General features: G+C 38.0%; 1 protein-coding gene across 3 annotated transcripts; it reads left to right on the plus strand.

Annotated features, from left to right (window-relative positions):
- Window positions 1-153921: 153921 nt before the first annotated feature.
- On the plus strand, window positions 153922-666960 carry PCDH11X (protocadherin 11 X-linked). Of its 3 annotated transcripts, XM_075435305.1 has the most exons (7): window positions 153922-154330; window positions 206387-206970; window positions 231166-231213; window positions 233769-236255; window positions 404743-404814; window positions 528569-528767; window positions 662311-666960. In XM_075435305.1, exons 2-7 carry the CDS (start codon window positions 206431-206433, stop codon window positions 662700-662702), a joined length of 3738 nt encoding a protein of 1245 aa, XP_075291420.1. In that variant the 5' UTR covers window positions 153922-154330; window positions 206387-206430; the 3' UTR covers window positions 662703-666960. The 3 variants fall into 3 exon arrangements, with proteins under 3 accessions (XP_075291420.1, XP_075291421.1, XP_075291422.1); XM_075435306.1 differs by lacking the exon at window positions 528569-528767 and having other exon boundaries at window positions 662311-662407; XM_075435307.1 differs by lacking the exons at window positions 404743-404814; window positions 528569-528767; window positions 662311-666960 and adding an exon at window positions 242573-246485.
- Window positions 666961-1153433: the final 486473 nt, after the last annotated feature.

Consider the following 1153433-nt stretch of genomic DNA (forward strand, 5'->3'; position numbering starts at 1 on the left):
TTGGGCTTTTTTCATTTCTTAATTTCCTATAATCACCACACAAACTTTGACAAATATTTAAGATGCACATGGTGTAACTATTTCATTTTAATACCAAATAAGAATGAAAATTAGCTTTCATTGCTGAGTAGAAAAAAGCTACTGTGGTGCAAAAATACTGTTTGGTATGTTTATGTGAGTTACTACACAATTCAAGGATTTAATTATCTTGAGCTAGACAGACCTGCATTATCTTTTTTCCCCGCTAAAATAATACTATCCCAGCTACAACAGCACAGATACAACACTGGGACATGGCTCCTGACGGTCTAATCACTGGTTCACCTAACGATATTCACAGGGAGTCAGAATGTTGCTGTTAAATCACTGCCCTTCCCTATTCTAAAAAGCCACCAGGTGAGCTGTTTCAGCTGTAATAACAACAGAAAACACCTCAAAAGAATTTATTGTCAACAGATCTGCAGAGAAAAGCATCGCTGCAGACAGAATATTGATTGCTGGAGGAAAAACCATTTCAGACGTAACTCTGCATTAGACTTCTACAAACCCTCTTATGTAACACAGAATAATGTTACATTTTATGAACATTCTATTTATATAAAAAATTGTTCTCTAAATCTATGGGGTATTAATGTTATTTGTATTAATGTACAAATTCTGCAAAACGTTGTTTTCTTCGTTCATCATACAAACAGGAGAGGAGAAAAAAAATAAAAACAGAACCAAAGATAAGTCAAGTAATTTGACCTTTTTGTTCTCTGTCCTGGAAAATAAAGATGACTACAGAAATTATACTCCTTTAGTTGTTCATAAATCATCTTCTATTTGATAATGAGATTTCCCATTGAAACCTCTCAATTGTGATTTATGTTCAGAGTTACAGTTTACCAACGATGCTCAGACATGGCAGTTTAAAAACACGAAATTTATAGTGACCATCAATGAGATCTGTGTCTCAAAAGTATTGCTTAAAAAATTCAAATGCCTCTACATTTAAAAACTTCAACATAATTACAGAGAAAAAGCCATAAATGAAACAAAAGACATCAAAAGCCTTGCATTTAATATATTTTTTTAATTGTATATTTAACTCACAATCCTTGCAAAACCCATTAGAATTCACAAATGACAGCTACTAGCTCTTCTCTCAGGCCTCAAAGGGAGAAGTGCGTTAGCGCAGGCATCCTCCACGTACCACTGCCCTCACCCAAGAGCAGACGGGTCCTCTACATTGGTTGTCCACGGTCTCCCAGATGTCACCAAAACATTTGATCTCAACTAAGAGCCCTAAATAAAACCCGTACTGTCAGGTTCAGACTGTTCCCAGAGATGGAAAGACCAGGCAACTGGCTCCAGTGCTTGACTATTCTCACCCTAAAGAAGTTCTGTCTTATGCTTATACAAAATTTTTTGTATTTTGGTTTAGTCCCACAGCCTCTTGCTACCCACATCTTTACTCAACTTGGTATTTATACATATTGACAAGATCCTCCCAGAGCCTCTCCTCCTCTTTTTGAGGCTAAACAATCGCAGTGCTCTGAGCCTCTCTTCACATGACAGCAGAGCCACGCACAGCACACCAGGCATGTCCCACCAACGCCGAGCAGAGGGAAGAATCACCTCCCTCCACCCACTGGCAATGCTCTTCCCAATACAGATGAAGATGCTGTGGGCGTCCTCAACTGCGAGGGCGGATTGCCGGCCCACAGACCACTTGTCCACCACGACAACCCCAGGTGTTTTTCTGCAAAGCTGCTTGCCAGCCGTTCAGCCCCCAGCCCACACTGGTGCGTGGAATTATCCCTCCCAGGTACAGGACTCCACACTGCCCTTCGGTGAACTCCGTAATGTCCTTGTTTGCCCATTTCTCCACTCAGTCGAGATCACTTTGACCAGCACCACAACCATCTGGTCTATCTTCATTTCCAATACCTTCAGACAACACACAAGTCTATTACAGTAATGGCACTCACCTTCATGAACAAGCTTTTCATCAAATAAATATTACTTTCTGCAGCAGAGATAATATATTCTGTGTGTATAATTGATTTGTGCCTACACTTAAAAATGTCTTTTGAAATCCATATTATAACTAATACTGTCACGTAATAAAAAGCAACACTTTTAATTTAAAGTTAATTATTTTCCACTATTCAACATTAGTAGACAAGGCAAGAACTCTAGCTTACTGCCAGAACATAAAAGAAGTTCTTCTGAACTTATAATACATGGGTTTAACAGCTTAATGTCAAGAAGTAATACTGTAAATTAAAAACTAAGTAAAAGGATTACAGTATCCCATATTTAGAAATTTAACATGACTGCAGATAATTAAGGAAAGTGAAATATTTTTGCAGCATTGTCCTGAAATCTGCAATTATAAATAAAGTATTTTTACAGCAATAGCACAGTATTCTGTAATAACACTTCAGACATAACATCATTATGGCATTTGAGACTCTTACTGCAATATACTGCTGCATTTTTCAAGGTTTTGTAGGAGGTATTTCTATTTCTTTCTTCCTTTTATCATTACTGCAAGACAACTCGCTTCACCTAGCTTATCTAAACCACAGTTGGAATTGTAAATCACAGGTATGACACAGCAAGGGAACCTCATGCACTGCACATACATAAAGGTGCTACTTTTGAGGGCCCTTTCAAGTGACTGTTTCAAAATAGAAACCACATGTGGGCAACACATGACTCTTTGCAGCTACTTCAAATTTGAAGAATAAAAACTCTTATAAGACACGTGAAACAATTTGAGTGTTGACTTTCCGCAGATACAAAAAGTTTTCAAAATGAACAAAACAACTGGAAAAGAGTACCATCTTATTTCAAAGGTATTTATCCTCCAAAGAAAATCGTCCTCACAGTGGGCTAGAAGACAACTAATACTAAACTTTAGAGAACTGTGATCCCTTAGGGAGATTGCAGAAGAAATTTAAGACAGTTTTTCAGTCTCTGTGTCTTCCTTATGCCTCAGGTTATGCTTATTCAGAAACCTCTGTCAAAAAAGTCACCCACAGGAAAGAGTTTCTCCTGGAAAGTTCCCGCCAGAGGACACAATTAGAGGTACTCCATGATCTGCATTCTCATGTAGACTTGGATTTGCACTCACCCCTTTTCCCTTACCAGCTTGGGAAGTATTGGGTCTTACGGCTATAGTCTTCTCTCTGAGGTCTCTGGCGTGGTCCAGGTGACTTTAACATCCCCATCTCCTCCAAGAAGTATTCTATTCTCTCTCCTAATGAAAAAATAATAAAAAAAGGGTCATTTCACTGACTTGATTAGGTAAGTATGACCTTGTTAGACTGAAACTCATCTACAACAGTTAGCCCCTTGTCTCAACAAGATGCATGATGTTGCTCCTCCCTCCCTTCCCCCGGCTCATTTGCTACCATGTGGCCTGTTTCACTGGACCTTAGTGTTCTCAGTTTGAACATTAAAGACATACATGACACGTGTGCATCATTATATATATACTCCTCATTACCGCCTCTTAACTGAGGAAATCCATGACAGCAGTTAACTGCTTTAGGCCGCCTGACTGTACAGTTCTCATAGCGTTAAGGGATATTTAAAGAAACCAACTCACATTTACTTCTGCCAAAGCATAAGCCCGCAAGTCCACAAACCCCGCGACATAAATTATCACATTTGTGGCATATGGTTGCTTTTTTTTGACAGAATGTGTTCAGATCTATTCAGTCACTCAGTCAGTTCTTCCTGGATAGTACACAGATTGTAATCATTTGATAGCCTCATATTCTACATCTAATATAGCATAACTATGGATTAAAACAGCGAACTCCAAAAGACTTCCATCTTATTTTAAGAATATACACACACACACGCTACATATACAGTGTAATAGACCACTGGCAATCTGCTTAAAGAACTTTGAGTCGCATTAATTAATGACAAATGGACCACTCAGTGCCATGCCTCCGCAAGCCGCAACCGCCCTGCCTGCAGACAAACCCCTGCAGCCGAGCCCCGGCAGCAGGCACCGGAAGTTTTCACAAGAATTGCCCTTTAGTCACTGTAAGATTGCTTTTATTTTAACGGATGCTGGTGTGTGACAGAGAACATAACCAAATTTTATTTCTGAAATGTCTGCATCAATAAAGGTGCCTAATTAAGGTATTCATTAAAGTATACAAAGTTAAGTTAACAGGAAAAATCTAGAGAGTACTATTACATTTCCCCATTAAACTAATTTAATTTGGTTATAACGCAAATGCTAATAAGATGATATTATTAACTAGTTCAATTTCAAAATGTCTTATCATGTTTATTTTTATCATGTTACTAAGCAGAGTAGCAATTGACTTAATTTATTTTATTAAATAACATTTCTCAATACGTTTAAAAAGGGACAATGGTCTATTTCTTTCCTCAGGCCATTAGTGTGCTGACATTTTAAACATTACGTTATAGTTAAGGTTTTCCCCAATTTCGCAGACTAGCATTCAAAACCATGGATGCTTTTTTACTCAGATCAGTCATTTGGTCTGCAGTTACACCCTTTGGGAGCGTGAGCATCTATTGTCACTGGTGGGGCAGGAGAAGATCCACATTTCAGCTGGTCACCGGTTCAGCTGGTGATTATTTGCTTTCTCTCAGCTTTTACAAATGGACAATACAGACATTTCCTTTATTATTTAAAATCATTATTGATGAAAAATTACAAAGCTATATTTAATATTCTTCCAAAATGGAAACAGAAGAAATTTCCTTCATAACAAATCAAGGTACTTTCTAACTTCTTCCATGATGTTCTACTCAGACCACAGAAAATGTAATCCATAAGCTTCTAGAGGCAAATTCACAACATCCTTATCTAACCTCTGGACATAACTGGCTAGCTGAAGGCAGTTATGTAAATTTATGCACCGTTTGCAGATCCTGGGGCTTCCAGGGTGCTGTATTTCACCCCAGAGGTCATCACCGTGTACCGTGTGCACCACCACCAGCGCACAAAGCAGCGGGCGGAACAGTGACCCGTGTAGACCCCTCACTGTCAGTGACGGGGAGGAAGACATCACCCCAACCACTGCCAACTGCATTATTGAGTAAGGGGCTTTTGAACCTTCTCTGAACACTGCGGAGCAGGAGCCTAATACTGAGATCATAAGAAAGAACACGCAGAAAGTTGTAATACCTGCAAGCTATACAAAATAAATCCCCAACACTCCTCTGTACCTTGGCAGTGTTAATTATCACCTCTAATTCCTCCCTCGCTTCCCCTATTGGTATTAGCATATTCTACCATCACTTTGCCTGCAGTTTTTTCCTTGCATATCTAATCTCTCAGATAGTCAGCTCTGCATGGAGAAGCTTCACCACGTTCTCTGTGCTTGACCTCGTTGATCTGCTTAATATTGATCTATTTAACATAGTATACGCATTAGAAAAATCAATACTGATGAAGTTTTGATGTCCAATCTATTGATACGCTTCAAAATCCAGAATGTTAGTTAGAAGGTTACTCAGTGTCAAACTAGGATGTAACCTAATAAAAACCAAGCTACTTCTGTCAGTAACTGACAAATAATTTTCCTTCCAAGACCTTAATCAAACAAACAAAATAAAGGCTTTTCTAATAGGTAATATAACTTAAATGAATATTTCTTGTTGACAAGCAATATTAAAAAACACAAATAAGTACATAAAAAGAAGTTTTTGCATAAACCAAGGTTATCCACTATTTCTACATTTCTTTTTAGTTCAGTACAGATCTCAGACCTAAACATTTTGGTCACAGAGGTCATATCTGTTTAAAAGCTTCCATCTGCTCTGCCACATTGATTTTCTAATGCACCTAACATGTTAAAATGAATATAGTCAATAGTTCAGCAGACCAGACAAATCAGAGGCCAGAAATGCTGCAAAGATGATCTTGATGCTTCACCAATCACAAGTATGGCCTAATATCAGCAGATTAAAGGGATGTAATTTAATGTCAAGGGATTAAATTTTACACTTTATTACAAGTAAAGTTAAACACTTCATAAGCAATTATAAGCAGTGGAATATGCCAGGAAACACATAAAACTAAAAACAGTAATTTTGAGGGAAATGGTATTTTAAGTGGTGAAGCGTGAATCAACAATTAACATCTCGGGCAATCTCACCTGCACCTCCCCAAACGTGGCAGACAAATGGGGAAAAGGCTAACAGCAGGAATGCTAACGAAGAGAACAGCACAGGATTTCCCCAGACTTGTAACAAAACTCCTCAGATTTCTGTTCAATAAGTGAGACATAGTGTTTCTTGATAATCTGTGCCTTGTGCAATACATCTATTATTTATTGTCAAGAGTTTAACTTCTAAAGAAAAAGGGGGGAAAAGCCAACCTTATGAACATGTTTGAGCACTAAGTCTTAAACAACACTTTATTTTATTACAAAATTAATTGACAATATTAAATTTAAGTAGAAATGTTACTCAAGACAGGCATTATTTTGTTTGCTTGCTTGTTCATTTTAAGGAAAAAGGCTGCCAGGGCCAGTGTTTATCAAAACTAAATCACAGGGTTTGCCCGGCCTTCCGATGCGAAGCTCTAGCATGCCTGCTTCTGAAAGTGAACGTTGACTTCAACAGGCATCATCAGCCTGACTGTGTAAAGAATCATCACAGATTATTTGTGCATAAAAGCCGGAATGGGAGATTTCATTGTAATATTTATTACCAATTTAGTTTGCAGCTGAGGGAAGCACTTGAGACTCTTTACCCAATTTTTAGGTGTCTGTCCCCTATTGCTACCCAGCTCAGAAAAATATTATAATAGAAAACACACTTCTATGAAACAGTGGTTATCTGATTACACAAACTTCTTCTCATGCTCTTCTTTAAGCAAATACTCCAAAATAGCAAAATAATAACATACCCTATAAAACAAACACTGAATTAAAGTATTCGGAGATCACGAAGTTCTGCAGTTTCGGAGACTGTGTCCACTAAAAAATGCAATTCTTTGAGCATATGGTCCAAAGTCCTAACTTCTGAAGGAGAAGTCGGGGCTCCTTTTGGCTGAAAGATGCTTTAATCTTCAGAAAATCTGAATCTGGTGCTGCCATTTGGACTCTTACAGTACCTTCTCGCACCTCTTCTCATATATCAACGTATGCAAGAGTAATGAGAGAAATTTGCTTGTTGATGCATTTATCTAATAGTTCATTATCATCATCAGGTGTCAAAATATTAATCACCCTCATGTATTAGGAAAAGAAAAAACATTAGTAACAGGAAGCGAATGCTAGTAATTAGTGACACAAAGACAAAGCACACGGATCTACAGTGAAACAGCCTCTTGTCCCATGCAGACACATGTGTAGGTATTATAAACCAGTGCTCAGTTACTGCGTTTAAAGAGCAGCATTAATTATATTAAGTTTAAAACTAGAAGTGTAATTAACTGAGAGTGGCTTATGTTATGTATCAGATGGCTGCATGTACCTGCAGTTCAAACACTTGTCTTACTACTTCAAGGCAGTATTTCTAAACTCCCTCCCACTGCTCTGGCTTGTCCTATATACTGGCACTGTGGTCACTGCCAAGCCAACTCATTTGTTTCAGCTTTTTCCCCAATAGTCCAGCGGATCCAGAATTTGAATTTACTTCAGAACTTGGCATTACATATCTGAATACACAAGGTGAAGAAATTGCTAATTTACTCTGCTGCTGTTGTTGTTGAACAAATACAGTTCACCTCTGTGTACTGCATGAGGAGGACCTGTTTTTAGTTATCTCTGGTAAGAAAATACAGACTTATTTTGGTATCGTGTACGATCAAGATCCCAGTTAGTTTCACTGACTCAATCTACGTGCTCATTTCCAGGAGTGGTGGTGCGAAAAAGCTTGCTCACAAATATTCACTTGTGTGAGTCAGTGACAGACAACACCCATCCATCACAGCACGAGGTATTTGAAGCCTTAGAAACAAATGGCAGACTCTACACAATACTACAACAAAGTACCGGTAAACTTAAATGCTAGAATGCTGCAAATGCCGATTTATTTGCACAGAGGGCAAATTCAACATAGAATAATACTCTTTAAGTAAATGCAAGGCCATATGAATGTCAACTTTCCAAAAAACATCAGGTACAAAGCAATGGAACCACTGGTATATCTTAACCAGGAGGTTTCAGCAGCATCAGCTCTGCCTCGATCCCCACGCTGACCTCTCAGCAGCACCGGCAGGACTGGCAGAGGTGCCCATCTGCATCGCACAGACTCGGGGCCTGTGCAGGCAATCAACAGGATCTGGAGAAGCGGAGGGGCAACAAATTGTCTGGGCAATAGGGAGGACGAGACTGGCTATTACATAATGAAGTAGTAGTGGTAGTAGTAATAACTACAGCTTTTCTCTAAGCTTCCTCAGAAATTCAGCTGAATTGATTGCTGTAGAGCCAATTCTGATTCTGGAGATACTGCTGTAACTCCAACGCTTTTATCTGGCACAACGGAAATGCAGTTTACCCAAGAGCCAGACTCCTTGTGTTTACAAAGGCTGTTTAATGTCTGCGCTGTTCTCTGACATACGAGAGCTCCATGCTGCCAGGCCAGTAAATGCTGTGGTGAGTCAGGCTGCTGTAAGCTGCTCAGCAATTCCAGTTGCTTCCTGAAGGAATTTAACCTCTTGGATAAAACACATTTTAATATTCATTTGGTTTTTTTGCCTACAAAGTATCTACCATCTACAGAGTTGCTGTGTTTTTTCTAAGTACTTCATCTCAAAGCAAAAACAAGCCCAAAGAAATGGCTCCGCTTGCAAGTGAAAAGAAATGATCAAAACATCTAATCTTTCCCTCAGCAGTCTCCCCAGAATTTCACCCTGCCTTTATGAGTACTGGGAAAAAGTACTTGAAACTAGTAACCGCACAGAAAAGATTTTCTGTTGTTGACGTTGCTGTCAAGATTTTTCAACCAAAAAAAAAAAAATGAAAGGAAATCATTTTATCAAAACAAAAAGTATCTTTAATGAAGCTATCCATGTTGGAAACTCACTTTTTACACTTTAGTGAACAATTTGTTATGGACACTTCATGCTCCTGTCTTCTAATTGACACATTTTTTATCTCTGGAGTGTTTTTCTCTTTCTTTGAATCTCTCCTGTCAGGCAGGACCTACATACAAAACAAACCTAATTTGGTTGAATCTCTAATTTAATTCTGTTGATAAAAAAAAAAAAACATTCTGTCAAATGATTCAAACCATTCTGTCAACAAAATATCCCTGGCTACTTTCAGATCTTTTCTGTAAATGTAATTGGCAAAAGAATATCTTTTGTTGAAAATTAACTCATAATTCTAAAACATATTGTTCAAGAGCCTTCTCTCCTGAAGTGCTGAATATCTTTGTTAACATCTTCAATTCCCTCTGCAGGCACAAATGGGAGGGAAGTTGGGCATTTTGCAGATTTATATTCTAAGCTGTCACGGGCATTTCAGCTTGCTCTGTCACACCCCGTCACTCCGTCTGTCTCCGGCATTTCTACCTTCTATTACTCTATATCCTACAAAATGGTTCATCAGACAAAACAACTCTGGTTACTTATTGGTGGCATCAAAATAAAAAGCCAGATTTACAACTAAGATAGGTAAAACTCCCTTCCTGATTTTTATAAAACTAAGCATTCTTCTAAAACTTCATAGGTGCCTTTTAGCTTCTCAAATTGCTGAGCAAGAGAATTAACTTTGGGCAAAGCAGCAATTCATTGGTATTTCACTATGAGAAAAGAATTTTACAGAAATACACATGCAAGATTGTTTTGTGGAAACATAGCATTTTTTTTTCCACTTTAGCTTTTATTTCTGCACCAGGAATTCATATGTAAGATAGAAAATGATAGCCAAGATCAATGTTATGATCATTTCACAAAGCCTTCCTGTATTACTGAAGTAACAAGTTTGCTTCCTATAGAGGAAGAGTCTGAAAAATGAAGTAAATTCACACCCACTTATACACAGCTCTGGTGTCTGCTCCAGATAATTCCCAATCTCCGTGACACTTCTCAAATTTTTTTTGTTTTTTTATGGTAAAGGGGATAAGTTTGAAGGAAACAGAAAAAGGTAAATTGATTGCACAGTGCATTGAAAATCTCTGCAAGCAACATTTATAAGGGCTCCAAGGTTCTTTTTAAACTTTGTTTATGTGTGTAGCATTTTTTTGGCACAAACATAAGTATACAGGACATGTATCTACCTTACACAGTTTCTAAAATTATTGTCCAGTTGTTAGACTTTTAGCTGAATGCCCTGCTATTTATTTACTGTTCCTTCTTTAGCTTAAAGCATAGCAGATACAGCTTAATTCTTAAAAGACAATACATTACCCTCTAATAGCAATTAAACTCTTAAAGCAAAGCTGTGCAGTCAATTCTCATTGGCAGGTGTTATTTTTCTTGTTTAAAGAACAAAAGGCCCCTCTACACAGCACAATGAAACCATGTACACCTGTGTGCACGTACACAACAATATAGCACCGCGTACCTACCAGCACACAGCCTAGATTGTCCAGTAATTCTCAAATTCCAAAGTATTGTACAGGGAATGAAAGAGTGACTTCAACCAAGGGCATCATGGTCTCCATACCTGTTTACGATATGGGCTTGATACATCGTAGTATTGAGAAAAAAAAAAAAAAAACACCTTTTTTTTTTTTTAAATACTTGTCTTTTTGTTCTTTGAATATTTGTTGTTGTTGTTCTAGTTCCCAAAACATTAGGAACCAGTTCAAGTGCCATGGATTTCAATGAGGCTTCCATTCATAAGTCTGTGGACTTACGGAATGCATCTGCCTGTGCAAGCTACACGTACTAGGAATTTCACATTTCTGTAAAGCTCGTTTCTGTCAGCACCATGAATCCTTCAATAAAAAAACCCTGCAAACAAGAGTCAAGAGAAAAAAAAAAAATAGAGCTACTAAGATAATAGCGCTATGTAAATCCAAGTAGTTCTAACGAATTCAGTGGACCAAAGCCAACTCAGAGAAGCTAAAGAGCTGTCCAAATATATTGAACAAATCACTCAATATTGAGTGTTGTTGTTTTCTTAAACATCATAATAATATGATTTTAGGAGCAGTAGATGTATGCATTTAACTAATTTAGCTATAACTCAGTATAGCACAAAACATGTTTTCACCAGGCAGAAAAGGACAACTCTACTGACCATAAGATGCTGAGATATTGCTAGTTCGAGACTTCAGGAGGAATTCTGAAGGACAGTCTATATTCTCCTAGTGTCATGAAATAAAGATATTCCAAGCATTTCAGAAGTTTGCTTCCAGGCTTTATCAAATCCCTAGATCCCCAGCATTAGACATCAAGGTTTAGCAGAGGCATTCACACACCCTTTCACAAAAAGCCCATTCATTTTTATGTTCCATCTGCAAGGCAAAATAGAGGAAAACAGACGCTCCATGGAAGACAGTTGTGCTGTCCTCTTTATCCTCATCGAGGCTTCGAAAGAAAAGACAATACATGGGAAATCTGTCAGGTATTCTCCAAGGTGAGACTGTGGCATAGATAAAGTCTTACACAGCTTAACTCATCCTCTGCTTCTGGCTTACTTCTGAGCAGCTCAACGATTGCTGTAACATCTGTAACGTCACAGGTTCAGGGTAACAGAAACAGAAACTGTGTGATATTTCTTTCACCTTCAGATCTTTTCATTTCAGGATTCTTTAGGAAATTTTCTCACTGCTTTAAAATGTAACAAATCTAGAATTATTTGGCCAACGCTAACTGTTGCCGTTTCCATCTCTAGTCAATTTATCAAAACATTCTTCAAGAACTTATTAAAAATATTTTTTATTTTAATCAAGCTTAGAGTTCTTTGCTTTGTCTTTTTTCCCCTGATTTTTAACTATCATCATCATTAGCTACATTAATAATGTATCATCAGACATTATGTAATTTGCAATATTCAGTACATTTCGTGCCACGGCTGTGCTGTAAGTCACTTCTTGCACAACAGCCACGTTCACAACCATGACACTTCATTCACGGACCAAGGACTACAATCCTGGGAATTTACACTCATACCTTCAGATGACTTCAATTTAAAGATAAGGGATCAAAAATGGCAAGCATTTCAGTACAAAATTCACAAAATACCAGCCAAGATTTCTCATATTTCTTGAATTTATTGCTTGAAGGTTATTCTGTTCTCAATTCCGGGACGCAGAGAAGGGCAAGAAAAAGTAACCTCTCTATTTCTGTGGAGAACTACTCGCACCAACGGTAACAGCTTCAAGGGTTATGGCAGAGTTCAAAAACCCTAAGTGTAGCTCAAAGAAATATCATTGGGTTTACAATTTCAGACTTCATGACCAGAACATGTTAACCTGACATACAGTAAATGATCTCACTAGCAAAGAGACTGAACCCATTCGGAATCAAAAAAAAACTGTCAGGGGAAAAAAAAGATGTGAAGAGTCCTCATTTACCATACAACTAAGATGATTTCTATTCACTGAGTTGTGGGAATAGAACTATTTAATTACAGTGTTGTAAAAAATAGGCACAGGAGTTTTGATTTTCCAAGACACTGAAAATTTGGGCATCATTTCTTTTTGTTCAAGCTGGGTTTGACATACCCGTCATTATCGTCACCAGATCAGAGAAAGTGCAGGAAAAACGAGGGTCTTCCATATGCTTAGAGTAACTTAAATACTGAGATATCAAGTCTGTGTATTAAAAAAAGCACCTATCCATGTAAGAAAAGGAAATGAAAAAGAAACATTAAATCCATTTTACAATATCTCAATAGTTCACGTAATATAATGATTAGCTGGATCTAACTCTAAGTAATTTTTAATCCAGAATGCCAGAACCATACAATTTGATATCTTTTCTAATCATACAGTGACTTTGCATCATATATAGCAAGATATTTCATGCTCTGTAGAGTAAAAAATGTAGGTCAGGACCCACAGGCTATAGTCTAGCTATGCTGCTGTGAGTTTAACATATTATTCTTTTGGGAAAATAATAAAACAATTTAATTTCACACACAAGCCAATGATCTTCAAACATTCCAATTTCTTTAGAGTAAAAGGAGACTGACACCTAACACCTGATTGGTGTGAAAGTCACCCTACTAGATGCAAAAAGGTTTCAGTGGGAAAGTATGTGGAAAATGTTCAAAGTTTTGCCTTGTTTGTAAATGAAAGTCATTACAATGGATCAGGAGAACCGTAATTGATGCTGAAAACTGCCAGTTGGTTCATCCACCTGTGCATTTTCCCTACACACCTCCCTTCTGCTCTAACAGGTTTGCACTCGACTGGGTTAACTGAATGGCTCCTAAAGAATAACAAGGCTTCTCATTATCTCTTACTTAAGCTAAATCATCTTTATTCTTTCAGGGATCTCCAACTCCAACAGTCTCACTGTGTTTTGTATTCATTTACCAAATCAAATAATTAAGGTTAAAAGAGTGATTGAAACAAAAAAGAGAAGGGGGGGGGTCACCAGTAAAATCAGGAAGTCCTCATACGGTCCAATTTAGTGGTTTAGTGTACATGAATGTTCCAGTTGTATGCTGGACAAATGACATTTTTAAAATGTTGGAAATGTTCTGAATATTGGTAACAAGCTCTGCCTACCTGTGGGCTTGCCTCCAGTGTTTCACTTTGGTGACAAACCTCTCAAACAATAAGCACAGCAGAATTTGAACATGGGTCAGGGTCTGTATTAACCTGATCATTTCAGGAAAATACTAATTACTTTAAATAACTTTCTCCTGGAAAACTGGTGATGTGGTAGTCAAATCAGCAAGCCCTGTACTATATAACCAGCTTTGACAGGAAGGATCCTGCTTTATTTTACAGCACACAATTTTAAACTGATTTCTCCAGGGATGACAGCTCAAGGAAGAAAACATCAAGAATAGGAAGATTTTCATGAGAATTAACACTGGGACCTGCCTCTGAAGTCCTGATTAAAGTTCCTCTCTTTCTACCATTTGTATATGGATATACTGAATATTTCTTGTGGAAATCTCAGGGGGCAAAGGTATACACATAGCAGAGCTGCAGGACACATCATGTTATGTCAGAGAAAATATTTTAGAGATTTATTTTGCACTGTTTCTGGCTGCAGCATATTCACATACAACACCTAATAACTAACGTATCCTTATTTAATCAGCACTATCCCTCTAGACAGGAAGAACAGCATCTATTCCATTACACCAATACAGAGAGGTGGCAAATAACATTTTGCGTGTGTATTAGTATGTAATATCCCCAACACTGCTTGTGCAAAATCACTTTAGTCATGAGTCATGGTCATATTTTAAATTTACAGCTTTCTGCAACCATTCTAGCCATCCCATAAATGAAATCCATGAAGGATCAAGGATGTCTACAGTTTCACCTGTGGATAACAGAGATGATTCTTACTTAAGCAAGATTCCCAGTAACTTCCCAAAGCACTGCCACAGGAAGACCAACGAATGGACCCACCATGGCAAAGCCCTTCTCAACACAACCTACCGCTTCACTGACTATAGCTCAACTCAGGAATAAGGTTCATGCATTCTGAAGCTGCAACACGGCCTCTGAGAAGGCAGCCTGCTGTGCCTGAACTGAGCAGTTGCTTGGGATTTGCTATGAAGTCACAGGCACATGCATTTCAATCTCTGACAACCCAAATCAGTAAGGCCAACGCAAAATGCACTGCACACAAACTTGTAGCCACACTATTGACTAGGTAAAGCTTCTTTTTGGCCTGCAAAAGGCTGTCTGTCAACCTTTCCTTCTTCCTGCCATCCCAAAATGCTTACAAACGAGTGATGGCTTATGGCAGCACCACGCCTGTCTTCACATGGGTCACACAAGTTGAGCCATACAATAGCAATCAGCTCAGAAAGACGGGGCGGTAAGAACATTTTCATTATAGAAGATCCATTCAGATCCTGATTCGTATTACTCATCTGAATGAAGGAGATGTACTGCAATCTAGGCAACCTGCCTCTCGGTGAATGCTCAATTTAATCAGCAGGCTATGTACTGGTGAGAAAATCCTCTTCAAAAGACCCTATACTAGCTTTAATTTCTAATGGAAAAATTAGCAAAGAAATTGAGAAAGACATAGTGAATCTGACGGAAAAGGCGAGTTTGAATAGACAGATTATAAATTAGGAAGCTGTTTTGTGATGATAACTATTACAAAACTTAATGGAAACCCAAAACCTGTGTAGATAATGGAAAACATTTGAGTTCAACATTCTCCCATCAACAACAAGAAATTAGGTATTAGCTTTTCTCAACAGGGATGTGTATAAAAACATCTGGCTACCAATGAGCAACTCTCCATTTGATAAATCACAATTTCACAGGTAGAATAGGATGTGGTTTGGTTTTTTCCAAATCTCCCAAGATTTCAAATATGCTTGCTCCACTTGTAAACTCTTGCGGTAGATTTCATTTAAATCTCAAAACGTTGGGATACATTTTTATCTTAAACCAACAATGATGCAGATGAGAACTGAAAAACATAAGCAAGAGCTCAGTGAGTACAAGTAGGAAAGGCACGGAATGCATCAACAAGAGCAAAAATCCACCCTCTACTTGAGTTCACTTTAGGGCCCATGATCCAACTGAGTTCCCATGTTTCTCAGAGTTCCCACAGGAAAGAGAGAAGAAGAGAAAGGCAGAACATCTGAAAAACAGATGGTTGCATCTCCTCTTTTGATTCAGTTAATAGTTAAATTCAGATATCTTGTCTGTGATTCAAAACTTCTGGGCACTTGCACGTTACAACTGCCAGACAGAACGGGCTGGCTACTTAGAAGACCATTTTACACTAAATATAAAAGGTTTGCCTTCGCGCCGTTCAGCAAAATATTGCAGTACGTTCTGGAAATCAGATGAAATTAAGCATACTGCTATTCGGCCATTAAAACGAACAAGCTTCCCAATCTATCCACTCAGTAATTTAAAGCCACTTCATTGCAGCAGTGCCTTTTAAAAAGTAATAATATTACGAGTGCTTCTAGTTAAACTATTAGGTTTGTCTTTCCTTCCAATTAAAGTTACTCACTTAAAAGGAAGAGATGAGCGTATCTGAAACTGAAATTGTCCCCATCCTAAAGAACATTTATGCAGTTTTTTTCTGAGAACAAATTTTAGCACTGCAACAAGAAAAATCTGCTCATGTGAGGATTAAATGCAACACCAGAGCAGCATGAACATGTGCAAGGTCACTGTTCCTCTACGATTCAGTCAGAGCACTGCAAATTATTTGTCTAATGTGCAAACTGCCGAGTTGCTAATGGCAAGATTCTTAACACTTCTAAGCACTGCCAAAGTAGATCTCCAGCTTCCCTAGTCTACGAGCCACAAACTGCAGTCAGATCATTTTCATGTATCCTTAAAAATTTCAGTTACGTGTACTTTATTCCTCCAGAAAGACCAATGTTTTGGTCATTTTCTGAAAGTACAAATTTCAAGAAAGGTTAAAGCCTCAATTCACAAAATAAAGATACAAAAAGGGAAGAAAAAAAAGAAAAAAAAAAAAGAAGCAGGAATGCCCGAGGTGCTGCTTTAATTCTGAAAGACTAAGGAAGAATGAGGCGCTTATAATTACAGGCAAGGTGACTGTGCTTTTACAAATGACAGGCTGTACAAATATCAAGTCCATTTTAACTCTCCAAGTCTTTTCCTGCTGTTTGCAGTAACAGAAGTACTTTAAAAATATACTAAATATGTCTAAGAAAAAACTTTACTTCCCCTACTTTTATCAGTCTTGCCTTCAGCGTTATTAAATTACACCTACCCCAATTTAAATGCTGTTTTACATTTAAGAATGCTACTTAATCATGTTTCTTTCCTAATACAGGTGTACTTTTCACTATATATATTGAGCTCTACACTTGGACATAAAATATTAGCTCAAAATAGCATAAATTATGTATATGCATTTATTTAATATGCCAAACACTGGTAAATTCACAGAATAATTTGCAAAAAGGATAATCACATGAAAGCTCCAAGAATTGGTGGTTACTATCTGAAGATCTGACAGCATAAACAGCAAGTACTGCTTTTAGGAACATTAGTAATTTTTTCATGGTGACTTAGCATGCCAGTAGAATGCCACTCATTCTGTAAAGGACAGAACTTTTCTTCCATTACTTTTCAAAGCAGGATTAGCTCCATTTTACAGCAAAGGATGCTGCCTGTGAAGGCGTTACACGGCCCCCAAAATATCACTAGTCAGTAACAAAGACAGTAACAGATTCCAGTTCTTCTGAACTTTAAGCTCCCATTCCAAATAACCATTTATCCTTCGTGAACATTAAGGCAAAGAAGGGGGGGAAAAAAAAAATCAAGCATTAAAAATGTAGGCAATAACAAATGGGAAAAATCAGTTTCTCCAAGATGCAAAAGAGTCTTCTATCTTGACTGAAGACAGGATTTCATTCCATGTATTTGATTTGTAACACGCAGAAGTTTGCCTACATCCATGCACAAAGTAAGTGCTATATATAAACTGTTGGAAAGGTTCAAGATATGGATTTGCATCAATATATGGAATCGCAATTAGTCAAATGTACAGAATCAAGTAGTCCCTACCCCTCGGTCCTGAGCTTTGTACAAAACATAAGCCCTATATTTTAGGTAGTCTACATATCGACGAGTAGGTAAGATATTTCAGGTCTTAAGGCAGTACTGGCAAATGAACTGATACACTGATAAATATCAAATTTGTTCTTTCTGAACGTGTTAGAATTAAAATATTGGGGAGGTGCAGACAAGTCACCTGCAGGAAATTTTACTTTGGTGTGGCCTGAAAGCTTACAGCCAAGTTAGCTGAAGATATAAACAGGAAAGATCTGCTGACTGTAGCACAGTTTTGTCGCAATTCCTTTCATGTCTATGAAATGATTGACTAATATTATACAAATACTTATTTTTATAACCAGAAACTGGGATTCTTAGTCTCACCACTCCTTTACTCTTGTATTTATAGGATCTACTTACTGTAGCTAGAAAAGAAAAAGCAGACAGACAATCAGTTTATTCCAAGCTGTTCCAATTATGTAGTCACTTGATTTCAAGCGTGAATAGTTTGAATATGATACAAGAAAAGTGCTGGAATGGAAATAGCTGCTGACAGGCTCCCACCTATGGGAAACAGGAAACATATCTCCTGTTTCAGGGTATTGTTATGAAACAGCCACTCCAGTCTCCAAAGTCTCTTCAGGATTCCAGGCAAATGTTAGAAGGTTCAAACTGTCTTTTCTCCAGGGTTTTTATTAGAAGAAACTCATTCCAAATCAAACACTCCAATAAACAAGCAGGCAAGCAGAAGTTGTTACAAGTCCTCAAGGTGCTACAAACTAGGTGTTTAGTGTATTTCAAAACTATTAGATTAAGCTCAGCGTAGATGTGTTCTTTATTGCAATGTAATGCTTAATTACTTTTTTCCACAATGCTATGAATACCTTTAAAGAATTCATGCCTTAGAAATTTCTGTTATACAATAATCATTACCAAGTATTTGTCACTGAAAACCTGTTGTGGCTACTCAATAATAGACAAACTTCAGCTGTATTACTTTACACCATTTATTGTTCCAGCTGCTTTTGACCAACATAAATTTTAGCAGCTATGTACTAAACAAGTATATTGAAACAGATTTCCTTCAACAGAAACCTGGTAAACGTTAGGCAAGTTTTGAGATCAAAGCAGCCATTTAGGTTTCTAGGCACATGTACTAAAAGATGTTCACCAAACAAGTATCTACTCATCAGAGGGTGTTCGGCTGTACTGAAACATGAACATTGGTACCCCAACACTGACATAAATTACTTTACTTCTAAGAGTAATTTTACCAAGTGGGAAATTTAAGTAACTTCATTCATTGGCTGGCACTTTAATTATTGTGTACACATTTAAAGCGTAAAACATTGAATTTAATATTTATCTTTAATCTTCATATTAGAAGTGAAGAGGAAGATGATGTTTCAGTTTCCTTAAAATTCACAGACATCTGCAACAGCTAAAAGCACTCAAAGCAGTAGTTAAACAAACTGTACTGTAGAAATGCTTTTTAAGCACCTTCATAATAGACTCCAGCTGTGGATTGCTCGAGAACTACACAAAACTTTTTAACCTTGCAATGGAAACATCTGAGGGTAATGATCCTCTCTGCCCATCAAATTACGGTACTTGTGTAGGAAGTACACTGAAAAGCATTTATTGTGGCCACTACCTTTTTTACCTTTTATTCTGTGATTCTGTGATTCTGTGATACTTCTTTAATCCCAATAACGCCAGCAATCAGATAAGATCCTGGGAACAAAGTATCTAAGCAAAATATCAAGGCGATTTTATTTATTACATGTTGTTCCTCTTAAAGCAGAGTCTTGGGCAGCCAGGTAGAGGACTGCCTCCTTGCTGGACCAGTGTCCTTAGGAACCCTTTGAAAGGAGCCCGGACTGCACCTCCCCTCTCCAGAGCACATGCAGGGCAGGCACAGCCAGCGGAAAGTCAGCTGGGTAAGGACAGATTTGCAACGCAGTGAAGACCCTAAGGAGACACTGTGGAAAGGAACCTGGAGCAGATGTACAAGCAGACCTTAAAAGTGGTGGAAAGAATTATTTTTAGGCCTAAGAGTATTCAGGCAATCTGCGAAGCCACTGAGCATTGCAAGCCTGGAAAATGGGGAAGTAGGTAGATATTTAAAAAGAGTAATAATACGAAAAAAAATTTCTTCCTCAAACTCTTCTTTCTACTTTGACACTATAAAACTTGTGGTTCAAGTTTGCATCTTATGAAAGCTCAGCCCTTGGAAGGCAAAACCTTTGGTATCTTTAGGGAGCTGGAAACAAGGAAACTCTGAATCTCGACACGCTTAATTTCTAACTTCCCCACTCATAACAGCTATGACACTGGATAATCAACTACTACTTTGAATACAAATATGCTTTTACCTTCTCATGTAAGCTTCTTCACTCTAAAGGACAGAAGGTTCACCTAGAGCCATCACTTATATCCCAACCAGAGTGAAACAAAATGAAAGAAAATCAAACCAAATCTCAAAAAAAAACATAGCAACAGAGCGCTCTCAAGAAAACATCCACAGGTACCAAAAAGAGAAGCTATAAACCTTAGGACAAAAATGTGACCATCAGTGCTGTAGTCAGTTCTTTGTAGAGTTTTGTTCCAGTCACTGACATGTCTCCAACATTTGACCTCCAGTTTTGTTCCACGTCCTCCCGAGGAAAACGGCGCAGCAGAGCCAATGCTCACAGCACCGGTGTTCTCACACCGCCAGGTCAGTTGAAATGATCAGCAAAGCTGTATTTGAAAACTGCCAGACCCTCTCAACTCTGCAGCGCATCTTGAAGATGAACGCACTAACCTTCCCTATGGCCATACACTAGATTGACATCTCCAGAGGCCTCAGAGTAGCAACTGCTGTTTTTCTAAAGCAGGAGCGAAATGCAAATACAGCAATATGCCAAACTCTGGAAATACATGGTTGCTTATTTACTCATGGCCTAACTGGAAGCTGGTCTGTAAGCATGAGCAACTAAATCACTCCTCAAAGTATAATATGATGGGGGTAGGGAGGGAAACTAGACAGGAACTGAGAATTTGTCCACACAGAAATATCATTTCTGACATATATTTTTAATGCCTGCTGACAGTTGTTCAAATGGTTTTACTTTTCTGAAAAGAAAAAAAAAAAGAAGAAAAAAAAAGGATCATCCTGCTCTTTCTCACGCTAGAGAGGCACCATGGACTGCTCGAGTGAGCTCAGTTCTAGGAGTGAGAGTTCCCCACCGCAGGGCCAGGACGGCCCCCGCAGCACGGCACAGCGGCTCTCGGGGCTGGCGGGCTGACTGCTGTACACCATTCGGTCCCGTTTGCAGGGGCTCTGCAAAGAGTCTTTCACCCGTCCTTCCAGCTAGAGGCAGCAGAGCTAGAACCTCACCCAACTGCAGGAAGAACACAGAAATGTTTTACAGAAATGGAGATACAAATTAATACGCATAGGAATAAACCACTGAAGCAGGCGTTATGAAACCTACTTTATAACCACTGGGATATTTGCTAACAAATAAATATGCTTGCTGTCCCACGATTACAAAGCATCTCTGCTGACGTTTCTTCTCAGCTGTTTATTTTTTACTCTGCGGCTGTACAATATCTGGCACGACAGGGTTCTGGTCTCAGCTGGGGCCTCTCAGCACTATCATCATAGCGATCTCAAAAACGGTGACAGAAATGCTTTCAGTATCAGCCAAGAATGTGTGTGTGTGTGTATATATATATACACACTATATTCCTGAACCTTGGTGACCTCCTCACCTTGATTTCCTGAAAAGATAGTGTTTTAAATGTGCTTCTTTATGAACAAAAACCCAATGATTATTTAGACTTCAGAGGCTTGTATCCAAACTTCTCAAACTATCAACAAAAATGACTCTTACAATCCAGTAACAAAGTGCTCTAAGAAGGAAACACTAAGTTGTTTGGCAAGTGGATGAACTCAAACAGAACACTTTTCCAAATATTATCAGTAGGACAGATGGAATCATGAAACTCTTTCTATTTCTGAAACAAACACGTGGCAGTTCTACTTTTAACTATCTCATATCCTATTTTTTATTAAAAATTATAAATATGCAATGAATGAAAAACCTCTGCACATATAAAATCAAGTTGAATTAATAAGCAAAAATATTATACTGATTAGGATTTCTGATGCAATGGGTTTTATTTACAGTTCTCATAAAAGATTTGAAAAAAATGTAGCTGACACACAGTTCTATTATGAGATTTTCACTAAAAAATTGCATTGATCTAAGGAATTCATAAGGGTAAAGGTGAATTAAACTTCTTTTCGTTTGGGCCTGAAGTTGTAAAACTGAGCAGCAACATATAGCCAAAGAAAGTGTTTTTAAATTATATAAAAAAGTAAAAAAGTTCTTTATATCAACCTTCTATCTTAATTACATGAATGTTTATATATTTGCATAAGGAAGTAAATGTATGTGTAAATAACTTTTTTTTTTAGAAAGGACAGAATTGCGTCATATTCAGGGATATGCTGCCCTTTTGGCTGCAAATAAAATAAATATTAAGGAAAAATTGGAGCTCATTCAGTATGAATCTGAGCTGTGGTGTCACGCATCCATGTCAGTTCAAGCATCTCCACAGTCCCTCTGTCTGGATGACAAATACGCAGAATACAAAAGCGCTGCCCAGTGAGGAAACTGTTGACACCAGCTGGGAACCAGATCTGTGCTGAGAGGAAAAAACTAGAAATCAAGGAGGTAAGCATCGGTCAAACACATCTGACACCCAGACAGCGGCAGTTTGCCACAGTTGTACCTACGCAGCTATTACCCTCTCACCAAACGAAGCACTGAACCAGCTTTAAGATCAACAAAGCTACAGACGTGACAGACCAGACTGGACAGGGCTTTCATATCGCTTCACGCTCACTTCAACGCCCAGTGCCCAGCCCAGGTCTCGGATTACCATGTCCGATGCGATTACCACAGTCGGCCCCCGATAAAGAAAACTTCCCAGCAGCAGTGATCTGACAGTATAGATTAGGGGATGGTGCTGCCTTTTAAACTATGTTACAGCTAAAACTAGCAATGGATCAGAGAGGCAAAATGGTGGGAGAACACAGCCCCAAACCAACACACTTCAACACAACGCCGTAATGAAGCAGAAACGGGCATTGACTCACTGGTCACAGCTGAACGAAGCACACAGTACCCGATTTCTCATTCCACAAATGTTTCTTTCACTTGTTGCTTTCTGAAACCTTAATTCTATGATTTGGCTGGTCATCAAAGATTTTATCTTTTTAAAATTTCAGGCAGAGCCCAAAGCCAACTGAAGTCATCTGTTATCCACAAAGACTTTCTCAAGTCTTGAATAATCCCCTTTGTGGACAGATATTCATTTTACATTATACTGTTCTGAAGCAACACCGAATGAATGATATTACATCCTAATATATGCTGGGCTGAAGAAAGCTGGCTGCTTGAGTCAAAGAGGAGATAATGACATAAAAGAGAAATCTATGCTGCAGGAATAAAAGTCAAAAACTTAGGAACTAACACTGTCTGAATTCCAACACTGGAGTTAAGAAACTGAAGTACGGAATATCCTGTAGGTGGGTTTGCTTTTGCCATTCCACAGATGTGTTTCTTATTTTGCATAGATTCATAGTTCTCTTGTTCTGTCTAAAGTAAAGGATGAACAATTTAGCAAAGTCTGTCTCTTTATGGATTTAGTTGTCACACAGCCCCACAAAGGACAGACTCTAAAGGAGAATATCTTTTTCAATGTGTTTTAGCAAGGGGAAATCTTGAGAGAATCATAATCTTGTGCAGCAGTCCTCTGAATCATAAATGTCTATGCCAATATGCAGAAAGTGAGCTGAGACGGGGAAAACATAGCACCCGTCAGGTGGCCACAACTTGGGGGCCCAAAGCAGATCTGATTTTTGGATTATGGTAGAGAAATCTGGTGATAAAATCCAGAAGAGGAATCTTTATTACGTTAATACAGTAACTGAAATCTCTGTATTTAATGTCTTAGGAAAATTGCCACACATACATCACTGCCTCCTAATGTGATAAGGGAAATGTTGGTCGGTTGATCACTTCACAAAAATAAAGGCAAATGTATCACCAACATAACTCTGAAAAGACAAATATATTCCAAATACAAATATTCAGATATTGATCTTCTCCCGCTACAAAGGTATAGATGCAAATTCAATAGTCCAAAATGACATACTCTAAAATATTTGTAAAGCACTTTTTTAAAACACGGATGCTGGATCAGAGCACCTAGCAGCCTCACTTCTCTGCTTTTCTGCTGGCCAAGTCTGCAGGTTCATTTTGCAGGATACACAACACTGACTGCTGAGTATACTCGAGTGTACTCGTAATAACCTGTCCTTTCATTTTGCATAACCCTATTCCATAACAATTTTGCAACCTAAAGAAAAGGCACATATAACTTGATTATGACCCCTAAATATAAAGCCTACAAATTCAAATTATTGTACATATGCATAGCATATATACACATAAAAACCATGACAACAAAAGATTTATACAGATAAATCTAGACTAATTTAATGACCATTCATTCACTCTATTAGAAATCAAAACGAGTACTCCTAAATTTTGAGTAGGAGCAGCATAGTCAGGCTCTTAACTGCTCAAAGTCCTTATGTCAAACATAATACTAAATAATAAAATAATAAATAATTTGTCTTCCATAAATGTTCTTTGACTACCAATCTTAAGCATATGTTAAAATTTCTCATGTTTGAAGCTTCTGTGTTGACAACATTAATCACACTTTCTCCACTACTTTTACACTATTTAATTTTGGTTCCACTTTCCAATGACTTTGCAGCAGATGTTTTCTTTGACGTGTTATTTAAATGTATCAAAGCAAGACAAAAATCCATAAATCAACAGGTAAAACATTTTGTATTCTATTTTTCACTTTGTTTTCTGCATTGATCTATATACTTACAGCAATTTATTTATTTTTGCAGCTAAGGACTTAATAAATTGGCCATGTACATTTGAAGATCAAGTCAAGAAATTAATTTCCATTGTATTAACTTAAACACTCCTTTTTTTCTTGATATAAACTCCTGAAAATCATTATTAGATAGATAGCAAGATAAATTCAATATAAATTTAGAAAATAGAAATCTAATAAACATGTAGATCTCATTGGTAATAATCTTTAGAATTCATTCCAAGTTGTTAGGGTTCAGTCAAGTATCTTGCTTCCTTCCACAAAATGAAACTTCACCTCAAAGCTTGAAACCAGCTGCAATTAGCCAACGGTCAGGAACCGAACACATCATCAGAAGAAAGTTTCACAGCTTCCTTGAGCCACCACATGCACACAAGCCTGCACATATTTTGTCCAGCATGAGACCCCACCCCCTTCCCACTCTGACGGACCTTTCCTGGAAAGCTGTTTCCTGGCACAGACAGCAGTCTGCTGGGGAAAGCCACACCCTCATGGTTTTGCTATTTATCCATCTCCTCTTTTTAAAATGTTATACTTGCTGGAAGTCACTATCTCTTGCAGAAAGAAGTTCTAACCAACATGTCCTTTTTAAGCTACGCTACTGCATTAATTTTGGTTCTGAATACACGCATTTGTATCAGCCACGCACCACAGCTTGTCTGCACGACCTACAGAGGAATGGCCAGAACTGGTTCTTCACACATCAGCGACGAAATGCAGAGTCCAGAGCTCTCCTGCTAAGGGGCAAGACTGCTACCAGTGCGTATCGACTGCCTGAGGCACGGAGATGGCATAGGTTACACACAGCTTCACAACACAGGTACTCAATTCTTGCCGTTGCAGACATAACCTCCAATCTAACACCATAAATCTTTTCTGAGTACCTTGCTTTCTCCAACACCATGGATTTTAGTTTGTTCAGAACTAAGACAATGGCAGCATGCTGGCAGTTAACCACAAAGCTCATAGTAGGAAAGTGTAAGCACCACTGTTCCCCTGATAGGTTAAACTTGTCGTTGAATTAAATAAACCCTGTAAACCAAAGCTACTTTGCTTTACACTTCTGTCTAGATATGCTGCTCAGTCTTGACGGCCGCGTGCTTTTTTACGGTGTGTTAGCAAAAGATTTCCTGCCGAGAAATTAGCTAAACTCTTACTGAAAGACTAATGTGCATATAAGTTAGTAGACAATACAGGCATATGGTAGTAAGAGCTAACAGCAGAAGGATGAGGAAAACACGTGAATACGAAATATACAACAAGATTAGAAAAGAACAGTATGGGTATGTATTTTGAGTAACTTGTACATAATTAGAAACACTTAGAGCACTACAGAAAAACCCAAGACTTGAAAGAGCGCTTCTCCCCTCCTGCCCTAAATGTATACTTCGTTTTGTTAGGTCACAGATGAAATGCATAATAATTGTTTTTTGTATCACTATCTAAAATAGCTTTCTGGTCATAAATCAGTAATTTATGTAATAAATAAATCAGTAATTAAAAGAAGAGGGAATTAATAATAAAACTGTATTTACTATTATTTTTGCAGGTTTATGTGAACAGGGCTATCAGTTTCAGATATTTAACAGGCCACGTACAGAAAAAGTCAATTTTTAGCCATTTTCAAATTCCTACATCACTCCCCCATGCGAAATTAACTAAGAGAGTCCTAAGAGAAACAGTGAATTGTTGGCAGTGTCAAACAGAGTGAAAAACTGTAAGGGAATACCGGGATTTCAGAGCAACTTTTTACTTACCTGCCTATCTATTGTTTTTTGCACCTGTTGGTACAGGCCTGTAAATAACTACTCGTAAAACTGAAATTTACAAAATAATAACGTTTAACACTGATTAATTTTAATAGTTCAATCAATAGTTACTACATCACAATTGAAAACCAAGACAGAAATGCAGCTTCTAAGACTTTCTTTGACCAAAACTTATTTTTCCTCGTCAGTTACTCACACTTCTAAACAGATTTAAGTGGACGTTTACAGAACAACTTGATCCAGACCCCTTTCTCACTTTTAGGTTCTGTATTTACTTCACTGAAGTCAATACAGACACATCCTCCACCCAAAGGAAAAGGGAAAAAAACTGAGAAAGCCAAGATCAAACACTTCTGCAGAACAGCTGACTTGCACAACACTGTATTTGGAGAGAAAATACAAGCCTTCTCAACTTATACTTTAAAAACAAATACTCATTAACTCTGGCAACTAAAACTTTCTATTAGATCCACCTAGATTCCTACAACAGGGACACCTTCCACCAGACCAGGTTGCTCAGAGCTCTATCCAGCCTGGCCTTGAACGCTGCCAGGGAGGGGGCAGCCACAGCTTCTCTGGGCAACCTGGGCCAGGGCCTCACCACCCCCAGAGTAAAGAGTTTCTTCCTTATATCTAATATAAATTTACCTTCTTCCACTTTAAAACTGTTGCCCCTTGTCCTGTCACTACAGGCCCTCGTAAAAAGCCCCTCTCCAACTCTCTTGCAGGCCCCTTCACGTACTGCAAGGCTGCTGTAAGATCTCTGCATTGCAAGAAATAGCATTAACCTCAGAATTTCAGAGGAACTTGAAAAAAAGATACGCTAGGATTTAAAAAGTCCTTCCAGTCACTGTAAGGCAGCAAGGCAAACACTTTTTTCTACTTAAAGTAGAAATAAAAACTGTAAGAATTTTTTTTTAAAGTCACTTGTGTAGAACTCCTGCACAGAGACATTTTTCCTGCAAATTTCTTCCCCCACAGCCACATACGTGTTCAGACTGCAACCAGCTGCCTGGCATCCCTCTGTCTGATTGCTCCTTGTTAGGCACCCCTGTAAGTCCAACTCTCCCACTGTTACAAGTAATCTTTATACTCCTTCCTTTGGTTATACGGCACTTGTGTATTGCAGGAGTTAGCTGAGGAACAGCAAGAGCCTCCTGGAATGAAGCAGAACTCCCTAGGGCTCGCTTATATACAAATATTGAAGTGGAATAACTCAAGATGTGAATCCAAACTATTACAGCAGAAGAAGCTCAAGGTATTTTCATATTTCTTTGGGAGCAGCCTACAAATAAGATTTACCCATGTGAAAATTAGTAAGTCTCATACAAAAAAAAATCTGTGTGCCCACCGGTATGTATCAGTTCAAACCATTCACTGCAATTCATCAGTCCACAACCACAGGTGGTACCTAGTTGGGGAAAGCGGTAAATGGAGGGCAGGGCTTATTCTGAGGGATGTGAACAGGCTGGAGAAACAGGCTGCTGGGCAGCTCTGACGTTCAGCACAGGTGAGCGCAAAGCCTTGCATCTGGGGTGGAACAGCCCCGTGCAGCAGCACAGCCTGGGCAGTGACGAGGCGCTGGTGAGCAACGAGTTACTCATCCTCTCTTCACTGGTCTGCAGGTCCATGTAACATCTGGTTTTTCACTGCTGGATACTTTTTCTGTTCACTTTGTTACCTCTAAAACTGGTTATACCCTGCTCTCCAGGTTGCTTTGATTTAACAACCAGCCATTGACTATAAATGCGAGTCATTTATAGCCCTGGGGCCTCTGGTATCATCCTGTGTTTGATAATGGTCAGCCCAGAGTGTACCATATTAAATGTCAAGGTACACACGGCACCCATGCCCTCAGATAACCATACAGCAGAAATAAATCTACCAACCTACAATTTCAGGTAATTTTACCACCTTGAAATGAAGCGCTTTTTTTGCAGCATCTCCAAATTCAGCCTTAAGCTACAAAGGTACATTCAGCCCCTAAAGAAAGTTTCTCAGCCCAGGAAATTAACCTTGGCATCATATTTGAGGAGATGTTATAATAATTCTCTTCCTTGCATAATTGCGTAATTGCAAAACCCTGATTACAAGGGTAAGGGAGAACTGAGGGCACTGCCTATCCTCATGTGTCACAGCCCAAAAAGATCTCTTCTAAATATGAGAAACTGTCAAGATTAATAATGTACAAAGAATGGATGAATCTTGCTACACTAGATCATGAGGAGGACAAAATTTACCTAAAACTATTTTATTAAAGATATTTACAAGAACAAAACACTGCTTGTAAAAGCAATGGAAAGGGAAGGTAGGAATGTCCAAAGGCAGAATTTCAAAATTTAATTACTAGTGTGGAAAAAGGTGAGGTGTTTTCAGTTTGTTTTCTCCAGTTTTACCCAGAACTTGGAATCCAACAGGTATAAACCACTTCTGTAGGAAAAATTAACCATAAACACCGTATTTTGGTGCAGGTGATGCCATCTATAAGATTTTCTCTCATCTACCTTGGAACTGAAATTTCTGTCAAGAAGAGATTTGTGTAGTGACTTGGGATCTTAATTTGATAAAGCGTATTCCAGAGGCATTAAAGATTGGGCTGGGTTCTCCTCATGGTAGGATAAAAATCACATTGGCTTTAAAATAGCTAAAAGATAAGGTCTTCTAGAAGGATCATGAAGTTATTTTTAGCCCTCTAACATAATGTATCTGACACAATCAGTGTTACAACTAGAAAAAAAAACATACATGGGAATATACGTATTCCTGTATATGTGAAGTACATGTAAAACTCAGATTGTCCCAATTCCAGAATCATCAAAATTTCATAACTTACAAATGTTAACCAACGATTTTCTTGCATGCGAGGGAAAACCAACTAGCGCTGACCCAGCACTTCTTGTGCCAGAGCTGTTTATCGTAACAAAAAAACCATATTTCAAACAGTAAATAATTTACCTTCTATGGCTTAAAACTACTATAAACATGAAACAAAATCCCACTTCTCATACCCAAAACTATAGAATAGAATATTATTTTAAAGAATCTGTTTTTCAGACAGTTTTTAAAAACCACATAAAATCATTCCTTTTTTCTCTGCCTTACACGGCGATGAAACAGCAGGACCTACCACACACTTAGTAAAGGGATAGGTAGACAAAACACTCCTGTTGAAGCACAGTTTCTTTTTAAAATAACAGAAGTTTGTGGCTTTTTTAATCGACAGAATCCAGAACGAAGTATACTGTAAAGCTTTTGTCAGTGCCTGTTTCAAGTGACCTGAATAGCTGATCACAGCTCTGTCAGCGCTAAGCAGCACACCTATTCTAAAAGTTTGTTAAAACCTTTTCTATCGTACAGCACTATCATGCATTTTGTACAGACCACCTCTTTTTTAAGTCCAGTTAGTAGATAATAACTACAGCTTGGTGAAGGTAACAGTGCCTTTTTTCCTGCCATATGTCTGTGAAGGTAGCAATCACACTGGGCCATATTCGACAGGAACTATGCCATAAATAGCCTACAAATCTCGCTATTTCGGCTCTTCAGTGTAGTGGGTTTCTTTAATAAATTCAGAAATTTCCCACTGTTTGTGTCAAACGCAGTAATTCAAAAAAGCCCTGCATTACAGAGCAAAGCTCCAAAAGCAAAGTGCACTTCCCTGTGCAGAGAGGAAACCAAGACTGCCTAGTCCAGACTGAGCTGTACTTTGATGGAGTTTTATGCACTCCACTCCCCCTCTCTCTCATTTACCCGAAGTTAACCAACTGATAAACAGAAAAAACGTATCCAGGAAACTAAAGATTATTCACTGGGGAGGACAAATTACAAAACTGTTTTTCATGCCCAGTAATCACTTAAATCACAAACCATTAGCAGCAATCAGATTGACCACGTAAAACAACTTGCAGTCCCAAGAAGCAGCTAACCGTAATCCTTCACAATATAGACTATTAGCAGCTGTATGATTTATTATTGCTAATAGATAATGATTTAAAATGGCTATTAAAGATAATATCAATAGCCACTTTACTATGAAGCTTTGACCTTTGACTACTGAACACGGTAGTATTTTAACTAAACCATTTCAGTGAAGCTTATTTCTTAGATAATGATGGTTTGTTAAGAATTTCGTGTACACATACTGTGGGAACTTCGAAGACAATCTATCAAGTGATGAAAACATTCAACTACAATTTGTAAATGAAATGTTCTACCTGAACATCACAAAACACTGGTAATCAAATCACTAGTTAACTGCCAGAAGGCATACATGCATACATATGAAATTGCATATTACTTTCAGAATCTCAAACAGCCAGCGGATACATCCATTGCCGTTCATTTCAATGCTATAAAGTAGTTTCTTACAATTTTGGTAAGTACCAATGAGATCCTCCCCAGACATCCTTGAGAAATTCAGAGTTCCATCACATTACTGACTTGTCTTTTTTGTGTTCTTTAAATTGCTGGAATAAGGAATATATAAAGTGTCCAAAAAGATTACTAGAATTTTTAACATAACAGGAAAGAGCGCTTCTATATTCTCCACCTCATCCCCCTGTTCTGGATGCTGATCGTGTCCATCTCTGCAGCAGGGACCTGTGCAAGCACTCCAACCTAACCACAACACACTTGATCAAAAAGGAAAGCAAGAAAATGGGCCTCAGGATAAGCCAACATAAATAAATGCAATTGCAAGTGAAAAACGGGGAAAAGAGAAAAGGTCAGAAGAGAAAAATCGCAATGATTGGTACGCAACACAGTATCTGGAGCCAGCTGGTGTAACTGTGCAAAACCTAGCAACTTCCTTTATATTTCTCCGAATACTTTGAAGTACTTAAGCCAGGTCTTAGTTAGTACTTGATTAAGGTCTGGCTTTCCTGCAACGCCAGATACAACAGATATAGATGATTGGACATGATTTATTAATATAGTATTTCAATGCTACATTCAGACATACATGGATACGAAAAAAAAGATGTAACACATGAAGTTTGAAAACCATAAAATAATCTTTGATAGTAAGAAACTGGAAACAAGAGGTTAGATGTAGGAAATCCTATAAGTCCATAAATAATAATTATAAGAATCAAAGTTTAATTTAGTATCTTAGACATTTCTGTTATCTGATCCTGGTCCTAGACTGCTCTACACAAGACCAGACTTTAATATTCAAGATAAAACTAACAGCCTCCTATAACTACATGAAGTCAAATTAAATTGATATTTCTGTACTTCCTGGTACACAGCCATTTGTTACAGTAAGCAATTATAAATATACATGGCTGAATACATTGCAGGCAGTGGCCTCGGTAATGCTGGCAGAAGCAGCTGATGACAGAGCCAGATACCCAGTCGCTCCACCCGGCACCTCCGCAGCACGGACGACCCGGACGGCAGGGTGGGGAGCGGGCCCTGCCACGCCAACGCTCTGCAGACAGAAACGCTCACAGATCACCGGCCCTGACAGCAGCAGAGGCAGGAGGAGAAGCCGTCTGGGGAGAGCACAGGCAAACCCAGCTACCCGCAGTTCCCTTCCTCACACGCTCCCCAAGCATCAGTAATCACTGGATTAGGGCTGTCCATGCCCATTCTCTCCCTTTACTCTCTGTTCTCGGCTACCTGTCCGGGGAATTCTCCAATTCCTTTGTGAACCAGCTGAAACTATCTGCCTCCAAAACCTTCTGTGCCAACAGATTTCCAAAGTTTTCTGTGTAAAAGTGCTTTACAGCATCTATCTTAAATTGATCTCTTGCCAGTTTTAACTAGTGCCTCCTAGTGCTAGTACTGAGATTTGGTGAGTAACAATTCCGTATTTCCTTTACTCACTACCTTTAAGATTCCGTAATCCTCAAATTTCCCCCATTTCAGCCTTCTACTCTCTAAAGTGAAGAATTTCAGCCTTTTTAGCCTCTACTTACAAGGTAGCATTCTCCTTCCTCTTGATTATTTCACCGTGATCTTCTATACCCTAATTCTGCTGTGTCCTTCGACGAGTACACCAGATACAGGCATAAGGTTTTAAATAGCATTTATCTCCTCCTCAATACTTTTTGTGATAACGCCAAAGACATCGAGGGCTTTTTTGAGCACAGGTATTCACTGAGCCAGCGATTTCAAATACTGTTAGCAATGACTCCAAGTTCTGCTTTCTGAAATCTGTCAGCATCTTATCAGGTTTTGATAAGATTTTTCTCCAGATTCATTACATTAAATTTATCTACACTGAAACTCTTATGCCACTTTTTTGCTCATTTGTTACATTTTGTGTAGTCTGCCTGGCACAGCATTAGAGTACCCAAAAGAGCTTCTTCATCTGCAGCCTTGGAAACTTCACTGCATACAAAATCACTAGAATTTAATTTTCATCTCTGCAATTCACAGTCGATTTTTCTGCTAATTTTTATGAAAGGTGCCCACTGAAGAGTCTTCAACATTTTCCACAATTACGCCTATGGATTAGAATATATTTGGATTGGAAATAACATTTGAGCTATTTACCTGTTATTTAGGCTACTACAACTAGCTATAACTTGCTATTAGCAAACATTAAGTGCTGCAGATAACCAGAATATTTTTATCTCAGGCTACAAAGAGCAATGAAGTGATGATGTGTGCTACTTTCCCACGGGCATATTGTGGCTGAATGCTACTGACAGCAAGGCCTCCAAAAGATCTGAAGTTGGGTCAAGGCAGAATCTAATTATTGCACTGAGTCTCTACAGCACACTGCAGCTATCCACACCTCTTCAACGAGGAAATCTGTAAGGTATCTCAGCACATGATTTTTAGGGTACAGTTTTTGTTGCTGTTTTCTGGATATTTAAAAACATCTATAATGGCTACATCTAAGGTTGGAGAAGGTAAACAAACCCATACATCCACATTTTTTGAGAGAAACTTCAGGCTTCTGAATTAGGCAAATAAATCCTGACAATTTCACTCCCTGTGTTTTTCTCCTTTCCGTGCTTTGGTTGCAAAAGAGCTTTTATTTGTTTGTTTTCTGGGAGTTTTTTGAGGTGGAGAGAGCATATTAATCACACATCTGACTCATGTCAATACTTAATACTTCAAAATTTTGCACTGCCTTCATTCACGGAAGGAAGAGGAGCATTACAGCGCAGATTTCAGCTCCAGAGACATGCTTAACTGTCATCGGTGGTTGACGTCACAACCCAGCCCAAAACCAGTAACTCAAAACCTCACTCAGCCCCCTTCCCAGAAGAGACTCAACTCCCTGGATCCGTAAGTGCCTTCGCTCTTACCATCACTGCAGGTTTGGGAATACAGTCATGCTGTTTCCCTTGGACTACAACGTGTAAACAAGCGCACAGTGAGTGACAGAACAGGCACCCAGATAAACATAACTAGATACTCTGCCAACCGCAGCAACAACTAATTAAATGAAGTTCCTGGTGATCCAGGTTCAATAACGGTGCTAGGTGACTATGAACTTCTTTACAGTAAAACTTGGTGAAGAAATGCAGTACAGTATGCGTGTCTTGAATGAACACACGCACATCCTTGATCTTCATTTTGGGACCCGGCAGCAAAGCTTTACCTAATCACAGGAAGGTAGCAAGACTTGTGCACTTGGAACAACACTTGATGAGATACAAAGCAGCAAACTTCTTCACCATTACAGCATATCATATCTTCTCAGCAGGTTATTTTTCATCTTTTGGATGTTGTAAAGCTCTCCTGTGTAGAGCAAAATGCCCTAAAGCCCTCAGACTTTCGCAGTGATTCATTCAAGTGGTGCAGCTTTGTTGTCGGTGACTGCAGAATCAACCAGTGATCATTACTGCAGACAGGATCTCTTATTGTTATTATTTTTTACAAGGAATGAGGCTTATCTGCTGCTAAAAAAGGTGCATCTCAAGCTACCTGTATATGAGAGATTACTCTACACTTGATGTTAGCACTCTGTGCCAAGTTTTTTAATAGACGGTAATCATCCTTCAATTTAATAATCCAGCTGGGTTACTACTAATGAAGAAAAATAAATACAAGCATGCATGCATACATTAAAATAAAGGTAACAGCATTACACCAACTCCATGCAGTCACAATGCTATAAACCTTTCCATCTTTTAAGACTTTTTTTTTTTTTAGCATTGATAATGGACAGCTTCTTCTAGAAAGCAAACAGCAGACAGTAAAAACTATGGTTCTTCACAGCTAATTAGTTTCATATAATTTTATATTTCTACTCTAGACTAGAAATCCTGTTTTATGCCATGAGGCAGTACTACTTTAAAAAACACCACCACTGGCGGAACGGCCCTCAGTGAGAGCAAGTGCAGGAGACGGTTCCTCCCAAGCCCCACTCCCGAACGGCGCGCCAAGCCGTAAGGAATCCTACCGAAGACATTAGGAGTACCTGTGCACCCGCAGATTGGGCTGAAACGCTGCCTAAATCACCAAATCAGTTTGGAAGCTGTTACAGGAAACTACCAGTCCTGCTCACTGTGGAACAGGCAGTGTATTTAATGGAAACTTCAATAATGAAATAAAGTTGACTACAAACCCCTTCCCTATGTGACTCTTCTGGAGTGCCTACAAAGCACCGCTAAGTACCAACAGCCAAATTAACCATTGCTCAAATTCTGCTAAAACCATTGAAAAATGCAAAAATCAAAGCAATAATTTAAGAAAATAGTAGAATGTAATTTATATTCATCATCATCTATTCTTCTCTGCAAATGATACCAGAATCATATGCAGAGGCACTAATGCTATGCAAACAAACCCCACCAAAATCAGAATCAAGACGATTCTGAGATTCAAAAACTGGTCTTTACACTGAACTGCAGGAGGAAAAAGAAAAAAAAAAAAAAAAAAAAAAATTAGAATAAGCACTTCTCAGAACAACTATATTTCTTTTAGCATTCCATAAACTTCCTTAAAAATTATACAGAAAAGGTTGTTTCTGAAGTAAAATTGCAAAAAAGCAGTACCTCCTTCCCCCTTCCCCAAAACAGATTTCCAGTAAAATAAATACATTTTTTACAGAACTGCATGTTCTGGCAAAGTGGGTTTATCTACCTCTCCCAGGTCCACAAACAGTCAAACACTAGATCAGTCAATAGTTTTGAAACCATAAAATCAACAAGGAAAAGCTAACACTTTCAAAAACTATGTTTATTAACCACATAAAGTGGGCAAGAATAATTATTCTCACAGGAAAAATTCATTTTAGAAAGCCGAAATCAAACTTCTTCCCCAGAAGCTACTGCACTAAGTCACTGAATTGCATTTTGGCTCAGGGCTAAATTGCCATGTAGGTGGACACTGCAATACTAATTCTATCTTAAAGTGCTTTTTTAAAAATTCTATATAAAGACTGTTAATTTTTAAGCAGAAGTTCCAGAAATGGAGAGGAGAAATTATTTAAATCTCACCTTACTGCAAACTAAGCGCTAAGACTCTCTGCTGATGGGAAAACCCATGGTCTGTTGCAAAGCCTTCAGCGTATGTTCACCAGAAGATCGCTAACTGGTAGAGAGTTATAGCCAGGGTAGCTGCAGACAACCCAGCAGTCAGCCCGGTATTTACAGCCATCCCTCAACATGGCTCATGGCGTGACACCTTACCCAGCCAGGTACAGATGTCACTGCTAGCAACAATCCCCTCAAGCCGTGTATCCAGCCTGCTCTGCTGACTCACTGCTGGGAAGAAGGGAGGGAGGAACCCACCTCTGCCACAGCCAGCTCGAATTGTTAACACTGACTTAACTGCAACGCTTCGGTATTTGCTACGTCAGATCTTTTTCTAACCTCTGCTTCCCATTTTATGTTCTACTTCACCGTGAAGCCCTTTCTCACATCCAGCTCATAAGTGCTCTGAGAAAGGGAGCGCTGCCCTTGGAGTTTCTTGTAAAGGACACAATACAACGATTCCTGTGGTCCTACACACCACTACAAGCACAAATTCAAATCAGAAATCAGAGAAAAAAAAGTAGTTATCACTCATTTTCTAATTTTGTTTGAATATTTATATGAGAAAAGTAAATTCTTAAGCTCTTTTTGACCACCACTGCAAACTGGCAGTTTACTAACCTCTCTCAAGTAACATCATACAGCTCATGGCCCAAAAGCATTACGGCTTAAGCCAGCTACAGTTCAAACCTAAACGGGTTCCTACTGACTTCAGTGTGCACCGGATAAGATAGATTTTTCAAATTGCTTTTACGCGTACTTTCATCTCATTGTCAAAGATGAAATGCCAGGCAAAGTATATGAAGAATACTCTGTTGCAGAATCAGATAAGAGAGATCCAAACCGCTGTAGAGAAAAGACACTCCAGGTGCTGAAAAAAAAGGAGGGCTTAGTGTTGAATTTTTGTTTTGGATGGACTGCAATGGATTTTTTCATTGGGCAGACCTTGAGGCTTGGCCAGCACCAAAAAGAAATAATAAGAGAAAGAGAACTTGCAGTACTAAGCCTCCAAATTGTGGTCAAATGCTTTTTCCCTTCCCTTGTAGATTCTTTCATCATTTTTAATTAGACTTTAAACTAGACCAGAATCTTCATCTTTTTCATTTTCCTCATGTGTAACTTTATATTCATGACAGGAGTACACATTACAAATTAAAGAAAATAACAATGATGAAAACAAAGCAAGAAAATATCATTTATAAAGCTATAAAGCTCCGTATAAACCCTTCGGATCTTACTACAGAAGGTGATATTTCATCTTTAAGAAATGTTAACTGAATCAAACATTGATTGCTTCATGGATAGGGTTTTATGGTCAGCTTTATTAGAAGTGTAAATGATTTGCAGTGATGGGCTGGCTGACTTTGGAGGAAGGAAAAAAAAAAAGAAATCATTCCTTGAAACCCGTGCAGGGAAAATAACTCATACATAAAGAGAGTAACTACTCATTTGGTGATCTCTAAAAATGAAAGTACATAAAAACATTCTATTTGTATTAAAATGAAAATTGCTGTGTTAAACAGCGGGAGCTTGTGACCCAGGCAGGGACAGCAGTCCTCAGGCAGCCAGGGCGCCCAGCGCCGAGCTCGGCAGGCTGCCAAGCGCAGCGCAGCACCCAGAGTATCGGCAGCTGCAGGGCGAAGGCAGCGCAGCCACGTGCCGTTATCTCTGTTGGCTCCACGCCGGCATTTTAACCCTCCGAAAGCAACGCGGCAGCACCTTGCTTGTACTGTGCCTACGTAGAGGGAAACTGGTTTACGCTCCAGGTGTTAAAATGCAGAAGCAAAGATTTACCTTTGCAAAACACCTTCAAAGTTTGACGCATATATTATGTGAGCTGGTGCATATGTATGTCTATCACGTTGACATTTCTTGTGGAGAAGGGTTTATATATACACCTTAGGAGTGCTTAATATTGTTTACAGGTCTTTTTCAGTAATTAGCGTGGCTTATGGGCCACGGATCAGGAATGTCACAAGCAGAGTCTGTACCCCAGGATCAAAGCTGGACTAATGACACCGTACCAACGTTGTGCAGAAGTCCAAGAGTACCAACAGCAACATGGACTAGAGAGCCATGAGGCAATTAATTAGGTCTAGATAGCTACCCAGACCTAATTTAGAGGCTATTTGAAGACAGAAGAGGCATGATTAACATCCATCTTTGTTACCACAAATTTTGCATCCCTATTAAATCTCATTATTAAAATCAGGCAAGGGACAGGAAAAGGACAAACTGCAGAAAACCCAATCAGAGGAACAAAAGAAAAAAAAAAAAAGCACATTTCCTTTGTAAAGCACGTATTCTTTCCAGCTGTCTTTCCTTCTGTGGTGCTACAGTGTGACAGCACAAGACTCCCCATGTTTGGAGAAAAAAGAAAAGTGAAGGGCTTGCTTCAAAAGATCATAATTTTAATTGGGAGAAAAATATGCAAGGAAGAGGGTATGGAGAAGACTTTATAATATTATTCAAAGGGTAATTTAATCTCTTCAGACTCAGTACGCTGAAGAACCTCCCGATCAGAAGACAGCGATAGGAGGGTAGTTTCTCTCAAGATAAAGTCAGTTTTTACGAATGTTCTCCCTCCTCAAGAGGAAATCGTAATCTTATGTGAAATTAGGAATTAGACTACTAATGACATAAAAAAAATGAACCAAAAAAACCCTAAACCAATTACGTATTGCTAGAAAAAGTATCACAAAAAGTAGGAAGAGCTATTTTACATGTTTCAAACAGAGGCTAAGCAAAGGCCCTTCTAACCTTGACTTGAAAGTTAATGATATCACAATATGGAAGTTATTCTTAAAATGCAAAAAAAGATACAGCCCCTGCATGGATCACTTGTGCCACTCTTGCTTCCCATGCTGGGACCAAATGCTATACAGAATTCATTTTACAATACCGTAATTCATAAGCCAGACAGTCCACCTGTGATCCCTCTCTTGTGCAGCGATTATTTCAAAAGTCAAAGCCGTTCTGCTGTGACGTAACATAAGAAACCGATCTCCATCAAATCCATTCCAAAATTCTAAGTGAAGAAGAAACAAACAGCAGTATAGCTGTTTTGGAATTCTTATTTTTTAATTCATGAGGCATGGAACAGTAAGAGTTTGTACTGGCTCCTATAAGCCACTCAATGACCAAACAATGAAAATAAAACTGAACAGCTTCAGTGGACTTTACAAATGCGCACTCCTTTTCCCCTCCCCGAGCACTGTTTAATATGCAACTGGACTATAATGTTTCTTGTTAGGCAGACAGCTTAAAATTAGAATTGTGGGAGAAGTGATTGATGATCTCAGCTCCCACAGCCCTTTCAATGAAACATATTCCATTTCCATTTCAAAATATGTTTATTATGAATTATTGGTTTGTCATTGGACTTGATGAAAGTGAATTTACATGAACAACTCGGTCCTCTGCAAGGGGAAACACTTTAATGAGGTAACCTTTCCCTCAGCCTTTTCCATACTTTACAGAAACAGACAACCTAGCTAGAATTTTATTCTTTGCATACAGAACCAGTTTATTGATTGAGTAATGTTTCTCGGTTTGGAAGCCACTTACTCAAAGTCAAAAAACGTTGTGACCTCAACCCCTTACTCTCAGAATAAATCATTAACATCAGTGTCTCAGGCAAAGCTTTATACTATTTCTGCAAAATGATGAAAAAGCATCTGAATACTGGATGAGAGAAGAAACATCTTTTCAATATGTCCTTGTAAGAAGAAAATTTTCAGGCAGAATGGTCTTTCGAGACCAATCTGATGAAACATTTTTGACAAAATATGCTTCAAGTTCCAGAATTTTGGTTTTCTAAGCAGCTCTAGTCTGAGGTTTACTAATCAAACCCAACATGAGAAAAGAGAACACGCCCCTGGGAACTACACAATCATCCCGCATCTTGGCAGAGCTTAACCAGCTTGTACTCCCTGGAGCACAAGGACTCCGGTCACTCTAAATACAGCTGTTACGCTGCCTATGCTGAGGAAGTAGTGACGCAGTTGAATACAGCTATTGCCATCATCTCTCAGTCACAAAAAGCAGCATTTTATCAACAATAAAAAAAAACGTTACGGAAATGTTTTACCGTCTTATATAGCATTGGTTACACAGGCAGGATCTTTTTTTTTTAAAAAAGGAGCAACAGTTATCACTGGCCCTCTGCATAAGAAGCTGGCTCTCCAAGGGACACTCAATGACAGGGTGGTAACATCCAATATGCAGGAGCCCTGCAGCCATCATCTTCAAGCCCCTCAAACGCTCTGGCAGCAGTTGTTAAGTCAGCAGTTCACCTGACCATAGATCTCATTTACAGTAGAAATCCTGCCTTGCCAGAGTGTGATGACATGACTGCAAGGCCTGTAGCAAAGGATAAATTAGATTGCAATTAAAAGCATACAGGAATCAGTAAAATGCTCCCTATGGAGAAATTAAAGGAGCTTCTAAAGTCTAAGGTCATTGCATAGTATTGGCTGAAGGTCCATGTCAGCACAAATACTGATACATCCTCATTTTCTTTATATTTTAATATAGGCTTCTGGAATCTCCCCATCCACTTTGTACCCTTATCAGAAGGAAAACTAAAATAAAAGAATGGAGTTCCCAGGGCATTTTTGTAAAGGGCAATGCTGCCATGTTCCTCATTTCACTAAAGCGTAACTGTAGTACCTCAACCGCAATGAAAACAATTGACATTTGGAACATTGTAGCTGGTGTTGCCACTCCCATTTTTCAGACCAGACTCTCCTCTCACCCTACCAAGGAATTCATTGTAACTTCAGTCAGACTTTCGTTTATTTTTCTCTTTTTAGGTACGTTGTACTGCTGTATTGTTCAGTGGTTATGCAAACTGTGAGTTACATATCTCAAAGAGGGTCCTGTAACATGCTAACCTTCAGATCAGTAAAAGCAAAAGTGATCCCAACCGATTTGACTGCCCTTCTGATTAACATCAAATTGATAATGTAACAGATGTACCAGTACCAGGAAAAAAAAAAAAAAAAGTAATATATATCAGGTATGAAACTAGCTTAGTTAGTTGGGCCCTGAAGACCCAAACGATTCTTCTTTCTTGTGCCGATTCCCATATGTGGGGCAATTTAAAAACGAAACCCATTGTTTCCTGAGCCTGAAGAAGTCTGAATTCAATGTCTGTATTTGGCTTTTCCTTATACAAAACTGGAACACCTTTCTGGTTCTGAGAGATATGCTGGCAATCACAGACAGAAACCAATTCTAATTTTTTTCTCAGTAGTTTTCAAAGTCATATCTACTTCTACTTACTTCCTAGATAGGTGGTATCTACAAAAATATATTATTAAATATAATAAATTAAATACAATTAAAGCAGAAATACACCAAGTGTTCATTATCTTTGATAGGCAATATTCTCGAGCACCACTGTTGGAAAGAATACACCTAGCATACAGGAACAGCAGTAATATCTGAGTTCCTAGCAATAGAGATTTTTTCCTGAAGAGTTAATTTGGACTTACATTTCATTAGAACTCCATATTACAGTTTCTGCTTAGAGTTGATTTGCTTAAGCATACACTAGAGGATAGCCAAGCCAAAGAACAGTTTTGAAAGAGCTGCTAAATGGTTCAGTAATAGTTTGAATACTAGCAAAGTGGACATGATGTATAGTAAATAGGCAAGCGCTTATTCCACAAACAGCATGACTTCAATTTTAAAAATCATCATGTCTGATATGAAAAGAATACGTGTCTTTATTCACCGGCAAACAGCTGCTCTCAATTAGCTTAACAAGTATGAAGTATGAGTCTTCCTCTCTTCCATTACAATATAAACATATAATCAGACTGATATTTCACGGAAAGTCTGCACCATTCCTAAAAGCGCTGAACATTGCTTCCATTTCCCCACTTTGTTTAAAGCGGGCTTCATGGTGACAAACTTTTTCCAGAGTAAGCCAAAGTCACGCTCGGGTACTTACAAGGGAAAAAGAGATGGGAAAAAGTGGAAATGATATCCAAGAAAGGTAGCCAAAATTTCCTTGTTCCTTTAATTATTCATCTGATTAAAAACATACATGTATGTTGGTATACTTTGAATAAGTCCTCTCTCCATACTACAGGAAAAGTAGGGAAACTAAGATTCTGTCTGGCCCTGCATTATTATGTACCACTGACGTGTTTGATTTCAGTTGCCTTCACTCCAGGGTTTTTGGCCAGACAGTGCGTGTAATCCGATTTACTCTGGAGGGTGATTTGTAGACATCTAATCTTGTTTATCTAAAAAGTTGCACAGTGTGTAATTTTATCTTCTACGTTGTATGCCAGTAAATGTACAACTAACATGATATTCCATACCTATATATATGAGCTGAAACCTGTTAATACATTAGATGTAAAACTACCTGTTCACTAGAGTTCAGATGCTCTTGGTTCCGAGGTCTACCTTCTCATCATTCATCCATTAGAGAAGCATGGAAATTCAACCTAAATCTAATTCATTAAGAAGTAATACAAAAACATTAAATATAATGCTCAAAAGAAACTCATCATCTGTTAGATAACTACATACATGTAGACATGCATATAGTTTAGCTCTATGGCAGTATTTTCCGTCAAATCGCATCAATTTACTTTGCAAAATGTAATACACAAACCTCAACACTGACTCTAAATTCGAGAAGCATTGCCTCCTATTTTATAATCACGAGACAGGAAGAAGGCTCAGCGGGTCAGTTTGAAAGCCAAGAACAGTGTGCATGTTACGGAATGCCCACTGGACTGCAGTGCTCAACTTGACAAGAGCAGCCTAAGTTTGACATTTAAAAATGAAATATGACTTGCAGACTTTTTCATTCGAGTGACATAGAGTAGTCCAAAGCTGTGAAAAGTGAGATTATATATCTCTTAGATTCGCCAAGCGCTAAGAGAAAACTAGTTTTGCTATGTTGTTGTTCTACCTCTAATCAACAGTAGGCAAGGGTAGAAGTCAACCAGAAAGAGGTTCATAAGTTGGGAAAAGAAAAAAATTTATTTCCCCCCCTTACTCTACGATTCTGAATTGCTCATATCCATAAGTATATACTTATGCAGCTTCCGACATTAGAAGACTCTAAAAGACTGGTCTGATTTCAGTTTTGGGTGTCAGTTTGAGCAAAGATGTTTTTCTCCAGATACAGTGTAGACCAGGTGAGCTACAGTGCAGAACACCAGCGGGATTTGATATTCCTGAGAATACTACCTATAGAAGAATGAAAACACACTTTGCCTCCCTGTTTTTTTCCTCTTCAGCATAGTAGTATCGCTATTAAACAGAATTATCGATGGTATGTACGATTATTTGAGCAAAAACATGAGGGAGCAATGGATCAGCGCTCACACCTCCTTTCCCATCAGATCCCACCAGAACTGATGACCTCTCCTGCAGTACGCTCAGCTGAGGGACAGTACCAGACAATGCGAGAGACTACATGTCCAAACAGAGGTATTATTTTTCTTGCTTTATCACAGGTAAGAGCACAAATTTGTTTCCCATATGTATAGATGAGTTGGTTTGCTTTAAACATTACAAGCAGCATTGCCACATAATTACCATCTGCCACTTCATCAAGGGAGAGAGATACAGCTGTTGGTTTTTTCCCTTTGTTTTGGTTTGCAGCTTTTTTTTATGGCTTTCATGCAACATAAAGTAAACTTACGTGATGTAAACTGTTACTAAGCAGTTTTCCATGTAACAGTGAGCAACACTTTTAAGGCATTCTCAACCTTTCACAGTAAAACCCAAGCCTTCAAGTAAACATTTCATCTCAAGTATTCACATGTAAAAGGCACCAACAGTAGGACAGGACTGCTGAAAAATTACGTCAAGAAGTGACACGGCCTGGCAGTGTGCCCATCCAAACGCCCACGTGCCACCCAGCCCTGACAAACTCGCGTGCACGCCGACTAGCGACACGCATCACCTTTGAGCAGGGGCCCAAAATTACTGCTCTGAACAGCACCAATAAACATTCTTTAGTGACAAAATTGAGAGCAGCTCATAGGGGAAGCCTTCGAGCTTTATGCATATAAAAGCTGCTTGACACTATTATTTATTTTCTGTAACCTGTAGATTTAATTAGAAGAGTTATAAAATGCACTTCCAGCACTGAGCGTGTATTCCCGCTGCAGAGAACGGCTTTTGTATTATAAACCCGCTATTGTTCAATGCTTGATAAGCAGGTTTTGTCATTTGATTTAATTAGTCATCCCCATTCGGTCATTAAGCATCACCAGTGGCTGTTATGATCTAACTAGTTAAAACACGGTCGCAGTATGTTTTCAGTATGTCATACCTATGCATCCATATCCCCCTCAATGCTCTTCAGCAACAGACATTTGGAACAGCAATGCTGCCTATCAGCACAGTCTGATCAAGACAGTATTTTAATTATGTCGATTCTCTTTTTTTTTAAAAAAAAACATCAGGAACTCCAAAAGTATTAAAGATAAACTAAAATCACTGAACCCAATGCTCCCCTCCACCTTCTGGACTTTCTCTCATTAGCGAAAGTTTGAACTCAAGGTCTTCAAACAAATTCAGTTTTCTAACCAGAACCACAACAGTGGAGATAAGTAGCATAAAGCATGCAGAGACAGATCAAAAGTAACTTTATCACTGGGGGATCAGCCTAGGCATGCAAAACATAAGAAATCAAAGAACTGGCAATTCATGTTTCATATGTGAGTGACATCAATGAATTGAATCATTTACTTTAGATAAGCTTTCAGGTAAAGCTATTCCCAATCCGAATAGCAGCTGTCTGGAGAAGGTCCCCAAAGAAACAAAAGGATGGGTTTAGGAAAGGAAGTCACATTTCTATGAAAGTTGTACCAGCTATAGCACGGAACATTGCTCTGTTGTCAATAAACATACACACCCACAAGTCAAAAGAGTAACTACGGTACTTCAGAAGATGTTTTGTATCATCCCAGCCTTCTGCAGAGACATGAAGAAATAAGAAGTGCACTGTGCCTGGACATACTAACCTCATCCACATGTATCCACTCTAAGCATGAAAAAGGTGAGAACAAGGAAGTAATTTAATTTTTGAGTGGTTTCTACTCAGATTTCTTCTGAGAAAAATTTTCCTTAGAAAGAATGCAGAATTTCTCCCAAGAGAAAAAATTTAGACATCCACCACAGTACCAGCTTCATTTTCATCCTCAATCTACACCCTTCAGGTATCTCAATCTTTTCATTTCTTTCCTACATAAACATTTATGTAGTGTGTATCTCTCATAAACGAAATCCCAAAGCAATGATGAGCTTGTTATAAGCACAACCTGATATAGATTATTATTCAGCAAGGATACAGCCAGCAAAATAAAACCATCCTAAAACCAGCGTTTGGCAGTGGCTATCAAATCCAGCTTGTTACACAGCGTTACCATCGTTTATAAAAGTGCATCTAATTAAGGTAAATGAGATAGCAAGAACACAGTGACATTGTTAACTTAATGACCCATAGCCAAATTATTTAAAACTTCTTTGAAGTTCAACTTAATTGTAATGGATGTAATATTGAAGAATTTACAGAAGCTCTGGATGCCTTGCAGAATAACCTTAATGATCCTCCTCTCCTCTCGCTTGCATTTTGCTGTCTCTGTGTGTTTAGAGCACTACTTACAACCTATGTATTTAGTATGGAAGTGAATTCCAGTTTATAGCCGGTGCCATCCTCGCAGTAAAATGACATCCATGTTCTCCAAACCCAGCACCACGCCATATTTTAAACTAATAAGCTACAAGAACTTGGTAGCTATTATGAGGAAATAGAGTTTTGATCAGATTCTCCATTCCGTCAAGTGAGATTTTTGTCAATGCAAAGAAGGATACTTTTGGAGATTGTAAAGGCACCTTTTTTTTTTTTTTAACATTTTAAATACAAAGCACACATAAAACACTTTAAATTAATTACCAACATAACTGTATTTTGCCTTGTTCCAGAAAGCAATCTCAGAAGCACCACAGTGCATTGTGGGCTTCCAACCAAAACAAAATCTATTAAAAAACACAGCTTTACTGCAAATGGCAAGTTTAAGTTACTCTGGAGATCGGTAGTGAAATCCAATGTACTTATTTTTCTTACCTGAATTATAAGTGCATTGTTTTCATCTGCAGAGTGAGACTTGATGTGTAATACGTATTTGTTATAAAACAGGAATAGGAAGAACATTTTTTTTTTTCATTTTTTTCAAATTATTTGATTATGAGCTCCAGAAGGAGAGTTAATTCCCACAGAATGCAGAACAATCAGATCTGTTTAAGACCATTGGTACAAATCATGAAAAAGATTTGAAGCATTCAGAAAAGACATGCAAATTACGTTGCATTTCCATACTGGTTACTAGGGAGTAAGGAAGCAATCAAAAGCACATTTACAGAAAGCATAATATACATGGAAAAACCCCTAAAACTTAACCAGCTTAGACTGCAATCTTTTGGCACTGGACTGCAACAGAAGTACTGCACACAGCAAGTCCATCCACTAATGAAGGGCACTGTTAATTAGCACATATTACCATTAGAGATAGGGTTTGGATGCCCTTAATACCTATAGAATGATCTTAGTTTCACTAAGACAATAAAGAGATCCATTGCTACTCACAAAATCCCTCTGTTAACACTACTCTCTATCTTCAACTCTAAATGCCACAGAAATCAGTCTAAACGCTTTGTAAGTTACCCACCCGCCGCATGATGTGGGTGGTGATTTCACAAGCCCTATCTGCTGCATCACCTAATCACCCTGCGCTTTGAACCTCAGCGTGGTGTGGCAAGCACAAGGGGCACAGGGGTTTCAGCTTCAATTCTGGGCGCAGCCTATTATGCAAAGCCGAGGTCTACAGCAGAGGATTCAGAAAGATCAATGATATTCTGTACTTACAACTTCATGAGTTACCACTTCCAGTCCTGTGCCATAGTGCAAATTTCTCATGCTAGGTCTTGTTAATGAAAACACCTCTTTTCCCCTTCCTGTTTGAAAGCTTCTTGGAGCATCTGTATTTTATTTTTAATCAGATCTTATTCCTGAATAACTTCTGCACAGCTCAAAACCACAGTACTGCATTGCATTTTTTCCCCTCAGTAACACTCCTGCAGAACAGATCAGTAGACTATAGCACAAAAATATTAGTAGTGAAAGGGACTACCTGGACCAACAGTCCAGGATTGTTAGCAAAAGCAGTCATACTATTTAAAATGTAGTTTGATCAGCTTATGGAAGTTCTAAAGCTAGTCAGATTTTTTTTCCCCTTACACTTCTATGAACCATTGTTCCAGAATTGTCTCTAATTAGCATTATTTTCTTGCATGGCAGAGTTTATTTTAATTTCCTTTGAATCCGTCATATTCTAAAACTGTAATTTAAGTACAAGCAACAAGTGCAGCAAGAAGACAGCGGTCCAAATTTCAGCATAACCTTTATAACACATCAAGAACTCTGGATTTATACATGGGTCACTGGAGTTCCAATTGCTCAATTATCACACACTCACTAATGCTAGCTAAAGTGGAATTAGTTTGGATTTGCTTACTTATGCTGTTAATCATATTTTCTTCAAAAACACACATAGATTATTAAACTGAGCCTTTTAAAATATACATTTTATTCTACATACATACCAAATGCTAAGGCAACTGGCATTTCCAGATGACCATTTGGAGAGTTCAGTCTCTTGCCTTTGTCACACGCTGCCTGGCCAAACAGTTAAATCACAAGTCTGTTCTGTTCGGCAAAACAGGGCTCTGATCTCTTCAGAGTTCCTAAGCCTTCGTTTCACCCACACACAAAAGGATCAACATTTCCATGGACGCGATGCAAATTTTCAGATATAACTACTAATGCTACATACACAAAATAAAAATATATTAAAAATCATATTAGCTGAAGTAACAAGTAACATGAACCCATGTATCTAATAAACTCATCTGTTATTCTTTGCAGAGTACCTGGTCATATACAGCCGTAACTCCCATATTATTTACATGATGACTTTCGTGTGTGCTCTGCTTTTCTCTCTTGCTAAAGAATCATAGAAATCATAGAATTATAGAAAGTTTTGGGTTGGAAGGGACCCCTAGAGGTCATCTAGTCCAACCCCCCTGCAGCGAGCAGGGACACCGCTAACTAGATCAGGTTGCTCAGAGCCCTGTCCAACCTGGTCTTGAATGTTTCCAGGGATGGAGCCTCCACTACCTCTCTGGGCAACCCGTTCCAGTGTTTCACCACCCTCATTGTAAAGAATTGCTTCCTTATATCCAGCCTAAACCTACCCGGTTTTAGTTTAAAACCACCACCCCTCGTCCTGTTGCTGCTGTCTCTACTAAAAAGATTGTCCCCATCTTTCCTGTAGGCTCCCTTTAAGTACTGAAAGGCTGCAATCAGGTCCCCCCGCAGCCTTCTCTTCTCCAGGCTGAACAAGCCCAACTCTCTCAGCCTGTCCTCATAGGAGAGGTGCTCCAGCCCTCGGATCATTTTTGTGGCCCTCCTTTGGACCCGCTCCAACAGTTCCATGTCCTTCTTGTGCTGAAGGCTCTTTTTTGAAGGCAGACTTTTGTTTTGGAACAGAGCTATGTTTTCCCTTGGAACCACTACAACCCACCACACAGAAACTGCCTTCAGATGTTTCCCGGCAATGGGAACAGAAGCAGGAACCACAGTCCAAGCGAGCAGTTGTCACTTGCTGCAGTTTTGCATACCCGCCGTCATTCCATAAAAGGTTAGCTAGAAATACTGCTGACTGCTGTTTACTGACTAAAAAGCCAAAAATAAAAACCTATGGCATCATACTATTTGTTAAACTACGAAAAATAATGGTTAGGACTAAAGTGGTCCAACTGGTGACCAAGAGGTTGCTCTCAGGCTATGGGAAGCCTGTGCTGGGTAGCTGTTGGATTTGGACTGTGTGCTTTCTGCCTACTCCAGCAACAGAGTTAGAGCTGTCAGTCACTGGTACTGATCTTACCGCCCACAGCAAAGCTTCTCCCTCTGTGGATTTGGTTACAGTTGATCACAACCTTCATTTAAACCCGATTCAATGTTCTCCCAGTCATAAATCCCTTCTCATGTGGACTGTCCGGTGACTAATTATTTGCAAGTTCCAGCTTTGGCCTTAGCCTCACTCTTCTGAGTATTTCCTCGACAGAAATCTATTTCAATGAGACCCCTACAGGAACCTCAGGCTCAAGTGGTCTCCACTCCTCTGCCTAGTTCTGTTGAAGTCAATTCATAGCTTCAATAGTTATTAGAAGCTTTTCTTTTACACGCGCACACGCACGTATTAAATACGTACCTTAGAATTATCTTAGAAAACTAAGCTGAAAATAAGGTGTTGGAAAGCAACATGTTTAGAAATAACAGTGATAATTCCTGTATAAATTACTGACAGTCAAATGACCTTTGAATGACCTGCCTTTAAAAAGTAAAAAACTTCAGATCTAGCTTGCCTCTGCAAATTTTTCCCAAAATTTGGAGGAGACAAAAGGAATCTTCCCTTTGCTATCCATTGTCTCACCCTCTCAGTCTGTGCTGGTTTTAACTCCAGATCTGACACAGATGTTTTTCATGCTGTCTGGAGATTAATACAGAGATTTGTGCTGCATTAAAAAAAAAGAAAACAACAACCCAAACAAAATCCAAAACCCCAACAAACCAAATGAAACAACAGCTCCATTGGTTTTGTGTTTAGGATTTTTAGTTTTTAACACCACAGAGTTTTCAATCTTTCTACAGTCAATGCAGGAACATAACAGATATTTACCAGTATTCGCACCAGTGTCTTTTTTCTTTATCAGACCAGGTGAATTTTCTAAAATGCCTCTGTTGGAGGAAAGATACTTTTTTGGAACTACTTCAGAAATTTTATAGAGACAAAGTGCTTTCTGAACAGAGCGCTTTATTGTTAAGAGGTGAAAAACATGACAGCCTAATAATATGCTGGGACTTCTGAGACAAGCAAGCTCAGAAAACTGCTGGAAACAACCTAGGGATTATTTTCCTTTTACATTCTCAACACGGATGGGAAGGTGCTGTCTTGCTAGATGGCCTCATTCTGGTTTTAGCTATTTCAATGTTATTTAAGGAGTAAATACAGAGAGAGGGATTTGCCTTTTTAGAGACTCTCCAATGCAGTCCTGTCAGATTCCTTCTTCGTGTCTTTTAATAGTATTTGTAATTACGCATGAAAAAACCCTACTTGATGTAACTCAAAGTTCTCTATTGTTGTAACAACTGTGAACTCTAAAGACTGGTTTTGTTCATGTAAGTAACTGCACACAAATGAATGGACTGGAACCCCAAATGCTCTTCTCCACAGGATAGCAACTTTATGTAAAGAACCAATGACCAATATTTGAAAGCACTTCTCCCCAGTAAAAGCCATTCAATTCCCCCATCCTAGAAATATGTATCTCAAAACTGCTACTCTGAAGTAGCAAAAAAAAAAACCAAACAAGCACGTGCAGCTATAACTTGCATTCTTAAAAGCCCCCCTTCTCCCCAAGGCACATCCCATCCATTTACACATTGGTGTGGATGTGTGTGTGGTACATATGCACATGGTACAGCAACAGCACAACACGACATCAGAAGATTGAGAAAAAGATGTCAAGAGGCTACAAGGAAAGAAGACGTCCCTCTAAACCTGCTCCTGGCCATTCTTTTCTACAAAGCAGAGGCACACAGAGACCCGAGGAAGCGCTTCTGTGCTACAGCCATCAGTCTGGAATGCAGGAGCGAGCCTGCAGTCCGACGCCCGAGCCAGCCACGGGTCTGATAGTGCCGCCCGTAAAATGAGATTAACATTGTGTCCACGCCAGCACGCACATTCACTACAGGAGATTTGATCTTCCATTATCTAGTTACACTGAAGTATAAACTTTTGACACTGTTTATGCATTCTGGGGTGTTCAGACACAAAGCACTGCCAGTTTTTGTAACTTCTCAAGCGTGTGGAATAATATCCCTCCAAACAGACCCACTTCGCCTTCCAGTTCCAATGTTTTTGTCGTTTACAAGGCTCCTATGCCAACCATATTTCTGTTACGTATTTACTGTTTATTTGCTGCTATGCATGGGAAGAAAGTTAAAATTGAAGGCCAGTTGGCTTGTAGGAGCTAGGTCTGCTAAGCCACTTCAGTCATCCTTTCGTAGATATTTTAATTCCAGCAATGTTGCTTTTACAAGTCTAAAAAAAGCCAGTGCACGCATTCTTTAACGGGCAGTGGGACAGAGTGTTATAATTCAGTTTGGAGAGTACCTACGCTGCACAGTGCAATTCACTGCGCAGATTCTCAGATCAGGCTGAAGCACTTACGATATACTGTAATTTTTAGTAACAACAAAAAAATTGAAGAAAACTAATCAAGTTTCTTTGCCTGTAATTTCAGGCCAAGTATATACTACCTCTGAATACTTTGGTATGGTGACATTTCAGTTCCTATATCCAATACTAAATATTTATCTCAAGCCTGAACTTTTTCCAAACCACTAGGCTGATGTTAATTTTTAACAATCATTCAAAACAATGAGTTGAGATAGTAATAAAAGCAGAAAAGACTGTGTTTAGGAATTAATAACAGAAAAATAAAAGTTAATTGCTGAAGAATGATTAGCATTTATGGCCTATGCACCTTTACAGAATAAATCCCATTCTTCAGCAGATCCTCCTCCCAAATAGTCTTTAAGTATGCCAAAATCCATCAATATTAATTTACAGCAAATGTTGGAAAATGAGAAATTCTAGAAAATAGGAATGTTATGACAAAAAAAAAAATGCATTGGCATTGATATATTCAGCACTCAAACGGAACTGGGGATTTGGGGCATTTAACTTCTGTACATACATGACTTGTCAGTTACCCCAACTCAGAACTTTCTACAGTTACCATACAGCAAAATTCATCACACTTCAGCTCTGGCTATTCCATACCTAGAGAATGTTACAGTGCATCAAACAGATGCTGCCGCAATGTCTTAGCAAATGTTGGAATCTCGTCAGTCATCGTTGTGGAATCACTTGCAGTGTACAGATGGTATAAACCTTATGAACTTCTTCAAAACATTTCTTTTTACTTCAGTTAATTGGCATTAGGTCAGGCACGTGAAAAGCGGTTACAAAAACCTTTCGAAAAAATGAATAATCCAAGTTTTTGAAAGAAGCATTTACACCATAGCTGCTTCCTCAGTCTATCAGTTCTGCCTTGAAATCCCACAGTGACCAAACAAAATAAAATCAAGGCAGAACTGTTGTGAACTCGAGTACTGACTTTACCATCTATTCCTTTTACATTGCATCCGGCACTTCAATATCCCCACAGCACAAGGGAGCAAAGGGCTCCTGATGGCTGAATAAAACTCAGGGAGCATTAGTGGTAGCACATATGCATTTGCGCTCGGATTTCTAACATCACACTTAATCTATTCCTGCTTGAAAACTCTCACTTTGAAATACTCCAGGGACTGGCTCTCCTATTTCCCTGAGCTGGTATGAATCACTGTTATTTGCTAGTTCTAAAATGCTCTCTGTTGCAAAACCTTTTAAAATTTCATACTGTATAACAAAATTTATTTCATATTCCTTGATCTAGCCACTTTTTCTGACTCATGATTCATTTAGTTAAGAAAACTAGTTCCCCCTCCCATTGCTGGATATTTTTATTATTTCCTTCTAAAATTCTAATATTCTTTTATATGATGTGTCTCCGCAGCCAGCACGTCCTGTTCATTTAGACAGAAGACACATTTGAGGCGATTTTCCTCTTTAACTGAATGTCTAAACAATCTTTAGTCTGTTTCCACAGTAGGATACCAGCAAAACCATAAAAAAAAAAAATCAAAGTTCAGAGACAGAAACGCATATGGATAACTAAACAGAAACGGAAAAATGTAATCAATGCTTACTAACTTTCATACAGGATCTAGAGACTTTTTACTTTAAACTTATTTTACACTGACATTATCATTGGCTTCATTAGTCTTGAAAATTGTCGCTGCAAGTCAGACAGGCTGACTGCCTGGCTCCTGCAGTTAGAAAATAACATTAGAAAATGCTAATTGTTAAATGAAATTTCAAGCTAAAATATCCTATATGGAAACACATTGCACTTTAAACACACAGAGAGTTTTAGAGCAGACAAGTAGAACAGAGATTTTCAAATACAAACTCAAATCATCACCAAAATGGGAAATGAGGTGCTTTATAACTTTTAAGATTAGAGCTTATTTGAAAAAGCACACACAATATAGCCAGGAAACACTAAAGCTTCTAACGAAGTAATTCAACGCAGACACAAACCCTCCATGCTCTGCTAAACAGTTTATTTTGCACTTCTCACTTTTTTTTTTAATACTTGTAAGAAACACTGCACAGCACAAATTTCAAGGAAAACTTTTTGCTTTCTCTTAAAGACTGATATTGTTACACAGCAGAAAGATAGAAAAAACGCTTTTTTAATAAGCTTTGCTTAACTTATATCTGCATTCTTAAAGTAGTGATTGGTAAGAAGTCCCAACAATGCTTTCAATACAAGACAAGTCATTTATTGGGAGGAATGAGAGAGGAACCAATTATGAGACCTAACTTTAATAAAATGGTTTTGATGAGGTTCTCTTTCAGCAGAGATTCAGCTCTTCATAGATTTCCGCTATTTTATTAAATACTTCGGTATTCAAGTTTGCTTCTAATTGTCATCATCTCTTCCCCAATACGTCTTCACTAAAAAATTAGCAGAAGTTGGAAATGTTTGGGAAAAAAACATGCTCTCTTTTATACACAACGGCCTATCTAAAATGGGCTCTTTCACCTATTCACTCCACTGAGGCTTCTTCAGACTGTCGATAGGAAATTCCTGTAAAGCAGGGTACTAACCGAGGCATTGCAAAGTTGAGAGATAACTATCTCCACATGAAATCCAAAATGGATAAATCTAAAGAAACAAGCTATTTAAAAATTACTTTGAAATCTGTCATTTACTCAGTTCTTCAGTCGCATATGACAAGAAAAAAAAGGCTTGAGGAGACAGCCTCCTGATCTCTCACATGGGAGAAAGCGCATGCTAGCCAAAAAAAACTTCACAGGTCTGCAAAGCCGGTTCATAAATCTTAACAGACTTTCGGAGCTCTGCTATGGGTTCCAGATGTAAACTCCACGACAATCTTGGCTAGAATCTGGTATTCAAATCTCTGCATAGAGCAGGGTTTTATTAGGGTTGATATCTAAAAACTGGCAGGAGAAATCAGTGAAAGAAACAGTGTTCTTGACTATTCCTCCCTTAGAAGCATCTGAACAAATGCCTATAAAGAGCATTCCAACAAACACTCATCAGCTCAAAACACTCGTATATATCCACAGTGCCCCACACCTCTTGGCAGTGAATCTACTAACACAGATACAGTGTCACCAAACAGGGACTATTCAGAAAAACAGAGATGCAGAAAACACAAATTTTCTTAAAGACCTTTTATCTGGAAATTCAGCCAGCAGATAATAAAAATGGTGCATATACTAGAAGAAGCAAGAGCAGACAACATGTACTAGTTACAGAATCCAGATGGAAGGAAAAAATGGATTTGGAGAATCGGATTCCGGCAGATCTTTTAGCAGTTTACGATAGCTACAGTTGGCTACCTGCCCCATGCTCTTCCTAGGAGTTAGCCCGTTACCTCCCGTGCAGGCTGGTATTACACCAAGAACCAAAGTGAGAACTGGGTCAGCTGAAGTGTGGAACCGCGTTCCCTGAGCACCACGTAACAGTGAAGGAAAGCTTCAGCAGCTGACAGCCCCCAAGCCCCCAGAGTTGCTGTCGGGATGTGTCATCACCACCCTCCCATAACTCCTCAAATTCTGTCACACCGCCACCAGTCAGCTCCCACCACTTCTAAGATGACAGGGAAAGAGTGGCTTTAGTTTGGAGATTTTGTCCCTAAATTTCCTCAGAACAGGGAAATTCATGCACCAGTACCTGCACCAGGTAAGGACAAACTGTGTACACACAGAGGTGCACTGAGCTGCTTAGGCTTAAAAATAATCAGGATGCATTTATCTGCTGGCAAAAGCTATCAAGTAGCAGCACCTTTGACACTTCTGTAATATTGTGTTCAAAAGTTCACAAAGAAATTCACATTTGTATATTATATAACACGATAATCCACCACGATGCATTTTCACTGTGCTTCCCCATGTGCTTTGTAAGAGATAACAATTACAAATGCTATTTTCTCCAGCAAAGCTAATGTAGTTTTCAAAATTATGTTTACATATTACTACAAGATATGTTTTCCTGCAAATGCTCAGATAGCTACTGGAGACAAAAAAAAAAAAAAGTTTTTGTTTATTCCAAGATCCCCATAAAAAAAAAAAAAAAATCAGCAGCAGCCCATTCTGCTGTGCAAAGAAACCCTTCTCTTTTTTCCTGCCTAGCCTTAGGGAAGTGGTAACAGCTGTACTCGGTCGAATCAAAGTTCACTGTAGCACCACAGAGTTTGTAGCACTGTAGTCTCTCTCCTCTTTGCCCACTGTGGCATAAAGCTGATGCCTACAGAAGAGTCTGAAGACAAAAGCAAAGAATGTAACAATCTTTCTCTTCAGGCTCCATGTGTGCGAAGCCAGTCTGAGCCAGAAACGGTCCCTGTATTAGCTCTCACTTCATTAACCTTTTCAGTCTCTTACTGAACCCATGCAGACCTTGCATATCCACAACGTCCTGCAGCAAGGAGTTTCACAGTCTGTGGCATCTCAAAGTTTGCATGGATTCAAATCATGGTCAACAAACTGAAAACCATTAAGCAGTACTCCATAACAGACTCTTAAAAAAACCCTGCTGCCGAGTTTTTGGAGTTTATTCTCTTAAACAGTGTTACTGGCACAAATTACAGGCCTTCAAAGAAGTGCCTCAGATTCAAGGAGGACTGTTCTAAGACACAAATACAGTGGTTTAACATTTCCATTTGCGTGGGATAAGGACTTCAGCAGTTGGCAGCTTTATTCAAGGAAAGTTGTTTATTTGCTGCTACTCTTCACTCTTGTTTGAATGCAAGGTAGCTGTCAATGGACTCACTGGACTGGAATAGGCATTATTTTATATGAATAATCAGAATACAGAAATACAAAGTCAAACACTTTCTTAATTCTTCATGGCAATTTTAAGTCTATAAGTCTAAAAGACTTACTGAATTTTAAGCAGTGCATCCTCTAACCACAAAACACTTCTCTGTAATGAAACACCTTTTCCTGCCACTGTCACTTTTCTTAGATGTTGGTGGTACATCTACCATCAACTGACTTCATGCATGTAAAACCTGACATTTCCTTAATTAATTCATTCATTACTGAATTACTTCCTAATTTCTATATGAATTATCATTAATGAAATTTCAAGCATTAGGGTCCTTATTTGTCAACGCTTGAAGAAAGCACGCTTTTGATCTCAAGCAAACATAACATTGATCAACTCTGAAAACAATACCCAGACAGTGACCCACATGCTATTCCACAAATTCAGAACTACTTCCAAATACAGAATACCTCAGGCACAACTGAATTAAGAAAAGGGTTACCCGAGCTTCTAACTGCACTGATTTCGAGAGATTTGCGCGGAGATATTGATAATGGCAAACACCACTGGTTTTGCAGTCTTTTTACTAACTGACAGCACGCTGTTGAATGAGTACAGGCAAGAATAAATGATCTACATATTCTTACAAGATTTTGTAAAATTTAGTAGAAGGATCTTGAGTAGTTGAGGTGTTTCATAAAAATTGCTGTAAGAAGTGTTGAGAAAAAGAAAAGAGGATAAATTCTGTCATGGAATTAAAGTCAGCAGGCAGGAAGATCTTGCCGGGGCTGTACAAATTTCAGAGCCTGGTGACTAAAGTGGTCTAAGTTCTGAAGTGTCTAACTATAACAGTGTGATAATTCTAAAACGAGTAATTTAGGCATACTAAAGATGAATAACAAACATCCCAATGTCTCCTGAAGTATGGACCCAAAATCTTCTTAGTTTTTTTTCTTGAATTCTAGCACTCAAACCCAAGGCAACTGCTATAACGATGATTTCATTCTGCCGACATAACTCAAGCAAAAGTACACATGAAGACCAAAAAAGCGTTGACAGTAAAAGGAAATTAGTTTGAGACTTCCAGCAGGTAACAGCTGACTACACCCTACTTGTGCAGAAAATCATAAACCCAATATTCTTACAGATAGTAATAAAGTTTGATGAAACTGCTACTCAACTTGAAGTGTAGCAACAAGTAGCCAGAGTGGAGCAAACCTGGCCGTATACTGTGTAACTGCTCACTGTTATCATGGGGGTTCTTTAGGGAAGGCAGAGCAATGAGCAACTGCCCTGACAGTCTGTAGTAACAACACCCCCCAGTACTCCTTTGGCACAGGGAAACAGCTGAGTCCCTGTTGTTGGTTTACATTCCTCTCTGATTCCATCTGCAGAAGACGACATTTAATCTGACGCTTCAGTCTTGTTTTGCAAATGGCCACTTCTCTTGGTAGTTCAAGGCACCCAGCTTAGAGGTGCAATTCTGAAGGAAGTTAGAAGCTGTTTTTGAAAGGAACCTATAGATACGACGTGATTTAGTAAAAATCTGCTCCTGAATTTAAAAAAAAATCAAAAGATCTGAAGTGTTCATTAAAGATATGAATATGGAACAGAAAATATTTAAAAGCTTTCCTAAATGTAGCTGTGTTGTTTCCTCAGGAGAACATTCAGTTCCCCTCCTGTAAACAAATGATGTAGCAACACTCACAGAACTACAGGGTTTATTTGCCTAATTGTGGTCTACCTGCAACTTCACTATCCATCACAAATGAGGTATCACAAAGGTAACCATGAAGATTTTAACATTTTAAATGGAACGGATAAACTTAGGTGGATAGTTCAAGTTCTAAAAGCATGGAGACACTCCGTCTAGTTATTTAGGCGATATATCACCTAACATGCTCTTAATAGATGCAAAATAAGAATGTTCAATGAATTCTGTGTAACTAAAGATTAGCTGTAGAGCCTAAAATACTTGCACAAAGTGTTGCCCAAGGTTCCCTACAGTTCTTCATGAACCATAGTAAGATGCATGTCCGTCACATCAAATCTGATAGAACATAACAGCTCTCAGCTATGAAATCCACTTTAACCTTAAATATCACAGAATCACAGAATGGTAGGGGTTGGAAGGGACCTCTGTGGGTCATCTAGTCCAACCCTCCTGCTGAAGTAGGGTCATCTACAGCAGGCTGTATGTGCATTGTCAATTAGTTTATTAGCCTTAAAAATACATATTTTTTCAGCTACCACCATAATAATGGCTACAGTCCTTGTCTCAAACTGATTCTGAGGGAAAGTGCTGTGAATTCATATAATCTCATTGGTAAATGGATTTTGTGCTGCCTGAAAGAGACATTGTTTCACTTAAGAAAAACGTTTGTGTGTTCAAAGAGGGTGACACAAACAATTGACAAAGAACACTCAAAAATATTTTCTAAGGAAAAGTTCTTCAAAGAAAAACATTTAAGTGATACTTCCACTTCCAAGCACGACTCTACCAAATTTACTTAGTTTAAAAAAACCAAAAGAACATTGCATTTACACAGACCAAGAAAAAAAAAAAAAGGCAAACCTTCATTTACCTGTCCAACTCTCGTAATCAGGAACTGCCTCAAGTGCTTGCACAGCCACATGTTCTCTAAATGGGCTTTCTTTCATCTTCCACCCATCAACAGAAGATTCATAACCCTGAGCCCAGAAAACAGTTCAACTTTGCAAAATATGAAAAATACTATTCATATTCATGTCAAATCATATGCTTCCTCACAGACATCAAAGTTGCATCATACACAGAGCTCTGAATCTGATTAAGAGTACTTGGTTCTGGAATTACAATAAACAAACAAGTTTATTTTGCACTTAGAATAAAAATATCAAATGATAGACAGATACACATGCATTCAACTTCAAAAAAAAATATTTTTGAGAGTAGGTAAGCAGCTGGAACCATACAGTTTGCACTGCATTTTTAAACCGTTCTCCACGACGTGGATGTTTCAATGGAACAAAACAAGGAAAGCAACAGGGAATACATTAAGAATAAAACTGGCTTGGTAGATACAGTCAGCACAGTCAGTCAATAGTTACAATCTCGGTATGCTTTCAGGGGCTATTATCCTCACTTCGGCATTCTGCTTATTGTTTTAGCCCATCTGCAAAGCATGAACACTTGGAAGTATACTATTCTTTTCCATCACAGATTTTGTTTGCACTTAAACATTGCCACAATTGAAGGGATATGCCCTCTCATATCTACTACAGATCAACAAGTTTGTCTGACAGATGGCTCTTCCCTGTGAAGGAAATGTAGTAATTATAATTCGTATTTTCTGTCCTGATTACATGGTTTCTTTCAGTTTACTAGCTGTGGGTTTTCAACACAGACACTGCCCATTTCCATGGTTAGCAGTAGGATGCTTTGTGCTCTGTTTTCAGTTTTAAACAGCAAACCAGAGGGTATTGTAACCTTTATCAGGATATAAGGAAATAAATTTTCCACTGTTGCAAGCACGGTACATCTCTCCTTCGCTTGAAAGCAACCACTGACACTCACCCCTTTTGGTTCCCAGTTCCCACATCCCGCACAGGACCGCTGGTGCTCACGGGGTGGCACTTACAAAGGAGGACTTTGCCCAGTATTGCTGGTCACATCACTTAATAGCACATCTGAGGTTTTTAGATATAGCAGCAATGAACCGTGTACATGCACACACATACTATTTGATGCAAAATTACTGGATCATGAAAACTCCAAAGATTCAGAAGAGTCTATATTCACGCCAGGCTTGTCATTCTGTCACAGATCTCAGTCAATCAGACTGCTTACGATGAAAGCAGAATGCCAAAGATAATTTTGTTTCATTTTAGTGTAGAAGACCAAACACCATTACATTTTCAGCCAGTAATGCTTTAATGAGCCACCCAGACCACACTACTCTTTTTCAGAAGCATCAACTGGAAGGTATCAGACTTGACTAATTTCTCATCTGGCATTCCAGTGTGGCATACTGATAAGCTATTGGACTACTGAGATAACGGGAGATACAGGTTTCAGTGTATGAAGTAAATGGCATCGAAAAATTTGGTAGGCAAAACTAATCTTTTCTTCTTTAAGTACAGTAATTAGGAAGAGCATCTTAATTTACAATGTCAGACCCCTATTCAGATCTTGAGTCAAATATTCTGAGAGGAAAATCAACCAACAAAGAGGTTACAGCTTGGTTCAGACCAACCTGTACCACCACCGACATAGACAAAAATCAAGTGGCATTTTAAATAAAGAAATTTAGTTTAAAATTTAGATCTTTTGCCTAATAAGTATTCTTATCAATATAGACCCGTAACTACTGCAACTTTCAGAACCATTTCTCTGAGGTCACTGTTCTGTATGACGATGTTATATTAAGATTCACTCGACATAATAAACAAACTAGCTCATGTATTACAGTTATCTGCCCATTTTATAATAGTATCTTGGCTGTATTAGAACTGGAGGCATAGTCTATCCATTTCCTGAAGTCATATTGTCCAGAAAAGAAAGAGTGAAGGAAGAAGAGGAAACAAAAGGCACAAAAGGAATCTACACGTTTCCCAGTTCAGCACAATGTATCAGAGCAAAATCTCCTACCACCACACCAGCCCCTTCTCAGGCCTTTGACATCTGCACGGAGATCCGTCCCACAAGTAGAGGTTAAATCCACATCGGATCCACTGGACTAAAAAGGCTGTCGAAAAGCCAACAGGCACAGAAACTCTGCCCCATCTTTTACCCAAAGCCAGCTGATTAACACTAATTGTCAGCTGCAACGGCTGAGATACCACAGGAGGGTTTGGGGATTATTGCTTGTTTGTTTTGTTTTCTTCAAAAATCAGCGTAGACTTTTTACCTCCTGCCTCTCACTTTGAATCTACTTCTCATTAAAACATGACAAAAAGGCCTGATAGCAGGTGGTTTTGTGTTTCAGAAAACACACAACTGGTGGCTGAGGTTTTGGGGTGTGGTTGAGGGGGGAGGGTGGGAGGTTTTTTTAAACAAACAAAAGAAAAAACAGAACTCCTCCAGAGGTCTTCCAGCAATTGCATCTTTTATTTTAAGTATAACTTGGAGGTAAATATCAAAATAAAAGTTAAAGCTACAGTCTGAACTACAGCTGCAAGTCTTCTCTGTAGTGTTAAACTACATAATGACCGCAGTATTTCTGTTCCTTAAGCTGAAGATAATCAATGCACAGTATAAGTCATATTCAGCAATTCCTCCTGCTCTGGCAACCAGAATAGTGGTATCATTATTAATGGCAGAAATCATAATCTGCTACCTGAGCAACAACTGTGATGACACAGATCAAAGACAAACATTAACTGACAAGGAACTGGAAATAAAAAAAAAAGGTCTACTTTCGATAGGACACAGTGAGCACTAAACAGAATGCAGTACAGAGGGGAAAATAATGTACAAAAAGGCAGATCAAACCTGTTTTCCAAAGATTCTATGCACATTAATCCTGAAGCTATAAGGGTAAATTACAACCTGCTGGCTTGAATCATCCGCTCAAAATACATATTTAATTTTATTCTTTTCTTTCTCTTCACTTAGAAGGCACTGTGCTCTGCACTTTTCTCATACAAACAAAGAATTATCTAATACGATCTGAATCCTCAGCTCCTTTGAGAAGGCCATATCTCTGTAGTACATACACATGGAGCAGATAGTACTCTGTGCTTCTCTAACTTACCAATGATGTGAGATAAGTAATAAAGCTATCCAGGGCACTAAGGAATATCTCAACAGAGATTCTAATCTATGCTACCATCCAGTGACCCCCCCAGCCCCTCCGTATTTGGTAGCTACTGTGCATGCAGCATGCTTCAGCGTAAAAGCATTCACACCAAGCACACAGTTAATATTCCTCTGTTCCCTGTGCAGCTTCTGCCAGGGACAAAATTTCACCCCCACATTCACCAGAAAGTTTACAGACTTGATACAACAAGCAGGATTTCAAATCTTGAGCATGTAACAGTTCAGTTTTGTTTCAACTTCTGTTCTCCCCCAAGTACATATCAAATTTAACAACACTGTGTTTATGGTGTTTTTGTTTTGTTTGTTGTATCTTTGTAAGGCAGACCAAAAAAGCAAATAAAATTTCACAGAAGATACCCAGTAACTATTACCGCAGGCCAAGAGTTAGAGAAATGGCCTGTTTTTCCTTGATAAAGTAGCTTGACAGTTCATATTCAAATTTATGATTAGTTCTGCAGACTGTGTGTAGTTTAAAGTGTTTACCAATGTATTAATTATATATTTTGCATTGATTCTACAGCTTTCGCCTTTGTAACAGAGCGCTTTGCAATGGTGATAGGGAGGAAGCACAACTTCCAAGCTCTGCAGCATTAAATGCCATAAGCACTACTGCATCGCTCTCCAGTTGTTAACCCATGAGTGCGAGTAGGGCAGAGAACCAAACTGCTCACCCGCTACCTGGGGACAGCTGCTGGCACGATGCTGGAGTAGGCAAAGGGGCCAGGTACAGCATGGTCTTCTGCTCTGCCTGACCTTGTGATCATTCAGCACTGGACTGCGAGCAGAGCGCAGCTGTCAACCTTTTTTTTCCAAAATACAAAGAAAAGCAGGCAAGCTGATCCTGTCCTCCACCTGAAGTAGCTTTTGAAAGCAAGTTAAAACCTCTTGAAGGGTGCATGGACTAAGGAAAACTATTTCTCAGCATGAAATGGATTAGTTAAGTAGAGAGATGAAAATTCCTACCATGATACTGACAGCTGTATTCAACAATGTTTTCTCGAATAAGCTATTTCGCCACAACTTTACAGGACTCTTCATTCTGTGGTTTGTACTGACACTGGAGAAAGGTATGAAAAAGGCAGCATTTCTGTAACACTCAGTCATACAGGGTCCATAAGGTGCCATAACTGGACAGATTCAAAAAGAGAAAGACTACTAAAACTAAGAAAAATATATGTATTTTTTTACTTCTACCGTAGTTCATTACATATATAAAGCACAACAGCAGTCAAAGCACTGTATGACAAGCTTGTAAAGGCTTGATATCATATACACAAGACAGAGGGAAAAGGGCACATTTTGCAGTGCTCCATTTTCACTCCTGCAGAACTCCACAGGAATAAGTATGGGTAACAGTATTAGGGCCCTCACACATCTGCACGCCTAGCACTTCTAACACAGCTCTGTGTTTTACCAATTTTCTTTTTGAAGTGAGCTATGCAAATTCATAGAGATGAAGGTTCTTACTTGTCCTTCTTTCCAGACGCTTGTGAAAATCTATTATTTAATACCGCTCCAGATTTTATTGCAACAAAAATGATCAGCATTTACAAGTGCCAGTATGTTCTCAACTCCCTTTTGCTGCAACAAAAATGACCAGTACCTACACATTAGCATATTTTCTTCTCCTTGTTTGAACAATTTTCAATATGTATAGAATTGGAGCTACTCACTGAAGTAACAGGAATGAGAGACTATTGTTCTCTGAGCCTTAAGACACAGGACTGCTGCCACGGAGCAAGATATTAGTACTACAGCACATCATGTTTAGTCCAGATAGGTTGTAACACCCAGTATAAGAAGTCTTCTGAGATAACAGATAATGGGACAACGTAAGTAACTAAAATCTCTTATTTGGCAGAGGAAGAGAGACACAGTCAGGAATTCTGTGCTACTCTCTGGCCCTGGTTTCAGCTCCTGCAGAACCTTTCAAACTTCACGTTCACTGGCAACCCTGACCCACAGTAATGCCAGAGTTACTTCTGGAAGACACCAGCTGATGAGCCGTAGATCATCTTCGTTCAGTCTTCCACCACAATCCTTTCCCTATGTGTGTATTAGCCTGAACAGATGATCACCCCACACCGTATTCACTGAGTCTACTACCTGACTGGTAGGGTCAGGTAGTGGGGAAATTGGTCTAAGTGGAATACAAGACCTTCTGATGGCACAAGTCACTTCATGCTGAAGGAGCACGGGGTAACCTGACCAGCAATTCCAGATGCCCTTAAAAGCTAAAGCAAGCCACACAACAGAAGACAAAGCTGGAACAGAAAGTTGTGCCTACTACAAATGATAGACTGAAATTTAATTTCTGGCACTGCTAACAAGTTTGGGAATTGCCTATTACTTACTGCAGCTTTCTCCATTTCGTGTGCAAAACTGTGGCATTCAGCTCAGAAAACATCTTAGAGAAAGAAAATTAAGCACTGTGCCTAGCATAATGTCTGTTACTGGATTACTGGTCAGCGATGGGAGAGTTTGCTACCCACAGCAGTCTGCAGTCAGAATTCAGCCTGCCAAAAAAGCTAGTGATTTCTTTGGGCAGAGAGTGCCCTGAAGTGACATAGGAGTCCTTCACATTCAAGTGAAATCGGAAGTCTGAGGCTAAAGAAATAGCACCTAGCAAGGAAGAAAAAGACTAGGAAGTTCTCCATATTACTAGGGGTAAGCTTTGGAATCATTTGTGAATTCAGAATGAAATAATTTAATAGAACAATGAATTTTCAGAATGTAAATTTTCTAGATCCTGCTTTAGGCTTTTAGAGCTTTTTTTAGAGTGTTTTGCTCTTTTTTGCTCTCACATCATTAGCACTGGTAACAAGAAATTTAACAAAAACATGCAGATACAGTATTATATTCTATCAAAGTCTTTGATGTTCATTACAGACTTAAATGAAGTAGTATATAATCTCATTTGGTAAGTGGAAATATCACTTCCACTTGAAAAACAGAAAACAGGATAAGCCCAAGAAAAAATTAAGGCTGTATTATTCAAAAGTGTATATAAACATAAAATAACAAACAGTGCAAACACTAATGTCTTTGGCTTGAACCATATTAAAATCTGGTACTGAAAAATCACAATGCCCTAAATTAGTAATTCACAAATTTTAGCCTGTGCAACCTTCTGAAGGTTAATAAAGGATGGCTGTAAAAAAGCCCTTGTCAGCTATCAGAATGAATTTGGGGTTGACAGAACTCTAATATATTTATTTCTTTTTTTGGGACATAGGTCCCAGCTACACTATTTTCTATTTTTAGCCTTATAATTTGCCATCTGAATTTAAAATACATATATTAAAAAACAATTACCTTCTATAATCTGTATATACCTTCTATATTTAGGATAGGACAATTGCATTAGATCTACCTAAAGTATCTGTTAGATAAATATATTTGCAGCTTAAGACACACTCATAAATAGCAGGCCTCTAATTTCCTTGCAGAAAGTATCAAAAGTAACAAGCGACTATTATAGAAGACTTTTAATAAAGCACAAATCCTCACGGATAAAACCCCAATCCTTCCAGTCCTGTACTCTGACGAGAAATTCCCGTGGAGCAGCAGTCAGATGCAACTGCAGCAAAGCAAAACATCAATCCAGTAACTGCAGTCTAACGATTCCTCTGGTTCAGCCTTTGAATTGCCATCATGTGGTTATCCTTGGGTTCCAAGCCTGTCTGTATGTGGGGCTTTTTAAAGGTATGACATTATGTCTCCAGGCCTAATTAAGCAGAATGCGAATCATGGAGGATGGGAAACTCACAGGGTATAAACATCAATGATACACTAATTTAAGCTGAGGACCTAACTCCAAAAGCATGAATCATTGCTACTAAGCTTAAATAGAATTTTCTTCTGAGAACACCAAAAATAAACTCCAAGTTCAAGTCCTTTCACCCTCGAAGTCAATTAAATGAATTTTGCAAACACATCCTGCATGGTAACAATTAGTAAAAATAATCAATCACATTAAATTAAACATTTCAGTTATCCCTTTGTGTTTCTAATTAAAGTTTGCACCTTACATTTGGTTTGGACCTTGGGATTTTTCTAAAGTAATAGTGAATGAGAGGAAGAGGGCTTTTTTCATATTTTTAGGTTATGTTTTAAGGAACTTTCTAAGAAAGGGATGAGACATGATACAGCATGTCATGACTGTCCCACTTGCTGTAATTATCTTCTTTGTTTCAGAAATAATGGATTAAGCACCAGATGCTTCTTCCACCCACAACACTCATGCAGACGAAATAAGCCTCCACGTAACACAACAAATCGCTTCATGTTTTTTGAGACTCTTTTGAAAGGATAAGAGATGTTTCTGAGAAATAAAAGATATTTCTGCTTCCTTTCTAATAAAATGTAAATTGATTCTAAACTATTTTATCTGAACAATTACATAGGCTTTTATTTGGCTCAAATCTCAGCTTGAGGCCTCTGGACAAACTAATGTCTTGCACAAAAATCAGACCTCAGAGGAACTGGAAGCTTTGTATTCATTACGCTTCAGAAAACCAACGATATAATTCAAAGTTTTTTTGGTTTGGGTTTTTTTTTCCCCAGAGATATTTTATGTTGATAGTTTTATGTAAAACAGTAAATGGTTTACTATTTTCATTTTATTACTAAGAGCTTCCTTAAAGCATTATGGGAGAACTGTAACAGAAATACTGCTCCTTGTAATGTGGAGTTGGCTCTTCCGTCATTTTGGAGCTTACTACATTGGCATACCAAACGCACAGAAAATTGTCAAATTACTACACTGATAAAGCTACAGGAAATAAAATGAGAAAAAACGAAGAAGTGTGCACTACAAAATAAGATACTGCGATGTATGTAAAAGGTAGATACTTGCAATAGATATGTAACACAGCTTGTAGAACAGACAAAATCGGGTAGAAACGGAGCAAGTTAATATGGACTGACACCTAGCTTTGGATACCTGTGTGCCCACGTACGGGAGAAACAAACAACTTCTCCAGTAAAGACTTCTTTGATTTGTCCGTTGTTTTCCAACGCCAACTTCCTAGCAACACTTGGGCTCCAGCCACACTGTGCTCCCTATCAGATCTGAGAATGGAGATCCCGCACTTGTCAATTCTCAAAATTATCAACAGTATGTTCACTTCTCGGTGCTGCTCTGATCCAGAACTCGTTATTCTGAGCCCTGACGACTGTTTGTTTACTCAGGCATTGCTGGAGCGTGGCAGCGCTTGTCTCCCTGTGTTTCTCTTGCTCATCACAGAGAGAAAGTTCACAGCACAGACTGCGTGGTCTGCTGGGGTCTCCTGACACAACAGTTATCATTCAACAGCTACACTGGAGCACTACCTTGTGCTACCAGCACCTTGTAATGGAGCTGCACTGGAAAACTAACCGGTCTCCATCTTAAAAATATAGAGTAAGGCATTCAGTGGTCTTGGAATCTAAATCACACTATACAGAGAACATAGCACTGTTTTAATTCTTAACTCAAAATCAAAGGGACTTGTTCCGTATTGTAATAGCATGGGTGCTTTTTAAAGAGGGAAGGTATGATTAAGAGATCTATTGTGCTTTTCCCTGATACCATAAATAAAATATACATTAGAACACTGACTTCAGTGAAAACAAAAAGCCAACAGCAACAAGCACCAAGAGGTGCGTGTGTTCAGCCTGGCCTGTGGGTTTCTTAGATCTCTGTCTGCACCAACAGAAGGTCCCTTCCCACAGGGCAGCAGGGCATGAACCCTCTAGAGCAGGAACCTCCACCAGCTGTGATGCATCAGGCTGGGGTTGGTCCTGGGCTCCATTTAACATGGCATTCTTGCTTCAGCTAACCAAATCTTACCATCGCACTTGAATAATAATTAATGACAATGGAAGTAAAACTGAAGGTGGAGAAGGGTGCAGAGAAGATGCAAACAAGTGTTTTATCAATGCTACAAGAAGCCAATATTAAAGACAGAACATGAAGCAGAGACACTACAAGTCCTAGCTTAGTTAAGTTTGTACAAAGACATTCACGTAGGGTAGAAAAACCAATCATTATTTTAAAATTACAAAGTAATTCTTGCAGGAGGAAATCTATTGGCAGAGGATGCCAGCTGAGACTGCTACATATTTGCTGCTATGAAAATGTACTTTTAGGATTCATGATAAATAGATGGTAGGTGGATGGCAATGATGCCCAGAATACTACAGGCCAGCAGCATGAAAGATGGACGAGGGTTTGTAGCAGTCTCCCACTGTCTTTCTTCCTGCTGTTCTTGTACTCAAGTCTCATAATGGAAGTGGAATTTTTTTTGTCTCTAATATGGAGAGTGCTTCAATGGTAAAGGCAATGGCTTTTTTTCCTTTCTGGAATTAAACTGGCAGACATCTGTATTTGGCAAACAAGACACACAAGGCTCTTAAACACCCTGCCAAAGGCCAACTTACTACACTGATCCCTCCTAGGTGGTAGTCAAAAGTTACTGCCAGATGCAATCAGGCTTAGTAATCAATGCTAGTGATGAGAAGCAAACGGGTTTGTATTTCTTTTACTAGTTCTGTTTCCTAGATTAAGACTTACATAAAAGATCTTCCTCTGAATCTTGCATTAGGCAGCTAATTGTACTAATACTGAGAGTACTTACACAGTCAATGAGTTAAAAGGAACCAGAATTCAAGAATATAATCACTTATTATCCCCCTCAAAAGGAAGTATCAAACACTGTCAAATGGTGCAAAATGTACTCCTGAGACGCAAAATTAACAGAGAAGTTACAAATATAAATACTCAAGGTCAGGGTAGATTTTCTATTGATTGTTATTAAAACAAGGAGTGTGTACACATGGTACTCCAGAAAAGCAAAACACACGTTACAGTTTGGAATTCACAGGTCAATACTTCACTACGACCCACAAAATGATCAGGCAGTTAGCACATCTGATGAATGGCGCACTGGGTAGCCCTTGCATAGAGATTGCTGCAATTAATCACAAAATATCTGATAGAGTCTTACACAACAGTACGGATTTTTATTTGAACACTAAAAACACCCCAAAAACTATTACTTTCCCTTTAAACTTTAAACCAAAACTCAAACATTATCGACGCCTTTACCACCAACCATGATAGCATGTGCAGTTGCTACCCTCTGGGCTGTTCTTTCCTTATCATCTTCTCATTGCAGTTGATAACACACACACAGTGTATAATTGGACTCTGATTTTGTGTAAACTCGTTAAGATGTAGCCAGCGGGTGAGTCAGTCACAGTGCTTTTAACTCTTTGCACTGTTTTAAACCAGTAAAAGCTGCTTCTCAACCATCAATGAAAAGAAATAGGTCATAGCAGGGGAAAATAAGCAAAACCCTCAAAGTACTGAAAAAGAACACCAGTAATCAACCAGAAATCAAGGATGACCAAGAAAATAATTCACACATCATGAGGAACAAACTTGAAGGCAGAGGAATAAACCAGAAGCCTTACTCATCACAGGGAGGAAATGAAGTAAAAATTTAAGAGATCATTTGTGCATTTTATTTCATCAGAAGAAACCACTGAAAGCTCCTGGGCTAAAAAGCAAGACCAGAAGACAAGGCTGCTAGAATCTCCAAGAACCCAGGTTGATAGCATTCCAGCTTCCATTTCTCTCACACATCAGTTCTCCATAGAGCGTCCCTAAAATATCCAAGTTCTTGCTATTTAGGCAGTTTCTATTACGGGAAAAAATATGAAAGAAAATGATGCTTAAGACACTGGAAGACTTTGATATCACCTGGCAAATTAATATCCATCAAATAAAGGTTACAGGTTCCCACTCTAGTCTGGCAAGGTCCTGTTACACTTTCAAAGTGCTCTAATAAGCTTTCACACTGAGAGTGCCAGTTGAAAATGTGAATTTGCACTGCTTTTCTAAGTAGATTTAGAATAGGTTATAAAGTACACTCTTGTAAGACTGCTATGCCTTGTTTCCCAGCAATGTAAAGATTCTGATGTCCCAAAAATATCAAGGCAATTTTCAACATAAACAGCTACTGGAATTTAGCCAGTAAAAGGTCTTGCTAATGGGTTTTACCTTCTGCCATTCAGGTCAAGCTGTAAACCATGCAGACACACAAATATGCAAAAATCAACTGGAAAATTTCCTGCTTTCACTATAATATTTACCGTAAAGTGAGTTTTCATACACTTTTCTGACTAGCAAGTATCTGTGCCACTTGTCCACCGCTAGCTGCTGCCATCTGGTAGCTATGTGAACTACATCATAGATTTTTATTCTTAAAATGGCAGCTAACCTGCAAGCTTTCTTTTAAATTGATGCTGCAAGAATTCGAGTTGATTCACAGTTGTTTTGCCTTTCTAAAATGTCTTGACAATTTTGTTGGATGGCGGGTCAGTGGGGGTGGGGGGTGTGTGTGTGTGTGTGGTTTTTTGTGTGTTTTGTTGGGCTTTTTGGTGTGTTCTTTTTTTTTTTAAAGAGAATTTGAAAGATTTGCTCCTATTTTGAGATGTGATTCAGCAGCATTGTGTGAAGCTTTTCAACAAGTCGGTTAGAATTCTTCCATCCGTTTTTAGCAAAAGAAAGAGGCTGTGTGGGAAGGCATGTGGAAATTGTGGGAGTTCAGAGAACGTTCATTATGTAACTCAGCAGGGAGCAGAAATTCAAGAAGCTAGGGAGAAGCCAGCAGAGTGAGCAGTCAAGTCAGCAGTATGTAAGAGTAAGCTACTGCATCTTCAGAGGCTGTAAGTTATGTGTGCTCCCTCTCCTTCTTAACAAAGCTGTCACTTCCTTAAATTCAAAGCCAAAAGGAATCCTTAAAAATCCTTAAGCCACCACTGAAAAGTTCATACTGGCCAAATACAAGAAGTGCAAAATTCTCCTGAATATCTCGCATTAATCTTTGAAAGTACTGTATGCTTCTCCACGCTGTCTGCTCACCTTCAGCTCATCTTAGCTGGGTATGCACTTGCTGTAATTCCAGGAAGTCTGAGAATCTGGAGACGGTCTCACAACAGATACCAGTTTTATAATCAGAACTGTCTTAATTATAGCGAAGTACAGTAAAGCTGGAATGTGTAAGGAATCCTCATCACCTCAGAAGCTGTGCCAAGTGAAAACCGAAGTGTTACCTAACTTCATATACAGTGGAAGAAAGTTCATTTCTACAGGAACATTCACAGTGATCCCAATATATTCCTGGATCAACAGACTGAAAAGCACCGGCGGTTGATCAGGATGAATCCAGTATCCTATGGCTGCTCAGTTATCATGTACTCTACAATGGTGCACAACAAAGACTATTGTGATAAAAAGAATGAACCAAATGAAACAATTTTCTTTTGCACCACAGTGTGCAGTGAAAACACAGTGCATTTTACAGCTGAGTAATATACTTTCTCAAAATTAAATATTCTTGGTTGCCTACAGAAGAAATCAACATCCAGAAAAACTGGCAGAATAGATCACAGAAAAAGAAAATAATTTTTTCAGTAATTATGGCTTGCAATACTGGAGGCCTTCCACCCCCTAAAATATTTCCGTTATCACAGGTACATTTGCATTTCACTTCTATGATGTGATCTGAAGAAAGAAAAGTAACATAAATCATTTCTCCATACTGAAAATGAAAAACACATTTACACAGAAGAAGGTTGAAACGCCAAAATAAAACAAAATATCAGTGCCTATTTTCTGGAGCATCTGGTGCTAGAAATGCCCTTGACAAAATTTGACAAAATTTTATTCCTTGCTAATGTTTAGCTCACACCTAAGAAATCCCCAGAGAAATACTACAAAGCTATCTCTAGCCATCTTCATAAGTAGCTGTTTTCTGCTAACTTCAGTACGTTCCTGCGGAAAAGCACCAGCATCTTTTGCACACACAGAAAAATCCTGAAGCCATGCTTTCTGTATTTGGGCTGCTGGAACTGGACAGGCAAAAGTCGATGTATTTCTTAAGGTACTGCTAATATGTTATAATCAAAATTGCACAAATGGGAAAGTTCAAGATTGGCAGCACAAGCGTGACATTTCATATTCAGTAGGAACACAAGAACTCTGGGTTTGGAAATTTCCCCCTTCGGATATTTTCTGTTTTGGATAACATGGTGGAACCATCCCATCTATGCATTTAGGCTTAAAACAGCAAAAATGGGACTTCCAGTGAATAACTACCATTTCTTGGGAGTGTTTATCCCGAAGTCTTTCTCTTATTGCCTTCTGTTTGTACTTCCTCACTTCTTGCATTAGTTGTGACTTGCTGTCTGTTCATTCACATTCCAGGCCTCAGGTGGGCTCCCACATACCCCTTCCCCTCAGTTATTCCTTACATCTTTCTGTGGGTTCTCTTCCCACTTAAACGTTCATACACTTTTTTTCACTTATCGCCTTTTTGTGTGCAATGGGGGGGGAGAAGAGAGCTGCATTTTCCTACATTTTTCAAAAGATGAACATGTTGCATCATTCGTGAGTTTTCTGACAGCTTCCAAAGAGTTACAAAACACTTTACAGGAATAATCATCATTTAGTATTTCAGCCACTGAGTTTCACAGCCACTACTGTTCTTATAGCTCCTAACAGCAGTACATTAGCACTAGGACTCTTTATTTGCCCTCTGGCAAACTGTAAAGACTCAGCTGTAGCAGACCCAGACCATGACTGATCTTGGTGTGATGCAGTGCACTATGGTTGGAGACACTGAAGTGTCAGCCAAGTTCTTCCAAACAGGGTTTCTGCCTTCCATAGATCTTTATACAGAAACTATTCCATTAGCAGTGCAAATGCGATCCCAATGGACAATCATTATACTGTACAACCAACAGCTCAGAAAGGGAAAATCCTCCAACAACCACAATATCTCGCATTTTCCTTTCTCCCCCTCCCAGCCCCACACAAAAGCCAGAACTTGAAGGCAGTTCTTTTTGGTTGATAGTGAATTGCATCCAATAACCGATTTTCTCTTTGAGTTGCAAACAGTGTACAAAAATAGTAACATTTAACAGAAAACTAGTTCTAGCTCCTTTTGCCAAAACAAACAATAGTTATGAGGAGAAAATTACTCTGTTCAAAATGGAACAATTCACTTTCAGCACTTCAATGGAGAAGTAAATACAGATGAATGCTGGAACGCAGAATGGGGAGAACAGCTCTGTTTCCTTACAGTAGATCAAGCTCCAGAGTTAGAACACTCTTAGTAACTATGAGCTAAATCTGGCTTTTCTTCCTTTGCCTGCTTAATTGCAAAGATTTCAATCAACGTTTCTCACACAGGCAATCAGGCTCTGAAATACACTGAACTGACCTCAAAGTCAGGCTTTGGGGTCTGCTGATGGGAGACTTCTGTCTGTAACAGAAAACGACTGCTCCATTTTGAGCTAAAATGGGTACATATTCATGTAATGAAAAAACAGGTATGATTTTCTGATGATTCGGACACTCATCTGATAAGCAGTGGACAGTGGTTGTCAATAAGCGCTCGTTTATGCCAAGCAGAAAAGAATTAACAGAAAAGAGTAAGACAGAGAACAGCATCTAGCATGGAGGTCACAAAAGTGTCATGAACAGAAGAGATTAACAGCTCAAAATTGTTCAGGCAGAGAAAGAAATGAAGCACAGTTCTCATGCTTTAAAAGACTGCCCTAACCCAGGAGTGATAAGAGAAATAATCCCCACAGCCCAACACCAGTGTTTCTAGTCATTCCCCTGGAGAACAGCTGAATTCACATATTATTTGTAGAGAAAAACAGTGGGAAGGCAGGGACAGAGTCCTACACGCTGTGATTCAGAATACTTCCATTAGAATATTCCTGCTTTTGCTTTATTCCCAGATACAGCTAAATAATCCAGAAGCACTTACTAAAAAGATAAGGAGCAGCTCAACTTTTCTGCCAGTTATTTGAAAATTAGTAAATGTTGCTGTTCTTGAAGTAGTAATCGCATCTTTTGTTTTCAGGAGCGGGTCACAACTTGCAAGTCTTCATTCAGCATTAAGGAAGCCAAGGTTTTCTGAGCAATTAATTTTCACAATAAATCAGTCAGAATATAATGCAGTAATGTATATGGCACACAGCACGAGAGTGCTCTCACTTGTATTCTTAATGTTTGAAAGACTTCCCTAGTAAAAAATTATCAAAATATAAATGTCCATATGAATCCAATGACTCAAGAATATTTTATAGAGATCAACTCTTCAGGCATCTAGTTGATGTAAACAAAGTAGTACTCTATTTGTGTTTATAGAGTTCATGTCTATCCATTCTTAAATGTTGAGCAAGTAAGTTTTTCCACTTTTTATATACAGATACATAGAGGACTTGCGCAGTTTTGACTACATGCATACATAAAGTATACATGACTACAAATACATGATGCACTGTGCTGCTAGATGACTTTCTCTATTCGCCTTTTCAGAGCGGGCTCCTCTTTAAAGTGCTGGAAATGCAAATGAGCATGAAATGTTATAGTTCAACTTGTGCTGAAGAGAATGATGTGCCATCTGTAACCCCCCACTCATAAAAGGAATTCCCCTCTTTTTCCTCCAGCCTAGGATCTGACCTGCAAATGCAGTAAATAGCACAGGAGTAATTTTTCCTAGAGCCAGAACACACTCAGCTCCTGGTAGAAGAACCACATTGCCTAGTTTGAAATGAAAGCCTGATTTTAACATCCAAGTCATTATGGGAAACAAAGTCTGTACACAGACAAAAAACAGAATGGTACATGTGTCTACGATGAAGGCAAAAAGCTTGTATTGAGAGAGACGTTACGTACATAATTTCTTTTGACATCAACAGAGTTAAATGTCTAAATGCTAGAGTACTGCTAACCGTAACCGTAGAACCGTTGAGGTGGATTGAGACCTGGCTGAATGGCAGAACTCAGAGGGTTGTCATCAGCGGCGCTGAGTCTAGTTGGAGGCTGGTAACAAGTGGTGTCCCTCAGGGGTCAGTACTGGGCCCAGTCTTGTTTAACTTCTTCATCAACGACCTGGATGAAGAGTTAGAATGTACCCTCAGCAAGTTTGCTGATGACACCAAACTGGGAGGAGTGTGGTAGATACACCAGAAGGCTGTGATGCCATTCAGTGTGACCTGGATAGGCTGTAAAGTTGGGCAGAGGGGAACCTGATGAGGTTCAACAAAGGCAAATGCAGGGTCCTGCACCTGGGGAGGAACAACCCCGTGCATCAGTACAGGCTTGGGGTAGACCTGCTGGAGTGCAGCTCTGTGGACAGGGACCTGGGTGTCCTAGTGGACAACAGGTTGACCATGAGCCAGCAGTGTGCCCTGGCTGCCAAGAAGGCCAATGGGATCCTGGGGTGCATCAAGAAGAGTGTGGCCAGCAGAACGAGGGAGGTTCTCCTTCCCCTCTACACTGCCCTAACGAGGCCTCATCTGGAGTACTCTGTCCAGTTCTGGGCTCCCCAGTTCAAGAAAGATGAAGAGCTCCTGGAGAGAGTCCAGCGGAGGGCTACAAGGATGGTGAGGGGACTGGAACATCTCCCCTACGAGGAGAGGCTGAGGGAGCTGGGCTTGTTCAGCCTGGAGAATGCTGAGAGGGGACCTAATACATACTTACAAATATCTGCAGGGTGGGTGTCAGGAGGATGGGGCCAAACTCTTTTCAGTGGTGCCCAGTGACAGGACAAGGGGCAATGGGCACAAACTGAGGCACAGGAAGTTCCGTCTGAACATGAGGAAGAACTTCTTCCCTCTGAGGGTGACGGAGCACTGGCCCAGGCTGCCCAGGGAGGTTGTGGAGTCTCCTTCTCTGGAGATATTCAAGACCCGCCTGGACAAGGTCCTCTGCGGCCTGCTGTAGGTTATCCTGCTTCAGCAGGAGGGTTGGACTAGATGACCCACAGAGGTCCCTTCCAACTCCTACCATTCTGTGATTCTGTGAACTCAGCTCTCAAAACGAGGAGGAATATACTGGTCTTAAGCAAACACATGCACAGACTACGTCATAGTGCACAATTTAGTGGTTTTAGAACATTGGATAAAATTCTGTTCTTCAGAAGAGAAAAAAAAAAAAAACTTCTGCTGCACCTCAGCGTCAAATCGCTCTTCAGTTAACTGAATTTCAAAAATACTGAAACTCAGAACCACAGCAGCACACAGGCACCAGAAACAATCGTTAAGAAGAGTTTCTAGGGATTCTTGAAACCATTAATAGAGTAATTCACAACACCTAATTTTTAGTCTTGTAGTTATGGTGCCTGAAGATGATCTGCATCAGTAACTATCTGAAGTAGTTATGTTTATCCTTTTTGCGCACACTCAGTAGAAACTGGTTCTTGTCACCGTTTGTAACACTCTTAACGTGTTCCCTGCTGGGATCAATGAACAGGGTAAGCCTCCTTCTTGATCTGTTAAACATAGAGCTATCATGACAGGCTCTGCAGATAACATAGTGGTGACTGCTCCTACAGAAAACAAGAGGTTATCCTTTTCCAGGTGACTTCGCCAAAATATCAGAGTCTATTAAACTTCAGAATAACACAATTCGTACTCCTACTTCTGATTCACCTAAAAAAAAGTCCTAATCACAACATGAATGTGATCAAAAGCTGATCAAGTGACTGAGCAGCACACAACTGATGACAACCACAAGACACACAGTTCTTGCTTTCCATATTTTGCATAAATAAATAAAAACTAAAACACATAATGCTTGCATCTGTATACTTCAGAAAACTATCCTCCAGTCTTAAAAAAAAAATGCCCGTTACACAAAATGGAAATACACTGCCATTCAACAAGAATTCATCTGTTGTAGATATGATCCAGCCTATCTGACATAGTGTGGGCAGCAGTAGTCTTAAATCATAGTTTTCCTTTAAGTACCAGTGAAAACAAAAAGAAAAAAAAAATACAAAATAAATGTTACAGGATTTGCTCATCTTTTTTTTAAAGCTAATACTGCACTAATTTCAGTGACACTTATTGAAAGTACCAATAATTTTTCATCTTAAGCATAAATTTAACAGAAGTTCTGCCGGCCATGAAAGTAACTTTGTATAGTCCTCCGTAAGATAATGAATCCTTGTATCGGACAAGCACAATGTCCATTCCTCAGCATTTAATAAATATATTAAATTTGAACTACTGAAAATAGCAGTTTGAATCTACTAGTTGTTTGTTATGTACTTATAAATTTAATTAACATCATTAGACACCAGACTTGCAGTGACAGAATGAAACCCATGAAGATTGTTAAAACTTTCAAACTTCTCCTAATCTTAAAACCTAGGACAAGTACAATCCTCGTTTCCTTACGAATTTGCCAGAAAAAGATCTCTCACAAGTGATGCAACTGCTTAACAGTAAGCAGCAGTTTATTAGTTTCACACAACAGCTGTGCTAAGCACAGCAGCGTCCCACGAAAGGCAGAATACCTTTCCTGTTACCTTCTTTTTCCTCTGGTGATAAAGCTGGAAAATAATGAATTTGCACCATTCACACATGACCCACAATTAACAGAAACATGACTGCTTGGTGGCAGTGGGAAAAAAAAAGAAACCCACATCCAAAAACCTAAGAGTGATGTACAGAATGCATGAAGGGTAAGAAAAGCAGGATTACACAGCAGGAAAATTCAGCCTGTCTCTCCTGAACAGAGGACATCTGAAAGGACATCCACATACGGAACACAGTACAGCAGCAGGCAGCAAACGAGAAGAAAGCAGAATTTGTGGATAAGCCACTCACAGAAAGATGTCTCAGTTTCTGTCCCTACAATAATTTTATAGAAGACAACAGTTATTATATATTTGTTATTAGAGCCCAAATGTTTATCTAACCAAAGATAAATCAGGATTCTTTGATTCAAGCACAAAAGACCTTTGTACTCCAGAAGTCAGTCTACAGGGGCACTCCTCAGGGAGCTTTTAACTACAGCTATTATTCATCTCCGAGCAGTTTCAGGAGGTCACTAGCAAATAGGGGGTTTTAACGGTTCTGCACAAATATTACAACGCAGGCACAACATTTGTTCTGAAGATCTCAAACTGAGATGCTTTTTCTCTGTTAAATTGTCCAGCTAGTATTCCCCAACAGTTGGCACCGAACAATTAAAGTGAAATGTCAACACTTCTAATTTCTTGCACTGTGTATCATGGCTTTAACTATGCTGCTGATTCTTCTTGCCTTCTTCAAGAAGCTGAAGGGAAAAAAAAATTCAAAGAAAGAAAACAAATGTAAAGTCATTTATTTGAGACCAGGATTTCAGTCAGCACAGATTCACAAAACTGCAGCCACAATACTCGCAAGTTCATCTATTAAGCTGTTGCAGAGTTCTTCTGTCTCTGTTTTACCTTCCACAAGTAACCAAGTACTCTTCTAGGTGCTAAAATATCCCATATTGATATATCTACTAATAAATGACAGTGTTAACAGCTCTTCTCAAAGATTTAGAATTAGTTAGAAATGCAGAATGCTCAATAATTAGAAATGCAGAATAATGAACAGAGAAAAGTGAATAGAAAAAATGCGTAATGTAATGACAATGATATGTCTCAAACAGCAATATTTCATCAATATCTATTTTTCATGCAGTAATTATAATGTTAATCTGTTCTTCTGTGACAAAAAGGCACCTCAAAGTTATTAATGACAACTAATATCTGTAATATTAATTTTAAATAAATAATTCATGCAATAATTTATATACTAATAATGTAATTAGACCAAGGTTATGATCTCTGAATAGTAGATGAGTAGTCAGTTCATGTTGGTATCTACTTTGTCCTGACACAATGTTTCTGGAGGCTTAATTAAAGCCTGAAGCATGTTTCAGCCTTTATTCATTATATAAATATTCTACTCCCTCTTTAGACTATCCCTCCGCTCAAAAGGACTATATCTAACTTTATCACTGCACAGGCCATAAGTACAGTTCAAAGAGTTAGGCAGGAGGAAAATACCTGTTGTGTCCTACGAACAGCAAACGTTTTTTGAAGAAGTCTTCATCTTGTGTATGTAGTATGCCTGTCTGAGAAGACTTCTTCCCCTGCCTACATCGAGCATACTGTGAAGTTCTGCACTGCACAACCTGTCTACAACCAGACAGGGACCAACAGACACTGCAGAAACAGGCGACCCGTACACCCACAGTAACGACCCTTCCTCGGTGACCTCTCACGGCACTGCGAGGTCACCCGCGCCAAGATGCCAGCCCACCCCTGCCGCGTTGGCAGGGCAGTAACTGCGGTTTACAACACAGCAAAGTGCTGCTTTTCTTCACTCTAAACTCACGATGGTTCCCACCAGTCACATGTGTATCTGTACAAAAATCTATGTAGCTCCCAATTGGCCAAATGACCTCTCCTTATAAAATAAGTTGGGGGAAGAAGAAAGTTCTTACTTTTTCTCCTTTTGAAATACCTCTTGGTTTCCAAAACGCAGGGATGGGGAGGAAAGGACATGACTAAAAACTAGAACTGAGCCTGTAAGTTACTTTTTCTTCGAAAAGCACTTCAGATCCTTCTCTACTCAATGCTATTAGCTAATACTTGTCCTATGGACAAGATATATAGCTGCTTAACTAATTCAGATTAAGTTTCACAGAATAACAGAATCACACATCCTTATCTGTGTATTATCCATACGCTGACTGGATAACTCCTGGCTGATTATTCTCCTCCTGGTTCCCAGCAACAGGGACCAAATACTATGTCTGCTTTTCACCCCATGGACTGATTGGGGACAAAAGTATTCTTCATTGGCTGAGAATATCCCATTCTAGTCTAATAATACAGTCATTTAGATTAATCCGAAAACAGGCTTTCTATTACAGAGCTCCAATTTCCTAGGAGAAATGTCTCAAGTGTATTAGCAGTCTGCTGTTCAAGACTGTTTGGCACAGATTTTGTCTTCTTTCTACATCTCTATTATAAGAATTTATGACGGACATTTGGAAGACATTTCATTTTACAAACAGTGAAACTAAATAGTTATGCCAGAAAGATATTCATGTTTGCTGCATCTCATCTAGTATGAAAGGACAATTTCACGGCAGTGGCTCAACCAAGTCTTACAGGAAACTGGTTCAGCTTGGAGCCCCGTAGTAAGGGAACTGCAGAATCACTTCAAGTTGTTCTTGCAAATTCCATTCATTTTTCAAGACATGCTATGTCTTATTGCAAATATAACACTTTTGGGCTAACAGCCTTTTGTGACCACTTCTGGCAAACATCTGAGTGTTTCTCTGACCATCTTCTCAACACCCACCACTGTCTCAGTCCTAAAGCCACTTGCTAAAACAACTGGCAATGATACAGGTGCAACTGCACCTAGAAAAGCTGAAAGCCCTAACAACCGCACATTTAACACTGTATTTTATTACATGTTGCTAGATTTGCAAACCCAAAAGATGGTATTCAGTAGATGAAGAAAAAAAAATATAAAGAATATCCTTTATTGAGTTAGTATGAAAAAATGTTTGGAGAGTGCAGTTCATTCAGAAATATTGTACATGGACTAAGAAACTCCTGCTGTTAGCCATGATTTAAAAAAAAAATATTACGATACATCAGTGCTTCTGAAAGGTGCATGATAGTTTGTCATTGGTAATTAAGTTGTCCATTTTTCCTCAGGAAAGGTATTACACAAACAGATAGAGGAAGCAAGCTTTGAGAACAGCTCTGGCACACCAAGAAAGAGAAAGTGATGGAGCTGGTCAATCCATCAATGACAATTACCAACATTCTGCCCTGCCAGATCACTACAAGATATTAACCCCCTGCCTGTGATCTGAGATCAGCTCCGTACCACCAAGTCATGGAAAACAGAAACGGAGAAAGAAAATCGCAGTAAGCTAGAAAGATAATCATTGTGTACTCGACTACAGAGATTTACTGAGTCACTGAGCAATACTGAGTGTACAGCAAAACCCTGAGACCTCTGAAACCCTGCCTCTCTGAACAGACTATGACGAAATGCATCTGCAAGGAGCAGTGACAGAACACCCTGATGAGCACATCACACTTGTATGTCAAATCAGAAACCACCTTAAATAGTGCTCCGATCAGTCGACAGTTATCTTCACTGATGTGGAAGTTACTCACAGCGATGCTGTAATCCTCACATCAGCAAGGGACAATTATGTGATAAGTAGCAATACAGCCAAGCGCACTTACTCTGACATTGCTATATATCTTAAAATTACTAAACTAATTCAACAAACTCAAATCTACCACTTCTGTTGACTAGGAGATTGCCTGTATCAAAAAAAAAATCAGAGCTACTTCATGTACTTTTGAGTAAAGCTATATTAATGTTTGAAAGCCAGAAGACATCCTAGTATGCTATGATTCCAGACTAGAGTTTTATTTTAGAGTTTAAGACCCTCCCTGTAAGATAAATCATCTTTATGGGAACCAGAGTGTGAAAGAAAAAATGGACCAAAACAACGCATGCAGAACTCATCCAAGACAACTGTCCTTAATGCCTTAGACATCCACATCTATTTTGTGAGCAGAGAAATTAAATGCCAACAGCCTTCCACCATCATTCAGTGAATTCAATTCTAACGAACCACTTTCAGCTCAGCAGAACCGAACTTCTGCTACCAGAGCTTCCATGAGCAGATCAGAACTTGTACTTATTTCTAAGACAAAACTGAGTGCTGAATATTAAACAGACGGTAACTGCTGCTGTAGTCTAGAGTACTTCACTCTGAGGCCCTTTGCTAACTCAGACCATTTTCAGATAATCCTACACACCTATACTCCACAACACTGCCTTTAAAATTATTTAGTTTGTCACGTTCTCAGCTTATCCCATCAGTAAATTGGACTCCAGGTGCTGACTATGCAAATCCATAACTAAAAGCTTAATTTTTCCATTATTTATCTTCTATTTTCTAAAAGGCAGCAAGCAAGCAAAGAAAAACAAACAAACAAAAAATTTAACACATTCTAATTTCCCAGTGCAAACTGCATGCCATGGTCTACACGGCAGTCTCTTTCCTGTGATGTACTGAGTCCACAGAAGATCATCCTTCTGGAAGCTGTAAAAGCCATTGTTCAAACAAGATACTCAAAAACACAGAGATGGGATCTCAGCAGCTTACTCAGAAAGAGAAATCTACTGCTGTATTCAACAAAATCTGATTAATCACTTGCCCTCCATTAGCTGAAATTTTGAAAAGGCAAGTGAATGAAGACAAATGCAAATGTTTGGTTTCCTCTGCATGAAAGGTCCATTCTACAGTCATGGCTTTAGGACGCATGCAAACCAACCCCTCTTTTCCGAGAGGGCAAAATAAGAAAGGGACCTGCCATGCATTGCAGGAGCTTCCCTGTGCCTTCATGACTCTGGCAACTCAACTGCAGAGCACATGGGAGACCGCATCTGCCCAGCAGAACAGACATGCATTCCAGAACTGCACCGAAAGCTCTGAACCCACAGGGATCAAATACTGCGCTGGCTGATGGTAGATCTTAGTCAAAACTGCTGATCGTGCTTACCATCCATCACACTCATGCCATTACAAAAATGCTTTTCCATCTGTCTTAGTTTGAGCCAACAAGCTAGGTCCATCACAAAGTAAAAAGATTCCATCCGGCAGCTACTTTTCTTCCCTCTTTCAGTGTCATTTAATTTTTAATGTCAGAGTATATTTGTCTTTTACTGTTCAAGAAAAATGTAACCCTTTATCTCCCTTCAGAATCATATCTCCAGTTTTCTCAAGGCAAATAAAAGTGACTTATATTTTGCAATACTGTTGTTCTGCTGGTTTTATTCTTGTTTTCCACTGTTACTAACAAATGCATCAGTGTTTTGTCAGTGAAGAATTCTGCTCCATCAAGGAATAACTCAAATTCTTTAAATTCTAAATGGCTGGTGGAAGCAAGCATGTGTGTGATTTCAGCACAGGGAGGGAGTTCTGAAATCTAAATACTATTTTTAGAACACTGAGATTTCATAGTAAGTTATCCTCTGAAAACAGCCAAGGAGAAAACTGAAATACCGTACACTGCTCACAGAACTGCAAAAAATGTGTGTGGCCTTAGTGGCAGGGCCTACTGCCACTCCACTGTGCAAGGGATGATACAGCGAGCAAGCAGTTCACGGACTGGGGGCACATACATCTACAGTTGTAGTAGCAATTAGAAGTTCCTGATAGACTCCCACACCACTGAAGTTTCCCATATGTTGATAAAAGGAGTGCAGCACGAAGTAATACACAGAAAGAGAGAGTAAAAATATTCTGATTTGCCATTATCCCATTCATTCTCTCTTCTACTGAATAGCCTCAGATTTAACCAGGAACAGATTCTGAAAGGCTTAAACCCAGACACTTATATTTTGCTTCAGGGCTAAGGTTTAATCTTTCATTTCTTAAATATCAGCTTCCTCACCTCTAGAATGGAAGCCATTAAAGTACTTCCCAGTATGTAAGGAGCTATGAAGATATGGGCATAAAGCAGTAACAGTACCTAGAAGAGCACACTGAGCCCTATGAAAGCTTTGAGTTTTAGGTTCTTTGTAACCTTGGTGTTATTATTACCTTAAATCATCCTGAATTAAAAATTAATCTGGAATCATAATATGTATTTACAGTATTTAAAATAGCTATTGCAGCTATAAATATAAAGAATCTAGGTGGAAAACAAGGAAAGGAAATCCATGTTCACCCTACTGATCTTTAAAGGCCATCTCTTCCCCTGCCCAGCTGCCTTGCAGTGGTTGTTTTCTCAGGCACCCTTCCTCAAGAATGCTGATCATCTGCTGACTATTGGTCTCATGCTGGTATTCAGCCTCACATGGAGATTATCACCTGTGTTGGGATGCATTCCCAAGCAACCTGAATCCAACAAGCCTTCGTCTTGGCATGCCAGAGAAGTACTACAGGCTTTACACCATTCCAGGGCCCTGCTTGAACTCTCCTCAAAAATTCAACTCTTGACAGACATCATCTTGCAGTACAGATTATAAACTCCTTAACTCAAAGCTCTTGGTGATTAGTTGTGTATATTTCAGCATGAACTTCGTACTTTTACTACAAAATAGTAATTTAAATAAATTAAAATGTAAATTTATGTTCACTGCATAAACACAATTATGTGTATGAATACATAGATCGCTACGTCCTCTTTACTGAAACAATTACATCATTTTTCTATGACTTCTGTTTAATGCTACGGTAAATCTGTGGCAGGGGTAACATGCTCTCTCACAGAAATGGCAAGAAGTTGGTCCTGCTAAAAGGTTCTGCAGATAGATACATCAAATTACTCCCTTTGAAATAATGTATCCACAAAAACTTTCCTTTGTTATGATACAGTAGTCTTGCGTCATATCCCTGCAGCATAAAACTCCAGTTAGGCACTTAATTCACCTGTTCAATTCACACTGCCAGATTAAAGAGAAATAGTATATTTACATCTTGACTTTGACTGAAAAATACAGTACTTCAACTGTTTGACAGCACATACAGTAAAGGAGCTGTTCTTCTGTTACCCCAGTTTTGCATTCAAGGGATTAACATTAATGGTGTCTTCATCCCTCTCTCCTGCTTTGACAGCAGAGGCTCTACAGCTGAATCACACAATACTGGTGTATACACAGCCCAAATATCTGAAAATGGCGACAAAAGGAAACCCTAGCAAGAAAGTCCAACCTTCACTTGCTTTACTACTTTGATCTATTTTAATAGCCATGCTATTGTTAAGCTCCAAAAGGAGCATAAAAAATTATTTTTAAGAGTCTATTAACAGGTATGCATTACTTCCACCAAAAGAAAACCCAAGTTTTACCAACCTAAAGCTTTCCCAATCACATATGGAGCGAATACAGTTGGTTGGTTTGCATAACTGATCCCTTCTTACCATGAAACTATTCAGTGGGTTCTTATCTGTGAAAGCTGAATTCCCATAATTAGAGAAAACCATCCTAATGAGGACAGTCACAATCTGAGTCACCTTTTAGGACTAACTCTTCCTAAATGTATTTCAGCTCTTTTTTTTACTACACAGTCCAAGGATGTATTTCCTTTTTCTTCTACAGGACAATTCAGATCCTTAAATGGTAATTATTATTTATTGGGTAACACTGTATTTTATTCTTCAGATATTCCACACTCCTGAAAAAGGATTAAAAGCAAGTAATTCTCAAACATGACAGAAATACACTAGTTATGAAATGCTTAAGACTATATTACACAACCAGTCTCTAGATATTTTTAATAGTGGGGTGGCAGTCCCCTGTTTGAAAACCAGTGGTAGAACAATCCCTGGCTGTCTCAGTTTCTGTAGCTTTGTTATTCAGGTACATTAACAGGAAACCTAATCCTGGATGCTCAGAAAAAAACAGTTTCTCTCTTGGATAAACTGAGTGGAGGGAGATCGAAATAACACTCAAGTTTTCCAACTGCATCTGGAAACTATCCAGTTATTTAATTCCTAAAACTTCTTAGTTGAAACAATTCTTTCTTTCCTCAGAACAGTTTTCTGTACTTTATTTAAAACACAAATTCCAAGGAGGCATCTAATAAATTGCTGAGTCATTGCCAGTTCACTTTTCATTTATATCCTTAGGAGAAAACCTTAGTTCAAAGTCTTTTATGAAGCTTTAATAGGGAAAATTGTGGAAAAAGACCAAAAAACTTTCATGTCAAACATGACAAAGATCATACAGGGTAAAACGAGAAAATCCTAGTTATAAAATTGCAGTTAAACTATTACTTGTTTAGGAACATTTACCGTTTTAGTGCAGTTGAAGATTACTTGCTTTTATATAGTTTAAAGTAGTTAAAAGATCTAGAATAGTGAATTATATTGCCTGGTGAATTATAGATGAAACATGCTTTCAGAAAGGTTGTAGAAGTCATCATTGAGTAGGTTTGCAAACACGGGTACATTCTGCTTCCCCGTATAAGAAAGCTTTCACTTCAGAAAGTAACAAGGAAAAAAAAATTAAACAAAGGCCAGTTAGGCAACATGATACTCAGCAATCCAGGTAAACTTACATCCTTACTTATTGACAGTGACAAGTGCAACATTAAGGGTAAAATATTACATATTTAAACAAAATGAGTAATTGCTGTACACATCTATTTAACACACGTTCAAGACCAAGGTGAACAAGAGGTCTCTTTCTTCTAGCTAAAAAATCTATTAGCCTAATTCACAATTACCCACACACTAGAAACAAAGCTGTCAGGGCATAAAAATGTCACTGGTGACAGTTTACATTACACCAGTACTCGGATCATAATGGAACTCTTAGCATCAAATTACAATCACCTCAAAGAAACACAGAAGTACTACAGTTGTAATAACATAATTCAATCTTCCAGCAATCCCTTTTTTTCCAGATGTTTTAAAGAGAGTATGAAAGGTCAAAAAAGTCACACAATGCTAACCCATTCTGTTTATAAAAAGGAGTCTGAGAAAATTTAACCATTGTCTTGGTTTTCAGTGCTAGAGTAAACATACGGGGCACATTCATAGGGCAGTCTTGTACAGGAAATTACTTACAAAAATAATTTTATAATTAAAATTTTCTAGGAGATATTTTGACAAATAATTTTTATTGGCTTATCCTGCAAAGTCTGTTGTAATTCTGCCTTTACAAAAACGCCTCAACCTATCAAAATTAAATATTTATTTAGAAAAATGTAGTGTAATCATGTTTTCCTGTTACGCCCCTTTCGCCATTTGCTTATTACAGTTAAAATTAATGATCATCTTTCCTTCTTGTAAGTAGTGATGCTTTCCAACTGCCTGTGGCAAGACAAGGCTTTTCCTTTTATATGATGCTACTGTAAAATAACATCATCAGGTATGCTTATACTTCACATTAGATTTTCAAGAGAAAAAAAAATGACGGCCTGATCCCAGTCCTGTCAAAACTACAACGGCACCACAAATAGGATCTTCCTCCAAAGCTCCAATTACATGATGGCAAATCAGGCTGTCAATAAACAATTTATTCCATTACCACTTGGGAAGACAGCCGTGTAGTTTATGCTACACCTAGCCTCCAAAGAGATATCAACAGAGTGAAGATTAGTTTAAAAACTATGACTACTTACTGAAAGTTTGCTAATGTATACTTTATTTTCCATTTTAAGAGATCCTGAATGGTAAGGTGAAAGTCAACTACCAGAGTCAATTGTCTAGTGAAAAATTGCCACTTAGACCTATTTGTCCAAGTTATTTAAACAACTTTTGCATGTTTTAGCTACTGAAATAGTACAGCTAGCAACCACTATAGCTAGTAAATAAGTCATCTAAGACGTTGTGAACCACATTCAGTGAAGTCATTGTTAAAGAGATGCTTCCTTGTCAGTGAACAAGAATAAAAGAAGAAAAGGTCTACACTATGTGAAGGAAGTGGGTTTGGGGTTAGGTAGTGTTATAGTTACTGTGGTTTATCCTCTTTAGATATGTATAATCACAGTTACAGAAGAGAAGTAAAACTAAGTATTTTCAGAATAATTAACCATAGTAGAAGAGTGATGGGTCATGATATGCAGGGTATGGAAAAAAAGATGGAAGTGACAGGTTTTATGAATTACTTGCAGTGGAGAGAAAGAGCCATAGCAATGGTACCCATTTTAAACCACAAAACAAAACATAAATGCACACCCCACACCATTTCTTCTCCCCAATTTACATTTTCTCTGCACCTTTTTTTTTTTTGGCTCCTTTTCTGTAACTCAGCTGAAGAAACTGTTCTTTCATCATTCTGAAAACAAGTAAATGGTTAAAATCTTTGTTCTAATCTTTGCAAGTAAGAAGCAAAGTCTCAGCTCTGTGGCGACCTGCCACTCTCATAACCCCTAACAGCTTCATTGATCCTGAAAAGCTTATCATTTTGGGAAGTCATTAGCATAAAGAGATATTTATAAAACACCTGCTATCAACTTTGCAATTAACATCTAATTGTTGACTCAGCACTGTAGGAAGCAATACTGTCTCAGCAACTACGTTTGCAGTGACCCAACCCAAACCACTACAAAATTCATGTGTCCTCTAATGTGGACTTTGCTTTGGAAGTCAAGAAGACTGCTGTAAATAAATCTGGGTACTGCTTAATGAGAGCAACAGTCTTCTAGACACTATACAAGGATGAACTCTGTGACAAATCTAGACAGGTGAGGTACCTACCATAGAGCCATCCTAACCGCATCCAGCATTAGAGTGCCTCTGACCATCTTAACGTGCACAAATAACATTCAGGGTTGTTGTGACACTACCTCACTTGGATGTAGACAGTAACACAGAAAAGAATGTCCTGAAGTAGCCTCTCTCTCCCATGCTCCTCAGCAACAGATGCTTTCTGAGATCTACCAAGGGAGGGGAAAAATACTCTTAAACCTGCCCCTATGGACATCCTTATTATATACTGTGCCAGCAGCTGTAGCCAGAGTGCCGACAGGAGATTTGTCTCTGCAGGGTGCAGTGATCAGATCAGGACAGCAGTTAAGGCTATCTCAGGGTGTCACAAACTCTGGAAAAACGGTGTTCACGGGGACATTCACCAGTTTCAGGTTTACCAGGAGTGTAGCTGCAATGCTTCTCTGCCAGTCTCTCCAGAAGTCTGGTTCTCTTTGACAGGACAGGAAAATGAAGTGTAAGTTTTTCTCCTCAGAAAGACACAGCTATCCTTAAACTCAATAAGCATATTATCTGGAATTATATTTAGAAACAGTGAAACCATACTGCTTTCCTGTAAGGAGATATTTTTGCTTAGAACACTTCATTTTTGTTTTGTGATTATTACCAAAATCAGGTCCCCTAAATCTCAGCTTGAGAAAGCACAGTACGAAAACATCTGCAGCCAAAGCATGTGACCTACAGAGCACTAGAACAAAACTTCAGGAGCAAGTGTGACAATAAAGAGAATTAGGAAACATGGTTTTAAAAATAGAAAACTGCAATAAAAGCAAATGGATTGAAAGTCTAATGGTGGGATGAGAATTAAGCATTACAGCCCTGGGCATAAAGATCAAGACAGTAACAGCCCACTAAGCTTCTTTATCTAGAAACAATCGCTGCAAAAGCGTATCTAAAATGGGATATTTATAAGCCAGGCTATTCACAAGTGCTCTATAGCACTACCTTTTTCTTTCAGGCTGTTCTGACCTAACTACTGTTGACGAAGTACGCATAGCTATTTTCCCTTCAGCTATTCCCATTTATTTTCTTTATATTCCTGATCCATAGATCCATTAAATAATTTGCAATTATCACCTGCTTGATGCTGTCTACAAAACACTGCACCTCCATGCCTGCCTGAAGTTAAGCAGCACGTGTTTGCCACGGCTTGCAGCCGCAGGCCCAGCTCCCGGTTACAGCAAAGGCTGTGGGCGTTAAGGAAAGCTGCTGACCTTTCGGAAACACAGCACATTGGAGGAATCGAAAGCAGAACTGGCTGCCAAAATGTTGGTCTGTTTCCTTTGGTCAAACCCAGAAGTATGGAAGTTGGAAGACTGACTCCTTGTACCATTTAATTATATGAGGGAGGTAACTGGATGCTGTGCTCACCAATTTCTCTCTATTATTAGTCCAGTGCTTTCTAAGTTAGATTCTCCACAGTGAGATGTACATTAAAAAAATAAATTAAAAAATAATCAGATGTTAATAAATTTAGGGGCAGGGAGTGCTTTTTGGGGATGGGATTTGGTGACATTTTTTTGATTTTGGTTTGTTTTTTATTAGTTTTGGTTTACTGCTTTTCTAGCCTCGGGAAAGCACTATCTGCTGAGTCAGCTGCCCAGAGGCTTGCATGCCACTGGCATAGGACCCCTTCTGTTTAAGACATTCTTCCTCTCTTCTCAAGACAACCACTTAAAGATGGGCAGGTGCTTGATAATTAAAATGTAAGGGCTTGCATTTACTGTGGTTGTGTGATTGTTTAGTCAAGAGGGAAAGACGTGCACTGTTCTTTTATTAAAGATGCAAATGCTTGCATTTCTGCTTGTTTGATTCACATTTCTTTAATAAAAGCTGTCCTTAATTTGGCCCACAGTTCCCCTCTGATTGAGGCAGAGGACAGTGGCATTTGGAATGCTTGTGTCAAAAAAAAAAAAAGTGGTACAGACTTTGGAACTGAACACTGAACTATCACTAAGCAAAGGCTAGGAATGAATTTTTATGTTTTATTTGCCATCTTTTAACCAACTTCAGATAAACAAGATGAATTAAAATGTATTTCAGTAGCCTGGAGATCTGATAACCTTCATAAAATCAAAGAACTAACTGGCGAAACAACTCTGCCAAAGGGGGGGGAGCAGGGGAGTACAGAGTTATTTATAACACTCATTTCAACAGGCAGTTCCTAGTACACTGAAGGCCGCTGAAATATTTCCAGTCTAATTTAATTGCTTTTAGTTTATCATCTCATTAAGTAGTCTCCACCTTTTGTACTGAAATCATCTTAGCTTTGTTTTGCAATTTAAGATATATTTCTGAAAGTTTTGGACAAATTAGTCTACTCACCTGGAATTCAGAAACACAGAAAGATGTTTCACTATCTGTGTAGTTTGAAAAGCATTCCATTTTAAGATTATATTGAATAACACTTTCAAAATAATACATTTATTATTTTAAAACAATGCAATTGTTATCACTTTAGACAGGCAGAATTCTACACTCACTGAGCAGGCTTGCTAAGCAGTGACTATTCACCAGTTTTTCTCCATGATGCTCTGCTGCAATCGCCCTACTTCATTTCCCCTATACTTTTGACAGTGGTCTCCATCAGGTAAATAAAATAATTTCATAGTTTTTATTTTCTTGAGGAGATTTTGCATGAGGTCTAAAAACCGTACATATGAAAATGATGTATTGCTTTTCCCTTGTAACTAAAAGTTGAATTGCTTCTGGAGATACCAACAATGACTTACTGAGGTCTTGGGGAAAGGATACAAATGAAAAAAAACAAAAGGGGTATTTCTTCTCAGCTCTTCAAGGGATACCAAGCTCCACTGAAAGAACTTATTTCACAATGTTATCACTGAATATGAAAGCATTCAGAAATGAGGACACAGCTAGATTTAAGTTGATATGCAGTCATAGCCAGACTTCTTGCAATTATGTCTCACAGAACAGCCCAAGAAGCTGAACTTGCTGCATTTTCCATTTGATTTCTTCAGAAAACATCAATAAAATTTAACAGACACTCTAATATAGCAAAAGTTCATGAAAATCACCACCATGGCAAATACAGTGAAACGTTTGTTCTCAAGACATTACCAATCTTGTGGTCCAGAACAAGAGCGGAATTTTGCACACATGTAATGCTCTAGGATACCTACCACACAATTACAGCTTTGTTGCTTTCACCGTTTGCCTCATCCTATGAATTGCACCTGCAGAAAGCTGTGCTGCTGGCTGACAATAAAATTTCTAGCATGCAACTGCTGAGAGAAGTATTAAAATATGTAACTTACAGAAACCTATAATATAAAAAGCCTACATGAAGTCAGTAGGGATATACTGAACTATCACAACCGTAAAAGCCGTGCAAGCACTCAAGTTTCAGAAAAATATGCCATATGTTACAGAATTAGTAACAGGAGCACAGAATGAGAAATAGTGGCTGATGTAAGATGCACTGCTATAGAAACAAAGACTTTTATAAAAATGATTAAAGTTCACACACACAGAAGGGCAGGAGCAAGGCCAGACCTTTACTTTGTTATTTCGGTCCCCTGTGCTCTACAATTAAGCTTTAATAGCCATGCAATATTTTCAGCAGTTTTGAATAGACTGCTGTTGCTATTTTTACAAGTGACACCATTAGCTTGCTAAAAGTGTTTCTACGTAAAATACATTTTTACCTCTACTACTTAGGGTTGTCTCTTTACCCAAGGAATACGAAGCAATTAACATTAGAGACCAACTTCTACTGGTGTTTTGGGATTTCTGTCATTACATTTGATCACTTATGGATATAAAGCTAAATACAAACAAAAGAAACATAATAGCTACCAATGTTGAACTCCTTCTGGGAGGAGAGGGGCAACACAGAAGTGATTACTAGATCTAGGAAAAATTTGTTCTTTGCGCAAAGAATGTAACACACCTTGAGATGCCTGCAATGAAGCCACAATATCAACAACAATTGATTAGTTAACCAATATTAACACAAAACATTACCAGCTCAGAAGCAAACATGACAGTGTCAAAGATGCGACATTTGGGACTGATTTTTGATTGACTGATTTTTTTTAATGCTGTTTTTAGAATATTTACCAGGACATTTTTCCCTTGTACTGAAGAGCTAACAGCCTTTTCTGCCCTACAATCCGTTTAATTGTTTTGGTCTACTGGCATATGCTCCCCACTCCCCCCACCCCACCTTGCTGTACCTCTTCATCCTCCTACTTTAGTTACAGTGTTTGATGCTACATATCATGTAGAAGTAGTCCCTTCCTACTAAGACTTGTAACTCTGTACATTCCATTCAATTATTATTTGTCTTTTCCTTATTGCTTTTCCTCCACATCTACACAGATTCCTGGACTTTCTGATGAGGCAGGGCTCTATGCTGCTATCACAATGACAAGCAGATCTTCCTTGATCTTCCTTGATCTCTAAGCACTGACAAATAAAAATGAAAATAACTCAGCCCATAAACCAACGCTCGAACACAGCACTTCCTCAAGGGATGATATTCTGCCACATACCTTAACTGATTATGGTGGCTCATATTAGACAGGTGCCATAACAGTGGCAGCATGGCCTCCAGACCATTCCCTCAAGCCACTATTTCTCATGGGAAGGTTGTCAGTTCAGCAAAAAACAGGACTGAATCTGAGAATGCAATTAAAAAATTAAAATCACTTTAGATTGTACTTAACAATGTAATCTCATCTCAGCAGCAGCTAACAAGGGTATCATGTTCAAATATTTAGAATGTTCTAAGACATTACTTTACCAAAACCACAAGGTGAAGTTAAACAGATACACATTTCAAGAGATAATTCAACAAATCTGAAACATATTGTGCCCCAAAGTATGCCTTTTACTAGGTCACAAATATCTGGGTTTGCTTGTTAACACTTCAAAAGTATGCAACATTCAAGGACCACCACAATCTTAAAATAATCACCAGTCACCAACGAAGATGTATGAAGCTATACATGTACATGTTTTACAACCTACTGCATTCAGCAATACAGGCAGTACACCAGCTGTACTGTAGTTTTCTGAAATTCAAAGGTTTACGAACAGGAGTATTGTTTTATAAATTTAGAATGAAACCTCTAACCATCTCTCATACATACACTTAAATATTCCCTAAGCATCTTCCTTCCTTTTCTACCCAGTAAGGAGTAATGCTATTTTCGCCAAGTCCAGTTTTGTCCTTTGTGATCTAATATTTACTAAACAACTTCCTTTATTTTTACGTACATTTCCATCTCAAGAGATCTGGATCTTACGCTGTCTTTAGGCGAATGATTTCAACACTTAGGAGTACAGGACAGATCTCCTCTGTCCAGGTACCAGCCTTGACAAGTTTTGTTCTGAGCTACCATGACAGTTATTTATGGTTTTATATCATGGCAGGGGCTTGAACAATTCGGTCCATCAGCCAGAGGCCTGGATCCCTGTTACAGTGTTCTTTCCACAAAGACTTCAGTTTGGAGTTTGGCCAGAACAAAAAAACTGATCCTGTTTACAGTCATGCTGCTAACAACTGCGGTATTAGTGACTTCTCTCAATAGAGTCTTTTGAAAGCCACAGCATACTATTAGACCAAAATATTTCTTATTCCCTGAGAACCTGCCTCTATGTTGTGTTTCCTTACGCTTACTATGGTGACTAGAAATAAAAATTTCCATCTACTGTATATAAAAACATTTATCACAGCACAGGGTTATGCCCTTAATTTGTTGCTTCATCTAGCCACTCTACTTAAGGATGTCATTCACAGCCTACAATAATTATTTTCTCCTTTTCATGCATACTGACAGTGTTTGTAACTTTCCATAACCTATTCTGAATTCAAAATTACAGCAGGAATCCCTGCTTGTGTTTCTACTGATAGCACTTGAAGACATGGCAGCTTTTTACTGTCAAAATGCATGCAGTAAGTTCCTGGCTTCTGCACGTGAAATAAAGCAAAGCTTTGTCTTTTACCTGATGCATAGTGAGTGTTTCCATGAACTGAGCACTGCTGGAGAAACATACCTTCCCTTCTGACTGGCTCAAAACAACACTTCAAGTGCTCATCTTTGTGTAGTTTAAATATTTACTTTTCAAAAGAACCATCAATAACATAACCCCAAAAGTAGAAATCTGTTCCTGCTGAGACACTACCCACAGTATCAAGTTCATCGTATCAGTAGCAACTCCACTGGAAACAATATTGTTAGTCAGGTAGTCACAGAAGTCAGTGATACTTTCATAACTAGTGTACAGAAATGCCTAAGAACACATAATACACTTTTAGGAAAAATGTTTAAACACTTTATGCTTGAGTGACACGAGAATAACATTTATGTTCCAAAATACAGCCTGTGCTCTGATACATCAAAAAGATCTTTTGGCTCAGTCTTCACTTCTGAAGAACATCTAATATCAGGACAAAATGATACAGAAGATACAGAATCAGTAGACTACTGCTGAGTTTCCCAAGATCATTTCCTTCAGGTAAAGCATGTCAGGAATCCTCCAGAGGAAAGATGAAATTTCAAGCTTGAACAGTACCTCTAACATATTTGCTTTAGTTATAAAAAAAAAAAAAAAAAAAATCCTATTAGTCAAGCTATTAGCAAAAGACCCCAAACCTTCAGGGTTTGTTTTGTTTAAAAGCTCTTCTGTTCTCAAGTTCTTCTGTTTCACAGACAGCAAATGCCTGCAGCGTTATGTAAGGGAAACTGCTCTGCAAAAAGGCACCAGGTTGTCATCAATGCAATTGGCAGTGAAGTCTGACAGACTGAATTCCTTCCCTGAAGTTATATTAATCATGCATACTATATCACGCAATTGGGTTTTTCAGGACTTCAAGTGTGTTCGCAGCATTACATATGCTTTGCTGACTTTCTAACACTTAGCTTATTGGCAAGAATGTTCAATGAAGTCTTGAACTATTAGCAAATGTTCCTGAAAAGAAGATTTGTAATTTGCACCTGCACCAGCATCCTGATAGTGGGAGTCACGCTCATCCTGGGAAGGAACGTCAGCGTTCCAGCTTGTCACCAAAACTCTAATCAAAAAAAACCTATTGTCAGGTAGTGACAAGAATAACAAACTATCACCTAGCAAGGCAGAAGCAAAGACTGTTTAACATGTAACAACTGTTAATATGTTTTCACAAACAGTTTACAAATTAAAAAGCAAGCTAGTCAAAAATTACCCAACACAGTTTAGAACCAGTTTCAATCATTCAGCTATGACCAAGTTTAAGACTTTGCTAATTAACAGTGATACATTCAATATATGCCACTGTTGTCATCTTCCAAGTGTTCTTACTGCTAAGAAAGCAACTGTTAAGTATGCAAAGTCTGAATACTAGACTTACATTACAGGTGGGCAATAATTACAGAAACAGAACTTCTAAAACAACTATTATTCTTCCCATACTGACATACACCACAGTATTTTATTAAAAACTCCCTCCAACACACAAGATCCTGGAACCATCAGTGCACATGACAGAACAGAAAGACTGTTCTCCATACCATCCTCATGGACATCTCTCTTTGAAAAAGAAAGGTATAAACTCGTCTACTTCTGCATAGCTATAAAAGGATCGACTCAGCTGTACCTGTCAAAAGAAACAATAGGTTTTTCCAGAGTTTACTAGCTCTAGGAAACTTTTTTTGCACAGTGCAGATGGATGATATTGCAATTAGTTATGACAGGCGGAGCAGAAAGGTCAGAAAGACCGCTCAGGGGAAGGCAGACTTCTGGAGAAAGAGATAGAGATTAGAAAACAGGGGGAAGTAACAGCCCACCCAGTGAGATCTTCTAAAGCACCCAACTGATCTTGGAATGCGAATCCATTTTATTTCCCACTAAAATTGATGGAAATAACCTCTCTATTCCTTAACTTCTACAACAATAAAACTGGCTTTTACAAAGATAAACTCAAAGAACTTTCACTGCTTTAAAAAAAAAAAAATCAGATTATTTTCCCTCTTTAGAAGTTTAGTCCAGAAAACTGAAAAAAGTAGCCAAAACTGACAGAGCAAGACAAGATTTCATTCACTGAAACACACACGTTCACTGAAGATAAGATGGCAGCATGACAGAACACTCTGTTACTGCTCTTTTTTGTGCTACTCCTTGTTCCTCTGCTTTTTTCTGTGTTTGAGAGTAGATGTGTTTTTAGGTGAAAAAACCCACACCATTATTTTTATATTCCTGTGCAATAAAAACTGCAAAATCAATGCAACAAAGTAGAAAGTTAGACGGTGACTGTAATTAAAATGTAACACAAAAAATTAATAATTTAAAATTAAAATAATTAACACTTCAATTAGCAGTTTTATAAGAAACTTTCTACTACAGTGTTTTACATAGGAACGATTTAATCCAATCAATACATTTTTATGCCACTAAAATGAATTTTAGAATTCAGTAGATAGTCACAATATACAGTTTTAAAGTATGCTTACTTTATAACTATATATGTATAATGCTTACTTCATTCCACTGAACACAAAAGGCTAAGCAAGATACAAAGGCAACTCACTCATTTTCGTTTTTATCCATCTCTCCAGCAGTCACCGGCACTTCCTAGCCACTGCAGGGACTGGACTGAGGAGTTCTAACCTAGTTCTACGGCAGTTCCTATCAATAAAGGATTTCTGGAGAAGGAATAGGAACCCAGATGTTCCACCTCATGTACAAAGTATTTTAGTTGTTAGCATAAGATGTACTGTTTCTACTTCAGTGACCAAGCGTTTTCACACTGGAACAATACAAACAGGTTGGGGAAGATTTGTTTGAGCATCTAAAACCAAGGGACTTCGTTATACTATCCCGGCAGATCAGGAAGGAGGGAACACAATAGTTTCTCATATTTTTAGAGGAACACCATAAATACTCAACCATTGAACCAGAGCCACCACATCAGAATTAATTAGTTTGTGAAGCTAACTCTTCCCTTGTGATTTGTGCTGAGGATCTAAGTATTTTAACACACTTCCAAGTGGCTCTATTTTCAAAGTGTCATTCATGACACTGCTCTTACCATTCTAGATTGTTTTACATGGTAACTCAAAGTAACTATCTTACATGCAGAATCTGTACTTGCAACATATACACAGAGCAGATGTGTGACAGACCTCCCGATTCCCAGGCCTGGTAGGAACCAGTGTGTTTAAGACAGAACTTGCACTTTTACTTTTGTACAGCAACTCCCACAAGATAACAAAAACCATACTGAGATATTGCATCACTGTTACTGTACAAATTAGACCTACTAGTAGGTCTAATTTCTGGACTAGAAACCATAGATTAAAATTATCACCTTCGCATCTATAAACACACCCAAAGAAAATACAACACATTATTTCAAATCACAAGGTATGTCCAAAGTTTTCCATATTCTTGTGCTCAAAGACAAGGATAAACCTGTCTTCTCACTTCACGGGCAATGGATCATTCTCTTCAATTCCTCTCATCATACTTCTTGAACTCGTGAAATTCTGTTTCTTCAGTCTATGCATTTCTAATGATTCACTGCATAGTCCAAAAGTCACCCTTCTCAGTGCTACCATTAAATAACTACAGGGGGCTTCCATAACATTTAGGAGCATAACAAAATGGAGGTGGGAAAAAGTACAGTCAACAACAAATACACACACAAGATACAATAATACTGTTAGCTACACATAACCGTAATTTTGGTCGCCTGTACAGAGAGTTATCAACATATTAAGCAATCATCCCCTTTAATTGAATTTTGTATTGCATGACTCCTTTAATCTCTATTGGGTAATTAACTGATCAGTTGCACTGCATCACCCCAAAAAACACCTACATTTTAAAGTGCTGCAAAGCTCATTTGAGTCTCCAATGGGCAAATATATGTGTGAAAAAGAAGGAAAACAATGTGGGAGTGGAGAGTCAGTACTGAAGAGACTAAAATTTGTTTTGCTATATGGCTATGTCATGTTCAAAATAATATATATTTTATTAAATCTCAGTGAGCAGATACATCTTTTATCACTATGTCTGCATACAGTCTCAGCTGTAATGTACAGAATTTTTGTAGGTCTACTGAAAACAAAGTAATACTAAATTCAAAATTAATTGAAGTCCTAAGGTCCTAAGTTCCCTCTTAGGTGCAAGGTATGAAGCACCTCCCAAGCGTTTGAAGGAGAATAACAAACGATACCCCAAAAAACAGCACACACAAAACAGACAAAGGGAAAAGAAACAGGTAGGGAAAAGAAAGAAACAGGTAGGAAAAAAAAAAAAAGAGAAGCAGTTTAACATTTTTTAAAAAGGGGACAAAATTCTTCTGTATTATTCTATGCATCAGATCACAGAACACTTCTGGAAGTTTAAGCTTCCATTCAATTTTCTGGAAATCCCTTGTTTTTGCCCAGAAAAGCCTCCTTAGTCTCTCCTACTGGAACTGTTGTTCTTTGTATAAACAAAACAAAACCCACTGAAAGGAGGAGTAAATACCAGACAACCTTCTGCGCATGGGTCTTCAAAGGCAGTCTGAGGTGGTGTTCCTATTTGTATACTTTATTTTTACACAGTCTAAAGATTACCAGTCCAGTGTACTCAATTAGTGTCAAAATTTAACTAACTGAAGTCTGCCACCTTCCAAAGCAGTCACCCAGCTTAAAGCTTTCTGAGGTAGGTTATCTTCAGCTCTTCTCAGAGCTGCGCTACCTGATATGACATACATAAATATTCATTGAGCCAGAGAGAGTAGAAAGTATGTTTAGGGTTGCTTGTTAAAATGCTTGTCCAGTCCCTTTCAAGTTTGACCAACAAATTTCCAGTTTATTTCTGCCAATGAATATCTAACCAATTAATGCTCGAGTATATCAAAATGTGAAATAACAAGCAGAGTGAGGGCAAAATACCCCAGGCAGACACCAGTGCAAGAAGGCAGCAGGAGACTGAGGTTTTTGGCCATTAGGGCAAAGCGACAGATATCTGATTAAGGTATCTGAAACACATTTGATGTAAATCTGTTTACCCGAACCTGTCATTTGGGTGGTCTAATTAGTATTACTTTATATGCCTAGTTGTTATAGACAACTCTGTGAACTGATTCTGAGGACCTTACACAGCCATTCCTTGAGTGGCATGTCATTCTGGAAAAAGTAGAGGTGAAGTACATCAGAGAATGTAAGCTTTAAAACATATATAAGTAATATTAAATCTTTAATTATTAATTCGCCTTCTGCTTTCGATTTCTCATTCTAAGACAGCTTCGCTTGAATAACTTTAGATAAGCCAATTTGCAATTTTTTTTTTATTTTTAATTTTTTTTTAAAGACCAGGACAAATGCAGTTTTCTTTGAAAGTAATGGCTGGGTCTCCAGAAACAGAGGTTTTCATTTTCTTCACAACCCTAATTCCACTAGGAATAGCTTAGTATTTCTTTATGGATCCTTGTAAGGGAGGAAAAAAAGAGTAATAAACCCCTCTAAATACTGCTTCATTTGTAGAAATAGCCTCATATGGCTCTCATGGGATCACAAGGAGACAGTACAGCTTAAGCAAACAATCTCTACCAATACAGCTGAACCATTTGCTGCCCGTTCGCTTTATACCACAAATGTCTGCAGATTTAGTCAGTCAGTTTCAAGCCGTCACCAGATCTGGCTATCTATACTACAGTTTCCAGCATTTTCTTCTCCCATCCTTGCCTCACAGTCTTTTATCTGCCATGTATTTATCTTCTTATATTGTTCTGTCACTATGACAGCATGAAAATACAACCATTGCCATAAATTCACACCTGAAGATACCAAAACCAGTGTTTGTCACTTCTTAATAACTGTGGCCTCTCAGTCAAAATGCAAAACACCCTATTGTGATGTTTTATTTTTGTTTCTTTTGGTTGTTCTTTTTAGTTGCAAATAATCTGAACCTATAGATCAGTGCATTTGTACGAGAATAGCTATCTCAGGTTTTAACAAGAACAGTAAGCTCTTCATCAGTACTCAGTAGAGCATATGATTCAGTATCAGATTGTGCCCCACAAAAAGAAGCATTCCACTTCACGGACAAGTCAAGTGAGAGGGAGTTAACATTGACACACACTAGCTTTCCACTCTACCATCTAAAAAATAGTCTCTGTTTTTAACAACAACATGACAATTTTTTTTTAAAAGCAAACATCAGCTTTACCTATGAATAAGTGACAAGGGTGAGCAGAGCAAAATGAGAATTTTAAGAACAAAACTCACCACCATCGTGCTTGTGAGCAGGAAATTCACAAGCAGTGAGTTTTGTCCCTGACAACTGAGAAGTCTGGAAGCGTACGTTACAATTCAGACTCTCTTGCTCAACAGGCTTGCTTTCTCTCATTTCTTTGCTTACAGATTTGCCAACTCAGGTGGGCTTATTTATTAATTAGCTGTACCCAGCATCAACACCCAGCATGTCTCTTCTGCTTTGTTTTTAATCACCTTTCCCAATAAATTAACCAATAAAGATACAAAACATCACCAAGTAAATAAGGACCTGGAAATAAACCGCACTATTCTAGCAATCTGAAAATTTAACAAGAGACTGCAGAGTAGTGGGTAAAATGAAATTAATGAGCCTATCAGCAGGGTAGATCCTGTACTGCCTTTGCATGTCTTCCTAAGGCTCAGGTCTCAGTGAATGCAAATAGGCACAAATTTGCAATGCCAGGAACACAGCGAATGGTGTTTGGTTCTTTAGAGAAGGCAGAGGTGTTCTTGCTATTATCTCTCAAACGCTCTAGCACCCACAGTTAATTATTTCACACAGGTACAAATTTGTTGGCCATTGGAAAAAAAAACAAAAACAACCAAACCAGAAAATAGTGTTTGTCTGACTTCAGTTATGTAAGTGGTTTTCCAGTTGGGTAGGTACACAAAAAATAGATCAGAATCACACCCAGTGCTCAGACAGCTTTACTGCATTGATCATATACAGCAACTCACACTACCCAAAGAGAACCTGAAATCAAGCCTTCATGAAGAGAATTACTAAGAATTTTTGTAATAGAGTTCAGAAGATTAAATAGCTCTTGAAAGTAATTAGTTTCATTTTTTCAGGTTTGCAATGTTTAACTGTAGCAAGTTTTTCTGTCATTTTAAGTTTTTACAAAAACCAAACACAATGTAATAAAATTGTAACAACTTTTTGGAAGTAACATCATCTCTTTTTTTCCCTGCTGTTTCTGTTTTCAGCTAGGTAAGAAACTTCAGCACTTTATAAAAAACCTATGGATATGACAAAGATGAGTATGAAATAATAATGAGGTATACTAAATGACTTATTCTAAATCCTGTTTTCAATGGTGTTTTATACTTAAGGCAGACTGAGCACTACTGAAAGCCATGAAGATTACGGTTCCTCATATTATGTCTATTCTAAGAACAGCCCATCAATATAACAACCACCTCTACTGCCCTGTCATGCACTGGTGTAGGATGGCCAGTGCACTTCCTACTCAGACATGAAGTACCTCACTGAAACCATAACTGCATTTAACCAACCATCAAAAGTCACATGTTCTGATGACAGGAGTTCTGTAATAAGCCTACTGAGAAAAAACAAAAAATCGTAACTATACATAGCATAGACCTGATCTTAAACATATTCTTCAGGCTGCAGAAACAACCAGATTATCAATGCCGTTAAGATCATGACAGAACCCAAAACGCCATGGCTGTAACAGGAGAGGAGGGGCTCCCTCAGACATCACACTGCCTGAAGCTTGATTAACTGGGGCTAAACTGCTTCCAGAACTTACCCTATTTGGATTGGAAGCTGTTGCACATTGCCATGTAAATTTATCAACTACTAAAAGGTAGTTTTCACAGTCTGGATTTGAGAAGCTTGTAAATCCAGTTTAGAGCTTACTAACACATCCTCGCCTTTACCTAGTCCTGTTCACTGAGCTTTGGGTAATCACACAATTTTCAACAAAAACCCAAAGAACTTGGATGTGTCTTGTCTTGACCCTGTGACCTCAGCTCCTGCCAACAATCAGTCAACAGTTTTGCTTTAACTTCTCATTTGGTGATGTTCATAGAAGTTTTTCACATCATAATAAGTAGGGCTGCGCCCAGTCCCAAAAAGTGTGGACTACATATGAATAAACCTCAAATGCAAATATTTTTCCATGAGACTTATGGGAAACTAATCAAAGTCTGACTCAGCCTGAGCACCAGATCTACACATGTAACATTTGGGAACTAGATATAACCATATATTTTTACATTAAAAATACACGAGTGCCTGTTAACTAGACTCATACAGTTTAACTTTATTTCTTTTGTTTAATTTTGTCAGAGTCCCTGTTCTCCTGTCAGATAATGGTTCTATCGCATACTTTTATTACTCGGGGAAAACCAAGGTTCAGGTGGGGTGTAGCGGAACAGTAAGTAGATACAGACTCCCTAATGGCTCAGATCGTCATTTTTTGCTTGCCTCAGACACATAGTTACAACTGTGCCACATTATCAAAAAATTAAATCAAAAATTAAAACGGCAGGGAGCCTGAATGTCTGGTTCTAGTGACACAACACCTAGTCAATATCGATGTTTTCAATTTGCTAGCAAAGCTTGCATTTTGCCTCAGCATTTAATAGTTTGTGTTGAATTACATCTGAAGCACAAAAGGCCAAAGCAATGAGGCTGCTCTGCAAAGCAGGCTTTGCATCTCTACACCCCTTGATCCACACAGAACAATTAGACCATCAATAAATCAGATGAATAATGTATCAATATTTCTTTCTTCATTAAAATACTTCTCGGTTTGGGAGGGGAGTGGGAATTTCAGAAGGCATTAAAAAAGCTTATGGTACTACAGAAAGGTCAACACAGATGCAGATATAGAAAGGATATTTGATTGCTCGAAGTAAATTTAATCACAGTAACAGAAACATTAGAAGTTACATGCACGTTTCAGCAATGCATTACTCTTTTCAGAAAGTACTAAAAGCCACGGCAATGCACGCAGTTCAGGGCTCCTGCCCATCCCGGAGGGCTGCGGTTCCACCGGCCGGCGGGAGCGACTGCCTTGCCAGCTTCACGCTCCCAGCACAAGGCGAGAGGGCAGGGAAGCACACGGTTTTCTCTGAACGTCTCTCACACGTCGGGCACACGCAGTGTGAAAACTCTCAATACAGATGTAAAGTAAATGTAAATTGAAAAGACTATGTAAGTAATACACACCTAAAATTACTAAGTAAAGCTAGTGTAAATGGTAGTAACAGATTGTAATCAAACTTTTCCAGAAAATGACAGACTGATTTTCTAAGCCTCCTGTTTCTGTTCAGTTATGTACAGGGCAAAGATAAACTCCAGAGTCTATTATACCAAAGCCAAGGGAAGTAAAAAAAAAAATATATATATATATATATATAAATAATGGCTCTAATAGGCCACCTTCCTCTGTAATCACTTTAATTTCTATTTTCAATTAATTCATACTTTCTGCGATATGTGTCATTATCTAATATGCTATTTCGACATAAAAATCTAATTGTTTAGTTACACTCCACAGTTCTGTTCACTAGCAACAAGCCTTGTGTGACCTACTAGCCACTGCCAGGAACTCAGCTATCCCAGAACAATGATTTAATGGAACACACACACAGATTTTACTGTTTCTGAACATCATCAAATTGGTCGAAAGTTAATACTCAAAAATTATGGTCATACAGATTATGGTAAACTACCTTTCCATTTAGGCTTGGACCAGCCAGTTTTTGTTGTCCTTCCATCTGGCGTATGTGACACACAGCAAAATGATACATATCTGAAGGACACACTAGTATCGAGGGATGAAAACATGACAGAAGAGCAAGGTCTTCCTATCCTTATACCTTAGCTCTTCCCTGGCTGTGATGACAAACTGTTGTGGAAGCAGGAAGACGAGAGACAAAGGGGTGGAAAGGAGGAGTGCTTCACTCAGCCTGATTTATAGACGACAAATGATTCAAAAATCACACCAAATCACCCCAAACAAACAAAAAAACCACTCTAACAAGAAAAAACCCAAATCAAACAAAAATCCCACCACAAACAAAAAACCAAGCCAAATCAAAACCCAAAAAAACCAACCCCACCAAACATCAGTCCCATGCCACAGCGCAGTTATACAGGTGGGTGGGGAGGAAGCAATCAAATTCTACTTTTCTCACTTCTGGTGATTACTTCAGGGCAGGAGTTTCTCCTTTCATAGATTTAGAAGTTTTGTAAAGTACAAAGCAGTATTTCAACTACAATTTCTACTTCAATATTTCAAAGAGCACACACTTCTACCTTCAAAAGCTCTAAACACTGAAGTACACAAATATATTGTTTTCTATAGCCATGCTGTCACGTGACTTAATGACGTCTGAAGTGCAATAAAGTGACCTCATATGCATTTAAATGTACATTTTCAAATACAGGGTGTAGAAGTGCTAAGGCTGTGCCTAAGTATCAGATAAAAAACCCACATACTCTAATTCAGCTCATGCAATAAGAGGGGCATTTCCCACAGCTGTGTGAAATTAAGAATACCACTTGGCATCTATAGAGCAATAGACCTCAATGGACTTCGCATTTCTTTTGTTCTTTTATTTTAAGCAGGGAATGGCTCTGACCTTCTGCAGCAGACAGGCACTTTCTGACAGGTTTTGTTCATTAGCTTTCTCATTTGGGAGTGTCATGATTTTAAGTCTACAGTAAGTGTGCTACTTCTCATACAAATCACTGAAAAACGTTGTTTCAAAAGTATACATATAAAGTACACACAGCCGTTTAATATAAAAGTTACTCATAAACGTGGAAGTGATGGCTAAGAATTCTTTCTTCTGAAAACTTAGAGTCACAAAGAGATTCAATGAAAGCTATGTTCTCAGAGACAAATGATGATTAGATCTTTGAGCTTTCAGCACAGTATCAGTAAAAAGAAAAATCAAGAACTAGAAGAGGAGAATAGGTATTAAAGGAAGATTATTTTTCCTTTATATTACTATAAGCAAAAAAATTTCTTAACAGTTATTATCAAAACATAGTATTTTTTATTCATGGCAGATGTTCTGCCTAAACTTGTCTTAAGCTAAATTCATTCAAAACTTTCTTACCTCATTTACAATTTAGAGCAATTAGCAATTCAACCTTTTAACAAAGTAACTTCAATGGTTTTAAATGACAACAGCAACAAAAAATTATTTTGGACTTCACGTATTTTAGGGACTACCTAGCCTTTATGGCTCATTTCTTTCCACTATTCATTTGCTGTTTATAGTAATATAAATAACAATGTTTCTTCTCTATTTCATCATTACTTTTTACATAAAGTCTATGGGTATTCAAAGCAAGATTTTTCAGTTTCCTCTAAATTCTAATGTACACAAATTTCTCTACAACAGGATGTAATAAAAATCACACCACTAAACACTCACACAGTTTACACATTCAAATGAGCATTTATTCAACACTGAAAACATGGTAAATACATGAAATTTCGATGGAATCTTTATCACAGGACCTTACTCAGTGTCCATTTGATTCTGCTGCAAGACTCCACATAGTTCAAAAGCACAAGGTGAAACCCAGAGAGTCTTTCCATAATGCTGTATCACTTCTGTTCCCTGAATTAACCATTTAGTTGGGAAACAATAGAATTACCATAATGGAACACAACGCTTTCCACAACTGTATATTGTGCAAGCACTTTGCACGTTTTAAGCACAGACTCTAGCTCTTCCATTCTGCAACCGTATCTTTGTGGAAAAAGACCATTAAGCAACTGCACTCTTTGCTGCTTACTCCTCATCACTTCAAAGAATGCAGCACAATTTCTGATGCCATCCAAGAACGGAAGGCAATCCTTTCACTTAGTTTTCTCAAATTAGATATACCTACTCTTGGTAAAAACCTTACAACAACTTAGGCTACCTGGGTCACTTAACAGGTGCTGAAAAACCCAGGCTGGCTGAGTTACCAGTAAGAATACAGGACTAACTCAGGTGTTGTTGGTATTTACTGGTTAAAGAAAACCCAGAGAAACCAATCATATACTTCAGGTTTATTTTGCAGACTAACTCACCTGGCATCCACTGAACTGCCACATTGGCATATTTCATGTGCATTACAAATCTTCGAGTGCCAGGGACTTCAAGGGTCTTTTATTCTTGCTTCAAAAGTACCGAAGATAAGCCTACCTGGGTAGTAAGGAACTTCACTTGGTTTGCAACAAAGCACCATCTCGAAAGATACGCTAAAGAAAATTCGATGTTTACTGCTTTGAAGCCATAGCTAGAAATATTTATTCAGTGTATTTGTTATTGGTAAAACAGTATCATAGCTTATAAGTGTAAGCATTAGACCTACAGAACAGAGTGGTGCAGATTCGGCCCTGTATTTGAAAATAAATCCTTCCCTATTCAAATTCCCCAAACCATATTTTCCCTCCTCTAGTATTAATGGTGCTATAAAATGGTCGCCTATGCCTTACTGTAGTGAGGTGCTCTTTATTTTTTTTTTTTTTTAATTTAGAACTGCTTGCTTCCTCTACAAGAGAGATTGTTCTTTGCTTGTAATACTCAGCAACCCCTTATGCTCAACACAATTTTTATGTTAATATTTTACATAAACTCAGCGATGAGTTTATCACAATAAGAGGAATATTGTTGCTCATCATTATTTTGGGTGGACTTCATTAGGACTTTCTCTTTTTTTCCGTAACTACTTCTTGGAAGTGTAGTTTCAACAGAATGATCCTTAATATTCAAATGCATCTAAGAGCATCATCTTAGCTGGCATTAGGTTAAAGGAATGGGAGACAGTATATGGTATTACAGGAAGCCAGATGTCAGCAAGCCTACAGAAGAGCTTTAAAATACTATTTATGCTCAAAATTCAGATAAACCTTTTGTTAACATTTAATTGTATATCACACATTTGTCTTTTGGAATGGAACTGTTTTGTTACCATGTGAAAAGAGGTTCCTCAGAGATGTTCAGTGCAAAAGCCCTACCACTTCGGGGTTTCTAGAAATTACTGAATAAAAATAGTATTTGTATACACTGAAAGACAAACTAATTGCTACTCATTTGTTGTAACTTAGAGAACGTGTTTCTGGGAAGGTCAGACTGCCATTAATAATGAGAAAAAAATCACAGGCAAATGCTATTAGAAACCTGACCCAAAGCAGTAGTCTCAGAATCCATGTTAAAATAAAAAAAAAGAATAAAAGCTACACGTAAAATACATTGATTTTTAAACATTAAAATACAATATGAAAATAAATTAAAAGAGATACTTTGAGGGTTTTTTCTGTCACAGGAAAGATTTTACATCAGTCTGCCCATACAAACTGTTCAACTGTCATCAGCATCTCAAGGCCAGAAAACTAGCTGAAAAATTCAAATCTGGCTGGTCAGGGCCCTTAAGACCTACGGCACCAGCGTTCTGACAGTGGACAAAGGACTTCAAGAAAGTAAGTAGTCTCCTACGGGACCATAATTCTGGAGGGTCCACACACACACACAAAAAAAGGAATGTCTTGGCTCAGCATCAGAAGAAATCACATAAATTGGACTGGAAGACCTCAGTTCCTCAGAATCCTGATAACTACACAAAGGTCTGGAGCATCTGTCCTATGAGGAAAGGCTGAGGGAGCTGGGCTTGTTCAGACTGAAGAAGAGAAGGCTGCGAGGGGACCTTAGAAATGCTTATAAATATCTGAAGGGTGGGTGTCAGGAGGATGGGGCCAGACTCTTTTCAGTGGTGCCCAGTAACAGGACAAGGGGCAATGGGCACAAACTGAAGGGAAGTTCTGTCTGAACATGAGGAAGAACTTCTTCCCTCTGAGGGTGATGGAGCCCTGGCACAGGCTGCCCAGGGAAGTTGAATATCTCCAGAGAAGGAGACTCCACAAGACCCACCTGGACAAGGTCCTGTACAGCCTGCTCTGGGTGACCCTGCTTCAGCAGGAGCGTTGGACTAGATGACCCACAGAGGTCCCTTCCAACCCCTACCATTCTGTGATTCTGTTTAAGCATACAGAATCACAGAATTCTTTCTGGGGCTTGAATTACTACTCGAAGGAAGGCTGCTTTGCACTTTTGAAGAGAACAAAGATTTCTCTAACATTCTGAGACATAATGTGTTTCTATTAGTCAATTATCATCCAGCAGCTACAATAACAAATATATCTATCAGGCCTCATGCTGTGAAAAAATAATCTTAAAAAAAAGAAATTAAACTAAAAAAAAAAAAAAATTGCTCAATCCCGGAAATGGCTGGATGCCCCCACTTCTGCACACACAAGAATGCTGCAGACATTATGTGACTCGGAACTGTGCAATAACAAAATGCAGTTTTCCAAGGTATATGCAATGCAGAGGGGGATGAAGACAGACAGATATCACGTGTCCAGCCGGAATTTGACCTAGGAGTGGTGTGGCAATATCCAGCCCAAAGTCTGGGAAGAGGCTTGTGGGGATATCAAGACTGGGATCAATAAAATTCCTTAATGTAGTGTTAAGACCAGGCAGTTAGATACCTTCTCAGACCTTGCTCAGAATAGTACCAACTTATCAAATAAGTCAAACTGCTATTTGCATGCTACTGTACTTGAAATAAGACTGGGACCTGGCGTTTTTGGCTTTTTTCATTCCTACAATTCACAGGTTCTAAATGTAGTTTCATAGGTGAATTTTTTCATGTACAACCAAACAGCTAATTCGCCAGTTCTATATCCAAGTTTCAACTGATTCAAATATTCTACCCTGGTTAAAGTCTTTTTTATGCGCAATATAAATAAATAAATGCTGACTATACCAGGCAAGGTGGTGTTTTCAGTTTTCCTTTGCAAATCAAGACAAACCAGTTCAATTGTATGAAACAGGTTTGGTTGTATTTAGTTTAATAAATATAATAATTTGTACAGCATATGAGTTAATCATGCCTATTTAAAAAAGAAAGGTATCATTACACAGAACAGCAAAAAAATTAACCCATTAAAGATTTTATTGTCTCTTCTTCAGCTGTGATTAACAGGTGAGCTATTTCTGACTGCTTTTGCACCATACTGCAGGCCTTGGAAGGCATAAGGCAAACGCTGCAACTCAATATTACTTCAATCCTGTAATACAGACTGTAGGCTGGGGGAAACAAAAAAAAACCTCAAAAAAAACTAACAATAACTCAGTAGACAACCCCTGGAACTGCAGTTGTAGCAGCTCTTAAGCAGCCCTGGGATCAGACGACTCATGAATGTGGCAACCTGCGACTTTCCCTTTTCCCTCGCTGGTCCTACACTGAGTGAACCTCAGTCTTCACAATGTTTCCCTGTGGCTGCCTCAATCAGAACAAGAATATGATGAGAATCCATTGGAACTGTTGGAAGCACATTCTATTTATCTAAGTGTATATATAGTGGAGAAGTTTCATCTGTATTGATGTGAGATGCCTTAGATAAGATTCACAACACCACCACTAGGTACTAACAAAACAGGCCATAAACACCACTTAAGAGTCCCATTTTCAAAGACTTGGCAGAACCTGCTTGGAATCAGCCTAGTAGCATTCGTTTGTAGCTGGAGTTTCTAAACTTGCTCCTTGCTACATGGTATCATGCCAAACTGGAGACAGTTATTTATTTTGTTTTTCTCTAATGGTACGACTATTCGATCATTATATTTGGCAATACCTTACTCAGCAAGAACTGTCACTGTAATCAACCAGATGACATTCACGGTGAGGTACTGCACAGAGGCTAATGCAATGAGACTAACAGCACCAGGTTCTGGTTGCAAGTGAGGGCTGAAAAGGAATCTCAGGAAATTCAATACTGAGGTATAGTCTTTGTCTGCTGCACCTCCCCACACCTCCTTGAGAGTGTGCCAGCCTCTCATTAGAGTCTCTAGGAGTTATGAGCACCCGCACTGAGATTAGGACATGCCCCTAAGTCGACAAATTCTCCAAGTAATGAACTGTAATGTGAAGGGGGACAACAAAAGGAAAAGGTAAAAGCTAGCAACGATTGGACAAAAGTTTGCCATAACAACCCCTGCTTAGCAAATTCTCTGCCAAGCAATTTATATCCACAAGAGGTACATTCCATTCCCTGAGCCTCCAGTGTCTCTTAAAGTTAAAACTTCTTTCTTGCTGCAGTTTATGGCACATTTTTACTATGTATACTTAGGAAGCAAGCAAAGCTGACTAAACAGATTTCCTCCATGACCTTTACTACTGTCGGCTGAAAACAATTTAGTCCATTTTAAGTCATTTGAGAGCATTGTAAACATTATCCAAGGAGCTTAGGAATGACCGCCTAAACCATGACCTTTCAAGCTGACAGATGACAAAAAACACTCCACTTTAAACCATTTTAAAAGATATGATAAAGGTCTCCTATCCTGCTGGAACAGAAAGAAACTTCTTTTTACCACTACAGAATAAAGGTGCTTTTCGTTCCATTTAAGAAACTAAATCTTTTTTTGAGAGGGGCATGCAAAAATGCGACAAATAACCTGAAGTACTCAGGTCCTTTCTCTCTTGATTAAAAGCTCAATCCATCTAATTAATATAAACTAAGAACTGCAACAGAAGTGGTAGGGTGGGCATGCAACAAAGAAAGTTAGGCCGTGCATAAATGAAAATCCTTACACTAGAAATACTTTGGCTAGAAATTAAAAAAGAAAAAAAGAAACTTTATCCAAGCCAAATTTATTAAAACTTTGCATACATGTCTGTTTTTGAACTCATTCATATTCAAGGGAAGCTAGATGTATTTATACCTTGTCATTCTTGGTTACACTGGAAGTCAAGGCAGCAATTAGTAAATCCAGAGCTGCAATCCACAGGCTACTATGTCATGCTATATTGTAAACGTCAGACAATTTTGTGACGCTGGCTCTGTCTCTTGGTCCTCTAATCGTACCCCTGGCTCTAATAGCATCCTTGTTTCAAGAGGACTACTGCTCTCTCTCACACACACTGATAAAAAAAAAAGCACATTCTCAGCACACTTTTGGGACTATGATTACATTTTAAACTACTGTGAAAATGTAGTGAGTACACAAGATCTCAGGTGTAGCACTTCTTGGGCTTCAAGAGTGCTTAAACATTTCCTGTTCTAGAATGTCCACCACACAGAGGCTCTGAATCTAGTTTCTCTTGTCATAAAAAGATAAAAGGCGAGGTATACAATAAACCTCAAATCTTGCCTTGAGTGCCCTACAGACACCTGGATCTTGCCCTAAGCTGTCAGTAGGATCACTGGGCTTGGACAGAGTCACTAAAGCACCCAGGATTCTTCTTCCTCACTCAGACCTTTCCTACACTCCCTGACTTCCCCATAACTGACCTTCCTAGCTCCTGATCTCCCTAGATCTGATCTTCGTAGCTACCACACTGATGAAGCAGAGCACAACCACGTGCTCCCTGTTGTCTCAGATTTGGCCAACTGGTACTGCAAATTGTTTTCAGGCAGAGATGCGCAAACGACTCATCAAGGAATCCCATTCACAGTATCAGCCAGAGTTTACTTTAAATAATAATCAATTCAAAAAGGATGCAATATTGTCAAATGATGGCATCTTGTTACTTCTGTGAACTAGCACTGTGCAGCACATACTTGGTAGAATTTTCCAAAATTCTATTAAATACTTGAATTTACTATGAAACACAACTGATACACTAGAATTCTTCAGGCTCAAAAAGGGAACGGAAGAGCCTCTGACAGATTTAACTAGTACCTAAGTAGAAAAGAGAACATAAACCTGCAATGACTATGCACAAACTCCTCTCACATAGGCTCTTGAGGGCAAAGCAAACCAACAGGTGGCAGAATCAAAATAAAGATGAGATTATTTCTTCACAGGTAATTTTAAGTCATAGTGTAACAAGGGGGCCAGTAAGACCATCTTTAGAAGTAGACATGGCATTATGTGCAATATCACAAACATAACATCATTCATATGGAGAATATTCCGCACATCTCTGTGCACAGAAGCAAGGGAGAATAAAGCCAAGAAATACCTCCGGAAAAGTCAAACCCACAATCTTGACACTTTTCAAATGGACATTCATTGCACAGAATACACGTGTGCAACAAATACAGCTTCACTGTCTGCTGGTTTGCTATAGGAACCCAGTCACGCTACTGATGACTGGAGTTAAGTGTTTGTCTTGAGCACAGTCTTGATTAAAAGTTCACCTTGTCAGTACAAAAATGAGAGTCAATAAGCAGTCATGTCAAAACAAAAGTCCATCAAAGCTGTTGCATCAAACACTTCCGTCCTCCTTCAAGTATGCTGGAAATCAGTCTGCAAAGCTAAGTGTTTGCTGCTTTGATTTAAATAATCAGATATTTTGTAGTGCTTTTTTTTCTTTCATTTCTTACATGTTACTGATTCACAAAGTCTAACTGGTGGCCTTTCACATCCAGCTAAGGGATACTGCTCTCCAGGTAAGTTCTTTACATTAACCAAATCTATTTATGGGAAAAGACTACATTTTGATATTTCGGCTACTTCAGAGCACTGGAACACGCTGCTCATGAGCCCAACTCTACGCAGAAGAGGGCCAAACTTAACTGAAGAATCCGAAAGTATCCAGAAAAACATACGATATATGATACCATTTTATTACTACGTACTCAGACTTGAAAGGCAGGTGTATGATGTTCTTAACACCTCATTAAAAAAACCTCCAAAGGTCAGATTCATTGCCTAGTCAAGCTAGTCAAAGTTCCAACAGGAATATCAGTAGAAATGGAAGCAGAGCACTTCCAAAGCATAAACCATAGCCAACATACAAAAGAGGAGATAATAAGCGACATGCATTTCTGCTCAAGGACATCAAGAATAAGACAGTTAAAAAACAGAAGTTGGAAATCACAGAAGTTTGCCTTAGAAATGAACAATGTCTCAACTCGAGAGAAAAAGAGGCAGCTGACGCTGTGCTTGGAATCCTCTTCTGCTTGAACCAAGCACAGTAATGACAAACAGACCCAAGGGATAAGTGCCCAAACACACCATTCAAGCACTTCCAGGACAAACTGTCCCCTGAGGCATATCTGGAGGTTTTTTGCTCTTCTTTGTTTTGGCAATGCCAACATACTTGTATCTGGACAGAATTCTCTTCAGCCATGTCCAGATAACACAGCAATTTCCTCACAGCATCACTGTGTAGGCATCACACTAATCTTCTGCCAGATAGAGAGAGCAGAACCAACAGAGTTGGACCAGTGTCAACACACAGATCCCTGCTCAGTATTACTTTCCCCCACACCAAACAGCTAACTGTTTCTCCTCCAAAATTCAAAAAATGGAAAACTGTTGTCTTGGGCACCAGCAGTGACAGAAATCATAAAAGAACTCTTTAATTGGAGGGGGAAAATGCATGAAAATAAAAGTAACTATTGCCTTTTGCATTTGACACATGTCAATGCTAGGGTAAGACATTACAAAGCAGGTAAGCAGATCAGCCAAATTGTTCCTGGGAATTACTCCAAAACGCCCACCCTTTGTGGTGTCATGTTAGCACAGCACCTCAGCAGTGGTTTCTGCGCATTTCTTGAGTACTGACAGACGTGTCATTGCAGTAGCCTACTTAAAACATTGCTAAAAAATGCCATTCGTTGTTGTAATCTTGATTGTGCAGAACTAAAGAGACTGTGCAGTCCTTCAAAAAGAATATGCGTGCTTTTCTGGCAGTGACCAAAGACTTGCTCAGTGATAAAGCACAATACCTAGGAAAACACAATATCTAAAATATAGTCCACTTTTTCTTCCCAATAGTTATAAATTCTTACAGATAATCATAACTAAAATCGCAACAGCAGGATAAGTAATGTATGTATTTCCTGGATACATATATATGCCTATATAAGTTCACAAGTTTTGACAAAATTACTTCTCTTTTTAATAGCCAGTAACTTCCAGATTTAGATCTCCATGCACTTTACAAACCTCTACTACTGCTATCCAGAAGGGTCTTATTTTTGACAGGTAAGATACAGAAAATGAATCATACAGCCTGACTGCATTACTTGGATTTTATTTTCAAGTAAAATTGCTAGATATCTTCCGCAATAGATCCCTCTGAGGCGCATGACTGCCTGTTGCCTCTCAAGTCACCTAACACAGAAAATTTATAACTACAGTTAAGACTACAGTTTTGGTAGAATACATTGAAGGGTAAGCTTACTGTGGACGTACACTGATGAGCAAACTTTACAGATCCCAGATTTGTCTTAAGGGTTTGTGCAATTTTTGTTAACTGTGTTTACTGTGTGTCTGACTGATAATTAGCAGACAATTAGTACAGACAACTTACTTAAAAAGTGAAGACAGGGTTCTCTAATGAAACATCCAATAAACCAGAAAACAAGAAGAACAAAGTACCTCTTGACAGCCAATGACACGGAGCAGCCTAGCACACCACAGTAATCGGGGGCTGGCGTGCCTAGGAACAGCCAAGGCTACTCAGGACTCCAGCCACCCTGCTTTTTACCTTGCAGATGTCACACCTTGAGAACACTGGAGCACAGAACCATTTACTTTGATTTTCTGATGTTCTGATTAGACTTACAGAGGTCAGATTCCCTGTTGTTTTACTTAACTTTAGGCTTGAGACAAAGATCATGAAAGTCAACAGCTTTCAGACTAAGGTTTTCCTTTTCCTACTCCTCCCTACCCCCAAATGCAGATGTCCTTCCTATGATCTCATCAAAACACCAGAACATTCTCCTAAAAAGGCTGAAAAGAAAAACAAAATCCCATATTGTTCATTCCAGAAGACAGTGATGACTTTTTCAGTTCCATCATTCTAATGTTGTACGGGATTTTCTTGTGTTTAAAGATTCTTAATTTCATAAGGAAAGAAAATTTATCTTTAATTTCTTCATTGCTTTTCCACCACTCCCTACACATACAAATACCATGCAACTGAACATTCAGGTTTAAGTATTTCAATTATCAGTACTGGAGAGGCACATAAATTCAACAAGAAATCAGCAAGCCTTTGGAACTTCTGATACAACAAATTGCAAAAAAAGAAATTGCAAACTCAAGACATTAGCCAAACTTAGGCACTGATAAATTCCTTCCTAGTGAAGTAGTTTCCCAGATTCCTGTTTTCCTCTGTAGGCTACATTTCAACTTCACATAAGCAGTAGCTTATACTTCCATTCTGGATGCTAGGTTGAATAACTCAGTACAGAAGCAATCCCAGACATCCATTCAACTAAAATAAGTTTCCAGTTATGCACTACATTGTTTTATTTATGTATTCTGAAACTGTTTAGCAAATATTCTAACCATAAAAATCAGACTCCTCCTATGTTTTAGACTTTAAAAAACAATACTACTGCAGCTTCTTATGTTACCAAGGCTTTCCAAAACTACTATGCAAGCCCAGGTCAAGCTTAGTCAAAGATAAGGTGATGTGAAAACAGCTGAACAGCTAAACTTATACACAGAACTAACATTAGACTCATGGCCCAAGACATGCTAATCACCTGGAAAAAAATGGATATTCTGTACCACTATATAATCTACAGCAGCAAAACCACAGAAAAATAACTGTTCCTCTTACTCCTTCCAAAATATGCCCTGGTTTACATAGCCCAGTTTTTCAGCTCTGAAAAGCTCACACTGCACAAATGCACTGAGCTTTAAGGACAGTAACCTCCATTACAGGCTAAGGAGTGGAAGAAGCTGCCCGATGTCCAGACCCATTGTGTCCTGTGTCTGGCTTCATCACAGTTAACAGCAATAGAGAACTACAGCTTTTGAAATCCCTTAAATAGGCATGCTAGTAGCGTACCACACCTCACCCACAGGCTCCCTAAAACCTCAGGTTAAGATATACTTGCAAAGGTAACTAACTTCTTGAGCAGAAGGATGGTAGGATCTCCTCAAAGAGATCCAGTTCTGCTTCTCTCAGCAGTGAACTGGGAGTTCAAGTAAATTATCCTATTTACAACAAGACAATATCAATCAATTTGAAATGAAGCAAATCAGTGTTTAAATTTACTTAAAGCACTTAATAATCTCTGACTAGAAATACATGTGTAATATAAAAGAATAAGTATTAATAATCAGAACACCTTGCATACAGCATCAAATGCGCTCTCCATGCAAGGAAGCATTCCTTTCCATTTCGCAGATTAAGGAACATGGCAACCTGGTTAGCTGATTTACTACAGCAGTAAAGGCAGCACGATAACCGAGGTAGAGCAAGTTTTCATATTCCCAGACTGATGTGGGAACAGCTAACCAGGCTCCACTCTCCAGTTCCATGTGTTCCATTTCAGGCCATTAATGCATCTAACCCGACAGAAAGCTACGTAAATTTTCAGCAGCAAGTTAAACACCATCATAGAAACAAACCTCTTTTAGCTCTCATAGTATGACATTAAGACAAATTCTGAAGAACGTTTCAACTGCTGTTGCCCCTCTACTTAATGCACTTTTTCTAGACAAGACTAATTCAATTATCTTTACCAGCTACCAAGTAGAAACAGTTCACATCAGTAAAAAGGCACTAACCAAAACACCATACTAACCATTACATCAGGTATTTTAGTAAGATGTTGTTGAGTTAGAAAATTCAGGTACTCACAAAAAGCCAAAACTTACACTTTTCTTTAAAGTTTCACTGTTATGAGGGAAATACTACACAGCCACCATTGAAAAGAACAGACAGCACCTTCTGCTAATTAGTTCAATGTGCTGTTGCCATGGTATGCTGTACTGACACCTCAGGACATAAAATCTGGAGGATGCAGATTCTATGCTTCAGGGCAAGGTGGGAGAAAGAAGCTCAAGAAAAAGATATCTAAGCTTACCAAAATATCAGACTGAGTTCTACCAGGCGTTGAAGGTGCGAAGCTCTTATCTTTGACCTCACTAAACCACTCAGGCAATGCTTAGCAAGCACAACTGCACAGCCAAGTGTAAGGACAGCCAAGCTATACATGTGCAATGTTCACAAGGCATCTCTCCAGCATTTCAGTGAGGCACTGGTTCCAAGCAACTTTGTCAGGCACTGATTTTAAGCAGGGTGCCACTATCGTTAATAAAATAATACCACTAACTTTAGCTTGCTAGTTTGAGAAAATTTGTGATATTCTTAATAGTTCATTAGTTACTATTTTTCAGTTCCTGACTAGTTCAATTTGTAATACGTAACATAGTTTATTTAGCACTTAAGCCACAGTTTTCTTTGTCCAACTCACAAAGAACCAGAACTGTACTGCAGACCTAATCACTGAAGAGATGCTTTTGAAGTCAAAGGGTAAAAAATTCACAAGGTCTTCAGTCCAGAAGTGACAAAGTCATCTAGCCAGATCTTCAATAAGCCCTCTTAAGTATATAAGCCCATTTAAAGAAATCACTGTAAGAAACATCAAATCTGCATTCCCAGAAACATTTTCATAATGTATCTTAAATAATCAGTCAGTATTGAAGAAAACATATTATTTTCAGCTCAACTTACTGACCTAGCTGAAAACTCTGGGTAGAAAACTCCACTCAAGTCAGACAAAAAACGTACAACAAAATGACATACACGATACAGACCTTGACATCAGAGAGTCAGGTAACAAGGCACAAGATTTGTTAATGAGAAATTTGACTCTGTAAGAAAACACAGAAGGTCAGCAGGATCACTGATAAAAATACCACCGGTGTTACTACAAAGATAGTGGTTCCAAGTATGGTAAGTTTTATAATGTTTCCTAAAATTTTCAGCATGACTCCGAAGGTGGTGCAGAGAGCATCCTTTAATCATTTTCATGATATCACACACGAAACTGGCAGAGTCACAAGCCTCTGGAGATGAGGAGTATCACTAAGCCCTGACATGCAGAAGACTAAAAAATTCAGTACAACAGGTAAAGAAAGTGTAAACTCTTTTCCATTTTTGACATTAGAGTGGCCTGCGTGCAAGGGAAATAACATGATGGGCAACAAGCGCCGCAGCCATATGAACACGCAAATTCTCAGAAGCATCAAAACCAAATGACACTCCCTTTTGCAAAAGCCTGCCACTTTGTCAGGCACTGCAGCTCTACCCAGTACCAAGTAGAAAACGACATTTACTACACGTCCTTACTCGAAATTTCAACAGATGAACAGGAAGTAGCTGTTCACTGGTTCGAATTTGGTCCAGGTGTTCAATTTGTCTGATGCTCTCTTCACAAAGCAAATGGCTTGATTTTGAACCACACTGGTAGTTCTGAACCAGAACACTCATGAAAACAAAATACATCTGATTCAAAGCCTTATCAACATAACAAGTCCCAAACTATTTTGGTAGAGCCTTAATAATCCAATAGAAAGGATCACCCCAAAGATGGCCCCAAAACCGTAACAGCTCCACGTTTATGTAATGTTTTCTTGCTATCTTTTTTTTTTTTTTCTCCTGTTTCCCAGAGTAAACTTGCTAGTATAAATGAAATGAAACAGATTTCAGGCTACATAACACAATGAAAACTATTTAGCATTTATTTGGTCTTCTCATCTCACAGGAATAACATACAAAAAAAAATATCTTAAGAGGACTATACTCTATCATGGATTTTTTAAAAAAGTGTATAAACTTCATGACCACCAGTCTATAATCACCCTGCCTTCCTTTTCATTTTTTTTTTCCTTTTCCTAAAAAAAAGACAGTTTAGAGTTACCACCACAAACAGGCTGGAAACACAGAAACACAGAATCACAGAATAGTAGGGGTTGGAAGGGACCTCTGTGGGTCATCTAGTCCAACCCTCCTGCCGAAGCAGGGTCACCCAGAGCAGGCTGCACAGGACCTTGTCCAGGCGGGTCTTGAATATCTCCAGAGAAGGAGACCACACAACCTCCCTGGGCAGCCTGTTCCAGTGCTCCGTCACCCTCAGAGGGAAGAAGTTCTTCCTCATGTTCAGACGGAACTTCCTCTGCTTCAGTTTGTGCCCATTGCCCCTTGTCCTGTCACTGGGCACCACTGAAAAGAGCTTGGCCCCATCCTCGTGACACCCACCCTTGAGATATTTATAAGCATTTATTAGGTCCCCTCGCAGCCTTCTCTTCTTCAGGCTGAACAAGCCCAGCTCCCTCAGCCTCTCCTCGTAGGAGAGATGCTCCAGTCCCCTCACCATCCTTGTAGCCCTCCGCTGGACTCTCTCCAGTAGCTCTTCATCTTTCTTGAACTGGGGAGCCCAGAACTGGACACAGTACTCCAGATGAGGCCTCACCAGGGCAGTGTAGAGGGGAGGGAGAACCTCCCTCGTCCTGCTGGCCACACTCTTTCTTCTTGATGCACCCCAGGATCCCATTGGCTTTCTTGGCAGCCAGGGCACACTGCTGGCTCATGGTTAACCTGTCGTCCACCAGCACACCCAGGTCCCTCTCCACAGAGCTGCACTCCAGCAGGTCCGTCTCAAGCCTGTACTGGTGCATGAGGTTGTTCCTCCCAAGGTGCAGGACCCTGCATTTGCCTTTGTTGAACCTCATCAGGTTCCTCTCTGCCCAACTTTCCAGCCTATCCAGGTCACGCTGAATGGCAGCACAGCCTTCTGGTGTATCTACCACACCTCCCAGTTTGGTGTCATCAGCAAACTTGCTGAGGGTACATTCTAACTCTTCATCCAGGTCGTTGATGAAGAAGTTAAACAAGGCTGGGCCCAGTACTGACCCCTGAGGGACACCACTTGTCACCAGCCTCCAACTAGACTCAGAGCCGCTGATGACAACCCTCTGAGTTCTGCCATTCAGCCAGTTCTCTATCCACTTCACCGACCACTCATCCAGCCCACACTTCCTCAGCTTCCCTAGGAGGATATCATGGGAGACAGTGTCGAAAGCCTTGCTGAAGTCGAAGTAGACAACATCCATGGCTCTCCCTTCATCTACCCAGCCAGTCATGTCATCGTAGAAAGCTACTAGATTGGTCAGGCATGATTTCCCCTTGGTGAATCCATCCTGACTACTCCTGATAACCTTCTTTTCTTCCACTTGCACAACACACAATAAGATACTACTTTACTTTCTGTGTAATTGCAAAATAAATTTGAAAAGAAAACAGCCAACAATATCGCAAGATTCACTAGAAATTCTGCTATGCAGATCTACTCAGTACTCTGAGGCACTGCAGTTACACATCATAAAGATCTCTAACAGAGAGCTAAAAAAAAAAGTCCCTGTTTAAATAATCTCATTCCTTTTAATGTTACTTAGTTTGATACTGTAACAGTCTTTGTAGTAGCACCCTGTTGTGTGTGCTGTCTAAAATATTCTACTGTAGCCTAATCAGCTAAACACTCTTTGTTTAAGTCCTAATCTTTCCCAACTTTTTCCTAACTGCTGAACACCTGCAGAGAGCTCCCATAGTTCTCTTAGTGATACAGAAACATAAAAGATGAAACATGGTGCGTGTTACAGAAGCTACGCATACATGACAAAAACCCTCAAAGGACTGCCAAACTGCCCATTTACCACTGGATTCTTCCTCTAACTCATCTTCTGTGCAAGTACACTCACAATGTAGCATTGAATTGTTGTTTTATAAAAAGCTGGAGTGAATAAAATCATGTTTCTATTACTAAAATCATACTGAACATCACTTATTTAGCAGTTTAAATGAAGGCAAGAAAATACTAGAAATCTACATCTACCTGTCTTTCACTCATTACATAATTTCCATTGTACCACGCGTTTTTTCAGGTTTTAATTCCACTACCTTTCTTATACTGGACACTGTTCCTTCCTGTGCAGACATCCAACTACTTGAATAGAAGTATTCCACCATAAAAGCAGAATGAAAACATACACTCCCGTGGAAAAGCTTTATGTCACACATCCTCCACATAACAGTGGATTTTAACAAACCAACTTACTGTTACAAAACATTCAGTCCCTTCAGGCCTTTCAAAAACATGTTCTTTTCTCATGTCATACCATTTTGAGCTATTTTGTATCTCCTCAGAAACAGCACATGAAACATCCGTTTTTCCCCGTCTTTGGACACGTCAGCACTGCCAGGCTGATACCTGTGCTTCCCCCGCCCCAGGGATGCCCTGAACTGCTCCCCACACCAGTGCAGGGAGCAACCGGAGGGCACTGGACACAAATACAAGAGCACACATGCACTTAAGACACCAAAGAGTTCTGTGAGTTTTATTCTACAAAATGACTCGTCTCTGCAGACAGCTTAAGACTGATTTAATTGTATGTTAAGGAATCAAAACCACTCTAAAAGAATTATAGTTCCTTCACTAAAAATAGATTCAGATTTTACAGTTTAATGCTTATTTGTTTTTATTGAATTCAGGAAGCAATATTCTCACTCATCTCCCCAATTTCTTCAAAAGCAAATTCTGGATCGTAAATACAGTCCAAAAGGGGTAGTCAAGAGATTCTGTTCTTAGAGTTTTCCACCAGGTCTTAGTAGTCTTGCATGCAGAAAAATCCTTATGACTGATTTATTTTGTTCCCCTTCTCCTTTCTTGCTTTTTTACCCAGGCATTTCACATCTCTAAGCATATTGAGTTATGTGAACCACAAAGGTTTTCTTTTTACACTAAATTCACAGGTTTTGAGAAATCAAATGAAATCTAGAGGAGTTGCACACTACAGATGGCAACTGTCAATTTTGCTTATGCTTGTAAGACTACCTTTAAGGGAAACATTCTTTAATCAGGTTCCATTTGCTTTGGCCAGCCTCTGCAATATTGCTGATCTAGATGTCACCTGGGAACCCCACTGGCAGGAAAAGTTTCCCCTTCAGATAGAAAGTGGATTTCTTTTTACACAAGATCTTTTGTGTAAGCTGTGCAATGTGAGCTTTTGCTTAGTGACAGGACCTTTACAATGTTTTTAAGGAAATTTGCAAGAGTGAAAACACGATGTTAAAAATAAATCATCAGGGAAGAGCAAGAAGATGTGCTGCTCCATGACCAGAGCTAAGCCAGGAACTGAGGGTGATCACAGCACGGGCAAGGGCAGCCTCAGCAAACAGGGGACACAGTCCCACAGCATCTGACGGGGCAGACTGTGAGAGGGACAGCTTCCACAACGTCCAGACAAGGTGAGGTCCAGGGTCTACCCAGGAGGCAGAAGGCAGGGCCAGAGACAGGACCGTAGAGCCGCCTATGATGCAGTTCAACCTTCCTCCTAGAGACAGAACCAGAGACGAGACTGGAGAGGAGCTACCCACAGCACAGCTCCAAGGTCCATCCAGGAAAACCAGTCAGCAAGCCAAGACAGCAGGAGACACAGCGGGGTGCGGGCGTACCTGTGCCACAGCACGGGCAAGGGCCCTGCACCAAGGGGCACGCTGTGGAGGCGGCTGCGGTGGGAGATGCCCAGGTAAGTCTGGTCAGGGCAAGTAGGGCCCATTAGCGCAACCAGGGCCCTAATGTAAAACCAGTCTATGCTCTAGCCTCTGGGGCACTATTTAATAAAAAGTGTACGGGTAGTGGTGACTGTTGCTCACTTCACTGGCTCTCACGTGAACATCTGTTTCTGTTTAAGTCTATGTTAGTTTCCATTATGAGGATTTTAACTTGGAGCCCTTTGTTAGGGCTCAAAAGGAGCATAAGAAAACTTTTAGCATACTTTTAACAACAGCCACTCGATCAATAAGAAAATTAAAACAAATTACAGAACTGGACAGGAAAACAAATTCCGAGCATTATAATTTAACCTGAAAAGGATCTTTTACACACTCATCACCATGTGCCAAGGGAAAGAGGAAAGCATGATTCACTCTCCACTGGTAATACATGAAGCCAGTATTTAGCCCAAAGAACCACTGAGGATGCAGAGTCAGTCCAAAATCTTAAAGACATGCTATTTTAAAATGATAAAGCATCAATTGCAGTTGACTAGCCACTGTATTGGTTGCGCACATATCCAATATTGGCTTTTCTACAGTATTTCCTGTTAAACAATTATCTGCAACAAGGACTGAGAATGAGATGAAGTAGCACAGGTGTATATCCTGTTAAAATATTCATTAGATATGCAAATCAATTAATTTCTCTCTCTCCTCAGACAGAAAAGGTGCATGAATCCATGATGACCATTTTAAAACATAGTTATTGTACGAAGACAAGAACAGGGCGGTTGTAAAAGCAAGGCTGTCAAGAGGATATCTGGGTAGAGATAACCAACGCAGCATAGACAAGGAAAGAGCACAATATTCATTAATGACTGCAGCTGACTTTTGTGCAGTAGAGAAGGTGGTCACTAACACAGCCCTTAGTCACAGCGCAAGTGTCAAAATAAGAAACAGAAGTGCAGTCAAATTCCGTGGTTCCCAGCCAGGTTCCTTTGCTGCAGACACTCGCTGTTCAGTTAACATGGTAATCCCTGCCTTCACACAAACCAACCTCTGAGCTTGCTGAAGCTGGAGAAGCTTCCTAGTTGAAGTCCAACTCACCAACCAAAGCTCTTCTGCCTCCCTTTTGTTTCCCTACCTTTACAGAATACTGTAAGGATGCTAGAAGACAACAGCCTTTCCTCACAAATCGTTCAGTTGCTTCAGTCATTAATAAAGGATATTAACATTTTAGAGACTTAAGGGAAAAAGACACTTTATAAGAAAGATGCAAGAGAAATAATATAGTTTACCCACATTTTTGCAAAGCTTTAGAGGAAGCACACTATAAAGAGAAAATCTACAAAGTTACCTTAAAATATTTGAGTTACTGGAGTCAATTAATGAAAGCAGATCTCAAATCAAAGGAGACTTGCAAGTGGGAATAGTTTTGAAGGAGTGCAGCAACTACAGGAGTGCCACAATAATCGATTTCAAGATGAATACTGTTCTTCTCACTATTTATACAACGCCACATGAACTGTAGTGACAATGTTCACTGGAAGCACAAAGCAGGGGCAGTCAGCATTAAGCAAGAAGGTTATACAATTCACATGCATAGAGGGTTCACGCTACTATGAAGGGGACAGGGATGAAAAACAAAAAGGAACATAACATTTTAATGAGTTATATCCTACAGAGATGTGCAGGGGAAAGATCTATTCTCAGAAACAATTGTACTCCTCTCCTTTCAATTTGGATATTTGGTACAATTATTACCAAAGGGAAAGAGCATTTTGTGATACATTTGTGAAGCTGAATTTATATAACTAGTCTCTTTGTCTAAAATAAATAGATAAGAAGTCAGAAGAGCATAATACAAGAATAACAGGAAGTAGATCAAAATTCATAGGAGAGTACTAAAGATCCCTAATGAAAAGTAGTAAGAATGAGTATTATTAATGAGAATGCAATTTATTTAGGAATCATGCTGAGAAAACAGACCATATGGGCAATACCACGCATCCTGCCTGAACATTATACCTTGGGTATAACAGGAGTTTGATGATCATCGTCACCCTGGACAGGATTTTGGTTCATATTCACAGCTTCTGGAAGCCACAAATTCATGGACATGTTACCCTTTACACCAAGGGGTCCATAAAAAGAATTCTACATAACTGTCTTAACTACATATTTAACATACAATTCATGATACACTCACACAGAGTGAATAAATTAAATCCTCATGTTTCAGAATGGGAATTGTTACTTACAGTTACCTGAGCTTACCTACCAGTACATACATCTCACTTTCCACCATCACAGATTTTCTTTCACCGTCAATAACTATTGCTCCTCATGTTAAATAATCTCACCTGTTCACAACAAAACAGTGCTAATTATCAGCTCCATCAAAAACAAGTAGCTGAGATAACAGATCCACAATATTCACCAGTAACATGAAAAACCTCAACTTCTGAGCCCCATTTACTAGTCAGTAAGCCATTTTTAGCTTCTCTTCCTTCTAACTGGTACTTCAGCTTTATCGTTAAATTTCACCAAGCCACTCGCCCTCATTCAGACAAGCCCAGCATGTACACTTACCTTCAGGCACCCATTTAAAGTTTATCAAATTCAACAGTATTGAAACATGCAGTACATAAAGACACAAATACACAGGCATCCAAACAAACAAAAAAAATTCTGGCTTGCCTATAGTTAAAAGTACAATGGCATTTTCAGTGACATAACTTCACAACTTAAAAACTAATGAAATCCTTTATGTTTGACACACAGCATGAATGGAAAACGACATTAATTTAGATATGTTGATTGTGGGGAACGTGTTAAAAAAAAGAAAACCTACACCCAATCATTACCTAAGTAATGTTTTGGAAAAGAAGAATAAAAATTCTAATTAAAAATTACTAACTCCCATTTCAACCTATCTAATCCCTTTATTTGTCAACCTTTCAAACACCACTATCAGCCACAAATGACACCTAAGCTTGAGAAAGCTGCAATTACTGCTGTGATTTTGTCAGGGAGTTACAAATTGCAAGTTATTTCAGTTTTCAACTAAAATTCCAGGAAAATAGCAGTAATTCCACAACACGCTGGGGATGGCAAAACCGCATCTTCCGTTTGTTTTTCTTTTGCCCTCTTACAACGTGTCTACCGTGGATGACGAATTAGACAAAGGCCCTTCCCCCCTCTGCGTTAGCTCCTCTCTGACCACACGTGCCATTGAACCGTAGCCGGGAAGGGTCCCCCCTAAATAAGCGCCAAGTACATCGTCATTTTGGACACTGGCTGACTCCAGGCGGCGAGGACCACCCTACTGCCTTCCGCAATTAACGGCTGATTACCAGGACCTCATCCTCCAGACTCCCCACTGCTTCACGGGCTGAGGGGAGAAGCGGAGCCACCACCAAACCCAAGCGGGATGCCAGCACCCAGCGGCAGGTGCGGGCAGGGGCCCGCCCCCGGCACCCAGCCCTGCGCGGACCCCTCTCCCAGGGAGAGCGCAGGCTGGGCGGGGGGACGGGGACGCCCCCAGACACACAGCGCGGCCCGTGGAGCGGGGGCAGCTGCTCAGCACAAAATGTTCACCAGAAAACGGCAGACGGAGCGGGCCGTACCCGGCGCGGCCCGAGGAACGAAGCCGCGGAGGACGCGCAGACGGGAGGCCCGCGGGACCCCTCCCGCGGCGCGACATGGCGACCCGCACCTCACACCGCGGGGCCGAGCGCTGCCCTTACCTCTCTCCCTGGGGCGAGCGGCTGAGGGCCCGCCTCAGCAGAACGGGCGGCCGACGACCCGCTCCCGCCTCCAGCCCGCTGACCCCGCGGGCGGCGCGGCGGGGGCGGGAGGCGCCGCCGGACGAAGGAAGGTTCTGGAAGGTGGGCGGGGGCGGGGCATCGCCTCACCGCTCCGCGCGCACCCCCTCAGGTGCCGCCCGTGCCTCCCGAGGCGGCGAGGGCTCGGCTGCCCCGCGGGACCGGCCCTCCCGTGAGCGGCTTCCCGCGCCGAGCGGCCCCGCTCCGCCCGTCTTGCCCGGCTCCTCAGGGCGGCAGCGAGCGGTGAGGGTCCTCGGGCTGCCCGGCGCCGCTCCCCGCCGTGACCGTGCCTCGGTGCCGGTAGAGCTGCAGGCCGGGCTTGACCTCTACCCACCATCAGCCATCTGCCCACCACGATCCCCAGGGGCTCCCGTTTTATTTAGCCCGTGAGTAGCACCTCTGTTCTGGGGCCTAGATGTGTGGGGTTCTTTTTACCTGGCTGTATTGTAACGCATCATACTTGCCTGGATTCACCTCAGCGATCTGGACGCGTGACCTGGCCTCTTGGTTATGTGTCTCTCTGTAATCCACAGTAATTATCTTAGATGATTTGATGTTTTCTCATTGATAAAACGTCAAGCAGCGAAGGACAAAGAACCGATTACAGTAGGACCTTACCAGAAAGGCTTCAGCTGGATGACAGTTTCCCTCTGAATTCTCAGTTATTAATCGCTTTAAATGCATTGTTTTAATTTCTTAATACGTCACCACTTAGAATATCAGAATTCCTTGTTAGGGTATTTTTCTCTTAATTAAAAAATCACAAATATTACTCATGAATGACTAGAAAAATAGTATGCTTTTAAGAATTTATTAAAAGCATTCTGGTTTTTAAGCCAATCCCATAGTACTGGCAGGTGAAAAACTCAGTTATTATGTTTCTTATATTTTCTTTTTTATAGCTAGTTGCAAATTGATCAACAGTTTCTTATTATGAGAAGCTTGTGATTTCTAACACAGCTGAATATTACTGTCTTCTGCTTAGTAATAATAAAAATGAGTATTGCACTAGACAGAAGTTTGCATCAGTTACTGTTTTGACAGAAGCCTGGCTATGCAAGCAAATGAAATTTCCAAGACTTTATGTAAACAAAAAAGTAAAATAAAACTATATTATTTCCAATGAGTAAATAATCCTTTTTAATTTGGACTGAAATTTGATTTTTTTTGAGATTAACATGATAGAATACAGTTTTCCAAAGAATGAGGGGATACTCAGTTAATAACCAGTTCTGCATAACAGACACAAAGGCATTATTTTAAATGAAGTCAGGCAAGAAGGTGGGCCGTAGCTCTGACCTAAGCAATGCACTTGCACTAATGTTGTACTTGAAGAAAAATACTCTCAAATTCATTGTGTAAGAGTTATTTCCAAGTTAGCAGTTTTACCTCTCCTGAAAGAGTCTACCAGTGTCTTCTATAGAAAAGGCCATGATCAACCCAAGATCTGCTAAAAAGAGACAGAAATGTAGAAAAGAGCAGAGGAGATCCCAAACAGACAGGAAAAAGGAATGATCATGATCCTACAAATAGCTTCACATTAGAATAAAGGGGAATTAAATAAAGTTTACAGCAGCTCTTACAGTTTCTCATGGATTTGGCAAAATATAAAGGATGTTTACTTGCTGCTGTAGAAAGTGATACTGAAACCCAACTTGTGGAGCTCCATGTTTGTTCTCTCATTTTAAGAAGGTCAACTCTGACACCAATGTAGATTTTCAAAGGAATCCTGCAGGGTTTTCTTCCAGATTAGGTATAAGGTTCTTGGAGACTGGGGTGCTTGTGCCACATGTCCCAGTTCATGCAGTTGTCCCGACCGGTAGCTCTCTGATGCCTTCAAGCAAAAGGTACAGGACCAACATTGTACACACACACGTGAAACTTACATATGCTTTTGTGTTGTGAATCACCTATCAGTGAGTCAGATGTTACGGACTGGTTCATGAACAAACAGTACCGGTTAGTCTTTGACTTAAGAAATTTCCTTAAAACCCAAGAATGTGAAGTCACAGTGCTTCTCCTACTGCTCCTTTACTTACTATCCAGTTATTTCCTAATCTTTAGCATAACAGTCCTTTAGGAGGAGAAAATTTTTTGTTACTGCACTTAAGAAATGAAGGAATGGGTTCTTGATTATTTGGCTACACCTGTTGTTAGTACAAACTATTTTATTACCTACCTTTTGATTTTAACTTTAGTTGATTTAATAGTGTTTTCCCGACAATGCTGCCCTACACCAACACTAAAATACCTCTATTTATATCTTTCTTCTGTGGGGAGCTGTAAAAACGACTGATTTTTTTTTTCTTTTTCGGACCCAGCCACACCATATACAAATTTAAAACACATTTTTCTGTTTAGTATGTTAAAAACACATAATTTTAACAGATCAGAATAACAAGGTATTGAAAAAAAAAATTACTTTCTAGACAAAATGCATGAAAGTCTAATCCCGATTTCTGTCAAGTGTGTAATTCAGTATAACAAAAATAAGAAAGAATACCCCATGCTTGTTTACAATAGCAGAAGGCAGGGCACCCTGATGGACTGATGCAGTCTCTCCCTGCTTTCCATAATGATGGTGTGTAGAATCCTGTGCAGTTGTTTGACTAACGGGAGCATCAACTAAAATACTACTGTTTTACCTCAGAATTTTGTAACTTACATCCACACATTTCTAATCCTTTATTGCATTCCGGTTCGTGCAATAAGGGAGGCAACTTACTAGTGGGTAAACAAAGTCATGAAGTAAGCACAATAATACATACTTTCTTTTTTTTCTTTTGGAATGATTCACTTATTAAATGTTTCATGTTATTTTTGTTGTTGCTCAACAATGAAAAGGAAAGCAAAAGAAAATCATTGAAATTAATAACAAAAGAGACCATGCCAAATACTGCAACCCTCACCTCTTTACTAACTGCAAATGTCGTTCTGCCTTGTATACAAATGTTGAGCACAGCATCTGCGAGTGCCCCACAGGCTGTTTTCTCAACCACTTCCCCACAGAAACCACTTTGCAGATTTTCATTGGCATGAGTTGTTTTCTCTTCAGGCCCAGAAAGCCTGAAGGTTCAGACCTGTTTTATACTCAGAAACGCCATTTGGTTTTTCATGTGCAGGGACAAACTGTGACATGAAACACTAGGAGACAAAAACATACCTCTGTGCAGTCCCTTCAGCTGTGCACTGCGGGCACAAAGGACGGAGCAAAGGTTGGGCAACAGGTGTCTTTTCCACATTTCTCAGACACAGAGCAAAGAAATGTGAAGATTTTGTTCCCTACCCAAATGTGTCAGCCAACAGAGAAGGAAATGAATAAAAATTTAATATGCTTCTGGTCAAAGTTCAGCAGAGAATCTTGTTCTCTTCTGCTGACTAATGCGCACTGATCTTAGGGTACTCAGCTGTGTAAAATAAAGAAAGAAGAAATTAAAAGTACAAAGTATTACAGCTTTGTCTTCTTTGTCATGGTACGTGCAATAATTTTTAGATTAATGTAGGTGTCTTTCTCACAGCATTGTATTTCAGTTTGTTGCTGCACTTACCTTGCTATTAAGTGTCAGCCAAATTACTTGTAAAGAAAAAGTGAATTTTGATAGAGTATTCCCTTTGAAATCCATTGTCATTCAGTCTGTTCTTCACTGAAGATTGTATATTAGTATTTACTTCATTTTTTTGTAAACGAGAAGCAACATTTTTTAATAATCAACATGCTTTTCTTTACATTTCAAAGGGAAAAAATATACACAGTAGTAGCCACAAAGTAACAATAACCTCATTCGAAAACATTTGTTTCTTACTGTTAGAAGAAATACAAATTGCAGGTGTTTGTACTGCCATTTGCTTCATGTGAAAATACACTTCCAAGAAAATATGCACTATCAGGCTTCCTTTAGCAGCCATTCTCACTATTTTCTTTCAGACTCTAAACATGTGGGTACAAGGAAAGAAAACATAATTGAGGTCATATTAGTAATCGTTTAAAAATAGTTTTAAATGATGATGATGTTATTTCATGTTTTCTAGAACAGATTGTTGAGTAAAAAACTTGAACAGTGCTGTTCACAGCTGGCTTCTCTCTCTGTTTCTGTTTTCTTTACTCTTCCAGTCCCTGCACACCTTTTACCCAGCCCCACGGCAGTGCTTCTTCACACCAATATGATGCGCCAACATTCTCTCTTTGTTTTACGGCACACAACCTGTCGTTCTGCTGCACAGCCTACTGCAGCCTTCTCATTTCCCACGTGGACTGAGATTCAGGTCTTAAATTATACCAAAAAGTGAAGCATTCCTGTTCCAATTTCATACAAAGCACTGTATTTTATATGTACTTTTATGCAGAAAGCCAGAGGAAGCTAGCATTTTACCACAAGATTTTACTGTCATTCTAAAGTAGTTATGAGTTGTGAGTTCTTTACCCCTTTTTACATTACATATCGTGATTAAAACGCAGTCATATGTAGTGTAGTGATATATTTTTTTAACTATTAGCCCATGCAGCCTTACAGTACAAACAAGGCTATCTGTGTGATCAAAATTGTAAGTACAATTCTTTGTAAAATTTGTACCTTGACAGCGTAATGCTAGATTTTTCTTCACTGAAAGATACAACAACCAGAGATTTTTTTGGTGTTTTTTTGTGTTTTTTTTTAATCTTGACTGTACTTCTTTTGTCTTGCCGTCTGTATCAGCGCCTTTCCTGAAATCCCTGTCTTGTATCCTAGCTCCTGCTGTACTCTGTTTACTATCTGACTGTCTTACTGGTCCCATTTGACCTTACTCTATATTTTCATTCTCTTTGTGCTGTTTACACGCATTTGCTTAAGGTCTAGCACTACCTCCTCCTCTTAGCAAGACAGCTAGACCCCAAGTGTGTTTAAATCACTCTTGAGCATCACTCTTTTTCCTCTGAAATGAGTCGTGTTTAATTAGAAAAGTCTTTCTTTGCTGTCCTGTCATTTACATTTGTTTCATTTAAGAGGTACCACATTATAAGGAATCAAATAGAAATACAGCTTTTGATGCAATGACAAATCACCCTCTGTTGCTTTTACTTTGTAGCTACAGAGATGCACGTCGGTAAACCTATCTTTCACAAACAAGCAGCTCTCCTTAGTGCTATTTCTCTTTTAAGATCCTTCTCAGAATCACAGAATCACAGAATCACAGAATGGTAGGGGTTGGAAGGGACCTCTGTGGGTCATCTAGTCCAACCCTCCTGCCGAAGCAGGGTCACCTACAACAGGCTGCACAGGACCTTGTCCAGGCAGGTCTTGAAATCTCCAGAGAAGGAGACTCCACAACCTCCCTGGGCAGCCTGTTCCAGTGCTCCGTCACCCTCAGAGGGAAGAAGTTCTTCCTCATGTTCAGACGGAACTTCCTGTGCCTCAGTTTGTGCCCATTGCCCCTTGTCCTGTCACTGGGCACCACTGAAAAGAGCTTGGCCCCATCCTCCCGACACCCACCCTTCAGATATTTGTAAGCATTCTCCATAATGGACTTGTAGCAGAATTTTTTCGGAGACAGAGAGAGACAATAGCATTTTTGCTATAAATAGACCTTTGTTAGATTGGGGGGAGGAAAAAATTTGGCTCAGTCAACTAAGTATCAAAACATTTTTCAGACATAAGCTTTGATATGTTAGGCATTTTGCTGCCTCCCATGCAGACCAAGGAGTACTTTTACATGCATTACATGCCACATTCATTGCAAGCTAATGCATTATACAAAAATAATTTTCAAAAATTAAATATTTACGTTCTTTTGAAGGTTTAATACCTGATATCCCTAATGGCTGCATTTTCTCATTTCTACACTTTGCAGTAATTGCTTTCCTCACCATGTAGTCTTTGGTGATTTTCCAATTAATTGCCAACCCATCTGACTACCTTTACTCTGTGTTTTATTTCTGGCATAAAAAAAATTTAGCAGATGTAAAAAACACCATGGTAATGTTTTTGACTGCTTATGAATCTGAAAATGCTATGCAGATTTTAATTAAGTCACATAATATTATTTATCACACAGTACTATGATTGATGCAAGTACTTTGTTGTGTATGTGTAGGCAATCCAAAGCGCAGTCGCAGGGATTCCCAAGCCTGAGTTTCATTGGTAAAGTTCACTTAGCAATTGTGGGAAATTTAACCCGTAACGTCAGCAATATGACACGGTACCCAGAAAACTGTCAGAAAATAAGCAGCGGTCTGACAAATGTTAAATGGTACCAAAAGTCACTCATCCCATTGAGTCTTCATATCTGTGTATGTGCAGACTTCACTGCATAGAGTGTTTAAAACTACTTTTCTCTCCAGAAAACAGGAATTAGGATAAGGAAGGGTGTCTTGTGCTGCAATGCCTTGCTGAAGAAAATAATAACAAGAACCACTGAAAAGAAGACAAAATGTTACAAAATTTAAGTGTACTGGCTCTGTTTGGCAGGGTTTCTTTTTAGGCCCTAATCTCAAAAACGAGATTTGTTCTAAATTGTTTGCATTTGCTTCCGAATATCTGGAAATTTGCTTGTTAAGTGTTCAGGTGGAGGAAGAAGCCTTCTCAGGTGCAGAAAGAAGTAATGCTGTGCAGTCACTGGAAAGAAACATTCAAACAATTATACACCCTGCTGCTTCAAGTCATATTAAAACAATCTATAAGCTAATTCAGTGCTAACACAATGTCTCATAAATGGTAAACGGGCCGGATGAACATCCTGGCTGAGCAGGCTGGATGAACAGCCTTCCAAGTTAAGAAATAGAATATCATTGCGTTGTTCAGCAAGGTTTTAACTGCCAGTTATGCTCTTGTACCTGGTATATACAGTCAGCATTTCCAGCACAGTTTTGTTGCCAGAATGTGTGTTAGTTCAGAAAATACTACACTCACCAGCATTTCACAGTGATCCTTTAACTTTTCCAGTAAAATATGTGTTTGGACTACTTGTCCCTAGTTCTAAACATAGTGCTTAGAAGAAACAGATCATGAAAGAAGGAAAACTAACAACTATCACCTAAGATTCTGGAGTCTGGCAATCTTTTACCTATCGTATTTGATTCTCGTATTTTCTGGTACAAGCCAGCTAGTGGAAGATAATCAAATGGATTAAAATGGAGGTTGAAGAGAATTCTAGTACAAGGCTAACCCCCCACTCCCACCTCCACCAGCTCCAGGCACAATTTGTAGCCAGTCCTGTGGATTTGGGGTCAGACATACAAAACTTGTGCATGAACACTGAATTCATACTAGAAATAGCTGGGTTGTTTTAAAACTCCCCCGGTCTTGTTTAAAATCATTTTCCTAGCTAGTTCTGGGTAACTGATCAATTTCTTCTAAAAACGCAAAACAACACCAATATCATTACATGGGGGACAACTGTAAGAGACATTGGAGAAGTATGATTGCTGAGGTGATTTACACAGAGTCCTTGCTACAAAGAGGTCGCAGCTCATAATAACATGGAATCCACACTCCAACCTCTTTCACTATCCCAAGCCAGCCCGTTTAGGCCTAAAGTTCGATCTAAAAAGGAGGTAAACAAAGAACCCCCTAAAACGAAGATAGGGAAATGTGGACTTTAGGAGTCTAAGGTATCTATCTATGCAGTAAAGAGCCATAGCAGAATCCTGATAAGATCTAAGAAAGTAAGTTAACCAAATTTTACTTGAAAAACAGAGAGCAATATGATTAAAAATGAGAACCATACCCTGTTCTACTCCACTTCTAAATGTTGAAGTTCTTTATAATTTCATGCAGGGTCGTGATAGTATAAAGAAGGCAACAGGGTAACCTGCTCCTGGTAAGTGTGACACTGGTAAATAACTCTGGTTGAGGTTTGGAAAACTTGGAATTGCTGGATTTTTATGTTGATAAAGGGAGGAAAAGCACTTTAACTGGAAGACAGCAGGGCACGAACAATCTGGATACAAATTAAAAAATAGATGAGGAAGGAGAGGTGAGGAGTGCAGAAGCTGAAGATCCGGTTTGTCTCAAATTATCAAGCGAGACTTGCATCCCAGGGACCAGCAGCGCAAAGTGTAGGAACTCAAGTGAGATTGAGATTTAATGTGTTTAGTTTTCCTGAGGAAGGTATTCTTCTTGATTTTCTTTCTTTACCCCCTTAATTTGCAAGCAGTTAGTTATGTGAGTGTTTGAAGGCTTGTTTTTGAGTAAATGCATCTATGTTTGGAGACAGAAGATTGAAAAAGTGAACCCTGAGATGTCAAATCAAAATAATCCAAGTAGTGTTCTCTTAATTTTGTAACACTTTGGGCCCTGAAGTGTGGTTTTTGATTGATTGGCAATGGTTGTGGGATGTTGTAGAATTGCCTGTTGTAGGAAAGGCTGCCTCAGAGTTTAGCAAGGGGCTAATACAAAGATCTATTAAAAATAGTAACTTGTAAACTAAATTACTGTAGGCTTTACTAATATTGTCTCCTATTTTTCATTTTATGGACTTCTGATTGACTAACTTTCCCATCTCCAAGTGTCTGCTTACAGTTTGAATCTCCCTTTTGTAATGTAACCATGTGTGCTACTATGTGGACAAATTTTTAGGTATCGTTTGGGCAGAAAGATTGTTTTTATAACGGGCAGCTCTTCAAAATTATCTTGGAATGTGAATATCCTGATGAGCTTTTTTTCTGGTATGCCTTGTGCTTTGTTGTCTCTAATACTAGCACAGCCTTGATGTCTCATGAAGCTTAGTTAAAAATGTGACTATAGTTACTATTTCCGCATACTTCAGACTAAATATTCTGCTGCTGCAACTCATCTAATTCTTCTGTTAACATATGGATTAAATACAATGTCTTCTCATGACTCTCTTGATTCTGCAGGGTGAATAAGGGTGAATAAGTATCAACTTCCTAACTTCTATGGTGTTTATTTCCATTTCCCTGTGAGGCAAAATTGTTGAATCTAATCTTCTTCAGAACATTTTCCACTTTAAGAATAAACACAAGAATCTCACTGCAATTCTCTTAAAGAACTGATGAGAAACTCTAAAATTTGAAGACGATGCTTGATGCCACCTTGCAGGCTTAGTAGTGAGCGCTTACAGCTCGTTCGATTGAAAATTCAGCTGGCTGCATAGTCCCCGAGATATCTTTAAATTAGTAAAACTTCCAAATACTTTTTTTCATCATTTTTCATGATGTTTCTGTTTGACGAAGAACAAAACTGTGGAGATAAACATGAAAATCATGAATGCTCTAAGCCCTGGGAACATCAGTAAGGGGTTTCCAGTTTGCAGATGAAGTGACAGCATCATCTTTCATATCCTGGAGTATCAGTAGGATCAGCTGTAAGATTCATTAGCTGGGATATTCGAAGAGAAGTACGTAGAATAATTCTCCTGGTGCTACTTGCATTAAATTTATAGCCTTATCTTTGTAAAAATGGGGTGGTATTCTAGATCTGAAAACCTACAGAACTATTATGTATTTTAAATATATTTAAATATAAATAAATATGTAAAAATAAAGTTGGAAGAATGTTTAAGTATTAGAAGAAACTTTCAGCTTTTTCACATTGCTGTCTGCGAGCCAAACTAAGTTCTTTTATCTCTTTTTTTCTCCCCCCCCCCCCCCCCCCCCAATTATTTTAGGTCTGGAATATATCTGGAACAGCCAAGACAAGAAAAGACTGCCCCAAAAGACAAGGTGGTACATACCATCTGTCATGCATCCCCAAATGTTAATTACTTGTGAGTAGGATTTAAGATCAAAATGGAAATGAAAATGATCTTCAAAGTGTAACTGAAGAGCCATGGCTGTAATTCAGCTCTTTATGTCTTGATCCTCATTTTCTAACACGTTAATTGAAGTATGATACTTCAACTTTTTACAGGTTCTATATTTCAGCATACACTACTCATATGGTAAAAATTTCTGCAGCACTAAAGGGCAATAGCTATTTGGAATGAACGTTACTGTAAGTTTTGTATTTATACAAATTTCAGATTGTAATTACAGATCTTTAAATAGGCATTTTTTCCCTTTTGGTACTATGTAAATAGAAGCAACAGTTAATTTCTTTGTATTTCATTGATGTTATAACTACAAAATGATTGGGATAGAAGAAAGGAAGACCAAACTATTAATCTGATTTTGAACCTGTAGATGTGAATTGTCAGATCCAAAGCAGCTCAGTAACTCTGGTTCCAGGTTACATCCAAAACTGAACAAAGTATATTCTTTTACCCTGAAGATATAAAATAATTTTTTGTAATAACTTCTGTTCACTCAAGATTTTGCCCTGAAAGGAACAAAGACTGCACAAAAATATCTAGTCTTCAGAGGTTTCTATACTTGACAAGGAAAAATTCCCGCACAGAGAATAATCACTTGCGAAGAACTTATTTACGTAGCCCTCAGGTAGAAGAGTTTATGCACACACAAAAATCCAGATAGTGTCTTAATGTCTTGCGTATCTCACGCAGCCTCTGTTCACTGATCCAAACATGAGTAACAGAGCTTCAGAATAGCTGTATGCAAGCATCTCTGTGGAAGGAGTGGAGCTAAGGAGTGGAGCTAAGCGTATCTATAAAATGTTTCCCAAAAAGCCGAATAACGTTTTATAATGTAAGAATGGAAATCCGAATGTTCGGGTTTTATTCGAAGAACTGTTTCTTTGTATCCTTTGCTCAGGCAAGGCAGAGCGGCTGCTCAAAGGCCCTTGTTTTGCTTGGGAATGTTTTTGTTGTTACTGCCCCGCAGTGGCTCCTTGGAATGTGTATGCAGGGCGGTTGGGTTTTTCTGCTTGAGCGGGCATTTGTAGAGGGGGAGGGTTGCCAGGGAGTCTTTTATTTTCACTCAGTCTGCCTTGCTAATGATCTACAGTTATGGGCAAACACAGCTATAGTCCAAGATCACATTTGCTTTCACGTCCGTATTAAAGAGCTAATATATTCCTCTTCTCAATGTATAGATTATATTTTCCATTTACAAATACTTCTTTAGATTGGATGGAATAGGAAGGTTTAGTGGATAAATGGGAGGCTGATTCGGAGAACAGGCATTTCATTGAGTCCTACTAGTGACAGTGAATCCTGTGCTATGCCATGAATGGTAAAAACCTCAATGAGTGTAAATACACATCCTTGTGTGTAAATACTCTTTTTCACACACTGTTCCTCTGTACATAGTTTTCTTTAACATGACTTATTCTGAGAACAAAACCAAAACTACCTTACAATCTCAATAAATGTTGTTCTGCATTGTATATTTAAGACATACATTTAATAATCCTTTTTAGGTTAGTGGTCGATCGTTTTGCTAATATGATTTGGCACAGCTAACACACTGCACAATGAACCAGATTCTCCTGTGCGCTGTGGCTTTGGGCTGCCAGCGTCATCCATCTCCCAAAGCAAAGAGGAGGCTCCAGTCACACACACTCTCATGCCAATGCAACTCTTTGCTGTGACTGTAGTCAGCAAAACGAAGAGAGGGTTAGCCTAGAATATTACAGTGCCAGTTTAAGCTCCTGGCCCCCTTAGCAGTGAGCATGGTACCTTACTTCCATACAGAGATGCTGGCCTTTGTGCACAGCAGCATCAGCATCATGGTAGCATAACAACAAGCGTAAAATTACTTCTTTCAGTTATTTTCCCTGCCACTTCTTGCAGACTTGAGTTTAGATACACTTAGTTCTGTAGTCAAATACATTTTCAGATTGCTATCAGATTAAAATAGGAAAACGTACTCTGGAATTCACGACTGCTTTCAGTCAGCGAAGCAGGGAGAACGTTACAAAATACTAAGTCACCCTTCATTCTGACCTTGATTCGCAATATACAATTTAGTGCATCTCACATCACATCAGATGTTCATTGGGTTAAAAAGATCAGTGAGCTTACCTGCCAGTACATATGTAGCGTACCTCTTTGTTTTGAGTTCAGCTTGTCAGCATACTAGTGATCTGTGCTCCATCGGTACATGGAAGCAGAAGTGTTCTGTCCTCATAATACATAGGCTAGCACTGCACTGTAGTTCCCATTTCGGCTGAAGAATGTTTATGGGGCTGAGTATACTTGTGCTGTCATCCTAATTTTTCTACATTGTTATTGTACCAGCACAAAGTTCTTGCAATGTGTTGTTTAAAATGCTGGCTGCTCAGCAAATGATCTAGTGCATACAGCATTGTAATAATACAGAAATCTGCATGTTGAATTTCAATTATGCTTTAAAGCTTTCTAAACAGAGTGCTTACACTTTCTTTTCAACATGCAATGAAATGTTAGTTTGTTTCTTTTTTTTCTTTTTCTAGAATCATCAGCATGGCAGGGCACTAGAGAGCTTCCTTCTGTTTAAGTGATTGTTTACTTTAGCTCCTGTGCCCTGTGGAAAGCCTGCCTAGTGAGTGGCCACGTTATAAAGGAAACTCGCTCTGTTTTCAAATCAGCTAATGCATTATATCTCTCTCATGAAAGAGAGGAAATTAATTCTGTGAAATGCTTTTTACTTTCCAGTGTTTAAATAGCCAGTGCAGTAATGCATTTTGGGGTTGGTACAGAGGAGAAGGGTGGCCTATTACGAGATTTATTTGCAGAAATTTGTCACTGGCACATGCAGTCAGCATATGATAGGGATTGACTGCTTAGGACATGGAAGAAGAATCATTATTTATTACTTCAAACTGGCATTTGCAACTCACTAGCAATTAACCTTTTTATTCTGGGAAACATTTGGATGCACCACTCTTTGGCAAGCTAGATTTCATTGTCATTCTCGTAGTGCAAAACGAACATCTTTAATAACTTTAATAAAACATAAAGGGGAAATAGTGCAAGGCCGTATTCAGCCGTGATGGCAGGGAGGAGGGAACAGGAAAGGATTTGTACTCTAACAGAGCTTTCTCACTGTCACAAAACAGCGTCGCTATAAATTTAACACTGGAATATAGTAAAGGAGTTCTCACAGCCTAGAAAACTGAGACAAAGCAGCGCTCACCGAGTAGGTAGGTCTGTATGCCATAATGGCAGCAGTGTGCACAAGTACAGGAATAAAGCCTGGCAGAAATATAATCATGTTAGTGTGGCTGAATATAATCATATTAGCCCAGTTTGAAAAGCAGAGCTGATCTGCCCAGCTGCAAATTGTTCTGATGAAGCCACACTGCTTCAGGGATCTCTGCACTCTACTGCACTGGTCTATGTAGATAAGCCTGTGATCTGCCAGATGAAGGTGAAGTACCTTGGGTTAGGATAATGGCATCTTCCTCATTAGTAGCAAAACTACAGGCTGAGACAAGAAAGCATTTGTAAAGTTGGAGATTATTAAAGGATAAGCCAGAACAATTTGAGGTTTGAACAAAGTCTAAAATAAGAAATACAAGAAGCTCATTTCCCTTCTGTAAGAGCCTAACTAATACTGTATGGTTCTCCAAGATAATGGGCAAAGGAACAATGAGAACCAAAGTTCTCCTTAACAGCATTCAAAGAGAGGAAGTCATAAACTCTGAATAACCACTTCAATAACCTCACTTACAGTGGGGTGCAGTTTAAACCCCACTACTGCTTTACAAAACAGCATAGGCTCAAAATGAAGACAAAGTATATTAAAATGCTCTTGCAAATAGTTTTAAGAAAATAGAAAGAAATACCATGGGTAGTTGGTCTCGAAGACAACAAAGAAGCAAGAGGTGGAGGAAAAATAGAAGGAAGTAAGATTTTAACTTTCTTCTTGTGCAACATAAATTAAAAATGTGAGTGCTATACCACGAAAAAGGTTGCAAGTACATTTCAGGGGCCCTGGTGACAGAACAAACCACTTGAGCTCTGTTTTTTTTAGTTTAGTACAATGTCACCAAAGTCCCTTGAGGTGAATAACTTTAGAATCCACAGAAAACTCCAACACTAATTCTTGGTTTACGCATGCATGCATTCTGCTCTTAGAAAGCAAGAAAACCAAGAGTAAAATTTTGTATTTTTCATAACTAATGAATCCACCAGTAGCCTTGAAACACTACAATAGATTAAGATCTGTATTTGTTATGCTTTACTAACTAATCCATTGACATAGCTATAATGATAATAAGGGCAAAGGAACTGCTCTCCATTGTCACAGGGCAGGACCTCCCAAATTTCACACTGAATTGTGATAAAGCATCTTCTTACAGCCCAGAAGGCAACCACAATGCAGAGATCATAACCACAATTTTTAGAATTATGATTATCCCATATTTTCAAGTAGAACTTGGCTTCCCCTACAAACATGGGTGTTAAAACACATGAGATGGGAGGAACTCCTTTTTGGTAGCAGCCAGATTGTAAGCTGAAGTGACAACGGAAGCAGACTCCATACAAAAAGGGACCAGTCTACCCAGTAGCTGGCAGGGAAGCACAGGACCGGGTCTCCTGTGAATGCACTCTAACAACAGAGCTGCTTACAGCGAAAGGGCAAGAGGACATCATCCCTCCTTTCTTGTATATGCCTCCTCACTTCTCAAACTGTGTATTTCCAGGGAGGTTTCTGTGCTATAAATGCCAAAACAAGGTCCAAAGGCATGGTGACAATAAGCCTCAAAGAGGGGCAGAAATTGAAGATACAACATGACGTTCTGTGTTTCTTCACTTTGCATGCTAATTTTTGTTGATCCCATTCTGCAAGTATATTCTGCAAGTGTAACTTCCAGCAAAAGACTGTGTAAGAAGCCTAGGCTTAACTTTACCTTTTTTTTCTTTTATCAGAGATAAAATGAAGTTCAGTAGTACTTTTTGGTGTCCTGGGCTAGTCTAACAATGTAAAGCTGCTTGAATTTGCTCACTGTTAAGCCAGATGTAGATCTGTGTGTGTCAGTTGAACAACATAAAGCAGCTAGAGCTGGCGAATCTTATGTGAAGACTGTTCTCTTCTGAGGCGCAACTCTGGTTTTGCACATCTCTGCAATACGTGCAAACATCTTCAAATTTATTTTGAGATTCCAGTTTTATTTTAAATATAATTAAGGCAAAGAAAAATATCTGTAAGCACACAGTATTTGTATGACCAGGTCTTACATGTTTCACCACTAAGAGATAGGTTAAAATGGATGGGAGCACCTGAAGGAGACTAATTCTGGGTAATTTGGTTTTATCGCCACTACATGTAGATGTGTCAGTGGTTAGTGGTTCATTTTTGAGAAAATGACTGATAAATATCAGTCCAAATTACTGCAGGAAGCAGTGGATAGACAGGAGGACAGCAATTTCTTGTGTATTACAGGGTTATAAAAGCAAGTTAACGTTAGGGGGGTTTCAGTGCTGGAACATATGGTGTCACAAATGAGGTAATACTTGTTTTTGTCTTATTAGTAGGCAAATACTGAAAACATGTCATAAATCTACTACATAGCGTTAGAGAAAACTTAACACTAGTCTGAAAAACACTGAGCTTTGCTTTCATTTCGTATTAGTCATTGTGTCTTCTGGGATACTGAAGGTATTATCATGGTTGACTACATTACACTTAAAACCCTCAGGGTAGCACTGCACTTACCTGTGCATAACCTGCAATCAAATATGAAAAATAAATATTAAGGCACATTTTGGAATCCCTGAGGCCTTGTTTGAGTGGCTTATGCTGTCGACTTTAGTTTATATCATGTTTTAAATTTGGCAGACACATCAGCAGCAATGGATACTTTATTTTCATTTCAGATAAACCATTTTGTCTCACTATGGCTAGAATATGCCCTGAACTGCATGGCAGTACAGATTACAGGTTGAGCTTTTTTCCCTTCACAGAGCAATGTGAGACATTTTTAGTTCAGGTGTAACACAGATCACAGCCTCTGCTCTTCATTTACAACATGTTGCACACAAATGAATAGAAGCAGCAGTGGAGAAAGACTACAATACTTCTTCGCCTTTGCCTTTTTATGTGCTGACCCGTTGCTGTGGTCAGGAGAAAGCAGTATTCTCTGAACAGACCTACAGTCTGTTTCTCGGTTTCACCTGCTGAAACAGCGCAGAGCTCACTGGGAATTGTAAAACCTGGTGATATGTAGTTAAAGTACAGTTACACAATGCCATAATGTCTATGTTCAAGTGGTAATCATCAATCTGGCATTTATTGCTGCCATGCCTGTGTGTTTGCGGATTAGGCCACAACTGCCCACAGCATGGCTAGAAACCTGGATAGCTCTGACTGGTGTTAAAGGATAACCCACGAGAACTTGAGGGAGGTTTTACCGAGATCAGCTCTGTTCTTACTCTGTTCTCACGTCCAGTAAGTCTGACACATAACAGACATTCCTATTATCAGCGTAGGATAAGATTTAGGCTTGATCTCATTTAAATTTTATCAGCATAGCTGTTGATCAGCTGTTGTTATTCACACATCCGTCCCAATTCTAGAGTTATCTGTTTAACTGCTGTTGTACTGGTGCCAGGGTATGCCAGTAGAAACATTTTATACCTGTGTAATTGGATCTACACTAAAGCGATTGAACTAATGATAAAAGCAAAAGCTGGTCTTGCCTGTGCTGGGAATTTTATGAGCAGAAATATATTGCTGTAAGCAGGGGTTCAGGCACACAAGTGACTGCAAGAGTAATGCAGTAAAGCATAGTATCAGCTTATCCATGGCAACTACTACCTGTGTGGTCTGCACCATTGTAAACGTGGGATGGGAGCGCGGCACAGCGTTTCAGCTGCTGTAGTTTGCCAGGCCCTTGCCGTGGGCTGAGGGGCACTGACGTGGTCAGCTGCTTAGGCCAGGTGATGGATTACCTTGTTAGCTTCAATAACATGTGAGCGAGTCTGAGTTCCCTCTTTGTGCAGTTAGAGCAATTGAAGTCACTTTGTGGTAACGTTGTGAAGAAAGAGCAGCTTTTGTCTAGTTTGCCTTGCCCTGCCTTTACCTTTATCCAAGGCATGCAAACAAAGCTATCAAAACTATGACAGTGATTTTTTTTAGTAGCTGTCTTCTCTACAACATTAATGTAAAGAATACAAATATCAAAATATATTCCTGCCAAAAAATCCAAAACACGTGATCGTGATCGCAGAAGTTAAGTAACTTAAATACGGGTGCTCTGAGTAATGACAGCAATACAAATCTCCACTACCTGGGGTAGTCAGAGGTTGTCCTGTTGAGTTCTGTCTTTGAAGTTATTGATAATGCTGATAATGATAACAATGAAGATGATGATAAATGTTTATGAATTATTTTAAGATTTTATTCCTAAAGATAAATTTTGGAACTGAAGCAAAGGCAATGTTTCAAGTTGTGCCCAAGATCCATTGCTGGGCTGGATACAGAGCCCTGCTTATGCCTTTCCAGCCAACTAAATTATTCTTCCTCTCAAATTATGATTCGTTATAGTCTATATATTACTGGATATATATTATTAGATATTATAGGATTAAAATTGATCTATTTATATTTCATCATTAATATGTAGCAAATATCATACATAAACATAAATAAATTTATAAATATCCTGCGGCACGTAGATTCATCAGACTGCACAGTGTAACACAGGATTATTTTGGTTCACGAGTTTACTTTGTAAAAGAAAAATCAAAATGTCCTCAGAAATGCTAATGACATCATTTGTGGTAATAACCTGAAAGATGTGGTCTTGAAAACTTATTCATTCCTAAATCCATTTCATCAAGAATATTTAAAGACTTCAGAAGGTTTCCAAAGAACACAGCTCAGAACATTAGCAAAAACTTAGCAGCATGTCATGCAAATTACCAGCAAAATGTTTGCGGAATTATGTTCTCTAGGGATGTATACTTTAGATGCATAAAGATTTATTGGACTTGTATGATATATGGGATTAATTTTTTATTTTTTTTTGCCAGTCACTTCATTTCTAATTTCTTTGTTAAACAAGTTTGAACATCAGTGATGATTTATCCTGGCACTCTGTAGTCCTGTTTTCATTTTTCAGTTAATTTTCAAAGAGTGTTCATGAAATTTAGGGTGCTTCCACACTCAAGTGCTGCAATTTATACTGATAAAGTTAAAGTGACAAAATCTAAAATTAATTGATTAATACCAGCTTAAAAATAGTTCTAAGAGTTCAGGAGGGTGAAATCTTACTCACGTAAATCCTCTTTGCACCAGAGCAACTGCTAGAGCTTTTATTACAATGATTATGTCCCTAGAAAAGGAATCATAGCCATAAATGCATAGTGGTACAGCTAATGACACCTATTTTTAAACTGTATATCTAAGCCACTTAAGAAAATTTCACATGTATATTTTTTGTCCCATGTTCTTTTCAAATAATAGGCAGAAGTAGCCATCTTACGAAAGCAAGCTGTGCTTCACTATGAAGTGCTGTAAGTACAAACTTTTGTTTCTTTAAATTATATTTATTATGACACTCTGGAATGCAGTGCACACGAATTTCACTGGATAAATGGATATTTAAGACCTTCCTTTAGGCTACATTGCTAGCTACTAGTTATGAAAAAGAATAACCATGTGTTAGAAAAACAAACAATAGTTTGTTGTCAGTTGTCTTGCTGTAAATCAAATGCATTATCTGCAAACTGTCACTGGATTGTTCTGCATATTATTGCATTGTATTTCAAGATTAGTAGGAGTACGGATAAGAACAATTTTTAATCTGTTTTGGTTTTGCTCTCAGATTCTTCACTTCTGAGAAATTATGTGAGCTAACAGCTTGATTTCAACAGGGAAATGGTCTGGGACAGCAAATACTTCATTTTTTTCCACAACAAGGATTTTCTTCCTTCAGCTCCAACAATAATGGTATGTAAAACTTGAATACAACTCGTGTTCTTCTGCTGCACTGAAATCTATGTTTTAAACCCAAACGCAAAGGAGGCCTAGGCTAAGCTGAATTAGACAAAGGTGCAGAAGTCTTACTGAAACTGACTCATCAATATATTAACTGGTTTTTACATAGATTTTATTTTTGTTTTGCTGTTTGCTCTGAAATTCCTGTGAGTGTATTATCTGCATTGCATCAGTGCTTTTTAATACTAATTAAGAAATACAGTCATTTAAAACCTTATGTGAGATATTTATCTTGCTGGTTTGTTGTGGTTGTTAAGCAAGATCATGATTTGCGATAGGTGACTTGTGAGGTTAAAACAATTTCATAAATAATCAGTAACTAGGCAGTGAAATTACATTATAGTGATGAAAATTATCATGTATTTTTCTTGCTAAATATTATCGAAAAACCTTGTCTAATTTTTCAATTGCAAAGCTATTGGAGAGCGTGAAGGAGTAACGTTGCCTATGACTCCCTCTAGTGATTCTGCTATGGGAAATGCAGGCAACTACAGATGCCAGCCACACGACATCTCCCCGAATTCTGCACTAGAGAAATGCTTCACGGCTATAAAGAAGTTTTTCATTCATGGCAATTGAATTCTCAATAAATTAAACAGGTTTTAGAAGCAGTGGGATAAAGTATTGTAGAACATACACTGTTTGGGGAAATTGATGGTCTGCAGCAAATATTTTCTGATGTGAGGAGCCTTTCTTCCTTCTGTGTAATTGAGAACCCTGGTAAGCCCTTAGAAATAAAAGTTTATGTGGCAAAAATGAATAGTACTAGTGCATTCCTAGCTTGATATTGTTGAAGGCGCTTCATTTTCGAAAGACACTGAGCACTCTTCTTGGGATAATTGGGAAACTCCAGCACAAAAGTGGCTGTAATGCCCTTGCTGCATCCCTTTGTATATCACTTTTTGCATCAGTTCATGATGCAGTAAGATAGAATGTCACGAGGTGATCAATGTACATCCACTTCTTTGTGTGTAACTGTAATTTGCGTTCTCACTAACATGAGCATTTTAGATCTTCTCTCCAGTTCAAATACTCGCTAACCAGTACCAGCACTTGCTGATACCCTGACACTAGCTCAAGAAACTTTCACAAGTATGCGTTCAATTTTCACAAGCATTTTAAGAGTATGAGTTTTATTAACTGCCAATATTCTGTTTGTTCCGCATGTGGATAACCTTTGCCACAAAGAAATGATAGCCTTTTTCCTTGCCATAATTGTATATCATAATCGTGGCCAGGTTTGGAAATGTCATCAGCTAGCTCTTTATAAACAAGGGCCTACATCCAGTTTGCCACAAACTCTCAAAAAGAGCTCAGAACACCTATCCATAGCAAATGATTTCCTAGTTTTCTCTGTATTAAAAAAGAGGAAGAATGCATTTGTTCATTAATTATAAAAATATCCTAGAAATGAGAGGAAGTTACTATTGAAAAGTGATTTGCTATAATTCAGTAATGATTTGGGGTTTGGATTGGTGTTTTCTGCACGCAAGTATCACATGGTTTAATGTTTATGCGTAGGTCAGTGAAACGTTAATTAGAAATGTAGTTTGGATGAACAAAACACCCAAATGCAATTCCAGATTTTGACTAGCAAAAATACTTTCTCAGCGAGCAGATTTAGAGTCCACAACTAACAGCCAGAGTTGAAGTGAGAGAACATGATGTCCTGTGATGTCAGCCCACGCCCTAGGTAAGACTGACACGTTGGTCTATACCAAATCCTTTGTTTTCTTGTCAATAAACCACTTCAGGTTCTTGTTGTGGAAGGGAAGTCTAGTACGTTACTTAATCCTGTGAAAAAGTTAATAATAAATATTGTGTTATATAAATTGAAGGAAAGGAATCCATATCCCAGTGGCATGCATTTCTGCATAACTCTTTCTTCCAAAACAATCCCAAGCATTTTTAAAATGAACAACTTCCCTCACCCCTGAAATGCAGCAATCTTTGGAATGGGAATTACTAAGGACTTGGTAGCAGTACACAGCTATAAGCATTCGTACCCATTCTCCATTATTATTTTGACCCTGCAGCAGATGTTTATTCGGAAAGTCCTATCTCATAACTACTTACATTTCATGAATAAAGCTTTTGATTGGGTCCGGGTTAGTGTTCTGTCTTGGAAATTCTGGCTTGCAAAGCAATTCCTCCTTTCCCTTGCACATGAGGGAGTAAATGCTTCAAACTTCGGTTCAAAGGATTTTGAGGCTATGGACAAAAGTTCCTCTGTTTCTTTCCCAGGTCCTATTATAAAAACTGGTATTGATGAAGATTTTTGATACTCAGATTACAGAGCATGCAGAGCCAGGGAACACCATTCCCTGCAAGTCACGCGTCAGAAAGCAAAGCAGCCTGGTTTGCACACCTCTCTTCTACTTGGAGAAATCAGAACTTCAGGAATCTTTTTTCAGTGAAGCTTCATCAAATCCCCATCTCATTAACTGACTTTTCCTAACTACTCAAAGGTTCTGAGCACATCTGCTTATTGGAGGAGTCTCCTTTTTTTAATTCCTCTGGATATTAATTTGAAAGTAGGCTGATTCTGTTATGCTGATCTTACGTTGCTGGTATTACTGGGCTGCTTTTGTGATAATGATTGCCAAATAATAACTTTGCTTAGGTATGGTCTGGACATGCCTTACTGAATCTCCTGGGCACTTAGTCACCTAATATAGAATATATCTTTTGAAAAATAATACAGCTGCTATAGTTTCTGATTCCAAAAAGCACTGTGTGCTGCGTGCGTACCCTTACTGTAAAATAGAACTAGTGAGTCCAACCTGTGGAAACATTACAGCAGTTCCTTACAGCTGCACCGCTTGAAGAAGACGTTGGCCGGTATCGGTCCTTTGGAAGCTTCCAGCGCCATCATGGTCTATTGGGTAGAAGGAAATACTCCTTCAAAGACTCAGCTATAAACATACAATAGTGTGAAGCTTGCAGGCATGCTGCAGTGCTGCTGACATGTTTGGGGACTCCTTTCCCTGAGGAGTTTACTCTCATGATACTCATATTCCATACGTGCTGATTTCAGTCAGCCAAATAAAAGCCCCGAACCAACAGCAACACAGGCCGATGCACTCTGAGCTTAATGCAGATCCAGTTTGATGTAGACGGGGTCCTGAGTCTCCTGAGTGTACACACATCAAGGAAACTTTGGAAATCTAATTTTTTGAAAGGAACTCTCTTCACTATTATATGGTCACCAATACCATTAGTATTACAGTGATGCCAGAAAAGTGTGCCTAAAAAAATTGTATTACTGAAGAGCAATGTTTTTCACTTTTGCCAAATACAATATACTTAATAGCTTAAGAAATCTGGGTCTGATGAAGATTTAAAAGCACTTTAATAGGCCTTTGCTCTGTCAGCAAGACAATACAAATAAATCTAGGCATGTAAAATACTCATGAAACCAATTACATTTTTGAATGTGAAAAATTTGAGCTGTATCAAACAATATATTAATATCTTTCTATTCAAACATAATTTGAGTGATATTTCAGGTATTTCTGTTACTGAAATATTACTTTTCATATTTAATAAGGACCTGACAGGCACAGAATTTAAATGACTTGCCAAAAGCCGGATAGAAGAGAGTGCCCTGGTGGAGAGGAAAGATGGGTCTTCCCAAGATCCAGATTATCCTGATTGACTGCACTCCCCTTGTTCTCCAGCTGCTGGTGTTGCGAAAAGGCACGCTGAGCTCCAGGAGGAGCACGGGAAGGAACCGCTCCGATCCCATCACTTGTCAGACAAGAGCGGCCGCTTTTCTCCTTGAAATGCTGGTGAGAACTATTCCGTTACAATCTTACAAAGCTCCTGTGGTGACGGTGGGGCTTTTCTTCAATTTCTTTCTTACCACCTGTGGATAACTAACTAAGGTTTTATAATTGATGTGATGTATCGCTGAATCAAGGATACTTTCTGCAAAGTTCAACTGAAATTTTCAGTTTACGTGCAAAGTTTGGCTCAAGAGCATCCTTAAACCTGTGTCTCTTGCTGTGTAGTTGTGTCGTAGCACTGCTTCTCTGCCCACGAACCAGAGGAGCGGTGGTCAGGGTAGGTACCCACAGGGTAGGTGTCCTACAGAGCTGCAGGGAGAAAAATCGCTTACCTTGGCGTGACCACTTCCATCACTGCTCTCCAGAGTAAACAGCTCATTTCTATACTCGTGGTCATAAATTCAAAAGCTCAGTCATGACACTAGCTGATTATTCTTTAATTGCACACACAATTCAGATGCAAGGACAATAAATAAAAAATATTTATTTAAGACCAACCAATATTTGAAGGCCTATAATGAATATTAAATAGTATTTAAGAATATTTATATGTTAAAATGGGTTAAACAAGCCACTAAAATAAGGAGAGGGGAAAAAAATAAAAGGATGTGACTTTTCATAATGCAAAGTAAAATATCCTGTAAAATATCCTGAAGGTTTATGGAGATTTTTTTTTTTTTCATTTATAGGAAATCACTTGTAATTGCATTAACTCGGAAGGAAATTTATGTTTATAATAGCAGGTAACAGAATAGCCTTTTAGTATCTTTTATTTTGAATATTTGAATAGATACGCAATCCTGTTAGTGTGCATCATTCTGAAATTTATAGCTTTCCAGTACAAGCTAATTTAAAATAATGAAAAAAATATTGTTTATTCTAGCATTTTTGCATGTCTAGACTGCTTCTTAAACACAAGCTGTGCTGTAAAGTACAGCAAAAGACACAATATATTTCAGCTTCCTTAGTTTGTTTCTATTTCGCAAGACATAAATCCCCAAACACCCTTAAAGATGCAGAGAACAGCACAGTATAACACTTGTTAAGTTTACAAAATTAGTTTAAATGAACAGTTTCTGCAGATTTTTATTACTGGAGTAATTTCTTGTTATCGAGGACAAATGACAAAGATTTACTGTACAAAAGGTATTTCGTTAATTCCTGGGTTAAAGACTGGGTCTGATCTCTATCAGTGGGTGTGCATCAACTCTCAACATGGGCAGTGTACTAATTAAAGTATTTTTTATGTAATCTGTGACATTTAAAAAACATTGTCACTTGACAGCTGAGATGATAATAAAATCAGTACGTCCCACCTCCTGCTGCTAGGTACCGGCCTTCCAGAGCTCCACAGCGTACTTGTTCTGGCAATGGCCCTGCGAGACGGTGAACACCACTGGTGCCTGGCTCTCCCTCAGAAAGGTGCGTGGTTAGAAATCATAACCCTTCCAAAAATAATGCAGCCTAAACTTCCCGCGTGCTGTCAGGAGATGTAGCGTGTCTTGGAATGAAAGCAATAGGTGCCATGTAGTCGTGTGAGAAGTGTTCAGCTGGGTGTGTGACTGTAGGGGTTTTTGTTTATATGTCTGCCTTTTCTAATTAATACTGTATTTGACCTAGAGTGGTCTGATCTGAAGTTACACTGGTTACTTGGCCAAAAAAAATATATATTTTGACAAATAATTTAGAGAAACTGGTGAGCCATTGTAAATCGTAGCTCGCTGCAGAAGGTGTGACTCGGAGAGACCCGCTGTTTGTGTCCGTTGTGAAGCGCAGGTACAGCATCCGCTGGCGTTTCTGGAGCACAGGGCAATGTAGATGAGCGCTGCTCCGAGAAAAGGTGAAACTTGGGAACTGGCGCTATTGAGAAGCAGGAGTAAAAGCAGCACTGGTGCTCAGAGATCCCAAGTGGGATTCATTTTACGTTTCCAGTAAATGGGGATGAGGGAGAAAGAAGAGAAAGACTATTGTTCGCAGAAGTATATGGAGAATAAAAGTCTTGGGATTGAAGCAAAATCCTAGTAAAAGATGTGCTACAGTCTAGCTGCAATTTGTTTTCTGAGTTCTGTTGCTCTGACAGGAAAAAAGAAACAAAGCAGAACTGTGGGAGGCCTTCAGCAGGGAGAGCCCTCCAACCGCATCTGTCAGCCGGGTGAAAGGGGCTCCTGTTTGTTCCCTGCACCAGGCTCCACACGTACCCCGTCCCAGCAGGGAAGGGAAGGCTCGTGTCTCCTATTTTCTTGCATGGAGACATGAAAGTGAATTACAATCTTTCTTGGAGACTGTCATCTCCAGTGGCCTCTCCATGACTTATCTGGGTGACCAAAGTAAGGCCTCTCAAGCAATATATTTTGTGTGGCCTTTGCAAAAATGCTGAGAATTCGTCCTACAAGCAGTGCATTTTTATTAACAGGTTATTCCACAACAACTATAGAGCCAGCAGTAGTATAACAGCTAGGAGACTTTTCTCCTTACATTTTGAGAAGTTGATGAAAAAATCAGCATCTGTGGGAAGAGAAACCATGATAATTGCAATTAAGGGAAGTCAGGGACAGCTCGCGTTCTGTGAGGCAGCAGCCTGCCAGCAGGCCGACCAGCACCAGTCACGGGGGCCCGCCAGTACACAAGTGCTCTGCATCAGCCACAATGCAGACAGCCACAGTGCCCTGAAGAATCAGCTGAAAGCGCTGTATGGAATCCATATTTCCCAGAGTTTTTTCCGTTAAGTGCAAGTTTTAGAAAGGAAGCAAGCCTGACCTTCACAGCGCGCAAAACTTTGGCTCTGGTCCTAGCTCCTTTCACATGTGAATAGTTCCTGCGGGGCCTCTTCATGTGCTTAGAGTAACAAACAATTTCAGGATTTAGACCTTGATCTGAACCAAGGGGAGCAGCAATACCTTCTGATACAAGAAACGCTTTTGTTCATAGGGAAATAATGCATTTCCTGCATGGGCAGAGGCAATCTTACTCTGGCTTTGACGCTCCATTTTCATGATGTAGCTGCTTTGGTCTGGAAAGGGGTTTTGCCCTTCTCAAGGGTACCAGTTCGCCTCCAGTACTGGTTAAATCAGCCAGCTACTCCTTCCACCCCTTTTTTTTTATAATGAAATAAGAATTGTCACTAGATTTGACTTTTGGCTGTGTCGTTCAAACATAGTTGAGGCTGAACTGCTGGATCCCTTGTAGCCCATCCTTAGACAGCACTTGGAAAAGCAGCCGGGTCACCCCCCGACGTGCGGCTGGCTTTGCTCCCTGGCTGGCTGGCGCTGGCGCAGCTGGCCGCTCCTGCGCAGGACGAACCATCACGTAGGTCATGGCATCTCCCGGTAGCAGTCAAAAGTCTTTCAGTATTTTTTTCTTCCAAGTAATAATCTTTATTTTAATTCAGTCTGAAGCCAGGAGGAGAAGAACATGACAATGTCCAAACCATACAGAGAAATTCCTTCATCAATTTCCTCTTCTTAGGTGTAAAATACCGCTGTCTGTTGGAATATGCCTGTTATGGACTGGGCAGTTTAGGAATCCATCGTAATGACAGCTCAGTGAAATAGGTATTAAAAGGATTGACAGCCGGTCCTGGTCTGTATGTCATCAACGGGATCTAAACCAAACACCCAGAGCTGCACGCTGCTTTGATTTTTTGCCCTTCTGTTGTTTATATATGCTTTATTTCACATTTTATTTAAATATTTTCAGAAATGCTGATGTATAACTGACTGGTGGCCATTACTCCGCACCGTGCCACACTGCAGCTGGGCCATGAACTCTAATTTCTGGGTAATATTCTGTTTCTGCATAACGAGGCACCTCTGCTGTCTGTTGTGTACATGGGACAAAAATAATGAAGTCACAACTTCACTAAATTCAGAGAATTTAGCACCCAGTGTAGTACAATACCACCGGCATTTGGTCCAAGTCAGGCGACTGAAATACGACAGGGAAATATAACGGAGACGAAGAGGAACGGCATCTGTGCCGTGGTGCTTGAGCGTGGCTAACGGCCACGCGACTGCTGATGCCCAGCGCGTGTTCAGAGACTCTCGCTGAGCGCGGGTGAACAGGTAAGACGGGCACAGCTCCCTGCGTGACGGGGGATTTTCAGAAGCTGGTTGTGGAACTCATCCTATCCCTTATATACCTTCATTTCAGAGAAATTCTGGCGCTTGAACTATATTTAGCGATAAAAGTGAGACATCACCTACATCTTGCTGCAGTGAAGAAGGCAGCACAACGTTTTCGCGTGCATTTTCATACTATTTTGAAAGAAGGACACATGCAAAAATGTGCCATCGGGGTAAGTGCCATTTCTGTTCTCGCGCATCAGAAAAGGGTTTAAAACTGTCTCCTCGCCCAAGAGCAAAGTACAGAAAAAAATGCTAAATTATTTACTAATAATTATTGTGTTCACTGAGAAGTGCCAACTGCAGGCATCTGGCAAAATACTGCAAATACTCCAAGATACTCAAATTATTAAAATCAACACCACAAATTAACTGTTAATTAAACTCTGTTTTCGCTCCCGCACTCGCAACCAGCCGCACTCCCCGACACCGCCCCACTGTGCCACCCCTCACCCTGCCCGCGGAGCGACCGCCTGGCGCAGCCGGGCCCCCCGCCGCGCCGCGCCGGGCCCCCCCGCGGCCCCGCCCCGCCCCGGGACCCCCCGGCGGCCGCGACCCGGGGCCGGCGCCGCCCTCCCGCCCGCGTCTCCCTCGGCGGCTCGGCGCGACCCCGCGCCTCCGTCCCTGCCCCCGGCTCGGTTCCGCCGCCGCCCCCAGACCACGGCCCCGCGCTGCCCCCCCGGCCCGGGCGCTCAGCGGCCGCCGCCGGCCCCGCGCCCCCCTCCGCCCGGCCCCGCGCAGCCCAGGCGCGGCGGCCGTGCCGCAGCGGGAGCGGGGCTCCGCCGGTTCTCCTCCGCCCGCCCCCTCTCGGGCTCCGCCGGGGGAGGCGGGGGGGGCACCCGCCGCGCTGTCGAGACCGGCGGCCCCGCGGCGGGTGGCGGAGCCGGCGGCTCCCGCGTCTCCCCCCGCGCCTGCGGGCCGCTCCGCGCCGGCCGCTCTGGGCCCGTGCGGCGGGGCGGGGGGCGCCGGCGGGACCCGGGGCCGCCCTCGGGCGAGGCGGCCGCGCCGCCGCTGGCGGGGGATTCTCGGCGAGCAGCGGGCAGGGCGGCTCCGGGAGGGGGAACCCCCCTCGGCCCGGCCATTCGCGTCCCCGCCGTCGCTCCTCCTCCCGCGGTGATGTCAGCCGCGGGGAGGGCCGCCCGGCAGCGGCAGAGCGGGGCGCGGGCGGCCGCGGCAGAGCCCAACCGGAGCCGGAGCCGCCGCCGCCGCCGGGACAGCGCGGGCTCGGGGCGCCGCCGGCAGCGCAGCCCGCGCCCCCAGGGCCGCCGCCGCGCCAGCAGCCGGCCCCGCCGGGAGGGGGCGAGCGCCCAGCGGCGGCGGCTTCCCCGCGGGGCACCCGCTGCCGCGCTCCGCCGAGCCGCCCGGCCGGGGGAGCTCCGCGGGGCCGGCCCCGCTCGCGGTCTCTGCGCGCAACTTCGGGCAGGCGGCGGGAGCGCGGCGGAGCGCTGAGGGCTGCCCGGCCGCCGCCGCCTTCCCAGCCGCTCGCAGCCGCCGGAGCAGAGAATGAACTGAGCCCAACAGAAATAAAACAAACTCAGGCTCACCTAAAAGTTAGGATACCTCCCCCCCCCCTCCCCCCCCCGTCTGTCACGGTCTGGTTCCCTGCGCGGCAGTCGCTGGTGAATCGCGCTCGGCGCGCTGCACGGGAAGAGGCGGCTTGCGCTTTGGATGGAGGATTTGCTGTGGCAAAGCGGGCTAACTCCCATGCAGCGGGGCAGGCTCGCTGCTCCCGACGCCGTGGCGATGTGCTGAGGAGCCCGTGTAGATTGACATCTTGTGCAGAGAAGGCGCTGAAGGTAAGAAGGGGGCTTGGGGGGAAAGGGGGATTTTTATATCCTTTGATGTGACATCTTTTGTCCAGCATCCGTCTCTCGGCAGAGCAGCAGCAGTTCATCCGGAGCAGTATCGATAGGCTGGCACTGATCAAGTGAAATGAAAGTCTGCTTCTGTGCGAAGTGCGCGGAGCTCACAAGTGACTGCAAGAGATGCGTTTATTTTTGGTCTGATACAGCGTAGGCGCCTCCGCTCTGTGCTCGCGGCGCGGACGGGGAGCGAACTCGCCGGGCTCGGGGCTCGGGAATGAGGAGCCCCGCGCTCTCCGTCTCCGCTGGGCAGTTTGCGTTGGCTGCCGCCTTCTGCTGAACGTGTCCCCCCCGCTACCTCCCTAGAGCATCCCATCATCCCGCTGGATTTGGTGGGTTCTGCAGATACAGTGCCCAGTATTAATGAGGGAGGGAGAGGGATGGAAAAAAAAACCATATGGAACATTTTATTGATGTGATCATAATCCTGTAATGGAGATTGCATTAAATGAGGATTGCATCAAAATGCCCAGCTGCTGCGGAGAGACGAGGAGGCAAAAACTATGCTGGATTGTAAATGAAGTTCTCTGATTGAAGGATTTTCTTGAACCGTGAAGGGATGTCTGTAAGCTTAAAGTTGCTATGTATGTGGAGTGCTGGAATGGGATACAAACCAGCTCGAGCTGAAATGTATTTTAATTTACTCCAGCTCTGGATACAGTTAGAATTGGTTAGAGGCACTGCAGTGATGTCCAATGAATTCTCGGTTTCAGCTATGGAGACCAGAGGAAGGCGAGGGGAAGGAGCACGCAGAAAGGCAAGCAGAGAATGTTGTCGCTGGGGGACGAGGAGGCTGGCTCACTTGTGACCTTTGCCATAGCGGCACGAAGCTTACAGCCGGCTGGTTACCAGCACAAACCCTGTAGGCGAGCTGGAAAGCAGAGGATTTCTCTCACTTTCCTGTTGCAGCCTTGGTGTAGTTGCCTGTAGGGAGTAGCTGCAAGGCGTACGTCGAGAGGCAACCAGGGGCTGATTTGCCCTCTCGGACGCTGGAAGGAACAGTACGCCTGGGAGAGATGGGGTGGGCTCAGCTGATCCTGGCTTGCTGAGCTGGAGTTGAGAATACGTTTTGGGTAATTGTTGCTGCTTATCTCAATTGGCAAAGGAGGGGAGAAGATGTTCAAGTTTACTGAACCCGAGCAGAGCTGAGGACAGCAGATATTATCAACTCACCCTTGCGTTCCTTTTGTGCTAAATTTTATTCTGGCATAGAGAACTGAGCCATAAGAGCACCACCTTCAAGCCTCACTGAAAGGAAAGCTAAAGAGAACACAAAGATTAAGCCAAAGATGAATTTTAACTTTTTGCTTGTCAGCAGTGGAAGTACCATTGATCTGTCAGGTTACGCAGGTCAATGAGAGGTAAGACAGGAAAAAAGTTATTTCCTTATTTACTAACATTTCAACAGTCACAAACAAAGTTGGCATACAAATAAACATCCGAGTGGGAAAACACCATTTCTTAGAACCACCTAAGTTACAACTGATGTAAGCAGCAGAGACATTCCGGTAAGAACACTCAACAGCGTTTTTCTGTGACTGCAGAAGAGCTGGTTAAATGCAAAATTATAGAGACTAGAACAAACCCAGGTGTCTGGTGTTCTCAGAAGTAATTTGTTTTCCCGTTTGAGTTGAGTACAAAATCTGAGGTAACAGCTCCAAGGCTCAGTCTCTCTCTTTTGCTGTGTATTTGGCATAAAGTTGAGACGGAAACACTTATTTTGAAGAAAAGCACCATAAGCATATTGAATTCCTCTTAAGCATTTTATTTTGGCAAAAGATGACTTTTAGTGAATTGTAAGAGATGGGTTTAGAATATTCATGGCTAAACTCCAGGGAGCTTAGTGTTAGCTCAGTAGGCAGAAGGTTCTTCCTCTAAAGAGATATCTGGAAAAGATGTGTTTAAATTTCAAGCTATATTCAGTTGAGACTGTTGGTTTCCACATTTTAAAAGCATTTGTTATGCTTCTTAGGGGAATGATGCTTAATCCAGAAAGTAAAATAAAGCAAGTATTCCTGGCTCCCTTTTTTTACAGAAAGAGCAAGCAGTGTGCTTTAATTGTACTTCTGTGTGTGCAAATGTTCCAGATTTGACTCTATTTTTTCTCAAATAACAGCTGAGGAAAAATTTGTCTTTCGAAACCATGGTTATCCGTGCAGATCTTGGTCTGTATTTTTGCTACAGAAGAACTCTGCTTCATGGCTGCATTGTTCATCCTTGCAGCATTTCTTTAAATGTGAGCCTTGCTATATAGTTAAAGGATAATTTATATTCAGTGTAGTACTGTCTGCTCGGTGGAATTGGCTTTATACATCACAGCCTCTGCAAAAAAGGAGATCAAAGATCTGAACCTGTGGTCCTGGATTGCATTTGTATTCTGCGTGGACTTGAGTAATCTTATGCTGGAGCCATTCACGCTACCATAGTTAAGAATATGTCAGTCTTTCCATTAAAACACCCATTTGCTCAGTAATTTAACAGCCAGTTTTAAGGACGGGCTCTAAGCTTAAGTTAAACACATTCGTATAGTAAAAAAAAAGATATCCTAAGCAATGAAGTATAGTAACATTTGGCATTTGCTTCTAGAGTACTGTTAAGTTGATTTTATGGAAAGCTTAGTAGAAACTAGCGCCTGCCTGGAAAATTTAGAGATGAAAAGGGAAAAAAAAAATCCTTCCAGAGCTGGAAAGCCGGTTGTGGATCCAGGTGAGTGTCTGTACCTGGATTTTAAAGGGGCCTGTGATAGTCAGGCAGGCGGTAGGGCTTTTCTTAAAGGAGAACAGCACTGGCTCAAGACAGGAATTACTCGGCTCTCACTTCAATGGTTCAGTTTTAGACTGCATGAGAACTACTGCCTTTGGCATTATTCCCGTTAGTTGTTTTCAGTGTTAAGTTACAAGAACAAGAAAACCCCAAAGCTCGTATCTGAACCAGCGAGGTTATCCTCTCAGTGAGCTACAAAGAGCTAGACATTTGTGAAGAATGTTGATTGTCTGGCAGAGGTGTTCAAGGCATTTGGGGGATGCGGGGGCTGAAGCGCGGTCACCGGGCGGCCCACCTCGGAACAGCCACTGGGGAATCCGCCTTCCGTCCCGGGGACAGCCAGTGGGACTGGTGCTCAGCCTACGCTTGAACAGCACCTCGTCCTCTAAAGCATCCCGAAAGCTTGCACAATTGCCCATCTCAGTTCGGTAGCTGTTTTCTAACAGTGACGTAGCTGCTCCGTCTGTGCAGATGAAGTGTGTGAATGCTTACAATAACTTTGTGCGTATCTCAGGTGAGAAGTTTAAAGACCACAAGAGGAAGAACTTCTTCCCTCTGAGGGTGACGGAGCACTGGAACAGGCTGCCCAGGGAGGTTGTGGTCTCCTTCTCTGGAGATATTCAAGACCCGCCTGGACAAGGTCCTGTGCAGCCTGCTGTAGGTGACCCTGCTTCGGCAGGGGGGTTGGACTAGATGACCCACAGAGGTCCCTTCCAACCCCTACTATTCTGTGATTCTGATTCTGTAATTAAAAATACGTGTGGATGCAATGTTACACTTGCACGTGCTATATAGTCCCTATGTTCAAGCAGTAGGTTCAAGATACAGCTTGCTGGCTTCCAAGTATTTTGGATTGGATGGAATAAATGAGTATTGTTTAAATGAAAGTTTTATCATAGAAATAAAAATCCGTAAGGGGGGTTAATAGTCTTCTGTCCCAACCACCTCTTTCTGCAACAAGATCACTGAGAGGAAATCTGTAACAGTTGTCTGTCTTCCGTGCGGTGAAGCAGTGGTGACCGTATCTTTCTTGGGTCTTCTGAAAATCCATGCTCCCTGCAAATATTCAATCAAGTCATATGAAGCAGGAAATCTAGGGTGGAAATGGGAATTTGATTGTCCCTTAGGGTCTATGGGGAGACTCCCATCCTCATTATCCAATGGTAAAGTAAGGAAAATAGGTTTAAAACAGTCTTTTCAATTACGATCTCTGAATTAGTAGAGTGATTTGCCAGGAAGCATAAAAGCTTCTATAGCTTTTGCACATTTAAAAGCTCCACTGAAAGAGGAGTTTAAACTGTCCTTAAATTTGTCTTTAAGGTGTTATATTGTGAAAAAGAGTGGGATTAGTGGAAAATACATTCATAATAAGAGTATTTTTTACCTCTGGCACAAGTGAAGGAAAGATACATATATTTTTCATTTTCAGAAAACTTTTTAGAAAAAAAAATCATGTTTCCACATAAGGAAAATGAATAAAGTTTTCACAGTCATGCAGTAAGATTTTATATTTGAATGAAAAAACCCCCACCAAACCCACCCCACTTGCACGACCAGTTTCAGGAAGGTCCAGGGAAAGTTCATGTAAAAATTCGAGTACAGATAAAAAAGACTGTGGAATTTAGTCTGTAGATACAATCAAATCATGGTAGTTTTGACAGCAAATAAGAAACTGTGAAGGGTTTTCTGTAGCTGTGTCATAATTAAACATTCTCTTCACTTGAAGTCTTTTGTCATTGCCTTTAATAAACAGCCTGTTGAAAATCCCTTTATTTCAGATACGCTTAGAAAATAAAGGTTTTCCCATAGATGACATAAGATTTAGCCTTCTTGATCCAACATGGCCTGAGCCAAAGCCTCCTGCAGTCTGTGGAAGAATTCCTGTCGGACTAGGGCCTTCAAGAATTGCTTCGTGCATTACACAAACGCACAGACTTGAACTCCTGCCACTGGTTTGGGAGTTAAACACTTGCTGCCGAGGAGCTTTGCTTGCAGGGATGGCAGGACGCAGCCTGTTGGTTAACAGCAAGTGCTCTCCTGACTTTTTAGTGAAGTTCTTCTGAAATGACTGTAATTCTCCTTCCATTGTGATAGACTCCGCAAGGATTATGTCATGTTGAGGGAACCCAGGTACCCAGGTCAGCAGAGAGCCGAATACGTTCTCAGAGAGACAGATGAACGTTGGTATTGTTGGAGACTTCCAAATTCAACAGTGAAATTATAAACAGGGGTGGCCCACTGTATTTCACACCCGTCACTGCGGGCTTTAGTATGGCAGTTCACTGTGCCTGCTTCATTTTCCTGCCAGCGGAACATCTTGTGTTGTGTGCTGTTTTGGTTTGATGTGGTTGTTTTGGGGATGATTTTGTTCCTCCAAGCTGGTCTAGAAATAAGATGTCACTGGTGATGTAGTCTGTTTGTATATCACTGTTTATCTTTTACATCCTTAAGAACATAGTTTTATTATTATTTAAAGAATTTATTTAGTAATTATGTGCACTTTATGCTGTCTACTGAAGTAGCAGAAAATACATGCTAAAGGGAAAAAAATGTCAAGTAAAATTTTGGAATGGTTTAGGCGCAGCGTATTTGATTTAACCAACTACTGACACCGTCATTGTTACTGCTCTGTGCTCTCTTGTTAAGTAAGTGTGTAGGTATGGAAATCTGTGATCTACTGCATCTACGATCACACACACGGGCACACTAACACCACATACAGTCTTGTTTCCAGCTTGAGTCCCTGGCACGTCAGATGCGTGCATGCCCACCAACAGAAAAGTGAGAAGTATTTGAGGGATGACAGAACTGCCGGTTCCATTAAAATGTACCGGAGGGAACAGTTACAAAAAGTCAGCTGCCTGCCTTTAGCCTGTAACTCAGATTTCATTAGAAGGTCACATTTTTGGTAATTCTCCCGAGAAAGGAACTTTCATGACTTTGAGAAGGAACTGAGTTTTATCTCTGCTAATGGAAGTCAGAGTTTAAACCCATGTTTAGCCATTTATGCAGGTTTTGTGATTGTTTTGGTAATTATAAAAATACGTATCTTCCCGTCTTTTGACAAACAAGTGTGAAGCCGCGTGTCCCGACAGGCACACGGTTACCTGCATCATTGCTTTCACTTAGCAGTTTCTTCCTGCAATGGAGGGTAGCTTCAACAGGAAGCATTATGTCAAGGTGCAGGCTGGGTTCATAGAATCATTAAGGTTGGAAAAGACCTCTAAGATCATCAAGTCCAACCATCAGCCCAACCCCACCGTGCCTGCTAAACCACGGCCCGAAGTGCCACATCTACATGTTTTTTGAACACCTCCAGGGATGGAGACTCCACCACTGCCCTGGGCAGCCTCTTTCAACGCCTGACCACTCTGTCAGTAAAGAACTTTTTCCTAATATCCAATCGAAACCTCCCCTGACACAGCTTAAGGCCATTCACAAACTGGAAAGAGATTTTCTTAGAACTTGTATGTTGTTTATGGTGACAGACCTAGACTTGACTTGTCAATGTTAAATAGCCAAAAAGCATGTCATAGCATTCCTTAAAGAAAAGTGGAGAGAACTCTAGTGTTCTGAAACTTCATTAAACGGTGACTTAATAGGAACTGCAATGTGCCTGTATAACTCTGGACTCAAATAATTTGGGACCTCGCTGTAGCAGTTTGTTCAGATTATAGTTGCTGCCAGTAATTTATAAATATATGCAAGATACACGGCATGAAACTAAAGCTATCATTAAATGGAGTAATGGCTTTCCTTTGTCAGTCATTTAATTGACCCTTGGAAAATGTACATGGCAATGTGTTGTAAATTAAGATCTAGAATACAAGGCAACATAGTAATAATTTGGGGGATGAAAATTGGGAATGAAATACATAAAATTTGTCTTCTGTTCATCTCCCTGCCTTATCTGCATGTGAGACTTTACCAGAATGAACGGATTCCAGCTAAGGGTTTCGTAATAGTTTCCTGTAATTGGAACTCTGCTAGAGGTGATCAGTTAAGTGCTTGTCAGACAAGTGTACGTTCTAATTATCAGAGAATTCTTTTTTAAAATTCATGTTCAGGAGATCTGTAATTTTATGACTAATTAAAGAAAACTGGCTATAAAGTAAATCAAGACTTTTGTTGTCCTAGTTAGTTTGCTACAGTTTTCCAAAATAATTGAAGCCGGCCTTTTCCTCTGGCCAAATGGCAGCTGAAGTAGCAGGTATTACTGCTTTATCTTCTGTGATTCCACCAGAACCTTGTGGTGTACCTGCGTAATTGCTTATGCCATTAGCTAAACCTGAGGAATGGAAGTTATAGAAGGGTCCTGAGATAGTGGAAAATAAGCATATTTTGATCGTATATAACCAATCTGGAATAATGATGACTACAAAATGGAACTATTGTAACAGTTTTGGTATTCACAGATTCTTCCCCTACCCTCGGTTTTCATATATAAGCTCCTTGAAAAGACAATACATCTAGGAGAACACCATAAACCACGCTTTCTTAACAAAAAAATTATTTTAAATACCTCTTCAAAAGGCTACAGAATTGTGGGCCATGAGTTATTTATTTATTGACAAGATGTTCAGTCAAATATCAGTTAGTTTGTGTCTTTCAGAGTTTAACTTTATCTACATATTCAAAGAAAGCTGTTTTCAAGAACTGCTCTAAAGTACCCTAAAGCTTAATACAGAGCATGTTTGAGATGAGTTCACAGTACATTAACTCAAGGTGTTTCAAGCTGCAAAGGAGGGGGTGGGGAGGGGAAGACATTTGGCATGTCGGGGAAAAAAAGTTGGCCACTTTCTAAAAAGTGAATGTGAGTCAGAAAGCAAAGACGTTAACAGTCTGTGTCAAAGAAATGTGCCACGTGTGCGTGGCCAGAAGTTCCTGGTTCCCTAGCTGAGGAATAAGGTTGGGATGTGTCGAACGTTGATAGCTTTCCGCTGAGGAATGAGCCAGTCGTATCTTCTGGCGGTAGGACTGCGTCAGTGTGGAGCCGCGAGCGTCACTGAACCATCTGAAGCTTGTGTGCTGAGGAAGAGATCTTCTCGGCGACTAAATACCGCTGGCTCGCTAAAGAGTTTGGGCGCTGCCTGTGTCACTGCTGAATGCTTTAATGAAAGTGCTTAAGAAGTCCTGCTTTCTTCTCCTGTCCCTGAAAACAGTGGAAATGCAATTTACATGATGCCCACTCTTTCTCAGTTTTTAAACTTGACTGAACTGTTTATTAGAGCATAATATTATGGAATGGAAGGATACTTTCTAAGAGAAACAGAAGTGTCATTTTAACGTGTAGGTGAAAGCTTGTTAATAACTCCTGCCTTCTTTTTACAACAAAGAGGAAACAAGTATAAAATAATAAAGAATTCATGTTCCTCTTCAATGACACAGAAACTCAGTTTCTTTAGGTTCTTTGAAAACAACGTGTCTTTGAATTAACTTTGTTAATTGAAGTTGAAAAGCAGTAAACTAATAATTTTTATCATGCAACTGAGGCAGGACTAATGTTTTCAAAAGGCCTTCCACAGTCTGGGTGTACAAGTCCCTTTTCCAAGGTGAGTCAGACTCTGCAAGATCCTAAAGCTTGTCTGCTTTCAGAAATTTCTGAAGTGGTGTTTTTGTTAAAGCTCAGTTAGGTAACAGTTTGTACCTCGTCTATGTTTTCTTACATTTCTTCGAATGGTAGGGACATTAAAACCGGTCACATCCAATATTCAAAATATGGTGGAACTCAAGGATGATTGTTCTATCAAAAAGCTAAAAGCAAACCAGGAACTTCATCTAAAAACTTGCAGTCTTTACCAGAGTTGCACAAAATAAACTTTTTAAAGGAATGAGTATGTCCTTTTTATCAATTTTATTTTATTCAAGCAGATTTTAAACACTTAAATAGCGAGGAGGAGCAGAAGAATTAGAAAAGCTGCCATAGAAATGAATCTGTTATAGTAAGGCTGTACAATATCACAATGTGGGTTGAGTTTGGGGCCTGTTGACTTCTTATTTAACATTTGGTGTTTTGTGGCTCTCAAACAGATATTGTTCAGCATCAACCAGCCGGTACAGTTAACTAACTGTTACTGAGTTGAACCTTCAGCACTGGAAAAAGACCTGGTTATATTTTAAGACAATCACAGTAAGCAGGAGTTCCAGTCAGGAAAAGAGATCCTTTTTACTTGCTGTTCATCGAAACTTTAAACTTCAGTCAGACAAAATCAAACAATAAACAGAAGTTAAAACACTGAAGGAAGAGTTTAGTAAAAAGGAAAAGAACTGACTGAAATTTTCCTGGATTTGTGATAAAAGTTGTTTATTTTTATTCATTGCAGAATGATGGACTAAACCTGAAATCCATTGTACTATCCATTAGGTTGGAGAAAAGGGCAAATATGCTGGTAAATTTGCTGTGATAGGACAGTCTTTTCTGTGATTGTATTGCATTACACAGCTTAAATTCAGTAAGAAGTTTCTAACTCCAATTCTGTGTTGAGTAGTGTTCTCTGGAATCACGGCGTAGGTTATTTTTAAATTGCCAGAAAATCTTAATTAACAAAATATTATTGCTATTTGAGACTGCTTAGCTTCATGTATTGTGTTATACAATTTGTTCAGCATCTGCTTTCTTTGGATATTTTTTAGTCTTGCTAACTTAAAGCAGGTTTCAGGTTTTGGTTGTTGTTTAACCTCAACAGGAAAACATAAAAACCCAGAATATTTTCCTGTTCAGTTCAATGAAAGCTTAATCTGGCTTCATGCAAGTGCCATTTGTTATGAATCCCCTCAATGTCAGTGTTTGTATTTTTGTTGTACTGCATTTAACAAAAATCAGTATTTAAAAAAATAATGTCCGAATCAGAAATAGTGCGACATCAGGCTGCAAAAAAATATGTACAGTCTCGGTTCCTTATGTGTAATTCATTTTGGCAGGTACAGTACTTTTAGATTTTATTGTATTATAAACGCTAAAAAACTTGAAAGAAATCATTGGAAAAAGGTTTAGAGTGAGTGATTTAGATGAGGCTGGCAGGTGGTGTAGTATGGCTATTGCAAGATTAACTAAATTCTGAAAATTCAGTCACTTCAGAGTACTGAATCCATGTCTTGATTTAGTCATTGCTGAAGCAAAAGTCATCACTGCTGAACTGCGAGACAGTGGCTGACGGAGATATTAATCAACTAACAGAAACTGTTTTTCTGAAAAATTTGGGATGCTTCAGTGATTAAAGTGGTAACTTGGTTAGGACATCTCTGCCACTGCTGTATATGTGGTTAGCTGTGTCTATAATAAGTGTGTAACACTGTGACGTTACAGATACGTCTGATGGGGAAGACAGAAAAAGTGTAGGGACCTCTAAGAGACAGTGAAGTTGAAATGATAAAATTTCAAAATACTAATGGAAACAGCTTCAGTAAGCTACTATGGTAGTAAAATACCTGTTGATGAGCTTCACAAAAAGTTAGACGTGCTCAGATATTTCTTAGTCTGATCGCTGAGGGAATTATCATTTTTAGTAGACTATTTTGTGATCCATAAGAACAGATTAAGGATGCCATCCATCATTTTGTGAACCACAGTTATGGGAGATTTTCCTCCTTTCCTTTTCTTTTAATACATACAGCTTTGACTGATGTAGTTCTTACAGCCTCAGCCCCAACTGTTTTGGAGGGAGAAACATGCCAAATCCTTTGTGGGTTGGCAACAGCTAATTTCTTTCTCAGATTCTGTAGATCCTCCTCAGTTTTCTGAAGGATCCTGTAAATGGGAGCCCTAGCTGCAGGTACATAGTTCTGTCAATATGCAGAGTTGCCTGATGTCCTTGACATCAGCGTGATTTTAGGCTGAGTTATGCATCCCTATTTGCACTAGATCCTTTGCCATTTTCTGTCTTCCTGAATCTAAACTGTTTATTCATCTGAGTTTCCTAGTGACAGAAAGTATGAATTATTTGAAGCTGCAAGCACATAAGATAATCTTGATAATAAACCAAAAAGAAATACTTGAAGCGGCTTCTGCTTTTTGTATACTACAACAATGTCCACTTCATACTCAGAAGAATCCTTGGAAATTTTCAAAGCTTGACCTAAGGCCTTAAGCAACCTGTTGTAACTTAGCAGCTTTAAGCAGGTTTGGCTAGACAGCATCTCCAGAGGTGTCTTCCAGTCTGAACTTCTCTGTGGTTCTATGAAAAAGACATTGACTCCTCTGTATTCGAGGCCAGGACGGGGCTTTGAGCACGCTGGTCTAGTGGAAGGCGTCCCCCCCCATGGCAGGGGGCTGCAACGAGATGGTTTATAAGGTGCCTTCCAACCCAAACCATTCTATTCTACCTTTTCACTTTGTCTTGATTGTGATTTTTGTTCAAATTCAGGAGCTTGCTGTGTCCTTGCTGTTCTGGTTGTTCAAGGAGTAGTGAAGAAGTGAGGACCAGGACAGGAAGAGGAACCTGCCAGTGAACAGAAGAGGGCTGTTATTTTTGTTCTTGGATTTGGATCTCAGCATTGTTTGCTATTCCTGTCTCGGCGTGTGCTGTTTGGTGTAATCTTGGAGGCCTCCTTGAACTGAGGTTATACAGACAGGCTGCCACTTCAGCAAGTCATCTATTCACTGTCTTTCTACAGTGCTATTCTGAATACAGTTTAAAGTACTGCTTTTGATCTGTGAAACGCTTTTTGGTTTGCTTTCTCTTTCTGCGGAAGACCTGCTGTACGTTTTCGTTCTTCTGTAAAGACCAGCTGGAAAGCAGAAGCCTCAGCCTTATAAACTGAGGCTGATTCCTTTCCCCTAGTCCTGCAAGACCTAATTTAGTTGACATTCAGAGCTGTAAGACATTGTTAATTCAGTTTTTCCTGAGGGTTTTCTGGAGTGGACATGTTAGGTGGAGTGTAATTTTGCTTGTATTTGTGAAGAGTGTTCTGCTGATGCTTCGTGTTGATGGTTTAGTGCTCTTTACTACAAGGGTGTCTGGAGGTTGATTGACAGGCTCCCTACAAGAACACAAGAAATGCAGTTTCTAGAGAGGGACTTAACAATGTATGGACTGTGTGGATAAGAGAATAAGATATGAAACCAAGGGTCTTAAAAATTCTCTAAGAAGGATCTTTACTGTTACAGAAGCGCTAATTTATTCTTTGTTTCCTCCTGGAATTATTTGTCAAACCAGGTGGTCAAACAAAAATTGTGCATTGGAAAGTAGTGGTGAAGGTGCCTGAGTCTAAACTGAAGCATTTCATGGTTTGGTGGTGGTGGTGTTGTTAAAGCTAGACTAGACTATGGCCTTGTTTCGGGTGCTTTCACTCATTTTCCATGCTGTCTGTATAACATGATGTCTGGTATGTTTTTTAAATGTCTAAAAGGATCATAATACTGCATATGCAAAATTTGACTAAAATTTAGGTTAAAAATTTATTCCATCGGCTTGCGTTGGATTATTTGGGCCAATTTTAACTGAAAGCTCAGCAGAAAACTGAATGTACTCATTCAGTATTTTCCATCCTTCACTCTTGCTGTACTTATTTCACTATCCATTTGGTTTCTGCTTTCTGAACAAGAACACTTTCTTTCTCTTAAAAAATACTTAGGTGTTATTAAAATATTTCAATAAATCTCTGCTGTTTGCATTTTACTTGTAGTTGCTTGGTCATTAAACATAGTTGTTCCACAATGATGGACTTCTTCCTTTAGATTACACTGAGGAAAGCTTCTTATCCTAATTATTTGTTTATCGTAATGAATGCGTGTAAAAGGCTGTATTGCATTTGTACCATTAGACGCTCTCAGTCTGATATTTTCATCCCCTGCAGATGTGGATTTTAAATAAATGAAAAGAGCAGATGGTATACAGGGAGATCTTTGGTAGGCCAAGAAGCTAGATCAGAGTTCCAGGAGGTTCCCTATATAGGGACTGTTTTTCCATCACTGGGAAATTCAGTAATAAAGTGCTGATCCACAGTATGTTGTAGAATTTCCTAAATGTGGAGAATATTCTATAGAAAAAGTGTGTGCCATCAAAAGAGATCTGCAGCATGCACTCTATACTTGTTAGCACATATTTTAGACATGGGGCTTAGTCTTGCTTTGAGATGATCAACCCTGATGGTGCCGAATATAAAAATGTCAATATAATTAGTCATCTCCAGCAGAAAATAATTTTTTGCCATTTTTTGTCACTGTGTGGAGGAGGGGATGAACTGGTTTTCAGTTACTCTCTATCATTTAGGCTTTCTATTTTTGCCATCTACTGGGAACATTCACCGATAACTTTTTTTCCATCTTGTATTCAGGAATGGGCTATTTTATGAGATGATAAATCTTAATAAAAGACATGCCCTGATGAACCAGAGTGAACTTGTGATAATTCAGCAAAAGCTATTCTTTGACTGGTGGTCAGGAATAGGACACAGAACTAGACATGGCCAGCTTTGGCTATGAAGTAAGTTACTTACACTATTCTAGTGCTAATCCAGGCTGTCTCTATTCAGATATTACAAGTGTTCACTGTAGAAACTTCATATTAAATGTTCTGAGTAAGGCACACATATGTGAGCAGATTCTGTTTATTTTTGCATTGGTGTACCACAAGAAAATAGTGTTACGCAAATATAAGACGATATCCACAAACTCAGAATACAGACAGTTGTTCGGATCCTTTCCTTATTTGAATCACCATAAAAAATTCTCAAAAGATATTTCATTGCAATCATAGCTAGGCAAGATAATGTAATTTAAATGTATAGTTACCATCATAGATAATATGTATGGGCTGTACAACCATAGGGAAATCGCAGATTTTCAGTTTTCCTTGGAATGTGTTTGTTATTAGAAGGCATCAGAGTATTGTTTGTTGTAAGAGAAGAAAATCCTGTTCAAGTTTTTAATGAATCTCTTGAGAGATTCATCAGATTTACAGGTTAAAAAAGCTGTAAACATTCTACTGGGAGTAGTCATTAAAGAGAAGATGAATGTGAGTTATCTCTTGTGAAACAGAAATCCTGAAGATGATTTACAAACCAAAAAGCTGTTTCTCTTTAAATGGTCTGTACTGCTGCATTATGTAATGAAATACAAAGTACGATTAAAAGTAAGTCTGTTCCCAAGATGAGAAGCAGTATTTTATTTGGAGAATTTTATAGGTAAGGCAGCACTGATCTGAATTTGAAGGAAAGAAGCCTGTGACTAAGATTTCCTTCATTTCTAGTTTAGAAAAAGCATTAGAGTGGAATAAAAAATCCCTACTGCATAGTTAATCAACTTGGAGGGCCTTATGCTGAAAATCTGATTTTCTAAATTAAATAAAAATGAATTAATAAAAGGTCTGTAGATTAAATAAATAAGTTCCAAAAAAACCCAGCTCAGTCCTCTGGTGAGTTGCTTTTTTGGTAAACCAAAAAGTGACAGCACAGGACTGCTAAAAGGCTTGCCTTTCCACGGGGCACTTCATACCCTTGATTAGTCACTCAAGCTTGACTGAACCAGCAGCATACTAGTAAAAACTCATAATTTGCGATGAGAGAGTTTGTTTAATCCTTATTTTTTTTGTCTGAGGTATTACAGATGCAGTGAAGGGAACAGTCTTGAATAGACTGCTAAAAGATAAAATATAGATGAATATTTCTAAACTAATTCATCAAAAATTGTTGCTTCAAACTTTTGAACTGGTCATCTAAGATTCTTCTGGATGTTTTCTCGTAGCTAATATCTCTGGCCTCATCAGAAAGCTCAGATCTGCCATGAAGAAGACTGTTTGTAGTTTGGGTGAATTTTGGCATTAGTTTTGTTTTGCTGGTGTAACTGTTCAGTGAGGCACAAATGTACTGAAAATGTGGGTAACAACAAAACATGAGCTGTGTCCTAACCGCATCTGTCGAACATAACAACGGTAGTTTCGCATTCATTCAGCTTGCTAAGAGGTCACACCCTTTGCAAATCATATGCATAACAAACTGCTGTGCTCACAGTGCCTCATCGGTATGAGTAGTGTGTATTTCACCGACACTGCCATTCACAACGTGATTTTACCAGTTCAGTACATGACCATGAATCTGGTCTTATTGTCATACTGGAAATATTCACGACTCCAAAATAAAATCACTGTGCTACCAAAAGGATTAATACTTCTGCTGAATTTTCTTAGTATTTTGTAAAGACTACCTGCCACTGAGTATTTTTTTTCGAGATATGTGTGTGTGCATTTTTAATTTTTTTATTAAAAGCATATGCATGTGTTTCTTATGTATACGTATGGACATGCTGTGGTTATAAATGGCGTAACTTATGTCCTTGGTCTGAGCTACACATTGAGCTTACAGGTTTTAGGCAAGCTTCTTCATGAAGCATTCCCGGTAAAATTAATCTCTGACCTGAAATACCCATGTGCAGAATCCTCTTGAGCAGACTTCAGTCATGGCGTTTGTAACAGTGTGACTGACAATAAAGGTAAATCAGGACAAGAATAAGGACGTGAAGTCTGCTCTAGCTTAAGACTGAAATATCACAAAACATAAAGAAATGTTCACGTAGAACCATTTTTGTGATGTAGCTGTTGGTGGAAGATTAATGGAAGGGTCTTGTGAGACGTTTTCTAGTGGCATTGTATTTGGTTTGGGTATGTCTTAACTATCAGTGTTGCAACTTGTTAGATCTTATGGTCTTTACATTTCCTTTTTATATGAATTGACATTTGGACTGTCATTTCTCTAGATGACTGGAAAGCATTTTGCCAATTTTCATGTATCCACTGTTCACTACTACTTTTCTGTGCCTGTTTGCCTCCCACTGACTCCTGCTTTTCCACAGACATGGGCTCTAGAAGGAACATTTCTTGTTAGGAAAGCAGTAGGTTCCAAAAGATGATTTGAAATCCTGTGACTATTTCCTTCAAAAAGGCTTGCAAGACTTTAGGAAAAATGCCAGCTGGTGCACAGACAGTTTGGCTCTCACAGCCCAGTGTTAAGGTTAACAAGTTGTAAATAGCTGCATGTTGCCATTATCTCAAAACCCTGCTGCTCTCAGAACATGATGAGGACTCTAATAAGAATGTTGTTCATTGCTTGTTTGGGTTTTTTCCTTCTCTTGCACAGCACTTACTGAAGAGTAAGATTCAAAAGTTGGATGGCTTGTGATGGGGTGTTGCTGTAATTCTCTCATCTTACTGACCACCATGTTCCTGATAGAATGCCAACAGATAGATCACTGAGATGAGGGGAAGAACCAAACCCAATCCTGCCACTGTTTTTTCAGAGAACTATTTATAGGAAGGAATCTATAATTTCGTGGGTTTTTATTTTCTACACAAATAAATTCAGTGTTAAGAGAGCTGAATCTGTTTACAGTATGTAGTGTAAGCATTCATATATGTATGAGACTTTTTTACAGCTATGCAAATGTGCATATCATGATTGATGTCTGTCGAGCTGTGCTGACATAAAAAACATGAATTGCATCTATCATATGTCACTCAAAGTTACAGTATCTCTGTTTTTCAGACATATATAAAAATTCATCTTAGCTTATTTAATGAAACAAAATATTTTCAGTGCTTAAGAGCTGCTTGCTTTGCTTTTGAGAATGTCTAATACATTAACTTTTGCTCAGTGAAGTGGCCAACTCTGGAAAAAGATCGCTAAATGAATCCTTATTAGTATATTTTTCTCATGAAACAATCAGAATGAACTTGACACTGATCCAGGAGGAGTTAGTATATTGAAATTTGGAATTCTACATGATCATTTCTTTCCAAAAAAAAAGCACCAACACTAAGAAACATTAGACTTGGATATGCTGGGAAAGAACTGAATCTTGATGTCATTCTATTACTATTTTCTGACTGAAAATGTAGAAAAATATCGTATGATTTGATTTGAAGAAAAGTGAAAATGAAAAGTAGACATAAAATAATAATAATAGTAGTAACAGCAGTGCTATACTAGTAGTATTGGTGACAGTACCACTCAAAGAGACTACCCGGCCAGGAGCAACGAAATTCTCATGAGAATTTCTACCCGGGAGTTTCTGATGTATTGGAGTAAGAAAAAGCAAACAGACTGGGCAAACCTCACTGCATTAACTTTCTGTGTCAGGAGCTTATGATCGCTGATTGATTAATTTTTGCTAATTTTGCTTTGGGCGGGGAGGAGGGGTGGAGGAGAGTGCGTTGTGTTACCTAGGAGCACGGTGTTAGGCCGCTGTCTAAGCTATGTCAGATCCTGCCTTAAGCCTGGTAAAGGTACAATGGAGCTGAAAAGAACCAACTATGTAGGGAAGAATTAGAGCAGAGTCCTAGAGGAAAATTTCACAGACGTGAAGACATGGCTGTAGAAGTACATGGTTGGAACACCAAAGTACTGAGACGAATATGCTTCAACACCAAGGCAGAGTGCCAGGATGAAGGGAAAGTGTTCAAAGAAACGATGGCATCGGAGCCTCGCAATAAAGAGAAGCTTCGAGGCAAGACATTGAAGTACTGAGAAAAATATCAAAAAGCCCGAGACGTTTTGCCAAGGTAGCAGAGAACAAGAACCAAGGCGAAACATTAAATTCTCATGGAGAAGCACCCAAGTGCTGAAGAAAAGTGCTGAAATGTTCAGAGAAAATAGATGGTTCTATGCAGAGTGCTTAACCGGCAAAAGCAAAAGCGTGGAGTTGAATAGCTTCAAGCTGAATGGCTGAACAGAGCAACCATCGAAGCAGGCAAATTAGTTCTTTTCTTTGAAACTAGTTTTTTGGGGAAGCTGATGTAACGACTCAGTCTGGTTTTGACTGATGGTCTGCTTATGGCAGCATCAAAGGATTTATTGCTGTTTTGAGAAAAATGGGATACTTTTACCAAAGCATAAGACAGCAGTAGTTATTCTAACACAGACAACTACTGAGTTTTTACTAGAGAGAGAAGTTATGTGAGGGGTGCAGAACTGCAGAACTGCACCCCTCACAGTGTTTGCTGTGCATAAAATGCAAATGGAGAAATGATTTTGGTAAAAATTCTCCTTGGGAGGCTTAAAGTCTACAAAATCCTACCCAATGACACCGTCATGCCTTAAGATGAAAGGAGTAATAGCTACATGTCATGTTCGCAGTTTTATAGGATATGAATCCTACTGTTAAAGATCTTCAGGAAAGGTTACCCTAACTTACACCCACTCAATTGCATTTATGTAAAGGGAATACATGATAATTTAATAAAAGGGACTTGTTTTTAATATAGTAGAAGTGTACAGTGTCTTCAATATTCAGCTCACGGAATATTCATATATGTTCTGTTGATATGCCTTTATATTAACAGCAGCAAGGGGACTGTAAGATAAAGGGTGTCCTGTGACTGGTGCAGACGTTTGCTGAAGGGAGATGACAGATGTGTTTCAGCGGAACAGAAGACGCTGCTCTTCTAGCTTATTTTCAGGCAAAATGTGATGAACCCGTAGAAAGGGGGAGATGGGTATAAAATTCTCAGAGACTCAACTCAACCCTAAGTAAACTTATCTCACTCTAATAATGGTCAAAGAACCAGAGTGATGACAACTTGCGTGTGAAATTGTATCTATGTAAAATAATGCACGTTTGTCATGGTGCAGTGCACCTCAACAGAGCATACTGTATGTACTACACGCATGTGGTTGTCCACGGAGTTGGTAAAACACCATTTAACTCTATGCATTTAGTTTCATTAGAAATTGCTCTGTTCACAGTTGAATAAACTATCACTTTGTGTAGGGACTGACTTGGACTGCCAGCGATACTTTTTCAAGAGTTGCAGAGCTTTTGTATAAAGATAAGATTTTTAGTGTGATGTTGAGAGACAGTTTATTCTTGTCTTTTTATTCAGTTTAAGGCTTTTCACAGGTCTGATGTGTGTGTCAATTATCACTATGACATAAATACTACCTCACCTGATAAGACCAGTGTTGTTTCACTTTTCTTCATCTCTGTTCAGATAGCAAATGACATACACTTCCGGAGTAAACAGTGCCTTGTGTTCTGTGCAGATTCTGGCAGACTGATTGCAACAGAACATTAGATGCATGCATTTTGTTCATGGATTCAATATGAAATATGGAAAATATCTTTTGATTACCATCTTCTATGATGTCTTCTTCATGGAATAAGAGGAGAGATGCCCAGTGCAAGAATGTTCAGAAGCTAAATCACTCAGATGCATATGGAATGATCCCTCAGCATAGAAAAGAATGATCTTGGAGCAGCCAAAATTTTCCGTTTACCCTTCAAGTGTTTGCAGTAATTGGTCTGTAGCACTGAACACATTGTAACTCCATAGGCACTGGAAATTTGTGGGGGAATTACTGGCGTTTCAGAACAAAACTTGTACATGATCCAAGTCTCTCTTGGGCAGCTACAGCATGCTGGAAACTTGGGAAGAGTGTACGTTATGTAACCAGGCTCAGCTTCACAACCGATTTAGAAAAAATGACATTTTGCTTCCCAGAATGAGATCTGGGTAAAGAAATTTTGTCTTGATCAAATGCAGCAGCTGTTGCAGTTTATATTCAAGTGTGATGCAAATCAAGCCCCCATTCTGCTCTGTTCCATTCTGCCCAAAGAGGGAACCACTTTTTTTGGGGGGTTTTGTTTGTTTGTTTGTTTGTTTTCCAGACAACTGGCCTGTGGTTTGACCCCAGTAATTGCAAATGATTTAAAAAAAAATATACAAGTTCTGGCATATTGTAATGACACATATAAGCAATTTAAAAATACTTAAGTGATGAATCTGTGTTGTAACAGCCAGCTGCAGAGTACTTATAACTCGAGTATGTTAAACCATTTAAATATTCCAAACATTATGTACAACAGATCTTGTACTAATTCATTATGAAAACAGCAATTTCATTTAATCATTTATTAGCTATTTATAAGGTGTCTGCATATTAACTATGCATACAGATTGTTGTTCAACCTGGCGACCAATATAATGATTGCATAAGTGTCACCCATGTGTAATGACTACCGACTTTTTTTTGGTGATCATTGTTCTCAACTGCTAGTTATCAGCATCACTGTATGGCTCTGAAACGTGTATGTGTGATAGAGTAAATGAGTCTTTGACCCCCTAAGAGGGGGGGAAAAAAACCCAACAAATTGCTCAAAACAAAATTAAAATTTTAATTAAACATTTAATGTAAGTCATTCATTACTCATTTTTCATTCAATTCTGGAATGTATATTTACTACTGTCATAATAAAGACAGTGAAGCAGGTTGCCCAGAAACACTGTAAAAACTGTCCTTAGAGGTTTTCAAGACCCAACTGGCCAAAGCCCGAAGCAATCTGCTCTGAGTTCAGCACTGACACACATCTGCGCGGGAGACTGGACTACAGCCCTTTCAAGGACCCTTCCAACGGGAACGATTCAATGACTTCCCACGAAGTCACAGTGGGGAACTAAGCAGAATGCTGTTAGTTATGTGTTAAGTTTGCAAGGTTGTTAAACTTCATTTTACTGTAGAACATAATGTTGGACTGTGATTAAAAAGGAAACAAATCCAGATGAAGCAAATTGTGCAATACTCTGTCATTGTACGTTGGTGTATCTTAATCATTGGTATTTTTACCACCCTGCTGCAGTGCTTTGTTTTTCTATATGAATGACACATGAGTTTCAGCTTCCCTGTTGTGATAATGAGCTTCTTTGCTGGGTCTTACTGTACCGTAGGTGTAGGGTACCACAGGGTGCAACTCTTATTAGCAGTATACTGTTTGCTACATCCTTGCATACGTATCTGAATCATCTTACTGATGATTGAAGTTTTAAAAACCTTAATCCAGAATTTGCCACCAAAGTTAAAATATCCAAGGATTTAGGCTGCCAAATCCTAGAGCATGACTCTTATCTATATCCCATAAATATTTACTATTTTGGAAATAGTAGTGTATATCTTTCACAGGTTGCAAATATCTTAGCTTGAACTCTAAATAGCTTTACAGCATAATGCAAAATGCTAATACTAACAATAAATGTAAAAATGTGCAAAATCAAACATGCAGCCACCTTGCTAAAATTCAGCTGATCAGGTTCCAATAATTCTCTTCCATGCCTGGTCACACGCCTGCTGCATAAACCAGGATGTGCACTAAATTATGTGTAGATCAAATGTGACTGTTCAAATTCTTAGAGACTGTTAAAATTCCTACGAATGGGATTATTTATCACATCTGGTCTTACTCCTAAAATGAGTATGTGAAGACCAGGAGAGACCTTGTAGGTCTTAACAGTCTTGAACTTTGCTACTGCAAACACCTCACTATATAGTCCTTTTCATATATGTACTTACAGACTATTTAAATCTTATAAAGAGTGCGGGAAAGGGATAAGATTTTGTTGCATATAATAATTTTCTCACACTTCAGAACTTGCATTGTTTATTTTCCCCTTCCAAAGTAGATAATACATAAATTCCTCTTGCCAGCAAACGATGGATAAACTACTGCAGATTTTAAATCTCCAGCAGACTCCCATGGTGATACATTGCATTGTTCTTTCAACTTTGAACTCTTAGATGCAAATATTTAGTGCTGAGGTATTTGAGGTTAGCTACACTACGCATTTCTTGTGAGGTGAGCGGACTCTCATAGACAGTGAAAATGTGAATTATGCACAGAGAGATTTGGTACTGTTTGTGATGCCATATGCAAGGGCACCTGCATTAGCTTCCCTCTTTTTAATTCCGTATCATTGCCATTTTACTTAAAACTGAGTCTACATTTTGTTGTAAATGTCTATATTCGTGGATTCCAATTGTCTTTGTCTGATCTATAGATACATACCTACACATATGTGAGAGAGGTTTCTTTTTAAAACTAATTTTATTTTCAGTTGTGAGAGTGAAATTTCCCTCTCTACGCACTTCAAACTGAAAGAAGTAGTTTGTTTAAGAGACCACAACAAAAGTCAGCAATTGATAAAATTAAATGGGAGATAAGGGGAACTTTGAAAAGCCAGAATCTGAAGTCACACATCAGTACCTGTGGGCCTTCAACAGCGTGGCACAATATGGCATTCAATCAAAATGAATATTCTTTAAGCAATAGTGATTGAGCATAAAGTATTTCAGGGATAAATGACAGACTGAAAGAAACTGCTAGCTTGCAGTAATCACGAGAACTCATCTGGCTATTAATTGCCAGGAATGCCTGCAATGAAATCTTCATTGCTATTCTAACTTGAAACTGATGGAGAAAATAATATAGCTCCTTTTTGCATACCAACCATTCATTTGCTGTTGATCCATTTTTTTCAGTGTTTGTTCCTATCACCTAAATATGTTTCCAAAAATAGAAAGGAGGAAGGAAATTATCCAAAATTATCTACAAGGGCTTGTATAAAGTACTGCTTTTGCTGCTGCCTAGAAGAAGCGTGCCAGTTACAGGCACCAGTAACTGAACTAGAAAAACCAGCAATAAACCAACATGAGTTCAGCAATGGTAATACAAAACATACAAAGGACATCAAATAAAAAAAAGGTTCATAAAAATAATTGTATATTAACTTGCCTGGCCCTCCAGAGAGAGCTTTTCTGGAGGAGTAACATCATTTTACATACATTTTGGTACTCTGAAAATGAAGTTTGATATGAACACACATCTGCTTGTCCTCCGCTTAGGCTTTTTTATACCAGTGCACTTACACTGACTTAAATGAGATTACACCCTGATGAAATATGAAATTAAACTGTCTTTAATGTTAATTTGTGTAACATTAGCTTCCAGAAGCCTTTTACCTGAAGTTTAGAATGAAATGTTCCTTGAATAGATGACTGCAGTGAATTGTAATATTTTGCCTTGAAAATTATGTTAGGAAAACCACAGAATACTGAGTACTCGGCACTGAGTGCTGAGATCCTGGAAGAGGAGTCTGTGACAGACCATTTCTAAGTTGTAGAATTGGCGACCAGTGTGCAATCCAGTTTCAGTAAGGACAGAAGCCAATAAGCTAAGTTCTGATCTTGTATTCTTTACAAAGCAAATCAAAGAGAAAAGAAATCACATTTGTTAGTTTAACAGACCTTGGAAAGCTCCATAGTGGTGCCTGCTTCTGTGTTATCATGTGAATATCCTTTTATATGCCACTAACACAGTAATCTCGCTAAATTCCTTTGCAATTTATGCTTAACCATGCTGATTTGCATGCACATAGAAAAGGAAATGAGAAACTTTTAAACCAAAAATCTGTATTTTTAGAACTTGATATTCATGCACATTTTTATGCATGGAATTCCCAGTAAGATTACTGGAAGATTTACCTACAAATCTTCCATCCTGGAAGACTGATTAAATACCCAAAGTTTTATGAGAAATAAGAAGACTGTATCTTGCTTTTCAATCGTCAGTTGATGCTAAGAGAGGCATGTGCAACTCCACTCTTCTATGTTTAAATTGACCCAAAGGTTTGTAGGAATCTGGCTTGAAAGCTAGAGTTGGGTAAGAATCCATGAGTTATTCATGTCTCAGAGGAAATACTTTTTGGTTTGACTTCTGCTTCAGCCGCTGAATAATTTTTACATTTTAATTTCTGCAGAAAAAACACCTTTAATAAGAATGTGAATACATGTGAATGTGTGCAAAGTAGATTAATTGTCTCGGTATCAACTAAAATTAGTATCATGTTTCCTAAATAAAATGTAACCGTTTAGATAACAAGCTTTGTTTTTCAAGGCTACTCTTGAACGTAAGGAGTTACACCTTGTTAGAACTATCAGTTAATCTGAATATAGTCTCAGTTGCATAAGCGTGATGTAGCAAAAATTCCCATTCCTACTTAAATTAAAATACATTCTGACTTCAACCCACCCAACTGCAAAACATCCTAAAACCTTGCTTCATTTTCTGTTCCTAGGGTAGCAGCACAGAATAATTTATTTCAAGTTTCATCACTGCTCTCTAACCTGTGGCAAACATTTGGTGCATCATTTTGCCAGACACATTGTACCAGAGGACTTGAATTAATAGAGGCATCTTAGTCTGGTGGTGATGAAAGATCTGCTTATTTAGTCTGAGCTGCTATACAGTAATATACTGTGCACTGTACACTCTGCAGCTGTTTAAATCTATATGGTGAATTCAAGCAAGTGTAGAAGGAATAAAACTGGAAGAATACCGAGAAGCAGTTATTGAGATTGCAGTACTGGTGAATGAATGGCTGTATTTTTTGTCTGGAAGAATTAGAATAATAATCTTTGTTGTTTGCTGCATGTTCTTCTCTTTGTATTATTTCTAAGTTTTCAATTCTGCAGAGACCCTGTAAACACTTCTTTAGGAATGACAAAAAAACAATAAATGAGGAGCAAAGAAATATTTCTGAATTTTTTTTGTTTGGTTTAGACAAATTCTATAACCTGTATTTTATTTTAAAATTGTTTTAATTATTTTTATGTATTTATGATAATAATGACTCAGAATAGCAAATATTCTCTCTGACATAAATAATATTGGAGTAAAATAAGACATTTGGAAATGAAAGTTATTTGATGTTTAGAATTTATATGATGGAGAATTGAAAAGATCTCATCAGGATTAATTGCTGAAGGCGATGTACAAACATAAGTGTACGATTCTGGCCTGAAGAGTGTAGGAATATAAAGTGAGTGCAATGAACAACTTTATTCCTGAATGACACGTATGAACTGAAAATACATATGTTTTTTCTGTGGTCCTGACATGAGAAGAGTTACTGTGGGTTTCATAATTCTGTATTACTAAATCCTTAGCAATTTGGAAAGGAAAAAAAGTAATACAAAAAAAAATCTAGTAGATGGTATTACATTTTAGAGCAAAATTTGCCCATTCTACTTATACGTACCTCCAACTCCAAAGAAAATATTGGCAAAACACTATTTTTATTTTATTGGCTACTTTCACATTGGAAATACACAAGTCAGAAATTGCCTGAAACCTACCCAATAAAATCAATAAAATAGAAAATGTATGAATTTAAGTTCCACCTTGTAGTACCAGTATTTCAGCATAGTAATGATTTTTGTTGATAAAGGATGAGGCACTTGCAGTGCATTCATTTTTATGCAGAGTGATCCTATTTTTTGACATACACTGATAATTTGAACTAATGCCTTATGAAAGGGCATTTTCTTTTATGAACTTTTGCTACCCACTTCTACTAATAAATGCTTTTTAGTGATAATGCAGACCTTTTTATCATTACCTACACAGTATATTCTGAATCGGTGCACAGGCTGCTGCAGCAAACCATTGTTAAAAGTTTTTTATTTCAATAGCCTTCAAAATAATTTATTTAATCATTTCCAAGTTATGGTAGAAGGTAGAAGAATAAGAGAAAAATGAGGATCTTAAGAGTTTTGGATTTTTTCTTAAATTAAACATGCTGTTCCATATTGAAAATAGTAACTCTGAAATCTGTAGAGTTAGATTTTTCTTCATATAAATGCATTTGTTACTTTGATATCAGTGGGGTTGCTCTGATTTAGAAGTGCTAAACCCACAAGCCAGACCTACGGCAGGGTGAGTGTACCTGTATGGATACTCAAATGTTTATGGTAAAGAGACCATGAAGGAATATGCCATCAATTTCAGTTGCCAACTTACTGATAAACTACCTTTTTGCTATTATTTTTAGAAACTGAAGCTACTTTTCATTAAATATCATGCATCTAATATCACATACTGTTCATAAATTTTAAAGGCACAGAGATTCAAATATTTCGCTGCTTTTGCATTCTTTGTGCTATATTCACCCTTGATGTATTTTTGAAATTGTTCAGCAAAATATTTTACATCCAGTTGTTAATGACTGTTTTCCATTCAGACAAACTACAGACTGCACAGAAGAGAACTTTCTGATCTATAAAAAGCTGTATAGTTCCTTCCAGAATTTAGATTTGTAGTGTAGCTTCTTTTATATTGTTGTTCAGATCCCACTGGATATTGTAGATGACAGTAACATCCAGGGGCACTTCTGTCTGTTTCTCTTACGTGACACGTTAGCATACCTGATTACTGTAATTCTGAATTGCCCTGGTGACTGGACATCTAAGAGTGTCGTCAAGAATTCTAGGTATTTGTTGGCAGAATAAGAGAGTTTGCTCAAACATCTTTACTTTTACCTTTTCAATTAATGCCTAGTGCCTGCTGCTTGCATTTTCTTGACTTCCTAATTACCTTTAGTTTTTTTGCACCTATAAATGAGGGATTGAGCCATTAAATTTACAGCAAAAAAGCACTCCAGATTAAAAAGAAAAGAGGAAAAGAGAAAACGTAATTGGTATAAAAGTTGTATAATCGAAGTTTCTTATTGTTTCTCTTTAAATAATGAATTATTCAGTATTTTGGTGTTAATAATTTAACAGAACCCAAAGTAAGATATCAGCAGGACCTATGTGGCATGGGTGGTTCAAGTTTGATCTAAAAGGCTTGCCTTTGTATTGAAGTTGGGTTGAAGCTTTGATCTATTTATAATGAGTATTCTAAGGGTTTACTAATTATTTTAAACCTGAAGAGAATCTTATGGTCCATTTTTCAGTTGGAAAGGAACCAAAAATAAACCTTGCTGGAAGGTAAAGGCAGAAAGTCATCAAGTTCAGGCATGTTTTTTAAAGTTAAAGCACGACCGCCTACTGGCTATAATTTCTGGTAAGTTTAGGGGGAAAAAACATATTTTCTGTCTCCTTTTTTCATTCTGTTGCATAAGGAAATTTTCTGAGGTACTTTTCTGACTAGAAATATGGCATCCTGTATATATTCCATCCATTTTAAAAGTTTGTAGTTTTGTTTTATTTGGAATTACATTTAGACAAAATGTGTATTAATTTCAGTTACCTACCATATTTAATCTATTAAGAAACTAAATTAACTAACATACTTGTTTATAGAATCATAGAATCATAGAAAGTTTTGGGTCGGAAGGGACCCCTCGAGGTCATCTAGTCCAACCCCCCCGCAGCGAGCAGGGACACCGCTAACTAGATGAGGTTGCTCAGAGCCCTGTCCAACCTGGTCTTGAATGTTTCCAGGGATGGGGCCTCCACTACCTCTCTGGGCAACCCATTCCAGTGTTTCACCACCCTCATTGTAAAGAATTTCTTCCTTATATCCAGCCTAAACCTACCCTGTTTTAGTTTAAAACCATTACCCCTCATCCTGTCACTGCTGTCTCTACTAAACAGATTGTCCCCATCTTTCCTATGGGCTCCCTTTAAGTACTGAAAGGCTGCAGTCAGGTCTCCCTGCAGCCTTCTCTTCTCCAGGCTGAACAAGCCCAATTTATGAGAAACTGCAGGATGGTAATCCGTTTATCAAGGGAAACTATATGAAATGTTCATGACTGCACAAATAAAACTTTAAAAATAAATTAAATATATCACTGCTTAGAACATTACTCTTGATTTGAGAGGTTTTTTTGGAAACCAGATACTTGTGCCTGTTCCATATTTAATTCCATCGTTAAAGGCAATGTACTTATTCCAGTTTGTTACAGTTTCTTTGTGCAATAATTTTGTCATTGCTCCATAGAAAAAACTTTCTGTAAGTTTTTCAGATACACAGAATACAAATATAAGGGTGCAGGGAGACCTTATAGCAGCCTTTCGGTACCTGAAGGGGTCCTATAGGAAAGATGGGGACAATCTCTTTGGCAAGGCCTGTTGTGACAGGACAAGGAGTAATGGCTTTAAACTAAGGGAGGGTAGATTTGGACTGAAACACTGGAACGGGTTGCCCAGAGAGGTGGTAGATGCCCCCTCCCTGGAAACATTCGAAGTCAAGTTGGACGGGGCTCTGAGCAACCTGGTCTGGTTGAAGATGTCCCTGCTCACTGCAGGGGAGCTGGGCTAGATGGCCTCTAAAGGTCCCTTCCAACCCAAAGCATTCTATGATTCTATTCCATAATTTCCTAAGATGATTGTGATGGACCAGCAGTGACAGTAATCAGGTGGACATAACAGAGTCCTCTAGCTGTGTGTCTGCAGGCACTGCAGCAGGTAAGCTGCACAGCCATAACAGGTGGAAATTTTCATTGGGTTTGAGGGTTCATAGAAATAGTCCTCAAAGCACTAGTAACAAGGCTGGGGAATTGATATATATTTGCATCACAGCAAGCAGAAATTCATATAAAACACTTCTGTAGATTCTGGCTTTGAATCAGTCATTTTTAAATCTGGAACATGTGGAAAGTATTTGTTTTATGCAGACATCAACTTACTTGACAGTGGGGATGAATACTTTCATTCACTGAAAACATGTACCGTCATAGCAAATACAGAAGCATCGTTCCTGAATATAACATGGTGTGCTTCACTGTGGTATTAAGTGCTCCCAACTAACTAGCGATAGGATGAGAGGCAACGGCCTGAAGGTGCATCAGGGGAGGTTTAGATTGGATATTAGGAAAAATTTCTTTACTGAGAGAGTGGTCAGGTGTTGGAACAGGCTGCCCAGGAAGGTGGTGGAGTCCTCATCCCTGGAGGTGTTCAAAAAATGCGTAGATATTGCACTTTGGGACATGGTTTAGCAGGCATGGTGGAGATGGTTTGACATTTGGACTTGATGCTCTTAGAGGTTTTTTCCAACGTTAATGATTCTATGATTCTATGATTTTTTTTTTCCCATTTGCTAGGAAATTTTCCAGTTTTCAAGGGGTGCTGACTAGTTTAATGAATCTATAATACATACAGAATACTCCTTTTTCCCTTTGAATCAGTACTTTGGATTAAAGGTAACCTCTTTTCATGGTTCAAATCACTTTCATTAGCAGAAATAAAAAACATGCCCAATAAGCCTGGTACTGCGAAGAATTATTTAAAATAGTTCTGAGGAGCAATTTTTGCTTTTTCAATTATGCAAAGTGCTCATCAAGTTTTTGTCTTTGGTAATCTTTGGCTGATATTAAAAAACTGACATAGACTTCTTGACCTGACACAAATGTAATAGCTGTGAAGGTTTTTTTATACCTTTACCCTGGCACAAGATTAAAGAAATGAAAGTACTGCACTGCACAAATCAAGCTCATACTTATACGTGTATCTTATCCTTGCGATTAAATTTTTATAGAGTCACAGAATAATTCACATAAGAAGGAACCTTGGGAGTTTCTAGTCCAATCACCTCCTGCTCAGAGCAATGTCAGCACTGAATTCAGATCTAGTTTCTTTAAGCTTTGTCCAGTTGGGTCTTAACCTTCACAGACAGAGATTCCACCTCTCTGGGCAACCTGCTCCAATACTTAATTATCCCAAGTGATTTATTTTTTTGCCATAATATCCAGTCAGTACCCTCCCCATTTCAGTTTATGAGCCTGTCCCTTCTTCTCTCACTGTGCACCTCAGTAAAGGGCCTGGCTTTGTCCTCCTGGGATCTTCTCCATGCTGGTAGTTCCTTTCCTCCTTGAACCTTCTGTCTTTAGGCACAAAGACCTTTTCCCTAAAGACAGAGGGGCAAAGTTTCTGCTGTCTGTCTTCACTTCCATGTCCTGCACATGTGCTTTTTGTACTGGAGCTCAGTCATGAGTTCCCTGGGAAACCAAGCAGGTCTCCTGGTATGTCTGCTTATTTTCCTGGGTTATCAGAATGGAGTGTCTGCCAGCTCTCCTGAGTTCCTTTTCCTTACAGAGCTGCCTCACACAGGATCTCAGCCCCCAGAAGAAATGCCTGCTTAAGCTGAAGTCTGTCCGCTTAAAGTCCAGGGTCTGTACTCGCTACTTGCCTCCTTCTGTCACCTCTGAATGAAGTGATTGAATATCACTTCTAGACTGCTATAACACATCAAATAATATACAGGAATCTCTTAATTAACATAGTGGTATAACCAGACACATTTTACCAAATTCAGTGAGGTGTAGCTATTTTCCGATAATTAGTTACTGATTGGTCATTCAAGAATTTGTCACTGGGACCTAGATGGAATAGACAGTGAGACTGCTTGTTACAAATTCAAACAAATCTAGATATAAATGGAAAGTATACAAAAAAAGAATATTAGAATTAGACCTAACTGATCACTTGACTAGCTGCACCAAGTAAAAAGCTGATAATGGAAAAGGATTTCACTTCCAAGGTGCTGTATTTTAAAGCCATGTAACACATATAGTAAGTCCATGACTAGTGACTACAGCAAGTGGAGTTACTCATTGTCATCAAATATAGCACTTAGGGGACAAAATTTGTAACGCCATAATATTAGAGACAATTTATGCCTTCTATACAACAGAATTTTTGTTATGGAAATATTTTGGACTGATACAAGATCAGTAATACTGTAACAGTGAATCTCTCACATTGTCAAAATTAACATTGACTCCAATTGAACTAGGGCAATGGAAGTCTTGTCCAAGTCAATGGAAGGTCAATACAAATCAAAATAATATAGTATATGGCTGTACTGTTCTTTAATTATATCTCTATGCCATTGGCTTTATTGGGATTATACTGAAGTAGGCTTTGGTTTGCTTTATTTAAAATATTTTTGTATAAAAGCAGGAAGATTGGAAGAAGGGAGGTCCTATTTTTCCTCTAATGGAAAAAAAGTTTATTTTCTTTCATTCAGTTTTTCTATCCTTTGTTTGACTAAAGTCAGTGGAAGAGGAGATTTTGTAAGCTCATAGCATCCTGTCTGAATGACAAGCAACCGGAAACCATATATGATAAACCACAGTGCTGAGGAGTCATAGTTTATTATGTAAAAAGCATACTTAATTCTAATTTATTGCGATTAACTCTAGAACTTACTGATGAATCCAGACACGCTGTAGTAATCTACTAGATAAGTAATATACAATAAAATTGAGTTTTTTCTTCTCTACTCCTTATTTTGCCGACATAGTTGACATGTAGAAAGGGATACATGGCTTGTAGCTTGTACACATTTTCCCTGGGGTTGTGGTAATCGGAGTCTGAACAATGATTAAATCTATTGTATACAGAAGATACCAGTAGCTAGGACATATGCAAAAGCCTTATTCAAAACATATTTAGCTGTTCTAAATGAATGTGATCTTTTAAGCCACATCTGTATCTGTTATCATATGGTGTGTTCTGATACAACAGCAATTTTCCACAGTAATATATGAAATGTTTATTTGTCTCAGTAAGAGAACATATTCTTTCATATTAAAAAAAAAAAAAATTACATTTTCCCACCATGTCTTAAATATATACTGGCAATACAGAATACATTTAGAGAGCTTTTTTTGTTGATGAACACAAGATTTCATGCATTCATTCAGTAAGCACAGGTATATTCTCTCTTTATACGAAGAAAACCTTTTAAAATTTTTAAAAGCAGGAAATACAGAAAGTACTGAGGTTGATTTCTCATTATTTAGCATAAATAAAAACACTTATGTATAACAAAAATTTAAAAAAAAGAAAGAAAATAGAGATGCTTACATACCAGCAAGGACTGAAAGTGTAAGCAAAGTATACAAATAACTTTAAAAAACCCAGGCTGCTTTGTCTCAGTATTTACCATGTTTAAGCTCCCTGAAGACTGACATAATTAGTTTTCTCCCTTACAAGTAATTATGAGCACCTGTAATTTAAAAAAATATTTGTGTCTGAGTTAAGATCCCTTGGGTATTTTTCTTTTAGAACCTTCCTCATTTGCTCTTAGTAGTTCTTTCCCACCAACTTCTACTCTTGGGATACTTTAAATGGAACAAAATGTTCCTCTGCAATTACTTTTAAAACCAGATGAGACCAGAGGCAATACTGACAATGTTTTTCCTCCCCACTATTTGGTGCGGATGTTGTCAGCTCGGGATAGCTGATTTACTACCTGATGAGACAGGGAGATAAGTGAGGTCCATATAGGCTATAGTCAGACCAAGAGTAGCCTTTAGAGGGTTTCACATGGTTCACATTTAAGTCCTCTGAATATTGCACAGCACATGGCAACAATATCTGGGTCTGTATTAATTGCTCTCCGTAGTTCACTGCATGATGGCTACATATATTAAAATAATTGTAATGTAACAAGAAATGTCACCAGAAATGTTGCTAGACAGCTGTGTAGAAACTGCCTTGTTGCGGACCCTTGGCTCAGGCCCTTGTGATCCAGACTAACTGATGTCTTGATGTCCTACTATGGGAACAGGATGGTAGTTCCTCTTGAAACTCTGTCCTGGGGGCAGCTCTTAGTAGCTATTCAAAGACAGAGATATGGATTTTACAAGCAGCTAGATCTAAGGAAGATTTTTGTTACAAGATGAAAAGTCAACACTTCGTATTTTCTCGCTGTTTTGTTTCACCCTTTCTCAAAATAGACTGTGTATCACTCTTTTGGAATTACGCAATTCCACAAATCAGAAGATACTTTAGAGGCTGAAAACCCCAGCATTATGTTCCTGTACTCTTCCTTCTGCTTGGATACGTAGCAGGTCAAACTCTACAGAAATTAATCTTCCATACCTGAATGTTAGCATTAGCTTTAAGCTGAAAGATTTCCTCAGAAAGATTTATTTAATAGTAATTTTGCTTAATGCAAGAAACTGACAGGATAAGCCATGAAGTCTACAAAGAATTGCCCATTAATTTGACAAACCTAAACCACTGACTATCTGAGAAAAGAATTTGATTCAGTTTTTATTCTAACACTGTATTGATCTTAGAATGATCTTAGCATTCATTTTGGTACAGTAGACCAGTGATTAAATTTAGAGTGTTTTCCTTTTCAGAATATTTTTGCAATTTCTCTGCACACTGAATCACCAATACAATCTGATGGAAGTACTTCTTCATATAAGCAAATTCTCAGTGATGGATAAAAATCACTGAAAGTGATTTGGTTTAAAAAGCACTCCGGTATAAAGTTTGTCAGATACAATACATACCGCTAAGTTCACATGAGGGTTAGTAAGTGTCCTTAGAGCACAGAGATGTGTAGACTTTAAACCTGCAGGTAACATATAAAGCACAGGACCTATGAGTCTTCCCAAGTTCTGGACAAAATGTCCATCACGGTAATTTTCTCAGTTTGTGCTGATAAGGAATTCAGACCTTTCCACTTTTGTATCCTCCTCTTGTAGAAAGAAATGCCAATTGCAAGCTTAAAGGAGATACATGCTGGCCCAATCTTCAGTCAGGCTGACTGGGAGACCAGGAGACAACAGCTCCTGTTGTACAGCTGAGAAGCAGCCTAACTGGCTCTGATTTTCCTTTTCACTGCTCCTTTAACCTCCGTTAAAGACAATGGAGACACTATATTCTTGGAGGGCAAAAACATCCACTGTTTTTAAGCTATAGCAGTTTCAGAATTTTTCTGCCTTCTGTAACACATTAATACCAAACTAAGAAAAGGTTATTTAATAGCAAGCCGAGAAGTACAGTGTGCTTCATAATACCCTTCCTCTATCCTGTCATGCAAATACTTTGCAAGAACAGGAATGGTATAAAGCTATTTATATCAGCCCTATGCTTGGCTCAAAATTACCTACAGAAGAAGGTCTTTTGAAAGAGCAGGCCCCATTCCCTTTACGGCCCCTCAATGTTTTCAGAGAATCAGCTCCACCTGGTTACATTTGACCTTGTTAAAAAGACCGCATTCCATTAAAGGGGAACTCATCTAGATTTCTCAACAAGAATAAAAATTAAAGCAATAACTAGCTTTTCAAAACTTGGAGTGGTCTTGGCTGGATATGCTCACCTTGTATTTTCCCAAGAGCCTTTCTCCCAAAGAAGAGGTTGGGATGCTATTGTAATGTCAAATCTGACTCACAGTTGCTATTAAAAGTCAGCAGCTGTAATTAGGGGAGAATTTTGAAGCTGCAGTGTTGTATTGTCAGTTGTAACAGCTTTTAATTATCTTATTTTTTTCTTTAAAGTGATCAGCTTTGCAGAAGTTGAATGTGCTTTTATCATTTTTACTCTGGAAATGAGCTGACACATTTAATATAATTTAGATAGAAATACTGTTACTGCAGAAAACAATTGGAATATGTGAACTTTTTAAAGGATTTTGAACACAGGAGACAGCCGTAGTGCTTAGAGGGATTTTGCCATCATCCAATTAAAATAGTCCTTCATTCTCTCTAATACCATTCTATCTGGTCTTAAAATGCATAAGACTAATTACATTAGCCCACAGAGGCTTGCATGGCTAATACTATTGGCCATTTCCTCAAATAGAAGAATTATAAATGATTAACCAGTTTGCAAATAATACCAGTGTTTCTTCTGCAGGACTAGATTTGATACATAGATATGCTGTCATTTTTACACTCCGTTTGCAGCAGTGCATGGTACTCAAGCTTAGAATAAGTGCGAATGCTGAAATTGCAATGGCAAATTCCATTGGTCCCTCCTGCCTACTTTACTCCTTCAGGAAAGCAAAACCTTTTGTTGCTATTTCTAATCTGGTTTTATGCTGAGGATAGAAGGAATAAAGACAGAACCTTCTAGATTAGCCTTATAATAGGACAAGCCTTGTTATGCATGACTTCACTCCCATGAAGTCCCTTCACTCATATCAGAAAAAAAAACACTTTAGTTTTCCAGGGAAGGACCCTGGTTCTTAAGGACCTGAAAGACTGCAGCTAGTGTAAGATCAACTTGTGAAAGAGTGTGGGTTAGCAGACTATCCTGTGGCATGCAGCAGTTTAGAAGGTGAGATACAGCTAAAGAAATACTGTACAGTATTGCCATTTTTGGCAGGCAGCATCCTTGTCAATATGCATGAGCACTCGGATGAATGAAAGAACCTGTCACCCAAGGGTTGTTACAGGTTGATGACAACAAGCAGTCACAGGTCCTCTACTCTAACATGCAGTCAGATTAAGTTCTTTTCCAGTTGTCACTCTGAAAGAAGGAAAACTGCTAGGCAGCAAAGGATAAGCAGTATTGGTGGTGCAGCCGTTCTTGCAGCCCATATTGATGTTTTCACTTTTTGGATCCTCCTTCAGAATTGATTCCTCAAGACTGGAAAAAGTGAAAATTCTGTCAGCTTCAGGAGCCCCAGAAAACCTGAAAATTAATCCTTATATTATCATATTGTCCACTGTATCCCCATTAGAGACCAATTTAGCCCATGATTCTAAGTTCCGAGAATGCTGTCTCACCTCAGTATGTTGGTATTAGATTGTATTCTTTTGATAAATTTTCATTTTATATATTGTAACATTCATAGCCAATTAAAAATCCATCATGGGAGAGATTCATGGTCATGTCATGATCTCGTTCATGTCATTTCACTGAATGCTTTTCACTATTTCTTCTCCCTATAAGCAATGTATACACACACACACACACACATATACACACACAAGTCCTAAATAAGTTTATAAATTGAACCAGAAGATTCAGGGTATTCAGGGTATTATGCTTTCCAGAGTAAACAGGTTTTTGAAACAAATATTTAACTTGGACTTTAAGAGCACTGGATGAGATATCCAGCACTGGATATACATTTCCCAGTGTTGTGGGAACCTAAGCTCCACTGCAGTTCAGGAGGACTAAAGCATTGTTTATCACTTATCCATTTGTGATCTGATTTACTTTCACAGAGACACGGCAAATTAGAATATTTGAAAACTGGTCTACAGAATCTGAATAAGAAAATGTTTTGAGTATCTTCTGACAACTTTGAACATGGCCTTTCCACAGGCTTAAAATCTCACTATTCCAAGGAAAGCACTAAACATAATTTAAAATTGAGTGAAGAAAGAAGTAGTCTTTTTTACTTTGAGGGACTATTGGCTGTTTCTTGAGATTATTGAATTTTCATTCCAGTGTACAAGAAAGCAGTATATTGCCGAGATGAAACAGAAAGCTTAACAGGCACTGTATCTCTTGATGTTTATGGAAACTTTGCCAACAATCTTAAAAGAAGCTGAACTGGACTCTAAAATACTGACACAAACTAAATTAGGAGGAAATACACCTTGCAACAATCATACCAGATGTGTCATTCACAGTATTAAAATCCTACATTATTCTTCATCTTATTTGATCAAATTATAAATTACATATGTCCAAGAATAACGGGAAATCTTACTTGTAGAAAAAGAGTGGCATTTATTTTTTTCAGCAACAGATTGAAATAATTGAAATCGTACAAGTAGCTTGATTACTTACAAAATTAGCTTTTAAAGAAAAGGATTTGATCTTAACAAGAAACAGGTTCGTATCTATTCCATATTTAAACTTTAGAGGAAACTGTCACAATTCTACTTGGAGTGGGGGGGAGGGGGAACTTAATTGTCTGTTTAATTTCTGCAGAGTTGCAACGGTGACACGATTTTTATATCCAGTTGACTAATCGAACTGTTACTTCCTGCAGAACTCTTAGGGTCATTATAGAGTACTTGGTATTGTTAGGCACTAGGTGGCCTGCTTGCTAAAACATAGTAATGAAGACTTACACAAAGACAATTTGCAAAAGCACTGAGTGAGAAATAAGTAAATAAAAATGCATCTTTAATTTCTAATAGAGGATGATGCAAAGTAACATATGCATGGAAACCTGCAGATACTACAGCCTACCTAAAACCGATTTAGCACACAATTATTTTGTTCTTGTCTTGCAGACAAGACTTAGTTCCACTCTGTATGTTTGCTTAAGGAAGACCAGTAACTCATTCATAGGTAAAGTGAAAACATTCTTCCCTTACCCAGAAACGTGTTCACAGTGCTGGCATTGCTCAAATATCTAGTTATATGTGCATCTTTTTTCCTTCCCAGCGCTATTAAAAAAAAATAAAAATCAAAGCTTCCCACTGAATGACAGGATAATAACATGTATATTCTCTAATGCGTACGCTCTTAGTTTTCGAGGGATGTTAAAAACTGGCAAGTACAATGCAGTAGTAACATTTGTTTTACAAACCCAGTGGGTTATTGTATTATGCTCAGAAACATGAAAAGGGTCAGGATTATTTATTGTTCCTAAGGAGCAAATGTAACAGCCAATGTTTTAGTAGTTAGCGGTACACATACACTCAATCTGATCTCAGATAACAATCTATAGAAAACAAGAACTAAGAATAAAAAGCAGCAAGGTGTTGTTTTGTTTACTTTTTTTTTTGTTTGGTTTGAGTTTTCATAACTGAAGTCTAGATGTGACTTGTGGTCTTTGAGTATTGCAACCTGAGCCCTGTGCTAGAACAATCACGATAAACTATACTTTTTAGCAATTCTGAAGTTTTCACTTGTTGGTCTGTGACTCTTGTTAGTGTCAGTAGAAGGAGATATGTGGTGACTTGAGGTAGTGTTCAGTTTGGGGTTTTGGACATTGATTTAAAAAAGTATAGAGTTTATTTATTTAAAATGTAATTAAATAATAATTTCAATAACAAGGCTTCCTTAAAAAACAGTTTTACTGTTCAGCTGAATAACTAAATAATTAACAGCAGATTTATTTCAATATGATTGTTTACCTTCTTAATTTCAGGTCAAATGCAAGACTAATAAGATGGCTGAAATTGTAATAATTATTTTGTCTATCATTGATAGAATTCTAAAATATTAGCAGTAAAGGAGAGTGCAAAGGTTTTACTGTTCTGCAGAGACCATGCGAGAAGTATGTATCTGAACCAAGGAATGGAAAATAATCTGCATTCCAGGCAACACTATTTTGGTCGTCAACTTGGAAATTAATCTTGCAGATATTTTTCAACGGAATTCACCTAATGTCTCTGTTGTAAAACAAATAAATGAAAAAACCACAGAAAGCCCCATTGCACTGATTTCTAATTGTGTAAGAAAGGGCATTGTGCAGCTAGTGTTATTACTTGTTTCATTTTCTCGTGAAATCATATGAATTTCAACAATGGATTTAGATGACTGATCATATTTTTCTAGCACAGAAAAGATATTTCAACCTGATATTTGTGCACTTTAATCTGCGTAAGAGTAGAATACACCAGCAAATACACAGCAGAATATAGTGTGTTCATGAAAACGTCGAACTATTTTTTTCCTACAAGAAAACACTGCATCCCAACAGAAAGGAACTAGGAGTACTTGTATTTTTGCGATTCGATCAAAAAGTGTATGCCTCCGTATTCCAGCTAAGTCTGAGCATGAATCCCTTGAACTGATTTTAAAGAAATCAGACTTGGCAGCATCCCTCAGGTTACAGAGAATGATTCTCCTTTTAAAACAATGCAGCACCCGCCCACACTGTGCACTAAGGAATAATATGCCTTCTCAAACTCTGTCAAATAAAGAAAAAAATCTGTGACACGTGGTACACAATCAAAAAAAAGCCAAAACCCATCACTAATGCTGGTTGTAGCAGTAGTGAACGAACTACTGTTGATATACACGCTTCTGCTGACCCATAGAGAAACACCACTGTGAGACATTAAGCTGCCTCTAGGAATTAATCACCTCTGGATGTCAGAAAATAGGTGTAATGTACTGCATCACATAAAATGTATTGGAATTCTATTAGGCAAATAGACCTGCAGACTTAAGACACCATACCACACTCTTTTTACCTACCAACATGTTTGAAAAAAATAAAATTAAAATATCTCAAAATACTTTAAAGTGTACATAAGACTAACAGCATTAAGTTCCAGGAAAGTATTCCATTAATCCTGTTAAACCTTCCAATATTTTGTTCCTAATGATTTTGTTGTAATAGAAATTGTGGATACTTTTCAATACCACAATACTTTATTACTTCCAGTTCCTATACCAGGATAGAACATTTTCTTTGGCAAGCTTGCTCTAGTGCAGTTAATACATATCACATATAATGCAACACTAGAATTCTCATAGATTTTTGTAACAGAACACCAAATTTTCTTTACTGAACACTTGGGATTTGAATTTTGTAAGTTCTGAGCATTGTTTTACTTGAAATCATTAGGAGTTCTGACCGACAGTTACATTGTCAGAGGTTAAAGATTTGAAATGTTATTATTTTCTCTATTCACTTAATCACAAATCAATATTGCTAATTCTTATACCACCAATTGACCGTGCAGTTAATCTTATCATTGTTGTTCTTCTATCTTGTGAAGCAACATATAATTATGTCCTTGTGTCACTTGCGTTGATCTTGCTTAAGTCATTCAAAACAACTTCTGCATATAAAGAAAAACTTCCATTTTCGTGGTAGGTCTTAGATTTGGAGGCATAATTAGCTGATGTAAGGAACAGTCGATCCGATGTGTTTTCACGACATTTCTATTGCAACCCTAATACAAACGTCTAATTTCCAGAAATAACCAAAAAGCCTTTGGTCATTTCCAGTTGATTGAAACGGGCAAAGTCACCAAAACATGAAGCATGACAAAACTTACAAATTATACCATATTTAATAAAAGCCCGTGTTATTAAAGGATTCTCTGTGTTATGATTAATTCAGCTAATAGGCTGATATGTGTTTTGTGGTAGTTTTTGTGCTCTTTTCTATCTTTCTTACATTTAAATAATAAGCTGTTACCAAGTGATGAAGTCACTCCATTTATATGCAAAATTAGTTTTTTCACTTGAGCTTGTGGAGTATGGATGTGACTTTTAAAGAAGAAGAATATACATCTATTTGAAACTGGAATTATTGTTCACATTACTCCTTTAAGATTTTTCCTCATTTAATTCCTACTTTCAAGAACAAATATTCTATTTTCTTCAAAAATGTCCTGTGCAGTGTACCAGTAATGATAAAACACATCATGGGCTCATAACATTGTGTCAGAAAATGTGCTCCAGTATGATTTTTAAAAGCTTTTTCATGAACATCAATGACCTACAGGACCCTGATATTCAGATGTATGCTGTTCTCATAATTAACTTAGTTATGACTTCTTCCCCATTAAAAACCCTTTGAAGCTGTTCATCCTTTTGCACTATTTCAGAAGAAGGAGAATGGATGGGAAATAATATCCCAAAATTTTCTGTTCTACATCACAAGCCTGAGTCTATGCCACATCACTTGTGTCTGGACATCACTGAGTTGATGGACATGTAGATTTCTAGCTAGAAATATTTTGTCCACATTACAAAACCTGTTTTATTTCATCCTAATTGTTGACAGGTTTCAGTGAGGAGGCAGGGAAGAAACACAAACAACACATTTTCCATTATTTGAGTACAGGTCTATGAAGGAGCTATAGTATCTTTACAAAGTTAATGGATCTAGGAAAAACTTTAAAAATCAGGTTTTCTGAGATTCTGTTAAGCATCAGCTTTACCATGTCAAGCTTCAGTCAAGAGCATAGCTTGTTTTGATCTGGCCTGACATTTGTAGTAAAATCTAAAATTAAGTATTCGATGATGACACATAACTGTCTATGGAAATATTTAATAAAGTTCTGTTGCTGAGATATGTAGGCTTTCTCACTTTACGCTCAAGGCATTCGATTTCCAGAGCTATAGTTCTGGCAAATTTTGTGAACGCTATGGAAGATGCCACTGATTTCAGTGGGCTTGGAATCAATTTAATAGAAAATTGTTGCCGAGATCCTCCACTTTTTAAACCATATCTACTATACCAGTAAAACCAAATTTAAAGTACAGAATCAGGCCCTGCACATCACACTGCTGTAAAACATTTTAAAGTATACTTCTGTATAATTCTGTTTCATCCAATTCTGTGTTTATTTTTACTGAGTATTTTTTGTACAAGTAGTCCGACTGAATTTTGTTAGTTGCTTTCTCCCAATTCTAAACAGCAATGCTCCATCATTTCCACTGGATAATTTACTTTTCAATCCCCTTTTCCAGAATCACTTTAGTGTAGTGCTCCTGGCACAGAATTTCAGTGCTTTGAGAAGCAATCCATGTGTTTGCAATCTCTACAGCACTTTGGGGACCTGTCAGGATGAGAGGTGCTATGCACTAGGAAGTATTTTACCAGAACAGTTAGACGATTACTCTGTCGTTCTGTTTTTTAAAATAACAGAGAAAAATACTTTACGTTTTTGTCTATATAAACTACAGAACTAAAGTATTTTTCTTATATATCAATAAAGCATGATGCTTTGTCCCAGTAAGAGAAATATCTGAAAAATGTACATGATTTCACCTTTCAAAAGTTGGTATATCTTTAATAGTCATGTATATGATAATATTGAGTTATTAAAAGTTCAGTCCTGCTCCATTAGTACATACAAGAATTAAGTTAAATTTTGTTGCAATTAATGCATAATTCGCTATACATCTTCTGTTTGAAAGTTACATCAAATAATGTGGGTTTTTTTTTTCAGAAAGCACAGCATAAAATAATTGCTCTTGTTATTGCAATCTTTAATTACTTGCCCTGTATCAGCGTATTGAAGCAAAGGTCATTTCAAGCTACAGCTGTAGTGAGCAGAGCATTCCTCCTTAGGAGGACTGGAAGAACAACATGTAATTGAAGACAGGGTCGTGCCACAAGGAAATAATCAAATGATATTACTGAATTTGATTGAATTTTAAACATATATTTACTCTAGCGATATTATAATATCATAAGAGATAAATTCATGCCCTTAATAATGTAAGATATGAATTAGTAAGGTTTGAGCTTAATCCTTTTAACTGTAACCAGCTGGGATCAAACTCAGACGCTTTTGGTCTCCTACTTAATAAATCACAAGAAATCTTTTATCAAACTGCTTTTCATTTTCTTTTATATACGTTTATTTCCTATAGTTAGCAGAGGAAAAAAGGTGGTTCGCTTCTTCCTCAGAGAAGATTTTTCTAAAGCCACAGCGTGCTGCAGCTGCTATTGCTGACTCCTTTTATGTGTACAGCACCTTTCACTCTCAGCGGTCCCCAGAGCGCTTTGTAGGCTCTAAATGCAGGGATTTTTAAACTCGTGCCACTGCAAGCCTGTACGCCAGCCTTGCACTGAGGCGGCTTTGGGAAAGCGGGCACAGAATAAATAACCCCTCCACCCCAGCCCAGCAAACACTGGCATTGGTGCAGGCCACCCTGCGGCAACCCAGGCCACAATTTCCAGAGAAGCCTGAAGCGCTTATTCACGTAAAAGTTTACCAAAAATTACAGCCTCCCCTTGCGCCGGTTCTCTTCATCTCCAATGCCAACGACAACACGCACACCCGAGCCACAGTCTCTACCAGACAGGTTTACTATTTACCATTTCCTCCCGGCTGTGAGGCAGCGGTGGCTGGCGGGGTACCCGGGCAGACGCCTGCCTTTCCCAGGCGGCGGGGGAACCCTTGGGGGTGAAGCGGGGGCGAAGGCGGGAAGCCCGCGCTGAGGGGAAGGCGGCGGCCGCCCCGCGCCCGGGAAGCTTCGAGAAGGGGGGGGGGGGGGATGTCATGTGGGGGGGCCCCGCACGCGCTGAGGGGCACGGGGAGAGCGGGCGTCGCCGTGGCGGTGCTGCCCTGGGTCCTGCGGGCTGAAGGCAGCGGCGGGGGCGTGAGGACTGAGCCGGGGAACTGTGGTGTTGCCCCACTCTTCCCGCCATTTCTGTCGCAAGAGCTTCTAAAGCTAGAGACGGCGGCTCTGCCTTTGTGTTCAGGTAATGGAAAAGAAAGGGGTTTTGCTAGAAGCTGTCCGAGGGTCTGGGGAGGGAGTGCAAAGCCCTGGAGCTAGCTGGGTCCGGGCAGACCTGCCTTGGGGGAGCTGCCCTGCCAGGACAGCCAGTAGACAGACATTTACTTGCAGCCTTATTTTTCTTTTTTGTCTCAGTCAGGTAGTGGTTTGGTTTGGGATTTGTTTTCTGTAAAGGGACTAAGGTTTTGGTTCATGTTCTAATATAACTTCAGGTGGTTTTGTTCTGCCCTTGGAAAAGCCTTTCTCTCAAATGATGCAGAGTCTGACACTACATACTGCAATGTTTTATTCATCTGGTGTGTTTAGGTGGGGCCGGTTAGCTAAAAAGTGTGTTGATTGCATCCTTGCTATTCGGACCCACGCATAAATTATGAGAAAATTCCTTACAACATATGCAATTAGTTCTCATGTTCATGATACTCTCAGAGATTCCAGAGCTGAGTTTATGGTTTATAAATATGTATTCTTATGTATTGTATCCATATGTTACACGTGACATCTTTGGACAAACATAGTGTTTAGGCTGCTAGTTGGTGAAATATAGGCTAAGGTATAGAAAACATCTCTTATGATGTGCTTTATATTATAAACTCTTGACCAGTGCCTACTAGTTTGACTCTCATTAACATTTAAGCTATCTTTAAGAAGAACAAAAAATCCCATATGAAAATGAGAAGTTATGCTGCCACTGGGTGAAAAACATACTCTTCTTATCTAAAGACTTCCATGGATTCTATGCTGCTGTTAAAATTTTCTTTTTTGCTGTACTGTGTAAACTCCTGCTTGAATGAAATAGATTGAATGGGAAACATTTTGCTTTGTGAAGTGTTTGCTAGAATGAGTGTAAAATTGCCCAAAGTATTTTCTTCCCATTTTACTGAGGAAGAAGAAAATAAGTTATGTGATGCTTAGCTAGCTATTAATTACAATCATAAGTAATGAAATACATTAGTTAAGGACTGCACATATGAATTTTGTGTGTTTTAACATGATCCTTCCTGAGCCTTACAACATCAGAAATGGAACACAATGTCCATTTCCAGACAGCCTGATGGGAGGTCAGAATAAACAAGTACTAAAAGATGGTTTATACATGCTTTGTTGCTGTAATCTCCTGGTCCTGTTTTGTATAGGCACACTGATAACTTCCTGAGTGGGAATTGTGGTGAAAGTTCAGCTACTCTTCTCCTTTCAGCCTAGGAGTACTGTAAGAACTTGTTACAAAGAATCTGTGAGAATATTTTCACAGGGCTTCTTGGTATGTTATGCTGAGGCAGAGAGAAATTGATGGAAATATAGAAGTGTAAGTGACTGAAAAAGAAGTGTATGGAAAAAGTAAGGTTCTGGTATAATTTAAAGTCTAATATACGAATCCTGATGCACAGGAGCGCTTTTTAATTTTTTTTTTTTCTTCAGGAATTTGATGTAACTAGAGCAAAATTCCAGATGTCCTGGGTTTAACAAGAATTACAAAAAATAAATAGAAGATTTTTTTTTAAACTCAAGACTTTTTTAAAACAAAAAATGGCAATATATAGATATATAATATTTTGTTGGTTTTTTGTATGTTTTTGGGAACAGTGTTCTCACAAATGGAACCTTTAGTTAGGAAGTTAGTGTCGTTACATCATCTCTCTCTCTTGAACTGAAGGGTCATGGAAGAAGGCAGCTGATTTCTGCTACTCTAGAATGAAGAAATGTCATGTATATGACTGGACTCTAGGCAGAGTTTTATTTAGTATAAGTAGGTAATATACAATATAGCATTCAGGTGTGATCAGTATTCTTACACTTATGCCCAAATACTTGAATTCTTTAGCAGACGCTGTGAGATATATTTTTCTACTATTCAATAGTGGAAGTTATTAAGTGACAGCAAGGCAGTAAAGCAAAATATATTACTTATTGTCATAGTTTAACCTGGCAACTGGTAACTAAGCACTAGATAGCCACTTGCTCTCCCCTCCCCTGCTACTCCAGCGGGATGGGCAGGAGAAACGGACAAAACAAGAAACTCATGAAATACTGATACTAATAATTATAATAATGCATATCCAAACTATAAACATTACAGTTTTTCTCATGACCTGAGAACTGATTGACAGTCAGTCCCCGGGTAACAATCACAAAACCTGTAAATCGTGAATTCTGCTGAATTCCTGAATAAGTTTTAAGTCCTGGACAAGAGAGAATTCAAACTCACAGAAACGAGAAAGCAGATACCTCCTGCCCCCCCAGCCAACCCCCATTCATAAACTGAGCATGACGTCATTGGTATGGAAGATTTCCCCTGGCCAGTGGGCTAGCTGCCTGGCTGTGCTCCCTCCCAGCTCCTTCGTGCCTGCTCATTAGCTGAACATGGGAGGCTGGAAAAAGTCCTTGATTTCTCAGGAACAGCTAAAAACATCAGTGTTATCAACATTCTTCTGGTGCTAAATCCAAAACACAGCAACTAGTGGGAGGATAATTATTCCAGCTGAAACCAGGACATGTATGAAAGAGGTGATCTTGGCAATTGCCATTTCAAAGGATTTGACACAAGTGACTAAAATCAGATTTCCTTTCATTTTTAAATGAATAAAATGTGTTTTAAGTTGAAATACATCCAATGATCACATATGTGGTTTCACATAATTTTGTGTTGTGATATTGCATCCTCTTGCCAGTGGCTCATGGATGACTTTTCTTTTGTTTGCTTTAGCAGAGATTTAATTTTCAGATTTGAGTAATGAACAGTATTTTCAAGTAATAAAACTAGAGCAATATTCAATTGATTTATAAAGTGTATTAATGTTTACAAACACACAAATAAAACACTGAGAAAATGATGTTATGAATCGTACTATCAATAACTTGACTTTTTTGTACATTTTTAAAGTTGGTCCTCAAATTTTAGTGAAAGTATATTTGAATTTGTAGAGCAATGTTATGTTAGCTTTGGAGTTGTAACATTCAGCAGCTTTGTAGAGGGTTTGTGTGTTGTGGTGTTGTGGTTTGGTTTTTTTTTTTTTCCATTTGTTCAGGTATCCCAGTGTTTCTTTCTAAGAAAATGGAAATAGACATGCTTATCAGGGAGATCTTCACCTTTTTTCCAAGATTTCAGTTCTCAGCCTTCAGCTTTGTATGCGGCTCTGGTGCATATCAGGACTATATTTCCAAGTGTTACTGGTATATAAATAAATGTGATACTGCATATTCTCACAGTTTTTCTGAAATAAATTACAGGATATTTTTAAAATATTTGCTGAGTGGTTGCTAGATGCATTTTTCCAATCATGGACTGTACTTACTATTTTAGTAAAAAAGAGACTTGAGCTTTACAGGGATTCATTTGGAAAAATTCAAAGAAATTACTCTTTATGCCACATATATCAATGCGATTGAATTCGATTTGTCCATTCAGCATGCTCACCGCCTGTTGTATATTTATAGTTCTGTTCATTGTTTCCAGCATCTTGATACAAGTTTTAACGAGCAGCCTTCCTGTTAGATGCAGATTAATATTGGGAATGTAGTATTCTGTTTCAGTAAGAACGTATCAATTTCTTGTTTTCCACACTTTTTATTTCTTCAGATGAAGAGTATTTCTTACCCTCTGTGATGGAAAAGTAAAAAAAAAAACAACCCTGAGAAAACTCTAGTTCTAAAGCAGTGAAGACTGAATCAGGAGAGTGTGGAACTGTATGCAAGTTGTGGCTCACACTTAATTCTTCTGTTGTCTTAAATGGATGTGGGGTGATGTTTTCTCCTGGTGATAAGAATTTCCAGTTTCATTTTGTTCATCACTGGAAAAAAAAATCAAATTAAAGAAACCTCGTTGAAGTCAGTGCCATAACACTAATAAAAAATAGATCAAAGAATAAATCAGTCCCTTAGTGGATTTAGAGTAAAGTCATACGAGGGAATGAATTTGAAAGCCTTGATAATAGAACAAATTGTCTGTTTCTCTTTGAGGTAGATCTTTTTCTTTGAATATGATCATGAAATATACTATGTAGGGAGTGGATACTGTGGATACATATTGATGGCTACGAAACAACTTCTGTTTGAAACATTATAGAGTGAAAATGAGTTCAGGTTGGTTGGTATCCTTTGTGCCTGGCCTTAAAAAAATGAGGGGGATTTCTGTCAGGCAACAGGTTTCTGATGTTTCTTGTTGTCACCAAAAATGGTAAGAAATACTAGTAAAGTCTCTTCCTTTTTAAAAAAGTTAACCACCATCAAAACCAGCCAGGTCCTTAAATGAAACATGGTACGTGTGGTGGCAAAGGATAGGCAGTGCTGTGTTCAGCTATGTTAGTGACTTACAGCAAAAAAAGAAACAACCAAAAAGACAGCTGAAACACCCAAACTAAAAATCTGCAGTACCAAAAAAGATCTTACCGAACAGTTCAGCAGAGGAGGTCTACAAGATAAAGTTGAAATCCGTATCACCATGAGTCAGAAGTTCACAACCTCTGGCATATAGCACAGAACTACTTAATTATCAATGGACACTTTAGAGGGAGTCTTTGTGAACTGGAATATTTGCAAATAGCTCACTCGTCAGTTAAATAACATTATAATCGTGCTATTGATTGGCAAATAGAGTCCATGTCATGGGCATATTTTGCTCTGAGGAACACTGTTTTGCCACAGGGATTTAAATACTCCTATTTAAGGAGCCCATGGTGGATTAGCAGCAAATGCAAAGGATATTATATTTGAAAAGTGTGGTATAGTAGTTAAATTTGTCCATGTAACTAAAACACGTTCAGGAATATGAAGATAGGAATGGGAGTGATATTTTCAGGATTTCTTCTCTATTACGATTTCAATACTCAGACTTTGATGTAGTTTTGGACTTCAGTGTAATATCCGTAAATTTTTAAAGTAGTCTATAACACTTTTTTCTTAAAACTTAAAATAGCAGTTACAAAATACGACTACAACTTATTTATTCCTGCTTATTTAGTCTAAGTCATATCTGAACCCAGGTATCAATAAATAGTGTTGCTTTTTCATCTGAAGTGGACACCTGGATCCTTTATTACATTTACTACTTTTCTTTGATCCTCTTAAGTAAGAAATAGTGTTGGAGTCCTGTAATAAGCTACAGGAATTCTGACTCAGGTGGGACCACGCAGAGCCTGGTATATAAAGAACAGATTTAGATTCTGCCTTCACATCATGGTCCGTTAGGTAGTGAAAGTTTTTGTATTCTGTCTACTTTTTAAGGTATGATTTGAATAAGGATAGTATTTAAATTATGAGATTACTATTTAGTATATTGGACAAAAAAGCAGGTATATTTGAGTGCATAGATACTCAGATGGAAGAGCAAATCTCAGATTGGTTTTTTCCTCTCCTACCCTCCATCCTGTCCATCTGGGCCGTTTGCCTTCCTAATTACAGAAGTCAGTAGTACAGACATCAGTGTGTTCTTGTGAAAGATGGAAAAGTGGCTTGGCAAGCTGAATGCTGCTACCTTCTGTTAAACTATTTGATTTGTTCTTAATTTTTTTTACCACCTTGAAGGTGTTACTGCGTGCTGGAACTTATGAAAGGTCCTTCAGAATTGGACTACTCTTTAGCATTTGGTACTTTTTTTTTTTTGTTTTGGGGAGGGGGTGCCTCTCTACTCCAGTCATCAAGAAAGCCCGTTTCCACACACTGTACTGTGACCGCCTTTCTGCCTGGGTGCTTTCTCTTTTTCTTTTTATATTTTTATCTTGTCTGTCTTTCTTAGTTCATCTCCTAACTTTTTCCACCATCTGTTACCATTCAAGTGCTCTCTTTTGACAATTTGTCGTAATGTCCTGTTTTGTCTGACTCTGCCATTTCCACCTGTAGTTTCTTTAGCCTTTCCTTTAGCTTTTGGATTTGTATTCATATTGTTTTCCCATTTTGTGGTATGTTTATTTATGATGCATCGGCAAATATGAGAGACATATTAAATATTGTATGTCATTAGAAATACTCTGATTTCGTAAGTGACTAGCAGGATGATGCTTGGTTGCTGGTAAGTGCCTCATGCTCGGTTTCTTTGCGTTGCTGTTGCCATAGTATTCCTATCAGTGCTATAGCACAATTGACAGGCAACATACAGCTATGACTATATAAATAGGTTACTTTCAGAACAGCACTTTACCCGTGGCATAAGATGTTCCACTGTATATCTAAGCAGAAAACTTGAGTCATATTACAGTTTTTTCCCCTTAAAGGTCTACAGCTCCAGAACAGTTTTTAAAGTTTCAAAACTGTTCCTAGAATTGTTTAGAAAGGCAGGTAAAGACCATTTTAAAATAGTGTATTCTACAGAATTTCAAGAATTATAAGTCGTTGTTTATTGTTCTTTGTACTTCAAGACCAGACATTTTTCTGTTAAAACTCTTAACACTACCTATTATGTGACTATACCCTTCAGTAGTTCAGGAAAATCTGTGATGGTAAAAGACATTACAAAAAGTCACGTTAACATTTATCTAACATGGTTTATAATTATGGTGTTGTATGATTTCCATGTTTTAGTCTATTTTTTTAATTTGACACAAAAATACTTCAGTAGAATGACTCAAACTTTATTTCATTTGTAAAAGGTAAATAAAAAATATGCATAGTACTGTAACGTTAAGAAGTTCCACTCCACAGTTTTCCTGACTAACCTCTTTGAGTCCTGCTGTTGTTATTTTATAATCCCTAGAAACTCCATTGCATTTATAACTGGGGTTATAGGAATTCTTATCAGTTATTTTTAATATACATTATCTGCTGGTACTATCACAACTTTCAGAATTGATTCAGGAAAGTTTTTCATGAACCATTTAGACTGTTCGATTTGTGTACTCATCCTCAAATTGCTTTTTAAAACTTGATGGACAAAACACAAACTTTTGTTTAGAGTGTGACTAAAATTCTCTGTATCTTCAAAAGCAGGGGGAGAGAGAGAGGACCAGTGTAGCATTAATAACCTTGTCAATAATTAAAATATTTTTATAGAATAACATTATTTATTTGGAAGATGTATATGCATGACTATAAAACATTTTTATATTATAGTTTATAGGCAGTCCCTACATCAATATTGTCACAGCAGAATTTGGGAGAGGGACTGGAATTTGGTTTGTATGTGTGGTTGAGCAGGATTTTTTTACTTCCTCCCTTCAGAAATGAACTGTAGGTTTGAAATATTACTCTGTAAACATCAGGACGTGAAGGTTTTTTTTCCCCATTTTGTTGTTTTTCAGTTTAGCTTCTACTAGAGAAGAAAAAGTGGCAGAATAGTGCTTTCCAGTATGCATGGAATGTTCTACCATACTGAAATTTTAGTTTGAGGGGAACATTTAAATATCCAGTCTTCATTGTAACCCATACATTTTTATTGGTGTTTTGCGTGGATACAATGGAAATATATTTATTTTAATGATAGTGGATATAAAAATGTACTTTCCTCAAATAAGAGCTTTCTGCAGGTTGAATGTGTATGAGCAATTACGTTAGTGGGGTGACAACTGCTGGAGATGTATTTACAGAAATATGACAGGTAATAAATAAAATCATAATAGTCAAACTAATATATTTGTACAATATCACCACAGTTCTTTCATTAAACTCATGCTGCTACCATACTGATTATCATTAATGGAAACACTATCTGCTGATGATTTCCTTATTCACGTGTTTAGATTTTAGTATTATAATAGATTTATAAAATGGCAGTTTATAGTACACACTTTCTTCACTCCTGAATGCCTGTTTAGTGTTCTGTTGTGCCTTGTACTGAATTACTAAAGCACTGCAAATAAGTCAGTGAATTACTAAAATACTGCTGGTAATGCGGTAACTATGCAACATAAACCGCATATGCAGTTCTCGCCCATGTCAGCAATCTCATCCAGGTTAATTGAATTACTTCGGTGAGCAATGCCTTTTTTCATAAGTGAAGACTTGCAGGATTGGATTTTTATTTCATGATGCTCCTTTTGTATAATCATAAAGTCAGAAAAATGCTTTACGGTTAAACTATGCTGACATGGAAAGATACACCTTGCAGATCTAGTTGGAATGTTCTTTATCTGTTACTTACTCCCAATCAAAAGCACGTTGCGGAGTTGAAATAGAACAGCAATATTAAGTTCTCCTAATCTGTTTTACTGCAAAATCAAATGTTTTAATTTAAATTACCCTGAAAGTAGTACTGCTGAAAGGCAGTAGCTAACAGGTGAAGCCAATTACTGGCTTCAGTAATTTCTTCAAGCACTGCAACTTGGTCTGCAGGAGTAAATCAATCTATGCTATGACAGGGGGATTAAAATCAGAAAAAAAAAATTTTTTACGTGCACAATGAAAATAATGTACATGAGTTAGTACAGGTATATTTGAAAAAGATGCTAAGCTGGAAGAAGCTACAATTTCATTAACTAAAAAAAAGTAATTTTAGATGGAACTCTTCAACATTTACCTTATAGAAATGATGTTCCAGATTATCCTAATTCTGGAAGGGCAAAATTCTGCGAACATTAGGCAAAGCAATATAATCTATACATGGTTTTTCTCTAAAAGTTCTCAGCTGAATGCTGTAGGTACATAGAGATTTGTATGTACCTATGAGTAATCCCATTCTACTTCCACCTTTCTTGAGATTGTTAACAATCTTGAGAGGAGAATATATTGCTATTCAGAAACTAGGCTGAAAACTGCAGGCTTTTTTTCAGCCCAGAACAAATCTGTATATCACTTTAAAGGTATTGGTATCTTGGAGTACTTAGCTCATACGTGAGCAGACATCACCAGATTTAAAATTATACGAAATTTCTTACAGTTCATTCTTCAGGAGGTGTAATAATGTTGTCACGTACCAGAAGATAAATTATTGCTGCATAGTCTGTCTCTTTATTTTTTTTTCTTTTTTTCTCTGAAATTGAAGACAGTAGAAGAAATCTCAATTGTCTTGGACATTAATGACAAGTATCCTTAGAGACTATCTGCCAATATGCTGTGCAGTTGGGGAACTAAAAGGGTTACAAGTTACCCTTCCTGCAAGAAAAGTCTGTTAGACTTAGTTCTGCATCAAAAACTTTTGATGATTTGTTGTTCTCCTTCTGTGTTGGAATTTGTGCACTGCTCTTTAGACGCATAATCCAAATTTCAGTGAGTTAAGTACTAGTATTTATGTTTACTTGCAAAGATCATATCAGATCTTATGACCTTAAAGAACGGAACTGCTGTAGTCGTGTCCCTGTGTTAGACAGATTTCCACCCACTGTTGTCTGAAGTTTACCAGACTCCATCTAGGTAACGTTTTCTTGCCAATTTAAGTTCCTATATTAAAAATAGCCAGATTTCTTTGCAGTTAACAAGTATTACATAATTTTGTTAGTGCACAACTTGGGGGAAAATTAAGACAAATGTTCTTGGTTTCCCGTCTCTGAGCAAGAGGTATAAAAAGACTGGGTTCTTAGCAGACGGTTGCTTGCAAACTTCTTACCTACTTTTTTCTTTGGAAACAAAAATTTGAGGACAATGAGGCAGAGGGTTCAAAGGACAGTCTTGTGTTGGAAATAGGGATTTTTGTATTTATTTGTTCATTCACTCTAATCCAGTTATAAGGTTCTTACCTCAGTGTTTAATAAACAGTATTAAGTAAGAAATTGTGGAAGAAATTTTTTACATTTTATAAAGGATTGTTAAGTCAAATATCACTTTACTAATAGGGTTTTCAAACAGTTCAGGTTGTCTGTATAGGAAAGGTACTCCTTTCATGCCTTTATCACTTCAAGAACACAATATTCTGTAAATTTTTCATGAATTTTTCTTTTTTTCTTTTCCTTTTTCCAGCTACTCTTGGTGTTCTACACGAATACTCATTAGTCATTCTGGAGATGGACTTGCTGTCTGGAACCTACCTCTTGGCAGTCTTATTAGCCTGTATTGTATTTCAATCTGGCGCACAGGAGAAGAATTATACCGTGCGGGAAGAACTGCCTGAAAATGTCCTCATTGGCAATTTGCTCAAGGATCTTAACCTAACACTGGACCCAGATGTGCCCCTTTCCTCGCCGCTACAGTTCAAACTTGTGTATAAGACTGGGGATGTACCCTTAGTACGGGTGGAGGAGAACACTGGTGAGATATTCACAACTGCAAACCGCATAGACCGAGAGAAGCTGTGCTCTGGCATCTTTAGTGAGAATCGCTGCTTTTATGAGGTGGAGGTTGCCGTTTTGCCTGATGAAGTCTTCAGACTGGTCAAGATCAGATTTCTAATAGAGGATATAAATGACAATGCCCCTCTTTTCCCCTCAACAGTTATTAACATCTCTATCCCTGAAAACACAGCAATTAATTCTCGCTATTCTGTCCCATCTGCCATTGATCCAGACATTGGTGTGAATGGTATTCAACATTATGAACTCCTTAAGGTGGGTTTCTTCTATTTTTCTATGTTACTCTTTGTGTTACTGTCTTCCCACAAATGTTGCCAGTCCTCATCAACCCATCAGAAGTCTGAAGCTGTGTGCCATGGTAGTACACTGCAGATACCTGTCTTGAAAAGTTAATCTATACCCTTGAGCGCTTTCTAGTGCATCGTATTTTCACTTTGTGGAAAGCTGTTTATGTGTGCATGTCTGTCTGTGTAACAGTATGATGAAACGTACATGTCTTTATGAACTCTCTACTAGCATTCAAAGTGTTTGTACACTTTGGTGAACAGTCTTCTTGGACTGTTAAAGATGCGGTTTTATTGCCACCAACATGAGAGCACCGAGTGCAATAATATTTTGCACTGGGTTTGTGTCTCCCACTTGCATGACTGTTAAGATTGGAGCAGTAGAACTTAGCCCAGAAGCTTATGTGGTACTCATCTCTATGCTGATGACCTATTGCAGAATGAAAAAGAATCCATTTGTTAAAGCAGCTTTGTGATGTTTGGGCAGGCATAATGCCTGGGCAGGACAGAGTCCAAGATATGCATGAATGCGAGGATAGCAGTGCCAATGGCTCTGCAAAGGCAGATACCTCGTATTCTTGCTTCTTTTACTCTTTCTAGCAAATGACAAAAGAACTGCAGTTAGGGAGCAAAAGAATAATGTGTAAACAGGTGGTGTGTAAGAGCATGTGAATGCTAAATAAAGGATTACTTTCATTTGAGTTTGCTTAAGTAGAGAGTTTAGAATAAGTAACTTATCCTAAAAGTGTTGGGTTATGATGTGGGAAGCTGAAAATGTCTTTACTTCTCGTGATTTGGAATAGGGAACTGTTGGGTGGTTTGACTCTCAGCAACCAATCTGACACCCTCTTTACTGACTGGAAGAATATAGACTATGCAGACCAATATATTGTTTGATTGACTTGATAGCCAATATTCACTGATATTGGTACTTACTAGCAGTTTAGCGAAAATGAAACGCTGCCTCATTTTAACTCTTTTAAATTCCTTACAATCTGAAGTAGTTGTGGCAGCGTGTGTACTAACTAGTGACAAAGACATTAAAGTCTGTTCTGGAAATCTGCAACCCACTGGACACTGCTGGTTAGCTATCATAACATAAAATAAAAAAAAGCCCACAAATGTCTGTCTGCTCTCAGTGTAGCCTAGGAATTTAAAGCTGTTCAAGAACTTACTACAAAGTTGGAGGTCTTTGTAGTAATCTCATTAAAAATTTTAAATTCCTAGGGTAAATTAAGAGCAGACAGATCTACATGTTTGGGTTTTTGGGGTTTTTTTAGATAGCTAACCAGATGCGTCCAGTAGGATGCAGTCTTTATTTGACATTTTAAATGAGAATCTGGGGAATGAGTAACAGCGTATTACATAAATAACAGTAAAAGTAGAAAATAATAAAAAAGCCAGGGCTACAGACAAAATGTGGCAAAATAATAAACAATTTGAATAGAGAAATGTTAGTTAATATATGAGAGAAATGTGCTGTTATTCTGGGAAGAGGAGAAAAAAAACAACAGCAAAATCGGAAGTCCCTGGGATTGAGTGAGCAACAGTTCAGATCACCACAATACCAGTCTTGTTTTGTGAGTTTATTTTTGGACTGTGTGTTCAGAAACAGAATGTAACAGATCAGCAGAATGATAACATATTTGTATCACACAAGTGGGAGCTCATCTAAAATACAAGCAACAGCTCTGTACCAGAAGTAGTGTAGGGCGAAAGGTCTTGTCTAAAGATCTAATGTGAGATGAGATGGTCTGCCAGAGCACCAAGTTTCACAGAGAGATCTGCAAATAATTAAAAAAAATAAAATTGGTATTTGAATTAAGAGAAAAGACATGAAAAAAGACCAGTTACATGTTTATTCAAGTGTCTCTGAGAAACTGCTTTTGACACATAAAGGAAAGCAAGGTGATGTGGATAAACACACAGTGGTATGGACTGAGAGTTCTGAATTCTTGTGCTAGATGTGCCCCAACTAAAATAATTTGTAAAGTCACAGCCCTATGGACAGATCTCCTGAACGAATTAATTGCATTTTTCTCTTGCATGCCGGTTGGTCAGGTACTTTTTGAGTTATAGATTCACTGCCTTTAAATAAGCCAGCAGTTTCACATACCTTAAATTATCTGTAAAACCAAGAAGCAGTTTATGACAGCCAAACACCATTTGGAATAGTAATGTCCAGGTGCCTTTCCACTGGTAGTTTTTACAAAGTTAATACCAGAAGTGATCATGTAAGAAGGGGGAGAAAAAAAGTAGTAGAAACGAAGGATTCTGGTGAGCAGGCAGGGAATGTAGCACATACAAAGGTCCATCTGTCACTGGGGAAGCAGGGGGAGATGCAAAAGGAAGGGAAGTGTTGTGATGCCTGAGAATTCTTCCTGGGTTACACTGAAATACTAGGAGGGAGGGTGACAGGCACACAAGGATGATGTGGCTTGCCGTTTCTCCTAAAACTATCTTCTCATGTGCGTTATCCGATGCTGTTTTCTGGGGTATGCTCTGAAGATACTGATGTCCCCTGTCTTCTGACATGTGTTGACCTTTTCCTTCCTTTTGTAACCAGCATACAGAAAAGTGGGGAAATGGCAGCACATGAAACTGTCTTGCCTTCTAAACAGGACGAGTCTAGCAGGGCTGATCTGACAGTGTTGTGGAGAATTTTGCGAAGCACCAGATACGAGGATGATGGGCAGAGCGGCATACTTGGAGGATGACAGAGGAGTGGGAGATGATAAGATATGCAAGTCACTTTGTAGAAGCACAAAGGCTGATGCTTTAGTATGCACGCAGCAACAGAGTGAAATGTGTTGCTCTACATTTTGGGCAAAGTAATAGCAAATTGACAAGCTGTGCAATGAAGAGAAAGTTCTTCAGTTAAGCTTTTTTAAAAAGTGAAATATATCTGAAGTGTGCTTATCGTCTGTGTGAAGGCAGGCCTATTTTGTCAGAAGATAAAGAGATTTTTACCATAGCAATTTCTAAAAATGAATAAACTTCTCACAACAAACTTAGCTGAATAGTTTATATGTTTTAACATGTTTTCAGCAACTTTGTATCTCTTTGGGAAGGTAACATTCAGGTGTTATTTCCTCACTTTGTTACACTTACCTTACTGCCCCTCTCAAAGTGTGGGAAAAAGTTTGTGTATAATTGTATTCAGTTTCTTTCACAAAGCAGATAATTAAAGATTAAGTCTTTTAACTATAGGGCAGACTTCCATAATATTTTAACCTCCTGCCTCTTTCTAAAAATCCTTTTAAAATAGACAAAAACCAGACCTTCTAAAAAGGTATTCTTGTATTTTGGATTCAGCATTACTCAAGTTTCCTAACACAGGATTTGATATATTTAAAACAAGAGAGTGCGTTGATTACCACTTAAATTAGCATTCATGTATTTTTTGCCCACCTGCATTTTCTCAAAATGTACCTTAATAGAAAATAAGTTATTTATATGTAACTGTTTTATAATACTGCAACTTCAGAACTTTCTAGGTGTCTACGATTCAGCTATACACTGTCTGAAGTGCATAAGCTCTAAAAAGACAACAGTTTTTTTTTTTTTTTTTGAAAGGAGGATCCAGACATGTCTTTTGGATAGCTTTTGAATTGTACTTATTGTTTTCTTGTTTAGAAAATGAATTGCAACAATTTGCAACTATGTCCCACCCAGCCAAGGTAATAGCACTAGTAATTGACCAAGAGTTGCTCTGGTGAAAGTTTACAAATATTGAATTATTTAAAAGTAGTGATGCTTTATCATTACATTAAGTCCTTTTGGGGTTTTTGTTTTGGTTTTTTTTTTTTTCCTCCATAGAAAAGAGGGTTTCCAGGAAATGGTCATGCAAGGCATCTTGCTGTTACCCAAAGAAATTGTTGTGGATAGCGTTATAAGGGATCATGTTTCTCTGCTGAGATGCCCAAAGCTGACCATGGATAAGATGGCATTAAGGGTCTGAATGGCAAGTGGTAAACAGTGTTTACTATGAACAAGGCTAGGGAGGGAGAACTTAATTAGATGAGATTTAAAAATAAAAGAAAAAGCATTTATAAGAAATAGCTCCAAGTCTAGTTTCAGCAGAAAAATGGCGTAACACTGATAGTAGGAGGTGATAGAAGGGGCAGCTAAGACAGACAGTGAAATAGGTCAGAGAAAGAAATAGCCAGATAGGAAAAACAATGATTTTGTCTCAGTTGAGATAACTACTCAAAGTATAAACTGGGATTGATAGGGAAAAGGAGAGATTGGCGTTCATGTACAGAAGTAATGTCAAAACAGCAGGATGCAACTGCAAATTTTAATATGAGATATTGAGAAGCAGTGATTTCTGATTATGCATGAATGTACAAACATTGCTGTTGTGGTTAAACCACAATGGGAGGCAGCTAAACCTGCAGGTCTTTGTTCACCTCTTCAGGGTGTTCACATTGCTGACATACTGATGTACAACGTACACTGTACTGATGTAAAACATACATTGTGTCTGGCAATACCACCAGAGTTAAAAATACTTACATGCTGTTGTTAATTACACTATTTCAGTACACTTATATTTGAGTTCAAAGCAAGCTAATATTTACTATAGCCTGATTAATATACTTAGAATTTACAGGTGTCACAGGCCTCTGCTTTGACTGTGATGATTTTAGTGTGAAGCATTTCTTTGTCCTCCTAGATGTTAAAAAGGGGACCTGTTTCAGAGCAGTTTTTGACTAGAATTACAGCTCAGAGTACTGTAATGGAGAGTGACGTGTACTTCCAAAAGGATTCATATAAGTCCATGTTTTAAATTAAATTCTTTCTATTGATTACTTAGCATTTCTTGTCAACTAGGTATACCATATACATTAGATGTTGCATAGGCACAATATACCCAGCTAGCAGTGGACTCGAGTGAAAGCATAACTCTGTTCTTACAGGAGCACAGCATCTTCTGCTGTGAATTAATCCTGTGTGCTAATAAATTGTTGCATTAATCTGTTGCAGTTTGAGGGGAAATTAAATTAATGTTACTGTTACGGTTCCATTATTCTTACCTATTACCGTAATTTCCCTGTATTTGCTTATCAGAGGCAGGTGGTGCATTCCTTCTAGAATAATATAATCTTTTTGTAGCTGTCAATTCATACCTCTGTTATCTGACAAAATAGATTCTTACTCAGTCTCACAACACGTCAGTCTTGCCTCTGATGAGGATAGTTACCTCTTGCTACTGTAGATCATCTCTTGTGATGTCTTTCAATAGAAGCTTTCCCTTTCTTTCTGATACAGCTTATCAATTCCATGACCCGTGGAAGATGGAGATCACGAATCTTCATCATATTTCAAGCCCACTCTTGCAACTATGTTGGTTTCGAGCCTCAGAGTAGTTATGGATCAACTAACTAATGACACTGTGAAAATCAAGAATGGAATGAGATGTGTTTTATGTAAGATGAAAGCTAGGAAAGTAGTTAAATCAAAATTATAGAGTGAGACTAGATTTGTGGTTAGATCAGAACCAGGAAGTCAGATTGATGAAATTGTTGTTGACAATGATATTGTAAGCAGTGGTACAAATTTGATAGTCAAAAACACTAATGGTGGAGGAGATAAACAAAGCTTTACTATGGCCTGCTTGTGTTTTAATGTTGCACCAATACTGAGTGGTTCAATGCATAGAGAGAAAGGAAAAAAGCATGGTTAATGTCCCTACAAACTCAGGGCACAGTGATACAGACTTGCATTTTCTTAACATAGGTGTTCACGAGATCATCATCACTGTCCCAAGGATTAGCTGCTTGAACCTCTCATTTCTGTCCTTTTTTATGCTTTCATTCCTTCAAGCGGAAGCTGAAGCAGCGACCCTCACTTTTACTCTCAAACCATGTTTGAATGAGGGAGTATCCCACAGCTAGTCACACTGAAATTAATGTGGATGATTCTTCTGTGTAAGCTGCATCAGCGTGAGAGGACAATGAAGTGGTGTATTTGCCCTTTAAATAGGTCACAGAAAGCCTGGGGTGGTTGTTATCAACATCTGCCTTCTGTGAAAAAACTGCTAAGACAGAGCTTTTTCTACATGTAAACAGACATTTATTAATATTGACAGGTCTTACTGAATATTGCAGTTAGACACTAATGAGATTAGGTAAATTCCAACTTCATTACTCTCCCATTATCAAAAATCCTTCATGGATTTATGGTAACCCACTACCAGCAAAGTATTTTTGCACTTTCTAACTTCTTTTGTATTAGCAACCCATTCTAGTAGTCATGTAAGGGACATATGGCTGAATTGTAAAAGATGGCTATTCAAAATCCCAAGAATTTTCATTTTACAGACTTACATAGACTCAGGAAAATACAGCATTCAGATAAGAGATTTCTTGACTTCCTGATAAGACAAGGGCAATAACTTTTCAGTATTTCTTCCTTGTCATTGGAGAAAGGCTAATTGGTCAGTGATATTTCAAGATTCACTGACACTAGAACAAAAATCAATTACTTGCATATTGATGTCCCAGGTAAAAATAGTACTTATGTATTTGAAACTAAAATTGAGAAATAACGGGTTTGTTAAAACAAATCTTTGATTTAACAGTGCTTATATACAAGGTGAAAATAAAATGTATGTTAAAAAAATATTTGAATGTTTGTTTGTTTGTTTTTCTCTCCCACTGACAAGTAGCTTAGACTAAGATTTTGAGTTTCTGCTTGGATGGGGGGATGGCTTGTTTTTCTTACCTCACAGTCCCTTAACTGAATTAGCATAGGGATTTTATTCAGCATAACTTTGCAGGACAGGTTAACTTCCATCTTCATTGTAATGGCTCATACAGATTATAATTCATATATTTGCAGAACCGTACTATGTCTTTCCTGTTTCATGTGCCATCATAGATGGGGAAGGTAATAGATTTAGGGAGCTCAAAAATAGATTTAGGAATTTTTTTGCTCTGGAGTTGCACTCCAGTCAAGCTCTAAGGTCACTCTCTATTGCCTGTAATTTAATAAATATGGAGAGTTGGACATGTTGCATTTCCAAGGTAACTTTTAGCTGCCCTTTGGAAGAGAGAGGTTTTCTAGGAGAGACAGATTGTCTTTTGAATGATGCTGAGTACTTTTTTCATAAGTGCACAGTGGCAGTGGGGAATAGGTCAGAACTGCAACATCTTTCCCTTTCTCTGTTACTGCTATCAGATCAGTGTGTATTTGTTTAATGTTGTAACATAGCTTCAGTTTTTTCACGTGGGTGGTTCCTTCTCATTGTCTGTTGTCTTTTCCACTGAGACATGGAAAATGACCATCTAAGGTGACAAGAATTTCAGCAGTCCCTTGAAGACTTACAAATACTACTTGCTGAGATGGCAAACTTCACAAATAGAAGGTGTTCATAAAACTTACCTTATTTCCTTTAATACACATTTGTAGAGGTTGAAGTGCAGTTGTAGATTTCTGTTAAATCTTGATGCACCTACCTTCCAAGTAATTTAGGATTTTTTTTTTATTTATTATTATTTTTATTATTTTATTTATTATTATTTGTTTTATTTTACTCATGAAGCAATAATGTGCTGCACAGCAGGGCTAGATTTGAATGTTAGTCTTCAGCTACAGGGAAGTTCAGGCATTGGTATAAAAGTTGAATTCTTTGAAAGATTGAGACTCACAGAGTCTAAAACTATTCACAAATGCATAACACTTCCTGCTGATCGTGTGGTTTAGTTAACGTTCCTAGTACCATTGTGCAGAGTTTCAGATGCTGACTCTATAAGCTCTGATTGCGGAAAGAGCCTTTTTCTTCCAGAAACCTGAGATCAGTTGGTTTTCAGTGAAGTAATAACTTGGATACAACAGTTTCAGAGTTAACTTTGTAAGTGTCCTTTACTCTAGAAGTCAGTTTCTGAAAAGTAAGTGTGTTTTCAGAAGTTAACGATTTTTCTTTCACTCAGGCTTTTGTCGGATAGGTACAGTTAGTCCTGATAATAGCTTTGTTTCTGAACTTGTTTTTTGCAACAATCCCCTCCCCCCGCACACTTCTGTTGTTTTTACATGTATACCAACCTGACTTACCCCACACGACTTTTATTTACCCCAGTACCTTCCCATAAAAGAAACCTGTAGTGAGCCTATCCAATAAAGGTTTAGGTGTGCACAGCAAGTATTTGATAAATGCTTTAAAGAGCACATGAAATGACTTAGGACAGGACATATTTAGGTAACCCATTATGTTGTTCTTGAGAGAAGAGAGGGAAAAATCTGTTAGTATTGCAAACTGTAAAAGTTCTTAAATATATCCTAGTATCAAAAATGTGCAGAATTTTCTGGTTACTGGTTTCCTTCTGATATAAAAGATGTTGAAGTAATGAGAAACAGTTCAAATAAAATGGAATAGAGAATTTACCCAGCTTTTAGTTTGGCTGAAAAGTAATTGGCTCCCTACTATCATTTCTGTTGTTTAGGTTAGGTAGTTCTGGATTTGTGGATAGTGTGACAAGAGATGAAAGAAACTATAAAATGAGGTAGAGACTTGCGGGATGCATATGAGTGCTAAGTGACATCCAAAAATCTTCCAAAACTCACCTGCAAATATATGAAAGCGACAAATAACGTTCATTTTAATCTTATTTCCTGTTAGTAATTACAGATGAACCTAGAAGGTGGACTGGGGGAGAAAATATGAATATTTGTAGGCAGGATTCTTATCCCTTACATTCGTCGTTATGCATGGACATGTAGTGAAATATATTTGCTTCTCACTGTTTTCTAATTCCTTAGCTTTAGGAACATAAGGAATTAAAAAAAAAAAAACGCAACACCAAAACTTCACATTACATAGCTCACTTACCTTGGAATCTTTTTACATCACCTTTGCATCATACGACTGTTTTCATTATTTTATGGTGTAGTTCAACATCCACCTTCTTACAAAGCCCTCCCCATTTACTCATTTTTCTTACGATCTGAAATATCAAAGTATGTAATCCTTATGAGAAGGTTTGGTAGTAGAATAAAAATATTGCTCAGTAGTAATTGGTCTAGAGAGATCTGGACAGATAAGTGGTCATCTGTGAACACTGTTCTGAAAAAGTCACTGGGTCTGATTTTTAAAGGGGAAAATATCTGATTTGCATTCTTACAGCTGTGAATTAGTGTCTCTAGGTAGATAAAACTCTACTGCTGACTGGTGACAGTGAGTCAAGAGTCAAGGTAATTGCTTCTTGTTGGTTGATACAAGGCTCCTTTAGGGTGGTTTATGGCATTATTACTGTAAAACTGTCAGGTTCCATTATCCTGAATTCCCTTTGGGGGATTGACTGAAGACTGGGGGAGGAAGTCTTGCTTCCAGGCACGGGAAGTTCAGTGAGTTAGGGTGAGGGACAAGTTGGTGTATCTTTTTGCATTCAAGGCTCTGATTTTCACACTAGCTGTCATGAAACAATAATATATAACTTAGCATGTCTCTGTGTGGGAAGGATGAGAGACTCAAGCTGGAAGGCACAAATCTGTCAAATGGAGATCTTCATCTATCTTATATGAATATTATCTTTTCCTGATGTCCAGACAGATCAGTATGTCAACACAGATGTGGTGATGCTTTCTGAGCATAATAGACTACAGATTTCTTTACTTGAAACTAACTATAGACAATACTTAGAAATTAATATTTTCCCAAAATATATTGAATAAGGACTTCAGTTTCATTTATGTGAAGCGAATTCACCAGTTACACAATCTACAATGATGTCAACAGTAAATCGCAATAAAAACCCCATGTATCTCAATAAAATTATAGTTTGGTTTGCATATATGCAGAATATTGGAACTGCAAATATGCAATGTCAAGCAAAGTTACAAAAAGCATGTTGTATTCTTAAGCAGGTACACTGAAGTATTGTGACGTGAATGGTGAATTTTTATGTTTACTGTACAGCAGCAATGTAATGCACGTCTGAGGAAAATTTATAGAAGATTATTCCAAATTAATTACCTCATATTTGATGTTCAACTGACTTTTCCAGACTTGACTTAGTTTTGTTTTTTTCTGAATAGTTTTAAAATCTTTACAAGTTGCCAGGATTTCTAATGCTGGCAATATCTGAATTGACTACAGGTGTAGAATGTACGGCAGCAACAGGGTTTTCCATATGTCATTTGTATATTATAAGTTTTAAAGTAAGTTCACTCCTTAACTGAACTTTCTGAAGGTCTTTGAAGGTTTCAAACAAGCAACAGTATACTGTAAACTTCTTTTTGCCATTTTCTATAGGTTTAGATGCTGGTGATGGTTACCTGGGGTGCAGGGGGGTTTTTAATGTGCTTATTTGGTTTTGGATACCTGTCTTATGAGCTACTTGGAGGAAAAAAACAAATCAGTGTTACCAGCTCAAAATAAGTCTGGCTTAAGAGAATTTGAGACTTCTGAGGGTTTATGAAGCATGTGGATGTAGACAGTTAAAAATACTTCAAAAAGTACCAAAAGGATCACTGAAGATGAGATTTTTTTTCCCACCAATAAATTAATGGCAAAAATTATTGGCTAAGCATTTTATAAGTGCAAATAAACAATAAAATTCTCTAGGAAGATCTCTGTGAAAGTTAAAACTGAAGCCATGGTTGAGTTACCGGTCGCTTGATCAAGACTTCGTTTGATTTCAGTAAAAGCTGCCATGAGTCTCTAACTTTTCCTTGTGTTATGCTTGCCATAAAATCCTCCTCAGAGGGTAAGAAACTATTCTTTTTATTTGATTTGACTTTTTCTGTTTTCTCCTTTCTTCAAGATGCAAGCAGGAAGACAACAGTTTTAGTTGGATGTCAGCAGAGAGTATGCTGCTGTTACAGTTGCAGGTAGATTTCTTTTGTAGAAGTATATCACTACTTGGAAAATTGATTTGTGTTAGAACAGCAGAAATGTGCACTGTGTCTCAACATATTTCACACTCTTCCTGGGGCTATATTTAAAAATATATGTGAGTAGAAAATTCTAAATTGAAATATAAATTTTTACTGCTATGATTTGCTTTCCTCATGACAATCTAACATTGAAATTCAGTCTTTGAAAAAATTAATACCTTCACAGTCTGAAATGAAATAAATGTATCAGTGTTTTTGAGGAGAAAATGCTTTTATCAATTATAAAAGCAGCTCCTAATCATTATTTAACCCATATACACAGTTTTTAAAATCAGTACAATTTTCAAAACTATATGTAGAAATGAACCCCAAATTTGCCACTGAAGTACTCAGGTGCAGAGGCCTCCAAGTTCCTGACTGTTCCCTTTCCCCGAATCTGATAGGAGAGACCAGTGCTAACAAATCACCTCTTCTGGGAACTTTTTCTCAGACGCAATAGAAGAAATAGTTGTGGCTTAAACTGTATATATATTTAGCAATTTTATATATGGAAGATCTTTTATTCTGGCAGGTTGCTAACAGTGCACTTAGGACGAAATAAACTGCACCCATAATCTTTACTACTGTCATGAAATCTGCAGTATTTTAAAGACTTCATATTTTGTATGTCACAAAGGAAGGAGGTAGGAGCCTTTTCAAAATACCCTGAGAGTTTACCACCATTGTGCTGGTACATTATTTTGTGTAAATTCAGTGTCAGTATCTATGAATAAAGAAGCTTATCTTTGACCCCTGTTTTATCTTTAAAGAATGACATGACATTGGTTTCTGAATTTCAGAACATTTATTTATTAATTATGTTAGTGAAACTAACTCTGATTTTCTGCTCAATATAGTAGTCACCACCAATGTATCCAACAGGATTTTTAATTTTTTGAGGTAGTTTTCTTTGTTAAAAAGTTTGTCAGTAAACTCGTTTGTTACTAAATAACCTTATTAATAAAGGCATCAAGAGGTATCACCATCCAAGCATGAACCATGTTACATTTAAAGAACATTATATTTTTGACCAAATTAAAAATAATTATCACAATTCTAGAAGAAAATTAACTAATCATACTCTGTATTGCTGCATGGGACGTAGAAGTTCTGTGGATCTGTAGTAATTCTAGTTTAGGAATAATTTTGTGAGGATGATTATATTCTGCTTCTTTTAGTTATTGTAATGCAGGCAGCAATAAAAAGTTTACTTGTGTTTTTCATCTCTGTCATGATAAACCTTGTATTTTGGATGTCTGTCTTGAGAAACCTTGGATTAGGTTTCCAGCAGACTCATTCAAATCCTAAAATTATTCAATTTATTATTGTTAAAAATTCCAAGTTATTCACAAATAGTTGTCTTTTTCACATGTACATATGAGATAATAAAAAAATACTATTTTCAAAATATTCAGTAAAGAAAAGAAAAAATAAAGGTGAATGATAATAGTCACAAAACTTTCAGGTTTTTCCTCTGTTCAACTCACTTTTCTGTGACCTCTGTTTTTGGGAGACACGAAGATTTCCAAGATATGTTTTGAAAATAGGAGAGGTAGTTTCATTGAACACACAGTTAAAATATTAAAGAAGCTTTTACAAAAATAATGTTTTAATTTTGCTATTAGCTTTCTAATATTGGGTGTTGGTGGTAGAGATTTAAATAATCATAGCTGATTTTCCCCCAGATACACTGTAGGTAATATTTTCCGTAGCTTCAAGAGGAAGTACAGGAAGGAGAAGAAGGAAAGTCCAAAATTATATTCTTTTAGCTATCAAAGAATACATTTAAATTGAGTGTCAACCATGGATCGTGGCACTTGACTGCATTAGTATGGTTATTTTTATTCCTGAAAGAAAGGTTTATTACAAAGCAATTTATATTCCCTAGCCCAGAAATACAATTGGTCTGAACACTGGTGTCCCGTAGAGCTTTTGAAGCTGGGACATGTAGCAAAGAGCATTTCAGACAATTTTAAAGAAACAAAAAGAAACATTGGTAAAGGGAATGAATTCTGAGTCATCAGCTGTCAGTATTGAAATACATTTTTCTCACATTGTGCTATAATTGCTAGCTCTATTAATGTGATGTGTATTATTGCTTTGGTTATTGCTGATGTTCCAAAGTCAAATAATTGTATTTTTTTCTCTTTGCTTTATCAAGCAAATTGACTTTTTTTCTCCCCCCCTTTTCTTTTTCTTTTGAGCCAGGATGTTCCTCTGTACTTTTCAGAATGGGATATTATATGGCTTTTCCACTTTGAGATTACTTTTTCCTCTTCATTTTAACCCCAGTCATATAATTTTCATTCTCATTTCTATTAGGGACTTTTGAAACCTATTTGTTGTAGCACATTTAAAGTTATAAACAAAATAGTAGCTTCTGTTTTGTTCCCCATCCTGTTTCCCTATACCTCAAAAATAGTATTCTGGCAGTGATATATCAGTATTTTCCAGTGGTGAATTGACCTTTGTATTGAAAGCCAACACAAAGTGTGAGTACCATAATCTGAAATTCAGTTTACAAACAGGCCATAAGACATTGATAGAACTTTTCTGCTTTCCAGCACTGTTGCACGCCTTTTATTGTTTCATGTAAAAGAAATACTCATCCAAGATGTGAATATCACAGATGCTTGCTGTACTTGTAAAATACCAGAACATGAATCAGTTCCTTGAAGTTTACCTAGTTCTCTGTAAGATTTTAGATTAATTTTATGGGTTTCTAACGTCTGAAGTAGTCCAGTAGTTGTCTCTTACTGATAAAAAATTGTCATTTGAATAATTTAAAGCTTCAACTGCCAGAATCATCCAGAGTTCTTGGCAATGATGCTAAATGCCCAACTGGACCTTTGACAAAGTTAAAGAAAAAAGAAATTATTCGTGTGTTTTAATGTCTGCTTCTGATGTTTTTTGGTTTTTATTATTCCGATTTTGAAGTGCATTGTGTTAAGACCTTATGACCTTTGCTGTACACCTTCACATATGAATTTTAGCTGGACTTCTGTCTTTCCAGTCTTGCCTCATCTCTGATTTCAAAGTCTCAAATAGTTATCTCTGCCAGACCAGTTATTTACTACGTACTAAACAATGACAGCAATAAACAGCATGGACAGCAGTAGAAACTATTTTGTTTCTGTAGTGGTTCTCGCTTTCAAGGTTGCTTGTGAGGTGGCGTCCTAGAAGGCAAAAGCGTGTACATTTCAATAATAGTGAAGGGGAAATAAACAAAAATTGTTCAAAGAATCTGAATGAAAAAATAGAAAGGACACAAACCATTCCAACGGTCTCTCTTCTAGTACTGTGGTATATAATTCTGTGGGTGGCAGGATTATTATTTACATTGTTTATGACTTCTATAAAAGATCAGTTTTATCATCATTCTTTCTGCTACCTTTTGGAGAGAATAAATAAGCAATCTGATGTGTTTCATTGTTTAGAGCGGTGCTGTATGAGAAGTAGTGATGCCTTCTTTCAAACTGCCTAGACAGTTTTCTAAAAGGGTACAATTGACTTGAAATCCTGTTATTGTTTTGTAATGGTATCTAAACCAGCAGTATTTGTGCTTTCGGGTTGTTTTCTGGAGCGCGTATATTCTGTACTGTGATGATGTGATCTTTGAGAGTCACCGAACTGTGAGCTTTGGCTCATTGTGGTTTTGTTACTGGCCTGCAGAGTCATTGTGAATAAGTCGCTTCTGCTTTCTGTGCCTCAGTTTCCTTGTAGCTAAGTGATGTGAATAATACTGGCTTGACCTGGGAGTGGCCTTGCTGGATGAAAATGAGTTTCATGTGATCTTGCATCCTGTCTCTAACGGTTGATACCAGATACTTAGGAGAGACTGTAAGAACAGCACAAGCCTATTTTCCCAAGCTATTGCTGAGCTTCCACCAGTTCGAGGCTCACAGATTTCTTGGCCACAAGTGGTGGTTCTGATATTCTTACCTGGATTTTTTTCATATGTGCAGTTTGTCCAGCTGGGTTTTGAACCTATTTAGTAAAAATTGTAAATTGTATAAGTTGAGCATTTGGAATATGGGCAAAGTGTTAGAAACTACACTGGTGACATTTATATACTATGAAAGCAGCCCTGTCTTTGAAATGTGTTTTGCATACAGTGATGAAGGAATTAAACTTTATTATTTTATGTAAAAGTGTATATAGTTTTTCGTAGGCTCATGGAGGAGATCAAGAACTGTGCAAATACATTTTTCACAAATAAGCATGCCTATTGTATTAAGTAGAAATAAATTTAATTTGGTTCATATTTGAAATGTACATAGGTTTGAGCTAAGCTGAGAAAAAAAGGCCAGAGATATAAGCAGAATTTATTCTGCTAACCAGTGGCGATAAACTTTGTACTACTCAAGGAATAGTTTTCTCCCAAGTTTTCCTATGTTAAGGAACTGGAAGAACAGTCAAGGCTCTTTAAGAAGTGAACTTACCTTTGTGTAATTAAAACCTGGGGGGTTTAGATGCTTCCATATTTATGATTAGCTTTTATAATAAATTTAAAATTAATTAATACGTAAGCATATAATTCACTGTTCTGTTTGACTGAAAACCTCACTCAAAGGTTTGAAACCTTTCACAGTAATTAATGGCAGGTGTGTGTGTGTGTGTGTGTAGAGATCTCATCTGACACTCATACAGAAGAAACAGTAAAACCACCAGTCTCCTCATTGCTGGTGTAATGTTCAGATAATATTAGAAGAGTTCTTATAAACAAGAGTGAAGTCTTTCAGAAACTGTTTTGAATATTGGTTTGAAGTTCGACTACATATTTATCACAGCATAGCATATGCTACAGGCTACTGAATTTCATGAGCAAGGTAACAAAGAAAATTGCTTTTTGTTACTCTGCCTCTCACAAAAACCTGACTAATTTAACAGTTACACGCAGTGGGTTTTTCTCCTCATATTTTTGGGGGTGTTTTTGTATACTAGTGGGTGGAACAAGTTTATCTATCGGAAAAGGTTTTAAGGTAGTAAGTTGTATTGCGATGGTCGGGAATTTCTGACATGGTTTGCAATTGAAATATTCCGTATCACTATAAAACAAAAGATGCAAGCTCATGCTATAGTGCTGTGTGCTTCCTGCCTCTGAAATCACTGAAAACTAAAGAGCTACATTAATCTGTGTGTTAGTATGGAATGATTGGTTGGCTTTTCTTGCCGGGCAGCTGCTGGAACTCATCAGATTGTGCCTAAGAGCATAGTAAGGAAAAACTTTAGTAATGCCTAGCCCTCTTAGAAGCTCTGTCATTTCAGCTGTCTTTCTCACTTTCACTAATTTAGTCTAGGTTGCTGTTTTGTTAAAATACATAATGCTGAATTTCAAAACAGATTTCATTTGATTTTACATTTTATAATGAGTTCTTCCACATATATCCAGAGTAGGCCTCTTCCAACAGTAATGGTAAAGTTAGTTGAAGGTAGAGGTAGAGTTTTGACTCTGTAGGTAGAATGCAAGACAAATTTAGCAACTAGTTTTATAGTGTCACTTTAGGATTTTGAGATAGTGCTCTAAATTGTGAATCCATGTAACAACTGAAAGCTGTTTTGTTGTTCTGAAAAGTCCTGCAGATTTCTATGAACAAATTGACGCAATCCTTTCTTGGAGAGTACTTGTTTTGTCTCATTTCAGTATCTATGAATTTGATGACTAATGACAGATGTAGTAGTTGTTAGAAAGTCCTAGGCATGTTTTAAAAATAGTAATGTGCCTAACAAAAATTTTGAATCGAGAATCAACTGTTCATTTAACTCACTGCTTCATAAACATAAGAAATCAAATTCTTGTTCGTAGCTTAATACCTTAATACGCAAGATTCCTAAGAATACATTAAACCCTTTAAAATAAAGAAACAGAAATTAATTCAGTGTAGAAATCAAGGTATAAGCTAAATCTTTGTGTCTAAGTTAAAAATTGTTTGAGGAGTGTTTAATTTAAATTGTTTGAGGTGTGTTTCGTTTTCCATGCCGATGGTCAGTTTCCCAGTTGTTGGACATAAGTTAACATATTTTTGGTGGATTTTAGGTGGATTTATTTTAATAGTTTTGGTTTGGTCAATTCAGTTGTTTACATCACATTTTTAGAATATGAAGGCTAAACTTCGCATTGAATTATTCAGAGCATGTTATCATCCCCAGAGGGTGCTTTCTTACAACAGTTTTCCTAATTCTGACCTGTGTGTGGCTGGGAGATGCTGTCTTTGTTAGCAAGTGTCTCAAAGCAAGATTAATTCTATGGGTGTTGTGATGGGTCTTTAACCTGAGGTTATTATCGTAGTGGAGTAGTTATGAAGAATCTAGGGAAAGTTCTCAGTTCTTGTTTGCCAGGCTGACACCTTGGTGGTTGAAGTCATGTTGGTTACCCGAAAGCTGTTGATATTTGCCACTAAGGAAGAGGCTGCAGGTCCAGTTTCTGTGTGCATATTATGAAGTTTTATTGTACCACAATCAGTGTACATACTGTTATTTGGAAACATCTGGTTTAGAACAGTGATTGAATTAACCTCAGGAAAGAATTTTTAGTGGATCCAGACCTGGGAAAACTTGCTTCTTCTCTGACTTGGATTACAGGAGTCGTTACTGGGCAGAAATGGCTTTAACCATTTTAGCTTAATTTGCTTTTTCTGGAATAGTACAGTTTGTGTGAGGTCAGTCATATTGCTAAATAACACTTCAGCTATTTTGTTTATTCTGGTGTTAGCTTTCCTGTGGATAAAGTACCCCATCATTTACTTTACTACTACGAGTAACCACTCTGTGCAGTTTTTCCCATGAATTGTGGAAGAGCTTGTCTCAGCCTCAGAGGATAGACAGTTCACAATTTATTGGAGGATACATGTTACCTGGTGGGACTAAGCTAGATGGAGACTGAGACAGGAGATGGATATTATATTTACCTTCTGAAGCTGGCGTTCTTCATGCCTAAAAGTTAGCTTATTGTGTTCTGTGATTCTGTGGGTTTTTTGATGTTTTTTCCTGTTGGAGGAAAAACGCCTGCCCATTAGCCAATACTTATAGTGTATATTCAAGACTGAACTGCTACTAGAGAATATAAACAGTGAACCAAAACTGAGCAGAAAAGCTGGAATGGAATGATGAGTGTTTGATGTTTCCCCTGTAAATGTGCCATCCTAATATTCTTTTTTTTTTAATTTCTTACAAATCAATTGTATCAATTTCATCACTGATTTTAAGTCTGCAAGATAGCACAAGTGTTTTCAATTAGAGTAAGATTGGATTTATTTTTTTAGAAGGATATGTGTTCTTCAGTATACTTATAAAGTATGTATCAAATATGCTTTTAAGATTTTTGATCCCAAACCACTAACGGGGAAGCTGTTTTTAGGAATATGACTTGTTAACTAGAAAGTCATGACAGTTTATATGGTAGAACTTTCAATACACACAGGTAGCACTATATTTCTTTTCAAAATTGACTTTCAGATTTGAATTACTGCCTTATGGTAAGGAAATGTTTCTTCCTTTTTATCTTACTTTTGTTCTACTGATTCAGATAAATAGGAGTCAGTAACACTGGAGGAGGAAGAAGACAAGTTGTCTTCCCGATAAATCCAGCACTAGAAAATATGTTTTTGCTTTATCCCCTACATTCCCTGATCAACATGCTGAAAAGTCTTTTATTTAAGGAGTTTTAGATTTTAGCCTCTCTGGAACTATTTTTAGTACTTACTGTCAATCTGTGTGTCTTCTCAGCAACTGTCTCTGATTTATTACTCTAAAACTGCAGTACTATTTATTATCTTCCTGTGTGTAGTGAAGTGGCATCTTGCACTTACATATGTCACATGCTTTTATGGTTTAATGTGGTAGTTCTACTGTTATTTTCTCAGAATAATACGTAAAGGATAAGCTTTCATTATTTCGAAAAGCGTAACTTCATTTCTTTCAAAAGCGAAAATGATCCTGTGGTAGTTGTGTCCCACATGAACTTTTTCTTCTTTTGAGTTTTACAAAACTCTGCAAAGAGTGGGTGGAGGTCTTGAGAAAGGCTTACTATCTTGTTCATTTCAGCAGCATTTGCAGCAGGCCTACAACTCCTAAAGTCTGTCTGTGAAAGCTCGGGGAGGTCTACTCAAAATGAAAGAAATGAACACTACTATATTAGGTTTTTTCTCATTCTGTTGTATTTTTGCCCACATGAATTGTGAATTTTCTGCAGAAAGGCTGTGTATTTTTTAATGTCATAATTCATAAAGCAGTTATACACGCGCATTAAAGCGTGGTCTCTGCATGTGAAAAAATGTCTTTGTGATGTAAATGCAGAGAACATGTTATCTTACTAATTTATTTTCTTTGTGTTTCTGGATGCTAGGATCCCTGAAGAGAGGCAGAAAGGGGGTGGGGGGGGGTGGGAACTCACACCATGCAGCTGAAGGTTTTGTCAACATTTTTTCCTGAAAGTGTAAACATAAGTGGAAGATACAGTGGTTTTGCTCACAGCTGAACTTTAGTTTAAAAAGGCCTTAGATCAAATAAGATAATCTTGCTGAATAACTTCCTGGAAAAGCTACAGCATCAGAGGTTAGGATATGGATTTGTCTTAATGAAGATGCCATGTATTGAAAGAAATCGTGCAGCTTAGCTGAAATTTTGTGTGTGTGTGTGTAAAAGGAAATGAGATAATAACAATACATTAATTTAATGAATGTTGGTGTGCAAGTATTTGTACTCTTTTTTAACAAAGGAGAAAGATTTTCTCTCTCTCTTATTTTTTCTTTTTCCATTTGTCACGAGCCAAATCCGTATGTGTCCATCACCCCCAGTTCCCACTGAAATTATTGGAATCACAGAATCACAGAATGGTAGGGGTTGGAAGGGACCTCTGTGGGTCATCCAGTCCAACCCCCCTGCCAAAGCAGGGTCACCTAGAGCAGGCTGCACAGGACCTTGTCCAGGCGGGTCTTGAAGCTGAGGATACTGGACAGTCTCTGCTTTAGGGTAAAGTAGTTTTCAGAAAAGTCTCAATTGCTTCTATTTTCTAGTATACAAGTGGCTGTCGGTTTTAATCTCCTTCTGCCTGAAAGTACTGATCTGGTTATAGAGCAGGTAGTGAATAGGAGGGCATTACAGGTTCACACTGCACCAACACCTGGTCAGCATTCATCTGAAAGCTCTAAAATGTGCGATTAGGAGCCTAAGACACCTTGGTTAGCTGTCGAAGCAAAATGAGGTGGTGATTTAGGAGCTGTTCTGAACAGCAGTACAGAACTGTTAGCTGTTACCTCCAAAAGCACAGTGGTATATTAGAGAATTACATCACTAAAACATGTACTCGTTTATTTCTCTTTTTTAGAGATACTTGGTTCTGTTCCTGTTGCTGTTCTTAACTAGGAAATTGAGCAAATATGTAGTTGTCATACATGTATAATGCAGATATCAGAATTCACTTGTTGAATATATTGTTGCCTAATATAAATCCCTTTTTTTTTTTCTTCATTATATATCTGTACTGTGACTCCAAAGACAGGGAACGTTCTGAAGAACAAGTCAGGTAACTGGAGCTTTATCTACCTGTGGAAACATGGGAATTCAAAGCAAAGCTCCAACATATATAATACCTTAATCTGGACACCTTCAGGTGTTTTGAAAATGTAGGTTCCTGTTCAACAGGATGTCTGTGAATATTTCTGAACAACTACAATGGAGGAGATTAAGAAGGAGATTACTTCCCTCATTGCCTTACCTGCAGCAGTTGACCTTTCTTCTTTTGGGAAAAATGTCTCTAAATGAAAGAACTTTTGTTTCAAGTTTAAAATTCTAAAGTTTGGTTTAAAACATGATTATTAGTTCAGAAGTGGCTGGCTCTTTCAGACCTTGGGCAACTGATAAAATGGCTTTCTACTTCAATTTCCTATCTTTAGATAGTGGTACAACCATTTATCTAGCAGGACTATCGTGAAGCTAAATTCCTTAAAGTTTTGTGGTGCAGCTGCGTATTTGGCTGAAATATATAATTGCATGTCTGCAGTACATTGTGCAAGACTATTCAAGTGACAGCCCAGTTCCTGCTGCCTCTTTTTTGTGAGCAATTGTCTTGTTAATTTTATATCATGTTAATGCAGTAATGCACCGTTAGTCCTAGCCTAGCTTGTAGAGGTATGTGAAGTAAATTTGTATTAAAAGAAAAATTTCAGGTTTTTCTTTTGTTTTGCGTTTTGTTTTGTTTTTTTTTAATTGTAATCTGTGGTTCAAAAGAGAAGTTGAAACAGCATTTCACAGACCAAAGATGTAATATGGGAAGAGAGTTACACTTGAAACCTGGTGCAGTCTTGAAAATGTTAGGTGTGTGTATTGCTACTTTTGAGCTCTTTGTGTTCTTCCCCTTGTAAAGCTTGTAGATTAAAAATATTAACACGTTTTAGGCATGGGGTTTTGGCTTGCTGAAGTGTAGACTGGAGAAATTAGGGCAGCAAAAAAGTAAATATATTAAAAATGCTGTATTCACTGTCTCCAATTGTTTCTCCTTAATGGAGATTAACATGGTCTATTAAATACATTCTGAGAATTGGATGCCAAGTATTGAGGAGGATGCAAAAATATGCTGTGTTAGAAAAAATTATGTCTATCATATCTATCTTAAAAAATGAAGTTCACAATGTTCAGAATATAACAAGATTGAAAGTAACTCTTTACAGAAAGGAACAAATCATCCGAAAAGATTAAGGAGACTCAAGCGATGTAATTCTTAGAACTGTTTCAGTCTTTTTGTAGTAACATTAAATTCAGATTTCCAAGGAAGTAATTTCATGTTTAGGTGTACCTCCTAGCCTTTTTTCTTTCTTCTTCAGAAAATCCATATCAAATGCATTGATTGTCTGCTGCTTCATTCCGTGTTATACTTTTTCTGTTCCTTTCCAGCATGAAATGGTTCATTATTATCCTTATGTTCTGTTGATCCCATCTACAGCATTTTGCTTTCTGTCTGCTTCATAGGATGAATAAGTTTTATGTGTGGTTGTATATATGGAGGGGAAATCTTTAGCAGTGCTTGATTTTTATAGAAGCTCTTTTATAATTGGAGGTGGAAAAATAGCAAGTTATGATATAAGCATTGCTAATAAATGATGTCCTTAACTTTTGTGTAGGGATGGAGCTAATTAGGATTTTGAATGCAGAAAATTCACTTTAGGTTCACACATCATTGGAAACTTCCAAGTCCTGCTTTTACTATGGGTTTGAACCTGTAAGTTCAGTTTGTTCAGAGCTAAGCTTTGGCTTGCTTCAAAGGAAACTGTGTGTGATACTGACAGAAAACCATAAAATGAATAAAACTCATAGGAATCTTGGCCTACACATTAGAAGTCTCTAGTTGTTTTGACAAAGAGCTACTGTTTCAAATATGTAAGCAACTTTGCATCTGCTGAGATTCGTGTTATAAAAATTTCTTACCTTTGTAATTTTAGGGTACTGTCACTCGGTTCGTAAGGTAACTGTGGGTATTAATAACACATACTTCAGGTAACTTTGAGTTGTAAGCTGTGCGTTGTGATGATGGTGGTGACTGTGCAGTCTTTAAACAGGACAGCTGTCTAGCAAATTTTAATCTTCTACAATGCATAAACACGTGAATTGCACACTGTGTAAGTAATAGCAAACAAGGGACCTTTATTAGAGCTACAACACTTATGATATTATAGATCTGAGTGTACTAATATGCACCTATTATAGGAACTTACATCCATTATTGCCTATCATGTAGAATATTTTGTGTTTAAGGCTTTAGCTTGGCTTTGGGAATTCACATTTTCACATCCAAACTATCACCTTTGAAAGAAAAATGCAAGTTTAATTTGCAGCTTTTATTAAAAATGCTGTTCACTGTATAACTGTTTTCCAGTTTTCTGCATTAGGAATTGAAATTGTGCTACCATGCTCTCTTCTTTGCTAATATAACAGTACATTTAAAGAGCAGTTCCGTATGTCGTGACAAAAACAGACAAGGAAACAGTGACTGGGACCTATCTTGTAATTCTACAACAGACCTGCAAAGGTTTTCTGTGTTGATACATCTGAAATAACTAACAGTTAGCAAACATGCATTATTTTCTGGACTTTCAGGAAAGATTTTAGGGTCCTTTGGGCATAAGATTGCATTTCAGCTAAAGGTTTTGTTCTTAAGTAATTACATTAATGAATTACTGAGTTATTTTCTAATGGGCAGCTGATGTTTTTATCTTTGTAGCTTTTTTTTGCTTATTTTTTTCTTATTTTCTCTTTTTAATATTTTGTTCATTTTATTTCCCAGTATTGCTGCATTTGGCCTGCTATAATGTAGTCACTCTAAATCTGCTTATGTTAGATTTCAGACAGAGTAAGATTTTTAGAAATAATAAAGCTAGCAGATTTTAAGAGGATTGTAGACTTGTAATAGAAGTGCGCGCTTTGAGCTTGTTGAAGTATTTATTGAAATAAATTACTGTAGAACATTAGTAAAAGTTTATTATATGCATGTTGTCTAGCCCTTGTTTAAGATTCATTTGAACTAAACTAACATACATCCTTTAATGCGTTTGTTGTTTACAGTGCCTGAAGATAAGTATTGGTAATAAGTATAGGGCAAAGTTGTAGACACAAAACAATGAGCTGTCTTTGCTCGTGTGTCTTTCTCTGAAGGTTCGGAATTCTCATTTTGAATGAAGATTGAGGACAGTGTTGATCTGTTCTTTGTCAATTTACAATGTATAGTTATTATATACAATTATATAGTTTATAATGCTTTAAGAAACAATCACTAATTGACTGTCTTAATTTCAGAGTACATTGTATCACAAGCAGTTGGTTTTATATGGTTATTTAGCACAATATTCTTTCCCTTCCCTATTTCTTCAAGAAATTACTATGTTCTGTTAACTTACTTGTCTGCAAGTGTAGTTTCGTAAGATGTTTTGAACACAACAGACCATGCTACTGTTATGACCATTAGCCAGAATCTGGTCTCGTTTCCCATTCCTCTCAACAATGAAGCCCATATTACAATTTCTGGCCTGAAAGAACATTCATTGCAACGTCTAAGTAGCCAATACCCCATGGATTTAAAAAAACACTGTGGTGAGATACTGTGGTACTGCAATATGTATGTCTAGAGGCAAGTTATGTGTAGACTTTACGTGCACTTTCACGTGCAGTCCTGCCCATAATACTAGAAGCTGCTCTAGCTTATCACATAAAGTGTCCATGTGTCATTGATTATGTATTTATTAATCTATCTAAATGTTACAATTTAAAAAAAACTCTTTAATTTTTTTATTTACAACAGCCCAAAACAGCTCCGAAAAGGACATTTGGATCCATTACAAATGATCAGGTAAATATATAGTAGCGAGTGTTCAACAAGAATACCAGTTTCATTATTTCAGAGACTACTGTGTGTATGACTCCACTGAAAAGGATGTTATGAAAACTGAATAAGCTAACATAGTTGCTTATTGCCCTGATAAAGAATCTTGTGATTAGGGCCAGAGCCTCTTAAAGGTAATCCTGGCTCTGAGATGGGCATAATCTTGTTTTGCCTCACATAGTTAGGTTACATTGCTTAAACTGTCTTTTTAGATTAAAAAAGTCAACCTTTTTCATTTCTTACTCCCGTCCTTCTGTAGTGATGGAGATAATAATGTAGAATATTATTTTTACCAGTCAGTCATTTTAATGGCAAAAGGTACTGTATACATGTTTATTATCTGTTGTGCTTTTCCTGTGGACTCCTACCCTTCCTCATGTGAATGAAACCTTCAGTTTACTGGGATAGTGACTGAGCTACAGTTCAGTCCAATAAAACAATCGGACCCTAACGGATATTTTCTCCTCACTGAGTTTTTCATGATGATAGAGCCATTTACTTCAACATCAAGAATTTAATCCTGAAGGATTTTCTTCATGTTTGTCTCAGCATTTTTGCCTCTCGATTTCGTTGCTCATAAAGGAGAGAAGTAGGTATTTATAATCTTAAAAATATTTTTCTTGAATGTTTCATTATTTTTTTGAATTTTAGAATGGGAATACTTTCTGTTCTTATAAAATGCATTGTTAAAATGTAGCATAATATCACATCTGACCTTATACCTTAAACAACATGAAATAGGCTTGCTTAAATTAGGAGAAAGTATAATTTTTTGTCTTTTTTTATTGTTGAAAAAGATGTATAAACCTGTAATAAATAGCAAGAAAGAGTCTTGGATAATATTTTTCCATAGAAAATTACTCAAGTGCTAATAATTGGGGTGAAACCCTGACACAGGTTGCCCAGAGAGGTGGCAGATGCCCCCTCCCTGGTAACATTCAAGGGCAGGTTGGACGGGGCTCTGAGCAACGTGATCCAGTTGAAGATGTCCCTGCTCACTGCAGGGGGGTTGGGCTGGGTGGCCTCTAAAGGCCCCTTCCAACTCCACCTATTCTATGATTCTGTAATTAACTTGGAAAAGACCTTTTGCATTCTTTTCTGTTTCTCCAGTAGTTTGCTGCTAGGGATGGGGAACCAAAGCTCTACGTTTTATACCATACTCGTACGCTATAATGGAAAGTATCTTTCTCCTACTTGATAGTTAAGGAAAAGCAGAAATGGGTATGCATATGTATAGCTGCATGTATTCAAAGTGTATATGAAGTGTTTGTTTTAGTTGTGGGATCTAATGACAGAATAATCAGTGCCCATCTGTCAACTTGTGTACAAATAAAGAAGTAAAAGATAGCTGACAGATTTTTTTCCCTCTAGCTTCTGTTACTTTTTTTTGGAAATCTATGTTAAAGCATAGAATATAGAATTCATTGTTTCTCAGTAATTATGAAATTCATTGCAAATAACTGCTAGCCAGATTGAAGATGAAGAGGAAATTTGCACTCTGTCTTCGTGAAGAGATCAGCATAGAATTACCATTCTAAAATTTAACCTCATTGGTTAAAAAAAAATGTATATCTTGATTTAGAAACGATTTGCAAGGCTTATATTTTCATGTGCCTTCTGCTAAAGAAGCCAAAGCTGTATTTGTTTTATTGTTTCAGAACGTGTTCCAGTTCACTTTAGACTGCCTAGCTGCAACTTAATGTTGTCACAAATACTGTGCAAGTGGCACAGTAATTTTTGAAATGTGGATGAATAGTTCCATTAAATGATTGCTTATGTAGGGTCCGATTCTGCCTTTGAGAAATCAAATCAATGAAAGAATATCCTTACACAGAATTAGACCTATAAATGCATTCTCTTAACAGTAGGTAGCAAGATACAGTGAATACAAATCTTTTACAATTAAAGAGAAATAAGGAACCTTGCACACTGGGAACATTTTCTTTCCTTTTGGTCTGAAGTGTCTCAAATCAGTTTAGAACACACATACAATTACATGAGTAAAGGTGAGAGACAAGCAGAATAATCAGGGTAAGAACCAGGCTGGATGCAGCTGTTCGTTATTACAAGTATGGCAGTGTATGCAGACTGACTTGCCTTTGGACATGGTTGCACTTTGGCTTCATTCCTTTTCTACACGCTCACTCATACAATAGAGAAACCAAGTTACATCTGTCCAGGAATTTAAAAACTTTTCTGTAGAAATAGGGAAACTAGTTAAAACAAAACACACCACCACTCCCTCCAAACACACACCCCACCCCATTTTTCTAAAGTATTCATTTCTTCGCATATTTACTCTGAAGTTTTCTTAAGTCACTAGAGCTTAAAGCAAAATCAGATATTGCAAAATAAAGGTAAATATATAAATGTGTGTTCCTGATCTAGTTGAAGATGTCCATACTGTATATATACAGTACATATATAACTATATATTCCATGACAATTTCAGAACGCTAATGAGATGTTTCTTTGTTTAAGTATATTATTGTGCTAAAGTATGTTCTTTCTGTGTCTTGTAGGGTCAAAACGTATTTGGTCTTGATATAATTGAGACACCTGAGGGAGATAAGTGGCCTCAACTGATTGTCCAACAGGTCCTGGATAGGGAACAGAAGGATACCTATGTGATGAAAATTAAAGTTGAAGATGGTGGAAGCCCTCCAAGATCTAGCACTGCCATCCTGCAAGTCACAGTGACTGATGTGAATGATAATCGCCCAGTCTTCAAAGAGAATGACATTGAAGTTAGTGTTCCAGAAAACGCTCCAGTGGGCACCTCTGTTTCTCAGCTCCATGCCACTGATGCAGACCTGGGCTCAAATGCACAAATCCATTTCTATTTCAGCAATCAAATCTCCAGTTTGGCCAAGAGGCTGTTTGCCATTGATAACACCACTGGCCTCATCACTATAAGAGAACCACTAGATAGGGAGGAATCCCCTGTACACAAATTAACTGTTTTAGCAAGTGATGGCAGTTCAACTCCATCGAGAGCAACAGTGACTGTTAATGTCACAGATATTAATGACAATGTCCCATCAATAGACACGAGATACATCATCAATCCAGTGAACGGGACAGTGCTTTTGTCGGAGAAGGCTCCGCTTAACACAAAAATTGCATTGATAACAGTCATGGACAAGGATGCTGATCTGAATGGAAAAGTTACTTGTTTTACAGATCACGATGTCCCTTTTAGACTAAAGCCGGTGTTTGATAACCAGTTTCTCCTGGAGACAGCCACATTTCTGGATTACGAAGCCACACGGGAATATGCCATTAAAATAGTGGCTTCAGATTCGGGGAAACCTCCTTTAAACCAGTCTGCAATGCTCCTGATCAAAATTAAAGATGAAAATGACAATGCCCCGGTTTTTACACAGCCTATCATAGGTCTTTCCATCCCTGAAAACAATGCTCCTGGTACTCAGCTAACCAAGATAAGCGCTACAGATGCTGACAGTGGGCGCAATGCTGAGATCAGCTATATCCTGGGTTCTGATGCACCCCCTATTTTCAACCTGGACCGCCGTACAGGCATCCTGACAGCAGTGAGAAAGCTGGACAGAGAAAAGCAAGACAGGTACTCCTTCACTGTGCTGGCTAAGGATAATGGGATGCCACCCTTGCAGACCAATGCTACGGTGACAGTGTCTGTCCTGGACCAGAATGATAACAGCCCAGCTTTCACACATAATGAATATAATTTCTATGTGCCAGAAAACTTACCCATGTATGGCACAGTGGGGCTGATCACCGTTACAGATGCTGACTCTGGAGAGAATGCTGCGGTCACTCTCTCTATATTGAATGGTAGAGATAATTTCATTATAGATCCACTTACTGGTGTAATAAGACCTAATATTACCTTTGACAGGGAACAGCAGGGGTCATACACTTTCCAGGTGAAAGCTGTGGATGGAGGAAGACTGCAGCGTTCCTCAACTGCCAAAGTGACCATCAATGTTGTTGATGTAAATGACAACAGGCCCGTTTTCGTTATTCCTTCATCTAATTATTCGTATGAGTTGGTTCCAACATCAGCCAGTCCAGGGTCTGTAGTCACTAAAGTCTTTGCAGTTGATAATGACACAGGAATGAATGCAGAGCTCCGCTATAGCATCATAGGTGGGAACTCAAGGGGCTTGTTTACAATTGACCAATTAACAGGCAATATTACTTTGAAAGAGAAGGTAATTACATCAGATCATGGCTTGCACAGGCTGGTGATAAAAGTCAATGACCTAGGACAGCCGGAGTCTCTTTATACTATAGCTCTTGTGCATTTGTTTGTGAATGAGACAGTCTCCAACAGTTCTTACGTACAAGAGCTAGTGCGCAGGAATATGGAAACTCCAGTTGGCCAGAACATTGGGGATGGTGAGATAACCCCACAAACCAATGATTATGTCAAGATCATCATTGCTATTATTGCAGGCACTATGACAGTGATTCTGGTAATATTTGTTACTGCTTTAGTACGGTGCCGCCAGACGCCTAGGCACAAGGTTGTCCAAAAAAACAAGCAGAGTGGTGAATGGGTTTCTCCAAACCAAGAGAACAGGCAGATCAAGAAAAAGAAGAAGAAGAAGAAGCGCTCTCCAAAAAGTCTTCTGCTCAACTTTGTGACTATTGAAGAATCTAAGCCTGATGATCCTGGCCATGAGCACATAAATGGCACTTTAGACATTCCTGTAGAGCTAGAAGAACAGACTATGGGAAAATATAACTGGGCCACCACACCAACCACATTTAAGCCTGATAGCCCAGATTTAGCAAAGCACTACAAATCTGCTTCTCCACAGCCCACCTTTCAAATTAAACCTGAGACTCCTGTACCCCCTAAGAAGCACCATGTCATTCAGGAACTGCCTCTAGATAACACCTTTGTGGTGGGCTGTGACTCACTCTCCAAGTGCTCATCAAGCAGCTCGGACCCTTACAGTGTTTCTGAATGCAGTTGTCAAGGAGGCTTCAAGACCCCAGGCCCCATACACACCAGACAGGTAATGGAAATTTTAAGGTGCTCTCTTTCTCCTTCCCTTCTTACTTTGCCTATAACTTTCCTATAACTCTAGCTCTAAGCACTGCAAAATCACCTTTTCTGAAAGGATTAAAAGTTTGAAAGGTCATGTTTGATCGAGGCATTGAAAAGTACACAATTCGAGATTCATCAGTGTTAAGGGAGAAAATTAAAAGAAAATGATTGTTGGCTGTAAGGAAATTGAGCAGTGAATTACTACATTGGAGGGTATTCCTGACTGCAGATGGCAGCATGGCCCTTCCTGCATTACTGCAGTACCTAGTGCAGCTCTGTGAGGCAGAGAGAGGTGATGGTGCTGTCCTCTGTAGTATTGTATGCTCAAGAATTTAAGTAATCTAGGCCAAGTGGAAAGCAATAAAGCTTTGCAGGATCTGATAAGTGGTTCTTAATATTAATGGAGTCTAGAATTGCAGCCTTCGTTTGGGCATAACTTCAAGGTCTCTCAAAAGCAGGCAAGGATTTTCCTCAGAGAGTTTCAGTGCCATTTTCAGATTAGAAACATACTGGACTACTTAAATTTGGTGGAATGACACAGCTGGCAGGCAAAGTTAGGGGAAAATCAGAAGCATCAGTATAATTCTTCTTACTTGCTGATCTGCCTGATAAACCTCATATTAGCTTCTCAGAAATTCAGTGCAGCAAAGGAAATGTCTAAAGAATCAGCTTAAAATTAAATTAAAAAACTTAAAAAGAAAATGAGAACCAAAGTACCTTTTATTCTTCAGGACCCTACAGAAAGGCTTTAAGTCACTGGAAATTGAATCCAATGTCTGTTCATATTCTGGAAAGTTTCATTAATAATAAAGCTTTACCATTTGTCTGTTTACTTCTCTTTCTTCACAAATGTCATGAAATTTTCAATGAAAATAGTTTTCTAGTTAGGCTTTAATTGGTCAATGAATTAATCATTAAAGAAAAATATTTCAGGAGAGTTTATTTTATTGACGACATATTTTAATACTGTTGCTCAGGAACAAATCTGCAGGAGTCTGTTAGGCTTTTTGCTCTAGCTGAGGTTTTGGGGTTTTTTCTGTGGGCTTTGTTTTGTTAACCACTATAGTGATAAAAAAAAGTGACTAAAAAAAGTTTCTTATTCAAAGTAATCGTCAAATTTTTGAAAATTGCAGGAAGGATTTTTTATTTTATTTTATTTTATTCCCCTTACCAATGCAGATCTGTGCAGTAGTCCATATCACTACACTTTATAAAACTTTCATCTTTTTCTGAGATCCATCAGCAGAAAAATTGAAGGGGGGGGGGAATAATTTCTTGTTTCTAAGACATGACAACACTGAAAAATGTGTACCTTTCTGAGATCTGAGTATTTACCATTAAAGTTATTTGAATGTGTTTATTTAAATTACACATTAGGAAAGCTTCTTGCTAATTTGTTCATTTGTTTTGAACTCTCAGAACTCTGAGAAGGATGGTGCTGTTTTCAGGATCTCTGTAGGCCTCACCTAAGTGATTTTTCAATAGAGTTCTAGTATAATTCCTTTGAGCCAAAAATGTTCTTCCGTTGTGTGCTCAAATACACTTTGTCACGCGGTAATGCTGCTAACAAAGAAAGCAAACTCATGACTCTAGGTTTTTACTAGCATAGTTCTTTCATCAGAAGGGGCTTTTAAAGTAGAATGGAAAGCAATTCTGTTCTGCAGAGGTTGGTTGGAGATGTTCTTTTATCTGTACCTGAAAGGTCAATGACAGGGGCTTGCTATCTGCGAGAGCAGAACAGAACTGGGGTTTCTCTAATACTCGTTACCTGATATTAGTTTATCCTAATTATCCAGATTATAGCTGTGCCTGAAATTATATTAGTATGATGTGCTGAATATATAAAAAAGTGATTAATGATAGTGTTTATTTTGTTAAATCTACCCTCATCCTTCTTTTAGGTTTATTTTTCTGTATGAAAGTGGTCACATTGTCAAAGAAAGTATAACTACTCACTATCAATGGCCCTTTAATTTGAAAACAATGTTTACCTTTAAACACATTAATTCACATTTTTATTATTAAAATACAATATAATTTCATTAATGCATTTATTTACATAAATTGGGCAAGAACAGCCCAGTTTAAGAACTTAGAGTTAAATCCTTTGTGTTGGACCGTGAGCACAAAGGCAGAATTGTATTTCATGAAAAGTTAAAACAAGCAAAGTATTTCAAAGTCAGGCTTAATCCTATCATGGTTTTGTATATTGTGGTTGTATAGTTTTATCTCCTGTGGGGCTATAGAAGGCGACTTAGGGCAGGTTAACTTAGAGTTGTCACTGTTAGGCAGTAGAGAAACGAAACAAAAATAAGCTTCTGCCACAGCACTTCAGATGCCATGCTGTCCCGCCATCCTCTAGCCTCAGAGACTAACAGGATGTTTGTGGTTAATGATGCATTTGTGTCGTGCACTCTGAATTTTCAGAAAACTGTAGGACAGCCTTGAGAATTGAAGGGTAATAAGTTCAGTCAAAAAGGGAGATGTACTAGTTTGAAAAATCAAAATAAGGTGTCCAATGTGAGAAAAAGTTATCACTAACAATTACTGTAATGCATCCCTTTTATAAGCCAAAAGCTCTCTGAAGGAGACTAAAGATTATATTCACTGTGAAGATATCTCCTCGGTTTCTAATGAGTGGTGATGTTAATAAGGCCGCACATCTCAGCTGTTCCTAGTTTTGTCCTTGCAAGACTTTCTACCTAGATATTTGAAATAATACTGAGTTAAAGCTAAAAATACATGTTTTCTTTTAAAGCTCTAAGTTTTGTGTATTGTCTGAATGGTATTGATTCAAGTCTTTAAAGAAAGGAAATTATGTCTTGCTTTACTGCTAAATTTATCTAAGTGATCTATAAAATGACAGAAAGTCATTATACCAGTTCTACTCAAAAAGCATGCAAGAGAAGATGGAAAAGTTTTTCTACTAAAAAACAAAATATCCCTTTAGCAGTCATGTGGACAAATTAATATAGCGATGCAACAGATGAATTTTTATGGAGAAGGAATTAGAGACTCCTGAAGCAGCTGAGGACACACTGAATCATGAAATACAGGAAGTTGAAGAGGGAAAAGTATGGTCCTATGGTGATGTCCCCTAGGAGAGAGATCCAGCTTTTGCTGTACTTGGATGTGAGAAAGGGCAAAGGATAGAGATCTTCATGTTATTTTGAAGTTATGCAGTAGGAATTAATACATAGACCCTCAGAATAGTATGCTTTCTTTTGGGGTAGTAGAGATAATTCTTTTAAGGATGTTTTACCAGGTGATAAATTGTGAAGGGGCTTCTTATTCATAAGCAGGTTTTCCAAATTAGAGTATTTGGAGGCTCATAAAATCATGATGACTTTCAGAGTCATCAGATTTTCATTGTTTTCATAGTTGCGGGCCAAGCAGAAAGATGCATTTCTTTGGTAGAAAAACATACAACACCTTCAAAGTTTATCTGTCTGCAAACTTTGTAAAAGCTCAATTGCTTCTGACATTTACCTTACTGAGAGCAGACCGTGTGAAATATTCCATACTGACACAGATCTTCTAATTGTTTTTGCATTTGCACTGGAATGATGAAATGAAAGGAGAGGTTTTTCCAGTCTAGTTTTCATGTAGTATGTAACACAGTATTAAAATCTGAAATCAAGTACTTTAAACAACATTCAGACAGTTCCAATGCTTGTCTAGGTATCAACCTGTCTGTTCAAAACATGCATAATTATAGAGTACAACGTTATCTGTGACGGCGTGATTCGAAGAAGCTGCTGCCACAAAGGTTCATTAGAACTTCCCATGCATCCTCCTTCTTGTCCCTTTAGTTGAATTAATGCTATTTCAGACGCTCTTTTCACTTGAAAATGGTATAGTGCGTACTACAGGAAGAGTAGAAATCTTCAAAAATAAACACCCGGTCACTCAGGAAGGGTCTGTATTGTCATTTTAAACTAGAATTTAAGAACAAGTATTTTTCTGACAGTGTGTTACTGAAGAAGCGTGAGTGTTCATGAAAGCAGCACTGGAGGACTTGGTGCAGTTTCAGTTCACCTCTTGCACTGATAGAGCTGGGAGGTGCAGTCATGCTCTGAATCTATGAGTACGTGCTTTTTGGTGGTTCTCCCTGCTTCACAGTGGACTCTGGTCTGTGTGTTACTTCAGCTCCACTGCTAGTACGCTGTACCATCTTTGGGAAGTTACTGAGGGAGGGAACAGCTATGCAGATTGTTTTTTCTCAAATTTACTGATGCAAATCTTCATTAGTTGATTTTAGTTGCCAGGATTCTATCATGTGTGAGCGTATCCATACATAGGAATAGAAATTTCAGGTGACACAATGATCTCTGCTGAACTGGTTTGCTAGAAACTGATTGGAGGTAGACATTATATTGCATATAGAAATCGGAGTGGGAAGTAGACCTCATTTAAAATACATTGGATTTTGGGGGCCTGCTGTCTCACTTCTATGATTCTGTTAGCGACTGCTTAGACCTGCTTATAGTTACGGTGTGTTTGATTTTCTGGTTCTGATTTGCAGTGTGGTGAAATGTCCTTGCAGCTTCCCACTCACTATGAGAACGGTGTGCTTAGGATGTGAATTGAAAGACTATTACACTGTTCCTGAATCTAATAGCTCTGTAAACTCACCTGTTATGTAAATCTTGAGGTGCAAGGTTTGTAGTTTTGTTTAAGAACACTGAGACTAGTGAGTTTACTCTAGTATGCTGTAATCATCAGTAGGCAGTGCTGATGCTTCTGGTACGTAAAAGGGTATAGATACAATACTGGTACTTTGCATTGACAGATACAGAGTAAATTACACTCAAAGAACATTTTCTCCTAAATGTCAGCCAAATAGTTGTTGGTATAAGCCCTTCCTAAAAGCCATTTCAAAATTGCTTACTGTGATTCTAAATATTCTTGTTATTTTCTCTTAATTTTCTGGGTGGTAATCTTGCTGGTAGTTCTGGTATGCTGCCATGTATATACATTTCACCAAGAAACTGAAATTTGCATCTGGAGGAACGATTTCTAACTGAAGGATAAGTGAAAGTCTGCGACTCGGGAGTCAGTGAGCAGTTACTTACATGTGCAGTACTACTGAAAAAAGCTGGTCAAGAAAACGCTTTTCCTCTGTAGAGCACTTTGAAGAAAACCTTCTTCAGAATTGTTCTTTTAATATATATCTTTCACTGGAAAAGTGTAGGGAAAGATAGATGGAAAATGCCCCCCTTGCCACATAGTAGAAGACAAAAATAATGGGAAGAAAAAAGAAATTAACGTTTTGTATGAGGAAAAAATGAAAGATTTTAAATATGACACTAAAGTGAAAACTGATGTGGAGTAAGCAAAGGCGCTTTTTTTTTCCCCAGTAAGGACTCATTGACTGAGTCTAAACTGAAGTTAGTAGATGAAGTTCCAGCATTAACAACTGGGTGATTTTTATGCAAGCTAGAATGATAAGCAACTCTCTTTCCAACAGCAGTTTGCCCTGGGGTAGTAGCAGCATAAATTTTCCTAAACATTAAGTGTGTTTCACCTCCATTTTTCAGTGGGGTAACTTGAAAGTTTGCTATTTTCTCTTTGTGACCCAACTTTGTGTGTTTAAATGGCCTCTAGCTATAAACCATTGCCAACAATGAGGTCTGTTTTAACTGCGGTTTAATTTTCACACTTCTTTCTTTTCCTATTTTCTCCCAGAAGATATTGCACTCGATAATCTGCAGTTGATAGCAATTTCCTGACCAGTGAGTGGCTAGTGTCTTGGTGACTGTGGTATTGATAGTGCCTGCTTCCCTGTGAAATAATTGATTCTGTGAATTTTTAGGACTCTATTGATGATAAATGTAGATTAAAGATGCAAAATAACTCTTCAAATCAAAATATTTTATGCTCTTAGGAACAATGCTCTTGAATGAAGTCTGCTAAACCCTGTAGAACATGTTCTAGGTAGTATGGTAATCTCCTGATAGCTATAATCTTGCAACCGCGCTTGGGGTTTTGAGCTGATAAAGAGAAAAAATAGTAAGAAAAGTAGAATAAGCCATTTCTGTGGCTCCTTCTGTTTCAGCATTTTTGCTATGTGTATATAGATGTCTGCAGATCTTTGCTAGTGTATAGAAACCTGAAAGCACACACACACATCAAAAATGGGTGGTTACTTAGAACCACAGTAGTTCAGCACTTGTCAAACCATACAGTGATTGACATGGTAGAAATTTGGAAACAAACTATACAAATATGTGGGGAAAATTATGCAGGAAAGGGCTTTTCTCATGCTGTTTCTCTGTTTGCCAGCTCTGATCGTCATCGCATCTGATGTTATATACTGAAGTCGTACGTGTACACAATGATGTTAAGCCAGCAAACATGAAAACAAGGAAATAGCACGAGAAAGCCCTTTGTCCTGTCTCTGATTGCCGAAGAAATTTATCGTCTGATCTCCAGAGGGGTTTGGAAGTGACGAACTGTTCAAGATGCCCTACTGAAAGGTATCAAGGGCAAGAATTTTTTAAAAAGAAAAGACAAAGAAATTTTAGTACATTGTGCTATAGTGTTCTATAATGTAGTTTTGCTAAGAAAAAAGTGATGTGACCCTTCTTCACAGTCAGCGAATATGGTAAATCTATTTTGCTTGTAATCATCTTCTTGTCCCAGTTTTTTTCCTTATTTATTTTAGTTAAAACGATTAGGAGTTTTGTTTCTATATATATGTATTAAAAGGGAGCAATAAATTTTATTCATACATTAAAAAGAGAATGTAAAGTTCTTTATACTCCCTGCATTTAAAAGAAAAACAAATGAATTGTTGTCACTTACAGCACCATTATACATGTAAAGAATGAAGTGTTATTTATATCTGTTCCATAATATTTTTCGTGATGATATTGCTGCTATGGATCATAAATAGAATTGATCACATCACTGCTTTCTCATTTTATAGGCACAATAGTAGTAGTAAAAAATTAGTACTTCCTGCTTTCTTATCCACAACATTTTGTAATAAATAATCACCTTTTAAATAACTGGAAAGTATTCACTTAACTTTTAAAAATAAAATTTAATTTGCATTTTGCTTGCTGAAGTCTAGATAATGTCTGTGTAACAAGTGCCATACATTTAACCTTTTGAAGTACTTTTATTTCCAAAAAAGGGAAGTTATAAATCCAGTGGCTTGGTTTTCAGTGTGGTAAATAGGGAATAGCATACATAATTTTTTCACTGTTAGCCAGCACATGGGAAAAAAATGGCCTACTATTGTTTTTTTTCCAAAATTATTTCTCTATATAGTTAAATTTTTTGAAAATTTAAATCTTTATGTTATAATTTGTTATTTAGCACGGCTTATTTAGAAAATAAAATTTGAATATCATAGCTTCGTTTGCAGATTGGTTGCAAGTTCTTGTATACTGCCTCACATTTTAGGGAGTAATGCTCAATATGTATCATCTATAATATTAGAATTTCATATGCAATGCAAAATCTCTTAGGAAGCAAAGGAGTATAAAGAACCCTGTTTTCTGCACTTATATGAAGACATGTAGTATTAGTTTGCTAGAATAAAATGAAATACAGACACTGCTTTTAACTGGGATGTATACAGTATATATAACTTTCTTTTAAAGAAAAAGTTAGTAACGGTTCATGAATTAGATTACAACATGGAATTCTTACACGTTACTGTATGTTTGATGTAAAGATATTTATAGGCTTGTACTTAATCACGTTGCCTCAGTTCTTGGACTGCAGAATGTCTACCATGACTGTTGCCTATAGTTTCGTCCACATTTGCTATCTGGCTCTTTTAAAGATGTGTATTTGGCTATTTGATCTGTAAAATAAATTCTATGAATAATGAAGTACGTATTGTAATTTAGCATATTGTATTGCATAATTATAGATATGACTGTTAACAGAAAACTTTTCCTTTCCAATAATGAAATTGTTTGCTTGGGAAGAAGTTTATGTATCTGTAAGACAGTTTTGCTATTCCTATTTATCATACCCTTGCAGCATTTATGCTTCAAACTAAAAAAACAACGCTTTCAGTGGTTAGACATACAGTAATGGCATTTGTTGACTCAATGCCACAATTCAGCCAGTTACTTTGGGTTAAAATTTCATTCCTAATATACTAAGGAGTTTATCTGAGAATTAGTGTTTAGTGTAACAAAGAATGGTCCTGCCTGTTGCTGTTACAGTTGTTTGCTTAGGTGCTCCGTAGGTGGGTGGTGGGAAGCATTCAAAGATACTTGTTAAGAGTAGTAACCCTTTCGCCTAGTAGAGTTTTTTGTCAGGAAGATAGTATGCTTTTACAGACTTTCAGTTTCTAGTTTTTCTTTGGTTTTGAATGTTTGGATTTCTTTTCTTACGATAATTAGGTTTCCTTGATGAGAAAACTCATGTACATAAAAAGAATATTTGATTAAGAAAAGCACCAAAGAAACAATGCTTACACTGAATCTTTTTTTTTTGAGCCAAGGGATACTGAGTTGAGATACTGGACGAGGTTAATCTAGTCTAACCTCAAATGTGTAACTAGGTCATCTCAAGTGGACATATAGTTGCCCTCAGTTTTTTTTCTAGTAGTGAAATGACATAGATCTACTATATCAAGTTATTTTGATTTTAGGACTGCATGCCCGCTAGAAGTGCCTACCTTCCTACACTGAGTATGAAGAGAACCTTTGTTAAGTACCTTTCTAATTTAAATGTGCCAGTTACGGGCTTGCAGAGGAAAATGTTTTTCATGAGATTCCTAGTTCTTTTGCATTTAACCTAGCTGAAGGTCTACATTTTTCCTAGAGTTTCACAGGTCATATCATTCTAGTATATCAATAAATAATTCTTAAAAAAAATCTCGGATGATTTGAAACTTTTTAAAAGTTTCATATATGAAACAAAAGGTACATCAAGTGGTTGGATCATTGGTCCAAATCAGTAATCTTTCTCTTCTAGTTCTCTCATGAGTCAGCACAGCCAAATATAATAACCCTCCAAATGCACTAAGGGAAAAGCCAGCGACCTCGTAAGTGGTTCAGTTTCATGTGTTTCCTCCATTTCGATTTTTATTTTCTTACATCTAAGTATCACTTTTTAAAAACTAATTCCTTCATAGACTGGCGTAAGCTTCTTCAGAGAGCTCACTTCCTTCTGATGGTTAAATGGGTTCGTGAAAGTCTCATGAAAGCCTAACGTGCACTGACCAAGTGTGTATGTGTGCCGAATATCAATTTCTACACTCTTCAATGACACGAAGGCTAAATAGAGGCCAGTCAAAGAATTCTGTATTTAGTTTGGGTATTTCGGTGTTTAAAAGAGTATTAACATCCTGAGTCAAACCTAGGTGTACATATGTCAAAACCAACTCTGTTTCTCAAATGTTGTCACCTACAGAAATATGATTTTCTGACTGCGTAGAAGTCAGAGTAAACTAAGAGGGAAAATCATCAAGTTGACCAAACGCTGCTTTTGAAATTGAACACTCATTATATTTTCTTTGGCATATCAGTCAAAACTTTCTAAGTTATGTTATTGTACTTGAGACTGTAGTTATTATTACTCACTATCATCTCGGTAAACTTCTCAAGAGGTTCATCCTTTTATCTGGTGCTCGTTGCCAGCCCTGTCAGTTCAGTGGGTCTGTTCAGACAGGTCTGTGTCTGTAGTTCAAGTCCTAGAGTCTGGTTTTGGTTAGTTACAGTGCTATGTGTGGCTCACCAAAAAGAATAGTGCTTTATTTGTTGCCTCTTTTATGGAGTAAATTAATCGTGTCGCTGCTTTTAGGTCTACAATGCCAGCAGCCAAAGATGGCTCTCAGATTTGCTGTTCTGCATCCTGTGTCATGCTGTCAATGGCTGGATTCCGTATGGATGTGTATCTACCAAAGCTCAATGCCACTTGATCTCAAACGTGCCCTGGTATCAAGTGAGTCACTCCAAGGAAAAGCTATGGCACACAGTCTGCAGTTTGTATGAAAGCTGCCTGTCATATCAAAAAATATATCGGACTTTGGAGGATTTAAATCCTTCTGACTTTAATTGAGTGGAGGACTGCTGAAGGGCAGTAGGGTGCTGTCAGGAACAAAGCTGGTTTGTGATGTAAATAGAATGATTTTTTTAACATAAACTGTAATGCTGTGGGGTTTTTTTTTTTGTTACACATATTCAGTGATTTCCCATTTTACCATAAAGCATATGTTTATGGTATATCCTGGTCTTAAATATTATTTGTAAAATCTTTTTAACAAATATTTTTAATATATATTTTGGTTTTCATATTGAATTACTGATCACTGTTCCTTTTATGTCTTATTTATCTATTTCTAAAATAAATTTTGTTTGATAATTGTATTTCTATACCTTCTGGAGAAGCAATGTTTTTAAATACACCTCCGGTCTGTTTGCTTAATGCATGCACACCATCAAATCTATACATATTCTGGTATTTTTTACAGTGATTAGGAGCCATAATTATTAAAGTACCTTTACCACATGTCAAATACCGTAAAGCTTGCTAGTAATATATCTAAAGAAATAAGTTTCTTTGAAAACCTCATACTCCTTAGGGGTACATTTCTTTTGTCTATGTTTTCCTCAAAGAAATCTGCTCCAAGCAGGAATTCTGAGAGTTGCACATCTTCTAACAAAGTTTACATGTATGTCTGAGTGTTTATACAGTGTTTAGAGCTAGAGAGAAAAATAGTGCTTATATATATATATCTGTGTATGTATGTATTTTGTGTGCATGTGTATGTAGAGAAAGAGCATGAGGATGTATATATGCATTTGTCACGTATTCAATTAGCAAAGCTTATAGGCAGTATGTATTACATAGAATATAACTGTAGATATGTGCCTGTCTCAGTACCCAATATATCTAGCTACAAAAGAGAGCCGAGCACTAAGGTTTTCACTTTACCACATTATTTTCAGATTTGAAAAGGTCGGTCTTCCCTTCTGAGATTGTACTGTGTTCTCACTGTATTAGAGAGTGACTCTTGATAACTTGGAGGTTAGGATACAATATCAGAAGTACAGTTTTGAATTTCTGTTCTTTTTCTTTCACTATTTCACTTTTACTCATTCCAATACTGTCTCCCACTATTCCAAAATACTTTTTTTTTTTTTTCATATAGATTCGTTCTCTTAAATCTTGCCACTGGAAGTGTCATGAGAATGACATTTCTGTATTTCCTCCAAATTGTGAGCCTCTGCTTGTTTCATAAATAGACACATGTAACTCAAATTATGTTATTTATGTTCATACAGATGGATATCAAGTTAAGTGTATCAGGAATTTTTCAGGGGTACTACTGACGTTCTGCAATCTTTAAATAGGTTTTATTAATTTTTATTTAGTATGGCTTTTGTTTTATGGAAGGTGTGTGTTAAAGCTCAAATAACTTATTTCCAACAAAATCAGAATGATGATATCAAAGATATGAGGTATGATTTCCCATCTCTGAATTGCAGCTAAGAATTATGAGCTGAATTCTGGTCTATTTTCTCAGCATAGTTTTCATCCTTTCTCTGTGGAGAGATGTCCATGGCTGTCAGATAGATGAACTGCCCTTTGCTTGTATTATCTGTTTCCTTCTGGGCTGCGATGTTTGTCTTTGTTCTTGATGTGATCACCAGAGTCTGACATGAAATTTGAATCTAAGGCCTTTCCTCAAAAGAATTTCCTCCTTTTTATTGTCTAGGCAGTACAAGAACTTCCCTTTTATCTGTCTGCATCAATGGCAAACAACTTGCAGGCAGATAGACACGCTGGCACTAATGTGGATCTGAGAGGCTCCAATCTAGACTTTTCCACACAAAAATACTTTTTCTAGATCCATATCTAAGTTATCAATGGGCTAATTCTTCTTTGTTTCCTCTCTTAAAAAGGAAACAACAGGGGACCAGTTCTGGTATTATCCAGGCACTAGTGCACGTGTGTTTCACAGAATCACAGAATCACAGAATAGTAGGGGTTGGAAGGGACCTCTGTGGGTCATCTAGTCCAACCCCCCTGCCGAAGCAGGGTCACCTACAGCAGGCTGCACAGGACCTTGTCCAGGTGGGTCTTGAATATCTCCAGAGAAGGAGATATTCAAATTTCAGATAAGCAAATGACCCAGGGACAGAAGTACTGCAAACAGGTGAATGGAATTCGGAATCTCCATTCCTTTGAACTTTTAGAGTATTTGAGTAATTGGAACTATTCAGGAAAACACATGCTGTCCATGACTTAGGCTTGCTTTATGGGGAAAAGCAATTCAGGGAAAGAAAAAATCCTCGTATTCTAACCAAATAGTATCACAAGGTCTTTAACCAATACCTTGTATTAAATAACAGTTTAAATATTTTAAATTTTAAGAAGTTAATTAGTTACGATTAAATACAAAATAACAGATAAATATTTTCTGGCAGAAGGGGAACTTACAAAATAGCTTCTTATGAAATAGGTGTCAATATTTTGTTAATTTTTAGAATAATGTTCTCTCATTGTATGGTATACCAAAATTTCTGTCCGTTTGGGAGTGTGCCGTTGGTGGAATTGTACTACAAGATCTGACTTGAAGTTAGGAGGACATTTTGGCTTGCTTACGTGTGGTATGGTGGCTTTGGGGGGTGTGTGTGTGCGTGTGTGGGGGGAACACTCAAATTATCCTATATATTTGAAGTGATGTGTTGAGAAGGTGCTTTGTACAATCTTAAATGCTAGGATACAAGAAAGCATCTTAAAGTATGTAAAGAAACTAGTAAGAGTACAATAGTAGTATTCATTCTTGCCCCCCACTAAAATGAAAAATACCTGTGCCTCTGCTATTCAGTGCTATATATCTTTCATGATGATCTGTCAGCCAAATTTGCCAGGGTCTGTATAGACAAGGTCATGATCATGTGCAGGACCTAGGGGGCATTAGGATAGAAAGGAATGAGAGAAAAGGAAGATCTTGTTAGTGTATAATTTTTATTGTGGAGAGATAGCTCTATCAAAATCTAAAGTGCTGCCTCGGAGATCTTTGCAGATGTAGTTTTGAGTCACAATCTGACACATTCTGACATACTTTCTTAATTGGCCAAGTGTGGATTTATTGTTACGGATAAAAGTAATAGAATGTTGCCTGCTAACTTTGTATGTGAACATGTGGATCTGTTCATCTCTGAGTTCAAAAGTCTGATTGGTACCAGGATTATTGTGAATATAAGGTATGATGTCCTAGTTGTGTTGTTGACTGTTTTTTATTGATTGTTAGAGATTTTGTTTCCCTCCATCTGAAAACTAATGTAGTTTGAACTGGAAGTGAAAGAGAAAAGCAACAGACTTGAAAAGTATATGGTACAGTTTTCTCTGCTGTTTTAACTGGATGAAACTACTTAAATTCTTAAGAATGGTACAAAAAGTTTACAGCATGATTTACCTTTTTTCCATTTTTAGACTGACGGGGTAAAATTATGGCTTTTATTTATTGAATAAACTTTCTTCTAGCTTTGTTGCAATATATTTCTTGAAATATATTAAAAAAATGAAAAAGCAAGTACTGTTGCTTGCAAGTACCCAGTTACTGTAATTACATAAACATACAGGTATAGATATTTAGAATTATACACTAAGAAAGCATAAGCATTTTCTGCCTTCTGTCTTCTGTTTTCAAAGTCCTCTGGTGTTGAGGGGGTTAACGAGAAACTGTGTGTAGCAGATATACCAATGAATCACACTGAAACTGAGAAAGTGCTTTTCTATTTTGAATAAGTATATTTGTAAACAAAACTTCAAGAAGGGAGAAAAACATTGGATTATGTTCTCAAGCTTAGGAGAAAGGAGGCAGTAACTTCTACAGCCTGCTGAGATTTTGATTGCTGTTGATTTCAAAGTTAGAAGCCAAAGCCACTACAATTTGTAGAAGAAATGTTTCTTCCAATTCGTGTTAAACTCAGAACTCAGTGAGAGCTGCAACTAAGAGCTGGTGCCACTTGTAAAGATATCTCTGATATTGTTATTAGCAGCAGCAATCAGCATTGTTGTATTTGCTGCTTTACAGTCCATGCTGAGTCAGCTTAATCTAGAATATTTTTTAGAACTGAGTGGGAACAATGGATTTACCAGAAATCCTACAAGAACATCCTGTTTTTCTCCCTCAAAATAGCAGTAAGTTATATCTAATACTTTTCAGAAGTATGTCTCATTAGATGCATGTAAGTAAGATAAGAACTTCTATGTGGATCTCTGTTCTTCACACTAAATATTTACCTTTTTAACTCTTATTGGCTATAGAAACTTATCTATAGACATACACACAAAAAGAAGGTAATTTTCCAATACTTTTCAAATGCTTATTTTCCCTATAAGGGAGTATTCTAAGATATTTCATGCTGCTTAGTAGCATGGATGAATGCATTTTTTAATGGCCTGAAGCAGATTTTGATTTTAATCTAGCAAAATTACATTGTGGCTAATTAAAAAACATGGATAAACAGATTGGTGTTTACTTACACATGGGACAATCATCAAACCTACTAATTTTGAAAACATTGGACTTGAGGATTCCTTCAAACTTACTAACTTGAAGATAAAAACTTCTAGGTATGTGACAAATACATTTTAAGAAAGTAGTAACATTATTTGGCCATTGTATGGCCAACGTTGTGAGGTAATACCTGATAAGTGATCTTTGCTGACTCAATTCTCTTTCTCCATCAGGTTTATTCTAAGACCACTTCTATGTGTTATTCCTTTGGCCAGCTTCCTAACTCCAGTTACTTCACATCCTATTCATCAAATATTTTCTTTGTTCTTTCATGATTTAGAAGAATACTTGTGTGGTCTAACACTATGAGATTCTTGTTTTCTGGTCTCTAATAGAGGGTTTAGATTGTCTTATTTATATGTTTCCCTGTTTTTATATTAATATAGTGAAACAGTGGTGGGTTTTTTTTGTGTAACAGTCCAGACATACATAAGTTCTTGCACTTCGCATTGTGTCAATTTGATGTTTGACAAAAGCACTGGGATAACAACCCAAGGAATTAATATCAGATGTATAAATCTCCTTTGACGATGTATTATAACCATTTAGGATGTGTTGGTGAGTCACAGAATATACATCTATTTGTTATATCAGAGTTCTTAAAGATTACAAATCATGGAATCATAGAATAGTTCAGGTCCAGAGGGACCTGTGGAAGTTACCTAGTTCAGTCATGGTGCTCATAATGGCTAATTTAGATCAGTTTGCTCTGGACCTTGTTCAGTTGACTTCTGAGTATCTCTAAGGGTGGAGATTCCAAAACCTTTCTGAAACACTAGTTCCTATTTGACTGCCCCCACGGTGAAAACTTTTTCCTTGTCTTAGCTGGAATTTCCCTTGCTGTGTTGAATTTCTGTTGGAAGAACATGTATATACTTTACAGATTGATATGAAGTGCATGAGTACCAGTGAAACTTTTTCTGGGGCCTGAGAGAAAATCCGGCAAAGTCTGTTTTGAACACAATTCACTAACACAGGTCACATTCATTTTCTTTCAGTCGTAACTCTCTGTTTCTTTGGCAACTGTGAGCGATGCATCCTAGACAGCATATATACTCAATCGTACTTCGAGGGATCGTATTGTAAGCTCTTGAATAAGAAGCTTGTTCCCTGGCTTCCCAGTTAAAAAAGTCACGATGGGTTGAGGTGTAAATTTCCATTCAGCTCTAGTGAGGCCCTCATGTGTTCAGGTGGTTTTTCTTTCTTCATTCCTCTTTCCTATCTTGAAAATGGCTTAATTTTGAAGAAGAAAACTGAACCTCTTCACAAGAGGAAGCTGCAGGAGAAGTTCTTTCCTTACACTTTCACTTAATTCTGTATCTCCAGCTTCCTCTTCACTTCTAGATATTGAACAGTCTTCAGCTCTCTCGTTGTGGTTCACCAACACGTCTTCATCTTTTTCAGTCTGTGTCTTTTGCACTCTTTCTGTTTTAATGCATGCAGTAGTATGTAGCATCGTCACACTGCTGCTTTTGTGCTGCTGCATATTATTGCTAATACAGAATCTGTGAATATTCATACAAACGACTTTTAAACTAGTGCTGAAAACCAAGCATATTTGGGAGAATTTGACTCTTTGCCGTGTCAATACTTTCAAGAAAGTACTTTTTCCTGTGCAGTCTATTTCTGGGATCCTCTCAGATTTCTTTGAGATTAATACATTTCTGTGTCAGTACAAATGTTTAATATTTCTGGATCCTCAAGTATATGTAAGTGTCCCAGTGAAAATCAGAATCTTTATTGTTTTCTTGGATCCGCTACTTATAGGCATAAATATCCATATGAATTCAAGTTACTTATAGATGTAAATATTTTAAATATATCTATTCATGTGCATTTTTAGGGTTAAGTCCAAACGCGCGCTGCTTTCTGGTCACACGTATGGCTGATCAACATCTGTATTCGTCTTTATTTTAAAAATATGTTGTGAGTTATTTGGATTCCATCTAGTTTTAACAGTGAAAACACTGATAAGTTGACATAGTTGTGATTGGTTTACGCAGAAATGAGTGAACCAAACCTTTTCAGAAACTTATCATGAAGGTTGGATATTAAAACCAGATAGAAATGACAGAATAATACTGTCAATAGTAATGAAAGAAGGAAAATGTAATTGGAGGGAAAAATATTCTTTTGATGTTTTCTGTATGCAAGATACACAATGGCGCAATTATCTGTTCACTTTCAGCTACCAAGCATGATTTATTAGTTACAGTATTTTGGCTTTGAAACACTGAACATGGATAAGACAGCACATGCTCAGTTGTGTAAGGGTTCCAACATCTGTCCTGACAATCCTCTTACAGAAAGTCTTTTTGGAATTAGGAAATGGCAACATGAGTTCTGAAATGGATATGAAAGAAACAGAGTAAAGGGAGGGGGGGGCGATCGGAAGGGAATATTTCATTATTTCATTGCCCCTTTTTAACACATTAACTGCTTGAACTGTTTGTTTTTATGATTCCAGATGGCAGCAAGATGCATATAAATGAATAAAATGAAATAGAACAAATCAAATGCTTGGCTGCTGTTCAAGAGCAGCTAAGGCTAAGCTTTATTAAATTCACATGAGGATATGATAACTGTGGAATTTCACAGAATGAACTGCAATGATCTTACTCATGAAGAACATCATTCTTCTTGAGATAGATGGGAGAATCTAAAATTTTATCATGGAAAAAACAAAGCCCCTTTGGAGCTTTATTTTCAGAGGGCATTCGCTGCTTGAGTGAAATCTGTACATGTACCACAAACAGAATCAACGTGCACAATCCATTTTTACACATATGAAGTTTTAAGGGTCTGTTCTTTCTCAGTGGCAAAGTAGAGAATACTTCAGAGAAAGTTAGTATGTTCTGTGTTAAAACTCTTCCTCGTGTCATGTAAAGTCCCTTTAAGAATAAGTGTATTTATATTTAAAAAGGGGGAAAAGTATTATATTTTAAAATTATATTATACAAATTTATCTTTAAATAGGAAAAAATATAAAGCTAAAACATTTTGTATGATTTTTTTCAGGATTTAAATCACATAGTTGATGCCTTTTTTTGTGACTTTATATCATTTTCTGTGCTTCTGCAGTTGAACAGCTGTCTCTCACTCAATGTTTTTCAGACATCTCTTTTGTTGTTTAATGAAATTAACCAAAAATTATAATCTCTTTTTAATACAGTATTTTTCTCTTACTTCTTTTCATTGAAACTCCAAAATTACTGTTCAAAATTTCTGATGGAGTAAAATGTTTTTCTCAGAAACACTGAAATATATTTCCTGCCGATACTTGTAGGATGTATTTTGTTAAATTTTCCATTTAAAAGTAATTCAAATTGAATTGCATTCATAAAACCACATTCGTAAACTGCATCCCTGTATCTAAAATGAAGGGAAGAGAAAATGCTAAAACTCGGGGCTAAATGTCTCTGGCCAGGGAAAAGCAAGGGAAGGAATAAATCCAAAGCTAGTTTTATATTCTCTTTATATTTGCTTGACTATGTTAGTCCAGCACGGTCCCTGCGCAATACCTTCCATACTGGATGAAAAGAAGGTCATAGCATGGCTATGGAAATGGATGAAGAGAGATATCTACACAGCTCTTCATATTATCTGGAGAGCCTCAGAGGAGGTTTTCTTCAGTGGACACCTAAGATTATTCAGTGGGCTTTACATCAATACAGTATTGTGTAGCCTGGCTCAATATTGACTTAGTTTCTAGCTAGATATTCGTAAGGTATTTACACTCTGTAATGAGTTACTGTTTTTCCCATATACCTGAATAGAAAAGTGAAGCAAATGTGCAACAACATACGGATCTCTGAAAGTACATCTCATGAAGAGATAACTGTCACAACCAGAGTTTAGTCTCTTGAGTAAAAGTTTCAAAATGCCAAAGTGCGAAAGCCAAAAAAGAGAAATTGAGTCAACTCTTTACCTTGTGATAACAAATATACTATCAACATGACCCAGTTAATTGCAAGGCTTTCTCATAAAAGAAGTTAAAACTCTGTTTGTGAAGCCTACCCAAGGAAAATGTGCAGGGAAAATCACTCCTAGGTATGCTGTGCACTGGATAGTGACTATCTACTATGACTACGAAACTTTACAGGGTTTACTAAATTTTGTATTCATAAGTAGAAAATTTAAGTAACAAGTAACATAACTTATCAAGTCCTACAAATCCTTGTATTTACACAGAACAGGGCTCTTTCGTACAGAAAATTGATGGTATAATTGATTACTTCCTCTCAGTGGAGATACTACGTGGAGAAGAGGTGAAATGAAATTCCTTTCAAGGAAAGCTTCACAAACATGGAGAAGGATGCAGTTCTCGCTTGCAGATGTGTCTCGATAAAAGTATCTGTTTGAATGTTCGAGAAGGTTTTGAAGCGTTAAGATAGCCTAAAAGGTGACTTTGACACAACAGCTGGAATAGTTGCAAATGCAAACTTTTTTTCCTCTTTTTCTTGGTGGTTTTTTTTTTTTTTATGCTTGAGGCATTTTCATAAGTACAGAATGTGTTATGCAGTAGCCTACAATATATTTTTTTCTTTTTACAGGACACTGTACATACACTTTTTTATAGCTCTTTGGCCATTTGATGGAAGGTATGAAGATCATGAAATTCAGCATAGTATTTTGGAATAGTTCAGTGCTGGGTACAGGACCAGTGCAAATATAAGTTATATGTATATTGGAATTTTTGGTAAAAAAAAATAGTTTGTATGACAGGCACTTGTATCCAGTTCTGTGACTTGTAAGTCAATTTAAAAAGATTAGGTTGGTGACGTCTTTTGATCTTGTCTTTAAAACTTACTTCAGTGGATTTTCGTCCTGCATTGAAATGATTGAAAATTAACATTTTAGAACAAGGAAAGGGAGAACTGTAGTAAGAGAGAGCTGTGAACTACTTTGAATATTGCATGAACATAAAGTCCAAAATATAAACATTAGCTGTAACAGAAACTTTATCCAATTATTGTTTATTACTTATGAGTGATACTTGTCTTTGCTGTACATTATGTGTTTACACTAAAGTTGTTGTTGAGCAATACACAAACCCAGATCATAGTTTGGAATAATACAGGGAAATACTGTATTACAGTAATTACAAATTTTTCAGTAGGTGCAACTGATTCACATTTATAGGAAAATCTGTAAAAGGAAAAAAAATGTTGAGAGAGCAAGGGAGATTTTTGTAGGAACTTAAAAATTGTTACCTTCCAAAAGTTAGGTATAATTAGAGTGGACATTAAACGGGAGTAAAATAAAAAACAGTAGAAGGCAACTGCTGTTTTAGTGTTTTGATGAAATCCCTTGTAGTTGGTTTGGATAATGTGAAACACACATCAGTTTTGGTTTGGGGGGCTGAATAACTTGTTCACTGTTGTCCCCTTTGAAAAAGAAGTGAAAGACAGAATCTGGCTGCTTGATAAACTGAAGGTATTCGTCAAAGCCACAAATGCAGAATGAACTTCAAGGCTACCTACACTTCTTCCTGAAAATAATAATTCAGAGGTCTATATAAAAAATAATGGCCAGAAAGTCTGACATATGTCGTAACAGATAGATAACCTTTTCTCCTTGTGAATCCAGCCCAAATAGAAAACTCAGATTTAATCAGAACTGTTTTTGCTTTCCCTATGTCAATCAAACCTTTCCTATTGATAATCTGAACAAAATAGTGTTGAGAACACAAAATCTACTTTTGTATTATTAAGATGAAAAGATTCTGCCAGGGTTTGATAACATTTGAGATGCAGAGGCTGTTACAGGAACAGAATGAATATCAAATGTATCTGCAAAAAGGACTTTTTATCAAGATAAAATCCTGATGAAAAATGCTGCTTATTCTTTATTTTCCATCAGGCAGGTTTAAAGACTGCAAGTCAAGAATGTAGATCCATATTTAACGGAGGTATTTAGTTTAGTACTCGGTGTGCTGGAATGTGAACCTTGAATTCTGTCACTTCTCATCTGATCCAAAAAATTGTTTAAAAATTAGTTGGTTCTTTCATAGTCAATTACAGAATATTCTAGCAATAAATCAGAATTTACCAGTGGGTGTCAGAACCTTACGAGTACATCTGTATACCTGGTTATTCCAAAGGAGTTCTGTAGTATTTGGACTGGTTTCAATGTAAATGTTTATTTTGTGAATTATTTCCAGCGGAAAAAATGTCTGACTAATCACTTTTAATTTTTACACCTCAGAAGTACTAGATTCCATGAGTGACGAAATTTGATTGGATGCAATGAACCAGAAGTTGCTGTATGCGAGTTTCATATAATAATTAATGACTGTCATAATTATTTTTTTTAAGGTAGAAGACAGCTATTAATCTGTTGTTAATTCTTTAGCTGGTTTCTACTCATTTCTGGTTTTATCTGACAGTACGACACATCTGATACTGACTTTGTTAGGAGTGTTAGTCAGGACAGGGAGTGAGGAGCTGGAACAGGGTGTCCTGCTACTGGTCAAAAAAATGTTATGTGATGGGAATTCACACGTGAATGTATTATAATCATCCACAGGGACTGTGGAAGATTGTCTTACACTGTTTCCGTTCCATGACTCGTGTGTGGCTGTAGGCTTTGTACAGATTTTCTTTTCTCTAATTGTTTTTGCCTTAGCCATACTGTGACTAGCGATTGGAAAAAAAAGAAAAAAGGTCAGAAAAGCATGATAGCAATTTTGTTTTTGAAAGGGAGAGGCTGGTTGATCCAGCTTAAATGATTGCAGCTGGATCAACCGATAACCATTGAATTACAGAGACAAATGCAAACTGCAAAACCTTACACGACAGCACTACACCAGAAGAGGATAGTAAGAGGGAAAGGTGAATCAGCAGGACATATTGTAATAAAATTTTGAGAGGATATCCAAAAGAGGATAGATGGAAATGGAATACCCCTTCTTTGCTAAGTGAATGACAGAGAAATTAAAAGAAAATTGAATTTCGTAGCCCTGCTGTATAGAGTGGTGTTGAAGTTGAATGGGGTTTTCTTAGTGAAAGACAGTGTTCTAATTCACAGCTACATTGGTTGTACACCCTGGTGTTTGTGCAAAATAAATGGCCCATATTCAGGTGAAAGTATGATCTCCCTGTGGCGATAATCATACTGAATCCCCTAGGCTGATACCAGGGCACATTATGCACGTACTTTAGTAGGAGAAATGCTGAAAGTTGATGTGGTAATGTTTTACGTTTCTTTTTACTATGTTTGGGTTACTTAATTCTCTTTTGCAAATTTAGAACAGATTGGATGGCATACTGGATCAGTAAATATATTGTATCAGGCCTAGATACTCAACTGTCAGTGGGCTGAAGGACAAACTTGGGGAGGGAGAATAAGCACAGCACATACAGCCTTACTGCGTATTGTGTAACACTTGATGTTGAACACAGACATCAGAATCTGAGTGATTTCTTCTGAGTGATAATAGTTTCCATTTTGAATGGCTGTAAAGGTAGCAGAATTTTTTTTATGAAGGATTTAGACTGGAATTCATTTTTTCTGTAGGAGGTGAAGGAAGAGAGACACACCTAGAGAATCATCTGCTGTAGCTGTCTCAAATATCTAGCATAAGCTGGAATGAGTCACTTGCTGTAACTGTCTTTCCTTTATGTACCGGAGGAGGAAACTATATAAACACTTAGCTTCTAGATAGCTAAAGCTGAGTAAGATGATTTCTGCAAAGTAATACAAAAATAATTTCAAAAACTAAGGCTCACAAAGCTGAGAACATTTTGAAGCTATGACCTTCAGTACTATAGGCGTATGTACTGTCAGAAAGAACTCAGGTAATTAAGTGATAGATAATGCAGAGAGCAGTTTTCAAAGAATTATTGTACTCAGGTATTTTCCCCTCCATCGACTCTACTGTTAGTTGCTTATTCTATGTATGTTGTTAGAAGTTTTTTGAAATACTAGTAAATTTTACTGTGTAAAGGGAAGTTGAATTCTCTGATGCTTTCCCTTATTTTTGTAGAATAAACATTTTATATGCCAAGTTAAAATGATCACATTTCTTACCTTTGAAGTAATTTCTTTTCATTACATTATTTTTGTACATCTATTTCCATCAGTCTGATTCACCTCCTTTACTCTGCCATAAGATGATAAAAATTCAAGTGCATTCATTCTGCTTGTTTATTTGGGCATTTAATTTGTCACCAGGATATTTACAAAGAAAAAAAGAACGAGGATTTTGGAGAACGTGTTTGTGGTATATAAGGACATGCCTCCGTATTGCCAGCAGACAACCTGTAGTGGATCCTGGTACATTCCAGTAATCCAGAAACCATGCCTGAGGAGAAAGTGAGAAATGTCTTCAGGGAGTGTGGATAGTGGGATCACTTTCTTGTTTGCAAAGTTCACAGGTGTCAACATGAATGGTTTTGTTTCCTTTGATAGCATCTAACCTTTGGAGAAAATGCCATTCACTTGGCTTTCTGACAGTAGTTGCTATCGAGCTCAGTCAATGAAGCAGTGGTCAGTTCAGTAAGTCTCTTTGGCAACACATCATTACAAGAAAAAGTTCACATCATGTAAGAGAAGTCAGAGTTCGTGTCTGCTTGAGCTGTATTCCCATACCTCTACTTCATAACTTGCAGCAAAACATTTTGGGAGAAGCAATCTGATAGGCTTTTTCCAGAAAACACTAGATATTTTGCTATGTCAGTACTGCTATCAAAGCCTAAATTGATGTAATGCTTTTAAAGAGTCTATAGCCCTCTTGGATTATGCCACCAGGACTGCTTTTGGAAAAACTGAACTAAGAATGATAATTTGTCTGTATGGTAATTCTGAAATGGGACGTAAGTGGAGAACATGGTATTCAGTTGTCTATTTCCTATTCCCAGAAACCTTTGGAAGACTGAGGAGCACAGTTACTTCTTTATGCAGAAGTGTAGGAGCAGAAGTTGGAAGTAGGGTCATAGGAAGATGGGAAGTGGATACTTTGAGGGGGAGGATTTTATCCAAATTATATCTAGAAACCCTAAAATGTCACAGAAAATTTTGAAGCAGAAGAAACTTGTTGCTTTGCACAGCTTTTGGTAAAGTCCAGGAATTCTGAGGTGTGTCAAGCAGTTTTTACTTTATCCTTCCTTTTGGAAGGAGTACTATGTGGGATGAAAAGAACCTTATGATGTGGGAAAACTGAAATTAACCCCCACTGTAATACAATTCTGCCTTTTATCAAAATGGTCTATTGCTCTTTTACTGTTACCAGAGATAGACATCACAAATCTCATAAACTGCCATCCTATGTGATACAAATTAACACATTTATTGTGATGTCCAGAAGGATTTCAAAGTCTAATTAGCATCTGACAACTGAACTATATTTTCAACACCAGTGCAGCTCCCATCCTGTCAGGTTTTACATATGTTGGACTGGTATGGTAAAGCAGCTCTTACACTGTGATACATTTTCAGACAGGAGAGCTTTCAAACCTGAACCTTCCTGAGTAGTCCTGGTCCTCACTTGCGAGATGTAAGAAGTAGGAAAAAAAACCCCAACCAAATTACATTTTAATCTAGTTTCTATTAAAATTATTTGACAAAAAAATTACTTCTGATGGCTGCATTTTAGTAAACTTTAAAATAGAACTTCTGTTGTTACTGTTTGCTATTTGGGTAATTTTTATTTCTTCAAGGCCACATCTTGAACTTACTTAAATGCAATATCAATGGTACAATTATTATTTGATGCTTCATCTCATTGGCTTTCTTCTAGTTTGGAGAAATAACATGCTTTTATTATACGAATAAAAGGTCAAGAAAAGAGTAAAAATAACGAAGAAGTAGAATGATACTGTATACCTACATCTTTGCGATGCTATACATCATATTGCATATTTGTTCACAGCTTTGCACTGTAAGAAAACTACAAGGGGATGAAACCTCAAGAGAAAAAGCCCTATGAAATGAGAACAATATCGGAGCATAAGGTGTCTTGCTAACCTTTAAAAACACAGTGCAGTCCCACACAATTTCCTTCATTCAGAAGCAATCTGCAGCTCTTTAGCAGCAAACCAGTCAGTTGAGTTCTCACTCCCTTTGATGTATGAGTTGAAATTTAATACAAAAAAAAAAGAAAAGATCTTTTGGAAGATTATATTAATGGAGGTTCATTTTCAGTATGTGCAGTTTTCTTTCATTATTGGATAGTTACAGGGATATCTCTTTTTTCCCTCAGTGCCCGTCTCTAGATTATTTTTTGAGTGTGTCTGTGTTTCTTCACAGGCCTTGAAATCAGTGTGGTAATCTCCACTACTGGTTTCTTCCAGCCTATCTTGCTGTCTTAATTTTAGCTACAAAATTTTATAGGTTAAAATTTTAGAATCATCTGTCCTTTCCTGTGCTTTGACATCACATACTTTATTTCTTTGTTCAGTGGAAAAAGGTTGCTATTGCTTTATAGGAAATAATTTGTTTGGAGTTGTATATGAAACCAAGCATCTTTGCATTGTATCAAATACTGAACAACAAACAAAGAGTGAAGATACAGCAATGAAAGTATTTTAACAAATTGTTGAAGTTCTGGGCCAAGGGTCATTACCTGCTTTTAGCTCACTGTTACCTACTTTTAGTGAGTCAAAGCACTGGAACTGGATTATCATAGTGAATGAGAACTCATATTTTGCAGTGAGTTCAGAGGAGACTGCATTTGCTCAGTAGTTGAAGCTGCTGAGCATTACTTCTTGAGTATGAGGTCATTCCTGTTCTTCAGAAATTCTTATTTCTATACGTGCTTAAAATGGGCTTTTCAAAACTATGCAGGCTAACTCTGCTTTCAGTACAGAAGGTAACCGTTGCCTCTGGGGAAGCAGGGTAAGGTCAATGCACAAAGCTTTACAAAAGTCCATTTCTCCATTTGTCATTCCAGGTTGTCGTTCAGAAGGTAGCCAAAGTGAAACAGGGAGGTTAACTGTGAATGCAAGTGTCATTGAAATGGCTGGAGTTACAGATGACTCCATTACTGTCACTCTTTTATCTAATATCATATTGATTTATTTTCAAGTACTTAATTTTTCAGCCATCTGTAGAGTTTAGAGATCCATCCTTTTAGCCACATGCCAAACTGGTATGGAGTACACTGAGAACTATACCGTTTATGACATTATATCAAACCAGATAATTCTGTATGTGTATGTATAAAGAAGCATTATGTTAAGCTAAAATTAGCATTCCATTAAATTAAACTGTAGGTTCAGTCTCAAATTTGAAGCAGAAATTACTTTTTTGGTTTTAAGTAATCAGAGAGAGGTGTGTGTACACATACATTTATTTCACTGGTTGTTTACAGGTGTCTACAGGAAAAAAAAGTTTAAATAATTAGAAGAATTTAAACATTCAGGAGTAAAGAAGGCCTGCGCTTAGAGCCGCTAAGAACAAGGCTTCTCTTTGTTAATCCACTGCTGCTTCCATATGTTTACTGGGGTTTCTTTCTTACTGACAGGTTAAATTATGACTGGATGCATCTAAGTTTAAACAAGACCTCTCTGGTTTGATAGGACTAGGACAGTGGATTGATCCAAGTGGGGTGTAATGGATCAATTACCTTGCTGCTTGGAGAGGGAGGGAATTCTCAGCACAGGAATGATGAGCTGAACGCCCTTTTCATGGAAGGGAGGTCACTAGGAAGCAGTAGAAGTGAAGGAAAAAAAAGTTGTCTTCCATTTTAGCAGTGGAAGTTACAATGTGTATACATTTGAACAATACAGACAGATGATTAATGTGTTGCTAAATTTTGCTGGTCACTCTCACCAGTGATCCGAAGAAAGGACAGGTAGGATCTAAAGAACATTTTCCCGTTGGTGAGAAATCTTAAATTTGACTAAAATAAAATGTTGCTTAAGCAAACAAAAAGAGCAAGGATTCACTCTTGACATTACCCATTACTATAAGTACTGGAAAAACGTGAGACCAAGATTTAGATGCTGTGGATGATGGGAGAGTTTTAAATATAAGATTTAGGTTTCTTCATCTGTTTTTGAAAACTTCTGTGTTGCATTCCTGAAGAAGTACGTTGGTGCACACTGTCCTGCGTCCCTTTTCATGTTGGAGGCCTAAATGTAAGGACATGCTTGAATCAGAGAGTGGGATGCAATAAGAGACTTGCAGGGGCCAGCTCCTCTGTTTATCTACAATGTTGTAGATAAACATAGAGCAGCATTCATTTGTAGCACTATCTGTTCAGTCTCATCCCAAAATTTGGGATTTTTTTAATTTTTTAAAAATTTTTTTATCATGAATGTTAACCAACCTATGCACAGTAGGACCTAGTGTCAGTTTATTCAGAACAGTGGGAATCCCGACAGTCTTATAAATACATCCATAGATTTTCTCAGTTTGGATGGCGTGGGAACTCACCATTTGGAAACTGTTGGTATTATTTTGACTACATTTAGAACAGATGTTGTGGCTTAATAGTCTTCAGTCTCTGTTAGCTGTATTTCCATATCAAGGACACTGCAAGCTTTTTGAAAAAATTTTCTGAGTAATTACTATTGCAAATTATCAACCACTTGTTCCACATAGTAGGGACTAACCTTGCTTGTTCTCCATTATTTAAAGGAACTATATCATTTCAGAAAACTGAGTGTTCTTAGGTGGACAGCAAAAAGATTTTATTAAGTTGAAACATTTTTCTTTAATTATCCTTCAACAATTCACAGTTTAAGAAAAATTGCCCTTTTAGCAAAATGAATATAATAAACCACTCCAGAGAACTCAGAGTATATACTGTATAAGAATCCCATTAAAAAAAAAATCTCCACAAATAAAATATCTTTAGAACTTTCTCCTTTAAGGATTTTTTTTCTTTAAATGTTTTACAACAGTTAATAAAAGCCTGTAAGCCCAGCCTAGCAGTGTGCGATGGAACCTCTTAAAGAGAGGAACAGTGATTGGTGAGTGTTGGTATTAAGTAGTAGGAGAAATTTCCCAGCAGATGGGGCCCATTAATTAAAGGGAAACCAAGAGCAAAACCTAGAAAGGATCTGAGACTGGATTAGATACATACCAATTCACTATGCTTAAAGAGAATCTTCTCAATTTGCTGTAGAGTGTAAATGATGTTCCCTTAGATGATGGATTTCACTGAGGATCTCTATGTTGGTTTGACTTGGAAGAAGTAACAGTAACTGAAGAACGAGTAAGGTATCTTTGTGCAGGGTGTTTTCTGGTATAGACATTCAAAACAGAGTTTACCTCCCTGGAAAGAAAAGGTTAAGAGCTTTGGAAATATGACTGATTTTACTTGTTGTTCATACAGCTATACTAATAATTCATTATATTCAGCTTTATTACCCTTGTCTGGAAGAAAATAGGATGAAAAACTATATTGAAATCTATCTTGGGAGATTCGACTTAGGAGTTGACATACCATAGTAATAACCTTATTGCACTTATCTGCTGTTACGTACTTCCTGAAGTTCCACCCAGCTAAATAAATGAAGTTTACAAAGTTTGAAGGTGTCTGTTACAGTGTAAGCTGCTTTGCTTACATTCTGCTTCAGACAGAGCTGTAATCCCTCATTTCCATATAATAGCAATCTGCATCTAAATGCCTACAAAGCAAGAATTTGGAGAATCCTGCAGTTCTGTATTCTTTGAAGTTTGTTTGAATAATAATTAGGCTAACCTGGCTTGGACTAGACAGAGCCTGTTTAAATTGTACTATCCTTAACAGCCATACAAATGAATCCTGATAAAGGATAAGCAAGAGAATGTGAAACTGTTTCTGAGTACAAGCCCTTTGACACAACCATCTGGAAGCCAAATCGAAGGCCTTCTCTTTGTTGCTAAGTATTTCTTGCTTGAATTAACTCATATACGGAAGCTGTCCTGAGGTAAAAGCACAGTAAAAGGCCGTATTTGTTTCACCACAACGAAAGCAAGGTGAGGTCAGCCATACACTGAGGCATGTTGCTGCTGATCTCATCTATCTCACAATAACATGGGAGAGTGTTGGCATCTCACCTGTGTTATTTTGTTGTTACAAAAGTTTTTTAGTTTTTTTTCTTTAGAGGTGGAATTTCTCGTGCAAATTAACTGCTTAGCAGTAATAACTTTTTAGCAATTAAATTACTTTAAAAGTGTCGCTTCATTTCATGATTACTCCAATTTATCATCAGGAGAGGCTTTTTCTAAATGCTTTGCTTGGCTTCATTGGTCAACATGAGATTCCAACCAAACAGATACTTTCTGATATTTTTAAACTTGAATAGATTATCACATTGAGGAGCCCAGTAGTGATTAATTATATGCATTTCTCTCACCTTCCTAACAGGATCAAATGTACCAACTTTTTGCTATCTGGTAAGGAGCTTCTCAACTCTTCTAATTCTCTTAACTCTCGTTCATACTCATGATAAGGATTTTATGTGGTATAGTTTTCCTTTTACATCAGTCAAAACAGCGAGTTGCAGGAAATAAATCCAATTCAATATTTTGTAGATTATCTAGATAAATGAGTAGCCTAAGTGCAGTTAAATGCAAAAGCAGATTCCACATATATTTCTGATACTCTTCTAAAGTACTCCAATGTAGATACTAGTTTGTGTGTTTGTGTGCCAGGGTTTGCCATAACAAAAAAAAGTAAAAAGAAAATAAAATGCTAATTTGATAACTTATGGACGTTAAAGACCATTTTCCGTCTGTGAAACTGCAGACAATGGTGTAAAATACAAATGTGGCAAGTTATTTAGTATGTAAAATATAACTGAAGTATAAAAATTTGAATATGATACTTTTTTCTAATTTGAGAACAGAGACCGAGGAACTGTGAAAGGTATTTGCTACATAACAGCCTTTTGCACTAGGCAGAGGCAGCTTGGGGTTTCTTTGGCGAACAAAGTAGGGAAAAAAGCCATCTGACAAAGTAAGGATGAGTTTTAATTTTATGGCTTGAAGAGCCTATGATAAACTCCATTCCAAAGAAAGGGGACAGAAGTTTGAGATGTGACAATCAAAAATCAGGCTCAAAACCTGCTGAATATATTAAATTAAATTTACTTTTTCCCCCAACAAATGTTTAGGCTCGGTATTTGTTGAAGTCTGCCATTATTTAGAATGAATTAGCAACCCAAAAGAATAGAATCCGAATCTATTCGCCTTCCTGTTTCCTAAATATTTCATATTTCTACAGATAATAGAAATGCATGTGAAACAGGAATGCAACATTTGGCCATTTGACTCTGAAAGATGCCAGATAAAAGTCTGAGCCTTCATTCAGAGAAGTCCATCACTTGTATTTTCAGTCTTATGTGCACTTATTTTCAGATAGCATCTGTCAAATGTTCATAATTAAGATAAATCTAAAGGGTTCGATCTCAGCTGAGTGATGTTGTCTATGTTCTGCTTTTCTCTACCTGCTTATAAAATAAAGATGATGAATAGAGACTGTCCACATATTTATAAGATGTACGCTGTGGCAACTGGATAGATTTATCTTCGTCTTTGTTTTTATTTTGTGAAGTTCATCCATTCCTGTTCTGACAGCATGAATAGTATCTACGCAACTCAGTTTGAGGTTTTATCATCTAGGAAATCTGCAGCTATAAACAGAATTAAAAACCTTAATTAAAAGTAGGAATAAAAGCCTTTTCTTTGTGTGTTTGTATACAAAAGGTCACATAAAATCAAGAATATCAGAGATATCTTTCAAGATTGCATCTCATGATGTCAGACACACTAATTATTGAATGCACGCTCAGTGAGATTTTAAAGCATGACAGAAAACCATTTGTGATGCTCGAGTCATGAACATACTGTATCCCAGAGAACACTGAGTTTCACCAGAAAACATACTCTGCTTCCACCCTGTCTCATGATCCCAGTCTTTCACCTAGCTCAATACCTGAAGCAGAGGCCTACTGTTATGCTTTGAGTAAAGTGAGGGATGGTTTGGCATTCTGGCAGATAGTTTAAGATGCTTGAGGGTCCTAGTGTATGTATTCTCCACGCTCATAGGTAAGGAGTTTTGTTGTTATTCCATACCTTAAAATACACTTAAAGTAGAAAAAAGAAATATAAATGCACAACTGTTTTTTCACAGCATTCAGAACAGGCAAAAAAATTGCAGCCATTGTTAAAGACAGATTAAAAAATTGAATCTATGTCTGACCTACTTGTACAATGGTTACTGCAAGATTCTCTGCATTTAGCAGAACATAGGGAACGCATGACTGGAATGATGGGCTGAAACGATCCACCGGCATAAATTAACACAGCTGAACAGTTATTTTAATTCAAAGTGAGTAGCAGTGTAGTGACATTACACGGTGATTACAAAAGTGGGAACATCTCTTAAACTGGCCTTGTATTCTGCCAACCCAGGAAAATATGTCTCAACCACTCAAGTGAGAAATCTCTAGATCAGTTTTTATTTCAGCTCCAAAGAAAAGAACAGTTCAGCCACACACAACGAGCGAATTCCCCTTTCCCCCTTCCGTGGCTCACGTTGAGATGAGGCAGACATACGCTGGGGTTGGTCAGGGGAACCGATGTCTATCTCTTGGTGGGCAGTGGAGCTGAGCCTGCCCCTTCCGGTACCTGCGGGAGTGTTACTGGGTTAGGAAACGTGAGAAATTCTTTGCTGCCATGTGTTCTTCAAAACAGGAGCTACACTCAGTATCTGATTGCGTCAGTTACAAGGCTGCTCTTCAGGGATGTGTGATGCAAAGTGCATGTCTGTGACTGGACCAACGGTCCTTGCCCAAGTTCCTAGGAAATTTTGAGTCTTTGACAATTTTCATACAGCTTCTTAAAGAAGAAGCGTGACAGCTAACATCATCTAGGGTTGTCCTTTATAGGCAGAAATATATTCTGTTTCATATATTTACTTCCACAGAAATCATCTGACAGGTTTCAAAATGCTAATGTATGTATAACTTATATAAACATAGATGTAACTTGGTATGATGCCAACAAACAAAAATGTTACCAATGTAACACTGTGATTTAGCTACATTCAGAAAAGAGTAACGTACTTGGTTATGATATCCATAGTCTAGAAAATATACTTGGGAATTTAGCCCCTGATGGCAGGAGAACAATAAGTGAAGTGATTGTATTCTGTACTGAGATTAAAAATAACCTAATGGAGTTTTAATGATCTTACTAAAACCAGAAAGCAACTGCTAGATGTTCTGTCAAACTGGGTCATTTAACCAAAACTTGATTGGGCAAAGGAATTAACCATATATTTTCTGAATTTGGAACAAGTTTACATATCAGTTCTATTTTGCATATTCTTTAGCTGTCTGAATTTTGGGAACACATTTTCCCTTAATGATTGTTGAGGCATCCTGTATGAAGTGTAAAGCGTATGTCATACAGCAATTGAGAAAGAACGGGAGGGAGGAAAAATTCTTGGCACCATAGATCAATATGCTCAAAGATACTAACACTGTACATTGTTGTAAATTCTCCCTCTGCTTTCCTATTACCACTGGCTGCTGCCACTGCTTAGGCAATGAATGGAGCTCAATTTGCAACATGGAGAAGGTTCAAAATGCCTGTCTGGCACTGTTTTTTCTGAAAGCAGGAATCAGAATCCCCCCTGCAGGTTGTCTTCATGGCCAGAAATGAAGCTTGTGTGTAATGTGGTTTCATACTTTAGATGTGACAAACACACATTGCAATGACCTAATTCAAATTAGATGTGTGAAAAAATGGAAATGACATGTAGATTTGCAAGAGTGATAGAGATGGTGAATTACAGAGTGAAGCTTTTGTTTATAGAATTAATGCGGATTTTCAGTCAAGCACGTAGCATATTATGTTGCTTATAAAAAATAAGTTTTCTTATCTGTAAGCATTGACTGTAACAGGACTGGGTTATAAAATGTAGTACACTATAATGATATGTATTTCTGCCACTCTTTAAAACAGCGAACTACACTCTAAATTTACTTTAACTGAAAAAATTCTCTCTCAGTGCAACTACACTGCTGTGCTTCAGTTAAAAATCTTGCTCAAACTGTTTTTTAATGTTTTGTTCCTAACTTGTCAGAAGAATTTTCTTAAGAACATAATGCTTCAGCACAATTTACATTTAAAACTTTCTTTAAATGTGAAGACAAAAACGGTTTAGTTTTTCTTGTATTTCCACAGTAACAGATTGCAGTAATCACCTTGGCTTACCCTGCATTCCTTCCTCAGGCAAAGTTCCCACGGAAGTGTGGCTTTGATGGAAGCCAGGAGTAAAGAGGGCTGAACAGGACCCATTGTGATTAGACACATGTTTTGAAAAAGCTTTAGGAATGATAAACTGCACAGTTGCAGTATTGCTATTTTATTTTATATTTAAGAAAGACCAATGAGATTTGGGGTCTTCTAAAAGAGCAAAACGGATAATAAGAAGTATGTTCTCTTGGAGTTTTCCTGGAGGCACTTTCTTGTCTACTTCTGTCATGCTCTAAAAAGTGTAAAATATATTGTTAGAAACTATATGAAAACTTCTACATGGAGAAACTTTTTTTGTTGGTGTAATGCAGGAGGCAGTCTTCTGAGAATTCACAGGAAATATAGTGGATTAAAGATTAAAAAGCTAGCAACATTACAAACAAGTAAAAGGTCAAATGGGGCCATCAGGTGCACACACATTGAATAACTGAGGGTTCTGCTGCGCGTCTCACCTGCAGAGCTCAAATAGTTGAAGAAGTGCAGAATCATGGCATGCTGCATCATAGTAATAGCACAGATTACGAAAGACCGATATTGCCACTACATTAATTAACTAACACCAAGTAAGGGAGCTCAGTGCTTATGACTTTTGTAAAGAGTTAAGCCGGTAGAAGGAAGAATGAAATACCTGCTCAGATGCACCTCACAGCAGCCCAGCCTTAGCGATACTTCCTGCGTTGAAGTGCGTGGTCGGGGTTGTAAACCTAAATCAGACACTTCATACTTTTATTTTACTTTGTTTGTATGATAATTGGTTTTCTCTGTGGAGCATGAGATGGAGGACATTAAATAGCAGTTGGGAGTGAAACTTAGCACTAGGCAGCCGCTGGATAAGTAGTTAGGAGTGACAATGATTCTCTCTAGGGAATCCTGTACAGGGTGTCACCTGCTGGCTGCAGCACAAAGGAGCCTCACAAGGAGACTGATAGGAAGTAAAAAGCATACAATTACGAAATACAAAAACGAAAATTACTTTGAAACTCAGTAGGGGTGCACAGCAATCCGCTGCTCAGCAGCAGATGAAAACTGCCTAGGTCAGAATCCAGTCGTCCGAGTTCCACGTCGCACTACGGATAATGAGTCCATTGCCAGTGAATCAGTCAGTGCAAACCCAACTATTTAAAGTGTCAGAACTGTCAAGGACAGTTTGACTCATCTGATGACAATGTTGAACCCGTGTCACTTGGAGGCAATCAGCAAATGAAGTTTGAAATCTCAAAAAGATTATCTCAATTTGAGGGACGACATTTGAATCAATACGCTTTTGGATCTTTTAGTAAAAGAGAGATGTATGTTGATTCAAGTTTACAAGCTGTAGACAATGATCTGTTAATGCAGTTATAATCAGACATCAGGCTGGTTGGAAATCAATATCTGCAAATATGAGATATTTGCATTTTTTTTCTGCACAGGCCTATTTAAAATAAACTAATCGTTTTCCCTCTCCACGCCTCAAGTTACTGCTGTTTAAAATGTGCTTTATATTCTACATTCAGGATTCTTAGAATCAGGTAATATTATTAAAAATAGTCTAGGAAAAAATGAAAGCCAGACCCTGATTAAAATTACTGTCATGTACACCATGGGAAAAAACTTGAATATTCTGTGAAATGAACTTGCTTTACTGTTGCTTGTCTGTACTTAGCTTTCAGGTGGATTTGAAGTGCATCAGTACAGTGATGCTAGTTTATTGTAGATTTATTTGGCTGCACTTTCAACAATCTGGATGGACTATTCTGATCTTTTAGTCCTTTCTCAGAGTAATTTTAAAGAAACACTAATTAAAGCTTTTCTATTGAATAATACATGTGCTTCACCCTCCAAAGTTTAGCTTAAGGGACTCACATTGACAAAAATTTATTATATTCCTCTCCCTTAATTTCATTAGTGGGACTTCTCTGACTTTGTGGGAACATACAGATTTTCCTCCAGAGCATGTTAGAGCACAGAACGATTAGCAGAGCATTAGAAGTAACCACAGCCCAGGAATAATGTCAGTTAGCCCTATGGCTGTGCACGAGTTCCAGGGCAATTTGTAGATGTTCTGTTCAATGGTGTATAAAATAGGGATGCACTGCATTGTACTTGAGGCACTTTCTCTGTAACTCCAGCCAAGTCTGATACATTAAACAGTTCAGAGTTGTATTTTCCCATTTACCAAATAGTATGCTTTCTTCTGTTGTCAATACAGTACATAAAGTCAACTTGAAAAGAGATTCTTTTAGGGGTATGTAAACCTAGGGCAGATGATTTTATTCTTGTGTTTATGCTGCTATAATCAAAGGAAGTTCTACCGAAGTCAGGAGGGTTTTACTGGTGTAAAATTAGGTTAAGGAAGAGAAGAATCATGCCCTCTTGAAATGCTAAGAGGCAAAGGGTGACGGTAGAAACGCATTGGTATTCTACTGTGAAGCTAAGCTTCCTGCAATAATGAGTGCATAGCAGAGGCCAAACAGAAAGCAATACATTTGGGTTCAACATCGCATTCACCTTATGTGGTCTGAGAGCACATGGGAACAAAAGGAAGTACTAGCAGTGATTTCAAATATTTCTTGTTATCCTTTTATTTCTTTACTGCTTTCTATTCCTTTCTGCCAGTTATCAGTGATCATCATCTTAAAACCACTTGTAGTTGTGGGAACAGTTCGTACTCCTTTGTTGAAGCATTTATGATTGTCAGTAAAACTTTTCAGGCTATCATTTTATTTAATATAAGCCAGTCTTATTCTCTTTCAGGCTACTAGAAGCATTTTGCTTTTTCATCAGCTGGTCAAGTTGCACGGCTGTGCTGTATGTGTGAAGTTTTGAATTAATGTTCTGAATTACATTGCACTCATTCTCATTTTAGGACAGGTCTTGTACAACCGTGGTGTTGTATATCTGCTCGCTATTTGCAGGCAATTTGCCAACGTCAACAGGAGTTTACAGATATGTGCTATTATTAACAGAGTTACTGTTTTTTAAGAGCTAGGTCTAATAAAGTGAACATATACAAAAGAAACATTCAGGACTACCGACTTTAATGTTTTTCCTATCTGGTGCAATTCACAAAATTCACATTACACAGATAGGAACTAACAATAATGCCAATTCTATTCAATCAACAAGGAACTATCCTGCTAAATAAATTTTCAGTTTAAAATGTTAATACAAATCAGTTGATAAAATAAAATGCAAATTTGACTGAAATTCTAGCACTACTGAATTATTTCTCTTCACTGAATATCTGCAGTTACAACTGCTGTTTTACAGATTTGAAAATACAGCTTCAAAACCTTTGCAGTAGTGTCATGACTTTCATCGCTAGGTCACCCACTCATCCTCCTCCTTGCTCTCTGATCATTCCTTTATTGTGTTATCCAACAGAATATCATCTCCTCTTCTATCCTCTGCTACTCTTTCACTCCATTTTCATCATTGTCTTGTCCTTATTTCCTTTTCTATCTCCCTCTAGATAATCTATCTGAATATGATGAGTTTAAAGGCCATCATGGTACTGCTGATTCACAATTCTACATTCTTACTCTAAATTAGCTATCTCCTGTAGACATCGAACTGAAATGTAACAGAATGGTGCTTCTGTTTTTTTTTCTGGCCTTGACTCCTAGCTTTTTGTGTGCTGTATCCAAATTAGCAAGCTTTGAGGATGGGGTACCAGACTAAGCACAAACAGTGGAGTACTAACCCTAACACAAGCTAATGCTTTCCCTTTAAAGTAAACAAAAAAAGTTGCGTATGTAGCAATACAGGCTACTAGAGAGTCAGTTCTTCATATCTTACTGTGAAATAAGGCAGCAGCAGAACTAGTGGGGTTTTTTGTTTCAGACTTGCATACAAAATTTGAAGACAAGGCTTCCTGTGTTCTCTGGTTGTTCCGTGAGGAGTTGAGGGTGTGACCCCCACACAACAGCTAGTCAACATTTCGCAATGGATTCCTTTTTTTATTGCCATCCTGCAAGATGACGGATTTCTCCAATGGGAGAGTTTTGGTTTTTACCAGTACTTTTTAGGATACAGCTTTCTGATAGCATAACTAACAGCTTCATTAACACAGTTAAGCCATGCACACAACCTTGTTTTTGTCATTGCTTTTGTTATTCCCTGAAGCAAGGTTCTTTCCAAGTTTTGTTCCAGGTTTATCCACAAGTTGTCGTCTACATCTCTGTTGCTGTGGCTTATGGTTTTCATCCTATGGCTGCATCTTTAAGGCTTCTGCTCTCAGCCTGGGATTCACTCAGTATGCAATATTATTAAAGAGTCATTGACAATTCACTCTTCAAAATAGCAGTTTCTCAAAAGCATAAATATCTGTATGTAAGTAATACTTTTTCAACAATTTTATTGTTGATGTCTAATTATTAGCGTATTTAGCCTGCCTACCCTCGGTGATCTTCCCCTATGGTTTGTCACAGTTCTTGTCCCAAAACCTGTCTGTGTGATCTGGCAGAGCAATGTTCCTGGCAACAGGAAAAACAATTCAGGTAGATTCAGGGACAATTCAGTAAGAAGATTTTGGATTTTCAGTAGCTCTGCTCATTGATATAATATTGAGGAGAGTTATGCAAACCCACTTAATTCATTATTTTAGCCAAAATTAGCAAGTAGAACAATTTGAAGAAGTGGTTATCTGAGTGAAATTTGAGAATCAACAGTGCTGATGAAAGTTTTAGTAGGAATGTGTAAGTGAATTGTAAGATGATAGCGTATCCAAACATGCAACTGCTCTGTTATTGGCGTCATAACAGAATTTCTGTTACTCTCTGATCTTTCGTTTGGTGGTTATAGGCTAGTCAGAAAACTTATTCTGAGCTTTTTCACCTGAAAAAACAACTAAAAAGTAGATCTTTCCCATCCAGTCTGTCTAGTAGATCTCTCTCCCTCCCTCCCCCTGAAATCTACCCATTTAAAACTGCAAAATCTCTTTAATTGCTATCTCAGTCATAGTAAACTTAACTGAAATGTCTTTCTTTACTTGCCACATAAAACCCTGCTAGACATGAAATGTACTGGCCATTGTAAAAGTATCATCCAAAAAGGGCTATTTTTTTTGGATTCCAGCCCTTCGTTTTCATCTTCATCCAAATCCATTCTTGTGTTGAATTAAAAATAAAAAAATCAACCCCAAAACAGATGTCTCAGGATTAGAATGCTGAAGGGTTTTTTTGCTTTATTTCTTGATTTTAAAAAAAGAGCAGTAGATTATAATCAACATTGTTTATTTCACTGCTTGCCTTCCTAAATACTAGTGACTGGATTATGAGCTTGTCTGTGGATAATCAGAAAAGGCCAAGAATTGCCTATTTTGAAAATCCTTTCTAACCAGGGGTAGGAATCTGTATCTAGCAAAGCTGATGGCAGCTTTTAATTCCTGATTAGTGCCAGCTGAAAAGCTATAGAAATTAACTGACCAGACAGTAATCAGAAAGCAGAGACAGACAGAGGCTGGGGATGCTTAATGGGTAAACTATGATTATTAGCCTGGCAGTGGGGACCTCTTTGCAGTACTCAGAGAACAAGAATTGTGACTTTAAAGTGAACTGATACTTACAACTAGAAAACAGTTGAAGCAACTTGTATATAATGATAAGAGGACTTTTTTGTCCTACTTGTATAACTACGTATAGTGGAATTAACTGTCACAGCACTGGAATTGTCAGTTCTCACTTCTGAAGCCCTTAGAATACTTAACCTTAAGCATATGTTTAACTGCTTGGCTTGGTTGTCCTCGTGTCTCAGATTAACACCTAAATGCTTCAAAATGTGAATGCCCTCTGCTTGTTTGCACTGCGTACTCGCAAAGGAGAAGAGTGGACACCTGGAGGTGTCCTTAGACCATGAGCTGTTTTTTTCTACCTTTCTTAAAGGACTGAGTCCTCCCCATAAAGTACAGGAGATGCCAAATTCTTTAGAGTATTTTTCCTTTACATTTTCTGTGTTTGTTTATGCTTCCACATGCCAAACAGCATTTCATAGCTATACATGTTATAGATCAGCCGTCAATGCTAGGATCCTTGGTATAACAGAAATGGAAAAAATAATTCATGACATCCTTAGAGATGTTCCAAAATACCCATTTTTTTTAATCTCTGAACTGGAAGAACATTTGGCAACATATCTGAGAATGCACAGCGTTGTTCACATCTGATAAGTGCTGTGTGTGGTTTGGGTGGTTTTGTTTGTTCGTTTCTGTTGTTAAGTCCAATTACACCTGCTCATGACGTGTAGGAATGAAGGACCTCCTAGGTAGGCAGCTGAGAGGTTTTACAAGAATTAGTTTGCAATGTCTCACACAGTTTACGGTTGTCTGTGTTAAAGATGATTCAGCACTGCCAGTTAATCTGAAATGCCACAATCACCATTGCTCATTTAGCACATAGGAATACTTTAACTGACTTAATTTGTAATCGTTATATTTTAATGTCCTCTAATTCCATGACACAGAAACCCATTGGGTATCATTAATCCAGATATGCAGTCAGAGAGTTAAATTGTGACTCCAAATTATTAAGAAATTTAGATAACTTTAAATGTCTCAAGCAATGGTTTTCCAGCTTACAGAATTTCAAATGTTTGGTGACTTTCACCTGCACTTTTCCCATAATTTAATTTCTTGATCTAGTTTTGAGAAGGCGCTATTTTATTCCCTTTTTTTGAGTGATAGTGACCGAGTGGCCTAGTGCTAGTCACACATCTTCTTATGATGTGATAAGAATTGCCATCAGTGTGACCTTTCTCTTTTGAATAATCTTGAGCATTAGTAGAAAATAATGCAGAATGCATGCTCTGAATTTCTTCACTGTGAGTGCCATGTCCTCCACACAGCAATTCCATAGTGTGTTTTCTCAGTGGGACTAACTCTTTGTTATGGGACTGTGGATATATTTAGCTTGCAGTAAAGTGACACTTCTTTCTCTCCTTAAAAGTTGCATCATTTTCTTGGAACTACGTATAATACAGTGTAGATCTTCCTTGTAAAGCTAATATGGCTTACTCCTAGTATCATTAGTCTACTCCATTATTATTATTGTTACATCTTCAATATAATATTGCTGGAAATAGTTGGAATTTTTAGTGCATTACTTGACCAGCTACATTACTTCTCCAGAAAGTGAGAATTCACGTCCTCTTTGGCGTTTCTGGTGTTTGGGATGCCAAGAGCAACAAGTAATGACCACAGTACCAGTCAGTCTAATTTGTCTCCTTTTTGAGCTTAGTTATCCTATTAAGGTCTCCTACTGCCTGTCATTCTGTAGATCATAGAAGTATTGCGTAGCTGTATTTCTTAGTCAAAGTGATTCAACAACCAAAGGTATCATACAGACTTGGTAAACTAATGTGTCTGTTGGACTAATAAAATGCATTAAGTTGTTACAGCTGAAGTAATGCATGTTATTCCTGTATTTGTCAGTGATTTTGAAAAGAATCCCAGTATTTAAAGCATTGCTAACAGATTCCACCATAGCTTAGTGGAATGCAAAACACTCGGAAGAGAGGGAAATGGTCTTTTGGAGTATGTATCAACTACAGGAGAAAGTATTTTTGTGTGATGCGTAATTAAAAAAGCATACTATGTCCATAGCTACAAATGTGAAGAAAACAGTCAAATAAAAGCATTTAAAAATCTCAGATCTTGACTATTTTCATTTCACCTCTGGGACAGAGATGGATAAACTTCCAAGAGCCAAAAACACATGGGAATTTGTGGGCACCATCCAAAATGAACGTGATTCTTAACACCAGAAGCACTCAGAAGTGATGTCATTGAAGTGTGTGTGGAAATAGACAGTATATGGTGCATGGAGGGGAGAAATACTGAATGTAAGTCAGGTTTGAGTCTTAATAAGAGAGTAAAAGAGAAAAGCAGAAGACTGAAACATTGTGTAGAATATAATGAGCTGAATCAACAGGAGAGTCTACAGAGGAGAAGGAGGTGTGAGAAGTCATGGTTACTGTTGAGCAAGAAGATAGGTTAAAGGTACAGAAGCAATGGGGAGATCAGATGGTGCAGCTGCAGGCAGAACAAGAAGAATTAGTTATGGGGAATTATGTGAGCACTACTCACTGTGAATTAATTTAAGTAAATGAGCATTTCACTTCTTGCAAAGAGTTGGTGACAATTTGAAAAACAATGAGAAGAGAAATAGTTCAAATCTAAGAAGCTGCCAGAAACATCATCAGAAATATCTCATGGAACCTGAGACTTGTGTGTTAAACTCTGTAAAACCAATTTCTGTATCTTGCTTTGCAAAAGTCCTCTCCTAATAGTAGGAATCTGGTCAGAGTTTGGCGCTCTGAAAAATATCCAAATGACAAGAGATCCAAAGCAGACAGTCTGCTCTAATTTTTGTCGTGCATAGTTAGAAGCATCTGGGAATCCAGGAAAGGAGAACTAGCCAACATGCTGGGTTTGTGATCTTGTGCTAGTATTCAACTCCGGTGCTCCTAAGAAGAATTACAGCATGATGCCTAGCACAGTATCTTTCAGTACTATAGTTATGTATTATGCTAACGTAGTCATGACTTTATGAATGTTAACTAGTACCTAAATTTCAACAAATTACTGAAGAAACGGGGAGCCTGTTTGGACAAAATTGAGGCATTTTGTAAGACTGGTTGGAAACAACACATGAGATAATCAGAGCACTTCTGAGGTATTTTAGCTGTTCTCTTGTTAAGAAGTTGGTCATTCTTTGTGGCTTTAATATGAGGGGGACCGTTGTTTTTCATTAAATGGTCAATCCGTCTGCAGGCTAAGAGATAAGAGGATCACAGAAAGAACTAATATCTATCAAACTCTGTAGGGTTTACTTTTTTTTTTCTTCTTCCTTTGAGTGGGGAGAGGTATATTTCTGTTTTAGAGTTTTTCTCATTAGTAGGAGAGGATTTTCTCATTGTTAACAAGTGAATTAAATAAATAATTGGCAGGACTTGATCACCTGCAGCCTAATTTTCCTGTACAATCTAGGACATGAATGTGTCCAGGGTAAAGCTTAATTTATCCACTGGATCAGTGCCTAAGTACTAATGTTAATGTGGCCATGGCAGGATTTGTTAAAGGTGCAAAGTGAATTCATTATAAGCTAGATGTGAAACCATTTACTTTTGGTCACTGTAGTTCAGTTGGAGAAGTTGGCAAACAGGCTGCTGATGGAATTTTTACAAATATTGTTTTGAATCTGTATTTCAAGGACTTCTAAAAGGAAAATGGCAAAACGAAATAAACCTTGTTTAGAAACGATAATGATGTGTGTAGGAAAATATAATCTTGTTTCTAGAGTGAACTTTAACAGACAACATTTGACACAGTTACTCTGTAAGAGTACACTTTTAAAAGTAATTGTATCTGAAGTATCTTTAGCTGCTGTTTGTGGTAATTTTTTGAACAGAGAAAACTTTATTTACTGTCTTACCTGTAGGCTTTGGGTGCACAGGCGGCAGTTTATTTATTCTGACGGCTCATCTCACCTAACTCTTATTTTCTCATGCAAATATGGCCTTTCTCTCATTTCATTGATTTAAATTAAATTATGGTCTTGTCTGGCTTTGCAAATACTTCAGGAAAGGCAAAAAAGTTTTTGAAGGAGAACTGGACCTGTGGACTCTTCCACTGCTTGTTGCTTGGCTTTTTGAAGAAAACCAATAATATTTTTTTTCTTATTAATTTCTCATCTCTTCATTTTGAGTACGGTACACCTCTAACCCCAAAAGTAGATTGTAAAGGTACCTTTAGCCATTCTAGGACTTACGGTCAATTTGCAGTGTCTTGTGTTTCTGAATAATCTCGAAGACTAACCTTGCTGCCTAGATTTTTTGTTATAATTCAATAAATTTTCAAGAAAGACTAATAGACGCTCTGGCAGTAATGTAATGCAGACTACTAATAAGAGAATGACATCTTTTGTGCTTTGGCCCTTCAACTCTCTCTCACTTTTTCCTCATTTCATGCAGTCCACTTCCTTATCAAAAAAGCCCAACTTTAACATCCTGGCAGCATGTTTTGTCATGCAGCAGAATCACTGTTGGTAGTACACTAAAAGAGTCGAGATAAAGATGAACTTCCAGACAAAGCATGCAATTAAAGTAGACAGGAGCAGAAGTAACAAAAAGAGAGCAAGCAGAAGTTTACTATATTTTACATAGTAAATGATATTCTACATGATATTTTATTCTTCAGTTGTCATAGAAGACAAACAGCAAAGGTCATTAATAATAGAATTTATGCTAATGAGTGCTATTATTAAAGGCAGAGCTATTGAAAAAATCCTTGTAGTTGCAGTGCTCATAGTTTTGGGTGGTTTTTTTCTTCTTTTTTGATGCAAATTTGTATTTTTATCTGTGTGATGATGCTTGATGTGAGGAAGCAGTAGACTAGATACGATTTCTGGTTTATTTGGTGCCATCATTTTGGATTATATTATTATGATTTTTTTTTTTAAGCTTCTTACTTGTAAAATAAAAATCAAAGCTGTTGGCTTTATCCATCACTTTTTTTTTTTCCCCAAAGCCAGATAAATCATAGAAGTTCAAGTCACTCAAAACAACTTAATGCAAGTCTATTCATGGTTGGATAGAAAACTTAGAATAGACTTTGTAATTTTTAAAAAGTATGAATTGCGAAGTTTAAATATTGGTTTCTGTAATAGATTGTAGAGGATTTGAAAGTGGAGGGGCTTTTATGGCCCACGTTCATTGTTGTTACTAAATATGTACAGTTGCAGAAACTGGTTTACCGTGAAACTCTCTGCTATTGTACACTCACAGATGTAGAGGTAGAGACAAATTTCTGCTTTTATCCTTGAAGTTGTTCTATACCACTATGGAGCTCTAAGTCACTGTTAGCCAATATTTATCATATCTAGCTGAAACTGGGCCTATGTCATGCTTTGCAAGGTTGCTTATCAGTTCCCCTAATGAGATGCAGTGGAGAGAAAGGGAGCTCTGTTTCTACGAGGCACGATTTTCCATGCTTGATTCACTTTAGTGAATAGCTGTTCATGTTGATATACACTTTAGAAAGATTTAAGAAGTACCACTAGTAATGTGTTGCTGTTTCATCATTTTTCTTAATTTAATATTGATATTTTACTGATCTGATTTAATATGTGGAGGCACAAAGCTTTGGCTGATGTTTTCTAGCGTGGATGTCCCTGTGGTTTTTTGTTTTCATTATTTTAAAAATAGACAGTTTAGATTAGTGCGTGCTTAATTCACAAAATTCTGCCAGAGTTTGTGCATCCCTCTGCAAGCATCCTGCTTGCTTAGGCATTTTGCCTGTGCAGTTTGGAATCTGGCACGGATCCTTCTAGTGTGTCTTTCTGCTTCTTGCAGTGACTGTGATTGTCCAGTTCTGTGTTACCTGTACAGGACCTGCTTAAAGCAGTTGTGCAAGCTCCTTTGCAGGTTAACAGGTAGTGTTTTGGGGTATTTTTTTTTTTAAATTGTAGGTGTGTTGCTCATTTGCTTTGTAAACCTGTCACTATCCTCTATCTAGAAATAAGCCTGCAAAGTATCTTAGCTTACATCCTTGGCTGTGGCTTTGGCATAGGAAGATGTAAATAGGAGAAGATTATCTCTGGGGAAGTACATTCAGAGCGTATGTCTCCGAGATAATATACTGAATGATTTTTTGATTCTGAAAATGTGAACTATAGTATTTCCGAGTAGACTGTTTTACTCACCTGGGCATCGTTAGATAGTCCTGTTCTATGAAGTCTGCAAGAGGTGTTTTCCCCCTGTTGTTGTTCAGAAGGTTGTGGCTCATATCCCATCCAAGTTGGCACCCTGCATGGTGGTACAGCAGTTTACAGCCAGGTGCTAGATCTCCTGTAAGTGAGAAGAGAAAAAGAACCTTAAGTGTTGTTCCTGTGCTTCTTGAGTGCAGATTCATTTTATTCACAATCAGGCTGTTAGTCAAAATAACATGCTGCAATAAATGAGTAAAGTAAGTCTATTCCTAATTTCCAATATATAATGCATGGAATCTATAAAAACATTATTCTTTGCTGTACAGAATATTGCTGAAAGCTATTCTCGAGCCCTTGCTCAAACACAACCACAGTTAAAAAAACCAAACAGTGCTCAATGAGAGCTCCACCTCTTTGGGTATGTCCATCGCTGCAGACTCTTCCAGGGCAGTAGGAACAGCTGTCTAGACTTATTTTAATAGAATCAAGTTACCAAAAATCTATTCTCAGCTTTCTCCTTCACTCTGCTTGTAAGAGGATGCACCATATTTTATTTCGACTGTGCGTCCTGGCAGTTCACATGGCAGATTTTCAATAGTTCACCTTGATTACACAAGTTGTCCTCTGTTTTTTGCAATGAGACCCTTTAAAATGGCTGCAGAAGAAGAAAATGTGGCCTGCTCATTTGAGGATCAGTATTTAGAAATTGTAAAAAAATCAGTTAAGACGTTAGTGTAGCAGCAGTGGTGAGCCTAAAATGTCAGCATTTTAATGTACCAAAAACCACACTTGTCTTTTGCCGAGCTTTTGTGTCCCTTTGGCTATTAAAGCTATTGAAATGCTATTTGTTAGAGAAGTGGTTTTCACTTTCCATTCTTCGCATGGCAAGTACACTGCACATCACTGCTCTGACATAAAGCTGTAGTGAGCACGTTGTGTATTTCTACAGTGTACTGCTCTGCTGTTGGAATAATAATTATTCTCAAGTTGTACTGTCCCGAGGAAAATTAATCTTTGGCAAGTTGGTTGAAGAAAAAAAATTACGCAGATGGTAAAGGGAAATAATATACAATGTTTTATTTACAAATTGAGATTAATTTCAATTTCATTTTATAATCCTTGAGGAGTAAAGCTTTTAAAGTCCCAAACCTGATTTGAATAAGTATGACACTTAAAATTCTAAACTGAAGTGTAGCATCAGCTGATTTACTCTGCCGTGTACATGCATTTAGAACAAATTTGGAGGACTGCAATTAGCGCAGAGGATCTGAAATAATATGAAAGATCTTTATTGTTTAGCAGTAATTAGACTATTGTTTTCAAGCTTTCAGTTTGGATTTAGACCTTGAGGATGCAGCTGCAAGCCAATATTAGTTAATAGTATTGAAAAACTAGTTCCATTTCTCCTGCAAATGATAATTCTAGCAAACCTGAGCTACCTCCCAGGTTCTTTCTCCTGGTTCTTTGATATTCCACAACTACAAAAATTCATCACAGTGGGAGACTAGGGATGCTGCAAAAACTGGAGACTTACCAGTTTGGAAACTCTGCCTAGACTGGTTCATTTGATTTATAAATAGGTATACAAAATCTCTGTTAGGTGGTTTTCTCTAGGAAGGGCAACTCTAACAGAAACACATGCTTCAAAAATTACACTTGTATTTGTTCTGCAAACTGGGAAGTAAAGGGGTTTTATATGTCCTGTAGAACTGAGGGACACTTCTTATGGATTCCTGGATAGCCATTACTGGTTAAGGCTTTATTTGATTTTTACAAGTTTTTCCCCTTATAAATGAGAAATAAAATGTGGAAGAGAAGATTGGTAGGGTATAATAAAAATACAAGAAATTACATGTGAAATCTGACATTTGGCCATACAATAACATGTACATGATGAAAATAATGCATGCTAAAGTGTCTGCTAGAAAAAGAATCAAAAGAACTGAGCTCAAAGTTAAATGAATATATTTTCCTGTAAGACACTCTGGCAGGAAGCTGCTTTACCATTTCTTTTAAGGCCCTGTTTTATTAATGGATATTGGTGGCTGTAGTGAATGCTGGATTTTTTTAAAAAAAAAAAGATTATTTTTCATTCTTTTAATAGTTTGCCTACTTCTCTTACAATTTGTCATGACAGCTATGCTAGCCTGTTCTTAGCCATTCTTACATAATTTTTTGCCTTCCATGAAATTCCCACTACTTAGTTGGAAGAAAATGAAATTTTCTTGGATCACAAAACAGAAGTACTTTGATAAATCATTTCTTTCATTGTGCTTTTCTGTAAGTCCTGTTTTTTCCTTTTGTGTGGGACATTTATACATCTTCCATAAATAGCTCCCTTGGATTATTACTTGCTAAGAAGGCTTTAATTTTGCCCTTGAAAATTTCATTTCATTTCTGAGCTACTAGCAGATATCTCTGCTCATCTGACATCCTTTTGGAATGAAATCTGAAAGCAAGCACACGTGTGCAGAGAATTCTTGCTTTTATAGAAAAAAAAAGGTGTGTTTGCATCAGCCACAATTAGGTGTAAGCGGAAAGGTTTAACTCATTTTTGACCTTCATTTTGATATCTTAAAAAAAAATACTGTACAAATTTGTCAGGCTCCTTTGCTGTGATCAGTTTTACTGGTTTTAGTGCTGGCATCTCCCATGGGTCGCAGCTTGAGCCACTACGGAGTCCCGGGAGTGAACTTCATAGAGCAGTGACGCAGCAGTAAGGAAACAGGAATTCTTCCTTTTGAAGAGTGTGTTCATAAATTTATAAAAGGCAAACACATACATAATACTTGAAACTTTAGAATATATTGAAGTTTTAGATAGTGTACAACATCTTAAAGTGTACCTTTCAACCGCTGCTGATCCTCCTGTTTCAGATATACCTCATAAAGAACATAGTCTGTCAGCTGACTTTTTAAATTATATTATATTTGTAGTCTCTTATTTTCAATTGGGATAAAAATACTGGTGCTCTTTCAGTATTTAGTCATCTTCTGCTAAGTCTACTGTATTTTTTCTTACTTGCATTACACAGAAACACAGGAAAGGGCATGAAAGGGTGCCAGGATTAGAGATTGACAGAGAAGGAATGAATGAATGCATGAGTGAATGAATGAATGTTATATTGAATACTGTATAGTGATCCAAGAGGCCAGTCTTGGGGAAAAAGTCAAACCCTGAAGAAACTGTAATTATGTTAGATCAGTGTCTTTCAACATTTTAGCCTATACCTCCCCTGAATCACTTCAGGAAGTTTGGCACCCTGGAGTAGTTCGTGCAGTGTCAGCGCTGTTCCTTCCCAGCGTAGGGCACCACCCGCTGACACTGCTCAGTAGCGTGTGCACCAAATGCTACTTACAATTTATCAGAGCCAAATGAGTAGTTTCTTTGCAAGAGTTATATCAGTGTATTGTTCTGAGGTAGTCCGTCTCATTGTAGATCATTTCTGGGAGTGAGAAACCAGTAATTCTTTCCCTGGCCACAGCCATCACCTATGTCCAGGAGGCCTGACTTCTCTGATGTGCGTCAGGTGAAAGGCTTGAGCATACTGGGCTAACTAGTCTTTTGAACTCAGCGTAAGTCTTTAAGGACCCGTGTTATTTAGCTGAGGTTTGTCTGGGGTTTGTTGTTGCTGGGTTTTTTTATCTTTTTCTGAACGTCTGAGAATCAAATTTGGAGCAAAACCTGTTGCAGCCCAACTTAACACATGAGACAGAAACCTAAGCCTGAAGACAGTAATATCTTAAAAAAACTCCACCAACAAAACAAAACCAACCAAACAACCAACCCAAAAAAACACTGAAAAAAATCCACAAGATATCAAGTGATGGTAAAATCTAAAATGTTATTCACTTATGTAGATTTGTTAACAGTTACTGAGTATAATTTGTCATTGAATGTTCAACTGTGAATAGAAACAGAAGTGCATACATACTTTGTAGATACATCAGTGAATAAAATCACAAGTTTGGAAACCTGAAATGGGTTTGAGCAGTGTTTGGATGTCCTTAAATGACTTATTTCTCGTGGTACAAAATAAGAAACCTTCAGTGATTTACTGAAAAGGTTTAAAATATTTTGTGACTATTCTACTTCAGTGAAAAGCTGAGGAAATAGGAAATCGTGATGAAGTTGAATACTAAACGTTGTGTAAACAGAACCTGCTGATTTTTGAGTAATGTTCGTGCTGTTTATGTTTGTGGAAGTCGAAGTGCTAGCTACCTGCAATCAGCTAGGCAGCTTTCAGAGAACAGGTCATATACCTGCTCTGTGTTTTACAGTTTTCCATAAAACTTCCTGTGAATTCAGTAGTTCTTTCCCAAAGCCGTGATGCAAAAACTGAAGGCTTTTTAAAAGCTAAAGAGTCTGTTTTCCTTATGCCTGTTTTGCAATACTGTAGAAGAAATTTAATCTTAACCTCCATAATGCTGAAAGGTTTAACAAAGGCTGTACATCAGTTGTCACGTCTGCCACGTGAGTACAGGAAATTAAACTTGCTTTCAAGTGCACTGTTTCTCCTGTAGTATTCACATGTGTTTCCTTGCTGATAGTCGCTACATGGCTTGCATTTTTTTTCCCCTAAAGTAGTTAAGAGAAGTATTGGAGGATGTTTTATAATTATGCAATACACCTAGTACAGCGATAGATGAGAATCATATGACTTTTGAAAAAAAATTAAAAAGTACATTGATGCATCAAATAATAACTTATTAGTGGGATGGGTGTTGAATAAATGTCAGTACAGAATCATCAATTACAAAAGAATTTGAAAATTCTTTCATACTTACTTTGTGTATCTACTGGGTCTCTGTAATGTTAGGAATTCTGCCTGTTTCTTAAATGACATTTTTGTGTAGAATCCTGGTAAAGTGTATTAAATAGAAGTCATTTAAATGAAATGGGTAATGCTGAAGAAACAGACTGTCATGAGGGTGCTTGGGTTTATAAGGAAATGTCTTCAAAGTTAACTTTACTATGTTAATCACATAAATCTTTCAAACAATTATTGGTGTTCTTCACTGGGGCTAAGCATTTAGCAGGCTTTAACAGCAATTAAGTACTTTGCAAAGTTAGCAGAGCTTATAAATAATATTTGTTGGGAGAATCTCATAGAATATTCATATGACATCTGAAAACAGTTTTTTAAGTATCTTTGAAAGAACAGCATGGGGGTATGCCTCTAGCTCGTCTATCTGAATTAGGGTGATGCAGTGGCGGTTACTCTCAACACTTGCTATTTTGACAAGCTGAACTGCACAAATATAAGAAGCATGTTATTTGCCAGCATTTGTGCTATGTAAAAGCTTATATGTATGCAAATGTTCATCTTTGTTAGTATTATTAAATAAAAGTGAATATCGGTATGTACAGTAATCAAGATATGAACATAGAAGTCTGATTGTAAAACCTGTTTCTCATATCGAAAATGCGTAAAGACAGATAATGTGATATGTGTGTTTGCATATTGTGGTTCAATGTCTGGATTAGTAGATATACTGATAGTGATATAGTAATAGTAATTTTCCCCTGAGAAAGTAGGATGAAGACTGTCACTCAAGGAAACTAAACTTTTTTCAAGAGTTTTAGGATTTTCAGTTTCCCGAAACCATTGCTGCCACTGATAATGTAACCTGAATTACGAATGCATGTGACCATACAACTGTGAGATTTGCCTTTTCTGAGAGTACCACTCTGGAACAGCCTTATTTCAATGTCTGATGCTGGATTATTGGTGTTAGAAATTATCAACTATAAATTTAATTGATTATTTTTTTATATATTATCCATTTGGAGTGAAATAGGCACAATTAAGGGAGCAGGTAGTATTCAAAAAGTACCATGAAAGTACTCTCAAGATTTAATAGCGTTAGTATCTTATGGTGTACCTTTGTGCAGGGATGGCTTTTCGTGCCTTTCTTTTGTGAGTATGTATGTGCATATGTTCCTGTGTGTGAATAATTCTGTCTGAGATGTGGCTTGTTTGGAATTTTGAGGAAGATGAAAAAGAGTAAACGGCTGATAAATTTATGCTCCAAGTTGTTTCCTGCTAAATCAAATGCATTGTGCTGCTTCCATCTTGACATCTGAAGTCAAATTCACTAGACAAATCCTATCCTTTTTTTTCTTAAATGTACTAGTTTTTGAGTTATTTTATGTAGGAAATACTCAAGCCTCCAAACCAAATTTTGTGGTAAGTGAGTAAATGCTGATAATGTCAAAGATCAGCGCAATCCTTCATTGTACAGGTGTTAACTATTTTCCTGAGAATTGGTATCAATACATTGGAGGTTTTTTGGAGTTGTCATAAAATCCAGATGAAAACGAAGATGCTTCAATTTGAAGATGCCATCCTCTACTCTGATTCATTTTACTCTTCCCTTGAGAGAGATAAGTTGCTAGAGAGCTAAATGCCAAATGTCTCGCACTACAGTCCTGTAGAACTGATGCCTCTCCCACTCTGTGACACACAGCACTTAATTGCTTACTTAGTCTCAGTGTATGTTGGTCCATTTTGTCACCTAATTAGATTGTGTTTGAAACACCATTTGGTAGTAACAATCCAATCTGCTTTGCCATTTGGCTCTTCATTAATTTACTTCCAAGGGTTTGTTTTTACTGGGGGGGAAAAAACAAAAAGAAAAAAAAAGTAAGTGTTTTGCCACAAGGTATAGAACACATTAGCAATCTTGTATTAAAAAAACACACTGGAGAAAGCACACAAGTTGTTGGTAGAGGAGCTCTGAACTCCACTTGGATTTCAACTTTACTGCATTTTTAGCTTGAGAGGACTGACACATATGTATTAAAAGCTGCAGGGGAAGACTGGCAGGCAGTGAAGTCAAACCTCACATACATTTTCATTGTATGTTATAATTCAGAACTATTAAATGCTTTTACCCATCCAAACCTCCTTGTCCACTTCAGCCGTGTGTGCAAGCGTGCAGCTGCTCTCGCAAGGAGACACGCTGTTCCTTTAACTGTGTGCCGAGACGTGTCATTCCAAGCTCTCAGAACAGTAGATACTTTCAGTATGTTACTGTCCCTGAAATAATGTTTGATAACTGAAGATGCTCTTTGATGAAAGGAACTGCCTCCTTCAACCATTTGTTTTCCAAAGCTGACTGCCTGTGGCTTGATTGTTTTACCTGTGTCTGAACAAGAGAATATAGTTTACTCAGTGTCTTAAATCAGGGAAACATCCTTGAATGAAGAATAAAAGGTTTTCCTCACTCACAAAGTAGCATTTTTGAATATACAATAATGTAAATTTAGCACCTATAAACTTCTTTTCTTGTAGCTGGAATATATGTAATGAGACTTCAATTTGTCTAGAAAGTAGCTAGATGAGGAGCTGCTGTAGGCAGGGGACAAAGAACCCCCAACGCCCTTGTAGAGCGATAGGCAGTGGATAAGGACAAAGAAATTCTCAGAATTCTTTTACTGTACAATATTTTTTTTTTATTGTATGGTAGCACAATACACAATTAGGCCATAAAAACAGAACCTTGGTAATTAACTTGCCATTCACTGAAGTGATATTGTTCGCCACTGTTGGTTAAGCCGTGTAAGAAGCAATGGTTCTTTGAATAACACTGTATTTCTCACCCTCCATCCCACCTACCCCAGCACACGTTGTCACCAACCGTTTGGTGAATGATGAATAATAGTAAAAGGAAAATGCAAAAGAAGGCTATAGCTGATGCATTTCAGGTGTTACAGACTAGAAGTTCTTAACTTCTAGTTCTTAACTTCTTGTCTGAACTGGTGTGGCTTTTCACATGTTTATCTAGACCAGCATCTTTTTCTAGAGAAGACAAAAAAGTGGGAAAGGTAGAATTACTTCTTCTCAGCTTATTATAGTATGTGTCTTAGTGATGCCTTTGATGCTTATAGCATTTAATGTATTTAACTTTCACAAATTAGTCCAGCTTTTTATGAACCCACAACATCCTTAACGTTCTCCATCAGTGAATTCCCCAGTTTAACTAGAGGATATCGGAACAAGCAACTTGTTTTGGTATTTACTTTGGTAGTTTCCCTTGATGCCCCCTGTAAGTTCTCCTACTCTTGCTCCAGTACAAAGCAAACACAGTAAACAGGCAATCTTTGCCTTGTGCATGCCACACAGTTTAAAGGTTTTATGTCACACATCCCAAAGTCAACTCTTCTGACAGAAGAGTTGTTTGCTAGCTGTCTCTGGTACAGAAAGCGTCCCCTGTCTTTGATGATGCTGTCTCTGGGTTTTTTTGAAGTACCTTGTGTATTTTTTGATGAGTAGAACCAAGCTTACACACAGTGCTGAAAAATCTGTTAGTGCTTTAGATGGTTTTTCATGCTTAACTGCCAGGAAATTAAGGGTGCAGAGTGTGATTGAGGACTAAAGATATCTTAAATATTTAGATTGATATTACCTGACAACTAGATGAATCTAAGGTGAATGTGTAGTTGTCATTTGATGTGTTTTTCAAATATCTGACTTGAAGTGAGAAAGAGCTGGATTTGTTCTTGCTGGACAGTATTTACAGCTCAGATTTGAAATCAGAATATCAATAGGGCAATTAAGGATTGTAATATCTCTTACATTAAATCAATGCCTTTGGTGTGACATATGCTAGTGAGTATTATAAAGAGCTCCATGATACACAAAGAGGACTTAATGTTGACTTAAGAGGATTTAATGAGAGAGTGAATTAAATATGTGCTTCTTTTATGCAGTCATGGAATGACTTGTGTAGGCATTGCAGCAGATAAATGATGACACTCTTTAAGAGAGTTTCTGTAACTTTTGGAGACGTTTGTTTCAGTGTGGGCTGTTTCTGTGGTCAGAATACATCTTTCTTACTGTCCAGGCAGGAGTAGGGTCTAGCCATCTATGGTTTGTGTTCTTTCTATGTGTCTGCTGAATTTGCTGTAGCTGCTTCTCCAGCTTTAAAAGAGAGGAACAGAAAACTACCAGCAAAAACACCTAGAACAAAAAGCATTTGAAAGTCAGCAAACTGCAGCAGCTATTTTCCATGAACTACTGTGCAACAACCCTGTTGCAAATAGATTAAAACAGCAGGGCAGCAATTGTACTGATAGTACCAATATCTGTTGGTATTATTTTTCCCCAGGCATGGAGAGGAAGTCTTTGTGCAGTTTCATTTTAGTATATACCCATCTCCAAGATGAAAACATTTTTGATATCTTAAGCAAGGTGAATATTAAGAAAATAAAAACAATCCAAATACCTGATAGGCAATACTCTTACTTCTCTTAATATATTTAGAAGATTTCTATTGATATTGTGGCTGCTAATCTGAAATTCTCCTGCATGGAATTGACACATCTCAAACTTTGCAAGGTTTGCAGACAGTAAAATGTACTAATTCCACTAAATATAGTTGAAGTTGATCAATGGAGGGTAATGAAAAACAGTAATTGTTCCGAGGAAATGACCTTAAATTTATGAAGACCTTTTTTTTTAGTCCGTGGTTAGATATCCATAACTTATTTACCTTGAACAGACCAGTATTAACCTCTCCCTTCATGGATGGGTGGTCAAATGGATTTTCTATTTTTTCCTGCTCTTCATTCTTTTGGGACCAGAAAGGTGACAACCCATTACTTTAAACAATTTCTGTATTTCAGAGAAACTTGTGGAAATTCAGCTCTGTGGGTTATCCATACACGGAAATGTATGCACATCCACCTATGTTCAGAGGTCAGCAAGACTAAGCAAGAAACGGATGAAGACTACTTAAAACAGGGTAGAATGAACACTTCAAAACAGCGAGGCTTGAGTTTCACAGTCTGTAATCTAGCCCTACTGTTCTTACAGTTACTTAGGCCACAGTGACTAAGGTTGTGAGGGAGTTTTTATGCTTTTTGCAAGTCAGCATCGGATAAAGGAAAGTTTGTCTTCAGTTTGCTTGATGTGTTTTTCTTGTCCTGTTTTGAATGTCTTTCTGCTCAATGAGGTTTTCATGCAAATATATCTTTAATTATTTGTGCTGGAGGGGGAAATCCCAGGTACCTATGATTAAATTTTCACAGCCACTAGAAACAGACTTACTGTATCGAGATCTGAATTTACAGAGTGATCAATCGAAAGCGCAGGATGTTGGTTGTCTGCAGAAGTCTTTCACGATAGTCAGGTGTGGGAGGGAATCTTTCTGCTTTATTTATTTTTAATCACGCTTCCTTCCCACAAACTGTTCAAACACACAGGCACAATTTTCTTTCCTTAGTTTGAAGACTGTTGATTTTGCCAGAGGCATGCTAGCATTTGTCCACCTTGAAGTGTTTTTACATCACCACAAAGATACATACAAGATGTGTTTGTCCTCTGAAGAGCAGTGCTTTTGGGATATTCTGTCACGGTCCTGATATAGATCTGAAAAATTGAATGAACATAAAATCCAAATAAATTCTTTTCTCATAATCAATATGTATAGAGAGAGAATCAAATCACTGTGTGCATTAATGAGATGGGATGGAAACTGACAGTACACAAATCTTTGTACTTCTGTGATTTTTTGTGTGCATGTGTCGTTATGCTCAACACTGACTAATGAAAAAAGCTAAAAACTGTATAATAATTGCTTTTTATCCTGGAGTTTATGAAACATGCAAGAATGTTGCTTTGTGTCAACAGTAGACTCTTGCCCAAACAAATCTACATATGGAAAATGGAAAAAAAACCACTTTCTGCAAACATAACAGCTGAAACACACGCTTCTCTGAAAGAGCAAGAAGTTTGGTAATAGGCAACCAAAGATGGATTCTCAGCATCTAGTTTGTACACTGGAAGTTGTTTTTGTCTGAATATTTCAACTCCTTGGAATACTTGGGTGCTGCTTCCTATAGAAAGCATACCTATCTTCTCCCTCCTTTCCCTAAACAAATAATTCTCTTGTTTAGCTCTCCAAAGGATGGGAACAGCTAACTGCTACGCTGCTCTCCAGTGCAACTTATCGCCTCCTGACTTGTTGCGAACAACAGGGTGAAACGAGAGCTGGTGTTGGCTGAGCGGCCTGAGCTGAGGAAAAGAGAAGGGATGTTTGGGAAGAAACATGAACAGGGGCTTGCTGTGTGTGAGACTGCAGAGTTACTTTAAACTCTGCTTTAGCTCCCAAAGAGACCTCTCCAAATAGCTCTGTATCTCTACCAAACTCACTACTTTGCAAAGAAATTAAATGGTATTAAATTTTGTGTTTGTTTAGCGTAGGAGAGGCTTATCTAGGATTTTATGCTAGTTAATATATATGTACACAAATATATTAGAAACATACTTCCTATGGACTCAGATTTTTTTTGAAGATAACAGGAAAATTGTCTCAGGGTTTTGAAAGCCTGAAAGTTGTCTCAGGACAAATACGCAGAGGGCTGGAAGCCTGGAGGTTGACTTCCCCATTCCGAAGTGTGTTTGGTGATGTGAGCTGCCCATCAGCTTGGATACTGGTAGAAGTGAGATGTTGCTGTTTGTAGGCAGAGAGAGGAAGAGTTTTGACTCTTCAATAAACTGAATACATATTTATTAATTATTGATACTTCATGTCAGTGTACAAAGCAGGCATTCTTCCCAAGTGAACATTTACATTCTTCGATGTCCAAACACGTGATATTGAATAACAGTAATCACAAGTAGTTGTCAGATTTGCTCTGTTATTTGTGGATTGACGTAAAGTCATGGGAGTTCCTGCAAATAGCCTATTTATTTATAGAAATGTCAAGATCTTACTAAAAGCTTTAGTCAAGCAAAATTAGTGTTGCAAATTAGACTAATCAGAGTTTATCAAGCTATATTAACCATCATAATTTATTTTTGTATTAGAAAGCTTTAAATGGTTGCACCAACACTAATTAAAAGAAGTGTACAGAAATCCTTTTATATTACCAGTCTGCCTTTCTTGTTCTACAGGTGTCAAACGATACAAATAGCTAAAACCCAGAATTTAGAAAAACTACTAAAATTAAGCTTAAAGAGTGCTGAATACTGCTATAGCTATATTTTATGGCTCATTAAATAGACTCTTACAGAAAACGTCATAGTTTCCTGCAGGTTTTTGAATATAATGTCAGATACTAAGCTCAAAATAGAACAGGAATTTTCTGAGCTTTGCTTTAAAATATGCAAAAAAGAGTGTTTAATTGAATTTTCTTCTAGGCATAGTAGCTCAAAGCTCTCACATCTGATTTAAAAACAATATAGCAAGATTTTGAATATTGGAAAGACTGTAAAATCACAAATTATTCCTTGTGATAGATAAAAATGGTTTTTAACACTTCTGGTATGTAATGAGACAAGAAATAAAAGCCCTGTTCACAATTTTTACTGATTTCTGGAGTTTAAAATGCAACCACCTGTCTCTCAACATATGAGTTGAAAATGTCTAGAATGAGTACCTTGACCCTCTTGCCCAGTATAAGGTAAGGAAATACCTCTGCATCCTTGCTGTGCTCTTTTGTTAGGTGTTCCCTAGCATCTGCATTCGATGCTGGGGGATCTGGCTGAGGTGCTGCAGACCTTCAGTTTAACCCTGTCGGAGTGTTTGTCATGTTGTGTAAGGTTCCACTTGGAGACACAGAGGAGGAATATTTACTTTTCCCCTAATTAGTGATCACTGGTTTTGTTTATGTCTTCTAATTGTGTCTATTAGCACAGTACCTTTGTGTCAGTCTCCTGGGAGGTGAAAACTTCGTGTTTTAAAAAGTTAAAACATTTACGGGTTGGTTGCCTGCTATCCACTCAGACTCTTGGTGATTTTAAAATAGTTCGTACATCTCACAACAGCCCTCAGCTCTTTCTTTTAACATCATACAGTTTTAAAGGCCTTTTGGAAGGCTTTAAACATTACATTTTTCCCCTTCTTCACACCCCCAAAAATTGAAATTTGAAAATATTTGATAAATAAATCAGCATTAATGTTCAACTTTAAATATTTGCTATTGTCTTTGTACCCTGCAGAAAGCATTCCTCGCCTTGCCCACTTTTTTCAGGCTAAACTCTGAGCAGTTTACTGGGAGGTATAGAACAGAAAGTATATTTGTCCCCATTGTTTTCTTCAAGAAGCTTTCAGCTGAGAATTTCTGTCCTCATTGTGAAGTAGAAGTACGCTCACAATTTCAGTGGAGAGTGGAGCAGGTCTGAGGAGAGGGGAAGGCAGGCAAGGGGATAGGGAAGGGGATTTGTGTGTCTTTAGAATTACTATTTTACTTACATTTCTGATAAATACTACAAGGTGCTAGTTTTGCTGCCCAAGGATATCCAAAACATGAACGTGGGAGTAACAGGTCTTACATGGGATCTACAGAAGTTCTGTACCCTTCTGGATTGATAGTTGGTGTCCAGCCAAGACATCTTAGGCCATCTATATCGGTGTTAGGCAACCACTTCCCTCTTTGGCTACTGGCAAATTTTCTAACAATGATGAAGTTCTGTAAGTTGGACTTAGGGGCCCAATGGTGTAGTTAACATTGCTGCCAACTGCAGGTGCATTGTATTCTCACACGGAAATTTTCAAGTGTAAACTCTAACATTTATCTTCAGAACAGAAGCACAAAAGGGCTCTTATTAAAAACAAAACAAAAAATTCTGGTCCTGAATTTTCAAGTATTTATTTCTTAATTAGTGAACTTTACCTCTTAGCCTGTAAATTATCAGTCCTCTCATTAGAACTTAAAGGAATATATGTTCTTTTTTTTTTCCAGATGGTTTGTGGGGGGTTTTGGGGAGGAGGGTGGTGGTGTTTAGAGTTGATTAGAAAGTGGCTACTATTGAAAAGAGCTGTTTCATTGCCTGAGATTTAGTTTGATCTGGGGAGGAGCTCTCTGGAAGCCTGTGGGCATTTGCAAATGTTTCCACATGTCAAGGCATTTTAAGCGGTGGAACACTTTGGAGCTGTGAAATGAGTGACTAAGTGCAGAAACCTGGTTTGTTTTTAAGTGTTCATCTTAGATAATCACGCATTGGCAATTTAAAAATCATTCTTCATTAGTTTCAACTGAATGCCAGCCAGACTGCATAGCTTAAGGAAGAAAAAAAAACAATCCAGTATCAACAAACTAACCCCAGGAGGCTCTTGGTTCATAGTGGTGCTCAAAAACGCGTTAAAATGTTAGGGGAATGTGGGAAGCCAAAGAAGAAAACCTACTCTTGTCTGATCTGACACATAAATAAGTGGATTGATTTGATGTAAACAAGTGGATTAATCTTAGTTACAATGGTTTGCAGTCATCAATATGCTTTTGTAATACACTGGTACATGTAGGAGGGAGAGGAAAAACCCTCTACCTGCCCTTCACTGATTCTTATCATAAAAGGAAACATTAAAGGAACAGCAGGACAAGATGTATATTTCAAGCAAACCAGAGAGGCTTTCTTTTCTGTTTGATTTTGCACTTGGGGAATTTTACTTCATCTCTCCCTTCAAAGGTAGAAGAGAATTCATTTACTGTTGCCTGAGGTTATGGTAGCAAAACAAAGGCTTGCAACTTAACGTACTTCAGAAAAAAACAAAATAATTCAATTAGGCTAACTCACTTGGTTGTTCTTGGACACTTGTGAAGTTGGGAAGGACACGTAACTTCTATTTTTAAAGGAGTTAGCCTGCAAACTGGAAAGAAGAGTCTGGCAAAAGGAAAGGAGGAAGGTTGAGAGGGAGCCCTTGGACTAGAAAAAGTCAGTCAGCTTCCACGTCTTCCCCAGGTGAACTGGGTTTTAAAGTGGAAGACCAAGGGGTCAGACCAAGAGGACTTGTCAGTTCTAAGGATAATGAATTTAGTCTAGAAGAGACAATGTTCATGAAAGTTGAGGTAGCTGAATAATTTATGCAGGTGGCCATATGATCGTGAGAACTTTGTCCTAATGATAACACAGCTGTTTCTTCTCTAAAGCTAGTTACCTGACCTTAAGTGAGTAATTTGTCTTCAAGACTGGATGCATTATCCCTTTAAGTGACTTTTTCTGCTGTTCTGAGATTTCATTTGATGGATTTTGGAAGCGGACAGATGTCAGACAAGCTTTTATTTTTTCTAGGGTATTTTGGTTTGTTGTAGTGGAGATGTTTAAGGCCTTACTATGGTAGAACATGTTGATGTAAGTCCCGTCATATTCCTGAACTTAGTGGTTCAGGCTTTTTGACCTACACAATGTCATACAGGAGCTTGTAAATTATTTTGGGAGATTTTTTTTTAATACATAAAGAACTGGTAGATTTTTATGAAAAACAAAGACTTCTAGTGGATTTTGCAGTGAACCGGGTTTGCACTGATCTGGGTTAAATCCCACTGATGTCCCTTTAACCTGTAAAGCAGTTTGCCTGTTATTAGAGAACGTGTCGAACCCATTGCCACATTTAATCATACGTAGTCTAAATCAAGCTACGTAAAGAATGTGATTTTAGTATGACAAGTCAATATACTTGGTGGCTACATACCCTGCGAAGGCCTAATGGGGAGTCGTTTTGTAGATTGGTGAATTTCCACTGTACTAGTCCGTCGATGCAGTTTGTACAACAGCTCGTCCTTTCAGAACTAGTTTGCATCAGAGAAAGCTTGTCTTCTGTGCTCTCCTGTGTTTCTGTGACCTGCACTACACTTCACTTCCAAGGCCTCTTTAGCCAAAGTAAGTGCAATCGTTTCTGCCATCTGCTTCTAGTTGGCATCCCAATGTAAAATGTTTTAAAATACAAATCACAAATTTCATTTCTTGGCAGCCCTATCTAATCAACCTGACTTAAGTTTCCTGATCTGCCTTTATATGTTTTTATTCTCTCTCTTAAAGGGGAAAAATAAAAAATAAATGGAAACTTGAAGCCTAAATAGGGAATATACATCACAATTCTGTGCAAATATGCTGCATGTTACCTATACCCTTCCTCGTGGGTTTTGCAGTCGCAGAGAAAGTGTATTGACACCCTTCTGTGATGTGTGCTCCCCACTCCTCTTGGTTATTTCTTCCCTGAAAAGGGAATAAAGCTTATATATGCCCGGGCTTAAGTGTGAACACTCCAACTCTGATTTATGTGCGTGTAGTGTGCTCCTTAGGATGCTTGTACAGGTGGACAATTCCTTCTGACTGCTTTGCCCAGCCCTCCTGGTCTCACCAGCGATCTCCCCTGCTAGCGTACTTAGTGCGAGTGTGCCCCTTACAGCCTACGCTCCGGTACCCTCTGCAGGGTGAAGCTGTGAGCTCTGCTCCCCTCAGACGCGATGCTCTGCTGCTTTGACTGCAGAGGAGGACAAGGGTCAGCTGATCTTCGGCTCATCTTCCTGTCTTCCCTCTTTTGCAAGTTAACAATTTGAGCAGGCTTGAGACAAGTCATCCCTTAAATTTTACTTAAAAATAAATTCGATGGAAAAAAGATTTTCCTCTTCTTTCCATAATATTTCATTTGGTCTTTAATTTTCAGTCACCCTGGTGATAGAACTCATCCTTTTCAAAGCAAAACCAGATGCAAGTGCTCCTGGTTTTCCCTTTTTTGTATCCAGCAGTTCCCATGGTGCTGGAAATCAGTTTTTTATCTCCTCAGTTAAAAATAGATATGATTTCTAGAAACAAGTAGATTTTTTTTTTTTTTTTTTCTGGGACAGGTGAGTACATTTTTCCTTAATTTTCAGTGTATTCAATTCCTTTCCAAATCCTCATAAGTAATCCTCCTTTTACAAACATATTTATCTTCCTTTTTGGAGATGAGAGTTGCAGATGGTGAGAGTTTTGTAAAAATATTTAATCTGGAAATAAACCAAAGAGGATTTAAAATTGTGATGGGAAAAAACAGATGAAGAAAGGAATCTTGAAGCGATCCAGGAAATTCAAACAACAGCTTAAACCCTTTGTATTTAGTATGTTAGTACCTGTTTGCATTGTATTTTTCTCCTATACAGAGTTGCAAGCATAAATTTCAGAACTTCTTGTAATGACATGATGTTCTGTGCTAGTAGGGGCCGCGTGCATTTGTAAGAAGGTATTTCTACCGTGATAATCCACTAACGGTGAAATAAATTTTTCTTAATTCAAAGTTGGAAGATTTTTGATAGTGTCTACTTTTGACCATCTTTCTTCAAGGTCAAAAATTGTATTTTGCTTTTTCTTAGTGGGTTATTATATTTAATATCTTAAATTTCAAGAAAGGGAAAATATTGCAAAAATGTGAATTGAAACATTTCAAACAGGTAGGTGAAAGAAGAAAATAGTGGAAAATGCCTCTGTGCGGTTTCCTTCAGTTGAAGGGCTGTAACAAATAGCACTTTTCCCTTTCTTGGCGAATGTGAGAACCGGCGGTCTGACTGGAGAGCTGCACATGCCAAAACAGAGAGTAGGCATAGTGCTGGTTTTATGACAATTAAAAAAAAGGAATTGACTTTTGTCGCACTCGTGGAAGAAAGTTGAGCATTTTGGAGAGAGAGAAATAGTATGCTTGTCTGTAAAATGTTAAAAGTCACTGAATCGGCATAGCTTAGTGAATATTGTTTCAGGAAAGAAACTTTTAGGAGACCTCCTTTGAAAAGGCTGCGAGATGTGAATGTGTTCTGTAAATAAATGGATAGCCTTAAGGAGATAGTTCCTTACTTCTGCAAAACCAACTTTGTAGGTGTGTGGCAGCTGGCAAAAATGCATTTCTTACTTTAAAAAGTGATTCCTTTTCACATTTTATTTAAATATTCAGCCAGAGGGAGCGATATGGACCACAGTTAGAGGATTGCAATGTTATGTATATCACTTAGAATGTGATTCTCCAAGGAAGTATTCTGCTTAAGGAGAAAATTGAGAGAAAAATGGACTTACATTTGGTTTTGATTTTTGTGTTAATTTATAAGCTTCTTTTATAAGCTACTAAGGAGAAGAAAAATAGTTATGAAGAGTTCTTTTCACAGCCAGGATTGCCACTATAAATGACTTTTTTTTTTTTTCTGTCCTCACAGCATTCCAGTCATTCCAAAATGACCTTTGTCTTGGAAACTAGATTCCTTCTGTGAGAGTCTGTAGCTATCCCAAGGCTAAGTTTAGCTGTAACACTGCAACCTAAAATATAAAGTGAACAACTCAAAAACACTCAAGGTGAATTTTTTAATTTTTGCTAAACAGTCTTGCCATCCAGAAAATTCTTACTCGCAGATCTTCCCATGCCACAATTCCCTTCGAAGGCGGCAGGTCCTGAACAAAGGTGGGTAGCCAGCTCTGCCTTCCAGCACGTTAGGTGTTGCTTCCAATCTGGTGTCATTTGCAGACTTGCTGAAGGTGCACTTCATCCCTTCATTCAGGTTGCTGATGAAGATCCCAGAAGGTATTAGGCCAGTGTTAACCACTGAGTAACACCATGTGTGACTGGCTGCCAGTTGTAGTTTGAATCATTGGCCAAGCTTTTGAGCCCAGCAGTACAGGCATTGTTTTGTCGACCTTGTACTCTGCTTGTCCAATCCATATCACCTCAATTTACCAGTATGGTATGGTAGACTCTCAAAAGCCTTCCTAAAGGCAAGATAAATTATATCCGTTGCTCTGCATTATCTGCAGAGCCAACCATTTCATTGTGAAAGTCTTGACTGGGTTGGTCAAGTATGGTTTGCCTAGTGTTAGTTCCATTATGGCTCTTTTTTCTTGTGCTTTTTGTGCTTAGACGTGACTTCCATTTAGACTTACTCCACGGTTGCCACTGAGGCTGAATAGAGGCTGACTATCCTGTATTCTTTCCTGCTTTTCTGAAGATGAGCATAGTATTTGCCTTTTGCTAGTCATGGGGCCTGCTTCAATCCTAGCAGTCTTTGAAATGACAGAAGATGTCTTCATGTTGACATTTTTCAGCTCCTTGCACACCCTTGGATGCTACCCATTGGATCTTGTGCATAGATTTTTATGTGTGCTTACCCAAGCAGACCCTAACTTGATTCTTCTCTATTGTGAGTAGGTTTTCTTGCCTACATGAACTTTGCTACTAGACACAGGTCTGTGCAATGGCTGAGAGAAGACCTTGCTAGTGATGATCCGGGCAAAGGCAGCACCAAACACCTCAAGTGTGGGTACTAGTAAAAGTATCCAAACACAGTAAAACAGTTAAAATACTATCAAAGGATTTTAAGCAAATAGAAACTGAGATAGGTGGATGAGGTTAATAGAAGATGCGATCAAACAAGAGTGCTGTCTTCAGATTTTCAGCAAAATTTCTGACAAGAAGACACAAGCCATAGTGCCTTGCACCATCCTGCTGAACCCACAGAGCTTGTGCAGGCCCTTCAATTAGACATGGGAACAAATACCTTGTTGAGTCAGAACACTGTTAGTTGAGATGTATGTACTACAGCCTAATTCAGTAGCTGCTTCTTATTTCCCTGAAAATACAGCTGAATGTTTTATGCAAGTATTATCTTGTCTCTCATAAGATGCATCCTTTCTGTAGTTAATTAGGTAAGTTTTTGAGTTGGACTGCAGTCAGGTACGTGCTTTATACACCTCTGCAAATAGAAATATTATTAAATGGAGCTAAGCTTAGAAATTATTTTACTTTGAGTAACCTGGACGTGTCTTTGAAGTTGCAGTGGCTGTTGCTTTTACACTGTCAAGCTGCTGAATGCAGATGAACACTGCTGCTGGAGAGGGAAGGGACACCTTGCCGTCCAGAATATGTAGTTCAGTGTTGGAGGTCTGCGCGTTCGTTAAAGGTAATGAGTATCCCAAACATGCAGCCCTGTCAATTGCAATGATAATGAATCAGGAGAGCTGAGTTTTCCATAGATCTGAATTTTTTATTGTGAAAACAGCTTTAATGACTTCCTGACAAAATTTACAATGAAAACATAGTTCACCTAGTTAGTTTTGTTTATATTCCTTTGACAAGAGGGCTATGGCTTGCGTTTGTGATTCCCCTTGGAGTGCATTGGTAGGTTTTAATACGTACACTTTGTTTTCCAGCATTTAGTTTATAAAATAAGAATGAGCTTTCTGCTTTAATCCCTTCTTTCTCTGCTGCCTGCATCAATTGTATTAAAAAGATATACAGCAAATACAGTTTCTTAGAAAACTAGATTTTTTTCCCCAGAAAATTTGCGTTTAGTATCTGGACATTTGTCTACTTCCTTTATTCTTTACATGCTTCCCTTTCCCATTCAGGTTAATCACTTGTAGGTTTAAATGAAACGGGTTTTCCTGTAAGATCACGTCTTGCCTTTTCTACAGAGGAACAGCTAAAAAAGGAAGAAGAGGAGGAGATGCTTTTCATTTATTGTATGTTGATTTAGAAATGAAAGACTGTAACAGAAACGATAATATAACTTTACCCAAAGCAGCAGTGAAACTTCAGTGCTATGAGTGAGCAGTTGTTCGTCTATAAGAATTACTCTATGTTCTTTACAGAAGTGAAAAGAGGCATGAGGTTCCTGTGCTGAGGGTGAAAAACAGCACCTAAGCCTGGGTGCAAGTCTTCACAGTTTTTAGGATACTTTGCTCTTAGATACATTTTCATCCTTGTTCTGATTCTGATAAACGTACAGTAAGAGTAAAGAAAGTAGAAAAACATCCAGATACTAAATGCAAGTTTTCTGGGGGAAAAAAAAATATCTTTGGTTGAAGTCCTCTGTCCTCTAAATGTAGAACTTCTTAGGCTGTGAAGTCAAACAAGAAGTCTGAGTTCCTAGGAGATTTATGTGCTTGATATATTATTCAGTCAATATCTTTAGTTATTTGGAAACATTTCGTGATTCTCTAATAATATTAGAAGTATGTTAATATTTCATTGTTTTTTCCCAAGATTTCCTGCTAATCGCTTCTAGAAATGACCATTAAAATTTCAGGGACTGGATCAGCTCCAATTGTTTTGGAAGTATACAATCATATCATTTAGTTCTTATTGCTGCACATGAGAACACAGTTAGTGGCACAGTTGGAAAGAACCCGAACTGTCTTTCAATTCCTATTTTGATGTAATTTTTAAAAATTCATTATAATTTATTTATGATTGCATATTATCAGTATTACAGAAGCACTGAGAAGCTCAGAATAAGTGTTTAGTTATATCAGACACTATAGACATGCAAAGCAAGCAAAAGAAAGGCTATTCTCCAGCTAACTTATAATCTTACAAGATAAAGATGCGGTGGGAGAAAGCAAGCTGCTTTGTCGTCACTTTACAGATCAGGCTCTAACACAGACTGAGTCTTTTTCTCTGTCCCTTTCTCTCTCCCTCACTGTCTCTCTCATTTAAAGTATCTTGAACATGTACACAACCAGCTTCATATAACAGTAGAATTTCTAAATGGGTGCCAAAATTGGATTGGTTACTATAAACCTAAGGCATGTTACAGAATATGGACAAGTAATGAGCAAATTTTTCAGCCCAGTGGAGCTATCCGTCATTTTGCCAAGTCAAGTCGTTAGTGATCGAGGGCAGTTTTCAACAACCTGACTGAGGGACTGTTCCTGCCTGTAGAATGAGCAATGCATAGTGTAATAAAAGCTCTGTTACTGTTGTCGTTTTTCACAATTCTCTGCTAAGCTTGTTGTTTGATAAATTGCATGGAATTGTAAAATACTGTGTATAAAATGCTTATTGGACACTGGTTTATCTTCTGGGCATATGTGGGAGTATGTCCCAAGGAAACCTCTTCGGTGTCCCGTTCCGCTCTTAGTGAAATATGGTGTGTACAGCTTCCAAAGTCAGATTCTTGGCGCCGATTCTTCAGTAATAACATCTCAAAAATGTCAAACAGTTCTCTATAAAAAGCAAGGTGTAGCGCAACTGAAGATGTTTGGGGTTAGCCAAGACATTAAAGCGGAGTGTATGGGAGGAGTGATTTAAGAAACACAATCTGCTGGAAAAGGAGAGGAAGGTTATTTATGTCAATATTTTGGAAAGATATCTTATTTCTTATCATTTATAGGAAAGTTATGTAGAGAGAGTTGTCTTCTATTTCTTTGATGTTTTATTCCTAACAATGTGTTACTGTATATCTTTCCTTTAGAAAAGAATATTTTAACTTATTGCAGAGAATAGACTTCTTGACATATTTTAATACAGGACTGTGTAATTACAACTACAGATTTTTTTTTTTTGTCCTTGTTGTTATTGCTGTTATTTTTCCTTAAAACCTACAAAGCAATTTACTTTACTTTTCCTTTTAATACAAACAAACACTTCCTAATTATAGTAATCAGTTCACATGCAGTAATTGCATTAGCTGTGGTAATTATTATATGCATCACCTGGACCTCTACTTGGGTTGACAGACAAAATCAATAATTCTCAAGTAGGCAGAAGTGTGAGGCTGATTATGTGTTCAAGTGATCAGAAATCAGATTGCATTTGATTAAATGAATTAGTTATAGATTTTAGTAATTAATGTTCTTCGCTAAAGTCCAAAGAACTAAACAAATACATATGCTCTACCCTTGCCGATAAATGGTCATGCGCACTGAACGCCATGATTTGAAATGGAAGAACAGAACGGCAGCATGACACCCAGGATCGAAACTTGAGGCTGCAAGTTTTGAAAAAAAATGTTTCAGTCTTTCTGCTTACTCGTCTGTTCTTTCCTGACACTACAAAATTCACAAAAGTTTGATAAAACTTGCTCGAGTTTTGAGCTTGCTCAGAGAAGCAGTCTTACATTATTTTTTTCCCCAGAATATTAGAACAGGAATGTGTTTACAGCACTGCTGATTACTCATTTAACCAGCAGAGAGTAATACACAGCTGAAGTAAAAAATTGCTGTCTTGCAGTCTCCTTTGTGTTCAGTGCTGCAGGATAAAACATTTCAGGGATGATGACTAACCATAGCAGTGGACAAGAGATTGAGCATTATGGTAAATACAGTACATAGCAAGATGATTGTTAGCATATGTAGCATATGTAAAGAAAACTTAAATTTTACTCAGAACAACAATCTCGAGCGTGAGTACATAGCTCAGTGCCCCAGTCTTCAGGCTTGTCTTACCTATCCACCTGTTTTTCAACACCAACAACAAAAAATCCACAGACTATATCATGCAGTATTCCCACAGCGGATGTTTTATATGATCTGTGTGATACATAAAACCCAGATTGTGCTAGTTAATACTTTTTTTCCCTGGATTTCTGATATGTGTAAAGTACTGATAGTCCATGGACAGTAGAAAAACATTTTTCTCGTGTGGTACACCTGGCATTTGGATTCTTCAGGCTTTGTCTTCTAATGCCTAGGTGAGGTTGTATCTTTGCCAGTTGAAAACTTCTGTATGGCTGCACCATGCAGGGTATATGGGTGTGATTCCTTGTGTTGAGAGTATTCAGCAAAGCTGGTGGTTGTACAGCACTTTCAACTTGCTAAATATATGTAGTGTCAGAATTTGTTAAAATTAACCTTGATATTTGGAATATTTTAGGCAGCCATAGCACATAATTTAGTATGTATTAGCATATTTATATTTATTAGGTTTAGTATTTTTGTATATACTACATGAAATCTTAATGCAGTATGAAATTAGAACTAAAGATTTAATGAGCTGCAGTCAAGGACTACTCTGAAGTATTGCATATTGCACGGTACCTCGGCAGAAGGTATGAGATGGGAAGATGACTCACTCACTCTTCCACCTCCCTTTACTCTAGGTAAAGTGGATTGTTCTGTATAACGATAGAATAACATCTTAAAATAATCTAGAGTAGGTTAATTTTTTAATGGAATTATAGTTGCAAATGTGAGCAGGCTAAGCAGCAGCGAATCCTGGCTTTGCTCCCCCTTGTCACTGGACACAACAAAAAGGGGCTTCTTATCAGGAAAAACATGTTTAACATTGCTGGCTTTACAGTATCCATAAACTGGATTTGATACGTTAGAGTGTTCTGAAGCCCAGAGAGTTAAAGCACCCTGAAAACATTTTGTTGTATCAGTTTGTCTCAAAATGAGTCCAGAAAACATTTACTAAAATTGTAAATGTAATTATTAAAGACTCTTTCTTTGTATCCAGTTATGAAAGAAGGACATTCTCTGTCACCACTATTCTGTTTCTCTTTGGCCACACTGTGTGGGAAAACAACTGCCTATGCAGCGTTCATGTCAGCTCTGTGTTGGAGAGCGTAAGGAAGTAAAGAAAAAAGGACTTGTCCTCCTGACACAAGAACAGAAGTCGGGAAAAAAGTGAACACCAGCATTAATTATGCCACAGTTTAAACAGTGTGTCAATGAATTGTCAGCTGTGTATGTGCCAGGCAGTTTAGAGAGGTGCGAGTGAAAAACCCAACCAAACAGCAAGTTTTTTTACCATCGCTGTGGTAAAAGCAGGACCAGTTATTGCAGAGCATTGCTGAAGGTCTGGCTCTACATCCCCAAGAGTTTCTGTGGTCAGAGGAGACTGTCAGAGGTCTCAAAACACAGTTAAGTTCTTGACCAAAGAGAATCAGATCCAGCTGTAGAGTGAAGAAGCATCCCAAAATACAGGGTCAGAATGAAAGACTGAGAAAATGACAGGTGAAGTGTTCTGTACATCCAGATAAGCTACTTCTGCAGAAGTGACTCTGCAGAAATTTACACTTACTCCCCTCAGCAAGGCTGGACTACATGAAAGAGCTGCTCTACACATTACAAATCATTCCGCAACAGCACTGACTTATGAAATGGTGCTGCCTGAGGTGCTTGTTACTGCTGTTGCTGTAGACTCGAAAAGGACAGTAGAATGAGAAGTTGCAGGCAAGTAGGAAGAATGACCGGAGGCGTGGAGCTGCTTCTGTCTGAGGGGCAACTGCGTGAAACAGAACTCCTCAAACAGCCTGTCAGTACCTGGAGGGGGAATGTTTTCAGCAGGGCTTGTTGCGATAGGACAAGGAGCAATGGCTTTGAACTAAGAGAGGGTAGATTTAGACTAGTTATAAGGAAGAAATTTTTTACATTAAGGGTGGTGAAACCCTGGCACAGGTTGCCCAGAGAGGTAGTGGCAGCCCCATCCCTGGAAACATTCAAGGCCAGGTTGGACGGTAGGCTCTGAGCAACCTGGTTCCATTGAAGATGTCCCTACTCACTGCAGGGGGGTTGGGCTAGATGGCCTCTAAAGGTCCCTTCCATCCCAAAGCATTCTATGATTCTGTGATAAACTGAAGAAAGGGCACCTGGATGGAGATGTGATGTGACAGAACTCTTGAAACCCACGTGTGCAATGGCAAAAGAGGCTAGGGAGCAACTGATTACTGTTTTCCAAAACAAGAACTGGAAGGCATCAAGTTAAGCTAGCATCTGGAATGTTCAGAATAATAAAAATTCCCAGTTATAGTTAAGCTCTGGAATTTCTTTACCACACAGCATTGTTGACAACATGTTTTACATGAGTTCAAGTGATTAAAAAATCCACTGGGAACTTTAATACAAAATACCATCTTTTGTTCAGGAGGCAGCTGAGTCAGAAGCTGAGGGAAAAATCTAGCGCAGTATGTTGTGGGGTCCAGCCCCTGCTGGTTGCTATTAGGGACATGATACAGAGTTTGACCAATCTTTTCTCTGTATGGCTGTTCTTTAACATGTAATTATTAGAAGATAAAACTAAGTATATTTTGAAATAGTAAAGAAAGCTGGATTTCAGATTGCAAGGTTTAGAGATTGGTAGTTGATCGAAGTGACTTTTCACAGCTGCAAGATCACAACCACAGCAGCTGTTGGGGATGGAACTCAACTGTGTACTGGTAAAATTCAAGAGCTGGAAGCAGAATCATAGGGCAAGAACTTCCTAAAATAGACTGGCCAGCAAAGAAAATGTTATGTAAATACATGTATAATTTTTTTCTGTGGTGTAGCTCACAAATAATGTTTCACAATGATTTTTGAAGGACATAGCACATTACCTGTAATACTTCAGTAAGCTGGACTGTATTACAAAACTTACATTGCAGTATATTGCAGGAGAACTTCTTTACCCTTTTTGGCATATGGTAGGAATACTGAAGGGGGAGAGAAGAGCAAAGAAAGACATTTAAGACCATTAATGGAAGTCTTTCTACGGCCTTAATTTTTATAGAAGCAGATTGTGTCAGCAGGTGACAAGTGGTGCTAAAGAGGTTACCCTTCTTTCAGGGATAGGATTTAGCCCTTTAGGGGCCCGATTTTTTAAACAGATGAAGATATTTTGGGTGGTCACCTGGCATTTTGATAAAGGATAGGGCAGGGAGTCTAATACTTAACCCTGTAAGTTTAAGTTTACACCAAATGAGCATGGAGAGATCTTGTATAGACATGATGGAGCTCAGCTGGATTTTCAAGAAAGCAGTATGGCATCCTTGGTTGCAGGGCGGCACGGGTGGCTGCTGGTGCTGCACCAGCCTGAACGGACTGCTGTTGGATTTGCTCAGCGATGGAATTGCTCCCAGGTTGGCTGCCGCTGTCCTTGCTTTGCTATTTGCAATTCTACTTGCAATGGTTTTTCTTTCCTTGTAGTTTTTACCTTCCTCCTCAAGCCCCAAAGCCAGAGAAGGTTACAAAAGCAAGCAAGGAGAAAGTTTAATTTGTGCATTCCTTAGCTTAAAAATGCTCAAAATCTGCAATTTAAAAAATTTTCCTTGGAAAGTCATCTGCACAGATTGTGCGTTGTATGCAAGTTTGCAAGAGAAATTATGATTTTCTATAAACCGGAGTAAGCAATGCAAATGGAGTTTTTCCTTTCCTGCTGCAAACACTTTCTTCTCCCTGGCATGTGTGTAAAGAACGCCAGTTTAACGCTGTGCTACGTTCAGAGCTCCCAGCAATATAGAAGTTTAATTCATATCAATGTAAAACAGGTGAGTCATTACCTTACTTCAAGACCACAATTTTTTAACATTGTTTTCGTTCTGTTTACTGTCTCTTAGATTATCATAAAGGATTACTATAACAGCAAGTTCAGCACGGATCTTTCATTTACCCAATTCTGTTTCTCGTTTGGTGTTTCTTCTTGTTTAAAAGAAAATGAGTGCTCCTGTTTACCAGAAGCAGAGGAGTTCTTTGGATTCACTTAACACCTTTTGTCATTCGCTGTTGGAAAATCTTTTGAGGACACTGTCTTTAGCCTGTTAAAGCTGAAATAGAAAGTACTCTCAGAAAGCTGCTTCTTATTCTAAATGTTACAGGACAAATTGCTAAGAGTTGTCTTGGTTTTCCATGTTTTTATCTGTGAGTAGTAGTTTTCAGGAAGACATTCATGGATCTCAAAAATATTCTAGCTCTAAATATTAGTACTGCATCTGGAAACTTTTCATTAGCTCCAGCTGTATCATTCATGGAGTGCATTAGGCATCAAAGTACCTTTAAAGACTGTAACTGTTGTCCCTAGTGGTACACACACGCTGCTCACAGGGAGTTTAGTTATGCTGAAAAACACTGACTAAACTACTAATTGTGATCCAGGAAATCAGATCGAAGCATGAGTTTGGTGGCTGTGTATACTTACTAGCTATTTCTGTAGCTAGGGATTAAAACATGTCTCACCAACATAGGAACCTGTAAGTGAACAGGGAACAGAGAAATTATGCTGATACACAGGGAGTGATAAATTAGTTTGGAACTTGAACAGGTGAGATTCAGTGCCCCAGCTGCTGGAGAAAAGTGCAGATAATTTGGAGACATAAATATATGTTATTTATCTGTAATCTATGCATTTTGATATTTTCAATATCAATATCTAACTATGAATCTATTACCTGGTGTTGCCAGAAGTATGTATTGCAACCGAAGTCTTAGACACCATTTATAAAACTCTGTCTATGTGCTGAATTATTTGTGTTTTCATGGCAACAGGGTTTCGAGAGAACTTTAATCACTGTCTTTAGCAATCTTCCTGGACTCTGCATCTCTTTTTGGGATACAACACTTCAGCATAGCCACCTTACGCTCGCAGTTCTGTCTCTTAGCATCTCAGTGATGATCTGCCATAAATAAATGTAATCTCCTGTAAAGAAGTGTTCGGCTGGTGGATAGTGCAGGTTTAAAAAAATTCATTGTCAGCTGGGTTTCTCATTCTTAAGAGTACTTGTAGATCTTTGTTAAAGATATCAGTAAAATGCAATAAAACAGGAATTATTTATACAGTAAATAAGACATCTTCTGTCATCCTGAGTTGGAATCTCAGCCTCTCTGTGAAGGCAGCTTCGTCAGCATTTCAGTCATAGCAGATCTCTGTTCTTCAATCTCTTCTTCGCTAGCATAGCCTTTAGCATATGAGCATCAGTGTCTCTGCCCCCCAGTTGCTGAAAGAGTATCTTTTCTGAAGTAGCATTTCTGATTTCTTTTTGGTATGCACCCCAGACCAAACCCTTTCCTGGGGTCCAGCATGGTTCAGTGCTAGAGGCTCTGACACTTCCTGGTGACAACTTCTTTGCCATTAATGATGTAGAAGAAAATGAAGTTGCATTTGAAGGACAAGACTACTGTTAATCTGTCCTACTATGTGCTGCTGCAAAACATCGGATAGATGCAGGTGGTGGTGTTAAAAAACACAGTGCTTATTCCTTTTTGGTTTTGTATGTTACATCTATAAAGCCTTAACGTAGAGTTATGTTCTTTGAAAGAACATTTAAATGCAACTGTTCTACAGCAAGAAAAGAGAAAAATACAAAGAACAAAATACAAAATAATAAATCAAGATCTAATAGCTGGTGTTGGGATAGAAATAGGTAACCATCTTGGCAAAACTTGCAGACTGTACAAAGTCGGTCATTCCATTGCTGATTTTGGCTGCATGTCGCAGAAGGTGGGCAATAGTTCTGCTGCACGAGGTGTAAAAGAGATGGAAGAGCCGAGGTACTGTCCCTTTGTGCTCTTCTAGGTACACTCTTATAGATGTGCTGCATTTCCAGATTTCCCAGGAGTTCTATATATTTATATATTTATTTTTAACCACTTTAATAAGAAGATTGAGTTTCATGTAAGTTTCATGTAAGTAATGGTAGAAAAATGATGACCTTTCAGATGGTGAAGTGAAAGAAATTATTTGAACCATTCCAGACATTTCTGTTTGCAGTTTTATGGAGAGTCCTCAGTGGTCAACAATAATGGATATTTTAGACAGGATCAACAGTTGTTGGGGATCTTCTGCCTGGGAATATTTATCTTTTTTCCTTCTTTTTTTCTGTACGAAGCAGTCTATCTCTAATATCTTCTTCTTTGAATATGTGCTTCTTACATAGGCTAAGAAGTTTCTGCATGTGCAGATTTATTTTGCACCTTCTCACCTTTGCAGGAATCTAGTTCAGCTACAATTAACACATGTATAATTTTTCTCACATTTTTAAACACTAAAGAGAAAAACAAAATCCAGTATACAATCACTGAATTATCTTGGATAACCTTGCAGATATCCACCCACTTGGAAACTGTAAATACTCAAAGTTATTTCCTATTGAATATGTAGGAAAACATTACAGGACTATTAGCAAATACATACACTGAAGTGATGGTATAATGTGTTAAGCTGCTTGAAGGAAGAAACCAACTGCTGAGCTTGATTTAAAGGACAAAATCTTTTAGTATATCTCACATAGTCATTTGTGGCTCACCCAAAGGCAACTGGACTGTTAACATGATTCACATTTCCATATATATGTGTCTTTTTGTGTGATGCTAATTCGATTCACCCTATTGATAGAATAATCTAACACAGAACTAAGGGGCATCCATAAGAAATGTTTTAAAAGGAAGGAACAAAAATTACATCTTCGTTGTCTGCAACCCTCCCATTTTGGGTTGCTTTGTTTAGGCAACTTTCATAAAAAGAGACTCTACAAAAAGAATACTCTCAACAAAGCAGTACGTGTTTATCCGTTAATGCACACACAACAGAGCTAAAGGTAACAAGCCACTGGGTTAAGTGTTCATACGCTCATCAGTCCCCAGACCACACACAGTGAGGCTTTACTGGCCAGGCAGCCATCAGCTGAGTGGGGGAAGGCGGGCCATCATTGCTCCTTGGGACAAGCCTAAGGGCAGTGGTGCTGAGCTGCCATCTTTCAAGTGTGTTACCCCTTTGTCCCCCTTCCCCCACACCCTGGCCCTTCCAATTTCATACCTTTTCACGTCAGTGTTTTTCCTCTTACATCCCTGAGCCAGTAGCTACTACCATCTCACTCTGGTTTTACTCTTATTTTCTTGGCTCTAGCCTATTTTCTCACACTTCCTTTCTAACAACTTTTCAGTTTTCTCAGTAACCAGAGCCAAGGTCACCTGGCTATGCTGCGTCAAAGCTAAGCCTTGGGTCACAGACAGCTGAACCCCTGGGCTGAGAGTTACATCTCCAGGATAACTGAAGAGCAACAGGTTTAGGAAATACATTTCCCGGACAGATCAGCCTGGCTTCGTGATTGGCATTTAAGTGAATATTTAAACATTTCCTTTGGCTTTACAAAATGGATACAGAATTGGCATAATCTTGAGGTTTTCCTAAATAGAGGTATTAGTTATAGAGTTTGAGGAGTACTTAAAATTTGAAATTCGAAATTATCTTTGCAACAGACAGGTCTTTAATACCCTAAAGAAGTCTTCTTGCATCAAACAGCATTAAAGCTAAGTAGCAGATTTCTTGTCAAAAATTTTCCAAGAGGCTATATTTTTTAGGGATCTGTATTACAGTAAGATAGAATACTTCTAAAGCTTAGGTATATCACACAAAGTAACAACCAAATTTCCTGGATTTGGATAATTCTCAATAGATGTACTTAAATCAAAGAAATTTCATATAAACTCACCTATTGGATCCTATAGGATATTTGGAGATATTTCAGTGATTTCATTAGCTGATGAAAAGTAAAACTCCATTCTTGTCTTGTTTCATTCTCCTTAAGCAGGAAAATGTATGTATTGAATATTTGGAAGCAGAATTTTTAAAATTGGCTGAAGTGGCGGGGATTGACTGCTTTCAGAACTCCTGTGCATGGTGTGAAGTTGTCAAAGTTCATTTTAAAAGTTGCTGGAAGGTTTTCAAGGGACTCGGGTTTTCTCGGTGTTACTTAGTGAATCCCTGCTCCTACGAGTGACTTCAGAGAAGTCAGTGCCCATGCAGCAGGCTAGCAGCGAGGATAGACTCACAGCGGAGGAGGAGCTTCACTGCTGCTTTTTCTGCTCAAGGTAGTCTACTCTGTTGTTTCATTTAGCACTCCTATCTGTGTGAATCAGCAGCGTAATCGCTATGATTTATCCCCTATTATGTTAAACAGGCATGGATTTTTGGCTTTCAGTAACACATTTCCTGGTAGTTCTCAATGATACAGTGAATGATATGTGTGCGTTAGCGTCTACAATACAGAGCTTTTACAGAAGTCACAGGTGTAGCCATCTCCATTTGTAAACCAGGGCCCAAAGAATGCTACAAACCAGGCAGGTTTGTCACACTGGGATCTCCAAAGCTCTTTTATAAACATTTCCTGGCTAGTCATGGGTGATAAATCATGATATGATCCTTGACCAGAACAAAATGACTGCCTAATAGGGTTCACATGAATCATGACAGGAGAGAGATGCGATCAAATATATGCAATTTTTACACGCAAGTATCTTCTTGCATCTATTATTATAAATAGTTAGAGTAAGTGCTAAAGCATCAGATCCTCATTTTTGCTGTGGAATTATGCTTAGCATTCTCTGCTTATCTGAAAATGAACTGGTAGTGCTTTGTTTCCATTTGAAATATTTTTTTCCCTTCAGTGTAATGAAGAATGATGATACTTTTAGATGTTGACATTTTAGAAAGCTGGGATGGTGTATAGTAGACTACAAATGATGAAAGCTTAATGAAAGTTATTTTCACATAATAGCTCTAAATTGGCTATTTTCGCAGAGCAGAGTGGGTCCAGTGGATTGAGCTTGAACTTTTTACCCCTCTGTAATCCTGTCATTACTAAAAATAATGTGGAATGACTAACTGTTTAGCTTTTTAAAATCCAGAGTTAAAAGAACTGATTCAACTTGATTTTTCACATTATTCCTATATGTAGGAATTTGTTACTGTAAAGAGTTGAAGGATTGTTATTTCCTGACATACTCCCTTGCAAGTCTAGCAGTCAAAACCAAAAACTATGAATAGTAAAGATCATAATGTAAAGCAGTAGGAAATCGGGATTTTAAACTTCTGTACTGGGATAAAATTTTCATATTATCCAATCTGTGAGCCAAAATATGAAAACTCAGTCTGTAATCATTTAATACATGTAGGGCTGGAAGGCTCCTCAATCTCATTTCTCTCTAGAGAGTTAGCAAGATTGTTCCCAAATACGTGATAAAATGAAAACTTGCCAAAATTTTCTCTTAAAAAAAAATTAATCCCAAAACCTTATTTCAGCAGAACCCTTTTTTCAATACTTCAAATTGTTGGAAATTTTGTCATCCTGATTCATGCAGACATTCTCAGGGTGTAGTGATTTCTCATGTAAATGCTACAGTGGGTCAAAGTTCCGAGAGAATAAACCTAAGGCATGGTAATACATTTTGAAAAAAAAATTGTGATGTTTTCTCTCCTCAAATGTAATTTTTTAGATACAAGTCTCGACTATATTAACAGTTTTTCAAGATGTGTGCATTTATAAGGAAGGTTGTAGCTGTCTCAGGCTAAAGATAGGGTTGTAGTATTTCAACAGTCTTAAAATGTCATCAGTATCATGGGCAAACACATTATCAGAAATACAAATATTTTCAAACCTGATGTGATTCTATCAATTTACTAAGCATAAGCTTCTATTTATAGATGATTGATAGAATAGAATTAATGAGGAAAATTCTTCTTTCATAAATCTTAATTTTGCAAGCCTGAAGTTCCCAGTAAACTGTTTGTTCACCCTACCAATTTAGTAGAAGTATGTTGTAGGACTTCCTAAGGATGTATTTTAGTTGCTTGGCAATGGATTGTGGAACAATTCATTTAAAGTTCAATGAGCACAGAACTAGAATAATTTATTCAAATCCAGCACTTATTAAGTCAGGATTTGACTTTTTTTTTTTTTTCCTGAGTAATAAAACGGTCTTGAAAAGAATTAGCTAAACCTCTGTGGAATTGTGACAAAGTAATTCTGATGACTATGTTGTCTATTAGTTCTTACTGCCAGTAGGTAAAGGCAAATGGAGATGAATACATTTCCCATTGTTTTGTGGATTGTCGGAAAGGGATTTATTTTTAAACAGTTCATTGTCTCAACATCATCCTCCTTTCAAGATAAGTAACATGGAGATAATGTACCTGCATTTTTATTAGGCATCTGAAGTATCTGAATATTTCAGAAGAAGAGGTGTTTTCTTTCTCTATCACTAGTAAACTGAGTGTTAAAAAACAGAGACTGCAGGTGTTGAATTGAGATAGTTTTCTGATGGGCATGAATAATTTAATTGCTTGAATTTAAAACGTTACAACAATAATTACGTTTTATTTTAAGTATCAGTTTTGGCCCAGTTTTACTAGTGCATGTATTTCTGGTTGGATGGTTGCTGCTTCTTTAACCTAAACAAAGGCAGACAAATATAACATGACATATTCTTGAAATGTCAAGCTCACCTGCAGTCACTGGATATTGCCATGGAGCGCTATGAGCTTTTGATCAGAGCTGTGAAGCATGTTTTATTACGCATTAGGACCTGAAAGAAGGAAACATGAGATTCCGAGGGTTGTCTTGTTGTTATAACATCCTCACTATCTGTAAATCATCTCCAGATCAGGGCACCAGACTCCTGTGTCCTCCAGGAGAAAACAAAGCAAGACAGACCCAGGAGCCTACAGACTTAGTAAAAAACAAGATAGAACAGATGAAAAAAGAAATGCATTTTCTTGTCTCTCCGGCGAGATAATATGCAATATTTATCTGAACACCAGTCAAGTCTATGGGATCTGCAGCTGTATGCAACTCCAAGACAATTAATCTTATTTTTTCCTACCCATCTTTCATTTTGAAGGGATCTCAAACATGGGCAGGGTGCAGACTGCAGCTGAGATGACATGATCTGGCAGTGTCTGCTGGTGTCTGACTGCCAGGTCTCTCACAGGCAGCCTCTCGGACTCAGGCAGGTCCAGGCAAGTCCATTTATCCCGTTGCACAGCAGCAGCATGTTCTGCGCTTCCTAACCAGTTGGCTTCATCGCAGGGTACCGTGCACAAGGAAGGCGCACACTCATGGTGTTGTGGCTCTTATGATTTAAAGATATAACCAAGACAAAGCTTATAGCAGAGAAGATTCTAGGCACAGGAGCCTTTCTTCCTGAGGATTTTGACATGTTCAGTCAAGATTTTGAAAATATCTTTGTGATAACATGCTAAATAGGTATCACCAGAGTAGGACTGCATTTGTGAGGGGAGGATATATCTGAGTCCCGCTCTGGAGCCCTCAGCACAGGATAGACCTGGACCTGTTGGAGCGGGGTCAGAGAAGGCCACAAAAATGGTCCGAGGGCTGGAACACCTCTCCTGTGAGGAAAAGCTGAGAGAGCTGGGGCTCTTCAGCCTGGAGAAGAGCAGGCTGTGGGGAGACCTTAGAGCAGCCTGCCAGTACCTGAAGGGGCCTGCAAGAAAGATGGGGACAAACCTTTCAGCCTGTTGCAAGAAGACAAGGAGTAATGGTTTGAAACTAAAAGAGGGTAGATTTAGACTGGATATAGGGAAGAAATTTTCTACGATGAGGGTGGTGAAACCCTGCAACAGGTTCCCCAGAGAGGTGGGAAATGCCCCATCCGTGGAAACATTCGAGGCCAGGTAGGACGGGGCTCTGAGCAACCTGATCCAGTTGAAGATGTCCCTGCTTACTGCAGGGAGGTTGGGCCAAATGGCCTCTAAAGGTCCCTTCCAACCCAAGGCATTCTATGATTCTGTGATTCTATATTCTTGAGACTTTTTCAGAAGGTGAAGTGTGAAAATAATTACAGAGAATTACAAAATAAAATGGCAGGTTGACGAAATCCAGGCATTAGCACTTTTCAAGTAGGCTTTGCGTAACCAACTTGACAAGTACTTATGATCTGTGTTATAGATTTCAGTGAAGAAAAGTGATGAGAATGAACTGAAGGAGTAAAACCACAAGGCAAGGACATCAGAGATTGAACAGGAGGAAGCCATGTGTCACTTTTCTGGTGACTTCACATGCGTCATCTTCCTAATGGGAATTTTGGAGTTTTTCTGAGGAAGCAAAAAATATTTGCTTGTATTTGAGGATTTTTGACAGAATTAAATCTGTGAAGGTTAACTTGTATTTTCTGAAGGAAATACGAGCATGTGTGTGTCTGTGTGTGTTTTTGTGTGCATGTGTTCAGTTACACGATACACGGGTGTCTGAAATAGATTTGAAATAGTCTGAAAAAGATTTTCCTACTTTTTTTCTATCTATTGGACCATATATTTGGCTCTTTCCAGCAGAATACCTTGGTTTCAATGCCACAAAAAACTTTCCATTGTTGTTTCTGTTTGGTTCCTCTGCTACATTTTCCCAGCCAATTAAGGAGGAATGTCTTTAGTTCTGAGGGAATCAGCATTCCATGGCCAAAGCCTCACTCGGTGTAAAATTCGCTCTGCCCTGGTACACACCTGCCCATAGGATCCAACAGATACCAACAATTCGATATGCTTGTCTTTTAGTAAGGAGTGTCTCAGGAAGAAACATGACGTATACAGCAGAAAACACTAGCCACCATTTCTTGAGATGAATTCTATACAACCTAAATACTTTGTATCTTGTTTAGTTAACTAGCCTCTTAATTACTGGCCATCATTGAACTCAGTGTTTGACTTCACACCACTAAGTGAAAAAACACCTCTTAGAAATGGAGCTACATGGATTTCGAGTTTGTGTTACATTTCTTCTTTCTTATTGTTCTTTTATGTCCAATCTTCAAATCCATAGAAAGGAATAACATTTGGGGAAAATGTGCTAAAGCAAACTATTAAAAAATCTTCTCTTCTGTTTGTGTACTTTTTTTTTTCAATTTGTGTGTATGCTTGCCGAGATAATAGACTCAAAGCATTAAAAGTGTAGATGCCTTAACAAAGGGATTCAGCAGCAATGCGTGATGTAAAAATGAAAAGCTAAGAGCAGCAGTGAACCTGACAGTGCCTTACCACAGTTATCAGAGGTGAGAAGAGACAGCAAGAATATTAGTGGGTTCCGAAGTAGCCGTAAGTGACTCTGAAAATGGGGGTGTATCAGAGGATGGGTGTTCTACGCCACTGATGAGTGGGTGTGCAACAGCAAGAGTTACAAGAGATCAAACATTTGTGAAGAACAGTGACATTCTAAATAACATGGTTTTAACAGACACTCCTTTTTAGTAAACAATGTGATAGATCTACTGTTTGCAAAGCTCTTAAAAATTAGTAAATTAATCCCCACAACTTCATTAACAAGGTAAATTATTTCAGTTGAAAAGGGAGAAAAAAGGCAAAGAAAGAAGATACGCAATATGCTTAGAATTACAGAGGTTTTTTTGGTTTGTGTGGGACGTTTTGGGTTTTTTTGTTTTTTTCAAGAGTGGAGTAAATTCAAGAGTTCTTTACTTTCATTTGCATTCTTATGACTAGCTGCTAATCCTTCCTTCAGTTTTTCACCTTGCTTCCATCACAATTTGGCTCATTTGCTAGTACTTATAATGTAATTATGTAGTGAAAACTTCCTAGAAAGGATTAATGAAAGAGAATTTTATCCACTTGCTCTTTTACAAGTGAATGCAGAACCAAAACATATGGAATGTTGGAAGAGTCAAATCAGTTTTGTTCCTTACTCAGATATACACTGAGATCCTGAGCAGAAGAGCTGATGACCATTTTCACCACTTAACACCTTTAAGTACCGGAGGCTTAAATGTCTAATTTTTTAGCAATATTATTGCTTCCAGAAGTTGTTGATTCATGCACACTCTCCTTCTTTGCTACAAAATTTCAGTTAACTCTTGTTCACTGTATTATGGAGGTATATTCGTGTTGTGAGACAGGAGTTAAAAATCTTTAAATCTTGAATACAAGAACTTGGTTATTATTTTGATGCTGTTTCGCTGTCACTGATAAGCAGAATATCTTTATCATGAACAAATAGTATCTCTAGTAGCTTAGTATTGAAAGTCACGTGCACTCCTTTACATGAGCTCCTTCAGATGTGATCAGATGCCAGAAATGTGTTAGGTAATCCTGATTGAATTCTGTGTGGCAAAACATGATGCCAGCAGTACTCATGTGAGTACCATTTGGTTTCCTCTTCTTATAGTCAGTAATTATTTCTTTCTTTCTTTTGCTATCTTATTTTTCTAAGAAATCATTGATTAAACTGTGTGTTACACTCACTGAATTTTATTCCTAGAGAAGAATTCAAAATATAAATTTCAGTGAGACTGGGGTTGTAACAGTCAGCTTTGGGAGTCCCATGCGAAATTATTTATAAGAAAATCCATTCTAAAACCGTAGGGAGAGTAGAGGACTGAAACCTGAAAATGGAGGCAAAGTGCATGTTCTGTGTTCTTTTGCATCTACCTGGACTGAAAGTACTTCTGAAAAGAGCTTCCCTAAAACAAAAAAAAAACCATTATACATTCTCTAGTGAAGTTTTTAAAATTTGTGTTAATAGCACAATTTAAGAGCATCTTGGAAAAACACAATGGGATGGATCAGAGTAAACTGGAATAAATCGGTGTGTGTTGGACAGAAGCAACTAGAGCTGGATGGTGAAGTGGTGGCTGTTTCATAATTGCACCATGTCTCATCTCATGCTCATTTTTTGAAGGGATGAATTACAGTGCTTTGTAGTTTCTAGTGACATTGCGAGAACAGGAGTATCATTTTCTGGATGTACAGCTGCTGACATCTGTGTGAGAGAAAATAATGATGTTCACATGAATTTTAGGGGAATGGTCAGGCAGCACTGCACTGCAAATGTCTGACAATCTAGGAACAAGGGGTTTTCCGAATTTCAGAGGACATTCAAGTGCTGCTCTGTTTCATTACCTAGTGACACCACCACACTTTCTGGTGCTGCTTTCAGAATGATGCGGTTCTCTTTCCACATACATTCTGTTATTCATTAGTACTTTCCAGAAACAAAGAAAAACTCTGAGTCAACATACATGCAGGGCAGATGCTCATCTCTGGGAAGATACAAAGTAAGAATCTGACAGGAACTAAAGAATCAACACAAATGCTGCCAAAACTTTCTTTCTGAGGGGAAAACTGATGAACAAAACCCACATCAGCTTCAGGACATTCAGTAAGAGAAAGTAAAATACAAGGAAACCAAACTGTCTGTGATTAAGTAAAACAATGCTAAAAAGAAAATCTCTGTCCTACCTGCAGATCCAGAACCTCTGTAAATGGTTCTGCTGTAGCTGGAGGGAGAACCAATGAACACTGAGCAAATTCAAAGACAACTAAAAGTAGCTCTATTCTAGATTGAATGTAAGTTACTATTCACCCTGTCTAGGCAATAGTATAATCCTCAGACTGCTCAGATAATTGGGGAGCAACAATAACCACCAGTTTACAAATCCCTTGGACTGATAGCAAGAAGAAAATTGCAAGGATATATTGTGGTTTTCTGTCAAGCTTAATGGAGTTCCAGATGCTACGAATCCATGTTCTGCTCTGAGTGGAAGGAGGAATCTTCTGCAGGAAATGTCATTGGTTTTCTTCTTTGTGATGGGTTGTAAAATGGATCTGTTGTACTGAGTGGACTGGGAATAGCTCTTTTTAGTATTTATTGTATAGTGCCATTAGTTCTCAAGGTGACCTTAGCTGGTGGTTGGGACTCTTCCAAGGACATGCATAAAATATTCATGACCGTGTAGTTTATTCAAATTGACAGTTTTTATTGGGTGACTATATTAAATTGATAACACTCAAAATGTAGTTCTAGCTTAAGAAAAAAGTTTATTGTAGTATAACAAATTAACATTCATAGGTCTGTCGATCCTAATAACGAGTGTAATACATCTCAGTGCTTGTGTATAACTTATATTCATAAACATTAGACGCATACCTTTCAGGTACAAAATTGTCTGCCTTTTTTTCTTTCTCTTAAAACTGGCTAATGGTCTCCCATATATGGTGTACATATACCTCGCTTTCTGCTGAGATTTACTTATCTGTAAGATAAAAGAACCTGCCCAAGTAAGCTGGCTTGCCTTGTTTTCCTGAATAGTCCCACCAGCTTGGCCAGCTCTGTCTGCCGAACTGCGCCGGACACTGGCTGCTTCCAGAGCTCAGACTCTCCAGCTGTTCTAGAAGCTGGTCAAACAGTGTCAGCCGCTAGACCCAAACAGGCAAAGTGCTCATCCCCCACTCTTAGCACAGCTGCTTATCCCAAACTTGCACAAGATCTCAGGGTTTGTAATGGTCCTAGTCTCTAGTTTCGTGTGGCATGGTAAGCACTGGCAGAAAGGGTTTGCAAAATATGGGAAGGAGCATCAATGGGCTTGTTCGTCTTGCGTACATCAGCTGGAGTTTGAAAATATCCCTGCTAAAAGTCTTTATAATTATGGGACTGCTTTAAGCACTATCTTAAAAGTCTGCGCTCAGATTGTTTTTTGGTCACAGTTACACTACCTTCTGCCATCTATAATTTAGGTACTTAAATAATAGAAAAGACATTTTCTGGCTTAAAAAGAATGTTTAAAGTATATGTGATAATATTTACAGCATAATAGGAGTAACTAATTTTAAAGCTTAATGACAGAGGTGTGCCAATTAGAAGGCTAATTTCGCTTTCCATAGCAAAGAGAATATGGATAGGTTTCCTTTAAAAGAATGGTATAGAGTATTTAAAGAGCTTTAAAAGGAAGAACTATGTTTTGTGTTGTATTTCTGCAGATGGTTTCATTAGATCTTTAAAAAGTTATATACAAAGGGCAGCATTTCTTACCAAGAAAATGAGATTTTAAAATAACTCACATTAGTGGTCAATCCTTGTTCTGTATGTTTGAGTTCTAACAGCTGTAATGATTTGTTTTAAAGGAGCCACATCAACCTGTGCTGATTTTTAAGCCTTTGCTGATTGATTTGACTTGTTTGATGTATTATAAATCACACAGCTATAAAGTCACAGTAAAAATTCCATTAAACTTGTGAGGTAAAAAAAAAATATCCATAAATAAAACAGTACGAAATGCAAGACAGCAGCAAATATGCTATTTCTTTTCCTTTTTTTAAATTTAAGTTTAAGCCAAGGCTATTTTCATGTGAAGAAAAACAATGACAACGTATAAGAATCTACCTGGAGTCTTGCTCTGTAGGTGTATTTTATTTCTTATATTTGAAATTGAAATGCAACAATATTTCAATCTCCTTCACTGTGCCTCTATAAAGTTGGTTTTAGTTGTTTCATTGATCGGAACCGGTATTATTTGTTTTCGGGTTAAGACTCTTGACCAAGAAAACTATAGTTAAAAATACCTAAAAATAGCTAGAAGAGCCGAAGATGATCCCTCTTGCTTCTAACACTTTAATGCTTGCATTTCCACAGTCTAGTACCATCTAGACCATCTAACCAGTAACTATGCTGAACCTCACACCAGACTCTGTTTTCTGTATGATTTCTTGTTCCTGTATATTTTGTCTTGTGAATTATCCCTTTTCATTTCCACGTTTAGGCTGCGTTGGTAAATACTGAAGAAATTCTTTAGAATTGACGAAAATTTTATGATTGAGATCTCAGAAAGGGAAAAGACCTAATGTTCTTGAATTAAATGTCTTAAAAAGTTGAAAGAGTTGTTCTAATTTACAAAATTTTATCAAAATTCGTGCCATTTTCTTCACAGAAGATAAAACTTAGCCTAAATGTAAATGAAAATGGATTTGTCATTGAAGGAGCAAAATATTGTTAGAATTTACTGTGTTTATTTTTTTTTCTTTTGTTTTATATCCATATATTCAGGATAAGCTCATATTATTTCATTGTATCTTAGCATCTTTGTAGGCCCAAGGTAGAATATCCAAGACACCAGACTCTAACATTACAGCCAAATATGGTGTGGCGTATTCTGCTAGTTCATTGAGCTAGGCTTTGGGTGTATGGTGGGGCTAAAGGTGACAGGGTGATGTATGTATGAGGTACGTGTCGACTGGCTGCTAAAACATCTCCTGAAATATCTTAAAGCTAATGACTACTTCTTTCATCTGAGGCTGCATTTTTGTAAATAGTAATACTGATGATGATGATGCATACGCCTGCTTCCTACCAGTGAGGTGTGGCTGAAGAGCTGCCGAGTTTCTGAGGTGTTGGAGAACAGGTAATACATTGCATTGCACTTTATCTACATTTCAGTACTGTCATGTGGAGGTAATCCTCGACTGTTCCATACTGCTGTGCTCACCTGGACTCCTGCGACTTGTGTGACTAGCGCTTTGCTGTCGATGCAGTAGGTTGTGTTTGCCTCAGTCTCTGCCCTGGCCCAGTTTGTTACCGTCAGAGGAAAGGGGTTATCTCTGAAAAATGGCAACCCATTATTTGTTAAGAATTAAGTGCTGGAAAGTCTGCATTTGGCACTGTGATCGGTGAGGTGTATGAGACCATTAATGCTGTGTTGTCTCCTGAGTTGTCAACAATGAAAATATTCCTATAATTATTGTAGGAATGGCATAGATGAAGTTTCCAAGCTGTCCAGACAGGTATATAAATGCCATAATACATATTCTTTCAAGCAGCTAGGTTTAGGAGAGTATGCTTTTCCTATTATACAGACCTTTAGGGGCAAGTCTGTAGAATCCTGGAACATATTCATTGACAAGATACAAAGATGCCCCACAGACCTGCTTGTTGCTGTTAACCACAATGATGGAGTTGTAAAGAAGCATTTATTACTCTGGAAAGGCCAGCATTCATCCACCTTTCTGAGTAATCCTCATGCTGAGAGTTGTGTGCCAGCAGGTAAACAGGCAGTTTAAATGTACACTGAGCAAGTAAGAGTTGGCATTGGTCTTAGGTGCTACTCAGTGCATTACAGCACACAGCTGTGGCATGCCGCATGAATGGGCGTTAATGAGAAACGGAGGGGGAATACCAAGAGAAGAACAGAGTCACAGAGTCGTTATTATTGTTCTGAGAAGGGGCTTGTTAAATCAACAAATCTAACTCACAGTTGTATTACCTGCCATATGGGGATTCCTCTTCAGCTTGTTGGCAGATATATGAAAATGCGCAATTAATCGCCTATTTGGACTGTTGCTTTCTGTAGAAGTGCACAAGCTGATAGTTTTTTAAAACGGTGCATCTATAGCTGCCTTTAATTAGTGTCAGTCCAAACAAATACAGTGAGTGCCCCAAATATTGCATAACAAATTTTGTTGCTCATGAGTATGCAAAGGCAAATATACATATTCAAAGTGTACTCCAGTTCACTCCCTTGGCTCTTGATGCACAGAGTTTCCAGAATGTCTCTATAGTTGTGTCTCACTCATTTTTCACAGGATCACAACAGAAGGTTCACAAAGCAGCTCCTTTCTCTCCACTGCAGTTTCTCTCTCTTTTTTTCCCATTTCCTCATTTCTCATTCCAAGTACTTTTATGACTGCGTGGAACACATCTCATTAATTGGTTATCAGATGCGCTCTGCCAGTTTGTCATTTTGTCCACAGCTTCAGAATCCTGACATCAAGTGCTGTTCTTGACAGGTCAAATATTTGTTCCAGAGAGCAAACTTCTTTTTATGTTTTTCTTGCACATGCAGACACTATTGCAATTAAATAGTAAAGGATTTTTTTGTTGCTTTACTGAAAAGAATGACATTCCTTTGTTTTACATATACATGCACGTTGAGATTATTATAGAAGAAGGAATATTTGGGTAATTCTACCTTTTAACCTTTCAAATAATCTTTGCAGCCACAGCAACCTTACAAGATGTGATATTTCAGATACTACAATGTAAGAAAGACCTGTTATTTCATTCATTGGGGCTGAGACCATCTGTTTTTGCTAAAGAAATTTTTGTATGTCTTTTGACAGCTGAACTGATAAATAACCGAATGGGAATTGCAAGTAGCAGCAGTAGCAGTGTGAGGTTTGTCATGCCAAGAAATCTCAGAGACCACCTGGAATTACTACTGAATGAAAAAAAGAAATATGTTTTATTACTCCTGAGTACCCTTCCTTTAATCACTTTATCTTTCCTGTACACCGATGCCTAGCCTCCTTATCTGATGTTCTTCCTGCAGCTTCTTAGAAACACTTTGGTTTGTTCGATGTTCTGCTTTGTTAAAGTCATGGGTTTTGCTCATGTCAGCCATAAACCGCTGCAAGATTATTGCTCCAAGATTACCAAGAGTCTCTACAAACTTCTTGACAGGATTAGTAGGGGCCATTGCTGCGTCAGATAATGAAGACAGTCTAGACTGGTGAGACTGCAAGCAGTAAGGAGGTGTGAGTACTAATCAGAGAGGTGTCAAGACAACCTATTTATTGTCTGAAATTTTTATCTTTATTGCTGCATGTCAGAGGTACGGTTTGTTGTCTCCAGCAGAGCTTCCTAGTAGCCCAGGGGCTGTTGGCTTTCTGAAGCGATGGGCAGAATGCAGGAAAACCTTCTGCGTCTGCTTTTCTGGTAGATTGCTGATTCTAGAATAGCCAGAGCTTTAGAAGAGCGAAGCCTGGGTGGGTGAACACTTCTTGCTGAGCTGAGCAGAGGATGGCAGGCAGCGTTTTCTCTTTGATGTCTGCTGCATTTGACAGAGTTTCCCGGGTGGCTAGGCTTCTTTCAGGATGACGTTCCTGTTAGAAATAGCTAATCTGGGAGACATCAAATAGTTCCCAATTTAGCTTATTTTAAAGGAACTCAATATTGAAAGTGAAGCAGACACCAGTGAGATACTAGTGAGAGCAGCGGGTGGGTAAATGTATGTGGGGTGAGTAAGCAAAGGAGCCACTTCAGAGTAATAAAAAAAAATCCATTTGCCTTATGCTGATTTGGCTTCAGATACATGTCTTCTGAAACTGTTCCTGAAATAAGATTTCCCCACTGTTCTTACATAGAAATAGGAGTGTATTTAGTTGTTACTTGCATGTAAGGAATAAAGTTGGGGAGGCTGAGATCCTTCATTCAGACACAGTAAATAAGGGTATGAAAATGTCAGTCACAGGACATAACACATGGAGATGTGATGGAATATGAAGTCCGGTTTTGAGCTAGTGCATGGATGTGTGCACCTCTCCTGGTTCAAACAAAGCCCTGAAGACGGGGCCAATCTCTGAGGGGGTTTTTCCACCTTGTGATGCAGAGCCTGTATCAGGGCCATGGATACAATCTTACCTACAGCCTTCCCTTTTTCTACCATCCTTGAATATCATTGCAGCATCTAATTTTAAAATGCCAGCTGGTTACTCTCTGTGTTTCAGCCCTTCCTTCATAACGTGATGGGTTGCCTGTGGTCACAAGACCAGTGGTGATCCGGGAAAAGCGTGCTTCCAGATCTGTTTATCCGATTTACAGTTGGCTCTTGGGAGCCAGAAGCAGACTATAGATGACTTGGCCTAGTAGTGGTGGCCCACAGTTGCCCTATCTTCCCTGCTTGCGTTGGATGCTGAAAGAGAGCAGGTGCCCACTGCACGTGCAGAGTGCAGGTGATTTATTCATGCATCAAGCTGATGCTTTCATAATAAGCCTCATCAGCTGCAGATCTACCTACCTGTGTTCTGCATGAAAGTGAGTGGCTTGCTGCAGTATGAAGGTGCTCTACACATCCAGCATGTCCAAGAGCTTGGAACCTTTACTGTGTTCTCTATCCTGCTTCAGCAGACTTTCCAGAAAGTTAAACATTCAGGGTCTTTAACACATTTTAGTATTGCAAAATTGGCATGCTGGACAGATAACATTTAATCCCAGTTTACCGTGACAGATAGAATATCCTCTTACCTTAATTATTTTGCAGATACTTAAGGATATCTTTTAGCATAATGCCAGGATTTGACTTTACTATTGAATTGAGGTTGAGTACACTGGAAACATAGAGGCTGAATGTCACTGTTTGAAGTTAGCCAAGTAGCAGCACAGTGCAGTTTATGCAATGCAAAATGTTTTTTTTCATTCTAAATGTTTTTCATGATTTTTCGTATTTTCAACATCACGACTTCCACAAGGAGTTAGGAACTGTTTCTTTTCATAGTACTCAAACATCCAGTATGAGATTATAATATCATATCATTCTGATTGGTATTTTGCCTTTTTCCCTTCACCAGAGGGTTGTCAAATGGGTGTAGCTGATGCTGCTTCACAGGCTTACTGAACAAAAAAGCAGCTAATTCTTTCAGCACTGACAATATTTGCATTACATATTATATAGAAATAAACTTACTTGCAATCTCACCTGGAATTTTGATTTACAATCTGGGGCACTGCAATTAAAGAAGAAAATGAATCTAAATACAGATTAGAAGAATCCAATATAGATACGTGTTTGTGCAATCAAAAGGAGGAATTTTTCTTCTTTTGCATTTGGTTCACACATTTGAGGACGAAAGTAATATCTTTATAATGTTCCCTAATAGCTGTAATATTGAGATTTTTACAATGACTCTTTCTGCTGAAATGCCAGGCCAACAAATTTATTGAGTGCTTTATTCCATGCTCACACTGGCATCTCTATGACATACGCACATCAACTGAATGCATTATATACTGAGAAAAAATACTTCTCAGTGCTCAAGAATCATTTATTTTTATAGTTTCAGTATCTGTTGCCACACTTAAGAAATGAAACAGAAAAAATTAAACACATTGTAGGTCTTTCCAAGAATACCTCCAGATACTGCTTTCAAGACCTATTCTATCTTTAAACTACCTTTTGAAGAGGTGCTAGAAATACCATCCTTCTCATGTCTGATGTTCCAAAAGATTTTTCTGGAAAAATGTCTGATTAAATTCAAGGTGAGAAGTTAGAAGTTGTTTGCTGAACATTCTGTTATCAAAATGTCTGTCATATAAACTCCTGTGCTGCATTCAGCAGAGTAGCTTCTAGGTATAGTAGCAATTTGTGAAATAATCACGGTGCTCTTCAATTATCTTGTGACTTCTTACTTTCTCTGTAGTGGATTGGCATGTTCATAGGCTATTTTGCATGTTCCCAGTTTCATAAGGTTGAGACTTGCAGAAAATGAAATGCTATTAGTAACTTATAGCAGACTATACACCCTCAGAAAGAAGAGAGATGCAGCACACAGTTCAGGTACACTTCTGTGTATTAGACTTTTGCTAATACCCTCAGGATAAATCTAGCCTTTTTTTTCTTTTTAAAGAACATCACCCTTTTAATGCTTAATATGTGATCAGCACAGCTGTTAATCCATAAATGTATATTTAAAAATCTTTCTGGTTTGCGCTTGTGGTGTTGTGATCTAGCTTTATTGCGTTTAGACCTTTGTCTTCGTGTTGGAAGAATTGCTATATTGAAAGGAGATTGGACCAGTTTTTCTGCCATCTGTAAACTACAATCCCCTTGATTTAATTGTTTATTCTTCATCATTCCTAAGTGGTGCCGTAGGAAATTTTCCAGAAGCAAGTCTGCCTTTCTCAGTTACCTTTATAAGCGAGTGAAAAATGAAGAATACAAATACAAGTTGTACTATCAAAGTTGCAGCCTTGGTGTTTATTCTTTTGGAGGCTTGCTTATGCCTACTGAAGTCAGCTGATATTTTGTCATTGAATTCAGTAATGTATGATCTTGTTCATTTGGTTTAGCAGTTCCGAGTTCTGTTTGTCCTGGGAGTCCCTCTAGAGAAAGACAATTACTGTCACATCCACTGGCTGATGGAATGGAGTCCAGCTTATTAGATTTATTACTAGTATTGTTAGTCGTAGCTCTGAAATAAAAAAAGGCACTTAAATGGGCTGGTGAAAGGTGAATATACATACCTGGAATAATGTCAACTTTTTTTTTTGTATGCAGCATTTTATTTTATGTGGTATTATATTTTCACAGTCCTTGTTCTGTGAAAACCTCTGCCGTTATCGAGTTTTGGCTTCATAAGAGTAGGATGATATCATCGTTTTATCCTGCCTCCAACGTGTAATCACTGTGTTTGCCTTCACGCTGGCGTGATAACAATAATAAAATGAGCGCTGACAAAATCACTTTGATGTGTAAGTCCCTTTTCCTGATGCGACGTTGTCTCCGTAGTCCGTGGAGCAGCAAGCTTTCAGCTCGGAAAGCACCCGACTGTCTCTCTCAGCTTTGGGTTCTCTCTGTCTCTGTGTTAAACCTTTGTAGTTGGTTTGGAGAGAGGCTGCACAATGTAATGAATGGACAAATATATAATGGCATTTTAATAGCTTCTTTCCTAAAGGTTCATTCATACTTGGTTAAATATGGGATCATAAAAACATAAAGGTAAATTTTTGCAGTCCAGTCAGCATGTAAATTAAGACTTTCTGATTGGAACTATTTAATGTCAGTCTAGGCAATTTGTCCTGTTTCTGACATAATGGGCTTGGCTTTGGATAATTATAGATGTAAGAAACTGATCAGGAAACCTTTGTATTTTTTAGCAGTAGAATACCTTGATAGAGAAAGTGACCTATAGATTCCACTTTGCAAACGTGGCTTTAAGTTAGCAGCTGTACTGAGTGTGCTACTGAAGTCAAACCTGTAAAATAGAGAAGCAAGGGAATACTTTATCAAAGCAATCAGTAATATTTAAGCAGAATGAAATTAGCTGGGTAAGAATGAGTTCAAAGCCCTAAGTGAGGTTGTGAGGGTAAAGAAAAGGCTGCAGTGGTGAATAGCGATTACTTGTAGTTAATTTAAACTTACTGAAAGATTTTAAGGATCAAAGTTGAGTCTTTTGAGGAAGGGGATTCATCCAATTTCCTCTACTTATATTTTTCCAACATAAATTAATCTTGATCTATTTTACTAGCGTCTTACTTTGTAGGAGCAGGAGCACTTTGACCGCCGTCTGCTGAAACTCTTCAGCTTTTGTTGGCTGAAAACACATGGGAGTTTCTCTGTCGCTGGCCCTGGGCTGGCTCTGGTCCTTCCTCTCGGCAGGACACGGCAGCACAGGGCAGCGCTCTGCTGGGGAGGAGGAAAGATGTCTCGGTCCAGTCAAATGCGGGTGCTCACAGTCTGCAAGTGCCTTTGTAGTCATCCCCTTGATACCCATATGAAGTCAGCAAAAAGGTTTCCTTTATGTAGTTTATGAAATTGAAAATCTTCTACAAATAAAATTACGTTCTGTAAATTATATTTTGAGGTACTTTTTCACCACGCATGGTTTCACAGAATGCAGGCTAAAGAAATAAAGCCATCCTCTGCAGCACTCTTTGTAGTTTAGAGTAGCAGAGAAGCTGCCTGTATCTCAGCTCATTTTTTCACTGTATTTCTTACTTACAGAAGCACAAAGCTATTTGATCTTTTGAGTATGCAGCATCGCCAGAAATCTTCATATAGTATTCTGAGGTAATTCCATTAAAGTGCTATTCAGCAAACACATGTTGTCAAGTTTTTGTTTGTTTTCTGTTTGCCTTTTAATGCCTCAAAAAGTGATTGTGGCCATTGTGTTTATTATGTTTTTTAAAACTATTTGTTCAATAGTGATAACAACAGGTCTTAAACTTGTCTGCCTGTGATTGGATAATCTATGTGAAGAAAGTACATTTTAAGGAGTGAATGAGAAATATAGTACCTAATTTGAAACTGAATAGCTAATAATACACCTTCAACACTGTTGTTTTACGGTTAATTGTGACTGCCTATACTCCATTCAGTTACTAAGCTTCAGTGGTAAATCTGTAATGAAACATGAATGCAACATATGGCAAATACAGCATTTTAACATGATGGCAGTATCTCTTTAGGGTAACCTTTCTCACCTAACTTTGTCAGCTGTGAAGGTATCCCATCAGATAATGTTGTCCAATAACTTCTTTATCTTTTCTGCAAGTGTCAAAAGCCTCCAGAAAGGTTTCCTTCTTTATTTTATGTTAGTGTTTGACAGCTGTGGCAATGCTAGTAGATAATGCTAGTATATAGCTAAATGGCATTTTAAATCTAATATATTACAAATTGTGCTGTTCTAAGTAGTAAAATTAATAATAATACAGCAAAGTAATAAAGAAGAGATTAATCAGGTATCGCATGGGAATAAAAAGTCTCTTGGAAATTGTGTTTCAAGGGGTGTTTAGGAGTAATTTTGCATGGCTTAAAAATTCATTCTGATAATTAAGAGAAGGCTCCGGGGTGACCTTAGAGCAGCCTTCCAGTACCTGAAGAGGCCTATAGGAAGGATGGAGAGGGACTTTTCACAAGGATGTGTAGTGATAGGACAAGGGGGACTGGCTCTAAACTAAAAGAGAGCAGATTTAGATTAGATGTTAGGAAGAAATCCTTCACCATGAGGGTGGTGAGGCCCTGGCCCAGGCTGCCCAGAGAGGCTGTGGCTGCCCCCTCCCTGGCAGTGTTCAAGGCCAGGTTAGATGGGGCTCTGAGCAACCTGGTCTGGTGGAAGGCGTCCCTGCCCATGGCAGGGGGGTTGGAACCAGATGATCTCTAAGGTCCCTTCCAACCCTTACCATTCTATGATTCTATGTTACAATTTTAACAAGAAATACTATTTAGAAAAATGTTCATCCTGTACAGCTCTGGTAGGTTTTCTTGCTGGTAGATAAGTCTTCCTCCACTTAGTTCAAGTTAAGAACTATGGGGTACGTTACATTCCTCTATATACTTGTATGAATGTGAAATCTAGAAAGAAAGCTTAAATTAAAAGTAGATTTTGTTTAAAGTTAGAATCATTATATATACACCCGGTGGATTGCTTTTAGGCTCAGACTCTCATGATGAGATTTCACCAGGTAGGTGGAGAGAGCTTCCCTCTGAGTCGGGCTGCGCACCCGAGCTGGGTGCAGGGATCTCTTTATAGAGCAGGGTGACTTCGCTGTGGACCAGAAAGGGAATGTGAAACAAGCCTGGTGAGAGACAAAGCTTCATTCCGCTCAGGTTGCCGAAGCAACTCTCTGCAATTTTCACCATCGGAGTTCTGATGCAAGGGAAAGATGCAAGAGCAGTCCTTTGACCATAGTTTGCTGCAGACGGTGATTGTCCTAAGCGGTGGCCCTGTGTCTGCTGGCCTCTCGGGGCTCTCCTGATGCCAAGGACAAGGGCCTGAATGTATCTGCTGTCCTTTCAGGGCTCTCCTGGTGCTGAGGAGAGGGGTCTGAACTCAGCCCCCCAGCCCACGCTGGTAGCAGTTCCGTATTCCACACACTGACACAGTTGTCCATACAGCAAGGCAATTGCTTCCACTCTTCTGGCAAAGCCCTTAGGTAGCATGAAGCCTTAATGTTGTTGATCTCGATAAAACTATCTCCCGTTTCAACCAAGTAGGAATTAGACACTGTGAGTTTGGAATTTTCATACTTAAAAGCCTTCCTACAGCCTTGCTAGTACCTGCTGCTGTCACCGACGTTTACGGACTCGCTTTGTCTTGCTGTTCTGTGACAAGCTGAGGAAAAGCAGAGGTGTAATTCAGTTGATCTCCTGAGAACAAAGATGGGCATTAAGGGGATTTTCTTTCCTTCAGATCATATTAGTAGCACGATTTATATTCCTCAGTTTTGAAATGGCAGTCTTTTTAAACTTTAAACAATCTTCCAAATAATGGCGCCTCTTCTGATGACAACCTGTATAGAAAAGCACACTTGCTAGGTCTACTGACTAGAAATGTGTGAGAAAATTTCTTTTCAACTTGGCTTTTCTTACCTTTTTAATTTTTAAATATTATAGCTCTTAAATTGTGTTTTTTATCCCCTGAAGTGAATGGCAAATCTTCAATACAACATTGGTATAAGGATTATGAAAGTCTTAGCTCTGGAATCTTTTTAGTCAAACCTTAATTTTCTTCTTCCTTTAAATCTGAACAGTGTTTAAAATTTTATCCTTAATTATGAAAATCACAATTGTTATATCTTCAATTCATGAGCTTCTTCCACTTACTAGTAATTATGGCCTGGGGGAATAAAAACTTGCTAGTTTCTTTAAGACTGAAATGGAAAGCTAGGAGTTTGTAAAATACTCTGTTCTTTCTCAATTAATACTTGACTGCTAGCAGTGGTGTACTGCCTTCTGCTTGGTTCTCGAGGCTGCGAGTCATTGTCACGAAACAAGTCATAATTCTTAAGTTTATGCAACTGAAATGGTCCGTAAGGTTTGTGCTAAAATACTTCATCCCTTGCACATGAGTCCAGGTATTCAGCTGCATACAGTGGTCTTCACAAGGAATTTTAAAAACCTGCTTCTGGTAAACATTTATAAAATGTGTAATACAGTACTTACTAAAAATCCAAATGTCACAGAATTAATCCCACTGTTTAATAAAAAGAATCCACACTACAGATTCATATGAAAGACTGGGATAACGTGAGTGTATGCGGTTACCCAAAATCGCCTGATACCTTCTTGCACCGCGTTATGGGAGGTTGGTTCTGGAAGGGAGGCAGGGAGTTACAGCTCTGAATTGATGATATTTGATGTCTTTAAAGACATGAAAGTGTGCATCTCCACAGAAGACTTTTTGATGATATTACAATATTCCTTGAAGAGATTTAAATTCTAAAACTACTGTCACTTGAAAGTGACTTCTTATCTCTATATCTAGTTTCAATGAAGAGACACATGGCATAACATATACTTAATCTTATTTGGAGGTTATCCAAAGGACACTACGTGCAGGTTGATGAAAAATAAAAGTTCAGTGGATACAAACACTTTTCACTATCAGTTTGTTGCAGAATGTGTCTACCTGCAGGTCTTTGATTACCAGATGATAAAGGGAGAAAAGCTTAAAAGCATAACTTCTCACAGGGTCAGCAGATCACTGGTCAGATAAAGAGAGCATGCCTGATCAAGGAAATCAACATTTGCATCTCAAAAGAGGAAGAAAATAATCAACATAGTTCATTTATTTGGTACATTTCATAACTATTTCTTACAGCATTTAAAAAGAAATGTTTGGGATGTAAGAACAAGGAAGGGGGAGGAGGGAATGTGTTAAATCTGCTCAGCTCCTTGAAAAACTCAAAACGGAGATTAACAGCTACCAGGCTCCATGTTCAAATGGGCTTCTCTGACCAAAGAATTCTGAGGAAGGCAGAGTCCCTAAGGAGGTTTTGTCAGGAAAGCGTCTGAAGCAAGTCAGCTGGACACAGGGAGAGAGGGTCCTCTAAGATGCAATCTTAGTTTGAGAGGTGAAGTTTGGTTTCTCTGTCATTTCTTCTGCTTGTCGCTATGTGAAACAGGAATGTCTATTTTGGATGGTGCATAGAGTACTTCTATTTTCAATTTCCTTTGAAGCAAGTTTGTGTTAAAGTTAAGCATAAGGTTTTCCTGGTCAACATCAAGCTGTCTGTCGAAGGGTGTCATCTGTAAATCAGGATACTGAAATCTGAATAAATATTCAGCTCTCATTAATGCTTTACTCTGTGATATTTAAAAAGTAATGGTGTGTAGCCCCTAGAAATTTCATAGGCCATTTAGTGATGTGCTTTGGAGGTGTGGAAGAAATGTCATCTTGCGAGCAGTTTTAACTAGGATGGGTCTCTGGAAAGCAAAAAGGTACTAATAGCTGCAATCAGCAAGGTATCATGATGTTCTTCCAAATCTAAGGGTATGGTTGGGTAGGAAATTTAATATCCATGAACACTAAAATATTATACCAAAATCTGGAGATCCGGGGCAAGATTTCCCGAATGGTTTTTGGCCTGTGAGCAGAGTACATTGTAAACAGAGAAGTGTTCTCTGAACATGCTGGTGTTTGGAAAGATGTGTTCCATGAAAACAAATAAGATTCCTTCAGTTTGAAAATGCCAGAGTATTTACTTGCTAAATAAAATATAAAGAAAGCTGTAAATATGCTTCATTACAACACAGCCTGGTCTTTAGAGGATTTTGAATAGCTGTTGTGCACAGTGGAAGACAAATTAATCTCTCTGAATCTCTCTCAGCTGAAACATTCTAATGTTAACTAACAGTTTCTAGTGATCAAAGTGATTTAGTTAAATTATTTATTTGCATATGCATTTAAAAGTTTTTATTGTTGTAGCTCAAGGGAAGAGAAGGGAAGGGGGAAGAAAAAGAACAAGACCCAAAGATAATTACCTGAGATTTAAGAGCAGCTGGCCATGTCTTGTCCTACTTTCAAAGCTAGATCAGGCGTCTTTGGCCGCCTAAGATCTCACGATTGCCACGTGGTCTTTGCTGTGGCTTCTCACCATTAGAATTCCAGTCATATCTGCCCTTTCTCCTTTCAACTAGTAATCAGGATGCCCAGTAATAGATATTTTCAGCCATTAAAAAATATGTTTTGTTGTATTCTACTCTAGTCAGAATGTTTGCTTAAAGGGTAAATCTCTCAGGTTTCCTTCAGAGTATATTGCAGTTGTATGTATTTTATTGTCTCTTTTCTGTTGTTCTCTGTATTGATCTCTCTAATAGGAAAATTGTAAACTTAAAAATCAGAACCAGATTCTGTTTGGCACATAAGAGAAAGCAGTGGAAGGCTAAGGCTAGAACATTGCTCTTTTTTCTACGCCCCCCCCTTCAGATTTATTGGTTACAAGTGCATATTGCTGCTTGCAGTTAGTAGTTTAGCCGATGTCTGCTGTGCAGTAGTGTATAGCCCCAGGAAACAAACTGATTAATGAAAGCTAATCGGGGTGCAAATTTGTTTGTATTGGCGTTTGAAGCCCGAAATCAATACTATATAACAAACAAAGCAACTAAACTATCAAATCTTGTATATCTCAACTTCAAAATGAAAAAGGCAGCAATTTCTGGTTTTTAAAAATATCTGTTAGCAGAAGTGATGCAGGGAGAAAATTGCTAGTCTTGAGTATTTCTTGTATCGTTCCTGTTCCCTTTTTAGTTGTAATGTCTTTGAAACTTAAAAAAACTCCGCAACAAAACAAAGCAAACCAAAACAAAACCTCCAGAAAACATTTTAGAAAGGTCAAGGTGAGTCACTTTTTGCCTTATCACCTTTCCATCTGCAGAGACACTAATTCTCAGGACTCATAGCAGGAATATTCTAATGTGGCTTTCAAAAATGAAATAAATGTGAGCAGAATACCATTCTGCATATTCTCAGAAGGAGGAGGCATCAATCTGTATGCTTTGGCAGTCTTTCCCTTACTTTTGTTGTCTCCAGGGCTGCATTTTAAATAATTGTCTTTATGTATCTGTATAGTAAAAAACATATGCAAAAGGGTCCAAAATGGCAATTAAGCTATTTGTGAATTATTTCTCTTGTAGAATAAAAGTTCTTGATTAAAAGATCAAAATCATATTTTCATTTTTTTCAGCCATTCTTTATGAAGAGTAGTCCCACAAAGAATTCCAGAAAATACTGTTAGCCGTATATGTGTGTATCATGTTTGTGTCCTGACTTCAGCATGTATGTTGATATATCCACATATGCTCTATATATGTATATAGAATTCTGTAGTAGGAAGCTTGAGAACAGGGTGCCTTTCTATGAATATTTGTTTGTTCTAATATTTTTCCAACAACATCACACAATAAACTCAGCGTTCTGTAATATAGCAATGTAGTGAAAACAGATAAACTGTTATAAATATCAGTTGTGACTGAAAAGACAACTTTAATAAGAATATGACTGCTTAATTACATTGCCTCAGATCTGCTTTATGCTCTTATCAAATATGAACAAGACCTTTCTTCATTGCTCGTGAATGAAAATATATTAAATTGCTAATTGTTGCGGTTACTTTTTATGAAAGAATCAGTAAGTGAAGTATTCGAAGATTAGTTTCAGGTCTATCCTGTATTATCGTATTCTGCAGACACGATGTTCTTATATTAAAAATAGACCATTTTATTTGAGTTATTTGCACATTGCTTTGATTTTTAAAAGAGATGAGGTTTGACCTAACTCTGCTCCCATTGGATCTGGCCATTTTTAATGATTTTCTGATTCTATGATTTTATACTTCATTTGCTTATGATTTTGTTTTTCTGTTTGCCTGCAGCTTAAAGAAAAAAGATAATGCATTGAAGTAAATGGCACTGATAAACTGTAGAGATTAAAAACCTTTGGAGGACTTGCAAAAGTCTCTCATTTTAGATCTGTAAATTAATCTCATTTCTGACCAGACTGACAATGTTTTTTCCAGCTCTGATTATAGATTGCTTTTGTGATGTTGTCAATTATGTGTATGGGCTAAAATTTTAAAACTAGACTTTTAAACACCTTTTCACTAATATCTAACTCCCAAAGCAGGATTAGAGTCAAGGTCGCCTGAGCACACAAGTTAGCGTATTGGTTCATGAAGTTGTGTTATTTCTCACAGTAAAATTTAATAGGAGATAAATCAGATTTTTATAGTCATCAGCTATTTCAGTGTTGCTTTTTCTTCCAGTTTTTGTCATGACTTGTGGTTGCATCCATGAGCGTTTGGAAATCGAATCCTCACACTCAGTATGGTTTGATGTGTATATCTGATTGTACATATGGATGCATCGTCAGCACTGTAACTACAGTTTAAAAAACTGTAGAAAAAAATGCAAAGGAAAAACACCGCTTTCTTTGCACCTCTAGATCTTAAATTTTACATAGCATTACTTCTTTCCTATCTGTCATTCAGACTTCAGATTCTCTTCTGTGTAAATAATCCTACTGCTATGCTTTTCTTCTCTACCTTGGAGAAATTAATTTCATATCTTAATGTCAGACATACTTCTCATGTTCAATTTTTCAAGCATTCTTCTGGTTGATAACTTTTAGTATTTTGATTTTACATGTTCTCATTTTCCTGCCTGCCTGCATTGAGTCTGGACAGCGTATATAAGACAGATTATTTTTCTCCTTTTTTGCCAAGTTCTAAAATTTTTCTATTTGAATAGGTGCATAATGATAACTATAGCAATTCTCTAGCTCAGGCCATCTGCAAAAGTAATATCTCCTTGGAAATACGTTAACCTGATCTAGTGGAAGTAAAGGAATGTTTATTTTTTCAAAAAGACTCACTTGAAAGAAGCGAAAACCTAGTGTCTGCATATTTAAGCTTTGATTTAAATAGCGATCCTGATCCTTGAAGTTTTAAGGGTGGGGGTTTAGAATGTAAATTGTTAAAATAGAAAGACCAGGGGTTCTGATTCCTTTAACAACAATTTCAAGGGGCAGGCAAGTCTGAAAGGAGATCCAACTCGTTTGATTACCCACGAGTATAAGACGATTCTAATTACTATGAAGATTATTGAGACTGCTATCCTATAAATCAGTAATTTTTCCCTGGGTCTTCCCTATGTGAGCACACACACCACCTTTTTACAAACATGTGCACTTATGCTGAGTTTGGCAGTTACTAACACAGATCACTGCTGGCAAACAAAATCAAGAATACAGTTACAATAAATATACTGTAATGGTTATTAGTAAAGATGTATAATTATATACCTAAAAGACCTACATGCTATGGTATGTTGTGCTCTGTGATGTTAAAGTGCATAGCAGATGACACTGGCTTTCCTAAGGGCTCGCAGTTTTATCTTTAAATTGCCTGTTAAAAGGGCTCTCTTTTCGTTGTGTCAGATCTAACTTACCTTGAAAAATTACTCCAGGATACCAACGTCATAATGTGTTCTAATAATGGCTTTAATTAATGATCTCTAATACAGATAATGAGTCAGCTTACATTCTCCCGGATTAGTCTAAAAATGAATTTCAAACTCCAGTTTAAGGGACTAAGGCAGGCGGAGACTGGCGGAAAGGGTCGGACTGTGTTAAAATGTTGGTTGGAGGCCGAGAGCGCTGAACGGGCCTGCAGCATTCAGGATGTTCTCTGCCGGGACAGGCCCGGTCTCCTGCCCTTTGGACTGCGCCTCGAGTTTTGCATTCTTACAGACTTCGGAAGAGAAGGATGATGTACTTTGCGATCATATTGTTGTTCTTTGTTTGTGACCCAGTTCTTACAGCGCTTTCTCCTTACCTCACAAAAAGGTGTCTGTGTTCAGCGGAACATGCACCCGCTTTTCCTTTTCATCTGGGTCTCTTCCTTGCCTTTCTTCTGTGTGCAATTAATTCCATATCTATATATTATGTATTTGATCTAGATGTACATATTCATTCCACTGAATTGAAACTCTGAAGTACCCTAGCATGTGATATCTATAAATTATTCAAAATTCCCATCATAAATTTTAATTTGATTCTGAACACCATACTAATCTAAGGAGAAGTTAAGTAACCTTTGCAATATATGTTGATGTATAAATAGTGGCATTAATGCCTCTGAACATTTTGGTAAGTGTTTCATGGAGTCGTGCATTCTTCATCTCGCTCAGTTCTAAAAGCCATTGTTAGCATATGTAATTTTCTTAGTGAATTCTCAGAGCCCTATCCCATATAGAGCTGCTCTATAACTTGAACTGTTCTCCGTTCGTTTTGCTCAGGTGAAATGTAGGATTGCGTGTGGAGAGTTTAGGAACCCAGTTGTGCCAATTATCATCGAAGACTCATGGAATGACCTAGGCCCTGCAGGATCGCGGGGTGTCTTCTTGTCCAAACCCCAGTCAAAGCTGGGCAAACTTTGGTGTCGCATTAGGTTACGCAGGGCCTTTTCCAGTTAATTTTAAACATTTCCGAGAACAGTGATTCCACAAACTCTGGGCAACTTACTCCAAACTGTATTTGTGAATGTTACAGGGGCAAAACCAAATAAAAATGGGTTTAAAGTATTATGATTAACACGTCATAGTTGTCCTATAACTTCAAGAGGAGCTGTTAATTAGCATGAGATCCTCCATGTAACATGATAACTTTAAATAAATAAATCTTGTCTCTGTTTTTACCAATTGAATTTTAATATTAATTTTTGTTACTTTGTAATCTGATTTGAGTTATCATTTAAAAGTAACAGCCCTCACAGGCACCCATCAGCAGAATGCTGAATAAGAATACAGAAGTATTTTGTCTTTTAGTTATGAGTATGAAATGGTCTCATTTGATTTAAAAATCAGACAAAACTTTCCTGTGAATTGCTGTGAACTAAAAGAAAGTGCTTGGTATTTGTAGTACAACTTAGTGTAAAAGGATTAAATAAACCACAGAACACAGTCAGTGGCAGGAAGAAGAGACAACTTGAAAGTTTTCTATTTTGGATATTTCCTAACGTGATTGTTAACTCTGAGCAGTAGAGGCAGGTTTTGCAGCACTGCAGTATACCTGCCAGGAAGCGTGTAACAAACGGTTTCAATTGCTAATGCACGGATATTAGCAGTGCAAGCCATGACAATTGTTCTATCAATAATTACTGAGACATGGTAAAAAATAGTGTACAGTGCTTGATGTAGCCAGCCAAATGGAGGCCCAATAATTGTCTGCTGCATCAAACTGTAAAATGTAATGGCTTTTGAAGGTTGAAGTTTATGAGAGCAGTTCATTACGTGTTCCAAACAGTGCTTTATTTTGCTATTGTTTCTTCATTATGTGGATAGGAAGCAGTGTAGCAGAAATTGGGCTCAAGGGAAACAGTGTCTACTAGTAGTTTAACCTTGTGACATTCCGCTAAAAAGCATAGGTTCTTCTGGAATACATAATACATGAACTTCTCTGATTGTTTAGCATTGATCAGTACTCAAGTAAATTGAGCTACTATCTTATTAGCATAAACAGCAAGGCTTTAGTGATCCTCTTCACCCTCCCATGGTATATCAAGTGGCTTAGGGATTTCTGCTTCTTCAAAACTGAAAGTCGATTTACAAAAAACCCACATAGCTAGAAAGCTCTTTAACAAAAGCAGAACAGTACTTTGACATCGCATCCCTCTGATTGCAGATGCATCCATTTTAACTTCAATATTCAGGTTCCAGTATAGATCAGTTCTCAGACTTCTTGTCTTCTGTTGTCAGGTCTATCTGTCATTATATTTTCCTCTCTCTCCATAAGTGTATATATACATTAAATGTAATTGTATAAATACAATGTATATTCTAGATTTCTGTTGTAACATCATTGGGCTGTGTTGCAATGGCAAAGTTAATACAACTTCTCCCCTTTAGGACCTGGCAAAGCAGAACGTGAAATACATAAGCCTTCCTCAGAGAAGAAACAATGAAAACGTGTTTTAGAGGCATGTTGTCCTTTTCTTTATATGAACGTGTGCACGCACCAGTGAAATCTTTCAAAAGCTAGCAGTTTGTCCTTGAAGATGTTTTCCATTTGCCACGTTAACTTTTCATCTTTCCTTCCTTTCACCTTTCCAGTTGCAGAAAGCAAAGTGGCCAAAACAGGTGGAACGTTTCTAGTAGAAAGTAGACTGATTGAGTCTACTTTTATCTTCAGTTGTACATAATTATAATTGTCAGCGTTTATTTTTAACTCTCAGCAAAAGGTCAGGATGAAATATTGTGGTGAATCAGGGGAACATGCAAGATTAAGGCTAACCATGTATTAAGAGCATTTCAACTCTGAGGGAGGCATTTCTGTCTAAATTAAAGTTTGATGTCGTGGGAACTAACTTTGATTTTATAATGTTCTGAGCCAGTCATCCAGATTTTCAAAGGGAGTTTCCCTATAAGACGGGCAGAAAACATCAAAAAGAACCTTTTCCAAGACTAACTCCTAGAGCCTTAATTGTTCAGCATCTCTGACGGTTTTGAATCCCTTCTTACTTGTCAAACACAGCCTCAGCTGTTTCAGGTGATGTGTGGATATCCAGAATTGCAGGAGCATAGGAATCATAGGGGTATGCTGGGCAGCAAAACCCCGGCTTTTGTGTTTGCTCCTTCGTCTGCGTTTTTGATAAAATTCACAACATGAGTATCCCATAGAGAAGTGGAACTGTGGTATAGGTATTTGCTATCATTTAAGCATGATTTAATTTTAAACTTTTACATGAAAATACATTGCCAGAATTTAAAAGACATGAAGTGTGTGTACGTATTTGACAGGAGATGCTATGTAGTATCAGATCAGGGAGTTTTGTGCCTTAATCATTATTTGCTTATCATTTTGGTCCTTTTCTCATTCAGTTCCTAAGTATCTTTGGGTAGTTAAGTATCTTTCATTCTGCTGTTCATGCACAGATGCTCCAGAAGTGGGCTAACCAGCAGTGAGATACTGATTTCTGGATGCACAAAATCTCCTTCATGGTTCTGTGAGGTGAGCTGGTATCTGCAATTCTTTTTTGGGCTTTCTGAAGTTAATGTTCATTTAGGGTATGTGTAAATTCAAGCTGTCATCTTGGCCAACAGCAAAGCACACGACCTTGAGAAAAAATGGAAGTCTCGAAACTACTTCTTATAGTCTGTACTCCGGAGCAAATAGAGAAGTCCCTTAAGATTTGTCCAAAGAAGCCACGTAAACAGAGCCATTAGTCTTCACTATCCCTAGTCTAGATCTTCAGCAGCTTCAGCTTGACTGTTTATCTGGGTACTAAAACAAGGAGCTTAGGGTCCCTGAGCTTCTTGTGGATCTTCCCTGCTCTCCCTTTCAAAACATGACCTTACTGTTCTACTCTTTCTGGATCACCTGGGGGAATCTATAACCATTTGAGAAGTTATTGTAGGTGGCTGACCCCCAACAGGTGCTGTTGACACTTCGTTTCTCTGAGTGCAGACACCTGAGATACTGGTCAGGAGCTGATTACTTGTAGACTTCAGCTGGGCAGAAGCTTAGGAACCATAAGATGGTTCAGGTAGGGGTGCAGTTGGGAGAGAAGGGTTGTCTGTTATAGGGGGTAGTGGTTAGCACCAGTAGACTTTGAGAGATGGTGAGGTAAGGATGTTTTTAACTATGGATGGTTGTATAGAAGTTGCTGTTATAACTATGCTATGTGTGAATTTTGAGAGCTCCTTGGCAGCTGGGTATATGTGCTGAAGGTTTTTGCACCCTGTGTATACCCAGAGCATGTGTTTATGCAAACAGTGTGTGTAGCAGTGAGTGCAGTCTTGAATCAGGTGGCATTCCTACAGGAGGCAGTTATGTGAATATGAGTTCCTACTCAGGAGAAGCTTTGTGAGAGTGGTTCAATTGGCTTGCTACAGTAAGAAATTTAAACATACATGTATGAATACTTCTGTATTTAGTGTTTGTGCAGATAATGATCCTTGTTGGACCACAGTTTCAGGAGTTAAGTTTCCATTCTAACACATAAAACTTCTTATTTTCCATTCCAAATGATGAAATAGCAGCTATATTTCTCTATGATATTCATTTCCTTCTCTTACTTATCTCTCTGGCATCAAAATATTCTCCTCACAAGTTCCATTTGTTTTGTTTCAGCCTAGCACCTCTATTTTTAACTGCCTGGCATCATATATTATAATAACATGTAGTTCCAACTTTTGCCCAATATTTATTGCTCTGAATACACTACAGTATATTAGGACATAGGATAATAACACCAGTTTCTGTAATTCAGTCATTTTGACTTGGGGTGAAAGGTTAAATTACTGCTTCTATTACTTTCAGACCTGCAGAAACATTTCAATTCTGCAAATGCAATTTGTTTAGGTATCTTTCTTACTTGATTTGTAAAGAAACTAAGTCAGAGTAATTTCATTGTAGCAGATGTCACTTAGCTTGGGTGATCTTTCTCTACTGCGTTCTTGACACACTACTGAACTGAGCGTGGGTAAATTTGTTGTTATCACACATAAGAGATCTAGATATAATAAAAAAAATAGTTGCAAAAACCTTTTCCATACAGACTTTGTTTGACAAACCAAAACTGTGTGTTGTGTGCAGAAGTCAGCTTTCCCAGTTAGAATATATGTTTACATATGTTTTTATATAACCATTTATTTAGATTTCAGTCTAATAACCTGTGTGTAATTAAATGGCCACGACAGGAATACATTGCATTTCCTTTTAAATAGATTAATTGCAGGACTCTTGTTCTCTGTCTGGAAGTGCCAATACCTAGTCAGAATGAAGAAGCCAGATGCTGATGGTACTTTTACTCTGTAGAGTAAGCAGCTTCTTCACAACAGCTTGATTCCCACATACTCAGTATGCCTATGCTCTAGAGTGGCAGCCACTTAGCAAGGGGATGTTACTGATTTCATGTTGTCTGTGTAAATCCTGTGAGATGTAGAGAGTTCTGTCAGATGAATCAGAAAATAAAAACAGTTATTGGGAGTGTGCTAATAACAGGTTATTGCCTATATGCCAATATTCTGCTCATGTGTACAGAGGAAATAAATCTTACTATGTTAATGAGGTTGATAATGAGAGCAGCTGACACTTTTGCAGTCTGTACATGGCTTTTCGTAGGAAAAGCTGCGAAATGCTGCCGAATGTTGATCGACTCGGAGGCTCAGAAGAACTTGCTGAAGAACCATATTTTTGTTACTTGTTTCCCTGAGCTCTCAGGTAGCCTATTCTGTAAAACATTTTTTAGGAAAGTTAATATTTTATCCCAGTTTTTTACTTTATCTAAGTACTTTGAAAGAGTAAATTATATGAATTATCTGTCAAAGTACATCAGAACTTGATTATTCTTAGTACTTGCATTTGAAAAGAATTCTAAAACTGCAATGGTTTTAAAAAATGATTTTAAACAACTGATCATTAAACTGATTTCAGGTCCATTTCCATTTTGTGAAGGTGGTTTGAGACTCTTCACTTCTGAAGACTTTTATCCATCAGTTTAGAGTGTGAATTTTTTTAAATATTAAGCTAACTCAAGAACACATGCTTTCAACAGACTGAAATGAAAATGTGTATAACTCGCATTGCGCACAAGCTCCTGCCTGCTGGAATTGTTACTGACAGCGTTTCTCTCCTACCCGTAGTAGATTACAAGGTCTGATGTTACAATATCTTTAAAAGCGGCCGTAGGAAATATTTTCTATCTTCACTTCAAAAGAATATGGCAAAAATACTTGATCTTGGAATTCATCCTTTTTTCCTTTTTCTCCAAGTCCCATAATGTGTTTTAACTTTTTTTTTAACTGCTACAGGAAAGATTTAAAAAAAAGATTCCCAACTTGGGCGTTTTGGGTGTTGGTTTGGGGTTTTGGGTTTTTTTGGTTTGGTTTTTTTTGGTTTGTTTTTTTTTTTTTGACTATACAAGTGGAATTAGCTTCATAGGCCCTTATGCTTGGTAACCATCAAGATCTTACCATCTTGAAACAAATTTCCTTCCAACTGCCACAAGTGGATTCTCAGGAAAGCACTAATCACTTTTCAGAAAAGTGTGGTCATACTGCTGTTAACACCTTAAAGAGAATCAGTGGGGCATCTAGTGCTGGGGCAGAGCTCTCTAGGTATATCTATCATAGCTTCTTGAGCAGCTCCTAGGACATTCAGATTAGTTCTGCAGCACTGCAGTGAGAAGAGACTAACGTCTAAACCAGCGAGTTCCCATTTATGCTTGATGTAAAGTTGCTCATTAATCTGTGCTGAGGGATAATGTAATCAAAGTACCCACATCAGATAGCTGCGTAGAGGCAGCCGCTTGCCCTTTGGCATGCATAGAGTCTAAGAGGCAAATTGCCTGACTTAGAGCATACCTACTGCCATTAATATTTTTAAAAGAATAGTGTATGCTGGTATACCATGAACCTGAAGTCTATGAGAGCTGGGATGTAAGAGCTGTCCCTGGCCACATTTGTATATCTTTATGGCAGTAAGAGTTGGAAAGAATTGATAGGTCACCGAATTCATCCTTGCAATTCAGTCTACCAAAATCTATTAAGCTCAACAATTCAACTAATGTGATTGAAGATTTTAAATAATCAGACTAAATCAAAATCATCCATTTTAAAAAGGAATCCAATCAAAGTATTCTCATTATGGCCATACGGGTGTACATCTGCATGCATCTCTGTACATCAACTCTATACATCTAGATGTACAATCATAGCTGATGGAAACACTGGCTCTAACAACCCTCAAAGAGAAATACAGAAGTTTGAAGCCTAATTAGCAGTAACGTGAGCAGAAAATTGATTCTAAGATAGATGTTAAGACAAAGTTGCTCAAACTAAAGAGGAAAATACATGCTAGAGAAACATTTGCGTTCTTAGCCTTTTGTTACAGGGATTGTGAGTGGTTCTTGCCAGCAAAAGGGCAATAGCTTAATTCTTTTAGAAATTGGAATAACTGAGTTTTCAGAAGACTTTGTCTTGCTAGATTGAAAGATAGATGTACAGCATATAAAAGTTTATGGAAACATAATAAAAAAATCTGATTCTGAGATATTTATATTTTTATGGCAACTTTCATGGCATACAATGTAACTCAATTTGCCTCCATGATTATTAGCTAAATGAGTGATGAGTCTCTGAAATACCTCCTGTCTCGAGAAGCTATTGCTGATATTGTCAAGAACATATTTGCCCATTACATACCACCACATAACAGTGACCCTGTAGAGATCTTACTTAAATGACTAATAGTTTGTCATTTCTTATATCCTAACACTGAAAGAAGGGTTATCCTTACCTACTTGGTATTTATCCCAAGACAAGGATTATTAATATCCCTTAGAGATTTCAAAATATTCAAGATGGATGTATATTTTCATTTTATACATGTGCCCTGTTCATCTACCAAATTTTTTCTTGCTGACTTTCAGACGCAGAAGAAATACTCCTTTATAATCTTAATAGTTCTTTAATGTGGCGTTTTATTCGGTGTCTACCATTTTCAAATATTACAGGTTTTAGCTTTCTTGAACCGAAAGGAGTGTTTTCAGGCTTTATTGGTTTAGCTTCTATCTGCAATATTTGATTATAGATGAATCTCCACAGATTTCGGGTATGTGATACTTCAGTTCACAGTACAAACATGCAAACAATCTGAGCTGGTTTTGAAACACTTAATAGATAAATTTTCTTTTAATTATCTTTTTGCTGAAACTGCTGAAGTCAGCAGCCTTTCCCCAGTACATAAGGATATTTATCAGAGAGAAATACCAACAAAAAATAAACCATCAAAACCATATTCATATCTGAAGTCCGCCTTTATCTGGCATTTTGCAAACAAATACCTTTAGAGTGGAATAGAATTATTACCTGCTCTGCTGATAAATTTCTCATCAAAGCCATACCAATTAAAGTGTTTCTTCCAAAGCTCTTGCTCTTGGTTACTTAGGCCATATTTATTTATAGTTCTCACCTAACTTCTGCAAAAGAACATTTGCAATATTTTTATTTTCTCAGGCCTGATTAGTACTGCATTTTCAATGGATGAGTTTTCATCAAAGTGTCTCCTATCTTTGTCTCCCTTCTGCCTTAAGAAGATGCAAATTTTTTTTCCTGAGTATGCCTACCACATCGTTATATCTTTTTAAAAAGAGAGTCTTCCTCATAATTGATTGGTTCAGCATTTGCATCATGTAAATATTTTAAGCAGAATGAGAATTTACTATGGCCTTGATAATAAATGACACATTTCTTTTGCTACACTTCTGGTAAGAACAGCTAGCTCTGGACTGGAACTTAAAAGAGCTGGCCTAAATTCCTGGCTCTGCCATGAACCTTTTCTTGGGAGCATAAACAAATCATTGTGTTTTCTCTTTGCCTCAAGTCTCTGTTTTGTTAATGGGGATATTAATACTTTCCATTTTTCTGACGGTTTTATACACATACAATTAGAGTAAAAAGAAACCTCTAGATATGCTTCATATGTTACATAGACAATAATTTGGCATTTTTTGCAAGGGAAGACTAAAAAAGAATTCGAAGGATGCGAAAGATGGAATGTGGTTCTGAATGGGATTTTGATATTTTGTGCTCTGTAACCTTGCCCTAGTTAATATTCTGAATTTCAGGACTTCGTCTAACTTTAAATTGGATTATTTTATTGATGTATTCAATACATTAAGTCGAATGTAGGTTAAATGTCTGGTATATGTAAAGGGTCTAATCCTCCAGGTTTTCTAGGTTATACCCAAAGATTTTTAAAACCTAGCAAAGTTTTACTTAATTGCAGCCACCACAAAGTGTTGGCAAAGTAAACCTGTGGCCAACACTGTTTAAAATTCTGCTCTCTGAGTCATTAAAATCTTTGTAAAGAGCATTACTAAAAGATCTCCTGGTTCTCCTGATTAATTTTCCATAAGTCACTTGCATATCAAGGAAAATGTTTTGCAAGATTTCTGTAATATTTATTGGAGATGGATTCATTCAGTATGAAATGCGTTTATTAATTTAACGACAAACCAATTAAATTCAGATAGCTCTGAATTTCACCAGTGAAGAAGAGTCCTCTTAAGTCATTTGTGTTCCAGTAGAAAAAAAAAAATCAAAACCGGGTGCTGTAAAATGGATAATTATTGAAGTTTCCAATATAAGTTCAGAGTCATTCTAATGATAACTGCAGTGGTAGTACCCCTGTTAGAGATGCAGAATGTATTTATTGGCTGAAGTAGTATGTTACTTTAGCTACCAAGTGGTTACCAGAGGTCGTTCTTTGTCTGCAGGGAAACATGTGTTCGAATGTAAACCACCAGACATCTGTTTAGTTCACTGAACTCTGTGTATGGAAACGTTTCTCTGAAAATGTGTGGGTATCGATGAGCCTGTGCTGTGCGTATTCAGGCCAGTGTGATGATCTGAAATAATTCCTGCTGGTCTGGTGTTCCTTAATAGATAAGTTTAACTATGATGCATACGGTACCTCAGAACTCACTGATGAAGATTATTTCAGGCTCGCATTGCAAATATGGAAGGTGTCTCACTGAAAAATAGCAATGATCATTGATAACAAAGTAAGCGTACATTTTCCTTGTGCAGTTTGTTCCCATTAGGCTAATTTCTTTTTTCTTTAAACTTCTCACACTAAGTTTGCTGATAATTTTCATTACCAGAATTTCTGCTACCTATTTTGTCTGGCCCTTTTCTCTCCATTTTGTAAGCTCAACCTAGATCTACATTTGAAACTTAGAGTCCATAATGAGCAGTGATACTGTGCTCAGACTCCTAAAAAAATGGACACCTTCGAAAGACTGCCTTTAAACCAGAAATCGGAGCACTCCTCTGGTTGCTGAGCATGGAGCTTTCTGAGTCAGGGCGACAGAGCTGCACCTCTTTTCTTCCCGAAGCCTAGAATGGGTCAGTTTATTGTGTTAACGAGGAAAATCCACTTGGAAGTTTACTTTTACTTTTACTTTTACAGTTTACATACTGAAAAAGTATGTGGGTACACAGAATATGACATGCCTGATCAGTTCAGTACTGCATTCAGTAAATCAAACAATGTAACTTTCTGGACACAACATTTCATGACTTTAAACCCCAAGTATTATCGCAGGCACATCCTCTTATAGGGGATAGAGGAGCCTGCAGTAAAGGCTACAAGTCAGAATGACTGTCAGGAAGGAATGCTTAATAGCAGTTTCCCGTGATATATGTCCAAGCCGCTCGATTCATGCAGACAATCTGATTGCCAGGCAAAGAACTTGCACAGCTCTTTAAATTATAATTAACAAATACTGCAAGAAAAGAGCTAATGTCTTCATCGGTATCTGTTGTGTCCGGAGAAGGGCAATGAGGCTGGTGAGGGGTCTAGAGAACAAGTCTATTGAGGGGCAGCTGAGGGAACTGGGGTTGTCCAGTCTGGAGAAAAGGAGGCTGAGGGGGGACCTTATTGCTCTCTACAACTACCTGAAAGGAGGGTGTAGTGAGGCGGGTGTTGGTCTCTTCTCCCAGGTAACTAGCGATAGGACGAGAGGCAATGGCCTCAAGCTGCATCAGGGGAGGTTTAGACTGGATATTAGGAAACATTTCTTTACTGAGAGAGAGTGGTCAGGCATTGGACCAGGCTGCCCAGGAAGGCGGTGGAGTCCCCATCCCTGGAGGTGTTCCAAAAACAAGTAGATGTGGCACTTCGGGACATGGTTTAGTAGGAATGGCATTGCTGGGTTGGTGGTTGGACTGGATGATCTTGGAGGTCTTTTCTAACCTATGATTCTGGGATTCTATGATAGTAATATTTCTGTCTGCCTCAGCCCAGAGGCTTAATGAAATACTTGAAGAAAAGTTGTGTTTGCTTATTGTGGAAAAAATAAATTTCAGGTAATTGATGCAACTAAATTGTCTATCTTCATCAGTCAATTCCTTATTCCTCTGCTCCTACAGAGTGAATGTGTCTCACAAGTCTTGGTACAATTACAGTGAGATCGTTGACCTATGATTTTTATCTCACTTTAAACCTTAAGAGAAACAAAGAGCAAGACTTGCATTCAAAAGCTAAATTGGCAGTTCTCCCTGACCTGGAGACCTCATTTGTCTCCTCATGAAGCAGAGATACTTAACTCCACTAGGGCTTTATGGCACAGTAGGTAACTTAATCACATAATGGAGAAGAACACCTTTTAATTTCTTTTTTTGTCCCCCCGGTAGTAAGATTAGCTGCTTGTACAGAGATAACTTCTGCGTGGGTAGTAACTTGTTCGTGACACAACCAAAGTCAGTTTAGCCAGAGCGAGTCCTGCAGCGGGAGCAGTGCTGAGGAGAGAGGCTCAGTTAGGAAAAACAATGCTTGATTGTTTTAAATGTTTTATATTCAAGGTTAAGTTGTTTTTAAAAGAAAATTGTGTGTCCAAGAAGCTGGAGATAACTGTTAGCAAGTGCCTTCTTCAGCCCCTGTGTCAGTTTATTTGTGTGTACATAGAATCACAGAATGGTCGGGGTTGGAAGGGACCTCTGTGGGTCATCTAGCCCAACCCCCCTGCTGAAGCAGGGTCACCTACAGCAGGCTGCACAGGATCTTGTCCAGGCAGGTCTTGAGTATCTTCAGAGAAGGAGACTCCACAACCTCCCTGGGCAGCCTGGGCCAGGGCTCCGTCACCCTCAGAGGGAAGAAGTTCTTCCTCATGGTCAGATGGAACTTCAGGTGCTGGTACATGTGCTGGTAAACTCATGTCATACAATAAAGTTGTTAAAAAGTCTCATTATTTTAACACTTGAAGTTACTTTTTGCTGTGACTGTCATGTTTTTTTAAATTTTGTCGCTGACATCTTGTAAGTATTTTCACTAAGATAAATGCTACATGGTAGGTAGACCAATAGCCTACATTTGAAGTTTCTAATCTGTTGTACTGCCGTTAGGAGTAAATTGATTAGCTGATTTGACTTGTGTTAGCAAATTATTCAGTTTGTCTAACAGTACACAGAATTAATCAGACTAAGCATTCATATTCAGTGGGATTTGTTGCAATGCCTCCTGAAACTTAAATTTATTTGAATATGAGATGACTCGAAAGGCTCATACCCTGACTGAAAGTTCCTCTTATTGGTTGCTGGTGACTTTTTATAAACAGCATTAGCAAAGGTAGATTTTTTTCTTTGCGCTTTTGGAGACCTTGAGAGGAAAAAATGACACAAGAAAATTTAAAAAAAAAAAAAAAGGAATTAAATACACAGTAGCATGGGATATGCTAACATCAGACTTACTTGCACAATTTAGGAGGAATTTATGCTGAACCCCAAGGACTTTCTCCCATGGTACTGTTAAGTTCTTCGATGTTTGAGACTATTGTGGTTGCTTGCCATGTTTCTATATCCTCCTTAAAGTACTCTGGCTCTATTGTGAGTCACTGAAGTTCTGGAAGTAGTTTTATAGTTCATACAAACCATGGAAGTTTTATAATTAGTTTCAGCAACGAGCAAGACTGGAAACCAAGAGATAATTAGCTAGAAAGAATGAGTCCCCATTAGCAGCTGAAGAATTTGGTAGAGTTTCGCTTGGAAACCACGTTGGCAGCTGTATGCCAGTTCTGATACACATTATGCTTCTGAAAAGGGAAACTCTGGCAAGTGATTTCCAGAAAACAGCCAGCTTCAGAGCCAGCTTGGTCCAGCTGGGCCATATGGAACCAGCAGCAGTGGCAGCCCTACCCCCCTCTCCCCGTCCTTCTCAATCCATATGGAATAGGAAGAAGCCAAGCTCCAGCAGAATTGGCACGCTAATTTTGGTATCTAGCGAAGCTGTGCCTAGGCAGAAGAATGCTACCTGGGGCATCGCTGTGTCTTCTGAGCTCTTCTACAAGTTGTTGTAATGGTTCTCTGGAGATGGGTGCTTTCGGAGGGGCTGCAGTTATATTCTCGGCTTGACAAGTTCCAGATGAGGGTAACAGCCAAATGGAGTGCGATCATGTGTTCCTCCACCTCTTAAAAATAATGCAGTGTTCTGTTCCTACCGGGATATCTATGGTTTGTCGTACAAGCTACAGTTATCATCAGTGTGTCAGTTAAGTAATGGGTGCCATGAGAAATTTTATCCAAGAAATTGGAAGATACTGATGTGCAGCTTCTAGCTTGTTGAGCTGTTGTGAGAGCTGGGAGGGGAATGTGAGGAACAAGATTCTTTTACATAATTTTAGGATCAAAATTGCATGTTGCTAAGGCATAAAATTGCTACTCTGAAGTCTGAAGTTACGTGAGAACAGTATGAGTTCTTATGAAATGAGAAAGCATTTGTCTCCTCTCCGATGGAACACAATAGGGCAGCGCCTGTCAGATGAAGGGGTTGTTTGCTGTCTGGGGCAACGCTGCAAGGCTGATGTTCGTGAACAAATATACTGGTTTTGTTTTTGCTGCTTGTATTTTATATTGCAGGAGATAATATTGTATTTCTTTTCTTAAAAAGTAATGCTACCTAATTAAGGAAACACATTGCTGTAAGGGACACAAGATCAGATACGGTTTCTTCCAGATTTCCGGTTCACTTCTTTTGCGAAAAGTAGCCTAACGGGAGAGAAGTTTTGAGAGTATTATTTCATAGTGGCTGCATCTACACTCTTCTGTATCGAGGTCTTCTGAGAAAACAGGAATCTAAACTTACATGTATAAATTTTCTGTCTGAAGGCAGCTTTTTGGCGTTGGATCTGGCATGATCATTCAGAAATTTCTAAAAAGCAGTATCATTTCTACTCCCTGCTATGGAGCCCTCTCAAGTATAGGATACCTGCGACTCCATCTGTCCTGACAGAAATAATGCTGGAAAAGATGAAGGGAAACGTGTGGGAGTATTTCCTAGGTGAGCCCTGGCATCGGCGACGTGCGTAGTTTCTAGGCAGGAATTTGCACACTTGTGAAAGCACGTGGAAGAGAGGAGGAAGATTTGTTTCCTTCAGCTTAAAATGAATCTGAAGGAGCAGATGTCTTGTCAAAAAAACCCAAAGGCAACAATGGCTTCATAACAACTGAGGGAGTTTGGGGTTCAAAGGGCTAATTGGCATCCAAAGGCAGGTTCTAAATAAAGCTTGCTGGTCTGGGCTAATCTGCTCTGCAGTGTGGTTATTAGCCATTTTATCAATATAAGTTTTTAGTTTATGATTCAGGAACCAGAATTTCTTAAGAAATGTATCTTCTGAAAATTTCAGTCAATTCTAGAAAAGCATAAAGATCAGAGAAATGTTAGTCTCCAAAAATCGGTCTAATTAGAATATCCAGTGTAACTGCAATAAGCATCATGGGAAATTAGCAAGATAATTATGGGAATTGTTGCTCAATGAACTTGACTGCTTATTTGGCAAATACTCTATTTGTAATGAAATCCTTTGTGCTGTGTTCTACTGTTCTTTTCAAAAATCCTCTGACGATCTGGTTTTTTAAACCCAGTTCCCCAAATACTTTAGCCTGTTTAAACTCTTATGTAAAGAGGGGGGAAAACAAAGTGTGAAGTTTGGTTTTAAGCAAGTAGTTCTGCTTGGTGAGGTACTATCAAAGAATATGAAGATTTGGGTTTTTAAAATTTTTTTTATGGTCAGTGCATGAGCTCTTAACAGATTTTTAACAGAAGACACTAATAAAAAATGGTGATGCATGCACATATTGGATAAAGAATCTTTCTAGTTATCACCTATTTATTTGCTGATGAAAGATAGATTAGTTTAGAAATAGACTTCGCAAGTACACAAACTACAGTTTCAAAAAAAGTAGTTGGCAGAAATAACTTGAGACATAAGCTTTCTGTAAGAGGAAATGAAAACAAAAGATGAGATTTGGCCAAAACTTGTCCTCGCAGGCATCTCTCTTCTTTTCCTCCTTTTTTTCTGTAGAGCAGGCATGAGATTGTGTACAATATTGGAAAGTCTGATTTTGTCATAATCAAGTAAATAAATGTTGTGTATGTTTTTCTATCTGTGTGCTTTTAGCACATTTCTGGTTTTACAGCTACTCTCAATATAGTTCTTACTGCTTTCTCGCTCCAGCTAAGAGAAGATTAATAGTATGTGTAATAAAAAAAGAGAGGTACTGCATGAAGTTTGACTCTCAAAATAAGTCTTATAAACCATGGGCGATGCATACACTTACTGTTATTGTTTTGTATTTGTTTAAAAACTGCCAGTCTGCCAGTGAGGCTGGTACCATCCCCGGAGAAGAGCAGCTTTATTCCATTGCCAAGTAACATCTCTTTGATTCAATACATCAATTAATCCTACTGTAATCCAACAAAATGAGGTCCTTTTGACTTTAACCTTTCTTAATGTGACATGTCTGCTGCAGACAAGAATGTTTTTAATTGAGGAAGTAATGCTATGCACACTGAAGAATAGTACTTTTTCTAGTGGTGATAGAGCAAATGAACCCCCTAAAATATCCCTCACTGTGTTCAGGAGCGGATTTATGTTGCACTAACTACTGGCTAACTACTATTAGCCAATGACTTTTATGTATCACTGATAGCCAGTGTTGTTAGAAGAGTTGTAGGACTCAAGTCCTGCTGCTCTGGGGGCATTTAAAGACTCTTGGTAAATCTGGAAGAATAGCCAGTGCTCCAGTTCACATCTCGGTTATGGTCTACCAAGAGAAAATTTTCTTATGCCTTAATCTAAGGTGTGATCTTCATCCTCGGATTAGACCTCACATTTTAATCCTGCGCCGCTGGCAGCAGGGAAGGCACACGGGTTTACGCTGGATGCTGCAGCTGTGGGGTATGGTGTTTCTTTCTCCATGCTGTTGTGTGCAGATGGACTGAATTGCAAACAGTTACTGCGCGTGTCCAGGGGTGTGGTACCTGGAGTGATCTTAGCAAACTGACAGCATTTCTCAAAGCTCTGGGATCCTTTCACAATGTAAGATGTAATATGTGTGTGTCCAGGTAACCACTGTAAATCCATAATTAAGGGATGTGAAAATACAGTGCCTTTTCCCCTTTTTCATCTATTTCTAATGGAATCCAATAATTACTTAAAAGTGAAGAGAATTAATGACTGAAACAAGTCAGCATGGAATTTATGTTAGTTACCTGATGTGGTGAGGCATTAATCACAATTTACAAGGAGGAACAATTTTCATGTTTCTGTCCAGATACAGGTCAAAGTCAGGGTTTTTTGTTTAGTTGTTTTTTTTTAACTAAGCTTCCCTGCAGGCTAATATTGGCTCAGGAAGAGCTTAAATAATGTTTTAAGTAAGTATACAATTTAATTGGTTAAATTAAAGTAAAAGAAATTAATTAAAACATCAAACTCAAATTCTTCAGTATATCTGTTCTAGAAAGTGCTACAATGATAAATTAAGTAAAATCCAGAGTGACAGAGAAGAATGTACCTTAAAATTGCCTCTTTCACTCTAATCTAAAGAAAGAGTCAGTGAAGAGGGGAAAAAAGTAAAGGTACGGCAATGCTTTTAGTTTTAATTAATAGTGAATATCAGCAATATTTAATCATTCTGTAAGTAATGCAGTACTCTGCGGTATGCTAATATGTGCTGACTGTACAAATGTTTGTGGAGGGCCAGAAATACACAGTGCTGTGACCGGTCTCCTTTAGGTTATCACAGATGGTTCACTGCTTCCATCTGAATTTGCACAAGCGTGCAAATCTCTGAGACGAACTAACACCGAAAAACGCATATGACTTCTGGTTTTACTGAAGTGATTCTCAGGGAAAACATCTGCTTTCATTTTCATTTTTTTCTACTTTTAAAGCCACTCAAAATCCTTCGTTTATGAATCAGTGAACAATGTCATGTAATGAGAACTATGTAATCCCATCAAGTAAAATTGAGATGTTTTATAAATTGTGATGATTGGTTTATGAAGATGCCTACTGTTCCCCTACCCCCTTCTTGATTTGGGCATGATTATACATTCTAGCTCTCAGTTTTAACCAGGAGTTCATGCTGATTATTTTGCTTTAGCCATTAACGTAGGTTAAGCTCCTCACACATGAGGCTTATTGAGATTTTTGCTTTTGCCCTTCTAAATAAAGGCTACAATGCCTCCAGTTTTATTACAAACTATTTCTTAATAATCATGAAATGCTGTGTGAAGACTTTTTCTGTAGAAGCGAAGATGTACTTTTTATGGTACGTACAAGGGAGATGTGCCAGCAAGAGACACAGAGTTGCCTGTTCCTTTTTTATCTTGTATCTGGAGTAAAAGGCCATACCCACATTTGGAGTGAAAAGTCTGAGTCTTTAAATTGCTAGAGAATGGGATCTGGTTCAGACTGAATAAGAAAGGCTCCTTATTTCTCCTGGAACTGACAAAATAATGAGTTAAATGCTGATAGTGCACTGACTTGGCAGGCAGATGGTACAAATATAGTATGCTGAAGAGATTCACTTAAAGCCTTGGACATTGACTATAGACTACTCTGCTAAGAAAAGACATGGTAGGCTGGTGAGATTCTCCTTTGTGCCTTAGCCCAGAGGCCAAGATGTGATTTTTGTGTCGGTTAGAAATTGAGAATATAGCTTGAGCAGGTTTGGGGCTGTATATACAGCTTAGAAGCCAGGTACAAGATGGAAGAATGTGGTGGGGGTTTTTATTTCTTCCCCCCCCCCCCCCCCCTTATTTATCTTTGCATTTTCTATTTTCTTTTAAATTGATTAAGCCTGTAACATTGAAGGTCCTCAGCTGCTCTGTAGTAATAGGACCATAGGGCTCAATCTAGCAAAGTGCTGAGCGCTCTGAAGCCCATGCAATAAGGCACGTAAGGGCGTACTTACAATTATGAATGTGAGTGGCTGCAGTGGGGATTTTGGTTTAACTGCGTGCTTGATTTCTTTCTGGGTTTGAGGGGAAAAACAATGTACCACCTTTCAGGGATAAGCTCCTATTAAGAACACATTTATTTAATTGTTACTGTTGATGTAGTTTTGAGGTTCTACCTGCAGAAGTCGTTGCTGTTTGATGTTGAGTGGTCATGATTCATCTAATGAATACTTGAAATACTTTTATGGCAGGTTAATCCATTTTTCATTAGCCTATTTTAGTTTTTGTTTAAACTTCTCTAAGTAGGTACAGGTTTTTCAGTGGTCTAACAGGATACATGATGGTCTTGTAATGCTTTCTTACATAAAATTGAACAAATTTGGTAAAATGAGCATAAGAATTTAAAAATGTAACGGTGTAAGTAGAGGCTCAATGAAGTAAGTCAGGTTGCTGCTTCTCCTACTGTATTGTTCATGCGATCACTGCATGAGTAGTATCCAAATGTGTAATGACTGCTTTCAAAAATCAATGACCAATTCTGGGAGATCAACTTTTCATTGCATCTTGGATTTGGGATTCCCGGTGAGCCCTTACAGGAGAAGGAACATTTCCCTGTTTCCCCTTTGAGGGAGTGCAGATAGATGTAGTCCCCAGTGCCTAGTACATGATTTTAACAAGGCACATAAGCACAAACCGTCACCAGTAAGATGTCATAACTCAAGTGCTGTGAACACTGAGAAAGCAGGCTTGTTTAGTGTCTTGTAATTGAGTACCTAGAATCGGTGACTGTAATATCTGTAGTAACCATAATAAATCTGTGGGATATTTTGTCCAAGGAAAAGCAAAAATTTGTGAAACATAGCAAAGGCAATAGCGTGAAGATTAGCAACAAGGATAACTTTATGAATTCTTCTCAAGAATTGTCTCCATACAAATTTCGGAGTAGAATAAATGCATCCAAGGCTTTAAGTTTAACTGCTGTTGGAAATGGCAAGGAATTTCTGATGATGCCAAAAGTCCTGTGTAGTACAACTAACCTCAGTACCCCAAAAAAAGTAAACTCTAACCAAACGTAAAGTGATTAAAAGTCCCCTCCATCTTGCTGTGAGGTTAAAACAGCAAAATGCTGGGAAAGACAATCCAGTTCTAACTTTGTGGCAGGAAGAGTTAGTCCATAAGCCTGGACTTTTCCATTACACCATCTTGATTTGCTGTTAGTTTACAAGCATCGCATGCAACTTGCACGAGCCTGCAAGTGAATCCTCCTAAACTGTTGCAGAATGGCTGCAGTTTCTCTAACCGCTGGCTGACTTACGATTAAAATGGTATTAGAGAAGTACAATCCTTTTCATAACTCTGATGGAAAATTGGACATTTGGCCTTGTATTTGCTGAAGACAGTAGCCAGCTAGCTGCTTCTCCCGTTCGGATGAACCTGATACCTTGGGGCTTTATCCATTTTCCTGGAGGCATTGGTGCTTTCATTTTGCTTGATTTAGAATAACAGAAATGTTTTGATTAAAAGAACCAGTCAAAGCTAACTTCATTGTTTACCCTGAAGCACGATCTCAGTGAACACATGGGGTTTATTCATCCGACCATTACAGAAAATGGTTTAAAAAATGTTACTCTTGCATTCACTGATTTCATTGTAAATGAAGGCCCCCAGCCTTCCCTGTGGGCATGCCGCTACAAAGAAAGGTATAGACTGAAGAAGAGGGGAAGACTTGTATGTCTAACTCAAACATGTCAAGAGTTCCCTTCTTTGCCAAAGAAGAATAATGCATTTAATTAGACTATCATTGTGACAAATTGGTTGTGATGAGGCCGTCTATCTCGGGAGAGTGATGCTAATCTTTCTTGTAGTTTAAAGGCTCTCCTGTGTTGACATAAGATAGATAACTAATCTTTTTGGGGCCGTGGGAAAACAAGAAATTCTTCCTATTAGAAATGACTGGATACTTCAATTGCCTTAGATATGTGTTTTTTAAATAATGAACGGTTCTGAGGACATACTAATTTTTAAGGACTAGATCCCATTAATGCCCTAAGCACTCCAGAGTTCAACTTGTGAGTGCCAACTCGTTAAAACCTCTGCCTGTATGGTGGAATCTGAAACCTATGATTTAACTCTCCCGTACAGTAAAGAGAGGGTTATGCACCTGAGGAAGCTGTTCCAGAAAGTTACTTGCTGGATGAAGGACTGTCTTGAATGAGCTGAAAGGAATGGCAGAGCAGTGTGACACGTGCTATGCAGCAGAGCCACTGCATGCTGGTGTTGCTACTTCTGCGCTGCAAAACCAAGAATCCTCCCCTTAAGAAAAGGCACCGACACTTCTTTCTCAGTATGCATTGTGCCTGCTTTGTATCAAAGCATGGCTTGCACTGCATCACCTTCAAAACTGAGCAGTGTAACAATTAGCAAAGTCTTCATAATGTCTACAATAATGTTTTCTACAACAGGGCTTGGCATAAAGAGAAAGAGGGTATTATTTGGCTGTACTTCAAGAAAATTTTGAATGCTTGCTTTAGCCTGACAGGAGCAGTCCTTAAGGATCTTGTGAAGTTCAGTAAAAATAAATACTGCTGCCAAGACTGTTGTAGATAATGCCGAATTGATACAGTTCTTCGTAAAAGGCAGAAGACCAAACAGTTCATCAGCCTTTGGTGAAGCACATAGACAGTCCTGACATATCACTGTTTCCTAAAGACAAGTATTTTACTATTTCTAATGCTCCATAGCCTTTTCTAAAGAATAGCTGTGCTCTTAAGTCCACCCCCCAGTAGCTTTTTTCCTAAAATTTTGACCATTTTGTTAGTCTCTGGTCTGTCTCTGTCTGCTGCTCCTCTTAAGGCCTTACTGGAGCTGAGTGAAGTCATGGTCTTCTGTCTTTCACATACATCTTCGTTACTATTTCCAAAAAGAATAGGTAGTTTTGAGCCTTCACGTTGTAGATGACTAACTTTTTTGGTAGCTATATTAATCACTTTTTCACTGAATTTATGTAGTTTTCAAACATTTTGTTTCAATTCCTTGCTGTCCTGTGGCATGTTTGCCCATAGCGAGGTTCTCTGGACAGGCAGCTGCGTAACATCAGCTGGGAGATGGAAAAAGTAGAAGCATGTGGAAGTTGGCATTGGCTATTAAATGTTAACCTAAGTTAGGCTGTTGCTCCAAAGTGACCGAGCAGACTGGGAAGAGACTGGGCGTGGGGTAACAGCTTGCTGCTATCTCCTTAGAAAGCACGGGCTCTTCACTCGGAAAGCAATTCCTGGCCTTAGTCTTCAAGGCGGTCCCAATGGCATCCGGCCAGTGGGTGCCGTGCCTTTATTTATCACAAGCACAAGATGCAAACACCTGTACGGTACAGCTGGGGCACCTGAAGATGAGTGTACTGTGGTGGAATGTTAATTAGCTCTTGTAAGTAGCTAAACTCTATGAAATTGACAGCCACAGTGCAAAAAGCATTAAAGGTCATGGAGGACTGTTGGATGTGTGGTAATTGTTTCCTACTGTTACATACTGAAGTGTCAGCAGCACCTATAGAGATCAGTGAGAGATCAGGGAGATTATGTTTCTAGAAAGAGTTTTTTCCCCTCTTCCTGAACGTTTACCTTCAATAGCATCATAACAAATAATCTGCAAGGACTTTCACTTGTTTACAAGGTGAATACATATTGAATTAACTCTCTTAGCCCAACAAGTTAAAAATTAGTATTATAAAACTGAAGCTTATATTGATGAACAATTAATCAGATGAGTAGTCCTGTGGAATAAAGGCTTACAGCAGTAGACTTATTGGGAAAATGATTACATTTCTAGACAGTTGATATCATAGAAGGAATCTATTTTTACTGTAATTGAAATAGACCCCAGGACAAGGTTAAGATAAGAATGCTTCTGTGAGCTGATCTTTTATATAGCCGCTTAAGTGTCACGTGATTTGTTCCTATATGAAGTTGCAAATGTGGAGGCTCAAGTGCTGTTGGCCCTTCCAGTGAGCTGCTGGGGCAGATAAGCAATTGGAGCTGCCATATGCTTGCAGCACCACGGATTATAACCTCGCCTGGGCTGTACTTAGAGAAACAGTGTCAGCTTGCTTCAACCCATGTTTGTTAAATATAGCATCCGGTAAAATAAAAAGAGAGAGAGGAGTGTGTATGTGAAAATAATCATCTTGAAACACCTTGGTATTCAGACTGAAGGATAACTGTTCTCTCCCAAAGATCAGATTCGGGGCTTGAATAGCCCTGCTGGCTGCCTCGCCCAATGCTGTCATTACCTTTAGCAGCAAATGAAGCATATGTGCCCAGGAGATAAATGTAAACTAAGAAAATCCCATTTTCCAATGGTAGTTTCAGAAATCGTGATGTGTTTGTGTGTATTTTATGTCAAAAGGAGTTCTGCTGTGTCACTTCTCAGGATGTATTGTTTCCCCCAATACATGCTGGGATTTTGTACACTCGCAAACTGAGCTCATTTGCTGGAGTCAGAGTTTAGTTGATATTCCAGAATACATAAACATGTTCTTAATGAGATCTGATTACTACGATCCTGTTTAAGTGACTGAACTTCAGCAACAATTTTTATGGTGAGGTATGTCTTGATATTAATCTAGTTATGTCTGAAGGCACGCTTCAGTTTTTATAGGAGATGGAATCATTATCTAAAAAAGCTGTCTCTCTTTCTCTCTGCCCTTTCCCACATCTCTAGCCTTCCTGCTACATCCAAGCAGAAGCAGCGAATGTTCACAGAAAGCTGTGAAGCATGTTTTAAAGGAAACACTGGGCAAACAAATTTTTACTCAGAGTGATTTGTAACTTAAGATGTATTTTATGATTGAGAGCACACACATCAAAAAAATTTTCTTTGCGGAGGGATCATTACCATCGGAGAGTAAAGAAATGTGAGCCATTACCCACAATAATTTAATGCACATAGCAAGTGAGGAAACGAGATGGAGCTTTGCAAAAGCTAGAAAAACAACAAAAAAATCCACCCTAAAAAAACAAAGAAAATGTGCTTTTGGGGCTTGCTCCGGGAGGTGAACCAAAATAGCCTTTGGCATTTGCTAACAATAGCTCTTCTCCTTCTACGTACAGCAAATGTGGATGCTTGTGTATTGTATTCGCTGATAACTGCCCTTACTCTTCCCTTCCTCATGTGCTCCCTGGTGAAGCAGCAGTGCCATTTCTGGTCAGGCTGGTTTGTATCTCCGCGCATGGCATGGTCTACTTGACACCATTCGGATGAGATGGCCACTTCTCTGTCCTGCCACGAAAGCACAGCAGATGACATGGGTTAGCTTCCGTTATGCATGAAGTGAATGGTAATGCATCCTTGGGAGTCACCCGTGTTTGCAGGTAGACCCTGGGAACATACAGAAATCCCTGGCCGTACCGTCCTGCTGCGGGTGTGAGTGGCTGTGCAGCAGAGGACTGCTCCCTCTTCGGTTTCTGCACAGCTCCTGCCTCTGACGCAGTCTGAGATTCCTTTTAATGATTTTTTTTTTTCCAGTAAATTGCAGTGCTTGCCTTAAGAGAAGACAATGAGAAAGATGTGCAGAACTGTGATCCTAAATATTTAAAGCAGTTTCATGACGTCCTGTCTATTTCTTTCGATTTAAGCTGAATAATTGAAATTGCATGTGAAACTAATATTGTCGTTTTGAGGAATCTCTTAAGCATGACACTGGAAATGAACACGCTGGGTGTCACAACAGCAAACAAATAATGGTGTAGATGGCTATGTTAAAGTGTAAGCTGCTAAGCTTTGTCTCTTAGTTGCTCTACAGTTTGAGAAGCCCAGTCTTCCAGGCTGTTTGCTGGGTGCACAGTAAATCTTGGTCAGTTATTTCTTATATGGCCACCATAGAAAGTGGTATGAGGGGGTTTTTATACCAAGAGAAGAGGTATCATCTCCCACTTAATAAAAGAATAGATGAGAATCATATGTATGTTCCTGTGTGCAAAGAAGAAAATATTTTAATAAAAGGGTAGAATTTGACGTGGACCAAGAGCAAAGCCTAGTCTGCCTGAGTTAGAGCTGTGCTCCCAGAGGTATTTCCTGAGTCTTCGCCATCTGACCAATGATTTAGAATTGGGATTTAATGAAAAATGGCCTTATAGATTAAATTCATAAGAAAGTTTTGGATTGCAACATTACTAGTACTTTTGGGATCACTGTTTAAAAAAATAGATAAATTATTGTCTTTAAAACCGAGTACTTCACAGAAGCATTCCTCTAGCCATAGCCTGCAGCTCATCACTGACAAGTCCTTTGGTCTCCTGGCTGTTACTGACCCCTGACCCTTTCTGCCGCCAAGGGTCCTGCGTTGCTTTTCCGCCATGTGGCAAGAGTAGGGAAGCTGGGCATGTTTTCTCTGCTGTCCCGAATGATTCATATCGGGAATAGCACAACAGCTCTAATGAAAAATAGTCTGTCGCTGACTGGAGTGTTTTGCATTGACTTCCCTGGGTTTTCGCAAGTGCTACTCGTCGTACTTTAGCATACTATTCAAATGGCAGAATTTTTTAAGTGGTGTTGCTCTATAGCATGAGCATTAACTACTGCAAACAGCTAGTTCCTCACGCATGGTTAAAGTCCACACTGTAGATATTCTTCTGCCAGGAGGAACCACTGGAAATCAAATTATTGGTGACCCAGAAACTTACTGGTTAGCTCAGCTGTGCTTGGCTCTGGTCAAAATTTCAATCGTTCGTTCTTGGTTTGTTTCTTTTAAAATCAGTCTTGGGAGCCTGTAGAAATTCAGTAGTAAGCCACTTCCCTGCAGCCATGAGAGACGCTTCAGAAGAGATTTCTGATAGTTTATAAGCACTGCCACGATGCAACACCTGCATGGTTGTATTTTAAGAGGTCCTTGTATAAACCTGATGTACAAACAAGTATTGTATATGGCATTATTTTGTTGGAATTGCTGCCCCTACAGTGCCTAAGAGCTGTTGTAAGACGGAGGTTTGAAGTGCTTTGTTTTGTGTGTGGTTGATAGATTCTGCAGAAGAATGGGGCTGCTGTTGTTGGAGGAGCATTCGCTGTGTTCAGCTGTTTGAGTTAGTGTGACAAAGCACTACTGCCAAAACTCTGCACTGGGAATTGTGAAGCTGAAAGTCAAAGGCTGGCCTCTCTCAGGTACCTACAGGAATTCCCAGTAAAGTGTGAGGTGGTGTTGTTTGTTTTAATCTATTGACTAGGCATCTGCTATGTTAAAGCCAAGTTTGTGCTTTAGGAATAGAATAGATGGATTTTTTTTTTTTTTCCTGATCTCTAATGGGTTTTTGCTACTGATCGTGGGAAAGATGTTTTTATTAATAGTTGTTGGTTTCACAACCTCTTTTTGTCAATTTTTTTATCTGATGGAGATTTACTGCCCAGTTCTGCTTACATGCTAAATTTCTCAACACTGAAATGTGAAAGTAGGTGTTAGGTACCTATACTAAACATTTCCTAAAGGAGTATCAAATATTGGGCAAACCTTATCAGACCTGAGCTGTTTATTCAGGTTTTTTCTTTTACCTCCTAGTCAACAGTCTATAGGCACGTGCGTGCATCTTTTCTGTCTGAGGGGTAGGATTTGCAATATCCAGGAAGAAAACCACAATCCTGGATACATCCTCAGTATGTGATGGAAGTAGAGGGAGATAAGGAGAAAATGTCTGAATATGCTTTTTTATACTTTGCTGGCCCTGTATACGAGTTAGATTCAGAGAAGACTATTGGTCTTACTCAGCTCTGTTTTGATCCTGTGCTTTAAATGTATTTAAATGTATTTCTTACTCCTTTAAGGAAGAATGAAACCCCCAGATGGTGAGAGACCTTACATTGCTTTTTCGGAGCGAGTTCTGCTTTTTAGTTTTACCTCAAGTCCTTTATATATATATATATATATATATATATATATATATATATATATTTTTTTTTTTTTTTCCCCTCCTCCTTATTACTGGGCAGTCCTTTTCCTGGGTCTTTCCTGCGCTGACCTTTCTGACTGGCAAAGCGGACTTTTTACCTTCCCTAAAAAGTCTAGGAGGTTTGTCCGAGGACAAGATATGGTGAACTGAGTTATTTGTTCTGAAGTCTCCAGCCAATTAAAGGTTGATTGGTAAGAAGTGGGCCAAAGCTGCAGTGAGAGTGTGAATGCATGCAGCATCGCTGGCCTGCGAGAGGTGATGAAGGGACTTCGAAAGGCTGGTGGTACTGCTGATTTATCTAAACACATTTTGAGATTATGCTGGAGCATTTCAGAATCCAGGGCATGGTAACTCTTGGAAAATGCTGGACTCTGAAGAGATGGCTGTTCATTAAGAAGCAGATCATCTAGAGAAAAAAATGATTGGAATTCCCTGGACTTCCGCAAGGTCAGGGTCTGGCAGAGACATTGTCAAAGGTTTAGTGCGTTTGTTGGAAGGGTCATCAGAGTTTGTTACAAGATGGTTTTGTTTGTTGCAGAGGGAAATGCAAAGGAAACATTTCAATGAAAGCTGTTTAAAACTGTCATTGTACTTCTGTGCTAGTGGATAATGCAACTTTTACTTTCCCTCCAGTGTTTTTTTTTTCACCTTTTCCTTCTTAATGAATGTTCATCACCTGGCTCACAAAAAAGTGACCCTATCAAGCGATGTTCTTTTCATCAGTTGCTTTCATCTGGTCTGGAACACTTAGTTTGAATAAACAGGAGTTATTTTTCCATTGATTTGAAGTTTTTAGGATAATTTCCTCTTTCCTAATTAACCTCAGTTTGATGTCTTGTTCTTTACAGTGTTTGGTATAATCACAATAGACATTTAAATCTCGCTTCTTTCTTGTCTTTAACTTTGTGTGTTTTGCCAAGTCGATTATCACAAGTTAAGTTAGATGATTTCAAGCTTCTATAGTGCTATTGTATAGTCCATTATGTGCTTGTATCTCATGTTTTGTTTGCATGCAAACTTAGCTTCTAGACTTTTACCTGACCTTTAAAGAAAATTAAAAAAAGAGTCCAAGGATTGGACTGTCATCCTGTAGAAACACTGGGCCAGTGGTAAAATCTGTCTTCTCAGCGTGCTGAAAAAGCCTTCACTAGGATCCAGATCCTGAGGAAGACTGTCAGATAACTGTGTCACGTTAGTATTCATTTAAAAAACTAAGCACATGAAATGTATCACCAACATCTGTCCTCTTTACTTTCTTTGTTCATATTTTGAAATTGCCCAAATTCCCATCTTCTACCCTAGAATGTTTCCAAAGTTACTTTTGTTCTTTTTCTACCTTGTTGTTTTTCTTTTAGAAAAGGTTTGCCTTTTTCTACCTATCAGAAGTAGAACTTCAAAATGCAAAGGTTATCCACTTGCAAGAACTTGTCTTGGGTGAAAGAAGAGGAGGACAAACAGCTCATCATTTCTTAGGACCAGCAGCTCATCATTCATTCTTGTTCCACCGACAGGTCACCAGTGTGAGCTGAGAAAGCTGGGGATTGCTAGTCTCTCATATTTTCCAGGTTATCTACTGGAATAAACATGCATCTGTGCATCATCAATAAAATAATCAGAGAATACATTATTAAACAGGACAGGGAATCAAAAAAAATAATAATTTTATTTTACTAGAAAATTCTGTTAATTATTTAAGAAAGCTACCGGAATACAGCAGCTGTGCAGACTTCTTGTCTCTTGTCTTTCACAACAGGTGACATGGGCTGTCCAGTCAGGGGATGGTACCAAGGGTTTGTTGGTTGTGCTCAGTGCGAGGAAAGCTGCCTTGCATGACTGAAGTGGGTTGCTAACTGAAAGCCTTTTAGTATGTCTGGGTAGCCCAGACCGTAATTTGTATTTAATTTCTGTTCTACCCATGAACTTACTGGAAGGTCAGTGATCGAAGTACTAATGTGGGTTCTGCAATGATAATTAATTTTCTTCATTAACCCGTACATTGCCAAGGTACACTTGTGTGTCTTTTTACATCTGTACTTTGTTTTTATTGGTGATTTACTTCTATATATGTGGAATTATCCGACATGAAAATGACTATTGCCATGAGGTACTTTTTAATCTTTCTGCTTTATCTACATGTACTTCAAGCCTAGGATTAATTTTATCCCTAATAAGCAAAGAAACACTGCACAAAATTAAAAAAGCCATCATTAAATTCAAATGGGCAAAACACGGCTATTAATTTGAAGGGAGTGGTTTGCTGAATTGGGGCCGTTAGCTTTAGGCCAAACGGGTGGCTACACAAGCGTGAAACAAGCGGGCAGAGTGAAACTGCTGTCAGCGCTTAGCGACTGGTAGAAAATGTCGTGGGGCTTGCTCGCCCGCCTGCTCGTGCACTTGCTTGGGAACACGTGGATGGGAGCCCTTGCACGTTTGCTGTTTATGCCACTGTTGGATGCAAGAGCAACATTTCCAAATGAATTTTTCTTTACTATATATATTGCATTAAACAAACCAGAGAATGCCTTTTTTTTGTATGAGCTGTGGCTTGACAGAATGCTGGATCATCATGTGCACACAAAAATTAGACAAGGTACTTTGGTTTTTCCTCCTTGTACTTTTCTTCCTCCTTTTTATGAGCTAAGATACTATCAAGGCCTCATTTGACCTGGAGGATGGTGTTTTAATTGAGTAAAAATGAGTCTGTCAGTCGTGTTCAAGACAAATCTTTACTTTGAACAAATTAAATTGTCTGGGTTTATTATTATTTTTGCTCTGTAACTTCGGAAGTGAAGCTAACATTTGCAGTCAAATGTTCTAGAACAGTTTATACAGCTGCTGTGTCCGTCTGTCAGTGGGCTTGGTAACAGAATTTCCAAATTATTTGTCTGCTTTGCTTTAATATTGCAAGTTGGAAAATGCTAATGTTTTGGTGAAATCTTGTATTTTCATCTTGTCCTCTTGATTCTCCAGATACTAATTCTTATCTACTTTATCCTCTCACGTTTTGTAAAAGGTAGCTCCTGGGTGTAGAAGGAGTATCTTCCTTCTGTTGTATGCAGAGCAATGCTGGGCAGCCTGGTGTCCTACCTGCTGCTAATCAGCTCTTGTCATCAGTTACTGCAAACCACCGTTTAACGGGCATGTTCTGAGCTGTGATGCACCTATAGAAAGCCCAAATGTTGCAGAAAAGCTTACCCAGTGACTGTGAGACAGATTACATACATTCAAAAAGAAGTGCTTGCAGGCACTTGCTTTTGAGGTCTCAGTGCAGAAGTGAGAACCAAACAGCGTGGAACAAACATCTAGCACTAGGTCTGCGCTAGTTCTATGAATTTAGTGGCTTACCCTCCATTTAGGTTTTTTTTTCTTCTCCTTTGTAAGGAAGTGTTTTAACTTTCGAAGCTAATATTCTCTTTTCTGTGGATAAAATGCTTTCCTGAATAGCAAAGTGCAGTTAAGGTATATTTTCTCATCTTAAAGCACATCCCAGCCTAGCCATGCCTGTAGCCTTTTGCACTAGCTCCATATAGGGTTCACTACGGATATGTATATAACAAGAGACAAGCTTCAGTGAAGATGCAGGCTCAACCAAATCACCCCTTAGTTACAGGTTTATTTACAGACATCTTAAGAAATCTGAAGAGTACTTATTTTGTCCTGTTGTAGATATCACCATTTCCTATACCTCATTCTGGTTGATTTCCTTATCACAGTAAAATTGTGTTCATGCTGGGGTGGAGGTATATGGGAGAGAAATTATATAAGAATTATAGGTAATGTGTGTTGATGTAAAGAAGAAAAAACCCTATTTGTTTGTCTATTTACTCCCTCTCCCCCCCTCCATCTTTGTAGCTTTGGAAGTCAGCGTCACTGAACATTTGAATAAATCTTCCTTCATTTCCTCCTAGATGCTTCTCTGTGTACTTCAGTCATGTTGCTGGAGTTGACGTGTATATAAATCCCACTCAAATCAAACAGAAATTAAACATTGATAAGGTTATGCCATAGCTTAATAAATGTAAGTCCTGATATTTCAGGTAAATGGTGAGGAACAGAACACACAACTTCACCCAAGGAGGGATTTCTTTGGGAAAATTTGTTTAAACTTGGTGGGGATTTTTCTGTACTCCTATTGAGCCGTTACAATCGCTTAGCAGATGCTCTTGAGCCTGATTTATCTACAGCTATATTTGTTCTGTTGTTGTTTGGGATTTTTAGATCTTACTATATTTATCTGAGTTTCCATGTTATTTGAACAAGGAGCTGAAATTCAGCAAGCACTACTCTGGGAGCGAGCTGGGCACTGCAGGAGCAGCGCTGCTCTCAGGAGACCTAGCAATGTTCTGCTGGGTCTATTGTGTTAAACAGCAGATGCTGGTGTGTGAGAAGACAGGCCGAGAACTAACCACCCACTGACTGAGATGGGAAAGCTGAGGTCTTGTTGAGCATCCCGTTACGTTTCTGGAGCTAATAAGGTATTATACAAAAGCATTTCATCACCTAAACTTTATTAAATTACATGCAGTTATGGCTCGGTAATGTCAAAAAAATAAAACATACGTTACAGTTCTGTGCTACAGAATAACAAAACCCAGAATATATTTTTTAATGTTGATATTTTACCTATTTAATCACATGCAAACTTTCTCTAGGACATGAAGTAAACTTTGTAACTTGTTATAAGCAAAGTTTTTATGGATATGTTTTGTGAGTATTTCTTAGTTTGCTGTTTTGCAACTGCATTTTTGTTTGCAATACCTGGAAAAGCCCCACACACATACATTTAATGCATAAACTCGCTAAAGTTTGGAGTTTGGACTTAATTTTCCTGTTTAAAAATCAAACGTCTCAGTTTTATAGTATGAATTTTATCTGACAGAGGTTTTTATGTTTACATGTGTTGTACATCAGAAGTGTTTCCTAGCTCCACCTGTGTGTCCCTGAAGGGAAAGGCTAGATACTTTGCTTATGCAGTGCTCGTTACTGGGTACATTTACATCGAAACAAGATAATTACAATACCTTCTGCTTACAGTAGATTCCCCATGTACTTTTAATTAGATACAGCCTCCTTGATTTCATTTTGTGAACAATTATGTTGCTTGCTATGCAATGTTAAGTAGTTTGCGTTTCACCCCAGAAGTGCGTGAAGTGATTCAAAACTGTGATAGGATCATAAAATCACTCCGTTGGTATAACATTGCCAATGCTGAAAAGCAATTCAGAAACACCATGACCAGGGATATGTGGTAGAGGAGGTGGGTACTCCCAGGAGAGGGAGGGAGGCTCGGGGCTGCGCGGGGCAGAGGCAAGCGGAGAGGATTCCTCCACTGCAAACCTTCCTCTCTATCCCCCACTCATCACGGCAGGGCGAGGAGCTTCCCTGGGAATTGCAGAATATCCTTTGCAGATTTCAAAGGAGGCTAATAATGCTGCTTGGAGCTAGTGGCTATCAGCAGGAAGAGGAATAAATGTCTTTTTTTATGCTGTGTATCTGTCGATCTGTGGTATCCTAGATGTCTGAAGGGTTCTGTTGATGTCTTGCAGAAGGACAAACACAGTGCGTTGTGCAACTCTTCTGCTGCTTCATCCTGCTGTAGCTGCTGTGACTTTGCTCTCATGCATTTCTTCACTATGGGGAGCGTAGAATGAACTTGTTAAATGCTCTCAGTACCTTAAACAGGGCACTCTGCAGCCGCTTTTCAAATGCTTACTGGGTTAGCAAAGCCTTTGGGGTTCTTTTGCCCCCATTCTTTCTGAGCATTTTCTGTGCATCTCGCCCGTCCCCAGTGTCACTCTGCATTTTCCCTACTGGATCTGCGACCGCTTTATTGTGTCTTTCACTTTCTTTAACCACTATGGGTTTGGTTGGCTTGGCTTTTTTTTTTTTAGCTTCTTTCCTTCAGTAGTATGCAGTAGGAAAGAAGCTTGTCCAAAAGTAATGATTTTAACACAATAGCCAATTTCTGTGCATGTCTAAAGACTTAGCTTGGTGCCGACCCTAGACAAGTGAAGGCTCAAATCTCTCCAGTCTCTTTTGTCCATTCCTTTTTCTTTGATGCAGCTTCCTTAACTCTTAAGATTACACCTGTTTTAAACATACCAGTTATGTTATGTTCGCAGCTTGCATTCACATTTTGTCAAAGAAAAAGAAGATGAATAAAGGATTTTTTTCCCATACGTGTACACTGTATTTAACAGCATTCAGAACAGTTGAGCAGAGGTGCTGGCCTAAGGGGAGCTGAAAAAGCACTTGTGAGCAGCACCCAACCAGCTTAATGTAAGTCCTTTGCCAGGGTGGGCACACAAGTTTGAAATGAGTTTCTGATAAGATTCCGTTTCAGGGCAAGCTTCATGGCGCGGTGTTGGTCTTGTCAGCAGGAGACGGAGCGCTTGCTGTTCCACCAGGCATTGGCAGCAGCCCTGCTCCTTTCCCTGTGCCGCAGCACGGTACCGGGCTGCCCATCCCTCGCCTTGCAGGCACTTGAAAACACTTGGGAAGCTATCAGGAACAGCGAGTGTGCCCATGGACTTTGCAGCTAGCATCGGATAGTCTGTGAGGAAAGCCTGCCTTAGAGCTAAAGGAGCTGAGCCTGCGTCTGAATCCAGACACTTGTTTTCTTTGATAGTAACCGGTCATAGCCATCTTGGCGGAAAGGTCACCAAGACTATTCTGCTTTCATTCCCAAACAAGTTTGTGGAGTTTTTTTATCAGATCCTAAAGAGCAGAAGCAGCCTTCGAATCCAGTGACTTTGTAATGTTACCTCACTGCGTAGTTCTAACAGCTTTTTCATGCGTTTTGATGTTTGGGTTTTTAATTTTTAAACCAGGTTCTCTATTACTGATGAAAAGTCAACATCAAAGATATTAATTTGGAGGCAGGTCTTCTCCTTGTCTAAGAAAGAAACAGAAACATTCTAGCTATCTGATATCCAAGGGAATGTTTAATTTTATTATGCCAAATGCAGGTGCCACATATTAAATGACGAAACTTCGCTAGCAACAGTCACTGGGAGTGAGAAGGCCACAGTATAATGTAATTTTAAAATGGGAATTTGTGGTTTATGCATATGGAAGAGGATAATAAAAATTCTTTAGTTTTGTATTACCATTTGCATAGTTCAGCAACAGAATGTCCTCCGTCTGTAGTTGACTGAAAGGTCAGAGGGTTTCTGGTTTTAATGAATTGAAAATCTCTTTGTTATGACAAATCCTACTTTCTTGAGGAAAAGTTGTTTGTTTTTTTTTTTTTTTTTTGCCCTTGCTATAGTCATTCACATTTAATAGAAAATGACACGTACTCCTTTGATAGACATAATGCCTCAGTGTGGTTGGGCTTGATGTCCTTCTGTATTGCGCTCTGTTCCTAGGCGTGGTACCCGTACCCAATCTGTCGTAAGGACACCGACGTAAGTGTGACATGAGCTCAGATAAAAGCGGTTGCCAGCTGTCTACATCTGAATATTGCACCTGCTTTGCTGTGCTGTTGCTGTCTCCCAGGTCTTTGAATCCAGACCTGCTCTGGAAAGTGGTTCTGCAGTCTGCGTCTGGCAGAAGGCCCCAGCAGGTGTGAAGAGCAGGGTCCCCTTCGCGAGGCGTAAGCAGCACGTTGGGTATTCCAGAGGGCTCGAGGGCCCTGGGACGCTTCACTGCACAGCTTTTGCGAGAGAATGTCAAAGCATTCTTTCTTGGGCTATATCTTATGATGGGTATTTCTGTGATACCTGTGCTTTGGCAGCCAGCATAAATATGCGAATCCTTAGTTTCATTGCACCCGTTACGGGTCTCTGTGCTGCGTGGTGAGTGTAAGCATTTATCTTACCTCAGGCTCCAAGCACTGATGTATCATCATATAAGTGACTGTGAAAACTTCATTTCTGTGTCAAAAATACAAATGCTCCGAAGCAGATTGCAAATGCCCCCTCAATTCCCCCTTCTCAGGAGACGGTGTCTTCTACTTCATCTCAGCTGCAGAACTCTCGATTGACATTGAGGCTTGAGTGCTAAAGACATCTACTAAATTGCCAACTTCATCATCTCGGAAGACAGGGCAAACTCCAGAGCTTTTCTCAGTGGTTCATATATCAGTTCCCAGACAGGATGTCCTGTCTTGCCCGGTTTGACAGACTGCTGGAAGGTGGGCGATGGAGGGAAGGAGGCTGGCAAGGGAAGGGAGAGGCGAGTGTCAGAAGTTACCTGCGTTATGAAGGTGGAGTGAGTGTTCTCAGCAAAGAATAAATAGTGGCACGGAGATTGTATTCCATTATCTGTTGGTACGTTGAGTACTTCTCATGATTTTGTGGGTAGGAGGGAGGCTGTTTAACCTACTAAAGATGCAGAATCAGAAACAGATTTCCAGGGAAGAAGCTCTGTGGAGGGTGGCAGGGGGGCTGTGTTTGGCTTAATACTGCAGCAGCTGTGGTCGGTATGGAGTCTGATTGTTAGATGTTATCCAGACATGTTTTATTTCACTTTGTTCTTCCTTAGTTGTTTCCAATTTATATAATTTAAAAATCACTAATGTACCTTGTGAACGCAAACTTAGGTTTGGGAGGGGTTTTTCACTTCAAACTGGACTTTGATCAACTGGTTGATTTCAGAGAACTCTAGCACGCTCAGCCCACTTTCCTTTTCAAGATAAAGTAGTTCAGTGGATGTTCTTGTGAGGTGTTTGCAACCAGGAAAAGTCAGGAATCTCCAGAGGTAGAAGCCGCCAGCAGAGAGGCTGCTGTGCAGCGAGGAGGAGGTTACTCATTGACCATGAGCCCTGCAGTGAGGGAAGAGAGATAAATAGGCACCCACAGCCTGTAAATATTGTCCCACAAAAACTCATTTTAACAAACTGAATAGAGAAGAATTTTTTCTTTAATACTTTAGTAGGAGGACAATGATAGAACTAATACCATTTAGTTTCTTGTGAACTGCTCTTTGGCTCTTTCAAATATTGTACCTGAAGAGTTTCAAACAGAAGAACTGATTTTTCCTTAAGGTTATTAAACAACGTAGCAGATTTATGTTTGCTTATGTAGTTTCTGTTATGCTTCATGAACACTTCATGAATGCTTTGAATGCTGAAAATGTCTCGGTCTACTTAAAGAAAACTAAAAACACAATCTCTAGTGTTTGGACTTGGGGTTTTTCTTCCCTCCCCCCCAGGTTTTGGTTTGGGTTATTTACTTACCAAAAATAAAACTGTCACAGTTCTCCTTAATCTTGCAATTGTTATTTATCAGTCTAAACTTGCACTACCTTAGAGGACTAAAATGCTTTAGACGTGTTTTGATAATTTTATTGTCGTCGTTGTTAAAATTTGCTCTAACTCAAGCCTACAACATAGATTTCTAAGTCATGGTTGTCTTTTCAGCAGCAGTTGTCTTTGCTGGTTTTTTTTCAGCAACAGGTTTTGTTTGTGTACATGGAAGATACACGTACACTGAGAACTGACTGTAGATCTGTTAACACTGAGATGATGTTTCAGGGTTGCTAGAGTGGGAGTCATCTATCTGGAGAAGGGGCCTGGGAGCTCTTGGGCTGCACAGGGAACCCGTGAGCAGAGTGCTCTGAGTGGGCTCAGATGCAGCCCTGGTGCTCAGCTGCACCACACTGGTAACTCGGGGACAACCTGGGCTTTGATGCATTGGGCAGCCCGCTAGAGCTGAGATCCCACAGCTCTTGCCGCAAGAACTGCAGACTGGCCCAGCTGAAGTGACTAGTTCTCAGAGCTGATGAAGTATGCCTTTAGTGGTTTTGTGTGAGTCAGATTTTATCTATTTCTTTGGAGACTTGGATCATTGTGATATTTATTGCAGTATCCATATTATGTAAATAAGTACAGATTTTTCTATTGTTACATCTGTACGATGCAAATGTAATTATCGCTGAGGAAGTGTAGAGTATGGAATCTGTTAAAGTGTAGAGTTCCTTACACCTTGAAGAACAGTAGCAAAATTAAGTGCCGGCTCAGAAAGGTTATTAACTAAATCTTGATTTAGGTACAGATAAAAAGAGGTCTATTAAATGCATGCTCTTTAATTAGGTCTTCCTTTTAAAGTCACGCAAAACTAAAACTTACATAAATTATTGTATTAAGTACTGTATACTTGTACTATAGAAGTAGTGAATTTTATATTCAGCATTCCTTAACATTAATAAGCTGTTTAACAACATTAAACCCTGAGAATGTTGTCATACTCACAAACTACCTGAGCACGTGAACAAACAGAAGTATCCCTTCTATCTTCTGAGCTATCCAGTTCTCAGCTATTTGTAAAATGTATCAATTTTTAAGATCTTTCACAATGTTTTTAGTATTTTATCCTACTGATTTACTATTTGCAACTAAATCACCCTTGTATTACAGTATCACCTGCCACATTCTTTTTGTCTTGAAAAACATCGACTAAAGGCTAAAATGTTGATTCTAAAACAGAGAGCATGTTATTTAGTGTATTTAGTTGTACAATACTGTGATACAGGCTAGATTGCTTTCATTATTTTACTATTACATTCATTTGTAGGCTTACATTCGGTTGTATGTTTATATATGATATTTATGCCATATCGATATTCTTTCTTATATTGGACAGAAGGCTTTATTGCTGGGCTTTCAAACTCCTTTCTGGCTTCTATTTCTCTATCCTCATAACTATTATTTCTGGGAGCTTTAGTATCAGTAACAAATACCTTACTAACCACAGTCAATAAATATTTGACTTCAGTAAATAATTTAGAACATCTCAAGGTAACTCCATTAGTTAAATAGGGGTTTTTGTAGCACCTAGCGTATCTGCTGAGAAACCTTTTTTAGCTTTTTGTTTGATCATAATCAGTATCCATTCAGGAGCTTAATCAGTGTTCCTATTATAAACAGCTTCAGTCAAACTAGTTCCTGTATTTTCATCACAAACAATTTGTCTCTTTTTTTCCCCTGCCTTAAAATACCAAATTTTAAATGATAAAAATGTGTCTGTCCTGGTGAGATACTGATAATGATGATTAATTATGGCTAAGGAAGGAAGGGACTTTTTGTACATTGGTGACTGGAATGTCATAAAGATTTTTATGCATATTATCAGAATGTTAAAGTAATTCCCTGTTGAAATATAGTATAATGTACCAAGAAGAACATAGTGAAGTGCCTCTGACATGTGCTTCCCTCATGCAGTCTATTCCTTGATTTCACAGGTACAAAAAATACGCAAAGCCTTATGCGCCTGCAGCATGACCAGCCATCAGTCACACAGCTCGCTCACACTCCGTTCAGTGGCTTTGCATCGGTGTGTGGCTGGGCTGTGGTTCTACCATGCACTATATGAGCAATCCATCTGAATTCACAGGGCTGACTGCTCAGTACTTTAAGGTACACAAGCAGGAAGGTGAAAATCTGTTGGAACCAGAAGTAACTCCTTATGCTTCAGCAGGATCTGATAGAATTAGAATTATTATCTTCCTCTCTGCCCTGAATTGGAGTCTTTGCTTATCTTACTGGTGAGCAACTGGCAAATAAAACGCTTGGCTTTCTTTCACACCACACGCTTTGTAATGCAGGGTTAGCAGCACGGCGTGCTAAGGGATACTCGAGCCAGGCTTGTGTCCTGCTACGGGCACTGGAGAAAAGCTCGATCGACAATACAGAAACCAGAAAAAGATTCACATGTTTTCATAACATCAGTGTTAAGCTATGTAGGCATAACATAAGTGACTGAAAATGGAGAGTAATTGTCTCTTCTGAATGCATGAAAAAGATTCCTCTCCAGGGAAAACGATTCCTAAAGACCCTCCTATGGAAAGCGTTTCACAGATTTGTCACAGCCATCACGCTGTCCAAACTTAGGAACAAGAGAGGAAGTGGAATAAGCCTCTTCCATCTTAAATTAACTGTGTATCCAAATTAGGATGTAGCACGTCCTCTGACAAATTCTGTTTTCTTCCCAGTTTGAAGCGTTCTGATCAAATTGGTTTTGGAAATGGCTTAAAAAGCTAAGTGAGTTCAGTGAAGAAGTGCAATTAAGTGTAAAGTAACACTAGAGATATTTAAAAAAAACCCAACCCTGTGTATGTATTTGGAAAACAAAAGCTCTTGGTAGTAGTCATGTAGTTCAGCCGTTTTTGCAGGAGACTTTGAAGTTAACCATTTTCACACTGTGTTCTGTTACATGCTGTGGAAACGTGACTAACCCAAACTGCCTTGTGCTTGGAGCTGCCACGGGTGTCTTAGTGTGATTGTTTTTTGGGAAAGCCCTGGTAACCTGTGTAATGTTCTGGTGAAGTTTGTGGGTTGTGTATTAAAAACTGAGGGTGTTTTTACCGAAAAGGCAGTGATATCCCTAAGGGAGCCCACGAGTGGTATCGTGTTGGCCTTGTTTGGGATACACCTTATCAGCATCAAGCCATAAAATTTTATTTTGAAAGTACTCACAGTTGGCAGCTAGATAAAGTTCTTATGATGAAATTCTGTAGGGAATATTTCCTTGAAAAGAAATTGAAATACATATTTCTCAAATAACCTAAATTTAATTCTCCTAAATACCCATAGGCACGTGCTAACAGAGAGGTGACCCTAAAACTTGGATTTTTAAAACAAATTCCTTTTCATGGGGAAACAAAAGCATGAAAGATACTTTTTGTTGAGTTTCCTCTGACAGATTTTTGCAGCTTCAGAAATGCAAATTAAATTGTTAGATTACCAGTTGTTACAGAAGGAAAGGTATGGGCAATAGCAGTGAGTTAGCAGGACTAAATCTGTGTTTAATAGCTGCTTGAGTCTGAAAAGTTGTTAATCTTGTGTATAGAGCTCAGTGAGTGTTTACCCTTTCTGTACTTCCTGTTCAAGCCCTTGAAGTTTTGAGGGTCAGCATGTGATTAGTGAAAATGGCTGGATGAATTTCATCCATCTTTAGGGCTGAATTGAGTGCTGACATCCTCATCTCCTTACCAGCTTAGAGATGTTCTCTCAATGCGTCTGACATTGGACATCTAACTTTTATTTCAGATTGTTGTTACTGAATCATAACTTGCGGCCATCCTAGCTCCACTCATTTTCAGTGTCCAGTTTTGCGCTTGGACTATGGGAAAGATGTTTTAAGACACTGGTGGAGTTCGGGCATGTGGATTGGCAGTGCACACGCTGTATAGCCATGTGTTCGTGTGCGCTGCTGCAGTGTTACAACATCATGGAATACTATTTGAGAGGCCATATCTCTCTAGGTAGCTTCATTGCTTTCGAGAGACTTGCACAGTGGCTCAGGTCCCAGTTCTGATCTTCCAATTAACTGTCATTACTGGTAATGGCACATAAGCCTTGGGAATAGCAGGGATAACCACTAATGTGTTCAGCCGCTTTGCTTCTGGCCGTTCTTCTGGAAAGATACCTGACACAAAAATTATGTTTAAAACTTTCTGTTGGGGCTGGAATCACTATGTGATGGTACATGTGTTCAAACTAATAGACATTTTGAGCATAAAGCAGTTCTTCATATATTTTTTCCAATAAACGTATATGCTATAGCTATGTAAAGCCCTATAGCTCTGCTGCTGTTTTGCAAGAATGACTTAAATTGATTTTAAAGCAAATGAGCAAAGGAAAGTGGCTGCCGGTTTGGTAACAATGCAGGATGCAAGTGCCTTACTGAGGTAAATGTTAAATTCTTGAGAAAAGAGGGATTTGGCAAATGGAACTCACAAATTAATGTTAGGAGCTCCGTTTGAGATGAATGCATTGGCTGTTGTAAGTAAAAACTCGTTGGCCTAGTATGACTCTTATTTACAGGCTGGTGATTTGATGCGTAGCCTGATAATGCAAAAAGAAGTAAATCCTGATGGATGTGAACAATTTTACTGAGCCTGATCATTCAGGACTGACAGCAGAAATTGCTTCAGTGTGTGCCTATGAAGAGGAGAGCAAAAATTCAGGAAGATAGAAACAGGCTTCCCCAGAACTGTATATATCTTCTGAAGGTGGGCTGCTAGAGTTAAGAAGGCAACATGTTAGTTATTTATCACCTTTTTTTTGACTGACTAATATTGCTCAGCAAAAATATTATTCATAAAGTAGGCATTGTGAAGTTAGAGGCCTTTGTAGAATGCAACAGAGTAATAGCACATGTTTATCTCCTAATGTTTCCGCTCATTGCAATAGGAGCTTCATTTCTGGAACCATAAAATACTTCTTCTTTGTGATTTATAAGATGATGCTTAAAGTAATTCTGTTTGATAAGTAGGCCTTTCAGAAATGATTAAACGCTTCCTGTTCTCTAAAGAAGAAATAGATACATGCTTTAGGTTATTATATACAGGCTGGCAAATTGCTTCATAATGCTTTCTGTCTTCTGTCCCCTGGTCTGAAAAGCAGGAACCCAATAGCTCCTCAGACATCAGCATAAATGATCAACAGACTTGAAAAGGATCTTTAGTAAGCAGGGGAGAGCTTGAAGAATCAGAGTATCTTCTTAGCCAGGCACCATTGCCTTTAACATCTCTGTTAAAAAGAATTCATACCTGACAAAAGAGGCAATTAGTTTGCTGAATGACAAGGAGAAATGTCACCACCAGTAGTAAACTGGTGACTCTATTCCTTATTCTGTTGGCAGGCTTTATTATTATGAACATTAAAGTAATCAGTTCCCTGTCACTTAAAATCCGTACCTACCTCTTCCTTTCCTCAAATACCCTGATTTCAGTTGCATGCTGTATTATTTATGTACTGTTTTGACTAATCCTTGCTGGCCTGAAACATTACAATAATCTTGCAATCTGGGTAGCAATGTGACCCATAATAAGCGTGAGGAAGAGATGACAATGCTAGCATATAATCATTGCTGAAGTGCTGTTTATAGCTTTGTAATGACATAGGGGTCCTCCACTGATTTAAAGAAGAAAGCAAAGAGGATAGAATTGGAAAACATAATTTTACTAAAAACTTATTTTCTACTGGAATGGAAATGAGGCAGATTTTTTCTCCCCCGCCCCACTGCCTACAGCAGTGCAGCCCCTTCTTGGTGTCCTGGCAGAGTCTTTTCCGAAATGGCATCCTGGCAACAAGCAGTTTACCAAGTGTACCCAACCTGAGACTGGTTTTCCTTCTTGTGCTACTTTCCTCTCTGGGGTTCCTTAACTAAGAACAGTAATTACAAAACAGCAGTCAGATTATTTTAACTGACCTTAATTTAAAAACTTGTTGACTATAAATTAGGAGGTATCAAACAGAATAAAATAAGCTGTCTTTCAAAATTTTGTGTAGCCTTATTGAACACTTAGAAAATGATCCCAAAGTCACCAGTTGGATGCCGAAGGTGCATCTGCGTTTTGGTTCGCATAGTGGTCTCTGCTTCGCATGCCTCACTCCATTCTGCGAAGTGGTTTGGGCATAGGATAACTGGATTTTTTTTTTTCAGGTAACGTAAAGTGAAGATCTATTTCAGGAGGACACCTTCAGTGCTTCAGTTAAGTTTGGTTATTAACAATGGGGCCAGACTGAGGCTAGACTGCAACTCCTGAAAGACATGCAGGGCAAACCGCCCGTGTTGGTCAGCAGCCACTTCGCTGTGCAGATCTCACTCTACAGCAGACTCCAGTCTCTCCTGGGATTTGAGCTTTCTTCTCCATGTTGATCTTGTGGTTTAAACTTTGTCTCTTCCAATCATTAACTCAAAATACTCTGCTCGGTTCAAACTTAGCGATGTGAGTCATTAGAATGAGCTGCGTTATTGTTTCTTGATCTTCCGCTATGGGTGTTGCATGATGTCTGCTCTTGGCCGTTGAGTTGGGTCAGAGCAGTGGCTGCTGCCTCTAATGCTTATTGAACTCCTGGCAATTACTCCCGCTGTACGAGGTTAAGGCTGTGCCATAGCCGTTGAGGTTTTTTTAAGTAGGTTAAGGGAAGAGTGTAAAAATAAGCCAACAAATAATCTAGGAAAATCCTATAAAGAAAAAGAAATAAAGATTGCTGGTTGCAAACCTGCTTGTCTAAACTGTGCGTTTAAGGAAAGAAAACCCTTAATTTCACTTCTTCAGTTCTGTGGGACGCACTTCTCTGAAATACTGTGCTATTGCTCTGGCTCTTCTGCTGCAAGACACGTTAGTATGGAAAGAGAGTCTTAAGTTAATGACATGATTCATGGCAGTTTCAATTCTGAAGTCCGTCACTGGTATAGCACACTAATGACTTACCATAACATCACTTATCCAGCAAGCGTGCAGCTCTGTTGTTCGATCTTGTATGCGTGAATGGCTGCTGGCCGGACAGGCTTGGGAGACAGACGGGGTCTGAAGTGCGATTAGCTAACTACTTCGATGAGAACTTTCAAAAAACAGTCACAAGGTAAATGGCATAACTTGCTTTGGCAGTTGGTGATTTACAGGAACATTAACTTTCAAGCTCAATTGACAGCCTCAGAGCTATGTTTCATATAAAGTACGTGTGGTTTGGAAAGAAAGTCACAGAGACAAAGAAGTCATCTATTCCATTAGGGGATGTGCACTTTTAAAAGTAACTTCAGCATTATGGAAGAAGGCATTAATGAAGTATTCCTACACCTCTTTTCTTGATTCTAAACAAAAGAAGCAGGTGTGGACACCTGCAACATGTTTTTTGTGCTGTCATGACAAATTACTATGTGAGACTGGTAATTTTGGAGGTCTTGTGTAGAAGAATCAAAACGAAAAAAAAAGCACAGAAACTTTGGCTGTCTTGGAAACTTTGGTAACTTTTAAAAACAGTCTTCAAAATAAATGACCGTTCTGGAACTGCGTATGCTATGCAAGAGATCTTCAGCAGAGTGGAAAACATCCTTCAAAGTTTAAATACCTCTTCATAAATACGTCAGACTTTCCAAAGTTCTAATTTAGAGTGAACTTTTTACTGCAGAGATTTTTTTCTGATTGGATTGATACTTCCAAGACGAGTACCTCCTTACATCTCTTAGACTCCATCCTATTTGCTGCTTCTTTCTTTCTAGTTGGTCTGTGTTTTGTACTTTGCGTGGAGGAGAGTTTTTGTCTGACTTTTTACTACTTTGGTGAAATTGGGTAATCTTCAGCAAGTTGAATAGTTCTCTGTGTCAAATGAATAGAGTTGCTATTGTTAAAATTGTGTGTTTGCTGTTGAAGGAACTAATTTGCAAGATGTGTGACGCGAATTACAGAAACTGGGATGCAGCATACGTACTTAATTTTTGCCGTAGTCTGTAAAAATTAGTCACAACTGTTACATGAATTTTTTATGCCAGTTCTAGGTACAACATAGTCTGAGTTTACCTTATTACTGTAAGTATGTTCAGATTTATTTCTTCAAGAATTTCATCTAAGACCCAAATGCTAAAGCATCTGCTCTGGAAGTACATATTCCTGTCTGAATAAAATAATTCATGGGAATGAACAGCATGGTTTCATTCTGCTGCTCCATTGTGCAGTATCTGGCTTTGGCCACTTAAGAGGGGTCGTTAGCACTTACTGCAGCACTGCTTGATGTCTGAAATAAAATGTGCACCTGATACTGTCCAGGAGGGCCATCATCTTTCATCTAGAATATTACTAGTCTGCTAGCCTAAATGTTTTGGTGTTAGGAGGCTACTTCCATTAAATCTGTTTCTATGAATTTCTCAACATACCACCTTGGATAATTTGTTTAATCTCTCAATTTATCTTTCTCTTATTGAAGAAACCACACAGGTTAACAGTGCTTATGTAGGGGGAGAATTGTTTGATTCATTGATATCTTTGTAGTCTTTGTGCTTTGAAGAATTAATTACTTAGATGTATTTGAAAGTGCTGTAGAACATTGCCAAGCATATTTATTCTTTAAAAAAATCATCCAGAAAAAAGAATTGACAGATGGACCACTCTTTGGGTAAGGAGCTGGCTCAATGGACACACACAAAGAGTTATAGTCAGTGGCTTGGTGTCCAGGTGGAGACCAATGACGAGTGGTGTGCCTCACGGGTCGGTACTGGGGCCGGTGCTGTTTAATATCTTTGTTGGCGACATGGACAGTGGGACAGGTTTGCCGATGACATCAAGCTGTGTGGTGCGGTTGACACGCTGGAGGGAAGGGATGCCATTCAGAGGGACCTCGACAGGCTGGAGAGGTGGGCCTGCATGAACAGCATGAAGTTCAACAAGGCCAAGTGCAAGGTCCTGCATGTGGGTCGGGATAATCCCAAACACAGGTACAGTCTGGGCGGAGAGTGGCTCGAGGGCAGCCCTGAGGAGAAGGACTTGGGGGTACTGGTGGATGAGAAGCTCAACATGAGCCGGCAATGTGCACTCACAGCCCAGAAAGCCAACCGTATCCTGGGCCACATCAAGAGAAGCATGGCCAGCAGGTCGAGGGAAGTGATTCTGCCCCTTTACTCTGCTCTCGTGAGACCCCACCTGGAGTCCTGTGTCCAGCTCTGGGGCCTCCAGCATAGGAAGGACATGGATGTGTTGGAGCGGGTCCAGAGGAGGACCACAAAGATGTTCAGAGGGCTTGAGTACCTCTCCTATGAGGACAGGCTGAGAGAGTTGGGGCTGTTCAGCCTGGAATAGAGAAGGCTCCAGGGAGACCTTAGAGCAGCTGCCAGTACTTGAAGGGGCCTGCAGGAAGGATGGAGAGGGACTTATCACAAGGGTGTGTAGTGATAGGACAAGGGGCAATGGTTGTAAACTAAAAGAGGGCAGATTTAGATTAGATGTTAGGAAGAAATTCTTCACTGTGAGGGTGGTGAGGCCCTGGCCCAGGTTGCCCAGAGAAGCTGTGGCTGCCCCCTCCCTGGCAGTGTTCAAGGCCAGGTTGGGTGGAGCTCTGAGCACCCTGGGCTGGTGGAAGATGTCCCTGCCCACGGCAGGAGGGTTGGAACCAGATGATCGTTAAGATCCCTTCCAACCCTTACTATGATTCCATGATTCTATCAGAAAAAATAATTCAGTAGGTAGAAGTTATCCGTTCTATGACTGGCCAGTTAATATTGCAGGTAGCATCTTTTCACTCTAACTGAGCATACCTGCAAGTAAAGCTCAAATTGAGCACTGTTTGCAGCACTTGCTAAGAGATTTGAGATGACTTGTTTCAAGAAATAAGAAGACTCAGAATGGGGCTAACTTCTGTGACGATGCATCAGGTAGCGCTCGCCTTTTCCCACAGTGATACTTGCATAAGAACTTTCACAGAAGTATCTCTGCTTCACCTTTAGAATACCTATTGACCTCTGTAGTTTAAAATACTCATATCTTTCTCTTATTAACATCTGTTGGGAGAAATGAAGTGAAAAGATTGCTGCCTTATTTACTTAACAGCTTATTTAAATTAAAATGGTAATACACACATGCATATAATGTCCTAATCTGATCTCTCTGCATTTTTTCCAAACAAAGCATTTTGTGTTTAAAAGAAAAGTAGGCAATATTTGTCTGTAAGGATGAATTAGCTCTGTGGCTAAAGTGTGTGAAGAGAAAGCAAAGATGAAAAAAGAGATTTCACATGAAAGCAGACCTGCGAGGAAACCAAGCTAAGTCTGTGACTTCCACACTTCTGTGCTTTTGAGTCCGTGGAGTCTTTGTATTTTGGAGGCATCAGCGGGGGGAGGGGGAAGAGGATCTAAGACAAAGCTTTCCAGACAAAAGAGAAATTCAGATCTTTATCTTCCAGCTTCTAAAACGTATTTACTGGAGCCATTCATCCTGGCAGTCACTAGAAGTGCTTTCTGAAGGTTTGCAGTTGCCTTGAAAGACTTCAGGGTAAAAATGTTGTATTAGCCTAGTAATAGTGTTGTGTTCTTCTCACCAGGAGGGTTTCAGAAGTTTCTCACTCGTTACTTTACCTGAAAATACAGGAGATTGTTGCTTTATAACTCAATTGTGTTGTGAAATCTCTTCAGTGTCTGATTTGTGGGATGGCTGAAATAGAGCCCTGCCTCTGCAGGGGGGGGAATCCGGCATTGAATCTTCTGCCACGCAGACTGAAAGGCACTGTGGAGAAGCAGTGATGGTGAGGGCAGTTCCAAGGGGTACCCAGAGGCCAGCGCCAGTGGCAGCACTTGGGTGGAGGGCTGAGGAGCTGTGCCTGCCACCCTGCTGCATCCCCCATGCATGGGCACCCTGCAGAAGGGTGCTACTTGGTGCTTTAGTCTCGGGTTTGGGACTTGCCTCCCCTTAGGTGCCTTGACAGTAACTGTGAGCTTCTAGCTGAGATCAGGCAGAAGAGAAAGGTGCATGGAAAGTGGAAAGAGGGACAGGCCACTTGGGAAGAGTACAGAAACGTAGTGAGAGCATGCAGGGATGCGACGAGGAAGGCCAAGGCTCACCTGGAATTGAAGCTGGCAAGGGATGTCAAAAACAACAAGAAGGGCTTCTTCAACTACATCAGCAGCAAAAGGAAGGCTAGGGACAACGTGGGGCCGCTGCTGAATGAGGCGGGTGTCCTAGTGACGGAGGATGCGGAGAAGGCAGAGGTAGTGAATGCCTTCTTTGCTTCAGTCTTCAGTGCTAAGACTGGCCCTCAGGAATCCCAGGCCCCGGAGGTAAGAGAAGAAGCCTACAAAGAGGATGACTTTCCCTTGGTCGAGGAGGACTGTGTGAGGGATCGCTTAAGCGATCTGGATGTCCACAAATCCATGGGCCCCGATGGAATGCACCCACGAGTGCTGAGGGAGCTGGCGGATGTCATTGCTGAGCCACTCTCCATCATCTTTGAGAGGTCCTGGAGGACAGGAGAGGTGCCCGAGGACTGGAGAAAGGCCAATGTCACTCCAATCTTCAAAAAGGGCAAGAAGGAGGACCCAGGGAACTACAGGCCGGTCAGCCTCACCTCCATCCCGGGAAGGGTGATGGAGCAGCTTATCCTGGAGGCCATCATGAAGCAAGTGGAAGAAAAGAAGGTTATCAGGAGTAGTCAGCATGGATTCACCAAGGGGAAATCATGCCTGACCAATCTGATAGCTTTCTACGATGACATGACTGGCTGGGTAGACGAAGGGAGAGCTGTGGATGTTATCTACCTTGACTTCAGCAAGGCTTTCGACACAGTCTCCCATGATATCCTCCTAGGGAAGCTGAGGAAGTGTGGGCTGGATGAGTGGTCGGTGAAGTGGATAGAGAACTGGCTGAATGGCAGAACTCAGAGGGTTGTCATCAGCGGCGCTGAGTCTAGTTGGAGGCTGGTGACAAGTGGTGTCCCTCAGGGGTCAGTACTGGGCCCAGTCTTGTTTAACTTCTTCATCAACGACCTGGATGAAGAGTTAGAATGTACCCTCAGCAAGTTTGCTGACGACACCAAACTGGGAGGGGTGGTAGATACACCAGAAGGCTGTGCTGCCATTCAGCGTGACCTGGATAGGCTGGAAAGCTGGGCAGAGAGGAACCTGATGAGGTTCAACAAGGGCAAGTGCAGGGTCCTGCACCTTGGGAGGAACAACCTCATGCACCAGTACAGGCTTGGGGTGGACCTGCTGGAGAGCAGCTCTGCGGAGAGGGACCTGGGTGTGCTGGTGGACGACAGGTTAACCATGAGCCAGCAGTGTGCCCTGGCTGCCAAGAAAGCCAATGGGATCCTGGGGTGCATCAAGAAGAGTGTGGCCAGCAGGATGAGGGAGGTTCTCCTTCCCCTCTACACTGCCCTGGTGAGGCCTCATCTGGAGTACTGTGTCCAGTTCTGGGCTCCCCAGTTCAAGAAAGATGAAGAGCTACTGGAGAGAGTCCAGCGGAGGGCTACAAGGATGGTGAGGGGACTGGAGCATCTCCCCTACGAGGAGAGGTTGAGGGGACTGGGCTTGTTCAACCTGAAGAAGAGAAGGCTGCGAGGGGACCTTATAAATGCCTACAAATATCTGAAGGGTGGGTGTCAGGAGGATGGGGCCAAGCTCTTTTCAGTGGTGCCCAGTGACAGGACAAGGGGCAATGGGCACAAACTGAGGCACAGGAAGTTCCGTCTGAACATGAGGAAGAACCTCTTCCCTCTGAGGGTGACGGAGCACTGGAACAGGCTGCCCAGGGAGGTTGTGGAGTCTCCTTCTCTGGAGATATTCAAGACCCGCCTGGACAAGATCCTGTGCAGCCTACTGTAGGTGACCCTGCTTCGGCAGGGGGGTTGGACTAGATGACCCACAGAGGTCCCTTCCAACCCCTACTATTCTGTGATTCTGTGAGTGGATCTGACACTGCTGATCTCCAAGGAACGGAGTACGTAGCAGTGTTCACTGTTGTAATTCCTTCAGTACAGGCTAGAAGTTATAGCTCTAATGTCTGGATGGGAAGTGTGTTACACTATTGTAATTGGAAATCCATATAATCAGATGGAGAGTCTTTTCAAGATGCTGACCCCTGTCTAACAGCACAAAACAATTTTTATTGATGGTGGTAATCCAGATGGCTCGTAATAGATAACTGAAAGGACAGAAGAGGAAGTGAAATTAAATAAACATTTGAAGTTCGTCTCTTACTGCGAGAAGGGTTAGTTTAGTGACTTAAACACTGGCGGTTCAGTAGAAGGCCTACTTGCTCTATTGTGTCTGAAATGGTGAAGAAGTTCTTCAGCTTAGAAAAGAGAGGAGGAAAAGCCGTGAAGAAAGTACTTGAACATGTTTTTAAAAAGAAACCCACAACAATGCAGTTTCTGACAAAAAGCCAGAAAACAAAAGTTTTCATCCGTTCTTAAAATAAAGGTACACCCACAAGGACTATTAGTGCCATGTCAGCCGTAATGGATCTTTGTAGTTCTGCAATTATGTTGTACCTATGATGTTTAAAAATATTTTTGAGACACTGGAGAAGGTTACTTGATTGAAAAAGGAGGAAAAAAAGCTATCAAAACTAGACACTTTGAGATGTTAAATTCACAGTAGTTGCGTAATTGAAACAAATGAAATTTGTTGTACACTTATGTACTTTAGTAAATTCTTTTAATTGGCTTATTTACCTTTAAAAGATACTGCACTGTTTATTAACTAAGTTAGTATGTATGTGTATATCTAGAGTGCAAAAGAAGGATAAATGTTAATTGTAAGTAGCATTATTAATTGTATACTAAAATTAACTATAAAAATTGATACAATACTTATAAATTGATATGCAGAATGTTTTATGCCCTGTAGGAAAATAAGCGTACTCTTGTAATGCTTATTAATATTTTATGGTATGCCAGAACTCGGGGACAACTAACATAATGTAAATAAAGAATAGCACAGACATCTCTGGTTGTTTTGTTCTTCGTAAAGATAGTGGACACAAAAGATGAGCTTTGAGAGTTCCTTGGGAAAGTAGATCTGAGCTGAGAGTTTGGGTTTTATTCCAACACGAACAAAACAGTAAACTAGGGAATTTTGAAGAATTTCAGTTACGTTGAAAGTATTCTCACTTTCTGACCGCTGTTGTTAGGGCGTATGGACAGAGCATGCCATTTCATACTGGTGGGATGTTCCTGCCCATACCAGTTTGTGGTAAGCAAATTTATTCGGGCTGGAACAAGTCTCTTGGTGACAATTTCTGTAAAATGTGGTTTTTGTGCTGCCAGATACCGCAGTGTGAGTTCCATACAAAAGGGCATGTATTCCTGGTTTTCTGTAAACCCAGGATATTTACGGGTATGGGATATCATAGTATTGTTTTATACTGGTAGGAGTCTTGCAAACAAACATAAAACCCTTTAATACAGCCTTACTAAAAAGGGTTTAAAAATCAGATTCCAGAAGAGACTCTTCCTCACACACGGCTTTTTATCATGGGCTGATAACTTTAAATGACTAGTCATCCTTATGTGAAAGAAACCTAAACACGTATGTGTCTGTGTGTATGTGTCTAAGCTACGAACTCCAACAAACCCCCAGACTGGGAAACCAGGACCAAAGAAGCAAAAGAGGGATGGATGCAGCTGTGGACTACTTGTGCTGGAAAAACCTCTTCTGGCAAGGAGAATGGCTATGAGCTACAGTTGAATCTGTTCTCTCACTTTCACAAAGTCATATACAGTCGGAAAGAGAAAAGCTTTCAGCTTTGGAATAATCTTTGGAGTGGTACAATCAGTTTGGTTTCATCCCCAGTAGCAGGGACTGGGGGGTTACTAGTAGAGTACTAATACATGAATTGTAACTTTCCCCTGGCTCAGTGTAGCGGCAGCAGTGGAGGGCAGCTGGCACGTAACGCTCCGTGCCAGCCTTTTGGCTGCATTGCCTTGGTTTCCACTGTGCTTGGTAGCAGTTAATGATTCTGATGAAGAACTTGGCTGTAACTTTTAACCCCAGGTTGAGAAGGCCAAGGTGCTTGTGTTTGTTGTCAGTGCTGCATTTGTAACAGCGTGTATTTGTTGCGCCTCTCCGAGGTGATCTCCTCTGCGCGTTTGGCACAGAGGGCAGTCTCACATATACGAGTTTCAAATTCAGCGCGGTGTGCGGCACCGGGGGTGTTGGGTTCGGTAGTTAACTTCTCTAGATTTACTCACACAGCCGATCGGCACTGGCTGAGAAGGAAGTGGATGATTTACGAATGCTAAGGGCATGATTAGGATGAACCTGTTGACATCTAAAAGCAGAAGAGTGCACATTGAGCCTCAGGAAACCGTAAAAGCTTTTTACGCTAGTGAATGCTTACTGTGCATTGGGGAGCTGACCTTAATGCACCAGCACACTTAATTTTTTTTTCTTTTAAATTGCCTGAAATATTTTTTTTATTTTATTATTTTTTTACTTCTCCGTGTTAAAACTGTTACAACCTACAGCTTTTTCTTAGAGAAATCAATGAACCCGAAGTTTTCTGAGAGTCAGAAACTAATTTTCCTATATTAACACACGGGATTGGAAGCCAACTATCACAACATGCTCTAGCAAGTACAGGACAGCAGATCTCCTGTTACTACCTTATGGTTTCTGCCGTGAACTGTTTTTATTATTGCTGAAACAGTTTACCACACTGTGAAACTCACTGAAATGGTAACTGTTGAGTGATTTGAGAGTTCTGCAGGTTTTGCTGGTGCTGCAGTCATGCGATCGATTGCGATGTGAAAGTGGGCTGCCATGAAATGCCGTGCTGTGCCCTGCCTGCGCCAGGGAAGTCATGGCCTCAGAGCTCTGACTTTCGGTTACTGCAATTAAGTCACTGGAGCACACACACAGTGACATCTTGGCATAGCCCTGCTTGTCAGCAGGACATCTTGTGTTGTTCGGGGCGTTGTTTCGCTCTGGAGACAAGCTATGGTTTGCCAGCTTACATCAAACGTGCGCGGACAAATGCAAATCTGCAGAAACAAGAAACACTGTGTTGCTAAAACCGTAAAGTACATCAGAAATAACATGGGCAAATGTGAGTTGTTTATGAAAAATGTGTTAGAAGTGCTGTAGGGTGGAATTATCACTTATAAAGATCTTGCTCCCACAGTTTAGAATATCTTAAAGGTGCTGGAAAATACAGTTCTGCACGGCTCTCCAGACATCATGTCTATTTTATCTTAATTATTATAGCTCTGAATATTGTTACTCTTTAATGCCATGTTGTGAAATCCATTATGTGCTCGGCACTCCAGCCATACAGCACACAGGACATTTTCTTTATTCCCTTAGGAACCAACATACTAATTTAATCGATTCGCCCCACTTCTTAAACTAGAATTTTGCAAGCAGTCACCTTATAATTTACTTGACCTATAAATACACCTGTGTGTCAGGACATATACCCTCTTACGTCGTGCTTTTCATTTTCTTCTAAGATGAACAATGCCATTCATTTTAGTATTTCTGTAGGAGCTATGTATTTACCTTATCTGTATCCCTTTTCTTCCTGCCTCTGACCTACCTAATGACGTGATGTTCTTTCCAAGATACAAAACCATCTCATGAGAAGCTGAGATACTGACTTGCTCCAGAATGTCTGAACAGCATGGTCTTTGGTTGTGGATTGTGACAGCAGTCACATGCAGTAGAGTTTATTTATAGTATTTGTTTGTGTGGCTGGCTCTAGTCATTAGTCAGCTGAGATCAAGTCCTAGATCCTGGTTTGTTTCTCCTCTCAATACTTTTTCTCGTATGCTCTGTAACAGTAATGCAAATGGAAAGAAATGAAAGAAGAGTTCCAAAACTGTAAGATGGAAGGTCATATGCTAAGAGAAGTTCTGACTGTGGTGCATGTTGGGGTGGTGAGCGAGTGGAGAACCTCGACTGGTTTCAGTAACTCCTCCATGCAGGGAAGCTTATTGACGGTGTTCCCACCCTCCTCCAGCTCTGATGGACAGTGATGGCAGAGAGACTGGGAGCGCTGACTGGTCTGTTGGCTCTGTCTGAACCCAGCTGTGATGGCAAATGCTTAGTATAAAATGAGTCTTTCTCTGCTGCCACACAAGACATACAAAAAAAGGAGAAGGATGATTTCAAGTTTCCTCTTGCAGGCAAGAGGTAAGACTTCAGAAAAGTTGGAGGAGGCAAAGGATTGATTTGTTGGGAAGGATAGTTAGAGGAGACAGCAAATCAATTTACTGAAGCAAGAAGTTTGTGGGAGGGTCTGCTAGGACTTGTGGCTAGGTAGGACTACGTTAAATGATGCCCCAAAGTAAAAGGATGTAGATAAAGGTGAACATCTCTGAAATTAAAGGAGGGAATGTAGGATTAAATGCAGATCTCAAAGCAGCAAAGAACCTATGCTTGTTCTTGCGAATTTATGCTAGAAGTCAATTAAAGAAGCCAATTGTTGGCAGAAAATTGCTTGAAGAAATTTGATGAACTAGAGGTAGCTTCATAAGGACTGAGAAAGAAAGAAGAAGAAAAAAAATTCAAATTCCATTATGTTTCTGGGAGAGAAATGTTGTTATTGTTTAAGTGAATCTGATTTCTGGTTGAGATATAGAATGTTAAACTTTTGTAAGGAAATGGCTATTTAAGACTTTACTTGAGCTGTGTAATTTTTTATAGCCATTTTAGCCTTTTATGGTAAGGTTCTTCCATGCTAAGTTTTGCTGAAACAAACTGGTTTGCTGAAAGTGAATCAGTGGTATCTGACGCTGCAGTAGAGTATTCCTCTAAAGAGGCAAATGTAGGAAAAACTTGTAAATAGGGAAATAGAAAAGTTATTGCTGGAGTGGATTTTTTTCTATAAATCCTGTGATTTTGTTCATGCATTTATAGGTACAACCTGCAGGGAAGTTTAAATATTAATTTCTTCTAGTGAAGAGTTCTAGTTCCTCTGTGTGAGGAGCTGGGTAATAGGGGAGGGACACGTGATTTAATTCTTTGGCGTGATTCATTGATGCGCTAAGTATAATATGGCGTGATACTTTGCTATCTTATATTTAGTGCTGTTGACCTTTATGAGATGGGTTAAAAAGAGTGAAAATTCACTGATGTAACATAGTTCTTTAAAAATTTCTGTGGAACAGAGGTACGAGGTTAAGTATAATTCCTCACACAAGGATTCAGGACAATGCAGGATTAGGTCTGTTGTCTTAAAGTTTGTATTTGTCATACATATTTAACACAGAAAATGGCTCTGCCTGTTTTATTTGATCTTCAGTTTTCCAGAATTCTTCCTCCATCCCTATTGATATATCTTTTGTCTAACATCAGCCGTGTGACACGTGCTTATTTAGCTATGTATCAAAAGCAGCAGGTTTTGAGGGAACCCTTTTATGTCATTTTCTTTGTGTGTCATTTACCATTTTTACTAATTATTTTAGCTGTGACTTTTATATTGGCAGTGGTTAAATTTTCTTAGTAAAATCAGTGTATGTCTACAAAGGAGAACAAATGTCTTTTCCCTGTTTCAAAAGGTTTGTCTGTTGGGGCTTTTCAGTTAGTATCTTAATCAGCAGTGTCTCTTAGCACCCAGTGACTGAGAAGCAGTGACATTTTTGTTCTTCTCATTTTCATTTTTATTCCAACTTCTTGTTTGCTAAAGAAACATCGTGGGATGATTGTTTTAGAATGTTGTCAGCATAGGTTCCTTGGGCTGACTGAGACAAATCTTGCCAAGCATACTGGTGCCAGGTACACTGCTGCACCAGAATTGAGCGTAGAAATTTTGAAGGGCATGAAATGTTGATGTTGTTTGCCTTTTGAGTTGCCCTTCACTGATATTGAGCAGCGGTGTATGTGCTCGACTGCGTAGAGAAGGAAAGGGAGGAGCAGCTGGGGTGTTTGTACAGCAGCCTCTGTACTGCTTGGGATTGCCTAGAAAATTCCATTTGGTTCAGTCAACAAGTTTTACGCTGCCTCTTCTTTCTTTCCAACTGCTCCCTTTGAGATAAGTCTGGAATAGTAAAGAAGGAAAGATATTTTTACCTTTGAATGCTGAGACCTTATACATGTATAGATAGATCATAAGAGCTTTACATTCTTCTAATAATGAGTTTTTATCGTTATTTGTTTATGTTACCATGGGACTGGTGAGAATAGTTAAAGAATTGTGGGACAAAGTGATTTCCATTTCCCTACTTCAGAAAGAGATCATTTAAATAAATTTTCTTTGATTTCTTATGGTGGTAAAGTTTCAGTTGACACATAATATTAACCTTTCCTTGCATTTAGAAAAACAAGCTGTAAAAGCAGAGAATACTGACAAAGGATCTTTTTTGTTATATTGTGGGATGGTTTTTTTTTTTGTAGTGACCCTTGGACCCATATTTCCCCTATAAATGTTTCTTGTGGTGAGTTCAGAGTTTTCATTTCAGTAATGCTCCATGGGGTGTAGGAATTGGAAAAATAAAGAACATAATCTGAAAAGGTCTAAGGGCCACTCTCCTGTAAGTCGTGAGTGTTTCATATTCTGTAAGGTTTTGGATTTACACCAGCAGCAGGTTCAGTGCTATAATCCTGAGATAACAGTAAGTTGTTTTTTGTTTTGTTTTGTTTTTTTTTTTTTATGGAATACATAAATCATGGGAATTAGAGAAGCTCATACAAGACTTGAATAACCCTTTAGAAAATTATCGCAATGTTTATAAGTCAAATTATTCCCAGTCTATTGCATATGGACAGAATAATGCACTCTATAATAAATTAATAGAAGTGGCTGCTCTGTGTGATTTCACTACCATATATTATTTCACTGAAAGTGTGCTTAATCTAAGACAAGTAGCATTTCAGTCTAAATAGTGTAGAAATTCAGTGGTGGCCATTTTCTGTGTTTTTGCTGTTGTTTCACATGCTCCAAATGTTTATTAGCAAATCTCTTAAGTGAGATACGCAAAACCCTCAACTTCCATCAGAATGACACTTCAATGATTTTTTTATCTCATTAACTATTTCTAAAAGCTTAAATTATTCCTGGAATACATCATTTGGAAGAATTAAAGCAATTCCCCCTAATAAGCAAACAGCCATTTTCTTTAACGCGTTTAAAAGCTCTGTCTACAGAAGAGTATCTGCTTTGATACTGTTTTCCTTAATCTATTAGGATGTACATTTTTTTTATACAAAATAAAAACGGATCGTTTAAAGGGATCTTGGGTTTTGTAAGTTCATATCTGTGACCTTAGCTACGTGAAATTAGGAATTCCAGGTTTTGCACTTTTTTTCAAACTTGTAGAGGTTTGGTGGAAAAAATGGAGTTCTGAATCTTGCAAAGCTTCCTGTATTTGTTTGTAAGCTGTCTCAAACTGAAGTCTCTGCTATCATGTCTTCACTATTTATGATGTACAAAATAGCTAGAATTAAACCAGACCAGGTAAGTGTACATGTTACCACGTTTTGGATTCAGTATTAAAAATCCTTTGTTAACATTTTTGCTGAAATTCCAAGAGTTTCACATTCATCTGCTTAGGGCCAGAGCTTGTACCTGAGATGTCAGATTACCTAACTCATTCTCTCAGGTTTCATCTGCCCCGTATCTGCAACGTACTGCTGGGAAGTCAGCCGGAGAAAAAGAATTATTTGCAGCGATTTAGAAAAAAGCTTGACTTACACCGTGTGTTGCTTAGTAAGTGTATCTTCTACAATGTAACAGAGTCTGTCTGTAAAAATACGTAACAAATCAAATACATTTTCATCTAGAACATCTGAAATAGAGTCTGTTTGTAAAAATACGTAACAAATCAAATACATTTTCATCTAGCGCATCTGAAATATTTGAATTCTGGTGTGGCTCTGGAAATCAGAGAGCGCGAGCGTGTGCGTGACTATGCATCTGTTTTAAAAGGTGTTTTTTCCAAATTGTAATCTTCTACATTATGAAATCTACTTCCAGTGTTCTGATGTATTACTTTATTATGGTAGTTTTCTTCCTAATCTTATCAAAGAGAGGGTATTTTGTCTCTCATCTTGGCACTAGGAATAAAAATTGTATGTTGCTTTAAAAATTACTTTTTGTGACTCTGCTCGTTAGTTGGCCGGTTTTAAACCAGGAGAATGGTGTTTCCACAGGAGTGATGCTAATATCAGTTCGTTATTGTTTTTTTTTTAAACAAAAGGACTGTGCTTGAAAAGTTTTCCACTGCAGACCTTACTAGTGGAAAGGGACCTGCATACATAAATTTAATCATCTATTGGTGGAAGACTTGATTTCAGATACTATGTTCTGGGTTTTCTTTTACTCTTTTCCCCCACCCTGCCCTAAGGGGGAAAACGAATCTCTCATTCAATAATTCATGAATAACAGAAAATAAAATAGAAAACATGGAAAGTATCCTGAAATGTGTCTGAGAAAGTGTGTGTCAGGATTAAAATAAGCTTTCAAATAGAAGTTGAGAATGCACTTGGACTAAGGTACAATACAGTTGGTAGAAGACAGTCAGAAACTGATTTATTTTAAGTGGAGAAACCCGCAGGATGAACTTTAGCCGTCCTTAACGCCACTGTGACAGGTGCTTGTCAGCTTTCTGCAGTACTTCGGCAATACTCCTCCTGCCTCACCCGTTATTTAAAGACCTCAGATCTGCCCTGATCGCTTTGCATTCTTAATTCTCACCCCATTTATAAAACCTATGGAAAGCATGGGTTTTCTTTCTTCTTGTGCTCCTTATTTTACCTTCTAAACTTTATCTAGCTGTCTTCAGTTACAATAGCAATAAAATTTTGCAGTAACGCAGGCTTCAGCACAGGCTCTGTGATCCCCGTGGATCTCTGATCTGCGCCGATCACCCTGCTGCCGTGTCGCGGTTGCCACGCTCACTGCTGGGTACAACACGAGTAAAGGGACTCTGCTGCATGCCCGTGCTCTAAGCATGTTTCTCATCAGAGTATGGACATAAATAAGAGATGCATCAGAGGTAATACTTGTATTAAGTACTTGAGCTTTAAAGCCATCCCACTATCTGGGCCAAGGGATCTCGTCATGATGTCTAGACAATCATAAGAGCGTATCTATGTTATAACTTCCCTCAACACAAAAAAGAAAACACAACAACAAAAAAAAACAACAACAAAAAAACACCCACCCCTCCCAACTTAAACAGAAAACCTCAAAAAAACCCAATTCAAAAGGCACTGGGAGTGCTGCTGAGCCTGCCTGCCCTGCGGTCCTGCCCCCCAGCCCAGGCACACAAGCCTACTGTCAATATGGGGGCAGTGAAGTGTCCATGATTTCTGGCAGTGTTGTACCCTGGCCTCACAGGCTTGTTCCTTGAGAATCCTTCAGGGCTTCCAAACCCTCTTGCTTCAGCGCATCCGCCGTAGGCGATGTCCCCAGCCCACCGAGGCGGCTGCTGAGTTGTAGGTTCCCTCCTTCCAGAGAGGCGGCATAGCAGACAGAATTATATAGGTCACCAAGAGAAGAAATTTCATAATGTTGTTATTTATTAAGTTTAGCTGAAAGAAAAAAAAAAAAAAGGTTAGAATTTTATAATTCTTCTTGGAATAGAGTTACTGTTCCCTTGACAGCAAACCCCTTTAGAACAGCCAAATGTATGATATCAAGGTAGGATTTTTCCTATAACTTTAGAAGGGATTCCTGACACAGAGTGAAGTTGGGTTGGTATAACATAAGAGTGTTAGGGAAAATGTGGTGGGACTGTGTGGACATCTGGGGATAGCAGTTTTCCCACTGGAACAAGTAAATAGGTGATTTCATGTTGTTGTTATTGATGGGAGGCTGACATGCGTAGTTGTCCAAGGAAAGGGAAAAAGCTCCAGGGAGGCAGGTGGGCACCAGTTTCTTTTGGTTAACAAGAATACAATACAACTTTAAATGGGTTTTATGTAATAAGAATGAGAGTTCAGACTCTGTGCTGACCACCTGTAAAGTAACAAATGACAGTAGTATGTGATTACATATATTTATGCTTGGAAAAAGACTCGTTAGTGTTTTTCACAAGTTGTTCTGTTACAGCTCACAGACTTGCCTGGCTTAAGCAGTGTGATGGATCTCCCTTGCGTTGACCTGCCTCAGAGTAGGTGGAGGTACTCATACCTACCCTTACCCTTGGTGACTCCTACATGCGTTTCCTCATTCTTTCCTATTTTACTAGTTACACTGTTAGCATTCCATCTGAATTCTGTGCCGTAGGTTAGGATACATGTTGAATAACTTACTCAGAGACTTGATAAGAAAAAAAAAGAGTATTTCCAAACATAATTCTTTATCTCCTGAGAGATAAATTATGGTACAAACACCTGTTTTGGACATACTCTTGCCCCCTAAAGAGCTATCTGACTATTTTACTTCATATACTAAGAATTACAATACATGCTAGAAAAATCAAACGTACTTTATAAGACAAATAGTCGCAGCTGGGGAGAAGGAATATAAATAGGGTGACATCAAATGAAAAGAGCTCATGATCCAACAAGGCTTCTATAGATCATGTTGTCTCTAATGTCAGGAGAATTGCAGATTAGTCTTGCTGCTCTTTATGAGTAAGCCTATTTATCAACTTTCTGGAAAAATCTAATTTAAGGTGGCATATTTTCCTCAGTTCTGCCACACTTCAAAGTTTAACATATAGGGGTTTGTCAGCCATTCTCTCCTGGCTATAATCGGCATGCGAGATTCCCATTCAGGCCTTTCTCCACCAGCCACGTCCGGCCTACTCCTGGCCAACTCTGATAATGTGATTTAAGTTTGCTTGATTAATAAAGTAAAAAAAAAAACAAACTAGGAAGGCTTTGCTTTCAACACCTTTATCCAATTCAGACTTAATGTTCTGAGAGAAAGAGACATTTAAATTGCAAATGTTGGGTATAAGCAGCTGGATTTCTGTGAATTTGAACTTAGTCACACCACAGCGAAAGAAGATGACAAGCCCCAGAACAACCCCCATTTGGAGGAGGTGCATACCAGCAGAGGCTGTGCTGTTTTTCCTGAATAACCTACGGAAAGAGAAACTGTTTTTATGAAGGGCTATACCAAGAAATGTGCATTTTAACAACTCCAGAGAAAATACGCAGGAATATAAAAACTTGTAGTTTCGCTACCATGTGCTACATTTTTAACATGATGCTTTACAGCTGAGTCACAGAACGGGATTTATGTACATTGGTATTCATTCTTTAAAAGCTAAGTAGAGCTCGGGCAACTAAAACAAGCTGTTTGATATTATGTTCTTTTTTTTTCCCCTTTCACTTGATGTAAAAATACCTTAGCGTATAATGTCACATTAGTTTTATATGTGTAAATACTTTCAAGTCAGAACAGGTAGTGTGAGCGTATTTTATCAGCTATTACCACTAAGATTTTTACATATACGAACTGAAAAAAAAGTTCTGTGCTTATCAAAATTTAAAGTAATTTTGCCCTTTAGGATTATCTGAGTTTTTGGGAATGCCTCTGTTCTTATATCAGAAGGAATTTAACTATGCAGCGATTAAGAACTTTTTTATCATTTCTAAAATCTGGGAAACTTGTTCAAGTATGTCAGTAATGATGTGCAAGATAAAACAGAAGAGTAACACAGTGTCTGACTGTTACTTACATGTAACAACATCAGTTGAACAATGATATCTAGAGAAGCACATGCTCATAGAAAGGCGTTTTCTTAGGCATTCCAAAATGCTGATGTTCTTACAGAGAGCTTTAGGATAAATCCGTATAATTCTTGTGCATGACATTTTGAAAAGACCAGAACAGTGAATATAGCACCTGAATGCTTTTAAGTCAAAAGCTTTCATATGCAGGAAATAATGTTTCAATTAAAAAGAGAGAGAAAGGGGAGGTCATTTGACATTACTGCATTGCATTCAAAATCAGGAAAAAGAAAAATGAGAGCAAATTCAAGGGGCTGATGACTTAAAGCTGAAGAGACTTAAATGTATCGCTTGTTCAAAAAGTTGTGAGGTCACAGGTTTAGTACCAAATTACTGTATCAAGTCTTGGAACTTGGTGGTCTCAGTCTCCTGGCTTTTGAAATTTTGCTATTGCTAGTTACCAAGTGCTTGGGTTTATTCTCCATTGTTCCCACTTCAGCTTGGTTATCATTAGTGTATGAAACCTATAAATTCCTTCTACTGTAATTTCAGCTGTGAAGATACTGTGTAAGATTATAGATACTGACAGCAGGTGGAAAGAATTTCTATCACTTAGTATATTGACTTTGCTTTGTGCTTTTTCGTGTGAACTGTATTTGATATGCAATTAAAAGTATATATATGCACTTGTAAGATTAGTGAGCATTTTAATAGCACATACAGTATCTGACATTTCTCTGAGGATGGAGAGGAAATCCTATCTCCTTGTGTAAACCAATAGGATGCATTTACCCTAAAATTGCCCTTGAAATAGCTACTTTTTCTAGTAATGTTTGGAAACATTTCTTCCAAATGACATGTCTTTACCTGTAAGATGTTTGATCATTGAATCCTGAAATACAGGTTTGGGGTTTGCTTATGTTGGGTTTCTTTACAGCACCACTAAGAAAAAGGAATCTGTTACGTGGAGATTCACCACATATGGATGGATTTGCTAGCAGTATAAAAAGCATTGTTCTTCTGTGGATGACCTCCTTGCACAGAATGATAGTTTTATCCTTCTCAACATCATTATGTTTGCTGTACAAAAATCCTGCTGTGCTACATCATAATAACATGTAATCTTCTTGCTCAGTTTAGCTGAGATTTAAGGAGCCGCTGTTCATGGAAGCAGTTTTCTAAAGTCTGATCTATAATTTACCAGAATCAACCAGGCAAAAGAGCAAGAGGCTTTATAAGAGGGATACAGCCCTTAAAACTCTTAAACGAAGATTAGTTTAAAGTTTTACAATCCGGTACAGAACCATCTGGCAAATCTCATGTCAGGCTTTGTTAAACCTCTGAGCTTTCCTACTACGCTGCAGTCACTCAGCCCCCACCCCACACCCTGCCTTTAGCTTCCATTCCCCTGTCTCCCGCCAGGCACCTGCTTTACTCCTAGCTATGCTGGAACAAAAGAAGGACATAAGTAAGCAAAGGGCTGATTTTGCTCCAGGAGTAGTAGAACAGCTGTAAGCGGTGGAGGCCGTGGGTGTGCAGCACCTCTAGAAATCATGCCCTTATAATTGCTGGCTGGCTGGATATGCACTGGGTGATTTATTGCATCTTTGAAGAGGTAATTGCAAGATAAAAGCTGCCTGTTGGCAGAACCATTAGAGACTTGCTGGGTTAAATTGTGGCTTTTGAGGCCAAGGAATCACTGAGAGGACATATAGCAACATCACAAGGCGTTCTGATACTTTCAGAAAAGGAGCTGCAGTTGTTAGAGCCGTAACAGTGTGGAGTTGTGTCAGCGGTGGTTCCGGGGTGCAGTTTGGTGTGGCAAGCCAACTGTGCCCATCGTTCCTAAATCACATTTCAGGGCTCTGGACTGTGGGTTCCTCCCCGATACCTTCACAAAGTGCTTTTTATCTGTGAGTTCCAAGTTGTATTTTTGTGTTTTTGGCAAAAGGCAAACCTAATGTGTTTCTCGAACAAAAACCCTCCTGTGTGAATCCTTACTTGATTTCAGCTGTCCTGTGGCTTTCACATACACTGATGTGTCATACAGATTTAATTTTATATTTATATAAAGCTTGGAAACATAGAATAAAATAACTTAGTCTAGCAATATGTTATATGAAAGTAGACTTTCTTTGCTTAAATTAACCCTTTTCTTTACCTTTTGCGTAAAGGGTCTTGGGAGGCTGAAGGGGAGAGGACTGCAGGAATCCAATTACCTGAAGTCAACTTACAGGCAAGGAGGCATTGTTAATGGAGATAATCTCCTTCTCAGGCTTACAGCGCTTCTGTCTCAGTACGATAATAAAGATGTTCTCCCTGGACAGTGAAATTAGTGTACGTGGTTTCCTGGTTATAATGTGGGACAGAAAAATAGTAAAGCCTGCAGTTCCTGTCTAAAACTGTAGCTTTTGGCTGTATACTTTAAGCTTAACTAAAAAGACAAAAGCTGCCCCAAATAAACGTGTGCAATCCCAACCAGATTTCAATAATGTAACATAGTTAATATACTATGTACAAAATGCCTTTTGCTGTTTGCTTCCTAAATCTCACTTCAAGCCATAGAATATTTCAGCTTGAAACACAATTTCATGAAGCACTTTTTTTTCTTTCTTGTAAAGTGCATGAGTGGAACACTTTGAGTCAGACAATCTTAATGCTGTCATAGCAATTTTGTAAGGCACCAGAGAAAAATGCATTGTATTATCTTTGAATTTCAGCCTGCTTTTGCTACTCCCAGCAATCAATAACCATTAGAAGTGTCGGTGCTAGTATCCGTCTAGATAATTTTAGGGCTTTTCCAGAAATCAAAATACACAAACCAAAATTGTCACGTTGTAACTTTTTCTTTACTTTTGAACTCTAATAAATCCAGATTTGCCTGGAAGAAAAGCAAAAACATGTCAATAGGGAAGTGGGATGAAAAAGATATGACACCTAGCTGAACACATCCCATAGTTAGTATTGGAATGAAAAGTTTGAGGGCCAGAACAAATTCCCTTTGCAGCCTGAAAAAGTGATAGCCATTGAAAAATTAGTCATATCCATGAGTCAAGTTACTAGAAATTTTAATGCTAATTTTAAAACCCCAGCTCATGAAGCTGAGGTCAACCAATTGAGTATAACTGAACTTCTTTCCAGCAAAAAAGGTGGGACTTTCCCAGCGTTTTAGAGCATCTGTTTTATATTAGAGGCGGCTGCCTGGTGGCATGGGAGTCCTGGCTGTAGGAAGCGATGGGATACAGCAGGCCCTGCAGCCAGGGCTGCAGCTCGGGCTGGGTTCGGCAGAGGCAGAGAGCGGGCAGCTGCCTGCCTCTGCCTGCGGAGCCAGGCGCTGTTTGCGTGCCCAGCTGGGGCCAGCAGCTTCTGCTGGTTGCTGCTGGTCGTGGGGTGGCAAAAGGGAGAGCTCAGTGGGTGCCAGTCAGACAGGATCGCAGGGAACCGGCATCCCTCTCCCTCGGTCACCTACATCGCACCTTCCCGGCCGACACACGGGGCTGGCATGGCAGGATCCCGGGCAGAACGAGCGGCACCAGTAGCTTAGGGCTGAGAGAGAATGGGGCTGAGTCTGCTGGAGAAAATAGATTGAGCAAATTAGCAGAGTCTTGTTATGGGTCAGCCTAACCTGTACAGGCGCCAGGAGCTGCGTAGCGTGAGGGGGAGGATGCCGTCGGGAGATCTCCTTCTGTGCACGTACACTTGTGAGGTTTCTGTGAGCTGTCTCAGGTGCACAGGAGACTTCTCCCTCATATTTCAGAGTGGGGACCACCGGCGTGGCATCTTAAAGATAAAAATGAAGTCTGACTTAAAATGATGACTTTCATAACCTTTAAAATCTATTTCACGGTTTATTTTCTCTTGTAGATTTTGGAAACCTGTATACTACCTGTCAAGCTGTCATAAGTAATTATATGTTTGTTAACTTATTGTTCCTAATAAACAACAGGAAATATTCATGATGAATTCCATTTTTCTCTAAAAAAAGATTTAATAACTACTTTGATTAAATATTAAAGCTTTCCTTTGCTGTTACAACTAGGCAGAAAATTCCAAATATCAGCAAAATATTTTGCGCACAATCTTTTTCCTACCTGGCCATTATGCTGGGCTTTATTGATTGCTAACGTAATGGATCAGGGTAATTTCTAGGTGGTCAGGTGGAAGACAAATGTGACTGGCTGTGTGATGAATCAGCAGACAAAAACGTCTTTCATGCTGTCTCACTGAAAATACCCGAAAATTGGACTTTCTTTGGCTCGACAGGATTGCCGAGCCTTGAGGAACAGTTGGTAGGAGTGGTGTGATTCCCGCTGGGCAGAAGGGATTGCTGAGATAAAGGAAACTGCTACGGCCAGCAAGACCTGATGTGGTTTCCCGTCTTTTTTTGCCTTCCCTGGTGCCCATACAGGGTGTCAGATAGTGATGTAGAGCAAAGAAGTCTCCCTCAGCTCCGGTGGAGGCGGATCTCAGAAGGTGTTGGATGAACGGTAGGAACTGAATCAGCTGTCCGGGTACGGCCCGTGCTCGTGGAACAGTAGTTGGATGTAACAGAAGTGACAGGTGGCTCATCAAACATGAGAAGAACCCAATTTATTCCAGAAGTCAAGCCTGCCTGCTAGAGAAATTGTAATCGGTGCGTGTACAAGAGCTAAGGGAGCTTTAATGGCACTGCTGAAACCATAATGTAATATCCAGGTTGAAATCATTCCATCTTTATCTCATTACGAGTACAATTTTCTTCTATGTGTGAAACTTAAATGTCAAATTGAGGAAGTGGAGGGAACATAAACAAAAGACTGTGGGCATATTCCGTTGTTTCTTTAGAGGAATTGTAGAAGCTGCAGAAAGCTGTGGGAAGGTGCTCCAAGCAAAATGCGGGGATAAAAGCTTCCAAAAACTTCCCGCTTTTAGTAAGAGCTTCTTTATCTGCGCTGAAAGAAAGAAGCTCCCGGGAGGATTGTCTATCATTAGCACATTTTTCTTCTTAAAAACAGAGCAAAGAGAGCTAGTGAATAAGTGCAGCTTGCAGGATCCATTAAGACTGTGTGTATATCTCAGCGAGTGGTAAGTAGGGAGCTTGTATACTAGAAGCACAATTGCTGGAGTAGCAGGTAGTTCAGAGCAAGTATTCGCACAACTGGAGTTTTGCAGCGTGCTGAGTTGGAAGCTGCAGCAGATGTGCTGCTAGTTAGTGGTACAAGTGCTGGTTCATTGTAAGCTATCTGGCATGGAGTCACAGCTCACATATGAGAGGTTTTGTGCCATTTTGTTCTATGCTGAGAAGTGGCAATACAAATACGCTTCCAGTTTCTCCACGGCAATCCGGATCTGTGCTGTCTTTAAGGGCTTTTAATTTCTAGAGCTCAATCTATTGAGTTCCGAAACAGCATTGTAAAAACAGAATGAGCGCTAGAAAGACATGTACTGTGTCTGGAGAGACTGGAGGGTCTGAAAGCGGTTACTGCTTTTTTTTTTTTCCTTCTTCCACGTGCTCCAGGATGCAGGCTCCTGACGGACTAGGAGTTGACCCAGAATCTGCTCTGGTTTTGCTCTTGTTGTGTTTTGTCACTGTTTTCTGACGCTTGTCTCTGGAAGGGTGAAAGGGTCTCTTTGGGCGCGGGGTAGCGGAAACAGTAGGAAGGAAATGCAGAACACAAGGTGCTAGTCTAGAAGAAATCCAGCATTACGAGGTGTTTGAGTCTTCACTAAGTCATAGCTAAGATTTAGAGCATGGTTTTCAAGTGTCACCCAAGTGTTTTGAGTGTTGCCTTGCCTAAATGTACTTTTGCAACCTTTTTCTTCATGTACCCATGCACTTGCTTTTTCCTCTTGCTCTCTGCTCTAAAACAAAACTGACTGGACAAATGTTGTGTAAAAAAAAATGATATGAAATTCCAAGGAACACTATTTCTTAAGAAATGGTGTGATTTTTTTTTTTTTTTGAATGTCAGTTCCTGGTAGGTTATCCCATGCGGAGTTATTATGGTATCTTAGCACTACAATTGATATGTTTAATAATTTTCATTATGTGTTTGGGTCCCTTTGATGCTTGATTATTACATTTAAAGAAAGATTATAAGGTAGAATACATTTGCTTTTGAACATGTGAAAAACACAACTTTCCAGATGCATTCATTTTAACTCTGTTTAGCATTCACTAAATCTGTGGTTATTTCTTTTTCCTTTTGAAATGCACTTACTGTTCTATTTCAAGAATGAATCATGTTCCGTTGCTACTCCAAAATATAACAAAACAAAAATGGTAAAAATGATTGCCTGTAATCTATTATTACAGGCAATCCAACCTGCCAAAACAAAATTGCCATTTAATAAGGTGGTTTTCTGAAATGAGCCCTGTGAATGCTCCATGCTGACTAAAGTTGCCCACAAATTCTGTATTAAAAAAAAGTTTCCTTCTAGGTGACCATATTTTACTGTATATGACAGAAAATCCAATGGCATACCTCTCCCTCTCTTTGTCAGACCTTGCAGTCTCCATGTGCGTTTAGCTCACTCTGCTGTGGGACCTGGATAAGACGCTATTTATATTACATGTTGTCAAAGGTCTTATCCAAAGGGTAGCACGTTACGGAGGATGTATTTCAGGAGGAGGAAAATCTTGGCGCTGCTTAAAAAGTGTATTTCAGCAGAGGACCTTTTTCGTGAATGTCACTGTTCCCATTTTATGACAGAAAGAATTTAGGGACAAAGAAAATATGTGAGACTTGTCAGTATTTTTGCAGCAATGTGCAAAGTTCCTTCCCTGGGGAACTTGTATGGAGAAAATTAAAAGGAGCCAACATCCTATTCAATGCCCAGTCACAGTGCTCAAAACTCTTATGTATTTATTATTGAAACAGAGCCGTTACAGATGTTAATTATTGGAATGATGTTTTGGCAATATTAAAAAGAGAAAAAAAGAAAAAAAAAAAGAAAGGAAGCGTGAAGGGTCAGCAAATCTAATTCTATGAAGACTACTTTAATCTTGCTTATACCAGCTTTTGATTTGGGGTGGTCAGCCTTGAAATATTCCAAGGCAGTGAAAAGTTGAAGAGACAAGAAGCTGTTGACTGCTCAGTCTTCTGGCTCCAGCTCCAAAGAGCGTTAAGGAAAGGCAAGGGTCTCTTCTGAAAATATGGCTCCTTTGCCCAAAGAATGCAGACTTTAAAAAAGCTTTCCATAATATTTCTTTTAATTCACCTATTTAAGTTAGTTCCACTGCAGTCGATGCCCTTCTGTCAGGGTGTTCACTGAACATAGCACAGCCCAGGGAGGAGACGGCAGAGAAACCACGATCAAATTCTCTCTGAAATTCTGCCACTGAACTTTATTCTGTTGTCAAATCATTTCATATTGTCCGAGGTTTTCATCTGTACACACAGGTGAAAGTGTGTACCCCATGCCTTGAAATTTAAAGCAACTTTATAAAAAATGAGTTACTGAGCTGCGAAAATATCAGACCTATAGTCTACTCCAAGTGTATGCAGTTGTGATACGTTACCGTGATTTTGTCTGAATTTTGTACTTGACTGTTTTATTCCCTCAGGAAAAATTAGTGCTGAATGCAGAGAGTGGTTGAACATATCACTGATGAATGCTTTTCTCTCTCCTAACAGCACACAAAAGAAGTGGGAAGGCCACAAACTCCTTTGAAAGAAACAGCCTTGGAGCCTTGGACTCAGCCACAGGTAGGCTGGAACAAATTTTGTGATGATGGTTGTTTTCTGTAACGGTGGTTTCTGTATGACTTAGTAGGATCAATCTGAGGCTCTAAAGCAAGGCTGCAACAGGTAGCAGCGACGTTCTCAGCATCTTAAGTCAAAATTATTTGTTTTGGTGTCTGACTGCCCAGGCTGTTGGTGGTGTGTTTTTGGTTAAAGCCTTTTTTCTAAGGCAGAAATGCCAGGGCTGTCTTGCCTTCAGTTTGTGTTCCTCATGGGTTAAAACACTTTGCAGAACTGTGCAAAACAAAGCTGCTTTCTGAACGGTGTGTCAATAAACTGTGAACGTCTCCTGCTGTAGAAATGACGTTTGTGGAAGTTGTTGTTTTTGGAGGAAGGTTTGAAAGATCAACCTTTTGTGTCATAAGGATTCAACCAAAATGAAGCAATACTTGATCATGCAAAAGGAGATAAAGAAATGGGGATATTAATATGCAGTCTCCTTGAACACAAAATGCTTTTGGATGTTTTGGCCTTGCAGTGGTGTACTTACTTGAGCAAATCAGTTGTTACAAATTTCTGAAATGCAGGAGTTTGGAGCCACTTTTGCTGTTTTGCCCCGTGCCCAGCGCACTGGACTGCACCTGGAAATGTGTGGCTTTGGAGGTGGTGGGAGGGAAGGGAAGAGCCAGTTCCTAGGGTGGGTGAAACTGGATGATGCTGTTCCAAGGACCTGGATTGGGGCTGTGTGAGAGCAGGCGCTGGAGCGGGGTGGAGAGGAAGCAGGCTGCCGGGAAGACCAGTCTGGAGAATCAAGCTGCTTCTGCCAATTCCCAGGGGAACACAGATGCTGCTTTTTAGGGATGCGGGGGCATTTTTCTTTCAGCAGCCACCACGTTTGTAATTCGTATGGCACAGTGCCTCTTCCCAACAGAAGCACGTGCCTCTGCTTTGCAGAGCTCACCTGTCACTAAAGGCAGCGGTCAATCTGTAGCTGTAGTGCCCGAGCTGGCAAAGACAGAGAGAACCAGGCAGAGTCTGTAGTCGAAGTAGGCTCTGCCTCCTGTTTTCAGGCTGTAAGCACTCAGCCCAAACCAAAGTTCTCCTATTTAGTCTCTAGTTTGCACGAACTACACGTATGAAATCCTAGAACTTAGGCTTGTTTTAGAGGTATGTTTGCTGTGAGAGCACGTGGCAAACACAGCATAGGAATTTAGAAGCAGAAATGAAAAAAAAAAACCACCAAACCCCACATCTCTGTTACTGCTACCTTTGCTCATGCTTGAGTGCGTTTTTTTTATTAGTTGCGATGCTGACTGTGCAGGGTTTCATGGTACAATCTATACAGCTGATTAAAAGATAGTAGCTCTTAAATGGTAACTTCTTCACTGTAGTCACAGATATGTGGTATTTCTGTTCTACATACAGAAAGAAACTAGTTACCCATACCATACAAGCCGTGTAGTGTAGGGAGCTGTTACTCTCCAAACCACGGGATCATTCCCTCCTTCCCGCAGAGAAGGCTCCCAGGCGCAGCGTGTGCCCCGACTGCTTCCAGCTCCCGCGCGGCCACCGCTCCCCACGCCTCCATCCAGGCAGCTGCTAATCGCCGCAGTCAGGCGTGCATTGATCTGTGTCTGCGATCAATGATGTTTGTGTAGGACCACAGCAGCTTGCTATGGTCCGTAGTTACTAATAGACAGCAACTCTTTATGTGCAGGATCAAAACTGTTGAGGAAAGTGTTTCGTTCCAGCAGTTAGTGCTAACCAGCTGATGAATCCTGAAGGGAGGGCTGAGAGGCTGCTCCTGTTTCCTTCCCTACGGCACGTGTTGCAGAGCAGGCAGGTGGAGGGCTTGCAGTTAGGGCTGGCCTGCTGTTTGTTGGCACAGGAGAGAGAATTTTGGCTTCCGAGTTGCGAGAGGAGGAGTTGAAGCAGCTTGATGCCATGATCATCATTTAGGAGGGTGCCGGTGCGTGGACATGGGTGACAGAGGGGAGCCGCTGCTCGGGGCGGTTTCTGTGGCCGCTGCCAGCAGCGCTGCCAAAGGAGTGTTCTGTTGGGCTGCTCCAGGGCTGCTGAGCATCGGTGTTCTTCCTCAGAGTACAGACCATCACCATGTTACCCGATCACCGCTGAAAGCTGCGTTTGCCACTGCTTTATTTAGTAACTACATGGATTAAAACATATGAAGTATTTTTTTCATTCCTAGTCATTTTAGGGGGGGGCGGGGAAATCCACTTTTTAAAAAAAATACGTACAAAGAAGCTGACACCAATATGCTTTTTTATTTCACGGAGGAAAGAAATGTAATCAACAAAATCAAAAACTGCTGGAACCATTATTGTAGCAGAAAATTAAATTAGTTGTTAATTCTTTCATGGATGTAATTCTGGCCCCTGCAAATCCCTCCTTAGATATTTTGTATAAAGTGAGTAAAAATTCATGGCATGGATAAAAGCTTTGTCTATTTTATGAGCAACAGGCAAATGATCCAAATGGTGCTCATAAAGCAAATGGTTCCCAACTCTGAAAGGAGGAGGAATGTATTTAAAAGCCACTAGAATGAACCATAAGTAAAACCAACTCCTATTTACAAAAAAAGGTTATTTACACGAAAGTTTTTTGATTCTCTCCCCCCAAAGGGATAGACTCGCTACTTTTGTCTACTTAATAATAACAATATAAAATCATTACATTTCCTTGGGCTACTTACTGCCGTTCAATGCTGAGAGCTGCTGCGGGATGCGTTTTACCAGCAGAGAGAGCGAACGCCGCAGCCGAGAGCCCCGTCGCAGTGTGCAGGGCCAAACGCTCAGTGGAGCGGAAAGCAGCACATCTGGCCCCGATCGCACGAGGTGAGAAGCGGGTGCCCATTAGCGGGCAGGCAATTTCACACCAAGGTTATGGTCCAGGGGACAGAAGAAACGGCGCTTTTGTGCGGAGGGAGGGAAGCCTTTACGTCGCCTGCACTGCCGTGGCTCGCATTTGCCTTGCTTGCTCAAGGTTGCGTCTTGGAAGCAGCGAAGTAGCTGGAGGTTTGGAAACTGAACTGTTCGATCAGGCAAAAAAGGACCAACTGGAGGGCTTTGTCAGGCTCGTTTCTTATTCTGTGATGGGGATTTGGTTCTTGGTTTGGGGGGGTTGGTTTTTCGTATTTTTTGGCAGTGATTTAAGAAGTTCCTGGAGCACTATGACGTTGCCAACGTGGGAATTCTTTTTTCACGGCCATGCCTTTTAACTTGCAGTTTTCTGTACCTTTTTCTGTGAATGGAAACTGGTGTTACTGCCTGGAAAATAAAGTATGAGAGACTTGTTCCGATAAATTTGGGACAAGACCTTTGCAGATAAGGAACATGTATGGTAGTAGTTGCCCAAATAGACTTGTCATTGCTTTACAAGCTTTATTTAAATGCTAAATACCATGTATTCCTGTGGTTATGTTTTTTGCTGCTTTGCCTGATTAAACATTTAGCCGATAAACCCTGTCAAGGCTGTTCAGAGCTACTGTAGTTAAGACTACATATTTATAACCTCTATTTCTATGGTCAGTTAAAAACAGGATAATTTAAAATTAAACTAATCTATGATTGTTTGAATTTTTGAAGTTGCTGGCACTATTTTCAATCTGAATTTTGGGTGACAACAGTAGGAAGTAATATTGATGTAAGTAAATATGATTCTTGTTCAGAAACAAATTGCTTCATTCTTTCGAATTACTACAAGGATAAATCTAGGAGAGAGTAAGGATTCACCAAAATAAGGAGAACAACAATGAATAAAGTTATATAGCTTAAAGCTGAAGTAGTGGCAAATAACAAGGTCAAACAGCATGGCACTCTTCAGTTGCAGAGTATTTCTGACTTGAAATTTTTTTGGCTTTTTATGACTCTTACATCACTACCTATTCTGCATCTATGTGAATTACCGCATATAAGCGATTCCTAGAGGTGTTGGACAGGATAAAATGTGATTAGAGTGCTGTAGCTTTCTATTTGTTTATTAATGATAATAGCTCCAGGTGTTCTTACTCACTTAAGGTAATGGCTAAAAAAACAGGGTACAGTTGTGTTAATTTTCCTGGCCTAAATGTGGCATAATTACTTTAATGAACACATTAATTAATCCCCTTTCCTTACGCTCTTCCTCCTTCCCAGTCCACATTGTCACTGGAAACCCAGACAATGATGATCCTCAGAGTTCGCAGCTCTCCTCAAAGCTCTCGGTGAGGGTGAAATCTCCAAGGACTGAGCTTTGCCAGGCTCAGGTAGTTCGCATTCCTGTGCATCTTACAAATAAGCGACATCTCGCACCAACGTGGCGTTGTTACCACCTGGTGTAACGGTGGTGCATTGCCACAGCGATGAGTGGGACAAGCAGGAGCAAGGAGATGCAGGCCAAGTGCGACCAGTTGTCTCTCAAAAGCAGAACAGGAAAATAATTTGTTTTCTCTTTTGTATCGGTAGTGTTATCTTCTCTTTGTCTGTGTGCAGAACACAGTCCTTTACTCCCCCTTTTTTTTTCCTTTTTTTTTTTTTTTAAGCAGAATTATTTTTTGTGGAAAGGCAAAAACACTAAGACCGAAATCTAATTACAAATGATAGAGTGCAGTATTTTTCTGTTCAATTTTGAAGAATCACTTTATAATCTTGGAACAGTGGATAACAACATCACTAATCCAATATTTTAACAGTAAATACGTTTGATGATGGGAATTGCTACACTAATCTTATATCCCTCCACAGTATAGTTAAGAAATCCACAGGGGGCTTTACTAATCAGTTTTTGTAAAGTAAATCAAGTCATGTAATTTTCGTTCCCTCTAAATGCCCGGCACCTGCAGGCAGAACCACGTGTAGTTCCTTTTGTTCTGTTCATGGGTTTTGTACCCTAATCTGCAGCCACGCTTCCCCCTTCAAGACGCAAGAAAGAGACTTCTGGAGAGAAAAGTCTCCAAGCACCCTCTGATGGAGCTGTCTTATTAGGGGAACCAGCAATTCGCCTTGGTCCCCTGCCTGCCTTGCTGGGAAGGAAGGGATGGAGCGAGCCCACCTCCTGCAGTGGGCAGAGAGCAGCCAGTAATAAATAGCATCTGGCCGCGGTCGCTGCTGCACTTCGAATGCTTATGGCTTAAGCTACTTAGCTCAGACCCCAGCTTTACTGCAGTATTGCAGTAGGGCTTGTGTTTTGCTCTTGCTTGCAGAACTGTCAAAAGTACTAAAATGATTTTCTTTTTTAAAACCGTAAACGGTCTTTTACATTAGGAAGAAATATTAACCACCATGGTTAAATATTTGAAGAGAAGCAACTAATAAGAACTCTGTGCATATTTTGTTCCCACCATTCAAGGGAATGGAATTATTTTTCATGAAGTCCTGGTGTGTTCTGTTTACTTAGCTCACAGCTTCAGCCTTTAGGATTGAAAATCAGTGAAAGTCAGAATGAAAGTGAAGCTTCACTGCTGATTTTGTGTCTTGTGCTTAGATACAAACAGTCACCCAAAGAGATTTATACAATCTAGTTATACCCTGGTTATAGTTAGTATTTAGAATCTGTGTGCTCAAAATTTCCCCATTTTATTTGGTGCCTTAATAATTTACATATGCCTCAAGTATATTTCTTATTTAATGGAACTTCAGTTGTAATCCTGAGTTCTAACACAGAAGACTTGGTAAATTTAAAAAAAGAAAGATAAAAATCCAGAACAGAGTAGAAGGTGTGGGGATTCTAAATGCAATTAGAATTGCACACATAAGTACCTGGACTGCTTTTGAACACTCCAGTCTTAAAATCTGATTTTTTTGTCTCTTGAAATGGAGGCCTCACAAGCTAGAAGCCAGCTGGAAACAGACAGTTTCTTTGGTTCTATTTGAATACCAGCAGGAATGAAATAATATTTTATTAAGAAACTTAAGAGAAAAACACACGAATTATTGCACTTTGAAACTAATTATAGTGGATACCCTCATAAACCTGGCTGCCAAAAGGTACAAACCTGGCTTCTCACAAACAGCAACACTATTTCATTTTAGCTGTGTTTCTAGGTTCTAATCTGTAAGGTATTCCTGATGTTCTAAACAAATACTGTATCCAGAAATCGGGGTTCAGTTCTGGAAGGTAACTTAGTGGAGAGGCAATTTGTTAAGTGGAAATGGACATTAACTATTTCCTGTCCAGCAATCGTTTTCCCAGACTGTTCCAGTTGATATGGAATAGAGGAATACCAATATGCCATATGTACAAGAATACATCAGCCTGTATTGGGCCACTGGGAGTATTCAACTGCAAATTAAAAAGGTGAAGTTTAATTACGAGATGTTTGTAAATAAAAACATAATTATAATTAAATAAAGACTTTGCAGTGAGGCAGAGTTGCTAGAATAACCTGGCCGACACGAAGAACTCTATTTTTACTAGTCTACTAGGATTTTGGTACATTTGACAGTCATATATATGTAAATACATAGTTTTTCAAGATCTGGTTTTTCCCTAGTGTGTGAGCATTGGAATTTAGTAGCTGATGTAGCTGAAGAGTCACTCAGAGAAAATAAGAAAAGAAAGCAGGATATCAGAGTTGTGAGCGCTGAATTTACTATTGATTTTAGCAGGGAGACCATTATGAAGGCAGAGAAAATTCCCATTTCATTTAAGTTCTTCTGTCTGTTTTCCAGACCAGCTGATGATTCTATGATTAAAAACCCTTGGTTTGAGCAAAGCTACAGTTCTCTTATGAGTCCATTAGAATAAATGAGAACTCTATGAACAGTTTCCACACAGCTTGCTCAGTAGATTTTCAGGTGCTTAGCTGTACAGAAGCAGAAAGCCGGTCGCTTTGGGGTTGTATCTCGAAGGACAGGCACTTGCGTGTTCGTCTCCCTCAGATTGCTCCATGTATTTTCAGAACCCAAATGTCAAAGCTGCTGAGTGGACAATTGGTGGGTAGTAAAGGTTTCAGGTCCTTACTACCTGGAGATATTTAAATCTTTTCTAAGTCATGCACCAAGACTTGGAGGAACTTCTTTTCCTGTTTTGTCCACCACGACAGTGATGTTGTCTGCCTAATTTCTTTGGCTCATGCTGTTAAACCTTTTCTCTCCTCTTGCTTCTGACATGTCGGAGCTGTTAATACAGGCCTGAACGGCAGTGCAGATGAGGAAGGAATTGGTAGCAGGAGCGGGGAGCTCGGCTGTAGAGCAGCGCCTGGAAATTTAGCCAGGTTTGCATGCAGACAGGTAACCCCCGAAAGCCTGCTGTCAGTGTGCATCATGCTGGAGCTGCAGGAGGGAGCCGCGCGGCTCAGCCCAGGCAGTTGATTTATTCTCCATTACTATGCGCCGAGTTGGAGGAGATGGGTACTCAGTGGTGAAATATCCAATGACATTGTTTAGAAAGGGCAGGTAGACAGCTACTCCGTCATCTTGGGAGATGCGGAAAGCTCCGTCAGTGTCTAAGTAAATCACCACGGCCCTGCTTTCACAAAATGTAGAAGAGATCTCTGAGGTGCTTAGTTATCTATGGGGATGCTCACAACGACTTTCCTCCCCACGGTATTTCTTCTGCCATCACCCCCGTTTGGCAAGAAAGCGGAGACGTCGCAGTTATTTAGGAGAAAGCACCAAGTAGCAAAATCATTAAGTTGCATTGAACTGTAACTTACTTGCTCTAAGCTGTGCTCAACATGCATAAATCTTAAAACAGAAAACATAAACGAGGCATGATTCATGGCGGTGTCCGACTGGCTGTCCGCTCGGCGCGAGGCGGGAGCTGCGTCCAGGAGCCGGTCCAGCCTCTTCGCTGCTGCAGCCGCGGGGGTGTTCGTTCATCTCGGAGGAAGAGGAGTGGTCTGCAAAGCTTTTGGAAAGCATGAACATAATAAAAAGCTTTCTGGTGTTACGCTTAAACCTGAAAAATGGTATTGGCTTCAGCGTGGACCTTTGTGTAAAGCCTGGGTGTATGAGGGAAAGCCTTTAGAAGTGTTGGGCTTTCAACTGTCTGTTAGCCTCCAGAGGTGGTTCTTTCCCACACTATGCTTTTAGGAAACTTTTAACCACTTTTTCCTCTTGGTTTTTATTTGATAATAGCATGCTTTGTTTTGGGGTTTTTTTTGTTGTTGATTAGTGTAAACTTATCCAACATTTAATAAGAACATTTACGATGTTCAATAAGGATGTTATGCCTTGCCTCCTGATGAATTAGCGGTGCAATTTTTATTTCCCTGAATAGCAAACACAGGCACTGCCATAAAGTCTTGTCACAGGGAATAACAGAAGTAGGCATCGTGTGAGCTCCTGACCTGGAGGTGTCCATCCTGGTCATGAATCTGGAGCGCTGAACGTTTTACTATTGATCATGATGGAAGAAGACTGAAACCCAGTGTTAGCTTTCAGGTAAGAGGGACAAATTATTCACAAGTGCTTTTAGGGCCCCCACTGCCTGCTGACCAAACCCTAGTTCATGTATCTTCAATGTTGAAAATGATTTTTGACTGAATTCAGTTAACTGAAACGAGGTATTTCACCAGTCCATGAAGTTATATGATTATTGTTGTGTATCTGAAGTGGAGACGGTGGCTCTGGGTTGCTGTTGCCAGGTCACTTACCCTCTGAGCCAGTTCTCAGCGAAGAAATCAGTTGTTTTTCTTGAAGGATATTTTATGGGCTGATTAATTTTTTGGCTGCAAATTACTGCTTATAAAGCAGATACACTCCAACTTGGTGCCTCAATGGCTATGTGGTAATAGACATTATGTATCCATTCCAAGCCCAAACGAGATTAACACCACTGTTCTCTCCATCTGCCTTTGAGAAGCAATCCATTAAATAGCGAGGCATATAAGGGCAGATTATCACATTATATTCAGCACTTACAGGGTGCGTATTGATTATTGCAAGGAGACAGGCCCACTCGGAGTGGCTCAGCGCTGCTCTGCCAGTGGGTGCCTGCGTGGAGCTCTTCTAACCTAGAGCAGCGCTGGCCTTGGAGACGGACACTTCTCCCTCCTCAGGCCCTGCCGCGGGGCTCGCCGGCACGCAGAGCTGCACCATGCTTCTTGAGAAGATTTTATTGGCTGTCTGGATTGCAAAATAGGGAGAGGGTAGGGGAAAGAAAGGCATTGTGGAACATTTGCCTATTCTGATAGCGTTTGATTGCAGATTCTGATGCTGAGCTGGGAGTGTCGGAGTCCAGCCTGGCCACCCGGCTCCCTTGCATGTGTCCCCTGATCTGCATCCAAGTGTCTGTGCTGTATGTAGGGAAGCAAGCATATTATCTCACAACTAGTTCAACAAATAAGACCTTCTTCCAGATCTCTTCCTTCTGTGTCGCATGTTCTCCCATCTCATATTCCTGCAAAGCAGGAGCAGTTAGTGATTTTCAAGCTGTGTGATTCCAAGCCATTCCTGTCCATCTGACTGAGCCTGCCTCTGTCGTCTTCCAGCAGCACAAGTTTTTGTAACAGTTGGAGACAAATTACAGGGAGTCTCAAAAAGATGGTGGCCTGGAGTCAATGAAAATGGTGTATCCAGCCTGCAGTCTGCCTGCTGGTAACCGAAGGACACAGATCAACAACATAGTGTATGAGCCAACTCTGAAGACACTTAGAATAGATTTCTATCATACTGTATTTGTCTTCTCTTAGAAATGAAAAGATTTTTGTTTAGCAACTAACTCTGCTTTGATGATGGAAGGTAGGTTTTTTTGGTATATGTTGTTTTCCCTGTGTATGAAATTCCTCATCTGGAAGGCTCCTACAACATTCTTCCATGCTGTTACGAACAGAAATTTTGCAAACTGGTTTCAATTGATTTGTTTGTTTATGAAGTTAAATTAGGGAAAATACCATTAAAAGAGAATGCCAGGTTCCAGATAGTAGATGTTGGTGCTGCAGACCAGGACTGTAGTTTGGAAAATGATGACCAAAACTTTACATTTTGACTTTGTTTTGAAATGCCTTTATGCTTTCCCAAATACCACACAAGGATAATAAAAATATTTGTTGTGCATTATGCTGTTTTTCTAACTCTAACAGATATTAGAAGTAGCTCAGATCCAGAAAGGAATTAGTTGCGAACACAGTGACATTGGTTGGTGTTTGTAGTAGAATTCTTCATCCCTGAAAAGATGCATATTCTACTGCTTTGTTTTTAAATCCATAAATTTTCACCAGTAGCACAGTACTTTGTAATGTGATGAATTTCACTGTATGGCTGCGATATGGATGGTGTAATCTGTGAACCAGGAGAGAAATTGCGCTTTATGTTTTATTTGTCATGCGCTCTCTTTCTGCTACTGTTCTCCCTCAGGATTTTATTCTAAATTGCTCCTCACTCTAGGGCAAAGATTCATGTTAAACAGTTAAGTCTCCACCACTTGTGGAAACTTCCTCTGCCGAGTTGCCCCCAATCAGTTCTTGCAATGGTCATGATTAGTTCTAGGTACTCATTTTTACAGCTCAGCGCGTTCAGGGTGACACCATCCTAATCTGAAGCACTAACAATTCCCAAAGTATTTACAATATGGGTACATTTTCAATACTGGGTTGTTTCTCTGGTAATAGCCTACACTTACATTTTTACTCTCCAAATTGTTGTAGTTCATGGGTCTGTAGTTCAGATAACATGATAAAATACCGTCGTCTTTATTCTGTGTACTTAATACAGAACGTGTGTTTGCTAGAGGATCTTGAGCAGCTTTCCAGGTATTTTTGTGCAACCTGACTGTGGACTATGAGCATCCAGTCCCTGGTTTTACTGGGGAAGAATCCCAGACTGAACCTGCAGCAGCACTGACCAGCTGGAGAGTGGGAAGTGTGAGGGGGACGTTGTCTGCCCTGCGGCCGAGGGGTACAGCTCACACTTAGGTTGCTTTCTGATGGCTTTCCGTGGGGATGATACCCAGTACTGATGGATCAACGTGAAGTACAGAATGCTTTTAATATGGATTCAGTCTGTTTATATATTTTGCTGTCTCTCACTCCTCACATACATCATTGCCTAGCCAGCCTTCCACAGACCAAAGGGGGATTTTAACAGGGGGGCACGTAGTAGGCCAGGCCCGTGATCGCTGTGAGCATGCTGACAGGAAGGCGTAGAGTAAACCTGGTCCTTCTTCTGGTTGGTAACTTTATACAAATCACTCCAAGTATGGAAGTATTACTTATTATTTTGTATCTCATTGTTTTGTGGAAAAAAATGTGGTCTAAAACTGGAGGCTTGCTTTGTTTTGAGAATGCTGTTACTTAAGGGCTTTAGAAAATTTTGTGGGCTTTTTCCTTTTTTGCAAAGAAGTGCACTCTCTATAATCAAAGATGAATGATAAAGTTTTTTGTCCGTACTCATGTATTTCATTGGCTTTTCCTTGCTCTTTTCTTCCACTTTTCCTTATAGGAACACCTGGTCTTTACACTGATCCTCTAGCATGTACATGTTACAATCTTCTGCTTCTGGATTTTGGTTTTGAACATTAAGGATCATTTCTCCAGATCCATAAAACCTTAGCTATCCACAGTGGATTCCTCTGATTTGTGTTGGCCGGTTTGATTTCCCTGTTCAGCAGCCTACTTGTGAGGTGACCAGACCAGGCAGGCAGGTCGCAGCGAGAGCAAGGCTCTTGGTGCTTTTGAATGCTGATCATTTTTCCTTTAACTACTTTCATATATATGTCTAACACAGAGATCTTTGTCTCTTTAAGTAAAAGTAATGATGCTTTATGATCTGTTTCATTCTCTCTATTTCAGGATTTACAAGTGTTGTGAAGCATCTGAAGCTTTTTTTAAAGAGGAGCAGTGAGAGGGACTAGCTTGCTTTATTTCTTTTTCAGAGCACAGCTGAAATGATAGGCTTCTGGGCTTGGCAGTTGTACAGCAACTTGATAAAATAAAAATAATCGTGCCATCGCTATTTTATCTTCGTTTTCAGATGTGCTTCCTTCTGAATCGCTGCTTTCTTTCATATTTGTGGAACTGTGCTCGGCAGAGTGGCAGTCTGCTCACAAGCTCTGCCAAGTTGAGGATTTCAGAGAAAGTAAACAACTCGGTTGGAAACGTGGATAGCAAGCGTCGCGTAGACTCTAAGAAGCAGAGATACGCTGCTGTATTATACAAGAGTTCACTTAATGGAAAAATGCTGTTTTCACCTTAGAAGGGATGAATCTTTCTTGCTAGCCATTGTAAAGCGAGCCAGTCGTGCCTGACAATGGCACTCTGTTCAGGCAACTTCTCTTTCAAGTTTTTATAACCCTTTCCCTGAATGAGAAAACCTGCTTTTTGGCCCTCAGTTAGAACATAAACCAATATTTATAAGGAATAAATCCGCATGCTAGGACTACCTGGAGCGAGTGAACAGAAGGAGCTGGGAAATACCTGTGAGAGCTGAGTGATGGGCAGTTATTGAAGAAGTCTTTTCCTGTATGTGAAGTATTTACTTCTTACATATTCCTCAAATATTACTTTACGGGCTAGAGATGTGTATTCTGTGGGCTAGAAATCATTAACGATGCTTTGCCTTACTCAGATGCTGACAGGTTTTAGGTTTTGCAGACAGGCATGATTGAACTCAGCTGCCTCTCAAGTACTCTGTGTTGCTTCTACCCTCACTAACCTACCAAACAACAGTGAGGTGAGAGACTGTTCCTTGTTATCTTCCTAACGAGGAGGTGGGGCTGCACTTTTAAGAAACACCTTAAAAACATTGCCTAGTGCAGGATTTTCCCAAAGCAGAATGATTGATGTAGGAGATTTTTCCCCCCTTTCTGCATCGCTGTTCCTATGCAGGCTTTAACTTCTTCTTTTGTATTGCCGCAACTGGAGACAGATGAAGCCCAGAACAGACCCCCAAATGTCTACTTTTTTTTTTTTTTTTTTTTAAAGTCAGTCCCGTAGCTTTGTGAAGCCCTGTGACATCTGTACTAGCTGACGGGATTGCAGGTAACTCATGCTGTGTATTATGCTGAATTACTTCACCCCTCATGGCAGCATACTTTGGGTCTTCAGGGATAAGTTTTACCTGTAGCTGTGCTTCACTGAAAGAACTTTGAAGTTACTCTCATTAACTTTTTAAATTGACATTGCTTTGCTTTGAAGACCTAGGAATGTGAGTGACACCGTACATTTAAAATAGTGTATATGAATTGCACTCAGATATCAGAATTATTGGAGGGCATAATTTAAATGATTGGAGAGTATAACTACTATGTTTTTGGATAGGAAAATTAAGTAGTTCCTTTAGAGATGATATTTTTAAATGTAATGAGCATAGGAATATTTAAAATGTATTTTGATAACTACCGAAACACTTGTACCACTCCATATCCAGTGATCTTTCTGCAGATAAACTAAGTTCCCTGAGAAGACAAGGGTGGCAGTCATGGTGCTCAGGAGAGAGGCACAGAATGCAGGGGAGGTACAGAACAGATGACATGGTACTGTAGTCAGACAGGACATAAAGCTGTGTTCCATATGTGAGAACATACAAAACAATGTATATAGCAGAAGAGCAGACAATCATAGCTGCAGAAAATAAACGCTCCTGAATAAGATTGTTTAGCTATGATAGATGCGTTGTCAACCTGCTGCAGTTAAAAGCTAAATACATGAGTTGGAGGGGAAAAAAAATCCAATTGAACAAAATCAATCATTGGGGTGTAGGCTATTAAATGTTGACAAGTGGTAAAGGCTGGTTATGCTGCTCTAAAACTTCGGGGGATAGCAAAGCACCTTTGAGTAAACTTGCACTCTTTAAATCAAAAATGAAAGTCCTTTGTTTTCTTTCTTGGCATTGTATGTCAGGGGCCAGTATTCTCAGAGACTGTTACGCAGTGTAAAATTACTCTTTTACTTGGTTCTTTGTATTTCTGACCTTGAGATCTTGATCATTACAGTCTATCGACTTGACAGAACTCTGGGGTTCAGAACGAGTTTAGATTCTGTAACAATAAAAATCTCAATTTTCTAGTTAAATGTTGAGCAATACAGTTTATGCAAAGTGGAAGCCAGGTAACTGTGGTCCATTTTGTTCTACAGGAACATTGCATGGAAAGCCCGCACTGCTCCTGCATTCACTTTTCTTCTGCGGCCAAAGAATTCACCCCACAATCACAAGAAAATCCAAACAGAATTTTTAAGGAGACAATATTTCAGACTCTTTGAATTGCTTTCTTAAAATCACAAAGATTCTGCTGATTTCTACTTCCCCATAAAATTTATATGGGAAATACAGACAATAGACAGCGTGTGTTAACAGTGTAGAGACACTCGCTGGTGTCAGTCACGTGTTCCCTCGCGCGTTGATCTGACTCTGCTGTCTGGCTTTTGTGCCACTTGGAGGGCTGAGGACTGATGAGCCACGCTTGCTGGAAAAGTGAAAGGGAGCTGGTAACCAAATTTAACTGTGACAGCCTGCTGTATTCTTGTCAAGGCCAAGGAAATGCGCTTCTTTTTATGCCAGTCAACACTGGAATAGATGGGGGGGTACTAAGGGATGAACAGTAGTCATAATTTTAAGGGTTCACTTTATAGATCTACAAGGAAGAAACAGTAAAACAAAGCACAAAAACCCAATGTGTCTACTCCTACTGTTGGTGAATTTTTTAAAAAAAATGATTTTGTCTCCCTTGTAATTTGTGTCCTTGTGCTGTTCTTCATCTGAGATACAGCGTTGGGGTATCATGACGTATACAGTATCTAAGCTTTTGACACACACACTTGTAGCTGAATTGTACTGAACAAAATACAGGTCTAGGACTGGGAGGCGAAACTGCCCTTCGTCTCTTCAAAGGCTGTTCTCATCTTTTGGTCAGCTTTTGTGTGGTGAGGGCAGAAGGGTGTAAAAAGTACTTGTTTAAATCATTATTTTAGTATTCTTCTGAATGTTCTGCTGTCAGGGTGCTTGCCTTAGAGTTAGCGACAATTTCCTAACACAAAGAAGAAATTGCCTCCGAATAAAAGCATACTGGAAACGATCGATCTTCCACAGTTGCAGTAAGATATTGGAACAGAAAGTAAGAAGTAATATTGTGTTTTATATGGCCTATTACTGACTTCTAGGCATTACTACAGAGCATTCAAGGCTTCTTTGTGCAGTGGAAGGAACTAAATGTACAACTGCTAATTAAGAGTAGACTAAATTTCATGGTGTGTTTCTCATAAGTAGCATCATGTGGCTGTGGCAGACTTTATGGGGAAATCGGGGCCAAATGAAGAAATGGCACTGTTTTTGCACATGTGGTAGCTTTACTTACAAACAAATAGCAAGAACTAATCTGTGGTGACCTTACCTGCTGCAGTGGGGCGTGAGGTAGAAGGAATTTTTCAAATGCTAGTTGTGGTTTTCAGGATTTTCCAGTTTAATTATAGATGCTGGTGAAGTTAGCAAGGAGTTGCAGAAATGTGGATATCTTTGGCCTCTGTCACCTACGAGAGTGTTAACAGTGCATTTGGTGTCACAGCATTCCTACAGAAGACACATGAGAATGCAATAATGTGTATAGATCCAAAATGTTTTTGTCTGAAGAGAGCTTTAAATGCTCCCGCAGCAAATATGTGGGGGTCTGCCTCTTTTGGAGGTGGGTGACAAATTCCTTAGTGGCCTAAGAAAGATCGAGGACAATGACGAGTTGTTTTTGACATGAAAAGATAACAAAAATGAGAAATGTACACTGGTATAAGCTTGTTATCTTCAGCATGTTGGTAAAATTGTAGTTAAAAAGACAATTTCAAAGCACTGAGTGGGAAGAGTGGCTGGCTGGGAGGTGGCCCAGGAGAGCAGCTCACGGCGGGAGGCGTGTACCTGTTGGGTATCCACACACCCTTTCCCCAGGATGTTAGTGTGTGTTACCCAGAAATGTTTGCCATCTCTGTGTGTTGAATGGAACCTAAGATAATTTACAAGACTACTTAGAAATCCTTTGTTTTAAAACTTCTCATTGGATTTTGTATTTGTTTGAATTCTTTTTCTTCTGTTAGTGGCCTCGTTGATGAAGTTTTGTTTTCTTATGCTCATCTTTGTTGAAGAAACCCATATCGGGTTTTCCTCTTGCAATGAATTTGGGTATGCGAAAGAGTAAGGAGGCTCAAACATTCCTGAAAGGCAAAGACAACTGAAAGTCTAAAAATTCCTGAAGTTCCACCAAAATTTTTAGCCTACGTTCTTTAAATTAAGCGTCAAAGTTTAAGGTCTTGTTTTACTGGTAAAATCTTTACTTTAAAATAGGACCTTAATGTCATACATGAGCTAAATCATAGCAATGGTTGTTTGGACACTCTGGAGTGTAGTTATATTATGCACTGGTTTCCCAAGAGATCTTAAAATTTAACAAGCAGAGGCCAGTGTGAGTGATGAAATGAGGCAGCAGTAGAGCCATTTCAATTATACTTTTATTACACAGCCATTCTTCCTAGAGCGCTTCATACTTTCTGTAATGCTTCCTGGAGTATGAAGTGCTTCGTGTGAAGGAGAGGTAGCTCCGGTTTTATGACTAAGTGGACAGCGTGATTTCAACTTGCTTTGACGGCGGTGCCTGAGTAACACCGGAGAGTGCAGGGAAAGAAGGGTGCTCTGCTTAACTTTAATGGCTGAGGCCGTCTGCGGAGAATGAGAAGATTTGATAATTCAGTAATATTGTTAGGAACAGAGGTACTTGCAAAGGGTTTAGGTTTCTCTGTTTTGTTTTGAAGATGATTTACAGTTTCAAGTCTATGGTTAACAGTGGTTACCTTTTTTTTTTTTTCTTTTCCCTCCTCAATAGGCCAGTGCAACAGCTTTAATATTAATCATGTTCCTTATTATCTTTCTTCACTGCTTATCTCAGTTATCTGCTTGTACTATGAATTATTCCTGAATGTTTATTTTTAATATAAGCTGTCATCTAGAAAGGCTATTAAATATTTTGAAGTGTTAATAGTGTAACTTGTACATTAGATTATGAAAATAAATTCTCCTTTTGTGCGAAGACAGGAACAAGCATGTTATTCAGATTACATGTATAAATATGTAGTTAGAGATCCAAAAGTTTAAACCATCTTTCTCATTTGCTACATTTTAAGCAGCAATTTGAATCATAAGGGGTTATATTAAAATAACTTTCCATTTAAGTCTTGAATAACACCAGGTGCTGGGGTGCCTTGTGGCTTGCACAGGACACGAAACAGCTTTTGTTTCTAGAGTAGATTTATCACGTGGCCTCTACGTGCTTTAGAGTATGCACCTTCTGTGTTATTTCACGTACCCCTTGAGCCCTCAGTGTGGTGGAATGGCCACCATAACCGAAACACCCTCGGAGCAGGGGGTCCCAGTGCTTCGGGGGCTGGGCATCACTGCTGCTGCTACAGGAATGGAACCGCTGCACGTATTCTGGTCCGGCTGTGGTTGTTAAATTCCCATCAGAATATACTAACTTTCACTCTAATACAGCGTTATTAGAAATCTCCCTCAATGTCTAAGGTAATTGTTAATTTAGACCACTTGTGTCTTTCTGAGATTAGCGTGAAGGGAATCTATTTTTTCTCCCTTTACGAGCAGGCCTGTTAAATCCTTTAGCTGAATGGATAACGGTTACAAGTCTCAACTGACAAGCTACAATTTTTTCAATTCCTGAAAGGTCATTTATAATAAAAGAAATGACTAGCACAGCACACCTACAATATCTGCGTTGTGAGGGAGCTCTGATTAGAATTTCAGCTGGTACCAAGGGGTACGTTTTTGGCATGCAGCGGGAGGCTGTGAGACTGCGATTCACAGCGACAGCCACCCTGGCCAGCAACGAATATTCACACTCCTTTCTTGAAAAAAAGTGATAGTATAGATACAAACTGCCTCCATTGATAGAATATTATTAAATTAATCTGATTAGAAACAGATGTGCAACGTTTCCCATTACAGAGACTATTGTCAGGGTGTAATGCTGCAATCCACTGCGAGCCTATGAGGAAGTTTTAGAAAATGCAAAGGAAAAGGTTTTTTTTTTTTTCCTTCTGTTTGCTATTTGTGCTCTGAAAAAAAAGTGGAAAAGAATGACAATATCTAGTGTTTGAGAACGGAGCTGTATCTCTTTGCTAGTGTTGGAACAGGTTGGGGTTTTTTTTGTTCTTTTAATTAGCTTCAGCTAACAAAACTGTGAAGTACGCCAGAGTAAGCATGGAGTTCCTGGCGTAGGTTGAGTAGTTCTGGTACATTTGTAGCACTCTCTAAAATTCAGGAAGCTTGCGAACACTGCCACTAGATATGAGGCTGTAAAGTTTCTGCCGGTGTGCTCAGATCTTCATGAAACTCGGATGATGTTTGTGTTGTGATGTTCCTTCTGCTGAACCTTTGGACCCCAAACCGCCGAGAGTCTGCTGCAAGAGCCCGGCAAGCCCGGGTGTTGATTCCGGAGTGACGCCTCGTGTTCTGTTCTTTGCCTGTACCTGTGCAGACTTTATAGGGGAATCTTATTGTCCCTTGTAATATCTGTGATCTGAAGATAGCTACTGATTATTCACACTTCTTTGTGGTGCTTCAGAGCTTAAAAAGGAGCATTTTGTTGGACAAAATGAAGTTAATACCTTGATGCAAAGAAGTTCAATCATAATTGCTTCTCAGCAATTTAGTGAGCCATTCTGTTCAATTTTGGACGAATGACGTATTTCTGTTTCCTTCTACTTTTTTTAATCGCTCCCATGTAATAGACTGCCGCAGTATACAGAATGTTCCATCTGACAATATGCATACATATTTTCCAGGAATAGATTAGGACATTTCCCAGTGCTCCAGCACATCACTGTTTAATATAGGCCAATAGATCAAAGACAACCACTGTAGTTTCCCTCCTGGGTCTGTTAAAGCCAGTATAAATGTGACCTTTATAGTATGTGCTGTATTATTTAGAAAGCCACTGTTTCCCTAGAGTTAATCTATCCAAGAAGTTATAGAATCTGGGCTGCTTTTGAAGTACACCTTTCCATGGTATGTCCACTTACATAGCTAGCTAGCTTGCTTTATGTAACCAACTGGTTACCTACCTACTCTACTACCTGCAGCTACCATACTATGCTACATGTGGGCTATGAACCAGCAGCCACAAATGATTTATCCAGCTAGTAACTTCTCATTGCGTATACAGAGCCCTTACACGATTAACGATTCAGACAGTTGTCAGTTTGATAAGGAATCCAGAGAGGCGTACATGGAGGATCGTATTCTACACGTGTGATTTAACATACGCGAAGTAATTTCTACTTCTGAAGAGTAAATTGTATTTTATGATCGTATCTGTAAAATAACTCTGCTATTCTTGTGAACTAAATTGGTGTGATTTCCCTCACAGTACAAAAAAATTGCTATGTGTATGTAAGAGAAATGAGGAGTGCTGTGTATGTCTGTGAAAAGTTTGTTTGATTGGAATATAGAAATCGGTCTTTGAGAGATTCTTGTGTAATATATTCACTAGCACATTAAACGTTAACAGTATCTTTTCCAGAGTATGAAAATCTTTGAGTTTTACTAGAAAAGAAGTTCTTTAAAATACTACATCATTAGGCTAAATATTAGCACAATAAATGTCATCTCACTGGTAAAAATGAATTATCAGAACCTTAATATGACTTCAAAAACTTTCCTAGCATTGAAGTGATGCTATATTAATTTATTGTGAAATTATTATTCAACCATAACTGGGGGAGGCAAAAAGAACAGAATATTTTGTTTTGTCATGGAAATTAGAATGAAAAAAAACCCCAAATCTCCTTGTTTTTCAGTAGCACTCCAGGTTTAGAAAGTCAAAAGCTTTCCAATATCTATTCAGTATATAGGTCTCAGATCAAGAAAAAATGGAGAGGCAAATTTGTTGTATTTTGCAGTAAGAGGAATCTGGAATAGCCGTAGTCCTCTGCCAAATTTGTAACCCAATTTACAGGTACAGCTGTTAGCTTCCAGATAGAAACTAGAGGTATTAGTGTACAACTTCATGATCAGATTTTGTTAATAATATTTACTGGTTTATAAGGAGTACGTGGGGTAAAGTGATTGATAATATTGCTTGTTTCTGTAAATTTCTATGATGTTCATGCCCACCCAACCAAGGAACGGGGCGTTGCTCGGTGTCCGCGCTGCTGGGTGAGACGCCAGCTGCCGAGGTTGCCGCTCAGCCCTGAGCTCGCGCATGAACTGCCCCAGCCGCCCGACTGACCGGTGCAATGGAGCTCCGCCGCGCGTTATTCCTACTCTGTCACGCACTGTGGTTACTTATTATACTTATACTCTCTTACACAATTTGGTACACTTTGGCATATGCTCAGATGAATTACATCGAAGATCAGTGAGGTCTTTTATTTTCCCTGAGAGACTGAAATTTGGTGTTATGAAAATTAACCAGCATCGCCGTCCCCATCGCCTTCTTTTTTAAAACTCGCAGGACATAAGTTGAGCAATATTTGGTTAAATCGGTACGGAGAAAAAGCACCTGTCATCAGAGTTTCAGACATACTCAAAAATGGCTGATGACAGAAGTAATTTCTTTTTGCTGATAAACACAGTATAGTGGTTGCGCGCTTTGGATCTTAATACAGAGAGGGCGTGTGGGCAGATTTGCTACTTCTGACTTAGGCGTGGTCTTACAAGTGATTTGTTATTTAATGAAATTTTGAGTAGCTGAGGTAAAACATCAAGTTCTGTATAAATAAATCGTTTATTATAGAAACAAATGAGACCTAAATTGCAGTGATTTTTCACCTGATACAGAAGAGCGCGAAGTAATCAGTCATTTACACTGCACCATGTAGCTGCAGTGTGTGCAAACACGTTGTAGTGTTGAGGGTGCACGGTGGGAAGGGATGGAGTCCTGTCCCCTTCTCTGCCCGTTTTCTGCGTGAGGGCACAGACAGGTCTGTGGCAGCTGAGGAACCTTCCTTCCTCCTCCGGCAGTCTCCCGTGGGGGGGGATGGCTGTTGGGCCCTTAAATCTTAGAAGAGCATTTTGTGCCAAAGGAGATAAAGGGGCCTCAGTCTTTCTCTTCAGTCGCATTTCATTTCCTTCCCTGGCGTGGTTTTTTGATCTGTGAAAAACTAATTACTCTTTCTGTAAAATCTGATGAGTCGAAAAGGGGAAAAAAAAAATCTTGGGTCTGACCTTTCCTGACATTAATACTACAGGACAAAAGCAGTTTGAAATGTTTTTTTTTCTCAAATCTATATTTTATAGACAAAAGAATTATTCACTTCATTCCTAACTGTTGGGACCATGTTGGCCTCTTTACGTTGTCTTTGGGAAATAATCCGGCTTGGAAAACATGACCCATAAAATTTCAGAGAGGGCCCAGTGAGTAAAAGTGCTGGGGACTGGGGACGGAGGGAAGCATTACCAGTGAGGTGGCTGCTCTACCAACTGGCTGACAGTGTGGTGTAGGTACAAGATGTCCAGAGGACAGGTCCAATGGTACAAGACTATGCACACAGACAGGCACACATTATATATATATGATCTGTTTTGCATGATCTTTAAAGAAAAAGTCTTAAAACTTGGAAGGGAAACCTATTGTTGGGATCAATTGTTCCATTAACTGACAGGGGTGCGAAAAATTCTTTCTTCTGCCTTGGTGGCCAGCTGGTCTGTATCTGTCTCTCAGTTGCTGGGTAAGGTGGTGGCTGTTGCTGACATCAGGCAGAAAAGCATTCATACTAGCAAGCTGGACCTTCACTTGAGTCATCAGTACTGTTAGGGTGCTGGTAAAGATACGCATTTGCTCCAGCCTGGTGCATTGGAGAAGATTTTCCTGACCCATTTATGCTTCTCCCATGTATCCGTACTATAGCGCTTGTAAAATGTTTTCTGTTTCCTGGGCTTTACCTCCAATGATTAATAGTAAACCTAGTGATGAATGTGAACAAAAGGGTGGCAATTATAATTTCATTAATCACCTAATAATTGGGGTCCAGGGCTCAACTGTGACTTTAGACTTCTATATCCTAAGGAAGTAAAGAGAAATTTCTATTAATCACCCTGTCCCAGCTGCTGACAAGGCCCGTTCTAACAATAGATGTAATCATTTCAAGATGCGCTACAATTAGCGTGAGGATGATAAAGGGGTTCGTTGTGTGTGCCAGCCTGCCGGTCCCGGGAGGCTGCAGGAAGGAGCCTCTCTGTTAAGTCAGTGATTTGCCTACTAAACACTATACGTTGAAGTCATGCTTCCCTGGAGATTTATAGACATTTAAAGCTTTTAATAAACTTAACCTGACTTATGGAGTATATCCAAAGCCAGATGGTTTATTGTAGTTAGATCTCTCTGTGGTGATTTGGCTTTCCAGGTGCTGGGGGGTGCGCCCCCATACGGGGAAAAAGAAAACGTTGACATTACGGGTGTAGCCTGTTTATTAATTTTGGGGTAGAAAAACCTCGGGTTGCAGTTCCCATATTGTGCCTCAGCTTACTGATGAGGTTTGAGCAGATGTCTGGTGAGGTGGTGAATTAGCCAAGAGGGCTGCAGTGGATTTTGTAGCACCAAAGAGCGACTTTGTACGGCCATTAACAGCCGGTGTGTGCCGAAAGCAGGGGAATGCGTCTGACGCTGCTGGTTCAGATCTCCAGCTGGGAGGAGCGTTTGTTGTGTAAATCTTCCAGAGAAATCCTTGGAGTTCACTGGCCCTCTCTTATCTGCCCTAAGTACAGAAATAAATGAAGCCGCCCATGTGCGAGCAACATTCTGAAAATAAAGACTCCACGCATAGCGAAATAATGAATTTTCGAAAATCTATATGTGGAGATAAGCCATGGGTATCCATGTTTGAGATACCGAGACAATAGAACTAAGGCAACTGGAATAATAATTTGACATCAGAAGGAAGCTGATATAAATGGGATTTCAGGGAGTTGTGTACATGTTACAGAGGTTTATTTAAACTCTTTGCAGCAAAAGTGAAACTTGTCAGAAACATGAATATCTGTTGAAGTTATCAACCCTTAATGTTCATGTTTATCAATTATTCATGTTTATAGTAAATCTCTGCAAATATTTTTGTTTTTGAATACAAGAGTATAAGTAGTCATTCAAAAACATATTGAGCATTTTAAAGATTTTCATATTAAACCTTCTAAGCCACGAATTGTGCAAGATTTTATAAGTGATTCCGCATTGCAGCATTCCTATATATTGCATAGGATATTGCGTAGCCCTTGGAGGTGCCAGGGTGTAAAACAGCTTTCCCCACATGTAGAGAACTCAGCTAATTCCTGTTCTGAAACAAGATTATTGAACTGAATGTGCCAAAGCTGGGGAGACAATTAAAAGCAAATGAAATTTTGATGTCAATTTGATGTTTGAATCGGGCTAATCATACAATGGGATAGTTAATCTTACAGAACAATAAAATTATTTTATATATACACGTAGAGTACTGCCTGGATCATTATTTCAAAAGCGTTAATTTGAAGGAATAGTACTAGAGCTGTCCTCTTCCTACATCCCACCTTCACTCAGACGAGCGGGTGGCTTGCTGTTCCTGGGAGCTGCCCTAAACTAGGGCGTAGCGTCCTGCCGTGCAGCATCAGGTAGTTCCGAGTGAATAGCTGAAGTCAATGGAAAAGCTGTTTTGCAGTTCAGTCCCTCAACTGAATACGTGGGTTTGAAAAGCTGAATTAAAATCTTGACCCAATGATTAGGTGAATCTGATTGAGGTGAGTCTGAGTAGTTTCGATTAATGGTCTGAGGTGAAGCCAGCACAATCAAATACTTTATTGAAATTGAGCTTTGCAAATAATTTAATTGTAAATAATTCAGTTAGTGAATTTAGTATCCTTATCAATTCAGAGGCTCTTTGAAAGCGAGTTTTGGTTTCCTCCGTGTATTTGCTGTTCCTGTTGTTTTTCGTTTAACTCTGTGAGACATTGAACTATTCGCGTTGGTCGTTTGCTTCATCACAATCACATCTGAACCGCTCAGCTCAGTTGGTGTTGCTGCTTGTACCGCTTGGCAAAGCGTACACCGAAAAGGGAAAGACTTGATACAGCTTCTGAAGGTTTAGGTGCTGAGAATAAACAAACGGAAACAGTATCTTTAGTGACGGGGTTCGGTGGAGCTACAAGGAGCTGTAGCTCTTCATGAGGCTCAGCTAAGTCCTGGTTGTCTGGGGTGGGTTTTAAGACTTTTCCCCTTCTCTTGTGTGTAAGCAGGTGCCTCTTCTGTGAATTACACTGGTGCTGGGTGGGAGAATTTGGAGACTGTTGCCCATGAGGATTTGTACACACAAAAGCTGTTGCCTGGCAGTGTGTCAAGGGAAACTGGTGTGAAGTTTGGAGTAGAGGTCTTCAGATTTCAACTGGGTTGGATTTTCTCGGGCATTCAATCAACTTTTACGGTATTTTTTCATGCTTCTGAGCAACACTCGGTTTTCTATATAAACTGCTGAAATTAGAGGGAAAATAGCACCAGGATTTTTTGAGAGCAAAGGGCCAGAGCTTCCAAGGTGTGCTTGGTTTATATGATGCACAGCATGAGTCTCAGCATAGACCAAATGACTGAAGAAAGCTGAAGCTGAGTAATAGCAGAGAAACAGAACATGAAGAAAAGGAATACTGGGAAGAAATGTTTCTAGAAAACACATTACTTTTTAAACTGTTTACTTAGTGTTGCTGTTAGATTTTTGGCAAGTGCTGCAAGTTCTTACAAGGCTCATCTAGTACTTTTTTACAGAAGTGGGGGTTTTTGTATTCTTTCTGGTAGTGTTGATAGCACTTTGTCACGCGGGAGAACCTAACCCAAGCAACTAGTTTTGAGATGGAAAATAATCACCATCTTCGTACTTGCTTCAAAATTACTGCCTTTTGTCTTTGCTTAGGAAAACTTTCTCTCCTTCATCTTCTGTCTAAAGCTTGGTGCTACTGAGGAAGGAGTAGAAACAATTTTTGTCTGTATGTGTTTTGATGCAATTTCTGTTTGTTAGAATGGAAATGAATAGGTGCGTACTGTGTTATGTTGCTAAGGGCTTATATTAAGTAGTAGCTAAAGGTGTGTTCTTTGTATATCATAGTTATTTAATACGCAAGACTGATTTTTTTTTTTTCCACGCATACTCTTTTTTAATATATTTGCGTACCTGAAGAATTTATGATGTTGTAGAAAACTTAACAAATATCGGAACAGTCTTCTTGCTTCACGGATCATATTGAAGACCAAAGCATGAATAGCAGAGGAATAAAAAAAGCTGTTTATTTGTTCTTATAATAGTTGCTTTCTTCCCTCTGCTTGTACCATTTTCTTCATACTTTCTTTCTTTCTTTTAGCTCACACAGATTTTTATATAAGCTGTGCAAAAACTAAAGCAGTATGATATTACACATTCAAATAATGATACTGCAGATCAAAGTAGTTCAAAATTACTCCAGAATGTAGTTTCTCTCTGAGCAGTGCTGTATGTAGTAGTGAATGTGTGTGCACATGGTTTTATTGGTGTGCATTTGAGATTGGCCTTCTCAGAGCAGCCATGCTCTTTGGGTCATGAAAAACACTTCTTGTGCTTTCTTCCATCAGTGTTACAAATACTAAAATTTCCTTATTTGTCCCTGTCTTGTAAGGACTGAGAACAGCAGCAGCAGCAGCCGTGTTATGGTGAGTATTGCCATTTGGGATCCCGCTGGCAAATAAATATAGTGTAGCGAAAAATGTCGTTACAGTGACTCATTTCACCCAGGTTGGGAAAGGCTGTGATTCATTAGTACCAAATGTATGCTATAGAACAGGGTAAGTACTGCAGCCTGGAACTTTACAATGAAGGAAAGGCAAGAATAAAATGGATTTTAGGAAGAGGGAAAGGGAGAAAGGAAGTCTCTCTACCATCAGTTGAACACGCTAGTTTTCACCTGACATTGATAAAATGAGTATGCAATAAAAACGAATGTGCAATAAAGGTAAGTTGTGTAAAATCACCATACAGATGAGTATTAGGAACAGCCAATATTCATAAAACTTTGCATAGGGTCCTTTTATGTCCTTTATTACTGTTCTTTCACTGTGTCTTCCAGTCATAGGAACCTCGGCTTAGAAAAAAAGATGTGACATACAATTTATGTGACAGATTTATGGTAATCAAGATATTTATATGTTTTTCTTTTTTTTCTTTCTTTCTGTGAGAATATTTTACTTTAAAGCCTGTGCCCTGAAAAGAGTTTTGGATGCTTTAACTTGATTCAGTAAAGGCAGTCCCATAAGTCTTGTGGCACAATTAGGATATAAAGTTTTTCATATAAATGATGTGAGGAAGCTTTGTTCTCATTTACGTCAGTCCTTCAGATCCCTAAAACTTCTCTTCACAAGAGGTAGAAGGATAATCATTACTAGTTATGCAGAGATTTTTAGACAAACAGGTGAATGCGTTTTTGTATCCCACATCTTTCACTTAGATTAACTTTAGATTCTGCGCTTTCGTATTGTTTCTGCATATTTAATTTGCTCTTTCAGTAAATCTTGTTGACACTTTTTCCTTTCTGTAATTTAGTATTTCAAGTTCACCTTGAACTAGAGCTGCATACCAACTGAGGAAATCTCTCCATTTCTTTGTTTTCAGATTTGGCAGAAGGTGTGTTTGCAAGTAGCTGGAGAGTCCTTGTGTATGATATCAGCTCTACAGCATTGTGCATGCAGTGTTTTGTTAGAATATTTTTTAGCAAGAAATGTTTGCTTTTTAATTTTTTTTTTCTGCTGGTGCTTTGCTCTAATGTGGAAGTTGTCTTATGACTGCTAGAGTTTGTTTTCATTATGGATGCCATCTGTGGAACAACTTGGCTTCAAACTATGTTGGAGAACATACAGCATTTTCAATAACAGTAATTCTTATGTCAAGACATGGGCATGTTATGGATTGTAAATTATGACTTTATTGTCAACCTCCACTAGATTTTACTCGCTGCTCTGCAATCCTCTGTCGAGCAAAATATTGTCACTGTTATTCTTTAAACAGTTAAGTACATCATTTCAGTATCAGATGGGAAAAAATTTCTCAGTGTCTTTTCCTTCTTGTGGTGTTTTGCTTCCACTCGGCAGTGTTTTGTACTCACTGTGTAACACAGGTGGCATTGCCCTGTAAGTGCAGTATCTTAATCTCATTAGCATTCTTTTTTAATGGTTACTGAAATTCAAGTATCAGAGGGGAACTCTCTTGCCCAATTACTGTCATTGCTTACCTGGAGACTATTACAAAGTAGAGCGTTCTTATTTATTTGGTCATAAATGTCATGGCAGCCGGGAGCCCCAGCCCTGTGCTAGGTGTGAGAATCTTTCCACTACTGAACTGTTCTTGTCCTTTTCCGTAGCCATTTCATGACAATTTTTGTTGAACTTATCTTCCCCCATCCCCAGTGCAGAAGTTCCCACAGAGGTGGACTTTGGCTGGGTTTGCATCTCAGTCCAGTAGCCACCCAGCGGGGGCAGGCTCTTTTCACTCATGGTTTTCCTGCATTTATATGCAAATTTAGATTCCAGCAGCACCATTCAGGCACAGTGGAGGGCTGCAGCATGGGAACCACACTTGAAGAACCTGAGATCCAAAGGTCTATCAGCTGTCCTTAGTAAGTTCTTTCCGTAGATGCCATTGCATCCTCCGTGAAGTCCTAGAGGCAGTGGAGAAGAGGTGGCCTGATGGTAAAGCTTGACAGTGTAGTGTGGTGCTTGAGCTGCGTTAGGCTGTGGAATGATGGTTAGGTGACCTCTGACTTACCCAGGCGACAGAAATCTGTTTTCTAACTTCAGTCGTTAAGTTAAAGTGGATTTATATAGAGTGCAGCACTAATTTTTCTGCTGATTTTTGCCCCATTTAGTCTTTTGCTGACTGACAGCAAGCGGAAATGACAAACTTGATGCCTTGAGTTCCTTGCATCGGTGTAGCAATGCAGCGCTTCTCTGTTGACGGTGAAGTATTTTTATCTCCTGGTTGTTGATCAACATTGTAAATCTCATAAAAGCAAAGGTTTTAGAAATGTGTTTTCAGTTACAGTGCTCAGATGATGCTCCATATGCCTTGTGTGTATCTATCTGTTTTACTGAACAATGGTATAGTAAACAGAAACATTTAATCTCTAATTGCTAACACATTGCCTGGGAGTTGTCATCAAATTACTTGTTTGTGTCTTGATTTGTCAAATTACCTCAGTGAGCAGATTTGCAGACTTAATATAGGAAGATTATATATTTAATATGAAGTCTGTAAAACTATTATTGTGAGCTAAGCTTTGTGATGCTTATACTTCAAATGACCTCACACGGTAGATTTACCTAATAATGTGATATTTTGGATTGAGAGGCAGAACTTTCAGATTTTTCTGCTGGTCACTGTTCCTGTTGTAACTGACGTGAAACTGCTAAATGAGTAAACCTTTCCAACAGCGTCCTGTGCAAGAAACTCTGACACAGCTGTTTATTTTTCATGAATCAAACTATTCATAACCAAATGTTTTTGCTCTGCAGTTTGTTTCTTAAACGACTAGCTGTCATGACTAAGCTTACTGTGGCCATGGCACCCAAAGAAACTGTCCTGGCAATATGCAGTACAATGACAAGGTTTATGTTCTTTTGTTCGATCAAAAAATTATAATTTTACCTAAAAAGTGTCCTTCACACTTCAATCTTCGTTTTCCTTACCTTTGGGAATGGCTGCAGTTCAGTGAAGGAGAGTGTGATCTTATGTATGACATACATAGATAATGTTATATATAAAGTGGATTTTAAAAATTAGTTGATAACTAATTGATGTATGGGTATTTCCTTGTGAGGCTTAACCAGCTGGTATTTTTAAGTCCTATGCCACCTTAAGTGAAAAGCTAAATGCAAAGTGTTATGATGAGAATAACAAATAGGATATGTCAGGAACAGAAATGCACAATACGCAGTACAAAACATCCGAAAGAGTGCCCCAAAGCAGTCTGCAGTCCTCTGTGCCATGAACAGGATTGTGTCGCTCAACCATGTACGAACAAAGGCAAACGGTTGCCAAACGTTTTTGGTATGAGTGGGTGGGGCTTTGGGAAAGTCCCGAGGATTGTGTGTTTTCTCCCACAGCATAAAACCCAACTGGGATGTGGCTCCTCTCCTTCAGGTTTCAGTTCTATCCTTTTACACAATATATTTAAAAACTGTACTTCTGGGGTTTCAAAATGACTTACCATTGATGTGATAGTTGAATTCTTTACTGTAGAAACTGGCTGAAGAATATCAAACCATTAATTCAACTTTATAAAATTATTAGCTTGATGTAATCAGTTGCAACTGAAGCTGTGCTTACCTTTTCCATCCACCGGAGACTCTATTAGGAAAAGTTTGAAGGACTATGGGAGGGCGAGGATCAACTTTGCTCCTACCTACCAACCCCATGCACAATGTTGTAAATGTGTAGTACAAGTGAAGTCGTTCTTGAAGCCAAGATGGTGAACTAATTCTGACTAGATGTTCAAACCAGAATGTCAATCAGCATGTTCACTGCAACTCATCGTGCTTCGTTCCCAACAGATGGGCTGATAGCACACTTGTAATTTATTAGCTAATGTGAGACACCGTATTGATTTAATACTCTGTCTGTTATACCAGCTTACTGCTACGTGGTGCAATTTTGCCTTGGAGCATGACCTCAATGAAATCAGCTTCAACTCCATAACAGCACTAATATAAATCATGTGTCTCGCCAAAACACTCCTAAATGTTGACTAGTAATTAAAATTTGCATGGAAATGGGTGTATCTAGCCATCCACATGAGCTGTATTTTATAGTTTTGTATGGTTAGTATATGTGCATTAGTTAAACTTTAAGCTCTTGATCTAGTTTTGTAAGGGTGTGTGCAGTCCTCATCTAAATGAGTAAGAATCCATATTTCAGATGCCTTTTCAGAATTACATGACCCCTGATTTCACAAGATTTCAGCAGAGGTAAATGTCTAAATACCTTTGAGGATCTGAGAATTTTTTTTTTTTTTTTTTTTCGCTACAAGTCTTTTATTGCTGATGTGAAAATTTAAAAACTTCCTGGAATTTTTCCCTTGAGCTAAGAAAGTCTGAAGTTTTTTAAAATTGGAAGGCATGTTTCCCGGTACCTTAGAATTAATATTTTATTTATATTACTTGCATGAAGTGCATCTCCATCAGTCTGAGATCTAGGATCAAGTGTATTCTTTCCATTTAACTGCAAGTTTTCAAGATTCTCTGGGGATGAGATATCCAGTATTTCTATTAAAAGAGAGCGCACATGGTAGCGTTTAACTTCCCTGAGGAAAACAGAATGAAGTTTGCACAGATTGCTCTATAGATTCGTAAGCAAAAGGGGCAGGAGGAGGGAAACATGAGATTTATGTTCAATTAGCAGCGAGACTTGGTCATGCTGGTGACCTTCAACACAGGGTCACTACTCTTAGGAAGGTCATCTGTATAGGTGAACCATGTCACAGCTTGTAACAATAGAGTGTCATGTAGGTCTTTGGATTTCCAGCCCACAGAGACTGGAAATTTGATGACTACACTTTGGCTAGTGCTCTTCTTTGTAATCTTGCAAAGCATTTGGTTTCTCCTAACCACACCTGAATTTCTGTGTATGTAGTTAGGACATTGGTTTTGTCTCCGTGGGTTTTGTTTGATAGATAGGTGCCTCCAAGTTATGCTCCATATTGGTACAACTGCTAAATTTAACACTATGTAAAATTTGACAGACGTAAAGACAAACCTTATAAGAAAAAGCCAATAGTCAATATAAAATAGTGAACTACCCCCCAGGATTTTAAACTAATATGTATCTTTGTATTGCATCAGAATTTATCACAGACGTGACGAAGTAAGGATTGATAGTAGAAGCCTCTAGATAGCATATCTCTTAATTAAGTTTCTAGCTTTTAAATGGAAATAAACACCACGTATTGATATGAAATTTGCACACCAAATTCCTTCTTGACTAACAGAAGGAGAAAGAAAATTATTTATAGCAGTCTTCACTGGCTTTACTATTGCTGATTAATTTCCAGTAGTTAATGGAATAGATGAGATTATGGAATTAAACCAATGCAGCTAGCAGTGTTTTGCCAGACAGTTAGGATTTAGTGATATGCTGAAAAAAGACAGTAAACAGTAATGGATAAATGACAGCTTGGATTAATTTCAGAGTGGAATGCTCTTTCTTGCAGGTATGATAGTTTCTGAATATTAAGTGGACTTCTCTGTGACTCTGAATTCTGAAGAGCTAGTTAAATTAGAGTGTAGGAATATTTAAAAGGCAAGACTGCAGATTTTTTTAACAAGAATTTTCTTCCTCCCCATATTATCGTTATCATTTTAGTGTTTTGGATCTGCGGTGAATAATGGAACCCAAGTGGCGCTGGAAAATGTACCGTGCTTAGCACTTCATAAACACTGTGTGAAAATGAGGAACAGGAAAGCAATGCAAATGTGGCTTGTGCTAAGGAGACGTATGTAGGAGGTCAAGTATAGAATGATGTCTCATGTGCTAATGAAGTCACCGTATCTGTGAGCAGAGGAGTGTAAACTTGGGCAAAATCTAACCATTACCAGTTTCACGTGTCAGTGGTAACTGAGAGCGATGTGGATTGGCTTTGATTTGTGTTCTGGCCTGAGACGTGACCGTATTCGAGAAAATCTTAATTATGATTAAACAGCTTATAATGAGCTTCCTTGTAAAATTATAGAGAAAACTTACCAGTTTAAGAATATTCATCCCTAGTACTTCACACACGTTGTGTGTAAGCTTTGAGGCATGTGCAGTGCTTTTTAATCAGCTCTGAATTAGGTAATGGCTAGCAGTGATGATGATAAAAAAATCTAGATGGCTGTTTTTGGAATATTTCAGGGTTTTTTCTGTATCATGGGGACTGTTGGGTCTTTGTGTCCTCCAGGATGAAAAAGCCACACACAGACATTCACCTCTGACTGTCCCGGTTCAGTCCTAACAGAGTAAATAAGACAGGATGGTGTCAATTTAAAGAGATTTATAAACTGTCTGTAAAAATAGAGACAACTTATTAACCGTATTGGTTGGTTACTTAATAACACTTAAACAATTAATACAATTAGCTGTCAGTTATTTCTTGTGCTGATCAAGCAGTTACGATTACAGAATCACAGAATGGTAGGGGTTGGAAGGGACCTCTGTGGGTCATCTAGTCCAACCCTCCTGCCGAAGCAGGGTCACCTACAGTAGGTTGTAGAGGACCTTGTCCAGGCGGATCTTGAATATCTCCAGAGAAGGAGACTCCACAACCTCCCTGGGCAGCCTGTTCCAGTGCTCCGTCACCCTCAGAGGGAAGAAGTTCTTCCTCATGTTCAGACGGAACTTCCTAGGCTTCAGTTTGTGTCCATTGCCCCTTGTCCTGTCACTGGACAGCACTGAAAAGAGCTTGGCCCCATCCTCCTGACACCCACCCTTCAGATGGTTACCTCTTTGTTTGAAAATGAGTTAGTGTTTTTTCTGAAACTGGGATCTTGCTAAAGCTAGAGAAGCTCTTCAGAGTGATACTCATTTGAAATAGGAAATTAAGTGTTAGTTACATGCGATTGAAGATGAGAATTTTTTTGCTGAGATCCTTTTGTTTTATATAAATGTGCTGATTTCTGTGAAACAAGCATTTTAAAGTGCTAACTCTTTGATACTCATCTTGTGAGCAGTTTTCAATCTGACTTAATTTTCCCACCAATAATATATTTCCTGCTGTTTGGAAACTACATGCAGCTGGCAACATCACTTTGAAATATTCTTATATTAAAGTGTAGCACACAGTGATAAAGAGAACTACACTGATGTTAATTCTCAGTTTAACTGTGCCAAAATTAGTGACTAGGAGTTGTAAAGTAATGAGAGGGGCTCTGAAACAAATGTGGTGATAAAATGATGATGTGTTTGGCCTTTGCTGCAAGGGCACCTGGCAGATCTGTGTCAATGTTGCCACTGAAAGGACTTGATCGATCCTAAATTAGGCTTGTCTTGCCTAGGTCCACAGGCTGTTGCCCTTATTTTTTATGAAGAACAAAGGTTTTACAGTATAGTCAGCTTTTCACATGCATGATAAGTAGCAGATCACTGGCACAAGCTCTGTGTCCTTAACTATGGATTGGAGAGAAAATTTCAAATAAAATGTCAGTATAAGATTTTAATACAGTCAAAGTAATCTGCTTTTCATGTTGGTTTTTTTTTTTTCAGTAATGGACTAAATTGATCTTTTTTAATGGCCATTTCAATCAGAACTATTAACATCTGGTGGCATCTTTATAAACACACACACACACATCTATATGTATATGATACCCGAGAGACTGGTGGGCAACCTCAGCAATCGCCACCCTCAACCATCTCAAGATGCTATAACTTTCTTGGAGCTACCTACAACCAATAAGAACCAGATCAAAAAGTGCCTGACATCGTCAGAGCCTCAGGTGTGCCCTGCCAAGTCAAGTCACATGAAGTTGTTTGGTAAAGACCTGATAGGAAAAAACTGAGCTTAAAATAAATGAACTCATTTGGCTGAAAGTGATTAAGAAACACAGGGATCTGGAAGGGTTTTATCGGTGGGGACTGGGCTAATTTGGTGGAAAGACAGCTTCTTCAGCGGGCACTGCTGGAGGCGGAGGAGGGCACAGCCTCAGGCTTCCAAATTAATAATGTCTGAAAACAGATTTGAAATCCCAGGTGGTTTCTTGAACTGGTCTTTAGTTTAAATAAGGTAAAAAAAGTGTTTTTATGAGATCTGACCGTTAGGGAATTACATTGAGATGAATATTCCCAAAACAATGTATGCTGGTTTTATGCGCATCTGTGTTGAGAAATATTTTTAAAAAATAATACACAGGGAAATAAATTGTGACTTGGTTTTAAGATGCTGATTAATTTGGTGCTCAGTGTACATTTCCTAAAAAAGGTTAATGAATCTGTTGAACTAATGAACTTTTCTTAATTAATACAAGTTTCAATTTTCTCGGAGCAAGGGCATTAGAGAAGAGCAATGAATATCACACCAGTAAGCACATATTCACCACGTTTTTGACAACTGAAAATACACAGAGGATGGATTTATTTTGCTACCTTTATACAAGACACTTAAGCAGTGAATGTGCACATCTGTATGTAAATATATGTAGATATTTCAGGACTCTTTCCGGAGTATTTTTATAGGGTAGAGTTGAGGTTTTGTCCCTCTGAGGCTCTTTTTCTTTGTGTAGCTATTTTACAGAGGTGAAACTTCTACAAGGAAAAAAAAAAAAAATCATCGTTCTCTTAGTTAAATTGGCCTATAGATCCTGAGGTGGAAAGGTTCCTGCTCGCGCGGAGGCTTTTTTCCCTCGCTAATGTCTCAAACTAAGTCGCCCTCAGGCTTGAGCAAATGGCCAGCCTTGTAACAGAGTGTGTTCACCAAAGTGCTAAACGAGAGGTGGCAGGAGCGGAGCGGAGGGGGGTTCTCGGAGGAGCCCGGTACGTACTGCTCTGTGTTTGCCCGAGGTGGAGTTACCAAGCGGTTCCCATCACCGAGGCGAGCGGGTGGTTGAAATGGGAGCTCCGGAGCTGGGGATGCAGAAGTCACTGCCTGGCTCTGGCCACTCAGCTTCCGAGCGGCTGTTGGCGGCGCAGCCAGCGTGTTCGTGCCGACAAAGGCGTGCAGAGCCCTCTGAGGGCGTGAGGACACAAATGGTGGGACGCCAACTCCCCCGTTCACCTGGCACCGTCGTACCACGCCTTTTCATCCCCAGCAATCCCACTAACCATTTCATGGCTTTGCAAGGTGCTAGGGCTTGCTTCCTTCACCAATTTTTCTTCTGGTTTTGGCTCAGTTCCACCTGTCGGTATGTGCTGTGGACTGGCCTTTGTGTGTTTTCTTTTTGGAGTCCAAATTTGCTTGTGAAATGATAAGGCTCAGCTCCGCACGAGTCATGGAATCATAGAATGGTAAGGGTTGGAAGGGACCTTAAAGAACATCTGGTTCCAACCCCCCTGCCATGAGCAGGGACATCTTCCACCAGACCAGGTTGCTCAGAGCTCCATCCAGCCTGGCCTTGAACACTGCCAGGGAGCCGGCAGCCACAGCTTCTCTGGGCAACCTAGGCCAGTGCCTCACCATCCTCATAGTGAAGAATTTCTTCCTAATATCTAATCTAAATCTGCCCTCTTTTAGTTTACAACCATTGCCCCTTGTCCTATCACTACACACCCTTGTTTAAAGCCCCTCTCCATCCTTCCTGTAGGCCCCCTTCAGGTACTGGCAGCTGCTCTAAGGTCTCCCTGGAGCCTTCTCTTCTCCAGGCTGAACAGCCCCAACTGTCTCAGCCTGTCCTCATAGGAGAGGTACTGGAGCTCTCTGATCTTCTTCGTGGCCCTCCTCTGGACCCGCTTCAACACATCATGTCCTTCCTATGTTGGGGGCTCCAAAGCTGGACACAGGGCTCCAGGTGGGTTCTCACGAGAGCAGAGTAAAGGGGCAGGATCACCTCCCTCGACCTGCTGGCCACACTTCTCTTGATGCAGCCAGAGTATAGCTTGTGGTTATCGGAGGGCAGACGCTTCAGGGCTCCCCTGTATTTTGTCGTCCAAGGGAAGCAAACTTTATAAGTGTGCAGGCTGCATGTATGGCTTCAAACTAGGGAAATTTTATTTCCACTGTAATTATGTTAAATGCCTTAATAAAGAAAAAGGTATTAAGTAGATCATTCCTATTTATAAAAGTAATATTTATGCTGTGATTCTGCTAAGTAGCTATTAAGGATCGTCAAAGATGATTTGTAAAATAGGAAGCTAGAGCTTAATTATGTAGACTTTTGTGGTTAGCAGGGCTCCCTGTTCCATCCTCTTTCTGAAGCAGGGAATTTATGGAGCTCGTACGCCAAAACGAAGTAACAGGGTGTGAGGGAGAGCGGGAGGAAATAGAGCCGCTGCGGAGGGTCAGTTGGGTGGCTGCTCTGCGCTCCGTTGCTTTTGAAATAGAGTCCAAGCCACCCTGTGCCTGGGTAGCATTGCCTGCCTGAGGAGGGCCTCACGGACAGCTTCAAGAGTCCCTTTTTATTTTAGCTCATAGAGGCAGTAGCTGAGAGATCCCTTTCGTTTTTGCTTTCCTTAAATGGCCTTCCAGTTTCTCGGAGCGAGCACTGAAGTAAGCCTGTGAAGCTTTACGGCACTCCTGTATCAGTATGCAGTCCTACAGCCCAGTTACCCTTACTGATGTGTAGGATGATGATGAATATGGAAAGAAATCGCTGTCTCTTTGTGCTTGCTTGCTTGTCTGGTCAGAGCTGACAGTGTGTAGGAGAGGAAATAAACTGCTGTCAACACAGGGCTCAGAAAGGACTTGCAAGGAGTGGCGGGGAGCCATGAAACTATACCTGTTCCTGTTCCACAGGTGGGCAGGTTCCTGTGACCTGGTTGATATTGAAATAATTTTACATGATCTTTGAAATCCTTCAATTTCTTTTAACAGAGAAAGTCCTCTCTTGCTTCTAATATAATATGTGTGTTTTATAAATGTTTTTATATCTTTTAAAATTTTAGTACTTAATAAAAACGAAGTTAATAAATTTTGTAATAAAAATAAATTACCTGTTATCTTCCAAACATAATGTTAAGCAGTTATTTAGCCTATGAGAAAACTATTAGGTGAACAAACTTATATGAATTGTCTGTTTTGTCTTTTGTTATCTTTTAAACTAGTTTTGTTATTTACTTTCTAAGGCACTGATGGACCTACTCTAGCAATTAAACTTTTAGTAAGTTACAACTTAAAATAAGGCTTCTATATTCTTCTACTACTCTCACTGTTGAATATAGTTTTCAAAGCCACTTTTGAAGAATTTATGTAAAGTTAAAATAACTTAGGAGAAAAATTAAAATTGTAAGTGTGGTTTAAAGAGCAATGAATAAGACTGGCCTCTTTTTACTAAAATAAACCTTACCTTCAAACTTTGTGTATGTTGAAAATCACAAACATTAGTTTAACGCAATAATATTGTATTAGTTAACAGTGTGCTAGCAACAAAGCATAGAAAATGTAATTGACTTCTTTGCTTTGCATTTATCAACATTGTTGTGCTTCTGTTTCCAGTTCCAGGAATTGTATTATTGATGAGGTTACACAGCTCAGATTAACCTTACAGAGGTACACAGAATAGGGAAATAGTTATATTTATCTATTTTTAATAATTCACACTTCAGACAAAGAAGGGTCGTAGTGTGTGTTGCTTTACTGTGCAGCCATTCCTGTAACTGCGGCTCCATCCGAAGTCGGAGCAGCGTAGCTCCGTCGCCGTTGCTGTGCGGTTGGCAGTACGGGTGGAGCAGCTGCTGGAGGAGCCGGAGAGACTTGCACGCAGCGATCAGGCGCTGCCTTGGAGTGGGAAGCTGTAAAATAAAGCGTCTTTAGAACAAGACTGCTTTGAAAAGGGGAGTGCGTGTTTACGATGTGCACAATGAATGAAAGTAAAATCTATGCCAGGAAGCAGGTTAGTGCCCCAGCTCCTTTCATACTGCTTTCGGGATACTTAGGTGGATGCCAACCAGCAAAAAGATGAAATATTTTCTTCTCCATTGAAGGCCCGAGTGTCTTAAGAGGTTGAAAAACACACAGCTCTGGTGGGGGCTGAAAGGGGCCTTCTTGCAAGCCCCTGTTTTTCTCCCCAGCACTCATGAGAAATCAGGCATGCGATGATTAATCCTCGTGTTATGTTGACTGAGCTGTTTGTACAAAACCAACTCTGTTAATATACAGCTCCATCTGTAGAGAATACGCAATATTCAGGCACTATAATGGAACAATCAAGAAAAGCAGCTCACATTCTTCCTGGGAGAGTACTACGAGAACACAGGACAAAAGTAAGCAAATGAAGATGTTACCTAAATACCAAGTGACAATATTCCTTTAGTGCTTTTGTAAGACTTTGTTGAAGAATCCATTCTCTCTAATATTCAGCAACCTTATTTGTGTTTTGAAAATAAAATTTGGGTTGCTACACTCATTTTTAACTTGTGTAAATATTTGCTTGTATTTTCATATTTAACTACATTGTATTTCTTTTTTCCACTGTCACAGATGTAGGCAATTTTCTATCCCTTCCCCCCAGCACTTTTTTGGCAGCTAATGAATGCAGTCCTTTGGATCTCATCTGATCTTTGGCAGGATATCTGGAATTGATGTCCTAAGATGTGTGTAGTTAGCTCAGTAATGATGTTACAGGAAAACTAAACACTCCAAGCTACAAAGCTCTATTCAGAAATTTTATCTCTGATCCAGAGGCAAACTAAAAACTGCTGTAGTCACATGAATCACAAAATGAATATTCAGTAATGCGCACAGATAGCCAAGGGAATGAGAGGGTGATCCTCCAAGGAAAGCATAATACCAGCAACTCAGAGTGCTCAGACTCCTTGTGAGGGGACTGTTCTGTATTCTCGAACAAGGTGCTTAATTGTTTCTCCATTGTCCTCAGAAAGAAGCATAATGAACAGAATGAAAGAAGTGGTAATGAACAAGGTATTGTTAGTATATGGGTTTATATCCATATTCGGTATCGAGATCCCACTGTGAGGGACTGTTAAGTCAGTTTGCATTTCACCTGCTTAAAACTAATTCCTGCTTCTGTGGGAGTGATACAGCAATCCCACCTAGGATTTATCTGGGATGCTACCAGGTGCCAAGAGCTATCAAACAGTGCCTGAGCTGATGCGAGACAGGTGGACAACTCTGTCACTCTCCTCAGCTCTTTGGAATAATTCATTAAATACTTCTACCTGTTTCAGTTGCAGGTAAAACCAACGGTGGAATTAGTTGTCTCTATTCTTGTTAATCCCCTGCCTGTCAGCTCTCATCAGGCATTACATTCTGCCTGCCGTAGCCATTTTGAACATGCAAATTCTTCGGCTGATGAATTGCTGCTAGATTGTCTCATACAGGTGTATATTATGGATTTGGGTGTCATATATTAATCTTCAGGTAATATTTCTCTTTGTAGTTTGAACACTTACTCCAGCACATTAGGTGTGTGATGCTGTAAGACATTTTGTATGATGGTGACTGCATTGACTGTAGCAGCCCTAGTGCTTCACTGAAGCCTAGCTGCCTAGGAGGCTAGGTACCAGCAGTCCTTTAAATGTTAAATCTTTGTGTGGAATAGCAGATCAACCAGGTAAAGTATTGTATATCTCTGTTTACCTGCTGAAAGAGGACATGGAGACTGTAGTTATGTACTTAAGATTCAGCTAGGACACATCAACTTTTTATGAAGTATCTTGTTCAAGATCCTCTTTAAACATTTCATTTACACGATATGTAGGCTACGGCACCGGTTTAATTCTGCCTTGGTATACTGTGCTGTCTTTAAAAAAAAAGACCAAATCATTAGCTTAATTTTCTTAGGTCATATAAATAACAAAATACTGATAAAACAGTGTGCTGTGTAATTATTGCATCTTTTGTAGAGATAGGATGATAATTCAACCATCCACAGAACTCAGTGTAGTTAAAGTAACTGCTCCATCTTGAGCAGTGAAGTGCAGGTGTTGTCCGGACTGTCACCTTTACTCGTGCTGGGCACCACTCGCCTTCCAAATCGTCCTGTTGAACTCGAGGCGAAGTCTGACACAAACCACAAAGAACACACCGTGCTGAGGGACCTACAGATTATGCAGCAACCAGGATCTGTACTTCCAAGCTGATTAGATGAGTATGTTCCCTGTCTGGAAATAGTCCAAATATTTGCAGTCAAGGGAGATTTTATCGAACACCATTCGTTTCAGATGTCTGGCTGTTAATGTTTAAACATTTTCTGCTCTATTTGGAAAACTGTAGATCTTGACTAGGCACTAGAACTTTACTCCTCCATGTGACTTGTATCTGCGTAGCTTCTGTAGGGCTTGATACGTTTCATTTTGCTTGCTGCCTGAAGTATCCTTCTTGTAATTTCCACTGAACACACAAATCTTTCAATGGCGCAAGCTTTAGAAAATATTTATCTCAGGAAGGAGGGGATTTCAGCTCCAGTGACAACCAACATATAGACCCAAGAGCAGCACTGCACGTACAAGTACGAAGAAGAGCTTAGTCCTGTCTCTGTGAAATTACTCAAGTTGGACTGTGATATAGATGCATGGTTACTACACACATGTGAACAGACATACACCAACACTTACATAGTAAAGGGAACAAGTCACTGTAAAGTAGCATTTGCCACCGAGCTTCAGAGGACTAGAAGTGTTTTTTTGGTTTAATAACACACTTTCTAGAGAGGTGGTGGTGGAGAGGAGCCAATAATAAGTAGCCTCACACCTGACCTGTGCTCAGTCACAGATTTAATAGTAGGAAAAATTGAAGTCTGATGTTGCATCACCACGTTTAACTTGGAAAGGGGGACGGAGAAAAATGTAATATGAAGCGTGGTGGACAGAATGGACAATGAACAGATTACTTTTGAGAAATAATACAGAAAACCCGCAGAAAACCGCATGAGTCCAAGGTCTGCCCCCCACCTTCAGCAACCAAGACCAAATTATTAATTATTGAAGAAGGACATAGTATATTTCTGAGTGGAATAACGAATTCTGAAGCTGTCAGTTTTTTCTGATACTGTAAGTGCTGGAATCCCAAAGTACTTGCCAAAAGTAGTTTTGTCCATGTAATTAGGCTTTTAACGTAAAATCAGATCTTTGTGGATTTCTTTCTTTTGTAGGACTGCGACTGTGTAAGGAGAGTGTTCTGATAAGCGTGAGAGAGCAGCAGCGTATGTTTTCAGTACTTGTTAATAGGCTGGAACCGGTGTCAAAGAGAACATATGTATCTCTTCTCCCAGCCATCTCTTTTGGCTGCTCTTTGGGCATTGATGGCAAATAAATGAATAAATCTTGTCAGTCCATTCAGGCCATTCATTAACTTCTTTTCGTTAAATAATTTCTTCTTACCCTGGGGTTACCAACGTATTTTTGCGTGAGCTTGATTTTCAGATTTATACACTTATTTCCTACATGTTGAGCAAAGCTCTTTTCCTTTTTAATTGGATTACATACGTGTTTATGCTTACTTCAAAATAGAATACTCAATTTTTGCTAGTTTTTGGAGTGTAGGATGCCCTGCAATTCTGAGCACTTCTAATAACCAATACCTAGTTTGCATCCTGCCTGTGGTGCTTATTGAAGAGTAAAACCTCTTTAGCTTCACTTTTTTGATTCTAGTATTTAGAAACTGGTTTAACAGATTGTTGCTGCTTTTATCTTTTTTTTCAGTGAGAGAATAACATGCAAAATGGGGTTTGTTACCCTGCTGTTCTATGTACTGGTGTAATGACCAAGTTAAAGCTAGCGGTAAAAAAATCCGGACCAAAGGGCTACACTAGCCTTTCTGCCAGCCCGGTGTGTTGGAAAGGCTTGGGAAAGGGTCGGCTGATTGGGACTGCCACAAGAGATGGGCAGCCATGGGGTGCTTCAGATGCAGGGGGTGAAGGCAGGTCTGCAGCACCCAGAGGTGAGGTGGCCCAGGCTTCTCTAGGCCCACAGCCCCAACTTGCTGTCTGACCCTGTGTTTCTAGGTTGAATGTTAGAGCTCTCCGATACAATATTGGAATACTATTTGAGTAATTGGGAGTACCAGCTAGAAAACGTTCCTCCTGTAAGCACGGTGGCTTACAAAGAAGGGAAGTTCATATCCATCTCGTAGCAGTTACAGAATGGTGGGATTAAAATACAGATGTGTTTTGGAAACATTAAAATTACAAATGATGTAGGTTTATTACTTTTATTCATGCTTTTAATAAGAGCTGTTTGAAATTATAAAGATATGTCTTTTCCTGCATTTGTGTGGCTGTCAGTATTCCAGAGGGAGGGCTGTCTCTGGGAGAAGGTATCAGAGTATGAATACGGCTGAATGATTCATTTATAAGTCACTTTATTTTGTTAGGAGTTTTTGTGTTGTACTTTCCTCTATAATACCTGAGTTTTTCATGCTGTAATAGACTCATATTCTTAAAACCATTGAGGAGTGATATTATGTTGATTTCATAGGCTGGGCAGCATGGCAAATGAAGCATAGCGAGCTTCCTTAAGTAGTCTTAAGGTTCATCGGGGAATGGAGCATGCATATCCCTATTTATTGTGTTGTTACCAAAAGGTAGCCTTTTCTGGGTGCGTACATGTGGATATAGCACAGAGAAAGAAAACTCCTGGTTAAGACAACTGAGTTATCAGGGAATCTGAATTTTTTTCTGTTGTGCTTGTAGGTATCTGGCATGTGTAGTGTGTCTAACCCTAAGACAACCACTTAAATTCTTTAGAGAGGTTGAGGAACAATAAGCAATAAATGGGATTATTGACCCACTTTAATAAATGGCCTGTTGAAAGAAATCATTTATGTGCATATAGTATTTCTTCTATGCTACATAAAATTCTCAGATGTGGGCTTGACAGATTTGTTCAAAGAAAATATTTATTGCACCCTAAACTATGTAACATGTCTTGATTATTGATGTTTCTTGGTTTTGCTGACAGAGAATGATATTGTTGCTTTTGTCTTTTTTTTTCTTTTTAAGAATCTCTGGCGTTATTCTTAACAGTAAAGAACGAGGATTTCCACACCTTCATTGCAGTGCTTCACACACTGTGTGTTGTGTGTCTGCGTTATGAGCTACTGAATATTGTTATTCTTCTCTTTACTCCCAAGACCATATATTCTCTTTCTCTTCCACTTCTTTTTTTCCAGGGGGGTAAAAAAAAAAAAAAAAGGCTTGAACTTGTGTCTTAAATGCAATTCAACTTAGTCTTTTGTTGTTATGATTTACATGGAGCTTAGGTGGCTTAACAAACAACTTTTTGGGGGGTCAGCTAGATGATGCTGAGGCAGCATGACACACTTTTCGGCAGCAGTTACCTTAATTAATTGGGCTCTTGGATGCTTTATGGGGTCCTCAGTACCAGCTTTATAAGCAGGCTTTCTTTAACCTTTCTGCTCAGAAGGGAGTTACTGGGGGAAAACAACTGCTTAAAATGAAAGCCAGTCAAAATGAGTTTAAAAAAACTTTTAGAATATGAAAGTATACATTATTACAGAGCTGGTAATAAGGGGAGAGAAGGAATCTCAGTGCGCAGTCTGTTCTAGGGGTCTAAGCTTGAAGACAGACAGGAGAGTTCATTGAGAATTTCTTGTATTTTCCAAAGAAACAAATCTCTCTCTTGTCTGTGTCATTGTCTATTAAGAAAATGGGAGTGAGTAATATTTGATGCAATATATTCGTATTTGTTTGTATCTGTATGACATTTTGTTAAACATAAAAGCAAATGGGAAAATAAGGTGCATCAGGGAGATGTTATGGCTGAGAGGGAAGTTTATCACTGAGCTGTCATTGACAGCTGAAAGAATTCAGTTCTTTCAGTGTGTCACACGATAACACATTGCTAACAGCAACTCATTTAAGTATATCATTCTGAATTTAATCTATGTGCTACCTTCAAGGTTAGTAGCTAGAGGATACTTGGGATCAAAGAAGGCAGAGTATGAAAGAATCTATTAGAGTCTAAACCAAGTGCTTAACTTGGATGCTGAAATGGATTTTTCACCTGAATCCAGATCAATGAATCTGTCTTGAGCACCAAGTCAGTTGCAGTGTTTTGGTCGTCCAGAAAATGGTCCTATTCTTGAGGATAAGGCATGATGTGTACCCTCATCGTCAAGAAAACGATGCATGGAGTCAGCGGAGTTTTGTCTTTAAGAACAACTGGATACCAAGAACTCTTGTCTTAGGTAACCTGGTCTCTAAGGTTAGGTCAGATATTTTAAGGAGAAATTAATTTCTATTAAATTGAAGCAGAGCTTTGGTACTGAAAACTTAAGGGAAAGAACAAAATGAGGAAAGTGTTCTATTGCAAAGGATATTTAGCTCAATATTTCACTTAAAACATGGAGCTGCTCTTTACTATCTTTGTATTTTTCCCTTTCCCGGAGGAACTGGATAGTCCACAGAGATAATATTGGTTCAATTTCATTCTCCTTGACTGGTTGTTGATTGTAAGGTTAACTTAGCAACAAATACATTTTTGAACGTTGTGGGTCCATAAACAAGTTGCTTTTGACACAAGCATTCAGTAGCATTCTCCAGGATCAGTTCAGCTTTGCCCATCCATATTAATTACATGGATTTCAAAGAGATCCATGAAGATACGCTTGAATATATATGGCTGCTGAGTAGGCCTGTATAAAGTCTTGTGTAGAATAACAACCTCAGATAACAGTTTTAAATTGATCATCATGTTCATTACAAGTTCCAAATGTCTGCAAAGTAAATATTTAGATCTTCCCTCTGTATAGAGGAAAAAGCTGTATAGCATGTAGCTGCTAAAATTGTAAGACATCTATATCAGAAAGCAACTTAGTAGAACTGATGCAATTGTGAGGAAAAAAAATGTTACCCCACCCACTGTCACCTTAGAGAAATATTTTTATACTCCCTCATAAGAACCTTGCTGACAAACATGCCTAGTGGTTCCAGGTATGGGTTGAAACAGGCTGTGTGGTCAAAGGAAGGTCTGTGAAGAGCGGCTGCCTTTAGAAGAGTCTTGTGAAACTTCTGGAAAGGAACAAATGGGGTTGTAGAAGAACCTGAAAGAAAGTTTGTGTTTGTACAGTGAGTTGTGATCTGGAGTAAGAAGTAAAATTTCCATAATTGCATTAGTGCCTTAAAATGATTGGGATAATTGAACTAGTTAGTTGATTCTGGGCTGAATGTCAGTGGTGGTGTGGGAATGGAGTTCTCTGAAGGGAGAGGAGAAGGTGCTAATGGCAGGTGTTAGTCACAGTGAGCAGGTGCTGCTGTCCTGGGACTTCCAATAACAGTAGCTTTCTTCAGTCTTTATTATGAGATGATTTTTAGCTGCCTCTCCTGAAGTAAAGATGTCTAAGTTGGAAGAGTAGGGTCAGAAGCATGGAGTCACTCAGTTAGCACACTTCCCTCTCACCTAAAATACCATATCCTTAATACAGGACTTGTTTCACGTTACTGCTCAGCAAGATGGAATTCATGCTTCCAAATACGTTTTTCACCATTTACAGCTTTTGATGCAGTGCCTAAAGCTTGATCTGTCGCTTTAGGATGATTCCATATCAAGTGCCATGAATCAAATTATTTTCTAACACAATGGGGTTAGCGCCTCTCCTGCTGTGATGAATGGTTTTGCAGAGGTACCAAAATAAATGCTCCACAGCAGCAAGGTTCATCCTGTATCTCGAATAGAATCTGCCCACTTGTCCACTCTTCAGTTAGCTAGAGAGCGGTACAGGAAATTGTTTTCCTTTGAGGTAAGTCCACATCAGTGTACATCATGGGCTCCTTGGAATTAATTGTTCCTGGGAGACAAATTTCACTGAAGATGTGGGGCAGCTAGCTACGGGAAAGTACCTGTGAACTGCTGCTCCGTTCCTGTGTCCTTGGCGATGTGAAGGAAAACTAAGCTCCAAAACCTGAAAAGTGTGCTAGTTTTGATGTCTGCTTTTTTTAAGTATATGTGCATCTCACTCCATGTGTGGTTTTGCAATTCTTTCCAAGAGTACAAGTGAACTTCAGGCATCTTTGCTAATGTGAATATTCTGGGTCACTAGTAAGAGAAGAATCCGTATTTTTTTCTTTACCTATTTAAAGATTAGAGAAAGAAGACTTTGACTCTCTGTAAGGCCTTTCAGTTGAATATCTTCAAGCATATAATAAAATAGGAATTATTTTATCTTTCCATCTATTACGATGCTAACAAAATGTTATAATCTCCATTTGTTGATGGAGTTATTGAGTCACATTGCAGTATTATGGACAATTTAGATAATGGAGAGAAAAAAGTGTGAAAAGAGTGTGACGTTTTAGGGCAAAGGGTCATTCTACATTTTGTGAGTAAGGAGGCACACGCACACAAACACACTGACATGCATAAACTAATCTTAAAATAATTGTACACATGTAAGCTTCCAGAGTCTTTGATAGTCTTTCCCCAAATCAAAGACTTTGACATTCAAATAGTATTTTTGCCCTCATAAAATGTTAAAATAAAAACCCAGGGCTATATTGGCAGTAGACTAGGGTTACTTCCTAAGTGCTTGTTTGACTGCAGCAAACACTAGCATATTATTGACAGAATGGTTGTTTCTTCGGGTGAAGGTTCACCTTCGTCTAAAAGTTTATAGGACATAGTTTTGTATGGAAACTTGTCTTTTTTACAAATACAGTTTTCTGTTTTACACGAGATACTTTCTAGACTATCAATTTTATACTTTTCTTTTGGATTGCGTGTTACTAATACATTGTAATTTCTCCAAAATGCTGTGCAGGAAGAGACCTAGTGCTTGATGGTTTTGTGTATAAAATACTAACCTTCTACATCAGATACTGTATTTTGCATTTAAAATGAAATCACTATGAGATACTGAACTGCTGAAAACAGTAGGGTAGCTGTTGAAGCACAATATCAAGGTACATACATAGTGTAAGATGTGGGTATTTTAGCTTTTTTGCCTAGGTTTTTCAAAAACACGGTATCAGAGCTAAGGTACTTCCTATTTAGCTGGATCAGAAATGTTTTAATTCTCTAAATTGCAAACTCGAATGAAATTGCTGCATAGGAATAGAGGATATCTACTCTTAATTAACTTCAGGTTTTTCATACTTGTTGGATACCCACATTATGAAGCCATTTAACATGAACTTGAGATTTTATTCTACGTTTCTGTAAAAATCCATAAGTAAGTATCTGTATCAATGGGAAAAAAAGGTTACATGAATGCTAACTGATTGGTTTCTGAGAAAAGGGTGTCTGCACCATTTGTGGACTAGTTCTCCTCGATGCATTGGATTGTACTCTGATCCACTGAGGGAGGCTCAAAGGCAAAAGTAGCACATTTTTCTGAACAGTTATAGGATATGTAGTCTTCTCAGGTCTTTACAGTGAAAGAAGGAGGATATTGCTTTTGGTCCATGGCACAAACTATTTTCTATGATATGAAATTAGATTACCCCATGGCTAGATATGTTTTGAAGTAACCCTTTAGAATCCTTTTGCATCTGATGCCCTTTCAATAATGTAATGTTTCCGCTTTTCTGGCAGGCCTTGTATGTGGTTAAGGATCTTTCTCCCAAGTGTGTATTTAAAATGTTTAAACCACAGCTAATCTCAGTATAATGTAACTTTTAAACTTTTTTATTTCTGCATTTTAGAGCTTCCTTCTTTTATCTCATTGAATAATAAACAGGAACACTCACACACACCATTAGGGCATGAAGATGAGGTTCAGATAATGGAAAACAACAGGTTTTGAAAAATACATAGAAATTAAATATAATATTGTATCATTTATCATAGAATTTCTGATATCAATGAACAAAATGATGCAGCCTAAGTGAGACTAGCCTTGAAGGTACCTAAGGCTGAACAAGGGTCAGCCAGACAGCCCAATGAGTTAGCTGATTTTAAGTATTGTGTTGACCATGTAAACCTGCAATTAAATTAATAGCTCATGTAAAAGCAAAACCAAAATGTTGATTTAATCAAAAGAGAAATTAAAACATCGTTTGGTGGTGCAACAAATTTTGCAAGGCAAACTGTATGCCTGTTCTCACTTGAGTGTTGCTGTTGTCGGTAGGACAGAACCACACACACACACTTACTGAAAGAAATACTACAATAGAAATTTCAAAATGAATAAATGTCTCTGAGAAAAATCATATTCGCTCCATCATGTAGCATTTATATTAGCACTGCCACTTTACTGGAGGCAAATTAAGGGGATGACTTATTAGAAAAAAATTACTTGCACACACTGTAATTGCAGTAGGTTAAGAACCCATAAGTGCTCTCCCAAATAATGGAAAGAAAATGTAATTATTTAACCTCATGAACTCTTGACCATATTTGGTATTTGGGTATCTGCTGGAATTATTAATTCCAATCTTATTTTTTATTTTACTTTGTGTCAGGCTTTTTGGTAGACTCTTATCAAAATTGCCACACAGTCTGAGACATATACATTCTGTACTGAAACAGGTAAGAACAGTGAAACAGGAATCTCGGTAAACAATTTTGTAATATCAGTTTTGGCATATGGCAATTCATTCCTGTCCAGAGAAAGTAATTTGTACCACTTTCAATCCATTTTAATAGATACATTAGGAAAAAGTGCAATTTGAATTGCTCAACAACCTACATGGCTTCTCCATGCCAAGCTGAATTTCACATTGAAGTATTGTAACTATTCTGTAATCATGAAATATAAATACACATGAAGTCTCCATCTTTCCTCAATTTAAATGTGGTTGACTATATCTAAAAATGTCTATTTGTGAGAAACTTGGTATTAAAATCTAGAAATCCTTATTCTTTTGTGCCTCTAACACAAAACCAAACCTAGGTTCTTGTGATTTGATTTTATTCGTAGTAAAATCATGCTAATATTAATTTAACGAGGAAGGCTCCAGATCTTCCACACTTAAACCAGTAGCATTATGTTTTGCTCTCTGTGTTCCATGGAGTTGTTTTCTGGAGTATTTTTTTAAGAATGATACCACTTTCAAAGTGTTAATTCTGCCTGTTGCAGCAGCGTTAACAGCAACTGCTAGACTGTGAACTCCTATAAAAGCAGTAGAATGTACCAGTATTCAGTATTAATGAAGTCCTTAAAATGATGGCAATGATTATAGTGATAATGAGCAAACCTCTTCTGTGTTCATTAATTGCAGAAGAGTATATTTTTATTACAGAACTGATTTCTGTAGGAGCGGCTCATAGTCTGATTGAAGTCTAAAGGATCATTTGTATTAAATACCACAAAATTGTGTATTAAGCAGGTGTGTGAATCACCATTCAAGGTTTTATAGCTTTTTGACTTCCAATCAAAACTGTATTGTTACTGGTAAATGATTTTGACTGACTTTTTCTGTTGTAGCACCCTTAGCAATGTGGCATTGTGGTTTTGTGCTTGTTGTTGAGTAAGAATATGAGTATATTTCAAATTGGGAAATAAAACCAACATTGATGCTCTTGCAGTAAATGAAATAGGAATGTACTAATGATGAAAAGAAAATCAAAGGCACTGCGTATGTGAGCTGAGTTCTGTGGGACTGAAAGCATAAATAGGTTAAAAAATTGGCGTGTAAAAATCCATACTCTGAATAGGAGGACAAAGACTCAGTAGGTGAAAAATGTCAGTTTTACTGCCTGTTTGACAAGTAAAACTTAGTACCTTCAAAAAGACTTTTCTGTATTTGTGATCGCTATTTTCATTTCCATTTCATTTTTCTTTTTCTAACAAGAGGCTGTGCAGCCCCATATTCTTATTCATTGACTCTACAAAGTGGATGGAGAGTTCTTACCTTACCAGAAAAGATTTTAAAAAACAAACCCCAAACCCCCTCAACTTTAATTGCTTTGATCTCACTATTATTGCCCAAGGAAGGCTCTGCTAAGAGCCACACACAGACCATTTATTTTGCAGCTCCCTTTTGAAATCAAGTCAGTACAGTACTTACAAAGCGTGAGGGCTGCTTGACATTCGCAATGCTCGTGCTTTGCTGCTGCGGCACAGAATGGGGCTGCTCCCTCCTGGGGAAGACGGGCCTGCATTCCCACGAAAGAAAGCACCCGAAGCCAGAAGGTATGGAATGATAATCGAGTAAGGAGAGCTTTAACGCTGCGGTACGGGCAGGTAGAGACCCTGCAGAGCAGGCGGTGTGAACTGAGAATTCCTAGGCAGGCTGGAATCCTCTGGAAAGAGCTAAAGTGGCATACCAGCCAGTTTCCCTCATTTCTAGCTAAGATAAATTTGTCTGGATGGCTTGTAACTCTCTCTGCTTATGAATGAGAGCTTTTGAGTTAAATGTATCACTCTTGATAAGAAAAAGAAGATTAGGAGACAATGACATCTGCTGGCTTTGGAAAGAGCAGACATCAAACCAGCATACCCTGACTAGGCAAGGACTTTGCTTTTTAGCAGTGCTTCATTTTGACTTTTCCCTGAAGCCATGAACCTGTAATGCAATATGAAAAAGGGTACGTGGACAGAGTCCTGCCATCGGGAACACGAGGTGCTTTGGGAAGGAGAGTGGCTGCTGGCTGCTGCTGGATCTGAACTCGGCCCATGCGAGAGAATGAAGGTCCTGACCAAAAACTCGATGGCAGGAGCCTCGGAGAACGTCCTGAGAGACGCTTCTGGTGCACGCACTGCTTGACTTGGATTAAGAACAATGACAGCTAACTATCCTGCAAGGAAGATATTGTCCTAGAAAACCAACATATGACCAAAAAATGACAGAATTTTTCATTTTATTCCTTCTTTGGGGTGACGGAATAGATGCCTTTTCAGAGTTTCTGTTGGAATTCTTAATTAGCTCTGTGCTACATGAAGCATATATCGTCTTCCATCTGGCAATGTCAGAAATCTTTGAAAAATAAATGAAGAAGTGATACCTATCCTTTTTTCCAAAGTTAGGAACCTTTTAGACAATATTTCCAGTCTCATTTGTTTGGGGATCAGAAGACTGGATTGAAAATCATAACATTTGCATTGAATATTTTAGGAAGATTTTTCTGCATTTGCTTTACAGCTTTGATGAAGATTCGTATGGTAAATCCTTCTGCAATCTCTTAAATCTCCAAGTGTCATGTAATCACATCTCTCTAGAAGCAGAAGTCTAAGGAAAATATTAAATAGGAGGTGTTTTGAATTAAAAAATGAGTTTTTTAGCATTTGGAAGCCTCTGTAGCACAGTAGGCACCTGGAGGAAACAGACACACTGTTTGTTTCGAAGACTTCTTTGGAGGCCCGAAAGCCAAATGAAAATACCAAAAATAAAGCCTAGGCTTCCAGCTGGTCTGTGACTGTGGTGGGGCTTCATGCTTCTCTCGAATAGGGAGTTTGAGAGAGAAGATGCTGAAACCGTTTGGCTGCAGTAAAATAATGTCCAAACGTCTGTGTGGCTTTTGATTTGATCACTCAGGCTCAATAGGGAAAAGTTGATTATGATACAGGCAGGAAACTCAAAGTACTTATTATTTAGTCTGTGTTGTCCATTTTCTGTTCATCTTTGTTATAGCCTGTTTCTTGCTTTCTACCACTTGCCCTCAAGCTCCAGAGTTTGACTTACTAGCTGATAACTACTAAAAGTCGGCCTGCTAGATTTTTGTTTGCTTTTTTGTGCTTTTTTCTAACCACACTTCAAATGTTTTTGTCAACCTTCTTTTCCTGTACTAAAAGGAAAAAGGCATCTGTTTTCAACAGGCCGTAATAGCGTAGATTTGAAGTCAAATGGATATATGAGGATTACGGTTTCACTTCTCAAGCAATTGTACTGTGTCGTCGGGGTGCTTTTGTATGTGAAATATAATTTACTTATTTCCGAGTGGGGGAGTGTAAAAGTATTTCTGTGGTTCTCTGTCCGTCAGCTGGCATTCGCCTTCCTCTGCAGGAGGTTTTGCTGTTGCTTTTGTTCTTTCTGGGTTTGCTGCTGTTGTTCTTGTTGGGCTTTTTGCTTTAAATCAACCCCAGTGATCTAGTTGGCACACTGTACCTGGGTTTGCAAAGAAACGTGCTCAAGTATCACAAAAGGGAATTAACAAGATGAAAGTTCTCTGGGCCCAAACAGTTGAAAAGCTCCTCTGTGTACAAGAAAAAAATTCTTACCATTCTTAGCACGCCTCACAGAAATGCATTATATATTGTTACCACGTCAGCTTGTAATATTGGTACATGGCTTCAGTGCCTTGCTTGTATTTGTAATTACATTTAAATAATTTAACTCCATTACAGTACAATGTCTAGTGGAAATGCGTGATTTTTTAGGAAGACATTTCCTTTCAGATTGATCTAATGACTTCAGAAAATGCTGCTATTATGAAAGCTTGTTAACTATTGATATGCAAAAATAACTGTCACGAGTGCAATGGAAGACATTAATAAATATGCTCATTTTTGAGAATATTTTTGCAATGAGCTATTTGATAACTCATTATCTGAATTAGGTTCGCTGTCACATAGCCCCAATAGCCTGACTAGATGTATTTTGCAGATCATAGGTTGATTTTATCATAACTGATGAAATTTATCTCAGATTTTGCTTTGAATTTGTACAAACACTTTAAAGTTGTTTTTCAATCTTCTGTTGGGTGGCTTCTTGGTTTTTCTTTTTTCATTGTAGAGATCAGTCTACCACAAGTTTTGAGTATAAACCACTACATCTCTGTTGCAGAATGTGACACCAGAGAAGCTTCTAACATCCTAAAAATATGCTGTGGTGGCAAAGTGCTCTTCTTTTTTTTGCTCACAGTAAATGAGCCTGTTTGCAGGCTCACAGTAGGAACCTAATAGTAGATACTAGGGTGGGCACATTGTTTTTCCTCTGGACACCAGTGAGTCCTTCCTGAGCAGAGGAACAGCGTATGGAGAGCTACAGTAATTTGTCGAAGATGCTCAGTAAATCTGTTGCACCTTCTCGTCCTTGGGCTGCTGGTTCACTTCATTGCTGTCAATCCACACAAAGACCACAAGACTCTGACTGTCTCCCTTCCTGGGAGCATCTCCATGGTTGAACTGTTGGATGCCTTTGGCTTTTTGCTTTCCCTTTTTCCAAAATGTTTATTCATTGCCATCAAATTTGCCTGACTTCTCCCAATCCTTTATCTTCCTTCGCTCCCTTTTCCTGATCTTTAAGGGCTTTTTGAATGTCTTCCACTCTTCTTGCTCATTTTCCATCAGTGAATTTTTGTGGTGGACCCAAAGATTTGTCTCAGGTTTGCGATGCTCAATGCGTGTGATGTGCTCTGGCACCACGGTAGCAGCTTTCCACACCCCTGAGCCCTCCCACCAGCAGAGACAGGCTCCGATTGGTGAAACTGTGGAAAAAAAACCTAAAAGCATCTGGATCAGGTTTTCTGGTCCATTTATCATAAAATAGCTTTCCTCCTTCTTAAGAGGCTTCTATGGAGCAAGGAGAAAAATCAGATGTATATGAAGCTATGTGGAAAAGATCTGAGTGAAATGTCAGGACACTTTTTTGTTTTCCAAATGTATTTTTCTTTTTTTTTTTGTTTGCCACTAGTAGTGAAATTAATGGGTTAATTTAAGTTTTTTTGCATGCGAATGGACATGGCTGAAAGACCCTGAAGTTTTTTTAAATGTATGCCTTTAATTATTTCTATATAAACTACCTTGAGGTTTGGATGTTTTTAAGCTGAAAGGCAACTATCTGAATTACTGACTTTGTATTTTCCTACTGAACTTAGTGTTTTGATCTGCTTCAATATAATCAATAACATAAATACACTCTGATTTGGAGAAAAACAGATAATTAAATGTTTTTGCAAAATGAGGGCAAATAGCCATGTCTCCCTGTTGTCAAACACATTTCTTTTTGCTTGATTGAAAGTATAGATATTGTCATTGTATATTAGCTGTGCTACTTAATGAAATGGACCTGTCGCTACAGCTCAAAACTATGTATAAATTACGTATTGTTATAGTTGCTATGGCAAATAATTACCATTATTTAATGGCAACTTATGAAACCATTCAGTAGCAAGGTGAATGTAGTTGCTAAAATGCAATATGCTGTTTCTCTGGGGAATATATATATTATCAGATCTAGCTTATTTTTTGTTAATTGTCTGGCTTCCTGTCTGTTTTGAATTGTGTACCTCTGAAGCGTTAACATGTATACAAGAAGGCAGCTTGATTTTGGATACAGAATAGAACTGTAGGTACTATGTGGTCCTGGTTCTTGTACTTCTAGTTTTAAGGATGTTCCTCATTTCGTACTCCAACCTTCTCTCTTTCCCATCTGTTGGTGTTAAGAAACTGTGCCATTATCATCTCATGAATTAGTTCTAGACTGCTTCAGACTTCAGGCTTGTCTAACCATGTCTCACCTCAGTACAGTATTACCTTTTAATATCAAAGGGATTTGGATATTTGTCATAAATGACATCTGAACTACAGCCAAGAAGATATTACTGGTATAAGTGCTTGATGCTGACCTCTTCAAAAAGGTGAATTTTCTATCATGCGTGAATCTTTTGGGATTGTTCACGGAAATCAACAAACATGCCTCTGCTGAAATTTTCTAGCTGAAAGGGAATCATTGTAGTTTACTCAGGAGAGGAACAGATGCATCCACATAGGTTACTGTAAGTAGAAACACTGCAAACTCAATATATTCTAGAGGGAAAGATGGAAATAAATCTTATGTGTATATTACATTGTCAAACCTTGTAGTAATTTTAAGATTAATTAGCCTCCCCGTTACTGATATGTGTCACATTTTCCCTGAGTTGAGTCAAACCCTGTTTATTTCTTGCCTTTTTTCCTACCTCCATCAAAATTTGAAAGGTGTCTAATATGTAGAGAAGTCTGGAGCTGAGTGTTATTGAAATAACAGATCAATCCAGGGCTCCCCATACAAGTAAATGGTACTGGGAATAACTGCAGCTTTTGTACAGCTTTAACAAATACATGGCAATTGAAATTAAAAAATCTGTGTTTATTTGTAAGCATATTGTGTTTGCGAGTCAGCATTGTTCCTCCTTGGTAATAGACTGACTTACCAGATCTCGCTGTGGTAATGCTTGGTCACTGCTGGTTTTACCAGGTGCTATCTGGAACCCGACTCAACATCCTTGCAACAGGCTGCTGTTACCAGTGGGAAAATTGCTTCTCGCCAATAAAGGTGATCCAGCTTGGCCACAGAGACTGTACAAACAGCAGCTCGCTTGACATCCACACTCTTGTGTCAATGTTCTGGCTTTTTCAGGTTGACTTCTGTTTTCAAGGAACTGGGCAGAAATGGCGCAGGTAGTTCTTTCTCTTACAAAAGTGATTCTGGCTCATTTCTCATTAGTGCACTTTGTTTATATCTCAAATGTCACAAGGGAAGAAGAATGAAAACTATATTAAGAAATGTGGCATTTAACACAACATAACCTCATCAATTAAATAGCTTAGATTTGGCAAGGATTAGTTATTTACAGCATGTAAATAAAATTATTAATTACATAAGATATTGTTTACTAAGATTCTTAATCCTTCTGCTTCAGGGTTTAAACTAATTAGTAGGCAGTGCTGAAAAATTGCATCATTTTATGATATGAGTTCATGGAAAAACTGTGGATGAACAAAATGAAAGCTGCCATGTGGTATTAATAGACCAGCACAGACATCGTTGGCTCTTGATGGGAGGTTGTACGTGCAGAATGCTGGGAGAAATAATCCTAATCAGCTGGAGGACTGAAGCGGGGATAGCAGCAGCCCGTCAAAGGGAAGGAAAACTTGAAACACCTAATTCACCTTTCTGTAAGAATGGTATCTGTAAGAATGGGTGATAATTAGATGTGTATCTTAAATAGACCTTTCTCAGCAGAGACGGCACCTTGAGTGCTTTAAGCACAGGTGGTGCATTCGTCTTTCTGAAACGTGAAAATCCTTCTTAGTTTTTCGTCAGCAGAGTAACGGCTTACAAGCACCTCGTCCAACAGCGCGGTTAAATCAGGGCTGGCTCTGGCTGTGGCAGCGCCGTCAGCCTGCGGCCCGGGAGCACGTTGGCAGGCTTTGTGCTCCGGTAGGTAATGAGCGTTCGGAATGGGCAGCGGGTAGCGGAGGTCAGATCCCTGTAACGATTCACCTGCTTCCTACAAGCCTGTAAAAGGAAAAACAAACCACTGTTCCGTTCAGCAGCACGGTGCTACCACTTTGAGCAGGCTGACTTTCCCACACAGAACCCTGCGCTGCTTTTAGCTGCTGCCAGCCCCTTCCCGTGCTCGTCCGTAGCCTGAAGGATTGGCTGGCAGCTTCAGGAGACGTCCAGGCTCATGACCCCATTACCCATATCTCCTCTGCCCTGTTCACAGAAGCTTGTAACGGAGAGAAGCTCTGTTCTTTCACCGGGCTGCGCCGGGAGCCCACTGGAGAGCCTCTGTAGCTATCCGTATTCCCAGAGCTTCGTTAGGAGCTCGTGGATGCGACGGGAGCATAGAGAAAGATATGCTAGTGTTAAACTAATTAAAAATCTTATCTTCATAATTTCGTTCTGTGGTAGAACTCACAATGCCAGCAGGCTTCTGTGTATTTGTGTGTGTATTTGTGGAGGTGTGAGCGTGTATGTGTGCTAATGCTGAAGAGGAAAACAGATGTTGCAGAAGCTGAAAACTGCAAAGTTATTTGTTTCTGTAGACAGAATAATATTGTGGTTAAAGGTAATAAAAACACAGTGGGAACTGGCTTCTCCTTTCTGTACAGTTTAAGGTCAGCATAAAGAAGGACCTGTGGAGTTACAGGTAGTTCACATCAAATATTGTCTTAAAAGAGGACAGAATATGAAACCTTGGGAGAACCAAAACAGTTTTTCTGCCCACATGCAAATAGTGACCTAAATACTATTTCTCTGCTTCTGGTTTTCTGTTCCCGTAAAGCCGAGGACACTCAGCAGGCATCACCGTTCGTGACGGTCAGCGGCGGCTGCCTGTTTCTGGCTATGGAACCGCCTGGGAGCAATGCCCCGGACAGAAGCAGGCTTTGGGATTTTGCACCAGCCGGGGACTCTGGACTCTCGGGACTCTATCTGGAGTAGCTTCCTATGCCCCAGCGTGGAAAATCAGAGTTGTCAGGCTTCAGAGAGATCGCAGGAGTGATATTGAAAGATTGGCAGGCTGCATCTCCATTTTACAGCACTATGCTTCTAGCTTTTTTCTTTCTAGGCTGTCTCACAATTTTTTTTTCCCAAAGTATAAGATCATTAAAAATTCTACTAAGTGAATCATTTTTCTAGTTCTTCATATTGAAGTCATGGATTGATGATGTTCTCGCTCACATCTGAAACTTGCTCACTATTATTTTAATTTATTTTTCTAATTCTCTTGTTGTTTTGTTAAGTAATCAGTATAATAAGGCTTTGCAAGGCTTTCTGAATAAATAAGAAGCATAGAATGACATATTTGATAGATGATTTTTTAAAGTCCCTGACCCAGGCTTTCAACAAATCTTAATTTTGTAAGTAGGCAGTGGACAAACAGAGCCTTGAATTCAGAACTGCACATTCATCTGTTTATGTAATTTGCTGTTAATTGGGATTTGCCTGCTTTTGTCAATAGGCTGTTGGACCATCAGCTCGTGAAATGTTGGCTTGGATTCTGTTGCTCTTCTCTCTTTCTGCTGCTGGTTCTGACTTTGCTTGTAGCCAGTCAGTGACTTTTTATTTTGGTAAGAGATTTCTGGCTGGCTGTATTTTTTTGGCGTCTTTGAGACCAACACAAGTAGTGAAAAGAGAGTGGAAGAAAACTGTTGTAATTGCAATTTACTCTGATTCATGAACCCTCAAGCATAAGCTGCAGTTAAACCCCAGCACATCTGCAGTCAGCAAATAAAATCCTAATGAGAAATTAAAAGTGTTGCAGTGATTCTAAACTTGGTATTCCCATGGAACTATAAACTGATGCCTCTCCAATATCCAGAAGAAGATACCAAGATGAGAAATTAGTGAAATTATGTTAATCTGAGTTAGCACTTAAATGCCCACTTAATTTTGGTTAACTAGACACTCTAATTTCAGCTACTTATGTGCTGAAGTTAAGTCCTTGTTAAGTATTTCAATGTGGATGATGTTTTTTCCATCTAGCACTACATGGCGGTCAAGCAAAATAGGGAACAGAACTCGTACGGTTGCAGCAGATTGTACAGTCTGTGCTTCTTACTGAAGGGAACTGGGGGGAAATAGAGTTATTTCCTTCGTGTGTTACCAGTATGAATTAGCTAACGTTTGTTACTTAGTACAATAATCTTCCAGTAATTCATTCTTTTTCTGCGTGGCTTTTGATTCTTTGAGTGTTTTTTATTGGTACAGCATCTTTGTGTTTTTGTCTGGTTTTCCAAGCCTAATGAAGAGTTTGAACTCAAAGAGGGGGAAGCATGAATAACATCTAAAAAAGGTATTAAAACCAGTCTTTCAGTAATGCTAAATAATTCTTCCCAGGACAGGAGAGAGATCTCACTCCAATCTGCAGAGAGGAATCAAGATAAAAAGCATTTTAATACTCTTCAGGACTTGCATAGTGCTCTGTGTTTGCAGAAGGCTGCGCTGATGTTACTTAGCGGTCGCCTGTGGACCGCTGGCTGCCTGTGTCCCCTTTGATTTCTCCCATGCGCTGAAGTTCAGTAAAGGTAACGCAGCTGTCGGAAAGAAGTGTTATAGAGTGTGACAAACCCAGTTTCCTCTGAAGAGTTCAGCTGCCATGATGCATACTTTACATCTTTCTCTGATGTAACGCAAGGTGTGAGTTCCTTTCTGATGTTACATTTTGGAGCTGGCTACACAGATTTAGATTTGCCTGAAGCCAGAAAATGTCCATCAATATAAAATGTTTTATTTTGGATGAAGGGGCAATGAATCTGTTGAAACCAGAAAGAAGGGAGGGGTTTCCTGATGCACTTCACCCCAGATCAGGACCTTAGAAAGGACTCAATGAATACCCTGCTAATTTTGCAACATACTGCGTAGACTGATAAATATTCTGACTTAACAAAATGTTGTAATGAAGTCAGTCAGAAGTTCCAAGAAATATTTCAGGAATTCAGAATAAAATAGCAAATGATCTGAAAGTCTCCGCGGAGGTAAGATCAAACCCAATAAAAGCGTGCCTCCGCAGGAAGTTTAGCTAAACTGAGGCATCCTTAGGAAAGGAAATGATGATATAAAATGAAAAAATTTTGAAGGATGAAACTGAAATGCTTCAGGGAGGGGAAAAAAAGGAAGAAAAACAAATCTTTCCATTTAGATAGGCAATTTGGTGTAGAGAGAGACAAAATCATTTGAATTTTCTTATTTTTCACTTAATCCTGCTGTATATCACAGCAAGACTGAAGGCTTCAGGACTGAGACGGTATCTTTTGTTATAAATCTCTCCTGATTCCAGTGTCAGCAAGTTCTTCTTTGCCAACCTTTGGGCTATTATTTCATTCAGCAAAGTCACTGATTAATTTAAAGAAAGAAATAAAAATCTATCCGTGGACCTGTGCCCACAATGAGAATGTTTAGATTTCAGAGTTAAAGAGAGAGAAGCTATGAAATGCCCCGCTTGGAGGAGATCAGCCCAGAAAGTGGTATTCTTGGTCTGTCTTGAGTATATCTAGCCTAGGCTGTGTGTTGAAGCATACACCATTTCTATATTTCTGTAAAACTGTTAGAGACTGAAGGATAAATGTACATAAGCTGTAGAAAGTAGATGTAAAAATAGAAATACAAGATTGCCTTTTTAGGATTTTGGTGGGTTTTTTTTTTTTGAAGAGGTAAATAGATGCAGTTTTTTAAATGATCCTACAAGGACAGCATTTGGGGAGAAGAAATGAAGCAAAATATTATTCCTTCTTGCAGTGGGACATAAGTAACTGAAATTTCTTCAGTAGTGAAATTTGATTGTAATAATAAAGACTGCTTTGAAAAGCTCCTGTGATATAAGGTGATGGGGATCTGGCAATGCTAAACTACATACCTGCAAGACATTTATATACATAAAGCTTGAAGAGAAATTATTATAATCAATTGTATTGTTTTTCCTTGCATTTCAGAACAGGATGCAACATCCATAATACAGCAAAAATCAAGTGAGGAGAAAGGGATGTCATGTTAATTCATCTAACTGAATTCTAATATTCAGGCCCTTTGTTTGGCTGGGGAATAGCACTGGCAGCATAGTGGCTGCTGGCAGAGAAGTTCATTTCTTTCCCAGAAGAAAAGAAATCAAAACAGCTTTGCACTGATCAGCTGGCACAGACTGCTGGATCAATGGTTGGCAATTTGCAGGGCTGTGCTGTAGATAAGGCTGTCACATTTTGGCAGTCTCATCGCTACCAGTCAGCCACATAATAGCTGATAGGTCCCTTTCAGATAAAGACGAGTAGAAGATAGAAAACTGAAGAGAAAGGGGAGCGAAAGGGGGATAGAGGAGGAAGGGAAGATGGCAAATCAGTGTTTTCAACCTTCACTTCATAGTTGTGCTCCTTCAGTCTGCGGTTCGTTTAAATGTATGTTAATATTGCTGTTAATTCTTGCAGTTTTCGACTGATAGTGGTGCTCATCAGTGTAATTCTTGGGTTTTGTGCTTTATCCTTCTGAAAATGAACAGATGTTTGCTGAAAAATAATGCCCCTTCCCAAGCCCCCGAAACCAAAAGCACTGGTTCAATATAGTCACTGTATACTTGAGATGTCAAAAATCAGTCTGTTCTACGTCTTCAGACTATTGTCTTTCACTTTCTTTAGTATAACCATAATGTAGAGTGTGGTTATCTGGAGAAAAGAAAGTTGGCTTTTGCCTGGATCCCCCCCGGTCCATTATTTATTGCAATTTAGCTCTAGATGGTCTTGGGGTTTCTTTCTGCAAAGGTTGTGCCCGAGGAAGGCAAACTAGTAAAGAAGTGGAGAGAAAATGAAAACAGGCACTTAAGAAGCAGCTGAATTATTTTCAAATGTTTCTGGTTTTACGATAATTCTGAAAAGTAGCGGCTTCCTCTAAATTCTGCTGCTTTCTGTTTTTCTAGTGGTTCACTGCAGGTCGTAAGGAAATCTGTTAGGCACTGGATGACAGTGCCATGAGAAGAGGTGTGGGAATCATTACATTAATACTGATAAAGCTGCTAAATATGCTTAGGGAGATTTAGACATTTTCAGAAGCCTGAGAACACACAGAGTAAAGGATTGATTAGTAGGAAGTGCCCTGGCTATTCTTAATCATCTTGAATCTTGAGCTCATATTATGTTTTCCTGACTATAGGGAATGTTCTCTAATTCCAGTGTCTACTGTTGTACAGCCTTCCAGAATCAATTATACCCAGTGCAGGGCATAAGTACATTTTTTACTTTCCCCCTCCTTTTTTTTGAAGATTTCCAAATTTTACCCTTAAAGAGGAAAAATGCTTATTTTATTTGTAAAGGAAATTTGAAAGTCTTTTTTTTTCCCTGCAGAACCAATTTTCAAATGATTTTATAAAATAATACCACTCATTTTGAAAATCTCCATACAAATTATTTTTGCTGTATAGTCCTTCACTGCCTTCCTTGTGAGTAGAGAAAAACAGCTCTTTTTGATCTGTTGCAGAGAAGCTGATGAAACTGCATGTATCTGCAGTTAGGTAGAAGAACTCTCCCTAAAGTCCAAAAGGATTTGGGATGTAGTCAGCCAAGTCTTTCAGACTATTTTCCAACTTGATTTAGTCAATTCTTATGGTGCATTGCACCACTTTGTTGCGACTTGATGTCAAAAGTACTAAAAAAAGAAAGAGGGGGAAAGAACTCCTTTCCTTATTGGCATTCTAGGGAATTAAAGACCAGGAATGAGAACGCCACAGTGGCAGCTGACATGGATTGTTTATTTAATTCTTCCAATTTGTTCACCTTAATGAAACACCAAAAGATTTGAGTGAGCGGTAATTAACAAGAGAGAGCCTGTCTAATGAAACCGGTACAGGATGATATTTGTTTCAAGGATCGATAAAAGACTGTGAGCGAGGATCATACCAGCATCATTCAGGAAAACAAATCACCTTGTGCCAATCAATTGTCATGCTGCACATGCATGAATCTGTGTGAAGCATTTTAAATATTGCATCAGTAGAAAGAAGGGAAAGGAAAAGCTTGGTAAATTTGGAGGTATCTAGTACATAATTTGTTGGTCTGTCAGGTACTATAATTATAGTTGTAGCATTCTTCTTCTGTGCCTTCAATAGTCATTACTAAGCAATTCTAGTGACATAATCTAATTAAACAACGCTTCTCTTAGAGTGCACTGAGGCCATTGCATAGGGTGTCTTTGTATTCTATCACCGCTTGCATGTTTTCAGGAAAACAACATAGACTGCATTCCCAGAAAGAATGAAAACAGAGCAGCTGATAAAAAAGCTACTTCTCTGACAATCTTCTCGGCCCTCCAGAGACAGCAGTTGGATTCTCTGTTGCCACTAGTTGACTTAGCAATTAATAAGGCAGCAATTAACAGTGAGTTTCCAGATCTCGGTGCACAAGGCTTGATTTTATTTATGCGGTGGAGTTAACAGTCGACAATAACTGAATAAAAAGGGAACAGTGGTTGAAAAGTTGTGCCTCAAAATACAGAATCAGTTTGGTTATGAGAAGAATGGGGTTAGTGCTAAAGGAAGGTAAATACGTGCTACATGAGATTATTGAAAGTAATACTGAAGCTAATGCGATATTGCTTTGCTTCTAAAGAACATAAATTTGAAATCACATTCCTGAAAACAGAATTCAGAAAGTTTTTAACTGTATGGAAAGATGCAGATTAGCAGATGAATGTTTAGGAACTTCATTATACTGCTGCCTTTAATTTAGAGTGGGATTGATGAAGAGCAAATAAAGCAGGCTTCCATTGAACAATGGCTGAAGGTAAGTTAGAGAACCATAAAAAGGACAGAGGTGTTTTTTTTTTTTAAAGAAGATACAGACGTATTATATATGTCTATATATATGTCTATTATATTATATTACAGACAAAATATTATGCTTAAACTTAGTCTTTGGGTTGAGCAAAAGAATGGTCCCAGAGCCAAGGCGCTGCTGAAATGGAAATAACCAACTTAATGTAGATGTGTAGACTTGAGCTGCAGAGAGTAGTGTGGAGGCAAATTCTCAGTGAGATTCATTCAGGTGGCTGGAGGAGGTTCAGAAGCTTTACTTTTTTGCTGCTTCCAGATGCAGAGATGAATGACCATTTCATTGGAGCTCTTGGTACATTTCTAGGAATTTTGTTCTAGAGCATTTTTTTCTTTTTATTCTAATTGTAAAACAATTAGAAAATTGATGTCACAACTTTGTCTAATGTATACTTTGTTAGGTATTCAGACAAACTTATTTGGATAATGGGAATGCATTTTTAACACAAATTCAGAAATTTTAATGCTCATGTAAATCTAATGGGCCTCATGGAGTCCAGCTACAAGAATCATATTCAGTGATTGCATTTGTAACTGACTGGCAGCTGGAGCTGAGCAGTAGTTCTGAAACTTCTCAAACCTTATGAAGTGTCTAGTGGCTCTGTCTGGCTTTATTCCTGGGATGGCATAGACCCCCTGTTGAGAAAGTGTTTTTAGAAAGTGGAATTTGTGTGGAACATTCAACCACCAGTAGCCACAAACAGAGGGGAATGCAGCAGGGAGACAGCAATTATGCTTTTTGTCAAAGTATTGAAGACAAGAACATCCACAAGTGGCACAAGGTGGCAAGAATTATAGGCTCGAAACTGCAGCAGATTAACGAGAGGAAATTGTCCTTAGCTGTTACAAATAATGGTTTTACGTATCAGGATACTGCCCATCGAATTGTTGGAAGATACATGGGATAGCATAAGTGACTGAAGACTGCTTCAGTGATTACCTAGAAACGCTATTTCCTATTATTTCATCCATGTGTATGTATATTGATGGTGCATGTCTAAAAATATACGTGTGTATATATGTGATAACACAGATAGTTTCTGTCCTCGCAGCAAGTGAATGGGTTGTGGAAGGGTGAGAGATCAACGCGCTCAGTTTGCTTTGCTTCATTTGTCCCCCTTTCCTTTGTGCGACGGGGGAAGTAAAAGGGGATAAGGGAAAGACCTTACACAGGGAAACTGATTTACCATTCATTACATCCTTGGAACAGATTTCAGCTGTCACAGCAAAACAGTATATTTCCACAACCACCAATTTGGATGCAACAAAATTTTGCAAAGAATAAGAACTATTTGTGAATACATCAGAAATCTACATTTCGTTAATCAGAAAGAGATGCAAGACATCACAGTAGAGACAGTAAATAAATACAGTTATTTAGGATCCAACCTCAGCTCTTCCACACTATTTACTAGTTTTTGTGGCTTGTCAGTAAAATGTATTAGTTTTTGGGAGTTCTTATAATTCCCGAGTAAAACAATTAGGAAACTTCAATTGTACAAGGCATGACGGGTAAAAAGTGCCTTTTTTCTTTTTTTTTTTTCTCGCAGTAGCCAGAATGTGACTCATGAGAAAGAAGTGCTGCTGACAGGAAGAAAATTGAAATCTTTGAGGTGCAGTGCTGGCAAAGTTTCAGAAAAGTAGACAAAGGCTTAGGTTAGAAAAACAAACTGCAGGAACTTTTGTCCAAAATAGGTTACAGTAAATCTGTGTGTTTGATCATGACAGCCATTGGAATGATTGTAACCTTAAAGATATAATTATATGAAGGCCGTGCTGGAAGGTTATGCTGACAGAAGGCAACCACAGTCACGTGGATAGAAGATGTTCTGGGAGGCAGGATCCCGGTGCTCAAAGCTGTCAGTTGCTTGAGACAACTTCTAAAAAATTCTGTTGTATGTAGGCTATAAATTTTTTACTATTTTTTTGGCTGTTTTGCTGTCATCATGTTTATTTTAACATTATAAATCTGATAACATTGTTGTGTTACTTCTGGAAGAGCAATTGATCCTCCTCCACATTTTACAGATGTTACAGTTGTGAGGTTAACAGATGCTAAATTGCACAGATGTTAGCCAAGTGCTAGTCTGCTTTTAAAATTGTGATTTTGATTTAAAAAAACCAAACAATTTCTGATGAATACATCTCATGATAAAGCCTTGCAAAAAACATAGATTTTCTACATGCATGACCCTGCATGACTGATGGTGACCATTTCTTTATGGTCAGGGCCATCTTCTTTCTCACGGAGTTGGTTACAGTGATCTACCACAGTGCACCTCTCGTTTGGGTACAAACTCACTCTGCTTAAGGGAAATCCAAACCCAAGAGAACCCTACAATGTCTGATAAAATCCCATGTTGCTTTTCTGTTTCCATCAGGAGACTGCTCTGATTTTTGTGCAAGTCTTGGTCTGTCTATTAAAGTACCTTTTTTGATTCGTTACTGTTGTGTTGGTAAGTGCATGTCTCCTTTATCTGGTACTTTGCCTATTCTTGTTTTGATGTGTTTTCTGATGACTTCAATAACTTGTCTGTGAAATAATCAGCACGTGTTTAGACGATGACTAAGTACATTTTCAATATAGAGAACACCAAAACAGATGTGCAAAGGAGTGGTAAAATAACTCAGTGTTCAGGCTCTTGTTTTCTGGTTTCATGTCCAGTCATAATAAAAAATACAACTTTATGACTTATCAGTAGCAATGAGAACGTTGAATTTCAGGTATATTGTGTTTTAAATTGTATTTCACTTGTAAATTAGACTGGAATTCTGTGCGAGTTGTAAATATTCTATGTGAGAGCATGCACCAAAATTTGATGTTCTGCTGGGAAGGTCAAATTAGTAGTTCATGAGAGTTGAAATTGAGAAGATGCACTTTTGTATTTAAGAAAAACTGAGTATTTCTACTACATGGTCATGAAATTCACCCAAATTTCACCTGATTTTCTAATATTCACTTCTTTCTTAATTTAATACTGTGTTCCTGCTAGGCTGTATTCGTTACCCTGAAACAGCATACATGAATCGAGCATCCCAACTGATTTCATCCCTAATGTGTGTCAGAATACTAATTATTATCTGAAATTAAGAAAAGCTACACATGAGCAGGTATGCATTGATGTACCATGTGAAAATGTAGAGGAAGCACGCTCACAGTCCTTGCACTTTGAGTTCTCCTTACGTGCTTCAGATAAGAACCGCGTTAAGAGCCGGTGTGAGTGTGTCTGAAAGTATTGCCATGTCCCATGCCTGAAAATTATCTCACCTTTTTTTGACACTTGTGGGTATGGCTGGATTTTTTTCCTGAAGAAATCGGGTACATAGGTAGCTGGGAAGTAGTTTGTTTTCAGATACTGGAAGAACAAATTTTTGTCTTCTATTCCCTGTAGTATCTCTCTCTTTCATGTGCATCTGTCTGTTTTATCCTAAGAGTCTGTCCTTATTGTTGAGGACTTGTTATGCTTGACATTTCAACCACCTCTTGTCTACAATCTTATCGTTTATGCTGGTGAAATGTGTTCTTCACAACACTAGTGGTGTCTAAATACCCATGACATATTTAAAAGCAGTGTGAGGGGAAAAAATGACTTGTTTTTAGGTCATATCAGTATTCATTGCACTTGTAATTGTTGTTACAGTGGTAAAGAGGAAAGAAATGGGGAGCCTATTAAACAGATAAAATATCAAGTATCTGAATTGTGAAAATGATTTAGCGTCCAATCTAGTTCAATCTGTGCAGATGCTGCTGGAAAGGCTTAAGGCTATTTCATTGTATAATTTTTGCAAGTAGTTACTGTTACTTGTATTTATTTATTTAGAACAAGTTGGGTTCCTTCCATTTGAAGGATACAGGCGATTAAAAATGTGTTCTTTCTTTTCTTCTTTGTAAATACAAAAGAACAGATGTCAGCAAAACAATTGTATCACACAAAGGGGAGGATATGCCACTGTGACTGTCTCGTTTTCTCCCTAATACTTTGAAACGGTTACTCACTGTTGTATGGATTGGGTATATGACGGGCAGAGCGACATCTACTCGTTTAGAATAGGAAAATACGACTGGAAAGTCTCCAGGTGCTCGGTTTGATTTAAAACCATTTGTAGTTGTGTAAGAGACAAAATAAACCCTAAGGAAAGCTATAGACCTGTGATGTATTGCACTACAAGGACTGCATTAGAGCCCCTGTCTGGTAGTGTAAATAAAGACTTTTATATTTTCATTTATTGATGGCAATGCTAAGAAAGCTTTACATTGTCTAGTAGAAGTGGCTGAAAAATGATGTATGGAAAATCTATAGGAGACACTGAGGCATTTTAGAAAGCAGAGAACAATTAGCTGTATCATCAAAGACAAAAGCATTGTTATATACATGCTGCTTTGATTCTCAAAGAACCTATTGATATTTCCCCTTGTGTTGAGCTGCTAACAATGCCATCAGCAGAAAAGGAAGAATCTGTTCTCACTGGGGGAGGTGGTGCTCTATGGTCCATTTGTATTTCTTGAATGCTGGTATTTGCTCGAAAGAGTGAGTCCAAGCCCTCTGCTACTGCTTTATACGATCCTTTTCTTTAGCTTCAGCATGATCAGACTGAGCTCCGGGTTGTGTGCAAAGGAGTACTGACGCGAGTGTGTCTGGGGATGAGGACACACTGAGGACTGGGAAACAAACTCAACCCAAGCCACAGCTCAGTCCCATTTTAACAAACGTATAACAAAATGGTACAGAGAAGACTGTGAAAAATTGCACATTCCATTAAGTCTATATTCATATTTCTTTTTATAGGTTTTTGTGTCACTGAATGTGTAGGAGTTATGCTATAGTATGGAATATCTTCAATATTCTAATAGAAATGAGTGATTAATGCTTCACAAAGCATTAAAATTCACTAGTCAGTTCATTAGCTTGTGATAATTAGCTCTTTTCAGCAGACCGTATATACATTGTCCTGCTTTTCTGTCTTCTCTCTAGAATAAGTGTATATGATATATACAGTGGTGAATGTACCCCTGAAGGCTTTTAACCATCAAAATACGAGTGCTTGAGTAGGCTGGAAGCCCGAGTTGTGCCGCTGTCATGATTCCTGAGGTTGTGAATCATTCCGTGTGGCTCAGATATCACTGTTAAAAGGAAAATGGATAGGAACAGAAAAAAAGCTATGGAAGAGATCACAGCTCGCATTAGTCAATCTAAAGTCGTCTTTGTAAAGCATTGCCTTGCAATCAAAACCTGTTTTTACACACATAAATAACAAAGGAAAGAAAACAATGATCTTGATCTAAAAATTCACCAGGTATGTCTGCAGAGATGTTTGTAGTCATCTCTTATTTATAATCATTTGATGAAAGAAGGAAGTAGGATCAGGATCTAGAGTTTGTCACTTAGTCTTTGATCAGCACCTATATAGGAAACGTTACCTAGAGAGGAGAGATGTGCTCCCTGATCACCGAGTTGCCCTGTTTGTGTGTCCCGAGCGCACAAGTCATGGTGTGAAGGAGAGAGTGCGTTAGGATTTAACTGGAAACTTCACTACATGCAAAAAAAGCCAGCAGTGTGCCCTGGTTGCCAAGAAGGCCAATGGGATCCTGGGATGCATTAAGAGGAGTGTGGCCGGTAGGTCGAGGGAGGTTCTTCTTCCCCTTTACTATGCCGTAGTGAGGCCCTATCTGGAGTACTGTGTCCAGTTCTGGGCTCCGCAGTTCAAGAAAGATGAGGAGCTACTGGAGAGAGTCCAGCGGAGGGCTACAAGGATGATGAGGGGACTGGAGCATCTCTCCTACGAGGAAAGACTGAGGGAGCTGGGCTTGTTCAGCCTGAAGAACAGAAGGCTGAGAGGGGACCTTAGAAATGCTTACAAATATCTGAAGGGTGGGTGTCAGGAGGACGGGGCCAAACTCTTTTCAGTGGTGCCCAGTGACAGGACAAGGGGCAATGGGCACAAACTGGGGCACAGGAAGTTCCGTCTGAACATGAGGAAGAACTTCTTCCCTCTGAGGGTGACGGAGCATTGGAACAGGCTACCCAGAGAGGTTGTAGAGTCTCCTTCTCTGGAGATATGGAAAACCCGCTGGGACAAAGTCCTGTGCAGCCTGCTGTAGGTGACCCTGCTTTGGCAGGAGGGTTGGACTAGATGAGCCACAGAGGTCTCTTCCAACCCTGAACATTCTGTGATTCTGTGAAATAGTGCAAATCGAATATATGTACTACTGCATTTATTAGTAAGGTATAAAGGAACTAGTGGCTTGAATTTAGAGGAAAAGATTTGAAGGGACTGAGCGTAGAACTGAACTGGTAGCACACAGACATGGCCAATGGTTCTGCAGAAGCACTGAACGAAGGTGTACTTTTATTTCTCTATAAATGCAAAAGAGCTACTGATTTCAGTCCTGTCGCCCTGGATTCATACAACTGGAGCAGAGGAGACTCCTCTTTACCAGTGTGTGAAGCTGTTTGGTGCCTGTCCTGTCCAGGATATTTTAGCGTACCGACTATTAGTGCTAGTGGTTATAGATCTGTTTAATTCCATGACTGGATTTTGCACATTCCTAATCCTCACACTGCAAATTCAAATGCTTTGGAGGAAAGATGTATGCCTGTTGTGTTTTTAAATAAGCAGTTCCTCCCAAATGCCCATACATGGCGTTTAATTACATGTTTTTAACTCCCAAAGTTTATTTTTCTTTTTGATTTGCACACACACATATCCAGTTACATGACCTACAATTCAGTGCATCGAAGAGATTACAATGCTACAGAATTAGCTTTTACTGTAGCTGCAGGTACATATGTAACCAGAAATTATTCAGAGCATTCGTCTTTCTGCGCTCAAGGAGTCGTGGAGGCAGCTGCTGGTGCTGCCTGGCCCAGCTTCCCTCCGGCTGCTCAGGTGCCGGGCGCTGGGCAGCTGCAGGTTTTCAAAAGCTGGGGAGGTTCTCTGTGCAAACCTGCAAGTTGTTTTTGAGTAATTTAAGATGTTTCTAAATGAGTTCATGCAAGACACATGGTGGTTTTTAAATCCTAAGGTATAACATTTTGTTGTTGCGCAAGGACAACAATAATATTAAAAGGAGAGCAATGGGCTTTTTTCTTTCTTTGAAGGGATTACAGAGGATTAGTTGGTCCCAGTGCCCTGGTTTGCGAACAGGCTGGGCACTTGCTTAAGCCAGCACATAACGTGGGCAGGATTGTGCCATCACCCTGGAAGTAAACAGAGTGACAGTAACTGCGCTGCGGATTTTAGGCTAATGGTTTTTTTCCCCGTGGCACTGGGATGAGTGGGCAATCTGGCACCTGGGAGGCAAAGGCAAACCGGTGCGATGGACCTGGAGGCCAGGACTGCACCAAAACATCGCCCGGGCGCGCTCGGGCTGCAGCTGTTAAAAGCAGCGTGAGTTTCATAATTTCAGTGTTCCTGCTGCTTCTCTGCTTTAGTTCGTTTTTCTATATTCTGTTTTAGCTGGAGTCTCCCTAATTTCACAACTCCCCCGTGGTGTGTAGGATTTTTTATAGCTGTAAGGATTGTGAGTTGTTGCCTTGGAAACACAGTTGTGCATGCAGCTGTTGTAACTATACTTGTTACTTTTGCTTTATCACAAAAGATTTCAAAGCTTTTCTGTATTTGTCTGACATTTCATGATTCTGTAACTCTTTATAACAATCTGTTTGACAAATTACCAGAGGAGGAAATAAAACCTCAACCTCGCAGGGTACAGCGTGCCCCCGAGTCCCGACTGAATCACCTGCTTTCTTGCCCTCGGAAGCCTCCGAACCCCATTCAATCCCCTGCCTGCCTATTTTGAAAAATACGGAAATGTAAGGATTTTTGAAAATAACTTTTGATATTCTCCATCAGGGCTTCTATCCGCAGATGCTGGGGCCAGCCTGAAGCTGCAGCTCCTCCAGGTTTCTGCGGGGACCAGCCAGCTGTAGGAAGGGAAGCGCCCGCGCCAGCCTGGGCCTCTGCCAGGACTCGCCCCTTAGGACAGACCCAGCGGGAGCAGCAGGACATAGCAGATGATTCTTCATGTTTCAGCCATGCAGAGCACCTTTCCCGTGAAAGCCGCTTTGGTACCAGAAAAGGACTAACGTTTGTACTCGCCGCTTTTACAGCGAGGCTGCCTAATCCTTTCCTTTGGGCGTCCTGCTCAGTGTCAGGCCCTTGAAGTAGAAGGTATCTGATCCCCTTCGGCGCTGAGAAGGGGGGTTGTGAGGTCGGAGAGAAACTGCTCAGGATCCCCTTCCAGGGCAGGTCCTCCTCACTGTCCAGCTGCAAACCGACACCAAAGCTTTGAGATGGCTGAAATGGGGAGACTGTAGCATAGTTTTGAAAGTTGTATATGTTCGGGTTTTTTTAGCCAAGGCTTCTAATTGCCAGCGTATTTTCAGTCCATGTACCTGTCAACTACACCAGTTTAGCTGGCATTGCACTGCCTTTATGTTGTCTTTTGGTTTTATGGCAATATAAAAAACGGTTTGATTTCTGTATGTCGCTCCCTCGCTGGCGCTTGTTCTGCTGAGCTTTCGCATTTCCCCTGTCTGCAGCATAAGCCGTAATAGTTGGAGAGGAGGACAGGTGGGCACTATTTCTGCTACACTCTCCGCAAGAGAAAAGGAGTGCTGCACCAAGAACCAGAAAAGCTGCTAACTGCAATTAGATATTACAGTGGTTTTGTCTCCTTGTATCTACGTGCTTCCCATGTACCTCAGTCCATTGTAACGCCTTGTGCTGCATGTCGTTTGTAGCTAAATGTTTGGTAGATAGCCTTTCATGTGAAGAGCTGAGTCAAGTCAGTGACTGAAATCATTCACAGCCGTTTTAGATGACTGAGAGGAAGTTTGACTAGATTTGCTGTGGAGAAAGGTGACATTGCCACGCTGGCAGAAGCTTACTGTAGTATCATGTAGAACAACTTTCTTTTTTAATATAATTTCTTCAGGTGATTTAACCGTGTAAGTTGTAGTCTGCGTTTTTTTGAAGGAGTTTATTAGGAAAGCCACTAAAAAGCCAATCAAACCAGAAATATTTGAACAAGTAGTATGCAGATATACAGTGCTGAAGCAGAGAAGGAACGGATGTTTTTGTGTACTTGTAAATAACCTGTGTAAACTCCATGAAAATTATAACAATTCTTTTCAAGTTGTCGTTCATCTGATGAAAACACAAGTTAACTGTCAAGTTGTCATCTAGCGGCAACAGTTACTCAGTAAGGCCAGAGGAACATGGCAAAAAAACGAAAAGGGTAGTGGACAGTTCTGGATTTTCTGGAGTTCTGGTTGAGAAGTGTGGGGGGTTGGACTAGATGACCCACAGAGGTCCCTTCCAACCCCGACCATTCTGTGATTCTGTAAAGGCATTTCTTACGCCATTCTCTTTGATGGGTCACTCGTTTTGGACTAAGAGAGATTTCTGCAGAGAAGCACAAGCCATCTGTTTAAGTTCTTTCATGTCATTCATTAAGCTGACAGGGGTAACATAGGATCTATTTTAGCTGTTGCTCACCGTATGGGAAGAGGATTTACAGGACTTACCATCTTTTTGTCTGAGCAACTGCAACAAAGTGAATTTAATGAAGTTAAGAATTAAAGCAATAATTTAAAGTAGATGATAGTATAAGTTTCAAAGCAGCATCTCTGTGGCAGTTTCAGAATATAATTCAATATTTAAATAAGTACAGTATAGATTGTTATAATGTAGATGGCTAAACTAATCTATATTTTTACAGCTTTTATGGCAGTATCTGAAATACTTGCTTCTGATGTTTGTGTTGAGTATAGGAAAGAAATTGTATTAGACTCTCTAAAGTTCATATACTATCAAATGTAATATTCTGGAAGCTAGATATTAATGGTTTGTAAGCATCTGTAGTTTAAGCATTTGTAAACTTATTAAGAATTTATTGAGGTTGTGTCCTTGGTTGCTTGTTGGAGTGAGCTGTGAAAAGCATTGCACAGTACATTCTGTCATATTCTGAGGTTTTCTTCCTCTGTCAGCCCTTCCTGGGAGGACACTTTGACATAATAACCTGTACAACAGAAGTTTCCAAAGCCTGAACTCTGAGAACTTAATATGTTGGTTTTTTCATGATTTGAAGGATCCTTTGGATGGGAAAGAGATTTTCAATTGCAAAACACTGGAAGTATAGTAATCCAAACGCGTACTGTGCTGTGTTTGCAAGAGAGCAGGCAATAGGTCCAAGGAGATGATAGTTGCCCTCCATTCAGCTCTTGTGAGATGGTGTCTGGAGTGCTGTGTCTGGGCTTGGGCTCCCTGCTCCAAGACAGGCTTTGACTTAATGAAGCAAGTTAAGCAGAGGCCACCAAGTGAGCTGGTGTACATGTCTTGTGGGGCAAGGCTGAGAGAGCTGGGTTTATTCAGCTTGGAGAAGAGGAGGTGAAGGGGAGATCTTATTGCCATCTGCAACTGTCTTGGAAAAGAGCAGCGAAAAGATGGAGGCACTATGACTGTAGTCAAACACTGGAAACAATTTCCCAGAGATGCTCTGGAACCTCCATGCCTGGAGACATTCAGAACCCAAGTGGATGTGGCTCACGGCAATATCTTCTAGCTGGATGTACTCTGAGCCGGAGGCTGGACTAGGTGAGCTCCAGAGGTTGCTTTCGACCAAAATGATTTTCTTCCTGTCTGATTTTTTTTTCATCCCATCAACCTTGTCAAAAATGTATTCATCATCTACAAAAGCAGTTAAGGAGGATTTGAGGATTCATTTTACTGTTTGTTCAAGCACAGAAAGTAGTACAAATCAACAGATATTTGCCATTGTGGATAAAAGCAATGAGAGGAAAAAAAAGAAAAACAGAAAATCCCTGATGAAGGTTGTTTGGATCTCAGAACTCTCTCAGAGAATCTCAGGAAATAAACTGTCTTAAATTATCCTTCCAGGAATGGGGTGGCAGTGGAAATGAATGCTGCATTTGCTACAAATGATAGCATCTTAATCTATGCACTTTGTATTTCCGCAACTGTCTTCTCTGTTGTATTTCAGCTGTCGAACACCAAAGTCAAAAAGCTAACAGCTTTGCAGATGAAGTTCTGCTTTCCCATTCCCAACTGCAATTGCTTCTGACAGCCTCTGTTTGCCTGCCTCTGAGATTCACACAGATTAATTTCCATCTTGACATTGAGGATTTGCATCAGGCTATTAAATGTACAAGGACGCAGTGAGTGAATACCTGTCAATATCCTGAAAACACTTTGGGTCTCAAGAGCCTGGAAGGACTTTATAAACTGGCTTGTGCAGATAGGGAGATACCTTGGTGAACCACCTTTGGCAGCTAATGCAACAGCGTTACGAACCAAAACAAGATTTACGAGGGTTACTTACTGCTTTGTTCCTGGTACTACCAACCGAAGGAAAACCTCGATAATGGAAAAGTGTGTTAGATACCACCACTCATGAAAACAACTGTAGAGAATTAGTAGTCATGAGAGTATTATTTTCTGTCACTGATTATACCAGTGAGATCGCAACACTTTTTCAAAGGGTGTCAGATAACAAGCAGGATTATTTGTTAACACCTTAAAGCTTGTGTTGTCAACCTAGAGATGTATATCGTAGAGCAAGGAGTGGCATAAGCTAAGTAGCTTTTTTCTAGCTCCCTGGTTTAGTAAAGTGTCTTCTCTTGTTAGTAGATGATGTCTTTTGGTGTCACACGTGTGTCATTACTACTTGGCACATCAGCAGTCTTCTGATGGCTGGAGAAGACAAAAGGGAAAGGAGATTAGGATAATGAGGATTCACCCACCCTTAAAATGAACATTTGATGATCATTTATCACCTTAAGTGTCAAACAAATCAAAGTTTAAATACTTATTAAAGAAATCTATTTATACTGTAAAATATGGGTGGTCTTTGCAAAGTAGCAATGATGATTGTTTGACAGAAAGTGCAAAAGGTCTTCTGTAACCTTTTGAGTTCTCTAATATTAACAAAGTTTGCTAATAACTTATAGACCCATTCTGTCTTCTCAGAACAGCCTTACTGACACTGCAGTGCCTTCTTCAGTGCTTTGCTTGTGAAAATAAACTGCTATGGTTGGTGTGCAGCCTCTGCATAAGAAAGAAGTAGTAGGTTATTATTTCATCTAAATGGCAGAAAAGACAGATGCCAAAAATTCTATGTAATCTCTAAATGGTGGCTTGGACTCTCCCACTTCTGCTGTACTTAACTGTTTTGACAGGTTGTGCTAGGGGCACAGAGCACTGACAACGGGCTGTTACGCAGGCAAAAGGTTAATTTGACTGGTCCTAAGAGCACTAACATAGAATTATGTGGCAAATCGATTCTGCAGTCAAAGCAAGGGGAAATAACTTGTTATTACTGAAGCATGATAGGTATTTCAGAAATAACCAGCATTGGTCACACAAGTAGAAACAAGATGGTTTCTTTAAAGTAACTTAATCTCTGAGAAGGGAGGCATGGAAGCGGTGCAGAATAAAATTGGAGCAGCGTCGCTTGGTGTTAGCTGCCGTGCCTGCAGATACAGTAAGTGGCTATTGACCAGAGCAAGGCTCTGCTGTGAAGACAGGATTGCTTTACAGTACCCAGCACTGACAAGTGAGTTCCTGGGTCAGCTGAAGTAGCTGAGCAGTAAAAAATACAGGTCTGATGCTTGTTATTTAATACCCAAGATGAAGTATGAAAATCCAAAAGAAAAATAAAAGTCCATTAGTGAGTATGTGTGCTGTCCTATAAGCTATGGTAGGAAAACTGTAGGAAGCTGAAGGACAGCGTTCAGCGGCTCCCTCTCACCGTAGTTGGACTTCTTGTCACAAGTGTGCGCAGTGAGCTGACGGTGACCTGCTCTTCAATTCGCCATTTTACATGCAAGAAAAGAACTGGAGAGGGTAACAACATCCCATTCTTTCTTTTTAAGACAATCAGATTTCTGGAGCTCACTAGTTTTATGTTCTTTGTATTCTTGAAGTGAGGTTTGCCATTACAGCAGAGTTTACTTTGCAGCTGGAAAGAGTCAAAAAGCATCAGGGTCTTTAAAGCTCGGTGAAGCTTTTCTGTTTCAATAGATGCTTTCTTTCACAATGTGCCAACAAGCCGATTGGTACACTGAAGGTATGCACGTGTGTGTATCTAGATGTACATCTACACATACTGCATATAAATTTACATTGAAAAAGACATCGAAGCATTCCCTTACAGCAGTAGCTATGCCACAGGTGAAAGGGTGAATTTTTAGGGCCATTGAACACTGTAAATGTGCTCATTGTGTCAGTGCTTCAGAAATACCCATTGTAAATGACTTTGTGTTGATCCACTGTGAAAATTCATTGTGCTCAATTGCCCTCAAAATTTCTCATTTCTCATCTGTGATGTTGCAGTCTGCTGCCTGCATGCTGGCCTGCTGTACAAACCGCGTAGGCACCCTGCTTCAGCGTGTCTCAGTGGTGCCTGCAAGGTTTCCGTGTGTGACTGAATAACTGAACAGGTCTGTGTCTAGGGCTTGTGTCTATGGGACTTTCACAGATGCGACTGGATTTCACGGAGCTAGAGTTTCTAAGCTGGGGCGTGCACACACGACGAAACCAAGTCTTGCATATGTCACGTAGCATACGCATCTAACACAGAAATGTGGAAAATGGAACTTTGGCTTTAATTTTTAATCATACCTTTGATTTGGAGAAATCAAAACCAGTCTCACATCATTTCAAATCTATTTGTGAATTTAAGGGGGAAAAAAAGAAATTACCAGTGGCATAAATGACTTTCTTTTGGCATTTGTGACAGGAAGTTGAGTCATGAAATGATTGGAGTTTTTTTGACACTTATTTTCTCATTGAAACAAGACTTAGTGGGTGGCATTTATACTAGGCTTTTAATGTGTTTTTTATATCCTTTAATTTACCGTATTGTCAGATTTCTTATAAAAACCTATGCGTATCAGCCTTTAAATCTCGGGAGAAACAAATGCCTGCTTTGGAGCAAAGGACAGGTGACATTTAAAGACCTCTCCAGGATCTGTCTAGAGCTGTGTTGGTTGGTCCTTACTGTGTTACAGCAGATTGGTTATTGCCTGTGGATGCTCTCAAGCATTAGAATAATGATATCATTATAAAAGCCTGATGGGATTGACAGAAGCATTGGCCGAGGAGGGTGCATCTAGGAAAATGAGGACTTTGCATTCAAATTAGATGTGGCAGAAAGTACGCTGAGGAGTCCAGAGTTGCAAATTTAAAGGAAATGTTGGGGTTGTTCAGCTCGCAATTTTATGCTTGTAAGTTTATGAGACAAAATCTTGCCTGTAATTTAGGCAAGCTGGACAGTTTGTCTTAAAAGTTAGGGCAGGAGATACTTAGCCATGCAAGAAGACTTTGATTTTTCTTCCAGTTAGCAGGAACTTTAATGATGTCCTTGTACTAACATCTTGTGGGAGCAGTGGTTCATTTCTGACTTGCTGTAGCTGAGGAATTCCTCCCTAAGCACCATGCAAGCCACTGCTGCAGGAATGATTCGGTCTTACGCTACTAAACCTAGAAATCAACTGGGCACTCCCAAGGTCAGACTCTGGCTCAGAATCAATTAAATACGTGAACTCTCTAGTAACTACGTAATTCGTATTTCACTACAAATTCACAACTGCATATTGCTTACAGTCCGTGGGGTTTTAATCTTGAACACTAAAAATGGGGAAAAATATAAATAAATTTAATTTCTTTGGGGTTTTTTGTTGTTATTAAGAATCCATTTGCCTTCTCTCCCCAATCTGCTCTGGTTTTTGTTTTTTAAATAGATTATTTGTAAGCAGGTGAAAGCTGTCATCTAGGGACATGAATATCAGTCATAATTTTTGTAAGAAAAACAGTATTTTCAAGCACATTGCATTTCTAGTCTTGAATGTTAAATATACAACAAATTATAATCTTGGCAAACACATAAAGCACTTTTGTGTCTCTGTATGTCTCTACATTCATCTCTAGCATCTAGTAATAATACTCTGGGTGGTAAAGAAGTACTAATTCATATAAATGGTGGTATGAACAGTCATAATTCATCTGTTCCTCAGGTTTCAGGAAAGACTTACTATTCTAAACCAGAAAATATTGTCTATTTTGATTTTATATGATTTTTGTTCTTTTGAACTTATTTGGAGCAAAAGGCAAGATCTCCCTTGTTTTAGTGCCACTTTTTTTAGTATTTATATGTGTAAAATTAATAGAGCCATTCATACGAAGAAAATAAAACATCAGAGAAATAGTCTTCTGGCTAGGCTTGTGAAAGCTGGGTTTTGTCTAAATTATTTGCTGACTTCAGTCATCCATTTCTCAAAGAGGAAAAAAAAAGGTACCATATCACATAATCTCAGAAGGTCTCTCAAGAGAAGATAAAGGCCAGCTTGAGCCTATTGTCTGGACTCAACCGTTCAATACTCATCATCTTTATTCTTTTTAGTCTTGTTTCTCAAAGTAATTTTAAAATGAGGAAAGATAATAGGAATAGTTGTATGAGAGCAGAATCTCTGGCAAATATGACCATTTCTGTAGAAAAGGAGCTCTTGTTATAAAGCTTTAATTTTCTTTTACGTAGTTTTACTGCAGGTCTTCAGCATTTTGCTGGTGGTTTTATGGTATTCCTAAAAACATGTACTTTCACAATACAATATTATTTTTATGTAGGCGGTGAATTTACACTTTTACGTAGTTACAATTGCATCTTTTGTTTCAATAAACTGCATTTACATTGCAGTTCCATTCTGTTTCATAATTAAATCGCTTTCAGTCTAACTAAGTATGGGGAATCTATGCTTCGATGTGCAAGTTTGCTGACGACGTGAAGGGTAACCCAATTTTCATCCATGCAACTTTTTAATTAGCTGCTACACATCTGAGTATTAGGTTTTGTTGGGATGTCTTGCAGAAAATAACATTAATATTCAATTTGGCTAAGAACTTTCAATAAACAAACAGAATTAATAAAGCTATTAAGCAAACGTCTCTGATGACCAGTTTCCGTATGTATTGCAACTGTTCTAAACCATTTCCAAACGCAGACAGTTGAGAAGGGCTTATCTTTCAGTGGTTTTCCTGAATCTTGAAGAGTACCTGGGTATTTTCCATTATGAGCTAATATGCATTTGAATTTGCTGAACGTATTTTCTAGGGTCTGCAAAAGCCAGGTGAAAAATAATGCTTTGTTACAAGCTCTGCTATCAGCCCTTTCAAAGTACATTATTTCATTTTCTATTTGTCTAGGTTTCGGAATATTCTGCATCCGAATAAGATAGCTTTCTTTGCCAAGTTTTGAAATTATTATTTTAGAGATGAAAGGTTTGTTAAATTATGCCCTTATCTGGAATATTTTTAAATGAATGGATACGTGAGGAATAGTTTTGTGAAAGATTGTGGGTGAGGCTATACAGCTCTGAGTTAAAATGCTAGTAGTAAAAACCAGCTCATCTAAAGTAAACCTGGAAATTATTTTAGGCTTATATTATCATATGAAAAATTTGGAATTTCAGTGAAAGAGATCTGCTATAGAGGTGAATTCTTATTTCCCGCATCCCTTGGAGAATAAGTTCTGCTATTTAAGTCCTGGCAAGATGGCGTGATTTTCTGTAGAGACTTTTGGCTGGTTTTATGGTGGCATAAATTCACTTTATGTTATAGCTTGCTAATACATACAGTGCTATAAATCGAAAACATTCTCTCACAACTTTTGAGAGCTATTGAGGTGACAGCGATGATGTAACTTCTCCAGAAATACTATTTACATTGTATTCAGCTTCCAGTAGGGACAGGTTGCATTTACATCAAAGAGTCATTCAGTTGCTACCCAACATATATTAATTTTATTTCTATATTCCATGTATTTCCAAGTGTGTGTGTGAACTTTATTTCACTTTCTGGTTTTTTTGCCAAGAAATTTCGAAAACATTTTAGATAGCACTAGAAAGAAGGCTGTTAAGAACCCCTGCGCTCGACAGGAGTGCTCAACTCTTTGGCTGTAGGTTTATGTGGAGCTCCACACTGATCTGTGACACCAGAGGTGACATCCCTGCGTGAGAATGGCTGCGCTGGGATGCCGGCACTCCTGAACCATCTCGCTTCAAACCGAACTGGGTGGAGAAAACAGCAACTGCTTCCCTTAACCCACCGGCCTGTGAGCTGCATGAGCGGAGGGGCTGCTCGGGAAGCTGGCTGTGGGGTTGCAAAGTGGCATCCTCCAGGAGAGGGTTTGGACAGGCTGTAAGGACAGTCGGTGCCCTAGTCGTCCCAGTTCAATTTGCTGCCAATTTGATTTAAGCCTCTAATAGTGAGTTCAACGTGCTGAAGCGCTGCAGGTGATGTTAGTCTGGAAATTTCATCTCCTACTATACTGCAGAGGGTGGCTAGCTCCTCGGGAAACAAGGAGGACCCCAAGCATCGTACCGAGGCCACTGCCCTCCCCTTTGCACTTTGCGCCGTGTTCCATGCTAAAGTTCAGGGCTTGAACTCTTGTGGGTAAATCAGAAATATTCCATATTGCTACTGCCAAAAGGAGGAGATAGTGGTGTTTCAAAAGGAGTTTTCTTGTGACTTTTCCTAGATTTGAATATGCAGCAATCTTTGTAATTTACCTCAATTTGGTAGAAATCTTTTTTTCAGTGTTTTCTATCATAGTCTTATCTGTCTTTAAGGGCCTTTTTTTTCTTTTTTCGTTGTTCTTTTTCACGTAAAACAACTTCTGGAGTCTGATTCAGTTATAAAACAGTTTTTAGGCTGTATGCTTCGTTGTTTCGTGGGTTGACTTTTATGCAGTAAAGTAGATGCACGTGGGCTAGTTTTCTACAGACTTCAAAAAAACCCTAATATATTTACCCTATTTATGCTTTCTCCAATTTGATGAACTTTGTAAAGTTTATGGAAACAACTATCAATGTGCTTAATACACCTAAGTGGTGTGGGTTAACCCTGTTAGGCAGTGAAGCCAGACCCAGTACTGTAAAGTTTCTTTCTGAGGATCTCATAATGTGAAACAAACCTGAGAAGAGCACCATTAACCCATAGACACAAAACTGTGTGTGCTCCTTTTTAATGGGCTGAATTGTCATTAGTCTGTTCCACCATCGTTTCACCACCTGGTTGCTGATGAAAAACCCAGCACTGGCCAGCAGTGTGCCCTGGTTACCAAGAAGGCCAATGGGATCCTGGGATGAATCAAGAAGAGTGTGGCCAGTAGGTCGAGGGAGATTCTCCTCCCCCTCTACTCTGCCCTAGTGGGGCCCCATCTGGAGTACTGTGTCCAGTTCTGGGCTCCGCAGTTCAAGAAAGATGAGGAGCTACTGGAGAGAGTCCAGCGGAGGGCTACAAGGATGATGAGGGGACTGGAGCATCTCTCCTACAAGGAAAGGCTGAGGGAGCTGGGCTTGTTCAGCCTGGAGAAGAGAAGGCTGCGAGGGGACATGCTTATAAATATCTGAAGGGTGGGTGTCAGGAGGATGGGGCCAAGCTCTTTTCAGTGGTGCCCAGTGACAGGACAAGGGGCAATGGGCACAAACTGAAGCCTAGGAAGTTCTGTCTGAACATGAGGAAGAACTTCTTCCCTCTGAGGGTGACGGAGCACTGGAACAGGCTGCCCAGGGAGGTGGTGGAGTCTCCTTCTCTGGAGATATTCAAGACCCGCCTGGACAAGGTCCTCTGCAGCCTGCTGTAGGTGACCCTGCTTTGGCAGGAGGGTTGGACTAAATGACCCACAGAGGTCCCTTCCAACCCCCACCATTCTGTGATTCTGTTTCTTCCCTGACTCCCGGTCAGCAGTAGATCCTATACTGCCTGCACTCCTAGGCCAGAGTAAAATGCGCATAAGGGGTATCTTTTCTTGTTATAACAGAGTGTAATTGTTTACAGTAAAATGTCTTCTCACCCTGTCTTGCTGTCCTGCACGGTTGAACACTGATATGAATAGTTAATCCACTGAAATAACAGCAGCTTCTGCTGTCTTCAGAGCTGCTTGTCATCAGCAGGCAGGATCCAGCGAGTGCCTCCCCGCCGTCCGCAGGGAGCTCGTTAAGCAACATGATGTTTGTTGCTGTTAATTTAATATGGCATTGCATACAGGAGTGGCCCAAAGTCCAGACTGCAGTTTAGGGAGAAGCAGTGAAATGATAAAGTTCTTTCCTTCTTTGGTAGAGGTTTTCTTCCAGCCCTGAATTTCAAGTTCTTTGAGGATTAAATGCAAAGTAACTCTACAGGAACAGATTTGTAGTTAGCTTTCATTCCTGAAATTAGAATGCCATAAAGTGCCGTTATATGTGACGCTACTCTCACATTTTCTAAATGCCTTGTGAATTGGATGGCCTTTCCCCAGGAGCAAGGGGATTGATGCCTGGGATTTATGCAAGGGCTGGGAGCCAGCCACGCTTCCCTTCCTGCCTTCCCACCTTTCTTTCTGCAAGGCGAGTGGATACTGCGACAGATACAGGGCTAATGCAGATCAAATACGTCTGTCCTTCCACGGTGAGAGGAAGATAAGGTTCCCGACACATCTGCTCCTTAGCACAAACATGGGGAAGGTGAAAAAGTCTATAAAAAAGGATTTTTGTGCTACCAAGGCTGTTACCGCTTAGCTGTAACAGTGTGGCAACTTCTTAACCACTGTAATGGGACGTTTTCTGTCAGAGATAGATATTGTATATTAAGGTATCCAGGAGGAACCTATTCACACATTGATCTATTGAGTTCTCAGGAGAAATTAAGTAAATAATAAGTTGTACTGACATGATAAATTTGGAGGAAGCCTTTAATCAATTATTAATTGATTAGTCACATGAGCACAATGCTTGTAAAGATCAAGCCTTAATTTTGACAACATATGCAAACTTTTCCTTTTGAATTTAATAATATATTCTCAATCTGTTGTTCATTAAGGTGAACATCTGTGAATTCATTAATTTTTTTCCAAGCTTGCTGCACCACGAACTTCATTTCTTTAACAAATTTTCCAAAGAATAATCCCATTACAAGCTTAGTTTATAATACATACAATGACAGCTTCGTTAGCATGCTTGTCTTTTTTTTTAGTCCAATAAGTCTTTGCAGGAAGATCTATTCCAGGATGGCACAGGGCTGTCGGACGAGGGAAAGTTTATAAATCTGTTTGAGGAAACTGGCTGCAGAGTTTGAGGTTTCTCTACCTGAGCTCTTAAAACCTTGACACCATAGGTTTCCCAAAATATGGTGGTTCTTAGCTGTAAATTGTCACTTGCAAGTCACAGAAAATATAAATTTTATCCTGGTTGGTATTTTCCTTATTTTCTTTTCTGGAGTTTTAAAATAATACAATGGTAAAATCCCTCTTCTGCTAATTTTGCATTACTATGTAAGTGAAATTAGAACAGCCCTATAGTCTTAAAGACTGTCAAAGAATACTGGGAAGGGGGAGGAAGAAACAGGCTAACGATTCCACCTGCAAGTGTTGATTTTGAACTTCTAAGTGTAAATATGTAAGTGTCGCTGTACTCAGAGGTAATACCTATAGATGTTTTTGTAGGTGCTTTCCAGACAACAGATACTCTTCTTTCTCACAGAGGCAGATTTCAGCTACAATTCTACTGTCTAACCTTTTCAGGCATGTGTCTATGGATAGTTGCCTCTTCTTTCTTTGACATTTTTTCGTATAGTTAGTGGTAAATGAAATACTGATGTTTCAGAGAAGATGAGTTACATGCTGTATTAATCTGACCAGTCTACATTATGAAAGCACTGAGCAGAATTTGCAGCTGCAGAAGAATGTCACCGTGTTCCTGTGTTTAATGAAATAATTTAGGCATAGAGACAGGAAGAAGTCTATACTAAAATGAGTACAAGCACTTTTAAGTAGAAAACCTGTAGCTAATTTTCAATCCTGTAATTGAATTTGCAGGATAGCACATAAATAAAGCTAGGCTTTTTTAAAAGTTGGATGCTTTCCGCTGCATAATATTGTTTTACTGCCTTGTAATGCTTTCCCATGTATTTTCCCACATACTGTGCAATTATGTTGCAGTGCTGCATTCCCAAAAACTTCACCCAGGATGCAGCCTATGCAGCGTTGCATCAGCGAAGCTTCAGAAATACATGCACATTGACTGCTGGCAAATAATTGACAGCCTGCTAGATATGAGCTGTTAATTGATGATATGCTGTAGCATGCTCAGCCATCCGTGTGTGGTCCCTGCTGGCTTGTATCCTACAATGAGGTGCAAAACCCTTTCCTTACAGGCTTTTTGATGATCTTTATGCTTTGCTTCCACTGAAAGTCAGAGCAGTTCTTCAGAGGTTGAATTCCAAGCCTGAGATTTAAAGAGTTTCACTGGAAAGAAACTCCAACAGACCAGTATTAAATTATATTAAGAAATAAGTAATGTCCTTTATATCATTTTCTGACTTTATTGGGTTACTTGCATTTAGTAATTAAGCAGGATATTTTGCAAGTCACTGAGTAAAATGGTGCTAAAAAGTTGCCATAATGACATCAGCTTTTAAACAGTCATGTCCTTGAACTCAATCCTGCCTCACAAATGTGAGTTAGATTACGTGCATTTGAATGCAATCTTACAAAGTACCGAGTTCTCTCACCCTTTTTAAGGTCAGTAGAAACCAAGGCCACCTGGGTTGAAGCAGAGGACATGGAGCTCATTGTCAGATTGAGTCTCCACTGTAACTTATGCTCTTAACATTTTAGATAATCCATTGATCTCTTTCAAACAGGTAATATCTGTAATAATACCCCATTTCTACATCATCTGAAGTCAATTAAAAGGCATCTATTATAGCTATATTTTAAATCAAGACTTACTGGGAAATGGAAGGAAAGAATTCTGCTTTTCTTAATAGTACCATTTTCAAAAAGAAAAGCTGCCTGAAAAATCAAATGAATGATCTGTTCTTTATACATCCTTTATATGTCCACTTTCTTTCCAAAATGAATTTAAATTACCTCTGTGCTAAAGAAGAAAATATTTCAAAATCATAAGGAAAAAGTAAATGAATCTTTCCAGAGCATTCACGTGGAGAATTTAAACATAATTCATTAAGTTTTGTCCTCTAAATAGGAACTTGGCAAAATACAGGTTGTCACTAAGAGATGGAAAGTGGATAAAAAAGTGGATAACAAAGTTCAGTATCTTCCAGTCCCATCTACTTGCAGGGCTTAAATTAGAGGGAGTGCATTTCCTACTAACTAGGATACGAAGAAACAAACTCTTATGTACAGAGATGCCAAATGGGCCTGAATGCACTGTTATTTCTTTTTCCTCTCACTTTCAGTCTGAAAACAATGCTCAGATGTAGAACCGTGCTGTACGCCGCGGTTCCACGTATTCAGCAAATGCCTGCCTGCAGGAAACTGACTGTCGCGTTATTTCGGAGCTGGTCGGTATTAGTATGACTCTGTACTATGCTGCTAAATTTTGGAGGGTTTCAGGACCGCTCTCAAGAAGCATTTTCTACTTTGTGGTGTGTTTTAAAGTAAAAAAATTCAGTATCTTACCAATGAAATCATCTCAGCCAAAACATGATCTCACATGTTTGTTCAAAGAAGATGGTTTATTGCATGTGTCTGAGAGATTGGCATGGACAGTTAAATTTGTTTTGAAATCCTAAATAAATAATTGAAAAGAGAATCTACAGTTCCTGTAATGTTTTGTCATTTACAGTCTGTACTTCTGTGGAGGGTACACTTGAGAGCCCGTGTAATTAGGAAAGCAAAGGCTGATTTGCTATTTACCACATGTTAAGAATGGAAAAAACAAGATACTGAATTGGCAATGAATCTGTTGGTCCTGTGACAGATTTGAGATTAAGTTCTTACACTTCCATGACATTTTGAAGGAGACCATTTTTGTGGAGGAAAAGAGAGAGGAAAAGGAAAGGTCATGTCTCTCTTATCAGGCAGTCATAGTCTCCTGTAAAATAGAAATGTCTGTTTAATGTCAGTGAACAGCCCAGATGGAGATTCATGTTGGAGCCAAACATCTATACTTTATCTTATACCTCAAAGTTTATACTACTTAAACCTTGTGATAACAGAATCCTAAGTCATTTTCAGATGAGATTCCTCTATCATTGCACCATGATTCTCCATTCACGCACTGTCCACCTTTTTCCTCTTCTCCTGACAAAATAATCCTTGTGTCAGGTACCTAACACCATGAAAGACTCAGTGAGCTCAGACTCATGTTACTACATTAAAATATTTCATATTTTTTGCTCGGAGTGGATTTTGCAAGTCCTTTTTCCTTCCTGGCTGAATGTACAGCCAGAGAAGCCAAGCAATTCATTGACCAAGGTGATTAAGAGGAGTGGTGCTACAGGGGTGTTAAGGCACAAAGGAAGGAATGGTAAATATAAGCATATTACCTACATAAAGTTTGACTTCATAGTTCCTCTGAGCTCTGTATAAGGAACAACTTCATTTCTCTGCTGCCGTTTGTTTTATTCTATCTCACTCTTCTGTCTTAAGAATCTATTTCTAGCATGTATATGTTTACCTAAATGATTTATTTCAAAAAATCATTGCTTTAAAGCTTTCCTTTCCTGGTATAACGAGATTCTGTTCTTCTTTTTAACCTTTACAGGCTACATAAAAATGGAAAAAATTATTGTTAGCAGTCATGATAGTTTAATTGTGGTTATAAGAGCAATAGCTTTTACTTTATTACTCTGTGGAATTATGTTGCTGAACTATTACTTTTCCCCACCTTAAAATAAAAAGGATTTAAGTGCCGTCTACCTGGAGGTTAAATGTGTGTACGTGCATGTGAATGGTTTGTACACATGGGGGCTTGGCCTAAAACTGGGTAAAATTGGACCACCTGTAAATTAATATGCTCAAAGGAAATTTTGATATTTCCAGAAACTAAAATCGTATTAGCAGGTGAGTGTATTTTTGTGTGTGTGTCTTTGTGTGTGCACGCGTGGTGTTTTTTAATTAGCTAAGCAGCTTTTTTTCCACTCTGCCCTTCTACATAAGGAATATCCTTCGAAGAAAGATACACTTTTTTAATAGCTAACTCTTTCACGTTATTTCTGGCAATAATTGGTGAATATTATTTAATAAGTAATGATTGAAATAACTCTTTCATAGAAATTACCTATTATGGAATTTCAGAAGTGATGGCAAATTATATTGCATTGCATATTCATGCAGTTTGATTGAATACAATATTTAATGTAAAATATTACATTAATTGCTTATAAATAGTTTTTATACTCTGGATGCAGTTTTTTAAAATCCTGCACCATTGGAAATAATGACCTGGCAATATGCTTTAATCAGTCAATATCTTTGTTAATATTAGGTATGTTGGCAAAGCAGTAACAGTTGGAAAATAGGGAAGTTTTGGTTATTTAGTCAAATAGGAGACTTCATTACAGGTCTTCTGGAGTCTGATACCATAAAGCAAGTGAGGTCAATGTTTTGGCAGCTAAGATTCTAGGAAAAATAAACAGAAGTAATTAATTTATGTTATATTTTACTCTCATCTTCAGCTTTTCTTCCCCTGCCCTTTCTTCTATGTTTCAATCCTCCTTTTTTGCTTTCTCTATTCCTTCTACTGTTCTCCAGTAACTTCATGTCACTGCTTACTCCACTTTTTGCCTAAGGTAATTTTTTTTTCACTTTCTTTGTCAGGATCAATGCTTCTCTTAGTCTCTTCCCTCTGTCTTCTGCACTTGGGTTTCATTTTTCATCCTCAAAGTATTACTTTTCCTGGTTTCCCATACCTTCTCATAGCCCCTTGGAGGCTTTTTTGATAGAAACAGGGGACATGCATCAACTCACAGTCCTCGTAAGCCACAAAGCGAAACGGTCATGTCTGTTGAGCACAGGTTACAGCAGCAAAGTCAATTATGTAGAGGCAGGCACCTTTACAGTGTTTCGTCCTAGATTTCAGCAGTTACTTTTGATGGGCAGGGCTTTGTGTACCACCTTGTTGTGCTGGAATTTTCCTTGCTTTCAATACCTTCTCATTAGGAGCAATGACTTGTTCATATATGGTGTGATCTGCTGTCATTACTAGTATTTAACATTCCTTTCCAGATCAAAACATGTAAATGTCTCTTGGTCTCATGGGAAGCTTTAATCTTATAAAGTAGGTTTTATTGAAGAGTTGTTGGTTTTTGACATTCATGAGAAGTTTGATAATTACATTAATAATTATTCTTTCATGTTTGTTATTTACAATCAACAAAGCATCTGATTCTGAAGCTCAAGGAGAAATCAGGGTATTAGCAGAGGCAAAGCTATAATGGCAACAGAGAGCAAATACAGTTTCTACAGGAAAGGAACAGTTGGGTTTTAAGAGGAAGGATGGTTCTGGACAGCTCTGCTGTTTCACTGCTGCACCGTAACACTTACACCAGGTGTGTTTCGGCTGTGGCAGATGAGAAACCCATGACTGGAGCATGGTCGTGTTCCCAGTTATCCTCGATAACTGTGTCATCTAACTTTCTTTCATAAAGTAATCAATTTCTGCCCTAAATCCCTTGAGCAACCATTTAAATAACTGGGAGCTCAGTGTGTCTGTTTTCAATTTACAAAATTTATCACTTCACCTCTGGGTTTATAGTACGGATGTGCTGAATCCGAACACTTCAAAGGAAATTTAACAGTTGGAGTTCCTAATAAATCCTTAGCTCACCCATCTGTATAATTTGAATTAACACGTCCATTAAAGGTTTGCTTACAGCATGTAGATTTCTTTCAGAAATGCTTCAGAAAATTGAAATAAGGGGAAAGCAGACAATAACGTAATTCTGTGAATGTGTATCTATTAAAAGCTTAGGCAACCTCTAAACAAAATAAAAGCCATTTCTTGCTCCCATCATAATTAACTGAGCACTTTACAACTCCCAAATCATTTTGCATCCCAGTCTCTCAAGCTGTGAAATACTGGACTTTGTCCTTGTCCTCTTCCTTTCAGTCAATTCTGTTTCAGAATTTTGTGCTCTTTTCATAATATTGGGTCTGCTCTGTTACTTTCCCTTTTTTAGTATTCTGTTAGATCATGAGAAATTATGCTGCTACTAAAGTTAAATATAATTAAACTTACCTATGACAGGCAAGCATTGGATGGATAGTAAAAGCTGTTCTTGAAGGAGACTATGTCTATCTCGTGACCAAGATTTTTCTTTGAAAAGAAAAAGGAGGAAAGCAAAACTTGGACTAGGAGAGTGTCTGTTTTGCCTTGTTTTTTGAAATTCATATGTAGTGCAAGGGCTTACTGCCCCTCTTTTGGGATGGAAGCACTGGCACTGCTGTTGGTACACAGAAATGTTGGGAAATAGAGAGCTTCAGAGTATTCTACGTCACTGGTCCCTTGAGTTAAAGTCTTTGAAATCCAAATAGTTTTTAATTGTTTCTTTGATTGTTCTCACGAAGCTCATGACACACTGGAAAACTCCCTGTTTTGGTTTAATTCAGACAGAAAACTTTTTACATACTGCAGTTTGGCCACCAAAGTTAATGTCCAAACACTCTTTTTCAACTTCTGTAATCCTTTACTTAAATAAGGGGAAAAAAATGCGAAAATGGCACATCACTTTGTGCTGGAAGGTAGTGGAGGAACTGTAATTCCTGAGCACTTTGGCAGAAATATTGAAATATTAAGACATTTCCAATAGAAATGGGGAATGTGTGTTTCCATTGGGAAACTCAAAATGTATGTAGGCGTGTGAATTTTCTTCATATTCCATTCTTTTACCATGTTATTAAACATGTTTCCTTGCTCCCTACAACTGCCTTGATTATTTTCTGTTTTGTCATAAAATATTTGCTTAGTAACAGGCCTAGGAAATTGGCAGTCATCTCTGCATTTCTGCCTTTGATTGTTAGGAGCTTTGAACCCTTTCAGAACATTTCACAATTCAGAGGGGAAAAGTAAGCCTAGCAGTTGATTTTCAGCTTTTAACCAACATACAAAGCAAAATATTTATTTACAGTGATCACAGTTCTATTGTTCTCCAGACTATAGGAAACGATAATGTCTAATCAGACACTTCTGCAATTTGGAACCTAAAATTATCTTGACTCCTACAAGATTGGCTTTAACCTTTATCTTGCAGATTTTCTTTCTCTTGTTTTCCTCAGATTGTTAATAGCAGGAAAAATGAAGACACTTGTGCATTTTTCTGACTTCAGCATGGCAGGTTTTATTGCCAATCTGTCTGGCTCAACTTAAGGAGAATATATATCAACCCTATGCTAGATATTAACAATATTTATCAAACAGTAAATTTTTAATATGAATCTAACATTCTCCTTGAGCCATCTGCTTTACTTCCCTGAATTAAGCAACTTATGGGGATTTGCTGGAAAAAGTGGCCCCCGTAGCAGTGACTGTTGTGGGATAGCATGTGGGATAGCGTAAGATGGAGCTGGAATGCATTTTAGTCACTCTTAGCTGTGTAGCATCCTCAGTGGTGTTAAGTAAAAACAATTTACTCCTGAAGCAACTGTACATGCATGTTATAGGGTATTTAAATGATCTTTTGATCTAAAAGGCACTTGGCTTGAGGGGACAAGAATTGAATCGAGCGAAGAGGTAAAATCTGTGGTTTGCTCAGAGGATGTTGAGTCTCATCATGCCTAACCATAAGGAAATAAATGTGATGCGCATGTTGTATTTCAGTCCATTGCTGGTTTTTATAGGGGGCAGGAACCTACTTCTGCTGTCAGTTATTTCATCGGGTCAATGAGCATAAATGTAATGTGGCAAATAAAAAGGTTTCGAATTTGTAGTTTTTTGATAGTATGAATGAAGTGAGATTTGCTTTGAAAACTAGGAAATTAGACAGAAAAAGGAAATAAGAAAATTACAAAGTAATTCACTGAATAATTATCAAGTAGTAGAAATACATTTTCAGTGAAACTGTCAGTCATAGAATCGTAGAATGGTTTGAGTTGGAAGGGAGCTTAAAGATCATCCAATTCCAATTCCCCTGTCACGGGCAGGGACTCCTTCCACCAGCCCAGGTTGCTCAAAGCCCCGTCCAGCCTGGCCTTGAACACTGCAACGGAGGGGGCAACCACAGCTTCTCTGTGCAACCTGGGCCAGGGCCTCACCACCCTCGGAGTAAAGAGTTTCTTCCTTGTATCTAACCTAAATCTCCCCTCTTTCAGTTTAAAGCCATTCATTACCCCTTGTTCTATCCTACATGTCCCTCGCCAGGTCTCTTGTAGGCCCCTTCAGGTACTGGAAGGCTGCTCTAAGGTCTCCCTGGAGCCTTCTGTTCTGCAGTCCTATTATGTATATTCGTTACAAAGTAATCAAGTTTTTTATCTGCCTAGGAAAGCATGAGTATGAATCAGGTTCACAGTGTGAAGTTGCAGGTGCATCACCGCTGAGGACAGAGGGATACGGGGCAGCTCTATATGCCTATGGTCTGCCATGGAAGAAGAAGGGATGGCAGAGGAATGAGTGTAGGCTTTCGTTGTGTAAAAACTGACTCCAGGCCCCTCGAAACATGTCCTTTCTCTAGATAAATCTCCTATCACAAAAAAGTATACTGAAAATCTTTTACTATTACTATTGTAATAGTAAAATAACTAGTATCTGAATTGCTAAGAAGCTAAACTAAAGGATAGGATAGAAAATTATTAGGAAGATTAATTATGAAGTCTTCATGTAAAGTATGAGAAAAATCTTTGAAAATTATACAGAAATACAGTATACTTCTTTACAATAATCAAGGAGAACAAAATCCTGAAAAGCTCCTTGTTTAGTGAGCATTATCTATCTTCTTTGCAAATTTTGCTGAACTAGGAAAATTATCTTTGCAGGTACATTGAGTCTTACGCTATGAAAGTCTTGTAAGATGAACATCTAGGTTTGGCAGCCGTGTATTCCCATGAACCTCTTTAGCATCCAATTATGAGTTTAGTTCAGTTTATGCTTACATCCATTAAATAACAGATTTTGTCTTCAATGGGATCTGGATCAATATTTTTATGAGCTAACTGGTTTCAGATTTGGAAATGTAGTGTCCCAACTCAAGGTGATTTGTTAAAGGTAAGATCAGGGTTGGCCATTACTGGAAAATCCCCAAATATTTGCTTTTAGTGAATTCTTAATGCTGTCAACTAATTAATTTTTATTTTTTAAGGCAATAATATAACTTTTGGTCTTTTAAAATTAGTCTGACAATTACAAATCATTAGACCATTTTCACTTTCTACACAATACTGATCATGGTCAACAGTTTAGCTACAGATATGGAAGGAGTGTTTGTCTTTTCTTTGTTTAAATTTTTGCATATCTGTAAGCAAGCATCAGGAATGGACCTTTTGCATAAGAAGAAAATTAGGTGGCCATGCAAGTAATAATCAGCTAATACTAACAACTGTTTTTTGTGTTTCCAGGTCATGTCATGTAATCATGTTTTTACAAACAGCCTTTGGTTATTGTATGCTCCCCTTTTTCCATGGGCGTGCCAGATTTATTTCTTTCTGAATACTTATCTCATGGGGCTGCCTGACATGTGGCAGCCCCTGATAGTGCTTCAGACATGCTCAGAAAAAGCGATTATTTTAGCGGGGACCAATGCAAATGATTGGAGCAGCTCTGAATGTGCTTGGGTGGTAATCTGTGCTTTGACAATAAATCCAACAGGCCTTGAGCGTATCCAAATTGCCGAGCATCTCCTGGCTGTGCCTTGGAGGTTTGATGGTTTGGGACTGGTGGACCCACAGAGTATGTATTGTATATGATAAAGTCCTATGATGTGGAAATTTCAGGGAATAAATGTGATACCTTTGCATCGTGTTTTCCCAGAGGAATATGTCAAGACTGAATAAATGTTTTTAAAAAAAGTTTTTTCAAACTTTTGAAGCATTTGAAATAGAAGAGGTAGAAGTTTCCTCTTTTTGTTGTGGAAATATGTTGAAAATTTACTGGATAAATTAACTTCTTTTTTTCCAGCTGGAAAACTGAACGAATGTTTTAGCTTAATTAACATATACCTTCATTTTGTCCTCATTTTGTTTATGCAAAATGCTTTTCAAAACTTGATTTTCAGGAACAATTATTTGATTTGGAGAAAATAAAACTGTTTCAAAATACAGTTTTCTGATTCTCCACTAACGCTTCTGATCTCTGAAACCTTTTTCTGTGGTTTGTACAAGGTAGCTACAGACAAAGTGCCATTTCTTGACATGTTTGTACAGGTCAGGTCATAAATGCCCCTGTCAGTTTGAGTCCTTCCGTCTTTTTCGGCTTTGAAATCTGTTTACGTTCAGCTCAGACAAATCCCCTGTATAAACTTTTTTGGCTCCTTGAGGTCACGTGGAATAACAATGCAGGTTCAGCTTCTCTGAATATCTGTTGTCTTTAGGATTTGACTTTTCATTTTTAAGGAGAGCAATGAAAAGCAACAGCTGACTAACATTGGGGCTAATAACGTGAAGGTCAGTATCACAAACCTGGTTACTAAAAGTTAAAAACATGATATAGTAGTTTCTCCTACCGTATTTACTTGGTACCATGCAACAGAATAATTTCCTTATTTAGCATTTTAATTTCTTCAAATGCAGATAGTCCAAAATTTTCTGCAAGATTATCCCTGAAAACATATATGCAGGGACATAAAAAGAAGAAAGCTAGGATGTTAAAATGCAGGAACGGTGGTGAATTTTGCATGGTCACTGACAGGAAAGCCAGTCTGTCCCATAGCCAATCCATCCTCATAGATAAAACGCAGACATCACAAATCATTAGCTTCTATTTCCACTATCTCTCCCCTTTGTGTTCGTATTTTTCAGCAGCTGTATGTGCTATTAATCTGCATTTAGGTGTGCGACTGAATGTCTGCTATGTACTTGTTAGCAGATGCAGTATTCAATTTGCTAGTTGGGGCTGAGGCCTTTATAAATGTCATCCTGTGTTTTAGCATTGTATGCAAGATGTTTCTTCAAATTTGATTGAAAAGCTTGCTTTAGTGAGGGAAGCATGAACCACCATGTTTGTTATTTTTTTTGCTTATTAGCACTCCTAAGCGTATTCCACATGTGCCAGCAGAGAAGCCGTTAGCGTACAGTGAAACTCTCCCTGATTGCCTGCTAATCTGTAAGGATCTTTCTGGTCGCCTTCATTACTGCATCAGCAAATTACAGGCTGCTTGTTTGCTCCGTGCTTGACTAGGTCTGGGGCACTGCCAGCACATTCCATCACAAGAAATTGCGTTGTTCTGCATTAAAGCCTCTGTCAGATGGAGTTTTGCAGCGAAGAGATTGTGGTGTGCTTGTAATCAACGCTGGTTGTAACATAAACAATTAGTGATACCGCTCAGTGGTGTATACCACATGAGAGTATACATGAGGTCCTTTTTATGACTTTTAGTGAGAAATTAAAGCAGATTGTGACTGTACAATTATGGTGATGGGAGTCTCTGCCTTGAGAAGTACCTGTGGGTTTCTGGCGGAGATCTCCAGTGCGGAAGTCTCAGACACCCAATGTCTCTGCAAATCCAACCTGTCGTCGTTGTTCTCTGCTCGGTTCTGAGGACAGCCGAAATCATGGACTCTCGCATTCACCTTGCCTTGAAAGAAACCAAAGCACCACTGGTTTTACTGCCCTTCTTTTCAAGTATCTTAGCAGAGCATGATGAGAAGTTCTCCCATCCTGTATGGCTGATGGTATAGACGGCATGTCTGCACCCTGTGCTCTGGGCATGAGCAGAGTCTGTCTGTGCTCTGAGCCAGTGGCACAGATTGAGAAGAGCACAGAGCCTGCGCACAGGCTCTCTGTGGTGTAAATATATCCTGAGATGTTTTTCCGTGTCAGTGCTCCTAGCCAACAGTCACACTTTGATCCATAAGGGAAATAGTCCCTGGGAGATAATCTGAATAGCAAAGCAAAGCAAAAATCAAACTGCTCTTTCTGTGCATCTTTGATGCACTAGAACTTAATTTACTTTATGCATAGAACTGCTTTAACTTTACCTGGAGGCAAGGTGCAATTTAGATTGCCTTTTTTTTTTTTTTTTTTTTCAAAAAAAGAGATTCCATTATCAGTATTAAACTGTTTCATGCCTATAAAAACATAGACTGTAGATTAACTGTTATCCTTTTTTTTTTTTTTACTCAATCAGTTTGAAGCATGGTCTTCTACAACTTGTTTAGTTTGGATTCACTTAAATTAACAATTAATTTATTGCAAACTCTTTATTTATCAAGTTGTTCTTTCAGATGCTTTGGTAATATAAATATGGCTTATCCTTTTCTGCAGGTAGATGTTAGTGCTCTCATGTCTTTACATGGCAGAGACACAACAGGCATGTCCAAAGCAGAACACAGCCTAGCATAAAAGCTCATCTTGTTACACCATTGAGGCATCCCAAATTGTCTGAGTAGCAGTGATAGATCTGTGATTTATCAGTGGGAACTTTGACTTCCAAATAAATGAAAGCCAGGGTATGTACAAGCAGGTACATCAAATTAGATGTACAAATTAAATCCCAGGATTTAGATTCCTAAGTAAGTTTTGACCTAATTTTTCTAAACGTCAGTCACTTGCTGTTCCCATGTGCCTCACCGGGACAGGTTTTGGTTTACTAAGAATATAAGTGGGAATGTAGCTTTAAACACCTCATTCTGAAAATGAGGCAAGAAAAACAGTTTAAGTCCTGGAGTTAAGCTGGAATCTCTGATGTTCTGATTTGCAATATATTGAATGCACTTTTATTAAAACTTATTTATATAAGTCTGGCATAGTGACATTAATACAGAGGGTGTAAATCTGAAACAAAGCTTAATTCCACCTACAATAATTTATGTTCAAATCAAACTTTGTAAGTCAAGTCATGTAGGTTTATATAAATCTTTAGTTCTGCAATACCTGACAGAATTGGAGGGTGCCTGACAGCAGCTGCCCATTAAGTGTTCACTCTGCTGAATACTGGCTCGTGTCTCTGCTGGGATTCTTTTCTTTCCCCGAAATACTATTGTCTAATAAGCAGAAGCCGCATTCTACCTCTCCAGATTTTAATTAGAGTATTTGCTTAACCCAGAATGTTATTCTTTCTGTCCACATAGTTCTTCCTATATCCGCATAGGTTCTCTTAAATTCTGTTGTCCGTGGGTCAGAGCTTAGAGTAAAGTAGCTAGTGGCCTCAAAAGGAGTTAGTCCTTTCAACAGTGGGGGCTTGGTAGAGCAAGTGCATTAATATTTTCATCAATTCCAGCTAACTTACAGTATTCCACTGGTCAGATCTAATTTGTTTGATGAGACATCACTGAAAGACGTTATCTATAGTGTAAGCTTTGGAATTGATTGTAACACGTAATTCAAGGGCACTGTTTCATGCCTAGGGCAAGAAATACTGTTTTTCTCTTTATTTCATTTGCTCTTTTATAATAGCTTACCTTTGCCAAACTATATCCACCAGATTTGTTTGTAGATTTGCAGAGAAACAAAAAAGCACAATAGCAAAACAACCTAAACTACATATTTTTCACTCAGACCACACTGTAAAGCCGCATGTGTTTGGTTTTGCCAAGGGTATGTCAGAAGGCAGGAATATCTTGGGCGAATCAGATCTTAGTTTCTATCTGCATTCAAAGCTACTGTGGTTAATTTGGTTATCTCATTCTTCAACCGTTAAAGGAAAAGACCTAGCCATCGCAGTTTTAACAATATTGTGACATTCGTGTGTTAAACAGGCTCCACTGATTCTCTATACACACATACACACTCACGAACGCAGCAGTCACATCTCTAGCTAATATCCATTTACTATGTATCTTAAAGCTGAATCTTCAGCTCTCAGTCTGAAATTCTTACATAAATTGGCTTAAAATTTTCTCATTTCTACCAATTCTGTCTTGTGTAAGCCTAGAGCCATCCTTCTGCTTTGAGCACGCTGTAGGTTTTATTAAGCATGTCCCAAGATGTTGCGTGTTTCAACTGTTTTGTTCGCTTTGTGGTGGTTTTTTCCCCTCTGTAATAAGAGAAAATACACTGTGATGAGTCAGCTGAATACCTAAGGTACAAGTGAAATGTACTGCTGCATGCCTTACCCTTATCCCTGCAGCTCCCCTGGGCCTACGGATGTGACAGATTGCCGTCCGTACTGCTGTCATTCTGACAGGCTAGGAAACGCTGACATTCCAAGTATTAAAACAAAGCGTCCCGTGAAAATTTCAGATTTCGGGCCATTCAAGCAATGTTGACCTCATGTAATTTATTAAGATTTCTTCTTTTATTTTTTAAGAGGGATTGGCTATTTACTTTTTTCGTAATTGTGTTAACTCAGATTGCTACGCTTTCAGTAGGTTGTAAGCAACGTTAAAATAGTCTGCTTTAGTACACACTTCATCTGATCTTAGACACAAGAACATTTGGGTCACATTGGACATCACCTTTGCTGAATCTCTGACATTCAGGTAATTAGCGAGGTCAAGATTTACCAGGGCAGAGCACTGACCAGAACAGCCAGTCATCTTAAAAAAAATCTGGTCTGTATCCCTAATGATAACCCATCTATCTTATTGCCTCCAGTAGGGATTTATGTCTCCCTGTCTTGTTGCTTGATTTTACCGAGAACGAGTTTCCCTTTACATATCCAGTGTTGACGACGTTTGTCCTCCTGCCTTGGTTTCACAATGTACTTGAGCCTTTTATGTGCACAAATTTATTGTTATAATAATTCTGCTAGTGATAGGTCTGTCACATTGCCAAACTCCTAGATGTTATTTAATGTCTAAAAAATCATTAATTAATGAAGAAGTACTAATGAATTTAGTACAAATAACGCTTTTCCTGGTCAGATACCAGTGTGACTTGTCAAAAGTTTGTGGTCGGTGCCTTGGAAAGCCAAGTTGCACCCATCTGTGGTTTTACCAGTGTCAGTCCCAGAGTAAGAGCTTGTGTTTACTTAAGTGTTAGCTCGAAGCATCACTTCTGCGCAACACGAAGCAGGGCTCACTTTCTGGCTTGGTATCTGTGATCTTTTCTCCATCTTCCTCCAACACACCATAGTTTGACATTTTTGGACATCATTTTACTCTTTTTTTTTTTTTTTTTATTGCAGCAGTAGAGTTGGTTATTGGATGTTAGGATGTATTCAGTGGTCTCTTCATGAGGTGGCTTGTGGAACAGAGCAGATCTGTCTGTACTACCCCCGTATAATCCGATTGCCTGTGATTGTAAAGGACTTAAATCATTGAAGAAATTAATGCTTCCAGTGTTTTGATTGTGCTTTTTAATTCAATCACTGTGTAGATCCAGTATTGTTTTTCAGTGTTCCTTTCTCATTCAAGCAAAATGGTGTGAGGTTATGCACTGAATATGTTTGATGCCCCTCATTCCGAGCATTGCCTGCTCAGGATTCAACACTTCCCTTTGACTGAAATTACCATTATAGGTGCTGTTGTCATAGTTCAAATTAATTTCCTGTTTAACAGGGATACTAACGAGCTGCAGTGACAAGAAGTGCAGCTGGAGTCTGCTTGGCTGAAAACTGAAAAGCAAATTGGTGGTCTTTTGAGTTCTCAGTATTACGATTGCCTTTCTTACAGGGGAGGCTCTATGATTCTCCCTTTATTTTTGTGATTTGCCTTTCTGTCAGAACACAGGTGTATATCCTTGAATGACATTTGGCATGCATTGTATGGTCTTCTGCTGCTCAGTTGTACCCATATGTGTTTCTATGCTGAGCATATGCATCCTGGAAGAAAATGGCTTAATTATTGCAAAATGTAACCTATCCATATTTCAAATATTTCAGTGGAAGAGGTGGTTGACCCACCTTAAAAAAAAAAAAAAAATAAAGAGCAGACTGCTTGGATCTGCTCCTAAATTTTAGGACCTACATGGCAGCTGTAGTGCTCTGTGCCATGTATGAGAATGAGCAGCTCTGGAAGAACTGAAGGACCTTTTGACCAGACATACGTGACCACAATTCTGAGCCCTTTGTCTAATGAGAACAATCACGAGAACATCATTTTCTTTCTTAGATGAACGCCCACCCCCATATTGATCAGAAGAGGAAAGATATTTCTCTTCATTATCACATCAGAGTTCAGAATCTGTAAATAATATTATTCTTCAGAAAGGTTTTAATATATGCCTATTGCTGTGTTAAGGATCTGGATTTGTACAAGTCTTCAGAAGCTTTCTGCCTTGGTTCAGGCTCTTGCATTTTAGTCGTATGTTCTTGCTATGCTTCATGCTGAGTAAGGATAATACTAAGGTCTCTGCATGAAGGAACATTCTGAAGATTCATTCTTAAAAGTTGATGGTTTTGGAAATTAATCTTGAAAGCAAATTGCTTTAGAAAGAGTATTTAGGCATTTAAAAAAATGCAATAGCACATAACAAAGACAATAAGACAATAACAGTAGTATATTTCTACATGTCAGGTATTATATTTTTAATAAAAATTTACTGTTACCTAAACCTTTTTCAAAGTAGCATTCCATAAACTCTGGCAATTATTTTGAGGCTGAATTGAATGTTCCAATTTGGTTTTGTTCCTTTCTTACATTGTATACCAAGTAGCTGCAACAAAATTTACTTTTCCTATTCCAGAGTACTTTAACAGCGTATTAGCTGCCAGCATTTAAGAAAAGAATTTAAAACACTGTTCCAGAAAGGAGTGAAGATCCCTGACTTGGAATCAGCAATCCCGAGGACTGTGTGTTGTTTTCTATCCCTATGACCAGAGCTGGCTGAGGTCATCCAACCTTTGGATCAGATCCTACAGCAACAGAGCATATTCGTGTGTTAATTTTTGCCTAAGTAACCTCATGACACTTTCTGTTTCCAAAATGTGTCTCCTTTGAGACCATTGTGTTTCTGTAGGGCTAAATGGACTGATTTTGTGTCTGCTTGCTTTGTAACCGCTGGAGCCAATGCACATGGGTGGAGATGAGAGAGGAAATGTGCAAGTGAGAATTGCGCCAGTGTAGAACCCGCCGGTTCACGTTGGCGTCATTCAGCACATGTCAGACCATTTCCCAAAAGGCAGTTTATTACTTTACCACTACCCTCACACAAACAATAAATAATGTGAAATTAGTCAGACAACAAATATCTGAAAAGAAAAGCAAAACGTACTGAGCACCTGCAAAGGTGGACAGTCGTGCTTTGGCATACATTGAACACTCTCGGGTACACCAAGCAGGACTAGGCTTAATGAACAAATCGACTTGACAAATTTCACCTCCTTTTCTGCTCATCTGCAAGCTGTCATCATAAGGAATTTCCTGTTGTGAATTACCTGTTAAGTATTTCCTGCAGACAAATGTCAGCTTGTGAATTTCTCAGATGCTTGGTTTTGCTCATTACTAGTGTGGTCTGATTGGCCACTTAGTCAAACGCTCCGGGTTTCTTCCCCCCCAGGCAAAATACAGTTGCAAAGAGGTAAAGACCCCATACCAGAATTTAAGTTTGTATCCAGAATCTTTACTTCTGTTTGCATGGAGAAAGAAAAGTCCATGCCCAGAACGCTTGCCTTCAGGTTTACCACCGAGTAAAGGAATTAAGGAAGTGATGGCACAGTGCTTCACTGATCAGGCTGATCCTGACTTGAAGTAACACTTACACTCATGCTCACATAATGGCACAGAAGATACAGACATTTCATTCACGTTACTGAATTTCACCCCAGGCATGTGAGTAGTATTAGGGTGCTGGTCCTGGCATGATGGAGTGTGGTAGTTGTGTTTCAGTTGTGATACTTACAGGGAAAATTTACAGGGCTTCAATTTCTATCCACCTCCTCTTATGAAGCTCATTTGTTGAAAGTAAAAAAAGAATGGACATGTGCTGACAGTTGTCCTGGTGAGTTCTAATAAGCTGGCTACAATGCCAGAAAAGTAGTGTCTCTGATGATGCTCCGTTGTTTGTGTTGCTATTAGAAGAAATAATAGATCATGAATGGAGATCTGATTGTATTTCTGGTTTCCAGCTTTCTATCAACCCTTTCATTATAGTTTATGACAGGTCCAGTGACATGTATTTCCTTTTGTATTAGCTCAAATATAATCTTTCCACGCTGTTTCTAAACGGTCATTGTAAGAAAGTCTGCGGGTTTGGAAAGATAACTGTCTTGTATTAGGTATCAACACATGCTGAAAGTTCAGAGTTGTGCCATCCACAAATGTGGATCTCATCCCAGTCCATTTTTCTGTAGCATAAGGAGGGTGTGACCCAGTGAGGGCATGCTGGGCTGGAGCGGCATTCGTGGCATTCGGGTATTGACTGGGAAAGAAGCAGATTTTTGTTCTTTCCATATCCTATACCCCTGTTGTTATCTCTGCACCCTCCTGCTGTTTTCCTACAAACACTGCTATTGTTCATAAAGCAAACTAAGTTTTCAAGCAGATTTACGACTTTTTTGGTATTGGGGTTAAGCACTATAGAAGGGAAAGTAATGAAAACCCCAGACACCCATGTGTATTTACTTATTGCAGAAACAAAGGAAATGAACTCAAGATTGCTCTGATGTGGTCTTACTCAAAAAGTTCAAAAGGTTGAAATGATTCCCCCTTGATTCCTGCACAAAGCTCTGGTGATGGAACTCCTGCGCTGCTGGAGTTTCATCTCATTAGTTGTACCACCTCTTTTGCTGTAGTCAGTCAGGAGAGCTTGAAAGGATATTGATTAAGGGCTTAACTCACTTTTTATCACAGCTAATTATATTTTTTGGCCATGTGCTAGATATCAAGACATTGGCTTTGGAGTAGCCTCTAACACATAGAGGGATGATTAGAACTTCAGTGAACTGTTCACTACAAGTTCTGACTGTCAGCTCTCAAAACAGGTATTCATAATGGAAATTTTCCAGTTTTCCAAGATACCTGTTAAAAATTGAGACTTTATCTTTGTAGTGAGTACGTGCTGCTTTTCGTCTTCCCTTACTTGCACTATTGCTTGTCAGAATTCTGCGGGGGCTTCTGAACAGTAAACCACAAGAATTTTGCTGCAGAATTGGCTCCGAGGGAGCCATTGGATTTCTAGAGAGATGTTAAGAGCACACCTTTGAAAACGAGAGACGAAGAATTAACTAGGGTCAAAGGTCCTGATGTACTAATTAAATATAATTATGTTTACTGAAGCATCAGCACAACGACTTTTGCTTGTTTTAATGGTGTTTACATGTTTATAGAGTATTCAGTGTAGTAAGATGCTAGTGTATAAAGTTTTCTTGTTATTGCATGCTCATTTTTTCTTTCTGAAGCTAAACAACTATTTATAATTGCGTTTTGTCATCTCAAGTGACATAATATTTTGGTTAATCTGAGAAGCATGCTGAAGCCAGGCTTTTAGGAAAAAGGGACAACACTAATTAACTTTGTAAAGAATGAGATCGATATTGTTCTTTTCCAGTTCCTCAGTTCAGTTTCTGCTTTCTGTTTTCTGAAAACAGAGTTGGTGTAGGTTGTGGTGAGAGGTTTAACGTGCCGGTTTTCATAGTCACTCAGGTTGGTAAGCGTCTGTCCCAGTTGCTTCCACATACATAGTTGTGTACATTGCTACCATTACTAGTTTGTTGCATCCAAATTACAGAGGAGATCCCTTGAATTCTGCATCATTTTGCAAGCAGAAGAAAACCCAGTTTCTGTGCAAAACCAAGAATTTTTGTTAGTCTAGTTGAAGTATTAGTAGTCTGTAGAATTATTATTAGTCCAGTTACAATGATACTTACACCTACAATTCAAATTATATACAGTTAAATTTAATACGTGCAAACTTTCTAGTATCTGCCTGTTTCTCGGGCGTTACGTTACTTTTCCACTTTCTTACTGCACAATAGCTTCGTTCTGGAGGGAGGTGAGAATACCTCAGTTGTGAGCATTTGTGTCTTTCTCCAGAAGTGTGGTCCTGATGTTGATGTTTTTGTCTTCCTTGGCCTTCAGTCCAGTTGGGGTCGTCTTTATGTGCTTACTAAGTCTACACCTTGCTCTTTCTTCATAGAACTGCTTAGGTCCAAATCTACAAAGTACAGTGTCTTTTACACATGTTGGATATTTGTTCTTTGTTCTTTCTGTTAACTATAAAACTAATTTTACCCAGCTCCCAGGGGTGCCTTCACCACCACTGAGGTGGTTTTTATAGCTCTTGGGCCTCTAGTATCACCCTGTGCCTGTACTTTTAAGGCCCCTACTGTCATCCCATGCCTGTTACTCCTCTATGCTGCGTATGATCTACAGTCATAGACAGTTCATTTTACCTAGAATAGCTGTACATATTGCTGTTTTATTAGTTTCATATACTTATATGTGCATCTATAAGACAATAGCTACTTCCCCATACAAGAAGCAGAGAAACAATTCCACCTGCATTTCTGAGAAACTGCTGTTACAAGCAAAGCAAAGAAACAAGCAAAGCAAAGCAGCCCAGCCACGGCAAGTCTGGGCAAAGCCGGAGAGCCCCTGGGGCCCCTGCTGCAGCTTTGCAGAAAGCCTCTGGTCTGTTCCAGGCGATGGCAACACCGTATTTCTTGGGTGGCAAGGCTACATAACAAAGCGAAGGTCCGACTTAGTTACAGTTTCATTCTTTACTAGCATATCACAAACTAAACCTTGCTCTTTTCTCTTTCACCACAGTAAGCTGAAACCCTTAGCTACCTTTTCCACGCTTACCTTTTTGCAAACTTAACCTCCATGCGCCCACGCTCCTTCCTCCCCGGGCTGGTGCCTACACCTGCTACACTTATTTCAGTCATGCCTTTCATGAGGGTTTCCTTTACCTGCGGATGACTCCTGAAAGGTACCAGTGAAAAATCTGAATGCTGATGATAGCTGATCCCTCTTAATAAGGAGTAATGAGGATGAAATGTAGGTCTGTGTACCTCCCTGCATTCCTAAGTGCTGAGTTGTGGGCAGAGACAACAGGGCCGTGTCTGGTGCAGGTGTTGAGCACCGAGCACACAAAGAGAAAAGTCTGGTCTCCAAGTAATCTGAAATAAGCATTTGTAAGTAATTCCAAGTATTAAGTTTAACAGTGCTCACGTTCCCGGTGATTTTCAGCACCCATTTTTTCCTCCTCGTCCCTGATTGCTAATCAAATCGCATATAGAAATTCTTTCCTGATGAAACTCACTCAATCTATGGGCAGTCTCTCATATGTACTTCACTACCAAAACATGTAATTTGGTCACTGTATGCCTATATAATATAATTCATCTTTTCAGAAGCATAGAAGAGTCTCCCTCTGTGTCAAAAGGCTAAATATCCCAGAAGGCTGTTAAGTGGACTTGCCCCTAAAGCCTCAAGAAATAAATGGAATGCTGATTTGATACAGTTTTGAGCACAGTTTAAATAACCACAGTATCCCATTTCATAAACTGTGTGCTGCTTTAAGGCTTCTCTGTATTGATTTTCACGTTTGGGAATGTTATTGCGGGTTTTTGTAATTTTGCTTGTTTGTTTTTACTGGGGGGGAAAAAAAGCAGAGGATGAGTGAAGGAAGAAGAAAAGAATTCTTACTGTACTTCTCAAACATTTTCCTTTTCTTGTATGTTGTAGGCTTTCATGTATTTGTCCAAGCTCTCAAGGAATTTGCATCATAGATTAGACTGAATCACCGATTCTGCAAAAGTAAGATTGGAGGGAATAATGAGAATGTACACGTGAACAGGACAGGGGACAAAGAGCAGACTGTTCTTGCATTGCCGTGCCTGTACACTGACAGCAATGCCTGTGATGGCAGTAATGGACCCAAATGAACAATAAGCCTTTTTTTGAGCAAGTTAAACTGTCAGCCAGTCCCTAAAATATTTCTCTGTCTGTCTGATTGAGTTAGCTGTAGCTCTTGAGAATCACCAGGTGCTATTTTTAAGCTTTTAGTGTGCTAGTAGAGATGTCACACCAGCTGGCTTTCTCCCCTGCTTGTAGCTCCTGTGCCTTGCCAAAGGTCAGTGGGGGGAGATTGCCGCTTACCTTTGGAGTCTGATGTCTGATGCTGTACTAAGTAAATTATCCATTTAAGCACTGTCTGGAATGAGTTGTCTTTTTGTTCACGATGGTCTGATTTGAGTCATAGTATATAATAAATAATGAATGCAAAGAGAGGTTGCAGTTCAGTCACAAATTATTATTTGCAGAATTACTGCTGACCTCTCATTAGCACTTACAAGTGGCAAACCAGCTCTTGAAGGATTTAGGAGATTGTTTAATGAAGATTCATTTATTAAGACGTATGGCTGGCCAGTATACTGGTCATTACATTGATCTTAGGATTGGATCAGAGTGTGAGCAACCTTTGTGTAACTGAGGAATGAAAAGGAGAAGCAGCTAACTACTTTGAGCAACTTTGGAGTCATTATTTTTGAATTAGTCTACTGTCTGTATTAAGAGGTAGCTCATTCTTTCTTTCAGTCTTCTTTAAAAGCTTTCCTTTCTTCTTTAAAGAAAAGGTGTTTTGTTATATGACACTTTTAAAAGCAGGATTTTGTATAAAGTGCAGTATGCTAGTCCACAATTCAGTATTACATTTTCATTACCTGTTGTAAAGCCTACTGTAATTCCATCCACACAGGCATACATAGGCTGCTCCAAGCTTTGTGGTTTTGACAGATAAATTATATAGGTATGTCAAAAGTATAAACATGGTGTAAACACAGTAGAGAAACAGAATATCTAAAATATATTTTATTCATAGGCATGGACCATTGTGTCACCTAATCAGAGAAGATAAATATCTTTCTGAACTTAAGCAATTTATAGGTATAAATTAAGGTTGTCCTGTAGGCCACCCCTGCTTCTAAGTGTCATTTGATTTCTTACCAAAAATCATTTAATTGGTAAGAGATAAATAAGTACACATTGCTTAGGAATGACATCTTTTCTTTCTGCTAGTCATTCTTGGCGTGCAGTAACCTTCTTTCACACCCGTTCTCCTCCTGGGAGAGACAGAGGAATATGCTTGCTTTTGATGGAGCAACTTAAAAATATGTCCAGGTGTAACCCAGGTCTTGTAAACAAAGGAACCTGGGGTCTCCTGTGTAACCCACGAGGGCCTTAGTGCCCTCCTGATGCCCTGCAGAAGCCTCATGGCTTCTCTTTTATGGTACCTCTGCTTCTGCATAGCAGCATTTTTATTGTGCAGGGAAGAATCATTTTTCGTCGCAAAATACCCAGGGATCAGGGAGTGTGCTTGTGTGGCAAATAGTGCTATGTGTGCCAGATTATGGCCACAATTTCAGTGTCGAAAGATTTTGTGTGATCTGTCTGCAGGGGTTTACTGGGTTTAGATACAAGTGAAACATTACTGGCGAAGTAGTGACTAAAAGCAGTGGGACTGTGTTTAGCTGTCAGCAGCTGGAACCCCACTTCAGAGGGATGGGCAGGAGTAGCAAGCTTTGGATTTATTCTGATGGTAGAATAATACTGTAGATAAATGGTAATGTGGATTAAACGTAGGGAAAGAGTGTCTTTGAGTTTTTGTTGTTTTGGGTTTTTTTTTAAACCACTCAAATGGAAAGATGTAAAGCCAAGGTAAAGTGTGGTTTGAATTTTGGATTTTCAGGATTTCTACTGTTCCAGAGTTTTGCAGAAGCTCAGTATTGTTGCTCAGTGGCTTTGGATCAGTTGTTTAGTTTCTTGCTAGGGCAGGAAAATTGGATTTTGCCTCAATCTCCATTCTGGTGAACTTAAAATGAAACAAACAATGAAACCCACAAACAAAACAAAGAAACAGCCCACCACCCAAAAAACCCCGGATGTCCAATGCTTGATTTTCATGGATGGGAAAACAGTCATTGATTGTTTTACTCAAGTTTTAAGCTAGCTGGGATAATGCAAATCATTACCCTCAAAATATAAGTTGCAATAATTGAACCTTCTGCCTTTGGTAGGGGTATCTCAGTGGGAACCATTGTCAGATGTTGACATGCACCGAGGAGACATCGACTGTTTTAACTTTCCATTTCTGAAGTTAATTGTCTGGTCCTCTCTCACCTCTGTACATTGATCAGGTTTTCAGCTTTTTCTGCAAGCACGCACCCTTACAGCACTGGTGGAGGGTAAGCCAGCACGTTGTAGAGTTTGTGCCGGGTTTCCGAGCTGCAAAACAGACTCATTAGAGAGAAAATCCACTTTACGCTTTCTCGTCAAGCAACAAGTATCACAAGTATTTTAGTTGGAGTCTTCTAATTCAACAGTGTCCCTTTGAAGGAAGCCAAAGCAGGGAGGCAAATGCCCGTTGTCCTTGCCTGGATGGTGCGGCATTCTGACTGTGGGAGAACAGTCTGGAGGCGATGGTCAGCCATCATGAACAGCAGAATTTGACATTTTTGGGTTTATTTTATGATTTTTAACGAGCTGAGCATTTTGCAAGTTAAAGCAAAGTAACTCTCCGAAATGACCTTTCTGCTGGTAAGAGAGCCTTTTAAAAGAGAAAAAGAAAAATCTATTTGCATGTTTGCATTAAGGTACGTGAGCTCTACCAACTGGGATGGAAAACGTGTCTAAAATCAATTTGTTTTTCAATATTTTTCAGTTGCTGAAACAGTCACAAAACCAAATTAATTAGTTTTTCTCACAGGAATTATCAGTAGTCTCCTCATAATAATTTAGAAGTCAAATTGCATACAATAATAGAATTATTTTGGATCAACAAAACAGTAAAGATCTGAGGGCATGATGTCTTCAGCTGTCTGAAAATTAGCTAGATCCTTTCTGGTTTCTGTTTTGGACTTAACCATAATATCAGTAAATGTTTCCAGAAGTTACCCCAGAACAAGTAATTGTAAACAAATTAAAAAAGATAAAATTGTTTGGTTTTTTTTCTCTTTGCTCTCTTGGGGGGGACTTGTTTTTCTTTTTTAAAGACTTTAAAATGGCAGAAGAACTGGTTAATCCCTGTGCCGCTTGGGGCGAGATGAAAAAGAACACGGCGTAAACAACAATGCTGGTGTGGGAGCTAATGTGGTTTTTGAGAGCCTGTGGAGTAAATCACACCCAGCAGCGTAGCTCTGCGGCGGCTTCACGCAGGCATGGGGAGGGGGGGAACTGCTTCTTCGCCGCCGTCCTCTCGTCCGGGAGGCAGCACAGACGCTTGGCTGGCCTCTCGCTAAGGGAAGGTGAAGTGCAAGGTTTCACTAGAAGGTTTTGCACAGGTTGGTGTATAAAATGAAGTAGAATGGTTGGGTACCTAGGTAGTAATTCAACTTAAACATATAGTTGGTCTGTTAAGGCAGATTTGCTGTTACCGCTTTCACGATTGCTATTTTTTAATGTTTCAGTTGCTTATTTGAGGGTATTTGTGGCTGGAGCTGTAGCAGCTTGGACAAAATCAGACCTTTAGAGAAGGATGCATTAGTTTGTGATATAATGCCTTTTGGCTGATTTTGATTTGTATCGATTTGCCTGTGGTTCTGTTTGATTGCCTCTAGGCTGGTATTGGACATGTGGGCTTTTCTGTTTGATCCTGCGTTAGGCTTTTGCCGAGATGCCCTATTGATACATGCCAGTCGCTTCTCCTCTGGCCTCGCGCGGCGTGCGGCTCCCTTCCCGCCTGCCTTTGGAACTTGAAAAACTAAATGAAAAAAATGTGGAGTGGGCCTGGAGCTGAACAGAGCTCTGGCGTTCTGTTGGAGTTTCTCAAATGAATAACAATAAAACATTTCAGCATTCATTTCATATGACATGAGACTTCACGAGACTTCTGTGCTAGCATTCCAGAGGCAGCTCTCTAATGCTGCTCTGTAGCAGGGCTTTGTTGCAGAGAGTCTTCTGGAAAAATATCATGGTGGTTTTCTGTAGAATGTTATTTCTTCTGATGTTTTGAGACAAGTTGTGTCAACGTTGAATTGCAAGATTGATGTAGGAAAATAACCGAGTATTTCTTTACTAATGTTTCCTTTGTGAAGGGAAAAAATTTTAAAGAACACCCACTTTTCCTCTGAGGGTGTCTGGTTTTGCCAGTGGTAACTTCTTGGGACTCTGGATTTAGCCCCGTCTTCAAACAGGTCACTATTACCACGTCTTAGAATATGAATCTGGATTTCACTGGGGCTGTTGTTACTCACATCACCCGGCAGTCGTTGGGGCGGAGGTCAGCTGGGGGAGAGGTACTGTGGGGAGCTCTGCCGTACACGGGGGTGTGTCGGTATGGGGGGTATGGTGGTACTGCCTCGAAGCGGTTTGAAAGTCTGAGCAGATTGTAAGGTTGACTGAAATGCTGAAAGGAACATCCATGCTTCTAATCTAAATTCTGCATTGTACTGCAGAGCTGGTAGGTTGTCGGACGTGACAGATTTCAGGCTCCGTGCTCGGAGCTCCTCCCAAAGCTCAGACTATTCTTGTGGAACGAGTGGCAAGCGCTGGCAGGAGCACTGCTGTCAACGCAACTTCAGAACTAGAAAAAGACATATTTAAAAGCGATAGCAGATAATTGCAATGACTCAATCTCAAGCCTTCCGAACCTGTAGAGCTTTTAAGCAGGAACTTTGCTTGTCAAGGCGGTCCTTTCTTAGCCATGGGTTTCTCGGCTCTAATTTGAAGATTTCCCTTAATGAACTGGTCTGTTACTCACAGATGGAATATCTGGCAGAATGCATCTTCTGCAGTCACCAGTTTTTTAGTCTTGTTAGAGCAGATAAGATCATTATTGTTCTCTCACTTGCTCACAGAGGTTTAGTGTTAGATGATGTTGCTAATGGCATTTTTTTAATCCATATGACTCCATCAAAACAGACTGCATTAGCGCTCGCTTCAGTGAATACCCGCTAGTATTAGCCAAACCAGCCAGAAAACAGTTTTTATTGGGTCACTTTCTTTAGGGTTTGTGGTGTATTGTCTGGCTTTGATATGGTTTTAAGTGATGCTGTATGTGCTTGTATTTATGTGCATTATTCTTAGAAAATACATGTTCATAATTCCCTATTTTGTCCAGTCTATGATCATTTATTGATACAGAAATACCTTTTTTTGGTATATTTTGAGAGACAAGAACTTTTTCTCTGGGGAGGCATGCTAGGTGGAGAACATGAAATGTAATGACAACTTCCCTAACAGTGTCCCTTCTGTCCAGGACTCCTGATTTATTTTTTGGATGCTGCCATTGACTTGGCCTAACCTTCGATCACGAGAATCAAGAGGGCATAGCCATTTGTGCTTTGGTTTGTTGATTTGTAAACTGTTTCACTAACTATCTTTTCTATTTTGCTGTTCTGAAATGTAATTAATCTTTCTAAAGCCCATTCGAGTAAAGAATGATATATATGCACAAAGTACTATTATGTACTATTTAGTACTGAAACTATAGCTGTTTTTCAAACTTCTAACATCTACTGTCAGTCTATGGTGATTATTGTACATTTGTGTTGCTGGGAGAAGGAGATTTACTGAAATGTAAAACCCATGGGATGCAAAAATTCCTAATGTCTGCCTCGCAAGCATAAGAGCACATCACTGATAGGGAGCTTCGCAGAGTTATGCTGACAGGGCGATGCGCTTGTGGAGTGACAGGTAAATTACTGATTGGAGCTGGACAGTCATCTTCTCGTAGTTGTTGTTTGTCTTCTCTTTCTTCTCTGAGTCCCTGGGGAGTCACTTGGGAATTAGACTGTAGTCTGTACCAAGAGTGGATTTATAGTCTTTAACTGTGGGGGAAAAAAATGGGGTGTATCTTCTGAGGCAGGGATGTAAACAGTTACAGAAAATGAATTTGTTGGCTGGGGTTACAGTGAGCCAGCACAAGGGCATATAATACAAGAGGAAATTATTTCCTCCCATCTAGGGCAATGACTTCCATAGCTGCCTGATCTTTCATCAGAGGCTCTCGGCATTAGTCATTATTTCTGTTATGAAATAAATGAACATATCGTGGTCCTGAGTCTCAAAGGTGATTCTAGAGGTGTAGGTGAAAGGGACAAAGTGTTGCTCTGGATCCCTGTTGTTTCACTGCTCATGACGGCATTTAGTATCTTGCCACTTTGCTACACGAGCACTGACTGAAATCTGTGCTGATTTTGATTGTGTTCATTTGAGATGTGACAGTACATTTCTCTAGTAAATACATCCCTGTCTGTGCTTCAGCTACCTACGGCAGCACAGCCGAAGTCTTGAACTTCTGGGCAGAGTCAGCTGGTGTGCTTCAGGCTGCTGCTTCACTTCTGGTTTCCCAGCAAACTACTTGGAAACCAAAGCGATGCTGCCAGCCTTCTATCAAACAGTGAGCCTGCCTCAACAGTTTAATAATATTCCACTGAATCTCGGACAAGCATTGGTTTTTTAGAGAGGGGGTCGTTGTTTTCTGTAAGAAATTATTTTTTTTTTTTGTTTTCAAAACACTAGAATGAGATCAAAGTCATTTTAGTTTGTGTTCTGTGCAAAGGTCTGAATCCAGAGTTCTGGAAGTGAAGCTTCATCTCCTTGTGATTTCCCCCTTGTAAATACCATGTTTATATGTTTTCTTTGTTATGTGTATCAAAATGTTTCAATGCCTTACACTTTACAGGTAGTATTTCTACTGATAAATCGACTACATCGAGCTCTGCAGCCATTCCTCCCCTTCTCACCACCCCTCCTGCACTCACCCAGCTTCTGCATAAAGGGATTTTCAAACCGTGTGGGCAATTAACTATAACAGTAGCTACAGATATTTTTGATTCCACAACATCATATAAAATTACCAGCAGACTGTAGAATTTGCTCCATTAAAGGCGGTTGCTGAAGTTCATGACGTGCCTTGATTTCTGGCTACTAGTGAAAATACATTTTGAAGTCTGTTGAAATGGAAGCTATTCAACAATAGGAGTTTACCTTCCTCTAATTTTTCACCAAGAACCAACACGACTTTAAATAAAATAGGGTTCTTTTCAAAATGATGATTAGTCCGTGTTGTAAAGAAGGGTCCCGAAAGTGTTTAATCAGGCCACAACAAAAAGCACGAAATGAGCAAAGCTGATGCCGTAGATATCTGATGATCATACTGAGCTATAATTGAAGTAGAGAAGCCTGTTGCTTCTAATAGTTTAAGTGCCCTGCACACCCACTGCATGCACTGAGTACAATAAAATGTTCTATCACACATTCTCTTCATCATACCCAATATATGATCCATACTCCTGCAATAATAGCAGGGATAATTAATTCTGGCTTAAGTATTTAGAAAATTATTAAGTGCTGCAATTACAGGCTTTCCAAATGGCAGCATTTAGAAGCAAGAAGCTATTCTCTACACTTCCCCCCTCCCCTGTCTGAGTGCACTGAAAAACTTCAATTCAGCAGCAGAAGGAAAAAGCCCCTGCAGGAGTGCATCTTAATGCAGTATTAATTGGCTAAAGGAAGAACAGAGCTCAGGAACACAGAGGGTGCATTTGGAACAGGACAAATAATCTGAAACACAAGTTTGATGAATTCCCTTCGTCTCTGTGCTGTGGTTGCTGCAGCACTTTTGTTTATATTGATCTGAACGGCATGGAAATTTTCTTTCATCTGTCATTTACATTCCTTTTACCTCTTGCAATTGCCTCTGCCAGCTTACATGCTTGTTTTCTGGTGAATCTATTAATAAGATTTCCAGTACATCAAAAGAATTTCTTTTGTGCAAAGGTGGAATATAATATGCCTAAGGTGTAGGAGGTTTTCTAGCTTCCATTTTACCTAGTAAAAGTTATTAATGAGTTCTGTGAACTAAAAAAAAATGAAAAGGATAATGCTAATTGCATGCTATAGATTTTCCTCCATTGCTTACTCATTTAGTTGGTGACTTGCAGAACAGAATATGTATACATTAACTTTCTTCTGATTGCAATATGCCTCCTGAATTGACAAAAATAGGAGCAAAGGTCAAATTAATTAAAAACAGTAAAAGAAAGAACATAATACTGCAGGTTTGTATTTACATGTTTTGCCTAGAAAATGTGTGAAATGCATTTTGTTTTGCGCAAAGCACAGACACTGTATGCCAGTGAAAAGAAGAAAACGCTAAGAAATACCTTAAAGAGCAGAATTAAATTGAATTCTTTGGTCAGGAAAATTTATGCATGACAGTGCATGGTTTCAGGGTGAGCAGCCGGGGCGGTTACCATGGGTATTCGACAGTGTAGCTGACACAGGAACGCAAGTCTCTGTGCACGTACGTGTGGCTGCGTGTGGAAGACACCCATGCCGCAATCTCTCCTGTTGCCCGCGTGACTTATGCCAGCTCTGCTGACAGTAACGTTACTGCCCTGCCACACACACATTTTTCCTGCTGATTTATTCCAAAGATCCTCCCTGGTTCTCGGATATCTACAGCAATCTGCTTCTCCTGAGCAGTAAGGATCCGGTGCAGACCCACAGCTTTGCATTTATTCTTGCATGACTGCATGTTACAAGGGATTTCTGCCCCGTCACGCTTTTCTGGATCACCTAGGGCAAGCAGACGCCTTTCCTGATCATCACTGTGGTGTCAGAGTGGCGAAAGCATGGCAGACTTATAGGTTGCCAGTTGATGGTGGCTTGTATGGAGAGTAATATTTACCTCTGCTTTAACTGAGCTTTACATTTGAATAGTCCTGAAGCAAAAGTGGTAGCAGAGTGAATCTTCTGCGTGGCAGACGAGGAAGCAGAAGTTGCCACCGGACGCCCTTGGGGAGCTGCAGAGCGGCAGTCCCTGGCCCTTCGCCCTTCCCGCCCCAGCCTTTGCGATCGCTCAGCTCTTTGGGGCACTTGGGCAGCTTTCCAAAGATGCGGGGACTTGGATGCAGGATTATGCCATTTAGAAGTGTGCAATAACATTATTTTTGGTTTTATACAGTAAATGGCTGGGCCTGTATTGCCCTTAGGCAAAGCATTGGTGTGCTCAGAGCTGCTGACAGGCGCTTGAGGGTCGGTGTGGGCTACGCAGCCGGCAGTCCCGTGAGGACGAGCCAGCCTTCATGGCTCGCTGGAGGTGCCCAGTCCTCGCGTCTGCCGACTTCGCTACTATTTCCCCTTGGTACTTTAGGTATTTTTGCATTTGTACCTTTCTCTTGACTCCTCGAGTCACGAAGTAAACAACTTCACTTCTGCCTCAGTTTCTGCTTACATGAGTTCACCTGTTTTCTCGCTCACCTCGGTAACTGTCTGTCAGGAAAGCAACCCAAGGTCACAGGGCTGCGCTTTGCAAACCCAGGTCCGCGGTGACAGCCGCTGGAACCTCCCAGAGCCGGACCTTGCCTTACAGCTCTGCTCCACCGCTGCGCTCCCGCCGTGATTCCGGAGCAGATCCGGTGGCTGCAAGGTCGTGGCTGGGCTGGCACCGCGGGTCGGGTCTGGCTGCGGCAGCTCGCCGGCTCCCAGCACCTCCCGGCTTGCTGGGAGAGTGGGCGACCCTCCGCAGAGTTCGGCTGGAGGCCCCTGGTTCCCCTTGCCCACAACTGCATCGGTTCTTTCTGCAAACTACCGCGTGCTGCAGTGCTTCCGTAATTTGTATCGAGTAGTTTTCTCCGTGTGGAAAGACGAGTAAGTAATCTTAATAGTCCTGAAGAATGGCTGCACTGAGTGTGGAAATGAGCTGGAAAGATTTGAGGAACAAGGGAAGGCTGATGGCTTTATATTTTGCTTCACTGAAATTACACAAGTGGTGAATTCTGAAAGACAGTTATGTATTCTGATTATCTGAAGGGATAATTGCAGAGACATCGCTCTGTGGGAGCGAAGGATGGTATCAGTGATACAATACAGCACTTCCATTTGTAAAATTTTTCTCATTTACAAATAGGTATTTCAGACATCCATTTAAGAATGCATTAGTAAACTGTACCTCAACTCACTTTAGTAATTTTGAATATTTCATGTTTTTTCCTGTAAATAACAGCTCAAAACTTATTCATTATCACCCTGATAGTATAAGCTGTTAAAATAGTGATGCAAATGGGAGATTTCTGACTTTAATCAAATAAAACACAATGCTGTTTCTTAAAATAACTTGGAGAGAAAAACGGATGTTTCAAATATTTGAAATAAAAATGAAGTATTGCAACAGTGTTCACTGTGGCATTTCTCACATAGCATCTTTCCTATTTACAGTAACAGAAGATTGAAATAAAGCAAATGTACCAGTCAAAAATTCCTTTATTTCAGTATATGGACTGACTTCTCAAACTGAGAATAAAACTTTTATCTGGCAATTGGAAAGGCAATTTCAGGATACACATTTTGACCCTGGAAGCTTTCTTGGATGCTTCTCAGTGATATCTCTTCTGGTGAAAGTTTTCTTGATCCAGGGAAGATTGTCCTGAACCCCTGGAGTGCACTAAAGAGTGTAATGCTGCTAAATGTCGCCGTACTTAGACGCTAGACTTTTGCTTTTTATGAAGCAAATACAGCAGGAACTGTAGCCCTGCTTGTAAATGTTGGTCTACAGCTTTATTTTACGCAGGCCAGCAGTTTGTATTCTCTTGCCTCTTAACCATTCCACCTGAAGGTGCACTAATTAGAATTGCCGTTGAGAATGTACTTTAGATAGGTGACCTCAGATGGCAAACGCACTGTACATGCAAAATAAAGAATGGGTAGGCTAGGTGGTTGAAGGGTATTTGCAAAAGGCCAGAAAGGTAAATGTTGCAAGCAAATTCTGGTACAGAGAGCAGAAAAAAGAATGCTTTCACTGCATTCTAAGTAAGTCCTGAGTTTCCTGAGAGCCCATTTTGGGTGAAAAGGTAAATTTTTGTCTATTCTTTCTCTCCTCCAGAAAGACCAAGATACTTTTTTTGACAGCAGCATAAACTATGTTAGTTTTATCCTTCCATTTTAATTATCATCAGTTCCTTTTCTAGCTTATCAAACATCATAGATCTGCTGTAAAAACAAATTAAATGTTGTTACAATAAAGGTGTGCTGCCATAAAAAAAAATGTAGTAACATAGTGACATGCCAAAGAGCTGTTTTCTACTCACTTTAAAAGGTCCTTTGCTTTTAATTTAATTTATTAAAATCGAGGTTGGATGGGACTTTGAGCAATCTGGTCTAGCAGAAGGTGTCCCTGCCCATAGCAGGGGGGTTGGAACTGGATGATCTTTAAGGTTCCTTCCAACCCAAACCACTCTATGATTCTATGACTTTAAATTTTTGTGTTGACTCTTCTTAGGGACAGATCACAGAAAACCTGCTTGTTCACTACATCAGGGTGCAGCAAGGGCTGGCTGCTCCCTGGGGACCGGGAGCAATGGGTGGTCTTCATGACTTTTGAGGGCTACTGTGAATGATACCAAAATTGGTGGAAACGTAGTCTAGAAACCTTTGGATCAAAAAATACGGGTCTTTTTTTCTAGAAGAAATTAAGGAGATCTGTTTGTCTGTCTGTATTCAAGAGGTACCTCAGTCTCTTCAGGTTCTAAGCTTACACTGCAGCCTTCCTCTTTGCCATAATTTGTGTACCTTTTTTTTTTAACCGTAGTATAATGAGTTCACATTCAACAACTACATATATGAGTGTCAAGCACAAGGTTATTTCATGGTCTGTATTACATACAAGCTGCTGGACAATCTTCCCAGTCACATGTCCTATCCACACCTGCAGGAAAAAAATCTGTGGAACCAAGATTATTTTGTAGGATGATATACAAGTAGAGTGATACACACCTCCTTGTGGTAGAGTATTTAAGAATACTCCTTGAGCATGTCTTACTAAAAGTATGTGTCTGTAGTTTTCTTCTGACTTTGGTACACTTCCAACCCAAAGAACCAAAATTAGATAAAAGTCCCTTTTTCTGAGAAACACTAATAGGAATAGTTCCATTTATTGGTCAGAAATGATGAAGGCACATTTTCAAGCCTCTTTAAGTGAATAATTGTGATGGCTTGTGAATCTATACACATGTTTATTGCTTCAGAAAGTTTTGACCTTTAAATGAAAAACTGAATAGAAAAAAATTGCAAATGGAAATTGAATAAGGTTCTTGAGATTTCCTCCAGGTCTCTATAGCTCTAATAACCTCATCATGCTTGAACTTAATGGCTTAGCCTTGACTGCTGTGATGCAAAAGTAGGGGCTGGAGGTCAGCGAGTGCTTCACTGGAACAACATTTATTATTCCATAAATCTATACCTTACTCATGAAGACAGATGAAATTTATTTATCTTTGCTACAAGTGAAATGTATAAATTAACAGGATGAAATTAGAGCTAGAGTGCTATGTACATTTGTGAAAGTATAAATTCAGCTCTATTTCAGTATTAACACAAAGAAAATACTAGGTAAGCAAGAGTGTTGCTTTTAAAAGAAATATTTGCAACAGTAATAACATCCAATCAATATTTCTGCTAAAAAAGATCCATGTTGCTAGACCAGCAGTCAGAAGTGATGTCAAATATTAGCAAAACGTTTCTATATTATTGTTTATGATTGTGTTCTTTTAACTAGAATGGCTTTGCCTATCAGAAATCAAGCATTCGAGATAATACCGTCACAGATGATAACCTGGAAACCTGAAATTAAAAAAAAAAAAAAAAATCAGAGCTGAGACTTTCTTATTTCTCAACCTTAGCAACAGCACAGCCATAGTGCAACTTTCATGTGTAATTTTTATTTAATCACATGTCAAAATGAAGACTTACATGAATTAAACTTTAAAAAGCATGGTTTCAGCCATCATTTTGACATCTAGTTAGCATACAATAACTGCCTTTCAAAAGCTAAATAAAATGTCTGACATGCTTTAAATGTTATTTTCAGTTTTATTTGCTTTTTTATTTCAGTTCTTTGTTGTTATTTCAAGATGCTCAGAAAATACAATTTGATTGTTAAATGTTGCTGGAAAATGTCATATGAGATATCCTCTTTGGTACAACAAGGATTAGAGTCTGAAAATAAATACCCATTGAGGTTGTTAATCAGAAAGTTGTGAAGTTCCGGGTTTATAATTTTTTTGTTCAGCGATGATTTGGCTAATGAGGTGTTCCGTGACCTCTGTGCCGCAGGAGGAAGATGGGAGTATAGGCTTAGCTTCTAGATACTTCAGCGAAAAATGGCATCAGTGAAAATCTGCTGCTTAAAGCAGGTGATGTTAAAAAACCTGTTGCTTACCCCCATGAAAAAGGGTTCCACAAAATTATTCTTTTGTGATAGCTAATAGCTGAAATATCTGACACTTTCGCTTATCAGTTAGGTGCAGTTTTACATGCCTGCAAGAAATGCCTGTAGGGGCATGTAAGTATGACTTTAATAAGGCACCCTGAGTAAGTGAGTGTGGTAGACTTACAAGATAGTCTTGCAAGATTACTTCTCATCACTTGAGCCAACTCTTTGTGTGAGTGAATCCAGCTACAAGATCTGACAATTTTAAGTAATTTCCATTTCAGCAGGTAAAGAGGCACCGTCTGTTCTGATGTTTTGCTATGGAGGTAGTAATTCTTTCACTGAAAAACCACAGACCTGTCTAGGATAATCATCCACACTGAACTTGCATTCGTCTGCTTTTTCTTGCCTTGTGAAATGAATAGATTATGCTTCCTGCATCTAAACAAATTAATAAAGTGGGAGGAGTTATTTAAATCAATAATAAGTGAAAGTGTAAAACTATTTACATATCTCGTACTACTATGGAACAGCTAAATAGTTAATCACAGTGAGGAAAGGTAGAAGTATATATATCAAAGCTTTTACTTCTTTAGAAGGAAGCCAGATGCTGTATTTTCCATTAGTAATTAGTGAGGATGTAAGATACTAGTTATTAATGTTAATGATATTAAATCAGGAGGACTACATAAATTTATAACAAGAACGTCATAAGGATTATGTTGGATTTCTGAAGTTTTAAATATCTGAAAATGTAATGTTTTGACAATATTTAAAAGGGTGAATATGGTAAACTGGGAAAGCAGTAAGTCTGTTTGATGTGACAAATGTATAGAAAATCAGAAGCTGAAAGGGATGTGATCAATAAAGATGGGACAGTAACAGACACAGGTGAATTTGTTCAATAAAAAGAAGTGCTTGTTCAACAAGCTTGATCTGTATGGGATGACAATGAAGGCTAATAGTATTTGCAATAGTTGGGGTGTTACTTTTTAAAGTGAGATGGGGAAAATACTGATTGTAATGTCCACTAAGCTTGGACTGGTCAAATCAGCTGGACTGCCTCTCCCCTTCCTCCTCCCCAGCAGACAGGCCCTGCATTTTGCTCTTTTAAAAAACCCAGTCCCGTGCAGGATCACCGCAGGCCATGTTGAAGAAATTAAAAGAACCTCAGCTGCTAAATCATAAAAGGTGATTACAATAGTGATTCGTTATTAGTGAGCTGTTTCTAGTTATGTGTAATAGCAGTGACCAAGAGCGTTCAGCATCTTTATAGATGCTTCAGAAGAAAATACACGTCATTGTTGGCAAAATTTAGAAGTTTGTCTAATTTGAATGAGAAATTATAATGAGCTATACTGTATCTTTTGTCCATTTCAAAGTAAGCTGAGGGTGACAGAGCCCTGGCCCAGGCTGACCAGGGAGGCTGTGGAGTCTCCTTCTCTGGAGATATTCAAGACCCGCCTGGACAAGGTCCTGTGCAGCCTGCTGTAGGTGACCCTGCTTCGGCAGGAGGGCTGGACTAGATGACCCACAGAGGTCCCTTCCAACCCCGAACATTCTGTGATTCTGTAATCAAGATAACGTATTAAGTTCTTCGATTTAATGCTCTGAGCTGCAACAAATCTGTGAAACACAGAAAATGATGGGTAGAAGCTCTTGGGGCCATGATAGCGACGCTGTACACTCCTATGTTTAGGGAATGAAAAAATAAAAATGCTGACTTTTCGTTCTTGAGTTTCGGCACAAAGACACTTTTCCTGTTGGGTTTGTGGTTGGATCCTTTTAAGTTGTCTGTTTTCATGTTAGTCTGAGAATTTTACATTGATAGTAGCTGAGTCCTGTGTGTGTCTGTCAAAGCACATGGAACAAAAGATTGTAGTTTTTGAACAAAGGGTGGTGGTTGAGTATAAAAAGATTTGAGCTGCAAATATTAGTTTGATTAGAGATTTTATTGGACAACTGAGAATAGGTACTGGTCATAACTGCAGACAGTTGTTGTCTGGTTGTTTAAGACATGCATTTCCTACCTTCCTAGTGTTAGGGAGACATAAGCCACTGAGAAAATGAGTATTAGTAGCAAAATTAGATTTTAAAGTTAAAAAAATATTTTTGACCACTTTTTGACTGAGTGGCTGCTAACAGTGGAGAAGAATGTTGAAGTAATCCCGTACTTTTACTTTCTTTCTATCTTACAGCATTGCCTAAATAAGGTCTGTTTTAACTCAGAATTATCATCTAAATAATACAATTAATTCAACACAAATGAAACTAATATATTTCTTTATGATATCCTTTTAAAAGGATATTAATTTGCTTCAATGAATGAAGATAATAAGGTTAATAGTTTAATGTTCCTCAGTTGATATCTGCTGCTTTTTTCTATTACCTTTTTTCCAGTTTTTGATTATAAATTGGCTAACCCCTGGTGTATAATTCCAGAAATCATCCCTTCAATGTATCCAAAGCTATTTACTTAGACTCATCTTTTATTATTCCCACTGCCACAGTCTAATTATTGTAGTGAAAGATTGAACACAGAATAGTTTGGGGCTTTGATCAGTCTTCATATAAATTTCAATAATGAGAGTAAAAGGTTTGCGGTTTTCTGAGATAATTTGATCCCTCCAGACACACACTGTGATTATAAAATGCATTTCTTTTTTGGATGCCATATGAGACCTCTGACAGAATTTGTGTCTGGGTTCGTGACATCTCTGGAAGCAAAATTCTTTTTCTCATACCAATAAAGAGTAATTTAATATTGTTAAATATGTCAGAGAAACTATATACTGCTGTACATTCTTCCTCATATTTTCACTTCATTTTCCCTTCTCAGTCTAATTGTCTGCGTTACAAGTTCCTACATCAGCATTTTCAGAATCTGTGAAGAATATATAATGGGTTTGCTTGCATTTCTCTCTTTTTGAAAAAATACACTGTCAGTCACATAAATAAAACAAACCATAATCCTTGTTATTCTGTTACTATCAGTTCTAACTCCCTTTAGAGATAAATAGAAAAGCAGCTGGAGTCTGAGGATATCTTGTAATCTTATAAATTGAAATTTGAATGCCTCAAGGAGGAAATTTCCAAAATAATTGTGGTAGAAGATAAGTCCCCAGCTTTTGGCAAAATTTTATTAGAATTATTTGTTCCAGATCGTTGTCTGATGCCTGCATGAATTAAGAAAATGGCAGCACTGCCATGTAGAGAAATAGCTGGGGTTTTTGGTCATCTTGAGAAATTCTTCCAAAAGTGCTCTGTCAGGTGTGACAAAGGGACACTATCAAATTAAAAATCATGAGCCTTTAGCTGATGCCAGTTTACTTTAAATCGTATGGTTTTTATCTTTCCTGCTAATAACATCTCAATTTATGTAGCTAAATATTTACAGTTTATTACAGTTAATGAGATTTTTAGTTTCGTTTGGGGTATGGCTGTAGTTTTTTCTCACTGGGCTAAGCAGTTAAAAAATAAAAGACTTGATGACTTTCTGGTCTCCTTTACTGTCATCTGCTGAAGATCTTTTGCTGTATTTTGACAACAAACCATGAACAGAAATATTCATTTGTTTAAGCTTAATGAATCCCAATTGCTCGTAATAGTAACCATTGCGTTCTCAGCCATTTGAAAAGCTAGTACTGATATCTAACACTAGGACTTGGGCTAATAACATTTTAAGAATACTTTCTTCTTAAGATTCACTGGTAGCTTGGAGAGAAGAATGTACAAACTAGCGTGAGTACCAAACCACACAGGGCAAGGTGAGACAGCACGAAGGCAATAAGCCTCACAAAATAGGCAGAGATTTTACAAAAAGTTCATGCAGTGAAGGCTGATTCTTAGATACTGTGAATAGCAGGCAAAGAAATAGCATATTCCATTTGCACATGCCGTCGCTACACGGTTATGCAAACTTGGTGCGGGTTTGTATGCAGGGAGTAAATCAGAAACGTTACAGGAATGCTGGCACTGGATCAACTCCACAAAACTTTAGTTAATTCGGACTTTCAGATAAGCGTCAGCTGAGCCTGCTGGTATGACTAGGGCTCTGAGAGGCAACTGACAGTTAAGTAGTAGAATATGACAAATCATATCAGTAATTTCTGTGGATCCATCTGTTTTCTGGACTGTGCCGAGACACCCCATGTATCTCTACCCGTCTGTGCTGGGAAAAGGATCAGCCAGTCGGTGGGGGAGTAGGACCGCTGTCCCAGCCAGCCTTCCAGAGAGCCCTGGGAGCAGCTGCAGGCAGCTCACTATAGAGAGAAATAATAAGATTCTTCTGGTGACACCAAAAATGCATGGGGCGTGTGTGTGGGGAGGTGTTAACTGTGATTTTTTTCACCATCTGAGTTCTTTTCCAGTGGGCTGTAAGGCTTCTCCTGCAGTCACAGGAGGGAGGTCTTCTCCCATTTCTGCCCTGTGTGATGGGAAGTCGTTCTGTGTTCAGGTTTTCAGAGCTCCTCAACTGATTTCTTGCTTGATCTGTTCCAATTTTTTCTTGAAGATCTGCCTAATGAAGGAGAATCTAAAATCTGCAAATTTGGTAAACAGGAAAGCAGGACTGGAAGGCAGAGTGCACTTGATGATAAACAGATGAAATAATCTGGAAAAACAGAATGGCAGGAAGAATAAAGGCAAAGTGCCGCACTCAGGCTCCAGCAGTCAATGGCACCAACCAGAAAGGTGACAACTAGCAGAAGATCATTAGAAAAGGAGCTGGGCGTTATGGTGGTTGGCAAGGAAAATGTCTTACGCTGCCATGAAAAAGGCAAAGCAGTAGCGGAGCCTGCAGGAGACGTGAAATGATCCTTCTGCTCTACTCCACGCTTTAAAGACCTCAGCTGAAGCTGCATATCGAATTTTGAGCAGTGCACAGAGAAGCATGTGTGAGCCTGTGTGCAGGGGGAGCAGTAAGAGATATCGGAAGGCACACGACAGATTGAAATAATAAGGTCTGTTTATTCTGAAGTAGACTACCAAATGCCAGAAAGATGAGTGGGAATAACCAGACCATGATGGATGGGACTGAAGAAGTGATTTATTTCGTAACGAGAAAAAGGCAGGTTAGACGTTAGAAGAAAACCTCTCCATTAGTAATGGTGCAGCACTAGAACAGATTTTGTGGGAAAGCCATGAATTTCTTACTGGTAGCTTTTAGGAAGAGTTTTCACTCACATCTGTCAGGATTTGCATAGGTAAAGTTGATCTTGCCATTTTCTTGGCTGTAGCACACTGTACAGCAGCTGTCTGTGGGCTTATGTAATAACATCACAGTGATAAAAAGAGATTTTGAAAAATAGAGGAACTTCACTTTTTAGCAAAAGCTTAATATAACCGATGGTGTTCAACACCATCACCTATAGGAACCAAATATATAGAGACCTCTGACAACAGCTGCTGTATTATAAACAAGGTATATACCTTTTTTTGCATAATTGCATCAAAAATCTGATCTCCAGCATTAGTAATCCCAGCAGTTATGGATTTGGAAAGTTTTGCATTGCCTTTCAAAGGGAATTTTGAGTAACATCAAGCTAAGAACATTTTAAATTGTTATTTTGGTTTTTTTTTTAATCTTCGTGTTTCATGTTTCCAAGACACATGGAAATAAGACACATGGAAATAAGCAGGAGAGCTGCTTATTTCTTTGTTCATATTTTCTTTTGATACTGGGAGAGATTTACAATCCAGTTATTCAGCTTCTAAATCACGCAGAGTCACTTAGGTGAGGAAAACGTCGTCCTGTCCCTGATGTGTCCGGCGCTTCATTCCCCTGGCCCTTCCTTCAGTGGCGGGGCTGTGATGCTTTCCTTCCTCAGCTCTCTATTTCCCAGCTTCCAGCCTCTTACAGTAAAGATAAAGATCTGTGGTATAACAGAAATCAAAGAGGTGTAACTGTCTGAAGGAGAGCGGTGGAATCTACTTCTAATTCATTAGTTTAATGGATGTGCAAAATCTGTTATAATTGTTTTCAGTATATAAGGCTTGTTATTGTTTGTTCTTTCTCTACCTTAGAAGAATCCAACAACATAAGTGTGTCACATTTTTTAGGCCCAAAATTGTGGAACAGCTTTTAATAGGAAAGAAAATGTTTTTGGAAAACTAGAAAACTGAGCAGTGAAATAAATTGAGCCTCAAAAAGTGATTGAAATCTCCAAGTCAATATACAAAAGGCATCCAAAGGCTTGTGAAGTCTGACAGACTCTCTTTAGTTTGAGGTGTCTTTCATTTTGCATCAGGGCTTCCATTTTTAAGAAGCAGAAGAAAGCAGTGCTGTCAGGTGAAGCAGGTTTGAAAGCAGGCTGCCTGCTCATGAAAGCCTGAAATTGTGCACAACCCTAGATAATGCGTCTTCAGCAGATAACTGAAATAATACATTTCCTAAATTGGTTGCATTAAGCAATTACTGATACCGTAGTGGAAGCCATATAATTTTCTTCCTTCCTTGTAGCCTCAGCGCCGCGTGACGTTTCACCTGCCAGATGGCTCCCAGGAAAGCTGCAGTGACAGTGGGCTCGGAGACCACGAACCCACAAGCGGTGCTAGCACGTCGCACCCTCTGCCCCTCGGCTTCCCTCAGGAGGAATACTATGAGCAAGCATCGCCCAACAGCCGGACAGAAGGAGACGGCAACTCAGACCCGGAGTCCAGTAAGTGGTGAATCCTGGTCATCTCACTCGTTAAATCATTTGAGTATCAGAAGTGGGCTTCTTTTTCAGGCAATTATTAAAACTGGACGTTGATTTTAACGTGGCCAGAGAAGTCCTATATTTCTGAAAATGTGAAGCCTGAGCATTGGAAATGAGACACTCTTGATCTGTGAAGAATTTATGGATTACCTGGTATTTTTATAGATCTGCTGTGCTATATGCAGAGGAGCTTTCTGGTGAGGCTAACACTGTTGCCCTTACGGTCATAAATACTGCTCTGAGGGAGTTTACACTTTTTAATGTGTTTCCCTATCCAACACTAGTGTGCGTTGCAGTTTGTTTTAACAGAAAACTTCCAGATAATAACTAGGTCTGTGAACACACTGCGGTCTCCAGAAATAGGGTTTAGAATCATAGATTCATATAATCATTTGGGTTGGAAAGGACCTTTAAGATCTCCAAGTCCAACAGTTAACCTAACACTGCCAAGTCAACCAGTAAACCATGTCCCAGAGTGCCACATCTACGTGTTTTTATATACCTCCAGGGGTGGTGACTCCACCACTTCTCTGGGCAGCCTGTTCCAATGCCCAAAAACCCTTTCAGTGAAAAAATTTTTCCTAATATCCAATCTAAACCTCCCCTGGCGCAACTTGAGGCCGTTTCTGCTTCTCCTATCACTGGTTACTTCGGAGGAGAGACCAACACCCACCTTACTACAACCTCCTTTCAGGTAGTCACAGAGAGCAGTAAGGTCTCCCTTGTATCTCCTTGTCTCCAGGCTAAACAGCCCCAGTTCACTTAGCTGCTCCTCATAAGACTTGTTCTCTAAACCCTTCAGGAGCCTCAATGCTCTTCTCTGGACACGCTCCAGCACCTCAATGTCCTTCTTGTAGTGAGGGGCCCAAAATGGAACAATGTATTCGAGGTGCGGCCTCACCAATGCAGAGTACAGGGGCACGATCAGCTCCCTACTCCTGCTGGCCACACCATTCCTGACACAAGCCAGGATGCTGTTGGCCTACTTGGCCACCTGGGCACACTGCTGGCTCATGTTCAGCCGCCTGTTGACCAACACCTCCAGGCCTTTTTCTGCAGGGCAACTTTCCAGCCACTCTTCCCCACACCTGTAGTGTTGCATGGGGTGGTTGTGACTGAAGTGCAGGACCTGGCACTTGGCCTTGCTGAAACTCCTACAATTGGCCTCTTGATTTCTTTCTTGATTTATCTTTTGAAAGCACCTATGGAATGTAGTAATAATCTCAAAAGAGTTTGTCATCTTATTTCTGCCATTATCACTGACCTATGATACTGAAAACGTGTAAAATCAAGGTTTGCTCAGGACAACGCTAGAGCTATGGATACTGGTATTGCTTTCTCTTGCCGTGAGGTGATAGCCAGTTAGAGACTCCACTGTACTTCAGTCAACTGCTAATTATCCAGGGCCTCTTTATCTGAATTAAATTGAACTGTGCCATTGATAAAGAGACACCTGAACGTGTGTAAGCCTCTAAGGCCTTGTTAGCGGCCTAATAAGTGATTTGAAAATACATCTGTTCTGGGCAAAACTTGGCCCGAAAGGTGTATTTCAGCTGCTTTAGTGCATCGTGAAGAACAAATTAGGAAGTCCTGTGCACTTCAAATAGCTCTGTGAGAAGGTAGTTACATCTCTGCACTGGCAGATACAGCAGCCAGCAGAGAGCATTAACTCCGACTCCAAGCTGGCTCTGACAAATTCAGCCTGGCTCTTGGAAATCACACTGCTGCCGCTGCCTTGGGCTGCCCGAGACTGGAGTCTGAGGGGCTTGCCTGCACCGAGGAGGTCCGTTCTCTCTTTTGCTTTTAGTTCATAAACTATTAACTGGCGATCCTCAGTTTCAGACTTTTAAAACTTTGTAAAGTTGTATAGTTCCTGAAATAATGCAGAACATTTTTTTCTGAGCTGATAGGCAGCTGACAAGAACCAGCAGAGGTTTTGAAAGTTGTGTTGAAAACATTATTCATCATTTGCTTTTGTTTGTGTTTATATATTTGAGGCTATAATATACCCTTAAGAATATGCTAGGCAGTGAAGCTGAATTCTTCACAGAATGGGGCTCTAAAGGGCTATGGATCTATGTCAAAAGAAAGAAAATTTCAAGCCATGTGTTGTATTTGCTGCTTTTGCTATGCATGCTCATGATCTGACCTTGCTTTCCGGCTCCCTCCTCCTTTTGTTGTTTGTAACTCCTGAAATTAATGCTTTACTGAAGTAAGCACTATGTACACGAAACCAGTATTTCGGTCCTTCCCTTCTCCTGCAGAGAGGGATAGGACCTGGTGTACGAGCAGCTGGTAAAACAAGCGTGTGGATCCTGTCTTGTCGTTTACAAAGAGGCTCGGGCTTTGGACTTAGCGATGCTTTTTGAATAGACTATTTGCAATCTCAGAACAAATATGGATCATCACTCTTCTAGAATGTTGCCCTAAAACTAAGACAGCTTTGACATCGGAATATCGTTGACACGTATCACTGTGTGGAGACTAAGCAGGCATCTGATGTATTTTCAAGTGTGAAGTTGAGGAACATTTAATCACCTGTCTAATTACCTGACAGTTCAGTTTTAAACTTGAAATCACAGTTTAATTAGCATTTATGTTATGTGAAGGTTTTTTGCCCTTCTAACTTGTATGGTATTGAAACAGTTTAATTGACAGAATATAGCGTGATGCTTACAGTGCGGAAAGTGTAGTTTGCAGTCCTTCTTAGTGTTTTGTGCTTATATTAATGGCAGCATCTAGTGGCAGGAAAAAAAGCAGATATAAATAGATGTCTGTTGTGCTCACATAAGTCTAAGCAAAAAAGAAGGTGAAGACCCACGGTATATTTTTATTCAGTGTACTGCTGAGAAGTGACTTAGTGTAGGTAAGAGCAACCAAAATATCTTGTGTGCTGACCTGTGAAAGTGTACAGGCCGAGGTTCATCTCGTTCACTTGTGCATGTGTGATACTTTTAGTCAATAGTGAAAACTGTCCTGAACTGAGTTTCCTCTACCAACACGCTGTTAGATTTTTTGATTATTTTTATTTTCGACAATTTATAGTGGCATGGTATATTTGAAGTAATTCTATTTTTGTTTCAAGGATGAAAATGTTGTGAATGTGAAAAGCAAAAGGAATATACAGTCAGATAATCTGAGTAGATACCAGAATTCATACAACAGAATAGCATGACTTTCACTCTTTCTCAAGTTCGTTAATATCTGACCTATCTTAATCTGAAACATTGTCTAAACAATTAAAGCTGATTAAACATCTGATGGTGATTTAGTTCAACTTTGCCTACCGAGGACACAGAGTTGGGATGAAACAACTTCAGTAATGTCTAGAGCCTACTGAGACATTAAGCGGCTTATGAAAGCTGATGACAGATGCTACATCACACAGGGATAAATGCAAAAGTGTTTTCTCCCTCTTGTTTTTCCTGAATATATTTCTTTGTTTTTATATGTTTCTCTAATATTGGAAATTAATGCATTTTAGAAACTTTAAATTTATTAGCAATAGTAAAGCATTTATTACAAGACACTGAAAAGGTGGGCATAACTTAAAATAACCGAAGCTGAGAAATATTGATGAGAGGAAGCCTTAAAATTCGCATCCAAGATGGGACTGAAGCAAAGGGGAAAGAATAACTGTAAGAATACAGTGGTTAGAAAACTATGAGCAATATATATCTACACCTTTAAAATTAATTGACTGTACTAATTAAAATTAGCAATAGGCTATTTAACATGATTTGTCTTCTCTTACTTTAGTTGCCTCCTCAAAAAAGCATAATGTGCAGTGTGGTAGATGTGTCATAAGGAAGAGATGCCAATAAACTTTCACACTAAGTAAACAGTAATATAAAAATGCATATAGGTTTGTAGAGAACTTTGTTGTCCTTAAATAGCAGCACTAATGTATTCATGTATTTTCTGCTCATAAATTGCTCAAACTAATAAGGATGTTCCAATAACTCCTTATGCTAAGGATTTTAACCATTCCACCTTTTTTAAATTTTCGCTCTGCCCTCACCTGTATTATGTTTAAATACAAAACACACTATAAACATAGACAAAAAGTAACAAATTCTCTTTCTGTAAACTCCCCCAGTAACCTGTCTCCCAGTGATGCCCACTTAGTGGCTGTAAGCAGGGATGTTGACCAAAGGGGTTAAAAGGCATGTGTTAACCCCAGTTGTGATGGGTTATTTAATACGTGTGTAACATATTAATGACACATTTTCATGTTTCACCTGTTTTTGTAGCCTTATCAAAACAATCTGGCTTTTTTTCTTTTCCTCTAAAGTTATTGTTCTTACTTTTATTTGGAGAAGGTAGAATATGCCCAGTTTGACTAAGAAATTGGGCAGAGTAAGAGGAATATGCTTGCAGCTTGGGGACGAAGCCAGAAAACCTGAAAGTAACCTGTAATTAAATTATTGTAATTGTTTTGTATAAACAAAGTGGAATTATGAATGAGTATCTGGGGCAAAGCCTATGCTGTCTTTAAGTGATCATCAGACTTCAATAGAATTAGCCTTAAGAAGAATTAAGAGTGTAATCTGTGGTATTTAGCCACACAAGAAGGAGGTTTGCAGCAAGGATGGCATCTGTTCATGATTAAAGATAGCATATATTTCTTCCCCAAAATTAAAAGAACGCTTTCACCTTGCCTTAATTTTTGATAAGGATTATGTTGATGAGAGCAAAGATGGGCTGATGAAGAATGATAATAATGGAACTAAAAGTCAGAGCAGGCTCAGTGCATTCATGTGGAGGAGAGGAGATAGTCTTCCTCCCAGGATATTAAAACTGATAGTGTTTTCCTTATTTTTCTGTAATTCTAAGAGACAAGGTGTCAAGAAAAAATAGTGCTTGGTCAGGCTTCAATACTGGAAAATATATATGGGAAAGGAACGAAGATGTACATAAACAGAAAACAATAAATGGTATCATAAGTTTTCCAATAATAGTACTAGATTAGCTCTAGTATCTCACTTCCATGACATTTACTTTTAATATTGGGGAATACATGTGTAGTTAGTCTACACAGATTTAAGAACTAATAACTATTATTATGACATTAAGGTAGAGCGCTAGTAATTAAGAAGGAAAAGGCCCAGATTAATAGAAGAATGGAAAAATCTCCATCATTATCTTCATTAATGAGTTTGACATTAAAAAGCAGGAATGTCTCTATGAAATATCTCAAAGCCAAACATCCTGAAAATATAGAGGAGGAGGTGTGTATGACACAATAATTCTTGATTTTTCTAAGGATTTGGAGTAATAGCAGTGGGATGAAATCTGGTAGTTGAGAGTCTGTCTCCTGGGAATGGGTGTATGTAACTAGTATATAAATCACCAGCTGAAAATGACGTAAAGAAAAAACCAACAGAGTATTACAAAGATAAGCTATAAATCACCAGTACCTAATGTGATTGTGAAAAAAATCCTGGGCTACCCCTAGGACAGGAAAAGAAAGAAAGGAAAAAAAAAGCCAACTCAAGGCATTGAGGATACCCCAACGGGAATATTATGAATAGTGTTGGCTTCACACATTAAAGAAAGGTGAACTCACTTGAGAAAGAGGTGGAAAGAAATATTATTAATAACAAGGGAATGGAATGCCTATATACAGAGAAAGGAATTAATATTGGTTTGTTTAAACTGCAGAGTAAAGGCTGGCTGGGGATTAGGACTGCTCTCAAGTAGTAACAGAGAATGGCGGTAGAGAGATTTTGGTGGCCAAAGTGAAGGGCTGGGTTACTTCACAGGCAGATGAACAGCTGCTGCCTGTAAACCAGCCGAGGCCAGAAATTTGGGGATTTCAAACAAGGTCGGTGAGGAAGTATAGAAGCAGGGAATGAGAATGCTAACTGGTTTTAAACAGAAGCTTGATAAATTTATGAGGGGGCAAATAAGTCACCCTCTGTAATAGCAGCAAGCCCGTTCTGTGATCCAAGAGGTCCCTTTGCTAGGTTCGTAATACAAGAGCTGTCCCTGCGCGTGTTTGCTGAGCGGCAGCTCTGTGCTGGCCCTTGGCTTCGCACTCCGGCGCCAGGCTGGACGCCGGGCTGGTGGGAATCCTGCATCTCCCGACCGGGGAGCATCGCCCGCTGCCGCAGGGCTGGCAGCCCGGCCTCGCCCCAGCGCCGAGGGAAGCTGGCCTTAGTGATGGCTCGCAGGGTGCTGTAGGCCTCGGTGATGTCCCCATGAAGATGAAAGGGTCAGTGCTGCATGCTGATGGCAGACAGCTGAAGATGGGAAGCTCGCTCTCCCTGGGGAAAACTGCTGCGTTTTCTGCCATGCTGAGTTGTATGATAATCAGAAACTCTGCAGCTGCTGAAATACACTCTTTAAACACCATCAATAACACTGCTCTGGCAGCTGGGCTTCAGACCTCATGCTGGGGCACACGAAGAAATAAAAGTACAAAGTCCTAAGTATCTTGTTCCCTGTCCAAAAACTTGAGGCTAGGAGTGCTTGCCAGCAGATATGACTTTTTCTTAATGGTGTTTTCATTTTTTTTGTTCTCTTCTTGTATGCTTTTAGTTCCACAATAAGGTTGAAATGTAGCAGTGATATTTTAATTCTGTTGTTGCTGAGTTATAAACACACTATAGCACTTGGGTCTAATTTGGGAAAAAAAGGAAGACACTGTCGTTAGTTAAAGATAATAAATCTTGGGCTAAAATACATCCCAGTCTACCACATCTGCCCGTTGGGTCCCTTTACTTCTACTGTATTGGGTTTTTCTATCCCCACGGCTGAATGCTAATAATTAATTCAGAAAGTGCTGAGGTAATTAATCTTTCTGAGGCAATAGGGTTTGATTGATCTTCTACTTTAATCAAATTAGCTTGTACGTAGGTGAGAGAATGTAATGGCTGACTACGGTGCTGTACCGCTTTGTGTAACGCCAACCTTTCCGATGACCTCCTGAGAGCGTGCCCATGAATCACGTATATGTAAACCACCACAGCAATCAGCAAGTGTCTGCTTGATTTAAAAGATGAGGAACTGGCAGAGATCAGCATGAGGATGTGCTCAACATTCCCCTTTTAAACCGTGTCTCCTTTAGAAGTGCAACTTTATAGCTGCATGGCATATGTTCGAGGGCAATGAATGTCACAGGGCTGACAACTGTGGATTTTCCAGATGTTTTAGCTATCTTTTTCTAAAATGAAATAACTGTCTAATCATAAGCATATACAGTGAAGTAAGCCAACAGAAACTCCTATAAAACAAAACATTATTATATTCTTGGTCTGTTGATGAGTGGAGATTGGAGAGGGGGGAAGAGGTCAGACTGGAGAGGTGAGTTTACAGTGACGCTGAGGAGTGGCTTGTGTAAGTGGATTTTTAGTTGTACCTAGGAGGATAGAGATTGCATAATCAGAAGTTATACCATGATTTGGTAATTTGGTCCCCAAGTGCTTGACTTCAGAGCTATTAAGGCAGCTGACACAAAAGGGAAAAAATGGACAAAGCAAATAACGTTGAAAAATGCAAAAGCAAAAAGACGGTGTCTCTCAGACCCTTTCAGTCAAGCACAGCACTATAAACACAGAGTCTGATTTTAAAAATCTGATACTTTCTGTGAATAAGGAACACTCTCTATAAATTCTTCTAAAAGTAAATTTTAGATGTTTTATTATTGATATCAAAATATTATGCCCTGATGTTTTCTACTGTTCGAAGAAAAGTATGACAAAAGCACATTTTCTGAGATGTGCCATCTTCTTTCATGCAAAATCAGTGGGGATTGGTGGGGAATATCAATGGGGAAAATCTTGTGGGTTTTTTAGACTACATACTAGGATGAAGTAATTCAGGCAATAATGATGTGTTTGTGAATACCATCTAACGTTATTCTTGACTGAGGTTTATAATGGAAATTACTCTGTATAAAAAGTTAGAAAGAATAGCTCCACCTTGCAGTTTAGAAATCAGTCATTTCTAGTGAAATAATAAGGAAGGCTTTAAAGTGTTTGTTTTGGTTTTTTTTTTTAATAATAAATGAGATCTGACATCTATAAACAGTGATTTAGTGGCAGATGTTCTGTGATATATAGTTATGTTATCACTTAAACTGACATGATAATGGATAATCCTATTTTTTTCTGTTTGAGGTTTATGAAAGTTTTAAAATATATTGCTACAGCAAGCAGCCTGGTGGGGCAGAGGTGGATAGAGAACAACTTTCTTCCCTCTACTTTTTCAAACTCCTTTTAGATCTGACCAGCTGTCATATTTGCAGTAAATAGAGGCCCTGAAGTTTGGCTGGGTAAATGGAATCTGATTTGGAGCACTCTGTCTGCGGGAGTATATTAGGGCTTTGATGGTTACGATAGCTTGAAAAGTCACAAAGGGCACAGATTAAAATGGAAAGTTTATCTGGAGCCTCTGAAAGCTGAAGTCATTGATAGAGTTCCCTTCTGGTGACAGCTTTGAAGACGAGTGTATCCTACGTATCTGAAATCTAGTTATGGATGAGATAGAAGTTTATCACAGGGAAGCAGACCTCTGGGAGCAAAGCAATCCCTTATCTTGTCTGCCCGGTTTGCAAATGCCGTGTGGAGACCGGGCACAAGTGCCAGGCGGCAGCGGGAGGCCGGGCAGGCAAAGTCACCCCGCTCCGGCGAGGCTTCTGTCAGAGGGGAGCGGTGGCCGTCTCTTGATGATAAGCCTTTCTTTGCTGCTCGTTTTTATTAGGCCACCTGCACGGTACGATGAAGTTCAGGTGAAGTTTCTGGTTGCATTACTTAGGAGCCACAAAGCGGTTTGTTCTATGCCCTCCTTCTGTCTGTCTTCTTTTGTCTCAAACTTTCACTTCTTTCTTACTTTTAAGAATAGGAGAACAACAGTGATGTAATTTCTTTTCTTTTTTTTCAAGTCAAGATAATCAGTGGCACTGAGAAAAGCTTTTAGCAATATGAAATATTAAGATGTTTGTTAGCATCTAGTTCCTGTTTTAAGAACAGAAATACAGAAAAAAACCTTTTTTTTTGTACTTTATATAATTTAAGCAATGTGAAAAATTGCATGGCTATCATTCAATTTGAAGCATCATAATTTATTACTTAATTTCACTGTGATTAATGAAAAATATGTCAGGAAATACATTTAATGACTGTCTGCAGCTACCAGTCTGTCTTAGAAACTAAACGGAAGAATTGTATTTACTGAACAAAGAAGATTCCCGAGTGACTGCACTTAAAGTCACAATATTTGCTGAGTCGAATCTGATCAACTCAATAAACCTAGTGATTGTTGTCCTTGTTTGTGTAGAGACATGGGCATCCTTTAATCTGATGTTTTCCTTTTAACTGAACTTTGGGTAGGGAAGTAGGATCCGGTCTTGAAGTACGCTTTGGGAACAACTAGAATTTGTGTTCCAAAAAGCTCATGTACGTCCATATATTCCTGAATGAAGGAGATATATTTGCCATTACTTTTCAGAGAACTTTTAGTCTTCCGGAAAAGGAGCATGTTTTCAGTAAACTGTTGTTTCTGTGTTTTTTGAGATTGTATAAGCTGTGTTGTGATCCTTTTATTTTCTGGCTACATTTTAAACCTTAGCTTTGCTGTGGTAAGGCCAAGGGAAGGCTCGGAAGCCCTCGCACAGTCTCTGCGCCAGGGAAAGGCAGCGCTGGTGTCCTTGGTACATGCTGTTGATCCAGCTTGTGTAACACCAGTTTTTCTTGAAACCTACTGGTCAGTGATATTATATACACTTTCTGAAAAATCAAATACATTTGTCTGCGTTCAGCTGGGGAGACCTAGGCAAAGTATTTATGATGATACTTTTGGATTTATGTTACATCAGAGGCTGAGATTCTCACCTTTGTGTTTAATACCAATAAATAATGTTGCTGCTTTCTACTTACTGGCAGGATTTTGTATGGGTTGTGTTTTATTCAGAATGCTGTGTCATTCAGTACTTTTGTTATGAAACCAAGTGACATTCTAATTGTTTGTAAATGTTTTCAGAGTTAACTCAGTACATGGGTGATTTCAGCAAAGCCAGAAGCTCCGATCTCACGCATCCCTTTCAGAATTCTCATCCTGCTCTCGTGCTGTCTTGGTTATTTGTACATATCCATTCCCGTGTTTCAGTTTGAATTAGATTGTAAACTCCCTAGATCACAGACAGAAATTTTGCTATGCATTTGTGGGGCTCTGAGCACAATGTGGCTGTTACGCTCATTTTATGCTGCCAGTACAACTGCAGTAAAAATGTTTACTAATGCCTGTATAAAAGGAGTGGAGCTGATCTATACGGATAAAACATGGCGCTAGCAATGCTTCTAAGCGCGTATCAGGTCTTTTTGTTTTCATTTCATCCTCTAAAATAGATAGCTTGTCTCATGTTGGATTCCCACAGTTCAATCACACTGTTAATGCTGACGTGAATTGAGTAACTCATCCTGTCGAGAAAAGGCGGGCGGGAGTGCGGGCGAGGAGGAGTGCAAATGCTGCTGGGTAGCACTGTGGTGGGCCAGCTTCGTGCTGCTTCAATTGGCAGAGCCACCCGACTGCCAGATCAACTCTTTCACGGAGCTTCTTGCAATAACAAGTTAGTTTAACCTTACTGTACAAGGCGTCTGGCAAATACCTACCTGCATCTGTGCATGCTAATAACGCTGATTTGCTGATCGTACTTAACAAATGCTTTTGTGTTCGTTAGATTTGTGTTACTTCTGTCTGGGTGAGCAACACTGTTGCATCCTGAAGAGCTTGGCTTCAATGGGGTAATAGGGTGGGACAGTGAGATGGAACACTAGTTAACAGCATCTTCCCTTTTTTCTACTTTGTGCTTTGAAAAAAACATTTCTGACATGCCTGGCTGCCAAGCAGCACTGTTGCGATGCTTGTTCTTGTGACGTTTAAAGCACTACTTCAAGCCTTGGTGCATCAAATTAAAATTCTTTTTAAATAATAATAGGAAGCAATGACTGATCCAGCTAAAATGCGTTTTCCAGCATAAGGACTTGGCTAGCTGATTCCGTACGGTCTCTTGTACTTAAATTCCTCTCATGCAAAAGAACTCTGTTTCTTTGAAATATCAGGAAGAACAATGACACTATTTCCATAGCTGCTCTTTTATCTGGTTATCCTGACTGATGTTCCAAAACCAGTGTCCCAGAAGATGTGTATCTATAGGATGAGACATCTAACCCTCACCTAATACTTTAAAAGAAAGCAAGCATTTCTCCACCAAGAAAGGCTGTGCTCATGTCACATACTGATCATACACCAAAGAACTGTTTAGAAAAGGAAAGACAGCCTCTGCCTCTCCTCCTCAGTAGTACCTGTAAAGAAAAACAGTGGCAATAAAGTAAAATACGAATGGTGAGAGACAGCACGTGGAAAACTATAAAAGCAAAAATTGTTTTTCTCTTAATTCAACTGACATTAAAGCTTTTCTTTATACACATGCTCATTTTTTCACCTGGGGTCAAAATTATCCCCTTATTTCTCTTTTTTTATTAAGATCACAAGAACCTCTTTCCATCGACTGGGTATCAGTCAGCATTACTCTGACCTGCTCCAATACTGGAACATATTCACAGTGCTGTGAATAAGATGTATGCCGGAGGAGATCTGTAAATAAAATGGGTCCTTCACCTTTCATTGCTACGTCCTGTGAGTCGACTAGCATTTGGTTATGTCTCTACATGGGGTCTGAGTTGTCGTACGATAATTAGGAGTTTAGGTGATTAAAGTATGGTTTATAAGTTTTGTGAAGATTATTAACAGATAAATAATCAGCTTGGATACGGAACTATCCAGTTTTCCATTTAATGATTCATGATTACAAGATGTTTAGCTTTTGGAAAAGGGATAAGGTACTTTCTCCTCAATTTTATTTTATATTTTTGTTTACCTCTGCTAAGCTACAGAAAGATTTCAAAAGTGCAGTGCTGTGAATTATTCTGGAGTTGGAAAAGGACATTTTTTTTTTTTTCTTCCTCCTGAAATCTTCTGATTTTTTGATACAGCGAGGCTATTTCTGTGGAGGGAGTTTGTGTCTGGATCATTGTATGACTCCTGGCCCTTAATTTGTGTCAGAATGCAGCAAATTGCCAAATACGTGTCACAGCTTCAGAAATGTTACTCTCTCTGTCATCCTCTAACTGGCACAGTAGAAGAAAGCCTCACCTCCATCCCGGGAAAGGTGATGGAGCAGCTTATCCTGGAGGCCATCATCAAGCAAGTGGAAGAAAAGAAGGTTATCAGGAGTAGTCAGCATGGATTCACCAAGGGGAAATCATGCCTGACCAATCTAATAGCTTTCTACGATGACATGACTGGCTGGGTAGACGAAGGGAGAGCCGTGGATGTTATCTACCTTGACTTCAGCAAGGCTTTCGACACAGTCTCCCATGATATCCTCCTGGGGAAGCTGAGGAAGTGTGGGCTGGATGAGTAGTCGGTGAAGTGGATAGAGAACTGGCTGAATGGCAGAACTCAGAGGGTTGTCATCAGCGGCGCTGAGTCTAGTTGGAGGCTGGTGACAAGTGGTGTCCCTCAGGGGTCAGTACTGGGCCCAGTCTTGTTTAACTTCTTCATCAACGACCTGGATGAAGAGTTAGAATGTACCCTCAGCAAGTTTGCTGACGACACCAAACTGGGAGGGGTGGTAGATACACCAGAAGGCTGTGCTGCCATTCAGCGTGACCTGGATAGGCTGGAGAGCTGGGCAGAGAGGAACCTGATGAGGTTCAACAAGGGCAAGTGCAGGGTCCTGCACCTGGGGAGGAACAACCTCATGCACCAGTACAGGCTTGGGGTGGACCTGCTGGAGAGCAGCTCTGCGGAGAGGGACCTGGGTGTCCTGGTGGATGACAGGTTAACTATGAGCCAGCAGTGTGACCTGGCTGCCAAGAAGGGCAATGGGATCCTGGGGTGCATCAAGAAGAGCGTGGCCAGCAGGACAAGGGAGGTTCTCCTTCCCCTCTACACTGCCCTGGTGAGGCCTCATCTGGAGTACTGTGTCCAGTTCTGGGCTCCCCAGTTCAAGAAAGATGAAGAGCTACTGGAGAGAGTCCAGCGGAGGGCTACAAGGATGGTGAGGGGACTGGAGCATCTCCCCTACGAGGAGAGGTTGAGGGGACTGGGCTTGTTCAGCCTGAAGAAGAGAAGGCTGCGAGGGGACCTTATAAATGCCTACAAATATCTGAAGGGTGGGTGTCAGGAGGATGGGGCCAAGCTCTTTTCAGTGGTGCCCAGTGACAGGACAAGGGGCAATGGGCACAAACTGAGGCACAGGAAGTTCCGTCTGAACATGAGGAGGAACTTCTTCTCTCTGAGGGTGACGGAGCACTGGAACAGGCTGCCCAGGGAGGTTGTGGAGTCTCCTTCTCTGGAGATATTCAAGACCCGCCTGGACAAGGTCCTGTGCAGCCTGCTGTAGGTGACCCTGCTTCGGCGGGGGGGTTGGACTAGATGACCCACAGAGGTCCCTTCCAACCCCTACTATTCTGTGATTCTGTGATTCTGTGAAGAAAGCACCAAGGAAAGAGCCGTGGCATTACTAGGACATCCTTTGCTACTGGTATCAGCTACTATTATAGTTAGTAGGGCTCTAACGTTAACACTTAACTGCTCAATAAACATAATGAGTACACTTGGTTTATTTGAAACTGCCTGCCTCTGTAACCAGAAAGCTGACTCGCTAAATCTTAATGCAGTAGGAGCTGTTCTGTCTCTGAGCGGCGAGGAGGTGCGCGCAGCGAGGCCTGGAAGGAGCATTTCCTAGGAGGGTTTGTTCCCGGCAGAGACCGTGCTGTGACGGGCGTCTCGGAATCACAGCTCTTCGCACAGGGCCCCAGCAGTGGAAAGCAGAGAGAGGAGAAGAGGGAGTCACATCGCATGATTAAAATTGCCAAGGAGACCACTGTCCACATCGTGATAATTCAGTGCACGGACTTAAAAATTAAACACACTGATAGACAAGACTAGCACAAATCCCAAGAGAGGCAACATGTTTAGGAGCAGGGAAAAGAAGAAAATGCCCTGACCTTATTCTGGCTCCTGGGTTAAGAGTGCGTTGTGATAATGGTTACAAAACTTAAGATATTAACGTAGCCACTGGAAGATATCATAATAAAAAACTCCCTCCTAATTCCTTCTTTATGGTTTTTTATAAACACTGAATTTTAGGATTTGTGTTTCCTTTGAAACATACTTGCAAAGAAACGTGGTTCTGCTTTGTACCTTCATCATTAACCTCTGCTATCAACTTTGTATTTCTAATCTAATGAGTTGCAGAGAAATTATAATACAAGTAAGCAGATGTTTTCTATTTTGTATAACACCTATTCTTGCTGAATAAGGCGAAAAAATTATATATGTAGAGGGACATTAATACTTCTTGTTAAAACGTGCTTTGCAGGCTGAAGAGACTCATATACATAATGACAGTCAAAAGTCAGGGAGTGAAAATGGGAATTTGTTAAAAACAGCTGTGCTGCACAACTCTTTGACAGGAACAGAGATATGCTTTATCCAGTAAAAATTTCAGAATTTATTTACAAGGAACTGTAGCTGCTAATTTTCATCAAGACATAAGGTTAACAAGTCTGTGAAACAGGGGGTTGGTTTGCTCTTGTTCCATGACCATGAAAAAAAGAGCTGTTTGGTGCTCTGGTGGAGCTGCCGTTGTCCCCGTGGCAGGGTTCTCTGGAGCCTCACTGTGGTGTGTTTTAATGCTGCCAGCCGCACCACCACCACCTCAGTGTTCCCTGAGAATCTTTCAAAGAAATGCTGATGGAAAATAATAATACTGTTTGAATGGTCTTGGTTGTTTTTACTCTTTTTTTCCCCGAGGCGGTCGTGCAGCCCATGCCCTGTTTCGCAGTGGCAGTGCCCCAGCCTGGAGCTCAATGCGCTGGGCAGTGCCGCAGACGGCGCGTGTGATTGCCGCCGGCACGCGTCCCCATGCTGCTCACTGCGTTGCTCAGCTGGAACTGGCATCGCCTGAGGAGTTTTCTAGGTTATTTGGTTAGTGTAGACTGTATGTCAGAAGAGATCTTGGCTTTTTAGCCAAATGATTAGCAAACTGGATTACAGATGGTCCAGTCTATGAATCTAGAAACCAGATCCAGACAGCTGCCTGCACTGGAAGGCAAGAAGGATAGCTTCTTACCTGCAACACTGATGAAGCTCCAGAATGCATAGTACAGTACTATGTTGCATTTATGCTTTAATAATTGATTACACTCGAAGCATATACTGTACCTGTATCTTACAATTTACAGTGACTGAAACTGCATCTAGCGTCCTGCGCTAAAGCGTCTTTGCCTAGTAATGCTCGATTTTGAAATAGGCACATAAACGGAGCAGGCGGGGGGGTCGCAGAAACATTTTCCTGGTCCAGAAGCTGGAATTGAAACTGCGACCCAGCCAGGCAGCCAGCATTTCTAATTCGCAGTCACTCTATCCTTTCCCCCCTAGCAAATGTACTCTAATCCATAACCATTTCGCACGCTGAGGTGAGATGTTAAATACAAAGAATTGCTTTTAAATAATAAGCTCATGACACAAACCAACAAGAACAGGGATCTGAAGGTTAAAGATGGCATTCCTCCTTCAACCTAAGCTGCTGTAAAGGAAGAAAGAGATTAAAAAAAAAGAAAAAAAAAAAAGCTGTGAATACATCAAAATACATTACAAAAAGATGACATAAAAATCTGATGTCTGTGTATATATAATCTAAAACATGGTTGTCTTCCATTGTTAAAATATTTGTATGGAGGCAAGATCTTTCTCAGGTGTTTGCTCCATATGTACTCAATTCAAATTATTGTCTTTGTTGCCTGTGTAACTAATTGCAGAGGGACATGTTGTAATGCAGATGGCAACTTTTTTTTTTCTCACAGCAATAGAAGACGGTTCCAGTAAAAATACATTATCTTTGTTCAGATGTTCATAGTAACAAAAAGAGGAAAGTAAAGAAGTTTTTTTTTTTTTCTCACGAGAAATCCCTTTGAAGGCAAGTGGGTTTTTGCTCAAGTACCAGTGGTATTTCTGGAACTTATTTGAACGTTACGCACTTTGTCTGAGCTTCTGTTATGATCCTGCTCTGCAACAACCCAAGCACACCTCTCTCCTGCTTAGCTTGCGAGTGAGTTCTTCCTGGGGGGAAATTAAAAGATTGTTGGTCGATGACATGGGATGGGCTGCAAAAAAGGGGTCATATAGCTGTATATATATTTTTAAGAAATTACTAAGAATTCAGTTGGATTCTATGGGCGACTTTTGATTTCATTTTGTAAAGAGAAATAATATAATTTGGTCAATTACTGATAAAATTGGAAATATCTGACAAAATTTTAAGTCCTGAAAACTCTCACTGAGGACTGCGCAAGCCATCCATCTGCTCAAAGCTTACCTTTGGGTTGTTCACAGTCTCTCTGACTCTTGGTAACGTGCAAGGAATAATTTCAGGTACTGAAGAGAGGAAAATGAAAAATAAACCCAGTCTGAGAGGATAGGTATGTGAAACTATCAGTAAGAAAGCACAGCACTGTGTTTAGGAGACTTCACTGTAAAACCAGTAAGATAAAACCCAAACTTTGTAGTTCTGTTTCAGCAAATTCCTTTTTCTGGAGGAGAACTTCAGCTGACAAGTGGGATACCGCTTTTCTTTCGAGGTGTGTAAGAGTAAGAGAGCTTTCTCTGGAGTCCTTGATGGAACTTGTGTTTTTATTCCCATTGTGTCAGGGATTTATCTAACTTCTGCTCATGTCAGAAGTCGTCTCCATTGTAAAATGTATTTGTAAATGACTGTTTCAGAATCTTGAACTGAAAGACCTGATTTATTTGATGTGAAAATATTTCTGGTTTCCTGTATAAGATATATAATGCATAACAGTAATGTTGCTTTGCTTGTACTAGGTTTGTTGGGAGAAAAATAAGCAACCCTGACCGAACTAGGCAATTTGCAGCCTTGATTAAACAGAGCAGACAGATGAATGACTGAAAACAAAAAAGAGCTCTGAAATTACGGACAAAGCAGTTCTCTCAGGCAGCACAGCTTTTCTCTTCCTTTTTGTTTTCATTGCTTCCGCTTGGTCACCCGTTCGGCATCAAAATGTTGTAATCTACTGTTCCCCAGACATACTGAACTTAGCGCTGCCTTTCAGCGAGGCCCTGGCTTGCCACCCAGGATCTTATAAAAAATATATCTACTGCCGAGTGAGTCTCTGGTATTCGTGTGATTTTGGTTAGTCCTGCTCTGCCTGTTGATGAATACATTTTTCTAGTCTAACTTTGGGGTCCATACGGTGGCATTGGGATAGAGGCTATACATGACACAGGCTTGTGGGACAGACCATTTCTGCCTCCAAGGATGATGAAACTGTGGAGTGGTTAATAAAAAGAACTATCAATCCATAAATCATTACAGTTACTATTTGCAATTATGAATGCTGAGACATAAATTAGGAAACTGGGCACCAGTGTAGCAGGCACAACCACGGCCAAACTTCACTATGAAGTGCAAAGAATAAAGGGACAGATCTGCAGAAATGATATCTCTTATGAATAAATGCAAATAAATTGGACATGAAGGGGTGTGGGGTGGTGGAGGAGATTACTTATTCAGCAGTGAAGGAAATAGACAAAAGAGCATCGCTAACATCCACCCACACCTAAAGCTTGGCTGTATTAGTGGGAGATGTTAGGCTGTGACTTGCTGACAAACCTGAAGATTGAATTGTTCATCCACAACACACAGAGTAATAGTAGCTCAACACTGATGCTAGGCGGGATTTTCAAGGGACGTATCATACTTTGGCTTAGACCTTTGAATGTATTACAAACTTACTGTCATGGGCTCTTGAAAGATGAGCACCTCTCCAGTTTCCTGCTGGAGACTGAAGTAAAACTATCCGGGTAGTTTTCAAAGTATCTGGCAGATACAACGTGCTGGTAATGCAGTACACATTACTTACAGGCATGGTATCAACCCAAGATCTAGCTAACATACGGTGTCCTATAGACCAGCTTCTCCAAAGCTCTGTGTTCTGGAACTCAGAAAGGAAAAAATATATTAATCTAAGTTTCAAATAACCTTTCACACTAAGATTCTGCAAGTCACTAAGTGCTATAGAGACGGATTTTTTCCAGTCACCAGAAAAAGAAACTACTTCTAGATGTAAATGCAGTGCATCTGATCAGTAAAAATTGTGTTGAAGTATATTATATTTTCATTTTAACACTGGAACTTGTGTGTGTTCAGAAAGCTGAACAGTATGTCTGGCTTTAGCCTGTGCTGATTTGTAGTGAGTAATTATCTAATGATGATAGCGTTCAGCATGCGTGACAGCTCCTGTAGCAAGATTTGGAATTTTAAGGAAATGCTCTAGATGAAATAGCAACGTCTTGTTTGTATTCTCTCAGTCCCCTAGTCACTATTGCACTTCATAAAGCAACTACGGAAGCAGATTGCAAACACACATCATTTTTGTGTGAGATGAGAAAAGGCTCAATGATCCTTAAACACTACCAGCAATCCCCTTCACACACCTTACAGCATCAGGTGATCTGTTCCAAGCAAATCACGCGTTGTATAAACAAGTTTTCAATCCTGTCTAGAAATGCGCCACTGCTAAGATCTCTGGGCATAAACATGTACCTGAAGGCAGCTTTAGCTCTGCGTGACGGTGTGGACATGTAGTGTAATTTTTGTCATCCATCTCTTTAGCTGGAGGACCTGGTAATACATTTGTTATAGCAGCAGTGTGCTGGAAAACTCGTTTTAGATTTTCCTCTTTCTAGTCTGGGGTTTAGGACCATGGGATGTATGCATGAACTGCGACTTGAACAAAAGCCTCTGCTTCCCCTCAAGGTAGTGAAGGAAGTTGTTTGTACCATCTCCAGCACCAGTCGCAGGGCAGGTTGGTAAGTGTAACTGGATGTTCATCAGGTGTCAGCCCGGATGTAATGGGCTGATGAACAGAGGACATGCCTATCCTCCGGTTGTCAGGCCCCCAGGGGCGCTCTCCAAATGAAAGTGTAGATGGAGGAGCAAAAGCCTTTTGCTTGTTGCTAATGTCACAAGCTTCCATCCTACCCCACTGGGGGAGTAACCAAGAGGATGACACAAACATGGAAAGGTTTGGATTCACGAGAGACCCCAAATTTTTGCGTATTTCCAGCCATCAGTGGAATCCATGCACGAAATACAGTCTAGCTGATTGTGGTGGTGTAACAGGAGGAAGAAGATTCAGGTTCATCAGGGTCTACAGAACTGTGATTGTCTTGCAAACTCTAGGCATGTCAGCATACTAAATCATATTTGTTGCTCAAGAAAAAAAATATTTACCCTATAGATTCTTCTGGGTTCTCTCCCTAGTGTGACATGGCTACATCTTCACAGACCAGCTGTTGTATAGTCTAACCTTTATATATCACTCCACTTGTTGTACCACTCCATACAGGCTGTCACTAACTTTCCATAAAATTCAGAGGACCTCGTAAATGAATTTTCTCTGTGTTTTGCCATTATATGTTAGTGAAATAGCATCATCCAGTCAGTAACACTGAGCAAGCAACACAGGCCTTAGACTAGGACTGCAAGATCAAGATAAGACTTTATGGATTGTCTCATTATCAAATCCACACCAGCTAGTTTTTCAAGGTCTTACTGTTAAGAACATTGAAGGGCCTTGTATTGATGCTGCTGTTGTAACAGTAGCACAAGTTCTTATGTTATCATACATTTAATAATAACTTCTTTGTTATAAAATAGCAGAGTGCATGAGATAGATTAATGAATGTACTGTACATACTGAACATCACTGGGAGCAGTTAAATATTCTGTTTATACAGTGGAATATTTTTTTTTTTAATTCCCTTGGAGTACTCTATACATTGAGAAACACACTATGGCTAAGTCACAGGTGCGTATTAAAACTATAAAAATAGTATGTTTTTCCTGGAGGCTCAAATTCTGTTCCTTGTGATCATGTGGATAAGGCAGTCTGTGGCAACAGGATAAACTTATTTCATAGTGTTACACTGTTCCGAGAGTCGCACATAATTAGTGCAATTGGGTATTGAAGTTCGAAGTTGCTTCTTCCGTCTTGCAGCAGCTGCTTTTTGGTGTCTCTCCACCGAGAGTGAAGAGTGTTCATCTGGATCTGTAGGTTTATGTCAGGGATCCATCACTGTGATATCCGACCCTCGCTGTTGACAGAGTGGCTTTATTCCCTAGCATTCCCCAAAGACTGTATGAAAAAATACAGATGATCTAGAAGTTATATAGCATACATAATATATAAAGTGTATGTAACTGTGTTACTTTCTGGACTTTGCACTGCTCTTCTCTGGTTTTCAGGGTCTCCTGTCAGTGAGAACCCTCTATGGTTAGAGCCAAAGCTGAGACAAAAATTTTCCTTATTATAGGAACTGTTCAAATCCATATATAACATACTACGCCATGGTGTCTTATGCTAGCCAAAATCTATGAGCATATAAAAAAGCTTCCATTGAAGAACTTGATGTCTTGTGTTAATGCAGTAGGCATAAGTAATGTGATGCAGGAGAAGGAAAATGTGCCCGTCTGAACCAGTGATGGCTCTGCACTGTACGCTGTCATTTAGTTAATGGCATAGTTCCATAAATGACACAGTGTGTTGAGTGAATGGTAGATAAATTCTCTGCTGAGTCAGATGCCCTTCTTCCAGTGTGGTTTTAAATGTAAAAAATGTTACTTTTTGATATATTAAAATTGTTTGGTTTAACTTTTCATTATGTAGTTGCTCATTTCACAAAGATGGAAGGGATTTCAGGGGTTCTGTATTAAGCCCGAATTGTACGATTATTATCAGCATGCCCATGATTTATATTTAGAGTCTGTTAGGGTTTCAAAGCCATACATGCAGAAGAGAGTAAAATGAGAATGAAGACTTCTTATGTAGTCTTAATTTGGTGTGTTTTGCATATGCTGCATGATATTCAGTTGATCTTTAGGTCAAATCTTATTTCTCTACAAGTCATTTTGCTTATTTAGTCATAGGATGGATGGTGTGGTTTGAATGAGCAGCCTCTCAATTTTGATTTTAAACCATTAATAGATACTGCAATTACTGAACCTTATTTAAGACTAGCCTGAATAAAGACCGGTGTTCCTCTGTCTCCTCAACACTTCCTTGGTTCTAAAGAGAGCTGAGGAGCATCGTGGAGATATTTCTGGAGATTGATGCTCCAGCTGGCGCTAGCACAGTTGGCAGTCAGTGATCTCTGGGATAATGCACAGACAATCTAGCTTTGCTGGGCAGAGGAATGGCACTGAGATATGACAGTGGAATTTAGCTATGTATTTCTAGCAAGTCTGCAAAGGGTACCTTTATGCCCTCTTGGCCGAGCACTGCCTCAAAAGCCACTGTTGGACCTGCCAGCAGCTGGGACAAGAAAATATGTTTGGTCTTTGCCAACCGGCTGACCAACCAGCACATCTGCACCAGAGGTTGTACAACCAGGCTGAAAATTGGAAAGGATTGTTGAGAATATGAGGAGGCTGGAATATGTGACTGAAATATAACTGAGACACGTTGTGTCTCACTTCCTTTCTCAAGTCAGGGTCTCTTGTTTTAAATAAGGTGTGGAAATTCAGGAAAAATCTTTTACAAAAAGGACAGCAGCATTAGTGAGGTTTCTTTAACAGCTGTAAGTCCCAGTTTCAAAGCAAGTATGTGTCAGAACTTTCTGATGACACTGTAATGTTTATAGCTAAAGTGGAGGGGGAGAAGAACAAAAGCTTGAATGGCTGCTTATAAATGAGAAGCTTAGTAATCCTTTTAAAACTTTTCACTGTTTGCAACTGTTAATTAAACAAATGGAAATCTGTTTAGCAAAATAAAAACGGTTTATAATGTTAAAATAAATGAACTAGAAATGTGAGTATTCTATTTTTGAAGAGATTTAGGAGTTTTCCATTGACAGTAGACAATAATTTGACTTCTAATTTCAATATTATTCACTGTGTAGGAAATATGCTTGTATATATGCACATATATGCATATTTATCTGCCTTCATAATGTGGACAAATTCTGTGTGCATCTAAACATAAGTATATACAGATGCATACATCTCATATCCCGTGGACTCATGCCTTGGTTTTGCTTAATTCAACACTTTATCAAAGAGACTATCAGGGAGCAGTTCCACGCTTTGTTGGGGAAAGACAAATATGCCCATGGAAGACAGTCTTCTAATTGGAAACAACACAGAGCAAAACGCTTTAAAGTCCACCACGGATATGAGCGTGCAAAACTGTCTTCGCTGTTTGGCTTTTAACCTGCGCCAGTCTATGTGCATTCTTTAGTTAAATTGCACACTGCGAGCAGTTCCAATGAATTCAGTGGGTCTACCCTGAATGAGCAAAGTTAAGTAGGTATATAAGTGTTTTCAGGCTTTAGGCTTTACAAGCTTTCATAATTAGTGTTCTAGACAACATTAATTAAAGAGTACTTTAAAAAGAATATAGCTGTTTAAACGTCTCTAATGGTTTGCATCTTATTCAAGGTTCCCAATCAATGCAACACGTGGATAATCCACTCAGAAGCGATGCTGTGTTGGTATGATTATAGTTGTATATAATCTATATACATCTTTGCAATTGTATATAACAAACATAATTTCATACATAGTCACTTCAGTTCAAGGATAATTAAATAAAAGATAGTAATAATGAAAGACAACATATGTTTTCTGATTGATTATAGAGTTTCTTGCAAGTATTGTGACCTGTGGTAATCAAATGAGATGAAGAGGCGGGATTTCCCGAGGCTAGTAATATTTCTCTAATTTTCTTCTTTAGCCTTGGGCCAGAGTTAGAATTTGTATCTCACTCGTTCTCCTGTTATTATATAATCGAGAGAGAATGAAAAATAAAGCACTGATTAATAGCTGTAAAATACTTTTATGAACAAGAAGACTTACTGAAATGGTTGTGTTCTATCAAATTTCTTGTGCAAAGGCTATTTTGATCTTTTGTTCCACTGTATGTGTTACATGATGTAGTCTCCTGTCTTCATGAAACCATCACAGCATAATGTGGCAAAACTTTTGATGTATGATTGAGAATTGTGTTCGACAGTATAGGATCCTCTGCAGTAGCTCTACTGAAGGCTTAAACACAGTTTGAATTTTTGACATTGCTTGCCTTTTATGCTATCTTTTCTTCTCACATTAAGATCATTTCCAAAAGCTGATGAAGAAAATTACTGTGTCTTATACTGAGGTAGTTGTAAAGGCACAATAAAATTTGACATCTTCCATTTAGTGCGTGTGTCTTGATCAGGAATAGGACTATCAGAACAAATTGTTTTGAAGCCTAAAGCAGGAAGGATATAATAGTTAAGCACAAAATTACCTGATGGGTCTTTAATCACCTGACAATTATAAAAGAAAAGATATCTGTCCATTACTGAAAGAGGAACAAAAGACCAAGAATGGAAATAGAGACAACGACGAACTAAATTATTGAGGGAGTGGGGGTCTCCTGTACGAAGTAAAAACTCTTACCAGTGCCTAAAGACGCTCATCAGCCATGGGGAAACTCAGACATTTCCTTGAGTACGTTGAACTGCTTTTCATCTGGCTTCATATTTTAATTGTTCTAACAGAAACAAAATACTGAAAAGCCCCTGGAAAACTGGGGTGTCTTCTTGTTTTCCTGTAATGTTTCCCCGAAAAAGAGAGAAGTGCTTGAAGGGTTTGAGGGGTATCCAAGCCACTGGCAAGCCATCAGCCTGGACGCTGGCCTGGTGTGCCAGAGAGAGCAGGACTGCAAGACTCCTTTGGGTTGAGAGGTGGAGTTATCCAAGACTCACATCTTCCAAATGGCGATAGGCTTCCTCCTTGATGGTGGACAAAGATAGAAAATTCTGTAGTTCTGTAAATACCATTTGTTTTCTTTGAAAGACCAATTTTTTATAGCATTTACTTTTCCCTCCCTCTCAGCATTGCTCCCACAAATTCCATTTAGTTAAATTAAGCTCTGCTATAAAATCCCGATTTGGCATGATAATACAAGAATTATTAAACAGGTAAGATTGACTCATCATTTTTTCCTCTGGCCTTGACTCTGTGCCAATGACTGATTATAAATACTATTAGCGAAACAGAAGTCAGCACAGTGGACTCAAGTTTCTTTTCAAATAAAGGGGTTTTTTTCAGCATTCAGGTTCCCCATAGGCTTTTAATCAAGGTTATGGGAAAGTCCATAAAATTTCTGCTGAATATTTAACAAGCTGGAGGTCGTAGCAGACATGAGATCCCAAGGACAAGCGAAATGAGATTGCAGTCAGGAGAGCAGAGGACACCTGGAGATAAGCAAAGCTTTGTCCATAGGTAATATCTGACAGACCAAACACCAGAGTCACGTTTTCAGCCTTTTTTTGTCAGACTTAATTTTCCCGGTATAAACAGCCTTAAAAGGGGTAAATAGAAATGGGTTGTTACCCTGGTTTTAGTCACTGAATTTCGTATGAAATGATGATTGAAATCCAGTCTGAAAAAGTTTAAAAAATGGAAGACATTTCATTATAGTTACACACATTGCTTTTTTACTGACCTGAAGTCCCAATTTCCTAGCACCTTTTTAAAATAAATTCTGTAAACAACCTATATTATACTGAATTGTAATGCCTGTTTATACGTGTTTAGCCAAGAGCTTTTGTTTGCTAGATCTTCATAACTGAACTATTTTAATGGTATATTTGTGACAATATTTTTCTGTATAGAAACGGGAAAGCAATCTGGCAGAAACTCTTATCCATGCCTGTCCAGCAGCTAGAAAAATATAATCATAATACTCTGCATAATGGGTGGAGTAAATATTCAGAAAAGTTATCTGTAGTGTCAGCCTGACGCGTACGTAGAGGCTACATGGAGCTTGCACCATGACTGGGCTTTGCAGCAGCACAGCAGAGGCGGGAGGGAGACGGTGCCGCGGAGCTGCCGGGTCTGCAGTGCCTGCGGGAGCTGCGCGCTAGCACGGGCTGGTATCGCCGAGATGACAGCAACCTGCTCTGAGCAGTAGAGTTATAAATTCCTTTTATAAAGCCAACTTGTTCTATGGATTTTTATCTGATTTTTTTCCCCTTGTGTAAGAACTATTGAAATATTTACCCTCAAAAAATCTGCCGAACTTCAAGCTGGCGTTGTAGCTCAAAAGCTGAGCACATCCCATTTCTATTAATAGAGTAGCACACTGTTTTGCAGTAAATCTGGTTAGACTAGGTAGAATATACTCATACTGTCTTTGTCTTATTATCATAGAAGAAAGCCTGATACCATGCTAATTGTTTTGCCTCCTTTTCTTCTACCAGATACTGTTAAAGACCCCAAATGTTAACAACTTTGTGACAACCGTTCTAGGCCTGCAATGATTTTCAACAGTCTTTCATAAATCAAGTCACTAATTTGGGCCTTCATTTCCAAGAAATGGGTAAATTTTTTTTCAGATTATTCTTTTTGTAATTTCTGTTCATTTTCTTTGGGGGGAAAGGAGAGCAAGCTGTCAGTTTTTGTGACAAAAGATCTGAGACATTTCTATTACAGAGGTTCTAGTTTTTACAGCGCTCTTACACCCTCCATCATTCAGTGAATGGATTCTTTAGTTTAAATATCTTGGCAAGGGCTCCCAACAAGGGAAGCTAAAAGTGGCCCAGTGTTTTTTTCATTAAATGCCAAGAGCTGGAATCCCTTTCTCTCGCTGATGAATGAGGACCGCTCATCCAGCCAGGCTGGGCTCTCTGTCCCAGACATAGTGCTGATTCTGGCATCCCTGTCCGCACACTGTAGTGATGAAAAATTTATGCACCTCAGGAGTAGATATTTTTGCATGTCTTCTTTCAAAACAGGGGAGAAAACACCTGTTTGGGTATTCTCTCTTGCCAGACTTAATGAGGTGAGACTTCTGCAGGGGGTTATGCAGGATGAAGGTAACTTCTCCTGTGTGGAGTTGATAGGGCATGACCCGTTGCCCCTTGGTTTTTCATCATGCTGTCAAATCACAGCTTTGCCACTGTATAAATAACTTCATAGAAAAAAAGTCACTCTTTCTAATGTATTTAAAAATACAAGACAAAAATTTGATTTGTGCAATTTTGAAGTCTAGTCATAAAATAGCAATCAAACGTTGCAACAACGAAATACGTCTGATAAAAGTACTGAAAACCTGAAGGAAAGGTTGGTTAATAATAAATGTAATCTCAGTGCCCCACTTGTAAGATATTCATGTTTCACTGGAGACTGGGCTGCTTTCAAGATAGAAGACCTGAAAAGAAGTATATTGTAAATATCCATTATATATAGTTTGTGCATATATCTTTTTCCTTCGCAAATGTAATCATGCAGTGTGGTGCTTTCAGCGTGAGACAAACAAGTTCAGCAACTGATGAAAAAATTAGAAAATTTGTGTAGAAGATGAATCTTTCGACCCCACTGCATTCAGTCTGGCCAGTGAACTTGCACAGGAAGTGTTCATGTTTTAACCACACCTCTCTGTGGAAATATCACAAAGCAGCAAATGTAAAGCCAGGAAAAGGAAGTTCGTTTGTTTCCTTTAAATAGAGAAGTTTGTTAAAAATGTAGCAACTCCAATAAAAATCCCAGGAACAAAATTACAAACAAAATATCATGTTAAAATTGAAATTTTGTTCAGAAAGCTTTTTTTTTTTTCCTGATACCAGTAATTTATAAGCTCAGTAGCAGTTGTAGCAGTCCAATATAGGATATTTCAATGTGTAGCTGCGGAGTTTACTTTTTCCCTGTAACAAACCTCAATAGTCTGGATGTCTTTCTTTGATTAAATATGCTTGTCTGCCAGAGAACAGCAGATTAAAGATCAGAAAAACAAAACCTTTTCATCTCTTCTAGCTGACCTTTATTCAACTTTTTTTTTTCATTAGTCATACATAACAGTTTCTCAATCTCTATAGAATATATTTCACATAATTTAATGGCTTAAACTCAAATCCGTTTACTATACATATACTTAAGTTTATGTATATATATTGTAAGGAATATACAGAAGTTGAGTTGTCTTGAAAAATAAGTATTTTTCAGAACTGCATTATATATAAAGGCTTTAAAAATGTTTCATAGAACATATACTCTAACAGCACTGAACGGTAGCCATACTGCTTCCAGCCGATAGATCACGCCAGCTGTTTCTCTGAGACTGGCTTACTCCAGTAGCAGCACAGCCGCAATCTCAGGTCCCTGCTGCTTTTGGCCAATACAGGCTTGGGGTTGTCTGACATTTTAAAAACAGCACGAATGTCCGTGGAGAAAGATGATTTCCCAAGCCGCCTCTTCTGGTTCTGTAAGATCCATGAAATTAGAAGAAAAGAGAAGTGAGACTGAGATTAGAGACCCTCAATGTGAAAAACTTCCACAGTATCTCTGCAGAATGTTATAAATGATGTGCTTATGAATAACACATAATCATTGCAGAGATTTCATTTTTTCATATGGAGGTAATATTATGCAGTAAGTGCAATAGATACCATATGTGTGTCTCATACGTTGAGGTGAGAGTGATCTCTTTCTATGCTTTGTGCTTCTTTGCAATTTCAGTTTGTTTTCTCTGAAAATATAAAACATTTCTAGGAAATTCAGATTATTGGAAGTTTTGGGTGGGGATGGTTTTGTTTTTCTTTAAAGATTAGGAAACAAAAATAAACCAAATGAGGACAGGTATTAAAAGGGATATAAATAAAACTATTTCAATATGAAGCTGACTGAAGGACTATTGATCTTGTGAGAACTGGAAATTTAAACTCTGTTTCTGCACAAAATATAAGGTAGGTCTTGGATACAGATAATACTCAATATTAAAGGAAATATTAATGTGTTGATAGAAATGAGATGTGTTGATAGAAGTGAGATACTTCCACTTTCTAAATAGTGAAAGCCTGTATATAGTACTATCTGGTAGTCGTGTCACCTCACGGATAAAGAGCAACATTGTGGCTAACAAATGCAATCAACAGGCTGCACATGCTGAATGAAGAACAGGATCTGAAAAACTGGCAAGACTGTGACAAGCCTTCCGGATGGCTAAAAAGCAGTAATGAAAGAAAGTGTAGTCTTGTCTTATTAGAAATATTCATAAATCCTGCATAATGTGACAATGAAATGGTTTTCAGCAGGATTAGGCAAGGAAGTGCAAAATTATTTATTTTTCCAGAAAATAAACTAGACTGCAAAAATGGGCAGGATGACATCCTGTCAGCATCTCAGAGAGCTTTATTTAGCCCATGTCCTTCATATCCGATCTATATTTATAAATAAAGATGTTATGGGAGGATATAGGAAAGTTTTCCCTATTACATAAAGTTTGATGCTGTGGTTTTACTTTATTGTAAATGCCCATTTTAGCCATGCATCTTGGTGTAATAGAGAGAGATATGTTGGGTTTTGTGTCAGAAAATAGAGTAGACACTTTCCTACCTTCTCAGTCTGTAGGCAGGATACATAGCATCCCATAAGATATTTGTCAGTACGAATAAGAACTTAAAACAAGATCTCTTTTTCAAGATGAGGCAGGTAAGAAAAAATAGTGTTGCTGGTTTGTCCTTGGTGATGGTTCAGATTTTTTTCCGTACTGCCTCAAATGATAAAAAAAATACTGGTTTTGCTCAGGAAGTTAAAAATAGTTTAATATGTTTTCGTATGTTTTTATGAGGCACTAATAAAAAGTAATAAAATATAATAAAAGCCGCTAATGCTAAACTGTAGTGTGATAAAAGAATTATGAAAGTACAAAAATGGTGTTACATCGTGGAAAATTGAGAGGTAGGTATTTATAGGAGGGTTGTCAAGCAGTGAAAATGACAGGGATTTTCGGAAGTGGATTGCAGAGTTCGGTATGTGTATTTTTCTCAAATACTTTCTTCATCTTCGTATTTTTAAACATTCACCGTCGATGTTAATTATAATTAAATAATTTCCTAGATAGCCAGACTCAAATGATGTTTATATCAAGGTAATGTAAAGAAATGGTTATTAAATTTTAAGGACCTTTATTTGATTTCTGTTGTTGACATATTTAAAAGTTGGAATTTTCCTAGCAGTTATGAAAAGAGAATATATTTTTTTAAGGGACATTCTTTTTTAGAAGCAAATATTAAGTAATTAATTAATAAAAACCTTTACCCTTCTGCCAGTCTGCACTCTATAACTAAATTTGCCAATGAAATTATGGAAAAGATGGAGATTTAAAGTAAGATTAAATGTGCAATTCCCATGATAGAACATAAGAAGAAGCTAAGAATAGTCCTAGAAATAGAAATGAGTAAAGAAATAATTCTTCACATGTGTTTTTCAAAGCTTTGCTGACATTTTTCATTTTACCAATCTGTTGTTTGACATCACTCATTCTCATTATTCTGAAACATTAATCCAGCAATGGCATCTCTGCCTTCATAAACTTCCTGGCGTGATTGCTATATGCTGTCACTGATGTCTGAGACCAAAATAATTTTAAGGAAAACTTGTATATGTAAGATCTATAGGTAAAAAAGATGCATTTCATGAGAATTTAGTCAAGAAAAAAAAAATCATCAAACCCACTCATCTGAAAAGGTTCAAAAAGTTTCTGGAATAACAGCCGTGGAGAATGTTTCCCTGGGTTTTGGCAAGAGACAGTAGTGATTGACTGGACTTGGTGTCCAACTGCAAAAGTTAGCTAGGCACAACATTACTGCCAGCATTATAAAATTATTTACTGTGCAATCTGAGTAGTAAAGGTGACAATGGAAATTGGAGTTGAGAGCTACATGGCTTGCCAGGGACCCATAGCCACTATTGTGCTATAAATCTTAATTTGCTCGGTTTGGTTTGGGCATAGTTTTATTACGGCACGCAAATACCTTCTTACTTGTGAAATTACTGTGGAATTTTCTCCAGTGTGCTCACAGAGACAAGGGGATGATGCTGCATTCTGTCTCCCTATACTTGCGATTAAAATGGTCCTGAAATAATGTGGAAATCACAGAGATATATTCATATTATTTCAGTATGAGAAAATGCTGCTATTCATTTGTGGGTAGTTAGTTTTGGTTATAAGAAATTCTAGGTAAGGTCTGGATGGAAGTGAAGAGGTGCAAACCTGCTGTCTCTTTGTGTCCGTGCAAAGGTTGATGTGTTGGGTACATACATAAGGATTTAAATTAATCTGGGGTTATTACTTTATATTTGTGACTCGAGATTAAAAAAAAGTGTAACCTATTATTTTGAAGTCTTCCTGCCAGCATTCTGAACTGGTATCTGTAATTTCAAGTTAGATTCTTCCAAACTCTTTATAGTATTCAGACTGTATGCATGTTTTGTGGGAAAAAGGGAGTCTGTGCACATTGAAAAGGAGGAGTGGGAACCAACTTTGTTGGTTAATTTAGAGAAGTCAATAGCTATCTCCCATAATAAAAAAAATTACATAGTTTTTCTCTTTCACCTGAATTCTGTGAAATCCCCAGTTAGATATGCGTCCTGTGCCTTTGCTAACATTGGGAAATCATACTTTCTTGCTACAATTCCCCGCAAAGAATTAACTATTTGTTAAGTGTGAATAAAGGATTATTGGTGATTGGTTATGTTTTCAGCTCCCTAAACTTGCTAAGTGAAGCTTTCTTTGGAGTTCTGCATTGCTTTCTGAGTACAGTTTTCATGGCAGGGACTATTATTTCATCAGCAGAACAGAAATCTCACTAATTTATTTTACTGATGACAGTGTCTGGTAGCTGGTACTTAAGCTTGTTTAAGCTATTGTATTACCATTTTTTTGGTGTAGCTTTCTGCTTTATACTGTGAGTAAATGTCATCTGCAGACAAATTAATAATTTGTTATCATTTGCTGAAGCAAGAAAGAAGGAGCTGGAAGCCCACTAAATAGACAGGACCACTACCATAGTAGAAACCAAGTAAATATCACTTAGTCAGCTCTCAAAATGTACTGATGGAATTCAATAAAACTGAAATAATAATAAAATTAATTAACAATAATATTAATAACAGTTTGTTCTGTCAGTGCGATTAGGGAGAGCATCGATACTTTGAACTGGAGCATACGGCAGTGTAGATGTGCGTACAAAGCCTCACCTTGCAGCAGGAGAAGCAGGAGTTCCTTCGTTTGGTTAATTGTGCATCTGAACAAGCCTGTAAGCCCCTCAAGTAATTAAATACATAATGATCTTTTAATATCTGCCCCAGACTGGGACTTTCTGAAAAATCTGAGAGTGTGGGGTAACTAGTGTCCATTGAATATCGAAGACATGTCCTGTGGAAATGTCCTCTTCCAGATAATCTGTGTTATCACTTGGGGAGGCCAATAAGATGCTGAGTCCCTGCAGACCGGTTCAACATAGTCCTTGTTTCCTGCTGACTTCAATCGGAGTTTGATCAGCAAGTTATTAGCTGGAGGTGAAGGCTGTGCTTGTCAGAAAGCATGTTTTGTTCTGTGGGGTTTGATCTTGCCATGCAGAAGGACTTGCTCGTGGAGGACATGGTGAAACCATTTACTTAGCTGCAGTTGGACGTAGCTAGATGTCTGGCTGCTGCTTTTAATTAAATCGACCACCAGCCAAATAACTTGGCTTGTGTCCATGGCCTTGTTTCTTCGAGGGTTTTTTTCCCCCCAGTTTGTGCAAGGATAATCTGAACGCTACAGCTTCTTTGTGATTTTGACTAAATAGCACATTGCTTTACTCTTGGTAATTTTATTAATCTTTATTAAGATCATGACCAATCTGGACATAGTCCTTTCATTATAGTCCTTAATAAATAAAATCACATTTATCATGGCAGAGGTACTGTAAGGAATAAAAAATGTCTCGGAACAAGAATATTTGTGTGTTTGTTACAAAGAGTTGTAACACATCTGAAAGAAAATGTAAGCTTATTCGGTATATCATTATTTCCTGGTTCCTTGATGGATTAGCTTACAAATTATGGCGGTCAGACATATCCTATTATTTATACAATGGCTTTTTCTAAGAAAGTTCATTTTTAAGGTAAGCAATCAAGTAATTCCTTATTTGGAGATGGGGGAATACTTAACCTTGAGTACAACAACATTAACTCCAGTAAGCTTAATGAATTATTCATGCTATTATCCACCTTGAGAGACATCAAATCACTCTGCACTGTCTGCAAAGTGCAGTTTACCAAAAAATGATAGCTTGGCGGATTATATTTGTATATCTGAACATTAAACTAAAGACAGTGCTGTGGAAAGGCATTGGCGGATATACCTGTATAATCCATGCAGAATCAAGGTCCTGCATGTCATTTCCTAACCCATTTGCAGTCATAACTCATTAATAATTTGTTTGCAAAGAATGGCCTGATAGACAAAAGTCATTTAATATTCAAAGATTCATATACCAGCTTTGGAAGGTGTAATCACTGCAAGCACTAACCTTTTTACAAAGACGCTGTTCGTGATGGTTTCCGGAGTTTGGTACAACGTCCTGGGGTATGAAGATGCCTTTTTCTCTGTTGTACTTTTTTTTTACAGATGGAAACCAAAATGCTATTTGCCTTTCAGTATGCAATTCTGGAAGGAAAGTGACTATTTTAAAAGCTTTGTTGAGACTGGCACTGGTATTTTTGTTGAGAATAACAAAATTTAGTCTTTTTGAACTATTCTTCTGAGGTCTTCAGACATATGCTCTTCACAAATATTTCCCGCTTTTCTCCTCCCGTTCGAAAGTCCCAGTTTCGCAGATTACTTAGGTGCATATAAGTAATTATGAAGCATACAGAGAGTATCAGTTTCTGAGTTCTGTGTATGTTTTTACACAGAGAACTCTATCTTGGAATTTCCTTATTTAAAAGCGTGTATGTCTGTTATTTACACCTGTAACATTATTATAGATAATTTGGAGAAACTTCGCTCCAGGAAGTCATGCAAGAAACCGGGCCTTGTGGATTCCTTTTCTGAATTTACTTCTTCATAGTAAGGTATAGAAGACTCTTCAAATCCTAACTAAAACATTACTTACACAGCAGTTTGAGTGGCAGGCAGACACAAACACACACGTGCTTCATACTACAAGGATATATGGGTGGAGTTTTGCTTTTTCTGATGACTTGTATTTATTATGTTTTACTCTCCTCACGTTGTAGTTTAACAAATACATTGTCTCCTTATTTTAATATTAAATTGCCATCTTGCTGGAACTACTGATTTCAGCAAGTTGGCTGTGATGAGCACACCACCATAGCCAGCTCCCCAATTAGAAAAAAGGCTTTAAACCACTTTGACTGCAAAGGTTTCTGCTTCATCAGTTCTGGAGCTGTGGCCCTCCAGGCCTGTTGGCCAAGAGCCTCTACACACCACAGAGCCCGCGCTGAGGATGCAGTGGGAGATGCCCGCAAACACAGCAAGCTGCCTGCCGTCCTCCCAGCTGTCTCACGCTGGCAGAGCGTTTTCAAATAGCTTGATGTATACCAATTGAATGTGCGTGCTGCAAAGGTGTGCCGACTATTTTTCCTAGTAGCTTAATGTTTTTAAGGCAGTTTGCGCATAAAAATATATATGCATTATATGCATACCTTTATACATTTCTATTTTTAGAATTGCGTTAAGAATGTCATCGATTTACAGGGAATATAGGAAAGAACAAGAACAAATACCACACTATTTATCTTCTATACAATAGACTGCTTTCTACAATCTAGAAAGGCTACCTGGGTAGTTTTAACATATGATGAGACAAGGTTTGAATACAAAATTGCATGCTTCATTCCAGAATTTCCCCTCAATAGCTTAAAGATATGTCTATGTGGAAATATTTACACTTGTCACTATGGGCTGTTCGTTCCCTGGACCTTAGTGAAGAATTAATCTACTTTTCTGTCATACTTATCACTAACATTTTTAAAATTATAATTCCTAATCTTAGTAACTATCCATAATGCTTAGAAAGGAGGAGGAGGGTGTTTGAAGAGGACACAGACATAATTTTGCTGTCTGAGTGTAGATAGATGCAGAACTCCTGCAGAAAGAAATTTGTCATTAACTAAAATTCAGAACATCAGAAAGATTCAAATTGAACCCTCTGGCATCTTCAGCTTCATATCAAGATGATATTACCAATTTCTGAACATAGTCACTAATTGCTTTTGTCTGAGAAATGTCTTTTAACCCGTTAAAAATGCTGAGGGCAAAACCCATGTATTTTATGGATTTAGTTCCGAATACTTTGTAGCTCACAAGATTTGATAACTGTGATAAATCTCTAAAGACTCCCATGATCTGAGTCTCATCTTGTCCTTGTGCGAGATGCTTGTAGCATTAATTATGATTTATATGTATCTATGAGAATGCATTCACTATTTTGAAATAGCCAAATAATTTAAAATCAAAATGCTCATGAAAAGCTGTTTCCCACGTGAATATCTAAGCACAGATAAACCTTCCTGGCTATAGAAATATCAAAATGAATAGGATGAATAGCAATTTGCATCAGTTCCAACTTTTGCCAGGAGACTTTTAATCAAAGGATTCAGAAGTTCTCCAGTCAATGTCTAGACTGGCAGAAAGATGTGGGGACCACTGCAAATCCTGTTCTCTCAAGTTATTATGTATGATAAGGGATTACAAAAAGAAATTGTAAATATCAGACTTGAGTCTATGTCACAGAATGGACTCAAAGGGCGAATGCAATGTTGGAAGTTTTTGCAGCCACCTGGAGTGTCCTGTGGGTTGTTTCACAAGTTCCTCATAAAGCATGTATCAAGTCTGTCATTACAAAGTATTTTTTATTTGGCTTTTCTTTTTAGAGCTAATTTCAGTCTTCTGTTTTGACTACTTAGTAGTTTTGGAACATCTTCTGACTGATTTCAGAGCCTGTAATTTTAAAATTAAATTGTCTGGAATATGGAAGGCTCAGTATGACATCTGACTGTGTATCTCTACAAAGAAAACTATTTTTTATAATGATTTAAATAAAACTATGTTTATGTGACTTAACCTTTTTGCCAATAGAGATTTTGCTCATCTTAAAAAGGTTTGAGAATGGGAGGAGGTAGCTTTTCTTTTTCTCTGAATAGCAAAAGAAATAATCTGTAGAATGATTTATTTAAGTCTGTAGTTGTTTGGTTGGGGGTTTTTGTATCTGAATTGAGTGGGCCACCCCAGGCATCCTTTATCTAGCTCCATAGGTGATATTCTGAATATTGTCACTGTAGCAAAAGAATTGCAGGTGGAGAATTAGTACATTGGGACTTACACAGGTGGTCATGAATAGAAAGGAACAGGACTATGTAGCAAAACTGCCTTTTTGTTTGTCTTACGGTTTTGATTATAGTAGTAGCTTTGTGTTAATGCACTTAATATTAGAACACAGCTTTGCTGACTACCTAAATTTAAAGAAATGATTAAGCTTCCCCTCACCAAACACACTTTTAAAGAGTCATACATCATCTCAGTGCTTTGGTCTCTATTTCCAGACTGGGTAGGAATTTCTTTCAGATGGAACTTTTTATGTGTGTTATAGTATATGTAACAGTATAACTATACGAGTATTGATATACATATTTTTAAAGTTTGTCATATCAATTATTTTTCTTAACTGTGCTGTTTGTAATTTTTCCAATACTTTCAAAAAACAGGAGGACGAAATGTTCGCTAAAATACGGATTGAGAAATACACGTTGACTCTTACACTCATTAGAGATCACTTGATTTTTTTTCATGATTCATACTATATGAAAAAAATTCCTCAAAACTTTGGAAGATATTTCAGAAAAAAATGTTTACTTTTGGTGTTTAATATACCTTCAGTATATTTACCATATATTTAAACACAAATCCAGTAGCACAGAATGAAAACTGCACTGCCATCTAAGTGAATGAAAACATATCAATTTAAAATAAACCTATCTGAAAATCTCAAATGCAGATTTTTAAAAATTTCAGTCACAGTAGTACCACAGGAGAAAAAAAAAAAAAAAAAAGTTGTTCAGATGCTTATCTTGAACTGACAGAGTGAAAAAAAATAGGATTTGCTAATTGTAAATCACCTTACTATTGTAAAAAATACCCTGGAAAACAGCTCTCATAAAATAATTTGTAAATGTCTGCTCTTTTGCTTTTACAAATTCCAAGAATTTTATACAAATTTTTCTTTTTATTAATGTCTCGTCTATATTTTCTTTGTGTGTGTATCTACTGAGGTATCGAATGAGCAGCTGCAAAGCAGAAGTCACAGGCAATGCGTGTGTGCACCAACCAAGCTTTCCTTAGGGTTTTTCTATTTGATGGTGTTCGGCTTAGTCCTTTTCCCAATCCGAAACAAAACTATGTCTTCTTAGTTTTCTTTTGCAAGTGGTCCTGAGGTACAAATTTATTGCAGATACTCACAGGTAGCATATCATGTTGAGAAATACATAACTATTGCACTTATCCTATTATTTTTGAAGAAGGTCATCTATTATAGTACATGTTGTTACAGGCTGTACATGTTATTAGCTACTTCCTCAATTCACAGAATTTATTTTGTATGTTTCAACCAATGCTGAAATGTAGTTCATAGTGTTTGATGGCACAATTAACATACAATAACAAAGATAAAAGAAATTCAATCAATTCTGGGGATGGGGGAGAAAAATAGTACACTTCAATTTCAAGATGACAGTTTTATGGATTGCGGTTTAAAGCAGGCTCGGCAGATGGACATATTCAGTCACGTACAGCTACCTGATATTTGGTTGTCAAAGACCTTGGACTGTGCTGGAAGCAGACATATTTACCTCTCACATTTACAGACGGGTCAGGACTGAGGTCACGAACAACAGAGTGAAAGAAATCTCAGACTTTGCCTGCTAGCACTGTATCTTGGGATGCAGCTCTGTTCTGTCAGAGTTCAATTTCTAGTGCTCCCTGACCCTTACTCTGTTATAAATAATCAGAAATATTCATTACAGAATGGCAATAGCTTTGGAAAAGTGATGGAGTATATATTTTAAAAGAAAAAGTACATCCAATTCTCATAACTCCTTGCAAATTGTATTGGAAAGCCTTCAGCTGAATATACTCGCATCCTGCTTTAAGAAATGCTACAAATAATGTGGTGAGTTGAATTATCCTCGAATAACTCAGCTCATGTAGATGTGTGTGTACCTATTTCACAGTGCAGAGGGTTATTGTTTTCTGTTTTCAGACTAATACAGCGTACTGAAATACTGGAAAAAAATCCTTTAGGTAGGTCAGGTATCACTATTAAAGTCATAAAGTTGTATAGATTGAGGCTTGTTAACATGGTACTGCTCTGTTTTTTTCTTTTTTTTTGTCTTTTTAGTGTTCTCTATAAGCTTGAATCGTTAGTATTAACAGCCTGGAAAATTCTATTTTTCCAGACATTAATGAAAAAACAATCTGATTCCTGGCTCTGATTCCAGAACTCTGTCACTTGCAACGGATACAAAACACGAATGTGCTTTTGGTAGTGTCATTCCCATGTATTCAAATTTAGTGAAGGGCACTCTACAAAGAATCATGAGGCTCTTTTTATTTGTATTAATATTGAACTTTGAGGATGGCTTGCTTTGGATAATTTTCCACTTGTTCTTATGAAACTTGTTACATTTTCTGAGGCTTTTTCTCTGCAGCTATAAATGATAGAAGCACTGTTGGTTTTTGAACTCTTACTGCTGCTTTGTTTTTCTCACTGCAGAAAATGAAATTCCATAATGCATTTGCAAGCTGATGCTTTAATAAAAGAAATGGATTGTACAACAGCAAAGAATGCAAGATTCAAAGGCTTATTCAGGCTATGTTAAGGTCTGTAACATACCATACCAGCTGAAGTTCTGATAGGAACACTAGGTAAAATTTTCTTTTCTATTCAGTGCAGCAGAAGAAAAGCAGCTATTAGTTTTTGTTAATTAATTTAAATTTTTTGTTTATTAATTTAATTAACTTTATTAAATATCTGCCTTCAATTTCTAGCTTCAGCGTCTGCTTATGGATAAGACCACAGAAGTCTACTAAGCTATAACATTTGCAAATGTTCAGCTTACTGCTGAAAAGAAATAAAATCTTTCCTGTAGGCTTCAAGCACCAGTGGAACTTAAAAGCTGTAGTGGAGACAGTACGCAAAATTATGTTCTCATTTCATGCGTTAACTCTTGAAACCTCTGTGCATTTATCATTATTGCTATTAATATTCAGTGCAAATCATATAAAAGGTTCCTGGGAGTGGCACTGTAGCCTGTGCACGTTGTTTTCTGAAACATTGTGGCACAACTTCTTATAGTTCCAAGGGCAATATTTTCTGTTTGCAGTTGTTCTGATTATTTACGCTTCTATTTACTTCCATACTGATCTATATTTATTTTGATGCTTTAATAAGGACGGGCAGTTCTGACACCTGCAATAGTGAAAGCTAGTCATGTGGCAGTGGTTAGCGGAGGCTCCTGGTTTCGGAAGCCCGAGCAGCGGTAAGGAGTGTCTGCAGCAAGCGCTGTGGCACCTACAGATTGAAGTCTGGTGTTCTTTCTGCATAGGCGAGTTTGGATTTGCAAGGAAGTAAATGTAGAGGGGAAATTACATCCATTCGGTGATCCATACTGACTACCCATGTAGATTCTCTATGCTCAGCGTGGTTCACTTTTGAAAAGGGAGGGTGAACTCTTACAGAGGGCTCTTATGGCACATTAACAGTGTCTACAGGTGGAGTAAGTGCAGAGTCCCTGATAAATTTACAGCCTTATTTACTGCCTAATAAGCTCCCAAGGGAGATAAACTCTCAGGTGCAATGATCCGTAGAGGCAAGTGGACTCACCAACATTCTTCAACTGATTAGTCATAAACCTTGGAAAAATACCATTTTAAACTCTGAGATAGCCTAATTTTATCCAAACAGTATACTGTTTTAACTTCATGTTACCCTAGAACTCTTCATGAGTTGCCCTGGTAATTTATGTGATGTTCCTTTGCAGGAACAAAAATCTATCTTACACTTCTCTCTTTTTGATAATTAATTCTCTCCCATCTGCTTACAGCTGGTATGGTAGAAATGTGCTTGAACTTCCGTATTTGCTCATGCCTTGGAGCATCTTTTACTATAAATAGCTGTGAATCTCCCAACAATTTTGAAATGATCCTTTTTCGCTTTCTGGCCAACATGTCCTAGCCACGTTCCATGTTGCCGTTTTTAGTATGTTGTTAAGGAACGCAACCTGACCTTTTTATACTACTTCATAGGAAGGTACAAACTTCATATATGATCTTTCCTGCACTTGAAATATATTTTTAAGAGCAGTGTGATCACATTCACATAAACAGAAACGTCATACCTCGGAGTTTATCTGTTGCCTTCTCTTCAAGTAACTCTAAAACATTTAAAGTACATTCTTTTTGCAACCAGGCAATAATTTCCATGTAATGAATAATTCCAGAGTGTTGCTGCTCTAATCAGCTTGGTTTATTTAACACAAGATAAGGCAGCTCATATTTCCCCTTGCCCTGAGTAATGCACTGTGCACGTGTAGGGTAGGTTTTTTTCAAACATTTCTTAAAAGAGTTATCTTTTGACATGGTTTTTAGGGCAAATGTATCCAGCTTCTACCTTGCATATCTTATTTATTGTAAAAGCCTGCAACAACCCAGAAGAGAATTCCTCCAGAACAAAATAAGACAGGACCAAAATAGCTGGCCACAAACTAGGCTATGGTTAAGACCTCGACAGATGAGCTGCGTTGTCCTAGGATTCATTGCAGCTTTCCTGCTGTGCCATCTTCTGCAGTGGTGGTTTGCTTCTCATGCAGTGAAATAAGCAACGATCTTACGGTGGAAAGACAGCTCTAAACATGTGTTTAATGAAAGGCGTGCATGCAAGATGTGGATGCACATGGTTGTCTGGAGAGATAAATTTGGCCTTGGTAATTACAGCTTCCAATCATAAAGGTTTGACATGGATTTTGCAGAAGGTAAGTAAGGTGATTCTCTGTAACTTGACTGTGTTTAAGGAGGTCTAATTTTCAATTAGGCTTCTATTCTAAAGTATTTTATTACTCGTAACTGATGACAGACAAGTACTGATAGGTATTTATATTTTTTAAATGTTTGATACTTTTTAATGTAATAAACATTTCTTTAAAATTATCCTCCCCAAATCCAGTATTGAAAAGTCCTGGATGTCCTATTTTTCAATTAGTACTACAGACTGAAACGTGCCTCAGTCCTTATTCATTTGCTGTCAACTACTCTGATGAGCTGTTCATTTCTCACAGTAATTCATATTTTTCTAATCCAGTTAACACCTGACAGAAAAGGACTTGAGGTGTTGGAATAGCTTATATTTAGTTGAATAAAAATTCTAAAAAATTGTTTTTAAAAAACACTAGAAATTTGACTCTAAAATAAAATTAAAGTACTACTTTTTGGATGAAATCACATATTTTGTTGCTGCATTTTCCAATTAATTTTTTTCATCTAAAAACATAAAAAAGATACATTTTTGAATTATTTTAATTAAGTGTTTTGTTATTTAAATGTCAAAGTCTTCAGTCTTTTCAGGGTGTTTTGGTTTTCACAAACAGCTGCATACATTCAATGAAATGGCTATTATTTTTTATAATTAGAGTAAATATAATTCCAGCTAAAAAATATCAAAGCTCTTCTAAAATCAGTGGAAAAGAACCAGGGCGGGTTTTCTTTAGATCAAATAATCTGCTCTCAGACAGGACACGTGGCATGGATCCTAGTGAAATTCATGGCAGTACAGATACTATTCAATGTGACTATAGAAGAAAGTACAAATCAAACCATGTTTCCGGTTGCTTTAACTTGTTTTGCCCACTTGTGAGAAAGGCAGCTGGTTAATTCATGCTGTGGCATATATTAATGGGGATTAAAGTCACCTTTGGTTACTCTTAAAGTACAAAACTGAACTGAATATTTCACATTTCATTGTCCTCCATATAGAAACCTCTCTACAAGTACTTTTTCTATTCATATGCTAGGGAAATGCTTTTGTTTTATGTACTTTGAAGTTCATTTGTTCTGCAGAATATAAGACATAGAATGAATCAAATAATCATTGTGAATTTTGGCATATTTTGCTGAAAATACATTCTATTTTCAGTACTTGACTACATAGAATGTACTTTATAAAACCTACCTTAGCAGGGATCTGGCTGAGCAAAATTGACAGCCTGATAGCTAATGAGATTTGAATATCTGACTTCAAATAGTTATGGTTCAGTAGCTACTTTTTTCTCTGGAATTTATGGGGAAAAATACTAAACTTCTGTTAGCAGTGTGCACAGTTACTCCTGTAGGTCAAGTACCATAAAATAGTAGAACATCATCATCATTTGCTGAATTTACTGGCCCGTGTCATGTCTACTGATAACAGTGACTGGGAAATTTTCTCTGATCTTTGCTTATATAGTCTTAATTGTAAGTATACTTTTCTACAGTTTCTAGATGGATATGCTTAATTTCTATCTTTAGGAAGACAAATGTGCAGATTTCAGAGCCGCTGATCTAGTGGATTTTAGGAAGGCAGGAATGCTTGGTAATGTTGTGTTGGTGGTGTTTCTTATTGTAATCATAGTGCAGTGAATTAGCTTGTTCAAAGAAATACTAACTCAAAAAAAGGCTTGATCAGTTTTCTGCTTGACCTTCTTCCCTACATTATCCAAGCACTATCAGTGCTATTCAGTTTATCTCCGTAGATCTTCTTATCATAGAATGCTTTGGGTTGGAAGAGACCTTTAAAGGTCATCTAGTCCATCCCCGCTGCAGTGAGCAGGGACATCTTCAGCTGGATCAGGTTTCTCAGAGCCCCATCCAACCTGCCGTTGAATGTTACCAGGGAGGCAGCATCTGCCACCTCTCTGGGCAACCTGTGTCAGGGTTTCATCACCCTCATCATAAAAAAATTCTTCCCTGTATCCAGTCTAAATCTATCTTCTGTTAGTTTAAAACCATTACTCCTTGTCCTATCACTCCAAGCCCTACTAAACAGTCTGTCCCCATCTTTCCCATAAGCCCCCTTCAGGTACTGGCAGGCTGCAATAAGGTCTCCCCACAGCCCTGTCTTCTCCAGGCTGAACAGCCCCAACTCTCTCAGCCTTTCCTCACAGGAGAGGTGTTCCAGCCCTCGGACTGTTTTTGTGGCCTCCTCTGGACCTGCTCCACCAGGTCCATGTCTGTCCTGTGCTGAAGGCTCCAGAGCTGGGTGCAGTACATGGATATATATGAATAACTTATATGACTGTAGAAATGAGTGTATTTTCCTTTGCTTCTTTGGAGGTAGACCGGATGATTTAGAAAACCAAAGATTTGGGGAAATACCTTTTGCTTCTTTGTAGGCAAGAAGTGAACATCAGACTGATCAAGTTTTAGGAGCACTTTGCAGCACAGAGAGTAAATTCTAACACAAACTGCATGGAAAAAAACTGAAAAGAGTTGTCTAATAGTTTATACTATATATAACTATATAAAACTGTGATAATCTACAAAAAATACAATTTTATTAATGAAGTTTTATAATTAGCATTGTAGGTTTCTTGGGAAAACCCACCTGGTGAGTAAGATCTTGTACTTCATGAATTTATATTACCAAGTTCCAGTTTCATTTGAAGTCATTGCAGAGGTAGACTACAGAGGACATTGATATGGTTGCTTACTCACTCATAGAACGGGAAAAGGATATTTTGAGGCTCTTGTTTACACAGCTATCTGCTATCTGTTTTAATTTTTCTCAGCTGTAAATTGTCATGCAGTCCCTAAATAATTTCTGGCTCCTCCTCTCTAACTGTATAGAGACTGGTTCAATCGTTCCCATGTAATGATATCTCTAAAAGTGCAAGTATTACATTACTGCTGGTGGTGATCCAGTCCACTACACTGGGTCAACGCTTATACATATACCTCAGGTTTCAAGTGGAGTTCTAATTAAACCTAGAAGTTGGATACTCAAGTGCCAATTGGTTCATAATTCCCACAGAGCACATGGAAAATCTACTCGTCCCCCCTTTTTTTGTATCCTTTATATGGTAGTGTAGCAGATGCCAGGCTTTGTGCTGCTGAAGCACCAGCTGCAAAGGACACCTTCAGTGGAAGGGCACTGAGCTGCGCAGAGCTGCCGTGCTAGCTGGGGCGCTGAGAACGTTGTTACCCTTCCCTGCTTGTATGGGGAGCCTGCTCCGCTACCCAAATTTTCCAGAGATCTCTTTGCCCAGGTCAGGCAGTGCTAAACCGCCCCAAAATTATGTATATACTACCATTAAATCATAAGAATTTTTTTTAAATGAACTTTTTTTCTGAAGTACTGCGGAGAGATTATTCCATCTTTATTTGTGCAATAGTGTAGGCAGCCAGCAGAATTTTTGTGTATAGGAAGAAAGGCAGCTTGAAATGTTATGCTAGTAACAATTCTTTCTGGAACTAGTGAAGCGAAAGTTGTTGATAATAATAATGAGCCTATTAAGTCTAGTCATGAGTTTAGTTCCATCAGGAAAAGTTTTAGATTATTTTCTCATCTCTTCTAGTCTGCTGAGAATAATTAGCGGAATGATAATCTACTTTCCTAAAAGAGGAATAGTAATTATTTTCTAATCCCAGTACAGTGTGTGATTTAAAGCAAGGCCATTACACTTTTAAGTGTGGGTTTTTGGTGGGGTTTTTTTTGGCTTTGTTTTGTTTTTTGGTTTTTTTTTTTTTTTTTTCTTAAATTAGAATTAGGAAAGCCATAAATGTAAAACAGGTGATATGGTCAGTTAAGTTGGTCTGAGCTGCTTTTCATGACCACAGTGCCTCTGAGCTTGCTTGGCACTCTCATGTCTAATAAGGCCACAGAAAGTTCCAGAGGCTTCCAGATATGACAGATTTGCAATTGCAATTATAAGTCCCCAGCATGATGACTGTTCAGGTATGTGCTTAACATGGCATTACGTCGTAACAAGCAGTAGTAGCCTTGCCCTTCTGATTGTCATTGCAGCTGAAGTATGTAGAAGCAGACACCAAGGACACTTCCAGGACTCCAATTCCAAAGTGAATAATCTGCTACATTAACAACAGCATTATGTATTTGCTGAAGATACAGAGATACCCTCTAATGTTTATGACTTGGAATGTCTGCTGTCTAATGCTTCAGCTGCTTTATACATGGTAAAATCAATAATGGTCTTAGACAGCTTTATAGTTTTAAATATTTCAGATACCTCTGCTGGTGCAGAAGCTTGGTGTTTCTGAGGACAGCAGGTATGCATTTGGTGTCTTAAATGCAATATACACTACAAGCTATTATTTCTCTTAGAAGCACAAAAAATTATACATGCAGAAAAATTTATCTCACTATGTTCCTGTGACTAAAAAGAGAAATAAAATGGCTAATTCCTGAATTTGTTCTTACTAGTTTTTACGTGACTCGTAGGAATAGGTGCTTTGTTTCATGGCCACTCTTGGTGACTAGGAGCCCGGTGATTTCTGTGTTTTTCCAAAGGTGTTTGGGGTTGTTGGAGTAGCTCTTTGTGACTCAGCTTTTCTGGTGCTTTCTCAGAAAAGGTGCTAATCTAAATTGCAGACAGGGAAAGACCACGATTGCTTCAAAACATGAAAGTTTTTGTAGTAATTTCTACTGTTACTTAAAAAAGGTTTTGAGGCAGTGTTGACTACAGAGTTGGTGTGCACATTGAAGGTGTCTAAAACAAGACAGCTTGGTCCCTGAATGATGCCTGTCATCTTTGTGTCATTTAAGTCCTACTTAATATTGATGGAATCACGAGAAATTACTATTTCTTTTCTGGATCACTAACCAGCAGCAGTGCTTAGTTTCTTGTAGTCTCTGGCAGGAAGTTGCTATTTACTCTGGCATTGATAATTACAAGTTACAGTTTGAGGAACACCGTAGGGAAAATTCTGTGTGTACTAAAAACAAACTCCATATGATAATAATGACCATGTTTTCATGTAGATCATAAAAAAAGGACTGGTACCACCCTGCTGCTATCTAAAGGAGATGTCAATTTCTTGCTCTAAGTACACCATGAAAAAAAAATAATTTGGAATTAAAAATAAAAGATCTATGACTGGCTTCATAGATTATGACAATAAAGCAAAAATTTGAACTAGGTTATACATATAGCAATCAGCATTAATTGTGGGAAAAGGTAGTGACAAAATTCAGTGTGCTTTTTAACACTATTTCTTCAAAAGAACTTAACATCAGTACTGATTCTCCTCCTGTGAATAATAAATATAATATGTTTTTTGTGATAATATTAGAATAGTGTTTCTTGTCATGGTTTAATGCCTCGTTTCTGCATCACTAGGGAAGCTGCTTAGTATGTGCAGAACAGCAGCAAAATTGTTAATAGAAGAGAAGCAGCTCACAGTGTAATGCTTAAACAAGTACTATTGATAGAACAAACAGTGATCTAGCCTTGTAAAGCACCACCTTCTAACTGAAGAAGCTGGCTGGTTTTATGTAAATTTTCATAGAGAAACAGACCATGAAATATGTTCTCTATAGAATACTTTTGCAGAGGGTGGAGTATGTGCTTGCTGAGAAGTGGATGTCTGAGACTGCAGTGGAGATGACTGCTGCATTTCTTGGTACGCTGCTTGTGAGAACTCTTTCAAAAAAACCCACAAGCATTCATGTTAGCCAGCTGTTACCTTAGGCTGCTTTACCTAACTGCTTTGTGAGTGCTGTGTGTATGCAAGGATGTAGTCATTTTAGGGTTTAGTGTGTTGAGAAGTCAGACAATAGAGCCATTTATGTAACGTATTGTAGGTACAGTCTTGGTTTGTATTCACGAACTTGTGTATCGTATTTATGTCCATGTTATTTTAACATCTGTACATGACTCGGAGAGATCAGAGGTTATATTGTGGCAGTTTGTCTCCTGCAAAAGTTACAAAGCAAAAATGATTACATACTGAAAAACTGGTTGTATCTAATTGCAAGAATAGTGTACTCTCAAAATCAATATCCTTGAAAGAAAAAAGAATTCAAAGCAATAATAAAATCTATTAGAAGTTAAATCGCTATGATATATTAGGGTATGTTACTAAACTGGCTTCCTATCTTTTCAATGATGCATTGGAAAGCAAGGCAGGATGGATGGATGAGTCATAATATCCATTACTAAGAAATGGTTAGGACTCACCAATATCCTAGGGTCATTAGGCAGCTTAATGGGAAATAATTCTAGCTCTAGAAAAGGACTGTCTTGCCCCATACCTTCTCATAACTGGGTGGTGTATCCATAGCAATGCCTTCTTGTAGTCCAAAGTGAACACAGTAAAAGTTAGGTTATGTATCATCCTCCTTAACAGATAATATATGTAGCTTTCCCGAAGGAAGTAAAAATAGAAATGAGGCTTTCAAGAAAGGAGTAGAATGGCTGCCATGCATGTTGAAATGCAAAAGTGAAGTATGTAAAGAGAAAGCAGAACTTGATAGAATAACTAGCAACTATTCTGGCAAACTTCTTAATGCCTGCCTGAGTGTAACCATGCTCTTCTGTACCTCTTCATTTAAGAGTTTAAGTGGGGAATACATTTTGCAAAGCAGATGACATGAATACACATTACTCACAATTATCTTTTTTCCTTTTCTTATTCTGATAGTATTTTCTTCTTACCAATACTGCACTTATTTTTCTTTCTGTTTAGCAAACTGTTGGATTCATTTATATGTTTCTTGATTGCTGACTTTCTATTGTAACAACACAGAGACTAGGACTGCCTAATTCTTCTAGTACATAGAGCACAAGGTTGTGTTAGGACACTATGGACCATAAGTGGAACAAAGGTGCAGACTGGAATACTTCTCAGGTAGGATTAATAGCACTTGGGTATAAAGATGATTTACATAATGTTTTATAGGGGTGAATAGATAGCAGGTTGTGATTCAGTTTTCTGGTGTTTCTTTAATTAAACATGAAGCCCAGACCAGGTCTAATTATGCCAAACAGTATATTTCTCAGTATGCGTTACAATTTTGTTAAATCAGTAAATTCCAAATTAAAACTTTGCCGTAGAATTTTTCAGACAAGCTTTATTATAAAGTGCTCTAAGTAGTCTGAACTACTGGGTCCTAACTACCTCAGACTGCTCATCAAACATTTGTGAGTACCTTTAATCTTAATTTTTCTCCACCTTACTTCCCTTAGTTCTCATTCATCACATATTTCATCTCGCAAAGACTCTGCAAAAGTAGATTCATTATTATTAGTGAAGTCAGATATCCCAGTGATGAATGCTACAAAGTGATAGTGAAGAGATGAATAATTCTCCTATCAAGAGGTGAACAGATCTGTCCTGAGAGCTGATTTTGAAGTGTGCAGTAAAAATTAAACGTCACACACTAATGAAGACATATCAGCAAAATGAAATATGTGTTAAATAAAAACTCTGTGTCGAAGACCATGTTATCAAAATCTGTATCAAACTCCATACATACAGAGGCCTTGGAGCTTGCAAACACGGGCTTAATTCAGGCGTATCATCTCTTTCAGTACTTGACTTTTTCAGTCTTAACAGTGTTCTGTCTGAAATGAGTGTGTGAGGGAGTATATGTCTGCACATATGATTCCTACGGATTGGTCAAAGCTTACATATTTCTACAGCATATGGGAAACTGTACATACCATAACTCATAATTTTTAAGTATTTTTTAAAACTTGCAAGAAGTGACAACAACAGCAATTAAAATCCATTCTGCCAATGTCATACACTATTATAGTGTGCTGATGAGTCTAGTTCTCATTTCCTAGATTTTTTGGGGCTACTGACATCTCTATAATTAAACAAACGCTGAGAACTATCTTAGAAATAAAGACTTGGAAAAAACCCCAACAGCCTCCCACTCTCCCAACTGTAGGCACGAGCATGTAGAAAATGACTCTATGTGGGCAGTAATGACAAAAGCTACTTATCGCTTATTTTGTCTTAGCGATCACCTTGGATTGAGGCTGTTTTCTTTTTACACCACAATAAATAACACTGCATTTAAATAAGAAAGCAGAAATGAGATGAGAATGCATAAAAGAGTAAATTGTGTATGACCCAACCAATGAACAGTGCAGACAGTACATGTGCAGAATAAAAGTTGAGGTAGTTAGCTCCCTCTGAAAACTAATGTGGTGCTTATGAATAACTCTTGGGAATGAACAGTGGCAGATAAATGGTTGTTTCTGCCATTACAGTTTAGATTCTTAACCCTTAGAAAAGAAAGACAAATTGCCTACAGGATTTTTAAAAGCCTTGATGGAATTATCCTTGTGTTTCTCTTAATATTCCTCGAGGTAATCATCACATACCTCATTTTTAAATGAGCAAAATTCTCTGCTCTTTTTAGAAATAGTTTCAGTGTGAGATACAGAAAAGACAAACTTACAAGAAACATTTCTTCCTTTTCTTGCTGTACTGAACTAGAACTGAGTGTATTTTAGGTGCTTTTCTGGTTCTGCATATTATGGTATCAAAAAGTTTGAGTCTGCTGAGGTGTGAGGAGCATTAGAGTGATATAATTTACAGGATCGTAATTTGCATTCCTGGCTGAGCAGTTCAGATCTAGAAAGTTCAAATATGAGCAAGTTCAATACATGTCTGTCTATTCTCCACCTAAATTGAAAGGGATGAAAGAAAGAAAAAATTGAGATTTCATTTTTTTGGTAAAATGTAAACATTACTAATAGGAAATGAAAAAGACATAAACCAAAAGTAAACTTACAAAGAATATGGAAGACGTACAGGCAATCTGGATATGCTGAAATACTCTACTTTAAAGAACAGTTTCACCTTGTATTCTTTCTGACGTAGGAGATGCTTCAGCTAATGGACAGACAGACACATCTCTGAGTGCGGCAGGTACACCACATTTGTATCTTAGGCAGGATTGTAAAGGAAAGAATTCTCATATACCGTGTTGCTTCTAATTCAGCTTCTTGCTGAATTCTTGACCTGCAGGTTAGTGATTATTTTTTTAGTGCTTACCTAGTGGAATCTCAGTTTCTTGCATTGTTCTGTGTACGTGCAAGATAGAATCATCAACATGTATTTACTACTGATTAATCTGATTATCAGTTAATATTGGAGAGATCTTACTGTGAATAATGTTAAAAAAAAAATCAAAGATAGGTTCCATGAAGAATTATCGTTCAAACTGGAATTTACTTATGTATCTGTTAACAGAGATGTCTATTAACTGCATCACTTGAGTATGCAGATTACATGTTGTCTTTAGTAGAGGTCCGGCTGGTTCACAATCAGTTAGTGTATAGTTTGTCCAGAAATGAATGTAGTTTTTAATTAAGCCATCATAAATAAAGGAAATAATAGGAAAGCCATATGACTTTCAAAAAATACTTTTTATATTTCTAATAAATCTGAAGATGTAAAATGGTATAACTTCTAGTAAATGTAATTTAGGATGCTTTCTTTTTTGCAGTGCTTCCATATATCTGGTACGTGTGGAAAATACCTTTCTGAGAAAGTCAGGATCAGTCACTTCAGAAAGCACTGAACTCAGAGAGGTTGTTTGTTGTCTGTTGAACATTTTCAGAGAGACTGTTGTTATTGCCTTCAGTGGAAGATAAAAGCTTCTTACTACAAATACGTTATTTAATGAGATGACTTTTCCAGTTTTTAAATAAGTTCTCTTTAAAATATTTTAAGAAGTGTCAAAAAATTCACATTGGATACTATGAAAGCGGGGGGGTGTGGGGGGATAAGTACATGAAAGAGAATGTGTTTGCACACAAAGAATGAGAGTCAGTTCAAAGATACCTGTGACCTTCCTATTTAATGAACAGAAACCGGCCATGGTTCTGTTTTATAATTGCAGTCAGACCAGCAGCAATCTGAACTAATGTTATTCTTTATTCTCTAAGTGCTCTGATTGTGGTGAAAAAGCAGCAAATACTCTGCCAGAGCAGTGTGCCTAAGATGAGGAAGAATAATGGTAGTTCAAAACTGCAGTACAAATTGTGTGTGGTTATAAGATGCAAAACATAGCAGAAAGAACATCTAGTCTGATGGAGATCTAAAGGAAAGCATTACATTCTGATTCTTTTCAAAACTGTCTTTTAAATCCAGGCTAATGTAACTCCACTGTTTTTTTAGGCATTGTCCCATTTCTTGAGAGAGCAACGAGTGCTACAGTCAGCACACCAGCTTTGAAAGTATTTCTTTTAATTAACCTAACAATAATAAATTTCTTACTCATCTGAATGATATTTTCTTATATCTCTTCTTAGGTTTATGTATCATGAAGATCTACTAACAAATACTGTTTTCAGTTGAAAAATTGAGAAACTGAAATAGAAAGAGTTGAGATACCTGAACTCACACAAGATACCAGTGGTAGATTTAGAAATAGCAAGTGCCTCTCCTGATTCTTGTTCCTTACCTGTTATTTACATTGTTACAGTATTTTATACCACTTCTTCATAATACTATTCAGTAAATGTTGTCCTCTCACAGGTCAAAAGACAGTGAGAACTCCACTCAAAAATAATATCTTTAAAGCACATTCGTCACAACTTTGCTCCAGGAAAAACTATTGTAGCAAAGGTTATATATATATATATATATATATATATAAAATCCATCTAACAGCAGTACTAAATATAGAGCTCATGTCTGTCAGTTTATGTATCCATAATTAGTATGATTCAGCTATTAGGAAGATACAATGCAATTTTTAATTATTTGATTGGTGAAAAGCCTCCTAATCACCGCATAGTGGTTCTGGGCATTCAGTGCACTGCTCCTTTAGTAGTATTATTCACTAAGTAAGATTTAATTTACCTATTGTATTATTATGATCCCTGGTTGTTTTCACTGGAACATTCTGTCACACAACAAACATTCCAACAGTTCTCTCATTTCAATATATTTTTGCCATTCTACATATTCCTCAAAATTAATAAAGAAATGTAAGAAATTTTCACTGGAAGCAGTATCCTTAAAAGTATTTTTTACAGCTCTTTTTATTACAATTGTAAGACAATTGTGGGTTTTGCCAGTAATGTGAGATAAACTGCCTATGACACATTGGATTCTGACTTGTTTCTAGCATTTTATTTAGGATACCTGAGTTATATCCTTTGATTTCATCAGAACTCTTTTTTCAACATCCATTTCCTAAATAATGCCAATAGTCTACCTTCATTCAGCATGGCTGCTGGAAAATTTATTTGATCTTTATTGTGCGTTACAGAATTCCACATTTTCTCATGTGTTTTATGCTCATTGGCCCTTAAACAAACATGGCAATCACAACATATATCGTTTTTTGTGAAGTACTATTTCAAACTTGTTCTGTCTTTAGGATGCTATTATTTCACAGAGGAAATATGTATAAATCAGGATGTTTATAAAATTTTCCATTTGCTCTCTCTCACTTTTTAGTACAATTGCATAAAAAGGATTTTCTGTTAAAGGAATTTCTGTTTCTAAAGGATTTTAAAACTTTACAAAGCCAGTAGATTTGTGGTAGCCATTATTCTGAATATTGTGATCATCCTAAACGATGTCATCATGAAGAGCTTGTGTCTGAAAACCACTCTTAGACTTTAGATGCATTATTGATACGTTTAATGAAACTGAACGAGGTTTGAAGTTTTAGGATCTCAGTGCTCATTTACACATGCGTACATGGGAAAATTAATGCAAATGAGTTCTGAAATTATCTTATTTCATTTTATCTTTCATTTAGGAGTGAAATAAACTAAATTCAGATAATTTTCATTTTTAATAAGAATATCTACACAAGGATTTAGAGTAATTAATCCACTTCAAAAGTCATCCATTTTAGTTAATTCCAATTAACCTTTTTGAGTATTGTCGTGTTGGCAAATGCCTATGAACAGCCTATCTCTAATGTAGTAATGTAAATGAACAGCAGTGCTTGTGGCATCTGTCTCTAGAATGAGAGCAGAGAACAACTTCCCTGAAGATGGTTCATTCTTCTGGGATATGTTACTCTGCTTTATCTAACTAGGCGCACTTTCTGAGGAATATTACAGGATTTTTTTATAGGTTTACTTTCCTGAGGTAGAAAAAAATGCCCTAAATGCTGCTAGGTTTACATAACTGAATGTGCAGTACAAAAGAATTAGAAGTTCAGCATTATCCCGAATATCAGGAATCTCACGTTTTCCAGACTTCTCAGCATTTGTATTAATACAAATGTGTACTTCTCTCATCACTTCACAACAGCATCGTTGGAGTCACAGTCCCTTATCATGTGCACAGATGTATCCCATCTGGGGGTTTGGGGTGTTGGGGTTTTTTGTTTGTGTACATGTGTATTTGTGTTTTTAATAGAGAAAGGCAGTCTTGTCTTTTTCTAGTCAGCTCTGTCAACGGGGGGAGATGGTTACCTTTGGAAGACTGTTAGCCCTCATGACTCACCCTGAATCCTCACTGCAGACAGAGTGGGTTCGAATTTGAATGAGAACAGGGCCTTCCTTGTAAGCTGTACATTTACTGTTATAGTCTGTCAGGATTTAAATAACTTCCAGTGCAGGTAAGAGGTTGTGAGATAGATAAGTAGTGATGTAAAACCCAGGTAAATCTGCAACATTGACATAATCTAAATGATTAAATGTTTTGCAAAACACATAAGGAAACCCTTTGGAATTCCTGGCTTCGTGCTCAGATTTTGGATCAGAATTGCATTCAATTAGTCCTGCTCAGCCGTACTCACTATTTACATTACCTAATCTTGTCAGGTCCAGAACTTTATCCTTATCTTTTATCCTTTATGTCATACACAGATTGCAAGTTACCTATTCCCTATCACTTAGAGCGTGCACGCTTGTGTGTTCACGCACAGGGAACAGATCATGGAGATCACATGATTATTGTCTAATCAAAAGATAGATTTCAATGAAACAGAAAGTAATTTTGTCATACATTCCTTTCATACTGAATCAGCGTTTAATTGCACAGTGTTTTCATTACACTGCACCTAATATTTAATCGCTTCCTGCTATATCAACTGTGATAGGTAGGGCAGAAGTACATGCAAAAAGTGAAGTTAATCTGTAGCTCTTTTTCTCTAAAAACTTCTAAAGACCACTTTATCAAAAAGCAATGAATTTGAAATTTATAAGGAACTCCCTTCAAGACCTTTAACTTCAAGGCTCCAGGATATTTTTCTGTAGCATGATCTGCCCAAACATAATAAATGTGAGAATACTCTCTAAAAATAAAATAATCAATGATATATTTTTTTAAAGTTTAAATGTAATCACATGATATTGGACAGGTTATGTTCACACACCTCACCTGAAATAAATTTCACTTTATTTTCCGACTAGTTTGCTCTCTTCACATGGTTTCTCTTCCCCAGAGCGATACTGCAAACAGCTTCTCTTTCCCTTTCTTTCTCTAACTTACTGACATTTACTCTTCAATCAGCTCTTCCCATTAGCAGCAGCAGATTTCCACCTGGTTCTCTGTTTTCCTCCTTGCAATATCCTACACTTATTCTGGATGCTTCAGTTTACAGGCTAATGACCAATTTCTTTTGAGCTGTGTATTTCCTTGTTCGTGTTTTCATTTAATCTATGGCCCTACTACAACACTTCTCTGCACCAAAATAGCTTTTCTTTACTATTTTATTGAACACCGTCCTTTCTTTGAGGCATGATGTTGTTTCTCCTTTTCAGCAGATGTCTTATTCAATACTGCCATCAGCTTCCTTCTGCGCGTAGCACCCTGCATTTTTTGGACTTGTTTTAAAATTCTCTCAAATCTGTGCTCCCTTCTTATTCTTCGTTTGCTTCCTTTTATTTTTATATCACTGCGTAATATCTCGGTGCTTTCTTCTGGAAAAAACCCTGACAAAATTAGGTGTTTATCTATGTCTTCCCGTTGGTTTGACATTCTTTTCTCCATCATAAACATCCTTCACTACAAAGAAGCTCAAGTTTCTCATCTACTTCGTATTCTGTTCTGCTTGTCCCATCATATTTCCTTGTATTTCATACACTGTTTTTATCTTTCCTTTTATTTCCCTTGACAATAAAAACATGAGTAAGGCTTAAGCCTCTCAACCTTTAAAAGAACCAAACACCTGAAACACTGCTTCTGCTCTGCTCTCCATTTCCTTTTGTTTTTCAATATTCTAATTAAGGCTGTCTAAAGCTCTTTTCCTCTCAATCTTACCCCGCTCCAGCTTCTGCACTCACCTAAAACTATTGTTACCAAACTTTTTAATCGCACATTTTTAGTTGAAAGTCATTCTCATCTTACTTGAGCTATCAGATGCTTTTACAAGTCAGCCATGCTCTTTTTTTTGATATCTTGTCATTCCTTGTGTTTTGTTATTCCATCCTATTATGAATTTTGTCTGTATCTGTCTTCCATTTGTCTTACTGTATGTTGTTCTTTAAGAGTACACACCTTTTTATTTTATAATTAGGGCTTCTATTTTTGCAATAATACAAATAAAATTTTAATCGAGCATAGTTTTTTCTTAAATTATACTGTTTCATTCAAAGAAGCTAATAAAGTTTAAGTAAGAAAAGAAATTTGAGAACATGTACGGAAATCACTTACAGAACTAAATTTGTTAAAATGAAACATGGCGCTAGCATTAACAATTTTAGGACATTATCTAAAAGTGTAAAGCTAGGTAATGTTTCCAAGTAGTTAGTAGCATATAAATTACTGTAAATTAGGGCTAGCTGTAGGGTGACAATCACACCTACCTTGAGGCACTGTATTTTATCCAGTAATGACAATGCTACATTGTCTTCTTATTGTACTAGTGATGTTTCATCACATAAGCAAAAATAGGAGAGGAAAAATAAACCAAAACACAATATTTCATCTTACACTGTATTGTATAGCAAGTCATTCCAAGTAATTATGTTGTATTTTTAGTGACTTTGTAAAAAAAGCCCAAACATTCACTTATGTCAAAGTTCATAGGCAGAAATCCAAGATTTTCAAAACCACATGAAGTCTGTGGACATTTTTGACCGATACCTTTGGGAATTGTTCACGAAATCCAGCACACATCTTTGAAAAGCTACCATGGAATATCATACAATCTGTATACAACAGAATCTCATTGTGTAAACAAAATGTTTCTAAAACACTTCATGACATGAGAGGAATGAAATGGCTTGTAAAACATCGACTTCTGCTGTTGGTTAGGTTAAGCTTTTTTAATGAGAAAAGCATGCTGCAATTCTGTGGTTTTCAGTGAAATAGCATTAAGGCAGACAGTTGCAATTTGTAGCTAATTGGAGGGGTTAGTCAAAGTAGGTAGGTGTCTATGTCATTTTTAACATATGCACATGAAACTTTTAGGTGACTGCAGTCTTCAAAACATCCTAGTTTACAATAAGGTTTTGAAGCTAGTATTTCCTAAACTGACATCTGAAAATTTGATCTAGTCTTTAAAAGTCTTGACTGAAACCATCAACAAGAGTACAAGATAACTATTGCATGTGAGCTTTGTAAGCAGAATGACCCAAAATACACATCAGAAAGACTGACTATTTTTGCACCTGATATTAGTGTTAGAACATTATTAGAATTAATATTGTTTACAGGAAAAACGGATACTGGATCATTATGGCATTGCATATTCCAAGTGTACTGGTTTTTATTTGGACTTTTCCACAAGATTTGACCTTTAGTACAGTAAATTTCATTCTTGACAACTGAAAAAAGGTTTCTAAGGTTAGTCCATAATAAATGGGAGTACAATTTAGAAGTGAATTCAGAACTCATCAGAGATTCTTTGCAGTGGGAATTAGCATATGAGACTTTTTGTATAAAGTTAGAAAAGAAAAACTGCTATGAAATACGTATTCATAAAGCTATATCCATAAACCTCACTCTGAAGTGTAGGATTATTGCAATAAAGTAATTCAATTTTTCAATGAGAATGCTCTTAAGCATCAAATAATAATTTCTGCAATCTTGATTATTATTGTCCATATATGATTCAATAATGTCTTACTTGGAGTCTAAGATTAAACTCATGAATCTGTAATCTCAAATACTGTGTTTTTCATGTGACCTCAGGTGGAAATAGTCAATAATTTACTTTTCGTTTAACCTTAGATAGAAACTAACCAATTATCTTTCACAACTAATACTGATTTAGAAATGAAAACAGAAAGAAAAGCCCTTCCCCTAGAAAAAAAGATTCACTGTGATCTAGAGGAGTAACAAGAACAATGAAGGAAAAAATGTTTTATTGCAAGGGCAGTCAGACTAAGCAGACTGTTTTGCATTTTATTCCTTCAAAACTTCATTGAAGAACATTATTTCACTGTTTCTCTTTCAAGAAAATCTCTGCAATGGCAGGAATATTCAGTGGGGAATCAGGAGTTCGTGGGCTGGGGTGGGTGAAGCGAGTGTCCCCACAAGGCACCTCCTGGTCCAACCTGTTCCCCAGCCTTAGGAGGAGGTTAGGGACAGTTGTATATTATAGGACAAAAGTTGTCTGTGCCCAGTGGGGTGGGGGGAGTACAGACTTTGTGATACAATTCTACTGTCATTTCCTTTATAACCGAAACTGCTGCTGTATCAGCTTTTAAAAAAATAGCGAATGGCTACATACCTGAAAATATGGCATACGGAGCTAGACCAACAAACGTTTTCGAATAACATGTAACTAAGTGTTGTGGTTTACTGTACAGCAAGGGTCCCTAAGGGTATAAGTGACAGAGGACAGCAGACGCATGGAAAGAACAGGCACGTGATGATAGCAGAAATCCCAGACGTACACGTACAGATCACAAAAGGCTGATTACTACTCACTGGAGAAATGCAACCATGAAAGCTGAATGGAACCGGTTTGGGGATACAACAAAGAACATGTATGCATGCCAAACATGTTTTAAATATCTTATGGTGAAAAGAAGATTAAAAAGGTGTATTAAAAAAGGATGTGCAGCCCTTATAAAGCACACAAACAGAGGAAGAATAGAAAGAAATACCAGCCTCCAACTCTGTCTCTGCTGTCAAGAACACCAGATCTGCTTATCTGCAGTGGTGGTGTTTGATTTGCCATTCAGCACAGATTGCTACTGCAGATTCAGTAATCATCTGTAAAGTACTACCTTTCACTTTATGATTGGATTAAATAAATTAGAACTTTTAAGAGCTGTGTGTATCTGTATGCGTGTGTGCTGCAGCCCTTCCACATGACAAGGTGAAGTCACATCACCAAGTCAGCGTAAACTTGGAGGTAGAAACCATTATCCCGTGTGTGATTTCATACTCTTTTCTTATTTTGAGAATATGTACTAGTGCTACAAAATGCCACTCCTCGTTAAAAACTGCAGAATCAAGGCAATACTGTAGGAATATCAACAGGTGTCCCTCCAGGCTGGCACCAAATAATGTATGGACTTCTTGGCTTTTCCATTTGATTTATTTTCAGGATTTGCTAAAGGCACCGTTTCATTACAGGAAATCAAGTTGCTGTAACATGAAAATAAGAAAGGGCTTTTATGTTAAAAATCTGAACTTTTAAATTAATAAAATAGGAAAAAATTAATTTTCATGTCAGTTTGATGCAATTTATTTTGAACTTCACTTTTTAATCAGTTCACAAGAATGTGAAACTGTTTCTCAGCTCACTTCTCCCATCAGCTGTGAGAAGCTGCAGTTCAGGTCGTATTATCTGTGAGTTGGCAAGAGGGAGACTACAATTTCCCTGAAACCAAAATGACTCTTTGAAAGCGTAAACTGCAGAGTATGTTTTAAGAATAAAACCATGCAAAACTTTTTAAGCTCTATAAGTGAGAGAATACTACAAATGGGAGATGTAGTCAGCAAAAGGTCTTCAAAGAATGGGGATACCAAGCTTTCTGTTGCTCTTATGAAGCATTACGCCTATCAGAAATCATCTTTAATATCAAACAATCACAAAACAATGAGCTGAATTCAAATGAAGGAAACAAGGTTGTTTTCAAAAGTACCAAAATATTTATGGATAATATTTTGACATTTGTTAAAATTTTTTAAATCCTAAAATGTATGTACTAACAATATTAGGAAGTGTCTGCATTTCATTTGCAGTAGAGGTGAAATGAAATTTCTCACAAGGCAGAACTTCTGGATTTTCTTCTGTTCTTGTTTTGAATAAGCATTTTAGTATTTCAGACTCAATAAATGTTCTCCTGCACCATAGCTTAGGTGAAGTGGATTGTTCTGAGGTTGTCATCAGGGAAAGTGTTACAGTTTCTATGTTAGTTACCTTTAGCAGAGATCATAATGTGATGTTGCTGTTTTGCAAATATGGCATCTGCAGTGATTTACATTTTACAAACAAAACCAAATTCCTCTTATTGCCTAAGGTCTTTTTGTGCTTGTGAAAATTTGCACTGTGGGCCAAAACATGTTGCTCTGCAATTGCAGATCAAGCAGTCACCTTCCTCGAGTCAATGAGCTATGTGGGAAATGGTTTTCATAAGCTGGTTGGTTGAAATGCGGTTCCAGATCTTTCTATCACACTGCAGCATTAAAAAACTGAGCAGAGCTAGATCATCTGCTGATGTAAATTACTGTGTCTGAAGTCTGTGTCAGCTCAGGATGTGCTACCAGAATTTTATGCAGAAATTTACACATAACCAGAAGGTTTGCTTTGCAGAAGCAGTTCGGGTTTTATTTTATACCATGACTTGGAAGAGTATGTAAATTGGAGGCACCAGACTTTTTTCTTCTTGCCTCCAGATGTACTGTTTCAATTCCGATATTGCCAGTTTGTCTAAGCAAGTTGGATTAGGTCAATACTACATGCTATTCCTGAAGCATCCTAGTTTTCCTTAGAGTCTTTTCATTGAATAAATTGCCCTTTAAGTCAATACTGAGCAAATCACTGTGTTCAGAGGCACTATTGCAGACAATGTGTCAAACAAATGCCTCTTTAATTTGAAACTTTTTATGGGTAAGAGTCAGCCAAAAAAGAAGCACTGAAAAAATGTGACCAAAAGAAATTTGTTTTTTAACTGTGTAAATATACAAATCTCCTGAACTTTGGCATATATTCTAAGTTCAGTACTTATCTGCCAAAAACCCTTTACAAATTAAAGTGTCAGTTTTGGAGTGTTTAATAATTGTCACTGAAAAAGAAAAACAATAGTAAGTTTAAAGAAAATCAGTTTCACATTTTTTTGCTAATATTCTGTTTTCAAACAATTTATTTTTATTCTTGGGTGTTTCACCTATTAGTCTGATAATAACATGAGGAAATTACTCTGTCAATTCCTGCATTAAAAAATTGTTATGAAATGGAAAATATTTCATCTCTATTATGTAAGTCCATAGGATAATTCTGTCTCCTTATTAACATTGCCCAATACTCTGCTTATTACAAAACTTTTTTACACATGGTTGTAATTCTGGCAGGCTTCTAACTCTTGCTCAAATCTAGCATGCTAGGTAACTGCTGGAAGCTTCTCACAAAAAACATGCAGCCATTCGTGTGCAATAGTATGACGTAATACTAGGAGTATACGCAGGAGGATGTTCTTCTCTGAAGTCGATAGTCCATGAGTCTTGTTATTGTCTGTCAGGAAACACTGTTAATGTTTCTCATTCAAACACATTCTTGGTTGTTGAAATACATTTCAATTTGTTCAGTGTGATTAAATTTAACATAAGGCAAAAATTCAATATACAGCTGAAGTAGAAAATGGGGAAAAAAAGTAAATTAATAAAATATTTTTTGTTCTTTTAGATACTTTATCACCCAGATGTACCATATATATAGCTTTCTGAAAGATAAAATATTCATAAGAATAGGAAGAAAGCTCAGGTTTTTTTAATTTTTTTTTTTATTATATATATTCTTTTGTGTTCTATTATCTGTGTCATTAAATGTATGAGTGCTGTCGGTTGCATTTGATGAGTATGTGGAGTACCTTAAAACGTACTTGTATGCAGTAATATTCTGCTGTAGCCCCAGGAAATTGTGAATATTCTCACAGCTAATGTAACACCTCAAAAAGCAAGTGAACACAGGGGTAGGACAGTTATAGTGGATACTGCTTTCTGAGATAGTACTGCAGAATGACACATTGTTGGAAAAGTGGCAAATGCTAGCTGAATCCCTACATAAAAATAATGAAGTTATTACTGTCAATGGCATGAAAACCTGAGACACTTTCTGTTCATTTTATTGCATACGATTTATACCATTATAACACCACTATTTGAGAGGCACCAAACCTTAAACAAGCAAAAAATATTTTCATTCTAAGCTTGTCATCAAAGTTTAATTACGTTGCGTGAAAAAATACTATTCAAGTACAGTTTGCTTTAAATTACCCCAAAAAATTATTCTGCAAATAAAGAAGTTGTATAGACAGAAATAAACTCAAAGAGCTTCATTCAATGTAAAAACATACCACAAATTGGGGCTGTTAATTAATAACACTATCACGTATCTTCTCCAGATGGAATGGGAGACAGGAGGTAAAAAAGGCGAAACGCTACAAAAAAATTCAGACAGGGCAGAATTTCAATGAGTTTTTTGGAAGATAAAGGATATCACTAAAGTAACAAAGAGTTACACAAAATAATATCTATCCTATACACACACACACACAGAGATATATATGGACTACTAATGTCTTCTCTGAAATAGAAACCTTGATAATATTTTAAATGAGCTTAGTGATGTAGCAAGTCCTAAACTGAATATTCAAGATCTTGAGCAGAATCTGTAAATTACTTGTGCTTTGTAGTTGAACACTGAACTTGATTCACATAGCTATTAAGCAGGTTCACCCATTTGCACGCCACCACTAAGGACTGTTGGGTAGGACTTTGCAAATTAAGGATGCCATGCAGGTCCTGCTATCCAGATAAAGCTCCATTATAAACTCACTCTTTGGCAACTAGGCCAAGGATAAGTTAAGACTGATGGTCTTACTGTCACACTGATACTATTTGGTGCAGGTCAGAGGCAGGTCAGCTCTGACCAGTACAGAAGTATGAAAAACCTATTTTCTTGCATTTGTCATTGTCCGTGCCCCTACGCTAAAAGATCACACAGTAGGAGTTAATACATGCCATTTGAAGGAACAAAAGTAGTAGTAATTCTGACCAAAGGATGATAAGAGAAGAGCTCTTGGAAGAATCTATAAACCTATTTCCAAACTGTCATGTTTCACAGTTGTTATGATTAGGAGGAATCTCAATTTTTAAACAAAGCTATGTGTTACACTCAAACCTACGACGAGCGTGAGATCACTAGAGATTTAAAGATCAGATGCTTTTCCCTTGGAATGTCTCAAGGTTGAGAAAATTCAAGAATGATCTTATTGCAGAAATATGAGGCAGACAGCTGCAGCAGTATTAAAGCTTTCTGACTTAAAGTCAGTGCTGGAAGTCGCTAAGAAATGGCAGAAAGATTCCCTGGCAATACTGCAAGACATATGTCAGGGCACACTTCTGAAATGACTAAGTAGCTATTTTAACATCCTTTGATTGGTTCCACTAGTGATGTTGTCACCCATGTCATATTTTAGTACATCAAACACTATGTTACATAAAATAGATTTCTAATTCAGTAACAGGCCTTCATGTCCACTACTGTGCAAAGATTCATGTTTATATCAAATGTGACCTGTCCTGACAGGTACTATTGTAACACAGTTCTGTCACTCTCTAACACTAGGAACATACAGAAAAGTTTTCTCTCAACTTAAGTAGTGCAGCAATTTCAGTGTACAAGGAAAGAATTGATGTCATTACACTGTATATTGTGGCAGGATTGTGAAGTTATGAAGTAAATAATTTTAAGCAATTATTTTTCTCTGAGAAGACAGGAGGGCCAAGGGGGAAGACTTTAAAAAAGCTCAGTATTTATTAAGTATTTCCTCAGGTCTCAATGACTCAGAACTGGTTTCTTAAGCATTTCCTAAAAGTTGTCTCAAGGAAACTCATCTGTCAGAAGTTTACTCACTTTACGCAGCAAAAGACTGAATGCTTTCCAAAATGTACCAGTTCTTTTAAAGAGTTGCACTGGGCTGCGTTAACAGCCCCTTCAGGACACGAGGGATTCTGTGAAATGATCAAAGCATAGTGCCAATGCCTTTACTACCAAATGAGTTTTGTTTCTATTCTTAACAAACCCTTTGTACCTTCTTCCTAAAATAGCAAGAAGACTCTTCATAAAGGCAGTATTAAATCTCACTAATGGCACAAGTACTTTTTTCTTACTGTACCCAGACGCCTGTTGTTATGCAAAAGAGGCTCAATGGTAAACCAGAAGACACCCTGCAGGGTACACAACTCTCTCTTCCCTGGGGAGAGAGAAGCAAGTTAAAATAATACACAGCACAGGTGAAGGAGTCTCATTAAAAGAATTTACCCCCTAATGCCCTGCCAGGTAAAACTGCCAAAGTGTCAAGGAGAAACAACTATTTAGACTGTAGAAAATAGAACACTGCTAAAACTACATTAAATTCAGGAAACAGAGGCAAGAGATAAACAGTAAAAGAGGATGAAAAATGTGATTAATAGAAAATGTGATGACAACTTTAAGTCTTTGCCTTCAGTCTTTACTAATTTCCAATAAAGTTGTGTTCAACTTTTTTCATATATGGTCTTATGGCTTAATACAGACTAATAGGGAAAACTGTGCAGCTGAAGAGCTCTGTGACGCAGATAGGTAGATGGTTCAAGTGCAAACCATAGATTTCAGCATTCAGTAGGCCTATAGAAACTGCCAGTTGTTTTGACACATTCAGAAAAAAAAATGTAGATTATGCAGTTATGAAATAATGCAAGTAACAATTTTCATCTCTGCCTCAATAGGTAAAGGCTAGTTTCTACTGTGGATCATAGAGGTTTCTGGTGGTGTTGTGGTTCAAATCCATGAACAGACAAGCACATGAGCTATTTTTCATCCATTCTTGCTGGTTTTACTGGTTTTAAGCAGTTCAGGACTAAAGCATGTTCTGTGAAAAGTGTATTATACATTTCTTGATATCTGTGTCAAACAATTCCACTTACGTAATTACACTTTTATGAAGAACAATGAATAGGGTAATGGATTAGGACAGTACTATGAAGAAAAAGAGGGGAAGACTTACAACTTAAGGGGGTTGGGGGGGAACGCAAACCCAAAACAAAAACCAAACCAAATCCTGTTCCAGAGAATAAATTTAGTGGAACTTTCGTGGGAAACATCTTAAATCTGGTTAGACAGAATGTATTATGATTTAGAAATTCTTGCAACTTTCACAAGTAGTGATTGGTTGTTCTTGTGGTTTCTGTTGATGAATTTGAAGCACTACTAGAATGAAACAGAGGTCTGTTTTTACTTCTTTCATGTTTTTTCCAAAGGGAGGAGAAACAGAAGTTAAAGGAAGGTATTCAAGTGGAGAAAGAATAAGCACTTAGATTGTAAGGAAAAAAAAAAGCAAAGCAAAATACAGCGTTTCAAAAATATCTCACTGTCAGAAGTTTAATACAATGAAATTATCCCTTTCCTCCTATTCTATTTGAACTAGAATAAAAACAAAGCAGAAGTGGTAGAAAAACAAACTGAAAAAAGAACAGCTAGGCTTAAAAGGGAATAGCAAATTTGAATACAAGATGATGTCCTGTTAATAGCATGTATTTGCATTCCAACAAATCAATGTGCAGAAGTGGTAAAAATATATGGAAGTTGGCTTGTCACCATTTTGATTTTTATGATAAATGCAGTCAGTGATAATATGGGTAGTTAAAATGCTAGAGGCGTGAGAAACTGAACTACCAACAATGCATGAAAACGCTTCCTGTTTCAGTGCCGTATGTGCTATCCGGACACATTTTTAAAACAGGCTGTACACAAGTAGCATTTCTTTGCACTTCTCTGAGTCATTAGAATTCACTGGATACCAGATCATCTGCTAAGCTGTGTATAAAAGGAGAACATCTATAGATACATTCCACAGGAGCTTTGGCAATAAATTGGTAAAAATGAGTTTTTAATGGTAGGTTATTTTGTGGGATGGAAACTTGCTATGTCGTGACCTTGCTGTCAGTAGATACACTATTCACGCCTGGATGGAGTTTCTGACAAAATCGGCATGTAATCATGAGCATTTTATCAAAAGTTCAGAGAGAGAAGATACAGTCACTATGAGTTTGGCAGGGTCACTTTGAAAATGCATTCAGCGTGCACTCTTGCATACCTGCTGTAGCAATGCAGTTCAATCAAAGGCATTTCGAAAAATGACTCCGTCGCTAGATGCTTCCTCTATGGTAATATCTTTGGGTACTATTTTCTTGGAAAGTTAACAAGGCATATTCTAAAGATAGATGCCTTTGGCTAAGGTATATCCAATATTGTGTATACAATCTTTCATGAAAATGAGTAAGTCACTTAAAAATTAACATGTAAGTATGCATTACTTCACTATTGAGGGCCACTATTAACTGTGTTTCTTAATATAGAGTGTGCTGAAAAGCAAAGTGAGAGAGGAAGGATCTAAGGCTGAATTTATTAAAAAATATTCCATGTATTTTGGTCATTTTTGGTAACTTGTCATGTTCTTCAGCTGATCAGATATAAGACAAATAGATACTAATGAATGAATGGATGACTAAAAGCTAAAACAAAATTAAGTTCTAATCCTGTCAAATTGCCAGTCTGCCTCCTCATGAACTAAGTGGAAAAAGAAGCAGTATCTTGCCAAAAGCATCCAGCCTGGGATCCACCTCTTCTGGTGCCTTCCGTAAGGCACTTGTCAATTAGTGCAGTTGTAGCCTAGTGGCTAGTATTTACTGCTGAAGGCTTCTCCCCTTCCAAAAATAAATTGATTGATGATAATTATATTCCTCTTCCTGGAAATGCACACTGTTATATATATTGGTAGCTAAACTATGATAGTGATCCAAAAGTTACGGGTGCCTCAGAGCAATCTCTTTCTTCTCCCACCTAATTCATCATTAACAAGAAGGAATCCAAGATTAGGCATAAAAACCTGGAGAAAATTAGAACTGCAGCTACTTATATTCTGGGTTTATATGGTCTCTGCTCAGGGCCTGAAGCCTCTGGAGTGAAGGAATTGCCGAGACCCACCAGCCCAGCATCAGATTTTCAGAGAAAGGGCACATTTTCCATGCAGACAAGTTGTGCATGCAAAGTAAACCTGATGTTGGACACATCAGATTTATTATGTTTGCACAGAATGTTTGCATGTCACATACACCACAAATCTAACTGGGACATACAGACACCCAAACAGCGTTATGCCAGAACTGTGATGACAGCTACAAATTTGTATGCAGAAAATGTTGGAGAGTTGTGCCATACTGACAGAACTAGAGACCAATACATATTTTAAGAGCTTTTTCTCAGAGAGTCAGAGAAAACAATGTTGAAAAGCTCTCACCCAGCAAACACGAAGTGTTAAGCATGAGCCAAGGAGAAGTAACTGGGTGTAGGCCCAGAGCGTAGTTACTCTTGAAAGTGACTTACTGATGTGCTTAATCACATTATTACTCTGTGATCCTAACAGGCATGGGTATTGCAGAGTAAAAAAAAAATCTTATTTTTATATTGCTTGATATATTTGGCTAAATAATAACTTTCTTGACAGTAATGTGTGACTATTTAGTTGTTTCAGTTATACGATAAATAAACCCTGAGGCAGGAGTCGTCCTTCCATTTCAGGCTGTGCCAGTAAAAGCAAGCAGTATGCACTGATGGCTTCCTTGCACACCGCTCGCCCAGTATATGAAAACTCATCTGCAGACCTGTCGTTGGATATGTGAGAATAACTACAAATCTAACATGAAAATTTCATTCTCTCTCTTCTACAAGACGACATGGCTCTGGATAAAAACTAGTCAGAGTTGTACAAAATTCTTTTTATGCTTTCATTTGTGCTTGTCCACTAACAAGCTAGTACCACTTTCAATAGCTCTACTCTCCACATCATTGTATTATAGTTTATGACCAACATGTTAAAATTCTCCAATACTGGAGGAAATATTGCAAATTTAATACTAGAACCACAGAAACATGTGGGTTGGAAGGAACCTCTGGAAGTCGTCTAGAGTGAAAATTGAAATGCCACTGGAAAAGCAGCACAACACTGTTCGTAAGTAAAGATTTTATTCTTGATCTGTATTTATATAGGAAATCCAAGACAAATCTTATTCTTCTTCCCAACAGAATGAGAAAAGTAGTAAGTACTTTTGTATGCCACAGGAAAGGCCGTCTTAACTGCAATCTGGAAAGGGCAAGCTATGTGAAGTGCTTTGTGGAGGAGCCAAAGTAGGGGACGCCCAGCAATATCGCTATCGAAGCCAATGTCTATAGGAGTGCTATAGGTCACTCCTTGCTCTTAGCTGTTCTATTGTACTTGTAAGAAAGAGTCTTAGAAAGAATCTAATTCTTAGATTATAAATTATATTTTCCTGGAAAAAGACTTTGAGAGCAGTGAAACTTTAATAAATGTCATATCCAGTTATTTATGAAAGGGTACTGTTAGTGAACATAGAGCAATCACATGGATGCTGATGAATGCTGGAATTGTGTGCATCAAGAAGAAGCATGACAAATATGTTTATATTTCTACTGCTTCCTTGTGTGTGGACAAAATAATTTAAAAAGGGCTTTCATTTCTGCAGCAGAAATTGAAGAAGTGTTTCATTCTAGTGATTCGTCATGTTCTTCATGTTAATAATTTTGGGTGGTCACATCTAAAATAAAGGTAATTTTTAAAGTGTTTCTTGTACTGGGCAGACACTGTGTGTTTTCTGATCTTATTATTGAGTTTAATTAGTTAAAGTTAAAGGGCATAAAATGCCACATTTAAAGTGAATATGATGTATAATTTCTTTTAGAGTGGATTCTTTACAAGAATTGTACATTGCAGTTTCTATCCACAGTTCTAATTACAAATTATTAACTCAATACTAGCATTGCAGCATATACCATTCTCATTGCGTGAACTTAATTAAGAATGTATCCCTGCTAATTGATTATGGTAGTGCTTTCATAGAGATTACTCCCTAATGGCTATCTCAGGACATTTCCTGCTAATTAATTAGCAAATTTCTTTTCTTTCCTGCATTATCACTGAAAGCAAAAGCAATCTGAACTTCACCTTTGTACTATAACACCTCCAAGCATTCTCCTAAAAGTTTCAGAGAAATTGCGTACCCTTACTTATGTTTTTTACTATTTCTTTTTCAAAATCATAGCAGCCATATTTTCTTCAAGTTTTTTCAAGAAATTAACTGAATTACAAAAATCTAGTTTGCAAAATGTATTTATAAGAATGTTTTCTGGCTCTATGGAAAAAAGGACCAGACTGGATCAAGGCTAACTCACATCTGATTTGCAGCAACCATCAGGAAATAAAAATGACTGCATTCAATACTGCTGTAATTTTCTCTAAAGTGAGAAAAAAGGAGGTGGCTTAGGTCTGTGGAGAAAGGCAAATCAATAAGGTACAAAATGGTTAATTTTGTGTCAAATAATAGAAATTTTTGCAGATTAAAGGATCATTTCCCAAAAGTTCAAATCTGACTTATTATGTCTGAATCATTCATTAATGAGGACCTAATCTAAATAAGGGAGTGTTCAGGTTAGTCGTCGTGTTATGTGCTCTGATGTTTGTGTGTGATAAAATTCAATGCCACTTTAACCTTGTTTATACTTGCAAGTTTAGGAAGGTATCATGAAAGTTATTGAAGCACTGTTAGCAGCTCTATTCATCCTGCCAAGACCTAGTGTATAATCAAATAAGGACTACAGTAATAAACAAATGTTTTAGGGCATATTCATGGTTTCAAAACTGTATGTTTCTCATTGCATTGGTTTCATACATGTCTATTGATATAAAAACTGACAAAACATAGGTGATTAAGATCCCAAACCTGAATTTGATGTGAATTTTTCGAGATTTCACAGCTTCGCATTTGAGACAAATGAGAAGTAGCCTAACAACTACAAACTCCACCAAAATAAAGATGTACGTCTGTGCATGCTGTGCATTAAAATATGTTTGAGAGCTGATTTTAGCCCTGTTTCTCAGGCAAACTGTTGCTTTCTCGTAGCAGTTCAGTAAGAAAGGTGATCTCACCTTACCAAAATACTGGCAAGTGACAGAGGGTATTCAAAGTAAGCAAGCTCCGATGAATCTCAGCACTAGGTTGATTTCAGTTCAGTTTTCAGACTTTGCACTGAAGTACTGAAGATGCACGCAGACATTTCCTTTTGTCAGCTGCTGTAGGTGTGAGAATCTATGGAGCCACCAGCTGTTCTCACGGTTCTTCTGCCGACTCCTTTGTGTGTGATAACTTCCAGGAGAAGCATTGCATGAGCAGCTGGTAACTCCTTAGATTATCACAGGAAAACCTGCCAGAATTTCTCTTTCAACAGCCTCCTTAATGCTCAGGTTTCATACAACCACCCATGTGCTGGCTTTGGTGATTTCTTCCAACAGAAGTTTGAATATCTCCCCATATATAATTATGAAGATTGTCAATAGTTGTGACGCAAATTTTGAAAGTCTCTTTGAAGGAAGCCATTAGAATATGTTATGCAGTGAAGAACCCTTACTTTTCCTCAAAGTTTAAAGGAAATTGAGCTATAGTTCTACCTATCTATTTTTCAGATCTATTTATTTATGGGCTTGCTGGTATTGCACGTATAAATCTGGTAATTTGCTACATGCCATAAAAGCACATAGAAGTTTTGCATTTTATGTGGCCCTTTTGATCAGTCATCTAATGGTAATCATTTGCAAAATGTATGTGGAGGGGAGAAATCCACTTGAAACAGAAAGGAAAGAACATATCTACATACAGATATATTGATTAAGATATTTTTTCCTGATTTGTCAATAAATTGCAATCTCTAACCTGTAAAATAGAAGTGTAAGTGTACTTTTTTCCTGAACTGAATGCCTTTGAAAGGCATCACAGGACTAGTTTTTTAATGAGAGTTTCAAAAAAAGATTGTATTTTTAAAAGATACTTAGGTGGTCATACTATTAAAAAAAAAATATCAAAGCAAGTGTTTGGCATTCAGCAAATATCTCATTTCTTTGGTAATTTTGTTCAGAACAGTCTGTGTCTTCCTGTAAGCACACTGACTTTCTGATTTGATTTTTTTTCCCCTCTCTTGCATTTATCTTTGACATTTAATTTCCAGATGGGTGCTTAGTATGACTGATGCTTTTTGTGTGTGTGTGTGTAATCCAATCCTGAATTCATTTTCAAGGCTGCAGAAAGTTGATAGCTGCCAGTTAGGTACCACTATTTTTGTATATCTATATGTGAAATCCTAATTTGATTGATTAATTATTAAATACAGATTAACATACCAAGAATCAGACAATCTCTATACATCTCCGGGTCTCATCATTTCTGTCTTATCTGATATATTTTGATCTGTTCTTCGTTGACATCATTGTCACCATAGTTACCACCACGACAAGTTAGAAAAACGTCTCTGTAAAAACAAAGAAAAAAATATCACTAGTGCAGGGTCTAAGACAGCAAAAAATTGTCTAATAGTTAGAAATTGTAGGCAGTATTCAGATTTTTTGCATTGTGAGTTACAGACATGTCTTATTTAATGTTGATGGAAAGCAAATTTGCATAAGTGTTTGCAATTTCAGTGTGAGAGTAGCCATGACCACAGGCTAGTAATTATTTTTATTTGGCTTGGAAAAGCCTGAAGGTGAATACTTGAGATGAACAAAGCCAGAATAAAATCTTTCAAAGGATTTTTAACAAGTAAGGGGCTATTTTTGTTTCTTAAAGAACAATCACTTGAACAACTGAAGCTGAGGAAAACAATTTGGCAATTGAGCAGGCAGAATAAAGTTCAGAGGAAGTGCTGTTGGCAGAAGTTCATTTCAATAAGTCAATTAAGATTAACATTGTAGAAAACAATTATTTAATTTGCAATGGGCCAGACCTAGTCTCAGCATAGAAATAGCTTTGCATGGCTTATGGGAGCATTACACGCGTGGCATCACGGAGAGAGAGACAGGCGGACAGCCAGCTACCCAGCGTATATGTACATACATCCTTTGGATCCACCATTTACATTTTCTTCTCTATTTACCAGAATTAATATTGTACTATAATATCGTCATTTGGAAGGCTCACTGATTCTGTGCATATGTATATATTACTTAGTAGATACTGCATGTAAGATAGTAAATAATGGAGTGGCTGTACTCTTTCGGATAATGTTATGCAGCATTGATGTCAAATTATCAAACTTAGTTCACTTTCATAGATAATTCAGTAGTCCCTCTCCAGTCTAGATGAATGAAAAATTAACTATGACATTTTATAGCTCGGAAAGTATCTGACCTGAACTTTTTAAATTTTTTTTTAATCCCTGCTGTATATTTTATATTGATTGGTCCCACTTAACCCTGTATTTTGATGGAGAAGTACTTCCTTTGAAATTTCTATGAATGCCTTGGTATGTATTGAATTCAGCAGTCAAAATGCAAAAAGGAAAATCGTTTTTAAAACAATAAGATCTTTTTTTAGAAATGGATGATTGTACTAGGTAAGACTGGACTCTTTTGGTATCAGATGAAGACTGTTCACACTACAAGTGGATGTGGACATAGGCTGGATAAATAAGTATTTTCAAGTTCAGACAATGAAATGTGAAAATAGGCATAAAAATGAATAATGCTGTAAATTCCATAAATCTGGCATTTGGAGATTTAAAGAAGCCTCTCTAGTTGCTTTATTTTTGTCCTTCTACCTTCCTCTTCTAATGTGAGATCCGTCTGTGGAATCAACAAGGCTCGATCATAAGCTTACTGCAGTCTAGATATTTTCATTTATAGATCTCAGTGATAGCCATTATGAAGTTTCTCCAAGTACCTATCAACCAGTTAATCAGTAGAACTTATTTACTGGCTCATATTCACTTTAAAAGACAGGAGACAAGAGGTCACACATGAATCTTAATGTTACAAGTAGATTTTTTCCCCATTGAAATTTGGGAACAGAATTTGAGAACACACACATTTTCTAGTTAAACTAAAGGAGACCAATGTAAACTATAATTAAAGATTTTAAGTTTAGCATGTCTAACGTGTGATTGTGTAGCTAGGTAATCTTCAAGTGCTCCAGATATATCAAGAATTTTATCTCAGTGAATTATATATGGATGTTAATTATATTAGATTTTCCTGCTATACACAGTATGTTTAATGCTTTTTGGTCATAAGCAAACAATTGCTGGAGGCAAAATAGAAAAAAGATCTTTCCAGCACATGAAAAATAGGCCTTCGGTGGTCACGTATACTTTTAGGAGCTCCTCTAGTATTATATTAAAACTATTAAAAAGTCTGATTATCCTCTAAATGTTAAACTTTAAACAAACTTTTAACATAAAAGTCTGTAATAAAGCTACCTGTTTTTTAATCTAATTTCATTAGCCTCATTAAAAAGGACAATGCTGGTGTAGCTTCCACTTACTGATATTACAGAAACTTGTACTCTTAGCACTAATTTATTCAGTTATAACAATATATTGTGTTGTTATTACAATGCAGAAGATATAAAATATTTTTAATAATTTATGTAATCTTTTCTTACATCATCTCTCCTGTTTATTAAGCCCCTAGTTAGACTGGTATAAAGCAATATTATGCCTTTTTTCAGTCAGCTTCTTTAGGACATTCAGTGATTAAGAAACAAAGTTCAAAGTATAACATTTGGTTTTAAGTACTCTATTTTTTGTTTTATTCAATGATTGTATGTAATGCAAGGACAATCAAAGCTTCATTGTGCTGGGAGGTGTGTGTACATAACAAAACAACAATACTGCATTAAATAACCAGTCATCAATATTGCTTCACCTTGTCAAATACCTTCTTTGGAAACAGATCTGACAATAAAAGGGTGTAATAATAGCAGCTTCCACACTGGTTTGTTCTTTTGTCATACACTTATGATGTGAAAAACGTTTTGTTGACTTCCTTTTAAAACGCATAACCCAATATTAATAGCTCTACAAGTTAGAGCTTGTATGTCAGGTTTCAGCATTGCCTGGTTATTTTTATGACTGAGTCAAAAACCCCATAGTGACTGGAGCTAAAAATGCCGATAATTGTCTAAATCTACTGTCATTACAGGGCTTCAGTGAGGTTTTCCAAGACTGCAAAACTGTCACCATCTCTGACCTACAGTCGCGGTGAGAGTGCAGGAGTCAGTAACTCACTGAATTACGAGGCTTAGACACAGCAATGCATACAGCACTTCCAGAGCAGGGAAAAATATAGAGACATTTGGTGAAAATGCAATTATTCTTCTACTTTGAAAACTCTCTGATAGTTTTACAAATTGTTACTGGACAAAAAGAATTCAGCAACAGCCAATTTGCTGTTAACACAATTACAACTCAAATGGGTGACTAGAATTTTGTTGTGTGACAGGAATCTGATATCCTGCCACAGTATATTATGCATGGGAATTTCTAACCACAACCCATTAGAGAAAGCCACAGTACTGCTCTTTTGAGTTCCTAGCTGCAATTAGGCAGCAGTGGGACACTGATGTGAAGCCTTTATGAATGGAAACCAGCATGCCCCTGGCAAAAGAAGCATGTGAAGTGAAGGGACGGCTCAGCAGCAGCAGGAGACTAATTCACATTTTGAGCAAACTGTATATTGCATGGGAAATGGTTTTTAATATGAACAGGCATCTACATTCACCTGTGTATTACAGAAGTCTAACTGCCTGAAAACATCAGCACTGCCATTCATGACTTGAGCAGGTAATGAGGATGGCTCTTAAAGAGCAAAGTGTCAAATCCATCTGTTTATGGAAGTTTTTCCACAAGTTAACCTCATTAATAGAGCTAGTAACACAACTGAATCTTATTACATACTATATCCATTCAGGGCACTCTTCAGGTTGGTTCCAAAACTAAGGAAGAGGTAAGGAAAATCTGCTTTAGAAAGGTAACAGGTGATTCAGTTTGCAAAGTTTGCTCACTATGTTTTCTATTTTGTTGCCTAAAGGCTTTGATTTGTGGTAATTTCTTTCCTTGAAGTTTGAGAGAGATTGGATTGTACAGACATGATTAGGCAGATAAGAATAAACTATCAAGAGCTGTCAACTTATGAATGTACTTAACTAAGATGAATCAATAAAGGACCTTAGTAAATGTCAAAAGATGCAGAGCTTGAAACAAGTAAATTATCAGGTTGCAAAGACAAAGGTCTCTGCCAGCAGGGTGAGGAAAAACAATCAAGAATGAGAGAGGAGGCTGTATATTCATACACTCTCAATTTCCAGTGTAATTTAAAAGTTCCTAACTTTGTTATTTGTTTATTTAAATAAGCACTGTTCTGTGCAGTCCCAAACATCAACTGGTTGCAGAGATGACAAAAGGGTAAAGTCTCTGAAATGATGTTTCAGCAAAAAATTATATAGAACAGTATTTACTGGGGATTTAGTGTCAAAGTACAGAGTCACAGGGGAACCACCTCACCATCTTTGTAAGCAAAACAGTTCAAGTTTGCATAGTTTATAGAAGCTGATACTGAGCTTACGTTGAGGATACTAGGCAGACATGAAGCTGAACTGATGTTCATACAGCACATTAAAAAGACTTATTGCTAGAGAAATACTAATACATCAAAAGGTGGTGTTGCTGATACATAGTATCACCTATTTAGATGAGTAGTTCTGATTAAGTCAGAAGAGCTAAGTAAGCAAATCCCAATAACATGGCTTATTTGTCCATTATCTGCATATGTGCTATACTTGTTTATTACATAACCTCAGCAGAAATGTACAGCAGCATTCAGGACAACATGCATATACTGTTAGGTCTGCATTCATACAAGGGAAGGATACCCCAAAGTCAACAGTTTTACCATAGTCCCTAACTGCTGATTGTAGTTAGGCTTGAAAGTCTCTTGATTTTAGATATTAAATGTTAATGAGTTTTAAATCAGAACTATTTTGATCACTACAGGTATTTTTAAAACTGAAACACTTCAGAGGTCAAAATTCCCAATAAAGATACAAACATAATTAAATATGTACTGAAAAGGTGAACAGAAGAGCTCCATAAACAAAAAAAACATATGCAACAGTACAAAAGCTTTCAAAGATACAAGAGAAGAGGCCTGAGAGTACATCCTCCGGAGTGGGGGAAAAAAGCTTAAAGAACTCTATTTGGAAAATTATCTTCCCCAATCATAAATAAAACTTTAGCATTGACAAATCAGTGCGAATTTTGCCCTTGACACTTTGAGTCTGGATTTTATCTGCAAAAATGCACATTCCCAATTCATTTGAGCCAAAAGAGTGAAGAAGTCATTTGCCCCATCCTACTTGAACAAATTTTATTCTATCAATTAAAGACAAGATACGGTAGTCAAGTCCGTATTTGTGAATCTTGTCTGTACCTGCCACAATGCATTGTTGCTGCCAATATTTAGCTTTCTATGTGTCAGTTTATAAATCTACTTTAAAATTGCTCAGAGCATAACGGAGTCCTTTCACTCTCATAACATGTCTTAAAAAGATCAGTAAATTAACATTTATGCAGTGCACCTCTTCCAATAAGCCAGAGCAGGCCAACATACAGATGAGCTGCTCTACTGCATCGTGAAGTTTAACAAAGAGCTGTATCCAGGCAGATTTGAAACAAAATTCTTTGGGGCAATAATGTGTTTAACCAGACTGACACTAAGCCATCTTCTAACTTTCCACTCAGATGCACAAACCTTCAGCTAAACATGCATGTTTGTGCTTTTACAATATTAAAAGGTAATTGAAACTGGCAATAAAGGTAATAGTATTACTCCAGAGATGTAAAAGTTACATAAAATGCAAGAAAAAAGACACAAGAAGCCTGTTCTCCTATTTTGTAATCTTAGATTTATATTCATTCTAAACTAATGATGATTTCAGGCTTCTCCTCTGTCAAAAATGGCCAGTGAAGTTACAAAAAGGAGGCAAATCCCAAGTCCCAGGTTCCTGAAGATGTACTAAACATTTTAAAAGAAAGGTCAAATGGTTATCCCTATCACAAGCTTTCAATATGCAGGAAGCATTTATTATGAAAATACTTTTTAAATCCATCGTTCTCAAAAATGCTTTTTTCTCTGTCAACATAGCAAAAATTGAAACTATGTAAAAAGCCTCATTATCCCATAAACGCAGACCTGAAAGCCTTGTCAGGCTGCCTATTGAATTAGCAAATACAAAAGTTGAGCACTCTGATTGATGCTGCCCTGCCAAAGCAGCAGCCAAGAGGATTTAGGTAGCTTTATTAAAGCTGGGTTGTACGGCAAGACTAAGTATTAATTCTTAATATGGTCAAACACAAGGTTGGAGCATGTCTGCTGAGACTGCTTTTTCCTTCTCTTAGATTACCAGATTCAAGCTTACTGTCAAAATGCAGAACAGAGGTTTAGATGTAAAGTATTAACTATATTCCACACAAAAAAAGCTTTCTGTTTTAACCATATGACAGTTTTAAGAAAAGGACCCAAAACCCACCCCCAAACGAAAAGAAGTAGAATGCGTGAAGATAAGTATAAAAGATGTAAGAAAATGTCTTAGATACTGTCTTCAACTTTTTTGGGGAGGGACACATGAGTCTGGAAGAAAGGAGAGTGTGAAGAATAGGGTCCGTTCCAATTTCTAACAAAACGAGGAAGGGAGCAGATGTGGCTGCACTATCTTGTTTATGCCAGAGCTTTGGAGAACCGTGCCTACTACAGCTGCTCCACCAGCAAGGTGGGGTTAGGGTTAAGGCCACTTCTGCCGTACGAAAGGTCCCGTCCCCACATACTACCATTTACAGGAAAAAAACACCAAGGACTGGTTACAGGCTTTTTTCCTTGGATAGTAAGACTGAGTTTCTCTTACATTCAGAAGGCATGAAGTAGTACTTGCATTATTATGTAGACTTCATTTGTCTACAGCATACTGTGATTAAAGGGGAGTTAACTTATTTTTACAGGGAAAAAGTCTGCAATAAAAAAAGCACCATAGTTAACGTGCTCATTGTTAACTGTTGCAGGCAGAGCAAAAATTGAATAGGATACAAACAGAGTTTTCCATTTCAAAAACATTTCTCAGGCTGCTTTTGTCATACTTTTTCATCAAATGCTAGTTTTATTGCCTATGTATTTTTGTGCATCCAGAAAGTGGTAGAAAACAAGAATGACATTCAAGTGCAAGCTTACTGCTCATCAACACCAAGGCTGTGAACTATTAAAGTGTCTGGATAGATATATCTCTGTGAAATGTTTCTGACTGTGTAGGCTGTCCTGCTCCTATCCAGCTCTCCAGAGATGATGATACTGTGTTTGTGTCTCTTGTATACCCGTTGCCAAGCACACAGTGTTGGAGTGCCACAGACAGGGGACTGTGAGTGGGGCTATAGTCTATTGTGGAGAAAGGTTCATTTGACTATTTTTAAGCCACATTTAAATTTTCGGGAGAAGCTTTCAAATAGTTCAGTGGTTTTCATAAAAATTTTAGAATCTTAGCTGTCTGGGGCTTTCCCCCCCTTTCTCCTCCTTTTCTGAGGCTGCTAGTGTGAACAAAATAGACTGTGAGAGCTTCACACCTGTTAGTTTTTCTGCCAGGGACTTTGCGATCATTTTCCCACTGTGCATAAGCCTGAATTATTTTGCAAAGTGTTTTAGTTGTTTGCATTTTATTTTGTAATGTTCTTTTTAAAAAGTGTGGGTATAGACTGCTGTTTGTCTTGGCCTGCTGGCTGCAAACTGGATCACCTAGTAAGAAGGGTAGAGAGCAGTAATTATTCCATATCTCCTCTGAATATAAGAGGGCAACTAATCCCGCTCTCAAGTTGCTCTGGCATAAGGTAAGAAAGGGAGAAAGCACTGAGAATTAGAGGCAACCAGCAGGGAGCCGACATGCAGACAGATGTGGAGGCCTGAGAGGCAGCAGACAGAAACATCTTAGGGACTTGAAGCAGAACGAATAGAGCTTGTAACAATGTCAGAGTTGCTAGACTGAGAGCAAGGCTGAAAGAAAGGCCCTTTCAATATCCTGTAAAGACACAGTAACAAAGAGGGTGACCTGTTTATAAAGCTTTTGATTTTATTGTCTCATCCTGATTTTGAACTATTGAAGAAGTTAATACCTCTAGGTGCCTTCTAACCTAAATTGACTTTGGTGTTTGAAAATCCTTCTGTCTATGGTCCTCATTAGAAATAGAAAATCTATACAGATGCAGGCTCTCAGAGCCTGAATTGGAGTCTTGCACCATGTCAAGCTTAAAATGTGGAAGTAAGCACTGCATTGTTGAGACATTATGTCAGCACATTGGCAGCACTCCTGGGACTAATTAAACAGCAATTTCTTGCCACTTTTAGCATTTTAAATAGGTTTCCCTACTCTAGTTTTAAACCTGAAAACCAGAAAAAAAATCTCATGTATGCTGAGGAAACATTGCTAGAGATTTTGGGAGTTTGTTTTAAACTAATTAAATGGCTGTCTTAGTTTCTGGGAGTTGCATGCACTTTCGGGTAAGTTTAAATCTGAATGATTATCAAAAAAAGGTCACAAAATACAGGGACAATCAGCGTCTAGAACAGCTCTATACAAGTTTTAAAAATTGCTCAATTTGTGCAAAATAAAATGAGTATTGTGCAGTTTAGAACCATAACTCACCAGTTAGAATCCATATCCTAATCTATAGTGTGGCACTTTCTTTGAATAACTTTGGCAACAAGTCGTTAAGGAGTGTTCGGTGTCCAAATTCGCGTGAACTAACCGAAACTGAGAGCATCTGCTTAAGCCCTAAGGCATACCAATAATCTATGAGCTGATCTTTGAACAGAAGCATACTGTAAAATCAGGAAACATGTACATAACTCAAGCTCAGCTCATATAGTTCATAGCTATTTTTTGCCTGACAAACAAGGGTACAAATTTGATGAGCTTTAACATACAAGATAATAAGAGCAGTCCCAGGATGGGGAACACTACACAAAAAGAAAAGAGAGAAACATGAAAAGCTAATTGCTTTAAATTCTCAGCAGCTGTAATGAAATACAATAAGAAACATCCCCAAGCCATACTGCATTAGATTCACTTGCACAGAAATCCAGAACTAGTTAAAACACTCCCTAGCTCAACAGCTCCAATTTCAACACAATTTTTACAAGAAAATGCATATTGTTTACCCATCATGCACAAATTAAAATTAAACTAAAAATGTTTTTCTTTGTTCTTTTCCACTTTATTTCCGATGAGCAATTTTTCTTGCACAAACACTGAGCAGAGCAAATAGCAAGCTCATTGAAAATATGAGTCAAGAACAAGTAGCTGATTTCTTATCTTTGCACTGCAAATTAGGCACACAAATCAAGTACAGTGTTGTCCTCCTTAAATGCATCCTCAAGTGCCTGTGAGATCATCTGTATTTTCGAAAAAAGGGGTTTACTCTACCAGCTGAAAGATATATTATCATAATCAGTTTTCCACTGTTGTATCATCCTTGTTGTAGGTCTTAAATGGAAACATATCACTCGAGCCATGGAATACTCACCTGAGGAGTAACACTTGGTTTGACTCATAGTTGAAATGGAGTCAGTAGTGGTACAAGTTAGTCCAATTTTCTTATACCTGTATAAGTAATATTAGAGTTAAGAATACACACTTCTCAGAGAGAACAAAAACCAAATGTCTCCAAACATTTTGCTGCTATCTTAATCAAAGTAGGAGAATTAACCAAATCATATAGGCTGAAAGATTTGTGTGTTCGATTATTCCGTGGTAACTTGGGTTGCTATATACATTATTACTTCTGTTGCATCTGCCTGGCATAAGGGCTAATGCCCATGGAAGTTAGAGCCTGTCATGACAATATGATATGACCTGAATTTCAGCTTATTTCGGTCATTCAATATAATAAAAGTCTCATACTTTCCACTCCAGAGTTTTAACCATAACAATAAAGCAATATTTGTTTCTTGCTCATGCGACATGACTGTGGAGCAAGTTTCTGGAAAAATCTGTAAAAACATCTATAAGTCTCCCCAGCACTAGTTACCAGCAACAGCTACTAAAACTAAATTTGCAGTTATGACTGCTTTTTACTCCAGATAATAGGTAGCTGATGAGAATCTCAAAAGGTATTTTGTAATAGCTGACATTTGTGAAAATCAGGTATACTGGATAACAGGTATAGTGTAGCTCTCTCTAGTTGACTGATAACCCCAGGAGAGTGAAAATGGTATATTTTAATGACCTGCCTCTGTTAAGCATCTGTCAGTTTTACCATTTTACTCATACAAGTCTTAACTAGCAGACTAAAAGTCATGCTCAAAGTCTACTGCAGTCTGATTAAAGTTACCTTCCTTAGGAGCTCAATTTGGTGAAAATTTCTTCTAATATTTTGTAGTGAAGTCATTTCCCCTTTGTCATTTGGCAGGTGAAATAGTAGACATTTATTAAATAAAAAGCATGTGGGTGTTAATTCTCATAGTCCACATCCTAACTGCAGTTGACTAACATGTTGAACCAAAAAATTATGCCCCTTTCTTTTCCCAAAAGCTCATAATTACTCATTTTCCACTTGAATATCAGGTGTCAATCAAATATGGGCCTCATAATTACTGCTGTGCAGTAATTTCCATTAATTAAAATTATATGCAGAACAATGTATTTTTTCTAAATTCCTCCTCAGAAAAGCAGGATTCCACTTTTTAATTCTGTAGTTTATTTTAAAAGTTAAACTTTGACTTTAAAACAAAAAGTAGATTGTACCAAATATAAAGCTCAGTTTGTTATGACTTACACTGAAAAAAAATCTTGCTAATTTTATTCTGACACTTCTCATTCTGTACATCATTTTTGATAAGTTGAATATATTTAGTGCAGAAGTACTTCAAATGTTCTTAGCTTGACAGAACAATAAATAAATCAGTAAGTAGAAAAAATACTCAATGCTGCTAGCGACTGCTTCCATTGTAAGGAAAAAAGTAATTTAAAAGTTGTTTTCACAATATCTAAAAAATAATTTTTTGCTGGTTTACACTAAACTGGCATAAAACTCTTATATCTCATAATATTTACACACTGTATATTGACAAGAACTTTTTAGCTTTTAAGAACCAAAAGAGTTCAATTATTACATAATTACCCTGAAATGCCAAGAGGTTTTGGATTTGTTGTGGGTTTTTTGTTTTGTTTTTTTGTTTTTTTTTTTTTTAACAGTTGTGGTGTCTATGTTAACAAAGAGTGAATTTGTAGATTGGGCTTTTTCAAAATAGCTTTTCATCAGAAAACCACGGAACCATCCATGTCATTCTATACTGCACAGCAGACCTATTGTCCTGGCCCTGAGAGGGATTTGCAAGCGCAGGTTGTTTCCTCTTCTGTGCAGTGACACAACCTAGGATCAGTAGTTTGACGAAGCCATCTGCTTTATAGAGACTCAAGATGTCTTTCTGAATGGTGCACAGGCAATGAACTGATGCTGTGTCTGATCTACAATTCTCCACCTGTTCAGAATAAGGTGAACTATGCAGTGTATAGACTTTAGTCTTATTAACCATCATTTGGGAAAATAGTAAAGAATTCTAAGCAGTAGGCCCAAGTCCTAGTCTTACTGCGTTAACATTCACTAGCTATTGCAACATCTGACATTGAGAAGCTTTCAGCAAAAAAAAAGACATGCTCAAAATGGGAAAATGTTTTTTGTCCATTAATATGTGAAATAAGTGTAATAATTTCTTCTGTGTTCCTTGAACTTAGTGGACAGGTTGATTTAATTTATGCTAATTATATGCTTAGCAAGCCTAACAATGTCAGCAATTCAATAGTTGCAGGGGAGTATTGAGTGCATCCAGCTGTGCAACGGGACTTCCAAGTAAAGCACAAGCCTAAATCTTTGTATTTGGCTGACTTGCAATAATGTGCCTTTCAAGAAAGGAATGCCACAATCCTTTAATTGCCACACATTAGGAAAGCCATTTTATCAAAGAATCAGTAGGGTAATGACTTAGGTAATTTACATCATTTCTGCAGGTTTCACACATGTGAACAAGCTTTTGCCTTCACGTGAGTTAAGGCCTGGTCTTCCATAAGTGAAATGGATCACTAAAACCTCCTAACAAAACCATGGGGTTGTTTTTATGGTCCTAACATACAACTGGGTATCAAAAAGAAGCGAAAGCAAGTCGTAGAAATACTAGCATATGAAAAACAGTTGTTGTGGCTTCTCAGTTAAAAGCCTTACTACCAATGATCTGCACAAAACGGGTGTGTGACAGAGAAGGTGGGCTAGGAGGTTGGTTGTGTACAGACTGCAATCAAAACACAGCGCATAGACTTAATAGTTTCATTAAAAATGGGGAAAGTTTTAAATGCATTCTGTTTTCTGCTCGTCTCTCAGCTCTGATTTCACAGGGTACAGCCTAGCTCATAGGTTTTTTTTTTTTATCCAGCTTCAGACAATTTGTTTCCTTTTAAATACTAAGCTAGAAAACTTAAAAAAAGACAACCTGCAACGGCATGCTTAGAGACTAACCGCTTAAAAACAAAAATTTAACAACCTCTCCTGAATGATTCTTCGGATCCCTGCGACACTTTGGATTGGCAGTCCCACGGGTGACATTTCCCAGTCACAAACAGGCCCAGGCTGGATGGAGTGGGCGAGGGGCGGATTTTGTCTGGTTTTCCCAAGCCCCACCGTCACTGGAGCGTGCTTCAGCCCTGCTCTGGGGAGAGGATTTCTGACAGGCGGGCAGGGGACTTCATTCTCCATGGCCCGCTCAGTCACTGGCTTCTTTCTTTTCCTGAGGCTGCCAGCAAAAGTGCCAATTAGTAGCAATTGTGATGGTGATTTCTGAAGTGCAGTTTAAAGGATTTCTAACTGGGTTGGAGCTGTTGTCAGTTGACTGACTGGAATAATAATAATAAAGAAGCTCCCTGCTTCAAAAGAAGCTTGTTAGACTTTCCTGTGTGATCTGCTATGGATAGCATGAACTGCAACAGCTTCTGCATTCAGAAGAGGGGTTTTCGTGAGAGCATTAGTGAGTGCTTGGCTGTTTTATCTGCTCTAAAAAAATCTTAATTTTAAATTCTGTTAAAAACAAAAATAAATGAGAATCTGGAAAGAGAAGGGAAAAAAAATGAAGCAACCTGCAGGGCATGCATAACTGTTTCAATACACCAGAATCCCTTAAGTGTAGTCTTATCAAGTGGAAAAAATATTGTACGTTTTTTCATGTACAGAGTTACTGAGATAGAACTGTAAGCACTAAATGAGTTAAAACACAAGGGACCTGATATATACTGAGGCTTTGTGTTGGTATTTTATCATAAACATCAAACTGACATATACTGACAAGCGAACCAAAGAAATAAACATTTACTATTTGCATATAATAAGGCAATGTTTGAACTATATATGAATGGTTTGAAGCCACCTTTTTATGAATTAATCTTTGTTTAAAATATTTGCCTTTACAGGACTGCACACAATTAACTTACTGTTTTTCTTTTCTTTTTTCCTTACTAGCTTATTCTTACAGTGCTGCGAGACCTGTTCTCAGGGTTGATGAGCTCACACAAACAGCCACTTCGCAAAACAATGTTCTTAATTTTCATAGCTGTATGTGTTAGTTGCATCAAATATCATATGCTCTTTTAGAATTCCCAAGAGGCTTTTTTTTAATTTCACCAAAGCCCCACATACATGGACCCAAGCGAGCTGCAGGGGCACGGGCAGGCCTCGCTGTGTGGGACAGGGCATGGCTGTGCCCATGGCCGCCTTCCCACACCTCTCATGAGCTTCCAGCTGTCCCCTCAGCACTCACGAGCTTCCCCTTGCTCCTGAGGGCTCTGGCTGAGCTCGTTGCTTCTTAGAGAAAGAGGACATGACTGGAAGAGCACAAACAAAGCCCTCCCCTCATCAGGCACCACAGCATAGCCTTACTGCCTCCCTGTAGCTGCCTCCCCCAGGGAGAGAAGAGCCTAGGTGGGAGCTCCTGGGCTTTATCCAGCTGGTCCCAGCCTTTCCATCCTGCTTTTATCAACATGTGAGTTACATCAGGTGGGTGGGAGCAGGGTTTAAAGTCACTATGGTTTGAGCAGCTGGTGTGAATTAATGTTTGGTTCTATCTGTGAGGCAGAGTTCTTGCATAGCTGGGGCTAGGGCAGTGAGCTGCCGTCCAGCACCGGCCCAACCTGCAGAAGCCAGCCTGGGAGGTAAAAACATGGGGTTTGTGTTGCCTATGTATGTGTGGGGTCACTTCTGTGTTACTAGAAAGCATTTAAACTGATGCTTTAGCGAAATCAATGCGGTTTGTAATGCTTAGGGTGTTGGCAAAGCAACAAGTGAGAGGAGTCTAATGTGTGAGATGTAACACGCTCATTATGTGTGGTGATTTAAAGATATATGTCCAAAAAGATTTGTATACAATAATTGTATTTTGGAATTCATTTTACTAGGTAAGGGAACAAGCATCCTTCAGTCTACTTTGTTATAGAGTTTGCCCTTCACCAGTTGGCCTTAGTAGTTCTTCTCTACACCCATGACAATTTAACTTTATTTTTTTCATTGCTGTTTATGAGACTTGTATAAAATTTTCTAGATAAGACCCTCATGCATTGAACTAAAGCATGAATGCCTCCCAATATCTATAGAAAAGTTAAAAAAATGCTCGTATAGAAAAGCAAAGTACATTTATCTTTTTCATGATGATGTTAACCAGGAATGCTTAGAGAGAGGAGCATCTGGGCCAGTTCTGTAGAGAGCCGTTCTCTCCCAGTCAGAAACACCTCTGTAGTTCTTTAGATATATGTAATGTAGGGAAGAATGGGGTACTTCAAAACAGAGGTGGAAAAATTGAGGCATTAAAAAGATTTATGGGAGAGTAAATGGGAGTTGCTAGGGTGGAAGAAATTTGGGACATAGTCATCCTGCTAATTAATATTCAAAAGGTATTTTCATCTTGTAACTTTTCCTATGAACTACCCTCTGGGCTACCATTTCCTGTTATTAGTACACTTAAATTTTAATAGTGTTAAATTTCATTCTACCATCATTCTCAAGGTCATCTAGTTTTTCATGTTTGATATTCTACTGCCCTTCAAGCTGATGGCTTCCAGCTTCCTGCCACCAGAAAACCCAACCAGCACCTCCTGCTTTTTTATGGCAGCGAGTAACATTAGATAAGAAGCCTCCAGCTCACTTGTTTCTTTTTCTTTTGCAATGGTTTTGCTACATGCCCTTTAAGCAGTTCCTTATCTATTTTTAAAATTCCTTTACTAGCACTTTCTGCAGATTAACTGATAGCTTCCTGTACGTGTCAAATACTTGATATTAACGTTCAGATAGGTTAGTTCTGCCACATTTCCTTTATCTATGATATCAGTTATCATTGTGACGTCCAAAGTCGTGGGTAAACTTATGCTCTGTGTCATCCCATTTATCATATACCTCTGTGTCTTTATGAGGAAAGTAATATCTTATGGGTTTTTTCCCTCTGTATAGAAGAGAAACTCATCACAGAGGAGCTGAACAATGAAAGATACTTTTTTTCTGTATGTTTCAAGCCTATTTTAGACAGGAAGTAAATCAAGTGCTTTCTTTTTTTGTGGAATTGTAATACCTATGGTTTTATGTACTATACTGAGTGCTGCCTTTCTGACTTGTTTCTCTGAATAATTCAAACTATATCTGAATTTCTTTCCTTGGGGAAAAAAACAAACCTTTGACATCAACATGCAAATAGAATAAACTAGAATATTACAGCGTACCTAGGAGTATGGTATGGAAAGCTTTTCATTAGCTGATTCATGAGAGCAGTCCAAGTATCTACAGTGGAATTTCGTGCATAGAGCAGGCAAATCATATCCACTTTGTTATTTGTATTGTTAGAATTATGACGGTAATTTCGGGAATAAATTCAAGTCCTTTCAGGAATAAATTCAAGTCCTTCCAAGTCCTATAATCTTAAAGAATTTTGTATTTCCTTGTTGACCTGGCTCAGCAGGTTGTAGGAGTAAAAAATTGCTACTTATCAGAGGCAGGGCCCTTCTGGTCAGTTCCCTGGCAGTATCCTGCCCCTCTCAAACTTAGTGACTACCAAGTTGTTTTATTCCATCCTGCTTTTACTGGGACCTAGCACTTGCTTCTAAGTACCTGCAGCTGCTTTGAATCCAGGTATTTCACACACTCAGAAAAAAAGTGTGCTAAAATACTCAGAACAAAAGTAACAGTTCATACTTCTCCTACCTTGAACACTGGATCTATATGTAACCAAATTAATCAGATTTTGGAATGAAACGTAGAATTTTATCTAGATCACTGGGTTTTGTTTTCAATATGGAGATCTGCCATATTTCATGACATTATTGCTACAAAAATTGGTATAAATAATTATCTAGTATGACTAAGATACTGAAAGATAATGGGTTATTATGTGTGTTATATTAAACACAAAAATAGGTGGGCTTTTTTCAAAACCCTTCATTAGTTTTGAGCGTGTTTGTTTATTTTGTTTATACTGTTTTCTTATTAAGTCATTATCATTGGTTATAATAATTGTTCATACAATCTTATCCTACAAACTCCTGAGAGATGCTCACTTCAGAATAGTTAGACAACAGGATTTCTTCTATGGAAGATCCAGTTTGAGAAGGTTCTGCTCTGTCCCCCTGCTTCTGTCTGCCCTTTCACTCCTATATCAGGTTTGCTGCCATCTCTGCCCTCCTGCCTCCCATACCTCATATGTACTGATACATCTCTCTGTGATCCCTGGAAAGGGTCCAGAACTCTACACACACATACACATGAAAAAAAAAAAAAACCCAGCAGCACTTCATTTTTTTTCAGCTGTGGTTTTTAATTTGACTTACAATAAAGGCCTGCAAGTAGCTGTACAGGTGCAGTATGGAGGGCCAGCAAAATGAGTGATAAGAATGATGAGCTGGGCTGAGTGTGTTAAACCACTTCTGAAGAAAATATGTAATTACATCCCGTGTCAGCTTTTCAGGGACAAGCTGTGTGTCACAAAACTGGAATCTATAGTGACTCCATACACACCTTTCATAGTTATTTTGAAAACTGTAGTTAGCCAGGCTTTAATATAGTTATGTGTTTAGTGATATTATATCCTGAATTAGCAGTATTATATAATATAGTTGTAGCTAATTTTTGTTTTGAACAAACTACCTGTATACCTATTAACATTTAATTTGTGAAAATTGCATGTGGATGTTAACTTTCTATCCAGGTAAATGGGGGCTGTTCACACCTTCGTACGTGCCTTACTGTTTCAGTTTGCTTGTGAAAAAACAAGACAGCCGTGAATTACTGTGCAGTAGAAAGTCTTTCTTTGGAAACAGAAGAGCTAGAAATTTTTAGTTAAAATGTTCAAATTCTTACTGAATAAAGCACTTCCTGTAAGAAGTTCTGAAATTCACAGGCTTCTCTTACTGTTTTACTTCTAAATTCCATTTCCATGAAAAGCTGATTTTTTTTGTTTTACACCACCAAAATAATGCAGTGCCATAGGGAAACACTACTATTTGTATTGATTTGCATTTAGGATTCCAGAGTAATCTGGCTCCCATACAGCACAATGAAATCTAAAGTTTCTCCTAACTCAATGTCTGAATATCTGGTTTTCTCCAATTACTTTTCAGGAATTGCAATAGAGAAACTGATATTATCTGGAAGATATTCCATTTAGTGATTTTTATAAGCTCTCCTCTCTGTCCCACAAAATTAAAAACAAAATATTATTAAAACCAGAACGTTTGTCCTTAATTTATTGGCTATGTGACTTGCATGTTCTAAAGGCAAACCATGAGAAATCTTGCACCTGAACTTCTAAGATATTCAACACCCCTTTAAAAGCAGAGTAGTTATGATGAATGTGAATTATTGATTGGAGAAAATATAGTGATTATGAGCTTTGCTGTAGTGTAATTGAATAAGCCTATAAATATGTAACTTGTAAAATCCTGTCTATTGTCTATGAAAAAGTCAGATTTTGTTCTGCCCTGACATGTCTATGGTATCCTAGCCTGTTTTTGTATCTAAGCTGTCAAAGATTTCCATAGATTTCAAAATCTGTCCCCTGTTCCCCATATTAAATGTCACTGTCAGTTTACTCCATGAAAAATGAAGTTTATTTGATGTGGTTGTCATGATACTTGTATAAGCAATGCACCTATCACTTTTTTCTGTAGAGAAAAAACTGACATGATATGTACTCAGACTTGTTTTCTGCACTGACTTTTGCAGATCAGAACTGTAGTAATCTATAGTTTCTTTATTCAGATAATTTACAGAATACATAAATGTGTAATAGTCTAAAAAAAAAAGAGGGTAGATGGAATATTTATGTGCTACACAATAGGACGTTTCCATCTGGATCAGTATAACTAGAAATACTGCTTGGAAACCATTGTATACAATGCATCTTTTTTCTTACCTATAGCAAAAATTCATTGTCAAATAGTTATGAGGACAGATCTGTAATATTCATCCCTAAGCAATTATATAGATTCCTCAGGCAGTTTCTTTCATTGGGACGAAAGGATAATAGTGACCACTTAGTGAACGATTACTAATGAGAACCCTCTTAGGATCTGAGTTATCATTCCAGTCAGGCTACAGACTACTGAGAAGTGAAGGAGCTAAAAGCTATTCTCTTTTTCTAGGAAATTCTCTGGGTGAGACAACTCCAGTGGGAACAATCTCCATTGTGGCAATCTCTGTTTGGCTTTCATACCAGTGTACTTGTATGGCATAAGTTCTATACAGTTAACTCCTACATCAGTGAGTCTGGCTGTTGCTTCCAAGTCCATGAGGACACAGGAAAACTAAATGCCTTAATTTGTTCACTTTTGAATTTTATTGTTTATCAGTCTTTTCCATGCTTCCCCTGAAGTAACAGCATTGGTTGTTTTTAACCAATTGACACTATGCTGTGAGTACTGTGAACGAAGCAATGTTCCCAGCAAATGGTTTGGCGTGCTGGGACATGTGCACAAACATGACCAATCTTACATTGTCAGTGTGTGATGCATTTGCACTTTGAGACCAGTGTTTCTTCAGATGGTTTTCCAAACCTGCATATGGCACATCAGTTCTTTAACGTTAGGCATAAATCTTTAACTGACTCGAGTTAGTACTTTTTGAGTGGTGCTTTTTCTTGTTAATTCCTATGCACAGAACAGGTGTATTCATATTGCAATTGATCTCCTTTTTTCCAGTAAGACTGGGTTTTGTCCCCTTCTCTTGTAATATAGGATTGTATCTGTCTCTGTATTTCCCTATTGGGTAGCCCCTCCAAGATTAATCAGTGTACATGTACACTCTCATTCATACAGAAAGCATCATGTATGACAGTCACTTTGTTATGTATGTTTGGCAACTACATTTGCAAATAATTCAGTTCTCTATTGTCTGTAGGACTCCATTTAGTAATACAAATTTTTACAGGTCTAAGCCGCTGTTTCAGGAGTATCTGCATATGCAAAGAATTATTGTTTTCCCACAAAAATATTCAGAATCTAAAAAGGCCGGTATCTCATTGGCTAAATGGCTGGTATCTAGCAAGGCCAGTATATACCTGTACTGCAGTAGTATAGCTGTCTGTGGGTGTTTATTTTGTCTTATTAAAGAATAGTATCTACTGAGTTCACAGAACACCTTAATTCAGCTCATGTAGCATGACTGGGTTTCACTGAAATTTGTCTCCTATACAGCTCTTAACGCTGTCCTTAATTATGACATGGCTCAAATCACCTGTCATCAGTGAGAAAAAAAGGTATTCAATGAGCCATATAGTAGCCAAGAAGCAAATCCCACACCTAACACTAGCTTAGGTATAAACTTCCTTATGAGTGATTACAAGTTGCCATGGAGTGAGATTTGGTGTTTTAATTAGATACCTTTCCCACTTTGGGAAGCCTAACTTGAAGTATTAATGTAAGTTATGGCATACGCTGGCCTGCAATATATTCTGGTAAATCAAGGCATCATTTAAGTGAATATTTTAGTCTGTCAAACTTGCCTGAGTAGTTGTAATAAATGTAAAAAAATTTTGCAAGTCTACCTGGATTATATATTATTAATAATAGCCTCCAAGACATATCAGGCACTGTACAAAAACATAACATTGGCTGTGATGCCAAAGGGCTTATGCAAAAAAAAGGCAGATAAGAAGCGAGGATGTGACTAGAAACCTGTAGTTTTTCCTTTCAGTCTCTAATTTCTACCCATTAAAAAAAAAAGCATTGGTTGCCTGTACTTCTCTGCATCTTTTCGAAGTTTCGTATTTATAGTTCAGGTCTCACTACAACACTACAGGCCTAATTTGTTTATCCTTATATTTGTACTTATATGCTCCCCATTAATATCATGTCTGAGTCCTTCAGAATCCTTCTGAACCTCATAAAGCAATTTAGAAGTCAAAATTTGTTATAGGGGAGAACTAATAGAAACAAATAGTAAGGTCATGCAGAAGGTACAAATAACTAGAAGCAGTCTCAAGATGTAGGACAGCTCTCCAGCTATTTGGTGGTCTATTCTCCCACCTACTGCCTATCATGTTTTTTTTCTCTGACATCACTTCAAAGTACTGTTTCTCACCTAGCGTTTAACCTAGTACACCTCCCAAGAAAACAATCCCCAGTTTATTTTTCAGTAGCCTAGTCAAGTCTTCATTTTCATTCATTAAATTTTCCTAATAGAAGGGAGAGAATTAATTTTGGAGAGGAGATGCGGTAAGGCTGTGATATGAGATCATGGAAGATGCGGAGAGGATAGATTCGCACTTGCTAAACTCTTTGTGTTCTAAGGAGGAAGGGCACAGAAATGGAAAGCTGGCCTGTTCGAAACCAGCACAGGGAGATTGTTTTTCTCTTGGGACTAATGATTAATCTGCATCACTCATTGCCATATGGTATTCTGAACTGAACATTAATAAGAATAAAATAACACTCTACTTGAAATGATTAGTATTTAAAAATATGTCAGTCTTGAAAGGATTACAAATCTTCATGCTTCCTTGCATAAATGGTCTTGTGGCACATGTGGTAAAAAGGACACTTTTCACAGGGTAGATTTGTCTCCTAAATGAAAAGTTCTGTTTTTTTCCCTGTAAAATGTCACTGTTCAAGACAGGATTTGGGATTAGATGGATGAGTGCTTTGGTCTGTGCTGGCCATTCCTCTTGACACTCCAGTCAAGGAGTTCTAGGAGTAAAACTTGTCGCCTTGAAGATTTCTGATCATCTGGTTGCCTTGGGAGGTGGAAGGTTGCTCCATAATCTGACAAAGTGCTGTGATGGGTTGAGATTTTCAGTCAAGGTTTAGGTAGCAGTGAACATTTACTGACAAATTATCACCTACTCAGAAGTAGCTGATAGTAATGAAAATGCTAAGGAGCCATTAACTCTGAGTAACCTGTGCTACTGTAATTAAGAAGGTATCAGAAAATCTATGAAAGTTTATTATAAAATCCACTAAAGATTTCAACTTTTCTCTGTTTCATATCTTTAATAGTGACAGCAAAAAATATGCATTGTTTAGATTGAGAAAAATTTGAGAGGAATAAGCAGATGTCTGAAGTTATTCCCCAAATGCTAGTATTTTACATGTATTCAAAAGTGTTATTATTGTTAATGAAGGGTCAGTATGGATTTGACAAGTAGATAATGTCATAAACTGGTCTATTAATTCTGGTTAAAATGCTATGTTTAATTAGTGTATACTTGAAGAATTGCAGTGTAATGGTTATTTAAGTAATGAAACAGTAGGATCGTGTTTTCTTGTCTAGAAGTGATGTGATTTTATTTTGATTAACTGAAGGAAGTACTAATGGTACATGCTTGTAGACACATTCTCTCTCCTTCTGCCATATATCTCTTCTTTATAAAAGAATGATCAAACTTTTTGTTTTGTTTTTTTCACTTAAAACAATACACGGTCCCTTCTTTTAGGACACCTTCACAGCACACATGGTATGCAAATCCCAAGTCTTCAAGTCCTGTGGTAGAGTATGGTAGTTAATGGCTCCTAACTGTAATACAGTATGATAGTTAATAGCTCCTAACTGTGACCATCCTGGCTCAGAACTTAAGTTTTTAAGTTTAAGCAGCTCCTACTGTGCAAATTTAGTTTATCTAATGCTCATTTGAAAAATGCAATCTGAAATATTGGCTCATATAAGAGTATATGGTTGCATGAATTTAGTAAAAATACTTTGTATTTTTGGAAAGTGTTAATGTGGATCATAGTTATTATGGATCATTGACACCTCATAGGAGACCAGCTTACCTTGAAACCAGTAGACTGGAAGGTAATCTACAAATATTTGGACATACCATCTATCACAACAGATGCTGATCCAGAAACTCTTCTTTTTAAAACTCCCATTAATGCTAAAAAATTCTCTGGGTGTATAAGCATCTATGACTCTGCTAAAAGTAACTTTTCCAATTATCAGTGACAGGTGAAGATTTTTACTGTGGGGGAGCAGGGAATGAAGAAGTCAGTGTTTTCACATTTTAAAAAAAGAGCAGGAAAAGTAGATTCTTCTTTCACATAGTTGCACATAAGAAATTCTGCTGAGCTCTGTTCTTGTGTATGCATCAGTGAGTATGCCTGCATTGGGGTTTTTATTTTGAAGTTTTTTCTTTGTTTTAATCCAATTTTGGGAGTGATCTTCTGCTTGTTTAAATTTGGATATGTTCATATGACCCCCATTTTGCAGGGCAGCCTGGTGCATGCGGTCCACAAGGCTCTCACCACTGTCGCTTGCCTGGGGCATTTGCCCCATAAATGCTTACATCCCCAGAGTCTCTAATCTAGTTGACGTAGCATGCCCAATCCTGTCTGCTTTGTATTCTGTAGGATTTTTCCAGCTCTCATTATAGAACCTTAATGAAGACTTGGGAGCTTTTTGTTTTTTGACCGGTGTTTTTTGGGGCTCAAAGTCAGAAGCAGAAAGCTGTTACATTCCTGAAAATAGCCAAGATTTTCACAGGAGTACACGTACTCCTGGTAAGGCTGGCATACTACAAGGCACACTGTCACAATGCCATGCACCTGACTCAGTGGTGTAATTCTGAAATACTCAATTTTACATGGATCATTTAGGAATTAATTTTTTTAATAATGTTCAGCATGATTCACAGAGAACTGTATACGTATTTTCATAGCAGGATAGTAGTGTGTGCGAAGCATGTAGATGGTGTTTGAGGGTAGTTCTGAAAGATCATTTGGAAGCCTAAGCTGGGAGGAACGATGCCTGATGCAGCCTCTGTCCTACTAGCTGGTAGAGTAGTCCCAGATTTCATCCAGTGGGAGATCTATTGTTTGCAGTCCAAAATAGATTTTGGAAATGAGTTAGCATGTGCATAGTGTGGGGCAGGAATCTCAGGGCAAGATCCAAGGTTGATCCACATTGACAGAATTAGCTACTCTTCTCTTGTTCAAATGTATACAAATTGCAATGTGACTTAATTGACCCAGTAAGCTTAACACTTTTCCTTTTGTTCGTTTAGTTTGACAAAAGCCCTTCCACTGACTTTCAGTAGATTCTGGGTTGAACTCTCAGGCAAACCCAGTGAAATAATTGTGACTACTGCAGGAGCTGAGTCTGAAAAGCTTTTAAATTTACAGTGCTTTCCAAAGACTTAGGGGCTCAGATTCAATAAAAATACTAATGTTTTAAAATTTTGTAGTTGTTCTCCGTATTGTGTTAAATTATGTATTAATGTAATAAATGCTCTATTGAAAGATGATCCACACATGCGTGCTTAACAGTGAAGCTTTATTCCCACGTTATTAAGTGGTGTATAAATAGGTAATTAAAAAAAAACTCCTCTGAAGATGCTTATAATACACACATAATCAGAATGCACAACATTCACTTTGTATTTTCCAGTGTCTGAATAGGTATTAAGTATTGACTAGCTTTGTCTAGCCTAGCAGCTATCCCAAACTATGCTTTGTGAGTGGCAGAGAAGAGATAGGAGTGGAAGGGGAGACAAGATGTGAGCATTATCTCTGAAGTACAATCAGATTGTCATTTTATTTTGTGTTACCGTTAGCAAATCACAGTTTGATTGTTTAAATGCATCTGTGTTTGAGAAGACTTGCAGCCAGGAAGCATTATAAGAAAATACATCCTTTCTGTTTTTAAAAAAAAGAAAAAAGAAGCTTGAAGTATTGCAAAGAAGTGCTCTTGTTACTTCTTTCAAATATGCAGGGAACATTGCATGGTTCATGGATCTCTTCAAAAGCGGTTAGCCATTAAAGGCTGTAATGTAATAATAGATTTCAGTATGATTCAGTAACATGAGATTTAAACATACAGGCTGTTCTGATACTTTATAGGAAGAAGCAAGCATCAGTGAAGGATTCTAAATCTTCGTTTCTGTTTAAAAAAAAAGTTTCTTTAAAAAAAAAGAGTAGCTGTAAGAAAGTTTCCACACAACCTTTGAAGACAACAGCTAATAGTTAAAAATCTTAATTTCAGTTTCTGGCGAGGACTCCCTGTGTAACCTTGAGAGAAGTTAATTAACTTTTGTTTTATACACATCTAAGATACTCTAATATCTGATGTATAAATTGAGTAGCAATATGTATTACTTCTCGAGCCTTTGTGAAGGTAAATACCTTAAGCATCTTGAAAGCCGAAGTATATGCATCAACTGATAGATGAGATTTCATTTCATCCTGTGTCTGTAGAGTCTCCAGTTAAGTACAGTCTTGATATTGACAAGGATTGAACTGCTTTGTATTCCATATTTAAATGTTATTATTACCATTTTTTATTTTAAAAAAGGATAAATTAAAAATACTACATTACTTATAAAGTATAATTACAGCAGTTGTGTTGTTCTCATGAATTTCTTTTACAGTTGAAGCAGGCATCTCTAAGGGAGAATAATTGCTAGAGGGAAAAACCTGCAGGTATTAGTGATTATGCATTTAAAACACTGTATGTGGGTACATATGTAGAGTCCTATGCGAACAGTAGAATAATTGGGATTGGAAGGGACACTTAAAGGTCATCTAGTCCAACCCCTCTGCAATGAGCAGGGACATATTCAACTGGATCAGGTTGCTTGGAGTGCTGTCCAACCTGACCTTGAATGTTTCCAGGGAGGGGATGTCTGTCACCTCTCTGGGCAACCTGTGCTAGGGTTTCACCACCCTCATGGTAAAAATTTTCTTCCTTATCCAGTCTAAATCTACCCTGTTTTTTTATAAAACCATTACCCCTTGTCCTATTGCAATAGTCCTTACTAAAAAGTCTGTCCCCATCTTTCTTATAAGCTCCCCTTTAGGTGCTGAAAGGCTGCTATAAGGTCTCCCTGGAGCCTTCTCTTCTCCAGGCTGACCAGTCACAAGTCTTGCAGCCTGTCTTCATAGGAGAGGTGTTCCAGCCCTCGGGATCATTTTTGTGGCCTCCTCTGGACCTGCTCCAGCAGGTAGTAAACGAACATGAGCACTCATTTGTGTGCATTTCCAGTTCTCCTGAACAACACTCCTCCGCTGGTTCAGGTGGTTCCTGAGCTGCAGATTACGGCAGGCTGGGACAGTACAGCCATCTGCTTGGTTGTTGCCAGAGTCGTGGTGCTGGGGCAAATGCTTGTTATGTTCTGAGCTTCAGGCAATTCTCTGAGGGAAAATTCTTTGACATGGAGATATATGTCTTTATAAATGATAAATACATTTGACAATTTGCAAAATTTATAAAACATCTTGAACTGATAGTGCTGAGTGTACAGAAATAGAGTGCTTACCTTGTACTAAACTGGCCAAAACCTTTCAAAACTTCTTAGTCTTCTGTTTGTCATTTCCACCTTATTTAAAGTAATATATTTCTTTACTGTAAATGCTTAGTTGTGACCGCAGAGTAACTCAGATAAACTAGTTTTTCATGGGCAAGTTTAGATACAGTAGCAGGCTGACCCTAGCAATATAGACCTCAGTCTAAACTAATTAACAGTGTTTTCCAATGTAGATGCATAGAGAAATCTGCAGTTTTCCAAGTGAACGCTTTAAACATTTGTTTGTATACACCGGACCTATGGCAAATATCTGCATACTATTCTCTGTGGATACATTAGATGGAAAATGATGCCCCTTATACAGAGTATTTTCTATCAACCTATTTTTTATTCACTTTCTTTGGCAACCTCCTGAGGAAACAAGACATATCAAAATTAAAACAGCTGCAACAAAAAAATCAGTTACTGAGGTGAAGTTGAGAAAAGCAAAAGTGACAGCAGTTATATGAAGAAGCGCTGGCTCTTGAAGTTAAGCTGCTCTGTCACATACCATCAATTGGACTATTATCTGGCACAGGAGGACTGTAATAAATTGTCAGATTTTCTTCTTAGCTGAAATGATGGGATGGAAATTGTGCTGTGTATTTTTGGACAGGAATGGGGGGGAAAAAACCCAGCATGTAGCTGATTTCCTCACATGCCAAACCTGCCATGATGCACAAACCCAATTTCCAAAATGTAGCTCCTAGAAATTTTGTATGATAAAAGCTGAGATTGTTACAAAAGAAATCATATCTCTTCTCTTGGAAAATAAGGTCAAGGAGTAAAGTCACTAATGAGAGGCAAACTATATTTGGTTCTCTAATAGCCGGATCTGATGACCATTGCTTTTGTGTGGGTCAGGTTATGGAAAAGATGGTATTACATGTGGAAATACTTTGTGGGGTTTATATAATCTGATTTAGACTATCTGTGATGTTTTTGAAAAGCAGCTGATAATATGCGGTGATGGTATGACCAGCAGATAAAAATACTCTTTCAAAATGTTGTATGTTTTCAGAAGCGGAATTTTTCAGTAGAATTATTGTATGACTAATATATACATATCTGTATATTATATGTCTAATAATGAGGTATTGATAACTGCTTTTAAAGCCTTAGCTGAATTGTAACGTAACTGCTGTGGTCAAAAAATTTGAATTATTTTGCGTGGTCAGCAGCCTTAAATAATGGCTAAGACTTCAAGGATCTTGTATAGTATTAGTTTTCCGAAATACTTATAATGTTGTAAACAAGTAGTTATTAACTGACAACTACTCTGCATTGAAATAGATAGAAATACTGTAATAAGGCATTGAAATTATAAGCAAGTAGATTTAGAAGCCATCAGTGCTGCCTACTTTGTTCTTCTACTCCATTATGGCCATTAGCTGGTCATTCACCTTTTCCTCTTTTGTAGTTAGCTACAACGGTAGTTCAGTTGTGTAAAAACTCATGAGTCTTTTTAGTGAGCTTGGGGAAGTTCAGACAATGAATCAAACGTGTACAGCAGAAGAGAAAGTGAAAATCTATCTACTACCTTCAGCTTTCCTTTTGTGAGTCTTTGTAAGCCATTTAGTGTGGCAGGTTCATCTATGAACTACAACAAGGACTTATACCTCAATGTACCTTATGAAGCATTCTGTGTGTATAATTCCATTATTAGATAGGGCTGTAAAATATGCGCATTGTATTTAAATCTTCTTTTTGGCAAAAAGGAATTGTCATAGATCAGAATGTGTATTTTTATATCAGTTCAAAGGTCTTGGTTGTAGAGTCTGAAATAAGTTTCTTTCCACCAGAAAATGGAAATTTAATCTAATGACGTCAATAAAAAAATTGTACGAGCCAAATAAGAAAGTGTGGAACAACTAGACCGAGTACTAGAAGCCAATGGAAAACTTGTCATGTACTGGATCAACTGGAAATCTGAAGATTGTAAAAGAATCCGCAAGTCTGTCAGAATACAAGGAAACAAAGCATAGCTGAGAAACATGAGACTGTGAAAAATAAAGATTATTTACTTGCATTATTCCAATGCCATTAGAAATTGAGCCAAGGATGGAGGTGCCAGAGCATGTCAAAGTGTAGAGAAAAAAAAAAAAAATTGTCAAGCATAAACTATATTGATCTATGAATTTTGAAGGAACGTACTAACATGAGCAAGCTGCTAACAAAAGTGTGTTATTTGCATCTAAATAAACAGTGGTGGAAGGAAGAAGGTAGCAGCTGCTGTATCTCGTTTTGACAAAATGTGGAAAATGATCCTGGGATCATTTAAAAATGAGAACTTGTTGAGAAAATGTTTCAAAAGATCTAAAACCTCAAATCAATGTGAAAAGAATTCTGAAAACCTAAATTAGGATGGCCTATCTTCTGTAATAGTATGTTTTTCCATTTTGCTTCTTTAGGATTTTCTCTGTTTGTTTGATTGAATAACAGATACACTAGAACCTGTTGGAATAATTCCTTAGAATATTAAAAGATTAAAGTCTGTGACATTAATAGAAAAGAAGTTGTCATGAATTGTCAGGTAAATTACTTCTTTGGATTAGAAACTTGATAAGACACCAAAAATAGGGTAAGAAGTAGTAAACAATTTAGAGCAGTGGTGCCTCAAGGTTCTACTCTGCTACACTAAAAAAAAAAAAAACCCACAAAAAAACCCCCCACCTTAAAAAAGAAGTTGCTAACTGATAGATGGCACATGAGAAAATAGAGTAGTGAATATCGGAGTGGTTCAAGAGTGTTGAAAAATTTGATCTCAGCTGAGAAACTTTCGATTCACCAGTTCATGATAACTGGTATTTTCATTGTTTATACATGTGCATCCTAGAAAGTGTTGGGGCAATGAGTGTTTTAAATTCTACTGAATACTGTAAATACACATTTCTACTTCATGTTTTCTTTTTTATTGGAAAGTGTGGCTTCAGAGGAATATGAACATTGTTTGGTTGTTTGGGTGCAAAATTTTATTGTCCTGTCAAAGCCCATAACTGAAACCAAGTGTTTCTTTAAGAAAAACCTGTATTATTCTATGAAGTGGTGCTATTACAATTGATTTTTTTGTGTTTTTGATGTGAGTATGTATCTTCATTTTGTGGCTAAAGCAGTGGGCAACAAATCTTTACAAGCCTTTACAAAGCTTACCAACCATGAAACAGATTTCACGTACCATCTGCTGTGTGAAGGACACATTAAAGTAGTCCTCCATTTCTCCAAAGCATCAGCACATTCATGCAAATCCCTATTCTCCTACCTATACTTTTGAAAGTGATGGAGCGTACTATCTGCACAGTTCATTGAATCATATTTGAACTGTGCAGTCTTGTTCATAGGAAGATGAGATAGCTAGATAACACCTAAAATGCAGTATACTCAGATGTATTCAACATTTTCATTTGCAGCAGAGGTAGTCAACTACTTAATATGGATAATTACTCTGAGAATTAATTTTATCCAAAGTCCCATTAAGGGTGTAACAAAATTTTATAAAAGCAGTTAAAACTTCTGGAGAAGGGTAAACTCCTGACATTCAATGTTGAATTAATAGCAGTTCCTCACAGAATTAATCCATTATTTGTCACAGTTGAAGTTACTTTATTGAAAGTCTATTTGAACAGAGAGACAAAAACCAAAAAAAGAAAATGCATTAATAATGAGTTCAGTGGCGTTTGTTCATATTACTGACTGAACCAAATAATTTAGCTTACTTAAATCAGGTGTAAAGCCTTTTCATCCAAATTGATTACAATGACATTTGTACACCAGAAGAAATGTTTCTGATGACACAATCTAGTGGTACTTTAACATTTGGAGATTGTGGCTTTGTTGCAGCCTTTTATTTGTTTTATACCAGCACGATGTTCTTGACTTAAAAGAGCTAATGTGCTGGAAGGTATCTTGACAATCAACGTTTATTACTTTTAATGTAGTGCTCAAAAACCCCACAGTATTATTAATTGTCAATAGAAAAGTGGTAGTCAGCAAAATCCAAAAATATTAAACTGTTCATCATAATCAGTAGAACATAGCAGCTACCTGGAGAGGCTTTAGACCTTTAGAAAGAATAGCAGGCAATCTGCAATATATCGCTTCTAAAACCCTGCATATGGTCCAAGTAGCAACTGAGTAGATTTTAGCGCCTATTTCCATGTGTTGCTTATACTCTGATATTCATGTGAATATCCTATATAGTTATAAAATTGAAAGTGAACCATTCCAACAGTATGCATTCCTTCATGTGGCCCTGAGCATCCAGACATTTCCACTTCCATATGACAGGAAACCCCGTCCTGAGCTTTGTGTAGCAGATTCTGTGCTATCAAAACATATACTTGGAATTGGATTTTAATTTAGGGAAGTGTTTTGGAGCTCAGAACTTTTATTTTGGAGGAAAAGAGCTCCCTGCTTGCAAGGAATAAGGAAGGTGCCTCTTGTGTAAAACTTTACTCACTTGTAGGGTTTTTTGTTGAGTAGTGAAGTAAGTTTAAAAGAAATTAAATTCTGTATCTGTAATGCCTGGGTGTACTGGAGATTGAATTGGGAAGTTTCACTGAAGGAGTTTTCTTTTATTCAGATCTTGCAGCTCAGAGCCATCTCCATCATATAGTAAAAGAAAACAACTAGGTAACAGAATGAAGCAAAAGAGGCAGATTTTTATAAGTGTTAGCTGTGGGGCTTTCTTGTCCTTCAACATTGATTTTTACTAAATGCCATAGGCATAATTCTGTTCATTCTTGGGAAGTGATTCCCTAAACTGCAGTATAAAACTTGATTTATCACCTTAAAGACAATCTTAGTCATTCTGGAAATCTCATATGGTAGTCTCCTAGGAAACATTCCTTTCATTTGCTTACTCTGGTTGAGTTTCTCGTATCATGGTATTCAAAGACAGCTTGCTAAGTTTTATTCATTCTTGCCCCAGTTCTATTCCTAAATAAGGCTTAAAGAGGCTTTGTGGTGACTCAAATCTAATGTGGTAAACCGTATTTTAGAATAATAACACTGAATGATGGTTAAAAAGTGTATAATTTAGTCCAAATTTTTAAACAGAACTTATCTGTCCCAGATCAATGTTCTGTTGTTAACTGTGGATTAAAAGGAAGTCATGTTTCGTTCCAAGACAAAGTAATCCAGAAATTGTTTCAAGATGCGTGAAATAAGTCAGTTAAACTTTACATCAGGCTGTTGTTTTTCAAATCCATAACATGGAATTCTAAAGAAAGAATTGTATATATCACTGGAATGTTTCAGAACTGAATTCAGCATAATCACCATTCACACTATGAGTAGTTAGTGACATTGTCCTGTGCTTCTGTCATTTGTCCTGCTTGAATATAGTCTTAGTGCTAGTTTATAAAGATTTGAAGTCTAAAGCTAGGAAAACACCAGAAAAATTAGAGAAATAGCATATTAATCTCTCCTTGGCTGTGTAAACATAATTCTGTATATTGAATTGAGGGGCTGCTAATCCCTTACAATCATGTTTTGTCCAATTAAGTTGCAGGGCTTTAAATACTTTCAATCACAGGAGGCTGAAGAAGCAAGTGCAATGTCAGGAAGGGGAGGAGGGTGGTAATCCTAAATGAAAGTAATTTTATTAGGAGAGAAAGCAAGCAGCAAACAGAAGTTCTGAAGTGGAGAAGTTCAGAAAATAAAAGATTCTGCAAAATGCTCTGACCCCCTAGGGAAGTGAAGAAATAAAATTGGGATTTTCAGCTTGATTAAAGTTTGATTTATGAGCTGCTTTTTGTTAACAGCAGTGGAACAGGAGGAGGAGAAAAAGGATTTAACTTGTAAGGGAGAAAATTCTTTTGGAAATTGCCTTCGTGGAGTTTAAAAAAAAGTGACAAATGGAGCTGTTTTGTAAGTACTCCTGTTCTAACTTCTACTTTGTTCTCCACTCCCCCTCAATCCATACTTAGTAATAAATTATAAATAATAGTGAAGTAACCTAAAAACATAGCAGCTGACTAATTTGATGCTTTATTATTGTTCAAGAGTAAATAGCTTAATATTCAGGCATATTTCCTGTATTTGTGTTTTGTGTAGTCTTACTTAGATGCCACAAAAATGCATCAAAAGATCAGGTTGCTCAGAGCCCAGTCCAACCTGGCCTTGAATGTTTCCAGGGAGGGGCATTTGTGACCTCTCTGGGCAACCTGTTCCAGTGTCTCACCACCCTCATGGTAAAAAAAATTTCTTCCTTACATCCAGTCTAAATCTGCCCTCTTTTAGTTTAAAACCATCACCCCTTGTCCTATCACAACAGCCCCTACTAAAAAGTCTATCCCCATCTTTCTTATAAGCTCCCCTTTAGGTGCTGAAAGGCTGCAATCAGGTCTTCCCGCAGCCCTCTCTTCTCCAGGCTGACCAGCCCCAACTCTCTCAGCGTGTCTTCACAGGAGAGGTGTTCCAGCCCTTGGATCACTTTTGTGGCTTCCTCTGGACCTGCTCCAGCAGGTCCGTGTCTTTCCTGTGCTGAGGGCTCCAGAGCTGGTCACAGGACTCCCAGTGGGGTCTCTCCAGAGCAGAGGAGCAGAATCCCTTCCCTTGCCCTGCTGGCCACACTGCATTTGATGCACCCCGGGATGCAGTTGGCGTTCTTGGCTGTGACTGCACAGTGCCAGACCATGTCCAGCTTTTCATCCAGCAGTACCCTCAAGTCCTTGGCAGGGCTGCTCTCAATCCCTTCATCCTCCAGCCTGTACTAATACTGAGGATTGCCCCGATCCATGCGCGGAACCCTGCACTTGGCCTTGTTGAACCTCATGAGTTTTTGTCCATGTCCCTCTAGATAGTATCCTATCCCTCAGGCATGTCAACTGCACCACTCAGCCTGATGTCATCTGCAACCTTGCTGAGGGTATGCTCAATCCCACTGTCTAGGTAGTTGATAAAGATATTAAACAGCACTGGTCCAAATAATGCACCCCTGAGGGACACCACTTGTCATCCATGTCCATCTTTCAAGAAGTGCTGAACCTCTGTGCAAAATGGTGGAGTCTTTCAGAAATAGAATGAAGATAAGGAAAATATAAAATCATGAAGTTTCTCATGTTGTTCACCTGCTGGGAAGGAGCAGGGCTAAAGTTAGGATTGGCAGAGAGTAGTAGGTAGTACAGCTTTCTTCTTGCTCTATGTATGGAAAGATTCCTCCATCCTTGTTTCATCAAGAGCTTACCCCAGTTTCACAGCTGGCAATGTGAGCTGTCAGTCCACGGCATATGATAAAACAAATCCTCATTTGATACTGCTGTCTCTTTCTATGGAAAATATTACGTAAGTGACTTCTGGACCCAGCAACTTTAGACAGGATGTGGTTTCCACAGGTCTGCTTCTCAAAAATGGAATCATGGTCCCATCCTCCCTTAGATCCAAAGAGAGATAACGTATTAAGCTATCAATTCTTTAATGTACTGAAGGATTAAAGGAAATGCTGTCATGCTTTGTAAGTAATAATGGGTTCACGTTGGCTTACAAATTGAAAGTTACTATTGTAGAATACCTTTTGAAGGTAAATGTAGGACTAAAATTGCTTTTCAGTTTGAATTGACTCAGACACTGAAAATTCTGAATTGTCATCATAAAAATTCAGGCTGCTAGTTCTTTAACAACGCTTTACCTTCCATTTTTAGATAAATCGCCAAATCTGTTTAAAGTAATATTACACAGGATTTCTTTTTACTGAAAAGATATTATAACTTGTTCATCGGAAGTTTTAAATATGATCCACAACATGACAGTTTTGACCATTTTGCATTTAGATAAAACCTTTAATTTGAATTCTAAATAGACTCTCAAAATTTCATGCTAATAAGAATGAAGTTGTTGCTGTGCTAGTTGAAACAGTAATTTAATTTATAAACACTCAGACTGTGCATTTGTCAGTAAACCACACTAATATGCAGTAGCTCTTGAAACCATCTGTCAGCCATCACCAGGGCTTCTTTATTTTCGAAGCTTTACCTATTGACTATGAGCCCATCTCTACCCAATTTGCTAATACATACTATATCTCAGTGAAAAATGGAAAAAATATGAATAACTGATTTTTTAAAGTATTCTTCTTCCCTTAGAAATATAATCCAGTATATACTGCACATATTTGTATAAAATTCTTGGCTCTAGTGTTATGTTGGCAGTATATTAGCAGATATTAACACCTGCCTAAAAATAATGGTGTGGACATACATACTCTCTATTTCACTGTTTCATCAGAAGTATTTATGGGATATGAGTTCCTCATCTATGAGCCAAATTAAGATTTTCAATCTGGAGATCAGTAGAATGAAGTTTCTCTAATATCTGATGATGATAGGCAATAGTACGTCAACGCTGTCGGTATATCACAGTTTTAAATGTTTGCTGCTCTTATGTATGTGATAACTTCAGAATGTTCAACCATGCGAATGTGATACCAAACCCTACCAGAGGTGGAAGGCACGGGTATAATAGCAGTATCTTTGTGCCTCCTTTACATCAGAGTGCAGAATCTGGTCTAACTCCCAACTTGCCTGGCAGTGGAAACAGAGGAGATCTGGGGGTGACCATGTCATGTCCCCTTTCCTTTCCCCAGCTTCAAGCACCTTCCTCTTCCTATTGGTGGGGCACAGAGCAGAGGACCTGCATGGACAAGGTGGATGGGAGGCTGACACAGGAATGGGTAAAGGAGGAGTATACTTGAGGTACTACATCCCACTGAAATGAGAGCAGAAGAGGTGTCTCCCTCACCCAAAGTTACCTCTACTGACAACTTTGCTACATCCTTGAGGTTACAGCTCTGTAATGAGAAAGCAAGTTAGTGGAAAGAGGGACAGACAAGAGGTTTGAAACATTGAAGTGGTTCATAGATATGTCTTATAGCAAATATATTAGTATGAAATTAATATTGAATGTCTGTTAAAGACATAGTATATTGGCCGAAAACCTCGGGAGACACTGATATTGCAGCAAGTATGCCCATCAGAAGTATAAAATTTAGCTCCATCTCTGGGGCTTTCACTTCATAAGTGTGTAGGTATCAGGATAAAATCAGGCACTATAAAACAAATACGGATTGCTTACCAAATGTGTATAATAAAGGCAGAATACTTTTTCTTCCATCAGCACACACATATACTGTTGGGTTGGATGCAGCGACAGTGACTACTGATGTATGTAAATTTACAAATATCAATCCATAGTCAGCGTCTGAGATTAGAAAGTACAGTTTAGTGTCTTCTCTGTGTTGAACGCTTGTCTTTATTACAATATATGCAGTAAATGGCTTCTGCACATAGGGATTTGTCCCTACAGTCATTGTACCTTTAAGACTATCTTCCTGTCACTTGGATGTTTCTAGGCTGTCTCTTTACTACTTAAAGAAACTGGACTGTCACAGCATTGCTGGCTGCCACTGTCGAGCTCTTGGAAGAGAAGTGGGCTTAAGTATTGCTGATGAGTGTTATCTGTAATTTACCATAAAAAGCAGAAAATTCCAGAGTGAAAATTCTTCCCTCTGCTATCTTTTCTGGGTGCTATTTTACTTTTAAAGTACTCTCGCAAGGTAGCTTTGAACTTGATTCACATAAAAGTCTCCAGCCATACATCTTACAAAAAGCACGTAGACCTCATTTAATCATTCTTTTTATTCCTCTGACTTCAGTGTGATCTCTGTTCCACTCTCACTGATGGAGCTGGCACTTTAGCTTCATCCAAATTTATTCGTGATCTAATTCAGTAGAACACACAGCAGAACAGATTTCCAAAGTGGAATAATAGCCACTTAAATATTGTTCGAGCCTACCACATACAGAGGCAACAATTTCAGTTTCTTCAGAATTAATTTACATCTTCAACAAACATGATTATTCTTCCTCCTGCTTATTGAGGTACTAAGTTGCAGCATGTCTGCTATAGGCCATATGTAATTTTATGTGATCATTGTTACACCTTCTGTGTTGGAAAGACTTTTTTTTAACTGCTTGCAACGATGTTGAGGAGTGGGTTTTGCTTGCTTCAAGCAGAAACTGGAATGGCTACTGAGTGGGAAACTTCACTTGTTCTCACTAACAATGAAATTTAGTATTTTGGATCATGTAATTGGTTCCTAGGCCACAAAATTCTTTGGTAGTGTGAATTCCTGCAGTGATTTCGATCAGTTTGGAGTGGATAGAGCAGCAGAAATACATTTATTGTTCAGTTTCTCAGAAATACTCTGACTACTCAGCATACAGAAGAATAATGCTTTGAAATTTATTACTGTCTTGAAACTTTGGGTCAGGTGGGAATTGTCAGCTTTTCCCATCTACTGCTGTATGAGCAGAACTGTAGCTCAGCTGAAGTGGAATTGGATTTAAAAGCTGGGACATGTCGTCTTGTTAGCCAGTACATGAAGTAGCAAATAGACCTCCATTGCATGGATTCTTCTGTGTGAAATAACTTCTCAAGAAACGTTTTTGTTCAGCGGTGTCCCTCTCCATTCTTCAGTAAGCTGCTTCCTAGAGGGCAAATGTAAAATTAAAACATTATTAAAGCAAAGTGTACTTTGAATAATAAAAACATCTTCCTTATCCTCTAGGTGGTGTGCTTTTTGCTAGGAAGGGCAATTTTTTTTTTATATCTCAAAAAAAAATCATGAAAGGGCTCTCCATCAAACTACAGCTATGCAACAATACATAGTTCAGTTATCCTGACATGTTGCTTCTCAAACTTTCAAAGCAGTAATTATAGTAGATATCTTTATCTTATAAGGATATACTGCACAAGCTGCCCATCAAAGCAAAATCTAATACAAACCTGGAATACTCTGGCCACCGGCCTTTGAATTTGTACCTGCAGAAGAGAGACCACAAATGGTCACAGAGTTCATAAATTAGCAGCAGCACTGCTGTCACAATTGTGCCATGACTATGACATGTCATTTCCTCACTGTGATTAACTGTGCTTTACTAGAAAGCCATTTTTCAGTAGAACAAAATGGGAAAATTAAGTTTCCTTTATATTTCACTTAGATCGTTGTGACTGTGGACTTCAGTCCATCTGATCCAAATTGGTTAAATGTTAAAGCAAATTGGCCTCTCTTCAGCTCCAATTTCTACTCTCAGAACCTGAAGACTGTGAGCTCTGTCTTACTAAAGGGTAAACCTAATTTTATTTTTTGTTATATGAGCTAATTTGTGAGGGGTTCTCATAGTGTCATGCCTTCAAGGAGATTGCAATGAGTGTCTTAAAGTTCAGGCCAAACATGTGAATTTGCTGTTCACGTTGTAGTATTAATTAGAACTAACTTATATCTTTTCAAAATGTCCAAACTCTACAATTCAGAAAGTGGAAAGTCTCATCTACAAGTGATCTGAGACCTTAGACAAATTCCATCAGAATTGTATTTAGAGTAGAAATTGGGATTCGTCTGTTGAATCTCTAGCTGTTCTATCGAATCACCATTTTTCACTTAACCTTCAATTCTTTCTTCATTAGTGGTTGTCACATTGCTTACATTTTCATAGTCATGCCACCTAATAATTGTATTTGGCAGACTCTGACACAGCAGAATGTATTTTAATATATAATAAGGTACTATGATTTGAACAAAAAGAGGTCATATTTTCACCAGTGTTCTCATTGTGTAGTGTTGCATCCAGTCTTAGCAGTGAATCCTCAAAGATAACAAGACCAATCAAATACAACGCAAGCAACCTTAAACCAGATCCTAAGATATTATAGTACCTTTTAATGGTAATAAGACAATAATTTATATATAAAGCAGCAGTGCAGTACAGGCTATCTGAATGATTAATTCTGTTTCACCTAAGCCTGAAGAAAAGGGGAATGTGTACAGCTCACTAAGGTTTATTGCAGTATTACTTACATAAAGTAGATGTGGTTTAACTTGTGCTATTATTTATGGTGAGCTTTGATTCTCCACACTTAGGTTGTGTGATTCCTATACTGGGTTAATGTCCACAAAGGGGTTCTGGTGTGGGGTTTTTTTTGTTTTCTTTTTTTTTAATTTGCTAATGTATCCATTCTCTGGACATCCATCAAATTATATTTTCTCAGACAATCTTTTCCTCTTGTGGACCATATATTTTCTCTTAACTTGGTTTTCTGTGAACCATCCATCAGGATATGCTTTTCCTCAGTAACAGATTAACATTATTTTGAACCATGACTTACTCATTTTTTGCCAAGTATCATTCAAGATTGCCTTAATATATTCTAAGTCATCCAAACATTGTTACTCTAGAATTCCTGGATACCTCAGGGTCCCTGAAAATTCAAGTTACATAATAGCAAAATAATATATGGGTACGCGTGTGTGTACTTTTCAAGCAACTTGTTACTAATATCTCATGTTAACAGTATTTCTCCATGGTGTTTGCTTAAAAAAATTTGATTCTCTTCAGGCTACAACAGTGCATGCTGGTTTCTTTGTTGTGGGTAGTTGTTTTGGGTTTGGGTTTTTGTTTGTTTTTTATTAAGGTTACCAGCAACATAGAGCAAGTAAAATACTGCAAAGACATGTTCTGTTTTGGCCAAATGGAAGGATTGAAGACAGTTTTTGAGATAATGAGCACAGATGGGTTTGCCATTATCACTCACATGAGTAAAAATAAATAGCCATTTTATGCTTTTGTATGGCTAGTTCATGCTAGATACAGCTGAGTCAGCATTTCCAATACCAATTTCAATTTAGTCCCTGGCTGCCAGTACTGCACTAACAAGAGCACACAGCTGTGATTCCCTACAGTGCCATGAGAATCGCAATTCACTGCAGTTGCTGGTTAATGCGGTAACCATCCCTCTGACAGGCTGAGTGAATCCCCTGTAACTCTTTATGATGGATGCTATCTGGGTTGTTTGCCCACAGTTCACTCCATTGGTACTTTATGCTATTTGTTGTGTGACTGGGCAGCAAACAGGAAGGCTGACTGCTTTATCGTGGCTGCTGTACCCTACGCAGGTGAACACCCTGGGTGGAGGAGGAGGAGTGTGCCAGGGCATCGCAGATGTAGTTGGCAGCAGCTCAGGTCCAGACAGGTTCATCTCAAACCTCTAATCACTTGGGATCCACCATGTACTCATATATTACTGTTTATGTATTTTGATGAATGGCAGTTGTCATGCACATGATAGCAAAAGCATTAATTAGATTCTTGATCATTTTCATTACTCTGGCCCTGCAATAATAAAATACTATTACCATAGTTATTGCTTCTTTAATTGCCGCTGGCTTACAGGTGAATGCACCGTAGATTTACTGCTAAAGTATCACATATATACATTTGCAAGCAGCTGCTGGTTTTTATATGACCGAGCTGAACAAGTAAACCTGTAACACATGCAAAAAAAATTCAATTTCAAACAGGAAAAGGTGAGTTTAAGGGGTTCTCCTGTTTTCTGAAAGCACTAATCACAGTAGTATTTAAATACATAGAGGTTCTGTGCTTTCAGACATTTCAGATGCAATTTTACCAATCCTTTAAAAATTAATTCTGTATATTTCCATCTACTTCTGTATATAATCTGTATATTTCTACCATGAAAATATTGTTTACTTTTTTAGTTGATTTATAGTTAAATATTGTATGACAGTAGCTTGCACTGAAAACAAAAAAAAACTACAAAACTGACGAGAAAGAGGAGAGAGAACTACTCCTACTCTATCTGTTCAAATTTGGAGAATAAAGAACTAGGTTTAATCAAATGGGTATCCTTTCATGAACATAATAGCAGAGCATAGGCTACAAGTTCTCTTCTGAGCTTTCTAAATGAAAGGCAGGAGCTCAGTGGAGTATTGTAAACTGCGTCATCTGGGAATTTATAAAGGGAATAGATGGCCAAGGCATTCTTCTTCAGGGCTTCAGCTGTTCAGGAATTGTCGTGTCCTGTGGAATACAAATCTAAGCATAAAAATGCTCAGAAACTCGTAAGTTTTGTTAAAATGAACTAAAATGTTGTTCAAGGGTAAGCGGAACTCTTTTTTTCACGATATATCTGGAAGAACAGAATATGATAACAAAATAAGCTCTGTAATAGTGACCGTTAGCAAAGCACAGATCAAATGGTTAAGCTGTTTTTCCATTGTTTACAAATCTCTGGCCTTCTTTTCTGTTATCTGAATAATACCTCTGCAATCCTGTAACCCAGAAATAAATCCCTGCCCATGGTAAGAAAGCTGAGGAAATCTCATCCTTCTGAGCATTTTTTTTTTAATTAGTTTAGGTAGAGGAAAAAAGGCAATTCGGGCAAAACAATAGCTCTGAATATAACTTTTTGCTGTATACTGTCACTCACCTGACTTCAACCAGAAGTACATGTTTTTAAAAATAAGTTTATATTCATTGCAAAATCTTCTAAAGTATACTCTTTCTATGACTAAGACTGTTTCAGAAGGAAGTGAGATGAGTCTGAAAAGTTAGTACAGAGAGATGTTTTAGTACCTTAATCCCGGCTAACTCAGGCATAAGGTTGCAGGCTACCAGGGAGCGGAGAAGTCCTACTCTCCTCTGCACCTTGGCCTTGTGTTCCGACTCACGTTCTTGTGTTTACTCTGTTTGCCAGGTTGGTTTGTTTTCAAGCAATTGTTTTAGGTATCTGTTCTACTTAAACCTACCTCTGTTTTAAATCTACTTTTCTTTTAGCAATCACAGTCCAATTTATTTTGTATTAAGTGACCTGAAAGCCTCATTTGTGCCCATAAATAACAAATTAAAACAGAATCTAAGTTTTAAGTCTGCTTCCTGACAGTTATTCACTAACATTGACGGTAATGTAATTAATTACTCAGTTTGAGAGTTGTAATGCTGGATATCTATATACAACTCAAATGGAAAAGCAATATTTGATTTTCTGTCCTTTATATTGCTGGATTTCTATATAAAAAAAAGCCATATTACAATTACTCATACTATTAAGCCATGGCTAAGGGGTGATTGCAGATTTCTGGATTTACAGATAGCAATCCTTTCATCACTCAGTTATGTGTTTTATGAGCATAGGATTTGTACAGTGTGATAGTTGCTATGGTATCCACATGTGTACCAGGGAGATTGTACGGGAAGTGTGATTTATGTTAACAACAAACTGAATTAAAAAAAAAAAAGTAAACAGAGGTGACTGGTAATATTTTAGTTGCGTTCCTCAAAAATAGAAACCTCTTTCTTTTGGTGTAAGGCTAAAATTCTGGTTCTCCCTGCCAAGAAAATGCTAACGTGGAGATATGCTAATAATTTGGGCATGAGTCCCGGAGTGGTACTGTCTAATACAGCCTGCTCTTTCTTCTGTTACCTGGTTTCAGAATGCTCTCCCCTGAATCTACAGCAAATGCCACAGTCACTCAAGGTAAAATTTAGCTGCATGAAGGGGAGATGCAGCTTTGCTAATACCTATTCTAAGAAATACAGCAAAATACTTGCTTTATTGGAGAGGCCTGGCCCAGTAGTTACAGATTACACCTTTTTATTTCCATCTCATCCCTCCAGCTGAACTGGCAGTAATTTGGTAAGAAATCAGCATGCTCGGTTCCTTGAGGTAAGGACAGGGAGACCTGGCACTATGTCTCCAGCAGTAAGTCTTTCCTCCGGCCGAAGGCAGCGCAGCAGTGAGAGCCCTGAGCTCCAGGGACGGAGTGTGGCTGGGCCAGCTGTGCATGTAGCAACAGGGAGAGATCAAATCCGCGTGCGAGGGACTGTGCAGGGAAGTGGCAGAGCCAGAGGGAAGGGAGAGCAGCTTTCTTCTATTAAACAAGAGCTTTCCCTCTTTAAGTCTGAATTCTGTCTTCCTTCGACCACTTAATTCCACTGAATTAGAGGATTTTTTTAGATCTATTCTCCATTAGGGACACTGTACATGCAAGATCAGTGTCATACCTTTGCCATGAACTCTAATGGATTAATCATTTATAATGCATAGTCTAATTACTTCAGTTCAACACTTATTTACTTTTGACTTCTAATTGACTTTATAAATGCCATTATTTGTATTGTAAGACTCCTTAAGGAGAAACTGATAATATTGTAATCTTTTTGGTAAAAACAATAAAATACATACAGGAAACAATGCTTAAATAGAGTATTATGTGAGTAAATTTGTTTTCCAAGAAATTGTAATTTGGTGAAATTCAACATTTTTACATGTAGTCCAAAAGCTTTTGTACTCCCAATTTCGTAATTTCTCTATAATGCTGACTCTCAGTTCTGTTCAGTATTTTCTCCCTTTTGTTTTCATGCTATTTGATCAGGATCTCAGATTGCTGAGAATCTGGAAAGACCTTATTTTTGAAAAGAAGTTTCTATCTGTGTGGACTGAGATAAAAAGCTTCAAAACATGCATCCTGAAGATGCAAAAAAGATAAAGGTATAGGTGAATGCAACCTTATGAAATGTTCTCTAAAAGTGACATTTCGCTTGATCTTTGAATTTGATTTTCTGAAAGTCATCTGGTTCCTTAGGTTTAAGAGATATGACAATTCTTGTGTGTCATTGGATGTCTTTGGGGCCAAAACATAGCAAATGTAGTGTAAAAATGCACTTTTCACAAAAAGACAGGGGCAGATGTCAGCCTCTTCTACTAATTCTACATATTCTTCTCTAAGGACCTTGAGATATAGGTTGCTAATTGTCTGTCTAGTATAACCCTGACCAGATGAGAAATGAGGGAATAGCTGGAATGTTTCTTCTTTTTCACTTCCTTGTGCCTTGTTGCCCATCAGAGAAGCCAAGGTTTGTCCTGCACCTAGCTTTTAAACTAATCGCGCCACAAGGTTCGAGCAAATTCTGTGTGGTATCCACATATCCGCCAGTTAGGCAAGGAAACCTGACCTTTTGTAATACTGCTTACAATAACAATCTCCAAAGTTGACTGTACAAGTAATTTAAAATAGTGTTTTAATTATTCTTGCTGTGATTTGATTGTCTTTTACATGGGATTTTGTTTTCCCTCTGGATGTCTATGTGTTTTTCAGGGGTATGGTGAAACATTACGCCTCTGGCCATGGCTAAAATATTCGCTATATGTTTTGCAAAAACAGTTTGTAGTCCCTGGATACATGGCATTCTAGTGATGCAAAGTTTATTTTTTTTTTCTCAAATAATTTATTAAACCATCAATAATGAATGAATTATGTATATCCTTTTCTTTCTTTAACTTGCTATCATTAGGTAAGTGGAAAGTTTTTTTCTTTTGTTTACTTTCTTTCCTGCCTAGAACCATTTTCTCCTTTAGTTTAGCATTTAGCCAGTTGATGCAGAGATCATCTACCTTGAAGAGCAAAAGTCCTCTGCTTAAAATATAAGAAATATTTACTGGCACACAGCTTTGTTTCATTCAGAGATTGTTTCCTTGAGAGACTAATTGTTGGGGGTTTTTTCCCTCCTTACCAAAGGAGCTTGTCAAGTCCTTTTACAGATTCCTTAATATTGTTGTTTTTCTTTCCTGAATGTGAATAAATGCTTCAGATAGTCTGAAGGAGAACTAATTCCTAAATATTCTCTTTCTTGAAATCCAAAAAAAGTCTTTCCCAATATGGATTATAACTCTGCTTTTGGAAAATAATATTCTATATTGTTAAGTCCTGTAAACAAGACGATCACTGTGCAAACTATATTGGTTCAAAAGCAGGCAAGTCTTCTTGGCCCTTTAAAGACCGAGCCAGCTTAAAACAAGGTCTAATAATGCAACAGAGTTATAGGTCAAATTTGTTGGGCTGTAGAATGAGAAAATATTTTAAAAGATGATGTGGTGATGGTCTGTCAATATTAGGACTAAAGTCGGAATCAGGTAGACAAAACCTAGTGGGAATTTGTCTAATTAGAAGTGACCTTTATTAAAGCAGAGGTGTCTGAATTAAATTAGTTATTGCTCATCTGGTACTAGCTTCATATCTGAGAATTTGGTAAAGCACATCTAGAATGCTAATTCTATGCTTCCATCTTTTCCTCTGAGGCATCTTTTCATTTAATAATGAGTTTCTTAATTGTTTTTACATGTAGGATAGAGCTCTCTTTTTTGGGGGGGTTATCTTTAAATTTCTGCACTGAAATATGTAAATACTACTTTCAGAAAGCGGTAGGAGAGTGGGTGCTTGAAGTAGAATCAGATGTGTTGCCTTCAAACAGAAGAATAAAATACTCTGAGTAGCAAGGTAGCATCTGAAAATTGAACTTCTCTCTATTTCAAAAGATATTTAAAAGTCATCTCTCGCATTTAGCATCCCTGTGTTTTAAACCTAAGCCTCTCATTTGGGGAGTTTTGTGCTGCCACTGGTTTAGATTTCTTGAAGTGTGCACAAATGCTATCCTGCAGCCTGAAAGAGATGCAAAGTTGTGGTCAGAATAAGAGAATGAAAATGTAGCCCATGCTTAGGTGCCCAAAAGGCTCTTTTTCACCATCGCTAGCCGTTTGGCTAGCTGTTGGCCATGTTAATCAGCAGGTGTGTGCTGACTTCAGTGACATCTGGTATGGTGTTCTTGGTTATTTGGGATCACATGGGCGATGTCTAGTTCTCCATAGCATTTGCATGGGCAGCTGTTTAGAGCTCAGAATACCAACTTCAAATGCATCAGAGCTTTTTGGTAGTGTCACATAGTGCGCTGTAGCCCTACCCTGGAAGCCATTCTTGTTGTAGTTAGTGTTTCATGTGTAAAGCATGTCCCTTCAATCAGTTGTTCTTCTCACTGTTTGGGTTAGTAATTTCTCCTTGTTTTAATCAAGGTGGTTCTATCTGAGTTTGCCTTGAGCTGCTGGCCACCCAAAGTTTTAACAGTTTTAAGCTGAGCTTTGAAGAAACTTGAGGAAATGCAAAGTTACTGTTGTTACTGTGAGCTCAAACTGCCAAGATGCCTTGATAAACTGGTAAGGAAATGAATATACAAGGGTAGAAAGGATTAGAGATAGAAGGATTAGGCTGTGAAATAGTGGGAAGACTTGATGTAAAAATGTTGCTTCAGGCTTTTGTTTATTATTTGAAGAAATTCTATTTAAATGCAGATTAGATTTTCTACCTAGAAGTACAACTTATTCTTTGTTTAGGAACTCGAAGAATGAGTACAGAGTGTTTTTGTTTTCATTTCTTCACAAACTTTGACAATCATGTTGCTTATCCTGTTATCTGGATTAGATATGCAAGCTGTGGGTATAGTTTTAACAGTTTGTTTAGAGACCCTAGTTTAATTAATCAGTGTAAGATTACCAAATTGCCTTGGGATGAAAAACTGCGTCTGAGAAATTGTAGTTGGCTACTGACTAAACAGAAAGGCCCAGTTCCACATAGGGTATTTGGGGAGTGAGAGACACAAGGCAAAGGCAGGGAAGAGAAAGGGAAAGAAGAAGATGAAAAAACAATTAGACAAATACAGAATCTTCTGTGAACTGAAACCTTTTCATTCTGTGTGTAACTTAACTTTTTTGTATTGCTGTACATTCTGTAATCAATCACCTCTTAAAATGCCATTTCATCTTCCTTAGAAACAAAAAAGAAATTAAAACAATCCTTTATCAATTCTGCTGGTTTTACTAAAAGTAGTCTGAAAAATAGACTTCCAAGTAGTCAAAAAATTTTTATCTTGCATATTGCAGGCTTAGTTACCATAACAATATCAGTAAAATGTAGCTAAGGGAAACATCCCAGTTACTTCCCATGGTTTTATTTTTATTCCTTTATCCGTTCTTCTTGCATCTTGTCACCAGCATCTCCAGCGATGCTTACTGATCATCTCAAAATTATGGTAACATGATGTACATATCTAAAATAACTTTTAGTTAATCATCTCGGCTGTCTGTTCCAAAAAAAAAACCTCATGCCAAATTCAAACCACTGATTTCAAGGGATTTTTTTCATTTCACCTTTTTCTTTTTTCCAAACATAATTTGTGAATTATTCACCATGTTTTATGACAGAAGTTCCACACAATGATTGGCATGAACTGTCACTGGGATTCCTGTACAGAAGCACTTAAATTCAAATATATTTCAGGATCTGAGATTTTGACCCAGTTTTAGAAAAGTATGAGTAGTTTGAGTGCTTTGGATATAAAGATGACTTCTGTTGTTTTTTGTCTAATATATGAGAAGGCCACATTTGGCTGGCTGGAAATCAAGTATGTTGGCTAAGATGATCTACTTCACTAGCCATTTAGTGTGATCAGTAATTTTTTATTGATCATTTAGCATGGAAATAATATGCTAATATAATAGATTTAATGTGGTGTTATGGTAATGGTGTACCATTTAACAACGTAATATTTTAGTATTATCAGGTTCATAAAAGCTTGTCTGTTGAGAAGATTTCTCAGTGTATTACCTAGCTTTGTTATGAAGTGGAAGAAATAAAAAGATCAAGCCTTTGCTTAAAGGAGGTTGATGAAAGTTTTTGCCTCATACTAGACACATTTTAGCTACCCTGTGGTTTTTTGTTCCTCTGTATTTCTTTTTGATGGACAAGCTAAAGCAGTAACTAATACAAAAGAAGACAATTCTTCAGAAGCTGAAGAACCCTAGGCCAATGATTTACAGAAAGTAATATGTTCTTAAGAGCTCACACAACCCCATTCAAGGTTTCAGGGCTGGTTTAGAGTCTTTTAAATGATACTTTTGTGTGCCTCCTCTTCAGCAAGCCAAATGCTTGCCTTCATCCTTTTTTGGTAATATGATGAGCTGTGCATAAAATAAGTCAGAGAAAATGGATCTGTAATGAATGATGCATGACTGCTGAGTGACAGAAAATGGTATTTATTTCGGAGAAGAAAGTAATGAATCACATGGTTAGCAGTATATGAATGTGTCAATCTGATACACAGGGTCAATGGATACACTGAAAGGCAGTTATTAGAACAGCTTATTTTTCCTTTAATATATCATTTCAGTTGCTTGTAGTCTTATGCTACATCAGACACTTATATTCTGTTTCAAGAGTTTCTTGTAACATTCTATTGTTTGAGTGGAATACAGCAAATATTAGCTTTAATTTGAATATATACTTCAAACTACGTGCTCCAGGCAATTTTTTATTATTTTGTTGTAATACTTTTTTTTGGCATGTGTGCATTACCATTTCAGGCTAGTTGGCAGGACCAGAAAAAGTTTTATAAGCCTTAACTTTAGCTGTGTTTAAGTTACTAAGATTTTGTAACGGGTATTATTTGCTGGAGGAAAAGACAAGCTTATGTTCAGGATGCTTGCTGTGAGCCTGTGGAATTTTTGAAGGCCAGTTGTATCTAAAAGTTTTTGGACAAATGGCCTTTCTAGTGGGTACTTAAGGCTCAAATTAGAAAATACAGTTTTCTGCACAGAACTCTGGGGTGGCCAGCAAATTGTTACTTGTGAAGATGGAACCTGGTAATGAAAAGTCTGGCATTAAAACCTAATAGACCAGAACTCTTTTAGAGAGCGTCTTGCTTTCCCCACTTCTCTCTTTTTTTTTTTTTTTTATGAAAGGGAAGATAGTCATATCTGCTATTTTTCTTCTTTTCTTTGGATTACAAGAATACGACTGTTGGGTTCAGAACTGTGAACTGTGTTGACGTAAGTATAGGGGCCGAATGTGAAGGTCTATTGTTATGTGCTAAGAGTTAGATACACCTTCGTCTCCTCCTTTCTAGCTGTCCTCAAGCCCACTTGCGCCCTCTGCTACGCAATTATATTGGTATAATCTATAGTAATATGAAATGCCAAGCTCCAACCCATTTTTATATGCTACCTAGTTCCTCTGTATCACTAGTCTTTCTAGTGAAAAGGGGTGCAAGCTTATCCAAGGAAATTCAAGTATTGCGTTGCATTAACATGGATGTAGCTTAAATGCTTCTACACAGTCACAGAAAAGCTGTGCTGTTGCTACCCTGAGCTCCCTGTTGCTGTAGCAATAATAGTTATGCCTGAGCTGACGTGGATATAACTAATGGAGCTGAGCATATTGTGGTGGCTGTAGAATAGACCTCTGTGTAACTGTATGTAGCCGTACATAGCTCTTCTGAATTCATTCTTAACTTTCTGCCATCTGTATAACAATTTGCAAGATTTACTTTTCCACAGATGATGATTGTATTTGAACTAGAAATGAAGATCAGACTTTCTGCTATCAAACTTATTTTATACTTTCTTCTGCATATGTCTCCTTCTCTTCTCTTCATTATCTATCTTTGTATTTGTCTTGTTCCCTAAGGAAATAAGCATTTAGCTTCACTACCCAGAAGCCGTAGCCTGTCTATAGTGGTTAGGAAGGAGAGGTTACAACCCATGTCAGAAACATACAAGAAAAAAGTATATCTTCAAAATAAAATACTCATCAGTTAGAGATAATAACACAGTAGTTCTGAGAAATATTGATCTAAGTATCTATTTTTAATCACATATGGCCAGATCAACATTTAATTTACAGACAAAACCATGAAGATTTTACAGTGGGAATTGTTGTAACGACAGTCCAATCTATTTTACAAAAGAATTAAAGCTTAATTCCGAGAAGCACTTTGAGGAATTTCTAGAAATTGGTGTACAATGTAAAATTTTATGAAATCATTAAATTTTATTAAATTAGAGTTAATCATAAATTGTAAGATGTGTCTTTTGGAAAGACTTGATACCATATCAAATCATCAGAACACATATAATCCTGGGATTTTTAGCAGTTTATAAAAATAATGAGCTCTTCATCACAGGAGGACTGTTTAAAGCGTATATATGGCTTTCTGATATTGTATTGGGTTAGACTTACTAATGAAACTGAAAGAGAAATCATTAATATGTCTAGCTTTTGTTGTACATTTCAAAATGTACAATGCAGCTCTTCGGTGGAAAGAGAAAACTGAGTTTTTGCTAATATGTTGTGCCCTTCAGGTTTCTTTGGGTGCCAAAGGCGTCATTCGTTACTCCAACAGATATGCTTTGAAAGCTTAGTGTACTGTCAAATGCTCAAGTGTGTGAAAATCTGGTTTAGGCTATCTCAAGTTGGAACCCTGTAATAATGGAGGCTGCATAATTTTGCCTAATTTCTTCATGCCTCAGTTTCTCAGATGCAAATGGCCTCAATAACACAAATAATGCAAGTGGGATGTTATTCATGTTGATGAAGCTTTTGATTGTGCTGTGAAAACAACAAAAATGTACACAAGGAAAAGAATAAATCTTCATTCAACACAAGGCTTTGAAGGTATTAATTAAAAAGGTGCATGGCCACGTGCTGATTAGAGTAAATAAAAAGAAATATTGAATAACTACTTACTCTCTGAAATGGGCCCAAGGGTCCTATGAGAAAAATAGTATATAATAATTTAATTAAAGTTTGCATCAAAACGCATTTACACAAGGGACCTGAGTTAGTATTGCAGAATTTGCACTTCCTAACTTTTCAGTGCTTCACTGGGAAACGTTAACTCTTTTTTTACTATAGTGATTCTTCAGTGTGATATAATGTACTGATTAGACACTTGGCACATTCACCTCATGGAATTTCTTAGATTCAAGGCATTAATGTAATAAAGTAAGCACAGATCCTGAATGTGAAGTGCCAGATGATGGTAGCAGTGCAGCTGGAAACACAATTCTATTGTGTTCTGGAATACGATAAAAGGAAGGGGGGGGAAAGGGAGCTAGAATGTATGTTCTGATTGAGTCAGCCAGATAAGCCTACGTATTTACACATATTTAAGCACTGATATTTATGATTATTTGTGGTTATACTCAAGTTCCTCTGTAAAATATCTAGGCAGCGCCTGATGAGTTTTATATTTCTTGGGCAGGTCTAGAGTACTCACTTTTGGGTTTTTTCCTTGCTTCCCTGGGGAAATCTAGTTACTCAAGTCTTGAAGCTGCATAATTACTCAGTGTAACAAGACAAGAAGCAGGGAAATGGTTCTGGTATGTCCAGGATTAGAATACGAGTGTATGAAGTGATGGATAAATGGAGTAACATTCCCTCAGGGAAGTGGCCATATCCAGTATGCAGCAGCTTTTAATATAGGGGAGGGGAAATTCTCCCTGTGCTGCAGTTGGGGATAAAACAATAACTGGGTGAAACAATAACAGCTAGAATATTGACTATAATGTGGTGATTAATCAAGTGTTTCCAGGCTTTAAAATAAATCTCCACAAGCCATATTACAATTACAGTGGTACCACATTCATGACAGTATCACAATGCCTTGCAGTTCTACTGTATAATAGACATAATGGCAAAAAAATGTGGTTGTTTTTTTCATTGTAATAGCATCTGAAACATGTTATAAATGCTGTTGTATCCAGCTGTTCCTGGAATTCAGATAATTTGTAGATACGTAGAAAGTGTGCTATAATACTTAGAGTGGTGGATTACCCAAAATATTAATTAGTGTTATAGAAGGGATAATTACAACAAAATGTAAATAAAAGAAATCAGTGTTACATAACACATTACTACGAAACCCTTAGCTGCAGCGATGTGTTGATTAACAGTTTGTGAGTATCAGTACCGTTCCTGTCCAGCTTTGGAGGTCGCTGCTGCGAGGGTGCCCCGCCGTATCGCGGGGCTCTGCGCTATGCAGATGATGGCGAGCAGAGCCTTACTGATTACCTCTACCTCAAGGCAGAACAGGGGGTGAGAGAAAGGACCTGTGAGCGTGAAAATGAAGAAGTCACTGTCAGGAACCTACATATTTGGGGAGTTAGACTCTGGGGTTTTTTTGTTTGTTTGTTTTCCCCTTGAGACTTTAATGTCCTTTTTTACAGAAGTTCTGCAGTCATTACAATTTTATCTCCCAGCATTCCAGCAGCCCAGTTGGTGGGAGGCATTTTCCCAGCCATGATAAATTATTCTCTGTCAGAATCCAAATCTGCCTTTTCAAGTCTGATCATTTTTGATGAATTTATTCAGTTAACTTGAGCTTGAATAGAAGCAATAGATGATAATAAATTAACTTTGAGCATATTAATGACATCTCTAGGAGACTATGGATGAATTAAGGAATAAATAGATGAAATGGGTTCAATAACAGGCTGGTGAACACTTAGCAATTGACTGGTAGCTTTTCATTTAGGTCCTTTTATATCCTATGGTTAATTAAAAACCATAGAAATATTTTTAAAGCAGTCTTTTGGAATGCAGAGTAAGTATGAACTCCTCCTGCCATCCATACTTGCTGTAGAAAAGACAGTTGTCAAATGTACTCCACTGAAGACTGAGGAACATCAGCTTCAGAAATTCTGGTTTGTACCCGCTTAAAAGGAAATCTGTGTGCCAAACATGAGAGCTTTCTACACATCTGCCAGAGCAGCGCTTACCCCAGACTTAAAATATCCTTTCTGTAGAGCTTTTGAAAATAAAAACATAAGTTATGGGCTTTTGTGGATTTGCTGTTATAAACTAGAGATCAGAGTAGTATATAAACTTCCATTCCTAACAAGAATTGTTGTGATTTCATCTTATTTGGTTAACTTTAACGTATGCTTCCTACATCCAGGATTTCAAAACTAGCTTGAAACTTAGACTTTCAAAAGAGCTGGATGTTAAGCTTCAGTGACTTTATAAGAACTTAGTGTTACTTACTTAAACCTGTTTCTAAGGGATCTTCTGTCATATGCAATACAGAAATTGCTGATTGAGGCTTACATACTAAAGAAAGTGGTGATTTCCCTGACAAATCTGAATGCTAGTATTTAATCTCATTTGCTAATGTATGTTAGGCTTTTATTAGCCTATGTATACTCATGCCAAAGCTTATCAAAGAGGAGTGAACATTACTTTTTTACAAAGATAATTACGGTCTATTAAATGTATAAAACCACAAATTCTTGTTTATTGCTAGGACATCTTGTTATTCAAATAGGGCTGAGTCAAAACTTAACACCTACACTCTGAAATTTGAAGCTTGACAAAAACATCTCTCTTCAGAATCCTCATTATAGACGCACATAGTGTGTGGTTATAAGAAGATATTTATATAATTAAGTGTATAAAAGCACGTTTTAAAGATCAACTATTCTTTTTGTTCCTATTTTAAAACATTTCTATCTTTGAAGTAATGGTATTTAATTTCCTGAACAATTGGATACCTGATGAAATTTAGCTTTATACCCCCACAGTTTTATATTTGTTGTGCTCAAAAGCATGTCTTAAAATAGATTAATAATAATAATTAAAAATACACTACCCTGTTTTCAGGCATCATCATAATCCTCATGGCTGCTCTCACAGAACCTGTCCTAACAGCTATTGAAATGGGCTGAAAAGATTACTGTCAGTAGTTGCTCACTCCCATTCTCTTGGCTGATATTACTGACCCTAAAATCTTCCAGAATAATCACAGCTATGACTGTTCCCTAGCACTGTATTTTTAAAATTATGTATGCTATAAGAAATCCTGTTCTGTAAAGAATTGTCAAACGTTGATCTGGCCTAAATTATTCGTATCGTGTCAGTTGTCCACGTGCTGAGAGATTCATCTAGTTTAGAGAAGGGAACTACAAATTTACTAATGCTACTAGGTAAAATTAGAATATTTTTATATTTTAATTGAAAATTCCTTGGGCGAACAGAAAAGAATATTGAAGAAAATCTGAAGGTCACTGTTGGATGTTGTTCAAGGGAAACTGAGGATTAAAACTAAATAGCATATTTTCTGAGAAGTATTTTCAGTAAAAGAAAAGGGGCAAGTTTATAATATATATGTATTTCTATCCTGTCAGCAAAACTCTTTCATGCCAAAAACTTATTAATAGTTGGAAAAGGCTTATGTGAAGTGATAAGAGAAACTTCAGTTAAACAGCAAAAATTCAGTGGAGAAACTGGTCACAACTGAATGTTTAAAGAGATGATAACTGTGAAAGTATTGCCTCATCAGGATGATGCCAAAATTTCTGAAGGTGCTAGCAATGCCTGTAAAGGCCCAATTAGGAGGTTATAGCCATCTCAGTAAGTAGTTCTGAACTCATAGGTAAATGATGGAAACTCTAGTCAGGCACCCTTTTTCTTCTTTCAATTGTCTATTCTGAGGCTCTGAGCTACTGTGCAAAGATTGCTCCAAATCACTCAGAGCCACACTTCTATGCCTGACTGGAGCACAATAAAGTTTGGATTATGCTGTTTTAAATTGTCACCCATTTGAAGTAATTTTCTTTATAAAACAAGATTAAAATGACTGTAATTCAAAACATTTTACCTCAAATTGATGTGAAAATTGTAGTGTTCATATTATTTCCATTTTTCAATTTGACAAAACATTTCACTCCATGTATAAGCTTTTCTGTGTTGTCACTATCTTAAGAGTGAAAATACGCATTTTACTCCGTGAATTTTACTCATTCCTGATGTGTCTTATTTCTTAACACTACTTATTTAACTTTCTTAAAGCATGTCTTTATATAGTCTATTGTGGTGCTTAGGGAAAATATAAACAGATTTAGGAGGCTTTCTTACCTCCTCTCTGCCCCTCAAAATAACAGTTTATTACTTCATATTGTTAGATTTGTTCTCTGGTCTTTCTACATGCCTGATGGTTGATAAGTGCTGCTGATAAAGCAAAGCAAAGAAGAATTTGAAGTTCTAGCTTGATAGAGTTGAAACTCAGATTATGGTGACTGTTATTTACGTGAAATTTCTGTTCGTTTGTTTTCAAACTACTACCATAGGAGAAATTTATCTCTCTATATTTTCTTCAAGGTTTCATGCCTCCTGAATAAATCATTTAGGGAGAGAATAGTCTTTTCTCTTCCTCAGAAGTCTGTTTCATAGATGGGCAGTTATCAGTATTTCTTTGTAAAAATCCAGTAAATTTCCAAGTTAGTTGCTTGAGTTCCCTATGAATAAGGGTATTTGTTTCATCTAATACAGAGTGCTTCTTACAGACTTCTTGTAGTAGTGAAGTACAGAACAATACTGAAAAGCACTAGAAAATGAAGTGAATTGCAGAAGTCCATGGCTAAATTAGTGCCAGTGAGAATTACAACTTTAAAGTTCCTGGCCTAAAAATACCAATATACAAACGTACTTATTAAGTTATACTGTATTTGACCGAAAATACCAAACCCTATAACTTAATGTAATAGCAATACATACGTCAGCTATCAGACCCTCAAACTCTGGGGAAGAGCTGCTTTGTGTGCTAAATCTGCAAAGGATAATTCATACGTTACTAGGGGGAATGAGCTGAAGGCTTTAACTAGTACATATGTATAGGATAGATTTAAAGTGATTATGGAAATGTCACCGCAGGACAATACATTATTAGCAGTCCCTCATATGTTGTATGCTGTCCCCTTATGTTTGATAATTAAAAAGCAGATTGGGATGTCATGATAAAAATGAGTGCAAAATGTCCTTTTTATCTTTTGCAATAAATATGAAATAGTGGTCTTTCTGTATCCTTCAGTGATTGTTCTATTTGCGTTGGTGACAAATGACATCTTTCTCCTTGTAATGTGCCTGCAGGGTTAAATGACTTTATTATTATTAATGAGTCATTGCTTCAGCTGCCCAGAAATAGAGGGAGAAGGAAACAGAAGAGATTTAGACCTAAGTAATTACAAATGTAATTATTACCTTTCAAATTTCATTTTTACAGCAATCACAATGTTGTTAATCAAACATGGCCCTTTGCATGTATTCACACTTTTTTGGGGTCTTTGTCAAAGGGAAGAGTAGCTACCTGGTTCCACTGAGGGTAGTCTATGGCAGATTGACAAAGTGGTAATGACAGCAAACTGCTGTGAAAAATTGGTTAGAAAATGTTGTCTAGTCATCAAGGAGTATGTAGTTCAGAGTTTTCCAAGAGAAAAACCTCCTGAGCTGCGGCCATATGGAGCAGAGTGTCCTCTTGGGGAGGACAAAAGCTGCAGGAGAGGAATCCTTTTGTCCTGTGGAGACAGGAAATGTCAAAGTTTTACTCCACCAGTCCATCCTTCTGCAGGGTTCTAGGTTGTCATAAAGGACTCTAATAAGCCCAACAGAACCAACATGCTACTGGACACTTTAAGGGAATTAAGAAGTGTGCCCTCTTGGCTCTGCAATAGTTCTCCTAATTACGCATAATTCTGGATTTTTAAGTTTTTAGGTGAAGCACGAGGCTTGTTCTTCTGCAGTAATAGTAAGGGAGTTGCAGGGAATTTAGGAAGGGGAAATGATTGTGGGTTGTGTTAGGCCATGTTGCAGATGCCATGAAATGTAAGCAGTGTTGTTTTTCAGAATTATAATCTGAATTTATAATGTTGAAATGAATTATGAAATGGAAAATCGGAGGAACAGCATTGCAGAAAAGAGAACATTTCCTTTCAATACTGTAATTTCTGCATAATGTTGAAATATTAAGGATTCTCACATTTTAAAAATTAAATTAAAATAAAATTAATAGAGAAAATGGAAACTTAGTGCCCATACTGCATACTCCAAAATGTCATTTGAATCAACACTGTCACAAGACAGTTGAACTTTCAAACTACGTTTTTGATGGAATATTGTTTTGTCCAAAAAACTTCAGCAAGCTTTATTTATATATTAAAATGAAATAAATAGATTTAATATTGTTGATGGTCCAATCCAATGGCGCTCAGATGAGCATAGTGTGTTACTCAGATATCAGCATAGGTGAGTATCATAAAAATGTTTAGAAGTATTTGCAAAATAAATAAAGTCAGGGTATTTGTAATAAAAACACGTAAATTTTTTGTTTACATTCTAATAAAGAAAAAAGTTTTACTTCTTGAATGCTGTTGGAGTCATAGCATAAAAGCGATAGAGTACTTTTTGGATGTTGTAGGTTTTTGTTTGCTGCTCTAATGGCCTTTGAATAAATTTCTGTTTGTGTGTACCTGATGAAAACAATTTCAAAATATCTCTTCAGTTATCACAGTAAAGATATGGTTACTGGGTCACTTAGCATTTGGGTTTTTTACGTTTTCCTTTAGAAAATTAACATTTCATTGAAGTGTCTGAACCATGAAAAACTGCCTGTAGTCAATTAGTTAATTCAGAAGAATTTTTTAGTATTCTACTTTAGATCACACTTTTGTGTATTTTTAGTGGAAAGTCAATAAAAAGAAAAAGGAGCTGCATTTGGCATGAAGCTACATCAAGAAGCTGTTACTGATGTGAATAAAGGGTGAAATGCAGGTATTTGAAGCAGAACTCTGGGTCTTTTATCCCACGCCTACCCCTTGAAGGAGTTGCCGTATGTAAGATATCTCAAGCAAAACTGAAAGGGAACTTCTGCTTTCCCCTTCTTCATCACCCTGCCTGTATGCTGTGTTCTGCTGAGGATGACTCACCTGATCTGCTTGTTATCACAAGTGTTAGAATTCATTATTACAGTCATGTGAGTGTATACCTGTACTTTCGTGTAGGTCTTCTATCACGAAGAAACACAAATACATGTCTGTTTAACTGGTGGTAATGGATCCTCATATACATTCCTAATGAGGCATTTGAATAACTATTTGATCATTAAAAGGAGATATAAATGGTATTTCAGAGTGTACAGAGTTACCTTGCATTGGTTAAGTGCTTTTTCTGTCTATTAGTCCCCGTTCTGTTTTAACATGTTTGACTAGATCACTTTTTTAAGTTAAAAAATGTTAATGGATGACTACCACGTTTAAAAGCAACTTTTACAGAGCATCTGAAATTTAATCTCTAGAAGTTGATATGAGATATACTATTCTTCACAGATTTCCTGCATCTCATATGTCAAGTAATGTTCAAGGATATTAGGTTTTATATATGTATACACAAATGTGTGGGCAATAAGGCTTTAGAAACATCGTCTTATTAGAGTATTTAGGGAAATTAGTGTTGTACTTATTGCTGCAGACTTTCTACTAATGCTTGCAGATACACTAACATCACTACACTTTTTTCTTTCTGGTCACTGTAACAGATAGCATTGCTAAGAAAAGCTCATCTGACAGAGAAAGGTAAAAGGTTTTCAGTGCTCTCAGTACTGCTGAGGGGATGGGAGTGAGCGAGCGGCTGCGTGGTGCTTAGCTGCTGGCTGCGGTCAGCCTGCCACTTTAAGGTAAAGATGTTACTTGAAGAGGCAGTCATTTCAGGGTGATAATTGCTGGAAATCTACAACTTTCTATAGACTCTTTCCCTTACTGCAAATAAGAGTTCTCTCTTGAAAGGCTTAAAATGAAGTTTTACACATCAAGAGAGAAAGTTTGCTGTATTACAAACGCCCCACAGAAAACTCATATTGAAAATGTTTCCTCTTCCAGGCACCAGCTGAAAAATGGCAGCTGAAGCCCTTTTTCATCCAGCGTGTTTTTGTAGGATGTTTGGCTTAGTACAGAAACTTTACATCAGTAGAAGGGCTTAATATATACCACCTAAAATTCATAGTCTTCTCAAGTGTGGAGGAAGAAATGCAAATTTCACTCTTTACTATGTTTCCAGGTCAAAGGTTATCGCTGGAGGATAAACAGTCTTTCACTATGTAGTTCCACCTTGTTTAATTGATTTGAATTTAAATTTATATTCTGTGTTAAATAATGAACAATGTATTAATAATTAAGAAGTTTCAGTACAAATGTGAAGCAGTTAATTAAATATTAAATAAAACACATTGTATTACCCAGCAGTGCAATCAATATACTAGATTTTAGGCTATTCATTTTAGATGGTCATTATACTTTACAAGGTATGGTTAAAATTCTCATTGATAACTCAATATACACTTCATAGGCTAAGAAACATGTGTCCTTTGCAAATTACCATAGTTGTTTTGCCATAATTAGCAACAAAACATGGACATTAAAGATTAATACAATTGGACTGTTGAAGCAGGAAGGGTCAGTGCCGTGTATTTTACAATGCTGTCACGCCCGCGTTCATTAGGCTGAAACAGAGAAGTTGCAGGGGGGTCGAGGGCTTGAGGATTTCTTGATGAAATCTCTTCCTGTGGAAAACAGCAAATATTGAAACAGAACTTTTTATGGGAGCATTGCTTTTGCACAATTTCTTGGTTTTGATTAATACAAGATTGAAATTCTAGTCAGAATAACAACAAGAGATCGCTTAATGAAAGATTAATGTGCTTTATTTATATGGCTATTGTTTGTGAAGGAAAGATTCACTTCATTGCACAAGCATAGTTAATTATACAGGAATTACCATATGCTGTCTCTTTTGCCCTGATAGTTCCTCCATTCCCCATCATCTTCCTCACCAACCTTCCCCAGCCATCTTTAACGTTTGCTTAACTAATTGAAACCAGATGCAAAATACTCACACCTCATACCAGTGGGATTTTATAAAAAGAAGAATAACTCATGGCAGTTTTTAGGATTAAATTCAAATTAAACCTGTGAATGTTAGGAAATAACCTGCATTCACTGGAATGGAAGGAGAACTTATTTTTGCAAGATATCCAGTACAATCTGGCAAGCCTAGGTAGCACATGAAAATGTGTGATTTCCTGGATGCCTGGTGACTCCTCAGTTAGAACATCTGGAGGATCAGTCTTCCGCTGAGTGTGATTTCTCACAGACTCTGGCAGAGGCAAGCTCTGTACACACAGCTGAAAACTAAAGGAAGTGGTGTGTCCTACTTGTTCTTTGAATAAAAAGGTTCAAAGGCTAGAACTTAAGTAACTCTTTTAGCTTTTTAATTTATTGAGACATATACAGGAAATAAAATATTCATGGGAAACTTCTCCCAAAGGCATTTTATTATTAACCCAAAAAAAGTAGAGTGTATTATAGCAGCAGTTATTTAGGGTTTCTACATTCAAGCGTCTTCCTCCTGACCTTATTAAAGTAACCCAGTTTACACGAACAACTATTTTCCCCTCCCTTTTTTATTGTTAATGTCATTTCTGTTCTTTTCACATAGTGGAGACCACTAAATGATGTTACCCAAGCGGCCACTTCTGGCCACCAGGGTAATTCTGGACTATAATTTCCCTATATTATGCTTGAATTCCTGCAAAGATTTAGTACCACATTTAGTAAATACACATGGGCAAAAAATGGGGGGGACATGACCTATTCCTTAAGAGCTATTGGCTGAGACGAGTAGTACAAGGTTGTCATCTTCATCACTTTGGTGGGTTCCTGCTGAGCAGAGAGCACTGAATGTGCGATGGGAGCTGTTTAATATGAAACGCTTCAGTAAACGAGAGGCACTTCTGGATGCTGACAGAATAGCATTGGCACTGCAAGCCATGTATTCATATATGTGCTGTGTTGTGAAAATATGAAAAATAGCTCAGCAATGGCATAATTATGGGCAATTTGCTTAATTGCTTGCTAATTGTTGCTTGCTTTATTATGAAACAAGAGTGCTCTAAATGTAACACTGGATGGTTTGCATCCAAAATGTGTCAAATTCCGTACTGGCTTTTCATTAAGACTTCAGCTACATAGCTTTAAAATTCAAGCACTCTATATTCTGTGTTTTAAGTTGTTTTCTTTTTTTTCAAATGTTTTTGAAATTTTCTTTGCACAATTTATAAGCCCCTAAGCCTGCATTGGTACAGTGCAATCTCAGTTTTTGAAGTTCTAATGAATCTGAGTACTTCGCTAATGAATACATTTACAAATGCCTTTTGATCGTTATTACACATGTGGATAAAGGTGGAGATGTTTTAAGGCTTCTCTGGGAGCACATGTTCTTGATTGTTCAAATCTTAGAAATGTACATCTCCTTTTCAACATGTATATGCAGATTTTTTTTTAAAGGGATATAAGCAATTCTGAAAGTTTGTCCTAAACTTTTGGAAAAATGATTCTTTTCTATTTTCACCAAGATATCCCGCTTTGAGCACAAGGCTAGACGGACATCTTCAAAAGTCCCTTCCAGCCTAAGCCTTTTTATGATTCTGTGATGCAAGTGATGACTTCTGTGGCAGACCAAGAAAAGAACCAGCCCTCTTGATGTTCTTAGTCGTATGTGTCCCTTTTAGGGGTGGAGGGGAGAGCATAGGGCTAGAAAAGAAAGTTTGTTGTGTATACACCAAGTATATGCTTCCAACTTTTCAACATTGAGACTGCTGATAACACAGTCATACTAACAGCCCATCTTCCTTTGAGAATTCTCTGAGAAATATTCTTAAAACTGGAACATAGTTTTAAGCTGGAAATGCCAAAGTATGCAGTATTGTGCTACTTATTTTGTAGACTGAGAGGGAGAGTAGCATTGTAGAGTTCTTCAGCTTTCATCCCACAAAAGGAAAGTTAATAACCAAAATTTTTTATTTACTATCTACAAAACCCTACACAGGCTTTATAACAACAGAAAGTCTCTAACCAAAACAAGCAGGAAAAAAAGTATCAAATGATATTTTTTTATAATTGCTTTGACTGAAGAACAGCTACCTGGCAATGTTACAATTCCACGTTTTCTCAAATGAAAGTCAATATTCTTACTGAAAACTGTTTTGACCTATAAAGGATAAGAACTGTGGAACAATGAAGAAAGTCTTTTAACTATTGTGCTTTTAGTTATATTTGACAGTTCTCATCTAAACATTTCATAAAAGCTGACAGATACGTTCTTTAAAAATGTTAGTTCTGAGGCAGACAATTCAAACAATAGTTTCATTCGTAAAACAATCAGGAGTTCAAATCAAAGTGCTAAACTCACTTGTGCATGAGTGTGATCTACCCTGCAAACTAAAAATTCTCTTTGGTACTACTTGTATGTCATGGTTGAAGAGTCTCCATGTAGTATGAAAAAAATGCATAAAATTAAGGGTTTATTACTGAGTGAAGTAAGAAATGAGGTAGACTGGTAAGAGTTTGATGGAATGTATTGTTTATTTATAATTCATGGGAGATATGTACACTTCTATGTCTGTTTACAAACCTGTCTTATCTTATGTGAGAAGATGTTACTAGACACTGAATTTCAGTAGCGAAAACCATCATTCCTTCTGAAAATCTTCAGACACAGCAGGAACTATGTTTTACTTGACTGGTAGAGGCAGATGTCACAGATGTTTCCTACCACTGAGTACTTATCGGACTATGCAGAATAACCACCTACATTACTACTTTCGAATGAGAGAACGGCTCAGAAAACTTTATTTTCACCCACATTTAGCTGACTTTCAAAGATGCAAAACAGAAGGAAGTTTAAAGAGTAGCAGCTAGAAAATGGCACGGTCAATTTACGCAGCCTCTGATAAATGGCCACTTGAGTACTGAACTTCACACTCGCCCAGCTGCATGGCTTGAATTCCCCCTCAGATGGTTCTTTGGGATGCTCTGCTGAGCCAGCCAGAGAATCCTTTGTTTAAAGCGGGCAGCAAGTGGAGGAGGTGAAGCCAAACACGGTGCTGAGGACAACGTCTCAGTGCTAGTTAAGTGACCTCTATGTGTGGTAAGTCTGTAACAGAATATTTGGAAATCAAATTCGTTCTATTGTAAGTTGGTACCATTAGTATAATACATTGCTAACATAAAGCTCTCTTTTTTGATAAAATAGAGAACTGTGTAAAATGTATTTTTAACTAGTAAAGCATAGTTTAGGTGACAGTCTAACGCCAGTGCCAAGTAGCTATTTAGAAGGATTTCAGGTGCTAAAGAAGCAGGAGAATGAAGATGTGTTAGGAAAATAGAGAATGAATTGGACTGGCAGAAAGAAGCTACATTTCATGGCCTGGAAGAGCAGGCAAAAAAGACAGTGCCTCGTTAATATTCTTGCAGAAAATTTCCTACATTCTGTTCTAGGTTCATTCAAAAGCAGATGAATTATGCTCCAACAGTCGTTTTTTACTTCATCGTGCTAAAACCATAGTATTTCATACTGCTGGTTATATTTATTTTTACTTTATACCAAACAAACTGTTTTGCATCCCAGTTATCCTTGCTAGTACTATTCACTGCAGCAGATCAATTGATGAGATTTTCGAAGTTTCCTTTAAATGAAGATATTGGGGACCTTGTCTGCCTCACACTGTATTCATTGTAACATCCTTAGTTAATTTAGTTTCCTACAGCATACCCAGTCTCCTAAAGACTGCCTTAGGGTTGCACTAGTGCTATGGCCTATACGCAGGTGCTATGGATTTTAAAAACCCACAAAACTGTTATTAATTTTTTAAAAAAATTGTACTCCTTTTAAAATTAGTCTAGAGGTTAAGGATATAATTGATTTCTTAAATTTCTGTATTCTCATATTTCTGTAATGAGTGCAGTATATTATAAAACAAAACTTGACTGTTACTGTTGGAAAAAAATTGAGTCAGACATCATAAAGAAAAGTATTTGCTAAATATTTTTGATTTCCTGTTCTGCAACACTGCAAAGGTGCTCAGTCAAAAAAAGATCTTAACTTGTAAAATACAGAGTTCTCATTAACTTTTAAGAGTTATCAATCAAGATTGTGTACCACATACTAACATTAAAGGAAAGATTGACTGCTACACCAAGTGTATCTTCTAAACAATCCTGCGTTGGCACACTGTTGTATAATAAAACCCCGACGCAAAGCCAGAATAATTTGTATGTATAATTTAGGATTATGCCTGGAATTTTTCTAAAGTTTTTGTTATGTATTTTTTTTTTTCTAAAACTAGAACTTGGATAAAAATATATCTTTATTAATGGAATAAACAAGACTGTCATTCTGACAGCGTTGTTATTCTTAGTATGGTAGCATGTTCCAAGTCTGCAGGTAGTCTGACAACACACAGCACAAAATTACTGTCTTACTGATCTGTTGAGATGGTGTAGAGAATGTTTTATAAGTGACCTTTTATTTCTGCAGTTGCCTTGTCTAAAGCTTAAATGTTAAGTTTTTATTGCCAAACGCTTCTTTTGATGGTTTAGCTTTGTTTACTCTCTTACTGAAGTTTGAGAGAGAGAATACAAGTATTGCAGTCACTTGCTGTGCAGAGGTAGAAATGCATAAAGATTATTTCCAAATAAATGATTTTGTGTTTCTCAGTCTTACCAAATTAATACCATTTTAACAACAATTAGAAAGCCTTGAGATAAAAAGAAACACTGAGGTTTTGGGTATCAAAAAGATTTTTTCAATAAATCAAAGATCAGTTTCAGTATAAAACAGGGATAACTCAACACTGTCAAGGTTGTACCTGATTTCAGTAATTGCCCTGATCAGAAGAGAAGCTAACTTGGATAACTGAAGAGCTCAACAGAACTTGTATATATTCAGGTTTATGTCTCTAATAGTAGATAGTAGAACGCAGAAAGATTAGACTAATCTACCAGTAGTAACTCTTTTTTGCAGGAACTATTGCCTCTGCTGAATTATTTCCATATTTATGTCTCCTGCTGCCCATCAAAACTGGATTAGTATTTCAACGGCAAGGTGCCAAAGCTTTGTCAGGATTACATTGAAAAATACTGAGACAAAATGACTGAAGACATGTAGAAATGCGACTAATAGGGCAAAATAACATTTATAAACAACCATTTCTCTAACTAGCACATACTCATACAACATACTTAAGGAAAAATAATCAAGAACATAGCATTCACGATAGAACAAGCAACCAGTTGTTTACTAAAACATGGAAGATTTTAAAAAGATGTATTTTGTATTTTGGAAAGCAACATTATATATTTCAATGCCTGAAGGAAAAAGTTCATTTGTATTGAGGTGTAACATGGAAATATGTATTTGTGCTTTGCAGCTTTACACAGATTTCCATATGCAAAGTATTTATTAAAACAGAAATGCATGTGTTTAAACATAAAGCTCGAAGTGAAAGGCTCCTCCTCAGAACTCGTATTGCTATAAGTAATTCCTAACAGCGTACCTGCTCCAGTGGTTATGAGCCAGAATCCAATTTTAAATGTTATTTTTATGAAGACCAATATTAAAAATATGTATGTGTCTTTCATTGGGAAGTGTTGTGAAGACAACACAGTGAAATACCTCATCAGGTACTCTTCTCCTGATGTATTTAAACCATGTACACAGCAAGAGAATATAAGATTAACACATATACTATGAAAACTATTTCAATAAATGATTTGTAGCAGTTTAATTCTATTAGTTTGAATTTACACATGGTAAACCCACAGTAGAAATGAAACTGATCAAGACTGTATATGTATTGCAAATTATGTCTTTGATTTAGTAGTTTACTTTGCCTTTGAACAAATTATAATTTCTATAATCCTTCTTCAAGGGCACAAACCTTGCATCTACTGAAGAAATCTGGTTCGATTACTAGTAAACTACAGAGGTTACAGCTTCTTTTGCTGTTACCCTTTGATTTTTTCAAGGTTCCCAGTATTGAATGCATGGAGAAATCAATTCTCTTTAAAATAGCTGTTACGCTGTCTTTTATTCTTAAAGCTCTTGAGTGCGTCTTTGAAGCCAATATACCTTCTTTGGCTATCTGTCCAAATTTTGTTTTGCCCTAAGCAAAGCAAAACAATCCAAAAATCCAGTTTTAAGAGAACGTTAAAAAAAAAATCTTAATTTTAATAATTTTTTTCAAGTAGTTTTATGCAAATACATAGAAATATGGTATTAGATTATTATAAAGCTTTTAGCTTTATTACACAAATGACAATTTCAAAAAGTGAAAAGGTAGTTGTAAGTAGAATGTGTAAGGGGTTTAAATACTTAGCTGTAATAATGGTGTCATCTTCTCATTAAACATTAACTTTTTTCTGATGATAGCCCCAAACTTGCAAATATCTAGATCTTCACTTATGTTGTACACCTGGAGTTATTTTCTTTCCAAACTGTGGCCATTATCATAGACCTAGGATTGCTTTGTTGACCTTGATTCCCTGTGCACATCAGTCTTCGAACCTCTGATAATGTCTTGTCTTTTTCCATCCTCCCAGCTATCGAAGTAAATCTCCAGAAAGCCCTGGCTGAAGCCTCTGAAACCTGCACACAGGAGTGTCTTATCCTAGGCCATTCTGACAACTGCTGGATGCCACCTTCTTTGACACAGTATCAGCAGTCCAACACCCCTTTGCCATCGTTTGGCTTCCAGCAAGGCTGGGGCCGAGGAGTCAGGCCTGAGGGACGACACACTCTTGGGAGGCCCCTTCCAAAGGACGACAGTGACAAAGGCCAGGGTGGACCCAGGGCCCAGTTCTACAACACCTGCGAAAGACATTGCGCCAGCGAAGATCCTGTCAAAGTCATTCCTCTGGCAAACTTCGCCGCCTCCCACCAGGCACCAGTGTCTGGAAGTAGCACTACGTTTATACATGAGCACCAGCTATAAATGCAGATCTGACAAATCCGTTATTTCAGGCTTTAAGTGTGACTGTATGTAGTCACAGCCTAACACTGTTCTTAGGGCGCATACAAACTTCTTAGGCTTGTGAATATTTATGTATATAGAATCCTAAATTTTAAATTGAAAAACTAAATCCTTAGGACTTAATTAAAAGAAATTTACCATAGTTCTTGGAAAAATCCACAAAATGGGGAAGAAAACCCACAACCCAGAAACAATCAAAAGAAAAACACAAAATCCTCTTCATTTTCTTACATGGCACATATACTACAAATATCTGCCAGCAGTTCTTCCTCCTGGTTGAAAGCAATTTCTTAGTACAGTTTGGGGAATATTGCAGTCTAAATATAGCTTACTGAAATTTCTCTTTGTTGTTATGATTTATAGCATATTCATAGATTTCATCTTTCATTTGCTTAGCAATAGAGATCAAGTGGGCAATCTCTCATTTGATTACCTTACATAATGAATAAGATCCTAAAACCTAATTCTTAAGAAGGATGATATAACTTTCCACCAAAATTTACTTTGCATAAATAAGAAGAAAAATGTACTTAAATACGTGACAACTGCTTTTGATTTTAATTTTTATTGGCTTTATCTACAGATATTTATTCTTTGAAAGAATGCAATAGATGAAATAGCTCTCAACTAGGCTTTTCTGTGTGAAATAACACTACAATGATAGGATATGCAAGATCAAAACTGGAAAAAAAATTATAAAGAACTTTTAATTTCCAAGATCTTCCTTTCTAGAATAATGCAAGCAACAATATGATACATACTATGCTTTTCAAGCCATGTCTATTTCTAATTTTTAAACTTTTTTTCTTTTTTCATCTCGCAGAGCTTGCTTTCGCTACTGTTCCTGTTAGTTGAGAATTACATGGGCACTGCTGAAAACAGTAGGAAAATGGGGTAGTTTTTTTGGCTGATGTGATGTCGTGGCTGCAAGCTACTGGTGTTTAAAAGAATATTAGTGTAATGTACACAGCTTTTTTTTACAGCTATATTCACCTATTGTAAGTATTGAGTAAAAGGTTAGCTATATAATATTAGTTAGTTCACCACAAACCTGTAAGATGGATTACTCGTCATTGTGGCTTAGTTTATTAGAGAATGACTGACAGTTCTCAGCAAAGAAAGAACAATCTAGTCAGTGAAAGGTGGATAAATGTAATCATAAACACACTCCAATCATATTATTTGATAAATTCTTAAGATGGTTCTCTTTAAAGATGAGGGATTTTTTTTGTTCTGTGTACTGGAGGATATATTCTTAACAGTGGCAGAAAAAGCTTGTAAATTCTACAGTAGATGAAAAGGAGGTTCCTTTATTAGAGGAAAAAACACATTTTCCTTCTAATATTTTGTTGCTGTTTAGCCATTTCATCATTTACAGTATGTACATAACAAGAAATTTTTTCTTTAATAAAATGCATAATTTTGTTTAGTTTTATTGCTACATTAAGTGAGACAATCGAAGTTGTATGGAGGGGGGAAAAAAGACTGTGTGAATAGTTCCTATGGATAGAATTCTATGTAGGCTTCATATTGTAACTTAAATCTGTAATTTATAAACAAAACTGTGTGTAAAAATGCTGTAATATTAGCTGCTTGTAAAATTTACAGAAGTTCAAGTTGTTGAGGGTTTCCAATGAATGCTAAAAGAGCTTCTCTTACGTGCCCAGCAGGTATAAGTAGCTTTATATATTGCTGTCCCCACTGTAAATCTATTCAAATCACATTTAGATTTTATGTGCAAAATAAGCTTCACTTTTAACCTACTGATAGGGTTAATTAATGAACATCAGATTATCTAATGATGTACTTTTTTTTAATGTAGTTTTCAATAACGTTTAGAAAAGATGTGGCACACTGGCTTCCAGTTGCATGTAAATCCTGGAAAAAAAATAATAATCCTTTGGGTACTGACACATAATAGCTGACACAACTCATTTCCAATTCTAGGACATTTAAAAATTTGACAAATTAATTCATACCTAATATATACAAAGCACTTTGTTTGCTTTGAAGACATCACGATGAGAAAATTCCACAGTCCTCTTCAGGCATACGCAAAAAAAGCTTATCTGTAGTTTACACAGATTTACCAAACATATTAATTGTGCAAATTTAGAATAATGCTGACAGCTAATGCTTCCTATTGTATGCAGAGGACTTTAGTTTTTATTACAGAGGGCTGCCGTACCAAATGTTTACAGAATTGGCAGCTGCCTTGGAAACTCTGGTTTTTTTGCCTGCAACATTTCCTGTCTGGCTGAAATTTCCGGGCAAAGAATTAATTTCTATAGTTTTAGCATTATCACAGGAAAAGGTGAAGGAACCAGAATTACTGGGTTTTAATAGGTAGGGGAAAAAAACTAACAAACTTCAGATTTGAATGTTTAGGGTTTTGTTGCTTTTTTTTTTTCCTAAGGTACAGAAGGAATTAACCATCCCCTTCTCTCTTTAAAACAAACAAACAAAAAAAACAACAAGACACCAAAACCAAACAACAAAAAATCACTTAAAAAACATTGTCAAGATGCATCTGATTATAGGAAGTGTTAAATGTTATATCCATGAAATTGTGTAGTGATATTCTAAAATTCTGTCAGCAATACACAGAACAATTAATTGTAAATACACGTTGTATCAGGAGTTAAATGGTTCCCTCTTTTATATATTACATATCTAATATACAAAACTATGCATTTGAGGCAACATTTGAGTGGCATGTCAGTATCCAGAGGAATAACGTTACTAGAGACTTTTTACACATCTTGCCATATATATAAATAATTTATCTAGTACATAGACTGTATATTTTTGTGTAATTTTTTTTAGTCATTTAACTTATTTTATCTTACTTGTGTGAATTTGTGGAGAAAACAATCCTATATACAATATACAGTAAAATGGTAGTTACATGATTAGATTTGTTTCATACAGTGTAACAATAAAGGAAAACCTTTGCCTTCAATGTAATGTGTCACACAGTCTAGCCTAGATTATTTCCCCCCTCAAACTCAATACGTGCTTCTTGCACATATTGCATTAAAGTTATGGGTAGTGGTAGCAGAAAGAAAGGTACTTCTTTCCATATTGTAAAGCAGGAAATTATAAAAAAAAAAAACCAAAACCTTAAAAAAAAAAAAAAAGCTGAACTGTTTGTAGTAAAATATGCTGTTTCTTCGTTTTCCTAAACTGTGCTGTATTCTGAAATGTAACTTAATTCTAAAGAAAGAACAATTAAGCATGTCTGCTTGGCCAGACAGAGACTGCTGAGCACCTGCTCTCTCTGGGCTGTGAGCTGGTTGGCTGCAGGTCATTTAGCTAATTATCATGGCAATAAGCCCATACTAATAGGACCTGAGGGCTTATGAATGGTAGCATGACAGCTAGCTTGACATAACGTTAGGTAAGTGGGTCTGAATCCAGCCAGGTCTTTTGGCTCGGCATAGGGCTGGAGGAGAGCAGCCACTTTGCACCAGGCATCTCTGACCCCTGTGTGCATAGATCTGTTTGGGGTTTTTTGCGAGAGAAGTGAAAGTTTGCTCTGTTGTATCCTGAGCAAGCTGTAACCAGGTGAGGAAGCCCATCAGCCCCAAGCTACCATTATTACCCTACTTCCACCATGGTCAAGCCAAAGACACTAGACGTAAATAATTTCTAGTCAGTAATGGTTGATTAGCTCAAGGTGGTTTGATTCAAGCTTATGAAGTTTGAGGTTTTTAAAGCTTGAAAATTTACACTTAACTTTGTTTGTTTGCTCAAGCTTTGCTTTTGCAGCTTTAATACCAATCCTTAATGAATGATTATGAATTAAATGATTGCACTGCAGTTTACTACCGTTATTTAACTGTACAAACAAAAAGGAAGGGATTGGTTTGTGCAGACACAAAGTAAAGTTGAAGGCAAAGATTTTATTTGGTATACATAGGAAAATGGTGTATAACTTGTTATCCCTAGTGAAGAAAGAGATTGACGATTTCTTGTAAATATTTGGGTTTGTATTTCTGGGAAATCTCCCTGCTCTATGGCATACTACAGGATCTGAGAGTGAGCAGTGTATGTCTGTGTATTGAAACAGCCCTAACCACACTTTACAAATTGTGCAGCTGGACATCATATACTACAGTCCAGCAGCATTTAAAGTCCAGTAAATTTGCGGTAGTTCTATTTCAGGTTTCTGTACAGCATGTTGTCTTGTTAATTACAATGCTTATTAATAAACTAGATCCACAAAAGCAGTTTTCTCCTTTGCACTGTCTTCTTTCTGTTTCTGAAATATAAAGGTTTTAAAAGCACTCCTCCAACTACACTTCTCTCCCATTTCTAGCTTTCCAAGACTCACTTCTTTGTGAAGCCCCAAACTGACAGAAAGTCAAGAAAATTTAACTTGAGTGCAGTTGCTTCATGGAATGGAGTAACAGGCTTTTAGTATTTACACACAATATGTACACCAATCTAGCTCTGCGTTATCAGAATACCTTCTGTTTCTGTGTTGCGTCTTTTCATACCAAGCTCCCTCCTCCTACTATGCCTCTTATACACTTACTTATAGGAAATCATTATGAGCTGGAGGCAGGAGTGTTTATGGGTTTTGTTTTGCTAGAAAATAAGCTATTTCTAATTGAGAGAACATGGTTCATAAGTTGTTGTTGAGCTAAAGGGATTATACTCTCACTATGAATGTGATATAATGAAATAACTGTCATATGAGGAACTAGTGAAACAACCTCTTATGAATTTTTCTTTATTATAGAAGTCCGTATTTAAAAAGCAACTCTTTTGATAGCTGTCCTGACACTAAGACAGTAATATCTTATTCTTTGATGCAGTTATGGCTTTGCAAGCATAGCTTTGTGTCTGCAGGACCCTTTTCAAGCAGGAAAAGAATATTTATTTTGGCATTAAAACTGTGCACAAGCATCTTCCTTCACTATCGATAACTGTTGGAACATTAGTGCTAGTCTAAAGAATATATTCAGCCTACAAGTTAAAAAAAGAAAAAAATGGATAAAAACCTCCAGAGGTGGAGGGTTTCCCTGGCTTGGATGATAAATTCTCAGGCTGAGCTTAGTGATATTTTCAGGGCAAACTCAGGAAGCAATGAGACTGTGAAATTTTGCAGAGATCTGATAAACCAGAATGACAGAGCAAGGCAGAAATATGTAGTATCCAAGATGTGCATAATCTTAGCATTGGTGTCACTGTGCACAACGGCAGAGAGGATTGCAGAAGTAACGTTCCCTAGGAGTCATCTTTTTGCTTTCCTCCTGGTGAGCACAAGGAGTACCTCAAGCACTTCTCTGGCCATGCTGGAAAAACTCGAATCCCAGGTATTTGCTGTGTAGCTCTGCAGAGTACAATGTTTTCACCAAAGCACTGCAGCACTGAGGGAGGGCTGGTGCAGTGTTCAAAAAACCATCTCTTACCTGTAAGATGGACTCCAAGGTCTCCTGCTAGGTAATTTGTGGTGAGGTAATGGCTTGTTAGAATGTACACATGGATTTGTTTAAGGAAGAACACGTGTTACCAATAGCAGGGAATCTTGAAGATATGCGGCTTGTATGATCATTTTGCATTCTTACCTTTTCTTCAGGTTTCTTCCAGGTGTGGCCTTGGGACTGAGCTGTAGTTTGACTGAGCAGTAGCTAGTATGCTCCTCCTTAGTAGTGCATGTATCAAGAAGGAGGAAATGAGCAAGAAGGTACTTTCTACAGTGAACAGAAGACAGCTCTCCTCCCTTGTATAGTGGTGAAAGTCGTGTTTTAAGAGGGTACGTATGGACTCCACTTACAAAGAATGAGTATTTTTCCAAGATGTAATTTTTTGTCGTGGTCCTGGCATTCGTGAGTATGAAAATATGTCAGTCTGACAACTACAGTGAGACTAATGATATTTTTCCATTTTTATTTTTATTATTTTCATGATTTAGAGGTCTTTTGATGGTGCTGATTTCATGCTTAAAACTAAAGCTCTAACAGTAAATGCATTTATGATCTAAGAGGTACATCTTCCTATTTAATTCCAAGCAGGAACTTGAATCTGTAGGTCCATGCTTTCTGGATAGCTTTTAACTATGGAATTGATCCTACCTCTTCATGCACTTTCTCTCCACTAGGATTAAGAAATCTATATTTCTAAAAAAGAAAGTTAATATGTACACCTATCAGAAAGATGAATGAAGTGCCTGGAAGCACTGCACTAGACTGCAACCCATAGCTTTAAGCCACCAGCTGTGATGTGTTCTAGAGCAGATGAGTAGGATGTGCAATGAGAAAGATATTTTCTAAGGCAAAGAAGTTATTCATTGCTACCACAGCTGTTATGTATGTAGTAAAAGAGCTGATTAACATAATGAGATTAAACTAAGAGAAATTGCTTTTAACCTGTACTTAGCTTGAGTTGTTGTTTAGTTATCACAGATGAAAAAAGACTGTACCCAAAAGCTTGTCTAAACTTTCCAAATGTCAGCTGTTCTATAAAAGATGGGGTTTTGCTTCTCTGCTGTGTAGATCAAGCTTCGGTTTACAGGTGTATGGAACTATAATAAGCCAGTGGATAGTTCTCAGGAGACCAATTGAACAGAAGAAATTTTAAATCAGTCTGAAAAATGAAGTGATTGTAAGTGCAGCGGGTGGGGGGGGTGGGAGGAAGGGTGAATACTTTGAATGCTTTAGGAGAAATGCTCTAAAGGCACAGGCAAGCAGGTAAAATGAGCAACCTTTCCAGCTAACACATACGCTAAGATACACTGGGTTGTCTGTAGACTTGCAGTGCAATGTTAATTTTATTATTTAACGTTTTGTAGATACATAAAACTTTGTTTTCCATAAAATGTCTGGTAAAACCAACATGATAAAGAACAAGACATGTGGAATATTTTTATGCCTAATTTAAAAGGCCTTTGTACTAGGTAGGCCTACAGGGTAATTTCTGGTAAATATAAAGGGACTCTTGCTGTTGCTGTGCAAGAGCTAATGCTATCAAGTGATTCTAACTAGAGAGACGAGAATGGACCATAATGGTTTAAAAAACAAAAGTTCAGTGAGAACATAAAGGCGTGTAATCAATCTACATATAAATATACACACTCTCAATTTAATTTTCTTTGTTTTTAACATTTCTCTATGTAGAAGAGACAAATGACATCACTGAGCATCACACCAATTACTATATATAATCTAAAAATAGTCATTATATTATGTAGGTGTGCACAAAGTCAAAGCTGCCTGTCTTGGCAGATACAAGGTCCTGTTTGTTTTAATCGCAGTGGAGATATTTAGCACTGTGCCTGCCAGGTAACATAGGAAACATAATACAAGACCCTGACATCTAAAAAGATTAGACTGTCTGAGCTGACTGGCTCATAGAAAAGGTGGTGAGGAAATTGGCAAAGAAAACAAGTCTCTGAAATTCTAAACAAGTATTTTAAATGCAGAAAAAGAATCTAAAGGGTCATATTTGCAGCTTATGTGCTGCAGATAATGTGCTGCACAGCTATATCCATATAAAAGTAAAATTTTCACAGTGAAGCATGGTAAAAAAACCCTTTTGTTAGTTGAATTCGCTCTCTTGCAATGATTACACAAAATCAATCTACTTGGATTTTTAAATGCTTTTTATCAGATTTCAGCCTATTGAATCATAAATGTATTTTTGTCAGTGTAATACTACTGAATAGTAAAGAAAAGACCAATTTTTCCAACCCAAAAGCTGTCAGTTCAGTCTACAAAAGGCAGTTATTGAAGCCCATTACTGTTTTGGAAATGCTTGTCAAATTCCCTCAAAATACGCTACTGAAATACATAGAAAGGACCAAGAAAACACTAATATTGAAGATTTATGCTGTAAAATTCAGGTGAAATTGCATATAAATGTTTCATATGCTATATGAAATGTAAAGAAAATTCAGGAATGTTAATGCTTTCTCTACTCAGAACACCTGATGTAAAGTGAGTACCTGAATCTAATTACAATGAAAGTAAATCTAGCCAGTAGACTGGGTAGAAACAAACATATAAATATACATACATATTTGCCTATTACATATTGGAAGAAAAAAAATCTTTCTGTGTACTTCTAATTAGACACAATGGCCATGGACAGATATATCACCCTTAATTTTAGGGAGGTGTTTTGTCAAAATTAATTGCCTAAAGCATCTCCAAGCTTGGTATTGGGGAAAAGGTACCTGCGGGGGTAATTACTTCAGTTCTAAATTTTCAGAATCTGCACGTGCCCAGCCGGTAATGGAGGAAAGATAGAAAATTAAGACTACACGTCTTCCTTTTAGATGGCTAAAATCAGATGACTCCAACCCCTAGTATTTACATAAGAGATTATATTCTATATCCTAAGTATGACTATTAGTTTCATTGGTGGGTATCAAATAAAACAAGCCCAACCCCTCTTCTCCCACCAAGCATGACTACTAGCCTCTTCAGAATGGTTTGCCTGCCAGGATGCACCTGGTTGTCTTTTGTCCTTTGTGCCAGCTCCTGTCAGAGGGGCATAGAGAGGCTGGCATTTGATGTATGCAAAAGAACAAAGAATAGGTTCTGCATGAAGGCCAAATTGGCAAATATTTTTGTTTCCTGTGACAAGTTTTGCTCAACTAGCGTAAGAGCCAGCCGTGCAGAGAAGTGTGCTCCTATAGAGTAGAACAGAATCTATTTCAGAAGGTAAGTACAGTTGCTGGGTTTCCACTTCCCTTTCTTCGCTCCCTTGCTAAATGCTGTGCTGGCACATCACTTTCTTTTCTGCGACAAGTCTTTCAGAAAGCTAACAGGGAGCCAACTGTGCTTAGGCATGTGCACCTGTACCATAGAGGAACCAAATGAAAACATTAAATAATGTTTGTCTCTGTGCAGGAGAAACATCAAGAGCAAAAAAATTCCACAAGAAGCATTGCCATAATGCAGAGAAATTGGTAAATAGTCTTGTCTCTTCATGAAAAAAAGAAAATTCTTCTGAACTGGGAAGAAGTGTCTTATTTTTATGAGTTTACCTGTTCACTGAGATGCCATCATCCACATTGTACAGTCACACAAATCTGACAGTGCCATTTCTAACAGGGAAAGTACTAAAATCTACTTTTCCAGTAAATTGTTTGAATATTTAGCAGCTCCTTCTGCGCACATTTGAAACTCCTTCTCGCTTAAGTTTCACAAGTTTACTCCATCCTGCACCATTAGTTTGGACAATTTATTGCTAATTATTAATTCATTACTTGCTGGACCGCATCAACACTGCGTGTTCTCCACATGGCCAAGAACGAGCTGCCAAAAGCCTATGAGTTAATAGCAGCTGCCGTACTCATCACATCTGCCTCACACGCTGGAGCATGTGGCACTAGAACTAGGGCTTGTTTGCCAGGTTTGGCAACTTTGTGCTTTCCACAAAGGCCCTCAACTCATGCGATTTCCAGAAACACCTACACAATGTATAATAAAAGGTCATAGTTGGCTGTAGTTGGAAACAATTTAGTTAAAGTAACACCAGCTGTAGCAACACCAGTGGTAGAAAATTTGCGGCAGATGCAATGCGACTGAGATATAATCTCAGTCTGATTGTAAAGCACCTTTAGTAGCATTCTCCAAGTCAATTCTTAAATGATAAATGACCTGAGATATAAGTTTTACTGCCTGTGCACCATTCTTGTGTTAAAGTGCGGATGTTGGTATGGCGGAAAAGATTAATAATGAGTTACATTGACCTGGTTCTCTGTTCAGCTGGGTATAAACATGCACAGTACTGTAAATATGTACTTTGTGCTTTTTATATTTTTAAATAATTTCCTCTCCATCTTCCCCTGAACTTTAGTGTTTGTATAATAAACCTTTTCAGCTATTCAAAAATGTTCTTCCTACTGTGAGTTATTCACCTTTTTCTCAAACCTTTCCCAAATCCTTACAACTTAGTTGCCTAGTCATAGTTACCTTCACAGACCAGATGTGACATAAAAATGTAATAATAACAAATACAAATTAAAAGTAGTTCTGCTTGTGATTTCAGTGCAGAAAGTTCATATCCAGAGTAGGAAAATGATTCTTTTATACAGCTGCACTACAATTCTTAACTTGAAGTGCAGATACATGATAAAGTTACATATTCATATTGTATTTCACACAGACTTTATAAACCCGATTTGCCATTTTCTTAAATGGAGTTTATGGCAGCTGTAGTAACTACAGGGCTTACAGACTTTTCAGCAGAGGAATGTGCCAATTTTTGCTCAGTTTATGAACACTAATTTAAAAAGCCAGAGTTTATGCCTATTGATTCTATAAGTGATAGTTTGCATAAGGAGTTTCAAATGCAGTGATCAATTGAGTGCTGACCCTCTAGAGAGTCTTCGGCTGTTCAGCGTAAATTGAAGAAGTTTGACAAAAGTAGATTGTAACTTGATAAAAAACCTGAAGTAATGTTATTGTAACCTTGTTTATTAAAAAAAAGAAAACCATGTATTTATTGCAGTAGATCGTGTGTTAAAATTAGTTTTTAGTCCTGAAAGGTGTTAATTTATAGTAGTATTACTGATACGGAAAATTATATGACAAAGGTGATTTGTACAAATCAGTAAATACTACATCACATACTTCTACCCTTAACCAGGACAGCTAAGAAAAGATGGAGAGTAAGAAAAGGTCTGAGTGATATCTTTAGATACTATGGCAGCTTGTTCCTTTCTGGTCTTTCCATACAACTGCCACCATTTCAGCAACAAAAAAAGAACTTAGCAAAAATGAAAACAAATTTGCCTCTCAATTTCTGTTTAACGGAGCTTGCATTCTAGAGTAATTTAAGTGTGATGCCAGAAATCAAGCTAGCAAAAGTAACTGAGTCTTCCTAATCTCAAAATAATTATCAACAAGTGAAATTAAGAGAAAACACTTATACTGACTGAGTGTTCAAGGCAGGCAGTCAATATGGAAATTTTCAACAAAGGACAACCTGGTTTCTAAAGCCACCATGAAGTTTTAGAAGTTGAATTCCATGAGGGAATGAAATCAGCACTAAAATTAACTTTTACAGTCAACTTCTTACACTGTCAGATGCTCCGCTTTGGGCTCTCTGTATAAAAAAACTATCCTTAACGGGGTGTAAATATTATTCTACTATTACTAGTTTTAACCTTGTCCTTGTCACATCTTCGTATTTTAGGCTAGAATGAAAATCCTATTCTCAACAAAAACTAAGCACACGTGAAGGTTTTACTCACTAGGGATAGCAACATTTTAATTAGTTGCAATCAACTTACCTACGTATCTGTCACGGGAGGATGTACAGGGAGACAGCAACAACACGGACAGTAAGGGATCAGACAAATTCACAGACAACAGACCTATAAGCAGTTATTAAAAGGGATGGGCAGGAGTACAGCTGCTAACATCATTAAGAGAGAAAGTGTGACTGCTGGAGGATTGCCTGGGGCCTGGACAGCAGAAGACAGGCGAAGTTCACTTGGTCCTTCTAAGCAGCATGTCCAGCTGTCCCTATCAGAGCCAGAACACAGAGCTGGACACACTTCTGGTCTCACTGAGCAGGGCATTTCTCATGTGCTTGTGCAGTCTGTCAAGGACATCTGGACAACTGACAGTGCTCACAGCTCCTTGAGATTAATCATGTCTCCCAGGAGCTACTTCTTTAATATGTCTACAGAAATGACCCCACTTCAGAAGAGTTTCTGCATAAGCAAGTGTTCTTAAAAACTTTTCCTCTTCTTTGAATGCAAGCTTTCAAGTCTTCAGACTTTGCAGCCGTGATTCATTTTTCATTTGCCATAACTAATGTAACTACTGGTCCTAGTAATTTTATTTGGCCTTTTCCCACTGCAATTTTCAAACAGTATCTGGTAAACCAGAGAAATTCCATGTACTACCTCATAAAAATACTCAAAGCTGTGCTCCAAACACATACTCATCACAGCGAAGGCATGGAATACGACTGCCTCTGTCATTTATTGTACAGAAAGCAGTGCTGCAATTCTCTGGCACTGCATCATCTGCTAAACCCAGGTTACTCACCCTTTTGCATTATCGAGATTGTATTTCTCCTCCCTGAGAAATAGCAGTTATAATAGACTATTTTCAAAATGACAGCTTAAGTGGCTCCATGGTTCCTTAATATCTATTCAGAAGTCTTGTCTCCCTGCATATTTTTATTGCTTTCTTTAAAAAGCAGCTTGTGAGAAAGGTAATACATTATTAATGCTACATGTCATAAAATAAAATAAATACTTTTTGAAGAACCTGATCCACTAATCAAGAGTAAATGAACGCATCTGAATTATTCAAAGAACCTCAAATAGTGCAACTTGTACTCAAATTGAATATCGTGAATAGAATATTCGCAATGTAACAAAAAGAATCTCTAGTCATACTAACTACTCCATTTTCATAACAGGAAATGTTTTTTTTTTCCTTATTTTTAATCAGTGTAAGTATTTTACCCACCCAAGAGATAAAAGATCCAGGGTTGGTTTCCGCACTTTGTTAGCTTTAGCCAGACTTCTGAAGCGAGGTGTACGTCCATGAGAATAGTGGTGAGCTGTGCAAAGCACATATGAAAAATGCTACCATTTGTTGTGAGGAAGAGAGCATTGCTGAGTTGACAGCATTTTGAACTAGTGAGTGACAGCATCAAGGACAAGGCAGGAATGAGGAGAATTTAGGCATTTTATTTCAAACAGCCTCTGCAGCCAGAGTTTGTTTCCTCCCTATTACTATCCTTTTATGTCAATGAATTTTCTGGCACTGCTTCAAGAGTTTTTCAGTACAGCACCTTGGTTTTCAAAATGTGGTATTTATACCATGTTCCCCAGATAATTGCATTTCTGAGTAAGAGTTTTCTTTGGAAAAAAAAACAAAAGAAGATGTGCCACACTTCTAAATGCATCTGCAACCTCTCGTTCTTACAAATAGATGCATCTTAAACTCTGTGCAACAGTACATCATGCTGAGATTGCTCATTTATTTAGATGATTCCAGTGAATAGATTCTTCTGGATTCCAACAGACCTGCCCAGGAACTATTAGGGATGCCAAACTGGTAAAAGGAATGACAGTCACCAGAAAGCAATAAAGCAAGAAACTGCTATAGCAGAATGGAGTTCCTGATTCTGTTCCTTGCTGTTTCTGTGATCCAGTCTTTAATTCTTGAGATAATCAATTCTTCCTTCTTGATTTCAGTTTGCCCACTCAACACCTGCATGGTTCCCTAATATTTCACAACCAACGAAGTTTTCTCAGGGGGGAGACAAGGCAGGAGAGGAGGAAGAAGTCTTCAGGAAGACATACGTATTATCTCTCAACATCTGAAAAGTAATCGCATGTTGCTTTGGACACACGGTGACTGGCTGCATGTCACTGGGGCTGCTAAGTTAAAGAGCTGCTAGAATAGTTTGAACAGCCTCCATGATATGAGAATTTTGTTTATGTAAACTTGAAAGCCAACACTGAAGGAACATATTTTAGACATTCTAATATGAATTTAACCTGTGAGATGCAATATAAATCACACAGCTATTTTTAAACTAAATCCACAACCTAGAAGTAGCACACTTCTGAACAGGATTTGAAATTGCATCTTCCATTTGGGAATCTGTGACTTGGCAGACATACCTTGACCCATGATCCTATTACCAGAGATATCAAATTAATGCTCAAATCAAGTAGCAAGTTTGAGACCTCAAACCTGATCCAATTCCTATTGAAATCAATGGATTGTTTCCACTGTATTCCATGGCCATCTGTTCAAACCAAATGTGCTTTGTATTTTGTGACAGAAAGAGTAAAGAGCAAGAGAGTTTTTTCATCTCACATAGTGTATTCCCTAGAGGAAAGCCACAAGCTGGAGCTATGGGATTTACGAACCCCTTTTGTTTAGTCCTGAAGGAACAAAATGTCTCCAAATGCCTCTATTCCCATTAGCTTTATGTGGTCTGTCTCTGGAATAAAGATATTTTTTCTGATTGTGTTTCAAAAACATTGAAAAATCTGCAATAATCTTGAAGAAAAGCAACTTCTGCCTGGAGAACATGCAAATTTCCTTCAGAACTTAACATTAATCTGGAAACATGAAATGAGGTACATACTAAGCTCTTTCTAGATGATTTAACTGAAATGTAAGAGAGTCATTTAAGTATTAATGTATTTTTCTACTCAACTTTGAGCATGTTTACATGCATACATAGATTTCATTAGAAATTATTTTCAGTGAATGGTAGGTGATACACTATATGTCTGTATCTATACATACAGACAAGTACTTTTTCATTATAGTGTGAGCAGGTCAGAGCAGAGCCAGAGAGAATGTATTTGTCACATCTTTTATTCAATATCTCATCTGTTTTTCCATCTACATGTATTCATCATAAATCTAGTAAAACCTGCTGAAATGCACTGGAAGGGCAACCTCAATAATGTCAGTAGATTTATGTGTTAGCAAGACTAGATTTTAACAGCAACATTACTTTCCATTTCAAACCTGTGATAAAACTTCTGCTGCAGTTGGAGAGAGTTATCTGACAAAACGTTTCCTTGTTTCAAATCTGGCAGGAGGATGAATGATTGAGTTGGTAGAATGCTACAGATAAAAGGTTAGGAACATTCTTTATACTGATTTTTTTTTTAATATACCTTGGAGCAAAATGTAGATCATCCCATTTAAATCTTGAGTCCTTATCCATATGCTTTGCTGGGGGCTGGAATTACCAGGAGCTGAGATATCAGAACCAAAACCCAGAAAAGTTGTCCAGAACATTTTCATCAGCTCTTGTGGACCCTGAATCATGTACTAAATGAATAAGGCTTCTTCTAAAGCAGTGAATTTTTTTTTTTTTTTTAAATTTTTATTTCAGGGAGACCAGATATGTCTCTGACTACCTGTCAGAAAGATAGCACATTTGTTATTAGTTAGTAAAAGCTTTTTTATATTAATATTTACCTTGAAGATTAGTCCTGTTTCTTCCTGCCTTCAGTATTCTGGGTGTTTGTTGCCCTGCTGTTAGTATCCTACATGCCACCTTTTCCCTTTCAGAATATTCAGGCCTTATGCTGAACGTAAAAATAAATAATTTCTTTATTTGCAGTGTATTTTTATAGACGAGCACATCTACGCAAAAAATTACAAGTGTACTAAGTGTTTTAAAGTGGTATGCTATCTTGGTATGCTCTGATTTTGAGATAGGCATTTGGCAAATATTGACCTGGTCTAGCTATAGCCTGAACTTGGGAGCTACATGGAAGGAGCTCTGTCTGGATTAAGGAATGTGCCTGGCAGAGGACCACTTTCCAGGATGAGCTTAGTGTGTTCTGATTATGTAAAAGTTTGGGGAGGGATTCAAATGCTAATAGAAATAATTTGTAAAAAATGTTTTCTTTTTAAGTATAATATAGAGAACGCAAAGCATTGACAGTGTTGGGGAACAATATCTCAGCGTCCTGTCTCATCAGTCAGTCAGAAAGTATAATTGGCCCAGCTGCACAACATGGCATGAATCATTAGGATGACATTAGCCTGTCTTCACTCATTTCTTTTCTGCTATATCTCACAAGTCTGAGATGGGCAGCTATTTTTAATATCGAAAGCTCTTATATGCCACATGAACTAATACTGTCCTCTATCTTATTCAACATCTGTCAGATCAGTAGTGGGTAACATGAGATATTCCAGACTCAAAAGCCAGTGACACCTGACGATACAGCTCATCTATCAGGGACAAACACAGCACCAACCAGGTCCTTGAGTGACTGGAGTGTATGCACTGATGAGAAGCAGTTGTCTTGGGTTTAGCAGCAACGCTAATACTCGAACCTCTCCTCATCAGCAGACTTAGCTGCAGCACAGGTTTGTCTAGCTAAGCCTGAATCTCTTCAAAGCCTACATCTACCCTGCAGTCACAGGTTCATTGGGTCCTGTCACTCCATAATGACATGTGTAAAGTGGCAATAAACTCAGAAGTGGAGTGATTAAAAGTATATTAGAAAATGATGAGTGGTGTCTGACAGGTGAAGAGGAATTACTTGTCTATCAAAGAAGAAGAACAAAACTAGCAAGAGTTCAAAACATGCAGAAAGAGGTGGCTCTGCAGGTTGCTGGAGTTCATGTCTGGCATTCCTGGTCACAGGATGCTGTCACTGCTTAGAGTTTAATGGGTTCAAGAGGAGACACAGCAAATCCTCAGAGAAATCTTCTGTGTTATTTATTAAATGTACAGCACCAATGTCAACTTAGGAAATGCTGAAGCTACAAATGGTTGGATTCTGAGAGAGTAGCAAGAGGAAGTACTGTACTTGCTTTAGCATTTTCTTATCATCTCATCAAGGTGTACCTCCACGGGGCTAGTCAGGCTTTTGGCTTGAACCCACTACAGCCTCTCCTACATTCTTTATTCACAGCCATCCAGTTAGGTTATTGAGCTCAGGTATGGGCTGCCAGTTAACATGATGCTGCTTAATCTACATGTGCACACTCGTATAAATCAGAGAATGATGTAAGTTGGTTAGAAAGGACCTGTGGAGGCCATCTGGTCCGTCCCACCATCTCAGGCAGAGCTAATGTTAGATCAGGTTTCTTGGGGCTTGCCTTGCTTAGCCCCTGTTCCAGCACCTGATCACCCACTCTGGGAATTATTTTTCAGTTATTGTTGTGTTTTTGCCTCAATTTGCAATAAAGAACCACGCAGTTACTCTCTCACTCCTTCCCCCTCCCTGGTGGGATGGGGAGGAGAATCAGAAGGAAAAAGGCAAAAACCCGTAGGTTGGGAAGAGAACAGTTTAACAGAATAGCAAAGAGAAAAGAAAACAACAATCAATAATACTGATAAAAAGCGAATACAATATGCAATGTTCTTGCCACCCAATGCTCAGCTTGCTCCCGAGTAGCAAAAGCCTCTCCTCCTGCCAGCTCCCCACTTAAATACCGAGCATGGCATCACATGGTGTAGAACAGCCCATTTGATTGGCTGTTTGGGTCAGCCCAACCAGCTTCTTGGGAAAATTAACTCTATCCCAGCTGAACCCAGGACAGCTTTGTCTAATTAGAATTTGTTCATTTACTTACTTGTTTGCTTCTGGTTCTGTGTTTGCACAGCGTTTTTTTTTGTTGTTGAGTGCTCTACTGCTGCTTTCAGTTGCTTCAGGGAGCTTCTAGAAGGTTCTGCAGCCCACAGCTTCTGTGGGCTGTGATTGGCAGGTTTGTGGTTGTAAGCTGACTCCTGATTGGCTGTTTCTTCCATAAAAGAGGCCTGCATGGTCCTTGGTTGGGCTGCTGGTGGCCTGTGGTGGGACACCTCCCTAGCTGGTGAGTGGGTGCCTGGCAGGGCTGTCTGTGGTGGGTCAGGGGCTGAAAACTGCCCAGGAAGGTGTGGGAGAGCTCTTCAGTAGTGGTGCCATGCTGTAGGCTCAGTCCTCAGTGCAGGCGGACACCATCCTGTTTGGGGTGGAAGGCAGGGCCAGGGACTTTCCCACAGTGCTTGAGCTGAGCTCCCTTCAGCTGAGTTGGATGTTCTGGCCAAACGTGTGAGAGTGCAAATGTGTTTTCCAGGCACAGCATTTACTTATAGTAACATAGTAGATATGAAACTTTGGGGGAATTGTTTTTCTGATTTTGACTTTTTTCTGTTCCTTACAAGTTGGGCTGAATGTACTTCTATTAAAAGCCTTGTTAAAAATTCAAGTTTGCATAAACAGAGGGATTATCCTGAAGGACTGATACTTAATGCTGACTGTGGACAGTTCTTTGGCCATTGTGACCTTTTCTCTGTCTTCAGAAGAGTCAGAGAAATCATTTTGTTCATCATTGGGAAGAGAAGACCTTTTTACTGTCTACAGCTACCTGATGCAAAGATGCAGAGGAGGCAGAGCTGGACTCTTTTTGGAAATGCCCAGGGGACAGGCTGGGACACAATGGACAAAAGCTGAAACATGGGATAGGCCAGTTAGATACAAGAATTCTTTTTGCTGTGTGAGTGGTCAGGCCCCCAGTGGAACAGGGGATCACAGGAGTTGTGGAGTCTCTGTCCTTTGAGACACTCAGAACTCAGCTGAGCAACTAAGAGCAATCTGATCAGCTTAGCCTTGCTGTGAGCTAGGTGACAGAACTAGATGAGCTGCAGAGGTGCTTTCTAACCTAAATTACTCTATGAATGAATCCTATTGGTAAGCCTTTAATACATCTCTTCATTAATACACATGGAGTAGATTTGAAGTATTGACAGAAATAGTCTATGTCAAATTTAAACATCCTACTTAACATTTCCTTATTTCTTTCTGCATGTTTTTCCCAATCATGATTCCACTTACTAAAGAAGAAACCCTGAAATACTTTCTTGCAAGAATTTCTGAATAACATTTGTGGCAGGAGGGAAAAAAACAAAACCCCAGCCCCAAACTTCTTTTGAGATTCTAAGTTTGCAAATGGCATTTTTTTAATTTACTTTATCTTCATGATCAGTGTTCAGGGTTCGACAATGAGACTGAGAATAGAAGAGACTAATGAGGGGAATTGGTGGTTGAAGTCAGGAGAGAGTGAAAGAATAATCTGTAGACATACTAGAAGCGTAACACAACATGTTGAAGAATCATCGCCAAGAGGAGTTTCATATAATGTATGTCTGAGAAAAGATCCTGGAATAGTGTAAATAGTAGTCTCGCAGAAGAAGCTGCCGACTTACCATGCAGGTGTTGCTAAAAACATAAGGTAGTTTTACTGATCTGCTAACATTCTGCTCCAGCCTTTCTGCAAAGGGATTGTTACTAAAAGAAAATAGAGGTGGCCTTTCTAATGTGCCTTTTTCGTTAGTCCTTGCTATCAGGCCACTTAATATACAGAAATGCTCTCTTCAACTTGTGCTAGTCCCCAGAAGATCTCTCTGCATAGTAGAAAAAAAGCAGAATAGAAATAACTGTTGTGAAAGGATGATGAATTCTGTGATGTGGTTAGTAGACAAAAAGGAGATGACAGCATTTCTGGTAACATGGGGTGTCTGTTTCATTTGTTCTTAAACCTCTTGTGTTGGTGTCTAAGGATCTGTTTAGGCTTGCCGTTACAGATTAGTCCCAAAGGCAGTGTGGATAGGTAAGGAGAGGTGCCTTCAGGCGTGTGTCCTGCCAGCCTGATTCCCAGCCTTCCAGGGCCGTAATTTAAGATGCAGCAGATTTCTGTCCAGCAGTGACCAGACAGTGGTGTACAGTCAACACAGAAGTTAGTCTGAAAAGCTGTCAGGATCTCCTTGGGTATATATCCCTGGAGATAAGAACTGTTTCTAGGTACCTCTTTAAGGGCAAATCCATTCCAGGACCATCTCAAGAGCTCTAATTTGCTGCAACAGAAGACTGACCTGAATTGTGTCAACAGTTCGTATAGCCCAGGATTCCACCTCCCATAGTGGCTGTAAATGGGGTGCTTGAAGAAGAGAAAGATAGGTTGCTCTAACAGCTGAATATGACACCTAATACTTTCCCTGGTTTCAACTATTTTTGGTTGGCTACTTACTGAATCAGATGTAGTTTTATGTAGCTAGTGATGCGTAATTTATACAGGATTTCTCTTCTATAATCTCATCCAGACTCTTCCCGAACCCATGTAAACTTTTGGCATCAATGATGTTCTTTGGCAAGGAGTTCCACATCCTAATGACATGTTGTGTTATGGTGGACTAATGTAGGTTGGAAACTGCATCCTGGTAGTTTATTTGATGCCATCTAGTTCTGATACATGAAGAATTGGTGATTGATTGACAGATTGATCTAGAGCCACTACTTCTGTGCCCCTCACAGATTTCTGTTGTATCTGAAGGATACAGAGGAGTCTTCACTTACCTGATCTTTTCTCATAAGCCTTTTCATCAAGTTTTGATTATACGTTCTGTCCTCCTCCAAACCTTTTGAAGGTCTAATTTATTCTTGAAGGCGAGAGGATCAGAACTGGATGCAATATGCAAGACATCAATGAATTGTGGATTACTTGTCATTGCTTCTGGTGTTTCATCTTATTTTCTTATCCATTTATTAACATTTGAATTGTCTTTGAGGCTGCTCCTGAGCTGTTATTTTCATGGAACTATTTATAATTACCCCCAGTGTCTTGGTCCTGAATGATAACAGTCACCTCAGAGCCTTTTGTTTTATATATGAAATTAGGATTGCTCTGCTCACCCAACATACATCACTTCATGATTTTCTTCATTGAGTTTTGTATTGTTTTACTGCCTAGCTGCCCTAACTTAAAATCCTTGTGCAGTTCTGTACAGCTGCTCTTTGTCCTTACTCCTTCAAATGACTTTTGTATTGTTGAACTTCCATCACCTAAATACTTAGCTGCTCCATCCTTTTTCCATTTTGTGAATGTACAACAGTCACAGTACTCGTCCCTGCTGAATGCCATTAGTGACCTCCCTTCTTCACAAGGGCAGATCACTTGTTCCTAAATTTTCTTTCCTATCTTTTAAGCCATCATTTATCCATGACATTCCCTCTTATGGTATAACTTCTTAGTTTCTTTCAAAGCCTTGATGGAGAAATTTGTTGAAAGCCTTTTAGAAATACATGTAGAGTTTTATCAACTGGATCACTTTAGCTGCACAGAGGTGACCTTTTCGGAGAATTCTTTCAGGTTTGTGAGGGACAATTTCCTTTAACAGAAGGCAGGTTGACTCTCTCGAAGTACATTATTTTTGTCGAGATATCCATTCTTTTTTTTTTCCTTACAGTTTCTATAGATCTCAGGTTTCCAGCCATGTTATTTCTTATATGTCTCTTGGCATCATTCTAAAATTTGGTATCACATTTTTCCCTCCCCAATGCTCAGATGCCAAGGTGATTTTAAGTCAACAGAGATTCACTGCTGTGAGTAATGTGGCTGTTTGACTTCCCTTAGAAGTCTTAGATGAATACCATTTAGTCCTAGTGATTTGGTATTGTTCCCAATGTAAAAATGTCCTCAAATCTTTTCTATAGTCGCTTCAGTTTTAGACAGATCCTTTGAGTCCTTCACAGAGAAGGATTCTGGAGTAAGAATCTCCTCTCTTTCTGCCACAGGGAATGTATATAAAGAATTTGGATTCTCTGAAACAGTGTTGTCTTCTTTCTTTTTGTAGTTCCTTTAACTAGTGCTTGAATTAGGAATACTGTCTTTTTCATTACAATAAAGCATACATTACAACACAAAATTACCCCAAAACCTGTTTTCCTTCCATTTCTAGTAAGTTATGAATTGAGGGATTTGAAGTGGTTATCACATGCTTCTATTCATTGTTGTTCATTAATTGTAACACCACTGTACAGATAGATTTATCAGGTAAACTCAAATTCTCTCTTGTTTCCATTTTGGATGACTAGTTTTAGAATTGCAGTAGCTTGTCTAGATCTCAGGCCTTTCTTTTAAATTAGTTTCCCTAGGGTTCTGAAGTTTTATCAGATAGCAGAATAGTAAACAGTTGTTCAGACTTCAAGCCCTAATGTTTCTGATTAAAGTCACGAAAGATTTGCTTTCCTATTACAAATTTCAATTGAAGCAAAAATGCCAGTTCAGGATTTACTTCATAAAGAATTTCTTATCTGTAGAAAGACAAAACCAAAACCCTGTATTTAGCTTGCTTTCTTCAAAGATTAAATTAACTTGGAATATAAACTGCTTACTTTACAGCAATTAACTTGGTTTTCTACTTACCCTAATTTACCAAGGCTTTCTAACATATAGACCACATCTCTAGTCTGACTATCTCCAAAATAGCTCTTAAGACATACAGCATTATGTTATTTTGTTTAACAGTAAGTTCTGTATCTCAAACCTTCCTGTCTAGACAGAAATAATAGCTTAGTGTTTACAGCTCTGGTGTAAGACGTGCTAGCTACAGCATGAGTCTGGGCAAATGTAGTTAGAATGGCCCTCTTGATAACACGAGGTAATCTCTAAGGTAGGGATACATATATGAATGATCAAGACATATCTGTGACCTTTGATTCTGCAGCACTGAAGTAAAAGCCGTGCAATATGCTGGTATAGGCTCTCAAAAAATGAAATTTAGTATCACCCTGAAGAGTTCAAATTTGTTCTGCTCTGTAGAAAGTTCTTATACTGTTATTTTCCTTTTTAAATCTATTTGCCCTTAAGAGGAATAAGAGTATAAAGGCCTGGTCTCACATCTGTAGTCTAGGCTGGCACAGTGTCTTGGGTTACTTCTATAATAAAACCAAAAAACCTTAAGAAATATCTGGCTGTTGTTGGCTGCTTTAAATCCTGGAAAGGCTAGAGAGAAGCCTATTGTTGTCAAGACCAGTAGCTGATATCAGAAGTATATATAGTGATGGTTAAAACTTTTTGATGCTGGAGATGGCTTTGGGATTATTATGAGGGCATGAAGACTACAGTAATAGCATGTCGCTGAATCTTCTAGATCAACAGCAGATGGATTGAAGGAAGTGTTAGTGCAGTATGTCTGGTTTCAATAAATATGTATTAAAACTCAGAATAATCAAGGATTAGAATCAATGATTAAGCCAGGGTTTAGGAAGAGAAACTCAGAAGTAAGACTGCAGATGGACTAAGTAATACTAAAATTCTACAAAGTGCAGGTCGTTAGTTTTGGTGTAAGTACGCAGTTAAATGTGGGCTTGGAAAAAGAAGGCTGTACATTCGGTTTGTTGCTGAGGTCCTGATCTTTAGAGTGACTGTTGGAGCCGGAAAAAACTTTCTTGATGGATGCACAGTTTATACGATTAGGTGAAGGATTTGGTAACACGTATGACAAATAGACATGATGGGTAGGGTATATTGGCGGATTCTACATGGTCTGAGTCTGTGCTGCTGTAGAGGTTGATCAATGTCTGTATTATAGCTTTTTGGTCACTAAGATGATCTAAAGGCTGGGTTAGGTTTGCTTGCTGGAATTAATGGTTAACATTTAATTTTAGTTTAGCTTATCATTTGGATGTAGTTAAACCCAAGGTCAGGATAGGTCATGATTAATTATTGAATAAAAAGTTATTTGTTAGTAGGGTCAGTTTTTGATCTCTTCATAGCTTATTTGTGCAAAACTGATACATGGTTTCTTCTTAATTTTAGTCACAGTTCTAATGCCTCTTCCACTGAGAGGCAGACAAGCTGCATTTCATAGATAGACCTTCTGGGACTTGGAGGATCAGGGTTGGCTTCAAATTGGTAAGAATCGTTCAACATTCTTGAACTTTTAGAAATGTCACTGTATCTTTGTAACTTGTGTGTGTACAAACATATATGTGCCAGTCTCTTTCTTCCAAATAAATAATTGCAGTCAGTCACTTATCAAATGCAATATCTTTGAGCTTGTCAAAATTTTCAACACCATCTTGTTGCCAGTTCATTTCCCCCATCCCAGACTGTGTTCATTTCCCGTACAACACTGATCAAAACAGTTGGAGAGTTTGGCCTGCAGACTAGGCTTTGGCAACCTCATTTAAGTGCTAGATTTTAGTTTCTTTCCCAAATTAGAGGTTATGTGTTCTCATAGTCTCCTGACTCCTGCTGAGTTTCCTTCTTGAGAAGCAAGATGCTACTGATTTCTTCCTTAATGCAGAGGTAGATAGTGCCAATAACACCCCTCTGATGGGTTTGGAATAGGGTGGAAGCCAAAAGCTAGGAGGAGCTGCCTCTCACAAATTTGTTCACTGTGCCATGGCTCTTGGCTCCCTGTTCTGTGGCAGTTTTTCTATGGGCTGCTGAATACGAATGAATAGGCTGTCTCCCACACCATAAGTTGCTAACCTGTCATCTGAACAGTGATCAATTTAGAGTACTTTGTTTTAAAAGCATTTTACTGGTGTGTTTAATTCCTTTTCATCTTAAATTCAGATTATGCATTAGCTCTGCCTGCTTCTTTTTTTTTGACTAGCTTTCTCCAGAGTCAAGGTCATTTAAGATGCAGGCAAAGATAAATAAATAAATAAAAAATTCTTAATTTGCCTTTTTAAAATTTAAGTTTATTTGCACCGACCCGCACTGGAGTTTCGTTAAGTGTTTTCCATCAAATAGAAGGCATCACTAGGTCTCCAAGCTTTAACAGTTCTAATAGGAAGTTAGTAACTCTCATTTGTAGATATACTCTCTATATAATGAATGAGAAAATTTAAGGCAATAAAATTAATGAGAGAAAAAAAATTGGTAAGAAATCAATGACAAGTCAATGACAGCTGAATGCAATTCATATAAATATGACTGGTACTAAGAGCCATCTGTGAAAGCCTCAACTAGAGAATTAATCTGAACTTCCTGAACTCTTCACTTTTATTTCTGCGCTTTCTTCATATGTATTTTTTTCCTGTCAGGAAAGCCTTTGCTCTTCCAACAGTTTTACAGGAGATGTTAAGAACTGCAGTAAACTAGCAGACATGTACAGTAACTTCACTACAGTCTCTGGAAAAAAAATTGATGGTGCCATCTGGAGTCCTGGGAAGATTAAACAATGTGCTTTTTAAAATGTGGTTGCATGTTTAAAGGTGTTTTCTTATACATATTGCATTATCATCATAATATTAAATCCAGCATTATCAAACAGCAGACAGAATAGTTCAGCAAAGTTTTAATTTATTGATTACTGTAAGATATGGAGTAGAGTTCTATGAATGTGCCTTGGAATCCCTGAGTGTTGTGCTGCACAAATGATGCAGTTTAGCACGTTACATTACAGTGTCTTTGGTGACTCGAGTCTAGTATTTCACCATGACAGCAGTTGCAGTCATCTTACCTAACATGATTCTGCAGCTGTGCTATTCTGTATACCACTTCCTTATGAACAAAACAATGGGCTATAAGATATTATATAAGCTTAAGCATAGCATGAGGGATGTTGAAATGGGGAAATTTAGTGATATAGCTGTAGTGAGATAACTCTCAGTATAAACACATTGTTTCAGGATTTACAGCATCGTTTAGAGTGTTATTTGTGTCTCCTTGGAAGTGGTTCAATTTTAGCAAAACCACCAAAAATATAAAAAAAGGAAAGAAAAAGAAAGAACACTAAATTGTGAAGATAGAGACCTGTACTAACACAGAAAGTGGTATAATTATATTGGATTCAGTATTCCAATACATTTTCCTGGGCAGATGTTCTTTAATCATATTTTGGAATTTCTATTGATTTTTCTTGTTAGCAGTGGCTAAAACATGATTGAATGTAACATGTAGCTTATGCAACAGTGCCCTGAAATAGCACTTAGACAGATCAGCTCAGCCCTTAGTGATACACAAAATCTGAGTATAAACTTCCATCATCAAAATAACTAATAAACCTTTCTCCTCTCAGGAAGTTAACAGAAGATCGTCAGTCAGGCAGCCACTTTCTCCGTCCTTCAGGACACTGTCTCATGTTACATCATTCCTTCACAGGGATATCTTGGAGTAGTTTCGTGGTGCGTAGTATAAATTTAAAATGCTTTCTCTTACCGGTAGAAGTAACAGTACGTGCAATTTTTTTTCACATAAACGTGTGTAATTACAGCCCTGCCTTGTACTTAGTTATATACACATAAACCTGTGTATTTCCAGAAATATTAATGGGTACAAAATCCATCTGCAAGACTATTTATATATATGTAAAGATGGGGTTGAAGCATTTTATTCTAAATAAACATTCTGTATTTTCATAATATCTATTTACTAAAAAAACGTGGTTTACACCAGGCCCTGCCCCCAAACTCACCTACTCAAGAAAGCTACTGATGTCTTTTTAATTAAAGCCTACAGGACTAAGTCATTAACATGGTTAAGAAAGGAAATACTCTGTGTACTGCCAGAAGTAAAACAAGAAATGGAAAGTTGTTAGAAATTTTAGGTAAGGTCTTAAGTGTCTTGTATTCCAATTTTCTACATTTTAAAGGTCTTGTATTGAGTCAGAGATTGTTTTATAATCCATTATGCATGGTGCCTATTAAAATAAATTTGTCTATTTTTCTTCCATTTCATATTTGGAAAACAGTATTTCAAATTTCTCTTTAAATTAAGTATGGTAAGATATGGCAACATTCCTGTGAGGTTAATTTTCATTTGAATGTCATGAAATATTACATTGGTCTTCTGCATTAGTTCTGCCATGTATTCCGAGTTCTCCTCGGTTATCAGGCCAAATCCTGAGAGTAGCATGACCGATACACTCTTACTCTGCAAGAGAAAGGGAATGAGATAAACTGACGAGACATGTTTGCCTATTTGATCATAATGATTCCTCAGTCTACTTCTTGCATCTTCACCCTGGGACAGGGTTCACTGTTCAGCAATGGCTTGTTTCTGCAGTCCAAGGATAAATGGCAAAGCGTCAATGAAGACAAGTGGCCATTTGATCACCTCATTGGTACACTGTGCCAGGTCTTAGATGTCTAAGAAAGCCATGAAAGCCTGAGTGCTTGTGGAAGGCTACAATTTGTGTTCATCATTCATATTTTATGGATAACAACTTTGATTTTTTCAGTTGTGAAAGCAACAGCAAGTGATAGCTGGGAAGCTGTCAAAATCACTGAAGTGTTTAACGGTGTTATTCCAGTGACTATGCTGAAGAATATCTGTGGAATTCAAAGCTATAAAACGTAACTACAGCCAGGTCCCTTGCTTATCTGTTTGAAATGGTTGAATTCTTTGGAGACAAATGTGAAAGAAGTAGTCAAAAAGACAAGGATATCAGAAGACTGGAAATAAATATAAATTATTTTCCAATACTCTAACTTGGGCATTTTGGCATTAAATGCCAAAATATAGAAAACCAGTGACATAATGATCGAGAAATTTGTCTGAAAGAGCTCGAAAAGTCACTAGGACCATCCCTTTCCTGTAAGCTGTTATCAACAGTCTGTCTAGGCAGTGTGTTCCAAAACTTACCTGTTTCAATTGTTACAAAGCTGTTTGTAACATCTGACCTGAGTCTGCCTTCCTGCAATATGAAGTCATCCGCTGCTGTTTATTGTGCTCTTGTGAACATGGAAAGTGTGACCTTCCTCTCCTTGCAGTAGTCTTTTATACCACCTGCACTGCTATGACTTCGCTCAACTCAGTTTCTCAGTCTGTCTTCTTAGAGAAGAAACAAGTACTCACACTCACAGGGGTAGGGACCTGTTGTCTCCTTCCTACTGAGTAATATTCATATCCTTAACACTTAAGGCACTTCTAGCTGAACTATACAGGCTCCCACAGACTAGCTGCTGTAACAGAATTCTTAAGTTGAGAATGTTAATGTTGATGCTCCTTAAGAAATAAAATTGCTTCATTCTGTATGAAAACTTAACAACAAACAAAATTAACAAAAAACAATTCTTTGAATTTATTCCAGAATAATCTATTCCCCAGTCAGACTGTGGGTAATCCAAGCATATTGTAATATTTCTTAACAGAGAAAATTGGAGGTATAATACCTTGAATATATACCAGAGCTGCAGTAAATCCTCAAAGTTCAATGTTAATAATGCTCTGGATGAAAAATGTCTTGGGGGTGAGGACTGGTGAAAAATGATGGTTTAGGGATGCTCTCTGGAACCAATTAGCTATGTGGTGGGCATAAATGAAGACGTGGTTAGGGCATAAATTGTTGTTAGCAAATAGTAGTTGGGTAAATAGCATGGAAAATGACAACAAGCATTTAAGCATTACAGAAAAAAATTTTCTTTCCATAGCACAATGATGGTGCCAATAATCCCATCTAGTTTAAGAGCTTCACTGAGCTCTAAGGTCTGTAAAACATCAAAATAATTTAGGAGCCAGCTTCAGAGTCTGTGTGGCATGACAAGCTGTATGCTTAAAAATATTTAACTATCCCAGGAATAACAAAAGTAATGTAGCCAGGCTTTGAGAGGCCTGCAGAATGATAATCTTGCATTACCTTCCTCAGAAAGAATTTGTTGGCCACCCTGCTATAGCAATGTACTTTGCTGTTTCGTTATTTTACTGTATTATCAGATATTAACAAATTTTAGCCTATGAATTTTGCAACTTATGACAAATGGGCTCTGCTGCAAATAAAATTTTATTTCTGCAGGAAAGTGGATATTCAGTTTTATTTTATGCAAGAAAAGTGCAGAGAAAGATGAGCAAGACTTTTTAAGAGTGAGAAAGTATAATAATTGCATTGAATTAATGTCTCTGCCAGTCCCCCAATTTTGATTTAACTGTTAGCCTACACATAGGAGTTTTTATAGTAGTTTGGGAAGATGAATAGAGGAGAAAGTCCATTTAGCACCCAGAAGCTGGAAAGCAGCAGGGTGAGGAAATGCATTCTGGACCATGCCTTCAGCAAATTTCTGAATTTCGAGGAAGAAAAGACTTGCTTATTAGTTAAAATAGGCCACTGCCACTTTGGATAATATACTCTAAAATTCCACACTGCGCCATCTGTGACCTAAAGAATGTATGTGACAATAGTCTAGAGAAGCTAACCACTGAATTTTTATTACAACTACATTGAGAGGGCCATAGTTTTATTGTATCTGCACATGTAATAAAATTGGCTGGATTGCTGAGATCTGTATTTCTAGATGAAAACCATTTTAGAAAGCTTAACAGATTTCATACTTCAGGGCTTTATATGCAGATTCTGTCATTATCTTTTTCTCATTACTTCTTCTAGGGAAGTAGTGTGCTTTGGCATGAAATTAAGTTGCTTTCCCCTTCCCCGCCTCCCATACAAGACTGTGCATACGATGTCTTGTAAATATTGAACTGGTCAGTGTTACATCATTTCAATGTCAGCAGAAATTGCCATGTGATAGGCCCAAAGGTTTCTTCTGGTACAGGCATACTTCTCTCTCCCTCAGCTAGGTTCAAATTGCTAAAAATGATAAAATTTTCCCTTATTTAGGCCAGGTGGAATAAAAAATCCCATAGAAGAAATTGCAAGTTCCAAGCTGGAAGCCGTTTCACTTCACGTTCAGTAGATTCAGGTTTATTGTTCATTGCCAGAATTGAGGCTATAGCCTAGTAAATGCTACAAATCTGATAGGATAAAAGACCATGATATTCTAGCTTTTTTCCTGTCAGATTTAACACGTCTAAGGCCTTTCTAAATCCATAAATTAGCATGTCTGCATATTTTAAGTCATCCAGTGTCCATATAATTTTCAGTGTTATTTTATTTTGGTAAGCATAAAACATTTCTGTTTAGGAACCAAAATAAATGTAACAATACTGTTGGAGACATGCTTAATCATTCGCTTAAAGACTTTTCAGAGAATGAACATGCATATACGCTATCTTTTCTCCACAGTAGAGGATCTTCCCTCTTCCCCCCACAAAAGGGAAGAGGGGCTGCGTGAATTCAGGCTGTTACACTTCTTTCCATGGTCAGAATATTGAGCAGAAAAGTTCTAATGCATTAAAGTCAGTTGGAATATAGAATGAATGAAGATCAGCCATGGTTTCATGTTCAGAAAGCCTTAAAAAAGACCTAAATCTCATTCTTTAAGTGAGAGATACACAAAGAAAGCAGAAATAGCTCAAATAGTATAAATTATTAAACTTAATAATGAGGGAGAAGAAACTCAATGACCTTGAGAAAGCACAGAGTGTTCCTCATTCTGATTACTTGTTATTCCCATCTCTCCTCTGTGTAAGCTTTGATCCATCTAACACTGGACTGCTTACAAATTCCATCTGTACTTACGGCAGGCAGGTGGTATTTGGCGATAGGCTATCTTCTTTCCTCAACAGTAACCACATGATGGTGCTGCAAGGCCAAGTGGAACAAATAAAAGTCTGCCAGACTGCATACTGAGCAGTGACCCATCCAAATACATCCTCTGTGATATCTCTACTCCTGAGAAAAGGAAGGCTAGCAGTAAAAAGTTTTGCACAAACAAGTGAAAGTCTTTATCTGAGACTTATTGTCTAACTGGAGTTGCCTGGTTCATTCCTACCCTACATTCCTACCTTTTAAATGATGATCTTGTTTCCTCTGTAACTTTGAGGGTATTCTAGTATTAACAGTGCACTGACACACCTATATCCTCAGCAGGACAGTTCAATGAGTAAATAATCTAGACAGAGGCAACATTCTCTGCAAATCCAGCTTGATTCTGCTTTTACAGGGCAGTTTACTTGCAGCTAATTCAAATGTAACTCAATAGACGGAAGAGAGCAATTACATCTGTGCAAGACAACAAGCATTAAAGTTATACTCTTTACCAAACTGATAAAACTGGTTTCATATTGGTGTCTCATATTTTGTAAACATAGTATAAAGTCCTCATGCAATCTTGTTAGTAGTGTCTGTCATTGGCTTCAGACTTTTACTCATTTTAGTCTGTGTGCTAACTGTATTGCAGTGAAAGTAAAACCATGCTGCAGGTGCAAGAGAAAGATAAATTCAGACAAAATTTGATCTGCTGGCAATTACAATCATACCAATGACTTGTATGATCAATATGCATCTACCTATTTTTTTTTTTTTGGTTATACTAACAGATCACACTGCATCAGGAACCATAAATTAAGAATTATAGGGCCATGGCTAGATCTTATAGAGACTACCCAAAGGGCTAGGGCTCTAGGAAATAGTATACTAATGCCAGTAAGGAACCTGGGAAGGTTGGCTGCATTCGCACAGCTCAGGGCAATGCATTGGTGATATCCCATTTCTGAGACAGGGAAACAGGCTGTGCTCAAGAAGCATGTAAAAAAGTTAAAAATGATGGTGCTGGTCAGTACAAGGGAAACCTGAATGGATGCTGTTTCAGCACCCAAGGTCTAAACACAGAGTCGTGGGCTGTTTTGGTGAAGGGAGTTTGCATCTTGAGCTGTGCTGAAAAAGTGATACAAACAAATCAATGTTTTAGTGGGAAACTGTCAACAGGGGTTATAGACAGAAAGCGTTTTAAGTTTCTCAGGAGGAGAAAGCTGTCTTTTTCATTCCCTTTCCTGCTACATGACAAATCTATTCCTGCAAGATTTCCTTACCAGACTCCCCTCAGTGAGAATAAGCAGTCGTTATCCTGCTAAAACCCTTCAGATTTCACTAAGAAATATTTCAAATCTTTCTCATCCTCTTAAGTTTTTCATTGTAACAGTATGAACTGTTGCTATCAAAGCAATTGCCTAGTCTGTATGTGAACAATGAAAGGCATTTCTCAGGTTTCACATCATGCTACAAACAGTTCAGACGGCTGGATACTTTCGCTGTCTAAATAATTTTCTGATGCCTGGAAAGAAACTATAGGACAGGATAAGGTGCGAGGTCATTCTGGAAGCTGCGTGGGAGACGATATCATCTTAGTTCACCTGAAACTGAGGTAGAAGTGATTAGTCAGGGCAGTGATTACTGGTATTCTGTATTTGCTTTTGTCAGTAAAGTAATAATTTTTTTGGGGAAGGTTCTATGTTTTAATAGTGTCATACCATAATATGAGACAGCTTTGTCAGAGTGACAAGTAGTTTTCAGCTTCCAGGCTTGTGAACTGCAGCGGTGTTAAACTAAGAGATCAATTTTCCTTTGAAAGGGACACAAATCTTCCTTTAAGATGACACAAGTTTAGTTTTGTCATCTGGTTTGCAATTCTTACTGTCGTAATGGGATCCTTTAGACTCCGTGAGATGTTTAGAGAAAAGCGGGTCGCCAAGTAGGCAGCAGCAGATACCTATTTATCAAAGTACAAAGGGAGAACATGTTTAGTATGGAGTTGGGCTCCTGTGCGTTATTTCATATCAAATCAACCCATTGTTTGTGCTGACTGACAGCATATTTTCATAAGTTTAATGCTTTGGCAGACATACAGTAAGTGCTATTTCACACCCTGGAAATATTCTAATGGAAACTGTAAAATAGATGAGGATTCAAGATTCCTTGGTTTAGGGATCAGTGGACACCAGTCCACTGCAGTGGCCGCTCAGTGGTATGGAGAAAGCCAACTAGCTGTTTTGAGTTTCTCTGTCAGGAACAGCTGCATAATTATGACATTAGGAGGATCATAATGAGTCTGTTCTGTTTGGATTCTTGGTTGCTCTTGAGGCTGTAGTACAGGCATGCCCTGTGTACAGAAATCTTCCCTTTTCTTTGAAAAATTTTGTGCAATTACTATAGGTTATATTTATCATTTTTGTTTCTAAGAGCAAGAAGAATAAGATTTTAGATCTTTTCTCAAATGTTAATGTCAGCTGAACCTGTGTAAATTAAGGCAGAATTGGACTTACAAGGTTGAAATACTTGAAGTCATTGTCTGTCAGGATGTGTGCGATTCCTTACCTGGTCCCTGCATCAACATTTAACCATCATTTCAGCACTTGACAAGACTATTATTACAGACAGCTGTCATACATACAGTTTGCCACTTTGATCTGGTATTGTCATATCGTGTATTTTATGTTTGAATATGACATGCCAGACTTTGCAAGTTTTCTGTAATTTAAAATGAGTAGTTGCACAGGCGCATGAGTTGTTTTTTTTTTCAGTAGTGGAAAATGCATGAACACTGAAAGGTAAAACGTGGTAGCACAAACAGCATGTTGCGTTAAGTCGTCCTGTCCATGTGGAAGAACTTCTTAATGACATTAAACTTAGCAGATTTCTTGATAAATATTTATGTAATTAAAGTGGAATGCATAAGCAACAGCTCTCCACTAATGACCTGCTGGCTGTATGACTCAGCCCTATCATATACCATATCAAATTTGCCTCCTCACTATGGTCTTGTAGGTAAATGTAGGTTGTTTATGCAAATAAAAAATCCTCATTTTCCACTGTGAGTACATCTATGTAGTATAGTTTGTTTCTTCCTCCAGTACATGTGAAGGTTTTGTATCTATGGTGCAGTATCTCTGTTCTTCATCAGTTCCTTACCAAAGACAAATCTGAAGTCCCTGAATATTATCAGCCCATGAATATGGTTATAATAAAACCTTGTCTTTCACTTAGCTTGAAAAGATGAAGGATGTTATTTCTTTCAACAAACTTTCCATTTACTCACTATCCCAAAGATGGGTCTTTTACCTTTGGCATCCAGCTAGACTGGGAGATACAGCAGTGCACAGTGAATCACTGCTGTGAACATCTACTCAAGACACTAAAAAAGATACCAAACTGTAGTAGTTCCAGGCAGTTTATGTGGCAGCTCTCCTTTTTAGAAGATATTTCCTTCCTACGTATTCTGCAAATTAAAAATCTAGGGCAAAAAGGTGTCACAGTATTGTCCACAAGGCTGCAGAACTGGGTGCAACATTGCATACCATAGAAAGAAACAAAGTTAAGGGTTTGCTGCCAACTTTCATTATATTTGTCCATCATTATTAATTCTGTAGTTCATGGTACAATCCTCACAAGTTCTGGTAATCATCATATACCTAATTAGAATGTGCTGCAAAGAGCACTTTGAAAAATGGAAAAAAAAAACCCCACAAAAAATAGTAGATTGCTGGGTCTTCATATCATCTGACTTATCCCTGTCAGCACTCAAACTGTCTGTGGAAGATAGCATGGCTTTTTGGCAAAATCTGCTTAAATTGTTACCCTTCTTGGCTGAGAAATCAAGAGTTCGTGCTTGTTTGATTATGGGATAGGAAAGAGAAATGCTAACCATGTTCTATTGTGCGACATTAGACCATTCGCTGTGCTGCTCTGTTAGGCAGAGTTTCTGATCTTTAAAACTCTGAGCACAAGATTTGACTAGTAAGCCACTAGTAGAATTACCTGCTGGCTAAGACAAGTGATGATTCAAAAATATTCCAGGTTTTTCCTTGGCTCCAGACCTGAAAGGAAAACTCTGATTGTCAAGAAGTGACTCATTATAGAAAATAGACCTGCCATCCTCCACTACTGAAAATATTTCTACATTTTAACATAGTCCTGCTTGAAAACGGTCTGCTGAATTTAGCAGTTTTCTGTGAAGCGAATCTGGAAGCTGCATACTGTGTACAACAAAAGAAAACCCTTTAAAATTCATTCCTTAGGCTGCCCTGGGACTTTAGGGGGCCTATTTAATTGGCAGTTCTTCTTTCCACCCCACCCTGTTCTGGGTTAGAGACTGCTATATAAGCTCCATATATGTGTGCGTGCGTACGTGCTTATATTCAGGTGTTGACCTCTGATACGATCACCCAACATACAAGAAAGCTTGGTCCAGATGAGGAACTTCTTCCCATCAGTGGTTTTTGCAGCTTTGTATTAAAGACAGTGAATTAATACTACAGTCTGGGTCTTCCTCAATACTCCAGGAGGACGGTGAGGAAGAGGAAGCGCGGTGTGGGAGAATTAAGTATGTGAGTGAAATGCAGGAACACCGCATGCTGGTAGCAATGCCAGGGTGATTGTAGGCAGGTTTCCAGTACTATCTCCTTCTCAAATTTCCAGCTCATCTACATGTGGTAAGAATGAATGAGTTAATGTCAGTGCTATAAAGATAGAAGTCAAGATGTATGTAACTAAGAATTATGAACAACATAGATGAATTCAGCTGTATCCTTTGAAGTGAAATGCGCTGTTAAAATTCCTGCACATAAAGGATAAAATGTGTCAAGACTAGAAACAAACAAACAAGCAAGCAATTTTTAACCTTATTAAGGTCTGATGCTTTTCTGTCTAGAGGGCTTAATCTTTTAATACAGAACAATAAAGAACAATCACTTTTTTATAGATTATGATTACAATCTAAGATGATTTACTGTTGGTTTTATATTGCTGATGAGAATTCGGTGGTTAATTTTGCTGGATTTTTTTGTTTTGATGCTCTGTCTTGTTCAGTCTCTCATTGTATTTTCTGCCTCTTAAAAATCCTTCATGCTTCCATGTCAGCAAGTAACTCAGCTATGTACTACAATTTGTCGAGGATGTAGCAGTAGAAAAAGCATTACCCCCCTTCAGATGTGACATTCGGTGTATTACCTGCATGTGCAGTATTGTCAGGGGTGTAGTTTCTGACCTGCAATGCATTATCTGCTCTACTGACTTGGGGGCTGTTTATCACCAGTGACATATTTCTCTCCAGAATCCTGCCATTCTTCTTGTGTCTGCTTTAAAACACTAAATGCAGACATACGATCTGAAACTAGGTGCAAATTTGAGAGTGGAATGAAAACAGATTTTTCTTTTAACAATTCCCTTCAATGTTGTCAGCTAAACATGGTGCCTAGTAAGCTGCTTTTGCCACGCTAACAAATATCATGTTAAAGAGCAGAGGCACTGCAAGAGTGAAATTAATTATGTATGCTTTATGCTTGTCCAACTAACCACACTGTATTCCCAATGAAATACTTAACACATCTGTGCATTCCTAAAGTCAAATAATATCACTATAATTTAAGACTTATTTTGAGCAGTGAAGAAAAGATTTTGTTACACCTACAGGAAAGCTATTCTTTTGGAGGGCGATTTTTTCATTCATATGCTTTGATTTGTACACTACTTAATTTAGTCAAACATTCTAATTGAGCTTATTGGCAGACTGCCTGATATTTGGCACAGTAGGAATCTTTAAGTTTCAACCTTTGGGGATGTTTTCAGAGGAATATGCATCTTCCACTTCATGCTTTATTGGGGCAGACTGATGAGAACTTTTAAAGCAAATGACAGCTGACATGAAATAGCTCACACTGGAGTTTGTTCTCCCACTGTTGCTTTTTAAATGATAAATTTCAGATATCTATTTCATTTAGAATATGTGTTTGATATGATGGTAATAGATGGCAACGGCAGAAGAATAATGGAGTCGTGGAACAAGAGGTGAAGTGTGAAAAGAACTCTAACGGGAATGATTTCTGACTAAGCAGTCTGTGGTGGATACTACAGCACTATTCAGCATCAGAAGGAGTTAAACACTATAGACATTATTTGACAGAGCAGTGTGTGTCATGGTCTAAGCAGACATAATAGTATGAAATTAAGAAATACGAATATTTAGGCTACAGACAAGACTGTTTCCTGATACTAAGACCTGTTCTAGTTTAAATGGTCTCTCAAGAAAAAAAAAGCAGCTCCTAGCAGGGAATATTTAACACCGTGCTGAACAATATGCTAATCCTCACAGGAACATTACAGAATTGTCAGCAGGATCAACTAGCTGATCCCTTCCATCTCTGTTCTGTTTAATTTCAATACCTCTTGAAGTCTCTGCTTAGGAAAATATGTACTTCACTGCTTCATTTTCCTCTTTTCTTGGGAACTGTCACATCTATAGCTTGGAGACTGACCTACTGCTGCAGGACATCCTCTGTTTCCTTCTCATTGCCCTTGATTTTCACACGTAGTCTTCTCAATGAATGGCTCCAGCTGAAGCATTTGAGCTCAGTTTACCTAGTTACATACTAAGCATCCCTGTGGTATCAAGCAGATGCTTCCTACTGACCTGGAATCATCAACTCTCTAAAGCTCCAGCATAAGAATTCTAGTTATAATAATGAATGTTAGACTTCACGACATTCCAGGATTTGAGAAGATATTAGTCACAATAGATCTGACTCAGAAATGCTTCATGTAAGTCGATGTAAGTGGGATAGGACTTAGTTTATACCAGAGCTTTCTGGCAAAGCCATTTTTCAGATGTGAAGATCTGAATTAGGTCTGAAGATTTTTCAAGGTTCTGAGAATAGTGGTGGTAAGACACCAAGAAGAGAAGAGGTTTGCCCATCCAAGGAGAATGCATGAGGGTGTTTACAAGGTTTTTGGTATTGAATAGCAGTTCATCAGAGTAGAGATCTCGGGGGAAGCAGAGAAGTCCATAAAGACCAGAGAAAGCCGTAAAGCACAGATTCCCAAGCACCACTGAGGAGCAGGCACTTCCTCATTAAGAGCTTGTTACAGTACATATATATAGGCTCAATCAATTTGTTTTATTTTAACAGGAGACCAAGTGCTTCCCATAAAATTTGAGGGCACTCAATACTTAATTGAAATCAGCCACACATAACCCTTGTACTCAAATAAATATCTAGCTTTTCAGAAATAATCAACTGAACCTTATATACATCAGCATATACAGAACAGCATAAAATAAAAAGTATTTTTTCAATAATCATTAACCTGTACATACTATGTAATGGTTAATATACTTTTAATAATTGACTTATCAGTACTGAGGACCATTTTGTTAAAAGGAATTTTTAAAAGGTTTGAGAGAAGACATGGTCTAAAGCTTACTGTGCTGGCTCTAAATGCACAGAAAAAATCAAAAACCTATTCACTTTGTTCTTAGAGAATCTCAGCTTTGTTTTTTTCTTGTGCTTTATTATAAAATTGCTTATGTTGTTATGATCGTGATAAAAATATGACATTATGCAATATGCATGCAAAGTGATGTAATTCTTTTCTTTTTCAAGCTAGTTCTTATGTAAGTGTAGTTTAAAGGGGGTTATGTCATGTGCTGCTCAAATTTCCCGTATATGGCTGCTCTGCATGTTTCTCTGAAGCTAGGTTTCTAGCTTTTCACCCTTTTACTGCAGTGTAATTCCCTTCCTCTGGTTTAGGACCTTGAGCAGGCTGGTGGTGTGTGTGATCTTTGGAGTAGCTGGACCTCCATGGACAATGGTCTGTTGCAATCCCACGCATATTATTTCATGGAGTTCATTTACAGAGAAAAAAGAAAACTGTAAATCTGTTTTGAAGGAAGTAATCTTGATTTTCCACTGTATTGCATGCTAAATAATTGCTTACACCTTCACAACTTTTCCAGGTGACTATCAATCATCAGATGGTCTTGGATATACCAATATGAGTAAATATACATGTCAAAGGCAAAATATGCTCATGTATAATTCATACAGTTTAATGAGAACCTTCACTTCATTAACAGCTAGTAGGATGTAGTTCCTTCATTTGGACACATTGTGAGAATAGAATAAATAGAATCATAAATAAACATTTCTAATAGCTGGATTATTTCTTGAAGTATATAGGATCTGTTGCTGGAGGATATAAAAAGAACATTTATTTAATAGAGTTCTGTAACTTCATATACATATTTGAGCATGTAAACTGCTACAATGTATTCTAATGTACACAAAACCCAATATGCTCTATATACAATCCCATCTGTTTTAAATGTGATGATTACTGATCATGGCAGACGGCACACATAGTGTAAACAGTTTGCTACATACAAACCAATATGTTGTAATTACAAGTCAATAAATTTCATATACAATCCAATTAGTTGTCATAGAGACTCTTGTATTTAGCAAATGTAACTGATCTATTTCAAATTACAAATTTAACAAGACCATTATTTAATTGACAGGCCAATATATTTGAGGACAGAAAATGGCATATCATACAATAGAAACAGTATCATAAAATGAAAATAATACTTCAAAGTACAATCTATTACAGGTAGTTTGTTTGATAAATCACGTAACTTCGTATGGGGGAGGTTACCATGGATGCTGTTGAAGTCCTTTTCCTACCAGGCCTCCTGCAGTACTTCATTTTGTAGGAACTATCTCTAAATCTGTGCAAAACAGTACATATAACTAGAAATTCAGGATACAAAGATTTGGCTCTCAAATTTCACACTTGGTCAAACAAGCACCAGCATGACTGCAGAAAGCCTTATCCAGAGATGTGAAGGAGGAAAGAATTAAGACCATCCACTATAGTACTACTTGTTTAAAAAATGATCTATGTATCTCTGGGAAGGGTAAAGCATTTCCAGAAACACTAAATAACTTCAAGAAAAACAATTGGGAAAAAAACAAAGCTTCTCACAGCAGTTTGATCCAATGGTCAATTTAAATCCAGTAGGAAGGTGTAAAAAAAAAAAAGGTTGTCCCCCCCTTACCCCCTCCCCCCCCCCACCTTCTGTGATGCTGGTTAAAATTTGATTCCTGACCTGGGAAAGGCAACACAGGTGGCTGCACAAATCTGGCAGTACTGCTGCTCTGAGGAGACATTACAATCCAGAATCACAGGATGATGGCTAGAGTCTAAATGTAAAACCACGCAGGACTGCCTATACGGTACAGTCTGTAGCATCGGTTGTTGGCTGATTAAAAGCCAGCTAAGATTACTCAGAAGATCTGGGCTTAATGTAGCTGCACTGATACTGAGCAGATGAAATCCCGAGCAAAGCATTAGGGCAGGTCATGTCAAATGTTCCGTGGAATTCCCTAGAAAGATTTGTCTTGGAAATTTTTACCAAAGGTCCTGTATGCTACATCAGTCGCACCTATGCTGATGACTTCGTTATTACTAGGTGTAGCTTTTTAAATTCTTCAGTATTAAAGTCAGCTTTGGGGCTGTATGATGACTATAGTTAGACATCAAAAATCTAGCATGTGTCAACCTGGAACACAGAATGATAGGATGAAAGTTGCTGGTGGGTGAGTTAGAAAAGAAGAAATTCCGGTTCTCTTCCAGTCTTTTCTTCTGTGTTAACTGCTATAATTATTCTAAATGGTTGCACCCAGCTCATAAACAGCATTTTATCTAGTCTAGGTGAATTGAAAGCTGTAGCCTTCTCTCTGGCAATAGTTAGTAAATCAGCTTTTTTTAATTTTAGATATGTTATTCTTGGCATTAGTGAATTCACAGTTAGATAATTTTTTTCCTCCTACTGAATATGCAGAATGTGACTCTAGAACTGCCTTAAAGGCTCCCCAAAGATTGAAGATGGCACTAAAGGGGAATTTATTTCAAAGCAAAATTGTATTTCTTGCAAGAGAAAAAAAAGTAAGTTGGGAATTCCTGGTAGAGAAGCTGTTAAGACTCCTTAGCTTAAAATTATTTTTCTTTCCCATTCTAGACTGATCGCTGAAGAAGAGCAAAATGATCTGAAAAAAACCTCTGCATAAATAATTAATTTCCTTTACTCTAGATGTGGATTCTTTCTGCATATAAATGCTCTGGTGGAGTACAGTTTGTAAGTCTGGAAGAGTTAAGGATTTGATCTTTTGTTTAATACACGATGGTTTGCTTTGGTTTTCCTAGCTGTGCTATATGCTTCTGGCTAAGGGAAGTTCTTATTTGCCAGTAAATGATGTTTTTGATTCTGGGCTAATGATTTGAATTTGTGTCACAATTTGTTTCTTCCAGATTTTGTTTTTAGCTGATGCTGTGGTTAGGTCTAGGTAGAATTAGAGGCTCCGGGCATAATTTAAGAAAACAGCTTTCTAATAAACCCCCTAATGAAGCAAGAGTGCCATGTTAATAGTGCCTTTGCACATTTCTGAAGACCACACAGGGAGGACCTGAATTCATCCTTTACAGAAAGAGCAAAGAGAATTACTGTTTGCTTCTCCAAGATGTAGCCACTGTATCAGAGAGTCCCTGATAATGTGCATTCATGCACTTGATAGCACACCACAGGAGTGCTTATTTCCACAGATCTCTGCACCAGTAAGGAAATATCCTAAATAGTGTCAGGAAAACTTTTAACATGCATGCTAGTTTTAGTTTAATGAAACTAGGTCACAATTGTAACTCATAAAGTACAGCAAGGAAAGCCTAAATTTTAGAGGAATGGGAACAGAATATTGAGAATTAGCATTTTGTACAGGTTTGTGGTCTTCTGCTGCCTTTCTGCCGACATGGATGTATGACTGGTCAAAAAAGTACAAATCGCAATACAAAATAATCAGCTCATGGAAAAGTTCAGGCTGAGATTTGTTGCTCATTTATCACATCAAAACAAGAAACCTTTTATTCAGGAAACTGGAGAGTATTTGACATTAATCCTGCCGATATGCAGAGAGAATAAATAAGGAATTTTTGTTGTTTGTGTGTTCATGTAGCATATTAATGATTTTGATAACAGCGTGAGGATATGTGGCTACTGTCTAACATGTGAAATTAAACTGTATGGCCTTAAGGCTGTTTTTGTCTGCCATTGTTCTAGTAAAGTTATCACGGAATCATGGAATAGTAGAATGTTTTGGGTTACAAGGGACCTTACAGATCATCTCGTTCCCACCTCTGTGCCACAGGCAGGGACACTTTCACCAGACCAGGTTCTAAGCCCCATCCAACCTGGCCTTGAACACTGCCAGGAAGGGGGCAGCCACAGCTTCTCTGGGCAACCTGGACCAGGGCCTCACCACCCTCAACAACATATACCATATGTTATATTAAATGTTATAACATATGTTATAACAACATATGATTTATAAAACAGTAGAGAACAAGAGCATAGTTCAGACTAGGATAGATTTATTCTCTGTAAGTAGTTTCATCAAATCTATTTAGTTTATTGATTGACAGACACACATATCTGTTTTCCTTTTCTTTAGTTTTTAATCAGCAACCTGCTTCATGTTCTGTGATGTCTGTGTGACATATATGTGCAATAGTTGTTTAATTACATTAATTTTAAAAGGAAATAATTCAGCATAAGAAGAAGCAGCTATGCGGAGAAAAAGCAAGAAGCCAATTCCCTATTAAAAAAGATGTGTTTTTATTTAGACTAACAGTCATCCTACAGAAGTTGAAAAATGTAAGATGGACTAAATTTAAATTTGCTGCTGTCACTAAAGATAATATTGTGCCCACTTTCTGGCAAAATAAATGAAGTGACGCTCACTTGACGAATATTTACCGTCATTCACGTCCTACAGGAAGGGCTATTCATGAGTGATGATAGTTTGGAAAAACAAATATGTACCTCTGATCTTGAAATGACAGGTTATTGAAAGAGACTTAGGAACAGCAATAGTGATGCAAACCACAGACCCATCTCCTGAACTACCAGGGGTGGTTAGAAAATGGTAGGTTTATTTTGTCAGATATTCAGACTGATTTTCCATTGCTGAGTGATTGACTACAATTGTTGTAATGCAACATCCTCACATGGAAGTTTCACCAATGGAATCTGAGAGCAGAAAATCTGGTTTCTCATCTCTTCTAAGTCAGTCTTTTGCTGTGGATGACTTGTATGCACAATGGAATCAGATTTCTTTTTTTTATTGTTTCTTTTCTTCGTCTTGGGGCTTGCAGAACAAAATCTCTAATAAATGGATTTTTTTTTTTTTTCTCAGTTGAGGATAACCCACTCTTTCTCCAGTTAGCTAGTTCAAGAACCTCATCTTGGTTTTTGCGGTTAGGAAGCATACCTATAATCAGATGGTCAGTTAGAGAAAGGCAGACCTGGAGCTGGGTAGAACTGTTTTCAAGGGTAGAACAGAACAAACAAATAGCTGATGTATGTTAGACACACACTAATTAATAAATTTGGATGTAATTTGCAGCTGCAGGTCAATGAAAAGAGAGCAAGATGTGAAAGCACGTTAGCTAACTTAAAAATGGCAGCAGGTGAATAGAACGATAAGGAAGGAGAGAAGGAAAAAGAGACCCTCAACATCAACATCATACTGCTCAGGGCAAAGGACCTAGGATGCTGGTGAAATGCCGTGCTCCACTCCTCCAACTCCCTCCAGCCAGACTGAAGTCAGCAACATTAGGACACTCAAAGGGAAGTGGAAGGGTGAGTGTAACACCAGAAAAAGGGGCAGAAACTTAGAAGCTTGTATATAACAATGCTACTGAGTGTCTGGGGCCAACCAGTTCCCATTGATTGTCATCCCAAGCCTGCACACTTCTACGCAGCATCCTGAGTCCCCACTTCTTAATGCCTTTGCTATCCTACCAGGCCTGTATTCCTCTATACAAAATCATTGTACTGCAGTCATAGATATCTCACAGTACAGAATAACTAAACTGCTTGTTACTGTTATCTGTATAAAAAAAGGTTGTACCGTACAAAGATTAAGAAAAGAAATGAGGCGTTGGCACTGGGTCTTTAGAAAAATTGCCATTGCAGCAAAATCAAGAAAAACCAAACCTGTGGGCAGTTCACGTAAAGCTTGGACAGAGCCTGATCTGCCTCAGTCCTGACACCTTGCAGACTTGGGACAAAGCCTGTGGCCTGTTCTGTACTCCTACAAAAAATGTGGTTTCTTTTCAGTCGTGATATGAAGGTTACAGCTTTTAAGCTTGAAGGCTTGTAACCATGCGGAAGTGAATGAAATGTTCATTTTGGTACTTCTGATTCTGGAACAGCACATTTAGCAACTGTGAGTAGAAAATTAGGAATTTATTTAAGATAATGAGCCTTATAGCACTTTCATCATGTAAATGCAACAACTAGAGACACACTCAAATCAAGATAATTAAATTTATTGCATTAGCTTGTTCAATTTTTTTAATGGCATTAACACCAGTAGATGCATTTTTCAAAACTCTGAAAGACAACAACAACAATCAGTGACTTATATAGGTCTTCTGCTCCTGAGTATTTTCATGCAGGAATAAGCAGTTGAAGAAGTAGATCTAGTATAAAAAGCAAGCTAACGCTACAGTTTGGGGATGATTTCACCTCCCAGCCACCACATGCCCATAGTATCTCTTTCAGCTTGATTCACTTTCTCTTAAGATGAAGGCTGGTCAACCATGGTGATGATATTGCCTTTATGTATATGGACATATATTTCTTGTGTAAGACAGCAAAATTTCACTTGCATATTTCAGTGCCTAAGTAGATAACAAGTACAGTGTCCTTCTAATCAGAATGAAATAAGGAAATAATTGATGTTGTGAAGATACTGCTTGGTAATATTCTAAACTTAGTTAAATTTATGTAATTATAAATATGCATAATGACAGTTGACTAATATTTGTGCCATACTTGTAATGCCAACTTTGTAGTTTCTGACCCCATTTACAGGTTAGCTTTATACTCGGGTCTCTTGGATGGGCAGCTAAAGAAAGTCAGAAAAGACAGGTTAGTCTGTGCTCTATGGTTTGTATTTTACACAAAACAATTTAACAGAAAATACACAGAGCAGTGGATGCTTGAACACGGTATCATCCCATTTCTTTTGTAGTTGTTAGACTTCAATGCCATTCTTAAACTATCCTGTATTTAGCTCAGTTAATTTTTATGCTTTAAACTGAAATAAAGTTGGTTCAATAGGAAGATGAAGTTCTTTATTATGCACTGTAAAATTGCTAAAATGCCTTAGATAGTGGGCTGAGATGCCTGAACATTTAGTTCTGGAGGCATTTTTTCCACAAAGGAAGTTCATCCCACTGTCTCAGATGTAAAACACGGGAAGAGATGTCTCAGAAGGGGATCCACATTAAATGTTTCTCAGCTGTGCAGAGGACACTAAGGACAAGGGGATGTTACCAAAATCTCTGAATTATCAAAAAAGTGCAAGTTATTAACTCAGAAGCAGTTGCATCTGATGCTTAGAAATCTGAGTCCTATTCAAGGTTAACTTTACATGCCACAGATAAAGTTCTCTCCATGTATTAAGGGCACAGGAGTCCCACCAAGTAGCGAAAAAGATTAATAAGGTCTGTTCAGTTCCCACCTGTTCTTCTATAGATCAATCTGTCATTGCTTCCTTTGATTTTACTGCCACAAAACATAACTTTAGACTTGAATATAAATCTGACTTGCAAAGTTTACCCATTGAAACATAAGATATGAGACTACAAAAGAGAAAGTCATATGACAGAGTGCTTTCTTTACTGAAGCAAATCCTTTTTTGCTCCTTAGAGAATGAGATAGTATAATGTGGAAAGACTGCACTTCTCACATTCTGGAAGAACAGTTTATTTGTTGTTCTGACAGCATTTATTTGGATCTTGAAGAAATAGGTTATAGCAAGTATTGGGAAAGCATTATATTTGCCAAAAATTACTCTCCTTGGAAATAGGTAATATGGAATAATTCCAGTCAGTCAGTGTCTTTTGAAGAACGTTTCTGGCATCAGATTCTTATTTTGAGGAAGAGATGCTACGAATAGTTTAATCAGAAAAGCTCAGCACCCCGGTCCCCTGGAAAAGAAAAACCAAACCAAACAAACAACGCTGGGAAAATCTGGACCTGATAAGAAAATTCTGGTTGCAGATACAAGCAAATTATCAGTAGATGCAACATTCTAGAACCATAGACAGAGAGAATATTTTAGGTTGGAAAGGACCTTTGGACATCATCTGGTCTACCCCCTTAAAAATAAGACTTAGTGAGGTTGCGCTGTGCTTTTCCCTTTTGAGTTTCGAGTATCTCCAGTAATGATGATTTCACAGTCTCTCTGGGGCCTTATTCCAATGTTTGACCACCCTCAGCATGAAGAATTTTTTTGCTTAGCTCTGATAAAACCATTTTTTTGCTACAACTTACGTCTGTTGCCACTAGTCTTGTTGTGCATCCCTGAGAAGAGTCTGGCTCCACCTTCCCTACAAGACACTCACTAGGTAACTTAAAGCAGGTATTAGATCTCTCATTAAAAAGTTTGGCAAGGTACTGAGAGCATAAAACCGGGCGAAGTGTGGTCCAACAAATGCCAGGTAAATCAGAAGTAGCACTTCTCTTGATCTGCTGACTACGCTTTTGCAAACGCAGCATAATACAAAGGTAGTGTTCATTGCCACAGGGACACACTGCTGTATCATTTTCAACTTTTCCAACAGCATTCCCAGATCCTTTTCTGCAGAGCTTCTTACTGGCCAGTTGATGCCCTCCCAGTACTGTTGCATGGGGTTGTGATATCCCAAGTATGTGTCTTTGCATTTGCCCTTGTTGAACCTTGTCGATAGGTTTCTGTCGGTTCATTTTTTTCAGTCTTTTAGGATCTCTCTGAATGTCAGGGAGGGCAGCCAGGGAGCCAGCGCAGTTGAGCCGGTTCATTGTCACCTGTAGGCTTGCCCAGGGTGCCTTCCACCCACCACCCGGGGAGCCAGTGATGTGCAGCATGAGGGGCTCTGGTAGCTGCCTCGAAGCAATGCCAATTTTAATCAGCTGCCAGGCAGACTTCAAACAGCAGATGCACTTCAGGTCTGAATTTTACTCTTACTTTATTTTTAGAGTAATTTCTTCATCTATTTAAGGAATTCCAGAAATTAGCTATCATTTCATTACTTGTTATATACGATAATAAAATTAGTTCTTCACAGAGCTCATTGAGAGTACAGCTAAAAGAAGTGCTGCATGCAGAGTACATCCTGATTATCTACCTGTGAATATTCCATTGAGGCTGTATAGAGCTATATAGGTAAAAGTTGTCGTGTTCATTTATACCACAGATGACACACTGACAATATAGAGACCAGGGCAGAAAAAAAGATATGCTGTACCTTCTCTGAAATTTCTGAGTCTGACGGCCCTTATGGTACTGTAGTGCCCTCAAACTTGCTTTGGGAGTCTGAGGCAAAAGCAATCCATACTTTTCACTGTCTGTATGCATTGGTTGGCTGACAGCTCGCAGAAGCTCAGGTAACCCAGACTATCATAAATATTTATCTCAGTTCTAGGCTTTAACTATAACCATCTTTGTCTGAAAATCCTAGAGTCAGAAACTTTGAAATTTTTGATACAGAGACATCAGTTTCTAGTGTTAATAATAATGAAAAGATAATATTTAAAAATATCAGAAATGGTGTCCTTTCACGCTGCTTTTTACCACCTTCAATATCAGTGTTCCCTATATGAATGCAGTAGAGTGTAAATAAGACCTGACCATGCAGAAGTTGAAACATGTTGTAATGAGATGGCAACACATTCAAGATAGCAAACGTTTGTAATAAACAAGCCTTGGCTGTATTTATCACTACGCTGGGATATCTAGACACAGACACTAGTCTTGAAACAGGACCATAAAAGTGAAGCCAAACACATTCAGAAACCCTTTTTCTGATAAGCACAATCTCACAGAGGTTTTTGCATGAGTAAAATGAATGTACTTGATTGAATGCTACCAAAGAGTAGATAGGAAAGCTTGGCAACCGATTATCAGCTCTTTGGGAGGAAAAAATCTAGTTATGTTAGAAAAGGAGTTGCTGAGGTATGTTTGGCAGTAAAATAGTTATACAGTGAAAAATAATTTACTTTTTTTTAACCAGTATGCCTGAACATATCTGGATGAATAGGCTCTTACGACTCTGAAAAGTCACACAGTTATGCCCGTCTCGTTGAAGGACATAGACCTTCTTAATTATAAAATTCTCAAAAGGAAACTACACACAAGCAAGCTTCCTTAAAGATGCAGGCAGTCCAGATAGGATGTCATTGCATTATTCTATCACCACAAGTTGATTTCATCAAGCAACTTAATATGTCACATATGAGATTTCATTCTTAATGTATCTGATTCAATCAGATGATGTTTCTGGTTTGAAAGGTGATGCATCTTGATTGAAATGAGGAGCTGGATGCTGTGGAAACTACATAACTACATCTAATGAAGCAGTGGAAGTGGCTGATTCGCTGAATGTTACATAAGATTCGGGAAGTGGCACAAATTTAATTGGTAACGTCATTTAAGGTATAGTCCACTGCATGGACTGTTTTTCTGTGCTTCAGTATCAAATCACACACGTGTACAATATGGTAGCTTGTTTTCTGTCTGAATTTTATCATTAACGTGTTTCGAAAATGACGAGAGATTAAAGTACCATTAGAATAATCAGATCATGAAAGAGCTGTTCTGTTTAGATGTACAAACACACAATCTGTTTAATAGCAAGAAAAAATGACTATGTTTGGTGAGAGATGGAATGGAGATGTTTGACGTAAATGAGGAGAACTCACACAGTTGACAAACACCGGAGATTTTGAAGGCTTTTCCAAATTTGTTCTGCTAAGGTAGCAAAAAAATTTCAGAAAATATCTTTGCAGATAATCAACAAAATTTAATAAATTTTGAAATCTGAATGACAGATCAGTCAAGCTCAATCAAGCATCATCCTCAGTCTCCCTGTGAATCTTAACCTACAGTTTTCCTGGATCAGAATGATGAGAGAAGCTGGGGGCCAAAACGCAAATAAACTTTGGCACATAGGGAGAAAATAGACAAAACCATAAATATCACAGTAATATAAGCCAAAGATAGGCTGCTGTATTTCAGGTTCACAATTTCCTGACATTTTAGGCAAATGTAGTGCAATTGCTACAGATGTAATACAGCAAGAAAGTGCTGGATTTCCTAAACCAGAAAATGAAATAGAAGGTTTTAACCATTAGTGTTGGAATGTTTTCAGAAAATGTGTGTCTAGAAAATATCTCTGCTGTTGTTTTATTTGACATACTAATCATACTTAGAAAAGGCAGAGGCAGTAAGGCCTGGCTGCTTCTGCTATTCATCCAAGGGTCTGTATGCTCAGTGTTATCTTCAAGTCCTATTGACACTGAGTATCTTCTGCAAGACTTACAGGAGCAATGAGAAATTTATTCCTGTCCTGATTCTGTCATTTGCCATAAGTGGAGCCACGACGCAACTGAGCAGTTTTTCTCAAGGGATCACAATAGGCAACAACCTGGAGAATGGAACCCCAAGGATTTTCTTTCTGTACTTCAGGGTAACTCTTCATACCAGAAAATATAACATTACTGGAATAGCACCAAAAGAATGAGTCTCCATCTGCTATATAAATATAGCTGCACAAAGGCAAGAAGTGTAATTTCTACATTATCGTACATGATCCGTCTCGTGTATTCACAAGATTTCTTAGTTCCTTAAGTTCAAGTCAAAGAAGATGAAGCTTTTAACCTCTGCTGCAACCAATACAATAAGCATGGAAGGCTCCACCATAAATTGCTTTTTCTTTACCTTTTCCTGTCGTTGTACAGGTAATAAATCGTCTTCCTAATGTAACCAGTTTTATTACATTCATGAATCATCTTCGAAGAAGACCAATCATCACCTTTGCACGATTAGATTTGATTAAGTTAAACTAAGAAATTCCAACTGGAAAGCACTGAACTGTACATTTCATAGGCCAAGTTTAAATGAACATGAATATTTTTCAGTGCTAATGACTTGAAGGGGTTTTGTTTTTACAGTTATGCAAACGATTTTCCTAGTTGTTTTCTACAGAAAATAAATGTCAAGGATATATTTAACAGTATGTAAGCTGGCATAATACAGAGCAACAAAAGCAACCAACCATGCAAGTGAAGTTCTGTTCTTAAAATTCAAACAGAAAATGTTCCATCTTTTAGACCTGTGTGTGCTAAATGCTGCTCATACATAGTAGGGTATGACAATATTGATTCCATTAATTCAATTTCATCATACTACTATGAAATAATTCTTAAATGAAGGAAGATGAATTTTATATGAATGAACCTCTGATTTTCAGTTTGCAGGCACATTTTTGTTCTGTGTTTTAATTATTAAATTTCCTTCAGATCAGTCAGGTGGGAGAAAGATAATACTAATATTGTGTCTTCTGCAAACTTATTTTGTAAAAAACATTTAAATAAGTGGACTGTTTAAAAGTAATGGGATACTTCCACAATTTAAGTAACTTTCTGTGCTACCTTCCAGAAGAAATAGCCCGTGTGCAACTAGGGAATGTGACAGTAAGTCACTCACAAAGACACACAGAGGGTGGTTATAAAAGTGACACTCTGAGCATCTACTTAGGATCTCTACAGGCCTTTACAACTCAGAGTGAACCTTTTGCTGCCAAGATCACACAATTATTGCTAGATGAATGTGCTAGACAAAAGCTACCTTTGGAATAGCTAAATGAAGAGCACTCTTATCTCCTGATTTTACTGCACTTATACCCAAGGGAAAAAAATATGTTTTTACTAAAACAATACAGTCAGTGCATACCAATCAACCAAATCTGATCCACTAAAAACTACTTGGTTTGGCTTCCAGGAAATCTAGTCAATGAAGTAATTCTTAGCTAGCTAATAGGCCAGCAGGTTCTTTGATAACTAGCTAAGGGACATGAAATTGCTGTATTTTCAATTTACTCGTGTTTATTCTTACTTGTAATATACTTTGACTTCTTTGTGTGCTGTCATTGAAATCAGCAGTAAGATGCAAGGATTACAGTATGGGACATACTGGAATCCTAATGGTTATACTGCTTGTTTCTACTGTTAGAAGGAATTGCATCATGAGTAAAGATTTGCTTGTGTTTTCAGTGAGGGAAAAATAAATTATGTCTAGAGCAGACATTTCTACCCTCACAACCAGTGTAGGTCTCCTAGCCCATGACCTAAGCTCAGATGAATAACTGAAAGTCTTAGCGGATAGGTTCTTTCCCCAAGAGAAGCAACCTTTCTTGGTTGGAGGGCGACGGTGCTGCAAAGCCATGGATCTCTACAAGCAGAACTGCTGTAAGGTAGGCAGTGCATGCTTTTAAAGCAAGGTAAAGTTTTGTTTTCTGAGAGGTACTTTTTAGTTTTGCTTCGGTGGGGATGGATGATGACTCCTGACTGCTTGCTTGAGTTATGAAACGTGACCAATACTTCTCTCTTATAGTGAAATGCAAAAAACACAACATAAACATTTTGAGAACTTCAGAAAATTTTCAGTAGATTCGTACTGGGAAAACAATGTGTAGAGACAAGTTGTCATGTTCTCATGGGGACCTGTACATGAAACTTTTATTCTGAGCTTGTATGGAAATAGACATGAAGTGGAATTTTTTCTGGTATTTTTTGGATCCAAATTGCGTACACTACATTGCATGTTAAAGGGTAACATTAGAGAAACTTTCCTCACTGGCTGTGCCTCTAAAAACACGAGCTTCCAGTGACTTTGCCCTCCACCCATTTTCTCTCTTTCTCCCTCTCTTTCGTATTTTATCTTTCCATTTAATACGTACATATAATTTTTTTAGGCTTTATAATAATGTAAGTTATTATGAAACTCCTCATTTTCTTCTTGCCTTATTTCTTAATGAGTCTCCAGATTGTTACCTATGTGTGTACAGATACATACATTCACAACGAGGAATAAAATGAGTTGTTAGAGAGACAAGAAATACCTGACAAGTACTTTTTTGTCTCTACTTGAATTCTCTTTACAACCTAGATCAATGCTTTGTTGGCAGTTAAGGCTGTTAACCAAGAAAAAAGAACCTCATAGCCAAATAAAAAGAACGTTCTATGAGTTCCTTTTCTTTACAAGAAGGAATTAGCAAGTATAAAATTCTTAGTTATGCATGTTTCAGTAGACATCATGTTATTAAACAGTGTGAATGCAAACTGAAAACTTGATGTTTTGCTGAGGCAATCTTAGGGTGTAAGGTGAAGAAAATTTGGCAGTGAAGTCAGATAGGAGTGAAGTATCATCTTTTTTTTATGATTCATCTTTCACACATTAGCTCAAAAGAGTAGTTCTGAATAATTCTGCTTTGGAATGAAGTGGCCTACCAAAACCAAACAGTGTGAGAGATTTGGACTGGAAACATACTTACCATCAAGGCTGGATCATGAGTATTGTGTTCACGACCAGTAAAGCTGCCTGAAAATGTGTGGTTTTGCAAGTGCTTCCCTGAAATTTAGCAACTTAATTTGGTTGCTCTGCAGGATTATCTGATTTTGAGAGTGCTTAGACATTGATTCATCAAACCCAAATTACTTTCAACAAAAGGTCACAGGTGCCTACTAGTTCATAATCTGACTACTAGCCCTGATTTAGAACTGAAATTAGTATAGATTTCTATCTTTTTCAGCATCCTCTGCCTTTCAGGGAACTTACCAAAAATAATGAAATAACGACTCACGAAAATCACATTCATTAACATCTGTACTTGTCCAGGATACAAGTCTTGACCACAAACCCTTGTAGTTATAAAATACTTTCTATCTTCTTTAACATTGTTAGAAGAGTTATGTATTGTTTCTCAGTCAAATTTCTGAGGGTAAAAAGGCCATCGTCCTTGCCTGCTGGTATAAACCTCTGATAACAGATGAGTAGGACATATCTTCAGAATGGCAAGATTTAAAAAAATTAAAATGTTAGCTAACAAATTTTTAGGTCAGACCTTCATGAAGAACTCCCACAGGTGTGAATTTCTGAAGGTGTTCCACTTACTGGGTGTGTGTATGCTAGTGTTTAGTACAAAATAAACCTCGTATGTGCAAACAAGTTCATTAAAATTGCAAGAGCCTGTAGCACATTTGTAACAGCTTGCCCAAAGGTTAACATTTATAGTTTTGCACTGCCAACATCCTGCTTTTATGGGGCGCATTTATATGCTAAATTGCCTATTATGTTAAGCTGTAAGTTCCCATTTAGCAGCATCAGGAATAAGATTTGACTATAAGTGTTTAGATTTTATTAGTGCTATGCTAGTCTTCTGAACAGCTCAAACTTCCTACAGGCTGAAAATGTGCTGCATCCTCCACAGAGGTTCTTGTGTACGAGATGTGTTTAGGAACAGGGAGCATGGGAAGAAATGTGAGACACTGCTCACTGACTGGAAAAAGATGCCTTACTGCATCTCACCTCTAAGAGAGTCCTGAATGTCATGTTTAAGCAATGATTGCATCTAAAACAATCTCAATAACATCCCCTTCTCGAGTTAACAAGACCAAAAAGGTCAGCTGAAAATATTCCAAGAAGAAAGGTGGTTTTATTGGTAAGTAAATATGTCTAGCTGCTTTACTTTTGCTATAGGTTACTTCCCAATGCATGACCTAACAGAATGAACTGTGATATAGCCGCCACATAAACTGAAACGGCAAATTTTAGCTGTATATGCAGTTCTCAAAGGTGAGAGAAATGTATTTGCTAATGAAATTGTGTATCACTCAGTCTTCCCTTGCTAACAGGTAATTCTCAGGAGATCCTGGGACTAAGGGAGTTACCAATATCACAAAAGCCTTTCAATTCTAGGTCACCAGTCTGTCAGAGCTGGGGCCTGATTTTAGGTATTACTTTTGATGCATCCGTAAATATTTGCTCTCCTTAGTAGTGACTGAAGTCTGTCAGCGGTGGCTGACTATAGAATGTGACTTGACCAAAAAAAACAGAAGGTCAAGTCCTCAGCCTAGGATTTCTCCACAATTATAGTGTGAGAAATTTCTTTTTGAATGCTTCTGTCGAAAAAGAGAATGTGAGAACATTAAGATGCTACTCTGTTCCTAAGCTTTTTCTAGCATGATGGAAAACAACATTTGAAAGAGACGTGCTTCACAAGCTGACCAGGTCAGTTTTGAAGCCTTATTTGAGTTCACATAGTGGCTGTAAGAATGATGCTCTGTGTTTATAGATCGTAAAAGAGCTTTGGAAACATCAGCCATTTAAAACTATTATTGTTCTCATCATTATGAGACTGCTACTAGTTATTTACCCCAACCGTAAGTGGAAAACACAAAAATGGAGCTTATACAGAAAAAGAAATCTTTTCCAAGCAAGAATCACAAAAGTATTTTGATAAAACAGGAAGTTCTTAAGCGGCAAGCAGGAATGATAAACGTAATGTAAATTCTGTCAGCACAATCCGTAGCTGAGAAGGGCTACTTCAACTGCTGATTAAATAGAACTGCAGAGAGTTTTGAGTGTGCTCTGCAGAAATCAAAATTTTTCAGTGATTGTAGGAGTGGGAGTGAGGAGGGCACTTTCTGTGTAAAATACAATATTATTTCCAAAAGACAGAGGTCCCACATGAAAGCTCTGAGGTCTCTGTAGGAATCTGTCTGACAGAACATGCAGACTTTGTTGCCAGTAAAGGCTGCAACCCCTAGCAAATGCAGACAGTGCTTTACCTATTAAGACAATCCATAAGGGAGAGACTGAAGGAAAGTAGCTCAGAAAGTTTTTTAAAAAAATGACCTATTTAAAGTTACATTTTTCAAATAATTTAAGGAGAAGACTTAGTTAATGCTACTTAATCAAAGTTCTCTGCAAATAACTTAAAGGTGACAGGTCAGCAAAGACAAGCTTATTTAAAGACTGTATTTTAAGATTTAAAATGCTAAGAGTCTTACCAAGTCTAATCTTCTAAGAATTATAATAAAGTATAAGAGAAGTTCAAACCTTATTTATTTTAAGATGATATTTATTATTTTTTGAAGACCTTGCAGGCAAAAAAAATGACAAGAATTAACACAGCAACTAGTTCTCTAAATGCATACAGCCTGTCTGCACTGGTGGTTGGGTGACGATTGGCCGCTTCTGTTATCCAGAATATTTAGGATTTCTGGTTGATAGTTCTCTATGGTCTAAATGGATTTCTGTGTTTTAGGTAGTTGAAATTCTTTACTTTCAAAGTTAGGCTTTTTTATATAAACATGACATGATGTAACATCTGTAAATATGCTGCAACACTGTGCTAATTCCAAGTTCTTCTTAGTTGTAAACATATTTTTTAAATAGTGGTTGCTGTAGTTTGAAATGAAAATGGTGACCTTAACAAGCACTATCATTATTATGCCTTCGAGGGACTTATACGTACTCTTATTCACTCTGATACGCTTTATCTGAAAAGCTTGCTGTTCTGGGCCTATTATTTTGCTGAAGTCACTGAAAAAAAGGGGCTATGCTTTGCCCTGTGTTGCTTTCTTCAGATACATTTCATAATAAACCACTGCACAGTAGGATTCTGATTTCAAGTTAGTAATTGGAATGGTATTTTAATTAGAAATGTGCACCTAGAAGTTTACTTTTCCTATGTCAGAGTTACGTGGTGAATACGTAATTGAGGAACAAAGCCCAAGTGATTTTCTACTTTTTATTAGGTTAAGAAAGAAGTGGGGACTATCCAGTGAAGGCAATACAGACTTCTGGAAGGAAGTTCTTTGCTGTAATGTTTTGCTCACGGCTGGGAAAGGAGGAAACATCAGCTAACAAAATGGAGTGAACCACAAGTTCAAAATTTTAAAGACGACTTGACAGAACCACTGATATATTACTAGCCTAAATCCAAAATATAACTCAGCCTTGCAGTTAGGACTGTGAGAGTGACAGGATCTGAATGCCCTTTTTATATTTGAACGCTATTTGAATTACAACAAACTCAATAAGGAAAGAGTGGGGTTTGGGGGGGGAGCGACAGGGGGAAGATTACACCATTGTGCATTCTCTAAGTTAGTGCTATCCCAGCAGAAAATAATCGAGGACACGTTTTAGATCCATTTGAAGATTTGTGAGGCATATGTGTCAAGCATATTAAGAGCAAAGCAGCAAATCCAGACAGCTTTTAAATATGAAATGATGTGCTTTAGTTTAGAATGAAGCAATCAGTGTTTGGAGAATGCTCTTAATAACACTGTCTCTCCTGGAAATTACCTATTCATTGCAGGAAATCTCTGTTTGATTATTTCTACAGGTAAATGTTGTATTTGTTATATTCGGAAAACAACAGGAATTTACATAGCTGAGCCTACACATGCTCTTGTAGCATTTTCCTTCTCCTTTACGTTTATAATAAACATGAATTATATATGGAGACAGCCATGCTTTGTTTAAACTGCTGCACTAAGTACTCCTTGACAGCAGTAAATCAATGGTTTGCTTTCTTATACATTTGAATGAATGTAATAACTGGAATAAACAATTAATCTGATGGATACACAGGAACTCTCTGCAGCTAAGTAGAATGAAAAGAATAAGACTGTTCTACTGTTCATACATTTGTCATTCGTTGATGACCACACATTATTGACTTTGTGTTGTCTAATTATTTGATTCTCAAAGTTATTTTGAATAACTTAGTGTTCACTTAAACCGATGGCTGAAAAAATACTGTTCTTGATCTCCAACTAATAAGCCAATTAAGATCAGCTTTGGAAGCTATTGACCAGATTACAGTTTCTATTTTTGCTACTTAATTAAATCTTATGCTCCTGGTACTACAGTGGCACTCAGGCACTTTATGTGTTCATATTTTTAAAAAGGAATGCCAGTGTTTGTATAAAATATATACACATGCATACATACTTACATATGAGATACTAAACATATATATGTGTATATAAATACTAAAATGCTAATGACTACTCACATATTAACTTTAAAGACCATCATGAGCTCCAGCTGGGCTATAGGGCTGTTTGGATGCATCAGGAGACAAGGAGTGAAATAATTCAGAAGAGTTTTCGTTAGCCTTCTGCTACCTGGTGCCCTGAAGGTGTCACGGACATCACTAAATTGATGGAGGAAACAAGAATGGCTGTAGAGTGACATTCTGTGGACAGCCATGAAACAGACAATAAACTTGCAGAGCTTGTTCCGTTTTGTATCTCCTTATTTTAGCAATGGAGGAATTGGAACCACTTGAGTGAGAGAAAGAAATGCTTAGCGGAATGTTGCTGTTCCTGTTTCTGCATCTTCTTTGCTAAGTGAAATCAAGGAACAAGGAAAATGATCTCTTTAGGGCTATTACCCATTGTGCTTGCAGAAGCTCATAGATTTCTTCATTAAGTGCAGAGATGCTGGGTAAATTCTGGAAACGTGCTGATTAGGTTGGTTTTGCACATACCCAGACCTGATTGTTGCCTACCCAGAGAGTAAATGGAGTCAGTTAGTGTCCTAGGCGAACTGTTTACCATAGTTTAAGGACTGCAACAAGCAACAGAGACAACTGGACCCTACATCTAGGGAGAAAAAAATCAGGTATTTCTCTCTCATGAGGCTTCTGCTTTCTCCAGTATAGCCTATGTTCTTAACTAAGAATGTTACTTGTAACTTACACGACCACAGAACTGAGATCAACCCATGGAAGACATTCTTCATTTCTGTTTGAGGTTGACAGTGATCAAATCTATTTGGGCCAGGACTGGTCCAAAGGTGTGAACTTGCCTTTGGGATGCAGGAGGCTTAATTCATACCAGTACTATGAAAAATGATTTTTCTTTGCTTTCTACCAACCCTGTGAAAGGATTCTGAATAGTTTGCGTGCAGCCAGTGGTGTTGAGGTTTAAATGGTCAAAAATTCAGCTTTGAACTTTCTTGTCTTGAGGCCTGGATAATTTCATATACTTTTTCAAAAATGAAACCACGCCGTTATATAGCTGCTGAAGAAAGGCAAAACAGGCTCCTGTGGATGGACACATATGTTAAAAAAATAAAAATCCTGGAGTCATTGCAATGTTTATAACTGTGTAAGACTTCTCCTAGAGGAGACTTCAGTTGCAGTGCAGTATAATTGAAAAATAACCTAACTGCTTTTTAAATTTACATGACTAAATGGAAGAGGTAGGGCAGCCTTCTGAGAGATTCTGGGTCTCCATCTCAGGTAGCCATAGTCATTCAGCATCCTCAAATTGAATACACCCTACTTATTGCAGTTATCTTTGGCCATATGTGCAGGAAGTGATTAAGACAGACATTCACTGTAGCCCAAGACTGTATGACGGAGAGGGAGGAGGGAAATCACAAACTGAAGCACAGGAAGTTCCATCTGAACATGCACTGGCCCAGGCTGCCCAGGGAGGTTGTGGAGTCTCCCTCTCTGTAGATATTCAAGACCCGCCTGGACAAGGTCCTGTGCAGCCTGCTGTAGGTGACCCTGCTTCGGCAGGGGGTTGGGCTAGATGACCCACAGAGGGCCCTGCCAACCCCGAACATTCTGTGATTCTGTGATTCTGATTCTATGGCAAACACCAACCAGGTGAATCTCGACATGCCAAATGGTGAATATTTTGTCTTAGGCTACTGTTTCCCCTGCTACACCACCATGTGCTGGACAGAGCAAGGTTGAGTCAGGCAGATTTTATGTGTTTTGTTTGCTTGTTTTCATTGTGTTCTGTGTGTGGGAAGAACAAGCCAAAGAAGTTTTTTCACAAAACTTAAAAATGATGGAACACATTCTTTAAACTTTAAATTTTAGGTACACTGGTGTTGCAATTAAAGAATCTTTTGTTTTAACATTTTAAGCAGCTGTCTTTGAATCACCAGGAATGTATAGCTGCATCCCCAACCAAGCTCTTTTTCACAGAAGGCAAAGTACAGAAAGCAAATGTCCCCACGGACCTCCTGTCATCAAATTAGAAGTCAACCAGAATTTCCCCAGCCATCCTCCTGCTATTCCTCAGCAGCTCCTTAGGCATGTCCTGAACATTTAGGAAGACAACATATTTCTACCCTCTCCCATCCCACTTGCCAACACTACTGAGAAAAGTAAGGCTGCTTTTCATTTGACAGCAGTGTAACGTGCTGTACAAAACCCACATGAAGGAGAAGTTGAGTCTGTGACACAAGTGTTCAGGTTTCTCATAGTCACAGAGAATTATTACTGTATCCTGCTGTGTGCTGAGGCGACAGGCACAAAGCCTGGCTCTGCAGCAGCCTGCTTAAACCAGGGTTGCCTGCAAATCTAGGCTTCTAGACTCTGCATTTCAGGCGGTGTCTAGCATGCAGATCAGTCAAGATGATGTAAATCAGGTATAGCAGTTGAAGAGCCTGAGACAACAGCGGACATACATGTCATCTACTGTTCTCTGTCCTGGATTTCAGCACACTGGATATGAAACCACTCACTTCTTCCATCAAAATAAAGTTTCTGACCTGTACGTGTCTTCTTTTGAAACACCTTGGCTAGCAGTCCCAAAAGGTAGCTGAAACAGTGCAACACACCTGAAATTTGAAGGTTTGTCTCATATTTAGGTAAGTTAAACCTCCAGAATCAAAACAATTTTCCATTTCAGTTTTTGAATAGCAACAAAAGATGAGTTTGTGCAGGAGCAGTCCACAAACCTAGCTCTTTGTCTTTTTGTAATTAAGCGAAAGGCGTGATTTATAAGAAAAAGGAAAAATATATTATTTTTTCCTACAGGTTTTCGCTTTCTGTCTCAGAAACAGGCAGATCTAGTGGACATTAGTATCCATGCTTAGGGGAGGGGGCGTGCAGCTTCTCAAAAGCTAATTTTATTTTTTGGCAGATCCTTTTAACACCTGAGGTAAAAGTAGATTAGAATACGCTCTGCAGCAATGTAGAGGTTAAGAAGGTAAAAGATTCTTTTTTTTATTATTATAAAAGACATTTCCTGAGCTATCTAATTTAAACAAGTTATTTCCACTGAGGTAATATTGCGCTTAAGTAGGAGTTCAGATTTTAGATAAAAATTTGCTTCATGTCCCAAAGTCAGAATAGACTTTTCTATGACAGAAGGTAAAATATTACTAAAAAACACTCCTTTTTGAAGCATCCTAGAATGCAGATATTACAGTTTTACTCTTTATGACTAGAAAGGGTTGTATGTTTGGGGAGGATGGGGCAAAGTATGCCACAGATTCCTTCTACTAGGAAAAAATAGCATTATTAGGTTAGTTGTTTCCCTGGTAATATTCATAAATAACCACACAAATTCCTCTGTTGGTAAAGGAAACGTCAAAAGTTGGTTAATTTCAGTCTTTTTGGATCTTTTAAATTCTTCTCTCACGTTGCTTTTTGTTGTACTAAGAGTTTGCTCGTATTTTTTAGGTCTTCCTGAATGCTTTTTTTACCACCCCCACCCTAAGCTACACTAAACCAACAAACTTGTGAACTCTTTTGCCTGATATATGCCTTTATTTCAGGTCTGTCAGCTATTAATATGTACCCCAAATAGGGATTGGAGTGAGGGAGTTTATCATGCCCCAAAACAACAGCAAGATGCTTGCAGGTCAAAAATCCCTGCAGCCTAGATTTGCTTCATACCAGTATATTAAAAACCAGATAGGCAAAAAAACAACAAACTCTCTTCATTTTGTCCTTGAAACCTCACAGAGAGCACTACCTCATGAAAGGAGCAGAAGTATTATTCCCATAACTGACAACAGGCCTGTGTCACTTGCTATAAGGATCTGATGCACTTTAATCCTTAAGGTTATTCACTGTGTTTTCACTTACTAATGCACTTACGCGATCTCTCCCTGCCTCTTGTGCTGTCATACGTATTTGTGTGCTTATAAATGCAAGTGGGCATACCTAGCTGAACTACTACTATCAAAAGATAATCCTCCATTTTAGTTTTAGTTGATGCTAAAAGTTTCTTAGAAATTGTCATAAATACACAGCACGCTGAAGTGGCCAGAGTCACCAAATTCAGAATTATAGGTCTTATCATCCAAAATATTTTTAATGTTTAGTCCTTCATTTGGTAACGTAAGAAGGTATGGTCATTTGTTATGTATTTCTCCAATTTAATCAATGTCAAATGGATATTTATTTGAAAAAATCTACTTGAAAAGTACGAGAAGCTGGCCAGTGAAAAACTTGCAAAGGTAAACTTCTGCTTGTTTATGAAATCATGATTAACAAGTGAGAGCGACAATGTGAGTATGATGGTTGGCTAAGGCGAATGATTACAAAAAGCCAGATGACAATGAAAATAAAATAGGGCTTTGAATTAAGATGACCTAATTTTATTTCCCTTCTCCCACTGACTGGCTTTAATAACTTTTAAGGACAAGGCTGTTCTGCATGACCACACTGGTATTGCATCCTCTTCTGAGATGTGAGTCCTCCTCTGCATTTTTTTGTGAAATATAGTGAAATTAAAATGACTGATTATTGAGCTTGTAAAACAGTTTGGCAGTCATGAAGGTGAGCCTAGTTTTGACACAGCCAAGAGACTTGCTGGCATTAATTTTTGTTATATTAGGGGGAGAGAAAAAAGTCAATTTCCAGCTAACATTTACTGGTTAATCTAAGGCCTGGGTGTCCTTACATTTTGTTTAACCTTTTTACAGATTTTTGATGGAATGTGGACAGATAATTGAGTGCAGGATCAAGTCTTATTCCTGGAATGGCTTTTAGGGCTACTGAAGTAAATTTTCTCAGTCCAATAACATCAAGAAAGCTTTAAGTAAATGGAACATCTTGTATTGTGGTCAAAGAGATATGAAACATAACACTGTAATACCCAAGGCAGTCTTATTATCAAGAAATATGCCAAAGGAAGCCAATAGCATTCTTGTTAAAAAAAAAGATGCAATCAGAATTTAGAAAGGGAAAATTGATTCCACTTTTTAAATCCATGAAACGGCACGCAGTAATAAACAGTGTTAAATCCAGTAGCGCCCGGTCACTATCGCCTTTTCCCTGTATATACAATGTACTCACTGTCTGCTTCAGTTCTGTTGAGGGCGATAATCACTTGCTGCCAAACCAAAAAGAAAAGCAAACCATTATTATTCTCATGGCAGTAACAGGGTTTTTTTGCAATGAAGTATTGTGTACACTCCAATTATTTGACTTCCTGTCAGAAAACTAGATGTTACTATGTTTGTGTTCTGCTTTCCAGTCAACGTGCTTACAGCACTGCATTTTCTAATCTTGCTGGTGCACAGGCTGACACTGCGGCACCGCAGTATAGTCTGTTACCTTCTGTCACATCTGCTTAGAGCTAAAGTAACATGGATATACTAAGACACAACCTGATGAAACACAGCACATCGGCAACATAAAGTCATGCTCTTCCTTGGCCTTGGGGACAAGTGCAGAAACTGAAATTCCAATACAAAAGACATTGTAGCCAAGAGTGCATTTGTTTACTGGATTCATTGATTAAACGAGAATATTCCATTTTCAATAATGAAAAAAAGTTGGTAATACTTAATGAAAATGTTTGCTAGAGTGCATGATTTCAACACATGTTTTTTCTCATTGCCTATTTTGCAGATGTTAATGGGAAAGTCATAAAGGAACAGAGGGCCAATCTAAGTCATTCGTACTGCTTATTAGAAACCAATTCAATACGTGATTAAACAATGTACAACCCTTGTTTTAATCCTATTCATGAAGTGAATTTTATTCCGTAGAAATAATTTTTCTGTAGAAAGATCATATATAGAAAGCATGTCATGACAGATTTATCAACAAATTCAATTAAGCTAAGAGCTAGAATGTCTGCACTAGCAAGAGAAATTGCTTCATGAAGTTAATGATAATGCATTATGTCTACTGATGATCCAGCCTTCTGATTCCAGTTAAGATTTAAAAAAAAGAAAAAAAAATCAGAATACTTTGCTCTATCAAAACAAAAAAGAATATCACCCTTTTAAATTTGACATGAACTGAAGGCTCATAAAGACCTTACTGAGAAGAAATTGTAAGGTGTTTATTGCTGTTAAAGGATAATGGATGGGTATGTTCAAGAGATTAAGTTGCTTCAGTGAGAGGGGTCTTCTCTGCAACCATGTAGCAGACATTATATTGAGCGGTACATCCCTTGCCTTTTCCAAGGAGAAAAAATCCAAGTCCAAGCATTATAAATTCCCTTTTCTCTAGTAGAGGATCAAGCTGGGGGAGACACAAATCATGACTACTATTTTATTAAAACCTTTTATTAATAAAACTTGTATTATTAATAGAATACAGCCTTTATTTCTAATTACAGAGAAGTATACACCCACTTACTCCCCAAACAGTTCAGTCATACATATACTCACATGGGGTGAATCACTGTTATGTGGATGGAGCAAAGGGAAGGCCAACCACATGGAGAGCCGTGGTGACGCCAGCAGCTTCTACGTAGGTGTGGAAGATGCTCAAGGGTCATGATCTTGGCATCTTTGAATACAGTGGCCACCACCTCCTTGAATGTGGGCCGAGTGATTACGCCCCATTGTTTATGCTACTGTGTACTGGTGGCTTTGGACAAATCCAGCAGACTTTTTGGCATTTTGTCCATTTTTGCAGGCTCAGGCAGACCATTAATCTCCAGAGCTTATCAGACCTTGGAAGGCTTTTAAATGCTATCTCTCAACACATACTTACCCTCTCTTCAGCAGTTTTCTGGTAACTTCCTCTCCATCCACACACATCAGTACCTCTAGACCCATTTCACACAACTTCATGCAGAAGGGTGTGACACATGACTGAACTTTCAAAAATGCATGCACAAAATGCTGTGAGAGTATTGTATTCCTGCCAGGTTACGCACAGAGGGTTGAGATGCATATCCATGTTTTGACTCTCTGAACTATAGTGACAATGCTAATTTATGATCAAGATTAATTTTCTGTGCCCTGCTGGATTAGCATATTTTCAGCCTATTTTTTTGGTAGGCATCTGAACTCAGGTAACTCAGGTATGCTGAAAAAGCCTAGTAACGAAAGAAAAATGCTGAAGAGCTTCCATTTGAATTTATTTCATCATTTTTAGGTTCAAGAGGGGGAAAACACCTCCACCTATTGTATTTAACTATTGACCATATCATCGACACTTGAGAAATAAAGGACTCTCCTTTTCTATTGGGGTGCTGCTGGATCTTGGCTTGCTCATAGTAGTCATTAGAGGAAGAATAAGAATGTTGATTTTGCTGCTGGAGCATTGGGTGCTTGTTATTTTTTCCATGTTGTGTACAGGTTACTGTCTGTTTGTTAAAAGACAAAAGAAAATCAATACTAGTGTTGAAAAGGAACCTTGTGTATTCAACTTTGCAAACAAAGTTCTGAAATAAGCACCAAGAAAAGTAGTAATAGAAAAAATATGAATGTCAGACTTAATTACCAGTGTACACATAAAGCAATATTGCTTTTTCAAGCACAGAGAACCGAGTGAAAAAAGCAAGAAAGTATTTCCAAGGAAAATAAAAATGGGCTGATAACATACATTTGCATTTCAGCTATGTTTGTATCCTTTCATTTAACACTGATTTATCTTAAATGATTTGTTGATATGGGAGAAAATTAAGAAAGAAAAAATAATGTCTTCTACTTAAAATACAAAGACAAAGGCATGATTTTTATTTCAGTTGTTGGCAAGAATTATTGAATCACCTGTATAATCTTTTAGGTTCTAGCCTCTGAATATTTCAGTGCATTCATCGGGGCATTCTAAAGATGAAGAAACTTTAAATAATTTATGATCTTCTCAGGGAAAAAAATGGTGAGTCTGCAATCCTGTGTTTTCGTGGTGGTTTTTTTTTCTTTTTTTCTTTAAGCTAATGCTAGAAGAGAAGTAAATAGATGGATAGAGTCCTTGCCTGCTCCTGCATTAAGATACTAATGAAAAAATAAACAGAGGTAGCAAGCTGGATATTAAGTCACTAGATCAAGCACACTGATTTTCTCACTGATTTCTAATTATTTGTAAGAATATGTTTTATACACCTAAATTGGTATCACAATGCAGAAGGCTTAGAAAAAAATGCAGAGTCTATTCAGGCAAGAAGCAGGGCATATCATTCACCTGAGAAAAACTTATCTACTAAGAGTAGAGTTAATGAGGTCTAGTGCTAGGCTTTTCCAAGATTCCTGTCCCATTTCACGTATAATTTGTGAGTTGCTTGCCAAGACAGGGCTGCCCAGCACAATTAGACTTTCATGTACTAATGAGAGCAGGAAGAGCTTCCAGCAAAAAAGACAAACCAATCCTAAAATACGGAATAGTTTTCTGGGAGGATGAGAAAAGGTACATCTAAGGATGAGCTGGGGAAAGAAAAAGCCAGCGATGTGGTCTTTTGTTCATTGACACCATTTCACAGGCAATATGTCACAGGGGAGAAAAGGGGGAAGGACACCAGCTATTAGATATTGATATGTGCCAGTTCTGTAGCTTTCAATCACTGCCTCTGGTGACTACACTGTAAACACTCAGACACTTAAGAGAAGCAAGAGTGCAAATTTAAGAGTAACATGAGCTACTGTGATGGACTGTAAGAAGCTTTAAGCTTCCATTATCTTTTGCTTTTCTTTGTCAGTCTCGTGGTCCTTCTCCCACTTCCCCAACCTGCTTTCTTCTAGTATTAAATGATTCGATTGTTTCTTCTAGTATTAAATGATTTGATTGTTGATACTAAATTATGAGACAAGAAGTGTGCAGAAGGAGAGAAGTGTGTTCATAGTTGCTGTGAATTTTTAAATAGGGAACACCACAATTTAGAAACTGGTTGGAGAAGTGCTTTGTAGATGAAAGCAGATGCATATAGAGAAAGGTGTTTGTGAGTGTGTGTGAGTGTTTGTTTCATGAAGAGTTTTGTTAACCTCTGTCTTTAAAATGTTGACATCAAAGACCGACAATCTAGGCTTAGAATCTGTTTACTTTTTGATATGGATTAACAAGATTCGTCTATTAATGTCACTGGACACAAATGGTATCTCAAGACATAGTTAATTCTTTAGGTCCTGTATAGGTAATCATGATAAGAAGAAAAGATATTTATTTTGATTTTGCACAACATAGTCATTACTTTGCTACTGTAAACTAAAGGGTTTTGTCAGTGTTTTTTTTTAACACTCTTTACAATGAACACAAAAATAATTTTTCCACATCCCTTTCAGCCCCAGCCAGCTTTAGAGGTATTAGAGGCACCTTGGTAACGTCACCAATATTTACTGAAAAATGCTGATCCAGAAAACCTTTTAATTCAAGCAATTGAAGAGGTACAGTTCCGAGCAAAGCAGGTTTTGTTTATATTCTAAACGTTATGCAATTTAAAAAAAAGAAATCAAAAGCTTTTTGGGACTGTACTTATTTCTTAATGAAATCAATGTCAACACCTAGTTACTAATAAGAAACTCTCAATAACACATCCTTGAAAGAAAGTTATTTCAACTACTGGCTGATAAAAGGATTATTAGACAGCAGCTTGCTCTCTGTGTGTGCACGTCTGAATGTTTAAACAACCTTGAAAAAGAATACTTTGACATCATCCACCTCAAGCCCATATAAACAAGACAGTCCCACTAAAACCAAATGAGGACATATATTGAAATGCAATGGATTCAGGAATGTGTCTTGGACTGATAATAATGGCATACACACACAAAAAATAACCTTTTGAAACTGATCGTGCTAAGATTTTGTGAGAAATTTTCATAGTAGCTTTTTTATACCTGCCTACTGCCATCGTATCATACTTGCTAGGATTTTCTGCGGTTGCATACTGCACGCTATGCAGTAGACTTACTATGTAAAATACCAGCAAAAAGGTTGACATAATGACTCATTACAATTTAAATCTTATTACACAAGGCTTCATTCAAGTCAATATACATAGTACAGAACTGCAGGGGTACATTTTAGCCTGGTGTGAGAGGAATGAGTCATGCAATTCTCATTATGGTTAATAGAAGAAGCACATCTATTGCCTCATGTACGCCCCTGGAAGTGTGCCTTGCAATTCATGTTCAAATCACATTGGGCAGCAGCTACTCCAGTGAACAGTCAAATAGCTACATTTCAAACTTTAAAGTTCATCTGATTCAAGATTTTTGGAAATGACATTGCATCATATTGATGACCTAGTACAAATACATCATCATTAGTGGTGATTACCCCTAATTGCCACAGGAAGAAGTGAAGCCTTTCAGAAGCTTAAAAAGGGAGGATCATAAACCACATTAATATGGATCATGTCTTTCCTCTCCTCTCATTATTTTTACTGGCAGACTGCTACCTTTTCCCTTCCTAGAGTCTTAAAAACATTGTTGTCCACACAGAAATGGTTATTACAGAACCTGGCCACCCCCTTGTTAAATTTTAGGGTATATTTTTTTTTTTTTTTAATAAACTATGCTAGAAGACTTATAGCTTATATACTTTAGTTGCTTGTTTTATTAATAGCTTGTTCCAGCTAATTAGAGGAAATCTCCAGGAAATCTCTTTCTTCTGATAAGTAGGTTGCACAAAGAGCTTCAAGGAGAATGCATCCTTCTAGCCATAAATCTGTACTTATAACTGCCAAGTCTGTTTGCATAGTCTAGAATGGTATGCTTGTAACCTCATTTTTATTTTATTATTGTAGATTCATGTGCAGTTAAAATGGGATATTTATTATTCATTATTGGGGATTTTTGAAAAAGTATCTGGTAAAATATTTTTAATTATGGACAATGCTACTACAGATTATAATCAGGCATAGTTTTTACTGGGAATGTCTACATCAAAAAGGATTGAATTCTCAGAAAAGTGCATCCTATCTTCAAGTTAAAAAAAGTGATTCTCTTTTCAGTGCTTCAGTGCAATTAAAGGATTTATTTTATAAAGGTGAACTGCAAGATCCAGCTCATCTTTCCAAATTTTTAATTTTTCTTACGTTTTGCAAAAGATGAATTCCTTAACTCAATTTTAATTGATAGCTAGCATTGTTTACAGAACTCTGAACTTTAAAAAAAAAAAAAATAAAATTTCCAATTATCAGAGAGATATTTTGAAAAACAAAATTGCATGTGTTTTAAAGGTAGAGTCTAACTCAAAGAAACAGACTTTGTTAAAGATGAAAGCTATATAGAACCTGTGTTTGAATTCATTCCAAACGAATTCAAATGGCTCTTGCTAAATCCTCAAAGAGCAGAAAGGTGCAGGTTACAAGTACAGTGCTGCTTCTGCAGAATGGCAGCATCATCAGAAATTCAGCTTCGTTGCTGAGATTTAGCGTAGAAGCAGTAAAGCACCCCTTATCCAAAGGGCTTGCAAAGGCACTTTCTAAAAGATCAGGATTTCCATTGTGTCTGTGTTGTGAGCTTGGCAGAGGTATTCATCAGCCATTATTGATTTAGAAGAAGGCATGGCTGGAGTGAGGAGGATTGATCTGAATCCTCGCTTGGCTAAGTTAACTATTGAGGGATCTATTCATATCAAGATGAAGCGCTGAAGAGTGACCTACAATGATAGGAAATGGGTATCTCTCTTTTTCTTTACGGCGCGTGTGAAAAGCTCTGGCTTGTTGTTCTTGGGTTTGGGTTTTTTTTCTCCTCCATTAGCTTTTAGAAACATTATCTTTGCTGAGTTTAGTGTTTCCTGATTTTTCCGGGCAATTCTTTAGGGAACTACAGGGGACCAGTTTCCTTTGAGAAGATCTGGGAAAGGGATAAGGGGAGAAAGAGCTACTGGCTTTCTGTTCAAGCTGCAGTCTTACTTGTGGGAAACTGAAGGCAACAAGAGTCATCCAACAGGAGTCTGGCTGAGTCGTGCTTTCTTAGTGTTCCCTCCTTGATCCCAAATGTCCTAGCATCTCCCCAAGTTATTTGCTGTGGTCAGTATTGGCTTCTTTGCCTTTCCTTTTTATATATTCTCTTCCAGAGGATCTGCAACTTGTGTTTCTCAGAGACAGGATCATAAGCTAAATGGACCCAGGAGAATCGTTCTTTCATTCTTGTTCTGAGGTCCCTTACCTGGATGCCAGTTGGGCTTGGACCTCTCAGATCTTTAATCATGTGGCCCATATTTCATCTGCACAGTTTTGTCCAGCTTTCACCTCATATCCGCAGCTTCTTTTTGCAGATTTTACAAGTACAGGTTTGCCTTACTGACAGCCATCTGAAATGCTTCTGCAAGGAGCATTTCTCTTTTCCCGTCTTTGTATCCTTTCCTTTTTTTTTCTTTTTTTTTTTCCTCATTTCTGTCACTTCGCAGACAACCTCGCTGCCTTTATGGCCTTTCCTCCAACTCGTCATTTCACATGAACTACCGATACATCAAGTGCCACCACTGATTAGCTTCTGATCTCAGCTTGTTGAGCTATTTACTGGAGTTAGGGACAAACACATTTGTTCTTTGTCTTGTGCTGTTCTTCGCACTCTAGAGGTCCTTTCTACCAAAAACTCACACAAGGCCATTTCAGGGTTTTCCCCGCAGTCTTTTTGAGGGAGAAACAAGTACCTTTTGCTTATATGCTGCTCACTGCCTCTTTATGGCTTCCACTTGGCTGAACAAACACACATAAGGAGATTTTATCTCCTTAAAAAAAACAAAAACAAAAACCCAAGCCCGAAACAGATGTATCTTTTGTTATTTTCCTGTTAGCCCACCTTAAAAAACTTAGTTACTATTCCCAAAATAAACTTAGCAAAGGTAAGACTGGTGGGGTACACAGTATATCTATGATAGGAATGAAGGTCTTTATCATCTTAAAATTCTGCACATATGAATATCCTGCTTGTATTTTCTACGCAACTTGGGATGTGATTTTCTTTCTGGTTATTGCAGTGACTAGTACAACAGATTCCCTGATCTGCAAGTAGGGCCCCTGTATGCTACAATGCAAACAAATAAGCATATTATTCTTGTTAATAAAGACATTCAAAAGCCAGACCAAGAAGTTACAGTTTAAGTTTGTTTTTTTTAAAGAAATCTAAAATTGGTATTACAATTTAGAATGTTACCTTTAAAATGAGATTATTCAGACCTGACAGTTTTGAAAAAAATAAACAGAAGATAACCTTTTCAAATGAAGAATAAGCATGGAATTCAGTGATTCTAAATAGCTCAAGATCTCAAGATCTTTACTTCATTACTTGGCTTATTTTATCTCAAGGCCTTTATTAATACAAGTACTTCAATCTTAAGAAACCTATATATATGAACTTTCTTTCCCCGCTTATTGTGCTTTGCTTCACATGGTGGAGCACCAGCTGTTAGTGAGATTTTAGTCCCAGAGACCAGATTAAAGTCAGTCTGAAGTAAAATTTCCTGAACCATGCATAATAGGGTTGTTGGTTTTGCATTTCAGGATAGGAAAAAAAAAATCAGAGAGAATATCCCTCTGAAACTGTTAATCATGAGAAGGAAGGTTACATACCTTTGTATGTTGGATTCCTGTGAAGTGGGCAGTAGGAATCACAGTCACTCTTTTTATGATTAATTAAAACAGGAAGGAAATTTTAATATTCCAGTTTTTCCTGAAAGAAAACACAAGTTCAAGATGGGAGAGAGTACTGAAATTCAGAACACAGAAGGATCCAATGCATGACTGACATTTTTTCTTTCCAAAAATTTTGTGTTGTGACCCAAAACAAAGCTCTGGCTTTTGAGAGTTTTATTATATTTTGTAAACTTCTCATCTTTGCTTCTGTAACCACCAGACTGCTTACCGTGTTCAAAATAAAGTGATCGTTGTAGCGAGTTCACCTTCAAATCATCCCATATTTTCTTTAGATTGCCTTTGCATTTATGAGTCATAACATATTGATTTCACCCTTACATTGCATGGAGTCTGACGTTCCCTTAATAGACAAAATGACTATTTGCTTTCTGTAAATCCTACTATGTGTATTTCTTTTCTTCTCTGAGCTGTAATCTGTGACTTACAATAGGCCACTGCTCAGTAAAATGGCGAGGTGCTAGTTCAGCCTAATTTTGTTCAAATAAAAAAAAAAAATCTAACTGCCAGTCTATTGTTACTAGTGCTGTTCTAGTACATGCTCTTCAAATTATCTGACTTCCCAATAAGTTGAACATTATGTTCACCTGAAAACTGTTCAGGTAATTATCTCATACAATATTTGATCCCTTCACAATGTTCAGTGTTGGCTACTGTTCCCTACTCCATACTGTGCAATTCCAGTTTATCATTCAACTTCTGTAATGTTGACTATTACCCTGAATGACACATCATACTGCATTCATTCCTTCGCTGTCTTGGATACAGCACACAGGACTGGATCATCATTACAACATCCTTCATCAACTTTTTTTTTCTCCTAAAACCTTTCTTGGTTCTCTAAGGTGGTTACAGGTTTCTGATCTGTGACCTGAGAATACAACGCCAGCTCTATTTCGCGTGGTTAATGAGAGAATGTGCTCCATATCATTTCTTACAAGTGCATACATGCCATTGGAGACCCACCAACTTGTAACTCTCCCCTGAGTCCTCCTCCTTCTCATCTTACTTGTTCGCTGTCAAAAGCTTTTGTCATATTTTTACCATGAGAGTTACAACTTTGACCATATCCATTTTCTATTAAGACATCAAGTGGGATATTAGATCCCAGCTACTTTTGCCTTTTCCATTCTTGTGTAGAAATAAAAAAAAGAATTTCAGGCAGGATAGATAGTACTCTCACACAATAGCCCAATGTGCTTTTAAAAATACTAATTTGAGACAGAACAAGATGTAATTAACTCATAATCTTTAAAACTGTGTCTCCGTATTCAGCTTAGTGCTTAGCCCAAACTTGAGGCTCTTTTAAACTAAAATGAAGTGCATAATGATTATCCCAAACTGAATTAGGAGGATTTGGCCCCTTTAGTATGGTGACAAAGAGGAAATAAAAACCTCTTGATAGAGTAAATTTTGTTTTTCTTCATTCTGACCATGATAGCAATTAACAGCTCCATTCAGTGAAAAAAGACCTCATTCAACTTGTTCTTTAGTGCTTAATTATCACACTGCACTGATCAAGCCGAGCATCCTGGTTTGCCTATGCTTCACTTTTCTTTGGGAGAAATGCCATTATTCACCACTTCTTGACCTCAACCTTTCTCAGCTTTGGTCTCCTTATATCTTTTACAGATTCCTTTTAGAGAAATTTCTTCACCAGAAGTGAAAACAAGATCAGCATTTGTTTTGGAGAAGTGCTTTTCCAACCCACTAAATGAAGAATGCAGAAGGAGAGAGTGTTGAACCTACGAAAAAGCTACTATTGTAGATCTCATTGGTTTTAATTGTCTTTCTCTCATTACAGTGCAACTGAACTGGTATCTATGACATTTTTTAAACTTGTTTTTAAAATTAAATTTTTTCGTGAAATGATAAATGCATCTGGAATCTGCATAAATGTAACAAAGAAAAGAGGATTATCAGCTCTCACATCAGGAAGACTTATTGGTACTTTCATAAAAGTGGAAGACCTGACCTAACTTCTTAATAATTAGAGCTATTTCTATAAGTTAATAAAAAATTGCATTTAACAATAGTAAAATTTGCATTTCCTTTGATTAAAACAGATTTTAGCAGTGTAGCCTCATGCCTCATACATCAAGCTCCAAAGAAGCAATCTGCACAATAGTTGGTGGTAAAAAACCCATTTTATTATGGGCATTTTATTATATGAAATAGTACAGGAAAATCATCTTCTATTAATTTTAATCAGGGGCTAGCATTTTACCAGGCCAATAAGCCAATAAATCAGCCAAAGAACAGATTAACTAAATGGAAGGTGCAGTGCCTACATGTAGAATAGCTGCTCAGCTGGCCTGTTCTTAAACAGATTAAAGGTATGACTGCTGTGTATCCATCAACTAATCATTAGTCTTTATAATGCAAGCTTCCAAGTCATGTCTCTGATGGTCTCCAAACAGTAGACTGCTTATAGCTGCTTAAGACTTGAACTGCTGTTGTTTGACTACTAGAAAAGCTGTGCAGCAACATTGCATCCGTTTTGCTTCGCTGAGCGTCTTCCCTGATCCTTTTCCTCCTTACATCCATCCCAGTGTATGTGTGAGGAAGAGCCTTCCCCCCATCCAGAAAGCAGTCTTTGTACTTGACGGAAGTTCTGCACCTATTATTGCACACCTATTCCATGTAACCTCAAGCGTCTACCCACTGGCTACAAGATAAATTCAATTAGCTTTTATGCATGGAGTTACAAAAACGTGAACGGTGGGGGAAGTAGTATCATCGTAAGGGAAAAAAGCCGGTCCAAGTTGAGGTACCCGTCTACCCGTCTGAAGCGAGGCAGGAGGGAAGCATGGCAGCATTGTTATACAGCACACAGATGAATGATGGCTGAACGGAGCTTTCAGGCCTTTTAATCTGTTCTTTGATCATCTCTGAAATAGATGAAGGCAAAGCCGTTCCTTTCCTCTCTTGACAAAAACTACTTACTGACTTCTCTGTATTAAACATAGCCTCCTATTCTGCAGGGTATCTGGAAAATGGGTTCAGGAATATCACCTAGTTACTCCATTTCACTCTGCTCAGTGTAAAGGGCTGACCCTGAAGAGCTCTGGACCCATTCCTGTGGTACTTCATTGAACAGCCAGAGTAACTGGGGCACGTCCTTCCTGAACTGAGGCAGATATGGTCGATAAAAGGAGCCATAAAGAATGCTGAAAGGAACAAGTGAGAAGGAACTGATTCGTTTGTATGTCAATGTAGATGGCCTTTAAAACTAAACTGATGAATTCTAACAAATGATGCAAGTCATGGAAGCTGATATTATAAGAATCAATAGATACCTAGTATGAAAAAGCAGTGACGACTGGAGTACATTTATCAAAGTCCTTGTGTTCTCAAGAACAGATAGTGCCGTAGTGTGTGTTAAAGATCAGCTAGGGCATAAAGATAAAGCAGCACAAGAAAACAGTCTATTTGGGTCAAAATCACTCTTGATAAAAATGATAAGTAGCCATTGAGACACTCTGGGGATTCTTTCTATGTAGTCCAAAGGGTTACCTTAACTCATGACTGATATCTTGATAGTATTTATTACACAGAGGAAAAAAACCCACCTGCAATTGTTTAATTTTCTCTCACTAGGGAGAAATGATACTGGCAAGAGTCAGGACCATATGTGCTTTGCTGTGAAAGTTCACAAGGTTCCTCAGCAAAAAGCCACCAAACTCACAAAGTAGGGTGTTACTTTAGTTGCAGGTTTGGTAACCAGTGAGAATATTAAATGAGTGACAGAAAAATAATGTTGTTGTTGATGAAGGCATCCCAGGTTTGCTCAGTTTAAGTGTAATGAAGAACAGAGAAAATAAGCTCTGTGACAGACATCTCCAACTTCAAAAGGGCAACAAAAAAGGTAAGAAAATGTTCTTTTAGTTTATTGTTGGTCTCTCTCTTCCTGCATTCACAGGTTTAATTCCCAAATTTCTTGAAACAAAGCATTTGGAGAATGCAAAGTGCAATATAACCTATATAATGAGACGGAATATTTGTTATCTCAATGCTTTCTCCAGTTCTTCCCTTCTTTTTATGACAACTGACAGTTTTGAATACTCCTGTCATACATACGCACAGGTATTCAGTTCTGTATCTGAAAATTATTCCTATTGCACCAGTGACTTATGGATGCTAAATCCAAAACCTGAAATAGCTTAAAATTCATCAGGTTAACAGTGGTAACATCGGTACAGGGCATAAATCCATATTTTGACATCCTGAAGACAGCGTTAAGTTTTCTGTTATCTTATTAAATTGTATCAGTCTTGCCTTGCATAGAGTACAACCAGGCTTGATAAATGCTTGGCTTCAGCTACACTCTGCCATCTATTTTCACACTGTCAGACTTAATCCATAACTGCTGTTCAAAGGCAGCAAGCAGGAGATGAGGGTGCATCTTGACTCAGCTGGTAGCTGGCTACTGGCAGCCAAAAGCTACAATAATTTATTATTATTCAGACTGCATCTTGACATAATTTATTTTCATTTTTTAAAATCCATTCTCTAAGGATAAACAACTATAATCACACGATTTAATTAGTTTTTATTTTGTGTTAATTTGCTTAATCTCATTGATGAGAAAGCATGGATTTTCAGTGAGAAAAACCCAAATCAACCATAGCATTTGAAAAGCACATAGAGGACATAAATGCAAAACTAAGATTGCTGGAGTTAATATAAAAGTCTACAAACACATCTTTTACGCAAGCTGAACATGGTACAGATTCTGCTGCTCCATTGCAACAGATGCTTGAATTATCTTGAATACTTTAAAGTGATAGGGGTGGTCTCACACTGGATTTCACTTCAGCAGTCTTTGGCTGGTACCTTCTCCAAATAACACACACATAATAACAGTTCTCTGTGTATTTTGGTAATATTCCTGCCAAGAAAAGACACTATGTTGAATAATTAACAATATGATTGGTTTTCTGCTAGGATAAATATTGAAACTAAAAAAAAAAATCTCTAAGCATATGAGTTAAGGTTTGTAAAACCCTTCTGTTTAAGCTGTTTGTATAGAGCTGAGAGATTAAAAGATCCTTATTAGGTCCTCATTTATGGCTATTTAGCCATAGAAGCTTTATGATATATTTCTCTTTCATACGCAAACTTCTAACAGATGCTGTCCAGAGAGCCCGAGGTTAGCATCAGTGTTTAAGTAACATTGCTGCAAATGAAACCCGACCATTGTGCTTTAACACATCAGATAAGTTATAACCCATATGAAATGATAAAGGTATACAAGCCATCTCTTAGAGATCGTAATAAAACTCACCTTTATTAACTTCAGGTGTTTTCCCTAAGACAAAGAAAACACAACCAATATATAAATATACAACAGTGCTGTGAAATCATTGGGAAAGCTGTTCAGCTTCTTGTCAGAACCCACCAGCTACTTATTTTCCTGGGAACCTCCTCAATAAAAAGCAACAAGAACTATTGGGTGGCATGGCCCGCACTGCAGGTGTTAGAAGGACCCTTGGTAGAACGCTTTTGCTAGAGAGCAGCCACTAGGCTGGGCTCACCACCACCTCTCTTCTGACAGGTCTTTCCCGTGCTCTTTACATGTCAGTGCTGTTTATTTATTTGGCATACAGATTAATAAGAAGGTAGGGTGTTTCTGCACACTGGGTGCTAGCTTCTCCTTGCTTTACCCACAATTTGATCGCATGCAGCAAAAGGAAATACAGAGATTTTGTTCTCACAGGAAACACTCTGGTATGATTTCCCCATATTCTACGGTTTTTAAAAATAAAACAAAACAAACTTAGGAAAACATTAGTAGTACCAATACCAGAGTTTAAAGGTAGCGTCATAGTTCAGGGTCACTCAGACAACGTCCACCTTCCTTGGACTGCAGCTAAATCTTGGCAGCTGGGCCCATTCCTCTGCAGGGGTTTATGCACTAAGTGGCAGTCGAAAAACCTTTCTAACAAAAAAAGAGAGCTTAGCACAGTAATAGCACAGCATTTCAAAATCCCTCTCACTGGAGAGTTTGAAGATTAGATTAGACCAGTCTCTTGATAACCGAATCAAACTCGCTGGCAGTCACTGCTGGTTCTCCCAAGATGCCCTCACCCTGGGCAGCAGTCCCACGGCTGCTTGCTGAGCCATTCACAGGACACATCTAACGCCTTGGCACCTGTCACCTACATGCTCTGGCCAGGCACTTGGGGTTGTCACTACGCTTCTGGGCTCTCATGGCACAGGAGACTGCCAGGTGCTCACTTCAAGGATGCTTGGGATGGACAAAGGTGTCAGCGTGATGCAGGAGACTTATCCTGCCTCTGATGTGTGGTGTGGGTGGGCTGAAAAAGCTCTTGACTTTTCAGGACTTATTTTTGTGCTCTGTGATATTATACTGCAACACTTCTTCCTAAAGTAGAATACCTTCAACAGAGAATACACATGGGCACCCTTATGGCATTTTTCTTCAACAAGAATCCCCTTTGTAAGCACAGCTCTCAAGGAGAGAGCAGGAGAGTTATTTGAGCCAGTAATTTCCACTTTTTCATTGAACTCATACTGAATGCGACCAAATCATCCAACCAGGTGGCAGGAAGAGGAGTTTGCAAACAAGTCCTGTCTGAGAGAAAGAGGTATGTTCTGAGAATATTCAGTCAGCTCCTGAATGACTCATGGGTAGGAAAAAAAAAGAAATCAAAATAGATAGAATTTGTCAGTTTACTTCCGAATTATTTACATCAGTGGATTGCTCTACTTCTAACCCTGGTAAGACTGTCAGTGATGAATGTGGCGCAAGCGTTGTATGCAAGCTTCAGACTAAATCTTTTAAAACTTTATTCAAAACAGAAAGAGCACTGATTCATAGAGACTTACCACATGATTTGGTAGTCAAGGAAAGAAAAACAACCCTGAGGTGTGCATTATACTCACCTGCTGTATCTCTGCAGTAAAAGACACGTGGTAGAAAAGTCTTCACATTATAGAGGACTGGGAGAGGAAGGAAAATAAAGCAGGAAAAAAAAAGATCAGCACAAATTGCATGAGGCAAGAATCAATTTTTTTATTATTATAATTGAGTGGCATAGAAACAGAATTGCACTGCAAATTGCCCTAAGTACTAAGACAGTGGCATCAGGATTTTATGCTCATACATGCCAGTCTGCAAGACAAGCAAGATGAGTGCGGAGCCAATGCACGCTGGTACCGTTGGTTTGTAGGAAGCTCCTGCGACTGCCTGTCTTTCAGCCCTGAATCCCACCATTCCAGCAGTATCACTGGAGTCTCTATAGATCATTTTGTGTGAAAACTTCTATTTCAGAAACTCCTTATTAGGACTGTAGAACTAGGTAATAAAATCTGACTCCAGGATATTACTTGGCAAGTAGACTTGATGCTTGTAAGCTTTTTTTTTTTTTTTTTTTTTAAGTGGAATTTATATTTTCATGGTGTATACACTTGCAGCTGTCATCCAAGCTTTGTTTTGTTCGGGAACCTGACAGCTTTTATAGCCCTATTGGTTCTAAAGGACACCTTCTCGCCCTCCCCCCTTAAGCTGGAAAAAGATCTGATAAGGATGTTTTTCACTGTTTTGTACTGAGCTTTGCATAGACTGGGATAGCTTAGCACTTTGTCAGCTGTGACACCTATATTCATTCCTTCTAGGTAACAGAAGATCAATGGCCCTATAATAACATTTTATCTTATTCTTACTTTTAACTTGTCTTGCTGCAAAAATGCTCCATGGGGGGGAACTATGTCACTGTGGTCGTATCATAATTTTCCAGCTACTATACTGCAGGGGGAGGAACATTCTCAACAGCACACAGCATATTTCACTGTTTCATCAGGTATACTTATTCATAGAGCTTGTTTATTATGAAGACATGTTAAAAGTGAAAATAAAACAAAATAAGTGTTTCTGGATGTTCCTATTCATCATTAGAATCCATCTGAATTGCAAAGATGCCACTGTATCAAGCAACCATTTCCTTTATCCCTTGGGCTTTTGAGAAAATCTTATTACAGCATCTGAATTGTTCTCTTGATTTGCGATGTAAGAAAAAAAAAGAAAAATGTTCCATTTGCTGATTACTTTGCAATTTAATCAAATCCGGTGTATTGTGCACATGTCCCCTCCAAATAGCTTCCTTCCCACCAGCAAACTGCTCAAAGGTTGTCTCATAGTCACATACAAGTGTTCCTTAATCTGCTCTAAACTGCCAGTACTGAGTTTTGTGCCAATTTCCACAGGTTACTGAAGCAGGCAAAATAATGTGAACTGCTGGATGCAACACCTTGTTATCTACTTACCATCTGCATTCTGGTGCTGCTGGTGCTGATGGTCATCACCCACTCATCACAAGGCCAGCTGAAAAAACAACTCTGCTACAGGAACAAGATCTACCAGAACCACTTTTGCACAGTCTTTGTTTTCATTTTTTGCTTGTGGGTACCAGACATGAAGGGTTCTAGCACTAACAGTACTAACAAAGTGTGAATTTCAGCAAAAAATCCTATGCAGTCCTGATCTTCACTTACATAAAGCATTCAACCATGTTGACATAGATTTACAAGCAATTTTGACTTGCTTAAATTATCCTGTCGCAAACTAGTTGATAGTTAAGCTAATAATTAACCTGTGGGCAAAATAGCGTTGAAGGTCCCATGAATTTGTTGTGCAAAAAGCTGAATGATGAAACCAGGAGGTTTAAAGACATTTGCGCAGACAAAAAGAACTGAAATAAAATAGAAGGGATTCTGTTGTGTATGAAGAATATCAACTCAGATGAACCACAAGCTCTTTTTTTCTCCTCACACTTGCTTTTTCATCAGCATAGTTACAGAAGAACTGTTCTGAAGACTGAACCAATTGATAACCACTGTTGCAAACCCATTTCAAATGGTGGTGGTGCACTAGAGAAATGGAGCAGAGGATAAAGGAGCAGCAGCACTAAGCTAGGAGCAGTATAGCGATGTGAAGATCCATTCCTTGCCTATTCTCATTTATTGAGGCAGAATGGTGAAAGGAGTCCAAAACTAAGTATTCATATTCATTACCAGGTAAAAGGAGGGAAAAAAGAACTTTCCCTTTACTTCTTTTGATTTCAGGAGTGATTAGGTTCAGTTATGTCTCTTAAATGTCTTGGTAAGTGTTCTATCTCTGTGATTTCTATAAAAGGGGCAATATATTTCAGTGTCGCATTTTCACTCAAAAGAGATTGGGATCATAAGGAACCAGAAAGCAGGGGGGCAAGGTAGTATTTTGAGGTTATTAGGATGTTCCAAGAGTTGTTTCATTGTCTGTCTAAGAGGACTCTATCACCGCTCTTCATATACCTTTTACCAAAGAGGAGAACTGCTTGTCCTGAAAAACAGCATTAGTGGTCATTTTAGGATTTTTTGCAGGATCTATTATCCTCTGCTAAACTACTGAACACAATTCATCAGGACATTCTTCTGTAGCATCAGATGGAGTTAAATCTTAGTATAAACACCAGTGTTCTGCAGATGACAGCTGCTTTATTAACAGCACCCTGCTAAGCGCTATGCAGCCAACAACAGCAGAAAAGTTTTCTGAGAGTAGACATCACTTGGCCTCAGCATGGCAGAATCAGCGATGCCAAAGTCTGCAGTAACAATTTTCCTTCAGAGCTTCCTGTTCGACTGTGAAGCTATTTGCATCCTGTGTGCTATGTCATCATTTTGCTGCTGCAATGCCAGGCATGAGCCAGGTCTGAAAATGCAGTCGGAGAACCCAGATGCAGTCTTTTCTTGGTACTGCGGCTAAATGAACACAAAAACGGAAGGAAATGTTGAGCTTACTTCAAAGTAATGGGCTAACAAGCTTGGCATAATAAACTGTAGGAAGAAAAGGTGGAAAATCATTGAGGAAATAGCTAATATTTAAAAAATATAAAGTTCCAGATTTTGCCTTGCTTGTAAGACATATCTATCACATCTGAGATTGCTTCTATCCAAGATTTTGAACTAAAGAACATATTATTAGGGTATGAAACTTTGTGTCCTGATTAAATACTCTCTTTGTGACACCTGTTCAAACTTATTTTCAAAAAAATGGAAGAGATAGGTAAAAGAAATTCAAATAAGCAGTTTTGGAACAGAACTCTAAACTGAAAGCTTCTTTTTTTGGTAGGAGAGTGTTTGCAACCACTTCCTAGTGCAAGCTGAAAAACTGACAGTACATATTAAAATCATATTCTCCTACCCATGAACAACAACTTCAACTACTCCTTAACATGTGCTGACCTCACAGCAGAAAGACAAATGGGCCAAACATGAAGAAGTAATTATTCTCAGAGTCACCAATACTTTGCAAGTCAGACTTCCAGATCCAGGGGAGATGTCTTAGTATTTAACAACCTTTAATTGATTTCCCTTTCTTGAATTTGTTGGCTCATACCAAACGTGCAGACATTCTCTTTGTCAGCTCAAACACAGAGAAGCCTGTTTTACGCAACTGGTGCTCCTGCATGCACACTTGATGTATTATTTTGTTGAGTCTGTGAACATTGCCTGAAGAAAGGATGTAGCAGATGTAAGAAAAGACTGTTTTAGGATTTCAAGGACACATGTCTTTCTTTTTAATATATCATGGACATATATTTTAGCTACATGAGGGAACAATTTCTAGTATTCACCAGTCTCAGATACAGGGTTTAACTTCTTCAATACATTACAAATTTGGATTTTGATTTCAGCTTCAGGCTCTGTGCTAGGAACACAGAATCTACTTGATCACTCAGACCTTTATATTTCTTAAAGCAGGAGGAGAGAACAATGATATTGTGACCCCGATATGCATGCTCAATGTGTTTAGATGAGTATTAGGACAATAAATATGTTGTCTACTGTGCCTGTTAGGGAACTGCTATGAACATATCTGGCACTACTTTGGAGAAAATAAGGAGCAGATATTTCGTTCGTAACCATGATTTGGAAGATTCAAAGAAAGAAATCTTACATACAAGGAGTCATTTAATCCTACCATCAATTCATCACCCTTCTCCCTGACTCAGGTGCCAAGCCTAGAAAAGCACATAGAGGTTATAATTTGAAATAGATCAATAACCATTGTCCTTTTTATTAATTTCATAGATTAGTATTATTGTGGTCATAAGGGCAATCTTTGAGTCATAAGGCATGATTCCAATTAGACGTCAGCATTGCCAATCAAAGTTTGCTTCCATAGTTCAAGAGAATTACATTAGATGTAAGCAAAATCAGAATCAGGCTGACACATTTCAGCACTGTTGTTTCTAAAGTTATGCAATAGCACCAATACTAAAATTTTACAGTGTGTGGTAAAGGTCAACAGATAAAATATTTGGGACTTTTACTCATGAATATATTTAATTTGCTACTGCAAATGATTTCGATTACATTTTGCAAAATACATAGCTGCTTCTCCTGTTGCAATTAGAGATTCCTAATAATACAGTCAAACCCTCTTAATCATTGTTCATTCTAGCATAAAGTAAATCTTGCTGTGTTTGAAGAGAACCTAGTCATCTTAACAGCATCCGGTTTTGTTCCTTTTCATTTTATGAGATTAGAATACTTAATAATCTTTACCATATTTGGCTTCAGTGGAAGTGTGAAGAAGAGTAAAATTTGCACATTGGATTATATGGTTGGGACAAAACTCAGTTCTGTAATTAGGTTTGGTTCTGTTGCTTAGGCTTGCAGAAAAAGCCAAAATTAATGGTTATTTTTGCTTAAGATTCCCCTGCAGAGTCATATATAATAGTAAAGCATGGTTAGAACCAGGCCTATCATCTGAATATTTGCCAAAACCATTGATTTTTTTTTTTCTTGTAAAAACATTCCAGTTTGGAGGAAAATAAAGAGAAACACTCAGCATCTAAACAGTCATCAATTTCCTTGCAAATATCTAAGACACGAAAATAGCCCTGGAATGCTCACATACACTCAGCCTTGTAAAGACTCAGAGAAACTCAAGCAACAGTCTCAGTTATTGAAAGTCCAGAGCTGGTATTGCTGCACCTTGAAAGCTCTGCCGCAGAGTGGTCTTGAGAAAGATCTCTGAGCCTTTACAGACATCCCCCTAAATCCTCAGACACTGAGCACAGAGATCTTTTTAACACAAGATGCATTTTCATTAAAAAGAAATATGTGTTCAAGCAAGTTAATGGAGAAATGAACCAATTTAAATACTGAAGTTCTTCTGTGCTACAGTGCTTTTCAAATGGTGTCTAAACAGTTGGTCACAGATTTATTTATGTTTTCACGTAAAGAAAGAAAATATTATTATTTTCTATATGGGAAACAGTTCCCCTAATTATTTGGCTCCTTCTTCTACCATATAAACACAGCAATTTGTACCCCTCTCCTTCAACTGGCTGCAATTAGCAGCTACATTGCAATAAGAAGATTATGTTAATTAAAAACTCAAAACTACGTAAACAATGGGAAAGCTGACTAGCCATTTTCTATTTTTGCCAACTGGGAGGAACACAAGAGAAATTACTACCGAGCTTAATTTTGCTGTCTATAATTCATGTTATTTGTAACAAATAACAGCATTTAAAAAGTATTTTTAAACAATTAACTGCATCTCTCTACACTAATTGAACCACATCCCACATGAGAAGATTTACATCTGTATGAACTGGGGACAAAAAAAAAGTTTCAGAAAAAAAAATCTGCAAAGGTGTTAAGGGAGCAGATTCGCACACATCATCACCAAACTGGAATATTAAACACAAGTTGCCTTCCGTGCCTGAGTCACGCTCTCAAAAAGTCATAGCTAAGGATGAAAGTATAACTTAGTTCTGCCTCTTCGGCAAAATTTTGAGCAAACTCTAGTATAAACATTACCCAGCAGACAAGAATAAATCGTGAAGTTTTAAGTTGTTGCTACAGTTTCATAGAGGCTATAGTTTTGTTTTTGTTCTGTTTCCAAACCAGGATTGTTTAATGAGGGTGGAAAGAGTGAGAGGCAAAAGTGGATTTTGCCTGCTAGTTATTATGTTCCCAGTGCTCCCTCTGCGCCATGGAGATACCTCTCAGTAGGACACACAAAGGGGATGTCGCCACCGAATGAACTGCATGAATAGAGAGGCTGTGTACATATGTAAGATTTATTGACTATAGCTATGAACTTGCCATTGACCAGACTTTGGGGAAGAAGAAACGGAATCAAGGATTATAGTGCTTCTTCAGCTTTATATAGGAAATCTGCTGTCCAGGTACACGAAGGAGACGGCGTTTCCCCGAGTTTGCACTACTAGATATTGCTGATTGACTAGAAAGAGGAAAATATGAGCGTGGGGAATGACCACAGCTTCAGATGAGGTGTTAGACTGTTTCTATGGGCTTTTCCAATGACTGTATAGAAAAAGAAAACAATACAGAAATATGTAATGGTTCGTTCAATCTGGGATCAGACTTTCAGAATGGCTAGTATAAAAAAACAAGTTCAGTGAATTGTTTCAATTACACTCTTGATCCAAACTTCTTCAGAAAATGGGAAGAGTCTCTGCAGATGTGAAAACTGCTGATAGATGTATTATTCACAGACCCTTTGGAGGCCACATAATGCTAAGTGAGTAGGAAAAGACAACAAGAGCATGGGAAGCTGGAAGAGGGCAGAGATTTAGAAGAGCTGGCCACATGATTAGATTTTGCACCTACTATCTTTCAGTCACTTACAGAGAGTGGGAATACTGAAGTGCTTTGTGTATGTTATGATAGAAAAACACTTCTTCTGTTTTAAGGGCAACACTGATTTCCCGTCTCCCGCTCCCCTGCAGAGCTCACAGACTGTGGGAGGGCTACTCAAAATAAAAGTGCAGTTGATCATTTCGCTTTCTGTGTTTCCGCTATTTTCCTTTTGGAGACATGAACTTTAAATGAGCTGCTGTACAAGCTTCTTGGGGTCAAAATAGAGGAAATCACATCCACCACAGAGACGCGCACAGCAGAAACCTCAAATATGACCATTATGTTCAACTCAGCAGCCTTTTTCATGTTGGTAGGTTTTTGATACAAGCTTAGCATCAAGCCAGGCTGTCAAAACCAATGAAATCTATTTCTATGACATTGAAAGAGCTCTTGATGAAAGACAATCAGTTTAGGGAATGCTGTTTTAGAGTACCTGGAATCCAGACAAGGGAAGAGTTGGGTTTTAAACAGAATTGCTACTTTTTCTTCTTAGTTTCTATGAAGTGAGGAATGCATCCTAAGTAAACCCGTTATTCTGCAAACAGTACATGTAGTGCTTGATGCTAACAGCCGCATTTTAGTCTGATCCTTTGCCGAGAGCCTTGTTTCTTAACAGAATTAACCCTTTTGCCAGACCTTTTCTTTTGAAATTATTGGAGGGGTTTAGCCCTTGGTGGGGCTCTGTTTCTGGGTAATACACAGAGCAGCCCTCAGGCTCCAGACTGAAACAATTTTTGATTTTCATACTATAGGAGGAAGAATAGCAAAGGGAATAGGAATGATAAAAGTGAGGAGTAGCAGCTTGGGTAACGCCAATGATACTGGATACTTTGTCTGTATTGAAGCTTTGCCAGGACTTCCAGTTCATTGCAGGAAGCTACTGCTATTAAGAAGCACCAGACTTTCTGCAGAAGGCTTTTGCCTGCTCATATAGTAATTTTATGCTTTCTAGGCATTCTGGACTTACAGGATATGAACACATAGTTTATAATACCATGCAACAATCTTATCTCTTCCAGACGTGTTTTTTAACCACAATTTAAAGTTTGTTTGCTTATGAAGATTTTTATGGATTCTTTGATTCCTGTTCTAAAAAAGGGCAGAAGATAAATACCCCAGCAATAAAAATGTGTTTGGTGGTGTTATGAGTCCTTAATTGTTCTGTTGTATGGATTTTCCCAGCCTGGAAACTGACTATGGCTGTTTACAGATGATCACTTTACAAAAAGGTTCACATTTACATCTCAATCCATTCTCTGCTTGAGGTGTAATAAAAGAAATTGGTATCTTTTCCCCAGACAGTTATTATAATGATATGAAAAAAAAAGACTTAAATATTGACCTTGTCAATACAACCAAGTTCAGATGAGCTAAAAGTAAATCAAACAATCTTTTAATCCCAGAAAAATATTTTCAGGCTTTTCTTTCTATTGTCGCAAGCTCACTTTTAAGACCTTAGTTTATGACACAGTAGTGATTCATGCAATCACCAAAAGAAAACTGAGAAAAGAATAAAACAATGGTTATCCACTTTTGTAGCACTGAATCACTTTTATGGTTTGTTAACTCAAAAGCAATCTGTACTTTTTAAAAAAACTCCACTGATTGTTACTTAATTTTCCAATAAAATAAACCTACTAGCAATTTTCCCATCCAATATAAATCAAACCAATACATCACTTAACACTGGCACTTTTCTTTGCTCCGTTTCCAGCTGGTGCTGCTCAATTTTACCCACTGTTAATGTATATTACATCTTCTGTTCAATCCAAATGGTACTTATCACTGCTCCTCTACCTTCTGATCTCTGAACTGAAGCCAGGACTCAATTCAGAGCCTCCGATTCTTCATGGGGGAAAAAAGACACTTCCAAACAGAACCTAAGCTAACAACAACCCTAGCTGTTAAATCAACACACGCTGCTGTGCACAAGCACAGGCTAAGCTAAGCAACTTATTGAGAAAGTTTTAATGCGCATACCATTGGATCTAAAGTATTCCAAGGAATTACTTTGTTAACCAACAGCCATCAACAAAACCAACAAAGAACCTACTGTTAGTAAATTATTTTTTCTCTTCCTAGAAGTATAAATTTGAAAATATCTCTGAACAGATTTTACATTTCCATTAATTTTATTGATATTTTCCCAGAAGTTTTTTTCTAAAATCTTTTAACAGGCAAACTAATGACTTGTGCTCCAGCTTTGAAATGCTGAGATCAGGGTGCTCAAAAATTTAATTGATGCTACAAGAATACAGTTGTATTGCAGGTTTGCCACAGATCTCCCACTGATTTTTGATATCATTAATTTCTTTGATGGTCTCTTCAAATAATTGTTTTACTTTTTCATACTATGAGAAAAGACAAGATATAATCTGCTTAATAAAATTATAAAGAAAGGATGCTACGGTAGCTTTTCCCTTACATGGAGTGTATTCTGTTTCTTGAGTTCAAGTCTTGCATAAATGTAGCTTATTTCTCCATCACCTTTCCTGATACATATATTAGCTTTCATTATTCTAAACTCTATCATGGGTGAATTGCAATGCCACTAAAGATACAAACCTCTTTGCTGTTAACTATGCTGTTAACTATGCTACCAGTTTGTAGATGAAGCTATTCCAAAGGCTTCACAGAGTCTTTTAAAAAGGTTTTATGGTTTTTATGTGTTATAATTCACTCCATGAACAGCCATGTTACAGCAGTGGTTCAGGCTGCAGTTATAGCAGAGTATACTCCAGACTCTGCCACTGAGTCCAGGACTTGAGGTCCCAGCTTTTCTCATGTTGGGACTCATGCATTAAAAATAATAATAATAATTTATTATTTATTATTGTTATTTATTAGTGTTCTCTTTATTATTGTTATTTATTACTGTTGTTATCATTGGTATCGTGCTATATGTCCACTTTCTTACTAGAGAAAGAGGTGCTCCAGATCAGCAGGTGGAAACAAACAAGCAAATTGTGAAAAAAAACCCCAACAAGCCCAAGCAAATACTGAAAGAGGGAAGAGTAGAGGACTTGTTTCAAATAGTGAATCTCCTCTCAGTTGTCGTTTAGGACACACGCCCACAACATGCTGGTCTCATAAGCTGCTCAGCTCTTCTGAGACTGATGGATTCCTGTCCAGGTTTCCTGTAACCTTACCTCAAGAATATTCATGTACTTTATGTAATTTTGTTTAGCCGTATGTAATGATTTTAGTTCAAGTTGTCACTTCATTAAAAGAATCTCTGTATAAAGCCAAATGTTGGGCCATGAGAATATTGCAGCTTCACACAATGGAGGGGGTGGGTTTTTTCTTTACTTAAAAAAACCCAACAGCATAGGGAATTACGTTAAAGGAACTTAAAAGGCAATTTCACAGTGAGGCATTTAAAAGTCAGAGATAAAACAGTGCTGTCCATATATCATTGTCTCTTTATGCATGTGAGCTATTGCTATATTAAATTATCACACGCTTTTTTTCCTTTTGGTCTCCTGCCTCAGCACACAGAGTGGGAAACTTGTTCAGTACAACTGAAAGCCACAGTCAGCTGTTCTTTCTGCCCAACCCATGAGGAGGTCCTCAGAGGAACGTCATACCAGAGATTTCACAAGGATTGCAACATTTTCCCATTTGTGAGAAAGACTTTGTTATTTTTAGGATTTTTGGGGTGAAGTATTATTCGCAGAGAATCATACAATCATTGCTGTTTTGCTCTCACTCCCATTTCCTGCCCCACCAGGAATGATAACAAATCCAGAGAGATGTGCAAAGCTCACCTTCAGCACGACACCCCTGAGTGACCAGAATTTTGAGCTGACAAGGACATAAACTCTTGTAAGTGAAGTGTGTTATTGATTTGTATGCAGCTACAGTGCAGAGATCAGGGGAAGTTCAAGGCTATACACTGTTGTTAAATTCCTCTCGGATTAGGAAAAAAAAAATCTAATTACTTTCATTGAGGTACACAAAATCAAAAATCTATTTTAGTATTTTGAATTTAAAATTGATCTATTTCTTTGTGTAGTTAACCTCTTGAACTGATAGAGGCTTTGATCCATTATGTAAAGAACAATTATATCTTGGAATAAATTAAAAGCAAACATATTGTTTGTAAAACTGAATCACAGACATTCTTTTATTGTGGGCATTTTAAAATAAATAAAATCAAGATCATGTCTCAAGAAGATATGTGGAAAAAATTATGATTATTGAAAATGCTCTTGTTACTGTTAATACAGTTGACCCAGGAGTGATTCACCCTCAGAGCAATCATTTCTCATTTTTAGTAATTTTCAGGCTAACTCCAAGGTTCTTTGCAGGCCCAGGAAGGTCTGAATGGTCTGATGGTTCATTTTTGCTATGCTCTTTGGTATTAGTATTTTATCCACCACTTGCATTATCATCAACGCTTTAAAAAATATGCACTCTAAGAAGTATCTAGAGATGAATTAATTCCACATGATTTTCAGAGTCTTAGGTCTATTTAAAATAACCTCATCTGTTTCATACAAATTAGTCTTGTTTAGCTCTTCCCTTCCCCCCCAGTTTGATTCAGCTTTTCTCTATTGTTGTGGCAGACCTTTCAAAGTGTGTTTGATCAGACATTCTTTCTGCTTGATGTTCTGTGCCAGTGATTGACAACAGTCCTTTGTGAGTGAGCATTTAAGTAATGATGTACAGACTTGTTAGGAAGCTGCTATGTCAAGAAGAGAAATGAACAATAGATTAGAATAAAATGGAATTGCATTTGAAACCTGGCTGGAGGATTTTGCATTTGTGAGGACAAAGGACATTTGACAATCTGAGTCATCTTGCAGCTTTGCCTGTAGCAACTGTCAAATTAGTTCTTAATGCTACAGGGAAAGGGATTGAGTCACAGCATTGCTTAAAGTTAAGAGGCTCATCAGTAAATCACTGGCAATATTAACAATTATGAGCTACACATTAATATGGCAAAAACATTCTGAATATTATGCTTACAACAGAAAGCCAAGAGGTGAACGTAATTTTGCTTTCAGATTCCTGTGCCTACTCCCAGGAACTATGGATTTAAATTGGGGAAGGTGGAGGAAAAAGGAGTAAATCAATTCAAGATTTTCTAGACTACATGCCCTCACAACTACATAATAAGAAGAATATCAGGTGCTAAATCTGGATTTAGCAAAGTGTAGAAGTGAGGTGAGGAAGCGAAGTTCTTACCTGCATATAAATTCAAGATTCACATGCATGTCTGTCATCCCTCAACTACACCTAGCAGGATCCTGCAGTGCTCCTCCCTCCTCTCAGACACCTTCGACTCCATTCCTTCTCTGCAATAGGTGGAAGATGTGACTGCCTTCCCACCGATACATGGCTCAGATAACGAGTTTGGATTGTGTGTCCATGCTGGGGCTGAGGATGGGCTGTGTCATATACACCAGTTCCAGTCCACTTTAAGAGAAAAACATAAGTTGTCTGTTAATCATAAGCCACATTAGAGAACAATATTGTCTTTCCATTTTCCTCACACATGCAACAAACGCTTAGAGTGTTACACTACTACTTCAGACGCCAGAGCCATTTAAGTTGCTTCACAGAGAGCGGTCTCTGTGGTGGATTTGGGTCAGATGGTATTCTAGCGTTGGAAAGGCTCAGAAAGAATCCTTGAATTTGAACCATTTTTAAAAATATAGTGCGTTTTCAGGCCAGCACTGACTTTCATGATCATGTCATGCGTCATTTTATAGAGTAGCTTTCAATGGAAGAAAAAAAATTGTATGCCCATGTTTTATTTTTAAGACTGAAGATAAGACTTAACTCTCCCATATGATGATCAGCATAATTTCTTCTCTTTCAAAATCTCTGTAGGTCTAGCTCAATATGCTGTACGATATTATAAGGAATCTATTGTGCCAGGCTCTACGCCACTTTTCAAAGACACAACTGCAAATTTCTACCATTTTCTGGCATGAAAGGGGTCAGAAGGGAACAGAATTAGATATGTTGTGGGAATGGCCTAAGGTACAGTTACATTGACAGCTCATAATGACACTATAGGATATCTTCTTTCATAAGCTGCACGGGTCTTTCACACAGTAGGTATTGTCCTTTTAAGTGCTTGCACACTGTAATGAAGTCCCGTAACACTGACAAAAGAAGGATGATGAGTACATTCACCACCTGAAGAGTCTCTCATAAGTGATGCCAGAGGAAGAAATTTCCTGAGCTCTGAAAACTAATGAAACTTCAAGTGGGACTGGTTGATCAAAATTAATTAAAGAAAGAAAAAAACAAACCTCACAAACAAGCACACAAATGAAGTAATATATGGAAATCCACTGACACATAACTTTAAAGAAGTACTATCTGATGTACCCCAGCTTCTACTTTAAGCAGAGATGTCTTCTTACTCACCAGATTCTTTGCCTGGCACACAAAAATATGAGTGTAGGATCTCAGATATCTCACCACCATAAAGGAGATTACGCAGACTTTAGAGCTATTCGCGTTTGAAATTGATCAGTCTAGATTTGTTGGAAACTCATTTCAGATTTATGAGAATTTGTGAATAGACTTACTTATAATGAGGTTGGAAGTATATTCAGATGTTTAACAAGTTTACTATCAGTTGGATTGCTAACAGGCAATTCAATTCAGCTGGACAAGTTGTAGTAAGAAAAAGATGATTATTTGGCAGATCTAGTTGAAAGCAGAAAATGACATCCAGTTCAAAGAATCTTGTGATAGAGCTATTTCAGTTTGGTGCTGTAATTTGTTTTTTTACTAAATGTGCTCAAATTTTGGGTAAATAGAGACCATACTCTCAGTGTAACACTACCAAATCTATAGTAAAAGTTTCATAACATTTAAATAATAATTTACAAACTAGCTTGTGCAATTAAATTCACAGAGATCTTCAGGATTGGCACCAGAATGCTTTCTGGATTATAAAACTGCCAGTTACAAGAACACCTCTGTTTGATGCTCTGAGAGTGACTTTGCAGGGCTGAGTATTACATTGTAGTTTCATTTGTAAGTGAAAGGCATGAGAAACCAGCTCCATAAGCTGGCTTGATATTCTGAATTTTAGATTGAAAAAATATACATTAATATAAAATATGAGAAGTGTCTTTGGACCTTATATCTACTTTCAACTCTCTGCAGTCTCAGGCACTGCCAAATATTTTTGGGATAAGATTTCTTCTTTTTTTGGGTGAGACTATTGCTCTATTTCTAGCCAAAATCTCTAACAAGGTCTGAGAAAGCAATTCATTGCATAGAAAATAATTTCAAAAGGAGCAACAATTTAAGTCATGGACTCCTAAAACTTCAAGTACAATATTACAATTCCTTGTTAATCATAGCAATGTTGAATGTGTGAGCCTTCCTCCTCTGACATGGTATATTTTCTCCTCATATTGCAAAAACTGCTGAGAGTGCTGAAAAAAGTGTAACACTAAATGGATTTAGAAATAATTTCTTTCTCTTCCTTCAATAAAAGTTGAATAGTGAGCTGAGTCACTTGTTTTGAACATAGCAATGTTCATTCTCCAAGCTACCTACCTCCTATGCTTGAAAAGACTTCAAACTCAATCCAAAGGCAGGAATTTTATCTTACTGGTTGTATTTTCTGAAAAAAAACTAAAAAAATCACGTGGTGCTGGTCACTGGTAGCTCAACCTGCAAGAGCTAACAAGAATCTAAAAAAACTAACTCTAGACATGCGTAAACTAAGGAGTGTCAGCAATGATGTTTAGACAAATCCCTGGAGAAGGGGGAGCAAGGATCTGCTTTTCTTGACAGCTTCCTTTTTATTTGTTTGCAAGTCGAACATTCCCATTTTCTTGGACTCTATTATGTGGATTAATAAACAAGGGCTTTTCTGCATCTAGACACAGGTTAAACACTCGAGAGGAACTCAAAAGAAAAACCAACCAACCAACCATACAAAAAAACCAAAACCACAGTACCGAAAAAGAGTAATTAAAATAATTTGTTTCTTTTGTACTGAGAGCCCTGAGGAGAGGAACCAAGCTTTATACACTCGCTTGATGTAGGGCTTTTTCTCTTTCCAAGGAAAATATCCATGAGAAACCTCCTGAGGGACATAAAAATGGAAGAACTGAACTTAATGAAGGTTGACAATGACTATTATTGATGTCCTTATCACAGATGACAAGAGGTTTAGGAGACTGTTCTAGCGTATTGACACTGTGCTGGTTCAAATGCTCTTTTTTTTTTTTCCCTTTCCCCTTTTTTTTTTTTAAGCTAGTGTACCGTCTGCTTCACAGGCGGTGTTGAAAAAACTTGATGTGCAGTATGAACATTTGTCACCCTTTATTCCCAAGCTAAGAGCACTATCTTCCTGTTAGTCATCTTTCAAATGAAATAACAGCTGCATTAACACAAATTATTCTCTGTCCATCAATTTTAATTTCAAGACAAAAAGCAAAGGCAAACTCCAAGTGGAAGAGGAATGTTTCAAGAATAGTTTCTTCCCTACCCCCCTCCTACCCACTTACTTTTACAAGAATACGAATTCAGATGCTAGAATACAAGATAAATGGGAAGTAGAGTTTAGAAATATTTCTACACTAGCATGATCCAAATTGTAAAAATGTTACTAAATATTCTGTAAAAGTTTACACCAACTTATACTCTACACTTCACTGACTAACTAATAAGGAATTTAAGAAACTTGAAAAAAAAAAACCCAAACATTTTCACCTGCGGACGTCAAGAATAGGCATTGTGCCCTCAAGGTGCACAACAATTCATCTAACAAAAATCAGCTGCAAATGAAATCCACCCACCCTTATCTTACAATGGTATGTTAAAAGATACAGATACATGCCCATTCATGATGGACAATACTTGCCAGATGCAAAAAATATACTACAACTCCAGTCACTTAGAACTTTTCAGTCACTTTCCCAACATAAGGTTTATTGAAATCCATTTTGAACTATTCCTAAATTCTCTAGGTTTTAAGCCTTTAAAATAAATACTCAAAGCACAATTTCTAGCTTTTTATCTACAACTAAACATGCTGGAAATATTTTCTTAAAAAGGTATAATCACACAATTCCTGAAGCTTAGATATAAACAAGGCAAACTTGTGATATAATTGTGCAACTAGGTAACACTGTATTAGTGTATAACATAACATATATTCATAAGTCATTAGTGGTATCTGAAAGTATAAACTCCCCAGCTCATTAGTAATAAATTCTGGAAAATAAGATTTTTATTAAATAAATTTGTCTCCATAAAACCAATTCTGACTCTGTACTGCTCATGACAGGCAGATTCAACCACCTTTAAGACAGGAAGTTCTTCCTCATTCTATTTTCCTTTTTAATAACGAACAGTCAACACAAACAAAACAAATTCTAATTATGAAAAGAAATAAAAGTGCATAGTAAAATAAGTATGAGCACAACAGACATTTTCAGCTTTAATATATATTTTTGATCTATACCAACACTTACACATGTCTGTATAGAAGACCAGAATACTAGTGTGCATTTTATAAGGATGGCTGAGTAATATTAAAATATGCAAACCAGAAACTGTCTGCCTCATAAAACATTGCCCAAGTTAAACTTATGTACACCTCAGGTTGGATATCTTTGAAATATAATTTCTTTCCATGTAAGAAACTCTTTAGATCTTTTCTTTGAAATAGGACAAGACTCAAAATGTGGCCAAGAATCTTATGGCGGAGGTATGACTTGAGAAATAGCTGTAAAAATCTCCATTCAATTTATCCAAGTTATAAACCTCTTAAAAAACAAAACCCTAGTCGTTTGCTCATATCGGAGAGTTCTTTGTGTTAAGTTTCCAGAGTCCATTTTCACTAAGATGAGTTTTCTTAGCAATGCACTCATGTTCCTGCTGGCTGGGCTGGCTACAGAGGTTTAGCTGGAAAGCTGAAGAGCAGGACAAATAGATAAACTGAGTGCAAGGAACAAAGGTCTCTGCAGGCCCATTAGATAATCAAAATAAATTCCACTAATCCAAATAAAACCCTCTCTTCAAAAACAAATTCTTCTGTTTTCTTCACTCTCAAAGAGCATCATGGCTAAATGTTCAAGAAAAGAAGCATCCCTCAAATGGAGCAGTATTAGCCATGGAGGGAGAGGGGCGGAACACAGAAAAAAAAAAGTCTGCCAGGCAACAGTCAGTATATTAGTTAAGTACTTAATGTATCCTATCTCATATTTATGTTGTTGTAAGTTTTTCATTGTTCTTTTTCTGTTACACTTAAGATATGTTTTTAAAAATGATGCTACATTTATTTCACACTTTACTAGCAAATTCATGCCATGTTAGAATGGCTATCTAGTTCAGTATCTTGATAGGAGTTTTCCAAGTCTACAGCATGCTTAGGCAAGTAATCCGAAAAAACAATTGTCTGATGGAGTTCTTTATTTCCACTAGAGCTTTACAGAAATTGCAGTCAATGTGGAAGTAGCCAAGAGTTATGAACTGTCAACATGCTGATAGGAAAGTAAACAACGTAAAAGTGAAGCCAGCATTTGAGTCTCACAGCGTGGTACACTGCTGTAATGGTTTAAATCATAAGCCAAATGATTGTTATTATAGAGATAGTGAATGTCATGCTTACAGAAAAATTGTGCATGTTAAAAATGACTGCCATTAAAGAGATAAGTCTCACAGGAGGAAGGGACCCCAAGCCAGTAAACAGACAAAATATATTACAGCAAAAAACAGGACAGAAAAGGGAATTCTTGTCTAATTACCAGATTCAGCTATCATTTATAGTACTCTTTGCTACCAAGAAAAGGCTGGAAGAGACACGAATACAAGGGCAGCAGACTTATTTATTTTTTTAAAAGCAACAGAATCTCAGTTAGAAATAAGAGCATGGCATCTAAAATATGAATGTCTGAAAGTAGATACTGGGTCTTTGTAGGCAAGTCTTTGGCATTGGTAAGAATAGTGCACATAAACGGCATTCTTATTTAAACGTTAAAACAAAGAAAGGTAAGGCTGATCCATAGAAACTTAGAGAATCATATCGCTCCACCTCTATCTCAGAAATATGTTCTTTATTGCAGAAGAAGAGGAAATCTGCACAACCATCCCGCCTGTTATTATAACCAGATTTAAACACCAGGAAAGGAAATATCTTTCAAGACAACATTTAACAGGGAAACCTTTACGTTTACTGTCCAGGAGGCCAGAAACAGAGGACTTTGTACATGTGACAAAATACAAGTTACTGTTTTAGTGTTCTCGTAGCACACAGCTCTGGCCAGAAGACAATTTTGTCCCTTTCAGCTTGGAATCCTACTGACAGCTGTATGGTAGATGACACGGAAGAGCAACATGTTCAAGAATTCTTAAGAGTTAAGATTCAAAGATTTTAAATCCAGACAGGACCATGATTATGATATCTAAGAGCCTCCTGAGCAACGCAGACCAATTAATTTTCTTGAATCAATTCCTGCTTGATGGACATTTCAAAGAAAACCAAAATACTGTCTTTTTTTAAAAAAAAAAAAAAGTTACTGCTGATGGAAGAAAACTGTTCCAGTGGTTGCTTCTTCAGCATATAGCATGAGATAAAGATGCTATGAAGAGTCTACTTTGAACATTGCATGGAAAGTTTCACTGATCTTGTGCCATCTTCTTACAGCCAAGAATATGAATTTAGACACACCCAGTACCATGAGGTCTGATTTGGTTTTTGAAGACACACTTATTTCTGTACTGTGCTATCAAATATTCTTAGGACAGTCTGCCTAGTGTTGTAATCTCTCTCAGAATGCCAGTATTGGAAAGCTTAGTTTCCACATGCTCTATGAAAGACAGCTTTATCTCCAGTAGAGCTGATGCTCTGGCTGAATTTGTAAGCCTTCCTAGCCATACAGTCGTTTTACTGCATTTCAAGGGTGCCTCTACAGCAATAGGTCGCTCTGAAGTGGGCAAACACATCTCAAATAGAAACCCATTTGATAGGCTAACTGCTCCTTACATGCACCTTCTCTTTGCCACTTCTCGGTTAGTGTGCACCCATTGTGTGTAGGCATCAACGTTCATATTCTCAGGATCTTTCCAGGAAACATACAGATCTGCTTCTCTTGAGCTCTGACGTGACCCCATGCTCCTATGCATTCCCAGACTGTGAGATAACTGAGTGCAACAGAAAATACCCCAAGTGCGTTGCACAATTTTCTGTCACTTTGTATGTGCACCTTATCAAGTATACAGGTAGCAGAACCAGACACTTTACTCCTGTTATTATCACAGATATGTTAAATGAAAAGCTTCTGGAATTTTTGTGTTTAATAGTCTCTTCTTCATATAACTAAGAAGCATATCAGCCCCCTTGGGCATTCAGACAAGCTTACGACTGATTGCCCATTCGAATTTGAGTGGGTTATCCACTGTAATCACAGATTGCTTCCAGACTAAGTCTGGGGGGTGGATGGGATTCTGTAAAACAGTGTTCTTTATTCCTAGGAGCAGAACTTTCTTTACTTCTAGCCATTTCAAAGGCTCCTTATTTATTTGCACCAAAATCCACTTGGAAACTAATATGTGAGAGAAATGCTCAGCACAGAGCACAAGTTGAAGGGTAAAAGTCATCTTTATAAGTTATTCTCAAGGTAATCACTTCATATCTCTTTTCATTATGCACCATATTTTTCAGGTATTCATTTTGAATATATTTTAAAAAAGAAAACATTGAGCTCACTATATTTGAGGACTTCTAAAAAACTATTACACATTTGAAGGATTTTGTGCTCCAGGCCAGCAGTTTGTCATCTGTGTTTCTCTGTTACATGTGAAACTAGATGAGAAAATCAGATTATCACTCTCAAAGCCCTTTAGGAGAAAGCTAAATTAACATGACAATTCAAGTTCATGGAAGAAGATACTTGTGCAAAGTGTGCATGACTTAGAAATTCATTTAACATTGACTTTGCAATTAAATTAGCTTAGTTCCTAAAAGATACTAGAGCAAACTTGAGAATGTCATAGGTAAGTGAAGTAGCAATGCAGAAGGCTGAACTCATGCAATACCTTTCACTACCATTTGGATAACTGTGTTTTCCAGAAGTCTCTATGTCTTCCAGAATCTTCATCACAAAATTATGGCAACCATAAAAGAAAAAAATACCACTGGGACTTTAATATTTAGAGGGAAAATGGCAGCTGTAGAAGGAAAGGACTAGCATAGCTGCTATAGGCCACAATCTGGCTAGGAAGAGTTACATATTTAGCACAGTTCTTTGTTACTGTATTCTGGAGGGTAATACCTATAAAACTGGTGGTATCTCAGGGCTGGAATATAATGCATTTAACAGTGCTAATATGGTAATGGGATTTAATGTGCTCAGTTCAGCACATTGCTGAAGTGTCCTTTGAAAGACTCAGAAGTACAAAGATTGGTATAAATGAAGTACAACTAGAAATGTGTGTATGTAAGCACCAGATGAAGTAGCAGAACAAAACTTGAAAAGAATGCCCTATACTGATAACAGAGGAAACCATATCCAGCAATAAAATGAGGACTGTGCTGCTTTTGTCAAAACCAGAAATCCTGTGCTCTGATGTGACCGTGGCCACAGACTGCGCGTTGGCAAAGACCCTGCATTCTGCAAGCAGGGCAATAGCATCAGGGTTACGGCATGCCGTGTATATATTACACAGCCTGCTCCTTTTCCAGGTAGCTCACCAGGAAAACAGACTGTCATCATATAGACGGATCTGTCTCCAGCAGGAGCAAGACAACAGTAGAGCTACCTTGCCTGTGATTTATGGAGACTAATGCAGGCAAGATTTGGAAGCAAAGGCCCACTCCACAACAATTGTGGACTCCAAAGAGTCTGAAAGTCCAAAAGTGAGTTTGCTGTTGCCACGCAAGAACCTCAGAGACATGATTGGATGGGAGACGGGATTCTATAGTTGATGTCTTTGGACCTGTGTCAAGCACAAGTGATCCTGGACAGACTATTTGGGCATACACGTCTGTGCTTGAGTATGTTGGTGTGAAAATGAATGTAAGTTATGAGGCAGATAATGAGTAAAATCAGTTTACTTACAGACTTTGTAAATAGATACCAACTTCTGCAGGTGTAACTCCTCACACTCACACAAGTGGAAAAAAGCAGAGCCTTGAATTTTCAGTGGAGAAGTGGTTGCGAGAGAGGAAAGGTGATCTATGTGTCATTACTTCTCTAGCAAACAGCCTTACCTTTTGCTGAGAGAAATGGTCCTACTTGAAAGAAGTCATGAAACTAGCTATGCAGGATAAATAGATAAAATGATGACAAACTGATAGTTTTCATGCAATATTGAGCTTAATTTCTCTCTTGGCTTTATGTTTATAGACATAGACTACAACATCCAATTTAGGGGAGAAAAAAGACACCTTTGTGCAAGCCCCTACCACTTTTAGCAAAAGCTCTTAGCTAAGGTGAAATCTCCTTACGTTTCAAGAGTTTCCAGAAAGAAGCAGCAGTAGATTAAGTGCAGTAATAGAAGAAAAATCTGTCAAAGAATAATATACCCTTGAAATACATCAGAAAAACTAGTGACATAAGTTTGAAGATTCTGGAGAGAAAAAGGTACTTAGAATACTGCAGAATCAAAAAAAAAGTAAAGCCAAGAGGCCTGAGCAGGCATGCTATGGACTAGTATAAATTGCAGATTTATACTTAGCAGCCTGCTCCTGCTCAGCAACCTACCGGCCCAAGCGTCCAGTGTTGGGATTCATACACAATAGAAAGGTGAGCAATGGAAGCAGAGAGCATGGCCAGGGCTTGACATACTCTATTTCATGGCTCAGTGAGTAGCTGACATTGCATTTAAAATCTGCTGTATTCTAATAATCTCCTGATTATAACAAATGTCAGCATAGCTGAACTTTACATATGTGACTAGCTTATTAACTAGGCGAGTTTAGTGGTATAATTTGTACATTTTTTTTAAGATTGGGTAAACAGCAAGAAATATTTTTGTCCATCACTTTGTTTTCCAAATTCACTTATAAGCTATTTTCCCGTATTTTTTTTCTGTCATTGCTAAAGGTATGATACAAGTGATAGGAATAATCACTGATGTAAAGATCCTGGAGTTCAATTAAAAAAGGGCAGTGAATAATTACAAAGGCAGACAGGAAAGCACAGTTCTGGTGAACATGGGATGCAGTTTCTTGAGCACCTCATGGCCAGGAGGCAGCAGTAAAACAATGCCAAGACTGAGGTGCTACAAGCGTTAGGATACGTGAAAGACCAATTTCCCAGAGGCATCAAACATGCACGTGGCAATTGTCAAGACAGGGGATGTTGGAAAGCTACTGCCATAACTGAGTCTTGAGATGATGCAGCTGTTTGCTGTGACAGGTGTTTCCTTAAACAACCCATATAGCACAAACCTATAACACATGCAAGGGCCTGGAGATATGTCCAAGTCAAAGAGCAGCCCTTTAAGACAGGCAGAATGGTGGTGATCTTGGTCTGACAAGCAGTCAGCACTGCAGGCTGCATATTAGTATCTGTATGCACAGCTTGACATGAAAAAGAGTCAGAACTAGCAAAACCCAAAGACAATAAATTCCAAAATGACCACACATCATGGTTCAACCTGGCAGCCAGCAACTAGGAGCACTTGCTCAGTCCCCCTCCCACCTCCCCATTGGGGTGGGGAGGAGAATGGACAAAGAGTAAAACTTGTGGGTGGAGATAAAGACGGTTTAATAAGACAACAAAGGAAGGAATAACAATAATAATGATGATGAATATGCAGAACAAGCTATACACAGTGTAATCTTTCTCACAGCCCAATGACCGATTGTGCAGCCAGGCCCTGAGCAGCGATCGTGGAACTTGCAGATTTTGTGGAACACACAGGTCCACAGAGCTCACTGAACTCAAGGAACTTGCTGAACTCATGGAAAAGTTTTTGCCCCCGGTCAACATTCATAAACTGAGCATGATGTCCATGGTATGGATATTTCCACTGGCCAGCTTGGGCCAGCTGGCCGGCTGAGCTCCCTCCCAGCTCCTGCATGCCTGCTCATCAGCTGAGTGTGGGAGATGGGAAAAAGTCCTGGATTTCTCAGCAACAATTAAAAACATCAGTGTAATACCAACATTATTCTCATACTCAATGCAAAACACAGGACCTACTGGGAAGAAAATTCACTCTATCCCAGACAAAACCAGGCCACCACACTAAGTGACAAATATTAATTTCAGTTAAGGATAATCTCTTTACCACAATACAGACATCTGAAAGTGAAGATGTGTTGCAATATTGAGACTGGAAGAGATCATCATCACCCTCTGAAGCTAGAGCATTTACATGCATTTTTCCTTCAACTTTGGAAGCTTCTTATTCTTCCACTTCAGATGAGTGCAGAAGAGTCTGTGTTTGTAATATAACTGTAGTTGAATTTCACATAGGATCACAGATGAACAGTGTGCAAAGTGTAAAGCTTTGCAGTGACATCTGGTCTCTGCAGCATAGCTGCAGACAGAGAATATCACCAGAGGTTTTGCCAGAATTCAGATGAATAGGAGCTTGATAACTTTGCTTTGTATTTGTCACTTTAGATCAAAATACAAACTTTCTATTTTGCACTTCTAATGTGTCCCCAAGTCACAGGAATACCAAAAAATACAATTATGTACAGAGATTATTTCCTTCATCACTGAAATGAAACCTCCTTTGGGATAATGAGGGACTGAGGAGCATACAGTAAATCGAGAACATTATTATGTTCAAATATAAGTCTGCATATGTAAGTCTAGGAATATGCATGAGCTCTGATTTGCAGACAGACTTAAGCTAGGTAGCTCAGTAGGAGAGAGCATATTTGGTACTTTGAATATCTAGCCACAAACAATTAGAACTTGCTGCTAGTACAGCAAGTTCTCTTCAAAAATGTGATGGTGCACCTGCAGCCAGAGCACTTATTAAGGCACATGTATCAATCACTTCCAGGGAGGCTTTTTGTGCCATGCAGAAGCTCGGAGGTCGCATCAACTCTTCAGTGCTGCCTATTGAACTTTCAACACCATTTCTGAGCACTGGTGTTAACTCAGTCTTAACATGGCACAGATTAGCTTAAGTGCTTTGTACTAATAGGATCGTAACACTGGAAACTGTGACCTTGCCCTCCCTAACCCTTGAAGCCTTCTCAGACTGTAACAGAGTCTTTGAAAGGCTTCAGTTAACATTACTAATTATAGCTGCCTTTTCCTGGGTTTAAAAGCAGTGAAACATTGTTTTTAGTCTGACTGAGGCAATGCTAGAAGTCCCAAGAAAAGATTCTTCTTTTCTCAAGCCCCTAAAATTTTCATAAATGTAGAAGTCTTACTATCTTGGAATGATACAAGATAACTTCTTATTACTAGATTACATGTTAAATCTCATACAGAAAAGTATTAATTTCAGGCATCCCTTTGTCTTATTAAAGCATTACAAAGAGCCTAGAAATGACAATTACTGAACATGTCCACCACTACCTCAATATACAGTTTCTGAAAACCATATATACTATCACCTCAGAGTCCACAGACAGAATTAAACAATTGTCACCAAAGAAGTAGTTTCCCAAGCACATCTTTCTAGTATGTTTCATATGTGGATGCACACACACACACAAAATATTACCACCCAGCATTAAAGTCAGAAAAAACAAAATCTCACAGAGAAACCATGCCTCCCCCCACCCCCAGTAAAATTATATCGTTTCAAGTAGCTGTATCAGTAGAACTATATCGGTTGTTCAGTCAGAAACATGATTGACATCAAATAGAGCAGCTCTTTTCTATCTGTTGTCATCTCAAATAAGAACAACAACATAGTGATCTCAGATTGCAAAGACTCACGAGCACTCATACAAACCTCTGTCTTACAGCTTCTTAATCAAATTAAATGCTTCAACCATCCACCCGTCTTATCACATGTTAAACTTTCACTTCAGAAGCATCAAGATCACATATATAAATCTCTCCCTCCTGGATGCTTTGCACTCTTTAGCAACCTAGCTAAAAGGATTTATCTCCAAGTCCAGCTACCCAGGGACACTACCGCATTTCTGCCCAGTGAAGGTGTTTGACCCTCCCTGCAGGAAAGACGTGCCACGAGCATGTGCAACAACAGACATTGTGAGTTTCCCAAAAATCTCTTAACATATAATTAAAAGAAAATTTGATTTGTTTAGTAGACAGAGAGCTATTTGGGATGAGGAGGTGCACATTTCCTCCTTCAATGACTATGTAGTGTGAAATACTGGTGTATTTATAGAAATAAGAATACAAATCTGAATTTCTCAGACATTATGTTTAAAAGTCAGGTTGGTGTGCTCTCTCTCTCACTCCCCCCTCCTGTCCCCTGCCTTTCCTTTGCATCTTTTCTCCAGCAAAGATTTAATTATTTAATGCCAAGTGCAATAACATCAGGAGCGACCAAGAGCATTCTTCCATAGAATACTTCATAGCACACTAATTAGGACTCTTCTGAGAGATTTAACAATCCCTGTAGGCAGAGGAGGGAGCTGAGTCTGATCTCTTCTAATCCAAATGACTGTCCTTATTTTTGTGATATTGCAAAGGGGAGCAGCGGATTTTAGTGGCCACCTTTTGTGAGAAAAATGCTGCTCGTGCCTCACTCCAACTATGGATGGGTGCCTTGTTCAGTTCCAAGAAATGGGTTAAGAGTGACAAACCCCAGTGCCTAGCACTTGGTATTGCTTACGTAGATTGCACAGCCTACCATGTAACATGCTGGCTTTGATCCGGGCATGTTACCAGCTCTTCCTCCCTGGAAAAAGAAACTTAGGTACCGAATTCAGAACTTTGAATACCGCTAGGTCTGCATGTGAGGCTCTGCAACGTTGGCCTTCGCTCCCTCCAGCTGGATGGAGCTTATGCAATATGAAAGGAGCGAGCTGCGCAGGGAGCACATTTTCATTTATGGCGGAGCATGTTGTTGAGTGGTGAGGAACACATGCTGGAAGGGGAGCACCAGCATCAAGCAGCCGCCAGGAGGAAAGCAGCACATGAACTGGCAAGCTTTACCTTCCTCACAGTTTTGAGGATCAGACCAGAACATCATACTTTGGCCAGTACAAATGGGATATTGCAGTGCATCAGGAAAGTATAAGCAAACGAGAGGATTAGCACTGGGCTGAACATTGCATCTGATTGCAAAGAAATATTTTACACACATATTTGGGTAATCTGTTATAGGTGACATAAACCAAAGGCACAAAAAAAATTGCTAAAGTGATAATAATATTCAATTACCTCTCCCATTATTACAGATCACTGACGTTTCTAACGTTTCTGCTCTTCCTTTAACTCTCCAGTTTTGCCATTGAAAATTCAACAGTAACTAATGATGACAAAAAATAAGGACAGTTAATAAGGACTGGATTTTTTTTTAAAAGCACGGCCAGTATTTTAAAAGTTATTGTAATGCCTATGGAAATCAACATCAATGTCCCCCAAAAAACTAATCTGAGATCTTTTAATTACAAAAGAAAGTTGCAATATGAATATGAGTTATGCCACCCTATACTATTGATTTTTAAACCATAGCAAATGTGAAATTTTAATCATATTTTTAAAGTTGCTGCTCTTTATTTTTACCAATTAATGACTTTCAAACTTCATCTCGTGATACTTGATTAGCCCTCTTAAATACACTGGCGGTTATACATTCTTTATTTATGTCATTCATTAATCACTGTCCAATAAATGCTGTCAGAAGGCTGTTGTCTTTGATGTCTCATTGTTCGCTGCTTTCTTTCTTGCTGGTAGTTAATCAAATGCTCCCCTGCTGTGGTCAAAGCACAGTTTGATAGCAGTTTCAGAGTTGCTCCAGCATTAAAACACAGAGCTTATTGCAAAGGTTCATTTTTTCTTATACCATACTAAACTGAAGGTTTTCATTTTGCGGTCCTCGGCAAATGACACATTGTTGTCATGCCCTTATGACTGGGTAGCTTGGAAAATAGTACTAAGTTCTGCCATCTAACTGAAGCACACTGTAATGACTGACTAATTACCTGCAGCTCTGAAATGCACTGCCAAGTCTCCACTGTCAATCACAGTGAAGTAATGTTTCTCATTTTTTTGGGAGATTGGAATTAGAACAATTGTCAAAATGTGTTAAAACTTCAGGGGGTGGTAAGTCAAATGAAAGCATCCAACTGAGAAAAATTTCTATCCTGGGATAAAATGAATATTTTGATTTCTAATGTTTGTTCAAGACAGGTTTATATTGAATATAGTCAGAAAGAAATTCTGCAAAAGCAATAGTTAGTGGGCAGACTGAAAACAAGTGAAGTACCAACTCAGAAGAGAATAAAAGAGAACGAAATGGGACCAAGAATCATCACTAAAAACAAAAACAAATTTAAAAACAGGCTATTAGAAAATACTTTGTGTTTTTATAGTAGTTTGATATTGCCATACTTCTTTGCTTTAAAAGAAATCCTCAGTGTTTAGAGTTTTTACATTAAATTAATCTAGACTAATGATTTCCCGTCTCTTTGTTTTCGGAGATTTTATCCCTGATTACATGATCCGCCCAACAATTGCAGCCGTGCAGCCAAAGAAGCAGTAAAATGTAGTAAGAGATCTATCAGATTAATACATCGTATTATCACCTTTTACTTGGAAGTGAATTTTTGTACTTATGTAAGAGCAGCAGCACAAATAAATGTATAAAGAGACAACAACATTTTGGATATTGTAAATGTAAAAAAAACTAAAAATGCATTTGTAAAACCATGTTGAGGTGGAATTCTAAACCCAGAGATAAAGTCAGATTCAGATAAAAGTATAAAGAGAAAACAACGTTTTGGATATTACAAATGTAAAAAAAACCCCTAAAAATGCATTTGTAAAACCATGTTGAGGTGGAATTCTAAACCCAGAGATAAAGTCAGATTCAGATCAAAAGGCTCAAGAAAATGACCAAAAGCACCAAAACAGCTGAACTTTGGGAATAGTCGAGATCAAGATATAATTTTTAGCTGCATAGTTCAAGTTGCCTTAAATCCACCAGGATTATTAGGAAAAATGTTTGTGTCTGTGCTTATTGCTTTGTATGTTATTGAAGTATTAGTTTTGCTTCCTGTCCTGAGATCTATCCTGCTTTTCAAACACGAAACTGTATGATTAGCATCTGAACTTTAGACCTGCTTAAAAAGTTCATTAAAGTGCTTAAAAAGTCACTGGCATCACTGATAAAGAGTAAGCATGTTTAGAAAGGAGATTATTATACTAGATAATAATTTTATAAATAATATATAAAAACTACCGTGTTTAGCAAGTGATAAACAGTAGCCCCTAAGAAGCAGGTAATGCACTTTTAGGCAGCTAAGAGCCTGCCCTATTGTATCGCTGTCCCTTACTTTTCTGCAAAAATTCTAGGGATAGTCACCTATCAATAGAACACTCAAATTAGTAAGACAAGGTCTTGAGAAGAGTATAGAAGTGTCCTGGAAACTCTCAGGTCGTGGCAGAGGTGGATAAGTGTAATTTTTAAAAAAATGTTGCAAAAGCATCTTTGTAGTAGACATCTTGGGATCCAGACACGGTACAGATCATGAAAAAAAATCATCTGTATAACTTTTGGATCTCTGTGCTGTGTGGTTTTGCTATAGCTTTCATGTAGAATATACATCTGTAATTAAAATGAGAGCTTGGTGGACTATTTATATTCTAACGTTCTCTTTGCTACCTTCTATTTCCCATTTTTCCCCTCATTGGAGACTGAATAGAAGAAAAGATGACTTTTTAGCCTGAAGGCACTTTCTTTAGATTCTTTTTCAAATGACTGAGGGAACAAAATATTTTCCTTTCTCTAGGCACTAGCATTCCACCTGACTCAAATCCCCACGGTCTCAAGTACCGTTTTCTTTTCTGTTCAAGTCTAGAAATAAAAGACTAAGTCAATACATAGTCAGTCAGTTCATTCTTGTTACAACACACCTCTTGGTGTGCATTTTGATCTTAATAAGAGCAGTATAAAAAGATAAGGAAAAAATCTGAAGAGTGTAAATCCCTGTTGTACTAATAGCTGGCACTGACCTACTGAAAATTTGCTCAGGTCACGAGGTAGTAATACCACCTCCATCGATACCTGCAATGCTCCCAGCAGTTCTCCTCCCAGCAGCATCTGAAGTTCGCTGACCTGTTTTGCCCAGCTCTTAGCTTACATTGCTCACCTTCTGTGTGATATCACTACTGTCAACTTGCGCTGCTCTCAGACAGGTAAAATTGGAACAAATGTTTCGAGAAGAACGAAGTGACGTCATGATCCTGATTCAGGATGACCTGTACGATGGAAGCCTGTTCAGCAATTCAGTGCCAGCAAGAGATGGGCATTGGGAAAGAGGAGGGACCCACTAACATGTTTTCTAGTGACCTTTAAGTTAAATTGCCTGATTTTGTTTTTCTCTCCCAGGGACCAAATTTTTGGTGTTGTATCATTGTCTCCAGTGTAGATACTCTATGTTTAGCAGGAATATCATTAAAAATTACTCAGGCTAAATCTGTTCTGGTGTCTACTGCATCAAACCTCAGTGAAGTGTAAGCCAATAAAATTGCATGAGGATGAATGTGGACCCTTATTCTTTAAGCACCATGAAGGACTTTGCTACAGATGCAAAAGGACAGATTGCTGATGGCTTTTACATGTAATTTATGAACTGAATTGCTCATAAATAATTATGCCAAGCAAAGAAAACTCCTTATAGCTCGTCCATGGAGGAAACTCTGAGAACATTAAAAAAACACCCCACAACAATGAGGTAAAGCAAGGAACTAACTGAAAGGGGCTCATTTTAATTTTTTTGCAGATTGAGCTATTATTAGGGGGGGGGACGGGAAAGCTGCTCCCAAAGCAACTTTCCAGAAGGTTTTCACGAGGGTGCTTAAATGTTAAGATTTTTGCATTCTGAGCCAAATGCAGAAGAAAATCCTCTGCTGAGTGTCCAAATCGTGGAATCAGGAAGATTCCTTTCATTTAATCTAGTATAGCTCTGAGTCTTTTCATATTAAGAATTTCTTTACTGTTTTCAGGAAAAGCAATCCAACAGGGAGAAGGAATTTGACTCGGATTGCGCTATTTTTCACCTAGCAAATCTGCATTCTCAATGTTAAGTTCTCTACTCTCTTGTAACAAGTGTTCTAAGGTATAATTATAGGGAGATTGAAAACCTTTTTGTTTTCTCAATTTAAAACTGTTGCTGAAAGCTCCTCTTCAGGACACAGGCTGGCTCAGTATCTTGTCGCAACCTGTAAGATGTCTTCAGTGTCTTCATTGTCTCTTTGTTCTTAAGGTTTTTGTCTTTCTGTGATTATATTTTTTTTCCCCTTTCTCTTTTTCTTTTTCATTGCTCATTAGGTGTCCATATTTCCCTATGGGCTTCCAGAAGACTGTCCTTGGTTCACATTCTCCCCTCTGCTTTGTTTGCAACAATTTTCATTTTTAAATTTAATTTTCCTTATTAGCTGCTTTCTCCAGACTGATTTTCTTCTGTTTTGCCTGTTTGATAATCTAACCACATGAACCTAGTTTTCAGCTGCAGCTCAGCCTGTTTTAAACAGAGCACTTAACCCTTCACCAGAACTTCATTTCTGACCACCAGACAGACCATCATCTTCTTGCCTGGCATGTACAGTTATAACATAGGCAGAAAATTTGATATGGATTTCACTTCTTCAGGCTATATCCTGTTAATTATTTGTGCATACTAGCACCCATTGTCCCTTCTACAGGAAGCAGCTGCCATTCATTCCTGTACCTACAATTACCTTAAGTATGTATGCATCCTACCGTGGGTCCCAAGTGATTCTGTCCTGCCTCACTCATGGGCATAGAGAATGCTTCTCATCCCTTACCCATTATTGAAAAATTAAGTACCTTAAAATAAGCAAACCCACTGTATTTTACTAGTTTGGGCTAGCTTGTTCATCCCATTACTTCTCCTCATCATTATCTTGTTACATTTTATATTTCTCACCTGTTTATCAGTACTTACAGGTGCCTCTTATTGACTAGTGAGATAGGAGGGGAGAAAAATTTCCCTTCAGGCTGGACATTCAGAATGGCTTAATAACTTTAATTTTCCATACACCAAGGTACGTAGCCTCAAAATTCTCCTTTGCAGTAAATATAACCTGCTTGTTACAAACAGGAAACTACAGAAGTGATCACATCATCAAGAAGACATTGTATTAAGTGGAAAAGATACTCTTAACCTTAATGACATCCAGAAAATATCTCACTTGGAAACACAGGCTCCTGAAATCCTCTGTGGAGGCTGAGTGCTTCCAGAGGGAAACTCTGATCAGCTACATTACAAGGAATCCAACTGCTCCTCAGTGGACATGTTGGATTGTGCTGCTTGTGGGTTTTTTGTGGGGTTTTGGGTGTGTGTGTTTTAGGGTTTTTTTTTATGTGACTGTCTTCCCACTGACTGTGCATGAAATTCTGGAAGGTGTTCTAAGTCTATGAACATAAATAATGTACTGGGATAACTTGTGCTGTCTCTTGAGGGAAGGCTCTGACAAATTCAAGTATTGATGATTATTTATTTCTCAGAGTTCAGATGCATCAGCACATTAAGCACTTCCCCTCAGTATGTTTTTTACTACATATGTGGGAAGAAAGTACTTTGACTACTAAACTGACACTAAACATGATAATGTAAAAAGATACAGTTTCATCTAGGTATATACAAAATATTAGACTTGTACTACAAAATGGTATATGTACATAAGCTATGTATGTAAAAATACGGTACATAAAAATTAAAATAAACATTGCATATGTGTGCATATATGGATGCAAATCTAACACCAGGTACACGTACATACATTGAATAAAACATATTGACAAATCTGAAATTCTGCACTAGCAGAAGAGTGTGTTGCAAGTGGCATATTTCAGCAACATAAGACATTTTTACCCATTCTTTTTCATCAGCTATGTTTCTAAGTTGAACAAAAAAATGTTATCTGTCATCTTGACTTAGAACTCAAGTGTACTGTCTTCACAGTATTCCAATGAGAGGAGATATACCCTTTTTTATCCCGGGAAAACTGACACGCGGTTACTTACCTAAACCCATACTAGAAGTTGTTAGCTGAACTGAAAATTGAAGTCAAATAAGCCAGCTATTAATGCTGTGCTTTTTCCATTAGGTGATTGCTCTTACCATGGCAGGCAGCATGAGCAACATGAGCAAGATTAGCATTTATTTCATCCAAGGCTGGTATCCATGTTATCTTCATACTTGGGAAGCAATTTATAATTTTGGCATTAATTTGTCCTTTTTGGTGCAGACATACTATTTTCTGTGCTGCAGAAGTTCATATGGTCTGTAGCCTGACATGCTGGATGGATCACAGTTCAGAAAGGACAGTGGAAGAAAAACAAATGAATCACTTGGACTTAAAAAGGCAATTTAGAATGAAAAACACTGATAGAAGCTTCATTTTGAAGTGTTTTCAGGTGTCTCTGTGGTAAAGCACTTAGTCCAGACTGCCACAAAAATAATCTGGGTATTTGCATAAAATGTATTTTTAAAAAAAATTAGCAAAAAGGACAAAGTTATTGATAAATGATGGATTAATTTAATTCAAGATAATTCTGATAAGCAGAGCTAGAAAACTGAAATACCATTAAACAGTTCCTTTCCTGTCTTTGTAATCATATCTCACTCTTGTCATTGCATTTGGGATTTTCACATGAATTGTTCATGTGCTTTACAGAAAGCTTCTTCAGCACTTTTTTTTTTAAGAGGAATCTGTTCTCTCAAAGGAGAAAATGATATTTTGAAATGTCATCTTATTTTTCTCTTTATTTTGAACTACAGAAAATTTTAGTACTGCACTTTCCAAAGGGGATATGCATTGATTTTACTGAATTTGAAAAATGGAAATTTATTTAGGAAAAAATAATTACTCTTGCATATTAGCTAGTATTATTTTCATGTTGAGGTGACACACTACTGACAGGCATGCACTGCTCAAGACTGTTATGACCTGCTTTACAAACCCGAGTGGTTTGTAGTCTCACTATGAACATTGAGATTCATCTTCACCTCATTCAGGTGACGAGGTTGAAATTCCAAATTTCTTCATCTGTTCTGGGTCCTTGAGCATATGCTGGGTCTGAGCAGTCTTTCACTATCAAAGTACAAGCATAACTGATTATTTTTGCTTAGATACTTTGACTTTCCCAAAGACAAAGATACTTTTAGTGACAGGACAAGGGGCAACGGGCACAAACTGAAGCAGAGGAAGTTCCGTCTGAACATGAGGAAGAACTTCTTCCCTCTGAGGGCAATGGAGCCCTGGCCCAGGCTACCCAGGGAGGTTGTGGAGTCTCCTTCTCTGGAGATATTCAAGACCCACCTGGACGCGGTCCTGTACAGCCTGCTCTGGGTGACCCTGCTTCGGCACGGGGGTTGGACCAGATGACCCACAGAGGTCCCTTCCAACCCCAAACATTCTGTGATTCTGTGGAAAGTTTCTAACAATTTCCACTTAAGTGCTAGCTTTAGGAAAAGCTGTTGTCTTTCTATACAATATAATATCATTGTTCAATTGAAAATTTCTTACTCTTTAAACATGATCAGATTTAAAGCAGGCTTGCAATTTCTTGCAAGAAGAAAAAGGTTTTTTGAATGAAGGAAGCCATTTTTGAAGCATTCTGTGTAATTGAATCGTTAGACTTTGGCATGTAATTAGTGGCAAAACTCATCTAGATGAGACTAAAATCAAGATAAGTTAGGAAAAGTTCCTTTATTAGTGTATTTTTCCCATTCATTTCAACTGACTATCACATTAGTGTGGAGAATATATTATTAAAGTTAACACAGCAGTACAGTTCAGATCTCAGCAACTGTTAAACTAGTTATTTTGTGTGAGGAAAAAGAAGTTTTAATGTAACCGAGAGACAGCTCTCATTCCTTCCATGGTAATCTAAACCTTGTTTGTAGGCTTTCCCTGTGAGCGATTTTCAGCTAAAGAGGACATGCTCTTTGTTACTCTCAAAGGACAGCAAAAGAGCCAGGTAAGCCAATAAACTGGCATATTAGTTGTTAAACTCCTGCACTGCAACAGTATGAATTTTCATTTTCAGGACAATCAGGTTTTTTATATTTTTAAGGAGAAATTTGTATTTTAGAGAGGTAAAAAACCCAAACAGTAAAGCCAAAATGAATCTCCTATAGTACCTTTTTCTGTTTTCCTTTCTTTATAATGTGGAAAACATAAACTGAGCTTCTACTCAGTTGTTGAAGAACATTTGTTAGGTGAGACGACCAAGTAAATGCATTAGGTCTCAGGCCTGCATTTCACCACTTGCCATGGCACCTGGTGGAGGTTACAGGCACCCAGTGCATTCACCACTACGTTATAGTTACACTTAGGTAACGCTTCACACTCAAAGGATGTTAGAAGCTGTCGTCTAGTTGGTAAAGCTCTCTGTAAACAGCACAATGGCAACACTACCCAAACCATCCCTGAAGTGCACTGTCAATGCATTTTTCTGCCTGGAGTTTGGCAGCATGGCTAGATGACTCTTGGTTTGTACTCAGCTTCTGTGGAGAGCTGATGGCAGCTGTCCCTGTTTGGATCACCCAGCACAGCAAAGCCATGCTCCAGGCTTTGAAGACTGACTGACGGTTGCTGGTGAAGTTCTGAGAGACACCACTACATGGGAAACACCATTCCTTTTCTTTATCCTCTTTTCTATGCAAGGCTTTCCTCAAAGGGATTTGGTGGGATATTTGACACCCTTGAATAGTAAAATTAAAGACTGCTGAACTGCATTCAGAATTTTTTTTAAATGCAAATTTAAAGCAACAGTTGTCCAAGACTGTCAGACAATAAAGAACTCTTAGTTCATCTGTTCATGAAATACAGTTAGATGCAAGCAAGGACTAGCCAACCCTAATCAAGAAGAATGTTTCTGTAATTAGATGGGATTGTTTGTTAGCCCAAGAAATTAGAGAAAGCTCTTACAGCACAAACAATAGCAGAGTTTATTGCCTCTGTAGTATTTTTTTTCCCTTCACAGTCTCATGATTTCCAATAACATTTTGATTTTCATTTTAAGTTGTTTGGATTTTGCTGCTTCCACTGCAGTACTGCTAGGCTGTAATGAGTGAAGATAATACATTATCTTAATAATTTACTATCACAATAATGCTGTGGTAGTTTTTCCTTCAGGTTGTTTTTTCCTAAGAAAGTCAAGAGAATCTGCTCTTAATGACATTTTTCAAATGTCACCTTCCCCTTCTTCTGTCTGTTCCCTGCTCATGTCTGTTCATCAAGCTACAGCCATTTCTCCATGTGAATACGGTGAGTTGAAGCAGGGTCTGCAGTAAGAATACTGGTGTTTGCAGATGTGTGAGTATGCCAGCAATACCTGAACGCCATCTTCCTAAAAGACAAAGAAAGTGGGAATGCACAGCAGAATGGCGGGTTTAACGCCATTAGCATACTGCAAGTTGCACTGGTACCTTTCAATCAGGATTAATGAGGGTCAAAATACAGCCTTCCTATGCTTATTAGCAATGAAAAAGTAAATCAGGATCCCACTCATTTTTGCTTGACAGAAGGCAGTCACAGATCACTTCCAACACTTCCCTTGATAAACGATATGCCATGCTAGATGAGGCAGAGCTTATGTGTGTCATTACAAATGCATAAACCAAGTTCCCCTGTGTGATCAGTGGGTACCTTTTATCCTCCCTCCGTATGAGATATGAACAGGTTTGCATCTGAGCCTCTGAAACTATGTTCATGACAACTTAAGTGTTACTTCATGAACACCCTCCAAAAACCAGACTTGCCATGCATGCGGGCCACAGTCTGAAACATATTGATGGCATCATCAAGTCTCGCTGGTTCCTCGTGGCTGTGCACATCCCTCATCTTTGTACTCTGCCCAGCAAGGTCTACGAAAGGCTGGCATTACGTGACAGTTGTTTATAAGGATGCCAAAGAGATTCACACATACGTACACAGCTTGCTTTTATATAGGGTAAGTGCTGTGTTGTTGAATCACCTGAATATATGCGACAGGGGCTCACCACTGCCAAGACATTCAGTTTTTCAAAAAGTAAGCTGAACTACAATGCAGTAAGTTTAAAATGTTGTAGAGAATAGAAGTTAAACCCCAAAATTATTCTTAAATTTAAAATTATATAAAAAAAAGAACAATTAACTAGTCAGGATAATTTATGCAGCTGGTTGAAAAAAGTGCAAATCACAAAACTAGAAGTGGTTTTATATGCTAGGATTACTTCACCTCCCAGCACACTGTTGACTGTCCAGTGTTACGCAGTTCCTGTAACCTACACAGTGTTCTTACCTATCAAAAGTTATTCCATGTGATTGCATTTTGTATTGTGCATCGTACCAAGCAGCAGCTGGGCATAGTCTGACAACAATTAACAGAACTGCGATACTTGGAGCTCAGTAGTGCTCTCCACCTTTATCCAAGATAAGTCCCTAGCCTTTGTATTCAGTGATGTGAGTGATTGCTTTTGAACATTTACTTCAAAGAGGTGTTCAATAAACTCAAAACACAGAGGAGAGGTGGAAACTATCCTAGTGTGGCCATATCATGGTAGGAAGTTGCCTTGCAGAGATGTACTTGGGACAGGGTGCAGCAAGTAATCAGGTTCTAAGGGAAGTTAATCATACTCTAATTTCAATAGTTCTATCTCAGATACGTTGTTCTAAAAAACCAGCTAATTTGCATTGTGCAGTTTCCCTTTCACATCTGAACTTCAGAAAGAAAAAAAATGCAATTGCCCATTGTGTTTATTTTATTTAAGTTTTCACTGTTTATTTAATGAAATAAGGAATCTTTTGAACTTTTATCAGCTGGTGTTTGTACTATCTGTGGATCATTCATGTATGATGGTTTTACTCCTGGATGGAAAGAAAGGTGAAGAGAAGAAAAAGAGCATTCTTCTCGAGTGCACTGAATATGACACCGCCCAGACAGAACAACCAAAGTTGTACTTTGTGCATACAATACGCACAGCTCCCATTTTGCAGAAGTTTTCCACCAACTATAAAGTGACACAGCTTAACAGAAAAAATACATCATTGTGTCACAGCAACTGTGACAATTCCAGGCCTCTCTGCAGGTTATTGTGTCATATGGTCACCAACTGTTTCAAAGTGCTAGAGCTGTTGGACCACAAACAAAGAATTGGCAAAAGCAGCCCGATTGTCTAAGTGCTGATGACAATTTGGGACTAATGATGTCAAAAAGCCATTGACCACCTCTACCCTGTTTTGCCTCCCTGCAGGAGGGAAATCAAACCTTGGGCGCTAACATGTGCCTGCATGCACTAGGAAATGTTTTATTTTATTGCAAAAATTCAATGAGATTCTAATTACTTGTACTACAATACCAATGCAATGAACTACACGTATGAGAAAGGAAGATTTAGGCAAGAAGTTACATCCTTAATTTTTTTCTGCTGAAAGCTAAGAATCTTAAAGTTTGGAACACTGTACTACACAATGATTAAATTTTCATAATTAAACCCATGGAAACCATGACAGGAAAGGGAATTGTTTTGGAAGACACAACCAGTGTTTATTCACCTCTCTGTTATATCAGGTATTTAGCCCTAGATTAGAGCTGGGGGAGGGAGTAGCCATTATACCTGCCTAAATAAACATCCCTGTTCATGTTACTCTGAATAAGGTTCTGCCTATCTGCTGCTTGCACCTTTGTAACACTGGCATGTTTCAGTCTGTGGCCAACAATACAGAGTGCTGAGCTTTTTAAATAGGTTTTAAAACACAGTAAATACTGAAAGTATCAAAAATGTTAATAGGCCCAAAGACAAAAGGGAAAAAGGGCCTTGGAACTTGGAAATAAAGTAATATAAACCATTTCAGACACTATATCTAATCATAAATGTAATTCTAGTCATTCTGAATCTCATTTGGAAAGCGCTGTTTTCTTCTGAAGGGTTCAGATTAAAGCTGCAGAGGATTTGCAAGCCCTATTCTGTAGCAAGCAAAGTCAGAAGTGTAGCAAGAACCTAATTAAAGTCAATGAAGAAAGTAACAAATGAAAACTGGAGAATAAAAAGAGCCTATAAAAGAAAACGAGAACAAAAGTCGTGTTGGACAGGGTTGGTGGTGTATTTTTAATTCTCTTCTGTATTTTCCATATGATAAATCACTCAACCTACAGTTACAGTACCACAGAAATGCATGCATCGCTATATGTATCATACATCATGCAACTTTAGGTTCACGTTTCCCCACCAGAAGCTGAGTGTAGATGTTACACAGAAAAGCCCCAAAAACAAACTAACTGACTTCCTGCAGGAAACCTCTCCGGGTCAATTTGAGGGAAATCCTGAAAAAAGGCACTAAGGTGCTGGAGCACATCCAAAGAAGAGAAACAAAGCTGGTGAAGAGTCTAGAGAGCAAGTCTTAGGAGGAGCAGCTGAGGGAACTGGGGTTGTTTAGCCTGGAGAAAAGGAAGCTCAAGGAAGACCTTATCGCTCTCTACAACTACCTGAAAGGCAGTCATAGCGAGGTGGGTATCAGTCTCTCCTGCCGAGTAACAAGTGATTGAACAAAAGGAAATGGCCTCAAGTTACACCGGGGGAAGTTTAGATTGGATATTTGGAAAAATTGCTTAACCAAAAGGGTTGTCAGGTGTTGGAACAGACTGCCCAGGGAAGTGGTGGAGTTACCATCTGTGGAGGTATTTAAGAGACATGTAGATGTGGTGCTTAGGGACATGGTTTAGTGGTCTACTTGGCAGTGGGAGGTTAACAGTTGGACTTGATGATCTTAAAGGTCTTGTCCAACCTAAATTATTCTATATTCTATAATCCTTTAGGGTGCACTTCCTTGCTCTGTGGGCCTGTTTGGCATTTTTTGCATTATCCAGTTCTTTGTCAGCTATCTCATCTGTTCTTGTAGCATTAATGTCAGATAAAGTTGATGACTTTGATTCCTTTCTTGCAGTGGTTTCAGTGTCCTTCCTAAAAGGACACTGAGACACCACCTCTTGTAGGGGCAGAAACGATTTATAGAAGGTCTGAACTTACGTTCTGCACTGAGAGGCAGCCTATGCTTTGTGCGGGAACAGATCATCCTGGAAATTAGGACATCTGCACAGAAATCTTGTCAGGAACAGACAACATAACTTTATAGTTCAGGTTTCCCTCATACTCAGTATATTTTAATGTAGTCAAGAAGGGATCATCTCTCAAAAATTAATTTGCCTTAGTACAAGAGTTTGGGTATGAAAGCTGGACCACTGAAGAAAAAAATCAGTTCTGATGTCTATTTTGGAACGAATCAGGCAGAGGGGGAGGAATGGCAGTATGACATGAAGTCATACATGTCACCAGTACATCATAAGTTATTATCTCTCCCTCTGTGGGTGCTGGAATTTTGATGATGCTCAATGTGAGACTCTGTAAATATGTCTAGAGGGGTTTTAGAAAAAATGAGTCCTTGCAGCCATCTCTTACTTTTCTAGTGATGTTGGAATTTGTTTCCCATTTTCAGATCCCTATGTTATGATTCTTTTTCCCATTTTTTTCATGGGTTTTGCCCTTTAAATATCACAAAAAAAATTATTCACAAAAGACTAATTACAACCATACTATTTCAGTGTTCAAATGTTTGAAAAGACTTACTGTGAAACTGGCGTCTTTCTAGCTATAGGTGTTTACACCCTACAAAACGACACATTTGAATCTCATGCTCTGACAAAAAGAACAATTTACTTTCAGTCACCATTGCATAAATAGGAAAATACCTAACAGAAAAGTACCTAAAAGGAAAGCTGAAGCAAAAGTCACAACTGTGTCTAAAACCTATCTGAAAATTCCTGATGTGATGCAAATCTTTGTGTGTGTAACTGAGAGCTCTACTCTGACATCTCCACGGGTGGCTTGGTACTGGAAGCATGGCTGAGCCTGTCTACTTCTGGTTTACTGCGTGTGCCATTCAGACAAGATGTTAGTGAAGTTCACATATGAGAGTCGTGTATATGAAACTGGAATTCTGGAAACACCATAAGGCTGGCATTAGCGAAAAATGAAAACAACACAGTAATGATGAACAAATGAACTCATAACAAAATTTCCTACTGCCTTCTAGACCTTGGTCTTAGTCATGTGACAGGCTTAGCTGTTGAATTTCTGGCGTGGGAACAAGTTACAGGAGAATTCTGAAACATGTTACTGAATAATGAGTGTTCCTTTGTGTTGCTTGAGTTTTGTGACTCTATTCTAGCAGCTACAGAGTAGTCAGGTACGTAATAAAACTAAAAATATGTTTAGTACACAAGTAGGCAGCTAAGGGATAAAACAGTGCCATGCCTGTTACAAACTTAAAAACGCAGGCTAATCTCCATGTTAGCTCTATCTATAGAAAGGAAGAGTCTGAAAGCAGGAAATCTCAGCAGTCGCCCAGAGACAGGCTGGGCATCAGACTGATCAACAAAATAACCATTTGGGTATTATTTCTCCGTAGCTCATACATGACACATTAAAGAAAGTTCTACTTTGACAGATGGTCTGCAGTCTTGTCTCTCATAAAGCTGATAGGACCAAATCTCAAGCTTTAAGTGGAAGAAGCACTACATTAATATTGTCTACCACTCAAAAAAAAAAAAAAACCCACCCCCCAAACCTGCCTCTCCTCCTTCTTGTCTTCGTGCATAGGAACTACAGTTACCTGTGCTACAATCATATGGGCTTTTTGAGCACAGGTAGTTACATTCTTATTCTAGATTCTGAATTATATAGAGGTTATTTCAAGCAAATCATGATGTGAAATACAGAAGTTTTCTTTCCAACAATAATAATTCCAAAAAACTAACAGCTTCATTACAGGATTCTGTGGAGTTTCAGATTTCAAATGAAACTATTTTTAAAAGCACAACAAGAGTAGAGTTTTCTGCAAATAGGTCTACCTAAATAGCTGTTTGACTCTTGTGAAATTATCCAATACTTTACTACTAACTTGTCCGTTTCTAAAATCAACAGAAACTGATATTCTTGTCCCTCTGCAGGGTGGTAGAAAACATTCAAGGTCTTGCAAGACCTTCTCCTACTGGAGAAGAAAACAATTAAATAGAATCTGAGTAACCATTAAGTATAACTTGATTTAGATTCAGATGTAAGCTGTATCTCAAGCATGAAAGCACTACAAGTGGTAGTATTCTAAACAACCCTATAGAACATAACATAGTTTTCAGGCACTGACTCTGCTTCAGGTGTTCAAGCACTCTGTTAGGAGCTAATTTCCTTGCACCACTCCGAACATTACCTAAGAAAAGTGACAGCAGCACTTTGCATACCTTCTAGAAACACACTCTTTATTTACAGACTGAAGAGAGCCTGGAACATTCATCTAGTCAGCTTGTTATGCAATTTATATGGTACAATTTGCTTCTAAAATAAGAGTACAGACTGCCTTTATGTCTTTATATAATATGCCATGTAGATACTATAGGCATTACACAGATTTGGGGTTGGAATCTATACTGATTTCCAATATAGTAAGTAAAGTCATTAAATTCCAAGCCTGTATGTTCTTTCTTAATTTTCTTTCATTCAGAAACACCCTCAAAACAAAGCAGATAGTACAGCTCTATTTTAATTTTTCTTTTAGCTAAATTTTATCCTCCTACAGCTTAATATTACAGGCACAAAGAATACACGAAAGGGAGTAATAAACTTTAAAAGGCAGAGTCAGTGGAAATTTGCAGATGCAGATTTCTCATTTTCAGACAGAGCGAATGTGATTGTTCCTCTTCATGAATTACAAGTGGAACACAGATTAGGTTTGCTATAAATTTTTCTGAACTCATTTATATGGTTATATTATTGCATATCAGAGTGATAATTCATGTGACAATTGTAGAAATCACATGAACTTTCAGCAGCAACTGATTTTTGCCAAACTTTCTTTATTTAGCTATAACATCAATTTGCATATTTCCATTTAGTCAGCATAATTTTTAAACTGTTAAGCTAATGATAAATGAGGATGTTTATTGTCACACCAGGAGATTATCATACAAGTGTTGGTTCAACGGCCATCCTTATAATAACAAAGACAAGTCTTTACAGGTTAGTACTGCTCGCTCTGTGTTAGCTTTGCGGTATTCTTGCTGCTTGATAACAAAGAAAATACAAGCTGCCTTGCAAAGCAGACAGACTTTCCTACTGTGCACTTCTGAAGTAAAATTTGTGCTTTACAAATTGATTTGAACAGTATCACTTGCTTTTAAGTATAAAATGGGCAAATAAGTGAAAACACTAGTAAGCACGTAACGCCATCAATAGCACATACACAAAAAAGAAGCCAAAGATGACCATTTTCTAGTGCTTCAGACACGGCGATAGACATTTTGCCATTTAACTTTGAGTAATTTCTGGAGGTGATCCCACTTTTTAACCAATATATCCCTTGTTGCTCTATGCAATTTGTTCAGCATATTTACTGACTGAAAGAAAAGCATTAGGCCATTAGGCACTGTCATTAAAACACAAAGCTACCGGAAACACAGACTTCGCACAGAAGGGAAGAAAACAACTTATCATCCCAGCCATCACACCGACTGCAACAAAAAACAGCCTTTGCCATTTATTCTTCTTAGCGAGGCATTGTTATTGAGTAGGTTCACACATTACATTTCTTGCAAGATACTACGTGCACCAGCAACATAGTTCTTGGCTGAATTTTGAATATTGCGCTAGTGAGAAAGCCAAGAAATATTACCTAGATGCTGGAATTGGAACACATTTGGGCTACTATCTAAGAAGTTACTGTGCTATATCAACTGTTCTGCATATTATGAATAACCTGGACTGAATGGGCAGAATGAGTTTTTAAGGCCAGAGACATCCCTGAAGTACAAAGGGCTATCGGGCTTCTGTGACAGCAGCAGCAATGAGCAGGACAAACTCATACAGTGTGGGAAAGGAGTGTGTGAAACACATGGATAAAAAACACAGGATGAAGCCTTCACATTGATCTACTAGGTTTCTTGCAGAAATCATTAGGGACAGGAACGGAAAGAAAAGCAGTGAGGAAGGCAGACATAAAACTTCACAGAAAGTGAAGCACAGTGAGTTGCTTTAAGTGACACTAAACAGGGTCTCACGTCCATTCACTCTGATGACACTGAGTTTATGTGATGTGATGCATCCTTTCTAATAACCAGGCTTTTTCAAGTCTTACATGGTGAAGTGTGCAGCAGAGGATCTTCTTTAAGATAAAGTTTTCCTTCTTAATGTGTATATGATTTCTTTTGAAAGTGTATCTCAGATTTCTAAACACGTTGTTACTTAGGGCTTTGGTTTTTACTGTTCTATTACCTCTCCCCTTGAATAGGTTAGGGCACATTACTGCTTTCTTTAGAAATTATTATTGCACAGTAGTGGATGCAATCAGAAGAAAAAAGAAAAAAACAAGTTTAACATCCCACCGCCCTCCCCCTCCCCTGCAAATAAACACCCGACCACCCCAAAGCAAGCATTAATGTCATTGAACAGTTAAAACTGAATGACTCAAAGACAGAGTAAAGATAAACAATTAACACATCCTGAATGCATCAGGAAAGCAATACAAGTTGTTTCACTACAGTAGGCACATGCTCAGAATAAAACAGAAAGTATTGGACCCTGGCTCTACTTTTTTTGTAACACATATATTTTGCATTTAATTTTTGATCCTGCTCTGGAATATTTAAAAAATTTGCCAACTGGAAAAACCTGAGAATTCTTTCCCCATTTTGTAATTACTAAGTTGAAGCAACAAACGCAAATGCGACTCCTCCAAAACAGAAAAGTTCCAATTTACTTTGAGATAAAAGCTACTGTTTAACCTAAGTGTACTGTTAAATCTGTTAGAACAAATATAAGGACATTAGTGACTGAAAATAATTTCTGAATGATATTGTTTTCCTCTAGAATATTGATTTAAAATAATCAGGTAGCTTTATTATTTGTTGATCTCATTAAGGAAAGAAAAATCAAGCCTTGGATTTGTAAATGACATGCATATTAGAGCAGGACTCTGGAATCTCTATAAATTCAGTGCAGAAAGGGGGTCAGATAACAAATATTCATTACAGTAGGTGACTATTTTTTTTTTCTCCACTGCTGAGTCTTTGTGAGCATTAATTCAAGTTCCTAGAAGGCAAAGATAAAATAGAGTGCATGAAATTGTGGTTATGATGATTCAGAGACATTCTGATGACTTTGGAATAGTGTCATATGATGTATAAGCTATGCTCTATTTGTCACCCACACAGATTAAGGATGAAAAATATAATACCACTGAATTCAATGGAAAAGTTCCACTGGCCTCAGTGGAAATAGGATTTACTGGGAAAAATTCATAAACTATTTCAGACACAAGATGAAATTCAGAGTCTCCCAGCCATTTTAGGTTTATATTAAAAAGAACAACCATTAACATCTGCTCAAAGGAGACCATGACTGAAATAGCAGCAGCATTAAATTAAGCCATTACACAAATGAAAAGAGAAACTCCAGAAAGGTTTAATACATATAATATCTACTTGAATAAACATTATTGCAAGTAACACTCTTGCCTGCTCAATTCTCTTAAGTGTCATATCATCGTATTGGCATTTCCTGAATAGTGACAAAATCTGATACTGTAAATAATAACTGCTAGTCTTCAATTCGTATGCCAACCAGAACTCAGGTACAGAAATCAGAGTGAGCTGGCATGCAGAATCAGCACTGTAGATTCCATTCTGGTTTTTGTAATTTCGAAGAGTCGGGATACAGGGACTAAAATCATATTCATCTTTTTTTAAATCTCTTTCTCTATGTTCTCCGTTTCCCCACTCCTCTTTTTCTAAGTCTTCTTTTGACACATAAATAGTATTTGTGTTCAACACACAATAGTGCTTCTTGAACAGTGCCCAGGGTGTTATCTTTGCACATCTCACTTTTCCAGACCTGTGGTGACACCACTGGCAATTTTAAAGCACAAAGAGACTTTGACACGGCATAGAAGTATAGAAGTTGAATTCACAGTTGTTAATAATGAAAGATAGGCACCTGCCATAGATCAGTCATCCTGGACAAGGGAAATATTACCAAGCCAAGGAATTAAACAACAAACAAGAATCGTAAATTACTTTATACCATCACAAGAAATTTAGGAAAAAGACTCCTTGCCTAACTCATAGCCCATAATCTAAACCAGAGAAATTCCAGACAAGTTGACTTTGCAAAGAGTCTTCCTGGAAGCAAAGTCCAAGTCATGAAAATTCAAATAAATCAGTAAGATTACGCCAACAGCCTTCTTCTCAAAAGCAATCCAAGCTAATATACAGAGAGAGGTAAGCTCATGCATGTTAACCAATAAGTACCAAGCATTCAAGATCCCTGCTTTGGACATTAAGTTCTGGACCTATCCCTCAGCTGGCCCACTTGGCAGAGCACCTCACCTACCTCATCCGGAGCAGTGCAATTTCCAGTAGCATCAGGACTGGAGTGCTGTAGTAAACTACCTCAGACGCAGAATAATTTAGAGGAGAGGCACCAGGACCTGATGCTGTCTCTTAAAGGATGAATTTATCTTAGCAATGCACAAAGCTTTCACATTTTACCCCTTTGCAGCACATGAAAAAACTTCTGGCTAGAAACATAGCAATAAATACACATGGTCTGTCAGTGAGGTACTTTCTGCTTCTTGCTGAGTCAGAACTGCAGAGAGTTCACAACAGCCTTGTTATAATATTTCAGAACATGCTTCATGCAGAAACACTTAGCTTTATGGCATTACCATTCTACTGCACCTGGAGAAGTTTCCTTGGAGCCCTGGGCCAGAAGGAGCCATAAAGACCAGCCAGCTTCATCTCTCCCCTACTCCAGCAATCCCCGCCATGCTCCACTTCCCTTGCACACCTGAGACACCTGAAATTAGTTCCAGCTGTGGCTGGGTTGAAGGGCAGCAGTTTCCTGGGAGTGACTCACTGTTTCACACATTGAGCTCTTCTTAAAAGAAACCAGCCTTTTCTTAAATCAAACCAGCCTTTTCTTAAATCAAGATCTGCTGTTCCTCATGAAATAGAACAGCCCCTCAGTTATGGTAAAAAGCTATAAACTTTTCTCCTTAAATAAAAAGCAAAGGAAAAGCAAGTCCGTGTTCAAGCGCAGAAAGAAGAGAGGTGTAATTCATCCTATTGTTCTATACCATATGTGTGCGCACATACTATAGGCTGGGTTTAATATATTACTGCATTATAAAGGCAAAGGGTCTGACCACTCGGTAAAAATGTTTTTATCTGTCAAGGAATGGATACGTGGTTTCTTGATATACAAGTCATAGTATCCACGTACAGGACAGTGTGAAATACCTTTCTTCAAAACCATATTTCTCACCTTTTTTACTTCCCCTTTCCAATTCTACTATTTTTCAGCTGAAGAACTGTGATACTTCTGTAAGTTTTCTTCTCCAAAATATTAGCAAGAGAAGTCCATCTCTTTCCTTGGGCAGCTTTGGGAGCTTGACCTGCTTACACCTTCCCCTTTGTGAGAGAAATCCCTACCTCCACCTTCCAGCTGACTCTTCCGAAGTCTACAGCGCAGATAAAGGAGCGAACATTTGAGCCTTGGCCTCCCGACTCATTTTTAGCTCTCTAACCATCAGAATACCTTTTAGTTGAAGACAGCTTACTAAATTCATACCGTCCCTTACAGGAACACAATTTATTCCAAGAAAAAAAGAAAAGAAGGAAAACTCAAGACTAATATGAGTATCTATCAGTATTGATCTGTAAAGATACTAAAAATACTAATGAGCTTACAGCAGTAACTTTACCAGTTTTACCTTGTAAAATCTCTTCTTCCTAGCTTAGATAGCAGCAATGATATAAGATCTTACATATACTAGATCTTCCCAGCTCTTACCCATTGTATCATTTAAGCTAGGTATAAGTAAGGCTACATTAAAATGAGGTTTAAAATGCCAGCCATCCTCTGGATCAGGTTTGTCCAAGTGTTACCACTGACAAGAACAGCTGGAACTTTCTGGGTTGTCTGATATTTCGATCATTATGATGTTGTATGAAGTGCTCATGTGGATAATCTTAAGAGTAGAAATCTGTCTAAACGCTAAAGTACATGTATTTTTGACAGTGAAAAACAGACCGGGACTACCTACTTATAACACTGAACAGACTGGGTGAATAGATATTCAGCTCAGTACCTGAATTCAGATTGAGTACGAACAGAATACATGCTAATATAACTTGGGGAAACTAGTCTAAATAGGCATTTAATAATAAGAAAGGTGCAAAACTCTCAGAATAAATGTTAAAGAAGCATTATTTTCATACTCATTTTAGTTTCAAAACTACTTAATTTTAAGCTTCCAATTCAACAGGGCTTTTATATATAGTTACCAGCCCACTTAAAAAATAACTGTATTGTCTTTTCACTGCATGAACTATGTTTTAACAGAAACAACAGATATGAAAGGAAATCCTGCATGATTTTACTAGTTCCCTTATTTAATATAAACACTAAGTACAGCTGTGTTTCTACAATGTAACTTGGAGTGGAGTTTTTAGCTCTGAGCAGTAGTATTTGTTTTTCTCAACCTATTAAACTGACTTGAAACAAACATATACCTCTACCTTCATGCAAATAAACAAATGATTATTTAATGTAATTATAAAGAGAACACACTGAGAGCCACACGGCTGTCTTAGGCAATGATTTTAAAAAATCTTTTTGTTTCATCATTTGCAAATAATTTTCCATGATTCATCGCATAACTTGTTATTCAAGTGTTTTCCAGAGGAACTATCAGACTCATAAATTATTTAATGGTAACTCTGTGTTGAACATGTTTCACCCCACTTCATACTACTGATATAATCACGTTTTTGTCTAGAAATAATAACTCTACCCTTCTTTGACAATTAGAGTGAATCACACTGAGATTTTTAATCAACTAAAAGATGGATAAAGCTAGAAAGAGAACTAAAACTACACCCAAAACCTATTAAAACAGAAAATCATGGTAATATCTCTGTTCTTTGTGTTTCACATTGAGGTGTACATATCAATCATGTATTCAAAAGAAAAAATGAGGAAAATTTTAAAAAACAAGATTACTATGTAAGACCAAGCAACTGCATCATTCTTTAAATGTTTACCAGATCTGTCTTGAATCAGGCTACATTTAAGCTTAGATGTGAAGGAAAAAATACTATTCCTAGGGGGCACATGGAACCCAATAACTTTCTTCTTCATGCTTAATAATCTTGTATGTGATGGACCAATCTAATTTGTGGAAACGAATTGTACCTTAGGGATATGTTATTTCAACCCAAACTAAATATATTATTCATTCTAAAAAGTAGCAATAAAGATTATATAAGATGTAATTCATTATTTTTCTAAATGTTCCATGATTCCACTGGGAGGTGAGACTTAAATAGCTTACAGGAAGCCTACCTTAATTAGGTTGCTTTTCAAATCAAATAAAATATAATTTTAACATAAAAATGTCACTCAAGGGAAGTATTCCATTTACAAGGACGATTAATGAAATCTAAAGGAAAAAAAAAGATAGATCCATGGGTAACATAACATGTGAAGGAATCTGAGGGAATGATGCACTCATAAATGGATGTATACAAATATGCAACTCGCTATGAGCTATATACAGATATCCATCTCATATTCATGCATGCCTACACACACTCACAGAGAAAGGCAATTTGTTACCAGAGCAACCACGGTCAGTTGGTTTTTTGTCCTCCATCAGGATTGGTTTGCATTTTTGTTAACTCATTTTAGCTACTAGAAGCTCAGAAGAATTTATTGTATAAACAGATTTATTTAAGCTTAGTTTGTATGTTTACATTTGTAAGAATGTCTTTTCTAGCATTACAATGAAAAAAGAAGAAAAATAAAATATTTTTCAGTGATTTACAAACAGTTCATTGTAAGACACTGAACTGAGGTACTTTGCCTCAATGGTACTATTAAAATATTGATGTGTACACCACAGAAATGGTGCCTTTTCTGTGTATAGAGAAATGCTTCAGTTTCTCAGATCCCAGAATGCAGTAATTTCCATAAATATTGACTTTTAAGAGGGTCGTGGTCAATGATTTAATTTGTAGACTGCAATTCCACTGTAATTTAAGAAGCAACAATAAAAGCTGAAATTTAGGAGCTTTAATTCTCAGTGTATCCCTTTATAAAGACACTTAGTACTAAGTTTTACAAGCCTTCAAATAGCCTTTAAATGAAGCGCTTGAATTCCACACTTACCACGCACTTGCAACCCTCCAGGTACCCAGCCACAGTTGAATTTTCTGCAATTAGGCAGCAAAATGTGAAACTTCTGGCCTTACCTTTTCTGCATCTGAGTTAACACAGTGGAAAACATACTCTAGGAAAATTTGGGCATTCAAGGATTTATACATCCTATGTCACTACAGTCCTTGGCTGGAAGCTGCTGCATATAATCCAATCACAATTCATTTTTCCTATCAGGCAAGAAGCTCATTGAAATGAAGAGGTATTTTGACCAAGTAGTGAGTGAGGGAAGCAAAAGCTATGATTTTATTGCTATCTTTTTTTCTGCTGTGAAAAGATGTAAAAGCTTGTGAGTCAAATCAAACACAGAATATAGTCTTCTGAGAGGGGACCACTCACATCTTCCATACAAGAAACAGGTCCACCCTGTAAGTCTTGTCTACAATTAAAACAAAACAGAATAATATATTTTATTATTTACAGTCTGTTCATCAGAGGCACTTTTCCAGTAAATAAAAATGATATTTCCTCTAGAGATATCACATATGTGAAGTGGTTAGGGGCTGCAAACAGTATTTTTCCTCATAAAAGACAATAGGATTTTGTAATATGATTTCTCATACAACTCAGACATTTTAATATACAATGTTAAGAAGTGCTTCACTAGATGTGTGAAAAAATATTAGTTTTTAGCTTGGTGAGAGTCTACAATTTTTAATCAATTCTGGGTCAATCTTTTTCTAGTTTGCTTAGAACAAACAACAGATGTTGTTTTGAGTCAAATGAAACTTTGGTTTTAGCTATACATTTTAACGTTAAAACCTGCTATTTAGTTCTAGGCAGTTTTCTAGATGAAAAGTTATTTCAAAATTTTTTTAAATAAAACCTTTATGTGTATTTCTTTTTAAATTTTTAAATGTCTTTCTGGAATTTTAGCTGACTTTTTTTGGTATGGATGACGCAATGTACTTACCAAATAAAAAACCTGCTCAGAACTTTGTGCCAGTCTATATGGATCTGCAGACCCAAGTCGCTCTGGACATTTCACCCAGCTGCAGATACCTCTCTGTTTCACCGCCCACAGAAGGTGACAGCTGCTCATTGCCAATGAATGAAGCATGTCAAACCGCCATCTTTCTATGTTCTCAAAAAGATGAGGCTGTAGTGATAAGAAATTCTGAAACCTGGAGAGGCTTAAAAATAACCAGGACTCCCTTGTTAATGAACAAAAACAATTAATCAGTTCCACATAGCAATTCGTTAAGCAAATAGATAGAGTGATGGATTGTCATGCACAAGCATCGTGTACCTCAATACTGATTACATGCTTTATAGTATAATGTTCTCTATGTGTATTACTATGCAGATTCAAAATAAATTACATCCTTTGTTATGATTAATATTTGATGTACTTAATGATAATTGACAGATGCCAATCTTTTTTCTTTATTTTTACATATTTTCTTCATCTGTCACATCTTGCCTGAGTTTATTTTTAGCTTTCACTATATAATTTGCTAAGCTGTCCTTTTCTCTATGGAAAGCATCAAAATATTAAGGACTGTGGCATTTTGGACACATCCCAGTCATCCCATGGTAACGGCCCCTGACATCCTCCCCCAGCAGGGCTTTCAGCACACGTGAAAGATCCTTTACTGTAGATGAGAAGAGCTGGGAAAAAGACTAGCCTCTCAGAGCCCATCATGAGCATCTTTACTATTTGGATACACAGATATACGTATTCATCAATCAGCTCTTCTTCATGGGCACTGACTGAGTTTATGACCTGAGGAGGAAAACCAGCTTTTGATACCAACAGGGAAAGTTCTACAGCAACCATCCAATCTCTTGTGTTGATAACAGGAAATTCATCAGCTACTGGCTGAAGGACCTTAAAGGTATTACTGCTTTACACACTGATGGTGATGTCATCTGAGGTAAGGTGAACATGTCTCAAATGCAATCATGAGTTTATTGCTGATTATTTCACACATGGCCCTTTCAGCTCCATGTCTTCTCCTAGAACTCTTCTTTGTCCCAGCTGCGCAGTCCCCACCTGATGCCCTGGAGCTGTGTCGCAGTTTAGCCCGGCTGGACAACAGGTACCCACCAAAGCTGCTCTATCACTCCCCCTCCTCAAGTGGACAGGGGAGAAAAAATACAACAAAAGGCTCATGGGTTGAGATAAGGACAAGGAGAGATCACTCACTGATTACCGTCATGGGCAAAGCAGATTGAACTTTGGGAAATCAGTTTAATTTATCACCAATCAAGTTGGAGTAGAATAATGAAAAATAAAACCAAATTTTAAAAACACCTTCACCTCACCCCTCACTTCTTCCCAGGCTTAACTTTACTCCCAAATTTTTTTCTCTACCTCCTTCCCCCAGGCGGCACAGGTGGACAAGGAATGGGAGTTACAGGCAGTTCATCACAGGTTGTATCTACCACACCTTCCTCCACTCACTCTTCCCCTACTCCAGTGTGGGGTCCCACCCATAGGAGACAGTTCTCCACAAAGTTCTCCAACATGAGTCCTTCCCATGAGCTGTAGCTCTTCACAAGCTACTCCAGCTGGGTCCCTTCATTGAGTGCGGTCCTTCAGGAACAGATGGCTTTCGTGTGGATCCCCCATCTGGTCACAAGACCTGCAAGCAAATCTACTCCAGCATGGGCTCCTCTCTCCATGGGGCCACAGGTCCTTCCAGGAGCCTGCTCCAGCACGGGCTCTTCACAGGTTCACAGCCTGCTTTGGGCAATCACCTGCTTCAGTGTGGGGTCCTCCATGGGCTGCAGGTGGAGATCTGCTCCACTGTGGACCACCATGGGCTGCAGTGGAACGCCCTGCCTCCCCATGGTCTTCACCACAGGCTGCAGGGGAATCTCTGCCCTGGCGCCTGGAGCACCTCCTGCCCCTCCTTCTGCACTGACCTTGGTGTCTTCAGAGTTCTCACTCCTATCTCCTACTGGAAAATGCCATTATGCAGGGTTGTTTTTTTTTTCTTTGTAAATATGTTGTCACAGAAGTGGTGCCACCATCGCTGATGGGCTCAGCCTTGGCCAGCAGCAGGTTCGTCTTGGAGATGGCTGGCACTGGCTCTATCAGACATAGTGGAAGCTTCCAGCAGCTTCTCACAGAATGCAACCCTGTAGTCCCTCCCTCGCTACCAAAACCTTGCCACTCAAACCCAGTACAAGCTGGCTCCTCTTCAACCTGGAATACTCTCACAGATTTATAGGCCATCTTCTGTAGCTCAATGAACTGCCTCCCAGCCTGTCTGTCAGGGTCACAGCATGTGCATGATGCTTTGTGGAGGCATGAGGTTACAACCCTTTGGCTGTACGGTCACTGCAATATGAGTGTACATCCCTGTCTATGGAACTCAGAAGGTCCACAGAGGACAGGTCCTTTAGGGGGTATTGGAAGAAGAGGACAACAAAAACATTGTACTAATGAGATTATACAAACGTACCAGTAAAAAGCTGTCTGGCAACATCTTGTGGTAGTCCCAGACTTCCCACCACCTTCTGCTTCACAAGCTCTTCATGCTAAGTAAGGGTCACAACATCTGTACTAGCTTCTTCTAAGACAATCTCAAGGGACTTAAAAGGGCTTGAGGGAAGAGAGTAGATCAATACACCGATTTGCAAAGCTCTCTTTGTCCTGAATATCTCTTCACTATGCTTGGGAGAGTAGCGGATGTAGTGTCCAGTTCTGTGTTCTTGTTGTTAACCGGCAAGCGGTTGGGTTTTTTTTCCAAGGTGGCGTACTAACAACATAGATATTTGAAATTAAATATGGAGGATTGTATTTTCTATATTCAGATGAATCATTTGGGACTCAGCTATGGTCACTACAGTTTAGGTAAGTGAGGGGTCACCAAGGAATAGGGAGAGGAAAAAAAAAGAATTTCTGGAAGAAATATTTTTCAAAAGAAAGGAGAGATCTCAGTTGTCGTTTTTTATTTCCTATGATTTTACAGCCTGCTCTTTGATTTTCTGTGCAAGAAACAATCTGCCTGTCTTATCTGTAAAAGAAGATAAGGACACATCACATCATAGTATTTTGAACCAACTCTTAGCCTTAGACTCTGCTCTAAGGTCTCATTATTCCCAGAGGATATAGATAGAAATGTCTGTCTCAGGGGTACAATTTTTTTTACTTCAAATTATATGACAAGTCTTTAAGAGAAGTTATTTGTCCATTATGCTACAATATGTCTAGAAATGGTATCCATCATGACTGAGGAAAAATCATTCATTTTCAGACCTGTCAGTCTGAGCAGACAAAATAGGTAGGCATCTCAGCATGGAAAAATAGAGGCAGCTCATCTTCCATTAAAGTTTAGCACCGCCAAGAGACCTATGACATCCAGTAAGTTAGGTCTTCCTTCCTAGCAGTTACTTTTACTTTTTTAACAGGAAGTTCAAGCCCAGAGTAGGAGCACAGCTATTTTAACTCTGATAGCAGGAGAGAGCTGAAGAAATGGAAAAGCTCGAGTGCATACTCAACCTATACCTCTACTGCGCAAGGAAACAAGCTGATAGAGTAACACATTCACAGTTTATCCCTTGTTTGTGATATCCCAGTGAAAATGAAGCAGTAAATGGCTAGTACAAAAATTCAGATTAGAGGCTAATGAAAGAGGATTAGGCAGGTGCAGCAAAATCACCTTATTTTGGAATGCATAGAGACTTGTCATACAATGTGATGATGGTTTTAATTGCTGCTTGAACAGAAGTCTTACATCATATTCCAGCAGCTCACAGAAACTGTACTGCTATCAGGAAGCAAGCTATGATAGTAAAAGCTACATTAATTCATTTCGTAATATAAATTTTTACATGCATCTTTAGATCAGATTACTTAATTTAAAATATTTTTGAATATTATAAAATAAAATATGAGAAGATTCTCCAGCTTTTAATGAGAAATCTAGTTGCAGAATTTAGGAATACAAATTGTGTTAACATCATTTAATGGGTAACTATTCCTCACCTCCACCCCCAAAAATGCATAGCTTTATGCAGTAAAAGAGAAACTTATTCTCTCAGATATTAGACATCTTTTCCTTCTGAGATGTTTGTTTGTTTCTATAGATGACTCTGACCATGCTGAGCACAGGATCTGCATATTAAACTTCCATGCCCCTCTCTCTACTGACACTTGGAAATCTATGCCAAAGGACTCCAAATGAAAGCTGTAACAGGACAATATGCCAAAGGAGGGCATGCTGCACATGACACATAATTTTATCTCATAGTGAAATTCCTCTCAGAATCATGGTGTTTTAAAATGTTCGTTTGCGGGTTGTTCCATATATAACAGCAAGATAGGAAACAAATACTGAAGTTCTTAATCCTAACCCTTCATGGCTTGGACTCTCTTTACTACAATTACTCAGCCAGTACTGTAAGACCACAGTTGTGGCAGGGGACTTCACTATTAAGGATGATTTGATTCCACAGTATGAATATGTTATAATAAAATCCAAAATAAGTAAAAGTAACCTGAGGATCAGGTCTTCCAGCTTACAGAAGCAGACACATAAATCTGTACTTCACCTGTTATGGGGACGAAATAATTCTGACCAAAAGATGGACTGCAATTCATAGATGCCATTTCTTTAACTTAGCCTATGCTTATAGTAATGAACATTAAAAAGACAAAACAGACAGAAACAAAACAACAAAAAGAAGGCTTGAATTAAAGAATTTTTATCACACAAAAACATGTACAACAAAACAAATTGCATGTGTAATTGTATTTTGATCATGTTCTTATTATCTATTATAAATCTTGTGTCTGAGTATAGATGTTGTACAATTACTTTCTACATTTGGCATTATTGTTTTGATCTTAAATGTTATTCATTCTAGGAGGAAAAATACAGTAGATAATACTATATAACAAAGGAAGCATTTATGAGTAATGATGCTGCTCAACAAACTCATTTTCATTTTCCCACCTAATAACTACAGAGCTACTGTAATGGTTAAGTTATGTGTGTGTCCAAAATCATGTTGCAGTTGCTTATATAATGATACGGCTATGGTAACTCTGCAGTTCCTGAAAGGTGAATCAGATAGTCTAAATACAAAAAGTTGTGTATCACCTGCCTATAGCCAAATGTTAAGGCAGTAATATTTCATTTAGAAAAAATACATTATTAGGCTTTTATATCACAGTAGGTGGCATCCAGTTCACCTAATTTTAGCCACAAGAAAGTAAGAAGTATAGTCTAATTCTAAAATATCCATTTATTGTGCCATCAATTACCAGAAGATAATTAATTCCTTCTTAAAATAGATGGCTGAATTGAACTCTGGAGAACATATTCACTGACTACAGATCACTTCCAGATGAGTTTTGTAGACTAGGTACCTAACTGAAACACAGGTGTTAGCTAAATGATCTCAGACAGGCTTTTACACTTACGAAGTCAACCACCTGTGCCTCATATGTTCTTCTGTATCATATGATTTCCCTTCAACACACAGCAGCTTCAATTACCCAAAAATTCTGAATTCTCAGAAAGCCCTCCAAAACACACTGACATTAAGAATAGGAAAAAAGCCTAGCAGACCTTTGATACCCAATACCTTCCCAACGATAGGAAATCTGTTGTGTGAGATACACAGATGATCTAGCTGGCAAGCTCTACCACACACTGAAAAAGAAAGGAATAATCCCAAAACTGAAAATCAGCCTTGTGTTGCAGAGCTAAAGGAGCTTTATATATTTATCTTACCCAAGAGAAGGCTGAAGAAAGGTTTGCTCTACCCTGAGTAGGAGACATATCAGCCAAGCCGAGCAGCAATTCTAACTAATAACTCCCTGCAGCACCCACACCTGCAGTAATATTCCTATGGAAGGGGAAACAAATATTAATTTCTAATTGGTCAGATGACTAAATGAGGCTCTGAAGCATAACCAATAAATTTTACATTTTTGTAAAACTAAGTGTTATGGCAGTATTTAGAGCAGAAAGGATGTGTCACAAATGCCCCAGGAAGATGCAGCAGACCACCTGAAAGATTTAGGATGATTCCTCACTACACACAGGCTGAACATTTCCTCTGAAAAGCTGAATTAAATCATGCACATCTTAGAAAACTGTTCCAACTCACATCAAAGATTCTGAATGATAAGAAGTTGCATTTTTGCACCGTCTGTCAGATGGCTAGGAAATCATATCCTAATTAGGCAATGAATTTTTCTAACCTCAGTTAACAGTCTTTGGATAGAGGGATCTTTGTGCCTCACACTATTTGAATGCTTTAATGCATAAGGACTTCTAAAGAGAGAGCAAGGCTTCTCTCAGCTTTCTCTTGGATAAGGCCACTGCAACGTAAGGCTTGATATTCCAAATTCTGGATACATTTTGTGAGTTTCCTTTATATCCACTTGACTATTTTAATATTCCTTTTGAACTGTGGTAGTTTTAGTACAAACAGGAAAACACAGTCAGATCTTTTAATTACCTAAATTTTCTTTTCTTTAATTTTAGCTTGTTCATTTTTTAGGTATATTTCTTGAGTTAACTCTGAAATAAATTTCAATACTATATCTACTCACAGTGACTACTAAAACCCTTTTTAACTTATTTTTCTACACAAGACCTCCAACTTTGTAAGCACAGCGTGTGGTCTTCATTTTGACATGCATATCATTATGCATATCACTATTCAATTGTGACCATTTAATTAAGTGCTCCAGGTCATTCTTAAGACCAGATGTACTGGAAGAAATGAGGAAGAGATTAATGGAGTTGTAACTTCTGCCCTGAGGGAGGATGAGTTGCTGCAGTGACTATGCTCCACTTGCATGGCTGCTATTGAGCAGCCTCTTCAATCAGGTCATCAGCTGGATCCATACCTTGCTCTGCATTAGTATCTCATCCTTCTCATAATTTCTTACCCCAGAAATGTTGTATAATTTGCAAACTTCACATACTTGGCTCCACATATTCTCTATATGTCTCCAGCAAATATTAATTGCTCAGTAACAGCCCAGTACTTTCTTTTCTTCACATTAGAAAATTTGTATTTCTTCTATGAGCGAGTCACTTATAAATATAATGTGCAAAATACCCTGTTGTTCCATGTAATGAAAGCTTTCAATCACTAAGAAGCTGGAGAAATCGAGACATTATGATACTGACTCTGTTTTGCCCATGTCTGCAAGCCTGTCAGAACAGAAAAACATAGAAAGGAAAAGTTGAAAAGACAAATTCCGCAAAACCTCAAGACTAATGCAAGAATGAGCATTGTAATAAGTAGTCTTTTTTAAAGTCCCGACTCAATTTTTCCTTTATTTCATTTAGAATCAATATCAATCTAGTTGATAAATAATTCCCAGGTCACGATTTTCACCTTACCCAGTACTGGGACAATTTTATAACCTCAGCCTCTTGTGCAACCATTGTTTTCTTGTTAATGTTGATAATAATTGTGGTCCAGGAATAAAATAGTTAGTTTTTCCATGACTCCAGGATTTACGTCACCTAGGCTAGATGATTACACACGGTATACTTCTGGTAAATGTTTCTTCTCATCCTCATCAGTTATAGCTGGCAACCTTTCTGTTTCACAAGGGCTGGAAACAGCTTCTTTATTTCAAATCCTAGCATAGCTGTTATTCCTTACACAGGTTTTACAATGTTATTTTTAACCCAAACACTATTTTTTTTGAAAAACCTTCCTTTTTATTTACTCCATTCACTATTGATATTCCTGTTCTATTTCTTCTCCCTCTTAGTAATTGCATGAACCTTTTAAACAGTAACTTGTATTTACTACCTTTTTCCTGGTTTTATATCCCTTATTCTGTTTTATTGCTGCTCTCCTGCCTCCTTCTGACCTAGATGACTGTCTTGCACATTGTAGCTTTATTTAGACAACAAAGCAGGGAATAAAACATGTATGCCAAATTTAATTATATCTAAATTGTGTGGTTTAAAACATAGTGAGTATTATATATCTTTAATCTATTGGAGCAAATGTTCCTACTGCTTTCAAAAATGAGGATTAGTGATACTTTCATTGATTGAGATAATGCAGCCCTCGGTGGCCTGGCTGACACACAATCTGTACGACTTTGCTCACAAGGCCCAGTTTGGTGGCTCACCAGACTCGGGCTCTTCTGCACGAATGATACTGTACCACATACAGCTTCATAGCTGCAGGACTTGCTTTGCCGTATCTGTGGATTTGCTTAATCTTGCTGTAGCTACTTGCTTAAGTATGGGTCTGCAAATAATATTTGACTTCGGTTTTTAATATAATTCTTAAAAAATGGCTTAATAAAGTAAAAAAGATTAAACATATTCAGAGAGTTATTAAACATATTCAAAGAGTGATTTTTATGGAAAAAAAAAATGCATCCCATTTAAGTGACAAGTCAGTATGCTGCAAAAATAAATAAGACTAAAGATAAAAATACTTGAGGGAAAAATGTATATTTTGCCAGTGGTGAACCAGTCTCTTAAAAAGAAAAATCACTTGGATAGGATCTGTCCATGAATCTGCTTTCTGTTCTCATCTGTGCAAGGTATAGCTATGTACGAGTGTAAGAAAAGGCTGCACGAGCATTTCAGCGCTCTGAATTTCTGAACTCCCTTTCCTCCCTTCTTTTTCAGCTGCAGTTTCTAGCAAAGGTTCATGTTCTCAGTGCATGCTGCTTCCTGGTCCATGTTCACCTGTTTTTAAGTGGTGCTAGAGAGAATAAATGGATAGCAGCACAGCAGCTGAGGGCAGGACTGGAGTGAGCAGGCTGCAAGACCCTTGAGGGAAGAGAAGCTTCACAACTGTTAGATTGTTTTTCTCTGTAGAACAGAAGAGATAAGACTTGGTTGTATCTGAACGCTCTCCGGACCAATTGTTTTTGCTCTTGATGTCCTTACAATACCTTTACACAGCTTTGAAGTCAGATACTTATAGAGTCTTGGCAACGTTCTGCCATTTAAGACATGAATAGCTTTGGGGAAGCTACAAAATATTATTTAAGTCCAGAATTTAACCTTCGTTGTCTTGCAATGCGGTTACCATGAGCTTTATGGTGTATTGACCTTCAATGAATCCAAGGTTCAATTACATACAATTACAGGTAACTTACTAACTAGGTTTACATGTTCTGCGTGGTAGTGACAAACTCCTCCATTGAACTGAAAAAAAAAGCATGTACATATAAATAGGCTTGAATGTCTGTAATGCAAACATCATAGTTTTGTTCATATCTCACTGCAAAACTTTATACCAGACATCAAGGTATCTTCATCCATGCTCAGCCAAAATGATCACCCCCAGAATAAAGGAATATAAATTGTGTATGACAATATTAAGTTTGCACATGTCTCTCTCCTCCTTTACTCAGTTAAAAAGAGACTATTTTCACAAGACCTACAATTTAATTTTCTTGGGAAGAGAGCAGAAAAGAATCAGTAAGGAAGTCCTTATTACACGTAATCTCTAGCCAGGCATTTCTAGACTGTAAAAGTACTCTGAAATTCAATTCTTTACAAATCAGAGTATCAGTCATTTCTAATTCTTGTTTGGATTTGACCTGAATACCTTTTCTGTCCTTCCAATACTTAATGTTCTATAACCTTTATTAAAATCGCTTTTGAAAGTATTTGTATTTGAATACAAAGTCTCTTAATAATAATTATCTGATACAATGTATGAATACTGAATATGAATATGATGCTACTTGATACTCTCTTTGCCTTGCTACTTTAGAAGCTATTTAAGTAAGATATAAGTCTTGCAATAAATTCATCATACAGTAATACTTAGGTAACAACTTCTTATATATAAGAAGGCAAAAAGAATGTTCTTCTCAAAGATTAGCTCGCTGAGAGTTAATTGTGCTCCAGCAACTGCTGTACAACATAGCAATATCAAAATTAATTTTAACCCTACTATTTACTGGTAAAACTCTCTACAGCAGGCTTAAAGTCAGAAAAGGCTCTTCCACTCTGAGAAATGAGAAATGTTATAACCTTGATCTAACATTTTGTTTTCTTTTTTTTTTTGTGTACAGATTTACAAATCATAGATATATTCTGAATAACATTATTTTTAACCTTCATCCTTAAAAAGTTATCTACAGAGATTTACTGAATTTTTATTTGATTAAGTACAAGTTAATGTGAAATTGAAAGATATTAATTCTGAGCTCAGACTGTGTGGCCAAGAAATTATACAATTTATGAAATTCAGTAATTTGTTCTATGCCTGAAAGCACAAGAAATGCACAAGCTTTTCAACAGACAGAAACTGTAATTTTTTTCTGATGGGAGAAGACAAGCAAAGTGTGGAAAAACAGAAGGTAGAACATGCTATCAATAGAAACAAAACAGCAGGTACCTTCGGGTATAGCAGATATAGCAAAACACCACTATGATATTGTAAACTTACATTTTTGAAGTTAACAGAGACATCAATAATTAAAAAGAAGTCAACAATTATTAAAGTCAACTCTTGGCTAAGGTATTAACTATCACTAACAAGGTTAGGACTTGTTAAGAGATGGATCTGGTTAAAACTATCCATAGACACACTCCTTTATTCATCTAAACGGAATAAGCATCTCCTAAATGGTGCAGAATAAAACACTTTTTGTGCTACAAGTTTCTTAAAACACATTTATGGAAAAAATGCAGCTGAAACATAATCAACAAAGAAATCCAGAGAGAAGAATGAGAGGCAAAATGCGTAGGGGCATAGTTGGAATTCATTAATTCTTAATAACTTTTGTAAGCATTTGCTGGCCAAATTTTGTGTTACCATAATCTCCATTACACTAGAGCTTTTTTTTATATGGCTAGTGAATACACATTCAGTATGGCCTCCAAGAAAAATTCTTTTTCAGCTTAGAACAGAACTGTTAGAGAAACACTACACCGACACTCTTCCCCAAGCTAGCGAACAGGAGCATGGTGGGAGCGTATCACCCTGGCTACTTAGAGCTTAACTTAAAGGCTGCAGTCTTTCAGGGTGCTTTCTTACCTGAGGCCACAATGGCCTCTGAAACACATCAAAAATGGAAGCAAAAAATGGTTTGGAGCCATCTTTTTGTTGTCAGCTGAAGGACAGACTGGATGAGAATGGCTGTTGAGTATTTGTGGGTTTTTACTAAATAAAAACTCATTGTGTACTCTCATAAGCCTATTTCTCCACTCTTTGCTTGTACAGTCAGTATGTGAAAGGCTTGAAAGCTGTCTTGTTTCTCCAGAGTTTTCAGCAGAGCTGCTCTCTTTAAAGCTTTTTGGAATGAGGCTGTGATGGATGGAGACTTCAGTAAAAGCCAAGAGGCATTTAGAGGGAAATGGTCTATGGAAAGAGCGTGCCCAGGCCTGAGGTAATTAGAAGAGTAAGGTGGTTTTGACAACTGCAAGGGAAGTAAAAGGGACAAAACTCAAAAAAGCGCCAAAGTGAATCCTTGGGCAGCTGCTTTTTGTTGTTGTTGTTTTCCATTTTTCTTGAAGAGTTGGACTGGCAGAAAGCAGTCAGGGGGTCCTGCTAGGCTAAAACTTAAGAAATGAACCTCTGAGATAAACTGAGAGTTTTTCTCTCTACCCTTCCCAGTACACTGATTCCAACTGCTCAAAACCTGGACCAAGCTTATTTGAACCTCTGTCAAGCTGAAATTTCTTTCAGTGTATGGTCTGCATATACCAACTTCCCCACTGCAGCGTCTGTCTCAGAAGGGTCAGTGGCTTACATTGAAATCATATTGGTCAAACAAAATGGTTTGCAGGGTTAAACTTTACTAAACTAGCTATTGAAATGAAGTCTTACAAAAATTAAATAATACATCATATGAAATTCAGCAACTGTGCATCTGAACAAATCTATAACACTCAAGGCAGCTCACAAATCTATGTCAAATATTTGCTTAAACAAGGCGACAAATACATTTAACATAGCATACAAATATATCTCTATTTATCATTGTTACTTTTCTTTCTTGTGAATGTTCAACCTTTGTGCATTCATAGCCTATTCAATTCATATTTTCTAAAAGTATGGTGAAAATGAAATATCATTAAAATATACTAATTATAAAAAGCACAACCACATTTTGCCAGGAGACTACTTTCCTACACTCTATCTAGCTGCAGAAATACATTTATTTTGTGAATTTTACTTGTATCCATGAACTGTTTCAAGACAAATAAATTGTATTTTGCAAAGAATTCACTATTTAGCAATAAAATGTTTGTCCTATTCCAAATATTCATGGAGTTGTAGGAGATACTCACATGGTCTTTCATTCACCTACCAAAAGTGCCTAAGTTAGAAAGTCAGCCACATGCTACCTACCGAAAACTAGAAGGAAGATTTTCTCTGGAGGAGTCCAATTCAAAGCACCTAAGTTACATTCTTACTTTGAATTGCCCTCTGGAGAAATCTGTCTCTCTCATCATGAATTTCAGTGGAGGCTTAAGGAGATTAGTTCCTGGTTTAGGCACCAAAAGCTCTTGAAGTTACACGGTGCGATTGTCTCTCTATGTACCAAATAAGCTGAACTAAACACATTGAAACACACTTTCTCTTTGTCTACAATTGTGGACTTAATGAAGAGATAAGAAAATTTCCAGTATTCAAATTGAGTCACTATTACTTTTTTTTTCATAAAATGACAGTCTATGTTTGGAAAAAAAAAAAAAGAAGAAAATAAAAGAAAAAAAGAAAAAGTGGCATTTCTGGTCCTTTTAAACTGTTCTCTTCATTGCTGAGGCTGGCAAGAGTGTGGAAAGCATTTTGACTATTGAAACCCTTGCTATTTTTCCATACACATTGCTAGCAGCAGTTATAGCATTCCTGATTATATTTAACCAAACTTACTTGTTAAACAGAATAAGGGCATTTACCCTCTGGAAAGAATATGAAAATCAGCAAGCAAACACTTGCATAAATGCAGCAGACACACAGGAAGCCGATCACACCGCACGACTTCACTTGCTCTGGGTGATAGAGCAAATATGAAGCTGCACTGTGGTTGAGTGATTTTTGTCCAGAATAGTATCAACAACATGCAGTTCTGTTTTCCTCACTCACCACCTGTCAGCCCCCTCTGAAATTTGCTGTATTTCAGGTGCTGTCTCAGGTTTCCTTGACAGAAGTCAATGATTTGTGTCCCATTCAATTTAGTTCATGTGAAAATACTCATAGCTCCTTGCCATATGTCAGTGGATGATAATTGCATTGATCGACCTTGCAGTGGGCTCAGTAAGGGCACCGTTCAGATAACTGAGTAACCGGAGGCTATTGCTTGTTAGAATTACCAAATTTGACTGTTTGACTGGTTTGATTCCAATCAGGCTTGATGGAGAGATGCATAAATACGCCAATAAGTGAATTACTTTTCAGGTTATGTTGCTAGTAGAGGTATCGATGAGTATGCTTTGTAAGCTGAATATAGCAGTTTGTTACCTTCTATTTTATACTGAATGGGTGAATGTGTTCTGATAAAAGAAAGAATAAATTTAAGTTTTCATCTCTAGACTGTTTAAAAGACAAGTTTTATTTTAAAGAGCACAGTAATTTTTTCTAACAACAATTTTCACTCTCCTACTTTAAAGTTCTCGTCAGGAAAGAACTCAGAATGAGAAGACCTATTTTCATAACAACGGGAATTCAAAAAACAAATTTGTAAGATAGACTTAAGACAAAGTTGTTGGAAATACAGCTAGACTAGCATCATTTTCAGGTGTAAGGTTCTTGCTAGCTGATCCTGCAACAGAGCCCAATTCCATTTTTTCAAAAAACTCTTTTTTGAGATATTTAAATTATCAACTTCTCTGGCTAATGCCCTGAAAATATTTATTAAAAAGCCCAAAATATCCAGACATAAAGATGCCAGCAGGTCATTAAACTCTCAGTGTTCAGCCCATGCATTTATCATATACGTGCACTTTTACTTAAGACTCCCCATTTGAACAGTAATGACTTTTCATGTTTCTCATCTCTCTGATCTGAATGTCTTGAAAATGTTTGTGAAGTTGCTTTTCTAATACTCCTCTTCAGCAGAGTAGCTCTAAGTCTGGCAAAAACTAGGTTTAGAATGAGACATTAACACTTTCATTTTAAAGCTGTCTCTTCGTGCCCACAGCTCCAAAGACCTTGTATAAAAGGTGCAGATGTTCAGTCCCTGTTAAAGAATATTGCCGGGAGGATCATGTTTACTCTGTGATTTACAGCATGCCAAACATACGTTAGCATTTGTAGGGATTATGCAGGTTTCTAAGGGGAGAAGTCCTTCATGCTTATTTGCGTAAGTTTTGGAAAAAACTGGGCATTCTACATAATAAATATTGCAAGAATCATATATTTGCATTCATCTCATTGCTGTTTAGCCAAAGTTTTCCAGTTTTTTTTTGCTTTGCTGAGCACAGATACAAGGAAATAGCCTCAATAGATTTAGTGGGGTAGTTTTGAAAGAAAAATGCTATTTAAAATCAGTGGAAGTATGTACTTGAAAGCGAGGTTATCCATAATCACCTGAGACTTGTAAACCATAACAGAAATCCAAACACATGAGGCTATTCCCCACCCACTTTTAAATGCATTTAAAAAGAGGTTGTGTTTAATATCTAACTTTTTACTCCAACTGAAAACACGCATAATTACTTTGTAAATACAAAAGGAAATAAAAACATGTTTAAAATAACTTAGAGATCCTTGAACTGCTTTAGAGTGTCATTGTTTGATATGCTTATTTCACTGTTTAGATCTCAGTTAATGCAACTGAGGGAAAAAAAATGTGTGTTCTTATATTATTCTGTTCAGTGGTGAATGTCCATACGCTGTCATGTTGCCTGCACTCAGATAAGGTAGAGTCTAGAACTGCAAGAATACCAGCAACAGCAATTTGTTGAATTTGTCACTGGACAGATAATCTCAGTAAAAATTGTATGTGTGAAACTAATAAAGAACAAGATGCGATTCCTAAATGTGGAAAAACGTGGTCATTAATTAATACATTAAGAGCAGTTGGCTGTTATCTCCATCTTTGGAAAATAGTGGGTGCATCAGCACATATTCATTGGCAGGAAATTAAACTTCTAAGAGAAGAAAATTAGGGTAACCATAACTCCTATGGTTTGTTGATTCATCAGCACAGCAGGACGAGCTTGAAGAGCAACTAGTGAGCACATGTTGAATCAATGAAGCCTGCGTAAAGAGTTTCACTATTTGCTGATCTCCAGATGACATGTGGAAGTTTTGCCTAAATATCAAAGGCAAGTTTTCAGGGGAAGCCTGATCTAACATTTACTGAAATGAGAAGAAATTTCAGTCTTAAGTTCCTCTAATACGCAATCATAAATTACAAATCTTATATAATTAGTTACAGTGAACCAGATGCCTATTTTTGGCTACTATTGTAATTAGTCATATGCAAAATTAATACTGAAAACTTAGCATGCATCTAATGAAATGTGTGCCTACCAGGCACGCTTAGTTTACCCATAGATTTTAGATTCTAAGTAGAAAGCTTTAAAACAGCTAGGATCTGTGTTTTAAAAACCTGAAGTGACTGCTGAAATTTCATCTCCTGCTCATACAGAAGAGCAAAAGTATTCCTACCACCCTCCTCCAAACTACATCATTAGTCATGTTTTCCTACCTACTTAATTTTTTAAACAGTTTCTCTAAACAGCACGTTACAGAAAGGGTATCAGATGGAAAGACCTTTATTTACCACAGTAATAAGAAATAATTTGTGATCCAAAATAACAGCAACAGTAGAAAGACAAAAAAAACGTATAGAGAGAAGGAACAAAAAAAAAAGAATGTGGCTGGTTATGGATACCTGGTGGCTGGTTTAACTAGGTCTACTGAAGTGCTACTTTAACATTCAATTACACGTTCTGCTGATGCCTTACGGAAAGTTCTCAAAAAGCTTTTGCTTATGAACAATTCTGCTCGTAAAGCACATGATACTGATTTATTTGTTTCTTTGGTTCACTTTTTGAACAGTAGGCACACATGCTTTGCTGTAGGATTGATTATTGGGCTGAATTCAGTAATAACAAAAATAATTTTAATGCAATCTTCATGTAAGATACTTAAGCTTAATTTAATTCAATACTTTACTCCGCATAAAGTGACAGTCATTGCTGAGTAAAGAGCAAGCCTCAGAAAATTATAATAAGGCTGTACTTAGGATAACCTTTTGACTATTCTTTGTGTTGGGTGATTTCAACAATATCATACATTCATATTATTAACTCCCTAGGATATCTGTTTGGGGTCCCAATCAACTCTTCAGCCATTCTGTTATTCGAGTGCTTGAATAATTATTCACTTGCATCCAACAAATGCTTGCTTTACTTGTTGAATGACAATTTGGCAAAAAACATTATCCCGTCCAAATGGTACCTAGAGATCTGCATCCAATATGGACTTGTCAGCTAACAGCTTTGGAACATAGCTCTTAACATAGCTGGTATACTCAGTTCCACAATGCAAAAGGCACCCTTCTCTTGCACCAAGTGAGTGAGACAAGGAGATCCTTAATCTATCAGACAAAGAAAAGAAATAAGACCAAGAAATCCGTATGTTCCATCTATTCTGATTTCTCTTTGTATCTTTATCCACATCATTTGACCTTCGTGCATTAATTTTCCCTCTCTAAGATGAGGGCTATTATCAGCCTATTCATCAGGCAGAGTTTATGATCTCCGGTGCTCCCATAAAAAGTTTTAACTGCTTAAACTTCTATTACGAGAGAAAAGGGAAAAAAATAGAATGTGGGATGCATAAGCTGACCAGCTGATAAAAATGCAGGTTGTGGGATGCAGTGCTTTGCAGCTACCATCCTACAATAACCATTTCTGCTTCAAAATAGCAAATCATTCCCAGGAGACAAGCACACAGTCCATGAACAGCATCTTGACTTCATTAGGTTGCTTTCTAAATAATAGTAGTTTCTGCCTTTAGATGCCTAAAAAGCACTGTGGTGGTGTCTGTAAGCAGAAAAAAATGTGATCTTTGCACAGAAATTATGGTAGCTGTTATTGTATAGCTTTTTTTTTTTAATATATGGACTCTTGAAGATTCCAGACTTACGGTCTAAAATATACATGTAAAATAAGTCCCTCCAAGGAAGAAAAGAGTTAGCCATGGGCAGTCTTAAGAAGTAAGGCTCCTTCTGTACTAGTATCAATGCTGGTTTAAAAGTTTTGACCAACCACTACCAATTCATCAATGCCAGTGTTTAATCTTACAGACCTCCTGTTTATTCCATATAACTAAATAGCTCCACTATTACTTCATAAGAAAGATCTGTACTTCAATATACAGAACAGCTTCAAGGCATTGCTCTGAATACATTCACCTGCAGATACTTATAAAGGAACCCACAATCTATAATTAAAAGAGTTCACACAAGGAAATGGTCCAAGAAGCTCAACAAAGAGTAGTTAGCCAAAATAAGAACAATATGTGCAAGGTCATAAATTTAGAAAAAATCCTGAAACTATCAGCCAAACATGCTACCCAGCAAACTACAGTGAAACACCATAGACAACAACGCCTTGAAGACCATGTGTTTATGTTTGACCTGAAGCATATTCTCTGATGGTCTTGAATGTCAGCATAGAAAATATTTCCACCTTCACATGTCATTGTCCAGTGATCTCTCCATTGCAAATACCATCTTCCTTTAGTCTTGGCGTCCTCTTTAAATAACCTGTAGAGCATCAGTTTTTCATGAAGCTACACTGAGAGCAAGGAGTAGAATATATATCCAGGTCTTGCTCAATGCTGTACCTGAGATAGCATGCATAATATTGTGGTAGTCTTTGCAAATGCATTGTATATAGTAAATAAAATAGGTATTGCCAGTACCTTCTCTCAGCATGCTGCTCTCATCTGTCACTTCTTCAGTGAAAAAGATGCCAAGTGGGTGAGAATGGTGGGAATTGCTCATATAGTCATCACTTCGCTGGGCCAAGAAGGAAACTGAAAAGGTTTCTTAGCCCTATGATTTGTTTTTCTGAGTTCTTTTCTGAGAAGGCTCCTGAGTTTGGGCTGATGTTCTTATGACTGTATTTACTTCCTGTTTATTAATATTTTTTAGGTAATGGGGGAAAAAATGTTTTTAAAAGTCTTAATTCCTAGTGAGACACTGCTATTACAAGAATTTGGGTTATACTTCTAGTAATTTTTGTGTATGTTTTACTCAGAGAGTAATTTGGATTCCAAGTTACAGGAAGGTATGAAGCATCACAACACTCGTTCATATTATTTTCTGAAGATTGAGCTGTGATAATCTGGGGAGTTTGTATGTAATTTATGAGCTCCAGCTTTAATATGAACTCGGATTTAATAACTGTCTACAGCCTTATGTCTTTCCTGCACTGTAACTGTATGCTGCTTACACAAGTGACTGTGGGATGGACTGGAAGACAGCAGTCTCTCAACACTTGTTAAAGTCAGCCAGCCAAAGCACAATTGCTCTTACCAGGGAACAGCAATAATTCTAAAGCACAGAATCCTTATTGAGATTTCTCTTGTGGGTTTTTTTTTTTCTTTTCCTGTTTGATACTCTGTGAATCTTCCATCCCTTTCTGGAGGGCAAAGAATGGGAATGATCCTACTCAGAATACTTTGTTGACAGGAAGAGCCTCAGAGTGGGGAGGACAACGAATCCACTATGCTTAAGTTCCCAAGGGCCAGATTTAAGAGCACATTCTTGAGATAAGGCAGCTCCCTATTATCTACGTAGAAATTGTTGCTCTGAGTTTTGTAATCTTTCAACGCATTGACAGAAGCTGAACTGGGTTTTGATTCCACTCTGGAAACCAAGCAATAAAAATTAAGGAGCTACAAGTCTGGCAGGGACCCAGGACTCTTCTTAATCTCAGTGAGCTTCAAGAATAAAAGCCTGGACATATTATAAGGTATTCCATCCAGAGCTGAAAGACAACAAGGAAGACAGCAGAGAGCTGGGGTGTTGGGTTTTTTGTTTGTTTGTTTTAGATAAGCACAATTCTTATGGGATCTAAAATAGTTACTTTAAAACTTTAGTCTATATACTTTTTTAGCCATCAGCTATTTCTGAAGAAGAGAATTATAAATAGGACAGGGAAAGGGTGTGTTTAGCATTTGGATATGCTGTTAATGTTGGCACTACTCACAGAGTATTGGTAACTTATCTTTAAGGAGGGTTGTTTTAGAACCATCACCCAAAGCATGCTTAAAAATGAGAGTTAGAATCTGCCAAGCGCCGTTTACATTAAGAGCACAGACATCCAAAAAAGTCAGATGAATGTCCAGTAAGGGAAACTTCAGCAGCACTCTGAGAAAATCATTGGACAGCAATAGGTAAATGTTGTTATTGTTTGTCTTTATGTCTCTTTGAACTTTCTTTCTCTCATCTAAGAATTCAGTGCTTCTTGAATCACAATAAAGTTACCACAAAAACATTTTTCTTTGAAATCTTTTCTAAAGCTGTATCAGAAGCTTCTTAATTGCTGTTCACTTCTATTGAATCCCGATTATTTTGGGGTTATTTTTAATGGAAAAACCCCCAACATTTTAAATTGGTGCATTGATGATTTCACTCAGATTAGAACATAAGAAATTCTGTAATCAAAAAAAACAAACCTCCAAACTAACCAGAATAGTTGTAAGAGAAGAGAAACCAGATTGCCCTTTATCTTACTCCAATTCTTTCTGTTGAAGTCAAGGAAATCTGAGCAGTGCAATGAAATGATGAATCAGACCTAGTGACTTTCTCCATTGCAAATTTAATGTTATGGAAAATGATATTAAAGTATAATATCCATACTTTAGGGCTTACCAGAAAATGACTCATGATAAACAGAGTGCGTTTTTTGAAATGGCATTAAAAAATAAATTTAACTTCTCTCTCTGACTCCTTCAGTATTTCAGGGTATAATTTAAGAACACATCCTCCATTGCTTTCAATAATTCTTCCTTGGGAGTGGGAATTCAGAACTTTAATGGTAACTTTCACATTCATGCACAAAGTTATGAAGGAAACTTGAAGTAAAAAAAGAACATTTCTGAGTACCGAAGTAAGGTAGCATGAGGAAATGCATGTTCCTCTTTCTCAAATTGCCTTTGAATAAGGTAATTTAAGTGACATAAAGGATATTTTAGCTTTTGGAAACCAAATCAAACTTACATTTTATTAACTACATCAGTCTTTGTTATAAATCTACATTTACCTCCATATCAAAAATATTTTTATTGGCTTAAAACTGTGCAAGTTCTTTCACATAATTTACCAAATCAAAGAAATGAATTAACATTAGACTTGCAACAAATGTAACAGCAGGACTGATTGTCAGATGTCAGTTTGCCTTGGACAAGCCAAGTGGCAATGAGGAGACTTCCACTTTTCTCAAAAAAACACCCAACCAACCACCCCCCAAAAAAACAAGACAAAAAACTTCCAAACCCTACTTGGCTGAAAGTTGCACAGTTGTTATTCTTTCTGAGTGTCTGAGGGTGACATGTTCTGTTTTATGGTGAGATATACTCTTTTATGATACTCCACTAAATGAAGTAATAAAAACTTCTGCTTTACTAAACTACTGTATCAAGTATCTTCTTTTGTACTTGCAGCCCTGAGAATATGTATCTCCAAGATTTACAGAGTTTAGTGCTTTTATTAAGTCTCTGTCATGATTTAAAGGGAAAGACTTAGGCAAAACTGTTTGAAATACCTCAACAGAAAAAATACACTGAAATCAATACACATTATATTAATGTCGGCCAAATAGTAGTAACAAGTTTCTTTCTACCATCACTAATGTCTGTTTCAGAAACATTTTAAGTTTGATTTTTTTTCTTACCTTTTTTTTCTTTTAAATGCCAGGTTTATTAACTTTGAAAATGAAATGCTCTTCAGCACATGCATGTATAGTCACAGATCAATTGGTACATTCAGGTAAAGTGCTGGAGCAGTGGGAATGAAAATCAATCGCGCAAAAAGTTGCAGAGGTCGCTCCATCACTCCACTACCAAAAGCTACTGTCCCATGTAATGTGTTGAAGAAGCATCTGAAGATGAAGAGAATTTCTCTGAAGGTCACATCCCTTCCTACAATGGTAATGTGGGAAAATTCGACAGCTTGTGACAGCACAATCCACACAGAGGTGTGAGCTGATAGAAGCATCGCTGCAGGTTACCTCTTCTGTTTGTCCTTCCCTCCTGACCATAACCCTAGGCACCCTCAGTAACAGAGTCTGAATGGTGTATTCAGCCTTAGTATTGGGTCTGCTTCCCCATATAAACTACACAGATGTTATAAAAGGAGCACACAGCAAGAAAAGAAATTTCCATGACAACATAATGCAGCAACTAAATTCATACTTGGAACCATTTCTCATTTTAGTTCTTAAAGTCAAGAAGCGTCTCCAGACTATACTGGTCTAACTACAATCATTATTGGTCCAAGATATACTGTTAGAAACATGTGAACTGAATATAGGGAGCTATCCCCAAATGCAATGACTTCAGTACTTTGCAGTTACTCTTAACTTTGATGTTTAAAGCATCCTCCCTCTTGCTGGAGATCCAGTGCTGATTGATCCAGCAAGCAATGCCACCCGCAGCTTAGCTCTCAGTTGTGTAGCACTAGCAAGTGTCTGGCTGAATCAACAGAGCTCCTGATTCTGCTGTTCTCAATCTACACACAATTCTTCTTTGTATTTCTGTAAGCATTCCACCTGTCTTTCTATAAAGAGAGAATACATCACTCCTGGAGTCAGGTGTAAGGTAATAAAGCATAACTTGCCCCTTTGCAGTATTACATGCTTTCCTTTTGTGATTCTCTCTCTCACCAATACTGTGCTGGCTCAGTGCCACAAAAGGAAAGATGCAAGGAGCAAGTGTTGTCACAGATCACATAGCAAGAGCTAGATGATTGCTTTGATTCTGTGGGGTAGGAATGTAACAGCAGTGTTGCTACCACACACTCTCAGAGAAAGACCTGTTTGGCTGGTATTAAACAGATGCCTAATTGGAAAAAGTGCTGAAATAACATTTTTTAATATTTGAAGCTGCATTTTAGTAGTTATAGAAAATCTGTACTATTGCTTTATGCAAACTTACTATCCTCAGGGGTCATTATCTGACTTGAATTGCAAAGTGAATTTTGCGTAATTATAAAACTGTATAATGCAGCTTTGACAATCTATGTTTTATGTCAGCACCATAAATGACTTGAAATGAAATGGAACAAACCATGATAGTGCATTCCAGTCCTTCAGGAAGATAAGAAATGCAATCAAAATACTTGGTTTCATTTTATTCCCTATTTTAGGTTTACTATATCTACAAGTCTGTCCATTAACAGTAGAAAGAAGCTGCTGTCACCTAGTTTCTACTATTAAACACTTCTGAAACCAGTCCTTACTCCAAATCCTGCCATAGACACTTCAAAGAATTTATGGTTTGGGTTTTTTTTAAAGGACTTTAGTTAGTTGGGAAAAACTTTTCTATGTAGTGAGAACTCCCTGGATAATGTAAAGATGTCACACAGTACTCATGCTGAAATATACTGAATAACAGGGCTGATAAATTAACTTATTTGATTGCAGATACTAATCAGGACACACATAGCTTTGAATTTTTCATAAATTCTTTGATTACTCTATGAAAAGTAGACTGTAAATTTAAGTGCTTTGTACATTTCTTATAAGAAATAGCCCTTTTTAGTTACTTAATTCATACACTGATCAAACAATTCTTTTATTTCAGTATAAAAAAAATCACACAGGCACTAATCAAAAGTATTTAGTTAATAATAAAAGAGAATAAAAAAGCCACTGGAATGATAACATGGTTAAAGAGTTCTATGAAAATTGGAATATTATTCTAAAAGAAGTCAAATGTTTGATGTATTTTTTAAAAAACACCTTTCTGATTTCAGTCAATAATAATCTCTAATTGATGAAATAAATGCTACTGCTGTTTCTCTTTGAAATGAATGGGCACAAAAATGTTCAAAGGCAATCCTTTATAGGCATCACATGTGGCCACATCAGAACCCTTAAGAAGTTAAACTACATCAGAGTGAGAACAGTAATACTGGCCTGAAATAGAGGCAACGATCTGCTGAAACTAAATGTAGACCAAGTATCCAAAGAAAATCATGCCCAAATTGTTTCCTTTTTGAAACATACAATCAATTAATAAAATGAGAATATTATGTGAAAAATTGTTTGGAAATCCTTTTTAATTACAAGTTTTTTACAATTTCATTTCTCTAAACACTGAGATTCTGCTATATGAAAATCATGAAGTCTGTTAAAACATACAAAATAAGTCCTTATTCTAGATGATAATAACAACCTACTTAAACAGAAATTGAGATATAGTCAAGATTTCTGTTTTCTGAAGTGGCTGTTGATTGTAAGATGTTGAGTAGAGACAGGTAGTGTAACCTTAGTTTTTCAAAATTCTGAAAACTAAAAGGTTTCTCTAGTCAAGCTTATTCACTATTCAGCCTCTGAAAATGAATCCTAAGAGTTTTACTAACATTCACTTACAGACTTGGTCAAGGAGTTGTGAAATCCCATTTCACAGTACAGTCAGGTCTTTCTGAACTCATGCGCCAAAAAGCCATGCTTTAAAATGTTATCAGCTCCTTTGAGAGCTGTCCACAGGGACTGCTTCAGAAAGTTGAGGTAGCAGAGCACTGTAAGGCTCTACAAAGATGGGTGTCTACATTTCAATGATACATTCAGAGCAGCAAATTTATAGAAATGTAGTTTTCTATTATAACTATGAATGAGGTATTAAGTTGATAGCAGTATAATACTTTGAAGCTATGAAACAGTACAGGATTAAATTTCATCCATTTTTAGTCACCTCTAATCTGAATCAGGTTATACCTTTTAGGTAACACTTCGTTAGCAGGAATAATACTGCATCATTTTTTTGCTCACTTTAAAAAAAACAACCCAACCCAAAACTTAACCTCGAAATCCTAATTTTCTAATTTACCTCATCCCACACAAAACCCTGGGCCCAATTTGCCATTTATGCCAGGACCACTATCTAATTAAAGAAGGGCATGATGTTCTTAACAGAGTACTCGGGGTAATTGTCCTATAATGTCCTCCTACTTGTTCTATGCCTTGTGTTTTTATAATATGATAAACTATTCAGTATTGTAATTGCTTTTCTTCAATGCTACCTCTCTCACAAAGATGTAAAGAGGACACATTAAATAAAATCGTTCCACTTCCATGGAGAAGAGTTTTTTTTCTTTCTTTTTCTTGCTTTTCATTTTACAAACATATCAGGGAAAGTCAGGCAAAGCTGGATAATTCCACGGATTCTGAAGGAATCTGAGGGTGATTTTTTTCAGCTCCTATTGTGAGCTTGCCAATTTTAGTCGTCCAGTTGTTAAGCAACCTCCCAGCAGTTCAGGCCCTTCTCTCCACCTGCCAGCTGCTGGTGCACAGGCTGATGCCCTCCCCAGCAAGCAAGTCCTTCTGAAACTTTGTTTCAGTTTCTTCTGAGAGTCTCTTTTCCATTCTCTTGACACCAATACACCTCACATATACAGAAAGTTTTCATTATACTTTGCAAGTGCTTTCTTACATAGACAGAAAAAGGAGGACAACAATATTAGACAGTTTTTACAAGGCATTTCAGTTCTTCAGAGTAGGAAGTAATTTATGGAAAACAGTTTTCACTTACCTCACTGTTTCACATACAGAAGAGGGATATACACTAAGGCTCTGCAGAAATGTGTGAACTCTTTTGTGGAATCATACCCTTTAAAATACAGGCATCAGCACCCATCCAAACAACAACAACAAAAATTCTTAATATGAATTACTTAGAGCTTTCATCCAGCAGACATGATGATGAAGTCTTAGAGTAAACTGCAATACTGGACAAGTATGATTTGGAGTCCCAGGGTCTCTACTATTTATTAGAGGTTAGTTTAGACCCATAGTAAAATTATTCGGTCTAGATGGGCCAGAGGACACCTTGATTAGATATCCAGAGTAAACCCATGAAGGACTACTAGGTTGAATACTTTTTAATAACGAACACCTTTACAGTAACTCTAGACTTTAGACTGCCTTGAGGATGACGATTCAGTTCAAAACAGTTTTCTTTTTTCCTTTCATGGTACACAAGTTTACTGAATGGAATACAGAATATTGTCCAGTGAAGCAACTGGTTTCCGTGGATACAGCTAAAATTACACATCAGAATATTTTTTCTTGCAATTCAAAGCTTAAAGAAGCTCAATTTGCCTTATTAAGAAAAAAAAAATCTTTAGTAGTCTGTCCAATATGCAGACAAAGGAAAGTAAATGTAGCATTCTAAAGCAAGAACTCTTATGAGGACTGGTGCCCTTTTAGAGATCATTATAAAAAGGTTACACACAGTAATATCTGTAATAGAAACTTTTCATTTGAACATTGGGAGCATATGTGCAATTCTAATAATTATTTTGAAACTATAATATGGATTTAAATGTTTTCCCCTCAAACATTTATAGTATTTTTATCAGTATCTTGCCAAAATCCAGAATAATATGCTACATGGTAGATTCACTTTTCTTGATACAGGTAAAATATAACATACCAGAGTAGAAAATTTTTAATTATGAGACTTTTAATTTAAAACAAGATTTAAAAGATGAGTTGGCAATGAATGATTTTTTTTTTAGTGCTGAATACAAGAAAACACGTATTTTATCATTCTTTCTTTACATAATTGACCCAGTCAAAACTTCTGTCGTTACTGTACAGTTCATAGACTCCCACATATTTCTGCATCTCATCATTCCTCTAGAATAAAAATATGTCTTCAGCTACAAATATAACTATGATATTAAATGATTCAGTTACTGTTACTTCAATTACTAAGATGTCTCCGCTAAACGGCTTGCAGCAGCCTCTGTTTTTATAAAAATTGTTAAACTGTAGGACTTGTCCATATAAAGCACACACATGTATTCTAGTGACATCTTAGGCAATTTCTGGTAGATTCTTGAATTCAAACAACAGATTCCAGAATTTTATACAGGTCACAAAATAACCCTGTTGTTTTTGCTCCCAGTGAGTCAGTGGAACACTAAACAAAACCACAACGTGAAGACATTCCTGTTCAAAAGATATAATGCAGGCATTGAAGTGAGAAACTTCTGGCTTCTCAAAAGTTTACATCCTATTATTATGGCTTTTATTATTGCTTTATGCTAATGATATTGATTTCCATTAAACGCTCACTATTTTGCTGTTACCTCCCTTGCACAGTTAAAGAACAAACATCGCCTTTCTGCTCAACTTGTATTTGTTCAAGAAGTCTGCAATGTTGAAGTATTTTTATGTTTTTATTTACTGAAGTATGTTTCCTGAGTTTGCCTGCTTTTTCCCTAGGTGAATCACTCCAAAGACACTCCTAAACTTCTATCCAATTTACTGTATCTGGTTCAGCTACTTGTGGCACAATTCCTTTTTGCCTCTTCCCAGTGTATTGTTTGCTGATTAACAAAGGAGACAGCTGTGTAAGACTACCTCTCTGCTGAAGGCTGTCCTATTTCGTGATCCTCAGTTCTTATTCCAGACAATGTCATGATAAAATTTAGTAGTAATCAAATTTCTGTTCTTTCATTAGGGCTTCCTTATCTATACAAACATTTCATGTTCTATCTTTCACAATGCCTAGAGGTTTAGAATAGTTTTATGTATTTTTTGCCACTTGTATCTTTAATCTTGATCCCAGTTGGTTCTTTATAGTTAGCCAGAGGCTTGGGGGTTTGTTGTTTCGTTCTGCTTTGTTTTTAACTTCAGATACAACTTTCGGTTATACTTCCTGCACTGAATACTGACAAATTGAAAGGAAGGAATGAGGGAAATACAGGACAAGACTGCGATAATCTTCAAAATCTATTGCAGATAAGTAAGCTGCTGCATAATTAATATTCTGCCAGGACAAGGCTAAAAAGTATGCATTTTAATAGAGAAAGAATGAAAGACTTCTACTAGTAGGGCTTAGTAGTTTTTTTTTCGTACAGGTTTATATAGCTTCAAACTGCACTGAAAAAAAATTATCTTCCACGTACACATTTTGGTGAACACTTTGCAGAAGCTACTCATATTTTAAGGAAAGTTTTGGTTTGTTTTTTTAATCGACTACGTAACTTTGTATAGTTTTACTTGTGTACCCCATGAAAATATATACATATTTATCATTACCACACATATCTTTCTGAGAGAAAAAAGTCAAGAAACATAAGGTCTTTATAATTAAATATGGAATGACATATTTAATACACAAAAATTGTAACATTTTATAATAGCTTACAGTTTTTTAATGGAGTAATTAAAAAAAAATCCTTTGCTTTCGAATTAGACTTACTAGAATTAAACTAGTTCTTCACTTGCCATTCCCCTAGCTGTAATCACTCATTCTATACTCAGAGATCTGAGAAATATTTATTTCACTGCTGTTGGTAAATGTGAAACATAAACCTAGATTATTAAAAGTTAATTTTGACGCATTTCATTTTAATTTCTACATTTGTATTTTATGGCTCATATTGCAAATTAAATGCATCAAAGCTTATAAATTATGCTGAGTAATATCTAATACCACAGTAGTACTGCACAAATCTTAGCACTATTATTTCATTGGTAATTATGATACATAACATATATGATAAATTGTATATATGACATATTATGATATGTGATATAAAATATTTTATATATTAAAAAATCTCAAAACATTTCTTTTAGCACAGCAATTTTTTTGTGCTCCAATATAGTTGAAATGACTTATTCACATTTTTAATGCACTGTATTAATTGTAGAAATTACATTTATCTAAATGTCTCTTAAAAGTAAAAGCAGAAACATTTTTATTTTAAAGGATTTAAATGCTTCTTTCCCAAATGAGATTTCATCAAAATGGTAATGTTCCTGCAGAAAGTTGTGAACTCTTAAAAATTACATTTTTGTCACAAACAGTACTTCCATTAAAAATGTTGTGACTACTTCAGGCAATGAAGATTTTGGTGCAATTTGTTGCAAAACATATACCTAATTGATGCATACAGGGAACAGATTTCTACTTTCATTTAATGTTTAGGTTACAGAATGTTTAAAAAAATAATCTTCCTTTTCTTAATTGAGTGTAATAAGGACTCACACTGGTGAATAACTTATTAAATTCAAATAAATATATAAGGACTTTTTTCCTCCTGGTATTTTCTATCTGAAATATACAGCTGTATCATTACCACTGTAAAACTACATTCAGTCTGCTTTTAAGTCCTGCCTTCTGAAAACAGAAAGATTACTGTTTTGTTTTGTCCACCAACTCTAATAGTCTGAAAACTGTTGGAAGAATTGAAGTAGCCTGTCTGGTAGATTATTTTTACCCTGACCTCACACAACTTAAATTGTTCTTCATGCCCACTCTAAAAGAGTTCTTGTCCACCTCTTCATCATTAACATTTTCTATGGCCCTTCTGTTTTGATTCAGCTCTGTCTACACTCCACAGAGCCCCTCATTTTATTTGCAGCACCCCACACAGTTTTTATATACCAGTGTGCCTGCTAGAGACATTGAGTGGATAAAACTAGAAATTGTCTTGTGGTGATTCTCAGTAGAGTATTAATCTGAGTTGTCCCTCATCCCCGGTACACTGCTTATCATGAAATTTGTAGGAACTTAATTATCTTTGGGACTTCTGTCCCTTTGTCAAATCTGGTTGAAATTGGCCAAGAGATTCAACATTTACTGAAGGGAGCAAGGGAGACCAGACCGAGAGCACTGTCACACAAATACTGTTTCCTTAGGACACAAGGCTAAAATAACTGTGCAACAAAAGGTTTGAAGGAAATTGTCTCATGAATGTACGAATTAAAGCACAGCCAAGTGATTTGTTTTGCATATATTATCATAAATACACTGCTTTACCCTTTGCAAAATCTCATTTAACTGCATTCATTTTAAAAGAACAATTTCAGTCTCAGTTTTGTTTTTGTGGAGCACTGAGGGGAAAATGTTCTCTTATCTTCAAATGTTATTAACTGGAAATAAGTGTAACCTACGCTTTGAGGTCCTTATTGCAATTTAGATAGACAATTAGATATACAACACCAAAAAGAAAGAGAGAACTTTGTAGCAGAGATTTGTTTCCTGGTGCCTCAGGTGACCACAGTAGACTTCCTTCTGTGTTCAAATGATTAAAAACTACAATATCCTTCAAGCTGTTTCTGGAAAGCTATTTATAATTTTAGTGCCAAGTAACATAACTTTTTAAAAATTAGCTTACGAGATTTACATGGGATTGTGCTTTTTATAGGAAGGTGTGTGCTCACTTGCAATAGTTACTCTATTTTCTCAAGGCTGGAAACTTGCAGTAGAGTAAATCAAGTTCTTCCTTCACCTAACTGGATACGTGAAGAAGAATTGCAACCTTCGAGATTTCCAGTAGCATCCACCACAGATACACATCACTAACAAAAATGTATGCCACTTCTCTGTCACAAACCTGTCCTTCAGGACAGTACTGAAAATGAAATGCTTTATGCTGTGAAGTTATGTTAAAAAAAACCCTTCTAGTTAGATGTTCAAAAGAGACAAATGATAAAAGAATATTATCTCTTTTCTTGTATGCAGATGTTGCAAGCAACTATACTTATAAAGTTTTTATGATAGGAGCTTTAATGATTCAGTCACATGGGACCCATGAGAAAGTTTGTGATTTAGCCACTGATATTTTTTGTGGTAGCTTGTATGTTGTAAGATGGGAACCAGTACATAGCTTGAATAAGTACTTCTCTGAGGGATAAAAGACCTCCAAATTTAGAGGTAGATAGCCATATTAAGTTTAGTTCAAAAGCACCTGCAGAATCACGTACTTAGAAGGGCTGACTTAAATGTTGGTTTGTCTTCCACTTAAGAAATATTGCTCAGAAGAAGCCAGAGCAGGACAAAGAATAGAATAAAGAATTTTGGCACCCCCATGCAAAAAAAAAAAAAAACCAACACAGGGAAAGGAAAAAGCATAAAAGCAAATTCATTTGCTTTTACCTAATTTGTAACTGTATTATTCAATCGTGTATAGATAGGTTTTATCAACTGAAATGTATACTGTACAAGGACTACAGGAGCCACTCTCCGATAATTTCCTAACTTTCCACTTACCTGTCTGCACTGGCATAAGATTTTGGGGGGGTTCTGAGAGCATATAATGCTGATGAAATGATATTTTGGTAGTCACTGGAAATCCACATAAATTCCTTTTATAAAACGACTACTTCAGCACATAGTGTGCTGTAGGCAATTAATTCTTCACCTTTGATAATTAGCTTTTGTTTAACAAAGGTGTTGTGTGTTTTTATTGAAGTTGTATCTGGTCAGAAGACCTTGGTGTGTTGTGAGGGGATGACCCTGTGAGAATGCTCTTGCTTAACTAGAGCCCCAAAGTCAGGATGTTAATTGGCTACAGAGACTAACATATACAGATAAATGGAAATGGTTTCCTCTCTTAACTGAAAAATTTATGTGGTAATTAAACTCAATTTAAGAGAATAAACATCAACAGTTTTAGTAAAATAACATTTTTGCAAAAGACTAAGCACATTAAGAAATACCTAAAGGTCAATTTATGTAAGAATAATGTGTTATCTTCACCAGGTTGTCACCAGACAACTCAGAATACATTTTTCTTTTCTGAAACAAAACTTCTGGGAGATTTAATAATCAGCTCTTGGAAGGTAAAGGTGAAAAACAACCAGACTAAACTGATGGTAGAAAATATGCATCTTTTCAGAAGTCCAGGATTTCTGGAAACCTATAGAGGAATTGAGATTAAAAAAATCAGAAAATCAAAGGTAATTAGAGAAAAAGGCTGCTTTACTCTGTGAAAGTACATGCTTCACTCCAGTGTTTCCTGCGTGAGTGCACTGACTTCCTCTTTACCTGCATAACCATGATTTATTTCTGTGTCATCCTCTTAAGATTTCCTAGCAAATTCCAGATTCAGACCTAAACTCATAAAAATACAGAAAATGCTGTCTTTATCTCATGGATCTTGGTCATTCAGTGTCACCATTACTGCAGGTTGACCCACAGGTTCTCAATTTGTCTACACAATACCTGTCTCTCTTTAATTGCAAATATAGGAAATAGTAAATTGATCAAAATAATAAGCAAATATTTTTAAACTAAAATTTACTTTGGAACTTATGTAATTGCTGATTAGAAATTTGAATTCAAGGTATGGACAGAGTATATTATCTTTCTCTTTTTTTTTTAAGATATGATCAACAGATAAATCAATACACATTTTTCAGTTAGAAATTAATAACAAATAGGTTCCATTAACAGGACACATATTTTGTAGTAAGATCATTCCATTCAGCAGAAATCAGTATTCTAGACTCTAAAACTCGAAGTCCTATAAGTGTATTTCACTTAAACTATACAAAATGGTACCGGAATACATCTCTTCATTCACAGAAGCCAGTAGGGTAATCTACATTAATAAAACCCTTACTTTAGGTTGTACTTCAAAATGGTATCAAATTAACACAGATAATATTTATCTAGCTTATATTGCACTCTATACTCGCTGTAGCCTGCAGTACATCTGATTGATGTTATTTAGCTATGAAAAAGGTAGCTACTTGATTTGGCATGAAAGCTTATAACCTATGTTTTATCATATCTAATACAGCCTGTTACATAGATGCTATGTCCGAGTATTTGAAAAGTCACTTTTAACCCTTTCTAAAAAACATGATTTGACTAAATGCTGAAAGACTAAGAGAAAAATAATTGTTAACGACACTGTTCAAAATGTGTTCAGACAACAAACATATGGAATGTTATAAAATAAACCAGGACTTACTCACTTAACATATAAGTGAAAAGCTTATCTAAATGTCAGAGTAACTGTTGCAGATGTCAAATCAAACTGGTTAACTTCAAAAAGATTCACAAGAGGATCCTTGACTTTCTTTTCTTGTTTGACCTTTGAAATCATTTGGCCTCCTTCATTTCCTCATTCCTCACTTCCTCCTCTTCTTTCTTTTTAGAGGGAAACAATGAAACAGAAGAAATACCTTCCCTGGAGACAGCAGATGAAGACTTCAAACTCCTTGCATTTCACTTGAGTCAAACTCTGGAAAAGGATTATAGACTTGGTCAAGAGGGAAATGTTATGGAAGAATATCAAGCATGTCCATGTAGAACATTAAAAGACTCTCTCTCCACTTGACTCTGCTAATCCTTCCAGCCATTGTTAGGTTTATGCATAATTTTGACACCATGACAGACTTTAAATTGAAATGCTACTATGAATTTGAGAAATCAATACAAACTTTTACTATCAAAACAGTTTTCTACAAAACATCAGAGAGTTTGTCAGATATTGTGGCAATTACAATTATCCTACCAGATTGTAAGCAAATGTGATTGACAGTACTTTGATTTTAAATTTTATCATCCTATCCTTTAGACAACTGGGAAAACTATTTTCTCACCTAACGGCAGTGCACCAGTATCTGAAGCTAATCTGAACTTAATTATACGGTTTAATTCGTAATTTGTCCCAATGCTTTACTATGTTTGCAGGAAAGAAGAAGAAAAAAAAGTTTTCTACCAAGCTAGTATTTTTCATTCAGTTTATTCCAGTATTCTTAATTCACAACACATGTAAAATACAATCTCTTTTTTTATACTACTTAAAAACTAATTATAAGCCCAAAAGGTAAATGTTTCATTAGACATATTATACTTATTTTGAAAGCTAGAAAGTAAAAATTCAGAACACTGGTAAACTGACGAAATAGTGGCCAACTTCCAGTTATTACTAGTAAGTGTTCGAAGAGAAAAACATGAGAATTTTCAAAATGGATATACATATCTATAATGCCAGTGAGTAAAGACAGTTTTTATAAGAATACTTTCTATCTGCAATCCTTGCTCTGTGCCATGCTTCAGAGCTGCAGCAGAGTCTCACCCATTAAAAATTCAAAATCAGAAAACATAATTCATGATCTTGACACATTAACTTGTGTTTTGAGTTTACTGATATAATACCTTCTATTTCCATCTCAGGTAAATGCTGGCAAAATTAAATGTCTCATAGCAAGACACTGTTGAAACATACATCCTCAATTTAATGTAATTGTAAATGCTTTCATGCTAGGCAGTGGAAGATGAACTTCTTTAACATTTTGCTACACACATAATCGAAATAAATAGTGTTCGAGTTAAATCTAGCTAGCTTCAATTCCTAGAAACTGTGGTGACTAATTTTAGAATCTTCTATTGTCTAATACTGAAATTTTATGTAGTACAAAAGCATTATCTTTAATCATCATGCCAGATACACTTAAGAGGTATTCATCGTGAGATCATAAATCTGTAAATTTTTGTTCTTACCTAAGAATTTTTCTAGAGTGTGTGACTTCTTACAGATAGGAAAATGTATTTCGGTTTTAAAGAGAGACAACAGTAGTTACAGTACCATCAAACTGCATTAATAATTATTTTAGAAAACAATCTTTGATGGAATTTACTATGAAGGTATTCATAAATCATCTACTTCTAACACAACCACTAGTAATTTTACACTAATAGGCCCAAAATATCTAAAAAACCCATCATACAAATGTGAGTATGGTAAATATTAAGTAGTATGATTTAAATTTTGTTTGCTTTCAGTGATAGTCAAAATATATTTAAGATAGAATATTTCATACTCCTTTTATATTGTTATTACTGACTACAGTTCAGCAGTCATTCTGAACAGCCCCATTCAGCCTTTGAGTTCCACATAACTTCTTTTGACTGCAGAAAAACATCCCTTTGTACAGAATGAGATATTTCAAGAAGAAATGGGTGAATACCATCAACTATTCATACTGGTAGAAAAACAAAAGCAGTTGAACAAAATACTCACAAATCCTTTCCATTCCCTAGAATACAACTTTCATACAGAAGTTAAAAACACCATGCCAGAAACTTATAAGCTATTTCCTTCATTACCTGACAAATTATTAGTGTTATCATAATCACTCTTCAGACTGTGGTAAGTACACAGCTCCTATCCCATAAACTAGGTAGCTTTTAAAACCAAAACAAGATAAAGGCTGAAAATCCTGCTGAAGGAATACATAGCACTTCACCATTTTCTTGCCAGAGGATATCATTTTTTTAATCCAATAGAATTGTTAAAACAAAAAAAAGGCTAATGTTGTCAGATTGTCGAACCTAACCACTAGCTATGATTCTGCCTGTGTCTGTGACGCTTTTACAAGAGTATATAGTTTCAAAAATAAAAAGAAAGTATAAATGGAAGGTATGGGTAGTTTGTACTAATTTAAGCATTCCTCAAACTCAGTTTATCCATCACAGGCAATATTAACATTATTCTTCTAAAACATTTTTGTTTCTAAGCCCCAGATCTATTGCTTCTATTTTGTACCTGCACCCAGATTTTAAGTGAAAGCATCTCTTACGGAGTAGTTCTTTGTAGTTGCTCATGAAACAGACATGGTGTAAAACAATGCTATTAAAACAGATTCCTGTGTTTCTCATTCCCACACTCAACATGGAGTGCAAAGACCATGTTTTTTCTTGTACAACAGTCAAAATTGTACCTTATATACATAAATCAAACTTGAAAAAAATAGATGGAGGTTCTTCAGGAAAGAGCTGGAAAGATGTGGAGGAAGGGTTGTATTCTGCATACAGGAGTAGCTGGAACATAGACAGCTGATGGGCCAGGGGAGAGCTTGCGGGGGAAGATAAGGGATTAGCACAGGTGATGCTGTAGTAAGGATCTCCTAAAGAACAGCTGATCAAAAAGACAGTAGAGATGAAGCTTTCTTTAGAAGCTGGTGAGCTTTACCTTTGTCCCTAGAAGGGCTATGGAGCAAACCCTTCTGATACCTTTTTCCAAAGCCAGGTTATGGCTGACAACTTGATTGCTTGCCATGACAAGATGACAGGCTCTGTAGGCAAGGAGAGATCAGTTGATGCTAATATAACTTGCAATTTTATCAAGGCCTTTGACACTGCTACTCACAGTATCTTAATAGCTAAATTGGTAAGATACAAATTGGGTAAGTGGATAATAAGTTGGATGGAAAATTGGCTCAACTGTTGGGTTGCACTTGGGTGTTTAAGGTTCAGCTGGTAGCCAGTAGCTGGTGCCATTCCTCAGGTATCACATACTGTGATCAGCAGAGGTAAATGTGTTGATTAACGACCTGGGACAGGGGACAGAGTGCACCCTAAGCAAATCTGCACGATACCAAACTGGGGGAAGTAGCTCATGTACTGGAAGGCTGAGATCTTATTCAGAGTAATCCTGACAGGCTGGAGAAATGGCTGACAAATATCCCAGGAAGTTCAGCAAAGGCAAGTTCAGCATCTGGACCAGAATAACCCCACACAGCAGCACTTGTTGCAGTCAGCAGGACAGAAAGTAGCTATGCAGGAAAAAGACCTGGAGGTCCTGGTAAACAAGTCAAACATGAGCAGCAACCTGCCTTTGTGGCAGAGACAGCTGAACTAGTCCTGGGCTGCCTTAGCAAGAGTGCAGCCAGCAGGTTGAGGGACATGATTATTGCCTTTTATTTGGTAATTGTGTGTGTGTCCAGTTTGGGGCTCTTTAGCAGAAGACAGACATAGACACACTGGAGCAAGTCCAACATGCACCACGAGGTGGTCAGGGGACTGGAGCACCAGGGAAGTTGATTATGTTCAGCCTTCAGACAAGGTGAAGGGGAGACAGTTGTATTGCTGTCTAAAACTATGTGGTGTGAGGGCAGAGAAAAGATGAAGCCAGATTTTTCTTGGAGATGACTGGTGATAGGATAAGAGAAAACAGGCTCAATTTGCAACACAGTAAAAATTCCAAGTATGTGTAAGGAAAGCTGTTTTCACCATGAGGGAAGTCAAAAACTGCTAGAAACCAGCATCCTTTTGCAGAATGTCTCCAGGATACCTCAGTGACAAATGTAAAGCTGTTACAATGGGAGATGTTGGAAAGGAAGGGACTGAAGAGTATATGTCACCAATTCAACTAAATACCAGAAGACAACCCTAGAAAAGGAAGGCTGAGTTTCATACACTATTTGACAAAGTATTCTAACAATGGCAGAGACAAAGCATGTAGCAGATTAATATCAGTCTTTCCATCAGAGCTTTATAACATCCAAGTAGTATCAGGCTATCCAAGTCCTTATTTAACAGCCTGGCATAGAAGTGCATACAAACTCTTGCCTTGCTGAATCTTGTCACAGGAAGGGATGCTGTTGAACTTCAAGGATACCATTGCCAACAGGGTCAAAAAAAAAAAGATGCAGAAACTCTAAGAGGTTCATACACTTAGACTCATTTTTGTTTTTCAGGTACAAGAACCAGAAAGTAGCCTGAGAGGTGAGTAACAGAGCTAACAACAAAACTACCAAATAATACAAAAAGAATTGTCAAAAATTGTCCTGTACTTAAAAATAAAAAGTTATACAACCTATGCCGCAAGAGCTCTTCTGTTAACCAGTCTAATGCATGAATTGCTTTCAGTAAATTAAATAGTTTTTGCATGATAGTTGTATGCTTCTGTATGCCCATCTGTTGTACACCTTCCATGAAAAACTATGTGATTTTTAAAGTATATTAATTATTCAAAGGTTTTGAACATAAAATGGTGTTACGGGAAAAATTAGGTACTTAGGGCATGAACTATAAAAACAACTTCTGAAATATCAAATTACCTATTTAGACAGTAAGAGCATATCAGACAGAATATAAGTGCAAATTAGTAAGATATTATACCTCCAGGAACATATTCATATCTTATAATTTAAAAGTAAATTGTAACTTTAAAGAACTGTACTGTTTTATCTGTGATGTTTTAAGAACATTACTCATTTATGTACAGTCTGGCTACATCCTTGATTTCATCAGAGTAACTGAATTTTTAACAATCAGGCTTTTGGCACAGATTTTTATATTGGATAGCTGCAAAGGGTGTAAATTGTGATTGTTAACATTTGCAGATATTGATGTTAAAAAACATTTGGCAGATTGCTTCCATTGCTTTTGCAGGAAAGAAATAATGAAGAGGAAAGGACGCAGATGCCTGAAAATAAGTGAAGGGACCACAAAAAGAAATTGAGATAATAATAGTAGCTGAGACACTTCATACACAGTTAGTAAATGAAAAAAAAGGCAAATTAATGAGGAAAAACCCCACAAACTGAGGTTAAGCAGAGCCAAAAGACAAAACAAGGTGCTACTACTAGAGGTATATTATAAGATTTTTTTTTTCTAAAACTCAAGGAAGTTTAAAAGCCAGCAGAATGGAAACATTTCAGAAAGATGAGCTTGGGACTATTGTCAGCAGTGTGATTAAGAGCTTCACGTCCATACAGTAGCCAGCATGTTTTACATAATAGGGTTCAGCATCTACTCCCATTATAGTTAAAGTCAGTCTTCCATAAATGCATTCAAATTACTATCTGAGTTATCCATTTATTTTCTTAAGCTATTTAGTAAGTGCACTTGTGATGCAAAAAAGCTCAGTACAAAAGGGAAAGTTTAAGACTTACTAGCTTGGGATGAACAGAGAAGAGTAAGACATTCAAACCTATGAAACATTTCTTATTTTGGATGACATTAAAAAAATTCCAGACACTTGAGGGCTTAGTCTATGCTTCATTTCTCTATGATTAATACTATAATCACAAGTATAGTTCATAATGTAACAAGTTATAAAAGAGTTTACCTTATTTACAGAACATAAAAGCTGTACGTACTCAGCAACCACTGCAAAAAAAAAAGAGCAACGTCTGTACATTGGGCCCAATGTTTCCTAATAAATGGCTTAGCCTTATGCAGTAGCTATTTTTAAGGCAAGGGGTAATCCTTAAAGAAATATGAATGCACTTATGATGTTTAGGGACAAGCCATAACATTTAGATAAAATATTAGACATGCAGTAAATAGATCTTTCTATCTGTTGATCAAGGAACAACCATGCAAATAGGGTGGTGGTCTCCATGAAAAAAACTTAAATGAATCCAGAATGGGGAATTCAACTTCTAAATGGAATGTCAAAAATAACACTAGCAGTCAGGTGCTTTAAAGTGTGCAGACATAAAGAATAACACTAGTTGTCAGATGTTGTAAAGTGTATAAACATCAAGAATTTTTATTTCTCAAAGGACTATAAAGAAGGTAACGTGACATGTGACTAAAAGCTAGTAGAGTTGAGATTACGAGTAAAGGTGGAAGTTTTAAAGTTTTAAAATAGATTGCAGTATAGTTGTTTGTGTGATTGACTGTTTGCGGATATAAACTTTCATTGTGGAGTATAGTTCTTACCTAAATCTTGTGCTCCTTTGATATACAGCCAAATGATATTTAAAATCTGAACTTCTGAAAACCATGCCTGGTTAAATTGTGAGTGAAAAAATGAGACAAAATACAGTTAAGATGAGATCAGGGGACAGCACTCTGGCCTTACTATGGAGGAAATCAGTACTGTACTAAAAAGAAACCAAAGAATAAAAGACAGAATTTTCCTTAGAAGACTCTCACCATTTTGTAGAAAAAAGTTGAAATTATCATTGTGCATAGCATTAAGAGTGCATCTGGGAAAAGAGATCCCATTTAACAATAGCAGAGAGGCCGAAGAACAAAGAAAGAGGAGATTTGGGTGTGAAATCCAACCCCCTTTGAAGTCAATGGGAATTTTGCCATCGATTTCACTGGGTCAGGATTTCGTGCAAGGTGGATGCAGACTGTGCTTTGTGATATCCATATCGAATTGAGGATTCAGATTTCACAAGCTGTATTAAAGTCACCCGCGCATAAAACTAATGTAGCAGAGTACAGAATAAAGTCATTTTTTTTTTAATGAGAGAAAATTAAAAGATAGCAGTTAAAACCTTACTGTTAATATAATTAATCACGGACAGAAGAAAAGAACTCACCTTTCAGCATTCACCTACTATATCTATTTTGTTTGTTGTCTTTTAGTTTTCCTGCCTGAGAACTCTCATGCCTGCTTGCTTCACTCCTTATACTCACTTCAATGCTTAACTGCAAATTCCAGCAGGGAAAGTAAGATGAAAAAAGCATAGTCCCATTTTTGTACAATCTAACCCCTTAAGCTGCATAATTCAAATTTTGCTTAACTTTGTTCTACAGAGTTTTTAATATATATTTTCAGTAAGAAAAAAAACAGTCTCAGATGCTTATTTTGTTATTAATATAAAAATTCAGACATACAAGTAACAAATAAGAAAATGTCAAATTTAAGTGAGGTGGCATTTGATGTAAACAAGTAGCACTGTAAGTACTATTTTCTACTATTGTGAACAAACAATAATAAATATAGGTTAGAAATAATATCATAAACAATACATTTTACAATGGGGAAAACCAGATCCCTAACAGGATCTTTCTCACGAAGTGCATTCAAAAGTTACAATAAACCTCACACTTTTAGACAGGTGATCTTTACTGGTAGGAAGATACCTTTTCCTTGTCCAAAACTGCACGTATCGTGACAGCCCATAACTTTCATAGAAACCATATACAACTAAAATTGAGAACAAAAGAAAGAAAAATAAAATTTTATATCCTATTAAAAAGTTTGCCTTCTTTCTAATTAAAATTACTTCTGGAACCTAATGTTAAAAATGTGTGTTTATTCCATACACGTATTCAATGGAATCGGTGGTGCTATTTAATCAGATGCTGGAGATTTAAGTTGGAAATCATGAATATCAGGTTGGGAAAGTATTCAAATATTCTTTACCTGCTTCTTTCCTATGGTTTGTTAAGTGTATTTTTAATGTAAATATATCAGTGTTCGTTCTTCTCTCTGTTGTCCTTGATAAAGGGTAAAATGCTGGCATCTCCTGTTTCTTCCCTGCTGTGCTAAGAGAACAATGAAGTTGTAACTATCATAATATGAATGATGCCTACCTAAAGCTGGCAGATCAATGTCTAACATAATTTGCTTTTAATTTAAAAATATTCTTGCTTACAGAGTGTAGCAGTTCAGAAAACTATTGCTGTACACAGAGCTGAAAAAATGAGTTGAATATTTATGAGGCGCTATAGAAATATTCCTTCTAAACAGCTTCTTGTCTGCAGAGGAAGACTAAATCTCTGAGATGGAGAAGGTATTCTTTTGCTTTTTATGTCAACAGTTTCAAACATCTTATTGAGTAAAGTATTAATTACTACTAACTATAAGGGTCAGAACTAGAAGTCCCTTTCTGTCACGTAAATATTTTCTTTTAAAAATTGAAATTGCAAAGAGATTTTGCCAAAAGCAAACTAGTTACTGAACTTTAACTACAAAATATAAAGATGAATAATATTTAGAAAACGAAATACACCAAAAATTTTTTGACCAGGTTTCTAAGTTATTGTAATCTCTCACTACCAAACCAGGTCTTCTCCTTTTTCCTTAAGTTGAGACATAAGGCAAGCTTTTTTCAAAGGAAAATAATTAATCAGTAGCAAATCAACAAACTCACTATATGCCTCATATTGTACACAAATCATTCTGGAAGAAGAAAGTTTCCAAAGACGAGGTATTTTCAAATGTATTCAAACTTTCAAACTCTTACCTGATTACATAACTGTATAGCTACAGTCATTCCTGTATCTCTATGCTCCCTGACTCATATTCTCAGTCACAACATAAAATCCAGATCATGAGAGGTACTAATTTGCTTTGACTTATGACTATGGAAGACAACATCTCATTGAAAATAAAGGGAAATCAGGCTAGTTTTGAATTTAGAGGACTGAGAAATTTGACAAAATTTCCCTTATTTTAGATGAATCCATACGATCTTGCCTTGCTCAACAAGAAATACATCTCCTTGAACATCAACTATATTAACTATGAAGAAAAAGCCACATGATGGTGTATGAATGAACTGTTACATACAGTGAAATAAAACTAACAATTAAACTTTTTTTTTTGTTTCTTTCACTAGAATTTTTCTGTATTAAATATAGTCCATTTTTTCTGATTAAAAAGTGAATGTTCTAAAGTTTGTCTATTTTTTCTTTTCAAAGTGGTTTTCTTTCAAGTGTCCTCGTGGAGAAGATGGCTCTCTTTAAATGTTTCCAGAGGCATTTGTCACTCATTCAGCTCTTAACCATGTTCAGCTTAGTGCTGCAAACCATAATATTCCAATCCCTACCAGAAATTAGAAAAACAGTACGTACAATGGCAACTAAGGCAACAGTCACTTTGTACTAAAGGTTACACTGAACTGTATAGTCTGAAATATTATTCAGAGAGCCTTTTAAGACCAGCAACATGTATGATAAACAGGTCATTGTCTTCAAGTTGCTGAAGACACTTGCAAACAAAGTCATTTTGCCTAGATGTACTAATTTCAGGGTTCAGCATGTTATTATCAGTTGAGTTAATTCTTTTTAAATATTTGTTTGCACCAATTCAACAGAAAAATAGAAAATTTCAATCATGTGCTTTGAGTTTTCTCTCAAAACTTCTGTGTTTAGAATACATTATAATATATACCAGGTTCTCATCTTTAGTCCAGTGAGACCACTGTTTTTGAAGGATAATTATACATATGTAACAAGAAAAGCATAATCATGTATAAATACTGAGATCTACAGTCAACCCTGATGGTCAACCTTGTCTTGTTTGAATCAAAGGAGTCACAGCTCTTCATAGGCACTTTCTTGTGATTTTTCTCATATTGTGTATTTTAGTCCTCTATCTCCAGTCTGTTGGGAGTCTTGGATTGTTTCCAAAGGCTGACAACAGACCTGGGATGGAGAAGTAAGAATGGAAAGAAAAAGAAACGGTAGTGCTGTGTTCAAGACCTCTAATGAGCAACTAAGCTCCTACTGTCTTAAGGGAATAGGCCTGCACCCAAGTATTCAAGCATGTTCTTACTTTCACCAGAGCTGCAGGACTCAAGCTAAAATGTTGCTGGGAAAGCAGGCTAAAATTTGTTGGCATTCTGGGTTCTAGAATTACTTTAAGCATCAGTTTAAATACACAATAAGCTCAGTGTTGTTACATCAGCTTTAAAGCAAAGAAGAAATTCAGGCTACGAACAACAAACTGGTTTATAACTCCCGGAAGGGTGAGATTCTGAAGCAGCCTTCTCACAGGGTAAGAGGAGAGCGACAGAAGGAAAACATAACAAAGCAAAAAAACATTCATTTTAAAAGGAAGCTTGATAAATTTAAAGAACAGGCCTCAGTAGAGGAAGGCCTCAGTAAACCCATATTCCCAATAAGATTAAAGGGAAATCACTTCATGCCTGCTGAGGTGCTGTCCAGTGAGACTTTAAAGAGATGTGCACAATTCAGAAAAGGCACGTGACTGTTAGGAGGACTCTGCAATTGAGATCAGGTTTGTCTATATATGAGTTAACAAGAAAACTTTGCAGCTTGGTTGAAAATGAACCAACTCCCAAGTTTTACTGCAAATTCAATGAAAAACCCTAGAATGCTCTGTCTCCACAGTAAAGACTGTAAGCATACAGACTGGATAGAAAAATGAGTATCGTGAAGGTAATCCCTGTACCAATTCATCAGGTGGTTTTGTTGCTTGCTTTATTTTACATTTTGTACTACTCTAGCTCTAAGCCTTAAGCCTTTCTATAAACACTGCTCCTCTTAAAGAGCAAGGTGTGAATGATGTAGCATTTGTGCTTCAACAGCATTGCTGTGTTTTTAACCATTCCAGAGCCTTTCGTATTATATTCAACTACTAATGTAGCCTGTTCACTCTGCTTCAAATACCTCAAAAAATCTATTTTCTGGTGAAATTAAATAAAGCTGACTTCTGTTGCTGCAGTGAAAGACTAATAAAGCTGACTTCTGTTGCTGCGGTGAAAGACTAAGGCAAGTGCAAAAAAATAAAGACAACTGGTAGGCTAACATCTGAACAAATATGGAAGGACAATAAAGGAGAAATTAATATAGTCACAAAATAATTCTTCACTAGGAAAAAAACTCTGAAGAGTTCTCCAATCACAAAACACTGAAGGTCACAGTTAATTGTCACAAATTATCATCTGCCTTAATTTCAATGTAAGAGAAAAAAGAAATCCTTAAGAAATAAATAGGTGGCTGGTGTTTTTCATGTACAGGAAAAACAGGTTGCGGGTTTCATAGCACAAAGAAAAAACACTCATGGACTACACACAGAACAGGACAGTTGTGCAGTATTGTCCTCTTCACCACGTATCTGACACTGGCTCCTTGGGATCAAAGCAGACCCTGAACACTGTGGGGTTTGACATCAGACGGGCCTGTTCGGCTTGCAAGGGTAGCTGTTTTATGCAGAGGGTTACCATAGCAACTTGCCCCAATTTACATAGTGAATAGCTGCATAAGTTAATGTGACTCAATACAAGCATTCACTCTCCGTCAAAGATTTCAGCTTGTTAGCGTAAGACAGAACTCCTATGCAGAAGTCAGAAGCTGAAATGCCGAGGCATAGCCATTTCAATGACTCAAGACCATCTTCTTGCACAAGGGTTCTCCCTTTGCAGTTTATACCTTACGCAGAGTCCCTGCTCACAATAGTCAATTGCTAGCTCGAAACTTAGCTTGCACAAATGAAGTAAGACTGTTTTATGTGAACTTCACCTGCACAATTAAATACAAACTTAACCAGTATTTTCCTCCCATGCAGTATACAAAAAAGACCAACACAAAAACCCCAAACCCAACAATTTCTTGCATGGAATTTGAGACCAAAAGTCAGATTCTTGTGCAGGAGCCTTGGGACTGCTTCTGTCCTTAATTACTTAATTCAGCATGATAATGCAACTTCAGAGTCTTACTTCTAAGAGCGTTTTAAACATTTTGCTGGACTAAGGGCAAAGCACTGAAACTCCACAACTCCCCAGTTTTTTCATTAGCATTATGCCTGGTCTTAATCAAGAGCTGTTACTGACTAATATGCATTAATCCTACTTGCACACTTTTCTAATCTTGCATCTACACACATATTTCTAAAAGCAAATTTAAATGTATGAAAAAGCAACAAAAGTAGGGCTAATCGGTTTTGCAAACAATAAATAATCAAAGATTAGACAGAAGTTCTTCAGAAAAAAATCTGGGCATTGTTTTAGATTGTGACCAAAGTGTGAGTCAATGTCATGATACCGTTGAAGGCAAATATCATACTGGGATCTACAAACAGGAGTTAATACTTGCAAGATATATGAAGTGAGCCCTATTTACACAGCATGGATAGAATTTCTGTTGAAATAGGAGTTTCAGACGTTGTGTTCCAAGAGATACAAGGAGGAGAGCAGTGAGATGGATGAGAGGTCAAGAGAAACATGTACTAGAAAAGACAGAAAGTTAGGTACTATCTAGCTGAAAGGAAAAACTGAGTTCTTTATGAATTTAAGAGGTCCTTGAAAAGAGGAAGGAAATAATCTGTTTTTCATGTTTGTGGGTTTAAATTGCAGTGAGAGAAATTAGGGTTAGATGTGGGAGGGAAGTCAAAACCCTTCTCACAGTAATGATGAAACTAGACTACAGAAAACCAGAGCAACTGTAGGGGCTCGATTAGTGGAGGTCTTAAGGAATAGGTTAGACAAAATTTTACCAGGAACGACAGAGTATAGTCAAAAAGATAGTTCTGTTTAAATTCTCTCAAGTCTAGTACATTATATTTTTACATACTGGAAATTAATATGGTAGTGATAAGGATAAGGAAAGTGACAATTTTTCTCCCAGTAGGCTTTTTTTTTTTTTAACTCATGTAAGCATTGGAACAGTCATAATTAACTTTCACCTCATCATACCACAGAGACCTTCACATTCCTGAGGTAGGGAGGGGAGAAGCAAGAGTCCAAAGTAGTTGTTAAAAATCTGATTTCCTTGAGATAATTTGTCCCATATAGCATGAAATGAAATTTCCTCTTCCACATTAATTTGGATCATCTTAACTCAGAATTATATTGAATTATATTATATTGACTATATTAATTTACTGTCATTCAAAGATAATTTTTGGTCAGTCACACAATGGTGAGTAAGTGAAATCTCTCAACCCGAGTTCTTTCATTCATTATTCTGGTAAAGAGTTGGTCTGGTCTTTCCTACAGCACAGCTTTTCAGACTGGAAGTCTTAATCATAAAAATAATTATAGCAATTTAGCTTTTTCTTTTCTGCTGCTCTTCCCCTGGGCTTTACAAAAATTTTTTTAAGGATGAAGAGAAGCAAACTTTAAGTCAGTGATAGGATCTTACAACAGAATGGAAGTTATTGCGCATGAACTGAAGTCAAATATAATGCTAAGGTTAAAATGTGTAAATTAGAGAGAAGAAAAGTTGTAGTTAAGGATTTTTTTGCTTCTGAGCCAAGAGAAGGTTCTAAATGGCTCTGCTTGGAGATCTGCAAAGACACAAATCAATTACTTTCAAAGGAAGTTCTCCTTTACCTGAAATGATTTTTTTCTTTACTCCTAAAACGTAATTCTAAACCGATCCTGGATTCCTTGATGGTGAACAATTGCCCTCTGAATGCATTTATTAAGAAAACTAACTATGTTCAATATATTTTAAAACTGTGAAATTTCTTTTTCTAGAGAGACATAAATAATGTTTCTTCTCATCTCTGAGTTCAGAAATATTCAGATAGTGGCCCTATGATTATGTTCTCAGTATAAGCAACTGTTCGAGGAATTCCATAATGCCAGTGTGAGTACTAAAAAAAATTAGATGAGACAAAACACATGACCCAGTCACACAACTGGGAAATACTGCTGATCACCCCCGCCTTCATCAGTGAATTTCAGAACATATAATTATTGCAAGATTTAGAATATCTATCTTTTTGCTTGTCACAGATTTGTTCTTTTTGCTGACAGTGTTTTCTTTTTTTTTTTTTAATTGACTATTCTTAAAAGAACAGTCTGCATGGAATAAACAAAAATACTCAAGTTATTTTAAGAGTAACTTCTATCTGATGAATTTTAATCTTGGAAAAGACCAAAGGAGAATACTTCTGCTTTCCCCGTTTTTCAAATAAAAAAAAATCAGAAAGAGGCTGGTGAAATGACTTCCTAAAGTGGAAGAAAAAGAATCTAGGTTTCTGAAAACTTACCCAAAGGCTATTTAAATAGGACATATTTTCTTCTTTTAACTCCAAGTAAGCAAGTTCTAAAATTTAATTAACTAATTTCCAAGTCTAAGCATTCTCAAAAACTTCTGGAAAAACAGCAACTCTCATTTTACATACAAGGTATTGAAATAATTAGTACTTCACTTGAACTTGCTTAAATCTATTAATTCCAATGACTAAATAACATACTTAAATGTGAGTGCACGTGAACACATACAGAATACAGCTATTTTTCAAAGTAAAAGGTATCTTTTAAAGAGTCTATGCAAGAGTACACTGTATCATTTTGCACAAATTGTATTGTTATCCACAGATAACACCTTAAGTTCTACGTAGACCTTTGGAAAAAGAACACGGTCTTCTCTTTTCAGCCTTCTTCTAATAAATACGTTATGTATCGCTTGAAGGCGCATGGGCAGGAAACTATCCAGTGTCTAGTCTCTTGAAAGTCTGATTCAGTAATAACTAACTCAACCAAAAAAGGCTGAAATAGCTGTGGCTTATTACAAACTTAATAAGATTAAAATCGTTACCTCTTAAAAAGAAAAAAAGATTCCAAATTTCTTTCCAGAATACAGGTATGGTTCCTGGTATATTAATAGCCCAAGGGCATAACATATTGAATGACTTATTAAAGATTCATAATACAGATTTTGTAACACTGTAGGAATGTATTGTTTTCCATTAGAGGAAGCAATGCTTCTCAAAAGTGTTTACAACTCTCAAATTGCAAAATTTTCAAATTGAATGAAGCATAATAAGCTTCATGAGCTCCTCAGTCTTCACACCCAGTCTCAGCTACAAACCTAACACAGCAAAACAGATTAGAACAAGCAAACCAGATGTATTAAAGAGTTCTGATGCAGTGAATGAGCATCTTTCTCTTGACCATTGGCAATTCAAGAGTGTTCCAAAGAACAAAGCATGGCCAAGATAACAGCCTGTTTATCTTCATCTCTAAGATGAGAAAAACAATAAAATTATATGCTGTTTGCTGAACATGGGCGAGCAAACACTTGTCAGATTACAATTTTTTGTATTATCTCACTGTTGAAACATATACCTACGTATAACCTATGTCAAAAATCTTTGCACAATCACAGAATCATAGAATCATAGGTTGGAAAAGACCACTAAGATCATCAAGTCCAACCATCCAACCATCATCACCATGCCTACTAAACCATATCCCGAAGTGCCACAGCTACACATTTTTTTAACACCTCCAGGGATGTTGACTCAACCACCTCCCTGGGCAGCCTATTCCAATGTCTGACCGCTCTTTCAGTAAAGAAATGTTTCCTAATATGTAATCTAAACCTCCCCTGACACATCTTCAGGCCATTGCCTCTTGTCCTGTCTCATAGAAGACTATGGTTCTATTATAAAAATGCTGTTCTTATATAACAGTACCATGGTGGCAAGAGGAAATTGAAGTAAAAACATAGCAAAATGAGAACCAGAACCACCAATCAAATTACAGGTAGGCAAAAACTGCAAAATTACTAAATCTGAGATTTTGAGCCCAATTTTAGAAGCCGTGAGACTGATAGTGTAGATCAATTATGTTCCACACACCAAACACTTCAGCTCTGCTTCTGTGTGAATATCACTGACTGAAAATTTTGAAACCTGATTATTTCTATTGATCCATTCAAACAGAATCAAAATAAAAGAACCACCACACTTTTCAATGAACTACTGTGAAGGCTACTGCTGCATAAACAAAGAAAACTGACAAGCCAACAAAAATCCCTGAATATGGTATAAAAATAGATATAACTAAAAATTTTAAGTTTTACACATTTTCTATATTAGTGACTTCATTAAATACTATATCACCAATTATGAAATCTATTTTAAATTAGTTTTCCTCACTTTATGATCAATGTCATCAACAGATATTTACTCACAAGGAAAAAACTCACAGCAACTTAACTCTAAATTACTCAGTCCTCTAGGGTAGTTTTGTCTTGATGTTCTTCCTCTTAAAAAGACTAAGAGACATTTAACTCCCAAGTCAGGCTCTATCAGAAAATAAATTAGAATATTTGTTTTGTAGAGAAAATTCAAAATAGCTAACTAAGCCCAGGTAGAAATATAAAAACAACTTAAAAACAAATGCTCAGACATATCCCTGCTTCCAGGTGTGTTTCGGTCTGTTGTGCACCTTTCTGAATAGTGGTAAGTTCTTAATAATCCCTGCTGATCAAGGAAGGTTATTCAGAAGGTTGTCAAGGCCTGAAAATCTGTTCCCTGCACTGCTTAGTCTACAGATCCTTTGTGAGTGCCCAGCTTGCTGTTATGACCCTGTCTCTCTTCTGCCTGGCATAATCTCCCTAGACAACGTCCGTGTTTGCCCAGGAAAGGCACCATCTCCCCTCGCTCCAGACAGTGTCACCTTGCCTGATAACTCCTTTATAAAAGAAATAAGATGCAAATTTAGAACAAAGAACTCAACCGAATGTTGTCTGTCACACTGCAACTTGACAAATACACATACAGACAAAAACAGACAAGGTACACAATTTACAGTGGGGCTTGGAATCCAATTCCACAAATAAATTGTAATTTTTTCCAAGTGTTATTAAAAAACAAGATGAATATGAATAAAACTTCATAAATTTCAATAAGTGTCTTTCTTGTGACATGCCAACGTATAATTGAAGAAAAGCCCAGGAGAGGTAAGTGTTTAGTTTTCCCATGATAGTCATTTCCTTCTGGTTATGCCGTGACAGCTGGAGAGTGAGTCTTAATTTTTTTAGAAGTGAATTTAATTGCTTTAGAGAGTCAGTTTAGAATATCACTTCAGAAATGCCCCAAAGCTACAAGTAAACCCATTGTTAGTCAAATAGCTTCTTATTTGTAAGATTCTTAGTTTAGGGCTGTAGTTACCAAATGAAGTTTTCAATACCTTACCAAGTATTCCACAGGTGGCCTCCAAATCTTATCCCTGTTGGAACATTTTCAATTAAAAGTGTTCTGATAAGGATCCATGATAGTCTGAGAAGTGTTGATGGTAGATAATGGGCTATAATCCAACGAACTTGGGAATCAGCAGCTTAAAGGTTATCCTGGCAACAAGAGTAATCCATTGAGTCTAAGTAGTTCTAAGGAAATAATTGTTAAAAATATGTTAATAATTTTTAAAGAAGTAATAAAATTCCTTTTCTGAAAAAGATAACGGTTCTCAGTTTGAAAGTAGCTTATCTTAAATGAAACAAATATAGTTCATAATTAACAGTAATTTACTTCTGCTGAGAATATTAAAAAAAATTGCTGTTTTAATTGTAGAAAGTTTTCTAATCATCCAGATACCATGGCTATATGTTTCTCACTATAGGCAGTTCTTGGATAAGTGTGTGATAGATACTTTATACCAGCAGATAAGGTACCTCTGCAGACAGCTTTGTCTTCTGGAGGCGTACCATTGCTATCCAAACACACCAAAAAAAAAAAAATATTGTATATTTAAGGAAAATAAGGTAAGGCAACATGCAGTAGTGACATAAAATATAGTAATGATGCTGTATTTTTTCCCTAAAGTAAAAATTCTCTGGAGATTAAAAAATTTGAAAATTTATCTGGCAAAAATTTTGCTCAAGAAAGGATTGTGTACCAATGTGTTTCTCCTTGTTTAGAAATTTCTAAGTGATTTCCATAGTGATTCACTATTCACAAACAGTGAATGAAGTAATTGGACATTATTGGAAGTACACTTGCTCATGAATTTTAAATCATTTTACTTCATACATATACTAGAGACCCGTACTCACAAAGAGAACACAAACACCAGAACATCTGAACTTAAATTGTGTTATAAGCAACAGTATTGGAATATGGTGTCCTACCCTGCTCTTACATACGCCTCAGTGAAGCAACAAAGCATGATGCAAGGACCATTAAAGGATGTATATTGTAACAATTAGCGACAACACTGAAAAAGATCTGTCTGTATAAGGACCTCCTCAACCCATCAGCAGCAAATTTATCAACCTGATGACTAGAGTTTTCCAGGTCACCATATCAGTAATATTATATTGACATTCCTGACAGTGACAAGAAGTTTCTTACTATCAGTCTTACCATTTCTCCTGCTTTCTGACGTTTAACGGTTAGAAAAATTTTACAATACATAGCAAAGTTATGATTAGTAATAGTAATGAAAAATACCGGAAAGCTCCCACAGTATTATGCTAAACTTACAGACAGTGATGGATGAAATGTCAATGGATAGTCTTTTTACCTCCAAGTAAAACACACTTAAAGGGCATATGAACAATTCTGCTGAGGTGTGTAGTGTGATATTTAGGCCCATTCATTAATTTGTATTTTGCATGAAGGAATTTAGTAACTAGCTGTGAAATGTAACTGCCTTAAAATGTTATATTTCCTAGATACAGGCAGTCTCTTACAGCTATTTATAGAGAACATAATTCTAATGATCGTTTGCCTCTAAGTCAGCATGGAGTGTTCTTATGTCTTTATACAGAAGAATGTCATTCAGACTCAAATTTTTTGTATGGGACTTCTGTGTGTCTGTGTTCTGTGTCAGCTGGCCACACGCTTGCAGGTTGGTAGGGCTCTATGTGCAAATACTGCTTGCTGTGATCATCAGAATTCAGTAAAATGAAATACCAAAATCTTAAATCTAGGAAATCAAGGTCACCTCATTACAGTTAAAACAATGGAAAACACCAGGTAAATGCAGCATGAGATGAAAATTCACACCATGATACTTTCATTTTCTTACAGGCATGAAGGGCTTTCTGCACTACATTTAACTGTCATTCTAGCAAATTTCAATCACTGCAAGCAGATTAGTGATTACAATTGCTTCAGTACTTTTCTATCTGCTGTATAGGATTATGGCACTCTTTTTTTTCCTACTGCACAGGCAAAGAAAAATTACTATTTCACCTCAAAGAAACAGTCTAAATTTATTATCCAGATATTACAGAAAAAGTACAAAAACATCTTACAGGACAGCTGATGAATACTTTATTTCTAGCAGTAGTTTCATTCCTTTTAGTGTGTGGCTGATCTCAAATGTTTACCTCTTCTAAGAGAACTGAGGATAGTTTGAACCACATAAGTAGGAAATAAAGTATAAAAGTCTACTAATTCATAAACATACACTCAGTGCAAAATCCAGACAAAATCAGCTCATCTACGCTGTTTCTTCTCTTTGCTAAGCCTACTCTTGTATTTGTTATGGCATAATCTTTTTAGTCTCTTTTCAAACAGAGGTCTTTCCATAATTACAACTGTTTCTACCTCCATGTCTGGACCCTGATAAACAGATTGTACTTACTCTTATTTCATCTATCTCTTTGATGATATGTGTTAATAACTCAGCAGTAAAAATATTTCTAGCCATAAAAGTTTATGAGCCAATATCATATGTCATGCCTTATTGGCACTTCAATAGCTGACATTAAAAGAAAAAAAAAAATCTTAAAGCCCAGAATAGAATTCATACTCTGCTTTGGCAGGATTCTTAGAAGCACATGTCTATAGATTAAAAAGGGTATAGCAATGGATACCATATCGGATAACATGCCTCAGACAGAAAAAAGCCATTAAATCTAAATGGATGACTTGGTATGAAGAGAAATAAAAGAGCCATCAGTACTTGTTCAAAGATGATTTACACATTTGCTATTTACTCTCAGATGCACTTTCTTCAATACCTGTTTCCCACTTAAACGGGTTAAATTGCAAATACTACATTTGCAGTCACTGATTTTTAATTCTTTTTTAGAGAGATTTAATGGTGGCAAGAATGTGTTTTGATGATTCAGGCCAGCCATCTACAGTATTCTATTCATATGGAATGGAATAATTCAGTTGGAAGGGACCTACAATGATCATCCAGTTCAGACGGATACATGATTATGAATTGTAATCCATAATGCATCCAGTAATGCCACAACTGCTGTTTGAAAAGGCGGTTAATTTCTTAGCATGTATGACCTTATTACAACAGATGTATCAAATAGCAAAATGCAAACCCAACAGTTCTCAATACCAGATTAAATGGACATCTAGAATGTAGACGTCTCTTTGACAAAATCACTAAATTCACACTTTGGTATTTTGAGAATTCAATACGAGAAAGTATGGTCCTGTCTAATCCATAGTTAAAATGTATTTTGATCATGGCATATCATGCCCTGCCCAGCTTACCCCAAGCTGTTTACAGCTTTATTTCTCCAGATGTGGAAGGCAATTGCATTCTATTAGGAGTAGCATCTAATTGGCATTGCAATTGAAGAGGTCAGAGAACATCAGCATTAATCTGGTCACAGTTTAGATGGCAACACATGAATTAAAATCATGGATAAAACCTTCTGTACCAGAACAAATTGGTTGGTCACTCCTGAAAATATTAAGCATGAGTTTGCATGACAAACACCGAAGAACAGTTTTCCCGTGAAAGGACACGATCTTGAGTATCATTTAGAAAGTTTTTTGAATAAATTTTGTCCACAATGTCTTTGACTTCATTTTAACCCTGTTTTCATTGATCTGTGCAACTGCTATTTCAGAGCAATGTTAAAAAGCAGTTGCACATGGGCTGAACAACAGAAGCTCTCCACAAGCTTTCTATTTAAAAACTCTTTGAAGCCTTGAAAAATAATTGCCAAGTTCAGCATAGAGGGGTCATACCTTTGTCCTTATTTATATTCCCACACAACCATGTGGGACAATATAAGGTGATACAGGGATTTGGTACAAGTAAACACTTCCAGATTTTTGCCGTTCCTTTCACCTACATGCAGGAAACATGGCAATGGTTTGGAAGGAGTTTCCAGATGTTGGATGACAAAGTAGACTTCAGTGAAATATTACACCAGCATAATTTAGAGGTCTTGTGGTTACTTTCAGTAGAGATGAATAATTCCTTTTAATATCTGGACCTTAAATACAAAGTTATTGATGATACTTCCAAATTTTAATGCATGTTTATCTAAATTTAAACTTACTAATTATATAAATATTTGAATGGCAACTTCAAGCTGTACTTTGAAATCCTGATAAACCACAATGCGAATCTATGCTTATATTTAAAGACCAAATACATACAGCAGGTATCTGGATTCTTTCTTCACTTTTTGATTTCCAAATAAGTTGTTTTGTAAACTTCTGACATCTATGAAGAAAAATAAACTCTAGTGCACAGTTTTGGAATAAGCAATAAGTATTCATGTCCTGACATTTCATAACTAAGGATTAGTTATTTACCACCAGAGTGGTCCTGGCAAATCTCATGGTTTTGCAAGCTGTATTTTGGACATATCAACGGATCCTATATGGTGAAAACTCTATTGGGATGTGTCAGATCAGCTGCCAAATTATAACACCATGTCATTGAAACATAATATTTATGTTTTATTGGACATCATAAGCTGATATCTGAAAATTAAATTAGGTCTGGGATCATGGACCTCTTCAACGACTAGTACTTTGAATCAAATTCACAGAGCTAACTCTTGAGATTTCACCATCACAAAACTCATCAGTTTTAAGGAAAACATTCAAAAATTGAATTCTCAACTTTTTTTTTTTTTTAAATGCCTTACTTACCAAGAAATAGCTGAAGAATCTGAGAATAAAATATGTATTCCTCAGAGATAAGTTCTTTTCATTCTTATGGAAAAGGACTTCAGTGAGACTTTTTTGGGAAGCCTTACAGCTGAAAGATGTATGAGCTGCATAGATTGCAAAACACAGCTGGAGTAAAGGCGTGAGTGCATGAACATATTAACACAAATTTAGCTAAGGCAGCCATTTGCTTCCTCATGATAAATGTAAAGTAACAGGACTTCACAAGCGGTTACTGTGCCAAAGAAAGGTTTTCCAAGTTGATATTATCAGAATCAAATACAAACTCTCACAGCCTCATGCAGTGCAGAGCCTGGGATGAACAGTAGATGTACAATTGTACCACTCCTACTTAAACCACAGAGAAAGTTCCATTTGATGGCCTCCAGAGGCTTTGGAATGACACAGAAGTGAGTGGAGTGCAATCCACTGAAGTTCCAAGCATCTAAGATATATTTTTACTTCATGTAAACTATGCCATTCTCAATCCCCCCTTTTTTTTTTATAATCTCCCTATAAACTGGCTATGATTGAATGCATGAGGCTCCCTAGGCAAAACATCACTTTAGAGTTACAGAGGTACTTACCAAAATTGTCAGTATTAAGGTTCTGCCCATGGTATAACAATTTTCTTGAGGAAAACAGTATATCTGAATATTCAGCTGATTTTATTAAATCAGTTCTCCTAGGCCATTCTCATATCCTTTGGGGTGTTTGATTTTCATGAACATTTGAGTGGCTAACTTATTGGCATGCACATTTGTGCAAAGTTAATTTCAAAGTACTATCCACCAGTATTTGCAAAAGGAAAGTAAAATCCACACACAAACGTATTTGTGCTGGAAGGGCTTACTGCTGTGGGACTTATCTGATTTACCACAAAATCCCAACCTCCAGCAGTCAATACCTACTGAACTACTCATGATCTCTGGAGTTTAAAATTATTTCAAAAACTTGATTTTTTTAAACTAGTAACATTTGTTTAAAAAAAAATCTGCTCATAAACAACAATCAGAAAAGGAGACTGAAGATTTTACAAGTGAACATATTAACTACTTATCTCTCTAGAACTTCAGTTATAATTTTAGTAGATACAGTTTTCATGCAGAATCATATTTGTAGAAGTCTACTGGACGGGGTTTTTTTCCTGCTTACTTTTTGCATGGGAACAATATAAATCCAATGTTAGTTCCAATGCCAGCTTTGCACTCGCTTTATCCTTCCTTTCCTTCCATATCAGCCCCCTTAAGAACAGATTCATTTTTCCCCTCCAGAAGAGTGAAATAACAGGTGATAGCTATGGAAAATACAGCTTTATTCAATTTATTGAGTGAATCATTGCTTCTCTGGTTCATTAAACTTCTTGGTAAGAAAATTCAAATTCACATACATCTTTCTCCATTTTCAAGTACACATTATAGTTGTGTTGCTCATCTACTTTCAATATAAAAGACGAATTAAAGCATTAATCTATGAAATCATCTTCTGAGGGAAGTAATGATAGTTTCATACAAAATTCACTGTATAATGCTGTAATCACATTTTGAATAACCTCTCATAAAATCACATTGAGCTGATGAAGGAACAGAGCCTCAATAGTTGTCCTTATAACAGATCCATGCTTATATTTCCACTTCAGAAATATATTTGGATTTTACCAGCTGTGGACATGTTCATGAAACACACAAAGTAAAAATATAATAAATTAGTTAGAGGGCTCAAACCAAAGTTTTAGCCAGGCTTCGCATTCCTACATGAAGATGCTTCTGCTTTACTTATCACTGCAGTATTTCCAGGAAAGGAAGCAAAGAACATATTAAATTCTGCTTCCTTGCTTTCCTGTGATCAATGGAAAAGCTGAGTTTATTTTCAGTTTTTAAAAAGGTAATAAAACAGTCACTTTATAAATGAACTTGGGTGCATTGTTTGGAAAGGAATCATCACACCAAACATTAAAGATATGAACACTCATTTCTTGTGTACAAGGGCATATTGTTATTACTTTTATTACTGAAAATGAAAAATGGAAAAAGTTCAGGAAAGAACTAGGCTCTTCTCTCTTTAAAATCTGCATGGAAAGAAGAAATAGGGAGATCCCGGTATTTGGCTTCTCCTCTATCAAGGAGGCATATAAAATAGAGAATCTGAAAGTAACCTGGACAGCTCGTTAGAAGAACGCCTCCAGCACTCCTGTGCTGCTCTGCCTCTGTAAAATCTTGCACTCACGCACAGCAAGTGCCTCAAAAAGCAGCATGTCAGGGGGATTATTGGGTAGGCAGAAACCTCGCCTGGGGAGAATTGTACCCTTTTTTATTCTTTTTAGAATGTGATGTGCAGGGCTCACAAAAAATAGACCTGAAGAAAGAAGAGATGCTAACCTGCAAAAATGTGAAAGAAAATACAAGGTGCTCTGGGAGCCAGCACAAAACACAGAACGAGTGGAAGATTTCTTATTCATACAGATGAACATGGCTACATTTCACTTCCTTCACACAGGACTATTCCACTTCCCTCTATACTCCTACTTAACAGGCAGACAGTCTCCTGGGAATCCTCCCTCCAGGAGCTTCTAAGGGACATTTTAAGTTTTCTGACCTTTACACTTCTCTGCTTCAGGGTCTCACATCACAATTACCAGATCTTTAGTCAAGTACTGGAGGATGCCAGGCAGAGCTAGTGAATAGCACCCTATCCTGCCAGGTCAACACGGAATACTAACAAATTTTTAATTTCCAGGCCTAATACAGACAGCAGGGCAAAGCCAAAGACTGTTTCCAACACAACATGGCATAACATATCAAACTGTTCTCCTAAGTTCAGATTTTACATCTGATTTTTGTATTCCAATACAATTTATTGAGAGCTATCAATTTGTGAAGGTTTAGTAAGAACGGACAACAATATCTTTCAGGTCAAAATATAAATATATTTGGGATAAGGAGAAATTTTCATCTTGATACTTTGCAAATACTTAATTTCTTATGATTGAAATCTGACTTGCTTGGTCTATTTGTTTGCCCACATGAATGCATCTATGATAAATCCAGTGTATTACTTATAACTTCCAGCTACTGTTAAGGTCAAACAGTTTGTCATTACAGCAGTAGATGGGGAAAGGGAGTTGAAGGGAGACAGATAATTAGCCTTTCTCCCCTCCTATTCTTTCCTTTCAATTTACATCTTTTTCTTCCTTGAATCTCCCCCACTGCGTCCCTCCCTAGCAGACAGCCTCACCATATGAGCTCTCCTGACATGGCATAGGGAGAACCTCCAGGACTGAATGCATTCACATTGAGGTCACGTCCTTCCCTTTCACTGTTACAAGCATTTTAAACAGATGTTCATAATATTTAAATAGTATTTCTTGTAAATATAAAAAAATTCATGTTTTCCTTAAGAAAAAAAATATTTGGATTAAAAGTAAGTTTTTGTTATTTCAAAATTTGATAAAATGAAAAAGAACTCCGTTAAGATACATTTACTCATATTGTATAAAAAAATATCTATCTTTAGGCTGATTATTTCTCTGTTGCCATTGTAAGAAAGCTCCTGCCTTGAACCGTTGACTTTAGCCTCACAGGTTAATTAATCCATTTCTGTTATGTGTACAATTAGGCAAACGTTAGTTGCAGGTAGTAGTTACCTTGCCAGATAGGTATGTGCCAGAAAAGTGGAGTTCAAAGTCCCCTCTCCATTCTGGGTGTCCATACAGATGCTGAAAGAACTGAGACAAGAAAGCAGGTATCAGTGTAGATTTATACTGCGTAGGTAAACAAAACTCGCCCTTCCCACAGGCACATAAAAACCAAAGAAAACCAACAGGAAAACAAAACTTGCAACCACCAGAACCTGCAAGTTAGGGCTTGAACCTAAAAATACAAACAGTTTAAGCCTTCATGCTACAGATTTTCCTCACAGTAACTGCAACCTCTAATGAACTGAGTTTTGATTACTTGTGACCCTTCCTGGGAATCTCTGGGTCAGAAGACTGGAGGAGAATAGAAGATGCTACTTGATGAAAATTCAGAGATAGTGGATGTCGTATAAAGCTACAGCTGATATCGACTGACATATTGGTGTTTGGCAGCTTTGCAAAGATTAGGCCCTACCTGGCCCTTGAGCCTGTGGCAACATCAGTGGATGTTCCATAAAGATTCCTGCCTTTACCATTGTCATCCTTTATCTTAGTAAACATCAAAATCTGAGCACAAAAGACAGAAAATGAGCTATTGATTTTCCAGTATTGTCTTAACCTGCAGCTTAATTGAAGGTCAGTATATGTATTCCTGTCAAAGACAGACCTGTGCGATTCATTCTGGGTGTCTGGCACAAAACTCTGCTTAAGAGAGAGAGCACTCTTTAGGCAGTCCACTAAAGGAAAATATGCAACCCCACACTTTCAAATATTCTCTAAGGAAAATTGAGGCCTGGAGAAGACAAACTGCAAAGTGATTGGATTAAATGTCAAGAGCTTTAAAGAAAAGAGGGTGGAAGAGGGAGAGAGAAAGAGAGGGAGGGACAAAGAGGGAGAGAAAGGGTCAGAAAGAGATGAATGTGAGTTTGTCACTATAAGACAACAAATAAATTCTCTTTAGAGAAAGTAGATGACTGTCTCTCTCCCTCTGTGTTGTTCTCTCTCTCTCACTGAGGGATGTAAAACTGCAAATTTTCCTTTTTCTAACACTGAGAAATAGCAGCTTTTGTGAATTAAAATAGCTTGTTTTATTAGAAGACAAATGTAGTATGCCAGTAAAACAGAAGTTGTCAGAAAATAGATAGGAAAGACAATCCACATATTTCTCTTCTGCTATTGCTCTTGCTTTGTTATCCTTCACCATCCTCCTCTGGTGTAGTATCAGATTTTGCCATTTCATATCTGTCATTCAAGAAAGCTGTAAAGATTATTCCTCAGAAAAAAAGAAAAAAAAAACCAACTTGAGTAGATACTTCTATTTCCAAGACTTTCCAAGTCTTTTATGAAGCTTGTACTTTTCCTCTGCCATTAATCTACTTTAAGTCTCCTCCACATTAAATGAATTCATTTTCTGCTATATATGCCTATGAACATAATCATAAACAACTCCTGCTTCCACTCTAATGATTGAAAACCTGGAGAAATGAGCAAAGAAAAAAGCTCTGTATTTATTTAGTTTAATATTGCAGTGAAGCTCCCCAGATGGTGGTAGTCAACCTAAAACATTTTAGTAAAATCAGATAGTCCTGCAAAAACCCTTCATTTCTCTCAGTATAAGACTTTCTCAATGAGCTTTAGACTGCTGTTGAAGGACGACTTGCATGATCACAAGGATAATGAGCAAAACCAACATTAAGTGATTTACATTTAATTTACATGATTTTTTTCAGCTGGGAGAGCATAAGAATACCTGACCTTACTGAAACTTTTAAACATGGATTACTTGGTGGTGGATTAATTGACCGTATAATTTGCTCCAGAATAGATGTATGCAAGAGTATATAAAGCTGATAGCTAGTAACTGTTGATATTTGAACTTTCAAACCTTTTGTGTTAGAATTTAAAAAACTGAAGTTGAAATAAATGGATAAAAGTAAACCTCATGGCAGCCACTGAGTAACACCGGAAAATTTTAGTGGTCTAAAAGTGTTCCCTAGGAAAACTGATTTCTCAAGTCTTGGAAGACACAAGGATTCATAATTTTAAAAACTACTAAATATCTTCAAACAGCAGTCTTCTATGGCCATACAGACACAAAACAAAAGGCAGATATTTTATCCAGCAAGCAAGAATTTGTTTTTCATATAATGATTTTATCAAAGTTACAATTTTCATTTGACCTCCAACCATCTTTGGACCTTTCCTGGCTCAGCTCTTTGAATAATGGTTGAATGGATGTCACTGTAAATCTTTCACAATGTGCTTATCGTATTGAATTTGTCATTGCAGATTCTGATACCAAATTCTTGCTATCATGTATGATAGCTAGGATATGTTTTTGAGTGCTTATTAACTAATAAATCTGCTCTTTATTTTAAAAAAATGTGTGTGCTGGTCTTTCATTAGAAGGACTCCAAGTATCTCACAGTAGATCTGTGACATGCATCAAGATTCTGGGGTTTCTAGCACACAGTCTTGTCCTCAGACTACTGCCATAAAGCATGCATAATGATGTGGAACAGCACAAAAGCTACAGCAGCAGGTGTATGATATTGGAGCATTACTCACCAACAACAAAACTTATGAGTCAGCTCTGGTGAGGATCCTAAATGAGTGCTAGTAAAACCTTTTGTACGGCATCTTCATGTACACTACACATCTTCATACTACAAGAAAATATTTTATGAGCCGTTGAAATATTTTAAATATCTTAGCATTCTGTACCTATAAATGCAACAGACAACTACCACAAATCACTGAATGAATACCAGGTTCAAGAAAAAGTTTCAAGATATTCTCTTAAGGGATAACAAAAAGAATTTCAGCTGTATGTAAATAACAGAAAAGGATAAGGTTCCATTTCTATAACTCAAACTAGGAAGAACAGTGGGATGCAGCTGAGGGAATTTAAAATACTGTTCCAAGGTACAGACACCTCCAAGAGATGTCTGAAGTATATATTGGGAAGTATTATCACTGCAAAGTATGGTAAAATGAAGTTGTACTGGAATGGGGAGGGGAGGGATGTCAGGAAAACAGAGTCTGCTCATTTAGTGAGGATTAGAAATTCTTGGCTTTTTCATCCCAGAAAAATAAAGGCTTCACAAAGACAGGGTTCCTACAAGTTCAGGAGGGTGATAAACACCAAAGAAGTAAATACCAGAAGAATTCGCATGTTGGAAGAAGAGTAAGTAGATATAAACCAGCAATGAATAAGTCTTCTAAGACATTAGAAGGTTCTCAAGCAGTAGGAGAGGGAGTTCGTCGGTAACTTAGTAATAATTTATATATTTATAATTTTTATTTTTAGTCTAGACCTTCAAATGATCCTTTCTAGTCAATATGCTCTTACATTAGGAATCCACTGAAATGAGAAAACAGGAGCAGGACTAAAAAAAAAAAACCTTATCAAAGTTTAACTGACAGTGATTTAATGAAACAAAAAAACAACCCAAAATGCTTTGTTTCTTACAAAGTTTGGAAAATATATTATGAGCACAAAAAGAAGAACATGTCATCTGAAAAAAAATACCAAACATCCCAGGCCATTATTTTGATAACCATATGATTAAAAAAAAAAACAAACTAAAAACCCAAACCCCCTTTCAGATACTGTTGAATTAATTGTGTATACTCAAAATAGAAAGGAGGATCTAACTTTCTCCCAGCTTCCTTTGAAAGTCTCAAAAGCTTTATCAGCATGAGGTAAGGTATCAACGAACAGAGAGAATGGAAGCCATCCTGAAAATCCTAGGTTTTGCTATTTTGCCTCTACATAAATTTATACATAGAAAAGAAAGCACCTGCCTCTGTTTCTGGAGGAGGAGGAAACGAAGGCAATATTTTAACTGGGAAAGGTACACCTTAGGCAACTTCATTTGTAGCATTTCCTTCACCTCCAGAGAGATATATTTTTCCTACCTTAATGGCTATTATTTCTTTTTCATTTTTGTTTGATAATTCTTTACATATCACACACACCATATACAATTATTAAAACAAAAAAGACAGTCATAAGCTTTGAATACGTTCATCTGCATGTGTTACCCTACACAGCATATTTACTGCTTTAACAGTTACCATACTTATTCATTGTTTTTATTTCTAAATGAGTTCTACTAGAGGTTTTGTTTTAAATATTAAGGTCCAAATCCTGGTGCCAGGAAGATGAAATAAATTACTAGTACTTACTGATTTTTGCTCTGTTTATCCCATCTATTTCTTTGTTGTTGTTCTTCATGTAAGGTAGTTGCCCCTACTGGATATGACATTCTGGCCTGTTTCTTTATGCTTTCTCATTCCAGAGAAAGGAAATGTTTCCCTTACTTTGCGGTTAGTTTACCTAACTTGTATGTGTTACTTCAGAGAGCATTTCTAGTTCAGCATACTGGACTAGATGATAAGAGGGTTTCTCAGCCAATTTTCAAATAAAATCATTGTACACTAAGTTTATTTGATTTCAGATCATGTCTCAAAAACACTGTATATAGTACCTGATATCCATATGACCCATAGCTTCAAGGCTCAAAACTGAGCCATGCAAAAAGCCCTTTATTTTAAGCAGCAGCTTACACTGAACACTATGGCATGGAGAAAAGAACATTTCAGCAAGGAGGATATAGATGATGTAAAAACATTACAAAGCAGTTTGGAAATGTTTTTGTGCTTCCTAAATGATTGTCTGTGGTTTTAATTATTCCTGTAGCTATGAGAACTGTGAGTCATACTCCTTGGTAAATCACAGCCAACTTCTTTAGACAGTTAACTAATGTTACAGAAACAAAGCAAACTGAGAACAAAAAACTTCCTAAACACCTGTACACCTTCACAGCTACAGAAACACGAAGTTCTATGTGATGCTGTAAACTTGTAGCAATTCCTTCCACAGCAGGAATTCAACCCAAACATAAACAGAATACTTCATCTCATTATATTCTCCTGATGGAATACTCTTTCTTCTGGGATTTTTTCTTGCTTCTTTTGAAAATACATTTTTTTTTCCTCTGGTCCAAATTGTGAATTGTGATTCTACAGACAGCAGTATAAATTGGCATTGCAGTGGAGACTTAGCTGTACATCTTTCTGGCTATATTTACAACCCATCACCACCTATATATTTTGGATCCAGTACAACTTATACAACACTACAATGAGATTCTCTTTGGAGACTTCAGTCACTTACAAGACTGCCTGTATTTTCTTTCCAGGCTCACAACTCCTTACAGTAATTTGCGACAGTAGGATTAATCCATAGCATCTATTTTCAGAATTATCATAATTACCAGTGTTTTTCTGCTGTCCAGAGAGCCTTTTTGCCTCCTTTTTTATTGTATTATGTAAACTAAAAATTGAATGGCCACACCTCAAGTCAAGCATTCTGTGACTGAATTCAGAATAACTACGTTATATATTTTTAAGGAAGACTGAAGAACACAGAGAATTGACTTGTAAATTAGACAACAAAACTGAGAAGCTTAAAAATATAAAAATATATTTATCTTTTCAAATAAAACCCAGCTGAGATACAGAAAGCCAACTGTTCTCCAAGAGGTGGACTTCAGCATATGAACATACACATTCTCATACAAAGGCTCAAACTCAGAATTACAAAATGACAACACATCAGAATGCAATCAGTAACTGGAGAACAGGACCTAGTGAGGAACCAAAACACTAACTTGATATTTTTTTTTTTTGTCCTACCAAAGTTTATCAAATCATTCTCTTCCAGCATTATAAAAATTCTGCTGATATGCCATACCTTCACAGTGGGAGTCTGTTTTTTTCTTTTTAATTACTTGGAAGCTGGAAAAGACTTGACTTCCCAAGAGAAAAACGACTTGAAACTCAGCCAGCCATCTGCAAGTGATACTACAAAGACAGTACAAGCTACATTTCTATACCATGATCAAATGCCTAAAAGAAATGTCTGGGAATGCACTGAATTTAGAAGTTCCCATTTCCTCCTTTAGACACTGACACTAAAATCATAGATGCTATATTTTGCCTCTAAGTATCTCTGTAAAAAAGGATTAATTATATCAGTTTAAACTAACATTCTCATCTTTTACATGTAACTTTTTTTTAGTTAATTATTTATTACATTTATACAATATATCTTTTACACTTTTTGGGGGTTATTTTTATGTTGAAATACTTTCAGGTTATACTCAGGATTTATTTATTTTCTATTTTATCACCCCTCTTTGAATTTCTCTTTCCTACCTCCTAACTTCATACAACTTTGTGTCTACCACATATTCTTAAGTTCAGGCTTTTTCCTCAAGCTTTCCAGAGTACTTTTCTGCACCATTGCCTTCAGCATGGGCTTGGTTTTTCCTGGTTGAATTTATTAGGGGTGTTTTATAAACAACTAAGTATAAGCACCTAAGAATACTGGATTTGAGAAAGAAATCCCAGCCTAACAAATTTAGGGAGGCATTTCTCAAATCTTTATAGGTTAGCGTTTGACCACACAGAACAGTCTGGTCTTCCTTCACAGCTGTAGCAATAGGAGAGTCAGATAAGTTAAACAGAGGGACTGGTGAATGTCTGCTACCTTCTACTCGTTTTTTAGAACAATTTTTTAAAGTGCATAGTTGTTATATTTGAAACAAATATTGTTTCAAAGTAAAAACTAAAAAAAATATTGTATAGATAAGACACTTTATGAAACACAAATATATGCTTTGTAAAGGGGAAAGTTTCTCTTAACAGTAAATAAATTTGAGTGAATTGCTGCACAGAATAAAAGTAGCTCATTGCCCCTAACCGCGCTCTGGGGGTGGGGGGTTGGAGGGGACGGAGAGAAGAGGAGGAATTTATTTTATTATTATTTATTTATACAAACTCATTCCTTGAAACATTTGTTGTAGTAAATATCAAGAATTCTTACATACAGGGATATACTTAACTCCTGTAGGTTTTGGTGCCTGTTTTCAGGGTTTAGGCGATAAAACTTGGCATTAGTAGTTCTAAAAGGAAAAAACAATCTTTTTACTTCAAGAAAGAATAGCTGAGAACTCAGACAACAGAGGTTTCATCTTAGCTATACATGCAAAGCTTTGGACTTTTCATCTTCTGTAAGTGTTTTAGAGCAAGTTCACCAGTAACTCTCTGTACAGTCTTCTCAGTCTCTCCCACTAAGCCCTGACAACCTCCTGTTGCACAAACAGAACAGAGAATAATGCTGTGTTAGTTCAGCAGATTGTCGGTGCTTTTTAACTCTTCCTAAGGGATGTCTGTGTGTCGGATATCTCCCCTCTCTTCTGCTTTGTTCATTAAAGTCTGTGTCTGAATATCACCTATCTCACTTTATTACCCAAGGGTAGTTCACTCTTTCTAAAGTAAGATCTTCAGAAAGATTTTGTTATAAAAACCTCCTATAGGTTTTGTAAACAAATGAAAAATTATTCTAAAGCAAGAGTTTGTATTGCCAAAAAATATTTTACATCCAAAAAGAATACGAAGTTCTGGATGAAATTCAAATTTCAAAGAATTCAGTATAGATAAAATCCTTGGAGTTCAGATATAAATTTTAGGGGAGCCAAGGCAGTGAACATGAAAAAAATCATTACCAGTATTCAACGTTATATCTTCATATATGGATTCCTTCCTCAGCTTTTCTTTTCTCATAAATTGCGTCCCTTCTGAAAAATCTTTTCAACCTGCTTCATTTGATTGTTGAAGTGGCCTTTTTATTTAACTAAGAGTTTTTTGTTGGTCTTTTTTTTTGACAAATTTCCTTTGAAGCAATTTGCATAACTCTTTCATACCAATCAGCCTAGTTATAATTGATACAACACTGAAACTCTGGAAGAAAAAAAAACGTTTGCGAAATGTCTAACCTAGAAGAAACCTCAATAAGATGCTGTAGCATGTTAAACTTCAACCTTGCAAAAGCTTTCCTAGAAATACTACAGATGTCAGCTAGTGAGGCTCAATATCAGCAATAGTATCTTTTTATCCGTGTTGCATTGAGAAATGCTGAAGGAAAAAATAATCAGAGAAATAGCCTTGAAATTTCAGAGATTTCTTACTCAAGATTGCTGGTGAGGAAAGTACCTGCTGGTACAGATGCTCAGTGAAATCAGCCCTAGTTCAGCTTTGTGATGTCAACTGTACAATGTGCAAAATCATAGGGGCTCTTACTACGTAGCTAATTTATATTTTCCCTTTCATTCTGTTAACTATTTCTGAAGAATTAAAAACAAATCAATCTCTGAACCTGGGCAGAAAAAAAATTAAAACCAACTGTGAGAATTTTTCCACATTGGAGAAGAAATTTCAGAAAGCAAGTACAGATTAGCTAGTAGCTATATAAATTGATTATTGCAGTGACTGCTACTTTTAGGATATATTTCACTGACTGCTGTCTCAAAAATTTTAAAATACTAACAGTATATTGAGCTACAATTTTAGGGGTTTACGGATTTGAGGATTATTTTTTGGTGCACTATCTAGAATATATTATATGAAGAGTGCTTGTGTCATTGTAAATGGAAAGAATGAAACTAGAGAAGAGACATATGCGTACCAACAGAGTTCTTACTAAAAGATCTTGGTATAATATTATAATATTTAGCTAAATGTTATGCACATCAATCACAAATACCTTTTTCAAGTATTACACATTTTTTGTGCAATTCAAAACAACCTTTCTTTAAATGTTAACCTTTTCTTCTCATCTTCAGTGTATCTCAAGGCTCTTGTTCCCTACCACATTTACATCAGCATAGAGATCAGAATTATGGTTATGTTTTATGTTTTCACAAAAGGTGTATCATTTAAAACACATCTCCACAGATAACTTATAGAGGACTCCTCACAAGTGAATATATCAGTTAAAAACCCTAGTTATTTTTAAAATGCTCAGTGCTTTTCTGTGCATTCTATAAATTTCTCCAGTTTATTATTTAATTACAAGTGGTTTCAGTCTTCCATACTCAGTCTTAAATAAACAAAGAAGAAGCTGAAACATTATACTTTGAGCCAATGCAATAACAGAAGCAGATGCTTTTGTTCCCTCAGCCTATATTGTATCTTGACAGCTGATTTTCTCATTTTGCTGTACAGGCATTACAAAATGATCATCATCAACTCTTACTTTCTGCCTGGGGTTCAATTTTTTATTAATAAAGCCTAAACAGAGTTTCAGCCTGTTGAAACTGGGTTTTTCAGGCAGTTTGCCTTACAGGTTTACTTAGTTCACACACACACAAAAAAAATATTTTCTTTTTTTTTTTTGAGAAAGCCAGTTCCAAACTATAGTTAGGTGGGCAAGAGCCATCTGTCTGGTTAACTGTTCCACCTAGACCTTTCTATATGTTATCACATATGACCTCCAAAGTGTGTTACTTCTTAAAGACATAATCAAACCCATTCCTTACACATAATATTCACTGAATGAAATACAGTTACCCCACTTAGCAAAGACTCTCTGAGCTGCAATGCTTTTAATGCCAGCCGTGAGATATTAGCAATTTTGGGGCAAAGCATTTGGGAGAATAGAGGAATATAAATATAATTAATGTTTAGAGGTCAACACAATGCCAATGCTCCCCTGCTCCTGCACACAGAGTTTATTACAACTCTTTTCCAGTGTCAAAACCTTTCTGAAATTCATCTCTATGGCCCTCGCAGTTGCACCTTAACCATAGCATAGTGTATCAGGAAAATGTATCACCCACACTATTGGCACTTGTCTGACATTCATCTCTAAATGAACAGTAACCCTTTTACATGTTAGTCTTATACCAAAGCATAAAAAAAAACCCCTTAAACTGATAAAATTAAAGAACTCTGTCATTTCCAGTTGACATTGTCTCTGTCCAACATGTTCAGGGTAGGTAACTGTCCACTACACAACCTTGTATCTATATAACTACTATTACAGATAGAAGTTGTGTACAAGAAGGGATCCAAGGTAGAGTTCTCTGAATATCTCTGGTTTTAGTGTTGACCTACCTATAAAATGCGATAGCTAAATGTTTACCACACCTATTACTTAACACTTTTATAAAATGCTTTGAGAACTGCAACTAAAACTCATTAAATCAGGTCTCTATTTTACAGCTATCAGACAAATTCTGAAACCTATTTTCCTTTTTTAGGTGGGGGAAGCTTTTTATTTAATCTTTGACTTTCACTAAGGGAAAGCCGCTAATGAAAAAAATATTTTCGCAAGTGACCTAGTTGCAATTATCTGTAGCTATGAAGCTTTCTGTCAGTTCTTGTGATTTAAAGCACACAGAATCTATTGACACTCTTCAGACTTTTGGCAGTCATCAGACTTTCCCGATCTTGTGCACAACTGTAACAACTGTATTTGAAGCAACCGCCCTTCTTAAAGTCAGATGGATCCTTGCCCAGGCTGCTCCCTTGGCAGATTCTCTGGAAGAGAAAGTGGAGGAGGAAAAGTACATCTGTTTTTCTTCATGGAGGATGTAGCCCTAGTCCCAGATTTTATTCACATCTACCTATTACTTGTAAAGGGGCAAGAGAAAATCTGTTTGGTATTACACGTTTTACCTAGCATGCAGTGGCAGAGAGGATTTTGGTAGCTCATGCATGAGGCCTGTTCCTGTAACTGCGCTACACTGTGATTTGTGACACACTTTGCTTGCTCTCTGACTAGCTCAAATCCCACCTTCAACTCCTATGTTCCCTTCCACAGTCTCCCTTGAGGCTTCTTAACAGATCATAGTATCAAAGTTAGTGAGGAAGAAACCAGCTGTTATTTCCTCCTCAACTAGTTCACTACACAGGAAAATGGGAAAGCAAAATTAATTCCAGTATATAACAGCACATACACTGCCTACAGCTGCAGGTTTGCCCATATCTGAAGCAGCATAACTCTCCCATCAAGTACAGGGAAGATATCCAAGGAAAGATAGCTCTTAAGTATGTTCTCCAGCCATCTGTGAACATTTCAAAGTGTGTTCCAAAGCACGCAGGAGACTATGGCATCACTTGGAGTGCAAGCGCAACGCATGGCACATGGCTGGATCCAAATAAATTCCTTCTGTAGGACATTAGTAGTAATCCACACAGTTCTTTTGGGCACTATTTTACCTTTCCAGAGCTGTGACTGGTGACTATTAGACTGCATAACTTCATGCTTACAGATCATTATTTTGCTCCATTAAAAGCCTCCTGTAGAAAGGCAAATCTTTTATGAGCTTTCTTAGAAGCAAAGCCAGCAGAGTCCAGGCTGATGATGAAGCTTTCCTCCTTCCATCTTCCATGTGCAGAAATAACGCATTTGGAATCAAAGAAAAAAAACCCCAAAGATACTACCGAACACACTCCTAAGACTAGAAACTTCTGTCTGAATGAATTACTTTCATTTAAAAACTATGCTAAATTGATTTCTTTAAATAAAGGTTTATTTTAAAGGAGGTCCTGTTATGTTCATTGAAAGTAAACTCTTATGGTAACAGCCTGTCGTTTGCAGTTAATTGCTGCTTGTCTCCTTGGATATCATCATTTGCATAATTGTGATTCTTTTCAATAAAAAGGGATTATATAATCTTGGAGAAGCAAACATCATAAAATTTAAATTTACATGAAATTAAAGAAATAAGTGTTCCATGGTAACAGTGCTATTAAATTCCACCAAAGAATAAAGTCCTTAATATTATAAAGTCAACGTATTCACAGAAAATATCTTAGACTATGCTGTTTCTCAAATGTCATGCAAAATTAAAACATCAGACCATACTTTGAAGCAACATTACTGAAATAAATATTAATGCCAACTTTAAATGTTTGTAATAAGAACATAAGGGTCTCCTGAGGTCAGTTCACATTTCTGAATTGGAAAATTTGTACCCCTTGTAAGTACAAAATAAGTAATTGGATTGTAATTTTATAAATAAGAGTAAATTTCAAAGTATATTCCATAGTAAACTTTCCACGCCTTCCAGTGGAGACATTTCTGTAACCTTGGTTGCATAAATTAACTGCAACAAGTGGCATTGAGACTCTGAAGTTATAGCAGTTTTTCCTGACAGGGTAACTGGACCATTTATCCCTTCCTCTTTTATGTATGGATTAATTAATTGTATTTGTTCTTATTGCCACTAACATTTGAAATTGCCAAGAGCCCATGGCAGGCTAATCTAATTAAGAAAGTGCTTTGTAAGCTGAAGAACAAAACCAAATTAGTTCAAAGGCCTGACACTGAAGAGCTACCAACTTAAATTCTCTAACCTTAAGTGTCAGTGAATTCTTAAAACTTCTTTCACAATATATTGTGGCATATTTAATACTTCAAGAATTTAAATTAGGCCAAACTCTAGCTTAAAAACTGCCATAGATTAACACAGCGGCCAGCAACTAAGCATGAGACAGCCATTCAAACTCACGGAAACAAGAAGAGCAGAAAGATTCCTGCCCCCCAGCCAAGCCCCATACGTAAACTCAGCATGATGTCTATGGCATGGAATATTTCCATTGGCCAGCTCAGGCCAGCTGTCCAGCTGTGCTCCCTCCCAGCTCACAAATACCTGCTCAATAGCTGAGTATGAGAAACTAGAAGTCGTCCTTGATTTCACAGCAACAACTGAAAATATCAGTGTTATCAACATTCTTCTCCTGCTAAATCCAAACCACAGCAGCTACTGAGAGGAACATTAATTCTATCCCAGCTGAAACTGGGACAAAACCACAAAACAACCACTCACACCTCCTTCACATCTTTCTTAGCACCATCCGATTTCATCCACAGTTTCTACTTTCTGTCAAGTCAGCTATATTTTTGATATCTTAAGAGAATTTATTTCAATTAAATCTCAATGATGATCTTTATTGTCATTCACCTATGCAACTGCAAATCAGTCAGTATGGAGATCATAACTATGCAATATAACATGGTACTCAACACAACCAGCTCTCTTCTAGAAAGAACAGTTTCAAATGTTGAAGTAAGATAATGGAGACACAGTTCAAAGCAGAATATGAAGAAACTGATGAAAATGAGCACCTGAAACTTCTTTGAAGGTCAAAAAATTTGCTGCTCCACTCTGGTAACAAGTACTTTTCACTTAAACTTTAAATAGTTCAACAGGCATGAGAGAAAATCAAGCAAGCTAAATAAACTAGATGTCATCTTGATCTGAAGATAAACGAATATGAGCCTGTTGCCTCAGCACACCATACAGCTTCTCAGCTTGGCACAGTGAGTGACAAGAATTCTTCCTAGAAAAAACTATTGGCCACATATCAAGGAGTCTTTGCCTTCTGGAATATTTTCTAGTTAAAGACTGTCAGAAAGACAGATAAAATCACATAGCCTGTGTCACCCACCTTAGTGCTCAGAAAAGAGCAACTGTATTTTAGTTAGTTCCTCAAACGGCAAACACTTTTAACCCAGCAAATCAGGATGGCCCTGGCTGCCCTGCTCTGTCACGTCTGTTGTGAGGATTTGGGAAGCTATGAATTGATGGTCACAGCAAAGTAAACAATTTTGTCACAATTCAGTGTACATAGTGAAAAATATATCCAGAACAATAAAAATAACTGTATTTATTTTAGGCATGGATCTTGGCTAAGGTAATTGGCTGGGAATATATACAATGCAGAAAATCAGCCCGCATGTGCTTTGTATCTGCCTTTGTCATTGCAGCCAAATATGTTAAATGTTCCTGCTTCAATACAAGCATCAAGGGAAAAACAGTAACTAAAGACTGGATAGAGAGATCCTTTAATCATTCATTCAGGACAAAAAAAAAGTAATTTCTAGCTCTACAACTGCAAAACAGTGGAAGACTTCCTTTGATAAGAAACACCTTTGCAAAGTGCAGTACCACAAAAACAACAAACCAAATGAACAGCAGTTCTGTAAGTATCCTATCTTCGGTTAAGAATATGATATGGTATAATACAATAAGAAATAGTTTCTCGCTCAGACACAAATTCTTACGTAACAAAGTGAAATAAGGACAAGGAAATAACAGGCATTCACATCTTGAGATAAAAAAATATTTACAAGCTTGGAAGAGTGACTTCAGACAAAAAACAACAATTTTATGTTATTCATTACAGTGTATTGGACCCCTGGATGTGAAGTAAACTTGCATTTATGAAGTAATAATATACCGTGTGTTGGAAGTGCTTGATGAAAGTTAAAGATCACGGACACATATTCCGCAACTGTCAAAACAAATCTTGCAAGCTATGCTTTGTTCAGAAAAGCAGTAATACAGGAGTTTCTGTACAAACCTTATAAGGCATAAAGTTTATGTAATATATCTCCTGTAGCTTAAAAAAAAGGGTGGGGGCAAATTTCTGGCTTAATTTATGGATGTCATGATTACTCTATTAAATAGCAATTCTTTAAAAATATATGGCTTCATTTTTGAAAGCCTTGGGATGTTGCAAATGCATACCTCGGAAAACAGTAAACTGCTTTTGTTTCTTTGTAAATGGAAAGAAAGACAACCCCCATCGCTGCAACTGTTTTGAATTGTTTTTCCTAACTTCATCACTAAATCTGAGATGTGGAGTGTTAGAGGGAACAAATAAACGAACAAAACCCCGAGCCAGGCAAACAATGAACCAACAAAAACATCTCCTCTGGTGAAGTACAGCTTCATCTCTGCAGTAACCTGGTGCGATCTGTGGCAGTGCTGGAAAAGAGACAAAAGAGGCAGGCTGGTCTGCTCCCAGAAGTGGAAGGACCAGAAATGGAAGAATTTCTTCTAGAAGTGAAAGGACCGTACAATCGCGTACGGCTCACTGTGGCTGACAGGAATGGCTGCAGTTTTCTCAAAGACATGACAGTGAAGTTAACATCTTGGATTACTACCCAGGAAGTAAAATTTGTGGTAAAGCCACCAGCAGCCAGAACTTGATGAGAACCCAGGTGTTCTAGTCTTATCTAGATTTTATCTAACAGACCAAGTTCTTCTGGGAAGACTGTCTTCCTTTTGAGTACAGATGGTTGAAATTAAAATAGCTGTGACAGTTCATTAACATTTTGGGGACAGCTGCTTTCTGTCTGGACTGATTTTGTCCTTTGCCAAGTACAGTTCTGTATCTCACATAACCCTGACAGACACACTTCGCAACTGGTTACTGCTGGGATTTGTTGCTGTACCAATGCATTGCTAAGTTACACATCACTTTCTGCACAGCCTGGATCAGACTAGAGCTGCAGCACCGAAACAGTCATCAAAAAGCATGCACTCAACCATGTGTCTTCAAAAGATGTGCATCAAAGTACTTATGCAACACAATTTCAGCAATTGTTACTGTGCTATAGTATAATACTACCCTACAGTATAATATTTAATGAGATATGTATGTACCTAATACAATACAATAAATTCTGAGGACTTCTTCAAATATTTTAATGAAAGAATGGAACAAAACAACCACTGTTTGCTTTGGTTGAGAAAGGACAGCATTTTTTAAAGATAACATTTGCACGATCTGGCCAGGGGACAATGGGATTTGGGGTTTCTGTGACTCTCATCTCACGAAAAACTAGGGGTGGGGTGGTAACCCGACTGCTGCCTGTGCTGGGGAAGGGCAAGTAGGTCAGGCTGCACCAGGGGTAGGTGAGGGTAGCAATGGGGGTAGGATGTGGTTCAGTCACCCCAGGGCTGCTGCCATCACCCTGGGTGCTGTCACCCTGCCACTGTGTGGGCAGAAGGCAAGGATGTGCCTGCAACCCCCCAAAGTCTTGCTGTGGTCTCTCTGGGGTGGCATATGAAGGCTTCGAGGAATGTGGGGATATACATGGCCCTGGGTCACTTTCTGCGGTGCTTTTCTGTGGGACCAGCTGTCCACCGTGCCACCCTCCCACTGCAAGGGGCCCTGAGGAAGCCCTCCAGGCACCCGTGGAGGTGCCTGTGCTGCTCAGGGAAGCACGGAGTGCAAGGAGCTGCCATCCCCCAGCTTCCAAGGGTTCAGTATGTCCCCTGAATCACAGCAAGGAAATTCAAACTATGCACAGGGTGCAAGAGTTCAGAACAAGCCCAAGTCCCCAGCCGGCCATAAAAGTCTGGCCAAGATGAGGCAACGCAAAAACTAAACATGCAGGCGAGCAATGGATCCCAAGGAGCACAGCAGCTCTTGGAGACAGCGTCAGCTCACTTCTGCTTCCCAAATGAGCTGCAGCCTCCCAGCATCCCATGGTGGGTCTCTGTAAGGTCCTGCATGGGAACTTCAGCTCCTGAGTTGGTGCAGGCAGCTGAGATCCCTCCGCAGCCCACAGCACCGGCTGGTCAAGGCTAGGATAGAGCCAAGTGAAGGGTAGAGACATGACACTGATCTGCTGAGCTCAAGGTCCTGTGCAGCCTGCTGTAGGAGACCCTGCTTTGGCAGGGGGGTTGAACTAGATGACCCACAGAGGTCCCTTCCAACCCCTAACATTCTGTGATTCTGTGATCTGTAGACAGAAGGAGCCTTCCAGGTCCTTCAACTCGGAGAGACCCAAGGTGAGAAGTTATAGTACGTCATCTGAAAACCACCAGATCCACGGTCCAAGAAAAACAGTCACAAAGGGCTGCATTAGAAAGACAGGGAGGGGAAAGCAAAGAGAGAGATCAGAACAGCTCCGCATACAGAGATTATATTTAGTGGCGTTTACTGTGAAAATTGGCAGTTATGTTTCAGGTGATATAGCCCTCAGTGCTGATATAATGCTACCAGAGTATAAAATGTGAAAAAAATATTTTCATGTCATAAATGGAGAAAAAGCCATCTTGGCTAGTAGAATAAGTTTCTTTTCCTTGTAACATGAGAACTATTTTCTCGTAGCTGAAAAAAAGAATTCAGGTTTTAGAAAATCCTCCTAGGTATACCCATTTTTAAACATACTCAGAACAAATATGCCTGTTTGAAGAGACATAATTTCCCTTTACATTTCTTTTTGTTTGATTTTTCATTCGAATATTTTGTGGAGAGAAATTCTGATTAAGCTTTATAAAAACATACAGCTTAATACAAAACTTGAAGTCGAAGGACATTTTAACGTTAAAAGAACTATCTTGTTTCAACTTCAAATATTTTTTTAGTGAGTATTCAGCCCAAACTGGACTCTACGATCAATTAGTGCTGGCAACCCAAATTAGTGTTAAAATATGTGTCCCTATGCATTTCACTGTATGATATTATACAACACACACCATGTAAGTCACAGTTTCGAGGAATTATTTGAATTTATTTTTCCCTGTAAGAACAACTGCATGATCAGTATCAAAAAAGTACCATGAGCTGAGAGGCTACAAAAGTTCTGCTATTGCACCCTCAAAAGCACACAAACACTGGATCATGTTTCTTCCTACCAGAAAATACATTAAAAAAATAAGACACACACCACACCCCACCAAAACACCAGGACCATGGCCATTTGTCTTGAAATTTAAATATCTGTTGCATATCGTTATATTTTAGTGCAGATTCACAAGCTTATGCAAAATATTAGCTGTACATTACACCCAACACACGATTTTAAGTCTGGATTAAATAGCTATTAAGAGATAAGAATCAATGTAGAGTGTTCAAATGCACAGCAAGCCCATTATTACATACAGTCACTACAGACTGCATAGTAGCTATGTATCTTCCCAACTACTAACAAGTGAAATATATGTTATTGCTGCCACCAACAGGATGTTCCTCTGTATATTTTATCTTACTATTTCTCAAAATTCGCCTTTCTATACAAACATCTGTATGCTTGCATTCAGATGTAAGGCTACTACTGATATGATATGAAATTCACAATCAACATTACAAAAGCTGTACAACAAATAATTCCACATTCCCTAGTAAACCTGAGAAATGCATTACTTTTCCTCCTTATGAAAACAGCTTACAGAAAACAGCCTACTGTCATAGGTTCAAGTCTATTACTCTAAAACACCAAACAAAAATCCCCACTCAAACAACACAGAGAAGGTAAAGAGAGCCTGTGAAACAGATGAAGGTTTCAATCTAGTAAGTACCATAAATAGTAGCAATGAAGTTTTTACATTAGCAACAGAGTTTATATACAGCTAATGCAATTGTGATATAAGCATGTTTAACATAAAACAATGGAAAACAAAGCAAAATCTGGCATGAAAACCACTGCTGATGTAGACAGGGGGCTCTTGCTTTCCATAGTCTTCTGTTGATCTGGCCTTGTTCAGCATATGCATGTTCACTTACCATGAGAGGGGAGCAGAGGAAGAAAAAGAGAGGGTATTATCTCTGTGGCATTTCATGTGGTAGACGGAGGGATGCTTCACAAGTGACACTGTCCAGGCTTTGGAGAATGACAGAGAACATGGTTGAGGAGGTGGCCAGCAAGGCTGTACCATGCAGATCCCACCAAAAAAAAAGTTTTCTAAAAAAAAAAGTAATTTCAGCTGCTGTGATACACTGATAAGCATCAGTGCTGGCCAGATGATAGCAAAATTATTGTCTGTGAGAACAAAGCTTTGACAAGACTAGCAGATTTATAAACAAATCAATTCTAATCTGTTGAAAGGTCATCTTACCATTAAGACTGAATAGGAATAAGATTAAATTACATGGTTGGCTACAGACATCTACAACAGGGCACCAAACAGGGAGAAGTTTAGGAGCTGAGTTGCATAAAAAATTGCAGAGTGATGCTCCATGGCTTTGCTCATCAAACACTCACATTTTAGTGAGGCTGAGTTTGAAAGATATCTTTATGATGGTTAAAAGGAAATATCTGACTTAAGAAGTACTGTAATGATCGTTCACTCTGTTCTTACACAATAAACATTTCTTTCCTCCTGCTCTATAAATTAGGTCCAGCTGCTGAAACCTGCAATGGCAAGACTCAGCTGTAGTGGATCACAGTTTGCTGTTTTTCTTCACTGCGAATTTTGCTTGTTAAAGAGCTTTAAAAAAATTCTGTTTTAAAAAAGGAGACTGATTACAAAATCTACAAGCTAGATACAGAAGCAAGGGATGTATGTATTCAGCTGTACTGGACAAAGGGGAGGAGAAGCAGGAAAGGGACAGAACAGAAACTTTGCCATCAGCATCCAAAATCCTGAAAAGAAAGGTTATGCCCTACCTAACAGGATAAAGTATGAAGACATACAATTAGCATCTGGATTACTCAGTTCACTGTTCATGCCTCCAGAAAGTCAAACATGAACAGGTCCAATGGAAATGAGCTCTTTTTGCTTACTTGATGGCTAAACTTCAGCAGATGCTAGAGGATTTTTAAGCTGCAGAGACCACATGTAGAGGCTGATGCAGTACATTGCCCATATTGTATGCTAGCTTGATTTCAGCATTCCCTTTGAAGAAGGTAAAAAAGCACTTTTCAAATGACTTTGAGAAAAACATTCTTCTCCATTTCAGTCCCCAGAATATGTTCTAAGACTACCTTTCTTTTTCTAAGATAAAGAAAAAGAAAGCAGATAGATATTAAATCACTAAAATGACATGCATTTTTTGGGGCTTTTTTTAATATGTTTTTCTAATGTCTGCTTTAAACCTGTCATTAAATACTTTAGCTTAATTAGCTTATACTGGCATCTATTGGTAGAAAATAATATTTGCAGGTTACATTATCGATTATTGCTTGCTCTTTAATCAGGAACAGAATTACTGTTTATAGTAATAATTGGCTTGCACCCTTCCCACTTCATTAGGAGAGTATTTTCCATTCTTTTAATTGCCCTAGAGTAATTTGGTACTGAGAATAATAAGGGGGAAAACTTGTTCTAACTCATACAAGAGTTAATTTTTCTTTTTTTTTTTTTAATTAAGTGTTCTAAGAATTTTCTTAACTGATCTGTGCTTATTCTCTGAATATCTGCAGAGTACACTCAATCAGTGTGATGGGACAGAAATCAATGACAAAACCAGAGGTTTTCAATGGAAGCATAGCCTGCCTGAATCCTAGCAAGCAACCCACAATCTACAGAAACCTTAGAAGAGATAACTGACAAATGTTGTTTGAATGGCAATTAACTAGAACAGTAATGTTAAAAAGAATAATCTAAAACAAAATCAATAAATGATAAATTTAAAAAAAGGAAATACTTATTATGTAAACTTTCTGACTGGGACTGATTTGGAAAGAGTTTTCTAGTTTGCTTTTTTCCCCCCTATTTGATTATGGATCTGATTATTTATTCAGAAGGCTGAAAACTCAGCTCTTCAATGGCAATTTATTTAGCAGATCATATCAGGAAACTAAAACGATTTCAAGGATCTCTGCAGCTGTGCTCTGAATGCACATCCCTCTGTACTGAAAGGATATCACCTCCAAATTTGTGTCCTGATTTGGAGACACACTTTCTCCCCTGTGGGCTTAATAAATATTTGAGATTATTAAAAATTATATAAATGTTAAATCCTACTACTTTTCAGTTTTGCAGTGGCTGCATCCTGTCATTCCTGGAGACTCTTTTTTCTCCTAGAACCCCAAATTTCAGCTACCATAAAGGTCACTACTCAATAATTCAGTTGTTTAACTGTAGGTTTCTTGTGCCATTTTGCATGTTCATATGTAGCCTCCAGCTGCTGCTCCAGGAGGGCACTGGTGTCCCATCCATCCTGTATCACAGCTGCTAGCCCCACAAAGCTGTCTTAAATGCCTATAATACAAAAAAAATGGCTTTAGGTTTCAATATTTAGGCATCTGAATTTTACTTTTAATATCCAGAACAGATTCACAAACATAGCTGCTTCTACTGTCAGCCTGTACTTTGTCAGCCCTGTGAACAGCTAATATGAATAAAGAAATTGATGCAAAACCCTGAAGTTTCATGGAGTGCATTCTGTAACTGCTCAGTTCCTTACTCTTTCTTACTGTCTATTCTTCAAATGGATTGGTCAGCCGATCAAATGAATCAAATCAAATGGCTAACTTACACACTCCAACAAATGCCATATTTGTATAGAGAACTTAGCTAATTTTCAGAGCTGATTGTATCCATTACACAGGAGCTGGGATAAAGATACACACCAAAGCCAAAAAAAAAAAAAAAGCATGAAATACTTTTATTGAACAGTACTGGCCAGCTCTAGCAATAAAAAGAAGTGCAGGGAAAGAACACAGTGTCTACTAGACATTTTTGACCATATCTTCTTTCACTTTGAGCTCTGTAAAGATGCCCTAAGCACACATCTTTATGGTATTGTGGTTGTGATTTCATTTCACATCATAAGCTGCTATCAACACAGCCTTGTCATTGCAATTTGTCACACATAGTAGCGTGAGCTTTCTCTATCTCGCTGAAATTTTTATCTCACCAGTTACAATCACAGACTGCTAGTTTAAAGCAGAGCTCTCAGACATTATGAGAAGATGAAATCACAAAAGATAACATTAATAGACATTGCCACCACCATAGAGACAAATACTATAGCTTTTCTGGAGCTTATAAAATCAAAGCTAATACGGCATTAATAGCCAAGCTTCCACATATGTATATATGTATGAGTGGGAGAAGAGAATCCACTTACAACACTCCTGAAATTTTCATGAAACTTACCCAATGCTGCTTGTGTGAAGTATGAAATTTGCCTTTTCTTTTTTTAAAATAATTTTTTTAAGTATCCCCTCTTCCCCCTTTCCTCCCCACAGTGGCAGTCTCAGGGAAGAACCTTTGTTCATTCCTCAGGTCTTGAGTTTCTAAGATTATTTTTTTCATCATTACACAGATTTGCTCTGATCATGCCCTACTCTAATGTGCACTGTAAGACACGAGCTTTAACCCAAAGATTTTAAAATTTAAAAAGGTATGGATACTTAACAGCGTGTATCCTAAACTGTAACATATGAAGAATTCTTAAGAACATATTTTCATATTTCTATTTCTTAAGACCTTCTGTGTTTTGTGGCTGTAAAATTCTTGCCACACTTTGACTAGTGTGCACACATTTGGTTATTCATTTGTGAATGATTCTCTTTTCAGGGATCAGTTGTTCTCTTTACAACTACTTGGACTGTTTTTTCATCTGGATCTCAAAATCAGCTGAAGCAGTTTACTCAGACTTATTGAACTAAAATCAGCAATCCCACCTATGCCATTAGGTGCCTCGATTACAAGTTCTTAATTTCTTATGGTTTCAGGTTAAAAGGTAATTATTAAAGACTGACAACTTAGTCAGTGGGGTAACTTCTCATGATAGCCATATAAAGGACTAAACTTTCAGAAAGACTTTTATATCTACTTCTCATTAGTCCCCAATTATTTTTCTGGAATCGACTAACGCATCAATAAAAGCTTTTTCCCAGAAAGCATTTTAAAACAGTGAGCACCCTAAAACATGTTAAAATAAATCCTTGTCTTGCATAAACATGTCACATTTAGTGGGATATGTAATTAAAGACAGAACATATGTAACTGCTAAGTGCTACTGAATCTGGAAACAGTCCTTAACAGTTTGCATTGTCCTGTTTTTATTAGTGATCTCCCAACATCATTTTTGTTCCACATTCCCTTATTAAAAACTGTTAAAGGGTCATTTTTATTTCAGTTAAAGTCAAGCAGCTTACTCTTCAAACAGAGCTTCTAAATAAAAAACATTCAGTTTTTTTTCTCTGGTTCTGTATTTTTTTTTACTTTCACTGTAGAGAGTAAGAATACATCAAAAACATATTATTGAGGAAAAAGTTTACAGGCTTTAAGCAAAAAACTAAACCACTCTTCTGTCAAAAACCCTTACAGATATGGTTGCATTAAAGAACAAAAAAAATACTGTAAACATACTGGAAAAAATACCCAACAGCCTAAAATATTCTGCTTTATACATTATTGTATCTGTATTTGTTCTATACAACATTGAAATAGGAATAAAGACAGGAAACCATTTTGTTCTTTAAGCAAACTGGCTGCATTCTATGATCAGTTGAGATTCAGTTAAGATATAGTTTATTATGTCAAGAAAAGAGGGCAAGGAGGGCAAGACTTCCCTACCCCAAGTGGATGCCGCGTGTTCTCATGTATCCAGTAAGAACAAACAGCATTTTGAGTAGAACTTTACAATAACAAAGTGTTTTCATTTTTTTCTATAAATGACAGTTCAAAAGATACCATACCTATGCCTAGCTACACTTGATGAAGTACTTAAAAAAAAAAAGTTTAACACACAGTCACTTGATTTGTCACGGTCTGAAGCTTCCTACTAAAGTATTCTTCGCAAAGGGATCAAATTAGCACTACAGCTTCTGAAGGTTTGGAACTTCTTTTGCTACCATGACATTTTGTATGTTATGTAGTTGAATTTATTCCAGCTTTTGCTTTCTTTATCATTGTTTGCACTGTAAAAACCGGGTGCTTATCCAAGGATGTACAACCTTTAACTATACTGAAAAAAACATTTGAATGACTTAAGAAAAACTTCTGGGGCCTGATATTGCAGTTTACTTTCTCTACAGAAAGCTGGCACTTCTGAATAAAGAACTGTAGCTTGGTCAAAAAACACAGAGAAAGGCAATGACAGATATATAAATTTAACATTAATCACTTCTATTATTTTCATGTATTTCTTCTCCTCCCCCTGACAAAATTGCAGGTATCCTAATAAACAGAAACTAAGTAGACTTTACTAAGGAGTACCTATGTCATAAAATTTTATCTGAGAAATGGCATCCCCCTCAAGACTTGGCAACTACAATTGAGATTTCTTGGCATGTGGAGATACTGTTTAGTAAGATCAGCTGTTCAGGAATTTGCGATCCCAAGGATGATGAGCGGGAAGACTGGACTACAAGAAGTTTGGATGTTGAATCCTCTAAGAGATTAAAAAAGATAGGAAGGGGGTGGGTGGGGATAGGGTAGAAGTAGCAAGTTTTCATATTTGGAGATCACCAGCAGTTCAGAGAAGTTCTTCACATATATTTCCTTTGGTGACAAAATGAGTCATTCTTGAGAAATTTCCCTTAAAGCACTGCAGGTCCCCCTTGTTTGTATCAGGAAACACAAAAATAATAATTATAAAAAATAATCAAATACTGAGAAAAATACAGGTATAATGTTCAGCTCCTACATAAGAAAAGGTGGCAAGCAGAAGTTTTAATGGAAGGGTCTAATCTTGGATAAGAGGAAAAGATTATTTTACTCCAGACTATCTTCACCTTTTTCAAAAGAGAAGTAGGAGTAAAAATACATTTAACTAAAAGTCCAAGCAATAATCACCAAATCCACTATACGTTTAACAGGAAGTGTCTAAATCAAAACGTTAATATCTGACATTTTCAATACTGTATATTTTTATTTCAAATTATTTTTTTTTTCTAGAAATTTCAGTCATCTTCAGAAGTATAGTGAATCTCTAAGTGAAGTTGTTGGTTACACAGACTGTTTCTACACAAACAAAAACATTGACTTCTTGGTTTTATAAACTGTCTTTCCAGCTGATCAAACAAAGATATTCTATTCTCTCTACATAATTTCAGTTTTGACCTCATGAAATTTATAAATTGACAATGAAACAGCAAGCTGCAAGAACCAAAATATGCAATATGGCATTTGCACAGAAAATGTACCAGAACTCGTAGATGAGACAGACTGCTGAAAGACTGAACAAGGAAGGTACCACCATCTGACTATATCAATAAGCACATGTAAGTAAGACAAGATTATATTTTATGAAACTGTTTAGGGAGAGAACATATTGAGAAGTATCAAATTATCTTTGTATTGCAAGCACAAGCGTACTTAATCTATAAATAATGACATGCTGGGCTACACAACCTGATAAAGTCACACTATGCAGAAACACAGCAGGTCAAACTTTATTCTGAGCCCCACCAGCATCATAGAAGCATCAACTTCCAGTAAGACTCCTTTTGTTAACAGTGATTATCCTTTAAAAAGTAAGCTAAAAAGACAATATGAATTCAGGAAGCAGTTACACAAACGCACGGAATGAAAGTTGTCAGAGTCCAGCAATCATCATCACATTTCATCACTCATTAAGCACAAGGAAGACACATGAACAGAAGTCAGAGTCAGAGCGGAACCTACAAGGAAAGTAGCATTAAATACTTGCCTTACTGTAACACACTTTCCCTAGAGCTCCCAGCTGGGATCAGTATCTGGGCTTAGACCAATCTTTTTGATGAGCCATTGAGGCCACTGCTAGGTAATAAAAATGGTGAAAGGGTCCTCAGCAAACTTAAAGCAACTCCCAGCATCTGACAGTCATCACTGACATTTAACAATAAATCAACAGCATACATTGAGAGTTTCACATTACCTGCTCCCTTAATCCAGAGTTAGCTCTTTCATTAATTTAATCAGAAACTTTTTAATGGTTCATAGCAAATTATCCTTAAACTTCATGAGAAACAGATAGTATTTTAAATACAGGCATATCAGTATTTTTACATTTCCCCTAAATGGCAAAAATATGTGGTACAAGCAGTCATGTTCTTAAACCTTAGAACTATCCTCAGACATGATAACTTTAAGTGCAGGGTTCTCTGCACAGATTGTATAGGACACTATATTTCTCCTGCACCGAAGCAGGTAGGGAGGAACCTATTAGGGATGCCTGGGCCTTCAAGTACTGCCAATAACTTTTTCCCTCAAGCACCACAACAGACAATATAATACATGAAGGTGCAGAGGCTGAAAATATCCAGGCCTGAAGCAAGTGGTTTTCAATGTACTGCTCAGACAGGTTTCCAGCAGTGTTTCTATGCTGCCACGGACCAGAAGCTGTGAAGCTTTTAGCTACTTCCATTTGGGAACATCATATGACTTACAGGAGCAAGTCTGAAGGATTTCTGTCAAGATTAATGCCTCCTGAAGTAGCTGAGAGATGAATGCATGCACAGTGTAAGTCCCTGCTATGATTTTAACAATTTTATTTTAAGAATGATCATGGACAAGTAAGCATGCTGATCATTATATCTTCATCGATCCCCACTTCCCTATCATCTGCAAAAGAAAACAGAGCCCCAAGGCATACAGGTTGTTCTGTTTCCAGCACGTGTTAACTGAAGTACAGAAGCTACAGACAAAGACTGTGCCATCTTGTTCCAGCTACATCTTGCCTTATGACAGATGCAGACTGCTGAAATACCCGTACAGGTGGTCCAAATCAGTCTGCTACATGGATATAACAAACAAAAAAACAGGCTGTGCGGATCAGCAGCCAATTCATGGAATGTGTATGCAACTGTGAGAGTAAAAGAGGATGCAATTATTTAGAATTGCAGTTTCGCCCTAAGCTTTGTCCATTCTAACTGTGGGCTCCTGCTAAAAGCAGACGTCTTCCCTCCCTCCTCTTCCCAGCCATTCATTTTTCTTGTGCTAAATCTCATCACCTGTAACTGTGCAGTGCAGTTCAGGAGCTTGTGGATGTGGAGGAACACCAGCTCATCCAAACTAAGCAAAGAGGTTTGGTTTTTTTCATGGCATTCGTTAATTGTAACAAACGTTAAAGAAAAGGTACATAAACTTGATGCTGCAACTCATCCTGCCAAAGGATATGGTAGTAATAGCACTCTTAAAAATCCTCAGTATATTCAATTTGCTGAAAAATTCAACATTAATTACTGCTTATATTTTATTAAGAACTATTCCATCCTCTCCTGCATTACAGGAAATGGTTTCACCTTCTTAATGCTTTTTCTGGAACACTGATAAGAGAATGACTAAAAGTGAATCAGTTAAATCTGAACTAAATTTTTTTCTTCCCAATTTATCTACTTATTAATTGCCTACTATTAAAGACTTAACAGTTAAAAAGTTCTCCCTTATCCTAAAAATTATGGCAGTAAACCAGTTTGCAATCAATTTCATGTACAATTCAAATTTTTGCTTTCAGATGTGATAAAACTCAAGCTCGACTCCTTCAAAAAGTCTTCCAGCAAAACTCCTACACCATGCTGGCAGACAGATAAATCCTACTAAAAGCCAGGGCAAATAGTCACCTCAATATACTTTCAAAATCCAGAATATTAATGTTAATGAGTTAATGTTAACTGTAAAATACTGAGCATAATCTTGCATCCCTTACATCACTGGTAAAAACAAAAGTGCAAAAGTATCCTACAGGATAATATCCTAATTACAGAAGATAAAATGATCAAAGGTTGTGCTTTTATGGTTTTTAAAGTCTCCAAAAATGTGTTAGCATAGTTATAGAATGCAAAAAGCTTTGTAAATAAGTGGAAATAATCCATAATGTTAAATAAATAGAAATATTCTACTTTATTGTATTTTTACTTCAATTTTATTTGTAGTTATTTTAAAATGTCATATAAGCCAGACTTCAAGTTTGGAAGTACAGAACTCTAGAAGAGACAAAACTCCTTTTAAGACAGCACTTTTATAAATAATATAATTTTCTATGTTTTCCAGTTAAGAAAAAAAATTTAAAAAGCACTGAAGATTCATGCAAACTCTGGAAACTGGATCTCTTAACAGTTTGCAGAAACATTTTCTTGTCATAAATTAAGCCCTTCTGTTTTGATTTTTGTTCCAGATTTGAAGAAATATTTAAATTTCACTCAGTTTTGCACTGCTAGTATCACGAATAATGCAAAATCCTAACCCTGGCTATAGAAAGACAAAGCAGGTCAGCAATTCGAATTAAAAAAAAAAACAACTCTGCAAAAACTTTCAAAACTTGAAAAGCTCAAACACTGAAAAGACAGTAAATTTAGTCTGTGATAAAAAATACAATCAAATATACAACATTTTTGCATGAACTTGTGCAATAGACACATCTATTTCTGCATCAATTGCATTACTTGAATGAGGAATTCATTGGTTTCACACACAATGTGTTAAACAGAGTCAAAATGTTCCACAAATGTAACATCTGCTGATTACCTCTTTCTAAGCACCTACAAAACATGGATAAAAATCTCAGAGACATTAGTCCAGTGTACAATGTAGTTCAGGTAGGCTGCTGTTGACAGTCTTAGGTTGCCTTATGACTGTGTTTCCAAATCCATGAGGTATTTGGGGAGACAAAGGGAGTCACCAGGACATTACTTACCCTAGGAGAGCATAGATGCAACTCTGGGCTCAAGGACTTCAGGCTGCCTGTTTGCAACATGTACCATGCTAGCACCTGCCCTCATTCAGCTACTAGAAATCATAAAACTTCTTTTATTCCTGGGAGTTAATTACAATCTGGCTTATCCTTACAAACCTAAACACAATTAAATAGATAAAGCAGTATAGTGTTAAGGAGATGCCTCTCTGCTGATGAAAGAAGCTTTGGCAATCAGAAATCACAGCTAAGAAGAAAAAAAGCTTGCACTTAAGAAAGCAAAATGTGCTAGTGCAATAATCCTGTTATTATATTATACCTCTGGCAACAAAGAATATCCTCCATCTGGATGGGTGGATGGCTCAGATGGCCTTAAGTACTTGATAAATGCATTTTCCAATCTATAACTCCAAAGAGTATAATAATCACACATCATTTGGATTTTCTGTAACTTAATAAATCCAAGAGAGTTCCTTAGAAATGCATTGGTTAAGCTATAGGGCTTCTATATAAGTTTAGGTAAAAAACACCTCTTGTTGAAAAGCTAGATTAAAGTATTTGAACTGTCCAAAGGTAGTGTTTGGGGAAATACTTAATTTCTTTATGAGTCTCTATGGATGCTTCTATTTGCAGTAACAACAGTATATCAAACAAATGTCATTTATTTGCAATATGCATTATCACAGCTGGACCTGGTATCTTAGACACGGAAAATCTTAAGTTCTTGCTAGAACAGCCTAAAGACAGAAACAAAATAGAGAAAATCAAGCTGAAAGGGCAGAGGACACTGAATAAGACTGCAGCAGAAAAATGAAATAAAATATGAAAGACAATGACATTAACATTTTAAAACCAAACCATCATACTTCTGAAATAGGTTTGCTTCTGTAATGAAACTGTAGTTGTTTTGGTGGCTAGTTAAAGTTTCTGGCAGGTAAAAAGGTACACAGCAACATCTTCAAGATAAGTCAACTAGCAGTCAACTTTTGCACCAGAAACAGAGCTCTCTACCCCAGCCACATTAAATTAGCTTGCCTAACGAGGTCTTTTAACATAACTGCTGAACTATTCACCTGCTGCACCTTTCAGGGAAAATGTCAAGTACAGAATTTCCACTTTGTCAAAAAAAAAAAAAAACCACATTTGGTCTTTTTCTGTGAAATGGAAGACCAGCTGATATTTTCAGGCAAGTCTGGAACCTCTTGTAAGTTACTTTGGGATCTGCTCCTCCCACCTAAGTTTACTCTTCTGGGACGTTTTACTGACAGTTAAAATACGTAAAGCAAATAAGCCCAAATTTACTGAGATTATAATTATACAGAGTGTGAGTAGACAACATGAAAAAGGAGGGCTAGAATAGCCACTTGTGAATGGGTATGTAGTGTGATAGAAGAAATTGGACATAAAGAATTCCCATGGTCAGAAACACATTTTAACAAAAGTTTAAGCTCAGTCTTCTGGTTAAAGACCTTTGAAGTAATTTTAAAAAATTAAAGATACAGTCAGTACTTATTACAACAGAAGCTGATCCTACAACGGAGTCCTGTATCAGGCAACACATGGAATTTTCCTACTAAGTGTAATACAGAGCTATAGCTAGGATAAATGGGTAGTATATATAATTACGTAGGCAGGAACAAGGAGTGAGATGAAGGAAAGCACCCATAACCAAAGCTCACTAAGAAGCTAAAAGCCAGAGGTGAGACTGCTTTTCCTACCTCGTAGAGTAATAAACACCAGTCAGACTCAATGGAAAGTCCTCAGCTGGTCAGGAACAGCTTAGCAAGGCTGACCCTCAGGAAGCCAACACACGGAAACAACAGCTGAAGCAGCCTGAGGACCTTTCTCCCCTCACATGTGGTCTGTATCCAGCTGATTGCAACCTAGGCTGGTGATACAAAAGGCCCCATTATGTTTGTGTCCTATACAAAACTTCTTAGCTATAACTTACCTTAAAGTTTATTTTTGATGCCTTTCAAAAAGCTAGTTGGCCTTAGCCAAGAAAATTTGGAATTTGATGTAGGTGAAATTCTATAATCGGGTAAAGCAGACAGTCAGGCTGTATGACCATAGATGGTCTCTTCTAGCCTTAAATTTTCTAAACATTATGTGCATTGGAAAAAAAAAAATCCAAACTGACAGACAAAAGAAGAACTGCCAGTGAACGGTATATCTTGATTTAGTATTCCAAAGACTGGTACCACAAACTAATAAGTATCAAATACACTGAAAGCTACTGATAATAAATTTGTAATACAAACAGCAGAGTTTATTTCACCACTTACAGAATGAAGCCTACCAAAAATGAAGATAAGTTAAACACCGAAATCCGTCTTGGGGTCTAGAGGCACTTTGAAGCAAGAAAAAGAATAGTTGTATGAAGAGGGGAAAAATAAGCCTAGGAGAAGGTTTTTTTCTAGACTTCACCCGGTGATCTTCCTCAGTCACCCATTTTAGCAGGCAAGGACTGCACTGCCTCACATAAAGTACAAAATAGGAAACACAGCTTTCATATACCAATTATGTCATTACAAGCATGTAAATTGTAATACTAAAATATATGACTGGAAGTTCAAGTTCAGGTAAGCATCTAGAAATTGAAATGCACTGTAACTTCTTGTTCTGTTCTCCAGTATCTTCACAATCCAACAAGAACCCTAATAAGAGCAAATCATTGGAGAGCACATCTTTCCTATTAAACTGTCTTTATCCCAACCCATGAGATTTTACTTTTCACCACAGCGGGGGAGAGGGGGAGTGAGCAAGTGTCTCTTTGGTGCTTAATTGACAGCTGTGGTTAAACCACGACAATCCCTCTTTGCTGTCCCCTTGTCAAATAAAGAAAAAACACAGTTAAACCAAGATATTTCTTATGGGTTTCTAAGAGGGCTTATAGAGAAATTAATTGAAAATTTCCCAGTATCCACCTGAGTGCATTCATCAACCTCTTGGAAGGTATCTGAGGTCAGCTTCCATGACATGCTTTATTTTTGAATAAAGAAAATCACGATGAACAGTAATTTGGTTGAGTAAAAAAAGGGAGTTCTGTAAGACAAAGGCCTATGCAAGCAAATTCATCAGTACAAATACATACATGAAATAGCCCAAGGCACCTGCATAAGAGAGCTAGCAAGGATTTGGTTACACTGTGAGCTGGCCAAAAAGGGAAGAAACAAATGATATGAAGAAAGCTGGTTGAGGAACATCAGTTGTAGAATTTTAGCCTCATGCAATACAGGCTCCTGAAAGAACCTAATTAAACTGTCACCTAAAATGTAAATTATACTTTTCAGAACTTGAGAAGTTTACAGTTCTGTCCTGTTCCCCAAATATTTTATTTGTTTCAGACATGGTATTGGCAAATTGGGTCAGGAAGTGCAATAGCCAAATAAAATATGTGACTCATCTGGAAATATATAACAGGAGAGGAAAATATGCTTTCATGAAAACTATGTGCTCCACTGTGGTTTTGTGACACACAAAAAATTCTGATTTTTTTTTACTGACTTTGAATTACCTATGGCTCAAGAGATACTTTATATACTCCATATGGATGTAATTTATGGTATACTGGATTTACTGTAATCAAGACTGAGTAGCAGCTAAAAATAAAATTGTTAATCCATTTATTAGTTTTCATATAGAGCCCCTGTTTCTAAAAGTTTACGTGCGTGTTTATATTACTATACCTGCTGAAATAATGGAAACACCATGAACATAGTGAAATGAATCTGTAGAATTCCACGGTGCCATTGTTCAAACTATGACTTTGACTAGAGAGCTTAAATGAAGGGAATGTGATAATTTCCTACATGTGAAGTACTGCTCATGCAGGTATTAATATTTGTTATTTTAATGACTAAGTAGAAATGAATTAATGCAAAAAAACCCTAGTCTTATTTTTTTTCTTCAAATTAATATGTTTGTGTTGAATTTGGTATGCAATTTCTTGATTTTCATTGTCAGTTTTGTATAAAACTGTGGTATCATTAAAGAGTGCAGGTATTTTTTAATCCCTCAGTCACTTTGGTAATTTTAAAATGTAATCATCCTTTCCATCATTTAGGATACTTGATTGGTCCATGAATCTAATCGCAATGCTTATTAAGTGTATCTATGAAAAACAAGGGTTCTCATTAAGGGGAACTGGCCAAGCTTTTACAGTGACAGCTGGTATCCACTCAGGTCACCAGAGGTTCTGGACCAACACTGATTAAAGAAAGGTGATACAAACTAACTTGTTGTTCTGACCTTGATTCAGTTGTTTATTGTTCAGTTCTTCGGGTTTCTCTGTATTGCTGTCTGAATTGCAATGCAGAAATACTTGAGTAATACAGAGGAATGACCTAGTTTCAAAGTTGAAAGTAGCTAACTAGGGCAGTACAGATCTCAGAACACCCCTAGCTAACTTCTTTTTGGCCACATGACTTCCAAAATTTATCTTTAAAGTATCATACAGGGCCTGTTGTCCCATGGAACCTTTCTTTTCACAAAAGGACAAATGGTCAATTGAATACAACCGCATTATGCTCATTTTATTATGTTGGCTTCCAAACAGATCCTCAGTAGGTGAAGGATTCAATGCAGTATTGAAGTGCTCAACATCTCCAGCTTACCAAGTAGAAGTCTGTATTATATTATTCTTTGTACGCAACCATTTTTGTGAGACTTGAAGGGCAGAAAGGTTAAAGAGCAGGAGGAAAGGTCAAGCCAGATAAGTAAAAGTCCATATTTCATAGAATTACTGTTTTACTTATCACTTTTTTGAGATTTGACAGGCATAGTAGTGATTAGGTTATCACCTTCAAATAGATTTATAGGCTCTAGGGAATTTTTATTCAACTTACCCTTGGGGATATCTTGATATAATGTCTTTGTGTTGGCATCTGTGATTTTTAAAGGTCTCACAAAATAATGAAGAAAGATATAAGCAGCAAGTATCTTTGCATTCACTAAATATTCTGGTAGCAAATATTTGACACAATTTTAAATATGCCTGTTTGCATTGTGCATTGCTTTTGAATGCAGACTGTTACTGTTCAAAGATAGTTTTAAGACAGCAAATGAAAATCATCATTTCTACTTTAGCTAACTTTGGTATTTGGCTTTTGCCATCAGTGATCTTGTTTGATGCAACATTAATTAACTTCAAGGGATTCTTTCATATTAATTGGACAGGTGAGCACTGAAGCAAACACAGTAATGGATCTAAGCTTCTCATATGCACGAACAAGTATGCACACTCTCACAATACAGCCAGCAGAATCTAAATAGGGAATTTTGCAAAAGCTTGTACGCTTTGTTAGAATCAACTGCAGCTGGAGCACTGTCTTGCAACTACACATCATAAATCCATGGATCAGCAACTGATTTCTCAAAATATTTTCAGTCTGTTATTGACAGAGATGTAATCTTCACTACAAGTTCTTACAAAAAAGTGGTCCTGCCAGGTTTGCCACAAAAGACATTCCCACCTCTACTGAGAAAAAGAGCATCAGATACCATTTTATGCACAATGAAAACCACAGCATTGCTGCTGGAAGCAGCAACTAGAAGTGACAGCAAGATCCACGGACAGACAGCTGCCTGTTCAGCAGTAAGAGTCCCCTCTGGCTGATTTGTGGACTGCCATTTCATTATTCTGGATTTCAATGCCAGTTTTTGGTAAAATCAGCCAACAGCTGTATGGAAGGGCTAGCATTGTACCTGGACAGCTACTGCGAGACTCAATTCAAAAGCAAAGATTTCACTGGTGTCTAGGTGACCAACCCCTCTAGTAAGAAGTCTCTCAGATTAAACTTAATTTTTCAGTTTCATTGAGTCAATGTACAAAAAAGAACAAGATCTTTTTTTGTGCTTTGTTGTTAACACCCAACAAATATTCAGCAGTAAGCACAGACATCTCAATGTTATGGCAATTGTTCAGAAGCAGGAAAAGAACATTTCCCCACAGGAAGAGGTTTACTCCACTTACTGTTTCTTCAGCTTCAAAAAGTAGATACCTACTTCTTTGGGTGCAGGGGAGGGAGAGAGGGGAGAACTGTCACTGTTCCTTTCACCCGTTTGAGACAAAAACATTGACCGTCAGCTAGTTTCTGACAATTGCCTGTTATTAAACTCCAACTTGCTAGGGCCAGCTGTGCCTAATTTGAGTCACTGGTGTAAAAATAACCAGTCAGCAGGAATTGAGGCAATTATGGGTAATTCTGCTGTAGAGCAGTCCTGCATCAGAATCCCAGGATTAACTTTAGGCTGGCACTCCAAGGTGATTGAATGAAGAACACAAGGCTCCAGTAAAATCATCAGTAGCTGAAATTTTTATATAAGCTGATTCTGTAACCTGTATTTTAATTTATTTACAGGCAAATTGCCGAAATTCTTTTAGTGCCTGAAGGTGCATAGAGGTATATACTAATATTGTCAAGGAGGTATTTGTTTTCCTGTTAAATATCCAGCATTCTTGCCCATATGTTAGCCCCAATCAATGTCTAAATATGTTTAGCAATTTCTACACCTTGCCTTGTATCCACTCTGCTAGATTGCAAAATAATACATCCAATTTGCATTTTAAAAAAAAACCCTTAATTTTAAGAAAACACTTTCTTCTTCCTAGGTGAAAAACATATAAGACTATCTTTGAAGTACTGCTATGAAATGCATACAATAAGCAAATTCAGAGTAAGAAGTATTCTTCTAAGCATTCAGCCTTAAGTTCTGTTTCTATGTAAAAAATCAGTAAGTAGAAATAAAATTTTAAGTAACCATGTCACTTTGACAAAAGACTCCAGAAAAAGTGGTACAACTTCACATTGCAAGATGTAGTATATTTTAAGCTTTTAATATGAAAACAGCAACTAGCTGTGCTATGTCACTTAAATAGCTTCATTAAAAAATAATGTATGGAAAATAGTGCAAAGAACACTGCAAGCAGTTTAAATTTCACAGAGTCCTGTCATTAATAGTATTAGCGAGACCAATAGAAAACATTTGTAGCTTTGTTTTTAAAGATGGCACCTTACACTTAGACCTTCTGACTCTGTTGTGTCACTGTAACAGAGAAAACTTCTTGTAGAGCAAATTAATAGTATCTTAATTGTATGTGAGAATTACTACAACTTCCAGTTTTTCAATTTATTAGGATATATGTGACAGACAAAATATCAGGTACACTGACACTGTTTCCTTTAGTCAGCATCTGTTGAAACAAAGCATAGGCTTCCTACCTCTAACAAGGTATAATTTAGGACATCAAGCCTCTATTCAAGCTAATAAGTAGATCCATGTCCCTTCAATTATTTATTCCTCTGGCAGGCAATTCCATTAACCCCCTCCTGTGCAATAATTTGTTCTGCCACATGTTAGAAAAATTATTTTCCAGCTGCTCAGCAATACTGCTACAGTAAATTGAAAGTATTTCCTGGTAGACAGCTGATACTCAACAGAGAGGTGAACAGTGACATCTGATACACGGAGGGTAATTTAGTAGTAAATAGCATAAGACAAATGTAAAGTTCCTCCAGCATGATGTTTGCGGGCTGACAGCAAGAAGACATGCAAAAATACTGATGAATTATTCACTCAGCTCAAGAAATAAATTAAAGCTTTTCCTGCTGTATACGTGAGACCCAAGAATGAAGCGAATACTAACACCTGTTACACGGAAGTTAACTTCATAGTAAGTAGTACAACGCAAGCATGGTTAAGTTCACCCATCATGACATTTGTAGACTTACCATGACAAGACATGTAAAATAGTAATGAATTATTCACTTAGCTTAGGTAAGCGACAAACCATTTCTTTTTCTGCACCCAAGAGGACAGTCTGGTGAGTCAATACGAACAAATGTATTACGACAGCAGCCTTTGCTTCTGCACTTTATTCTATAGGAGGCTGCACAGCTTAGCCACACACCTAGTGGAGGTTTTGCAAAACGTTTCACAGCTTCACCAAATGATACCTCCACAGCAGGTAAAAGTTTCTGAACGGGTATGCAGAAGCACATAATTCTAGATTGAGAGAGATGAGTAGTGCTCCCGCTATGCAGGAAATGAACAACTAGGAAGGCAAGACAACTCAGGCTGTGTACAGATGTCCTATTCTTGAGTTAGAACAGGAGAAAGATTACTGGAACGTCATGTATTTACCTAACGTATGACCAAGAAAGAAAAAAATTAGTTCTTTACTCTGAGGGTGGTGAGGCCCTGGCACAGGTTGCCCAGAAAAGTAGTGGATGTCCCCTCCTTGGAAGTGTTCAAGGCCAGGTTGGATGGGGCTTTGAGCAACCTGGTCTAGTGGAAGGTGTCCCTGCCCATGGCAGGGGTGTTGGAACGAGATGACCTTTAAAGGTCCCTTCCAACACAAACCATTCTATGATTCTAATTAAGAAGCAGCCATACAAAAGTGAACAAACCCCCCGCATCATTCAGAAAGACCTGTAGCACACATACCAGATGTTTCTAGACAGAAGTGGTATCAGCAACTGGTAAATCAAGACTAATTGGCTGAATTCCTCTTTTCTCCCCTCTCTCTCTTCATTTTTCTGGAGGACTTATTTGTTTATATTGTTTCTGCAGGTTTATTTTACATGTATTCAATCAAAAGACAGCTATCTATCTTTTTGAATACACACACACTGACATACATATACAATTTAATTCTGGTCTATGGTTAGAAGACAGAAGAGCTTTTTTTATGAGAAATTTGACCAGAAAAGAAATTATATATATTTAAAAAACATATAAAGAAACAGAAATCCAGGCACCAGAAGCCATTTTAATGTAGAGAAGAAAAGACATGGCATGCTGTACAAATGCTAATGTATTTGACAGAAAACTATCAACATCATTTCTCAATGGAAAATTTAAAATTCCAAGCTTAAATGGTTTACCAAAAATTACACAATAAGTCATTGCTGAATTCTGAAAGCAATCCCAAAACTAATCCCCAGACCACAGCGAGTCCCTAGGGAATTGCTTACAGACGTATTTTTCACTGAAATTGTTCTTTCCCTTGTTTCCATTGTATTTAATAGAAACCATGGCTCAACACCATTTAAATTTATTATATTATATTTCCTAAGCAGCGGACAGAGATGAGTGCAGACTGAAGCTGTTCCCTCGCTGTTTTCAGGCCAGTCAGCCCCACATAACTCCCAGGCGCCTCGCCCACCCCGAGGACCCGGGGCCCTTTGGCTGCGTGAGGGCCCCCTGCTCCCCCCACTCGCTGCTCCCCCCCGCCTCCCGTCAGGGTGTCGGGCACAGTCTCCACGTGAGAGTCAAGTCTTGGAGACATCATTCAAAATAGACGAAAGTAACATTTGTGACTCATTAAATGCAAAATATTTACCTCCTCCTAAAATGTGACGCTCACAGGGAGCAGCAGGGCTGTCGCCAGCAGGTCAGCCATGCCCTTGCTGTGGGGGTGCAGGCCCAGCACCCCCAGCGGACCTGGGGATGGGGCCCAGGGCCCCCCACAGCCCCCAAGGCCCAGAGACGCCTGCCAGGACACCGGGAAGCCACGTCGGGGCTGAGGCCAGGGTCCCACAAGTGAGGCACAAGTTATGTCAGGCAGGAGGAGGGGCACAGGGACGGGCGCAGGCCTGAGCACAGCGGCCATGGGAGGGGGGCAGCTCCCCTCAGCTGGCCACCCGCTCCCAGGGCTGGCATCGAGCGCAGGCTGCCAACCACCCACCTGACCTGACCGCCGCTGCAGTCCTTAAATCCAGGTTGGAACGAAGAAATGTATGTTTGGGAAGATTTTTATGGGTCACCGCTATGTGTGAAGAAAACTGGGAAATAAATATTCTAACCAGAATCGTAGAGGCACTGCGACCTACTGCACTATCAATTGTTCCTCATGCTGAAATGATTCTTAATTAACTTGAGAAACTGTGGACCAAACAGTATATTTAAGCTTTTTACACCACCTATTTATTTGCTTATATTAGCTGCAGGTAGAGCCATAATTTTCTGGATTATTTTAAAGGAAATCTAGCCTGCCATAAGGAAATTTTATATATCCCAGGCTGCCTGTACTTATACAATAATGAAACTGAAGGGGGCTCGCTATAGTCACATCACTGAATTGAGAAAAAAAATTCATTTTATCTAGAACTCTGGATGCTGCTAGTCAATGCAAAAGTAGAAGTACTCCAACGGTACGGGAAGACATGAAATATCACTTATATGCTTATCCCTAAACTGAGAGGGACAGCTGGAAAGGACTGAGCTAGGATACTGGGATGGAAAGCCCATTCCTGGCTATAGAGGGACTGAGGCAGCTGAAAATGAGTCTAGGAAAAAAACCTCTGGTTAGGTGAAGAAAATGAACAAAAAAAAGGCAAAGGTAGGGAGAAGTGGCATGTATGGAGGGGTCCACTGGAATGGGACACAATTTAACTATTCTGTTTACAGCAGATATCTGAAGTCTACCAATAAAGTGTTTCCCCCTATCTGGGGCTGGTTGGTATGGTGATAGTAAGCTGTTATCCTCACCAATTTACTCTGCTGGGCTGCGCAGCAAAGTCTGAGCGCTACATTGAAAAGCTCCAAAACTGATGCTGGAAGTTGAACACTAATATGAGAAAAAAACAAGGAAGAAATTTCACCGAGCCAAAAGAGCCATATGAAAGTGTCAGGGCTGCAAAAAATCAACTTCTAAAACATAAGAATAAACCTTGCCTGAAAACACTGATTTAGCTGTCTCATATTTAGTGACTTTTATTAGTGGATGATACACAAACCCATTGTACATTGTTGTTTCAGTTCCTGAAGAAACTGGAATTTAAATGTATCATTGTTACAAAAGAAAAAAAAGATTATTTTATAGTCAGAACAGGTGAATGCTATTTTGAAATAGAAATTAGACTTGCCTTTGTTGCACAATTCATATAAAATGCTAGGTAATACCGTTCTTTAGGTTTCTCTATATGTGGTCGTATTTCTCAAGGAAAATGTGGTAACTTCATTAGCACACAGCTTTAAAAATTGATCTTGCTTACAGATATGCTACTACAGCAGCTAATTAAGTCAATGAAGCCATAGTATAAAAATACAAAGTTCCACATAATGATAGATGTATATGCTGAAAATACCAGCATTTGCTTTCTTGTTTTGGGCACCCTGTATGAGAGACTATTTTTATCTTCTTTCTGTGCCCTGACTCTCTACTTACAATTCCCTAGTTACAAGAAGAATTTCTTTTTCATCTTACTGTTTTGACAATAAATAAATTAATGTTCTTAAACCACTCAGACTGTTCAAATTCTGTATAAAAGCCAGACAGAAACTAATTCCATCTTAATAGTGTGATTTTACTTGTATATCACAACTTAAGACAGGAAATGGAACAAAAATGAACATTATGTGAGCTCTGCCTATCTTGTTTTTAAGGAGGTAGAATCCTATGGAAATAACATGATGATTGTTTTAAAGACATTGTAATTCATATTAATAACAGACTAAGAGTGAACAGACAGCATTAATTCAAGAAATCCTCAGCTCTGTCGAATTGGAGTTTGTATTTTAATCTAGCATTTTGTTTGCAATGCTATCTGTGTGTCAACAGTAACAATATTTAGAAGAGTAGCTGGACTAGAAAAAGTAGCAAAATAATAAATCAAACAAAAAAAGATAAACCCTATAAGTAGCGCTTATGAAGCTTCAATTCATGATAAGAATATAAATGGAAAGTTGTAAATTTTTTTTTTCTTGTCATTTAAAAAAAGTGAGTTAGAATAAGCCCACAGAAAGATGATTGATGGAGTATGGAGGTATTATGAGCAATATTCTGGAAATGTCTCAACAGAAAGCCTATAAATTTGAGTTCACACATCCCTGCCTTTCACAGATCACAGTTCCACAGAGCAATGTCTTCTATATGACCTTCCTCTGTCATGCTTGCTTTATGCGTTGTCTCTGTCTTAATGTAGACATTTGTACTGGGGTTTCTAACAAATCAATCGGGAGGGACAGACAAGGGCCCTAGCAAAAGGTTACCCCAAACCTTCAAATGAACTGTCTGGCTAGAATCCAATCAGTAGTCAAGAAATTAAATATGCTTTCGAACTCAGTTGGACACATTAAGAAGAGAAGGGAAGAACTCTTATTACTACATTACTACTATTCTCTCTGCTGTAGAGAAAGGCAGGTTGATATTTTTGCCTTCCCTTAGATCTACATACCATAGATATACTTTGGGCCAGCCTGTAGAGCTCACCAGGTTAGGAAACAGCTCAGATGTGCTGGCTCAGAATTAATCTGACTTGGCAAGTTAGCTAAGGGGCAGAAATCCCCTGGGAAAATGCTTGTTGATCAGGAAAAACTTTAAAAATATTTAAATTTTCTATTGTATCTGACCATGGTGTCTAAAACAGAATCACAGCATGGTAGGGGTCAGCAGGGACCTCTGGAGATCATCTAGTCCAACCCCCCCTGCCAAAGCAGGCTCACCCAGAGCAGACTGCACAGGACCTCGTCCAGGCGGGGTTTGAATATCTCCAGAGAAGTAGACTCCACAACCCTTCTGGGCAGCCTGGTCCAGTGCTCCATCACCCTCAAAGTAAAGAAGTTCATCCTCGTGCACAGCTGGAACTTCCTACACTTCAGTTTGTGCCCGCTGCCCCTTGTCCTGTCATTGGGCACCACTGAAAACACTAAGAATAATTTCTAGTAGCCATTAGTTGAAGTTCAAATGGATACAGAATCTAGATGACACCGAACACAGAACAGAAAAAAATTCAACACCACAAAACTGATATTTGAAACTTTGTTACATTTCAAGTGTAATGAATAAATTCCTATCTGGGAAACTGAAAGTTTGTATAAATGCTTTCACATTAATTGTCTCACTTGTAAGACTAGTGACAGAGAACAGCAAATGAGAAAAGCTGTTTTCAGGCTTACATAGACAGGAACATCCAAGGTAACTGATTATTCCTAACTTCAACCATGAAAAGTGACAAAGTGGAGATAACTGGATGATAAAAATAAAAGAGCAAATAAAGGACTATATGAAAAAAAATCTACCCTTTTGCCAATTTTGTTTTTATAAGAACTTGTAGTTCTCTGAGAATTGCTGTATTAACTCTTTAACTATGTCACATAATGAAAAATTTTTGAAAGGACATTCACAAAAGGTTTCCTTTCAAGACAGCATATATTCTGAACTCTGCTATCTGGTATATTTATAATACACTACAAAGTCCATTTGCTTCTCATTTTAAATGGAAATTTAGCGCAGTAATAGATTTGATCTAAGCTTGGGTTTAATTACCTGTATAGTTTGTCATTATAAATTGGGTTACTTTTCATCACATTACTTGTGTGGCACAAAACAAATGAATACAAACTGACATAACATGTAATATACTTAAAACACTTTACTAACACATTTTACTGAAAATGAATGAGGTAGTGGAACAAATCTTCCCCTAGGATGGCAATTTTAGCTTTAATTACGGCTTCAACAGTTAAGACCTCACTGCTGGTAAGAAAGTAGCTTCTAGTGAAAAAAAGTGGAATTTTTCAAGAGTGATGAATCAACACTGATTCGAATGTCAAAAAGATGTAGCTTAATTGGGACTGGATGAAGTCTACCAGGATAATGCATTTCCATAAAAACAACCCATGCCTTCTGACTTGGAAGCAGGATTTGTACAGCCAGAAGTGCAAATCCCACATATGTAGCTGTGTGAATAGATTAAGTCTTGATGTGTTTAGGAGACTTACTGTGGGAACACAATACATGCTGTCTTAGCAAGAACAACAAAAAGCTCATAAGCCATTGGGAAATATTTCTGAAATAATAAAATTTGCCTGAAGTTTATTCTTAAGGTTTACCAAAATAAATTTATCATGAAATAATGTTAAATAAAGAGTCTGAAAAGTAGCTTGAACATACAGAACTGGATGCACTGTAAAAAATACCATTTTTAAGTACTTTTGAAAATCTGAGCCCATGAATGAAAAATTGTATTACCTTATCGTTCTGACTGGATGAACATGAGTTTAAGAAAAGCTCTTTAAAAGGACCCCAAATCTAGGACATATGAATTAAGAAGTTCAAAACTTTCTTCTTAGTGCCCTGAGTAGGTGAATAGCTGTTTAACTGGAATATTTTATTTGTTTCTATTCTGATAATCAAATGGCAATCAAAGGTAACTATCAAAACCAGAGTCTGGGTAGTAAAATGATATCATAACTCTTTATAGTACTTTATCAGGGATCTTCAAGATTGCATTTAGAAGAAAAAATATTCCTTTGGCTTTAAATCAACAGATGGACTATTTTGAAAACTGTTTTCATACACAGTTTAGTTTAATTTTCCTTCCTAAGTACTATCGACTGCTACATGTACCTGCCCGCAAGTATCTATATCGCTATTCAAAACCTTTGTTCCTTATAAGGTACATTAAAAATGTTTTACAGGACAAATCCTAGCTACATGTATTTGTTTTACATTCACAGTCTTTGTTGATCCTAGAAACTATGGATTTATTGAAGTACAGCCATGTCTCCTCGCTATTACATCACATGCAGTGCTGACACAAATTGTATTGAGCATATAGGCCCAACAGCATCAGAGCAACAGGAGTTTCTCCAATAGTGGCCTTAATTAATTTTGTCATTAAATTCAAAGGCAACAGGGCTAAACCTCTGGGACTGAACAGAGTAAATCTGTGATTGTACATAAGAAGCCATTACTGTTCAAAAATTTATGTTAGGACAACACAGTCCTCTCTTGGGTTTGTGCCTGACAGATATCAAAGATGACCATGAATAAAAAAGCATAATGTTACCCTATACAAAAGGTCTGTAAAACATACAGATGAAAATGACATTCTTCTATCTAGTGAAACTAATAACTGTCTTCCATTTCTAACAGGAAGAAAAACATTGAATTTCATAAATCTTTGTCTTTTGGAAAACACATTCAATATTTTTTATCTCTGCTCTCCTTTTCTTAGATGCAACTCTTGTTAGTTCAAATAACTGACTACAATGCCTTAAGTAACCAGCGGTGGAAACTGCTGACAATTCTGCTCAATTATATTCCAATAACTGAAGATCTACCCAGATATATATATCAGCCTCATCACTGTGACACATGAGCATGCTGAAGTCCAGTCCCATTGTGTGCATTCATTGGTGCATCAGTTTCCAGCAGAAACTATCTTATCTGTTCACATTTGTACAAGACTACAATCCTCATCACATTCCATACATCATCCTTTTTCTAAGACATGGAAGTCTGTATTACTGCTGAATACTTTATAATCTTCAAATAGGCAACTACCAAATGAATTTGGAGTTATTGTGCATGCAGTAATATAAAGAGACCTCCTTGAGAAGTGTTTAGCAATTATTTCCAATTCTTTCCTATATCATTAAATTGCACCTCGTTCCCTTCCAGAATGAAACGCATATGAAAGGTACATTTCTACCTGAACGGAAATTTAAAGTGACAATGGCTCTTTGTACATTCCCAAGACAGAAAAAGTGACATTAACGAAACGTGAAACGTCATGAATTAGAAGTAGTAAAATATTTAAACTTACTTGTAGTTGTTCTGTAACTATGACACCCAGTCCACAGTAGAAGTATATGAGAAAACTAATTAGTGCTTTTTTTCCCTGCTTCATTTTTTTTTAACACATTTTTTTAAATGCAGTGAGTGTTTCAGTAGAGAGATTACGCTGATCTCACAATTTAGAGATTTTAGACCATCAAATTTATGGCACCACCTCCAAAATCTTATTGAGCCAATATGTGATAAATGCATACAATATAATAGAATGACACAAAATTCTTAAGATGCCATTATTCAGAGTTTCTGAACTGAACTTCTGCCTGGTCATACCTAAACTGGGAGTAAGATTTTAGAGTGTTTAGATAGCCATTTGACAGCAATAGTCAGGGATGAAATCTGATTAATTGCAAGATAAAGTCTCCAACATTTGCAAATAAGATTATATCATTTAATTCCTAATGATAGAGGGGCCTGGACTCCCAGCCAAGATACCTGCTATTTCTAATCCTAAGATTTAGTGTGATTAATTCTGCAGAATTAATCTGCAGAATAGACTTTATATAATTTCCAAAGTATGATTAGCCAAGATAATTTTTCCTGAAATCACATTCTACACTTACGCTCATGAATGGCCCATGTTCTAACTTTAATTTGAATGTGAACAAGTGTAACACATTTCACACTACCTACTTTTAATCTTCTCTCCCTTTCCTCATTGAATATGATTTTTATATTTCTTCTCTGACTACACAGCGAACTCATTTATACCCTGTTTCAGTTTCCTATCTGATTAGTTCTTTTCCCTACAGATTTAGTTTCGCTGAACCATAATAGTACCTCACAGACAGCCGAATAAAATATAAAATTCATACATAATCATGTAAGCATAGACAGAATACCTGCAACTCCTATTCATTTCAAAGAAGCTGCCATTGTTTAATACCTTTAGAAGTTGCACCACTGTTTATATTCAGCAGAATACATTATGCTAGTATATAGCACTGGATAATTATCAGTAGACGAATGCACACTGTAAAATAAATATCAGAACTGCCACAAAAAGAAATACCTTATTTGCAACCCACTCTTGTCTCCAGAATAATTATGTAATCTTAGAGGGGGGAAAGTCTGAAAAGACCATTGAATGAAAATCCTTCCCATATCTTTAGGTTGAACAACACTACCACTGAAAGAACACGTACAAAACTGGGGAGAAAACTCTGAGAAAAGCAGACTGAATTTCCATCAAGAATCCAAAAGATTTTAGTACTATCAGCAGACTCAGATAAAACTCTATACATAAGCACTTCTCTGTCTTGCAAGAGCATATAACAGGAAAAGGAGTAGCAGATTTTGTTATAATCGTCAGTTCTATTCAGATAAGCATATAGCAGTACTGTTCCCTCACATGAAACATATTCTGCAATTTATAAGGCCATTTGGAAATGTGAGCAAGCTGGCAGTTTATTACCAGCTGCATTTCACATAGCAAAGATGGTGCAAGTAATTTCCAACTAGAATTAGAATGAAGTGGTGGCAGTCTCCCACTGCCAATAACCACATGGTCTAGTAGGTTGAATTTTAGGTTAGAAAAGACCTATCTTGCTGCTAATTTTACCAATGGGTTTAGAATCTCCTACATTTTTAGTAATCTTTACACAACATGTCGGTACCACAACTACAGGTAAGACACTTCACTGTTGCACACAATTTTCCTATGCCCTAAATTAGTTCTCAATGAAAAGTAACTTGTTTTTGTCAGGTATTGGGTACAGCACTTCCCAGCAACATCTCTCTACAGGTAGTGCTACTTGTTGGCAATATTAAATCAGCACTAATATCGGTAGGCCTTAATTATGGTAAGTTAATACAACCAGTAAGTTTATAATAAACAACCAGAACAGCAGATATCATGGATGAAACTAGCTTGAGTTACCAGGCTTACCGACCTTGAGTCTGAACCTTTGGACAGTTACTAAAGTCGATAACGACAACTAATCTGGTTCATTGTAAATTTGGGGGCAATTTAAAGCCTTAGATGTCCCTTTCTTACTAAATGGAGATCTATTCTTCTCAGCCTTTTTCCTTTTACCTATTTGATGGCAAAATTAGAAACCACTATGTGAAAATCCAGCCACCTGAATGGAAGAATTCTTCAGATGGATCAGAGGAATATTATACCAGTTTCTTTGAGCAGCGAGAAGCACCTGGAAGCGGCTTACAGTTATGCCAGTTCCTATGTCACCTGTTAAAGATAAGATGGCACTAAAAGTAGGTCACAAGGATACCACTTTGTGAGAATTGAGCCCTAAACAATTAAAGTAGAGCTGCTGGAGTAACTAGCATGTGAAGAAGAAATGAAAAAGGTTAAATATTTGATGGAATGGTGTCAAAGCATCCCATTAGTATTTTGCCCCTGCTTCATGGCTTTTCTGGGAAAACTTGTAAGCTCACCAGCAGCACTTCAGTAGCACCAGCTGAATATATAAAAGCATTCTAGTGAAACTTGTGACCAGAAAATCTGCATGAAACTGAGAGCAGGAGATAAGTGAAAGAGAAATTTTAAACATTTACAGTTTGATCATTCAAGAATGAGGTATTTCTTCGGCTGGCATGATTCAAGGCAATAACCTAAACTGTAAGCTCCCTCAACTTCTTGATACTACCTACTGATACTCCAGTATAGTTACTAAATGTCTTACCAACCACTGCCAAGTTTTACAGTCTGAGCAATCCACACTTTAGCAATGGAACTCAGGTTTAAGAGTTCTTGCTGCATGTGCATGAATATAGCCAAAGACAGTTTGGGAGCAGGGTAAATGTCCCATTCCTGCAAACAGATGTGACCCTCTGGGTACTCATTTGAATCGACAGTAAAGAAGGCACACTTTTATGATGTGGGGGCTTTTTGCTTCGTACCTATAGTTCCATGTACGGAAATAACTGGTCTATTATTAAATGGGACATTATGGGGAGGGGAAACAAAGCTGACCTTTGGCAGCCCTCATTCCTGGGCCAGAAGGTGGTGGTTCTGTCCTCCACACCAGACTTTTGGGACCTAGCCAAAACTAACTGCAATCTATTATGTGCTATTCTTTGGATGAGATGTTACAGACTTGGGTTCATTGCTACAGATCTCACGAAACATTTTGAAAACAGACGGGGATAACCAATGCTTTCTGGCTAGCATATCCTCTATCACACAATACGACTGCAATATACCTTCTGTCAACAGAATTAGGATGTCATGCTGAAATCTATTTTACCAGCCACTGCTGGTCATATCATAACCGTCACTCATATGACAGTCTCCTATCACTGTTGCCCTACCTTTACCAACTGATTCCCTCAAGAGATGCTGTCTTATTTCAGACAAACTTCACTGCAGACTACAGGGTAAGCAGAGTCCTTATTCTCTCCTTTGAACTACCTGACATCTCATTTTGAGCTGAGGCAACTAGTCAGCACGTTAACTGCTTAACTGAAGGTAACCGAGTAAGCAGCTTGATCTGTTTCCAGTGAAACTTCACAGAGCTTGGCAATAGTATTTTTTTGATAAATATTATTTTAAATATCATAAAATACTAATAATTTAAGACTTTTCAAATAGTATAGACATATATTACAGACTGTATTATAGCTATATAGACACAGCTATGACAAACCAAAATAAATTATGTGATCAAAAGTTTTGCCGAGTAGTAAACTTACTTTGAGGTTTCTTTTATGGTTCACAACAGGGAATTTCAGACTGATCTAAGCTAGAAATACCTTTCCATAACCCAATTATTTGGATTCTTTTCAATTAAAACATTATAGCACCATATTCTCAATTTACCTAGATATACTGAAAACAGAGGCACAAGAAAATCTTCTGTACATGGCTTTCATGTCACTTTGATACTTCTACATGAAAGTCTCAAAAAAAACCCCAAACAAAACATTGATTAAAAAGAACACAGTAGTCATTTTTCTGATGGCATACAAAATGTCTCCTCCTTTCTAGTTCTTTCTGCGTACTTATTCACAGGAGGAGAAAGATATCACATAATATGAAGCATGAAAAGAAAGGACAAGAAAATCCACATCACAGACCAATCTACACGATTTGCTGGGAATAATGGACCCAATCCACCAAACAGGTTTTGAGAAGCAGCTAGAGCTCAAGAAACTGTCTTCTTTTCCATACACACTCATATGAAACAATATTTTCACAAGTGGGAAGTATGTAATTTGTTTTATGTTTCTTTCTGTATGCTTCTGTGCTTCCTCTCTAGAGACGAGTCTGAAGCTGAGATTCAGTATAAAACAATACATGAAACACCATGAAAAAGAATGAACTCCTTGCCAACATCAATAGAATGAACACTTTTTCAGACCAATAAAAGTGATATTTGTGTAGATTGTTATGTTATTTTAGATACCTTAGGGCCTGATTGTGCAGTTAATTGGATTCAAGGGAGTGCCACAAAGTATAGGTGGTATCTGTCAATAATAACTGTTGCTAAAAGTAGGGAGATGTTTTAGAAGTAAAAATACAGTCTAGATACTCCAGGAATGTTTATTTTTTTACTGAGAATACAAAAATATTTATGTACTTTTATACCTCTGTAGCAGATGTCATATCATTTCTGATTAAAATTGCTTGTCAATAATAGATTTGTCTCAGGCACAGATTAAAATCAGTTTCTATAGCTAATTCCACAGACGAAAAATTTCCACTGCATTTGCCAAAATGTCCTCGATATTTTCTGATACAAATGGGTAGACAGATACAAATAGAATATCTAGAACTGAAAGTTAGAAGACACAAGTATTCTGAATATCTTCTGAGAGCTCATTCGTTTAGAGACCCCACTACCTGTGGATAATTTATGTGTGCTCATTCCAGCTATTGTCGATTTAAAATATTAAGACAGCTCGCTAACCTCAGTAAAGAGACTCGTAGGCTTGAAAGACGGGATAAGCCAAAAAAGAACAAGCTTGCTGAGCATGCCAGATGAAAAATTTATAATTTTAATATCTTTGTATTTCCATATTCTATTATATGTTCATCAGACTCTGAAGCATGGAATAGCAGCTCCTTTATTTCTTTTCTGCCTCCAGGTACACACCAAGGCATCAAGCTGATAGGTTGGTTCATATAACACCAGCTCTCCTATCGCTCCGGATAATTTATTTATAATGAGAATCATGTGTTTTCTGAGTAAGCAATATGACTGCCTTTTCAGTTTCTAAAGACGTATAATTGTTAAATGGATACAAATATTGATAAAACATCATTCCTTACATAAGAGCAAATTCGCCATACGAGGAGGATTTTCAGTGATGAATCCTAGGAAATAAATTACTCATCACCCGATTTTCAACCCAAGGAAATATTTCCTCAATATTTAAGGTCTGAACTGATGAGCAGCTTCAGACTTTTCACTTCCACATTAATTAGCCTATTCGCGATTACCTGGTAGTCCTTCACTATGTATAAGAGTACTGTTTACTTGGCTTAGTTCCTGCAGAATGAGCACTGAGGTTGTATTTGGAACTTGAATTTACAGAAATGCACAGACATGTCAATTCCATGCATTAAACCGTAACATAAAAAATGATCCTCTGGTGTAATAGGATGCACCATGTGCCTATGGGGTCGTGCCAGATGTTACACCAGCACACTAAGCCATGTGATGGGAGAAATGAGAGTGTTATCCAGAGAATGTGTCTTACTGCAGGGCACCTGTGCATGAGACTTTCCTTGCATGTACATGATCATTATCAAGTATGGGTTAATTCCTCCTGTGACTCCTGGCAGAATCAGAGCCCTGCAATAAAACTAAAAAGCACTGGAAACAGTTCAGGTTGCCTACATCAGCATAATGCCAAAAAAGTATTAAGAATCTTACTTCACCTTGTTCAGAGAATTGAACACGAATCTTCCACTTACAGGCTGCTGGAAGTGAAAGACACTCAGACATCTGAGAAGCAGTTAATAGAAGTGAGTCAAGTTATATAAATTAGGTTAATGAATGCAAGAATAAAGGAAAGCAGAAAAAAAAGGAGCTGTACACATTTGAAGGTATACTTACAGTTAGCGTAACCTTCCTTACAGGAAAATGAGCTTCAAAATCTGTGATTCTATTAAATTCTCAAAATGCACTGAAAAAGAATTTTATAACTTTAAAAGTTAGATACCAAAACTGTCTTTTAGGTTTGGTAGCCACTGAGGTGGTAAATGTCCTCACTTCTACTTAGACTAAGCCCTATGAAGTACAGCACTTTTTCAGACCAGAAGTTATGTGGTACACTTGGAGCTTTGTTTTGTGTCCAGATGACTTGGCAAGACTAAATTCAGTGGTAATGAAACTTCACAGATTTACAGACATCCTGAAAACAGTAGAAGCAAGTTCAATATTATAGTCCAGGACACAGTCACAGCACAGAAATATTTTCATAAAAAACTAAAAAGAAAAATTACGAAGAGGAAAAACCAGAAATTGTTCACAGAATTGAACAGTCGTATCAAAAGACAACTATAAAGAATAAACCTTGCCAGCCTTCCAAAAATTATATATTTGTTTGAACAGGTGATTTCAGTAATTACATTTCAAAATACCTAAGTTTCAAAACACCTAAAACACTCACTCTAGTATGTAAGTAACGGTGACTTAACTGAGAACATTAGTAGGTAGCTCTGCAGTAATTAGCAGTATATCTTAGCAGTGGTTAAACACACATCATGATGTCCTTACCAGAGATCACTCCCAAAAGACGAAGAAGTGCAGCCTTTTAGGTGGCAAGTAATTTAGGATCAAACCCTAGCAATGCAGGCGTTCGAAATGAATATGTCAAGAGGGGCAACAAAGTATCCCCAACACTTACCATACTGTTAAGAAGGTGTGAAAGCTATGAAGACTTGTTACATGTACAATAGTGTGATAAAATAAAAACAGTTTAACCTTAAATATTTTCTATTTCTAAAATCTGAGTTTAGCTATACAAGATAATCTACATTCACGGCAACCGACCAACCTGAGCAACATTCTCTCTCAATTTCAAACACAGCCTATGACAGATTCAGAGTCTCCCTCTACAGAAAACTGTAAAATCCATCTGTTCTGATGAACAAAAATAAATAAATAAACCCCTAACCCTTTTCACATTCCAAGTATGTCTGTTAACTTTCTCTATTAACACTCTTTGGATAGAAATAGCATATAGAATGCGCAAGAGCTAATATTGGAAAAGCCAAACAAAAGCTGTAATCAGATTTTAAAACAGACAATATAACGCATTGTAATTAACTGAGTTGGAATAAAGTGGTCTTTATTAGTGCAAATGAGCTCATCTGCTATAGGGATGAATATTTCACAATCTAATCCAGAATGTATTGACATGAGCCAAACATTTACATTTCTTCCATGGACAGATTGTTATTGACCTTGTGATGTGACATATCTACTGTCACTAAGCTACAAAATGAGAATCTCATCCTGCTTCTCCTCTTTTATATACAGAAAGCAACTAATTTGTCAGCATGCCAGCTTTAACTAGCCGAGATGAAGGTAAGCTAATTTAATAGGAACTGTTCAATAGCTTCGACCCACCTGACACTGTCAGTTAAGGCAGCTCCACATTGCAGTGTCTTTCATTATTTCCAGCCCTTTCTTCAGACTACTTGAACAGCAAGTCAAATAATATGCTTAGGAGTCAATAGGCCTGACTTTTTCTCAAGGACATTCTTTTGATGCCAGGAACTGTCAAGTGGGAAAACACGTAGCGTGAAGGTGAGAGGACACTAATTAAATATACATAGCTCTGGCCAAAGAAGAATGAGGCACAGCTTGCTATCTGAAAACTCAGTTGCCTGCTTGACTGAGGTCACAGCTGTTGACTTGTACAAGTTCTTAAGTTGCGGTCTCAGTATGAGACGCTTTAACACTCTTAAATACTAGAAAAAGGCCGTTTTCAAGGATTCTGTGTACAGTTACATGTGCTTTTGTAGTTTAAAGACAGACATGATAGACTCCTTATTTAAGTTCAGCTAAAATGAATATGCATCTTTTATCTATCACACTTTGAGATATTATTGTATTTCCTGAAGCTGGGGAAAAATCTATGCTTGTTACAACACAAGTGACACTATTAATCATGTCTGTGCAGAAACTGACTTTTTAAAGGCTGTTTCAAAGTTTGATTCTAACAACAACACCCTTTCAGATTAAACTGGCTATAGTGCAGAGCAATGCACAACAAGTAATGTGCTTACATACGTGTGTTTGGTATATTTCACAGAGGTGAATGTGCATGTTCCCACCCATGTCAAACACTTTCAGGCCGTGAAGCTAACACAAAAATATCAGATGACCTAACACTTTCCCCCCTTCCCTTTGTTTTTCTTGCACTACTGATTGTTCTCAATTCATATGTATTATCTAAAATCAATCTTTCTACTATCCAGAGCTGAAAGTTTGTTTTATTTACATTACAAAGTATCAGTACAATTTTTCATATGAGTGCCACTGGACATAGCTGCACAGTGCAAGTGTTCTGCGGAGCTCCCCGACTGGTGCTACCCTGCACTCGTACATTGACATGGCTCAGTGCAGCACTGCGCTGATGAGCCAACGAGCGTCCCATTCATGCAGTACCGTAAATGAGCTCATTTATAGAGTCAGAATTTATTAGGACTTGCTAGCTTGAGCACTCTGTCCTCTCAGCACAGCTATACAGCGGTAGGTGGACTGGTATCTCTGCATCTGCTCCACAAGGCTTTGAGCACCCCGGCTTAGTCTGGGAGTCACTTCACTATTGTGACGCAGGTGTGTCCTTTGAAATGAACAAAGAATAATAATAGTTAGAGAGTTGAAATATTTCTTACATGTCCATAAGAAAAAAATCCACATAGTATTACTAGTATTTGATTGTACTTGGTAATACCACATCCACAAAGCTGTCAGAAGACTATCATTTTGACCTGAAAGTTGAGGCCTTTAGGTGTCTTTCCATCTTTCCATCCTGCCGTCCTACTTTTATCCTGCTATGTATGACATGATTTGTGGATGATCAACCTTTCACAGACACCTGGGGATCTATGGCCCAACCTACAAACACATTTCTGGTTTTGCTCACATATTTGTGCAGGAAGAGGAGATTTTATAGGGCAGTTTACATGTTATGAGGACTATCCATCCCTTCAGGCTCAAGGGCAATCAAAATCCACATTATCTGCAAACGGACAGATGAGAAAGTGCTCAAAACTGGGCTTATATGAGAGAAAAATTATGCAAATTAACACATTTAATAGTTGCATAATTCCACACTAACAACTAAGCATTTCAAACTCCAACATTTACTATTCCTAGTACATAAATATAATAGCATATCACATTCACTCTTTTTTGTTTCCAGCCTCTTGCAATTTTATCGGTCTGTGGCCAAGCAGAGAGTGTTCTGGAAACTGAATTCTTCCTCCCAGTTTTCCCTGGTGACCATGCACATGACTTTGCATGTTTAGTTTAAAAAAACAACTTCTGTTCATCAGCCACCACAAAGAAGAACAGGGGAAAACAGAAATTCTTGCTTTCTTCAGAGGCTGGACTTGACCCTCCTTTTCCCTCCAACAGACTATTTTCTGGTCTGAAAGCTGTGGGATTAAATATTGTCTGATGAATTACTAATATGCCATTTAACTAAGTCTCTTGGACTATTTGAGAGCAATCATAGGTCTCAGTTCACAAGCTTTTGAAGTTAACAGCCTTTTTCCCCAGGTAAATGTATTATTTTCTGAACACATTTATACATAGGTTGAAAGCGATATAGTTCATACTCCTTAGGAGCAACATGTAAAATGCCATTGCCGAAGGCAAAATCTCCAGCAAGATTAACACTTGTTTCACTAGATAATGTTTTTCAGTTCTGTTTACCTTTGGCTCTACTTTTCACACTTACTTGATTAACAGGCTCTGTATACATGCGTCAGTCCCTTCAGCTCAAGACTCAGCTGTCCACGGACAAGTAGGTTCCACATGGTTGAGGGATACCCAGCAGCTGCCTTACTCACCTTGCTTGATTTCAATCTATTCACGTAATGTTGTTACAGTTTTACAAACATACTGAAATAGGAGACACTTCCTGCCTCATTGCAATTACATATTTTATAACATCTTGGGTGTCACATGTACAGTCCATGAAAACCTGGCTGAAGCAGCTGGCAAAACCAAGATCTATGGGTTTGCTCTGGCAGCTCAGAAGAGACTTCTTCACAAATCCTTCTCCCATTTACTGTGAATCTGCAAAGATGTGGTTCTGCTGATTGCAGAGGAATCCCTTCTATTTATAAAAAATGTAACTCATAGCAAATTTTGTGCTTTTGGGCTTAAACACAGATGAATTTTGGCTGTGTCTGCTAGTTTCAAACACTTTAACACATTATGCTCCATATTCTGATATTGTGCTACAATCATGCTCCCATCCAAAACTACAAAAAGAATAATTATATGCATTTCTCTTTTTCAAAAACATTTTCCAGAATATTTTTGAAGCATAGTAACAGAGAGAGGAAATACAAACACAAGCACCAAGAAAACTGTAAGTGACAGTAGCTTATGATACGGACAAACTGGATGCAGGCAAAATGTTCAAGAAAAATATTTTTGACTTACCATTCACTCTGAAACAATTGCAATATATTGATGGTAGATAAGAAATGTAAGATACTAAGATTTCCACAAAATAATACATCAACTCTCTACCCAATGGCTGTTCTGTAATTAGTCCAACTTAGGCACTGACCCACTTTAAAAAAATCAGAAAAAATAAAGTCATTTTGCTGCCTTCATTTCTTCAGGGCAGGAAGCATGTCAATGTTTGTAAACTGTTATGTAAATGCATAGCACTACACAAATTTTGTTAACAATGAAATAATTCTATTTCTATGCACAAAATCCAGATATTAAGAGTAATCCTTTTCCAGCCAAAGACTCTATGCAGAAGCATATGGCATGCCAGTGTGGTATAATGAAGCAAACTCCACAACAGTGGTTTTATTGTCACACAATCTTGCAGCTTCATGAGCATATTAAGGGTGGTTTCAGAACCGGCCTTATGAGCTGCTGCTCCTGAAGCAATCACGAGCTCGATGTACTTGGTGACCACAGCTGATATGTATATGACTGTCTCAGTCTGTCAGCAGAGTACATGTTCTGCCGCACCAAATAATGTCCTACCTGCATTTTGGAGATGGAACAAATCACCTTCCCCTTTCCTTGTCACTTCTGTAACATGAGGACATCTCTTTTTTTTTTGTCTTATTTGAATGTGCAAGGAAGCACTGAGTATCTTCTTTATGATAAATAGAACTTACTGCATAGCAACAACTGAACTGGAGATAATATTCTGGGTAAGAGCAGGAAATGATTCACTGGCTCCAGTGAATTCTTAAAAGTGTTTGACTTGCAAGTAGTTTTTATTGTGCAGCTCAGAATGAGATTTTTATACAAGCTCTCGGCTTGTAACGCTGCACTCATTCAGGTCTCGGAGCACAACCATAGCAGTACGGTGTGGGCAGAGAAACGAGCAAAAGCACCTCTGCTGCTTTAAAGTAGCATCCTAGGGCCGCTTTAGAGCGGCCTTGTACAAGTCTTTGATCAGTGACAGATCTAGCCTACAAATAATGCTTTATTATCTTCTTTTCAACTGAAATTTTAGAATGGACCATATGTTTACAGGAACTTTATGTGTAGCTTTCTAATTTTTCTCCCTACTTTAACGTTTGGTGAGACATCAAAAATTTGACAGCATGATAGAACAGTGAAAAACTCACAGGTCTAACAAAGGCACAGGTTATCTTCCTAGCTAATATGCTCAATTTTGGCTCAAAGTTTAATTAAGAGGATTTCCACTTGTTTCACAAAATTTGTGATTTCAGAAATTTTGGTTAGGTGCCTGTTTTGCAGGAACTCTAATACATAATCACATTTGTTTATTTTGTTTGGGGAGGGCATTGGGTTTGAAGTTTTTATTCCAAATAATGGAAAATATGAAATTATGCCATTAGTAGTGTGTGCATCAAGATTTAAGGTCACCTGTAGAATTAAATCAAATCTTAATTTCCCAGATTAGGAGTGAGACATATTATATAACCACCAATCCTTGCTGAAAAAAAAGAAATCATGACTTTTATCTATAGCTTTTACAAATCTACCACAAAAGCTTTTGCAAAACCAAAAGAAGCTTTGTATTTAAAAAATAAATTACAAACTCTGATATCTGATTTCACATTTCATAAAAATAACCTAGACAATATGCTGATTTAGCCTTACTATATTAGAGTACAATATTCATATGAACTCTCAAGTGTACATAGATTTAATGATGATACCCCTTTCTCAATGTACTCCTGCACATTTTCTAGGACCTAAGGATAGGATAAGTCAAGTTACATAGATTCTTTAACTTGGATACTAATCCACTCCTTTTTCCTGCACAAATGTTTTTTCCCATCCACACCAGAGGGTAAAACGTTATATTTTTAACTGTTACAGCAGTGAAAAAATGTGTTCCCATTAGCTCTAAGGAACATTGCTGTGTATTATGCTAGTTTAAAGCTAGAATCCTCAGCAGCCAGCTTCCAGAAGATAGTTTTAAATAGGCTGGAGGTCATTATGTCACTTGAGCGATCACTTCTCACTAGAAAAAGACATTCACTCTTTTCATATGCATTATATTTATTCTTGGCATTATAAACACTGGCATTTGACCTGTTCCAAATTGATATTTGTATGGATCTGAGTGCAAGCAGGTTCTCACTTCGTCAAGGAAAACTAACTGCCAACAGCTGATGTAGATTTAGATTATGGTATGATCTTCAACAAGAGTACAAGTGTTATCAATCTGCCTGAAAAACATTGACTGAAGATGTTTTAACAGCACTTTCAACCTAACTCCACTCCTTTATTATAAAAATCTACCAAGAGTATATTATAAGGCCATTTGATCGATCTATGGTAATTACAGATATTCAATACTCCATCACATTGGTCAAGTCACGAAACTGAGACTTTAGTAATTTAGAAATCACATCCATGCTTCCCACCCCAATGATGCTTTGGTTCAAACCATGTATTTTGTAACACTTTTTAGACCATTATACTAACCTTTAAATTCATCAGTTAAACTACTGACATAGTTCTTCAACAAGAAGTTATAACAATCGTGTTACATGTATTGATTTAGGAAAAGATATGAAAGAGGCATATAAGATAATGAATGATATGAATCAAAATGCACCACCTCATCATAAATCATCTCAGATTTAATGAAACCTGGGAAGTAATTATTAAAACAGACCTTTTTTTTTTTTATATATAATACATAATTAACACATGGAACTCATTGCTTCCAGGCATCATTTAATGAAGACATTTATGAGGTTGGGGGTTTTTAAGCTTTGTGTGGGTAATAAGAAATTTCACATATAATCCAGAAGGCATATTTTGCTCCAAGTTAAAGACCAAGGACATAATTTAAAAGCCAAGACTCAAAAAGCAGAGAAGACACTGCAGGTTTATAATCCACTAAACTACAAATATGGTACTATGCACTGTATCACTAGAAGTCACAAACAGATGCACTTATGGAATTTATCATTGTATTAAAAACAGTTTTACATTAGGTAGGGAGCAAATGACAAATTATGGCTCACTCTAGAAAGCAGATTATTATAGCCTTAATGTGTCAAGACCTAGAAACACCATTGATAAACTTCAACTTTTCAATGTGACATATGGCACCTTATGAGCATTAAGAAGAGCTCAAACAGATGAGATCAAAGAACCGTCAATGGCAATGATCAGTCTGTCTCTATGCGGACTCTTCAGGAAAAATTTAGCCATAGGAAAGTTTAGATTGACACTTGCATGGAAATGCTCCCATCACACACCAGTTTGAACCCAAAAGGTTTCCTGACTTGCTGACGTTTTTATCTATCTGGCAAACATGAACAATCTTTCCCTGCAGGAAACTTTCAAATCTCTTCTGGAATCCATGTATACTTTAAGTATTCATAACATAATAGTTAAAAAAAAGGTTGCTTTTTAAGAGAAAGATTATTTTCCGTATACAGATATTTCCATTTAAATACACTGCATGTTAAAAGTTCATTATAAGGGCTGTATTTCAATTGGAATATGCGGTTAGCTAGTATTCTCCACTCCCCAGGCACACATGCTGCTCTAACCTTCTGGCCTCATCTGTATGATCGTGTTCCCCAAAATGCCTTTATTTACCCCTGTACTTTTATGACCTGAAGTGGACATATTGAATTGATGGATATAGATACAAATAGAATTTTAGAAATACGAACAGTATGTTTTAACACAATAATTTGACTACTATCCTAAAAGAAACAGATCAGGCAAAATAACTGTCAACAACGCACAGACATGGTTTATTGCAAGACAATCTAATAATAAAAGCAAATCTAAACTTTTGCCTGCAACAGGAAAACAAATATTTTTCTCTAATGATTTTTTTAAAGTATCTTTAGAGGGTTCTGAAACCACATAAAGCCTTGTTTTGCAAAGATTCCTGAGGAAAAAAAAAAGTGAGAATAAAAGTACTCTGGAATCAATGGTTAAGTTCAGATCACAGCTGAGTTGGTAAGAACTGGAGGCGAGGAGTATGTACATAGGTATGGATGCAGGTACATGAATCTGTATCTGTCAAATGCAAAGCAATAAGAAGAAAAACTTGTCTACTATTTCTGACTATTTGTGATGATAGCGCTTTTCTAAATTTGCTATTTCAGCTTGAAATGATAATTTCTAAACCACAAACTCAAATATATTTAACGTACAATTTCATTCTTGTGAATTCCAACTTGAAGAAAAAATTCCCCTGAATTACATCATTTTTATACCTAAGGAAAACTTTTTCTCTACAATGTGAAGAAATTCTTATGTTAAAGGACAATAGAAATGTATAGATTACCAGATGGGAATGCACAGTGAGACTCAGTACCTAATTGTCTATCTAGAAATGATAATACATGTTAACGTGCAGATATATAATGGTGTCTTATAAAGACACTCCAGGTATGTGAACTGGATTCAAGATAAAAAGCATTTTTTCCAGGTTATTCAAAATACCATTTCAACAATTGGTTAGAATATAAAATTATACTAAAACATGTATTAAACATATATGTATAACTAATATCCCAATGTCCAATAAGACTATGTGTATATATTTAGTACAACATATATAAAATATTAGTATAAATATCTACCCTATTTTACTAATACTGGGAACCATTATCAAACAAAATCCATTCTAAGATTAGAAGAATTTGGATAAATGGGTACTTTCCTAATACTAAGCCTTAGAAAAACTGACCCTTGAACAATTTTGAAACAGAAAATGGAAACCATGTGAAAACCATCTGCTTTCAGAAAAAATGTTTAATTGTCAGCAAAAAGGAAATACTTTTTGCAACTGATTTTCCTGAAGTAGTTACACTTTGTATGGAACTAAGCTGGACAGAAAATGGAAGAATTTCAAGTAACTGGAAAAAAAACAACAGAAATCCACACTGCACTGCAAACACAGAAGTACTCCAAACTTTGGAGTGTGCTCTGATCATCAGCTACAGCCAGAACTTTGTTCCTCTCTTTGCAGCTTCAACATGAATAGTTGAGGATACTCTCATTTAAAGCCTAAGCAGTCAGACTAATATTTGATATCAGAACTTGGGTCTCCCCCATCCTAAGTTAGTGCTTTTATCATTTAGGTATTATTTGGATATTCGCACATCTAGCTCAGTATTTCCTTCTCTTTTATTGCAAATAATTGAAAATAAAAGTGTAAAAGATCCCAGTTTTTCTCGTGTAAAGCAGTTCAGGACACCAAAGTCAACCAGAGGGAAAGGTCCATCTCATTTGGAAATGGAAAATACAGTTAGAATAGATTTCATTTGGTTACTTTAACTTCCAGTTTGGTTACGAAACCAAAAATGCAAACAATTTGCATAGCACCAGGACAGACTCTCTCTTACAAAGTAAGAGGCTATAAATATCAGCAACAAACGGCTAAAATAAGAAGAAACAAATATTGAACTGAAACTCATAGATACTGATCTCTGCTCAAAGAGACCCAGGCAGAGTTTTAAGACTGCAGGAATTCCTCTAGCTTCCATGGACAGGGAAGGAGGTGAACAGAGAAGGTGTTGTGTGATATGCAGATGGTAAGAAGCTAATTTCTATTTGACTTTTTTCTCCACTGGGTAATTACACTCTCCCTAGCAAAACCTTTACGTCTGCATTGAAAGCAATAGCCAGTTCTCTGTAAGTAACCTACTTTGTATATTGGGACAGGGGGAAGAAGGTTCTGCAAAAATATTTTTTACCTGTTTTAGTTAGAATTTTTGTGCTGTAATTTCACTTCAAGTGGCTACTGTAATTACAGGTTAAATTTGGCACCTACACACTACTAATCTAATATTTTGCTAACTCATTAAGCTATAACATAAGAGGATAGAAAATTAGTTTGAGGCTTCTGTAATGTAATTATTACCTTTTATAAAAACCAAAAATGTGTACCCAATTAGTAAATAATGAAAACTAATTTCCCTTTGGTAGTTGGCAAAAAAATTGCGCAATTTCTGTCTTACAAATTTTTTAAATTAGCTGTTGTACATGACCATTTTTTCTTCCCCTTACTAAGTTTTGTAAGGACTTTTACACAAATAAACATCAAAATTTTGTAATTACAAGTTAGAATCACTGATTACATGTATTTATAGTAATTACATAATTAGCAATAATTACTTTAATTATACAAACAATGGACTGTATTGACGAGCAATGAAAAACAAGAACATTCTCACATATAAAAACATGCTTCCAGCTAGGAGAAAAGGATTTATCTTTAGCACTAAAACACAGAACTAAAGCACAGAGCAACACCACTGTATTACACCGTTTTGTTCAAGCACTGGAAACTCTTTTAAAAACGCTGGTTACAAACATGATGCAGTATTTTGGGATACATATATCCCAAATAACATATGCAGAGCTAAGGAATACATGAGATGTGGAATACATTAGGGCTAAGGATTTCTTTCCCAGAGGAACCTAACTTCAAGAGCCTGACGCTGTGGCTGCACCGCTTCCCCTGCTTCATGCTCCCACCCTTCCTCTCGTGCTGGCTCTGGTGCTGGGGTGGCCATTGAGCTGAAATATTCACAGTGCCAACTATTTTTATTCGGCACAGTTAGCGTTTTGCCACGGTGCTCCAGATTATCCTATGGCTGTGGGAGCACTGCATCAGATGCTAGAGGGGAGAACAGAACTCTCCTTCTGAAAGGTAGCAATATCTTAGACCAAATCATGCAGACAGTGAAACTGCAAATTTAGGTGCTTAAATTAGGTAAACATGGATGCAAGATCAAGGAAAGTCAGCACCTGGAAGATAAAGGCACTCTGGGGACACTTCACTGCACATCGGTCATACAGAGGACCTGCCGCGAGTAGAGTAAGGGGAGGTCACTGGAAGAAAGCTGAGAAACAGACATACATTTTCCGAAGAAAATGAATCACCTGTCTTCTTCATGACTTCATCTGTGACCAACGGATGCTCACAGCTAGTAACTACATAGAGAAACACCTACAGCATTAATTATGTCCCTATCAAGGGAACGAACTGCAGAACACAGCCAACTAGTGCAGAGTGGTCCTGGGTTCCTCTGAGCTCCACATCATGCTGTCCCCCACTATTTCATGTGTTTTGTTTTTTTTTTTATGAGTGTTGATAGGATGTGAGGACTGTGTTGCAGCCCACCTGAATAAAGTTATCTATGGCCTGAAATGACAGGTATGCCTTTTGCAGCTGGGGATATAGTTTCAGAGGGAAAGGGAAGGCATAGACAAACCTGGGTCTCTCTCCTCCACAGTGCTCACTAGAGAAGTCCCTGCAGCAAGTGATTCCCAGAACCACAACTGTGCTTGAGAGAACTGAGAGAGAACTAATTAGTTCAAACCAAAAGAGAGATCATCAGTGAATTAATATTTACACAATGTAGATGATCAGGGGACCAGGAAATAGGACTGAACGGGAGATAAATGACTTGACAGCACTGTTGTTCCTATTATATTTATCAGAGTTGTAGTGACTGGCTTTTTCCTGGGTATATTTCTCTCCTTATTACAGCTTTGATGTTCAGAAACCTCCGCTAGGTTAAATTGCACATCTGCTTTTAGTTGAAAAAATGAATTGCAAATCAAGACTGTTTGTTAGGTGAAGGAGTACAGGAAATAGTGTGCTTAGAGTGTTGAGGGTGAGGCAACCTTAGGTAAGTCAATACAGGCAGCCGCTCTGCAGGTTTCACTAAATCTGTGACATCTGTATTTTCTGTTAAACAGGCAAAAAAATAATTTAGGCCAAAAATTCCTCAGTTAGCTGTGTTAGACCCCTCTCAGAACAAGAATACCCATAGTTTCAGCAGTGTGACACTAAGCCCAAGCTCTTAGTTTGGAAGGTGTCATGCTAACAGTGCTCTAAAGCTTCTGAGTTACAGCATGTGGAGCTATGGTCAGTTCTCAGCCAGTCTAGAGATCAATGTCTTGTCATTCATTCTTGTTTCTCAAGGACGTGTGCCAGGGATACAATGGAAGAAATCATGAGTTCTGAAGCTCATTTAGGTCAAGGAAGCAGTAAAGTATATCTATTGAATGTACGAAGCTCTCCAGAGCAAACCAGTCAGTAGCTGAGAAGCAATGTAGACAGGAGCAGTCAATCACATACATGCCTTTTCTCTGTTAATGAAGATTCTGATATAAAGTAAATTAACTAAATATTAGTTGCTTGTTGTGACATGCCACAAAACCACAATGAGTTGCAGGTAGAGCAGTTACCATTTAGAAATTTAGCTACAGTAGCCTAACTTCAACATTTTAATTATGCTGTTCTCATGCTACCTTTGTATTTAGCGAATGACAGCACTGGTGAAGGTTTAATGAGCTGTGAATGACTATACAAAATGTACTGGATCACTAAACCTGCTTCTGGTAATTTACATGAACAGTTACATTAAAGTGCCAGAATCTATGTCATGATCCATTGTTACTATACTCTCTATGTTCCTTCTTAGGACTGGTTGGAATACAACCATTTTCAAGTCTCCAAGATAAACCTGTCCATTCTGGTCTTTCTCTACCTGAATCACTCATTGATACGCAAAAAGCCTGCCTATGAACATCAACTCCCTAGAGGCTTTAACAGTTAAAATATTTTATACGTTTATACTTTCCACCAAACATGAGGTTTTTTTTAAAAGAGAATGCTTTAAATTTCTGTTTAAATCTCAGTCACACTCTGCTTGGGGATTTGCAGACTGCCAGTATTCCCTGCTAGAACACCTGTAGGCACGTAGCACTGATCACGAACCTGACGCAGGCTCTTGAAGAGTGAACCAATGCATTGCCTTCCCTTGCACCTACATTTGACCTTGTGCTTTTTCCATCTACCCAGAGTGCCAGAGCTTCTACTCTTGGCACACTGTAACTGAGAACATGCTATTTCCTGAATGTAGTGTTTTTTTCTGAAGACCACTGGTATTCTTGCAAAGTGCCCATATGAGATATAACACTGTTTACCCTTACGAGACTTAAAAATTGTATCTTAGAGGGACATAGATTAACACAGTAATCCTTTAAGCCAAGTCAGATCGTGTTATCTCATTATTTGTAGTTACTGCCTAACAAAGAACTCTTCATCTGCACTTCCATCTCTAACTATAAACAGTGGCCATTTAATTTAATAAATTCCTATTATTAAGAAATCCTTCATTTGTATCTCTTTGAGTGTCTCAGCTTTGGAAATGACTTGACACCATCTATTCACTAATTGCATAGATAACCAAAAGCTACCTCTCACACTAACAAAGCAAAACTGTAGGAAACAAAGAAACCAGAAACAGAATTGATGGACATTCAATATTTTTCTTCCTGTTAAGGCACCTTCAATTCACAGTATTTTAAAGTATAGAAAAATGCATCAGAAAAACAAATTCACTTTTAACCCTTTACATATACATACATGGGTGCTATTACTATTAAAGGATCCATTTCTGCAGTCTACAGAATGCTCAAAAATCAATCACAGAATGACTCAACTGCAATAACACGGCTAAAGCTGTAACACCAGCATGGAAGATGAAGTCACAAGGGCTGGGGAGTAAAACATTATTCTTTATTGCCAACTTGTAAAAAATTTAAGAAAAAAACAAAGAAAATTATGTAAAAAAAAAAAATCACCAAAACACCTTTTTTTTTAAGCAGTTCTATTTAGAGAATTGTTAAAACCAGCTATAGAAATATAAAATAATTGACTGGAGACGTCATGCAAAGAATCTTGCCCTTGATGTTACAAACATCAGGTTCATAAACCAAGTTTTAACCTGAAATGTTCCTACAAACTCTACAACACAACTGCTTAACATCTGCTTCTGAAACAACTCAGCATGATCCAAAAACCAGAAGAAGAGGAGCACAAGACAGAAATTTCACTGTGCAAAAGAGAAGGGAAAGACACACAGGAAGGAATTTTCTACAGCCTGCGCTGATGTGGATATGGAGAAGTGAAGGTGGGGTTGCTATTCAATTTCCAAAAGATGAATCCAAAGTGAAGGCAAACATTTTTCTTCCTATATGTCAGTTCTGCACATCAATCGCTTTACACGAGACAGAGGCAAAAAATAGGAGAAAACACAGTGCACAAATAATTCACTTTCTGAATGCTGGTTTTGTACTTCTATGTCATTTTGCTCAATGGTTTAGTTCATCCAAATCACATGTCTAGACTTTTACTTTTTTTCTCTATGTACTTTAAGAATTACTGACTGCAAATATTCAGTGTCAAGTGTCCAACTGCATTTGTCCACGAGCTGTTAGAAAAATCTGTGTCTACATTGGGATTAACCCCAGCTTTAATTATGCTGTGTAGGGAGTTTGTTTTAATGTCAAAGCCACATGCTCTCTGGCTTCTTTTGAAAATTGAGCATGCAGGTCAGTGGGCAAAGACCAATTAAAATAATACCCCAACTCAGCAGTAACAAGATATGGTGACCTTCCTTGGTGTTAACAAGTAAATAATGTTTTGCCAGAGCTGGGACGCTTGTTCCCAAAGAAGTATTTCATTATCTTGATACTCTGAAAAATGATAACCATCCTGCTTTATGTGATGCTAGTTATAGCCTTCTTTCGTTTCTGTCTCTATGGCTTTTCAGAAAAAATCCCCAAGAAACAAACCTCAGAACCACTAAGATTTTTTCTTCATCTAAAGGGTGGAAAATTAACACACTTGGAAAACAGCAAAGAATTCCTTGTTGTAGGTTTGTTCACACCTTGGGGGAACGTCGACCTTTCAGAATTTCAGCAATTCAGGTAACGAGTTCCCTAAACAAAGTGTAGGAAGAATCATGAATACCAGTCTAAAATTGCCTAACCAGGACACAGTAGGGAAACAGAGGTTTCTTTCCTCCTGAGCTACTGTCTTAACATTACCCATACCTTGTTTGGATTTGTAAATCTCATCAGGAGCTGGGTGCCTGAAGCTGTACTGGTTGTACAGTCACTCTTCTAAAGCAACATGCTCTGTATCTCACTGTTGTACCATCCTTTGTTTAACAGAACTATTGTTCTGTGTTTAATTCAGAAGACATCATTTGAATATTTACCAAACACATGGGATAGTTGATAAATAAGTAAATCAATTAATCTGAAAAGGTCTCAAATTGTTGTTTCACTTCTCCTGAAAAATTACAAGTAATGACAATTTATTTGAAGACAGAATTCTGCAACAGCCTTCCATTAATTAACAATCCAATGTAACAATCATTCCAATTCCCAAAGGTCCTGAAGATCAATGTTATAGTATTTTCCTCACTCAAGCATTATTTATTTATACAGTAGTTTTAAATTATTTCTTGCTGCAATATGATAATTTGTCAAAGAAAAAGCATTTTCCAGTGCTTTATCTTTTGAAGAAGGCGTCAAAAAAATACGAGAATATTCTTCAGGCCACAGTGAGCCACAAGACTACCTGAAATGCTGCGGAATTTTCTATTCCAGACATATGATCAGGAATGAACTGCCTCTTCTGTATCTCAGGTTAGTGTCCTAATCTAGCATCTGCATTGCTTCATTTCCCTCCTCTCTCACCCCTAAAAAAATTCCAAACAAAACCCTCCAACACAAATTTATGCTTCTATAAAGATAGATACTTCAAGAATATTTAAAGTGCTTGAACTGGTAATGTTTAGGAGATGGACTTTATGCTCAGTTTCCACATGCATAAAGCTATCTTGTGAATGCTCTACGTAAGCTGTAGTCAAAAGGAACTACAGTGTAACAACTACAGTTTTGAGACCTTTCAGACTTCATCAATAAATCTCTCTTTGATGCTATATGAAGATATGGGGAAGTTTAATCAATAATTAATGTTAATCATGTTCAGTCTTAATCAATAACAGAACTACTACTCTTTTCAAAGCCCAGAGACAGTTCCGTTAGATATAAAATCAAATTTAATTAAAGCTGCGCATGCAGAAGAGAGTTGTTAATGCTATCATAATTAGTTTGTTTAATACTGCAATTGCCAAACTCCCCTGTACCTTTTGCAGACTGCTTGAATATTAAATTCATTATTTGTACTTGCTGCAAAAGAAAGTTGGGCTGGTTGTGTACAGTACATACGTGAGACTACAGAGATACAGAAATTCTCGTCCCCTTCCAAGCCCGTTGAAAAGTTTGCTCAGAAATAAGTAGATAGTACCCAGAAATCTGAGCATTTCTGAAGATGAAAATTGTCAATGGAAGATGCATCACAGTCACTCACCTGTGTCCTGTCAAAAGCTGCTTTTATGTGTATGCTCTGACTTTCTCTTAGCCTCCCCGGATCATTAGGTCACATCGTGGAGAATAGCAATTTCATTCACTGCAACTTATTAGGAAAAAAAGTTTCTTCTTTAACTTGAGGATCAAAAAAGGTAAGTGCTACCCATTACTCCACCTGATCCCTTGAGAGATGTCAAACTGAGCCTTTCTATTTCCCTTTACACTTGAAAGAGGAGGTCACAGCGTAAAAGTCAAATATTTAACAACCCTCCAAATAGTGTATTCAGTGCCAGAGGACCTGAGTCTGGGAAGAGGGGTAAACGTTATGTGAACTGTACTCTTTTGAGACTGTTCTCTTTCCATTCCAGTTCTGCTAGTAGTTGTCTACTTTCACACATTATAAATTAGGTAAATGTTAACCCATTCACACTGACAGCAGCTTATAATGGTACATTTCACATGCCGTGCAAAGAAGAAAAGAAAAAATCTGTTTGTTTTACCAGTATGGCATTCACATGAGCAAATGTCACTGGTCAAAGGATTGTTTGATACCATGTTTTTGGTGAGAAGCAAGACAGTGATGTGCTCTGATTTTTACTTGACTGGAATCTAAGATTTGCTTCTGAAAACTAAAATCTTTACATTTTAAAATTTATAAAAATATAAGTTGTCCCCTGGATTGAGTCTTAGCCTACCTAAGTGTTAATGTAGGAATTAACACTGCAACACGCACCAACAATATTCCCAATTTCATCCATTTGGATAGCTGCCTTGAGCTCACGTGCATAAAATTAAGCAAGTACATAAAGATTTGTGAGCTCAAGACCTTAAAAGCACAAGCATTCTCCAGCAGTCAGACTTGACTGAAATCCAACAGTAAAAAATCCTGCAGCATTAAATAAACAAACAAAAGACAAAAGCACAAAGTGGAAATTCATGAGTAAGTGTGTCACCACTCACAATAAAGAACACCGTCAATTAGCTGCCTGAGTGTTTGCTATTGCTCTTTTGGCTTTTTCTGAAAAGTAAGCACAGAGAGAAATTTGCTCTGCATTTATTTTTCTGTCCTTAAGCATTCCTGATTGCTGCAAGACTCGGTCTTGCTAAAGTGCAGTCTTGCATCATTATATATTTCATTGGCCATTTACTGTACTGCTGAATGATGGATCAATTGGCAGTTAAACTGCTCATTAAGAAAAAAGTACAGGTTTCTCCAAACCCAGCTACTCCATTTTTCTCCCAGTCATTTCCTTGGTCTATTAACAGGCAGCTTTTGTCCTACTGTTCAACAGTGCAAAGTTAGATTTGCCTTATTCTGTGTAGTGTAAAGCTCTTAGGCAGTTTTAAAGTGAAAGATCTTTTTGAGAAGCTTCTTTAGAGGAAAAATAACAGCAATAGCATACATCTTAAATGCTAAATTTCCATGTTAAAGCATCAATTCAATAATCTGTGATCTGTGAAAGAGCAAAGTTATTTTACTGTGATTTTATTTGTTACAATGAACTGACTGCAATTCCCAGGAGCAAATATGCAGGCTATAAAATTTAAATTTAAAAATCTGACAGTAATGGAAACTTCAACACACAGACAGAAATCTACTTAGTCAGCAGCTATAAATAAGGACCATCATTTTCTTTCAATAACCTTTGCAACCTGTCTTGTTAAGTCAAAAGGGCTTATTAAAGAAACCAAAAGCAAATGCTGATGAAGGTGCAGCCCCCGAGTTTTTCACCACTCCACTCCAGCATTGCAAGGTGGAGTCTGTACACAAGAACATATCTGTGCCACCTCAGGTGATCCCAAGTTATATACATCATATGAACCTCTTTTCTTAATTCTTGACAATATTTGGGGGCATATATATATAATTAAGTCACACGAGCAGGTCTTCAGTATTGAGATATTAGTGACTCTTGACTCACAGGTTAGTGCTCATCTGCATAAAAATTGTAAAATTTATGGTTCGATTGAGCACTGTCCTATTTATTACATCACTGAATATTCTCTTTTTCCAGATAGATGGGTCTGCAGCACTTTGGCTTCAAGCCGGAGGACCAGATGCCAGAAAGATAAAAGGTACCTGTTTACTACAGCTCAGAAGCAATTCTTCCATCTTATAACATTGTTACCAGTCAAAACTTGCTAAAGCCACCATTAAAAGTTACGTGTCTCCATTCACAAGCCACTGAAGGAACAAAACTGTCACCTCAAAGAGCTGCACATGAAAATGTATCATTAAAAAACCCCACATGCCACAGTGATGCTGACAGACTGATCTCTACAGGGGACTGAAGCAGTGAAGGTGCAAGTGAGGAAGGATGCATGAAGAGCATGAAAAACTTTGAGAGGAAACCTGCAGGAGGCTGAAGAACAGAGAAGCAAGGGGACCGTGAGCAACTACATGATGTTGGGCAACGTCCTGACCAGAAACCAGAGCAGATAAAGGCACCATTCTTGTCCAGATCTTCCTGCCTGTGGGGAATCATGGAAAGTTCACCCCCCGTTTGTCCTCCATAGAGACACTGAACAGTAGACTGGAAATTGGTCAACTAGCTGGGCTAAGAAAATGAGGAAATAGCGTGTCTTAACAACTTTACTCCAGATAGCTAGGACTACATTTTTTGCCGAACACTATTTTAGAAATAGGGTGGAGCACTTTTACTGTTATTTTTTCATACTTTTCCAATGCAGATGATAGAACTGCAACCTTTTATAGTTTTAAACAGTTCAGTTCCTTAAAACTGATGTAAAATGCCTCTTCTGTGGGTCTTTCAGTCAGATTAAAGGTGTGGTTCTTATGATCTGTTTTCTTCAATAGGCAGTCTTTCTATATGATTTCTTTTTTATTTGGTTAAGTGTATTATCTGACAAGCTCTGACAGATTAAATCTCATCAGCAGAAGGAAAACAGAGATGTGACAGGTCTGGACCTGAAAGACAGAACAGTCTGGGTTGTGTGACTTTTGGGAAGGGGACTTTATATTCTGGAGAAAGAAAAACACTCATAATCAAGCAGAAAAATCAGAAGTTATTTGGCAGCACTTAGAAATTTTGTATATTCATAGTTTTGCACAGAAAGTGTCTGCGACATGCAGAGGAAACAACAGTTTACCACAAAAAAATCCAATTTATCACATGGTTGTCACCAATACGTATAAAGACTGTAGAGCGAGGGACCATTTGCTTCCTCTTCTGGTCTGAAACTCTGCCACCTATGGTACAATTATAACATGCAATAGACCTTGTACATACAAAGTCCGTGTAATCTAATTTCTGAGAATTTTCTAATAGCAATGGAACATTTTTATTGCGTTTTTAAAAGGCAAGTTCTTGAATTTGCATTTTCATATATTAAACATAACTTATTACCATTTTTTTTAATTGGTCTGACAAAATATCATAAAATCTCTTCAAAAACACTACTGATGACCTGTTGAAATTTCTGTTAGTATATGTTGCCCTTTAATGGTAATGATGAAGGCAAAATACCACAGTTTAGAAATATAAGATGGGATATGATAATGAGCCCCAGTACTTCAGTTACGACCATGCACAAAAGTAAAGCTCATATTGAGAAGAAAAATCTGAATTAATACACTTAATCTCACAGGAACTAAAAAAATAAATATTTATGTTTGATTCAGAGATTAAAATATGCCTTAGACAGTTAATATGGAGCAATCTGTCATGATTCATCAAGTAAGGTGACTGGGAAAGTAACTGGACTCCCAGTTTAGAAGCACGTATTATATACACTGCCTAAACCAGCAGACAGGATTGCGAATGAAAAAACAATCTATGGTGTACATATCACAATTAAAAACAAAGACCTAGCCTTCTCCTGACACATAACTCTGAGTGAATCCCTCTGCTGTTTAGCTTTTGTGAGCTCTATTGCTTCAGCTAGCTGCTTATTATGAAAAAATGTTCAGTCCCAAACCTTTACACACTCTTATTTCACTATTCCAGGTAGGACAATTAAAGTAAAACATGCAAATAGGTGAGGAAAGCCTTGACCATCTGGAAAGACATTCAATCTGCCTGTAAATCCAAGCAGCCCTTCACTACAGTAGCATGCACAGATTTTTACCTTTACTGATTTTTGCTCTTCCTTCATTTTGGAAAAAAGCTTTGTTTTAACCAGAAAACACCAGTATGGCTTCTCCCAATTCACAAATGTTTTTTGCATGATTCCCAGACACAGGAACCTAAACAGCACTCCGTGACATAGTAAAAAAGATAAAACAACCACAATAATCTTTACTGAGATCCGAAAACATAACCTCATAGTCACTACAAGAAAGGCAGAGTCAGGCACAGACAGCACTGAGTAATTCTGCTCTAAAACTTTCTGAAAAAAACCCCATGGTTTCTAAAGAGCTATACAGCTTGTCAGATTTGACTCTATCTTAAACTGAAAACAAAATGTGTACCTCGATCAGTCACCTCTTTCTATAAGTATATGCGTATCTAGATATATATTAAAAAGCCTTTATTTCTAATTGCTATAAAGTTATAACATAAAACAAATCAATGTCAAGAGGCAGATTTTACTAAGTGAACTTCAATGTTCGGCCTAAAAACTATCACTGCCCCTTTAACTTTTAAGTATAAGTCCTTCCCACAATAAAATAGTCAACGACCTCCCCACTGAACTATAAAGAATAGATTTAGTGGATACATTATTAGCAGACTACTCTATTCGTATACCTTTGCAGCAGAAAGCCAGATTAAATGCTGGACTAAGCAAGATCAATTCAGTTGTAGTCAGCAGAGATGCACCAGCTTACCTGTGATCACAGCGCAACCTGCAAATGAAGAGCTGCCAAAGTTGTATAGGCAGTGATGAACATTACCTGCAAGTTTTTTCCTTTACATACACAGGGCTCTGGAATTAAGTCCAAAAGTAGTGATTTTATTACCTAAGTGAAAATACTGGCTTTCAGGAGCTCTGTATATTAACATCCCTGAGAGGTAACTCTGACAGCAATTGTGTTCGTTTACAATAGGAGGAATTAAAACCTTGCTCTCAGTTTCAGTCATTATGCACACTGCTTTGTCACACTTTTCAACACAGAAGGAAATAACTTGACAGAGATATTAAAGAGATTTAAAAAAGAAGTTTATAAGTGTGAAGCAGGTATGTGGGGTATAAGGAAAGAACTGGAATGATCCTCTTCAATGCAGTAATACAAATGAAGGTCAATGGGTATACTAATAAATCGAAATTAAATTTAAGTTCTTTGGACTGTGGTGTTCTGGAGCAGCATTCCAGCATTCTGAAGCAGCAGAGTCAACATAAAGATCCAAAACTGCTTTTGAGATGTAGCTTGATCAATTTCTTTTACAATCCCTTTCCCATGCCTGACTGCACCAGCAGGAAACTGGATTCAGTCATGCAGGATGTTCCTTCCAGTACTCTTCCCTGCTAAGTGATATAAATAATATCTTAAGTGCTTGTATTGTTTAATTTAAAAAAATCAGTGCAGTGAATTTTCTAGTTAGCTGGAGCTATTATGCTGGTACAGAGGGAAAGAGGCTTTGCCAAGGTAAGTATATAATTTGCAATGACTGCAATTTGAGTGCACCTGGATGGTGATGCCCAAGGAACTCTACGATGAACTGACAAGATTATCACAAAATGCACAGAAAGTAAATAGCTACTCCCACATGTGCACATACTTTTTAAACAATACTGTTTTGGCATAATCCTGAAGAGATTAACAGCTATTCATAAATATGTAAAGGCACATTCTACAATGGAATGGCTTTTTTTCCTAAATACTAATTAAACAATTTAGCAAAACCATTTAGAGCCATCCTGTTTTCATGAGAACAGAATTATGATATCTCTCCAGGCACATATAACAAGGCACAGGCAGACTTGTGTCCAGACAATCTATACGTAATTTCTGATTCCTGGTCTGAAGCTATTTGTGTTGTGAGAAATTAAAAACTCAGTTTTACTTCTGGAGGCAGTCAGTCAGACAAACACCTCCATTCCTAGTTCACAGTTTAGGGGGTGGTGATGCACAGTTAAGTCTGGGAAAGGAAATAATTAAAGCTACACCTTAAATTTAACTTCCTCTAAATATAGAGTTGTATTTTTACTCACAGCTATTTTCTTTATCACTTTTCAATAAAAAACAGAGTTAAATACTCTTGAGCTTGAAAATGGCTCTCAAGTACTAAATTTTGACACACTGATGCAATGGCCTTTCGCTAATGTTTGAAATCTTTTCTCCACTGACATGCTGAAATATTCCACATTTGTGGTCAATGCTCAGGATGGGCCCTTCCCTTTACGGTGATTTAGAAGAACCATAAAGGATGCTTAAGTAGGAAAGTAAAATGCGGATAATTGGTGCTTGTATTTGTCAATGAATTAGAAAGTTAGGAAAAGAATGATCCTGATCATCTACAACTATTACTTTTATTACCAAGATCAAAAATTTTCTTAATTTTCTTCTGTTTTTTAAAATACATTTTCTGTTTTAAACAAAGTTGAGAGAAATCATTATTTTTAATACGGGTGTGCTGGGAGTAACTGGAAAGCCAACTACAGAGAGATACTAAAAGTCCACTTTACCATAAAATACAAGTTTTGTTAGAAAAAATCCAACAACATTAATACTCAGATGCTTTTGACAAGTCTTGGTTCGTGCAAAATTTGAACTCATATCTCATTATTTCTAGATTATACATTTTTAAGTCTTTTAAATTAATAAAATAAATAAAGATCTGGTCTTCCCTGTTGTAATTTAATACAGCCCCCTTCTAAAATGGCATATCATTAGGTTGGATTACACCAGCATCTAACTTGGATCTTAACATAATTAATCACACTGGCTTTTTTTGCCTGACGAACTTCAACGGTTTATCTAAAACACTGTAATCCAGAAATGCTTTCATGTCATATCATAAAGCTAATAACCTTGCTAACCACTTATTTGCTGACAGAACGCACTGTTCTCATTTGCAGAATGTGAAGAATTCAGAATCGGAAAGAAAAAAAAAAACTTTAACAAGGTGGAAAGCACAATTTTTGAAAAAAGCTTCATCACCTAGCTACATTTAGACAATAGCCTTCTCTCCTCTAAAACCAGTCTAATTAAATACAGCTGGAGATAGCGCAAAAGAATTTCATTAATTAATTGGCAACCTGCTGACACTAATTAAGCTATGAAAATTCAACTCCCTCACACCAGATTTTAAACATTAGTCAGTTACATTTGTTGGGAAGTTTGCCTTGCATCTCTAACACAATCAAAAAAGAGAAAATGAACTTTATGGTTAACATGTATGGGAACAAAATGACTATTATTGGAAAAATGAGCTATTAAACCTTGCACTGATACAGAAAAATTGTGCTACAGAAGCTCTTACTGATAGATTCCTTTACGAGTGGGATTAAGGGCTTCACAACTACAGGCTCCTTCTCGCTACATAGAAAAGAATCCCCAAACACTAATAGCACAGCGGAGGGTAATTACCTTTACTTAATCCTCTGCAACACCCTGTGTAAGGTGCCGCAAAGCTTCGCTTCGCTGTTCTTTGTGCAGCTGCCTACCAGTCAAGATTTCATGGAGTAACTAACAGAAAACATACCAGCTCTTTTACCCATATTCTAAATCTCATCTAAAATATCCAATAAGACCTCACTTAACATCTTAAGAGTTAATTACTCTGTAACAAGGAAGATTTATTATTTCATGTCTCAAGGCCTACCGGCAATGAGCGCTTCTGCTGTTATCTGAGTGGACATTAATGAATACCATCTGGTGCATGCTTTTTCCCTTTCCAAAAACCCAGGCCCATCTCATAACATGAGTAAGGTTTCAACACCACATTGGAAATGTGCTAACCCTGATCTGTGTCCACATTATTTTTAACAATCTAGACAAAAAGAGGAACATAGTGCAGAATAAAAATACTGTCTACTTTTTAAAAATCCTAATCCTTCCAGTGCTGCAGAGATTTTAAGGATCAGTAAGCAACATACGTATTTTAAAATAAAAGAAACAAGTTATTGTAGAAAAGTAGCATATAACTTTTCCGCTTTTTTTTTGTTTTCTTTTTCACAAGAGACATAACAAATCACACAGCCTCCATATGATACAGTACAGCCCAGTTTGCCCACCTCACCATATTTTCAGAAATCTAATTAATTGGAAGCTGGCAATTAATTTTGAATCTGTAGGAAAGTATTTTTCTGAAACAATTGTATAAGAATTGATTTATATAAAGTAGAGGTTCTGTAGCCTAATCTGCTTCCAGTTAGTATCTGGTGAATTAGCCAGGAAAGTGGTAATCTCATGTTAATGAATGGCTCATTCATTAAATGCAAAATATTAGAAAAAAAAAAACCCAAAACAATCTACGTCTATACTAGTTCACACCCTCCCCTCCAAACATACACTCATTGTTCTAAGACACAAGCTTCACACTGAGGCTATAACTCAGTGTAAAGCCAAATTAAATTGGCAATTTCTGTGCAGGTTAAGGTGACTAGCTGTGATTCTCAAGACTGAGACTGGCAAGATCTGAAGAACTATATCTGACTGTGTCCTTAAATGCTTTCTTGCTATGGTTGAGCTAACCCAAATGGAAAAAGGTAAGAGTATGCTCAAAAGCTTCTTGAACTGTTGCCAAGTAGGACCAATCAGTCACTGAAAAATAATGGAAGTCCCATTGCCTCAAGTTATTGCTAAACAGTCCTAAAATTCAGCAAGATGCGAACATGCTCAGTACCCATCAGAATCAGTCTCTCTACAATGTGTTGATTACCATACACAAAATGTAATAAAGAATATGTGCTTTCCATTAAGGCTGGAAAAGAACTAGGTTAACCATTGTACCACTCCCACTTCTAAGCTTTATTATACTCTCATTTACTACCGTCAAAACTGTAATGTTTTACCATAAGATTAGAGTGCAATTGACAAAATATTTGATAATGCATTTGATTAACAGACAAACTACAGTAGTTTATGTAGGCTAGTATCCCAGCGTGTTCACACGGAGTCTTCCATTTTTCAGTCTACCTCATGTTATACTGCTTCAGCCACACGTTCAAAATGCTGTGAAGTCAAACTGTCAGCACAGCCATCATGGTACAAGGAGACACTGAGATTATCAAGTGCACCAGAACCTATCTGAAGGTTTTACTTGGGTGCAAGCAAGGTCAGACAAGACCAAACAGGATAAAACCATTCCAGAGACTGATCCTCAGATTTAGATGATTTGATATTTTTCAAGAGAGAGTCACAACTTAATTTCAGAAGTATGTTTTTTACTAACATTTATTTATGTACAAATACTAAAAAATGGGTCATAAAGGGAGAATAATGGCTTTTCTCCAAGGGGATACTGTCAGATGAGGGATGGGAAGAGGAAGGCTTTAAGGCAGTGCAGGACAGTGTCTCACTGTGAGAACAGCTCTTATAATAAGGCCCAGAAACGTCTCCCAGAAAATTGGCAGTTCCTAACAGTACCACTTTTCACAAAACTACCAAAATAATAAAGGAAAGGAAGAGATGCAGAAAATGTAAGCAGAATCTTATTTTAATAATAGACTTTTTTAATCTACTGTAATTTAAAAAAGGCTGGGATATTACATACAAGTACATATTAATAGCTGAAAGTAGCAAGCTCTTCTACTGCGGACTGAGTCCTTCAAGTTATCATGAAGACAACAAAATGAAAATTAAGACAATGAAGGTTATACTGATAATAGAAAGGAAAAAAAGTTCAAGCCATGCCTGGGGCATGAAACGGAGAACAAAAGTTAAAGGAAAAATTCATGAAAGATGTATGACTATCAGCTTCCCATGTATTACAGTTAAGTGCATTCATTAAATGATCATAAAGAATATATGGCATAAAAATGAAAGAGAAGAGCACAGTCTTTAATAGAACCTGATAATTTCAGTGTAGGAAAAGCAGCAGACCATGACAACAATTTAAACTAAGATCACTAAATCTTGCATTCCAGCTTCCACTGCAAGCAATCCTTAAAGAAAGAGAAAAATCACACAGTAAATGATACAAGTGACAAAAAAAAAAAAAGAAAACATGAAAAATATGAAAATATGAGATTGAATTTTAAGGCTACACTGCAGTAGTGCACAATGAAGCATTCATTTGTTTTGAAATCTGATCATTAACCATGTTGAGAAACGCATTGATTCTGAACGCACACACTGCAAATCTCCTGAAAGTATATATCCTGGTAAATGAGTTGTTGTGATTTTGATCAGGTCATTTGGTATTTGAAGTCCTTTACATTCCTTTGTGGTTTATATCATCTGTATTATTTCACATAACAGGTTATAACAGATCCTTTGGCCAGGGTTTTGACACCTCTGCATGAGATTATGTTTAACAACTCATCAGTTAGTATACATATGCTAATCGTTGTTGTTTAGCACCTGTTTTCTCCTTTCCTGCTGTTCAGGCACAACACACAACTACCACAATTCTGCCTTTGCAGTATTTGCAGAGCATTTCACCACTTTACAGAGTAAATCAGATTTATCTTTTGAAAACACTGCAAAGAAAATCCTGTCCCCACCTCAAGTGAAGTAGAAAAATGGTGGAAGTAACCTCTTCTCATCAATATATTACTTTTTTATCACTAGTTTTGTTAATATATTAAAAAAGAGCAAGTCAGGTATGGAGGATGGGAAGGGACTGACTTGGTGCAGCAACCTCTCCCTGCCAGCTTCAAAATTTGTTTGTGGGCATTGTCCACCAAATTGCATACCATACATACACTGGTGCTTTGTGCCAACCAATTACACTTGTCAACTGAGCATCCTTTGTTATAAAACATACACAGATTAAACACGGTCCACTTCTCATGAATTTGCTATTAAGGAATTCAGCCACTAGTACTCTGTGTCACTGGAATTCAAGTAGGTGATGAAGCTGACAGGGATTGCTCAAATGCCTATTTCCATGGCTCTGCCTTGATTCTTCAAGGTCTTCTTCAGAACTTCAAACTCACCCTCTCTCATCATCTCACTGATGTTATGAGTTTTCGTCTTTGGAGGTAAATGAAGGATGTGAGCAAACGGAGAGACCACTTGTTAGAATTTCTGACAATAATTTGTGCAGACCTTTTGATCTGATAATTTTAAGGATAAATTTTAAAAGATGACAGAGCTTCAGCGTAAAGACACAGTGTTTTCTCTTGAGTTTACCCTTTCCTTCAAAACAGGAGGGGAAGGCCTGCATACTATGAGTGAGAAGTAAATGTGGGACAGAGAATCTTTACTACAATTAATAATTATAAGTCACCCAAGAATACACTAAATTACTTTAACATAATTCTCATGAATATTGCCATGATATACACTTCAATACTAGTACTGAAGTATTTGTCAATATCAGTGTCCTCTCTCATGTGCAGTGCACCCCAGCAGACTCTTTGCAATGGATTTTGAAGCACATGGCCATACACATTCCATCTTACAAAGGAACAAAAAAAGTCTGCATTTTCATAAAGTTTGATTGACATTGATGGATGCAGCTGTAGTATCAAAGGGAAGAGAGCATATATGACAATGAGCACTGGGGACGTGGCCTCTCCTGTGCTCTTCTTCTTTACCACCAACCAAGTAAAACTCACTGTAATACATCAGATTCAGGCTTCTTATCTAATATTTTTATTCCAAGCAAAATCCTGATGAGTGGTCCTGCAAAGCATCAAACAACGTAAGAAAACCTTTTCCCACTTACTTGCAGTCAGGTAAAGTAGATCACACCCTTTGACAAAATAGCTTACAGAATTTAAAAAAAAGAAAAAGGTGCCAAAGCATACCAAAATAGGAGAGATAAATGGTCTAATTCATGTCCTTCAACTAGCTGTCTGCATCAAAAGCAGTCAGTGGAGATGTAAGCAATAAGACCAATGGAATTTAAAGCATAATTCATCTGACAAAACATAGGCAGCTCCACAGATTGTACTGATGGGTCCCATCTCAGTGTAAAGGGAGGCTTTGATGACTACCTTAGATGTAGAAATTTTTCAGTACAGGCACTTTACATTTATTCAGATGAATTATACTGAAGAAGGCCTTAAAGGTTACTTCCTTATTTAACAGCTCCTTACTGTTTGACAAAATGTCTAAGAAATTTCCAGACATGAGAGAGTTCAATATTCTTTTTACTTCTAGTTTAGTAAGATTTACTAATAGTTACAACAAAACTAAGTTAGTATAGAATCATAATATAGTTTGGAAGGGACCTCTGGAGGTCTTCAGTCCAACCCCTGTTCGGAGCAGGGCCACCTAAAGCAGGTTCCTGAGGCTGAGTTCAGTCAAGCCCTGAAAGTCTCCAGGGATACAGACTCTACAGCAGCTCAGGGACCCGTTTCAAGTGTCCTGCCTTCTGGTGAAAGCAGTTTTTCTTACACCTACTTGGAATTTCCTGTGTTGCAATTTATGTCCATTGCCTCTCATTCTATTACCAGGCATCTCCAAGAAGACTCTGGTTTCTTCTCTCCACCCTCCCACCATGCAGCTGTAGGCAGCAATAGGATCTTGTCTTCAGTTTTTTATCTGAAGAATGAATGTACCCAGCTCTGTCAGACTCTCCCTGTGCTCCAGACCTCTGACACCATCCTGGTGGCCTCTACTGGACTTGCTGCATTATCTCGGGAGACCAAAACTGGTGAAAATACTCAAGACAGGGTCTCAAGTGCTGAACAGATTGGAGAAATGGCCTCCCGCAACCTGCTGGCTACAGTCTTGCTAACACACCCAGAATTCACTGTACAGCCCTGACCTTTTTGACTGGAAAGGTACTCTCTTGACTGATGTTCAACATGATGTGTACTAGAACCCACAGATTCTTTTCTGCAAAGCTGCTTTCTATATACGCAAAGAAATAATACTGAAAGAAACCAAAAAGCCATCAGCAAGTTTTCTACGTATGCACAATACTATGATCTCAGAAGTGATCATAAAGGGTGACTCAACATTAAAAAATAAGCTCTAGATATCTACACTCGCATGCATATTTTCTCTAAAGTCATATCAGGCCTCCAGGAGTTGACGCAAGTTTCTGAGTAGCATTCAAAGCTTACAATGATGTGTGAAATGACTGATACTTGCATAATTCAAATATTTCTGCCTCATATTTGAAAGCATCAAGACTCTAACAATTCTTGGATTTATGTCAATTGTATAAAAATTATATATATGAATAGATTTCTTTTAGTGTATGAAGGTAAAGAAATGTTTCTCCTGCTTAAGGTTACATGTTGCAGAAAAAAAAATGAGATGTCATGGTTAAAGCGCTATAGCTAGAAACACAAAAAAGGCAGTGTGATGAAAAACAGAGAAAAACAAATAGTAGAGGAAAAATCTGCACATATGGAAAACGACTTACATCAGCTTATTGTTATATAATGATTAAATGTATTTTCAATGCATTGACCTAATCAGTTAGTGCATGGGTATTTATTGCCATGAGGACACTCAAGCAACGGCTGCTTAGAGAGGTTGTGGATGGTTTCCAAGAACAGACTGGATGAAGCCCTGAGCTCTTAGCTGACCCTGTTTAGAGCAGAAGATTGGATTAGATGACCTCCTGAGGTCCCTTGTAATGTGAGTTATCCTTTGATCCCATGATCCTAATGCATAACAAGTTCTGACTTCTCTTTGTCATAGTTTTCCTATGCATCATTTTTGTATTTGCTAAATGAATGTTAAATCAGAATCCAAAAGCACATTACAGCATTAGCATAGTGTTGATCCACACTTTGATCAATGAAAATAAAATCGATGTTTTATTGGTATGATGACACTATCATCACTCAAAGGCACTGGCCCATCCAGTCTTGCTTGTGGTTAGCTGTCAGATATCTGGGAACCTGCACCCTCTGGTCAGACATGAAAATACTAGCAAGAGCAATGCACAAGCCTTTCATGACAGCAAGTTCATCAGAGATGTACGTAATGACCATCCCTAATTTAAAATACTAATACGTCCTCAAATAAATGTTAACAGGTAAATATCAACTACAGAAGTAGAATTCAACATACTGCAAATTGTTGCCTTCATAGAATTACACGCTGTGCTCTTGAGAGACTTTTACATTGTTATATGTATTAATAAGGACAATAGTATGTCTGCTTGAGATATTAGTATATTTTAAAACTCGGAGCAAAAGAAGAACAACATCAGTGCTTCAGGCATTGCTACTTGAGCTTTCAAGATAACCTGAAGCATAATTTGGTTTCATGTTGTAAGCAGGTCTAGAGCCAAATTCAGCATTCCCTGCTGAGCTAGTCTAGATACCACATGTAGCTGTGGAATAGAAATGCATAAAAGAACAGAAATCTGATGATTTTAATTTGAAGAACAGAATACATTGCATAAAGCTTTCTGGCTCCTTGACATTGAAAATAATGGTGTCTGACAGTTCTAGGGTTAAGTAGCCACTCATTCAGCACAGCATCGTTTATCTGCCAACAGTACGTGTCTCTTGTTGTTACTTCAAAGAAAAAATCCAATAAAAATTTAAATAAAAACAGATCTGTCAGTATAAAGCTTTAATATTTTACACCATACTCAATCTCTTTCCTTTGTAAAGTGCTTTCATACTTCCTGAACTTGTCCTGCAGTACACAACTCTCATTATTTAAAAGAAAGGAACCATGAATCACCTTTAAACATCTACACTTTCCTGAAACATTAACATTTATTTTTAATAGACATCACTCTGAAACTGGCTTCACTAAGTACTGTAGAATGCTTAAGAACTCTACGTAGATTGAAAGAGCTATAAGAATATATATGTTAAGTACTTCAGCATCATTACATGCAAGCAGGTTACTTGGTTAAGCATTCACGATTCAGAATATATCATTAATGGTTTCATTTCTAAGCATAAATCTTTTCCTTCATGTATATGAAGTATACAACCGCCATTAATTCCATATGCTCTCTCATACTGCACTTTTATTGTTACAGATTGCAGACGGTACTATAGATATACTTTGAAATAAGTGAAACAAAGGATTCAGTTATTCAAGACAATGCCCAGTCTTCCCTTAACCCACCCATGTATTTTATGAAGCTAACAATTAAATACTGCAGTATTCGCTGCTTATGTCAGGCTTGTGTTTCAAAGCTGCTAGATCCAAGAAATCAAAGACAGTTTATGAGAGATAATTAATGTCTCTCTTCTGTCAGTGCATATGGCAAGGTACAGTCTCTCCATTTTTAGTGTTCTCCCATATATATTTTAATAATAAAATGATTAATCTATTTAGAAATCTCTCATACCATTTAATAATTCAGCTGTAGAGTGTAACTACTTTGAGAAGAAAAGAAGTGAGCCACTGGTCCCATGTAACCGATTCAGATTATAATAGCTTCAGTAAAAACATTTTCTTTAAATTTGATTGCACACCCTAAAAGCAAAATTAACAATCTGCCAAAGCCAATACGTTCATATAAAGAAAAGATTGTAAAATATGATCATAATTATATGCACACATACAGGCTCACTTCTATTTTATTTTCAAAGTTTCTTCCAGGCAAAAAACAATATAATCTATTTTCTACCCCAGTCACAAGTTTATAACCATGCTACAAATTACAGCACTAAAATTTTGCGAAGAAGATTATGACAAAATTGTCATTTCATATCAACTTTACTGAGCAAAATACAGGCACTGAAATGCTAACAGGAATAATCTGTTTTCTTATTGAGGTATCTTAATTATTTGAAATGATAGCTGCTTCACACTATTTGCCAAAATGCTTTAAGTGTTTTTAAAAGTCATAAACCTCTGCCACTCTCTTCTTTATACAAGTGTTAACTATAAAGTTCTAGCATAAATTATGAAATAAAAGGGTTTAAGTCAAACCAATAATATTAAATCTGTTCTTTCAATAATAAAATTCATGTAGCTGAGAGCTGCTCATTATTTATTTAGCTTCCCCAAACCAACACCTGAATTTGTTTCCTTGTAACTTCACTGTTTATCTTTCATTTCCTAGAAGAAAAATTGTAGCTGTATCGTCTCACTCCTGTATGCTGCATTATTCACTGGCATGACTCTACCTGTATCAACCCATTTCATTACCACTTATGAACCCAGGTAATCACCACATAACAGTCTAACTGAAAGCATGTTCCCATCCATATCACCATTGAAAACAATCTATCTGAAATCTTTAAACACCTAAATATGTTCTTGGACATCCATCCCACAACTACGTTAATTACATAGATTTTTCATTAGCTAAATAGCTCGGGTGCTTTTCTGACAACTGGTTATATGTACCTGCCTGATAGGAAAAAAAACCCCATACTGTAAAGTAAGCTTTAGTGGAATACAATCCCCACAAATAGTAGAAATGTGATCAAATATTGGACAAAGCTGTTCTTTCTGAAATTACCTCAGAAATACATCTGCAGTACAACCCCACATTCAAATTGCCAAATGATCCCCACCATTATGTTCAGAAACATGTATGGGTTCAGCTGAGGGCTCTCTGTTACCGCTCTGTCTAAGAACAGGCCACCTTCTGAAAAACAAAAGCAGAAAGGCAAAGTAGATGCAAAAAACAAACAAACAAAATATTTACTCTAGCATTTGTAGCTGGTGGTACATGAGCCTTCATTGGTGGAACTTCAATGACGACCAGACATTACTGAGAACCAGAATAAGATGAGACAAAAAGGAAAGAACATGTGGATTTGGAGAAGGGGGAAAAAGCACCCTGTATTTTTCAGAAGGCTGCTATCACACCACTTACAGCCTGGCTCAGCTGCGATTCTCTGGGCAGTTTGTAGTTCAGTCTAAACTGTGGAAGGTCTGGCACAGCTAACACTGAACAGGCAGGTGTTGCAGCCTGGAGAAGTGAAGGGCTAGAATTCAAGCAGTCAGCACAGCTATACTAGCTTTAAGGCTCACTTTTCAGAGCAGAACAGGATCAGAAGAGAAGAGTGTTTAAAACAGAGCTTAAGATATCCAAGTCCCCTTCGGAAAGTGCACTAATGAGGCAGTCTGTCTATAACATCTAATTCCAAGCAACAGGCATACTGAAGAGCTCTGCTAACTCCCACAAGTCAAAGGACAGAAACAATATTCTCAAAAAGCCAGTAGAACTTCTGTTATGAAAGTGAAGAAGAAAATGAAATGAAGTGGCAGAAACTAAGTTCAGTTTTGCAAGTCCAAGACCGGATACTACACCCCATTCCCTATGGGCACATATTAGTAGCTAGTATGCACCCTGCATACATTAGTGACACAACCATTTTTTGCTCCTCTGAAAAGAAAAGTCTTACCCTTCTGTTGGAGCACAAGTTCACAAAGAACCAAGGATATAGCTGGGAGGCTCAAAAAATAATTAACTGGATCAAATAGCCATGAACAATAATGTCCAGGACTCAGAATTGTAGATAAAGTCAGCTCTACCCCAGATACAGGAGGTATGAGTGAAAGAAGAGGGGAGAAGAAATAGGTTTGCAACTCCTTAGCTTAACCTTGATCAGGTCATTGCAAAAATAACGGTATGAAATGTCACCTGCTTGGTCTTCTCAACAGACCAATACTACAGTTCTGCAATGCTAAGGTTTTCAAAGAGGTAAGCTGGCATCCATGAAAGAAATCATTATGCACAGCAACAGATTCGGAAAGACTGCTTCTCACAGGAGGGGCTGTAGAGGAGAGGAGAGATCTTCAACTAAAAAGGACACATTTTTCAGATACTCTTCCACAGATATTTGCATCTCCTCCTAGCTGCTTTCCAGATGGCAGAGGAGAGCGACACCCAACTGGGAGCCATATTAAATGCGTCAGGGGCAGCCTCCAGCACGTGTGGGAAGTCGGCTGCTCTTCCTTTTCCACAGCAAAAAATTTCCTCCTGTGGCCAAAACATCACTGTGGTTCATTCTCTTCTTTGTGAGTTTTAAATAAGGGAGGTTTTGAGATCCTCAGATAGAAAATGTTATTAATTCACTGTTATTTACAGTGGAATTTACAGTTGTTTATGGAACAGAATCATAGCAGCACCAACCGCTTCCCTTTACAATGCTGGAAAAGCTACTATTTTTTTTTTTAAGAGAATAGTAAAAGAAACCTTTATTTCAGGAAATCGGGAATAAAGCATCTAAAAGTTCTTGGCACTTCAAGGGAAAAAAATTCCCTCCCTCTTCCTGATTTATATCTGGCAATCACGCCATAATGCATACAATACACAAAATGCTCTTTTATGATTTAGAAACACTACACAAATAAAGTTTGAAATCTTCCTGCGGAACTGTAACCATGCAATCAATGAAAGCCCAACAGTTAATCAAAGGTAGCTTCATCAGTGATTAGTTTATGCAAGGGCAGCCTTCCTCAGGTCCTTGATTTAAAACTTGAAGTTAATTCAAAGCAACATGAGGCAGCCAGAAAAACATTGCCCGCTACCTAAAAAGTCACACATTTGAAAGTTATCTCTCTGACATACAAAAGAAAGCCTACTGTTAATAATCACCACAAAAGTGACAGATAACATACCAAAAGATTAGTGTAATCAAAACCACATGTTTTTCAGGAAAAAAAACTAACAAAAAACAAAAAAACTTTTATTATTTGCACAAGTGTGCTAAGAGAGTAACTGGTAAAGCTAAGCTTCCAACTAGTAAGCAACCAATGCACGGCTTGTTGACTCTTCCCATTAGTTATCTATTGTAAAATTCATAAAGTTACAGTATTTCAGACAAGCTTAGACAAAGATACAATTCCCTTTAAAATTCAGAGGCATTTATCAGATAAACAGAATTAATCTAAAAAATTCTCAACGCTCAAAAGCATTGAGTGCTTCAGATTTTAATTCCAACAGCAGCTTTCATACCTGCCCCGTAACAATATAATGTTAATAGTATTTTGCAGTTCAGTGAAAGTGTAGGTCAATTCGTAATTCACTGTTAAAACATAAACTTCAAAAAAACCCACATCAGAGAGGAGGAAAGCTGGAAATAGCAGCAGGATGATCCTGTTTGGTTCATAGAAACATCTGCCAAAAAAAGGAGGAGAATGTAATTCGAAAACAATTGTTGGACAAACAGAGCAAGCACTAGTGCAGCTCCGTCTGAAGAAGCAAGCCTCTATCTTCAAGGCTTCTCTGGATTTTCACTGATTAATTGAGGCCAGGATATTAGAAACAGCTAAACAAATGCACAGGAATAGATCACCTCCAGAGATCAACAGCAAAGTTCAACACATGCAGCACTCCTACTGGTTTTCAGTCTTACTCGCCTCCCCAGTCACCCTTCTTATTGCCTCTTCTACTTTGCATCGTACTTCTGCTGTGGTACAGATAGCAGCTGCTGGCTAAAATTCAAGAATAGAAGACCAGTTTTGCTTTAACAAAGAACGATGAAAGTACAAACCATATACCTTCAAACCTATCCACTCCAAGGCTAGGTCTTCTTCACCTGTTTGATGTATGTTCAAAAGAAGTTCATGTCCTTTTAGTCAATCATTAAATGTAAAGACGTCTGTTAATAAATAAGTAAATAAAGGATCCAAATGCTTTATTTTGTCCTTAATTCTATGATTCTTTATGTAATTTTATGACATGACTAGAGAAAATAAAAGCACTCCTGAATACCTGCCAATTTCATAGGCAGGTACCACACTACTGTGAAAGCAAAGTTACGAATGTACTTGGTCTTGTTCAGAGAAACAGTTTCTACAGTTAAGAAATGACTTCACTGTAGAAGGCAAAAGTATAGCATTAAGAAAGCTTAATTTCTGGTGGTACTATGCACACAGTGCCACCTTTACAGGCATAAGAATAGAAGCTGTAACCAACAGGCTTACTCATCAATGATGAAAAGATTATGGTTCATCATTTACAAGATCAAGACTTAAGACCCAAAATACAGGATATTTAAATGAAATCAATGACAAGAACTTAATATTTATTAGTAGTTCTCATTTTCTGCATTCTGTAATACATTTACACTTTTCAAAAGAAGTGTTGGTGCACACTGTTGGTAGGGGCGCTTAACAGAGCCACTTCAATAGAAAATTATATCTGTCCTCCCTTGCGTTTGCTAGAAGGAAGACAACAAAGGCGTCATGGGTCACGGAAGCACACATTGCTATATACTGTGCTTAAAACTTACCACAGGCTGAATTATACGTAGGATTTTGACACAGCTGAAGATAAGGAACAATATTGTCTATCTAGAAATAGAAAAAATAAAATAATTTAAAGCTGCTATCTTTTAACAAGATCACCAAGGCAATATAACTACCAGTGAGCTAGAGGTGTTATTTCAGAGTCACATTAACCTCCTCAATATACTACTCTTCCAACTGTCTTCACCTGTAGGGTGACGTAGCAATAACCAACCTATCTGCTTGTAATAGCTTCCCCCCACCCCCCTCTACCCCCGCAACAGTAAAGCTTGGACAAAATTTATTCTTCAGTTCCTAACTTCTTACAAAATCTGTTGCTCGTGGCATTTGTTTGTTACATGCTTGCTTCTGAATGGATTTTTCTTTCTACTTTTTTTAATGTTTGGTGTTATGACTGATTTCTTTCTTTATGTGGGAAATTGGAAAACAAGACAAACTTTCCAAAAAATCATCTACAGTCAGTAATTTTCCAGTAACAAGCCGTAACTCCTCCCACCTGCCACTGGGTATAGCTATTCAACATTATTAAGTACTTCTAGTTCCCCACAGCTAGACAAATCCCAAACTACCTTCTTTATTGCATTTTTTTATTGATGAAGTTTGTCATTTTATGGGATGTGGTATAATAGAGGGCAATTTAGTCACTGATGCACACAAATGTTACCTTTTTGCAATGCGTCAGCAGCAATAATCTTCTTTCGAATATGCTGAGAAGCAGCTATAAACCTTCTCCTGCCAGAGGCAAGCTCTAGTGAGTCAAACTCAGCTGTGCTAGGAGATCTTCACAGACTGTGTTTTTTAAGGTCTACATTCATCAAATACAGCAATAATTAAGGTGCAAAAGCAGTTCACTTTTTGCATGGCCCAAAGAAAATAGCCACTGAATTACCTCTTAAAGTTTTCAAAACAGCTTATTTGATCTCTTACAGTGGCTCTGTGTGAAAACCTTGAGGAAGACATGAGGCCCAGATACTATTTGCATGTCTTAATCATCTCAGGAAAGGGATGATTAGATGGGTCACAGAGTCAATGAAGCCCAGGAAAACCCGTTAACTTTGCAGCTGCTAATAGAACTCCTGTGAACTGGAAGGTGTCAGGAGTAGACCCCTGATTTCTGTGGATCAAAACCCTTTTCCCTTAACTTTGGTGAGAAGTATCACTTTTAACTTCACCAGAAGCAGAAAGAAATGAAAGTCTGATCCTCTCTTCAACCTTTATAAGTCAGCTAAAGAAAAGGAATTACAGCATACAATTGCACAAAGCAGTAACTTTCATTGAAATGAAGAATTTTTCCCCAGGTACCAGCAAACACTTGATACTTGCTAACAGAAATGGAAATATTTCATGGAACAAGTTATAGAAGCTGCATTTTCACTAGAAATAATCTGAACTAAATCATTCAATCACAATTTATATCTAGAAATGAAACACTGGACAGATTAAAAAAGGCAACTTGTCCACCAAATTTGTTTCTGAATAAGCTGAAGCTGTAAACCATGATTGTCATTCGCGGAGAAATAGCTCCCAGGGCCAGTAATTCCAGGAGTGACAGACAGGCATGGGAGACCCTGTAAGTACTGTTACAGCCCAGGTACCAGGCTGGAATCACAAACTACTCAGTAATAATTTTGATGCCAATTGCGCCTTGTGGCCCTGAGGAAATCACTTCATTTCTATCTCAGTTTTTTTCATTCCTATAAGGAGGAGGATGTACATTTTCCTATAAATATGTTTCAGAGGGGCAGTGGGGAATTATTTATGACTTATAAAGCTTTTTGAGGTAACAAATCTCTCTTTTGCTCAAGTCTTGTATTTTAGAAAGTCTGCAATTTTCATAAATCTACCTTTAAACAGTTCATGGCACTAGAAAAACTAACCGAAGTTCGGATTATACTTCCAGACTGAAATAAGTGACCTAAGAAAGTATAAATGAAATACATCAATATCAAACATTGACCCTTACCGTGCCTGGCGAGAATTTTCTCAGCAACAATGATGGTGATGCATTGCAGGACCACCGCAATTAGTATCGCTGAAATCTCCTCACCTAGCAAGCATTCCCACACAGGGAAGTCTTGTGTCTGCATATACATATCTGTCTCCCAGATGAGTTTGTTAATGATTTTTTGTCTTATTTTTGGTAGGCGTATATTTCCATTTCATGTTTTAGATTGTATAAACTCTTAGATGGAAACTTCAATGTGTTGAAAGAGATTCCAGCCAACAACTCAGAGATACTGTTTTATATTTTATACTACCCTTCATTTTTATCTTTTCTCCTAAAGCAATTAATATAACAATTGTTTCATAAGCTGACAGTAAGTAGCAATAGTAGTGAAACACTATTAAACTTAGAGTTACCCATGAAATTTCAAGCATTTAACTGTGGAACTGAAAGGAACTGCAGATTGTGTGCAGAGCCAACAATACGATGCAGGACTGGCAGAATACGATTCGTCTGAGATCAGTATCATAGTCCAGACCTGCGTCTTTCTCCTTGATGACGACAAAGGAAATCTATGGCAATATAGTTCATCACCTGGGACAGCTGGGAGAATGCTGGGCCCTTGTTCTCCCACTCTACCGTATCTCCCAGTCTGTTTATACATGTGACCACAGATACAGCAGATTAAATGTGGCCTATGTCAAGAGCATGAAGCTCTCAGAAGCTGTGGTAATAGACCTACCTAGGACTTGACTTAGGCATCACTGAGGAATCCTGAATGTTTCAGGTATAAGCTGTTGCTTTCCATATTGCATTTTTAATATATATACCATTGTCCTCTAAAAGTGCATTCCTTTTGTGACTATTTCTTGACTGACGGAAAAGCACAATGAAAATAAAGCCTGTAATTGTTTTTCAGTATATTAGGCATATTCTAATAATCTTAGTCTTTCTCTCTATTAGCAGCTCTCTATAGAAGGCTACTACAGTCAGCAGTGAAGGGCTTGAGAAACTGAAAAGCACTTACTTTGTCCCATGAGACCAAAAGCTTCAAATCCCTACTTTTAAGTTGCTGTAGGCTTGAGACATGATTGCATTCTCCTAAACGGCAGCACTATACACGGCTGCAACTCCACTGGGCCATTCTTTATTTAAATTCTCATTAAGAGAGGCTTGGGTAACATTACATTTGCAATATACTTCTCCAGATTCCGTATTTGGAAATCCAGCTATAAAGCTAAAGCAGCTCTTTCATTAACTCACAAATGCCAGACAGAATACTTGGCTTGGCAGGCACATACAAGTTTTTTGGAATGTTTACAGACAAAAAAATCCTCTCACTTGACCAAAACAATAAAAGGAATTATACCCACAGCTTTGGTCTGGAGGCTTAAACATAATACAGCTGGAACAGAAAGTTAATGGTACGTCAATGTCGTGTGATACAGTTTCATACAATATTCTGATCCCATCAACCTTTTGAGGATAATATTGCACCATTATTCATTCAAATTGTGGACATCTCAAGAAACAACAATGCTTGCTTTTTTAAATGTTGGTTTATTTGCATTGCGATGCAAAGGAAGGGACAAGAACAGACTGTTTGTAGAAATGGTGGTAATAAACAGATTTTAAAAAAATACAGCTAGAAAACTACTGATAGATGCACTTTCCACAGACTTTGACCTAGATATTGGGCAGCCCATGGTGCTCTGGTCCCAAACCTGTGAACTACTTTCCACTAAATGATCTACTACTAGATTGTATATCAGCTGTTTGAAAAACTGTAAATTAAATATATTATAAAGAAAAGAATGAACAAAATGTACATTTTCCTTTTTTCTTGTAATATGTAAGGGTTTATTTTGGTTACATAAGAGATCCTGTCATGATGCTATTATATTTTCTACAATGAATAAGCACTGAAGAATGGACATGAAGAAACTTGGTTGCTCTGACAAAGTACGCTTTATTTGCTAAAATTTTCTTAGCACGTAAGTGTTTTTGGAAACTGCATAACAGAGATTATGGGACCATATATAAGCTGCTAAACCTCCTTGCAGTGCTGTTGGTTAACTGATACCATGGTGTCTTTGAAGTCCCACAGAACAGAGTTGCAGAGAGCAAACCCAGGACTCCTGAGAAACAGGCTTATCAAAGTTCCCATCAGCCACCCTGCCACGTTTCGCGCGAACGTGCCAAGTCCGGGATGCTCTCTATTCCAAGGGAAGATTTCAGTTTCTCCTTTTAGATTAGCTCTGCTTTGCAAGACATTGAAGTCAGGCCTCGCATTCTCTATAACTCCACTAATTGAGCTAATTAGCTCTACAGATCAGATTTCTTCCCATGAACTGATGAATATTAGATTATTTATTTCGAGTATGGTCAGCTGCCAGGAGGCAATAAGATGATCTGTCCCCAGAATGGCCAGTAGAGCTCTGGTGGAACAGTCATTTCACCTCGCACGGTGTTGAAAAAAACATAACTATGTTATAATACAACATTATGTTCGATCTTTAAAATATAGCTTTGTGTAGTTAACTCATAAATATGTCCTACAAATTACACAGTGTATTTTCTCTTACAAGATAGATCTAAAAAGGAAAATTAAAAAAAGTAACATCCTAAATCACTCTAACATATAAGCTAGTCTGTATAACTGAATCAATATAAAAGCAGTAAAGCCAGCTATCACAAAAAGACACAAAACAAGGTGCAGATTTAAAGTCTGTGAAGGCAACTGAAGTTATACTCACCTTAGGTTATACTCTAATTTTACTTATTACTTTTATATGTATGCATGCAGTATATGCAATCTTAGAAACTAATTTTTTAGTCTAACTAATATTGACCAAAACACTTTAAATTCCAAATAGAAAACATAACAAAATGCCATTTTAGAGTTTGCAACTTTACTTACAAATAGGACTAAAGATATTTCAAAAGAGACTAAAATAAGACTTCTCTAGTGTATGCTACATTATAATTTCAACTTCTCTTGCAAGAAAAAGGAAAATTCCTGGTTGTTTACACACTTAATTCATAACTGCTACAGTGTAGCTAGTAAGTACCCCAAACAAAAAAAAAGAGAGAATCAGACATCCCAAGACAAAATGCTTCTATTTACGTCATGCTCACAGACAGCAGAACTGACTGCAGCAGCTCAAGGATCTGAGATGTCTGTGCCAATGAACACCACATATGCTAGTGAAGAATGTTTTTCCTAAAAAGGAGTGTATGTAATACCGCAAATACTAGAATAATTATTTTACTACAAATACGCTTTTCAGGAGGAAATTAGTTATTATATTTTTAACATAATGAAGACACAGTTCCTTTATAAAGGAACAGTTGTGGATCTAACCTGGTTTTCAGTTTCCTGTCTTTGATTAAACTTACCAGCTAAAATGTGAACATTTTATAGTAAAGGGTGCTTTTGGAGTTTGCTAAGGAAGGGTTCTGAGGTTAGGGTGGAAATCCTGGTTAAATTAATAGTAAGAAAACAAAATAAACATAGAATTAAGAGATAATGAATATAAAACTGAAAGGAGGAATTGGAGGGTCTACAAGTTTTATAGTTTAGGTAAGTCCTCTAAGTATCTGGCTGTCACTCACCTGGCATACTAAACAATAGTTATATGAAATGACAGAGAAATACAATATCCAAGTAGGCAAAATGTTCGCATTTTAAATATAAGAGATCTGTTTTCAAGTCCATGTGATAATCAGTGCTATAAAATACACTGGCTATTCTAAGCCGTCCTCTGCCTGCTTTTCAGTTTGCTAGGGGGAGAGAGGAAGAGATACGGATATTGGTTTGAGGAAAGTTTGACAAACTTCATAGGACAGGAAGATTAACTTCTTCCAAATATTTTCAAAATTCTTTCCATGTATACTTAGACATTTTACAACAGCATTTCTATGCCTTATTTTCAGAAATTCTTTAGGGAAAAAAGTTAACCCTATGGGCAAAATGCACACTGAACCGCAAGTTACAAATCCTCAAGCCAATAAATGAACATTGAACACTATTCCTTGGAAAAAATGGCAGAAAGAAGTATCAGACTCATTCCCGTGGTACATCTCTTTCCACAGTCAGCCTCTGTCTTTTGATAAGTCATTAGAAAAGATGACATGTGTATCCTGGCACAACTAGGTCCTAGGGAAAAGTTGACAGATGTTACAGTATAAATCAGCTCTGATGCACATTGTGGTGCCTCCAGAGGCATCTTCTGGTCTTCTACAAAAGGTTACTGAACCATATATAATACAAAAATGCAGATACAATTGTAAGGAATAAATGTAAGGTTCTGCTTTACCCCACTTAGAAAGTCTAATGCATGAATAATGTTCCATCTGCACAATGGTCAAATGTGACTGAAATTGATTTTAGATGTACCACATGGAGCAGCAGAGACCTTAACAAGCTTAGTGACATAGCGGACCTTGTCAGGAATCTGTACAAAATTCATGATACAAGAAATCTATATAAATGAGAATCTGGGACAATGAAGAATGGGGGTTATATTACAGGAAACTTTTGTACCAAGTAATCAAAATGAATCATAGTGAAGACATTCTCAAGTAGAATATAACAAAGTTTAGTCACATAAAATTTATAATAAACATGTGAAACATGACATGCAGCTACATATCCTGACCATTAACTTTTCTGGATGCATGAAGAAAATGTGAGCAATGGGAACAAAACACTGTTCTGCTAACATGTTTAGCCAGACAGATTTTTTCTTTTTGCCTGCAGCTTTAATCTTTCCACGACCTACCTTAGTCAACTTCAGGGTACTACATCCCACCTGCATCCACGATAGTCTGAAGTTGCTCTAGACTTCCTCACATCACTCCTAAATTGTTAGACAATGATCCAATGACATCTGGTAATTCTGCAGAGGAAAGAAAGAAGAGTTAGAGTAATAGGATTCCACACTTACTTTCATCATCTTACAGCAAATGCTCCGTGATACTGCAATCCTGGAGAGATCTGACGTACAGAGAATTGCTCTAGCCTCTTGATTCTCCATCATATTTTTGCTTGTGTAATTCTGTACTCATTCTGAGCAGACATATTAAACAAAGCACCAGGAAAAATTTGTGTTTGATCTGTATTCGACAAGAGAGAAACCATGGTACTGCAGTGCTTTACTTCAGTAACTTTTTGCACATTGAAAAATATCGTTTTATTCTGCTTGCTCTGTTTGACTCACACTTGTTTCACATCTTGAGGGCTAGTTTAATTCTCATTATTGGGTCCATGTGGATTCAGCATAACATGAACAACCTGGTGAAAACTCTCTACAAATTTATCTGGGGAAAAATACAGAACACATTTATAGTCTGCAAGTCCTCAACATACATGGTTTTCTTATAAAGACTATACTACAATTAATACCTTTTATTGTCAAAACCCAAAATACTAAAATATTTCTTAAAACTCTTAGTTTTCAATGTAAGCCATATATGAACATTTTCTCTAAGGTTAAATCAAATTATTGAGCTTAAACAATTAATAATAAGCAAGTTTATTTTATCTTACCTAAACTCTTTCAAAAACTTGAAGCTTTCTAATGAGAAATTTGCTTTATTTGATTAATCACTGTAAGGATTATGGATTTAGTAAAACATTAAAAGAATGAAAATGGCTGTAAGATAAGTTTCTACGTCTTGAAAATGCCCTGTGCCAGAACTGGTACCTTTATTCCTTGAAAGCTCAGGATCAACAACAATCTTTGCACAAGCACTTAGAAATATTTTCACCTTTCCACCTGGCCGATCATTTTCATCAATATGCAAATACAATTGATCATATTTACATCTATATGTATTCGTTGCATTCTATTCAACTCATTTCTGGAATACGAAATAATTCATCTTTTCACCAGCTCTTTAAATCCTCTGACTATAGCAGACAAAAAACTAACAGACAGAAGCCACCATATGCTGAAGAGACAATAGTGTTATCTTCATTTTACAGACAGAGAAGTGAGACAGAGAAACAGTAAAGTTTCCTTTATATTAGGACATCCAATCTAAATAGTTAGGGATCCATTTCTCAGAGTTCTTAAATTTATAGCACAGTGAACACTAAAAACACTGATTAATTTATTTTAAACAGTGTCAAAGTCAGTGTCAAATTCTCAAGTTATAAGCCAAAAAAATGAGGAAAGCAGCATTAATAATTGTTGCAGTATTTTTAAACATTATTCCCACACCTCCAAACTGGATAAAATTCAACCTGAACAGCCTCAAAAAGGAGACTGTGCTCTGAAATCCTCCTAGCCTATCCCACTCAGTATTTCCCACTATATCATGCACTGACAATTGTGTGACAATTAAAATAATTTTGTATTTATAAAGCCACTTCCACATTGGGTTTACCCTCAGACACATCTTTCCCAACAAGAATTCAAAATTGTAAGTTTCATGTTGAAGAGTATATCAGAATTCATTGAAAAGGGACAAAAAGACTACCTCAGTTTCAACAATTCCAAACCTGGGGTTGCAATCTTGGTTTCCTTTGGCTGTGTTTTATGTGAATAGCTTCCCTTATGCTTAAATAAACACAAAGCAAGCCTAAAAAATCCCCAGTAATTTAATCTCGACTTTCTATCCCTTGACCCACAGCATCTCGACCATTTAGCTGAGTTGCGGCTTTCCAGACTTCGGAACATGTAACAGAAGAAGGACGAAGGAAAGCAATGTAGCTTGAAACACCACAGTGCAGCGAAACTCTGGCTCAGTCGAACGGCTGAGAACTAAGACAGCAAGGCCAAACAAGGAGCTTCTAGCGGAGATCAGGCAGAAGAGAAAGGTCCATGGAATGTGGAAAGAGGGACAGGGCACTTGGGAAGAGTACAGAAACGTAGTGAGAGCATGCAGGGATGCGACGAGGAAGGCCAAGGCTCACCTGGAATTGAAGCTGGCAAGGGATGTCAAAAACAACAAGAAGGGCTTCTTCAACTACATCAGCAGCAAAAGGAAGGCTAGGGACAACGTGGGGCCGCTGCTGAATGAGGCGGGTGTCCTGGTGACGGAGGATGCGGAGAAGGCAGAGCTAATGAATGCCTTCTTTGCTTCAGTCTTCAGTGCTAAGACTGGCCCTCAGGAATCCCAGGCCCCGGAGGTAAGAGAAGAAGCCTACAAAGAGCACGACTTTCCCTTGGTCGAGGAGGACTGTGTGAGGGATCGCTTAAGCAATCTGGATGTTCACAAATCCATGGGCCCTGATGGAATGCACCCACGAGTGCTGAGGGAGCTGGCGGATGTCATTGCTGAGCCACTCTCCATCATCTTTGAGAGGTCCTGGAGGACAGGAGAGGTGCCCGAGGACTGGAGAAAGGCCAGTGTCACTCCAATCTTCAAAAAGGGCAAGAAGGAGGACCCAGGGAACTACAGGCCGGTCAGCCTCACCTCCATCCCGGGAAAGGTGATGGAGCAGCTTATCCTGGAGGCCATCATGAAGCAAGTGGAAGAAAAGAAGGTTATCAGGAGTAGTCAGCATGGATTCACCAAGGGGAAATCATGCCTGACCAATCTGATAGCTTTCTACGATGACATGACTGGCTGGGTAGACGAAGGGAGAGCCGTGGATGTTATCTACCTTGACTTCAGCAAGGCTTTCGACACAGTCTCCCATGATATCCTCCTAGGGAAGCTGAGGAAGTGTGGGCTGGATGAGTGGTCGGTGAAGTGGATAGAGATCTGGCTGAATGGCAGAACTCAGAGGGTTGTCATCAGCGGCGCTGAGTCTAGTTGGAGGCTGGTGACAAGTGGTGTCCCCCAGGGGTCAGTACTGGGCCCAGTCTTGTTTAACTTCTTCATCAACGACCTGGATGAAGAGTTAGAATGTACCCTCAGCAAGTTTGCTGACGACACCAAACTGGGAGGGGTGGTAGATACACCAGAAGGCTGTGCTGCCATTCAGCGTGACCTGGATAGGCTGGAAAGCTGGGCAGAGAGGAACCTGATGAGGTTCAACAAGAGCAAGTGCAGGGTCCTGCACCTGGGGAGGAACAACCTCATGCACCAGTACAGGCTTGGGACGGACCTGCTGGAGAGCAGCTCTGCGGAGAGGGACCTGGGTGTGCTGGTGGACGACAGGTTAACCATGAGCCAGCAGTGTGACCTGGCTGCCAAGAAGGCCAATGGGATCCTGGGGTGCATCAAGAAGAGTGTGGCCAGCAGGATGAGGGAGGTTCTCCTTCCCCTCTACACTGCCCTGGTGAGGCCTCATCTGGAGTACTGTGTCCAGTTCTGGGCTCCCCAGTTCAAGAAAGATGAAGAGCTACTGGAGAGAGTCCAGCGGAGGGCTACAAGGATGGTGAGGGGACTGGAGCATCTCCCCTACGAGGAGAGGTTGAGGGAATTGGGCTTGTTCAGCCTCAAGAAGAGAAGGCTGCGAGGGGACCTTATAAATGCCTACAAATATCTGCAGCGTGGGTGTCAGGAGGATGGGGCCAAGCTCTTTTCAGTGGTGCCCAGTGACAGGACAAGGGGCAATGGGCACAAACTGAGGCACAGGAAGTTCCGTCTGAACATGAGGAAGAACTTCTTCCCTCTGAGGGTGACGGAGCACTGGAACAGGCTGCCCAGGGAGGTTGTGGAGTCTCCTTCTCTGGAGATATTCAAGACCCGCCTGGACAAGATCCTGTGCAGCCTGCTGTGGGTGACCCTGCTTCGGCAGGGGGGTTGGACTAGATGACCCACAGAGGTCCCTTCCAACCCTTACTATTCTGTGATTCTGTGAAAACATGATGACGTTTGAGAGAAGGCTTAGTGCACCTCAGAGAATAACTGTATATTCAGAAAATCAACCCTTAAAACCAACAGTTTTGATTTCCATAAGTAGTTGTTCTTCCTGATATAGTCCCCTCTTTTGCATTTCAAAAAATCAGAGAATTGACCTTTCAACATATGAATGGCATAAGAAGTGTGAGGATGTGGATACAGTTTAGCTGCACAGGAGTAATAAATGGAGAAGCCTAAAGCTTCTTCCCTACTTCGCTATGAGTCGATTGTTTCAGAAATCAGGCTTCTAAGTAGACTCACAAAATATGTCTGAACCAATATGTTCTGTTCAGGAAGGCATTCAGGCACCACAAATTCATGAACTAAAAGGTCTGTCAGTCACCAATTTAGTACAGTGATTTATTCTTACATGTTGCAATGGCATTATAAGCCACAGACTACTTTGCTTTGAAAGAAAACAAGAGCAGCATTTTTCAAATTGGGTTTAAATTTATACATTGATTCCATAACGTCTCAGGCTGCTTTCTCTAACTCACTTCAAGATTTTGATTACAGAACCATAGAATTTAAAGACAAGCAACTGAAATAAAAGTTAATACAGTAAAACCAGTTAAGTGTTTCTTTCTGTCGTCAGTCAATTCAATTTTCACAGATAGGAGACAGAAATAATTCAAATAGTCATTCACCCAGTCTTCTTTTCTGAATTTTGACATACTTTGTTTTGCATTCTTTTAAATGCATCACACTTTAAAGTGTTTAGGGATCCTATTCCCTGGCATATAAAGATTCTTCGGTATAGATTTATACAGAGGGGACTGCAGCAGCTTGAACGATGGAAGCTAATAACACCAACACAGCATGAGTATGATTTTATGCACAGAAACTTGGCAAGAGTAAGAGTGTTTTTAGTGGAATGTGGCTATGCTAATACTCCCTCCTGTGAATAGCTCCTTTTCACTGTATAATCAAAATCTCCATGCAGAGGTCTGAGATGCCTTTTCACAGAGCTGCTTTCAAAAATGAAATTATCTTCATTATTATTAATTTTATGAAAATAAATTGCCTTGGAGTTTGGTGCTAATTACTGTCCCTGTCATATAGTCCAGTAAAGGGAGGTGTAGAATTTTATGCAACAGAATCTCAAAGATACGGGCTACAACCTTGCAAAGTAATAAAATGACTTCTAATAAGCATTAGAGAAACCTTGAGCTAAAATGTCTCTAGTCACAATTACCTCACAACAGAAGACAACACAGAGCATATTTCCCCTTTTATTTTAAACTCCAACAATATCACTTTTATGTTCATAGAAAACTTCAGAATAAATACTGCCCTTTTTCTACTGGATTTTACAAGTTGTCAACAAGAATACACGGCTGACAAGGAATCCACGTCTGAATTTTGGCACTTCTGGGAGCTTTATTTCCTGGTTTTGCAAGAAGTTTTTATTGAAATACTATTGAAAATAAGTATTAAAAAGCACATAAGAAAATCCATGAAGTCTCAGAAATTTCTGTCCTGATTTTGCTTATAGATGAAGGTTCAGGAACACCAAAAAAACTCACTAACCTTGACTCCTGTTATCACTTAAGAGCAGGCCAGATAAGCTCTTGGATCAAATTTAAGACACTTCAGCCTAAAATCACCTGCCAAGTGCTCAACCACAGGATTAGGTTGAGCTTACTGTCTAAGAGAGTATTGTCTTACATGCCACAACTCGATGGCAGCAACACATGAAACAGGAGCTCTGACACAGCCTCGTACACCCACTCCTCAGAACGGCCTCTTCAGGATTTATGTATAAAATGGAGTCCCAAGACGCGCTGCGCAGTAACCTGAAGAGATCTGCTCGATGAGACAAACCCACACAACAGCTTATGGAAAACTGCAATAACAATAACAGTTTATCTTCTCAAAAACTAGTAATTTTGAAAATTACTAGTTTTGTTCTCTGACCTTAAAATTCATGAGAGAAAGAAGCTAGAAACATCCGAAAAACACAGCAAACCCCACAAAATCCTAACTCACGCTGTTTCATTCAAACGGAAGTACCAACAGGCTGTCTGCAGGAGAAGAGGTGAATGTGGAAACTCCTGTTGCTTTTAGTGCCTTTCTATAAACTACAGTCAGCAGAACTGAACCATGTAATATAACATTTCCTACATAAAAAAGAGTTTAATAGCTGCTAGGTAAGAGAAATAAAAGTTAAAAGGAAGATATAGTTTTATCCTTTCTCTTCCTCTCCCTCCCATTCAGCCAGGGATGCACTAGATGAAGCTGTTCAATAAATCTTAACGCTTGCTCAGGTAAAAAAAAAATTACAAAGAAAGAAAGAAGTTAGTAAGAAGTCACTGTTTGGGTACTGATGTAAATTTTACTTTAATTCAAAACCAAGTCAAATGCAGCACAAATCGCCAACTATATGCCCATACTTACCACTGGAACAGTATTGCAAGCAGATGTATTGCACTGCACACCCCTGAGACTTCCTGGACTGAAAGCAAAGAAATCTGCAAAGATCTGCAGAAACACCACCCTCCTAATTCACCGCGTTTTTAAACCGAAAGGATTTATTTAATATACTGTATGTAGTACACGCTTCAGTTTTATGAAAAACCCACGCTGTTTATTTAAAGTGTTTTTAGAGATATCTAATTAAATAAATATATCGAACACAAGTTGAGAAAACAAATGTGAAATTTCATTAGATATGAAATATCAGGCAAAATAACATAAACATCGCATCCACCACAACCTCATTCAGTTAGTTAAATTCAGATGCTCAGCTGAATAATTTTAATTAGTAGTACTGGACATATTTTCAAGTTGTCTGGAAGCAGGAGTTTTCAATAATTTATCCTCCTTTCTTGGAACTCGGAAATATATTTCACTCTGATTTGAAATGGCTATGCCCATAAATTTTTCCCATGAACCAGGAATTATTGTAACAGCTTGTTCACGATCATCAGGTGACTAAACAGGAGTGGAATAGGGCTATGATGTGTTAACTGCAGCTCATCACTGGAAGATGTTAGCTTGATGGAGTCACAGTAAATGATCTTTTTTTTTCTTAATCAAATCTCAAATGCAGATCTCCTGTTAAAGCACTTTTTATTTTCAGATGAGTTAACGTTGCATTTCAACTCACTTACAGTATTCCCACGGGACTTCATGAAATCATGGTGGTTTTTTCCCTCTAGAGTGGCAGCTGTACTTTTGACCTCAGCATCTAACAAAAAAATACTGATTGACTGACTTTTTCTTAGAAGGAGGAACTGATAATGGGTATTTATTATTATTGTGTTGATCAAAAACTTGTTATTTTATAAAACTTGGGAACAGGAGAAATCAAAACAAAAATTCCTCTGCTCAGAGCAACAAGATCTCTTCAACAACATTCTTACAAAACCTTTGTGTCAGGCTCTGTTCCTAACGCTGTGTTCTCTGGTGGCTCAGGTTGTCCCCCACGCTTGTTTCTTGCTCTGCCTCTTCATCTGCCTGCTGCTTCTCTTCTCTAAACACATACATCTCCTATTCAGAACAACGATGAGCTGAGGGATTCCTTTTATACCTCATGCCTTGAGCAGTCTTCTCTTTGTCTTCAGTAACAGAAGTATCTACCCATGTTTTGATCTGGAAACTGCTCGTTTTCAACAGTAAATTGCAATGACTTCTCACAGCTATCTTAAATGACACATACCCTGCGTTCTTAGCTAAATTATACCTAGCTCAGAACTGCTTAATGCATACCACAATTTTTCACAGTTAAAAGCATTGCCAAAATTGCTAATTCAAGTATTGAAGGCTAGGAAATGTCCCCAAGATTTCCTTTTCAACCTTGGTTTACCTCCTAGGCACCATTAAATACTGTTAATTTTTAATAGCACACTACTATCCTATATTTTTTCACTGCCTGCATTACTGGAGAGTCATTCATCCACTGACGGAGCAGCACTCTGCGATCTGACTGCCCTGGTTTTTGCTGGTAGCAAGTGAATGATGGAGACGACTGCAAAAAACAATGCACAGACTTGTGCTTAATGCAGCAGAATACCTGCCGCAGCCATAGAATTCCTTGGTTTGTTCACCATTGCACTTCTACTAGGCAAGCCTAAAGAACAAAAGACTTGCCAGAAATCTACCACCATCTGCAAAATCTTTCAGTCTAATACAGCTGATTAAACACTGTATTTATTGTTTACATAATCTCAAATGCTATTGCTAAGATTCTCACATGTAATTTTACTTTAGCAGTCAATATTGTTAATATTTTTATAGGAAGAATACAGTAAAGTGCCACTGCATTAGACTGTCTGCATGAGAGCTCAACCTGAAATCACAATGTTCCACTTTTTCCTGTAGAACATCTGTGAAGTATAATTAAGCACGTCTTGAATATTAATTGTTCTAATGTCACTGATGTCATGTCTTAGGATACATTGAATCAGTTCTGTTTCAAAGCACTGTTTTATTTAAGAGCTTTGCCAGATGTTCTAATCATTTCACTTAGATTTTTCCACGAGGAAAACAGTTGCTGAGACTTCTGAATCTCCTGCCTTTGCCAACTGTCAAGGAAATAATTTCATCCCCAAAGAGGAGGTGAAATCTCTAAGAATTTTCTTGTTTGTTTTTTTTATTTTTTTAAAAAAAAGAGAAGTAATGTTTCAGAAATATTTGTATTGCTGCTGGCTTACAGATGATTTTGCCAAGAACAATGCAAGTGCTGTAATCTTGGGCAACAATGAGTCAATGAGTCCTTTTATTAATTCAAACAGTCAACCTAGTTTTATATTTGCATCTTATTTTCCTATGAGATCATGCAACAGAAATTGAATGCAGTGTGTTTCAGTGTTATAGAAATGACCATTTTAGAGGATCATATCCTTAACTGATACATCACTGCAACTTTACTGACTTGAGTGGTCATGTGCCCGAATAGGGCACCTGAGGATCTGATCTCTCTCTAAACAACGTTTGTCATAGTGAGGAGAGACTCTCAAGAACTGCTCAAACATATTTTACAATTACTGATTCCAACAGTCCCAGACCACTGAATGTAAATTCACTTCGATTACTTCATAGCTACACTACCTTAAATGTGTTATTGTAGCTTTTTTGTAAAGCACAATAAAAGAAAGGCCTTTGCATCAAGGTTCAATAGTGACAATGAATGACTGAAACATCAAGCTATGGCTTCAGTAATAACCCTATTTGCTTGACATACTTGTTCTGAAATAGTTCTTTCAACATAACTACTTATAAAAACATTGCTGAATACCACAGTAGTTAAGGAGTTGATCTCATAATGTGTCAAGTGCCTTTCAAGAAACAATGAGTCTCTTCCTATGCATTGTTCTCAGCAAGAACAGATTCCATGGAGTTACAACTTTTAAATCCACCTGAGCTTAATCTGTGCTTGGCAGATTTTGCAATCTTGAGTGGAGGTTGGACCACGATGACTTCCAGACATCCCTTCCAACCTCAGCTGTCCTGGGACTCTGTGAATGAGTGGTTCGTCTATGCGGAGAGAGAGGTAGCAGTACCTGTTTGCATGATAGTTTTCATGATGAATAAGACAAATTCAAGATGTAGACAAACATGTGCTTGGGCTTTGGTTGCATAAACTTTTGCATGAGCTTTGGTTTGAAGTTTATGCAAATGTAAGAACACTCTTTTGATTACAAAAGGTAACAACGTGCACTTTATTTGCCATGTTCACTTTACACAATATTCACCTGCATAGAAATAATTTTAGTCAGCATGCAGTAACCAAGGTGAGTTTGGCTAGCTTTGCAAAATTCTGGATCAAATTATTCTGCTAGTACTAAGCTAATTGCAAATAGAAAATGAATTGTCCCAACATTTCACCGTGCCAACTACATGCTGACGCAACGATCAAGTCATATATGAGTCCTGAAGTATCAGACGACACAAACACTATCATGCCCATATTCTGTTTGTAAGGGTAAGTTCTGCATGGGGAAATGACCTCACTCAGAGTACAAGTTAAATAGTTAAATTTTGCTGCACAGAATTCTTCTAAATTTAATTTTTACTTAGAATCAGAGTACATAATAACACATTTTAAATAGGATCTATTTATTCAAAACATTTTTCTTTCTTCTTATGCACCTTGATCAAAATTTCATAACAAATTGGTCTGAGACTGATAATATTTATCAAGGAATGAGTTCGTGAAAGCATCTTCAAAGGCAATCACGATAGGAAGAGCAAAAGATGTAGTTTATCACCATACTCATTAACAGATGGTATTAGCATGTGTCTCATAAATAACAAGGAAAAAATAGATGAAAAAAGCAATTTTTCAAAGGTGGCCAAAGTTTCTAATATTAATTTATGTGTTAGAAGAAAAAAGTGAAAAAGATATGCAGTAACAAATGTCACTGCAGTGAAACCCTAAGAAAAACAGCAAGATTTATCCAATTTTTTTCTAAATGTTACAATTGTTCCTCTTTTGCTTTCTTCTAATGTATAGAAAAAAAATTGTCAAGGTTTAAACATTTTATCTTTGTATGTAGCTATAGTTTTTTTACTATTTTAATCAAAATACAACTGAGAGTAAAGACATAAAAATGAAAGCATGAGATTCAGAAATAGAATACCCACTGTGCCAGAAAGACTTATTTTTGAATCCAAAAGGATAAGAGCATAAACTCCCCGTTCCAATAAACTTTTAGCTACTTGGGCACAGCAGAATGGCTTTATTCAAAAATACAGAAAGATGCCCTAGTTAAGAGTAATCCATTCATCTTGATTCATGAGGTAATCAGAAAATGCTGTGGCACTATGACTTTTTCAATTGTCTTTGAATGTTTCTGTGGTAACTACACATACTTTACATAAATGGATACTAGATATCAGAAATCATTGAAAAAAGACAGTTTTAAAAATAAATGGTCAACACAATTTGCAAAGGATACAAGTAGCACGTTCCAGCATAAAAGGATGAGCAATGATTCCTCTGCTTTAAATACATAGCTAAGAATGTGATCCTTTCCCAAAATACACTCTACTGTGTGCACAGAAGTATGCTAAAGACAACAAAAGTATATAAATAATATAAACATGAACTGAACCCATAGATAATTTTTAAACTTCTATGAGAAAACCAGAATATTTAGAAGTGCCAATTCTGTCAGAACATGGTTTTGCTATAAAATTTCAAACAAAAACTATTTTTGTATTTCTCTAATACCTGCTAACTAAAATTAATTACCTCACTATATGGAATACCTAAGTGATACATATTTATTGATGGTGTGGTAATAGAACTTTAAAAAGATTAGCAAAAGTTTCCACAACAAAATAAGCACTAGTTTTCTGATGTGTTTATATTTTTATCCCAGAATTTCATCACAAGAACTCAGCAAAATAAATCCTTTTCTAGATCAGTGAAGCATCAGCTAAAGTTAATGCAGAAATACCTGATCAAAGCTTCGAAAAGGCGACCCATCAAGCAAAACTGGTGCTATCACTGAACAAGAACAGTAACATATGTTGTGTGACTATTTTCACACTATGACTGATTAATTTTGACTTGGCTGGTTGTTTAAGAAATACTGGGTAAGTGCCAGAGGTAACTTTTTTCTTTCTTTTTTTTTTTTTTTTTTTTTTTGTTTCTGGAATATTTCATTTACCAATAGAACACCAGGCAGTGCTTCTCAAGCATTAACAAATCTCAGTGTCCTCTTGCCAGCTGATGAAGAAAAAAAGAATATGAATTCCATTACCTCTACTAACAGAACATGTATGCCAACTAGTAAATAAAACAAAAATTAGCACATAAAAAAAAAAAATCTAGATTTACAGAGTTGTTCTTTATAAAGCAGACTTGTGTTCTGTACCATTGCCATAATTTTCAAGCAGGTCTGTGACCCTACGATCTTACAAGCTGTATTATCAAAATCTATTTGCGAATGGCTGATTTGTGGAAGTTCAGAGGATTACCAGCGAGGCTGGGCACTGGACCTGCAGATCCATGACTTCAGTCCTCTGTAACTGATCTCTCCCTCTGGGGAACTTTACAGCTGTCCTCACATCGGCAAAGCAGATGGGAACATTTTTTATTTCAACAAAGAAAGTGAGTACTTTGCACTTGCCTCCACATGGAGCAAAGGTTCCCTTTAACGGCCTCACTCTATTATCATTGCCATAATTAATTATCTTAATCAAGAGACTAAAGTTTAATCTTACATCCCCTTTCTAAGTCTTAACCAGACTGATGGCTTCACCATTTCATCAAGACTGACATAGGTACTGCTGAACAAGCCAGAAATTTCCACAAACAGTAACAGGTCTGCTTTTGTCCATGACCTGGACTACAAAAAGGAACATAATTAAGGAATGAACTCTAACCCTCTACAGACTCCCGTATTATTAATATTACCTTGCAATGAAACAGATTCATCATCAAACTTTACCATTCTGGTCAATGACACTCATGATTTGAAATGTGTCTCACTCTTTTGTTAAACATAAAAGTGAGAATATCAAGTAATTTCTAATTATAAACAATCAGAAGCAGCAAGACTACTTCTTGTTAAATATACATAATTTTAAAATACCTTTCCCTTTTCAGGGGAATGCACATCCTCAGACCCTTCTGTTCTTCTCACTCTTTAAGCAAGTTCCTTCGAAAGTGCTGCTGCGCTTAGCTGAGGTCACTGTGTATGACTTCCTTGCGTAGCAGAAAAGCACAGATTGAACAAATAGTTGCTGTAGAAATCCTAAACAATATCTATTTTTGTACTTAAAAGTGCTATTAATTTTTCTTTCCTTGTCAGGAATATATTTTTAATTGAACATATTTTTTAAAGCATTTCATGTAAATGTTAGATAACCATAAATAACACTGCATGCATCCTGTCTTGTGTGACACACTGTTCTCAGAATGTGGCAATGTGGTGTATTTTTTTAAATCTCATGCATTGTTACGGACTCCTGAGTTGTAAAGCACTCAGAAGGATTCCACTGACAAAAGATGCCCTTAATAATAAAGAGCAAACACCCATGCACCTTTTGATAGTATAGCCATCAAAAATATAATTTAAGATATGAATCAGCACATCGTTCCTTACACTTGTTACTACAACCTACTTTAACTCTGAAGCTATAGAGTTCTATAACTTCTCTTTGTTTTATCCAAATTTCCCAAAGCGTTGCTGCATTTTGTACAACGAAAGCTGATAAATGACATCTATTTACTCAATAGTACTACTGACTTACTTTTGCTTTAAATAGCAATCTCTTACTTAATTTTACAGCTCACATGAGGCAGGCTTCACTGAAAAATTTAAAGGAATCTAGCTTTGCAAGACTGCCAGTAAAGTATATTGCATTTTAGACAGTGTGAGCCATAAATAAGATAATTTGTTTCTCATTACACCTATCCCACTCCATACGTTATTTTTTTGTTAATTATATCAGTATACCAAGTCTTGTATATCTCTTTTTTCAGCTGAGAAGTAAAGGAATATATGGGTAAAGCAGTATGGCTGGGGAAAAATCAGCTAGGAAATTATCCTTGAGCATAGTTCCACACTATCAAATTCTTATTGATTTCAAATTGTCAGAGCTTGACAAACACACAAAATCCCTCTCTCTTGCCTTCTGATTTCATTACTTGATGTACTAGGCTGAATGACTGTTTTCTAATGTGCTTACTTGCTGCCATCATGCTGTTGGACACAGAGCAAATACCTTCTAGGCTTTTTTTAAATCAAGGCATAATGGAAATGGAAAACGGTATGTGCTAATGATAATACCCATTTATTAAATAAGGTTTGTTACAATTATTTTAAATAACTTATCTTTAACTGTGAGTGAAGCAGAAAATAGGTTTTAAATTTCTATGTGATCTTGCAATTGCCATTCTCCTTACTTCAAGACTAAAAGCAGTATTTTTCTTAGTGAAGGCAAAAATGTATCAGCTTCTCCATCACTGGCAGATGTTCCACAAGCAGTCTGGTCATAAGTCACACAGCATACTTCAGTGATGACTGAACCAAAGAAGCAGACACAGTTTCATGTGGGTTTGGTCCCCTACTGATCTGCAAACACTTCCAGTGAGACTGCTGATTACTACAAGCAAAGAATTAAGTGCCATACACTTTGTCCGCTAACTTTAACTAAACACACACATCAAACATTCACTAGTAAACTTCATTGGATTTTAATGTATTTTCTATTACAATCCACAGATGACATACTTTTTTCATTCTTAGTTCAATACTGCAGAGCTTACTTTTTCACGCCTGAATAAAAAAGTTACTATTACTTTAGTGATGTAGTTATTTTCTTTAAATAATGATTGTTTCAGCAAATAGAAGTTCATATTGTGATATCAAGTGAAAAGATAAGCAAAACATTAAGTACTAAGGATGACAAATTTAAAATGCTGATATGCGGGGCTGAATAAGCAACTGTACCGCATACAGTAACAGTGTGATGCATCCATGTGGTTTTCAGTTTCTATATATCTGACATCTATTTTTGCTGAGTGTATTCTTAACATTTTTAATATTCATACCTCAGTGTGAAAATTCATGGGACTGTAACCATGCTGAATTTTTGCTCATTATTTTTCTTAACAGAAAAGCCATTCACAACAATTTATTCCAGCTCACAAAAAAAAAGAAACAATATTTGGTCAATACATGACTTATATTAACAATATAGTAACAAAGTAAAATATTTAGAACGTTTTGTGCCTGTATAGCATTGAAGAGGACACATATAATAGATTCATTTTTTTTCTCAATTATTAAATATTTTTTTAAATCTAGATTCTTTAAATATAATATTAATCTGATATTTTCATCATGGTGAGAAGCATCTAGAAAGTTTCTTATATTTAATGAACATAAGTAAGCATATTCAATCAAACTGAGGAAAACCGGTTCACGGAAAAATAAGCATAAATGAAGATACAAATGTTTCAATCAGAAGTTTAAAAACATTGACAAATAGCTGGAATCCTAACACAATCTGAGTCATGTGAGAACAAAGACCACATGATTCAGCTTTAAAGAATAAATCTTAAATAAAAAAGTGATAAATTCCTGAGATAGTAGGTTTGACAGCCTACGCTGTCAGGTCTGACATAAATTACTGTAATCCAAAATGAAAAGGGTTTCATTCAATCTTCTATTACCTAAAAGACCTTGAGCTATTCTTAGTTTCTTAACAATCTCTACAAGTTACTCCTATAGTGTCCTATAGGAAACAATAACTGATCTTTCCCTTCCGGTTATAAAAAAACCCAGCCCAAACCAAACAAACTAATTAGTTAATTTTCTGCTTGTATTTCACATTGAGAGTCTCAAAACTCCACCTGGAGTTTGCAGAATTTTAAAGTCAAGGGCAAAACAGCATGCTTCTTTCTCCCATGACATCTAGGCAGGAGATAGCTCTGTTTGTTGCCAAGAATTGTAAGGATTTGGTGTGTACCAATCCTGCAGTGTAGAGTGAATAAAAGCTGCACTCAGCTTTGTGATATTTGCTTGCACATCTATCTGCTACACAGAGATAGGGGTGTACATAGAGTATTTAATCTGCATTCAAATTATCATTTTCTGTACAATGAGGTTTTCCTGGAATGAAGAAAGGTGGAAAGTAGTGGTGCCTACTCCAGGTAGCAACTAGTTTTCTCCCCTCTGCCACTTAGAACACTAATCCGAGCAGTACTGAAATCAGACAAGTTCAAGACCATTGACTCCTTTCCGGGAACATAACATATTTCAAATTAATGAAGCCCTACTACTGCCTACTGGTAGTGGGCTTTGACTATTGGATAATCCAGCCCCATGGGTTTCACCAGTGGGCAGCATACAAACTAAGCAACTTACTCCAAATGCAGTCCAGAGAAGCTAGTGAGAGAAAGTAATCAGTTTGGGGTTTGTTTAGTAGCATAACTCACAATAACTATCTCTCAGTACATAAACCTGTTATGTGTAATCTTGTGCAAGTCACTTGAGTCCTGCATTCTCCCTTGGAATCCTTCCACATGCTTCAGCCAGTAAACCATGAGCCTTCCTGGCCTAGGGATTGCTGGAGGATTAAACTCAGTCTCAGTATGACTCTTACTTCCACAAATTGCTACTTGAATATTGAAGAGTAGATCCTACACTTTTCTAGTGGTTTAATTTTTTGAGACCATTACTTTACTGTCAAATTTTAAGTTTTAAAAATAAAGTTTTCAATAAGACTGTTACAGCTTTGGCTGAAAAAGACACCTGTATTTGAGACTGAAAGGAACAACTGTGATCCTCCAGACTGAGTCGCCGTGTAGCAATTCACACAACAGGCTTCAGCCAATGACTCTAAAACACAGCCTACAACTTGTAGTTAACATAAAATGTCAGGCACAGAACTGAATTTAATTACCCCCAGTAAAAGAAAAATCTGTCCAATCTCTTAACAATCAATTACAGTAATCCAACAGATATGCTTTTTCATAAATCTTTCTCATAAAATTAACTTCACCTTGCCTGTATGTAAGTCCTTGTAACAAGGACTGGAAAGCACAATAATCAATATCCCGTACTGCAAAGTCAGGTGCAGGAAATAAGCAGAGGTATTTTCACCTATCATACGATAAAAAAAACCTTAAAATCTGCATAAAAGTATAAACAAACCTGGAGGAAATACAGACAAAAATAATAAAATATAAATAGCTTTTGAAAGTAAAAAATATCTAGGGTAGTGTAAGAATAAGCAAAGCAATCTCTATGGTGGGAGAAACTTGAGCAAAGCACCCCTTCAGCCTACACAACTCATGCCTCGGGAAAGGCTGCATTTGCTGAAAAACATGCCAAAAGAGGAGCAGGATAAGCTTATTTCTCGGGAACTAAGGCAAATCATCACAGTGGCTACATGCACTAGGGAAAGGGGAGGGACAAAATCCCTCATCTATACATCCTACCAAATCATTATAAAGGTAAAAAGAAAACATCTTACACTGCTAACAAAGGGAGACGTTCTTGTTGTTAGTTTTCTATAGGCTTTTAAACAATTTTCTATAACATATGAAGGTTATATGCCACTGTAAGCACCCTTAAAAAACTACATGCTTTTTTACAGATTCAATACCCTTTGAAGTTATTATTTCTTCATGTTGCACTCCACTTCTATACAGCAAAAAAATGTTCTGCTTTCTTATATATCATCTCAGGTTATGTGGGCCATCTGATTGGGGGGGGGGAAATACCAGAGACCACAAGCAATTTTGGAAAACAGGGTTCTTCAGCTAAAGTTAAACAAATACTTGTTAATTCACCACAACTGAAATTATAACAAAAATGGAACGAGTACAGCAGCTTTAACTCAGATAATCTAAACACCTCTTCAGACAGACACAGAGGCAATATAAAAAGTCCTCAGTGTGTTTGAGTGGGAGGAAAATCTTGCTCCGATTAGCAACCTGGAAGTGTTCCTGCGCATGGATCTCTAACAGAGGTAGCACGAGAAACCTAAAAAAGATTTGAAGAAATTTCTCGTTTTAAAGTGAAAGCACTACAGTAAAAATAAAAGGAAGTTATACGCGACTATTTTCAAGTAGTTCCTGGTGCTGCCTTTTGCAACAGTTGGAGCAAAGCCAAAAAAAAAAGAATTTATACAGTATGGAAACTATCAGAAATGGGACAGCACTATGGTCACAAGACAGCTTATCCTTGAGTGAAATTTCATGTTTCTACCCATTAACTTTTATCGTTATTGCCAGTGGGGACCTAGACAATATTCCCCTACGATTTCTGTCGGTTCCGTGTTTTTTGTTTTGTTTTTGGTTTTTTTTTTTTTGTTTTTTTGTTTTTTTGTTTTTTTTTAAACTAGGTCTGTATGCTATGCAAGCTGAATTTAAGCCAGCCAGCTGCTGGTAGTTACAGATGCATTCTTAAAAGCATTTGACAGAAGTTCACTGAAGGACATTGTAGAGCATCCACAAAGCCTTTGAAGTTACCCCAACTACTAAATTCTCCTAGCAGAAAAGGACAGGCAATTTGGGGTTTGCTTAGAGGCATCTGGATGCTAATCCCTAACATGTCAAAGAGACAGGTGTTAAATGGTACATGTAAGTAAATTAGACACTGGAAACACTATTAGAGGACCAAAACCATTTCTTAGCAGCAACTGAAGTATTAAAATGATCACCTTTTTCTCCTCACAGATTGTCCTTAGTTCAGTTACCTGAACAAGACTGAATAAAGCAATAAAAATGCCTATTAAACTCTTTCTGTACAGATTTTACTAACAAATCTGAATCTTTAAAAAACCAAAAAAACTATCCACCAACACTGAAAACACAGCTTTTCCACAAAATAAGAGTAACTTTTATAATTTTCTGTTTTCTTGTGTCACATTACATAGTATTATCCCACACTTTTCTTGAGCATCATTGACCAAACCACAATTAACCATTAGGGAAACAAGAGAAACGCCTTATTTCTATCCTTTATTTTTCAGTTCTTCTGGGGGAATTTGCTTTGTATGAACTTATCCCCCTCTGCATCTAACATGTGGGCTGCCTTCTCCTTTAATTGACCCCTTCCATTTGTTCTGGAGTTGCTGTATTTTTGCGCTCCCTGCTAACCTTGCTTTGCTGGGCTCCGGTCCCAGTGACTCTCCAGCACCTGACTCTCCCTAATGACCAGGACACTGTCCATAAAAGCTCAGTCTCTCCCAAAATAATTTCACAAACTGTCTTGAGGAGAGGCACACTGGAGGGTCCTAGAGTCCCTAGTACACTGAAGCAAGAAATCTGACTGCAAGACAGACTTATTCTTCTCCCGTCTTTCTGCAACCTAGCGAGACAGATCATTTGCTTACAGAAAAACAAAAGGACGGCGTACGCAGGGTACTGTTAGGTGAATAGACTGAGGTTAATCTGAGATAACATTCTCTGTCAAGATCTAAGAAATGAAATCCTGGTCCTACTCTCAAAACATGCAAGGAGCAGCATGAGAGCTCCATACTGAGCTAACCACCTCTATTAATGTCAAGGAGAACACAATTAGTGCTCTGCAGAACGTGCCTAAAAATGTCAACTTACATTTGCAGAAGAAAAACATTTAAGCTATGAAGCATGTACAGCATAATACAAACAGAGCAAGCAGTCCAGAAATTAGGAACAAGCGAGTGAATATTCATATCTGCCATATAAATTGTTTTACAGATTCATATATCTATATTTAGATTTTTATCTAGTTTTTAAAAACTGTTCATACACAAGTCACAAGAGGCAAGTAAAGATTAGGTCTGATCTGTACTTAGACAACATCAAAAAGCACAAGGTAAGTTTCCAAATTCTGTCCTTCCTGGGAATGCTAAGGAAAAACACCACACCTTCCATTTGTGTTCACAGTATTCAGATTTGTCCACAGTGAATAAAATGAATTGCAATACTGAAAGTGAATTTAAATCATGAGATTGACTGTCAGGGCTTCAACCTTTATTCTGACTGAGATTTTTGGGTTGCAAAGGACGCATTTACCTGATCCAGACATAACTAAATTTTCTGCCTAATTCAGTCTCAGCTCACATGAAAAACAACCTAAATGTGCTATAGCACTTCATTTATGCAGAGCGTTACAAGGGTAGTAACAATACAAAAATGTTTTCTGTGTTTTTCCTTTGAGTGAAATTTTTTCCTTATATATCTCAAGTTGTTCTTTTTATTCTTTACTTGACTTCACAAGAAGATGCCTGGAAGCAGTAAAATATTTTCTCTTCCTTCTTCTACTGTCAGAAGCATTACTTTGACCTTATCAGACAAATTTATGTTGACAATTTTCTCAAACTGTATTCTCTCGTGAGCTACTATAATGCGCATCTTTATCTGGTGTAATTTAGACGTGTGAGGAATTTTTTAATTATTAATTTTTTCCTGTTTTAAAAGTATATATTAAAAATGGAAAGAAACCCCTGGACACATAAATCTGTGTTGCGCTTTATGAATAATACCAATAAATAAATATTAATGCTTCTCTTTCATTTATATTTCAAGATTAAAGCTATGAAGCTCCAGATTCCCAGTAATTAAGGTTACAATTGCCTAATGCTTCACACCAAAATGTTATAGTACTTTTTCAGGTTGAAAGCGATAGGAGTTGCTGCTCACAAGAGTAAGAATAAAACAAAGACACCACCGATTTTGTGAATCAATGGAAAACAAATCATGTAATGACATCTCAGTCAAGTTCAGAGAGAGATTCTGTGGCATCAGAGATGCACAAATCTTTCAGATGATGGACATTCACTAATTATTTCAATAGTATTTTTGTTATGCACAAAAAGGATAAAAATACAAATGTGGATAAAAATGTTCAATAAATATAAAGCTGCACAAATTCAACCAAATTCCATCTGCAAAAAGCTTAAAGGCTCTTCCTTAAAACAGCATTAACATGATTTAACTGATGTTAGATAATCCCTTTGAACCAACTTAATCTTGTTGCAAAGTCCAATAGAAACTTCGAACAATCTCACACTTGCTGGCAGGCGGCACTTCGAAATAAACACTTTGTTCTCACACAAAGAAACCCGCACATCTGCAGTAGGGAACTGACAACCTGCAGTTCGCAGTTGTCTCCATCCAGCAATTCTCTTCCGCGCAGTCATGTCTGTGCACAGAAATAACCCACCTGTTGTTAACAGATCTATTAAAATTCTGAAGTAAATGAATACGTGCTCCATGAAAAGAGAGTCTAACTGAAGAAAGTACACATGGAGGTACATGTGAATCTTTTGGTGTCCTCACTTCCGAGAGGTCTCTCAAGAGAAGCAGATGCCCAGGCTTGGGAAACCCAGACTTCGAGGAAGCACTTGAAACTTAACGGTTTCCATGCCATGCTGGCATTGCCCCCACCGATCTACCCACACATGCTCTCCAAGAGCAGCACTCAATGCCAACGTCACACAGCAGCTCCTTGGCAGACTGTGAATGGACAGAGACCCCAGGATTACAGCAACACCACCACCACCTCCCCCCAGAAGAAAAAATCTGGTAAAGAAACTCAACATAGATTTTACTTACGCCAAATTTTGAGCACCCTCACAGCAATCTCAGAGTTGCTCATGTACGAGAAACACTTCAGGCCATACTTTCAGGAATTAGCCTGAAATATCCAACTTTGATCTTAGTGAACATCTTTTCTTGCCAGAAGCCAATCACTTCCCCAGTTCCCCATGGCAGGCTGCGGTAAACAAGGAGCACTGAAGAGCTCACTTTCCAGCTCATAAATTGCCATGTTTGCTTAATCCCACTCACTTGTATCAGCTCAGAAAGAGTTCAAATTCTAAGATTCAACTTTCTAAGGCTTTTTCTGGTGTTTCAGTTTGGAATAAAACCATCTCCCTTTGGTGTTAATTTTAGGAAGGCTGGTTGAGAATCTGTGACATGCCACAGAGTCTCCACTCCAGAGACAATTCTCTCACGAGTATCTTTGTTTTGACTTCTTATTTCTTTTGTGCTCTGCTTTTTTGTCATCTCTTTTAAGTGTTTGTCAGGATAACCCCTAAAGAGAGCCTATAGGGATGTTGCAAAGGGGAAAGTGAGGGATAAAAATCAAGCTTCATAGTCCATGGAGTCTGTATTTTTTTTTCACATGGAAATCTATGGCGAAAGAACAACCTTCTCTGAAACCTCTGAAAGAGCAGTACAAGTGTAGGACCTCACAAGGAGGATCTGAATTGGTCTGCGCAACTGGGTTTAGCTGACATTGCTACCTGTTTAGCAGGAGGGAGCCAGAGCCACTGGAGTAAAAATGACCTTTCTGATGGATGTTCTACTTTGCAAATAAAACCTCTTGAGTGAAGGAAAACTGCTTCGCTGTCTCTCAGCATAGATCTTGTCTCCTTGCTCTCTAGGTACTACTGGTGGAAAAGGACTTTGAGATTAAGGACACAATAAAATTTCCTTCTCACTTTGAAAGCTGGGGGATAGATTTCTGTGGTCAGGAAGCAATAGAGAGGCTTTGGAATAAATAAATAAATAAATAAAATCCAGCCACATGGCATTTCTTGCAACTCCCACAGATGCTGTGGCATGGACTCACCCATCTGTTATCAGACGACACTTTCACTACAGCTCCAAATTGTTCAGGGTGGAGATTATTCACATGTCAGCTGGGACTTGGTTTCAGCGTAGCCTGCTCAGCCATCCTGGCAAAACATTTTTCATGAAACATTTGGGAGATGAGTTTCTACGGCCTGTCAATTATGATAAAGGAATAGGAAAGGGACATGTTCCTCAAAACATTACTTCAGAGAGGCTTTTCTTTTTTTTTTTTTTAATTTCATTTTATGTGGTTTTGGCAATAAAAAAGCCAATGGAAAAATGAAAGTTATTTTACTTCCACAGAGCTTTTAAAAGTTCTGTGTGAATTCCTCAAGACCGTGTCCTGAATGTGATGCTAAGAGCTCTGTCGTAGAACGGGGGCCACACAATGTTGGCAAAAAGACCACACCTGCCTCTCCCACCACTGCTGGGTTATGCCCCATGACCAACAGGCAATCTTTATTATGCACCAGATTTAACTTGATAATTTCTGTACTGGTAACTGAAGATGACATACGAGTCCCACAAAAGATTTATTACTGTTATATCATCTTCTCTTTTACAAACATTAATCTTCCTAGTGTCCATTATTGATTTACGTACAAAAGATAGTGAAATTAATCAGCTTCTTCAAATTATGCCCATAAGCAATGACTACGGGAGAAAAGTCATTTAAATTTTAATGTAGAATCATGCAGAAAATATTTTAACAAGAAGGCATCAAACTAATCTAAGCAGAATCCTGAGATATTCAAGAAAAAAAAACACCTTCTTGAAATCAAAACAGCCCATTTCACCTGCAGAATGAATGAATGCCCACAGCATTCCCCACCTGCATTTCTGCTTCTCAATTAATATTTTGGTTTTGTTGCTGGGCAAGCTGCCCGTGCATATAGTCGGCACTACATGGTTGTGCTGTTCTTCTGTGAAAGTGACCTAAAATGACATTGCATAATACTTTATCCATAGTAGGAGATATCAGGTAAAAGTCGGACAGAGCAAATTCATGAGAGATTGGACATCTGACTTCTACTGTAAAACAACACTGTCTCTTCATAAACATACATGTGTATATTATAAATGTACATTAAATCTTTTATAATTTTTCTCTCTAAATAAAAAAAGTCATGGTGACAAGTATATTTTATTAGTCCTACCAGCTGGACTCAAATATATATGTCAGCTGAAATCAGTGATTTGGGCTGTGTTCAGCTGATATTTCACTCACATAAAATATTCATCCTTGTGAAATACCTAAAGCAAGCCATTTGAAACATAGCACTATTTTATATCAAGCTAATCCTAGACTGAAAAGCAAGATACCATATTGTACAGTTAATTTCTCAGCCAGCTTGAATGGTCATGACAAATCAGATAAATTTTGTCCCTTCTCCAGTGTTTGAATAGTGGTACACTCTGAACCAAACCTTAAACTTTTCAAGCTTCTCTATCACTCTGGTTCTTCTCTGTGGTTCCATAGTACTGTTCAGTACTTTTTTTCATGAGTGTACAACTAAAGACCAGGGACCTGCTTTGTGGCACTTACTGCCTGCCCTTGGAGACCTTTGGATAACGGTAAGACAAGTTTATCCCTGTTGCAGAGGCAGAGAGGAATAAGCAAATGACACAGTAACTCATTCTATATACGCATACATAGATTATGTTTGGGGTAAGCAGCATTCAGAATGTCAAACGTAACTGCTACACGTACATACTGTAGTAGCTACTGAAGATGCTCCAGCGGAACACAGTGGCCAAACAACTCGTCTATGCCTTTATAAGGCAATAGGAATCCACAGAACAAACTTGCAATCCTACAGAAGTAAATGGCTTTTGATATTGAATCTTTCAAGGACTGAACACATTACTGATAGCAGGCCATTCCCCTGCAGTAATAGAAGATTATAATGTCTGTGATAATGTCAGAGGGCTAGATGTGCAGCATTAACCAACACAGCAGCCAACGGTAATGTATGATGCTGTTCAACTCATTTTCAAGGCTTACTCACTTCACAACAGCCTTCAATAAACTGCAAATCCAGTTTAACAGCTGAGCTGAGCAATCAATCATTCAGAAACAAGATTCAGAGCAGTCCTGGTGAACACACGGAATGCAATTAGATGCCACCGTTTGTGAAGTAATATTGGTGGGAATTCTTCTCCCTCATCTGATTTATTTCTGTCAATCTGCAGTTTAGATTCTGTGTTATGATTAACTTCTTTGTCCTGAGATGCCATATAAATGTAACACTGGCACTATTAACTGCTTCTGAAAGTAATTCTGAACCTCACAATTGCTAAGAAAATTGATTAAAGAGAGTCAGCTAGCACTGCTAATTTGCAACTGGCTATTTTTAATGACAGACTGATAAAATGAAATGCTAATCTTGAGAATAAAACTCAGTTTATGTAATATGTTAACTCGTACAGAACACATTTGCATAAACATTTGAAGGATAAAATGAGTCCTTGGGCAGTTCAGAATATTCAGGCTGGCTGGTTTGGAACAGAGGCTAGACAAAAATACAGTGACTGCACAACCACATTACAATGTCAAAAGTATCCATCAAAAGTCATAATCTGTTTAACTTGTTTGTCAGGGTTTACAGAGTAAGTTTCTTGGCTTGTGCTCTGCTTCAATACCAGCAATTAAACTCATGGGAGGGAGCTCAAAGAACCAATAAAGATGACATTCAAGGACAAAAGGAGCGAGCAAGTTTGGACACCCATAATTCAAACAAGTATAAAGTAGGAAGGTATGTAGTAGCTTCCAAAAGCAGTAGCTAAAAGATGGAAAATCCAAAGTGGAGGATAATTGCTTTAAGAGAAACAAAAGTCTTTCAGGAATACCACGATGATATTAAACAGAAAACTTTTACAAAACAGGTTTAACCAAACAGCAGATCACCTTTTTTCCCCAAAGAGAGAGACAGAAAAGTATTTGAAGCAATCAAAAGATAAAAATCTGTACTGATTGCTCTCCAGAAAGCAGAGCAAAACGGAATGCCTATGTCCTTGCAAACACATTGGACAGATTTCTAAAACCCTCTGAAAAGCAGGTTTAAGGCACAGAGAGAAGGAAAAATCTAATTTTGGTAGAGAATGTTATATCCTCATTCCATTGGAACTGTGTTAAGAGAAAGTTTAAGAGATCACTATTTAAAATAATTTAGAATATTACAGTAATAGAGACATATTTAATGAAAACACTGCAAATGGATGAGGTTTACTGATAATCACCACATTAGAAGCATTCCCAGAGCCCTGAAAACTGATTATCTGCATTTTGAAACCTATGTAAATCAACTGACTACAGCTAAGCAAAAGGTGAAATTTCATGGTAATTTAGGAGTTTTGAAAACACGCACATTTGACAAAGTTTTGAGTGTTTAGACCTGGCCAAAAGCAAATCTCTTGAACACTAGTTTGTGAGAATGGGACACAGACTTGATACATCTATATTCAGACTGGACTTTGGGTTTTCAAAAGGATGTTTGAGCTGACAATATATGCAATTCAAGTGGTATTTCTTTCCTGTTGCCATACTTGACACCTGAATGCTTGATAAACTTCGCACAAGGATCTATTCCCAGACAGCAAGGTATAGATGCTATAGTCCTAAAGTAAGAAGCAATTCTTTAATTTACTCACTTCAGCATCTACCAGAATTCCACAAAAAGTAGAGGTCTATCAGCTTAAAAACACCGTTTTTACAACAAAAGCATGGAAGTGCCTATATCAGATACATGAACATATCACTTCATCTCAGCAAGATCTTACCCTGTTCTAAGAAATTATACAAACGTCCTGAAATGAACATATTTACACACAATAATTTGCTGTAAATCCACATTTGATTTTCCATGAGAAGTGTTCCACTTTTAAAAAGTATCTTCTAAACCATCTCAATTAAGATTGAAACGTCTATTGTGTTTTGTTTCATAGTTTGAACAACTGTGTAACTGAGTTTGTCAGTATTGGGAGGTATTTGGGGGTTATTATTGTTTTAGTTGTTTGTTGAAATCTTAAAAAAGAGTTCTATGTCAAGCAATTTTCAAATGACATACAGTTTAAGTCAGTGCAGGACTGGATAACAGATAAATCACAATCTGTATTACATTGCATTGGTCTTGCATGACGTTCTTAGTAATGTCTTCGCTGTTGCAAGAGAAAAGAATTTTGAACACAAATCTTCTAGTCAAATAAATTCCTAATCTATCTCAAGGTATAGGCATCTCCTGATTAAGCACAGTGTTTAAGGCCTAATTAGAAAATAGAACCTCATCTGCATTCCAACTATTACTAGTTATACTTTTTAAAGACTGATAGCAGAGTTTTCTCCAGAATACATCAACCTCACTAAGTGCCAGTAAAATCTGGGCTACAATTCAAGATCACAGTGTTTAACGCACTCCACAAAAAAGTCAACATAAGCCAATATTCAAATTCAGTGCAACACTTCATTATCTATCCAGGTACAACTACAGTAAATATAGCTCTACAGTCACAGGAAAAAAAAACACCTCTGTGACTTAAATGTAATGAAACAGAGAAAATCAGTGGCTCTTTCCAAAGCATAACTAAGGTACACTGTCTTTTTTCTCCTACTAAATATGATGCTTATTAGTTTTATAGATATAAATACTTCAGAATTTAAATAATAAAAGAACTACTTGACTGTAGTAACACAACAAGCAAGAAAACAGAAGTGCATATACATGAAACATTGAACACTCCATATGAGAACCTAACCATTACGAACAACAAGAGTCAGTGCAGGGGTACGTCTCATCTATTATGGTAATTCATTCTTCTTGCTCTCTTGTCCCATTAGCCAGTTGGGATTCATTCATGAATCATCAAATTTAAAACATTTTGCACGGCTATTTTAGACTAACTATAAATTTCATGGCTAAAATTATATGGGCCATTCATAGCTGGTTATACAAAAACATACAAAATTATTCCGGTTGATATTAAAGTGCAGGAACACTTTGTCCATATTTCTTTAACAGTAACATCAATACATCACTTGTGACTAGGACAAAGGCTTTGTGGCCAGGGCTGAGTGTGCTGAACACAGAGCAGCTCCGTGCTCAGCAGAGTCGAACCCACACTGACTCATCTGTGGACACAGACTATTCCAACAAAGATAATGGAGCTGAAAAGTATCAATGTCAGTTTTCAATGTACCTGGAACTTGAAATCTATTTTTTCATAAGAAAATTGGATTTTGTAGGAGGATAAGCAACATAGAGAAACAAAACAGCGTAACGAAAAAACAGAAGTTGGATTCAAAAAAGGAAAAATTAGTACTTCTCAGTAATTTCCAAACTAAACGGGGCAAAATTTATTAAAAACTCTTTAAAAAAGAATAGGTTTGTAATTAGGAAAACAAAAAAGGTAGCAAAAATGCTAGATTATCACTGTATGTATGGAAAATGAGTATTGCTTCCCAGAAACACACCTTGGGGAAAAGGCAAACCATTTCACAGCCCCTGTATACAATGAGAAAGGAGAACAGAAGACATGAATTCATTTTCAGAAAACAAAAAACTGCATAAGATTATATTTTTCCTCACTGGTTCTGTTTGTCTTTTTTATTTTTGCTGCATGACAGAGAAATCTCTTCCTCTCTAAATGAGGGCAGGATCCACCCCCTTTTGCTCTGAAGAACAAATGTCACCTCTACATCTACAGACCAGGCTCTGTCCAATTGCTTCAACGAACACTTACTAGCACAAAATCACCATCAGGTTTTGACAACAATCTTTCTAATAGTTCTTGCTGAAACACCCCCGATACAATCTCTGATCTTCCTTGTGGTTGTTAAGTACCCTCACACAGCGTATTGGCTTACACTAATCACTATGTAATATTCAGATCCTTTTTTCCTTACCTTTGCTCACCACAGGCATTCCTCTCAGCGAATTTCGGAGTATGTTCTTTGTATATTTTCTGCCTCAGATAAAAGACATGGGCTTTGTGAGAATTTTATTTTGAAAATTTTACCTCTACCAATGAATCTACTACAACAAACATTTTCATGCATTTCTGAGTCACAGCGTATGAAAATATGACTACAGTTGACTTTCGTTTAGTTGACAGAAGTCCAAAAACTCATGAAATGCTCACAAATCAGCATTTCTTTAGGGGGGGAAAAAACCTGAATACAGATACCCTCAATACAGACAATTACATTAATAAGGCAGCAGCACCAAGCAATGCATGGAAGCGCTGCAGTTTGCACACACACATGAGATTTGCAGGCCTTGTCAAATAGCTTGCTTCTGGCTATCTTCAGTCTTGTAACATTTTCACATTAATTTTGGGCAGCATGAATTATCCCACTTTTCAACAAGAAATCCTTGGGGCATTTTAAACATGCTTGAAAATAAATAATTAATGCATTGGACACTATTAATTAGCAAAACTCAGAAACAGCTACTGTTACAGATCCTGAAAAGTTTTTCTAAACTTGTCAAGCTGTTAATAATAAATAGGGTGGAAATGGCCAATTAACATACTTAAATAACAACCTTTATAAAGGGTGAAAAATTCTACTTTTTCTGTTCTATTGATACTAGAGAAAAATGTATCAACTCTGCTACTTTAGCCCTGATACTTCACTAACAGCAATGTGGTTTTACCCTTTAAGGGGATCTCCATGTGAAGCAGACCTATGGAACCAAACAGTATCTAACCATGAAAAGTTGTTTCAGATATTGGAAATACATGTATTTACACTTTTTGTGTGACAAGAAAGTTTGATAAAATAACACTTGAACGTGAAGATTTATGACCATATTTACTTACACCTACAATTTTTAAATTCACAGATCTATAGTCATACAGGTTATGTTACAGTGGAGTATGACTTCTCTAAGGCAGTAAGACAAAATGTAACTAATTTGTTTTCTAGTCACAACTTCTAGTAAAGACTCGCTTTCACTGTAGTACTGGAAATAGTGAAATAAAAACATGATGATGATTGGGAGTAGTCAGCATGGATTTACACAGGGGAAAATCACAATGAATCTGGTAGCCCTCTCGCGTGAGAAAACGTGCTCGGTGAATGATGGGAAAGCAGTGATGCTGCGTATGTTGACTTTAGCAAGGCTTTTAATGCTGTCTCCCATTATAGCCTCGCAGACAAACTGACAAGGCACGAACCAGAGAAGTTGACAGTGAAGCAGATAGAAAAGTGGCTGAACTGCTGGGCTCAAAGGTTTGTGATGAGCAGCACACATTCCAGCTGGAGGCCCTACTATTTATTAATGGAAAATAACCCCCAGTAGTGTGATGTCAACAGCATCAACGAGAGAGAAAGATACAAAATCAGGCAGCAGTATTATTCCTTCTCTTTCCTTTCCCTTTCTAAAAATTAATAGATCTGGTAAAAGAGAACATTATACAAAATTGACTGCTACAGCATTTAAGGCTTATCACTATTTATCTTCAGGTGACCAAGACACTGATACAGCTTATACACCACACTGGTACGGCATAAGGCACCTACTTGACAGTCTACGAAAACTGCAGTACACTGAGCATTATTATTGTTGTTGCACTACCAGTTCATTTATTCATGAACTGCAGAGGAAAATAAGCACGTGGAATGTATATAAATTTTCAGTTCAAAAGTTACTGCCATCAAGGGACAGCCTTAAGTTATGCACTACCTTTAAAAAAAAAAAAGTTGTAGTGCTTTTTTTCTTCTTCCCAGGAATGCATGCATTGCATCTAATGAGCACACCCCTCAGACTCTTTCTTTTGAAACAAAGTGTTCTTTTGTTGCTTGGGGCTCACACTCCGCATGACACCTGCAACAGAAACAAAACTGATCTACAAGTTCTGAAAGAAGTATACTCGATTTTCTGGGGGTTTTTTTCTCTTTTCCAAATAGCAAGACTCCAGCTTCTTATTTAACTGCGTCCTCATTGGCTGCTCTTGCCTACATGTGGTCATGCATCAGTCTCGCATAGCAGAGTAATCCACGAAAGGACACAGACCTAAGATAAAAAAGATTTTTAGGCAATGATCAGAGAAGAAATTCTATCCCGGAAGGTAACGTAGCCCAGAAAGCATTAATGTTTCCTTTACTCCACTGATGATACTTGAGAAGTATAAAAATCTTGACTAGCTTATGCAAGAATAAAATAAACTGTATTTGAGATGCAGCAGTCCTCAATAATGTAGGGCAAATTATATTCTTTACCCGAGCTGGCCAATTCTCAGAGCAGTCTGAAGCCTGCTGCTGTCCCGAGATCCAGCTGCCAACGCTGCCTGCTAAACCCAAATACCTTTGAGACAGGAGATCTCGGAGACCATCTAAGGGGAACCACAGACAAGGAGGTCCTCCTTATCCGGGTGAAATGATGGACTACACAGGGTTGGCAAGATGTCCAGCCTAGCAGTTCACGAAAGCGTCAATATAACATGTGGAACCTTAGCACCCTCAGACCTTTTTTAAAGTGACAACCCAAGCTTCAATGCCTTAAGTTATCCCCGAGTTCTGATAAAAAAAAGTTTAAGTCTTTGTGACAACATCAATATGTTGGGTTTATTAATGAATAGTGCTGTGTATCAACAAAAGCATAATTCTGTGGGTTTCTGACTTACTATGCAAAAGAACAACAAATATATACAGTTTTCATATAAAACATTGTTTAATGGACAAAAATTAATTGATAACTAAGAATTGCAAGGGAAGGGGTTTCTACCAAAGACCTAATGAAATGAAGAAGCTATGACCTGTTAAATCTGTTCCCATTCAAGCCACACCATGAAGACTTCAAACATACGAAATCTGCAGATTTAGTTATGATGAAATTAAAAAAAAAATATCTATTCAAAGAAGTAATGGTGGCTTCAGAGAAAACTAAGGATAAAGTACACAACTATTACAACTCTAATGAAAACGTAGTATCAGTGAAAGAGGAATAGAGAAAATATTCAATTTGCTGCTTCTTTATAAAGTTCAGAATAAAAAATTAAATTAATTTCATTTAAAATATTTTCCGCACATACCTTACCATTTTTCTAATTCTTCACTTTGAATTTCACAATGTATTAATTATTAAAACAGGTTATTGAATCGATTCTTCAAACTAAGAAAACCAAAATAAACTGCTAAGAAATGTGATTAGCATTTCCTTTTTTCATTACAGTAAAATTCCTTTTACTGTAGCTATCAAAGTGTTATCACATTGCTTTATATTTTCCTCTGTCCGCCTCATGCAAAAACACGCACAAAAATGGGGGGAGAGAGAGATGACGAAAGCTTCTGGTGTAGCTGACATCTGATCTGAATTCTGATTACCACCTGCTGTATCGTTTAACTAGAAACAAGACCTAAAATCTCTCTAGAGAATATATGACTGTGATTTAGCTAACTGACATCTGGATGCTCTACATAAATATAGCTGAAAGAACATTTTCCTGGCAGTTACAAGCCTGACTGATAAAGTAAGCAGTTTGAGCATTAAGGCTTCAGGTGGCTCATTACATCTCTATTGACAACTCAAATATTTTTTCCTTAAATCTCAAACCAGTTCCTACACAAACTCTCTGCACCAAGCACAGTTGAGTTCTGTGACTAACTTGGGAAGAGAGGCCTTTGTCTTCCCTGGAAAAACATACCCAGAATGCACACATTACTCTATGCAGATACAGGTAACTGAGGAGGCAGGAAAGCTTCATATATATCCGGTCCAACGTACAGAAATCTTATTTTGCAGGAGGGATCCTACAGCTCATCTTCTGTTCCTTATTTTTGCAATGAAAACTACAATATATCAAAATACATATCTACAAATACAGGTTCATCTCTTTTATACGTAGGTCAATGAAGACGGAGTAGCACAAGCAGCAAATTCAAAGCTGTATAGAAGTGCAAATGACTGGAACAATCTGTTAAAAAGCCCTTTATGTTTTTACTGACGGTTACTAGTCACTGTGATTGTCAAACATTATGAAAAGAATCAGACAGAAGGAACAGTGTTGGGCAGACCCTCTGCACTTGACATGTAAAACTTGTTCAAGCAATTCGACACTAAAAAAAGGCACTTTCATATCAACACCATAAGGTCTTACTAGGAAAAGACAGAGGACAAAATAAGAGTGTCCAATATAAAAGTCAGCTAATGAAAAACTTAAGACTTAAGTAGATTTATACCAAACACCTGTAAAATTACAAAATTATACACTGCTCAAACATTGAAAACTTTTAGCTTATGATAAAATCACTTGGAATCAGAATTTTTGTGATACAGCTCAACTTTTTTTATGAACAGATGCAAAAAGCTTTAGCACAAATAGTTTCATTTTCTAAATTATATATCTGAGATAAATAAATGAAATTTACCCTCTTGAATTGAAAAAAGCCAGTTCTAAAATGCATTTTAGAATCGGTAAGAACTGCAGAATCCGCACTCCATCAAGCTGTTACCCAGTTTTTATAAAATTAAGAGGTACATTCAGAAGCCTTAATATGATAATGCATTAATATAATAGTGCATTGTGTCTCAATATCACTACAGGACAACTTCTAAAATGCAAAACAAAATTAAGTTGCAACATAACCCAATTCAATCTAATTTGTTAAATCCCATTTACTCCAGTTCGCAAACTCTTTTCTGCCAACATCAGCTGTTTTGGTTGCCAGTTAGTAACAACATTACTGCTGCGAGGAAAGGTGAAGCCACGGGCGCCGCTATGGCGCACAGACCTCTCACTGCTTTCCGCAAATACGTGCTTTCAGCAATGGGCTGCTGAAATGGGTTGAGGGTCTGACTGCTGGGCAAAGAAATCCTAACAACTGCATGCGAGTCAAATACTGCAACCCTCTAATTTATGCAAAAGCTTCCAAAATATTAACTATCACAGTTATTTCTTACATTAATACGATCAATTCACTTGGTAGAAATGGTCAGAAAATCATAAAAGCTGTAAACGTGTTCTGTGCGTTGGCAACAGTACTTGGGAGTAGTTGGGAATTTCCTCCGGCAGAGTATGCAGGGGAGCACAGAAAATGCGTATCTTGATTTTTCTAACAGTGCAGAATACACTACCTTTCAGTAGATTTTCTCAGGTCTGTTTAAAATTATCATGTGTTGATTTACTTCAGTCTACTCTGTATTTTGATGATTTATTTTCTTCATTTACAAAGCTGCTTAAGAATTTCTTGTCTCTAGGCTGCAGCTCACTGCTTCTCATGGTTATGGCAGATAACTGAAATTGACTGGGTTAAAAAATGTCAGGTTTGTTCCAGAAGTTTAAAAAATGACACTTCTTTGCTTTGATATTCCAGAATAGTTCCACAAACATCTACATCAGAAGAGTCAAGGTGGTAGTAATGAGAACATCTCGTGAAACTGCTACTCAGTCAGCAGAAACCCCACGTACACCAGGATCTGCAACACCAGAATAACTATTGAGTCTTACAATGAAGTAGGTAGGAGAAGTACTCTGGAAGATCACTTCTTCTTTTAAACTCAGTACTTCAACCTCACCAGTTCCTCGATTCAGTTCAGAAGAGACCATAGCAGGCCCTCCAGGACTGGCACCCGGGAAGAACGAGGTACCTGGGGCGGGAGGTGGCAGGACTGCTGTTGGCAGCAACTGTCAGCATTTGCCAAAATACACCTTGCTGCGGACCCGTGAGACGTTAGAGGAGATCGAAGGGCTTGCTGATGTCAAAAGGGATAGTCCCGCTGTTCGCACTGGCCACGCGCTCATCTGACCTCTCAGTGAAGCGATTCAGTTTTTTGCCAGCAAAGTAACAATTCAGAAGGGGAAAAAAAGAAAAGTGACAAGTATTGCAAGCATTGGAGCTGGCACAGGAGAAGCAGGAGGAGTGCCTGGACTACAGGATGAGAGAGCGGAAGCCCAGTAGGAAGCAGCAAGCTGTTAGATGAACTCCAAGGTGTCATGAAACTTCACGCTTCAAGACCTAGGTTAAAATTGCTATTTGAACAATTCATTATTTCAGGCACAGAAGCACTTCTAGGGAAATGAAACAAAAGAAGCGAACTTCATTTAAATACAGGTTGGGAACAACTGTCAAGAGGAACAAGGTCAGCATCAATTCCCTTGATCATATGCCTTATTGCTGTAAAGTACAAACTGCTTTTATCTTTTAACAGTTGATTAATATGACTAGTTAAAACTGCTAGCCTCCATGGGATGAAGAGAAACAGAGATATGTGAACATGTGTTGAAAATTAAAAGGTGGTAAGAAGGTAAGAAACAAGTAGGCCATCCCCCCAAACCCTGGAGGAAGCAGAAGTTTTAGCAGCCAAGTTCTAAATTGTGGTTCCCAGCTGTGGTTTCAGAGTTCCCAGCTCCATGTCAGACATGGAGATGATCTCATTCGCGCTGAAGCACACTGCCTTGTTTTCAACAATACTTTTGGACTGATGAAAGATAAAAGAACTTTCATCTTCAGCCACAACAACACACCACCACCACGCTCCATGGAACAACGCTCGAAGAAGAAACGAAAACCAAAAAGAGGGGAGCAACCTCATGGCTGGCACTGCTCTGAGACAATTCAACCACTGGCTTTTTCAGTTTTCACAGTGTAAGCCCCAATCTCTTGGTTTCATCCTGATTCTTCTCAAGAATACTGCTGAGAACCCAGAACTTTTTATAAAACAGATTTACTAGGAAGCTGGGAGCCAATCCATTTAGATGAATTGTAAAATGAGGGTTTAGCACTCAGTGGCACAAAATGACAGGCACATGCTGAAATGAATTAACCCCACTGGCTTGGATGTTATATCTAGTGTCTTTAAATGTATCATTCCTACATTTCTAAAACTATTTAAAAGAAAAACTCCTGAAATGTCATGAAAATAAAGGAAGGGGCTGAAAGAAGAATTGAGCTCCTCATTCTGGCTTTGATTTCTTAGTGATCTTAGCAAATCACTAACTCGTTCTTCACTCTCTGCCTCAAAACTGAGAAAAAACTTGATATATATCTGACACTGTTAATAGGAAAAGCACTTTAGAGAAGCTTTTTGACACAGGATGAAAGATTGTACTTTGCCATACAGAATAGCTGTATTACCTGACATGCTCATTATACACTGTCAGAGCGCAACAACTTTCAGCATATTTTCCTCTTATTATTGCTCACTCTTTGACCGTGTTCAGTAATTACAGATGGAATTTTATACAATGCTTTAGTGACTTAGGAAAGTAATTCCCTCAGAAATCCAGACAAACCTGTTTCTCAATTGTTCAGAAATGTTTTAGAGTATCTAGCAGGTATTTGGGTAGGGTTCTTTGTAATGCAGTCTTCTCAGTCCACACGGTTTCAAAAAAAGGAATAATCCTCGTTTAAAAATCCTGGCATTTCTTATTTTTATAAATGGAAAATAACCCAAATTAATCATTTTTCCTGTCTGGTGTCACTAAACACTGCACACATGCCTACACAAGCAGCATTCACATCACAAACACAATTATTTGTCATTTCTATGCTTATGGTTTTGGGTCACAACTCAGAGCCAGTTTTGCTTCTTCTCCCCATTTGTCTCTGTTGTATGGGCTGCACAGAGGCACAAAGATAAGATGACCACATTGTGAACGTTACATGATCATTTTTGCTGAACACATTAGCCCGGCTCCCCTGGCTGTGCTTACAGCTATTGGAATTTCTCTAGCAAATCCGAATGATTTTTGGCACACTTCAGACTCACTCTCCTTCAGCAGAAATTGGCCTGCCTATTTTAGAAACAATCAGAAAGCACCAACCACACATTTATTTGACTACCTGACCTGCCCTTCAAAACAGTCATTACCATGCAGAATAATGACATTCTGCAAAGAGGAAAGTGCCATTCTCAAAAGCAGTGAGTGCTTTTGGGAATCATTTCAGCAAGCCAAACAATGCTGTTCAGCCAATGAACTGACATCACTCCTAAAAATACTTCTTTGTGTGTCAGTGAAAATTACGCCCAGACACACTAAACAAGGAGGCTGTATGTTACTTGGGGGTGGCAGCCAGCCGAGACTGCTATCTCAGTACCCATCTGCTTCTTCCACACTGCCAAGTCCTAGGACCTTTATTAAAAACAGGACTTGAATTATGCAATTTGCCAGACTCAGCCCCTTTCCTACTACTGACTCTAACACAGTGTCATACTTGTACCTAGAGGAAGGGGAAAAAAAACCTGCTTCTTTTCCTTTGGATTTCACAGGAGTTCAGACAAAATACAGAAGTTGCTGCTGAAAGTTCTTAGAAAATTCATGGCTCCATGTATTTCTATTTCAGCTCCTCATGCCAGCACATTTTCTGATTTTCCCCAGAATGAAAGTCATTACAGAGAATAACATAGCCAAGTGCAAAGGAACGCAAAGGGATGTCTCCCAGCGAAAGTGCGTCTCTTCACAAGCGCTACACCATGGAGTACTGAGCGGAAAGTGCTGCAGCAGAGCATGACAAAAGCGTGGGCTGGAGAATAAAGTGGTGAAGGGTTCCAGGACTTCTCAGCTGAGATCTCCACCTGAGGCTGCCTTGGGACTGTAAACATGTCTGTGTCTAACGAGATGTTCCAGATTCCAGAACTCTTCCAAGAAGCATTAATTTCCAAAGACTTACAGCAAAACAAAGATTTGGAGGGAATTTGGACCATTACTGTCTGCCCTTTTAACCAAAACTAGAAAGAATGAATAAAAAAAATAGGTGAACAGCTTGAATCACCTACTTCAGTACAGGACTGCTATATAACCCATTTGCATATATTTACATGAAAATTCCAAATTATATTTTTGGGACCAATTAACGTATTTTGTAATCTTTTTACCAGCTGGACAATACTTTACTCTATAGAATGAATGTACATTTGAAAAACGTGCGGTAGAGAGGTGTAATTCGCTCTCGATTGTGGACACTGAAATTGGGCAATGCGTTCCATGGCTGTATTGCCACACAGCAACTGACCGACACACTGCACGACAGCCTACAACAATCTATGTCACTTTGCAGCTGTGATATCATCAAGTGCTGTACAGCAGAACCAAGTAAGAAAGATTAAACAAAAGCAAAACAACTTTCCCCCTTCCCCTTAGGGAGGTTTTGCTCCTTTGGGACTAAAGAGTACTTGTCATCTGCTCATTGCTCTTTTGGGGAAACTCTACCCCAGTCACTAGGTGAAATCGTGTTCTGTCTTTTGGCTTAAATCTTTCTGGCAAAAACATCATAAGATTTTTACCTTATAATTGTGCCTTTTCGCTTCCTTTTAAAGAAATACCAAAGAGAGAATCATTTCCTTACTGTAGATTATTCCACTTCAGGCAGTAAGGAAGGTGTGTGCATGGCACAAAGATGTGCGCAGCCTGAGTAGCAGAGAAATTTCCACTTTAAATGGAATAAAACCAGAAAAGAAAAGCTTGCTGGAAAAAAAACCAAACACGCCTAACTCTAGTGTGGAGGGCTGCTGTGTTCTTCAATACATCAGTATTAGTGAAGACCACAACAAAAACCACAGCCTCCATCATGGTGTTTTGTTGTATATTTTTCCCATGCATTCAAAAATAGCGCACAGTTACCAAAATAAACCAAAAACAGAACAGAGGGAGCTTTCTGAGGACAGCAGAAATGCACAGTAAAACTTTATATGCACTTGAATTAGACAAAGTTGCAGTGGGAACATCGACTTTTAAAAATATATTTGGCTGTTCTACAGAATACACAGCAGTGAGTAAAGACCAGCGACTGTTATACTTTGTTAAAAGTTCTTCTTGTCTCAAAATTTCTATTGGTTAATAGTTTAGGCTTAACGTTCAGTAGAAAACACTCATTTGTTTTCTTCTTATTTTAATTTAAGAAGTAACTCCCTTCTATAAACAACATGCACTCTAGGCCCAAGATAATTTTACTGTGCACTTGTTATTTAAACGAGCGCAGTGTCTCCATATGGCCATATGGCTGCTAGATATATGTTATATACTCAAGGGGCATTGAAGGGTTTAAAGTACATATGTTAACAAATAATGCTGAGTTGGCACCCATGCAGTGCTGTCTTCACTGCAGCATACAGTAATGTATTCTATTTTTTCATTTATTATTTTCATTTGAAGTACTTTTAAGAGCTAAAAAGCACCCGGGGATCTCACAGAAACTTTATGATCAGGTTATTTCAAGAATTATACTACTGGAAGCATCCCATGGCTTGCAGTCAGTTCTGGTACAGTAAATCATACTTTTAGCTATGCTCTTCAAAGCAAAAGCAAAACCAAAACTAAATTCCGTATATATAACTATAAATATTGGTTAAATCTAGAATTCCCAGACAAGCTTCTTAGTATTAACACTTCTCATTTATTATGATACCATGTTAATTCATGCCAGATGGAGACTATTCAAATGTTCATGACTTGTACTTGTCACGAACATATGTTCCTGGAATAATGGAGTGGTTTCTTAGCAAACAACATCCCATATTTAAAGACCTATGATGAGGCTCATAAAAGAAAAAACATAAACAGAGAAGGGCACAGCTGGAAAAGGAAAAATTCAGGTTTTTCACTACCTAGAGGGTTATGGAGGGTAATGGATCCTCTGCACGCTCCTAGCTGCATGCTGGGCAGAGAGCTTTAACCTGTTCCAACCAGCTGCAGAGGAACACTTTGTACTTTCAGACTGCCCCACATCAGAGCGATTCTTCTTGTACATTCAAGACAAAGACTTCGAGCACAGGGGAAAGCAAGCTAAAAATTAGGTCTTCAAAATCCTGCATTTCATTTCAAGGCCTACCTTACAGAAATGCACAAGGTGAACATGCGTATGCTCGGGAAGTGTCAATTAGACTGCCTGAATACAGAGTTAGAATTTGGGCCTTGTTACTGCAAACCCAAGAAAGGCATGATCAGGGATAATAAAGGCTTGCTCTCACCGTGCTGTCATTGATCAAGCCATCAGAGGTAGGTGCTGTAAAAGAAAGTATATGCTATTTATTTTTTAAAATATTCTGCTTAATTAAAAAACTACTTTTCTCAGCTTGTTGCCATAACGCCCTTGAATTATGAGCACAGTTCCATTTCCATACCTATGTGCCTCACTCCTACTGCCAGAGTCAACTTCTACCTGAATGCTTCATTTTCAACACAATAAAATGATTGCTTTTGGGTTTTGCCCTAAATTGCAAAGTATCTCTAATTAACTTTGTTGCAGATGGGCTGGTTTCTGATTGTGAAGAGGTGATCTGACTAGTTCAATGCCCTTTTTTCCCCTTCGAAACAGACAGAGGCAGAATTACTACTGCTAAGGCGATGAAAGGTTTCAAGAACACCTTCCTCTAATTTTGTCAAGGAGAGACACAAACTCCAACCCTAACTTCTGTCCTGTCACAACTAGGACATGCAGAATTCCCAGACTCTTTGGGCATGTGTTGAAATGCAAAGATTTGGAAAAAGAGAATGGTGAGCAGTGCATTAACTTTGAAAAAGTTAAGGTAAGTGGGAAGACGGAGGAAAAATCCATGCAAGAAAGGATTGCACACTCCCAACGGATAGAAAAGGAGTGGTATAAGTAGTCATGCAAATACTTTCAGAAGAACAAGCACCAAAGGAAACTCACAAAACTATGAACATTTCCTCCAAGACCCAGAAGTCACATACAAAGGAAAGAAATCGTAACAGGAAAAGGAAAAAAGGCACTTTTGTCTCAAAATAAAAACACTAAGCACAGTGGACAGGTTGCACTGCATGTCACCCCAAGAGTTTTAAGCTTTAAATTTCATATGTGCAGAGATATTAATAAATACAGAAGCAATTTTTGTCCTTACACTAACAGAGTTATGTCACCTCTAATAAATGCAATAGAAGGAAATGTCTGTTTACAATACTGAACCACATCTATACAACAAACTTCTAGAGGCACTGTCAGAGGCAGACTGTATGACAGGAAATTACCTTTTTGGTAGGTAATTCTGCCAGAGCACAGCTCGTTCTCACTCACTGGATGGTGTGATGCCGATTCCCATCGCAAAGCCTCAGGCTGTGCAGGAGAGGCAACCTGGTAAGGAACGTGCAGAAAGCTGATCTGTGAGCAGTCAGCTGTATTTAGGGTACGTGCAGTCATACTGACAAAATTCTGCCAGAAAAACTTGATTTTATTTTATTTTTTCTGCTAGGCAAGGGGAGAACAGAGAAAACCCAAAGCGAAGAGGAAAAGCTGCGAGTCACTGATGCCTACTGATACACAGCAGCGGTCTGGGGTCACACTCTGTGTCCACAGGAGAAGCACACGCTTATACAAAGACTGTCCTACAATCAACTTCACTTGGATACGGTTTCTGTGATGAGCTAACCCTGTCTCATCTTCTGTAATTTTCTCAAGCTCCACCAGATTTTACTCAGCTAGTCACCTCAAAACAGAGAATCACATCCTATGCAGTCTGTATATATGCAACAAATTATAATTCAATCCAAGTAGATTATTAAACTACCAGACTGATGTTCTTCAGGGTATTAGAAAACTGATGTAACTAGTTTCATTAATAAGGTATTTTCACTTAACCTGCCTGTCTTATCTTCCAAACTGACTGTCAGCGAACACAGTTCCCAAAAGGGGACACTGGCTGCAGCTGCATGTTTACATTTTAAAGGCTCCACAAATTCATTTGACTAATTGAATCATTTCATAGCCTAGCAATATGCACCATCTTTTAGGCTGCTCAGGGTCAGGATACTGTCCATTTTGCAAAGGCAGATGAGAGAAAGGAAGAGATAGGAAATAAGGACTATAAGAAATTTTTAGACGTTGAATTATCATGACAGAATGAGTTTCGGCAGCACTGAATAGACCGTTATAATATTTATCGAATTCTGCCAGTAGTAATGGCAGCATGTTTCCTGCTCTATACTGACTCAGTGTGCATAGAAAATGAAAACCTGTAGGATGAGATAATAAAATGTGCATGTGTTCTGCCTGATAGCAGTAGCCCTGGTGATAATCCCATGAATTCCCAAAATATGTCCCAGCATGACTCAGAGAACAAGTACTGCATCCTGCATAGAAAAAGAAGGGGAAAGGAAGGGGTGGTAGGAGGAATGACCAAAACCTCAAGCATAACAGATAAAAACACCTCCATACAACTGTTTCTTTCAGAAAAAAAAGCTAAAAGCAACTATTCAGCCTTCAGTCAAATATAATCGAAAAATGTCCATCACTCAATAAAACACACATGATATGCATCATATATGCTTTGTTTACAAGCACTGAGAAATGATCTCCGAACCACACACCTTTCTGTGGCTGAGACAGATCATATGTGCTCTTGAATGCAAAGCGTAATACTGTTACAAACCCTAAACATATTTTTTTTCCCTACATAATAAGAGCTGCTGTGCAGAAAACTAAAAAGTCAAGAGATGCAGTAACTTTTGTTCTTATGTAATTTTTATCCATTACTTCAAAAAAAAGGCAGCTTTCTGTTTTCAGTCTTCTGAAAGAGTGGGAAAATGAAGGAAAAGTTCAACATATTTTGTATACTCTTTAGAAGTGGCGAGCTAAGGTTACTTATGCCTACAATGCGTGTCTGTGTTCACACATAAGCCAGACACATAAACAGGCATATACATATGGAAACATAAATATGAACAGCTTTAAAAATAGTGTTACTTTTTTTTTGTTACAAAACATGGATTTTTGAGAATATCCAAAAGCTACTGTCAGTAACCAAGCGGAAAAAGAAATACATTCTTGTTCTTTTTTAGAAATGATTTGTTCAATCGCTTTTTACTACAGACCATTTAACTCGCTCTCTCCTTCAGTGACAGAGGACAAATCAAAAACTGTCAGGTATTTTAAACCATGATCTGCACTACACTTGAAGGTTGAACCACAGCTCAAAATCATTGGACTCAGACCTACAATTGTTGCTATTCCTAGATATGTCACAAAATTCAGCTCTGCTAGAGGCACGTGGATTTTACCTAATTCAAAAATAGGACAAAACGTTGTTCAAGGCAGAAGTCCCACAAAGCCATAAAGCCTCTGAACAACCCAAATAGCAAGGTATTCTCACCTCCTCGCCACACCAGCGCAGCGCAGCAGCTCTGCCGATTCATCTGCTGAGCCTCCTTCCCATGCCTGGTCTACCTGTGCAGCTTTCAAATATCTTACCCTTAAAAGAATGCTGGATTCCCCGACCTTTCTATTGTTCCTATTCCCAGTCTGATTCCAAGATTCACCCTGAAGCTGTTTGCTACACCCGCAGTCTCCCCGTTTTCCAGAATGGATCTCTCTCATCTCCCCGGAAAATGCACCTTCTCCTTCCCTTTTTTCAGCCACACTCCGCATCTGGCTAAAGCCTCCTCCTACTTGCTAGCCCTCCTGAAGAAACGGTTCCCTACCTAAACTTGTGACTTTCCAATCATTTGCTGTGCATAGGTGAGTTTTTCTCACCACGTATTTTAATATATTCAGTCAATGAACAGAACTCTTCGCAGATGATGCACGACTACATTCAGCAAATACTGCTGTCTGTACCAACTTCCATTGCTAAGTCTGCATATAAGTATTTTTCTATTGTCAGCTCTGAAGAGGATGGTACTGTATTTGAACACGTGCATGTATACATCTAGAGTCATGATTTTTTTTCTTTACATTAAGCAAAACTTCTCCAGGAATGTCTTTAATAAAAGGATAAATTACTCAGAGTCGTAATGGGGTACAGAAAAACCTAATCCTAGGTCAGTGGTTCAACTTGACTCTCTTGAAAAGTTCTGGGTGCCAAGTGGGACATAAGAGACGAGGAAAGAACAGATGTCACGTCTCTGCAAGTATTTTTCTACCCAGTACCTGATTAGCAGAAATGCCCAAAAGTAGCAGGAGATACTGGCTGCACTGCTGAGTTTGCTACAGCAGCATCCCATGCGGGATGTTCTGGAGCATCTAACCCACGTGAGGAAAAAACATGCAAATCAATGCTTCCTGAAGGATTTATTGCTATTGACCCTTCAAAAAGATTCTGCGTGACTTTTCCTGTCACTGCTGAACATTGAGCTTGCACCAAAGGAAAAATATTCCAAAGGACAAGCCCATCAGAAGTCAAAATTCTTTATAGAGTGCAATAAAACAAACCCTATACTCCTAGTCTAAAATAGCACATCTTCCATCTTCTTTTCAATGAATAAATCAGTTACTAAACACAACGAAAAGGAGAAAAAGGACACTCTGCACTTCATTTGAAATATACTGCCCATACTCAATTTCGTATTCCTTTTGTTATGCAGTGAGTAGCGTAATGTTTTACTGCACCGCTTGCCTAGATTAAGAATGTCTCAATCTACATACTTATCATTTAAAACCACGATTCCCCCTAAGGGAACACAATGGGAATACATGATGTTAATTAGCCTTATGGCATTATACCCCAATTCTGCGTTCAGCACACCACTGTTGCTGCATTCCCAATGCCTATTCCTTCAACCTCTTATGAAAAGGATCCGCACTTCGTCAACTCGGAGCATATTACCTTCCCACAAGGGAGAGAGACTCATGTAAAACGTACCAGCCTGAAGTGAACATCACTAAAACATTAATGCGCTGCTCTTTAAATAGGCTTTCTTTTTATGTTCATTTGATCCTAGTGTCATGTGAAACTGCTTGACATGTTTTGTTTGGCTGGTTTTTCAAAGATTGCAAATTTAACTCAGTCCAGCTTCTAGGCCCCTGCAGCCCATTCACCCAATTAAAGAACTGCAGAATGAAAACAGAAAAAGCGTTTTGCAGAGCTTCAGAAATATCGTCTCTCAGGAAGGCTGCCTGCAAAAAGTGAACAAATCCATTGTGCAAACTGGTGCATTCCAATAGAATAAAATTGCTCCTCAAAGTCTCTTTATCCAGCATGGATTACTGACTCCTGATAGCTGTAGGTTAGTTGAAGGTAGAGTCTATCGGAGGCAGGAAAGCTCTTATTACCTTTTATTATAACACATCCTCCCCCCATAATCTATAAAAAAGCCTCTAGGAGCCCATTCATTCCTACACTTCTTCGCTGCCTTTCAGTTTCAATAATGCTGAGTACAATTCAGCACTCCTTTCAGCCCACTGTAGTTTTCATATGTGTTCACATGCTAAATATTCCTAAAATGCCCTTGGGAAAGACACACTGCCATTGATTATTTCAGATTCTTGGGAACTGTGGTTCCTGCAGCTACCTGGGAATATTGTTTCAGACAGTTCTGCTAAAACCTGCAGCCTTACCACCCGACCACATTAAGTGAAATTTATTTTCATGCAAGGGCCGTGTGATACCCATTTACACGTATTAGTCATATAACTAAATAGCAGAGGTAGACTTTTAAAACTAGGCTGACAAACAAATGCCAAACATCAAGTTTTTATGATTACTGAACTAAGATTTGAGGAAGTTCACCGCAATAACCGCAGAAGACTAATTACGCGCTGCCTCATGCTGATTGAAAACTCACGAATGCCACTTGATTGTCCAGATCTCAGGCACACGCACATACACACACTCTTCCGCTTCAAAGAAATAAGAGTGAGCTAGCTGCACAAACTCTTTCTCCTTCTTCTTAAGAAAGGGCAGAATACCACAACAATTCAGCAACCACTCACGTACCCCACCCTCCAACACATTTCCCCAGTCTTGGTAATTCACTCCCTTTGCTTCTCTAGACCCAGCGGATGCCCCATTTCACCCTGCCCACAAACTAAAGCAGGAATCACTCCAAAAACCAGTTCACAGACTGGTCTGAATGAACGTTGAATTTCCAGTGAATGTGATATAAGGCTGAAGAATTTTGCAGGTGAATAGCTGTAAAAACTGGTTGCTGCAACCCACTGCGTGGTACCTGCATCCCTTGGATAATAGTGGGGCAGTTAGTTTGGATGTTGCTTTTCCACTCAGGTTAGGAAGTGTTTCTAAGAAATATGTTCACACTGCTTTTCTTTTATTTTTATTTTTTTCCCCTGTATTTAGAAAGTAAATCCTTGCTTATTCTCACATGGAATTGATGTACCACCATGCTCCAGTGATGTAACTTGCGATCTGGGATAGTAATTTGCCAAAATAAATCATATCCTGATATGAAAAGAACCACTCACTTCCTGCATGCTTTAAATTTACTAATTACCCACAAAAATGCTGGATTTCTAAGTCATATTTAACAAACAAGATTCTTGGCAGAGCTTATTGCAAAACTAATGTGAGAGGAAGGAAACCCCAGTGGTCCTGTCTGTATTCTTCACAAATTTGTTCAGGGAGCTGTTGCATCCTGGCAAGGAATGCCTCTTTTTTTGTTCCAGTGTATTAGTACAAGTTTTAACCTTGTATTCAAGAGCCTTTTGTAGCTTCTTAGAGACCAATTTTTTCTTTAATATGTAAAAGTGAAGTGTAGCATCAAGAATATATTTTCCCATGCAGTATATAATAACCATTTCAATATCAGACAACGCTTTTTAATTAATGTTCTAATTGGCATTTACTAACCCAAAAGCATTTATTAAGGAAAATATTAAGCTAAGAACTAGCTTAATTGAATTATTATTACAGATTTGCTGACTGTTGAAATTTGTCATTATTTCCTATTAACAGAAAAGAGGTAACTTTCCTACCAGCATATCATAACTATTAATTTTATATGCATATCTAGGTTAATATATTCCAGAATTTCATTTGAATATATACCAAAACATTTGGTTGCTTTTTCTGAAATCGGTCACGAAGGCTTACGAAAAATTACTGAAAAAATTATGACGTGAATGTTCTATCCTGATTTTCTGTATCCTGGTACAATATGAATAATTAATCACTCAAAATTATTTGTCAATTTTTGAATTCTAATTGCCCTTATAATACATATGAAGGAATACATATACATACCCAAATATTTGATTTATAGAGTTTTCCTTCTCTGCTCATTTGATGAACTCCCTGTTTGTCCATGTATCACTAACAACCGATATAAATTTGCAACATCAGTACGTAACAAAGGCACTTTGAATAGACTTAAGTTTCAGTTCTCATAAATAAATATCAACTGTTTAGATTTATACTTCAAGTAACTTTAAATGTATGCGGTCAAGTGAGAGACTATTTTTCTCATCAATGAGTATTGTTAAACATGTTCCTTCTATCCAGTTATACATGAAAGAAGCTAATAAATCTTCACCTTCAAATGAGATAAACTAGATAAAAATAGGCAGCTTACAAATTAAATGCTTATTTACTTGCTTACTGTTCAACAAGTTAAAAAAGGAGTCTTCCTTAAATTAAGCAAATCATGGATAAATTAACTCCATTAATATCTTTGATGACAAGACAGTCAAAGAAACATAGCAAATTATAAAAAATAATTAAAAAATCCAAACAAAGCATTCATTGGAATAGTATTTGATGTCAAAGGATGTGGACTGGCAAATCAAACAGCTGCCCAAGCTAATTGTGGCTAAAAACCATGTTCCATCAGCATGTAGTTGATGGGAAGTACTGAAGTACATTTTTAAAATAGTTCCTTTCGGGGGGTGGGGTGAGGGAGGATTTAAAAAAAGCTATGTGAAGAGTATTTCAACTTGATAAGATTAAAATACTATACTGGTATCCCAGAAATTTGTACAGGCTTAGAATATGTGATATCAAAAGGTATGACATTCCCACTTGTGACACCCATTCCCACTGCAGGTTCCCCCCTCCCCATCTTCCTTTTCCAACTTCTGAATCTCCCCTACGCAGCCTGTGCAAGTCACTTGTTCATCAGCCTCTGCAACAGCCATCTCCCTTTTTCAGGGTTATCTCTAAGATGAACTTAAAAGCAAATGTAGTAACTATGAAACCACTGAAGTGCAAGCCTAAGACTACAGTATTCTCAAAAGTTCATTAAGAGATGAAACTCCATCATTCCAAGCATATTTGTTTGGGAATTCCTGGAGTATTAGGTCCCAAATTAAAAAAAAAATGCTTAGGTGCCTTTCTCTTATGTCGGAGCTTACATTCTTGCTGCATTTAGAACAATATCAACATCCTTTTCTTGGGGATGGGATGAAAAATGTTCTCCAGAACCAACTGTTAAGTGTATAAGAATTAAATCTTCCTCTGAACACCTAGAAAAATGACTCGCCTACCTTACAGTAAAATTAATGACCTGAATAATTTAATTTGTTAATATATGGAATCCTCAAAGCCAGAGCTTTTATTGTCTTCAGCCAGACCTGTAGGATGAGAACACTTTATAAGAAAGCATGGCTATAAATATAAAACTTTGGATGTCAGCTACCAACTGGCATTATAAAATAATGACCTTTTTCAGCTAGGAAGACCTTATGACCTCTTAGACTTTGGGGCTGCGTGCTGAGCAGATAGGGTCTTCAGAGATGACAGTGAAGCACAACAAGATGATATACTTAATCATATTCAAAAAAGCGTGATCACCTCCAGCACCTCACAGCAAGCGTTGTTCCAATATAAATTCAGTCCAGACGAAAGGGGATGTCTGCACTGTTACTTTGGCTCACAGTTTGAGCTTGCACTTGAAATCAAAATTTTTGACAGCCCCCTTGCTCAAGTTCAGCACAACTTAGGAAGCAGACAACTGGATCATCAGCTGTGGAAACTTTTACACACTAAGTGGAAAAAAACTGGCGTGGAAGTGCCGCTGCCCCAGCAGCTGCATGGCCGCAGTCACTGGCCTGGCTCATCCCTTCCAAACCCAGCCACTCCGTTTCGCAGTCTCGTGCATGTTCTCAGATCTCACTCCACCCTACCTTGGCCTTAAAGCAGCACCACAACAGGGATTCACGCAGTAAAGGTAATTTGTGATCACTCCCATGTTGCCCAGGGTTTGCTGTGGATGGGAGACAAAATACATATGAGATGACAGGAGTTGAAAAGTTCGAGTTTCAGCTCAGACGCAGCTAGAAAAACTGCTCACGTGGAGAGCACAGACAAAAGCACACGGGATCAAGCATTACAGCACACCTAAACCCACACTCAGTCTTCACTATTAAGGCAAAATACACACATCCACAGAAATTTGTTGTCTGTATCTTCAGTTACTTGTTCACCGTTACGTGAACTTTTTTGAGATCTACTAACTAAAAGAATTAAACCCAGTGTTATCCAGTGAGAATCTGCACATCAGTATTCTCTCTTCTCCAAGTACTATGTCTAGCTAATGGACGTAGCAACGCCCCAGTCCCCTGTGCTCCTGTCACTCTGGAGCACCAGTTACAGAAGAAATATTGATTTGGACTACTGAAGTACATTTTTACTTAGCAAGAAACCAGATTGCTTTGGGTACTGGATTTTATGCATTACTTTCAAATCAGTGTAGCTGGATTAAATTAGTTTAGGAACAGAAGAGATAATGAATACGTGGACTTTTTATTATTAAGAATTACAGCCGATCCTCAGCAATTTCTCAGTGCCCTGTTGCGAGAAGCATGTGGGACATGTACTCAATCCCCTTTCTTTGATATTATTTGTATCCTCAACTTCTGTTTGCAGCCCCATAAAGAAACTCTCTGAAAACAGCTGAGTTGGGAATATAACAAAGAAACAGGATCAGGCATGGAAAGCGCTAAAACTGTTGAAAAAAAAAACTTAAATTTGACAGATAACTTTAATGTATAAAAATGTGATGAGTAAAGATAAAAAGTGATTGAAAATATATTTCCCCCACCATAAATTTATGGTCTCATAGTAGAAGAGAAAAAGTATGTTCTGTGTTGTTAGATGAGAGGGAACTTCTAGATCTTTTTGTTAAATTCTGATATGTCTTTTTTCTTTGTGAAGAGGGGTCTTGGAAGTCAGGCCTGCAATATTATGGCAGTTAAATGACAGTGAGTAAACAACCCTGTGTATTCTTATCACATATCTTCCCTCTCTTTCAGCTTAATCCTGATTAGGGTTTCCGTTCGCTTTCCAGGGCTCAGCACAGCTGACTTGTCCTATTTCTCAGTCTTTTGAAAAGGGGATTCTCCTGCTACCCACAAGCCCCTTTTCTCTATCAGAATGTGCAGCGAGACCTCTCCTGGCATCTTACACTCTTATTCTACTCTGAAAGGACTTGTCAGGCTACAAGATGACATGCACCAAGTCATTACATTTCCTTTTTCTGCGCCTCCAGCTTGGAAGAAGGTTTATGCAGCAACAACAGCCTGTTTCCTTTGCATTGTTTTTCCTATTTATTTGTGTTGTGTTTCTGCCATAGTGACTTAATTTGTGCAACTGACGGTATTGTCTCACCCACCTTCCCGCTTCCAGCAGGAAAGGAATTAATGCTTGGCACTGATGGCTGCTGGTGAGTTCGTAAGGCTAAACGCTTTGGTTTTATTTAACTCAATTTTATTCTTTCTGTTCTGTCCTCTAGAACTGGCATTAATGCCCCACAGGCAAATGAAATGCAGTGTTCCAAAACTACTTATTTGCTATGTGATTTATTTGCTATGTTTTTCATTCTTCTCTATGTCTCAGCAAGCCATTCACTTCAGATATTTTTTTTTGATTGGGAAACAAAAAAATGTTATGTACTACATAGTGTCAAAAAACTCTTTTTTAATTGCATAGAAGAGGAAAGGGCATGCGGAACGAGGGGAATAAGGAGGATTCCACCCACTGCAAACTCCTCGGCCCACTCTGAGCTCACCTGGGAAATGCAGGGACTGAAGTCTCCCTCTCGGTGGGCAATTCAATTAGGCTGCCCGCTGCCATTTCCTAGGTGATTACTCTCACCACCAATTCCTTGGTTATTCTGCGTAGATATTTCTTGATTTCCAACCACTGCTTTTGGAATAAATAATTACAAATTCAGCAGGGGACACAGAGAGAAAAAGATGCTAACTGTCTTGCTGGTAAAGACTCTCAAGATGGGTCTTGGGGGACCCAGATTAAAAGTTCTAAATCAACAAATATTTAATTACTTTATATATAGCGGAATAATGATTACAAAAAAGTATGAAAAGGACCAACCTCCGAGTAGCAATACAGCATGATGCTAGCTACTGGGATGTGAGAGACTTCTAATCGAATTCATATCAGAGACTTTGGGGTTGAAATAATAAATACCTGTTGAGAAAAACAGCAAAATAATCCAGAGAGCTTTATCCTTTTCCCTCTAGTGTAGGATGGGGTAAGATGCTTGCTTGAACCAGACAGTACACATGAAGTGAGCTAACAACAAACAAAAACAAACAGTTGGTTTTGATCTCTTTCCTTCTCTGCTTAATCCCTTTACCCAATTCCCTTTCTCCATTGACTGGAATACTGACACCTTAAACTACTCAGATGTGTTTCATAAGCCACTTCCACCCAGCGCGCCCCCGTCCTACTGCTTTTGTGTTGTCTGTGAAGTTTAGGCTTTGGCAAAGCAGTGCCAACTCACCCATGATGAGCCTTCAGAAATATCCAGGAGTCCTCAGCAACACCACAGGTGGCACCGTGACGTGGGACATTAAGTGGTGTTGCCATCTTCAGCCAAAAGAGAGAAGCAGAAGAGGAGACCGTCCGTGGTACTTCTGCTGATCTCCCAGCCAAGGGGCTCTGTCCTAGCAAGGGCATTGGTATGACTGTCCCAGAGCTGATTTGATAACAGAAGAGGACAGGGATGCAGGACTTGTTTCAAGTTTAAGGTCTTTTGTGTTTGTAGCTGACAGGCTTAAGAGACCTGCACCACAGGCAGCAGAAATGGGTCAAGCACTGGTGATGGGACATCCCACTGTGAAGAAAAGCATTGAAGGGGAGAATCTTTAATATAATTTAAAAAAAAAGTGTCTTTTTTTAATGCATAAATGTGATTAGAGATTGCACAGTTTGCTTCTAAGGTGACACAGTGAAAAGGCTTGCTAAGGTTAGGCACACAGAAAAAAGAGAAAGGTTAAAAACAAAAGAAAACATTTTTCCAGAGCATCTAGGTAATGTTGAATAAACACAGGAGAACAGTAAACATAAATAACGGTGATTTATAACATAAGACAATGAAATGAAAAGCGACATTTCTTCAGTAGCCATATGATATACAACACTGGGAATAAGTAAAAAACAAGGTAAAGTGAAAAAAGGTGCAGTTAGCATGTATTAAGAATTAAAAATATCCCCTAGAAACTAGAAGTGCACACAAAAGATCATTTCTTGTGATGGATAGATTCTCTTCTAACACTAAGAGCTACTTTCATTACCAGAGAGAGGAACCATTTGGAATACTCTGAAGAGCTCAGAGCACCTAATTATTCTTTTTTTTAAAGCTACAACTCCTGACAGTCCAGCAGAGGGTAACCAAAGATTCAAGGCTTATAATTATTCAAAAAAATTAAAGCTGGTAATGCTGTCATCTTTGACAAAGAGCAGTCGAGGGAAGATCAGCAAGACAAACTGTTACAAAGAGAATAAAAAGGCAAATTGTTAAAACTGCACTGCAGCTCGCATCAAAAAAAAGATAAAGACAACTAAAGAAAACACAGAAAAAAATAAGAGTTAAAACTGAAAGTCAGGATGATACAGGAATACTAAAAAAATGCATATTTTGTGGGTCTAACACGGTAGAAAGCGAATATGGGGTGCCAGTGCAAGGCCAGCACATTAAATCCCGACATCCACTCAGTAACGGCCCTCGTCTCCGCTGCAGGGCTGTAGCCAACATTCTACTGCGCTGCCTCTCACCCTCGGAAATGTTTCTTGCCGCTGCCGTGTGGTAGCCATCCCTGTTCCCCACCGTTTATCCTAACAACAGTGTCCATCGCGAGTGACTGTTATGTTATTACCAGGAGAAGTGCTGTTTTATTCGACTTCTAACTCTGCAGTTCCACAATTCCTTTTCTCCACCAGAAAAATTTTTACAGAGGGAAGACACAGTCTGAGGGAATGCCACCCAAATACAGAAAGAATTCAAAAACAGCTTTAGGAACAAATGCAAGGAAAGGACTTCCATCTTTTTGCTTTCTTCGGACATTATGAAAGGAAGTCCTTGCCAAAAAAAAAAAAGGTAAAATTTACAGGCTTGGAATAAGAAAAAAGTTTTGGAAAAGCTAATGGAGAAAAAGTAGTACCTCAACTAAAAATGAGCCAACCCACCTTCAGATTCTATCACCATGATTCGGTCATAGATGATTTAGGACAAATAGAATTTCAAAGTGAATTCCTTTTGGAAAAAAGCTTGACAAGTTTGAATAAAAGGGAAATAACTTTGGAATTCCAAATAATTATTGTTTTATTTATTGAGATTCTAACTACAATGTGTTTTTCTCTCTGCTTCTAAACTGAAGATCACTTTAATCAAAAGCACTGTGTTATTTAAGATCAATGACGATAAGACCAGCGTTCCATATTCACTCAGGCACTTCAGAACAGACTTGCCTCTGACGTGGCTGTACTCCGCCAATGTGTATTCCTCCTCATTTCAGTTTTAAGAGTTAAAAAAAAAAAAGTTTCATTTTCTCAAATGTATATATTATAAGAACTTCCATAATAGCATCACCAGGGAGGAAAGAGGAAAAGCTGAAAAAACCTACATGTTTAAAAACATTGACCTAATTCATTAATGGCATCGACATTCGTAGAGTTTTTAACCGGGTGGACTGACTTCTTCTGATTGAAATAAGCAGACCAGCTTTCACCCCCACTTCACAGGACAGCACAGAAGGCATGAGGAGGCCAAGGTCTTACACAGACCCTTTTCAATTCCTATGGACCACTTTCCAGAACATTGCTTCTTTTCACCTACCTGAACCTAAACAAATCCCTTTAGATTGTGATTTTCCCCTTTCAAGTTAATGCAGAGAATGTCAAGAAAATTTTCCGCTGCTTACACCAACCAGCAGTTTACAAAAGGGAATCTAGGTTTTAATAATTTAAAACAACTTGCTGAGCAATTTATATTCTTTTGCTAGCCTAGAACACAAGTAAAAATGCTTTCCCAATAATTATTTCAAAAAATAATTTCTTAGGGCTTGATTTCCAATTCAGTCCAACAATAAATCTTGTAAGAAATTTATATGACTTAATTTAAAGCATCTAATTGAATGATTTAGCTTTGTGTAAATGTAATGAGCCATTTCATAAAATCAATAACATTGTAAAGTATAAACTAAATTATTATAAATGAAGGCAATAAAAAAAGGAACTCCTCTGTGTTAGGAAGGGTGACACTTGATTAATGGGTTATTATTGTAGGTTGCAGTAGAGCAGGCAGAAGATACCGAGATGAAATTTTCAAAGGTACAAAGGTTTGTGGCCCAGCATGCATAAAGCATGTATGCTAGGAGCCTAACTTTCATAAACATAGGGGACATATTCTCAAAAACATAAGCTATTGAAGTGCGAGACTGAAGTTCCCATGGATGTCAGTCCACGTAGGGCAGAGAACTCGTCCCTCTCCTTGAAAATGCGTCTCCTCCCACCCCTGACCCCAGTGACTGATTTCACTGCGCTGCTGTTTGAAACGCACTTGCTTAAAACGCTCCTCGGACACATACGGACATGGAGGGACCGAGGCTGCTGCGAGCTCGCCCTGCCTCTGCTTCAGACCGATGCTCTTCAAGGCATCCCTTGCGCAGGGTACAGGGCCCAGCAGCCTTGGTCCTGCCTTCGGCACGCTGCTGAGCACGGGCAGCTTCTTCGGCCGAAGCTGCCTCGGACGTGACCAGCTGAGCGCACAGGCAGAAAGAGGGAGTCTCTGTCTACAAATACCTACATAAGCAATGTTTGTCTTTAAAAACAGAGTCTGTAGTACATGAGTTCGGCTGGAAAGCTGTGTTCACACAAACATGGTTAAAACTTACAGGTCTGTATTTTCCATAAATAAGATCTTCTTAAATTCCAATACCTTCCTACCAAATACACGCTAATTTCCTTCTGTGAATGAGTAAAACATTTAGAATACTGTCATTTAGGCAAATGACTACTTTCAAAGATTATTTTCTAATCAACAAAAAAGAAGGGCTAAAAAACGCTTACAAAAATGAACATTAAAGTGTGATAAGTATAGTTTGCTTTACAGACTTACAATGTATGACACGTATCTGCCCACATAGCCACATAACTCCAAACTTCAAACACTATAAAAATGGAGTTACAGATCCAAGCTCCTGGGCCAAACTAATAACTCAACATTTAGAAATGCTGTGTCTATCTAATAGACTCAGAAGTTTTCAGAAAAGCTTAATGTTTAATTACACGGATGGAATTTCATTTGCAAACATGCAAAATAGTACCATCTGCAGACACTGATTTTACTGTATGCGTAACAAAATTTTAATATATAAATTCATATATATGCCTCAATACATAGTATATGGGCACATATATCTATTCATGTCAATAATATGGTAATAAATTATATTTTGTATACACGCCACACAAATACATGTTGCACACACTTTATGCAACATACAACTATTATATATGTAAAAATATTTAAATGTATAAATACAATCAACATATAAGCACACTACATACCAGCACCACTACCTCTAATGAAACAAGTGGACGGATTTACCTATTATTTTATATTGGTGTTACAAATGCTATTTTACACTGGAAACCTATAGTCTTACAGAGAGTTATTTTTGCCTTATAACACCTTCAGAATGTGAAAAGTATGATGCTAATTATATTAAATATTTGAAAATTTGTTTTAACTGCCAAGCCCCATGATCTTTCTAAAATGCTATTTCTGCCATTGTATGTGCAACAGCAAACATCAGTGTAGTCAGTTTTCCTGTGCTCTTAAAAGTCATTCTCTTTCAATAAAAATGAACAATTTTTCTTGGCCTACCTCTGAACGCCCTTTGAAGAAAAGTTTTTAATGAAAAAAATTTAAAACTACAAATAGAGGTTTTTTAAAAATAATTTTATATCTGTGCTGTCTCATTTTCAGGTTAGGGGAATAGCCACATGCTTTATTAAGTACAAGTTGTCATTGGTGGGCTGGGTTACAATAGCTGGGGTATTTTGGCCTTAGAGTTAACAGCTCAGAGAAAGACGTGAGAGGAACCATATCATTTTCACTACACAACAGAATGAAACAGGAACTTTTCCTTTGGTTTCTGTCAGTGATTCCACACCTGCAGGGACAATCTGAGGACTCCCTGAATAAAGAAAAGGTTAACACAAAAAATGCAACAGGAAGCTTAAGCAAGAAGAAATATCTACTAAAATAAAACCCCACAGATTTCCACTTTACGGCAAAAAAATGCCAGGCCCTCCCCAGACTTCAGATATTCCTCTCGACTTTACTAAGCCCAGCAGCAGTTACGGCCCTGCAGCACATACAGAGGGTTACGCGAAAGGAATTGCTCTCCAGAACCGCATGCCCACCATCCACCGCTTACACCAAAGATTTTGATTCTTGAAACAGGACAGTATTTCTGACTTCAAACATATCACAAAATGCAAACTATTACATGAGGTGAAAAACAGCTGTGATTAAGAGAAAAGAAGAATGCCATGGGCAGAAAGTGTCTCGATCTACAGTCCTGCTTGGAAAGCAGAGAGGAACCTGAAAAGCAAAAACAGAGGTCAGCCTCAGGCCAGAACAGATTAACAGAGGGAAACAATCAATGATCTGAAAAAGCTATGTGCAAAATCATGCCGCATGCTCACTGAGTTTGAGATTTACAGCCAAATCCAGATCTTAAATTTGCCTCTAAAATGGACAAATGATGGAGGGCAACAGGTCTTTTCCAAAGGCAAAAGCAGCTCACCTGCTACTACCTCTTCATAACGGAGGAGAGAGAGACATCTAGCTGTTACACCGGAATTAGCAGGACAGGCTGAAAACCAGACCACAGTTGAACAGCAGCACCCTAACCTATCCTTGAACCTTGAACCGTGCTGAGGTGACAGTTTGTCAGCCCTGCAAACTGGGCTGGCACAACACCATCTGCAGAAGCCTTATGCACGAGTGTCTGTGGCAAAAGCCAATGGATTCTCACCAGGGAAGATAAATAAAGGTAAGGGATTGCTCATCTCTGAACTGGAACAGAGTGGCTTTCAGTCCGAAAACTAAAAGAAAGATTACCTTCATTCACATGAATGATGATAGCCAGAAATCGAGCTGGAGAGAGGATGAAGAAAACATTTTTCATATTGAGGAGAGTTTGACTGGTCTGTGGAGAGAGATAAGAAGAACCCGGTCAAGAGAGCACCTGAACACCAAGCAACACGGGCAGTTTGGCGCACTGCGGGACACAGAAGTTAGGCAGGGAACAACAGGGAATGATTAATCAGGTCCCTGACAATTAAACTAAATATTTAAAGTGCACAGGAATAGGTTGAAATGGGATTTCCTCCCGAACTGAGGGTTTCCCGCTTTGTGTAAAGCAGTATTTCTTCCTGTCTCCACAAAGGTGTTGATCAGAGGCTGCATTTTCACTTGGGTCTCCCTCAACAAAACACAGCAACAAACTGCCAAAGAGACCTCCAGCTGCGAATGCGCGGAGGGAAGGAGGCGAGCACGGTACTGTCATTCATACAAAAACACCCTTCCCTTTCACACCTGGTACATCAAATACACACAGGAAATCTAGCTATATTGTTTTCTTTCTCACATATACTATACAACAGTTTTGTACAGTATTGGCTAATGCTATAGTTTAATCAATCCGATTTCCATCAGAGTGCCCTCGCCTCTGCCACCGACACGGTTGCTCCGCGACCTCGACGCAGGATGCTTCTAGGCGTAACACAGTTTTTGAGATCTTCATAGGAAATGATCCAGATTTGAATGCTAGGATTCAGATCAACAATTTACTGCTTTGCAGAATGTAAGTCAGCGTTCTCCAAAACAAATATGCATAATGTACAGAACATCTCCTACGTATTTAAAGGATATAATAGATCTGTGAATGAACTATTACATACAAACATTGAACATTTTGGTAGAACAGCTTTTTTCTAAAGCTGAAATGATGTGCTTTTGTTGCCTACTTTAAAATCAGCACGTTGACAAATTAACAGGTACAAAACAGAAAAAAATTTCACAGTAATAACCAGCATCCTAGCACAGTATCTCACATTTGCACATGCAACTGATGCCAGTGTAAATGAACTTGATACACAACCAGTCACAAAACTAATAAAAATTATCCTAAATTTCCATATGTGGACAGATGTTACCAGCTGTGCATTGCATACCAGCGATACTCACTCTGGTTTAAACTGGATAATTCACAAATGGCACTATTCTTTCGCCACACCTGAAATGCTTGCTGTAAAGCCTACCTCCTACACGTTCAACAAGGACTACAAAAAGAGACTGAAGTTACCTTCTGCTGTTCAGTTTCTCCCTTAACATCTACTTATCTAATGACGTGCCTATCAGTGAAATGACCTGGCTCAGTCAGGCCCGTTCAGCACTGAAGCTGTGATGTGCCAGCCAAAACTGCCTCAAAAAGCCCCAGAAGTGCCATCGCCATCATCCATCGCTCGCAGTATCAAATGCCACGAGTGTCAATTCAATAAGCAGGGCATGCAAAATGATCCTCTTCACAAACTAGTCACGGAAAGTGTCACAGGGATATCTTGTGGAAAAATCCCAGTTCACATAATACTGGGAAAAAGTGTTCTCTGATCAACCCTATTTGCAAAGCTTGTCAGCTTTGATTAAGTGATGGAAGTGCACTTAGATCAGTTACCCAACGAGAAAGATCCTAATGACAGACAGTGCAGATCAGAAGATCAGATTTGTTATTTTTTCTTTAACTAAAATTGTCTCTTTGTAGCAGTGGACAGTCCAAAGCCCCAAGCTCCCAAGTGCTTTTCACAGATCTGAAGCTCCCTCTGAGGTAAGGAAATCAGCTTTAGTACCTCACAGGTTTAGTATCGCTTTAAGTGCTTCCCAGATTTACTATTCCACCCACCTGTTCAACCAGCCGCTGGAAGCAGGCAGATGTTTGTGACCTTTCCCAAAGTTTAAAATATCTGTCGTTTACCACGTCTCTACTCAACACTGACTTGAAAGGATTTTCCACATATGATGTATGTTGGTATTGATACAAGCACCAGCACTGCAGACTTAATCGACATCTTCGTTTCATCAGTTATTTTCCCTTAGGAGGCTTAAATACTTAAATGTTGCTAAACTGCTGGCATTTTGAACATTTGGCATTTTTAGGGTACACTGTGCTAAGTACACCCAAGTACTTGCAATTGTCAGGTTTGGACCACTTAATAAACTCTTCTCTTCTAAGTGGAAAAAAAAAAAAAATAAGGTTCCTAAAAACCAGTTTGGTTGTCTCTAGTATTTAGGTGGCACGTGAGGAGGGGTTTTAGACGCTATCTGTTTCTGTTCCCAGGTAGTCCTCTTTACACACTTGAGGCCAAACAGCCTCTCAGCCAGAGCAGACTGCAGGGAAGGAGGGCGCGTGCCTGAGCGCACGGGCAGAGGAGGGAAGGCTGGAACAGACCACAGGGCCCCTCTGGGGCCGGCAGCAACAAACAGCTTCCTCCATTTTGAGCGAGCGCTGCAAAGGAGATGATGCCACCAAACACAGCACCCATGAATGGAAAAAAAAAACCCAAAACAACAAATGAAATGAAATATTAAAAGTTCATTAAAAGAAGGAGGCACTGCAGATTTTACAGTAATAGTTCAAATAATCTTAGTTGTTTCAACTGACATTCATATCAGCAAAACAACGTGCAACCATTAATTGATTTAACCTTGTAACTCCCCTCTGGACCAGGCTAAACAATGGTTTCAAATGGCTTGTAATTTAAGCATGTGCATATTCAAATGAGTCAAAGCCCAGGTAAAATATTAGGAGAGGCAGAAAGCATTTTGTCCATAACTGATACACAGCAGAGGACAATTCTCTCTCTTTTACCTGTTTCTACTACAGATTTAAAGCTGTGGTCAAGTGTAGAGCACAGTATACATTAAGAAACAAAAAACAGAGCTTGAAAATTACTAAAATGCCAAAGATTATGAAAAATGCCAACGAAAGAGCAAAACTAGATCTCCAGAACTCTTCACTCCCCAGTCCTGTGGCTGCAAAACACAGCTCATTCTATCTTCAGACCTAAGTTGCATTTCCTTACCTCAAGCAGAAAATAAGAATAAAGAGGAGTTGGGGGAAGAAAAATTGAGAGCGGTAACTTGCCTAAGAGAGTTAAATGAGATGACTCTGGTCTGTTTTCCTTTGTTATTCCATGCCTAATGAAGTGTCTGGGTAGTTGGAACAGCTCCTGCAGCATGATCTGATTGTTGTAGTTGCCTGTTTGTTTGCCGTGAGTTATTGTTTTATTTGGCTTTCATTTCTGAGCTGTTTCCCTGGTCTGTTGGGCAGACGGATGCTGCTGGATTGTGTTTATGAGCCTGTAAATGATTGGGGAGCTGTTGCTCTAACATAAGAGATTATGAGAGAGAGAGAGAGAGGGGGGTTGTGCTGCGCTAGAGAGCACAGGCTGCTGCAGCATATGATGGTCTTTCTGTGTCCAAAACCCAAGGCAACATTTGAATGCACAACAAAGTGTTTATTTTTTTTTTTCCAAAACCAAGCTAGTCTGTCAGTGAAGTGAGCTCTTACATATTACCCAATGTCCTTCATAGCAAATAGCATGTTGAAGGATTCAGCGCGGTGAGCATCAATACTTCCAACAGGGGCTTCTTGCAACCACCTACATCTGCCTGTTAAAAGTATGACAAAGGGATCTCATCTTCACAACTGCAGCCTTTGGCTTCCTATTTAAGTTATAATCAATATTTTTGTTTATGCCAGAGTATGACATCAATCACCTAACACCATGCTGAATAAATCAAATCTTTTGAAATGAAATTCTCATGCTTCACTGCAAGTAAGAAAAAAATATTTTGTGAGAGTCCAATAGAAATCAGTCAAATACCTTCTGGACTGCACAACAGAAAACACGCATTATTTTGGAAAAATTACTTGCCATTTCTGGAATAATATGGACTTCTTAGTTTCAGTTTCTAATTTCCTTCACCATTTTAAAGCCAGAGCACATACAGCATAATAGATACTAACAAAATATTCTCAAAGCTAAGGAATGGGGTAGGGGGAAGCTGAGGGGGAGGAAAAGGGTTGTGTGTCTTTACAAACCAGGAACTGCGAATGCCAGATCAAAAATTTGGCACATCAACCTCGAAATCGCAATGCTCACCCAAGCTTTCCATTAGAAGGCAGCTTCTGTCCTTTGCTAAGGGAATTCAAAATCTGTAATAATAATGAGGGCTAAAAGACTGCCCTTTTAGTTCTCCTAGCAATAGGTATCATTAACGAGTGTCTCGCGTGATTCTTTCGCACGTGGGCGAAACTCCAGTGTGTTACTCGAACGGTTTTCACATCACTGAAGGAATCCTGAGAGTGCAAAAATGCTCCTGCGAAATCTCTCTCCCAGCCAACATTCCATCCCAACAGTCCTTGTGAATAGCAAGGCAATATGAAATACGTTTGCTTTCAATGGTAGGGCTTCCACTACTCTGCTTTTCAGGTAAAAGACAGCGCAGAAAAACATATCACCAGCAGAAACCATGTGATCAAACAAAGAAATCAATGCCATTATACGGAGGTCTTTAGGTACCACAACCCAGAACACCCAGTCACCACCTACTATATTGGAGGTAACTATGCTATTTCTTAGGTGGTTTACAGTTTAACATTACAGTGCCTCAAGAGCCTAGCCTTTTGCTTCTGCGTAGGCTGGGTCAAAGTAGTTGAAAATATGAAGTAAAAAATAGTGACAAGGTTTATATCACAATTTCCTTCCTCAATTTCCATGAATAAAGCATTACTGCTTTAGCATGTAAAGGCAGGTAGAGAGCCAGGTATCCTTGAACACACACCTCAGTAACCCTCTGGTCAAATCCTCCCTTTCCTACGCTGATAATCTCACACGGCATCACTTAGAGTTATTTGTACAGTCGGTTATTCCTTGCTCCTGTCAGCTAAACGCTGGGAAAAGCAAACTATTCACAAGCAACAAAGAGCATGAACATATTGACAGCCAGCTGACTTGGTCTCTCCACAAAAAGCTTCCCAACCCTGCGTGTAGGCATGGCAATGGAAGGAATTCCAGCTCTGAACTCTACTGGAGAACCTCTGAGGTTTTAAACATAATCGCTCAGCTCTGCTGCCTCCCAGAATAAAACAGTTCATTTAGTATTCCTGTTTAAGCCTGCAGCCATACTAACTGCACCACGTGGTCAAAAATACTGAAACCAGCTGCAAAGTCTAAATGAATGAGCCTGTGTTCTACTCGGTCTTGGTCTGTTCCCTCCCACAGAACCCCTGGTCTAGGGAACATCTTTCAATATCCTCTGTGGGGCCAAGGACTGTTACAAGTTAAGACTGCAATGCACCTGCACGTTCAGTTGGATGGGCTAGCTATAGTATTAGCGCCTTCCATCACTAAACTCTGCTTCTGCAAACGATATTTCAGGCAGTCACTGGGAGACGGGTGACACAGTTGGTTTCACTGGCACAGCACACAAGGTTTTATTTGTCAACAAATGGGTTTCATGATCCATCATTAACACTTGATTGATTGGCCCAGCACTTTGGCAGAGTAATTTTTTATCACACTTCTCTACAGCAGAATGTATTTCAGGAACTATCTTACCCACTGATTCGCTGGCAGAGGCTTCACTGGCAGAAGGCAGAATGTTCCCTTGCATTCTCTGCCGGTCAGTGTGAGAGTCTGTAGTAGATAACATGAGGGACTACGTTATGGCTTTGCACATTACATCTGTTTTTGTTATGATCAGATCTGTCCCTTCTCTTAGTGCAGTAATAACAAGTCTCACATCGTTTTCCCATTCACCTAACATAATCCAGATCCTCAGATGTAAAAAAAACAACCAACCAAAAGAAACACCCAACACAACCAGCCATTCTGTATCCCAAATTTTAAATACTCACCTTTACAAATTTTCCATATTTCTTTGTGCAACAAATAAATTCAATCAGAAGAAAAATACACTAACTCGCTGTGACAGATTGGACTCCATCTGTCAAGATATCATGTTTGATATAGACTGGAAATTGTAGATAAAGGGGAAATATTCAGGTACTGTTCTTTCAATGAATGTCCCGGAGGGAGATGAAGAGAATGATAAATTGGTTATGGTCACACCCTGAGCCAAGCCATTGGAAGCCTAATTAGAATCCAGAAGGACTGCAGCCAGGAAAGACAGATGCCGGAGAGAAGAGTAGTGGGGGGAAGAAGGTATTAGTTTCAACTGGGACAGAACAAGTATACAAATGACCTTAACTGTTAGCCACGAAACAACATACTTTGTCAGCTTGGTTACAGAAGGGGTTCCTGTATATGTAATAAAGGGTATTTTGAAAGTAGATTAAAAAAATGAGAGGAGGCTTGCTTAGAAAATATAGAAGAGAAGGGAGGAGCATCCACGAACTCAAGACGTTAGTGTGAAAATTAGAAATCGGGAAGACTTGTTTATGACAGCCTCCTGCGTGACTTCAACCAATTAATTTAATTTCCCTGAGTTTCTACATGCGTGCTAAGAGGCTGGAATGTGCTCTTCTGGGACAAGACAAATATACTAGCATGGGAAATGTCCAAATAGTAACAGGAACTGCAAACATTTGGAGATATGCAATGGCTTTTGCACTAAGGGGAAAATATCTTCAGGTGAGAGCACAGGAACAAATATTAATTTCACCTAATCACAACAAAACAAAGGACCTGACAAAGAATATTTATGCAAATTCACTCCAACTTTACCACAAAGAGTCCAGTGACTGAATCTGACAGGCCAGCAGAGCGAACAGAGGGCCCTTTGCTCCTCAGGGACAGGGAGGTGACCCTCTGACAGGCAGCGATGCTGACAAGAGAGAGAGGGCAAAACCAACTGATGGGCTGAGCTGACCGCTTGCACTTTGAGCTGTACAGTGAACGAATACAAGATTGGATTTTATTCACAGAAAGTTGTTTCTCAGTTAGAAGCTCAGTAAATGCCAGGACTGCAGGAGTTGTCAAACGAGAGAGAGAGTGAAGTTCAGAGAAGCTCTGGAATATCTTTATGTCGATTTTCTCAGAGCTAGGATGATGTCACTCTGGCCCAAACAAGAAAACCTGCATTATAGATAACATCTAGTTTTTGCTTTAAATTGTATAAAAAAAAAAAAAAACACCCAGGAATAATTCTAGCCAAGGATTTAAGGAAAAAGCTGTGAAATAGATTCTGTTCTCTCAAAACAAAGACCACTTGTATGGAGCCAGCAGAAAGACTACAAGCTATTGGATTCAGGTGAAGAACCGCTGCCTACAGGAAAGGTCACAAATATCTATGACTACACTTCTGCAGTTTGATGCTTGGTCACCATTAGCCTTCAGCTCCATAAGCTTATTTAAACTCAACCTTCAATTACTAAAGCAGAATAGGAGCATAGGATTAAGTAAACAATCTTCCAGCGGTGAAGCAGTACTCCTTCTCTGCAACTCTATCCTTTCTCAATCACTTCTGAGTTCTAGTGCTTTTGGTTTATAAATATTCTTGCTAAGTTTTCTGCTTTCTTAATCTTTGAAAACAAAGAGGTAAACCACTACTTCCAAAAGAAAAAAGAAGTACTTCTTCTGGATTTATGAAACAGCTATTAGTAACAGTAAAATTCTCCATGCAACACATTGCTCTAAATGAGATAAATTAGATAAAAGCAGCTTAGGCTTCAGAAGAAAGAAACCCAGATATTTTCCCTGACAGACATGAAAAGAGATATAATATAAAATACTATTCATTTCTAGATATATTATCTTGCATCAAAGAAAGGCAAATGCTAGTGATAATAATGATACTTGCAGTAAGTTCAGCAGTTTAGACTTTCAGTTAAACTATACCCATCTTGTCCTGGGCATAGCAAAACCTATTCACTTCAGAATTGGGTATAATGTATGAGGCCAACAGAGCAACTGTCAAAAAGGACAATTACTGTAATCTCCTCAGGATCATAGACATGTGATAACACCTTGCTTAAAGATGCTTGATAAATGTGCTTGAAAATAATAGAACAAAGAAATCTTCCAAGCTGTAATATATGTTTGCTTGGCCGGCAAATTACAATAAATGTCACAGTGTGTCAGGATTGGTTATATAGAATTACTGGGTTCTGTTATTATTTATCACTTATCTTGTAGAAACAAACTGGTTTAATTTAACGACTGGGAAAAAAAAACCAAACACACACACACAAAAACCTCCTACTAGCTCTGATACCGTACTGTAGTACCACTAACTGCCTAGCAAAGGAAACACAGAAGATAATACTGCATGCCCACATCTCTGTCAATAGTGCCTTCTCCCTAATTTAGTATCTCTTCCTACTTAATTTGTTTTCTTGTTTCTGACCGATCAAGCTAAGAAATGGACTATGACACTTATAAAACTAATTACTACTTTTTTTTCTTTTCACTGTCTCAGAGGCTAGGAAACTAAACATCGCAACAGGAACTCCAACAGTAATTGGTCTTCAGTGTCACTATGCACCAACTAGCTTCGAGCTGAAATACAAACTTTAATTTAACAATCATCATAGGCAGAATTGAAAAGCCTCACCCTATCATAGATCTTTGTTAAGACGACACTGAGGTTGTGCATTTTCAGTACAATGCACAGTGAGTTATGGAAATTACTTGCATTAATAACAACAGACATTGGATACATAATTATTGTAAGTACACTGAACTTTCTACATAATCATTTCCCAAAGACAGCGTTGCTGACACGATACGGATTAAAAGACAATGAATATACAGCTAGTGAATGAAAACAGTTCAGCAGTTCGTAAATGACTTTCCGCGTTAGTATATACGATCTCCAAATTCCAGCAAAATCCAACATAACTGCGGCCAGAGCAACTGAGATTGATGTATGAAGCTCCAGTTTGCCCTAGAGCTGTAACTGTGGTGTGTAACTGGGTGTCAAGGATGTGCCCCTGAGCACATGGGACCAGAGCACTTACCCTGCCAGTTCCCTGCTGGCCTGGGAAGCCCCAGGGCAGTGGCGTGCACAGGGGAGCCAGCGGATCACCTCCAAACCAGGTACTCCCTTAGCTCCTAGCCACCTTCAGCAGTAAGTATTTGACTGCTAGGTGCAGCAGCTCTCCAGCTGGGAATTTCGGTCAGTTATGAAGATTCCTGCCTGCAGCCTCTGCTGGGCCTACTCAAGCTTCCATGCTTCAACATGTTGATTAACGTCCTTGACGGAGAGTCTGGCCCTTCCAGAAACTTCCCACTGCAAAACTGATCAGATGGTACATAGGTAAGACATCTGTAAATAGCAAAAAGTATTTCACAGATGCAGAAATGGTAGAACAATCTTTTTGTATATGGCTCAGCTAGATGTTTTGTTTGTACTTTAAGCTAATCAATAGCTACAGCTCACACACATGCTGGATTGGTCATGTAGGAACACTGGCCAGCTGGATAAAAGGATTCAGCAGAACAACAGTGGGGGGGGGCTGAACGCGCCATTGCAAGGACCCTTGCCACGGAGACTTCTGTTACTACCCTGACAGCAACCAAGAACCCCGTTCAAGAGATTCTATCCCTCATGCGAGCATTACGCGATGCAAAGTTCCAAATAAATTTGTTTTCTAAATAAGCACTCGATCCACAGGTATCTATGCAACAGAACCAACAAATAGAGAACTGTGTCAAGGCTTTCGCATTTTTGAACCTAAGGAGTCTAGGCATTTCCTAGTGTAACTAGAAGCACTACATTTTCAGTAACCACTAAAATAGCCAAAACGCAGATACATGGGGCACTAAACAGCCTGCAGTAACTGCCAATGCGCATTTTGTTCTCATGCAGTAAATGCAAGATACATCGCCCACTTTGAGTGATCGATTATCTCCTATTTTCTGTGGAGTAAAAGCATACAAAAGGGCAACTACAACAGATTAGCTTTTGCTTTGTAGAACTACACTTTAGATTAACTGATTCATGTGGCTAACTGGTAAAACTCACTTGGCTCTGAATGTCGTCAGATCCTAAAGCCTCAGTTCCTCTCTACAACCACGGAGCTGAAGTAATTCAAACTGCAGGATAATTCAGCGGAGACACTTTGATTAACGTTGTGTTCACACACACATTGTGTTCAAACAGGGCAGTAAACTTTCTGTAATTTCTCTACCGCACTTGTTTTTAAAAAAATATTTAAGATTCCCCTTACTATTATTACTTTTTGTTTGTTTCGACTATGAAACATTGCATAATCTGTATTTCTGAATTTTCCTATCTCATTGCAGGTAGCAATAGAAACTTAAATTTTCCTCATTTCACTGGTGTGTTACATGCCAGTATGAGGTCTTTACTAGTAGATATTCAGGTTATCTTAAAATCAATACCACTTAAGCGATGTCACAGGAGAAAAAAAATTTAAGAACAGCAAATAAAAATTATGGTAAATAAGCTAGCGTTACATGCTAACTATTGCTCAATGACAAAATGCTAAACATGTTGAAATAACTGATGTATTTAGTAACCTGCGTCTCCCAGCATCATAACGCTGAACACAAGTTGAATAGAAAGTTTATTCTTTCTTATATAAAATCGTTTGCTGCTGCAGACCTGAGACTGCTGAAAAAAAATCTGCTTGTATATACTTCAAAGAAAAAGTTCAAAACCCAGCATGGATATACACAAGTGACCATCCCTCCTATGCCCCACTGTATGACACACAACGTACTATGTGCTAAGGCATAAATTTATCTTTATCTTGGCAAGACTTACCCAAAATGTTTTAATTGGCACTTTCCCTTGATTGTGACAAAAATTGTTTTCTTTTGTTTTTTATTCTTTTATATACATGTCATCAACATATTTGCTATGTTTCTATTTTATTCTGTATTAGTGACAAAGGACCTGGAGGTTTAAGTGTGAGAGAGTCACCAAGCTTTTGACATTGGTAAGATTTAAGAACGACAATTTGGAGATCAAGGGGACTTTACTGCTTGCAGTGGAGGTATACCATTTTTGGATTTAGGTAGCTAAAGCAGCAGTCGGACAACAAGATTTGTCTTCTTGATTTTTAACACTGTATTTGAGAAAAAAACACATTAATACAGAACTCTCTGGGGTTTAGATCATAGAGGTGTATAGGGCATTCTCATACATTTCAATTTTTTGTGTCTTTTTAATGTTCCAGGCAGGATATCTTCCAAACATAGACGAAAATCTTTTTTTGATATCGCTTACTACATATAGGACAAAACCAAGCATAGGACAGTGTGCCCTTGACTCGGAATTCAAATCCTTTTTCTTTTTCCCTGCATGGTTCAATGTTCATAAAGAGACTCTTGCATCCTTAGTCAGGGATTACTTCATCTCCTTTCCAACATGTGCAGAATACTGCTGGCTGCTTTCCAGACACAATGGTATAATTTCATCATTTTATAGGATGCCTGAATTTGCATCCACAGTGCTTTAAAGTGTAACCATGGGCTTGGTTCTTTCGAGTTTGCTGAAGCTTAGCTTTCTAGCTCAGCTTAAGCTTTTGCCCTGCATGTTTAGGCTCCATTGTCTGCCCTTGTCAGACACCAAACGCTGATTCTCTTTTATTTCTCCCCAATCTTATCTGCATTGCAGGCAATTTTCATTCAAGTTACAGCACTTCAGGTGTTAATCACCTTCAATTTCTGTTTTAACAAAGGGGATGTTAAAGGGAACGATAAGTAAATGTATAAGTGAGATGGCTCAGTAGCGATCCCGGCATATGAAAACAAGATAGTCTGGTGTCCTGATAGATTACTGCGTTTGTTTCCACTGAACTGCAGCATCATCTTCAGAAATACTATGACTATTTAAGCCCTATCAGCCTTCTGCATTAACAAGTAAGATAAGTCACCACCTATACAAATGCACAGTGAGAAACAAAGAGCTCAATTTGGGAAGCAGAGTGCGAGCCTGGCGTGTTTAAGTTTCCTAGTTACAGATGCCATTTAGGACTCCTCATTGCTGATATCAAGGAAAAATCTAGGAAACTATCCTATCAGTGAAACCTACTAATTAAAGTGCAGTTTAAAAAGAACAATTAATGATTAGGTGTATAATTGTTTACAATAACCATTCAGAGGAGGAGAATGTTGCCATACTATGATAGACTGTGCGTGATCAGCAAAATAAAACATCATAAAGACAGGTTTTGCTCCCTTCTAAAAACATCGTCAGTATAAAACATTCTTGCTAGCCATTCATAACACAAAAGAGAGAAAAGTGAATAAAGAGAGAGACTGTGATTAACTTTTTTGCAGGAAAATATGGTATAAATCCACATGCACTGATCTGAACTACATTCTCCTTATCTATGGCTAGGGGATGTTTTAGGAGTTTGATTTGTCAGACATTGTATCTTCTGGACTTCTTAATACACCAGCAAATATTTGCTGGACAAAGGACGTTAAATACTTTCTTTACCCATGTCAGTGTGTTTGACTGCCTCTTGTTTGCTTCTCTATCTTCTTCACTGTTGTCGTCCATCACAATCAACTCTTCTAACTCCTTTTTTGTTTCCTGTTTCCTCCCTTTCAGTTTTCCTAGTTTATTACATCTTATCCTCAGCTGACTTTCTTGGCTGCTCAGCACTCTACTTTTTTTGTCTCCAACTCCATCTTACACAATTTCAATCCCTATTACTGAACTTCTTGGATAAGCAGAGTGGCATAGCAAAACAACACAACTGAACTGCAGTTCTGAAGACACGCTATCAGAGGGACCTGGACAGGCTCGAGAAGTGGGCCTGTGTGAACCTCATGAGGTTTAACAAGACCAAGTGCAGGGTCCTGCACCTGGGTCAGGGCAACCTCTGGTATCAATACAGGCTGGAAGATGCAGGGATTGAGAGCAGCCCTGCCAAGAAGGACTTGGGGGCACTGGTGGATGAAAAGCTGGACATGAGCTCACAATGCTCCCTAACAGCCCAGAAAGCCAATTGTACTCTGGGCTCCATCAAAAGCAGCGTGGGCAGGTGGGCAAGGGAGGGGATTCTGCTCCTCTGCTCCGTCCTGGTGAGATTCCACTGAGAGTCCTGCATCCAGCTCTGGAGCCCTCAGCATGGGAAAGACATGCAGGGCTGGAACACCTCTACTATGAAGACAGGCTGAAAGAACTGTGGCTGTTCAGCCTGGAGAACAGAAGGCTCTGGGTAGACCTTATTGTGGCCTTCCAGTACCTGAAGGGGTCTTATAAGAAAGAGGGGGGCAGACTTTTTAGTAGGGGCAGTTGCGACAGGACAAGGGGTGATGGTTTTAAACTAAAAGAGGGTAGATTTAGACTGGTTAGAAGGAAGAAATTTTTTACAATGAGGGTGGCAAAATGCTGGCAAAGGTTGCCCAGAGAGGTGTAGATGCTCCATCCCTGGAAATATTTAAGGTCTATTCTACAAGTCTATGATTTTTGGAAGCTAACATACTGACAAATAAAATTGAAACGTTACTTAAAAGAAGGGGACAGAAGGAGAACAAGAAAACAAAGGATTTCTTACCAGATGGAAAAAAATAGACAATGCATCAGTGAGGTACAAAATGTGTACTTTCAGACCAACTGGCGTACGGTATATTTAAAGATACCAGGCCTTGAAAGAACATGTGGAAATGGACATATTACTGTTATTTGCAGTAATAACAAGGTGGTTTTTTTGTTTGGTGTTTTTTTTCCCAAGCTTAGTAGCACAGCACCACCACGCCCAACCACAAAAGCGCTCCCCTGTGATCTATTTTGCTTTTGTGAAACCAGGCAACAGCAGATTTCTCCAAGGAAAGTTCAGAGTGTTCAGATTGTTCCAAGTTAAACTGCTCCATTTACTTGTTCCTTCCAGCACTGGTGAGATGTTAAGTTGGTTTCTGAAGCACAGCATCTATATTTCTCCCAAATCAATGCAGAAAATACCAGGCTAGATTTCAGGGCCTGGGACTACTGTCAAGTCAGGTAAAAACTGAATCAATAAAGATAAGTCTCTATACTTCTCTTTGGCTCAGTTTTTCATTGCTTAAGTAGTGAGAAAATATATTTTCTGTAAAATACTTTTCTATAACAGGATTAATCATACTGTAGAAGTGCTAGACATTTGGTGAGGTTGGAAATGCAGATGTTATTACTTCCCTCTAAGTGTCAATTCCCCTTCTTGAATCTTAAGAAACAGGCCCCATTTTTTTCTGGCAGCAGTGAATTCAATACATTAATTGGGAATGGTAAAGAAATTACTTTCATTAATGTACTTCAAATTGATTGGATGCCTTATTTTGTTAGAAAGAGTGAATAAAGCCCTAAACAAATAAACTAATCTATCTAGGCACACAATTATTTACTGTGATTTCTTTTATTGTGCCCCTTCTTATTTGTTTTTTCTGCAAGATAAACAGTCCCAGTCTTCTCGTTTCACTGCATGAGATTTTTTCACAGGCCCTAGTTACCCATTCTTGGTAACAGAAGTCTAGCTTACTTTAGTGGTTTATATTAACACCTCACAAAAATATTGACTTGCTTAAAACCAGTTCTCTTCAACCCTTCAAGAAAATTAGTGAAATATTACTTATTCATATGTTCTAGACGAAGTTTACAGTTTATGTTTTCCACAACCAAAAAAATGGTATAGACATCAAGAGAACTGTATTTTATTTTAAGGTATATTGTAGGGTCCTGGACTATTCTTGGACTGACAGCTTACTAGGCAAAGCTAGGCTTCTCAGTACCATTAAGCACCAGATATCTACAGACTACTTTTTCCACAATTTCTATTATGTACTGTCCTGGGGAAACAGGCAGAGTCAAATATGTTCAAAGGGTTGTGGTTTTTTTGTTAATAGAACTTACCTGATTATTATTTTCAACAGAAAATGTAAACTTTTCTGAAAGACTTCTGAAGTCCTTTGACAAAATCAAAGTTGTGGTTTTGAAGCCTTTGTAGACAGAAAGAGGAGCTGACATGAGCTGCCCAAGCAAGCAGCAAGGCAACTGACAATAAACCTCTCAAAAATAATTTCATTCACTAAATGAGATTTTTTGGAACAGTCCTGAACTGTAAATAATATAAAGGTTAGTGCTCAAAGATTAGAAAAAGTTAGAGGATAATTTATTTTCTGTGTATTTTGTAAAATACAGAAATCCAATTTTCAGCTACTTTTTCCATTACCTGAAATAAATATTAGAGTCTGATCACACATTTAATAAGAATATGCATAACTTTCTGGAAATTTCATCAGGAGAAAGGGGGATATAGGCAGTACAGACAAACAATCCACAGAAATGAGGCACTTTGGCTTTGGGGAAAAAATGTTTTCCGTATTATAATAAAAATCCTCTTAGATTGTTAAGGGAAAATCATCTTCTGTAGTATCTTGGACATTTTGAACTGACAGTATTACTTAGTCTTTTGACAAAATTTATTTCAGCAGTACTGTTGACTTGCATAAGTGTTTTAAAATGCATATTCAATTACTAAGCTCAGTTACTGAAAGACAGACTTTCAATAAATCCAAAAGATTATTTCCCCGAAGTTGGGAGTAGCTGTTATGAAAGCTACTGACACTTTTTGGAACGACAGACACCTAACATGACATAGTCAGTATTGCAGCAGTGTGAAAGTCCACCTCAGGCTGTGGCAGAATTCTGCTGCCGTTAGGTAAGGAAAGAGTTCCCCAATAGAGAGGATTAGTGACAACTCTGATTTAATCATTTGCTTTCTGGTTTTGGCCTTCTTTATGGGTTACATTCCCTTTAGTTTACAATGTAAGGCCTTGCTGTGATGCAGATCAGGTTCTTAAAGAAAACACAGCACATCCCTGACACTGTTTAGAGCACAATCCCGCCAAAACTGTTCCAGCCCAGACGAGGGACTGTCATGCCGCAGCCTGAGCACAGAAACAGTGCAAAGGCAGGACAGGAGATTCTTAAGCTACTGCAGATGTTCGGTGCTTTGTCTTGCGGCATGTCCTTAGGGTTGAGCTCCAAATCTCAGTAACAAAACTAAGAAACTTATTTCAATAGGAAAATATTTTTATATTTGTTTGCATTTAATTGAATTTCTAAATACTTTGCAGTGAAAAGCTGGATCAAATGTAAATCCTAAGAAAACTGAACTATATCCACAAACCCAACACAGAGAAAGTCTCCTTGCTTTTTAGACCAGTTACATAAAAAGTTGCAATGATATAAAGGAAAACAGTTCAGCTCTCTGAGCATTTACTTTGGCAAAATTATTCTACTCTGCCGCAGTTAATACTGCCATTTGTTAATATACCACATAATTAGATTTAAAAGTGAGACCAATTCAGTGATCTCACGTCGTGCTATCTGTGTGTCTTTTCTTTATGTAGTGACTGAATAACTTATAACTCCTTGGAAATGCACATTACAGTGAAATATAATATTTAGTCAGTTTATTACCATTACTAAATGTATTGTTACAGTATAAATCTTTAAAAGCATGCCAGGACCTACCTAAGCTTTGTGATGGATTGAACATTAAGGTTTGCACTGGCCTAGGAAAAATCTAATTTCCCAACATTATGACAGCTACACAATGTGTAAATGCTGAAGTCACTGATTACATTTGAGTCAAATATTTATTTACCAACTGACAAACTGTTAGTCCTGGCAGGATATACAAAACCTGATGCTAATTAAGGAGACAGTTTTGTCCTGATAGCATCCAACACTCCATAATGCAGTTTTTCAGAAAAAAACCTCACAGTCATTTCAAAGATTCCACCCCCCTGAATATGATATAATTATTTCTATTTCATGCACCTAAAATTTCACAGCATTATTAAGAACAGCACTGTTCACCTTACTTACCTCTTACTTTTCTATACCACTGTGAAAAAAAAAACCCAAAGGTGTTAGCTACAGAACATAATTGTAATAGCTTGGAAAATCAAAGTATGAGATATAATTGCATTATATTACTACTCCAGTCTGCCAGAAAACATCACTCGCATCCTCTGATGACGATGCAAGGATATTGGCATGATACTAACAGGAACATACAAAACCTTATCCTAGAAAGTTTCTCTGAAAGCAGCACTTAAGGTCAAGAAATTATTCACAATTTTGTATGGGAGGCAGGCAACTGAAGACCAGATTTTGTGACCATGAGAAACTGAAGAACAAAACAGGCCATTTAAAGACTGAGAACTTGGTACTAGATACAACCCGTAGTAGAATGACTACTTTTTCTGTTCTTTCTTCTACGTCCCTCCCTTCTAATTAACAATCACACGGCATCATTGCAAGAACTTTGAGGAATTCATTTTTTTTTTCCCCGCTTTCTTTTTTGATCCTTTACAATATATTTTCAAACTCACAGTCTTTCTCAAACATTGCCTAAAAGAACAGTCCAATCAGGAAAAATTAGATAGCAAAGATCGGTCTCTTCACACTGAAATGAGTTTGAAAATGAAATCAAAGTTCCTAACAAGTTTATGTCTTCCTGAATTGAAATTGTTCAAGAAAATGTTTTAAACAGGCACTAAAGTTTTTCTTCTTTCCTTTAAAATTTGAGATTCAGATGCAAAAAAAAGGCAGGCAGACAAAGCGTTGAGAAACACATCCAATTGTCTAACTATCAGCAATAACAAAAGTTAATGGGAAAAGCACACTAAAAAACCAAATAGGAAGATGATAAAAAGAAAGCTGAGGGAATACATCCAGCCAAAAAAATAAAACAACCAGTGAATGTATGAAGTAAAGAAAATCAGAATACAGGGAGATGTTAGGATATGGAGTAATTAATACTGAGATATGTCCATCATAATATAGTATGCAGATTTTTGAGTTACTGTTTTCACTCAGTTTCATTAAGGAATTAATACAGACAATATGATTTGGGTTTCATAACATACCTTGTGATATAATATGCTGATATGCTGTTTGTGTGACATTTTCACTCTTAAACATCCATCTTTTTTCAGCTAAAACAGACTGATTAAACAGAGAAGACATGAGTTAGGATGGGTTTATTTGCTGCTCACATATGGCTTGTCATTGTTGCACACAACATTAGAACAGAAACAAAGGGCAACTGTCTAGACCCTGCTGAATCACTTGGAGTCCTACATATGGTTTCTATTAATCTTTTGTTTTCGCGAAAACCTGTTCCTTTTTCCACCTTCCCATCAATCCATAAAACCCTGCCTGTCTCTTAAGTCTCACCACAAAACTCATTTGTGAAATTAGAGTATGATTCTGCAAACATTTGCCCACATATGCATCTAAAACTTTAGACTACATCTTCTTAATTACTTCAATCTGACTCAAATAATTAAAGCTCAAAGCATACGCAAGCTGTCTTAATCTAGGATAGAAAGTAACTGCCTGCTATGCCATGGTAGATGAGGTCTCTGTGATCTGATGGATGGTAATGTTGAAATTCAAAGGCAACCTCCACATTTGATGTTCACCTGACACAAAATAGCCCCAGGCAATGCCCAGACAGGACATCAGCCAGAAAGGGAGTCAAGACATGCCTGCCCCCTAAAATAATAAACTATAAAATAGTCCCAGTTACAAAACAAAAACAGTAAACACTTCTCTTTTGAGAAGATCTCAAGATACTTGGGCTTAACTGGCTAAGGAAGCGCAGATACAACTTCATGGCTTAGGGGATACCTGCTCTGAGTAACTCCCCAGGCACTGGTGCACCAACTGCTACATTGTACTTTATAACCCATGTTAAAATACAAACATAACAATACATGCATAAACATACACACACACACTCACCAGTGTGATCTTATATGCAAATAATAAAATAACCTGGATAGACTGGTTTACTGTGAAATGTATACCTGTGGATTTCCTTAAGAAAAATCCCCAGCCTTTTCTTTTTGTTTGTTTTCTATTTTTCTCTTGGAGAAAACAACAGAAAAAAGGCAGGAAGGAATACAAATCCTTTGCACTAAAGTAGTCACCAGCACAAGACATTAATGGCACAAAACCACTAAAACTATTAAACGAGTATAATTTCTTATCAATGGAATAGCAATATATCTAGAACAGGCATGTCACTACCTATCAGCTAACTCACTTTCACTACCGAAGTTTATCGTAACACACAGAAGCATCTATAATAGTTCATTTTCTTTCATTCTGCAAACATCCTAGCAGTAGAAAGCTGCCTGAAAGTAATGAATATTTTCACATTCTTCTTCTGTTTGCTTAAGGTGAGGTCACTGAAACAAAGATTGTATAGGAGAAAGATCAGTTTCACAAATTAGAAAGCAAGTTTCTCGAAGCAATTCAATTGCAATAATTTTTTAGATTGTAATAAGTATATCTGCTGCCCATTAGGAAAAGGCCTTCCCCTCCAGGTCACCTGTATTGGAAAAAAAAATATCAGGTTTTTATTAAAACAAGGTAATGGATACCTAGTGGGTATCAGTGGGTTGGGCTGCCCCTTTTCTTATCTGTGTGTGACATCTGGAGCTTATAAAAATTTTTTTTTTATTTTCTCCTCTAGTACATATTACCTATATTATTACCAAAAATAAGCACACAATTAATCTGTTGAGCAAAGAAGTTTACTACCAATGAGGATCCATTTTCAGTACCTAAATAATACTGTGTTTTCCAAGTTTGATAAAAAGAGACTGTAAGGAGGTACCCTTCCTCCTTAATAAGAACTTACAGATAAATTTTGAGACAACATATTTGAACTGGGCAAGGCAGGACTTCTACTCCTCTTGGAAAACTGGCGTTACAAGGCCACTGACCTTTTCTTTACAGACAACATTAATATCTGATCAGACCCCTTGATCAGCAGTACTACATATTCATATGAGTAATTTGATTAATAATATAAGTTTGTTTCTTTTTTTTTTTTTCTCATTAGGCTGTTTTTGGAAAGAATATGCATCAGCTGAAGTTTCTTCAAATACAGAAGACAGGTCTGCATTGTAATACCAGAAGCATTGATTTTTTTTGTCTGTAAATATATTACAAGGTGCTGTATAAGAGAACGAAGACTTAAGGATACTTTGGGAGAGTTTCTTTCTAAAATAACATGAGCTACGTTGTACTCCAGAACTTAGCTAAATTCTTTATTGCAAGAAAATCACTCTGTATCCATAACCAAGCATAAAGACTTTCAACTAATTTCTGCTAGTTGATTAGCTGAACAATGCAATCCCCATGGAGGATATACGTGGCTGATATTGCCAATGTAAAATTAAACTCACAGTAAAATATTAAGCATTGAACCAGTGATCCTTCAAGCTTAGTTGTGCTGGTGTGGGCATTCAATGCATATGTCGGATAAATACTGCTCCAAGCTGTCTCTATACGGCCATTTAAAATACAGTGAATGACAGAGATAGGCCAGTCAAATAGTACAAGGACACGCTCAAGGCAAATTTTCGAGCTGTGTGGCATTAATTCCACAACATGGACAGCAGAGCTGAAGACTGTCTGCAGGGGCAGAGATTATACACTGAATCTGTCAGAGTTTATGAGCAAAACTGTATTGACACCGCACATCACTACAGAAGCCAGAGAAAAGCAGGTGTTGTGGATGAAGGAAACGCAACTTCTGCATCCACTATACCGCTATAAAAATCAGAGCAGTTTCTCAATCAAAGAAACATCAAAGGCAGAATTTTTTATACAAGACAGATATAAGACTCCCTTCTTCCCTACTTCTACACTCTTTCAAAATAGAATTATAAAATGAACTGGACCACATGCATTCATGATGAAATTCCACTGAAGTTATTTCTGGAAGAAAATGTAATCCCCTAACATAAGTCTGCAGCATTTTGATACCTTTTAATTAAACACACTGGATTTCTCTTCATTGTATCTGTACTGCTTGAAAAATATCAGGTTTTAAAAAAGGAGATTACTACTATTATGTGTAGACTAGCAATGATTAGATGTGTCTGCAAAAGAAATTCAAATTGTTGATCCTGGGTAGAATTATATTAGCCTTTAACTAAACAAGAAGCTGCCTTGAAATCTCAAAAAACAGATTTTAGCAAAATATTTATGCTGTAGGCCTGGTTTCAAATACCAGCATACTTGAAAGTGAAATGTGGATGTTCATTTGCTGTCTTTTCTAGATAGCTGTATAAAGAGACTACTCTGTTCAGAATCTGCCAGCATAGCACATAGCAAGAAAGCAAATGTTCCTGTCTTGCCAAATAACCCATCGACGTCCCAGCCGTACTGACTGCTGCTTTTGATTCCATTTAAGGTAAAAATCATATCAGTTACTAATTTTTTACCAAAAAACATTAGCCATTCTTGTGCAGCCTCTGCTGGATTTCCACTCACAGAAGTGTGAACGTAAACAAGCTTCCACCTGCACTGAGCAGGTAGAGCTGGAGCCAAAGCTTTCAGATCTCTTTCAGCTGACTTTGCCCACACATCCTCTACGCACACATTCTTAATTCGATTTACTACACTTGTCCTTGCATTTGTCTTTGCATTATTCAGCAACAAATTCAGTCCTCAGGCATAAACAAACAAATCACATATGTTTCATTAGCTACAGAAAGGTCTAATTGCAATAAGCAGAGATACAGAAGTAAGAAATTCCAAAATTCAAGGATCTGTCAGAATTGTTACTATAGTCACACCACAAATCGCACATACTTAGTACAAACTTTGTAACATAAATAATTTAATAGATACAAAGCCAATGAAAAACTGAAAGGAAAACCAGAAAGGAATACATGTTAGAGCATTAACATCCCATGGGCAAATACATTCAGGTATAAACTGGCCAAACACAACTACAATTTCGTTTTGCCAATGGGGAGCATGGGTTTATGACCCTTCGCCCATGCAGCAGAAACAGCTGAGATTTTATGTTAATGAAGAAACAAATAAAATCAATAGAATATAAAACTGAACACCATGGAATACCAGGTTTTATATATTCAAGACCCGCCTGGACAAGGTCCTGTGCAGCCTGCTGTAGGTGACCCTGCTTCGGCAGGAGGGTTGGACTAGATGACCCACAGAGGTCCCTTCCAACCCCTACTATTCTGTGATTCTGTGATTCTGTGAAGAGGAAGGGATCGCGACATAAGTAACAGCTAACAGATTGCTTCTCTGTTCCCAGTGTAATGTAATTATTCTAGATGTTCATTTTAATCTAAGCTATCTTTTAAGAATGCGTGTGCACCTAACACTACCTCCACGTTCTCACATTTATTTCAAGCTGCTTGAATTTTCTCAGTTTGGCTATGACTTACAGGTAGTAATACCAAGCCATTAATAACCCTAGAAGATATCTACGCTTGTAATGAACTTATAGAAGGGTATAGATAAAAAAAAAAAACTTTCTGTAATGAAACCGAATATCTACAAATGGCATTAAATATGAGAATTTCAAAGAATACCCTAGAATAGTATTTCCTGTGTTAATTCTGAAACTTCAGCTTGCCTAATTAAGAAATCAGCCAGCAAGAACAAAAAACACAACCAGCTTTCAAGGAAAACAATGTTATTCCTATCTTATCAAAAACAGACAAGTACAGCCACCAAATATTTATAAGATTGACTGTCTCTGAAGGAGACTTGTGTAAGACACAGTGGCCCAATTCCAGGCTTAATCTTTTATTTTTATTTTTTTTAAAAAAAGCTTTATTACCATATTGTCTCTAGTATTAATAAAAGGTAGATGCATCTCCTGAAAAATCCGAAAGAGTAGGTTCTGTGTGTATGTATAAACACACATGTATATTACGCACATATGCCTACTTGTATATACATAAATACAGGTAGAGGAATATAAATATATGCCTGCATTGAAACACGTGGCAAGGCTAACTTAAACAGAAGTAAACCATCAAAATTTACTACAATTTACTCCAATTAATAACTGTAATGTTTGGACAATGTCTTGCGTCTATTGTAAGAATAGAAAAATAGTAAGTCCAATATCAGTAGTTCTCACAGATTTACAAAGATCAACCACTTTTTCTCTATTCTGCTAGGGAATGACTAAGGAATGTAGCAAATGTTGCACTTGTTCACTCATCTTAAACCGCAATGCTTTCTATTCTTGAATTATCACAAAGCCCTTTTGTTGGCAGCACTGCAGAGGTATTTCCACAGCTGCAGACTGTATTCACAACCCTGGACAATGATGTGCACTGACTCGTTACAATGACTCATTCTTGCATTTTCAAAGCCACATACATACCACTGAAGTGTTTCAGTCTTCCTGCACAACTCCTGCCTCTTGTTATCTAGTCCTTAACTTTGCCTAAGAGCATCCAATAGGTAAGTGCTAAGCCACTTCGAACTCACTCTGTTGCCTAACTACATTCCCATGAATAAACCACTGAGGTACAGCATCTATGGATTACTTCACAAACATATTTAGTGGCTTACGAGTACAAGTTACACCAAAGGTAGGACTTGCACTGCTCTGACACTAAACGCTGTTCAAGTTCCCACCTCCCTCTGCCTCAACTTCATATCACTACAAAACAAATTCTAAAAGGTCCAATTCACCATTTCTCATTGAGATGGAGTGTGATACAACTATGAAGACTAAAAAGGTAAGTTCAGATGAAGACAAATAGGAGCCAAGCACTTCACCAGATACCTTCTCATAATTAAGAAAGTGTCAGAACTTCTGTCCTAAATTTGTTCTGTTGAGGTTAATAAAACAGATCACTGTTTCCAAGGCTAAGACATGTTAGAATTCTTATTAAGATCTGCCTTCTAACAAATGAGAAATACAAGAGCGAAAGTGTTATTTGAATGTCACTGATTCTTCCAGTTTAATACATCTAATTTCCTCTTCGCAATGCTGCTAGTTGAGCTGTCTGCAGAATCATACCGTGCTCAGGCACAAACACAGAAGAGCCAGTGGTTTGCAATTGAAATGAGATTTCATAAATCAAGGGAATACAACATTCCCTGTTAGCACAAAGCTGGCTCTGCACTATTTAAAAGCAATATTTTAAAGAACATTTTAATCCAAGCACAAAATTATTTTATCAGTAGTGTTAGCACCAGTTATTCCTTTATATATTATTGGTGTCTTTTCATATCTTGCACATAAAAATATATAGTCCTTCCTTCCATTTTTCAACAACATCCTTTCTATATGTATTAAAGATTTTATCCAACAATTTTACTTTCTAAAAACCTTCTCCCTTATTTGATTGTGCAATTTTGCTGTTAAATATTTTTCCGCTCAGTGTTCATTTCCTTCATGCAAAGACTCTAGCTTTATTTTTAGTGTCTTACATAATTGTTCACTAATGCCTTATTAAAGCTGAACACCTGTAGCTTCAGTTATCTTATAAATGAGTTAACAAGGAAAAACACCCCCCCAGGGAAGCTTGTTTTATGTAACTGAACCAGGAGAATTAAAACATTTTATACCTCCTCAAAGTTATCTGTTCTTTGGTTCCAGCATTTCAAGCTGTTATTCATGCTTTTTGGCAATGAGGAAAGAATCAGATTAACACCAAAAAGAATGAACATGGCAGACTGAATTCTTCTATAGGCAGCCTCTGCAAAAGCTCATCGTTTATATTGTTCCTCTGTAGAGATGATGAAAGTGTCCATTTCAGAAGCCTGGCATTCTGCTCTGCAAACAGACAAGAAGTGATATCATCCGAGAAGTGTTTCAGATACCGTAAGATTACTTGCTCACAGTTGTTCATTCCGACTCCTTTAAAATACCGATGCAGGCACTAGCAACAGGTTTCTTTGCTGCCTCTGAAAAGCCTTTATTAGCAAGAATACTGCTAGGCTGCATAGCTAGCAGCAAGCAGCTAGCAGGTTATTTGTACAACGCAGTTTTGGACCGGGCTAGAGAAGCACTACTTGCAGCTGAGCCTACTCGCCACCCCAAGCGTCTCATTGCCCTCACTCCACTCCCACGGCAGAACTGCAAATTCACCCGCGCAGCTGCCCGTGTCCCAGCGAGAGAACAGCCACACATGCTGCTATGCTGGCAGAGCCGAACGGGAGGAGAGGGAGAGGGGACTCATTTCCAGGGCAGAGTTGAGACAGAGCAGAGACGAACAGCCGTAAGCAGCTCAGAACCTCACGCTGACCCCAGTCTTAGCGTAGGTAATGAAGTTTGCTGCTTGTACTGGCACAGATGTCTCCTCCCTGAAACCACAGTATGTTAGAGGACAGACTATGGTAATGGGACACCCTACACAGGCTAGCATTTACAACAGATTAGCTATTCTGACAGCAGTTTGTCCTTGACTGAAGTGGAAGCAAATCCCCAGTATAAACAAGATCTCAAAGAATATATGTGGACAGAAGCCAAAGAGCAAGGACAATTTTCCAGCACCCTAGAATCTATTGCTTTAATTTGTCTATACAGCTATATAAAACTAGCAATTTATCTTGTCTTTTTCTGAACAGCCTTTTATAAAGCAAATCAAATACTCTCACAAGTGTCATTCTTACTATCATTTCTGAATGGGAAGCTCAGGTCATCTTAGTATGATTTGGTAGTGTGCAGTTTAATTGGCCCCTGGCTGATGTCTTCATTTATTTCATATGTTTTCAGATTCACATCAATACTGAAACCTGCTGCAAGCCCTGTCCTCTTATGGGGAAAGAGCTTGTGACATAATCCTGGAGGAAGAAAAAGTAAATGATCCAAAGCATGGATGACCTGGACTCAAAGTTCCCAGTAACATCGTGTGTCTCCTTCCACACTCCATACCGCCTCACGTGCCTTATGTGCTGTAGCACTACCTAAAAGTCCGAAAGAGGAAAGAGGTCCAGGTTTCTGCATATGTATGAAATCCGTAATATACATTTCACAATAAAAACAAGTAGCTTCACCAGATGAACACTAAAGTAATTAAAGCCCATCAAATTGATCTTGTTTGCACTTACACCACTGGTAGGATATATCCTTTCAGACAGGACTCTATTGAATTCCCATTATCTTAACTGAAAGCATAATAATGCAGAGCCACAGCCTGCTCTAAAAATGGTTCTCTGAGCTTTCACAACTGATCATAAAGTAGACTTATTGGAATATTGTAAAACAATTCTTTGTTTATTTACAGGTATGAAAATAAAGCCCCCAGTCACAATCCATCAGATTTTACAGAGTATCACAAATCCTAGCATATATACCCAGTTTAAACACTGTAAAATAAAAGATGACTCACTTCAAAAGATGGCCTAAGGGCCGGCATGTTGTAAAGTTGACATATTTGAGTTATAGGAAAACCAAAGTGTCCTGAGCTAATTAAATCCATTCATCTTGGACTTTAAAGTTTCAGATGGATCTGTAATAAAGATTTATTTCAATTTCTTTATATTGCTTATTTCATTTCTCATAGTTCTGCTGAATGACCAGATGTTTGGAAAATTCTGGATCTGGTACTGGAAGGTTTCTGTGTTGCCGAGAGCTCTGTGTTTTAACAAAAAGAACCACAATTCTCCAGCAGAATATTTCTTAAGGAGACATTGATCCCACGTGAATCCATCTAAAAGCATCTATATAAAATTATACTGGTAAGATTAGGTGCAGACTCCTAACTGTACCCACATCAGAGTATACATAGCCTCCCCCACCTCCCCAATGCCGCATTTTTGGGTTGCAAGGGAGCTGTAGCACCCAGCAGATACAGGACTGGTCAAGATGACACAGGGACCTGGACTTTTGCAACCAGTCTGTTACCTAGCACTCCTGCCATGAGACTAAATGTAAACCACTGCAGGACAGATTTACAGAAGCTGTTAGGCATCTAGAGACGAACCGAATTCAGGAAAGAGATGCTCAGTACTCTCACCTGATACCAAGGTTTTCACTAGGGATGGGTGATCAGCTCAGTCGTGGGAGGGCTGATGGGCATCCCCCAGCTATATCCGTCTGGGGTGCTCCTGCACTGTGCTCCCTTGAACCAGCTGTGGTTCCCCAACTTCCCCACTCTGGAACCAGGAGGCCAAAAGCTTGGGGAGCCATTGCTCTATCCATTTCTCTGTTGGCATCGGAAAACCTGTAAACCTTGAAACTACGGGTTGCATCCAGGACTCCTGGGGCGTCCCTGCTGCAGAGCTGGAAGCCTGGAAGTTCTGGGCTGGGTTCCCAGGTCCTGTAGTTTTCAGGCAGTCTGGATAGCAGAGCAGCCATAAGGCACAGCTCCTGAGAGCCCTGCATCTGCTCCAGGAAACTGATATTTGGGTAGAAACAGAGAAACTGAAACACACAAAACCCAATTTTACAGAGCAGCTGGGGTACAGAAAGAGCACATATTGTTTGGAAGCTATATATTTTATTTCCTGAGTTTGGGCGATACGGGTGTTTTTGTTGTTGGCTGCTTCTTTTTTTTTTTTGAATCTCTAATTCAAAAGAAGCAGAAATATCAAAATGCTTTGGGTTGGCCTCTGAGCACAATATTCCCCTTTCTTAAAATACCCAAAACATAACTTACGAAAAAATCATGACTATGATAAAGAATAGACGAGAAAGTTGAAACAGCAGTCACCAGTTCAGGGAAAAGCCCTCAAAAAAACTATGACATGAGATCTGTGCTCCCTAAAGTTACAGAACAGCCAAGCGGACAAGACAACATTGGTACTGTCTAGCAAAAAAAGCATAGGAAGACGTACCTCTGGCTGGATTCTATGACCCCCAGTTATTAATCATCAATTCGTCTAGGCTTCAGCCACTGCCACCGCGCTTGGATGAAGGTCAAAAACCCAGCATGACATTAAGAAAGCCCAGAGATGCATCTACCTAAGCACTGGTGACAGTTTCTTTCCTAAGTTACTTTTCCTTCCACTTCAGGAATATCGGGAATGATTACAATCACATTCTGTCCACCTCTCATCACATTTAATTTGAGGTCTGTAGCCCTCTTTCCATGAAAAAATTAAAAAAAATGTAGGTAGGCATATTTAAGCAAGAATTCACAATTTTCCCAGACCCATCTCTATTTTTTTACCCCTTTGTTTTTGTCATGATTAAGTCTTAATCACTACTTGGGACTACAGTCTTAATTATATTTCCCCCATTATGTAAATGTTAAATGACAAATAGGTACAGGACTGAAAAGTAGATCAAATCTCTTCAGTAATGCCAGATGGAGATTGTCTTTGGCTTTGTTGTGACAAATGAGTTTTACAGCTGTGACTCTGACTTGACTATTATCATCTACTTAATCCATCAGTGAAATTCCAGGCAAATGAAGCTCCAACTCAAAGGTCAGAAATGGTTATCACTAGTGTACTTTGTGCTGCATAGCATTTTAATTAGTCAAATGGCTCTGTACACATATATGGCTTTTATTTGTAATTTATTCATGATTTTACATTAATCACTGACATCCTGACACCTAATTAGTAAAGAGGACAAACACTCACAGGTAATGTGGGGTGAGAACTACCACACATATTTAAATCATGAAAGTTGAGACAGCAAGCTGAAAAAAAGCAGGGCTTCAAAATGAAGAGCGACAGCTAGTATTTAATTAGTTTCATCTACACATACTATATTCCATTTCACTATAGACAGTTCAGGCTCACTCCAAGTCAAACAGAAATTAAAGCAAAAAAGCTTTCAAAAAAACTTTATAGCAATGCTACAAAATATCATTAATATATGAATACCGTAATTTATTATCTATGCCTTGGAAAATACTATGGAATTCTGTCATCAAGTTCCGTAGAGAAATTACAGACATCATTTTTGGCTCCAAAAGCATTGCTGCCATCCACATGTTAAGCCACAATCTGAGGATTTGAGTGAGAGCATTCGGAAGACCTCTAAGAACTAGGCCCCTCTCCCTTATGCAGATGTTTCAGGGTAGAACTTCGTTAATCAGAAATTCATTTCATGCTAAACAATTTTTTTATTTGCTAATAAATGACAACTCTGTCGTGGAGATTTACCTGGAAAAATGTATTTCCTATATTTTCATGATGTGCTGATTTCTTTTTATGATATTTTGTTTTGACATGTGTTTTTTCCTTTAATTTTGAAAAAAAAAAATGCAAAACTTTGAACTTCAGCCAGAATCTTTTTCCTTTTCTAAATGTCAACTTCTCCACCCTTTTCAAGGTTCAGGTCATATTGGTCCATTCCTGTTTTCTTTTATTTTGCTTCAGCGAAGGAACAAAAAGAATCAGTTATTCACAGAGTTCTGTTCTGTAACTTCTACAAGGCTTTGTTTCCCCAGCAGACAGCTATAAGCTCTTTAAAGAGTACCATGGGCTTTCCAGCTGGAGAGATCATTCAAACACATTGAGCTGGGATCTTCCAAACACTCAGCATCATAGACTTCACCTACTGCTATTATCAAGACCATATGAACTGAAAGCTAAGTAGCTGATTGGTGCATTTCATGAAACAACAATCCCAATATCATGCAGATAACCCCTCTTTTTTGGTAGTGAATTTAACAGGAATTTGTTCTTTTATTTGGATCACTTATAATAGCACTGTTTCTTAGCAACAGCATGTGGTAGAAGACTTAGACACACAAGAAGCAACAAACACTACATTCACTAGAAAGAAATAGAAAAATCAGATTTAATTAGTTTGGCTGTTTCTCTCCCAGACACACACACATATCAGCACTATTTGGGAAGCCACTAAAACCAGATCTAAGCCTTTCCTCTTTCGTCTGAGACATGGTACACCGTGCCAAACCTTTCATTGCAAGTCAGGCTGCAGAAGCACAACTTCAGGTAGCTGAAGGGAAGGAGGACGAAGACAGTTAAAAAAGCACTGTCCCATAATGAGAAAGGCAATGGCAACCCTGGAGCTCCTAGTTGTATTTTCAAATAATTAAAATGCTTCTCCCTGCATACATATTGATATAGTCCGTTTTGATCAAGATTTAATCCTTGGACTGAACTAGTGAATAATACAATAACATTCATAATAATGTCTTACCAGGAGCAGAGTTGTAAGCATTCTAATAAAAAAGTAAAAATTATTGCTCCCTTCCTCCTACTCTGCAGAAAACAACTTCAGCCACAGGAAACAGACACAGCTTCCCAGAAATCACTTGAAAAATCACAGCTAGAGCCAGAAACTACAGATTAAAGGCTTCTATAACACTGCATTTTTTTGCCCAAACCACTCGACCACATCCTCAGAGCTTTCTCCACAAGAAGCATGGAAGATGGGAAAAGCTGTGCTGCCCTGGAATCGAAATTTTTATATTTATGGCAACAACTAACCCAAAATAATATCATGGTACAATTTAACATAAGATCACAAAAGAGCGCTTCTCCAAACAGTGGAAAAAAACATAATGAGCAGAAAATAAACCATTACGTACCTTGAGACTGCTACGACTGAATGACTTCAGTATGTAAGGGGTTTGGAAAAAAAAAATCGTCAGTTGTGCTAAATTATTCATAGTGGTTATTTAGAACAAGGCAGACTTCCTAAGTTGTATCACTTTTAGGTTGGCATTTTGTGCATTTTAGCCACCTGCTTTAGTAAGAGGAGGCTTCTACATTGGAAAGCACCCTCACATCTGTCTCTTTTCTGATGGCATTTATCCTCCTTTTTCTCAGCAGCTCATGCCAGACTCCAGTGGTGCAGAATGATTGGAAATTTTTTCTCCTCCTGTGAACAAGTGAACCATCCATCTTAAACAGTGAAGACTATCACCACTCCCTTCCAGCACACTGAAACAGATACACAGCAATTTAACATGTTCTGATCAAGACATTTAGTTGCAGATGAAGAGGAACATGCAAATGGATGGATATCACCGTGGATCTACATTTACACAATATTGTGTGAACTAAAGCTAATCCGAAGAGCCATATGATCTAGCTTTTCCTGTGGACAGTCCAAAAATCCATGAAATACTATTTTTGCTTCAGCAAAAAAAGGTGTTCTCTGAAAGCACAGTTTAAAATGACAGCGTGACCTAACTGTACTGACAACATGGAAAGACTACAAAATACATTTTTTGGAAACTTTTAAGAGTTCATATAGATTTCAGGTGCCACAGTCGACATCCACCCTGAAATTCCAGCACTCCATGTATGGTAGGACTCCATACGTGGTCCAGTACACAAATATATGAATTTTAATACATGTAATGTATATAAATATATAATACATTCACATATAAAGGTATGCGAGGGAAATTTTAATATACTATTATATTGATAGTTCATACTACAGGCTATTACAGGACTTATAACACTCAGAAAAACTATGAAATACATAAACACTTGTATTGGAGAGCTCATACCTGAAACAAAAGAGGTAAGACAAACATAAATGTTGGAAGAACTAAAAAACAACTACAGGATATAGCAAAGACCACTCAAAACCCTTTTAACACCTCCTGAAGCACTTGGGCATCTTTAGTCCACTCCTTTATTTATGATTTCTTTTCTGAAGTATTCTCAGCATTAAACTAAAATCCTGTAGTGACCTTTGCCTGTGGAAAAAAAAAAAAAAAACCACACCCCAAACACCCCCACAAACACCACCACTGCAGGAGCAATAATTATTTGAGGATGAAGCATGTCACTTTGTACATGTTTTCATTACTTCTAGAGTGGCAATCACCAGTATGGTTCCAGACTAGTCTCATCGCAGAGGCCTGTTCTCAGACTCTGAAACACAAAATAAAAACACAAATACTAAAAAAAAAAATGTAAAGGAGGCAAATATAAAGGACTCCCGTGTGGCTCATTACTATGAGCTAACTTAATGGTCACCATTAAGTTACCAGTGGTCTTTAATTACCACTTCATGCTTGTAAAACATGCTTTATTCCAGAGGATACCACAGCACTTTATCTGTATCGGTAGCACTTCAGGAAGGAAACAGCAGATATTTAACAAAAACAGTTTAAAACAGCAAGTGCTCCACATCGCATAAAGCAGGGAACAAGTGTAGCTGAATGCTAAGTTGTGACAAAACGACGGAATGGGACCTCTGCGACCTTACACATACTCTCTATTCTCTGTAAGAGCGCATGTGCATGCAGCCTTTATTCCAACCCCAGGTAACATGCAAGACACAACTTAATTAGCAATTGTTCGTACATTACTAGCTTCTCTTATGTGTGTAAACTGGGTCCTTAAGCTGGATAACACAGATGAAAACAACTTCATTTAAAATGCTTTACTTTAATGCGAATAATAAAGCGTTTTTACTCTTCATTGTAAGTTGGGTTAAATTCTAGGGTTAAAGCCAGTTATTCCTATGCAACTAGACTGAACGGTAATTGCCCTGAGGCAAATTCCTATGCTAAACTTGTGATTATTTTTACAACATCCCATTGCAATAGGCTTTCTCTGCTTCGTCCTGTCGCTTTTGATAAGGATTACTTTTCCTCTTAATTTCCTTTGGCTATACTACACCATTGCATCTACCCACCTCACTTTCTTCAAAGCTCTTCATAGCAAACCTATCATTCCATTAGTAGCCATAATGAATTATTGCTAGGCAACCCCAAGCAACACGCTTCTTAGTGCGTCTCACTGTTTCATAGTCCAGACATTTACTTCTACGCTTGGATGCCGTAAAGGGGATTTACTATTTCCTTGGCTCTCCATGGCTAACACTAGCATAGCACTGTGATCTACACACAGTACCTTGTTTATACTGTTATGATGTGACAGAGAACAAATGAAATTATTATTCATTATGATTTTTACTATTGTTTTGCACATCTTGTTCATATACAGTCTTATCTCCCTACCCACATAACTCATGAAGGTGTAGACCCTGAGCACCTGATCTGCACGTACATTGTCCAGATCCTCTGACCTATCCCAAGAGTAGAGCTGAGATACCATTCAGATCCCTCAACAATTCACAGATCTGAATCTGTAGCAAGGACAAAAGATATGTCTGATGGAATTAAGGCTAACAAGCATTTTTCTTCCACATACGGTCAATAAATATTCCAGTGCTGTTGAGTTGCAAGCACTTACCTGGCATGCTGAGGTGGGTGTGCAATCCAGCCACAAGCAAAAGAAGAAATTCCAGTGCTTGAAGTGGAGGTATGGCTAGGGTAGCAGCCTCTGAATACTTCACATATAGATAGCAAAGTAGTTTCTTGCTCTCAGAGAAACTACAAATGATGGATTTATGTGCCATAGGTCAAATCCTAATCTACAAAAACCCCAAAAAAATCCGAAGATTCATTAGAAATTAACGATAACCATTTTGAAAGTCTTTACACTGAAGTATCTTGAACAATAATCTATTCTCAATTCTGCAAATAATATCAAAGTGTTTTTTTAAAAGGTTCCTTATGCAAAAACCTCAACCTAATGCCCTGATTGTACCCTTACCTCTCCATGATTTGCTTGCATTTTTGGTGGTGTTACTATAGCTTAGACAAACAAACAGAATGAGAATGAGCACGTAATGACCAAATCATCAGAAGAGTCACACTGTGTGAGACCAAGGTCAACGTAGCATATTATCCTTCTTCTTGTGGGGCCAGGAGTGGATTAGCGGATGTAGAGGACAAGTCACTAATCACTATTTTATACCAATCTTAATGTTATCATTGTCCCTATATCCCTCTCAGGTATCTCTTTTCCAGACTTCCAAATTCTGGTAGCAATTTCTAAAGTAATTTTTCCTTTTGGCCCTCTCTGTTCTTCCTCTGTTTCAAAGATTCTTTCTTTACTAACCTGACTGCCTCTGGATCAGTCAGTTCTCACGGTATGCTGCTTGTTTCAATGTTTAGAAATGAACCACAACTTCACAAGGCAGTGGAGTAGTGTGTGTGTGGGGGTAGGAATAAGTAAACAAAACAGTATCAAGGGAAGTAGGTCTGACCCAAAAGGCAGCCGTACAGAGACACGGTGTCGAATCAGTCCTGGAAGTGGAGTGAGGACAGACAAAACCAGGCTCTGTCCCCAGACACATCATGAACATTTTCCTGACGACTCACAGGCTCTGCTTTATAAAGAACCGAGAGTGTTAAAGGTATGCAATTATATAGAAACCTTATTTAACAATTTATTCCCCATGATGTTCAAGTTAACTAATACAGCAAGCTAATTATTCAAAGGAATAAAACTTTACTACTTATTTCTCTCTACCGACCACTGGACCTACTTACTACACTTCTATATCAGGTAGCTTGTGAGCTTAGATTGTATTTAAACTTCATATTTCTGATGTACAAAAAAAGCCTTATATCTCTCCAATGTATTGCATTATACCTCAAGAACTTAAATATTTATTGGGAATATCTTTCAATTTTTCTCCTATACGCAGAAACAAGTTTACTGTGTTATCATCTACTGCATCTTATTCAAAAGCTTATAAAGTATATGAAGTCTTTCTTACCTTAGAATTGTAACATTACTGTAACTTCTGGATATTTTCACGCTTTATCAGGTTCCTTATTTATTTATTTATTTAAAATAACCGGTACTCTTGGCAGGAGTCATGAATTCATATCTGATGGCACAAACTCTATATTCTGTGGCACAGGCATAGGGGTTCTCTTTTAAAAGCAAGCCATTGTGAGGCTTCACTTCACAGGCTGGGACTATTGTGCGTTTTCCTCAGCTGACAATGTAGCATGTTGCTTTTTGCTCCTTATTTGAACAGACAGGGAAGAAAGCAAAGTGTTTGATTACTGTCCAGCAGACTGTTCTCTATTTCTGCCTCCCAATCACAAAATATCCTGTGGATCTGGCTTCAATCAATACATGAATGCAAGTATCTAGAAAAACTTCTTAAAATTTCACCATATGAGCTAAGCATATCATATTCTAAAAAGGATCTGGTTTCTAAGATAAAAACTAAGACTAGATGAAGTGAACGGATAGAGCACCATAGAAATGGCTCAGAAATGATGCAGAACCAATTTACCATTCAAGAAAGGAAACTGAAAAATGGATAGAAAACCCCTAACAGAGTGTCTGAACAGTTGGGGAAAAGAGAATTTCCAAACATCCTAGGTTAGATGGTGGAGGAAAAGTGCAGGAGATGCTGACTTTAAAGATCACAGTAAGAAACACTATTGTATATAGTCTTATAAGTTGGCAGATAGGTAATTTTTAAGCTTACAATGCTTGAATGTATTGTTAAATCACGAAAACAAAGAAAAAAGTTCTGCTGAGCAACAGGGAGGGTGTTTTCTTAGTTCTCTTTTTTTCCTTTTTTTAAAGTCTGTTCAACTGCTATCAACATTTCAGACAGAATACCTTCCGCAGAATTGAATAGTAATGAGGGGTGGAAATCTGACAAAATGGGATTTTGTCTGCTGATTCTGTCCCAAGTCTCAGGTACACTGAAGACAGTACAAATTAGCTAGTGCATCACTCTGTTTTTCCCAGTGATAAATTAACCTGACCGACCCTGAAAATCAGCATCAATATCTTAGCAATAGAACGACAATACTAGAAAAGATAACGCTACTTATTTTATTGGCAGAAACAATAAAAGAAGAACTAAAAGTTCTTGAGTATTAAATTGGTCGCCAGTGAAGTAGAATGTAAAAAAGTGCTCATGAAATTATGGTGAGTTATTCATAAAATGTATTTGAGCTAAACAGAAAAGGTTTTTCAGCATATGCCAAGCAGCACGTAACTCACTGAAAACTGATGTTGTCGGTAGACTTATTGGTGTGTGCAGAGATGCAGCAGAGGGAAAGAAAATACTGTTGTAATAAGCAATGAAGTGTATACATGAGAATACTAAATTACTAATTACAAAAACAGAGACTTCTTTTTTTTAAAACTTCAAGTGGCCAAATAAATGTTGCATTTCCTATTCTCAGTATATCACTTACTACCAGATCAGTGTTTTTGACATATGAAAACTGCATTACTAATAAAATTCAATGCTGTGTAATGTGTATATACACAGATCTTTACACAGGGTAGTTCTTCACTTAAACAAAGGCAATAGGAGTGTCTCCTTACAAAGATGGGTTGAAGAAGTAACATGGAATAACATGGAATGGTATTTGTTCAACCAGGAACAACCAAACAGGCTGCCCAGTGAAGTGGTGGAGTCACCACCCCTGGAGGTGTTCAAAAATCGTGTAGATGTGGCACTCTGCAACATGGTTTAGCAGGTATGGTGGTGTTGAGTTGTCAGTTGATGATCTTAGAGATCTTTTCCAACCACAGTGATTCTATGATTCTATGAATTTGGGACAAACATTAAGTTGACTGGAAAAGATTGTGCCTTGCTGTCTGCACAGGGTACCCTGGTGAACTTCTTTATTTATGCAGAAAAGATAATTGTATCTGCAACCTGGAAAAAATACATCTGTATTAGGAACTACTCCCTGTATTAGGAACCTAATTTAATTCCCATGAACACTGATAAGAGTTGGTCTCAGAAACCTCTGAGCACAGATGCAGAATGATCTAGTGATGTGTAAAAATGCACTGATGTACAGTATATAACAAACTCCATTCAAAGAGGTTCAAATTTTGATACCTTTAGTTAAAAAATGTCAGAGTGATTTCAAGTACATCAGGATATATGCCATAAATTCTTCAACTCATTTTTAAAAACATTTTTACAGATCTTAAGGCTCGAGTCTGTTTAATTGTGAAGACTACTGTTTAGAAGGATATGGCCTACTTACAGTTTTTCATAGAGGACTACAGAATCTTTTCTTCCTTCTTCCTATTAAATTTACTTTAAGTGAAAAAATACAGTGGGTCTTCAATTTGGTCTGTTGGATCAACAGCAGGAGACCAACACTATGATGGAAACTTTTTAAAAATGATAAATAGCTCCAGCCACGACAAGACGGAAAATAGTCACCCCTGGTGAACAAAATTATTTGAAGTGTGGTCCTCCATGATTAGTAGAGATCATCTCCCATTGTGCTATAAATCTTTCAAAATGGATTGCCACCACTTATTCTTGTTCAGAACCTATTATCACTGTCACATTATATGATACTTAAAAAGGGTACATACAGTAAAGAATACCAAACAGCAACCTGCAAATACAGACTGAAAATCAGAGAACAGAAATGATTAATTATTATGCAAGAATAATACAGTGAGTTTGAAAATGAGCCAAGGATAATCATGTACTTTTCAAAAAGCAAGGTAAACATTAAAAAAAGCAGAAATAGTCTGACACACACAAAATCATTAGCAACTGTATGTAGATACTATATTGGTAAATGGAGAGGGAAAAAAAAGCTATTGCTTCTAAAGTTATGGCAGCTTCCATGCAAATCCTCATGCAAGAGGAATTCAGCAGTTTCAACAAGACCTCAGCCTCTTAATTCTATTTTAGACCATGTCAACAAAGCAATCAATTTTTCTAAACAAGAACTCAAGACACTGTTCATCTAGACTCAAACACTACTGTCCCAAACATTGTCTGGACAATAAAATGACTTAACCAGTAAAGACAGAAAGAGAATGCTGAAAACAAAACAAAACACACTGCATACTAATTGGGCTAAAAACATCATTGACAGAATAAAGTTTCTTTCACAGAAGAAAGTCTCCAGATATTGACAGGAGTTTTCACAAGAAATGGCCATTGTTGAAATACCAAAAAGTATACTGAAAAATACTTCAAAAGTATAATACCTTCTGTATGGAAACCCAGATGATCTTAGAAACATTAAAGAAACACATAAACATGCTTTGTGTCTCATAAACCTGAGAAAAATTCTCAGGTAATATTCCATTAAGCTGCTTATTCTAAGAAAGAACTTTATGAATCCATGAAACTCCTGTAACACAAAGAAAATGCTTTAGTTCGTGATGCCAATGGAAGATGGCAGGCTCCTTCCTCAGGACTTCTGTATTCTGCACAAATTTCATATTTATTTATTTATTTTTAAACACGAGTGTCTTCCCTTCCTTCTCTAGCCTGCGACTAGTCTAGGCTTACTAGTCTACTTTGCATTACTGACTTGTAATGACCTCAGGACTGCAAAAGAGCTGATGACATTTTCTAGTCAGGTACACTTCTGCAAAGACAAGTATCATATTATTAAGCACTTTAGAAATTAAGATAATAAAGTCGTTAACTCCATACTTGGCAAAGCTAAGCCAAGCAACACGACCAGTCACAATTCTGTTGACACCTTCGGAGTCCCTGCACAAACCCAATGACTGTCGCGGTCTTCCATAAGCACAGCAGCAGCAGAGCCTGGGGAAAACACTGCTCTGTATTTTCCTACCGTACGGTTTGCAAAGCAAGAAGTTTGTAGTAGTTGTGAAGGCATCATTTGGAGTTCAAAGGGTTAACTTTTTCCATGTTGATTTTTCTTTCTTTAAATTCAGTTTCCAGTTTACAGACAAATGCAAACACTGCCTTGGAAGTTTGTTAGCATTTTAGAGTAACTGTATAAGCAACTGTTTGATATCTCAGAAATTCTAAGCTTTCCCTCTATATAAGCACCTTCTACTCAACAGAGAATCAACGTATCTAAGTATCCTTCAAATACTTGTCCAGTTGCTCAGCAAAGCTGTTGTTCTGTTTGCATCTGTACAGTGTATTTCTTCATTTATAACATCAAAATATCACGAGCTCAAGCTTTGCTTGAAAAGAAAGCTCGGAGACCAAGCAATCACTACCATAATCATACCATGCTCTTCTTACTACTAGACCTTTGTAGTTTTAATGGTGGACAACAGACTTGATGTTTTTAAATTGCTCATTTAGAGAAGTAAATAAACTGGTAAAATCATAGAAAACTATCAAACCATCAAAGGCCATTAGTTTCACATTATATGTAGGACTCTTCCTACAGCTCTTGAGTCCTGTGAGGTATTAAATTCTGAACTAGGATTTGACAGCAAAGATTTGCTATTACATCCTACAATTTCATAGCAAGCAAACAGTTTAACTGACCAATAAAAGTAATGCTACTTTTAAGAATTTCCCTTCCAAAACAGCTAATTGGACTACTGAAGAGAAAAACAATTCCTTCCAGACTCCCCACTACCACCACAGGCACATGTGTAACTCTTACCATTATAACCTCTCCTATTAATCCTAACATTATATTCAGCGTTTTCACCTGAGCAGCCAAGTTGAAGCACAAATTGCAAGAAGATCTTCCAGCATTTTTCCTATAAAGCCTTACAAAAACAGGAATCCAGAAACCTGATTGCATGGAGTACTCCCCATGATCAGGTTCTATACTAGGAATCCTCTCAGCCATTCTTGAAGATCTGAATTAAAATGTAGCTTCATTATCTGAAATATGATGCTTTGTCATTTATCCCAAACAGCTCATCTTGATAATTCCTATATTCCCACAGGCGATTCTCTCTGGTTGTACTGCTTCTTTGACCAGTTCCTCACAAACACAACAAAACCGCATAAACTAGAAACAGAATTTTTTTTTTTGCATAAATACATACTCTAGAACATCTATCAAATTCTTTTCAACAAGACTACAAAAAGCCAAATCTGATGATTAATATGCGTATCGAATACAAACACTCAGAACTCGGGAACAGACTGGCCACTGCCTTCCTGACAGAATGCAATCATACGCCTTTAATTATATTGCAAATAGGAAAAAGAGAACTGACCTTTTTGTCATGGCTGCCTTCCTAAAATTTCATGTTGGGTTTCAGGAGAATAAGTACTTGAAAATCTTACGATATTTGTTATCTTGTGATGAAGAGACTTTCTTCCTCTATTCAGACAGCATGAAAACTGAACTGTTAGCACTTGTAAACTGAATGCCCATTTTCTTTTATGTCTCTAACTCACTAGTCTGGATTGCATTCATGCGAAAAAAAAATTTTACAAGGCAAAAGTATTTGTTACAGAAAACTGCACCACTTTCCTGACTTTCAAGGGAAATTGGCCATGTATGAAGAAAATACTGACATATTTATCACAGGTTGAATCACATTAAACTCAAATATGCATTTATCATTAAAAAGAACACGTAGAAGTTTACAAACAGGGAATAATATATTCTGTTTTTTCTTCCCATCACCTTTAACATGTTTTATATAACCAGTTTCCTGATTATTTGGGTCATTTAGACAGCAAAGCTTGCTTATAAATTCTACAATATAAACTAGGTTCACAGCAGAAGGTGATACTGAACATGAAAGATGTGAAAGAAATGTAGTACTGGAAAACACAACATGCTTCAATGACACCGTCAGCAACTGAATTTGAATTTTTGTCAAGTAACATCATTATACTCTTTTCATTAGGAGCCTCTTCAAGTCAGTTTTTAAAAACTATTTTAATTTTTTTTTAATGTTAGGGACCTTTATATATATGTTAGATCACACAGAAAGAGATATCATGTTTTAATAATTTTTAAATGTACTTTTATTTTTCAGTTGTTTTATTGTGCTCCACTTATAATTTATTCTGCAAAAGAACTGAGACAGAAACACTACTGCCTATAACTGGTTATTCACACTTCCTCCAATCCCCGCAAGATGCTCGCTCTGTTCAGTGCTGCCACTGTAATTCTTCACCTGTGGGTGCCCTTATCTTTGTCCATTCAATGACCCAACTTTCAAAGGCTGAAAAAAATAAAAAACAGCAACTGAGCCTTACCTGTAGATGGTAACCACTGACTTGATGCCTGCCATCAATAAAACTGGGCATACCACTTTGCCCTCCACCTCTCTTAGTCCCATGTTTCCAATCTGCTATTTATTTTGCCCATTTAGATTGAAGACAATCAGGAGAATAATGTGTTTGTTTCCATGTATTTGGAAAGTAGTTAGCACAATACTGGAATTACAGTCCTGAACCCACTGTTCTTGTTGCTCCTTACACAGGTTAATTGGTTGAACATAATTTGAAAAACAGTTCTAATACGCTTAGCAAACTTATCTGCTATAATGTCATAGTTTAATACAGGTATAGCATTTTTTAATAATATAATTAAAATAAGATATATTTTTTGCTAATACATTTTTGGAGTATACTTTTTCACTATGGAAAAAACATTCAGATACTTACTACTCCCGTAGCATGAACTTTCATCCCAAGAAATCAGAGGGCATGCAGAGACACTCATGAGGATTATGCCTTGACCTGTGATTTTGGTCACATAACTATACAGGGCAGGGATCAGGACAGACCAAATGACTGTTTCCTACCACATTGTACACTCAAATCTTAAATAAGATAGAATTAAGACACAGCCAAAGATACACTCAGATGTACATGAAGAACTTGAACAGGTCACAAGTTATATATAGCCCAAAACAATTATGATTTACTAATATCCATTTATATATTTATAAAACATAGTGTAATTGCCAATTTAAATTCATGGGACAAAGTGAAGAAATGCATGCAGTCACCTTAACCAAGTTCCCTTAAATATACAGTGTGGATGATGCTGAACAGCACTGTTCAAACAGCTGAAGATAACTTTAATTGTTATCCTACTTCAATAGCCTTTCACCAGTTATTTTATCTGGAAACAAGAGCTGAAATACATGCTTACATCACGTAGCAAAGTGGTACAGTCAAATTCCTCAACATCCATCCCAACCCTAAACCTTAACCCTGTATAGTATTATTATATTACCAATGTGCATACATATATATAAAAATACTAGTATCTCAGCTGATCACTGTCATTCTTACCCACAGTGCAGTGAAGAGAGGGTAGTTTAGAAATAAAGGCATTCCACTAAGTTAGAACAGCACAATTTTTAATTGAGGTCTATAAATCAAAATATTTTGTACTATGCCCAGCTAGTTTATACAGATACACACACACACAGAAAGTAAGTATTGATTAAAAAAACCCTCACTTTTTATCTTCTGTTAGTGTCTATGCTTAAAATTAAAATATTACTTCTGGAAGCTTTGCTCACTAGGACTGGCAGATGCTCCATGGAAAATTGCCATTAGCGATTAACACATAATGAAGAATCAACCTGCTGGGGCACCTGGGATAAATTTAGTTTTTTCAATGCATTATTATTCCACTTGAGTGAGATAATAGATTATAATTTTAGAGAAAGTGACATATGGAGCATTTATGAGACTTTGCAAAAATCATTTGAAACCCTTTACTTAAAACATTTATCACACACTCTTGGTAGGGGAGGGGAACGACTTTGACAGTGAGCTTTTGGTGGGCCGATTTTCTTAACAGAAGATTGAAAGACTTTTATCTCATAGCGACTTCAGCTATAAAGTAAAAATTCAGTTTCCAGCTCATGCCTGGTAAAACTATTAGATTTCAGGAGCTACCCTTGTTCTTCTATTTCAGTCCATTCTCACATTGCCAGTTTAATCACCTACTTCAGAATCTGTACCCAAATTTCTTCTCCCAGTCTCATAATGCAAAGGAGGACACACATGCAGTTCTTGTGAAATAGGAAAACCTTACTAAAGAGGCAGCCACCAACTGAAGTCACACAACTGAATGTTACAGACAGCGAAGGGAACTGCCATCTGTGTCTCAGAGACGCCCGTAGCAGAAGGAACCTAAATTTGACTCACTGACAATACGTGAGGATTTTTTGATACTGGAAGATACAAATTCTTCACACACGGTACCTTCACATCCACAACAGCCCTGTAAAGAGCTTCTAATTTCCTAGCTGCTCCGCTCCAGCCACTCACTCCTCCAGAGAACGAACCTATTCTACCAGTGCCTGCACCACATGCACCCTCCGGGCAGATGATTACCTGTGTTGCAACAGCCTGAGAACCCCCCTCTGCTGCTGGACATCTTCCAGCACCTTCAACTTAAACATGTTACTTTTTGAAAGGGTATGCTAGCTAACTTTTGCCTTTGATTAAGTGGGTAAGACTATGTTCCTATTACTGTTTTCTACTCTCATTAACCTAGTTAGCGATAGGTGTGATCACCACACAGGTGTGTTTAAAAAAAAAAAAAAAAAAAAAATCCAGCAAGGTGACCCAAGGTCTCTGTATTTTCATCTGTGCTGAATCCTGACACAAACCCCTGTAACACTTTGTGTCTGCTCTCCTTCAGGATTAGACTCCAAGAAATGTCCACTGTTGCCATCACCCTACTTCTGAAGCACACAATTAAATATCCCACTTATGAAGTAAAACAATTTCTTAAGCATTTATTTTTTAAAAGAGCTTTCTCCTTCCAATACAAGGACTTTCTCCTGTAGCAGTCACATAATGCCTTATCGCTGACAGGCCATATATATATATTATTACCTCTAATGATGTGCAGCGATCAGCATAGAGTTGTGTTCAGAGAGCAAGTCAGATGGTCTCCTGCAGGGGCACCTTTGTAGCATGGAGGGGCCCTGAGGCCAAACAGTCAGTATTCGGTGTCGCATCTTTGCTTTAGCTCCAGTCTCAACCACTGCCCATCTTGATTTCTGCTTCCATCAAAGATGACTCCCCCTGTCTTGCTTCCTGTCTTGTCAATTCTGAATCCCAGGTCTTGCTCCTGCCTCCAGGTACAGCCACCCAAATTCTTGGTCATGCTATCCTTTAATGAATAGATAAAGCAGTTCAGGAAATATCTGTAGAAAAAGCAAGCCTATAAAAGAATATTTCAGCTGCATGACTGCAACAGTCTTATTGCAAAATGGAAGGTATTTCAATATAATTCAGCTTTTTGATGCTGTACTTACAAAGGCTCAAATATATTTCCATCATTCATTTTCCACCACATTTGTAAATAGTTATGTGAAGGTCTTCAATTCCATTAAGACACAACAGCTATTTATAGAGAAGGAAATCTTCCAGTTTTATAGGTTTTTAAATATTTCTTAATGAATTAGTTGTAAAATGTCAAAACAAGAACACATTCCCATCACACTAAGGCAGATAAAATATCAAAGCAGAAAAGAACTATTTGACAAGCCAAACTGTTTCTACAGCCATCCTGAAAATTCACCCACACCCAATAAAGTTTCAAATTTTTAGAAAAAAATTATAAAACATAAAAGGCTTGGCCTCGCCTAAAGAAGTATGTAAAGCCAAATGGACTCCCCTCTCACCAGACAAAAGCAGGAGCTCTTAGATAAAGTTTTCAGAGTATGCCGGGAAAGAAAGAGGATGCTGCATCCCATATAAATTCAGTTTCCCTTGTCCACTCTCATTGTTATACAGAATACCTGTAAGGTTATGACAATGTCTATACCAATATATTGGTTGAGCGCAATACAGCAGTTTTTTAAAAAACCCTGATTGTTCTGCCTCCCCATGGGTTAGGTCGCGTCATACAGCGGGTTTGGAGCACGTTAAATGGCCATCTAAAGGAAGCTGAACTGAACTCCCCCATTCACAGGCTCTGCGAGAACCTAAGGATCCACTTCCGTAACTGGTCTGTCACAGCTTTGAGCCACATGCATGACAGGCTACTGCATCAAGGGAACAAAGTGAAACCCCAAACTGCATTTAGAGTTGCCATAGAGGCTTTAGTAGCTTCTACATAATGATTTGGTCCTTTTGTACCACCTTACCAGCTGTGAGGGTACGGCTAAGGCTGTATCAAAGACCAAGAATGCCCTAATCTATTTGAGAGAGAAATTGTTGTTCCAAACGCCAATTACAATTCTTTTTAAAAATACTGGAAAACAATAAGCTATTAATTTCCAAGGACTGAGAACTTCATATATGAACTTCTGTGCATCTTTTCCTCATCTTTCTGCTTCAAGGAAGAGGTTCTGACCAAGTCTTTGTTTGCTCTGAGATGAGGAAGTCATGGCCACACAGTTATCTGCATAATGGTTCCAGGTACAACTAGTCTGACCTATTACAATCTATTCAGAGTTTTTCAATTTTCAAATTTCTTACTTGTTACTTATAATGGGCGATTAAGCTATTCCAAATTTGGCTGTAGTGCAAAAAAGCTTTCAGACATAGTGGGATAAAGACTTAAAAGGAAACTGTAAACCACACTTTTAATTCTGTAATTGCTAACCTATATTTTTAGACTTGAGTATTCATTTGTAAGAGGTACACCAGTCTATACATTAATTTGTAAAAAAGCACAGTAAAGGAAAAAAATCTTTGCTAATGAAATAACAACTGTGAGTCTGAAAAGTACAAGCAGGCATTGAAAGCTACATGAGTACACTGTGTGAGCAAGTGAAATCCAAGCACAGAGGGTTAGGTTCCTTGCTCTTACCTTTCTGGCTCTGTACTCATATTCACCTTAAAGTGCAAATGCACATCTACTGAGTATTTAGTTACATTACTGGGACAATAAAGACAGAAAAACAAGTTAAGCATTCTAAATACCTGATGGACTTACAGGCTTTAAAGTGACAGAGCGGTGATAAAAAAAAACTGAAAGACACTCTTATCAAAATAAGGTACGATTAAATATGTATGCACTACTTCTGTCTAATTAAAAGGCAAACATGGAAAGAAAATACAATAGTGACATTTCAATTTAAGTGTAAATATAATTAATTGAAATCCTTAAAATTATCTGCACGAGTATTTTTTTAATGAAAGAGAGAAAAATGCTCCAACATATCTAATTTTTCTTAGTCCTCACACAAAAAGTGCCAAGAACAACGTGGAGATTTGCATGCAGGCTAGTAATGCCCCAGTTTGAGTGCTGCTTCCTTCCATTTCAATGAAGCAAAAACGTCTCTCTGTGATCCACTTAGGCATTCAGAAATTGGGGGTTTTCGAGTAAATAAACAGTATCATTTAAGCTAAAAGCAACTTTCCATATCAAAGAAAAAAAATGGAATCCCAGCCTACCAGACACACATTTGCATCTCAAACTGTGGGCCCTGGTGTTCTGTGAGTACTATCACATTTCAAACACTCCAATTTCATATTCTGAACAGCGGTGTGATCCTTTGGCCCATTTGGGGAATTAGTCTAGTCATTTGCTAGGACAGAAGTTGACACCTCAGCAAGATGACGCCAGAAGATTTGTGACAACGCCACTGAGGATGACCAGAGCTGGCTATTTCCCATACATAGGTAGGTTTTATATAAATACTAACTAAAGATGAAGCTGTAGAGAAACTAAGCTGGTGCTAGAAGTCTGGGGAGTCGTGCAGTCTAGAGCTCGTTCAGCTAATCACATGAAATAAAAAAGGCCAGTTAGGGCTGCTTCTTCCTCTGTTTTTGTTTGGGGTTTTTTTTAATGGAGAAGTGTAGGGACCTTTTTGCTTTGCCTTTTAATACAGCAGAGTTTTTTGAGTGCTCTTCATAAACCAGGCCTTGTAAGACGATGAGGTTAAAAAACACGCAAGGACTGTTGTAAGAACGTTAACAAAAGCAGCAAGACTAGTTTTATGAAGAACATTTTTCAAAGCACATTCCATCATGACCTGACATATTCTCTTCATTGAAGAGCTTTCTTCACTAAGCCTGTATTCGTGGTCATCTTGTCATGTTGTCCTTGAAGAAAGCATGCAAGAAGTTTTCAGTCCTGAGAATGAGGTGCAATTTGAAAAAAACGTCCCTGACAACAGCTCCAGTGCTTGAAATGCTCAGTCTGAGGAACCAGCTACTCAAGAGAGCTGTCTGCCTCCAAGAATATTCAGAAGGTAGTCAGAAATACGAGCTATAATCAGATACTACCCAAATCCATACTGACTAAGAGTAAAAGTGGACAAAGAAAACCAGTCACATCTTTCAGCGGTTAGAAAGATCCAAAACTGGCCCAGCAAAATTTCACTTATTTATCAAATTGACAGAATTCAGTTAATAAAAAAAAATCTCACAAAAAAAAAAAAAGTCAGGGTTATTCCTTTTCAGAACACTGAAATAAAGATAGAACACACTTCACATACATTGTGGAGTGCAATATCTACATTTTTCCACTTTGGAACAATATCTTTCCTTGAATTTTACCTGTAAGTTTCAATTTTTTTATGTAAGACAATTAACCTCTTAAGTATCTGGAAATTGTTTTTTATAAGTGAAAATTATGGTTAATGATTTTGTTTTTACAGTAAATTAGAAAATCAGTAGTTACATTTCTTCAACACAGCTGATTTGGCTTCACAAACCAGCATGTATTTAACAGAGAGGACAGACTCAAGTTGTGACAGAAATGTAGGCAAAATCTCACTTTGCAGCTCAAAAATACCTGGTGACACTGGTTGATGCACAGCGCACGCTGAACAATCAGACAGGTTAACATATGATTGACAATTTCATCTTCCCTTCAAAGACAGTCACACACAGAACTGAGTATGTCTCCACTAAAACATATGATTCATAGTTCTGTGTGTCCTGGCTTAAAAACTCTCTACAGGTTCCAAGATGCCCAGAGACTTGAGGCAGAACTGCCTTGTTCCTCAGAGTGGTCTTCGAGTTAGGATGCCCAGTTCCTAAACACAGTTTACTCTGTCTCCCTGCCAGTTCTATCCTGTACTCCAGAAGATTTCTTCAGGTTTAATACGGTTGGCTGTTTTCAGGAAAGAAGTAAGTTTCTCCCCTGAACACACCTTCCTTGACTCCAACCCCAGCAGCTACGAGGAGATAAATGAGACCTTCCTGCCTACTGCCCAGCCACAGCTTTTAAAAAATGACACACACCTATAAAAATAACTGTACGGAATCAGCTCTACTGCCTTTTACATATCCCATAAGCTCTCCAGATACTGGGTATTTGAAAAAGAATGTATTTACAGACATTTTCCACATGCAAATACCTTGTGTATTTTGAACGGATGCTTGAGAGTTGATTTGTCCTTTAATATGTCCTACAGCAGCAAAATTCAATAAAGTAACAATCCAAGCACATTTTTCATTCCAGAAGATCTCTGCTGCGGATGCTCTTTCTTCCCTTTCCTGCTTTTTCTATTGATTGCCTCTTCCACAATAACTAAAAGCCACATATCTCTTGGTATGATGCTTGAAGCTTTCTTTTTCTGTTTTCTCCTTTTTAATAGGCTAATTTCCTTTCTCAGCATGATTTTGTGAATTCTACAATACCTAAGAAGGTTAAGAACAAATTGTAAAGATTAGACGATTTGTAGATTTTCTGTCTGCTTATTAGGCACAGGGAGTTTGATCTAAATGAGTTCGGCATTCTCCCTTTATTTTTCTCCCTATAATCTCTCTTGCTGGCATGTAATTCACATATGGAAAAAAAAAAAGGCATAACAAAACAAAAAACGTTAAATCATTGTTCTGCTTTAGATTCTCAATTCCTTGAGTGGTTCCCAACCCACAAGTGCTTCTTTATTCCTTTCATTCCAATTAGCGTTTAACCATCAAATGAAATAACCAGCAAAGGAAATAAGTTATGCAATATATGGCATTCTCCTGGAAATATTAAGTAGCTTTTACAATAGGTTATTTGACAATGCTGAGAAACAGATCGAAACAATTAACATCAAATTGTTACTTTTCTCCAAAGGAAAATATTTGTTTAATTCCACCATTCAAATGAAAAGAGAAATTTAATTACAACAGTGTTTTATAACTGCCTGTCCAGATTAACAAAAGGCATAGATGTATCTCTCTGAAGTCCTGTTCAATATTAATGTGGAATGTAGGTGAGCTGGTTGAAGAACATGGCACACGATGCTAACCTTACCTTCCCCACATTCCATAAAAATACCATCACGCAAGATTCTAAGCTCTGTAAACTACGAACACTGTCATTTTTAAATAAGCATATAATTATCTGAAGACAAGGAAATTAAAATATTCATTTTCCAATCTTTAATATTCAGGTTGCAAATTTACTATATACTTGGTCTGGAACAGGCCACACTGCAGTTTTCCATACCCTATTGCCAGCTGTGAATTAAGATTGTATAAGATGGGATTTTCACCTAGACAAGCCGAGCAAATGAGGACTCGTACCAAAAATCCCTGAAAAACATGGTAGCAGGAACACTAAACTCTCATCTTAGTCTGCAATGAACAAGACAGCTCCACCAAATTCTGCTTCTCTCATCCCTGATCACAAAGGGAACATCTGCATTTGCTTAACACTGGACAAAAACTCTCAGATTGGTAAAGAATTACGAACATGCACATTAACTGGCGCCTCGTTTCTTCGCTGTTGAGCAGGCCAAATTACAGTCAACACACTATCAAAATGTGCCAAGGGGAATTTGTGGTCTACTGACAATTTTGGTCATCTGTGATGAATCAGTTATATTCTGTTAGTCAAACTGGCTAAATAGCTGTTCACAATCCTTCAAACGTGACCTGCTGCTTAAAGAAAACCGTATGTCTGCTTCACGTTCTGTGCGACCCTTGGGGACAGCTCTGTGGTGTGGGACCGCAGCACACGAGGAGCAGCGTCACGGGCAACGGACACCGTTCCGTAGTACAGGAACTACAGTACGTTTTAAAATATCTTTTACAATTAGGAACGCTGACACTACGGGTGTGACAGCAGCTAGTCCTCCCCTTTTTGCTTTTCATTTTGATCTTGCTGTCATTTATTTATATTTACAGAAAGTAGCTAATTAATTCAGAGTGCGTGCTCATTGTGGGGCTGCATTTTCTTACACACTGAATAACAAAACAGAGACGGGTGGAAAAACTACAAAGGGAGAAAAACCACACAGAAATAGGTTATGAATCTTAAAATTCTTGTGTGCTGAGAGAACAAAGAATAAAAGTTGATTTAATTTAAGGAATGGGATTTCTATAGACAATTCAGAACCATCAAACACACAATGGTCTCTTTCAGCAAGAGTATTGGAGTATTCATCGCAGGGCTTGATAAATCCAACTCTTACTGTATTTGAAAATTTGATCGAAGCCAGCAGCTTATCACCTTTAGATAATATAATACAGGAAAAAACAGGAACACATTAAAAGAGCTGGTTCAGTTACAACTGCAGCTGCTTCCTGTAAATTCCATCTTTTGAATAATAAAATTATTGGGCAATTAAAAGCAATTGCCACTTCTGTTTTCCTACTGATAAACATTATAAAAACCCCCAGAACCACTGCTTTTCCTGTTTATAGCAAAGCTCATCATCATCACCCAGCAAACTGTTTTGCGTAGGTCACGCTGGATTTGCAATGTAAGCTTAAAAAATAAGCTGAATAGGACCGGCTCATTTCTGGTTACTTCTAAAGACCAAATAATCCACACTGCTAAACCACGCCATTGCAAATCTACTAACTTATTGAGCAAGCTTGCAATACGCTGCATGACATATGTTTTTAGTGAAATTTGTTGTCAAACTATGGTGCCAAATTAAATACACATCTGAATATGTGTAGCTGAAACTACTAAGGTGAACGGTACACTTCACGGAAAAATTTTCCATTTCCAAGCGAACAGGCATTATTTTATAACCTTGAGATCTATTGCTCAACTTACCTTGCCTGTACATTCTGTACTGTGCAGCCCTACAGCCCAGTAAGTGTAGCATTGCCATCGCTACCTACAGACCACAGGCTTTTTGCTGGCTTTGCAAGGCATCAAGCTTGTAAGCCTTGGTTTGAATTCCTCTTGGCCAGTCTGGAGCTCTCTTTTAGCTTGCTCAGTTGTACAGGAATTTTTTCCTAATGACCAGTTGGCTCTGTAGTAGCAACCGGAGCAGGGCTGTGGGCCCTGGGGGCTCATCTGCCCGGGTGCCAGCAGCTGGGGAGACCAGGGATCCAGGGGCCAGCTACAGCCTGGACTGACTAAGGCCAGTGACGGAAGAGATGCCCACTGCATACACATAGATGTATATAGATATTCATATTTCCACTAACAGACTTTCAGCCTGATCAGCCAGAGATGGAAAGAAGATGATGCTTTTGGTCCTATCTGCGTTCGCATGAATGCTGAACATTTCTGTCCGTGTTGAGCTGCTTGGAAAGCTCTGTGTGTGTGTGTGTGTGCGCGCGCGCACCTACTGCAACCACACGCCAAGCCTCGCCACTGCCTGGACGTGGGAAGACAGGGCTGTGCCCACCTCATCTCCATTGGGCTACTAAACCCAGTGACCCTGAACAGTATCCAGTGACGAATTAATTTCAGATTCTCTTTTGTATTTTCTTGTTCATTAACACCTTCTGTACTTAGGCAAATATATTTTGCAGGAAAGGTCTGAAGTTCTGTTGTCTTCTATGCATAAATTGTTTGCTGCTACACTGGTTCAAAATGTTTGTGCTGATATGGAATAAGGCAGTATTTTCACAGGCCAGCTAGTAATTGTATGACTTGCCTAACAGCACGCATGCAAGGTAACGGTGATCATCGATCATCAGTTCAGTAACACGGCCACTTCATCAGGCCCCGTCAGAGTGTATGTGATAAATTTTGTCACCTGCAGTGGGATGAAAGACAATGTAAAATTTATTAGTACTAGATAAAAATAGAAAAATTTTGGATAAAAGTTTCAGCATGTATGGCATACACAAGACTTGCTTTCCCCTTCCACTCCAGACTGTAACACATATTTAAAATTTTCAACAACACTTTCACACCCGTAGTCTAAAGGCTGTATAATTTCTCAAACAAAAAAGTTATACAAAACACAGTGTTATTGCAGTGCAGATTGACAGGGTTCTACTTATGATTAGGTAGGTTTACTTAGGTCTACTTATGTTTTAGGTAGGCTTTTTCTCAAAACAGTACGTTTCGTCTCAGTTAATGACCAACTGATTCAGATAAATGGAGATAAAAAGCAATCTAAGAAGTTTGAGGTGAAAGTTAACAGATCACAATAAATTAAAAATAAACAGCACTATTTTTTTGTAAACTGCTAATGGATTGACATTTACAGCTGTTTATGGGAGGTGATCCACTGTGAAAATTTCAAAGATCTTCACCCTCTGCTCTGACTAATACACCACATCAAACTTTGATGTTCAGTATACACAAATACAGATTAAATAAAAATTCAGACCTTAAAACAAAAGAAGATGCGGGATTTTCTCTAACAGTCGTAACAGTTAAAAATCTGTAGAACACCTTGAATACTAAAAGAAATATGATATATAACAAAAGCTGCCACTCAGCAACGTTATGAGGCAGATCCTTCTTCCGTACTTCGTTACATCCCAGCAGGATGCGATGTTGTGAGTGGAAAGAGGATGGCACCCATCACACACTAGCTGAAGCTGTTTCTTTACCACATCATCACAGGGAAAAGAGAGTCTGAAAACCTGTGCTCTCACCGGTCGCCAAGGTTACTTCTGCTTCACGCTTCTAACATACTTCTGCAGTGAACTGTACATTTCTGGGTCAACACAGGATTAAGGTGTATATATACATATTTAAAACATAAAAGATACTCTGCACCTCCAGTGCCAAACTTTCAGTTTCAGATCAGACAGAGAGAGACTTACATAGGTATCTGACTAACATCAGAAAATAAGAAAGACAATCATGCTGGAGTGTGAAGTGGATACTGTAGGATGACCAGACACCACAGAAGTGACCGATATCTGTATACTGCAAAGAAACGTGCTTGCTATATTGCCCATTTCAGAGCAGCAGCTCTTACCTTCATTTACAGCTAATCTGCTAAAACAGACCACAAAGATGTGTTGTAAAAGTGAATACTATTGAACGTTACAGTCATTTTACAAGTAACATTTAATTTTACTGTGTTAATGTGTTAAGCTGAACAATGGAAGGAAACACCATCAAATACTCATTGTATTTAAAGAGATTCAAAAAGATCAATTATCTTTATATGGATAAGAAGTTACTATTGATTTCAACAGTGTTATTCAAATTCCATTTAAGCGATGAAATGTGTTGCCTTTTTTATCAGAAAGAGTAATGCATTACACTGATGCAACCCAACACTTAACACTGTTCAAGGGTATACAGCGAGCAGAGACCAGGGGCTGCTCTATGACAGGGAAATCTCTCCGACATCGATCTTTCTAACTGAATGGACCTTAAAACAGATTTCTTTTTCAGCACTCCTACAAAGAGACTGGGTAGAAAGAGTGCATCTCTAAAAGATGCAAGGTGAAACCTACATCTAGCATGCCAGCGATTCAGTACATGGGCCAGACCGTATCCGGCTCTTCAGATGTGTTTTCAAAGACAAAGGAAAGTCACTTTCACAGACTCACAGGCAAGGCTGACTACCTTTTAAGAAATTTACTGGAGTCCAAAATGTCTCAAAGAAGAAAAAACCCTTGCTGCACCTCCTAATCAAGCCAAGCAAGTCTTTACATTTCACCAAAATTATTTTCTTCCATATTGTAGTCAATTGAAACAGGTCATTTTATGTAAAACCTGGCTTTTAAACCATTCCAAACGTCTCTACAGTTTGCTAAGAACTTAAAGCAAGACAAAAGAAGTTATTCACGGTTTAAAAGAAGAGCTAGGCCTAGAACGAAAATCTGACACAAATACAGGACTGTTTGCAGCATTTCTTTAGTGTCTGCTGACAGCCTGCTTGATTACAGCCCTCTTCAGTCAGAACGCAGCTAAGCTCTCAAATGGTTGTGCGACTCTGATCAATCCACTTTGTGTTCACCAACAGAAAAAAATATAGGTGCAAAATCAGGCTGTAGATTTTTATTAACCTCTACTATACAGAGGGGAAAAAAATAAAAGCATCGAAACTGATAATATCTAACTCTGTGTAGACCACAGCATCAGAAATAACACTGCGGAAACAAGCTAAGATTTCTAAGATTACCTTCGAAATCCTGATAAACAATTACCATGAGAGAATAAATTACCATTTTGCATGGAATACTGCTCTCTAGGGGAAGGCAACAAGGAAGCACAATTTAAAACAGACTATTTAAAACTTCTTACATTTAATTTACACACAAGGGCAATTCTGAAGTCTGGCCACTTCCACACTGTAGGCAAAAGCTCAGCTCCCCCAAAAGCTCTGTTCAGACGGCCAGCTGGCACCTGAATCCACAATTTCTGAAGTGAAAATATAGGTATAAGGTTCTGTGACACAGCGCTCCAGAGGACACCAATACCGTGAATGGTGACAGGATTATGTTTGATGTTAGGATTGTCTACACATTGCATCTGCCTTTTCAGGTTTACCTCTTTTACCTTTCCTCACAATTAAGATAAATTGCCAGAATTTTTTGTGTACGCAGTGGCAATGAGCTATTGAATTTTAATTTAGGATTAGTATGCATATACATTTTCTCCATCTACTTCCAAAGTCTCCTATACTTGGAATTTAACTGTTTTTACTGGTTTTATAAAATTTTCAACATGAAGGATAATATTTTGATGTGCACTTTGACAAAAACTGAATACTTGCTTGCATAAGAATGCTCATAATAGGGAGGCGGGATCATACCTCACTCATCACCACAATTTCTTGGCAGATAGTCACCTTCAGCTGGAGAACTCTTACACCGATGCTGAATGCTTTTCCCAAGCTCTCCATGCCCTCTGAATCCTTCATCTTGGATAGTCAGCTGCCACAAGTTACTATTTTCTTATTTGCTGTCTAATAAATCTATACTATGGAGTTTGTAATTGTCCTGATATATGCTACATTTTGAGGGCCTGTAAATAACCCTGTTGTCAATAAGAGACACAGCAACGACCATATGTATGCAGTTGGTTTGATGTGAAAAATGAAAAATCAATGTAATATGCCCTTACTGTAGGCACCGGCAGATAACATCCAATAGAATTGATTAAGTCCTACACAATAAATAATAAAGTCAATTAAAAAAACAAATGGAACATCACAGTACAGCTCTACATTTAAATGCAATGGTAAAGACAATGGAAGAAGAAATTAAAATAAAAGCTTAGATATGACCAATGGAGAGGGCAGTAACCTGTACCTAAATAAAGGTTTATTATTGCCCCATAAAGAGTACATGTAAAAAGACATACACAGTGTATTTTACTTATCCTAAACATCAAAAGTATAACCTAATACATTGCAGCATATCTTTGACACATTTTTTTAATTAAATAGCAATCCACGTATTCATGTACTTCTACAGAGACAGAATAATTTCCTATTATTCTACTCCTAGATAACAGTAATTTTAGACTACAGATTTAAGGATTTTATAACCTTCAAGCAATGTACCCAAAATAATATCTGGAACAAAATGAAAGTATAGTCAAATTAGCACAAGACAATCTTTAACATGACATTTTCTGCATTCCCTGTGTTTCTGGGACTCCATTTCGGTGAAAGTCTCCAAACTGACTACAGGTACACCCCTATAATTATTATAACTGCCATTTTAAACAGAAGAATATGATGAAGAAACAGAAGGAAGAAAGCAAGGGGGGAAAAAAACCACATTTCTTATTTTAATTGGGTCTTGCAGAAGAAACACAATCCTGAATGTATCTCTAAAAAACTACTAATGTTCAGTTTCATTTCTCTTGTCTGTTCCTACAAGCTCATTCCTTAAAAGCATAAACCAAACGAAATCCCATCAGAATAATCTAGTTTGCATAGGAGATGAGACTGGTAACAACAAATGCCTCTCGTTAGCAAGGAACACTTTCAAAAGAATAAAAAGGTCATAGTTGTTTAGAAGCAATATAGTGTTATAAACTTCTCCAAAACTGTAAGATATACAGATAAAGTTCAGAAATAATATTTTTCATTTTGCTATTATCAAAGAACACTTCAGACAGGAATAAAGTTTGGTGCACTTCAAAACAGCAGGAGCAGAAGAAACACTTCTGTGTTTTGTAATTCTCACAGCAACTGTGTAAACCTGTGATGCCACGTAATCCTGAGCAAACAAGGCATGCTCTCATTCATTTGTGCGGTAACTTACTGAACAAAATGCTTCGGAATTAGAAAAGACTAAATCTAGCTTTGTTTTACCTTTATTATACCTGTGTACTCTTGGTTGTTCCCTTGAAGATGCGCCCATTCCTTTGGCCACGCCAGGCACCTTTCCAGTGACATTTCTTCATTCAGATTCTTTATTCAAGCTACATAGAAAGGACAAGCACGAGACTAGTACTGATGATCAATGCACATGGTGGAGTCCCACTACTGAAGTCATGGTGAAGACTGATGGCTTCAATTCATAACCACTTACTATCTTCCTTTTATCTACTCGGTATCTGCTATCACATATCTATTATGGATTTTGAATTGGGCAAGTATTATAGCCATAGTCTAAAGAGGGACCAGAAGCCCATCAGTTTTGTATGTCCTTATTTTGAACCATTCACATTTGATTTCTGTATTCTAAGCTTTTCCTGCTTCGACCACCTATATTCTACAACAGCCTTTTAGAGCTCAGAACAAGAGGCAGAAGGACCTGTAGTCCTGCGCAGACTCGACACTGGTAACTGGGCCATAAAATTTCTGCCTGGCCAGCTGCTTGTTCTGTTGCTGTCTTGAGCAATCTAGTAATTAATTACATGGTTGAGATGAGTGTCTCATCTCCAGCCCTCCTGAACACTACTCGAGTAACTAGAAACCACTTCTGGTTTTTTAATAAACTGTTTTACAACCAAGGACTAACCCTACCGCATGTCAGAGTGATGCTGGTGTGGAGTATAACCCCAGGAAAACATAGCATAGTGCAAGTACATCAGGAAAGTGAACCTGGCCTTTGAAAAGTTGAAAATGCGTTTTTGTTGAGGTTTTATATATGCCTCATATATGAATGTTGCCCCCACCATTGCTCAGGACATGGTATGCTGACTTGAGTATAACAGTAAACAGCCTTCTAATTCTAGTCAATCACTTCAAAACTTAGAATCAAATAAATTATTTTCACAAAAAGTCCAAAACTGCCTGAATTTGGCTTTTGTGCAGAAACTTCGTAACGAAACAGATAAACTGCAATTCTATATGATACCACATTTCTTAAGGAAAGATACTGAGTGACAATTCTCAAGTCGTCAAGAGCAAGTTGCCTAATGAACATCAAGAGCTCTTTAATGTTAATGCAAAAATCCTGTCCAACTCCTCCTATGACACCATCTTTCGTTAAGTGACTATCACCTTCTCAGTTGTCACAATTCCCTCATCTGAAGGAACAGATGAGCTTGTCAGCAGTCTAGTTGCAATGTCAGAGATTAGCTGAACTGCTCCCGTTAGAGTTAATGGAGTTACCTACTAAATCCCTACATGTTGGCTTGTCAAGTTTTTCTTAAGCAATAATATCCTCGCAAGCTTCCAGTTACCAAAGGTTTAAAATGAATGGTCTGTTTTTTTCTCTTTATATTAGACAAAATAAAGTCTTCCCTTTGATATTTTAAAAATATCTCTCTCACACATCTATTTCCAATACACAGAATTTTCAAGGGCTTAGTGGATATTGAGATGACGAGATGACATCTGAATAGCAAAGAACAGATTATATCTTTAAATGATTTGATTGAGAAATTTACTAGTAGAATAACACATATAACTATGGAAAGGCTTCTCTAGATTTCTCTATCCCACATGAACATATGTATCAACTCTTACTGACATTTTAGGTATTATGTGGAGAAGAAGAAAGCAGCAGACTTCAGATGAATTAGCATACTGTCTTCCTGATAAGGAAGAATAAAGAAGATTACATTCTTGCTTTGTATCTACAGAAATTATACTTTTCCTACTAACTTTAAACCTCTACTAGCCATATGTAGCAAGTCCATCTGTTTTTACTAAATTTGACTATGCAATCTTTCTATGCATACCATAATTACATACTGATCTTGAACGTATTCTTGCATATGCAAATATTTAACTGGAACTCTGTGGGACAATCTCTTTATGGTAATTAGTGGTTTGAAGAGCTCTGAAAATAGTCTCGTTCTGACAGCAAGGACAACAGACTTTTCAGAACACCCACAGGTTTTTTTTTCTGAGTCTCAATAAAGGGGTTATCAATGCAGTAAACAGAGAAGAGAATATGAAATTGTGTCTATGGCAACCATATTATCTCTCTTTACTTTGTATGTCTATGACTTTTCAATAGATTCTAGAATTCACACTCATTTTTCTTCCTCTGCATGGGTCAATTAAAACATATTTCTGAACTATGACATTACTTCAGAACTACTACCCACTACAAAACTGGATCTGTAAATTCTCATCTAAAAAGAAAACAATCAGTCTTTTCAGGAAGAAAAAAAAAATCTCTACTGAGCTAACTACTTTCTAGAAAGTTTCTGCTATTATTGCTATCTGGCACCAAACTCTGTTACTTACAGACAATTATTGCAAGAGGAAGACCCAGGGAAAAGAAGAAAGAATGAAATTGTTCACTAACCTGCAGCAACTCAAAGGTTTGCAGGCAAAAAAGCTGCAGTGCAAGGCTTTGAGGATGAGCCTGCAAAGTTAAGACACCTGCAACAAAGCATTTCGGTGTTGTGGGCTGAAAGCCTCTGCTGTTGACTTGATTCTTCCCAGTGCTACAGTTAAACATCGGGTCTTCTAAGCAATTAAGATGTGAATTTGGCTCTGCGGGTTCTCTATGAATGTTCTCCTTCCTCCCACATTCAAGGTTAGCTATATAGGCTACAGGACACGAAATCACACGTGAAATATGGCGGACTTCACCTGTGCTGACAGGGTTGAGGTCATGCAGATCCAAAGCATTTTTAACATACTAGAGTTACGTTCACAGATCAGCCATGAAGCATGAGTGGCACAGATTCCAGTGTCTACTGGATAGAACATACAGATTTAAATGCATTTCATAACATATGCATAGATTTCAGCCACCATGGTGGGTTTTTTTAAGGTTAAGTTAAACAATAGTTCTACAGGAATCACATTTTTGAGAAGACAAAATATCATTGTCTATGTTTCCTTCTACCAATATAAGTTTAATTTCTAAATTTAACTTGAATAAAGCATGGCATATTTTGTTGGAGGTGATTTTGGTTTTTTTCATTAGCCAGAAAAGTGCTATCAGTGCTACCTTAAAATGATCTGTTCTGGATTCCAGGGACAAAAAGTTGTCTTTAATACCCAGATTTTTGATCGCCGATACAGTGAGCTGTTGCATTATGGCAACATACAACAGATAAAAGGTAATTTTAAGTATTAAAAATGTTGGTTCTTTTGCAGGTCATGCTTCTTTCACACTTGTCACAAAACACTTCTAAGACTGGCACTTAGGATTATGAAAAGAAGAATTTGATGTCATAAATAAAATATATTTAAAAGGAGTGTTCGCAGGTTACTACAGGAATGAAAGGATGCATTATTTTCATGCAATAATTCAATGGCATAAGGCTGCCAACCTGCCATGGAAACTCTTTTAACTCGTCATAAATGTTTACAATCTATTTTCAGTGAGCTACTGATTTCTCAAACTAGTTTTCTCCAAGGAATTTTTCTAGAGACCTTACTAGCATTTTTTCCATGAGAGGTGAGCTCTGCACACACTGCCAGTTGAGCACAGCTGAACTCTACTCTAGATCTACCCTTATAAAAATGTTAGAGCTTTTCTGGTGCTTTCAGTTAATGATTGCTTAAAGGAGAGGATGGGGCAGGAATCAATGACTTTACTGGCTCTCAGAGCCTCCCTTTTGTATCTTTTCTATCCCTTTAGAAACATGACGCAACTCTTTTTCGCTTCGGTGTTTTAAAACAAATCCTCTCTCTCGGCCCCTAAACCATATAGAGAATTAAATCTTTACTATTATAAAGCCTCCTCAGACTTCTCAATGCGTAATAAAAAATAATGACAGTTAAAACTGGTTTAATACTCGCACTCCAATGCCCTGCCTACCTCTTTCCTCTCCTGAGTACTGTTTTAAAACATGTTCCTTATCCTAGGCCTCCTTTTACATTCCTTAATGAGCAGCAGACTAGTCTCTTAACTGTCCTCCACATAAATGGATTAAGTTTCACATGAAGAGAGATCCCCAGGTATGTGTTAGCAAAGCTGTAAGCAGTTGCATGAGATGGGATGAGAGTGGAAACGTAATTCACCTGCTCCTGACAGCAAAAGCACCAACTCTCTGCAGCATTTATTTTGACTCCCAATGAAAAGACCCTTCTAACTTGTCGCATCTTTTATTCAGCAACTCATTTTCTGCTAAGTATTAAAAGTCAGTAGGGTGTGAGGATTTGTTCCAAGGCTTGCTGAGATATTACTTACACAAAGGAGATGCAGATCATTTCTGCTGAGTAAAGCCACTGGGGATTTTTGAAATTCAAATGCATCTTACCCCTACCCAGCACACAGAGGCCATCGTGTTTCTTTTCCCATCTCGTTGTTACTCCCCCCTCATCCTACTTTGTTATATATTTTTCTGCAACTTTTATTCTCTCTACTGTAACTTTTAAAATTAATAAAGTATCTCAATGGTTTTAACAGTTATCTAAATTACTGTTCCTATCTCCAAGAAAATGATGTTTCATTATAACTGGTGTAAGTTTGCACTACTATCCAACATAATATTTTCAGGCAAAAATATCAAGGCTGAAGTATGTTTTCAAGATGAACCACTATTATGTTGGGTGGTTCACTATTAGATCAGGCCTGATGTACAGAATGCCTCATATTTCTTACTCTTGGAGCCCTCCATCAAAGGCAGCACTATTGGCAGCTGTACAGGTAATGACCTCATGTAGTGGCAATCTATTAGCACAGTACAATCAGAACTTTTTCCTAAGTATATTTATGGTATCTCTTTCTTACCAACGAAGACATTACAAGTTTACACTTTTACAGATAAAATTCCTCTGTATGAGAAAAAGAAGATAATTTTGTCTCTGATGAACATTCACACTAAGGAACAAATCCTCTGTAACAGATTATATCAACTCTCACTGACTCACTGTTTTGCAAACTCAACTAGAAAGTCCCCACCCCTCGATCTTCTACAGTATCAGCTCTGTTTAAGGTAAACAAAAACCAATGTCTTCTGTGGTTCTGAAAAAGAACCATGTTCGAGGTATCAGGATTGAAATATCATATTTAATAATTTCAGTATTACAAAATATACCTGCTTAGATGTCAATAACACTTTCAGGTGTAATGATGTGCCTTTCCAAAGCAAGATATTTTGTATAACTAGGAAAAAAAGAGCAATTTGCAGATATAATGGTACAAATCTAGACTGACAATTCACTACAGTACATAGTAAGCAAATTAAACATGACTTATATCAATTTATTCAATTTATCAATGTTTTAGTCATTAGTCTTCATTTCCTGTCAAGCACAATAATAATGCCAATATTAACATTCAGATGAGAATCAATTATCCTGGTCCTATACCAGCTACTGGAAAAAGCATACTAAGGAAAATTAGTAAAATACATGAACCCTCTCAGCTCTCTGTTGAACTGAATAAAGAACAATCTACACATGAAAGACACATAAGCTAACATTCCCTTACCTGTAAAGCAAACCTTCAAAAGATTTCTTATAATGCAGATGTTAACTGAGTTACACCATGTTGGTATTTCCGTCTGTTTTGTGTAACACACTGCCATAACGCCAAGCTCCTCCAAGACTTTACATATGTAACTCTTACACTATGGTACTGAAAACATAGTCAGTTGGGTTAGTCAAGCAACTACTAGATAAAGTAAAGAAACGGACCCTGGAACAGAGGAGAACCGAATTCTGTCATACGAGTATATATCCTCATTACTTTTATACTCTATTTTTCACCTCAGCAATATATTACATTTCTTTTACCAGTGACACAGCCTTTAAAATTGTGGCTTGGGCACTCTCCAAGGAGGTGGAATATGTGAATATGTGTGCCCCTAGCTGATTTAAAACTGAAGCTAAATTTTTCACTTTCTGGGAATTCATTCTAACTAGTACCTCAGCAGATACAACACCTGTTTTACTGGTACACCACACCAGGGCAGAGCACAAGGCAGTAAGTACCACTATGATCTGCTGGTTCCTTGCAAGATCTGCTGCTCTTCAGAGCTGGCACCTCTAAGGATGCGAAAGGGAACTAAAGATGTCATTATATCATTATTCTAATATTGCTAGTGCCTCCCTGCAGCACTAGAAATGCAACAAAGACACAGCAGAAACAGGAGAGCAGCAGTGTGTGATGAGGGAAGGCAAAGAGGCAGTATGAAAAGACTAGGGTGATTGAAAAGGCTGTTAGGCACTGGGTACAGAGAGATTAAAAAAGAAAAAAAAAAAAAAAAGAGGAAAAAGAAACAGAGTGATCAAAGAAAGGGAAAAAGTAGCTTTAAGTACTAGTTCCAGCAGCCGAAAACAGACTGGCAACTGCTGAACTTGGCAATCACATAAGACCCAGCTAGAACCACCACCATCTACCCTGTTTTCTGAAAGCAAAGCACAGCTTAGTCTTCCATGGGCTGTGGGACGACACAAAATATGTCCCATCCCTGCTGTCCAAAAGTTCTAATCCAAATTCACACAGCACACGGAACAACCCTTTATATGGGTTATAGGTATGGCTAGGGAAAACGTGGACCCACTGCTGAATGAGATGGATGCCCTGGTGATGGAGGATACACAGAAGGTAGAGTTACTGAATGCCGTCTTTGCTTCAGTCTTTACTGCTGAGGCTGGGCCTCAGGAATCCCAGTCCCTAGAGGTAAGAGAGAAAGCCTGGAGAAAGGAAGACCTCCCCTTGGTCAAGGAGAATCAGGTTTTAGGGATCATTCAAGCATACTGGACACCCAGAAATCCACAGGCCCACAAGTGCTGAGGGAACTGGCAGATGTCATTGCAAAGCCACGCTCCATCATCTTTGAAAGGTCACAGAGAACAGGAGAAGTGCCTGAGGACTGGAGGAAAGCCAGTGTCAATCCAGTGTTCAAAAAGGACAAGGAGGAGGACCCACGAAACTACAGGCTGGTCAAGAGACCTTGACAGGCTTTGGTGGAGAGGAACATGATGAAGTTCAACAAGGGCAAGTGCAGGGTCCTGCACCTGGGGAGGAACAACCCTATGCACCAGTACAGTCCAGGGGCTGATCTGCTGGAAAGCGGCTCTGCAGAGAGCAACCTGGGAGTCCTGGTGGATGACAAGTTAACCATGAGCCAGCAGTGTGCCCTTGTTGCCAAGAAGGCCAATGGGATCCTGGGGTGCATTAAGAGGACTGTGGCTAGCAGGTCGAGGGAGGTTCTCCTCCCCTCTACTCTGCTCTAGTGAGGCCACATCTGGAGTACTGTGTCCAGTTTTGGGCTCCCCAGTTCAAGAAAGATGAGGAGCTACTGGAGAGAGTCCAGCGGAGGGCTGCAAAGATGATGAGGGGACTGGAGCATCTCTCTTACAAGGAAGGCTGAGGGAGCTGCACTTGTTTAACCCGAAGAATAGAAGACTGAAAGATCTTATAAATGTTTATAAATATCTTAAGGGTGAGTGTCAAGAGGATGGGGCCACTCTTTTCAGTGATGCCCTGCGACAGGATAAGGGACAACAGGCACAAACTGAAGCATAAGTTCCAAATGAACACGAGGAAAAGTTTCTTTACTTTGAGGGTGAGAGCGCACTGGAACAGGCTGCCCAGAGGGGTTGTAGAGTCGTCTTCTCTGGAGATACTCAAAACCTGCCTGGACACAGTCCTGTGCAGCCTGCTTTAGGTGAACCTGCATAAGCATGGACGTTTGACTATATGATCTCCAGGGGTCCCTTCCAACCCCTAAGATTCTGTGATTGTTTTACAGAAACTCTAGGTTTTGTCTGGAATGAATACAACCACACCAGTGTGGCACTGCCACCAAGCTAGGACGTGTATGAATTATATAGCTCAGCCGAAATGCAACAATGCTTTCAGTACTGTAAGTCACCTACAACTTAAGGCAGTACAAGTAGCCAGAGCCTGAAGTGTCTCATCAGAGGCTGTCCAGGCAGTGAAGGTACTTCTTCTAAGGCAGATGGTAGACATCTATAGTTCTAGAGAGCAACAGGATTTCAAGTGTACTTCTTTTCTTTGTTTCTTCTCAACTGCCTCTATGGCTTTCCACTCAAAAATACTGGTTACTGCAAATTTCTTTCCTGAGCATCCTAGCAGAATGGGAAACTATGCTGGGAACTTCATGCGGGAAGCCAGGCTCCTGAAGCATTTGTGAATCTGGGCCTTCATGTCAGGAAATTCCATGGAAACTGTCACGTGCCATAAGCTTATCTGAAATACAGACTGTAGTGCAAACAACAAAGAGTATGATTCATTCCTTGTGTATGCTGATGACAGAATGTCAGTGTTCCTTAATGCATTATATTAGGAAGAATTTCACTCTGAAGCATACACATTAACAGATAGACGAGCTTAAAATCAACCTTGAAAAATAATCACAAGTTTTATTTTTCTTGTGCTGCCTGATCACTAAAAATCAGCTTTAAAAATTTATCTTATATTGCTGAGATGAAGAAAACATGCCTTCAGTGATATTTGATTGCTCCTTGGTAGATAATTATTTGTTCAGACAAAATAAACTGAATTTACTTTTCAATCCTTTGCTGCCATCTGTCGGCAAACAGAAGATTGGGAAAAGAAGCAATTTGTTGACACAAAATAACAATAAAAGCTAAAATGAAATGCTTGATTACATTACATGAAATGCATAATTATATGTGATTACAGTTGGATAATTGGGTCTACTGTATTTTTCCTCTTGCTACAACCTTAGATTACAAAAAGGGTGAGATACATGCTGCAAGTTAACATTCCCCAAATTCCCAAATCTTATAATGCTTAAAGAGATTTTCTCAATACAGAAGGAAAAAAAAAAATAGATAAAGGGAAGGGTCAAGTTTTCAAGAGACTGAAGCTACAGACAGCAATTTTTGCTTTTCTCTGCTAAAGCTTCATGGCCAGCCTGTATTTATTGCAGTGGGAATGAGTTACTGTACCTCCCTGCTTTTCAAGGTATCTATGTTTCTGTAAGCCTAGACAATAGACATCAAATTACAAAGCCTAGCTAAACTCTAGCTAGGTAGCATAGCAGGTGAATTTATTATTATAATTATCATCATTATTACACCGAGCTTGACTGCAACACAGCTTCTTCCATCTCTCTTTTCATGAATTCTGAATCTGATCCAAATAAGCAAGTATTGAAACCTTTAAGCAAGTCAAGTCACACAGTTACAAACTCTACATAGAAGCACAACTGTAAGCTAGCTCTAAAGAGTATTCAGGTGCTAGTGAAAAGAATAACACCAATGCAGCAGATGTGACTTGTGCTAACAGCAATTAGATACACGGCATAAGCTGTGCAGCTCTCATTAGCTCCTTGACCTCAAGCGTGTGCAGTAACTATTAGTGATGCAAAGACAGTCAGAAAAATGAAGCAGGAATAGGTTCTGATCCTATTTCAGGCTAGAATATAAACATCTGTGTCTGATGGATAAATTCTAGATTGACCCCAGAGAAGCAAAATGAAACAGTTAATGTTGATGCTTACTCTGAAAATGGTCCTACTCTTTGGTGCTATTCTTTAAGTTTCTGGCTAATGAAAAAGAATGACCATTTTCAGTTAACCAAATTACCCCAATCACAAATCTTACAAGTATTAGAAATCAAGGTAAATGTCTTCCAAACGCTGGTATTTCAGAATTAGACTTTTTCTAAGGCACAGTTTGATGGATGCATTAAGGATAAATTGAAAGAGACAAAGGATTGGGTCAATCAGTTCAATTAGAATAATCTGCTTAGTAAGTTTTTACAATAACCTTAAGTGAGAGCTGTACTGAGATCTAGTTTTTGCAAAGGCAGCAAGTCCTTCTGTCCTCTAAAATACCATCTGTTAGATTCAGAATAAAGCGAAACCATGACCTCCATTGTCAGCAAAAAACTATACATTTTGGTTTAGTTTTTATTAACCTCAAAAGAACAAATTCCTCTGAAACCACAAAAACATAGAAAAGGCTCTCCAGGCAGAAATCCCAGATGATATTAGTGCCGAAGTCCATAAATACACAGCATATCCAAGCTGGCATGAATTTCAGTACCAACCTCCCACACCCCCAAACAAAAACAACCCAACCCAGTCACCAATATTCCAATCTTGCAAAACACGAAAATTTTCCAGACAACGTACTCATTGAACTTCATTTGGCTAACCGCCAGGTAATAGCCGTCTACTTTAGCCAATGTCAGCTAATAATGCATCACCATAATATTTTTACCTTTAACCTAAATCTAAGAAAAATATTCTGGAATAATAAGAATTCTGTCACAGGTAAGCTTGTCTTTATGAGAAATTTACTGTCAAAGGAACACATGAAATAATCCATTACGACTGCAAGGTGTCTTCCCACAGGCAAAAATTCAACTAGACATTTATACCATATATATTAAAACATTACAGACAAAATAATACCTTAGTTTTTAATTAATATTTTAAAGTAAAAATTGAATGTGATAAAATTTGTTATCAGTCTTCCAGGTAGAAAATTTTATTTTTTGGAAGGTAAAAATTGAAGCCAGTTACCATAGTGCCATGAAACTATCTGCAGGCCAAGTTACCAATGAAATCCAACATGCCTTCTGACTCCACAAACCATTATTTCCCAGATTATTTCCTAATGAGTACCACAAAATAGCACTAACCATAAATGCTTCAAAAGAATAACAAATGATAAATTGCCATGATTCTATTTTAAAATCCAAGCCCTCCTTTTTTTTTTAAAGTGCATGTCTACAAAACATAAAATTTAGGCTGGTTTTATACTGAACTTTAGTTGTATTTCATACTCCTGTTTCTATTTCTCAGCTAGAATACTTAGAAAATAAGGAATTTCCTATTCTTTTAATTGACACCAGGTGGCACTGCAAAAAATGAACCATGACAAATACTGAGGCCTCAATACCTTGCACTTTGAAACCAAGGTTCAAGCCATGCATACAACTGTATTTTGAAAGTATGGAATGCACCATATTCAGATTTAATATGTACTCGGCAGCTGCAAAAAAAACTTCACAAAGTAAGGTGGTGAACTAAAGCTACATTTGTGGAAACCCCCAAGCGCAAAATATGACATCTTCATATTCTGAAGATGCCCATATCTAATCTGATTGCTAAATTTTATTCCAGAAAAGCTAAGTTCTATTTATTTTACATTTAACATATTTATAATTAGCTATGTGTCCTGGCAATATTGCCCAGAAATACCTGCAGATTTTTTTAATAAGTGTGCAAGAAAATCAAATCATTGCTTATAGTGTAAATCTGAGCTATGAATACCTGTGAATATCTGCTTTAGGAAATTTGCTCTCTAAGACTACCTTCACTTCCAGTCCTCACTATATTGCCTAAATTAAACTTTCAGTAATCCACCTGGATGCCAGGAAAACAGCTAAGAGAGAGCTGGATTATCGTATTTGCTCACACACCCTAATTTGCCAAATCTATGTAGACTGTTAACACAGAAATGGAAAGAAATTAAGAACAGAGACAATGAACTTAGACTGGAAGAACAGCAAAAGTATTGATATCTGTATACTACTCACACACAACCTTACCTCCATTAACATACTATAAGCACAAACCTAAATGATTACTGCCATTATGACCACTATTGTCATTGGAGGAAGGATCTATCAAAGGCCAGTATAGCTGGGGGACTTCACTAAGCACTAGTAAACAAAAGTGTAGAACTAACAGTGCCTGAGTTTGGTAGAACCTGGAAGCACCTGCTTTGCTTTCGAGGTCTTAAAAGGCAGTCTTTGTACACAGGGTATCAACAATAAATGTGTTTATAGGATATACAGGGGTAGGGTCATGGGGCCTCTAAGAACTTGACTGAAGAATTTGTCATCTTTCCTTGTTTTAAAATTGTAAACTACAGGAAATACACAAAACCACTTTGTGGTGTTGAAATACAGTAGCATTTTACTGACTGCATTCTTCATCATCAGAAAGCGTACCCCCTTCGATGAACAAGACTGGTAAACTAGCAACAGGAGGAGAAGGGTGAGGTACTCAACAATTTTTTCGCCTCTGTCTTCACTAGTAACCTCTCATCCCACACCTCTCCAGCGGATGGACTGCAAGATGGGGATGGGGGAGGAAAACCCCTCCCACTGTAAGACAGGATCAGGTTCGTGGCCACCTGAGGAACCTGAACATACATAAGTCTATGGGGCCTGACGAGATGCATCCCAGAGTCCTGAGAGAACTGGCTGATGTAGTTGCCGAGCCACTCTTCACAATATTTGAAAAGTCATGGCAGTCAGAGGAAGTCCCTGGTGACTGGAAGAAGGGAAACATTGCACCCACATTTAAAAAGGGTAGAAAAGAGGACCCTGGGAACTACCGAACTGTCAGCCTCACCTCTGTGCTTGGGAAGATCATGGAACAGGTCCTCCTAGAAGCTATGCTAAGGCACATGGAGGACAGGAAGGTGATTTGAGACAGCCCAGATAGCTTTACCAAGGGCAAATCCTGGCTGACCTACCTAGTGGCCTTCTATGATGGAGTGACTACATCAGTGGATGAGGGAAGATCTGCAGATGTCATCTATCTCGACTTCTGTAAAGCCCCCACAACATCCTTCTCTCTAAATTGGAGAGATAAAGATTTGATGGGTGGATTGTTTGGTGGATGAGGAATTGATTGGATGGTCACATCCAGAGAGTAATGGTCAACTGCTTAATGTCCAGATGGGGATCAATGACAAGTGGTGTCCCTCAGGGGTCCGTACTGGGACTAGTGCTGTTTAATATTTTCATCAATGACATAAGCAGTGGGATTGAGTGCACCCTCAGCAAGTTTGCTGATGACACCAAGCTGAGTGATGCGGATGACATGCCTGAGGGATGAGATGCTATCCAGAGGGACATGGACAAGCTCAGGAAGTGGGCCCATGGGAACCTCATGAGATTCAACTAGGCCAAGTGCAGGGTCCTGCACCCGGGTCAGGGCAATGCCCAGTATCGTCTCAATACAGGCTGGGGGATGAAGGGATTGAGAGCAGCCCTGAGGAGAAGGACTTGGTGGCACTGGTGGATGAAAAGCTGGACATGACCTGGCAACGTGTGCCCGCAGCCCAGAAGGCCAACTATATCCTGGGCTGCATCAAGAGAAGCATGGTCAGCAGGTCGATGGTGGTGGTTCTGTCCCTCTATTCTGCTCTGGTGAGACCCCACCGGTAGTCCTGCACCCAGCTCTGGAGCCCTCAGCACAGGACAGACATGGACCTGCTGGAGCAGGGCCAGAGGAGCCACGTAAAGGATCATACAGATGAAACACCTCTGCTATCAGTAAAGGCTGAGAGAGTTGGAGTTGTTCAGCCTGGACAAGAGAAGGCTGCAGGGAGACGTTAGAGCAGCTTTCCAGTACCTGAAGAGGCCCTACAGGAAAGATTGGGACAAACTTTTTAGCAGGGCCTGTTGCAATAGGACAAGGGGTAATGGTTTTAAACCAAAAGAGGGTAGAAAAGGAGAAATTTTTTTACAGTGAGGGTGGTGAAACACTGGAACATGTTGCCCAGAGAGGTGGTAGATGACCCATCCTGAAACATTCAAGGTCAGGTTGAACGGGGCTCTGAGCAACCTGATCCAGTTGAAGATGTCCCTGCTCACTGCAGGGGGGGTTGGACTGGATGACCTTTAAAGGTCCCTTCCAACCCAAACAACTCTATGATTCTATAATCTTCTTTTAACTCTTCCTGATGCATTGCAAAGTCTGGCTGTTGCAGCAGGTCAGAATAATGATGTGAGCTAAATGACACAGCCAACTGATACTCCTGCAAGTTGCTTAAGATGGTAATTTTGTTTATTTACACAAGACTACTCAAAGTAGTTGACTCATTACTCCTCATACTGGCACAGGTAAGCCTTACAATTGCTTTCATTAAATGTTGATATATAATATGTCACTAGACTACCTTTTTTTCTGCATAGGGCCAAAGACAGTTTTAAACTTTAATACATTTAGTAATTTTCTTTAAAGATGGAATTGCATTACTGTCCACAATGAATGCTCAGTTTGTACGCCGGAACTAAAGACTGCTTCTAATGACTATATGTCAGTAATACTTTAAAAATATGCATCTTAACAAACCCTTCACTTCTCATGAATTCAGTAGCTGCTCTCTCAGGGCACCTTTTTACTATTAGATTATTCACCAAAAACCTAATTTTATTAGTGTGGAACAGATGCCTCACAATTTTTTTTTTCAACCATTCTACTATACAGACAACACAAATGCAAGAAAAACATGACTGCCTGTACAAGATGCATTCAGCTGCAAGTTCAAAAAGTAAATTTACCCATTAGGAGGCATTACCCTCTCTAAACTTAAGAGTCACACTATTATACAAATAATCATAATTAGTAACACAGGATAAATCATGTAAATTTTTTACTTCCGTGTCTTAAGGATCACTATAAACATGATTGACCATTTCAGAAACGAAAGTAGTATTCTTTCCTTGATATAAGTGGGTGTAAGAGGCTAGAATTGTCCATGAGATGTATTTATGACACTCATTCTTGTGATTGCCTAAAGTATGTTTTAAACATTAGTCAAAGATGATTAACAGATTTTATGAGCTATATGCAAATTAGTTTAGCCATGAACTGGATGAATGAAAACAGTTTGTAAATAGAAACATTTTGCTCCATATGGTGGTAAGCAGGATGGAATCAAATCCTTTGTAATGGTGGGGAAAAGAAGAAGGAGGAGGGAAAACAAAATAAACACGACCAAAAAAAAGAATCCAGACATAAAAAAAAAAAAAGAGTATTATTCTACCTAGCCTTGAAACATTTAATTATAATTAGGACCAGCTAACACAACGACCGCAGAGAAAAGATGACAATAAAATGTGCCACTGGCCTAATGATGAAGTGTGTGAGAAAAACCATTAAACTTTATCTCAATTAGGCCCATTAATATCACACCAGTCTACTATGCCCTACAGCCTACTGGAAAATAAAAAATTAAAGAATCACAGGGACAGCTTCAAAGCTCTGTTGTAATATAAAAGTGCTAGGGAAGAAAGGAGAACAGATAGATGAGTTTAACTAGCTATAAGAGAAAACAGAGACACTGAAGAAAATAAAACAATAATCCTATACATCGACTATTTCCTAATCATCAGAAATTCTAGGCCAGATGCTTGCCTCCTGTAAACCAATTTCTCTTTTCTTCATGAAAGGTTAAGGCAGATTTTGATAGTCAGACACGTGTCCTTGAAGTAACTGAAGTAGAAAAAATGCGTGGCAGCACTGCAGCACTATTAGCACTTCGCCTTTAAATGGAAAAATGAGAAAAAAATTTCTAACTCTTTCCACTCTGTATGATACCAATATATTAGCAAGTACCTCAAATATGAAGCCACTGACACCCCGGAACCTTCTCATATTGCCATCTTCATAACTACGAAGTATTTGATTCACACTGCATGATTTTAGGTTATGGTTTTATTGAGGTAACCTATTTTTCCTATCAGAAATTCTGTGAAAAAGAGCAAACTATACTTTATGGTATATAAAACTACCTACCCTTATGGTATAGAGTAATTTAAACACAGCCCATTATGCAATTCTCCCCATCTTCTTGTAGCCCACACAAGCAATGAAAACAAGCACAACAGACACCTAGTCACAATGTGAAAATCTAGAAAAAGTCAAATAAAAGACATACTACATTTCTGACAGATAATGAATTATGGTAAGCAGAGCAGAATAAATGAAAAACATTAATCCCTTCCTTTAACTTTCATTGCAGGCAGAATATTCAGTGGTACACTATAACAGTTGCTTAGCCTGATGGGTAAATAAAATATTTTTTACCAAACCAACTCCACTGAACTTCAAAGCTTCCATGAATTCATGGGCTTCAACAATCTCATGGAACATTTAGGCAAAAATTGCTTTACACAGCATCTTTATAATACTTAAAAAAATACATGATAATCAGAAATTAATCCCAAATGTCCTTCTATCACGTCTTTCAATATTCATTCTTCAGCACATACTCATGGGACTTGAAGTCCAATTATAACCATGAAAGAATAACCCCATTTAAATAACAACATCTCCTTCTACCCCTTGTCTGAAGTAGGGTACTTCTAAAATAAAATAAATTCAAGAAAATCTCCATTGTCTGGCAGATTGGGAGTTTGTGGGATGTTTGAGATAATATGCATATACTTTACTAATACGTAAGAAAAAATGATGAACAAAGGGAATTTAATTATTCTGCTACCACTTGTTTTGTGACAAACAAAAGTTCCTTTAAATCAGGAAAAGGATTTATTGTTTGGAAGAATCAACTCCACAGCAAACAAGATTATTGTTCGAATGCGCCGAGTTTATATAACATAAAATGAGTCACACTTATCACACATGTAACTGTGGTGTTGGACTGATTCACGCTTTATAAGAAAACATTCAATAAAATAAAAGCACTTCTGGTGCTTACTTGAAAGCAACTGTTGTGAATCCTTGCAAAAAGTACATGCCAGCTGTAAATCTATTTGGAGGCCTCATCCCCGTTGGTAAATTATCACGCAAGGTGTGCGTGGCAGATGGTAATTAGAAGGTCTTGTAACAAGTCAACTAACCAGTCTGTTAGCTTCTTAAATCTCCAAACAATACAGGTGGCAAAAGCTCCCCATGTCTAAAATCTGCTCTGGCAGCCTTTTCCCCTGTCAGCAACGCTACTTGTGAACGCTTCTCACCCGGTAATGTACTTGTGAAACAAATCTGCTGAACTGGAAAAACAGACTGGTTTATTAGTCAAGCAATAGGAGAGGTTGGAGTTCACGCACAGTGAAGAAAGTTGGAACCACACGCTGGACTTCACACGCTTATTTTCAGAAGCACAGACAGAAATAAGTTAATTTTTGACATGCCATGCTATGAAATGCAGCTGATGAGCAGTGGAACTATAAAAAGTGGCGTCCTATTAACTCCCAGATAATTTGCGTTTGGAACAGTGGAGTTCAGAAATACGGAAGCAAATTAGAATGGCTAAAGCAGCACTTAGCCCACTTGCAACAAATTTCAAAGGCTGCTAGGAAATGCGGGTTGATTTCCTTAATCTGATTTGCTTAATTTGCTCTAGCAGAACAGGTAAAAACCCCAGGAGCTGAAATTATACATAATGATATACTAAGATATGAATGTGCAAAAAAAGGCTTCAGTTAATCCCAATCGTGTGATAAACAGCAGCAGTCACGTGGTGCTACAAACGCCCCTTCCAAACAGAGAAAGGCACTTCTTGCTTGAAAATCAGTGCCACAAGGACAGCAAGTGAAGACTGAACAGCAAACACACACTTCTGATTCCTGAAGCACAAAACCGTTAGTGAGAAATGCAGCAGCGTGACTGGTACATACCTCACCTCCCTGTCTCTTTACAGAAGCCTGCAAAATGCCAAACACTCATCTGGAAACTCTTCTTTCTTATTACTTTAGATAAATTCCAAAGTATCTTCTGCACCAGCTCAGCAGCACTGGTGACAACAGTCATTTGGTAGCACTGGTAACAAACAACAGGAATGGATTTCACTGCAGAGGAAGATGTTCTGCCATCTGCACAGGATTCTGCTGGCATCATTGCCAGACTACCGCCCTTTCTCTTTCTCTGTAAAGAAAAAAATAATCTTTCAGAGAAAAGATTACACATCGATCTCCTCAAGAACCTCTTTTCACTTATTTAATGTTCTTACAAACGGTGGCAATGTTTTCTTACACTAAAATACATGTAATTTATGTACATAATTCATAAACGTAAATGTTTATGTACCCACACTTCACTAGACTTCTAAAAATGAAAAGCAACACTGGCGCAGGGGTAAAGAACATTTTGAGAAGTAGAACTTGTCTTACAATTCTTGTGGAATTTTGGCAAAAGGACTGTCCTGAAATCACTGGTATTGCCACATAACCAAACGATTATGTACAAACAAGCTACAGTGCCTACACCAGACACGGTAAGAACCGGCTGTCACCTTGCAAACACCACCACTCTGAATCTGACCTTGCCTTTCTTCGAGGGGTCTGAGAGCAAGCAGTAAATGGAGACTTGCTGCTCTTGCAAATTCATGGTACTTTCACTTCAGTACCTTACACAGAAATATAGAAGCTGTGATTTAGGCCCCATGACTTGGAGACACATGCTCATATCCTTCACCTTTTTAGCTAAGGGACTGGCAGCTTGCTTTACTCGCTCAACACTTTCTTCAGGGCGGCATGCCTGTCTGAAAGCAAACCGGGGAATCCTCTGGAGTTATCAGCAGGCAGACAGAGGATCAAAAGAAGAGATGGCATCGACAAGCTCAGGACTAAGAATGACAGATACCAATTATATGTGTTTTTTCAAGTCACAGTTTGTACTGTGCTGAGAGAAGATTGTGAGTCTAGTTCTTTTATTTTAAAATATGCAAGGAGTGGAAAGTAAATAGAGGGGGCAGGCAGACATTGATTGCCAGACAGCACTTCCCTGGATTTTGAGATTACCAGGATGTGCCTGTACTGTCTGATGGGAGACTACAAGCAAAAAGCAGGCAGGAGAATGACAATCTACAAACAATAGGATTAAAGTGCTCTGTGCAGTTAGGACTATAAAATATTTGAGTAATCCTTCCAAAGTTGTAATGGAGAAAGAAGTAATTAGATTTCTTAGAGAATCAGAGTGTCTGGAAATACTTTCAAAAATGCTATTAAACTTAATGAACACACAGGTTTCTGGGAAGGGGGGGTTATGTATTTCTTTTTAATTATCTCAAAATACAATTCTAAAAAGAAGACATAGAATGTTGATTTTATTTTGTTGTTGACTGCAAATATAAGGCTAATTTTCTACACTCACTGCTGAAATCAGTCATTTACACTAGATGAATGCTTCCAGGTCTTACTGTGTCAGACTTAACATCCACTGAGAAACTGTCCCTGTTCACAAGTGGAAGACAGGAAGCTCAAGAGGTCAGTTACAAGTGAGGAACAGAAACAGAGAGACTGAATCTTACCTGATCTCTTAGAGTAGCTCAATGAAATAAGAATCAGAACAGGCTGCGTTGTAACTATATTTTTTGCTTGTTATTAACAGAATTTCAGCTCATTTCTGGTAAGCTGCTTCAATTCATTTATCCAGGAAAACTAACCTGGAAAAAAAATGGCTGTGTTGCTCCTTGTCTAGTGCTTAGTTGTCAGCTGCCGGGTTAAACCATGACACTCCAGAACTGGTTTTGTGAAGACTGAGAAACACGAGAGTCAATGCAAGGGTGGGACAGAAATGCACAGCCAGCAGCATACACAGGGGAAGAGTAACAGAAGAAAAGGCAGACAGGAACAGTTATAAGCGCGTCTTTTAACGGTGGGGAGTTGTTAGATCAACCAAAACATACTACAGAACTTTAACCTCAATGAAGAGTATATTTCACTATATGCAGGATCAAGAATAAAGAGTTGCTCGGAATTTGAGCCATATCTTCTCCCCCTAAGTATCTTTTTAGTAAGTCCAAATACAAGAAACAGCCCAGTTCAACATCATTGTGTTCCTCCTGAAATAAACCTCAACACATTACTGCCTGCCTAGTTGCTATGCTCAACTAAATACTGCACTAAAAATACCAGGCTTTGTGGGTTTTTTTTCCTTTTTAATTATTAGTGTTCACAAAAAAAAGGTCTCTGCCAGGAAGTGTTGCTTTTCTACACACTATTTTTACATATACATATGCTGCTGTTCTCATACACAGCTCTTACCAACATGTGTTTCCATATGCTGGGCAAGCAGGCAGAGTATGCAGGCTGCCCCGCTCACGTCCTCTGGCGATAACTAAGCCACGGAAAGTCCACAGCTCAGCAACGCCTGTCAGGCTCAAACGACTCACTTGTTTTAGGACACATAACTTGACATTAACTTCTGTAAAACTATTTGCAGTAGAAATAAGCTTGCTTAATGTCTACCAGCTTTCTAACTCGTGTTCGAGCTCCACAGCGTCCTGAGACTTCAAAGGCTCAGTTGTGTAGTCACTGTAATTTCAGTCAGGGAAGCACTTGCTAAAGAGAACTTCTAATTGAGATGGACAGCAAAGCAGAAACTGAAGAAAAAAGACACAACGGAGTGAGCAACAGAGTGGTCTGCAAACATCACGTTAACTAACATGTCAAATGAAGTTAGACATGCTCCAGAGTTGGTTCAGTCTGCTCAGCCCACAGAATCACAGAATGGTAGGGGTTGGAGGGACCTCTGTGGGTCACCCAGTCCAACCCCCCTGCCAAAGCAGGGTCTCCTACAGCAGGCTGCACAGGACCTTGTCCAGGCGGGTCTTGAATATTTCCAGAGAAGGAGACTCCACAACCTCCCTGGGCAGCCTGTTCCAGTGCTCCGTCACCCTCAGAGGGAAGAAGTTCTTCCTCATGTTCAGACGGAACTTCCTCTGCTTCAGTTTGTGCCCGTTGCCTCTTGTCCTGTCGCTGGGCACCACTGAAAAGAGTCTTGCCCCAGCCTCCTGACACCCACCCTTCAGATATTTATAAGCATTTATAAGGTCCCCTCTCAGCTTTCTCTTCTCCAGGCTGAACAACCCCAGCTCCCTCAGCCTTTCCTCATAGGAGAGATGCTCCAGTCCCCTCATCATCCTCGTAGCCCTCCGCTAGACTCTCTCGAGTATCTCCAAAGAAGGAGATTTAACCAACCTCTCTCTGCAACCTGTACACGAGGAAGTAAGTCTACTGATTTATTTATTGATTACTAGTATTGCCAGTATTAGCATTGGGGGATGCCAAGTAAACAGAAATCACATCCCGTTCAGGAAGTCCCTAAGCCACAAATGCCTGACATCTGGGAGAGTACCTGGAAGTAGCACAAAACATGCTTACCCTGTTCTTACCTGCTTCCATAGGCACCTACTGTTGACCACTGCTGCAGAAAAGACACAAAACACACAGCCCTTGCATCTAACCTGCTGCAAATACTCGTCAAGTTTTTAGCTTATATGCACACAGTGCTATATTTTTGAGCTTCGTTTTCTGGAATTCTGCTCTTGTTGAAACTTTAAGTCATAATCCAGGTCTTTAATTTTGTTGTTTAGATGTTGTTTTGCTAATAAATTCCTTCTAAATGTAAATTTTTTTCAGAAAACAACAAATATCATTACTATGTAACAGGCAGCACTGCTGTTTTTAGACACAACTGTAATATGTGATCAAGATCAGAATTTTGCTTTTACCATGCACTAAAGAGAGATTTCAGGTATATACAAATCAAAGTATTTGAGTCTCCATTAGCATACGCCCACGTGATCCACACCTGAAAGGGTGACTAAATATAGAAGACAACACTTAATTAAGAGCACAGCAGGAACTTTTAAAACAGTTCAGTGATGTTTTCACAATTTTTTGGAAAAGAATGTTAGTGATAAGCAGCACTAAAAAAAAATTATGCCCCAGACCTGCATACTTCCTAGAACACAGAATAGATTTATCTGTAGTATTGAATTTATTTATCTAGAGTTGCATTTATAACTATTCTTTACCACACATTGGAGACTATCTTTCAACATTTTCTCCTTATCCAATATATTTAAAATACAAATTACTTCATGATGAATACAGAAACTTTTTAAATAATATCTATTTGGTAGCAGACCAAATTAGCCAATAAATCAATTTCAATTTTTATATTCAGAGAGGGAAAGGATGTTGTTCTGTTCCTGCTATAAAAGGCACATTTGTTTATATAAACAAATATTGCTTGTATTTATTTATATAAACATACATGCAAACTTAACTCACATGTAATATACTTGTATGTTGTCAGATATACACACACCCCAAACTGAAACAACCAACACATTTTGATAAAATTAAATGCTTGCACTCAGAGCTTTATAATAAACATTTTATTAATGCCTATAAATGTTCTAAAAATAACATCACTTTTTTCAAAAAAAAAAAAAAAGTATGTGACTGTAAAGCGAGGAGAAATAACTGCAGTGCCCTTTTCGCTTGGTTTCAGAAGCTGGCTTGCCAATGAAAGAAAAATCAGTCACATGAAATAAATGAACATCTTTTTTACATGTATGCAAGCAACAGATGAATTTAAAAGAAAGAAGGCTGTTCTTCGAGAAGGACATCCACTGCTCCTCAATGTACAATGTATACCAAGCAGTACAGGTTCTAATCAGGTGGCACACACATGCTGTGCCATCCCTTCTGTTTCCCAATCCCCCAGTCTTGTGGTGGGGATCTAACAGACAGACTCTTCATTTTCTGACTTGCTCAAGAAGTTTTGCCGTGATAAAAATACCTGTTTATACTGGAGGACTGTCTCAGCCCAATACAGAAGTAAAATATCACAGTGGTGCACATCCAGCAGGTTAAATGTAACACCAGAAATTGTAACGGAAAATCAATTCACTTTCTGCTGTGTAGCACCGTTCCACATGCTGTCTTTCAGCAGAAGTGTTCTGAATCAAAACAAAGGTATGAAAACATAACCTCACATACCGATAAAAAGAACCTGGGGAAGAAATGATGACTATAATTTCCTCTAAAATAATCAAACACTCCTGATGTTTTAGATTTGCTATCCATTTTCTGTTATTTTATATTGCCATATTGTCATGACCTGCTGCCGCAATAAGATTCTAAAAAAAAACCCAACCCCCCCCCAAAAAAACCAATAAGAGCAAGCATTTCTAAAGTTCCAAAATGAAAAATTATACAAAACTTTTCGGTTTTATATCAAAATTATGTTGCAGGAAAGATGTAAGTTAGTAAAACGTTTTGAACGATGAGGTAAGATCAAGATCAATATACCTCATTGAACAATGATTATGATGACATCAGGCTAACAAGTTGTAATTCATATGACATTCATAATGGCCCAGTACAGTCATACAAATATTAAAAAAATGACTGATCAAAGTAATATTTTGGCAAATACAAGATGACATGTAAACAGAATGATTAGTTATTAGACTTCTAATGAACTATAATTGGAAGGAATCATTTTTATATTTCAAATTATTTATGTCAGAGGAAGAGCTGTATAACAAAAATGCTCCAAATACTTTGACAGTTTGTACAAATGACCACAAGCCAAATCAAACACAAAAATACGGAAAAGGAGAAGTTCTATAACAACAAGCCCCCCACGAACCCCCCACAAAACCCCAACCCACCACAAGAAAAAATAAAGACAAAACCCGTATGAAAAAACAACCCACCACCAAAACTTTGGATCAACACAGTCTCTTCCTCTGAGCCCAGATGACTACATTGGTATTACGTGATCTGCTTCAAAGCTCTGTGAATTAGCTCAAGCTCAACAAAAACAAAAAGACAGCTTCCCTGACTATCGTTTTAGATAATTTCTTATAAATAGTGCTCAGCTAAAATTTTTCACTCACCAGGGTAATATATTGGTTCCTGGAAATTCTTTCTCACAATGTAGATGGTATCTACTTAAAAGTACTCTACAGTATCAGTATCTAATTTTTCTTAAGGATGATTTTCATGGGCCCTTTGAAAGGAGACAAAGCTTGCTTTACTGTAGGCAAAAGATTGAAAAATGACTAGCATAAAAACAAGTTCCATAAATTACGTAAAGCAACTGCAAATAATGAAAACTACATCCACTGCCAGACTTATCTAATATTAAATCAAGTTGCTCTAAAGATTTTTATCCTGAACAAATCAGAACAATAGAATTTTGACTATACTAGTTTACACAGCAAAATAAATTGCCACTGTTCTACTGCATTGAAAGTCTAGATGTAATAAAAAAGTAGCTAATTAACCCATTTATCACAAATACCAAACAGGCCAATGGTTTTTGTAATTATCAGGACAATTCAATTTTTGCTTTAGTGTGCAGGCTTGTTTGCCCAACTCAATTGGAGATCATCAAAATTACTTACAATACACTGTCTACCAAAGCATGACAAAATTAGTCTGCTACAACCAATTAATTGAACTTAATAAAGCTTTTAAACTATTTTTGTTTATTACCATTCCTTTGGGGTTAATGATGTAGTCCTTTTCGGCTAGGAGGAATAATTAATATTTTTTTTTAAAAGAAAATTAGATTTTCACTCTGTTAAAACAGACCAACAACTCTCCCTAATGGGTAAACAGTAAATTATTCTTCAAAACCAATACTTAAAACATTAATTTATTTCTCTAATAAAACCTTCTGCCTACATACAGTTGTGTGTATATACACAGGCAGCTCATAGGCAAGATCACATATTATTAAGGATGATTGCCAAATGACTTCTCAACAAATATGTACTAATTAAAATTAATATTCATAAATAAAACCCTGTTGTCTTTATTAATAGAGAGCAATCCGATCATCATTCTGTGAATATAGCTCCATAAAGTTTCATGCCACACTGCTCTATTGCAGTTGATTAGCCATAGTCAAAAATAGCTGATAAGTTAATTGCTTTAATAACAATGTCAATGCAATTAACATTCAGATATTCAAATGAAGTCATGCCATGTTCATCCAAATGAATTAATGCTTAGAAATTCTAATGAAATTGCTCATTTCTTTTCTACTTTCTTAATATAAAGAAAACAATGTATTTACTGCTTTGAAAACTTTTTAGTTGTTCACTAATGTCAGAAAAAAATCTACTCTCTGCACTTTAATATACATATTTCTACCTGAAAACAATATACATTCTATTTTTAGAATAAGCAAGATAGTTGTAAACATTAAGAAGCTAAGCACGATCCCATGTAGGAGGCAATGTGTATCGATTCAGAAAGAGAACTATCATGAACATCTTCATATCTCATCTAACGTACTTTTTCAGCAAGGGGTAAATGTTCAAAAAGGGACATCTTCAACAACAGCTTCTTCCACTGGTGTCCAGCCAGAAGTGCTGATGGAGTCAGTCACATTGAGCTCCATGTCCTCTGAGGAGTATATATTTGTGCAGTCACCAAAAGCAGACTTTGGCCAGGAATTACTTTTATAGCCTTCTAACTCTTTTTCTGGGTTTTAAGGTGACAAAAAAAAAAAAATCACCTGCCAACCCAATCTCAAAAAATCCTACATAGTAGGAAAAATTCACTGTACTTTCTCAATTTGCTTTTTATTCACTGCTCTGTTGTGCTTAAACTGGACAGGAAAACACTAATAGGATCAACTTCAACAACAAAGACCACAGCCAGCAGGTGAACTTAAAGCCGAAACTGTATTTCTGCCTTAAGACTACATTTTTGAGAGGTGAGAACACAATTTACTCCGGTCACTCATTCCAGAATATCCAGAATAGAAATATCACGCCTTGGCAGCAGGAAGATGAATGTCAAAATCACAATTATTCAACCATGACAATAATGCCGGATGCAGCAACCGCTGAAATAGGATAATTTTATTACTTCTAATGAAAATCTTTCCTACAATGGCTGTTCTTGAACAGTATTTTGACCTAAACTCTGAGTATACTCATTCTGCCCACACTACATATTCACTTTGCGTAGACACTTGTCCTATTATCCACGCAGCAAGTAGACACTGATAGTTCAACAGCCAAAAGAATACTCTGAGCTTGTGCACACAGAGTTGGAACCTCCCTGCAATATCACACAGCTGGGGCAGGCACCTGCACGGAGGAATGCGCTTACACAACACCTATGAAATAAATCTGAGCTACTGTTTTCACCACAATTCCAACAGGAATAAAACTTGTGTTTAAAAGTAGCTTTGGTAGCTTTGAGACTATACTAATACACAGGATAGGTGTAATTTGTACATCTTGAACCTGTGACACACTTCACAGCAGCAGCTGATAAACAGACCACGTATCAACCAGAGCTTCCCCTTGAGAGTGCTCTTTTCTTTCTTCGCTTCGACAAAATGGTTAAATTTAACATACTGTGCAAGGCAGTTTTAATGGACTCTCATCCAACCTTTGATTCACTGCACAGAACAAGCCAATTGGATGTCACAAGGTGGCTTGGTATTCCTTGAAAGATGGTGTTATCAATCCAAGAACTGTACCAGAAAGTTCTGTTGAAATTAAGAGCGGAATTATGGCCTGATTTTCTGTTTATACATAAGCTTGGGGAGCTTGAATGCCATCATTGTGACTTTTTGTTCTGTATATTGACACCGAGTGGTTGATAAAAAACATGGCAAATGCTGGTTTTATGGCATTCAGATCAATCCCCTGCTCCCTCGAGGGTTCCTGTTGGCTCAGTTTAGAGAAATTGCACAAACGATGACTGTTGTCAGAAAAAAAACCACACTGATTAATTACCAGTCGAGTCAAAAACAAGCATTTGACTTGACTAACCACTACGCAACTTCTGTAGGTTACAACTGTAGGTTGTAGGTTACAACCACCTCCCCCATCAACCTCTTAGGATAGGTTATCCATCCAGTGCCAACACACACTGCACAGGTGTAGAGATGCGCTGGGCTCAGTGGTGTGAACATGATAGAGCAGCCCACAGTTATGAGTGAGAAAAGACATTTTACCTTTTTATTATATGGATGCACATCCTTTCATCCATGTATCAGGATCAATAACAGATTAGAAATGAGAGTGTTGTGGGTTATTCGAAAGCTCTCCTAATAGCTACCACTCATTTTTGACATACTCTTGGGTAACACCATGACACCAACATTTCTATGAAGTTAAAGTTCAGTCCCTTATGTTATGCACAAAAAAAGACAGGAAAATGGAAAATGCTCTCCCCAAATACAGGAGAAGACAAACACTATTTGAAAAAAAAAAAATCAATAAATGGCCTTTTCACCAAAAACTATCATGAATTATCTCTCACAGTGATCTCAGGAGGACAGACAGATATCACAACTTCATGAACGGTTTTAATTAAAAAAAAATTAGGTCTTTCCTTAGAAAGTAACTCTCCGCTGCTCACTGTAAAGACTTTTTAAAGTGGTATTTTTAGAGTGGGTAATTCTCTTATGAATGAAAATCAGTTAGCAGAAAATTTCATATTAAGAACACTCTCAGACAAAAGCTAATAACCTACAGTTCACTTCTTTGTTAGCAAACCTTGAAAGCTTATCACCTTGCTTAAGAAAAGAGAGTCCTCAAACCCAAAAACTTCTGTGTTAATATTCAACTAATGCTGCAATGTTTTTGTGTTGCATAAAATCATTGGCAAGCACACTTCAGAATGCATTCAGCCTGTCTATGAGAACTGACAGATACGTATGTTACATAGAAAATTAACATTTCATTAGGGCGGGGGAAAAGAGGGTGTGACTATAACACCTAGAAATATAGCAATACACTAGAGAAACAATTTATATTAATTCACAGAGCCAGTCCTGGATACAGAGAAATAAGAGTAAGATGATGAATAAAAATTCGGCTGACTGGTGCGGTCTTCTTTACTAACAGAGAGCAGATAAAGCATACAAGAAACTGATTCTCATCACCGTTATGTTAGGGACAAGTCAAATAGTTTGTTGACTGTAATCTGGTCCACAGCAGTTTTTGTCCACTCAGTAAAAGAACCTGCAGAGCTTGGCAGGGTGATTGACACAAAAATAACATCCATTACCTGGAGCCAGGCAGCTATTGTAGTTGCAGTACACAGTAAATTTCCCCAATTTTTTTTTTTTTTTATATCATACCATCATGTACTGTTATGTGATTTTAGTGACATTGTTTGCATAGAATATATATACATAGCTGTATTTACAGCTGTATAGCTGCTTTCCTCCAGTTCTTACACAGCAGTTCTGTTTCTTCTGTTCAAAAGTCACTGTTCAATCTACGTATTAGGAACTGGTCTGCAGCATCTACTGAACAAGCTTCCTCTCCAGATTACCTTTCCATTCCAAATGGATTCTGACACACAAATCCAGCATTGGTTACTATTCAGATTCCCACTGAGATGGAGCCTTTCTGGCTCTAATCCACAATGTCCCGGCACTTCTGGAAAACCAGATGAGTGAAAGAACTTTCACGAAATAAGAAAAAGCAGAACTGAATTAATCCTGCTGGAGAAAATCTGAACATTTAAGGCTTCCATCTGCAACTCAGTTTACAACTTAAAATGTAACTTCATTACAATTTCATAGCAAAATATCCTGTTAAGATCACTTAACTACTGCTTTATTTGTATACTATTAAATGTTACAGTTTATTTCTTGAAATATAGATTCTTATTTACAACATTTTTCTCCTTCAGTAAATCCCATCTAGGGTAACTGTGTTATCGGCTGCTGTCTGTTATCTTCAGTAAAAGAATTCTACTGTTTTCCACCAACTACTCAAAATGTACTATGGGTTATTCCTTATCACTGAAATAACCCAAAATGATGCATCACAGTATGATTCACCAAGGGTAGACTAATAAACAGACCAACTTTAAGAGAACCTGATTCTTAGAAAACAGATTCAAAGAATGGAAGTTAAGTGTGCCAAGAAATGTTGATGTTAAAACTAAACACTTCTTCATTCAAATGAGGAAAGAACAATTTCTATTAAAAAAAAAAATGTTTCTCAATTATCTTTGCTATACAATTTAACTACAAAAGACTACTTCATATTGTTATTTTTCAAACATTTGACAAATCATTCCCCGCTTGTCATGGCAGAAAATATCATGGCAATTATATGAAACAGTTTTCCAGCGAAGAACCATTTCACAAGTAAAGCACTGAACTGTGTTTCTACTGTTTTTGTATTATAGCTTCTCAAATTCTTCCTGAATCAGTCATAACAGTTTAGCTTGATTAAACTTTATGTTATCTCTAGAAAGTTGGCACTGCTATTATGTCACTGTATTTTGCCAGAGCCCTGGTCTAGACAGAATGACCTGAAAGCACTCTCCACAGTCCTGCTGTCTCAGCATAGTTTCTTTCCATCAACTCTCCTTCACACACTGGTCTCAAAATTTAAATGTCATGAAAAAGCACAGAATCTGCTTGCTTCCTCCCCCATAAGGAGTGAAGGAGCATTCTATTTGCTGTAGTTCCAGACATTTGAAAATTAAGCTCACCCTCGAAAAATCCACTGGTTACTAAACTTTACGGAGACAGCTAATGCTTAAGGCATATTGACATTTTTCTACAAGATTCTTCATCTGTATTTCATTGTTCTCTAGGTGAAAAAGACCAGGTGATATGTAATGGTCAAGACATGAAATAGCCCCATGTCGCAGCTGGTTTTTATTAACATTGTCAAAGTTAGCAAAGAAAATTAAAATCTCTACAAAGCTTGAAATCATTGTTTATACAGACTAAGGGTTGCTAGTTCCTCTTTTCCAAAATTTCTCACGCATACACTACTCTACATCAGGAGCAGAAACTGTGAGCAAAAAGGTAGCAATTATCTCTTCAACACTGTAACAGGCATATTAAAGAAGTGTGATTCGTGACCTAATTGACACTAAGTGCAGAAGAGTGCATGTCACCACTTCTGCTGTTCAGGTTTTGGGGAACAGCAGGAGAGCAGTTCACACAGAAGCAGAAAAATAATCTGCCTTTCCCCACCTCCCAACTTGAAAGCATGGTCTTTCACAGAAGTTGGGCTGATAGAGAATTTCTGCTAGTGCTGGATGTGGCTGTTACATTGACAGGGCACATACAACTCTCTACCCTTTGTCACATTACCGGCAGCACAGCCTCCAACAGGCAAAGCTAACCGAGAGGCTCCTGCCATATTAACTCCATAATGAATACATCCCATGTTTCTCTCAGGACAAGATTAAATGCCTACAATAAAAATTTTAAATGTGCAGACTTCCATAGTTATGATGGACGTGATGCTACCTACATTTTGACCAGCAGACCATGACCAGACACCTTTAGAGCTTCCACTGTAACCATTACGTTACCAAAACATCTAAAGGCACAAAATCGGTTCCTGATGTTGGAAATCAAGCTGCTTATTCATATTACATTCACTGCTTTTCTTTAAACACCATCTGTCAGTTCTTGGATTAGGGTGGAAACTGCCTTCCTTGGTATACTTGAAGGGCCTGCATCCACAGAGAAAAGCTTAAGAGCCTAACCATAAAGACTTTGATACTCAGAACAATAAAAATCAATCTTATTTTTAAAATATGATAATAGAAAACTAATTCTAGAGCTTCAGGTATTTCAGATAAATAATCCTGACGACTTCAACGATCACACTTTAACGAGAAAACCATGAGTACAAATTATTTGGGAGGTTTATTTTGCAACATACTCATCAAAATTTTTGCAAAGTTTAAGAAAAGTCTCTGTGCAAGTGAGTTACTGGCTTGTACTAAGCATAATGAGATATAATTTAAATAATTTGTTTCTTCCATTACATTGATGTCTATGAATGAGACACACTACAGGTACAAGCAAACATTTAAGTTCTCAATCAATAATGCGCTCTTATTTTATTGCCTTTCATTACATATAAACAATCACCTGAGTTATTATAAAGTAAGAAATTACTGAGGCTTAAACCCAAAGCAACTTCAATTATCCCTTTATTTCAGGCATTTGAAGTGCTTAGTTATTCTTTCAGATTCTATTAAGGCATTATTGCTGCTTTATTGCCAGTAAAACAGTACGTTTTCAAGTCTTTATAATAAGATGCCAAAGGGACATCTCTATGTGAAACAAGCTGTTTGGTGTTTCCCCGAGAGATGTGTCAGCTATGCTGAGTTCAACAAAATTCGTACATCAATATATAGAAATGTTTGTGCCAGTACATACACTACACTGTACTGTATTCATATTTCATATTCCTAAATATTCATTTGGGCAATTTCCATGCCAATGTCATCAACAGCAGTCTGTCTTCTGTAAATAAGCTTTTAAAGTACAAATAACAATTGGAGGGTTATTACAGCTTCTAAAAGCAATGACGTCTCCTGGTGGACGACAGGTTGACCATGAGCCAGCAGTGTGCCCTGGCTGCCAAGAAGGCCAATGGGATCCTGGGGTGCATTAAGAGGACTGTGGCCAGCAGGTCGAGGGAGGTTCTCCTCCCCCTCTACTCTGCCATAGTGAGGCCCCATCGGGAGTACTCTGTCCAGTTCTGGACTCCCCACTTCAAGAAAGATGAGGAGCTACTGGAGAGAGTCCAGCGAAGGGCTACAAGGATGATGAGGGGACTGGAGCATCTCTCCTATGAGGAGAGGCTGAGGGAGCTGGGCTTGTTCAGCCTGGAGAAGAGAAGGCTGAGAGGGGACCTCATAAATGCTTATAAATATCTTAAGCATGGGTGTCAGGAGGATGGGGCCAGACTCTTTTCAGTGGTGCCCAGCAACAGGACAAGGGGCAACGGGCACAAACTGAGGCACAGGAAGTTCCGTCTGAACATGAGGAAGAACTTCTTCCCTCTGAGGGTGACGGAGCACTGGAACAGGCTGCCCAGAGGCTCCTTCTCTGGAGATATTCAAGACCCGCCTGGACAAGGTCCTGTGCAGCCTGCTGTAGGAGACCCTGCTTTGGCAGAGGGGTTGGACTAGATGATCCACAGAGGTCCCTTCCAACCCCTACCATTCTGTGATTCTGTGACATCTCAAGGATTCTTTACTTCTTAAAGGCAGACCCACATTTAAATGTCTACATACATTGGTTAAAACCTTGCTGCTAGGTACACCTGTTTCAGGCTTTGATGGAGTCCCACCACACAATCATTTCACTAATCCACTTTTTTTCCTGCTACCCAATACCTGCTTCTGCTAAATGCTTCAGAACAACAGCAAGAAATACTGAGTCTGACCAGTGTATCCAACCTCAAATGATTTATGCAGTCCTTTGGAGGTTTCTGTTCTGTAAACTAGACTCCAAGGATTAAGAATTAATTTCCTTTTTTAATGAAATTAAGACAGATGACAGAGGTATGTTATTGGGTATTTTAGAGATTCCAAGCCTCTTCTGCATATTGATTTTACGTATACCAGAGCTCCATAAAGTATACAGAGAAAGATTCAAGATAAAAGTATTGCTCTCTTTACACTGATGCTTATTTTGATGGAATTTTAAAGTTGGCCTTCTAAGAAAGTTAATTTTCCACATGGATTATGTGATTCCTTGTTTATACTCAAATATTCATTCCAACTAATGAAATCTTTCTTCTTGAAAAGATGAGAGGTTTTGCTATTATTTCCACAAATTGGTTCATGCCCCGCCACAATGAAACAAATATTAATTCATCTCACATTTCTGACCGACAACAGCTGTGTTATTACTCAATGTGTGAATCCAGTACTGTGACCAAGCAAGCCTGGTGCTGCACTCCCAGTCCCTTTCTTTCCTTCTCCTCCTCTCCCTTCACTGTTTCTGGTGTTCCCCCCTGCCTTTTTTCAGCACCGCACCACAGACAGAGCTACAACTTCATGTTTGAATGGAGAAGAAACATATTCTTGCCTCGTGTATCTGACATTGCAGATTGTTTTGCCTGGTGTGCTCTCAAAAAGTTGAATAAATATGACTACAACTGCAACAACAACAAAAAAATCACAGTATTTTCTTTTAACAGGAATCTTTATTTTGTGAGGGTTTTTTTATCCTTGCATGCCTATGAAACAGAGACTTTCTAAAAGAACTTCCAGTAGGTAACATCTATAGCAGAATCCTTGCTGATGCCCTAACACTATAAATTTGATGAATGTCACCATTTGCTTTCTGTGTACTCAAAGTAGCTCTAATAAACTAACCTTCGGGGAAAAAAATCGGGGAAAAGTGCAGAGAAGTAGTATTTCAACATGGAAAAAGTACTAAAAAGTCATAGCGTAGTACCACAATCCTCTCTTTCAAGCGAACCTAGCCTAGTTTAATGGAGAAACACTTCCAGTAGACTTGAGCAAAAATTCTATTTATTCTACCTCAGAGATTTGTAAAAGTTTGCTCATGATCATTAAACAGAAGCATTTAAGGAGATAACAGGCCACTATATGCCAGAGAAATAAATCTTGATGGTTTTAATGGAGTGAGTCTTCCCTGTTCTCTGGTGAAAAGAACTATCAAGTTGCCTCTAATAGAAATTAATCAAACTCTAACACTTTGGGGATTTCCTAGTAAAAAAAAAAAGCCTGGGAGTCTCCTAAAAATGTGGCCTGGGAACAACAACAAAAAATATATTTAAATATTTAAAATTTATATTTAAATAGAAAACAGAGCGCCAGATTTAAAACGTAAGCACAAGGAACAAATTCATCAGTTTACTACTTGTTTATCATTAGAGTTTATGTTGCTTATATGCATTTAATGTTGACATTAGGTAGATATCCAGAGCAGTAACCAGACTATACTAGGTGATGAACTGGAGAAACCAAGAGTCATGGCATATTCACAGCTGTTCACTTCAGCTGAGAATAAACAAGCTCTCTTTAGAAAATATGGCAGTCACATTGGGCTTACCAAGAACTTTTGTACCAGCAATATTTTGGTCTTACCTCATCCTTTCCATACATGCAGAAGCAGTGCAACCCACAAACGTGCAGTGATAAATCAGTATAAGAATTTTGTGTATTTCACTCACTTCTAGGCTGGCTTTTATTGTTACTGTTGTTTTTATTCACATAATTAATTAATTACCAAACCAGTTCTAACACAATAATAAACACTTGTTTATTTCAAATATTTGCCAAAAATCAAGAATTGGAATCATGCAAGCTATGGCTTATTATACAGTCTCTGTTCCTAGAAAAAGTGAAATGTCTACCGAGTCACTCTCACTTTGATTATAATTAGGAAATAAAAGTATTGCATCTCTTTTGTCTAATTATTTGAGTAATTGCCTTTAAGATAGCATAATGATTCAGTGTCTGCTTATATGAAAACCTTTCCATAACAAAATCATTTGTGCTGAGAGCAAACTTTGTGAATTACGAACATCTGTCCACATGTACACACAAAGAAAGTGATGCAAAAATACCATTGCATGCTCTGCCAGTGGAAAAAAATGAAATCTTAACAGGTTAAGAAACAAGCGCAACATGCTGTTGCGTTTCATTAGTAATCCTTTTGTCTAGGATTACCTTCGTATACTTTAAAACATTAGACTGGCTGTGGCAGTTCTGTCTACCTTCTAATTGTTACCTAACAATATGCATATTTATGGCCAGGATTTAAAAAATTTGTTAAGAAATGACACTAAATGTGAGAATTTCAAAGGAATGTTATTTTTGGACAGGGGATGCTAATAGATTTTTAACATCCAATATATATATATATGACAAAAGCCAATAGTAAAGCATAAAATATTTTGCACAGCCCACTGAAGTTCTCAAAAAATTTCATTCTGCATCATAGGATCAAAACACAAGAGAACCTCCTCAGTCAAAGTGGTTCACTTAAAAATCCCTCGTTTCTAGGCAAGATTTACAGAGCTATGTTTATAAGAACACTTAATTCTTTATTGGGTTAACCATTACGTTAGGATCACAGAATTGCCTCAAACGAACTGGCCCCTGACTGACCATGCTGCTCATCGGTTAGCACACTCCTTCAGGCCCTTCACACCGACCTCCCGAGCCTTCACAGTTTAGTCTCCCACGTCCCAGATGAATACTCTGACCACCACACCAGCAGCTATCGAATGACTGGTCTGCACAAGCCAATACACGCTATTTCATACTAGTTAAATCACAGTTCAGAGAAACTAACTGATTTTCTCTCTGGTTGAAGACAGACCCAGAGTAAATAGAAAAGGCTGTATTGACTCATTTACTGATACTGAGGAAAAACAGTATGGCAAAACTTGCGAATTTCTTTACCACTCCATAGACAACAGCATGGTCTTGTCCATGCTACCTACTGTAGTCCTGCTACAGTAGAAAAGAAAAAGACACTAGGAAGACTTTGTATTATGTCATTTGGATTATTAGACTTCAAAAGCATCATTTGGACCAACAACAAGAATTCAACTCTGTATATATGGGGTGTTCCATTTTCCCATTAAAGTTTAATGTTAAGAACACAGGAAGACAGCCCCTGGACCATGGTTTTGCTCAGTGCATCCTGGAGTATTTTCTTTTGAGAGCACAGGCAGGCAGAGCTATGCTCAGGCCAAGCAATCTGCTGACAGGTAAGCACTGTAGTCTGTAATGGGCCGACTTGAAGTCGTGCCTCCACTTGTCCACCTTACGAATGGTGATGTATCTTCCATGAATTTTGCCTTCCTAACAGAGCATTTATGGAAGATGCTTGCCCTAAATTTCTGAGGGTTTTTTTTGATTGCTTAGAATTGAAACCTCAGCTTTAAAGAACTATTTTTGCAAAGAAACCTTTCAGAAGAGAAATGCACAATGTGTCTGGCAGCAAAAAGTGTCAGGACTAAAAACTTAGTAATTATGCAACTCATCTTTCTCATTTAAAACCTGAGATAAGTGGTAATGCTCTTTACATAGTTTCACAGCCTCTTATGATTCAAAGTCTCCCATACTATATTACACCTATAAAAGTGTATAGCATAAAATTGCTTTATAAGGTCAGATGCTGATTTGTGCCCTAACTTCATAAAAACTGTTATCGTACACAGGAAATTGCAATTTTTCAAATATGGGAAGAATGATACAAGAAAAAAGTTGTATTTTAGTGCTGCTGTCAAATAATATGGCATTGATGCTTATGTAAGCAATACTTGACTACGTAAACTAGAACAGATCATTCCCAGAAGTCGTAGTCTATAAAAAGACTTTCCACCAAGATCTAAAGATCAGTCCTAGAAACTAATCTTACACTGGACTTAAACCTACACCATGGTAGTCATATCAGTTTGAATCAAAAAGAGGAGAGCGTAAGTTATGCGGCTGACAACATCAGAGCTACATTGCAGATACAATGCACAATTACAACAAAATTATCAGTTCTACAATCACAGAGGTTACAAATACCAAAATCTGATGCAGACAGACCTCTGCTCCTGTGTACCAATAGCTTATATTGTCTCAGCTGTCTGCAAGTAACTCGAGATTTTCTTTGTATCGATAAGAATTTCTACAGCTGCATGAATTTCCTTAGCTGTTTGCAACTTTAGTTAACCATGATCTACCATGAAAAGAGGATACTTCCTGAATATAGTGTGCCACGAAATTTTTTGAATTTAATACCAGATTTCCCTTTACAACAAAAATAAAATACGTGAGAAATTTTTACAATTCCTGGCTATTACTGTTTGTACAGAAAACCACGGGGAACAGCAAAGACAATGTATCAAACAAAAGGCTGAAATTACAATTACACACAATTACAGCAGCCCAAGTTGCACAAAGTGCAAAAAAAAAAGTCCAAGTTAAAAATCTCAAATGCACAAAAGCCCAGAGAATACAGGTTTCGGATTGCTTGCCTCATAAAAAGAATAATCTATTTTAATGAAATAAGAATTAAGCAATTATTTTAATAATTAAGCGTCACCTCTGGCATGGATAAAAATGGCAACACAAAACACTTAGTCTTCAACTTTGTGGAAACAATCACTGCAGTAAACTGACGCATCCACCACTCTAATGAGCTGTAAACATAACAGCAGATAGTAAGTTTATAGTAGCTAATAACATTTTAAGTGATGCAATTAGAATAAAAATGCAAGGAAAAAAATCTTGCACTTACACGTATGTATTCTGTCACACATTATTTTGTTAGATAAGTAAACCTACGGAACTATCAACCCATTTGCACAGGTTCAGGAAAATAAAGAAAAATACGTCTATTTAAACAATTCAGTCATATTTTATTTCCCAAAGAAATCACTACTCATAATACCTAGAGAGAAATATAACACCCCCTCCCCGCAAGACTCTGTACATTTAATTCCTTGTTTGTGAAATTATAAAAACTCATCTATCTGGTACATTTGGGCCTAATTAAGATTATCACCTGTGTAAAGTTAGGCACTTGCTGAAATGAAGGCTGTAAATTTCTCAGGACGGATCAGTTCATAGACTTAATATACTGGCAATCTTTGACATCCTAAAACAACAAAAAAGCCCAATCAATGTCTAGGAATAAGCCTTACCAGCTCATATCAGGCCTTATCAGCCTGGAGAAGAGAAGGCTGCAGGGAGACCTGGCTGCAGCCTTTCAGTACTTAAAGGGAGCCCATAGGAAAGATGGGGACAATCTTTTTAGTAGAGACAGCAGTGACAGGACGAGGGGTAATGATTTTAAACTAAAACAGGGTAGGTTTAGGCTGGATATAAGGAAGAAATTCTTTACAATGAGGGTTGTGAAACACCGGAACGGGTTGCCCAGAGAGGCAGTGGAGGCCCCGTCCCTGGAAACATTCAAGACCAGGTTGGACAGGGCTCCGAGCAACCTCATCTAGTTAGCGGTGTCCCTGCTCGCTGCGGGGGGGTTGGACTAGATGACCTCTAGGGGTCCCTTCCGACCCAAAACTTTCTATGATTCTATGATTCTATATAATCTTTGTTTCTGTGTAATTCTTGGATGACTTGGTCTAGATTTCTCACAGCAAAAGGTAGAAGTGATTATCAACAGAAACAAAATCTAACCTCACCAGGCAATACTAATAGTGGAAGAAATGCTGGCCTCTTGAGAGAGTTCCATGTCTCAATTCCTATTCTAGGGTATTTCTACAACAAATGGATTTTATATCCAGAGCTAGACATCTGGAAGGATACAGAATTTCAGTGTTCATGCTCAGAGGCATGTGTCACCAAGCCTACACTGATGATGATCACTCCAAAGTTTAAAATATCAGAGTTACACTTAAGTAACTTCAAAATTTCTGTTTCACTCAACAGGATTGCAGGTGTTTAGCCTGTTCCTCACATCACGAAAGTCAATCATAGACTGATATAATTGTCAAAACTAGAAAAATCTTTTAAGTTTCTGGAGATTACCTGATGCTGCTGTGTTCTAATCTTTGTCATCTTTGATTCTGTTTAAATTTTTGAAAGCAAGATATTTTCATTGATTTATTCATTAGAATATACATGTTCTGACTACTTTGAATCAACACAAAGCTGAATAAAGCAGATGGCAATGAAGCTATTAAGAAAGTTAAGAAATTATATTAATATAAGGTTTTATTCCACTAGCAATTTCAAAGCTATAGTCCTACCAACTTTCATAAACTATATCATTATTACAATTCATCTAGTATTAACAGTTAGATACTGCCAGCATGTGGCCTATACATAGTTCATGCTTAATTAATTCCTCACAATTTTTGTTGCCCTAAAGAACAGCTCTAAAGAATATTCCTAGAAGACAGAAGTATTTTAATTCAAGAACTCACATGAGATTGTTGTAACTCTTAGGCAGACCAATTACGCTTAAGAAGACAAGTTATCTTGGAGATCATATCATAGCATGAAAAATTGGCTTCCAAAAATTGTAATGTAATAAATGAAAATTTTTCTAAGGCGAAAAAGTAACCCTTGATATCCAAGTGTTTGCAGTGCATAACCAAGGTTACCTTCTGTACACCGCATTTTGAACACGTATTCGCAACACTGATTATGCAAAAGGAGTGTTTTGCACCCTTCAGAATGTTCTTTTTAGGGTAATATGCTGAAATGACATCCATTCTTCCCAAACCTGGTTGCAATTCAGAAAACACAAAAATGGAGAGCTTGCTCAACTGAGGGTATTCTGAGAAAGAAGAGAATGACTAACACATCTCCAGTTTGGCTGCCCTCACACTCCAAAGCGAGGACAGCAAACATCACTTTAGCTGGCCTGTATGCTGGCCTGTATCTCAATTTATTATCAGAGGCAATAATTCCAGTTCAGCTGTGGACTGCTAAAGGCCGCTCTGTAACTTCACTACCTACACATAAAATGCAGATAAACATTTGAACTTCATTGTTACTTTGCTTTGTATTTTCCTAATGTGAGGAGAGCTAGACCTCCACTGGCATTACAGATATCTGAATTGTTCCAATTTAAAAAAAATAAAATGTCCATTTATTTTCTTTTATGCTCAATTAATGTATTTTCTCATCTAATAGCAAAATATGGCAAGTAAGACTGGAAAAGATCATGCCACAAAAATCGACGTAAAGATGCTTCCTAAACAAAACATCTAGCTCAAGATCTTTGAATTGAAAGTAACTGCAGGTTAGAAGAATATTCGAAGGAAGATTTGCATATGCTTTACCCTCTTTCCTTCTCTTCCATTTGCGCAGGGCCACATCTAAGACATGGCACTACCTAGACAGACCTTTGGTCTCAGCGATTATGACTGTTCCTACGTTCTAGATTCTTCTTGGTTCAAATCAAAAGGCAAATTAGAAGACTCAGAGCAGGAATGGTCAGACCTTGAACTCCGGCTGCCAACACAGCCAAGTCAGCTACATGAATTTGGGGAAGTAATTTCCTGCTTAAACAAGCTACTGACTGGAGGACTCCCAAGGGCATCACAAATCACAGGATTAGCAGTTGGAAGGGACCCTGAAAATCATCTAGTCCAACCTACAGCTCAGAAATGGGCTAAAGTCACAACCTAGCTAAGTAAAACATACTGCAACTTATTTCTGCAAACCTGCAGCATCAGATGCAATCAACTACTTCATAGATATGAAGTTACAGGAGGTCATCTTGAAAATGAGTATGAATTGATAGATATGATAGGCACTGTATATGAAATGGCTATTGTATTATATGAAAAATACGATAGGAAATGAAAATTTGAAATAGGTAAAAACTAAACATTTTTATTAAAGCAGAATCAATGCAACTTCAGCATTAAATCACTCTCATTGTTTCAACGCTAATCTTCTTGGCAAAAGAAATGGTTGTATTAGAAGGAAATCTTAGGAAAACTGTTTCAGTGTGATGACTGTACTGCTGAAGCAAAAGAATAAAATGTTAATTGCAATGGACTGCTGGTGAAAGTAAGAAATATACAGCATAATCCGTTTCTTCTAAAATTTTTGTCTTTCAAAATTCAGGTGTAATGGGAATCTTAGAGACACTTTTGAAACAGTGGTACACAACGGTCTGATTCACAGCATGGGAAACACCCTGATCATATGGGCCATATGATTATCAGGTTTATATCCAAATAGCCAGAAGCAAATCCAATGGTTGCAAAGCAAACCTGAGTTCTCAAATTCAGTAAACTCACAATGAGATCCACAGCACAGGTAGACTGATATCTTGTAGCATGGACCTAAATAAACATCCTTGTATGCTTTTCTCTGAGGAAAACGCAAAACAAAAACAAAGAACAGGTCAATGTCAGTCTTCCTGTCTTGCAGATCTTGTTATGAATTTATGTACCCAAGCTTTAGACGAATGCATTTGAGAACACTGTGCAATCTAAACACACATAAAGTTATCAAAATGTGTAAATGTTTGCAGAAAAAAAACCCAGATCATTATTATGGCATCATTAAACTGTTGTATTATTTGATACAATTTCCTTTTCCTACGCTTTGTAATTTAGTATGAACTGTACTCTCTTCAACCAAAAAAATTTTCTGTGGAGTTACACATAAGAAGTGTTCCTGATTGATGCCACAATTCCTGCTTTATTATTGGTATTAAGTATGCTGGAGTAACCAATTACCAAGAAAATCATAGCTTGTCAGGCCCATACACAATAAATCTTCATTCCACTGTGTTTTCTTTTCCTTTTTTCTCTTTCTCAACAGAGAAGCATCAACTCACTGAAATTTATTATCAAGAAATCCTTGTGTATTGAAGACACTTTAGTAAAAAAGTCAACAGAAATGAAACAAAAAAATATAACCAGTATTTGTCAAACAGTTTTTCAAATCCTTTATCATAGTAAGGTCAGTACCAGTGAAGATATATATCCCATTTGTATGTTTTCATATTTAGAAAGCTTGAAATCCATTTATATCAATGCACAGAGACAGTTTCCATGAACTAACGGCCCATGACAGTAGTCTTAATCTCAGCAATTCTCATGCAAGAAGCATTCAGTCAACAGCATTAATTTCATAGAAACCACTGTGATTAACATAGACAAAAATTTTTCCAGCATTTCCATGCTTTGGTATGAGAATGTTGTCTAGTGGGTTGGAGTTTTCTTGTAGTTCATTTCCATGTCATATATTGAGTTTACATTACTAAAACAAGCAGATTTTACAACACAGCACACTGAGAAAAAATATAATTGGAAAATGAACATCACAAATGACTCACTTTCTGAAGAGTTGTAAAACACAGCCAGGTACTCCTGAGTTATTTTAAACAGGAATAGACACAAGTAGGTCTACAGGATACACAGAGAACAAATTGTGTACTATAAATGACTCAAAAGTCCTTTGATATTCTAACTGGGGTAAATTTCACCAAGACACTGCCTATGTATTTCTTTGTAATGAACGGTCTGAAGATCAGCCTCCACCTGACCACCCAGAGCACAACAACAACAGGTCCCTAGACTTAGAATCATAGGTTGGAAAAAACCTCTAAGATCATCAAGTCCAACCATCCACCCAACACCACCATGCCTGCTGAACCATATCCTGAAGTGCCACATCTACACGTTTTTTAAACACCTCCAGGGATGGAGACTCAACCACCTCCCTGGGCAGCCTGTTCCAATGCCTGACCACTCTTTCAGTAAAGAAATGTTTCCTAATATCCAATCTAAACCTCCCCTGACACTACTTGAGGCCATTGCCTCTCGTCCTATCGCTAGTTGCCTAGGAGAAGAGACCAACACCCGCCTCACTACACCCTCCTTTCAGGTAGTTGTAGAGAGCAATAAGGTCCCCCCTCAGCCTTCTCTTCTCCAGACTAAACAGCCCCAGTTCCTTCAGTCGCTCCTCGTAAGACCTGTTCTCCAGACCCCTCACCACCCTCATTGCCCTTCTTTGGACACACTCCAGCACCTCAATGTCCTTGTAGTGAGGTGCCCAAAACTGAACACAGTACTCCAGGTGTGGCCTCACCAGTGCCGAGTACAGGGGCACAATCACATCCCTACTCCTGCGCACCACACCATTCCTGATAGAAGCCAGGATGCCCGCTTAAAGCAGGCAAACTGCTAGTGGTTAGACACCAGGGAGTATATATCCATAGAGACAGAAGCAGTGAAGAATTAATCAGACATGGATGAATGTTTCTCTTATAACTCCCATTTGCATTTCCAAATAATTTTGCACATGATGAGTCTACAGCCCCTGCAGATTAGCATTTTATACTTAATGGCCTACGAATTTAGGGCACCCCAAGGGCTTATAATTAAGGTTAATAAGGTCTGTGGTCTGCTCCAGCCCATCTCCTTTGAGGTAAATAACCATGTTCATACTGTTATATATTACATTTTCCATCTCATTGATAAAATTAGCATCTTATAATCTATGCAAACATCCCCTTAAACCTGTGGGTTTTGCTAGCCATGCTTGTATTACTTTACAATCTAGATTTCCACCAATGAAAACTGGTTAAGTCTTTCAGACACAAATTTGAATACATGTGTGTTATAACAAAAATATAGTTGCTTTGAGCTGAACAAAGTCTGTATTAAACTGTAAACAGGTATTTGAGCTGATATGGTAACATAAATGAAAGATTCAATTCAGTTCAATCTTTCTTCCTTTTGTTCCTTATTACTAAGGCCCCCTAAACTCGCACTGTAAAGCAAGCAAACATCTTTCAGTCTCTGGAAACTCCTTTACATTATTCACAATCATCACATGAATTGGTTTCTGCAGTTGGACTCTTTTCTATAAGCAGGCTCTTGCCAGATCCTTTTGAACACAGATCCCTTCCCTAGCATTTCCTAGTGCATAGTTTACATGGTTTTGCTGTTAACCTTCCTGCTTTTCTGATTGTTAGAACTTCTAACTGATCAAATCATCTGATGCTTATTATTTCCAAAATCTTTTACTGAAGTTCAGAACAGTTTCATTCACTTTATTTTACATTAGTTTTTCCCAAGAATCTCTCCTTGCAAGCTCCAGCATGCTTCGCAAGGACTTTGGAAGAGAATATTAATATGTGCATCTCCCTGTCTAAATAGACTGTAATTCTTGAGGATTTTGAAAGTTACACAAGAAAAACTCAAAAGCACTATAAGCCCTGTCTATCCAATTTTTGCCATTGCAAGCAGAAAGCCGTGGGCTCTTTACTCACCTGACAAGCAGGGTAGGTTCCAGGTCTTGGCTTTGGGATTTTTGGCTGCCACCCTTGTCTGGCAGCCACACGACTCCCGGTGTAGCTCAGGCTCTGCAGGCACCAGTTATAGCAGTGGCCTGGCAAGCCTGGGCGCTTGCTGCCTGACAGCCAACAGCCCTTCGTGGCAGCCAAGGCCATCGTGTACCTGGGAACAAAGGAGAAGGAAACCAATACGGAACCACACACAGAGCCCCAAGCAGACCCCAAGCCAGGGAGACCCTCCCTTTGCAGTAAACCCCCCACCAGCCCCTTGGGACTTCGCGAGGCAGAGCTAAATTTATTTACAAATAAATACCACAGTGTGCTGGTAGGGTGAGCTAACACCACAGAAAAGACACTAGGAATATTTTGTATAACTTCACCTACACTGTTAAAGAGCTTTTCTCTATTAATTAGATCATTTGGATCATTCGACTTTTAAAGCATTATTTGGACTGAGAAAAACTCTGTTCCATATCTATATATATTTGGGGTGTGTGTGTATATATATAAATACATATATATAATGACAGATATATTTATGGGGTGTTCCCTCTCTCCTCTAGTTAGAGTGAACTAGAAGTGGATGACACAGATAAATCATAATTTCTCTTTAGAAAGAATCTGGCTGCAACCAGAATAATCAGAAATCTCATTTCAATAGATTACCCTATTGTTCAAATAAAATACAAATCAATAAACTTACAATATATGATCAAGATTGGATTTGAAATGTATTTAAGCATTTGTAAAGGTTAGAGGTTAACTATGTTGTACTTACCAAACCTGTCAGTGTAACGAGCTGGCACCCTTAGAATATGCTTTACTTTATGTTCTCCTCAGTTTGCAGCTCTTACAGCACAATATTATTAGTAGATCTGTTAATCTAAGAAGAACACCAGGGCTAATTATATGAAAAATGTTAAATTGCTGGGGAAAAAGTTACTGAAGTCAGCAGTTGTTCTTTTTCACACTCGCAGCACATCCAAGGATGGCATCTCTTGAGGAGCAATTAGCTTTGTCAGGGCAGCTGAATTCAAACACACAAAGATGTCATTTTTCCATATTAAGAAACATTACTAATAAAGAAATTATAGCAAGTTGTCATAGACTACCCAATTACTGTAATAACAATCCGTTTCTCCCAAAGCTCAGGGGAAGGTCTTCACAACATTAAGGTGGCAGAAGAAAACACTGCTTTTTCTTAAAGTAAAAAGGAAGCCAAATGGCACTGCTGTTACTGACTGGCTGTATGGGAGTGTTCAGCACAGATACAGCAGTAATACAAAATTTATTTGTACTGTGCAAAAACTGGTGTCAGATCAAAACCAGTTAGAGCTAAAGCTTTCTATTTTATTCTGCATTCAAATACACATTAATAGTAATGACTAGGATGATGACAAAATGTCTGTCACAATCTGAAATAACCAAGCTTTGTATTGTAATTATAAAATGTCAGTGGTGTTTCTTGGCAAGGAATAATGTCTTACCTCAGCAAACTTCCTGTAAGATTTCTAGTATGTTTGCTATCTGTTTATGCAAAGTGAAACTATACGGGAGCTTAAATGTGACAAGGTTCTTTTTATCTGCCCAGGTATTTCTTGCATACTGATTACTGTGACACCCATCTGTCAAATACTAGTTGTCTCTGATACTGTTGCCAGGTCCTTATTAAAATCACAATAATTAAAGCTAATAAAAATTCCAACACAATAAATAGTTAAGAAATTTCTTACTGATTACTAATTAAAACAATGGAAACGATCTTCAAAAGGCCTAATCAGCAGTTATTGCACAAATTAATAGCAGTCCAAAGTTGTTTAAAATACTAAGCTGAGAGTGTCTTGATATCAGTAACTCCACAAAACTAACTGTGAAACTTAATCACACAGAAATTACCTCCTTTCCACATTATACAATCCTGAATGCAACTGGGTTTCTTGTCATTTGCAAGGCTACATAACTTCTGACAGAAGATTGGTTTCTTTTTTTACTTGCACAGGTTTCAGGACAAAAAGTCACAGCCAAATCAAATGAAAGTGAGTGAGGAACAAAGATCTTCAAAACCAGCCCAGCCAAAGGCTTCAATTTTTTAGCATTTCACTCAAAATGCTGTATGTCTATTTTCCATCTGTACAGTCAGAAAAACTCATCATCTTCCCTGGAGTATCTTGAGGCCCACCACGCTTGCTCTTAAATGTCCAATTGTTTTTGAAGTTCACAGTGTTTCTTCTGAAAAAGCCTTCAGCATGCTTAAATAAATTGTTCACTGTTCACAGTCATCACCAACACAAAAATCATCTCCCTGTGGCTGGTGAGGCATGGAAGGAATCGAAGCACTAACTTAGACACCAAACCAGTAACAAAACTGGTCAGGATTCCAGATACTTTTGCGTTAGACATTAAAATATCAGATCTTGTAAATGGCATAGTATAAACAGCAAAAGATTACATTTACAAATTCTAGGGCCAATATTGTTATACTGGCAGCTATTACTACTACTATTACGTAAGTGTGCATACAAACACAGATGCAAACTAATTAAATGACTGCATCTAAAAATCTTTCCTTAGGAAAAGACAATTTAAAGTTCTGTAAACAGAACTGAAGCAATAACTAGTCAGGGCACTGCACTTCCACTTTAATTATCCATTGCCAGAGCAGAAGATTCACCACAAAATATTAAAGATTAAGAGCTAAGTGAAGACTCTTCACATCAGGTGAGACGAGGATCAAAGCTATGTATTACTTAACAGGTAGAGCAGGATGCCAAGTCTTTTAACTAAGACTAATAAGGAACTTTATCAGAAGGTGATTTTTGAACAAAATGGTAACTTTGGGGAAAAAACCAAAATTGTCTGAAAAACTAAATGGTTGACTGGAATTTCTCAAAATGTTTTAAGAAAACATTTCAAACATTTACATATTTGAATAATTTAAATATATAAAATATTCTTAAACATATCCACTTTATAAAAAAAAAAATTCAACAAATTTAAATGAATATTCTTTAGAGTGGCAAGGTAAGTAAGGGAGTCCCAGTTATAAAACAAATGTCACATAACCAGCACAGCTTAGAAAGCTTTTTACCAAGCTTTCCCACACTTTCAGGTTGGAGGTTAATACAGCAGAAACAGAGGTCACCCTCATCCAATAACACAGACAAGCCCTTAAAAGTTTCACACTGACTGCTACCTATGAGAGTAAAATTAATACCACTCCTCCCCTTCACTAGGGGTTAATTGTGTATTTTGCTTCCATAACCTTCCCTGCTACAGTGCTTCTTTTCAAAATACGAAAAAAGAGTACTACTTGAGCAGTTCTCGGCAATATAGACCAGTGGCAATGACAATCTAATTAAAAACTCATTTTCTTTGATGTTTAACCATAGTTCAACCAATACTGACCAAACAAACACAAAGAAGCGAAAGCCCTGCGAGGTCACAATTCCACTGGATTCAAAATAGTTACAAAATAAATATATTTCAACTTCACAAGTGATTACTCCCACAAACAGAACTTTTATAAAAATTTTTCTTCTACTAATGTCACTGTGACTATCATCAAGGATTCAAAGGAACTATATATTCAGAAAAGTGAAAATATTTATGCCAGTTTTCTCTCTCATTTCTGGTAATATCTCAAAATGTAAACTAAACTGACAATACCATGAATACCTATCCCTGCTTAGCAGGGAAAATTAATGTAAATTAAACAACTGATAATGTTGGTAATATCCGTCGATACCCATCTTTTTCACAAATCATTCTTACACGGCACCAGCTATGTTAGCACAAAGTGCAGGAAATATTACTACTGTGCTGTCACATGTCAGTACTCGTTTGGCATCCACAGCCTAGATTATTTACTTGCAGGGAGCTGCAAATACAGTCATTCAGTTGTAGCCTTTCATAAATACAAGTGGCAACCATGAAGAAATTATTCTGTCTTTTGTATGAAGTAAAGCAAACAATCCTTGTTAGGGTACACATCCTTTAAGATTACAGTTAGCACAGACAAAACTATTATCTAACTCAATGCAAGTGAGAAAACAGATCTTCTGGACTGGGTATTAAAAATAGAGAAGTGTTAAACCAGATTCAAAACACCATGGAAACTAGCTTTTAAGAAACTCAAAGAAAGGCTACAGTACTTTCCTTCAAAATTATTTATCCAATTTTTCAGAAGCTCTGCATTTTAATCACTTTTGGGAACACTTAACTTTGTTATGCACTGAAGTATTGCTGATAATTTAAATCAAAGAACACATCCTTGAAGATGATAGCCAAGAATATAGCCTGAAATTCTGTTAGACATCAGTAAAATGACATTCCAGATAGGATTCATTAGATCTCTATTTAGGCTTGTAGCAACCAATGTGCTAAATGAATCAGTTGCTTACTGCCCCTCTTGCTGGAGAACGAAGAGTGTGCTGAACCATGCCATACGCCACCCCTCTTTCTACAGAAAGTTGTCAGGAAGAAGCAAGATAAAACTTCACTTGTTCTCAAAGGCCATTTAGTTTTTGGAACTGTTTGAGGAGAAGAATTAGTCTCTGAGCACTCACCAGTTTGTCCTTTGTTGTTGTCCTCATTAAGGGTTCATAGCCAGGGCAATAGGCAATGCATTTCTTCTCCATGCCTCCCATGACTTCTTGCACAAATCCAAGTATCATCCGTGCAAGCTGACCCCAACAGCCAAGCACTGGTCCAGAAAAGCCATTCTCTGTGCCCTGCAGTCCAAGGCATGAAGAAGGAATGCCCACCTAGAACTCACTTAGAGTTCTGCAGCAGATGGCTAAGTAGCAAAACTCATGAACTTAGATTCCTTTTATTTTACAAGGAATCAAAATCCTCAGAATGTGTATCAGCCAAGAATAAACAGATACTTTTCCAAAGTAAAATAAATTTTCCAATAAACTCAGTTCTAATACTTCGTCTTTGCTCTTTCCCTCAAAAACAGACTTCCCAGCTTGCGTATTTATCACCCCACAACACAACAGTAAGTTACTAGCAGACAGGGGTAGGATTCTGTTGTTTTCACAGACATTTCCTAGCCCATGAACACTGTTTCTTTTTGAGCACAAATATGATCCCACAACTTTAATCCTACATCCCTTTAGAAAAAGAGAATTTGCACTCCTCAAACAAGGACACCAGTGCCAAATTACGTAACACTGGTAATTTGGTATGCCAGCTACACTAAGTACAGCAGGTGGTTTCATAGGAGACTATCTGCTTCAAATTTTAAACAAAACAACTCCAAAGAATACCCAGTTCCAAGGAACAGAAAGTTGACTGCACAGAAGGAAACACACCAGGCACACATGTTAACTGTTCTACTCGCTTATACCAAGAGACACAAAACAGCAGTAATTCTTAGCTGCCTTAGAAAATACCAAATGGTGCTGTAACAGGGATTGTTATTTTCCTCACCAGGTTGCTAGATGAAGTAATGAATGTAAACTAAAGGCATCATTTCATCTTTAAAGCTACAGTACACTTATTTCCCCACCAACAAGCACTTTTTGCAACAAACTGCAGGGATCCTATATGTGGTAGTTGAAAGTCTCCTTTATGCCAAGCTCCTATCTGTACAGTTCTCTCTCGGCATGTCCTGAGCACCTTATGCGCTACAGAACTGAACTGCCTGCTACTGCACTTACTGCAATAAAAGGGTTTCAGTACGGCAGACCAGTGCATCTTTGCTAACTGTAGTGACTTGGTTTAGTAGGGATTGCCACATACCCACATGTTCTTACTGATGACAAAAGAAACAACTTTCTGTGCAACTACCCCTGGTCACTGCTGCAACCTCCAGCATCAAGTGATTCCAGAAATTTTGATACAAGTGCACTAAGTACTCTAAATAATCAGTATTTAGATCAGTCTGCACACCTCTACTAGCAGCACTCTATTCTTGGCAGAAAACATACTACAACCCTTCTGGAACCATCAATCATTAGGATACCAGGCATACTAGCACTGCTAATGAGGGTCAGGTGGTCACTGTCACTGGCATTTTAACTCTGCTACACAAAGGTCCTCTCAGGGAGGACAGGCAACAGGGAGGTTATTAAAAGCGCAATGCCACTAACCTTCTGTACTGTTGCCTGTGTTAGTGCCTCTGCCAAGCCTACCCTGGCAGCAGGTGTCACTACAGGCAGAAAGGTTAAAGGAAAGGGGTAACAGACACAGATGGATACATAATCACAGGAATTACAATGGTTTCAAAAGCTCTTAGTGAGAAGAGAAATGTGGCTTTGTGCTGGGAAGACTTTACAGTAGGGCTGCGAGGGAGGCTAAGCAGCCCTTTGAGGAAGACGGGTAAAAAAAAGTGTAGAAGGAGAGTTAATTCCTGTCAAAATGGTGGGTCCCTGTTTTGCAATACGTTGTATAACACACAGGAAAATACTGTATTAGATCTTTCTCCAAAGCACACCGTACAAGCTTGCTATAAAGGTAATTCTGCCACTGAAGGCTTAAAACAGGAAACATTATGAAATACAGAATACGGAAAAGGAAAACCACAATTAAATCTGAACAGCAAAACAATCAGTAGAGGTTGGGAGAACTAATCTTGGCTTGGAGATATGGCCACAAACATTCATCTTTATGCTTAGGAGTGCTAAAACCAGGAAAAAAAGGCACAAAATTCAATTAACAACTGCCGTATCTATGGTCTGTCTACCTTTATTTGCACTGCAGACTAGAAGTGTGGGACAACGAGACACACTGTTCAGCCATAGATTCTACATTTACCCTGAAACAACAGGAAAATCAATTAAAGTATCCTCCTGAAAATTCAGAGGTACCTTCATACTTAACAGATATTGAATAAGACGACAGACTCTAAGCTGTTTCCCACCCCTGGAAACATTCAAGGCCAGGCTGGATGGGGCTCTGAGCAACCTGATCCAGTTGAAGATGTCCCTGCCCAATGCAGGACGGCTGGGCTAGATGGCCTCTAGAGGTCCCTTCCAACCCAAACTATTCTATAATTCAGAATCAACACAAAGAATAGAAAAAGATAAAAAAAGAAATAACACTCAAGAAACTATACAAATTATTCCAACAGCTTTTTTGGAAATCTTTAATGCTCAGTATCACATTACCAACCCATAGAATTCCAAGCATTTTGTCTTAAGCTTGTACGTTTGAACCATTAGTAACATAAATAGCAGTATTTATCATATAAGCTAATAAACAGACAATCTGAAAACTGGAAGACGGTATACCTGTGACTGTAGCAAGGACCCAAACCTGCCTCTGCTCCACAGGACAGGCAGTCAGTGGGGCTTCTGTGGTCACTATTTTTCTTTTTTTATGCTCCAGGTTTTAAGTACTGATTTGACTGCCTGCCATTTAGACCTCTTATTTATTAATATACTGGAAATGAGACATTAACACCAGGTATTTCAAAGGTCCATTCTGAAAGTACGCATGCAAATGGATAGGGCAGCAATGAGACTGGCAGATGTTTTTTATTTTTTTATTTTTCTAACTTAAAAAGGTCCTTGTAGGTTCCAACTTAACAAATATTTATAGTAGTAATAATAGTAACTAAATGTTCAGTTTTTATTGAAGACATTTTTAGGCACATAAATGCTAGTCAGGGCTGTGATTTACATTTTAAGAATACACAAAATAGGTCAAAAGGGGAGACATCCTTCGGTATTCTTGAGAATCTCCAGTAGGAAGATTCTGGCATCTTGTTACACACTACTGGGAGTCTTAGCTTCACTTTTGGTTTACATTGACAGCTGCCTTTACTTGAACCATTGCTAAGTTGGTACAAAGTCATTTGGACTCCACAGTCAAAGGCTTCTTGAAATGAAATCCATGTAACTGTGTGACAAAACTACCCAGTCTGCTTCAGGTACACCTCTGTCCTTGACTTCCAGCATTCAGCCTTCTCTTTTAAGCGAGTTTCCTTATGAACTTCATCTATACCAAAATTAGCAGGAGCCCATCAATAGTACTCCCCTTCCATTACATGGTCCTTGAACAACTTTTATACACAAAGTTAACCAAGTAAATTTTCTGCTGGATTTTGCCTATTTCCTTATAAAATATGCAACACTCATGCCCTTAATAGCTGATTAAATTGTCTAGAAACATTCTTAATTATGAAGCACCTGAATTGCCCTATTGTCCTATGGTCATTTCTTCCAATGTGTAGAATGCATGACACTCAGAGGGTGAACTGAATAAATAAGAAGCCATGTATGCGGTCATAACAGACATATATAAAATGGTTTTGAAACACTAAACAAAGAAAAGTTGTAGACGTATTTCTTCATAATGTTAATAAGACACTGCAGTGGAATTAGAACATGTAAGAAAAAATGAAGTTGTATTATACTGTACTTAAAATTCACCAGTACGAGATATTTCAACAAAGTGCTCATTACGACAGAGTAGTAGCTAGACAGATCATTCACCGCAGTATTGAATAAACTTTTAATAACTTCTTAAATGCATGCTTTGAGACATAATAAAATTACTTCCTGGCATTAGAAAGAGACTTACCTGACGTATAGGTAATCAATGACTGCCTATTCCACAAAGACAGACACAAAGTTACAGTTGATTTAGACTTAGGCTTTTTTCCCTCCTTACATATTAAAAAATTTATTCTAGCTGAATCCACTGAAGAAAAAAGTAGTTTATCTGAAACATATGAGGAGTACACCTCTGAATGACTACATGGAAAAAAACAATAGGCTAGATAGCAAATGCCTCGCCAAGCCCTTTCCATCTCCAATTCTCAGATCTTGTTGAGAAGGCATTTGTTCTTACTGTATTCTAGGAATAACAGTACTAATCTTTATGAAATTCAGAATTAAAATTAAAAAATGGTACCGTAATAGAATATCACTGTTAATACATTAGAAAATTCCTACAACTTCCAAGAACTTTCATTCTACCATCTCCACAAATCGGGCTTTATTATTACTAAAGGACAGACTGAACTGAAAATAAGGTTTTGTATTTGGGAGCCAATTGTCAATGATGGCGCAAAGCACAAAGGTCAAAAGTAATATAAACAGGTCAAAGAAAACATGGCAAAAAGTCTTGTTGGGTTTTTTTTTCTTAATAGGCAGCACTGTGCTGCAACATAATAGAAACCAATTCTTTGAAAGGATTGCTCTGAAAATGTAACTATTAGCAAAAGAAAAACTCGCTGACCCACTGCCCATTAGGTAGCAAATGTATTTCCAAAGATACTGAAAAAAGACACATCAAAGACTGAACACTCTTGAATAGCAGGAGGTAACGCCAACCAGTAACTGCGATGAAGATCCGCATTTTGTAATCTGTACCAATACACAGAGACTAGGCTCTGCTTCTACTCTGTCACTTTGTCTGATACAGCTGTGAAAATGTATCCCAGATTCTCATCATAGCTCAGCTTCTCCATTTGATGTGTCAGGGTATCTGCTTCAGAAGTGGGAGCTCACATAACTGTCCATCAATATTAGAAAGGAAGTTCCTACTCCTTCCTGCTATGCAATTGCAACAGTGTGCCTTGTTCCAGTCCCTTTGTGAGCAATTTAACTCTCTAAAATGGCAGCAAACAAACCCAGCAAAAAATTGCAAGGGTTTATGCTATTTTAACAAGTTAAATCATCCCACAGAGCGGTTTAGCAAGTCCCAGGGCTGGGAAAATGGAAAGGGTGGAACTGCCCAGCTGGCTGCATACAGCAATAATTTTCCAATCTTTAGTTTTTACGTATATACATTGGGAAAATAATTGGAAATAATGGATTAATCTATTATCAAATTATTTCTTGTATTAATGACTACTCTTAAAGGATGTGACAGGCATTTGCCTTAAAATTTGCAATTGTGTATCAAGCACTCGAAGCATAACGAGAATCAGAACAACTGGAAAAAAAACCCCAAGTTCAATAAAGGGAAGCAGCATCTACTCAAGATTATTTTTCAGATATTAATGCATTCCTGGAATTTCAAAGGCCACAGAGTGCTTTAAATTATTTTTCCTTATGAAGGAAGAGTAAGAAAGTTTACTTTTTGAAAGTGTAATAGGATACGATATGCAAAGTTATTCCTCTGAAGGCTCTAAAATAGTTTTTGAGAGTTTGTATCAGAACTGCTAGTCTTTGGACTAGAAAACCAATAAACTTACTACCATTCCATTTTACCATTTAAAAGAATTCAAATATGAAAAATATTTGAAAGCATTTCACGTTTCTTTGCATTGATTCTTATTAAGGATGATTTCAAGACAAATTTCTCAAATCAAGGTGTTCCACTTCCTCCAAACTATTTCCAGGTAGTCTGTATACACCCAGAAACATAGTACATTTCTCCCAGATAATTGGTAGGAGATATATCTGTGATTAATGTGGGTTTGGGAGCTAGCAATAAGAGGCCTAAATGTCATAAAATTACTTAAGAGAATCAAATGTTTACAAGAAAGCTCCGGCGCGCTCCAGACTTACCACTTCTGATCCCTGATGCCTTGCAGTGCCACCTAACAAGCTGACTTCTAACAAGTTCTGAGCAGATGCGGGCGAAACCCTCAGGCTCGCAGCAGCCTGAAACCTGTAGATGTAATCCAAAACACAATGCAATCTTCTACAAAGTCAAGGAGGGGCAAAAGTACTATTGCACCGTATCAAATAGTTACACGTAATTGATGTCTTCCATCCTAACACCACCAAGCTGAAAATCTCCAAATTCAAAACTACTTTTAGGTAGCAAAGTTCTCCAGTAGTACTCCTAACAAACCTGTATGAGAATTGCAACCACAAGAGGGATATGGCTAAGCAGGGAAGCTGTTTTGTTAACAGCAGCAATAAGGAAAAAACCCCGTCACTTGTAGAAGTAGCACTTTTTATACCAACTTCATTTTACATTTCTCAGTGACATCATTCAGCAAACTTTATTTGTACTACATTGGTGCTCTAAAAAAGTAAAGACAGCAAATATACATCTACTTTATGTTATTTGTAGCACTAACATAGGCAATTCTACAAAGTTTCTCCCTTTAGAACTTATCATAAAATGAAACATATTATGCTTGCCTAAGAAGCTGAAACAGGAGTCTTGCTGTCAAGTTTCACGAAGAAAAACAATAGCTGCAACATAATTTGATACTAAGATTGTGATCATAGAGCTATATTTTTTAATTTCATTTTTGATTCATCTGTCTTGCATATGCTAGTATTACTATTGTTTTCCCATGTTTTGCACATAACTAGACAAGTGTAAAAAAACCTTCAATGTATTTATTCAGGTATCATTAATTTCTTAACACTTAACATCCTAAAAAGAGTCTCAGAGGAAGGCTTGTGTAGCTTTGAAAGGGACGCCGTTATTTTTAAAACATTGCCTGAAAGTATGCAGAATATGCGGTTTTCATCCAGGCACCTGCTTAACTAAGATATGAGCTAAAAAGTTCATTAGCATTGAAAAAACTTTCAAAACGATTACAATGCAATCGTGATAAACATTATTTTGTATGACTTAAGGATGAGAATGAATGGTTGCAGGGGATATGCCAAACCTGGAGTGAAATCAAGTGACATGATTTGGAAAAGTGTCACTCAGTTCTCTCTCTTTTTTTTTTTTTTTAAACAATATAATCTAGCCAGCCTATTTCCCTTCTTCTGTGCTAATCATGGTGGTATTTCTGCAATGGAAATCTAAAAGCTAAGTGTTCCAACTAATTAATAGAAACAAACCCACCACTTAAAATACAAAACAAAAACAAAACACTCCTACAGTGATTGTTTCACCATTTTCTTGCCCCAGGGTATAATCTTTTCCTTAATGTATAATGTCTTCATTACAGTCTGCAGCGGTGCTGCAGGTGGAAATGGTGCTTGCAGGGTCTGAAGGCTGGCACTACGGATCCCCTGCAGTGCGCAAGAATGTTCACCAGCTGTAGGTCAGATAAATAGTTTATACAGTGTGGGTAAAGTGTTCACAGCTGAGCTTCTTTTACTGCCACTTCACAGTCTAACTAGCACTGAGGACTGTACAGAGCTTTTACCATGTTCAGTTGTAACAGAGTACTTCCAGAGAAGAAACTCACAGGAGAAATATCCCTTAAATACTCATATGTCCCTACCAAACTTGAACATTCAGGCTGCTATTTAAAGTCAGAGAAAGAAATGCACATAGACATAGGAATTATTCCTTCTCTTTGCTTTGAAAAATCTGTAGAGAGCAACTAAGAAAGTCCCAAATACCCTACAGTTCTACTGGGCATACATAATAATACTGTCTAATCATGAAGCGCTTAAACTTAACCTTATCCTACAATGTTTTGTTTAAGAGTGACTTCCAGTGAATGTGTATCTTTCCATATAGAATTATGACCTTACATATCTAATGAATGAATAATAGAAATGGAATCAAAGACGAATCAAAGACGAATCAAAAATAGACAGAATTTATGGGGCTTTCTGGGTAGAAGAACACTCTGTAACACGTTAAATTACCTAGATTAAATTAGCTACAATAGTATAAGAATGGATGCAGGAAATTATGGTAATGGTATGATAAAGCAGAACCTAGATAATTTGTTTTTCTGTCCTGTAGATACCACAAAAGTCTACCCAAGATGCATTCTAAAGTAAATTCATTATGAATTGGGACAGAGCATCCGTGTATCTCCATCAAAGAAACCCACTCCTACTTCTGTTAACCACACATTTTAACATGGGATTTTATAACAGAGCCTGAAGTGGAGCTTTTACATTTTAAAGCCTACATTAAAAACACTCTGAAACTGCATAAAGCCTTTAAATCATTTTTTGGTATTTTGTCTTTAGTCAGTTTTAAGGAAGCTTCTGTATATCCAATGAACTTGATAATCTTTTATGTTTTGCAATATTTTAGCTCAAAACTTAAGTAAGCAGAACTAGTTCTTTTTCTATCCACAAGAGATGAACTGACAGATTGTCTTTGAGCAGCCAGAAGCAAGAGAGATTAGAAAGATATGTGTTTGTTCACCCAAGTTACAAATCACAGCCAATTTCTGTAGAATTATCTGAAATTTTTATAAAGCAACTCACAAAGCTATCATTATTAACATTTATTTAAGACTTGGACAATACTTCTAGGCTGAATTAGAATCGGATAATATGATTTCAGAATCTAATGTTTGCTACATTCTAGTACAAAATAGTTTAGAAGAATTATATTATCTTCTAAATTTTGCTAGCTTCTGGCAATCTTTGAGAAGCAGTTTCTAACAACTGGCAAGACTAATGGTTTATGTAGAAAAGGATATAGTATTAGGACCTTATGCCATTTTTAAGAATGGTATTCTATAAAAATCTTAGCCTTCACTTAACCATAACTGATACTTGTAACATACAAGCAGCAATAAATACGCTATGAAACAGTGGCTACACATGGGGCAGTAGCTGCTTACGGGACAAAAACATTTATCTTAAGGTACAGAAAAAAAGTTACAAAATAGGGTTCACGATGAAATACCTTACATTAACTTAAACCCAAGTTTTAGATGTTCAAGACCTTCTCAAATTCTAATTCCAGTAGTGCCGCATTTTTCCTAAGACATCAGGTTCTTCCCAAACACATTTTAAATCCCAGCCTAAATTAAGCAGCTAATGGTACTCATGTCCTCGACTCTGCAAGGATTTATAAATTTGACACCCACATCGCTTAGTGCCAAGCCTCTCCCTGCAAGGTATTTCCAGGAAATAGCTCTATTTGACAGCTCTCTTGGAATGAGAGTGCGCTTGAATTTCTTGTTTTGAAGAAAGGATGAACTCCCACTCTTCATAGGGATACAGATATTCTGTAATAGGTGCTACTGCACCTGTCTTTCTGGTTAAAGCAAGCCCACTTTGTTTGCCTCATTAAATATTAACTGTTTCATTTTCTTTCTTCACTGTAAACAAACATGTTTTTCTCCTAATTTCAATGAACACAGAATGAGTCATGTTATGGAAGCACAGAGAGGCTTCAGATGGGGCTGAAATTCCCTAGATTAAGTGCTGAATAAACACACAATAAGCTTGTCTGGTGTTTGAGCAAAGACTGACTCCTGCCCCCGCCCCCCCCCCCCGCCTTCAAACTGACTTAGCAGAGGTTAAAAGAAGAAATTGAAATATAGAGTTGAACTTACATTATCAGAAATAACACACAGATTTAGCAGGCCACGATAGCTCTCAAACTGATGTTAAAATGTCAGAAGATATAAGTATCCCGCACTCTAAATGTATCAGTGGTTTGATAACAAGAAAATTGACTTCACTGTAGATCTAGAGTCCAAGCGCCTTCTGTCTCATAACAGATGCTTGGCAAACTGCTTTTTGCTTTTTAAAGGTCATTTGTTTTATCCTTCCAGGGTCTCAAATCGGAAGGTAAGAAGTTGTATGAAGAGAACAGTGCAGCCTGTTCTGAGACTAAGGAAGCCACATACATTATGCAATGATGAAAACCAAGCCAGCTCTAAGTCTCATTTCTTACTATAACATGTTAGATACTACTCTTGACTCCCAGTTTGAATGACCACACTCCCATCAGCTGCAGAGAATGGAAACATACAGGCCCATAGTTATTTCATAGTTGATAACACAGCTCCACAATAGGGGTACTCTACTCATTGTGTGACACCCAGAACACCACCTCCTAAATGCAGAAGTTGTTGCTGAAGAGACATTCAAGCTCATTCTGTATGGATTAGAAAAGTAAAACAAGGCAGGCCAGTAAGTAGAATAGTCTTGGAGAGAAAGAAGCAATGTGACAAATAATGTATAAACACATTTAATCTAATTTACCACTTACTTCTAAGAACCATTGTAACTGACACTTACAATTTTGAGTATTGGTATTTTTTTCCCTCCTCAGTAATTTGTTTAAAATCTGGTAGGACTTAAGACTGTTTTCTGTGCATTGGTAATCTAATGTTCTTCAGCTTCAAAAGAAAAATTACCACTTTGGCTGGCATTGTGTTTTATTGTTGGATTTATTACCACTCTCTGGCAAGCACCAAAAAATCAACACTCTGAAAGAAAGAAAAGAAGTCACCTGGATCAAAACATGTAATACTTCATGAGAAATACTTCATGGATACTGCCTTCAATCTTCAAATCTCGACTGTACAGCTAATCGCTGGTTTGTTACTTCCCACTAAAATCAGAAATGAAACCTCTTCGTCCTTTTGAAAGTGCCGCACCATACGCGCAGTGGTAGAGCTACTGAAGAATAGGGCTTCCCTTGCCACCGCTAGTGATGCATGCTTGTCTAAATCCTTTTCAATGCTTATCAAACAGAAAATAAAAAGGCTGAAGTTTAGTTTTAGTGCGGTAAACATTTTCCACGATTTGTTCATTTACTTTCCCTAGAACTGAGGAGCACAACTGGTACTATGCACAATGTACTGAACTCACAGAAGATAACACTGTACAGGCTCAGTACAGGCTCTCCATAAAATTCACAGCTCCAGGGAGAGATGCTGTTGTTATAGATACAGAGCTTATAGTGTGATCACCTGATCACAGAATCACAGAATAGTAGGGTCTGGAAGGGACCTCTGTGGATCATCTAGTCCAACCCTCCTGCCGAAGCAGGGTCACCTACAGCAGGCTGCACAGGACCTTGTCCAGGCGGGTCTTGAATATCTCCAGAGAAGGAGACTCCACAACCTCCCTGGGCAGCCTGGGCCAGTGCTCCGTCACCCTCAGAGGGAAGAAGTTCTTCCTCATGTTCAGACGGAACTTCCTGTGCCTCAGTTTGTGCCCATTGCCCCTTGTCCTGTCACTGGGCACCACTGGAAAGAGCTTGGCCCCATCCTCCTGACACCCACCCTTCAGATATTTATAAGCATTTCTAAGGTCCCCTCGCAGCCTTCTCTTCTTCAGGCTGAACAAGCCCAGTTCCCTCAGCCTCTCCTCATAGGAGAGATGTTCCAGTCCCCTCACCATCCTTGTAGCCCTCCGCTGGACTCTCTCCAGTAGCTCCTCATCTTTCTTGAAGTGGGGAGCCCAGAACTGGACACAGTACTCCAGATGGGGCCTCACCAGGGCAGTGTAGAGGGGAAGGAGAACCTCCCTCGACCTGCTGGCCACACTCTTCTTGATGCACCCCAGGATTCCATTGGTTTTCTTGGCAGCCAGGGCACACTGCTGGCTCATGGTTAACCTGTCGTCCACCAGGACACCCAGGTCCCTCTCTGCAGAGCTGCACTCCAGCAGGTCCGTCCCAAGCCTGTACTGGTGCATGACGTTGTTCCTCCCCAGGTGCAGGACCCTGCATTTGCCTTTGTTGAACCTCATCAGGTTCCTCTCTGCCCAGCTTTCCAGCCTATCCAGGTCACGCTGAATGGCAGCACAGCCTTCTGGTGTGTCTACCACACCTCCCAGTTTGGTGTCATCAGCAAACCTGCTGAGGGTACATTCTAACTCTTCATCCAGGTCGTTGATGAAGAAGTTAAACAAGACTGGGCCCAGTACTGACCCCTGGGGGACACCACTTGTTACCAGCCTCCAACTAGACTCAGAGCTGCTGATGACAACCCTCTGAGTTCTGCCATTCAGCCAGTTCTCTATCCACTTCACCGACCACTCATCCAGCCCACACTTCCTCAGCTTCCCTAGGAGGATATCATGGGAGACCGTGTCGAAAGCCTTGCTGAAGTCCAGGTAGATAACATCCACGGCTCTCCCTTCGTCTACCCAGCCAGTCATGTCATCGTAGAAAGCTATTAGATTGGTCAGGCATGATTTCCCCTTGGTGAATCCATGCTGACTACTCCTGATAACCTTTTTTTCTTCCACTTGCTTCATGATGGCCTCCAGGATAAGCTGCTCCATCACCTTTCCCGGGATGGAGGTGAGGCTGACAGGCCTGTAGTTCCCTGGGTCCTCCTTCTTGCCCTTTTTGAAGATTGGAGTGACACTGGCCTTTCTCCAGTCCTTGGGCACCTCTCCTGTCCTCCACGACCTCTCAAAGATGATGGAGAGTGGCTCAGCAATGACATCCGCCAGCTCCCTCAGCACTCGTGGGTGCATTCCATCGGGGCTCATGGATTTGTGGACGTCCAGATCGCTTAAGCGATCCCTCACGGAGTCCTCCTCGACCAGGGGAAAGTCATCCTCTTTGTAGGCTTCTTCTCTTACCTCCGGGGCCTGGGATTCCTGAGGGCCAGTCTTAGCACTGAAGACTGAAGCAAAGAAGGCATTCAGTAGCTCTGCCTTCTCTGCATCCTCCGTCACCAGGACACCCGCCTCATTCAGCAGCGGCCCCACATTGTCCCTAGCCTTTCTTTTGCTGCTGATGTAGTTGAAGAAGCCCTTCTTGTTGTTTTTGACATCCCTTGCCAGCTTCAATTCCAGGTGGGCCTTGGCCTTCCTCGTCGCATCCCTGCATGCTCTCACCACGTTTCTGTACTCTTCCCAAGTGCCCTGCCCCTCTTTCCACATTCCATGGACCTTTCTCTTCTGCCTGATCTCTGCTAGAAGCTCCTGATACTCAGCATAGTGAAAGCGGTAAATGTTAACAGCAAAACACAAGGCTACATCCTGATTATTTTTAACTTCAACACCACTCTCTTGAAAACAGAAGTTATTCTTTCTATATAAATGCTTAACATCTGTCAGCAGAAATTGTGTGTCCACTGCACCAACTGGGCAGAAAGGAAAGTAGAGGCTACACTGTCATCACGCTCCCTGTATTTCTGTACATCCCTGCTGCATTATTATTCTGGGATACTTACCTTTCTTTAATTCCCTTACTGAATTCTTACTTCTTGACTGTCTATGAAACTTGACATGTCCTTCAATGAACTCTTTGAAACATTCATTTTCTTTTCATACACAAAGTTCAGACTTGCCTATTTACGGTGCAAGTTCCTCCTCAATAGTCTCTCAAGAATTGGAAAAAAGCATTCCAGCATTCTTACTTTCTAGCAAATTAAACTGATTTCATTCCATTTTTATCTGGAATCTTCTGTGAACTGCCTGAGTTTGTACACTAGCTTTTCTGTTAAGCATAAGAAAAAAATTAAAAAACGCTGATAACTTCATGAATGGTAACTGCTGACATTTTATATTAAGGAATAACAAAATATATACAGACCTCAATACCATGTATCATCATCAAGCCTTTATTAAAATCATTTTCTCCTGGCAGAATAAAAAGAAGGAACACTTATGCCTTTAAAAACTCTATGCTTTTCAAGAGGTCAGGATCAGAACTTTAATAAAATATAAAATGCATTAGTTGGCAGACCTATGATAATACAGTTACCTTGTTTCATATAAAATATGTGCTGCTAAGATGGCCTCACTGGTCATTTCATGCGCTCATTGGGCCAACGTGTTTTGTGCTCCCCACGAAAAAAAAAAGGGAATATATTTAGCAATTCTAAATGCCACTTCTATACTGTCCTCTAAATCTAAAGTTTGCATACTGTAGCAATCAACTTCCTCTGATATAATTTATTAAACAGTGCCATCCAGTGGTGACTCTTAGCACAATGAAATGCTATCTATAAAAACCATGTTAACACTAAGTTCTTACCATTCATGCAACTGCAGAGAACAAATATTTCAACAGATTATGTAAATGTTTATCTTCTACATAAGGTGAGGTTTATAACAATACTAAAATCTTGATGATATTTTGGCATATTTTATGTTAGTAACAAGACAATAGTAAGCATTAATTCTCTGCTACGTGAAAGGACACATTTAATGGGCACAGTAAGGTAGCAGTACCAGTCCTAAATCCTTTGAAATCCTTTACAGCATCTAAATAAATGGCAAAGGATGTTAAGTTTTACTATCAGAGGTTATGAGTATGCATAAGTGTAGCCAAGACAGTGAAAAGGAGTGACCTGACTATTAATTTGAATTCTACCGATTCACACATAACTGAATTCCCACCAAAAGGTGAGAGAACCATGGTACAATTTTGTTTCATTTTCAAAGCACCTTTGTATTATCTGCTACTGACATTCACTAACAGCGAACAAACATATAACATATTAAACCAAAGAGCATTTAAAGAGATACCAAAATCTGCTTTTCAGACACACCTGCAACTATTGACTGTTTACAGACCTACAGAATTTGATGCAAAAGAAGTACAGAAGTACATTTCTATGTACTAAATAAAGTACCGAAGAGTCATCAGCAACCTAAGACCTCATTCCTCTCCCCTGCTTTACAGTTCTCCATGAATAGCCAGCATGAATCACAGTTCTCTTCAGATAATGAAGACATAGAAATGTCATTATATAGTGCAGCAATATAAATCTATGTGGACATCCCATTAGAAATGCCTATCAAGGAACAAAAAGTACTTCCTGGAAGTAGTTCAATGCAAATACCTCTGCTTTTTCGTCACATTTCACTAAAAAAAAATATAACATGATATATGTCATGTTTAATTGGTTCAGCCAAAAATACCATACACAGTTCTTTATGTAAAGCATTATGAGCAAAAGACATTGCATGTTCAGAAGTAGGCTTTGCTTTCTGTGTGTTAACCGTCCGTATTAGTAAAAGGAATAGAATTTAGTAACGGGTACTTATTCTAGTATTCAGATATCCATTAGGTTTATGCTAGAAAAGGCAAAATTTTCTGTACACAATAGAGTCAAAAGGAAAAGAACCAAAGTACAGTACCAAAATCTTTTCCAATGGTAACACTTCATAGTATTTCTTTCATTATGATCACAAAATCAAGTGATGAACAGTGTCTGAATATTAGCAGTTATTCAAGGTAACAAGAAAGTTTAATGTTCTTCTAAGTTGATATCCTTCATGAACAACAAAAGGTTCCATCACCTTTGCTGTTGCCTTACTTTTTACTCCTGTATAACACAGATTATAGTGGAATTCTGTTCAGCAAAGGTAGTTCTTCCCAGGCGCTTTGAGGACAGTGAAGTTGTAAATTATACAGTAACATATTTATAAAATTATCTAAGGATACTTGGGGATAATTAGAAAAAATAATAATCAGATATATTTGTAGACATACTAAGAACATGAGTAAATCAAAACAGAGTTTTCCCATCACTAACAGCTACAAATGAAATAAGACAGAAAAATTCTTATTAACATGTCCAGGTTTTTGTGTTCAAGTCCATTCATGGCTGCCAGTAAACACTATAGCAAGTAACAAAACCCAAAACAAATAAACTCCCCAAAATACCAGCGATCAAGAAACCCCTGAAAACAACCCTCCTGCCAGATTTTCATATAAAACTAAACTTGACTAATGTTAGCAAAAGGTTACTCATCAGCCTCCATAAAACCATTCACAGTAGTGGTGACTTCTGATCACATAATCAGACAATCCCATTCCTAGGAAAGGTAACCAACTCATTAGTATTTCCATTGGTTCAGCTAGTAAAGCTCTTTAATCCCTATGTCAACAAGCAAAGTCTTGGGAAAGTTTTATTAATTAGCAGTTATAACACAGATTGACAGGTTTCTACCCAACATGTAATTAGGAGCCTGTTAAAATAAAAGCAGGATAAGATCCCACCCATAACACACACCATACACTGGAGATCCAGAGAAGAATTTTTCAACATGCATAGAGCATTGCTATTAATCAATATGGCCCACCTCCTGTTCTTCCTGACCAAAAAGACTTGAGCTCTGCATCAGAGTTACTCACGGTGACGCCACCAATGCCCGTGCCAGCGGCGACTCTTCCAGCTCACGGCTTCGCAAGCCCATGACAGTTCCCTGGCATTTCCAGAGGCCTTGCAGTGTCTACCAAACTTCACAGCCTGAAAAAATGAAACTCTGTTTCACAGCTTTTCTATTTGATAATTTGGTTTTAGTTCAATTTGTGACAACTTTTCAGCTCTGGATGAGAACTCCATCAAACTAAAAGAGAACATTTTTTAAATGCCGAGGTAAACATCAGTACATGTTATACTGACGGCCTCTACGGCACAGCAGGCCTTCCCACCGAGCCAGTCTATGGCAACTGAACGTGGTCAGGCATACCAGCAGCAGGAATCTCCTCAAGGATATATTCCAGCTTCCCTGCGATGGAAAGTGGCAAGTGAAAAGGCAGCTGGATTTGGGGGTCTAAGAGAAAGAACCCCTTTCACCTACCTTGTCTCCATATCACATGTTAAAATATTTAAGCGCTTCAAACTGCTTTGATACCTGAAGTACTTTGATAACCTTCCTGAACATTCTTCAATTAGTATCTTAAAGATGTTTTACTTAAAAGACATCAAAACCAGTGTGCTGAAGTGAGCAAAACCTTTCTCAGACACCAGAAAGATCTGTGCTACCAAAACCTTTCCTCTAGAATGTCAGACATGGTGAGAGCAGGAGATAAGTTACCACAGCCTCCACTACCATTTTGACTGTCTGTCTGCCTAGATGAGAAAGAAATTGAGAGTAACAGTAACTTTTGCAAACAAGCTATCCAACGAATGCAGGATTGTAAGTCAAAAATGAGAGAATAGGACCCTGAAAAGAGGAGCCTGAAAATCACTGGAGAGCAGTAACAGGTAATAAGGTAGAAACGGATCACACACAGCCATGTTAATGTGTCTTGGTCTTCATCCGCACTTCGTTGCCTTTTCAAAGCTCTAAACTTAATGGAAGATCTAATCGCATAAATTGTGCTGAAAACTGTGGAAGCATTTATATTTCCTTTATTCGTGTGTATACGAATACAGACACACAAAATCTTTTTGGACAAAGGATGAGGATTAACAAACTGCTACTACCTGAGAAACTGAATAAGCACCCAAGGTTCTGAGGAAGAGTTTAATGCATTAAACCACTACACTAGTACTGCAGCTCCTATCAGTTGAAATGCATGCTGCTTGATAAAGTTAGGATTTAAAAGTGAGAGAGAAATGGGAAAATGATATCATTTCACATACAGCTGCCTATTTAAAGGTTAAAAATAGCAAATCTTACAGGCTATCTTGCTGTTACAGCATGGCTAACAGTCCCAGTGACAATCCATTGACCCCTTCTGCTCCAGTATAATTAAAGAATAAAATGTCAGCATTGTGTGGAGATAGAACTGTATTCCCTTGCTTATATTTCTCCTCTTGACAGAGTGGATCTAAAAAAAACCCCAACAGCCTACAGATCATAAAAGTGCTCATTACTTTAAACTAGTGGGCACTGGGCTCCCATCCAGGTTAAGTCCCTTCCAATGTCAAGTATTCTCTGATTCTTTGAACTCTAGCAGAGCCCTCTCTCTTGCACTGCCATATCATTAGTTCATTGCAAAACTAATTCTCAACATTTCTTTTGAGCTCAGAAAAATTAAAGGATAGAAAGAGAAGATAGACTGTACAAAGTTTACATGAACTTCTGGTAGGATTTTGTGCATAGCACAGCATCTGTACAAACAGATGCACTGCACATTCTTTTCATATATTAGATCACAACAAACACAACCTGATTTTTAGCGTCATGTTCCCTAACATGCCTAGCAAACATTACACCATTTCCACTCCCACAATGTGGAAGCTTCGACCTGCCCAACAGGAGATGCTGTAGAAAGTCCTGGAGAAAAAAATTCCTCAAAGAGTGCCTTCCCCTCACTGAGGTCTTTCATCACTCTCTCAATATCAAGTCAAGCTCAGTATCACTACAACAGAGCTCCTAATCTTCAGTCTCCCAAAATTCTCCACACTGCCTCTTCTCTCCATCATTCCAAGCACAATTAAGTATCTTGACTCTCAACGTGGTTAAGAAGTCAGGCATCCCAAGGCAGGGCTATCTCAGGCCACACATCAGTATAAGTTTGTACAAAAATCTCTTAGGATTTTACTCTTATGCCTATACTAATACTGGCATAACGTTTCACAAACGAATATTACATCATCCAACCATATAGTTATTGTCAGAAAGTACTTTGCACCTCTGCACACAATAGTAACATAAACTAATCAGACATAATAGAGCTATAAGGTATAAATAATAAGATAAACTAGGCTGTTTCTGAAACTTCTTGGAAACAGTAACTTCTTAGAAATTGATTACCCTTTTACAATTTTTTTAAACAAGGACAATAAACCAGAATATTAGTTACCCAAAATCCTGTAAAAATTATTCTAATGGTAACCTTAATGAATTTCATCTTTTATAGGCATGAAAATTTAAAGTAATTAGTTTCTTTTATCTGTGCCAACAGAATTAGTAATGTATTAATTACTGTAGCATAAAAGGCAGAATAATGTAGCTGTTAATTAAACTCAAAATGTTGTTAAATAATTATTCTCAAGAACATAGATTTTACTAATTAAAGTATTATTGCTAAATATTATAATTTCTCAAGTTATTTTACACAAATAATATTCAGTTCTTAGTTAAATAATCAGTTGAACAGAAACAGTGAGATGATAGAAGCCATGCAGTTTGGAAACGATTATGGCTAGTTGCTTATATATTTTAAAGGCAAATGCTTCTGCCCTAAAAATGTTTTGGTACTTGATAAATATTCACCAGCAGCACCTCCAATGAATTCAATGCATTTACTCCTCACTCAAAATCAAGAGACAATATATAAGTGTACTTAAAGCTGGTATAGAACCAATAAACCGTTTCAAGGTATTCACTCAAATGAATTGTACACGTAAGCTTACAGGATCAAGCAGATCAGTTAGGCAGTGATCTGCATGGAAGTGTTCTCTTCCTGCTTTATCTCCTCCCTGCCTGTAGCTGACAGCAATTTGATATATAATGAATCTGAATGAAAGAAGAATTGTTTTTAAATGTAAATTGGTCTGCCTTTCATAAGGATGCACTTACTTCATGAAGTCACTATACAACAAGCCACAACAAAAGGCAAGGAAAGGAAAAGTTTTCCTTGGAAAGGCAAGGTTTCGTCACAGCTTGATAAGTATTAGTATCTCCATTCTTCTCTATCAGCTTCCTTATCAAACAAAAAAACAAGAATTCTAAACACTATGATCTCTCAACACAGCAGGTTTGTGCACAATACTGGATCTTGCAGTGGCAGAGTCAAATTCCCCCATTTATCTTACGTTCAGTCAATACCAAAGGGTTAATTTTATCTAAGCGTTCAATTGCACAGACAAGTACCTACTTGTTCCAGACTTTTTTAATATTTTTGAAGACTCCTGTTTGCACTATCAGAGACATGCTGTTTCTCTACAGGAGTTAATGATAGTTTCACATTGAATAACAGCAAGAGTCTGAGTATCCTGAGCATTTTCATGTAACGTTACACACCTCCTGCAAAGAGTTCATCAAGTAATTGAGAAGCAAGTTAAAATAAAGTTATGAATGTGCTTAGGTATTTTATTGTCTATAGCACTGTTACACAAAACCTCTTTAGCATTAAGCATGTCTTATTGATAGAAGTTGAATGCATAGATAAATACTTGAAATAGAAATACTGTAACCAAATTAAACCAAAGTTTGCCACTGCTTTATATCCAGAGCTGTCTAGTTTCAACCCACAGCAGTATTAATCATTGGCAAATTGCCATCAAATTCATTAGACCACAGGCATATGCTTGTATCTGTACAGAGTGGAAGAGAAATAAGGTACAAAGGAGAAAAGGTAGCAAGGGAAGGAACACAAAGCCAGAACGTGTGTAGCCAGAGATTCCCTTGATGCTGGGAGCAGAGAAGGAAAGAACACATATTGAATTAAAACAAATAGAACTGCATGGATGAGATAACCAACCTCCATCCCTGACATCTTCCTTAACAGGAACAAATTTGAAAGCTTCTACAGTTTGGCAAGGTACTTTGGTAAAAGAAACAAACAATCAAAAAAACCAACCAACACCAAACAACCAAAAACCCCAGACCTACAATGGTGATAATCGCTTGGAAAGGGTCATGAAAATCCTTTGTTTGGCCTGTATGAATCCCCAGTATGAGCTTCCCTGGGAGTTTAAGGTAGTATTTCTGCTGCTTTAAATGAACATACCTATCCTGAAAGCTATCCTACTAATACAGCATAGTACACAGTATGACCACTATAGTAACTTCATTCTGTCATTTAAACACGCCATGTCTAATATGAAGGAAGGAAGAAAAAAATCTCTTTGCTTTGGATACCTTTTCACAAAGAATATTAACAGTGAAGAAAGACTGTCCAAACCCATGAAGGCTGTTTTAATGTTTAAAGCACAAGCTGCACCACTCCTGCCAAATGTAAGATATTCCCTAAGTAACAGGTATCATATTCCAAAATTACATAGTAGGCTTACTGAAAAGCTTGCTGAAGGACAATAAATTCTCTGTAGTTTGGGGATTATAAATATACAGACAACATTTCCGAGAGTCATGAGCAGTTTCCAGACTTGGCAACTCTAAAAATAAAAGGTCCTGCAAGATTTGCTAGGCCAAAGCCTCTGAACTTGGTGGAGAAGAGAAAATGTGAGCCTTTAAAATGGAAAAAAATGTATAAAATTAATTACTGCAGTCTCAACAGGACAGAAATACTGACTCGATGCATATTTATAACCTGTTCTTCTGGGAAGAGCAGAAATAAAACAGCTGAAACACTGGCCACCCACTTTATGTCATTACTATGTCCCTCCTTGGAGGCTGCAAAAAACACTGCTGCATTGGTATTCAGCTAAAACCTGCTAGAGAATCACCCTGTTAAAACAGTATTAAAAGATAGTAAATTCGGTACGTGTGTCATCAGGTCCTCCCAAGCAGAAGAGGTGTGAAACATCCTAAGGGTGCTGCTATTGCATTAAGTGAAGGACTTCATCCACATACATGCACCTCGGTAGATTCCGATACAATTTTTACACAGTAATTTTTCTCCCAGATCTAGCCTCTTTTTGTTCAAAGCATGCAGAGTAAGAACAAGCACAGCTTTGTCTAGTAAAAGCTGTTGTAACCCAGTACCCTGAAAGAGACTAGAAGTGGCTGCCAGGAAAAGTGTAAAGGCATACTGCCAGCACTCAGTGATCCATGAGATCTCAAAAGCTTTATGAGCCAGAGAGACTGCTCTCTGAAAAACTGCTGATGGATTTTCCTTCCATGAATCCTCAACTCTTTGCTCCATATTCAGTTCCAGCCTTTATTTACTGCATACTTTTCAAATTTCACATTTCAGGTATGATCAGACCCCTTTTTCAATGGAAGCTTCAGTTGATAGAGCAATCTGCACTTCAATAACTTAAAACATTTCTGAGAAAACATGATCCAAACAAAACAGACTTTATACCATCAACGAAGTTATTTTTCATTTTACACAAGTAACTTGTTTTCATCACCTGTGAATACTGCAAAATGATTGCTATGAAAGAAAACCAAGCACTGAAACCGCCTAACAAAACATCTGAATGCAAAAGCTAAGCGCAGAAGTTCAAGCAATCAGAATTCTTTTAAGCATCACATTGTTACCACTAGGAATAAGGTGCCTTCTGAAATTTTAAACATGACAGCATTTCTTTGCATTTCAACTTTGACATAGACAGTCCCTCCATGTAATCATGTGCTATAAACAAAAGCAGCAAGTGGAACAGCATTTATGTTACTCTCTTGTTTGCTTGCATGGCACCGTGAATTCTTGTAGAAAAGGGAATCTATAAAATTTTTGCAAGATTAAGGTGTAATTTGTGTTAAATAGGTGCAACAATTCTGCCCCGTAAGGCACCTCTTAGGTTTTGGCTTTTGTTTTGTTCGAGCTTTTTTAAACGTTACTGCAAAAAACTTTCATTAACTGCCATTTAGATAGACTGTCTTCATCATCGCCCCAAAACAGGATAGATGTAGAAACACAATGGGAAGGAGAAAATGAAAAAAACCAACACACAGCAAGCAAACCAAAGAAACCCTTAATGTACCTCTATGTCAACATTTCTTGCATGTTAGTTTTTCTTCTGAGTGGACACTGGTAAGGCACATTTCCGTCCTAAAGAAAAAGCATAATACTAAGAACACATTAATTTCATATGTAACGCATAAATTCTTAATAAAACGTAGATCAATCTCCTGTGGGTATATGGATGTACGAAACGGGGTTTTGCTCAACGTTTATAAAATCTACAAAAAGCTAAAGAACAAGAGGTAATCACTTACGCTCCGACATTCCTCAGAGGCAAGCCAGAAAGCGCAGATTTTTGAGTAAATTAGTCCTACCACTGATGCACAAAAAAAAAAAAAAAAACCACCACACCACCAACAAAAAAGGGAGAAATCGCTGAATGATCCATACCCAGAAGACCAACGTGCAGCTGTGACACAGCTTCCACACTGCCATTCAGGATTCTGTCCTGGTGTCTGCTGTACCCTCACAGGCACAAGCACTGGTCACCAATGCTCCAGAAATTTGCCTCTTTCACCTTCATTATCTCAACCAAAGCTTTTACCTCATTGCTCTCATAAAACAAACTAATCACCAAGGTGTGATCGTACCATTTAAGAAATGCAGACTAATAAATAACTGCTGTAGGATTTAAGCGTGGCACAGTCTGAAAGAAATAAGTAAGGTAAAGAGAGAAAAGGAGTACTTAATGGCACTACTAGGGTTTCTCAGCTTTACTTCAGGCTAATAGAGATTACACAGAATCAGATAATACATAGACTTAGCACTCCATCCAGAAGTGATTCAACAGCAGATTTACAAAGCCCATAAAATGTAGGATATAGTCAAAGTTACCATGAACCCTTTTGGTTTAAAAAGGACTCAAATCTAGGTCAGATGTTCATAACAGCTTCTTCCTTTCATTCATATAATTTTCACGTTCCTTTGCAGTTGAGAGAATAAAAATGTTGACATGTTACCAGCATACCATGTGTGGTGTCAGACAAGAAGCAGCTTGAAAGCTGTAGAGATTAAGAGGAACACCAAGCTGTGAGCTGGTGACAAAGGTACCTGAGTAAGTTTCCTGAATTGATTCAAGTCTGGAAGAAATCTATCCCAAATCCACCAAATGAAACATCACAACTCTATGAAAAAGATTTGGTGATTCCTATATCTGGAGCACTGTAATGGCAGTGCTTTAACCATGAAGTTGTTCTCATTTCTTTTGAACTATTTCTTAGTTTTTAAACTCCTTTTCCATAAACAAACACATAACACCTTACTTGCTTGAGGCTTGGCCTTCAAATTACTGATTCATACTATCAACAGTAACTTTTTTCTACACGGAATTTGCTTACTCCCAGATTAACACATACCTGTACCTGAGAAACTTCCTTATTTCTTACATAGTAGGACTCAGCAGGTCACTTTGACCTTTTACACACCAGGAGTTAATGTTACAGCTTAACATGAGGAAGGTGTGACCACTGAAATCTCTCTGCAAACCCCAAGTTCTCACCACTGATGACAATGTGTTTTTGTGTGTCTGTAATTGAGCTGGTTAACTTTCAAGACTGAGTTGTAAAATTTGCTTTCACCACTCTTTTCATGTTCCAAACAAGGAGAAAGACACAGAGCCTTGCATACTTCGTTTTTTGAAGAATAGGGCTAATCAGGTAATCTGCCAAACCCATATTAACATACTTTACTCAAAAAAAAAAGCCATTTTCATTTATTATTTATTTTCATATCATGTACTATAATAATATGATAATTATTCTGCAAGTTCCAGCTATAGCATTCATTTTGGAAAGGCAAAAATTACATTCCTTTGTTGGAAATGATCGAATTGAACAGTATAGGAAGGAAAAAAATAGTTGGTGGAAAGAAATCTATAAATTCAAAGTATTCACTGTCCTCCCCAAACAAACTAGTACTGACCACTTCCTTGCATTAACGCTTTAAAGTTCAAGTACTCGCTCACCTTCAAGTCCTCAGAAAGAAGCCTCTCACTCTTCAGTCCTCACCATCAATATATAAATTCTACTCCCATCCTCTCTTTCTACAAAGGCTTTCTTTAGTACAGTTTCTACACATACTTGGATTTTCTGACCATTCATGGGAGTGTAAGGTCCGCTTCCTTAGGTGAACATGAAACGACATCAGAGAGAAGACAGGAATTTCCAGCTACCAGAGATGAGTACCTATGAAGACCATACTCTCTTCTTGTAGCTCTCACTAAGAGAACCTGGAACTGGCCTCTTCCACTACAAGTCACTCTTATTTTATGACAAAAATACAACATCAAAATGATTTATTCTGAAAGTCAAGTCTCTTAAAACAAGCTATGGGTTTTCTCTGGATGTCAACACTGACATGAAAGGCAAGGTTTCAGGGATGAAGGTCTGAAGGAGGGAGTGATATAGTTACTAAGTAATGTGATACTCTCCTAGTGATACTAGCTTGGGAAAAAAGCGCTAAATCCCATTTAATTAGCTCTGAAAAGCAGCAGAAAACAGTCCTCCTGGACCCAGAGCACTCTGTTCCAGCCTTGCCTCAGCAATCTCCACACCATGTATCACTTCATGCTGTGCAGCCACCGCCTTTCCATTTGTATTTCAGCTTGTTGAGGTACAATTCCAACACGAGGATGCCCTGGCTTGCTTTATCCTCCTGTAAGAAGAAAGAGTAAACTTTTTCAAACAGAACACCAGCTGAGGTATTTAGCTCCTGCTAGCCACTGAATAGCAGAAAATCTTCAAGCAGGGAAAAGCCTGCTTTGGAATACTTTTTCCATTACCACCAGATATCAATTTCAAGCCTAACAATGCAGCAAGCATATGTTGTTTACCTACTTTGCTTGTTATTATCTCTTGATGCCAAGAGGGTCAAAGGCTACCACTATTAGAGGAAATGCAGTACATTTTTTATTACCATAATGCATCAGAAAAATCAGGCTGAGCATTAAAAGTAAACATGGGTACAAAAGGCCAGCAATTTTTAAATGCTGCTTACCACTTAACAACTGTTTCTCATTTTGATCTGGCAATACAAACCAAACCTCTGGAGTCTAAGCAATAGCAAATCTTTTTCATATTACTTCAAGACAATTATTTTGAAAAAAATGCAAAAAACTATCACCACATGCAAAGCTATTTGATAAAGAAATTTAGAGGATATTCATCATTAAAGTCTTGTGCTCCAGCTGTATCTTACATTTTATTAAATGCAACATATTTCTAGAAAGAAAACACACACTTCATTTTTTTTGCAATAGAATAAGCGTAGTGTAAGAAATAAATTATGATGTCAGAGCTTTGCCCTGCTGGTTTCATCAAACCACAGTTTCATCAGAGTTCGGTTATCAAAGCAGAAATGATCATTGATCACAAAGTCTTTATTGACTACAACTCGACTGCAAAAGGGCAACTTCCAGCTAATGCTGTTGTGTACCTATTAATGCAAGAACTGTCAGGGTCTGTGGTGAAGTAATGAAAAATATTAGGTCACCTTTTGACTACTCTGGTATTCAAAAGCCCATGATAAAAAAAATGCTGAAACATTAAATACCCGCGATGCTGGATATGAGTCTACCATACAACTATTAAGCTAACAAATTACAACATTATTTACAACATTAACTACTACAACAATATTTAGCTAGCAAACAAAAACAAATGCATAGCCCACATTACATCTATTCTGGATTTTGTTACACAGTTTGAAATTCTTAAGATTTCTTTTAAAGTTGCACTCTAATGGCATGAAATGAAATATATAACTTTTTGTTAAAAGCACTGGAAAGCCACTACGCTTTAGCTCTTTGTTCAAAATGGGAAACTTCCTCTCTCCCCTCAGAGCAGGTTTTCACTTTAAAAACAGAATATTTTCACAGGTTTTCTCTGTCCCCCAAGTTCAGGCAGTGGGAAAAAGCGGTGTGCGAAAGCAATGCATTTGCCTAAGCTGGTTCTCACAAACTTCAAAGGCTTGCCTAGAAGCTTCTCCCATGGGTTCACGGGAACCCACTTCCAGTTTCAGGGCTGCCCAGCTACTGATCACTTAACTGCAATGGTAAACACATCTGCCTTTTTCACAGGGAAAACAGAGGGCTCACATCAAGATGTAAACTTTCAAAACCTGTGCTGTCACAGGACTGACTCTTCCTCAACTTTTCTGAGGGAATATTAACCCCAGGAACTCCAGAAAGCACTATAACAGGTGCCTCTTCTCTTCTACCCTCCTACTGGAAATCCTTCAATATTTGGGGGAAAAAAAATACCATTGTGACCTCCTTCTTGCAGACACTTTGAAAACTTGAGCTGTTTTTCAGATGCTTTGTTTGGAATAAATAGCATTTAAAACCAGAAAGAATCTGATTTGTGGACAGCTCTCCTCTCTACTCATTGTCTACTTAAAATTTCAAGTGTGCTAGAATTGAATCTCACAGTCAAAAAAGAAAGGAGCTCAATATTCTTCTTACAGCAACCAGAGGGTTTAATGCAGACAATGTGGGATGATTGATGACATTATTCTTCTTCATCATTACCTCCAAGAACCACTGTCAGTAACGCGAAGAGGATAATAAACCTCCGGAAAGCAGCGTTTCTAGTCAGAAAGAGTTGCTTCTGTCTTAGCCTGACACTGGATTAAACAACTGTTTTCTATTATTTGATATTGTCTCCTCTTACGTTGTTGCACTGATCTCACTGACCAATTTCTGACTAATTTGATCATTAAAAAAACAGCCAAATACGTGCTCTCATTTAGACACCACCTGAGCTCTGCCAGCAATTGAAAGCCTGGCTATGCAAAGCCTGACACTTTTGGCTACATTTGTTAGAACATTCCTGTTAAAAGAGGACACTCATCCAGGGGAATATTCCTCACTGCAAGAACACTAGCTTACAGACTTCCCTGTTCCTTATCTTTTCATCATTAACATTCTGGATCCTACATTGTGAAAAAATAATTTGAATTTTTCCCTCTTGAAAGATACACGGTTCATTACTGCTTCACAACCTGATCATACCTAAATGGAACACTGTGCTCTAAACCCCGAAGAAACGGTCACATGTGCCAAGGTGCCATTAAACACAGAGCTCTCCTCTGAATTTGCCTCCTGTTCTGCAGCTTAGGGCAAAGCCTGTGCACGGTAGTTTCATATGCCATCTACTAATTGGTGGTAACTCCATCGGAAAAAAGTGGCATTACTTCCCGAAGGACAAGAGCAGGTTACTTTGATTTTCCAAGTAGGTCATTCGCTCTTCAAATGAAGAATGACTGCCATTCAGAAGTAACACTAATACAGCGGTGGCAGCTGTTGTCAAGAATGTCAGCTTCTTCCAGCTTTGCAATACTGCAGTGACATTTTGGACCTGCCTTGTTTTGATCTACTGCAGATTTAAAATGATTTGGCACATACCTTTACATGCCAGTACCTTCCCACTGGGATGTCACCAGTCACCATTACTTACAACTTTGTAACATCAATATCTGTCAGGATGCGGCTTAAGAAAGTTCGTATTTTTCACTGTTGGCTATTACTTTCTGTTTCTAACTTTTAGCCAGTAACTTCGACTTCTCAGTCAGAATGCTTTAATGTGCATGCTTTAACACATAAACCACAAAAACGATGGATAAAAAGTGACCCACAGAAATTCAGTGATTTCAACATTCAGGTTTTCCCAGAAAGACTTGTATAACCAGGTTTATAACTGTAGGGAAATTAACACAGTTCCTGGTATATTTGTTTTCCAAATCTCAAATATTTCAAAGATAACATTTTGTGGAAAACAGAGCTTCCAAAGAAGAATACGCTGTAGACTAACCATGATGCTTTTCCAGTGATGTTTAGAAAAGTTGGTACATTATCCATTGAACACCATAAATTAGTTTTCCAGTGCATAACACTTTTTCTTGGATAGAAAGGTTCATTTGACATAATTATGCCAAAAACATAATTTAATGACATTAGCTCAGTTTGGGAAGGAGGGGAAGGGGGAATCAATCCTCCAAGTTTCAAAGATCAGAGTAAAAATATAACCCCCAAATTGCTAACAGCTAAAAAAAAAGGGGGGGGGGGGGGGCAAAAGAAACTGAAGTTACTTTTGAAAGAATCATTAAATCTTAATGCAATCTCATCAATTATGAATTGTTGAGGAAGGCAATCCTTGCTCACACCTTCAAAACAGCACATACATGCTGCTTTATACTCTTTCCACTTACTAGGAAAATATGCATAAAACAAATAAGGAATTCAATCCCTCCAAAAGCCAGTTTAATTTGGGTTGTCTTGCTGTTGCCATAATGGTCTAAGTACATAAGAAAGCGCCATTTTTTTAAGTTCGCCTTTTTTTTCTTTCTATGTTGTGCAAGCCCCACTTCAAGTGGCAAAATTCAGTATCCTCCATGACTTATTTTTAACTTTGCTTATACAAGAAGTTGAGCACCAGTGTGGCCTGACTTTTCTCAAATTCTCTCCAGATGTGAAAAAATAAAGTAAAAACCCATAAAGCAATTCAGTCACTGAGCAAATTACAGTCTAAATTACCAATAGTTACATTTTGCATTCAAATTCATATCACAGATCTTGCTCTTTGTGCATTTATGATACCATTTCTGTAAGGAACAAGTACCTGCAGGTCCTCTTAACTCTGTAAAAATCATCAAGTGCTCAGTATTTTTTTACAAGAGAGTAAAACAACCAAACTTGAGAAAGTATTAAACAACAAAATCCAAGCCTCTTCCCCCAACCCCAGGGATTTATTTCTGCAATTATGAAATTTATGAACACTTCTATTTTGATAAACTATCATTTTTTAAGTACACAGAAGTTCACAGTGTTTAAACTTACAGCTTAAATTGTATCCACAGGCCGATCAATAACACTTTCTCTTCACTTGGAATATGGATTGAAGTGCAAAGATTTAGGCATGGAATTCATGTAATTTTGCCCTATTCTTTAAAGAAGTTCAACTGGTTTTGAAGATCTCTGAGTTGAATTGATTTGTAACTGTTATTCTGACAGGCTTAAAGTACAGTGTAATTACTAATAAGAGCAGCACCTTGCGGCGAAGGTCCTCATCCTCAAAGCTTGCAACTCTTCCACGTGAGAGAGGACAAAATGAGCATTTTTAACCATTCCACTAACAGTTTGTAACTTCTGCTGTTTTCAGTAACCCATGAAACAAGGGTTCCATTCTCATTTGCGGTACTGGAGGACTTCTTTTTTCATGTACACAATACTGTAGAATATTAGAGTGAAACTGGATACACTAATTTTACTGATGTGATCAAGTACTTAAACAGGAAAGGCATCAATTGAAGCAAACACCTGCTGAAGCTAGCAGAGGGCACACACACAAGTTTTAATACCTGTTCTGTAGGTGACAGCAGGACTACAACAAAAGTGAGTAAAAATAGCTTTTCCAAGCTCTGCGTTCAATGCAGTGAGAAATTCTTTCTGTACATTGAATTCAGAAAAATCCAAACTGAACAGAAAGGTCCTGCTTTTGTAAAATGGGTCACTGATCTACTCAATCCTGGGAGAGCAAGCTAGTACCCTTGCATACATTCTGACTAATCAGACTTGATGGCACCGAACTATGGAAGAATGAAAAAGGAAAGCTCCCAAACAGCTGCTATTTGAGCTTTATCAACTGGTACGAGTCTTTGCTATTCCCACAGTGTATTAAGGAAAATTCTGTAACTCTGATATGTGGCCATCATCTTGACATAAACTGCACTACTTTCCCAAGAAAGAAAACACGCTGGTATTTATTTAAATAACACTCCCTGGCATTCTCTTCCATAAAACTACGCATAGCAAGCACGTTACAAAGCAAGCAGAGTTTGCCCTAGTCCCAGAACTAGCACTTGTTCATAAGATGCCTTGTAAGAGTCCTATCCCTTTGCTAGCTGACACCTTCTTGTAACATCTTAATTTAATTAAGCGTTGTGTCACTTCTACTACTAATCACTATTCACTCCTATGATGACGGTGGTTCAATATATTTTTTGGAGTAATGTTACTGTCCCTTCAAAAATATTAAGCAACCATTAACACTCAAATGGCTTAACCCTCAAAGGGCACTTAAATGTAGAACGCTTCCAAAGCGTCAATGTTTCATTCAATATTCCTGGCCAACCCCCCTAACCAAGCAAGAGCTATCTACCACAGTCATAAAAGCAAAAGAATGTAATTAGTTATGGCTCTAAAACAATTCAGATTACTTTTTCCAGAGTAATGTACAAGTAAGTTTTTTCTTAATTCTTCCTATATCTACTTTCATAACCTGGAATCATTCCACAGAACTACCACACTGTTCACCAAAGACGTTATACTCATTCAAAGGGAAGATCCACTAAAGTAAATTTTAAGCAGTCTGCATTAAAAAGAATCAGTTCTGATTTTCTAGCAGCTTTATAAACTATCACGATAATATTCTTACTTAAGAACAGTAATGAAATGTTAAAGCTCTCTGAAGGCTTCAAAACTTATTTTAATTTTGTGTGCACGACTGGTAATTGATTTCCCCTTGCCCCCCAACACCGTGTGTGTAATCTGATTATGTTAAACCATGAAGGACAGTAACCTTTACTTCAACACACTTTAAAAAAATCTGGCAAAATAAACTCAAATAATTAGATCTCATCAAGACATAACTAATTCCTGACACCCTACACTACTGATAATTGAACTTATGACTAATACCAAGAAAGAAATATTATGTGAATGATTTATGAAAAAAGCTAAAGATAACCTCATGGAATTCTTTTATTTCCTGGTGGAAATAAAACTATTGCATATTTTTAATAATACATTATTTCATTTCCCGTCAGATATTCCCCACTGATGTGGAATGCTAGTAATGTTTATAATATCTTTCTAGCACATTGTTTTTAAAGCTGTACTTCCAACTTGGTGTTTTCCTCCTCTCTTTCACTAAGACCTTTGCTACCTGATTGATTAATTACTGTAAGAAAATTCTATGACTTGCACTGATGGGGTTTACACAACAAACCTCAGCTGCTAGCTTGGCAGGAGCTCGTTCGCATGCAGTACCATGTTAATCCTTACACCCACCGGGGTCTCCAAGTTTCAGCTAATTTAGAAATCCTTCATGTGGTTGGAGTAAGGAAAACAGTTTAACTAATGAAGCCTCTAAACACTGTCTTTGGTTCATGTTTAAATCCCCCACCGCAGCAAAACACTTCATCTCAATATGCACTCTTTTAAAAAAAACAAACACTGCACAAAGTTTATAGTGAGAGTTGCATCTAAAAATAGATTGATCTTATATGGTAATTAATTTATGGAATTCACTGAAGTTTCTCAGATACTGCATCAAAACTATGCAGTCTATGACTAATATGCCTGCCTCAGGATAATGTCTGTTTTCATGAATGCAACAATAAATGCAAAACCAAAGGTGGGGTAGCTATGTAAGGCACTGTTTTCACAAACTACCTTTTAGCAACTCATGACATAACCACTGTGAGCCAGGTTAAAGTACAAAAACTCAAAATAGAACATTTCTAAAATTCAGAAGCTAGATAAGATCTTGCAGCTGTCTGTGCTCATTAGTCACATTATGATAGATTTTTTTCTTTTTTTAAAGTGTTCACTATGAAGAAAATATACACCTTTCATTTAGATATATTTTTTTTTTAATTTTATGAAAACAAGTCTTCAGTGCTGCAATGTATATTTAAAGCTTTAATATATACACTTCATACTACAAAACAACTGACTCTAAAAACTAAGTACTAAACAAGAGCTGGCTAGAATTTAACCTCAAGAAGAAAATGTGAGGCACTACTTACTATATGCAACTACATCTTCAAGGGGAGATCAAATATTGCCAAGAAAAATACAGCGAAGAAATAAATAGTAAAGGCAAAAAAAGTAGCATTGAAAAGTTGATTTTGGTGCCTAAGTATGAACCTGTACATCTTCTCCACTTGAAATCCATTTGATTTTTTTCCAAAAAGGTTGTCCACAAGACAGATGCCTCAAAATTGCCCCCAAGCGCAAGGACTCCCTCAAAGCATTCCTTTCATCCCCCAGACGAGAGGCAGGTTGCAGCTCTTGGCCAGTCATTCTTAGAAACTAAAATATCTGCACAATTCCTTATAAATGACCTGAGAGAAATCCGTAAGAAACCTGGAACCACTCAGTCTTCACGAAATAACTTCTTCCAAGCTGTCAGAATATTCCAAAGAATTGAAGAAATGCACTATTAAAGCTGGTTTAAGAAAATTTAAAGTAACCTTGTAGCAATACCACTTGCATTCTACCGCAGTCTATCAGTGGATAAATCCCAGTTTATGTCACTGATTTCACCTTGGACGGAAAACAGAATGAAAAGCAGCTGCTGTGGACACAGAGGGACAAAATGAAACTGTGGGGTGTTACACTTGGAAAGCATCAATCTATTCTACTGCACCATCACTAAAAGACCAACGGTTGGGGAAACAGCATTTTCTAAGAAATACAAATCCTTAGCATGTACAGACCTCCAACAATTCTGTTTAATGAGCACTACACCCTTTCATCAACCTTAACCTCCTTCCACAACTGATTTCCTAGTATCCTACAGAAAAAAACATGCCATGTGTCATATCTGCAATCCCAGCACACATATATAAGGTGTCTAGCATTAGATGCTCATTAAGAGCTGTTTCATTTATTATATTGAACTTGGCAGAAAACACAGAACTTAACTGCACAGGGCAGGAGCGGACTATAACTCACGCTGAATTTTTCAAGAAGTCTGGAAAACTATCAAAGGTCACTTGCAACAAGAGCTCTCTTGGTTTTTATAGATGGCACAATGTGAATACGTGCATTTTCCTTTTTCTTAACAATCATACAGTATTTAAAGCTCATGTACAATCCACAGTTTAGCTAGGCTGTGGGGACACAGACTTACAAACTCCAAAAAAAGACAGGAAAATCTAACTTGTACTTTTAATGTCTGGAGACAATGGAAATAGGGGTAAATTTTAATTTATTAGGTTTTTTCAGTGTATACCAAGAAGCATGGAAAGATCCTTAATTTATTTCTTCTTACAGCTTAGTGTAAAGGTAAATACACTATCCATTAGGTTTAAAATTGTATTTCACCAATTCCATTGGATATCCAAGACCTTATCATCACAATATTGGTTAAAGTATGGCAGCAGTAAATGTCATGTCTGTCAAGCTGTACTGTTCTGAGCCAATCCATGTTAGATTTACTCTGAGTAAATGTCAGCGCTATCGAAAGCTCCCAGAAAAAGCAGATTTTCCTTTACAGACAAGCATTTAACAATAAATTGTCTGGCTAGTACAACAACAGCAAGCTAATGACTAGGTCTTGCTTTCCAGGATGACTTGAAAGATGTTACACAACTGATTTTTCATCTCAAGGCAGTTTTCACACTGTTACTCAGCTACCTCTCCACCACTCCAAGATGACATTTACCAAATGGCTGCATATCCTGGTCTGTGTGTGCCTAGCTTTGTTTGGCCACCTCAATATGATCCTTGGAGATGCATTTTGCCAGTTACTTATAGCAGGAAAAATCCACACAGAAAGTTCAAAGTTTACACAATCCAACTTCTTATCCCACTGCAAAACCTGTCTTGGGCAAACACAGGAACTGACTGGCTGTGCCAGATGCGCAGCATTACTCGGACCCGAAAAGAAACCAGAAAGCCGAGTTGAAGCTGGGAACTGCCCTCCCAGGGATGGCCAAGCAGGTGCTGCCTCCCCAAACATGACTCATAGCAGGTTGCATTGATTACTTGATCCAACACAGCTGATCCATTCTCTTGTCATTGTCCCGTGGCAATTCTTACACATTAGACATGCAGAAAGCTAAGTCCTCTGTTACTTGCTTATCCTACCTGCAGTGTCCTTGGGTTTATCAGGTTTATGTTGTTTTTAAGGTCTGCCTCTAATCCTCACCCTTACAGATTCAGTCTAAATTCCCAGCCCCTCCACACAGGCTTGGCAGGACTCCTTCTGCTGCATTTCACTACTGTCCCAGGATGTTCTCATCTGAGTGGAAAACCCCTTCAGTTCTTGATCTCCATTGCTCCTGATCTGGGATACACACCATGCAGCGCTGACAAGTGACAGAGCCTGAATACATCAAACATTTAAAGTCACAGCAAGCTCCAGAAAGCAGAAATTCTTCACCACAATCAGACTGACTGCTTAATGTACACTGGGGAGAAACTACTCATTTCAGTGAACCAAAATAAATACTGAACAAAGAAATCAAAATTACCGCTTGCACAACAGCCTTTTAAATTCTTGATCTAGATACATGTTCCATCCACCAATTCCTACACAAGTTGGCTTTAACCATGAATGCATTTCAAAAAAGAACTGCTTTCCATTTCATCCTCAGTTTCTTAGCTCCTTGAGGCAAACAGAAGATGGCCACAAAAAGAGAAAGTAGCACAGACAAAAAACTGAACATTGGGACCTTAAGCCATACTAGCATCCCAAATACCACCAGACGTCTCCCCAGCAGGTATTAACAAAGAATCTGCATAAAGTGAAAATGCCCAACATTCATCCGCTTCCAACTCGCTTCTCAATTACACTGATACCAAGGGAACCAAATAACTCTTCTGCATGGTTAGGTTCTGGATGTGCTGGGCTGTGTGTGCAGGGCTCCTCTATAACAGTTCCCCTCTGTTCCTCTAGCCTTGGTTGTTGAACAGAGCAGAAGACCTCTCAGTGCTACCACAGCAGGAACAAAACTGCAGGTAACTGACAGTATCAGAGCTGTCAGAGGCTGGGTTACAGTAAAAGTAAACCTAATGCCTTAACTCCATCCTTTCTTCTCAGAAAGAATCCACTTGCAGACCGCACCTGAGGATTGGCACATTAGTTTCCATTGCTGCCATTTCCCAGGAACTCAAAGGACTAAAAAAGGAATCTCTCTTAAAAGGTCTTTTGCTAGCCCCCTCCCTCATTGTGACTGTGTTCTTTGAGGAAGAGAAGATCCAACATCCTGGGGTTTAGAAGACTCTGTGCTTTGAGGAAAAGACAACCCACACCTCTGGGGTTTAGGGGAGTCACAACAAAAAGTCCTCTTTCAGGTTATCAGAGCTTATTCCATCTAAGGGTTTGCTGGGAAGGCTTCTTGTTAGCACTGTCTAGCAGAGAACAGTCAAGCAGAGAAGGAATGTCGCTTACAGCTCAAACAGCAGTTCTGTGCCTTGCCTGGAAATGTGAACAGGTGGTAAAAAGTGAAAACAAAGACAAGTAAGGCAGGCTTAAAATAGAGATGATTCCCTGCCATTACAGGGAGACGCACCGCAAAACTGACATCCTCAGCGTTTAGCCTGTCATCTTATGGAATTTTACAATACGAATCACCCTGGGCTCTAGAGCTGCATCTTCCACCTTCACTTTTGTGAAAAAAAAAACCCCAAATATATCAATTTTGGAACCAAAATGGTGCTAGGAGTGTGGCATCAGCAAATGTGGAATCTCTTTACGGCTGCTGTGATGCAGAATTTAACCATCTTCTCTGCCAGGGAACTGAGTGCTGCCTGATGAAAAGCCCCACTTTCTCGACTGCTGTATGCACACAGACACACCGCTCTTCAGCAGGGCCTTATCACAGAAGCTGTTCTGGATATAGTTAGAGCAGATGAATTGGATTTCTGCTCTCAGCTGTTAAACATCCCCAAAATCAAAGCTACATATGACTACAAAGTAGTTTTCCACTTCGACCTGGCCTTTCCGTACCCCTTCAGAGCACCTAGTATACATAGATTAGAAACCCTTGTGTCACTCTTTATGCGCCTCAGCCTGGACCACAGTAACTTGGAAAAGGTAATGGCATCTATAATCCCCACAGCTGTTTCCAAGCAGGTGTTCTGTTCTACCCTGCTTTGTCTCTGAAGAGCACAGATTCTACTTCCACTGGTGCAACTGGTACATGGATGACAACTTTGCTTAGAAAACAGAGTTGACGTGATGCACATATCGCAAACCTTTCAGCTGCACGGTGGAGAACACTGCGGATGTCTACAAGTTTAATCAACACCAGACTGGACAGATTTCTCAATCCTAGAACATCTTTCCTTACTATACTCCAGGAGAACAGATAAATCCGTAGCCATTGTTTCTGTAAGTTCACAGGTCACCTGTTGCATACATCCACTTCTTCAAGAAATCAGCAGGTAAAACTGAAGTAAAACTCAATTAAAAAATGTAATGCTTACAGTATTTTCTTTTACCTTGTATTTTCTGCATCACCTATTTACAACAGGAACGTATAGAACTCAACTACACACCGTCCTATTCTTTTTTAGTCTTTGAAGCAAATCCTTCTAATCTTGCAAATTTTACAGCTGCTTTCACAAAGTTTGCTACCCAGGTTCTCTAAAAATTCCCATGCAGATTTCCTTACACATTCTTGTACATTCAAAGATGACATACAGAAATTAAAAGCATTTCCTACTTCCATTACCACTTGAAAAGACATTTTAGATAATGTCCCTGCTGCTTGTCAGAAAAAGCTGAAGGGATGAACCTGAAGTCATTATGCACAATCCCCTTTTCAGCTCTTATCCTGTCAGATATAAAATAATTTATAGGGAGGAAAATGAACCATAAATATTTGCACATAAATACAGTAACAAACAACAAGTAACAACAAAGTTAGAAGTCTGAGAGAGGACAAAATGCAGAAGCTCAGAAATCACAGGCGAATCGGGGGTGGTGCTGGGATTTCTGTTGTTTTTAAAGAGAGGAATTTACCTTACAGGAGATGTAAAGTTTCAGCTGCAGGATGCTATACAAAAATCTAAAGGCCCTACGTAATTGTCTAAGCTTAATGGGTCTGAAGAGAGTAAACGGTTTATAATACTTTAAACAAAGACATTGCTGTTAGAGATGTCTAAATGTAATTATTTAATATCTCATTTAACTCCCGAAAGTCTCTGAATGTATATCATTTCTGCACGCAAGACAGCAGAGTCACAGGTGATAAACACAGATGGGAAGCCTAGCAACCTTTTAGACAATATTAGGAACTAAAGAAATTCAAATCAGATGTGCTCTTTCCTTCAGTTCCATGTTGCTGTCACACATTTCTTAGACTAAGTTATTAAATTCCAACTTCAAAACAAACTTTGTTTTGTTCTATTTATTGACACATAGCTCAGGCATCTTTTTCATGGATGAGCGTTACTCAGCATTAGAAGTTGTTTCCTCCCTCCACAAGGTGACATGCTTTAGTACTAGTGAAACATCTCTCCAAATGAACCCAGTTTTTGCCCATGTTGTCACATCCATCTACGTTAACTATTTAAAGTTATTTTACATTATCAATTTGTCTTTAATGACATGATTTGCAGTGATTTCCAAAAAAGTTACACTGAAACAAATTTAAAATGACAGGTTCTATTTCACTAATAGGAGATTTCCCAGAAAGAATAAATATAGTGTCTGCTAGTTCAACTTTTGAAAGTATTCAATACAAATCTGTATTTAAAGGTATATTTTTTTTTGCTTTGAACAGAACTCAAGTTCTTTATTGTTTTTCTTTCTTGTAAGCTATGAACACCAAGCAATTTCTCAAAGAATTATTTATCAAAAGATACTAATAGTTACTAAGTGGTATTTTTCTTTTTGTCAGTCTCAGTATTGTCAAGCACAAAGTTCAAACATCATGAGTCAGGACACAAAAATAATTAGATTTACATTTAGAACAATTAAATATCTTTTTAAAACCTGATCATTTTATTTTTTACCTGGCTTTTGATAGGTAAATTTTTTTTAATTCTAGTATTATCTCTTATTATCTCTAAAGGACATCAAAGCTTCTGCTTATGTTTTCATCAGACCTTGAAATACTTCATTGTCATCAATACCAACTGTGTGCAAGTGATTAATAACATTCTTGGGTAACTAAGAAAAAATAAGTAACATTTTCAAAGGAAAGATCTGTAGTGGATGACATACAGGGATAAGCATCCAGCACCTTGCTGTAGAAATCATTTTAAACAAATTGCTTTCTAATATACAGTTTAGTATCTCATGGAAATAAGCAGGGCCAAAGTCAGTCCCAGGGAATAGAAAGTTTGAGAGGAGAGGGAAGATTTGAGGCAGTTTTTTATTCAGATGGCGGTAAGCACCTAGTAGTTTAGGAGTCCTTCCTCAAGTCTTCCTATTTCCCAGCAGATTATCTCTGGTAGTGATAAATCACAATCAGTGGAAGATGAGGCATTCTCTGGGGGGGGGATCCCTGATCTCTCATCCGTAAAAAGGACAAGTGCACTGGCCTGACTTAGCCAGATCTGGGCTCAGTGAGTCCTCTTATCACTCCTCCCAGCTTGTTCAAGATCCAAATCTATGATTACACTGGCTCAAAGGTTTGCTTTAATAGTATTTGGGCTTACTGATGCTCCACAAAGGTTCCACAGAAATAACTGCAACAGTTTGAAGAGTGCATTTTGCTTCTATGCCCTGCTACTGTAGATCTGAAGCTATCAAGCATCAATCCGCATAATAACTGAGAAAAATCTGCTATAAACACAATGTTCACCCCTCAGCAAGACTGCAAGCGCCTAATTTACTTTCAAGTGAGAGGTAGCTGGACAAGTATGAGACATTACATCATTCAAAAAACTCACATAAGAGTCTTAGAAGTGGTTGTTATTTTGAAAGCCTCTCACGGATTTATGCTGCTGAACAGGAGATGGAGGCTCTTGGAACGAGATTACTTTAGCTCACGGGGAATGAAGGGCTCTTTCTGGCATTCTTCCTCGTATTCTGAGACAAAAACGTGGATCACAGAATTTAGTCTTTGTTTATAGTTAATTGAATGTCATCTTAACAACATTTAAGTTTGATGACCCACTTGCAGAAATTAAGACTGTTAGGTCACTGCTCATTTCCAGCATATTGATATAGCCAGTTCACTCTTACTTGTTCATGTGCTGAAAGAGCTTTTCACTGTGATGTTTATTCCCTCTTCTTTCTACATATTTTGCAGCTCAATAATACCCTTATAATAATTTTGTAAAAAACCATACAATATCAAGCTCCTCCATTGTACTTTTATGACTGCTGCTCCATATAATATTCCTTCTCATCAATTATTCCTAAATATATGCCAGCCAAAAGTAATCCTTTCTTTCACATAGCTGCTAAAAAGTGTAAACAGTATTCCAGATAAGGTGGTATAAGTGTTTCCCTCTAGAATATTCTTTTTTTATCATCTTTTTTATCATCAGCATTACACTGACAGCCCACACTGACCAGATCAAGTCAGCAGCCTTCTCATCCATTATTACTGACAATCTTCATTCCTTACATACATGACCTTTATTACCTCTGTACATGTCATAGTGTTGAATTTCCTCTTATTTCTCCTACCTGCAAGGTCATGAAGGCTTCTCTGCGTGATAGCCTGAACATCTTTTGTCCCCACTACATGTTCCAAATTTGTAACTTCGATTTGGATCAAAGAGGACACAACTTGGCCTGAGAAAGCTTTGTATGAGACAGCTTCCTTCTACCTATAACACCTATTTGTTTTCAAACAGTAACATAACCTGTTCAAACAATAAACTACATCTGTATTTTGTTACTTTTCAAGTCCTGAACTGTTTCTTCGTTCACATGATTTTTCTTCTACTGCATCACAACAGAGATGAAAATATCATCTGTCAGTTATTGTTCCCTACTATTTTTTCTTTCATTTCCCTGTCACATTAAAATACATGATAAACCAAAAGGTTTTAATTAGGTTTTAATTACTTGCCATTTCTTAAAATTTAGATCAATTCCATTCTTTAAAGTAAAACAAGGTAATTCGTGTAAATGGTTCTTAAAATACAGGCTCTGTAAACACTGTCCAAATATATGGGTCAGGCAATATATTCTGACCCCTAATTAAGCATCATAATGATCAAGAAATTACTTCAGCAGTGAAAACTGCTGAGATTAGAATTATTTGGGGATCTTAAAAAATTCTTTGTTTAGCTCCCATGTATACTAAACCAATATACTTTAGAACAAATGTTTTGACACAGCACAAAGAAATATTTACTTTTTAGCACTTTTAGTCCTAATTTTATTGTTTTTCTTTACAAACTGCTATGAAGGATATAAAATAATGTATAACTAAAAAAACATTAATTAGAAAGTCTAAAGAAACTGAGCTCGGGTAAGACTGCTTTGCCCAAAGAATACTAGAAAAATGGTCAGCCCAGGAATTTTAAAACTGTAAAGATCAGTTTTTATTTTAGGGGTAAACATATAGGGCAAAATATTGGAGGATTTCTTAAAAAATAAGCTACTGCAAAATATGTAAGAGGATATTTAAATATATGTTTTTTATAATAGTGTTAATAAAAGGAAGGCCGTGCAAAATTATCTTCCTTTTCAGTTCTCTTAGGGAAACTCCTTCACATACAATCAAAACATGACTCTACCTTTGTTCAAAGGAATCAATATAAAGCGTATTTGTGTAGATGTTCCAGAAGTTACAATCACTAAATTTGTTAAGATTACGTACAGTATTTCGTAGTTTTAAGAGATAATTTTCTTCAGTACATGTTTCTAACAGAAGTTAGTTGACATTCCACTGTATCGTGAATCTGAACAGAACATGTATATGCAGGAAGAGACAGAAATGTGGAACGAAGCGTTTGCCTGTACTAAGTAAAAAATATTCTAACAACACAGCGTTAAAATGGGGCAACGTAAATATTTTCTATAGAAATCACAGCCAAACTAGAAATTTTCTTTGTGAAAACTAAAAGGAAGATTTCAGAAGCAGACCATCTACCAGGCATAACATCAGTCCAACAGAAACAGTTAATAGCCTTTCAATTACAAGCCCTTCCACCAACAACCAATTCATTCTAATTATTACTCTGAATAGTAACCATAGCCATGAAAAGATCCTCTGTGTTTCAAACTTTGACAACCAATAGTAAGCTAGAAGAATATACCTACTCAAGTACATAGACCCACTACTCAGATGAAGGTGTTACTCATAATGCAAATTATACAACAGCTATGTCTACAGCTGTTTATATCTATACACATACACTTGTACACATATGTGTACAAACATATGCACCCTCCACAAACCTAAAAGCTGCCGTACCAGAGCAGATGAAAGGCGTATTTTGGTAGCAGACCTTGAAAAACATCTATAAAGGAGAATTAGAAACAGGCGTATGATTGCTCTTTTTTCACCAATTTACAGTTTCAAGTTTTATGTAGTCATAAAATGCATCTAAGCATTATATTTAATATCCACAAACGGGTTTAGCTCCTTGTTTAATTATCACTTAAGATTATTTTATAATATACCACAACACTGAGTACTATAATTTAATACTGTGTGGACAAAAATGTATTCCCTTTTCTTTGTTTTAGATAAATTCCTTCAAATGTCTAGTAAATCCAATAGGTGTTCTTAAATTCTTGTATTCTGAAATATGGTCATCATTAGCTCCTTATTCACATTTTCAACAGGTTCTCAATCTTGTATACATCACTCAAAACTCCCAGTCATCCCAGAAACTGAGCTGTGAGAGCCTGTCAATTCACTCTCCACGCACGAACACTATTACACAGCTCTGATACTTCTTGTCATATTGATCTTTATCAATACTATTTCCACCTACAACAGAAAGCTTACCAGCAAGCACTGGAACTTGTAAAATGTCTACACTGACTTCAGAGGTATATTTAGCAACAGGTTTCCAACTCCCATTTTCTGCCCAGTATATAAAAACCACTAACATGAAAACTGTTAGAAAACCCAAGATTCATCTGTACTGTTCTAGAGAAGCATGGGGTAATGCAATTATCCAACCATGAAAACTTGTGTACCACTCGCCCCCATACACAGCTAGCTAGTTAATAACAATTAAAATAATCTTTAAAGGTCTAGAAATGGATGTGGTAGAAAAGATTAAGACCCCATTTAGAGAAAATTTTTGCTAGTTCTTTCGCTCAGTCTTTCAGGATTATTTGTACTACCCTTTAGACTCCCTATTTTTCACACTTGCCTCTCTTGGACAGGTTTGCCTCAAAAACTTGGTATCAACCAGAATTCCCAGGGCCTTGTACATGAAAAGCTCTTTAAGCCAAGATGTTTCAAAGAAAACACTTCAAATACAACAAAATCCACACTTCCCAAAAGAAAATACTGTTTTGTTTAAAGATATATGACCAACCCTAGATAATCTATTTTTCTGATGTAAAGTAACGCTACCTAGTCTGACAATCTTTGTTGCTCTTCATCTTTACTATACTTTTTGTTGCTGAACATACCTTAAAAAATTTAACATAAAGAAAACATCCAGTGCTAGTGAGCAAAGAGACAACATCAAGGCACAGTGGCAGACAAACGGCCCTACAGCGTACATGTCTTTTCTACACAAATTTCTAAATATAATTTCATATATGTATATAATAAACCATTTTCTGACATCTTGACCAAGAATACGGGCCATACACAATAGATCTACTGGGTTACCATTAAATGATTCATCCTGTTCTGCTTGTTTTCAAGCTAATTCAGAGGTATCAAAAGGAGTCAGGCATTTACATTCAGTAAAACTCCCTTTTTGCCATCTTACCTATTTTTAGAGAGACTACTATATCTCACTGCCATGAGGTGATACTCCCTCCTCTGAAACTGCCAGCTGCAACAATTAAATAGAAAGAGCTAATTATCTGGTTGAGTTCAAATTGCCTTTCTTCAGCATAGGTTTTAATTCAGAGTTCAGCGACTCTCGGCCTGAAGACTCCAAACTACAGCCAACCTTATGAGTTTTCTTCTCCTTAAGTTTCATCTTTGCCCAAGTAACAGTCAGAAAATCCACTGCAAATTCCTGAACTCTCATGAATTCTTTTCTCCCTGTGGCTGTTTCTAGAAGATGACCAATTCTTCTACAGACAGTAGAGATACTTGCCTGTACCTTGTGTTATCTATAAAGATTTACTTACTACGGACTCACCCTTTAATGCCAAAACACCCATTTCCTGGGAGAGATAGGAGAAGTGAAGCTCTAGATCAGTTTGCTCCCCAGACACAGACCATCAGATCCAGTTTCATGCCACAGCCAGACTGGGTCTTCCTGGGATCTGATGGCCCTTGAGAAAAAGAAAGGCCTTTGGCATCTACCAGACTTAATTCTTGGTCTCTACTGGGCTTTTGCTAAAGACACACAGCCTTCAGAGACCATATTTAAAACACACAATTACAATCTATTACTGCAATGACATTAACTGCTTAGTTCACCCAAAATTATTCTTTCTTTGCTCTGTAACTTCATTATTAGTCACTATTTGATTGTAACTCATACCTCTTAGCACAAGAGGAAAGGATCAGTGTTTAATTACAGTACGCATTTTTACCTAAATAATCAAGCGTAACACTCACATTAAACACAGTCTTCAACCTATTCAGGTTGGAAATTAAAGAAAACATGGTAAGCTATTATTTTTAGAGTTGTTTGTGAATATATTGTGACTTCAGGCATTGTAGACTTCTTTCCCTGAAAAGGTCATATCATTCTTCAGAAAAAAAAGAACAAAAACCCCTGAGATTCCTTTTATTTCTTTGTATATCACTATTCTAAAGCAGGTCTGAAGTGAGAAACTAGCCCAGGTTTCAGAACTCCAGTGGAGATATCTTCCAGTTAATCTGACCTCTTTTCCAACAATAATAACTTAAAAAAAAATTAAGAGTTCAGACATGCCCTTGATTTGTTTTAAAGGGCACATTCTGCTTTTGAAAACAACATCAGTTCAGATAACTCCTAAAGCTTTCTACAATAACAGCATTCAAGAAAAAAATATCAGGAATTTTATATCTATAGTATTAACTCTAAAGCTTCTCTGACTGTTCTAAGAATCTTATTTTAATTACACTGGACATGTAAAATCAAGTTTGGCTGATTGACAGAATGCTACACTTTAATATTGGTCAGAAAAATCAGATACTGTGAACCGTGATACCAAGAAGACTCTGAGATTTTTAGCCAGTTAAATCTGTCTTGGTGGGGGCAGAAACACAAAGGAAAGACTGCCCAACCTCTCCCTCAAATCTAGCTTTTACAGTCTCACATACTCTTACCATAAGTGACTTTTCACAGGGATTTGTAATCTTCAGTAAGTAGAGCGTGGGGGCAGAATTTTTGCTATACTTCAGCTTCTTTTAGACAACCTTCCAACCACACCCATACAGGACACGGGATTCTTCTTCTTACACGCTTGCTGAAACTACAGACTATAAAATGATTCACTATATTATTTCAGTGCCTCCAACTAAATAACTCGATATAGCTACAAGCTCCTCTATCAGCAGTGTTTAAACTAAAAGGTGAGCCTTGAAAAAACTCATCTTGGTTTCTTTACAACAGAAGGGAAATTTCCCTTGTGTAGACACTATAACAATTAAACGATGAAATTCAGAGTGTGGAAGATTAAGTACTCATGTCAACAAACTGTTAACTGTGTCTGGGGTCAGCAGTATCATCATTAAGGACAGACAGAAACTTCAAAGGAACAGCAACTCAGCTAATATGCTGCCGCCAAAGAGTCTACCCAGACTCCATAGCAGGACTACAGAACCACAGAGGTTCTGGAGACCATTGAATCCAAGCCCCACCTTGCTCAAAGCAGAGCCAGCTACAGCAGTTGCTAAGGATATTGTCCACTTGGGTTTTGAGTATCTGTGAAGACAGAGATAACCTCTCTGGGCATCCTCTTCCAGTGTTTGACCAGTCTCACTGTGAAAAAGCTACGTTTAAATGGTATTTCTTGTGTTTCAATTTGTGTCCGTTGCATCTTGTCCATTGACTAGGCACCATGGGAAGAAGAGTGTGGCTCCATCTTCTTTACTCCCTTCCATCAGATATTTATCAAAGCGGGTATTTTATACACATATATAAAATCTAACAGTCCCCTTCCCCCTGATCTGAGGGTCCTCTTACCCAGGCCAAACAAAGCAAGCTCTCTCCCTCCACCTCTCCTATCAGATTCTCCAAGCCCTTGGTCAACCTTGGGGACCTTTTCTGGACTCATCCCAGTGTCTGCTTTGTACTGGCAAACAAAGTAGACAAAGCACTCCATATCTGTCTCAATATGGCTGCACAGAGGTGAAAAAACATCTCCCTCATCCTGCTACGCTTTTCCTAATGCACAGGATGCTGTTGACCTCAATGCCGTGAGGGTGCATTGGTGGGTCATGCTGAACTTTGCATCCACCAAGACCCCTGTGTCCTTTTGTGCAAAGTTGCTTTCCAGCTGGGCAGCCTGAGTCTGTATTCATGCACAGGGTTACTCCTAACCAGGCGCAAGACTTCACATTTCTCTGTTAAACTTCATGAGGTTCCCATCAGCCCACATCCAGTCTGTCCAGGCAATCATCTGATCTATCAACCACTCTTCCCAGCTTTCTGTCTCCTGTGAATTTGCAGAGGGTGCATGTTGCATCCATCCAGGTGACTTAAAGTGTTTAACAGTTCTGGCCCCAGTATTGATACTGGGGATGTGTCACTAGTGACTGGCTTCCGGATGGACTTCAGCCTGGCAATGACAACCCTCAGCTAACAGTTCAGCCTACTTTCAGTCTACCTCACTGTTCCCTTCCCTAGTATACACTTCATCAGTCTGTCCCTAAGCAAGTTATGGGAGACAGTGCTGAAAGTGTTGCTAAAGCCAAGACCAAAAACATCCACTGGTCTCTCCTCACCTGCTAAGCTAGTCATTTTATTGTAGAAGGTTGCTACACTGGTCAAGTATGGTGCTTGCTGTTCTCTTCTGTATCAGGATAGTCTAGGTCCTGCCTTCAAATGCTAAATGTGTGAACCAGCTGTAACATAAAACATTTACAACTCCTCTGATGTCAGCTGGAAGACTGCGAAAACTGAACTCTGGAATAAGGTCTACTGTAAGAACAGCCTTCAGAATTCTGTGTTGAGAAAATTTCTAGCTTCTCCTGCATGACCCCTACCCATCACATTCCAGCACATGTCGTATTTGAAAGGATGCGTGCTTCTATCACAGAAACAAAACCTTTTCTTAGTATCCAGGAGTCAGCTAAATAAGTACTTTATTCACACAGCTGTGTGTCAGTGGATGACAGTTCAGAATATTCAAAGTACTCTATAAAATACTCATTCAGATGATAGATATGTAACTTCTGAAAATACATATACTTTTACCTTAAAGAGATGGCATCCTGTGATTCAGTTATGAGAGAGATCTACATAGCTAGCTGATTACTGTCTTAATAATACACCAGAAAAAAGCAGCATTTCAGTGCTACATGTTCTCAAATAAAAGTGTCTAAAGCAACATTCAGAAGTGCAATGACTCAAGTACAGAACTTGACCATAAGCTAACTTTTGACTGTGATTAACATGGCGAATGCATGATGATAACTGCAGTGCTTATGCCTGAACCAGGGGTGAGGACAGCAGAATGAAAAATAAACACATTTATCTTAAACCAAACACATACAAAAGTAATTAAAAATTTAAAGATAAAAGGAGTAAAAGAAGATACAACCTCTGCTGTTTCTTTTGGAAGACTCCTTACCAGCTGTTTACTATTCCCAACAGCCAAAATCATCACCCATGTTTAATTTTTTTTCCATTCTCAAACACGTCCATTTTTCTGCATAAAGTACATGGCACTGTGCTCTCTGCTACACTTTACAACAATTTTCCAATTGGCACACATGCAGTCTACTGTTGTACTTGGTGTTAATCTTTCATCTAAACTAATCCTTTGAATATTTCAGTGACATCCAAGTACTGAATTAAAAATGCTATCTATTTGAAATTGGGCCAAAAAAAGTAAAAAACCACCCAACTTTCTAGTAGGAACATCATACCTTCCACTCATTCAGAAATGTAAACACTATGCAAACTCCATTTCAGACATTTTAATGTAAATATTTTTAAACAGAGAGAAGAGAGAAATGATCTTAGCTTTTATCTTTGGCTAAGGATAACTATGCAGTAAGACACAGGTACACCTTTAGGCAGAAGCAGCGATACACATTAATATATAATCTGTACATTTACATTCTAAGCTCTGGAGTCTTTTTATGTCTTCCCAATTCAACATCAGAATTTCCAAAGACTAAAAACAATCTTCCCTCTTTCATTCTCAATATAATTGTAACCATTTAAGTGGGGTCTAAATGCCTGCTTATCTAAAGGATATCAGCACTGATGCGATAAGGCTAACAGCTCTGCAGTATAATAAAGCTCCAATTTATTCACCTGCAAAAGCAATATGCTCGAAGTGCCTTATTCTAGTAACTAGCCTGAAAATTACAACTCTAAAAACGGCCTAATCTTAGCAAAATGTGCTTTCCAGTGTAAAAGACTTCTCTATTCTACTACAGAAGTTCTGGTCAAATGAACAAGAAAAACCATCCATCTGCCCCTTCATTCATCTGAGACACTTTCATACCTTTGCTTTTGGCCTGGCAAAACTCTACTCCCACATTGCAAATACGTGGTGCAAATATGTGGTGCAACTATCAGCTTGTGTTCAGTTTCTTAATCTTTCTTGACCTGTATCTCCAATGTAATAAAAATAACTCACAGGAGGAAAAATCTAATTCACACACATACAGTTGCTTCAGGAGAAACTAACGTTGCAGACTGCACATAAGGTTGGACAGAAATACCATTTACCTCTCCTTTTGATATGAAAAGAGCAAGCAACACCAAGCAAGCTGTACATTCTGTACATAATAGGAAAATATCTTTCCTGATTCATCTTTATTATTATATATAGATGTTATTAATATGTGACCATAAAATTGGCTACTCCCTTTCATATTTAGCCACAGACATTTTTAATAAGTAATGTGTCTAATGTATTAGATATTAAACTACATATTAGCTGCCAGATCTCACTATGATGTGCAAAATTATTTTAGCTACTTATCGAGGTGATATCTGCTGCAATCTCATTTTTACTAAAGCACTCTACAAAGCAAAATTTCTCATGCAAAATTCATAGAAGAACCTTGTCATTGCCCCTAATCAGAAGGGAGCAAATAAATAAATGCAGCCACAGAAATCTATCTCCTTCCTCCTATGTACATAAATAAGGAACTTGTTCAATATGGATCTTCAGAAATCAAGCTTATCATTTTCTTACTGACACAAGATAGTTAAATGAAAAATATACATAAATAAACCTTTGCCTGCCTTCTTTACATAATGTTGCATTTGCACCACTTACTATTAAATTCTGTTTCTTTGGAGACAAAAAATAGAGATGTTGCTATAAAGGTTCTCAGCTTTTCTATTTTTAGTGTTCTTGGTTTTATTCCCTTAATTGCTGGGCTGGTCTTTTAAAACAGTAGTATGAATTTATGCTCTAAACCAGCCACTGTGTTCATTTAAAAACTCTCATGTGGGTAAAAAGAAACTTGCTATGGATATTGATAGTCACACACACAGCATAATACAGCTGAAAAAAAAAAAACCACACCCCAAAAAACCAGTACAAGGATAAACCTCTTTGCAAAGAAATCAAACACACACAATTCGGCCCAAGGATCCGTGTCACATCACATGGCAAACGAGACAGGCTTAATTAATTGCCCAAACTCAAATATAAATTCATGTTATTTTAGCTTTGTAGTCCAAAGACAAGTTCAAAATACTTCAAGACAGATGTCTTGAAAGGACAAAAAAGTATTCAAAAGAAATGACAGTCCTCTGCAAGCTCTCACCCATCACAGGGAATGGCATTGCACATTGCATATAAATTGTTCAGCAAAAAGCTCTGTCTGGGTAAGACTGAAATCTGAAACATTCTTATCCAGCAATACAGTACTGAGTGCTAGTAAGTACGGACTAATACATCTTTTGGCAGTGAATAATTCATATTTGGATTGAATTTGTATCTGCTGCTGCTGCTATTATTTCAAAAATCCATCAACACTGTCAAATACTGGAACTTGTAGTAACACCAGAAAAGCATACCAATCCAAAGCAGTAATTAAAAATTGAGGTGATTCCCAATCTGCTTTAGACAGCTTCCCATGTGGTTCTGACTTTATTTTCTCTTAGTCTGGAGCATTTCTAATGTTCCCTGCTGGAAATCATTTATCAGTGTAATGAATACACTCAAGGAAGGCTAACCATAGGGGTGGATGAGGGATGATATGATTCCTTTGTTACTCACACAGTAAAACTACCCATCTTTCAGTAAATCTGACAGACTCCAAACATTAAATTAACTGAAAGGAAAACCTCATTTTGAACTCTGCTTTCCCATACATATCAAACAGCCTGTGAAATGCCTTAGATTTTAAGTCCAAATCCATTAAACACGCTGGGAAAAAAAAAGTACAGAAAATTCATGGTTGAGTACGTGCTCAGAGAAACCTTCCATACTTTGTTAACTTCATAGCTGAATTGATCCATAGGGTGCAAAGCAAAGCACTGAGCATACTAAACAGCACGGCATGGCATAAATCGAAAAGCAAACCAAGTGAAATACGAATATTCAAAAGAATTTGCCATGCAAACTGGCTTCCTATTTCGCTCTCAGCATACAGCGATGGAGGCCAATCAGCAAAGACTCCTCATGGGAAGTCAACAGATATTTAAAAGAATGATTTTTCAGAGCAATGAAGAAATACGACTATTTACTCATTGAAGCTGTTTTCTAAGTGGTTGTGTAAATGTGTGTCACAGGCAGGAATATATACAGTGTATCATTAAGTATTCAAAATTGCAGTTCTGTAAGACGTAGCACTGTAACAGGCTTCAGACTGAAACACAGAGAAGCCTAATTTGTGCTCTCTTGATAAAGCACTATACACAACTATGTAAAAGTCAGTAGGAGGAGGTTAATGGCAGTGAACTAGAATAAAACTAAATGTCACTACATCTTACTTTTCTGTAAAACCTTCTAAGTAGATAAGACATGTTCAGGAAGCTGTAAAATGTGCCCTTTGCTTACAAGAGAAAGGTCAGTTTTGTGCTAACAAATTGTAATAGGTTAGTCATAAATGATCATATCAGCAGCTGAAATATGGTACCTTACACGTAATTTAAATACTGTTACAGCTCCTCGAATCACAGAGGAGCCCACTTTGCACAGTACAAACTCCTGCATGCATTAAAGTGATGCAATTCATGAAAAAATGAACATGATACCATGAAAAAGGAAAAAAAACAAATTTCACAGCAGTGAAACATGCCTAAATTACTGACTGTACTGTTGCCTTTGGCATTACAGACCAGTACAAGAAATACTTAAACATACTCTGTGCAGCGATTCACTGCTGCTTTAAGAGACCAACTTCATAGAACAATAAAGTCTACTGGTTTTCAAAGCAATAAGCAAGCAGAGGTTCTGCAGCTCCTTGCATGCATCACCCGTGAGAACTTCAGTTCACTTTGCGCAATTCCTAGTATGTGGTTTTATGCAGAAAAACACAGAACTATAGCAGACTATTACCTTCCAATTCTCTCTCAAGAAATAAAAATGAACAACATAGAGCCAATATGGGGTAGCAAAAATCCAATAGCACAAATGAAATATTGCTATAGTTCTGTTACAATAAAAGAAAACAGTTCTTGTCATAAGGCCAAATGAGGCTTTTGCTATGTACCTATTATTTTGGTGACCCAAAGTGTTATTATTCAAAAAAGTCTGTATCGGTTGCATGGTTAGTTCAGCATTTCTTCCTGTTCTTGTGCCTGCGGTTCTGTTAAGTCATTAATAACCGGTGTCCCATTCTAAGAGGGTTCAAGTTACGAGGCGAAGCCAGGTTTTGCTAAGAAAACCAACTCTTGAGCCCCTACCTGCTGAGAAATGTCAAAGTTAATACTCGATTCAGAATATTATTAGAGATATTTCACAATGATTTCTTGCACCGGTGTAGCGCATAATACATTCAATAGTAAAAGGTTAATTATTTGTATCATTTTAATTCACAATCATTATCAAGCCTGTTCAATAAGGTTGTTTTATTTTTCTTTGAACACTGTATTTACTGAGTCATGTATTTCAAAGCTGACAGAGCAATTTAAAGATCAAATGCGTACATAGAACACTCGTTGCTGAGGCAAGAACATACGTACTGAGCTCTAACACACATTCATAGTCAGTACAGTAAAAGTTACTCATGCTAATACCTAGCAAAATGCAGGGAAAGATCTAATCAGTGAGCAGAAATACTACTGCTATCAAAACACGTCCTCTCTGCACTCAAACTGGAATACTTCGTTCTGAAACACCTTTCTGAAATGGCATTTCTAGTGTAGCCATTACAGCACTAAGTCTTGCTAGGGTAGCTGCTCAACCTGCATGGCAGTCTGTGCTAACACCTACCACTCCCCCGTGTAACAAGCCATTTATCTACTAATGACTTCGAAAAGATGATACAAAAGGACTCAGGTGATTCTGGTTCTTGTGTCCTTTTTGAAAACTGAACTTTTACACCCTTTAAGTCAAAGCCTACGCGGATTATGCAGGAAATATTGGTTTTAACTTTAAATATACATAATAAGGATAAAGGAGCATGATTTAGAACGTTCATTTGATTCATACTGAATGCTACATCTTCTGAGTCACAGGAAATGTAGTTCTCACAAAAAGGTATAAATTGTGTTCAAGTAAGAAAACATTAACACAGTTGTTGCCATTTCCTACTTCACTTAAAAGAAAGACTAAAGAAACAATACTCATCACATTTCTGCTCGTATTTTAGGTCACTTCTTAATTTTTATCTTGAGTTATATGATTGGTGAAAGACTGTGTTTGCAGTGAGGCCAATGAAATGTGTAATTTCTCTTTAACTAAACCAGGTTCTGAATGACTTGGATTTTAAGCACTTGCTCAAAATATCTTAGAGCTAAATCTTCTTTTATTTCTTAAGGTTCTATTTCTTTGGTCTCTTCTTTGTCCAAGTTGTTAGTTTTCACACAGTAACATCACATAAAAACTAATATCTATACTTTCAATGATACTGCCTCACTTAAATTTGTCACGTTTAAAAGTATGTTTACCATTCAGCCTGTAACTATGTAGTGAAATGAGCTCCCTGATCCCCTCCTTTTGAAGCCATCTTTCACTTAGAATAACTTTTGGTTAAACACGTCTGCAGTGTTTACTCCATAGGAAATATAAGCCTGCAAGTACCCCACTGGTACTTCACATCAGCATTTGTCCAACAACTATTTCATGTTTGTTTGCATGACAAGCTGGCTTCTCCAGGGAGCCACCCAAACTGCCTCAGTTTTCAGTATTGTCATTTGATAAATAAAAACTATATTCTAGTATAGACCACTAAGTTGTGGAGGTTGCCTACAACTTGAAGGCAACAGAGAGTATCCACCCCATCTTTTTCTGAACCCTTCACAGAGCTGTTGGGACTGGAAATAGAGGCTATCTCAAGGTGGTTAGCTTTGTAAGGAGCATTGCCCATTTCTCTTTCACTTTAATCTTTTAATCCTACTAATCCCTATTACACACTGTTTTTTTCTGTGAGTAAACTGATGCTCCTGCCCCTGCCAAGACACTTTCTGCTCTTCCTTGCTTATTGTTTACTCTGTGCTTTTGAACAGAGCATTAGAGCGGTTTGCAATAAGATTCAGTGGGTTTTGATGCACCTGGAACTAACCTAAGCTGGAAATTTCAAAGGCATTTTCAACCTAGTAATAAAGTTTCAGAAGAATTTCCTTGTGATGGTGATGACTTTGTGACAGAATTTGAAAACTTAATGAAAGGATTATATGACAGAATTATCTATGATAATAGCAATAAACTGAAATAGGAGGGATTTCCATTAGCACCAATATTCCTACACAAGCCTAGAAGAGTGCCTTATTTTTACTAAAATCAAGTACCTATGACTTTATAAATTGTTTTGCAAAATGGTGTTTTCCAACTACTTCTAAATGGAGATTGTGACATGAATTGAAGATGGCTTATTTTTTTTTCATTTAAAGTTTGCATACATGTTTTATCTTCTGAAGTGGCACAGACTCCACTATTTCTTCACAAGGAGGTCACATGAAATGCTTTTTGTTCACCCTCCTTCTCTCAACACATACAAACACAATGAATTAACTAGATATAATGCCAAATGGCTGTGAAGCTTACAAAGCTATGTTTATCAAGACACATTTAAGACTTCCTAATGGATTTTCTTGCCGTATGACACTTCATCTTTATAAATTTATTCTCTGTAGACAAAATTTAATTTGTTGTAGACAAGATTAAAAGGTCATAAACAAAACATTGTCATTCAGTTTGCCCTTTAAAGTCATTTCAAAATATGATATATGATCTGCTTAATTATGTTAGAATTTGGTGTGACTGTATAACTTCTCCAAGATATGCCTGTTTAACATGGTAAGCATCACTGTCACAGTGAGAAGTCTAACAGTATGCAGCTAACAGAGCATACTGGTAAATCACTATGAGCTACGTACGCTAAACATTCCCATTAGCTCTCCTGAATAGTACGACAAATACGAAGAATTAGGAAGTATGGACATAAAATCTTGTCCCAGGGCATAACACAGTGTGCAGAAGGGAAACAGAGATAAAAAAGACCACTTCTCTCCTTCATACGGCCATGTTCCCACCCATCTGCCATCAACATGTTGTGGATATTTTAAGCCTGCAAAGGTTCAAAAAGCAAGTAAACTCCCAGAACAGACCAAATAATATTTCCTGGTCTGGGAAAAGGAAGAACAGAGAACGGAAACCAGGTAACTGCTCAGCACACAAAACAGATTTTTCTCCTCAAATTTTTTGTCATCTAATATTTGTGGAAGCAAAAGGTGTACCACTACATTTTTCACACAGTCCTATTAATACAGTGAAAGTGCTAACATACATCCAAGACTCAGAGGACAAGAGAGATAGCTATACTGCAAGAAAAATAATTAGTTCTTTTGAAAAAACCCTGAAACTAAATGGAGACAAAAATTTAGAAAATTCTCTGCACTTACTGTAAGCTATGTGCAAATTGCCTAGCAGTTTTACAGATGTGTTTTTCTTGAAAGTAATGAAAATAACTTGACTTATAGTACAAGTCAAGTATCTCAGCTAGTGTCCTGTTCAGTATTCTTCTAGGACCACAGTCATCTTGGCTCTGTAATACAGGAGCATCTGGGTACCTCTCACAGTCACATGTTGTAGTCTTAGAGGCCAGGGAAGGTCACATTACTATCCGTAATGAATAAAGTTCTGATTAACAACATGCATGCAGAAAATAATCATGGCGGCAAAGAAGTAGTGAGAGCTTTCTTCCAAATAAAACAGGAGTCTAGCAATTTCTGAAACTTTTGAGAATTTATTGTATTTGTGCTTCTAATTAAACTGCATGGCCAAACACATGCAGCAGTACCAATGTGTTGTGCTCGTGTCTGACTCTTGGAAACAACTCTGAGTGTCTGTAGTTTTTGAAGAATGTTCCACTTAATGAACTAATTATGTCCTATATGTGTTTTTCAGGCTGTGTGAAGAGACCTCCCGGTTTGGTCAGAACAGCTAAGATGCCCTAAAGACAAAATATTTATGATGC

This window comes from Opisthocomus hoazin, chromosome 14, assembly GCF_030867145.1.
Source record: "Opisthocomus hoazin isolate bOpiHoa1 chromosome 14, bOpiHoa1.hap1, whole genome shotgun sequence".
In the NCBI taxonomy this organism is placed as follows: Eukaryota; Metazoa; Chordata; class Aves; order Opisthocomiformes; family Opisthocomidae; genus Opisthocomus; species Opisthocomus hoazin.

Excerpts from the sequence above, each read along its gene's own strand:
- PCDH11X (XM_075435305.1), top strand. The coding sequence starts at position 206,431 with ATGGACTTGCTGTCTGGAACCTACCTCTTGGCAGTCTTATTAGCCTGT. Across the intron at positions 206,971-231,165 it reads AACATTATGAACTCCTTAAG|CCCAAAACAGCTCCGAAAAG; the intron begins GTGGGTTTCTTC and ends TATTTACAACAG. Across the intron at positions 404,815-528,568 it reads AGCCTTGGACTCAGCCACAG|CCTCAGCGCCGCGTGACGTT; the intron begins GTAGGCTGGAAC and ends CCTTCCTTGTAG.